The sequence below is a fragment of the Oryctolagus cuniculus genome, chromosome 19, assembly GCF_964237555.1.
Source record: "Oryctolagus cuniculus chromosome 19, mOryCun1.1, whole genome shotgun sequence".
Taxonomy (NCBI): domain Eukaryota; kingdom Metazoa; phylum Chordata; class Mammalia; order Lagomorpha; family Leporidae; genus Oryctolagus; species Oryctolagus cuniculus.
Window position 1 is genome coordinate 11,540,246 of NC_091450.1, and position 878,159 is coordinate 12,418,404.

Here is an 878,159-nt window from a genome sequence, read left to right on the forward strand (position 1 = left end):
AAACACTCAGGGCCCTTGGAGCGGAGGAGATTGGTGGCACGGGGAAGGGGCTGGCGCTCAGCTTGGCAGGGGTAGGTCATGGTGTTGAGATGGGACTCAGGGTAGAGCAACCCCCAAGATTGGCCTGGGAAGGGCATCCTCCAGTCAGGGCACAAGGTGCCTGCTGAGTCAGCAGTCTCTTGCTCTTTGCCACCTGACCCCTTCAAGGTGTGTGACTCTGAGCCCCATTCCGGGATACTGCAGGGTTGTAAAGGGCAGGGGTCCAGGGCCCAGCATCTGAGAGCCTGGACCCCTCTACTCCCCAGGGGGGTGAGCAGGGTTCTGTGGTTTGGACAAGGCCTTGGATTACCCTGGGTTCCAAGTGATGCCAGTAACATGCCCAATTCCACAATGCCCAGAATTCCCTTTGCTAAGAGGCACAGGCCAACTCCATCAGCACGGCAACCAGCTCAGATACTCCCCACCTTGCATGGGCAACTATCATGACGAGGGCTCTGTGAGACTTGAGCTATATATAGCCTTGATGTCTTGGATCCAGCAGAATCAGGGATTATTTGAACCAGAGGGTTCCTTGCCACTTTCTTGTCCAGTTCCCTCGTTTTACAGATGAGGGCCCAAAGCCCAGAGGGTGACAGTGACTTGTTTTCACAAGGTCAGGATTGATTGGGAACTGGAATGCAAAGCCTCCTGAGCCCTTGCTCCTGGCTGCCTGGGGAAGGCAGGAAGGGGAGTCTCTCCCAATTTAAATCTGTAATAACGCCATAACCTTTCAGAGCTGATGATTACCCGCGTCTTCCCAGGTCTTTCTGTGAAAGCTGCTTTCCCTGCTCACGCTCCTGAGCCCCCTCGGAACTTAGCAATTTGTCAGGCTGTGGGCAACATCTAGCAGCCCCGCCACCTTGCCATGTGCTGGGCACCCTCCCCACGCAGGTCAGGATTCAGATTAACCAGGCCTCCTCCCCGCGGTGGTGGTTGGTGGTAGTGGTGGTGATTGCGTGTGTTGCTGCTGCCCTGGCCTTGGGCACGTGGCACTTGAGCCTGGCCTGTGCTGTCCCATTTTGCAGGGCAAGTCCTGGTGCACAGCAGCAGAACTGACCCCTTTCTCTGCTCTCTCCTCCTGCCCCCCAGGGGTCACTGGACTGACTCTAAGCTGGTGTGCCGAGTGTCCGTGCAGCTGCCAGAGTGTGGGAGTTGGCATGGCTGCCCTTCACCCGGGTGGCAACCATTGGGTGGATGCCAGTGGCCAACTGCCCCATGTACTGGTCCCGCCAACAAGAGCAAGTGGCAGGGTGAGCTGACCATGCTGAATGTGAATGGGCGCCGCTTCCAGACATGGAGGACCACACTGGAGCAGTACCTGGACATGCTGCTGGGCAGCACAGAGAAGTTGTTCTTCTTCAAAGAGGACGCCAAGGAGTACTGCTTCGACCATGACCCCAGGGTCTTCCGCTGCGTGCTCAACTTCTACCACACGAGCAAGCTGCACTACCCCTGCTACAGGTGTATCTTGGCCTACAACGATGAGCGGGCCTTCTACAGCATCCTGCCCGAGATCATTGGTGACTGCTGCTACGAGGAGTACAAGGACCACAAGAGGGAGAAGGCCGAGTGCCTCATGGACGACAGTGACTCGGAGAACAACCAGGAGCCCATGCCCTCACTCAGCTTTCACCAGACCATGTGGTGCACCTTTGAGAACCCCCATACCAGCACCCTGGCCCTGGCCTTCTTCTCCGTCATGGGCTTCTTCATCGCTGTCTCAGTTACCACCAACATGGTGGAGACGGTGCCCTGTGACACAGTGCCCAGGAGCAAGGAGCTGCTGTGTGGTGAGTGTTCCTCGGTGGCCTTCTTCTGCCTGGACACAGCCTGCGTCATGATCTTCACTGTGGAGTACCTGCTGCAGCTCTTCGCCACGCCAAGCCGCTACTTCTTCATTGCAGCATCGTGGGCATCATAGACGTGGTGGCCAGCACGCCCTGTTACATCGACTGGTCATGACCGACAACAAGGACGTGTCCGGAGCGTTCATCATGCTGTGCGTTTTCTGTATCAAGTTCTCCTGCCACTCGCAGGGCCTGCTCATCCTGGGCTACATGCTCGAGAGCTGCACCTCGGAGCTCAGTTTCCTCCTCTTCTCCCTCACAATGGCCATCATCATCTTTGCCACTGTGATGTTTTACGCCACGAAGGGCTCCTCCACCATCAAGTTCATGGCATCCTGGCCTCCTTTTGGTACACCATCATCACCATTACCACCCTGGGGTAAGTCAGCACCTGTGCGGTGCACCTGGGAGGTTGCGGGTGAGCCCTGGATGATGGGGGTGGGGGGTGCCAGGCAGGTTGCTGCAAAAGGAGAAAGCCCAGGAGTGATGGGTCAGTGGCCTGTGGCTTTGAATAGAGTGTTTCTCTTTGGGACAGGGTCTTGTGTTTTGTAGAACAACTGTGACTGCTCCTTCTTCCAGCTGCTCCCTGCCTGGGCCTGTGAAGTACCAGGGCAGGTGGCTGCACTGGAACCTGCCGCTGTGTGTATCCTGGTAGCCACAGGGAGGAAGAGGGCTGTGGGGAGAAAGGAGAGTGCTGTGAGGAGTGTGCAGGTTTCCACTGGCAGGCAGCGCCTTCTTCGTAATTCTTCTCCGTAGTGCATCCGAAGGCTGTTGTCTCTTTGGCCTGACTTTTCTCCTCTGCCTGGCTGGCAGAGGCTCCAGGGTTCTGTGGCTCTGAGCAGGCTTTCTCTAAGTGACTCTGGAACTGGACTTTCTGCAGAGCAAGGTGCCTTGTTGGTTTTTTCCTCACTGCAGGAGGAGCAGGCTGTCTCTCTCAGCCTGAGTCGGTGATTGAGTGACTTGGCCGGCCTGGGTGACTGTGAGGTCTGAGTGCGGTCAGACACAGGAGCGGCAACTGCATCCAAGTGGGAGACAGGTGCTCAGAGGGGCGGCAGGGGACTTGGCCAGGTCCCTCGCTCCCAGGCCCCCTCTCCGGCAGAGGTCCCAGACCTGCATGCGTAGCCCCCATGTGAGGCAGGGGTCTCAGGAGGGGAGATGACAATCTTCACCCTAACAGGATCAGAGCCCATCAGAGCAGCTTTATGGAGACAGATTTCCTCGGGGTTGCTGCTTCCGCTGCTGGGCGCCACTACGCCCCACTGTGACAGAAGTGACACCCTCCACAATTCACAAACTGGGCCTGTGTTTGCTTAGACCAGGAAGCGTTATATTGCTAATGGGGAATTCATGAAGCTTTTTATTTGGTCTTTGACAATTCAGTTGGTGGCATCCTGGTGATTCGATTTTTCCCTGGCTGAAGCCCTGTGGTGGTGGTGTCGGTTTTTCCATGGTTCTGTGTGCGCTTATTGAGAGTGACTTGGTAGGTGACAGGACCTTTTAAAATGATGACATTTGTCATTCTGCCACACCGGGGGGGCGGGTAGGGACAGTGGGGTCCACATCATTTCCAAAGGCCATGCTTGCTCTCTGCCTCTCATCTATCTGACATCACGCATCCTGCCCCTCCCTCCCACTCCAACACTTCCAGTAGCTGCTCACCCAGAGTGGGGAAGACCATGATTCTGACTCTCCGGTGCCTTCAGGCACCCCTGGAAGGGACACAAGACAGCAGAGGGACGCCTCTGGCCTGCTGTGGGGAGAAAAACAGAGCATGTTGATGGCTATCAGAGTTAAACTGGGATCATCTCGGGAGATCAATGGGAACCTCACTGGCCACCTGCTCGTACTTTTTATTAGTGTGACAGCATATGGGTGTCTACTATGTGTCAGCAGTGTGCTAAGCACTTTGCATATATTATATCTTTAAGTCTTCACAGAACAGCCCTGCAAGGTAAGAAAAAGTCTGTACCCTTTAAACACGCAGAAGCGAGTCTCAGAGAGGGTAAGTACATTTCCCGTCATCACATAGCTGATAAGAGGCACGGCTGATTTTCAGATCCCAGTCTAGCCTCCAGTGTCCTTGCTGCTTTCATTCTGACAGCCGACTTGGTCCCCATGTCTTCAGGAACCCTAGACAGAAGTCAGACCTTCAGGGCTGTGACTTTTTTTATTATGGCCTCTGGGTGTGATGTTCTGTTCTGGTCATTTTGCGAGTCAAGACAGCATCAGGCCAGTGAATACAGCCTGCTGGGCACTGTGCTAGGTACACGGAGTGCTGTGAACAAAACACTCCCTTGTGGCAGCTTGGAGATACTGCCTTAGAAATGAGTGGTTGCTCATAGCCAGAATCCATGTTTTATTTATTTATTTTTATTTTTTTTAAACTTTTATTTAATACATATAAATTTCCAAAGTACGACTTATGGATTACAATGGCTCCCCCCCCCATACCGTCCCTCCCACCCACAACCCTCCCCTTTCCCACTCCCTTTCCCCTTCCAGTCACATCAAGATTCATTTTCGATTATCTTAATATACAGAAGATCAGCTTAGTATACATTAAGTATGGATTTCAACAGTTTGCTCCCACACAGAAACATAAAGTGAAAAATAATAGATGATTTTTTTTTAAATGATGATGAAATCAGAGCAGACCTATTGTCATGTTTAATCCCAGTGAGAGTCAAGTTGGGAATTGATAATTTCTTTTTTTTTTTTTTTTTTTTTTTTTTTTTTTTTACAGAGGATCAGTTTAGTATGCATTAAGTAAGGATTTCAACAGTTTGCACCCCCATAGAAACACAAAGTGAAATATATTGTTTGAGGACTCGTTATAGCATTAAATCTCAATGTACAGCACATTAAGGATAGAGATCCTACATGAGGAGTAAGTGCACAGTGACTCCTGTTGTTGACTTTACCAATTGACACTCCTGTCTATGGCATCAGTAATCTCCCTATGCTCCAGTCATGAGTTTCCAAGGCTATGGAAGCCCTCTGAGTTCTCCGACTCTTATCTTGTTTAGACAAGGTCATAGTCAAAGTGGAAGTTCTCTCCTCCCTTCAGAGAAAGGTACCTCCTTCTTTGATGACCTGTTCTTTCCACTGGGATCTCACTCGCAGAGATCTTTTGCCAGAGTGTCTTGGCTTTCCATGCCTGAAATACTCTCATGAGCTTTTCAGCCAGCTCCGAGTGCCTTTAGGGCTGATTCTGAGGCCAGAGTGCTATTTAGGACATCTGCCATTCTATGAGTCTGCTGAGTATCTCACTTCCCATGTTGGATCACTCTCCCCTTTATTTACTCCATCAGTTAGCGTTAGCAGGTACTAGACTTGTCTATGTGCTCCCTTTGACTCCCAGTCCCTCCACCATGACCAACTGTGAACTGAAACTGATCACCTGGAACAGTGAGATGGCATTGGTACATGCCACCTCGATGGGATTGAATTGGAATCCCCTGGTATGCTTCCAACTCCACCACTTGGGGCAAGCCTGAGCATGTCCCAAATTATACATCTCTTCCCTCTCCCATTCCCACCACCATGTTCAACAGGGATCACATTTCAGTTAATTTTCAACACTTAAGAATAACTGTGCATCAATTACAGATCTAAACCAGTCATATTAAGTAGAACAGATAAAAAAAACTACTAAGAGGGATAATGTATTAAGTTGTTCATTAACAGTCAGGGCTATGCTGATCAAGCCACCGTTTCCCATAGTGTCCACCTCACTCCAACAGGTTTCCCTCTTGGTGTTCAGTCAGTCGTCACCGATCAGGGAGAACATATGGTATTTGTCCCTTTGGGACTGGCTTATTTCACTCAGCATGATGTGTTCCAGATTCCTTGTTGCAAATGACTGGATTTCGTTGTTTCTTACTGTGGTATAGTATTCTAAAGAGTACATATCCCATAATTTCTTTATCCAGTCTATCGTTGATGGGCATTTAGGTTGGTTCCAGGTCTTAGCTATTGTGAATTGAGCTGCAATAAACATTAGGGTGCAGACCGCTTTTTTGTTTGCCAATTTAAATTCCTTTGGGTAAATTCCAAGGAGTGGGATGGCTGGGTCGAACGGTAGGGTTATCTTCAGGTTTCTGAGGAATCTCCAGACTGACTTCCATAGTGGCTTGACCAGTTTGCATTCCCACCAACAGTGGGTTAGTGTCCCTTTTTCCCCACATCCTCGCCAGCACCAGAAATCAACCCAAACATCTACAGCCAACTTATATTTGATCAAGGATCTAAAACCAATTCCTGGAGCAAGGACAGTCTATTCAATAAATGGTGCTGGGAAAATTGGATTTCCACGTGCAGAATCATGAAGCAAGACCCCTACCTTACACCTTACACAAAAATCCACTCAACATGGATTAAAGACCTAAATCTATGACCCAACACCATCAAGTTACTAGAGAACATTGGAGAAACCCTTCAAGATATTGGCACAGGCAAAGAATTTCTGGAAAAGACCCGGGAGGCACAGGCAGTCAAAGCCAAAATCAACTATTGGGATTGCATCAAATTGAGAAGTTTCTGTACTGCAAAAGAAACAGTCAGGAGAGTGAAAAGACAACCGACAGAATGGGAAAAAATATTTGCAAACTATGCAACAGATAAAGGGTTAATAACCAGAATCTACAAAGAGATCAAGAAACTCCACGAAAACAAAACCAACAACCCACTTAAGAGATGGGCCAAGGACCTCAATAGACATTTTTCGAAAGAGGAAATCCAAATGGCCAACAGGCACATGAAAAAATGTTCAAGGTCATTAGCAATCAGGGAAATGCAAATCAAAACCACAATGAGGTTTCACCTCACCCCGGTTAGAATGGCTCACATGCAGAAATCTACCAACAACAGAATCCATGTTTTATTGCCATTGACGAAGCTGCTGCCTTCCTTTGGCATCGCTCAGGAATTGAATGTGACACCAAGGGGCAGTCGGTCTTGACCTCAAACTTTCTTTCTTGGAGATGGGGACAGGCTGAGGGCAGCAAGGAGTGCAGGCTCCTGTGCTGGGGAGGGCTGTGTTTCCCCAGGCTGTGAGCCCCTCCCTCCACACTGGGCCAGAAACGAGCTTGCTTCCCCTTCCCCGCACATCAGAAGGCCTCTGGGAACACCAAATGGATGAGAAGGAACCCTTGAGCAGTGTCTTCCCTCAGCTCAGAGGAGTAATAGGAAGGCAGCCTTTCTCTTCCTTTCCACCCCAGTGGGGCAGCTCTGCACTGGATCAGGCTGCTTTGACTCTGACCTGAGTTGGCAGTCGGCACCATTACTAGACTCGTTTCTTGGCTATACATAGCAGGTGCTTGGCAAAATGCTTTTTAATGGAAGGGTCAGTGTAAATGGGGCACCTTCTCCATTTGCTCGGCCTGATGCTGTTTTTGTTCCCCTCTAGACATGCCCTCTCTTGGGGCTGGATCCAGGACTTGAACCTGCGGCCCCTGCAGCCCCCTCAGCCCCCTCGGCCCCCTCAGCCCCCTTGGCCCTTGTGTTCTGCCCTCGCCCAGGCCCCTCAGAGAGAAGCGAGTGGCTTCTACTTGCTGTCTGATCCATCACCAGGTGTAACCTGCAGGACTCTGGGAATCTTCTTACCTTTATTGGAGGTCTTGCTGGCCTAACCCTGCAAACTTTTCCCTCTCCCCTGGCTGGTTGGAGACTTGTTCTACCATTGCAGAAAGCCCTTCTCTTTTTTGTACTGTTACATTGGCATTTGAGACATGGTCCAGCTGCCTCCAGCAGCTCCCCACAGACCCCCACCTGTTCCTCTTTGCAGACCCTCCCTGCCCTGCTCTTTCCCTGAATTCCACTTTCTAGTGCACAGAGAGGTTGTCCTCGGCTCATTGTGGAGTGAGACCAGCTGGCAGGCCAATATGAGTCGATATGCCCCACGAAGGCATTTGCTCTTCCCAGCTCTGGTTGCCATTCCTGCTTTCCGGGCACCTTGCTGATGAGTTACTCAGTTATCCTCCAGCGAGGGATCTCCTAGAGCCAATTATTACTGTTGATTTAATATCTCAAAATACCTTAAGCACAAAAGAGCAATAGCAGCCCGACCACTGTCAGGGCTGGATGATGGCTTTCCTGCATGTTCTCCGACACTGATGGTCCCTGTAATTCCCACCCAGGTTTCCCTGGGTGCCCCGTTAACAATTGTGTTCCCAACTGCACCATTCAGGATTAACTTCTGTGCTTGTTATTGATGCTATAAATAAATAAATTTGCAGTTATCTCAGTTAACAGAGGGAAGGGCTAACACAGAAACTTTCAGTATTAAATAACACCAATGGAACTGGTTTGGGGATGTATTCTATGATGTAAACGACTCAAAGCAGATTTTCCTGTGTGGTTTTCCTTGGCATCACAGTGGGCCTGGACTGCATAAGTTGGTCTGGGGAGGAAGCTCCGGTGGGGGTGTGGGAAGCATGGGTGAGGAAAGCCTTAGGAGCCCGTGGCCAAGGAGCGCCAGCTGCAGTGCAGATGCCCCTTGATCCTCTGGGCTTGGGGAAGTCACAGAGCAGTGCTGGTTGCTGCCCCATTGGCTCAGTGACAGAGTTGAGACCAGCAGCCTAAGTGTCACCTCATGCTCTGAGATGAGAGAGTTTGACAGTGCCCCCAAATCACTTTCAACAAAAACAGAATCTATTTCCTTCTTCCAAGCATGAAGCAGCCCCCAGGTTATTTGCATTTCCCTTTAAATTATGATCCTGGGAGGGCCTGCCTGAGGTTCCAGGAGGCCTAGATAGAGCCTGGCCTGGGAGATCAACATAGGCAGCTACAGAATGTGACATTGGGGCTCCCCCCAGGGCCAGTAAGTGGAGCAGATTCCATCCTGGTTGTTGTTAACCTTTCAGTTCCCAAAGTCTCTGCCTTCATCAACTGCCTCCAGGGCCCATCAGCCCTCCTCCCAACACCCAAGTGTCTTGTCCTAGACACTGGTCAGCAGTTCCTCCTGTGTGGTGGGTCGCTTACCCAGAGAACTCTGATCATGGGATACTTAACTAGGAACAAGTAACCTCCACGTTTTTTCTTTGTAGACATTTCCTTACTGATGGTTCGCTGGTCCCAAAACTCCCGAGACAGGATGAAGACCTGTGTTCCTTCATTTGTTCAACGTTTACTGAGTGCCTACTGTGTGCCTGGCAGCATGGGAGGCTCTGTGGGACCAGACACTGTGATCACACATCAGTCCAATGTAAGGCACCCACTCAGTTCTCCTCTTTTGAACTGGAGCATGCTTCTCACTGTTCCTGAGGACACCTCCTGCCCCACATTATCTTGTCCAAGAGCTGGGTACTCCCTCCTGCCTCCCATCACAGCCCTTGCACTCCTCTTTCTTGCCGTTGCCACATCTTGTTAACCTAAGCTGCCTGTGCATCTCTCCTGCAGGTCATGAGCCCTCTGAGGGCAGATCTCCAATCCAGAGATCATTGCATGATTCGTGCCTAGCCCAGGGCTGGGCTGTGGTGGGCCTCAGTAAACATTCACTCAGTCACGCAGCTTGGGTGGCCCCCTGGCTTCCCCAGCTTCAGTGATAGCCACACTGTCATGTCGGAGGGCATTTGTGGGCAGGGAAGAAATAAGGAGGCCAAGCAGGGTGTGCAGTAGTTCTGACTTCAGCTGTAGCAGACTGGGGGCTTTTTTTCTCCCCCCTCCCCTCCCCTCCCCTTTCTCTTCTCCTCTCCTCGCCTCGCCTCTCCTCTCCTTTTTAAAGATTATTTATTTATTTATTTATTTGAGAGGTAGAGTTAGAGAGAGAGAGAGAGGAAGAGTCAGAGAGGTCTTTCATCCACTTGTTCACTCCCCAAATGGCTACAACAGCTGAAGCTGGGTCAATCTGAAGCCAGGAGCTTCTTCTGGGTCTCCCACATGGGTGCAGGGGCCCAAACACATAAGCCATCTGCCACTGCTTTCCCAGGCCATAGTAGAGAGCTGGATTGGAAGTGGAGCAGCTGGGACTCGAACTGGCCCCCACATGGGATGTTGGCACCACAGGTGGAGACTTAGCCTAATATGCTACAGCACTGGCCCCACAGGGGCTTTCTTGCAGAGTATGTCTGCACCCATCTTTGTCACTGCTTTTGGCTACTTGGCCATGCTGCCCCTTCCACACGACACTCGCCTTCATTCAGCAGATAGCTACTGAGTCCCCTCTGGGCACTGGGAATACAGGGCTGAAGAAAGTACTCTGATCTTGGGGAGCTTTTGCTCTGGTGGATGGGACCAGACTTGTGATCATTGCCATGAGTGGGACAGAGGTGCCACACTAACCGTCTGACAAGGGGTAGACAGGGCTTCTGGGCTGCAGAGGGGGGGAAGATGAACTCACACAGTATGTTTGTGTGTGGATGCAGGAATGTGAGCCTCTGCGGGCTTCACACCAGGACCCTCACATTGGCTGTGTCTTCCGATCCAGCAGTTCAAATGGCTGCAACTTCTTCAGGGAGGTGTTGAGAACGGCACCCACCTCACAGCTCTCTTCTGGAATCTCTCAAAGTCAATCTCAGTGCTCTTCACCCCTACCCAGCTCTCTGTGCTTTTGTTTGGGTTTACCTCTAGAAACACACCAGTAAACATAGAGTTCTTCCCAAGGAGCAGCAATTATTCTGCCTCACCATGGTGTAAACAGAAGGCAGAAGAGGAGGAGCCCCTCAGTCTCCCTCACCTGCCACAGAGCCCTGGTCCCTGCTCCATCCTGGCTGGGAGATCTTCCTGGCCAGGGAGAGGAGCAGAGCCTCTCCACCTGTGCCCATCCTGGGGCAGGTGGACAGATGCTCGACAGCATGTGGTAGCTTCCTGGTGGAAAGAATGTGACATTCAGTTCCTGGAACATAACCTATTAGTGGCTTTCCACAGGGCCACAGCTCTAAGTCAAAATCAAAACACTTGGTCTGATCAAAGATTTATTTTTATTTGAAAGTCAGAGTTACACAGAGAGAGAGAGAGAGAGGTCTTCCATCCGATGATTCACTCCCTAATTGGCCCCAACGGCCAGAGCTGCGCTGATCCGAAGCCAGGAGCCAGGAGCTTCTTCCAGGTCTCCCACATGGGTACAGGGGCCCAAAGTCTTGGGCCATCTTCTACAGCTTTCCCAGGCCATAACAGAGAGCTGGATCAGAAGTGGAGCAGCTGGGTCTCGAACCAGCGCCCATATGGGATGCCGGCGCTTCAGGCCAGGGCATTAACCCACTGTGCCACAACGTCGGCCCCAAAATACTTGTTCTCTGGTGTGCCTTTTCCAGACACACACACTGCATATTTCTAAACTTCTCAATAATTTACTAGAATTTTTCAGTTTTCACCCACAGCTTTATTAGGTAGATTCAGGCTGAATTCTGTTCACCTGCAACATGCTGGATATTCAGATCCTTGCTTGAGAGCTCACTGAATTCAGTAAGAAATACCCAAGTGAATGGGCTGACCAACTGTGAGTTTGGGACAGCAGATACGCAAGAGCTAGGTGGCCAGTTTTCTATCAGCTCAGGTAAACACCACTGGTGGGCTTTATCTGCAGTTTTTATATTGAAGTTTCAGCAGCCACGTGTTCCATTGATGACGCCTTCATTTCTGTCCAGTCTCCTCTCCAACTTTTGTTTTCTTTGAACTGTTTCTTGCCTTGATTACCACAAAGTCTCATCTGTTTATCTTCAAACCTGCATTCCACATACACTCAGGGTGTGTAATTCCTGCTCTGTCTTAACTTCATTCCCCCAAGTTACTTCCCCCCACACACTGAATATCCCTACCATTATAAACTGATTGTAACTTACTTAATGCATCATGGTGTTTTGTGGTTGTCTGCCTTTTACTTTGCATTTTCCTTCATGCAACGTGTCTTCTCCCTTTCCTCTGCCATCCATCTGCCTAACCCTTAGTGTTTCTTCCTGATACAACCAAAAAATCTAGTGCTTCTTTTACTGATTTTAGCCTTAGATTCTCAATAGAATTGACCCTATTCTCTTTACCAACTTAGTACATATCTATTTTTACAGTTAGCATTCTTTGTTGCTATTGTTGATGTCCCTCTCCATGTCTTGAAAACCAAAGTGGGTTTGTTTGTATTTCGTTAATTTTCCTAAGAGTTTCTACTCATTGTGTGATGCATAGTAGGCACTCAAATATATCTATTATATGGAAAGGAGGATCAGTGGATGGAAGAAGGGAAAGAAGGAAGGAGGGAGAGAAGAAGTACTGATGGGTAAATAGAAGGAATGAAGGAAGCAAAGAAAGAATGAAGGAAGTGGGAAGGAAGGAAGGATTGGTGGGTGAATGAGTGCATAGATAAATATTAATGGATGAATGTACTGATGGATGAATAGATGGGCTAATGTATTTTTGATAGATGGATGGAATTTCTAGTGATAATCTCTCAGCTACCAGATTCTAACTGAGCCCTATTCCAGACAAGGTGATAGAGCTGAAAATAACAGTGGAGAACAAAACCAAAATATCAGCTTGAAAAAATAAAAACAGTCTAATTTAGGCTCCAAATAACCACTTTGAAACCTTGCTGATAATGAGGTTTAACCAAAGTGTGATTCTTCTCTAAACTCCCAATCCAAGCAGGTATCTAATCAAGAGCCTCAGTAAGGGGACTGAAGTGGAACATTCCTTGGGTGTGCCTGTCTGGACAACATCAACTGGCTCCTGAAACACCAGCCAGTATCTTAAAAGGGAAGAAGGAATAAAAAATTCCCAGCTTCAGTTGTTTAGAAGATAACAAATAACCATTAACAAAACAGAGAAGCCTTTTTACTTCTGTTTCTATTGTCTGCAAATTTGAGCATATCATTCTTCTACCTAAAGATCTCCATGGTTTTTTTTTAAGATTTATTTATTCATTTATTTGAATGTCAGAGTTACACATAGAGAGAAGAGGCAGAGAAAGATAGAGATAAACAGGGAGAGAGGGAGAGAGAGGCCTTCCATCCATGGGTTCACTCCCCAATTGGCTGCAATGGCTGGAGCTGAGTCAATCCAAAGCCAAGAGCCAGGAGCTTCTTCTGGGTCTCCCACACAAGTGCAGGGGCCCAAGGACTTGAGCTATCATCTACTGCTTTCCCAGGCCATAGCAGAGAGCTAGATCAGAAGTAGAGCAGCCAGGACTCGAACCGGCACCCATATGGGGTGCTGGCACTGCAGGTGGCAGCTTTACCCGCTATGCCACAGCACCGGCCCCTCCATGGGCTTTTGAACACAACCCAGACACCTCAAAATGTCTTAAAAGCTTTATGATTTGGCTTCAGGAATTCTCTTCACCCAACCCACAGTGTGACACACAACATCACAGTCAGCCCTGCTAAGTTCTGTCCTATTTCCCCACGTGTATCACTCTGTGCCTCTGCTTCAGATACTCCATTGCTCAGAATACCTCCTCCTACCTCTTCCATTCTTTCACCCTTCAAGAGACCCCAGGAAGACCTTCTAAGGGTCCCTAGGTTGAGTTAGGGTCCCTTCCTCTGTGTCCTCACAACTTCTCACACTTACAGCTTCATCAGTGAACAACTGGCAGTCTAGGCCTCATCATCATTTATGAATCTTTATCACTGAATCTGAAGAATGTGAGTGTGGCTGGCATTGTAGCTTGGTGGGTTAAGCCACCACCTGTGATGCTGGCATTCCATATAAGCATTTGTTCAAATACCAGCCATTCTACTTCTGGTTCAGCTCCTTTCTAATGCACCTGGGAAAGCAACAGAGGGTAGCCCAAGTGTGTGGGCCCCTGCCAGCCATGTCAGAAATCCTGATGGAGTTCCAGGCTTTGGCCTGGCCCAGCTGTGGCCATTGCAGCCATCTGGAGGAATGAACCAAGGAATGGAAGATTCATTTCTCTCTCTCTCTCTCTCTCTCTCTCTCTCTCTCACACACACACACACACACACACACAATGAATGTGGGTAAAAGGGCAGATAGGCACAGTATTTTATTCCTTTTTTATTTTAATTAACATGTAATTGTACATATTTATGATGTTCAGTGTGATAATGCAATACATGTAAACAGTGTGTAGTGATTGAATCAGATAATTGGGATTTCCATCTTCCTATCCTTTCTCTTTGCTTGGAGCCTTTAAGCACATCTGTTCTAGTTCTCCAATATCTAATAGTCCATTGTAAACTGTACTCATGAGAGCTTACAGCTCCTCCATTTGCCTTTTGTACTAGACAAGCTCTACTTTTACCCTCTTTTCTGCTTGTTTAACATTAAATACTGAGCACTTTCTCCATGCTATTAACTCATGTTCAAACACATGATTTTTTTAATGTCCCAATAGTCCATTGAATACTTACACAACATTTGTTCTTTGCTTTTCCCTTCTGTCCTTAGGAACTGAATTCTCCCCTGTACAGTGTGGTCAGACTCTTCTGTACTGTGGAGGATCAGGGATGGATGTGTGGCCTCTTTCTGAAATTTCTTGTACGCTGATCTTCCATAACTTTTTTAAAAATTAATTCAGCTGTACTTGACATTAAGGGAATATAAAACATGTAAATACTGTGGCTTTGAGTTGCTGTGTCTTTCTGGGGGTGTCTTTAAATGCTGCAGGCTACCAGACTGTACTTTACTGCGTGTCTCCTAAGTGGTCATGATGGCATTTTCTTTAGTGCCCTGAGTCCAGCCTGACCACAGGCAAGGTGGCTTTGAGGAGTGGCAGAGATAGGAGTTCCATAGGCAGACAGGCATTACCTGATATGAAAACACAGAAGCAGAAAGTTGGCCGCATGTATCAGGAATCATCCCTGATATCTCTCCCAGTATCATCCTCACATCTGATCTCTCTGAACACCCGCCACACCTCTTCTCTCTTGGTCCTGTCTAGCACTGTGCCTTTTCTGCCTCCTCCTTTTTCTTCTCTCTCTTTGCTACAATTGCGGTTAAAACAACTAGTATTTTTCATCTTGACGACAAGAACACAGTAAATAGGTCCCTTGTATCCACTCTAGTCTCTTTCCAATCCATTTTCTACGCAGACATCAAATGAGATTATAAGCTATTATAAAAGAGACATCGGATCTTGCTGCCTACTTGATTAAACCCTCTAGTGCCTTCCCACTGTTTTAAGACAAAGGTAAAATTTAGCATGGCTTACAAAATTCTGTACTCTCTGTCCCTATTCATCTTCTCAGCCTCACCTAATGCCATATTTGCTTGTCTCTCTCTTTTCAGCTTTGTTGTTCTGCCTTCAGTTCCACACATGCACTACCACAGGGCCTTTGCACATGCAGCCCACTTGCTTGCTTCCATCTTCTTTACCTGGTTAGTGTGGACACATCCCCAAGGTCAAACTGTACTTCCTCAGCCTTGCCTGATTGCTATTTCTCCTTCACACAGCAACTCTCCTCCCTTTTATTTTATATTATTATTTTTTTATTTAATGAATATAAATTTCCAAAGTACAGCTTATGGATTACAATGGCTTCCCCCCCCATAACGTCCCTCCCACCCGCAATCCTCCCCTCTCCCACTCCCTCTCCCCTTCCATTCACATCAAGATTCATTTTCGTTTCTCTTTTTATACAGAAGATCAGTTTAGCATACATTAAGTAAAGATTTCAACAGTTTGCTCCCACACAGAAACATAAAGTGAAAAATAATAGATGATTTTTTTTAAAATGATGATGAAATCAGATCAGACCTATTGTCATGTTTAATCCCAGTGAGAGTCAAGTTGGGAATTGATAATTTCTTCTTCTATTATTTTTTTTTACAGAAGATCAGTTTAGTATGCATTAAGTAAAGCTTTCAACAGTTTGCACCCCCATAGAAACACAGAGTGAAATATACTGTTTGAGTACTCGTTATAGCATTAAGTCTCAATGTACAGCACACTAAGGACAGAGATCCTACATGAGGAGTAAGTGCACAGTGACTCCTGATGTTGACTTTACAAATTGACACTCTTGTTTATGGCCTCAGTAATCTCCCCATGCTCCAGTCATGAGTTTCCAGGGCTATGGAAGCCCCTTGAGTTCTCTGACTCTTATCTTGTTTAGACAAGGTCATAGTCAAAGTGGAAGTTCTCTCCTCCCTTCAGAGAAAGGTACCTCCTTCTTTGAAGACCTGTTCTTTCCACTGGGATCTCACTCACAGAGATCTTTCATTTAGGTGTTTTTTTTTTGTTTGTTTTGTTTTGTTTTGTTTTTTTGCCTGAGTGTTTTGGCTTTCCATGCCTGAAATACTCTCATGGGCTTTTCAGCCAGATCGGAATGCCTTTAGGGCTGATTCTGAGGCCAGAGTGCTGTTTAGGACATCCGCCATTCTATGAGTCTGCTGAGTATCTCGCTTCCCATGTTGGATCACTCTCCCCTTTATTTATTCTATCAGTTAGTATTAGCAGGTACTAGACTTGTTTATGTGCTTCCTTTGACTCTTAGTCCTTTCATTATGATCAATTGTGAATTGAAATTGATCACTGGGACTAGTGAGATGGCATTGGTACATGCCACCTTGATGGGATTGAATTGGAGTCCCCTGGTATGTTTCTTACTCTACCGTTTGGGGCAAGTCAGCCTGAGCATGTCCCAAATTGTACATCTCTTCCCTCTCTTATTCCCACTCTTATGTTTAACAGGGATCACATTTCAGTTAAATTTCAACACTTAAGAATAACTGTGTATTAATTACAGAATTAAACCAGTCATATTAAGTAGAGCAGACAAAAAAAACTACTAAGAGGGATAATGTATTAAGTTGTTCATTAACAGTCAGGGCTATGCTGATCAAGTCACTGTTTCTCATAGTGTCCATTTCACTTCAACAGGTTTCCTTTTTGGTGTTCAGTCAGTTGTCACCAATCAGGGAGAACATATGGTATTTGTCCCTTTGGGACTGGCTTATTTCACTCAGCATGATGTGTTCCAGATTCCTCCATTTTGTTGCAAATGACTGGATTTTGTTGTTTCTTACTGCGGTATAGTATTCTAAAGAGTACATATCCCGTAATTTCTTTATCCAGTCTACCGTTGATGGGCATTTAGGTTGGTTCCAGGTCTTGGCTATTGTGAATTGTGCTGCAATAAACATTAGGGTGCAGACCGCTTTTTTGTTTGCCAATTTAAATTCCTTTGGGTAAATTCCAAGGAGTGGGATGGCTGGGTTGAACGGTAGGGTTATCTTCAGGTTTCTGAGGAATCTCCAGACTGACTTCCATAGTGGCTTGATCAGTTTGCATTCCCACCAACAGTGGGTTAGTGTCCCTTTTTCCCCACATCCTCGCCAGTGTCTGTTGTTGGTAGATTTCTGTATGTGAGCCATTCTAACCGGGGTGAGGTGAAACTTCATTGTGGTTTTGATTTGCATTTCCCTGATTGCTAGTGACCTTGAACATTTTTTCATGTGCCTGTTGGCCATTTGGATTTCCTCTTTTGAAAAATGTCTATTGAGGTCCTTGGCCCATCTCTTAAGTGGGTTGTTGGTTTTGTTTTTGTGGAGTTTCTTGATCTCTTTGTAGATTCTGGTTATTAACCCTTTATCTGTTGCATAGTTTGCAAATATTTTTTCCCATTCTGTCGGTTGTCTCTTCACTCTCCTGACTGTTTCTTTTGCAGTACAGAAACTTCTCAATTTGATGTAATCCCAATAGTTGATTTTGGCTTTGACTGTGCCAATATCTTGAAGGGTTTCTCCAATGTTCTCTAACAACTTGATGGTGTCAGGTCGTAGATTTAGGTCTTTAATCCACGTTGAGTGGATTTTTGTGTAAGGTGTAAGGTAGGGGTCTTGCTTCATGCTTCTGCACGTGGAAATCCAGTTTCCCCAGCACCATTTATTGAATAGACTGTCCTTGCTCCAGGAATTGGTTTTAGATCCTTGATCAAATATAAGTTGGCTGTAGATGTTTGGGTTGATTTCTGGTGTTTCTGTTCTGTTCCATTGGTCTATCCATCTGTTTCTGTACCAGTACCATGCTGTTTTGATTACAACTGCCCTGTAGTATGTCCTGAAATCTGGTATTGTGATGCCTCCGGCTTTGTTTTTGTTGTACAAGATTGCTTAGGTATTCGAGGTCTCTTTTGCCTCCATATGAATTTCATTGTCATTTTTTCTAGATCTGCGAAGAATGTCTTTGGTATCTTGATTGGGATTGCATTGAATCTATAAATTGCTTTTGGGAGAATGGACATTTTGATGATGTTGATTCTTCCAATCCATGAGCATGGAAGATTTTTCCATTTTTTGGTATCCTCTTCTGTTTCTTTCTTTAAGGTTTTGTAATTCTCATCGTAGAGATCTTTAACGTCCTTGGTTAAGTTTATTCCAAGGTATTTGATTGTTTTTGTAGCTATTGTGAATGGGATTGATCTTAGCAGTTCTTTCTCAGTCATGGCATTGCTTGTGTATACAAAGGCTGTTGATTTTTGTGTATTGATTTTATATCCTGCCACTTTGCCAAACTCCTCTATGAGTTCCAATAGTCTCTTAGTAGAGTTCTTTGGATCCCCTAAGTAAAGAATCATATCATCTGCAAAGAGGGATAGTTTGACTTCTTCCTTCTCAATTTGTTTTCCTTTAATTTCTTTTTCTTGTCTGATGGCTCTGGCTAAAACTTCCAGAACTATGTTAAATAGCAGTGGTGAGAGTGGGCATCCCTGTCTGGTGCCAGATCTCAGTGGAAATGCTTCCAACTTTTCCCCATTCAATAGGATGCTGGCTGTGGGCTTTTCATAAATTGCTTTGATTATATTGAGGAATGTTCCTTCTATACCCAATTTGCTTAGAGTTTTCATCATGAAACGGTGTTGAATCTTATCGAATGCTTTCTCTGCATCTATTGAGATAATCATATGGTTTTTCTTCTGCAGTCTGTTAATGTGGTGAATCACATTGATTGATTTGCGAATGTTGAACCATCCCTGCATACCAGGGATAAATCCCACTTGGTCTGGGTGGATGATTTTCCTGATGTGTTGTTGTATTCTATTGGCGAGAATTTTATTGAGGATTTTTGCGTCTATGTTCATCAGGGATATTGGTCTATAATTTTCTTTCAGTGCTGCATCTTTCTCTGGCTTAGGGATTAAGGTGATGCTGGCTTCATAGAAAGAATTTGGGAGGATTCCCTCTTTTTTGATTGTTCTGAATAGTTTGAGAAGAAATGGAGTTAGTTCTTCTTTAAATGTCTGGTAGAATTCAGCAGTGAATCCATCTGGTCCTGGGCTTTTCTTTGTTGGGAGGGCCTTTATTACTGTTTCAATTTCTGTTTCAGTTATGGGTCTATTTAGGTTTTCTATGTCTTCCTGGTTCAATTTAGGTAGATTGCATGGATCCAGGAATTTAACCATTTCTGATAGATTTTCTTGTTTGCTGGCATACAAGTCCTTGTAGTAATTTCTGATGATTCTTTTTATTTCTGTGGTGTCTGTTGTTACGTTTCCTTTTTCATCTCTGATTTTATTGATTTGGATATTTTCTCTTCTTTTTTTAGTTAGTTGGGCCAATGGGGTGTCAATTTTGTTTATTTTTTCAAAAAACCAGCTTCTTGCTTGGCTGATTTTTTGTAATGTTTTTTTTGGATTCAATCCTGTTAATTTCTTCTCTGATTTTAATTATTTCTCTTCTCCTACTAGATTTGGGTTAGGTTTGCTGCAGTTTTTCTAGGTCCTTGAGATGCGCTGAAAGCTCATTTATTTGGTGCCTTTCCAATTTCTTGATATAGGCCCCTATTGCTATAAACTTGCCTCTCAATACTGCTTTTGCCATATCCCATAAGTTTTGATATGTTGTGTTGTTATCCTCATTTACTTCCAGAAAGTTTTTGATTTCTCTTTTGATTTCTTGAATGACCCAATGTTCATTCAGGAGCATGTTGTTCAGTCTCCATGTGTTTGCATACTTTCTGGGGTTTCCTGAGTTGCTAATTTCCAGCTTCATTCCACTGTGGTCTGAGAAGCTGCATGGTATGATTCTAATTCTTTTAAATTTGCTGAGACTTGCTTTATGGCCTAGTATGTGATCAATCCTAGAGAAGGTTCCATGCACTGCTGAGAAGAATGTAAAGTCTTTAGATGTAGGATTGAAAGTTCTGTAGATATCTGTTAGATCCATTTGGGCAATAGTGTCGGTTAAATCTGCTGTTTCCTTGTTGATCTTCTGTCTGGATGATCTGTCTATTTCTGAGAGTGAAGTATTTAAGTCCCCAGTACTATTGTATTGCAATCTAAGTCTCCCTTTAAATCCCTTAACATATCTTTTAAACAGACCAGTGCCCTGTAATTAGGTGCATATACATTGATAATTGTTATATCTTCCTGTTGAATTGAACCCTTAATTATTATATAGTGCCCCTCTTTGTCTCTCTTAAAGTTTTTGTATTAAAGTTTATTTTGTCTGATATTAATATGGCTACACCTGCTTTTTTTTGGTTTCTGTTGGCATGGAATATCTTTTTTCAACCTTTCACTTTCAGTCAACAAATAGTTGGGTGTTGTTCCTTAAGCCAGTCAGCCAGTCTGTGTCTTTTAACTGGACAGTTCAGGCCATTCACGTTTAATGTGACTATTGATACATAGTGATTTTGCCCTGCCATTTTCCAGAGATATTTTCTAGTATATGCTTTGAGCTTCCCATGCTCTTTTACTGGTAGGTGTTCTTTCTTTCCCTTCTTTCATATTGATGGCCGTGTTTCTGTGTTTCTGAGTGTAGCACATCTTTAAGTATCTTTTGCAAGGCCGGACGAGTGGCCACAAAGTCTTTCAATTTCTGTTTGCTATGAAAGGTCTTTATTTCACCTTCATTCACAAATGAGAGTTTAGCAGGATATAATATTCTGGGCTGGCAATTTTTCTCTCTTAGCACCTGTGCTATGTCTCGCCATTCCCTCCTAGCCTGTAGGGTTTCTGATGAGAAGTCTGCTGTGAGTCTGATTGGAGATCCTCTGAGAGTAATCTGACGTTTCTCTCTTGCACATTTTAGGATCTTTTCTTTATGTTTCACTGTGGTGAGTTTAATTACCACGTGTCGTGGTGAGGATCTCTTTTGGTCATGTTTACTGGGGGTTCTATGAGCTTCCTGTACTAGGATGTCTCTGTCCTTCTCCAGACCCAGAAAGTTCTCTGCTAGTATCTCGCTAAAAAGGCCTTCTAATCCTTTCTCTCTCTTCATGCCTTCAGGAACTCCTAGAACCCGAATGTTGGTTTTTTTAATAGTATCCTGTAGATTCCCAACAATATTTTTTAGATTTCTAATTTCCTCTTCTTTTCTTTGGTTTGACTGTATCCTTTCCTGTTCTCTGTCTTCTAAGTCTGATATTCTCTCTTCTGCTTCACCCATTCTGTTTTTAAGGCTCTCTAATGTGTTTGTCATTTGATCTATTGAGCTCTTCATTTCATTTTGATTTCTCTTCACTATCACACTTTCCTGCTCTACTAGTTTCTGCCTTTCATTTTGATTCTTCCTTAAAATTTCATTTTCATGAGAGAGATTCTCAATCCTGTCCAATGAGGATTTCTGTAGTACAAGGATTTGCTTTTGAAAACTTCTAAATGTTCTTATCATAAATTTTTTGAAATCCGTATCTTGCATTTCTTCTATCTCATCATCTTCATAATCTTGGCTTGGGGTGTTTTGTTTATTTGGAGGCATCATAATGTCATCGTTGATCTTGTTCCCTCGATTTCTGTGTTTATTGCTTGGCATGGTTAATTCTGTTTCCCTCACTGTGAGGTTTTTTTTTTTTTTTATTATACTATGTCCATGTTAAGTGTACTGCCTGCTGATGGAGGAGCCTTGGAGGCTTGAGATGGGTGTGGCCTGAGAGCTCTGCTTGGTTCTTCAGGGTTGCAGGTGTGCAAAGGTGACACCCTCAGGTTATGCGTGGTAAATCTCTCTTTATTTATTCATTTATTTATTTTATTTTATTTTAGTTTTTGTTCAGGAGGTAAGTAATACTGCAAGGCTGAGCAGAATGGATGGTATTTAGCTTCGCTGGCTTCTACCCAAAGAGTCCTGCGGACTCCCACTGGGTTGCCTAGGCTACTGAATTGTAGTCTTAACTCTCCCCTTTTATTATGTATATCCCAGCTCTTTGTCTCTTGCTCACCTTTGCAAGGTTGGCAGAGAGTGGAACTTGTCTGTACCAGTATGCCCCCACCTATTTATTTATTTATTTATTTATTTTTCCTTCTCTCCTGTAGTCTGTTGGACTTTCCCGCTTCAAAACCCGCGTCCCTCTAAAATTCTGTCCCCCGTTTCCCTGCCAGTGTCTCCGGTTACTAAGCTCACCTCTGCTTCCAGCGCTGATGTGTGGACTCGGAGCCCTGGGCGTCTCTCCTCTCCCCGCTGGTTTCTTTGTCACATAGACTCCCCTTCCCGCACTGGCGCTCAGACTCTGTGGCTCCCGCGGTTCGGCTTCCGCGTGGTGGGCGACCCTGCTCTCCCAGTAGGTCCTTTGAGTCACAGCAAATAGCTCCGGAAGAGTTTCCTCTGCAATTTTTTGCTGATCCTTTTTCTGAGGCTACCGTAACTCCGCTTTTATTAAACTAAATTTTCCCGGACTATCGGTGCACGCCCTCACTATTCCGCCATCTTGTCCTTCCTTTTATTATAACAACTTGCATAGATCTATGATTAATCAGTTTATTTGTTCTTTCTCTTCTTATAGACTGTAAACTTCATGAGGGCAAGGATCATGTTTGTTTCTTTATCCCTGGCCAACTAACTGATTCACAAAATGTAGCAACTGCTTAATAAACGTAAGTTTAATTCATATGAATGGATAGGATATCCATTCATTGATGTTGAATATCATGTGGTTTATCTGCAAGTAGTTTCCTTCAGGGAAGCTGGTTAATATATATCACCAGAATGGTTACAGATCTGCCAAAGAAACTCATTTGAACATGGGCCTCTGGATCTGACAAGGACAAAGAGGTTGCATTCCATATGCTAATTATGATCAGTGACTAATGCCTTGGTGATTCCTGAGTGTGAATTCAGATTCATGGAGAAGAGTTATGGATAAGTTAGGGTACTTGGGATGGTAGTAGCACTGTGCTTTTAAACTTTTTCATTGATGATGGCATCTTTCCATTTGTCTGACACCTCGTTAATCCTTCCCTAAAAATGTGCCTTTCTCTCTTCCTCTCTCTCTCTAAATTTATGGTCAACATGACATGGGTGGCAAAGACCTGTCCTTCACTGAGGAGGGCTATCAGGTGCACCCCAGGCTGGTGATGATCGTGCTGAACAAGGACTAGGAATGGGAAACGGTGGGCATCCTTCATGCAGAATGCAGGGAGGGAAGACAGTGTGGGCAATGGAGGGGTTCACACCACCGCTTTTCACAAAGCACTTCTTGTGGTGCTGCTGCAGACTCCATCTCACAGCCAAGGGTTCTGCCTGGAACAAGGCAGACTAAGTATTGTAAGGTGCAAGTTGGAATGCTTTCCCCGGATGAACTGTGATAGTTGTGTGTTAATATTCCTGTTGGTTCTCAAATTCCAGTAGGAAATATCCTTGAAGGATTTAGAATAATTTAAAGACAGTCACTCTGGTTCACAATATCATAGTACAAACGCTGACAGCATATCAGTTTGCCTAGACTGCAGAATTGTGTACCACAATCACTGTTGCCAAATGGATGAAGCTCCTTTGTTGTCATTTACTTAGTATTTTACTTTACGTAAATGAATTTTCAAAGCTTAAGTGTGTCAATTCTGTAAGTCATAGGTTAGAGAGGGGTGGGTTTATAATGCTTATAAAGCATATTTTCTGGTATGTATGCAAAATGTGAAACGTCAGTGTGCCAAAAAAATCATGTAGCATGTAAACTGTGTGCTGAGTCAGAGAAGGGAGACGTCTCTTTATCGACATCCTGAATGTGGTGTTCGTGTCTGAAACAGTTACACTGCTTCTCCTGTAATGCAGCTGATTAGACGTGACAGTCTCACAGAAGAGTGGAAGAAAAGGGACTGAAAAGCAGGTCTAGTATTGTTATTTTGTCTTTGACAAGCAATGCCTGAACTGTAAATTCTAGTTTCTTGAGATTTATCTTCACTTTGCAACTCAAATGGAAGCCTGTAGAGGGTAGAAAGATACAGGATGTTTTGTGGGAGACATAATATAATTAACTAGCACCAGGAAAATGTACAATGCTCACAGAAGCATTGGTTTCAGGGAGACAGTGGCAGATTCCTAGAAGGGAACAGTGAGGAGGAAGTTCAGGAAAAATGTGTGCTGCTTCCAGTAGCTACAAGATACAAATTCCTTCAAGTGCATGTGAAAAAATGCATCATAGTAGGCTTCACTCTGGAGCATAAAACAACTCTCAGTATATATAAGAAGATGTGAATGATGTATAATGCATTCTTTGACCATACAGCATTAGAAAAATAGTGAATATAAAAACAGATCTAGAAAAATCAAGAAATGTTTGCAAATTGCTACACATTTCTGTCGCTCCCCACTCATGGAGGAACGACACTGGACCCTGTGCTGTTCTTTTTCCCTGGCCCTTCCCGGGTTTGCTGCTGTCCCCCCACCTCTGTGGAGGGGCGGCACCCCCGCCACTTCCCCGCTTCCGCTGAGGAGCGGCACACCACTGGCCGGCTCTCTCAGGGGTTCCTCAGGTGTTCCTTCTGCATGTTGTCTCTCTCCTCCTTTATAGTCCTCTTCCACCAATCCCAACTCTGCTGGCGTTCTCTCCTCAAGCGCTGAGCATGCTGCTCTCCTCCAATCAGGAGCAGGATCAGCTCCTGCAGCTTGTTAGTCGAATTGGTGAGGCAGCTGTGTGGAAGTTGTTTATTCCCTCTCAGCGCCATATGGTGGGAGATCAGATGCATAGAATTAGTCTTAGCAGTTCCAGTAATTTAGTCTAGTCTCAGTTGCTCCCCACAATTTCTAAATAAACAATGGTCATAGAAAAAAATCAGAAAGACATTACAAGGTATTTTGAGCAGAATGATGAAAACATAAAATACCAAAATCTGAGGAAAAGAACTTAAGGCATGCTAAGAGAAGTCCGTGGCTTTAAATACCTACAATAAGAAAAGGAAATTGCAAAGTCTAGCTTCTACATCAACAGTCTAGAGAAAGAACAAGTATACCCAAATGAAGTAGAAAGAAATAGTGACTATAAAAATGAAAATGAACACAGTAGCATACAAGCCATAGAAAATCAACAAAGCCAAAGTCTAGTTCTTTCATAAGATTAATAAAATTCACAATACCTATGATAATGTTCACACAAAAGAGAGAAAATGCAAATGACCAATATTAAAAATTCAAGAGTGGATATCACCACAGACATTACTGATCCTGCAGACATTAAAACAACAAAAAAGATTATGTAAAAAAACTAGACAACAAATTCAACAGTGTAGATAGATTGGGTAAATTCGTTGAAAAAAAGGAATTTTTCCAAAATGACAAAAGATAAATTTGACCATCTGAATAGTTCTGTATTTGCTAGAAAGTTGAATGTATGACTAAAATCTGTTCCATTTATAAAAAGAAAAAAGAAAAATTCTTGGCCTAGATGGTTTCACTGTGAATTCTTTGAAATACTTAAAAAAAGAACAAACATCAGGCTACCCAACGTTATTCAATATGTTACTAATCATAGTCCAACTATATATATATATAAAACATATATATATATTTAACAGGCAGAGTGGACAGTGAGAGAGACAGAGAAAGGTCTTCCTTTTGCTGTTGGTTCACCCTCCAATGGCTGACGCGGCTGGTGCGCTGCAGCCGGTGCACTGCGCTGATCCGAAGGCAGGAGCCATGTGCTTCTCCTGGTCTCCAATGGGGTGCAGAGCCCAAGCACTTGGGCCATCCTCCACTGCACTCCCGGGCCATAGCAGAGAGCTGGCCTGGAAGAGGGGCAGCCGGGACAGAATCCGGCGCCCTGACTGGGACTAGAGCACGGTGTGCCGGTGCCGCTAAGTGGAGGATTAGTCTATTGAGCCACAGCACTGGCTCCAACAGCATGGATAAGTGGAGTTTATCTTAGGAATATAAGATTGGTTGAATATTCAAAAATAATTCAATGTAATTATCATATTAACAGAATAAAGGAGAAAATTTTGCAGTTATCTGTCTATAAATGCAGAAAAAGCATTTGGCAGAATCCAACATCCATTCACAATAAAGAACGTAGATTCCTTAATATGACAGAAGAGTATTTAATTTGATGAGCAATGAAAATAGTTCCACAAATATATTCTTGAATTATTCTTTATAATTCTTATTTATCTTTCTTTCTTTAAATGGCAGGGAGACACAGAAAGAGGGAGAGAGAGAAACTTCTTATCAGCTGATTGACTTTGCAAATGCCTGCAAGAGCCAGGGCTCTGCCAGACCAAAGCCAAGATGCAGACATTCAATCCAGGTCTCCGTGAGTTGGAGGGATGCAGATATTTAAATATTTGAGCCATTATCGTCACCTGCTGCCTCCTTGCGTGTGCAGTAGCAGCATATGAAATTGGGCACTCGAAAAGGAAGTGGATGTCCCAAGAAGTGTCTTTTTTTCAATATGTTTTTATTTAAGGTATACAAGTTTTATGTACCAAGGGAAAGATTAACATACTATGTGGGGCCTTTGGGTGCAGCAGTTAAGATCTGGTTGGGACAGCTACACCCATATCAGAGTACTTGAGTTTGAGTCCTAGATGCATTCCTGATTCCAATTTCCTGTTAGTGCACGTATTTGGGAGGCCCCAAGTGATGAACCAAGTTGTTGGTTTCCTATGACCCTTGTGAGAGACCTGGACTGAGTTCCTGGCTGCAGTCTGCCAGGCCATGGCCATTGTAGCCATGTGGGATTGTACTGGTGGCACACACTCTCACCCTTTCCTATCTGTCTGTATTCCAAATTATTAAAATTTAAAACACAAAATGCTGTATATATTTTCCTCACACATATACAAAAATATTTTCTTTCAGTAAAAGTTTTTATGCCATATTTTACAGAGGAAACATTAAAGTATTATATAAACATTTCACAAGAAAATTTTATTATCTCACAGAATATATAATATTTCTTTCAAGTGTGTAAACATTAATTCTTTTAAAACTCGATCTTGATTTAGGTTTGACTTCTCATTAGACATTAGATAAAGGTTCTGTAAGATCCAGATCCAAGTTCAGCAATATCTGGAAAGAAAAATAAATTTTATGTCAAAGACTTCATAGTTAAATAAGTCAGTATAAAAATGAAAACTTTATCACTGTTGAAGAAAAAAATATAACTACAGTACAAAATTACTATTGTACATGTTATTTGCCCATAGTTGCACATGGAATTAGGTACTATTGTGAGTTAAGTTTCAGAGCTTCTAATTTTCTCATTCTTCACCAATTTATTAGGCAACCATTTGCTGAAAAGTGGAACTACATAATGAAGATGATACAGTCCATCCCTCCATAATAGATTAGTACACATGACAGGAATGGAGTAGAGTGCTGCTAGAACACATATTAGGAACATGTGTCCTGTTTTCATAATATTGCAGGATTTTTGTGGAGGTTACATAACGCTGATAACTGCAGGACAAGAAAAAATTATGCCAGAAGGAGGGAGAAGCAGAATAGTTGCAAAAAACTAGACATGAAGAAGACGACTGTGGAATTATAAATAGTGTAGTCTGGCTTGACAAGAATTTGGCTGTTTTTATTTCATGCCCAGAAATGTGGAATTTCCTGGGAGGTGAAAGGTAAACCAGTGATAAGGGAAATGACTAGAGAAGTTAAATGCCATCTATCAAGTAACAGCTTATGAACTGTTAACTGCTTGGTTAAGTATTTCCAGATGAGTTGGGATTTTTTTTCTTACTGTGTCACTACTATACACCTGAAAACCTGATGGTGCCATAGTTTAGTTTTCTTTGAATAGTTTCAGTATGCAGGCTAACAATGTCAGATGGATGGCAGAAGTCAAGAAAGTGTAGAGACAGAAAAGTTGCTGAGACTTTTTGAGATTTTTAAAAAACTATATAGCATGATGACTAAGGAATAAATATATTACTCATTTTGAATGTTTGTTTTTACATGTTTTATTAGATGCATATAAGAAGTTCACCCTAGCATCTATTAACCAAACATTGGATAATGATGTCATTTCCTGCTTATAGTTTATTTCAGAGGCCAATTACTCTAAATTTAATTGGCACATTTTGGCAACATACCTCATCTAGGTCTCTACTTAAATCGGTTTGCATCTCCTCCAGCATCTGAAACAAGTTAAATATAAGTTATCATTGGAATGAGATATTATAAAATGTGACCTTTAAATAATACTATGACTAACTTGCGGATGCCTTAAATAATTTCATAAATAAAGATGGTAGAATAGCAATAGTGAGGCCTGTTCTAGGCTGCATAAACTGATCAGAAAAAGTGGAGAAGGTACACTCAGGGAAAACTTCAGTGGAAGATCCTGCGAAAGCAGTGGAAATGGCATGGACCTCAGTGAAGGGACAAACGTGCAGCAGTGACATGGAGCAGAGAGTCTGAACACAACGAAGTACACAACAGCCCACTCTGGTGAGCAAGGTGAGTTCAGACTGCACTGGCTCACACCACTGTTGATACAGCTGGAGGGAGAGATTAGTAGATTGCACCATGATTGGGTCTGACCCGGAACCCTCAGGGGAGCTGGGCAACTGCTCACCAAGAGGGAGGAAAAAGAAAGAAGTGTGTTTCCCTCTCTCCATTTCTTCCCCTTCCACTCCAGGGAAAAGACTGACATCATTTTGGACATAAACAGGAGAAGCTGCTCTAGCTCTTCCGTGCACACCCAACATCTTAACAGGGACTGTTGGCAGAGGCAACCACAGCAGTTTGAGTCAGTTGGTGGGGCCTGTCCCCACCTTGTCATCAGGGAAACAACAGCTCTACTGTACACTCTGAGTAGTGGGCAGAGAGGGGGAGCCATCTCCACCAAAGGGAAGTGCCCCATCCCCTCTTGTACCCACCCAGTACAATTGTGAAAGGAGTAGGGCTGCAGCCAGTGGGTACTGTGCATGCTTGTGATCCAGGAATTTTACCAGAAGGAAAAATCCACATTCCTCAATGACTTTGAGTCTGGCTGGGGGGATCAGACTCATTCCGCCCAGGTGAAACACATACAGCCGGTGGCTCTGGGAACCCCCCAGTTTTTCTATGGACCATACAGGCTAGGGGGGTGGAGTGGACTCTTGCACTGTTTGACCATGGGATCCCTGGGTGCTGAGGCTGTGAAAACACTGTAACTGGGGCCAGCACTGTGGTGCAGTGGGTTAAAGCCCTAGCCCGAAGCCCTGGTATCCCATATGGGCACTGGTTCTAGTCCCGGCTGCTCCTCTTCTGATACAGCTCTCTGCTGTGGCCTGGGAAAGCACAGAAGATGGCCCAAGTGCTTGGGCCCCTGCACCTGTGTGGGAGACCCAGAAAAAGCTCCTGGCTCCTGGCTCCTGGCTCCGGATTGGTACAGCTCCGGCCGTTGCAGCCATCTGGGGAGTGAACCAGTGGATGGAAGACCTCTCTCCCTGTAACTCTTTCAAATAAATAAAATAAGTAAAAAAAAAAAAGAAAAAGAAAACCACTGTGACTACATGAGGGGGACAGGGTGTAGCTGGGGTTCAGGGCAAGCTCTGTGCAGAGCCACACGATTGGAACAACTTGGTTGCTGGAGCAGCTCGTTGCATCCATAACCAAAAACTCACAGGGAGGACTCCACAGATTATTCACGACAGTTTGTGTTGAGCAAACTGTTGACTAACACACAGTCATTGCTCAGCTTAAAGGAGGGGAGGTGAGGGAGTGATCACACTAACAGACGTGACCCCCTCCCACCTTTGGTTAGTAAGAGCAGAGCTACCACCCTCAATCTGAGTGTTACCCTGGATACTTGCTCCACTCCAGAGCACTTACCAGGGTCCCCTGTACACACCCACCACATACCTCTCACATTCAGGGAAAGCACTGACATTCCCCCAAGCCACAGAGGCACAGCTCAAAGATAAAAGCCATCAGAGGGGGAAAAAAATTAACTCCACAAATGCCAAAAAATAAATGCAGAAATTCAAGAAACAAGGATAAGGAAGACACCATGACCTCCAGAAAGGAACACAACATTTCAATATTAGAATGTGAAGATGAAGAGATTGATGAAATGTCAGAAATGGAATTTTAAAAGATAATTATAGGATTACTCAAAAGCAGAAGCAAATTCAGGAACTAGAGAAAACCATACATGACATGAAAGAAAGTTTTTCTCATGAAATTGAGATTTTAAAGAGAAATAAAAAAAATTAGAAATAAAGAATTCAATAGATCAAATGAAATGTAGTGGAAAGCCTTAACAGCGGATTTGGGGAGGCAGCAAAAAGACTATTCAAACTAGAAGATAAATCGTTGGAAGTCCTACAGTCAGACCAAAAACCATAAGAACAAACCAACAACAACAAAACCTAAGAAGAAAATAGAAAATTTAGTATCAGTGTTGGAGATTTATGGGATACTACCAAATAACAAAACATATGGGTCTTAGGAGTTCCTGAAGGTGTGGAAAGAGAGAATGGACTTGAAGGCCTACTTAGTGAAATAATTACAGAAAATCTCCCCAGTTTGTAGAAAGAAAGGGATGCCCAAGTAGAGGAAGCACATAGAACTCCTAACAGACATGACAAGAAAAGATTTTCATGACACATTGTAGTAAAACTCTCCACAGTGAAACAATAAAGAAAACATTGCAGAATATGCAGGAGAGAAATGCCAGATTACTTTCATAGTATTTTTAGACTGTAGTTGACTTCTCATTAAAAAACCATACAAGGTGGAAAGGCATGGTGAAATATAGTCCAAATCCTAAAAGAAAAAAGAAAACTAGAATACTGTATCCTACTAAATTATCATTTATGAATGAAGGTGAAATAAAGGCCTTCCACAACAAACAGAAAGTGAAAGAATTTTTCTCCACTCATCTAGCCTTACAAACAATGCTAAAGGATGCATTACACACTGAAACACAGAAGGATAGCCACCATTATGAAAGAATGGTAAGGCAGAAAATCCCACAGTACAAATACACAAGAAATCCAAAGTAAAAACAGGAATATTTAAGGAAAAATGGCAGGGCCAACTCATTATTTATCATTCCAATTTTAGTATATGTGCTGCCAAAGTGAGCACTCATTATTTATCAATAGTCACCTTGAAGGTATATGGCCTCAACTCTCCAGTTAAAAGAATCAGACTGGCTTAATGGATTAAAAAGCAAGACCCATCTATTTTCTGCTCACAAGAAATACATGTCATCAACAAAGATACATGTAGAGTGAAAGTGAAAGGATGAGCTGCCGCCACAGCTCAACAGGCTAATCCTCCGCCTTGCAGTGCTGGCACACCGGGTTCTAGTCCCGGTCAGGGCGCCAGATTCTGTCCCGGTTGCCCCTCTTCCAGGCCAGCTCTCTGCTGTGGCCAGGGAGTGCAGTGGAGGATGGCCCAAGTGCTTGGGCCCTGTACCCCATGGGAGACCAGGAGAAGCACCTGGCTCCTGCCTTCGGATCAGCGCGTGCGCCGGCCGCAGCGCGCCGGCCGTGACGGCCTTTGGAGGGTGAACCAACGGCAAAGGAAGACCTTTCTCTCTGTCTCTCTCTCTCTATCCACTCTGCCTGTCAAAAAAAAAAAAAGAAAAGAAAAAAAATAAAGTGAAAGGATGGAAAAAGATATACTAACAGAATATCTTTGCTAACAGAAACCAAAAAGAGCTGTTGCCACCCTAATATCAGACAAAATAGACTTTAACATAAAAACTGTTAAAAGAGATGAACAAGGGCACTATGTAATATTAAGGATCAATTCAACAGGAAGATGCGACTGTAAGAAATATATACATACTTAAAAAATACAAGGCGCCTGGCTGCCTGGCTATTTAAAAGAAATGTTAATGGATCTAAAGTGAGACAAAGACTGCAACACATAGTAACAGGGAACCAGTACCCCACTTTTAGCAATGGACACATAAACCAGACAGAAAATCAGCAAAGAAACAACAGAGTTAATTGACGGTATAGACCAAATTGACCTAACAAATATCTACAGAACATTTCACCCCACAGTGGCAGACTGTGCATTCTTCTCATCAGTGCATGGAACATTCTCTAGAATAGAGCATATGCTAAGCCATAAAGCAAGTGTCAATAAGTTCAAAAAATTGAAATAATACCATGTGTCTTTTCTGGCCACAATGGAATAAAGCTGGAAATCAACAACTCAAGAATCTCTAGATCATATGCAAACAGATTGGAACTGAACAACATGTTCCTGAATGAATTGTGAGTCATAGAAGAAATGAAGAGAGAAATAAAAAGATTTCTGAAAACAAATGAATACATCATATAAAAAATGGGATATAACAAAAGGAGTGTTAAGAGGGAAGGTTATAGCAATCGGTGCCTATGTGAAGAAATTGGAAAGGTACCAAATAAATGAGCTATCAGTGCATCTCAAGGACCTAAAAACCAAGCCAAACCTAAATTAGTAGGAGAAAAGAAATAATTAAAATTAGAGAGCAAATAAAATTGAAACAAAAATACAAAAAAATGGTGAAATGAAGAACTAGTCTTTTGAAAAAATAAAATTAATACACCATTGACACAATTAACCAAAAATAAATAAATAAAAGAGGGAGAAGACCCAAATCAATAAAATTAGAGGTGAAAAAGAAATGTAACAACAAATCCCAATGAAATAAGAATCATCAGGAATTACTACAAAGAGCTGTATGCCAACAAATTAGGAAATCTAGTAAAAGTGGATAGATTCCTAGACACATACAATCTACCAAAATTGAGTCATTAAGACATATAAAGTCATCATTTAACATTAGCCAGATATACTTTGCATTACAGAGATCCTGAAAACACCATCAAAACTATAATTCAGTGTGCATCAATTAAATAGCAAAAATACAAATCGAAAACTAGTTGCCATGAGTCTTTATTTTTTGTTTGAACAAATGTTGAATTGTTTTGTAATTTCCCCCAGTCAAAAAATGGACAAGGCATAAAGCAAATGTCTTAAACTGGGTCAGCTGGGTTTTACCAGCTTCACAATTGATATATTTTGTCACTGTGGGATCCATTTCTACATACCCAGAAGTGAACGTATACCATGAATGAAATTGTGTGTTTATACTTGATGTTTCCTGTTACACCTTTGTTGGAGCGGGGCACAATGTGCAGTTTTACGCAGGATTCTGAGATGGAAGAAGAGAACTGATTTTGTTTGATGGTAGTTGGAATTGATAGTTGCCACCTTAATCATTAGTCATCCAAGTGATAGCAAGATAGGTGAACTTCATTTTACAAATCCAAATATTTGCTTCATCTAATTACTTAACATTGTACATTTTCCTGGCAGTAAACATATTTAGCAAATGTTGTGGTAAAACTGCTTTATTAATAAGAAACAATTAAGGATATACTGTTACTGAAGAAAAGATCCAAGAATTATAACTTAACAAAACTTGATCTTCTTTGTTGCTACAGGTTTAATATATAAAAATGTTTATCTTGAAATCCTTCAAACAGTAAACATCCGTCTGTTGTTAAAAGTTTATATGTCGGCCGGCGCCGCGACTCACTAGGCTAATCCTCCGCCTAGTGGCGCCGGCATACCTGGTTCTAGTCCCGGTCGGGGCGCTGGATTCTGTCCCGGTTGCCCCTCTTCCAAGCCAGCTCTCTGCTATGGCCCGGGAGTGCAGTGAAGGATGGCCCAAGTCCTTGGGCCCTGAACCCCATGGGAGACCAGGATAAGTACCTGGCTCCTGCCATTGGATCAGCGCACTGGCCGCGGCGGCCATTGGAGGGTGAACCAATGGCAAAAGGAAGACCTTTCTCTCTGTCTCTCTCTCTCTCACTGTCCACTCTGCCTGTCAAAAAAATTTAAAAAAAAAATTAAAAAAAAAAGTTTATATGTCAATCACTCACTAATGATTTCAGGGGACTAATGGTGCGACAAAACCATAAAAGTGTTTTTAACTACAGTACAGTGAAAATCAACTAGAAACGGAGCCAAATATTTCAAAGTATATCATGTTATTAGGCAGAATTACTCAATTTCTAAAGCCCAATTTAAATGCAATTTTAAAAGAAACTTAAAATGTTTCAGTTTGGTTAAATTTATTGAATGAAATATTAAAAGGTTGATGATATAAAATTTATTTTCTTTCTGTGTTAATTATGACATTAACATACATGTCAATTAATAGTTTTTTTTTTTTGACAGGCAGAGTGGATAGTGAGAGAGAGAGACAGAGAGAAAGGTCTTCCTTTTTGCCATTGGTTCACCTTCCAATGGCCACCACGGCTGGCGCACTGCGGCCAGCGCACCGCGCTGATCCGAAGGCAGGAGCCAGGTGCTTCTCCTGGTCTCCCATGGGGTAGAGGGCCCAAGCACTTGGGCCATCCTCCACTGCCTTCCCTGGCTAGAGCAGAGAGCTGGCCTGGAAGAAGGGCAACCAGGAAAGAATCCGGTGCCCAGACCGGGACTAGAACCTGGTGTGCTGGCACCGCTAGGTGGAGGATTAGCCTATTGAGCCGCGGCGCCGGCAACATACATGTCAATTAAATTCAGTGTTTTGCCAAATAAAAACTAAAATGATAGACCCAAAGGAAAAAGAGAAATTCTAACCATGAACAAATAGTCCACCATGCTGTTATATGAAGACTGCTGTCTTGAAGTTGGTATCATTAAGTTTTCTTTTGGAGTAAGATTTCTATTCAACACTGAGCTATTATTAAAATTTCCAACACAAGTTGACTCTAGGATGGGTCTCACAGTAAGAGTGTTGAGTAAAGCTCTGTTCCGCTGCTTCTCCAGAAGAAGTTTGGTTCTGACCTCTGCCAATGTGACATTAGTCCTGTTAAGATTACAGAAGGTAAACACTTAGTATTTTGATTTTTGCCCCTAATAATTACCAAATAACTTGCTTTTAAAAGAAACTGGTAAGAGTAAATGGAGTTTCCTGTTACACAGTGGTTTTTTTTTAATCCCTGCTACCTGCAACCCTCCCCTTTCCGTCTCCCTCCCCGCTTCCATTCACATCAAGATTCATTTTCAGTTCTCTTTATATACAGAAGATCAGTTTAGCATATATTAAGTAAAGATTTCAACAGTTTGTACCCACATAGAAACACAAAGTGAAAAATACTGTCTGTGTACTAGTTATAGCATTAAATCACAATGTACAGTGTTTTAACAGTAAAGTGTATCAGGACATATCTATTGTACACAAAGGTTTTAAATTATTCAAAATAATTCATGTTTTAGGGGGATCACTAAGAACATCCTCAAAAACAGTTTCAAGAATTTGCTTTGAGAACCACTGCGCTTTTCACATGTTTTTCCTATTTCCTGAGAAAAACTAAAGCATTGAGGGATAATTTGGAGCAATATTCTCTAGGGGAGAATCACATAGTTGAGTCAGTGATCAAAAACTCCACAGCACTTCCACGGGCATTTAGGGCATAACATTGCTACCAGTGCATCACAGGTGGACTTCGACTTTCTGTCTTCCACACACTCCCTCCAGCTGGCAAACATTTTGATTTGAAACACTCTGAATTACACTTCACTTCTCTAAAGTAAACTTTCCCTATTCCACAGTAGAATGGAAAACCTAGAGGATTGTTTGTCTTCAAGGCACTTTCTAGTGATAATGTCAGCAATAACAATGAAGGAAAAGTTAATTTACCAAGTGCCAGTAGTGCTAGGAGTTGTGGTAGTTGACCCCATGGGTTTAAGTAGCAATCTTCTCTAAAATAATTAGAATAATTAATATTTACATAAACTGTTCTAAAGTTATGTTAATTTCATCAGGTGCCATTTCATGAAATTATCTAGTTAACTCATTTCCTACTAATAGCATGAACATATCTCAATTAAAATTATACCTGATGCATATTAATGAACTTATTTTCTATGCCTATGATTTGACTTACTCATTTAGCTTATTATATAATGTTTTTCTAACTTGCACTTCTTCTAGATACAGTTGCTTATATTTTTCCAGTTCTCTTATGATAGAATCTTCTTGAACAGCTTTCATTTTGGCGAGTTCATATTCCAGTTCTTTAATTCTGAGTTCCTTTTGATTCATTATTGAAGCATTATTAGTCTCTTTTAACTGCTGTATTTTTTCTTTGGATGATGCTTGTTCCTAGAGAAAATTTAAAAAATAATTACCACTTGAATAGTTATTGTATATTTGTTTCCTTTAGTTTTGGATCAGTGATTCAGAGAGAAATTTTTAAAAATGTGAAATAAGAAGTTTGAAATATGTACTTTGTTACCCATGAATGAACTATGAATTGTAATAAAAAGTAAATCATTCTTATGTTATTACTTATGTAATACAATAATCAAAAAAGTAGAATCAATTTTAATTTTTAAATTCAAAATAATGTCATATAAAATTAAAGAATATAACAATTTCTATATCATATTCTTCATGGATTTAATGAGAAATCGCATCACACAGTATACAAACTTAATGAGCTGATCTATGTATTTTCCTGAATGAAAGTAACTCAGTCAATAAAGTTGTCTTATCAACTTTTGATATTTTCCACTAAACAACAATGGTAGCAACAAAACTTGCTGAAAATTCAGTGATTTTTTTTATTTTTGACAGGCAGAGTGGACAGTGAGAGAGAGAGAGAGAGAGAGAAATGTCTTCCTCTACTGTTAGTTCACCCTCAATGGCCGCTGCGGCCAGCACACTGCGGCCGGTGCACCGCACTGATCCAAAGGCAGGAGCCAGGTGCTTCTCCTGGTCTCCCATGGGGTAAGGGCCCAAGCACTTGGGCCATCCTCCACTGCACTCCCGGGCCACAGCAGAGAGCTGGCCTGGAAGAGGGGCAACCGGGACAGAATCCGGCTCCCCGACCAGGACTAGAACCCGCGGTGCTGGCACTGCAAGGCGGAGGATTAGCCTGTTGAGCCATGGCACTGGCTTTCAGTGATATTGAGAAATAACTGATTTCCTTTATATATAGTCATTATCAGATTGTAAGAGGTGACATTTCTTCCATGATGTGCTGTCACCTGAATATGAACTGACTGTGGTTTCTGCTGGACAGAATATGAAACACTATTGGGTGACCTTCCTTAGGATAGAAGATGAGATGTGATACAGCTTCCACCTGAGTTTTTCTACTGAAGCTCACCCTTCTAGTCCAGCCCTGATGTTGTGAGGAAACCCCAGCCAAAGGCAAATCATCACATAGGTGTTCCGACTGCCCAGTGAATGACCTTATCAAACCCAAGCTTCAACTGCTACACGTGTTAGTAAATAAACCTGTGATGATTCTGTTCACCAGCTTCATCTCAGTTGATGCTAAGTGCATAATAAATGAGTGGCCCTTTGACTCTTGACTAAATTGCAGTTTGTAAACAAAATAAATGTTGCATTGAAACTGAATTACTTTTTGGAGGGAGAGAGAGTCAAAGAAAGAAGAGGAGTGCGGGGTGAATGTGGAGGGAGAGGCTGAACCCAGCAACAAGGAACTAAATCCAGGTCTCCCATATGGGTCGCAGGGATCCAGTAACTTGAGCCACCACCTCTGCCTCCCAGGATCTACAGTGGAAGGAAGCTAGAATTTGGTGCCAGAGCCAAGGATCAAACCAAGGCATTCTGATATGGGACATGGGCCTCTTAACTGCCAGGTCATACACCTGTCCCAGAAATACTGACTGATGAGATGTTTTGCTACACAGTAATAGAAAACTGATACTAAATATGGAGGGGTACAATTATTTTTTTTAAAGAATCCAAGATCTAAAGCACATACTATGCCTTCAGACAAGAGGGAGGTAGAAGTTGAAAAGATAGAAGAGTAAGAATGAAAAACAAAAGCACTTCAAAGGGATGTGAGTGGAAGCTTAATGGAATTTGAAGAGACTGACAGGAAGAGCTTCAGGCCAGTGAAGAAAATGACACTAAAACCTGGAGGCAAGAGACTTCTGGCTACATAGTGGTAGAAACTAAAATTGATGTGAGACATAAGCTGAAGGAAGACTATTAAATGTAAAGAAACCAGAATTTACTGCATTAAAATATCTGTGTCTCATTTACAAAATCAGTTACCCTCAGACTTTGAAAAATATTTTAAAGAAAATTATTTTTTAATTATAAAGACTCTTAAAATATCATTTTTATGAGTTATGGGCAATATGTTCACTAAAATCCTGATGCTAAGCATGTTTCTAAAATAATGACCTTTTAAAATAGCTCACATTGTTTTACATTTTTTATGATCATTTCTGGACCTTAAATTGCCAGTGTTTATTTGTTAAAATAGTGATTTTGAGGCAGGTATTTTGCACAGCAGTTATCTTGCTGCTTGGAATGTCCAAATCCCATATCACCATCTGACTTCTGGCTACTGTAATCATCTAGCTTCCTTCTAAAGTGTAACCAGGGAGGCATCAGCTGTGAATTATGGGCTTGGGCCCCTGTCAACCATATTGGTGACTCAGGTTGAGTTCTGGGACCCTGGCCTTGGCCTGGCCCAGCCTGGGCAATTGTGGGATTTTTTAAAAAAATATATTTATTTATTTAAAAGTGAGAGTTACATAGAGAAAGGAGAGGCAGAGAGAGAGGTCTTCCATCCGTTGGTTCACTGCCCAACTGGCTGCAACGGCCAGAGCTGCACCAATACGAAGCCAGGAGCCTGGAGCTTCCTTCAGGTCTCCTATGTGGGTGCCTGGGCCCAAGGATCTGGGCCATCTTCTGCTTTCCTAGGCCATAGCAGAGAGCTGGATCAGAAGAGGAGCAGCCAGGACTAGAACCGGCGCTTCAGGCCAGGGCGTTAACCCTCTGCGCCACAGCGCCGGCCCCAGTTGTGGGATTTTGAGGTGTGACCCAGTGGATGGAAAATCTTGCTCTCTTGCTCTCTCTCTCTCCCCTTCCCTCCAAATCTACCTTTCAAATGAAAGTGAAAAATAGAAGGTTTTGCACATAAAATATTAAGTGTTAATGAATTACTTTTTAAATAACGTCTTTAATTTACCTTTTTGATTCAAAAGATGCCCTAAAAACTCATTAAAAAGAAATACTGCATGGTCTCCCTTATATGTGGGAGCTAAAGTGAAAAACAAAAACAACAAAGAAATGCCTGTATCAGTATTGCTGTAAATATGCTTTTTACAACTTTGTTTTATATCTTTTTCAAACAAATTGTTAAGAATGGTATACTACTATAATTTTAATGATCTGTGATTATTTTGAAATTCACCATGTTAGTGAAATTGACATTTTAATTTGATGGCAGTTTATAGTCTTTGCCTATATTTCTGTTGAACCGTGATATTTTTAGTTTTTACTTGTTGAATTCTAGTGGAGCATTAAATCTTTAACTGTAATGTAAACACAAAATTTTATCTCAGAAATTAAAAAATGAAAAATTATATATTTGAGTTTCAAAATATTGTAGGCTTTATTCATATGGAGTTTTTTGAAAATTCACATCTGGTATATATTTTTTTAAAAATATTATTATCTAATTATTTGAAAGGCAGAGTTACAGAGAGAGAGGGGTAGAGGCAGAAGCAGAGAGAGTTCTTCCATTTGCTGGTTCATTCCCCAAATGGCCACAATGGCTGGAGCTGGGCTGATCTGTAGACAGGAGCCAGGAGATTCTTCCAGGTCTCCTACGTGGGTGTAGGGGTCCAAGGACCTGGACCATCTTCCACTGTATTCCCAAGCAGATTAGCAGGGAGCTGTATCAGAAGTGGAACAGCTGAGACTTGAACCGGCATCCATATAGGATGCCAGCACTCTAGACGGCAGCTTTACCCAGTATGCCACAATGCCATCCCCTTTTAAATTTTTGATCCTTACTTATCTTTAGTTTTTCTTTTTCCATTTCTCTTTAGGTATAAAGCTTAAGTCTGCTCTATAAGAAAAAAAATAACTTGCTTGATTCTAATTACTTTTACACTGTTTCTCTCCTTTTGTTGGACTCTCATAGCCTTTAATGCATGGTCTCATCCACACATCTCTTTTAAAAATCAATTACTGCGGGCCGGCGCCATGGCTAAATAGGCTAATCCTCCGCCTTGCAGCACCAACTCACCGGGTTCTAGTCGCGGTCGGGTCTCCGGATTCTGTCCCAGTTGCCCCTCTTCCAGGCCAGCTCTCTGCTGTGGCCAGGAAGTGCAGTGGAGGATGGCCCAAGTGCTTGGGCCCTGCACCCCATGGGAAACCAGGAGAAGCACCTGGCTCCTGCCTTCAGATCAGCGCGATGCGCCGGTCACAGCGCACCGGCCGCAGTAGCCGTTGGAGGGTGAACCAACAGCAAAAGGTAGACCTTTCTCTCTCTCTCTCTCACTGTCCACTCTGCCTGTCAAAAAAAATCAATTATTGCTTTCTTTAACACTAAAATCTGGTTTTCTATCCTACAGTTGCAGTCACAACTCTTAAGGGTCACCCGGTGCTCTTTCAGTCCTTGTTCTACCATCCTTCTCAGTGGCAGTGGCTAATAGCAAGCACATCCCTCCCTCTGCTCCCCTAATCCCACTTCACTTCTTTTTGTTTTTAAAGATATTTATTCGGGGCCTGGTGCCACAGCTCACTTTGTTAGTACTCTGCCTGTGGAGCCAGCATCCCATATGGGCACCGGGTTCTAGTCCCGGCTGCTCCTCTTCCAGTCCAGCTCTCTGCTGTGGCCCGGGAGGGCAGTGGAGGATGGCCCAAGTGCTTGGGCGCCTGCACCCATGTGGGAGACCAGGAAAAAGCACCTGGCTCCTGGCTTCAGCTTGGCACAGCACCGGCCATAGCAGCCATTTGGGGGGTGAACCAATGGAAGGAAGACCTTTCTCTCTGTCTCTCTCTCTCTCTCACTGTCTGTAACTCTACCTGTCAAATTAATAAATAAATAAAATCTTTAAAAAAGATTTATTTATGTGGAAGTCTGAGTTATACACAGAGAGAAGGAGAGGCAGAGAGAGAGAGAAAGAGAGGGATTGAGAGATTGAGAGAGATTGAGAGATTTCCCATCCATTGGTTCACTCCTCAGTTGGCTGCAATGGCTGGAGATGTGCTGATCCGAAGCCAGGAGCCAGGAGCCAGGAGCATCTTCCGGGTCTCCCACACAGGAACAGGAGCCAAGGACTTGGACCATCTTCTACTGCTTTCCCAGGCCATAACAGAGAGCGGGATCTGAAGTGGAGCAGCTGAGACTCAAAATGGCACCAATATGGGATGCCGGCACTGAGGTGGTGGCTTCACCCACTATGCCACAGCGCCACTCCCCCCCTCCCCAACTTCACTGCTAAAGGGAGCAACCCCTGAATTTTAGTTCCTTCACTTTCTGTTACTCTTTAAAAATTCTCTCAAGGTTCCTCAAATATCAAGGCTTCAACTAACATTGTGTAATTTGTATTTCTAGACCAAGACCTCTTCCCTGGGGTTAGTTATACTTTGGTCTCTTCATTCTAGTTCACTTCTCAACCCCACACTCAGTTTTCTCCATGTGGATTACTTCTGTAGATACCTGGTATTGTACTCTTCTGTTGATTTTGTAAGAGTTAACTTTCTAGTGTTGTTTTCATTAACGTTACATTTTGTGTTTTACTATTTTAGGTTAGATTTCTCGATATGAGCATAACAAATTTTTTTTCAAAACCTAAAATAATGTGATACTTTTTTATTCTATATTAGTACAAACTAATTGTGAGCTGAGTAGAAAACTGGGTTAATGTCAGGACTTCCTTGGAAATGGTAGAGACTAAACCTATAGCAATTGTCTCATATTGTAATACTAGCATCAGTACAAAAAAGTAATACTTACATACAATTTATCCATGAGTACTAGCAGATTCTTTTTTTTTATAAAAATAGAAAATAAATGTAGACGGTATTTACTGAAAGAATGCCACCACCACCACTTTCAACCAGATGTGGTTTGAAAATGCATTATACTTTCAATTATCCTTGCAACTGTATGAATACATATACATATGAAAACACAGATTTCAAAATGACTAAAAATACCTCATCATTCATTTTCATTTTAGTCATTTCTGTCCCTTTTTGCTTGCCAAGGTGAATGATCAGAATTTCGTCTTTGAATACTATGGCCTTCTCTTTTGCAGAAAGATGTCTCTGGGTGTTGTTTTGCGCTTCTTCAACCTAGAGACACATTTCATTAACTTTTTGGTCTTAAAACATTTGAAAAGAAAAAAATCATAAAGAGTAAGAGCAGAACCTAAGAAAAAATAAATGTTACAAGAAAGCAACCTACTAAAGACCTTCTTGTCACTTGAATTATTCAAAATTTTTAGAAATATTTATGTATTTATAAGTCAGAATACAGGGTGGAAGACACACACACACACACACACACACACACAGATTTTTATCTGGTTCACTTCCCAAACGGCTGCAATGTCTAGGCCTGAGTAGGCTGAAGCCAGGAGCTAAGAGATTGTTCCAGGTCTCCCACATAGGTATAAGGGCCCAAGCACTTGGGCCATCTTTACTGCTTTCCCAGGCACATTAGAAAGGAGCTGCATCAGAAGTGGATCAGCTGGGACTCAAACCAGTGCCCATATGGGATGTCAGCACTGCAGACGGCAGCTTAACCTGCTGTCCCACAGCACCTGCCCCAATTATTTAAATTTTAATAGGAGAAATGACAGCCAAATTCTTCAAAGCAAAAATACTTCTTAAGTACAGTCACATGTTATCATAAATGAAGTTTATTTATAAAACGTTTTGCTAGCTTCACTATAATTTAAAAGCCATTTATAAACTATGTATTTAACATAAAATGTCTACATTAACACGTGAGTGACTAATCTCAATTCGCCATTTTTTGCTTCATGCAGGAAGCATGTACTGAGTCTCACTAGGCTCTGTGATTTACAATCAATAATTTTAGCAGTAAATATAATTCATCTTTAGGATAACAATTTGTGTTATGTTAAATCTAATTATATCTTTTTTAAAAAAGATGTATTTATTTATTTGAAAGGCAGAGCATACAGAGAGAGAGGAAGAGACAGAAAGAGACCTTCCATCTGCTGGTTCACTTTTCAAATGACTGCAACAACCAGGTCTATACCAGACCAAAGCCAGGAACCCGGAATCGGGTCTCGAATCATAGGGATGACAGGGACCCTAGTACTTGGGCCCTCTTCTGCTGCTTTTGCAAGTGTATTAGCTGGGAGCTAGATCAAAAGTGGAATAATGGCCAGCACCGCGGCTCCATAGGCTAATCCTCTGCCTATCGGTGCCGGCACACCAGGTTCTAGTCCTGGTCGGGGTGCCGGATTCTGTCCCGGTTGCCCCTCTTCCAGGCCAGCTCTCTGCTATGGCCAGGGAGTGAAGTGGAGGATGGCCCAAGTCCTTGGGCCCTGCACCCTTGGGAGACCAGGAGAAGCTCCTGGCTCCTGCTTTTGGATCAGCGTGGTGTGCTGACCGCAGCGCACTGGCTGCGGTGGCCATTGAGGGTGAACCAACGGCAAAAGGAAGCCCTTTCTCTCTGTCTCTCTCTCACTGTCCACTCTGCCTATAAAAAATAGTGGAATAATGAGGATGGGGACCAACACTCTGTGTGGGAATGCCAGCATCTGCAAGCAGCAGCTTAACCTGCTACACCACAACACTGACATTAAAGTTTATATAGATACATATATAGATATAAATATAGATATAGATGTAATGATATTTATAAAGAATAAAGCAAAGATTAATTTACCTGATTAAAATTATTTCTTACAGCCTCCAATTCCATTTTTAGTGTTCTTAGGGTCAGTTCAAGTTGTTTCACTGTCACTTCCTTACTGCATTGTTGTTCTTTCCTTCTTAACTGCTCCCTAAATTTTTAGACAATGCATGAACATTACCTGTTCTATTTTACTTGTTTTAAGGTAAATATACAGTTACATATACTTATCTTAAAATTCAGTTTGTTAGAAACTAAAAAAATCATTTTGTTATCATGTTAGTATGTTTATTATAATGAAATGTCTATGTTCTTAAGTATCTTTATTTTTTAATTTTCCTGTTACTAATTTATCATTTTAATATCTTCCAAAGGCAGATATACTTGAAAGGTAGTGATGAAAGAACGTTCTGATAATTGATAACCAGTTTATCAAAAGGAATTTTGAAGTAAAGTTACAAGTCAAAAATTACCTTTTCTTCACATATTCCTAATTAATTTTGATTTACGAAAGGTGATTTAAATTAATGAATCTTTAATGATTGCTATTTATAGTTGTACGTAGTGGTTAGAAAAGATTAATCTTTAGGAAATACATGTATCTCTAAAAACGATTTAGTTTGAGACATTACCTTCAGATTTCTTTCACAAAACTTTGATTACTGTTATCCAAGAGTAGGCTCTTGGATACCCCATACATTTTATGTATCCTTCTTTTCAGTATGTTTAGTTCATATTGTTGATTACAGTGTAACCTTGTAGGAAATTTAAAAATTCATTTTGGAACAAGAAAGGAGTTAAGAGTCCAAGCTAGATATCAGACCCGGGTACTCTGATAGGGGATGACATCTCAATGGACATCTTGTCTGCTGCACTTAGGCTTGCCCCTGAAGGCAATTGTTAAATGGAAAGCATCTTAAGTTTTCCCTGTAGCCATGGTAAGAAATAATCACCCACAACCAGTTTTAAATCTCTTCAGTTAATTAATGACTACTAGCCTCACTCTCCAACTAATCAAGTCAAATTTTCATTTCTGAAAGATGGCCTGTCAGAGATAAGCCCTCTCCATAAATGTATCACAAAGGTCAACCAATCTCGCAGCTGGGGGCTATAGGAGACACCAGGTTTAGAGAGTGAGGTAAGGGCAGACTGTGGCATCCCATGCCACTGGGGATATAGTGCATGAGGGAGAACCTAGCAAACTGAAGACCAATATCACTGATGAACAAGATAAAAAAAATTCTCAGCAAAATACTATCATGGATGTGCTAACAAATGTGTGCAAAATAGGCCATGTTTTCAAGTAGGGCCTAGTCCTAGAGTGAATCTATTGCAAGGTTAAAGGGATAACATATACCAAATTTTGATACATACTACTAAGTTACCCTTCAAAAGGACTTCCAATTTTATTTACCAACACTCTATGAAAATGTTTTTGTCCTCATATTCGCTTGGTTATTGTCTTTTTTTTTTTTTGACAGGCAGAGTGGACAGTGAGAGAGAGAGACAGAGAGAAAGGTCTTCCTTTTTGCCGTTGGTTCACCCTCCAATAGCCGCCACAGCCGGCGCTCTGCAGCCAGCGCACCGCGCTGATCCGATGGCAGGAGCCAGGTGCTTCTCCTGGTCTCCCATGGGGTGCAGGGCCCCAGGACTTGGGCCATCCTCCACTGCACTCCCTGGCCACAGCAGAGAGATGGCCTGGAAGAGGGGCAACCGGGACAGAATCCGGAGCCCAGAAAGGGACTAGAACCCGGTGTGCTGGTGCCGCAAGGCGGAGGATTAGCCTAATGAGCCGCGGCGCCGGCCAGTTATTGTCTTAAAAATATAACATGCATCAATATGATTAGGAAGATAATATTTAAATATTTATTTGTATTTTTTATTATAAAGCAAGACTGAAGATCCCTAGTACATGTGCAGAAGTTTATATTCATTAATATTAGCCCAAATCAGAATTAGTTTGATAGGACAATAACGGTCATCTGTAAAATATTGCTGCAGGCTCACCCATTATGTTCTTCATCCTCTTTAGTAGGAAGTTGCTGGTAATCAGTTTTTCCACTCTCTATTTGTTGAGTTAATGTACCACCACCACCATGATCATCATCATAAGGGAGGTCTTCTGACGTTCCCATTTCATTACTTTAGTGTGTCTTTATTTCTTGTTCAAACTTTAATGAAAAATTTCATATTAAGTTACTCCTTGTGCAATAAAAACATTTTTATGGATGTTACTATTTAATTATTAGTTTTATCATGATTTCAGTCAATGAAATATTTTTGGTTTACTTAGTTTCATCAATACATGTCATTGAAGTTTTTGTAAATTTTTGGTTTAAATTATTCTTGAATTTTCAAAACTTCCAAATGGGGCCCCTCTTAATTTTACTGTTTTATTCCCACTTACTCTTCACTGTATAACATTTTTATTCCTTATTTGGCATAAATAAGAAGACAAAGACATAAAACGTGTTGTGTTCTGTCTTCACCACCTGGATTTCATAGTAAGCAGCCAGATGAGAGGATGTGCCATTGTGGAGCTTCACTAACAACTCTTTCCCTTCTCTGCAGTAAGCTGTTCTCCCCCTCTGCTGCTTTTTAAGAAAAATTTATTTCATTTTTTTTGAAAAGAAGAATGACAGAGAAGAAGAAGGGGGGGGGATACTCTCTCCTATCCACTTCTTCACTCCTTACATGGCCACAACAACTGGGGCTGGGCCAGGCTGAAGCCAGGAGGCAAGTGCTTCCTTCCCAGTCTCCCATGTGTGTGCAGGGGCCCAAGCACTGCAGGCGGGGTCTTAACAAGTCTTCACTCATTTGCATCCTGGGATATCAAAGAAGTGAAGGAGTCCCTGAAATATATCAACCAAAGTTTGCCTTAAAGGAACAAGGGGAATCTACTGAAGTGTAATGTGGTATTGACAAAAATGAAGTCCTTCCGCTGGCCCCGTGGCTCACTAGGCTAACCCTCCACCTGCGGTGCTGGCACCCCGGGTTCTAGTCCCGGTTGGGGCATAGGTTCTGCCCAGTTGCTCCTCTTCCAGTCCAGCTGTCTGCTGTGGCCCGGGAAGGCAGTGGAGGATGGCCCAAGTGCTTGGGCCCTGTACCTGCATGGGAGACCAAGAGAAAGCACCTGGCTCCTGGCTTTGGGTCAGTGCAGCACTGGCTGTAGCAGCCCTCTGAGGGGTGAACCAACGGAAGGAAGACCTTTCTCTCTGTCTCTCTCTCACTGTCTAACTCCGCCTGTCAAAAAAAAATGAGGTCCTCCCTACAGTTCATATTTAATAACTGTAAAATTTTATAGCTAGAATATATTTAAGTATTTATTTTAGTACTGATAATGAGACTAGCACAAAGAAGGGTTAACGATTGATCAGAGCTCCCAAAGTGGCCTTCCCTGGCATTTTATGGCACTATAATGGTGATAATATAATTCCATAATGCAGAATCATATGAATTCATCAAATTAATCAGATAAATTAGGATTGTGTTATTGGGAAATTACTGAATACCTTTATGGGGGGGCATAAAACCTCATATACTTTCACTGTTAAAGGTAATATTTCTAAATTTTTTGTTTGTTTTAAAAACTCAGTGTACCTTCAGAACTTAACTTTCTACTTTGGAGTTAAATACTGAATTTTTGGTGAAGGTTTATGGTATGTATTTAAAAACATACTCATCAAGGCTTATTGTTCTTTATTAACCAACATGATCTAAAATACTTAAAGTGAGTGGTTGTGAACTATAACTTCCAATGGTTGGAGTGAAACAGAAAAAATTACATAATGAAGGCACAATAATCATGTTCATTAGTTTTTTGCAAATCTCATGGTTAGATACATTTTTGTATTCCTTCTCCATGACTGTTTTTTCCTATTGTATTATCATTTTATTGCCTTTTTGTTTGAAACATGTGCCTCATTTCATTTCTGTTGAGCAGGTATGCCCAAATTCCAAAAGCTTCTCTTGACTACCTGGCTGAGGCATTCATCTGGTGTCTAACTTCCAAGTAGTGATATTCCTCTTGATTTTTTTGTGTGTCATTTGAAAGTTAACTCTTGGTATTCATTCATTTAAACTGTGGCTACTTCTGGATTCATTTTTTTCCATTTTATGTATCACAAAAATTTTCACTTGTGTTAAAAATGTTTAGTGTTTACTCTATTATCATTTTCACATTATAATTCATTTTTACTTAAATGAAGATCAGAAAGATTAGCTAGTACATTCTGGGGACCTTGGATATAAATACGCCCTAAAGAGATTTTCAAATCTAGGTTCTTCTTTCCCCAGGAAATGCCTGGACTAATAAAGAGATGGACACTCCAATTGCATCTTTTTCCCATAATCAAATTATTAATGATTAAATTAGAAGGTGTATCATTTTTATCACAACCCATATTCATCTCTGGTTCTTGAGATTTCTAGTCTCAATGCAAAAGTAGAAAATTAAATTGGTTGTTGTGACTCTCAGATGTATTTTATGACAGTGAAAGTTCTTAAATGAAATTTATGTAATCAAGTGTGGGCAAATAAAACATAGAAAGTAATTATAATATAATTGTTGAACTTCTTACTGTATATTTAGCTACTCCCAAATCATTGGATTGTTAAAAAAGTACAAAGTAACTTATGTTAATTTAATAGAAGAGAAAAATGCAAACAAGAAGACAATTTTGTCAGTGTTTATTTGATACTGCAGTTGATCTTAGCCAAAAAGCCGAGAAGCAATAGTGTCAGTGTCTATTTGAAATAAACTTAATTCATCATGTGTTAAATTGATTACAAATGAATTCAGAAGTTATTTTTGATAGGATAGAGGTTTACTAAAAAACATTTTACATTACTATACCTTCAATAATGATCCCCTACATATATTTTAGAAAAGTAACTAACTGCAAGGTAGGCAAATGTTAAATTATTAGGGACAAAATAAATTGATCCTAATTAAAGAAATTCCTAAGCTTAATTCAAATTATTTACTATGACAGTTTGAAGTACCTGTTCATATAATCTGTCCCTGTCTACTTCTACTATATTATAATATCCAATAATGACAGTGGCTAAAATATTATATATACTTAGCTTTTTTCTGCTTACAATATAACAAGTTAGAAAGTTGTCTGTACTTATCAAAGGTCCCATGCTAGAAATTGTGACTCTTAGTAAGCAACTGGGGGCCAGTGCCGTGGCTCACTAGGCTAATCCTCCGCCTGTGGCACTGGCACACCGGGTTCTAGTCCCAGTCAGGGCTCCGGATTCTGTCCCAGTTGCCCCTCTTCCAGTCCAGCTCTCTGCTGTGGCCCGGGAATGCAGTGGAGGATGGTACAGGTCCTTGGGCCCTGCACCCGCATGGGAGAACAGGAGGAAGCACCTGGTTCCTGGCTTCAGATCAGCGTGGTACACTGGCCACAAAGCGCCAGCAATAGCGGCCACTTGGGGTGTGAACCAACAGAAAAAGGAAGACCTTTCTCTCTCTCTCTCTCTCTCTCTCACTCTCTCACTCTCTCTCTCTAACTCTGCCTGTCAGAAAAAAAAGCAACTGGGTTGATTTTTTACCGAATTCTCTCCCTGAATGTAGATGCTCAAGCCAGTTACATTCCAAGCAGATGAAATTTTTAACTTTGACATTAAAGTCTAGGAATAAAAAACTGCAAATTTTGAACCATTGGCAATGATTATTTTTTCAGCCAACTCAATGGTCAACAACATAATGTACAAAAATTAATGACTTAATCATATGAGTCAGTATTTTACATTACTGTTTGTATCATGGAAGAAGTATATATGAATGGGAAAGCAAATAATATTTAGGGTTTTTTTCCTCAATTCCAAATTTCTGAATTCCAAATTCTTGTTTTTAACTAAATATTTTATATTGACTATTAAATTATGATCTATTAATTTTAAATCTGCTATCAAATATATTTTCACTTGGTGTATGCTGTAACAATAATATACTAAAGCAAATTAAAAAATATCAAACTGTAAATTTAAGTTTATACAGACCTGTGGCTGGTTATTTTGATTTCCTTTAAGAATTTCTTGCTTTTCCCAGGCTGTAATTTGTAAGTCATTGTGTGGTAGAGAAAAACTATTTTTTTCTATTTCAGCTTCTATGTGTTTATCATTGTTTTTACTCCAATTGTCACATAGTAGCTTCTTGATCGTTTTCCTCTTTGGCTTTGTTTTCTTGTAAGAGTCTGTAATAGCAGAAAAAATTGTTCCTGTATAGTGACTTTTATTGTAATCATATGCTGTGTTTCCTTGGTGTAAGTAAGCTCCAAATATAAAAAGGCTTTCTAGACCACCATAGCGAGGAATGTGTCCTAAGCCTAATACATTTAATGGATTGTAATTTGCATTGTTAAGACTAGTTTCCTTGACAGATCTGTATAATTACTTTAATGTGCCACATGGAACAGTTAGATATAATTTGTAATCTTTATAAAATAAAGATATAAAATAACCACAATATAGAATCAATCCAGGTGTTACATTGACAGATGAACAGATGAATGGATAAAGAAAACATGGTTATATATACACAGTGGAATATTATTCAGTCACAAGCATAAAATCCTGTCATTTGCAGTAACATGGATGAATCTGGAGGACATTATATTAAGTGAAATAGATCAGGCTAAGAAAGATAAAAACTGTGTGTTCTTACTTGTAAAAGCTGAAAAAATGGATCTCATAGAAATACAAAGTAAAACAGTGATTATGAGACGCTGGAAAGAGGAGGGGGGGAGGGAATGGAGAGAGGTTGGTAAATGGGTTCAGGAGTACAGTTGGATACAAGGAATAACTTCCAGTGTTCTAGAGCAGAGTAGGATAACCGTCTTTGTACGAATAGTCTTTACTTATTTTAGTCAGCTTTTATTGTGTGCCAGATAAGTGTTAGGCACTGGGGTTTAAAGGATGTAAATTAAGATGACATAGATGGCTCTTTTATGGATGATTCCTGACCTGAGATTTAAAGACTGAGGTTAGTTTAAAATATGTAGAGGACAGAAAAAAGTGACAGCACGCAAGGCATTATCGAGAGGGGAAAACATGAAACAGGGATGTAGTTGTCTGAAAAATAGGGGCTGGTGAAGCGGGCATCACCAAGAAGTTCAGTGATGCCAGAGAGAAGGGCAGACATAGGGCTGGCGCTGTGGTGTAGCAAGTAAAGCCGCAACCTGCAGTGCCGACATCTCATGTGGGCACCAGTTTGAGTCTCGGCCGCTCTACTTCTGATCCAGCTCTCTTCTATGGCCTGGGAAAGCAGTACAAGATGGCCCAACTCTTTGAGCCTTTGAACCCACATGGGAGACCTGGAAAAGCCCCTGGATCCTGGCTTCAGATTGGCACAGCTGTGGCCATTGAGGCCATTTGGAGAGTAAACCAGCAGATGGAAAATCCCTCCCTCCCTCCCTCCCTCTCTATTTCTCTCCATCTGCCTCTCTGCAACTCTGCCTTTCAAATAAATGAATAGTAAATGTTCACCATTGTTACTCAGTGGAAGTTTTAGAGCCATTAAGCATGAGAAAGTACTCAAAGGGATACAGCTGGGAAAGGAGGAAGTGAAATTGTCCTTATTTGCAGATGACATGGTCCTATATATAGGGAAAATGAAAGTCTCCACTAAAAGACTATTGGAATTCATAAAAAGTTTTTTAAAGTTGCAGGACCAAAAATCAACAGCCTTTGTAAACACAGAGAATGCCATGGCTGAGAAAGAGCTAGTAAGGTTAGTATTCACAATAACTACAAAAAATTTAATACCTTATAATAAATTTAACTAAGGATGTGAAAGATCTCTACAATGAAAAACATTATAAAACATTTATAAAAACATTATAAAACATTAAAGAAAGAAGATAAAAAGTGGAAAAATCATGCTTGCTTGTGGATTAGGAGAATATCACCAAATTGTCCAAATACCAACAGCGATTAAGAGACTCAAAGAGATGCCAATCAAAATAACAGCATTTTTCTCAGATCTAGAATAGGGATGTTAAGATTGCTATGGAAGCTCTGAGACCCTGAATAGCTACAACGATCTTAAAGAGAAACAAAGTTGGAGGCACAACCATACCAGATTTCAAGACATACTAAAGGGCAGTTATAATCAAAGCAGCCAGGTACTGGCACAAAAATAGACATGTAGACCAGTGGAACAGAATAGACACTCCAGAAATTAATACATGCATCTATAACTAATTAATCTTTGACAGTTAGCTAAAATCACTCATTGGAGAAAAGAAAAGGTGCTTGGAAAATTGGATCTACATGTGCAGAAGAAAGAAAAAATACCCCTACTTTATGCTTTCTACAATAATAAATTCAAAATGAATCAAGGATATAAATCTAGGGCATGATGCTATCAGTTTACTAAAGAAAAATGTCAGGGTACCTCTGCAAGACATTGGTATAGGAAAAGACTTCCTGATAGGGGCTGACGGTGTGGCGTAGTAGGTAGAGCTGATGTCTGTGGTGCCAGCATCCCCTATGGGTGCTGGTTCAAGACTTGGCTACTCCACTTCCAATCCTGCTCTCTGCTGTGGCCTGGGAAAGCAGTGGAGGACAACCCAGGTCCTTGGGCACCTGCTCACACATGGGGGACCCGGAAGAAGCTCCTGAATTGTGGTCATTTGGGGAGTGAATCAGCGGATGGAAGATTCTCTCTCTCTCTCTCTCTCTCTCTCTCTCTCCCCCTCTCTCCCCCTCCCTCTTTCTAATTCTGCCTTTCCAATAATAAAATTAATTAAATAAATAAATAGCTCAAGAAAACCAACAGCAACAAAATAAGCAATCCAATTAAGAAATGGGCATCAGGGCTGTCACTGTGGTGTAGCAGAAGAAGCCACTCCCTGTAGTGCCAGCATTCCATATGTCTGCCAGTTTGAGTCCCGGCTGCTTCACTTCTGATCCAATTCTCTGCTATGGCCTGGGAAAGCAGTAGGAGATGGCCTAAGTCCTTGGGCCACTGTACCCACGTGGGAAGACCCAGAGGAGGCTTCTGGCTCCTGGCTGTAGATCTGTGCAGCTCTGGCTGTTGCAGCTAATTGAGGAGTGAACCAGTGGATGGAAGATCTCTCTCTGCTCTCTTTCTCTCTCTGTGTAACTCTGACTTTTGAATAAATAAATAAAATCTTTAAAAAAATGGGCAAAGGTCTTGACCAGGCATTTTTCAAAAGATCAAATTCAAATGTCAAATAGCTACATGAGAAAATACTCAGGATCACTAGTCATCAGGGAAATATAAATCAAAACCACAATGAGGTTTCACCTCAAACCTCTTTAGAATGTCTCTTATACAGAAATCAACAAATATCAAATACTAGAAATGATGTGGGGAAAAAGTTACCCTAATCCACTGTTGGTGAGAATGTAAACTGCTATAAGCACTGTGGAAGACAGTATGGAGATACCTCAAAAATCTGAACTTAGACCCACTGAATGTCCCAGCCATCTGCTTCCTGGGAATTTACCCAAATGAAAAGAAATCAGTGTATGAAAGAGTGATCTTGTAATCCAAAAGCTGTACTTTGGAAATTTATATTTATTAAATAACAGTTAAAAAAAGAGTGATCTGTACAACCATGTTTATTGCAGCTCAATTCGTAATAGCTAAGATATGGAATCAACCTAATGTCCATCCACTGATGACTGGGGAAATAAAATGTGGTATATGTACTACAAGGATGTAAAAAGAATGAAGTCCTGTGTTTCACAACAGAATGGATGCAACTGGAAACCATTATACTTAAATAAGCCAGTCCTCAAAAGACAGATACCATGTTTTCTCTGATATGTGGCAATTAATATAGAATACAAAAAATTTACAGGGATGAAAGGGAATCTTGTGATATGATTGCTTATATACCTGTGGAACTGTGGTCTTCCTACTTTCTATTTGTTGAATGTTGTAGTTAGTGGTGAATTAAGCATGTGATTATAGAGTGGATTAAAATTATGTCATTGCAAAAAATTCACTATTTAAAAGGTTAAAAACAATTATTTTATCATCCTCCACCCGATATACATGTTTCAACTACTTTTTTTTACTTCCTGTATCCTCTACCTTTCTTACTCTTATTTCCTCTTTTTCACTTCTGTGTGTCTTGATTTTCCTCAGATCAAAAATTCCCTTTAAATGGAACTGAAATTCAGTTTCTTCAGTGGCACTCACAATTTAAGCTGTTGTTGATGGCTGATAAAATGCAAAACTTATCAGCATTTTACTTACCTTTTTCCTTACTATGCATATAATAGGTTAGTTCCTTTTATTATTAGAACTTATCTGTGCTCATATTTTAGACAAACATTCTGTCAAATGACTTTTAAAAAATTAGCTCTTACCTTGTAGTTGTTCATTTATATCTTTCCTTCTTTGGTCAGCAGGCCCATATTTGCCAACATGTTTCTGAAGAGGACATTTAGAAATATGCTGTAATAGTGTCAACAATAAGTTATATAAATACTTCACAGGTTCTAAGCAAAGAAACAAATTTCAAATTTTAAAAGCAGTTCAGCTTACAAGTAAGAGAAGCATATATTGATACTAAAGTGAGTTTTTCCCAGTAAATATCTTCAAAAAGTTATAGCAATATTTAAGAGCAGTATTTATTTCCTTAGCTTCCCAAATATGGTAGGCACTTATTTACACATTTTTCTTTACATATAATATAAAAATAACAGGAAATATGGTTATCCCGTTTCATATGTCCTGGCCATTCCCCAGTGCTAAAAACAAATTGATATTTGAATGAGATCCACTGTTCCAGGACTCGGTCCATTCTTTCCTCTTCCTGGACTATCACAGGGATGGTGCATTCTTACCCTTCAGGCAGCAGCTTCAGTACCAAACTCAGAGGGATCTTCTCTGACTATGAAATTCCACACCCATTTCCATGCCCAGGGTGAGCCCACAGTGACTATACTCCCCACCCACACGTTCACAGGAACCACAAAAAGGATCTGTTTGGCCTCAGTGTGAGCCCAGAACCCTCTGCAATGACCCACCCCAGGCCCTCAGTGAAATCTGAGCCTCAGAGGCTGGATACAGTGATTCCTAGAGAACCAGCTATCCCCCATGCCCTATCATGGCGTTACAGCATGCTCAGTCATAGCATGCAGGGCTCCACAGGCACAGGGAGCAGGCTGTCCTGTCTATAGCCTAGAGGTTTTCCCAGAGCCAGCTGCTTGTCAGTGCTCCACCTTGGTAGGTTGAGTCTGGGTGCACATGATAGAGTAGGGGGCAGAAAGCACCTCTCAAGCCTAAGTGGGCATCCTGCCCCCTGCCACCCAACAAGCCAGAATCAAAGTCAGTGGGGACTTCAGGTTTATCCCTCCAATAACATTCCCTAGTTGTGCATGCAAGCAAGCCACAACAGCCTCTGCTTGTCTTATTAAGATGGCATTTCTTCCCTGCTAGTTGCCAGATGCCTTTATGGGGGGATCAGAAGAAAACCATGTGTTCTCCCTTCATGAGGTTAGGTGGACACCCTGACCCTGCTAGTGTTCCAGAACAAAATCAAAAGTTTGGTGTGCAAAGATCTCCCTTTGGTGATATCACCAGTCAAACAGGTTGCTGCAGACTCCTCTCATTTCGCTTCAAGAAGATAGTATCTCCTACAGTCCCTGGCTGTGGGAGTTGCTGGTGATGTTCCCACTCACTCCTGGGTGTTTGTACTGTCTACACTGCTCCATGGTGTCTCTCTTCTTTCTGTAGAATTTCCGCTGCAAACCTCTCTTCAGCTTCTCCTGGGAATGCAGTTACTCTGCTTTTCTTTATCTCTCTCAGGCCAAAATCAACACGTTTCTCCTTATTTAACAATCTTGGATCTCCCTTTTAATACCTTATTTCTAAGTGCTCTAGGAAATGTATAAATATTACCTAATTTCCAATAGCTCACAGTGATGAAGAAGCTTACATGAATATTTATAGTAACAAATACAAAAATTTCTAAAATTTTAATCTTTAGAATGTGATATAAGGACTTAAGGTTGATTTTTTTTTTAACAAAAAACAATCCAAAATATTTCTGGGGCTGGCGTCTGTGGTGCAGAAGGTTAATGCCTTGGCCTGAAGTGCTGGCATCCCAGATGGGCACTGGTTCTAGTCCCAGCTGCTCCTCTTCTGATCCAGCTCTCTGCTATGGCCTGGGAAAGCAGAAGGTGGCCTAAGTGTTTGGGCCCCTGCACCCATGTGGGAGACCCGGAGGAATCTCCTGGCTTCAGATCGGTGCAGCTCTGGCTGTTGCAGCCATCTGGGGAGTAAACGATGGATGGAAGCCTCTCTATCTGTCTCTACCTCTCTAACTCTGTCTTTCCAAATAAATAAAATTAATCTTTTTTTTTTTTGACAGAGTGGACAGTGAGAAGAGAGACAGAGAGAAAGGTCTTCTTTTTCCATTGGTTCACCCTCTCAATGGCCACTGCGGCCAGTGGGCTGCAGCCGGCACACTGCGCTGAACCGAAACCAAGAGCCAGGTGCTTCTCCTGGTCTCCCATGCGGGTGCAGGGCCCAAGGACTTGGGCCATCCTCCACTGCCTTCCCAGGCCACAGCAGAGAACTGGACTGGAAGAGGAGCAACCAGGATAGAATCCAGTGCCCCAACTGGGACTAGAACCCGGTGTGCCGGCGCTGCAGGTGGAGGATTAGCCTATTGAGCCATGGTGCTGGCCAATAAAATAAATCTTTTTAAAAAAATTCTGAAATTAAGTTTTTTCATATGCTGTTAAGAGTTTCTGCTTCTAGAACTTATTGTATTGAGAAAAACATGTGTTCTCTTATATGCAGAGTTTTAACTATGCTATTAATGCAATGACTTAGAAAAAAGAGTAGCATCCATTGTGATCCAAACTTGAAATTTCCATAATTTCTAATATTGCAATAGTCAAATTTCAGAACCAAGAATAGAAATGGGGAAAATTGTCTCCTAAAAATTACATGATGGCAAAATAAAAGAACTAAGAAAAGAAAAAAAAATTCCCTGACATACGCTAACACTTTCAGAACTGAAGCACACTAGGGAGATCCCATGATTACTATAACAGCTAATTTGGTTCATTCATGATTTCTTGAGGCATACCCTTTCTAAAAGGTTGATATGATTTGAAAGTCACAGTGTTTTACAAATGCACCCTTGACCAAATTTTATATTCCCTCTAGTGCAGTAAAGTGTTTCCTATTAATGTTCCCCTATATATTTCTCAGCCCATTCTTTTCACTCTTACCTTTTTAAAGTGTATACTAATTTTTGATATTTACCAAACTAAAAGCATTTTAAAATTACAACTAATCATATTTCTATAAAATTATTTTCTCTAACCAACTTTCCATTAAACATGTGAGACGATGATACATAGAGCACTGCTCAATTTTAAAAGTAAATAATATATAAAACTAAATTCTGACCAAGAAAATTTGATTCATAATAGAGCATTTTACCTTGGCATCAAAATCGTAATCTTTTTCTTCTGATTTAGACAATGGATCACCAAGATCAAGTTTGATGGCAAGTCTTTAGAGAAAAATACATAAAAGTGTGAGAGATCAGTTATCTGTATATTTGATTATCCTTCATATAATTAAATTTACTCTTTTAAAAAGATTTTTTTTAATTTATTTGAAAATCAGAGTTGCAGAGAGAGAGAGGAGAGGAAGAGAAAGAGAAAGAGAGAGGTCTTCCATCCTCTGGCTCACTCCCCAGTTGGCTGCAATGGCTGGAGCTGTGCCAATCCAAAGCCAGGAGCCAGGAGCTTCTTCCAGGTATCCTACGTGGGAGCAGGGGCCCAAGCACTCAGGCCACCTTCTACTGCTTTCCCAGTCCATAGTAGAGAGCTGGACTGGAAGAGGAGCATCTGGGACTAGAACCTATATGGGTGCATTAACCTGTGCCCCAGCACAGGCCCCTCATTGCTTCAATTTTAATTCTCAACTTGCTGATACTGGACAGAAAAACAAAGTTTTGAAATATGCTAGAGTCCTGAGAGAATATGTGTACTATGTAATATGTGTTCAGGTCAAATTTGATAAATGGATTGCAGGAAGGTTAAATACAGTTGGAAAGTTCAACATCTTTTTAAAGAAAAACTCCACAAGGTAAAGAAATAATTTTTCTATAGTAATGACCATTTATATTTGCTGTTCTTTAATTTTCATAAGGACACATGATATAAAAGGGTTATTATCAATACATAAGCAATAAAGTTTATAGTATGAAAAATATATAATTAAAAGCATAAATAATAATAGAAACACAGATAAAAAGATTTCTTTTACTTTGGAAGAGGTTAAAAGTTAGTAAAAATAATCCATAAACATTTAATTGCAAGTAACTCATTTTATCTTGCAAGATTCATATTTTTACTCTTTCCAAGGATTCTTCTGTTATTAACCTTTTATTAGAATTTTTATGTGTTCACTGTAGAGATAACAAATAAAAAAGAAAATTTCACATATAAATCACCAGCCTGAAATATCTCCTTTTATCATATTTTGTACATTTTCTTAGCTAACATATGCATAAACTGATTTTTTTCTTACGTGGCATACCAGATATATCTGTGCATGCCCACATATATCTGTCTATGCCACCTTCAGTGGTCATACATGACTGCATCCTGTAGATGCATTATAGTTGGTAACATCCATTGGGAATTCTTAGCAAGTTGCTATTTTAAGTAGTGCTGGATAAATAAATTGATTTATCTTTGGCTACTTTTGAAATATACTGTTGTATATTGAAGAGTATACTGTTGTATATTGAAGAGTAGAATGCATGCATTTTAAAATGTTGTACAATACATAACATGAAATTGTTTATTTTAAAAGACATAGGCAACATAACCTTTAAGCAACGCTGTACATTCTTCTCTTTATTCTCACAAATTGATAGAAAACAGTATTTTAATTCCCATTTTAACTTAAAGTTTTTGTCTTGAGGCCTGACATTGTGGTGCAACGAATTAAGCTGCCACTTGGAATTCCAGCATCCTGTATCAGAGTTCTGGTTTGGGTCCCACCTGCTGAACTTCTGGTACAGTTTCTTGCTAATGTGCTTGGGAAGGAAGTGGAAGGTGGCTTAAGTATTTGGGCCCCTGAAACTCATATAGGAGACCAGGATGGGGTTCCTGGATCCTGGCTTCACGCTGGCCAGACTTGGTTGTTGTGACTATTTGATAAGTTAACAGTAGATAAGACTTCTTCCCTCTCTCCCTCCCTCCCCCCCTCCATCCCTCCATCCCTCCATCCCTCCATCCCTGTCTCTCCTTACCTCCCTCTCTCCCTCTCTACCTCCTTCCCTTTTTCTCTCCATCAACTCTTTCCATCTCTGTAACTCTGTCTTTCAAATAAATTATTTTTAGAAAGCTTTTATTTAATAAATATAAATTTATTTTTTTGTTTTGTTTTGTTTTTTATTTGACATAGAGTTATATAGATAGTGAGAGAGAGAGAGCTAGACAGAGAGAAAGGTCTTCCTTCCATTGGTTCACCCCCCAAATGGCCACTATGGCCAGTGCTGCGCTGATCTGAAGCCAGGAGCCAGGTGCTTCTTCCTGGTGTCCCATGCAGGTGCAGGGGCCCAAGCACTTGGGCCATCCCCCACTGCCCTTCCAGGCCACAGCAGAGAGCTGGACTGGAAGAGGAGCAACTGGGACTAGAACCCAGCACCCATGTGGGATGCTGGCACCACAGGTGGAGGATCAACCAAGGGAGCCCTGGTGCCGGCCCCAATAAATATAAATTTCATAAGTACAACTTTTGGATTATAGCTGTTTTTCCCCCCATAACCACCCTCCCACCCCCAAACTGTCCCACCTCCTACTCCCTCTCTCATCCCATTCTTCATTAAGATTCATTTTAAATTATCTTTACACACAGAAGATCAACTCTATACTAAGTAATGATTTCAGCTGTTTGCACCCACAAAGACACACAAAGTATAAAGTACTGTTTGAACACTAGTTTTACTGTTAATTCTCATAGTACAACTCATTAAGGACAGAGGTCCTACATGGGGAGCAAAGTGCACAGTGAATCCTGTTGTTGATTTAACAATTTACACTCTTATTCATGACCTCAGTGATCCCCTGAGGCTCCTGTTATGAGCTGCCAAGGCTATGGAAGTCTATTGAGTCCACAAACTCCATCAGTATTTAGACAGGGCCACAAGCAAATTGGAAGCACTCTCTTCCCTTCAGAGAAAAGTACATCCTGCTTTGATGACCTCTTATTAGGTAGATTAGAATGCCTTAAGGGATGGTTCTGAGGCCAGAGTGCTGTTTAGGGCATTTGTCATTCTATGAGTCTGCTCTGTATCCCGCTTCCCATGTTGGATCATTTTCTCTTTTTAATTCTATCTATTATTATTAGCAGAAACTTGATCTTATTTATAAGATCCCTTTGACACTTAGTCCTATCTATATGATCAGTTACACACTTAATATGACCACTTTAATGTGTAAGATGCCATTAGCACCTGCCAACATAATGGAATTTGGAGTCCCATGACAAATTCTTAGCTTTACTCTTAGGTGTAAGTCCTTGGGAATGTGTGCTGAACTGTACATCTCCTCCCTCTCTTATTCACACTCATTTTTTTTAAACAGGGATCAATTTTCAATTGGATTTAAACAACTAAGAATAATTTTGTGTTAAGTAAAAAGTTCAACCAATGGTATTAAATAAAAAAAGAAAATACTAAAAAGAATAAAATAGTGAGCTGTTCCTAGACAGAACAAGGGCTGGTCAAGTTATTGCTTCTCATAGTGTCAGTTTCACTTCTACAGGTTTCCTTTTAGGTGCTCAGTTAGTTGTCACAGATCATGGAGAATATATGATATTTGAATATAGCCCTACCATATGACCTAGCCATCTCACTCTTCGGAATTTACCCAAGGGAAATTAAATCAGCAAATAAAAGAGCTATCTGCACCTCCATATTTATTGCAGCTCAATTCACAGTAGCTAAATGCCTGTCAATGGAAGACTAGATAAAAAAATTATGGGATATGTAAACTAAGGAATACTACACAGTGGGAAAAAATGAAATCTGGTCATTTTCAACAAAACGGAGGAATCTAGAAAACACCATACTGAGTGAAATAAGCCAGTCACAAAGGGACAATTAGCAAATAAATAAATTATTAAAAATTCTTTCTCTTACCGAGGACAATAAATCCTTTTTTCTATGCCATTGGTTGCTAATTGGCAAAAAAGGTACTTTGTTTATTTCAAAGAATTCTCTGTAAAGTGGATTTTTCATCTGAAATATATATTTTGTAAGTGTTTTGGAAAATAGTTGTCATTTATTTTGGTATTTCTGTTATACAAGTCATTTTAATTTTAAAATTTATTTTTTATTTTCTTTTTGTTTAAAAAGAAGAGAGCTAGCAAGTGAATGAGGCAGAAAGAACTTTCCATTTTCTGGTTGATTCCTCAAGTGCCCGCAACAGCCAGGTCTGGGGCAGGCAGGAACCCAGAAATCTGAGTCTCCCATTTGGGTTCCAGGGACCCAACTACTTGCACCTTCACTTCCATCATCCCCAGGCTTACATCCCCAGAACACTGGAGTTGGAAGCAGAGCTGAGACTTCACCTCAGGCATCCATGGAATGCAGGTGTCTCAGGCGGCATCTGAACCCCTGTGCCAAATGCCAGGGGGATTTAGTTTTTATTTTACTCAGTGAACCTTCAGAATGCTTGCTTTTGAGGAAACTCTTAGTAAGGCTTTTGACCACACAAAGCCAATGATAGGCACTGTGTTTTCCCTTAGCATTTTTCTCGTTTTGTGTATTTAAAATTGGTAATATTTAGTACATCAAGAATGTAGTTTTGTGACATAAAATCCTAGCCAGTTTTCCCAAATCAACAGGCATCATTTGTAAATAATCCACCTTTGCCTAGTAATATGAAATGTAACCACTATCATTATAAATTCTTATGTATATTTGGATTTTTAGTCACTTGTCTTCATTTATTGGTCTGTTCAGTGGTCAGTAAAATATGGAAATTCGCACATTTTTATAACCTCAAAGCCATTCTTTATATATTACAAATCAGTGTCATCAAAACAATAAGAGCATGTATAACCCAAAAAGTTTAAACCCCTCCTCTTTTATTTGGTTATATAAAATAGAAAAACAGATAAGAAGCTCACATTTTGAGAAAAAAATGAGTCTTCCTGTTCAGGAACATGAAACGATCTTCTGCACAGATATAAAAGGGATACTGGAGGCCGGTGCGCGGCTCACTAGGCTAATCCTCTGCCTAGCAGTGCCGGCACACCAGGTTCTAGTCCCGGTCGGGGTGCTGGATTCTGTCCCGGTTGCTCCTCTTCCAGGCCAGCTCTCTGCTGTGGCCCGGTAAGGCAGTGGAGGATGGCCCAAGTGCTTGGGCCCTGCACCCCATGGGAGACCAGGAGAAGCACCTGGCTCCTGCCTTCGGATCAGCACGGTGCGCCGGCCGCGGTGGCCATTGGAGGGTGAACCAACGGCAAAGGAAGACCTTTCTCTCTGTGTCTCTCACTGTCCACTCTGCCTGTCCAAAAAGGGGGGGGGGGGATACTGAATTCCACTCAAACAATTTCAGCCCAGAAACTGATATATTATGGAAATTGTTTTTCTCATTTCCACTTTTCTATAATGCATACAGCAGTGCGTGTGTGTGTTTAGCGTGTACACTAAGCTTTGTCGAGTTTGGTTGATGATGTCACTTTAAGTGGCCAATACAGCAGTCTGTGAGGAGAACTGTGAGTAGAGGAGAAGCAGCTGAAGTTTTGGCTCTGTTGCAGCTTCTCAGAAGCCGGCCGAGGCGCTCGGGTTCCCTGTCCCAGGCGCTGCGGGGTCAGCACAGGTGGCCACCCCTGCATCGCGGTGACAGGAGGGCCCCGGGAGGTGCGGGCTTCTCCCGTCACTGCCAGCTCGCCGTCCCCTACCTCTTCTGGTCCCTGTCATTTTCTCCCAGCCAAATCTTCTCGCGGACCCTCTGGCGCGGATGATAGACCAGCCGCGATTGATTCCCGGAATCCTCAGAGGTATCAACGGAGAAGCCCAAGAGCCGCCGGCTCCTCCTACCCGCCAAGGTGAAAATCTTCTTCATCGCCCCTGCCGGCGGCTCTGGAGCCCTGGCTCTGGGCGGATAACAGTGGCCAAACAGCCAGGGAATGCGTGTGCGGAGAGGTAGGGGTGGGGGCGTGCGGCGGAGGGGGGGGCGGCCGGTTCGCTGCGCATGTGCAAGCTCCAGGGGTTCCCAAACAGCGATTATTCTGCCTGTAAAATTGAGGATACTTGCCTGAGTGTTAGGGACGTTTTGCAAAAGAAAGACTCATCGCTGTGCACAAGCCATCTCTGCACTCACCTGGGACTCCAGTGGTGGAAACTTCACCACGATGAAGGCCTAATTTTCGGGAAGACGTTCCTTGCCCCTGGTTTATGACCCCTTCTACATCCTTCTGGGTCCCAGCCAGTATCCCTTGAAATTTAGGGGGTCCACAACAAAAGGCTGTTTTCATGAGTTCCTGCATGGTGGCGGTATGTGTCATTATGTGAAAGTCTGTGAGAACTCAATGCGCATCTTGCAGAAAACACACAACCCCACTTATGCACACCTCGTGTTGTTTGCTCTTTGGCTCAGGGTTACCTTTAAGGTTTTCTGACTTTCACTTCTTGCGATTTTCCCTAAGTGAATCTTTAGTCCATGACGACTTTTGGAGCATAGTGTAATATTTAAGAGCTTCTTTTGAAAACAGCTTTTCAGAGACTCTCTGTACTCAACAGTTCATCTTTTGGCATTAGGTTAAAGGTCACTTTATTTTATCCGAAGTCCCTAGGTTCTGTTTCTGAGTGTTACTGTCTGCTTCCTGAAACAGAACCACTACCTTTTATCAATAAAATGTACAGCATTTTGATGTCCGTTACAGTATCAAGTTTCTGCCTCCTTACTCCTCTTTTTAGTGTTCTTTTGGTAGTGTTTACATTATTTAAGATGAATTGTTAATTACTTTGCCAAATCGGAGGATTCTTTAGTGGGATTAGATTTTAATTGAGTTAGGAAAATAATTTTAACAGAATCAATCTTTTGTTAACAGTCCTACTGGATAAATATTGTCTTTGTTTAATTCTTAATTTTGAACTTTATTTATTTGAGAGAGAGAGCGCCCCCAGCTCCTCCACTGGTTCTTACTCCAAATGCCCTCAATGGCTAGGATTGGGCCACACTGAAGCCAGGAGCTAGGAACTCAATCACGGTCTCCCATTTGGGTTACAGGGACCCAAATACTTGTGCCATCACCTGTGACATACCAGGATGCACGTTAGTAGGAAGCTGGAATTGAGAGGAGCTGGGGAAGGGGCAGTGTTGTGACGTGGTGTTAAAGCTGCCGCCTGTGATGCAGCATCCTATATGGGCCATGGTTTGTGTCCTGGCGACTCCACTTACCATCCAGCTGCCTGAGAATGGTCTGGAATAAGCAGAGGAAGCAGGCTCAAGTGTTGGGACCCCTGCTGCTGACGTGGGGCCCAGACATTGCTAGTTTCTGGCTTCATTGTCTCTCTCAACTCTGGCTTTCAAAATAAATAGTTAAAAAAAAAGCAGAGAGGAGCTGTAACGCAAAACCTGATACTCTGAAATGGAATGTGGGTGTTCCAACTGGTGTCTTAACTGGCTGGCCACAGGTCTACCCCTGTACTACACATTTTACATGAATTATTGTGAATTACCATCTCAAACAGTTTTTGCAACAAAACAAACTTTTACCTCAATTTTCTATCAACTTTTTGAAATACCCACATTTGTGTATATGTGATTTCAATAACTTGAGTAAGAAACATGTGAGTACAACTTCCAAACAAGGTTTTAAAGTATTTAACTGCCTAACAGCAGTTTCTTTCTTGGTCCTTCCTGATTTTCCCGTTATCTCCAGCTGAGCAGAGTTGGAATCCTGAAAGCCTCCAGCCCTGGGTATGCTGCATTGCTGTTGATGACAGGCCACAGGGACATACCAGTTTAGATGCTCTACCCTGATCATGCCCATAGCACATATAAGCTAAAAGTTTGTTGCAATTCCCAATAGTCTTCCAACATTAGCATGAAATCTATGAAGAATAAATGAAAATTAATACCAGTATTTCAGTTCTCACTTCTGATTTTTTAAGATTTATTTTATTTATTTGAATGAGTGAGTTACAGATGAAATGATTTATGAGAAAAGGTACATTGCTAATCCACTTGAATTGACACCCAGTCAGCAAAGTTTCCTGACCTCATCCCTAAAACATCAACTGAGGTTTCCATTATCCATGGAGAAATACCCATGATTTCACTTTCAATATTAAACCATGGCCATCATTTATAACTTTACTATTCACATTGAAGTGAGGATTAAATTTTGTTTTATATTGTTCAGATGACTGCTGAGGTGTCTGAACACCTGCACTGACATGTTTCCTATTTCATAGGCCATATTGCCATATGTTTTTCATGCTACTTCTGGGATCCCCGTTAACTTGTGTTTCTCTGCCTATCTTTGCACATGTTTTTACTGTGTCATTTGAATGGTGGAAGACTATCATTGACCTTTAATAAACGGTAACCTCTCTATTATGGATTGGATATGACTTGCTCCCCCAGCTCATTTAAACTCCAGAGTCTTATGTTGACAATTGATCAATTTAAAGTAGATACTTGTTCTAATTATGGCTTTTGTTACGTGAATCTGCTGGAGGAGACTTTAGGTCTTGCAGGCTTGCCCTCAGAGAGTGGTTCTCATGAGAAGATTGGTTGTTTAACCTTGGCATGCTTGCTGTGTCTCTCGCTGTGTTTCCAGGCTCACCATGGGATCATCCCTCCACACAGGCTTCACCATCGCCAGCCTCACCAGAGCTAGTCTATGTGGCTGTCCGATATTCAACTAAGGATCTCCGAGCTGTAAGCAAAAATAAGCATTTTCTTTCCTGAGTAGCTCCTCTCTTGTATGTTAAAGTAATGAAAAGCTGACTAACCTTCCATACCAATCACAGGAGAAAGCACAGCCCTCCTGTATGAGGTGTTCAGCAGCAAGGTAGGTGCCATGCATACCAGAGCTGGCAATTTTTTCTTTCCATTTACTAGTCCTCTGCACCTCAAGGCAGGCAGCCCACATCATACACCCAGAAACCCAAAGTGATGTCAGTGGGGCAAGTCAGTCACTAACTGTGTCAGCTCTGAATTTTGCAAGGTTTTGGAATGCCTAGATCATGATACTACTACTACTATGTGTTCAGGTCATATTTGATAAATGGATTGCAAGAATGATTTAATACAGTTGGAAAGTTCAACATCTTTAAAGAAAAACTCCACAAGCTAAAGAAATAATTTTTCTATAGTAATGACTATTACTATTTGCTGTTTTTTAATTTTCATAAGGACAGATAATATAAAATGTTTATTAATACATAGGCAATAAAGTTCTACACTTCCTCCTCCTATCCACCCCCCCCCCCCCACTTACACCCAGGAGCTCCATTCTCGCCTTTGTACTCTTATGCCCGTCACTGGTGCCTCTGTTGTGATCACCAGCTCTGTACTGCGTGCTTTGTGTTGCTCCCCTGTTGTAAGGTTCTCATTCCTCAAAGTCAGGGACAGATCTTACCCCTTCCAGAGCCAGGCACATTACCCCTCTCCCATGTCACATTTGCATTTTTGCTTTTGTAGGCCATCTCTTTCCTCATCTAAATGGACACCTGCTGTCACCTGCTGTTGGGGTGGTGATGTAGCCCACTGTATGTCATCAGAATATCAATCCAAGTTACAGGGCCCCAGACAACCTCACCCTTGTATTGTAAATCCCTGCAGTACCATCTGGGACATTTTTGTAATGATTTACAATGAGAGAAAAGATCGATATAGTTTACAAGTCAGTTCCCTCAGTGAAGATCATCATACCAGACATTGGAGGTGGAGGTGCTGGATGAGGCCTAAGAGCCCACGAGAGTGTAGGGGGTGACTGGTGCCCATGAATGGTACTGAGGGGATACCCATGGGGCTCAGGCACATAGGTGAATCCTAGGAAAGAAGAGGATAGTCCTACATCCATATTGAAGGGCAGAGCACAAGTTCACGTGTACAAATATATCAGTCTGATGGATGCAAGCAACACCAATGAATGCTGAACCAGAGTAGAGGAAGGGATAGGCGCTTCTCCACCTGATATCAAATAAGGAGCATCAGAGTCACAAAACTCTCCTATTTCACTGGGTCCTGGCAGCCTGTGGAATGAAGGGAAGTCACAGGGATAAATGGATGTGGCATCACATCTGCATGTGTGCAGGCAAAGAACAAAGAAGGCAGGGACTATCGCAGAACATAAGCAGAGCCTTTACTGGTTTGCCGAGTTAAAGAAACATTCCATAGACAACGTCTATGTCCAGGGCCACCCCAGCCTCCCATCCTTAGTTATGTTCTCCAGGGCTGTGGATATCATTGATCACCCACGTGGAAATCTGATGAATTTCCTCTCTTAAAATGCACAGTCCCCTTGGAGATACCTGAAAGGTCAATCATGACAGATTGGTTTTCCTCCACCACCCACTGGAATTCAAATTTAAAGCCCAAGCTATTGTATGACATAGAAAAGTGACATATGCACCTTCATTTGAGTTTCTATAAAGTTAGAAAGTTAGAGTTAAGATGATTTGCTGCTAAGGCCTTATACTTTTTACTAATGTTTTATTTACTCTTTAAATCCATTCATGAGAGAGACTTGTGAAACCTCTCACCATGCTTGTATGTTAGGTTCTACCTGAAGTACTGTGATCAGTTTTTTTGGTATATTTTGTCCCCATCAGTGACTGTGGGAAACATGAGGAGTTCCAACAGAAAGGATCTACCCAGAAGGGGGCCACTGAGGAGCTACAGGAAGAACCAGAGTCAGAAGTAGAAAGAAGTTTGCAGAGGTTCTGTTCTTGGTTTGTCTCCTTGTGCTGGCTCAGCCGGGCAGGGTTGTTCTACACATCAGGTGGGGTTACATGGCAGGGAATTGGTCAGGAGAGTATGAACATCCCAGGTGGGAGAGGTGACCACCAAAGAGGAGAACAGAGACCCAGAGTCCTGGTTTGTGCCATCCCTCACTTACTCCTGAGACTCCCATCCTTATGTGTGCCCAACTGGTCTGTGGATCATCTCCCACTGACCTCTGAACCCTGCTCCCAAACCCTACTTTGACCCTGACACTCTTCACCCTGCTCTCCTCTTCCTGCCACACTCCTCCTCATCCCCAACCTAATTGTGACCTATTACTGCCACACCCCATCCCCCACCTAATGGATAGCCAATCACTGCCCTGCCCTGTTGGCAAGCCAATTGTGAGCTCAGTCCTTGCCCCGCCCTAAGTGAACCCTTCTCCTCTACCCCCCACCCTAGTCTCTCACTCCTGGTAACTCAGTGCACTGAGAGGACCCGGACATGAAGGTATGGAGGTGGATCTTCTGGCTCCCTGTGCTGGGGTTGCCCAGTCACACAGCACAGAATGTGAGTAAACACCAGATTCACTTTGGTCTCTTTCCTTCTATTGGCTGTGTCCCACTGTGGTTTAGATAACACCATTTCACTGGCTCTTGCACAGCCATCCAGTCCTTTCCAAAGATGAAGTTAGATGAAAGTTAGACATCACAGGTGTCGTGGCCAGGCTGACAAACCTCTGCCACACCTGTGGCATCAACTTCTGCTTGATCAACAGCAGGAAAGCCTGACAGGGTGGAATCCTGGAAACAGTAACCTCATAGTATCAAAAGAGGATGTGTGGATATGCTAGAAGCCACTGGATTACATGTTGTAATGGTGAAAATAACACAGGAAAACTGATTTCTTAGGAGTCGTGATTGTTAGCCTGGTTCCTGCAGGATCTGTGGGAGATCCTCAGCTGCTGCTCCTTTGGTACCATCACACATGTAGCAGTGTCACTGAGATAAGACTCATGTGTGTTGACACCAGGCAGCCTTGAAACAGTGGTACTGAGTGGGTGATATTAGTACTAGATTGTTGCACGTGAACTGTCACTTCTGCTGTGGATTATCTGCTTTGTTGACTTTTGTTAACTTTTGAATTGTTCTTTTCCTCAGCTCTTGGAGGCTGTCCCTAGGGACTATATTTGAAGGGAGCCCAGAGACAGACACGAGATGTGAAAATAAGTATCTGCATCCTGCTTTTATGAGCTCATAAAAAATCCAAATCATTCAAAAGAGAAGGGGAATAGGAAGAAATTAGAAATTGAAGGATGCATAGAAATGGAAAACTCTCAAACGATTCTCATTTTTCATTTATCATTTAAAGTTGACAAATTTGCTTACCCTAGTTCTAAACCTCTTAATTATTAAGAGAAGAGATTTTCTGTTTTTCCTAGGTACAGTTCCAAGAAGACAATCACACTTCCTCACTGCCCTGCTCCTCGCCCAATCCCCTTCCAACTCTCCCCTCTCATCAGTTTTTGCAAAGCCATCATTTTAATCCAAACTATATTCAAAAACTTAATTCACCACTAATATTCACAAGTAAAAATTAGGAAGACTGCAGTTCAACAGGAGTATAAACAGGAGCTACATATGACAATAATAGTCCAAAATGGGCATTTCATTCCTATAGATTTTTTGGTATTCTATATTAACTGCCATATATCTTAGAAAACATATAATATTTGTCTTTATTGAGATTGGCTTATGTCACTAAGCACAATGGTTTCCAATTGGATCCATTTTGTTGCAAAAGACAGGACTCCATTCTTTTTTTTTTCTTTTTTGACAGTCAGAGTGAACAGTGAGAGAGACAGGGAGAAAGGTCTTCCTTTTTGCCGTTGGTTCACCCTCCAATGGCATATATACACACATATATATATATACACACATATATACATAGATATTTATATACATATAATTTTTTGACAGGCAGAGTGTACAGTGAGAGAGAGAGGGAGAGAAAGGTCTTCCTTTGCCATTGGTTCACCCTCCAATGGCCGCCGCGGCCGGCGCGCTGCGGCTGGTGCACCGCACTGATCCGATGGCAGGAGCCAGGTACTTATCCTGGTCTCCCATGGGTGCAGGGCCCAAGCACTTGGGCCATCCTCCACTGCACTCCCTGGCCACAGCAGAGACCTGGCCTGGAAGAGGGGCAACCGGGACAGAATCTGGCGCCCCGACTGGGACTAGAACCCGGTGTGCCAGCGCCGCAAGGTGGAGGATTAGCCTAGTGAGCCACGGCGCCGGCGACATATAAATTATTATAATGTTAATGCTTATATCAATTTAGATTAAAACATATTACATTTCTTCTAGAATTTCATATAAATAGATGCATGCGTGCCATATGGACTATTTTGTATCACCTGATTCTGCTCAGGACAATATGTCTGAGAGAATTCATGTTGCAGTATGGATCAGTAATTCATTTGTTTCCATTCCCGACTCATCTGAGTTATTTCTACTGAATGAACATCTCTGTTTAATTCACCATTCTATAGGAATTGTTTAGGGTTAAGGTGCCAAATTTCAACAAATACACAGTTAAATCCAAAGCAACCTATGTAGAAAAGTTGTAAATAAAAGTGTTAACTTACTCAGCTGAAACATTTGTCTTAATTCACATAGTGGATCAATAGAATTTATATGAAGACTGTTAAAAATTCTTGTGTTTTGGTGCTACCATTGTTCTTGCCACTTTTGATTTTATTTAAGCATTAAAATTTGATTTTCTCCTTATAAGCTTTTCACTCACGTTTTGATGGGTACTGGTATTTAAAAGAAATCATCAATACAAGAGAAGATGTGGTAGAGAGGAACTCTCGCCCAGTATTAGACAAAGGAGAGTACAGGGCCCACAATGAACCAGGATACTCTGTGCTCAAAGGCACCCACACAGATATCTAACAACACTACCAACCACCCAAGCAACTTGAGGCTGGCAAGTTATGCTTATTTTTAAACTTTAATTCATTAATTTTTATTTGTATTTTAAAAGTGCAAAGAGACAAGGACAGATGTTCTCCACCTCACCTGCTGGGTCACTCTCCCAGTTTTTACAATAGCCAAGGATGAGCCAAGCCCAAGGCCAGGAGCCTGGAATTCAGTCCAGTTTTTCCACCTGTACAGTAGACACCCATATACATCCTTGAGCTGTCATCTGCTAACTCCCAGGGGGCACATTATCAGGAAGATAGAATGGAAGTAAAGCCAGGACTCAAACCCAGGCACTCTGATGTGGGATACATGCATCACCAGTGGGGTCTTAGCCATTGTGCCAGACACCAGGACCCCAGTCTATCTAGAAGCAAGGAAATCCCCTTGAGTCAGTTGAGGGACATGATTACTCCTTGCAGGCTGACCTAGGGTTCTTAGCAACTGAAATACAGTCAATGTCTGTGTCTTCTCACTGTTTCCAATGTTTTATTGCAGCTATCTCAGAACTTTCCTGACCATTTTCAGCTCAGTACTGATTTTTGGGGGATTTTTCGGAAGCTTATCATTATTGCTACAGTCGTGGCTATTTCTGCATTTGCCATTTTCTTCTGGACAACTGTTCTTGTTGTGAGTATACTAGGAGTGTTTTATATGATAAATAAGGAGGAATTTGTATAGTAATTGCATTTGCACCTGGTAAAATCAGTCCTCCTCCATTCATTGTTTTCCCCATAACCCACAAATTTTAATAAGGTTGTTTTCATTATAATTTGGATTGAAACATTTTTTAAGTCTGGAAAGATTGACCTATGTGTTCTTTTGAAATTGTGATGTAATCTCCAAATGCTTTGTAGTTTTCAAATTCCCTGATTCATTTCTAGCTTACTTTCACTGTCCTGAGAGCAAACATTCTATGATTCCTACTCCTTTCCATTTGGTAAAGTGAACTTATGTCTTGAGTGAATGGAGTAAATGTGCTGTGTGAGCCCACATGAGTGTATTCCATTTTGCTGGTTGAATTATTCTGTAGTGTGGACTGATTCAGCAGATTATCAGTGCTGTTCAGTTATTCTGAATCTTTACTGACTTTCTTCCTGCTGGATCTGCCAGTGACTGAGGGAGGAGTGGGGGTGAATTCATCTATTTCTAGTTGCAGTGCAGTTTTGCCTCATGAATATTGAAGCTCTGTTGTTAGGCATTTATACATTAAGGGTTGTCATGTCTTCTTGAAAAATGGATCCTTTATCATTATTGTAATACCATGTGATCCTTGAATGCTCCTTGCATTGTGCTTGTTTTGTGTGAAACTGAAATAGCTACTCCAGCTTTCTTTTGATTAGTTCTAACTGTACATTTTTCTCTAACCCACTTTTAATGCATTTATAGCTTGGATTTGAAAATGGGCTCCTGGTATACATTCATTAGCTGGGAATTATTTTTTAATCCACTCTACAGTCACTGTCTTTTAATTGGTGTATTTACTTTATTAGCATTTAAAATTATTAATGATATAATTGGTTTAACATCTATCAACTTCATGGCTGTTTTTTATTCATTGTCCCCTTTTGCCTTACACTCTTTATATGCCTTTTCAGGGCCTAACTTAGAATCTTGCAAGTTTTATTTCATTGTGTTTAGCACACCAATTATACTTGAACTTATCTTTTTTGTTGTCTTTTTTGAAAGTGGTTCTCCCTGAATTGGAAATACACATTTTAAAAAGTAATCCAATTCACAGGAAATGAAATTTATGTTGTAAAAGGTGACTCCACAAACTCCGTCCCATTTCTTACAACACTGCTATAATCCATAAGCTATAATCGCCATATGTATTGCTATTACTACTTTGTTCAGTTATATTAAGCAAAGTGTTGTCTGAGAAACCAATCAGTAAGATAACAACTTTGCCCTCACTTACTCCTTTGCCTATTGCTCTTGCACTATGTAGATCCAAGTAGCTGACATATATTCGCTTCCTTCTCTCTGAAGAGCCTCTTTTAAAATCTTTGTAGTGTGGCTTATGAGAAAGAGAGTTCTGGCTGGCGCCGTGGCTCACTGGGCTAATCCTCCACCTTGAGGTGCCGGCACTCCGGGTTCTAGTCCCAGTCAGGGCGCCGGATTCTGTCCCAGTTGCCCCTCTTCCAGGCCAGCTCTCCTGTGGCCCGGGAAGGCAGTGGAGGATGGCCCAAGTGCTTGGGCCCTGCACCCCATGGGAGACCAGGATAAGTACCTGTCTCCTGCCATAGGATCAGCGTGGTGCGCTGGCCGTGGCGCGCCAGCCGCGGCGGCCATTGGAGGGTGAACCAACCAATGGCAAAGGAAGACCTTTCTCTCTGTCTCTCTCTCTCACTGTCCACTCTGCCTGTCAAAAAAAAAAAAGAAGAAAGAAAGAAAGAGAGAGTTCTTTGATGTTTTTCTTAGAAAGTCTGTGTCCATTTTGGAAGGGTAATTTATCTGAGTGTGATTCTAATGCTTGCCTTCTCAAATCAAACTGATTATTTTGTCTTTTAATATGCCTTCTAATTCTTTACTAAAATCACATTACATTAAGTGAAAGGAACTGATTTACACAGGTCCTTTGTGAGAGATTTTATGGGTATCTTGGTAGAAGTTTAGCTGGCATTACAGTTTACAGGTACTGAAAGTGGCAGAGACTGATGGCAAGGGCTTGGGCCATCTTCTACTGTGTTCCCAGGCCATAACAGAGAGCTGGATCAGAAGAGGAGCACCCAGGACTCGAACCAGCACCAATATGGGATGCCAGCACTTCAGGCCAGGGCTTTAACCCAATGCGCCACAGTGCCAGCCCCCATCCAACTGTATTTTAAAATTTGTAAGGTGTTTCTAGTGAATCAAAAAAGTGTACTGCAGTACAAATGTTTTAGAATTTATTCTGTTTTCATAGAGGCTTTTCTTGTTTAAGATTTCATTATAGATATTGGGTTTCCCCCCAAACAAATCAAATAATGTATTTGCATTCTAATTATGAATTTTGCCATTTCTAGGATAAAAATTAAATAGATTAGTTTTCCTTTAATAAAATGGAAATAGGTGTTTTGGTCAAAAATAACTGTTTACCTTTCTACCCTATCAGAAATGGTTTAATGAAAGATCACAATGAAGTAGGAAATATCTTCCATTTTTTTTTTTGACAGGCAGAGTGGACAGTGAGAGAGAGAGAGACAGAGAGAAAGGTCTTCCTTTTGCCATTGGTTCACCCTCCAATGGCCACCGCGGCTGGCACGCTGCGGCCGGCGCACCGCGCTGATCTGAAGGCAGGAGCCAGGTGCTTCTCCTGGTCTCCCATGGGTGCAGGGCCCAAGCACTTGGGCCATCTTCCACTGCACTCCCAGGCCATAGCAGAGAGCTGGCCTGGAAGAGGGGCAACTGGGACAGACTCCAGCGCCCCGACCGGGACTAGAACCCAGTGTGCTGGCGCCGCTAGGTGGAGGATTAGCCTGTTGAGCCCCGGCGCTGGCTTCTTTCATTGTTTTTAATCTTTTAGAAGTCCTTTAAGCTAAATGACTGTTATTTCACTAGATTAGTGTTTTTACTTTCATCAGGAACAACATGTATTTCCTAATATATATTATTATAATAAGGTTAACTTTGTTTCTTCCTTGTCCTAGATAAAACAGCCAGTTTATCAAGGTAAGATTTTAGCCTCTGTTTTCTTTATAATACTTTTCTCAGTGCTAGCATTAGATGAGATCTTTTATTAAACTAGCTCTAACTACAGTAATTTTTATAACTTCCTGGCTTATTACTTCTTGAAGGTTTTAGTATTCCTGGAGTGGTTTCTAAATGACAATGGAGAGGGACTCGTGATCTGTTGTAAAAATGCAGGAAGAAGAAGCATTAGTGGGCATAGGAGACTGAAATGAGTTTAGCTTCGCCTAGAAATGTTTAAGAAGCAAGTGATGCTGGCTAGCGCCGTGGCTCACTAGGCTAATCCTCGCCTTGTGGCGCTGGCACACTGGGTTCTAGTCCCAGTTGGGGCACCGGATTCTGTCCCGGTTGCCCCTCTTCCAGGCCAGCTCTCTGCTGTGGCCAGGGATTGCAGTGGAGGATGGCCCAAGTGCTTGGGCCCTGCACCCCATGGGAGACTAGGAGGAAGCACCTGGCTCCTGCCATCGGATCAGCATGGTGCGCCGGCCACGGTAGCCATTGGAGGGTGAACCAACAGCAAAGGAAGACTTTTCTCTCTGTCTCTCTCACTGTCCACTCTGCCTGTCAAAAAAAAAAAAAAAAAGCAAGTGATGCTAATATTTTTTTAAAAAAATTATATAATGTGAACCTATCAAAAAGCTTAAGACTTAGAAAAGATCTGGTTTTCTGGGGGAGGGGAGAATGTGTCAGGATATTTATGTGGAAAGTCTTTAATGCTGGAGCAGAAAGAGCAGAAATGATGCATAAGGTGGAAGAAGGAGTTCATATAGGCTTTATGGGCAATAAATAAGTGTTGCTGTCTATTGAGAGCCAAAGCTGCCAGACACATAGTAGGCCCAACACGTTTTATTTTTACAGATCTATTTAGTTTATTTGAAAGGCAGAGTTGAGAGAGCAAGAGAGAGTGAATTCCATCTGCTGGTTCACTCTCCAAATGGCTGCAATGGCTGGGCTGGGCCAGGTTGAAGCCAGAAGCTTTATCCTGGTCTCCCACATGTGTGACAGGGGCTCAAGCACTTGGGCCATCATCCAACATTTCCCCAGGCTATTAGCAGGGAGTTGGATAAGAGTTAGAGCACCCAGGACACGAACCAGCACCCACATGGGTTCCTGACATAGCAGGTGGAGAATCAACCCGCTATACCACAGCAATGGCTCTGTGTGTTTATTTTTTATACTGAATTTATCACTGGTCATGTTTGAAAGGGTGAATTCAGGGCAGCAGAGCTCATATCATGGGCAAATAACAAAACAAAAATAAGGATGCATCTGAGGTCAGATGAGAGAACTAAAAGACTGTCAGAGGAGTCCTTTAGGTGTTTATGTGAGCCATCCACCTTACAGGATGGGTGCATCAGGGCACGATGTTCACTTTTATGGTAGACAGTAGCATTCTGATCTTGGTAGTGGAAAGTCCTATCTGAGAGGGTTGGGAGCTCATCCAGATCCCGTAGAGACTAAGTGGTAACAGGTTGTATTAAATTATTCTATACTTCAAAACCATCTCTCCAGAGCCCTCCATTCTGCTTCTTGTGAAAGACAATCCTCAGGGCAGCAGGAAGTCTTTGGAGGCCCTGGAGTAGCCAATCGATTGACACTTTGAATGCTGCTTTCATGGGAATTTCAAATGATGGTATTTGAGGAAGGAACATAGTTATCTACCTTCATAATTAGGGAATAGAAATGTAAGTAGCTAGGGTGTTTGATTTCTGTTTCTTCTCTGGTGAAGACAAAACTATTTGAAGTAATGGAATTTTCTTTTTTTTTTTCTTCTTTTATTGATAGGCAGAGTTAGACAGTGAGAGAGAGATACAGAAATAAAGGTCTTCCTTCTGTTGGTTCACCCCCTAAATGGCCACTATGGCCTGCGTACTGCACCGATCCGAAGCCAGGAGCCAGGTGCTTCCTCCCAGTCTCCCATGTGGGTGCAGGGGCCCAAGCACTTTGGCCATCCTCCACTGCCTTCCTGGGCCACAACAGAAAGCTGCACTGGAAGAGGAGCAACTGGGACCAGTACCTGGTGCTCCAACCGGGACTAGAACCCGGGGTGCCGGGAACGCAGTTGGAGGATTAGCCTAGTGAGCCACAGCGCCTGCCAAGTAATGGGATTTTCTAAGAATGAAGTGCCATCTTCCATTGGTGAGAGTACTTCAATGAAAACATGTATTTCCCATGTTTCCAATAATTTCAAATAGGATTATAATTGACATTTGGTTCTTATTTCCTACTAGTTATATTGGTTTTAAAATTACTGTAAGTAAAGTTTGCTTTCTTCAGGCTTAGTAGTGAAGTTAGGAAGTTATTTTCTGGCCATAATGCCAGATAACAAGTAATTTCTGCTAATACATTGAGGTAATTCAACTATATTGTTTTATACTTTATAATCTTAGTTTTTATCTCCCCTTAGTTAATTTGCAGCAAATTTCTGAGAAGATCAATAATGTCACAAAAGAAAATGCAGAACTTGTACAACAAATTTCTGTTTTGGAACAGAAGGTATCAATGTCCTTTCAATTTTCATATTTTTCATGGTTTCAGTTTGAGTCACTTCCACGTCTAGTTCAGGTATTCCACTGTACCCTCTTTCATCCACTGCCCTGCTTCATAAGATCTGTAAACTCTTCACATGTGAAGTCAGCCTCCTGCATGCAAAGTGCTGCTCTGTTCACTTGTGTACTGAATCATACATGAGGATAGGTGTTATGTGGCCCTCTAATTAACATTTTTGTATTCTGATTCTTTATTACATATACATATAGATCACTGAGTCGAAAAAACGTCTTCAGGAGACTAAAAGACAAAAAAAGGTGGTCTCTGATGAATCAGTTCAACTTAAGGTAATAACCCTTTGCCTTTATGGAATCCATTATAAAAACAAGTAAAAGAAATAAATATTCCTGATGCAATATGCTGTATTGAAGGATAATGCAAAAAAAAAAGTGACAACACTAAAACTACCATGTACAAGGTACATATAACCTGCAGTCTGGAAGAGATCAGAATGCTAAGAATCATGATGTGGTAGTAATTTGGCTCCTATATTTTACCATAATTTGGCTTCTGAGCCTTTTTGTCCAATTAGTGATCCAGCTGGTACATTTTCTATTGCTTTTCACAGAGTAAAAGTCTAAGAGTATGGGGGATGAACTTTCTTCTGAAAAAATGTTCAATGTTATTGTAAAAAATACTGAAGTAACATCTTAAATTGAGGGATCCAAGAAGTGTGTTTGATTTCCTGTCTGGGCAATTATCACAATATTCATTGCTGTCCTGCAAGATATTTAGGAAATGTGTGAATAGTTAAGGAATATTAAGGGGGTAGGGGCTGTTTAGATGAACTTAAACAGCCCCTACCCCTCTTAATGCTCAGTAAAAAAAATTATCAGTGAAATCTGAGTTATTTTTATTCCCTTATTAATATTCTAATAAGAAAAGCTGTTCCACTAAGAAAAGTTCATTCAAGCAGGTTGACTTGCACAAATTTTTACATTATTTGCTTTTGACTTCTCAGTCATTTCTCTCATTATCTCCTAAGCAGAAAGATTGTTTATGCCACAAAGTATTCTTACTTCAGTGTGTTTTCCCCCTCATTTCATTATATTCTTGACATTTCTTCTAGACCCAATCTGGATCCATGACATGCCCATAACATATAGAGTTAGCCGTGGGATGTGCTTGGTTGCAATTTCAGCTTTTTAGCTGTTTCAGCTGGTGTTGTCATGGAATTAAAAAGCACTTCAATTAATTCTTTCTCCATTTGACTTTATAAATAGAGATGCAGACTAGCACAGTGCTCTCGTTTGTGGATTCACCCCTCAAATGCCTATGATAGCCATGGGTCAGCCAGGTCAGTGGTAGGAAACTAGAACTCAGTTTGTGTTCTCATGTGGTTGGCAGGGACCCACGTACTTGATCCATCAATGGCTGCTGTGCAGGGTGTGCATTAGCAGGAAGATAAACTTGGGAGCAGAGCCAGGGCATTAAGTCAAGCAGTCCAATATGGAATACATGTTTCCCAAGCAGAGTCTTAACCACCATGTGAAACTCCTGCCTCTTTTTGTAAACCTTAGCACTTGTTTTGTTTCTATCTTATGTGCAGGCATTTGAAAAAGGGAAATCTACTGAAAACTTCAAAGAAGTTATTTCACTGAACAACTCGGGAATTTCAGAGGTAAACTTTCTATAATTGTTTCAATATTTCAATTGTACATTTTAGCTCTAATGAGAAATATTTCATTTTTGAAGATTAAATTTATATGATAACTATGTGGAATTTTGTTCTTGTGAAGTAACTAATTACAGTGTTTTCAGTTAAGATCCAATCACCTTTAATGAAACTGGCTTCAGTGAAGGGAAATTGAAGTTATAAAAGTAAAATACTTAGTTGACAATCTAGTAGGAGCAGGTAACAAAATTAGTCACATTCTTGAAGAGACTGTGATCCAGAAAACTGAACTTTCTCATTTCCTTTTTACCTGTTTTAAATTAGTTGTTCTAAACTAAAATTAACTATAAAGTCTGTGGTGATGCAAAATTATCTATTGAACAATATAGGTGTGCATTTCTGTAGTAGTAATGACATTTGCATTGTTCTGCAACCATTTCTTGAATGTCTTTTCTTAAAAATCTCTTAAAGTCGGAAGATGAAAATGATGGAGTCAAGGATTTACAGCTGAGAGCCTTGAGGGCCAAAATATGGATGCTGGAAGGTACGTTCCTTCATTAGAGGGAGGTCCTGTCTAGTGTAAATACATCTGCATTGGGAAGGTGAAGAGTGGTTCCTGTCTCCAGGGTCCTTGCTGTTTCTCCCAACTCCAGCCAACTCCTTGGGTCCATGTGCACACACACACAAAGAAAACTTTTATCCTTTACAGAAAGTAAAAAGAACCTGGAAAAAAGCTGTAATACCTTGAAGTCCATGAAAGCAGCAAAGGAAGCTGAAATCAAACTGATGGATATGAATATGGAGAGTTTTCATGAAATCTACAAACTGAAGGTGGCAGCTGCTGCAAAGTAAGATGTCCTGAACCGACTCAGTAATGTCAGTGCTAATTTCAGTCAGTAAAGAATTCTCATCCTTTTTGCCTTGATTCCCATAATATGCATTTTTCTGTCCCTTTCAACTGTTGGTTATACACTCCCTTGTAATTTATTTGTGGGTACTGGAAGAACTGATACCAGCATCATTAATGTTCATGTCTGCATTCTATCTCTCTCTTTTATTTTAATTATTTATTTATTGAGAGGAAGGGTTACAGCGAGAAGGAGAGACAGAGGTAAAGGTCTTCAGTCTGCTGGTTAACTCTCTAAAGGGCCACAATGGAGGGAGCTGAGCCGATACAAAGCCAGGAGACAGGAGCTTCTTCTGGGTGCAGATGCAGGGGCCCAAAGATTTGGACAAATCCTCCACTGCATTTTCGGGCCATCAGCAGGGAGCAGCTGTTCAGCCTCTCTTGTATACCTTTATATTGTTGGGGTTTTTGGTCATATTGTATTTTGTTTTCCTTCTTGTGTCTAGTCATTTCTAATTGAATGCCTGTCATTGAGTAAAAATATTGGGAAAAAATTAAAATGTGGTGTGATGTGATCTAGCTTTGGAAAATAAGGAGATGGCCTCACGCAAGGACGCTGGCAGTATGGGAGCTGTTAATTCATTCAGCAGCTGAGGGCATTCATTGCAAAGGCCAGTGTATGTCCTCTCCTCCATTCATAGTGTTCCAAGCAAAGCTGTGAGATTTTCCAGTCAGACCCTGAACTCCACTGTATTCCTTTGAACCCATCTATGTGAGCAAAGGCTGCCCATAATTACCTCTCTCTAGTCTCCTAGAGAATTCTTTCATGATATACAGGGAAATGGGCCTCAAATGCCAGCTGAGATGCCAGGTCGATCTTGTTTCCAAGATTCCTTCTTCTCCATGTTGCTCCCACATGTTGTTGCTGATGTGTTAGTGATTCAGTCTATTCCATTGTATACCTCATGTTTGTCCAGTGTTTCCTACTGTTCTCAGGGGAGATCCAGGACTTCATCCACACTCACCCATGTTCAAAACCAGAACTCTTCCTTATGGTCCCCCATGGCTCAGACTTGGAATAATATTTCCAAAGTCTGAGACAAGTGTTGCTGTTGTCCTTACTAGTATGTTGTGGGTTTTTAAGGTAGGAACAGTGCCTACTCTACTTTGTATCCTTGGCACCTAAAAACACAGAAAGAATTTACCAAGGACTTCCAAGGCATTAACCTCTCCATTGTTTTGTGCCTGTGTCCTACAGCTGTTGGGGTTTTATGGGTAATGTGGATTAAAGCAGATATCAAAGGGAGACTCTTTCTAGACCATGGGCTTTTAAAGCTGCCTGCATTCTCAGTGATTGCCACTATGTAGAAGTAAATAGCACTGGGGCCGAGGGCTTCAAAGACAAAGCTGCAGGTTCTCAGGAGCTGAGGAAAGCCCCAATAAGGTGGCAGTTCAGGACAGTGTACTTCACTCATGTTGTCAGCACTGGATTTTCCTCTTCCCTGCATCAGGCTCCCAGCTGTAGGAGGCAGGAGCTCTACCCCTGCATCATAGCAGTGTTCACAGTGACTGCAGTGTTAAGGACTCCATGAGCTGGAAGGATCTCTGTAGATCAGGTTGTCTGTATCATGGTCCCAGCCAGACTGTGAATCATGTTCCTCCATGGGCGGAGGCAGACGAGTGAGAACCCCCTGTCTCATCCTAATGGGATTACTAGTGATGAAATGATTTGACCTGCTTTTCCACAAAGGAGTGTTCACCATTTCAAAGTCACAACTGCTTAGTGTCAGGTGCTATGTATATTCATTGACTTATTACTAATGCATAGGAGCACACAGTAATTAGAGAGAACTTGCCAGCTGGCCAATGGATCGTCTTCTGTCAGTGGGAGGCTTCACTTCTGATTCTGCACTGTTTGTGGGTCTGTGTGTTTATACGGATGCCTGCAAGGGGACTTTCCCATCATGCACTCAGACTGTTAGCAAGCGGGGAGGCATAATCCCACATGGGCTTCTGGGAAATATGCATTTCTTTCCCATCCTAGGAAGATGGCAGGGAAACAACAAGAATGGATGGAAAAGGAGACGAAGCTGTCAGAGAAGGAGGAGAATTTGAAACGGGCTGAAGAAGAAATTGAGAACTATGTGTGAGTCTAGAGACTAAACAACCAGTCCAGAAACAATGGTTGGATTAACTGTTTAATGCTTAGGCCCAGTTAAAAGAGAACTGTAAGCAATGTTCAAGAGACATAGAGATGATTCATACAAGATTATACCAACTATTTTAAGTTTACAAATGACCAAGTGATACTGTTCCTACACAGTTCCTGATTCCAAATGCTGGCCTGACTGCATGGAAACTCGATTGTTTTTTGGGGTGGTGAGAATCCACCTTCCTAATCCTTAGGAAGACAGCTCATTGTAGGATGGATCAAATCCATTACAATGATTGTCCCCATTTTATAGACCCGGTTCTTGCTGCCCTCAGAAACATGGCAAGGATATAAGTAATAGAATGGACTTTTATGATAAAAGACACACAAGAGAGGAAAAACTAGGGAAATAAGGAGATGACATCAGCTGGGAATCCTGCAGGTATAACATAAAGGATAAGGAAATGATGCAGCAGTAGGGCTTACTCTTTCTGTACTGTTACAATCATGGTGAGTATTTTTGACATCTGAGGATAGGGTAACATGGGGAAGCTGTTTAACTTCATAGTCAACATTGTGCTTCATCTGATGAAAGTGATTCTGAATCACAGGAGAAGACTGCAAGAAATGCAGGCTCAGCAGCAGCGAGAAAAGGAGACCTTCAGACAGGAGGTAACTGCATGCTGCCCAATAGCTGCACCATCCTACACGTCCTAATGTGGATGGTTAAAGGGCCCCTGAGAGTCCCTAAGCCCTCACTTTCTGTGTTGGCCTTTTCAGATTGCTGTTCATAAACAAAAGGCTCGTGACGTTGAGGTAAAAATTTTTCATATGTTCTTTCCATTCTGCCCTCTTTTCCACAACTGAATGTGCATGTGTTTCCCTCCCCACAGCTCAGGGCTCAAGCTCTGGAGCGGGAGTTGATGGTGCAGAAGAGGGAGACTGCCCACTTGAAACACAGGTGCATGAAAGAGCAGGCATTTTAAGCGTGTCTCTGATTTAAGACTAAGTTGTTGAGTGTCTAGTAAAGGACTTGTTCTGGGGTGTGTATGTGTGTGTTCTGTTACTGAAATCTGTTTTTTCTCTATCTTCAAGATTGGAAATAATGCAGGCAGAGGAATCCAGGAGGCAGAAGCCAGTGTCAGGGGGACCTGGCTGGGAGAACCCTCCACAGAGAGGTAGGAGCAGTGTGGAAGGAGGGTGATAGCTTCATGTCCCCTGCAGATTCCACACCCTCAGCTTCTCACTCTGGGCAGTGATTGTTCCATTTCCTGAAGAGTTCCATGCACTTAGCAAAGAGAAATGATTGTCCTGCAGGGAGGCTGGGTGCTGTTTTCCTCATGTGCCCTGGACAAGTGGCTCTTCAACCAGACCCCAGGCAGGGTAGAACTCAGACCCCAATACTGACTGGGGACTCTCCTGAACTGCACCTGAACTCAGTTCTTTTTAACTGACAATAAGGGCATAGAAGGGAACCTGGCCAGATCCTCCTGTCCACCTTGAGTCAGTGGTAGAGGCCTTAGCAGCACCAACAGTACTTGACAATAAAGGTTATACATCCTGATAAGAGAGGAAATGTCCTGGACTATCATCCCTCTAGTAATATTCTGCAAGCTCTGCTTGACATCAGTCAGCCTGTGTTCTTTTTTTGGCTTTTTTTTCTTTACTGTCAACTATAGAGCTCCATCAGTAAATTAATTTTCTATGTAATTTCACTTCTATAATATTATAACACTCAAATTTTATAATAAACCCAATGAAAACATTTTCCTTTTGTCATCACTCTCATCATTAATATAGTTAAGTCCTTTTCCATTTATAAATAGTTATATCACAACAGATCACATAGATGGCCAGTTACAGAGGGACTAAGAATTTCAGAATCTCCCCATGATTTCCGGGCCTGGGGCTGTTCATGGCCAGGGTTTATTGATATTCTTTATGTCCAAGGATATTCTTAAACTATAATTTCCTCTATACATATTAGGTATGTATATCAACATATCATGTTGATTTCCAGCTAATTTTAGCACTGACTTAGGTACAATGAGTTGATTTGTGGTGAGAACCCCTGGCACAGGCTAAGGTGGTATCATCCTCAGTGAGGACATGGGCCTCCCCCTTGTACTCAGGGCTCTTCTGAGGCACTTGGTAAAGACTGGGCCTCTGACCAGAGACCTAACATGGGATTGAGTTTAGAGGGTGAAAAGGTGTGTGGGTTTTCTCAACACTGAGGCAGAATAACTCCCCTCCCCGGGTGGTTGGCACTTTGCTACAGCAGGTAAGCTGCCTCTTGGGATGCTTGTGTCCTATATCAGAGGACTGCGTGAGACTGAGTCCTGCCTCTGCTTCCGATCTACCTTCCTGCTAATGCACCTGTGAGGCGGCAGATGGTGGCTCAAGCACTTGAGTCCCTGACAAACATGTAGGAGATCTGGATGGTGGTCTTTGCTGCTTGCCTCAGCCTGGCTCAGTCCTAGCTGTTGCCAGCATTTGGGGAGTGAACCGCAGATGGAATTTGTCTGTCTCTGCCTTTTGAATAATTATATATATAAACATTTTGTTAAGAAAGAATACACTGCTGTCTCTTGTTGGGCAGATTCCAGAACTTGTGCAGGTCACATGAAGAACCAAGGCTCATCCCCTGCTGAGGACACCAGGAAGGAACAGGTAATTGCTGTGGTCGTTTTCCTTGTAATGATTTCCTGAAACCTGATCATTGCGTATACAGCACTCTCTCTTCCATTATTTTCTGACTTGTGTGTGCTGTGATACCTTTTCTGTGTCTGTAACTTTTCAAAGCAGCCAAGCCTTCCCCCACGAGCCTGTGGGCCTCTCCTTTTCCAGCTCAGCATCTGTGCTGGTGCTTTACAGGCTGAAGCCTGAAGGTTTGCTTGTCAGTTTCTGGAAATCACTGGCAGAGAAGATGGCTGTGACCTTCAGCCTCATGGCACAGTGACTCCCCCCAAGCTTCTACAACCTGGGAGGTGGCCAGGCCACATTTCATTGTCGGAATAAAATACCTCCTTTCCTGTTTTGATTTAGGTTGTTTAACCATTCAGAACATCTTCACCCACAGAATCCATGATTTTTTTCTGTTTTGTTCAATATTGAATTTTGGACAAAGCAAATCACTGTCTCATTTCTCTTGGTAAATGGGCTGTGCAGAAAACCCTCAAGTGGGGCCCTCTGTGGAATATTCTGAAGCTTCAGGGATCATGTTTGCAGAATAGCAAATGCTCACCTGCTGTGAGATAGTGAAGAGTGTCCATCAGCATTTACCTGCAAGGCCAATTCCCAGGAGAGCCTAATTGACGTTCCCATATGCAGATTTTTGTGTGACCTGTGTAGATGCTGATGTTGGTGATTCTCCATTCAGATGCCACTGGACATCTGTAGTTTGAAATGAAAATGTACCTTGTTTTAACTTTCTTATTTCCCACCTTGTTTGTGTAGGAGATAAAAGTAGTGTGCATAGGGAGATTACTGATGCCACAAACAGGAGTGTCAATTTGTAAAGTCAACAACAGGAGTCACTGTGCACTTACTCCTCATGTAGGATCTCTGTCCTTAATGTGCTGTACACTGAGTCTTAATGCTATAATGAGTACTCAAACAGTATATTTCGCTTTGTGTTTCTATGGGGGTGCAAACTGTTGAAATCTTTACTTAATGTATACTAAACTGACCTTCTGTAAAAAAAAAAAAAAAGAAGAAATTATCAATTCCCAACTTGACTCTCACTGGGATTAAACATGACAATAGGTCTGAAAAAAAAAAGTAGTGTGCAGCTCCCAGAGTACTTCCAATTCAGTCTTGCCTATGAATTAAGATCGAAATATGTGCCTACCTAACTCCAGTGGGTAACATGGTTTCTGGAAAATCACATTCCCAGTTTCCCTGCAAGACTCCAGGAATCTGCATTCCGCAGGAGGTCCTGTGTCCAGGGGCAGCACCCCCAGTGAGGAGACCCTCAGCTAGGGAGGGAAGCAGAGAAGATTGGAGAGGCCCTCTAATGTGTGCACAGTGGACTTTCCCCTCCTCCAATGTGCAGGAAATGTCTGTGGATATGTTGGGTAGTCCTTGAGATGGAGGTCGTCTGTATGGAGTGTGTGTCTTTATCAGTTTGCCATGGCACTGTTTCTTTGGGACATACCTCTACAGACATGGACAGTGACGTATGGTGACAGCAGTTCATCCTGTGACTTCCCTTCACTCCTCAAGCTGTTGGGATCCAGTGGAAGAGGAGAGTTTTGTGGTGCTGAGGCTGCTTATTTAATACCTGGTGGAGAGGAAGGCGCCCGCCATTATCACCTGCTGTACTGTGATTCAGTTGTGTTGGTATTGGTGTTGCCCATGATATTAATCTACTTCAAAATGTTAACTTCTGCTCTGCAGGTCAGCATGGCTGCAGGAGGACCTCCTCCTTTCCCAAGACCACCCTACATGCCCTACCCCATGGGGGGCTACAGAGAATCCTTCATGGGCTATCCGCCACCTCCTCCACCCTGGTGGTTTCCAAGACCTTGGCCAGTACCTCTGTCTCCAGAATTTGGTATGATGATCTACCCTGAATGAACTGACTTGCAAAGTGTACCTCTATCTTTTCTGTCACTTTTATTCCTACACAAAATGTCCCAGTGATTCTGCTGGGCTTTGCATTTCAAGGATGAGGCTACCTAAGGGCTCTGTATCTTTGCTCATGATTGATTCTGAGGGCACACAGTGGGCTGCATCACAACCCTAACTTGTGTAGGTGTCTGTTCAGATGAGGAAAGAGGTCATCTATAGAAGCCAGAAATAGCAGTTTGGCAGAGCATGGAACCCGGTGTTGGGGAGGGGGGTTATGCTCAGCTCTGTGAGAGATGAGACTTGGCCTTGGCTTTGAGAAGTGCAGGGTCCTGTAGGGTCTCACAACACTCAGTGCTGGACTGGTCATCGCTGTAATGGAAGTGCCAGCGAAGGACCCCAGTGTGTAAAAGAGGGGGTGAATCTCCTGGGTGTAAATGAGGGGTTGCAAAGAGGAGGAGCTGAGGAGGGGCCGTATAGGGTCACATTGAGCTCCCTAAGATGGGGGCTGGAAAGCTGACCTAGCAGGACAGGTGGTGTGAGCAGAGCACGTAGAGGCTGCCTGGGGTCACATGGAGCTGCTGGAGGAGAGTCCTCATGACCCAGTGTGGGCCAGGGCACCATCCTGCTCAGAGTGCTCTTGTTGTCCTACAGCCCTCTGTCCACAATCTGAAGGAAAAGGGAAGGAGTCTCATGGGTGTGTCCAGGTTCTGCCTGAGTTTATGATGCCCCAAGGATACTGACAATGAAGTCGGCTCTCGATTAGCAGGCAGCTGGCTCTGCCTCACAACAAGAAGCCTCAGGTGTCTCAGCTCCTCCAGACACCCCTGCCTCTCAGGGTCATGCCAGGCAATATGGGTCTCTCTCCCTGTGCCCATGCTGTCCCAGCCCCTGAGGACAGTGCTCTCTGGAGCTGTGATGTGGAGATCCTATTGGTTTCTGAGGATGTTGTTAGCAGGAAGACATTAAGTCCATGGGAAAAGTGTTCTACAAATATCTGGTACATATATGCAGCCGTCTTCTATCAAGATCACCAAGAGATGCTCATTAAGTGCATTAGATGAAGCTGAGGGTGCAATAGCTCACACCCAGAGACTTGCAAAATCTGTTTCCTAAGAAAAGGCAAAGTTCCCCTCTCTAGTAATAAAATGCAAATCCTACCTACAAGGTGAAAGAGAAGTGTGCAAATGTGCACAGGTGGAGGCCGAGGTCTGTGGCTGAGATGTGAGGACTGTTGGTTTGCGTGGTGTAAGGACTCTCAGGTACAGCCACACATGGAACACATCAGGAGCAGACACAACACGGAGGACAAATGTAGAAAGGGAGAAGTCAGTAGATGGGGGAAACAATCCCAATTTCTTTTGTCTTCCAGGAGAGCCATTGTGGAATTGGAATAGGAAGCTCAGTTATCCAGAACAGGCTGTGCCTGTGAGTCAAAAAGCCACCTGATGCCCATTTTCCGAATGTTTTCCCTGTCCCTCGAAGACTCTTCCTCTCTTATCTGTCTGAGTGATTCCCCTAATAAACCTTGTGTGGTGCTGACTTTGCCTAAGTGTCTGCTTCCGGGAAGGCCACTTGATCCCCCTGAGGGGGACACCATGTGATTCACACAGCCCAAACCTGGGCAGAAACTGTGGTGCTGCAGGCTGGAGCAGGGCAGCCATTCCTGGTGGTAATGACCATGAGGGTGCAACCAGTGGTCCAGGCCTTGTCCAGGAGCCTGACTTCATCTTGCCAGCTGCTCCCCAGTGGCACCAAGTCCAGGAGGCCTCCAAGAGAAGCTGAATTTGAAACAGATTGATTGACAAGCCCTGTGAGTCCCAAAGTCCTGCAGTTTCTTTATTGAGAAATGGGCAGAGGTGAGTTTTCAGGGGAACCACGGACAAGACTAAAGTGGAATAGAGAGCCTGGAGGCCTGAGGGTGTGAAAGAATCTCAGAGTGAGAGGGAGGGGGAGGGTGGGTAGGGAAGAAGTGGAGGGAGAGGGAGGGGAAGGAGAGTGAGGGAAACATCATGGGAACAAAGATGTGTGGGCTGCAGAAAAGAACTCCCAGAGACAAAGGGAGAGAGACTGATGGAGAGAGTGATTTGTGCAGAGGAAGGAGGAGAGACTGAGGAGCAAAAGGCGAGAAGCAGCATTCACAGGCTGGGCTTTGGGTCAGCCCAGCTCCAGCTGTTGCGGCCATTTGAGAGGGAACCAGAGGATGGAAGACCTCTCTCACTCTCGCTCTGTAACTCTGCTTTTCAAATAAAATAAATCTTTAAAAAAATAAGATAATAACTTTATGATATGTGTACCTTACCAAAATAATTTTAAATGAATTCTTCTTTTCACTCCATTATGGCTCATTTCTTTCAGCTTCATGAAAGTTGTTCCTATGGATTGCAGCAGAAATCCACATGAATAAGGCTGGAGTCTTCTCATTGATGTCAGTCATGGTGAAGGGTGGATCCATGTGCTCAGCCTTTGCAGCATGGCCACTAGGAAGTGAGCCATAGTCCTTTCGATGGAGATAATTTAAATGAATCACACATAGATTAAATTATGTAGTGCCTGGTGCAGATTGGAAGTTAAAGTACAGTTTATGTGCATATTGCAATCGTTATGGTCTGTGCTGGATGTGACTTTTTCTCACAGTACATTAGTGAATATTACCTCTAAAACAAATCCTTCACAGGTTTTTAATACTTCTTAGCAAGATTCCATGAAGATACGAAAATTTTTTTGCTGGATATAGTCAACCACCTATTTGCAATTAGACACAAGGATGGCTAATGCCAGTATTGATTTCAATGTTTTGCTAAAGATCCAGTCTTTCATATGGGTAACCTTGAGCAATAATTATATAATGTACCCCTGATTCCATCTACAGTAATAGAAACATTTCTTTAGCCATTTCAATAATACATGGGCTCTCTAGCTCCTGCAACTCAGTCTAATGCAGGTTTGGGGATCTTCTCCATTTTTTTTTCTAACAGGCAGAGTGGACAGTGAGAGAGAGAGACAGAGAGAAAGGTCTTCCTTTTGCCGTTGGTTCACCCTCCAATGGCCGCCGCGGCTGGCGCGCTGTGGCCGGTGTACCACGCTGATCCAAAGCCAGGAGCCAGGTGCTTCTCCTGGTCTCCCATGCGGGTGCAGGGCCCAAGCACTTGGGCCATCCTCCACTGCACTCCCGGGCCATAGCAGAGAGCTGGCCTGGAAGAGGGGCAACTGGGACAGAATCCGGTGCCCTGACCGGGACTAGAACCCGGTGTGCCAGCACCTCAGGGCGGAGGATTAGCCTATTGAGCCACAGCACCGGCCTCTTCTCCATCTTAAAACAAGAATCATGTGGCGGACATCAGGCCCAGCAGTTAAGTCACTGGTTAGGACACTCATTAAACTGCCTGTGTTTGGGGCCAGTGCCATGGTGTGGTAGGCTAAGCCTCTGCCTGTGGCACCCACATCCTATAAGAGTGCCAATTGTGTCTTGGCTGCTCCTCTTCCCATCAACCTCTCTGCTAATGGCCTGAGAAAGCAGTGGAAGATGATCCAAGTGCCTGGGCCCCTGCAACTATGAGGGAGACCCAGAAGAAGCTCCTGGCTGCTGGCTTTGGATCAGCCCAGCTCCAACCATTATGGCCATTTGGGGAGTGAATCAGTGGATGGGAGGCCTTTTTCTCTGTCTCTCCCTCTCTTTTGAGTGTAACTCTGCCTCAAATAAATACAAATATTTAAAAAAATAAAAAACTGCATTGCTGCATTCCGAGTAGCAGCCTATGAGTCCAGCTTCCCGCTAATCCGGACCCAGGGAGGCTGTGGTGATGGCTCAGGTGCTTGGGTTCCTGCCACCCACATAAGAGACCTGGATAGAACTTCCAGCTCCCAGTTTCAGCCCTTGGCTGGAGGCAGGCTTTGGGGAGCAATGCAGCAGAGGGCAGCTCTTGTTCTGTCTCTGTGGGTGTGTGTCTGTCCATTGTGTATGTCTTTCTGTCTGTCAGATAAAATTTGGAAAAGAGTAGGAATCAGTTTTCATTTTAAAAATTGCTACAGAGATAAAGAAAATGTATTCAAATGCAGTAGCTGAATTACCCCATTTAAATTTCCTCAACTAGAAGAGACAACTTGGAAAACGCTTAAAATTAAATCTTTGCACAAACCTGTACGTACCATAACCATCATTCCTGCCACCACCAAAATGAGGGTTCATGCTCTTCCTCTGGATCTAATCATGCTTTATTCTGGATTTAATCATTCTTTATTTCTACCCCAAGCCTTGATTTCTAATAAACTCTGTAAATCTCAGCTTCATATGGGTGACAGGAGTGACTGCGGAATGGGGGGAGGGGAGGCATACAATTAACTCTTGGAGCCGCTAAGCTCTGATGCTCTCTCTTGTCTCCCTCTCACCCTGTGTCTCAAAAATATAAACAAATCCTATTTAAAAAAATGAAAAGTGCACCCCAGGCAGGAGAGAAAACAAGTTTTCAAAGAGGGCTTGTGTGGGACACTGTCTTCTAACATGGCTTGGAATTCAGCAAGCATGCATCAACAGGAAGTGCTGCACACAGCTGAAGTCACCTGGCCTGTTTGGGGGACACTAGGGTGGTTGAGGCAGCTGAGGGCTGCCTTTGGGTGACAGCTGGTGGTGATAGTGCCACTTCATCAGGGGAGGGGGTGGGCAGTGGACTCCATGGCGCCCCCTGCTGGGGATGCGTCCCTTGCTTTCAGATCTACAAGGGGCGGCTTCAACCCCAGAGGCTCAGTGAGGAGCCTGGATCCTGACTGGCCTGGCAAGGCCTGTCCACTTCCCGGAGGGTATGGCTCCAGTTCCTGAGGGGATTCATTATTGTTTCAGTGGTGTCTAATTTTCCGGTTTTGCATTGATCATGAAAACATATGTTGTGTAACTGCAGGGGTTAACTGAAATACTGTTTTTTGAAACAATTCAAGTTTTTAGCTGATTTCCCTTATACATACTGGAGTATAATTTGGCAACCACTTGGACTTTTCACAAAACACCCTTTGAAACGCCTTTCTCCCCAACACTGGTCTGATAGAAGATGCGTGTTGTGGAAGCTGCTTTGACTTGCTTGTGCCTGACACTATAATCTCAGGAGCACTGAGCAACCCCAGTGGCGAGCCCCCACCCAGGAGGAGCAGGGCTGTGCATTTGCATCTGGTTCCCTCCCTGTGGATGTCCCCAGCCTGGCTTCCCTTAGAGAAAGGATACATTCTTGCTGCGTGTTCATGTTTGCAGGGTGGAGTGTAGCTTTCTCTTTACAAGTCCTTGCTCCTGGTGGGAGCTGGTGGGGGTGGATTGGAGGAGTGCCCCTCTCTTTCCCCTCCAGCCCTAGTGAAGCAGAAATCAACAGGAAGAGAGAAGCCAGTTAAGGAGTTTGATTGAAACTGTTTAACTTTTGCTCTGCCTGTGGAATGCACGTTTTCATGTGTGAAAACTTAACCCAGATGGTAGACTACTGAATTATAGGATGACAATTTTTAATTTTAGACTCTACTTTTAAACATTCCTCTAGAAAGAAAATATGTCCTTAAAATACTGTTGTCATTGGCCAGCACCACGGCTCACTAGGCTAATCCTCCACCTGCGGTGCCAGCACCCTGGGTTCTAGTCCCGGTTGGGGTGCTGGATTCTGTCCCGGTTGCTCCTCTTCCAGTCCACTGCAGTGGAGGATGGCCCAGGTCCTTGGGCCCTGCACCTGCACCTGGCTCCTGGCTTTGGATTGCCAGCTGTAGGGGCCATTTGGAGGGGTGAACCAATGGAAAAAGGAAGACCTTTCTCTCTGTCTCTCTCTAACTTTGCCTGTCAAAAACAAAATACAGTGTCATAGTGTAGCTCACATAACATGCAAACATGTCACAGGAAGACTAGCACAGAATCTTACTTTTCCTGCCAGAAGATTTTCTGCCGTCTTCCTTCTGGTTGCCATTGCGCAAGTCTGTGAGGCAATCACAGGTTTTGCTCATGTGTTTTCTAGTAAAGTAGAGCTGAGGGTGGTGCTTATGGATTAAAGGACTTCACTGTGTGCTTCAAAGTGTTTCATACGATTGAATCCTTCCTGCAGTCTCTCTAATGGAGGGACCGATCGTGATGAAGAGCAGCAGTGCCAGGTAAACCGTGTGATACAGGCTGTAGTTTATACAGTGTGAACAAACCTTAGTCATTCAAGTATATTGCTGTTTACACTACGTTTACCTGGATGATCCCTTTAAAATATTAACATAATAGCACCGTCAAAAAATTCCCTTATATAGTCACAGGAAAATTGCAATTTTTAAACTGCATTTTACAGTATGGTACAAATATTTTATGCTGAACACTTATCTTCAAATCTCTGGCATTCTAAAATTGGCAAGAGATATGACATTATTTCTTTACTGACAAAGTGCTTTTATTTTTATTGAAAATATTTCTGAATATTTTAGGAACGGTCAAACCTTCACCTTTTTTATTGATATTTAAATTCTTTCTGCTTATTTTGATGCTTGCTTAGATGAAGTGGTGTTCATACAATTTAAAAAATTAGAATGTATTTTCAAGATTTTGTTTTAATTTTACATTTTTGTCTTCACTGGCGTTAAATTTTGGCCTGTTTTTCAGTAACATATTTAAACAGCTAAGTAATGAAGGGAAGTAGTCTTCAGTATGATGTGTGCTGCACTACCATATATATGGAGTGGGTGCACAAAGGCAGTGCTAGGGGGGCTATGCTAGAAGATTTATGAAAATCAATGAAACTGCACCTATAATTCTGTTCTTAATGTCTCTAAGCCACAATTCTAATGTATTGAACTTAATCAATGAATGTGTTTACTATAATCATAGTTTGGTTTAAATATCTAAATAATATCTGTAGGATTTTTATGTGTTCGGGATTTACAGTATTGATGGGGGCTATTCTTGGAACAATCAGGTTATTGTCAATGTGTTGTTTGTATTTTAATAGAATAATTTCAAATGAGAAACTAATTTTATAGGAAATATTTAGAGAGTTCTATAACTGTATATTTCACAAACTTAAAATATTTTTGTATTGGAGCTTTTTTACATTGTTTTACCTTGCAACAGACACTTGATAGTTTCAAAAGAACTCATTCATTCAATAAATGCTTCATGTATGGACCAGAAACCACAAGACTCTTTATGGATTCACAGAAAAGACATAGTGTTTGTTGAAAGACACATAAACATTAGAAATGGGAAATGTGGGCCGGCGCCGTGGCTCAATAGGCTAATCCTCCACCTTGCGGCGCCGACACACCGGGTTCTAGTCCCGGTCGGGGTGCTGGATTCTGTCCTGGTTGCCCCTCTTCCAGGCCAGCTCTCTGCTATGGCCAGGGAGTGCAGTGGAGGATGGCCCAGGTGCTTGGGCCCTGCACCCCATGGGAGACCAGGAAAAGCACCTGGATCCTGGCTCCTGCCATCGGATCAGCGCGGTGCGCCGGCTGCAGCGGTGGCCATTGGAGGGTGAACCAACGGCAAAGGAAGACCTTTCTCTCTCTGTCTCTCTCTCTTACTGTCCACTCTGCCTGTCAAAAATAAAAAAAAAGAAATGGGAAATGTGAATTATCTTCTATAAATATTTCTTCTTTTAATTATTTGAACAAAAATCTTGGATTCAACCTAGAGCACAGATACAAATTGAAGAATAATTACTATATATACTATAATTTAACAACTGAAGAAGTAGACCAGTGGGTGATGGAGACAACTGGTGAGTTCATGGACATGAAGAGTCTCCTTGGGACAAGGACGCTGGTGGCCTGTCCTGAGCAGAGACACTGGATGTGCAGTCCATGGAGACACTGGACACTGTGAGCTCAGTTCCTGGGCAAGCTGTGAGCTCACAGGAGGTCAGCACAAGGAGGACCATGAAGGAATGATGTGGAATTTCCAGGCAGGAGTGTAGTGGGATCCAAGACTAAGCACAGGTTAGGTGAGGCCTGAATGACTGTCCTGGCAGGAGCAGGGTTGGGAGGCTTCAGGCTCCTCTGTGGAAGAGGAGCTTGTTCCATTTCCTTAACCCTGATGGTCACATGCCCTGGCCAGGCCAGCAATGATGTGGGGTTATCACAGTGTGAGTCAGGGTTAAGGAGCAGGGGGTGGGACCCTGTGGGGCCTCAGGAGGGTAAGACAGGCTGCAGGGACATGTTCACCATGACTTTGCCCTATTTAGTCTCCAATGATGAGGGCGGTTGGCAGAGGAGGGGATGACAGATGGGAGGTGCCTCCGTATGACCCCCTGAGTGACAGAAGCAATGTCCCTGAAGTGAGTTCTCCCATCTTTCTTCTCATATTATTCAACCCATGGCCTGATCAGCAGCACCTGATAACCCAGCTGCCTGAGACCTTGGGAAGTGGTTCATCCTTGGAGTCCCTGAATGTGGTGATGTCTGGGGTGGGGTACGGATCCCTGCTCTGCAGAGCACACCCAGCACTGCACCACACTCACCTCCACTAGCCAGAGCCCAGCTTCCTCACAGGACCATGCCCTTGGCCTCCCTCCATCCTCACCTCCAGGAGAGACCAGACAAGGGTGGTGAGGAGACTGGTGAACACAACAGCAGCAATGGAACCTGCAGAGCTAGGAACACACATGGGCCTGTGCACATGTACATGCACATGCACACACAGGCTCACACTTGTCCCCAGTGGGATATAACAGCTCAGGCCCCCAGGACAGGGAGAGTAGTGAGGATCTTGGCCACAGCAGTACCCAGTACCCAGGAGGCTCCACAAATCCTGCAAGGCATGCACTGTCTCTGCAGGTGCCAGAGGTAACCATGCCTGGCAGAGGAACTGGAAGGAGCTTAATGGTGCTGACAGTGAAGGTGTCCCCAGACATGGATGTCCCTCTTCTGGGAACCCTAGGGATTGTGGGTGCTCCTGACTCCCACATGCTTACTGACACTGTCAGCCTCTGTGTGGTCAGCACCAGTGTCAGGGGCTGATGGTGAAGTCACAGTGACTCGATCCTTAATCTCTTGCCTGTGTCCAGGACAGAGTTCTTGTCTCTCCTGCAGAGAGTCTGGTCCCTGCTGGCTCAAGGTCCCAGGCAGGTGGCAGGCAACCTGCCTCCACCCTCCCCCTAGTCTCTGGACTCTGATACCCAACAGCAACAGCAGCAGCAAGGAGAAGCCAGGAGGAGGGAAAGAGGCACAGCCTGGATCAGCAGTGCTAGGGTAGGCCTGTCGTGTGGCAGGAGGTTGTGGTCACTGGGAGTCCCCAGTTCTGGTCATTGCAAGGGTGGGCAAAGTACGGGGACCTCAGGTAGTTGTATGCCAATTGTGAGGGCACCCATTGCACACATATTAATCCAAAAATGCAAGTGTTCAAAAGTCAATACAAAATATAATTGCAGAGGAGGAAAAGGAGGATGGAGAGTGGCAGGGACCTGGTACCTTGTCCAGCGGGTAACAGAGGGCACCGGGACATCTGAGCCCATGACACACCTCCCACACATCTGCCCTTTTCTCTTGATCCAAGGATGACCACAGGCCCCATTGCTAGGGAATTCTGATTTCTCAGGGGGTTGGGAACCCTGACCCTGACACCTGCTGATCTAGGAGGGTGCCATTGTGACTGCGCTCCATGATGTCATCATTGCCAAGCACTGCTCCTTCCATATTCTACAGCAGTTAGAGCCCACACCTGTGTCAAGTGACTGGCTGAGCTGGACTTTGTTTTCTAGGCAAGAAGGAAGTTCAGGAGATGTGGATGGATTCAGGTCCAGGTGAGTGGGACTTGCTCTCTTCATGTCATAATGATTTGGAGACAGGTTATCCCATCTGTGTGGGCCTGGCCTCTACTGGCTACTGCAAAAGGCCATGCTGCCTGAGTATCTCTCTCTCTCTCTCTCTCTCTCTCTCTCTCTCTCTCCCTAGCATGTTTTCCAGCTACAAAACATAAAAAACTTGATTCTCTGAATACTAACAATCGAGATGTAGAACCTGAAATTAACTATACCACTTTCAACTAATCTGAGAAAATGAAATGCTTATGTATTGTATTAACAAAATATGTATAATATTGTATGCTCTAAATACCAAAATACTGATTTTAAAAAGGCAAAGAACATCTAAAGAACTGGAAACCATACTGTGCCCATGGATTATAGGATAAACGTAATAAAGGTGGTGGTTTCCCCAAATTAGTTAATAACTCTAATGCAATTCCATCATTATCCCAGCAAGACTTTTGTAGGTCTTGGTGAACTTATTCTAAAATTTATATGGAAAGTTAAGACAGTCTTGGGAGAGTGGGAAGAACAAAGTGGGAAGATTCACTGCAGTCAGTGTCAAGACTCACTATGTCGATGCAGTAATCAAGAATTTGTGACACTGGAAAAAGGACAGACATAGACAAACAGAACACAGAACCCAAATAGACCACACAAATATGCTGAATTGAATTTTTTTTACTCAGTACCACAGAGAATTCAAAAAAGAAAGGATAACTTATTCAAAAAGTGGAGTTTCCCTGCCTCTGTTACACATTAGAGTGCCTGTGTTTTATGCCTGGCTCTGCTCCTGACTCCAGCTTCCTGCTAATGCAGATGCTGGGAGGCAATGCCAAGGGCTCAAGTAATTGGGTTCCTGCCACCCACATGGGAGACCTGGAATGAGTCCCTGGCTCAATGTTCTAGCCTGGCCCTGCCCTATCCATTGCAAGAATTTCAGGAGCCTATCAATGGGTGGAACATATCTCTGTATCTTCCTCCTGTGCTGTCACTCTGCCTTTCAAATAAATATATAAATCTTTAAAATATCTTTTAAAAAGAAAAATACAGTGTGGGGAGCAACTGAGACTAGACTAAGTTACTGGAATTAAGACTTATTCTATGCATCTGCTCTCCCACAATATGGCACTGAGAGAGAGACCAAACAACCTCTATGCAGCTGCCTCTCACCAGTTTGATAAGCTGCAGGAACTAATCCTGCTCCTGATTGGAGGAGAGCAGTGTGCTCAGCATGTGGGTAGCAGAGTTGGGATTGGTGGAAGAGGATTATAAAGGAGGAGCGAGACAACATGCACCAGGAACACCTGAAGGAACACCTGAAGGAACATCTGAGCAGCCCCCGAGAGAGCTGGCCGGCGGTGTGCCACTCCTCCGTGGAAGCGGGGATAGCGGCGGGGGGTGCCACCCCTCCACGGAGGTGGAGGGGCCGGCAGCCAACCCGGGAAGGACCAGCAGCAAACCCGGGAAGGGCCGAGCAGACAAAAGAACAGCGCAGGGTTTAGTGTCGTTCCTCCGCGAGAGGGGGAGCGACATAATGGTGCCGTGACTCGGATATGAAACCTAGGAGGGATAATGGTGCCGTGACTCGGATATGAAGCCTAGGAGGGATAATGGTGCCGTGACTCGGATATGAAGCCTAGACGACATAATGGTGCCGTGACTTGGATATGAAGCCTAGGAGGGATACTTAAGCTCCAATTAAACACCTGCCCCATAGGTAAACCTAAATGGCCTGTGGAGTTGGCAGGCCAGTGTGATCACACAATGTGTGACATGACAAGTGACAGAAGTGGAGGAGGCAGAGCCAGCATCCTGTCTTTGCCTTCACTTTAACCACCCAGCTGGCTTTTCTGGGCTCACCTGGGTGCTCATCTCCTCCACTAACTGAGCTGGGACGTTTCCCAGATGCCTGCAGGCCAGTTTTGAGAAGAGATGACAATGTAAGCATAGGTGCAAGTGCCTGTATCTGCAGTAACTGTGCTGAAATTCTAGGAATGAAGTTTTGCCAACACCTGCTCAGTGTCAGGGTTTAGGCTTTTTATTATGTTATTCATTTATTATTATTATTATTATTATTATTATTGTAAAAAAGAGAGACATAGATATCTTCCAACTGCTGGTTCAATCTCCAATGCCTGTAACAGCCAGGCCATGGCAGGCAACACCCAGGAGCCTGGAACTCCATCTGGGTCTCCCAGGTTGTTGAGCATCATCTGCTGCTTGCCGGGGTGTGCACTAGCAGGAACCTCGGATTGGAGGCAGAGCCAGGATTCAAACCAAGGACTCCAATATGGGACATGCATGTCCCAAGCAGCATCTTAATCTCTAAGCCAAATGCCCATCCCAAAGTGTGTCTCTTACACCACTTTAATGAGAATCAGAGAAGGGAAGTGTGAAGGAAAAAGCCTGCATTTAGAGTGAGATGGGCCCATATTCTCAATTTTGCTCCACTGGTAACAGCATCTTACTGATGTCAACTCACTTCACCACTGAGCCTCACTCCCCCCACTAAATTAGGTAGAAAACCTATTGGATGGCACCTTGTTCATAGAGTTTGTTCCTGCTTGTATGGTTTACATGTTTCAGGTGCCACACAGAACATTCTAGGTTCATTCATGGCCTGAATTGTATAGACAGGCTCTTAGATAGCCACTGTTGATCCCCACCTCCTGGTACAATCTGTTTTCTAAAAATGTTTGTTCTTCTTTATATGAAAGGCAGAGCCACTCTCTTTCTCTCTCTCTCTCTCTCTCTCTCTCTCTCTCTCTCTCACACACACACACACACACACACAAACACGAACACACAAACACATTTTCCATTCACTGGTTCACTCCCCAAATAGACACAATGGCTAAAGCTTGGCCAAGATGGAGCTAAGATCCCAGAATTCCATCTGTCTTGCCCACATGGTAGGGGCCCAAGCTCTTTGGCCATCACCTGCTACCTTCCCAGAGTGTGCTTCAATAGGGAACTGCATAGGAAGTGGAGTAGCCAGGACTTGAACTGGCCCTCTGATATGGGATCCTTCTGATGCAAATAGAACCTTAACCCTGAAGTGGGGTCTTACTTTATTCCAGATCCTTGCCTTCTACTGAGAGAAGCATTTGAAACACAGAAACATGTACAGTACATGAAACCATAACATTTATTTAAGGGATGATAAAGCAAGGAAATGTGAGCATGGGTGGGGAGTGGGCCAGAAGGAGAAAACGGATGGGAGAGGAGTGGAGAGAGCACCTCAGCATCCGTCTCCCAAGAGCAGGACACACTTCTTCCAGTGCTGGCTGCTTTTGAGGTAGAAGTGTGGTGGCTATTCACATGGCACGTGCCCCACCCAGAAGGAAACATGCCCAGTAAGGGGCAGTTTATTGGACAAGTAGGATAGAATTACATGGGGTGAGGGCTTGCGACTTGGGACTTCCAGCTCTGTGGCCCTAAGCTAGCTACCTGCCTTATCCCATCTCATCCCCCCGCAGAGATTTCTGACCCTTAATCTTAAGGGGGTGCTGAAGGATGATGATCCGTCTTCTGTAGCTACTTCCTGCTGGCCAGGGGCGTTGTCCCTACCTATCCAGGGTTCAGAAACCTCTTCTTATCTCATCTAATCGATCCATCTCATGAGCTGGAAAATGTTCATCTGTCACAGCCAATCGCTGTTGCCTCACATGGTCATCATCATTTTGAGAAGCTGTCAAATTTGGAAACAGAAAAGTTTGTCAATCAGGATGAGCATAATTGGAAAAAAGATAAATTTCAAGTTGAATCCCCTTCAAGATAGGAGGAATATATTCCACTGTTTCCCAAAACATGGGCATTGATAGATTGTCTTTGCCCAGATTATAAAACCATCTAGCATAGGCATAAAGACTGGTAGTATCCTTTTCAGTGAATATACAACTGTTAGAGTAGATGCCGCAGATTCCATTAATCACTGCACATGCTCCTAACTTTGCCAGTATGCATTTTATGGCCAGCTAGTTGTCTATGACTGTCTTAGAGCACCCATGGACTCAAGCAATTGCCATTAAATCCAGCCTGAAGTGTAGGCTCTAGTTTGGCCCACACAATAAACAGATTTTTAAATGGTTCTCTATGGCCTAGCAGGACCTACTGCTATCATACTACAAGAACTATGGAGTTTTCCTCACAAAAGCAGCCTCCTGAGAGAATAAAAGATAGGTAAAACATGTGTGCCATTAAGTGTAGCAGGTTCAATATGATAAAAGCAAAGATTTTACTCACCCTTTTGCCCTTTGAAGATGTATTCGAGATCTTCAATGCATTCACAAGAGCGAGCAGACTTGTTCTCTGTGTGCACCTGTGAAGACTAAAGAGGTAGAACTGAGATCCTTGACAAAGGTACCCAGCTTGGGATGCCCTGAATTTGACTTCAGTAGGAGTGCTGGGAAGCACCTGGTAGGACCCCTTTCATTTAGGCTGCTACTGATCAGAGTTAGAGTCTTTGCTGCAAGTGTCTCTTAAGCCTTGGTCTCCTGGGGACAGGCTGTCATGACTTTTGGGACCTGGCACTGTGAGAATTTTATTACCACAGTCCATTAGCCTCTTGTATAGGAAAAAGATTAATAATAAACTTTTATCTGATCCTGTATCCCTGAGTCAAAGAGAGTGTCAGAGGTGAAGAAGACCTTTTTATATAGCATTTTAGTCAGGCAGCCTTAGGTGCCACTTTGATCCTGAGGGCAATAGGTAAGAATTTAAGCCATGTTTCTGAGGTCTCTTGGCAAAGCTTAGCCAGGAGTATCTTAAGAATATGATTAGCTTTTTTAGTTTATTTGATGACTAAGGTCTCCAAGGGGCATGGAGATAAGAAAAACCTAAAGCAGTCACCACATGCTGAGGTATTGTCTTTATGGCAGTATGCAGCCTTTACCCTCCAAATACCCAAGGAACTCCTGGCATTAAACCTCCTCTTCCAAAACAGTGAGAGTCATATATTAACAATCCTCCATTCAGCACATGGACTTATGAGTGAACACTGGCATCCTCCATGTAGCCTGGTTGAGGAGAACATTCTATGACAGGGCTCCTGTATTGAGGATATTTAGTGACCAAAAAGCTCAGGTACTAAAGCTATTTCTAGAACCTGCTCTGCAGCAGCGACTTTTGCTGCCTTATCTGCTAGCACATTTCCCTGAATAGCATGGCTATCTGTCTTCTTGTGTCCCCTGCAGCAGATGACAACCACTTTCTAAAGACTCCAGTGCTCCTGAAGGAGAGCCAACATCTCTTCTCCTTATTTAATGGGAGAGTTCTTTGCAGTCAGGAGGGCTCTTCCTTTCCAAATTGCTCCATGTGCCTGGAACTCAAGGAAAACAAACTGGAGCCCGTACATATTAACTCATTAGCTCTTCCTCATTGCAAGGCTATAGTTAAAGCAGTAAGTTCAGCCTTTTGTGATCAAGTGCTAGTTGGCAATGTCTGAGATTCTATCACCTGAGTAAGACCCACCATGGCATAAACTGCCTTTTAACTCTGTACTTCATGTAACTACTGCCATCAGTAAACCACTTGGTATCTCCATTTTCTAGAGGTTTTTGAAACTGTACCCTTAGGAGTGAGTCCACAGGGATGAATGAGGGATCATATACAGCTGAAGTTTCTGTAGAACCTGAGAAGACAAAAGTGATATGGCTCTCCACAAACCCTGTTATGCTCATACATGTGTTTCAGATCCCTTGTACTAGTCATATTGGATACATTACAAAGTTTTTATACCCCAATTTGAGGTTTTTGGTTTTAAGCAGCCTGCCTCCAGGGCTCCCTGTGGGTTGATTTATATCTAAGGGCATCTTCATTGCTCAATGTCCCTATTAAATTGTCTGAATGAACATGCCTTACATAATCTGGCCATGTGAAGAGTGCTGCTGCTTTCACAAAGGTGCCAACCCACTCGGGAGCAAACGCATGTATAATTGGGGCATTTTCCCAGCACCCAACATGAGCTTATGGATGTCATCTCTGCAAGAAACCGATGTCTAGTGGGGCACTGTTCCTCACGCCAGGAGGAAAAGCTCCTGGGTTGTAAAAATAACACAGCCTATGCCTGAAGACCAGCTGCTAGAGTTTGTAAGCCCTGAAGCTTCTGTGCCCTGGACATTCTCTGGGGCTAGGACCAGCATATCTAGAGCTTGTGACCTCAGGTAGCATTGAAACCCATACCTGGGTGTGTATTCCAGGGTGGCAGAAACCAGCATAAAGCTAAGATAAATTGTAGTGCTGCTGACTAGGTACATGGCTTGCACTAGCTATGGGGTCCACCATGGTCAAGTGGGGCCCATTTCCATCTTCCACTGAAAAACTGAAGCCACACCTGAGGCTTCCATGGTTGGGCAAAGTCCCTCCCTTGGCTCCTGATGAGGAACTCCTGCCATGTCAGGAAGTACCAACTACTGATGGGGTTTGACATAGATACACTGCACACCTGTTTTGAGGACCACTCCAGTCAGATGAAGACAAGTTTGCTAGCGAAAGGTGAGTTGCTTGGCCCAACTGTCCATCTTAATAAGGAAAACACCATGATTCAAAATCTTAAGACAGAACTTTTCAGCCAGGTGTATTGCATCCAGTAGAAACTAAATGCTGAGTTCTAGGTTTTTCAGCAGTGAGAACAAATTTTAAAAACACTACAAGCTAGAAACACAGGTTTTGGGCACATGGCCACACGCTGGCTGACTCTCTTCCCATTTCTCTGTCCAGATCCTCCTTATGAACACATTTCATAGTCGCCTTTCATCCTCTACAGCTACTAAGGAAAAAGTGCCCCCAACTGCATCTTAACAGATGCCTGAGATCAAGAGCAGTGAGACTGAGGGAGACACTTTTGAATTTTCACAAGAAGGTAAAAGCTTAGTACAGCTGAGGCAGAGAAAAATTGAATCTTACCACTGTTGCTTTTTCAGTTCCCTGTTGGGCTTTCTCAGACACCTGGCTGGATCACCCATAAGAAGTGGAGTAAGTGGGGCTGTGTATTCCAGGTCTATGCCTTCTTTTAGAGAGGGATTCTAAGTACAGGCACATATACACTGCCCAGAATGATGAAGTTTATTAAAAAGGTGAAAGAACACATATGCATGGGCATAGTGGGGAGTGGCCAGCAGCATAAACAGCTGGGGGAGGGGAACAGGAGAGGTAGTACCTCCTTCTGTCCTGGTCTCCAGCTGAAGAGCTTGCTTTTCCCAGTGTTGCTGGTGTGTGAGGTTGGAAGGAAAGTGGCTACTCACTTGGCCCCTCACCCTCAGATCACAGGGAAAGGAGATGTGTCCCAGGAAGAGTTGTTTGGTGGACAACTAGGCTAGAACTGCATGGGGCAGGGGCTCAGTGACTTCCAGCTCCATGGTCTGAACCTGGCTACATGCTTTGTCCCATCATTTTTTCAACCCCCTACCCTTGAGTTTGTAGGACCTGGGATGTGCTCCTAACAAATATAAAACAGAAAGGTATGGGATGCAGTTCAGCAAATAATTAAACATTGTGGCAGGCAAATGGGCCGAGCAGGTCCTAGCCCCAGAGAATGTTCAGGGCACAGAAGCTTCAGGGCTTACAAACTCTAGCAGCTGGTCTTCAGGCATAGGCTGTGTTATTTTTACAACCCAGGAGCTTTTCCTCCTGGCGTGAGGAACAGTGCCCCACTAGACATCGGTTTCTTGCAGAGATGACACTACTTGGGAGGTCTGCATCCGTATGCAAGTGCCTGGACTCTAAATTAAGGTCCCGATTCCATCTTCCTGCTCATGTGTGCCCTGGAAGGCATCAGGTGATGGCTCAAATACTTGAGTTCTTTCCACTCCCTTGGGAGACCAGGATGGAGCTCCAAGTTCTGGGCTTCAGCCTGGCCCAGCCATGGCTGCTGTGAGCATTTGGGGAGTGAAGCAGAAGATGGAAGATACCTCTCTCTCTCTCTCTCTCTCTCTCTCTCTCTCTCTCCCTCTCCCTCTCTCTCCCCATCTCTCTTTCACTCTCTGCTTCTGCCTCTGTAAATTTGCCTTTCAAATTAATAAATATTTTTTAAATTAAAAATATAAATCTATTTCCTTATAACCAAAAAAAGATTTATTGATTTGAAAGGCAAAGTCTGTGGCAGGGAGTGGGAGGAGAGAGATAGAGACAGAGAGAGACTCCTCCATCTACTGCTTTACCTCCCAAATGACCAGAACAAACAAGCTGGGCCAAGCCAGAGGCAGGAACTTCTTCTGGGTTTCCCATGTAGGTGGCAGGGGCCTAAGTACTTGAGACAACCTTCATGTCTTTCCCAGATGCATTAGCGGGGAGCTGGATTGGAAGTAGAGCAGCTGGAACATGAACTGACTCTAATATGGAGTGTGGGTGTTCCAAGTGGTGGCTTAACCTGCTACACCACAAAAGAGAACTGCCACCCAAATTTTTAGACATTGAATTATCAAGTAGTCCATCTAGGTATGTATACATCTGGGTGTATATATATCTAGGTATATGACTCCAAGAATTGGAAACAGGGTGGGTGTTGTGGTGCAGCCAATTAAACTGCCACTTGGGAGGTCCACATCCCATACTAGAGTGGCTGGTTCCAGTCTTGGCTAATTTGCTTTCAATTCAGCTTCCTGTTAATACTCATGGGAAGGCAACAGATTATGGCTCCAGTTCTTGGGCCTCTGTCAACTATGTGAGAGACCTAGATGGAGTGCAGGGCTACTGGCTTTATCCTGGCCTGCCTTCACTGTTGTGGCCATCTGGGGAGTGAGGCAGAGATCTCTTTCAGTCACTGTGTCTTTCAAATATGTAAGCACATATATAATGAAAGAATTGAAGACAGGGGCTCAAGGAGTAATTTGTACCTATGTTCACAGTAGCATTATCCACATTACCCCAATATGCAAACAACCCATGAGACCATCAAAAGAAAGTGAGTGTGGGAAAACAATGTGGTCCAACTGAACCACGGAGTATTATTCAGCCTTTCAAAGGCAGGATATTCTGACACTTGCTACTGCAGGCATGAATCTTGAGGACTGGATAATACAAGCCAGCCACAGAAAGACAAACACCAAGGGCAGGCAGTTAAGATGCCTGCGTACCCTGTCAGAGTTACTGGGTTTCACTCTCAGCTCTAGCTCCTGACTCCAACTTTCTGCTGTTGCAGAGAGGGAAGTAGCAACTGATGGCTCATGTGATTGGCTTCATTCCATGCACATGAGAGGCCTGAATTGAGTTCCCAGCTCCTGCCTTCAGCCCAATCCAGTACTTGCCATTACAGGCCTGCAAGGAGTGAACCAGCTGATGGGAGCTCTGCCTGTCTCTCTGCCTCTCAAAGAACAAATACAATGAAATTTTAAAGAGAGAGCAAATACTGCATAATACTTAAGATAGAGTTGTCCCATTCATTGAGACAGGAGTAGACCTGGGGGTGCCAGAGGCTGGGGAGGGGGATGGGGAGTGTTTCATGTGGAGGAGAGGAGTGGTTGTGATGTGCACACAACCCTGTGAATGCTCTTCATGCCACTACTGTATACTTTAAAAGGGTTAAAATAGTAACATTTGTGTTCTGTATTATTAGCATAATTTAAAAGGTAAAAGAATCCATCCACCCCAATATCTATCAATGCAGACCAAAGTTACTCAATTTGACTATAGCTGCCAATACTAGGCTGGACTTGACAGTGACCCCAGACATCACATACCTAAGCTGCCAGTCATCCCCCAAGCAGCCAGTGGCCCCTGCACACATCCCAAAACAGGATGGGAGACTATTTGAGTATAACCTGAGAGTCCAGTACATTCATGCTGGAAGGCAGGCTTATCTTCCACAGGTACCTGGGGATGGATGCATCCAAGCAGGGTTTCCCTGAGCAAGCACATGGCTGGATTTGTCAACCCAGAAACTCCATCCCAAACATCCAGAGACTAACTGTGTCACAAGGACTTTTCAGAGCCTCCTCCCAAACTTTTTTGGTGGTAACCAGGACTCAGAATATGGGAGTTACTTGCCCAGTGCTGCACACCTTGTAGACGGGAAGGCAAGGTTTGTACAGCTCTTGGAAGTCTCAGGGCCTGGTCTCTTTGTTCCTTTTTTCTACTTTTTATAGAATCAGGGAGATGTTTATGCATACGGTTCTGTAAGTTCTGCTGAATGCACACAGTGTGGCTCTGTCCTCAGAATCCAGATAAAGGCCCCTGAGGCTGGCACTGTGCCCCAGTATGTTATGCCTCTTATAAAGGAGCTTCTATAGTAAGTCCTTATAAATGGATATGTTCACTACAGCATTTCAATATCAGGTGTCTGTTTTTCTGGTGCCTAGCAAATGGTCACGGATGCTAACCAATAAAATTGTTATTCTGCTGACTACTTGAACTATGTGACAACCGAGAAATGTCACTGACCTGACCACTGAAATGAGGTTATGCTCACCTGCTCAGCTGCTAAGCACATGAGACACAGGACCTTGTGGTGTGCTCTGGTCTGATGCCTGGTCTTAGTTCCTCCTATGAGACCCATTGCCTTCACTCCCTGCCTGTTATTTCTTACTGCCTCCCCACAATCCCTCCTCCCAGACAGGGATCATCATAACTTCCTCTTGGGCATTTCCAGTGAATGAAGCTATGGGGCCACCTTTCTCCTCTGAATTCAGAGGTCTTCCTCTGGGTCTGGCAGGATACAACACACCCGCAGAAGGCAGTTCACCATCCTCCTGCAGAACCCCCGGCGGCCCTTGCTCTTGTCAGCTTTAGCAGGTGAGGTCCCTGCCTCCTCGTCCTGTTGGTTTTCTGGGAGGCTCTCCTTCTCTGCCACTCCCTGGGAACAGCTCCTGTCTGCCAAGTGGTCCTCACTGCTGCTGGAGCTGAGAGTGGATATGGAGGACACGGGGCTGTTGTACCGGAGGACTGGCCAGGGAATGTAGGTCTTCCTCCTTATCCCAGGTTGGGGACCATGTGTCCTCTCAGCCTCACTGCTGGTGACGCTGATAGTGGCTACGGAGGACAAGGAGCTGTTGTAGCTGAGGACTGGCCCAGGAATGTAGGTCCTCCTCCTTATGACAGGGTGGGGACTATCTGACCTGTGGGCCTCACTGCTGCTGGTGTTGAGAGTGGACACAGATGACATGGGGCTGTTGTACCTGAGGACTGGGCATGGAGTGTGGATCATCATCATGCCAGGTGGGGAACCGTCCATCCTGCAGGCTCCATGGCAGGCATTTAGCCCTGATGACTGGTCACCTTTGGGCAGCACTGGGGACATGGCACTGGCTTGGAGACTGGGTGTCAAGGAGGCTGCTTTATGGCTCAGCTGAAAGCCCAGCTCCACCAGGTAGTTTTGGGCCTCAGCATCCTCCGGAGATGCTAGAAGCTCCACTTCAGTGAGCTCAGGTCTTGCTGCTCCACGGAAGCCCTCCTGGGATTTCCCCCAGCTCAGAGCAGGGGACAAGCAGCCATCCTCCTCCTCACGGCCCAGCTGGAAGAGAAGGCCTGAGAGGTATTTTGGACCTTCAGTAACATGCAAAGGACCTGGGAACCCCATGTACATTTCGCTTCCTCCTCCTCTGAGGTCAGCCTGTAGCTGGGCTTTTCCCCACAGAGGGCCGTCCTGTTCTCTGAGGCCCTCCTGAGAGCTCAGGCTCTCCACACTGTCACTGAGGTCCTCGTCCTCGGTTGAACTGAGAGACTGTGCAGCTGTGTCTTCACTCAGTTTGGGCCCTTTCTGCTCCATGCTGAGCCACTTGTGGCCCATAGCATCTGCCACCATGGGCCTCTCAGCAGGGTCGTAGGTCATCAGCCAGTCCAGCAGCTGCTCCAGTTCCCCGCTTATAGAGGAGGGGACTAGGTAAGAGCCAGCCAGGATGGCTTCCTTCAGGCAGGCAAAGCTCTCCCCTTCAAAGGGCAGCCACCCTTTCACCATGGTGTATAGGAGCACGCCCAGGCTCCACACGTCAGCCTTGTACCCATCGAATTCCTTACCTAAGAATTCTTCCGGGGCACAGTATTGAAGGCTGCCACACAATGAACTGAGTTGTTGGCCTTCAGTCAGCTTTTGGCTTAGGCCAAAATCAATTAGTTTAATGCACATGTTTCTGTCCACAAGGAGATTTTCTAATTTTATATCTCTGTGGACAATGTGCTGCTTATGGCAGTACTCCACAGCTTCTAGGGCCTGACTGAAGTACCAACACGCCTCTTGTTCCTGCAGGTGACCGCGCACTGCCACTAACTTTCCAAGGTCCCCCACGCTAATATACTCCATGAACAGGTAGGCCTTTTCTGCAGTGTAGTCTACCTGCATTAGCTTGACAATGTGAGGGTGATGCAGAGAATTCATAATCTCTGCTTCTACCCTTGCCTGTGGGAGCTCAGAGGAATCCCCGTGCCCTCTGGCAATGATCTTCACAGCCAACATGGTCCCACTCTCCATATGGCGGGCCAGCTTCACCTTGCCGAAGCTGCCCTTGCCAAGGGTTCTGAGGACCTCATATCCCTGGAACACCTCCTCCTCTGTGAGTGAGGATCTGTCACCACTCATTGTGGGGGTTTCTTTGTGTCTAGTGTACTGGGAGTAACACTAGCTAGTCTCCTACAGCACCCACGGTGACCTGGCAATCCAATGAGAAAGAAACAAATGAATAAGTCAATATGTTAATACTACTAACAGGTAACACTGCATTTACTATACTACAGACTAATTCTATTCACTATACGCATATTACCAATATAACAAGAAAAAGAGAAAAAGAAAAGATATTTAAATTAAATACACAGAGATAAAAAGAAAAAAATTGAGTTGGGGAGGAAAACTAACAATGAAAAATAAAAAAATAAAGCTCTTAAAGAACAAATAACAAAAAAACTGTACATGAACTTCACTGTACTAATCAATAAGACCAATTCTAATTCACTATGTGATGTTATGAACACAACAAGAGAAATCAAAAAACAAATGAGATTTTTAAATAAAATACACACAGATAAAACAAAAATTTGAGGGGGAGAAAAGAGGAAAAACAAAACAAAACAAAACAAAAACCAGAACAAAATAAACAGCACTGAAAAGAACAGAGAAAAAAACAGTATATGAACTACAGTAATTATTAAGATTAATTCTATTCACTATGCTAATATTTTGAGCAGGCAGTATATAAGAATTACACTATACTACTCAGTGATCAAACAACATAATCAAGTGACAAAACAAAAACATGGAAAACCACAACAGAAAGTAAAACATCAACTCTTATAACTAAACTTACAGTACTAATCCTTCTATGTAAAGAAAGTGATTACAGATGAGAAAAAAATTAAAAAGGTGAGATACACAAGAATGAAACAATTAGAAAATGGAAACAGAAAATAAATAGAAGAAATGACAAGAGTAATAAAAAATAAATGAGATTTTAAAATAAAATACCAATAAAAAAGGCAAAAATTTGTGGGGGAGAAAAGAGGAAAAACAAACAAAAAACCCCAAAATAAACAGCACTAAAAGGAACAGACAAAACAACAGGATATGAACCACACTAATTATTAATTCTATTCACTATGATAATATTTTGAACAAACACTATATATGTGTTACACTATACTAATCATTAATTCAAACAAAACAATCAAAAGTGACAAAACAAAAATGAATGAAATAAACATAATAAATAAACAAATAAATAAATAAATAAAATGACAGAAACAAATAAGTTCATTAACAGGTAACCCTACATTTACTATACTACAGACTAATTCTATTCACTATATTATATTACTAATATAACAAGAAAAACAGAAAAAGAAAAGATATTTAAATTAAATACACAGAGATAAAAAGAAAAAAATTGAGCGGGGGGAGGAAAACTAACAATAAAAAAATAAAAAAAAAAGCTCTTAACAAGTAGACAAAAAATAACTGTATATGAACTTCACTGTACTAATCAATAAGACCAATTCTAATTCACTATGTGATATTATCAACACAACAAGAGAAATCAAAAAACAAATGAAATTTTTAAATAAAATACACACAGATAAACAGCAAAAATTTGTGGGGAATGGGAAAGAAAAGAGGGAAAACAAAATTTAAAAAAAGAATAAAAGAAACAGCACTAAAAAGAACAGACAAAACTGAAGAGCCAAAGTGACTCTATTTTGAAACAATAAAAAGCAGCCTCCGTTTCCCATAGCAGACCCGAGTCCTTGTACAAGCAGGCATTCAGGCATTCCAGAGGCATCAAAGCTTAGCAAGGACAGCTAGGCCTTAGCAGACCAAGGGCAGCTCAGTAGAGACTACCAAATGGGTAACTTTCTGAACCCAAGCCAAATGGAGACCCCCCCCACCCTGCCCAATCACAAAGGCCCCGTACCTTAAGCCCTTCCTGATGTATCTCCCCTTGAAAAGTGTCCCCAAAGACCTGGGCCTTTCCTCCTTCCTTGCTGCGCCGGTGGGTTGGATGAGGTCCCTGTCACGGCTTGTACCTTTTTAATAAAAATCTTGCTTTCGGATTTCAGCGTGATCGGGTGGCTGATGGCTTTTTGGGGATCTACTTATCTGGGCATAAAAACAACAGTATATGAAGCACACTAATTATTAAGATTAATTCTATTCACTATGCTATTATTTTGAACAAACACTATATATGAATCACACTATACTAATCAGTGATTCAAACAAAATAATCAAAAGTGACAAAACAGAAACATGGAAAACTGTAACAGAAAGTAAAACACCAACTCTTATAACTAAACTTACAATACTAATACTCCTATGTAAAGAAAGTGATTACAGATGAGAAAAAGAAGGTGAGATACACAAAAATTAAAGAATTAGAAAATGAAAATGGAAAATAAATAGAAGAAATGACAAGAGAAATCAATAGAGAAATGAGGAGATATTTAAATAAAATAAAAATGCACAGATAAGAAGTAAAAGATTGTGGGGGAAAGGAGGACAAAAAGAACAGAACAATAAAAGAACAAAATAAACAACACACTAACAAGAAATAGACAAAAGAGCAAAAACAACAAAATATGGAAAAACACGCAGCTTTGTCCAAGTCTCGCCTGTCAGCATCCAACTGCTTCCTGGAAAAAACGGACAAAATCCTCCGCCCAGCCAGGGATTCAAACAGGCAGTTGGAATGACATCACAATGTGCCTTCCAACGTCAGAGCAAGAAATGGACCAATCACAGTTGGTGGTACTCCACGGCAGTTTCCAGAAGTATGTCCATTTGATTAAAGAGGAAGTACCCCCTAAAGATCTTTGCTTAGGTTAGTGATAGAAATTTATATTTATTTTTTGCAAAATTAGCACATGTAGAATGTTCCAATTGCCTCCTAAAGTCTACACCCCAAGTAGCCTTTCCTTCCTCTTTAACACCTGAGTGATAGGTCTCAACATGATGGGATCACTTTCCTGGCATCATGACACTACCACAAAATGTTCTGTTGCCCGTGACAGCTTGGTGCATTGTTCATATCTGTAGAGCTGAGAGGGAGGTGTCTTCCATCATTTCCCCTATGTTCGTGCACAGATTGCTCATTGGAATCCCTGGAGGACCACAAGGCAGTGGGCTGATGTGGTGCAGTGCAGAAGGCAAAAAAAAAAAAAAAAAAAAAAAAAAAAAAAAAAAAAAAGGCACAAACTGAGGAATCTGTAGCCCGCAAAGCTATGCTTCAAATTGTATGGAGAAAAGCAAGACATTCCCAGAGATTTCAGTGCTTTTTTGCTATTGTAACAAGACCTTGTCTTGGGTATTAGAAAATTTTCACACTGTTCTCAAGGCTGGGGAGAGTAAAATTGAGGACCAGCAGATCCAGTAATTGAAAGGGCTCACTTTCTGCTTCTATGTTGGTGCCCTCTTCAAAAAATTGATAATGAAAGGGAAGGCTGCTATTTACCATATGTGTAAGAGTTGAAAGGGAGCATTGTACCCCTTTAAATACACCAGTATGACTGAGTTCAACATCCAAACATTAGGAAAAAGATGGCCCCTTTTTGAAGTGTCCTCACAAGGTGGAAGAAGTGAATGGACCCCTCCAAAGTCCTTGCAGAAAGTCCCTCATCCTGGGTCTCATGTTGAGGTGCACTGGGTTAAGCTGCACTCTGCGATGCCAGCATCCCTCTGCTGCCGGCATCTCTCTATGTGTGCTTTAAGGATTCAATAAATTGAGGGGCTAGGGAATGATACAATGAAGTTTGTGGTTTAGGAAAGTTCCTCTTGGGATGTTAATGCAGAACCTATAGGTAAAACCTCTTCAAGACTGGAGCCACTAAGAGGCCCTGAAGTGATAAAGACCTGGAGCCTAGGTCACAGACCCAACTGACTGAACAGAGGGAATGAGAGAGCTGGAAGCCCCAAGATGACTCTTCTAAAATGACTGAAAAACAGAAGTGCACCTTAGAGAACTTTCTTTTTGAGAATGAATATTTATGAATATCCATAATGAAGAAGAAACTCAAGAATCTAAATACAAAAAATTATCTGATTATAAAATGGGGAAATAACCTGTACAGATATTCTGAAATCAGGATTCACAAACAACCTACAAGAATATGGAAAAAGATATGTCACTAATCATCAGGGAACTGCAAATAAAAATCAACATCTCATTCCAGTTAGAAGTTTGATCAAAAAGATAAAAATAACAAATGCTGATGAGGGTGTGGGGAAAGGGGATCTCTTCGTAGGAATGGAAATGACTGTCACTATTTTGGAAAATAATGTGGCCAATCCTGAGAAACCCAGAAATGGAACTGCTATATGCTCCAGCTATCCTACTACTGGGTGTGTATCTATGAGCTGAAAGTATGTTGAGGAGACGTGTGCACCATGTTTAGTGTTGTACTATTCACAGTAACCACGATGTAGAATCAGGTGCTCATCAGCTGGAGAATGGATATACCAAATGTGATATACAAATGCAAAGGAATGTTAAAAGGGAATGAAATTCTATCTTTTGCTGTAACCTGATGGAACTTTCAGGTGATGTGTTCAATGAAATAAGCCTGTCACAGAGAAAGACAAATACCACAGTTGTCACTATATGTGGAAGTGGAAAAGTTGATCACAGATATGTGGGGAATACAACAGTGGTTATCAGAGCCTGGAGAGGGTGCAGGGTGGGAGGGAAGCAGAGGTGAGGGTTAGTGGGTACAGGGGTGCATCTGAATAGAGGGAATAACTTCCAGTGTTCAACAGCACAACAAGGTAACTGTGGATGACCACAGCTGAGTATTTCCAAATAGCTACTAAAACAATTTTCAAAGTTCTCAACACAAAAAATGATACAGGTATAAAATATGCTAATAACCTGTGCATGTGTGCAATTGCCTGTGCAATACACATGCCCATTATCCTGATCTGATCACTACACTTTTTAGGCATGGTATGAAATTATACTGTATTTTCATAAATGTGAAAGTTACTATGTCCATTAAAAATAAAAGTATATTTATAAAAAAAACAGATGGCCACTGTCTCCACTCTTGCTTCCTTGTTCTTACATGGCCAGGGGGCCTTCACCTGATGCCACGCTCTGTGGACATGGTAGTCACCAGAATTATGAACCAAATAAACTTTTCCTTCATAAGGTGCTCAGCCTCAAGTATATTATTAAGGCAGCACAAAACAGATCAAGGTAAGGCCTGAAACCTGGCTCTGAACTCATGCAATGGCTAGGAGTTGACCCTTATGTGTACTTTCCTGTGCCTGAGCCCTCCTCTTAGTCTCCTGAAGTGCCACACAGACCTGCTGCCCATCACCAGCCCCAGGCCCCTCTGCAATACCAGGCTGCAATACAAGGCCCTTCCCTGGGCCTTGCTGGTGGGTTTTCCTGTTTCCCTTTCCCTGGCATCTTTGGTTGTTTAGCCCTTCCTGAGGCTGTCAGGGTAGTGCACACAGCCATGCAGATCCCAGCTCCCTGGACATCTGTCCAGGCTGACTTCCACCCTTCCTTCTCCAAAGCTCTAAGCTTCTGCAGCTCAAGACAGTTTCTCAAAGGCCCCTATCCCTGCCCTTTGGGGTCAAAAACTTGCTACAACTGAAAATGCCACAAACTCAGGGAAATTAGAAACTGCCACAGAGTAGTGAGCAGTAGCCTCTTGGATTTGCCCAGTGATGCCTGTGTAGTTGGCACACAGAAGCCCCAGGCCCACTAGGGATGTCAGCCCACTGGACACTCAGCAGACAGATGCTGAAGAGCACCCCAAGGCAGGTAATGGTACAATTCTGTTGCCCCATCCTCACTGCCATCCAGCCCCAGCCAAAGATCATGTGAGCTCTCCAATCACCAGTTGTGTAGGGGTGGGTCCCTGCACCCACTTCTCTCAACCCCCAAAGATGACTGTGCACCATGCAGTGTGTATGTGCACATACTATGCAGTGTGTAGCATGTAGTGTGTGGTGTACACTGCTCCCTGTTGTCTGCCATGACTTTGGGATTGAACAAGTTGACTGAACTCTTAGGAGATGGGGGTTGCCCTTTGCATGTTCAGTAACCCCCACCCCCACACATCTCATCCTTAGCTCACTGCTTCCTTAGCTATCAGGATCTCTAGGAGATACAGTATCACAAAGCTCTTTCTGTTTGTGACTGACTGACTATCCAAAGGTAGTTGACGTGAAAGAAAATCCAATGGCCTAGGACCACCAGAAAGAGCAGGATTCAGCTGATATGAAATTGATTTCATAAACAGAATGAAGAAATGTACAGGATCCACCTGGCAGCAGAGGCCATCTGAGCATGTGACATATCTGATGAAAAACAAATATGAAAAAACAGGACAACCTCTAAATATTCAAAGCAGTTAAAACCTAATAATACAACTTAGAAACATGCCAAAATGTGTTTGTGATTCAATGAAAAGGAATTCTAAATTCTTTTTTTTTTTTGACAGGCAGAGTGGACAGTGAGAGAGAGAGACAGAGAGAAAGGTCTTCCTTTGCCGTTGGTTCACCCTCCAATGGCCGCTGCAGCCAGCGCACTGTGCTGATCCGATGGCAGGAGCCAGGTACTTCTCCTGGTCTCCCATGCGGGTGCAGGGCCCAAGCACTTGGGCCGTCCTCCACTGCACTCCCTGGCCACAGCAGAGAGCTGGCCTGGAAGAGGGGCAACCGGGACAGAATCCGGTGCCCTGACCGGGACTAGAACCCGGTGTGCCGGCACCGCAAGGTGGAGGATTAGCCTAGTGAGCCACGACGCCGGCCCAGGAATTCTAAATTCTTAATATCAAGTCAGCTTACCAAAAGATTAAGAAAGTAGAACATGAATCCAAGTAATGAAAAAGCTCTGTAATCATTTGTCAACAAAGTTAAAGTCCTTTTTTGCTCAACTTTTGTTTTAGGTACAGTAGACATGGAATAAAATGGAATGCAACTGGCCTAATGAGAAAGAGTTTAGTGTATATGTTCCATACTAGATTGCTTTAATAAATAGTAATTTCACAATGGCACAGTGTATTCAGAAACTAAGCATAGATATTAGTAAAATTTCATTAATAAACACAGAGAAGTATTTTGGATACACAGGCTGGATCTGTTAAATTCTTAAAGATGAAAATCTAATCCTTGTGAATTTCTTGTCCCACCCTAGAAGCAAATCATTACAGTCATAATAATGTGAACAATAAAAGTACCTATTTTTCACATAGAAAGTGATTCCATAGATAATTGGTAATGAGTATATTAAGGATTTATAACATCTTTGTGTTTCGTACCTAAGTTTTTATATTGAGTTAGGAGACCAAAAAGAAAAATCCAAAGAATAGAATCAAAACCATGTGTATGTTTGAAAAGAGAGAGAATAAAATTTCAGATTTTTTTTTTCAATTTAGAAGCTTGATCTATGGAGCAAATAGAGTGACAAATACATTAAAAGACAATGCCAGTGTATAATTAAGAGAAATTCTTTTCCATAATGAAAAAACAATAGATGATGTTTACCTCTTTGAAATTAAGAAAGGAAATTATAATGTATTACTTTAGATATAAAATTAGCCATAACAAAAAGAAAGCACTTAACAATATCTGTTAGTAAGAATGAGTCAGGGTGTGCATATTGGCACAGTGGTTAAAGATACCATTGGGACACCCACATTCCATATCAAAGTGCCTGGATTTGAGACCTGACTCTGCTTCTGATCCAGCCTCCTGCCAAAGGAAACTCAGGTGGAGTTCCTGGCTTCTAGTTTAGGGCTGACCAAGTCCTGGATGTTGCTGGCACTGGGGAGTGAACCAGAGGATGAAAGATCTCTCTGTCTGGATAACTCTATCATTCTATCTTTCAAATAAATAGATAACATACATCACTTTGAAATTAAAGAGAATAGGTGAGCCCTGGGGAATGCAAAAATAGACTTTTTATATATTTTTATTTCACAGACATATATATCAATGACAATTTTAGATTTGATTGAATGAGTAACTCTGACTTAATTTTGTCACTAAGATAATCCATTATCAGTAATCAAAATTCATTAAAACAAAATTATAAAATAAATTGCCATTCTAACAATATTTAACTAATATATTGTTAGGAAGATAGCCCATGTCTTGGAATGAACTTAATGGGCAGATTGATAGTTATTGGTTATACATTAGAATAAATGAAAATAGTACCCAGCTTATCATGACTATTAGGAACAAACCAGTAAAAATGCAAGCTAAGTACATTGGTGAGTATATTAATTCAACCTCACTGTGATGTGTGTTTAAAAAATGTCTTTTAGAATTGAAATTTTAAATAACACTTTGAAACTAGTTGAAGATCATACTTCTATATAAAGCTGACTAAACCTGCTCGATATTTTGAGAAAATAGATTTATGAACTCTAATAATTATCATCCTGTAAAGTTTTATTATTCACTCAGTGGGAATACTTAGCAACAGGAACATTGTTTTTCAAACTAGTGATAACAAATGAGAACCATATATTCTAAGTGATTAAAATTAACCCACATTATTTTTAATATTACTAACATTATATTAATATGTCAGAATGCCAGAGTCAGCATTTTTTTGTTCATGGCAAGCATTTTAATGCATTTTGAAAGGTAGGAATATTTTAGTTTTTATGTACAATTTTAATTATAATATAAATGATGGAGTACATTTTAAGCAAAATGTTAAAATTTGAAATGATGTACTATAAAAAGTCTCAGATCAATTAAGTATTAAAACAGTGCACATGTATTATTTTGTCCCATGGAACATAATGTTTCCATAGCTATTTATATGCAGTGTAAAAGTTTCTGTTTGTAAATCTGACAAAAAATATTTCTTAAGGTGAGTTGAGTGTCAAGAAACCTTTATTCCTGGATCAGCTAGGCAAGTACATGGTTACATGACAGTACACAAATTAGTAACCTCTCTGCATTAGATTCACGTCATTTTAAGCTATAAAATTCTAACCAATGAATATATTTGTAAGTTTTTAAATTGTCTTTTATACTCCTTAAGGTACAAATACATTCTAAAGTCATCTCCCAGGGCAAAATGGTCATTATAAGCAACTAAAATTACCAAAGTAAAAAACCAAATGTCTTACATTAGCCCTATGTATTGAATGATGAGAGTAGGTTCCAGGAACTTCTAGCAAATTGTAAAGTCTACTGCAACTAGAAACATAATGTAAATAAATTGAGGTGTAAAATTGTAGTTGATTGGGCTTTATTGAGCTGTAGAGAGCATACTTAATAAAAGAAATGGGCAGGTTCAGTTCACTGTGGCATTGGGAGGAAGTAGGCCTGGGATTTCATGTCTGCAATTTCTGCAGAGAATTTATAACTCTGTTTCTTTTATATGAAATTACCAATTTTAAATAGAGAAAATAATTTATATTAAGAGAGTCAAACAAAACAAATCTACTGCCCATATTGGTCCCATAGAAAATAATATTTTCCATGTACCTTTTCTTTTAAAGATCTCTTTCTTTACTTGAAAGACAGAAAATGAGAAACACGGAGAGAGAACTTTCATGTACCAATTCACGCTTCTCCAGTGCCAAAAATAGGTGGGGTTTGGCCAGGCTGAAGTATGGAACCTGGAATTCCATCATGGTTTCCCATGTTTGCGGCAAGGATCCAACTATTTGGACCATTATCTACTGCCTTCCCAGGCACATCACCAGGTCGCTGCATCAGAAGCAGAGTGACTGAGATTTGAACCAGCACTTCCCTATGGGATATGAGTATTTTAATGCACAGCCTAACCCACAGGGCCACAACACTCACACCTGCCACTTTGCAGTTAACAAGTAAGAAATTTTAGCCGAATATTACAGAATAGAACACTTTATAGAAATATTTTAGCATGCTAATTTTAACTAAAATTTAATTTATTTGAATATACCATTTTAACATTGAAGTTAAAGTAAGGTACTTTTCCAAACTTATGATATGCTTTGCTTCATATTCAGATAATATCTGATTGAACCATTACCAGGTATTTGCATTTATAGATGCATTTTATCCAAAGGACTTTCCCACTTATCAGCCTCTAAAATGAATAAAACCTATATGTCTTTGGATCCTAAGGAAGCGAAAATTGATTGTGAACTTGAAAAGGTATTGGTGAAGGTACCTCCAAAAGCTCAAAGGAAAATGAAATTAAAAGATTAGTTCATTTTTGTGCAAAAAGATTGAATTACATACAAAGTTTTTATTTTTGGTAGCACACATTTTCCATGACGTTTTAGGAGACTGTTCACATGCATGGCTTTAAAAAATTTTTGCCTTAAAATAAACTTGCATTGTAATCCCATTTTTCAGGAACTTTTTAATGTAATTCTGTGAGATGCATGAGATATGTCAATGTAGCATACTGGAATATAACGCTTTTCCAGTAGTTTAATTTGGATGGTATTTGAAGTAAAAAAATAGTGCTATAATTTATAGTGTTATGAAATAGATAATATTATATTTACAGTTACTCAGTATTCCCAAAACTAAGCAACTGTAAACAAACACACACAACACTCTGCCCATAGGGATCTAACAACAATGCCAAGACCATATTCATCTCCAACAAAATTTATTCAATAAAAAAATTGAGCTCAATGTTCAGACTCTGTGTGTGTGTGTGTGTGTGTGTGTGTGTGATGCCCACTGTATATACAAGTGCCTAGAATACTGACTGGCATGTGGTCAGTGTTCAACATACATGACACTCATTTGAGGGATGGCTTTTGTCTTCCCCATGAGCATAAACATACAATGGTAGCATTAGAGAAACTGTTGAGGATTGTAGTAGGTAAAAATACCTCCCCAGAACCATAGGCACTGTGGTAGGGCAACAACAGAAAAGACAGTCTCACAAACCTTCTGCACAGAAGGATCTGAAGGGGAGGGAGTGCACTATTTCTATAAGAGGAGAAAGGTGAACCCAAACAGGCCATGTGGATTATCTACAGCAGAGAAATAAAACAGCTGTTCTGTCAGTGAGCTTATGGTGTGTCTTTCTGTTTGTTTTGAACTAAAAGGTTAAAAGAGTGCTATGTTATTCAGGTTCAAACCCTTCACTGACCTCTCAGCTTTTACAAGGTGCCTTAACAACTTCACACATTTTAGTTACTGGTTCAAAGACAAAATGTTATGGGTGTGCACAGGGTTTGTCCCCTCAGATGCAAATAACTTGAAGCAAAACTAAATTCATTTTACTTTTCCTCTGGAACAGTGATTGTTGAGATTGGCTATTTGCAGTTCAAAGAGACTGAACTATGCTGTGCTTTTTGGATAAAACTTTTTCTGCCACATGTATTCCATGTAATATACTGGTACCATGCTTAAATAGTATTCCTTCTCACTGCCTATTAAGAAAGGGATTATAGTATTAATATAGTCTTGAAAATTTAAAATGAAATGTTTATTTTCAGGGAAATTTTTCAAATAACATGACACTATTTGTTAACCCTTACAAGGTTGATGGTGTCTAAGGTGCCCACATTCCATTAAAATTTCTAATTCTTTAATTTCTACATTTTAGAATGTCAAACGACCCAGATTTTATCAATTTTACCTGAAGAAACTCTGAAGAAAGTACAGACAAGCGGTTTTTGGTGAATTAAAAAAATTGAATGTCCCAAGTTCTTCAATATAAAATGCATCTCTCTGGCTTTTTAGTTATTTTTTCTACTTTTCCTCCATGCAGTAGATAACTGTTCCATTGCACATTACAAGCCAGGCATCAGTTTTCAGAGAACAAAATCGCCATCTGCATTTCCAGTATCAATCAGTAACATATATCCTTAGGTCTTTAGATCTGAAAGAAATGTTGGATATCACCTTAGGTCAATTTTACATTTATATTTATATTTATGTGTGTGTGTGTGTGTGTGTATCATGGTTCTACCATAGATCTACTATGAACTATATGTTGTTCCAGCTACAGAGAAAAGTCAAGTTTAAGTAGATTTCTGTTCTCCAGAGATACTAGTCTAGTGAAGAATCAGAATTTCTCATTGCTATGATTTGAATGTGGTTTCTCTCCTCTGAAACTTATCTTGAAATTAATCTCCATTACCAGATATTACAAGAACAAAAGTGGAACCTGTAATAGGTGATTAGAGCTCTGCCCCCACGAATGGATTAATGCATGCATCCGATCAAGGATTAATGTGTTTGATTTTCTCAAGGGTATTTTTTCTAATATCTTTATGAGAGTATTTTTCTCATACTTTGAATCAGAGTATTATTTTTCTAGAAGTTCTGGATGAGACGTTTCTGAGTTTCTCCCATGCCCCTGCCTTTGCCTAGGTGATGCCCTACACTGCCTCAGGACTCTGCCAGCAGTAAAGTGGTCCCCAACTGGGTCCCTATTTTTGGGCTACAAATGTCAGCCAGAATAAACTTTTTCTTTTTAGAATTTATTCAATCTGTGTTATTGTGTTTTTAGCACCAGAAAATAGACAATGAGAATAAGTGCCAATATCAGTATTAAAGATGTTGATTAAGATATTTATGAAGACACTTTGGCTCAACCATGGAGGTGATAAATGAGAATATTGAGTGAATGAAAATATTAAGTTTGCTAATTCAACAAACCACTGATTTAAAAACCACTCATCTTGTTTAATTCCTTAGTTTTTTTCTGGTTACTTTCACCTTTATTATTAGAACATTTGTCCTTGTTTTCTTTTTTTTAACTTTTATTTAATAAATATAATTTTTCAAAGTGCAACTTTTAGATTATAGCCACTTTTCCCCCCATAACCACCCTCCCACCCACAACCATCCCATCTCCCACTCCCTCTCCCATCCCATTCTTCGTCAAGATTCATTTTAACTTATCTTTATATACAGAAGATCAATTTAATATATCCATAGAGAATTGGTATTGAGCGAGTGTGACATATAAAATCCTAGAATAGGGGCTTGTGTTGGGGTATAAATCCAGTTAAGCCAGCAACTCCAGGCATCCAATACGAATACTGATTCTAGTTCCAGCTGTTCCCTTTCTGACCTAACTCCTTACTACTGCATGTTGGAAAGCAATGGAAAATGGCCCAACTGGTTGGACTCCTAGTACTTACACCAGAGACCTGGATGGAGTTTCAGAATCCTACTTTCAACCTGCCCCAACCCTGAGCATTACTGCTATTTGGGGAGTGAACCAGTGAATGGAACATCTTTCTTTATTCTCTCTTCTCCTCTCTTCTCTTTCCTCTCCTCTTCTCTCTTTCTCTCTCTCCAACTCTATTTATTTCAAACAAATAAATGCTTTTTAAAAATTCTGACAAAATATGTATCTCTTTTAAAAAAGTCTCAGCAGTATAAGCACAGAAGTTTATACCATTAATGCTTACATTAAAAAAGAAAGAATTGGGGCTGGCATTGTGGCATAGTGGGTAAAGTAGACACTTGAGACACCTTTATCCCATATAGGTGGTGGTTAGAGTCCTGGATGCTCCACTTCCAATCCAGCTCCCTGCTGATGTGCCTGGAAAAGCAGAGAAGGATGGCCCAAGTGCTCAGGCCCCTGCACCCATATGGGAGACCCAGAAGAAGCTCCTGACTCCTGGCTACAGATCTGCCCAGCTGTGGTGGCCATTTGGGGAGTGAACCAGCAGATGGAAGATTCTCTCTCTCTCTCTCTCTCTCTCTCTCTCTCTCTCTCTCTCTCTTCCCTGTAAAGTCTGTTTTTCAAATAAAAATAAAGAAACAGCGGTCTCAAAGCAATAATGTAAACTTCCCCATTAAGAAAATGGAAAATGAGGACCAAATTAAATCTAAAGTTAAATAGAAGATAGAAAATAATCAAAATAAATCAGTCAACAAAGTTAAAAATAGAAAAAAATTAAGAAAAACCAATGAATGTTTTCTTTTAAAAATGAATAGATTTAATATGTGTATTGACCAAACCCAGCTACTTTTTAAATATACATATGAAAGAAAAATAACAAATTTCAAATATCAATGAAAAGGATTTCACAAAAGATCTTACAGGTACTGAAGGAAGTGTATTATGACTAATTTGACCTCCATGAATTCACCAAATTAGATAAAAATGAAAAAAAAAAGAATATGAAATAGCAAAGCTCATCTAAGAAGAATTAACAGTATTGTATATACTAAATAATTGAATTTATGATTAAATATTTCCCACAAAGAGACTCCCAGGCCAACTAGAGCAAGTGGATTCTACAGGATATCTTAAAAAAAAATACTAATTCTTGACAAACCTACCAGAAAAGTTTCCAGCTCATTTTATGAGGTCATCATTAGCTTGATATCAATATTTGACAGAGTCATTACAAGAGAAGAAGATGAAAAAAGATATCTCTGATATCTCTCACAAATATGAACATAAATTATCAATATTAGTAGATGAAATCCATCAGTGTATTGAAAAACTAATTTTGATAATATGGGATTTGTTCCAAGAAAGAAAACTTGATTCAACATTTAAAAATTGATTGATGTGAACCACCTTATCAACAGATGTAAAAAATGATTATCTCAACAGATACAGGCAAAAGCTGGACAAAATTTAATACATGGACATTATAAAAACTTTCACTAAACTAGGAATGGAAGGAAATGTTTGCAATTTGATGAAGGTGATCTAGAGAAGCCTGTTTATATTCACTTACTAGTGGAAGATCAAACTCTTCTCCACTAACATCTCAAAAAAAAAGCAATGATGTTCATTTTTACCATTTCTATTCATCATTCTACTGAAAAATTTAGTCAGTTAAATAATGGTAGAAAAATAAACTCAAAGAAAAAGCAACAATAAATATTAATAAGTCAATTGATTCAGCTTTCAGGATAAAAGATCAATATAAATATCCAGTGTATATCCAAATATTGGCAATAACAATTGAAAAGTGATAGAAAAAATAACATTGATGATAGCACTGAAAAACTTAGTTGTGAAACCACAGAAAATATTTGAAATAATCATATGTATCTAATTACAAAACACTGATGAAACTAATTAAAGTATACCCAGATAGACAAATACTGGTGTTGGGCTTATGGGCTGAAAATGTATATTGTTAAAGAAGTAATTTTCTCAATAAATATCTATATTCAGTGCAATCACAATCAAAACAGCAGATTTTTTAAAAAAATTTTTGTTTATTCAAAAAGCAGAGATACAGAGAGAAGGAGAGATAGAAAGAGAGAGAGAGAGAGAGAGAGAGAGAGAGAGAGAGAACAGAGAGTCTTCCATCTGCTGGTTCACTCCCAAAATAGTGCAATGGCTGGGGCTGGGCTAGGCCTAAGCCAGGAGCTTCTTCAGGGTCTCCCATGTGGATTCCAGGGCCCTAGTAATCGAGCCATCTTCTACTGCTTTCCCAGATTCCTTAGCAGTGAGCTGGACAGGAAGTGGAGCACATGGGACTTGAACCAGTGCCCATATGGGATGCTAGCATTTTAGGCTGAGGCTTAACCCAGTATGCCAAATCTCTGGCCCCAACAACACAGAGTTTTTGAAGACACTGTTAAGCTGATTTGCGGTTGTATATAGTTATATAGAGATTCTACATTAGCCTACCATCTTTTAATAAATTTTTTAAAGATTTATTTATTTATTCAAAAATCAGAGTTATACAGAGAGAGGAGAGGCAGAGAGAGTTCTTCCATCTGATGGTTCACTCCCCAGATGGCCAGAATGGCCAGAGCTGTGCTGATACAAAGCCTGGAGCCAGGAGCTTCTTCTGGGTCTCCTACATGGGTGCAGGGGCCCAAGCACTTGGACCATCTTCTACTGTTTCCCAGGCCATGCCAGAGAACTGGATTGGAAGAGCAGCAGCCGGGACTTGAACCAGGGCCCATATGGGATGCCGGTGCTTCAGGGTGTGCACCTGCTGCGCCACAGTGCCAGCCCCTTAATAAACTTTTAAATCTAAAATAATCAAGTTAGTATAGAACTGCCAAAAAATAGACATGTGGATTAATAAAACTACTTTAATAGAAACTAATTAATAGACTTCAGATGTAGACTCACAATACATATTCAGCTAATTTTTACAAAGTTAAAAGTACCAATTCTTCAAAAGAAATGAATTGAAGTCTTCTCAACAAATCATGCTAGTTCAATTAAAATTAACATAAAAGTAACCTCACCTCATATCTTGACTGTACATAATATCCAATATTAAATTGATGACAGATCTAAATGTAAAACAAAACACTATAAAGTTTCCTTAGGAAGTAATAAGAAAGAAAAATAATTTTACAATTGGGTTAGAGGATGGTTTATTTTTCAATATGACAGAAAAAACATGAACAATGAAGCAATAATGAAACACACACTAATAAATGAATAAATTCAATACTTTTGTTCATCTTGAAACATGATTAAGAGAGGCATGTCATAGAATTATGGAAAATGTAATTCCCAATTACACTTTTGGTAATGATCTTTTATCTGGAATAAATGGAAAACATTTATAACATAGAGATCATCCAATTAAAAATTAGATAACTCATGTGAATAGGTAACTCATCAAAGAGAAGATTTACAACTAAGAATATAAATACCTGTTGAACATCTTAATTAAAATTACAATAAGGGGGCCAGTTGTGGCATAGCAGGTGTAGCCACCACCTGCAGTGCCAGTATCCCATATAGCTGCTCCATTTCCAATCCAGCTCTCTGCTATGGTCTGGGAAAGCAGTGGGAGATGGCCAAGTCATTGGGACCCTGTGCCCCATGAGAGACCCAGAGGAAGCTCCTGGCTCCTGGCTTCAGACTGGTGCAACTCTGGCCATTGCAGCTAATTGGGGAGTGAACCACTGAATGGAAGACTTCTCCTCACCATCTCTCTTTGCCTCACTTTCTCTCTCTGTGTAACTCTGACTTTCAGATAAATAAATAAATTTTTAAAAATCACAATAAGGTATCATGACATACTACCAGAATAGCTATTATTTTTTAAAAAACAGAAAGATTAATATGATCTCATGGATTCAGAACTTTTAGAAATATCACAAATTGCTGGCTGGAATGCCAAGCAATGCAGTCATTATGGAAAAAGCCTTTTCAGTGTCTTATTAATTTATACATACCTAAAGACACTGAGATACTACTTCTGGTTATTAACTCAGGAGATGAGAAGACATAAGTACACAGATGGCTGGTGACATACTTACAAGCTTCATTCACAGGAACCCTCAACTTTAAAACAGCCCAAATACTCAACAAATTGGATTTGGACTAAGAGATATTGTGGCCTATGCATACTTTGAGTAATAACTCAAATAAAACAACAAATCACTGGCATATGCAACAACAGACCCAAATATCCATAACAGTCAACTCAGTGTGGACATAAACTTTTATGCAGTGTGTAGTCACATGACTTTCCGGAAGAGGAAAAATACAGAAACTGAAACCTAGACAGTGATTGCCCAGCCCTGATTTGATTAGTGATGGGAATAGGTGGTAGGACTAATTGTAAAGTGACAGGGAACATTTGGAATGATGAACATGTATACCTCAGTTACAATGCTGGATCTACCACTGTATAAATTCAGTAAACCACACTGCAATGTAAACCAAGAAAGTTTGGACATAAACTAAAAACTTTGGTGAACTGCAAAAATGTAAATGGAGTCTGTTAGAGAGGTAGAAGTTGTACATGTGAGGGACTAATCCTAAGAAAACTTCGGAGATGTTAGGGAGAAAGTTCGTAAAACTGAGTAACCTTTTGGCCTTATGGTTAAAATCCCCATGACTTACATTGGAGTGCCCAGGTTCAATTTCCAACTCCAGCTCCTGATTCCAACTTCCTGATAATGCAGACCTGCAAGTCAATGGCAATGGTTCAAGTGACTGGATTCAGGCCACTCATGAGGGAAAACTGGACAGAGTTCTCAACTCTGAGCTTGTGCCTAGGCCAGTCTTGGCCATTGCCAGAATTTGGGGAGTAAACAAGTGAATTTTCTGCTGTCTGTTCCTGTTTTTTATTCTCTCTCTTTATCTACCACTCAAATTAATTTAAAAAAATAATAATCAAGTCAGCAAATGTGAATGTGAACCTTCTATACTGGCTGCTTGTTATATAGTATAACCATATAACTTCTGGTTTGAGTATAAATGGTGAACTTACATAAATTGAAGTCATTAACTTATGTATGAAGAATTGTAAAATAATTGTCTCTTCCTAGTTTTAAGGAATATAGCATGAATAGCTCGAAGAAACACTGTTCTATTTTCTTGTTTACTTTAATTTCAAAATTAATGTCATAGTCAAAAGCTATTAAACAAAATAATGTAAAGTAAAAATGAAATCCTATCCCAGATTCCTTCACAATAACCTTCTTGGAGTGGGCATTTGTCCTCATGGATTGAAATGCCAGTTTAATGTGCCAGATTTCCGTATCTGCCAGTTAGGATTTGATAGCTGATTCCAGCCATTTACCAAAGCAGAACCCTGGTAGCGCCAGGTAACAGCTCAAGTAGTTGGGTTCCTTTCTTCTGTGTGGTAGACCTGGATTTAGTTCTTGTCTCTGGCTTTTGTCCTGACTCCTCCAGACCTTTGCCAGCACTGGGAGTAAACTAGATAATGAGAGCTCTCTCTCCACTCCCTCACCCCATCTGTCTCTTTGCCTTTCAAATAAATTAAATTAAACCAGAATTCTCCAACCTTAAAAGTATCCATTTAAGAGACATGTAAACAGTGATTGTGGACAACTGACTTGCTGTGTGCTGTCCACAGGCACAAAGTAAGTTGCATGTTTTAGGCATATTCTTTCAAGTTACCTGTGTTCAACGTCATGTGCTTAGATGAATCTGGTAAAGTTGTTAAGCACACCTTCAATTGACAAGCCTGAAGGGCTAGAGAGTGGACTGTCAGAATGGGAAATTCGTGTTTCTGATCACTCAGGGTTCACATAGATGATCAGGCTCTCCAGGGCTATGCTTCCCTATGTACATCTTTCTTTCAAAAAAAAAAAAAAAACAGACTTTGTGTGAGACAGGCTCATTGTGCCTTGGTTACCAGTGTCTGGGCCTTTTGGCAGAAAAATCTCATGCACACATGTTGCATAAAGCAGGTGTAGTACTCATGGATAAACAGCAAGGGACAACAGATGCCTAGGGCAGAGAGCAAGCCTGGCCAGTGAGGTTCAGGACAGCTGTCTAGGAATGACAGGACCTCCACTGTGTATTTCCCACTTGAGAGCTCCAGAACCCCAGGACCACGTGAGTATGCACTTGAAGTGTTGAAGGACATCCTGTTTCTAAGGGAACTGAGACAGAAGCAGGCAGCTTCGGTCCCAATTTCCACCCCATCTCCTTTTTTTCTCAGCAAAATTAATGGTTATTCTTGAAAGCTAAAGTGAGAAATGAAGAACTGGTGTCAACCCAAGGCCATCTGGAGACCTGTCCAGCACACTGCATGTGGGAGCTTGCTTTATTTCATGTATTCCATGAGCCTGTGCACAGTTAAACATAAAAATAACAGCTCTTAGACTTCGCCACAATTAAGGTTTAGGAGTCAGGATTTCTTTTTTGGAAAATCCAAGTAAAAATGTGAAATATGTAAGCAACTCTAAAGACAAAGTTGAATCTGATATGTTTGGAAAAGATAATTACTGACGTGCACACTGAAATACTAATGAAAAAGAAAACATTTTGGTCTTCAAGGATTGAGAAAGTGATTTTTCCTTAAAAAGAGAGATTTTGTTCCAGCTGTAAGTAGTCATCCAAACTTTCATCTTAAGCAGTTTGAAATTGATAACAATATTTTTCCCAAACAATTATTATCTAAAGATAATAAAAGACACTTGACTCTAAAATATTGACCATTTCAATGATGACTTTACAAAGAAGATATGTAGGAACTTCCTATATCTAGATATTTAGTCTGCTACTAAATTATATTGAAAAAGCCTCTATCAGGAGTAATTATTTCTGTATTTGCTTTATTTATAGATTGATTTTCACCTCAGAAAATCAGCAGATTTATCACAAGTAATATTTCATCTAATGTCAAAGAAATTAATTTATTCTTTTCCATATTTACATCTATGGAGTTGTTCTATTTTCCAATTGTCATTTTTCAACCATGGCCTCTCTCATTGAGCCAGAAAAAGCCCCTTCCATGTCATAGATTGGTAGCTGAAGTTGTGTTACAGGCATCTTCTTGGTTGTGGGACAGATTCAAATGCTCACTTTGCTTACCTTGCTTTTTTTGCCTACACTAAACTGAATCTTTTCCTAACTATCCACACAATCACTTCTCCCTCCCCAGTTATTCATAATGTAAATTGTGGTGAGAGGTATTATGTTCAAAGTACCAAGGGAACAGTGCCTAGAATTCTTACACAAGCAATGACTGCATGTCATTTCTGAAACTTATTTTAAGATCCTAGAGTCACAAGTTCATATTTGGCATAGATGAGTAGGAAAACTCAGGTTCATGCCATCGTATCATTTCTGTTTCATTCCATTCTCTCTCTTCCTTACAGAATGATAGTAGCAGTAGTAGGTATCAGGTGCTGACCCACTGTATCTGATATTATCTTCTTTTTTTCAGATATTATCTCCTGCATGTTATGTTTTGTTGTATTTTATTTTCCTGTTGGAGGTGGAATTCTGTTTCTCCTTTTTTAAAGATTTATTTATTTTGAAAATTGGAATGAGAGAGAGAGGGAGAGAGAGAGAGATCTCATCTGCTGATTCACTCCCCAGATGGTCACAATGGACAGGTCTGGGCCAGGCCAAAGCCAGTAGCCATGAATTTCATCTAGGCCTCCCACTTGGGTGGTCAAGGGACCAAATACTTGGGACATCTTCCACTGATATTTCCAGGCCATTAGTAAGAGCTAGATCAGAAGTGGAATAGCTAACACTTACATGGGATCTCATAGGTGGTGGCCTTTACCCACTGCCCAACAAGACCAGCCTGGAATTTGGTTTTTCAATCATAAATTATAAATTTGGAATTTGGGTTCATAAAACCACCCCCATACACTTGGACAGTGCCAGACTCATATCTCATCAGCCCAAATAAGAAAATAACACAGATTTATAATATGGAAATTGGGAATGAAATGAACAGAATTGGCATTTGTCTTAGTGCATTTTCTGTCACTAACAACACAATACAACAGATTGGGCAAAGTACACAGGAAAAAGACTTACCCTGGCTTGTGACGGTGGTCCAGGTTTGAGAGGCCACACCTGGTGATGGCTTTCTTGCTGGTGGAGACATTATCTTGCAGGTGGAGGGCACCAGTCACTACGGAGCTTCTGTTGCTGGTCTGTTCTCAAGATAATCTGTTAACCCAACATTCACATGCATAGGTTAACCCAGTCATGAGAAAGTCCCACCTTGGTCCCATTTCTTAATATCTCATAATGGGGATTAAATTTCAACAAGTGTCAGAGGAGGCAGATACATTTAGACAACAGCAGCAATCTATAACTTTCAAATATCATCTGACCATGTGCTCATCTTATAAAATTTTGTAGAACTCACTACTGAGACATTTTGTAAGCTACACATGTCATGTTTTGGGTCCAACATATTTTAGTTTATTTTTATTCATTACACATAATGCTTTTATTAAGCCATGAAGCTAAAATTATAACATGTCATTTGTATAGGAATTATTTTGAAAATATAATGAGACTATAAAAATATCTGGAAATAATATTTGCTGGAATAACCTTAATCTATTCCTCTGCAGTATGACGGATTTAAATCAGGTACATGAAAGAAGTGGTAAAAGGAATTGGATGCTCTCTATATATTTTATGAATTAGTTTCTCATTTTTAAAAATCAAACATGCAAAAGTACCCCATGTTGTACTTGAGTTCACTCTACATAAGACTTTATGCCTCCCAGTAGATTTATTGTAAGAACTGGCACAGAGAACTAGAGAAAAAGGTGAAATAGGCAAATCTAAGAAAAATAATACTTTTTTGTCAATAATTAAATCACTGGGGATGAGATTAGTTAACAGCAGGAAAATTTTCCAGAAGGAGCTTGCCTAAAATGGACTTGGAAATATTCAAGGTGCCTCCTTTGATGTTATTATGAAGTAGTCAAATTAAAATTAACCAGTATTTACAAAAGAATTAGTTTGTCAGATACGTTATTAAATAACACTCCCATTACATAGCATGATTTTTGTGATGACAAATGTAATTGTCTCCCAGCTATTGAAACTGAAGGGAGAACTGTGGATTTCTAGACCAGTGAGAACTGAATGATCATTAGAAAAACAGACAACTAAAAGGGTCTCAGGATTAGACAATAAATTATAAATAGTAAAAGTTTATGAAATCAGCATATTCTTTCTCTAGGAAATTGGATCAAATGCTCATAGAGCTAGGATTGAATTTTGAAAGTATCTAGAGTGATAGTGCTATTAAGTTGTGGTAACTACCTGAAATTCCAGCCAGTGACTTCTCAGAAGTTTCAGCTGAGCAGTTCAACCCACAGCCAAAGTCAGGAACATGGGACCACTGGAAATATTCCTGCTTGGACACAGAAAGACCCTTATGATAATGATGGGGTTGCTAGAAACAACATCTGAGGTTTGTTAATACGTGCTTTTTTTTAAGAAAGCATGGACAACACCTACTCCATCTGCAACTGAAGAATTAACCAGAGTAAAATCCATTTTGTGTGTATATTCCTCTGAGGAAATCCATAGACCAACTTCATGAACTGTTGTTTTTGGAACTGCTCCACATGAGGGATGCCTTCTTACTTTATTCAATAATTATTTTATTTATAATCAAAAAGAAACTTCAAGACACCAAGAAGAGAAATCTAGAACAAGGTTGGTTCATATTCAGTGTGTTATTGTTAAATTAAATTCGCACAGTACAGTTATCTACTATCTGCCTAAAGGTTGAAAATAACAAGTGTTTGGAGCAGACAAAGTGATACAGCAAATTAACCAGGTGTTTGGGATGCTTGCACCCCATGTTGTACTACCTGGGGTCAAGCTCCACCTCTGCTTCTAATCCACATTCCCACTAATTAATCCTAGGAGTCTAGGGCTAATGGCCCAGGTGCCTTGACTTCTGGGGTCCATACAGAGCACCCAAGTGGATTTTCTGAGCTCCTGACTGTACTTTGGCCCAATTCTGGCTATTGTGGGCCTTTTTGGAGAGTGAATCACTGAACTGAAGTTTCTTTTTCTCCCTCTCTTCTTCTCTCTCTGATTTTTTTCTGTCTTGTTCTCATATTTTCTGTCACTCTGCCTTTCAAGAGTGTGTAAACAAACAAACATGTTAAAAAAAAAAAACCCAGCAAGTGTCCAGTTGGTCTTGAACCTCAGCTGGCATTCCTTATTGAGGTAGTGATTTATGAAAAGACAAGCATCTGCAATTTCCAAGAAAACTACTGATCTTTACTATTAAGAAATTCCTGGATACTAATGAATAACTGTTCTAGGACCTGAGAAGGCAAGATTATGAAATGAAGAGCACATTTAAACATTCACCTGTCTCAATCCCACTCACTTTTCCTTTTTCTTTAAAATATTTTCTGACAGATTTATTGTTTTTAATTAATTTGTTTATTTGAAAGACAAAGAAACAAAGACAGACAAAGAAATCTTGCAAGCATGCTTTGCCTTCGGAATTCCTGCCACAGCCAGAATTGGGCCAGTGAGAAGCCCATGCCTTGGAAAGCAGAGGGAGACGGCCCAAGGACTTAGGCCCCTGAACCCACAATGGAGTATTGAATAAAGTCCCTGGCTTCCGCTTCAGCCTGGCCCAGCCCCGGCCTTTGTAGCCACCTCGGGGATGAACCCCCAGATGGACAATCACTCAGAGAGAGAGAGAGAGAGCGAACTCGCGATGGCCCCTGCATTGCTTCTCTCCCCAAAAGGCTTCAATGGCTAGCCTGAGCCAGGCAGAAGCCAGGAAGCAGGAGCTCCAGTCAGGATTCCCGCAACATAAGAGGGAAGGGTCCAGAGTACCTGGGCCAACAGTGGCTGCGTCCCTGGGTCAAAGCCTGGAGCAGTGGGACTGGAAGTGGCCCTGTGGCATCGGACACTGGACGAGGAAGCGTGCATATGCGTCACGCGGCGCCATGGCGGCCGCGCATGAGGAGTGCGCCTGCGCCGGTGCTGTGACCCGGAAGTGCAACCGCACGCGCGGCCCTTCTGCCCAGTGGTGCTCAGGTGGGAGTCGGCGCCGCGTTCTCTCCTGCTCAGGGCCTGCACAAGCCCTGAGGAGCCGTTCTGAGCGACGCTGCACGCCACGCCTGGGGAGACCCAGCGCCCCCAGGGTCAGGCTGGGATCAGGAGAGGCTGCGGCCCGAAGCGGTGGTTTCATTTCCTTGGGATTCTGTTAATTTCTGGGCTTGGTCCTCTTCTTCGGCCCCTTCTGGAAGTCTACACCTCGGGACTCAATTTCTGTTCCTAAGGAGCAGTGGCGTTCCTGTCACGGGGTAGGCGGGGCCCGGGTGCACAAAGCGGGGAGGGTGTGTGTGTGTGTGTGTGAGGGGTCGCGGGGACGGAAGAGGAGAGAGGGGGCCAAGAGGGAGAATGAAAAGGAGGCGTGAAGTTGGGGAGGCGAGGAAGGGAGAGGAAGAAACGCGCGTGGGGAAGAGGAAAGGGAGGGGAGAGTGACAGGAGTCCCGGTGGGCGGCGGGGCGGGGGGTGGGGTCGGGAGGTTGGGAGAGGAACTTTTCCCGCAGCCCCGGTTCCGTTTTTGGGGGTTTTCTATCCCTGGCCAGAAGTAGCCTTGGCCGCGTCAGTGAGAAGAGGCCGTGACGGCCTCCCTTATCCAGGTTGTTCGGGAGTGTAACGTGTGTGCAGGAACACAGGGGCATGGGGCGCTTGAATTAATATGCATGTAATCTGACTTTTCACAGTCTGCACACACGGAGGAGAAAGAAACGTAAGCGGAACCCAAGAATCGCTCTGTGCTCTGTTCCAGCCTGCCCCAGGCTTCTGACACCTCATAGTAAGTACTAGTTGTTGTTTTGTTTTTTTTTTCCTCTGTTTAAAGATTTGTTTGAGGGCCGGCGCCTCGGCTCACTAGACTAATCCTCGGCCTTGTGGCGCCAGCACACCGGGTTCTAGTCCCGGTCGGGGAGCCGGATTCTGTCCCGGTTGCCCCTCTTCCAGGCCAGCTCTCTGCTGTGGCCAGGGAGTGCAGTGGAGGATGGCCCAAGTCCTTGGGCCCTGCACCCGCATGGGAGACCAGAAGAAGCATCTGGCTCCTGCCATCGGATCAGCACGGTGCGCCGGCCGTGGCGGCCATTGGAGGGTGAACCAAGGCAAAAAAGGAAGACCTTTCTCTCTGTCTCTCTCTCTCTCTCTCACTGTCCACTCTGCCTGTCAAAAAATAAATAAATAAATAAATAAATAAGATTTGTTTGAAAGGCAGAGTTATAGGTGAGGCAGTGCGGGAGAGATCTTCAATGTATGGGTTCACTCCCCAGGTGGCTACAATGGCCAGAGCTGGGCCAGGCCAAAGCAGAAGCCAGGGACTTTATCCAGTACTCCAGTGTGGGTTCAGGGGCCCAAGCTCTTGGGCCACTTCCTCTACTTTCCCTGGCATGTTAGCAGACAGCTGGATCATAAGTCAAACAAAGGGTGTGGGAGCGCAGAGCGGATGGAACTGCTGCCTCCAGTACCGGCATCCCATATGGGTGTTGGTTCCAGTCCCAGCTGCTCCACTTCCGTTCCAGCTTTCTGCTGGGGCCTGGCAAAGCAGTAGAAGGTGGCCCAAGTCCTTGGATCCCTGCACCTGTGTGGGAGTCCTGGAGGAAGCTCCTGGCTCCTTGTTTCAAATCAGCTTAGCTCTGGCTGTTGCGTCCATCTAGGGAGTGAACCTGCTGGTGGAAGACTTTTCTCTATCTCTGTCTCCATCTGACTCTCTGTAATTCTACTTTTTAAATGAATAAAGAAATCTTTAAAAAAAAAAAAAGTGTAACAGGCAGGAATCCAGTTGGCAACTCTATGGAATGACATTGTACCAGGCAGTGTCACAACCTGCCATCCCACAAGGCAGGTCCCTGTAAGTACTTTTCTGCCCACTGTTTCTTTTTAGCTGAGCAAAAACAGGATATGTGAATTTAATCACTAATATATATTTAATAATTTTCATTGTACTTTATACTTATGTTTCTATAGTTATTATAAATGATAACATTTAGTAATTATGGAAGCATTCAAGTTTTTTGTTTGTCTTTATGTGAATTTTGGCATATTCTACGTTTCAAGGAATTCACATAATTGTGAGATTTTTGGTCACAGAGTTAGTTCATACTATTCCTTTACATTAGCTTGATCATGGGGTCGTGGTGTCACCATTTTGTTAATAATATAGTAATTTGCACGTTTTTTTTCTTGGTTGGTCCTGATGAGGAGTTCACGAATTTTGTTGATGTTTTCAAAGAACCAAATTTTAGTTTTGTTGCTCTTTGTCTGTAGTTGTACTTTTTTCAGTTCCATTGACTAGTACTTGTAACTTTCATGGTTTATTTTCTTCACCTGGCTTTAAGTGTTAAGTTGCTTTTCTTCCTCTGACTTCTAGGGTGAAAGTGTAGCTCATTGATCTTGGTTCTTCTTTTCTAAAATATGCATCTATTAATATAAATTGGCAGGATACAGTTTCAATTTAGTTTGAAATATTTTTTATTTGAGATCTATAAACGTGTTACTTTGAGTTTTGTTGATAGTTCTCCAAGTTTTTGGTATTTTCCAGCTTTTTTGTACTGACTTTTTAGGTAGTTGTATTGTGATCTGAGAGCTTACATTGTGTGGCACCTCTTAGGAGTTGAGGTCTGCTGTGCACCCATGCATGTGCTCAGGGTGGATGTGCCGTGTGGGTCTGAGAAGTGTGTCATGTTCTGTTGCTGTGAATGGAGCATCCTCTAAGGATCCGTTTGGCGCATGGTTGATTTAGGTGCTTTTCTGTTCAGCTACATCCTTACTGATTGTCTAACTGCTGATCTGTTAACGAAAGAGATGTCTTGACATCTGTGAGTGTAATAGTGCATTTGTTTGTTTCTCTTTGTAGTTTTAACAATTGTTGTTTATGTATTTTGGCATGAGGTTTATTTTTGGACTCACAATCATACTCCATTGAAATGTGTATCTTCTATTCTTTCATGAATTCCAAACCATCTTGGTTATTGTAGTTTTATTGTAAGTCTTGAGACGCAGTATTGTGGTTTCACCCAGTTCCTTGTTTTTCATGGTGGACATGATAGTCAATTGTCTTGGGTTTTCCTGATTACAGTCGGGTTTTTTTTTTTTTCTCAAAAAACCTCTTATTTAGATTATCTTAAACCTATAGAACCATTTTACAAGAAACGGTATCAATAATATTCAACCTTCCAAACCTATACACAGTGTATTTACTTAGATCTTCTTTAGTTTCCATCATCAGCATTTTAATCTTCAGCCAACATATTTTGTATTTTATTCATAGAGTTATGAGTTTTCATTTTAGTATGCTATTTTAATTTTTATATCAGTATCTACCTGTTCACTGATGGTAGTATACAATTGATTTTCTAATAAGTAATTGTTTTTATAGATACTTTATTTATTTGAAAGGCAGAGCTAGAGGTACTGTTCACTGATGGTAGTATACACTTGATTTTCTAATAAGTAATTGTTTTTTTAGATATTTTATTTATTTGAAAGGCAGAGCTAGAGGTAGAGGCAGAGGGAAAGAGACAGAGACCAATAGAGGTCTTCCAGAGTTCTTCCAGGTTCACTCCCCAGATGGCTGCAGTGGACACAGCTGAGCCAATCAGAAACCAGGAACCAGGAGATTCTTCTGGGTGTTACAGGGAGGTATAGAGGCCCAAGGACTTGGGCCATCTTCCACTACTTTCCCAAGCCATAGCAGAGAATAGGATCGGAAGTGGAGCATCCAGGACTTGAGTGGGTGCCCATGTGGATGCCAGCACTGCAGGTGGCAGCTTTACCTGATGGGCTATGGTTATTGAGGCTATTTTGAGGGTGAAACAGCAGATGGAAGAGATATTTCTCCCTTTCCCTCCCCATTCTCTCTCTGTATAATGTTGCATTTAAAAAATTTTATTTATATCAAGGGAACAAATTTCATGTACTTCATGTACACACTTATAAGAACATAATGATACTTCCCACTACACCCTTCCTCTCTCCCTCACTCCCACCCTGCTCCTCCCTCCTTTTTTTCTTTTAATTTTTACAATGAATACTTTAAATTTACTTTATTTAGTGGAGAGTTAAGCTTGTGATTATGAAGAATTCAACAAGTAGTAAGTAGAAAAACTATTCCTCCAGAGTATAGACAAGGGCTATAAACAATAATCAAATCTCAGAATGCCAGTTTTGCTCCTATACATCATATTCCTTTGGATTATGTTAGTTACCACAAATCAGGGAAAACATATTTGTCATTTTGTGACTGGCTAATTTCAGTAAGCATAATGGTCTGCAGTTGCATCCATTTTATTGTGAAAGACTTGATTTCACTCTTTTTTATGGCTAAGTAGTATTTTATCATGCATATACACCACAATATCTAGTCATCAGTTGTTGGATATTTGAGTTGATTTCCTATTTTACCTATTGTTAGTTGAGCTGCAATAAACATCAGGTTACAGCATCTTTCATATGCTGATTTCATTTCTTTTGGGTTAATTCCCAGGAGTAGGATGGCTGGGTCATATGGTAGGTCTGTTTTCAGATTTCTGAGGAATCTCCATACTGTCTTCCATGATGATTATACTACTTTACATTCCCACCAACAGTATATTAGGGTGCCTTTTCCCCTACATCCTTACCAGCATTTTTTTAATATTTTTATGATAACAATTCTAATTGGGGTGAGGTGAAACCTCATTGTGGTTTTTTATTTGTATTTCCCTCATGGCCAGTGATCTTGAGCATTTTTTCATCTGTCCTATTGGCCATTTGTATCTCATTCTTTGAAACATGCCTGTTCATATCCTTAGCCCATTCTTAACTGGATTGCTTGTCTTATTGTTGGTTTTCTTGAGCTCTTTATGTGTCATCAATATTAATCCTTTATCAGGTGTATAGTTTGCAAATATTGTCTCCCACTCTATAGGTTACCTCTTTACTTTGTTGAGTATTTCCATTGCAGTGCAGAAACTTCTTAGCTTGATGTAAACCCATTTGTCCTTTTTTGCCTTTATTCCCTGTGTTTCTGAGGTCTTTTCCAAGATGTTTTTGCCTTGGCCGATGTCTTACAGTCTCCCTTATTTATCCCTCTAATAATCTGATGATTTCCAGTCTTAGTTTTGTATCTCTGATCCATTGTGAGTAGTTGTTTGTATCAGGTGTATGGTATGATGGGTCTGGTTTCATACTTCTGCATTCAGCAATCCACTTTTTCTAGAATCATTTGTTGAAGATACTGTCCTTTCTTCAGATAGTGATTTTGCTCATTTGTCAAAGGTTATTGGTTGTAGATGTTATGGATAAAAACTTCTGGGGACTCTAATCTGTTCCATTGGTCTAGATATCTATTCTTGTGCAAGTACCAGGCTGTTTTGGTTGTATCATGTAATATGTACTGAAAATGGTGTTCTGATGATGCCTTCAGGTTTATTTTGTTGTTGTTGTTGTTTAATATTGCTTTAGCAATTTGCAGTCTTTGTGATTCCATATGGATTTTAGGGCCATTTATTCCAGATCTAAGAAGAATGTCTTTGGTATTTTGATTGGAATCACATTGAATCTAAATTGTTTAGGGTGGGGTAGAATTTTGCTTATAGTAATTCTTCCAATCCATGAACATAAAGATATTTCCGTTTGGGGGTGTGGTTTTCTATATCTTTCCTTGATGTTCCACAATTTTTATGTAGAGATATTTCACATTCTTGGTTATCCCAAGCTATTTAAATATTTTTATAGTTATTGTCAAAGGGACTGATCTTACAAGTTCTTTCTCAGCCATGGGATTTTTTGTGTATACGAAAGTTATTGCTTTTTGTGTGTTGGTTTTGTATCCTGCAACTTTGCCAAACTCTCTTATGATTTCAAATAATTTTGCTGGTTTTTTGGTTCTCCTATATATAGGATCATATCATCTGCAGGAATAATTTGATTTCCCCCTTTCTAATTTGTATCCCTTTGATTTCCTTTTTTTTTTTTTTGCCTAATGTTTCTGGCTAAAGCTTCCAAACTATATTGAATCTTATTGGAAATGCTTCCAGCTTTTCCCCATTCAATATGATGCTGAATGTGGGTTTGTCTTATATTGCCTCGATTGTGCTGAATTATATTTTTTGTATATCCAATTTGCTTTCGTATTTTTAATCATGAAAGGATGCTGTATTTTATCAAATGCTTTCTTTGCATCTATTGTGATAATCATATGATTTTTATTCTTCAATTTGTTAATGTGATATACATTTCATTATTTGCATATGTTGAGTGATCCCTGCGTACCAGGGATAAATCCCATTTGGTCAGGGTGAATGCTCTTTCGGATGTGTTCTTGGATTCAGTTAGCTAGGATTTTGCTGAGGATTTTTGTATCTGTGTTCATCAGGGATATTGGTCTGTGGTTTTTTGTTGCATCATTTTCTGATTTTGGAATTAATGTGATGCTGACCTCATAGAAGAAGTTTGAGAGGATTCCCTCCATTGCAGTTGTTTGAAGTAGTTAAATAAATATGGGGATTAGTTCTTTCTGGTAGAATTCAGCAGTGCAGTCATCTTTTCTTTGTTGGCTTTTTTTGTTGGGAGGGTCATTATTACTGATTGAATCTCTGTCTTGGTTATTGGGTCATTTAAGTTTTCTATATTTTTATGACTCAAATTTGGTAAATTTTAAGTGTCCAGAACTTTATCCATTTTTCTAGATTCTTCCAATTTGTTGGCATATGAATGCTTGTGGTAATTCCTGACAGCTACAAGGTCAAGATGTTACACAAGGTCAAGATGTTACACAATTATTTTCTGATTATATCAGAGTGGGAGACTGCCGGGCTCAGCACTCCTGACCTCCAAGTACTAAATAAAGGTGCAGTTCCCACCATGGGTGAGAGTAGCCAGGGCCCAACAAGGCACTCGGAGAACATGAGAAAAGCCATTTCATAAGCAGAAATTAATAATAGTTGCGAACATCAAATACGGAGCAGTCACACAGGTCAACTGTGTCTAGTCCTGAGAGTGAGCCCCAGGATAACATCTCAATTTTCATCTCTGATTTATGAGATTGTTTTATGGCCTATGGTTTGGTCTATCCTAGAGAAAGTTTCATGCACTGATTAAAAAAAATGTGGGTTCTTCAGCTTTGAGATGACATGTTCTGTCAGCATCATTTAGGTCCATTTGGTTGGTCAGTAATGTAGATTAGCTCTGTTGTTTCTTTGGTTGATCTGTCCACTGATGAAAGTGTAGTATGGCATGTTGGCTTGTTTAAAACTTTTTAAGCATTTAAATATGGAAACCCTAGGAATTCAGATTGAGCTTAGGTGAGAAACTTCCATGGTGTCCCCCCCAACATGTATTCTCCAAACGTGTGCTCACACCCAGCTATCATTTTGAGCCAAAGGCTACAGTGGTCACCAGACAAGCTTGGGAAAGGGAAGGCTTTTCTGGACCAGGATACTGAGCACAGTGGCCACAGCCTGTCCCAGTGAAGCTGTGCAAGATCCCACTATGCCTGAGCCTTGGTTCCAAGCACTTACCCCACCATCCTGTTTGACTTTACTTAAAAGACACAAATTCTAGTTAATTTGCTAAGAATGTCAACAGCAAACAGGGTGTTAATCCTCAACCATGAGGCTGCTCTCCTGAGTTTAGAACAGGAACAACTGGACTGGTCACATACTCATGAAGCAGGCCCTGCATTTTCAGTTCCATAGTGTAAATGGGCTAATTCTGCGCTTACCTACAATATACTATGTATATGCACAATGGAGTGTACGCATGGTGATGGCAGTATAGCATGTACTAGTTTATAATTCTCATTTCCATTTTCATTTCCCGGTTTCCGTCAAATGCACATCCTTTCATTTTCTATTTCTGAGCGGTGAGTTTGATCAGGGCAGGGTAACCATGTAATTTGTTACTTGGATATTGTCTTACATATTCTCTAAACAGTCTTCCCACTGTCTAATTTTTTTTTGACAGGCAGAGTGGACAGTGAGAGAGAGAGACAGAGAGAAAGGTCTTCCTTTGCCATTGGTTCACCCTCCAATGGCCGCCGCGGCCAGCGTACTGCAGCCGGCGCACCACGCTGATCCGATGGCAGGAGCCAGGTACTTATCCTGGTCTCCCGTGGGGTGCAGGGCCCAAGGACTTGGGCCATCCTCCACTGCACTCCCTGGCCACAGCAGAGAGCTGGCCTGGAAGAGGGGCAACCAGGACAGAATCCAGCACCCCGACCGGGACTAGAACCCAATGTGCCGGTGCCACAAGGCGGAGGATTAGCCTAGTGAGCCACGGTGCCGGCCCCACTGTCTAAACTTTCAGGATACAAAACTTTTGAAATTTTAGGTTAGTGAAGTTTATGAATTTTTTAAAATTTTTATTATTTTTGACAGGCAGAGTGGACAGTGAGAGAGAGAGAGAGAAAGGTCTTCCTTTTTCCTCCAATGGCCACTGTGGCCAGTGCACCTATCTGATCTGAAGACGGGAGCCAGGTGCTTCTCCTGATCTCCCATGCGGGTGCAGGACCCAAGGACTTGGGCCATCCTCCACTGCATTCCCGGGCCATAGCTTAGAGCTGGACTGGAAGAGGGACAACCGGGACAGAATCCAGCGCCCCGACCTGGACTAGAACCTGGTGTGCTGGTGCCGCAGGTGGAGGATTAGCCTTTGTGCTGCGGTGCTGGCCAAGTTTATGAATTTTTTAAAAATTATTTCTTCCCATGAAAACACTCAGGTCCCCAAAACATAAACCTAATTTCTTTAATTTTGATTTATATTTTAAGGATAGGCTTTTTGTGTAAGGTGAAAGGTAGGGGTCTTGCTTCATGCTTCTGCACATGGAAATCCAATTTTCCTATTTATTTAATACACTGTCCTTACTCCAGGGATTGCTTTTGGAACCTTGATCAAATATAAGTTGGCTGTAGATGTTTGGATTGATTTCTGGTGTTTCTATTCTGTTCCATTGGTCTATCCATCTGTTTCTGTACCAGTACCATGCTGTTTTGATTACAACTGCCCTGTAGTATGTCCTGAAATCTGGTATTGTGATGCCTCCAGCTTTGTTTTAGATTGCTTTAGCTATTCGAGGTCTCCTGTGTCTCCATATGAATTTCAGCATCATTTTTTCCACATCTGAGAAGAATGTCTTTGGTATTTTGATTGGTATCGCATTGAATCTATAAACTGCTTCTGGGAGAATAGACATTTTGATGATATTGATTCTTCCAATCCGTGAGCATGGAAGATTTTTTCCATGTTTTGGTATCCTCTTCTATTTCTTTCTTTAAAATTTTGTAATTCTGATCATAGAGATCCTTAACGTCCTTGGTTAAGTTTATTCCAAGGTATTTGATTATTTTTGTAGCTATTGTGAATGGGATTGATCTTAGCAGTTCTTTCTCAGCCATGGCATTGCCTGTGTATACAAAGGCTGTTGATTTTTGTGCATTGATTTTATATTCTGCTACTTTTCCAAACTCTTCTATGAGTTCCAATAGTCTCTTAGAAGAGTTCTTTGGATCCACTAAATAAAGAATCATATCATCTCCAAAGAGGGATATCTATGCTTGTTTTATTTTCCAGGCTTATTGCAGTATAACTAACATAAATTGTGTATTATTATATCGCAGTGTGTGTTTTGATATGAAGTTACTTAAAAATTCACTGAAATTTCACATTACCTTCATTGCATTTCTACACTTTTTGGAGTCTCCTTGCACTTATAATACACTATAAAAGGATAAGCATAATAAAGCTAATTAATCTATCACTTTCCTCATGTTTTTAAAAGACTACTGTTCTTAGCAGATCCCACGTATACAATATAGTATGTCAACTGTGGTTTCTGTACTGTATATATTAGATGTTCTAAACTTTACCTCATAACGGTAGATATGTATTGTTTGACTAACATCTCCTCATTTCCTTGCTCCCAGCCCACGACAAACACCGTCCTCCTCTCCTCAGTCCAGTTTGTTTGACTTCAATGCATTCCATATCTAAGTGTGTTTGTGTAGTAGTTCTTGTTTTGTGTCTTATTTCACCCAGTGAAATATCTTCCAGTTCCACACTTTTGGTTCCATGTTGTAATTAATATCAGGATTTCATTTCTTTTTAAGATTTGGAAAGGGTGCCACTGTGTGTTAATCACATGTTTCTTAAGCATCTGTCAATAGACACTTGGGTTATTTTCCAATCTTGCAATTATAATGTTTGATACAGCAGCAGCAGAAGCTGATGGCTTAAGTAGTTGGTTTCCTGCTACCACATTGGAGACCAGGCTCAGGTCAGCCCTAGGTGTTGTTGGTATGTGGGGAATGGACTACTGGGTGTTTGGGTATCTCTTTGTGGCTCTGGTTCTCTCCCCCTTCCACTCAACTCACTCTCTCTTTCTATATATATATTTCACCTTTGAGAGACATAAAACTCTTTGAAACTATGGGAAAATATTATGGACAATTGGTGCCCGATCAGTTAGATCAATTAGTTCCCTGGTGTCACACAATATGATTGGGTGACTATTTTTCACAGTAATCCATTATGTATTTTATGAGAAAATGGAAGAAAGGAGATCAGGGTTCGAACCATAAAATAGAGTCACAAGATAAATGTGTATTTGATCAGTTCAATTTGTATATGTGTATTGAAATGTCATGCTGAAGCCCATAAATATTACAGATGCTAATAAAAATGAAAATATCAACATTTTATTTGGTGTATAAAAGTTAAGGGGTGTTAAAATGTTTAATATCACAACTAATATTGCACTATTTAGAAACATTTCATTAATATCGAGACAAACATAATCTGGAAGTAATTGGTCTTACCAAGCCGAGTGGAAAGGCTACCGTGGTTTATTTTAAGTTGGTGGTGAAAATTTATTTTAGATTGTTCCCTTCAGTTAAGAAAAATGGAATTAGAGCAATACAAAAATGTGAAACCAAGTGATAGACTCTTTTTTAAAAATTGAGATTTTACTGGTGTAGAGAATCAATACACAGACATGTTGATGTGTACACAATTCTTTTTTTTTTTTTTTGACAGGCAGAGTGGACAGTGAGAGAGAGAGACAGAGAGAAAGGTCTTCCTTTTCTGTTGGATCACCCCCCAATGGCCGCTGCGGCTGGCGCGCTACTGGCGGCGCACTGCGCTGATCCGAAGCCAGGAGCCAGGTGCTTCTCCTGGTCTCCCATGGGGTGCAGGGCCCAAGGACTTGGGCCATCCTCCACTGCACTCCCGGGCCACAGCAGAGAGCTGGACTGCAAGAGGAGCAACCGGGACAGAATCCGGCACCCCAATCAGGACTAGAACCCGGTGTGCCAGCACCACAGGTGGAGGATTAGCCTATTGAGCTGCGGCGCTGGCTGATGTGTACACAATTCTTAACATACACTCCAAAAATCTTAAAAAGTAATGAATTTTTTTCTTAAATTTGATATTATTTTATTTTGAAGATACATATTTTTAATTTATCTTATTCTTAAAGGCTTAATGTTCCACAAAAACACAGTAGAGTTACAAAGGAAGAATATATGCAAGGACAATAAAGAGTAATCAAATTTAAAAATAACTATACTCATCCACAGTAAATTTGCAGTTTTCAGGCTCCTCTCAGAAATGGTGTATCCAGGAGTATCTGCCCAGCTGTAAATGTCACGTGTTTTAATGTTTATTACATGCTTTGGAGAGTTATGTGATCACCACAGAATAAAGTCAGCATATTTGCATTGATGAAAAGATATTTTATGAGATTCCTCATTCTCCACCAACACAGACAACTGGTGAGTTAAACTTTTCTTAAGAGATTTGCCTTTTATTACATGTCTGTATAATTGGATTCATACAGTAGAACAGTGTTTAGTCTTTTGATTGATTTCTTTTTTTTAAAGATTTATTTATTTTACTTGAAAGTCAGAGTTACACAGAGAGAGAATGAGAGGCAGAGAGAGAGGTCTTCCATCCACTGATTCACTCCCTAATTGGCCACAATGGTTGTAGCTGCACTGATCCGAAGCCAGGAACCAGGAGCTTCTTCCAGGTCTCACATGCAAGTGCAGGGGCTCAAGGACTTGGGCCTTCTGCTGCTGCTTTCCCAGGCCACAGCAGAGAGCTGGATAGGAAGTGGAGCAGCCAGGACTTGAACCGGCTCCCATATGGGGTGCTGGCACTACAGGCTTGTTTTTTAATGGTACCAAATAACCTGGTTCTGTCAGTTTACATTCCTTCAGAATGTGATGTGGGAGAGTGGACTTGAGGCAGCAGAGATTGGCAGGGAAAGTGACTAGGTTCTGCCTCTTTGGGAAAGCTGATGACTTTGTGTGTCCCCGCAGCAGCAGACAGAGTGGCAGTGGTACTTGCGCCAGAGCTTGGAGGTGGTGGCCAAAGTGATGGAGCTCCTTCCCACGCATGCCTTCTCCACACTGGTAACTCACCTTGGAAGCAGAATGGAGAGTCTGGTTATTCACTTGCTCATGTGGCATGGCTGTTGCACTCACCTGTATACCTCCCTTACCCTCTCCCTCACTCTATGTCTATGTAGTATCTATTTTTTTTTTTGGACAGAGAAAAATAATTACCATAATTGACTCTCAAACTTAACAAATACTAACATCTATATAAGTCAACTTTTGGGAGCTCTATTTAGTCTTGCTGAAACAGGAATTTTTGCAATGCCTTAATGCCTAACACCTTCCTCAATAGCTCAGAGGTGGCCAGACATGCAAAAGAGATGTTATTTATAAAAGTTAGATTGCAGCCGGCATCACGGCTCAATAGGCTAATCCTCTACCTGCAATGCCAGCACTCCAGGTTCTAGTCCCGGTTGGGGCACCGGTTCTGTCCCAGTTGCTCCTCTTCCAGTGCAGCTCTCTGCTGTGGCCTGGGAGGGCAGTGGGGGATGGCCCAAGTGCTTGGGCCTTGCACCCACATGGGAGACCAGGAGGAAGCACCTGGCTCCTGGCTTCAGATTGACACAGAGCGCCGGCTGTGGTGGCCATTTGGGGGTGAACCAACAGAAGGAAGACCTTTCTCTCTGTCTCTCTCTCACTGTCTAACTCTGCCTGTCAAAAAAGAAAAGTTAGATTGCTACAACGCTCACCTCTTCAGAGCTCTCTCTTGGCAAGTTGCTGGCTTTCTCTTCCTGTATTTATGTGCTGGAATCGTCTGTCATTCTCTAAATGGTGCTTATTATTGGGAGAGATTTTATTTAATTCATTTCTTCCTCAAAGGCGAGATTGCTTTTGGGGGTCAGCTTTGGTGCTGAACAATCTAGGTGTGTCTTGGGTTCTGAATAGTGGAATGTCATTTTACTGTGCCATCTGCCCTCAGTAGGGGCCTGTCATTTTTTTTTTAATCTTAGTGTGGTGAGTGTAGCAGCCTTAGAAAGATTGAGCTTACACAGTCCTATCTGCTACATGAGCAAATGGACTTCCAAATGCTTTAGCCCATTTTTTTCACTTTGCCATGCACTTTAATAAGTCATGTCTCAGATTTCTTTCAAGCATGGGGTCTTGGATTTATTTGTAGATAGATATGGTCTTGTCTCAGAGTCCTAGAAGGTATAGGTCATTTGGGGGCCTGATGTCCCCTGGTGGGAATGTTATAGTCAATACCCAACATCCTTTGCTTAAAAAAGGAAGGAATGAAGGGAGGAAGGGAGGGAGGAAAAAAAGGAGAGGAGGGGAGGGGAGGGGAGAGGAGAGGAGAGAAAAGAAAAAGAGCCAGGTGTTTATTACAGTGGTTAAACTGCTGCTTGGTTCACCCAGATCAGAGTGCCTGGGTTCAAGTCCCAGCTCTGCTTTCTATCCCAGCTTCCTGCTAGTGCACACCCTGGGAGGTTGCAGATTGTAGCCCAACTGCTTGACCCCTGCCCATCCACCTGGGAGACCTGTATGGAATTTCTGGGCCCTGGGTTTTGCCTAGTTCATCATTTTGCCTAGTTCATCATTTTAGGAGAGTAAAGCAGCAGATGATACAGATCTCTGTTTCTCTGCCTTTTTGAATAAAAAAGTGTTGAACTGATATATTGTTTTTTATTCTATATGTTAATTGGTGGTTTTAATTGTAGAAAATGGGGCTGGTTTTGTGGTGCAGCTGGTGAAGTACTGCTTGGGGTGCCAGCATCCCATACTAGAGCACGAGTTTGAGTCCTGGCTGCTCCACTTGTGATCCAGCTCCCTGCTAGTGCACCTGGGAAAGCAGAGGAGGACAGCCCAAGTGCTTGGGCCTCTGTGTCGCTCCCCCTCTTCATGGAGGAACGACACAGGACTCTGTGCTGTTCTTTTGTCTGCTCGGCCCTCCCCGGGTTTGCTGCTGGTTCTTCCCGGGTTGGCTACCGTCTCTTCCATCTCCGTGGAAGGGCAGTTCCCCCTGCCACTTTCCCCACTTCCGCGGGGGAGCGGCACACCGCCGGCCAGCTCTCTCGGGGGCTGCTCAGATGTTCCTCAGGTGTTCCTGGTGCATGTTGTCTCTCTCCTCCTTTATAGTCCTCTTCCACCAATCCCAACTCTGCTACCCACACGCCGAGTACGCTGCTCTCCTCCAATCAGGAGCAGGTCCTGCTGTTTATTGGTTGAACTGGAGGCAGCTGTGTAGAAGCTGTTTCCTCCTCTCCCAGCGCCATATTGTGGGAGAGCAGATGCATAGAATAAGTCTTAATTCCAGTAACTTAGTCTAGTCCGAGTTGCTCCCAGTTGCTCCCCACACTCTGCCACCCATTTGGGAGATGTGTGGAGTTCCAGGGTCCTGGATTTGGCCTGGCCCAGTCCTAGCAGGTGTAGCCATTTGGGGATTCAACCTGCAGAAGGAAGCACTGTTTATCCAACCCCCTACCCCCCGCACCAGTCGCTCTGCTTTTCAAATAAGTATATCTTGTTAAGAAATTGTTGGGGCAGGGGCACCTAAGGGGAGCATACTGCTCCTGGCTGAATCGAAAGTTACAGGAAAATTGCTCCTGTCTCCCATAAGTACTTGTGATGTTTTAATATTAGAATGCTCTTAAAACTTGGATTTATGAGTATTTAAAAAAATTTTTTTTTCTGTTTTCAGTTCCCAGTTCTTCACGACAATTTAGAAGTCTATTTGGGATTACAGCAATTTATAGTTACTTCAGGGTCAGGTAAACTGGATTTTATTTTCTAATTTCATAAAACTAAAAAAGAAAACTGGACTGATAGTAGTTCCTGCCACCTGTGCTGTTAGACTGTGATTTGTCCACTGCAGCTCCACCCTCATCCCTGCACAAAATCTCCCCTCACTTCTAAACAGGGAAAACTAAAAACCCACACTCAGCTGTGGACAGGTGAAACAGGTTATAACAGTGTTTCCTAGCAGAGTTTGGGATGGTAGCTCATTTGGAGCAAAGAGGTAAGACTTTTAATATCCTGGGGTATTTCCTTAGGTCCTTTGAGTCAACAAGTACGGAAGAAGGTGACTTTGGACTTTGCTGTACTCTGGCTGGCCTGGGTGCTAGAATCAGGGGACTTGGGAGCTGCCTCCGAGCGTGCTGAGTCGTGTGACACGCCCTGGGCAGCAGTGCTCTCTGGCTCTCCTGTTGTGAGTGGCAGGGGAGGCCCTGACTGGGGCTGGCTGGGAAGGCTTTGGCTGCAGGTTCCAGGCCTCGCCATGCGGGGTGCGGGATTAGCGTGTTTTAGTTTTTCATTGATGACTCTTTAAGTGCCAGGTGCTGTGTTACTTACTTAGGTTGTTGAAGTCTCTCAGCTGCCTTGTGAGGTGTTAGGTGTACTTAGTAGATACTTCTGTTTCAGAGAAGAGGAAATTGCTCTTCAGAGACGTTCATTTCTCATGGGTCACATAGCTGGTTAATGCTACTCCCAAGATGATGTTTGAGGGTGATGGGACTCAACATGTCCCAAGTGTAGGCTCTGGTTTTGTAGAGGGGCCAGGACAGCATACACAGTGTTTTGTAAAAGGCACTTTCAAAAGAAACATGCCTTTAAAGTACACTGGCCGCACTCATGAAAATCATTTGACCATGCACAAATGCTGCCTATGTTTCTAGAATCCATTTCTGGACATAGTTGTGCCCAGGTAGTATCTCCCTCAGGGCCACTATTCAAATTAGATTGTATTCAGGGCCCTAAATATATTCTTGATCTATTAAAGAAAAGAGGGCCCCTGGGCTGCTTGTGGGCTGTTATAATGGGCTGTTGAGCATCGTGTAGAGTCCGTCGTGAGAAGAAAATCTGCAGTGAGTCTTCAGTCCTTTTCCTGGGAAGTGACTGATGACTCAGAGGTTCTCTTCCTAGAACGATCATCTCATTTATCTTCCCCTAAACCAAATGGCACATACCTGCCATCATTGGAGCCCATTAGCCGGCAGTTTCACAGAGTGCTCACTCCTCCAGGTCAATTATAAATCTCATCCTCAGCATGGATCCTTGCTGCACACTCCAGTGGCAAACACTTTGCAGGCCAGAGGAATACTTACTTCCTGTTGGAAAATGAACTTTCTGATGCATGATGAAGCATTGCCCTGTCCCGTGGTGGCTCAGAAGCCAAGTTTCCAATGCGAAAGCTATTAAAACATTGAAACTGAGGACAGTTTGTTCCCTGGTTCCCATGGCCGTTTGCCCCCCCCCCTCCAGACAACCTCCATGCTATATTCGTCAGGCTTGTTGCCTCTCAACAGAAACAAAGCCATCTTCCCCCCAGTAGGTTACAACCCCTCCTTTAGCCTGCATTTATGTTCTACCCCAGCCTTGAACTCATGGTGGAACTGTGTGGATGGCAGCCAATCACAGTTCTTGCCCTCTTCTGCTGCTGTGATCTTTTGTGACAGTTGGGTATACATTTTGGCCAGCAGCAAAGCCTACAGGGGTGTTCCCCAGCCTAGCAGGAAGTCCCCCATCCTTTGTTAGAACATTCAAATTCAGAAGGCCCATGTGCTGTTTAGTATTTCCTCTACTTCCACTTCCTCGGTAGCCCAAGACAGAGTGCATCGTATGGCTGTGGCACACCATGGTGCACCTCTCTACCCTCGGCAGGGCATCCTTTCCTCTCTGCTTTACCTGCTGTTGGTTAAGAAACCCTCTTACTGGGCTGGGCTTTGGCACAGCATTCAAGTCACCTCTTGGGATACTTGCAGCCCATATTGAAGTGCCTGGGTCTGAGTCTTGTCTGTGCACCCAATGTCTGCTAATGTGTTCCCTGGGAGGCAGCGGGTGATGGCTTGAAGATACCCTGTCACCCTGTCCCCCATGGGACACCCTGTCATCCATGGGGGAGACCTGGATGGTTTATGATTTTTTTGGTTCTTTCAGAGTGGAATACTTCAAATGTTAGTTTTCATACCTCTCCCTCCCTCACCCTTAACCCTCGCCCCCCCCCCAAAAAAAGAGAAGACTAAATTATGTTTAACATTAAGATTTTTCTTTTTTCTCAAGAATGGTTTGCCAAGGAGCTGTTCTTTGCATGTGGCTCAGGGCACATCCAGGCAGCTTCAGGATGGTTTGGTTTATGGATGGGAGATAAAACTTTTGTGTGGCCTTGACATTTTATCCCTTTAAAGCTCTCTGTGTTGCAATATTCGCATCTGAAGCTTCTACTAGGCAGATGATCTGTGATTTTGGGGGGGTAGGGGGTGGAATCTGTTTTTATTGGCCAAATGGAAAATGCGGGTAGATCTGAACAACTTGACAGTGGGACACTGGCCCACCTCCTCAACTTTCATCGGTTCCTAGTATGATTTTCTGGTGGTAATGGTTAGAGCTCTATGCTGCAGTGGACGGGGGTGCAGGATTTGATTTGGGAAAGAACCAGCTGCAGGTTTCATGAATGGGAATGTTAGCTGGCACACCTGTGTTATGTTAACTGTTTGGGATTGCATTGTGGTTAGGTCAGAAGTGGTCAGATTCCAGCAGTTTCACATGGCTCAGTTTAATAATGAAGGCACACACACGGCCCTCATGGGCTGTTTTCTATTCTAGCTACTGCACTTTGCTAGACAAATTAGGGCATGGTTAGCAGGGAGTGATTGTAAGGGCGAGGATTCTCCGGAGGAGGGGGTGAGGGGGTTATGAAAGGAACCCAGGGTGCAGCTGAGCGGGCAGTGAGCGGCCTCCAGGGACGGCCCTGACGGGGGGCTGCTGATGCACTGGCTCAGATGACTCACATGCAGGTGATGGTGACTTGAGTGGCTTTCTGGAGCCTTGGGCGGGCCCAGGGCTGCTGCTGCCTTCCTGAGGACCCATGGCCCCACCACGCCAGCCACCCCCTGTCTGGGGCAGGCCTGAGCAATGGGCCCTTTCCCGCCTCCCAGAGGGCCTTAGTCATAGGCTCTGCCCACTCCGCCTGGGCCAGGCCCGCCAGGCTCCATGTGGGCGTGGGGGGCTCCGGCCCCTGCCAGCCTCCTCCCTCCCAGAGCTCCCCAGGGCTGGTGTGGCCTGGTGTGTCTGGGGGCATCGGGTGGGGCTGTGGGCACAGTTGTCCCATCTCTAAGACAGGAAAGCGGCTGTAGGGGTGCCGTGGGCATTGCTGGGGCCCGGGGCATCCCGACCCTACTTGGAGCAGCTCAGCTCTCAGGCCATGACTGTCGTGGCCAGGGCCACGGGGTCGAGGCTGGCCTTTCTGTGCACAGTGCACTCGGTCCTCACCCAGGGGCCTGGCCCCGCCCTGCCCCACCCCAGTTCTGCAGCTGAGACCTGGTGGCTGGAGTGGCCCTGGGCTCCTGCCGGCCCTGTGGATCTGGGCTGGGCTGGAGGAGCGCACCAGGCTGTCCCGGGCCAAACATGCCCTGGGGCCCCCATTCCTGTCCTTTCTGCCCCAGGAGGGCGCAGGGGTCATGTCTGTGCCCCGCTGGGAGTTCCTGTATATTTTTCAAAGGAGGTCATCTCATTTTTAGTTTATTTAAAGGCAGAGGAGAGGAGTGAGCTCCCTTCTGCCGGGTCACTCTCCAGATGCCTGCAGGAGCTGGGGCTGGGCCAGGTGGAGGCCGGGAGGTGGGAGCTCCATCCGGGGCCCAGGCGCTTGAGTGTCGCTGCTGCCTCCCAGGGTGTTCAGGACGCAGGTTTGTGCTGGTGAGGAGGTGAGGCGTTTGTGAGACAGGGCCAAGGGGCTGCCCTGTGGTGCAGTGAGTTAACACCCTGGCCTGCAGTGCTGGCATCCCATATGGGCTCCAGTTCCTGTCCCAGCTGCTCCACTTCTGATCCAGCTCTCTGCTGTGGCCCAGGAGGGCAGTGGAGGATGGCCCAAGTGCTTGGGTCCCTGCACCCGTGTGGGAGACCTGGAGGAGGCTCCTGGCTCCTGGGGGGGTCTCGGCATCTGCTGGGACCCCTTTCTTTCCTCCGCTCCTTGACCTCCAGGAGGGCTGTGTGCCCACCCTCCCCAGCCTCCGACACACATGGCACCAGCCCAGACGACCTCCTCTGGGGCTCCCCACCCGGCCTGGGCTGCGGCCTGCACTCCACACCCCACCTCCGGGACCCTGGCATAGGCAAGGCCACGCCCCACCCTACCACCCCTGTGCCCATGCATTCCCGGTAGCCTCTGTGGCGGCAGCCAGTGTGAGCGCAGCTGAGTAGGGTGAAGACCTACTGTGTGCCCTGTGCGCCATCAGCGCTGTAACAGCCCGTGCGGCTTTGGGGCTTTCCCACGTTCCTGGCCTGGGTCTGTGGGCGGGCGCTGGACCAGGGCAGAGGGAGAGCAAGTGCCGGGGTGCAGGGGGCCAGCGGGGCAGGGGCTGGGGCCCCTCCTCCTGCGTTCCGGGGCCCTGGGTGGCTCGCAGGCCTCCTCAGCTCCTCATTCTTTGAGTCCTCTATCAGAGCTGATGGATGAAGCAGCGATGGTGCTGGGGGGTGGGGGTGGGCCGGGGGAGGGCCTGGTGTGTCTGGGGGATCTGGCAGAGGGTTCTAAGATGCAATTCACTTAACATAGATCTGACGATGTTTAAAGTGTACAGTGGAGTGATATTCTGTACGTCACAGTGTCCGGCCACTGTCACCTCTGGTTCCAGAATACTCTCACCCCCCAACCCCCAAAGGAGCCCCGCCCCCTGGCAGCCCCGCCCCCAGCCCCCTGGCAGCCCCTCGATCCCTAGACTTGCCTGTTCTGGACACTTCCCGCCCAGGGAGCCCCACGCGTGGCCAGCTCGCACGGTCCAGGGCAGCCGCAAGCCCCGCTCTGCTCTCCCCACAGCATGGCCGACAAGAACAGGGCCCTTAAGTGCAGCTGCTCGGCGCCGGGCCACAGCAGCAGCCTCCTGCAGGGCCTGGCCGCCCTTCACGCGCAGGGCCAGCTGCTGGACGTGGCCCTCACCGTCAACAGAGAGGCTTTCCACGCGCACAAGGTGGTGCTGATGGCCTGCAGTGACTGCTTCAGGGCCATGTTCATGGGCGGCATGCGGGAGGTGAGCCAGGACGTCATCGAGCTTAAGGGTGTGTCAGCCCGCGGCCTGCGCCACATCATCAACTTTGCCTACAGCACCAAGGTGACGTTGGACCTGGGCTGTGTGCAGGACGTGCTGGGCGCCACCGTGTTCCTGCAGATGCTGCCCGTGGTGGAGCTCTGTGCAAGGAGTTCCTCAAGGCGATCTTGAGCGTGGAGACGTGCCTGCACATCGGCCAGATGGCCACGGCCTTCAGCCTGGCGTCGCTGTGCGAGTCTGTGGACGCCTTCACGTTCCGCCACTTCCTGCAGATCGCGCGGCAGGACGACTTCCTGCACCTACCGCTCGAGAGCCTGGTCTTCTGCAACGAGGTCGACCTGTTCCGCAACGCCGTGTGCTGGCTGCAGCACAACCCCGCGCGCCAGCCACATGCTGCGCCACATCCGCTTCCCGCTCATGCAGGCAGCGGAGCTGGTGGACAGCGTGCAAACTCTGGACATCATGGTAGAGGATGCGCTGTGCCACCACTGCCTGCTCGAGGCCCTCAACTACCAGGTGCTGCCCTTCCTGCATCACGAGATGCAGTCGCCGCGCATGGCCGTGCCCTCCGATGTGCCCTCGCTCGTAGCCTTCGGCAGCACGCCCTACACCTACAGCGACAGCGCCGTCAGCGGCAAGGTGTACCAGCTGGCGGAGCCCGGTGCACGCCACTTCCGCGAGCTCAAAGAGATGGAGCTGGCCTGCAGCCACACGTGTGTGGTCGTACTCGACAACTTCGTGTACGTGGCCGGCGGCCAGCACCTTCAGTACTGCAGCGGCGAGGGCACCTTGGACCCCTGCTACCGCTACGAGCCGCAGCGCAACCACTGGCTGCGCCTGCAGGCCATGCAGGAGAGCCGCATCCAGTTCCAGCTGAACCTGCTATGCGGCATGGTGTACGCCACGGGTGGCCGCAACTGCGCCGGCAGCCTGGCCTGGGTCGGGAGGTACTGCCCGCGCCGCAACTAGTGGGGCTATGCGTGCTCGCTCAAGCGCCGCACCTGGGGCCACGCAGGCGCCGCTGCCGCCGGGGGCCGCCTCTACATCTCGGGCGGCTACAGCGTCTCAGTGGAGGACAAGAAGGAGCCGCACTACTACGACCCTGTGGCCGACCAGTGAGAGTTCAAGGCGCCCATGAGCGAGCCGCGCGTGCTGCACACCACGGTGGGCGCCGGCAGCCTCATCTACGCCCTGGGCTGCCGCATGGTCCACGTGGACTGCTGCTTCAACGAGCTGGCCATCCAGTACTACGTGCCCGAGACGGACCAGTGGACCAGCGTGAGCCCCATGCGTGCCAGCCAGTCAGAGGCCGGCTGCTGCCTGCTGGAGCGCAAGATCTTCATCGTGGGCGGCTACAACTGGCACCTGAACAACATCAGGGGCATCGTGCAGGTCTACAACACCGACACGGACGAGTGGGAGTGCGACCTTCACTTCCCAGAGTCCTTAGCAGGCATCGCCTGTGCCCCGGTGCTGCTGCCGCGGACCGGCGCCAGGAGGTAGCCCCCAGGTCCGGACCTCCCTCACCCACCCCCTCCGGACGCCCACCCGCCTGGCCTCTCAGAGGGTGCCTCAGGCGGGCAGCTTGGCCAGCGCATGCGCAATGAGAGCTCCACCTCCCCTGCTGGCTCGGGGTCGGGGGTGGGGTCCCTCCTGGGCAGCGTTCTCTCTGGCCTTCCTCCTCCCTTCCCGAAGGGAGGATTTTCCCCCTGCCTGCCCTGCGGGGCCCCAGCTGGAGGGCGGGGACGCGGTGCCTGGTGGTGGCTTTGCGCGGCTTGGCCTCGCTCCTCTCCCCGCCTCCACCCCGGCCTGCACCTGAGCGTGCTGAAGCTGAGCCCGGATCCCTAGGATGCAGCTCCCCCACCCCAGCCAACCAGCATGAATCCCCGCGTGCACCCCGCGGCAGGGGCCCCGGCAGCCCTGCCGGGCCCTCCTTGCTGGGAGGGCGACCCGCGCCGCAGTTCCCTGGCTGACCTCCCTGTCCCGGCCCCCACCCCGCCGGGACAGCTGCAGCCCCCTTTGTCTGAGGTCTGAGCCTTGGAACCTTGGCTTTTTTGTGATGTTCTCTTTTTTTTTCTTTTTAAGAAGCCGGCAGCCGCCATCTTCCGAATGGGTTTTGTACTCTCATGGCTCGTGGACGATGGATGCCGCGCCTCTTGACCCCACTGGCCGTGTAGCGAATTAACTTCGGGCATCAGCGGACGGCGCCGCCGAGCACTTCCCGTTTATTTAATAAAAATGCTATGGTGAAGAAAAAAAAAAACAGAAAGAAAGGAACCCAGGGCTGCAGGTGAGTCAGGAGGAGCTTTGGAAGAATGTCACCCCTGCCTTCACCCCGTGGCTGTCATGGCTCAGCCAACTTTGGCTTGCTTTGCATTATGCCCTCAAGGAGTGGGAGGGGGACAGTGAGGCAGCAGGTTTGCCCCATTTGCCAAGTTGTGTCAAGGTGCATGGCTCCCTCTGGAGGCACTGAGCTACCTAGCATGCAGTCGAGACTGAAGAAGGGCCAAGTGGTAGAGGGAAGTGCTGGGATAGGCGGAAGGGGGAAGCTAGCTCAGGGAAATTTTTAAGCTTTTTGATAACTGTTAAGGACCATACTCAAATGGAGACTTGATTTGGGGAGGTGCTTTGGTTTTACTTTTAAGAGAAGCATAGAATGCCTCCCTTATATGCTTAAAAATATTTAAAAACATCATGTTTAGATACTGCTGAGGGTCCTGGGCTCAAGGTCTGAAGTACAGTGAGTAAGTTGAGAGCTAGTGGTGCCGGTGGAGGCTGGTGGGAGAGGGCGCCGCAGGTGAAGATGGCTGCCTCTAGTGAGAGCGAGGGGCTCCTGCTGCTGAGTCAGCAGCCTTCCCACATTGTTTGCTGAAAGAAAAGCGGACCTCATCTCCCTGGGGGCCTGTCCTACCCCTATACCGGGGTGTATTTTCTCCCTGAGGACTTGTTTCCCACAGAGCCTTGTTTGGTTGCAGTAAAGCACCAGGTTTTAGAAATCGACCCCAGGAGTCAGTTGCCTAGCTGTAACTCTGGAAGTCCCATGGACATTCAGAAGGTGTGTGATCCTGGTATTTTTCCCAACTGAGGGATTAGGGCTTGTCATTCTGTGGTCCACAAAGGCAGTGACCCTCTCACATGACAAGCATGGCCAAAAATCCCTCCTGGCTCTCAGCCTGTGGAGGGCTGGCTCCCCCTCCTGGTGGCCTGTGTAAGGCTGCCTTTTTTTTTTAACCAAAGGATTAAGTGTGCTGTATTATCATGAGTAAGGACATTGCACTGCAGTAGTAAGCATGTCATCGATACATAGAATATTCTATCTTCAGAACACAGGTACAAAATAAGTTATCCTTGCTTTGTTTCCCATCCCAGGAGGAGCACAGCATACAACGTGAGTGAACAGAGTGGCCAGGGAGCAAGCCAGGGGAGAGGCCATGGAGGGGGCTGTAGGGCACTGAGTGTGGCGGGGATTTGCCCAGGACAGGTCAGAGTCCTTGGGGACGCCACAGGGAAGGAGACCCCAGACCTCTCCAGTTAGCCTGCTGCGAACAAGCACAAAGTCCCACCTGATCCAAGAGCGGTGGCCGTGTGGGAGTTGGGCTGATGCAGGCTGATGAGGGGGAGGCTGGGCAGGGACAGGCTCAAACAGCCTCCAGCAGGCCGCCCATGCTCCTGCTGCTGCTGCTGTCCTTGGGTGATGGTAGGAACATGGGGAGCACAGCCCGAAGGCACGGTTTTTCTCCTGTGATGTGACAGATGGCCAGAATGATGGCCCACCCAATGCTGATGAGGCCTCCTCCCCTTGCCAGGCCACCGGGAGGGGTCCTGTAGGCCGGACTGTGGACTGTGCTCTGTGATTTGTCTTGGGGTAGCAGTGTTGGGATCCTGCACACATCCCAGTGCAGGGGAGAGTCTGGGGGTCTGAGGGCCTGGCTGTGTATCCCCTCTGCATCACAGTGACTTCTGTGACCTGGACTCTACTGAGTCTCATGAGAGGCTCTGCTGTGCACAGTGAGTGCAGGTGCGGATGCATGCTGAGTGGGGTATCAGTGACGGCCACTCAGGGTCATGCACACAGTGGGGGCTGGATCAGTGTAGGTCAAGAACGAGCATATCAACACCACGGGCCAAGTGGGATGAAGAACGGCCCTGCATTGGAACCCTGGGGTGGTTCTGAAGGAAAGGCTGCAGGACAGCACCCTCACTCTTTCCTGCCATCACCGTCTCTCCTCTCTCCCACTCTGGGATCTTCGAAGTGAAGTTCAAAGCCAAGTTTACTGAGAAAGACAGTCTCAGATGAGGAGAGAACACTGGGGCCCCCGTGCCCTGGAAGAGCTGCCCTTCCTCCATTCTCCCTGCTGCTGCCCCCTTCCCTCATACCTCCTATCCCCTGAGAACATTTCTTAGTAGGAAGCCAAAGAGGGAAGAATAAATAAACAGAAATAAGTGAGTTGCCTATTATGTGAGAAGCCATCTGCATCTGCTCAGAGCCCATGTGTGGAGGCACTGGGGGGATCTGGTCTGGGTGGGCCATCTCTGGGCGAGTGATTTGCCTTGGGTCTTTAGGGAGTGGGAGATAGGAGGGCCAGAGGAATGGAGGCACAGGCTCAAGCCGTGGGACATGGAGTGCTTCCTCTTTCTAGAACTCCAAGAACTTGCTTATGTCCAAAGCAGTGTCAGCCTGGAGATGTGGGCATGGATCTGCCTCCCGTGTGTGTGTGTGTGTGTGTGTGAGCATGTGGGCATGTGTGTTATTCAGAAGGTGTGTGATTGTGGTATTTTTCCCAACTGAGGAATTAGGGCTGTGTCATTCTGTGGTCCACAAAGGCAGTGACCCTCTCACATGACAAGCATGGCCAGAACTCCCTCTTGGCTCATCCTGTGGAGGGCTGGCTTCCCCTCCCAGTGGCCTGTGTAGGGCTGCTTGTGGGCTGAGAGGCTGGCCTCCTGGACTGACATGCTCCTGTATGTGTTCATTGGAGAAGGAGGGAGCAGGTGATTTGGAGCAGGTCAAAGCTGGCCTTTGTGTCTCTTCTTGTTAGTTCCTTCCTTGTATTGCCCCTTGTTTTTGTTTGCCTGCTTTTTGAAATGTGATCCCTTGTAACGGTGCCCTGGCCAGAGTATCCCCCTTTCCAGGCTCCTGTCTCTGTGGGGGCTATCCCAGCCCCTATTGCCAGCCCTGTCACTTGGAAGTTAATGTAGGATCTGAGGCAGCATTAAGTTGCTTCCTCATCTGCCAGCTCTCATTCCTGACAGTTATGAACAGTGCCAGTCCCAGGGTGCTGTGTGCATTCTGACAGCCCTTACAGTTGGGAACGGAATGGTGGGAGTGGATGCTCACAAGGACAGCACGAGCAAGTGAAGCCCTGAGACCCACCCTGCTCTAGGTCACCTGAGTCATCTGTGGTCCACTTGGTCTGTACCAGGGCTGTGCTGGCCGCTGGGCATCGCCAGTACTGCTGGGGACTCAGGAGTCATTAGCTTACCTCCTTACGGGCGTGGGGTGTCATGAAGAATGCAGGAGGGGGTAGGAGGCCTCTAGAACAGATGGTGCCTGCTGAGCATGAAGCATACGTAAGACGTAGCCAGCCCTGGTGGGGCAGAGAGTGAAATGATGTGCAGTCAAGGCAGAGAAGACAGTTCATGCAGGGGAAGAGACGTGAGGCATGGGGCGTTCTGTGGGTCCTGCTGACGGAATGGAGGGAGGAGGCCACGTCCCACAGGGTTGATACTGGGGGGTCTGGGCCCCCAGTCTTAGCAGGGGAGAGCCTCTGGGCTCTGGCTGCTTGCTGAAGGGAACTCTGTGCTCCGTCTGGGCTCTGGGAAGGTGGTGGAGGAGCCCCAAGGGAGGGTGGCTGGTGCTGGCTTCCTAACAGGGTGAAGACAGAAGCGGTGGTGGAGAGCAGGTGGAGAGCAGGTGGGAAGCACACTGAGGGAGCCGAGGGGCTGCAGATGCCCTGGGCAGCAGGTTTCAGGAGGGCTCCCCTCGCCTGGTCATGCTCACTGTGGACACTGGTGAGGAGAGGGAGTGCACTGTGCAAGGAAGTGACCGAACAAGGATGCCCTTAGCCTTCCTCTAAGCCTCTCCCTTGCTCAGAAGTTACATTGATGAGGAATGAAGTGGGGGCCTTCGATGCCACCAGCTTTGTGGTGTCTGTAGTCATCCAAACCTAGTTTACAGGCTCTTAAATGCATTCCTGCCCTTGGAATAGTAGATAGCACCCCTACCCCCACATCCCCATTTTAAAGATGAGGAAACTGAGAAGAGTTTGATGAGAGGCACTGAGCCAGAAAGTGGCAGAGAATCGGGTCTTCTGCACCCAGCTTCTGTGCCCTTAAGTACATACTGTACTACATAAGGTCCTCCTGGTTGGGGTGATGACTGTACCCCTGTTTTCTTAGCCAGGCCTATCCTGCCTGTGGGCCCACAGATTTCCATCTGAGACAGGGCCATGTGCAGATGGCAGCAGGTTTGGAGTCATAGATTTAGCTTTAGCCCCAGAGATAAGACTCATGTTGGGCAAGATCCCTGGTCCTCCCCAGGTCTGTACCTTCCTGGATGAAGAGGAACCAGATGAGACCCCTGGTCCCCATTACCACAGCCAGCTATCTGTCCCTGTCCAGCCACTAGAGCAGCCAGGGGGTGGCATTGGACCTGGGAAGTACTTAGTGGCTTGCTTTGTTTTTGCAGTTGGTCTTGCTGCCGCAGGCTGTTGTCTTGCGTAACAGAAGCTTGTTCTTCCCGTGAACACCTGTGGGCTGCTGTGTTCCAGGACACAGGCTGAACATCACGGCGGAGAACGACTGTCCGCGGCTGCACTGCTCCCTCAGAGACTTGAGCTCCCTGCTGCAGGCTGCGGGCCGCCTGGCCAAGTACTTTATCGGGGATGTTTGCCGCGAGTTTCAAGGACGCCCTCATGGTTGTGGACAGGCAGGCTGGCAAGCTGTGGGACGGGGCCATTCCTTCTTCAGCTCTGGGGCACCTTGTGTGTGCCCCTTTCACAGTAACAGGAAAAGCAGCGTACAGTCAGAAACTGTTCTCAAAAGTGGCTTTGCACATTTTATCTCATTTCATCCTACAAGGTGCTTAAAAAGTTCCAGGAAAATGGAATAAAAAAATATGTTTTGGTATAAAAATTTTTGAAATGCATGCATACAGGGGTATTCAAAGAGTTCATGGAAAGTGCGTTATGAAAAACACAAAATTTCAAAAAACTTTAATTACCTTCATATTCTTTGAGATACAGATAGCTCCATTTTATCGTTGAGTAGGTTATGGTTCAGAGATGGCAAAGACCCTGCTCGGGTCCTGTAATTCACAAGAGGGCTCACCGGGATGGTAGGCAGCTTCCTGAGTCCGAATGCTGCACACTTCCCAAGCTACATCCAGAGTCTGCTTTCCTCCTCTTCCTGCGCGGGGCCCAGGGGCGCTGGTGTCCCCCGGGGATAGGCCCATTACCCGTGTTTACTGTCAGTCATCTTCACCTCATGTAGACAGTGAGGTGATGTAGGAGAGATCCAGAGTTATCATTTTTTTTTTGACAGGCAGAGTGGACAGTGAGAGAGAGAGACAGAGAGAAAGGTCTTCCTTTGCCATTGGTTCACCCCCCAATGGCCGCCACGGCCGGCGCACCACACTGATCCGAAGGCAGGAGCCAGGTGCTTATCCTGGTCTCCCATGTTAAAAAATATTTGTTTATACATTTGAAAGACAGAGTTACACAGAGAGAAAGGTCTTCCATCCACTGGTTCACTCCCCAGTTGGCCACAATGGCCGGAGCTGCGCCGATCTGAAGCCAGGAGCTTCTTTGAGGTCTCCTGTGTAGGTGCAGGCCATAGCAGAGCTGGATCAGAAGTGGAGCAGCTGGGTCTCAAACCCACATGGGATGCCAGTGCTTCAGGCCAGTGCCACAGTGCCAGCCCCTAGAGTTATCATTTGACGGGAGACACTTGCTGTTTGACCTTATTTGAATGAAGTGTCAGGAGCTGCGCCTTCTCCATAGCCCATGTGATCAGCAGGGTCTGCGCTGTCTGTGAGGCAGACCTAATATTAAGAGTGCTTTACCAGGGGTTTGCACCATGGCTCACTTGTTTAATCCTCCACCTGTAGCACTGGCATCCCATATGGGCACCAGGTTCTAGCCCTGGTTGCTCCTCTTCCAGTCCAGCTCTCTGCTGTGGCTCAGGAGGGCAGTGGAGGATGGCCCAAGTGCTTGAGTGCCTCCACCTGCATGGGAGACCAGGAGGAAGCACCCGGCTCCCGGTTTCGGATCGGAGCAGCTCTGGCTGTAGAGGCCATTTGGGGGGTGAACCAATGGAAGGAAGACCTCTCTCTTTCTCTCCCTCTCTCTCACTATTTAACTCTATCTGTTAAAAAAAAAAAGACTGTTTACCATAGAGGTACTAAAAGACATTTAGAAATCTGTCTTTAATGTCAAACAGGCTTTGAAGAGTTACACCAAATGCACATTTGTGTAACCCTAGTTAGCACCATGGTTTCCTAGAACTTCACATGAACCTTGGCTTTTATTAACTCTCACTTTGTTGATTGCAAGTGCCCTTTCTGACAGCTCTCCAACCCCAATCTGTGGTTTTTCTTTTTTTTTCTCCAAAGATGTATATATTTATTTGAAAGGCAGAGTGGCAGAGAGGAAGAGAGATCTTCCATTGCTGGTTCACTCCTCAAGTGGCTGCAACAGCTGGGGTTGGGCCAGGCCAAAGCCAGGAGCCCAGAAGCCTATTTGAGTCTTCCACATAGATGACAGGGGCCAAGCACTGCTGCTTTCTCAGATACATTAGCAGGGAGCTGGATTATAAGTGGAGCAGCTGGGACTTGAACCTGTGATCACATGGGATGTGAGTGTTGCAGGTGGAGCTTAACCTGCTGTGCTACCATGCTGGCCCCAACCTGTAATATTTCTATTTGGAGTAAAATCCTGCTTTCTCCTTTCAGAGAGGAGCATTTTTCAGAGTGTGGTCGCTTTTCAGAGGTGCCAACTTCCAGTTCTCTCTTTGTACCTGCACAGTCAGCGGGAGGGGAGGATTGGGCAGTTTGCCTCTAGCAAGTTCCCAAGTTGGTGGCTACATTCCCAGGTTTCCATAGGGGAAGCCCAGAGATAATGTAGCCAGGTCTTGGTTTTTTCCCCCTTTACTTAGGAAAGAGATGTCTGTCTCCAGCAAGAGGGGCTCTTCCAGTTTCCTGAACAGTGCTGGTTATATTGTACTGTATTTTTTGGCACCCAGCCAGCCCTGTGGACCAGTCAGCTCAACAACTTGATCCTAAGAGAATTGAACTTAAAAACACTTCAGTTTATTCTAGAAACATTTGCTTCTCCCTCTTCTAAAGTTTGATCATAAACATTTTCTTTTTAAGGTTTTTATTTATTTAGTTGAAGGTTAGAGTGACAGGGAGAAAGGGACACACACACAGACACATCTTTCATCTATTGGTCCACTCCCCAAATGTGTGTAGTATTCCAGGCTGAAGCCAGGAGCCAGGAACTCCATCCACATGCCCCACATGGGTGGCAGGGGCCCAAGCACTTGAACCACCACCTGCTGCCTTTGGGTTGCATTAATAGGAAGCCAGATTGAAAGTGGAATAGCTGGAACTTGAAGTAGGCACTCTGATACACAATACAGAGTCTCAAGTGGCATCTTTTTTTTTTTTTGAAGCTTTTTCCTTATTTGTTTGAGATGTACAGTTACAGACAATTAGAGGGAGAGACAGAGAGAAAGGTCTTCCTTCCATTGGCTCACTCCCCAGGTGGCCACAATGGCCAGAGCTGTGCTGATCTGAAGCCAGAAGCCAGGTGCTTCTTCCCAGACTCCCATGTGGGTGCAGGGGCCCAAGCACTTGGGCCATCTTCTGCTTTCTCAGGCCACAGCAGAGAGCTGGATTGGAAGAGGAGCAGCCAGGACTGGAACCGGTGCCCATATGGGATGCCGGCATTACAGGCAGAGGATTAACCTACTGCACCATGGAACCAGCCCCTCAAGCGGCATCTTAACCTGCTGTGCCACAGCACCCACTCCAGAGTTCTCAAATCTTCAGAAAAGTCCAAAGTATTATACAAGGAATACCCAACACCAAACAAGGATACTTCAAAAACTTCATGGAAAGTTAAATGAAAAGTATGAGTTTATTTTGGTGCAAAAGCAACTTTGAATTCTTGCATAGTTGTTTTCATCATATGCATTTCCCATGTTTGTTGAAAAAAACTTTTTGTGCCAAAACAAACTCATACTTTTAATTCCATTTATCCACATACTTAACTGAAGTATTCTCATATTCTGCAATGCACATTTTCTTTCTTATGTATCTGTCTACTTGAAACATTTCCTTTTAAAAATGATCTTTAAATGAAAGCTAAGATGGTTTTATCATTATATGTATTTATAGAAAGATCCATGTCAGCCTATTTAGATAAACCATCCAAAGAGCATATCTGCTTTTTAAAAACATTTTTTTATTCTTGTTTTGTGTTCATTGTAGATGACTTGGAAATAAAGGGCAGTAGAGGAAAAAGGTCATCCATCATCTACCTCTTCCATCCCATCCCCAGAGCAAATGGCACCAATGAGCCTGTTCCGGTGAAAATTCTTCCAGTCTTTCTTCCGTTAGGAGAAGACCCTTAAAAAGCAAAGTTAGGGGGCTGGTGCATTGGTGTAGTGGGTAAAGCTGCTGCCTGCAGTGCTGGCATCCCATATGAGTGCCAGTTAGAGACCAGGCTGCTCCACTTCCAAACCAGCTCTCTGCTATGGCCTGGGAAAGCAGTAGAAAATGGCCCAAGCCCTTGGGTCCCTGCACCCACGTGGGAGACCTGGAGGAAGCTTCTGGCTCCTGGCTTTGGATTGGTGCGGCTCTGACTGTTGTGGCCAGTTGGGCTGTGAACCAGCGGATGGAAGACCCCCCTGCCGCCTCTCTTTTCTCTCTGTGTGTAACTCTGACTTTCAAATAAATAAATCTTTTAAAAAAACCTAAGTTAGAATATGCCCTGTGTATATTTTGTTACAGCATTTTCATGTTTCAAAGACCTCGATATTTGTTATTAAATATTCAAGTATCATTTTATTGCATATATTAATTGCATTCTCTGGATATTTATATTGTTTTGGAAATTTCTGTAAGTACTGCTTAGTGTAAGTGTCCTTGTCTGTCAGTCTTCATACACATCTCAGATTATTTTCAGGATATAATTGAGGTCTGATCTTGATTCCTTTTTGTATGAGGGAAAAGCTGTCCTTGGGACCTTTCTGTTGGTATCTTGTCCACTTTGTCTGCTACAGGCCATAAGCTGAATATTTGTCTTGCCTATTTCTTTGCCAACAGGTTGGTTAAAGTCACTCTGTATGGACCTCAGATCAAATAGTGCAACACTGAAACTGCCGTGCCACCAGTATTGAAACCAGACCTCGTTGACATGCAAGTATAAAGTTGGATGTTTGCCCGTTCTCCGGAGAGACCTTACCTACCCTCTCTCACAGGGACAGTAGCAGCTGCTGTGAAGGGGAACACTCCCAGACAGAGAACGATGGTTGTGCTCTGTGTCTTGGGCAAAGGTGACTGGGATTTGTCAGGCAGAAGAGAGCTGGGGTAGATTGTATGGAGCAGAGCTTGTGGGAGCAGAGACTGTCCAAGCTGAGACAGGGCCTGCGGCTGGGAGGTGGTAAGCACGTGGTGTGGTGGGAACCGAAGCAGGATCAGTGCATGGGGAATGGTGTGGAAACACCTGTGTGCTGTGAGTCTCAGGCAAGAGACTGAAACTGTGGTATGTGGAAAAGACAGTTTCACACTCACAGGTGTGTGTGTGTGTGTGTGTCTAGCAGGCAAGCAGTTAATTCTGTAGTGGACACCAGCTGGTGTTCTCTCAGTTCTGTTCTTCAGGTTCCATAAATTAAGGGATCCATTGGCAAGACTGCCCTCCCATGCTTCTCCACCAGTCACAAACCCCAGGTTATCTGAGCTTCTAACCAGATGGTTATAAATTGGGGTTCCCACAGCCCCCTCCTCAGGGTCAATTAATTTGCTAGAGAGGCTCACAGAACTCAGGGAAGCACTTACTTGTGTTTACTGCTGTCTTATAAAGGTTGTTACAGAGGGTACCAGCAGGCAGCAAGTGGAAAGGGCAAGGTGTGAAAGAAGGGGTCTTCCTCCCCACTCCCCCAGGATCCTCTGCAGTTGGGTGAAATACCCATGGGTTCTTGTCTCCTGTGTTTGCCAATGGAAGTGTGAAGGCAATGACTATTTATTTATTTATTTATTTAAAAGACTCATTTACTTGAAAGGCAGAGTTACAGAGAGACAGAGGCAAAGAGGGAGAAAGAGAGGTCTTCTACCCACTGGTTCACTCCCCAAATGGATGCAACGGCCAGAGGTGGGCCGATCCAAAGCCAGGAGCTTCTTCCGGGTCTCCCACGTGAGTGCAGGGGCCCAAGGACTTGGGCCATCCTCCATTGCTTTCCCAGGCCACAGCAGAGAACTGGTTCAGAAGTGGAGCAGCCGGGACTTGAACCGGCACCCATATGGGATGCTGGCACTGCAGGAGGCAGCTTTACCCTCTACGCCACAGCACTGGCCCCAGAAGGCACTCATTTAAGTAGAAATGGGTTTCTTGGGCTGTGCAAGACAGAGCAAGGTTGTTTCATGACTGAAAACCAGGCTTCCAGGTAAGGCATAGTCCTCACACATTTTCTCGTTCAGGGAAGTCATACAGATTCATTGAATTTCCAAGACATTCTGGGAATGTCACTGAGCCCACCTGCAGGGGCATCTGGTTGATTGTAATGAGATTAAAATAGGGCTGTGTGGTTTTGGGGGAAGGGTTATCCGGAAGTTTGCTGAAACAAGGTCTTTGGGTTTGTGTAGAAGCTGCATATGTAAGCCTGCTGGAGAGGTAGGGCTGGAGGGTCCAACCCTCTGGTCTTAAGGCTGGTTCTCCTGGACGAGTTCCCATCCTGTGGTTACTGGGGGCTTCCCCAGAAATGCTTCATGTTCACATGGGCTCTGGAGGTGTGCCTGAAAGGGCCTGCTGTAAGTAATGGAGACCATCTCTGTGCCACCTTGGAAACTTGGCTGGACCTAAGGACTAAAGGCCAACATTTTAACAGAAGAGATGTATGTATCTTAAAGCATTTTATTGAAATACAGTACAAAAATATTTTTATTGCCCTGATTTTTTTAAGATTTATTTTATTCTGGGGCTGGTGCTGTGGCATAATGAGTAAAGCTGTCACTTTGCAGTGCTGGCATCCTATATGGGTGCTGGTTTGAATCCTGGCTGCTCCGCTTCTGATCCAGCTCTCTGCTATGGCCTGGAAAAACCATTAAAGATGGCCCAAGTCTTTGGGCCCCTGCACCCGCATGGGAGACCCAGAAGAAATTCCAGGCTCCTGCCTTCAGAGCAGCCCACTCTTCTATTCTCTGGTTCATTCCCCAAATGGCTGTAACAGCCGGGGCTGGGGCAGGCTGAAGCCAGAAGCTAGGAGCTTCTTTTGGGTCTCCCATGTGGGTGCAAGGGTCCAAGTACTTGGGCCATCTTTCACTGATTCCCCAGGGGCATTAGCAGTGAGCTGGAATGGAAGTGGAGCAGCTGGGACCAGTGCTCATGGGATACTAGCACTGCAGATGGCAGCTTAGCCTGCTGTGCCACAGCACCAGTCCCACAAAGATAGCTTTAAAAGAAAAAAAAAAGAATTGTAGACATATCACCTTGTCCATAAATCCTTGAGTGTATGTGCATATACCCTAGGAATAATATAATTCTCCTATGTGACCATTATACCATAATCAACATTCAAAAAAATGTAATGGATGCCATAATATTATGTACTGTACGGAGTATAGTCTGAGCTCAGTTTTCCCCAGTGTTACCAGGAATATCTTCCTATCTTTTTTAATCCAAACTTTACTAATGAAGCACACATGAAGCATGTTGCCGGTAACCTTGAGCAGTTTCCCGTCTGTGCATGTGTATGCACATGTAGGAGAGCAGACTAATGACTGACCTTGTAGAGAGTCAGACCTACAAAATTGTTTTTAAGGAGCATTCTGTAGCCTGGGTTTGTCCAGTGTCCACTGTGTTAGATGAAGTTAAACATTGTTACTAGATAGTTGCTGGTGTCTCTCATCCTAGCAGGAGGTGCCTAATGTGGATTTGCCATGTAGTTGTTGGTGCTGAGTTTGGTTTTACAGTGGTGTCGCCTGTGTCCCAGCTCCGAGGCAGTCTGCAACAGTGCTGCCCCGGGCCTGGCCTCGTACTTGACTCACAGGCTCCCCTGGAAGGAGAAAGGTGCCCAGTCTGCAGCAGGAGTTCCTGGGAATGTGTTGAGTCAGGAAGGAAGGAAATGCCCAGCCATGAGAAAAGAACACTTGGAAGGGTTTAGCAGGATAATAGTGGGTTACGCTGTGGTCAGTGAAAAGAATCCGGCATCCATAGTGGGTTAGCAGAAAATGCGGGGAAGGGAGGCTCTTCTTAGGGGAATGCCAGCCAGGGAAGAGAAGAGGAAAGTCGGAGAAAGACCGGTTGCAGCCCCCAGAGTAGCAGTGGTGGAGGCAGGGATCTGGAGCCAGACAGCAGGAACAGTATATTACATCGTCTCAGAGTGCCCCCCAGTGGCCTCACTGCTGTAACTGCAAGGGAGTAATTCCATTGTAGGTGGGTTGGAAACTCTGAGACAGCTCTTCTCTTTGTTACAGACCTGTTTGTTGTCTCTGATGAACAGTGAGTCTTCTTAATATCTGTCTTAGTGTAGTGCACGGATCACAGAAGTTAGCCTGCGCCTCAGTTATCGTCCAACCAGATAGAACATATGGCATGATGGAAGTTCAAGTTTAAGAATCTTTTTTTTTTTTAAAGATTTATTTATTTATTTGAGAAGTAGAGTTACAGACCAAGAGAGCTTAGGGTGACAGAGTTCAGAGTCGCAGAGACGGTGAAGGAGCTGGAGGAAGGGACCCTGGCTCGGGGCAGAAGCTTCAGGCCTGAAGTCATCCCAGGAATCGTCACAAAGTCTGGCCTGGGTGAAATGATTGGCAGCTGGGAGCCAGGTTCAGCTCATGGCTGCCTCCGTGTAGTTCTGCCAGTCCCTGTCTCCCAAGGGTGGGGCTGAGCTGACACGCCCTCTTCGCTTTCCAGGTCCAGGACAAGTTGGTGCTGTCTGCGTGCCACCTACTGGTCTCACTGGCCACCACTGTGCGGCCTGTCTTTCTGATCAGCATCCCTGCAGTGCAGAAAGTGTTCAACAGAATCACCGCTGCCTCTGCCCAGCGGCTGGTCGATAAGGTGAGGTCCGGGCTCCCCAGCTGCAGGAAAGCAGAGGAAGGAGAGTGTGGCCTCTTTGCACTCAGCGGGCAGCTCGTGCCCACAGAGTTCTTACCTGGGCGGCACTGGCAGGTGGTCCTCAGAGATCCTCGCAGCACCCTTTCCAGTGTAGTCAGGGTGCAGGCCCCGTAGGGGGTGAGAAGGCGCCCTTGACAGGCAGATGGCTTTCGCTGCCTCGACACCTGGTAATTTGCTCTGTGGTCTGAGGGTTCTCTATGGTTTTTTGGTCCAAACCAGTCTAGGTTTTGTTGTTCCTGTGTGTGTGGTTTTTGAAAAGCTTCAGGCAGTGTCTTAGACCCCTTCTAGGAGGTTCAGGTTCGAATGAACAGAGAGGAGTGGAATAGGAGGGGAGCGCCGGGGTGGGAGCCCTTTGCTTTCCTTGCACTGCGGCTCTGTGGGTGGGGAGAGACGCCAGCCGGCTCTGCTCTCAGCAGCTTCTGAGAGTGTGGGCAACCAGCTGCTGAGGGGCTGCTCCCCTGTAGAGCTTCCAGTGCCAGATGAGACGGGAAGGAAGAGGGCCAGGACTGACTGTTGAACCTGGCACTGGGGTGCCCTAGTCCAAGACTTGGTCTTACTGCTGGATTTCTCTGTCCTCGCTGGCTTGCCTTAGAGTTGGACCACAGAGCTGCCGGAGTCCCCGGCTGGGGCTCTGGGCACAGAGTGTGCAGTGGTCACCGGCGGCCGGGCTTGCTGTTGTTCTTTGACCTCCGATGGATGCCTTTGGGGTCTCTTTTAGGCACAGGTGTTGGTGTGCCGAGCCCTCTCTAACATCTTTTTTTTTTTTTTTTGACAGGCGGAGTGGACAATGAGAGAGAGAGAGAGAGAGAGAAAGGTCTTCCTTTTTGCCGTTGGTTCACCCTCCAATGGCCGCCGCGGCTGGCGCAACGTGCTGATCCGATGGCAGGAGCCAGGTACTTATCCTGGTCTCCCATGGGGTGCAGGGCCCAAGCACTTGGGCCATCCTCCACTGCACTCCCTGGCCACAGCAGAGAGCTGGCCTTGGAAGAGGGGCAACCAGGACAGAATCCGGCGCCCCGACCGGGACTAGAACGCGGTGTGCTGGCGCCGCAAGGTGGAGGATTAGCCTAGTGAGCCGCGGCGCCGGCCCCTCTCTAACATCTTACTGCTTCCGTGGCTGAACCTTCCAGAGAATGAGCAGCAGTGGCCTGTGTGCTCCATCAACCACCCCAGCCTCATCTCCGCGCTCTCCCGGGACTATCGCGACCTGAAACCCAGTGACGTCACTCCACAGAGAAAGGTGCCACTGGATGACAGTAAGTGACTGTTGACCCATTTCTGATACTTGTAAAAACAAACAAAGCAATTCACCTCTACACACTGGGAAAAAGAATTACTGTCTTTCAAGATTGGCTCTGATCTTTTTCCAAATAATTCAGAGGTTTTGAAAGCGCCTGGGATCTTTACACACAGCACCTGAAGTTTGATTGTTTATATTAAAGAGGGGGGGAAAAAGAACCAGAACTCTTGTTCAAGTATGTGGTGTCAGGTTTTCTGGAAAGTCTTCCTGAAATAGCAGATAGTAAAACATGTTTGCAAAAATACAGTTTGTTTTCACAGTAAGAAAAGGTTGAAATATTTTTAGATGATGTCATTTGTAGAATGCTTCATGAGGGAGCGGAGCCAAGATGGCGGAATAGTGAGGGCGCGCACCGATAGTCCGGGAAAATTTAGTTTAATAAAAGGGGAGTTACGGTAGCCTCAGAAAAAAGAACCAGGAAAATATTGCAGACAAAACTCTTCTGGATCCAGTGGGCGTGAATCGGAGGACCTACTGGGAGAACAAGGTCGCCCACCGCGCGCGAAAGCCGAACCGCAGGACCGAGCCGCGGGACTGAGCCGCGGAAGCCAAGCCGCGGGACTGAGCTGCGCAAGCTGCAGGGTCTGCGCGCAAGTGCTCGAAGGGGAGTGCAACAGCGGGGAGACTTGGGAAGTCCAGGGCTCCGAGTCCACACATCGGCGCTGGAAGGGGAGCAGACCTGCGTGGAGAGCGTGGGAGCCCACAGTTCGGGACATCAGCGGCAGACTCAACACACCAGCGCTGGAACGCGAGGTGAGCCGAACCTCAATAACCCGAGACACCGGCAGGCAAGCAGAGAGAGGAGACTAGAGGGAACGACCCCCGGGGCGGGGGGGACTTCACCAAGCTAACTGGAAGAGAGAGAGAGGGAAAAAAAAAAAAAGGTGACTGGTATGGACACGGGTTTCTCTCTCTCCGCTCACCTCTCAAGGGCGAGCAAGACAAAGAGCAGGCGCCATCTTGGACATACGTCATAAGCAGAGCGACCTCAGGTCTGCACCGGCCCTGAGCCTAGCAGTAAAACCTGACTCTGGGTGGGGCGAATTAACAGGAGATTAGGACTTAGTAAATTTATGGTGCTACTGAACTGAGACTGTGAAAAAAGAGACGGTGGGGGAGAGAACTCACGGAATTCACGTGAGCACTCTCCAGAGACGCTACAATTCCGTAACTTTGGCAACCCAGTGGGAGACTGAAGGAGAATTTGAGCCCACTCTAAGGGCCGAACAGATTCCCTGTGTGGTCCTTGGGAAAGAGCTTCTGATCTCTGGCTCCTGTGGGTATATCATTTGCCTGCTAACTACCTCCAACTTTGTTCAGCTGTGCAGAATAACTTCCCTGTTGAATCAAAAAAGAGAGAGAGAGAGAGAGAGAGAGAGAGAGAGAGAGAGAGAGGTTTACCACGCCTAACCTGGGAGTGTCACCTTTGGCACACCAAACAGAGCTCTCAGGCCACACCCATCTCAAGCCCTAAGGCTCCATCAAAAACAGATAGTCCACTTAATCTAGAGTCATAGTATAACAAGAAAAAGCACCACAGTGAAGAAACCAAATATCTCCAATATGACAAATAACAAACGCAAAAACCAAGGTAATAAAAACAAGGAAGTCACCATGAAGCCCTCAAATGAAAAAGACACCCCAATTCAAGATTATGAGGATGATGACATAGAAGAGATGCAAGAAGCAGATCTCAAAAAATTGATAAGAACATTAAGAAGTTCTCAAAAACAAATTCTTGAACTACAGAAATCCTTAATGGACAAGATAGAAAATCTCTCTCGTGAAAATGAAATATTAAGGAGGAATCAAAATGAAACAAAACAACTAGTACAACAGGAAACTGGGATAGTGACTGAAGTGAAGAATTCAATAGATCAAATGAAAAACACAATAGAGAGCCTTACAAACAGAATGGGAGAAGCAGAAGAGAGAATATCGGACTTAGAAGACAGAGAACAGGAAAGGATACAGTCAGACCAAAGAAAAGAAGAGGAAATTAGGAATCTAAAACATATTGTCGGGAATCTTCAGGATACTATTAAAAAACCCAACATTCGGGTTCTAGGAGTTCCTGAAGGCATGGAGAGGGAGAAAGGATTAGAAGGCCTTTTTAGTGAGATATTAGCAGAAAATTTCCCAGGTTTGGAGAAGGACAGAGAAATCCTAGTACAGGAAGCTCACAGAACCCCTAATAAACACGACCAAAAGAGACCCTCACCACGGCACGTTGTAATTAAACTCTCCACAGTGAAACATAAAGAAAAGATCCTAAAATGTGCAAGAGAGAAACGTCAGATTACTCTCAGAGGATCTCCAATCAGACTCACAGCTGACTTCTCATCAGAAACTCTACAAGCTAGGAGGGAATGGCAAGATATAGCCCAGGTACTAAGAGAGAACAACTGCCAGCCCAGAATATTATATCCTGCAAAGCTATCATTTGTGAATGAAGGTGAAATAAAGACTTTTCATAACAAACAGAAATTGAAAGAATTTGTTGCCACTCGTCCAGCCCTGCAAAAGATGCTTAAAGATGTGTTACACACAGAAACAAAGAAACACGGTCATCAATATGAAAGAAGGTAAAGGAAGGAAACCAAGGAAGGAAAGCTCACAGCAAAAGATCACAGGGAATTCAAAGCATATATTAGAACTTATCTTTGGCAAATGGCAGGGCAAAGTTACCACTTATCATTAGTCACATTGAACGTGAATGGCCTGAACTGTCCAGTTAAAAGACACCGTTTGGCTGATTGGGTTAAAAAACAAAACCCATCTATTTGCTGCTTACAAGAAACACATCTTTCCAACAAAGATCCATACAGACTGAAAGTGAAAGGCTGGAAAAAGATATACCATGCCAACAGAAATGAAAAAAGAGCAGGCGTAGCCATCTTAATATCAGACACCATAAACTTTACCACAAAAACCATTAAGAGAGACAAAGAGGGACACTACATAATGATTAAGGGATCAATTCAACAGGAAGATATAACAATTATCAATGTATATGCACCTAACTACAGGGCACCGGTTTATCTAAAAGATTTGTTAACGGACTTAAAGGGAGACTTAGACCCCAATACAATAGTACTGGGGGACTTCAATACTCCACTCTCAGAAATAGACAGATCAATAGGACAGAAGATCAACAAGGATACAGTAGATTTAAACGACACTATAGCCCAAATGGATCTAAAAGATATATACAGAACTTTCAATCCTACAGCTAAAGATTATACATTCTTCTCAGCAGTACATGGAACCTTCTCTAGGATTGACCACATACTAGGCCATAAAGCAAGTCTCAGCAAATTCAAAAGAATTAGAATCATACCATGCAGCTTCTCAGACCATAAAGGAATGAAGTTGGAAATGAACAACTCAGGAATCCCTAGAGCATACGCAAACACATGGAGATTGAACAACATGCTCCTGAATGAACAATGGGTCATAGAAGAAATCAAAAGAGAAATCAAAAACTTTCTGGAAGTAAATGAGGATAACAGCACAACATACCAAAACTTATGGGACGCAGCAAAAGCAGTGTTAAGAGGAAAGTTTATATCAATAGGTGCCTACATCAAGAAATTGGAAAGGCACCAAATAGATGAGCTTTCTATTCACCTCAAGGATCTAGAAAACCTACAGCAAACCAGACCCAAATCTAGTAGGAGAAGAGAAATAATTAAAATCAGAGAAGAAATCAACAGGATTGAATCAAGAAAAACATTACAAAAAATCAGCCAAACGAGGAGCTGGTTTTTTGAAAAAATAAACAAAATTGACACCCCATTGGCCCAACTAACTAAAAAAAGAAGAGAAAAGACCCAAATCAATAAAATCAGAGATGAAAAAGGAAATGTAACAACAGACACCACAGAAATAAAAAGAATCATCAGAAATTACTACAAGGACTTGTATGCCAGCAAACAGGGAAACCTATCAGAAATGGATAGATTCCTGGACACATGCAACCTACCTAAATTGAACCAGGAAGACATCGAAAACCTAAACAGACCCATAACTGAGACAGAAATTGAAACAGTAATAAAGGCCCTCCCAACAAAGAAAAGCCCAGGACCAGATGGATTCACTGCTGAATTCTACCAGACATTTAAAGAAGAACTAACTCCAATTCTTCTCAAACTATTCAGAACAATTGAAGAAGAGGGAATCCTCCCAAATTCTTTCTATGAAGCCAGCATCACCTTAATTCCTAAGCCGGGAAAAGATGCAGCACTGAAAGAGAATTACAGACCAATATCCCTGATGAACATAGATGCAAAAATCCTCAATAAAATTCTCGCCAATAGAATGCAACAACACATCAGAAAGATCATCCACCCAGACCAAGTGGGATTTATCCCTGGTATGCAGGGATGGTTTAATGTGCGCAAGACAATCAATGTGATACACCACATTAACAGACTGCAGAAGAAAAACCATATGATTCTCTCAATAGATGCCGAGAAAGCATTTGATAAAATACAACACCCGTTCATGATGAAAACTCTAAGCAAACTGGGTTTGGAAGGAACATTCCTCAATACAATCAAAGCAATCTATGAAAAACCCACAGCCAACATCCTATTGAATGGGGAAAAGTTGGAAGCATTTCCACTGAGATCTGGGACCAGACAGGGATGTCCACTCTCACCACTGCTATTCAATATAGTTCTGGAGGTTCTAGCCAGAGCTATTAGGCAAGAAAAAGAAATTAAAGGGATACAAATTGGGAAGGAAGAACTCAAACTATCCCTCTTTGCAGATGACATGATTCTTTATTTAGGGGACCCAAAGAACTCTACCAAGAGACTATTGGAACTCATAGAAGAGTTTGGCAAAGTAGCAGGGTATAAAATCAATGCACAAAAATCAACAGCCTTTGTATACACAGACAATGCCATGGCTGAGGAAGAACTTCTAAGATCAATCCCATTCACAATAGCTACAAAAACAATCAAATACCTTGGAATAAACTTAACCAAGGACGTTAAAGATCTCTACGATGAAAATTACAAAACCTTAAAGAAAGAAATAGAAGAGGATACCAAGAAATGGAAAAATCTTCCATGCTCATGGATTGGAAGAATCAATATCATCAAAATGTCCATTCTCCCAAAAGCAATTTATAGATTCAATGCAATACCAATCAAGATACCGAAGACCTTCTTCTCAGATCTGGAAAAATTGGTGCTGAAATTTATATGGAGGCACAAGAGACCTCGAATAGCTAAAGCAATCTTGTACAACAAAAACAAAGCCGGAGGCATCACAATACCAGATTTCAGGACATACTACAGGGCAGTTGTAATCAAAACAGCATGGTACTGGTACAGAAACAGAAGGATAGACCAATGGAACAGAATTGAAATACCAGAAATCAACCCAAACATCTACAGCCAACTTATATTTGATCAAGGATCTAAAACTAATTCCTTGAGCAAGGACAGTCTATTCAATAAATGGTGCTGGGAAAATTGGATTTCCACGTGCAGAATCATGAAGCAAGACCCCTACCTTACACCTTACACAAAAATCCACTCAACATGGATTAAAGACCTAAATCTACGACCTGACACCATCAAGTTACTAGAGAACATTGGAGAAACCCTTCAAGATATTGGCACAGGCAAAGAGTTTCTGGAAAAGACCCGGGAGGCACAGGCAGTCAAAGCCAAAATTAACTACTGGGATTGCATCAAATTGAGAAGTTTCTGTACTGCAAAAGAAACAGTCAGGAGAGTGAAGAGACAACCGACAGAATGGGAAAAAATATTTGCAAACTATGCAACAGATAAAGGGTTAATAACCAGAATCTACAAAGAGATCAAGAAACTCCACAAAAACAAAACCAACAACCCAATTAAGAGATGGGCCAAGGACCTCAATAGACATTTTTCAAAAGAGGAAATCCAAATGGCCAACAGGCACATGAAAAAATGTTCAAGGTCATTAGCAATCAGAGAAATGCAAATCAAAACCACAATGAGGTTCCACCTCACCCCGGTTAGAATGGCTCACATTCAGAAATCTACCAACAACAGATGCTGGCGAGGATGTGGGGAAAAAGGGACACTAACCCACTGTTGGTGGGAATGCAAACTGGTCAAGCCACTATGGAAATCAGTCTGGAGATTCCTCAGAAACCTGAAGATAACCCTACCGTTCGACCCAGCCATCCCACTCCTTGGAATTTACCCAAAGGAATTTAAATTGGCAAACAAAAAAGCGGTCTGCACCCTAATGTTTATTGCAGCACAATTCACAATAGCTAAGACCTGGAACCAACCTAAATGCCCATCAACGGTAGACTGGATAAAGAAATTATGGGATATGTACTCTTTAGAATACTATACTGCAGTAAGAAACAACGAAATCCAGTCATTTGCAACAAAATGGAGGAATCTGGAACACATCATGCTGAGTGAAATAAGCCAGTCCCAAAGGGACAAATACCATATGTTCTCCCTGATCGGTGACAACTGACTGAACACCAAAAAGGAAACTTGTTGAAGTGAAAGGGACACTATGGGAAACGGTGACTTGATCAGCATAGCCCTGACTGTTAATGAACAACTTAATACATTATCCCTCTTAGTAGTTTTTTTGTCTGTTCTACTTAATATGACTGATTTAATTCTGTAATTAATACACAGTTATTCTTAAGTGTTGAAATTTAACTGAAATGTGATCCCTGTTAAACATAAGAGTAGGAATAAGAGAGGGAAGAGATATATAATTTGGGACATGCTCAAGCTGACTTGCCCCAAATGGTAGAGTTAGAAACATACCAGGGGACTCCAATTTAATCCCATCAAGGTGGCATGTACCAATGCCATCTCACTAGTCCAAGTGATCAATTTCAGTTCGCAATTGATCATAATGAAAGGACTAAGAGTCAAAGGGAGCACATAAGCAAGTCTAGTACCTGCTAACACTAACCGATAGAATAAATAAAGGGGAGAGTGATCCAACATGGGAAGTGAGATACTCAGCAGACTCATAGAATGGCAGATGCCCTAAATAGCACTCTGGCCTCAGAATCAGCCCTAAAGGCATTCAGATCTGGCTGAAAAGCCCATGAGAGTATTTCAGGCATGGAAAGCCAAGACACTCTGGCAAAAGATCTCTGTGAGTGAGATCTCAGTGGAAAGAACAGGTCTTCAAAGAAGGAGGTACCTTTCTCTGAAGGGAGGAGAGAACCTCCACTTTGACTATGACCTTGTCTAAACAAGATAAGAGTCGGAGAACTCAAGGGGCTTCCATAGCCTTGGAAACTCACGACTGGAGCATAGGGAGATTACTGATGCCATAGACAGGAGTGTCAATTGGTAAAGTCAACAACAGGAGTCACTGTGCACTTACTCCTCATGTAGGATCTCTGTCCTTAATGTGCTGTGCATTGAGATTTAATGCTATAACGAGTACTCAAATAATATATTTCACTTTGTGTTTCTATGGGGGTGCAAACTGTTGAAATCTTTACTTAATGCATACTAAACTGATCCTCTGTAAAAAAAAAAAAAAAAAAAAGAAAAGAAAAGAAAAGAAACTATCAACTCCCAACTTGACTCTCACTGGGATTAAACATGACAATAGGTCTGATCTGATTTCATCATCATTAAAAAAAATCATCTTTTATTTTTCACTTTATGTTTCTGTGTGGGAGCAAACTGTTGAAATCCTTACTTAATGTATACTAAGCTGATCTTCTGTATATTAAGATCATCAAAAATGAATCTTGATGTGAATGGAAGGGGAGAGGGAGTGGGAAAGGGGAGGGTTGTGGGTGGGAGGGACGGTATGGGGGGGAAGCCATAGTAATCCATTATTCGTACTTTGGAAACGTATATTCATTAAATAAAAGTTAAAAAAAAAAAACAGTAGGAGAAGGGATTATAAATGTTTTCACCATAAAGAACCGTTAAACTTTGAGATGTACATGTTTACCCTAATGGGACATTATGCAGTATATACATGCATAAAAATATTATACGATAAAATTAAAAAAAAAAAAGAATGCTTCATGAATTAGTAGATATAATAAAGAACACTCTATATTTTTAAGAACATTACTTTTATAATCAGGAAGATTAATGTGTGCTCATTGTACAAAAATATTAGAATAGTATAAAGAAGGAAAAGGAACATTCCTGAATTTGTCAATTTTAATATTTTAGAAAATAACCATTATAACTATGCCTTGTTATTCTTTCTTTTTTATTTTTAAATGTATCTTATGTTATATGCTTATAGTTGGATAATAGTAGCTTACCTATGTTTTTAAAAATTACATTCTTTTTATTTTAAAGGCAGAGAGAGAGGGAGAGGGGGAAAGAGAGAGAGAAACAAAGATGAGACACCTCTCCTCTGCTGGTTCACTCCCCTGGTGCCTGCAATAGCCAGGGCTGTGCCATCCCAAAGCTGGGAGCCAGGTCAGTCTGAGTCTCCCACATGTTGGTAGAGACCCAAGTACTTGAGCCATCTCTGCTGCCTCCCAGGTTGTACGTTTGCAGGAAGCTGGAATTGGGCACAGAGGCGGGATTTGAATCCAGGCACTGTGACTTGGAGTGCGGGCTTCCCAAGCTGCCTGCACCCACTACTGTACAGCGCCTGCCCCTAGCTTACCTACTGAGGTAAACACTCTGGGCACTCAGGTCTCTGTCCATGGCTTCCACATGCCAGGGTTCATCCAGGTACAGGTTGAAAATATTTGGGAAGAATGCTGCATTTGGACTGAACATGTACAGGGTTGTTTCTTGTCATGCTTCCCTAAAATGACTTAGCATCGTTCCCTGAGGCCTGTGGGTAGGGAATGGGCCCGGGTGCTCTGCAGGCACTGCACCATTCTATGTAAGGGACCCAAGCATCCGCACATGGCTCTGGGGGGTCCTGGGACTGGTCCCCCATAGCAGATTTGCATCCACATCCAATCTCTGGCTGTGCTAGCACCCGACTTCAGACTCTGCTCGGTGATCCTGCTTTCGAGTTTTTTTCAAAAAACTGAGTAATTCTTTGAATTCTCCCATCAGTTTATGAGTTAGGGACTGTTAATTGTCTTAGTTTGTTTGTGAGGAAACTAAGGTATAGGAAGATTAAACAGTGTGGGTGTTACCTGTGCAGCTGTTGTGGAGTCATGCTTTACAAAGCTGAAGGCTCTCCTTTTCTCACTTTACCATGCTTGCTAATTATTTCAGTCAGCATAGGCTAGGGTGAGCTCTGTGGTCACAAGCAACCCAACAGCTTAGTGGCTTTAGTGCAAGAAAACATTTCTTTTTTTTAAAGATTCATTTATTTACTTGAAAGTCAGAGTTACACGGGGGGGGGGGGGACAGAGACAGAGAGAGAGGTCTTCTATCCACTGGTTCACTCCCCAATTGGCTGCAATGCTGGAGCCGCGCTGAACCGAAGACAGGAGCCAGGAGCTTCTTCAGGGTCTCCCTCATGTGTGCAGGGGCCCAAGGATTTGGGCCATCTTTTACTGCTTTCCCAGGCTACAGCAGAGAGCTGGATTGGAAGTGGAGCAGCCAGGAGTTGAACTGGCGCCCATATAGGATGCCAGCACTAGAGGCGATGGCTTTACATGCTATGCCATAGTGCTGGCCACAAGAAAACATTTCTATACATTAAACTTGGGGCTTAAGGATCCAGCTTGGTGAAGGGCCCATTTCAATGTGTGCCTACACCAGGAGCAGTGGTTCTTACAGCTTATTGTCCAGAGCAAGCCTTAAGACCATTTCAGAGGGTTGGAAAGTGTCATGTCAGCTGAGTGACAGTGATGGTTTGCTAGGAGAATGTAGCTAAGAGCAAGGTTAACATTTGTTGAATGGGTTGAAAACTTTGTGTACATTATTTCATTTGGTCTTCCCTGTGATCCTGTGAGATGTATCTTATCCTTTTTCCTGTCCCAGCTTTATAATTAGAAGTAGCTTCACACCTATGTAATAGTTGGAAAAGTAAGGTGAATGGCTTCATCTGTTCAGTCTGGGTGTTCTGTGTATCTTTCACCCAGCTTTTACCAGGTGTTGTTTTGCCACGGTGGTGCTTTCTTCCTACCAACACACACCATTTTAGAGAAGGACAGACATCACCACTTCCGTGGTGAAAGTGTTGCCTTTCTACAGAACGAGGTGCTGTCTGCACTGTAAGCAAACACCATTAACGCAGTCTAAATGTGGGATGGTGTTGAAGTAATGGCATTTAACATATACACCACATTAAAATTTTCTCCAGTAGTTATTACCAAAATACTTTTTTTTTTTTTTGCTTTTGAAAAACCAAGGCTGTATTCCAGGGTCACATCTCTAGTCTCCTTTCATGTAGGAAAGCACCCTCATCTCTTCGCTTTCATGACCATGGAATGTTTGGAGAGTCTAGGCGTGTTTCTTTCTGCACGTTCCATGGTCTGTTCTGATTGTTTGGAGCAGTTTCCGGTGCAGTGACATGTACTTGCCAGATGATTGACAGTGGTCAGTGTACTTGCTTCAGGCAGTGTCTGTAAATCTGACCATCAGAGAGGCGCTGTCTCGCTGCAGCCTGGCAAGTGGAAGTTGCCTAGGCTCCTAGAGAAAGTGGCGGGCCCAGGGCTCACTGCTGGGTCTGAGGGGCTCCCTTGCCTGTCCTGTGGAGGTGGAGCCCAGTTCACTTCCCACACTCCTCTTACACAGACCCGCAGTGCTTTCTGAGATTTCTAAATAAATGTTTGTTTTTGTTTGAGTTGTCTTTGGGGGCAGAGGTCTCTCCCCCTGGAACTGTGGTTTCCTGGAGTGGTAAGAGTTCACATGCTTGGAGTTGTTGTGGGCGGCTCCTCAGTCAGCAGCGTTCACTGCCCAGTGCTGCTGGCCGGTGTGCTGGCCCAGGCCTACTGTGGGCCGCTGTCTTTGTCCATCTCCGGCCTTCCAGGTGAGGTGGTGCTGTCCACATTTTCAGAGGAGGAAACCGGCACTCAGGATCGAGAAGAGCTGGGGGCCAGACCCAAATCTCTTACCTCCTGAGCATGACTTTCTGCTCCCCACTCCCTGCAGCTGTGTCAACCCCCACAGAGGTGGCTGTGCTCCGGGGTGTGGGGACGTTCAGAGCGTGTTGCCAGGCAGAAGCTGGCTGTCAGCCGGCTTTGGGTCAGCCTCTGGAGGTCGCCAGGTTAAGCGCACCAGGCTCAGGCTGAGCCATGGGGTCCCCTGGGGAGGCTGGTGGGAAGCTCCACTCCACGTGTGCTGGGAGCAGTGACAGCTTCCCTGTCCTGGGTCTTCTCCTCGCCAGGCACATTGTTTGCCTTGTCCCAACTTCGTGTCTGAGCTGCACTCCGGCAAAGGTGGGGGTGCCAGGCATCCAGCCCAGCATATGGAGACATCTGGGGACTGTGTGTGGCTCACAGCCAGGCGTTTCTCGCTACCCATTTGCTGCCACTGCTTCAGTGTTCCCTGCATGCTGCATGGTTTCAGAAAGTGCACTCATGCACGGGGGCATTGTCAGATTGTGTCACCCAGGATGATCCGTGTCATCAGGCCACAGGCTGCTAGGCTGAGGACTGGACAAGCCGTCTGTGTGCATGAGCACACTGGAGGAGCAGGCTGACTGCACGTGTCCATTCTTGCCTGTGGTGATTCGCTCACTGGCCCATTTGGCAGTGTGGAGTTCCGACTGAATCTCAGGCACCTGACCTGGGATCATTTTGTTTTATTTATTTATTTTTTCCTGTGGACTTGTTGCCGGTAGGTAGGGGCAAAAACCTGAGCAAGCAGGTGGGCAGCTGGAGTCCTGGCATCAGAGAGAGAAGTAAGATAAACAAGTACCTAGAGAGCAGGCACAGAGAGAAACCCTGGCACCCCGGCCTGCAGAGGCCCTGCTCCCTTGGCCGGGCTTCCTGGTCGTCTTCTGGATGCCTCTGCAAGTTCCCTCCCCTCCCCCATGCTCCCTCGCATCCTGCTTTCCTCAGCCGCGTCATAATTGGCACCCTGATCTCAATTTGCAGCCAAAGTGATCATCCACCAGACATTTAGTGTCTTAGAAGACATCGTGGAGAATATCTCTGGGGAGTCCACCAAGTTCCTCCAGATCTGCTACCACTCGCTGCAGGAATCCGTTCAGGTCTCCCGGGCCCTCTTTCCAGCTTTTATCCATCAGTCAAGTAGGAGCTGGCCCAGAGGCCTCACTGGTGGATGGCACTCCCAAGAGCCAGAGCAGTTGGTCAGAGGGGTAGCACTCACTGTGGCTGCGCAGTGATTAGGGGAGGGGGAGCTGTGCTCAGGGTGGGCACCGTGGTGTGCACAGGCGCAGCTGGACCCCTTGGGGAAGGGAGCAGAGCCGTCAGTGTGGCCTTGGCAGTGCTGTCGTGTGGCTCAGAGTCGCTGAGGCCCCTGGCCTGGTTGGCTTTTTTGAGTCTGCCTTGGCCACTCTGGAACGTGAGCGGACGTGGGAGTCACAGGACCTTCCACGACAGCAGCGAGAGAATGTCTTCAGCTTAGAGCTGCTCAGCTCCTCAGCAGGGCAGTTTGACTGAGATTGTGTGGCCCATCCCACTTGGTCACGGTCACCAATGGAGGCTCACTCCTGCCCTGGGGCCATTGGCCAGCATCATGAGAGCGCTTACCATGGTCTTGTCGGGCTCCCAGGAGGGGACCAGGGGCTTCACCGTCAGCACACACTCACTGATGGCCGCTTACAAGCTCATTCTGTGCAGTTTGAGATGTGGGATTGGAATTGCACTACATGTATCCAGTGTTTTCTGCAATTAATCCATTTAATGGAGCAGAGCTGTGCAGCTGGTGCATACCTTCATTATCCACTTTGAGCCACTTGCCCCCTGGCCCAGGCGCAGGGGCTGTGGTCATGGAGAGAAGTGGCTGAAGCCCCAGGCGTTGATCCCACTGGACAGTGGTCAGCGTGTGCACAGAGTGATCCATCGTGCTGGAGGCCAGCCTGTGAGGGCTTCAGCTTGATCTTTGTTTCCTGTGGGGACCCGGGGAGCAGAGGTCCCATGCACCAGAGCCTTGTTCTCTGCATGTCCTCTATCATTCCTGCTTTCTGTCACTGGCTCTGGTGGTGCAGGAAGCCTTGAAGAGAGAGTGTAGATTGTGGAAGAGTCCACTGAACGTGGGCTGTGTAACCCTCGGTGCCTCGCTGTGACCTCCTGCCTTGCTCTTTCCCTTAGATGTGACTGATGAGATGCTGAGCTTCTTCCTCACCCTGTTTCGAGGCCTTCGAGTCCAGATGGGCGTGCCTTTCACTGAGAAGATCATACAGACTTTCCTCAACATGTTTACCAGGTAACCACCGGCCGCTGCCTGAGGATTTTGGGTTCTAGGGAGAAGCAGTGGGGCCTGGGGCCATCGGCTGCTTTTTGTCACCTGCTGGATGGCAGGGAAGCATGGCTTTGGTGACTGTGTGCCGTCCTCTTGTCTGCAGAGAGCAGCTGGCGGAGAGCATCCTGCACGAGGGCAGCACCGGCTGCCGCGTGGTGGAGAAGTTCCTGAAGATCCTGCAGGTGGTGGTGCAGGAGCCTGGCCAGGTGTTCAAGCCCTTCCTCCCCAGCATCATTGCCCTGTGCATGGAGCAGGTGTACCCCATCATCGCGGAGGTAGGAGGGCCGGCGGTGCTGTGTGCCACCCCCGTCTCGAGATTGGGGAGTATTGAAATAGGAAAAGGCGTTGTGTTTTCAAGTCATTTTAATATTCTTCTGAAGTAGTTTTTCCAAGAAAGATAGCATTTAGCTTTGTACAGTCTCTCTGTATTGATTAAATCCATTAGAGCGGTGTGGTGTGCGTGTGCCAGGTTGACCATCACAGGTTAGGTCGGTAAGATCGGTCAACACACATCACCAAGTATGCTTCCCTCATAAGAGTGTTCACAGCCTGTAGGGTGCGAGGCAGCTTCCGTGTCACGGGTGAGCTCTGTGCCCTCAGTCCCTCGGCGTCGTACCTGCCATGGTCCTACAGATGGAACTTGAGTTGTGAGTTAACATTTCCAACTGTCTGTTCTAAGAACAAAGTAAGTTCAGTTGTTGTGTTAGTCTGCTTCTTGTTACTTTGAGATGCCTTAGAGGAGTGTCTTTGGGAAAGGAAAGGCTTATTGAGGCCATGGTTCGGGGGTTATAGTGCAGAGGGTGTACTTAGTAATCAGGTGTGTGATAGCCACTCTCAGGTGCCACAGTTAGCTCGAATCTCCTCTCTCAGTCCATCCACCATTCACACGGAGACATCAGAGTTTCAGTGGCTGCACGAGTTTAGGGCAGACCAGCCCCGTAGCGGCCACAATGTTTGCTTCGCCTCAGGAAGCAAACGGGAGCCCTGTACGGCTTCCTGCCATGGAAGCCTGTGGCCTCTGGTGTTGGTTTCATTTTAATATATCTGGGCTTTATAACTTAGAGTTCTACAAAGACCTCTGGAATAATGTGAAGTGCCTGTTGTCCGCTGATTTGGAGGTTTGGGGCTAAGCTGGGAAACCCTGCTGAGCTGCCTCCCCCTCTCCTGCTGCACTCAGAATCTCTGAGGCCAGGAAGAGTGAGCTGGGTCCAGAGAGCAAGCAGCACGGTGTGCAGCTCCCCCAGGAGGTCCTCCTGATGGCTTCTTGGTGGTTCCTGAATGCTCTGTAAACTTCGCTCTCCTAGCGAAGACATCTTGTTTTTCGTTAGCCTGAGAGGTTGCCTAACACCAACACATTAGCTGGAATTGAGTTTTTGCCCTAGGAAAGTGAACGACACAACCAAGATGGGATGGTCATATTGGCATTTTTCAGAACAGAGAATCTGTGGTCCTAATTGGCCCCTCACTCGGCTGCCTTTTTGTCTGGTGTGTAGAGTTGAATGCTTCCTTCAGAAAAAGGGCCCCTCAGCCCTGATGGGGGTGTCTGTCTCCTGCATGGGCCATCTCTGCCAAGCGATCCTGATGTGCACAGTGACACTGTGGGCTTGGGTATTCTGCACAGAGTGTGTGTGGGAAGCTGGTGCCCTGCTTGCTGGCAGCAGGCATCTCTCTGGCCTCTGTCGCAGGGCCAAGGCTGCGGGAAGGGAAGGGCTGAGCGTCCGTGTGTGTCTCCATGGCGGCCCTCCCCGGATGTGAAGGCCAAGTTGTTTGAGCTCCTTTTCCAGACCCTCTATCACAACTGGAGGTACTTCTTCAAGTCCACTGTGCTGACCAGCGTGCAGCTGGGGCTAGCCGAGGAGCAGAGGGAGAACGAGCCCCAGTTCAGTGCCATCATGCAGGTAAGGGAAGGGCCGAGGACAGGTGTGCCCCACCATGGTCCATTGGCCCACCTGTTCCTTGGCTGACTTCCTGGCGTGTGGTCCCACCTCCTCCCACCTGGCCATTGCAGCATGTCCTGTCTTTGAAGCCCAGCCCAGCTTCTCACTATGTAGGGAGCCTCTGTCTCTTCTTCTGTAAACGGGGCTGATCCTGCCTGCTTGGGGTGGGGGTGGGAGGGCTAAATAAGATCACATTTACAAAGTGTTTGGTGCTTACAGGTGTTTGACAAGTGTCACTTCCTTACTGCCTGTCTCCTGCCCCCCCCTGCACCCACCCCCGGCACTAACTCTGAGGGGGTGGGGGGCGGCCATCAGCAGAGGTGCTGGCCTGGGAGCGAGCAGTGGTGATGGTTCTGTCTGGTAGAAAAGTCCCACAGCCAGCATCCAATTGAATGGGGAAAAGTTGGAAGCATTTCCACTGAAATCTGGCACCAGGCAGGGATGCCCACTCTCACCACTGCTATTTAACATAGTTCTGGAAGTTTTAGCCAGAGCCATTAGACAAGAAAAAGAAATCAAAGGAATACAAATCAAGAAGGAAGAAGTCAAACTATCCCTCTTTGCAGACGATATGATTCTGTACTTAGAGGATCCAAAGAACTCTACTAAGAGACTATTGGAACTCATAGAGGAGTTTGGCAAAGTGGCAGGATATAAAATCAATGCACAAAAATCAACAGCCTTTGTATACACAAGCAACGCCATGACTGAGAAAGAACTGCTAAGATCAATCCCATTCACAATAGCTACAAAAACAATCAAATACCTTGGAATAAACTTAACCAAGGACGTTAAAGATCTCTACGATGAGAATTACAAAACCTTAAAGAAAGAAATAGAAGAGGATACCAAAAAATGGAAAAATCTTCCATGCTCATGGATTGGAAGAATCAACATCATCAAAATGTCCATTCTCCCAAAAGCAATTTATAGATTCAATGCAATCCCAATCAAGATACCAAAGACATTCTTCGCAGATCTAGAAAAAATGATGCTGAAATTCATATGGAGGCACAAGAGACCTCGAATAGCTAAAGCAATCTTGTACAACAAAAACAAAGCCGGAGGCATCACAATACCAGATTTCAGGACATACTACAGGGCAGTTGTAATCAAAACAGCATGGTACTGGTACAGAAACAGATGGATAGACCAATGGAACAGAATTGAAACACCAGAAATCAATCCAAACATCTACAGCCAACTTATATTTGATCAAGGATCTAAAACTAATTCCTGGGGCAAGGACAGTCTATTCAATAAATGGTGCTGGGAAAACTGGATTTCCACGTGCAGAAGCATGAAGCAAGACCCCTACCTTACACCTTACACAAAAATCCACTCAACGTGGATTAAAGACCTAAATCTACGTCCTGACACCATTAAGTTATTAGAGAACATTGGAGAAACCCTTCAAGATATTGGCACAGGCAAAGAGTTTCTGGAAAAGACCCGGGAGGCACAGGCAGTCAAAGCCAAAATCAACTATTGGGATTGCATCAAATTGAGAAGTTTCTGTACTGCAAAAGAAACAGTCAGGAGAGTGAAGAGACAACCGACAGAATGGGAAAAAATATTTGCAAACTATGCAACAGATAAAGGGTTAATAACCAGAATCTACAAAGAGATCAAGAAACTCCACAAAAACAAAACCAACAACCCACTTAAGAGATGGGCCAAGGACTTCAATAGACATTTTTCAAAAGAGGAAATCCAAATGGCCAACAGGCACATGAAAAAATGTTCAAGGTCACTAGCAATCAGGGAAATGCAAATCAAAAGCACAATGAGGTTTCACCTCACCCCAGTTAGAATGGCTGACACACAGAAATCTACCAACAACAGATGCTGGCGAGGATGTGAGGAAAAAGGGACACTAACCCACTGTTGGTGGGAATGCAAACTGATCAAGCCACTATGGAAATCAGTCTGGAGATTCCTCAGAAACCTGAATATAACCCTACTGTTCGACCCAGCCATCCCACTCCTTGGAATTTACCCAAAGGAATTTAAATTGACAAACAAAAAAGCGGTCTGCACCCTAATGTTTATTGCAGCACAATTCACAATAGCCAAGACCTGGAACCAACCTAAATGCCCATCAACGGTAGACTGGATAAAGAAATTATGGGATATGTATTCATTAGAATACTATACCGCAGTAAGAAACAATGAAATCCAGTCATTTGCAACAAAATGGAGGAATCTGGAACACATCATGCTGAGTGAAGTAAGCCAGTCCCAAAGGGACAAATACCATATGTTCTCCCTGATCGGTGACAACTGACTGAACACCAAAAAGGAAACCTCCTGAAGTGAAATGGACACTATGAGAAATGGTGACTTGATCAGCATAGCCCTGACTGTTAATGGACAACTTAATACATTATCCCTCTTAGTAGTTTTTTTGTCTGTTCTACTTAATATGACTGGTTTAATTCTGTAATTATCACACAGTTATTCTTAAGTGTTGAAAATTAACTGAAATGTGATCCCTGTTAAACATAAGAGTGGGAATAAGAGAGGGAAGAGATGTATAATTTGGGGCATGCTCGGGCTGACTTGCCCCAATTGGTAGAGTTGGAAACATACCAGGGGATTCCAGTTCAATCCCATCAAGGTGGCATGTGCCAATGCCATCTCACTATTCCAAGTGATCAATTTCAGTTCACAATTGATCATAATGAAAGGACTAAGAGTCAAAGGGAGCACATAAACAAGTCTAGTACCTGCTAACACTAACCGATAGAATAAATAAAGGGGAGAGTGATCCAACATGGGAAGTGAGATACTCAGCAGACTCATAGAATGGCGGATGTCCTAAATAGCACTCTGGCCTCAGAATCAGCCCTAAAGGCACTCGGATCTGGCTGAAAAGCCCATGAGAGTATTTCAGGCATGGAAAGCCAAGACACTCTGGCAAAAAGATCTCTGTGAGTGAGATCCCAGTGGAAAGAACAGGTCTTCAAAGAGGGAGGTGCCTTTCTCTGAAGGGAGGAGAGAACCTCCACTTTGACTATGACCGTGTCTAAACAAGATAAGAGTCGGAGAACTCAAGGGGCTTCCATAGCCTTGGAAACTCATGACTGGTGCATAGGGAGATTACTGATGCCATAAACAGGAGTGTCAATTTGTAAAGTCAACAACAGGAGTCACTGTGCACTTACTCCTCATGTAGGATCTCTGTCCTTAATGTGCTGTACATTGAGGCTTAATGCTATAACGAGTACTCAAACAGTATATTTCACTTTGTGTTTCTATGGGGGTGCAAACGATTGAAATCTTTACTTAATGTACACTAAACTGATCTTCTGTAAAAAAAAAAAAAAAGAAAAGAAAAGAAATTATCAATTCCCAACTTGACTCTCACTGGGATTAAACATGACAATAGGTCTGATCTGATTTCATCATCATTTAAAAAAAATCATCTATTATTTTTCACTTTATGTTTCTGTGTGGGAGCAAACTGTTGAAATCCTTACTTAAGGTATACTAAGCTGATCTTCTGTATATTAAGATAATCGAAAATGAATCTTGATGTGAATGGAAGGGGAGAGGGAGTGGGAAAGGGGAGGGTTGTGGGTGGGAGGGACGGTATGGGGGGGAAGCCATTGTAACCCATGAGTCGTACTTTGGAAATTTATATTCATTAAATAAAAGATAAAAAAAAAAGAAAAGAAAAGTGAGCTGTGTGGGTCCCGTGCTCCTGGCAGTGGTGGCCCCTGTGGGCAGCGCTGGGCTTCTGGGAGCTGCTGTCAGATGCTCCCTACCTTTTGCACTCAGCTGTCAGGCTTTTGTATTGTTTTTTTAAAGACTGATTTTAAAGAAGATTTATTTGTTCATCTGAAAGGCAGAGTTAGGAGACAGGGTGTGGTCTGCCATCCACTGGTTTGCACCCCAAATGGCTGTAATGGTTGGGGCTGGGCCAGGCCAAAGCCAGGAGCCAGAAACTCCATCTGGGTTTCTCACATGGGTGCAGGAGCCCAAGCACTTGGGCCATCGTCCCCTGCCTTCCCAGGTGCATTAGCAGGGAGCTGGACTGGAAGTGGAGCAGCCGGCACTCAAACAGGTGCTCATATGGGATGCTGGCGTCGCGGGCAGCAGTTTACCCTGCCGGGGCCCAGGCTTCTGTATTCTGAGACCCAGACTAACGGGGGCTTGGAGGGGGGCTTGTCTTTGTTTTTTCACTGTGCTTTTCCTCATGGGGAAGCCAGAGGAATTCCTACCCCTCCTCCCTTCAGCCAACACACACCATGCGTGTGGGCATGCATGTACAGTGTGCACACACACACACACATACAACACACATGTGGGAATTCCTGCCTGGAGGGCTTGGGTTGGAGTAGCCAGGTACTTGTTCCCCACCCCCTCCCTCTCCAGCACTGCCCTGGCTCAGGGTTGCTCACAGCGTCACAGTTTGGCAGTTGCTTATGTGTAGCTATGGTTTGGTGGGAAGTTCTACTTCTGAGTATTTTACCCGAGATGAACGCAGACAAACATTAATACACAACCTGAACACAGGTGTTTATAAAGGCTTGTTTCCTGATTGCCCCAAACTGGGAAAGTGCAGATGCCCATCTGCTGGTGAATGGATGTACAAACGGGCACATCCGTGTTATGTACTAACTCAGCCATGGGAAAAAACACATGGCTGGTATGGATACCACCAAAGATGGATTTCAGATCATTCACCCCATGTGAAAGCAGCAGGTTCCCAAAGACAGGGACTCAGAGCTTTGTAAGGGGGTGTGTGTGTGAGATGAGGCAGAAAGAAGAAGCAGGACCCAGTGGGGAAGACTCAGGCTGAGCCTTGTGAGGAGCACTCCTCAGGTCTGACCGAAGGTCGGGAGGCCTGGGGCAGCAGGTGCGCTCGCCGTGGCCCTCCACATAAGGGCAGGCTTGTGCTTAGGGTCGAGGGCCTGGAAAGACTTGGTCTGAGGGGCTTAAGATTTATGTATTTATTTGAAAGGCAGTCTTAGAAGCAAAGGCAGAGAGAGAGAGAGAGAGAGGTCTTCATCCACTGGTTCCCTCCCCAATTGGCCACAATGGCTGGAGCTGCACTGATCTGCAGGCAGGAGCCAGGAGCTACTTCCATGTCTCCCATGTGCATGCAGGGGCCCAGGGACTTGGGCCATCTTCTGCTGCTTTCCTAGGCCATAGTAGAGAGCTGGATTGGAAGTGGAGCAGCCGGGATTTGAACCGGCACCCATATGGGATGCTGGAACTGCAGGTGGCGGCTTTACCCACTACACCACAGTGCCGGCCCCAGTCTGAGGAGTTTAAATGCTACTTATAAAATGGTGGGCTTATTTCCTAGGCTTTTGGACAGTCCTTTCTCCAGCCTGACATCCACCTTTTGAAGCAAAATCTCTTCAACTTGGAGACTCTCAACACCAAGCAGAAGCTGTACCACAAGGTAAATGCTGTGTCTCTTTCTTGAGCCTTGGGTCGGGCACTGGGACCTGCCGTGGCCCCCACTCACTGGTCTCTCTCTGCCCACAGAAGACCTTCCGGACCAACATGCTGTTCCAGTTCGTGAACGTGCTGCTCCAGGTCCTCGTTCACAAGTCCCATGACCTCCTGCAGGAAGAGCTCGGCATCGCCATTTACAACATGGCCTCTGTGGACTTCGACGGCTTCTTTGCGGCCTTCCTGCCAGAGTTCCTGACTGTGACGGTGTGGATGCCAACCAGAAAAACGTGTTGGGGCAGAGTTTCAAGATGGATCCGGTGAGCTGAGAGGGCTGAGAGTAGGGCCAATGTGGGCCAGGGGCGGGGGCTCATCAGGGCCCGGGCCTGGTTGTGCACATTCTAGAGGTTGGCCACAGTTTGTCCAGTGGATGCCCCGGGGCTGGGCTGCCTTTCGGTGGAGGGGCACGCACTCTTCCCCAGTCTCGACTTCTGCATCGTCATCTCAGCCACGTGTGCCCACCTCCTGGGCCTAGCACTCAGCTCCTTTGTCCTGACCTGTGCTGTCACCCTGCCCTCATCTCAATATGGGGAGGCACTCCTCCGAGCCAGCACTGGTGTGGTAGAAGCTGCGCCGGGTACTCTTGCCCAAACTTGCAGACAGGCGGAGAAGATTGGTGCCCGGCAGCTGTGCCCGGGGGGCCAGGGTTAGAGCTGGGGCTGACCTGCGGCCACCAGTCCTGGGAGTGGCCCTCACAGCACGCACCTGGGCCGTCTCCACCTGACAGCAAGCATCGCTGGTGATGCGTGCTGTGCCGCTGCACGGTGCCCGGCATCTGCTGTGGCCTCCTTCCTGGGCGCTGCCTCCTCCTCCTGCCGCAGGTGCCCCAGTCTCTGGGCCCAGCAGGCTGCTCGGGGAGCTTCCCTTGTGGAATAAGCAATGTTCCTCTTTATCTGCCTGATCCTGGGTCAGGTCAGGGGAGGTCCTGATGGCATGTTCATGCCTGCACGTCAGTGTGGGGAGCCGCAGCTGCTCCAGGGGAGCAGCCGTAACGACTCTCTCCTTTGTGATGTGCAGCAGAGCAGATTCTTCTCACATCCTACTTACTTTTGTCTCGGATCGGCTTTTACTTGGGTTTGTCTGGTCCTCTCCTGAGCTTCTGGAAGTTCACTTCAGCTACTTGGGTATTTTTCCTTCCTTGTATATTTTTTAAAGATTATCAATTTATTTAATTTATTTAAAAGGCGAGTGACGGGGACATTCTGTTTGCTGGTTCACTTTCTAGATGGCCACAACAGCCAAGTCTGAGGCAGGCGACAGCCAGGAACCAGGAACTCCATCTGGGTCTCCACAGGGACCCAAGTGTTAGGCCATCTTCTGCTGCATTCCCAGGTGCATTAGCAGGGAGCTGGGTCAGAAATGGAGCAGCCGGGACTCAAATCAGTGTTCCCATATGGGAGGCCAGCATTGCAAGCTGTGGCTTAACCTGCCGTGCCACAACCCTGCCCCGCCTCCCTTTCATCAGAGGCTGGATTCTCTATTAATGATCAGTTTCTAACGACATGAATTTCGTCAACTTGTTGATTTTAAAACATGGCTTCTGCTTCTACTTACACATCGGAAGCACTTGGGTGTGTATGAAAAAATAGGGAAGCACACTCAGGCTCCACTCTGGAACTTCTGATTTGCTGTTTAAAAGGCAACCCCCATGGCGCTGGTTCTAGTCCCGGCTGTTCCACTTCCGATTCAGCTCTCTGATATGGTCTTGGAAAGCAGAAGAAGATGGCCCAAGTCTTGGGTCCCTGCACCCGTGTGGCAGACCCGGAAGGAGCTCCCAGTTCCTGGTTTCGGGTGAGCCCAACTCCAGCCATTGTGGCCTTTTGGGGAGTAAACCAGTGAATGGAAGCTCACTCTCTTCCTCTCAGATAAAAAGGCATTGCCCCTTCTGTTCGTGAATTCACTGTGAGTTTGAAGCCGCTGCCTGGAGTCTGGGTCCACAAGCTCCTGCCTTCACCCAGTCTTGCTGGGAAGATGGGCTTGCAGCGTGCTTGGAAGAGGCGGAGGGTCATGTGGCGGGTGCCCGGGAGGCACCGGGATCCCCTGGGGGTCCTGCAGAGGGTGCACTTAGCAGTCAGGAGCAGAACTGCCAAGGACAGCTGAGGACAGTGCCGCTTTCTCACCATTCCACCCCTCAGCCCGGGAGAGACGCCATGGGCCCCGCTGTGGGACTCCTCTGCCAGCCCCTCCCCCGATTGCCTTGAAATCTCGGCTCTTTGTCAGAGATTCACAGACTCGTGTTTTTGTTCTTGTTTTCTCAGCATTCCATTGTGATACTAAGAGACTAAGAGGCTTAATGAGCAATAAAAGGCTTATGTTGTTATAAACCCTGGTGCAGAGCTTCTTTCCACTCGGGCCTCTGCCTGGCCGGCATCCTGCCGGGGAGCAGGGTGGCGAGGCTTGAGGCCTCCACGGCGGGCCACTCGGAGCCACAGGCAGACCAGGACCCCAGTTCTAGTGAGGGCAGGAGTGGCGGCCTGGACAGCCGGCCCATGGGGGAGGTAGCACTGGCATCCAGGCCCGCTCCTTCCCTTCCCAGGATGCCCGGCCAGAGCTGAGGGTTCTGCGGGGGTGGGAGGGGAGGCCTCTTGATGGAGCACCCAGGGGTAGAGGGTGGAGTGGGGATGGCGGGAGGGCGAGTGAGGGCAGGGGTGGAGGGCTCCCTGACAGGTCTCAGCGCCAGAGCCTTGCCCAGCTGTCCATGTGCACGGTAGGTACCCATCCTAGAGTTTGCAGCACTTCCTGTGGTAGGTGTGATGGGCGGGGCTCCCCGGAGGAGTTGGGGGTGTGGTTCCTGAGAAAGAGGAGGAGTCATTGTAGGCAGGGAGAGAGCTGTGGGCTGATGGCTTCTATTGCTGTGGGGGTGCTGGGCAGGTGTGAGCAGCAGAGGGGTGTGTGTGCGTGCGCACATGCACACATGTGAGTGTGCCACAGCCACTTGCTCCAGGTCAGAGCTCGCTCCACGGTTCAGGAGGGAGGGAGGTGCAGGGGCTCTCATGCATTCCTACACCTGCTGGGGATGAGGGCTAAGGGCATGGTCTGGCCCAGTGGCTGCCTGTGAACCACACCCATGGGCAGGAAACTCCAGCAGGACTTGGGGAGGCCTTTGCTTCTGTGTGGGGTGGAGGGACTCCCATTGCTTGGCTGTGTGCAAGCAGAGGCTGGGTGACCCAGGGCTGGGCGGTTGGGAGGCCACAAAGGCCTCTGAACTGTTTCTTGCCCTCAGTGCTCTGGGGCCTGGCCCAGAGCAGGCCTTAGGACATGTGCCTGGACTTGGATTTGTTCTCGGGTCCTGGGCGAGCACGGGAATCGGGTGGTGATAGAGGGGACAGAGATGGACAACAGTGAGCCTTTTGAGCAGTCTCAGGTGGGGGCTACTGAACAAGGGGCACTGCTCCCCCTGCCGCCTTGGAGGGTGAGGGGGCTCCCTGTCTCCACGGAGGTTTTGTGGCCCACATCTACCACTGGCACAGCCGCTGGCCGTGGGAACTGATGACACCTCTGTATAATACCATCTTTTCTGGGGTCTTTCTTGACCACTAGCCTCATGGCGGTGGAGGGCTAGAGGTTCCTTTTTTAAATTTTTATTTATTTGTTTGAGAGGCAGAGCTACAGACAGAGAGGGAGAGACAGAGAGAAAGGTCTTCTGCTGGTTCACTCCCCAACTGGCTGCAATGGCTGGAGCTGCACTGATCTGTAACCAGGAGCTTCTTCTGGGTCTCCCATGTGGGTTCAGAGACCCAAGAAACTGGGCCATCTTCTACTGCTTTCCCAGGCCATAGCAGAGAGCTAGATGGGAAGTGGAGCAGCCGGGATTTGAACCGGTGCCCATATGGGATGCTAGCACTGCAGGTGGCAGCTTTACCCGCTATGCCACAGCAGCAGCCCCAGAAAACTCTCTAAAGTAGTTGTCAACCCTGTGTGCCCACAGAAAACCAGTGTGATGTGTCGTTTCCCACATTTCCCTGCACGTGTGCAGATTGGAGTGTGAGATCATTTTGCTCCCCCCATTTTGTTTTTAAATTGAGCTCCTGCTTTTTTGTAGCCTCCTTTTTATCCACTATGTGGTGACAACTGCCTACGAGAACATGACTTTTTTTTTAAGCTTTATTTATTTGGAAGTCAGGGAGAGAGAGAGGTGCTGGTTCCCTCCCCAAATGGCCACAATGGGCCGGGTTGGGCCAGGCAGCAGGCAGGAGATCCATCCTGGTCTCCCACGTGGGTGGCAGGAGCCCAAGCACTTGGGCCCCGGGAAGCCTGCATGAGATCATGGGGAGGGGGATTACCACAGCTGAACCCCCAACCAGGACATGTTCAGCAATGAGAGAGCTTGTCAGTGACAGTGCTGGCACAGCAGGTGCAAACAGACCAGGTCCTGTAGTCCCACCCGAGGCAGCCAGGCTCACTGCGCGGTGGGAGGGGCAGCAACCCTTCCTCTTTGGAAGGCGGGCCCAGGCACTGGTTTGACCCCTTGGACTCCTCTCAAAGGAAGCCACTGCCCCGTCCCGACGTTGAGAGCCTGCAGGGCCCAGTCTGTGTCTCCAGCACCCTGCAGAAGGCTTGATCTGGAGCAGGGCCCCCCGAAAGGCTGAGTACGCCGTGGTGGCTTATGCAGCATCCAAGCAGGGACGCCGTGTCCTTGCTGGCCGCTCACCTGCCTGGGCCACCACAGGCCTGATGTGACCAGGCACTCCCTCCCCTCCTCCCCCAGTCCGTACCATCTCCGGGATAGCCTGCCTGCCTATGCATTTATCTCCAAACACCTGGCCTTCAGTGGTGGTGTGGGCATGGCAGGGGCCGGCCCTGAGCTTCTGAGAGTCCTGCGGACAATGGTGGGGGGAACTGGAGACAGACGCATGTCCTCATCAGCCCCCACCCCGCTCCAGGAGGGCGCTGTCCCCACTGCAGAGGCGAACTCCGCGGGCGGCCACGTGGAGGCCGGGGAGTCGCGGTGACCTTGCTGCCAGCCTGGAAGGGCGCGCGGGGAGCGGCACTTCCCATTCTGGATTGCGTGTGCGCAGCATGTTAATTGTCCTGGTGAGCCTGAGCCGCCCGGGGCAGTGGCCGGAGCCCGGCAGAAGCTCTGGGCCTGTTTCCGGAATTATCTGCACCGCCCAGCACAAATGCCAGGAGGATATGGGGGCTCAGAAAGGGGGCGTGACTGACCCAAGGCCACACAGCCACAACTGAGACCCAGCGCCGGTCTGCTTTGGCCGCCGTGTGCCCGCGTAACTCATAAACCTCACGCTCTGAGTCAGGGACGCAGGACATCTGTCACTGCCTGCCGGACAGGACCTTGGTCACACATGGTCTTGGTCCCAGCCAGGGGCGGGGCGGCCGCTCTGCCCCTCTCCCTGCCTAGCCTGGGCTGAGCCGCACCTTCCTGGCTGCTGCAGGAACGGGACCCACGAGCCCGGGGCCTGGGTCCCTCCCGGGGCGGGGTGGGGGTGGGGGCTGGCTTCCTTGTGCGCAGCAGGGCTCTGTCCCTGGCAGGGTCTGCGCACACCTAGGCTCGGACGTTTGCTCGAGGGTGGCACAGGCGGGGCTGGGCTGGGGGGGAGGTCACGTCCTGGGTCAAGGGCAAGGCAGAGAGCAAGAGGAGGCCTGAGCTGGTGTCGGGTTCTGCACGACAGCCTACGCATACGTGTCCATGAGCCCACGAGTGTGACGACTGGGTGACTGGCAAAATGGATTCTGATTGGACTTGGGGCACACGAAAAATTAGCCAGATTCCATCCGCTGGTCCAGTCCCCAGATGCCTGTCACAGCCAAAGCCAGGAGCTAGGAGCTCCCCCCGGGCTCCCCTGTGGCTGAGGGGACCCAGCACTTGAGCCACCAGGTCAAGTGTCGCCTCCCAGACTGCGTGTTAGCCGGACGTTCGGTGGGAAGCACAGGAGGGCGTGGGTCCCAGGGACCCTGGTGCGGGTCGCAACCCCCTAAGCGGCGCCTGCCCCCGGGGCTCTGTCTTCGGTCAGGAGCCCTATCCCCCCCCCACGCCCCGTAGGGGACTGCCGGGGGACCGGTTAGCCCGGTTGTCCAGCTTCAGCCTCCGTGCTGTCTGCAAGGTCACCCCCGCCTTACAGACGGGGAACTGGAACTTCACTCGTAGCAGGCGACCTGCCCGAGGCCGTGAGCACTCCGGCATCGCACAGGACGCTGTGTGTGCTGCCCGCCCGCGTGCTTCGTCGCTCTATGTGACGTCAGCCCATGCACTCCGGCGCTCTCTGTGACGTCACCCTGTGTGCTCTGTCCCCGTGGCTTCGCTGCATGGTGCTGATCACCTCAGCTGGGCTGGTGCAGCGGGTGGCGCATGGCCCTCATGGGCTCACTGCCCGCCCTGTCCTCCTTCCTCATCCTGCTGTCGTCGCACGGTGAGTCTCGACTCCGTCCTGCAGGCCTCGGCGGTGTGGACGCCGGGCCTGGTCCCCAGCGAGGCAGGCCGAACCAACCATCGATGGCTGTTTCCGGTTGTGTATCGGGAAAGGGATAGGGGACACGGGGACAGGGACGGGCGCCCACCTCCGCACAACCGCTCCTCCCGCAGCCGTGCAAAGGCCCAGGGGCAGGAGCCAGCCACGCGGGCCAGAGAACATGAGGCCTATATGGCTGGGATCGGGAGAGTGCGGGGCCCTGGATGTTATTTACATTGTACATGTGCTATTTTACAGGAATTTTAGTCAATAACAAAAAACAAACAGCATTGCCCCAGCCCACCCCCGCTCCCCAGCACAGCCTAGGCCGCCAGGGCAAGTGCTCAGAAGAGGTCTCAGCCGGTCCTGTGGCTGCCCCAAACTCAGACAGCCTAAAGCCCCGGGCGGGGGGCGCAGAGGGTGCCTGTGGCGGTGGTCGCCTGGCCAGGGCTGCGCGCGCCCGCCGGGGCTCCTGGCAGCGCAGGTCTGTTTTCTGGGATACTGGACCTTGAACATGGAGCCTGCTGCGGCTGTGAGCTTGTTCGTTCAGCCCAGGCCACTCATCTCCCTCTGGCTTCCTCTCCATCTCCAGAAAGCCCTGGATGGAGCCATTGGGGGTCCTGTGGGGAGATCCCCTCTCTGTGCCCACTCCTGTGCCCACTTACCTACATTTCCTTATCAAATAATAAGGCCAAAAATATCTATCTGGGGCCCAGTGCTGTGGTGCCTCAGTCTCCGTGAGGATTGGTGCTGTCTTGCTGTCCAAGGCGCTCACAGTCCTCGTGCAAACTCCCCCTGGGATTTGATGAGTTTGAGGGCCAGGACCAGGGCCGGGCGGGGCTTGGGCTATCACAGAGGACAGGGGCAAAGGGCCTGGGGCGCCGCTCTGCTGGCCTTCGTCTTCTGGGTTTTTCTAGAAGCGTCCTCAGGTGGGCATGGCTGATGCCGGCTTTGCCCCTGGTGATGAACTTAACCCTCAGACCTGCTCCTCCCCGGGGGCGGGGGCTGGCTCCCCTGGCAACCAGACCCCTCCCAAGCCTGAATGGGAGTTCCCCTTGTGGAACAAGAGATGCTTTTGTCACTTGGGGACTTCCAAGGAGTTTAGGGGTTCTGTGTAGGAACTGGGCTCACGGGGTGAACAGGGAGCAAAACACTCGCTGGTGTTGCCCCGGGGCAGAGGTCGAGTGCTGCGTTTCTTTCTTTCAAAGATTTATTTATTTGAAAAGCAGAGTGATAGAGGAGAGAGAAAGACACACACACACACACACACACACACACACAGCTCTTCCATCAGATGGCTGCAACAGCCAGGGCTGGGCCAGGCAGAAGCCAGGAGCCAGGAGCTCCTGCCGGGTTTCCCACCACGTGGGTGGCAGGGGACGAGGATTTGGGTTTGTCCAAGCTTCCCAGGCACATGAGCAGGGAGTTGAATGGAAAGCAGAGCAGCTGGGACTTGAACTGGCACTGTAAGCAGTGGCTTAACCTGTGCCACAACGTGGGCCCCTGCTTCTTAAAGATGTATTAATTTATTCGAGAGAGAGAGAGAGAGAGAGAGAGATCTTTCATCCACTGCTTCACTCCCTAAATGGCTGCAATGGTTGGAGCTGGGCCAGACCAAAGCCAGGAGCCAGGAGCTTCATCCGGGTGTCCCACGCAGGTGCAGGGGCCCAGGGACGGCCATCACCACTGCCTCCCAGGGTCTGCACTAGCAGAGAGCTGGAGTCAGGAACGGGAGCCGGGATTGTAGCGGATGTAGGCGACTTCACTGCTGGGCACAATGCCTACACCACCACCTCCGAGTCTGATTCTGACTTTTCTCAATCACTTACAAGCACAGACAGCGTTCTCCATGGGGAGGGTGGGGGACGGGACTGGCAGGGATGGCATCCGAGGTCTGTGGCGCTTGTTGCAGGGTAGAGGGGACACGTGAGGCAGCAGTCAGAGGCCCTGGGTCAAGCAGCCCCGAGCCTGGGACCAGCCCCTTGCAAACTAGACTCCCAGGAGCCACAGTAGACCTGGGTTCTGAGCTGTGTTCTTGGCCACTGGGGAGACAAGGTGCAGGTGTGTGTGTGCTGGAACACGTGCTGGGCTGCAGGTCTGTGAGGGCCGTCCTCACGGATTCTCCCTCTCCCCTCTCTCTCTGTCTCGCCTCCTCTCTCTGGAACTCATTGATGATGATGCTGCCCCCTCTGGGAGTGCAGTGGCAGTGTTCTGGTTGTGGTTCTGACCCAGCTGCTCCCACCAACCCCAGGGCTCCCTCCCATCCACACCAGCTCCCACCCAGCCCTAAGCAGTACAACTCCACCAGCCTGCGCCTCTGCTCACCCCCTCTGACCCGGCCTGGCCAGCCGGCAGACAACCCTGGACCTCCAGCCAGGAGAGCTGAGGGGTCTCTGTCACCTCACCTTTGCTCATGGGGTCAGGAAGGCGACAGAGGGGACAAGGCTACACTGCACTCTGCTTGGTGGGTGGAGAAGTGGTGTGGGCCTCCCCTCCCACCCCCACCACGTGGGAGCACCTGTCACTCCTGTTTGCAGAGGAACCTGGGCCCAGGGGAAGGGAAACCCTGGAAGGCATTTTGTGTGCCCTTGGGATTGGCAGCCCCTCCCGCCAGCGCCCTCTGCCTCCAGCCTCACTCCCTCATCCCATCAGCAGCGTGTGCTCTTAATGAGCCTGTCCAGACTGGCCTTGTCTCTTGGCGCTGACGGACCGTATCCCTGTAATCAAAGTTTCATGGCTCAATTTAGCGCAGTAGGGACAGGTAATCCCAGCTCCCCGGCTCCTCCCGCCCTGCTCTCAAACGTCATTTCTGGGATTGGGCCCAGAACATTCACGCACTATCCTCAGATCACTGCCCACTGGGCTTTGCAGAAGGGGCCCCCACCCCCACTCCAGGAAGGCCCGGGTGCCGCTGCCTCCCTCCACCCCCTTGTGGTGGTCACTTGTCACCTGGGCCACCCAGATCTCCCCGAGCACCTTTAGGAGGTTGCCACGGGGTCACCCTCAGGCACCCCTCCCAGCTCCCCTTCACACCAAGCTGAGTGGCTTTGCCCAATAAAACAAGGTGCAGGGGCCCAGTCTGAGCACCCAGGAGAGGCAGAGGGACCGTGCAAAACAGAGGCTCAGCCAGACAAGTGCTGAGGCCTCGCAGCCCAAGGCCAAGATCGCCATTGCCCCTGTAACCCTGGCCATGCCATCTGAGGGGTGACAACCCAGGACCCATCCCAGAAGAGAGGGACTGGACTGGACGGCTGCTCAGGCTGAGACACAGTTTCCTTGGGCCCTTGGTGTGGAGGTATTGGGAGGTGGTGGCCCTTTAAAAGGTGTGGTTCAGAGGGAAGTCATTGGGTCATTAAGGGGCTGCCACTTGGAAGGGAGTGGGCCCTTGTGATGGAAGTGCGAGTTTGCCCCCTGCCCCAGTTTCCCAGCTCCCCAGGAGCCTGCCCCCTGCCCCCGTTCCCAGCTCCCCACAAGCCTGCCCCCTGCCCCTGTTCCCAGCTCCCCACGGCATCTGGCGTCCCAACCTCCCATGTCTGTGGTACCAGCTGCCACGAGGCGGCTCAGCCAGGGGCACCCTGGGAAGAGCCAGGCCATGCTGTGGGGCTTTTCAGCCTCCAAGTCTGGGAGCTCCAGAACCTCTTGTGTGCAAGTCCCCCAGCCTCAGGGGCTTCATTTTTGTAACAGGCTGCGCGTGGAGTGCAGCTCACACAGCCTCGAGACTCAGCCGCCGAGTCTTGGCAGCTTGTCCTGCAGCGAGACTGCTGTCACAGCCACCTCTGTCACAGTCTCAGCCAGGACTGTTGAAGGGGACTGACCCCATGACAGCTTGGAGGGGTGGGTCTTGACTGGTATAAGCCAATCAGTACATCATGTTCTCCCCCTGCCTGGAGTGAGGTCAAGAACCATTTGCTGGGGCTTCCAAGAAAGAGAAACTTCTCTGCTGCCTGATAAAGATGCTGTGGGTTAAGGGTGTGAGGTCTGGAACCAAGGCAGCCATTTTGTTGCACATGGGACTTCCATGGGTGGTTGGGGGAACAAGAGACAGAGAAACGAAGCTAGCCTGAGAAATCAGCCAGCAGGTTGGTGGGGAAGCAAGCCCTTGATGTCTTTGGGCTGCTGGAGCAAGCCATCCTTAAAGCCAGCTCACCTCCCACCCCTGCCAACGACCGCCCTCCCCGAGGGACAAGCATATTGCAGGGATGCATCTGTGACATTCTTATAGACGCTGGAGCCTGTGTGAGTGCTGGGCTTTCCAGCTGTGTCTGCTGAAAAACTGGATGAAACCAGATTGCTCAAGAGACCTCCAGTGTCAGCTTCAAGAGATCCATGCTGCGGCCATTCCGACCCAACAGAAGCCACCACACTGCATCTTTTTTTTTTAAGATTTTATTTATTTACTTGAAAGAGTTAGAGGAGAGGGGAGAAGAGAGAGAGAGAGAGAGAGAGAGAGAGAGAGAGAGGTCTTCCATCCACCGGTTCACTTCCCAAATGGCTGCAATGGCTGGAGCTGAGCTGATCTGAAGCCAGGAGCCAGGAGCTTCTTCCGGGTCTCCCACACAGTTGCAGGGACCCAAGGACTGGGACCATCTTCTACTGTTTTCCCAGGCCACAGCAGAGAGCTGCATTGGAAGTGGAGCAGCCGGGACTTGAACAGGCACCCATATGGGATGCCGGCACTGCAGGCAGCGGCTTTACCTGCTATGCCACAGTGCTGGCCCCAGGTTGGGTCTTGACTGTGTCTCTTCTTCCCTATGAGACCCCAGGCCTGAGTTTCTTCACCTGTGAAATTGGTACCCTAGCAGCACACACTTGCAGGACTTCCATGAGACTTAAATGAAGTATGTAGGGAGCTTGATAAAGGGCCTGGACCATTCCCAGGTGGTTAGTTAATGGTTCCTGTTGTTACTGACATCTGATGATGCTGAACGGTGATCATGCTATGAGTCCAAGTGTAAAAACCAGACACAGAACTGGGTGTATAGTGCAATGAAAATTGTATAAAATGTGCATACAATTTTGCATTGAAACATCAGATTACCCACGGAAATGAATTTAAAATTCATTCTGGAATTGCAGACAACTGAAGAATTCTTTATACTATCTTGCATTCGTGCAGAGTTCTGCTACACAGTACCTCTATGCTCAGAAGGGAAGCCTAGGGGTTGGCCTTGTGCTGTAGGAAGTTAGGCTGCCACCTGCAGTGCCGGCAACACATATGGGCTCCAGTTCCAGACCCGGCTGCTCCACTTCTGATCTGGCTCCCTGTTAATGCACTTGGGAAAGCAGTGGATGATGTCCTGAGTGCTTGGGCCCCTGCACTCACGTGAGAGACCCAGAAAAAGCTCCTGGCTCCTGCTTTGGACCGACGCAGTTCTGGCCATTGCAGCCAATTGGAGAGTGAACCAGCAGACGGAAGATTCATATTTCTCTCTCTCTCTCTCTCTCTCTCTCTCTCTCTCTCTCTCTGCCTTTCAAATCAATAAAACAAATCTTTTTAAAAATTATTTGAGAGACAGAGCTGTAGGGAAGGAGGAGGGGGCTCTTGCGCAATAAAGACAGCCTGCCGGAGGTGCCGTGCAGAGAAGCCCGGAGCCAGTCGCAGGCCAGGTGTGACGAGCAGCCTGCCACCGGCGCCCAGTAGGGCCACCTCCTGCTGCCACCCCTTGGCATCGCTCCCTCCCACGCAGAGAAAACTGAACTCTGTGAACCACAGAGGCTGTTAGAACTAGACTGGTTCGTTATTTATTTTTAAGAATCACGCATTTTGTTAGATTTGAAAAGCAGAGTGACTGAGAGGAACAGAGAGATGTGAGAAATCTTCCAGCTGCTGGTTTCTTTCCCAAATATCCCACAACAGACTGAAGCCAGGCACCCAGAACCCAGAACCCAGAACCCAGTGCAGGTCTTCCACATGGGTGGCAGGCACCCAGCCGCTTGAGCCACCAGCTGCTGCCTCACAGGGTGTGCATTGGCAGGAAGCTGGAATGGGAGGCAGAACAAGATCACACCCAGGCTCTGAGATACGGGGACTGGGTGCCCCAAGCAGGCTGGACCTTACCCACCACACCAGTGTCCTTCCCTGAGCCCTGGAATATTGGGAATAGCAGTGTGTGACATGAAGGCTGGATCACAAAGATTCTGCCACACCCACCATGCTTTCTGTACGGTCCCTCAGCCTGGGAGAGCCACCTGGTGAGGCTGCCCACGCAGCCTGGGGAGAGGGCCCTGTGGTCCCCGTGGGCTCTGTGGCAGGGATTGGATATCAACAGCCGGCAGTGAGCCCTGCAGCCTGTACCTCGTGAGAGACTCCGGGCTACAGCCCCTGCCTGCTGGGGGCCACCAGTCATCCCCACCTGGTTTCTTGGGGGGCACCCCATGTGCATTCCAGGGAGAGGGCTTGGAGCTGGAAGGAGAAAATGAGACCTCGTACTGATTATGGCCCCATAGAGGGAGGTGACGAAGGCAAGCAGCCCCCAAGGCATGCTGAGCTCCAAGATTTAGTATGTTCCCAAGGATGCACTGCCAGATCTGCTGCGCCTGCACACCCCGGCCAAGCTCCTACCTAGATCGCCTCCCGGTGGGGTGGTGGTGGTGGTACTGGTCAGGGCATCGGATAGCACCACCACACCCTCCGTCCACCAGGGGGCGCCAGCCCTGCCCCCGGTTGCACTCAGCAGGGCGCCTGGCTCGCTCTGCTCTGCAGGCAGGTGGAATGGTGACAGCCCACTCCTGTCCCTGTGTCTCCACTTCACCTGATGCCAGGGCTCCTGCTTCTAACTTAATGAAGTTCTCTTCTGGTCAAGAACTCTGAATACACAGTGCTGGGCAGGCGCCATCCGGAGGTGACGGCTGTCAGGTCCAGGCACCCTGGGCCGCTGGAGCTGGAGTCACGCTCCTGGGGTGAACCCTAGTGCACCACTGGTCTTGGACAGGTCTCTTCCCCTTCGGCCTCAGTTTTCCATCTGTGGAATGGGGAGATCAGGGCACGTGCCTGATAGGAGGAACTGAGGGCCAGTGTGTGACACGTACCACATGGCACCATGCGGATGTTCCACGTGTCCACTTCCTCTTAGACCAACACGTGCTGGGCAGACGTGTGTGTGTGGACATCTGCTCTGGGTCAGATGGCCTGTGTGGGCAAGACTGCGGGTTCTGTATTGGACATCTGGACCCTAATCCTGGGCTGTGCTCAGGGAATGCAAGAATTCCCCTGTTCCTGCTGAGCTCCAGGCCTCACTCCTCCCCAGTGGCCTGTCCCACAACCACACTTCTAGACACTTCTGGAGTCTCTTGGGTGGGCAGAGGCTATGGCTCCCAGGCTTGGGCCCGCCCGTCTGCCCTGCCCGCAGTCTCCTCTTTGGCAGGGTCATCCGTCACTGTCACAGCAGCGATGTCCTAAAAATGCTTTCCAGGTGGCCCCCAACCCCTTCTGCCATGCCTCTGCCTCAGTTTCCTCGTCTGTCAAAGCCTGGCGTCCACTCGGTGGTGGTGGAGCCTTTAAGAGGTGGGGTTTAGTGGGAGGGTTAGGTCATGGGGGAGCTTCCCTTGCAAGGGATTGTGGGATCCCTGAGCTCTTGCAAGGGTGAGTTTTGCTAAGAGGCAGCCTGACCCCGAATCACTCATAAGCTCCCTGTCTGGAGACGGGATCTTTCTCTGTTGCAAGCACACCCACCAGGGCCAGGCAGGTGAACTTCCAGAAGTGTAGCAGAATAACCCCCTCTTCTCGGCCCAGCAGCCCCTTCAAGTCCTTTATTGCTGTAATGAGAACCAGACTAACTCAGAGCACTGACTCCTGCTGTCCCCGGGGCTCTTTGTGGATGTAATGAGTTGTCACCTGTGAACCTGCTTTCAAGGGCGCCTGACACAGAGCCAATCATTTTATTGTGTTCAGGACTTAGACTGTTATGCTGGTGCTGTGGCATGGTGGGTACAGCCGCCACCTGCAGTGCCAGCATCCCATATGGATGCCAGTTCAAGTCCCGGTGGCTCCACTTCTGATCCAGCTCTCTGCTGTGGCCTGGGAAAGCAGTAGAAGATGGCCCAAGTGCTTGGGCCCCTGCACCCACATGGGAGACCAGGAAGAAGCTCCTGGTCCCTGGCTTTGCCCTGGGTGGTTGTGGGCATTTGGGGAGCGAACCAGTGGATGGAAGATAACTCTCTCACTCTCTCTCTATGTCTCTCCCTCCTCTATGTAACTCTGCCTTTCAAATAAATAAAATGAATCTGAAAAGAAAAAGACCTTTTCATACAAGATTCTTGCCACAGTTTGGATATGAGATTGAATGTTGAATGTCTCCCAAAGGCCCATACTATGGGGGGGGGGAGCTTTAGGAGGGTGCCTAGTGGGGGGTCCTTGGGTCACTGGGGTGTACCCTCAGAAGGTGGTCCTGGGAAGGTCATGAAAGCCTGAGTTTGGGCACAGCCACTCTCTCCTGCCTGGCTTGCCATGTGTTCCCGCTGCCTCCCATGCTCCACCATCGCTTCCATTGTTCTTATCCATGTCTGCCAACGGGGCCAGCCAGTCTTGGGTTCGAAGCTCCCCAACTGAGAGCTAAATAAAGCTGTTCTCTGTATGAAATCAGCTACCGCAGCTGTTTCAGTGGTGGAGCGCTTCGACGCTGCCTTGTTAGGTGGTGAGGAGACCCAGGGGGTGGCTCACATGCCCCTGAGCCTAAGAGATGGATCTCTGGGTTTTCCCTGTGAAGAAGACAAGTGCCCAGCTTTGCTGTCCTCTTGTGGCATGGTACATGCCTGCCAGCGTTCTGTCTTGGCCCAATGCAGCTCCGCACCTGCCCCTGTGAGAGGAAGGTGATTTTCACATGAGGAACAGGAATGCAAGTGCTTCTTGAGGAGCTCACGTTTTGGAGAGAGCGTTTTGAAAGCAGATGTTCGGAAATGTTTCCATTGTTACGAGCATTCTTTTGCCAAAAAGCAATGAAAATATGTTTCCTTTAGAAAATTCTCCAAATCTGTGCACTTTAAGAACCAGGAAATAGAAAATTTTAGCCATTTAAAAAATCTTCCCCCCAAAAAAACTTCCAGGGAGTTTTAAGTCCATTTGTTAAAAATACACAACGCTGATCTCTTGATTTACTTGCTAGACCACCTACCATGGACAGCAGGGGAAGGTTCATTGTACGTGAAGCATATGTTACCAGCATAGCTCTTATTTGGTGAGTGGGATTAAAATGTGAGTACTAGGAGTGGGGGTTGGGGTGCATTGGGCTAAGCCGCCTTCTGGGATGCCTGCATCTCAGAGTGGAACTGCATCCCAGCTGCCCTGCTTCAACTCAGCTTCCTGCTGATGTGCCTGGGAGGGCAGTGAGAGATGGCTGAGGTGCTACAGCCCACACGGGAGGCCTGGATGGAGCTCCTGGCTCCTGGATTTGGTCTGTCCCAGCGCTGCCAGGGTGGCCATCTGGGGGAGTGAACCTGTGGACAGAACCTCTCTCTCTCTCTCTCTGTCACTGCCTTCCAAGTGGATATGCAAATAAATATTTTTTTAAAAATAAACAGAGTATTTAGAAAGTGCAGCACGGTTTTCAGTCCTATCACCTGTGCAGACCAAGCCTGGAAATGACAGAGGAGACCACGGCATTGCCACAATGCGAAGCGGTAGCCCACACTTCTCAGGATGTGAACAAGCCCACCCGATTGCAGTGCTGTCCAGAAACAAATAAGACTGTTTAAATGAAATCCAGGAACTCCGTGTTGTACTGAGTCAATGAGAGAAAAAAAGCACTTTAAAGAAGTGCTTATTTAATCTTATGTTCTCTTATACAACTTTTTGAAAAATTACTTTTTTTTTATTTGGAAGGTAGAGAAATAGAGATCTTCGGTCTGCTGGTTCACCCACCAAGTGCTGGCAACAGCAGGGGCCAGGTCTCTCACCTGGGTGGCAGGGACCTCCGAGGATGCTCACTGGCAGGGAGTTGGAACTGGAGTGGTGCTGGGTCCTGCACCCAGACGCTGTGATATGGGATGTGGGTGTCCCCAGGGGCATCTTAACCACTGCATCATAGGCCTGCCCCCCATTCCTAGGTTTTATATATACTTTATATACCGTTTATTGTATATTTGTCATCTCTATGCAATTTGGGAACCTTTTCATCACTTAATTAACTCCAGGATTCCCGGCAGTTTCGGCTTCTTGGTGCTGGGTGGGCGGGCGGCGAGACAGCAGGTTTTCTCCGCTGTCCGGTTGACAATGCAGGCGACCCCGCTCTTGGCCCCTAGGGGGCAGCAGAGGGAAGCAAACCAAAGCTTTGCCAAGGAGCAGAAACGGAAGCTCAAAGAGGGGTGGTCCGGTCAGAGACCTGCAGATGTCTGTTTTCTGTCCAGCCTTCCTGGCCCAAGACCACGAGGGCCGAGAGCGGCCCAGGGACTGCAGCCTGCGGGGCTCCGAGCTGAGCCCTGGCGATGCGAGGTCCAGGAGGCTCGGGGAGTGCGGGGGCTCCGGCCCCTGCCCTGCTACTTCCGGCTCTTCAGCTTCTCCACTGGAGATCCGCCAAGACTTCCAGAAGGGCTCACGTGCCGCCCTCTGACCAGGCACGGCGTGGCGGCAGCTGCGGCTCTGGCTCTCCTCGTGGCTGCCAGCCGCTCCACCCCAGCCGGACCTGCCGCCGTTTCCCTCCTGCGCGCACCTGGGGTCAGGGTGCACGCGCGAGCCGCCGCTTTGCCACGGAGAGACTGGAGCGCCTGCCCGGCGGGGCTCGGCCAGGTTCCCTGTGAACGAGGCTGGGTGGCGAGGCTGAGGTTTCTCCTCGCGCAGAGCTGGCCTCGGTCCTTGGCGTGGTCCGCGGGGTCGTCCTGAGCCTCCTAGACCCTCTCCCAGACATCACCCTCGCCCCCCCCCCCCCAACACACACACCTGCTGCCTTCCAGATATGCAGCCCTGGACGCGCCATGCTCCTGCTCCAGAGCCCTGGCTGGATTCCCATCTCTGAGGGCAGAATCAAAGCTCCTGGGCCCTGGAGTAAGAGCCTCCCTCAGTCCCTGGAACCCCAGGCACTTCCCCTTGCTGGAAGGCCTCCGGGCAGCCTCAGTTTCCTGATCTGTAAGATGGACCCACGCATCCAGAGAGAGGGGCAGGAGAAGGCGAGAGGATGTGTGGCAGCCCGCCCCTGGTGAGGGCAGTCCCCACATGCTGATTGCCCCCGCCCACTTCTATTTTACAGATGGGAAGACTGAGGCTGACAGAGAGGTTATGGGACCTCCAAAGACGCGGAGCCCCCCTGTGGCGGAGCCAAGATTGAAATTTGGAACTTCCCACTGTGTTGTTTTTTTTTTTTTTTTTAAAAAAAGATGTACATTGGCCGGCGCCGCGGCTCACTAGGCTAATCTTCCGCCTTGCGGCGCTGGCACACCGGGTTCTAGTCCCGGTCGGGGCGCCGGATTCTGTCCCGGTTGCCCCTCTTCCAGGCCAGCCCTCTGCTGTGGCCAGGGAGTGCAGTGGAGGATGGCCCAGGTGCTTGGGCCCTGCACCCCATGGGAGACCAGGAAAAGCACCTGGCTCCTGGCTCCTGCCATCGGATCAGCGCGGTGCGCCGGCTGCAGCGCGCCGGCCGCGGCGGCCATTGGAGGGTGAACCAATGGCAAAGGAAGACCTTTCTCTCTGTCTCTCTCTCTCACTGTCCACTCTGCCTGTCAAAAAAAAAAATTTAAAAAAAAAAAAGATGTACATTTATTTATTTGAAAGGCGCGCACACCCACACTCACACCCACAGAGGCACAGGGAGCTCTTCCACTTCCCAAATGTCCGCGGTAGCTGGGGCGGGGCCAGGCTGAAGCCTGGACTTGGGAACTCCATCCAGGTCTCCCGCAGGTGGCACGGACTCAGGTACTTGCACCGTCACCTGCTGCTTCCCAGCAGCTGAAATCTGGAGCAGAGCTGGGATTCAAACCCACGAACTCCAGTGATGGGGTGTGCACATCCCTGGGCGCGTCTTCATCCCTGTCCGCAACATTCTGCCTCCTCTGGGTCTGGATAGTTCCCCCACCCCCTACTGCATATATCGCCTTCTGCAATCACAGAATTGATGAGCTGCTCCCCCTGTAGACAGTGCCAGGACGCCGCAGACCTGGCCTGTCTCGTTCATCCAGCACATGGCGCAGAGTGGAGCCATGGGGGGTAGGGGCCCAGAACTACTTCCTAAGGCGCCCCTGCAGCTCAGACAGTTTCAAAGAACAGGCTGGGGAGTTCCGGCTGAGCACGTTCTAATGAGACCGCCTGCTTCTCCCCGGGAGAATCTGCCCCCTGGGATGCCTTTGATTGCACAGAGCTCCAGGCTCCTCCCTCCCTGGGGAGCCCTGGCCCCCTAGCAGCACTCCCAGCCTGAGATTTCCTGGGAGTGAGCGTTTAGCCAGGCTCCCTGATCACTGGAACGTGGTTTATCACTCTCTTTTTAGAGGGCCTCTGTGTCTTCAAGACAGAGAAGCAGAGAGGCAGCCTGTTAGAGACATCAGCCGTCTGCTGGCTCACTCCACAATGCCGGCAACAGCCGGAGCTGGGTCAGGCCGAGGCCACAATCTTGGCCCTCAACCCAGCTCCAGCTGTCACCTGCTGCTCCTGGGGTGTGCACTGGCAGGAAGCTGGACTCCGAAGTGGGGCTGAAATCCAGAAACTCCAATGCAGGAGTCTTAGCCGTTGCTCCAGTGCCCGTTCCTCTGCCAATCTCTTGCTACACTCTGCTTTCCCAAGCCCTATTTTGACAGTTCCGGAAACAGGAAGTGACATAGGCAACCCGGAAACTGGCCAATGTCTTCGTGGCTCCAACTGGGAAGAAAAGCCGCTAGGGAAATGCATCTGCAATGTGACCCTTCAAAGTGTGTTCACATTCCCCAAAAAGTGTTAACTGGGTGACTCAGAGCGGCAATTGATTTCCTGGGAGTTTTGGTTGAATATATATGTATATGTGCACAATTTCCAACTGTATGGCTTCAGGAGTTCTCATGAACCAAACACACGTGTGTGACCAGCACACACATGTGTGAGCAGCCCCCTGAAGCCCCCCTCATGGCCCCGCCAAGTTGGCCTCCCCCGAGTCACACACATCCCATTTGCATCCTACATAGGTTTTACTGAAAAATGTTTGGGGGCCTTCATTCCAGGTTCTCAAGTTCAAATACCCCCAGAGGCCTGGCAGGTGTGCTCAGTGCTCGGTGGGCCCACGGCTGCTTTGCACCTACACAGGGACATTTGCCCAGGACTCCCAGGAAGGACACAGGCCCCTTGTTGGCAGGAAGTCTGGGTTTTGATGTGACATCTTGTGATTCTTGGATGTTGGCTGCGTGCGAAAATGGAACGGGCTTGTGGATGCCACCTCCAACCCAGGCCAAACCAAATAGGCTCCCAGGGCTGAATCTGGCCTGCAGGCTGCCAGTGGAACTGACCCCAGGGCCTGTTTCCAAGCACCCAGAAAGGACACCCAGTTGAGTGAGGGGGAGGGCAGACCAAAGCCACACATCGTGGCTTAGATGACTGGTGCACAGCGGGGCTGCAGATGGGAGCCCAAGCCAGTGTCTCTGACCTGGAGGGTGCCCCCAGGCATGTGGGCACTGGGAGCAGTGGCAGGCGAAGCAGTGGCATGCTACAGCAGGTTTCCCTGCAGCAGGTGCAGCTGACGGGGGCTGCAGCAGGCAGACAGGAGGCCGCTGGGAGGCCCTGGCCCATGGCTTGGGCTAAAGAGGAAGGAGCCGAGGCTTTGGGCTCCAATTTCTGGCCTCCTAAACAAATGCCAGCCTGCACCAACCTCTGTCTGCAGCCAAGGTCATTCCAACTGTGCAGCTTCTCCAAGCAGCTTGCAGGTGAGTCCTGATTCACTTCAGGATGCGTAGACGTGCACATGAGTTCTGATTCACTTCAGGATGTGTAGACGCACAGCGTGCGCTCTTGTCATCTGCACCCAGAGCAGCTCCTCCTACTGCAGCTCCCGCAGCAGGTCCAGCACACAGTCTTGCAGAGTTCTGATCTCCCCGCACCCTCAGATCAGCCAACAGCAACCCCATCCTGGCGGGGACTCCCCTTTCTCTCACGCCCCATGCTGTGTCCTTTAACAAATCCTACTGGATCTGCCTTGAAAACCAGTGCAGATGCTCCACAGCCATTGGAGTCTGGTCTGAGACCCTGCGTCACTCGCTAGCTCTGCTTCTACTCTGGTTTATCTGCCCACTGCCCTCAGGCTTCTGCCTCGCTCAGGCAGTGCCTGATGCCTCTCACCCGTCATTCTTCCTCCAGACTTGTCTGTTATCCCAGGCTCCTACCCCAGGGCCTTTGCATGGGCTGAACCTGTGCTGGGAACTCGCTTTCCCTGGTGGCAGTCCCCAGGGCCAGCTCCTTCCCTTGCTTCAAGTCTCTGTCAAGGTCACCTTCTCAGGGAGCTCTCCTGCTCTGTCCCTCCCTGCCTAATGCTCCTCGCTGGCTCCTGCTGCCTGCAGACGAGAGCTCAGTGAGCGGATGGGTGTATCGTAGGTGGAAATGTCGGCCCCCTTGGAGCTCCCCTGGGATATTCCTTAAGAGACTGGTCCCTGAGACACGTGGCCCCTGGGACCACGTGGCTTCAGATGCCCAGCCTGTGGCTCACAGCGCCCTGCCCACAATGCACACCAGTCATGGACTTCAGCCCACAAACACACAGCACAGGGACTCTGTGTGTGTGTGTGTGTGTTTTAAGATTTATTTATTTTTTTGAAAGTCGGAATTAGAGAGAGGGAGAGAGAGCGATGTTCCATCCATGGATGGTTCACTCACCAAATGGCTGCAATGGCTGGGGCTGGGCCAGGCCAAAGCCAGAAAAGCCAGGAGCCAGGAGCTTCTTCCAGGTCTCTCCCACATGGGTGCAGGGGCCCAAACACTCATGCCGTCTTCTGCTGCTTTCCCAAGTGCATTATCAGGGAGCTGGATCAGAAGTGGAGCAGCCGGGACTCGAACCTGCACCCATATGGGATGCCAGCACTGCAGGCAGCGGCTTAACCCGCGGGGCTGATCTTTCAAAATGCTGCCTTCCTTCCTTGTAGCAGCTTAGTCAAAATGCATCTTACCTGACAGCCAGTTCTCTCACCATCACCGTGACTGCATGGAGGCCCTCACTCAGAACACCTGGGGATTCTTTATCCCGGGCCCCCCCAAAAGGACTCTGAAAAGCAGGGGTGGGGGACCCACACTATCCTTCATGCTGGCTCCTCCCACAAGCACAGGGCCCATGGTGCCCTACCCTCACCTGCCTTCTGGCTACACAGCAGCCGCCGCCGACTGCACACACAAACCCACCCACGGCAGTAAGGCAACTCCTAATCCATAACCTTGAAGCCTGCGAGGCCCGCCACTCGGCAAGCCAGGGATTGCTGGAGCAATTCTCAGCCTGGGCAGAATTCAAATGAGCTCTTGCAATCAGCATGCAATTAATGGTTGCACGCCCTGGGCATCTGAGCCCCGTGGGCTGTGTGGTGGGAGGCGCATTCAGGGAACCCGGCTCGTTCGCCTGAGAGCAGAAGCAGGGGCGAGGGTGCCCACGGGGGGCCAACCCAAGGTTCCTCACGTCTGAGTTGGTTCAGACGTTACTGATGGGGGCAGGCATTTATTGAGTGCCTACTGTGTACAAAACGCTGTTGATAGACATGATCTCACCAGAATAGACCAAGGTGATGTCCCTGTGAAGTAAATTCCTGCCTGGCTTTCAGACATGGAAACTCGGGCTCAGAGAGGGCAAGTGACTTGTTCAAAGCCACACAGCTGGTCAAGCCTAGGTCAGCGTGCTAGAGAACTCTGCTCCTGTGGCTGCCTTGATGATTCCAGGTGGCCAGCCCTCGTACTGGTGAGGAACAGGACCCCTTGGGTCGTGCTGTGGGGGTTGAGGGGGTGGGGCACAGCCTGCAGGGAGAAGTTCTGGCTGTTACTCCCAACGCCTAGCACCGGGTATGGGGCACCTTGCTGCTGTTCCAAGCTCTGACCGGGAGCTGACAGGCGGGCTGTTCGACCTTGGGAGGGGGAGCTCTTCCTAGAAGCTGGGGGTGGGTACCTCTTCCAAACCACAACTATGCCATCCTCCTAGAGCCCCTTCTGCAGCCCCAGTCCCTTTCGGGCCGGCCTCCCAGCTCCTGCCCGTGGGGGAAGCCCTGTGGTTCACACCCCCTGGGGAAGTTTCTGGGGACCCTGACTGCGCCTCTTGTACGGGGAGGGTGCTGCTGGCCCACGCCCCTCGTCGGCTGGGGAGCCTCAGCAGGATCTGCCCGTGTTTCTGGTGTGCGCCGCCTCCTCCCCGCCCTCGGCGCGCCCCTTCCCAGCTAGCCTGGGATACTCTGAGCTCCTCCGACTCCGCGCTCCGGTGCGGGGGTCCCTGTCGGGGGCGTCCCCTCCTCTGCCAGTCCCCCGCCCGCGCCCGGCGAGGGGCGCCCTCTCTTTCTCGTGCGGGCGGGCGGGCGCCGGAACAGTGTCGCGGGCCGCCTGCAGGTGTCTCCCCACGGAGGGGCGCGCGTCCCTGCGCTGCGGCCGCTGCCAGGCGCCAGAGGCTCCTCGCCGAGGTGCACTCGCGCTCCGGGCTCCGGGCGCGCCGGAGCCGCTCCTCGTGCGCCGCGCCCGCCTCCCTCCTCCCCGCCACCCTCCTCCCGTCCCGGCGCCCCCAGAGCCCGCCGCACCCCCCGCGTCCGCCGCGCCCCCGCCCGGGGTGGGCTGGCGGGGGAGGGCATGGGCCCGCGCCGCGTCCGCCGCCGCCGCCGCCGATCGCAGGCGCCCGAGCCCCGCGGCGCGGCGGGCAGCGGCCGCTGACGCGGGGCGCCAGCTGCCAACTTCGCGCGCGGAGCTGCCCGGCGGCGCGGTCCCGGCGGCGCGGGCGGCATGAAGACGAGCCGCCGCGGCCGAGCGCTCCTGGCCGTGGCCCTGAACCTGCTGGCGCTGCTCTTCGCCACCACCGCCTTCCTCACGACGCACTGGTGCCAGGGCACGCAGCGGGTGCCCAAGCCCGGCTGCGGCCAGGGCGGGAGCGCCAACTGCCCCAACTCGGGCGCCAACGCCACGGCCAACGCCACGGCCGCCCCCGCCGCCGGCCCCGGCCCCGGCCCCCCGGGCGGCGCGCTCTACAGCTGGGAGACGGGCGACGACCGCTTTCTCCTGAGGAATTTCCACACCGGCATCTGGTACTCGTGCGAGGAGCAGCTCGGCGGACGCGGTGAGTGAGCGGCGGCGCCGCCGCGGCGGGCTGGGCTCTCGGGCTCCGGCTCCCGGGCTGCGCGGCCCCGGCGGCTCCCTCAGCTCCCGGCAGGGCAGGGGCCCCCCGCGCCGCCGCCGCCGATGCCGCGACTGGGGTCGGCGCTCGCGGGGTTGGGGACGCCGGCGGCGGGCGGGGGCGCGCGAGGGGAAGGTCCGAGACCGCGACGTGGGGCGTGCGGGACGTCCCGCCGCCCCCACCCCAAGGCGAACCCCCGGGCGGCTGTGGGGACGCGGGCGAGCCTCAGGGGGCGCGGCTCCCGGTGCCCACCTCAGCGGCGGATCGGAGCGCGCGCGCTCCTGGCCGCGCCCGCACTCAGCCCGGCGCCCGCCAGCTCCTCGTCCTTTCCGTGGGGCGCTCGGTGTCCAGGAGCACCTGCCCTGTCTCGCCTTGGTGGGGGTGGGGGGCGGGGAGCCCCGAGCCCCGGGGGCTCCTCAGCCCCTCAACTCCAGCCCGCAGAAGCCTCCCAGACGGAGCTGGGGAAGCTCAGGACGCGGCAGCCGGGGGTGGAGTGGGGGAGTCCCGCGGGGGTCCCTCCTGCCTTGGCGTCCTGGCCCCTCGGCGGGGAAGGGGCGTGCGGGGAACTCCGAGTCCGGGAGGCTTGGCTTCGCGCGCACGGGGCTGTGGGGCAGCTCAGGGGCTCAGAAGGGGGCTTGCTGCCCCTTCCTCTGCCCTCTGCCGATTGCCGGGGCTGGAGTCGCTGTCCCCCAGGTTGGTGGGGAGGCCCAGGGGACAGCCGCCTCTGACGGCTGCTGGGGCCAGAGAGACAGCATGTGGTGCTGGCCCGCAGGACCAGGGCGGTGGGGATGTTGTTGCTCAGGGGCCGGCTGTGGGACCCCCTTGTGAGTGCATTAGCCCCTTTGCCCAAGGTTAACGGGGGAGCGTGCATGCATGGCTCTTGGCATGTGCTGGCTGCTCCGTGGGCACTCCAGGGGAGAGGGGGGAGTGGACGCTGGTCCCTGCTTTGCCCTGCGTGAACCAGTAGCCTAACTGGTTTAAAGGACATGTGTGCACGCGCGCGCGTCGAGGAAGGGGCAGAGGTGTAAAATGAAGCCACCGAAACCCTGGCTCACCTCTTTGCCTGGCCGGCTCCTCCTCAGCCCCAGCGGGACCCTCCCACCCATCTTCTGACCTCACAGGGGGCTCTGGACAAGACTGTGAGGCCTGGCGCCCCCCTGCAAACGCGCCTTGGCAGGCAGGGCCTTTTGGTCTTTGGGTCTCTGCACTGCCTGTCTCTCCCTCATCACACTGGGCACCACCTGCCTCTCCCCCACACCTGACTTTGCCCTCCTTCGCCCTCCCCAATGTCACTTGGTGAGAGCTGGCCTGGGTGGTTCTGGTTGATGGCTTCATTTCCCATCTCTGGAGAGTGTCTCGCACGTAATAGGTCTTCATTGAGTATTTGCAGGATCTGTGCTGGGGTGTGGCCTTAAGACAATGCGGCGGGGATGTCCCGGGGCGTCGCCTGCTCGCTGGATCTCTCTCTCTCTCACCTGGGGGTGGGCGATCCCTGGGACAAAGTTTTCCAAGTGTCCGTCTGAGCCAGGCCTGCCGTGAGTCAGAGGCGCGGGCATTTGAGTGGCGCCCTGCCCCTGACTGGCTTCTCCACATCCAACTCGCTGCTGGTGTGCACCCGGGGCCGACAGTTTGAATTTGGAGTGCAATAATAAGCACACATACTTAAAGAGCCCCCAGAAGGTGTCTTGGCCCAAATCCGCCCGACCCTCACCTCCCACGCAGAAGCCTGGTTAACACCTGGCTGGGACAGACATGGACATCCTTCGGGGTGGTGGTCTCCACAGCCTGTCCTGCAAGTTCACGGTGATGTTTCCAGGGTTCAGGAGACCCTGCTCCCAGGACACCCCCGTCTGCGACGCGCAGGCACGTCCTTTGCACAGAGCCCCCACGCGCACCTGCTCGCAGCCCTGTGGGGATGTCTCGGCTGAGCCTCCCCGGCCTTCCGGGTGTCTCGTGACCGCTCCCTGAGGGTCATGACCCCAGTGTTTATGAGTGTTTCCTTGCAGTACACTAAGGCTTGACCTGGGATATTTATTTATTTATTTATTTAAGAGGAGGACCTTACTAATTGAAGCACACTTAAACGCAGTGCTGGCTTTCATGGAACAGGGCTTCCCAGGCCCTGTAACAATTTCCTGCCTGCCTCTATGTCAAGTCTTGTTACATCCTGGCCACCGCATTTGAGACAGGCACTTCGGGGGGGGGGGGACTTTTCTAGGGGGGAGCGCATATCAGGCTCAGAGAGGTTTTGGCCAGAATGGTTTTGTGAGGAGTGTTGGGGTGTGTGTGCGTGAGGGTATGGAAAGACATGGGAGGGAAGGGATGGGGGGGCGACAAGGGTGCGGTGGGGGAGGGGAAGGCTGGAGAAAGGAGAAGACCCTCACCCCCAGCCCTGTGTTAAGTAGGAACATGAATTGTGGGTTTGTTAAGTAAGTAAAACAAATCCAGAGTTTTCTCTTGGCCAGTGTTGGTGAGAGATCAGCTCTTGAAGAAAATCACTGCACTCCTTCCTGGGAACTTGGGTGATAGTTATCAGCTGCTTGTCAGTGAGAAAGGGGCAGGTGTGGGCGGGGCTGGGCAGGTGTGAACCAGCATGGGGGTGGGGCCAGGGGTGTGTGAGCAGGTGCTGGGGGGGCGGGGCTGGGCAGGTGTGAACCAACGTGGGGGGGCGGGGCGGGGCAGGTGTGAACCAGTGGGGGGGGGCAGGGCTGTGCTGCTGACACCCCATTACCCCTCTCACCTTCTCCTCCCCCACGGCTGTGGTCCTGAAAACGACATCGGCAAGTACCTGGCCGCAAACTTTTGTTGCCATGACAACCTTTCTTCTGGGTTCTGTAATCATTTTGTTTTATTTTTTTTCCTCCAAGAGGAAAAAAATACTCCCCCCAGAACCCCTGAGCAAAATCCTGCCTTCTGCTCCCTCCCCTGATCCCGAACGTCAAGGGCAGACTTGCTCTCCTCCCCCCCCCCAACTCCGCCAAACACCGAGCAAAGCGGCCCCCTCCTCCCCTGTCCCTGCAAACGTCACCCAGATAGCCTCACCTCTCGGGGAGCAGCAGCTGCTCTGGGTGCTTCCTCTCTGTGCTTCCCCAAAACCTCTCTCCTCCCCTGGGGGCAGCCGCAGCCAAGTCTGATCACCCCCCTTTGCAGTCTGCTCTAAACAGACGCACTTTCACCAGCCCGGGCACAAAGAGATCTTTTCTCTTTCCACCCGAGTGGGAACCCTGGGTCCTTGCAGGAACAGCGGGGGGCGTGGCCTCGGCCCATGCAGACTTACCCTGGCCATGGGCACACGCTGGCTTTCTCTTCTGCTTTAGGTGCTCGTGAGGATCTGGCTGTGGGCATAGGCCGGTGTGCTAGGGGTTAGCAGAGCTGAGGCCCGGCGGACTGAGGGAGGTGGGGTTGCAGAGAGATGGTGGCGGGTGGGTGTGGGCAGCCAGGCCAGATAGCTTCTGTGGACTGGGAGCCAGCGTGCCCGGCAGAGCAGTGGGAAAGGTGCGTTTGGCTGCTGGTTGGAACCCCTCTCTGTCTTGGAGGATGGGCAGATGGATGTCCTTGGTGGGGGATCTGCCTCCTGATGGCCGTGTGGCTCCCGACACAACCTCAGTTTGCTGCTCTGTAGCTGGGGATGAGGCAGCCAGCACCTGCTCAGGGTGTGAGGATGCAGGGAGACAGTGCCGGGAGTGCCGAGGCCCCTGGCTGTGTCCGTGCAGCTCACCCGCCACTCTTGGGAGCCACCTGCGGCCACCCACATCTCTCTGGGGCACCGGCCGTGGCCCCTCTGCCTCTGCTCTCCCTGCCCCGCCCCAGCCCAGTCATTGTCAGGACCTATCTTTTTTTTTTTTTTTTTTTTTATAGGCAGAATGGACAGTGAGAGAGAGAGAGACAGAGAGAAAGGTCTTCCTTTGCCGTTGGTTCACCCTCCAATGGCCGGCGCGGCCGGTGCGCTGCGGCCGGCGCACCGTGCTGATCCAATGGCAGGAGCCAGGTACTTATCCTGGTCTCCCATGGGGTGCAGGGCCCAAGCACTTGGGCCATCCTCCACTGCACTCCCTGGCCACAGCAGAGAGCTGGCCTGGAAGAGGGGCAACCGGGGCAGAATCCGGCGCCCCGACCAGGACTAGAACCTGGTGTGCCGGCGCCGCAAGGCGGAGGATTAGCCTAGTGAACCGCAGCGCTGGCCAGGACCTATCCTTTTTAAAATCATTTTTCATTTATTAGGAAAGAGGCTGAGTTACTCCCGAGATGCCCACGGCAGTTGGGGCTGGGCTGGGTCGGAGCTGGGAGTTGGGAGCTTCAGCCAGGTTTTCTGTGTGTGTTCAGAGGCCCTACTACTTGAGCCATCGCTGCTGCCTCCCGGGCTCTGCATTAGCGGGAAGCTGGAGTCAGGAGCTGGCGCTGGGAACTGAGCCCAGGCACGCTGTGGTGGTACCCGAGGCATCGTAGTCACCAGGCTAAATGCCCTTCCCCCGTGACCCTCCTGGCACTCAGCATGATAGCCAAGATCCTACTAGGGAATTCTTCAGCCTTCCCTGGCCACGTCACCCCACTGAACTCCTCTCCTGCTGCTCCCTTGGTCCCCACACTTCTGCCACACTGGGCTCCAGGAGCACACCAGGCACATGCTGACCTCAGGGCCTTGGCACTGGCTGTTTCCCCTAGATGCACCCAAACCCGTCTCCTGCCATTTCTTTTCATCTGTGTTTAGCTCTCTCGGACCACCTGAGTCAAACACCTCCCCACCCCCACCCAGGTTTCCTGCTTTTTTTTTTTTTTTTTTTTTTTTTTTGTCCAGCACTTAGCCCCATGGCCTTCCCTCCACATCACTTGTTTTGTTGTGTTGCCCAGGGAGGCAGGGGGGGATTTTTGTCTGTGTTATTTGCCGCTGGCTCCCCAGTGCTTAGAATCCAGGCACATAGTAGGTACTCAGTGAACATTTGTGGGACAAATGCTGTCTGTGGTTCCTGCCGTTGCTCTCGGTGTGCAGTTCTTCCCTCTAAGGGGGAGGTTTCTTCTTACGAGGCTCAGGGAGGCAGGGGGTGATGGGGTGACCCCTTCCCTTCTTGTGCACACCCTGGGAGGCGGAGACCGCCAGCTCATCACCCCACATTTTTCTTTCTTTCCCTGCTTTTCTGCAGAAAATCTGAGCTATCCTGCCAGTCCCCTAAGGTACATTGTTATATTTCAGGAGTCTGAGGACCCACGCATACCCCACCCAGGAGATTCCTGGTGCTTGGGAAGATCCTGATAACATACCAGGCGGGCTCTGTGTTAGGAGCACCTGCTGGGTCCGCATTAGGACTTTCAAAGGGATTTTTCTGGGGCTGGTGCTGTGGTGCAGTGGGTTAAGCTGCTGCCTGAGATGCCGGCATCCCACATGGGTGCTGGTCCAAGTCCCAGCTGCTCTGTTTCCGATCCAGCTCCCTCCTAATGTGCCTGGGAAAGCAGTGGAAGATGGCCCAAGTGCATGGGCCCCTGCCCAGGGAGATGCAGATGGAGTTCCTGGCTCCTAACTTTGGCCTGCCTGGCTCAAACCTGGCTGTTACAGCCATCTGGGGGAGTGAATCAGCGGATGCAAGTTCCGCCCCCCACTCCGCCTTTCAAAAAAGTAAAATAAATCTAAAAAAAGGTACTTCTTTTTTTTAAAAAAATATTTAATTTATTTATTTGAAAGGCAAAAGCAGATAGAAAGAGGGAGAGAGAAAGAGAGGTGTCTTCCATCCATTGGTTTACTCCTCTTATGGCTGCAATGGCTGGAGATGGGCCGATCCAAAGCCAGGAGCCAGGAGCTTCTTCCAGGTCTCCCATGCGGGTGCAGAGGCCCAAGGACTTGGGCCATCTTCTACTGCTTTCCCAGGCCATAGCAGAGAGCTGGATTGGAAGAGGAGCAGCCGGAACTTGGACTGGCATCCATATGGGATGCCAGCACAGCAGGTGGTGGCTTTACCCCTTATGCCACAGTGCAGGCCCAGAGAGGTAGTTCTTTAAGTCCTTCCCAAGCGTTTCTTCCTCTCAGCTCTGTGAGGGAGGTGCCATGGTTACACCCATTTTCCAGATGAGGAAACAGTGCAGGGTGCTGAGCAGCTTGCCCCAGCTAACACACTAGTGAGCGGCCGAGCTGGGCTGTGCGTTCGGACAGCAGGCTCCGGGGCCTGGCTCTGCCTGCAGTGCTGCCCCCATGCAGTCCATCACCACAGCCCTCTGTTTGCAGCCCCTGGGTTCTCTGATGAGCTTTGTTGGGAAGAGCACTGCACAGCGAGTCACGAGCTCCAGGTTCAAGTCCAGCCCCGTGCTAGGATACTGTCCTCTCCTCTCTCTGTGTCATCTTTTCTTTCCTCATGTGTGAAATAAGGGTCTTATTCTGCTCCCGTCTGGGTGGCAGAGGTGACCTAGTTCTGTCCTGGTGTCCCCAGGCTTTGGAGCCAGGTCGTCCTGTTTCCAATCCCCACACCACCACTTGCCACTCACCTGCTGTGTGGCCTTGGGTGGGGGTCCACCCTCTCTGACTGGGGCCCAAGGCCTCCTGATTGTATCCCTGGGTTAAGCCGGATGGCCTGGGCCTGGTGTGCGCTCTGCTCATGCACCCTCAGTACACGGCGCTTGCTACCCTCTGACCCCGTGCCGAAAGCAGCCAGCCAGCAGCCGTTGGTGCAGGTCTGGGCTGCCTGCCTCTCTGGTTTGGCCTGCAGTGTTCCCAGTGTTCGGGGAAAAGTGGCCAGCATTTGAAACTCGAGATATTTCGTGATTTATGGCTTTTCTTGGGGCCATCTTGAAATCTGTCTGTACTGGGCCCAGGTGCCTCCTGTAGGAAGTCCATAGCCCGTCCCGGGCACCCTGGCTTCTCTGGTCACACTCATCCCCCATCCCCCATCTCTGCAGGCACCCTGCAGCGGACCTACTGGGCAGCCCATAAGCTTCTCTTGCGGAAGCCAGCCCCGCCTGAGCAGGTCCTCCGAGCCCTGGCCCCTCTCTCCTGCTCCAGGACAGCAACCTCTCCAAGCAGTAGCCAGCAGGATCCTGTTCTCTCCAACCCAGATCTGCTCTGCACTCTGCTCAGAGATAGGGAGAGAGGTCTTCCATCCGCTCGTTCACTCCCCAGTTGGCTGCAATGACCGTAGCTGCGCTGCCAATCCAAAGCCAGGAGCCAGGAGCCAGGAGCTTCTTCCGGGTCTCCCACGCGGGTGCAGGGGCCCAAGGACTTGGGCCATCCACTGCTTTCCCAGGAGCATTAGCAGGGAGCTGCATCAGAAGAGGAGCAGCCAGGACTCGAACCAGTGCTCATATGGGATGCTGGTGCTGCAAGTGGAGGCTTAACCTGCTACACCACAGCGCCAGCCCCCTAGTTGTCCTCTCCTCACTGAGGCCTTCCTGGACCACCCTGTCCAGATCAGTGACCTCCAGCCCTGTAACATCTTAACATCACCTCCTCCTACCTTCTCTTCCCCAGGGCTCCAGTATCAGCCTTCCCACTACTCAGCATGCATTTGTCCTCACTGTTTGTCCCTCATTAGGGTGATAGCTCCTAGAGGGCAGGCCTTGGTCTCTTCCAGGCAATGCCAGGAGGAGCTGGAATTCAGCAGGGCTTTGGGGAATCCTGGTGGGGTGCCTTTGGGGCAGGGGGGAGCTTCTGGGGGCTTCTGCATGCAGTGGGAGGCGCGCGTTCTGTGCTCTGTGCCTGACATCCCCATGGCTCCTCAACCCTCCTTCTCCCCTCCTCACCCTCTTCTTTTCCCCCGAGCACAGGTGTTTTAGGGGGACACAGTGAGCAGGTGCAGGGCCTCACACTCACCCCACCCTGTAAATTCTGGGGTGCCAGACGCAGAGCCACCTGGGGAGGGGGTGCCATGAGCTCTGGGCTCTGTGCTTATGGCAGGATGGGGGTGGTGAGGGCTCTTTTCTTTCCAAGCAGCAGAAGTAGCTGTGGTGCCAAATCAGAACACAAGGGGAGCTTATTAGGGCCGTGCTGCTGCTCGAGTCCTCAAAGGTCAGATCCGGGGCTCTGTGGGCTCCTGGAGGCCTGAGTCGATGGGGCAGCCCCCCCCCCCCCAGGGCAGAGCCACCAACTGCTCTCCTCCAGGGGCCAGCCTGGGACCTAAGAGCAGAACATGCAGACGGGGCAGGGGCGGGAAGCTTGGGCTGCTGCTGTTCCACCCCAGGTGACTGTCATCATTGCAGGATGGGATCCTGGGGGTGCCTGGCTATCTATTTAAAAATGTTCTTTAAGAAGGGAGGAGATGGAGAGAGGGAGAGAGGGAGAGAGGGAGAGAGAGAGAGATGCTACTTTACACGCATGCAGTAGACAGGCTGAAGCTAGGAGCCCAGAACTCCATCCAAGTCCTCCATGTAGGTGGGATGGCAGGGACCCCAGTACTTGGGCCATCATCACCTGCTGCCTCCCAGGGTGTGCATTATCAGGAAGCTGGACCGGAAACAGTCGGCATTCAAACCCGGCACCGCAATATGGGATGTGGGCATTGCTAGCAGCATGTTTACATTTGTGTCAAATGCTCATCCCCAGTGCTGGTGCTGTGGTATAGTGGGTAAAGCACCGCCCACAGTGCCGGCATCCCATATGGGCACCGGTTCAAGACCTGGTGGCTCCACTTCTGATCCAGCTCCCTGCTATGGCCTGGGAAAAACAGTGGAAGATGGCCCAAGGGCTTGGGCTCCTGCACCTGCACGGGAGACCTGGAAGAAGCTCCTGGCTTCTGGCTTCAGATCTGTGCAGCTCCAGCCATTTGGGCCAACTGGGGAGTGAACCAATGGATGGAAGACCTCTCTCTCTCTCTCTCTCTCTCTCTCTCTCTCTCTCTCCTCCCTCCCTCCTTCTCTCTCTGTGTAACTCTGACTTTCAAATAAATAAATTAATCTTTTAAACAAATGCTCATCCCCAAACCATCCATTTGGATCCAAATTCCAGGTTGTTTATGTGCAATTTCTTTTTTTAAAAAATGTGCAATCTCTTGATTTCTATCCTCTGGCAACTAATTGAATTAAAAAATAAAAGAGGAAACCCAGTCTGCAGCCCCAAGTCAGGCACTTGTGAGGGGTGAACAGGCCGTGCTCCTGCCAGCTTGCCACTTCCAGGACAGAGGTGTAGACACGGTTCAGCTTCCACGTCTGTGGGGCCACGTCCTGGACAGAGACTCTGGTAGGTCAGTGTGGCTCAGTGCCATGGCTGGGGGCGGGGTGCAGGGCTGCATAGCCCAGTCCAGCCATGGATGGAGCAGAATTTTGAGATGCCAATGGATTGGGCAGCTGTCCCCAAAAGAAGTCAGCCCTGTCAGTCAAGACGCCAGGACTCATGCACATGAGAGAATCTCAATTGAAATGGACCTCAGCCAAAAGGGGTGCATTGGTCCCCTGCTTATCTACTGGATGCACATCCTGCGACCCACTGTGGGCACCTGAATCCTGTGTGCAGTCCCCATGATGCAGTGACAGCTGCCGTGTGCTCCCAGGTGGCTCCTAAGTGATTAACGGGCAGACAGCATATACAGCGAGGATGCGCTATGCCCAAGGCAGGCTCACATCCTGTGTGCATGGAGCAGCATGTGGCCAAGACTTCAGCACACAAGTCGCAGTGGTGCACGGATGAAAACGTATGGGTCGTTTATTTCTGGAATTTTCCATTTAGTGTATTTGGACCATGGCTGGCTGGGTCACTGAGATGGGTGGGAGCAAGGGGGTGGCTTGCATTGATGTCTTGTCTTCCTAGCCTCAGAATAGCAATACCTTGGCTGTTGCAGGGCAGGACCAAGCGACACGGCTGGGATTTGGCTCTGCTTTCTGCTGGGTTAGTGTCCTCTCCCGTCCTGAAAGCATACAAATTAGCTCCTGCCCTTCTAGCACCTTCCATGGACAAGGGCAGTCCCCCTGAGGTTTACACAAAAGTCCCGGGGTTGGTGCTCATTGGACCAACTAGTCCCCTCCCCTGATTACGATGGGCTGATTGGCCTGGCCTCGTCACACTCCCAGCCCAGGGACAAATGAGGCCGGCTTCATCCAGGCCCCAGTGCCTGAGAATGGAAGAGAGGTGTGTGGCAGTTAGCTATGGCCCCATCCCTGGTGACTTCTGCTGGCCTGGGCTGGGCTGGGCTGTGTGGAGTTTGCTGGCTGCTGGCTGGAGCTGTGCAGGCCACTGCACCCTGTCTTCCCCTCCACCAGGCTGACGCAGTGATATACAGGCCCGAGCCAGCCACACCACACCTGTTCAAGCTTCTGCTTATGTCCCGCTTGCTTACACCCCATTGGCCAAAGCAAGTCACTTGACTGAGCCCCGCCTCCGTGTGGGAGGTCCTGCCAAGGTCTAACCAGTGAGGGTGTGGATCCCCGGGGGAGAGTGAAGAACCAGGGCCATTCAAGCATTTGCGATGACTTGGGATCAGGGTGGAGGGCGGGGAGGCGGCTGGTCCCAGGAGAGGGGCAGACAAGAGCACCTGATGCCCCCTCCCTGTGGCACTCCAAGGAGAAATCAGGCACCTGCAGGAGTTTGCGACGCCAGCCTAATTCCTGGTAGCCCTGGTGGCGTGCTCAAGTTCAGAGGTTCTGGATTGCTGGGTCCCGTGGGCTCGGTGGTGACAGATGACACGTAGTCCCCGAGTGCTCTTTGGGCTCGGTTTCTGGAAGGCCCATGACTGGCACCCACTCCAGTGAGAAGCTCAGCTTTTGGCCTTGGCTGCAGAATCATACTGGGGACTTGTTCAGGGGCCTTGACCTTGGACCTTCTGCCTGGCGGGTCTGGGTGGAGACCCGGGAATCTGTATCTCCAGCTGGCTGTCCAGGGGTTCCTGACGCACAGCCAGGCCCCGGGCACCTGTGTTCTGGTATGGAGTGGGCAGGGCTGGCTGGCATGGGCTTCTGTCCAGGGTCCCCCGCTGGCCTGCTGGTGGTCTTTCTTGATCTAGCACCTGCCGACCGCTCTGCTCTCTTCTGCTCCCACCTGCTGCCCTCCTCCTCCATGCTGGCCTCCGTGCAGTTCTTGGGCCATGCCAGGCTCATTTCCCACCCAAGGGCTGGTGCTCTCACTAATCGCTCGCTTGGAATTCTCGGTCCCAGGTCTTGGCGCAGCTGCTGGGGCTGTGGCCTCCTCCCTCAGTCTCCTCATGGCACTGGCCGTTGGCCGCAGTGATCTGGTGGGCTTGTTCTGGTGGGTGTTTGCCATTCGTGTCTCTCAGCCTCAAGTTAGCAGCCCGAGGCACAGTGATTTGGTGAGCTCCTCTGCTGCCGTGTCCCAGGGACCCCCATACAGTGGCCCTCGGGAGGTGGCACACCCCTCAGTGGAGAGCTGGTCCCAGGGTCTCACCACTCCAGGCCATCTCTGGTCCTTCTGTGGAGTGAGCGTGGTGGCTTAGAAGCGCTCACTGTGACGTTGGGAATAAACTGAGGACGTGAGCCAGTGAGACTGGAGCAGACACCCTCTGGGGCCGTGGAGGGGTGAGCCTGGGCTCTGGCCAGAGGCAAGGGGGCAGGGCCCTCACTGACCCCTGCATGGAGGCCCTGGCAGATTCTTGGGGGTCCTGTGGATCGGGTGGTCGGGTATGGACGCTGGTGGAAGCGGTGATTGGGAACTGAGCGGGTGAGAGTTTTCTAAAACTCTCCTGGTGGTCAGAGGCCCTGTGGCGCTCAGTCCCTCATGGGGAGCCAGGTGACTGTGGCTCCTCCCGTGCCTCCCGGGGCTTCCCATCTGCTCTACCTGGAAGGCAGGTGCAACACCCAGTGCACACACACTGTACAGATGACAGTGTAGTCTCCGTCCCCAGAGGTCCGTGCACTCCGGAAATTCATCCCGTGACTCTGAACTGCCCTTGGAGCCCAGCCGGGTGCTGCTGTGGGCCAGGTGTGAGGGTGGGCCCAGCCCCAGGGCCCAGGCATCTCGCTTTTGGGTGGCTCAGCTGTGGGAGGCACCACCCCCTCCCAGGGAGAGGGGTGGAGTAGGGGGAGGCTGGGGAGGCTAAGCTCAGTCTCTGGAAGCAGGTGAAGGGGGAGGAGGCTGCGTAGGCTGTGGTCTGGGCAAGGGCGGGGCCTGGGAGCAGCAATGGCTGTGGCAGCCTGGGCCCTTTAACCCAACCCTCCAAGCAGTGTCTCAGAGATGGCCCAAGGGAATCCGGGTGAGAAGGAGACAGAGACACAGGGGAGGGAGACACACAGAATCAGATAGGAGTGCAGAGAGAGGCTGAGATGGGGGGAGAGCGAGTAAGGGAAGTAAGGAAAGGGGGGGAGGTGAGCGAGGCAGAGTAAAGGCAAAGGGAGACACAGGCAGAGGGAGAGGCAGAGATAGAGACAGAAGCAGACAGAAAAGGAGGGAGGTACAGAGACAGACCCTCGTGTGAGCACACATACACGCACATGCATGTGCATGAACACGCATAACACACTTGAGGGCTGGGGAAGGGGGAGTGAGGGCAGCCTGGAGTAGTCCGGGGACAGGGAAGGAGCACACACGGTGCCTTCCCTCACCTCTTGGGCTGGCAGAGACCCCTGCAAAGTAGGTGCTGAGCCCCACCTGGGCAAGTGGGGAAGGCAGGGTCCCACCCCCTCCCTCCATCTCCTCGGCCACCCTCCTCCAGTTCCTATCCCTTGTGCACAGGGTGGGGGCAGGGGACTGGGGACCAGATTTGGAGGTGGCAGGCTCAGGCTGTCTCAGCTCCCTGGTTCCCTATGTACGGCCCCAGTCACAACAGCAGCAAAGTCTTAATTCAACAATGCACAGAATCATAGCAACATTTGGGAAAAGGGTGTGATTTTTATTAGTCATTCACATGCTCAGGAACCACAGCATGCGAGACCCGGGTTGCACTGGGTCCCTGGGACAGCCAAGGCCAAAGCCAGGAGTGGCAAACCCCATCTAGGTCTCTCCTATGAGTGGCAGGGACCCAAGTACTTGCTACTTCCCAGAGTGCGCAATACCAGGAAGCTGGAGTCAGGGACAGAGCCGGGGCTCAGACTTGGAGATGGGATGTGGGCGTCGCCGGTGGCTTCTTAACCTCTCTGCTCAATGCCCACCCCTCCACCCTCTTACTGCCTTGCAGTAGGGACCGACCCCACCGGCCCTTGGGGGACACCCGAACTGTGCTCTCCCCTCTGCCCTCCCCAGCCAGCACGGCTGGTTGTGCTGTGTCACACCTCGCAGATCCCAGAAGTCCCGGTTGCTGGGTTTGTTTGCTGCTCCTGCCAATGCCCATCGCCAGTTAGCTGGGGTCTCTGTTTCATGCTGTCTTCTTGTGAGGCCCCGGCTCTGGGTTTCCCTGGGCTGTTGAGGCAGGAAACGGGGTTGAGTTCTTGGCCAGACGTGGTCCAGACCCTCCTGCTCATATTCCATGGGCCCAAACAAGTTCTGTGGCCTCGGGTTGCTTCCTGGGCATGGAGACCCTCTCCCCATGCCTGGAAAGCGGCGGGCCGGGCAGACTGGTGACCGCACAGATAACTGTGTCCCGCCAAACCTGGTGCCTCGTGCTCAGGACTCATCCAGAGTCCAGCTGTTTCTCACTATCCCTTCTGCTGCCCTGCTGGGAGCCAGCACCATCGCTTGTCTGGAGGACCCCAGCAGCCCCCTCTCTGGTCCCCCTGCTTCTACTTGTCCCCCATGGCCTGCTGAGTAATTGGGTGGGGGCAAAGGTGGCTGCAAAGCTGCCGTCCTCTGCCTCATGGTTGCCCATGCATGATCCGGGGCCCATGCTGCTCCCCCCGCCCCTGCCCCCGCCCCACCATCTTCTTGCCTTGGCTCAGATACCACTGGGTATGCTTCTTTGTTGTTGTTGTTTGTTTGTTTATTTTATTTTATTTAATGAACATAAATTTCCAAAGTACAGCTTATGGATTACAATAGCTTCCCCCCCCCATAACTTCCCTGGGCGTGCTTCTGCCTCAGGGCCTTTGCACTGGCGTTCCTTTAGCCGGAAACTCCTCCCCTAGATTTCCACTCCCTCACTCTGCTGAAATGTTCCCTCCTGAGTGAGGTTCTCCCCTGAAAACCGCAGCTCCACGTCTATTCCATTCCTCAGCTTTGTCCTTTTGTGGCACCTCTCCCCACCAGCAGCCGGTCAGCGACGGGCAGCCCACACTTTGAGAATCCCCCCCCCCACCACGAACTCCTTGTTGTCTGCAGGGAAGCCTGTCCTCAAAGCCGCCCCCCACTTCAGGCGCCAGCACCTGGGGCACCTCCCCTCGGCCCTGCTTCCTAGCTGCTGATCCTGATGTCCCTCAAGATTCACAAGGCCTTGACCTTGCGTTTTACCACGCATCCCATCTCCCCAGCATGACCCGTGTTTTCTGGGAATCAGCAGCTGAAGCCGCACAGGAGGGAAGTCTTCATGAAGTTTCTTGTTCCGACCCTCATTCATTTCCACGGGTGTCTACTACATGCGGGGCGCTGAGCAGGTAGAAGGAATTATGGCAGGCTCAGTACGGGGAAGTGTGTGATCCCGTGGTGCTTATGTTCCAGAGTAGGAAGAAAAACACAAGGTGGTTGATCCGCTTGTGCCTCTCACCCATGTTTGTTGAGCTCCTACGGAGGCCACCATGGATTTGATGTTGGCTTGGCTAAAGGACACAACCCCGGCGTCCCCACGGGGCTGGGGGAGGGACAACAGTGAGAATGGATTTATCGGTGATTGATACCGTCTTGGAAGGCATTGGACTTCAGCCAAGACTGATGTGTGGGACCCAGGGGCTCTGGAAGCCGGTGGACACTTGTGAGGGGAGAGGGCCAATTCATTGCACAACCAGCATACCGCTTGGACTCCTGCAGCTGGCTGCAGATGGCCCCTTCCAAGTGTCGAGCAGCACTGTGAGACGTGTGGTCTGTTTCCTGCACGGGGACCCTCACCTGCCGCCGAGTTGTCCCAAACTTTATTTTCCAGGAAGTTGGTTTTTTCATCTCTAACGATTTTTCCCTCCTTTGTGATAAGAGGTTACTTGTTAAGATTTCTTGGAAGCTGTCCCATCTCTTCTGGTTTTCATTCATTCATTCACACTCTCTGAGTTCTACTGTGTGCTAGGTACCCAGGAGCACTTGGTGAACCTGATAAGCCAGGCTCCTGCTCACAAGGGGCTGATTTTCCAGTGCAAAGAGAGAAAATAGATGTGTTGAAACATAACCAGTTGGGCTGGGCATTCGGCTTAGTGGCTAAGGCATGAGTTAGGACAGCTGGGTTCCAACTGGGAGAACCCGGCTCCAGCCCCTGATTCCAGCTGCCCGCCAATGCCAGCCCTGGGGGGCAATGGTGATGGCGAAAGTCCTTGAGCCCCGCCACCCTGATTGTGTTCCAGATTCCTGGCTTTGGCCCGGCCCAGCCCTGGCTGCTGTGGGCTTTTGGGGGAGTGAAATCAGTGGAAGTCTCTGTCTGTCTTTCTGCTTCTCCAGGCAATATGTAATAGCTCAGTGGTTTCATGTAGAGATCAGGGCCGTGAGACAGGCTCACGAGGCAGCTTTTGAGGGCAGGCCTGTAATCGGGTGTTGGGGAAGCGCTGACCAGGTGGCCTTTTAGCTGAGGCCTGAACGACCTGCAGCCCAGCTTGGGATCCTTCCAAGGGGTCCGTCCTGAGGTTCCGCATCCTCGGGCTCCAGCCCCGGAATTCGATCCGTCTTCCTTTGCTTACTATCTGTCCAGATCTTGGACAACATGGCTGTGTTTATTGTCACTCTCTTCCCTCCCTGTTCCCCAACTTCCTTCTTAAAGAATCAGTATTCTAGTATTTATCAGTTATGTTTGCATTTCCTGATAAGCTCTTATTTTCTTTTAACCAACTTTTCTGAGCTTTTTTTGGTTAATGCTGTAAGTTTTTAAGTGGAAGCCTTTGTTGTTACTGTAAAACAAATATATAAATGTGTACACTTAATGCTATGAGTGTGCCTCTGAGAACCACTTTGGCCGTATCCTGTGAGTACTAAAATGCAATGCTTTCTTGGATTTCCTAAAAAGTCTGCGTTTTGTTTCTAAAAGTTCTGAAATTCCCATTTTGTAGCTTCATGGATGCAAGAATAATTTAGTAGAGCTTTAAAATTTTTTCCCCGTGCTTTGTCTTGTATTTAAAATCCTCCCATTAATTTCTGATTTTGCTCAATGATGGAGAGGAAGGCCCATGCAATTTCTGCTTCATGGGTGTTTTTTGATAGATATTTTATTTTTCCAGTAGGCAGATTCCCTGCGTGTACTTGAAAGCAGCTTTAAACGTAGCCTTCTTTAAGGGTTCTCTGTTGTTATTTCTTTATCTTTACTCTCTTGATCTTCTAAAAACTGAATGAGGTAGGCCAAAGTCTTTGTCTTCAACAGGATCCATTCCTTTCTTTCCTGGTATTTCTCAGAGTTTTTGTTTTTGTAAAGTCCGAGGCTATGTTATTCATCACAGGAAGATTCATGACAGTTATATTTTCATTGTGGAACTGTGGGTTTTATCTTTTGTCAAGATAAAATGACTATTTCCCCCCGTGAATGCTTTGAATTCTTTTTTTCCAGTATTTTAATATTCCTGTCTCTGCATCTGTTTGTGTTCCCTTGATATGTCTCTCACTAGCCCTTTTATTTTAACTTTTCTGTGTCTTTGCGTGTGTGTGTGTGTGTGTGTGTGTGTGTTTACTTTTGGTACAATCTGAGGGTCTTAGCAAATTCTGGTAATTAATATAATCAGTACATTTGGTCTCACTTCTTGAGTGCTCTCAATTCTTAAATCATTTCCATTTTTCTTGTCTTTTATCATCTAATATATGGATTCGGTCTTGATTATTTTTCCATACTACTGATTTTGAAAGCATACATGTGCGTACCTATGTTAGTTCTGTTTTACTACTTTTTTAAAGATTATTTATTTATTTATTTGACAGGTAGAATTACAGACAGTGAGAGAGACAGAGAGACAGAGAGAAAGGTCTTCCTTCTGTTGATTCACTCCCCAAATGGCCACAAAGGCAAGAGTTGCGCCGATCCGAAGCCAGGACCCAGGTGCCTCCTCCTGGTCTCCCATGCAGGTGCAGGGCCCAAGCACTTGGGCCATCCTCCACTGCACTCCCGGGCCATAGCAGAGAGCTGGACTGCAAGAGGAGCAACCAGGACTAGAACCGATGCCCATAGGGGACGCTGGCACTGCAGGTGGAGGGTTAACCAAGTGTGCCACGTCTCCGGCCCCTGTGTTTACTACTTGAACTTTTGTTTCTCTAATAATTAAGGAGAGCAAAAACGTGTATGTAACATCTTCCCTGCTATGACGAGGAACCGAGTTGGTTAGGAATTCTGTTTTTTCACTCATATCTGTAACAATACTTGAAGCTGAATTCTGTGCTGAGCTGGGTCCACGGCTCATGGCAGGGCCCCTGAGTGCACTTCTCTGCTTCCATTCTATCAGTCATGGCTGCCTTGGACAGGGCAGTCTCTGTGCCAGACCCCAGGCTGGGCACTGGACACCATGGCAAAGAGAGAGTGACCAGGCTCCAGCCCTCAGGGGGCTTCCAGTTGTAGCCATGCGTGTGCGTGCATGCGTGTGTTTAGCACACAAGGAAGCAAACCCGTTCTTCTCCGAGGAGGAGACGTTGACATGAAGCTGGGAGAGGAAGCTGGCCACGAGCCTTGTGAGGAACAGGCGTCCCAGCAGAGGGCATGGCCCCTGCCGAAGCTTTGCCTCAGCAGCTTGGTGCACCAGAGAGAAGGCTGCTGTGGCCGGGGGCGGTGAGCAGGGCTGGGAGAAGGAGCCAGGGAGAGCCTTGGCGGGGCGACTCTGCCCTCGATGCACGCGGAGCACGATTCATGCTTCTTCCTGAGACAGCTCCTCACCCCGTGGCCATTGGCTGTGGACTGTGCCGTGGCTGGGTGGCTGGAGAACCCAGGGGTTCAAACCTTTCTGACGCACCAGGTCCCCTTGTCCGGTGGCTACCAAGAGGTGGTTGAAATCAGCCTGACTCATTCCTTGGTGGGCAACTTGGTTTTTTGAATTTTCTTGAATTCTTGTAAAAAATAATTTCCCCTGTTCATTCGTTCAATAGAAAATTTCCTCATGTTCCCTTTTCGATTCCCACCAGCACCAAGTGCAGTTGCTGGTGGCTGCCCAGTCTGGCCAGTGACTCCTAGACTTATGGCTTCCTCTCTCATAATTCTATTTAAATTAATTAACTAACTCATGATTTATTTGAGAGACAGACAGACAAACACACAGACTGACAACCAGAGAGAGCAGCCACCCGCCGGATCACTCACCCAGTGCTCACAATGGCCAGGACTGGGCCACGCTGAAACCCGAAGCTGGGAACTCAGTCCGGGTCTCCCCCTTGGTTGACAGGAACCCAAGTTCTTGAGCTGTTAGCCGCTGCCTCCCAGGGTGTGCGTTAGCAGGAAGCTGGAGCCAGAGCTGAGAACCAAGCAGACGTCACCCCTGGGCGAAATGCCTGCCCTGCTCCCATCGTTTTAATGCTCTTTCGGTCCCGTTCTTTTGCATTCCGAAATAGTTTAGCAAGTTTTTTTTTTTTCTCCAGCTCTTGGTTACTTCTGAGTGCTTGAGAGAGAGAGAGGACTCCCAGGAGGACTGTGCTGCCTCTGCCTGGGAGGAAGGGCTTGTCCATGCTTTCTCTCCATGCCCCGGCCTGATTCTGCGGGCAGCAATGGTGGTGCCAGAGCCAGACAAGGCTCGAGGCCCCGCCTCCAGTTCCAGCACAGAGGAGAAGAAAGGAGAAGAAGACTCCCCTCTGCCCTCGCCGGGTGACCACGATGTCCCAGCCTCATCCTAACGCCCCCTGTGCGGCCGCGCGTTTCCCGCGCTCCGCGTCCCTGGTGCTCCGTGCTGTGGATGGGGTTTTCTGCAGGATGGAGTCGGCTCCCGGTGTGTATTTTAGCTCTGCTTCTGCATTTTTAGCTCCTCGACCGTTCTTCCTTTCCTCATTTGGCTCCCATGTCACCTAGCCTGCCTTTCTGGCAGCTTCGCTCTAGCTAAATCTGCAGCCTTTTCTTCCGATCTGCCAAGTCTTAGCGGCAGAGTTGATATTTTCCTCGGGACACAAGCACATGTTTCCATGAATGATTGTGGGTTTCCTGCACCGAGTCCATTTCCAAGGCACGCGGGTGTTGTCGGCCGTGACTTCTATCATTCCTCCTTCCTCCTCTTTTTTTTTTTTTAAAGATTTATTTATTTATTTGAAAAGCAGTTTGAGAGAGAGAGAGAGATTGTCTATCTGCTGTTCCACTTCCCAAATGGCCACAACGGCTGGAGCTGGGCCAAGCTGAAGCCAGGAGTCAGGGGCTTCACCCTCATCTCCTACATGGGTGCAGGGGCCCAAGCACTTGAGCCATCCTCCACTGCTTTCCTAGGCACATTAGCAGGGAGTTGGATCAGAAGTGGAGCAGCTGGGACTCGAACCGGTGCCCACATGGGATGCCGGCACTGCAGGCAGTGGCTTTACCTGCTATGCCACAGCACTGGCCCCTCATTTCTCCTTTTGTAGGAACTGTCTCCAGTGCCGTGTTGGTGGTTGGCTTTCCCCGGTATGTTCCTATCGGGGGCTGGAAAGGTCTCTCTTAGCCTGGGGTCGATGCCCCTGGCGCCTCCCCACTTCCCACTGTTAGAGAATCCCCCACGCACCTGAAGTGAGACAGCTGGTCAGCTTTTCATTGCTAAGCAGATTTTTTTTCACCCAGAATTTATTTACATTTTGCAACATTGCTAGCTAGAAATGGGATCTCCTTCTCCCACCTCCTGCTGATTTCAGGGGAAAAGGAACTGCTGTGGGCTCTAGGTGTCAGTGGGTGGATTCAACCAACTGAGGATCAAAAATATTTTTTTAAACAATTGCATCCGGGGCCTGTGCTGTGGATCAGTGGGTTAAGCTGCCACCTGCTAGGCTGGCATCCCAGTTGAGCCCTGGATTGAGTCCTGGCTGCTCCACTTCCCATCCAGCTCCCTGCTGATGCAGCTGGGAAAGCAGCGGAAAATGACCCAAGTGCTTGGGTCCCTGCACCCATGTGGGAGACCTGGATGGAATTTCAGGCTCCTGGCTTTGGTCTGGCCATTTGCAGCCATGTGGGGAGTGAACCAGCAGATGGAAGATCTCTGTCTGTGTCTCTCTCTTTATCTCCATTACTCTGCCTTTCAAACACATAAAATAAACCATTAAAAAGTGCATCTGTGTACTGAGCACGTACATGTGTCTCTTCTTGTCATTATTGAAATGAGTGTAACAGTTATTGAGCTAGCACGGCCATTGCATTAGGTATTATAAGTGATCTAGAGACGATTGGAAGTGTAGACTACATGCAAATCCCACACCACTTGGATATCTGGGACTTGAGCGTCCCCAGATTTTGGTGTCTTTAGGGAGTCCTGGAACCGGTGCCAGGATGCTGTGGGAAGCCTGGACCTTCCTGTTGTCCCTAGTTCTCTGTAGTCCCTTTCTCTTTCTTTCTTTCTTTCTTTCTTTCTTTCTTTCTTTCTTTCTTTCTTTCTTTCTTTCTTTCTTTTTTGACAGGCAGAGTGGACAGTGAGAGAGAGAGACAGAGAGAAAGGTCTTCCTTTTCCGTTGGTTCACCCCCCCAATGGCTGCTGCAGCTGGTGGGCTGCAGCCGGCGCACCACGCTGATCTGAAGCCAAGAGCCAGGTGCTTCTCCTGGTCTCCCATGCGGGTACAGGGCCCAAAGATTTGGGCCATCCTCCACTGCCCTCCCAGGCCACAGCAGAGAGCTGGCCTTGAAGAGGAGCAACCGGGACAGAATCCAGCGCCCCGACCGGGACTAGAACCCGGTGTGATGGCGCCACAGGCAGAGGATTAGCCTATTGAGCCATGGCGCCAGCCTGTAGTCCCTTTCTTAACAGGAGTGGACATGGTGAACTCTCATTCCCAACATGCCCCCTCCCTGTGTTTCTTCTCATCTTTGCCTGGTTTCACTTTGTAACCCAAGACTTGAGGTTCCATGGCCACCCACTTAGGCTGTCAGCCACGTAGCTCACGGGGGATGCATGGGTTGGTGGAGGTGTGGATGCTGAACAGTCCTGGTCTCCCCAGGACGTGGCACACGTGGGCATGGCCTCTTCCAGGCCCGCGGCCATCCCTGATGTGTGTGGAGTCCCTGGTTCCTGGTGGTGAGGTCCCTTCCATCATCCTTTGTGGTTGTGTCCAAGGACAGGTTGATTGGCAGGGAACTCCTTCTTGGCCTGGCACAGGTCATTGACAGTAGGTCTGTGTCCAGTTTCTGGGTGACATTTCACTGCCTCCTGTGTCTCCTTGAGCCCTTTTATTGGAAGATGGGTAGGTGGGCAATTGCATATCCATGGATGGTCCCCCATATTTATTTATTCATTTATTGGAGAAGCAGAGAGAGAGAGAGAGAGAGAGAGAGAGAGAGAGAGAGAGATCCAATTACTTGTTCACTCCTCAGGTGCCTGCAACAGCCAAGGCTGGGCCATGCCAAAGCTGGGAGCTGGGAGCTCCATCCAGGACTCCTGGTGGGTGGTAGGGACTCGAACACGTCAGCCATCACCTGCTGCCTTCCAGGTGGGAAGCTGGAATTGGAAGTGCAGATGGCTTGAACCCAGGCACTCAGATATGGGACATGGCTGTCCTGACCGGTGTGTTGGCCACTGGGCCCAGTGCCTGCCCCTGGCCCCCAACCTCAACCCTGAGTCCTCTGTTGAAGGTAGCTTTTGATGAAGGGGAAGGGGAGCCTGGTAGACCTCCCCCCCTGGATTTAGAATCAGGGTGATGGGAGTTAGAGAGGTGGTCCACTCCTTCACTCACGTGTTTACCCATCGATCCATTCATTCATGACTATGGATGAGCCCTGCATGCTGTGTGGGACCAGGGGCTTTATCTGGATCCAACACGGTCGTTCTGGTCCTGCTGGAGAGAGGACAGGTACTGACTGGGCTTGTCCTGTGAGGGGGACTTCTGCAGCTAACTCTGGGTGACCTTGAGCAAATGACTCAACTGTGGAGGGGTGCCTCATTTTACCCATCAAGAAAATGGACACAAAAAATACAAATGTCATGGAGTGACCATTTGCCAGAGCAGTGAAAATCCATCCCTTATCAGAGGGCCTGGGTTCGAGTCCCTGCTCTGCTTCAGATCCAGGCTCCTGATCATGTGCACCCTGGGAGGCAGCAGGTGATGGCTCCCATACTACAATCCCTATCACCCATGTGGGAGAGCAGGCTGGAGTTCCAGGCTCCTGGCTCTGCCCTGACTGTTGTGGGCATCCAATGGGTGAACCAGGTGGATGTAAGATCTCTGTCCATCTCCGTCTCTCTTCTTTCAAGTAAAATGAAAATAAGTGAAGGCTCAGCACAGAGTCCAGGATCCTAGCACAGTACATGGTGCAGAGCCTGGGGGTGGGGCATAGGACACATCTACCCCCCTGGAGGCTGAGGAAGGCCCTTGGAATGCAGAGAAGGTCCTCGATGGAGACCTTGGGCGGCGAGAGTTTAGAAGGCAGCGACTGCCCTGCCTGGGGCTCTGGAGCTGCCTGCCAGTCCCCAGCCTGCCCGTGTGCACGGAGGGCCCAAGCCCAGCAGAGGGAGGGTTCTCAGGGTCGGGAGGCAGGGCAGGGGAGGGAGCTGTGAGGCCGTCTGTGTCTCCTGGAGGTCTCAGGCTGCTGGAAGGGCAGTTGCATATCCAGTGTCCTTGACACTGCTCTTACTCATCTGCAAGAATTGCTTTGAGTGCATCCTGGGGCCAGGCCCCTGGTTCCTTGCTGGTGTGTGTGTGTGTGTGTGTGTGTGTGTGTGTGTGTGTTTAAAGTTTATTTATTTAAAAGTCAGGTGAAAGAGAGAGAGAGAGACAGCGAGAGAGAGAGAAAGAGAGAGAGCGAGTCTTCCATCCTCCAATTCTCTCTCTGGATGGCTGCAACAGCCAATGCTGGGCCAGGCTGAAGCCAAAAGCCAGCTGCTTCATCCAAGCCTCCCACATGGATGACAGGGGCCCAAACACCTGGGCTTTTTCCAGGTGCATTAGCAAGGAGCTGGATTGGAAATGGAGCAGCCAGGATTTGAACCAGTGTCCATATGGGATGCTGACACTGCAGACGGAAGCTTTACAGGCTGTGCCACAGCGCCAGGCCCATGCCGTTGCGTTTTGATAGTGAGGATACAATGGTGCTGAGAATGAGGCCTCCACTCCTGGGAATTCTTCATTATTTTTGGGGGGTGGTAGGAGAGGGAGCAAGTCATCAAACAAGGAAGATGGGCTTAGGGAGCGAGGACTGCCATGAGAGACAGAAACAACCCTCAGTGATGGGCTTGGAGTGGCTGGGGAGCTTCTCTGACTTCCGTGGTCAGGGGAAGGGGCTTCTCTGGGAGGGGAGGCCTGAGTGTCACCCCGGAGAATCCCCCAGGAAGTGCCAAGGAGAGCACCAGGCACATGGAGCAGCCAGTGCCAAGGCCTTGAGGTGGGGGCAGGGAGTTGTCTGTGTCTGGGGGGGCTGGGGTGACTGCAGGGCTCCACACAGGTCGATGGTGAGGAGCATGGAGAGGGGAGATGGGCGTGGGAGCCGCCCTGCAGGAGGAAGGGGCAGGATGCATGAGGCCAGGGAGGGGAGGGGAGGAGTCGGGGGTGACCCCCGGGCTGTGGTCCAAGAAGCTGGTGGGCAGTGCTGTGCCCCGAGATGCAGGAAAACAGGGAGGAACAGGGTTAGGACGGAGCCAGGAATTTTGTTGTGGTCACTTTAAGGTGTAGATACTCACCTTAATTTTAAAAACAATTTCCTTATTTATTTGAAATGCAGAGTAACAGAGAGAGAGGGAGAGACAGGCAAAGAGAGAGAGATCTTCCATCCACTGATTCATGCCCCAAATGGCCACAATGCCCAAATGGCCGTGCCTGGGCAAAGCTGAAGCAGGAGCCAAGAACTTCATCCATATCTCCCACACGGGTGCAGGGGTCCACGCACGTAGGCCAGCTTCTGCTGCTTTCTTAGGCACATTAGCAGGGAGCTGGATGAGAAGTGGAGCAGCCAGGACTCAACCCTGTGCTCCTATGGGATGCTGGCTTCACAGGTAGCGACTTAACTTGCTGTCGCAACACTGGCCCCTCATGTTGATTCCTGGTCTGTGAGGATAGAAGACAGAAACCCACACTGTATGTGTGTGTGTGTACATGTGTGTATGCATGGATGTGAGTGTGTGCTTATTCACATGTGCAGGTGTATCAGTGTGTGCACAAGAGTATGTGTGTGCACGTGTGTGTATGTGTGTGCATGCGTGTGAGTGAATGTATATGTGTGAATGTGTATGTGTGTGATGATGTGTGTGTGCACATGTGTGTATATGTGTGTGCATGAGTGTGTGTGCATGTGAGCGTGTGGCTCAGCATCTCAGCCCCTACACTGCTCACATTTGAGATCAGACTGTTCTTGGATGTGAGGGCATCCCGTGCATTGTGGGGTGTCCAGGAGCCTCCATGGTGTCTTCTGCATGGGAACCACTGTGAAACCTCTACGGGGACGTTGGCTGCTGTCCTAGGAAGGAATGGGAAATACGGGCACAGGTGCCAGCCCCACCCCTTCCTCCCTGACTGATTCCTACAGATCTCGGATGCTGCCTCAGGATCCTTCTTAACACAGCTGCCCAGGGACCATTGTCAGTGACCAGGACTGGCAGTTAGAGGAAGCCCCTTTACTCTCCCTTTTTCTAGGAGTAGGAGAAGAACTGACTTGCAGTCAAGCCCTTGACCACTGTCCCTGCCCCTCTGGGCCTCGGTGTCCCTGCGAGTGCGCGTGGGGACCATCCGGACTGCTTCCCGGAGCTCCGACAGGGCCTTAAGTGGGAGGATCAATGAGACAATCTTGGTAACTCAGAATATTACAGAAATGCACAGCAGGATCCTTCTCTCGCGGGGTGCTCTGAAGGTGAACCCATAAATAATTAGAAGACATTGGGCTGTTATCAAGTGCCAGGTTTAATAACGGAACTAATGAAAAAGGAAGGCGCTGGGAGCGTGCGGGCAGGGTGGAAGCCCTGGCAGTCGGCTCTCACAGGCTGCTGCCGGGAGGACGGAGCCCGACACTCAAGGCTACGGCAGTCTGTGTGTGGTGTTTTGCTCAGGTGCAGCGTAACCATGGAGACAGACTCCCCTCCTCCCTGTGGAGTGGATTCCACCTCCCGTGTGTGAGGTGGACATGCCCCTGCACCCCGGCTCCTTCCGGCTTGTGCAGAGGGGAGGAGACTCATGCAGGGGCAGCCTGTGGACCCCAGGGTTGTGGGTTCAAGTCCTGCCTCTGCCCCTTCCTGATTGTGACCTCAGCTAAGCTGTGTGGCCTCTGGGAGCCTCATGCTCCTAACCTGTACCTTGAAGATAAAGCACTTTCCCCCCAGCAGTGTGGGATCCGATTCCATCAGGAGTAAGGGCCAGCTCCGGGAGGCTGCCTGCCTTGTTGTCTGATCAAAGCAGACTCCAGGAGCCCAGAATTACAGTCACCCTCACCTTGCTTACAACAGAGCCAATCCAGCACCAACAGCCAAAACCCTAGGTCACGATGTCCTTTTGCCATAGGTCCATGCGTGGCTTCACCATGTTTTTACCGAGAGTGCTAGAGAGCTCACCTACCCTAGCAACTGGGACAGGGCTGAGTGCGGGCCAGGGCTGGGGGCGGCCTGCCTGGGCTGGGGTCTCAGTTCCACATCTGTAAAATGGGAGAATGAGGCCTGGCCAGGAGCTGTCCTTCATGCTGATGCAGGCGCGTTGGCTGCAGGACCCGTGCCAGGAAAGGAGGGCACAGATCAGATATGTGGGCATGAGTCAGTCACGGGAGGGCTGCGGGTGCTGAGAGATGGGGAGAGGGCAGAGGGGCTGCACCGCACTGTGGGACACAGAGAAAACAGTGTCCTGCCTGGTACTCAGGTCCACAGTGACAACAAACAGGGCGTGGCAGGTGGGTCCAGCAACATGTGAGACTCGGCAGGCCTTGGGTCATCAGCAACAACAGTAATAACAGGGTCTGGCACCTGATCGAGAGAGAGGAGTCTGTGGGTTTTTATATTATTGTGGTTGTGACTGTGCCTGCTCCTGTTTTTTGCACCAATAGTGAAAAATGGTTTCCACAAACCAAGAGTGTGTCCTTGGGGTGCACCAATAGAAACATTACCTGTAGCACGAGGGAGGGGACACTCTCCTCTCTGCTTTTGGCATTTAGATTCAGTTCCGGGTGCCCTCCACTGAGCAGTGCTACTGAACGGGACTGGGACTTCTGGAGGGGACCAGGGGTGGGGGTGACTTAGCTACGGGGAAACTGAGGCTGTGTCTTACTCCTCCACTAGTGGCCTGTGGTTCTCATGTTCAAGAAAATGCAGAGACAGGTCCTGCGCTCGTTGAGTGCACGCCTTCCAGGGAGTGTAAACCAGGCACATGACGCACACGGTCGTGGGAGTGAAGTCAGAAGGGGTAGGGGGCAGGGCTGTGGGGAGAAGTGTTTTAAACCAGGGAAAGAGAAGCATGGCCCTGGGGGTGGCCTGGGAGCATCTGGGGCTGCCTTCAGGCGTGTCAAGGGCTTCTGTGCGGCAAAGGGTCCTGGCTTGGCCTCTGCCACCCCAGAATCACCGCAAGAGAGAGGGAGAAAGGAAACTGAGCTCCAACCGGACAGGGCTGCTCAGCTCCTCTGTCCAGGGAGGCCCCCAGAAGCTGACCCTGAGACTAGGATTTGGGGATTTGATGAGCAGTTTTTTGGGGGGGGTGGGGCTTCAGCAACCCCTGGTGAAGGAGGGGACAGTGAGGTGGGAGAGGGTGGCAAGCCAATGCAGTGTGCATCCCTGGGCAGGTCCCTCTGGGAAACGGGGGTCCCCGTGGAGGGCCTGGGACACTGAGAGCAGGATGAAGCTGGGGTCTTTGTGGACCAGCATCCATTGAGAGCAGAGCAGAGGGAAGCACCATCGTGTGCAGCAAGAAACCGGTGGCGTCGGAGGGCCTGGGTCATTCTGGGAGCTGGCCATGGGGTGTCATGAGTGTGCCTGCCCGGCTGCCCATTTGGCGGGGCGGCAGACTGAGTCTCCTCTGTGAGCCCAGAAGCCTCCGAGGGGCATTGGCCACTCGAGAGATGACGTCAGCCCCGCCCTTCTCCTCCCGTAGATGTGCTGTAGCATGTGCAGGTGGGTGGGTGTGGGGAGGAAGAACTTTCCCAAGCTGTTCTGTGTTTCCCTAAGCCACCCGCTGCAGCCTCACTCCAGAGAGTCCACTCCGTCGCCCAGCTGCTGGCCACACGCCCGGTTTGCTGACCCAAGCAGACGCTGTGCTGATTAGCGGTGCTTTCTCCGGGGCCTGAGGTCTCCTAGGAAGCCGGGGAGGAGTGGCTCTCCTCCCAGCCTTCTCTCTTCTGAGCCTGGAGACTCCAGCCAGGTCACTGACCTCCCCATCTGCACTGTGATCCTGCCTCTAATTCCAGAGCTGGCATTTACAGTCCCGGGCAAACGTTGGCTAAGACTCGAGATACGTTTACTATCTGAGCTCCTATGGAGCGGCAGAGACACTGGGCGTGGTCGTCGGGACTATCACTGGGATGTAGCCTTCCCCTTACTGTTTTATTAAGCATTTTTGGAATAATAAGTGGACACGGTTTAAAATTCAGAGGAACAGAACCATGCATGGTACAAAACTCCCTTGTGCCCAGACAACTATTCCTCTCCTAGGGGCAGCCAGCAGTAGCGTCGTTCAGGCCTTCATTGGCTTCTATGGTTAATAAGTGGTGTTGCTGTCTGCCCTCTGTGCTGCCACTGTTCTGCGGGGGCAGACAGAGAAGGCCTCTCTGGAGCGGGGACACTGGAGTTACCTAGAGGATGGTGCAAGAGAGGGATAGGAGGGGGCAGCAAGTGCAAAGGTCCTGGGGCAGGAACCAGTGGGCAGATCTAAAGGACTCTAAGGAGGCCAGTGAGCTGCTGCAGACCGGGAGAGACCACATCACATGGGAAGAACCTGGCCGTGCAGAGCCTCATGGGCTGCGGTGTCAAATTTGGACTTTATCGTAAAGGCACTGGGGTGACTCGGAGGGCTTTGATCAGAAATGACTTGCGCTTGGCCAGAGATCCTTCTGCACGAGTGGGGAATACCGGGTGAGGCAGACAGAGCAGGGTGGGCAGGCGGTGGTGCGGGCGAGGCACGCTGGTGGCTTGGCCTGGGGCACAGATGGAAGGAACCCGAAGGCTGCAGGATACAGTTCAAAGGGAGAGCCAACAGGACCTGCTGAAAGATTGGAAGTGGAGCGAGGGGGAAAGGCTGTGAGGACAGCTCCTCAGGTTTTGGCCTGGACAGCAGGTTGTGCCCATTACTGAGATGGGGAAGACTGAGGTGGGAGTGGGTTTTGTTCTGGTTTGGTTACGTAGTGGAGCAGAGGGGTCTTGAGTGCTGAGCTGGGTGTGAGAAGTTTGTTATGTCCTTGGACAGCCCGAGGGAATGTCAAGTCTGCAGGGGGACAGCAAAAAATGTCCCAGGGGCCAGAGGGGGGCCCAGGCAGGGGACCGCAGTCTGGCAGACAGGCACTGCAGCGTGTGTTTCTGTTGATTTCAGCCTAGCCACACAGGCTCCGCCATTCTCACTCATTTTTGTGACTTATTCGGTACTTTTTTTAAAAGATTTATTTATTTTTTTTTTTTTTTGACAGGCAGAGTGGACAGTGAGAGAGAGAGAGACAGAGAGAAAGGTCTTCCTTTGCCGTTGGTTCACCCTCCAATGGCCGCCGCGGCCGGCGCGCTGCGGCCGGTACACTGCGCTGATCTGATGGCAGGAGCCAGGTACTTATCCTGGTCTCCCATGGGGTGCAGGGCCCAAGTACTTGGGCCATCCTCCACTGCACTCCCTGGCCACAGCAGAGAGCTGTCCTGGAAGAGGGGCAACCGGGACAGAATCCGGCACCCCGACCAGGACTAGAACCTGGTGTGCCGGCACCGCAAGGCGGAGGATTAGCCTAGTGAGCCACCTAGTGAGCGCCGGCCAAAAGATCTATTTTTATTTATTTGAAAGACAGAGTTACAGAGAGAGAGAGAGAGAGAGAGAGAGAGAGGTCTTCCATCTGCTGGTTCCCTCCTCCAATGGCCACAGCAGCCAGAGCTGCACTGATCTGAAGCCAGGAGCTTCTTCTGGGTCTCCCACGTGGGTGCAGGGGCCCAAGCACTTGGGCCTTCATCTGCTGCTTCTCAGGGGCGTGCACAGGAGCCTGGAGCCAGACCTGGAACCCAGGTGCTCCGATATGGGATGCAGGTGTCCCAGGGGGCCTGTTGGTCACTGAGCCAGACGCCTCCCCCTTTGCTGAGTGTTTTGGTGACTTCTCCTAATCCGGGCTGGGAACAAAAGCCTGACAGATGCCGACGTTAAGGGAAAAAAAAGCGCCCGTCTGGTTTTCCTGTCGCTGTCACACACCTGCAGCTACTTCTGGCCTGGAAGCCAGGGGTGCTGAGCGGACAGGAGCCTCCCGGCAAGGACCTGGCACTGCCTGCTCGTCCGTGGCTCCCACGTCCCCGGGAGATGCCACCTTGCCGGGACGCGTCCTGCTCCCTCTCCCTGAGAAGTCCTCACTCTCTCCCGGCTGAGTGTTTTCCAGCTCTGCTTACCCGAGTCCACGGGGCCCTGGGGTGTGTTTCTCCCCGCTCAGGTGGCAGGCCTGGCTCTAGGAAGTGCTTCTCTCCCCCCTCTACACCCCCCTTCTTCGTGGCTGCTTTTTGGCACGGTAGGGAGTCCGCCTTCTGTCACGAACAGCGCTGCTCTCGTCCGGGAAAGCGAGTCTTGAATTTATGTTGAGATTGGCATGTGGTGGCATTTGCATATTCCTCTTACATGCACAGCACCCTGCCCAGGCTGGGGTCACAGGGCCACAGGCCACCTCCATGGTCAAGTGCACCCCTCTGTTTGTAGCCCGAGCTCTGGGATGTTTTGCCCTGGGGAAGTTCATAGGGCAAGCACAAGGAGCAGCGTTCCCAGTCAAAGCACGGCGTGGGTGTGGCTAGCATTGTGGGCGGGGCTGAATCCTGTCCAGTCTGGTACCTTCCCATCCCATTCCCATGGTCCTGAGTTCCTAGGATGGCCCCTGGAATGCAAAAATGAATGAGGAAACCTGGTCGGTCCCCAGTGACAGAATCTGGCTCAAGCCAGGGTAAGCCAAACGGTACATTTTTTATGAGTTCCCTTGAGGACAGTGGCTGTGTGGCTTCAGGCTTGGCTGGATCCAGGTGCTCAGAGAATGTCACTGGGCTTCCATCTCTCTCTGTCTCTCAACCTCCCTTGGTCCCTCTTGCTGTTTTTCTGTCTCCATCTCTCGGTTGGTATCGCTCACTGGCAGCCCTCTTTGTGCAGTGATGCGAACGGCTGCATGTTTGTGTCTCCCCAAGTCAGGGGAGGCTCTCATTCACCAGGCTTGGGTCCAGTGCCAGGCCCTGCACCTGCCACTGAGGCCCGAGCAGTGTGGAACCGTGATAGGCCAGGCCCTGTGGTGAGGTCAGCCTTCAGAGTGTCATGGACTGAGTGTGGTGGTCCCCAGAGGCACACCCGGAGGAGGGGAGCAGGGATGAGGCCAGCAGAGCCCCCGCCCCAAGGTGTCTCCATGCTGTCTGCTTTTTCAAGCTGTGCCTTTCTGAAGTGGCCCCGTCTGATCCTCCTGCAAAATCGCTTCTTCCTGTCCCTTCCAGGTGGACGGAGGCTCTGTGATGCTGCCCTGTCCCTAGGCACTTGGACGTGGATGCCGCCGTCCCTGGTGGTGTCTTAACCACTGCACCACAATGCCTGCCCCTCCCTGAACTTTTAAAGGACTATTTTTTTTAAAAAGATTTATTTATTTGTTTTGAAAGGCAGATGGAGAGAGAGAGAGAGAGAGAGAGAGAGAGAGAGAGAAAGAGAAAGAGAGAGTCTTCCATCAGTGGTTCACTGCCCAAATGTCTGTAACTGCCAGAGCTGCACTGATCTGAAGCCAGGAGCCAGGATCTTCTTCCTGGTCTCCCACGCAGCTGCAGGGGCCCAGGGACTTGGGCCATCTTCCCCTGCTTTCCCAGGCCATAGCAGAGAGCTGGATCGGAAGTGGAGCAGCCAGGACTTGAACTGGTGCGCATGTGGGATGCCAGCACTGCAGGTGGCGGCTTTACCCACTACGCCACAGCGCCAGCCCTGTAAAGGACTCTTCATATGTCCAAAGTTGTTGGTTTTTTTTTAAAGATCTGTTACTTTTTTTTTATTTGACAGATAGAGTTACACAGTGAGAGAGAGAGACAGACAGAGAGAAAAGTCTTCCTTCCATTGGTTCACCCCCCAAATGGCTGCTATGGCCCGCATTGTGCCGATCCGAATCCAGAAGCCAGGTGCCTCCTCTGGTCTCCCAAATGGGCCATTCTCCACTGCCTTCCTGGGCCACAGCAGAGAGCTGGACTGGAAGAGGAGCAACCGGGACTAGAACCAGGCACCCACATAGGATGCTGGCGCCGCAGGCGGAGGATTAACCAAGTGAGCCACAGCGCCAGCCCAAGATCTGTTACTTTTTAAAAGATAGATTTATTTATTTATTTATTTGAAAGACAGATTGACACAGAAGAGAGGGACACACACACACACAGACACACACACGGAGAGAGTGAGAACCTTCCACCTATTGGTTCATCCCCAGCTGGGATTGGGTCAGGCTGAAGTCTGGAGCTCCATCTGGGTCTCCCTGTGGGTGGCAGGGACCCAAGCACTCAGACCATTTTCCACTGCCTTCTGGGGGTGCATTAGCAGGGAGCTGCATTCGAAGCAGAGGGACCAGGACTTGAACTGGTGCTCCTATGGGATGCCGGCGCTGCAGGTGCTGGCTTAACCTGCTACACCACCACACCAGACCCCAAAGTCATTTTTAAATACATTCCTGTTTGATCACCCTACCTCACCCCCACCCCTTGTGGCTTGCGTTCTCTGCCACATTCGCCCTCAGGACAGCACAACCAGCAAGGCCACACAGGCACACACATACACGCGCATGCACACACATACATTCATACACATACACGTGTACCCACACATACACACTATCCTTGTGGTGTGAGAGCTTTGCGTGTCAGTATTTGGTACCAGAGTAAGGTCTGGTCTTGACCAAGGCTTGTATGCTAGAGAGCACTTGTTTGTGGTCCCCCTCCGTCCCCCATCCAGCTCTCCCTCCATCAATCACCCATCACCCAGGAATCCATGGTTCTTCTGCCTGCCCAGCCCCCATCCGTTCATGCACCCAGCACACCCCCATCCATCTGCCCATCACCCTCCCTCCCTCCACACATCCCTACTCCTGCTTCTCCAGCCACCCATTTAAGCCCGCATCCTCCCCTTGGACAGATGTTTGTTGATGACTGTGTGATGCCAGCCACTACCCTAGGCAGTGAGTGACCAGGGTGGGCAGGATGAGGCCTGCCCCCGAGGAGTGAGGGAGGGAGGGGACACGGAAGCTGAGCCCTTGGCGCCCTAGTGCCAGCCACTTCCTTCAGGGTCAGATAACGAAATGGGCAGCAGTTGGCAGCTGTTCTTGGAACCATGCGATGCTTTCTCAGGCCCGGCCTCAGCTAAGTTCAGGGTCAGTTTTGGGGGTCAGGCTTGGTATTGCTGTTTCTCAGGAGGAAGACATGGTCCTGAGAGAGATGGGGTAGCTCCAGGGCACTCGGGTTGGCTGCAGAGGGGTGTGTGCTCAGCTACAGGCCCTTGGTCCTTGGCTGAGGATCTGTGAGCAGGTGCAGGTGGTGTGATGCCCCTCGTGATGTCCCCTGGTGCCTCCAAATCACACCTGAGAGCCTGACTGGCTGCTGGGTGCTGCTGTGGGCCCTGGGAGCTCCCGGAAGCCAAGGCCTCCTGCTGTGAGGCCACTGGGAGCCCCAGCACCTCTGGAGGGAGGTGGTGCCCGCATCTTCCTGGGACAGGGAGCAGCGAGGCTAAGCATGGGCCCGGGGAATCCCCTCCAGAGAGTGCAATGTGCTCTGAGCTCGACTCTGGCTGTCCCTCGGTTCAGAGGAGCGCTTAGCAGGTGCGAGAGGTGTTCCAGATGCTGCAGCACTGGGCGGGCGGAGGCTCGCTCCCACGGATGAAAGCAGGAGCAGCAGCAATGTTAACAGGGGCGTAATTTTCTTTCTCCAAGAACTAACACCTTGCACTCCATAGCCATACTGCCCAGGCTGTCAATTCCTGGGTGTATAGTGAGCGCCAGCCCTCCTGAAGATGCCCCTGGCTCCTGGGGACGGCATTTAAAAGCCACACGCAGGATCACGTGGTGGTGAGACCTTTCCTCCCGGCCCCAAAGGCCCTCGGTCCAGCCCCAGCCCCAGCCCTGTCCCTTCTCGATCTTGCCTCCAGGCTGGTGACTCCTCCCACCCCCGCCAGCCTCATTTGCATACCTGGAGGGTCAGGAACAATCACAAAGACAGGTGACAGGAGGGGGCTTTTCCTCTCTGCCTGCCCTGGTCCTGGGCACCTCACATGGGAGAACTGGCCCAGCCCTGTCTTGTCACCCCTGAGGGCCAGATAAGGAAACTGAGGCAGTGAGTGCCGCCGTATGTTGCCTCAAGGCCCACAGTCAGTAACAGGTGAAGGCGGGGTCCATGCCCGGGTCTCTGGCTGCCCAGCTCCCTGTGGGTTTATGTGCAAAGACTGACACAATGACATGTGAACAGTGATCGGGGATTGGCGGCACACAGTAGGGCTGAATCAGTAGAGGTGACGCTGCTGTTGGCATTAGCAGACTCCTTCGGCTCCTAAGGGAGACTCCTGAGTATTTTAAGCAACAAGAATGAAAGTACAAAGTCGAGCTGGGAGTCAGGTTCAACTGGATACAGGGTCCCAACATGTTAAAAAAATTTTTTTTTCTTTGAAAGCAGAGTCAGAGAGAGAGAGAGAGAGGTCTCTTCCATCTGCTGGTTCACTCCCCAAATAGCCCCAATGGCCAGAGCTGGGCCAGGCGGAAGCCAGGAGCCAGAAGCTTCTTCCAGGTCTCCCACCTGGGTGCAGGGGCCTGAGCATCTGGGCCATCCCCCATTGCTTTCTCAGGTGCATTAGCAGGGAGCTGGATCTGAGTGGAGCAGCCGGGACTCGAACCGGTGCCTGTACGTGATGCTAGTGTTGGAGGTGGTAGCTTAACCCATTTTGCCATGATGCCAGCTGCACAGAAGATTCTATTAGATAGATTGTCTCTATCTGTTCCATCCAATGGCAGCCTCCAGCCACTTTCGTCTATTAGTTGGAAATGTAAGTTAATGAAAATCAAATCAAGCTTAAATTAAGCCCCAAATAAAATGTGAAATTAAGAGTTCCTCACCGGCCCCGGGCACACTCCACTCGTGACCAGTGGCCACTGGGTGGGAAAGCTCGTGGAATCTTTGCTGCTGCTGCCGGCTCAGGCTGTGCTGCTCCCTGCAGCCCTATCTCAGGCCGGAGTTGGAGGGCTCGTGGCGTTTGGGGAGGTCCTCTCCCGATTCCTCTCCCTGCCTTCATCCAGTCACCACTGTTCCCTGAGCCCCTGTGGCTTTGCCCGCACCCTTGTCCTTGCCCTTCCAGGGCTCCCAGCCCATGGGAAGAGAGAGCCCCGGGCAGGCGATGAAAGCGCAGGAGGCCCCGGGCTGCAGCGGCCCCACGCCCAGGCCCACCCAGGAGCTCAGCGTGGCTGAACATGGCCAACCTTGGACCCAGAGCCTTTGCTCTTCCATTTCATCTCTTTGCAAATGACCCTGACTGTGCTGATTGTCCAGCGAGGTGAAGGGACCCTACAGGTTCTTCGTTTCATCCAAAGGCGCAGCTGCCCGAGCTCACCCAGCGCCTGCCTGGTGCTTCTCTGCCTGGGCTGCGGGTCACCCTTTCCCCCTCGCAGTCCCTGGCCCACGGGGAACAGGAGAGTCACACCCAGCTGTCGCCCTCTCCTGTCTCAGACCCTCCCTGTCCTAGTATATGAAGGGTCAGTCGGGGGAGGGGTTCCCAAGGGTTCACAGGGCCCAAGAGGCATAGGCCCAAGAGGCCTGCCCCAACTCTCATTCATTCATTTATCCACTTTGTATTGAAAGTAAACTGCATCCCATTGCTGGGGAGGGTGCAGAGGTGTCTAAGATGCTGCCAGCCCTTGTAGTCATGGTGGAGGTTCTGGGAATCAAGGAGGACTTCCTGGAGGAGGGCTTAGGAGGTGGGTGGGCACCTTCGACAGAGACCGGCCCAAGGGAAGGTGCAGGAGGTGGGGCTCCCATCCTCCTGCGTCTGCTCCTTCTCCCAGGCGAGGTCATGACCCCAGCAAGAGTGGGCTCCCTCGCTTCCCTTCTGGCGCCCCTGGGCCTGTTGATGTGGTCCACAGGGCACGATCCTGGTTCATTTGCTCTTCTTGGGACCCCTCTCCTCCACCCCAGCCTTTCGTCTGCGGCTCCTGTGGAGTTCATTCCTGGTGAGGGTTGCTGTCAGGACACTGAAGAGCTCCATTCGCCCCAGGGGTCAGAAGGTCACAACACTCCTGCCTAGGGAGCACCTGCCATGCGCCGGGCACTTTGAGGGGCTGCTGTGCTGTATGAGGGGCTTTGGTAAATTTGGGAAACTCCCCACTTTGTTTATTTCTAATTTGGAAGAGAGATGTCTCCCATCTGCTGCTCAGTCCCTAATTGCCTTCAACACCCAGGGCTGGGCCAGGCTGAAGCCAGGAGCCAGGAGCTCCATCCGGGTACTTGGGCCATCACCTGCTGCCTCCCAGAGTGTACATCAGCAGGAAGCTGGGTGGGAAGTGGAGGAGCCAGGGTTTGAACCAGGCCCTCCGGGAGTGGGACGTGAGCATCCCAAGTGGCGACCCAGCTGTGGCACCCAGTGCCCACCCCAGCCCCCAGCTCTGGGCATGGAAAGCGGGTGAGTTTGCAGCCCTTCTCAGTCTCAGCTCTAAGTGCCCTTGTTTTATGCACAACCGGAACAGCTGTGCTTGGTGGCCCCAGCTCGTGTGTCATCTCCCCGTGTCTCATTTAATCCCGTTTGTCCTGTTTTCACTCCTGTTGTACGGCCGAGGAAGCTGGGTCTCTATGAGCTTCAGGAACTGGAGGTCCCCAGCCAGCAAGCGCGGGAGCCACCCCCCACCCCCGCCGAGACATCTCCGCCTGCAAGTTTAAGGCCACACTCAGCCACTCTCCCGGCTCCTGCCATCAACATAAGCTCTTACCTGATTTCCCAATAATCCTCCCCTGCAGTTCCGGGGCCTGTTATCATTCATTATTGCGTTTTGCAGCCTCATAGATTGTTTTATTTTCCCCTCCCAGCGGCTGTTGCCTGGGAGCAGCCGAGAGCCCGGCGGCGCGTGGCTGTGAGTGCCTCGTGCCAGAGGCACGCTGATCTAATTTACCTTCCGAGTCGGTGGCAACACCTTGTCCATTCCATTTCAGCTCATTTCCTCCCTGAGGCTTTCCCGGGACGTGGTAGTCTGCTTGGTGCCCAGGATCTCTGCCAGCCTGGGAGCTGGGCGCCACGCACCTCCCCTGCTTGTGCACCCGGGTCTGTGAAGTCACCATCCGCCCCCACAGCAGCGAGCCTTGAAGTCTGAGCTCAGGAACGCTTGTGCTTTGAGGAACAACACCCTCCTACCTTGGCAAGCGCTTGGCTTTGGGGGCAAAGATCTGAATCCAAGTCCCTTTCCTGCGTCTTTCTTGCTTTGTGATCTCGGGGAAATTCTTGAAGCTCTCTGAACCTCTGTTTCTTCACCTGTGAAATGGGCACAAACGAGGCACTTTTTGTTCTCCTTGAGATGGCAAAACAGAAGGAGTGCTTTGAGGATCCCGCAGGTGGATAAGGATGTGGGGACGCGGGGCTCTCCACCCAGGGCTGCTGGGAGAGCACCCGGAGTAGCTGCAGTGGGAAATTTTGGTCATGTGGATTAGAACCAGACCCAGCCATCCCTGTGCCTCAATGACTGCTACTGCCTGATGCCGACCTGGAGCCCTGTGCAGGTGCACAAGGCGTTCACGTCAGCCTCGCCCCAAATAGAGGGAAATGTGGACAGACCCAGTGCCCGTCATGGTCAGTGGTGGAATCCTCTCTCCAAAGAGCAGGCTACAGCTACTAACAGGAAGGGAGCGACCTTGTAGGCAGCCGAAGTGGACTTATTGTCACCTGAGAAACAGCAGCATTAAGAAAGAGACAGGGGTTGCTGCCACCGCAGCTCACTAGGCTAATCCTCTACCTGCGGTGCTGGCACCCCAGGTTCTAGTCCCAGTTGGGGCGCCGGATTCTGTCCAGGTTGTTCCTCTTCCAGTCCAGCTCTCTGCTGTGGCCTGGAAAGGCAGTGGAGGATGGTCCAGGTCCTTGGGCCCTGCACCCGCATGAGAGACCAGGAGGAAGCACCTGGCTCCTGGCTTCGGATCAGTGCAGTGCACCGGCCGTAGTGGCCATTTCGGGGGTGAACCAACAGAAGGAAGACCTTTCTCTCTGTCTCTCTCTCTCTCTCACTGTCTAACTCTGTCTGTCAAAAAGGAAGGAAGGAAGGAAGGAAGGAAGGAAGGAAGGAAGGAAGGAAGGAAGGAAGGAGGGAAGGGAAGGGAAGGGAAGGGAAGGGAAGGGAAGGGAAGGGAAGGGAAGGGAAGGGAAGGGAAGGGAAGGGAAGGGAAGGGAAGGGAAGGGAAGGGAAGGGAAGGGAAGGGAAGGAAAGGAAGCTACAGGGGGAAAGTCTAGAAAAATACATTTGATGTGAAATAAACCCAGGGAACAGGATTGTGTGTCTTCTTAAACAAAAACCATAGCAATTTTTATTCATTTATATTATTTTGTTAAAATATTTTATTTGTTTGAGAGGCAGAATTACAGGAGAGAGAGACAGAGACAGAGAGAGAGAGAAAGAGAGAGAGAGAGACAGAGAGAGGGGTCTTCCAGCTGCTGGTTCACTCCCCAAATGGCCAGGGCTGAGCCAAACTGAAGCCAGAGCCCATATGGGATGCCAGCATCCCAGGTGGCAGCTTTACCCACTATGCCACAGCACCAGCCTCTTTCATTTTATTTTAAAGGCAGAGCGACGTAGATCTTCCATCCATTGGTTTGTTCCTCAGGTGCCTGCAACAGCCAGTGCTGCTCCAGGCCAAAGCCAGGAGCCCTAAACTCCATCTGGGTTTCCCACGTGAGTGACGGGGATCCTGGATGAGGGTGTCCAAGCAACATCTCAGTCACTGTCCCAAATGCCTGCCCCCCAAAACAAATCTTTTAGACTTGGGACCCCTAAAATGTGCATGTGGCTTTGCTCAATGACTAATGACAGATTGAACCTCACAAAACCACCTCTGAAGGCAAAGCTAGGAGATAGCCACCACCCCGGACACATGGCCGTGACCCCTGCCCCCACTACCTTAACTGTGGGGGATGCTTGCCATCCTGGCGTCTTTGGCGGTCAGTTCTTTGATTTACATTATGGTGCTGCCACCAGAGCCTGCACACGTGTCATCACGTCCCCTGCAGGTTGTGTCTACACAGACACGGTGGTTCTACTGGGACCGAGCACCCCGCCCAGTGTCATCGGTGGTTCTTGGGACCTAGTGCCTTGCCCGGTGTCGTCAGTGGTTCTGTTGGGTTTGAGCACCCCGCCCAGTGTCATTGGTGGTTCTGTTGGGACCAAGCACCTCGCCTGATGTCATCAGTGGTGCTGTTGGGACAGAGCGCCTTGCCCGTGTCACTCTGTGGGACTTCACCCTGCAGATGCCCCGTGAGATGGCGTGTTTGGAGACATAAACAGGAGCGTCAAGGGTTATTAGGACGGAAAGTCTAGGAGGGCACCCATTGAGGCGACGACAACGGCCATTGGGGAGACGGCCCTGCAAGCGGGGCTGGAAGTATCCTAAGGAGATTTAGGGGGACTTAGCCACTGTTTGAATTTTTCTCAGGGAGAAATGCATTGATGCGTGATTTGGATGATTACATTTTAATAGAAAGAATAAATTGGGGAAAATAAGACCTTGTTGGCCAGAGTTGTTGGGAGGGTGAAGTGTGTGACAGGGGCTTAAGCAGCACAGAGCAGGCACTCGCTGAGAGGAGAGGGACGCGGGCAAGCAGCAGGGAGTCTTCCGGGAGCAGCGGGACCGGCAGTGTGGACAAGTAGCTAGCTGTTCTGGAGCGCCGGACTTGGGTTCAAATCCTGCCCTCTACCATCCGACATGTTGCTTAATTCCTGTCTCTTTTCCTGGGTTTTGATTTTTTTTTCTTTTTGGAAAATGTATTTGAGGTATATGTGAGAGAGAGAGAGAGAGAGAGAGAGACTCATCCACTGATTCACTCCTGAAATGCCCACAATAGCTGGGGCTGGGCTGAAGCTGGGAGCCAGGGACAAGCCCAGGTCTCCCATGTGGGTGGCAGGAGCCCAGTTGCTAGAGCTGTCACTACTGCCTCCCAGGGTGTGCTGGAGCCAAGAGCTGGAGTCAGAAGTCGAACCCAGGTCCTCTGATGTAGGGTGTAGCCATTTGAACCACAGGCCATATGTCTGCTTCCTTACTTCCCAGGCCTTACCACCTCTGTCACTCATCCAGCTCCCCCCAAACGTAGCGGCTTAAAACACCAATAACCAGTGAGGCCATATTCGGGTGGCTTTGGGGAGGGGTCTCTTGTGAGGCTGCCGAGTCTGCAGTCCTCTGAGGTCTTGTCCAGGGACTGGAGGGTCCCTCCAAGGTGGCTCTCTCACGTGGCTGCCAAGCCAGGGCTGCCTAGCAGGTTTTTCCCTACATGAACCTGGCTGTGGGGTCTCCTGAGGCTCCTGACAATATGACAGCCAGCTTCCCGGACAGCAAGCAACCCAAAGGCCCAGGTTAGATGCTGTGTTGCCTTCCATTTCCGAGCCTTGGAAGCCGCACGCTGCCACCATGCACCTGCCCTGTTGGCCACACAGGGACGGCACAAGGCTGTGATCAGCAGGCGCTGGCTGTGACATCTCTGAGACAGAGACCCTGAGACCCGTGTCCTAGAGTCCCTGGGGAGGTGCAGGTGAATGCCTCCTGGTGTGGGTCACGGACACCTGTGATCTCAGCCACGTCAGAAACACGGCTGGATGCCTCCCCCAACCCGGTGCACGCTTCCCCGTGTTCTTGTCCTGCATTTCGTCCTTGTAGCTCTGTCCTCAGGCTTCCCCGAAAGACACCCCACTGTGGCTGTGAGTAGCAGTGTTTAGGAGGAGCCGCCGGAGCTGTGTTTGAGACCCCCACTGAGCCGCTTCTCCTGTCTGCCGCACCGCAGGGTGGCAGTGGGACGGTGGGGTCCCCGCAGTCCTGTCTTTGGGAACAGGCCTGGGGAGTCTTTGACTTCAATCACTCGGGACATCAATGCCTGAGCGCGGCCGACGGAGGCCTTGATGTGAGAGTAGACTTGGTACTGTCACCTCGGCACAGGAAACTCGGCCGCCTTCAGTGCTTGAGTTCACACACAAGTCAGCTCACAAGGCCAGACACTGACCCACATTTGGGAAGTGGCCCTGGGTGCAAGGAGCTACGTGGGCACAGCAGTTGGCCCCTGGGTGTGTCATGGAGGGGACAATAGGGAGTGGTAGGGACTGTGGCAAACAGGGGAGCACCCATCCTGGGTCAAGGGCCACTGGGCAGAGTCGTTGTAATTTCCACCCCCTTCTCGCTGTGTGTGACGGCCTGGCTCACCACCATGATGAACTTGACTTTGGAGTTGTCCGGTTGATTTGCATCCAGTGTATACACTTCTAGCATGGCAGTCCCAGCACACAGCAGAGTTGAGCCAGGCCACGTTGTGCCAGGGGCTGGGGGATTTCCGACTTTGTCCACCAGTTGGTGTGGTGAGGTTTATCGTTTTTGTGCTCGGTCATGAGCTGGGGGCTGGAGGGCAAAGGCAACTCGGGGCATCGCTCAGGGTCAATGGCACATTTGGGGCAGGTTGCAGGGTCACGGAGCCAGGGTTACTGGTGGACTGGAGGACATCGACAGTGGGGCAGTGCCTTTGACCTGCCCAGAAGACGAGGTGGATTGTGACAGGCTTCCTTCCTGCCCAATGGCCATGCCCTCTCCCTCTCAGTCCTCTTTCCTGTGCGACAAATGGATGGAAAAGATGCTTTCCCAGCTTCCTTTATGGTTAAGTGGCCCGGTTTTGGCCAGGTGGATGTAAGCAGGAATTTTTTTTTGGGGGGGGAGAATGTTTCCCCTGAAGGCAGGACAAGGATGGATGAGCGAAGTCTTCCTTACAATCCTGGGTGTTCCCTACTCCTATATTTGGAAGTGGTTGGGTGACAATGTGATGTCTGGAGCTGCAGCAGCCATCTTGGAGAAATTTCAGAGAATTAAGACCCAGGCGGTGGGTATTTAAGGATCAATCCTTAAACACCTGCTTTCAGCCTCAATAGGAAAATCATTGATACAAAAGAATGTTCAGAATGCATCTCTATAGTCTAAAGAATAATAAAGAAAAACCCGTGTACTCATTACTTGAGCTAAGGGTTAGAATGTGAGTGAGTCTTAGATGCTCTGTGTGCCCCTCTGTTCTCTCCTGAGGGCTGGCATCGCTCCTTCATTCTGGGTCAATCATTTCCTGCCATTCCTTACAGTTTTCCCACCTATGTCTGTCTGAATTATGTTTTTATAGATTTATTCATTTGAAAAGGCAGAGTAACATAGAGGGGAGGGAGGGAGGAAGGGAAGGAGGGGGAGAGAGAGAGAGAGAAATATCTTCTATATGCTGGTTCATTCCCTAAATGTCTGCAACAACCAGGACTGGGCCAGGCTGAAGCCAGGAGCCAGTGATGCCATCTGGGGTTGGCTGTGCTCACATTTTGATATAAGCACTTCTGATGAGCTCCATCAGAAGTGGAGCAGCTGAGACTTGAACCGGTGCTCCCGTGTGGAATGCTGGTATTGCAGGGGCCACAAGATCCATGCTTTTAAAAATGATCAGCCTAGGTGCTGATGCTGCAGCATTAGTGCGTAAAGCCACCACCTGCAGTGCTGGCATCCCATACGGGCACCAGTTCTAGTCCTGGCTGCTCCACTTCCCATCCAGCTCTCTACTATGGCCTGGGAAAGCAGTGGAAGATGGCCCAAGTCCTTGGGCCCCTGCACCTACATAGGAGACCTGGAGGAAGCTCCTGGCTCCTGGCTTCAGATCAGCGCAGCTCCAGCTGTGGCGGTCATCTGGGGAGTTAACCAGCGGATGGAAGACCCCCCCCCTTCTGTAACTCTGCTTTACAAATCAATAAATAAACCTAAAAAGAAGAAAATCAGCTCCGAGTGACATGGGGCCCTGGAATGAGGCGCGCTGCTGGCCTTCATTTTTGGCTTCTGCTGACCTTGGAGTTTCTAATGGGAGGGGAGGGGCCAGTTGGATGTTCTCCGTCATCAAAGCTGCCCTGACTCGGTTTGCCCACAAGTCAGTAGGAGCTTTGCCGGAAGGCCAGCGTCCTGTTTCTGTTCCGGGCTCTCTGTGTCTGGACACCTTGAGTAGTCATCTCCAAAGGCAGAGGCAAACCCAGGAGAGGCAGCCTGGGCCCCGGCGGGCAGGGAGAGGACTTGGAAGGACTCAGCCTCTGACCTCGGGAGACGGCTTTGCCCCGAGCTTCCATTGCCCCTTCTCTGAATGCGGGGACGGTCCCATCAGGCGCTTCTGAGGATGGGGCTTGTATGCATCATGTAGCCCGCGCCAGCATGCAGTAGGGGCAGAATAAATGTCACCGGTTCCCGCCCGGGCAGAGCTGCCGTGGGGCTGAGGTGTCGTTTCTCCTGTAAGTCGTCACAATCCGCAAGCTCATCCCCAACCAGAACCAGGCTGTGAGCAAAATAGAGTTGGGGGGGGTGGATGGTTCGAGACCTGGGGACGTGTGCACCCGAGCACCCTCAGATTCAACAGCGATCCTCATCAAAACATGAGCATGGCTGACCCCGGGTGGGGAGCGTTTGCTTCCTGCCGTGCTGTCAAGCAGATGTCTCAGCCTTGAGCCCTGGGGCGCCTGCTTTCTCCTTGGAGGGCATTTGCCTCTGATCGGGCCCATTTTCAACCACGTCCCAGACGCGATCGCCAGGGCGGCCTGGGCCATGAGTTGGTGTCTTTGGTAGAGGTGGGAATGGCATCGTGGCTTCTCTATCTGCACTTGCCACGTCCCCTGAGGGCCCAGTGACAGCTCAGAGGTCCTTGAAGCCACAAATCCAACACCACTGGCACTTACTGAGGCTGCTACAGACCCCAACTTTTGTCTTCAGTTCCTTAAATCTTTTTTTTTTTTTTTTTTGACAGGCAGAGTGGACAGTGAGAGAGAGAGACAGAGGTCTTCCTTTGCCGTTGGTTCACCCTCCAATGGCCGCCACGGCCAGCGCGCTGCGGCCGGTGCTCCGCGCTGATCCGATGGCAGGAGCCAGGAGCCAGGTGCTTTTCCTGGTCTCCCATGGGGTGCAGGGCCCAAGCACCTGGGCCATCCTCCACTGCACTCCCTGGCCATAGCAGAGAGCTGGCCTGGAAGAGGGGCAACCGGGACAGAATCCGGCGCCCCAACCGGGACTAGAACCCGGTGTGCCGGCGCCGCAAGGTGGAGGATTAGCCTATTGAGCCACAGCGCCGGCTCAGTTCCTTAAATCTTGCTAAGGGTTTCTTTATAAAAAAAATTATCTATTTGAAAGACAAGAGTGGCAGAGACATATAAAGGAGAGATACAGATGGATGGATAGATGATTGATGCATAGATATAGATGATAGTAGAGACAGAAAAACAGAGAGAGAAAGAGAGAGAGTTTGATCTTCCATCCACTGGTTCACTCCCCAAATGGCGGCAACATCTGGGGCTGGGTCAGGCTGAAACCAGGAACCAGGAGCTCCTTCCAGGTCTCCCATGTGGGTGCAGGGGCCCAAACACTGGAGCCATCCTCTGCTGCCTCCCAGGCATGTTGGCAGGGAGCTGGATTAGAAGCAGAGCGTCCGGGACTGGAACCAGCCCTCTGATATGGGATGCTGGTGTCGCAAGCGGTGGCTTTACCCACTGTACCCCAGCTAAAGATCACTTCAGCTGTCCTTGTTCCAGACTGTTTAGAAATACTCACATGCGGGCAGGCCGTGGCTGCGCAGTCTCCCCATGGTTCCAGCCTCCCTCTCCCAGTCACTGCTCACGAGTGGCGTGGGCTGCGTCGGCAGAGCCTGCCTCGTGGCTGGATGGCCGGTGCCTCCCGGGAGCTCTTGCTTGGATGTTCTGGAACAAAGCCTGGCAAACTGGAGCCCAGGAGGCAAATCCTGCTTTGTTTTGTTTCTTCAATTTTACTTTTTAATTGCGATGAAAAACACATAACCTGAAACTTAGCATCTCAACCATTTAAAGGCAGAGAAACAGGGGCGGGGGGGTGAGAGAGAGCCATAGAGATCGAGAGAGAGATCAAGACAGAGAGAGAGAGAGAGAGAGAGAGAGAGAGAGAGAGAGAGAGAGATCTTCCATCTGCTGGTTTTCTCCCCAAATGCCCACAACAGCCAGGGCTGGGTCAGGCCAAAGCCAGGAGCTCAGAGCACCATCTGAGGCTCCCAAGTGGGTGACAGGGACCCAGGCACTTGAGCTGTCATTGGCTGCCTCCCAGGACACATCCGCAGGGAGCTGGATCAGAAGCAGAGTGGCTGGGATTCCCTCCAGCACCGAATGCCCGTGTCCCGAGCAATGACTTAAGCTGCTGTGCCACAACGCCCCGCCCCCAACACAGCCTTTGGCAAGTATGCAGCTCGGACTGCTCTGCCTGCTCACATCGTGGGGCCCCCGGACTGTGTCTGTAAATAAAATTTTATTGGAACACAGCCACGCCCACTGCTTCCTTCCTGGGAGGCTTCCTGGCCATAGTGTCTGAGCTGGGCGGTTGAGACATGGGTTCTGTGGTACCCCAAGCCTGATCCATTCATGACCCGGCTCTTCCCAGAAGACGTGTTCTAGAATGATCAGAACAGCCACATCCTGCTCTGAGGCCCCAGGCCGAGGAGGCTCTGTGGCTGCCACCCAGCTGCCTCAGTCTCTCCTTTGTGACAGGGACAGACCAGACCAGAATTGTCACCGATCGGAGTGGTTGTGACTCGGCTGACCACCTTTCTTGGGGCGAGCACCCCTTTTTAAAAAAAGATTGATTAGGGGCCAGCGCCATGACTCACTTGGCTAATCCTCCACCTGCAGCACTGGCATCCCATATAGGCACTGGATTCTAGTCCCAGCTGCTCCTCTTCCAGTCCAGCTCTCTGCTGTGGCCCGGGAGGGCAGTGGAGGATGGCCCAGGTCCTTGGGCCCTGCACCCACATGGGAGACCAGGAGGATGTACCTGGCTCCTGGCTTCGGATTGGCGCAGCACTGGCTATAGCAGCCATTTGGGGAGTGAACCAACGGAAGGAAGACCTTTCTCTCTGTCTCTCTCTCTCTCAATGTCTAACTCTACCTGTCAAATAAGTTTAAAAAATATTGATTTATTTGAAAGGCAGAGTCACCACACACACAGAGAGAGAGAGAGAGAGAGAGAGCGCTTCCATCCCCTGGTTCACTCCCCCAGATGGCTATAATAGCCAAGTCTGGGTTAGACCCAAAGCCAGGAGCCAAGAACTGCCATGTGGGTGCAGGGACCCAAGCACTTAGGCCATTTTCTACTGCTTCCCTAGCCCATAGGAGGGAACTGGACCGGAAGTGGAGCAGCAGGGACTCAAACTGGCGCCCACATGGGATGCCGGCATTGCAGGCAATGGCTTCACCCACTATGCCAGAGTGCCGGCCCCAAGCTCCCCTTTCTGAGTCACCACCCATCCCTGGCGCCACCAGAAGCCAAGGCCGCACCCCATTCTGCCTCACAACGCAGCCATTTCGTGCTCCAAACTCCAAGGTCCCTGTCCATTTCCCAGACCCCATGTGAGCCCACGTAGGGCTGTGTTGCAGTACAAAGCGACCCCGCAGTAGGGAGGCAGAGCAGAGGGCTGTTTCTCTCCTGCGTAGCACAGCCACACCCCCACCAGTCTTTCCAGGGCCCCAGTTCCTGGGGGCAGCTGGGAAGGAGGGCGGAGGAGGCCTGCCCGGGGTCTCCAGCCCCGACTCGGAATGTCCATTTGCAAGAGCCATGCAGGGCCATGTCTACTGCCCAGGAGGCCCGGATGTCTTCAGCCCCATGGAAGAAGGGACCCAGGTTTTGGGTGGCTACGGCTGGTCTTTGCCACAAACGTTGATGCCTTAACCTGGTGTTTGGGGTCCACACGCGTGTGTGTCCAACTTTGGGAGTGGAAAGGCTGAGAGAGTGCGATCCAGGACAAGTACAGCCTCACATCTTCCTCCTGGTCCAGCACAGCCCGGACACAGGGCCAGTGCACAGGGGTGGAGACACGGGCAGGGTCCCTCACTCAGCTGGCAAATGTCCGGTCACATTTACCACGTGCCAAGCTCTGTTCTGGGCCATGGAGACCCAAAGACACACTCAGTTGCTCTGCCCTGACACATTTTTTTACTTCTTTGGGTTCATGGAGGAGGAAATTATCTTAATGCCTCAGCACCTTTGCACATGCCATTCCTGCTTCCTGGAATCCCCTCCCCACAGCTCTCCTCTTCGCTAGCCTGGCCAGAACCCACTTTGTGTCTCTTCCTAGGAAGAGACACTGACAGGGTTCCCTTCACCCGTGCAAATACTTGTCCTTTGTAAATGTTAGCACAGCTGCATGAAGTAATGTTTTCCCTGCATCCGATCTAATTTCAGGTCGGTTGCCACTCTTGCGTTTCTAAGCTCCATGATGGCAGGTGCATTTCTGGTTGCTCAGAGCCCTAGCGGAATGCCTGGGTGCAAGAGACACGGTGTCTTGTGCTTGTTAAAGTCCCAAGCAGCGCTGTCACCAGCTCACAGCTGAGAAGGCTGAGGCTCGGAGATGCTGGGTCCCTGGCCTCGGCCCACACAGGGCCTGAGCCTGGCCACTGGGGCCTCAGCCTGCCTGCCTCCAGCGAGCGCCTTTGCCTTCACAGCTTCGCACAATTAGAGCAGCACACGGTGCGTGCTCTCACGAGGTATTAATAGGGTATGTTTAAGGGGTGGTGGGAGGGCAGAGGAGGGTGTGACTGACTCAGGCTGGGGGAGCGATGGCTGCCTGGAGGAGGCGGCGACCTTGAAGGCTCAGAAACCGTGGGCAAGTTGGAACAGCTACAGGGAATGCGTGGGAGCGTGAGAAATGAGACCAGAGGCAGCGCTGGCTGGGACACCCCCGCTCTGGGGTGCCAGAGGGTTTGGACTTAGCTGGGCTGGTGGGAGAGAACTCCCAGGCGCTTGCGAGCTAAGGAGTGGTGCGATGCAGAAGGTTCTGTCGAGATCCTTGCCTGAGGTCCGGGCTGCAAACTGGCACTTGCTGGCTGGCAGGCAGGCAGGCTTGGCCGGGCTCACTCAGGATCTTAAAATGGAATTTGTGGCCAAGTGTATTAGCGTGGATTTAAGGCCAGTCACTGAGCCAAACACCCAACATCACAGAGGCTTACACGATACCGGAGTATGGATTTTCTCTCTTGCATGATCTAAAGGAACCAGGCACCTCGGCCTGAAGGCACCGCCCTTGCCTACATGATCCTGAGTGGCCGAGGTCATGGGCGGTCCCCCAAAGAGAAGGCTGAATGTGCCCAGAGAACAGTCTTTCTCCCAGCTGAACTTGCAAATTCAGGAGGTTCTGGCTTCTCTGGGACAGGGAGAAGAACCCAGCAGTACTGGTCACACGTGGCCACAGTGGACTCCAGCCCCGCTGGGTGGGCCGCTATTCTCCAATATCCTGCAGTCTCCGCCACTACCTTTTGTGTCCCTGACCCTGTGCGGCGGTTGGCATCAGTCGTCTTCCACCAGCCCCTCATGAGTTCACAGCCATGCCCTGAACAAAGGATGTCCTGGAGGCCACGGAGCTGGGACCCATTCAGGCAGAGTGGCTGGCACGAGGCAGTACTGGCTCAGGGCTGTCTCAGCTCAGCCTTGCGATGGAAGTGTCCCTTCCTTCCTCCACCCTGGTGCGTGCAGTCACCTTCAGAATCCTGGGACTGCAAGGAAACTTTGTTGGAAATTGGGGGTGGGATTTTTGTGCACCTGCTTTCCTGGGGCATCCCCAGAGGGGAGGGAGCGTGCCCAGCCTGTCCTCTGTGGGGCTCTCAGACCCCCGATGCCACCCAGAAGGGGCTGATGCAGGCACGAGGGGGCCACGCTCCTGTCCAGCTGCAGATGTGTTTTGTGTCTCAGCCCTGTGGGAGCTGTGGCATGGGTTCTCCCTGTCCCTGCTGGGACCAGTCATTGAAGAATGGTTTCCTGCACAGAGGCACTGGCTGCCACGGTCATTTCCATTATTCTGACCCCAGGGTGAGGCGGGACGGGGGTGCCTGGTGTCTGTGTCTGGGAGGTGTCTGTGAGTCCCCTGGAGCATGGGCAAGCTTGCTTCCTCACGGGCGCAGATGCCCCACAGCAGGAAATGGCATTGGGATGGTAGACCCTCAAGGCTGCAGTGGTACAAAACTTCCCCGTAGCACTCTGGTCTAGTTTGCTCCACCTGAGCCCCAGCTACCTCATGGGCTCCATGCCCCTGGGAGCCACATACCTGTGGCCTCATTCCCTGTGGACCACCGGCTCTCTGGGGTCCCAGCCCTGCTTGCCATTCCCAGGTTTCCCAGAGGCCTCCTTTTCGTGTGGGGTCTGGGTTGCTTGTGGGTGACTCCCCTCCTGACGGGGGAGTGAGCATCAGGATACGATGCTGTCCCCTTTTGGGTTTCCATAGTGACAGGGCCTCTCCGAGAGCATCTGAGGATTCTGCTGACTGCACTGGAGGTCCGTGGGAGGTCCCACTGCACAGCGCCGGCTCCACGGTGCATCTGTCACCTGGCTGGCCCCTCCTCCTCCCGCCTGGGCTTCCCAAGGAGTTCCTGCCTCACTCACGCAAAGCCCCCTCTCGCTCCCCAAGCCTTCCCTGTGGCAGTGGACATGCAGCCTCATAGGCACAGGTGTGTGTGTGTGTGTGTGCAGTGCGTATATGTGCACAGGTGTGTGTGTACACATAGATGTGTGTACACGTGCACAGGTGTGTGTGCATGCACAGGTGTGTGTACACATGCACAGGTGTGTGTATGTGCAGTATAGGTGTGGGTACATGTGTGTGTGCAGGTGTGCACATGTGCAAAGGTGTATGTGCACAGGTGTGTGTGCACTGGTGTGTGCAGTATGTATATGTGTACAGGTGTGTGTATGTGTACAGGTGTGTGTACATGAGCACAGGTGTGTATATGAGCACAGGTGTGTACATGACCACAGGTGTGTGTGTGTGTACACTCCAGTGCAGGCACGTTGTTGGAATACTTTCTCAACAGTCATTTCTGTCCTCGGGAGGAATCCTGGGGCCAGCAGCCAGGACGATACAGTCGCTTCACTTGGTCATGCTGCGTGGCAGGCTGAGAAGTCACCCACCGTGCCCATTTTACAGATGAAGAAACTGAGGCCGAGAGCGGTGCAGCAACTCCCCCGGGGTCCCCTGCTGGGGAGGTGTGCCCTGAGCCTCGGGGGCAGCCCTGCTGACCTCACAGCCAGGCCCCTTCCTGCTGCAGCTCTGTCTCCACAGAGATCCTTTGCTGGGGTTCGGCCTTGAGTCTGCTTCTGTGGTGAGCCTGGCCTGGGATGGCAGAGGCTGGGGGCAACAGCAAAGCCCTGCTTTACAACAGCAATCAGACAGGAGGGCCTTCACACAGGTGGTGGAAATAGAATTCAAATAGGAGCTTGAGTGCAAAAAAAATTTGGAAATCCATGCGTTGTTTTCCAGAAAACACATTTTCTGTGAAATTGTGAAGACCTCTGCGTGCATGAGTTCCAAGCTGTTTTTTATTTTATCTATTTGGAAGGAAGGTGATGGGGGGGCGGGGTGAAGAGAGAGATCCTTCATCTGCTGGTTCACTCCCCAGGGCTGGGCCACACCGAAGCCAGGAGCCAGGCGTTCCATCCAGGTCTCCCATGTGGGAAGCAGAGGCTCAAGTACTTGAGCCATCACCTGCTGCCTCTCCCTTAGCAGGGAGCTGGACCAGAAGTGGAGCAGCCAGGACACAAACTGGCAGTTGGCATGTGTACATCCCAAGTGGCCATCTAACCTGCTGTGCCTCAGACCTGCCCTTCTGGTGGTCTAACGGGGACACAGGTGACGAACATACACACACAGATGCATCTGTTCCCACAGGCAGGGTGAGGGCTGCCAGACACACATGGCGCCATCAAGGGCACAGGGACACAGGGCTGGGCACTGTTTGATAATGGAGGGTTGGGAAAACCTCTGGAAAACCGGGCAAGGAGGTGCAGTGCCTGAGCCCAGACTGCGAGCAACAGGTGCAGGGAGCTGCGAGGCAGCCACAGGGTCTGGAGTACACAAGGCAGAGGGGCAGGGCAGGGCCAAGGGCTTAGGCCTGGCTGCACGTTAGGTCCCTGGACCCCACCCCTGGGGCACTGGGTTGGGCAGAGCTCCCCAGGTGACACAGCAAGGCTGGGCCCCTCCTGCCTAAGACCCCTGCAAGCCGCGGAGAGGACTCGAGTTTTGTCTAAGTGCGATGAGAAGTCCTTGGGGCGGGCGGGGGAGTGGTCTGATCCAGTTTACCTTTCTAGGGGGTCCTCTGCGAGCCAGGCTGCTGCAGAAGGAAGGGGCGTGAGAGTGGAGGCAGGGAGGCCCCAGGAGGCCCCGCCCCTGCCGACTGGGCAGTGGCAGCTGGCAAGGGAATCGGGCTTGGCCGGGATCCCCAAAGGACCCCAGATTCAGGGGTGTCAAACAACATGAATGCATCCTTTTATAGCTCTGATGGTCATCAGTCAGAAAGCAAAGTGTCACCAGGGGCTGTGTTCCTTAAGGAAGCTTCCGGGGTGGGGGTGGGGATCTGTTAGCTTACCTTTCCCAACTGCTAGGGGCTGACTGTGTCCCTGTTCTTGGGTCCTCTCCTCTGTCTGCAAAGCCCGTCTCTGCACCCCCTGCCTCTGTTACCCCATTTTCTGCTTCCCTCCAACCCTGGCCCTCCTGCCTAGGAAAATCCAGGCTGATCTTCCTCCGCTCCCTATCCTTAACTTAATCAGATCTGCTGAGTTCTCTCTCTCTCTCTCTCTCTCTCTTTCTCTCTCTCTCTCTCTTTCAAGATTTTTTAATTTATTTGAGAGGCAGAGTTACAGAAAGTGAGAGGAAGAGACAAAGAGAGAGGTCTTCCATCCGCTGGTTCATGCCCCAGATGGCCGCAATGGCCAGAGCTGAACTGATCCAAAGCCAGGAGCTAGGAGCTTCCTCCGGGTCTCCTGCATGGGAGCAGGGGCCCAAGGATGTGGGCCATCTTCTACTGCTTTCCCAGGCCATAGCAGAGAACTGGATTGGAAGAGGAGCAGCCGGGACTAGAACCGGCGCCCATATGGGATGCCAGCGCTGAAGGCAGAGGATTAACCTACTGTGCCATGGCACCAGCCCCCTGCTGAGTTCTTTTCACCATGGAAGGCCAAGGATCGCATCTGGGGGGAAGCACAGCTTGCCACGGTCAGGGTCATGACTGCAGGGGTGGGTCTGTGATGTGGAGATGTGGGGGAGCTCCCTCAATCCCTAGGGGCCCTCAGTCTTCTCCCTATGTGGGCACAGAGACACCTTGGCCCTCCTCTCCACGCTCAGACACTGTGCCAACTCTGAAAGTGAAGGCCAATGTGCTGCCCCAGCCCTGGCCCTGAGGGCCCTCCAGGTGCTGCAGGCCCCTCCCTGGGACCCCATGGCAGCCTGGCCTCCGTCTGGTCGACCAGATCACCCCTTCCCATCTCAATGGCATTTTCAGAATGTGCCCGTTTCCTGCAGCTGCTGTCCCCAGCGACCCCAAGCTCATGTTGTCGATCACCCTACAGTCCTGCAGGCCATGGGTCTGGTGCAATCTCCAAGCCAAAGTGCTGGCAGGCAGCGCTGGAGGCGGTGTCTTTGCCTCCTGGCTCTGGGAAGCACCCAGCCCCCCCGGGGTGCTCGGCCTGTCATCCTTGTTTCCCTGCTGGCTGTGCACGGGGTGGGGGAGGGGTGCTCTCTGGGCTCCCTGGTGCCCTCACCTTCCTCCATCCTTCAAGCCGGCCTCAGCGGGCAAAGCGCTTGTCCTGCTGTGGCCATGTCTCCCACTGTCAGGTCAGCCCGGGGAGTGTTCTCTGTGATTCCTGATTTTGTGGGGCCCACTTGGATATTCCGGAATGATGTTTCCATCTGCAACCCCGGTCACGTCTGCAAGGTCCCTTCTGCTGTGTAGAGTGACACATCCGTATCCATAGGTTCCTAGGAGTACAGCATGGACATTTTTGGAGGACATTATAGTGCCATAATAACTATCATGCACTAAGGCTTACTATGCCCCGGAAGGATCCGCCAAGGAAGGTGCTATTATTGTGCCCATTTTATAGGTGTCGAAACTGAGGCACAGAGAGGGCAGGTGATGTGATGGGTTGAATTGTGTCCACCCCACCCCCATTTATATGCTGAAATATTAGCCCTCAGTGCCTGGGGATGTGGCTTATTTGGACATGGGGTCTTTGCACAAGCAATTGAGTTAAAACCAAGTCATTCCGGGGGCCAGCGTTGTGCTGCAGAGGGTTAAGCCGCTGCCTACGACACCTGCATCCCATATCTGAGAGCCAGTTTGTCCATGATGCTCCACTTCCTATCCAGCTCCCTGCTAAAGGACCTGGGAACACAGCAGATCATGGCCCAAGTGCTTGGATCCCTGCCCGTCATGGGAGAGCACAGGCGAGCCAATCCAACCCGCAGGCTAGAGCTGCCGAAGCTGGATTCCAATCCTCCTTGGCTCATGGTTGGTTTCCCTCTCTGCCTGGTCTCCAGCTCTCTCCTTTGTGGTTTTTGTCTCTGCTCCTCCCTCCAGCTCTCTCAGCCCCTTTCTCCCCTCTGCAGCCTGAGGACCCCTCCCCCTGCTCCTCCACCTATGCGCCCCCTTCCCCTCCAGCCCCTGCTCCTCCCAGGGCACCCCCCCCCCCACTGACCAAGGACCAGCCGCGCAGGGATTCTAGGATGCCCAAACTGCCCTCGGTGGCTTCCCAGTCTGAGAGAGGAGGCCCGAGCTGCAGGAGGAGCGAAGCTGGGCCCTGCCCACCACCCCGAGGCATAGCTGAGGAGTGGGCACTTGGGAGGGCCTGCCCAGCCTCATCTAGCATCTCAGATTCCCCAACTCAAGCCATCACCACTGCGGGCAGCCATGCTTTCTTTCCCCAGCTCTTTCTGGCTGTGACCCTTCTGGCCATTCTGACTGGCCCCGCAAACCAGACATGTGACCCGAGCCGAGCCAATCGGCTTCTCCCTCCTGGGACTGTGTGGGCAGGTCAGGCACTGGAGGGCAGAGTCAGTGTAGGGCCTGGCTGGGTACCAAGGTGTGAAGTTGGGCTGCAAGGGCGCTGCCCCGGCCCCAGATGTCTCTGCTCCTGGGCCCTGCCTATAAGCACTTCCAGGCCTGCTCAGACCTCGAATGCCACCCACCCTCCAGTTGCCCCAGTGCCCACCCAGCCCTGTGGCTCCTCCGGCAGGGGCCGCTCATGGCTGCTGCAGGGCCTTTGCACCTGACCTGCCTCCTGCCTGGGACGTTCTGCCCTTGGGTCTTTACATGGCCGCCCTGTCCTCACGGAGGACACCTTGTTCACTGGGGCACTCCATCGTGCAGGCTGTGTTGTTTCATTCAGGGCGCACATCACCATCTGCTGTTTATCTGTTTGCTTGTTTACTGTCTAGCTCCCACGTTGAAACAAAAACTCCACGTCTTATTTACTACAGATTCCCCAGAGCCTCCAGCCCATAAGTGGTGCTGAATGAATGTTTGTCGATTGAATATAAGAAGGAGGTCAAGGGGTTAGGTAACGTGGAGTTCAGCTGATGTCATTATCTCACCCAAGACTCCGACTGTTTCTTTTTTGTAGAGTGATTTTACTTGCTTGAAAGGCATAGTTACAGGAAGTGGGGGTGAGATCTCCCTTCTGCTGGTTTACTCCCCAGTTGGCTGCAACAGCCAAGGCTAGGCCAGGAGAAAGCCAGGAGACCATCTAGGTCTCCCACATGGTTGGCAGGGCCCCAAAGCACTTGGGCCATGTTCTGCTGCCCTCCCAGGTGCATTAGCCTGGAGCTGGATGGGAAGGGGAGCAGCCGGGGGTCAAACGAGCGTCGCAAGCAGTGACTTAACCTAACCCACCATACCGTTAACATGGGCCTCAGGACCCTTACTGTTGTCTGAGGCTAAAGGAGACCGAGTGGGGTGGGGACCGGGCTTCCAGGCTGCAGCAGGTGGTGTCCAGAGCATGACCCCTCTGCTTCTGCCTGAGCTGCCCTCGGGTCTGCTTCCAGCGGCCCAGTGCCTGTTCTTGGTCCCAAGGGCCCAGGAGCCTGCGTGTGGCTCTCACAGTTCTGCAGGGAGTGGGGGCCATGGCTGGAGGAGGCCCCTTGTCTGAAGCCGAGTCTCACGTTGGATAAGCCGATCGAGGAGACTGTTTCATGGGAGGGTGGTGACTTGCCTTCCGTCTTCCTCTCTCTCTGGTTTGTTTTTTAAAAAAGCCGTTGTATTTATTAGATCTGCCATCACAGGCTGTCCCTTGACGTGCTTCGTGCTGTGAAGAGACAGCGCCTGCCACCAAGCCTCACTCGGCGGCTGACAACATCCTTGCCTGGCGCACACACGCTCACGCATGCACACAGGCTGTTGTCAAGCGCACAGGGGCAGTCCTGGGGGCGAAAGTCCCTGTCTTTTTGCGGAAGACGGATGGGAAATTCTGCTTCCTCGCCAGGGGAAGAGGCCGCACGGACACGGGCAGTCCAGAGTCCCAGGCACCGGCCTGGCAGAGCACCTGGGGCACCAGCAACTTGGCCTTGAAGCCCTGGAGTTATGCAAACTTCTCTTTTCCATGCTGGCCTGCCAGTGGCGGGGGCGGCGGGAAGCCCACAGAGGAAGGAGGTATGTGGGGAAAGCAAATGCAAAATGCCTGAATAGTTCACTCCGTGAGCAATCAACCCTGAACAATTGAGGAACTGACTTGTCGCTGCGAGTGTCTCAGCGTGGAGAAGCCGCTGCTGGAAGGTGGGGCCCAGACAGAAGGGCTTGGCAGGTTTGGGGAGAGGACCCTGGATCTGCAGAACCGAGGCTGGGCTGAGGGCCTGGGAGGACTGGGCACATTTTTATTACATTTTCAACCACAAGGGCCAAGGGTCCCCTGGCTAGGGAAGGTGGTGGCCAGGAGAGACGAGGCGGCCAGGGGGAGCAATATTTCTCTCCCAGCAGTAAACAAGTGCTGAATAAACCCCAGAAATGACATCCGGAGAGAGTCTGTGGGAGGCTCCGGAGCTGCTTGTCTTCAAAGAGTTATTGGTTTTGTTCAGGCTTCATCTGATGCTTGCTTAAAAAAAATTAGGTTTTGTTTCCCCTCTCACCGCAGTCTGGAGGGAAGAATCAGCACCCAGCAGTTGTCTCGTGCCATCATTTAGCCGCCAGTGAACAAACTGACAGCAGCCGGGCTCAGTAAGCAGATGGTGGGATGGCGAGACCCAGCCGACTCCACGCTGCCTCCTCGGGGTGGGGCTGTCCGCTGGGGGACGCTGTCTCATCCCCAGGCCGCAGGGACCCCAGGCTGTGCCTTCCGTGGTGGTCTAGTTTGTGAGTGCATCGTACGCGCAGATGTGCAAGAGCAGCGGTCAAGAGCTTGCCTTGCCGGGGTGAGGGTGGGCAGCGCCGTGAGGAAGCTGTTCGGGAAGCCCGTATCCCCTAGCTAGGTGCCTCGGTTCAAGTCCCAGCTCTGCTCCCAGCTCCAGCTTCCTGCTACGGCAGCAGGTGATGTGTCCAGTACTTGGGTCCCCACCACCCACGTGGGAGATCCTGATGGAGCTCCAGGCTCCTGGCTTCAGCCTGGCCCAGGCCCCTGCTGTTGTGAGCATTTGGGGGAGTGGATGAGAGATTCCTCTCTGTCTCTCTCCTCTGCCTTTTAAGTACATGAAATCAATAAATAGAGAAAGAAAGGGAAGAGAAGAGAGAGAGAGAGAGCGAGAGAGCTGACTCTGCCCCTGGCATGCATGAGCTAGAAGCCCTTGGGCGGGGCCTCCGTTCCTCCGACCTCTGTCTCTGCAGCTGTAAGGTGGGGAAATTCTCGTTGCAGCTGTGACTGCTTTGCTTGCAGTAGCCACGCGTTGCTCTGGTTTCCCAGGCTGCTTTGCCCTTGGATTGGCCACTGGGCCTGACTAACCAGTTGGGTACAAGAGGAAGAGATAGGTGTCACTTCTGGGCTGGGGCGAGTGAGTCTGCAGCATCGCTTTCCTATCTGAGGGACTTTAAGCAATTCTTGGGAAATTGAATGTAAAGATAAGTTTATTGTGGTGCAGAAACAAAAATGAAATCCATGCATAGAGGGGTCTCCAAAGAGTCCATGGGAAATGAGTATTATGAAAAAGCTCTGTGTGGGCTTCAACATCTTTGCACCAAAATAAAAGTTTCTTGGAATTCCATTTCCCACCAACTTTTTGAGGAACCCGTGTGTGGCACACCTAATGTTACAGAAAGGGCCTGGGTCCCTGAGACACTGAATGGAGGAGAGGCAGGCTGACGAGGCAGCTGACGAAGAAGCCTCCTTGATGTAGAACTGTTTCTCCCAGCAGCCAGTGCGAGCTACCCAAACACATATGGCAGTACTGCCTGCAGAGTTACTGTGGAAAATGAAACGAGGGAGGCGGGGCTTCTACAGAAAAGGCTTGCTAATGTCAGCTAGGCGGATGAATGTGTTGACTTGTGCAGTCCGCATCGTGGGCCAGCCGTGATGGTTAACAGTGCTTGTGAAAGCCTACTTGGGGCTGCGCACTGCACCCAGTGCGTACTGCAGTGAGATAGAAAGGACTCAATCATTCACTCCACCAGTGTTTGTTAAACCCTGGTGTGCAGAGGCATCATGGTGCATGATGGGGACGTGCCCGGCGTTAGGGTGCTGCAGGTTTAGTTACCCAGCCCAGCTCCCTGCTGATGCGCCTGGGAAATCAGCAGAGGATGGCCCAAGTGCTTGGGGCTCTGTCACCTATGTAGGAGACCACGATGGAGTTCTGGGCTCCTGGCTTTGGTCTGGTCCAGGCCTGACTGTTGTGGGTGTTTGGAGAGGGAACTGGCAGATAGATCTTTCTTTGCTACAATCATTCACTCCACCAGTGTTTGTTAAACCCTGGTGTGCAGCAGGCATCGTGGTGCATGGTGGGGACGTGCCCGGCGTTAGGGTACTGCAGCTTTAGTTACCCAGCCCAGCTCCCCGCTGATGCGCCTGGGAAATCAGCAGAGGATGGCCCAAGTGCCTGTGGCTCTGTCACCCATGTAGGAGACCACAATGGAGTTCTGGGCTCCTGGCTTTGGTCTGGCCCAGGCCTGACTGTTGTGAGTGTTGGAGAGGGAACTGGCAGATAGATCTTTCTTTGCCTGTCTGTCCGTCTGTTGTCTATCTCTGCCTTTCAAATAAAAATGAAAATAAATGGGGCCCGAGGTTGTGGCATGGTGGGGTAAGCTGCTGCTTGTGATGCCAGCATGCCATCCTGGGGCCCTAGCTACTCTGCTTTCTATCCAGCTGCCTGCCGTGTGCCTGGGAAGCAGCACATGGAGGCCCACGTACCTGAGTTCTCGCAACCCACTTAGGAGACCTGGATGGAGCTCAGGGCTCCTGGCTTTGGCCTGGCTCAACCCTGGTGTTGGCAGCCATGTGGGGAATGAATGAGCAGATGAAAGATCTCTGTCTGTTTCTCTGTCTGTGTCACTCTACCGTCCAAATAAGTAAACACATCTTACAAGATATACAACAGAAGATAGGAAAGAAGTGTTTAGAAAGTCAGTTTTTAACTCTTAAATTGCTTGCAAACTACTGAGAAATATATGAGGGAATTCCAAAAAGTTCATGGAACAAAAACTGGAATTAAAAATGTTTATTTTGGTACAAAAAAGGTTTTGAAACCTGTGCATAGTTTTTCCATAACACACATTTTCCATGAACTTTTTGAAGACCCCACGTTTAAGTAGACACATAATTCAAATGCCGAGTGACAAGGGTCATGAGGTGGGGTCTTCAGCGTCACTGAATCTCATGGGAGAATCAGAGGTGACCACATGCAGGGGTTGAGATGGGGAGGCCATCCCAGCTGATCCAAATGGGCTCCGTCCATGTCTCATGGAGAACTTTCCCGGCTGTCGTCAGAGCAAGAGGCACATCTGTGGAGAAAAAAGATGGGCAGGGGTGGCTTCCAGAGGGGAGGCAGGAAGTCAAAGAATGGGGGTGGTCTGGGGCGGCCAGAAAGGGCAACGAGGTGGCACGTGCCCTGGAGCGGCCACGCGGGGACAGGGCGGTGCTGACTCCTTGGTGCTGGCCAGTGAGGCGGTAGAGTTTGAAGATGCAGACTTTGTATTGGCAAAGTCATCACTTTGGTGACAAGTTGTTACAGTGGCAGTGGACAGCAGATACAGTGTCTGGTGGGGGAATGTCAGGAGCCCACCCTGGACAGGAGGGGCCCTGGGGGCATTCAGTCCACCACAGCCGAGGGCCTTGGCTTTCAGTAGGGGGCCCTGTCTTTTGTGCAGAGTTAGCGTTTGGTATAAGTGTTCATATTCTGGGTTAAGATTCTGAGAGAGAGAGAGCTGTCTTGTTCATTTTAATGAGGGTGAATCTTCCAAAAATTGAATGTACATTTCTGATTTAATTAATGGAAATTTAGGTTATTTCCAACCTTTTGCTATTAAAATCAGGCTGTGACGAATGATCTTGACCTTGTGTCATTTTGTGCACGTGGCAGATGAATTCCAAGAAATGAAACTGCGGTGTCACAGAGAACAGGCACCTGCAGGAGTTTGTGTGTTAAGGCAGGAGCATCCCAGTGGGAAGGCAGGGGGCTGGGGACTCCCAGATGGAAGGTGGCACATCTCAGCTCTGCAGATGTCCCCACCGCTGCTGGAGGCAGGAAGGCTGGGGAGAGGCTGGGGCCGTGGAGCTGGAGAGAGAGGTGAGTGTGCGTGCATGCGTGTGCATGTGAGCATGCCTATGTGCATGTGTGTGCGTGTGTGCATGCGTGTGTGTGCGTGTGAGAGGAGTGAGAGAGGGAAAGGGGCAAGGAGAGGCAGGAAGGTGTGCAGGGCTGGCCGGCATGGGTGAGTGTAAGCTGATTTCTGGTGTTTCCTTTATTCTGATCAGCATGAGAGCTGCTTCTTCAGTGGCGCTGGGTTAGAGCACCCCTGGGGCTGGGTCCCACGTCTAGGTTCACCTGCCAGGCCCAAGTTCTACTCTGCATTCTGTTCCATCTGGTCCTTTCGGCCCTGGGTTAGCTAAGGGATTTTGCAGCTTTCTGGAAGGAGGAAGAGACTGTGCTGTCACTGTCTCTAAGTGGACGTGTCCAGTAGTAGACCTCTTCTAAGGAATACGGCATGACTGGCGTCTGCCCATCTCAGTTGTAATGCTTGTGTGGTTTTGACCTCAAGATGTTACTACAACCACGATGCCTCTAATGGCTTAATTTTGGTAGTGCGTTGACCTAGGCTTCTTGCTTGCCGTGACGTTTTTACACCATGAATTGTTTCTATTCTTCACTGAGTTTGATCAGGATTTGGCTCCCCAGACACATAAACGCCCTAGTCTTATTTTAACGGGTCATGGGTTAACGTTAACAGTTGGTGGATGACTTGAGGGTGGACAGCTGATCTAATTGTGGTGCCTGGGAAATGTTTAGGTGATTGGGGCTTACGCTGGGAGAAGGCAGTTCTCCCAAGATGCTCACCTATCAAAGCCCTGTGTCTTTCTGCTTCCTGGCCTGCTGTCGGGTTCCCGTCTGCACGGACACCTGCTGAATGGGTCTGCCTGATCTTGTACTGTGAACCTCCAAAACCGTAAGCTGAAATAAACCTTCTTCCCTCCTAAGGAGCAGCACCTCGCAGGCATTTTAGTTCAAATAATGGAAAGCTGACTCATGCCCCCTGGAGCCACCAGGGTGTCAGTGTCAGCTGGATTTTTAAGGAATGGCTCCTACCTTCCGTATTCTCCAGTCAACAACCACCTGTGCCTTGGGACCTGAGTGGAGGCTCACTGGCTGGGGCATTTTCCTGGAAGGCTCCCCGGGAGTGAGTCTCCCCCAAGAGGATCCCCTGCGCCTGTCTCGTCCCTTCCTCTCCCCGAGGATGGGCTGGAAACCAGTGCTGCTTGGGCTGCCTGGTGCTGCCTGTGCTTGGAGAGACTACAGGAGGATCCTGAACAGAAAATAATACAATTTGAAGTGAGGAACTTTGGCTGCCAATTCCAGGGCAGCTGGCCAGAAGATTCTCTCTCTCTCTCTTCCTGTGTCTGTTTGGGATACTTGTAACTCTAAAAATATCCATGGCTGCTGTGTACACTCGGGCAGGCTGTGCACTGCATGACTCCAGGGAACGTCACTGGTAGAAACCTTGATGTCAGTTGTGCTCCCGTGCGGTGTGGGGACCCTGCAAGCTCTTGGCTTGGAATGGAGCCCAGAAGCAGAGAATTCACCCAGCCCTAGTCTCGCCCAGACTTCAGCCATTTTTATGTCACCTTCAGAAATTAATTCCTGTTCCGCTAGGATTGTTTGGTTGTTGTTGCTCCCCATTGGCTCATGTTTGCCTTACGTAAGGGCGTTTGAGAGGGAAGCTTCGTATCGCGATTTGAAGTGGAAAACCAGAACAAGTTGCCATCGAGTAAAGAATCATAGACACACACATCTTGTGTGTGCGTGCATGTGCACGTGTGCACGTGTGTACATAAAGCAGAGACGATCCTACCGAAGTCTAGCTGGCTATGTCGGCCTTTTCTCGCCCCTGTTACAATGGGTGCGACGGCAGGGGCAGGCTGGTGCAGAGCTGCAGGTTCTCCTGGAAGTGACCTGCAGCGTTGGGAGGGACAGGACAGTGACTGGCACCCCAGGAAGGCAGTGAGTGTAACTGAATGCCAACAACCCCCCAGGACGATTCCCCCCTCTCCCAACAAGGCACCCGAGGAAACCCTGGCCCATCCCCATCCTCCACGTGGTGGTCCACGCCTTTTCTAGCATTGCTCCCTTGGGAAGTTGAATGCCACTGAGAGGAGTTTTTCTGAGGCTGGGCTGTTCTTCGATTGCTTGGACAGGTCTGTGGGGTTTGGTTCTGCCTCCTGGGGCCCAGGCGGAATCAATGACTTCCTTCCTATAAACTCTGTGATAGAGCATGAGGGCCCTGGAGTTAGAGGGCCTGCCTCCATCACGTACTATGTCTGTGCTCTCGAGTAAAATCCTTAACCTCCTCGCACCTCAGTTTCTCCATCCGTGCAATGGGAATAATAATAGTTGCTGGTACCGTGGCTCTATAGGCTAATCCTCCGCCTTGCGGCGCTGGCACACCGGGTTCTAGTCCCGGTCGGGGCGCCAGATTCTGTCCCGGTTGCTCCTCTTCCAGGCCAGCCCTCTGCTATGGCCCGGGAGTGCAGTGGAAGATGGCCCAAGTGCTTGGGCCCTGCACCCGCATGGGAGACCAGGAGAAGCACCTGGCTCCTGGCTTCGGATCAGCGCGATGTGCCTGCCGCAGCGCGCTGGCCACGGCGGCCATTGGAGGGTGAACCAATGGCAAAAAGGAAGACCTTTCTCTCTGTCTCTCTCTCTCACTGTCCACTCTGCCTGTCAAAAATTAAAAAAAAAATAGTAGGTCCTGCACCTGCTGTGAGAATTAGACCAGCGAATACACATGGAACTCAGGAACAGCACTGGGTCCATGGTACACTCTTGGTCATGGCCACTATTAGCGTTTTTGTAGCCAGGAATTGTTGGGCCCTTATCCTAGATCACGAGACTCAGGACTTGGCTGCCAGCTTCAGCTTGACACCTGACTCAGAGTGAGCTCTGAACATGCAGGCCTCCCTGCTGTTTGGTTTCTCCACCAGAAACGAGGGCGGTGGCCCGATGATCGCCACTCCCTCCGCCACCTGTAGCAGAGCTGGGGCAGGGGTCCCCCAGGGCAAGAGCAGGGAGGCATCGCTGGCCGTCATCTCGCGGTGTCACTGGAGTAGATCTGAGAAGGATTAGACAAGGGCCCCCTCTGTCTCTCTCCTTGTGATTGCAGAAAGTGCTTTTGCCAAGTGAGGCTGGACGGCTTGGGAGGGGTCCCTGAGAGTGACAGAAAGGGGCGGAGAGGCGGGTGCTGGCCAAGATGCTGCCTCGGAGCCTCCCATGTTGGTGTCCAGCTTCCGAGTCCGGCTCCCTGCCCGTGTACACCCTGGAAGGCAGCAGGTGAAAGCCCAAGCACTTGGGTCCCTGCCACCCATGAGGGAGACTCGGATGGAGCTGCAGGTTCCTGGCTTTAGCCTGGCCCAGCCCTGGCTGTTGTAGCCATCTGGGGAGCAAATCAGCAGATGCAAGACCTCTCTCTGTCTCCCTCTCTCTCTCAGCCTTTCAAATAAATAAATAAATAAAATTTTTTTAAAAGAGCAGAAATAAGACTGAGATATTGGAGAAAGAGATTCTGCTTGCTGTAACCAAACCCAACATATGGGTGGCATAAAAAAATCGCAATATCCTTTATTTATTATGCCTCCTTAAAAGACGATGATAATAATAGTGAATGCTTACTGAGTCCTTATCATTTATCAGGTATGAGGGGAACCCCAAAATCTTCATGAAAAATGGCATTAAAGGGGCAGATCATTTTGAAATCCATGCATATGAGGGATCATGAGAAAGTTCATGGAAAATGCATATTATGAAAAAGTTGTGCGTAGATTTCAATGCTTTTTTTTTTTTTTTTGCACCAAAATAGACTTCTCCTCTAACTCCATTGTCCAGGAACTTTTTGCAGTGTTCTCGTATGGTCTTGTTTGAGCCCAGCTGACCTGTGTTTTGGGTGACCCCATGTGCTGCTGGTACCTGTGAACTCCCAAATGTGGATGGCTGGACACAGGTTTATTCCTTGCTCAGGGTCATGGTGAGCCCTGGTGGGCAGCCGTTCCCTTCCATCTAGAGATCTGGGGACCCGGGCACATTCTCTTCCTGGGAGCCCTCCCTGGAGGGATCTCATCTGGTGCCACTGACATCATTTAGGCAAGCAGCAGTCACGTGACAATGACTAGGGCAGGGAATGCTGGGAGATATGAAGTCTGGCCAGGCAGCCCCTTCTTAGCCATAACCACATGTTCCAGAAACAGCTGCACACATCTGGGGGGACAGAGAGCCATTTCTGCCACGGCGGATGTGGTGCAGATGACGATGGTACCCATTTCACAGATGTGGAAATTGAGACACAGAAGGTCTAGGCTTGGGTCACGGAGCTTGTAAGTGGCAGAGCTTGAACCTGAATTCAGGACTCAATGGGTTCAGAGCTCTTACCTTTTTGAACCCCAAGGATGTCAGTTTTCCATCTGCATTGAGACTCTTCAGCTTTGAAATTCCTTCGGAACAAATACTTGCCTTTGTTTGCCCGCAGCACCCCAAATGCCCAAGGAAGGGGTGTCTGGAGGCCACAGCAAGGCAGTCATGGCGCCAGGCAGGGTTTTGGGCTACAGGATCTCATCCACTTGTAGACACGACTCATCCCAGAATGTTGACCCACACGTTGGACTCCTGCCAGAAATCAAGGCCTGGTACCATCTGTAGGAGATAAATAAATCAAAATATCATCAGCAGATAAGTGTGTGCCATCTGCTGCCCTGTCAGTTGAACTGGCAGAGGCCTCGGAGGACTCCAAGGGAGCTCTTGCCAAGGCTTTGCTGCCAGCCTGGACGGGGAGAGAAGCTTCACGCCAGACTTTGGCATTCCTCCTTCCTGCCGGGTTCCACTGCTGAATTCCTTGGATCCAGCCAGCCAAGGTGTGGGGACTTTTGCCCTTGGCAAGCAGTGAAGATCATCTCTCATCAGCGCCATTTGTGGTGCCCGAGGACCGGTGCCTCCACCACCCTCCCTGCAAGTCAGAAGCGTCTGTTATAGAGAAGGCCCACTGTGCACCTGCTGGGGGGCGGGGCTCCTTATGGAATCTGGAACCAGACAGATTTGGGTCCTGTTGGCTGCATGTCTCAAAAAGCAGCCCCATAAAGAAGACTGCTGGTGCCTCCTGACACACGGGGAGCCTTCTTTTGGAGGGCATCTGGGACTTCCTTTAAAGAAACACGGATTCTTCTAGAACCTGTCTGCTCTGCAGACAGGCTGTACAGGGTGGTGGCCAGAACAAGGGCTGTGTGCCAACCCATCTTGTGTGAATCCTGGTTCCACCCCTGGCTGGGTGACTCAACCTTCCTGGACCTTAGTTTGTTCATCTGTAAAATGGGGGTGGCGATGCACCTGCCGCTGTGGCAATCAGTGAATTATGTAACATGCAGGGCTTGGCACAGAGAGGTGAACAATCTACGTTAGCAAAGGCTGTTTGCTGGCTGACTCTGCGAGACCAGCGCTGTCATCTTCCCCTGTTGTCCCTGCCTTCCCAGCCTCCCCCAGCCCTCCCCTGAGCAGACACCTCAGCTACACCATCTGGTGAGTGTGCAGTTGAAGTCACGGTCCTCAGACCCAGGATGCAGGGACCCAGCCAAGGAAGCTGGGCTCCCCGGTGCTCCTCTCTCCTGCTGCCGGCGTCTCCGCTGCCAGCCAAGACCTGGGCTCCTGCACGTCTGTGCCAAGGGCAGTCTGGCCGGCCCGGGATGCTCTGCACACCTTCTGCCAGCATCAGGCATCTGCCTGTGGCCACCTCCCTTGGTTCTGCCCACGGCCCTGCCGGGTCCCCACTCACCTGCTCTGGCTGAAGTTGCAGAGTGGCAGCTCCTGCTCTGGGAAGACCCCGGGGCTCTCCCGGGCAGGAGGGAGCCGCGTCTCTAACTCAGGATGCAGGGAGAGGGAAAAGACAGCCCTTGGGGTGGGGCAGACACTCTCACACACTCCCTCCCATCTTCGTTCTTTGTGCCAGGCTGGACAGCAGGCACCGGGGTCCCCTTTTACCCAGGCAGTTGCTTCTGGTGGTTTCAGGTACCTGTGGCAAAAGGCAGTAGGGAAATGCTCAATGGAAAATTCCAGAAAATTCCACAATGTGTGCTTTTTAAATTGTAAGCAGCTCTGAGGAGCGTGATGACATTTCACACTGTCTCCCTCCCTCCCTCCCTCCCTCCCTCCTTCCTTCCTTCCTTCCTTCCTTCCTTCCTTCCTTCCTTCCTTCCTTCCTTCCTTCCCAGGACGTGAGCCCTCCCTCAGTGCCATGTGTCCATGCTGGGTACGCTGCCTGCCCTTTTGTCACTCTGCAGCCATCTCGGTGATGGCGCTACCTGTTGCAGTATCAGGCGCGAGACAGAGACCACACTCACGTCAGTGCTAGGACTGTCCTGTTGTGTTCTTGGTTATTACTGTCCATCTCTGTGCCAAGTTCACACAGGGTACTTTGCCATAGGTCCGTGTCGGGTGGGCAAGCACAGTCTATGGAGGGTTGGGTCTTCTCCGAAGTTCTGGGCATCGGCGGTGCACCTGTTGTCTCCCACGGGTGAGGGTGGGTATCTGTCCTGCAGTGACTTCCGTGATTTCCACTTGGTGGGTGGAGCAAAGGTTCAGTGAGGTGCAGCCGCTCACAGCAGGCACGTGGCTGGGAGAAGGTGCGGGTGGACTTGAACTCACACCCTGTGGCTTCTGAGCCCCACCCTCTGTTAGTCTGCATGCACCCCCACTCAAGGAGGGAGCCCCGGGAATATGTCGACTGCCCTGGGGGCTGAGGGTCCATCTGTCAAATGGATGTCGGAATTTTTAAAAATTTTTAAAAATTTCAACATTTTTGCTTATTGATTTTCAGTTATTGGAAAGGCAGAGAGAGAGAGAGAGAGATCTTGTGTTTGCTGCTTCACTCCCCAGATGCCCCTCACAGCCAGGGTTGGGCCATGCCAAAGCCAGGAGCCAGGACACCCCTCCTGTTCTCCCACAGGGGTGGCAGGGGCCCCAGCACTTGAGCCATCACTGCCACCTCCCAGGTGCGCGTTAGCAGGAAGCTGGGACTGGAAGCAGAGCCAGGGCTCCAGCGCATGCTACTATGGAATGAGGGTGTCCCAAGTGGAGCGTTAACCGCCACACCAAGCGCCTGCCCATGTTGTCTGATTTAAATGCTAACTGGTGACATCTTGCTTCATATCCATTTCCTCATTTAGTTCCCAAGGCAGCCCCAGGAGGCCAGAGTGAGCGGCCTTTCCTGGCAGAGGAGAAGCCAGCCTCAAGAGCGGCAAACCATTCGTTACTCACAGTCCCCAGCTAGCGGGCGGCAGAGCTGGGATCTGAACTCAGGCCTACGGGAGAGCAGAGCTCAGGCCTTGAATGAGGGCGGGCATACCCTGCCCAGCCTGCCGCCCCCCCGGGCGCCTGATGCCTCCCCTGGCTGCCGTGCATACGGAGCGTCTTTTTCAGTTTGACCCAGCCTGGTGGAGGGAGACCTTGGGTGAAATTCCTGGAATCAGGCCTGGGTGTGGAGCCAGAAAGGCGGCTCCACTGTGGCGTCTGCCGGTGGGTTCCTGGAAGTCTCATTTCTGCCAAGGGTCTGTGCCAGTCTCCATGTGCCTGCTGAGGGCCCCTGGCTCTCCATGTGCCTGTGACAAGCTCCAGCCGCTGCCTCCAGGGTGGTTTCCAAGCTCCCCCCACCCAAAACGGGGGTCGGGGGGGAGGGGAGTCAGAGGGGTCAGTAAGGGGGAGGGGCGGACAAGGTAGTGGTCAAGGTTGGAGTGTGTATTTCGTTCCCTCGCCGCTGTGACAGCCCACTAAGGTGATGACGCCAGCAGATCAAGAAAAAAAAAATGTCCTGCCTCTCATCTTGTTTGCCTGCCCTTCAAAAGGACATTTCACATCCAACTTCTGGGATTTGTTTCAAAATAACCCCATGCAGACGCCACCGGCTGTGAGTTGACAGTTACAGGGTCTGGGGCTGGGGACCCAAGGCTGTCGGAGCCGTCTCTCTGCTGAGGTCAGACAGAGACAGAAGTGTCCCATCACAGACATATGTCAGAGAGGTCTTTTGAGCCCATGTGCTCTGGCTGGGGAGTGGCCCCAGGCCTCTGCTGCACTTCTGGTCACGTGAGCCCCCAGCAAAAGGGAAGGATTTGGAAGGACACGCCTCGAGGCTGGATCCTGACTGCCATAACCTTGGGCAAGGTGGCTGTGCCTCGGGCGCCTCAGGTGCCTGCTCTGGACGGTAGGGGGTGGGAATGCTGACCTCACACGGTTACGGTCGCGATGCCAGGTGCTTGGTATGTAGTTGGCCTGCACTGTCCTTGGGGTCTCCAATTGTGGATTGGAAGGCAATGGAATGACATTGAGCCTGCACCTGCTGGCATGAGATGTGCTACTCACAGCCCCATGGGCATCACCGTGTGCCTGGCATGGGAGGTGTCGATGTGACGAGAGATGCTGTGATAAAACCCCCTGGGAATTCACATGTGTTAATTGTCACAAAGCACACCAAACACCAGAGTAAGGGAAAGGGTTTATTGGGAAAAACCCAGCAGGCTGGAGGGGAGGGACGAAGAAGGATAAGAGAGAGAAAGAGAGTATAAGAGAGAGAGACAGAGAGGAGAAGAGAGACAAGAGGAGAAGAGCCAAGAGAGAGGAGCCAAGAGAGCAGGAGAGAAGAGCCAAGAACCACCTGTTCAGGGACAGGTCCTTTTAAAACTTTGCTCGAGGGCGGGCAGGGAAGCAGAAGCAGCGAATCCCATTAGGATGGGGGTGGAGCTTGACAACGGTGGTTGGGCCATGTGGCCATCTGGCTTCCAGCAATGGCGGCAGGGGCTAGGGCCTAGGATGTAAATCAGGGTATAGATCGTGCCAGAGATAAAACTGTGCCAGTTTCCTAACAACACGGGGGGATGCCATCTCCTAGGTGAATTGGCAGGTCAGTGGCTAGGGCACCAATGGGCATTTGGGCTGGATCTTGAAGGCTGGGGAGGGTTCAGGTGGGGAGAAATGGAGGGAGAGGAGGTTTTGAGGCTAAGGGAGTAGCCGGGTCTGAGGCGTGGGGATGGGAAAGGCAGGGAATTAACCTGACCCTGAAGGGACAAGAATCAGAGAGGGGGCTGGGGGTGGAGGGCAGGGTCCAGAGATGGCCATGTTCAAGGTCATCTCTGTGTCTCCAGTGCTCTGCCACAGGGCAGGGGGAGGCTCAATGTGGCTGCCCAGAGGCTGCCCTCGGAGCCACCACCTCTGACCTGGGTGGTGTCAGTGCTCCCTTTCTCTTAGACACAGAGGGTGACCGACAGACATAGAAAGATGACAGCTGATATAGGGATGCTAGAGAGACTGCAGATAGATGACAGATTGAGAGATGACTGACAGATTACAGATAGATGATAGATAAGATAGGTAGATGATAGATGGTAGATAAGAAAGGATAGATTATAGATGATAGATTACAGATTATAGATGATGATGAAAATGATAGATGATGGATGGATGGATGGATAGATAGATAGATAGATAGATAGATAGATAGATAGATAGATAGATAGATATAGAACTCTGCCTGACCTCAGCCTGGCCCTGAGTGTGGTCCAGCCCACAGCCCACGGCCCACAGCCCACACAGCCCACACAGCCCACACACAGTTCCCTGGAAGTGGAGCTCAAATCCCAGGAGAAGCCCGTGGCACATTCTGCAGAGGACCCAGACACTCAACAAGCAAACACAAGCAGAAACAAGAGCCTCTGGACTCCTGGCTCTGCACCAGTGCATGACACCACCACCTGTGCTAGTGTGTGATGGAGCCCGTGTGTCCTTCCTGGGGCTTCTGCAGTGTCCTGGGAGGGTGGTGGACCTGCGCGGGTGGGGCATGGTGATGATGATGATGATGATGATGATGATGATGATGATGATGGAGCCAGCGTCTCCTGATCACCCGCTCTGTGCCAGGCACCGTGTCTGAGCTCTTTGCCCATTTCACAAACACAGAAGTCAGGGCACAGGTCCCCTGGGGGTGCACGCAGGTGGCAGGAGGTGCAGAGCCAGCACCGGAACCTGACTACCATGCCATCCTGCCCAGGTACACTGTTGCTTGAAGGTGTCTGGTGCAACAGCAGGAGCCACGCTGGAGGGGCTCACTTTTGTTTGGCTGATGTTGAAAATCCATTTGTCTGTAAGTCAGAGTGGAGCGTGCATATTAGCATAACCTGGGAAGCTTTGAAAACCCTTCTAAGGGGCTGGCATTTGGCATGGAGGTTGACTCCACGTGGGACACCCACATGCCATGGCTGAGTGCCCAGGTTCGGGTCTCACCTCTGTTCTCCAGCTTCCTGCTGGGTGTACCTGGAGAGACAGCTGGTGACGGCTTTAATAGTTGGGTCCCTGCCAGCCACGTGGGAGACTCAGAGTGGGTTCCAGGCTCCTGGCTTTGGCCTGGCCCAGTCCTAGCTGTTGGGGGCCTTTAGGGAGTAAGCCAGTGGTTTGAATATCTGTTTCTCTCTGCCTTTCAAATAAAACATGAAAATAAATTTTAAAAAACTTTAAATTCTACTGATGTTTAGATCCCATTCAGACAAATTCAACTGGAGTTGTGGGTGGGTGGGAGGGGGGTGCCGGGCTCCCCAGGGCTGAGCACTCCTCGCTGGCTGACTTCAGGATCTTCCTGAGGTTCCTGGGACACACGCTGCCATCAGGTGGCGGCGTGCCACAGCTCTGAGGTCAGTGTCAGCCTCCTCCATCTGAACTGTGCGGATGGAGATGAATGCACTTGTCTTCAGTTTTATACCCCAGATCAGTCCTTTAATTAAAAACAGCAGCTTGATGATATCTACACATGGTGGGACTGCTGTAAGGGTTGCTTAGCTAAGCTCGAGCATGCAGAGTGAGGAGGTGGAGGGAAAAGCTCTCTCCAGTGCTTGGATTTCCCACCAGGCTTTTAACCATTGAAGTCTCCCATCTTCCTCTGGTCATCTCTATGATTTGTCCTCAAGCCTCAGCTTTGCCCTGCATGGGTGGCGTGGGCTGTTTGGCCATCTGTGTCCAGCGGAGATGGACATGTGAGAGCCATTTAGGTGGCTTCCCGTGCATCTCCCAAGTGTTTAGGGAGAGCTGTGTTCCCAGAGGGTTTCCTATGGGGCACTGCACTCAGTGGGCAGAGCTGGCTGCAGGAGGAGGTTGCAACAGAGCAAAGTGCAGAGAGCTGGGAGGGTTTGGAGGCACCAACTCTGCTGTCCATGGGCCCAGGAGGAGCCCTGCCCCCTGTACTGGTGGCATGGTCATGGGCAAGTCAAGGAAAGTTCAGAGCCTCAGTTTGCTTGTCTCTAAAATGGGGATTCTCAGAGGTACCTTGCAGGTTGCTGTGGGATTAATGAGAAGGGAAATACTGTTTCACAGTAAAACCACACCACCAAGCAGGAACAGATGCGAGCTTTTCAGCTTGGCAGGGGGCATATATGAAAAGAAGTAGTTAACAGCAAACTTACCAGAGCAACAGTGAATGCTTTTCCTCTAAGATCAGGAACAAGACAAGGGTGTTTGGCACTGTACTGGAGCTTTGAGCCAGAGCAATTAGGCAAGAAGAAGAAATAAAGGAAATTGAGATTGGAAAGGAAAAAGTAAAATGATCTTTGTTTGACAGGATCTTGAAGACTGCAAGTCTAAAGAATGCATTAAAAATATTACGTGAATCAGTGTGTTCAACATGATTGCACGGCACAGGATCAATAACAAAAAATTAATCATACTTCTCTACACTAGCTTTTTTTAAAAAACAGATTTATTTATTTACTTGAGAGTCAGAGTTACACACACACACACACACACACACAGGTCTTCCATCTGCTGGTTCACTCCCCAATTCACCACAATGGCTGGAGCTGTGCTGATCCGAAGCCAGAGCCAGGAGCTTCTTCCAGGTTTCCCATGTGGGTACAGGGGCCCAAGCACTTGGGCCATCTTCTACTGCTATCCCAGACCATTGCAGAGAGCTGGATTGGAAGTGGAGCAGCCGGGACTCGAACCAGTGCCCATATGGGATGGTGGCACTGCAGACTGGGGTTTTACCTGCTACATCACAGTGCCAGCCCCTATACTAGCTTTTGAAAAATTGAGGAAACAATTCTATTCCTAATAGCATCAAAAAATAGTAAAGTACTTAGGAGTAAATTTCACAAAATAAGCGCAGAACTTAGAACCTTCAAGCTGTAATATGTCACTGAAAGAAATTAAAAGAGATCTAAGTGAATTGAAAGGCATACCATGTTCATGGAGTAGTGGATGGAATGTTCTGAAGATGGCAGTGGTCTCCAGACTGATCTCAAGGTCCCAGCCTGCATGTCTCTGCAGATATGCACAAGTCGATCCTAAAACTCATATGGCGACACTAGAGCCCCAGCACGGCCAAAACGACATTAAAAATGAGAGTCAAAGCTGGAGCACTCACACCTCCCAATTTCAAACTCACTACACAGGCATGGCAGTTAAGACGGTGTAGTCATGGCATTGGGCAGATGTGCAGGTTAGTGGGACAGAGCTGAGAGGACAGAATCAACCCTCACATTGGCAGTTCACTTTCGACAAGGGTAGTGAGATGATCCAGTGGAGAGAGAGTAGTCTTCTAACACACGGTGCCGGGATGGCAGGAGACCCATATGCAGAGTTGTCTGGGAGCCCTTTTGTGCGCCCTACATGAAGCTCAACTCAGAATACACAGTGGACCTAAATAGAAGCACTAATGCCATAGAGCCAGCACTGTGCTGCAGCGGGTCAGTTATTGCCTGTGGTGCTGGCATCCCACATGCGTGCCATGTTGAGTCTTGGTTGTTCTGCTTTCATACCCAGCCCTCTGCTGATGTGCCTGGGAAAGCAATGGAAGACGGCCCATGTGCTTGGAAAACCAGGATGGAGTTCCTGGCTCCTGGCTTTGGCCTGACCCAGCCCTGGCTGTTCACTCCATTTGGAGAGTGAACCACTGGTTGGAAATCTGTCTCTCTCAGCATTGTCACTCTACCTTTGAAATAAACACATAAAGCTTAAAACAACACTTTGTGATCCTGGGTTAGGCAAAGCTAATGTTTGAGGAACATGATGGGGAGAGGGGAGAGGTAAACCATCCAGCTGTCTGAATACTCCAAGCAGAAGTTGCACATGCAAAGGGCCTGGGGCAGGGGCATTCTCAGCTTGCCCAGAGTGCAGCCAGGAGGCCAGCTTGGAGGAGTGGGGGGGGGCAAACAGCAAAACAGCAGGGGACGGGGGATATGGAGGGGATGGGAGGACAGGCCACAGAGGGGACAGGGGACAGACCACGGAGAGGACAGGACAGGCCATGGAGGGGAGAGGGGACAGGCCACGAAGGGGATAGGAGGACAGGCCACAGAGGGGACCGGGGACATAGAGGGGACAGGGGACAGGCCATGGAGGGGACAGGGGACATGCCAGAGGGGAGAGGGGACAGGCCATGGAGGGACAGGAGGACAGGCCACAGAGGGGACAGGGGACAGGCCAAGAAGAGGACAGGGGACAGGCCATGGAGGGGACAGGCCACAGGGGGGACAGGGGACAGGCCACAGAGGACTCAGGCTCTGACTCTGGGTGGGTTGGGCATCCAGGAGGGTTGTGAGCAGACAGTGGGCCTGAGTGCTCTTAGGCTGCGACAGGATCCTCTGGCCACTGTGTGGCTGGGGGCAGAGGGAGGAGGAGCAGCACAGGTGGTGGCTGGGAGCCACAGGGCGGTGAGAAGGGTGCGGGGCCGTGGCACACGGTTGGGGTTCAGGGCTCCCCGTCTCTCTGCGAGGAAGGATATGGAAGCAGAAGGCTGGGGGATGAACAGCACTTCCAGGGGAAGGAAACGCTTACTGCTCCATCTACTCCACACCAACGTGGCCGCGGAATCTAAGTTTCAGCTTCATTTAATGAAGGCAGCAGAGTCCGAGGCCCACTGTGGTGCTACTGAGGCTGTGGCTGCAGACCCCACTTGGCTATTAAATTCCACCCCCTCCGACTTCTGACAGTGTAACATGAAAGAACGTCTAACATAAAGCACCTGGAGCCTGCCCCATCTAGTGCCACCTCCTTCCCCCACCTCTCCTCTTTCTCCCAGTGCCCCTGCCGCTCTCAACTGTCCATGGACAGCTGTCCCAGAAGGCTGTAACCTTGCTATGCTAACTTGCACCCCAGACAGGTGCGTGACAGCATCTGAGTGCCCCATGGGAGACGGCCAAGGTGCTGTGTGAGTTGTGAGAGTGGAAGTGTGTTCCAGGAGGGAGGGGCAGCATGTGCAAAGGCCCTGTGGTGAGCTGGGGCGTGGGCAGTGCAGGCAGCTGAGTGAGGAGGGGACGTGATAAGGGGTGTGGCCAGCACTGAGTCCTCACATTGGGCTCTGGACTTCTCTCCTTTGGGGTCTGAAGCTGGCGTATGCTTGTGCCAGGTGGGCATGCCTGAGTGCCTTTCATGCAATCAGAGCTGTGTGTTCTGAAAGTGCCCATTGGTCTAGCAGTTAAGATGCCACATGGACACCCACATCGCATATCGAGGGCCTGAGTGTGAGTCCTTGCTCTGCTCCCAAGAAGTACTGTGTCGAGTGGACTGTGAGATTAGGAAAAACACTGCTTAATATTAACATTGAGAGGGGTGGGCATTGGCCTAGCGGTCAGATGCTGGTTAAAACATTCGCATCCCGCAGAGAGGGTCTGGATTCAAGCCCTGCTCCTGACCCCAGCTCTGTGCTCAGAGACGTCCATGGTGAGGGTTCAGTGGGAGGCAGTGGTGATGGCTCAAGCCCTTGGGCCCCTGCACCCATGTGGGAGACTGGGAGGAAGCTCCTGGCTCCTGGCTTCAGCCTGGCCATTGCAGGCATTTGGGGAGTGAACCGGCAGATGGAAGACCTCTATCTCGCTCAAATAAATAAAATATTTTTAAAAATTTGAAAAAAGAAAATATCCGGGGCCGGCGCTATGGTGCAGTAGGTTAATCCCCCGCCTGTGGCGCCAGCATCCCATATGGGCGTTGGTTCGAGTCCCGGCTGCTGCACTTCCCATCCAGCTCTCTGCTGTGGCCTGGGAAAGCTGTAGAAGATGGTCCAAGTCCTTGGGCTCCTGCACCCATGCAGGAAACCTGGAAGGAGCTCCTGGCTCCTGGCTTCGGATCAGCCCAATCTCCGGCAGTTGCGGCCATTTGGGGAGTAAACCAGTGGATGGAAGAGCTCGCTCTCTATGTCTCTCCCTTTCACTGTCTGTAACTCTACCTCTCAAAATAAATAAAATCTTAAAAAAAAAAGAAGAAGAAGAAGAAGAAACACCCCTCTGGCCACAGCAAGGAGAGGGATGGAGAGAACACAGCAGAGGCCTGGGGCGAGCAGTGGGCGGAGCCTGGCCCGGGATGAGGGCGCTGTACGGGGGACCCGGCTGCTGCGGAGCAGGCAGGGCTGCGGGGCTGGGCGGCGGGGGTGAGGGTGGGGGCGCGGAGCTGGGCAGCTGGGGTGGGGGCAGGGAGGTGGGCGGCTGGCACTGCTGGGACGCTGGGGTGGAGCGGGGAGTAAGAAGCCCCCTGGGGCTGGGGCAGCGATGCTTGCGGGCCCAGGTCCCAGGGGACAGGGGCGGGAAGCAGGTAGAGCTGGCAGCGCGCATGCGTCCTCTAGCCTGAAAAACCCCTCTTCTCTTTCCAAAGGTGAGAAATGTCGCAGCTTCATTGACCTGGCTCCAGCGTCAGAGAAAGGTGAGTTGTGGCCCCTTCCAGAAACTTCTCGGCCCGGCGCCTCCCCTGGGCGCTGGGCGCCGCCGGCCCCACTGCAGTGAAGTTCCGGCCGAGCAGAAGAGGCGGCCGGAGGCGAGCCCGCCCGCCCGGTGCATGCTGGGACTGCGAGCAAGCGCCAGGGCTGATGGGAGAGCGGAAGTCTGGCTCGGGGTGGCCGGAAGTCAGCTGTGCGGAGGGCCCGTCTGACTGAAGGTTGCCACCCCCAGGGATTTCACTGGTGTGCGGGCTCGGCGGCTGAGACAGAGTCCATTGCCGTGCTCAGGAGCAGGGACAGCGGCCAGGGTCAGGCTTACCTGCAAGTAAGTGACCTGGAAGAACTAATCTCTCTTATGAAAGTTTGGAGGTAGGCAGTTCAGGCTGGCTCTGCCCGGTGAGGTCCTCTGCCGCTCCCCATTACCCATGGCTTTTGTCTCCGTGGTCTAAGGTGGTGGCTGGAGCGCCAACTATCACATCGGCATTCCAGGCAGTGGAACGGAAGCAGGGTAGAGATGATGGGCAAAGGCTGCACATCCGTCAACTCTGAGGTTCTCCGGAGTTGCCCCAGAGTGCACCTGCAGGCATTCCTTGGGCAGGACTTAGCTACAGGGAGGTGGGATGTAGGAGCTTAATCCCAGGAGCGCCGGGCCCAGCTATGTCAGGTTTTGTTCTTAGGGAAGAGCAAGAGGGTGGGTCTGAAGGGTGACCCGGCCCAGGGATGTGGGGTGTGCGGGCAGCTCCCCACCTGCCTGCTCCAGGCCACTCTGGGGAAAGGTTTCTGAGGGCGAACAGGTGAGCAGAGGCCTTCACATGTGTGCTGGAGACTCCGAGAGGGCTCTGGTCCTGGGAGTCGGAGGCGGGGAAACGGAGGCAGAAAGCCAGCCTATCAATCATCTCAACAGAGAATGTGGACCTGCTTGGTTCAGGGGACTGTAAGTCCTGGGCGCATGGCGCCCCCTGCTGGCGAGACTGAGCCCCCAGGCAGTTGGCAAAGGCAGAGGGGTGGCCAGGGCTGGTGACGGGTCTGTCTCGCAGGTGCCGCTTCCTCTTTGGCGAGCTCCAGCCCAGTAGCCTTTGGGAGGCTGAGGGTGGGGTGACGGGGACCCCGCTGGGCTCTCCGCCCCCCGAGTGGTTCAGCCACTGGGGCACTGGGAGACACTCCCGTATTATCACTCCTGGCTGCGCCAGGCACCTAAGCTATAGGAAGTGAGCAGCTGGCCCACCCTGTCTGACGATGGGGCCACTATTCTCAGCGCCACTGGACAGAGGGGGAAGGAGGCTGAGCGAGATTGTCACATAAGCCTCACGCACAGAGCTGAGCCGGGCTTTAGGGCAGGCCCCTGAGCCCATGCTGCATGTCCGTGTGTTGTGCTGTGGCCTTCGGGTACACACATCCCATAATCCACCAGGCCTGGGGAATCTGATCTCCGTCTGGCTCCCAAGAAGCAGGGCCTGTGTGTGTGTGTGTGTGTGTGTGTGTGTCCCTGAGCAGCGGCCCCTGGAATTGTGTGTGCATGTGTGCATGCCGGTGTGAGGGTGGGCGTGGACACTTGTGTGCACACAGGAGCATGGAGGTACCTCTTGGGGACACGTGCACGGATTCGTCCCTTCCTCACACTTGGACGCTGCACTTCCTGTGGAGTGTTGGATGGACGTGGTCAGGAGCGAGGCCTCCCGAGACTGGGCGATGCCCCCTTGGCCTTCCTGGGGCCTCTGAAGCACTCCCATCTCCCTCAGGGTAAACACGTGTGCACCGTGGCCTACAAGCCCTGCCTGGCCGGGCCCCATATCCGGGATCTCGCCTCCTGCCGTTGCTCCCTGCCACTCCTGGGGCGTGCCCCAGGGCTTTTGCATGTGCTCTTCTAGGCTCCCAAGCCCAGATCTGGGGCCAGGTCGAGGGTAATAGCCACGGGGAGGGTGACTTTGCTCGGTTCCATCCTTTGCTAGCATCCTAGCCGCTCATGTCCCCTTGGCCAAAGCAAACCACACAGCCAAGTCCACCACCAGCCACCCTGCTGGCATGGGCATGAGTCTGGGCTGGAGCAGGCATGAAAGTCGTCTGAGGGCCGGCGCCGCGGCTCAATAGGCTAATCCTCCGCCTAGCAGCGCCAGCACCCCGGGTTCTAGTCCCGGTTGGGGTGCCGGATTCTGTCCCGGTCGCTCCTCTTCCAGTCCAGCTCTCTGCTGTGGCCCGGGAATGCAGTGGAGGATGGCCCAAGTGCTTGGGCCCTGCACCCCATGGGAGACCAGGAGAAGCACCTGGCTCCTGGCTTCAGATCAGTGCCGTGCGCCGGCCACAGCAGCCATTGGAGGGTGAACCAATGGTAAAGGAAGACCTTTCTCTCTGTCTCTCTTTCTCTCACTGTCCACTCTGCCTGTAAACAAAAAAAAAAAAAAAGAAAAGAAAAGAAGAAAAGAAAAAGGAAAGAAAGTTGGCTGAGCCGTGTGTTTCATCTTCCATACCTGCTGGGCAGTCTGGGCTGGGCTGGAACTGGCCCAGCTGCATCAGGGTGTGTGTGTGTGTGTGTGTGTGTGCACCCACGCATGTGTGTGTGACTCATCAGTTGGCTTGTGGAGGTCTCCCCTGCTCATCGGCTCCTGGATGAGGTCATCGTCCTCCAGTTGTTCACGGAGCGCCCAGGGCATGCCCTCTCTGTGCTGGCCACATTCACGGGCGCCTTTCCACAGGGCACATGCTCCCCGAGCACCTGCACACACCATCTCCTAGCCACAGTGGGCGGGCTGCCAGTGAGCCAGGAAAACCCACCATGCTGGAAAGGCAGAGACTGTCTCTCATCTGCAGTGTTGGCTATGCCAGTAATGCAACCCCCCACCTCGGGTCCACGCAAGCCTGGGAAGGGGTCTGTACCCCCCACCTCCACCCCACATCCCCAAGTCAAGATAAGTCCCAGGCTGCTGGACGCAGAGAAAAGTCTCATTCCCAGGCGTCAGCGTGGGGCTGATCCTAGCAGGTGGATGGGCTCCCATGGTGAATGCATGCAGCGTCCCGTGGCTCTCATCTGGCTGCCCCATCCGGCTGCTGCTTTTCTGTCCTTGTCTGGAGGCGTCCATGAGCTATCAGGGACAGCCCTGACCAGGAGAATGTGTTCAGTGTTTACCTGGTGCCAGGTGCACCTTCCCGAAGCTTCTTCCCTCTTAGCTGTGTGTATTTCCACCCTCCCTGCTTGGGGTGGTGGAACCCGTGGGGGTCTCCAGGCATTCTTCCCACTCCTGTCCTAACCTCTCTCCAAGGACGCACCTGACTTTGTGGGTGCCCGAGCCACACTGAGCTGACAACCACCACCTCTGCCTCTGGGACCTTTAAACAAGGTGCCTTCATGTTTTAAAAACTCAAAGAGAGGCCGGCGCCGCGGCTCACTAGGCTAATCCTCCGCCTAGCGGCGCCGGCACACCGGGTTCTAGTCCCGGTCGGGGCGCCGGATTCTGTCCCGGTTGCCCCTCTTCCAGGCCAGCCCTCTGCTGTGGCCAGGGAGTGCAGTGGAGGATGGCCCAGGTGCTTGGGCCCTGCACCCCATGGGAGACCAGGAAAAGCACCTGGCTCCTGGCTCCTGCCATCGGATCAGCGCGGTGCGCCGGCCGCAGCGCGCCAGCCGCGGCGGCCATTGGAGGGTGAACCAACGGCAAAGGAAGACCTTTCTCTCTGTCTCTCTCTCTCACTGTCCACTCTGCCTGTCAAAAAAAAAAAAAAAAAAACCTCAAAGAGGTATAAGCACGTGGTTTTGAAAGTCTAAAAAGGGGGCAGCATTCGACCTGGTCGGTCAGCTGCTGTTGGGACCCCATACCCGTGTTGGTGAGTCTGGGTTCACCTCCAGGCTTCCGTCTCCAGTCTGGCTACCTGCCGATGCACACTGAGATTTATTTATTTGAAAGTCAGAGTTACACAGAGAGAGAAGGGGAGGCAGAGAGAAAGAGAGAGATCTTCCCTCTGCTGGTTCACTTCCCAGTTGGCCGCACCGGCTGGAGCTGTGCCGATCTGAAGCCAGGAGCCAGGAGCTTCCTCTGGGTCTCCCAAGTGGGTGCAGGGGCCCTAGCACTTGGGCCATCTTCTGCTGCTTTCCCAGGCCATAGCTGATAGCTGGATGGGAAGTGGAGCAACCAGGACTTGAACCAGCGCCCATATGGGGTGCCGGCACTGCAGGCGGTGGGTTTACCTGCTATGCCACAGCACTGGTCCCAACTTTCAACATCTTATCTTCTGGGGCCGGTGTCCTGCAGTAGTGCCTACATCCCTCATGGGTGCCAGTTTGTGTCCTGAGTCCTGAGGGCTCTATTTCAGCTCCCTGCTGACAGCCTGGGAAAGGCAGCGGAAGGTGGCCCACGTGTTTGGGCTCCTGCGCCTGAGTGGGAGACCTGGAGGAGGCTCCTGGCTCCTGGCATCAGCCTGGCCCAGTGCTGGCCATTGCGACCATCTGAGGATGGAAGATCTCTCTGTCTGTCTGTCTCTGTATCTGTCTCTCCCTTCCTCTCTAACTGTCAAATAAATAAATAAATCTGAAAAAGACATCCTATGTTCTGTCCTTATTTCTTAAGCTTTTCTGTTTTCATCATTATTTGCCTTTTTATTTAGTCCTGTGATATTTACTCAACTTTCAGCTATTCTATTTTTAAGATTTCTGCAGTTACATTTTTAATTTTAAGAACTTTGTCTCGTTATCGGAATGTTCCTTTTTATAGCCTTGGTTTTATGGACACAATATCTTCTGTTTCTCTGAGGATGTGAATTATTTTGTTTGTTTTCCTCTGGATGCTTTCATGTCTGTGTTTCCTCAAAGTTCCTTGTCCTGTTTTCATTTTGAACTTGATCTTTTCTATTCTACGTCTTCCTCAGTTACCTGATGTCCGTATTGAAGGGGGGCAGCGCTGACTGCGATTTGGAAGTTCTAGTTAAGGGGGGATACTGGCTCTGGGCTTCCTGCTCACCCAAAGAGTCCATCTGGTCAACCCAGCCCCGCTTGCCTTTACTGGGATTTTCCCCTTGCACCAATGGGGCTGTGAGACTGGAACCAGCGCTCTGATGTGGGATGCAGGTGTCCCAAATGGTAACTTAGCCACTGCGCCACCACACTGGCCACTCCAGGCACTTTTGGAGGTGTCCTTGTCCCCTCATCCTCCAGGCTTTCTCCCACCTACTGAGCCATCGGCCACCTCTCCAGGAACTTCCCCGCGGTTAAAATGCCGCGGCGAACTTCCGTCTGTTGTCACCTCCTCTCGGTCCCCTGTGCCCTGGGACTTGGGCCTTTCTGATTCGCTACTGTGATGGTTGGTGGTGTCGGAAGAGAGCAGAAGCCTTTGCTTCAACCTACTGTCAGCTGCTCTGGACTTCCGAGGCCCAGGTGTCTCCCCTGGCCTCTGACTCCACCCCCTGCTGCCTGCTGGATGCTTCCTCCCGGATGCCCCCAGCTGCTGCACTCCCAGCTTGTCCATGGCAGGAATTATTCGTGTATTTGAAAGACAGAGGGAGAGAGAGAGATCTTCCATCGGCCAGTTCACTCCCCAAACAGCCTCAACAGCCCAGGCTGGGCCAGGCCATAGCCAGGAGCCAGGAGCTTCATCCAAGTCTCCCATATAGATCATCTTCTGCTGCTTTCCCAGGTGAATTAGCAGGGAGCTGGATTGGAAGCAGAGCAGCCGGGAATCGAACCTCCGCTGTGATACAGGATACTGGAGTAGCAGGTGGTGGCTTACCCCGCCGGGCTGCAAAGCCTGCCCCAACTTCTTCCTTCTGCATCCAGTGTCCTGCCCTCGCCAGCACGCACTGTCTCCCAAGCCAGGGACCAGAAAGTCACCCTCAACTCCTCCCTGGCCGGATCCAGTTGTTGATGGCTACCTCCCCTCTGTGTCTTCTGCACCTGCTCTCCATTCTCACTGCCACGGCTTCATTCCATTCCTCCTATCCCTGGTTATGGGGGCGCTTCCTCAGCTGGCCTCTAGTCTGTACCACTTAACGTTCCTTCCTTAGGGCTCTGGTCTGCCATCCCCAGCCCCTCCTACACCTCCTGACTGCCATGCTCCAGGCCTGCCTCTGCTCCCCCAAGATGTCCCACTGCTTCTCATGCCTCAGGACCTTGCCCTGTGCTGGTCTCAGTCTGACTGGCATCCACCACCTCTTGTTTGCCTTGTGAACTTCTATTCATCCTTCAAAACCCACCTTAGACTTGCCCCCCCTTCTGAACAGCCATCCCTGGAGCCCCAGTGGTGCCCACCTGCAGTGCCAGGTGCACTTGTGATGCTGCATTGAGGGCATCTCCCCCACCAGGGTGGACCCTCCTGTGGACAGACCCTGTGTCTTGCCCTTCCCTGCAGTCCCCGGGGCCCCGAGTGGGGTTGCACAGAGCCAGGATTTAGTAATGGTTTGTTGATTGAATAAAGAAAGAGCAGAATGCACAGGGGCTTCTGTTAGAGATACTGGGTGTCCCATTTGGGCTTAGAAACCTGGCTCCGGGGCCGGCGCTGTGGCATATCAGGTAAAGTCACCGCCTGCAATGCTGGCATCCCATATAGGCGCCAGTTCCAGTCCTGGCTGCTCCACTTATGATCCAGCTCTCTGCTATGGCCTGGGAAAGCAGTAGAAGATAGCCCAAGTCCTTGGGCCCCTGCACCCACGTGGGAGACCTGGAAGACGCTCCTGGCTCCTGGCTTTGGATTGGTGCAGCTCCAGCCATTGCGTTCAGTTGGGGAGTGAATCAGCGGATAGATGACCCCTTGCCTCTGTTTCTCCTTCACTCTCTGTGTAACTCTGACTTTCAAATAAATAAATCAATCTTCAAAAAAAAAAAAAATAGAAGCCTGGCTCCAACTCCTAAAGTATTGGTCTCCTCTAACCCATCTAGACTGAGCTGTGTTTTTAGATTTTTCTTTTATGTAATTTTATTTATCTGGAGGTGGGGGGAGACTTCCATCCACTGATTCACTCCCCCAAGTTTCACAGGCTGAAGCCAGAGCCAGGAACTCAATCCTGGTCTCCCATTGTGGCTGGCAGGCACCCAAGTGCCTGAACCATCACCTACTGCCTTCCAAGGTGGGCATTAGCAAGAAGCTGGAATCGGGGGCAGAGCCAAGACTCAAACCCAGGCCCTCCGGCGTGGTGTGTAGGTGACCCAGGGGGGCCCTGAACTGGTTTTTTTGTTTGTTTGTTTTTGTTTTTACTTTTTGATGCCCTTGACCCCTCCGCCCGCTTCCCAGCTGGCCGGGACTTGGTGTGACCACGATCTCCAAAGCTCAGAGGCTTCGTTTGCTGAGCGTCTCAGCATCTCGTTGCTGAGGCGCTGGGGTAGGCTCCGCTGTCGGCTCCCCGAGCGCTGCGGGAGTCGGTTCCTCACTTCGCTTTCTGTCCTCGCCTCTGCTGCTTCCCTCAACCTCTCTGGGCCTCCTCCACCCAAAATCGATTTACAATTCTGCTGCTCACTTAATTCATTTAGTGCATCGTATTGATTTATGTCATAGAACTAAAGTGTGCATAGATGAGATCCCGTGGAGCAGGGAAGGGCTTGGAGAGCCCCCCTGCTCCTGCTGCCCCGGGCACTGCCCCGCTGGGAACCCATCGGCTGCTGGCTGCTGGCTGCTGCTGGGAGCATCCCCTGGGGGTGGAGGCCGGCATATCCTTGACCCTGTGTGTGAACCCTGAGCTCCCTGGGGATCGCTCCATCTGCCTTCACCAGCCAAGCCAAAAGTCTCGTCTCTGCTAAGCTCCCCTCGCCCCAGACTGTTTTTCCTGCTCCCTGCTACCAGGCCACCAGGGAAATGGCTGTGGCCAGCCTGAGTCCGGCAAAATTGGTTCTTCCCATACCTAGAAAACAAACACTTGTGGTCAGTGAGAGGCAGAGACCAGCCCAGGCACTCGCTGCACCTGCCTGCCACTCCAGGTGACGCTGAGATGATGCTTCCAGCCCTCTGTCCTGGGGAGGGAGGGCGAGTCAGCAGCCCTCTCAATGGTCCTGGGCCATCTCTATTGTTCTGGAATCTTCCGACGGGAACTCACTGTGGGACCATCTCCATAGACTCACTGCAGAGGTCACTGATTCTTGGAAATAGGATGGCTGGCAGCTCTGTCAGGTGTGGGCTACTGCCACCTGCCTCCACCTCGTCTCTGGCCAGTTTGTCAGCCTCTCTCCGTGCCAGGCTGTGTGCCAGGGGCTGAGAACCACCCCCCACCCCCAGCCCTGCTCCTGGACTGGTCCCTGAGGGAGGGGGACAGCAGGCTTTGCAGGGTAAGATGGCGGTCTGGGAAGGCTGCGTGGAGGTGGTGTGGGGTGGGCCTTGAGGGAGGAGTCACTACTGGGAGAAGGAACGGCCCCACAGAGGAGGCGAGCCCAGAGAGCCCTCGACGCCACCGGATGAACAGCCCAGAGAGGTTAGGTGCCTGCCGCAGATCACACAGCAGGTTCACATCAGGGTGGGCTCAGCCTCCAGCCTCCTGGGGTCTTTTAATCAGCGCCCCGCCGGCCGGCTCCCGGCCCCTTCCTCTCTCCCCACCTCCCAGGTTCTGAAGTGCTCATCTGCCACTCTCATCTCTGAAACCCTGGATTCCTCTAATTATGCGCTCTTATTAAAGGTGATTAAATCCCCAAGCCTGGTGGACGATTGCTGGCAGAGATCACAACATCTAATAATTGCTTTAGTTGCTCTAATTCCAATTATTCAAGATTATCTTTCCAAGTAATTAGGCGGCTGGGCAGTCTCGCCTGCTCGCTCTCTCACGGAGCACCGTCGTATTAACCCCGAACGGTGGCCGCCTTTCATGTTTCATAATTGGAAACAGTTTCTCTGCGCTGAGAAGGCTCTGCTAAGTGTAAACAGCGGGCGCTTAAATTTCTGCGTGACTCTAGCATCTTATCAAGCTTTGGTGGGAGAAATGACCGTACTGGGTTGGGAGAGGGGTGGGTCCCAATCCCCCCTGTGGTCTCTTGTGAATGGCATGGGTGTGCACAGTGCCCATCCTGTGCAACTGTACATGGGTGCCAGGAGAGGCAGCCAGTGCGGAAAGAAGACAGTGTTCATCCTCCAAGGCTGCACTTGCTAAACCACAGTGCCTTGGGGGTGCGGGGAGTGTGTGCTCCTATTTGGTCGTGTTCCTTTTGAACAAAGTGACATCAGGTGTCCCCGAGTATCTGGGGGGGGGGGGGTTCCAGGAGCCGCCTTGGATACCAGATCCAGGGACGCTCAGTCCCTTATACTGGCACAGGATTTGTGGGTAACACCCGTCTGTATACTTTAACGTCTCCAGATGACTTACAACCCCTAATAGGATGAAAATGCTTGCAGGTGGTTTCCTGTAGAATTGACAGGGAGCATTGACAAGGAAGAGCCCAGGACACATACCATTTTGCCTGAGTATTTTCTAGTTTGTTTTTTGTAAAAATTTATTTTATTTATTTGAAAGGCAGAGTTACAGAGAGAGCAGGAGAGATGGAGAGAGAGAGAGGTCTTCCATCCACTGGGTCACTCCTCAAATGGTTGCAACACCCAGAGCTAGGCCAGGCTGAAGCCAGGAGCCAGGAGCTTCTTCCGGGTCTCCCACATGGATGCAGGGGCCCAAGCACTTGGGCCATCTTCTACTGCTTCCCCAGGCACATTAGCAGGGAGCTGGATGGGAAGTGGAGCAGCCGGGACTGGAACCGGTGCTCTGCTCTGGGATGCTGGGATCCCAAGCAGAAGCTTAACCGGCTGTGCCACCACACCAGCCCCTGCTCATCCTCTTGATGACAGTGGGGCTAAGGACATTGACCTTGTGGGATTCCTTGGAGACAGAGCTGAGACAAACGTGGGTGAAGTCAGCCCAGGCAGAGAAGGGGCCCCGTGTGGAGGCTGCAGCTCCCAGGGCAGCAGGAAGCACACTGGCGTCTCCAAGGTTGCTTTCCGTCTGGTTGGTGTCTCCACGCTCACCTGTCGTGGGCCCATCTCTGTTGGGGGTTGAGGGAGGAGGGCAGAGGTCACCCATTTATTCATTCGTTTCAAATAAAGCCTTTTTTTTTTTTTTTGTAAGAGCATTATTGAAATATCCACTCATGGTTTGCTTAGCGATGGGATTGTATTTCATGTATTTTTTTTAAAAGATTTATTTTATTTATTTGAAAGACAGAGTTACAGAGAGAGGTAGAGACAGAAAGAGAGATCTTCTATCTGCTGGTTCATTCCCTTGTTGGCCACAAAGGACAGAGCTTTGCTGATCTGAAGCCAGGAGCTTCTTCCAGGTCTCCCATGTGGGTGCAGGGGCCCAAGGACTTGGGCCATCTTTTACTGCTTTCCCAGGCCATAGCAGAGAGCTGGATCAGAAGTGGAGCAACTGGGACTCGAACCAGAGCCCATATGGGATGCCAGAACTTTTGGCCAGGGCTTTAGCCCGCCATGCCACAGTACCAGCCCCGATGGGGTCATGTTTTATAAATGAGCCATTGTGACAGCATCTTCAAATGCACCTGTCCACACCTGGACCTTATAGGCTGCTGTGTCACTCACTTCAGGCTGGGACCTGTGGCTTCCGGGACCATAATGGACAGAACCCAAGATTATAAATGCAGCACTGGAGAAAGTGACACAGTCACTCCGTGCCAACCTTCTTTTTTTCCATCAGTAGAAGGAATACACCCTAAAATAAAGGTGAAAGGTCGAGCCTAGGGCAGGTGCAGCGGTGAAGACCCTGCCTGGGAGGCCTGCATCCTGTATCGGAGCCCTGGCTCCACTCTCCACCCCAGCTGCCTGCTGACCTGCACCCTGGGAGGCAGCAGGTGTCCTGGCCACTGGCGTGGGAGACCCAGATTGGGGTCCCTGGCTCCCCCTGCCTCCAGCCACCCCACCAGCTATTTTGAGATTTTGGGGAGTGAACCAGCAGATGGAAGATCTCTGTCTCTCTCTCTGCCTTTCAAATGAAAAGGAAAAAAAATTAATAATGTGATGAATACAGACTACGCAATGCTGTGGATCTACACAACTGGTAGGGCAGGAGATCTGTTTACAGCAGCGTCACCACAAACACGCGGGTAACGTCACAGGGACATTTGCAGTGTCCGCTGGTGAGGGGAGGTGGTCAGCCCCGTGGTGGCCTCAGGCCCACTGCCGTGGGGGCGGCCCGTTGTCGAGTGCAGCATCACTGCGTGGTGTGGCTCCGAGATCCTCTTCCCAGGCAGCTTCCCTCAGTCAGGGGCACAGCCCGGAGAGTCACGCAACCATTGCCACTCTGCATTTTGGAATATTTGCATCGTCCAGGAAAGCAAAGCCCATGGCATCCAACCACTGCCCCCACAAACCTGGGCAGCCCCTGAGCGACTGCTTTCTGCCCCCGTTGATGCACTTGTTCTGAGCACGTTAAAGAATTGCATGGGATGAAAGGCTGGCATCTGGCTTCTTTCTGGGAGGGTTTTTTTTTTTTTTTTAAGATTCATTTATTTTTTTTGAAAGGCAGAGTTACAGAGAGAGAGAGGGACAAACACACACACACACACACACACACACACACACACAGAAAGGGGGGGTGTCTTCCATTCACTGGTTCACTCCCCAGATGGCTGCAGCGGCCAGAGCCAAGAGCCTGAAAGTCCATCCAGATCTCCAATGTGGATGCAGGGACCCAAGCACTAAGGGCCGTCTTCCACTGCTTTCCCAGGTGCAGGGAGCTGGATTGGAAGTGGAGCAGCTAGGACTCAGGAACTGGTGCCTGTATGGGCTGCGGGTGTTGCAGGAGGCTGCGTAACCCGCTGCCCCACTGTGCCAGCTCCTGCGTTAATTTTCGTGCTCTCAGTCCTGTGTTATCTTTTATCACCAGATATCCTATGGTATGGGTAGAGCACATTTTGCTGATCTACTCGTTATTTATTTATTTATTTTTATTTTTTGACTGGCAGAGTGGAAAGTGAGAGAAAGAGACAGAGAGAAAGGTCTTCCTTTGCCATTGGTTCACCCTCCAATGGCCTCCGCGGCTGGTGCGCTGCGGCCGGTGCACCACGCCGATCCGAAGGCAGGAGCCAGGTGCTTCTCCTGGTCTCCCATGGGGTGCAGGGCCCAAGCACTTGGGCCATCCTCCACTGCACTCCCGGGCCACAGCAGAGAGCTGGCCTGGAAGAGGGGCAACTGGGACAGAATCCGGCGCCCCAACCGGGACTAGAACCTGGTGTGCCGGCGCCGCAAAGCGGAGGATTAGCCTAGTGAGCCGCAGCGCCGGCCTTCGTTATTTATTTTAAAAAAGCCTTTCAAACTGAGATGTACAGCGCAATTCAGAAAAAAATACATAAAATATATATATACAACTTACAGAATTTCTGTAAATAAAACTGTGGTGGCTGAGGTCAGGAAATAGGTCGTTGCTGATCTCCCAGAATTCTCCGGGAGCTCCTCGCTGGCTATTATTCAACTCTCCCCTGGAAGAGAAATCATCATCGCCAGGGCTCAGCCAACTATGACCCATTGCCTCTTTTGTCAATAAAGTTTTATTGGAACACAGACACACCGGTTCCTTTAGGCACCGGGCTGGCCATGTCTGTGCTGCAATGGGAGAGTCCTGCCATTACCATGGAAACCATCTGGTCTACACAACACACAATGTTTACTCCCCTGGCTCTTTGCAGAAAAAGTTAGCTGACCCTGCTTCATAGTTTTATCACCAAGCCCGCCAACCTAAGCCCTCCATATTGGCCGTTTCTGAACATTGTACCTCAGGGTGATATGTGCACTTTCATGCATCTGACCCTACAGCCTGTTGCCCTTGGGTCGCTCATTTTCATTGCTGTGCAATATTCCATGGTAGGAGAGCACCACCTTCTGATGGGTCACTGCACTCAGTGGGTAATTGAGTCATTTTCTGTTTTTATTAGGAATAAGTCTGCTGGTGCCAGTGTCGTCCCTGTAAGCATCACTTGGGAGAGGTGTTGGAAATGCAGATCCCCGGGCCCCACCAGGGACCTCCTGAGCTGGACACTGCAGCCTGGGGATTTGTGTGGAGCAGGCTTTCTGGGTGATGCTGCTGTGTGCCCCAGCTTGGTCTGGTGTTTACACAGGGGCGGGGAGTGACCCACTTTCCTTTTTCTGTCTTGGACCTCTCCAAGTGAAGCCATGCCATTTACTAAAGTGAGCTATAGGTGTACTCCCCCGCAAGTGGGCTGTGGAAATCTCCATCTCTCGGGGCTGGCACTGAGGTGCAGCCAGTTAAGCTGCTGCTTACGACACCCTCATCCCATATTGGAGTGCAGATTCAAGTCCTGGCTGCTCCACTTCTGATCCAGCTCCCTGCTAATGCGCCTGGGAAGGCAGTGGAGGATGGCCCAAATGCTTGGGTTCCTGCACCCATGTGGGAAACCCGGATGGAGTTCAAGGCTCCTGGATTAGTTCTGGTCCAGCCTCAGCCTTTGCAGCCATTTGGAGAGCGAACCAGCAGATGTAAGATCTGTCCCTCTCTTCAAAATAAATAAAAATAATTTTTTAAAGAAAACGTATCCTTCTGTCCTTGGCATTATCAGATTTATACATTTTTCCCATCTGAACATTGAAAAGTGATGTCTCCTGGCTTTCAGCCTGCATTTCTCTGATCATGGATGAGGCTGGGGCTTTTTAGATGTTTATGGCTTTTGGGAGCTTCTCTGGCTGGAAGGGCTCATGTTTCCACGAGACCACCTTTCTCTGATTGATCTCTGGGAGTCTTTACTACTGTACTCCTCTGTTGCTTTTATGAATTGCAGAGATATCTCGAGACTTCTCTCTAATGTCTTTTGATGACTGGAAGGTCTGTGTTATTTCATTTTAGTGAAATAGACCTAATAGGACATTTACCATTTTAGCCATTCTCATGTGTCCTGTTCCATGGCATGAAATCCACTCACATTCTGCATGGCCACCGTTACCATCATCTGTAGAACTTTTCCTTCCTCCCTCCCTCCCTCCCTCCCTCCCTCCCTCCCTCCCTTCCAGATTATTTATTTGAGAGTAACAGAGAGGGAGAGAGACAGAGAAAGAAAGGTCTTCCATCTGTTGCTTCACTCCCCAGATGGCAGCAATGGCCAGAGCTGTACTGATCCGAAGCCAGGAGCCAGGAGCTTCTTCCAGGTCTCTCACATGGGTGCAGGGGCCCAAGCACTTGGGCCATCTTATACTGCTTTCCCAGGCCATAGCAGAGAGCTGGATTGGAAGTGGAGCAGCTGGGACTTGAACCTGTGCCCATATGGAATGCCGGTGCCACAGGCAGAGGCTTAACTCACTATGCCATAGCACCGGCCCCTAATGTGGAGCTTTCTGTCTTCTTAAGTTGAAGCTCTGTTCATGAAATGATCACTCTCTGTTTTCTCCTTGCCTCAACCCTGGCAGCCACCATTCTCCTTCGTGTCTCTATGGATCTGATTGCTGTTGCTGTCTCGTGGAAATAGCGTCATCCCTATCTTTGGCCTTTATGTCTAGTGTTTGTCTTTTGCATAATGTCTTCATCGTGCTGCTGAAGGTGTCAGCATTCCATTCCTTTTCCAGGCTGAGTAATATTCCATTGTGTGTCTGGATCATATTTTGGTTGTCCTTTGATCTGTTGAGAGCATTTTGGGATTTTTTTCCCATCTATGGGCTCTTGTGACTAATGCTGCTGTGATCACCAGTTGTGTGCTATCTGTTTCAGTCCTCGCTTTCAGATTTTTGGGGGTGCAAATCCAGGAGTGGAATTGCTGGATCATAGAGTAAATCCTATGTTTGATTGTTTGAGGAACCACCATGTTGCTTTCCACAGTGGCCACACAACCTCACTCCCAATGGCATCGCACAGGGGTTCCGGTTTCTCCACTTACTGGCCAACAACTGCTATAGATTGATAAATTAGTTGTTAATGGCCATCCTGATGGGAGTGAGATAGTATCCCACTGTGGTTTTGATTTGCAGTTCCCTGGTGATTAGTGATGCTGAGTAGTTTTTCATATATTTACAGGCCTGCTGTATAACTCCTTTGGAGAAATGTCTATTCAAGTCCTTCGCCCATTTTTGAATCAGAGTTTACTTTTTTAAAGGTTTGTTTATTTATTTGAAAGAGTTACACACAGAGAGAGAAGGAGAGGCAGAGAGAGAGAGAGAGAGAGAGAGATCTTGCATCTGCTGGTTCACTCCTCAATTGGCCACAACGGCCGGAGCTGGGCCAATCCAAAGCCAGGAGCCAGGAGCCCCCTTCAGGTCTCCCTCGCGGGTGCAGGGGCCCAAGAACTTGGGCCATCTTCCACTGCTTCCCCAGGCCACAGCAGAGAGCTGGATTGGAAATGGAACAGCTGGGGCTTGAGCCAGCACCCATACAGGATGCTGGCACTGCAGGTGGCAGCTTTACCCTCTACAACATCACTGGCCCCACTGTTGTTTTGTTTGTTTGTTCTTGGTTGTTGTTGTTTTTGTTTTTGTTTTTTGTTTTCTGTTGTTGAGTTATAAGAGGAGTTCTTTATGCATTCTAGATAGTAACCTCTCATCAGAGATCTGATTTTCAAATATTTTCTCCCATTCTCTGGGTTTCCTTTTCATTCTCTTAAGTGTTCTTTGATGCTTGTTTTAATTTTGATGTCGTCCCATTTATCTCTTTTTCTTTTGCTGCCTGTGCTTTTAGTTTCATATCCAGGAAATCAATGCCAAATCCAACTCTGTGAAGCTTTCCTCCTTTGTTTTCTTCTGTGTTTTAGCTTTTACATTTTGGTCTTTGATCCATTTTGGGTTAATTTTTTTGCATATGGTCTAAGGTAAGGGCCCAAAGAAATTCTTAATTTTAAAACTGCTAAATATATCCACGCTTTTCTTTATAATTGGTGCTTTGTCTGTCCCATTTAAGCAAACTTTCCCCATCCCAAGTTCATGAACATTGGTAGCTTCATTTATGTTCTGAACATCTGTTACAGCAAGTGCCTGGTAGACGTACTGAGGTCAGTCCTGCCTGGTCCATCCCTGCTTCTGGTTACTATTTGCTACCCGCTTTCCAGGAGAGTGCCAGGGGACCCCCAACTACAGGCCCTGCCAAGACCCAAGGCAGGATTGGCCCTGGCTCTGCAAATATCCCATGGTTTTCATGAACCTCTCCCTGCATTCTGGGTTCCTGCTCCTCATTAATTGGACACACAGTTGAAGATCCAAGGGGCTGCTTCCAAGGCACACCAGTGAAACATCTCTAGGACACAGGTCGAAAGCCTGGATGGGGAAAGCGGTGTGTGGGTCTAGGATTTAATCAGGGCTGTATGCGTGGGTGCTCAGTAAATGTTGGAGCTCACTGGGAGTGTTCCTGCCCCCGTCTGGAGGATCACCTGCTGCATAGCTGCAGCCAGCTGTTGCACTGCAGACGCATGGGCCCAGATATGCCCGGTGCCAAGAGAACTGGACATCTGAACCTGTGTGTGCATGGCTGTGTGTGAAAGCATCCAGTTAAAATGTGTCCCAAGGGCTGAGGCAATAGGACTCTGACACCAGACTGCTTGGGTTCAAATCCCATCTTCTCCACTCTTCAGCTGTGTGATTCAAAAAAATGATTTAAATCTTGTTGAACCTCAGTTTACTTATCTGTAATATAAAAACAGCATCTACCTGCTAGGGTTGTAGGGGGGCTTCATGGTGGTAATGCAAACAAGTGACTGTAATTACTTTGTTCATAATTATATTTTCAGTACAGAAAATAGTGTCTTACACCTGGAAAAACAAGGCATGGGAACACCCAGAGCTTTTCAATTCACTCATCCATGTACCCATCTATCCATTCATCCATTCATCTGTCCACTCCTGTATCTGCTCCTCCACCCACCTATCCATCCATCCACCCACCCAGCATCCATCTATCCATACAAACATCCAACTGTCCATTAACCCACCTATCCACCTATTTGTTCATCCATCCATCCATCATCCATCCATCCATCCATCATCCATCCATCCTTCCTTCCTTCCTTCCTTCCATCCACCCATCCAACCATCCATCCATCATCCATCCATCCATCTATCCATCCATCCAACCACCCATCCACCCATCCATCCTTCCATTCATCCACCCATCCACCCATCCATCCATCCATCCATCCACCCATTCATCCATCCAACCATCCATCCCTCATCGATCAATCCATCCAGTCATCCATCCATCATCCATCCATCCATCTAACCATCCATCCATCCAGTAAGCACCTGTTGAGCTCCTTTCACAGGTCAGGTACTGAGGATAAATGAATTGATCTGAGAAGGTCCTACTAAGCCCTCTAAGACCTCCAAGCCTGATTAGTTCTGTTAATTCTCCAGCTGCATCAACCCCACACTTGGCCTTATAACAAACACACTGAGACCGTCCCAGGTCCATTTGTCTGGACACCTTCTACAAACACTCGTTTGCCCTGCCCTGCACTGGGTGCAGGCTGACCCTGGAGTCATGTTGCTCTCCTTGGGAGGTGGGATAAACCTCTCTGCTTGAAGATGCCCTAGAGTCTGTTCTCTTACAGGAAGGCTGGGACGTGGACACAGGTGTGTTTGGGAGGAGTGTGTGGTGGCCCTGGTCCATTCCAGCATCTCTAGTTTCTTTGTTTACCCTCATATTAGGAGCACTAGCTGTTGTAACAAGCACGCCCCCAAGTCTCCAGGTTTCTGTATGGAAAAGTGGACTTTCAGCTCACGTGGAGTCCTGTTCACTCAGAGGCTCGGCTCCTTCCCTTTGCAGGCTTCACCTCTCCTGGGTCATGGAGTCTTCACCATTCAGCCAGTGGTTGGGGAAGCAGAACTAGTAGAGGACAGCCAGAAGGTCCCTACAGGCCGGGCTTTATATTACCCATTCCATTGGCCAGAACTCGGTCATGTGACTATGCTCAGCCACAGGAGCTGCTGGGAAATGTAGTTCTATTGTGTGTCCACAAGGAAAAGGAGGTGGATTTGGTGGTGCACAGGAGTCTGTTGTACACCCTGCTTTTCTGTCCTCTTTCCCCGGGGCTGGGGGAATTTTGTGTAGTATGGGGTGTGTTGGGGGGAAGTCACCCATACCTTCATTTCTTTTTCTCAGTGTTCTCTAGGCCGGCTTTGAACTTGAAAGACCAGACTCCTGCAACTCAGGCATCCTGTTCCTCGTGGCCTGAGCTGCCCCTCCTCTTCCCCCTGCACCGTCTTCCCCGGCAGCCATGAAAACAGATGGGGTAAAACCTCAGTGCAGGTCCCAGCCTCGGTCCCAGCGTGGTCAACCCCAGCATCTCGGCTGTGGACTGCCAATGCCAGGGTGGCAGCTTCCGGCTTCTCTCTCTTTTGGAAATTGAAATGCTCCCTTGAAAATTGGAGCTGGAAATCTACCGGCTCCTTGTTGGTCTCCAGAAGTCCTGACCACATCAGCAGAGGCCCCATCCATCCCCTGTGCTGGGTCCCAGGGCCCCGGTCTGAGTGTTCCCGCTGAGGGAGGGACTGGATGCAAACCTGTTCAGAGCCTTGACTTCTGTTTGAACTTTGGCTGCACCTTGCCAGGGCTCCCCATGCCCTTTTCCTTTTAAATTATTCTCTTTCTTGCCAGAGGAGTCGGAAGTCAGAAACAAAGCAGCGGAGGGGGAATGTCTGCCCCCTCCCTGTCATGCTCTTGACGTCGCACCCCAGGCTCGCGGCAGCCTGTTCGTCCTTGCTTTGTCATCCATGTCCTGAACAGAAGGGAAGAGCTCTTTCTTGCTCCCCCGGCAGTGTTTGCGGGCTCAGCCCCTGAGCCAGTAGTCTCCTGATGGCTTTGCTGCTCTCTGGTGTTCACCCTGTCATCCTGCCTGCACAGCCCCTGAAACCTCCTTCTCCATAGGGGTATCCACTTCCGTCTCTCCCAGGACCCCAGCTGGTGTGCTGATGGATGCTGGCCTCATTGCAAACCTTTGGGGAGCCTGGGACTCTGGATTCCTGGGAAGTCAATGGTCTTCCCTGACCCTGTCCCCTCCCAGGAGACCTCTCCCTTGGTACTGGGGAAAGGAGGCAACCATTCACTTCCGGGTCATTTCCCGAGGGAGCCAGACTGGGACAGTGACCCGCAGAGCACTTCCTACATCCTTGGTGTCATCATCGGATGGGGGAGTTGGTGGGGATTTTAGAGAGGAAGATTGGCTGCCAGGGCCAGAAGTCTGCTGGGACTAGCTCAGGTGCAAAGGGGTCTGTGAAAGGGTGCAGGAGACTGGCCCAGGGCCCAGATGAGGGGTGCTTGAAGGCTGGACTTAGATACGAGTAGGGGCCTGCCTTACCGTCACCTCCACTCTGCACAGTGGCTTCATCCTTTATCTGTGACAACCCTAGATGATCACCATAGCCCTGTGGTTGTCCACCCCGACCTCAGCTCTGCAATACTCCCTATTAACTTAGTCTTAGGTCTCATTTCTAAAAATCCAAGGCAGGAGAGCCTGATGGGTTGAGCTTGAGGCTGGAAACAGCTTAGGTCCAATGAGCTGAGGCAAGAGGTGGGATCGCATGGCGCAGAGAGCTGCTTGCCAGGCCTGGATGGTTTCATTAAGATGGGGGTGTGGCCAGGGGGGCAGTGACTGGGGTGGAGCCTGCACTGGTTTAGTAGACAGAGGATGACTGGGTAGGGGTGCTTGGCTTAGTGGTTAACATGCTGGTTAGGAAGCCCACGTCCCATGTTGGAGGGCATGGGTTCAAGTCCCAGCTCCATCTTCCTGCTATGCAGACCCTGGCAGGCAGCGGGTGATGGCTCCAGTGGTTGGGTCCCTGCCCGGCACTGGGGAGACCTGGATGGAGTTCCTGACTCCTGACTTCATGTGACTTGCTGGGGCAGGTGGGCTGGGCAGGCCGTTTCCGAAGTGTTCTCAGCGGCCATTCCAACACTGGTGGAGCCATTCACTGATGGGATGGGCTCCTCCAACTCCTGTTTGTACCCAGGCCTCCCGCAACGGGCTCTTTCCCACCCTCAAGGTCACGTCAATGTCATCTCCTTGGACAACTCTCCCTGGCCATCCTGTCTAAAACACCTCCTGCACATTCCCAAACTAGTCTTATTTTGGAGTGTTTCCTTATTCCAGCTTCCAGTTCTTTCTCTTAGCTGTGGGCACAGCAAGTATTTATTGAGCACCAACTGTATACTTCCTGGTACTCTTCCTAGGGCCTGGCCCTCACGCACCTGGTTTCTGTCTTGTTCTCTTCACATGAACTTGAACTCCAGGGGGCACTGTCTTCCCTGCCTGGTTCCAGGCCAAACCCCAGCACCGTACCTGGCACCCAGTAGGTGCTGAACCACGCATCGTGGAACCTTGACCCTGAGCCACGTACCCTGTATGGGCCATCTCATTGTCTCCCTGAATCCTCCCAGCAGCCCCAGGACAGAGATGGTAGTGTGTTCCCATTTTACAGATATGGAATGCTGAGGCTGGCGGCGGCTAACCAAGTGCATTGTCCACACTCGCACCACTGTGAGGGGACCCAAGTCGGGAGTCACTGCCAGGGCTGGTGCACACCAGAGCCAGAGCCCCAGCGTGACACACTCTGCTCTGGCTTTCCTTAACTGCCTGTCCACTTCCAGAACCTTCTCGGGTCCTTGACAGTGATGGCCATTGCTTTCTTCTAGAGGCTACCCTCCCTTCCTGCTCCTCACCTGGGAGTCGGTACTTGGAATGAGGTGACAGGAGGGGGCGTGGCTCTGGCACGTGGGAGGGGGAGTGGCTATGCCAGGAAGGTGGTGCCTTCTGCTGCCCCATTGTCTCCTGCTGTCCCGCTCTCATCGCTGTCCCCTTAGGGCTGAAGCGGACACAGAAATGGGCCGGGATGGTGATGGTGATTCAGTTCAGCGCCACGCCACTGTGTCCTTCATCATCCCACTAGGTGGAACCTGGGTGGAACCCTAGCAGACCCAGGGGGCCCTGCAGGGCCTGTGCTTAGCTGCTGCAGGGCCTCAACCCATTCCTGAGCCTGTCTCAAACGGGCAGTAAAGGCGTTGCTACACTGGGAGGTGGTGGAGGCAGGGTCCCCAGTGTGGCGATGTTGGCAGGTGCGGGGACCTTTCAGAGTAAGGGCCTAGTGGGAAGCAGGGAGGGAGGTCCTATCGAACATTGCCCTGGGAAGAAATCGAGGTCATCTTTGGGGGACTCGTGTGTGATGACACTAGTGTCAACACACCATCAAATTTCAAGCACAGCATGTGCCATGATGCAGAGCACGTGACGACAAAAAAAATGCTTGCGTTGCTGGGTTATGTGTGTATTTGCCATACCATACTTTTTTTTTTTTTTTTTTTGACAGGCAGAGTGGACAGTGAGAAAGAGAAACAGAGAGAAAGGTCTTCCTTTGCCGTTGGTTCACCCTCCAATGGCCGCCGCGGGCCAGCGCGCTGCGGCCAGCACACTGCGCTGATCCGATGGCAGGAGCCAGGTGCTTCTCCTGGTCTCCCATGGGGTGCAGGGCCCAATTACTTGGGCCATCCTCCACTGCACTCTCTGGCCACAGCAGAGAGCTGGCCTGGAAGAGGGGCAACCGGGACAGAATCCGGCGCCCCGACCGGGACTAGAACCCAGTGTGCGGGCGCCACAAGGCGGAGGATTAGCTTAGTGAGCTGCGGCGCCGGCCTACCATACCATACTTTCAATCATTATTTTCAATCATTATTTCAGTGTGTGCTCCTAGTGTGTTTTTTTAGATTTGTTTGTTTATTTAAAGGAGAGAGAGAGAGAGAGAAGCACACACACACAGAGATCTTCCATCTGCTGGGTCAATCCCCAAGTGGCTGCAACAACCAGGACTGAGCCGGGCTGAAGCCAGGAGCCAGGAGCTTCTTCTGGGTCTCCCACATGGATCCAGGCACTTGGACCATCTTCCACTGCTTTCCCAAGCGCGTTAGCAGGGAGTTGGTTTGGAAGTGGAGCAGCCAGGACTGGAACAGGTGTCTGTATAGGATGCTGGTGTTGCAAGGCAGACTTCACCTGCTGAGCCAAATGCTGGCTACCATGTGCTCCTAATTCTAAAAAAAATTTGCTGTCGGAGGCAAGCATTGTGGCTCAGCAAGTAAAGTTGCCGCCACCTGTGACACCAGCATCCCATTGGGGCGCTTGTTCTAGTCCTGAGCCTCAGCTGCTCCACTTCCAATCCAGCTCCCTGCTCATGCACCTGGGAAAGCATCAGAGGATGGCCCCAGTCATTGGGTCCCTGCCACCCACGTGGGAGTTCTGGGTGGAGTTCCAGGCTCCTGGCTTCCACCTGGCCCAGCCCTGGCCATTGTGGTTATTTGGGGAGTGGACCAGCGGGTGGAAGATCTCTCTCTCTCTCTCTCTCTCTGCCTCTGTTTCTCTCTCTCCTATAATTGCCTTTCAAATAAATAAATTCTGCTGCAGGGTCATCCAGCCCTGGGTCTCCTGCTTTGGCAGTGTTCCATTGAGTGCTTGAAATCCACCATGCAGCTGTGTCTGCACCTAACCCAACGCCTGCTGGGTGCCTGGGCCTGAGATTGTCCTCTAAGCCGTGGACACTGAGGCTGTGACCAACTCCATGTCTGTACAAATGCTGCCACAAAGTGCCTTCTCTGGGCTGTCCTCCTAGACGACCCTTGTGAGAACAGAGTGGCAGGAGATGCTCCATGTGCCCAGGTCACGCCCGTGCCTCCCCAGGTGTGGACCAGCGGTGGGAATCAGCCTGCTTTACCCAGGCCAGCCTGTGTAATCAGTGTGGAGCCCTGCGCAGTCCTGCACTGCCTTCATTTGCATTTTCTGATGAGTAGCGCATCTGAGTGTCTCTTCACCAAGTTTCTGCTTCTGGAAACTGCCTCTTGCCAGGGGCTGGGGGTTTGTAGGGTGAGGGGGTGGAGGCCACATTGGAGGCAGTGGGCAGGAGGGCAGAGCAGGGCGTCTGTGGACCCAGGAGGGAGATTTCAGCTGGGAAGACGCCAGGGGCACCTGCCCTGTCCCAGGCATTCATTATTTAACCTTAATTAGCAGCGCTGAGATGGGAAACAAGTTGTCACCTTGATTGGCTCCAGGGAGAACCTGAGTGGAGAAGCAGTTGTCAAATCAGAGTCGTGCCTAGGCCTCCACGGGGGTTGGATCCTCGGTCCCACCCCAGTCCGTAGTGCTCGCATGCCTGACACAAAATGGCAAAGTGTTTGTGTAGAATTTTCTGTATCCTTTAAATCATCTCTGGGTTACTCGGAACACCTAGACGATGTAAACCATTGTTCTACGGTATTGTTTACTGAATAACTACATGATTAAATGTGCAGACATGGTCAGTACAGGCACAAAGTTTATTTCTGAATATTCTGTTTGAGGTTTTTACTTCATTTATTTGAAAGGCAGAGTTAGAAAGAGAGATCTTTTTTTAAGATTTTTTATTCATTTATTTGAGAGGTAGAGTTACAGAGAGAAAGGTCTTCCATCTGCTGGTTCACTCCCCAAATGACCACAATGGCTGGAGCTGCAGTGATCCAAAGCCAGGAGCCAGGAGCTTCCTCCAGATTTCCTACGTGGGTGCAAGGACCCAAGCACTTGGGCCATCTTCTACTGCTTTCCCAGGCCATAGAAGAGAGCTGGATCATAAGTGGAGCAGCTGGGACTAGAACCAGTGCTATATGGGATACCGGCACCGCAGGTGGAGGATTAACCTACTGTGCCACATTGTCGGCCCCAAGAGAGAGATCTTCTATTTGATGGTTCACTCCCCATATTGCTGCAATGGCTGGTTCTGAGTTAGGCTAAAGCCAGGAACCAAGAACTCCACCGGGGCCTCCCATGCGGGTAGCAGGTGCCCAACCACTTGGGCCATCTTCTGCTGCCTTCCCAGGTGCATTAGTAGGGAGCTGGATTGGAAGTGGACCAGCTGGGACTTGAATCAGCGCCCATATGGGATGCCAGCATCACAGGTTGTCCTTTCTATTTTCTTTCTTTTTTTTTTTTTTTTGACAGGTAGAGTTATAGACAGTGAGAGAGAGAGAGAGAGAGAGAGAGAGAGAGAAAGGTCTTCCTTCCACTGGTTCACTCCCCCAAATGGCCGCCACGTATCCTTTCTATTTTCAACATGAGGTTGGTTGGCTCCACAAATGCACACAACCCTTGGATGCAGAGGGGCAGCTCTTTCTGCTTTATTGTGGATGTCCTGGAGAGATAGACAACAGGCACCCCAAACTCTTTCTTTTGCTGGTTCTTCTGCAAATCAAGGAAAGAACATTTCTGAACCCCATCAGCTGAGGACCTACTATGTGCTCGGGACCTGCCACTTATCAAATTCTCAGAGATGATGGCATTACCTTGGGGACGATTGGCAGACTAGTTGCTTGGGAGGGTTGTGTCCATTCACTGTGTCAACACGCTTTTCTTGAGCACCTACTGTGTGCTGGGCACTGTACTGGAAAGCACAGATCTGACAGTGAATAAAAGAAGTATAGACTGTCTTCTTGGAGCTCATATTGCAGTGTAATTCAGATAGCAAATAGACATGAAACGTGCAGAGTAGGTCTACTGAGGTGTGCCAGTGGACGGAAGGAAGCAGAGGGGTTGAAATTGTAAACTGGGCAGTCCAGGAAGGCCTCCCTGAGAAGGTGTAGTTTGAGTAAAGACCCCAAGGAATTAGACCCATGGGGGACCGATCCCAGGAGAAATGGTGAGGGCAGTGCCTGACACCCAGTAGGTACTCTGTGGCATGATTACTGTGTGTAGGTGAGGGAGTGGCGGCTCAGAAGGGTTACGGGACCTGCCCCAAGTCACTGAGCTGCTGGGAGCAGATGGGGACCAGGTTGAAGACCCGAGGGTGCCAAGTGTGAGGACACTGCTCGCTCTCAGAGGTCCTGGACTCTGGCACACACACAGAGTGGGGTACCCCTAAGCAGTGCATCCAGGAGGGTGGCACAGCTATGCATGGCTGCCTACAGGGGTCTTTTTCTGGATATGATATGAGCTGTAGGAGACCCCCGTGAGCAGGTGAGGAAGGGGTGCTGTGGAGGAGGGCCCAGAGGTGGGGTCCCACCTGCCCATTCCTCTGCACCGGCTATGCCGGGCTGCATGAGCTGGAATCTGCCCCCCCCATCTCACACGTGTTCCTTTCACCAGGCTCACCACGGAGCAGGTGTCACAGTAACACCTGGCTCTGCCAAGGCCTTTAAAAACCACACCAAGCAGAAACACAACTGAAGGGGAAAAGGGAATTTGAGGGCTCAGATCACTGAATGCAGCCTTCAGGCATGGCTGGATCCAGGAACTCAAACGACATCCCTGGAATCTGTCTCTTTTCAGCACTTGGCTTTGAGGTTCCTGTTATGACTTCCTTCTCAGAGACACTTTCCCTAGGAGTAGAAGGATTGTGTGTGTGGGTAGGTGGGGAGGCTGGGGATCCATTCCTTGAGGAAAGAGCTTTTCTCAGAGAAACCCAGAAACCCAGGGCCATGAGGAGGCAGCATGCCCTTCCCGAATTATTTACAGTCATTTGGGAGATGGAAAACTCCGATTGGCCAAGTCTGAGTCATGTGACCCAGACCAGACCCACAGGGACTGAGGATGTGGAAGGGGTGATTCCCCGAGGAAAACCAGGCAGAAGAAGGGGGAGCGGATGGAGTGAGCCCACCCCGCAGGCTGAGTTCTCTCTGCGCTGTCACCTCTGAGGAGCCTGTGTGTCTGTTACTGTAGGGGTCCTGGGGCCTGGCTGCCGGTTAAAACCCGCTGGGTAGATGCTGAACAAGGCAGGTGCTGGTTAGAATGCAGGTGGCAACACAGGCAGGTGGTTGGAACCACCTGGGTCTCCCATGCGGGTGCAGGGGCCCGAAGACCTGGGCCATCCTCCACTGCTTTCCTAGGCCACAGCAGGGAGCCGGATTGGAAGTGGAGCAGCCAGTTCTCAAACCAGCGCCCATATGGGATGGCATAGATGTGAAGCAGAACCCGAGCATCATGGGTGTGTAAAAGCTAGCCGGGAGCTGCTGCTGAGGCCAGGGCTGAGCCCCGCTGCCCTCCTGGGCCCCCACGCCTGTGTCCTTTCTCAGCCTCCTGATTTCTAAGGGGGAAAACTAAGAAACACAGGCTCTTAGCCCCTGAGCTGGAGTGCATCCCGCTGGGCTGGGGACCAGGATGGCTCACGGCGTAATGTGGCTTCATACTGGGCCTCCAAGCCCTTGGGTTAACTTCCCTACTCCTGGGCGGCCACAGACGGGGGCCTGCATGGTGACCCTGTGACCTTACCACCCAATGTGTGGCCGCCATGGGGGTCCCAGTGTCAGCAGGAAGCTGGCACTTGGCAGAGCAGTGTCCAGTGAGAGGCCTCTGCCCAGTGCGAGGCGAACCCTGGAGAGGCTGAGCCGGGGCTTGGTTTTGCTTTCACTCCACTTACAAGGATTTTGTTTTTCTTTGAACTGGGCTGTGGGCCCTTGGGAGGGGCTGAGAGGCTGGGAAGGGCCAGGTCAGCACGTGGGAGAGGCAACTTTGTGCGTGTGTGGCTAGGCAGAAGCTGGTGGAGTCGGGGGAAGGGAGCGAGTGCTTGCTCCCCCTCCCCTAAACAGCAAAGGGAAGCCTTGAAGGGTTCAAGTGCCAGGTGACAAGGTCAGATTGCTTTTTTAAAAGATCCTTGTGGCTGCAGCATGGAAAGCAGACTGTAGGAGAGCCGAGTGGGCCTGGGACCCCCGGTAGGAGGCACCTGCAGTCATGTGCATGAGGGAAGGTGCAGTGAGTATGGGCCGGGGAGGGGGCTCCGTGGACAGGAGCAGAACCTGGGTGCTGGACTCACACCCTGAACCCATCTGAGCCCCAGTTTCTTCCACTGTAAAGGAGGGTTGTCCCTGTGCCCAGCCCAGTGCCTGGCACACAGCAGGTGGCTAACACACTCTACCGGGGAATAGAACCAATCCTTCATTCTCTAGAGCCAGGGCCCTGGCCAGCCTGTGGCCATGTGGCTGTGGGACACTGCAGACATGGCTGCCCTGGGCCGCATCCTGTGTTCAGTGCCTTTCCTTGGAGAAAGTAGGGTGCTCCAAAAGTTCACAGGAAAAAAGGTGGAATGAAAAGGTTTTATTTTGGTGCAAAAAAATGGAAGTCCAGGCATATATATATTTTTTCATCATGACGTTTTCCATGAGCTTCTTAATGGCTCTTGCGGCTGCCCATGACACTTTGCCACTGCTCTCCGCTCTCGCGTATTCACAGGGACGGTTTCTTCTGCAGGGTGGCGTTGTCAGCTCCACGTTGGTGAATGTAGACAAACTTCCTCAGAGTGCACCTCCCCAGCCTCAGCACGCACACGGCTTCACTCGGCTCACATCTGCCTGTCCCCTCTGTTGTCAGATAAATGCGGTTTTCTCTGAGTCTCCTAAGCTGCTCTCTGCTGTCGCTGTGCAAGGGCCTGGCAGCTTGCCTGGAAAGCCAGGGCCCTGTGCTCGCCCCAGACAGGGCCCTGCTCCTGATACGTCTTCTTGCTTCTCTTGCTTGCTGGCTTGGTGGTGAGGCCATCGTCCCCTTTGTCACTCCCTGCCTTCCTGCTCCTGTCTTGAAATGAACTCCCCCACCTGACCCGTGGGGCCCACCTTTCTTCATGAGTGGAAGCTGTTAGCTCCTTGCCATGAATATCACTGTGGGGTGAGCCCACGGCCCCCCACCATTGAGGCATCCGTGGCTTGTCCCAAGCTGTCTCGCTTCAGCCACCTCTCCCCAGCTGAGAACCCTGTACCCGCCAAGCTCGTTTCTGAGATCCCTCTCTGGCTGCTTGTGGCCCCCACTGTTCTGGGTCCAGCCTCCTCCAGTAGGCAGTTAGACCCTTCCCCCAGACTGACCCCGCAATCTACCCTCACCTTCCACCCGCCCCTCCCTTCCACAGCCTGTCACCTTGTTCTCCCTGGGATGTGCCCCACAGTTCCCACCTTTGTGACTCTGCTCACCCTAGAACTTCAGTCTCAAGTGAGGCCCCACCCACTGCTGGCATCGACACATCTTCGAAAGCCCAGATCACACGCCATCTCCCCGAAGCGTTTTCACTCCTTTGCTCAGCATTGATTGCTCCTTCAGGTTGGAGACAAGCCAAACGTTCACAATAGGAAAAAGAGTGGTGCTGTTCGCCATCCCCTTGCCCCCATATCTTCCCTCTCCTGCAAAAGAAATTTGGTTTCGTCCAGCTCTCCTCTCTCAGAGAAGGTGACCCCACATCCCCTGCCCAGGGATGAATCCTGATTGTTCCAAGTCCACGTTGTTACTCTTGTGCCCTTGACCGTGGTTGGTTTAGAAGGAAGGTGTGGGGCCAAGTTCAGCTGGGAGACCATGGAAAGCTCTTTACTCTCGAGACTTGCACATCAGCCTCTCCTACTGCAGCCTGCATGGCTGCAGTCTTATTACCACGGTCAGGGTCAATGCCAAGAACAACCACCATCCATCACCCTCGGGACACAGAGCACAAATATAGAAAGGTCCTTATCTGTGATGATATTGCTGAACTGCTAAATTCATCAACCCCAGAGATGTTTTCCTTCCAAGGTTTCTTTTATGTGAGATCAGAAAATCCCTTCTTCCTTAAGGGAGTTGCAGTAGGGCTTCCAGTTACTTGTAGCCCAACACACCAGAGAAGTTCAAGGGGAATCCCTAAGTTGATTCAGGTCTTTCTACTCCTTGGGATACTACACAGCCACAAAAATGAGAACTCGGAGCATAGGTGTAAAAAACAGTGTTGTTGACATCACTTACACGGAAAAGCTCAGACACAAAACTGTTGGTCCAGCATAATATAAAAATTATGCAAGGGGCCAGCGCTGTAGTGTAGTGAGTTAAAGCCCTGTTCTGCAGTGCCGGCATCCCATATGGGTGCCGGTTCAAGTCCCGGCTGTTCCACTTCCAATCCAGCTCTCTGCTATGGCCTGGGAAAGCAGTGGAGGATGGCCCAGGTCTTTGGGCCCCTGCACCCGCATGGGAGACCCAGAAGAAGCTCCTGGCTCCTAGCTTCAGATCAGCGCAGCTCCAGCCATTGCAGCCATTTGGAGAGTGAACCATTGGATGGAAGACCGACCTCTCTCTCTCTCTCTCTCTCTCTCTCTCTCTCTTCTCCCTCTCTCCCTTTCTCCCTCTCTCCCTCTCACCTCTCTGTAATTCTGTCTTCCAAATAAATAAATCTTTTTTTAAAAGTGCATGCAAATAAAAATCAGAAGAAAATAAACTTTATTTTACAAATATTTATTTATTTTCATTTTATTTGAAAGGCAGAGACACAGAAAGAGAGAGACACAGAGAGATCTTCCATCCGCTGGGGCCACTCAATGCTGTTTCATTTTTTCAATTCCATTTCTGCCATTAGATGTCTAAATGACATTAGGTTGAAGCAGTTGTGGAGAGGTGGGGGGGAAGGAGGGGGTCCTGAACGCCTACATCAGGTGGTTGCCTCTGCCTGTATTTGTTGGGGGAGAAGCTGGTGAGGAGCATCCTTGGATGCCAACCCTGGGGTGCTCACTTTGGGGGAGCAGTCCAGAGAATGGTGCTGAAATCTTGGCTCTCAGGAGAAAGAAGGATACAGAGTGAACAAAAGGGAAAAGAGAAAGGCGAGGGAGCCACAGGAACTGGGAATCCAGGTCAGCATCTCTACCAGAAAGGCCCCATCTTTCACAGAGGTGATCAGTACAATCGATGTGGGGGGCGATCTATTATAATTGAATAGGGAAACTTATTAGGTGAAGTAGTAAGTCTCTAAAATGTATTTTATTGTGGGTAGCTGAAGGCAAGATAGAATTATGTGGCCATACATGTTTGGAAATATTTTGTAGTGATGTTTTGTTGGGATAAATAGAGTATTTGGATCAATGGAATGAGACGAATGTCTTGGGCAGCAAGATACTCGGAGATGCAGGCATGATGAAGGGGGGATCTGTAGTCTTGACATTCTTGTGGCCACAAGAGAGAGGGAAGAATTAGCATAGAATGGAGGAGGGAAAAACAAGTCATCTTCGAGGCAGGAGGGATGGGTGATGGATAAGGAGAGGCGCATGGGCCTGGTCGCAAGAGTAAGTTAGCGAAATGTCGATGAATGTGTTTATCATGTTCTGTTCATCTACACAGCTGATTGGGGGACTGATCAGATTGGTGAAGGCTGGGAAGGTTAGAAAACCTCCCCTGGTGGTCTTTTTGGGGGGGTAGGCTTGAGTTTTTAGATATCGTGACAGGTTATTGCCTTAGTCTGTTGCCCTGTCTCTTGCTGTTGTCCAAAGTAGTAGGTGACCGGTACAGTCAAGGCAGAGTCCTCGTCTTGGGAGGGAGCTACAGCCTAAGACATATCATTCAGCTGAGACTTGGGACAGAAACCCAGACAGGGATCTTATTCTACACAGAGCAGTATCCAAGCTGCATGAGTTTCCCTGGTAAATCAGGAAGCCCAATTATATGAACCAGGGTACCACTGGGAAGTCTGTTGAAGGCTGAGTAGGAGTTTTGCAGGAAACACGAGGCAGAGGGAAATCTCCTTTGGGGAATAGAGGAAAATTCATGTATCTAGGGTTCATGGTGTTTGTCTTGTGAGAAATGAGGCTGGGAAATTTAGCAGGGGAGTTGTTTTAAAAAAGATATGCATGTGAACTTTAAAAAATGGTAAGGGCGTTCTTCACAGTCTGTAACAACACATAGGCAGCAACCAGCCCATGGGTGCTGGCCATGGTGCTGGACCAAGCCCTGGGTGGGAAATCCAAAGGTGTTGGAAAGCTGGGAGCAGTGTGTGTGTTGGGGCAGGGAATGAGGGAGACACCTGGCAGGAGGTGTTCAAGGTAGCAGCTACTTGCCAGTAAGAACGAGTGTGGAAGTGAGTATTTTTTTTAAGATTTATTTATTTGAAAGACAGAGTTACACAGAAAGAGGAGAGGCAGAGAGAGAGAGAGAGAGGTCTTCCATCCATTGGTTTGTTCCCGAGATGGCCGCAATGGCTGGAGCTGCACCGATCCGAAGCCAGGAGCCAGGAGCTTCTCTTCTGGATCTCCCATGCAGGTGCAGGGGCCCAAAGTCTTGGGCCATCTTCCACTGCTTTCCCAGGCCACAGCAGAGAGTTGGATGGGAAGAGGAGCAGCCAGGACTAGAACCAATGCCCATATGGGATGCTAGCACTTCAAGGCAGGGCTTTAACCCTTTGCGCCACAGCACCGGCCCAGGAGTGAGTATTTCAACATTGCCGCACAGGTGCCTGTCAGCTGACATCAGGCCCGAGCTGGGAGCCAGGGAGTGACAGCATTGGATTTATGATCTGAAGACCGGTTCTGGCCTCAGCAAATGTTTGTTTGCCAAGTGGACTGGCAGGTCACAGAATTTTAGCAGGAGCAAGACCCCGGGCTCTTTCTTTCCATGCAACAGAATGTAGACATTTCCTGGCCTGCTTTCATCTGGCCACTCAGTCCCTGGGACTAACCATTTCCCCAGCTCCCCCTGGGCCTGTGCCCATGGCCACTGCAGCCAGAGCTGCTCTGTCCTGCATGATTGTCTCTGCTCAGCCCTGTCTGGACACGCCTGCTGGGCCTCACTCTCTGCTCCCCTCACCAGCAGGAGAGTTGGCAATCTTCTGGGATTTAATTACAGCTTCCCCGAGGGCCTTCCAGCCCATCACAGGGCTCCTGCCGGCTGCTGGCTGGGAGGGTGACAGGCGGGTGCGGTGATGAACAGCGACTTCCTGGCATGGCGGCTGTACCCAGTGGCCGGCCCACGCTCCTTGGGATGCTCTGCATTTTCTTGAGCAAAACATGTCTCACTCCCATTTTGCAAGATCAGAGAGCGAGCAGGGAAAACACTTGCAGCAGGGAAGATGATGAAAGGGAGAGCGCGGTGCACACAGGGCAGCGGACAGAAAGCACAGCGGTTCCCCTGGAGGTGGTGCCTGCCTCCCAGTGACTCCTGGAAACTCTTTACCTCGTTAAATAATGACTTAGTAATGCTGTTCACTTTAATTAAGTCAGCCTGGTGTGCTGACAGCTCAGGTCCAGGGAGGGGATCGTTTTGGCCTCAGGCAGCCACGGTAGAGTCCAAAACCTCCGTAACTAGGGTCAGCAAATACACAGAAGGCACACCACCCTCCCCCCTCACTCCTCCGCCCACAGCAGACATTGCTAATTGATCACACACAACTAAGCCTGAATGTTTTAGGAGCTTGGATGTGAATTCTTGCTATCCAGGGCATGGGGATGGCTTAACACCAGACAATGAGAGATTTCTTTTCTTTCTGTCATAGGCATTGTAAGGCCTCGGGTGTGCTTCCAAGGTTGACATTCTAACCAAGCTTTGAGTCTCTAATCTCTGGATTCCTAATCTCTTGCCAAGTCAACCCCCTCTGGACATAGCATTTGTCACAGGGTAGGACAGACTGTCACTGGGGGAGATTGGAAGAATTCACTCATCTCAGTACCTGGAATAAAAAGCAAGCCTTGGCAGGTCTGGGTTTTCCAGATGTCCTGTCTCCCAAATTCCTCCTTCCAGGTGAAAATCGAGTGATGTGGGCTTTGTGTTATCAGCTGGGGCGAAGCGTTGAGCCCTTCCCCTCTCTGCCAAAGCTGTGTGCCTTCCCCATGGGCATGCAGTGCTCTACTCTTAGCTGGTGAGTCTGAGGGTGAAGCTGACCATCTCCCCAAGGGCAACACACAGGACTCAGGCCTGGCTGCCCGGAGTGCCCCATCTTCTAGGATGCCACGATGGGTCCTGGATTCTCGTGGGCGGGCAGTTTCACTGCATGGGCTCAGAAGGCGAGCAAATCTCCTTTCCCTGGGCTTGGGGACAAAGCTAGAGGGACGTTAGCCTGGGGCTGCCAGCAGGCGTCTTTCCCACCGTGTGGGGAGATCCTGCAAAGGCTCTGAGGTGGGATTGGGCTTGTCATGATTTGAGGAATGAAAAGACAGAATGGTTGGGGCAGGGAGGGAGGGTGATGGGAGAGTGCAGGAGGGGAAGGCAGGGACAAGGTCCTGGGCAGCCTCGAAGGCCACCACGGGGAATTTGGAGCTCATTCAGCAGTGTGGAATAAGCTCATTCCAGCATTGTGGAATTGCCTTCCCACATGGCATTGTGGAATTTGCATCCCCTCCCCCCATCACAAGCTCTGTTGCTACTCCAGCTCATGATGAACTGAATGAGTTCAAGGAGAACAAAAAGATTGAATCTTCCATCCTTGCTCTCGTCCATTGGTAATGTCTGCTGGGACAGCAGTGCGGAGAAGGATTGCAAGGCATTCCCTGGCTCTGTGGGAGGGTGCCATGATCGATTAGCGATGTCTACTCTGGGTAAAGAACAGGAAATGGTGAATCTTTTGTCTCAAGACCAATCTCTCACAGAGGTGTCTCCTGCAGCACTCGATGGTGCTTTAAGTCTGAGATATCTGCAGCTTGGAGCCCCAGACCAGGAATGAAAAGGCCCAGTGAGTTGGAGAACCTCCACAGGTTCCCCCTCCACAGACTTGGCTTGTCTTTTTTTCCCGTTGGACCCTCACCCCATCCTCATGCCATTTTAGTAGGAAAACAATCTGTCATGTTTGCCTCCCACCCAGCATCCCTTCTCTTGGTAACCATACTCCAGTTTTGTCCCTGGGTGTCATTTCCTTCATGTGCTTTGAGACTGAGAGAGTGAAGCAGGAGAATCCAGCCTATGTCAATCAAAGCCTCTGGATCCCATGCCATGGCATTGGCTGAGAGGGACCCCCGACCAGCCCACAGGCTAGGAGATGCAATGAGATGTCTGTTGCAACCTCAGGGGATGAGAACTGAGCTCAGTGGGTGGAAGGTGGTAAGATAGGCATCTAGCTGTGCCGGGGCTGGTTTGTTTGTTTAAGAGACAGAAATCTTTCTTTTTTTAAAGATTTATTTACTTTATTTGAAAGTCAGAATTACAGAGCAAGCAAGGAAGAGAAAGAGAGATCTTCTAACTACTGGTTCACCTTTCAAATGGCAGGAACGGTCAGAGTGGGGCCAGATCAAAGCCAGGAGGAGCCAGGAGCTTCTTCTCAGTCTCCCACAAGGGTTCAAGGATCAAACACCTGGGTCATCTTCCACTGATTTCCCAGGCACATTATCAGGGAGCTGGATTGGAAGTGGAGCAGTCGGGACTCGAACCAGTGCCCGTATGAGATGCCAGTGTGGCAGGTGGTGGCCTTAACCTGATGTGCCACAGCACCGGTCCCAAAGGCTTTTTTATGGCTTGAGAGCTGTCAACTTTAGTGTTCAGTGACATTGGCCAAGTAGAAATATTTGCTACACATCCAAGTGATTTTTTTTTTGCCCCTTGGTACCAACTTGGCTTCTACCAATGGCACAGAGCCCGAGACCCCAGCTGGCAAAGGGCAGGTGGAGCCAACACAAAGAAATGGACCGAGGCCTGAGTCCAGCTGTGCCTGAGGCGAGATCTGCCTTTACACCTTCCAGATGATAAATTATTCTTCTGTTTAAGCCTGTCTGGTTGTGTTTTATGTCCCTTGCAGCTGAGAGGCCTGGTATAAATTTTATATCCAGAAGGCAAAAGAAAAGATGGTTTTATACCCACCTCTTTAAAATTCTGGGATTAGTGGCGGGTGTCGTGGTTCAGTGAGTTAAACTGCCACTTGGGACACTGGTTCACTCCCCAAGTGATGGTAATAGTCAGGTCTGGCCAGGCCAAAGCCAGGAGCCAGGCACTCCCTGTGGGTCTCCCACGAGCATGGCAGGGGCCCAAGGACTTGTGAGCCTCACCTGCTGCCTCCCAGGTATGTATTAAGCTGGAATCAGACTCAGAGCCAGGACTCAAATCCAAGCACTGCAATATAGGATGCCACCATCCCAAGCAGTGTCTTAACTGTTGTAACAACACCCACCCTAATAGAAAGGAATCTTTTTTTTTTTTTTTTTTTGACAGGCAGAGTGGACAGTGAGAGAGGGAGACAGAGAGAAAGGTCTTCCTTTTGCCGTTGGTTCACCCTCCAATGGCCGCCGCAGCCAGCGCGCTGCGGCCAGCGCATTGCGCTGATCCGAAGCCAGGAGCCAGGTGCTTCTCCTGGTCTCCCATGCGGGTGCAGGGCCCAAGGACTTGGGCCATCCTCCACTGCACTCCCGGGCCATAGCAGAGAGCTTGCCTGGAAGAGGGGCAACTGGGACAGAATCCGGCGCCCCGACCAGGACTAGGACCTGGTGTGCCGGCGCCGCAAGGCAGAGGATTAGCTTATTGAGCCACGGCGCCAGCACAAAGGAATCTTAATAGCGCATTATATGGGCCAGGCAGCCTTGAGGTGCAGTGGGTCAGGCCACTGCATGCAACACAGGCATCCCATATCAGAGCGCCAGTTCCAGTCCTGGCTGCTCCTCTTCCAATCCAGCTCCCTGCTAGTGCACCTGGGAGGGCAGCAGAGGATGATGGCCCAAGTACTTGGGGCCTTGCCACCCATGGGGAAGACCCAGATGGAATTCTGGGTGCCTGGCTGAAACCTGGCCCAGCCCTGGCCATTGTGGCCATTTGGGGAGTGAAACAGCAGGTGGAAGCTCTGTCCCTCTGCCTTTCAAGATAAATAAATAAATATTATATATATATATATATATCTCAAGAGCACACTATAAACAAGTTAATATAAGTATCCTGATCCCATTTATCTAAAGTTCAAACATATAATAAAAACTACATTTAGATGGACAAGCTTCTAACTATACATTTAGATGAAAAAATGCAAGGGAATGTCAAATCCGGAAGTCAGGAGTAGTTCCCAGCAAAGGGAGGGACTGGGAGCAGAGGGGGAGTCCCAGGACTTCAAAGCTGGTGGCAATGAAGGGTTACTTAAGTTGGTGATCCACTGTAATTTTATTATTTGCATTTGAAATTATTTTTATAAACATCATTAGTATTTTGAATTTATTTTTATCTTTTGCATCTATTCAAATATTTGATTCTTTTTAAAAATATTTATTTATTTATTTGAAAGGCACAGTTTTAGAGATAGAGGAGAGAGAGAGAGAAAGAGAGAGAGAAAGAAAGAAGTCTTCCATCAACTGGTTCACTCCCCAGATGGCCGCAATGGCTGGGCCTGGGCCAGGCCAAAACCAGGAGCCAGGAGTGTCTTCAAGGTCTCCCATGTGGGTGCAGGGGCCCAAGCACTTGGGTCATCTTCCACTGCTTTCCCAGGCCATAGCAGAGAGCTGGATTGGAAGAGGAGCAGCTGGGACACAAACAGCGCTCGTATGGAATGCACCAGCCCCTGGGTAACATTTTTGATTTGAGAGAAAGAATGAGAGAGGGCTGGGCCAGGCCAAAAACAAGAGCTGGGAACTCAATCCAGGTGAGCCATCACAGGCTGCTTCCTAGGGTCTGCATGAACAGGAAGCTGGACTCAGGAGCAGAGCCAGGACTCGAACCCCAGGGCTGTGATGTGGGACGTGGGCATTTTAATCCACGTCTTAACCATTATGCCAGACCTCAGCCCAGTTTTTCTGTTTGCTTGTTTGTGTACGTGTATGCATTCTCCCTCCATACCAGGAGCATGCTGACTCTGCAATTTCATCTCAGGAGCAGTTTTTCTGCATGGCCTAATTACATTGCATTTTTGCTATTATTTATAAGTAACGATGCAATTAGTATCCTTGTACACATGTCTTCGTCGACAGTATGAAATATTATATAGTCATCCAAAGTGAATTCTTCAAGGGATTTTAAATGCTGTAAAGACTGTCACAGCTGCATTATTGATACCAGCAAAAAGACAGGAAACATTATAAATGGCCTGGTTAGGGGGTTGCAGGGGGAGAGCAGTGTGGAATTATTATGTGGGTTCATTGTATCACGCGATGGAATATTCCAGAACTCTCGAGGGTGATGACCATGAAGGAAGGAAAGATGGTTCTCCCTCTAATCTTCAGCTTCCTCATCTTCAGTCTCCTGGTGGAGTCACAGGAGGACTTTGAAAGCATCTGACACCATGAGTCAGCCATGTAGGTTGCATTCCCCATGCCTGAGCTATTGTTATTGATAATATAAATTAGCGGGAGGAGGTAGGTCAGCGCTGCAGCCCACCAGCTGCTAAATATTTTAAAGATTTACCCTGGCTACACCCACATGCAGGTGAGTTTAACAGTGCCGGGAAGGGGCCCCCAGAGAAGAGGCAGGCCACCCTCCTCTGCCTCTGCCTGAGGCCCGTAATGGCTGCTTCCATCCCATTTGTGTGATCATTGAAGGGCTCTGATCCCAAATGGGCTTGGATGAGAATCTCCCTGCAGTCGAGACAGGGGCACATGGTTGTGCACCCTGCAGACATAGCAAAGCGACTACCGAGCAGCCTCGATCAGAGCTGAGGCAGAGCCAGGCAGGGTGGAGGGGCAGCTCCCAGAGGGGAGAATGAGGAATGGCAGAGGTATCTTTCTCCCAGAGGATGTGCATCCGAGCACGTGTGTGCATGCACACACACAACACAGAGGCCGTGTTGATTTTCAAAACTCACCAGGAAGTGATGAAGGAGAGGCAGGTGAGGGAGGGAGGCTTTGCCAGTCTTCCATTTCCATTATAAAAGAAATATCTGGAAGCGAAGAAATCCTGACCAGCAGAAGGCTTTGTGGAGCGTGGAGGGCAGGGCAGGGAGCTGGTAAGCGTCCAGGGTGCTGGAGAAAGAGCCACGAGTTTGAAAATAAGTTTGCCACAGTCAGTGGGACTGTGTCAGGTATCACAGCCCCAGCACAGCGTGTGCAATCCTGCTCTGAGCCAGATGGACTGGGTTCCAGTCCTGGCACTTCCTGCCACCAGGTGGGGCCTCGGGCAAGTCGGTTAACCTCTTAGTGGTCAGCATTGCTACTGCCCTGCTCAGCTCTCTCCCTGACAGGCAAGGCACAGCTGCCCTGGCTGCTGTGAGTGGCCACTGAAGGCTCACACTACAGAAAATTGGCTTTTGCTGAGTGGCGGTCGGCACACCTGCGAGGTAGTCCTGGCCCTGAGGCATGCTGGGAGCTGCGTGCATGGCTGGTGGGACGATGGTGGGAGTTAGGTCCTGGTAGGGTTTGTGGGGGGTGATGAGGGATCAATCTGGACCCCACAGCAGGAGGTCTTTGTCCTTATAGCATGGACTCAATGCTGACTCATTTCTTCATCACATATTGAAGTCTACTGTGTGCCAGGTACCAGGGGACTGTGGTCAAGAACAGGGACAGCAGTCTGCCTGGTGCAGCTTACACGTCCACGGAGAGATATGTCATTGATCGCGTGGCTTTCTTAGCTGGTGGTAAGTGTGGGGCCGAGCAGAGTGGGTGAAGAGTGGAGAACCACAGAGGGGCCAGCCCTGTGGCTCAGTGGCTTAAGCTGCACCTGTGATGACAGCATTCCCTATCCGAGCACCAGTTCAAGTCCTGGCTGCTCTGCTTCTGATCCAGCTCCCTGCTAATGAGCTTGGAAGATAGCAGGTGATGGCTCAAGTACTCGGACCCCTGCCACCCATGTGGGAGACCCGGATGGAGTTCCTGGCTCTTGGCTTTTGCCTGGCCCAGCCCTGGCTGTTGTGGCCATTTGGAGAATGAATGAATCAGCAGATGAAAGAAAACTCTGTCTTTCAAGGTCATTCCTTTTTTAAAAAAGAATGTCAGAGAGTGAAAGGGTCTTTGCATTCCACATGGGGACCAACATGGGTCTCCCTGAGAGGGTGACTTTTGAGCAAAGACCTGAGGCAGATGGCAGAGCTGGCCATGAGGATGTCTGGTGGAACACTGTTCCAAGCAGCAGGAGCAGCAGATGCAAAGGCCCTGAGGCAGGGAGAAAGCCTGATTTGTTCAAACCCATCAAGCTGTAAGCAGACCAGCATACTTGCCACCAAGAGAGGAAGGGGGAGAGGGAGAAGAGTTGAGTTCAGAGACAGAAGAGGGCCACACCGTGCTGGGCTGCACAAAGGGTAGGCTTGGTTCTGGGGCCGAGAGACTGTTAGAGGCAGCAGGTCCTGGAACCTGCTAGGGAGGAAGTGGGCAGGGTCTGCAGACGTGTCAGTGTCCCTGGCCCTCGCTTGGGGCTCAGAGCAAGGAACTGGCATGCTTGGGTAAGGCAGGCTAGCTGTGTGTGTGTGTGTTTGTGTGTTTGGGCTTTGGGGATAGAAAGACAAAGGCTTGTGTAGCCTGTGGTTCATGGTGTGACCCCAGGACAAGTGGCAAACTCAGAGCTGGGGGAGCTCAGGCAGGGCAGGGGTGAGAGCCTGGAGGAGGCGCCAGGCAGCCGGGCTGAACCTCAGGCAAATCTCCCCAGGCTAACATTGCTCTGCGATGCCCCTCTCAATTCCTTGGGCCCTGTGTGCCACAATGGCCCTCCAGCCCCCGGGCCTCGACAGCACTATAGGGCTGAAATGGCCAGAGCTGAGGTCAGGAGCCTGGAACTCCATCCGGGCCTCCCACGTGGGCGACAGGGGCCCAGGCACATGGGCCATCCTCTGCTGGCTTTGGGATGGCCCAGCACAAAGAAGTGGCCTAGCAGCCCCTGGTGTGGGGTGGGACGAGGCAGTTGCTGAGCTGAGCTGAGCAGCGAGGGGCGTGTAGGAGTTGGCCAGGCAGACTGCTGTGGTTTGAATATTTCTGTCCCTTCCAAAAGTTCATGTGTTGGAAATGCAAGCCTCAATGCGGTAGTGCTGGAAGGAGCGGCATTTTGGCAGGTTTTTGGATCTGGCTGCCTGACCAGATAGGTGCTGCTCGAAGCAGGGCTTAGGGTGTGCGTTTGGCCTAGCTCCTTAAGGCACTTGTTGAGTTCCACATTGGAGAGCCCGGCCCCGGCTCCCTGCCACCACCCGCGTGGGAGATCTGGGTGGTGTTCCTCTCCTGGCTTCAGCGCCTGCCCAGCTCCAGCCATCACAGGCGCCTGGGGAGTGGATCACTGGATGATTCTCCGTCTCTGCCTCTCTGTGTCTTTCCACTCTCCAGTAAATGCTACTGAACAGCGGGCTTGTGATCAATCACAGCACAATGGCCCAGGACACAGGTCAAAGTAGGGCAGGGAGGGCTTCCCAGGAGGGAACCACAAGCAATGTCCTGAGGGAGTCTGGGAACTGTAGCCCGTGTCCGTAGCTATCCATTGCCACGATGGCGCCCCCTGCCGGCCGACAGTGGCTGCAGAGAAATGTGGGAGCAAGCGTTTATTGCTCAGAGATCCGGAGATGGCTCTGCGGATGGCGGCCGCTGTGCTCCCGTGTCTGAGCATAGACTGAACATTGGCTGATGTAGGCCGGTCTCCGCTGGGATGACCAGGATGGAGCCCTGCTCCAGGGACCCTCGGCAGGGGCAGGCTGCCGCTTTGAAAACACCCCCAGGGACCTCACAACCTCCCACTAGGCCCACCTCCCAGGCACCATGGTTGGGTCAAGTTTCTGTGCATCAAGGTAAGACTTTGGAATGTAACTGTCAGAGAGTTCAGAGCCACATCCCATTCAAAGCATGGCAAGGAGGAGCCCGGCCGATGGCACATAGATCCAAGGGGGCGTGGCAAAGCAGGGGTCCTGCCATGGGACAGTCAGCCATTGTAGGGTTGGGGTGGAGAAGCTCAGGATATGCAGTTGCAGGGGTCACTGGGGGTGGAGCCTGTGGCCAGGCTGGGCCCGCAGGAAGCAGGAGGGGTTAGGAGGCTCCCTGTCCCCACGAGAGGAGCAGGGCAGTGGCAGTGGGCCGAGGGGTGATTGATTCTGCTACATTTGTCCTAGAAAAACCAAGACAGGCAGGCTGCGGCACTTCGTCTGCTACACAGATGTCCCAAGTGGTCCCTGGGATGTAATTGGCCTTGGCCTCTGCAGAAAGGTTAATTGCTCCAATCACACAGTCCTGGGCTGCTGCAAGTGACAGCAGCTCCCCAGTGAACGGCCCGGAGTTGGTGGGCTTTCTGCTTCTCCTGGTCACTTGATCGTGGCTGTGGAGGGGCCAAGGGGCCTGGGGGCGGGGGTGGGGGAGGCCCTGCCCTTAGCCTCAGGGAGCGCACAGCCCTGGAGAGAGACCAAGCGTTGTGCATTCTGGAGCTGTGACCAGTGTGGAACAGGGCCAGTGAAGGGCTGCTGTGGCTGTGGGAGGGAGGAAACGGGTGGCCAATGGGCATGAGCCCAAGGAGGAGGTTCCGGGCAGGGGTCAGTGACGCGGGAGCAGTTCTTGTGCAGGTATGGCTGCACCCAGGGGCTGCCACGTAGCAGGTGCGCAGGAGGCTGCTCTGTGGTCGCTCAGCTCAGCTTTCCTGTGTCTGTGCCATTCCCAAGAGGCAAGGCGCTGGCCTCTGACTGCCCGTGCGCCCGCCCTCCCCAGTGTGGCAGCCCTCCACCCCATGTGGGTAGGGGGTGCCCCCTGCTAGATGTTCCAGTGTTCAAGTACCAGGACTGGCTCCAGTGGCCCAGGCTGAGTCACATCCCACAGTGCAGCCCAGGGAGCTGGGAGAGTGTGGGTTGGCCCCAGGACGTCCCTGAGAGAGGGGGAGCTGCAGACCCTGAAAGGAATAAGCTGGAGGCTGGGCTGGCCCAAGGCACAGGAGGTAGCAGCAGAGGCAGGGTCTTGGGAGTCTGTTGGAGAAGAAGGGACCACGTGGGGATGGTTGAGACCCAGTGCCCATTTCACAGATGACGAAACTGAGGCCAGGATTCACCCATTTCACAATGGGAAAGCCACCAGGAAGACCAAGTGGATGTCAGAAAGGGCTGTGGCCAGGAGAGGGGAGGCTGGGACCCCTCTGGGTTCTCTCCGAGGAGCTCACGTTGGAGCTGAGACCTAAATGGGGAAAAAGACCCTCAGTCACATGAGGCAGAGAGGCTAGAACATTCTAGAAGGAATGGCAGCATGCCCAGGGCCACAAGCTCAGTGGGGGCAGGGCATGCCCTGACCTCTTGAACCTGTGGCTTCCACCAGGTGCCACATAAGAACTGGAGAGTTCCAGCTGGAGCTGCTCTGTGCCTTGTCCCCGGAGCAGGGCGTGTGTCCCCCTACCCTTGTCTGCCGTGGGGCTGGGGGCACAAGGACACTGCGTGGCTTCTGCGTGACAGGTTCCTGCCCAGGACACCCCCTGTGCCATCGGCAACTTCTGCCAGAAGCCGGGATCTGAAAAGCCTTGGCTTACCCCACAGGCTCCAAGGGCTCTCTCAAGAGTGTTTCCATTTCAGTTTTGTTACTAGTGAGGTCCAATCGATTTTGCCATGTGACTTCAACTCAGTTGGTTTCTTCTTTTGTGGGCTGTCTGGAAACCCCACCTTTCAGACCGCCTTACAAAACTCTTGGTTTTTTTTTTCTTTAACCTGAAACTCGAGGCATTTGGAAGCACTGATCTCAAAGGCCCCCGTGCAGCCGGCTTCCTCCCTTGGATTCTCTGATCTTTAAAAATACCAAAGGAAATGCCATTTATATTGGCAGAAGCTTTGTGGGTGCCTCCCAGATGAGAGAGTAAACCCCCGAAGTTGAGAGGCTGGATATTTTTAGCTTCCTCCGCTGGGTCATATAAAGTGCCCGCTCCATTTGTGCAAGGTGGGGGCGGGGGAGGGGTAGAAGCAGGGCCACCGCCCAGGTGCAGGGGAACAAAAGGTGGAGTGCGGAGTTGGGGGTGGCTGTCCCTGCCCTGGTGGGAAGGACGTCCATTTCAGATGGAGGAGGCCCTCCCGTGTTCCAGAACACTCCTTCCTGCACGGACCCTTGCAAACAAGCCCGGTGGCGTGGTGCTCACTGGCTTCCTTTTCATAATTCTGCCCATACCTGAAAGACGCTGACAGAGGGCGCTGTCATGTAGAGGGTAAAGCTGCCATCTGCAGTGCCCACATCCCATAGTGGGCACCAGTTTGAGTCCCAGCTGCTCCACTTCCGATCCCGTTCTCTGCTATGGCCTGGGAAAGCAGCAGCAGGTGACCCAAGTCCTTGGGCCCCTGCACCCACATGGGAGACCCTGAAGAAACTCCTGGTTCCTGGCTTCAGATTAGCCCAGGTCTGGCTGTTGTGGCCACTGGGGCCTCTCTGGAACTCTGCCTTTCAAATAAATAACTAAATCTTAAAAAAAAAAAAAAAAGACACCAACAGGAAGTGCCTTGATGCAGCCGGCAGAGACCCGGGTTGGAGCCCTGCTCTGCTACGGGCTGCATGACCCTGGTCCAGCTTCCTACTCTCTCTGGGTGCAAGGGGCTCAGTTATGGTCGGGATTCCGAGTTCTGCCAGGGCTGGAAACTGGCAGGCACGTTTCACCGACCCACGCGGCATTTAGTTCACAGCTGATGTCTCGAGGTGGGGAGAAGTGACATGAAAAATCGGAATTTCTGGCTTCTTTTGGAAAGGCAGTCGGTCCGGCAGCCCTGGGCACACGCCCCCGCTGGAGCTGGGCAGTGCCCCTGCCTGGGCATGTGCGGCCCCTCCAGGTGGCCACAGTTGCTGTCACTGTCTTTACCTCCTCCAGTTCTGCTCGTGCCTTTAAGTGAGGAGGGAAGGGGCGCCGCTGTGCCTGGGGTCCAAGCCCCCAAGGTTTCCCACCTCACTGAAGGAAGAGTCGAAGCATGGTGACCCTGCACAAGTCACTCGCCTTCTCTGTGCCTTCATGGAAAGGCGGACTTGGGGTTGGGTGGACAGTACACCTCTTGCAGTAGCTGTCAGATGTGTGTTTCGTGGCCCAGGTAAGCCAGCCTGGGCCTCTGAGCTAGGGGCCTTTCTTTGGCTCTGACTGGCTGCCTCTCGTGTGTGGGCTGGACCCTGTGAAAGCCGTGTAACTGGAGTTTTCTAGGAAGTTCACCCCCCATGCAGGTGTCAGGTGGACTCTCACATGGCCCTGAGATTGTGCACTGTTGCCGGGTGTCGGGGTCAAAGGGGCTTGCGACACCGTCTGGGGGTGGGTCTGGGGGTGCTCGTTACCTATGTGCTCACGGGAGCCAGGCAGGGCCCGTGGGGCGTGTACTGATCCTGGAGTGTGGGCCTTGCTCAGCCCTGCGGCCGTTCCCATGTGGGGACGCAGGGCCTCTAAACAGGGTGCGCCTGTTTTTGCCAACACAACCCAGGAAACTGGCATTTTATGTAGTCTGCTGGAAATGTTGGTCATGAATCCAGATATTTTAAAAATATCCCGTGGGTCACACCAAGGCTGAATTCGGCCTGGTGGCTCCTTGGCTGGAAAACTATTTACTGAGAGGGAAACTGAGGCACCCAAGTCTGCGGTGTCAGGGCTGCTGACTCATGGTGCGGATACCTCCTGTTGGTCCCACTGCAGCTCTGGCTTCCAGAAACTTCCTTGCCTCCACCCCCACTCCTCAACCCTGGGGGCTCCCACAGAGCCAACCCATTCCCCAGTCACACAACAGAGGGCGGCCCCAGTGCTGGCGCTGGGAGGAAGCCCCTTCTGCCCCAGGCCATCTGTGCCCCCTGCTTGCTCTGGGACGTGGCCAGGTCCCAGCCCCGCCTGGGCACGAGCTTCCGCTTCTGCAGAACCAACACGGAGCACCCGGCGGCCCCCAGAGTCCCTTGCCACGCATCTCCGTCCCTGCCTCCCAGTTCCCGGCATTGACACTTTGCCAACAGCAGCCGTCCCTGAGGTCTGGGCCTGTGTCATTGCCATGGCTGTACGTGCTCCATGCCAGGGGGCGTGTCACCCGTCTCCTGTCTCACACTGAGCGGTGACTTATTGATTGGATGGATCGAATGGATGGATTTATTTTGGGAGGAGTGTTCCCTTTTGAAATGCCACAGCGTCTCGGGAGCTCATGGCTTTGTGACAGTTCCACTCTGATCCCTGTGAAGGTTTTATTTGTCTGATGGCTGATGCGCACTTGTCCAGGCTTCTCAGTTCTCCCTGGTCCCACGCCCGTAACAGAAATGACAGCCACGGCTGATGCTTGCGTGACACTGTCCCTGGCTCAGGCACTGTCTGGAGCCCTTGACACACCTCATCCTTGCAGTAGTACATGAAGTGGGGTCTGTATTCCCAAATGATGGATGAGACAGCTGGGGCTAATGGGGACCCATCAGTTGCCCGGTCTCCACGCCTAGGCACTGCCAGAGCTGGGGTTGGGCAGTCTGCGTGGACGAGCTGCTCAAGACCCACAGTCTTTCCCTCTGTGTCTCTTCTTGGTGACCTCTGTAATTATTCTAATTGCCAATAATTTTTAAAAATTGATTCATTGTATTTCTTTGAAAACAAGAGAGTGAGAGAGACAGAGATAGAGAAAGAGAGAGAGGTCTTTCATCCACTGGTTCACTCCTCAAATGCCCATAGCAGCCAGGGCTGGGCCAGGCCAAAGCCAGCGGCCAGGAACTCCATGCGGGTCTCTAATGTGGGTGGTAGGGACTTCAATGCCTGAGCCACCGCCACCTGCTCCCTCCTCCCAGGGTGCCCACTGGCAGGAAGTGTGGCTTGGGAGCAGAGTCGGGACTCAACCCCAGGCACTGTGATACGGGATCCAGGCATCCTAAGCCGCACTGCCTGCCTCCCCCACCAATAACTTGACTTATTGCAAGTAATAGGCACACTTGGCTTTCTTGCATGCTCTGTAAGAGTCAGCCATGCGTGACTTACAGATGGCATCTCATGTAAGGCTCATGACAAAGTCTGCAACATGGAGAGACTGAGCGCCAGGGTGGCAAGGCCACTGGCTGGGGTCGCCCAGCCAGGACACAGTGCCCACCTGTGTCTCTTGCTCAGCCAAGGAGCTAGCCCTGGGAAGTATCTCAGTGAGGACAGATGGGGTGACAAGGAAACCATTGCTGCCAACCCATCCATTCCATCACTGGAGGGGCAGAGGGTGCCCCTCACCCCACGGGCCCACACCTGATGAGAAGTCATTTCTTCTGCCCCCGATGTCACCCGTTTTGTGCTGCAAATAGAACCGTTGGTGGCCATTGGCGCAACCGTGGGACAGTCACCACCAGCTTTGCAGAGCCTTTCCCAGTGTCCCCAAGGCGAGGCCCAGCTGGCCCCAACCCTGCCCGTCCAACCCCTGTGCATCTCACGTGTGCGTGTGCGTGTGTATGTGAGGTCAGAGAGTCTCAAGGCAAAGGGTGCATCGGAGCCCCCAGTAGAGCCCATTACAGCGCCGACTGGGTCCTGCTCAGAGTTTCTGATTCAGCAAGGTCCGGGCGGGGCCTCAGACTCTGCACCCCAAGTTGCCAGGTGGTCCCGATGCTGCTGGTTGGGACCCACTTTGAGACCACTCCAATGGGAAACCAAGACTCCTTGAGATTAAATAAGAGACAGTGAGAGAGCAGGAAGGACAGACAGAGGCATCTGTGATGGTCCCTTTGGGAAATGACTCCCCAGAGGCTGGGGGTCAGGACAGGGAGGGGGCAGGGAAGAAATCCCTGGCTGTTCACCCCCCTTTCTGATCTGCAGCTGGTGCTCCGTGGCTGAACCCAGCAGCAGGGTCAGGGCATGGGGTTTGTGTGTGACAGTGTCCTGGAGCCCATAGCTGGGCAGAGATGGAGGAGGCGGCTGGCCTGGGGGGTGGGGTTGGAGGTGGGTAGGGTGATAGAGAAAGTAAGCCGCAGGACTGTGACTGTCAAATAAGGAAGATTCTAAGTTCCAGCCTGGCCCTCTTTTTGTTTAAAAAAAAAAAAAAAAATGACAAGACTTAGCCAGGTGTTAAGAATGCAGTAGCGGCCGGCGCCGCAGCTCACTAGGCTAATCCTCCACCTTGCGGCACCAGCACACCGGGTTCTAGTCCCGGTCGGGGCGCCGGATTCTGTCCCAGTTGCCCCTCTTCCAGGCCAGCTCTCTGCTGTGGCCAGGGAGTGCAGTGGAGGATGGCCCAAGTACTTGGGCCCTGCACCCCATGGGAGACCAGGATAAGTACCTGGCTCCTGCCATCGGATCAGCGCAATGCGCCAGCTGCAGTGCACAGGCCGCGGCGGCCATTGGAGGGTGAACCAACGGCAAAGGAAGACCTTTCTCTCTGTCTCTCTCTCACTGTCCACTCTGCCTGTCAAAAAAAAAAAAAAAAAAGAATGCAGTAGCACCAAATGGAGGCTATTTTTTTTAAAGATTTATTTATTTATTTGAAAGGCAGAGTTACAGAGAGGCAGAGACAGAGAGAGAGAGAGACAGAGAGGTCTTCCATCTGCTGGTTCACACCCCAAATGGCCGCAACAGCCGGGGCTGAGCTGATCCGAAGCCAGGAGTCAGGAGCTTCTTCCAGGTCTCCCACGTGGGTGCAGGGGCCCAAGGACTTGGACCATCTTCCGCTGCTTTCCCAGGCCACAGCAGAGAGCTGGATCAGAAGTTGAGCAGCTGGGACTCGAACAGGCGTCCTTATGGGATGCCAGCACTGCAGGCGGAGGCTTTACCTGCTATGCCACAGCTCCAGCTCCACGGAGGCTCTTTGGATGGAGGTAGTGAGTCCCACAAAAAGCAGAAGAGAGCAGTGGCTGTTTTACCCTTGGCTTCAGAGAGTTGAAAGTTGTGGCTTGGTGCCATTTTACAGCCCTAATGGGAACACGGACGTGTGGACCACACCCTGCACTGTCACCTGCCTTGGGGACTGACTGCTGTCGCTGGGGGCGGGGCCAGGGCAGTGTGGGTCCCCCAGCGGTGGGGAGGAGTGGCCGCAGGTGGCCAGGGAGCTGCAGCTGCTAACAGGTGGGAGCGTGCATTCAGATGCTGTGGGCGTGGCAGGGGCCCCCTCCATGTCTGCTCCGCCCCTATAGCCCCCCACCCCTACCGCTCCTCTTAAGGATTGCTGCACCCTGCAACCCCACCTGCCACCTGAGACCCCAGCTCCCACCTGTTGTCCTGAGCTTTTCCGAGGCGTTTTGTGGGCTCCCAGGCCTCCGGCCACTCTCTGACAGTCAGCAAATGTTTAGTGAGTGCCAAGGCCCCTGCATCTGTCTGAGCTCCAGCCCCCTCATGGGCATCCCCACTGGGCGGCCCACTGGGAATGTCTACCTCGCGTGTCCAATGTCCACGTCGCCTCCCTGCAGTGGCCTTGTCCCTGTAGACCTTGAAGCGGGTCATGGTCCGTGGCGCCACTCTGCCTCCTTCTTGTCCCTTTCTGCCGCAGGTCTGCAGCCTGCTGAGTGCACCATCAGGGCCAGGGAGGGGGTCTCAAGTTCCCCCACTGGTCCTCAGCCCAGCCCTGGCCACAGCTCAGGCGCTGGTGAAGCCTCCAGTGTGTCTCACCGCCTGCCGGCACCGTCTCTTTTCCATCCATTCTTGTTCTCCACACTCCGCTCCTCCCAGTACAGTCGCTGCCCTGCTGGGACCCTGCCCACGGGTCAGGCCCTGCTTGCCCAGCCTTGCTTTTTACAAGTTGTCCCAGGACCTCTGGCCTCCTCCTCCATTGCCCTTGGTGGCCAGGGGGGCTTGGGATTGCTGAGAACCAAGAGGGCCACTTCATGCCACCTGGGGCCATCCTCTCCCTGGGATGCTGGACATCTGGCGTGATGGCCTTGACTGGAGATGCTTACACCTGGTGGCACCAGCTCGAGAAATAGGTATGAGTGCCAAGTGGCCGCTCCCCTGCAGTGTCAACCCTCCCTACCCCGGATGGTTCCCAGAGTCAAAGGGGCCTGGGTTTGAATCCGGCTTGTACCGTGGTCTAGCTGTGCCGTCTCTCAAACCTAGGCTTTTTCACCTGTGAGATGGGCAATCCGTTGCTACCTTGTGAGGTGGTTAGAGAATTTTGGGAAGGAATTTGCATGAAGACTGCTGTCTAAGGTCAGGTTCCGCCCACACACACCCCCGGAAGGAGACGCTGAAACAGGGATTCACATGCAAGCCGTTTATAAAGTTAGCGCTCCCCCAGAGAGCTGGGGAGAGAACTGCGGACACAGCCCAGGGGAGGGAGGGGGTGCAGCTAAGGGACGGTGTCAGGCCAGTCTGACCCTCAGCGCTGCGTGAGGCTCAGCTCAGTCGCGCCAGCCGGAGACCCAGGACCGGGATTCACTGGGCAGCCACTGGCTGCTGACAGCACAGAGTGGGCCGTGTCGGCGCCCAGTTACTGTCTTTTCTGTTCTTTAAAACATTTTGGGGTGGGGGGTGGGGCTGTGGTGTAGCAGGTTAAGCCCCCGCCTGCAGCACTGGCATCCCATATGGGCGCAGGTTCGAGTCCAGGCAGCTCCACTTCCGATCCAGCTCCCTGCTAATGCACCTGGGAAAGTGGCAGAAGGTGACTAGAAGGAAAGCGGTAGAAGATGGCCCACGTCCTTGGGCCCCTGCACCCACGTGGGCCACCTGGAAGAAGCTCCTGGCTCCTGGGTTAGGAGCAGCTTAGCTCTGGCCATTGCAACCCTCTTGGGGGACTGAACCAGGAGATGCAAGACCTCTCTTCGCTCTCCTTCTCCCTGTGTCTCTGCCTTTCTTTCTTTCTTTTTTTTTTTTAAAGATTTATTTATTTGAAAGACGGAGTTACAGAGAGAGGTAGAGAGAGAGAGAGATCTTCCACCCGCTGGTTCACTCCCCAGATGGCCACAACAGCCGGAGCTGCGCCAATCCAAAGCCAGGAGACAGGAACTTCTTCCGAGTCTCCCATGTGGGTGCAGGGGCCCAAGGACTTTGGCCATCTTCTACTTTCCCAGGCCATAGCAGAGAGCTGGAATGGAAGAGGAGCAGCCAGGACTAGAACTGGCGCCCATATGGGATGCCGGCACTTCAGGCCAGGGCTTTAACCCACTATGCCATAGCGCTGGCCCCATCTGCCTTTCAATAAATACATTTTAAAAAAAAATTTGAGAGAAAGAGAGAGAACGAGCTCCCATCTGCAGGCTCATGCCCTAATGGCCAGCTGGGGCTGGGCTGGGGCCCAAGCTGGGAACTGGATCCAGGTCTCCCAGGCGGGTGGCAGGGGCCCACGTTCTGGAGCCATCACCACAGCCTCCGGGTGTGCGTTAGCAGGGAGCGGGAGACTCAGGACACAGAGTCGGCATCCAGCCCAGGACTGCGGTGCAGGAAGCAGATGTCTTCACCTGGGCTCCGCTCAACACCTGCTCTTGCTCTCACGCTTGCCCACCAAAGACAGAAACTCTAAAGTGAGAGCACATAGGATCTTGGGTGAGCAGAGACTTCCAGACAGCTGAAGACCAGGGGGGATGAACCTCCCCACTGAGGCTGTAATACCCCCTCCCCCAGCATTGGGGATCCCAACCCTGTTTCCCCAGGGCTCACTTCCCGAGCACTTTGCCCCCACACCCCAGCCTGTCTCTGGTCTGCAACAGTGGAGCAGGCAGGGCCCTGCTGGGAGGGCGGGGCGCGGGGAGAGGGAAGGCCTGGCCCAGAGCCCAGTGGGCTGCGCTGAGCAGGCCTCTGGCGGGGTGGGAGCTGTGGGCAGCGGAGGGAGGCAGCTGAGCCAGCAAGTGCATTATGGTGGATTCCACCCCTCCAGGGCCCCGGGGAGTCTGGAAAGGCCTAGGAGAGGCTGCTGGGTGGGGCGGGCCCTCGTGGGCGTGGCCACTGTCCTGGCAGCCTCAGCACTCCCTGGGTCTCTCCCTGCCACCTTCTGGGTCTCCGCCAGCGCGGGCCTCGGGGCTGTGAGTATGCGGTGCCAGGTGGTGTTTTAACAGCTTCCAGGCTGCCAAGAGCGCATTATTCTCTTACAGAAAATCCAAGGGATTGCCCAGGACATGCGATATTTCTGTAGCCAAAAGGAAAAAGAGAGAGAAGGTTCTCCAAAGCCCTAGAAGCCCTCCAGTGTCAGGCGTGCCAGCGGGCGGTTGATGGCCTGGGTTCCTCAGCAGGGAACAGACAGGGACTCAGCATCTGCTGCCTCCAAGAAATAGTGTGTGTCGCATGTCCCTGGCACAGCTCGGGCACCAGCAGAGGGAAGGAAAGGACATGACTGACAGCCTCAGAGAACAGGGAAGCTGAAGATAAGGAGGCCACTTCAGACAGATAAGGGATTAATTGACTCATGTGATTAAAGAACAAAGGACATGCGGCTTCAGGCACAGCTGGATCCAGGAGTGCTAGCGATGTCATCAGAACACAGTTTTCTTCCATCTCTTGGCTTTGACTTCTGTGGTACTGGCTGCCCCTCAGGAAGGCTCTGGCCCCCTGTTGACTGAGTCAGGTCCCTCCTTCCATTCTTCCAGCCTCAGACCAGCTGGGAAGAAAAGTAAGGACTTTGGGAGGCGGGTCACGCACACATGGTCCTGGTTCCATCGGTCACTTGCCATAGCATCTTGCTCCCTTGTGACCTTGTCTGTAGCCTTGACCCCAGTCATGAGCCCATGGGCTGCACTTCCTGTCACCACTGGTTCTCCCGTGTGACAAATGTAGCAATGCACCCAATTTTTTTTTAATTCATTTGAAAGGTGGAGTGAGAGAGAGAGAGAGAGAGCACTTCCATCACTGGTTCACTCCCTAAATGGCTGCAACGGCCAGTTCTGGATCAAGCCAAAGCCAGGAGCCAGGAGCTTCTTCCAGGTCTCCCATGTGGATACAGGGGCCTAAGAACTTGGGCCATCTTCTACTGCTTTCCCAGGCCATAGCAGAGAGCTGGATGGGAAGTGGAGCAGCTGGGACTCAAACTGGCCTCCTATGGGATGCCTATGTCTCAGGCAGTGGCTTCACCCTCTGTACTGCAGTGCAGATCCTACACCAGTGTAAGCTCTCACCATATGCTGTCACAAGTTCTTTTTTTCAAAATCTTTTTTTTTTCAGCCATGAAACAAAAAACTTTTATTGTCACAAAATAAAAATGAAATCTAACTGCAGGGTGACCGGGCCGATTTTATTAATGCATTTCCTGACATCAAACCTCCCATTCGCTACTTAGAAAGTAAATATTAATAATAAATCTAAGGTATTCTACCTGACCTGGAATCATTGTTTAAAAAATACTTTATGGGGCCGGAACTGTGGCATATTGGGTAAAGTCACTGCCTGCAGCGCCGGCATCCCATATGAGTGCCAGTTCAAGTCCCAGCTGCTCCATTTCCGATCCAGCTCTCTGCTATGGCCTGGAAAAGTAGTAGAAGATGCCCAAGTCCTTGGGCCCCTGCACCCACGAGGGAGACCTGGAAGAAGCTCCTGGCTCCTGACTTCAGATTGGTGCAGCTCTGGCCATTGTGGCCAACTGGGGAGTGAACCAGGGACGGAAAATCTCTCTCTCTCTCTCTCTCTCTCTCTCTCTCTCTGACTTTCAAATAACTAAATAAATCTAAAAAAATATAAAAATACTTTTTTGAGATAACATAATTTTATATGATACTGAAAAGCTTATTGGCTCCACCAAATAAAGAATTCAACAACTAGAAAGTGACAAGACCATGAAGCCAGCACGCCATCTTCCAGTTGTAGCCATTCTGCTGCCAGTACTAGAATTTCATTCTTCTTTATAGCTGAATAGTATTCCATGTCTCTGTGTGTGTGTGTTCCTCATCTATTTTCTTTATCTGTCAGTGGATGATGGACACCTCGGTTGATTCCATATTTTCGCTCCTGTGAACAAAGCAGCTACAAACATGGTGGTGCAGGTGTCTCTCTGATAAAACGTGTTCCTGGCTTTTGGGTCTATACCCAGTTAGTGGGATTGCTGGACCGTATGGGGAAGTCCTATTTCTAGCTTTCAAAGGAAATCTCCACACTGTTTTCCCCGGGGGCTGCCCTGACATATGTTCCCACCAGCAGTGTGTAAAAGTTTTGCCAGGGGCCGGTGCCGTGGCTCACTTGGTTAATCCTCCACCTGCAGCGCCAGCATCCCATATGGGTGCCGGTTCAAGTCCTGGCTGCTCCTCTTCCAGTCCAGTTCTCTGCTGTGGCCCGAGAAGGCAGTGGAGGATGGCCCAAGTGCTTGGGCCCTGCACCCGCATGGGAGACCAGGAAGAAGCTCCTAGCTCCTGGCTTCGGATCGGTGCAGTGCCAGCCATAGCAGCCATTTGGGGGGTGAACCAGAGGAAGGAAGACCTTTCTCTCTGTCTCTCTCTCTCACTGTCTAACTGTATCTGTCAAATATATATATAAAAAAAAAAGTTTTGCCAGTATCTGCTGCTGTCTTTTGGAAAACAGCCGTTGTGACAGGGGTGTGGTGCTGTCTCATCGTGGTTTTGATGAGAGAGAGAAGTGAGTGAGAAGAAGATGTAACAGGGGCGGGAATGGCAGGAGATCTCCCATAACTAGGCTGCAGATGAATGCAGCCCAGTTGTGGGGGAGGGGGCCGCTGGCCTTCAGGCATAGCTGGAACCAGGTGTTCACATGGTCCAAAGGCTCCGACTCACAGCTGAGCATCTCTTTTCCTGGTCCACTTCAGTAGTTCCATGCCCCAGATTTCAACAGAAAGATGTTGATTGGTCAGTTTTAGGTCAGGTGATCTGTTAGACCCATCAGCTGTGCACAGTGGGGCAGGGTTGCGGCTCCTGGAAGACCAGGGTCCTGAGCAGATAACAGCATGGGTATCAGGGGCTGGTGCTGAGGTGTAGCGGGTAAAGCCGCCGCCTGCAGTGTCGGCATCCCATACGGGTGCCGGTTCGAGTCCTGGCTGCTCCACTTCCAGTACCACTGAGGACAAGCAAGGATGAGATGGGATGCCTGATACAGACAGCTTTGCTGTGAATGGCTACCAGGAGGGCTGCTGTCTCAGGTACCAGGTGCAGGGGAGAGGCACCCCAAGGGCTCTCCGTGGGCATCTGTAGTTCTGCCCCAGGCCGCTAGGGCAGGGTAAGGTGGCTTTGAGATTATGAGAAAGAGAGCCCATCTGGACAGCACAGTGTGCACGCTCTCTCCCGCTGCCTGGACCAGCACTGGGCACCCAGCAAGTGACTTCAGCAGGGCTTCCCGAGCCCCTCCCCGGGGAGACCGTGCGATGGCAATGGTCTCAGCTGGGAGACCTGGCATCTGCTCTTGAGCCACCTGCAGCCTCCCACCGCCCCCCACCCCGGGGCTTGGGAGGACAGGACCCAGTGGGGGGGCGGGGTGATGGGGGCGGGGGCGGGGCAGTCTGGCCGGGGGCGGGCCTCACCTCTCGTCCTTCCTGTCTAGGGGTCCTGTGGCTGTCGGTGGTCTCTGAGGTGCTGTACATCCTCCTGCTGGTGGTCGGCTTCAGCCTCATGTGTCTGGAGCTCTTCCACTCCAGCAACGTCATCGACGGGCTCAAGCTGAACGCCTTCGCGGCCGTCTTCACGGTGCTCTCAGGTAGGCGGAGCCCGGCCCGCGGAGCAGGAGCAGGTGCTTGTTGGAGGGCCAGTGGGGGCTGGGCTCAGGAGCCTCCGGCGGGGGGCGCGGCTTTGGGCAAATCGCTTCTCTTCTCTGATCCCACTTCTACCAATTCAGGCGCATTGCGCACGTATCTGGTGAGATCTGCTGTGTGCTGGGCTCCGTACCGAGTGCAGGGGGTATGGTGATGAAGACAGGTAGACAGTTTTGGCCCTGGTGCAGCCTAGAGAGAGGCGGACTCCTTTGAGATATCTTTAGGAGGTCAAAGTCACCGGGCTTGGCGCTGGATGGTGTTTGTTGTATGGTGGAGAGGGAGAGCTGGGTGTGTCCTTCCTGGGAGCCGAGCTGGGGAGGAGGCCACATCCCACTCTGCCTGAGCAGATCCAAATAGGAAGTCGAACGATCGGGCTCCCCTGGGTGCTCGAGGGTCAGTCTGCGGAGGGGGTGGGGGACTGTGGGCCACCAACATCACTCAACCCAGAGGCGTGGGAACCCAGAGGGCCTCCAAGATGGTGCTGCTGCATGGGATGGCCCGGGGAATGTTCCAGAAGGCAGTCAAAGAGGTTTCCAAGCTCTGCAGAGGGACAGAGCGAGACTTGGCTGGGGGAGACACTGTTCCTCACAGCCACATGTACGTTGAATTTCTATAAATCTGATCCTATTCATCATGCCTCGCAAGAACTCTGTGTAACCCAACGGGCATGCGGAGGCCTTGGGTGAGTGAAACCGTCGCGGCCTAATTGAGGTGTGGGTATCTAACAGAGAGGTTCCCCAAGAAGCTGGCAGAGCACACACCGTGGACCCCAACATGGGAGGCCTGTCACTCCCAGGAGGCGAGAAACCACCCCTCTCACGCTGGAGAAGAGGAGAAACGTGCAACTGTTGGCAGAGCGCAGTATTGATTTTGTTGCCCGCTAACCCATCCCCAGCTACTTGGGGCCTGAGAGCCGATTTAGCCTTGTTTGCAACATCTTCGATTCGTTGCCTCAACCTGCACTCGTGGAAGGCCTGCTGGGCCCCCGTCACTGGGCTGGGCTGGAGGGAGTCGACAGAGGAGGCCCCAGTCCTTGCCCTAATGGAGTCTGCAGCCTTGGAGAGAGAGGGGCTTTGTCGGAGAGCTGGAACACGGTGTGCTGACCCCTGTGCTCCAGGTGGGGGCAGGGCCCAGGGAGTGGGGACAGTGGGCGGGGCATGGGGACGGCAAGCTGTGAGCAGAGACCTGGAGGATCAGCAGGGTTGGCTTGGAGGGCGATTCAGGGCAGGAGCCGCAAAGGTGAAGGCGTAGTGAGGAGGTGCACTCTGGGGACTTCACCCAGGTCACAATGGAGGGGGAGGGGGCTGGGCATGTCTACAGGTGGGACCACAAAGCTGGGCGCTGTGTCTTGGTGCCTTGCTAAGGTCGTTAGATGGACAACAGGGAGCCCTGGATGACTCAAGGTAAGGGGTAACCGGGTCAAGGGTTTTGCATTTGTCTGTGGTCTCTCTTGGGTTCAGAGTGGAGTGCAGATGGGATGAAGCAAGATTGGAGGAAGAGAAGGCCAGCCAGGAGGTTGGAATTCAGGCAGTCTGCGACCCTGAATGGGAGGAGGTGCGCATCTTTGTTTCACTAACTTGTAACTGTCAGTCATGGTGTTCTGGGGCAGGACCCGTGACAGGAGCGTTGTGGTTGTTGCAAGGGTCTGGAAGGGCACTCCTTCCAGAGTGTAACACCCACCAGAGCTTCCCTGGAGTCTCACGGCCTCACCTTAATGGAGCAGCAGTTTCGTCCCTGTACAGCCGATTTGTTTGAGTATTTTGTTGTGTTTCAGTAACTGCTTTCTATCATCTTATATAGTGGTAGTTGAGCATCTCTGCTACAAAAATCTGAAATTCCCCCAAATCCAGAGTTTTTGCATGCTGACATAAGGCCACAGGTGGAGAATTCCACACCTGACCCCTTGAGGGGGAGGAGGGCACACCACAGTCAAAACACAGGTGCACTAAAAACATTGCATAAAATCACTTTCAGGCTCTGTGTAGAAGATATGTGTGTAACGTCTATGAATTCCATGTTTACGCTTGGGTTGCACCCCCAAGATACCTCATTACGGATATGCAAATATTCCAAAAAGCCACACCCCCAAACCTGAAACCCCAAGCATTTTGCATAAGGGAGGCTCACCCTGTTCTGAGAAGATGCCTGTAAGTCCGATAGGCCAGAGGGCCCTGATGTGGGGGTGGGAAGTAAGCCCAGTTGAGACCACCTGCTCACCACAGGATGGACTCAGAAACACCAAGGAAGCAGAAAGCAAGCTGTTTACTGCACCCGGTCTCGAGAGTGGCGAGTGGCTGGTGGAAGCAGGCACCACCCCCGAGAGTCAGTAGCTCTCATGCCTGTTGCGCCGGGACCCCTTCCTCCAGTTCCTCACGCCCTGCCCATGTCCCCGTAGCCATGCAGGTGGCCCCCGCCTTCCCCCCAAGGAAAGCACCCCAGGGAATCGCTTCTGCCCCATGCCAGGTGGGGCTGCCCAGGCTGATAACAGAGCAGTAAAACCGTGGGAGGAATTGCAGCCAAGGCTTTGTCCTGGAGAAGGGGGAGGAGGGGAAGGAGCAGCGCAGGAAGGAGAACCCGGTCCCTTAGCACCCGCAGTCTAGACGAAAGCGAGGCGCCGTCCCTCGGTCCCTTTCCGGAGAGGTGCCCGTCGGTTCTGATGCTGCCTACCTCACTCCGCCAGGCCGCCTGGCTGACTACTCCTCCCTGCCTCACGTCTGGATTCTGTCTTGCACGAAGACAACAACCTATTCTGCCCATCTCCCCTGAGCGAGCTCATCACTTGATCTACTTTGTTGTTGTTTTTGCTTTTTTTTTTTTAACTTAGCCCCTCATTGCAGCTGGGAACTAGGCCCTGACATCACGGCTACACTGAGGCTAAGCCAAGTGCTTATGAAAAGACACCACTGGTTCACTTCTCACACGGGTGGGCCCTGGGACAGGTTGAACAGAGGCCTCATCAGATGGGGAAATTAGAAGAGGCAGAGGGATGATGGGCAGGTTTTCAATGCTCTATGCAGCATCCTGGCTCCTCTCCCACAACCAGGGCTTCTTCTGCTCTCCTTCTCTTTCACCCCACCCAACAACAAAGAGGCCCCTGCATTAACCCGGGCACCCACCCCTGCACCTGCCAACTCTGGTCACAAAGCAGAAGCTGCTTGTCAGTCCAGGGCAGCCTTCTCCAGTTTAGAAAGCAGGTGTGGCAGATGGGCTAGGAGGTCAGCAGCTCCTCCCTCTTCCTCCTGGGAAGACCCACTGCTCAAGAAAACAAGATTGTCTCCTTAAGTGCAGGCAGACAAAGAATCCAGGACCCAAGAGGTTAATGGCCATGGCCAGGGTCACACAGCCCGGGGATTGTGGGACTGGGATAAAAGGTGCCTCCAGCCAGCTTCAAAGGCCTGAGCTGTTTTCACAGACTCAGGCTGTGGGAGCGTGTGCCCAGGCCCCAGCCAGCCAACAGTCTCTGAGAAGTGCGTAGTGCCCGGATGATGTCATGAGACCTGGGCGACAAGTGGCGGTGAGGAAGGGCTTTTGTGTTTGTGCCCGGGAGAAGGCAGACCGGAGCGGTGTGATAGGAAGAGGTGAACATTGCAGCTGCTGCCGCAAGAGCCGGGGTTGGGGGAAAGGAGAGGCTGGAAGGGGGAGCCCCTAAGAGCAGGCGGTGGAGTGGCCCCTGACATGGGCAGGTGCCGACACGCAGAGGTCAGCGAGTGAGCCCTCCTGGGCGGAGGCTGGGGTCTGCCACCTGCTCGATGAGCCGAGGTCTGTGCCTTCGAGAGCTGAGGAGAAAGCAAAGTTTGTGGCTTAGGGAGTGGGCACTGGGCCTGGGGGTTGAGATGCCGCTGCTGGTGTTGGAGCACCTGGCTTTGAGTCCCAGCTCTGGCTCCCGACTCCAGCTTCCTGCCGGTGCCCACCCTGGGAGGCAGCAGCTGAGGGCTCAGAGACTCGGGTCCCTGGTACTTGAGCATGGTAAGAATTCACAATTAATTATTATAATTAACTAGTTACTACTAATCCTACTTGATTGACATGTGACAGACTTACTCCTGGGACCCAATTTCAATCAGGCTCCTCTGAGTGCCCTTTCTGACTGATTCTCGACCTTGGGCTTGAGCCGTGTCGTTGGCTCACGCTCCATACGTTATCACCCTTGGTCATGCATTTTAACCAGCATTCCCGATCCCAGTGGCCAGGTTCTCCCCACCTTGCAATGGAGTCAGGCTCTGATGAACCCCTCGTAAGTGAAATAATACTGTACATGGAGAGTGCGCGGGGAGACACTGCCCCTCTGAGCGTCCCAGCTCTGTCACATGGTGCACTGTTGAGTGCCGGCTGTATACCTTCATGACCGCAGGGCTCTCTAGCGGCACCTGCTTGCAGTCCCTGCCCAGTGTTGTGAGAGCAGCCTACTCCTGTGTTGCCAGGCTGGGGAAAGGTGGAAATTCAAGCCTGCGAGGTGCAGCTTCCATTGAACGTGTGTGGCTCTTGTAGCGTCTTGCAGCTGCACTAAATGCCTGTCTCCCAATTTTACAGCTGAGGAAACTGAGGCACAGAACTAGTACATGGCAGTGATGACTTCCAAGCCCCTGTGCTTTCCAAGGAGCCTGGTCTCGTGTGGGTTACGCTGAGCACACAGAGACTGTCTACATGGTTCCCTTGGGTCCCTGGGGACTCTGTGTGGCCGGAGACAGCCACGAGACAGGAGAGTGGGACTGATAATATCATTGGCTGTGGCCTCATCACCCTGGATTGGGGTTCTGATGTCCAGTGCCCACAGAGACGCATAGGCAGCATGAACACCCCGATGCAACCCAACAGGCCCCCTGGAGACCAACGGACACCCCCCCACACCGCATCCCAGCTGTGTAGTTACCACAGAGAAACATGCACATGTTCGAGGAAAACCCACGTCTGTTTTTTTTAATTAATGGAAAACTAGCACCGCGCTGATCCGATGGCAGGAGCCAGGTACTTATCCTGGTCTCCCATGGGGTGCAGGGCCCAAGTACTTGGGCCATCCTCCACTGCACTCCCTGGCCACAGCAGAGAGCTGGCCTGGAAGAGGGGCAACCGGGACAGAATCCGGCGCCCCGACCGGGACTAGAACCCAGTGTGCCGGCGCCGCAAGGTGGAAAACTATTTTTAATTAAAAAAAAATTAAAATAGATTTAGGGAGGTCTAATTTACACGTAGTAAACGACACCCATTTAAAGCCTACAATTTGATGGGTTTGGAAACCAACATCGTAATCTAAGACATTTTCATCCCCTCCCCAAAGAAGCCCCGCCCACCAGCAGTCACCATGCCATCGTCCCCCCACCAAAGCAACTGCTGACCCACTGTCATCTCCAGGACACGCCTGCTCTGCGCAGATGGTGTCAGTGGACTCAAGTAACATATGCTGTCTTGTGGGGCTTTCAAGGTTCATGTCCACGGGAGCAGGTGCCCACCCCTCTCTCCTTTTTCATGCCTGAGTAATATTCCATCGTGTGAGTAGCTCTCCTTTTTGTTGCCCGGTCATTGGTTGATGGGCCCTTGGCTTGTTGCCACCTTGTGGCCATTGTGAGTAATGCTGCTGTGAACCTTCGGGTACCCGTGCTTTGTGTGGGCCTGCACTTTGCTTTCTCTTGGGTTTAAACCTGGAGGAAAAACGGCCGGATTGAATGGCAGCTGTCACTAACTCTTTAATTCCAAGTATGTCCAACATCACTCTGGAACCTCGGCTCCCTCTCGTGCCCCAGCCAAGAGAAAATCCAATCTCTTTTCATCCTGAGTGTTGGAAGATGACTCTCTCCTCCCTGCTCCCAGAGACTCCTGGCTTCTCATCAATAAACAAAGGTGTTTTGAAAACGAAAGCCAATGAGGGAAGCCTTTTACAGATGGGTTTTGCTCCCCCCTTTCCTGCAAAACTTCGGGGGCAAGGAGGTCTGGAACCTTAAAGGGAAAGGGTGAGAATATAGCAGGGGGTAAAAAACAAACCAGTGAACATAACTTAACCTCAGAATATTATCTGGCTGCACCTGCTAGCATACCGTCACCCCATGCCCAGGTATCCTGGAGGGATTGGCTCCAGGGCCCTTGTTGGATACCAGACTCGGAGGGTGCTCAGGGCCTTGACATGGGGGTCTTCGCCCAGACCCTGCCCCTCCCGTGTGCGGGACAAACGCAATGTGAATGCCATGTAAACCATGGTGCTCGCGAGTCGTTTCTGGAATCACGACGAGGAGCCGTGTCTGTGTTCCGTACAGAAGCGATTAGTTTTTTTCCCTTGGAGTGGTTTCCAGCCCCGGTTGGTTGGCTGCGGGGATGTGGAGTGGGCAGGCCCGGAGGGCTGACGGCCGTGATCAATTTGCACCTTACCCGTGGGCCCCACGTTGCTTGTCATCGTGTATTCAGCCCTCGGCATGATACAAAGTCCTGTCCCCTGGAGAATAGAGGGAAGTCTTTTCTCACTCCGCCTAATTTGACCCGTTGAAGTTTCTGTTTGTGGAATGAAAAGTAAGCTCCTGGCCGTGACCGTGACTGCACGGTGGGGCCTCCGCCTGTCTCCAAGGTCACCCTCCCCACTTGGCTGGCGCTCAGACCGCCAGGCTTCCTGGCTCCCTTCCTCAGTGCTGGGGCCTCGGTGCAGGTGGTGCCTCCTGGGGACAGCGTCCCTCCCTCCCCACCGTCTTCCAGCCCCTACTGCCTTGTCCTCCTCCCTGGCCTGATTGCTTCAGCATGGCTCCTAGACTCTGGACTCATCACGTGAGGCATGCTGTGCACTTTCGATGAGCTGATGATGAAGGAACTTGAACCGCCATGGGTCCCTTCGAAACCCGGACAGCGAGAAATGCTTCACCAGGCGAACATTGCGGAGTTACTCACACACACCCAGGTGAAGGTCAAGCTCGGCTCGTGGCCTCCCGGTGCAGTCAAGACCAGCTGTGCCCGGCCTGACACGGCCGCCGCTCACAGTAAATTCATTTCTAGAAATTCTTGAAAAAGTGACATTTATTTATTTGAAAAACAGAGTGACACAGAGAGAGATCGTCCATCTCCTGGTTCATGCTCCAAATGTCAGCAACAGGCAGGGCTGGGCCAGGCTGAAGCCAGGAGCCAGGAGCTCCATCCGGGTCTCCCACGTGGATGCAGGGACCCAGACACTTGGGCCATCTGCTGCTTTCCCAGGTGCATCAGCAGGGAGCTGGATCGGAAGCAGAGGTGGAACTTGAACTCGGGTGCTCCGATATGGGATGCAAGTATCCCAGGCAGACTTCGCCCGCTGCACCCTAACTGCCCGACCTTTCTTTGAGAACTGGAAGGAGCACCTAGCACAGCAAGTACACTAGACAGTGCCATGTGGGCCCCGTGCCACGGTCGAGTGCTATGAACACTACCTAACGGAACAAGCCGCTGGTTTGTCTACATCAGCCACTGGGTATGCTGGGTGACGACTTTGTCACACCAACCATGTTCCTAGCCACAGTCACTTCTCAGCTCCACGGAGCCTGCCGGGACCAGCGTGGGGTCGAGGCCTGGCGTGGAGCAGAACGTCCCCATGCAGTGCGTGAGTGCGTCGTCCCTGAGCGCCACAGGGGCTTCCAGTGCCCCAGGCCAGGTGCTCTCCATCACGGCCCTGCTGATGTCTGGGTCTGCCCCCTTTTGTCGGGGTGGGGAGCTGTCCTGTGCCCTGTGTGATGGTCAGCAGCCTCCTCAGCCTCTGCCCGCCAGGTGCCAGCTATGCCCCACCCAAGCCAGGGCAGCTCAGGGTTTTCATGGTCAGGGAAGGTGCCTCTCCTAGGATAGCATGGGGTCAGGGCAGGAAAGGGGGCCTGGGATAACGGGCCAGGAAATGGGGGCTTCATCCTGGGTGGTGAGGGTGGGGTGCACTGAGAAACCCCCAGGGCTTTACGCGAAGGAGTGACAAGGTCAGGGTGAGGTTCAGTGAGACCATGTCTAGGGTGCAGGGAAGGCCAGCGTGGGCGAGCCTGGCTGGAAGTTACTGCACATGGATCTGGCCACAAGGAGGTGGGGCCAGGGCCAAAGAGCACCGTGTGCCTAGAACTGGCTGGGCCTGGGGACACGCCCAAGGGGCAGGGAGCGGTCCTAGAAGATGCAGAGGTGGGGACTGTGCTGGGGTCAGGAGCACAGTGAGAAGGTAGGAAGGGGACTCCTGCTGGGGGTGGGGGTGGAGCCAGGCCCTCCAGTGGGAAGTACTTCCTGGGGTAGGGGGGCAGGGAGGAAAGAGAGAGGGGGAAGGGAAAGAGAGGCAGCGGGAGATGGGGAGGCAGAGGAAGATGGGAAGGCTTGGAGGCAGACGCACAGGCGCACGCACACACAGATGGGGAGAAAGAGACACACACACATGCACACATGCTCGCACAGGTCAGGAGAAAGAGACAAAACAAGGGGGAGGGACAGAGACAGAGGCCTAGAGAAGGAGGAAGGAGGAGCAGGGAGACACAGAAGACAGCAGCAGAGGGACAAACCTTTGCTTAGCTCCTATCATGCACCAGACCCCTATCAAAGCCCAGGACACAGGGTCCCTGACTCTCCTGCACCCCCCTCCCTGACTCCTAGACCCCGAGATCCCTCCTTCTGCCACCTGCACTCACCCGCAGACTCGCTCTCACCTACCTGGGGCAGGTCCCAGAAGACCAGGGTGGGAGCTGGGGTCGCCCTAGGTCAGGAGCCCCTCCAAGCGGGGGCCCCTGAGCTCTGGCAGGGTTGGGGGGCCCTGAGCCTCGCTCCCTCCCCCTGCTGCCATAGCACTCCTCCCCACCCTCCTCCTTGCCTTCCTCCCCATCCTCTCCCCTGCCCCCTGCCCCCTGCAGGCTGATCTCTCCGTGCCCAGCTCCAAGCTCACCTGCAAGGCCAGGGCAAACCTGCCTCTTCTCTCTACCAGGTACTCTCCAGGGCTTGGAGCACAGAAGCCTGCAGGGGCCTGGAAGGAAACACAGATGAGTGAGTGACACGGGGGTCGCAGGAGTTGCCAGCAAACAGGGAGGTGCGGGTGCTGGTGCGGGGGTGACTGGCAGATTTGGCATCTGGTTAGGGCCTGCTGGCCACGTGTGGAGGCAGTGAGCATCCCCTAAGGCCCGCCCCAAGGCCCCGCCCCCAAGGCCCGCCTCTAAGCCCTGCCCCAAGGCCCCGCCTCCTGAAGACAGCTGCCAGGGATGAAGTTTCAGCAGAGGAGCTTGGGGACGGCAGCCAGTGAGGACCCGGGGCTGCTCATGTAGGTGTCTGCTTTTCACAAGAGAAGCCCCAACTCCCGCGTTTTCAGGCACATCCTCCAGATTTTTTAATGTTGACCAAAAGAACGCATCTTTTATTTTAAACATCTTTTTTTAAAAAAATTATTTATTTATTTGAAAGGCAGAGTTGCAGAGAGGCAGAGGCAGAGAGAGAGAGAGAGAGAGAGAGAGAGAGAGGTCTTCCATCTGCTAGTTCACTCCCCAGAGGGCCACAATGGCCAGACCTGGGCCATTCTGAAGCCAGGAGCCAGGAGCTTCTTCAGGATCTCCCATGTGGGTGCAGGGGCCCAAGCACTTGGGCCATCTTCCACTGCTTTCCCAGGCCATAGCAGAGAGCTGGATCGGAAGTGGAGCAGCTGGGACTCAAACCGGCACCCATACGGGATGCCGGCACTGCAGGTGGTGGCTTTACCGGCTCCGCCACAGTGCCAGCCCCCTTTTATTTTTGTTTTACAGCTGTCACCAACATCTGCAGGTTGGATTCAGCCCGTGGGTTGCCGATTTTCTATCATGGCTGCACGTGTTTCTATTTTATGTTTGTCATAATTGATTTTGCTTCACCATGAGTGTCCTTCTCCTCCTTAGCCCTTGGAGGGTAATGGCTGGGTCAGACCCGTGACCCTGTCCCCCAGACCCGTGACTCTGTCCCCCATGACTGCGCCAACACCTCCCAGACCGCAGAAGCATCATATCCTTAGGTGAATGAATGGGCTGCATGTTGCAAGCGAGGGTGCTGCCTGCAGAGGGGTCAGAAGGTTCTAGAAGATTCCAGGAGCCATGACCTGTTGGCTGAAGGGCAGCCAGTGCATCTGCAGAAAGCAGGGCACTGTGTCCTGTCGCTGGCCCCCTGAGACTGCCTGTGATTTAAATTCCACCACGTCCTTTGTGCTCTCCTCCTGGGAGCAGGGACCAAGGGGAGGATGTAGGCCATCAGGCCTCCCTTACCCTGAGCCTGGCCCCAGGCACAGGGCCAGGCAGAAATGGAGCTCTGGGAACCTGGGGAAGAAGCCAGAATTTCAATAAGTGTAATAAAAATAGGTAGTCAATCCCACCACGGTGGGAGGGTTGGTGGCCCAGGCACTGATCCACCAACTGGACTCTGAGGGGCGTGGCCAGGAAGTGGCAGGTGCCAAGAGCCGTGGCCTCAGGAGGGCGGGGCGGCTGGAGCTGCTCAGGTTGAGGGCAATGTAAGTGCCCTCTTCCTGGTGCGGCCAGCAGAGGGCAGCACAGGCACAGGATCCAGCCCCAGAGGAGTGAGTTGTTTAGGGAACCAAGCAGAGAAACGGAAGCCCTGTGACAGGGGGAGAATCAAGGCTCCTGGGGTCTCTAATACGCAGGGGCAAGGGCTTAGTGGACAGTCCAGCTCCCGTGTCTCCTCCAAGTTGGAGGGAGCCAGGCACTGAGGCTGTCCAGGGACAGCTCATGGGGTGGTGCCCACTAGGCTGCACTGCCTGTGACGGATCCAGGCCCCACTTCCTCCTCCACCACTGCCAGTGCTCCAGGCAACATCTTGGGGCCCCTTACTCATATTTTAGGGATAAGATAAAGGGGGCCAAGAGATTTGTCACACAGCTGCAAGGGGAGCCGAGCCCAGGGCCACACGGTGCAGTGAGCGTGTCTGTACCCACCTGTCCTCCCTGGAGGGGGAGCCTTATAATGGGATTTGCTCCTTCCTGGTTGTTCTTACATCCCTGGAATCTGGCAGGGGTGGGGTCAGCTGCATCCCCTCCTGCAATTGAGACACTGTGTGGGGCCCAGGCATGGATTATGGCCGCGTCGGTGGCTGTTTGCTTTTGTACAAGTTCTCCATCTTCCCCGAGTCTCAGTTCTCCTGACTTCAAAGTGGGATAATACTGACGCCTATCACAGAGGGGGTTGTGAGGGTTTAAGGCAGGGATGGGGAGTGTCTGGGCCACGGGCCATATGAGGGCCCCCCAAAATCATTTGACCTGGCCCTGCCAAGGTATACTCAGATAGGACCTCACATCCGATATATCTATGGCAGGCTAATTTTTAAGCTGGTAAATTTTTTTTAAAGATTTATTTATTTGAAAGGCAGAGTTATAGAGAGGCAGAGGCAGAGAGAGAGAAAGACAGAGAGACAGAGAGAGGTCTTCCATCTGCTTGTTCACTCCCTAGATGGCCACAATGGCCAGAGCTGCGCCAACCAGAAGCCAGGAGCCTGGAGCATCCTCTGAGTCTTCCACGTGGGTGCAGGGAAAGCTGGTAATTTTGTATGGCCTCTGAGTGATGTTCTAAATATCCAAATGGCCCTTGCAGAAGAAAGATTCCCCGCCCTTGGTTTAACGTGCTTAACCTCGTGCTTGGGCACTGGCTGACTCTGGGGATGATGACTATAATAGAACAGGTAATATCATGGCAGCTCCAGGACACTCACAGCGTGCAGTGGCTTTTTGGTATTATGGTGACAAGGCTTGCAGTGCATGTGACAGGGGAGGGGCATGGGGCAGGTCAGACACACAGAAGGAAAAAGGGATCTGGGAGGGGACATGCAGACCACAGTACTTAGGGACACAGAGAGAGAGAGAGAGAGAGAGAGAGAGAAATAGAGGGAGAGAGGGAGGGAGGTGGCTAAGCCTGCTGTTGATGTCTGTCCAGGGCAGGCATGTCCACCTCCTCTGCCCACGGTGTGCCCCCCAGGGGCTGACAAGGTAAGTAGAGCTCCAAGCCATGCAGACAGATGGCCAGTTAGAGCCCCAGGTCAACTTGGGGCAGGATACACGTTCCCCACAGTGACCAGGAGAGCGAAGTCCTAGGAGCCTACAGTGCTTCTGTTTTGATGAATCCAGTTCAGAAACACAGGCTGCAGGGTCCCAGTCAGGAGTGCGATGACGAAGGGTCAGAGGCCTGGGGGCCATGGCGGGGTGGAAGCCAGGTGGGGGGGGGGGGGTCCGAGGAGAGTGCTGGACTGGAGCTCAAGGTGCCCAGCCTGTGGGTGCTGGGGCTGGTGCACAGGAGAGTGGTGGGCTGCTGCCATCTTGGACTCAGGCACCGGACACACTAGCTGGCCATCAGGCCAAGGATACCCGCCAGGCATCCCCACCCAGACCCCGAGCCACGGCCAGGGCCCTGTTCCCTTCATCTCCATGTGTCTGCAGCCTGGGGTACCACGTGAGTGGATAGCAGGTCTGGTGTGGCTGCAGTGCTAGAGGAGTCACCCCCCCCCAGAGAGCCGGGCTCTGTTCTGGTGCCCGGGGCCCGGGGCGCAGAGCTTCCCTTGGGAGTCTTCACGCAAGGACGTGGTGACCTGCATTTTGCTGTGTCAGAGGCTGTTTGGTCTCCTCCCTGGCTTGTGGTCGGTCATCTTCTGGTCCAAGACGCTGAGTCTTCTTTGATCCGAGGCAGAGTTGTATTTTTCCAAAGGTCATTCCGTCATTTCCTCTCGCTTTACCTGGTGGTGGCTGCCGGTGAGCAGAGGGGAGGGGCTGCCATCCCTGAGCACATTAAGCCCAGCGGCTGGGTGGCCTCAGCGTTCAGGGCTTATGCCAGGAACTGCGGGGATGGCAGTTAGGAGGAGGGCGCTGGGGCCCGTCCGGCACCCAGCCTTGGACGGCTACTGTGCCGCTTGCTGTGGATCCCCGTGGCTCTGCATTTCTCGTGTGCTTTTCCCCTTCTTTAGCTTAGAGCACTGTGACTTTTCTTTTGAATCCGTCTCTTCCCCGCTCTCGGGCAGGCCACGTTGACACCCCCCACACCCACCACAGAAGTGGCCCCAGGGTCCCATCGCAGCATCCTAGCCCCTTGGCTACCACGGCTGGATCAGGGATGAGCATGTGATAGAAACCAGGGCAGTAAGGTTCAGCTCTAGGATGTTTGTAGCAACTGCCTGAAACCACAAATGTTATTTTCTTAAGATGAGAGGATGGAGGGGCCGGTGGTGTGGTGCAGTGGGTTGAGCTGCTGCCTGCAATGCCAGCATCTCAGAGGTTTCAGTCCCAGACATTCCACTTCTGATCCGTCTCCCTGTTAACACACCTGGGAAAGCAGTGGAAGATGGCCCGAGTCCTTGGGCCCTGGCACCCACTTGGGAGACCTGGAAGAAACTCCTGGATCCTGGCTTCAGATCAGCCCAGCTCTGGCTGTTGCGGCCATCTGGGGTGACATTGTCACCTCTCATGACCACAAGAGTCCTCATACAGCCCAGATGAGCTCAGCTGCGAGCACTGTGGGGTCTTCAGTGCAAGGTGGGTGGGGGGAGCCAGGCCGATCTCAGAGGAATGCCCTGAGCTGGTGTCTCTGTGGTCTCTGAGCTGTGGTCTCTCCTTTGGCTCCCCCTTAAAGTGATGCTATTCCCCCGGGCCGCTCAGGCCTCTGTTGTCTTATTTGGCTGTGTCCCTCTGGGACATCAGTGACAGAATGAGTGAGCGCTAAAGTGGGTGGAAATGAATCCAAATAAAAATAAATGTGACTGGGTTAAATCTGCCAATTAAAAGACAAGGCTCCTTGGCTGTAGGAATGAAAACAACTAGATTCAACAATAGAAGAGGAACACTTTAAAAGAGAAAAGGCTGGGGTGAGACATGCCTGGAAGATACGTATCAAAATGAGCTGGGTTAGCACCTCTGCCTAAATGTAATGTAGAATTTAAGACCAAATGATCATAAGGGACAAATAAGGAAATTATAGGTGAGTAACAAGGATAATAAAACAAGGAAAAATTTATCTTCCATAAGCACAGCCTTACCTATTGCACAAGCTTCAAAACATATTGAATAATAACTGATGGAACTTCAAGAGGAAGTAGATAAATCAACAGTGGTAGGTAGAGATTTTTAACATGCACACACACACACCTCAGAAACTAATAAACAGAATATTAGCTAGGGGCACAGTGGGTTAAGCTGACATTTTGGACACTCACATCCCATATCAGGGAGCTGGTTCCAGTCCTGGCTACTCTGTGCTTCCAATCCAGCTCCCTGCTAATTGCTTGGGCTTCTGCCACCCACATGGGATGCCTGGATGGAGTTCCTGGCTCCTGGCTTCAGCCTGGACTAGCCGTGGCTGTTGCAGGCACTGGTGGTGGGGGTCGAGGTCAGGGTGGGGGTTGTAGGCCTTGGTGGCAGGGGTCGAGGTCAGGGTGGGGGTGTTGTGAATCAGCAGATGGTAGATCTCTTTCTCTATGCTGTTCTTTCAAATAAAAAAAAACTTTTTTAAAAAAAGTCATCTGAACAACTAAACTCTTAAACAATACAATTACAACATTTTCATTATTAAGTCAGTATGGAGCTCTATACCTACTCCCCCAAAAAAGCATCCCTACAGAACACACATGTATTTGAAACACACACACAGAGAGAACAAAAACATATGTGTTGGGGGATGGAGCTTGAACTGTGCTGTCTTTAAGGGTCTGTGTCGCTCTGAACCATGTGTGTTTGCAGGGGTGAGTGGGGTGGAGGCTGATCTAGAGAACTTGGCTGCAGCCAGGCTGGGAATGAGGGCTGGAGGGGTCTAGCCTCAGGGCTGCTGAGGCACCAGGACTGTGTGTGTGGCCTGGGCTGGGCCACAGGCTTGGCTGCCCCAGCAGCCCCAGGAGGAGAGCAGCAGGCTACAGCCCCACCAGCTGCCTGGGACTCAGTCCATAGCCCTGGTCAGGCCTGGCTCAAGGCCCACTGCCAAATGTTTGCAGCCCTGTTGGGTTATTTATTGGTGTGCAATAATATTGCCACCGACTTAGTGACTTGAGACAACACACACTTACTAGGTCACCTCTGAGGGTCGGGAGCCCCAGGCAGGCTCCACAGCCTGGGTGTCCACCAGAGCCGGGCCTGCCGGGAACTCCGCAAGGAAGGGTCCACTTCTGGTCTGTGTAGTTGGTGTCAGATTTCTGCTCCTGAAGTCTCCAGCAAAGGCAGTGGTGGAAGGCCACTGTTTCTGGAGGCCACTTCCGGTTCCTAGGTGTGTGGCCCCCAGTGAGGTCACTTCCTCAAGCCATGAACGAGAGTGTGGTCTCCCAGGATCTGATGTAACATGATCCTGTGCAATCTGTCACCACAGGTGGCCCTATTGGTTAGGGGGAAAGATCACATGCCAAGGGCATGGAGCCACCTAAGGTGGCAGCCACACCAGAATAAATGGCAGTGTGGCAGGTGTGGCAGGCGAGGCAGCTTACACACGCCCTATGACTAGACGGCTCACCTCTAAGAGATAACAAAACCCTGAGGCCACCGACTCCTCTGGGCTGGGGCTTCTGGCCTCCCAGAAGTCCACACTGGCATTCTAAAGCCCCAGGAGTATGGCCTCCAAATAGCCCCAGCCTGTGGAAAGGACTGGACTTTGAGCCCTGAGTCGGTAACAAATAGCCATAGGGATGTCTGGGTGAGGAGCAGTGCAAGTAGTGGGAACAGCAGGTGCAAAGGCCCTGGGGCAGGTATATGCCTGGGGTATTCATGGAAAAACAGGGGAGCCAGAGTGACCACAGAGGAGTGGGAGAGGATGAGAACGGGTGTGGGGATGGCGATGGTCTTCCAAGGGTTTGCAGGTTGAAAGCTTGGTCCTCTATGTGGCAGTGTTGGAGGATGTTAGGCCCTTTCAGAGGGGACCTTGGGGGTCGGGGACGTGTTCCTGACCCCTCCCCATCACGCCCTGGCTTCTCGTGTGGCCAAGGGATCGCTCCTTCTTGCACACACTCGGAGCAGACCACCCACCATGCAGTACAGCAGGAGGGACCCTCACCAGGGGTCCGTGCCTTGCCCTTGAACCTCCACACTGTGTGCTGCATAAACAGTTTCTGTATCCCCCAGCCTCAGGTCTTTTCATTACAGCAGCAGAAAAAGGAGTGCCACCGAGATGTAGATTTCTGTCACCATAGCTTCACCTCCTGGTTCCCTGCTGGGCTGTCACCAGTGCCCTTGCCCGCACACGGCAGCTCCCAGTGCCAGTTCCTGCAGGTGGAGTCGCTGGGCAGAAGGGGCGGCGCTGACAGCCATCGCCAGCTCCCCTCCCCCACCAGAAGCCGACCCCCACCCCATCTGCCAGGCTCTTCTGAGGCTCCTCCTCCCTGCCCTGACCTCCTGGTCGCTGCCTGGGCCTGGTGTCCACAGCGGCTGCCATCTCCCACCGGCCACAGCTCTGCTATTGCAGGTGGCCGAGCTGAGCCCTTGGAGACCTTTGCCCTTGGTGGACCCTCCTCCACTGAAGACCCTCCTGCTCACATACTGTATTTTCAGTGCTGTTCCCAGGGGCTGGAAACTCCCCAGGGGCTAGTTTGAGATGAGGGGGGCAGTGTTCAAGCTGCCCCACCATTTATCTCCAGGAAGGGGGCTGGAAGGCAGGGACATCAGTGGGCAGCATGCATAGAGCAGCCGTACACTGTCCACGTGGCCTCGCAGGGCCTGGGGCTCTGAGACCTGCCAGGATGGAGCCACTCAGGAGTTGACCACCATCATCAGGCTTCTGTGTTTTTGTGGATGATGGGAAGTCAACAAGGCTGACTGCCTGCAACTGGGCGCTTCTGCTATGCTCCAGATACAACCCCAGCTCCCCCACCCACCCTGGGCTGGTCTTACACCCAGGCTGCAGCCACACTGCCCTACTTTCTTTCTTTCAAGATTTTATTTATTTATTTATTTGACAGGTGGAGTTACAGACCGTGAGAGGGAGAGACAGAGAGAGAGGTCTTCCATCCACTGGTTCACTCCCTAGATGGCTGCAATGGCCAGAGCTGTGCTGACCCAAAGTCAGGAGCTTCTTCCAGGTCTCTCACATCGATGTAGGGGTCCCAGGACTTGGGCCATCTTCTAGTGCTTTCCCAGGCCACAGAGGGAGCTGGATCAGAAGTGGAGAAGCTGGGACTTGAACTGTTGTCCATATGGGATGCCAGCGCTGCAGGTGGAGGTTTAGCCTACTATGCCACAGTGCCAGCCCCCAACTCTGATTTTTTTTAAAGATTTATTTATTTATTTGAAAGTCAGAGTTACACAGAGTGAGGAGGGGCGGGGGGCGGGAGTCTTCCATCCGATGATTCACTCCCCAATTGGCTGCAACAGCCGAAGCCAGGAGCCAGGAGCCTCTTCTGGGTCTCCCATGTGGGTACAGGGGCCCAAGCACTTGGGCCATCTTCTACTGCTTTCCCAGGCCTTAGCAGAGAACTGGATTGGAAGTGGAGCAGCTGGGTCTCGAACTGGTGGCCATATGGGATGTCGGCACTTCAGGCCAGGGCATTAACCCGCTGTGCCACAGTGCCAATCCCCCCAACTCTGATTTTTAAGAGTTGTGCATTTACTCTTTCCTTTCATAAGGACGTCAGCTGTCTGAAAGCAGGGAACTGGTTTGTCTTATTTTACCCTTTATTTCCTGAGCTGGGAAGAGAGCCTGGCATATGTTGAATGAATGAATGAAGGGAAGTGGCTGTGATGGATGGATGCGGAGTTGGATAGCTTCACATACATGGCTCTTTCCATGCTGTGTGACCCTGGGTGGGCTGCTTTACCTCTCTGAGCCCCACCCTCTTGCTTATCAAATAGGATGTGACCCAGCCTAGCCTCCCTGGGGTAAGGCCAGGACAGCTTTACAAACTTGCCAGTGCCCCCAAGGAAGGGAGAGGCCACCATTTCGGGCTCTCCAGGGGTTTGAGGCAGCTGCCCAGCCCCCAACTTTCTTAGTGCACAGGTAGCTCCCTGGGCAGAGAAGCTCACGGGATGGGCTCCCGACGTGGCTGCAGGGTCACACCAAGGCTCCAAGCACTTGCAGAAAGCAGGGTCTGCATTTGGGCTCCTGCCACTGGCTGTCCATCTGGCCACCCAGAGGGGAGGAAGAGCAGTGCTGGGGGTGGTGCCCTCCAGGCTGCTTAGGAGGGGAGGCAGGAGCCAGCCAATGGGGGGGAGGGGAGGAGGTGGGGACTGGAGCTGCAGCCCCTCCCCACCCTGTCTCACTGGTTTCCCCTTGCAGACTCTGGGCCAAGTGGGAAAGGGAGGACTCCAGCCTTGAGACCCAAATGCAGCCCATGGTCCTGCCTCTAAATTGGGCAAATCGAGCTGATATTGTGGGAGAGACAGAGTGGGAAACCAGACAAGACAGCAGGACAGACAGACAGGCAGGAGGAGAGCTGAAAGCTGAGGGGAGCGATTCTGCCCCTGTCCCTGCCATGAGCTCCTGTCCCAGGAGGCACTCAGATGGGCTTGCCCAGGGCAGCCACCTCTCAGAGCCCCCTGCCTGCCAGGAGTGTGTGTGCAAAGATGCCTGTCTCCCCCACTAGGGGGTCCCCCAAAGTTAGGTGCACCTGTTCCTCGGGTGCCCAGCCACAGACCACGGGTTGCTAGGTGGAGGGAAAGCCGACCTTGACCCTCCAAGAGAGCAGCTGTGCACGCCCATACAACTTCTCGCTGAGGCTTCCCAGGCACATCACACATGTGTGAGACACTGTTACAACCCCTCCACGTGTGGATGGGACCCGCCGCCCCCTTCAGCAGACAGCGCACCTCAGAGGGGGGCCGTGTGGCCCTCCCTGCACCTCCACATGGCACAGGTGCCGTTGCTGACTCAGCACCTCACTGCAAAACTCACTGGTTTTGCAGCTTGCATTCAGTCCAAAAGGAAACTTCGAATCCCTGCCGGAAATGAGAAGGCAGTGTCACTTGCCATAAAGAGAAGTGTAAAAAAAAAAAAAAAAAAAAAACCTTCCCATTGTTAAAAAACGTGCATGCGGCGTCTAAACCAGCGACCAGCAGTGGTGAGCCCTGGCACTCCTGACACTGGGGGGCAGAGAGCCCCTCGCCACCCTCACCAGGGACAATTGGTAATGACTGGAGACCTTTCTGATTGTTAGGACTGTACATGTGCATGTGTGTGTCCATGGATGTGTGTGTGCATGGGTGTGTGTGCATGGGTGTGCCCATGGGTGTGTGTGTGCATGGGTGTATATATGCATGTGTATGCCCATAGGTGTGTGTGTGTGTGCGTGGGTGTGTCCATAAGTGTGAATATGCATATGTGTATCATGAGTGTGAGTGTGTGCATATGTGTGTCCATGGGTGTGTGCTTGCACGTTTGTACACATGTGCGTCTGCAAGTGCATTGTGTGCTTGCATGCATGTATGTGCCCATGGGTGTGTGTGTGCATGTGTGTGCCCATGGGTGTATGTGTACATGTATGTGTTGTGTGTGTGCTTGCACATTTGTACACATGTGCGTCTGCAAGTACATTGTGTGCTTGCATGAATGTGTGTGCCCGTGTGTGTGTGGCCCCATGGGTGTGTGTGTGCATGTGTGTGGCTGTTCCTTGTACCCAGTGGAAAGGTGCTGCTGAGCCTTCTGCCATGCCCAGGGCAGCTCCCCCGGTAAAGGACCCCCTGCTCCCACTGTCAGTAGTGCCGACATTTACAAATCCTGGTCTAAAATCAGCTTGAGCGCTGCCCGGACTGTACCCACACTTGGGGCAGCTGTGGCCTGGTTCACTCCTCCAGGCTCAGCTGCGAACCCTGTCCCCTGCCCCCTACAATAGGCGCCCCCCGAGGTCAGCTCTGAGGGTCCCCAAACCTCCCGAGTCCTGATTCTCAGACCTCGATGGCAGCTTCCTGTTGGCATCTGTCTCCCTCCCTGGAGCAGAAGCCCTGAGCGGCCAGGACCTATGCCGTCCCCTGCCCCTCTTTCTCCAGCCCTCAGCACAGGGCCTGGCTCAGTGCCTGTGCTGGAATGAGCGGGCGGGCATGGGCCAGGACAGACGTGGACTCCCCTCCTGGTGCCCGCCGCCACTGTCATTGTCACCTGTGCAACAGACAGCGCAGAGGCCTGTTGAGCCATCAGAGACAGGGGAAGCCCCTGACGGAGGGAAGGCTGTAGGCAACAGCAAGGGCACCCCGAGAGCCCTCATTAATTCATTCCTCCATTGTTAGAGGGTTCCCTGTGCTCCTGTTGTGCCCAGGCACCTTTTGTCCCCTCCTCGGCAGGCTCAGAAGTGTCCTGGTTTCAGCACTAAATTACAGTTCTGCCTCAGTGACCACTGAGACAGCTTCCAGGACACCCGTGGATAGCAAAGTCTGCAGAGGCTCAGGTCCCTTCTGTGGCCAGGGCTATAGAACAGTGGGTTAAGCTCCTGCCTGCATCTCTGGCGTCCCACATCGGAGTGCTGGTTCAAGTCCCGGCTGCTCCATTTCCAATCCAGCTTCCTGCTGATGGGCCTGGGAAAGCAGTGGAAGATGGCCCAAGTGCTTGGGTTCCTGCCACCCAAGTGGGAGACCCAGGTGGGAGCTTCCAGCTCTTGGCTTCAGCCTGACCCAAATCTGGCTGCTGGGACCATTTGAGAAATGAATCAGCAGATGGAAAATCTCTCTCTCTCTCTCTCTCTCTCTCTCTCCCTCCCCATCTCCCCTCTCTTGCTGTCACTCTGTCTTCCAAATAAATAAGTATTGAAAAAAGATACAATGGTGCAGTATTCGCAAGCAGCCTATGCACATTCTACCCTACACTTCAAATTACCTCTAGCTGACTCATAATACCTGACACAATGTAAATACTTTGCAAATAGTTGTTACACTGTATTGTTTAGTGAATAATGACAAGAATAAAAGTCCCTGGGTGCTCAGTACACAGGCAGTGTTTTTCCCTGAGCATTTTCTATTCCCAGTCAGTCCAGTCTGCAGCTGTGGCTTCCCTCTCAGCTGCTCTCAATTGGGGCGTGCAGGGAGCTAAGAAGATAATTGAGACTCGACAGAGCCGTCTGCCCTGGCGCTGGCCTCTGCCATTGCTCCCACCCTCCTGCACCTGCTTTTTTTTTTTTTTTTTTTTTTTTGTAAGATTTATTGTTTGTTTATTAGAAAGGCAGAGTGACACAGAGAGGGAGAGACAGAAAAAAAAAAAATCTTCCATCTACATCTACTGGTTCACTGCTCGAATTCTGCAGGAGCCAAGGGCTGGATCAAGCCGAAGCCAGGAACCAGGAGCTCCACCAGGGTTCCATGTGGGTGGCAGTGGCCCACACACTTAGGCCATCTTCTGCTGCTTTCCCAGGCACTTTAGCAGGAAGCTGGATAGGAAATGGAATAGCTGGGACTCGAACCTTCGTTCTGATATGGGATTCCGCGTTGTAGGCTGGGGTTTCACCCACTGTGCCCCTGGGCCCACCTGGGACTCCCACTTGGTGGCAGGGGGGTGTCCAAGTCCATTCATTGCTTCTGGGCTGGGAATGGGGCTGGGGTGAGCAGACTGCAGGTGGGAGTTTGCCCCCTTTTGGGGGTTGCAATGTCTGCATTCAGCATCACCTCTGAATTGGGTTATTGGGCAGAATTCAACAAGAGTGACACTGATGGCTCCGGTGGTCTCCAGTGGAGAAAGGGCAGGGCAGTGGCCGTGGTCTCTGCCGAGGGGGAGGCCGGGGGACGCCCCAGGAGGCTCCTCTCCAGCAGGTGCCCGCGGCTGCAGCCCATTTGTTCTCCGAGGCCAGAGCGAGCAATCGTCTTCAATTGTGGAGCTGGAAAGATTGAGGTTACGTGTAAGGAGGAACTTTTAAAACTCTGAAGTCTGCTGCTGCGGGTTCTCGAGAGAGTCTAAAAATAGCTCGTGCTTTAAAAATAGGTCTGGGGCGGCTTTACACATAGCTGCAGCCGGCTCCCGGGGCAGGGCACTAAGCAAGGCATTTGGCAGTGAGGGCCCCTCCCCCACCCCGGCTGAAGGGCATGGGGAAGAGGCAGCCTTTGGTCTCCTTGGTAGGAGCATCTGGCTGTTTCAAACACATGCAGACAGGGCAATGGCTTGGCCCTCAGCCCCCTGCTGACTGGGATTATGGACAGCCAGCCCCCGAGGACTGCAAAGTTCTCTTTCTGTGGGGGTTTGGATGTTAACTGGGCGGGTCCCAGGAGCCACTCCATGTTTCCCCAGCCCCTCTGCATTGCTGAGACCGGGCTCTGCAAGACCTGAGGGAGGGTTTTCTGGGAACTCCTCCATCATCGCGGTGGTGCCAGGCGTGCTGTGGCTGGCCCCAGCCCGCCTCCTGCACCCCGGCAGCCTGGCCTGGCCACCTCCTTTCCAGCCGTGAGAGCCACCGCTGCCCCTCTCTGGCTGCCCTTCCTCCTGCCTTCTACACAGCGCCTCCAGTGCCCACTGTGATGCCTGCCACTGCCCACTGCCCTCAGGGCACAGGCTGCCCTCCCAAGAGGGCACAGGACTTGTCACAACGCGTCCTTGCTTACCCCCTGGCTGCCTCCTGCCTGCCCTACCTGCCCACCTGTCCCGGCCATGCCAAGCTGCTACGCCTGCTCCCCATCCCTCTTCCACGGTCCCTTCTCTCCCCACGTGGGTGGCACATCCTGCAGGATCCTCTCTGACCTCTCCATTTCCCAGGCCGTGCCTACAAGAAAAAGCCTGGCGTATACAGTAGGTGCTCAACAGATGCTCAGTGACTGCTAGGATGCCAGACTGCCACTAGCAGGGGTTTCCCTTGCCCCTGATCCGGCTCCCATTTCCTCCAGTCCCCACCAGCACCTCTGTGTCTCAAGTCCCTGTCGGGATGTGTATGGAATGCTGGCCATGCTAGGTCCGTGCCCAGGGCATTTTGGGAGATGTTGAGTGCTCCCCGAGTGTCCTCCATGGCAACTCAGACAGCCTCTTTCCTAATAAGCCCTATTATAAGTCAATTCATCAGCCAGCTCCCGGATGTTGCAATCAAATGGAGCGTGGCACGCACATAACATTTCCAAAGCCTGCAAAGCAGAGCTGGGCGAGTTGCAAGAGGTGCCCTGGAAAGCAGGTCACCACAGTCTCTGCAGGCCCTCACCCAGGCTGATAGCCTCAGATGGGGTCACCTGCAGCCCCGGCTGCCCCAGTACCCACCCAGCACTCCTCCCAGGGATGGGACACAGGGTGACCTGAGACATCCCCGGATGACCCTGCGTCTCTAGGCTGCCGTGAATGCTTTAAATCCAAGGACACAGATCTCCCAGGGTGCGCACGTAGTGCCTTGCATCCTGCCACGTGCACGTCCCCAGTCTGTTGGCTTCTCCACTGCTCCCTGCTCTCCAACCTCTCCCCTGCCCCTGGCTGTCTGCCTCCCTGGCAGCCACTCCCCTTGCTCAATGGAGAGAAAAGAAACTGCTCTGCCCAGGAACTTGACCCTCATGCAGGTGCAATTCTAACCTCGACAGCTTGGCTCTGGGGAGGCAGCCCAGCTCTCACCAAAGCCTGCCCTCTGCGTCCTAGGACCTCCTCCCGCCGCGGCCCTCCCCGCCTGGATGCTGGCCAGTCCTGGGTGGGCGTGGCAAGGTCGCCATGCCCATGTATGCGCATGTGCAGAGGCCTCCTGTCTCCTGCCCACTGTTCCTCTTCCCAGCCCCTTCCAACTTAGCCTCTGCCCTTGGGACAGGGGCTGGCAAGGTGGCCTGTGACCCCTGTGTGGGCAAAGCCAACAATTGCTCCTCTGTCTGCATCCTTGGCCTCGTGGTCATCCCCTCCTTTGTTTTATTTTAAAAGCATGTGCTAGTTAATCTATTTGAAAGGCAGAGTACCAGAGACGGGGAGAGATAGAGACATCTTCCATCTACTGGGTTCACTCCCGAAATGGGTGCAACAACTGAGGCTGGGCCAGGCCAAAGCCAGGAGCTTCCTCCAGGTCTCCCACTTGGGTGCAGGAGCCCAAGGACTTGGGCCATCCTCTACTGCTTTCCCAGGCCATAGCAGAGAGCTGGATTGGAATTGGAGCAGCCAGGACTTGACCAGGACTTGAACCGATGGGATGCCGGCACTGCAGGCAGTAGCTTTACTCGCTACACCACAGTGCTGGCCCTGGCATCGCCTCTTAACTGTGACCGCACGCCAGCCCCTTGGGTGTGACAGCAGAGAGTGGGCATTTGCACCTGCTCTGGCTGCTTGGCCCCTGGGCTAGCATCCCCCACCCAGGGAGCAGGTGGGAGCCACCCCTGCGCCCCCACCACTTGGCCTGGGAATTCCATCGGTGGTGTCAGAGGTGGAAGATCAGGAAACCACAGGTGCGGGGGGAGGGTAAGGAGTTCGGAAGCAGCCTCTTGTGCATGTGGGGCAGGGGCGGGGCACAGGTTGCACACCGTGTATCTGAAACGCCCAGCACCAGTGGCACCAGCGATGTTCTGGGTTGTCTTTTTCAGATTTGTGGAATATTTGCATAGGCATAATGAGATATATTGTGAATGGGACGGAAGTCCAAGTCTTGGTGTTTCACATACACCTAATACAGACAGCTTGCAGGTCACTATGCGACATTCGTAGTGCCACCTGCGTTTTGACTGTGAATCAGCACAGTCAGGCATGGAATGCGCACACTGGCACTCTAGGGTGTTCAGATTTGGGGCGGGGGTGTTTTAGACTCTTTTTTATTTAGGGTGTCTGCTCTGTAGAAAGGGGAGACTTGCAATCCAGCCAGGTGTCCTGCGTGCTGGCAGGGACCCAAGTACTTGCAGCATCACATGCCGCCTCCTGGGTCCAGCAGCAGGAAGCTGGCTCTGAAGCAGAGCCTGGGCTCAACCCCAGGCACTGGGGGATGAGATGTGGTAAGCCACCGCGCCCCCACGCCCGCTCCTGGTTCCCAAGGTGTACCCCAGCCACCCCATTCCTGCCAGGGGAGATTGTGGGGTGGGGGCGGGGCAGCATGCCGGAACTCTGTACCTCCCAATTTCCCCATAAACAAAAGCTACTCTTAAATTATTAGTTGGAAAACAAAAAGTGCAGCAGAAAACCATTTGCAATCAATGGAGGAATAGTAGACAGAGACACAGAATTTCTACCAACTGACGGGGAGGAGGCTTGTTTTTATTTTTATTTTTATTTTTTTAGGGTAAAATTAAGGCGTACAGACAGGCAGATTCAAAGACAAAAGACATCAAAATGGCGAGGGATGAATGACAAGTGGTCTAACTCCCGGGCGACAACTCGGCGGCTCATAAACAGTGGTGAGCCGTCATCTCGCACCATGGAATGGGCCCAGTCCTGACCGTGGAGGGCTTGGGAGGGGACTTCTGCCCCTGTCACTGTCACCCTCCCCGCTCTGGGTTTCCGGACCCTAGAACGTCTCACCCGCCCTACTGTCATCGAGCAGTAAAAGGCATGCGTAGGCGGCAGACCCCCAGCCCACTGTCTGGAGTCTGCTAGCCCTTCCTACCGGGGGCTGACTGCGCATGTCTCTGCTCTGGCCCCGCCCACTGGGACTGACTGCGCATGTCTCTGCCCTGGCCCCTCAACACGGGGACTGACTGTGCATGTCTCTGCTGTGGCTCCGCTCACTGGGACTGACTGCACCGGCGTCTGCTCGGCCTGCAGGGTCTGCTCGGCCTGCAGGGTCGTGGCGCCGCCATCTTGGAACCGGCCGCTGGATTATTTACACCATGGCCATTGGCTTTTTTTTTTTCCCCCTGCCCCTCCCTCTTTATCAGAGAAACATTTAAGTATTTGCTTTCACTTGCAGAAGACAGTGTATGCCACCCCTGACCCCTCCAAAATAAAAACAGGCAAGCAAGCAGAGGCTGGCTTCCGGGACTCAAATTCACTGTTTGCTTCTCTTTTATTTTTCTTATCCCCACTGCCAGTCCATGAATCTTTGACTTCCATCTGCTGGTTCACTCCCTAAATACCTGCAATAGCCAGGGCTGGGTCAGGCTGAAGCCAGGAGCCCAGACCTCAGTCCAGGTCTCCCGTGTGGGTGCAGGGGCCCAAGGACTTGGGGTCGTCCTCTGCTGCCTCCCAGGTGCATTACCAGGAGGCTGGACTCCGGAGCTGAGCTGACTCCAGCCCACTCTGGTGTGGGCGTGGGCGTGGGCGGCCTTAGTGGTGTCTTAGCTACTGTGCCAGGCGCCCGCCCTGCACGGCCGAGCCGTCCCTCCAGGCTCTGCGTGATCCGGGACAGACTTTGTGGCTCCACCTTCCATTTGCTCACCTGTCAGAGTCAGGGTGACCACAGCCAGCCTAGCAGGTGCAGCTCTGACTTCACACCAGGGGGCTGCGTGTGCTGAGACTTGGATGTGAGTGGTGCCCTTTGGAGATGTGCCGTAGGCAACTTGAGCAACGGTATATGACCCTCGTTATAGTACTTACGTCCGAAGGCTGTTATGAAGATTTAGAGAGATCGTAATGGAGGTGACTGAGTGACAGAATGCTTGGCATACAGTAGGTGTACAAACATCAATGGGTTTCTTTCTTCCTCTGTCTACCCCCGTCTTCCTCATCAATACTGCATCTTTTCGTCTGTATGATTGATGTGTTAAAGGATTCACTGTTTTCTTTAAAAAACAGACAGCCCGGCCCCCGTGTATATGACTGAGTCCCGGCAGTGCCCCTGGCTTATAGTCACCCTGGCGTAGCCTCACCTCCCGGCTCAGAGGGGTGGAGTGCCTTGCCCAGGGTCACACAGGAAAACCGTGGTGGAGAGATTCGCACTCAGATCCTGCAAGGCCAATGTTCTCCATGTCAGGGGCTCCTGGATGACTGAAAAATCACACTTTCCTCTTGAGATCACTAACCCACACCTCTCTTGCACAGAACGGGCACGTTTCTCCGGATAGCATTGACCCCGGCTTGAAGGTCTCAGACATTTCTAGCCCATCCGATTCCCTTTTAAAAATCCTGACGGCATTAAACATCCATAATTTCTCAACCGGTTAGTCTGATGAGGCGGAGCTGCTCCCGGGCGACCTCTGACACAGAGAGCAGCAAAGCCACGGGCCCTGCCCACGTGCGGCCCCGTGCTTGTTTGTGTCAATAAAGTTTTATTGGAACATGGTCACGTTCATCACTTTGCCCGGTGAGCACGGCTGCCTCCATGCTACACTTAGCAGAGCCGGGGAGTGGCGGCAGCGACAGCCTGAGTGTTTGCTTTGCTGGCTTCGCGCAGGGACATTCGGCTGATCTGCAGAGCGAGCTCACCATGCACCTGCCATGCGTGATCGGTCTCCCCGTGGTCCTGTGGCTCCCGCACTCTGTCCTGTCCTCCCCAGCTTGCTGATGCCTTGCTCTGTCTGCCCCACAGGCCTCCTGGGAATGGTCGCCCACATGATGTACACGCAGGTGTTCCAGGTCACCGTAAGCCTCGGCCCCGAGGACTGGAGACCCCACTCCTGGGACTACGGGTGGTCCTTCTGGTAAGCGGCCTTTGGTCCGGGGCCCCAAGGCATGCTGGGATGTCAGCAGCTCTACCCATCCGAGTGGGGAGGGTATGTGGGCAGGAGGATGGTGGTCAAGGGTTTGCAAATCCGTCCAGAGAAGAACATATGCGACATGAGTGGAATGGCATGAAAGTCGCACTTCAGCGGCCGTACCTAAAGCTGTCTCGGAGCACAGCTGTGCACAGTGTCTGCTCGTGGAGGGTTCTGGGTGCTCCGATGGGGGGAGGAGGACTCTGAGGGAGGGGGCCCTGGGCGTACTGAGCACCAGAAAGGCAGAGCTAGGCCTGCAGGGCGTGGAGAACCTGGCTTCAGTGAGCAAGTCCGTGCAGCCGACAGGTGCAGCCGGAGCAGCCAGCAGCTCTGGTTTGTCTCACCCGGCCCCACCCACATCAGCCGAGGCGCTGGTTCACTGCACTGCTAAGACAGCTGTGGGTGGGCTTCAGGATCTGCTTGATCCAGGGGGTCGAGCTCTCTTCCTCTGTGAGAGCAGCCCGGTGCTCCGGTGAGCTCTGTGCCTGGGGTGCCCTCCCTCTTGGTGCTGGGAGAGCCCCTCCCGAGGCTGCACACCGGAGGAGGAGCTCCTCTTCCTGCCACACTGACTAAAGTCCCAAGCTTCCCTCTGCTCAGCCTCAGTCATTTTCTCTCGCTGAGTCATCACCACCGCTGGGTGGGGTGGGGGAGGGGGTGTCAGGAGCCCCTGGGCTCAGCTCCTGCAGGCCAGGGCCAAGAAGGACTCAGACCTCTCAGATGGTGAGCGGATGGAATAGATGCCGTCTGCTTCAGGCACGGCTGGATCCAGGGGACGAGGCAGTTTCATCTGGAGCTTAGTCACCCTCTCCCCCTTCCCTGTCTCCATCCCCTGTGTTGTGTTTATTCTCAAGCAGCCTCTCTGTGGGTAGCAGCAAAGAGGCTCACTAGACACAGTTCTAGGCCAAAATCCCACAACTGTGGCCATACCAGCAGACAGATAGGGTCTCCTTCCAATACTCCGGCCAGAATCCTGGTCATCACTGCTCTGGCTTAGCTCACGTCGCGGGACCATGGGCAGGGGAGAGTGGGATGCTGTGGCCCTGAGTCGTGTGGTCCGGAGAGCGTGGCCGGGACAGAGAGATCCGCGTGAGAAGCCCCCAGGCGGATGGCGGTGGCGGTGGGAGGGAGGCTGTAGTGTCCCACTGGGTGCAGGGCGTGCACGTCTGTCCTGATGGCTGGGGACCACGGAGCCACACAGCCACGGAGCCACGCAGCCACTTCACACGTGTTTATTGGGCGCTGACTCCAGGGTAGCTGGGCAGGTTGCAGTGGGGAGGGGACATGGAAGAAGACCAGGCCTTCCAGGGAGCCCGACCCTTTAACCATGGTCCCAACCCCTTCCAATAAGATGATCCCAGGGAAGCCGGCCGAGGCCCCGCCTCCCATGACCCAGCCCTTCCCCGTGGAGCAGCTCCTGCGCTGCAGATGGGCGTGAGGGCAGGAGCAGCGTGCGATGGCCTCCCACATCCTGCACACTGACGCAGCGGGGAGCCGAGGTGCAGATGCACGGGGGGGAGGGGGGGGGGCGAGAACTCGGATTCCTGTCCGAGCAGGCTTCCAACCCAGGCAGGCCCTGGAGCCCACACCCGCAGACTCTTCGAGATGCCCAGGGAATGGCTGGATCACTTAGGGACATGCCGAGCAGCGTCCCCCCCCCACCACCACCACCATGGGCGTGCCCAGGGACCATAGTCACCTCGAGTCACTGTGTGGACTCTGAGGCTCAGAACACGGAGTCTCCTGCTCTGGGGCCCACACCCTAAGCAGCAAGATTCGCATCCGCCTCCTGCCTGTCTCTCTCTCCACAAGTCCCCGGCTCCCCGCACCGGGGGCTGTCTCAGCCTGTTGTCCTCCGTGGGAGCCTTTCTCCTCTCCCTGGGACCTGGGGCCTCCCGCTCGTGCCTCCCGAGGGGCACTGGCTCCCCAATGGGCTCGTTAGAGGCCGGGCTGCTGTGCAGTCCCTGAGCTGGTCCCTTTCCCCCGTCACTGAGACCCGCGAGATGACGGATCGGCCCCGTTTCTCATCCTCGCGTTCGGGGCCTTCCAGGGCTGGCCGGGCCATCTTTCTTGTTTAACACGTGCAAGGTCATTTGTCAACGTTTGGGTCCCTGGCTGGAGCTGCCACCTGCTCCCAGCCCGGCTCAGACAGACGACAGTGGCCGGGTCTGTCTCCCCCGCCCCCATCCCTGCAGCAGGGGTGGGGAGGGGGTGGCCCAGGGGTACAGAGGAGCTCAGTGGCTGGGGGGCACCATCTTCTAAAGGGACATCTTGGCAGGAAGTTGGGGTTCCCAAAGTTAGGTGTCCAGCAGCCCCAGGTACGTGGCAGAGGGCGTGGCCTCCGCTCCCACCACCAGCGGTGGATCTTGGCCACCTCTGTGCCTCAGCATTCTCAGCTGTAAAATGGACACAGCCCACGTTCCCACCACCCAGGGCTGTCCTGAGTGGGACTGGCCCAGTTCTCCGTGTAAGCCTCCTATTGTGGCAGCCGAAAATGCACGTGTATGAGTTTGGTGGCTTGGTGGAGGTTGAGTGGGCTCGGCGGGGTGGCCCTTGCTTGGGTCCTCAGCAAAGCTTCAGTTGGATGTCAGCTGGGGCTGGGGTTACACACTGGTGGCCTGGGAGGTCTGGGCCCCCAAGGTAGCCCCTCATAAGGCTGGCAGCAGGTGCTGGTGGCGGCTGTGGTGGCTGCTCACAGCGTGGGGGACAGGGTCCTGGGGGTGGGGGGTGCTGTGAAGGGGAAGCGTGAACCCCAGGAGGGGCCCTCCCAGGGGTCCCCTGTTGGAGATGAAATGCGGCCGGGGGTCCCCCGTTGGAGATTAAATGCGGCCAGGAGGAGGTGAGGTGACGCCTGGGCGTCCTTAGCACAGAGTGGCTGCCAGCTCTCTGCGGCCTCAGCCCACATCTCAGCCCCAGCTTGGTTCTCTGCAGACGAGATGCTGTGCTCACTCGCTAGGGCCCACGTGCACCACTTGACAGACAGTGTGGCCTCTGGTGGCTGGGTGAGGCATCCCTGGGCTCTGCCCTCTTCGGACCCCAACCTACCTGCCTCGCTGCTCAGGTTTCCTCCCAGGATTTTGGAGGCTTCCTGGGTCTCCAACCCTGGCCACGCCCCCTGCTCTGACACTCCGCCCTCAAAACCCCATGCCCTTCCCTGAGCCCTCCCACTTGCTTCTCATTCCTGCTGATCTCAGTCCTGCCCCACCCCAGGTCCACCTAGTGCCAGGTCCAGTCCAGATCCCAGTGGGCACCCAGGCTTAAGGGGAGGGTGTGGGCTGACTTGAAGCTCGGTGGACGCCTGGTTTGTGTGGGCACAGTGGAGGAGGGAGGCCTTGACTGAGCTGGCTTCCCTGCCACCGTCCCTCTGCAGGAGGGGTTCAGAGCCCAGCAGACAGGCTCAGGGAGCCCCCGGGACCCAGAGCTACGCAGTCTCAGGCTCGGCGAGCTGCAGCCGTGCAGGGCTGCACAGGCCTGCGGGTGGTTCCTGTAGCCTGGCACGGTGTTTCTAACATTTCTGACATCTCCAAAGGCGAATATGGAGCCACTGGCTCCGTACTTGCCCCAGGCCCCACCTCTCCCTGTTGCCTTGCACTCACCCACCCGGCCCCTGCTTGTTCATGTGCTGGAGCACAGCGACCTCCCTCTGCCCTCCTCTGCAGCCTCCATGACCCTGTGAAAGGTGCAGGCCAGCCCCTTTCCTCTCGGCAGACCCCGTAGCTGGTGGTGCAGCAGGCAGACGCCTTAGAGGGGGTGGGTGCACCCCGGTCACTCCAGAGAAGCGGCGGCTGAGGCGGTTTTGCTGTGTGGTCAGCAGGAAGCCGGCTCTGGCTCATCCCCCCAGAGGCAGCTGGCTGTGGCCTCCTTTCCCAGAAAACCAGGGCAGAGAAAAGGAGGCGGCTGCCCAAGGGAGCCCTGCTGGCCATGGAGGGACCCGCGGGGCCCGCAGAGCCCATGGTCATTGTGCTTCCGGCCCCATCAGCTCCTGGGCCCCGAGAGTGGCCTGCATGGGGCGTTTGCACCTGGTGCCACCCTGTGCAGGAGTCTGCACGCCTCTGGCCTCCCTTAGGGCCCAGCTGCCACCTTCCAGCCACGTAGGGCCTGGATTCAACTGCAAGGCGGCGTCCCTGTGTCTCTGAGACTGCTCCCCGGTGTCCCTCTGCCCCCGCCCTGCAGCTCCCAGAGGATGGAGAGTGGCCTGGCATCCATCCCCTCCCCTGTCCTCCCCATCATGTCCGCTCTGCTCTGGGCTCTGAAAACCAGGCCAGCTGCCCACGTAGCTCACTGCACCAGCTCAGAAATGCAAGCAGCAAACAAAAACAAAAGAAAGGTGCCAGCAGGTGCCTCAGCCTATACGTTTCTAAACAGTGCCCTCTGTGGGCTCCTTGGGCATGGGGGTGAAAGGAATAGGACAGTGGGGGCTTGTAGGTACACCTGAGCCCCCCACCACAATGAAACCAGAACAGTGTGTTTCTGTCTTGTTTTCAATTGGTTCTTTTTTTTTTTTTTTAAGATTTATTTATTTATTTGAGAAGCAGAGTTATAGAGGCAAAGAGAGAGAGAGACAGAGACAGAGACAGAGAGAAACAGAGAGGTTTTCCATCTGCTAGTTCACGCCCCAGATGGCCACAATAGCTGGAGCTGGGTCAATCCGAAGCCAGGAGTCAGGAGCTTCTTCCAGGTCTCCCATGCAGGTGTAGGGGCCCAAGCACTTGGGCCATCTTCTACTGCTTTCCCAGGCCACAGCAGAGAGCTGGATCAGAAATGGAGCATCCAGGACTGAACCAGCACCCATATGGGATGCCGGCATGGCAGGCGGCGGCTTTTCTCTACTAAGCCACAGCACTGGCCCCTCAATCGGTTCATGCTTGACCGTTCATCTCCTGGCTCTTCACTGAACACTTTGTGCCAGGCACCATGCTAAGAGTCGTGAGCTAAACAAGTGAGGCTCCTGTTTGCTTGCAGCTGCTGTGCTGGGGGGTAGGAGGAGCTGATTAAAACACCAAGGCTTCCACTTCTGGGAGGAGGGAGTAGGGAGACTTCTTATCCCTCCTGTCGGGATGGCTAGACTCCTTGAACAACGTCCCGGTTTCTCTGTCCCCCTGCGGTTCGTGTACTGGCCCCTGGCGTGGAAGTGTTGACATGGTAGAACGTTTAAGAAGTGAGGCCTGGTAGCAGGCCTGTGGTTGGTTGCTGGCAAAGCTGCCTTCAGGAGGGGCTCTCGTTGGCGCTCCGAGCGCTCCCAGGAGCACCTTGCTATGGAGTGAGCCTGAGCCCTACTCTGCTCTTGGCTTCCTGTCTTGTGATAGGATCGCCCCTCTGCTAAGCCCCTACGAGGTCCTCCCCGAGGCAAGCTGGTGCCAGGACCTGAGCTCTGTTCTGGAAACCTCTTCTCTTCAAAAAGTTAGCCTGCTTCCAGTATCTCATTGTGGTAACTGAAAATTGACGGATGCGGGCGTTCTACCTACAGTAGACCCACAGAGAGCCCGCACAGTGCAGGGGAGGCTGCAGGTGGGTCAGGAACCCCGTGCGGGTGAGTCTTTGGGTGTCTCATATCCTGGACATGGAGCTGAGATGTCAGCTACTCAGAAACACCAAGAGGTGCAGATGGAGCGAAACAAGCCCCAGGTAAAGCCGATAGTCTCAGGGTCTTCCTGCTGAGACAGAAAGTTCTCAGCAGTAACTGCTCTACCGCAGCCAAGGGAAAAAAAAACCTTGGTGCCACCTTGTCCTGGGCTAGCAAGGGAGTGGGGAGCCACAATCTCTACCCACTGCTTGCTGGGCTGGCACCAGAGTAGGGAGCTGGGCTTTCATACCCACTGGACAGTCACAAGCCCCACCTGGCCCCACATGGGGACCGTGGACTTCCACCGGCGCTAGGCTGTAACAAGGTGCCCTTCCCCTGCCTGCTGGGAGGGTGTCACAGGAGAACTAGCCAGAGAGTCGGGATTTTTGCTGCTGCACAGTGGTAATGAGACCACCCCACCCCCACCCAGCCACAGTGTCAGTAGGAGCAATGTAGGGAGCAGCAATGAGGCCCCCGTGCCCATTTCAGCCAGGATGGTGTCCACAGAGGCCTCGTGGAGACTCAGAACTCCCATCCGTGCCCAGGAGTGGCCAGGAGCCCTGCCTGTCTTGAATGTCCATGATGTACTGGACTTCCGCCTCTGCACTGAAGTCAGCGGCACTGCCCCCTCCTGCCTCGCCAGAGCCCTGTCAGAGGAAGCCAGTGAAAGCAGACGGCTTAGAAAGATCCAGAGTGTCATTACTGAAAGGACCCAGAATGTCCAGGTTGCAGTTGAAATTAGTTGCTGTGCCAAGAACCAGCAAGATCTCAACTTGAGTGAGAAAAGGGAGTTGCCAGATCCCAAGGCTGACAGCGATGTTGGAATTAGCTGACAAGGAATCTGAGCTTCGATGAGGGATTATAAACACCTTTCACAGTGATCTCAGGGAAGAAGTAGAGCATAGATAGGAGAACCAAATGGAAATTTTAGAACTGAAAAATGCAGTAACCAAAATAGAAAATTCAACAGTTGGACTCAACAGGAGAATTGGAGGGGCGGGAAGATGGTAGAACCAGTTGCATTTGGAAATAGCATGATGGAAATTACAATGGAAATCTGAAACAGAGAGAAAATAAATTTTTAAAAGCTGAGCAAAGTCTCCAGGACTAATGGATTCGTAACAAAAGGTGGAACAGCGCTTGTACATGGAAGATTGTAAACCACCAACAAAAACAATTCAAGAGCTAAATAGATGAGCGCAGTGCCCTGTCTGGGAGTCAGAAATAGCCTACTGAAAGCTGCCGGTTCTCAAGTTGGTATACAGATTTAAAGCAATTTCTGTCAAAAATCCCAGCAATCTCTTTGGTAGACCTAAATAAGATGATTCTAAAATGTATACAGAAGGACTTAAACCATTTTGAAAAAGAAGAATACAGCGGGATGAACCAGTCTACCCAATTTCAAGACTTATTCTACAGCTACAGGCATTGCAACTGCATGATAATGTTGGAGGGATTGATCAGTGGGACACAATAGGAAATCCAGAAAGAGATCAATTCAAATAACACCCAGCTAATTTTTGACAATGGTACAAAGCAATTCAGTAGAAGGGGGAGGGGGAACCTTCCTAATGAGTGGTGCTGGACACTCACGGCTGAAAAAGATCAGCCTTATTCTAGCTTCACGCCTTTTGTAAGAAATAATTCAAAGTGCATCACAGAGTTAAATGTAAAATGTTTAGAAAGGAATAGGGGAAAATCTTTGGACTGTAGGGTTAGGCAGAGTTCTGAGGCTTGATTAAAAAAGCATAAAAGAAAAATTTGATCCATTGGGTGTTATAAAAATTTAATGCCTTTGCCCTATTAACAAGTTGAAAAGACAAGCTACAAACTGGGAGAAAATTTTTGTAAACTACATATTTGACAAAGGATTGGTACCTGGGATATATAAAGGCATAGTGGGTAAAGCTACTGCCTGCACTGCTGGCATCCCATATGGGCACCGGTTCAAGTCCTGGCTGCTCCACTTCAATCCAGTTCTCTGCTATGGCCAGGAAAAGCAGTAGAAGATAGCCCAAGTCCTTGGGTCCCTGCACCCACGTGGGAGACCTGGAGGAAGCTCCTGGCTCCTGGCTTCTGATCAGCACAGCTCTAGCCGTTGCAGCCAATTGGGGGAGTGAATCAGCAGATGGAAGACCCCACCACCACCGCCTCTCCTTCTCTCTCTGTATAACTCTGAATTTCAAATAAATAAATAAATCTTAAAAAACCCCTTAAACACCACCCTCCCAAAAACAGTCCATCTAGAAAATGAACAAAAACATGAGCAGACATTGTGCCAAACTCAACGTGCCCAAAGCGGATAAGCCGATGAGCGCCTGCAGCTCTTAGGGAAATGCGGAACAACAACACAGTACATTCGCCATCCGACTCCACTGCACATCTCTCAGGAGTGGCTCAGCTATTAAGAAGGACACCCCCGAATGCTGGCGAGGAGGTGGAGAAGCTTCCCGTCCCTGGCAGGAGTACTATTCAGCAATGCAAAGGAGCAAACTGTTGAGTCGGACTCCTTGGTGATTCTCAGAGAATTACCGTGAATGAACCCGGGAGACATCGATAGTGCATGGCTCCATGGACCATGAGGCTGGAAGGTGGGATGCCGGCTGGGGTCGGGGGGTGAACCCTGGCCACACTCGATCTGAACAACAGGTGGTGCACGCACAGTGGATGGAGAGCCAGGGCTGGGGGCACCCTTCCCGGGCCAGTCTGCCTTTGCCCGTGCCCAGCCTGGAACTCAAGTTTCTGGAGCCCCTGAGATTGGCATCCCCATACCGCACCCTCCCCAGAGAGCTCACCAACCACCCCAAGTCGCCAGACCCTACTGCTCCTTCAGGGTGTGTGTGCTGCCTGGTGCTTGTTCTCACCTTGCTCAGTCCTCTGATCTGAATGCCTGAGACGCTTTGCTCCATCCCCTTCGGGGGGCCATCGGTGCTGAGAGTGGGACCTGTTCAGAATCGAGATTCTGGCGGTGGAGGTCAGAAATTCACTTCCCACAGCACTTAGGCAGAGAAAGGAAAGTTTTAGAAAATAATTGTATAAGAACTTCTGTTGCCAGTGACAGCAACCTAATTCAAGTTGCCTTAAGGGGAAGGAAAAAAAAAAAACAATCCCAAACAAGGTATTTGGGTTCCTGTGATTGATACGTCCAGGGATAATGGCTTTAGCTCCTGCATTAGTCAGCTTTTTGTGGCTTTAACGAAAATACCCAAGAGGAGCTTCTTGGGCAGGACAAGATTTATTTTGGCACCCAGTTTAGAGGTTCATGGTTCAGGATCGGGGTGATCCCATTAGTCTGGCATCTGGTGGAGGCTGCGTGTAGAGGAATGGTCACTGGGAGGCCAGGAAGCAGAGAGCAAAGCCCAGCAGCCCATATAACCCACCCTCCACGGCAGTTACCTGCTGGGGCCTGCACTGTGGTGCAGTTAAGCCACCGTCTGCAGCACCAGCATACCAAATGGACGCAGTTCCAGTCCCAGCTGTCCCACTTGCAATCCAGCTCCCTGCTAATGTGCCTGGGAAAGCAGTGGAAGATGACTCAGGGCCCCTGCACCCGCAAGGGAGACCTAGAAGAAGCTCCTGGCTCCTGGCTTCAGCCTGGCCCAGCCCCGGCTGTTGCAGTCATTTGGGGAGTGAACGAGCAGATGGAAGATCATTCTCTGTCTCTCTTTCTCTCTCTGTAACTCTACCTTTCAAGACTATAAATAAATCTTAATGAAAAAAGAAAACGGAGTTACCTTCCAAATCAAGCCCCCTAGTGAGCTGAAGATCACCCACTGACTCTCCCTCCTAGCCTCCACAGTTAAGTCAAGATCCAGCAATCCATAGTTGCTAATCCAGCAGCTATTAGTATTAATTCTGTAACTGCTAACTTAAGACTTTGAGTTTTTTTTTTAAAGATTTATTTTGTTTATTTGAAAGATAGTGTTACAGAGAGAAGTAGAGAAAGAGGGGTCTTCCATCCACTGGTTTACTCCCCAGATGGCCACAATGGCTGGAGCTGCGCCAATCCGAAGCCAGGAGCCAGGAGCTTCTTCCGGGTCTCCCAAGCAGGTGCAGGGGCCCAAGGACTTGGGCCATCCTCCACTGCTTTCCCAGGCCATAGCAGAGAGCTGGATCAGACGTGGAGCAGCCAGGTCTCGAACTGGTGTCCATGTGGGATGCCGGCACTGCAGGCCAAGGCTTTAACCTGCTGCGCCACAGCGCTGGCCCTGACTTTGAGGTTTAAACTTCTGCATGAGCTTGGGGAACCCAGTCCTGTTCAATCCATAAGAGCTCCTTTTCATAACTCTGTTTCATTTTCTCAGTCTGGGTGGCGGCGAGATAGTCCCCAGTAACTCCTGGCTGGAACCCCACCAGCTTAGCACCACGCAAGAAAGATGGGTCCCAGTTCTCCATAGCTTCAGTCAGTCCTGAGATTGAGTCTTGGGAGCCTGACCTGGGTCATGTGCTCATCCCTGAACCAATCACCATGGCCAGAGGGAAGCAGCACTCTCATTGGCTAGGCCTGAGTCATGTGATCACTTCTAGAGGTTGGAAGTGGTGCCAGACCCACAAAAACTGCATGGCCTGAGCAGAGGAGGAGGAGTGCCCTTAGCGGAATCCAGGTTTTGTTTCCAGAAGGAAGAACAGATGTGGATCAGGCAAAAATAGACATCCTCGTGGATTCTAGGAAAAAAAAAAAAAAACTCTTTATTCTCAATCCTCAGGTTCTGAGTTGTGGCATACTGGTACAGAGACCTCCCAGCCTGAGCTAGAATTCTGCTCGGGAGAGAGTATCTGCTTGGACCAGCTGTGGTCAGATGCTCAGCCCCTGTCCAGTCATCCTGAAACTGGGAGCTCTGGGTCGTGATTTGGACTCTTTGGGGGACAGGGACATTGTTAGAGGGGCCAGGCTGACACCCCAAAACTGTCAAATACAAAACTCAAGGCTTCTGCAAGATGTAACTTAGCTCCTTAACGTGGAAGAATCATGGGTTCGGTGTTCAGGGAAAGCGATGATTGCTTAAGATCCTGCTGAGGAAGGGTCCCCTCGCCTTCCTGCTGGGGGTCCTGAGACTGACAGGGGAAGAGCAGTGGGTACAGGAGGTGGGCGGCATTGCCGCGGGGGAATGCTGGGCTGGTGTTTAGAGACCAGATGAGTGGCACTCCCAGGAAGGACAGGGTAGGAACAGCAAAAAGGACTCCTTGGTTTGGAAGAAACCAGTCATCAAGGCATAGACTGGGAAGCAGGAGCCCATGAACCAGGCCAAGCGTAGCTGGAGTTGGGCAGGTACCCCACTCCTGGTACTATATGGGAAAGCACAGTCTTGGACAGAGGAACCAGGCAGGTGGCCATTTATAGAACTGGAACTTGGCCACCTGAGTCTCCTAGCTCCACATCCCCTCCTTCCATTGTCCCCAGAGGGATTGGCTTAGCATTCATATCAGGTGAGGGCAGCCAAGAGTCCCAGGTGTGGAGAGAGAAGGATGCAGAGTGTAGAGTCATGCCGGTCTGCATAAGCTCATCTTCCCAAGGGAGCACTTGCAGACGAAGTCGTGTGGCAGTGAGAATGTCAACAACAGTGATGTGGGCAAGGAGAGCCGGCCTTTCTGGAGAGCCAGCTAGCTGCCAGATGCTGTTCTAAGACATGCTTCATGGATCATCTCCTTTAACCCTGCAACAGCTCTGTGACATAGTGCTATTGCGTGTCCATTAAAGTGGACGTAAGGAGCATGAGACAGTTTAAGCATCTTTTCCAGGACCGCCCATGAGCAAAGATAATTTAACTCATGAAAATGAGCTCCTCCGTCATCAGCTCCAACACACCTCCTCCTGCCTTCTCACTCTGACGTCCCAAACTCCTGAGACCGTGTGCAAGGCTCTCCACTTCCTCATGCCTCCACGCCTTTGCACATGCTGTTTCTTTCTTCTAGAATGATCTTCTCCCTGGCTGACACTCATGCTGCAATTCTCTGTCTCCCAGGCCAGACTATGGGCAAAGCAGAGACCAACTCTTTCTCTTTTTCCGTGGCTGCACCTGCTCAGGATCTGGCCCAGACCAGGCACCTGTGCAGGGATGAATGCGTGTTTGGTGGATGGGGGGAGGGTTCCCGTCCCCTGCCCTACTCACTGTGGTATCTCTCTCCTCATCTCTCGGCAGCCTGGCGTGGGGCTCCTTTACCTGCTGCATGGCAGCTTCTGTCACCACGCTCAACTCCTACACCAAGACGGTCATTGAGTTCCGGCACAAACGCAAGGTCTTTGAGCAGGGCTACAGGGAGGAGCCAACCTTCGTAGACCCGGAGGCCATCAAGTACTTCCAGGAGAGGTCAGTGCACGTGGGTCACCTGTGGCCACCACTGGCAATCTGAAACTCAGGGCCTAGTCTCAGTGGCCCTAAGGTCCCTCCCCCCTAACTGGTATGATCCAACAGAGGTGTTCAGGGGGAGTGTGGGATAGAATGGAAAGGCTGGGGAGGCAGCATTTGGAATTCACTGTGGCAAAATTGCTGGTACACTTTAATGCTTTATGGGGCGTGAGGTTGTGCTGGGCTTATGCGATCCAAGTGTAAGGCCTTACATCTGGCCTCATGTTTCTTAGAGCTGTGATAAAGAGGCTGAGCCAAGGTTTCCTTCTGGGGCTCTGCCATGGCACTGACCATGCAGAGAGCCCAGCACTGGGACTGGTGATTCCTGCTAGAGGATGGTGGCTCCTAAAGGCCAGGGACTCCTGGCCAGGAACACCTGAGTCTTTGGCGTCCTACTAGGAACAGATGGAGGTGACAACAAATGGTGGGTGTGTGCGTGCATAGATGGACACATAGCTGGGTGGGTTAATTGTTTAGGGTTTGATAGAGGCATGCAGGGGTGGATGGATGCATGGATGTATGTATGGTAGGATAGATAAGTGGATGGATGAGTAAGTGGATGGATGGGTAGATGGGTGCACAGATGGATGTATGGATGGCTAGCTGGGGGAGTGGATAGGTGGATGGCTGGCTGGATGTATGCATAGGTGGATGGGTGGATGGCTGGCTGGATGTATGGATAGCTGGATGGATGAATGGGTGGTTGGGTAGATACATAGGTAGATAGATGCATGTATGTCTGGCAGGCTAGATAAGTGGATTGATGGGTGGATAGATGAATTGATAGGTAAGTGGGTGGGCAGATGGATGGGTGGATGGATGGGTGTGTGGGTAGATGGTTGACTAGATAAGCTGGTAGGCAAGGGAATGGATAAGTAGGTGGATAGATTAACAAATGGAGGGAGGGAAGGCGGAGGGATGAGTGGAAGAACAGATGTACTAAGATGTGGCTGTCCAGCTGTTAGGATTTCAGACTGGGAAGATCCTTAGCAGAACTCCGCAGCATCTTCAGGTGAAGCCACTCAGGGCAATAGCAGCCTGAAACCTGGACTGCTGAGCCCTCTCTCTAGAGAGTGAGTTCAGTGGTTCTAGTCTGTCCACCTTGCTCTGCACTGCTGTCTCCTGGCTCCATCCAAAACTGTTCCCACGGGCCCACCTATTCCCTATGAACTGTTCTAGTCTCTTCTGTGCTGTGCAGGGCAGGTGGCCTCCTTAGCACATCTGGCATCACTGGAGAGAGCAGCCCTGCCTGTGTGTGTACCCAGCCCCATGCAGTCACAGCCCGGGCGGCTCTCTCTGAAGTACAACTGCCTCCCAGGCCGGTCTGAATCAGTGGTGGCGGACATGGGACAGGGCGCTCCGACTGGCACCCTGGCCACACCCCAGCCTGTCCTGCTCACTCTTGGAGAACTAAAGAACGGCAGATCTGGACCTGGGGTCCTCATGCTCCCAGGTTGTCGTGGGGACCAGAGGAGCACTGGAACCCCACCTGTGGCTTTAAACACTGTGGCAGCCTCCAGCATCCAACTCTTGCCATAACTTACAGCATTGTGCTGGCTCGCTCCCCCTGCACCCAGCACCTCCCGGGGACCTCTGCAGCTCCCCGATCCCTGGCTGGGGCTGGGCCATGTTCTCCTGCCTGGAGCTCTGTGGGGCTCCTTTCTCTGGGAGCACCCCCGATGCTTCCCCAGGACCCCCCTCGGTGACCATGCTCCTCTGTGCTCTCTCTTGGCATCCAGCGTGGATGCCTGGGATCAGTCAAGAGAGATCTCGCTGTGGGTCGCTCCTCTAGAGGTTGTCCAGGGTGGGGGTGGGTGCCTCTAGTGCTAGGGATTCTTCCTGTTTCCAAGTAATCATTTCCGTCCTGTGCATTTCTAAAAGCAGTCTCAGGGTGTTCCTTTCCAGAGCCTCTCTTTAAAATCCAGCACTGGATACGTGGGAGGAAAAAAAAAGAATTCCAGCATTGGATACATGGGGGCATTCACACTGTGCACGGCTCTGTCTTCTCTTGTGTTGCGAATGTTTTGTAGCATGATGCTATTACTCCAAAAATGGGAAAAAGAAAAAAAAAGAACGAACCTTTTTAAAAACCCATTTATTTCCCTCCCTCTCGCCGTGGCCCTTTTGATGTGATGGTTATGGAATCTTAATTTACTACCTGCGCTCATTCGCTTGCCAAAATTCCTTTTAATTCCATTCTTCATTCCATTGTGAATCGATCGTTGAAGAATCAACGTGTTCTTCGTCCGCCGTGACTGTTTCCTGGGTGTTTAACCTCGGAGACCTGTTCGGTCTCCGCGCTCTCTTACGTGTCTGCCGTCCTGTCCTGGGTCACCTGTGACTTCTCGCCCTGCCTTGTGCCACCTCACCCTGCCTTGCCCTGTGTTGGAGGCTGAGTTGGGGAGGGTCCTTTGACATTGCTGTGGATCCCAGAAATTCAGACACGGCCTCCCCACCCCAGCAGAGATCACAGGGCCCCTGCCGGGCAGGCGGGATCAGATCTGAGATGGCCATCATTGCCCGGTGCGTGAGGCAGCCAAAAAAAGGCACGAGACGTGCCACTCCTTGAAGTGGAAAAAGATCAAAGAGGATTCGTAGAAGGAACATCTGGAAGGAGCAGCCGCTGCCCCAATGCCTGTGCTGTCTCCTTGCTGAGGAGGGGGTATGAATGGGAGGCCGGAGGGAGGCGGCTGCCCATCCCCCGCCCTGGCCCAGCATTCACCTCCGCTGGGCTACTGGTCCATGTACCTTGGTAACCAGGGCTGCGGGGAGGGTCCTGGAGACCTGGGTTGAGCTGAGCCCCCCCACCCCCACGTCCAAGGCCTCAGACATGATCTGGGACCAACCGTGTTGGCCTTGCCCTTAGAAATGCAGACTCCAGGCCCAGGTAGACTTTGCTCAGGTGACTGCTGGGCACTTTCAGGTGTGGAGTGGCCCGGGCTGGAGGACAGGTGCCAGTCAGCAGGTGGGTGTGGCCTGCAGAAGCCAGTGGAGAAAGGGAGGTCTCCAGGGCCAGTGCTGCTCAAAGTGTGGTCCCTGGATGGGTGCCCATGTGCAAACCTCTTCCTGGTAGGAGAAGAGAACTTGAGACAAACAGAAACTTTGTTGGCAGGGACACCTGCACATTTTTTTCCCCATTTCATTTTTATTTATTAGAAAGGGTTGGTCCAAGAGAGATTGAAGCTGGAGGGGCGTGGGGGTGGGGGCTGGTCCTTGGTAGCAGAGTTGGAGGAACACAGTGTGCTGTAGACGGTGGGTTCAGGCCGTGGCTGGAGGGCTGGGGAAGGGGAGGAGCTTGGGGCCCGGGAGAGGGGAGCTAGCCTTGAAAGGGTCAGACGCAAGAGGCAGACAGCAGCGGCCTGGGGGCCATGCACCTGACCCTGGGACAGTAGAGAGGGGGCCTGATGGGACCCCTGCCGATGTCCTTGACCGTCCAAGCCACCTTCAGCCCTGGAGCTGGGCCAGTGGGTTCTTCCAGGCTGCCCAAGAAGCCAGCAGATCCCCCTCTCTGGATCCCCAGGGCTACCCAGCTCCAGTCACTCGACTTCTCTTGAAAGAGCGAACCCCAGACTGTCTTGGGTTACCAGGGGCGGTGACTGGGACCCCCGCAGGTGGGGGCATCTCTGCTGTCCAGGAAGCCGGTCGTGCATGGTCACGTGTCTCCAACAGCCACTGGAATCTCACAACGTAGCTGAGTCCCGGGCAGGTCCTGACTGAGAGCCCCCTGACTGCTGGGGGGGGGGGGGTCCACAGGTTGCCATGGAAACACGTGGTGCTGCAGAGGCCCAGGAGTCTGAGCTGCAGTCCCAGTCCCGCCAGCTGCAGGGGTGGGGCCGACACTGACCTGTTCACACGCACCCAGGGCGCGAATCTCTTCCAGCTCCACATCCTTCCATGTCCCAGCGGTGACTTCCGATTGGCCACGGTGGGACTTCTCACCCCACGGAAGTCCACCAACTGTGACCAGGGAGGCAGGGGTGGCAGTCGCTCCTGCCACCTCCACCCATGGCACACACGGGAAAACCGAGACTCAGAGTGGCTGGCGGTTTGCACGGAGTCGCTCTGCCTGCTCAGTGCAGAGCTGAGCTCAACCACGACCCCTCCACATGCCAGGGCCAGGGTCTCTGGTGCCCACAGCCTCCCCATGTCGTCTTTGCCAGTCAAAAAAAAAAAAAAACAGAAACCATGCCCAGAGTTTCCTCCCTGCGAAGCTCAGGTTTGGTCCCTGCTGCAGCCACCGTGACAGTCCCTGGGTGGCGTCACTCACTGCCTGTTACTTCCTAGCCTGGGTGCGCGCCAGTCTTCCACTGAGCTGGAAACTCTGCAAGGACAGAAATGCAAACCACGTAGACCAGGTCCCCAGGGACTTCTGGTGACGGAGTGAACGAGTGAATGAGTGATCGTAATGGGAGTGGTGAGCGTTTCTCTTCCTTCTTCTTCAAGGGTCACCTTGGCATTGCCTGCTCCCCATGCACCACCTGGGCCCTGTCCTCCAGCCCCAAGCTTTTGCACGTGGCTTCGTAGCTAGGAGGAAGAGGCGGTGGGAAGGGTCAGGGGACAGAGGTGGGCAGTGGCTTTGGAGAGAAGGGAGGCCGAGAGAGACGGGGCAGGGGAGCTGCCCAGAGGTGTGGCTGCAGATACCGGACTGGGACAGCTGCGGAGTTCTCTGGGAGATCCAATGATGAGGAAATCGGTTTCGCCTCAGGGGACTGGATGGCGTTGCTGCCACTGTGATGCCCGTTTGGACTGGACCGCGTGCTGCGCTGGGATTTATCTGGGTTGCAAATGACTACGTGCAGTGAGGGCTACCACCGCTCACATCCTCTGGCCCAGCCATCTGAGATGGGGCAGGGGGAGGGTCCCGTGGCTGCTGCCGCTCTCCAGACCCTTGTCCCCTCTGCTCCATGCTTGTCACCAGTGCCCCCTGGAGGCACTGGGCCATTCTCAGTCCAGGGAGGCAGCAGGTAATGGCCCAAGTATTTGGGTCCCTGCCACCCACATAGGAGACTCAGATGGAGTTCCCAGCTCCTGGCTTTGGCCAGGCGCAATCCTGGCTGTTGAGACCTTTTGGAAAGTGAACCAGTGGACGGGAGAGCTCTATTTGTCTCTCTCTGCCAGTCAAATACATCTAAAACCACACTATTTATTTTTTTTAGAAGAATCTTCTTTAGGGTATGTTTTAAGTTAATTAAGAAATGTTACACTGCTAATAAAAGTCTGCAGCCCCCCAAATCAGAAAAATAGAGGAAAGCAAAAGGAAAACACCAGTTGATCCCTAAGCAGCTGTTACATAGAGACAGTCCCCACTGCGCTTTTGGTAAATCTGTCTGATGGTTTACGGCGCGTCCCGGTGCACAGCCTGTGCTGCAAGCCACACGGCACACAGTCTGAGAGATTTGCACATGCTCAGTGTTTGTCTTCCCGTGAGAACGATGGCTTTGCACCCCTCTGCCCCCGATGTCTGGGCCGGGTGGCCCTGGGTCAGCCCAGTCACCTCCCAACGGCTCTGCGGCTTCATCAATCAAATGAAAATAATGGCACCTGTCAACTTAAATAACAAACAGCGAGGGCGTCCCTGGAGAATAATGATGTTTATTATTCATTGTCGTATTGGGAGTAACACAGCCTTGCCAGGGGCGGGGGAGGGGGGGAAACGTGAGCCACAGAAAGCTGTAGAAATATTTGAAGAACTCCAGGGAAGGGAAAAAAAATCTTAAAAGCAAAATGTGGGCGGGGCTTTGTGGTGCAGCCGGTTAAGCTTCCGCATGGGCACCTGCATCTCAGATCACCGTGCTTTTCTGAGTCCCGGCTGCTCCACTTCCCATCCAGCTCCCTGCTCATGCATCGTGGGAGGCAGCCGATGAGGGCCCAGGTGCTTGGGGCCCCCGCCACCCACGTGGGAGACCTGGAAGGAATCCCTGGTTCCTGGCTTCCACTTTGCCTACCCCTGGCTGTTGCAGGTTGCAGGCATTTGGGGAATGGATGGGAAGATTCTCTCTCTCTCTCTCTCTCTCTCTCTCTCTCTCTCTCTCTCTCTTCTGCTTTCAAGTAGATGAAGATATAAATGTTTTTAAATTTTAAAAGCAAAATGAGGGGCCAGCCTAGTGGCCAGGGTCTCCGGAGCAGCGGCAGAGAAAGACTTTACAAACCTCCAGCACAGGGGCGGGGCTGCGGGCTAGGGAGGGCGCCGCGCGTTTCCTGGGGGTCTGCCTCCCGCAGACGGGCCTGTGGTTGATTCTGGTTTGCTTCTTTCTTCCCAGGCTGGAGAAGGGCGATGGCAGCGAGGAGGAGGACCTGCACCTGGACTGCCGTCACGAGCACTACCCCAGCCGTAAGTGGCCACCTCGCCAGGCACCTGCTGCGGCAGGGGCGCGGGCCAGCCCCCCCACCGGGCCCCCTGCATGCCCCCGCACACCCCTGCCGTGATGAGGAAACCCAGGCAGGCGTCTCAGCCAGCGATTCCCTTGTGTGCAGTGACGGGGAGGGGAGATCCTGGGATTGGAAGTGACAGTGGACAGGACTTGTCCTGTGTAGCGGGGATGTGTGTGCAGTGGGGATGCCCTGGGCCGTGGAGGGCCTCACTGAGGGGGCCGCTGTTAGGAAAAGCCCTGTTGGGAGCAGAAGGCAGAGAGAGAGGGGAGGAGGGAGAGGGCCTTGCGCAGGACGCAAAGGTAGGAGCTGCGGGAGCTGGGAGTTCAAACACGCCAGTGTCCACTGTGCCTGCTCAGTGCCCGCCACGTGTCCCCTGATTCTTCCTGATTTTTTTTTTAATATTAATTTATTTGAAAGGCGGAGAGACAGAGCTCTTCCATTCTCTGGTTCATTCTCTAAATGCCTGCAGCAGCCAGGGCTGGACCAGGCCAGAGCCAGGAGCTGAGAACTCCATCCGGGTCTCCCACGAGGGTAGCAGGGACCCAAGTGCGGGAGCCACCACCTGCCGCCTGTCAGAGTGCGCGTTGGCAGGCAGCTGGAATCGGGCAGGGGGTCGACTCGAACCCGGGCCCTCCAGTACAGGATGCGGGTGTCCCAGACAGCTGGCCCCCACTCCCCACCTCCATGCTGACCCTCGACCCCTTCGGCCAAGATTGCTGTGCCCACTTCACAGATGAAGGCCCAGAGAGGTAGAGCAGCGTGCCCAGGGTCGCACAGCCTGCTCAGTCCACGGCAGGTGCCTGTGGCTCTCAGGTCCCGTGGGACACTGCAGTGACTTCCGTCTGAATCTGTCTCCCTGTGCCTGGGGGGCTGCCCCCTCCCCCGGAAGGCTGCAAGTGCCGGGGACGTGGGGGCACAGACATGGTAGCTTCCTCGCCTGCCCTGGCTGCCATCCCCGAGCTGTGTGTCTGGCAGCTCCCCGCAGGCTGCGGAGCCCTTGGCCGTCAGGTGTCAGGTGCAACAGTCCCCTCCCCGCCCTCCCGCCTCTGCCCCGTGCTGCCTTCCCTCTGCTGCAGGCGTTGTCCAAAGGCCTGGTGCCTGCCTGAGAAACGGGGGTGGCACTGAAGTGGACGCTGCACCTGCATGTCCTTCCTGGCCGGGTGGCTGCGCTAGCCTGAGGGCTTCCTGGAGGAAGGGGCCAGGAAGCAGGGGATGGAGATGGCTGGGCACGCCTGCCTGGGGGCTGGGGGCTGCAGTGGGGAGAACTACTCTGCAGGCTGAGCTCCCCAGTTTGGGACTGAGTCTCCTGGGTTTCCTGCAGAGCGGGCAGGACACACTGGAGGCTTGTCTGGGGGGTGGGTTTTTGCCCGGGGGTGGAGCCTTCTGGGGCAGGGTTTTATCTGGGGGCAGGGCTTGTCGGGGGTGGGGTTTGTCTGGGGGCAGGGCTCATAAGGGGCGGGGTTTTATCTGGGGGCAGGGCTTGTCTGGAGGCAGGGCTTCTGTGGGGGGTGGGGCAAGGTTTTATCTGGGGGCAGGGCTTGTCTGGGCGGTGGGGGGCTCAGACCCTGAGAACGGAGGGCAGGGACCAGGGGTGCCAGTCTGGCCCCGACAGCCCGCCCGGGCTGGCATCAGGAATGAAGGGTGCAGGGCAGGGGGGATGCGGCCAGCTGCCCTCAGGCAGCCCGCACCCCTGCCCTGGCCCCCAGTATGGGTGCCAGCGCTCCCTCACCAGGACCGTCTGTGCCTGAACTGGAGGGGGAGAGGGAAAGGAGGCAGGCCAGCCGGGGGTGGGGGTTGGGGGAGCTGCAGGGCCACCTGGGGCAGAGCCCAGGTCTAGGGGGGCTGAGGAAACTGGGGTGGAGCAGCCCAATAAAGAGGTGCCCAGGCCCAGGAAACAGGAAGGCAGGAAGGGCGGGAGAGGCGCGCTGGTTCTGCACAGGGCCCTGGGCAGGGGGAGGCGGAGCTGGGCTCTCTCTTCTCCGGTTTCTCATCTACTTATGCAGCCAGCCGTTTCCCACCTGTCTCTCTCTCTCTCTCTCTAACTCTGCCTTTCAAATAAATATATCTTTAAAAAAGATAAATGTGTATTATGGAAAAATTATGCATAGATTTCAAAACATTTTGCACCATAGTAGTCTCTTAACTTCATTTTCCCATGGAGTTGTTGAAGTTCTGAGGACTTTACTCTTATTCACTCATTTAATTCTGAGTCCAGCCCCATTTCCCGGAGGGGGACAACTGAGGCCCAGCACTGCGCAGCCTGGAAGCGGCCGAGTGGGGATTTGGACTCAGCGTTCCGGCTGCAGAGCCCCCAGCCCGGCTGCTGCCTGGGCTGCCTTGTGTCAGCCGGTGGCTCCAGCTACAGGGGCCAGGCAGGCTGCGGAGGCCACGGGCCCCAGCCAGGCGTGGTCCGGCCCTCACAGAGCTCGAGGCTGAGAGAAGCCGCTGTTCTGGCTGCCCAGGGAGACGATGCTGTCTCCGGCATCGGGCCCCTTGGCTGCCGCTGGGCTTGTGGCCAGGGAAATGTTTCGGAGACGCCTGGACACGTTTTGCAGGATTTCTGCGCCGAGCCTGCGGCAGGCTGAGTTGCCTGCAGGCAGCAGAGGGATCGCAGAGAGCTGCATTATTAAACACTTACTGTATGCACATCTGTACCAAGCTCTCGACTGCCGGCTAAGCCCGTGAGGAGGAGGAGGAAGAAGAGGGCTGAGCCTTCATTGTGGGCAGATGAGAAACCGGGGCATGGAAGGTCTCTGCTCCCCTTGGTGACAGAACTGGGCTTGGCATTTAGAGCTCCCCCCAGACCCCGCCCTTCCCTCCTCCTACCCTCCCCTCCCACGCTGCTCCAGTCACCCCGGCCTGCCTTGTTCTGGGACATGCAGAACTCCCTCCCTCCACAGGGCCTTTGCACCTGCTGTCCTCTAAATCTTTGCTTGGCTGACTCTGTCTCTTCTTCAAGTTCCAGCTGAAAGGCCCCCTGCTCCAGGAAGCCTTCCTGGCCCTGCACCAACACCCTGGTCACCCTCCTGTCTCACCACTGTGCTCTCTTTCCTTTGTAGCCGTAGCCCCTCTCTGAAATTATCTTTTTGTTTCCCTTGCATTTGAAAGGCAGAACATGGAGAAACAGAGGAGAGAGGGCTCTCGTTGGCTGGTTCACTCCCCGAATGCCCGAACAGCCAGTACTGAGCCAGGCAGAAGCCAGGAGCCAGGAACTCCCTTTGGATCTCCCATGTGGGTGGCAGGGACTAAGCACCTGAGCCATCACCCGCTGCCTCCCAGGGTGTGCACCAGGAGGGAGCTGGGGTCAGGAGTGGGAGCTGGGGCTGCAGGATGGAGGCAGACGTCCCACGTCTTGTAGATCTTCTTGTAGACTTCTACGGCACACTTGGTTGATGTGGTTTTGCCCTCAGTTCGGAGAGAATGGACTCCTTTTCAGCCTCATTCATGTCTGTGTCTTGAGAGCCTGGAGCAGTGTGTGTTACACAGTAGGTGCTCAATCATTGCTCTACACCTCCAAGTCTCTTCTGCCTCCTGTGCGAGCAGCCACTTTTATATAAACGGGTTATATAAACCTTTGCTTCTCTTAACTGCCCCCAAACTTGCTATTTTTTTTCCCCTTGGGCTACTGTCATATGAATTCTGCCACAATTTTTTTTTTCCCTGAGAAAGAGTTTGCTTTGGAAACCCGCCTCTGGGGCTGTGCAGAGCCACCAGCGACCTCGGGAGCACATCAGATGTGACATCTGACAGAGGCGATGCTGCCATCTGGCACAGGTGTTCGCAGCTCCCCTTCCCGGGCCGCTGGGGTGTGCAGCTGATTGCAACTGTCAAGTTCAATGCCCGAGACAAGCCTTTGATTAGGCCAGGTGTGTCTGGGAGGCTGGGCTCCGCCAGGGCTGTCACTCGTCAGGCACAGAGGTGACTGCTGGGAGCTCTGTCTGCGTCTAGACAGGGGTCTCTGCCGATGCTGCCCCCCAGGATAGCCCAGGGGGGTTCGGGGGAGACTTTTCCTGGCCCCAGAGCACGCTGGCATTTTCATTAGATCCGAATCCAATCCCGTCTAGTACTGCTCCAGTTGCTTCCTTTATTGAAATGGAAAGAGACGGTATTTCTGAAATAAATATCAATGCCAATTTGCTGGGAGCACAGCCGGGCACGCAGCCTGGAGACGTCTGAGACCCTGAGATTGGGGATTGAGAGCCTGAAGCCAACGTCCACATCGGAGTCACAGGGGGGGCCGGGCCCGGCTTAGGGCGGCTGGGGTGGCCTGGGATTCTTCACTTCTAGCAGGTTCGCAGGGGCGCCAGTTTGCTGGCCCAACAGCCCACCCTCTGAGTGGGCCTGGGCCCTAGGCCAGTCTGAAGCTGCTGCCGGGAGCTGCATTTTGTCAGTTGCGTGGGCTGTTCAGCAACTCGTGCGTGGGAACTGCTGCTTCGAGGGCCGGGCTCCCTCCCATCCATCTTCTAGTGGCGCGAGCTTGCTCCCGCCTCCTGCAGCCTCCCCCCCGACCCCCCCGCCCGGCTCCAGGGACCATCCTGGTGGGTGCGATTCACCGTGCCTGCCCCTTCGGCCCAGGCCCCCTCCTCTCCCTGCACTGTGCTGCTTTCGGAACCCTTCTTCGCTGTCTACTTTATTCCCAGTCTCTCCCCGCTGGAGTGGAAGTGTCACCAGGACAGGGCCTCGTTGTCACCGTTCCCGTGGCAGCCCCACTGCCCAGCACGCAGGGTCACTCAGTCCTCAGGAGACACCATGGGAAGAGACTCGGGCTCACTTGTCTTGGGTCCAAGCCTAAAGCAGTACCGTCCGCGCGGTTTGTTTTAGCCAAGGCAAGCGCCTCCCAGTCCCACCTGATGCTGAGAGACACGTGGGAGGCAGATTAGCCTGGCGAGCCTCCTCTGGCCGGGGGCAGGGCGGGCCCTGCAATCACATGGGAACCCCTGCAGCGCAGGGAGAACCCTGCACACCCTAGGGAGCCTGCTGGGCCCTCTGCATCTGACACCCAGCTACTGTGGCGGGGAGAACCCTGTCTCCTCGCCAGCCCCGTGCTCGCCTTCCCCAGCTACAGCACGGCTGTGTTTTTCACACCTCCTGAAACATCTCACTCGCCTGCCAAGAACCTGTTTCACACCCTTTCCTTCTGCCTGAAGTGACCTCCCCCGTCCTCCCCTGGCAGAGTGAAGCCCTGCCATTGCGACCGCGAGGCATGCCGGGTGCTCTGCGAGCCTAGCTCACATGGCTGCCAGCGGTGGCCTCTGCCCCTGGCAGAGGTGGGCGTGTTCTGTGTCTGGGAGACAGAATGGTATGAGCACAACCTCTGGAATGAGCCTGCCTGGGTCAAGTCCCCTCAGAGAGACCTTGGACAAATGATCTAACCTACCTGAGCCTCAGTTTTCTCATCTGTGAAATGGCTACAGTCATGGGACTTCACTCATGGTTTTGAAGCGTGAATGAGTCCACCTAAGTGCACCTTGCACATAAGCGGGAGACGTGTGTGTATGTGTGTGTGTGTCCCTCCCTGGACTGTGGACACCCAGAGGACAAGAGGGCGTCTCACACCCATCTGCAGGCTCAGAGAAGTGAGGTTGTTTTCAGAAATCACACAGCTTCTAGGTGGTGGAGCCTGGACCCCGACTTTTGTTAGCCTGAAAGGCACAGAGAGGGGCAGGGAGACAGCCCCTGCCCACAGCCCTGGGGAAGGCTTCCCAGAGGAGGAAGTATCTGAGAGGAGACGGGAGGGTCCAGAGGCCAGCAGAGGCAGGAAGAACAATCCTGGCAAGGGACCAGCATGTGCAACAAAGACCCAGTGGGAGACAAGGGTCACCCACCGGCTTCCTGGGGCTGTCTGACCCAGGAGGTGTTCCCTGACCCACGGATTGTGTAAAATACAAAAGCACCTCAAAAAGTACTTTTTTGGAAAGGGGCTGGCACTTGACATGGAGGTCAGGATGCCACTTGGGACACGCACATGTGTATCAGACACCTGAGTCCCAGCTCCGCACCCGACTCCAGCTTCCTGCTGGTGCACACCCTGGGGGCAGCAGGTGAGGGCTCAGGTGCCTGGTCCCTGACGCTCCTGTGAGGGACTGAGGTCGAGCTCTGGGCTCCTGCACATTTAGGGAGTGAACCGGAAGATGGGCGGGCTCTGTCTGTCTCTCTGACTCAAATTTTAAAAAATGATTATAAACAGATTTGTGGAAAAATTTAATTTAGGGTTGAGATCCCAGCTTCAGACCCCAGGCCATTGCAGGCATTGGATGAGGGCTTGCTTTCTCTCTCGTGTGTGTGTGTGTGTGTGTGTGTGTGTGTGTCTCTCTCTCTCTCTCTCTGCCTCCCTGACTCTCAAATAAAGAAATAAAAATGTTTTTGTTTTTAAAAGATAAGTTTATTTTGGTGCAGAAGAGTGCGAAGCCCATGCACAGTTTTCCTTTCTCTGCTTTTCTCATGAACTGTCTGAGGCCCCCTCCTATTTTTAAAAATCCGTAGTAGTCACCATTCGCAGGTCAGGAGGCTGTATTTGGAAATCTCCGTTGTCGACTCCTCTGAACCTTCGGGAAGCTCTGAGCCAATGATCTCCATGGCAACACGCAGCTGCCTCTGCCCACTTTACTGTCTCCAGGACTCAAATGGGCCTGGGAGACGTCCTGAGTTGCGATGCCCCAGTCCACAGCCCAGGGCCTTTTTTTTTTTTTTTTTTTTTTTTTGCCCCCCTGGCTGGTGGCTGGCCTGCAAGTGCAGGACGGGGAGATGGGGAGAGAGGTAAAGCAGTGGCTGCTGGGGGCTCCTCCCCGCACGCTCCGTAAATGGCTCCGGGCCCTGAGCCCCTTCTGAGAGGCCAGGGAAGTGGGGAAGGCCCAGTCCTCGGGGGTGTGGCCTCCAGGTCCAGGAGGCAGAGAGAGCCCAATTCTAACGACAGAGAGAGCTTTCTTTCTTTCTTTCTTTCTTTCTTTCTTTCTTTCTTTCTTTCTTTCTTTTTTAATCCATTATCAGTTTCCCTGGGTTCCAGTAAGCCCTCCACTGTGTGCCTCCTGGCAGCCATAAAGCAGCCCCAGTCTCTTCTGGATACCCATTAGAGAGACAGTCAAACCTCATGTGCACCAAATATTTGCTTCCAGATTAAAAAATTCTTAAAAGCCCAAATACCTTTATCTTGGCAGCAAGCATCTCGGAAGATTGCAACTGTTTCAGTAGCTGGGCCAAAGCAAATGTTGTGTTTTTTTTTTTTTCCTAAGGCCAAATGATTCCAGAATGTTTGCAAAATGTTTCCCTCCCCTTAAAAACATACAGTAAAATGTGCAATACACTAGCATTAAGGAATATTAAAAATGGAAGGGAGAGGCAGTCCACACCCACCCACACACCCACACATCCCCTCGCGTCTCCCTCTCTGCCTCTTCCCACCCAGCCTTGTCACCAGAGAGAATCTCCCGCCTTGACAGGACACTCTGGGTTGTGCACGCAGGGGCTTGGCTGCACTAGGAAGCCCTGCCCCCGTGTGCCTTCTGCCAGGAGCCCATCTGACCCTAGAGTGTGACAGGCACGTCGGGGCATCCACGAACAGCACGGCGGGAAGACCAAACCCTGGGAAGCCCTCAGGAAGAAGTGAACCCCCTGCAGCCCCTCCGTTGCTGGGAGTCCCGAGGCAGCGACTCCTCCTTGCGGAGCCTTAGCCCCCTCATCTGTGAAATGGGCAGAACCTGCTTCATGGGCGTGGGGCAGGCACGGAGCCCAGTGGGCCACTGCTGGTTTCTCCCTCCTCTCCTTCTCTGTGGGTTTTCCTCTTTCGGTCTCCACCCCCACAGACCCAGCTTGCAGCACCCCGAGGGGGCGGGCTCGGCCCCTGCTTTCCTGGGGATGAAGCTGGTGGAGGGTGCTGCTCCAGGTGGGTGCATCCCTGCAGGCCGCCAGGGAGAGGAAGTCAGGGAAGGCTTCCTGTAGGTGTTTAGGCTTTGACAGTAGGTAGGAGGACCTGTCATCAGGTCCCACGGTGAGATGGGAAGGGCTTTGGCACTAGGGAGGGTGGGGGCGGGGCGGGCGCAGTCCTCCGAGAATCAGGACAAAGGAGGAGAACACTGGGGAAGGGGGAGCTCCCTGGCCACATCCTCTGGCCCAGGCCGTGAGAGCAGCAGCCGACAGGTAGATGGCAGGAGCAGGTGCACGGCGGGGGGCCACGCGGCGAGCTGCTGGATGGCTGAGCGGACAGGACACTGGATCAGGGGTGGCGTGTTTGGGACTCCAGGTGCATGTGGGTGGAGAAAGGGTGTATTCCGGGGGTGGTGGGACGGTGGGCAGGTGCGTGGTGGGTGTGCTGACTGGGGAGGGGACACGGATGGCTTTTAGGGCTGTGGGTGGTTGTGTGTGCAGGGGACAAGAGTGCAAGGGTAGTGGATGGATGGTTGGTAAGCGGACAGCAGCCGTATGACCGGGTACAGACGTGTTGGTGAGCTGGCGGCTGGGGGCGGCTGGGGGCGGGGTGGGGTGAAGAGAGAGGTGTGTAGACAGGTTGATGGGCAGGTTGACACTCGTGGGAGGATACCTGGTCAGTGAGGGGGTGGGTGCTGGATGCAGGTGTGTTGATAGGCCGGAGGCCCGCCCCCCACCCCGTGAGTGGGCGTGGCGACGGGCGTGCGGGGGTGGGGCTGGAGGAAGGGGCTGTTGGCACTGCCCTCTTGTCTCTTGCAGGATACCAGCCGCACGTGGGGGATTCCTGGCCTCGGAGCTCGGCACCGGAGGCGCCAGAGCTGAGCCGCCAGTGCTGGGTCCTGGGTCACTGGGTGTGACAGAGACCCCAGCCCAGCCCCTGGACCTCGGGCCGTCGCTGGCACCGCCCCCTGGCATCCCGGAAGCCCGGCCTGGGTGCTGTGGACTCAGCCCGCCTGTAGGGGGAGACGCCAGGCTCGTGCTTCCCGCCTGCCTGGACCCTGGGGTCCTGGACATTGCGGGCCAGGATGAGTCCCAGGGCCCCCCGCGGCCGCACAGACACCTCAGGACAGCGGTCCTGAACAATCGCCGTCCGCCACCTCGCACAGAGCCCACCCGGCACGGCCAGAGCACCGGACGGACACGGCCACTGACCACTGCGTGCCGGGGCAGCTACAGCCGGCCAGGAAGCTGAGGAGGCGCCCAGAGGGGCGGATCCCTGGGGGGTGAAGGGAGTCGGGTCCCCGAAGGAGGGGCAGCACATGGCTCAGCTGGGGAGGGGGCGGTCACGCGGCAGGCACACAGCAGGGGCTCAATAAATGCGTCTTGAACCTGTGGTCTGGCGGTGTGTGCAGGCCAGTCGCTCGCCGGGCCGTGGCTGCCCCCTCATCACCCGCCATGGAGCCCTGAGTGCTGAGGCCAGGGCCAGAGATGGGGGGGATGGAGGGCGCCTCGGGCATGGCACGGCCTTGGCTTCCAGAGGGCGGGCAAGGCCGGGGGCTGAAAAGGAGGGCGAAGGAGCCGCCGTTCTCCGGAGACCCTCAGGCCCTGCGCCTGGTGTCTCTACTTGGAACCATGAGGGGAGGGCGGTGTCGGTGGTTACAGAGCCCAGGAACGGCAGCGCTGGGCCCTGAACCGGGGCTCCCGAGACCTCCCAGGAGGCCACACCGCTGCCCGGAGGGTCTCCAGAGCTTTCCTCGGAGCAGAGTCTTGCTCCCCGTCCACCCCTCCCTCCATCTGGCTCCCGTCTGTCCACCTACCCGCCCATCCGTCCGTCCAGATCCTCATTCATCAACCCACCCACCACCCACCCAGCCATCCATCGTCCGTCCCTTCGTCCCTTGGTTCATGCCTTACCCACCACGCATCTCTCCATAACGTCACCCACCTGTGGGGCAGAGTGGCGGCCGGGGACAGTGGCATTGGAGGCCAGGAGCCCAGGCGGCAGGTGGTGGGTGGGGCAAGCAGGGGCCGGAGGGCCGCAGGGAGCCAGCCGGGGAGGGCGTTGGGGGTGCGGGGGCATAGGAAACTCAGAGCCTGTGCCGGCCGCCACATGCGAGCAGGTGCACGGTCCAGAAAGATGCCTTCCGCACCCTTGCGACACTCAGAGTGACAGCAGGGGGTAGCCCGGGGGAGGGAGCAGCCGGGCGGACTTGGGTTGCAGGGACTGACGAGGGCGCAGTGGAACGTGGGCCGTGAACTCCATGGTGTGGGGTGGGTGCCACTGGGGGAGACAAGCTCTGCTTCAGAGGTGCCCAGGGGACACACGGGTGGAGGGGCTTGCTCACACACACGTGCATTGACGGACCAAGTGAGCGATGCGCTAACTCATGTGTCCGGGAAGTCCCGCGGCTGGAGCGCGGCCTGGGAGGGAGCTCAGGGCCCCGGGCACAGGGGCACAGGGAGCTCCAGCCTGGCTTTGGGCAGGGCGGCTGGGCGGGGCTTCCAGGTTCTCCCCGCCCCCTCTCCACCCCGCCCCGGGGCCTTGCCGAGCCGGCGCCTTGGCAACATTTCCATCTATTTTAATAGTTGTGTTTATGTAAATGTGTATTAGAAAAAAATGTGTAACGGGCACATCAGCGCTGTGATTTCGCAGACACTATTGCTTAGGAGAAAATCAAAATAGGCATTTCAGTAAAAAAGAACAAAGGCTTTGAGAAAACTATGAAATAAGTCATCGTGTGAGTACTGCTTGCGCTATGGGAGTGGCTCCTGGGACAGCGCTGCGGGGAGGGGGGAGGGGGGAGGAGGGAGGGGTGATGGGGCACGCGCTGGTGGTCTTCCTGGACTGTCCCCATGCAGTAGGAAGGCTGCTGGTTGGACCAAAGGAAGCACTTCCAGGCGGGGAGAGGGTCGTCCCCCTGAGGCCACCTGGTTGGAAGGCGGCTTGGGTGACATCCGGGGGCCTGGATGGAGCACCTGTGCCCTCCGGCCCTGCCCCGGGCTAGGCGATGCAGTGTCACCCCGCTGGGCTGGCTGCTGGCTCCGGGCGTGTCCCATGTGGCCGCCCATACACTGGCCCCAGCAAGCCCAGAGCAGTTCCCACGCAGCCAGGGCTACCCGGACCGCGTGTGTCCAGCATCTCTGTAGCCGCACGGCCTGGGCACACGTGCTCCTGGTCACACACACACACACACACACAAACATGGGAGGCCTCAGAGGTGGACCTCACACACGTGTGTGCTAACGTGCGCAGGCCGTGTGCTCCCAGCTCCGTTCCCCTGGCCACAGGCTGGTGAGAGGCGGCCTCTGGGAGTGGCCAGGCTGTGTCCCTGCCGCCTCCCTCTACCCCGCCCCAGCCACGCTCCCTGCCATGTGCCCAGCTCCCCTGGCAGTGGAAACATCTGCTGGATTCATGGGTGTTTGTCCGCGGCTGAAGAATGCGCCCGGGGTGGTGGACTGTCAGGAACCTGGGTTCGAGTCCTGAGTCCACCCCTGACCTGCCGTGGGCCCTACTCACGCAGGAGCTAGTCACCGAGGGAGCTTCAAGTGCCAGGCACCGGGCTGTGCAAGGGGACTCCACAGACACCACCGCCCCCTCACGGGGGCGCACAGTCTGGGGGAGATGCAAATAACCCTCGTAACACGGCCATCCCTCGAACAGTGAGGCGCAGTCTGCAGGCGAGCCAAGGAGGCTCTGATTTAGACCAGGGAACCGCAAGGGCGGCATGTGCAAAGGCCCTGAGAACCGCGCCTGCCGCTGAAGCCTGCGATGTCGCTGACGGCTGGATTTGGTGACGCACCTGCCAAGGGGCCCGGTGCTGGTCTGTACTGGCTGTGATGATCACAAAATATGGCGGCCAGAGGCAGAGGCTGGGAGACTGGAAGCGGTGTCCGAGCACCACACAGCACCCAGAGACCCGGCACACCCCCATGCACCTGCTCCAAGTGGCAGACACCCCCAGGTTCCTTGGGGACACAAACCTTGCCCTGGGCAGAGGCCAGCCCCCGCCTCTCTTCCCCAGTCCCCCTGGCCTGGCTGGTGCCAGTGTGGACACCAGACAGTTAAGCCCCGGGCCCCGGAGCGCCCTCAGGCTGTGCAGGTTATGCCAGTGAGGTGAGGACAGGGGCTGAAGGTGGGACTGGGGTGCCAGGGGGCCCTGCCTGCCCAGGTGCCGGGTCCAGCTGGGGACAGGGGACCTGGGTTGCCAGGTCTTCTCATCTTCCCAGGGAGGCGGGGTATCTGACCTTGCACGTGAACTCTCACGGCAGACCAGGGTTAACTGATTAACAAAACCCAACACTGCCTAGACCAGCAGTCAGCCAGACCCGGGCAGCCAAGCCCAGGTCTGGGTCCGGTAACCCGGCCAGGACTAGGGGCTGTGGAGATCCCAAAGGGGAAACCCCCCGCCCCCAGGACCCAAAGGGTCACTCCAGTGACCCGGGGGGCTGTCTGCACAGACAGGGGCTGAGGGGCCGGGGGGGGGGGTCCCCTCCCTGCTCTTCCTCCCAGCAGGCTGCAGCTCGGGGTGGGGCTGGGCGGGCAGCAAGGGAGGGGCTGATGTCCCCGCAGAGGCAGGTGGGTGACACACTGTGGGGGACGGACCCCAGCCTGCCACAGACACGCGGTACTGGGCTTACTCCGTTTGCTTGTTTAAGTTGAGTCAATATTTGAAAGTTAGAGTTCACATGGAAAATAAATAAAACGCAGCGAAGCCGGTATCTCTGGAAAACGGTCAGGATCCGGAGCCGCACCACCCGCGGAGAGGGCCTGTGTGGCCCTGGGGCCCGCGGTCCCCGCAGGTCGCTCGCCTGGCCCCCGGGACCCAGCGCACGGCTCTGGCTGGGGGCTGCGGAGGCTGAGGCGCTGTGAGGCCCAGGCCCCCGGCCAGCGCGGCTGCAGGGAGGCGGGGAGGGGGGATCGCTCTCCACACCAGGGTGGCCACACCCATGGGGCCCCTCCTAGGAGCCAGGAAGGTCCCTGCATGTTCCCCGCACACGTGGGGCCAGGGCCTCGCCTGTGGGGCTGAAGGCTTCTCTCTTCTCCCCAGTACCAGGGACTCGGGGAGCCCCAAAAGGTCCCTCCTACCTGGTGCCACTACCCCCTCAACGCAGCCCCCTTTCAAGGGCTGCTTTACCCAGAAGCTAAGAGCCCCCGACACTCAGCCCTGAAGGGAGCGGGGGGTTGGGGGGAAGTGGGGAGGGGGCCCAGGCGCCCAGCACCTGGGGGCTCCTGTTCCAGGACCCCCTCCTGGAGAAGGGAGACCCCAGGCCCTTGACAGACCCACGGATGGTCACGTGGTCACTTCCGGCTTCTGAGGCTGTGTGTCCTAGGCACATCGCACAGCCTCTCTGTGCTCTCTGTGAAAGGGGGTGATGGGAGCATCCTTTCCCATGGGGCTGTGCATGGATTCAGCGTGCAGCGCCAGGCTCACGGTAACCACGCCACGTGCAGGGGCTGCTTGCCGTGTGCTGGGCACAGCGACCCCACAAGCAGGCTGAGCCAGGGTCCCCCCCCAACTCTGCAGGTGGGGAAGGGGCTCGGCCCAGGCCCTTGGCTTCGCGCGGCTGCTTCCTGCAAGCGCTGACTCAGGGCTCCCGCCATCTGACCCCATTCCAGCGCATCAGGCTGCAGCCTTAATAACATCTTTTATTGATTTTGCAAGAAGAAAAAAAATAGAAATTTATGTTAGCGTTAACGCCTGTATAGCTTCTCTTCCCCGCTTCCTAAAGCTGTGCATCCATCCAGTCATTAGCAACATCGGCGGGAGCGTGGGAGCCAAGGGCCGCGCGCGGCGCCCCGGCTGTCTCCCCCACATGTGCAGCTGGTCCAGGGTCCCCCGCGTCCCCGCGCCTGAGGCTCCCTCTAAGAGCCACGGCCCCGACTGGGGGCCTGGGAGCTGGTTGGATCTCTCCTGGGAGCCACGTAAGCCCGAGGAGTGATGGATCGCACCCGCACAGCAGCCCATCCGCATAGCCACACCCCCGCCCGTATCCGCGGGGCGCTCGGCCGCATAGGATCGCACTGGCACCCGGGCCGGGCTGCGTGCCAGCCACACAATGGATTAATATTTGGAACGAGAAATTACCCACCCCTGGGAAACCAATTAGGCCCCCGATCCGAGCTTGTTACAGAGATGGAAACAGATGCGCGCGGGGCGTCGCTCGGCGGCGGCGCCGGGCTCACTTCCAGGGCGCTGGGATTTGCTGGGCGGGGGGGGGGGGGGGGGGGGGGGGAGTGCGGGGGGCAGGGAGGGCCCGGAGAGCCAGGGACCCCACGGCAGAGCCTCAGGGGCGCAGGGCACTGACAGGCAGGGAGGAGTGACCAGGGAGGGCCGTGGAACAGATCCGGAAGGGGCGGCCGGGGAGTGCAGTGGGGACCCGCTCCTCCAGGCCGAGTTCAAGTACAAGGTGGGCTGCGGTGTGCGGGGCCCCAGGTGGGGTGCAGTGTCCCGCCCCGCTCAGCGCCTCTGCGTCCACACAGCATCTGGGTGGGCTCTGCCGTTCCCCTGGCGGCCTGGCTACAGCACCGTGGGGACCCCAGCAGGACACCCACCCTAAGGGGCCCACGCAGCATGAGCTCCCCTAGGGAGTGGGGCGTGGCCACCGTGACGGACACTGGGCACCCAGGAGAGAGACTGGCCCCTGAGCCCCCGGAGGAGGCAGGGCTGTGCGCTGGCTACCCTAGGGAAGACACAGTGTCCCTGGTCTGCCCGCCGTGCCCCCACCCGTCAGCCCGGCGCGGCTGTGGGAGGCGGGCGGGGATCGCCCCGGCAGCCCGGAACGGCAGGCCCCCGTGTCCCGGCCGCAGCGCCCGCGAGCTGGCAGCCGGCTCTCCCTCTGCACCGTGGGTCAGCACCGCCACCGTCTCGCCGGCTCCTTCGTGCTTAGGCAGGTTTTGGGGCGTAAGGCTGTCAGGGCAGAGCATGGGGGTGGCCAGTTACCAGCTGCTGGGGGGCGAGAGTGCTGCACAGTCTCTGGGAAAACCCACGGCTTAGGCGGCCCGCAGGCCCTCAGACACCCGGCCCCTGGCCCGGCCCCCGGCCCGTCCTCTCTGCCTGGAGTAGGCCCTGGGCATGCCTGTGCCTCACATCCCTGGGACCCAGTGCAAATGTCACCTCCTCCAGGAAGCCCTCGCCTTGGCATCCCCTACTGGTTTCCTCTGAACACCTTTCTCCTTTTGCACCTGCAGCCCTGGGCTTACACAGGCCACACCGTGCCTGCGAGCAGGTCATTTGTTGCTCAGGGAGGTTCTGCCTCCCCCCACCCGCCCAACCTGCCCCCGCCCCCGCCCCCGCCCCCTCGGCAGGCTTCTGGGTGGTGGGGAGGGGCCCGTGGGCGGGCAGGGGTGGGGGTGAGGCTGCCGGCTCCTTGTGGGTCAGGACCAGGCGGAAGGGAGCGGGAGGAGCTGGCAGAGGGAGGAGGCTGACCTGGGTCGACGGCACACGGCTTCCTCTTGGCGTTCGTCACGATTTGGTTCTCGTTCGTCAGCTGCACATCCTGGTCCTCTACCTGGGTGCTGGGGGGGGGGGCAGAGACAGGAGGTCGCGTCGGGCCCCCGCTGCATGGCCCCCGCTGCCCACCCTGCCTGGGGCTGCGGGCCGGGACGTACCTGACGCTGGTGCGTCTCTCCTGGTGCCAGGTGCCCGCGTCGTCCGTGAAGAGGATGGTGTGGTAGGGCACTGTGGGCTCACACGTGGGCAGGATGCCACCCACCAGGTGGCTCACCATGGCCAGGATCCCATTGTACACGAGCAGGTCGTCGACCAGGAGCTGCAGAGACAGCCCCAGGGCTGGTAGGCTCCGCGTCCTCCCTGCCACACCCACCGGCGGGCCTCTGGGAGACGGGCGTCACCTCCCTGAGCCCACCAGGTCCCGGGCCCGCGTGATTTCGGGGTCTTCACAGCCAGCGGGAAAGGCAAGTGCTATTCGCCCCATACTGCAGCTGTGCAAACCGAGGTGCGAAGGGCCTACGAATCCCATGAAAAACCCTTAGCTATGGGTAGCCCAGGTGGCCGAGCTGGGAGGTCCCTGGACCCTGCTTCTTCCTCGTCCCAAAGTCATCTCCCGCCAAAAGCAAAAAATCAGAACAGAAGAAAAAAGGCAGGTGGATTTGGGCGGCAGCTCCGGGGTCTGGAACTCACAGGTGGGTGCCGATCTCCCCGCACTCAGACTGCCACACATGGTGCCTGCCGGCAGCCTACTTACCAATAAGCATAATTACCTCCAAAAAACCCCAGAGCCCCAAACCCAGCTGGTAAGTACTTACGCCAAACTCCCTCACCCCGCGATGCGGTGTTTTCGCGTAATTCCACAGCTTGATCATGGACACGGTGGTAGGCAGATCGAAAATCACGTACACCCGATTCACCTGCCGGGGAGCAGATGGGCATGTCTGGAAGCAGGGACGCCAGACATGGGCAGGGGCTGCGCCCCACGGCGCTGCCCAGGTGGCCGGGCCCGGAATCCCCACTGCCGCCTCTCGCCTCCTCCGAGCCCATCTGGAATCGGAGCACGTGTGGCTGCGTTTGCAGCAAACCGCTGAGCTGGCGCGGGGAGGGCCTGTGTTCTTGAGTCTGGCGTGGCCCACGGGGAAGTGCCCGCGGCCAGCTGGGACTGCCCCTGGCCTTCCCCCTGGATCGGGCCCAGACACTGCCTGCCCACCCCCAAGGAATCCACGGGGTTCTGACCCCTGTCTGTCCTCTCTCCCGCTCAGAAATGCAAAGCCAAGCCTCTGTCCCTGACCCCTGGCTGCAGGGGTGAAGAGCCGGCGTGGCTGAAGCCAGCTAGGAAAGGAAGACCCCCACGGCCTCCGCCGGCCACCCCTTCCCCCCAACCCCCGCTCAGGGCTCTCAAATATTAGGGCCCCCATGCAAGACCGAAGGAAGAAGCAAAAACTCCACGTGGGCCCCAGACCCTTGGTCTCGGCCTGTGGCCATGCTCGGGGTGTCTGGAGTGGGAGGGGTCGGGGAGGGCTTGGGGGTGGGGGTGGGGCCCGTATGGGTGTGCCCCGGGAACAGTGAAGGTCAGGGTTATCAAATTCAGCCGCCCTCAGGGCTCCAACAGGAGCATCCAGCCCTGTGGCCTCGGGGCGCCAGACAGTGGCACACACCTGCAGGTGACACCTGTGGCCCTGTTTGCAGCCAGGTCTCAGGGCTGCCGGGGCTGGGAGTGGCCCCAGCTGGCCGCCAGCGACCACCTGACCCCTCTGAGGGCCGGCTTGTCCCCGCCCCCAGGCACGCACCAGGCCAGGCAGGATGGGAGCCAGCCACATGTGCCTGCCGTCGCTGGTGTCATTGACTTGGTCGATGAGCTTGTCGGGGGTGCGGGCGTCCCCGCACACGCCCTCCAGCGAATTCACGCTGTCCGGGAAGGCGGCGATGTCTGAGGCTGTGTCCAGGAGGCTGTAACCCAGGAGCTGCGTGTATGGCTGGCGCGCGGGGCCCCGGGGCTGGTGGGCCTGCTGCTCTGGGCAGCGGTGGAAGAGGGCATAGCTGCATTAGACCCGCTCTGGGGAGGACGAGAGCCCGGGGTGCGTGGCTGTGCAGGGGCGGCCAGGTTCAAGTTCACAGGGAGGGGAGCAGAGAGAGCTGGCTGGGCATGCGGTGCTCCCGGAGTGGCCAGGGGCAGGGGCACAGGGTGGGGCTGGGTGAAACGGGGCGCAACAGCGCTCACTCCACAGCACTGTCACGAGAGCCAACGGGGCACCATGTGCCGAGCCCTGGTTTCTAGAAACATCGGCAGCTCATGTCAGATATCTGGAAGGGCTCATGGGCTCACAGTGGACAGACGCTGGGGCAGGCAACCCATGAGCCCAGGGCTCCTGGGTTAAGCTCACACAGCCTGGAACGCAGTGCGGTAACCCCCTCCTCACTGCTGCAGACCTTGTCAGAGCCTTTGGACAGCCAAGAGCCTGCGCTTCTCTGGGGGCGGCCTCCGGCTCGTGGTGTCCTGCCAGGCGTAGCTGGGGCGGCAGAGCCCAGTGGCATTTTGAAGCCTGGGGCGCTGGTTCCTGGGGGCCCGGCCTGGCTGCACCCCGCGCTGCCCCACCCCGGCCCGTGGATAAAGGATACTGTTCTCGGATAGGGGGATTTTCTCTCCCCGCTCGTCATACAGCTCCAGGCCCGTGAGGCCAATGTAATAGGGGTCGCCCCAGCTGGTGAGCAGCTGGAACTGGAAAATGACTGGCAGCGCGGATTAAGGAGGAGGGGCAGAACAAAGGCTGAGGTGACAGGCAGGATTTGGAGGGGCGGGGCGGGGCGGCGACAGGGGGATGATCCCGATGAAAGACACACGTTTCCTCTCTTGCTGAGACTGAGGTCTATCAAAATAAACGTGGCACCGGATTCTTTGCCTTTAAACTCTTCCTGTGCCGTGAAACCCCCTCCCCACCTCCAGGCCCCCTCCCCCTGGGGACAGGAGTAGGGGGCGGGGGCGGGGTTAGAGAGCATGCAGGATGGGGGGCTCAACAGAGGCTTGTGCCTCAGTTTCCCTGACTGTAAAATGACAAGAACAGAGCACCCATTCCCGCCCACGGGGGGCTAAACGGGGAGATGTGGGCACCAGGAGTGGTGGCCGTGGCCAGCACAGAGCCCTCTCCTAGCCCTGTGCTCCCAGGAGCAGGCCGGCAGGAGCCCAGGCCAGGTGGTCAGCTCAGCTTTGCAGCCCCTCCCAGCTGAAGGCTCTGGTGCCGCCTCCTCCGAGAGCCCCGGGAGCCCTGCCATCCCCTGCCTCAGTTTCCCTGTGCTGCGCTCCTGCTGGTTCGGCAGCCCAGATCCTGCCGTGGGTGGGGGTGGTGCTGGTGATGGGACAAGGATACAGCCGCACGGCATCAGCGGGGCCTCGTAGTCCATGCTCGGCCGCTCCAGGCTCTGCGTGTCAGGCCTGAGAAGACAAAACACAGCTCCGTGAAGATCCGGACGGCCCAGGGAAGGCCAAGCAGAGGGGCCCAGGGAGACACGGTGACTGTTCAGGGCCGCGCGGCTGGTAGCTGGCGGGAGGGACTGTGACCCGAGGCTGCCGGGGTGGGGAGACCGCTGCCCCACCTGCTGCCTGCCCCAGAGAGCCCACGCTGTATGGGACAGGACGGGCAGGGGCGCCAGGCTACCTTACATTTCTCCGAGGAGGCAGCTGTGGGCGGGGCCACAGGGAGCCTTCCAGGCAGGGGAGGGGCAGAGCAAAGGCCCTGTGGGGGTTAGGAGCTGGGCAGGGGGTGTCTGCCCTAGACAGGAGCCAGAGGGACTCGAGTGCCAGGGGCATGGTGAGCAGAGGGAAGTGGGGGGGAGCTGAAGGGTTTGGCCTCAGTTTACAAATCTGTAAAATGGGTGTAACACCCCCTACTTCAACACGTGGTTGGGAGCAGCAGGCACAGAGCTGGCCCTGAGGCGGGAGAGGCCCCTCCTCTTCCCCTCACCCCCCTCCACCCCTCCTCCTCCTCCCCTGAGATTTTCTGCCTGGTCTGTGGGTGGTACCCTTCGGCCTCCCCGGCTCCCCCTCCGTCTCGAGGCTACTGCTCCCCACGACCAGCTACAGTGGAGGGAAAAGCCACTGTGTTTCGCACGCGTGGCCTGTGGCATTTGGACGTGGTTGGGGGGTGTGGTTTACAGGGGTAAACTCAGCGTTTACGAATGGTTGTGCACGCCTACCCCCGCCCCCCGGAGGCCCCAGACACATGCTCACCTCCTGGCGGGCTGGGTTGGCCGTGGCCCAGCCTGCAGGTAGTCCACAAACAGCATTTCCTGGGCAAAGTCGAAGTGGCAGTGGCCTGGGCCCTTGCGGATGAGGAAGCCGTCCGGAGGGGAGATGCGCGAGCCATCCAAGGACACGTGGACGACCTTGGCCTGGCCGACAAGAAAGCAAGCTCTGCTCAAGGACAGGAAGTCGCGTGGGGGCGAGAGATGGGGGCGGGTAGCCTGCTCCCAGACCAAGGTCCGACCCCCAGCATCACCCCTCCTCCACGTCCGAGGCTGCTCTGGGCAGAGAGCGGAGGCCCCTGCCGTCTGCAGACTCCAGCATCCACTCCCAGCCCCCAAGTTTCAGGCCTCACTGGCTCCGCCAGCGGCAGCAGCCTGCTGGGGAATGGCGTGACGGCCAAGGGCGTGCACGCAGGGGCTCTGACACCTGCCACTAGTGGTAGCTGGGCAAGTTACGGAGCTTCCCCAGGCCTCACCTTCCTCATCTGTTAAATGGGCACACAATGAGTTGTCTGCGCAAAGTGCCCTGAACAGTGGCTGGCATGAAATCTCTCCCTGTGCTGACCTGTGGTGCTGCTGCTCCAGACCAGCCCACGGGTCCACACCTCTCCCTGTACTACCCCTGGGCCAGCAGGAGCCGCCTGTCCCTCCTTTCCCGGCGCTCAGTGCCTCCTTCTGGGCAGGTGCTGGCCAGCAGCGTCCCTCAGTGGTCACTGGTCTCTCGGTGGCACAGACGCCAGCCAGACCATCCCCCTATCTGTCTAAGGGCTTGCTATTTCCACAGGGATTTGGGCCAGCCCTCCTCTGGCCCCACCCCTAATTCTAGGTGTCCAGGATCTGCCCAAGTCCGTGCTAAGGGCAGGGGTAGGGAGGGGCCGGCCAGCCTCGATGCCTGCACAGAACAGTGAGCCTGGCTCCTGGCTCCGTTGTCCCCAGGCTCTGGTCCCGCCCTCTGTGTCTCTCCCTTCTGCCCTCTTCTGGGGTGGGGACAAGGGGATTCCCAGCCTGGGCCAGGCCGGCTCCTTCGGCGCTGACTCCCGGGTTTCTGCTGGCTCTCTGCTCTGCTGGACACGGCGCTGGCAGGAGGTGAGCCTGCGGCTGCCAGGCTGGAGCCCGCTGGCCGGAGTCGCGGAAGGTGAATCCAGCAACACAGAGGCCCAGGAAGCTCCTGTCTTCCCTCCAGGGCCGCACCTCCTCCTCCAGGCAGCACCCCTGTCTTCCCCAGGCAGAGCTGGGCCCCTGCGCTCTGTTCACGCCCGCTTAGAGCTGGGGAGATTCGGTCAGAGGCAAAGCCATTTGCCCAGGGCCCCCCGAAGGGCTCTGAAGCCCCGTCCCAGGAGTCCAAGGCCCTGGCTTTTGAACACCTGCCAGGGGCTGTGGGAACAGGAGTCACCCCGTCTTTTCCGCTGCGCCAGGCAATCTGTCCTCGCAGGCCACGTGTGCCTCTCTCGTCTCCCTCAGCCCCATGTGGCCGCCGGCCCCGGCACCAAGGCTGCTGGGCCAGATCTGGGAGGCAGGCGCTCCGGGTTCAGCCTTGCAGGTAGGGAGAGCCAGGACCCCTGCGGCACAGGGACACCCAGCTGGCTCTGCCCCTGCCACGCCGGGAGGACCGGGGGCTCAGGGTCCACTGAGACTGTGTCCTTGCTTTGTCAGCTGTGGTGTGGCAAAGGCGACACCAGCCCGGGAGAATCAGGTCACTGGCAGCGGGCAGAGCTGAGGCTCCGATGCCCGTCCCCGGGCCTCGCCGTGTGACTGGGCTTGTGGCCTCAGCAGGGGAGGGACAAACGCTGACTCCTTCTTAGAAGCCCCCAGCCAGGTTAGAGCACGGGGGGGTGGGGTAGGGAGGCGGGGGCGTCACAGGCGCATGCACAGAGTCTGGCCGGCCTGGGTGGGCCTCAGGACCTTTCTGCCCTGTGAGATGGGGGCGTTGCACCTGCTTCCCAGAGCCTGCGCAGCGCAGCCAACAAAACGGCTCTCAGCACGGGCCTGGCGCTGCACTGCTTCCTGCATGGGGGGTGGGGGGCTGCGGCGGATGCCCCTCCCGCCTCCCCTTGCCCCCAAGACCAGAAGCCACAGGGCTCTGACGCTGCCCGTCCGCCTGAGGCCGCCCGTGGCTCTTGGGTCTGCGCCTGCTGTTTGCGGGAGGAACCAGAAGCCGGCTCTCTCCCACCTTGCTTGCTGGGTGTCAGCCCGGGCTCCATCTGGAAAGTTCGGGTGGATTTATGCTCCTCTCCGCTGCCACGCCGGCCATTCATCAAGGAGCCGCTTCCCTGACAGCGGCCGCCGTCGCCGGCTTACCCCGCGGTACGTGTCCTCGGGAGATTTATTGTAGTTCCAGAAGCGCAGGCCGGCGATGCTTTGGGCTCTGTCGAAGTGGATCGTGACCAGGTGGTCCCGCCCCGGCGAGAAGGGGGTCAGCCACATGTGCTCATCCTCCGTGGTGATGTTGGTGCCGTCGATCAATCTGCAGGAGGCGGGGCCGGAGAGGGGGGCAGGGTAGGGATCACCAGGGGGCCGGTGCCCGCTCAGCCCTCCCCCGCCACCCCATCGCAGCCCCCTGCCCAGCGCTAGCCCAGCTGGATCGGGCTCAGGAAGGGGCGGCATAGAGACCAAGGAGGCCAAGAGTGAGGGGCGTCTCTCATCTGAGATCAGAGGGCGTCTGCAGGGAGGAGAGGGGTAGCCCAGGCGGTCCCGGAGCTGAGAGAGGGAGCAGGGGCCATTTTCTGAAGCCTTTAGCCCCCTGATTCCATTGCTGGGATTTTCCTTGCCCATTTGGAAAATCTACTCCACACATCAGAAAGGCTCTCTGCCTAAAGATGTTCATAACAGTGTTATTTATCCTGGCAAGAAAATAAAAATTAAAAAAAAAAAAAAGACAATAAAAGATCTGGAGCCGGGGCGGGGGGTGAGACAGGTGTGCACAGTGGCCTGTGGGCCGTGAGGACGCTGCAGCAGCAGGGAAAGGCAGGCCTGGACACAGGGACGCAGACCGTGAGCCTGGGAGACGAAGACGAGGCCCAGGGGAGACGAGGTGGAAGCACAGGTGTTTGCGGGTTAGGGGGATGAAGGAGACTCTTCTCTGTACGTCCCAGACTGTCTAAAACTGAAGGCAGCGTGTCCCTTCCTCACGCTACAGGACAGAGAGGGGCAAGCACTGGATGGACTTGACAGCTCCTGACTGGGGACAAAGACAGGAAGGGGCAGGTGACTCTAGCTGGTCTGGCCTCACCGTGCTCCACAGCCACAGGCCTGGGCATCCCACGGAAGCCCCAGGCCTTAGGCAGGAGCCCCCAGCACCCAAGCTCTTCCCAGCCACTGTTCTGAACTTGTCTCCTTGGCCCCAGACAAGCCCGTCCTTGCCAGCAGGTGGTCCCCCTACATGGGATATCCTGCCTTCCCCTTCCAGACTCTGCCCATTGTTCCAAGGACCCTCCTGCCTCAGGCTACGTTGGACTTCCCAGTGCGGCTCAGCCCAGACTCCAGGCCCTGGTCCCTGGGACTTGGGTCCAGCCATCAGCCCCGCCCCCCACCTCCATATCCCTGGAATCCCGGACAATGCAGGCTGCTGCCATGTGTTTTGGATTTTAAAATAAACTTTTGTTTCTTTTTTACATTTCTGAGTTTGGGGTTTGGCATAAATCTTAACAGTCGAAGCGTTCATCCAAAGAGGTCGTGTTTCTCTCTTGCTCTAAAAGGCTGTTACTAAATTGATGGATGGTGCGTCTTACAGCGGCTGGCACCTTGGAACTGAGACAGTTCAGCCGCTCACAGCTGGGCGTGTGTGGAGCTGAGCTGAGCGCTGTCACTGGAGAACCTTATTTCCTGTCGGTCCTAGAAGTGGGGTCACCTCCGCGGCAAAGCAGATGCATGGCCATGCAGACGATGGCCCCCGGCATGGACAGCTGGCAGGGCAGGGACGCCCTCAGGAATCCACATGGATTCCCAGCGTTGGCTAGAAACAGGGGCCATCCCAGCAGCAGTGAGCATCCCCACTGGCTGGATTATGACCTCTAACTACCATTTCCCACACACAGGGACCAGGGCCTCTCAGGGAAACGGCTGGATTGCTGGTCCTGGACAAGAAACAGACACGAGGATCCTGGAGCCTCCTGACCCCTCAGGAGTTGAGGAAGCTGGCAGAGATGAGGCCTCTCAGGGGACTTAGAGGCGGGGAGAGGCTGGCACTGCGGCGGGCGCAGCAAGTTTAGCAGCTGCTTATGAGGTCAGCAATGCCGGTTCCAAGGCCCAGCTGCTCCACTTCTGATCCGGGGCCCTGCTAATGCACCTGGCAAGGAAACGGAAGATGGCTCCAGTGCGTAGACCCCTGCCACCCACGTGGGAGACCGGGAGGGAATTTCTGGCTGGTGGCATTGGCCTGGCCTAGTGTCAGTGTTGCAACCATTTGGGGAGTGAACCAGTGATGGAAGAAGATCTCTCTCTCCCTCTCTCTCGGCTGCTCTGCCTTTCAAATAAATTAACTGATTAATAAAAATAAATAAAAGGGGCCGGCGCCGCGGCTCAATAGGCTAATCCTCCGCCTTGCGGCGCTGGCACATGGGGTTCTAGTCCCGGTCAGGGCACCAGATTCTGTCCCAGTTGCCCCTCTTCCAGGCCAGCTCTCTGCTGTGGCCAGGGAGTGCAGTGGAGGATGGCCCAAGTGCTTGGGCCCTGCACCCCATGGGAGAACAGGAGAAGCACCTGGCTCCTGCCTTCGGATCAGTGCAGTGCGCCGGCCGCAGTGTGCCGGCCGTGGCGGCCATTGGAGGGTGAACCAACGGCAAAGGAAGACCTTTCTTTCTGTCTCTCTCACTGTCCACTCTGCCTGTCAATAAATAAATAAATAAATAAATAAATGGAGCCCCAGTGCCCAACAGGGGAGAATCATCTGGGCATCAGTAAGGATAAAAATGGCGATGGATTAAAATTCTTCGTCTACACTCATGCGTTTCTAATGAGCTCCAAAAGAAACTGACAAATGTTTCCGAGGGTGCTAGAGATACACCTTGTTACTCCAAAAACTGAAAAAAAACGAGGGTGCGCAAACCGAAGTGTTGAGGAGGCCTTTCCTGTGGGAATCGGACAAGTCCACAAACGGTGAAGGGAAGGGCTCTCTTTCCTGCCGTAACATCAGCAGATGTGTGGGAGAAGGGCCAGCCGGCAGGCCTGGAAGGTTCCCTGAGAGGGAGGCAGCTGCAGACAGCGGGTGTCACTGGCAGCCACCGTCGCCACGACCCTGGCAGCCACGCCATGCACAGAAGCTGCCGCCCCTTACCCACAGTTTTACTCGCCACAGTCTCAGATGCCCGGGTCCAAAAAATACTACATGAAAAATTCCAGAAAGAAATAATTTCTAAAGTTTTCAATAGCTCTTATTAGGACATGTTATCACAATTATTCTATCTTCTTATGATTTATGGTTGTTAATTTCTTAGTGGGCCTAATTTATTTATTTATTAAAGATTTATTTTATTTATTTGAAAGAAAGTTACAAGAGGGGGAGAGCCAGAGAGAGGTCTTCCATTCCACTGGTTCACTCCCCAGATGGCTGCGATGGCCAGAGCTGAGCTCATCCGAAGCCAGGAGCCAGGAGCTTCCTCCAGGTCTCCCACACAGGTGCAGGGGCCCAAGGACTTGGGCCATCCTCCACTGCTTTCCCAGGCCATAGCAGAGAGCTGAATCGGAAGTGGAACAGCTGGGTCTGGAACCAGCAGCCATGTGGGATGCTGGCACTTCAGGCCAGGGCGTTAACCCGCTGTGCCACAGTGCCAGCCCCCTGGGCCTAATTTATAAAGTGAACTTTATCAGGGGTATGCCTGGCATGTACAGGGCTCAGGACTGTTGCGGTATCAGGCACCTGCCGGGGCTCTTGGGACGGATGCCCCATGGATAAGGGGCCACGCACTGCAACTTCCAGGCCATCATCTTGTCCCCAGAGCGACACCTCAATCTGACGAGGTCTGTACACCGGAGACACAGGGAGCGAGGGACAGGCTAAACAGCACCATCGAGATGCAGCCAGTAAAACCCAGACTGTACAGGGCAAAAAAACCCTGCTTCCTTCCACAGCGATTTACAAGGGGAAAAACTGGACCTATGGGAGCGGTGATGGCAGGCTACAGACATCTCAATCCGTCCTAATGCTGGACCTCACGGGGCGTCCCAGGCAAGCAAACTGGGCTAAAAAGACCGGGGTGGAGAGGCGGGGAGAATACGACCCTGCTGTGGGCCTGGGAACGCAAGGGATCCCCGTGAGGTTTTCAGAGCCGGTCCTGAGATGACATTCATCGCAGTCACGCTGATGGAGATGACGTTTTGAGTCCTGCGGTTTAGAGACCAGGGTATTGAGGGGGAAATGCAAGCAGGCTGGGGATCTTCTGTGAGCCCATTTGGGCAGAGGGCTGGATGAGCAGGCTGGGCCGGGAGCTGGGTACACAGGCTCCGTGTCTATGTCCCCGGGAGGGGGCCTGCCAGGATGCGAGGTGGCAGTGGCCCAAGGGCGGTTGGCACCAGCAGGGGGTGAGGGCCATCTTCTGGGGGAGCAGGCGGAAGCCTGTCAGCGACCTAGTTCCAACACCAGGTATGACCACCATCATCATCATCACCATCACCGCTATTACTAGAAAGGTTACGAAACTTACCTATGGGTGGCATGGGGCAGAGGTGGGATTTGAACTCCTGTCCCTCTGATTCCCTGGATGCCTCCCCTCATTCATAGCGCCAGGCAGGGCCTAGGCCCCGGAGCAGGGGGTGACAGAGTCCCCGGGGAACAATGCCTCACTGCGGCTTGTCCAGTTACTGACTGCATCCACCCTTGGCTTAGGAACTCTGACAAATGCAGCACAAAGAGGCCTCCCTGGCAATGACCTCCAACCCTCGCCAGGGGGCTGGGGTTGCTCACACGTGAATGCAGAGCCGGCGCCTGTGTGTGAGGCGTGGCGCTCAGCATGGTGGGGAATACACTGATCACAGCTCTGTCTGCGGGCACAAGACCCTGGCGGCCCTGTGGGGGCAGGGGATCGCCTTCCTCTCCCCAGCCTCAGTTTCCCTCGGCCACAGGGCCTTGACTGCAGGACGGCCAAGAGCAGGTGATCCATGAGATGTTACTTGATGCTTGTGCCTGAGGTCGAAGAGACAGAACGGGGTCCCCCCCACCCTGCCACTGCCCGCCCCGGCCCCCTGCTGTCCCGAGAGCAATGCTACTCACTTGTCCAGGGTGCGGGAGTCGTCCGTGTACTCCGGGAGGTCGTTCAAGTCTCTGGGGGAGGCGGAGATCTGGGACAGGCTGATGGGCAGGGCCTGGCCATCCTGGCTCACCACTTCTAGGCCGGTGAGGCCCAGGTAGTGCAGGTCCCCCCACGAGGCCGTAAAGTTCAGCTGCAGGCCTGCGACAGGAGGGAGGGATGGCCCCTTCAGCGCCCAGGCTCCAGGGGATGGAGACGGAGGACGAATGAGCTTCGACCTGTGCCCCCCACCTGCTGGAATCCAGATCGGAACAGAAGCGCCCGGCGCTTGGGCGCCACCTTTTCCCCCTGGGACTCTCAGGAGCAGGCCACTGCCCCCGTTACAGAGGGGCTCCGGGTGCCGTTTGTGGGACAGGGACAGGTCTGGATGCAGGGCAAGGAGTGGACGTGGATGAGAGGGGGCAGGAGAAATGCCACTTCCCCTTGTGAAAACAAAAGGGTCGCAGCCTGGCCTCTCCCCCGCCTGGCGCCTCTGTTTGCCTGGCAAGATGCACCGGGAGCCCGTCTAAACCGGGGCCGCTCTGAGAGCCATTTCTCTCCTTTTAGAGCGAACATCCACGTTCTGTATCCACGTGCCTCTGGGGTATCAGTTAGTGTTTACACAAACGGAAATTCATTGTGGGATTTCTCCCCTGTCTCAGCGCCCTCGGCAGTGCGTCTGGGGACCCTGCAGGTGACACGGCCAGCGCTGCTTCCGGCCGGTGCTCACTCGGCCTGCCAGCCCGCCTCCTCCTGGTTGGGGGACCCTGATGAAGCGCGCCAGGCCCATCCACAGTGTTGGCAGGGCTGGCACCTCTCCCTGGGCTCCGGCGCTGGGCTGATGGCCGGGCCTAGCCGGAGCTGTATTTCCCACCTCTCGCCTCCCTCCTTCCTCACCCACATGATCCATGGGGATTGGTTGAAGGCTCTGGAACAGCTGTGGGATCTGAAGGAAGCGGAAATGCTTGTTTCTACACCCAGGCCCTCCGGGGGCCAGCACTGCGGTGCAGCAGGGTTAGGCTGCCGCTTGAGACACCAGCCTCCCGCATGAGTGCCGGTTCGAGTCCCGGCTGTGCCACTTCTGCTCCAGGTTGCTTGCTAATGCACCTGGGGAAAGCAGCAGAGGACGGCCCCCGCCACTTGGAGACCCGGATGGAGCTCCAGGCTTCTGGCTTCAGCCTGGTCCAACCCCAGCTGTTGCAGCCATTTGGGGAAGTGAACCAGCTAATGGAAGATCCCTCTCTGTCTCTGACGCATCACTCTGCCTTTTAAATAAATAAAAAATCAATAAGTGAATAAACCAGACCTCCAGGAATCCCCAGATGGACAGGACTGAAGGGCAGGAGGGAGACAGGGAGGAAAGTGGAGCAGAGGGGTGGCACAAGGCACCACGGTCTGAGAACACCTTTTTTCCATCTGGAGCCAGCAACGTGAGAAACCAGTGGCCCCTGGTTAGCTGCACAAAACGGAACCAAACCAAATCCTGTTTTTCAGTAAACTCAGCTCGAATATGGATTTGAAATGAAGGAAGGAAGGAAGGAAGGGAGGGAGGGAGGGAGGGAGGGAGGAAAGAGAAAAGGAAAGAAAAGAAACCCGATGAACACAGGAACACGGGGACACCATGTTCTCAAACGTGCTTCCTCCCGTTCAGGCTTCAGTACAGCTGTGTGATGGGCCTCGGCTGCTCTATCCAATCTGGGAAATGGGCACCATAGGAGCTGGGAGCGCTCGCTGGGAGAAGGCAGGGAAGCCCCGGCCTGGCGCCTGCCTGGGAGATGAGGGTGCCTCAGCCAGGCTCTCGCCCAACATTAGCTGGGTCTTTTAAGTTGTCCTGTCCCTTCACGGCCCTGGGATGCAGTGAGGATTCGAAATCAGACGGCTTCCTCTTTTTTTTTTTTTTTTTTTGGACAGGCAGAGTGGACAGTGAGAGAGAGAGAGACAGAGAGAGAAAGGTCTTCCTTTACCGTTGGTTCACCCTCCAATGGCTGCTGTGGCCGGCGCACGGCGCTGATCCGAAGCCAGGAGCCAGGTGCTTCTCCTGGTCTCCCATGGGGTGCAGGGCCCAAGCACTTGGGCCATCCTCCACTGCACTCCCGGGCCACAGCAGAGAGCTGGCCTGGAAAAGGGGCAACCGGGACAGAATCTGGCGCCCCGACTGGGACTAGAACCCGGTGTGCTGGTGCCACAGGTGGAGGATTAGCCAAGTGAGCTGCGGCGCCGGTGTCCTCTTTTCTAAGAGATGATTTGTCCTCGTGGAGAGGGGGAGGGAGAGGTGACTTTTCAGTGGGGTTGATGAGGAAGAGCAGGGGTGTAGGGGACACTAGGGGCTTAGCCCTCCAGTGGCTGGAAAGGCGGACCCCTGACAGCTTACCCCGGGGTCCCTTACTGGCTGCACTGCCTGAAGAGCCCCCCACTCCCTCCCCGGGCAGCCCTACCCAGTGACGTGTGCACACAGGTGCATAGGACCCTGCCTGTCACTCTACCCTGGGTAGCTCTCAGGCCATCCCCACTTCCCAACTCCCTGTGCAGCTGCCCAAGGCCCTGATGTGGCTGCTTCCCGTTCCCCCAAAACTCCACCTCACAGCCTAGCAGGGAACAGGCAGTGTCAGCAGCGGGCGGAGAGGGAAGGCCTCCCAGGCTGAGGTCCAGCGACGGCGAGGGGCCAGGGGAGCAAGGGCTCGGGCCAGAGCTCAGAGATGTTCCAGCTTCAGTCTAGAGGGAGAGGGCGGTGGGGAGGCGGGAGAGGGAGCATGACAACGTCACAGCTCTTGTTTTCAGGAAAAACTGAAGGAAGCCAGACTGCCAGGATCGTGTCCCTGGCGCCTGTTAACAGGGTGTGGAAACGGGCCCACAGTCAGCTGTGACCTTGGCCTGAGGGTTCCTTAGGATGTGAAGGTGCTGATGTGGTGTGCGTGGATTAAGAGGGGGACTATTGAGGTCGGCATTGCAGCCAGCGTTGCAGGCTAGCCACCACTTGAGACACCAGCGTCCCAAAGGATCGCCGGTTCGAGTCCCAGCTGCTCCACTTCTGGTCCAGCTCCCTGCTAATGCACCTGGGAAAGCAGCAGAGGATGGCCCCGGGTGCTTGGGCCCCTGCCACCCTTGTGAGAGACATGGGTGGAGTTTCTGGTTCCTGGCTTTGGCTCGGCTGTTGTGGTCATTTGGGGATGAGCCAGCAGATGGAAGCTCTCTCTCTGTCTCTCCCTCTCTGCCCCCCTGCCTTGCAAATAAATAAACAAGGGCCGGTGATGTGGTGTAGCGGGTAAAGCCACTGCCTGTGACACTGGCATCCCATATGGGAGCCATTGTGCTTCGAGTTCCAGCTGCTCCACTTCCAATCCCGCTCTCTGCTGTGGCCTGGGAAAGCAGCAGATGATGGCCCAAGTCCTTGGGCCCCTGCACCTGTGTGGGAGACCCGGAAGAAGCTCTTGGCTCCTGGCTTCAGATCAGCACAGCCCCGGCCGTTGCAGCCATCTGGGGAGTGAACCAGTGGACAGAGACCCCTCTCTCTGTCTCTCCCTCTCACTGTCTGTGGCTCTACCTCTTAAATAAATAAATAAAATCTTAACGACAACAACAATAAAGTAGCACCGACAGGTAACAATTTGGAGCTTTCCTATTAAACTCGGGACTCCCGACTTGTGAGAGGTCCGGGGGCCTGGCAGCCTGGGTGCACGCAGAGGATGCAGGGTCTCACTGCTCGGTGAGGGGTCTGAAGACACAGCTTGAACCCCTTCTCGTCCTGCACCCCTGGGATCCGACTGCAGCCTAATACACGGTGCATCTGCATGTAAAATGCAAAAACACCGCCATCTGGGAGGGCAAACTGGAAGAGGCCGCTTTGTCTGAGGGTGTGTAGCCCTGCTAGGCCTCGGAGCGGAGCACCGGTTGGCTTCTGCGCCTGCTCGCCGCAAGGTTTGCTGTCTCTCTGCACAGTGTACGACCCGCCCAACTGTCCAAGGCACGCAGCTCCCCACCCCCGCCCCCGGCCCCTGCAGGCCCTCCTTCCACCTGAGACCACCCCAGGAGAGGTACTCACAGGTCCCGTGATAGATGCCCGGCTCTGGTGTGGTGACTTCAGGGACAGGGGCGCTGGGGGGCAGCTCTGGTCCTGGGCCCTGCACGCCAATCGGGGGGAGAAGCAGAGGGAAAGGCCAGTGATTTAGTGACACCCACACGGCTGCCTGCTGTTCTCCCAGAGCGCGGCCCACCCTGTGCCCAGGTCAACTCAGGTCTTTTCTTGCATTTCTGGCCTGTGCGCAGGCTCTGTGCCCAGTGACCTGGGCTGGCCCAGAAACACTTGTGCATCTGAGTCCTTGTTACCAGCGGCTCTTATGGGGCAGGGGAAGGGCCTGATGCTGCCTGGCAAGGCGCGAGGTTTTCTCAAACAAGAAAGAACCCTAGTGAGTAGACGGAGGTGCGGGTGGGGGGGGGGGTGTCCAAGCCCCAGAGAGTGGTTTGGATTGCTCCCACCCCCTCCCTCTTCTCCTCACACCTGCCACAATGTCCCCAGACACACAGGTCTCTCCTACTTCACTTTACAAATTCTTATTTACGGGGAGCTGCTCTTGCCATGCAGCTGGCTGAGCCATGGCCTGTGACGCCGGCATCCCAGATGAGCACCAGTCTGAGTCCCCGCTGCTCTGTTCCACATCCAGCTCTCTGCTAATGAGCCTGGGAAAGCAGCGGCAGCTTTGGGAGACCCGGATGGAGTTTCCAGGCTCCTGGCTTTGGCCTGGCCCAGCCCTGGCTGTTGTAGCCATCTGGGGAGTGAGCCAGCAGATGCAAGATCTCTTTATCTGTCTTTCCCTCTCTGTAACTCTGCCTTTCAAATAGATAAATACATCTTTACAAATTTTTATCAGTTTTTTTAAAAGATGTATACCTTTCTCTCTGTCTTTCTCTCACTGTCCACTCTGCCTGTCAAAAAATTAAAAAAAAAATAAAAAGATGTATTTATTTATTTGGAAGGCAGAGTTACATAGAGGCAAAGGCAGAAAGAGAGAATTTTCCATCTGCTGGTTCACTCCCAGATGGCTGCAATGGCTGGAGCTGGGCAGATCTGAAGCCAGGAGCCAGGAGCCAGGTGCAGGGGCCCAAGGACTTGGGCCATCTTCTACTGCTTTCCCAGGCCATAACAGAGAGCTGGATCTGAAGTGGAGCAGCTGGGACTCGAACTGGCGCCCATATGGGATGCGGGCACTGCAGGCGGCGGCTTTACCCGATACACCACAGCGCCGGCCACCGTGTATCAGTTTTAAAAGCATACAGATTAGAATCCAGCATTCAAGTTCAAACCTCAGGACTCTCACATGCGCCCTGGGGGAAGTCACGTGTGACCTGTCTAAGCCTTGGTTGTTTCCTCCGTGGGCATGGTAATCGTCCCTTCTAATAGGAACAGCCTCATGGGCGCTGAACGCGGCAGCACCGGGCCCTGGGCTTGGCTCACCAGCACACTCAGGAAACTTTCCCTGTGATTAGCTTTATTTTAATGCTAAATCTGCCTATTAAAAGCATTTCTGGTCTTTCCATCAAAAACAACAGCAAGTGATCAAAAAGCAACCCAGGGGGGGAAAAACCTACCCTGAGACTGCCAACCTCTAAATTACATAGATGACACAGAGATGATTTCTTTTGGCTTTGATTAAAATTTGAATACTTTCTTCACTTCGGTTTAAAAAACGAGGCGAGTGAAATATGATACACGGGGCAGAAAATGAAGCAGAAAAATGGGTGATGTCAAAGCACGAGCAGCAGCAACTCAAGGATATCCATCTTAATTCTCCCCGCCGCCCTCCGGGTTGGGAGAAGGAAATCCATGTGGGGTGCCCACCCCGCGGCCCCCAGCCCCAGGCCTACCCAGCCATCCGCCCACAAGCCAGCCTGGGTGAAGGGCCGCTCGTCCCCCTCGCTGTCGGCCGTGCTGGGCCTCTGCAGGGCCTCGTCCGGCTGCAGGTGGCACAGGCTCTCCACGTCCAGGTCGAATGTCGCATCCGAGCAGAATATGGCCTCGAGGATGTCGTCATCCGTGGTGAATAAGATTGTGTCTCCGAAGTGCTCCGGGGCTGCACCACGGACCAGACCGGGAAGGCCAAGGGTCAACCCCACCCCCAGACATTGAGGGCCCAGAGATCGGGAAACTAACCAGCCCCACCCCCGCTGCCCCCCTTCCTCTCCCTTCCCCCCAGCCCCGGGGTGGGGGGGCCTTCTCTTGCACTCAGGGCTGCGTGGCTATTTCTAACATCATTCTCGGGCCATGCAAAATTACCAGCTGAAAAATGAGCCTGCAGGGGGCGTACTAGGCGACGGTTCCGCCTGCGGTTGACTTGGGGCAGGGCCAGACCGAGGGGTTTGGGGGGGGACTTTAATATGGCCCGCAAGCCAGACGTGCCCCACCCCTGACCTAAACCCATCAGCCTTCATGCTCTGTGATCCTCATCCTCCTAGCACATTTGCAAATGGGATTCAGGCCCCCTGAGCACCAGGTTAACTGGGTGAGTTTGGGCACCCGAGGCTCCTGTCAATGATCCACAAGCCTGGGGTGGGGAGACAGGGCAAGGGTCATCTGCTCACTTTCTAGAGCGCAATCGGGATCAGCGGAGGCCAGCTTTTCCCCGCACCCATAACCCTTGCAGCCCTAACCACAGCCGTTCCTCTTGATGAAGAACCCTACTAAGACAGGGACTCGGAGGAGGCGTTTAAGCACAGTGGGTCCCAGCCCGCCCATAGATACCGTGGGAAGGGAGGAGACCTATCTATTCGGCCGGCCCCGTGAGCTTATCTTTCTTCCTGGGGCGGGGGGCAGGGGGCTTCGAGCAGATTCTCGCGGGCACACCGTACCTCCCATGAGGGTTCCCGAGGCCTTGGCGATCTCGCCTTGGAAGACGCACTGTGCGTCCAGCAGCATGGTGACGTCCTTCACGCCGCGGAAGGAGTGGATCCGGGACTTGTTGTAGTTCCAGATCCTGATGAGGGCGACCTGGCAGGGGTGCGTGAAGTCGATGCAGATGTAGTGGGGCTTGCCCGGCGTGAACGGGGCCAGCCAGACGTGCATGTCGTCCTGGGTCCTGTTCACCCCATCGATGAGGTTGCCCACCACTCGAGGGTCTTTCCCATAGGCTGGCAACACGTTGATGTCGGGCGGATCCGCCCTGATGCTCGCGATCTGCACGGGCTGCCCCTGGGCGCTGAAGATCTCTATCCCGTTCAGGCCCACGTAGTGTCTGTCCCCCCAGGTGGACTGGATGTTGATGACCAGGTGCTGCCCGTAAGGCAGGACAGGGATCTGGAAGTCGCTGTCGCCGTCGTCGTCGGCAGCACGGGCATCGCTCTCTGTGTCCCGCACGTCCAGCCCTGGGGACGCTCCGTCCTGGCCCGCCCCCTGCCGGCTGCCTTTCTGTTGCTGCTGCAGGAACTCGTCCAGGATGTCGCCCTGGAACTCCAGGTGGGAGATGCGGCCCCGGTGGGAGTGGTCAAAGGCGCTCAGGGAGTCCCAGGACTCGTGCAGTGTGAGCTCCTGCTCACTGCACCACCTGGAGCGCGGCGGGGTCCTGGTGGACCAGGTGTCTCCTGGAAGACAGGTCGCAGGAGGGGTGAAGGCCTGGCCGCGGAACCCGGGGGAGCAGGGACCTCCGACTGCTTCATCTCCTAAGCTCCCTGCACGGACGAGGAAGCTTCAGGCAGCATCCTTGGACAATGTGCACAGCTTCTAATGGCATTTTCCCAGGGACGTCTCATGATCAAGAACCCACGCTATTATAAGAAAGCCAAGCAGCCAGGTGGATGGCACGCGGAGCAGGTGGGTACGGCCCCTAGAGGGCGCTGCCTGGGGCACCCGACACCCAGCCTGTTCTCGAAGCCCTGCCGCGCCCGCCATCCATGGTGTCACTCTGGAGAGAGTGAAGCAGTGGCTGATGGCCTTGACGTTCTGTTTTCTCTCCTTTCACGTTGCCCTGGGCCCTGCTCTCCGTTTCCTGCCTGTCTCCTAAGGCGCTCGAGTCCATCAATTACTTCTCTCCAGGATCCTCCATCATTCCTTCCCCACGACACCCGCTGCCTCCCTGCCCACAGACACACATAAATCTTTCTTCCCAAAGCGAGAAGACAGGAACGGGAAGCAGACCCGGTCCCAGGGCTCGGGCTGGCCGCTGTCCTGTTTCCTCCCTCCACCCCGCCCGGCTCTCTGCTTCCTCCCTGTGGTGCCAGGGTCCTGTCTACCCCAACTCCACTACCCTTCCTCCTGGCGCAAGCCCTGCAGACCAGGTGCAGGCTGGCAGCCCCCTCCCAAGCTGGGCTCAAGGAAGGACTCTCTTTCAACTGGGCTGGCCAGAAGTCGCGCGGGGTCGCCAGAGGGCTACTCTGCCACACTGTAGCAGGCCGGGTGCTGGGAAAGAGTCCTGATGACATCATGTGAGCTCCCAGATCTGGCTGTGTCTGAAGTCAAACCCTGGGGGGCTTCCTGTCCACTGCGTACACAGGCATCCCACGATTCCCGAAAGCTCTCTGCAGTCTTCTCTCAGTCCTCACTCCATGCTGGTACCCCAGGCAGCACTCTGCCACTTGCTATTTCTTCCCTCCCCTCCTCCACCCCCACTGGCTTGGGAGGCTCCATCCCTTGCTGCTCCCCCACACCTACCCACGGTCTGTGACAACTGTGCGCTGTCCCACACCCTAGGTCTGGGAGTGTCCCGAGGTCCGAGAGTGTCCCAAGCCCTCCGCTCTGTCTCTCGCCCTCCTCCAGCTCTTGGCTCCCACATAGGTGCCGCTCAACTTCCTGTGTCAAGTCCTGGATCCTATGCCATTTCCAGCAACCACTCGGAGGTCCAGATGCGTCCACTCCGCCACTCCCAGCCCCACATACCTAACCGACACGCTCTCTCCGGCACTGAGAGTAGAGCCATCTTGGCCTTGCCACGCCCGCGGGGCCTCAATGAGGTGCCTGCTGACTCCTGCGACCTCACCCCACTGGCGCCTCTCCCATGATCCCTCTGCTCCCGCCACGCTCCCTTCCATTCGGGGACACAGCCGGTCCCGTCTTGCCTCCGCACTTTGGCGCCCGCCATGCCCTCTACCTCCAGGTGCCCACTTGGCTGGCTTTTCTAGTCACCCACGTCCTCGGAGAGGCCCTCTCTGCCACCTCACCCTGGCACACCGCCGGTGCAGAGAAGTGCTTCACAAGTGTGTGTCGGTAAAGAGAGGGCTGGTTAGCAGCACTTCTCTGCACGCCTGGGTTCAGCCTGCGGGCCAGGGGACTCCCCACCACCTGGCAGCCCTCCTGCACCTGTCTTCTCCCTCGCCCCACCCCTTCTCGTGTGCAGCGGAAAGATCCCAGCAGTTCCTCCATCCTCTCCTCCCAGGCACGCGCCCTAACAGCTGGCAGAAGGAACTCCCCATCTGGAGCGCCAGGACTTCCGTTGACGTGACCTGACTTCCCCAGACTGCGTGAACAGCCTGGGCTGGTTCGCAGGCACTGTAGGCGACAGCAGCAAAACTCACGAGGCAGCGACTCGGCCCATGTTTCTCTGCCTTGGGGGCACCAGCGAAAAGGCAGGGCCCTGGCTTCCGTTCTGCAGTGGCTTCCTCACCTACTCTCCCTGCCTTGTGCTCTCCGGGTTTCTCCAGGACCTCACAGAGCCGTGACAGTGGCCTGGGGCCCCACGTGTCTCTGTGCCTGCACCACCGGCTACTCTCTGGGAGTGGAGAAGCCGCTGGGGTCACTGCTTGCCCAGTTGGTGCCAAGGCTTCCCTCCTACATCTGGATGGACAGCGGAAATCAGTCTGCAGCTGGCGCAGTCTGGGAGGGGCCGCTAATTATGAGGAGATGGGACCCAAGACTCCAAAATGCTCCCGGGGCGAGATGAATAGGAACTACTAAGCTCTGAACTTTAACGTCTAAAAGCTGATCGCACCACTGCGAGGTGTGCCTCAATTGCTGCTAAAACAGGAGGAAAAGCACTTTGAGGGTACTGCCTTTGCTGATTGGACAATGAGTGGACACCTGATCCCAAGTGGACCAATCAGCTTCTGCCCTGAGACTCTGGCGCTGGAGCCCAGGCATCGTCACACTAGGGCTCTGAGGTCATTTCCTGCTGTGGGGCTAGAGCAGAGACAGCCCATGTAGGGAGGAAGTGGGCCCACAGAGAGGCAGAGCAGCCTTGGAGAGACGGGGCAGATGCTAGCTTCTGGTTCCTCCCTCCAGTCCTGAGCGACAGGCAGCGTCTTTCCTGCCTTTGGGGTGAGTGCCCTTTGAGCATCCTTTGGGTTACAGGCCCCTCACTACTTCCCAACTGGGCCGATGAGATTTCATTCACTCGTCATCAACTGGCCCTGGGGCGGAGGCCCCTCTGAGACGCAGGTGTCATCCCCGCGGCTGTTCTGTTGGACCCAGGATCCCGGGGGGGGAACTCAGAGGGTCGTTGGAGGACTTGCCCTGTGCCTTTCCCCACTTGCAAGGGATCTGGCTCTGGGTAATGAGTTAACTCCAAATGTCTACACAACTTCCCTTTTAAAGCATGACCTGCTTAACGAGCATGGAATCTCAGGGGCTTGGTTCTTAACATGCCAATGAGCCGAGCAGTGAAATCAGGGAAGAAATCAGGCGAGGCCAAGTCTTCAGAATGTAGGCATATTACAGGAATGCCTGTCACCCTGCAACCCCCACAGGCTCCCCAGGGGGCTTGGACTGGTCTGGCTCTCCCAGGACCCCTTAAGGTGAAGGCATGAAGCATGGAAGCTGGGGCTGGCCTGCCTGGGTTCAGATCCCGCTCCAGCCCTAACTGGCTGTGTGCGCCTAGGGAAGCAACTTGAACTTCAGGCTTGCTCTGTAGAATGGGGCTGTGGTGTGAGGCGTAGTGCTCACGTGGGGAACACGCCTGCGCCACAGCCGTGCATCCAATCACTGCATTTCCTCCTGCCCATCGTCCTCCCCAGACCGCAGAGGACCTGCTGTGGCTGGGGACCTGCCCTCCAAGTGCCTCTTGGTCTTTCTCTCCCAGTCTGCTCTCCTCCCCGACACCCAGTCTCAGGGCTAAATCTCAGCAGGGGTGGGCCCCGGGACTCGGTGAGGCTGGGGAGCCACAGGGGTCGGCTCTGCGGGAGGGCACGGAGCATCTGAGGGCCTTGCTCTGATGTCCTAAATGGCAGACCCTGGCAGGATCTAAGTGCCTACCAGACACTCCCTAATACAGCAGATGCCGGTAGGATCATTAAAAACAGAAGCATCACGGCTGGGCACAGTGGTGCAGCGTGGTGAGCCACTGCTTACCATGCCCTCTTCCCCGATCAGAGCGCCAGTGGCTGCTCCACTTCCCAGCTGGCTCCTTGCCAACGGGCCTGGGAGGCAGCAGAGAAGGGCCTGAGTACTCGTGTCCCCACCACCCATGCGGGAGACCCGGATGGAGTTCCTGGCTCCCGACTTTGGCCTGACCCAGGCCCTGGGCCATCACCGGCTGCCTCATTGGGGCGAAGCAGGAAGCTGGAACGGGGAGCGGAGCGGGAAGTGAACCCAAGCACTCTGAGAAAGGCCGCACGCAGGAACCACCGGCAGCACTGCGAGCCCTGGGCCCCATGCCGCAGGCTACACCCTTGACGCCAGCGTCTCACTCATTGCTCCAAGGCCTGGGAAGCTGCAGGGGGTCACTGCAGGTGCAGAAGCAGAGGCTCCAGGCCCGTGTGGACACAGCCGATGCGTTTGCCTCCCAGCCACGAGGCCACACTCCTCCCTGGAGCGAAACCTCAGGGCGGCTGCTCCGACCCCCAGCCCTTGAAGTCCCCTCCCTCCAGAGCTGGGGATGCCCAGCACGCCCTCAGGGAGCTCTGTGCCTTTCCGTGTGGACACACGCTTGCTTAAAGATAACCTCTGTGAGTTGCCAGTGTTGAAAAAGCCAGCGTTTTCCACATCTTTGGCTTCTCTTGAACAAAGGCAGGGGGGCCTGGCACACTCGCCTGCCATTCCTGGAGCCCACAGGAGGCCTGGGTGGAGCAGCAGCTGCCCCTTCAGCTGGGCTTTCGCTCACTAGTTTGCCCCAGTCCCCACCACTCCCTATAGTGCTTCCGACACCCAGGGAAATCCGCTGCTATTTCTCATGGGGCTTAGGTGAGTTTTCTGACAGCACAACTGAGTGTAAAGTCAGGGCACTGGAGATCACTGAATCTATCGAGGGCAGAACAGCAGCCTGTAGATGGGGCTTGGGGAATGTCTTATAAGAAAACGGGCACAAGGACGTATCTCCGTAATGACGAGGCCACCTAGGAGTTTAACATGCACACTGCCTCCTGCCTACTTCTTCCATTTGAACACCGCCTCTGGTCTCGTGACCCCACGCCGGGATCTGGGTCCAGGGAGCCACGCAGCTTGGAGCCACCAGGGGGCACTGGCAAGTGACGGTGCCGGGTCGGAGCTCACCTCTGCTGTCCGGCTGCTCGTCCCCATGACCACTGCCCAGGGCCTCCTTCCTCGCGCTCCTCCTCCCACTGGCAGGGCGCTCCCTGGTGGGGGGCTGGGCGAAGATGTCGAGATCATCCCCGCAGCCTTTGGGGGGCCCCCGCGAGGGCCTCTCCCCGGCGAGGACGCTCCAGCTGGTCACCCGCCCTGGCTCCAGCTGGAGGCCTCTCTCCTCAGCCTCCGTCTCTCCAGGGCCCTCGCTGTGTGCTGGGAGCGGCTTGTCTGGGCTGAGCCACAGGGGTTTCGGCTTCCTGCCTCCTTGCCTTCTGCCCTGCCCGCTGGGAGAAGGCTGCAGCCAGGGTGGTGTTTTCCCCAGCGGCGCAGGCGTTTTCCGGCCCGTGAGGTTCTCCAGTTGCTGGATCCCGGAGGGCTCCGCATCCAGGGGAGGGCATTTCCCTGGCGGGGAGGGCGAGGGGGCCCCGGGGGCATCACTCGTGCCCACGGGGGCTGCCAATGACTCTGAATCCTCTCCTGCGGTGGGCAAAACGTCTTTCCAGCCATCAGCAGAATCCGTCCTTTGGCTAAATAAATGTCCCTGTGAAGAGGCGGTGGCGCCCACCATGGCTGCTTCGGCTGGCTGTGAGCAGGTGCCACTGAGGTCCCCGGCCCCTGCCGTGCCGGCCACCCTGGGGCCCGCCGTGTCCTCCGCCCTCTCGCTCTTCAGCTCCACCAGGACGCTTCGAGGGTCGGCCGGGGCCTCGCCGCCGCCTCTGTCCAATTCGCCGGCGAAGATGAGGCTCTCGTTGACATAAAGCCTCACGTCCTTGGCACCGATGTCCAGATCCTGGGGACACAAAATTGCAAGAAAATGAAGACATGAGGCCTCACCTGGATGTAGCATGCCACGTAAGGGAAAGACGGGGGAAAAGCAAAGCGGGACACGCTAGAGACGTGGGCTTTGGGAAGGCTCCGGCCCCGGGGATGTTAAATAAGGCTCGGTCTCATTTCTGCGCCGGCTGCTACAGGCTCCCTGAGTGCCGGACTCGGCTGCCACCTCCCGCCGGCATGGCTCTGATGGCCTGCTAAGGGCTCTCGCTGCTTCCGCCTCAATGTCGCATCGCCCTGGAGGTTGTTTTCTCTGAGCGCAGATCGGCCTCAGCGCTGCCCCATAGTGAAACCCTTTGTGCTTTGCCGGTGCCCCTAGCAGTGTTCCTGGGCCGTCTGCATGAGGGAGGCCTGGTGTGCCCCTGCTGGGCTCCACACATGTCCCTGTTTGGGCACCCCACAAACAGGGCGGCTTGCTTGGCAGCTCAGGGGCCAAAGAGAGCCCCAAACGTGTTTCCTTTGATTCTAAATTTGAGAACAGATGCCACACACACACACACACACACACACACAGACCTTCCACCACCCTCTGGTTCACTCCCCAAAGGCCCACAACAGCCAGAGCTGGATGGAAGCCGGGAAGCAGGAACCCCACCCAGGTCTCCCATGCAGGTGGCAGGGACCCGAGCACTTGCTGCCTCCCTGGGAGTACATTAGCAGGAAGCTGGCTCAGAAGTGGAGGTGCGACCAGAACTCTGGCCCTCTGATATGGAATGCAGGCATCCCAAGCAGCGGCTTAATCTGCTGTGCCGCCACGCCTGCCCCCAAAACGTGCTTTTGAGCTTGGCACAGCTGTGGGCAACCGTGGCTCCCTGAGGAACCCCTAGTTGGCACCCATGATCGTCCCTCCCCAGTCTGGGAGGCTGGGGCACGCACCCACTGCTGCTGGAGGCTGCCCCCGAGGGCACGGGCTAAGCAGCTGCAGCAGCCACCACACTTGGCTCTGTCCCAGCTCAGCTGTGGCTGCAGCCAGGGGCAAGCTACGGGGACCGGGCGTGGGGACCAAGGCCATGGCCACGATGGCAGTCTCCGGGGGACTCCTTTCACGTAGGGACGCGGAGAGCTCAGGCAGATGGGCTGCATCCCAACCCACCAGCACAGCACATGGCTCACGAAAGGGTCCCCACCTCGCCTTCCTGTCTCCTCCCCCAACCACAGCGCTCCTGTGTCACGCAGGAATTCTACGCGTCTCTGTTTGTCCCTAAAATGAAGCCCCACCTCCTCCTGTCACAGCCCAGCTCGTCTCTTCCTCTTCACAGAAAAACTCTTCGTTTTACAGCTTTATGGAGGAAGAGAACACATACCTCACGCAGGAAACCGTCTCAAGCGTGCAACTTGGTGAGCGTTAACAAGCACGCACACCCACACAACCACGTGCGTATCCGAGAGACTGAGCATATACCTTCACCCCCAAAGCTTCCTGGCACCCCTGTCGCCCCTCCCTCCCTGCCTCCGCGCCCCCAGCCCGGGGCACCACCCAGCCACCTCACATCACGGTGGATCCATGGACCATCCGCATTTTCCAGCATTTCATAGGAAAGGACTGGGTGTGGCCAGCTTTTCCCACTTAGCATAGTCACTCTTGAGGTTTGCCCATCCCCCTCCAGGGTCGCTCTCCCTGCTGCTGTCCCTGCGGCTCCGCGGCCACCGCCTGCCCAGGGCACGGATAAGGAGGGCGACATGCTGCCTTTGTGTTTATCCCGGACAGGACGAGTCTGATGGACGCCTGCCGTCCTCGGGGAATCGCTCTACTCTCACAAGTGTCCTGCTACTGGGTCCTGTGGACTGCCAAAGCCGGTGGAAAATTCTTGGCGCTTGGGAGGCACGGCAGCTCAGTGTGCCGCTAGCCACTCCTTCCCTTCAAATGACTGCCTGCCCCGGGCTGCTGTGGCGCTGAGCTCCCCAGGTTTGGCTCCTGCCTCACTGGCTGTCCCTGCCCAAGCTCCCTGGCTGGGCCTTGACCCAATGGGCTGCTGTCGCCAGGTTCCACCCGGGGCTCCCAGTCTTCCTGAACCCCCTCACTACGTGTCTCGTACATGACCCCCCAATTACTCGGATCTCCAACCCCGACCTCTTCACCAAGCCCCACGTGGCTGCTTTTCGCTCTGTCACGGTTCGCAGCCTCCGCGTGCCCCAGACAGCATTCTTACTTCATTTTGGCCAAACTCTGTCTTTTCAAACCTTAAAAAAGGTTCCACTACAGCGCTGCGTTTTGGTGCAGTGGGTTGAGCTGCTGCTTGTGACACCGGCATCCCACATGGGCGCCAGTTCAAGTCCTGGCTGCTCCATTTCCGATCCGGCTCCCCGCTCTGTGACCTCAGAGATGTCCACTATATGCCGAGCACCCCTCTGGCCCTCCTGAATGCCGGGCGAAACGTCGGGTGCTCTGAAACAGAGAGGTTTCAATTCAGCACGAGAAGCGTGAGGCTGGGGAGCTCCCCGGGAAGCCGCTTCAATCACCCAATTGCGGGACGGCAGGCTACTATTTGCCGGCTGTCAGAAACGCCGATTCTCAAAGCACTCTTCTACATGTTTATACGGATGTGTTCTCTGTTTAGTGCAGACACAGAGCAAGCGCGTGCTGGGAATTAATCAGGAAATAGCTCTTCGCCAAGGACGGCGCGGGCGGCTTTCAGTGACTGGTTCCGCCAAATTACCACCAGGGAAGACAGAAACGCTCTCCCTGCAAGGGGTGGAAAGTGCGGGCCTTTATGCACAGCGCAGCCCGGGGTGAGCATCCAGGCTCTCCTGATGGGGTGTCTGCCTAGCCACACTTGTTGGCTCCCTTCTGGCAACAGTCGGGAGCACCATCTGATCTGCTCAGATTACCAAGGTGGCCCAGAGGACACAGGAGGAGGTGGGCAGATCAAGGCGGGGGTCGGGCAGGTGAGGGGGGCGCCTGGAGAGCGGGAGGTGCGGAGATGCACAGCACCCTGTAGGTCCCATTCAGCCCCCTCTCCGGGTGAGTCTGAGCTGAGAGTCACCAGAGTGGGAGGCCCTTCGGAGGGAACAGGTGTCAGTCACCTCGCTGGACAAAACCAAGGGCTGCAGCATCCCACACAGTCCTCAGCAAAGGGTTCACTCGTGCCTCAGTTTACAGAAGAAACTGAGCCTTGTGCCTTCTCTGGGGTTCACACGGTGGCTGGGGCGCGGTAAGCCGCGCTGGCTGGCACAGTGGAGGCCTTAACTGCCACCCCCACTCCCTGCAGGCCGAGCCAGACGCTGAGAGCCGGGCCTCGGCCTTGGCTCCTGCTAGCCTGGCACTGGCAGAATCGCCTGAGTGGTGGCACTGGAGCCCTCATGTTTTAAAATTAAGTCCCTACAGGCCAGCTCTCTCCTACCCGTCTCAGCTCCCTCCTCCTCTCCAGAGGTGATCACTGTGGGTATTCTGTGCTGCCTGTTTGTGCACACTCTTGTCTTTCTAGGGTGTTTTGTGCTGTGTGTGTGTGTGTGTGTGAGAGAGAGAGAGAGAGAGAGCGCGCACTCTGGTCCTTCTAGACGTTTCCAGGACCCCTGTGGATACCAAGTCAGCAGATGCTCAAGTCCCTTTGGTAAAACGCAGTGGTATTTGCATAGGAGCTTCACACACCCTTCTGCCTGCTGTAAATCATCTCCGGATGACTTAGAACACAGAGTACACGGCTGGTGCTGTGTAGACAGTGGTTATATTGTGTTGTTGGGAGCAACCAGAAAATGAGTCTGTGCCTGTTCAGTATGGATGTAGGTTTTTAAAAAAGTATTTATTTTTATTCATTTGAAAGGGAGAGGGAGAGGGTTAGGAAGAAGGAGAGGGAGAGGGAGGGAGGGAGGGAGAGACTGACTCATACTGAGAGAGACAGAGAGAGATCTTCCATCTGCTGGTTTACTTCCCAAATGCTTGCAAGAGTCAGGGCTGGCCAGGCCAAAGCCAGGAGCCCAGAACTCCATTCTGGGTCTCCCAGGTGGGTGGCAGGGAACCATGCACTCGAACCATCACCTGCTGTTTCCCGGGCTGCATTTGCAGGAAGCCGGCTCTGAAGCAGAGTAGCTGGGAACTCAGACCAGCACTCTAGTGTGTGGTACCACTGTCCCAAGCAGTGGCGTAGCCCCCTGTGCTACAAAGCCTGCTCCTGGACACAGTTTTAAGAAAAATATTTCCGGTCTGTGATTGGCTAAATCCATGTGCAGGTGCAGACCCCATGGCCATGGAAGCTGCTGATATCGGGGCTGACTCTAGCGGTGTCCACAGTGGTGGGGAGTGTCACTGCCCCTTGAGGCTCACGCCTGGGAGCTGTCTGAGGGCCACATCGGCATCTTGGAGAAGACAGGGTGGAGGAATGGCAGGTCCCTTCAGACACCTCTGGACAAGGGCTGTCACTAGGATGGGATCCCAGCGGGGCAGGTGTTGGGCGTGGCGGGTAAGCTGCCCCAAAGGATGCCTACATCTCCCAGCTGCAGTGCCAGCTGGAGTCCTGGCTACTTTGCTTTTTCTGATCCAGCTCCCTGCTAATACCTCCTGGGGCAGCAGAGGATGGCTCAAATGTTTGAGCCCCTGCCACCCACATGGGAGACCCGAATAGAGATCCAGCCTCCTGCCTTCATTCTGGCTCAGCCCTGGCTCTTATAGACATTTGTGGAGAGTGAACCAGCGGATGAAGATTTCTCTCTGCTGCGCTGTCTTTCAAGTAGATGAAATAAACACACTTAAAAAAAAATCTGTTTGCTCCCCAGGAACGATCCTGCTTTCTGTGATCCACTAGCCAGGGATTTAACCCCACACTCTCTCCTTTGCACCTGCTTCTAGGAAGGCTAGGGTGAGCCTTTCTCCTGCCACCTACCTCCATCTTTGCAGCCACTTCGTGTGTGTGTGTGTGTGTGTGTGTGTGTGTGTGTCCCAGTTTCCTTAGAACGAATCTTTTCTTCCTGGTTTAACTAGGGTTATGGTTATACCTTCCATCATACCTTCCTCAAATACATTCTGCATTTTCCATCATGCCTGCCTCCTCAAATCCCTTTCCCAACGTATTTTCACAAGGACACTTGGAAACTCTGGCTGGCGCGCGGGTAACCAGAAAACACCTTTCCTAGCCCCCGTTTCACCCCGCATCTGATGAGAACTAGCTGTGTTGAGACCATAACACATTTTTAATATAACAATATTAATACTGTTTCAATCTAAGCAATTTAATTAACTTGGCAAGACTGCCTTCCTCCCTGGCCCTGGCATGGAGCGACACGTGTCTCCCAGTGATCGCACCGACTGCTCAGCCGAGATTAATAGCGGCACCGGTCACGACAGCCACAGCGGAGCTGGGGGCCTCGGCGCTCTCCATCACTCTCCCGGGATGGGCGCCCGCCTTCAGTGCAGCCCGCGTGACCAGAAGAGAAACCCGTGGAGCAAAGCACTGGCTGGGCCTCCACTATACCGAATGCCTGGGCGAATCATTTAAAGCAAACGGAACGTCGGCTCTGCACCTGGAGTTGGGCCAGAGGCGCACTGGCTGCAGCAGGGCCATGTGCAGCCCTGGGGGCCCAGGCTGAGGGCGTCCTACACTCGCACACTGCAGGGGGACTCAGGTTTGTCTCCTTGACTCACTGCTCTCTCCCTGGCTGTAGGCTTGGGGGGGCCATGGAGGGCTTCACGGAGTGAGCTGTTTCTGCCCAGGGAGCCAGCGGCCCGTCTTTAGCACTTGGCTCAAGCGCCGGCTCCTCCAGGAATCCCTCAACCCTCCCTGGCACCCCCAACTCCAGTGGGGTCGAGGGGCTTCCTCTGGTCTCCCAGAGTTTGGCTGGCAACCCGGATCCCTGCATGTACGACCTTGCCCGGGGTCCCCACACGCGTGCCTGTCCTTGCCAGGACGGGAGACTGCCAAGGTCAGGGTGGGGGCCCATTTCTAGCCATCTGGGGGCACAACTCTGGTGACTGGATGTGCTTTGAGAGTGCAGGAGGTGTCGGTGGGACCTTGTGGCACTCAGCAGGGCCAGGCTCTGAGCTGACCACTCTGCACCGCAGCCAACATCATGGTTTCTGAGAACAGGGCAAGGCTGGGACCTGGCACTTAAGATCTCAATCCCCGCTGGCGTGGCCCACAGAACACTTAACAATCTCAGAATTAGCTGCTAAGATTTAAACACTAAGATTTAAACACGATGCGCTTTTCTGGCCATCCTGGAAAACCTAGGCCAACGGGCAACACAGGTGCTGAGTCGTGGCTGCCCTCGGGCTGCGAGGCAGTTTTCTCTCTGTTAGGAGGCAGGGCCGTGTGGCAGTCCTGTGATCACCAACAAGCTGCTCTGTGTTATGTGCCTCAGTTTCCCCATGTGTAAAGTCAAGCTGTCCCCACCTCCTAGGATTGCTGCGCAGAATCAATGAGCTGGTATAGGACGCACGTGCTTGGGGTACTACCTGCCCCTGCCCTGTACTATGTGCTCAGGAACCATGAGCTGTCATCATGCATTGGACTGGTCTACTTCCTGGACGTATGCACCTGTTAAGCTGGCTGCTTAGGCTAGCGAGGTCCAGGGACATCCTATTCCACTAAGGCCAGGTGCCGTGGTCTTGCTCCTGGCACAATCTGGCAGCAGGCACAGAACAAGCCCCATCCACTCTGAGGGTGTAGACCTTTTCTTGCTACCTTAGGGCCAGCCTCTGCAAGGCCTGGGCGTGTGCTATGCTTGCCATTTTAATTGACCCGATGGACACTGTAGAGGGGGCTGGTCCTGGCCCAGGGGGAGGCAAAAGAAGCAAGCACAGCTCCTACCCTCTGTGAGTTCAGCTGTAGATGAAGGGGCTGTGAACTCAATGCCGGGGGGCCCAGGGGTGGGTGTCTGAGCTGCGGGACGCACACCCCCACCCCCAGGTCTGGGGAGCAGGGACTACTCAGCTCCAGCCAGGGGACGCGTGGAGGGAATGCCGCCAGCTCTTCAAAAGCCAATTTCCCAATGCTGTCAAAGGATGCCCAAGCCATAAAACACCGTGAGGACCACACAGAATATATCTTCCAGGGGACACTGGCAGTGACACCTGAGGCTCAGGACACTGAGGACACCCTAGGGAGGCGCGGGGCTGGGAGACCGCCAGAGGGGCGCAGGGCAGCCTGGCGGTGGGGGAGGCTTGTACGTGCAGAGACATTTAAGCAGAGCCTTGGGGCTTCTGAGGGCAGGGTCTGGAATGAGCTGAGTCAAGCACTCCAGGCAGGGGTCGGCAGGGGTGAAGGCACACCGGAAGAAGAGCTTTATGGGCCCAGAGAGAGAGGGGGGCTGCAGGGGGATGGGAGAGCCGGGGCGTGGCCATATCTGGGGATCCTGGAGCAGAGGAGGTCACCGGCACCAGTGCATCCAGGGTGCAGGCCAGTACTGCACAGGGCAGGGGCAGCACTGTGCCCTGTGCCAGGGAGGCAAGCAGGAGTGGTGGCGACTGTGGCGCCGTGACTCAGCTTCAGCAGAGCTCCCAGGGGCGAATGGCGAATGTGGCCGGCGATGCCAGCTCTTCTGGGCTCCCAAGAAAAGTCAAAAATGCCTGCTTTCATGCAAAAGGACCCAGTTTTTAAATGTTAGCAGTTAATTCAAATAATTTTGGGAAAATGCCGTGGGAGCCGGCTCAAGTCCACAGGCCATGTGTATCCAGCCCAAGCACAGCCCCAGGGGCCCGGCTCTCTTCCTAGGATGCGGGTGAGGGCAGTGGCTCGGGGCTGCTTCCCTGAGATAGCCTGAGGCCTCAGGGCCCCGCCCTCCTGGCCTCTCTGAGCCCCCTGGTCCATCCCCAGCGATGCACTGGCTGTCATGGAGGACCACGGTCCACCAGCAGGTCTGGGTTTATCTCGCTGCCCCCGGCCTGCATCTGTGAACACTTGAGCATTCCTCCTCTGCCCAGGCGTCTGCCTGGGCCTGGCAGCAGCCTGCCCTGGGTCTGGCAGCACAGGGCTGTCAGTTCCCCAGCTGGTTATGCATCTGGGCATGCCCTCTGGCTGGGACACAGCTCAGCTTTGAGTTCTAACCTGCTGGGTAGAGCCTGCGCACCTTGTTGGGCCCCTCCCTCTAAAACCCAACAGTTCTCCAGTCCCCGGAGAGGACTTGCTTCCAACTTGAGCCCCCTGTGGGGGCCCTCGTGGCTACCATGCCTGTTTCTGAGTGTGGACTCAGCCAGGGACTTTAACTGCTGCAGCCCACACACTGGAGAGCAACCTCTGGCTACACACAGCGGCCCAGCCCGAGCCTGAAGCCAACACCCCAGGAATGAGGTGCCAGTTCCATTTCCACTGGCCACACTACTAAGCTAAGTCACCTCGGCAGGCTGTGCTGACTTAGCTGACCATGTCAAGGTCATTGCCATGTTTGCCCTTGGTGTATAACCTGATACAAATAAACTACCTGTAAAAAACAAAAAACATGATTTTTGAGACAATTCGGGCTTTTTAAACACAGAGTGGATATTAGATGAACAAAATTTAACGACTGTCAGAATCGTGGCGGCACTAGGCTCACAGAAAGACACACGAGGTACTGAGGGGTGAAATGGGATGACAGCTACCATTTACCTTCCCATGTTACGGGGACAAATGGGACAAGAACAGCAGGGATGCTGGTCATGGCTGGAGCTAGGGACAGAAACATGAGCCATTAAGGAACCAACCTCCCCACTTTTCCAATGGATTGGAAACTTCATCCCCGGCAAAGGCATGGCTGGATATGCAAATAGTGGGGACAGCGTCTCCCTCGAACAACCCATGGGCACCGCCGTCCTCACCCTTGAGCCTCCTCTCTGGGCCACCCACACCCTGTCCTCCCTTCTCCAAAGAGCAGTCCGAGTGGTCTTTGAAATTCCTCACCCGCTCACAGCTCCCCAGGGCTGGCACTCACACGGAGGGCACAAAGGGCAGGCGTTGTTCTGAGCATTCCACCCCGCTTCCGGGAGCAGCGATTCCCCCATTCAACAGATGCAGCTGGGGCACCGGGACATGGACTAACCTGCCCACGGGCCTGCCTCGGGTGGGTGCTCTGATTACCTAGCCTGCTCTCTCTCTCTCTCCAAATTAAGATCCACATAACCTGGTCCCCGCCTGCCCCTGGGACCTGCCCTTACACTCTTTTGCTCTCCATCCTCCAGCCACTGGCTCAACAGCCGGCCCATCAAAGTTCCTGTCTCAGGAGCTGAGCCCCATGAAGATCGCCCTTCCCATGGCGGCTCCAGCTCATCCTCTAGGCCAGCGGAGACACCTGCCCACCGCACCTGCTTCTCCCCGTGCCTCTCGCTCACTGCGCTATTGTGTCATCTTAGGAACTCAGCACTACCGCGTATTTCGTCATCCCCTTGCATCCTGGTTTCTCTCCCCCAGTCCCCACCAGAGGGGACAGGGCTGGGCAGACCAGGTTCACCACCAAGTCCTGAGTGCCAACAGCTGTGTGGCCCAACACAGTCAGGCAGGGCTCCTTAAATCAACATGCATTAGAGCTGAGCACCACTTGAAATGCAGCTTCGTAGGTCGGGCGTCCCGGCCACATTTCGAGTTCCCAGCTGCCGCCTGTGTCACGTGTCTCCTCCATGGGATAGGACACGTAGAGCACATTCTGATCCGGCAGAATGTTCTAGTGGGCGGTGCTGGCTGAGACCACATGACGTATCACAGACGTATACACTGGGGGATCGCACTGTTCACCCATTCACTCTAAACAGAACGAGCACCATGGATGGCTGTACCCCAGGTGCCGGTCCTGCCCGGCCCCTCTCGGCTGCCCCACTCACAGTTACAACCTGGGAAGAGGTGGCATGGCCGGTGCCCATGCCAGCCATGTGCCTATCATCACTGCGGCAGATGGCTACACCAGGACTGTCACACAGGAAAACTGGTGGGATGGTAGCAACCCTCTTCCCAGCAGGTGCTGAGAAAAAACCAACAGGCCTCAGGGTCCCCGCCCAGCCCTGTCCCTTACACCCTCTGGCGGGGCGGGGGGGGGGGGGTCTTCACCTGGGAACATCAGAAGAGGGGACAAACCCGTCATCACATGCCCCTCCTGAGCCACGATCCATCACGGCACCCTTGACGAACCAGAAGGAAGGTTCCAGATCCCGCTTGAGGCAGCACTGGCAATCAGAGGTGGCAGGAGACACAGTCCAGCCACCACGCAGGGTCGCTGGCTTCCAAGCCCCAGCGCCTCTTGTTTAGTGGTTGCTTCTCCCACGGAGGACTTGCTGAAAGCCGCTGAGTGACCAGCCTCCTTCCCACCTCCCCGCCGCCTGCCTGACTCCCGCAGTGCTCAACAAATGGTAGCTGTCACAAGCGGAGGTGGCTGCATGCCATCTTCCACGCACGGCGGTGGATGGAGTGTGGCCTGGACGTCCTCACTTCCCCTCCCAAGCCCCTCTGCATGGGGCCAGCTCACAGGCACCCATGTGGCCTAGAGAGGTGGGGAGGAGCCTCAGGACTTCGCCGGCGGCACGTTTCCCAGGCAAGACCCCCCTTCTCCTAGCACCCTCTCTTCTGGGCCAAATAAGCCTGTGCAGGGTGAGCTCTCACACAGAACTTTGCATCCCTGGATTCCCACGCACAAAAAAGCCGTATTAACAAGCCGAGTCTGTGAGGCCGAGCCCAGTCTCCCATAAACTCTCGTTTTATCTCCTCTAAAACATGCAGTGATAGCGTTCTCTGGAGAATATTGGAGCCAGCCAACCTGTGGCTGCATTTGTTTGTGCTTTTCACTCCCTGCTGGGTTGTGGCAACAGATGGCTGTGCGTGACACAGGCGGCGGGGCGGCCGGCAGGTTTCAGTCCTCCGCAGCCGGTCCCGGAGGGGGCCCCAGGGCCTTAGGGCTCCGGTCCTGGAGCTGCCAATTCCTCCCCGCCCTGTGCACTGCGGCTCTGCCCTGGGTGCCTGTAAAACTCCGGGCCTTGCTCCTGTTTTGTATTCTACACACACGAGGCAGGCTGAGCGGAGGTTAAAGAAGAAAGGCAGGCCTTGGTCAAAAGGGGTGAGGCTTATCTGCTTTGTAATCCGGCACACAGAATCTGAGCTACGCGTTCAGTGGCAGGGGCCAGGCCACAGGGCATGGGCTTGGCAGCCAGCACCGTTTCATCTCCCCTTCCAGAAGGTGCTGGGGCCCCTGCCAAGAAGTGCTGAGCAGGAGAAGGGAGTGTACGACCCCAGAGGCCTGGCGGGGGCTGCATCCAGAGCCTGGAGGGGGAATGGGAGGGGGAGGGGGCTGCCGTGCCCACCAAGACGTCCTCGCAACTGCCAGCAGCCTGGGCTTCTTTCCCTCAAATTCAAGCTTCAGATGCTTGTTAAAAACAAAACAAACAAACAAACAAAAACTCAAGGGGCTAGCGCTGTGGCACAGCAGGTTAAGCCACTGCTTGTGATACCTGTATCCCATATGAGTCCCGGCTCCTCCACTTCCGATTTAGCTCCTGCCACCTACAGGATGGATTTCTTGGCTCCTGCCTTCAGCCCAGGCCAGCTATGGCCATTGCGGCCATTTGGAGAGTGAACTAGCAAATGGCAGATCTTTCGGTCTCTCCCTCTCTCTGTTAACTCTGCCTTTCAAATAAATAAAATAAATCTTACCGGACAAAACAAAAAAAAAACAAAAAAAAAACACAACACCCAAGACAGAGATCAGAGAAAGCTTCCCATTACCCGTCTGGGCAGCCTCATGTGTGAACAGAGCTGGCCGGCTCCTGAGCTGCGGGGGCCAGCAGTTGCCAGGGGCTCAGGATGCGGTTAGTAGGGAGATGGCCAGAAGTGCCAGGGAGGGAGAAGTGCAGGGAGGGAGGGCGGCAGGCCTGGCTCCCAGCCCAGCTCCCCAGCCTGCTGGTGACCCGTGCAAGCCGCCGACCGCTCGCATCCTCTCGGGCCCTCACCGGCTGTCAGAGGATGACCCAACTGCTCATGGGCTCCTGGGAGCACCAGCTCCGTCGTTCACTCCTCGACCACTTATTTCGGGTTTTATTTATGACTCCGACCCTGCTCTCGAGGTGTGCACAGCCCGGTGAGGGAGACAGGTGTAAGTGCTGATGCAGGGGAGGACACCCCTTAGCCACGAGGGCCAGCTTCCTGGGGGATGTGACGCCTGGGTTTCCAAGGACTAGGAGGCAGAGAAGCACATTCTGAGCCCCGAGGGGCCTGGGATAAAAGGCGTGGCTGCCTGGCAGGCGACAGCAGCGGGGCAGCTGGCATTCTGCAGGGTGCCATGGGCAGGCAGGGACGGGCAGAAGAGAGGTGCCAGGGGGTGGGGGTGGGGTTCTGATGGCAACCTCAGGGCTTTGACTTGGATCTCCTGGGTCAAGGGGAGCCCCTGAGGGTTGGAAGCAGCAGAGGAGTGGGTCAGGCCGTCCTGGCAGCTGCTGGAGAGAGGGGAGGCTGGGCCCGGGGCCGGCCTTCTCCTTCCGCACTTCCTTGCTTTTGCACACACGGTTCCCGCCACCTGGGCTACACTGCCTCCCTTCTCTCTGCTTCAGCTGGCTGCTGCTGTCTTGGTGCACTCCTGCTCAGGCATGTGCTCCTTCTAGAACCTTCCCTGACTGCCTCCAGTCAGAGGCAGTTGGCTCCGTGCAATCTGGGGAGGGCCAGTGCAAACTGGAAGATGAATTTTCTTGGAACTTTAGGAGGTTTAAAAAGATGACTGAAATTAGCTACTGATATTTACAAACAGGAAGGCTCACATCAAAATATTAAATATTCCGCTTGCTGGGAGTATTTCAAAGCTAACAAGACAGGGGTGGGGGTGTGTGTGCATCTAGCCGAGGAGCGGTTAGGATGCGGTTGGGATGCCTGTATCCCGTCCTGGAGTGCCTGGGTGGGAGTCCCAGCTCCTCTGCTTCTTTTTTTTTTTAATTTTTATTTATTTATTTATTTGATAGGCAGAGTTATAGACAGAGAGAGAGACAAAGAGGAAAGAGAGAAAGGTCTTCCCTCAGCTGGTTCACTCCCCAAATGGCCACTACAGCTGGCACCGAGCTGATCTGAAGCCAGGAGCCAGGAGCTTCTTCCTGGTCTCTTATGCAGGTACAGGAGCCCAAGCACTTGGGCCATCTTCCACTGCCCTCCCGGGCCACAGCAGAAAGCTGGACTGGAAGAGGAGCAACCAGGACAGAACCTGGTGCCCATATGGGATGCCGGTGCTGCAGGCGGAGGATTAACCAAGTGAGCCACGGCACCGGCCCCTCCTTTGCTTCTGATCCAGCTTCCTGCTGATGCACACCCAGGAGGCAGCAGGTAATGGCTCAAGTAGATGAGGCCCTGCCACACTTGTGGGAGATCTGGAACCAGTTCCAAGCTCCCAGCTTCAGCCTGGCCCAGCCCTGGCTGCTGAGGGCATCTGAGGCGTGAGCCAGTGGTGGGAGATCATTGCTGGTCTCTGGCTCTGTTTTTAGGTAAAATGAACAATAACACAAACAGATATAGCAGCACTGGCTCCATGTCCCTACCTAGTAACCATTCCTTGAAGATGAAAAGTGGCTTTCTCTTTACCCGGGGGATGGGCTTGCCAGTGTGCCACAGTCCCCACCACGCCCTCTTGTCTGTTACAATACTGAGGATGAGGGTCAGCTCCTACTATTGGTGACCGGGCAGTATGGCAATTCTCGACCTTGTGTCCATTGTTGAGAGAGGACACCAGGTAGGCTGAGCGCGTCCCCATCCGCCTCCCTCACTGGGCTGGCTACCTGCCGGGTCACGGGCTGACTTTGCCTTTCATTGAGTCCTTCGTCACACTCCAGGTACACCCATCCTAACTTGAACTTGTCAAGTCAGACGCACAGAGTCCGCCTCACCTAGCGCATCGTGTTCTGCGGCACCATGCGCTGGAGAGCGCCGGCTGTTTCCTGTCGCAACCACGGGGCTGACTGCCACCCAGCATCACTAGAGAGGAATGCACTGCGTGTCACTAGCCCGGGGAGAAGATCCAGACTCAAACTTCAAAGTATGGATTGTACCGAACGTCTGTCACTTTTGTAACCAGAGTCAGGTCCAAAAATCCTGCGTGGAGCCATGCGGAGCCCGGGGTGCCATCTGCACGCCACATTTCTGTATTTCCTTGTCTGCTCAGCTTGTGAGACAAGGCGTTCCTCCAAGGGCACGGAGCACACCATCGTCAGAATCTCTCACGCAGCCCGACGGCGCCTAGTCCGTGCTCACTCATACACGCGAAACCAAGGAGCCAACACAAATGCACACAGCGTGGAGGTGGGCGGGGGAGGGCCGGGGGAGGGAAGATGGTGTGAGGCTCGAAGGGCTCGGGGTGGGGTCTGGACCTTGGGGGCGCACGGCAGCCGGAGGCCAGGCCCCACTGCGCAGAGTGGGGGGTCCCATACCAGAGGATTGCGCGCCTGAGAGCTAGGAAGACGCGGAATCCTGGGCCCCGACCGACGCTGCTGCTGAATGAGAACCTGAATTTTAGCAAGATCCTGGGCGGCGGTGCCACTGTGGCTACGCGTGTGACAGGTGATGACTAAGAGACTGGGCCTGGGGTCCAACTGATGGATTCAGGTTCTCTGACATTTACTGGCTGTGTGATCTGGGGCCAGTTCCATGGCCTCTCTGTGTCTTGTCTGGATAACTGAGTCTCAGCTGTGTTCCTGGGGGGCTCTGACAAACCCAGGGTGAAACTGCCCAGCAGTGCTCTGGCTGCATGTGTGGGAAGGGGCAGCAGGGCCTCTTCGGACCCCCTGTGCTACTGGAGGAATTGGGCTGTTGGCCGACCACTGAGCGCCTCCACCCACCCAGCGCGCAGAGAGGACTTGGAGCCAGATACTCACGTCGTCCGCCGTCCAGTAATTCCACACCTTGATCTCCGCCAGCCCGAAGTCGCTCAGCTGTCTGGTGTTGCGGATGACGAAAAAGAGCTGCAGCGGTGGGTGGAAGGGACACACCCACGGGGAGGCGTCCTTTGCGCTCTGAAAGGCCAGCGAGAGAGGGCGGTGGTTAGGCACATTCCAGCCGCTCCCCAGAGGAAAATGGCGGGGACCCTTTGGCTGACTGGAAGCAGGAGGGGGCCAGGGCAGGACGCCAGGCCACCTTTGCCACCCAGCACAGGTGGGGTCTCAGCTCACCCCCACCTGGACCCCGCCCCCCTGCTAAGCTACATGTGGGCCCCTCTGATCTGCCCGCCAGAGGATGTGCTGAGGGTGGGGGTAGGGGTGCAGGTTGGGGGCTGGGGGGAGAGGGCGGGCAAGAGCCACTGCTTGCTTGGGCTGTTTGTCTGATTAACCTGGCAGACACAGCATATGCTTTTCTTTTGTGAAACCCTGCCGAGTTTTCTCAAATTTAAAAATAGCAAAGAAAGAAAACTGGCTTAGGCGTTCAGCGTTCGGTGGGAACGGGGCCATGGCACTGAGCCTTGGGATTTATTCTGTTCCCTTTCAGGGTTTCCAAGTCTGCAGGTCTCGGGTTACAGCTTCCGCCCCACCTTCCACCACCATGAGTGGCAGCCAAGGCCACTCTTCAAGACTAGAGGGGCAGAGCGGGCAGGGGGCCTCCGTGTCATTTCTCATTCCCACCAACCACAGTCTGTGTCATTCGCGCTTTGGAGCAAGCCACATCAGGAGGAAGCCAGCTCCTTGCCTCCCTTTTCAGATAGCTCCCTGTGCTCTGCCTTTGCACTGGCAGAGCCTCTGCTTCCTTGCAGTAGTCCTCCCGCCCTGGGAAATCCAGCTACAACAGGGTGCAGCAGGCACGGTCACCTCTTCCTCTGATCCGGTTACTCTGGCTGCCCCCAGCACCTTGCGATGTTCACGTGCCTTTCTGACCCACGTGACCTGTTTGCATGCTGACCCCTCACTCCCCACTCAGCTATGAGGCCCCTAAAGGGAAGCACTGCCCATGTGGAACTCAGCCCAGAACCCTCAGGGTTCAGCACAGTCCCCTGGCCATGCACAAAGGACAGCAGAAGCTTTGAAAGATGAAGAAATGACTGAAGGAGTGGATTGACGAAATGCACCTGCTAACAGCCGTCTTCTTATTTATTTTACTTATTTACTTGAAAGGCAGAAATAGGAGGTGGGGAGAGAGATCTCCCACTGCTGGTTCATTCCCCAGATGCCTGGCCTAAGCCAGGAGCCAGGAATCCAATCCAGATCCCTGCTGGGAGGGCAGGGATCCAAGTGTTGGGCCGTCATCTGCTGACTCTGGGAGGCTGTGAGCAGACGCTGGAATGGAGTGGGGCTGGGTCTGGAATGCAGGCACTGGGATTTGGGATGCTGGCATCTCAAGCAGCAGCTCCCTTGCTGTGCCACAGCCTGGAGCTAGGGCGGTGGCTCTCTAGTGGGCCACAGTCCCCACTACTCCCTGCTGCCTCACTTCCCTCAGTCTGGGGTCCTTGCTCAGGGACTGCAGCATGAGCACCTGCTGAGCCCTGCCACTGGCCCAGTGGTGACTGCTGCACGAGGAGCCTTGCCCTGCATCTGAGAACACCTCCACCGACTCCCGCACCTGCTCCTAGCTGGAGCCAGGGAAGGCGCCGCTGGGGTTGTGCTGGCCCCCAGGGCATGGGAGGGAGAGGCTCAAGCCCCAGCTGCAGGCCAGGACAAAGGAGGTCTGTTGTGGTGCCAACAGCGCCCGTCAGGAGGGAGGAGGTGGCTTCTGTTAAGGGGGAGAGATGAGTTCACAGGGGTTCTGACTTCTTCCAGCAAGTCCGCCAAGCCTCCAGCCCTGCAAGGACTCGGAGTGCTCTGGGCAGCTGCCAGGGGTCGAGAGGCGAAGGCAGCATGGAATCCAGGGCGGGAGTGTCCTTCCCTGGTTGCGCAGGCACCGAAAATGGGTCCCTGTGGCTGCTTGACAGGACGCTGACCCTCCGAGGTGGGCTGTAATGGATTTCCCTTCACGTCGCTGTCAGCGGGGGGAACAGCAGGAAGCCTAAGTGGGAGCTGTGGTGTTCAAAGTCAGAGAACGTTAACCTGTGTGGGGCTCGGGGCCTCATTAGCAGCCGAGCTTCTGATGTTTCCTGGCCACAGACAGAATCCCCGAGAGCAGGACTGGCAGGAGGCGGCCGAGGGCGGGGCCGGTGCATGCTGGGCTGAGCCCCAGGTGCCAGGCCAGCAGGCAGAGCGGCCGCTGGCGGTGCCCTCCCTCCCCACCGCAGGTGGTTGAAAAAGACCCCTGGTTCTCTCTGAAGCTGGGAGCAGGCCCTGCTGCGGTTCCAGAGACCAGAGCTCCCGCAGGGCTGGGATCTGCCCAAGGCTGCTCAAGATGGCAGACTGAGTCTTCGCAAGTTCATTCATTCATTCGGCCTCAGTCTGGACTTGCCCCCGAGGCAGAGCCCGCGGCAAGGAGCCAGCATTAAGCAGTTTATTTAGGCAGTGCGGCAAGCACCAGCCAGAGAGCCAGAAGGCAGCTCGCGACAGGTGTGCGAGCAAGCCAGCTGCTCTGGTGGGCACCGGAGCTCAGGCCTGCAGGGAATCAGGAAGCAGCGCAGCAACTCCATGGACCGACAAAAGCAAATCCAGAGGACAAAGAGCAGTGCTGGTGGTCGGAAGAAGTAGGGTTTGAATATTTGGCCTCTCAGCTCACACAGGAGTCCCGGCCACAAAGTCCTATGTTAATGGTTACTCAGAGGTCGGCCACTCCATCACATTGCAAGAACGGGAGGAGAGGCCTTTGAGGGGTGTTTAGACTGGATCAGGTGGTAGGGGCAGAGCCCCCATGAGTCAGTCCTGGTGGCTTTATAAGGAGACAGGGGCCAGTGCTGTGGCATAGTAGTGACTGCATCCCATATGGGCACTGGTTCAAATCCCAGCTGCTCTACTTCCAATCCAGCTCTCTGCTGTGGCCTGGGAAAGCAGTGGAAGATGGTCCAAGTGCTTGGGCCCCTGCACCCACATGGGAGACCAGGAAAAAGCTCCTGGCTTTTGGCTTCAGATTGGCTCAGCTCCAGCTGTTGCGGTCATTTGGTGAGTGAACCAGAGGAGGGAAGACCTCTCTTCTCTCTTTTTGTCTCTCCCCCTCTCTGTCTATAACTCTGCCTTTCAAATAAGTAAATACATCTTGGGAAACAGAAAATAAAAAGGAGAGAGCCAGACAGACACTGCTCCTGCCATGATGAGATGTAGACTGTGGGGACTCTCGCCAGAACCTGCATCATCATGGTGGGATTTCGAGCCTCCAGACTGTAAGCCAAAATAGATCTCTTTTTCTTGATGTGATCGGGCTGCCTCCGGTGCTTTGTTATAGTAACGAAAGCAGACTGATAACGAGTGCATCAAGTGTGCACTGAAGTGGCGGAGCATCTGCTACACATTTGCCCTACAAATGCCAAGTTGGACTGGAAGGCAGAATCAGACGTTTGAGCAACTCAGTGCCACCAAGGGAGGGCAAACTAGTACAACCGCCAAGAAGGGGGAAAAAAAAGGCTTGCCTATGAATGTGCCTAGCGGCATTGTTCCTAACAGCCGACAGGGGTCAGGACGCAACCGATGACTGGCAGATCCAATGTGCTCTGGCTGTGCCACAGGTGTCATTCAGCCATAAAAGGAGGGAAGCACTGATGCACGCTGCGGCATGGATGGACCTGGAGCACACGACACAGAGTGGAAGCAGCCAGACACAGTACGATCTCATTTATAAGAGATGTCCAGGGCAGGCAAACCTAGACACAGAAAGTAGGCTGATGGCTGCCCACGGGGTGGAGTGGAGAATGGTTATTAATGGGGACACAAGGAACTGGCACTGCGTTGTAGTGGGTAAAGCCACTGCCTGCAGTGCCGACATCCCTTATGGGCACTGGTTCGAGTCCTGGCTGCTCCACTTCTGATCCAGCTCTCTGCTAGGGCCTGGGAAAGCAGTAGCAGATGGCCCAAGTCCTTGGGCCCCTGCACCCGTGTGGGAAGACCCAGAAGAAGTTCCTGGCTTTGGATCAGTGCAGTCCGGCTGCTGTGGCCAACTGGGGAGTGAACCAGCAGATGGAAGACCTCTCTCTCTCTCTGCCTCTCCTTCTCTCTGTGTGTAACTCTTTCAAATAAATAAATAAATATTTTTTAAAAAAATGGGACACAGTTTCTTTTGGGGCCTAAACTCTATGATGCAAATAAGAAATGTTCTGGGTCCGTGGCATGGATGATCAGGGAAGTCTCTCTCTAGCTCCTAAGCTAAGGGTCTTTTCCAGTCCAGCTTTTCCTAACAGGATCTGTCACCCACAGGGAGACGCCAGGCTGTCCTCAGAACCAGCTCCAACTTACTGAATCATCACATCACGAAGGAACGAACGACTGAGATACCTAACAACTTGGGAGGAGGTCAAGGGCACTAGGCAGGCAAAGGAAAAGACCACCTCAGCAAGACTGCACATCGTAGGAGGCCATATTTACAGCATTCGTAAAACATCAGGAAGCATGGGACAGAGAGCAGTGTCAGCGGCGGAGAGGGAGGGATGGGGAGCCCTCTGCTGCGATGGGTCTGGGCTGGACCGATACGGTGGGAGCCAGGTGTGTGCACACATGCATCAAACCACATGGAACTGTACACACACACACACACTGCGTGCAAGTGAGGGTGTGAAGGTCTGGACTTTGCACCTATGTCAAGGTCCTGGTTTTGACCATGTACACAGGATGTTATCTGTGGGGGAAGCTGACCAGGGGCCTGTGGCATCTCTCCATCCTTTTGCGTCTTAATGGAGATAGGATTCATATATCATAAAACCCAACATTTCCAAGTGTACAATTCAGGGTTATTTTTTTTTCCCAGTTTAATAACATGATTGCATCACTATCACCACTATGTTTTCCCAACGCTGCTCACTGCCCACAAAAACCCATGAACCCATTAGTAGTCACTCTCCACTCCAAGCCCTGGTGACCACTGATCTGCCTTCTGTCCCTAGATTCGTCTGTCCTGGGAGCCTCTTACAAATGGGAACATACAATATGTGGGCTTCTGGGTGGCTGCTTTCACGTGGCGTCGTGCGCTCAAAGCCTACGCATGTGGCAGCATGCATCAGTGCTTCCTCCCTTTCTAAGGCTGAGTGATGTCTCACCGCACCCTACACCACACAGCTTAACCACTCAGCAGCTGATGGACACTGGGGCTATTATGAAGCCTGCCACCATGAACATGCATGCCCAAGCTTGTCAAATATATACATCGGTGTTCTCATTTCTCTTGGGTACAGATCCAGGCGTGGCGTTGTCAGGACACTGGGTGACGCCACAGTGCACTTTGAGGAACGGCCAAGCTGTTTCCCACAGTGGCTGAATCTCTGAACTTTCACATCTCTGACAGCAAAGTACGGGGGCTCCAAGCTCTCCAGGTGCTTGTCCTAACACTTGTCACTTTCTCTTTTCTTTCAAGAATGACAGCCATCATTGTGGGTGTGAGGTGTGATACTGATTTGCATTTCCCTAATGATTAACACTGCTGAGGATCTTTGCATGTGCTTGTTAGCCATTAGTATATCTCCTTGGAAGAACGGCTATTAACAGTCCTCTAGCCACACCTGAATTGGGTTTTTGTGGCTGTTGAATTTCAGAGTTCTTCTCTTTATATATTCTGGATACTAGGTCCTTGTCAGACACATGAGTTTGGAAATACTTCTCTCAGTTTATGGTTATCCTTTTACCTTCTGAATAGTGCATCTGAAGCAAACACGTTTTAAGTACTTGATCTGTCAATTTTTTCTTTAGTTGCTTGTACTTCGGGTGTCAGATCTAAGATTCCACTGACAAATTCAAGGCTCAAAGATTCACATCTCTGTTTTCTTGTAAGGGTTTTAGAACTTCAGTTCTCATCTTTAGGTCTTTGATCCATTAAGTTGGTTTTTGGATGTGGTTTGAAGCAGGAGTCCAACTTGATTCTTTTGGATGTGGAAATGCACTTGTTGAAAAGATCATGGCTTCCTCACTGCATAGTCTTGCCACTGTAGTCGAAATCGACTGGCCGTAGAAGAAGGAGTTTATTTCTGAACTTTCAGTTCTATTTCCGGATCCACCTCAGGATCTATGCCAGGAGCATGCGATTTTGATTACTGTAGTTCAGCAGTAAGTTTTGAAAACTGAGTAGTGTGAGTCCTTGTCCTTCTTTTTCAACACTGTTTTGGCTATCTCGGGTCCCTTGAATTTCTATGTGCCTATTTAGGATCGGCTTATAAATTCCTCAAAAAAGGCAGCTGGACTGTTGATTGGATTGCATTGAATCTGTAGATCAATTTGGGGAGTCCATAAACATGAACGTTTTCCCATTTATTTAGGTGGTCTTTGATTTCTGTCGACAATATTTTGTACTTTCCAGTGTCCATGTGTGGTACTTCTTGGGTGAAATTTATTCCTAACTCTTTTTATTTTGATAAATATTACAAACAGAATTGTTCTCTGAATTTTCTTTTTAGATTGGTTATTGCTAGCACATAGAGATGCAACTGATTTTTGTATATTGATTTCTTATCTTGTAAACTTGAGGAGCTCAATTTCAGCCTTCCTGGTATATTTTCTGTATGTGAGATCACATTAACTGCAAACACAGTTTCATATCTTCCTTTCTAACTTATTTTCTCGCTTAACCGCCCACGGAAGAGGAGTGGTGGAAGCAGGCCTTCCTGCTTTGTTCCCGATCTTTCAGTCTTCCACTGCGAAGTCTGAAGTCAGCTGTGGCGGCTTCAGAGATGTCCTTTGCCAAAGGCTGAGGGGGAGGCTGAGGGGCAGTCTTCCTGGTGGCTTTTCTTTCGAAGCCATCAAGGACTGCTGGATTTCATCAAATGCCTTGTCTACACCTATGAGATGCCATCCGGCTACTTCCTCCTTTGTCGTATTAATATATTGTAATACACCGTTGTTGTTGTTGTGTGTGTGTGTGTGTGTGTGTGTGTGTGTTTTATGTTGCCCAAGCTTTGCATTACTGGGATAAATTTCACCTGGTCTTGATGTGTAGTTCTCCTTATCAACTGCCAGATCCGATTTGCTAGTGCTTTGTTCAGAGCGTTTACATCTAATTTCATGAGGGATATTGGTTTCTAGCTCCCTTTCTTGCAATGTCTTTGGTTTTGCGATCAGGGTAATCCTGGCCTCAAAGAAAAGCATGCCCTCATTTTAGAAGGGTTTATGAAGGATTTGTGTTCATTCTTTCAAAAAGATTTTATTTATTTGTGTGAAAGAGTGACAGCAAAAGATGTGAGAGAGAGAGAGAGAGAGAGAGAGAGAGAGAGAGAGAGAGATCTGTCATTCACTGGTTCACATCTTCACATAGTTGTATAATACACAGGGCTGGGCTAGGCCTAGGCCAGGAGCCAGGAACTCCATCCTGGTCTCCCACATTAGTGGCAGGGGCCCAGGTACTTGCGCCATCATTCACTGCCCTCCCAGGCACAGCAGCAGGAAGCTGGATTGTAAATAAAACAGTAGGGACTTGAACCAGCACTCTGATAGGGACGCCAGTGCTGCAAGCAGCAGCTGAACCCACTACAACACAATGACGGCCCAACTAGGGGTTAACTCTTTGGTAGAATTCAGTGAAGCCACCTGGTTCTGGGCTTTTATTTTTGGGAAGTGTTTTTGATTATTAATCCAGTCTATTTCCTGTAGGTTTATTCAGGTTTTCTATTTCTTCTTGAGTCAGCTTTGGTAATTTGTGTCTTCCTAAGAATTTTTCCATTTTATCTAGATCTAGTTTGTTGGCATCCAATTATTCATAAGACTCTTATAATTCTTTTCATTTCTGTAAGATCAGTAGTAACATCCTGATTTTATTAATATGAATCTTTTCATTCCTTTTTTCCCCCTTCCCAAGCCTAGCTAAAGATCTGTCAGTTTTGTTGATCCTTTCAAACAACTAACTTTAATTTCATTGATTTTTCTCTATTGTTTTTCTGTTTCTGAACTATTTTTTACAATTTCCTGGGGATTTATAATTCTTTCCAAATAAAAAGGTTAAAAAAAAAAAGAAATTTCATGAGTATTGCACTCTTTCCTGTGCTGCGGATAGAGTACAATTAGGACAAATCAAAGCCTATGCCCTCAATGGAAGAGTCAGACAGTAAACATGTGAACAACACAGGTCTCACAGTGAGGGGTGCTCTGAAGAAAGTGACAAATGACAATGTGACATTGGCTATAGGGGGAGGGGTCAGGACTCTTCCAAAGTTGCTAGGTCAGGGAAGGTCTTGCTGAGAAAGTGATATTTGGGGCTGAGATCTGAGTGTCGAGAAGCCACTTGGAAATCCGGAGGGAAGAAATTCTGGAGAGGTGGTAATGAACTTGGCAGCTCAGAGGAGCAGAAGGCAGGCCTGTGGCTGTGGGAGCCCCACATGCAAGGGGTGTGTTTGCCAAGTAGGGGGTGGAGGTCAGAGGAGGGCGGAGAGGAAGGAGGGGCCTGCTCACAGGAGAGGGACCTGGGTTTTATTCCTCAGTGCAATGGGAAGTGACGGCGGGGCTTCTAGGTAGGGGAGGGGCACAATCGCCTTGGACACAGAGTGGAAAACGCAGTGGGCGGCACGAGAACAGAAGAAAGTAAGAAATGGAGGCTGTTTCATAATCCACATGTGACTGAAGCCGAGTCGGCAGCAGAGACAGAGAGAAGGGACCGGATTCAGGCTCCATGGGGGGTGGGGGGCAAGAGCAATAGGATGTGGCGGCCTGCAGGAAGGTGGTGGGGACGGTGTCCTGTCCACACTGTATCCCGGGACAGAAAGGTGGTGGCACAGACTAACTTTTGATTTGGAGCTAATCACAGGCTCTCAGGGAACCGCTGATGGTGCAGACTCCAAGGGGTGGGCTCGGGCAGCAGAGTGCTTGGTGAGCAGATATGCCTGGAGGAGGAAGACACCTGTGGGTGGGGGGCAGTGGGACTCCAGCTCAGGTTTCAGGTCTCTGAAGGCCAAGCTGACATTCATGGTGGGGGCTCTGAGGAGCAGGCAGGGCTGGGCTTAAAATCAGGGGTCACCTTGAGGCCGTAGGCCAGGGCGTGGCCAGGGAGAGAAAAGGGGGTGGGCATAGATGGAGGAAAGTCCGGTGGAGCCCCCGGTGCCTCCACTGAAGGCCCTGCTCTTCTGAACCCAGCCTCCACTCCCAGGGACCTCAGCTCAGCTGTCAGCTGGGCCCCAGCCACTGCTCTAAGGCTAGGGGAAGCCATGGGACTTGGGTTTCTCCGGGATAGAATGGGGAGTCTCATCGCAGGGGGAGGGCTGAATGAGGAGGTGTGCCAGGCCCTGGCCGGCACACACAGTGGACCTGATGGCTCTGATGGGTTCTGTGTCCTGGGAGTCCAGGCCTGGCATGCAGGACAGCCTTCCAGGAGGCAGGGGGCACCCAACCCGGCCCACCCCCTGGCAGGACCTGGGAGACACAGCTGCTTATGTCCCAACCCCAGGACAGAAAACTAAAAACAGAAACCACAGATCCCCAAACACCCAAACCACAGGCCACAGTCCTGACTGCCACCCCACAGCAAGCTCCAGTGCCTGACTGTTGCCCTCTCTTGTGTACTGGGGATAGAGTACAATCAGGACAAATCAAAGCCCACAGACTCCAATCCGCAGGCACAGCAGAGCCGTGCAGGCCACGGCATCCACGCAGCTGTGACCCCACAGGGCCTGTTTCTCTCGGAGGTGGGGCTCCCAGGGCTGCACACCTGGAAAGGGGCTCAGACCCGCCTGGCCCAAGCCTGGGCACAGCTGGTTCCCAGCTGTCTCGCATCTCTGCTGCCTTTCCTGTCCTAACAATCTGGACTTTCTTCAAGGAGAATGCCTCCCTACCCTCCTGGGGTGCCGGTGGCCCCAGCATCTGGGTACCCTCTCAGAGCCAGGGGGAGCATGAGTGTTCCTCTCTGGGGACTGCACATCCCCAGCAGGGCAAAAGAACGACAAACCACCCAACCAACCAACAGACTGACGGATTGATGGACAGACTGACCAGCCATCACCCTAACCCAAAAGGCACGCTCTGTTCCCTCCCCCTGCAAAGAAGACCAGACCCCAGGATACTACTACAACTCCACCATGACCGTGGGGCCTTCTGGACTGGCTGCAGTGGTGAGCCCAGCAAAGACTTGAAACACCTTCTCTTCTTTCTTTCTCTCCTCTCCTTCCCTCTCTTTCTCTGTCTGTCTTTTTAAGATGTATATACTTAGTTGAGAGGCAGAGTTATAGACAGAGACAGAGAGAGGGAGAGAGAGAGACAGAAAGGTCTTCCACTCGCTGGTTCACTCCCCAACTAGTCGCAATGGCCAGAGCTGGGCTGATCCAAAGCCAGAAGCCAGGAGCTTCTTCCGGGTCTCCCAAGTGGGTGCAGGGGCCCAAACACTTGGGCCATCTTTTGCTGTTTTCTCAGTTGCATTAGCAGGGAGCTGGATCAGAAGTGGAGCAGCTGAGACGAACCAGTGCCCATATGGGATGCGGGCACTGCAGGTGGAGGCTTCGCCTATTACCCCACAGTGCCGGCCCCTCTCTCTTCTTTATTTTTTAAAAATGCACTAAAGTGAGCCAGGTTTGAGTTTTGCTGGTGATGGTCTAAGAGCTGCGACAGGTTATCTACCCTCATCTCTCATCTGTCCACAGGGTCAAGACCAGAACGCGGCTAGCTACAGCTGGGGGTTTTAAAGCCTTGTTTTCTCGTTTCCTCTTTGAAATGGGGTTAGTGACGTCTACTCCTCGGTGCTATCACTCTTGGTGAACAGCAAGATCTGGTATCTGGAGCCCAAAGGACACCCAAGCACCACGCAAAACTCCTGCTGCTCACACGGGAGCCTGTGTGTTACGTTGACGTAAGAATCTTTTTTTTTTTTTTTTTTTTTGGTGCCTATTTTACAGATGAGGGAACTACAGTAGAAGTTAGGAGAGTGGCTTGGGGGCCCCGAAGTTGCAGGTCATCAGCTTTGGGCGCGGGTCTTTGGTCTTCTCGAGACTACGCAGTTAGGTCAAAGTTGGATTATAGCTCCGAAGACACCCTTTGCACCCTTCTTTGGAAGAGACAGCACATGGACAGGGCAGGGAATTTAAATGGCACAAGAGAGCACCTGAGGAACGCTCTTCATCTTGCGCTGGGCCTCGGCCTGCAGGCAGCCCTGTCTCAGTCCCTCAGGCCCCCTGAAGGTAACTGTGAATGAACAGAAGGGGTGCACGGTGGAGACCCTGTGGCTGGTCGCTTTGTCTTGGTCTGACGTGCAAGTGGCAGGAAGAGAAAATGCCAAGGCTGTGAAAACCTGCCAGATAATTTCAAGGAAGGGAGACATTCGGTGCTGGTAGGGGGAAGCAGGACCCCGAGAGGGTGTGGCTGCAGGACGGCCGTGAAGGGCGCTCCACTAACTTCCACTGTGTGCCCCCCTCAAGTCCACACCCTTCGCCAAGCCTGAGTTTCTTCTGCTACAAAATGAGGGTGTGGGTCTTAGTGACCCCAGGGGCCCTGTGTTTGCTGGTGGCCAGAGTGGGTGAACTGGCTCTTCCAGGAGAACCCCACAAACCAGGGCTCAGGGAGGGGAGGCTGGGAGGCGCCCCCACTGCCCTAACCCATGGGACAGGTCCCCGCCCCGCAACTGCGCCCCTTAACCCAGACTTCACACGGATGCACTTAGCAAGGAAGGGCCCCCTGCGTGCACCCTACTTACAGCTAGGTTCCTGTTGACCAGGCGGCCCAGCTCGCCTGGCGAGTCGGCGTGCCGGATGTCCACGTCGTGAGGCGACACATACAGCTTGCTGTTGTTCAGGTCAAAGAACTCGACCTCCGTGAGGCCCACCCACCGCGGGCTGCCCCAGTTGGACAGGATCTCCATGGTCACGTACACAGCGTCTCTGACTTCCGCCGCTCTCCCTCTGCGCACGTCCTTAAAGGGAAGGAAAACAGACAAGGAAGATGAAAATCACGGCTGGCTTGGCTTGCGCTGCCCACGGCAGGCTGGACGGCCTCTGGCCAGCTCGGCTAACCACACGGGGCCTCAGTTTCCCCAGTTGTACCGGAAGGGGAAGGGCAGCGCCCACTCCCTGTGGTTATTAGGAAGAGCAAATGAACCTGTATTTGTACAGCATTTAACACACGGTTACTGTGCACCCTGGCGCTTAGCACATCTTCTGTTTACGAGTTTGCAAATACAGATGTTTGCAAAGCATCAGGTTCTGCCCGGCCAATGCAACAAAGTGCACTTCTCTTCCCCTCACTGCCCAGGGGTCATGTCCCCAGCCAAGCCAGAACTGCTGCCAAATTAGGTGGAGTTATGGGCCGAATTGTGTGCCCCCAAATTCATCCGTAGAAGTATCAACCCCCCAAATCTCAGCAGGTGACTTTATCTGGAGACGATGCCTTTAAAGAGATTAAATAAAATGAGGCCCTAAGGGTGGGTGCTGATCCAATCTGACCGGAGTCCTTTTAAGATAAGGCATTTGGGCCCACGGGGACACATCATGGACACACCACGGACACACACAGAAAGAACATGTTAGGGGAGTGTGTCTGGCCTAGCAGTTAAGATGCCACCTGGGATGCCTGCATTTTAGAATTCCTGAGTCCAAGTGCTGGTTCTGCCTCCTAGTCCAGCTTCCTGTTTAATTTATTTGAAAGACAGAGTTACAGAGAGAGGTAAAGCCTGAGAGAGAGAGTTCTTTTATTCCGCTGGTTCACTCCCCAAATGACCACAATGGCCAGGGCTGAGCTGATATGGAGCCAGGAGCTTTTTCTGGGTCTCCCACGCAGGTGCAGGGGTCTAAGGACTTGGGCCATCTTCTACTGCTTTTCCAGGCCAGAGCAAAGAGCTGGATTGGAAGAGGAGCAGCCAGGACTCGAACCGGCGTCCATATGGGATGCCGGCACTGCAGGCCAGGGCTTTAACCCGCTGTGCCACAGCGCCAGCCCCCGAGCTTCCTGTTAATGTGCAGCCTTAGAGGCAGCAGGAGATGGCTCAAGCAGTTGGGTTCCTGCTGCCCATGTGAGACACCCAGACTGAGTTCCTGGCTTCCAGTTCTGGCCTGGTCCAACCTGAGCCATTGTGGGCATCTGGAGGGGGAAACCAGCAGATGGCGGGTTTTTCGGTCGCTCTGTCTCTCAGCTAAATAACAATGAAACAAATGATCAGAATGACCATTTGAGGATGGAGCGAGGATGCGGCCATCTACAAACCAAGGAGAGCGGCCTCAGGAGAAACCAATCCTGGAGGAAACAGATGTGTGGGGTGACAGCAGCCCCAGCAAAGGAACACAGGAGGGAACAAGGGCCCCGCCGCTCTGCTCAGACGGGCCACTGTACCACTTCAGCCTGGCCAGGGAGGATAGGATGACGTCACCTCCACGAGACTCCCATTAAGCACATTCAGCAAGGTATGAGCCCTGGCCCTGCCTGCACACACTTAAGTGCCCTTTTAATTTTTTTTTTCCCCATTTCTCTCCTTCACTGATTTTAATGCCCACCGCCTTCCCAGGCAGGCTGTGTGGCCTGAGAATACGCAAATGGCAACCATGCAGAATGGCTTTCTGGAGGCCTCCGGGGCCCCAGCACAGCACTGGTCGCCACGGATCAGTCGCTCGTACAATGGCGCGCGCCCTGTGTGCACCTGCCCTGCTAATTAGCCCTGGGAATCTGCAATGGCTCTGTGAGCAGGGAGCCGAGCAAACGCACAGCAACTGTTCCCCACTTTTTTTTTTTTTTTAATTAACAGCCAGTGAGACGTGCTATCGCTCAGCGTGTTTGCACGAGCCTTGAGTGCCAGGCCACGGGGATGGGGAGGCGGCAGAGAGGTCAGCCCATTGCTCCCCGGAGGAACTGGGGGCCTGTTTGGATTAACTTGGCCGCTGGCAGAATCCACAGTTATCTTCTCCTCGTCACCTTTCTGCGGCTTCACGGGGCCCTCGCCAGGTGCTCCGCCACCCTGGGCCTGCTGAAAGACTTACACCAGCCTGGCTGACTCGGGGCAGGGGAGGCGGGGCAGGTTAAGAGCTCCTGCTTGCGGGGCACACTCCAGCGCCCAGTGGGCAGCCTGGGAGGCGTGAAGAAGCGGCAGGGCTGTTCACCTTGCTCGGTGGGGCTGCAGAAGGGCCACACGGCAGGAGAGGGCTGCCGGGGCTGCTGCCCGGCTCCACGTCGCGCATGCCAACTCCTGAGCTGAGCTCTGTGAGGACCGCGGGCCCGTTCACCCAGGGGCGTCATGACTTGCCGCAGGCCCGCCACCTGCTTTCTGTATTGCCCGTCGGAGGCCTCTCCTAGGAGTCTGGAGGCAATGCGGGCTGGGAAGCTCCCAGCATCCACTGTCCCCTCTCTCCCTAAGACCGCATGGTTGCCCTGCGGCAAAGTCACTCCTCTCTTCTCAGCCATGAGACACAGGAGGACCGAGCTCTTCCCACCCCAAGGAGGGCACCCTGTGTGCACTCCTGGGCCAGCAGGAGGGCCCGGCTCGGTGACATCCTGGCCTGTCCTAATCTCTGCTTTGTGTGGGTGTGGGTGTGGGTGTGTGTGTGGGGAGCGGTCTTCTCTCCTGACAGTGGAGTCTGAGAGTCTCCAGGCACGAACTGGGAGCTCCACCCACTATCAGGCACCTGGGCAGAGAGCACTGGGGAATGGAGCCTCGGGGTGCAGCTGACGCTGCGGGGACCCAGCAGAGAGACAGAGCGTGAGCTGCCGGATCCAGCCCCACCCGGTCCCCTCCGTGGAACTGGTGGTGGCGCGTGTTGGTAATCTTTCTCCTCTGTTGCCTAAGTCAGTTTGCCCTGCGTTTTCTGACGTCTCCCACAATGCAAAGGGATGTGAACGATCCAAGCTCTTTCTCGTGTGGCTGAAGCTGCACTATGCTTAGAATCCCTACAGCTAAGCAAGCAACCATTCCAGGCAGGGCGAGCAAGGCGCCGACTGCTGCAGATGGCAAACTTTCAGATGCTGGTACCAGCATCTGGTACCCCGCCCTGAGCCAGGCCTTTCCTGGGTCATCCTCACAGGGTCCTGGGGGGAGGGTGGGTGGATTATTTCTCCTATGTGACAGCCACCCAAGGTCACACGATCTCCATGTGATGGCACCAGATTAAAGCCAGGACGAGGGACAGGCAGCACGTGCAGTGGTTGGGACACCTGCAGCTCATACAGGAGCGCCTGGGTTCAAGTCCTGGCTCGGCTTCTGATCCCAGCTTCCTGCTAGTGCTCACCTGGGGAGGCAGCAGGCGATGGCTCGAGTATCTGCGTCTGTGCCACCCAGATTGAAGTCCTAGCTCCTGGCTTTGGTCTGGTTCAACACTGGCTGGTGTGAGCATTTGGAGCATTCGTGAGCATAACCAACGATTGTTCTCTCCCTCTGTCTCTGCCTTTCAAATAGAATGAATGAATAAAAATAAAAATAAAAAAAACATATGTGTTGGCACTGTAGCACAGCAGGTTAAGCCACTGCTTGCGATGCCGGCTAGAGTCCCGGCTGCTCTGCTTCTGATCCAGCTTTCTGCGAGTGCACCAGGAAAAGCAATCAGCAGAAGGTGGCTCAAGTCCTTGGGCCTCTGCCTTCTATGGGGGAGCCCAGGATGGAGTTCCTGGCTCTTGGCTTTGGCCTTGGCCTTGGCCTATCCCTGGCTGTTTCTGCCACTTGGGGAGTGAGCCAGCTGATGGAGGATCTCTCTGTCACTCTGCCTTCCAAATAAATCAGTGTTCAAAAATAAGAAAGCTCCTGGTCATGTAGCGCTGCTGCCTTTTGTAGTTTGTGCCCAGCCCCATCAATACTCAACACCTGAAGCTGGCGCTCTGACACAGTGGGCTAAGCCTCTGCCTGTGGCACCGGCATCCCATATGGGCGCTGGTTCACGTCCCGGCTGCTCTCCACTTCTGATCCAGCTCTCTGCGATGGCCTGGGAAAGCCCCTGAACTTGGAATAAGCTGTAGGCTCCTGACTTCAGATTGACGCAGCTCTAGCCGTGGGGCCATTTGGGGAGTGAACCAGTGGATGGAAGACCTCTCTCTCTGTCTCTCTCTTTCTATAAGTACCTTTCAAATAAATAACTAAAATCTTGGAAAAACAAAACAAAATCATTCAACAGCTGAGTCTTTGCAAGGCCGACCCAATCATGTTGGCCTCGAGGAAGACCAACGTCGCCTTGTGCAGTGGACCTTATACCCTTGGGAGTTCTATGTGCGGCGTCTCCGCGAGGACTGTCTCCAGCCATTCGCACTCCTGGGTCATGCTGACATCGCACACTTCCCCGCCTAGGTCCCTTATCATGAGACATTTAGGTTACCTCTTTCCATCCCGCCCCTCATTTTCGCCTACTTCCCCGCAGCTGAGTGATGTCCTCCGGGTAAGAAAGGGGGTGGCCGGGCAGGAGCCGTAGGCATTTCTGGGGCTCTGCCTGCCTGCTCCTGGCCTTTCAAGAGCCCCTCCTGTGTTCGCTCGGCCGTCAGCAAGGTGCGGCGGCCTCGGCTTGGCTGTATCCTTGCCAGCGCTCGGGGTCACCGTCAGAAGTCCTCTGTCAACTCTCACACCAAATTGGGATGCTGGGGTTGTTTTACTTTGCATTTCTTGATGGCAAGCGGGGCGGGGGCCTTTCCCTATGGGCTTCAGGTTCTATTTCTCTCCAGAAATTTCGGGCCCCCATCTTTCTTTCCCTGTTCTCTATTGCTGCATCAGGTATGTGTCTGTCTGTGTGCTGGGGAGGAGCGGAGATGCAGACCAGGGCAGAAGTGAGCGTTCAGAGGCTGCTTCCACTCCCGGCTTCCAGGCAGGACCTGCAGCCCATCTAGAAATCCCCGCTAAGTCAAGGCCCTCACCTCAGGGTCCGGTGCGCGCTCCTGGGGTGGTGAAACAACCTCGCCGAGATGGGCAGGGTGGCTTTCCATGGCATGCAGGACTTCCAGAAGCTTCTGCTGCTGTCTGAAATGGGATTTCGTGTTAGCAACCAGGCAGTAACAGATGATAAACAAAAGGCAGCCTTCCCATCAAGGGCCCCCCTGCTGACTTTCCTACCTCGGGGAGAAGTCACAATGTGGGAAGCAAGGCTGCACTCTGCCCGTGGTTCCAAGGCTGACACAGACAGGCAGGCCTGCTTCTCCCTTTGTCAACAGCTGGACAATTAGGGAGGAGATCAGAGCCCAGCTGGAGCAAAGCTGCTTGGGGCCAGCCAGCCCTCACCTCCCTCAGCCCATGGAGAACTCGCTCCAAGAGCAGGGCCCGGCTGAAATAAGGCCTGCAGGACAAATCCAGCCCACCTTTTGCATGAAACATTTTAAAAACGGTGCTTATTTTTATTTCTTTGAAAGGCGGAGAAGAGAGAGAGAATAAGAGGAGTGCTTCTATCCATTGGTTTTCTCCTCAAATGCCCACAAGAGCTTGGGCTGACCAGGTGGAAGTCAGGAGCTCAGAACTCCATCCAGGTCTCCCACGTGGGTGGCAGGGACCCAAGCACTTGAGCCATCAGCTGCTGCCTCCAGGGGCCGCATTAGCAGGAAGCTGGAATAGGAAGCAGAGCCGGGCCTTGAACCCAGGCGTTGCAATGAGGCACGTGGGGGTCCCAAGCAGAGCTGCTGAGCCAGATGCCCCCCTCTCTGCATGACCTTTGAGCCAAGAACAGCCTTTATGTTTTTAAAGACTGCTAGAACAAACGTGGAAATAGAAACAAGTGCCACGCGGGAAGCATTTTCTATCTGCCCGTCTGAGACAGTTTGCTGCCCGCTGGCCTCGAGGTCTGCTCTGCCGATCTCATTTCTGAGCACATAGGTACAGGCTCACGCGTGGCTTGGCACTCACGCACACACCCAGGGCCGCTGTGTGCAGGGCTGGGTGCTTTGCGGGACTGTGTACGTGCCTGGCTGAGAGGCGAGTGCGTCCCAGAGCCAGCCCGCACACGGATCACAGCGGAAGCCCAAGCAGGGGCCGCCTCAGCCCAGGAGGGGGACAGAGCTTGCACGCCGGGTGAGGGAGGGATTTCCCAGCCACGGTGCATCTTTCTGAAGGTGAATTTTGCCTCAAGGCTAGGGGGAAGCTTTGACTTTGACAACAAAACTGGACCGTTGCAATGACAGATGCTGGACAGGAAGGGAACAGGTGCTGAGCCTTCAACAGGGAAACTGTAAAAGGTGCTGCTGTGCACCCCCCCCCCCCAACTCCCAGGCCAGCTGGGGAGCAAGTTCACCACCCTGGGCGGTGTGGAGTGCTGCCAGTGGAAACTTCCAGAAGCCTGGCACTTTACCAGGCTGGGACCAAACGGAACAATCCAGGAGCCAGCTGGCCTGAAAGAAGTCAAGTGAATTTTGTGCTTGAGGGCTGGAAGGGGTGAGAGAGCGCATGGCCTGAAGCAGCAGTTTAGAATGGTCTGGAATAACATGGAGCAGCAACAAGAACCGTGAGCTGATAAGAGCCTCCTGGCTGCCGTGCTGGGCTCTGTGTTTGGGTTCTGGGCCAGCGTGGTGAAGTACCTGCTTCCCAGAAGGCAGACTCTGTCAGCAGCTTGCCCGATGCCTTTGGCTCCCTCTGCTGCCCTGGACGGCTCCGGAGCGGTGGTCATGGGTGCGCGGGGAAGTGGCTGGGGATGGAAAACGCTTATTAAACAGGGGTCGGAGGCAGTACTCCCGGGCCAGAGTGACAGCACACACGTCCCCAGCCCTCAGTCCCCTCGTCGGGCCCAGGGCCAGGAATGCGAGGCTGATTAGATCCAGAAACTTCTCAAGAAATTCCAGCTTCCCATGATCCGAGAAGGCCTGGGAGACGGTCAGGCTCTGTGCCCTCTAAGACCATCTCTCTCTCTCTCTCTCTCTCTCTCTCTCTGCGAAACCTCTCGCTGCTATGACGGCATCCCTGTTCCACGAGCTCACGGGCAGCCAGACCCCACGGAGGGTCCCAGGAGCACCCCTGGCCCCTTCCATGTTCTGTCCTCCGAGCCTCCTGCCTCCTGTGGCCCCTGTCACCAACACTGGAAATGTGCCCGCTGCCTGTCTGCAGAGGATTTCACTCATTGGAAGCCCTGCGGGGGCAGGGCTCAGGTCGCCCAGCAACCCTAGGGGTCAGTCCTGGTGGGCAGTGTTGCAGGGTTGGTAACACTTTCAGAAGACGAGGAACTGACAGGCCAAGCAGGACCCAGGCAGAAAGCAAAGCACCAGGACGGTGCTGGGGTGCTGTCCCGCCCACCACCCCGTCCCCCTCTGGTGCGCGCGCCTGCCTCCTCTTCTCCCGTGCACAGGTCTTCTCCGTGCTCCTCGATTAAGCCAGGCGCATTCCCACCTCAAAGCTTCCTCCGTGTCCCTTCCCCCTGCAACGCTGCTGCCCGCTGCTGCTGCCTTCTTAAGGCAGGGCTCCGCTCAAATGGGACTCACCTTCTTTTTTTATTATTATTATTTAAAGATTTATTTACTTGAAGGGCAGAGCGACAGAGAGAGAGGGAGAGACAGACAGACAGACATCTTCCATCTGCTGATTTACTCCCCAAATAGCCACAACAACCAGAGCTGGGCCCTTCTAAAGGCAAGCACCAGGAGCTCCCCATGGGTCTCCCACCTGGGTGGCAGGGACACAAGCACTTGGGCCAGCACCTGCTGCCTTCCAGGCACATTAGTCGGGGGCTGGACTGGAAGCGGAGTAACTAGGACACAACCGGCATCCCCGATATGGGATGTCAGTGTCCCAAGCAGGGGCTTAAGTTGCTGCACCATAATGGCTGCTCTGGGACACACCTGGGACCACCCCATCCCACCCCTCAGTAGCAGCCGGGACTGTGACTGGGGTCTGACACCGCCCTGCTTCTTTCTGGCTTCCTTTCCCACTGCCTGGAGGTTCCAGCAGGCCAGGGGTTCTTATCTGCCGCAGCCACCTCTGTATCGTGGCCAGAGACACAGACTTGTGCACAGGGTAAGACATGCACTGCTCGGCGCTTTGTTCATTCTCGTCCGTATCTGTCAGCTGGCCTCCTTGGCTGAGCCGTGTCTACCTGACCTCAAAAGACAGGCATGACCCCCTTTTTCATGATACTAAGGGCTGCTTCTGTGTTGCTTTTGCCAGCAATTAGCAACATAAGGAGGGAATGGAGTCAGCAGGCCTGCACAACTTCTGGCTTGAACTTACAACCTTGAGCAAGCCACTCCAGCCCCCGGCTTCCTAGCCATGAAACGGGCAGAACGACACCAGGGCTCAGTGCACTGGGTGGAGACCTGCACTGCGTGGGGACCGTGCGAGGGAAGAGCTCAGGAGCCCACAGGGGACGTGGTGTCATTCTTGGCCTTCCACTGACCTCAAGGCTCTCCTCCTCCTCCTCCTCCTCCTCCTCCTCTTCTGTCAGCAGATGGGCCCAGGGTTTTGCTGGTGGTCCCTCAGCATCCTGGAAAGGTGCAGTCACACGATGTGAGGTGGCAGGAAAGCCATCCACTGCGTATTCAAGGGCACAGGGAGGGACAGGGACCATCCCAAGAGCTCCAGGGAAACAGATAACAGGTGTTTCCTGAATGTCCCCAGCAACCCCGAGAAGGCCTGGGGGACCATGGGTGGCACAGATGGGGATTAGGCTTGCAGGCAGGCTGACTTCAAACACACGGCCTGAGCAGGTCACCTGGCTTTTTCAGGTGCCGGTGGCCACATTTCCAAAACAGGCTGATGCCACCAGGCCTGCCCACTTTAGGGTTACCCTGGGCATCAAGTGAGCTGGGCTACTCCCAACAGGGGAGTCCTGGGCTATGCTTCTGAGAAAGGATGCCTACACCAAGGCATATCCAAGGCCCACCCCTCCCTGCCCCCAGCTCCCCAGTGCACTAGCCCTGCCCACCTCCTGGCAGCAGGTGCAAAGCCAAACAGCTGCAGGGCCAGGGGAGCTCCTGGAACAAGCGAGGAGAGCCAGGGGCAGGGCAACGGGGAGCAGTGAGGACTGCAGTGGCCTGAGGTCCTTCCGGGGCAGCCAGACTTGGCTGTCTACTCCACCTAGTCCCTGCTTTCAAGGGATTCAGGGTTTGCAAGGCAACTGGCCAGAGCTGGGGACATGTGAGCAGTCAGGAGGGGGCTTTCAGAGGTCAACAAGTGCTAAAAGGAGGGGGAAGGAATGGGAAGCCTGGCAGGTCCCTGAACGAGGAAGTACAGGTGAGTCTGGGGTCAGCGACACCCACCCTGCCTCTCCCTTCTCCCCACGGGCTCTTGCCACCCCTGCCCAGACCCCGCCTGCCCCCTGTGGAGCCAACGCCCTCCGTCCCCTCCCTGCGCCTGCTGGCACCTGCAGTGGGCTGGTGGGCTGCTCTGTCTTCCTGCCAAGGAGTGCCCTCCCCAGGGCCGCGTTCTCCACCTGGATGGCTCGCAGCACAGCCGAGGCGTCTTCCTGCCTGTCCTCAGCCTCACACACAGGCTTGCGGGTTGCAGAGAGCGGTCTCTCCCGCCGGCTTGCAGGTCCTGGGAGGGCAGAAAACAGGTGGGTGCTCTTTGAGATTGTGTCCTCGGGGTGCAGCTCAGCATCCATCAGACTCAAAAGGAGACACCTTCTACAAAACCACCAGCCTGTCCTCTCCCCCAAATGTCAAGGTTGTGAAAGGCAGAGAAAGCCGGGAGAACTGTTCTGGCTTAAAGGAGACCGGGTGGGCATGGCAAGGCAATGCTGGGCGAGCCCTGGGACCGGGTTCTGGGTGGGAAAACCAAATTGCAGCAAACTAACGGTGGCCTGCATACCCCCAGGAGAGGGGCTCCAGGGCCCACGATGCGCAAATCCCTTATGTAAAATGGCACAGTATTTGCATATAACCCATGCCCATTCTCTTGTATGCTTCACATCATTTCCTAGTGGTTTGTAAGTCAGTGTTCCAGTCACTTCAGTAGCAGCGAGGGGTGGGATCAGGGGAGGGGCAGGCAGGGTCTCTCAGATAAGAGGGACGGCTGCAGACCCCTGATCTGGTGTGAGGCTTGCTGAGCCCCTGGTCAAACCACATGTGGCTGATTGTTAGGGTTTCCGGTTCATGCGCTTGACACTCCCACCACACCTGTTAGGGCGTCGCGTTGGGATGGCAGTTCAAGCAGCAAGATCAAGGGCAGGAGCTGGGCATGGGGGTAAGGATGTGCGGCAATGGCTGCCGCCTAGGGGAGGCCTGGGTGGAGTTCAGCTACTCCACTTCAGATCCACCTTCCTGCTAATGCGCTCGGGAAAGCAGCCCCTGCCACCCACATGGGAGACCCGGATGGAGTTCCTGGCTCCCGGCTTTGGCCTGTTGCTGTGCCATTTGGGAAGCAGACCAGCGGATGCTAGCTATCTTTCTTTCTCTGTCTCCCTAATAAGTCAAGCGCCCCATCTGCGCTCCCACCCGGCTCTCCTGCTCTCCCGGGTCCCACTGCTCCTGAGCTGTCCCTCCCGCCATGCCACACGCCCTCTGTTTAACTCTCAGTGACACTCTCATCCCTCACTTGGGCGAACATTGACCTGAACGCCACGGGACGGCGGATTCATTCTCATTGTAGACCTAGAGAATGTGGTTCATTCACATGGTAGACTTGTGCCACCAGCAAAAGCCAAACTGCCTGTTTTAATTTATCCCAAACTGCCCTTGTTTGCTCGAGAGCCATCCCTCTTCCCGCAACTCCACTTCGCGCTTCGCCAGTGCCCACCCGCCCTTCTCTTGAGCAGAGAAACCAGACGCAGATCGGTTCCGGAGCTTTAACCGCGAAGGCAGCACGTGTCGTATGCCCCGAAGCTGCAAGCCTGCCCCCGCCGGCTCGCTGCCAGCCAGGAAGCTCACACTCAGAGTCTGGGCAGAGGGGCTTTGGAGGTCCCCTGGGGACCCACCTAGGTGAGAAATATTAACTCCGAGGACATTAAGTGTCCATCACTGTGGTCACGAAGCTGAAGCTTGCCTGTAGATGCGATGCTATGTAACTTCTTCCTTTTTAAATTGGAAACAGATGCCAAGTTTTAAAAGCAATGTTTCAGGGAGGGGATTCCTGGCATCTCTTGAGCAGTCATACAACCTAGCAACCCTGGGACCCATGACCACATAGGGTGAGCTGGGTGGTGGCGCTCCTCCCCCCGTAGGTGGGGCAGGAACATGTCAGTTCCCACCACGCACCCTCTACCTGCTGTTGTGCCTGTTGCAAATGACGCCGTCCACCACACTGGATGGCAACAGGTCCACGCAAACGGCTGACTTGACATCGTTTGGCCTTGAGATGTCCACACCAACCCTTGGAATCCAAACGTACCCCTGAGATGATGACCTGTGCCTGAGTGCCCCCCACCTCCACGTGGCTGTCACCTGACCACCTGCTTCCCCGCTGTGGGAGACTGGGCCAGGCGACCACAGGTGCCCCCAGTCCTGTCCACGGCCACACGGCAGTGTGACCAGGCAGCAATTCCAGAAGGTGATGAGATGGAGTCTGTTCTTCCGGCTGGGCTTGGCCCAGCAATGTCCTTTGCTGACAGGTGTCAGTGATGGTGACCAGGCAGTCTAGAAAAAGCGTGCACACGGGGGGCTTGGGCCTCTCCTGCTGCCTGGAGACCACCAGTGCTGGAGGACAGGACCACATGGGTCATCCTAGCTGAGGTCGCCAGGCCAGAGCAGTCTGCCGGACACATGCCAGAGACTGCCTGTGACCAGCTAGCCAGCCACCGGCCGGCTCATTGCGCAGCTGCAGCCTTCCATGGACAGTTAGGCGGCACTGGCTGGCTGACACACCTGGCTTCTCAAGGCCTCATTGTCTTCTCCTCGCTAAAGCCCGTTCTGGGGCCTCCCCACGGCAGGTGCTGTCTGCAGTCATGGGGCCCATCTGCCACTGCCATGTGCTTTTCACGTACACGATGCTCGTGGCCAGCCAGCGAGTGAGGCCCCTTCCTCTCCGAAGTCCCAGTCCTCTGCTCCACACCCTGCTCTGGAGAATCTGCAGCGGGGGGTCCTGGCGGGGGCAGAGGTGACTTTTATATGAAGCCAGCAGCGCTTGCTTTCCTGGCACCGTGAACTTCACAGCACCCTCGGTTTTCCGTCAGGAAACCACCCTTTCCCTGGTGCGTTCAGCCATTTGGGGAAATTTGACCCTGCTGCTGAGTGGCCCAGCGTGGAGTGGGTTTGGGCGATCTGACCCCACTCCTGGCCCAGGACTACTTGTTCCTGATTACAGAGCCTGGAGACTGGCTCAGGGGAAAGCTGGTTCTTGGACATTAGGAAGGCAGTGATCTCTTTCCCACACGGTGGCAAAGCAGGTGAAAATAGTCTTGAACCTTGTCAGGGGTGGCAGGGCGTGTCGGGGGCACAGCTGGAAGGCCTGCCTGGCAGCGACCGGGAACCGAGGTTCCCAAAGTATGGTCCCTGGACCACCAGCAACGCCGGCGTCACCAGGGAACCTGTTAGGAATTAGGCTCCACCCTGCCATGCTCTGGCGCTGGGCCCACCCATCTGTGGTTTCATTGGCTTGGTAAGTAATTCTGATGCGCGCTGGAGTTTGAGGACCACTGGGCCAGAGGAAAACGGAGCAAAGTATCCCCCGGTGACAGCATCCGGGCACCTGGATCCCCCCACGCCTGGGGCCACAGCGGCCGGCCTGTGAGCAATAGTACATTTTCCTCTGTTGCTTAACCCGGCCTTGAATTTCCATCACTTGCTACTAGCGAACGCTCAGGCGTTACGAGTCTCTGGGCTTAGGCAGAATGAGCAGGTTTTCCTGGCAGGAACGCTAACTGCAGGGCTGTCAGGTTCGCTAATTCACTCCCACTGAGGGGTGTTACTTTATTTCCAGGGTTGGCAGCTTGTCTGGGAAAAGTGGTTCAGATACATCACCTCGCCAGGGCGCGCTGACAACCTGGACAGTAAACTTTCTGCATTAAAGACAGATGTGCTCTCACCCTCGAGGAGACAGCAGGCCTGCAGAAGGAGATTATCCTGGCTTCTCGGGAGGCTTACGGGTAGGCTGCGGGGTGCCCCAGGCCACGGGGCCCTTTCATTGGAAGTAGGGGCAATGACAGTGAGACAGAGGGGCGAGGCCTGTCGCGGAGTTACATCATGTGCACATGTACCTGCCACAAATTCAGGCGTATGAGCTTGGCAGAAGGCAAAGGGGTAAGGCGAGAAATGAGTCCTTAGAGAGTTACCCTCTGGAATCGTAGACGAGCTCGTTCCCTGGAGCACAGCTGGGGCATCTGGACCGAATATTTTAACAGTCAGTTTGAAGGAAGAAATCCCAGACCTGCGTTGTGGCACAGCACAGTAAACCACTACCTGTGATGCTGGCATCCTATATCAGAGTGCCAGTTCCAGTCCTGCCTGCTCAACTTCCGAACCAGCTCCCTGCTAAGGTGCCTGGGAAGGCAGCAGTGCTTCGGCACCTGACACCCAAGTGGGAGACCCAGATGGAGTTCCGGGCCCAGCTGTCGAAGGCATTTGGGGAGTGAACTAGTGGATGGAAGATCTCTCTCCCTCCCTCTCTCTCTCTTGTGCATGCTGTCTCTCTCTCTCTCTGCCCACTGAATCAATCAATTGGTACTTTTCTCTCTCTCTCTCTTTTTTTTTTTTTTTTTAAAGAAATCTGTGTGAAGCCCTGGAGAGTGGACAGGGCAGTGAAGAATGACAGGGCCAAGGCAGGCAGGAGAACGCAAGCCAGGGAGGTGAACTGACATCTGTAAGGCCTTCCCCTCTAAGGTGCTGCTAATCCCTACAGCAGCTACACAAGGCTGGGAAGCTGAGCAGGGCTCGCAACAGATGCAGGGGCCACAGTTCGAGGGGCAGGGTGGAGCAGCCAGGGGCAAAGGGGGTAGAAGGGATAACACTGTGGGTGAACCCGAATTACTATTGACTGTATGGAATAATTAGAAGAAGTGCACCTAGTGGGGTTAAAACCAGAGGAGAATGAGAATGTGTGGCAATAGCATTTCAGTCGGTAGGGCAGTAAACAGCCGTCAGGTCCTTCCACTGAAAGGGAAACGGTAAACTGGCTCATTTAAAGCAGACTCGAAGAAGTCAGAAATGCATGCTGTAATCTCTGGTAATGGCTAAAAGAATAATAAAAGAACGCATAACTAACAAGCTAACACAGAGGAAGAAAGAATGATGCAGAGCAATCAGTTCAAAAGAAGGCAAGAAAGGAGAAAAGGGGAACATAAAACAGGTAGAACAAATAAAAAGCAAATAACGAGAAAGTAGATTTAAACACAAATATATCAGCAGTTACAGTAAATGTAAATGGACTAAATGTTCCCATTAAAACACACAGATTGTTAAAGGAGAAAAATAAAAACCAATTACATGCTGCTTACTAGAGACAAACCTGAATGTAAAGATGCAGAAGGTTTGAATGCAAAGCATAAAATAAAAGATAAGCACACGAACACTAACCAAAATGAAGTTGGATAGCTCCGGGTCAGACAGGCTCTGAGGCGGACAGCGTCGCTAAGGAGAAAGAGAGGCAGCCCACAATGACAAAAAGTTCTATTCATAGCAAGAAGTCAGAAGTCTAATTTTTTAAAAAAATATTTATCTATGTGAAAGGCAGAGTTATAGAGAGACAAAGGAACAGAAAGAAATCTTCCATACACTGGCTCGCTGCCTAAATGGCCACAATGGCTGGGACTGGGCCGGGGTAAAGCCGGAAGCCAGGAACTTCCACTGGTTCCTGTTAATACAGGGAGCTGAACTGTAAGTGGAGCAGCCGAGACTCCAACTGGCACTGGTGTGGGATGCTGGCATTGCAGGCAGCAGCTTAACCTGCTGCCCACAACACTGGCCCCCAGGAGTCTAATTTAGTAGACTCATTTTGGACCCATCTCCCTCCATACAAAGTAAACCATGGGAGCAGTCCAGCCTGCAGATGCTGCATGGAGGAGGTGAGCCGGGTTCGAATTCCACTGTCCTCTCACGTAGTCTTAGGTTCCTGGTGTCTCTAGGGGTATAAATAGCACAGAGCCCTCAAAACGCTGCCGTTGCTTCATCTCTACCACCTAGACCCTAACCAAAGCCAACTGTTTCACAGGGGCTCACCAAGAGGCTGTGGTTTCTGCCCCCGTGGCCTCTCCTGGGCTTCCTGAGAGCTGACCTTGTAGCAGCAAGGGAGGGGATTTCCAAGGCAGGCTTTGGCTCCTGCACATTCTGCTGCCTTTCTCATGGTATCTGGGTGAGCTGTGGCGCCATCGTAGTGCCATGTCAGTGGGAGGGCAGTGATGACGCCAGGGTTGTCAACTTGCCTTATAGTGACACAACCCTTCTAGGGGCTAGCCTTGAGACACGGGGGATTAAGCTGCCACCTTTTATCCCATCATCCCATATGGCCACAGGTTCAAGTCCCAGCTGCTCCACTTCTGATCCAGCTCCCTGCTAATGCGTCTGGGAAAGCAGCAAAAAATGGCTCAAGTGCTTGGGTCCCTGCACTCACATGGTGGCTCCGATGGTGTTCCTTGTTTCTGGCTTCAGTCTGACCCAGCCCCAGCAGAGAGAAGGCTTCTCTCTCTCTCTCCCTCTCTCTCTCTGTAAAACAGCCTTTCAAATAAATAAATAAGCTTTTTTTTAAAAAAGGACTATTTCTTCTAATTTAGCATATATGGGAGTCACCTATACTTAACAGAGAGGGTAAGCACCAAACCTGTTCAAAATGAAGATTTCACTGCCTTAAACAGTATCCTTGCTAAAAATACTGATGGGAAAACTCACTCTAAGAACCAAATGCCAGAAATAGCTGATAATTTGATTTTCATCTGATGGATAGAGGGACTCCCGCCCTCCCCCACCTCCCTTTAATGTGATGCATGCTTGTCTGACTTGGAGACCAGGAAACTCAGTCCAGCTGTGGCTACCTTAAGTTAGCACTCATGTTTCGTCATCCTGGCTTTGAATCGTAATCTTGTTGATCTTTACTTTAGTTCCTCACATATTTTTATTTTATATATATATATATAATTTTCTGAAATATTTTCAAGTTATTTATTTATTGAAAAGGCAGAGTTACAGAGAGAGAGGGAGAAACAAAGAGTGAGAGACCTTCCCTCCACTGACTCATTCCCTAGTTGGCCAGGGTTGGGCCAGGTCAAAACCAGGAGCCAAAAACTCCATCCTTCTCTCCTGTGTGGATGGCAGGGGCCCAAGCACCACTGCTTCCCAGGAGCATTAGTAGGGAGTTGGATTGGAAGTAGAGCAGCTAGGACTTGAACCGGTGCTCTGAGATGGGATGCCAACATGGCAGGTAACAGCTTAGTTTGCTGAGCCACAGTGGCTGCCCTCCTCACATAATGTCTAAAGTCTTGCACTGCACACTATCTGTAATTTGTTAGACCATGTCAGAACTTTGTGGAGAAAGGCAGATTGTACATTAACAACTTACAATCAAGCTTGGTTTCTCTAAGTGCTACACATGAAGGTGTGTGGTGTGGGTTGAATTGTTCCCCTAAGAAGATGCTGAGGTCCTGACCCTAGCACCCGTGAACGTGATCTTATTAGAAACAGGGTTTCACAGACAACCAAGTCACAATGAGGTCATTAGGGTCAGTCTTGACCCAGCACAATGGGAATCTTTCTGAAAAGGCACATTTGGACGTGGAGGTGGACACGCACATGGGCTGGATGCCAGGAGTTATGTGCTATGCAACAAGGAACTACAGTAAGTGAGGAGAGACACGTGAAACAGATCCTTCCCTTGCACCTTCATAGGGAGGCCCTGCCAACCCCTCTGTCTTGGACTTCCAGCCTAGTAAACTTCTGGTCTTTAAGCCCCTAGGAGTGTGGCACTGTCCCTTGTGACGACAGACCTGAGAAATTAATCCAGCGTGCAAGGTGACTGCAGTTGCCACGTGGTCTAATAGAGTGGCGTGTCAAAGAGCGGAGGACTGAGGGCCTCCCCACTTCCTGGCCGCGGGACCACGGGCACATCCCACAGCCTCTCTGCGCCTCGGTCTCTGCTGTACAATGATGTTGACCACAGCAGTATCCATCGGGCTGCTCAAACTCGGACAGTCAAGTGCAGGACAGCAGAGGCGGTGCCAAACACACAGCCTGGAGGTAGCCCAGTGCTGCTGGCTCGCACTTTTATTATTTGGATATGGAAGAGACTGTGATGGTGGCCCAGGCCTGCAGAGATGGCTGTCCCGGCTGGCACAGCAGCATGCTGGGAAGGAAGGCAGTTCCCTCTGTGCTGCCCCCACCTTTCTGGGGGCTCCGGGAGGACTCACGCACAGCACCATGTGACCCTGGGTTTCGTGTTTTTAACAACAGGCTTTGGGGGAGCTTCCAAAGAGCCACACAGGGTGCAGACAGTGGCAGCAGCACAGACAGGAGCCTGTCACCTGGAGCAGCAGGCTAGCACGAACCATGGTGACGCAGCACTGGACCAGGGGGAGCCTGGATACTTGGTCAAGCTTAGCTGTGGGTGTGATGAGATCCTGAGATGAGACTGACATTTGAATCAGCCAATAGAACCAGAAGGCCCACCCTGCCCCGGGGCAGGAAAGAATTCTCCAACAGGTGGCAATCAGATGTCCTTCGGTCACAGGTTCCTCCTGCCTGATGCTCTGGCTTGGAACATGGCTCCTCCTGGGAGTCCTGCCCACTGACCCACCCTGAGCCTGGCTACAGCTGTGGGAGCCCATTCCCGATCAGAATTCTGGGCTTTCTCTCTCTCTCTCCGTGTATATGTGTATCCTTTAGGTTCGGCTGCTCTGGAGAACCCTGGCTAACACAGCTCGGCCTCAGCGAGGACAGTAATGAAGCCATGCCCTCCACCCTGCCCTCAGCACCTCGCTGAGCGGACCAGCCCTGCCCCTGCCCAGGGTCCCCGATCTCTTACTGGAGCACATCCTGTCCTGGTCTGTGCCTGTGGCGGGGGACTGGGGGTTCAGGCTGGGCTCAGGCTTGCTGGGAACGAAGACCTCAGCGTTGTCCTTCCGCTTGGCAGACAAATTCCTTTCCCTTTTGTGACCTGCAGGAAGGCAACTGCTTCAGACTCGCGGCAGATGTGAGCACAGGCAGAGTGGGGACCTTCTGCAAGGGCCTCTGTTCATTGCTCATTCACGTACTTGTTCACCAAATATTTACTGAACAGCTACCTTGCTCGTTCAGGATTAGCGAGGTGAATAATGCAGGCGACAAAACAAGTGTGCTGAGAGTCCGGCACCACGGTGTGGGAAGGAAAGGAACAGCCCGGGGCGCAGCCAGCTTTTCAGATTTTCACACTTCTGAGCAGGGCCAATCCTACAGTCCACGGGGTTCATGGCTGGCGTGGCACCTGCAGTGATGGTGCAAGCAAGGATGTAGCGGAGTTCAAAGACTCAGTACAAGGGCACTGCTGCCCTGCAGGAGCTCACAGCATGGCTGAGAAACAGCACGGCTGAAGGCATGAGAGACCACGGCGCCGACAGAAGAAAGGGCAGGTGTCAGGGTCGTGGACGAGCATGTGGCCGGGAGGGTGTGACTGGCAGGTGTGTGGGGAGGCCGCAGTGGAGAGAGACTCTGGGGGAGGGGGGTGGGCGTTACCAGCAGCACCAGGGCAGGAGCACCCAGACAGGGGAGGAGCCTATGGGGTGCTGGGGCGGACAGGGCAGAGTTGGCGAGAAGTCCACAGAGGCTGGCCCTCCCCCAGCTTAGCATTTCTGGTGCAGGAGACTGGAGCCACTGATGGGCCAGGGGATGACTCTAGATGCGAGGCGGGCAGATTTTGGATGCAGTTTTCCATCTTCATCTGTATGGCTACAGGATCAGCTAACTAGCGTGTCAAAGCCTTGGTGCTGGAAACCACCCTAGAATAAAGATGCGGGTGGGCGTTGTGGTGCAGCGGGTTAAGCTGCTGCTGGCAGCTCCAGTGTCCCATATCCAAGTGCCAGCAGGAGTCCTGGCTGCTTTACTTCCAATCCAGCTCCCTGTTAATGTGCCCGGGAACACAGTGGAGGAGGTCGAGTACTCGGGTCCCTGCCAGCCATGTGGGAGACCCAGGTGGAGTCCCTGGCTCCTGGCGTTGGCCTGGCCCAACCTCACCTGTTGTAGCCATCTGGGGAGTGACCCAGCAGATGGAAGATCTCTTGCTCTCTCTGTCCCTCCCTCTCTCTCTCTGTCACTGTGCCTTTCAAATAAATAAACATATCTTTAAAAATCAATGACTAGGGGCCGGTGCTGTGGTGTAGCAGGTAAAGCTGCTGCCTGCGGTGCTGGCATCCCAAAGCAAAAAGAAGAAGGAGTTGTCTTCTCTGGAGACGAACACCATGGGGTGGGGAATTTCCGGGGCTGGCTGCTAGGGCTGCACTGGTCTCTCCTCCCCCAGCCCTCAGCCACCTGAATGTGACTGTATTTGGACACAGGGTCTTTAGAGACGCGATGACGTTAAAATGAGGTTATGTGGGACCCAATCCAATCTGACTGGTGTCCTCAGGAGAAGAAGTGGCGCTGAGGACACAGAGAGCCGTGGAAAGCAGACCGTATGTGGACACAGGAAGCTAAGGGGCAGGGCCTAGGGAGAAACCAGCCCCGGACATCCAGCCTCCAGAGCTGTGAGACAGAAGCTATGGCCACCCCAGAAGGCCAACAGAGAGCCTGGCTTCAGATCTGCCCTCCTGTCTCTCTCCGCAGGCATGGCCAGCCTGGAGGACACACTTGGAGTGGACAGAAGGAGCAGCAGAAGTCAGGCCTGCTGGGTCCCAGCTTGGGGACAGGAGCAAGCACCATCTGAAGCTGCCTCTTTCTGCCTCCTGGGTCCTCTTCCTCCCTGACCCCACCTACTGTGTTGCTCCTCCTTCGCAGGGTCTTCCTTGAGAAGCCCCCTGCCTCCTTCCTCAGAGTCACCCTGGTGGCACCAGTGGTCCATGTGGTTGGGTGGGGGGCGTGCTGCTGCCGGGATCTGGCCCATCGGGGATACACACAGCGATGGGATCAGGGAGAGCTCGTGACCGGGGCGGGTTGCAGAGCCAGGCCTGGTTTTGTGCTGGAGCTTTTAGGAGAGACAAGTCCACGTTTGGATGGGGCTGCGGAGCCAATGTCTCATTGAAGGCAGTCGTGCCTCTGTATGGTGAAAAGCCTGCCTGGGAAGTGGGAGCAGCACAGAGGGATGCAGAGATGAGAGGGAGAAAAGCAAGGAGGGAGAAGGAAGGGGAAGAGAAGAGGAACGAGCCCTACTATCATCTGAGCCAGCAACAGTCCCCTTGGCATAACTTCCTGGCGTGAGCCAACTGGAAGGGAGACACGGCCACACTCCCTCCAAGGCTTGGGATGGCGCCCGCGAGTACTCGCCAGACATTTGCCACCTGGAGTTTCAGGCGCCTCGGGAAGCATCCGGGAGTCTTCCTTCTGTAGTCAACAAGGACCTGATGGACAACACCACTCTGGAAGCGCAACTCAAAACAACATTGCAAGCCGAAGCCCTCCTGCTAGAACCAGCGACGCCACAGGCAAAGAAATGCCACGGAAGACAGAACTCACTTTGGGAAGCGGGGTTAAATTCCAGCACGACGAGGGCGTCCGGGCCCTGCGGGGGACGTCCACCTGCCTCCCGGTCCTCAGGAGCACCCTTGTCCCCAGTGGACAGAGGGCAGTCACCTCCAGGACAGCCCTCGGGCTCGGGCTCAGAGGCGACGTCTTCTTCGATAGAGTCGTAGTCGTCGCTGGGACAATCCCCCTGTCTCCTCTGTGCGTTTGCACTGAGTTCCGGGCTTCTTCTCGGCTCCTGCCAAAAGCCAGGAGGAGAGATGCACGGTGAGATAGGGCACTTGGCAGGCCGTTCTTTTGAAAGTCATTTGAACCAAAGATCTGTTTCCAGCACACTCACCTTCCACAAGGTCAAAACCAAGAGCAGAGGAAAGCCAGCGACTCTCTGGCCAGAGCAGTGTTCACAGTACCAATGGCGGTGTTTGGATACCTGAGATGCTGTGTGTGTGTGTGTGTGTGTGTGTGTGTGGGAGAGAGAGAGAGAGAGAGAGAGAGAGAGAAAGAGAGAGAGATGGCCCTGGGGCTTGGTAAAACAGACTGTCGGGGAGGGCTTTTGCGTTTGGTACTCAGCTTATATCATCGCTTGAGACACCTCCATCCCCTATTGGAGTGCCTGGTTCAAGTCTCACCTCCTCTGCTTCTGCTCCAGCTTCCTGGTACTGCACACCCTGGGAGGCAGCAGGTGATGGCTCAAGTACTTGGATCCCTGCCGCCCACGCAGGAGACCCAGATGGCATTCCAAGCTCCTGGATTTGGCCTGGCCCAGCCACAGGTGTGGTGAGTATCTGGGGGAGTGAACCAGTAGATGGAAGACCTCGCTGTGTCTCTCTTTCAAATAATAGTGAAAATAACTAGATAAATACATACGTAGAAACACAAACATACATACAAACATAAACTCATACAAAACAGGTTGTGGAGACCTATCCTCAGATTCTCTAACTCAGTAGGGCCTGAGAATTTACATTTCTAAGAAGCCAATGATGCTCACGCTGCTGGTCCCAGAAGCCAGCTCTGCAAATGAAATCCCAAAGGCCTCCAAATGACCCTGAAAGTGCAGGTGGTGAGATGCCGGCAGGGAGCTGCTGGGGGCTGTCCTGCCTCTAGCAGGGTGCGGCACAGCATCTGAATGTGAAATGTCAGAACATTTCCCACTTGACTGTAACTGCCTGGGGATTTTTTCTTTTTTTATGATGCTTTTGTCTCCTTGGGATTATAGGCCAAGTGTTAAGATTTTTACTTTAGAACTTAACTATTAACTGCTGGATAAAACAAATGTTTGTTTCTTTTTTCTTCCTGAGACTGTAGGTCAGGCATTAAGAGCTATACTTAGAGTGACCAGAAAAATGTAACATCCAAACCAGGACATTTCTCTGAAAGGGGAAAAAAAGGCTTGGTTAAATTTGTGATGAGATGAAAAAGGATAAATTGAACAGTCAGGGAGAGCCAGTACGTGGAGTCACCCTAGCTCTACTAGCCCTATAGCCCTTGTCGTATCTATCATACTTCCGGAGAAATGAGAAGCAATTGGTGAAGGCTTGATGATTGACCAATAAACCTTTGTATTTATGGTAGGCTGAATAATGGCTCCTCAAAGATACTTAGATTCCAATCTCTAGAACTTGTCAGTCAGAGAAGGCTTAGGAGGAAGTGAACTCCATATAGAAAACCTGAAATATGTCAGGGAAATCATCCTAAAACGACTGCTTGATAGAAATACAGACATTGGGGCCGGCACTGTGGTGTAGTGGGTAAAGCCGCTGCCTGCAGTGTCAGCATCCCATATGGGCGCCGGTTTGAGTCCCGGCTGCTCCACTTCTGATCCAGCTCTCTGCTATGGCCTGGAAAGCAGTAGAAGATGGCCCAAGTGCTTGGACCCCTACACTCACGTGGGTGACCCAGATGAAGCTCCTGGCTCCTGGCTTCAGCTCTGCCCATCCCTGGCTGTTGTGGCCATCTGAGGAGTGAACCAGTGGATGGGAGACCTCCCTCCTTCTCTCCCCCACCCCTCTCTCTGCCTCTGCTTCTCTGTAACTCTACCTTTCAAACTAATTAGTTAATTAATTGAAATACAGACATCAGAGGTGCCGCTGTTGAGGGCTCAGGTCCAGGGAACCGGAAACTGGGGGAGAAGGAACCCTGCTAGGCGGAAGCAAAGCCCTCACGGAACTGTGCCTGCAGTTACAGGCTAAGCAGACTGGTAAGTGATGAGCCTGGAAATTTACTCAGCAAGTTTCCACGGAAGGTGTTGAAGTTGCTTCTACCAGCTGAGAGTAGGAGGCAAGAGCAGAGAGACTGGAGGAAGAACTGTTAAGGGAAGAGGAACTAGGATTTGATGATTTGGGCGACTCTCAGCTGGTCCAGGCTGCAAAAAGATGTGATGATTAGGAGCTTCGCTGTCAGAAAGTGTGCTCTGGACAGAAAATCAAGTGGGTGGCTGGACTACCTGTGGCTAGAATCCCAGGAGGGACCAAAGTTCAGAGTATCCAAGTGCATAGAGGGCTCTTTATCCAAGAGATAGACAGGGGCCCACCGATCCCCTTAGACATCTAAGCAGATGCAAGGAACAGAGGCTGGGTCAGTCACAAGTGATCCAGGGCGGAGCCTCTTGTCTAAGAGGGTGAACCTGAGGGCCAGATACAGGAGTCACACAGGGCCACTGAGAACGCTGGTTTGGACTGAACCGGGAGAAAGAAAAGACGGAATTAAAGAAGCTGGTCAGACTAGAAGCTTAAAAAAATGGATTTTATCCCAGAGCCTCAAAAAGGAACACAGAGATATCAACACCTGATTTTAGATCAGCAAAATCCACTTAAGTTCATGGTCATGGTAAGTGTTTTTGTAGCAGCAGGAAGAACTAATACACCTGTTTACCTTTTACAGTTCTCTCCCTCCCACCCCCCAGAGCAAGTAGCAGTGAGCAGCTAAGACACTGATGGCACATAACAGGTGCTTAGTAGATATATGCTGAATGACCGAGCAACTGTCAGTGACCGAGTGGTGGCTGCAAGCGTGGGTGAAATGCACCCACACGCCCTGGAGGCGGCATCAGTGCAGTGACTCTTGCAAAGTGACTTCATGTCTCTGAGATGCATTTGGATGTGCGTAAAAATGGGCAATTGAATCTCTGCCTCACAGGATTGTCTTATTAATGGGGTATGCATTTGGCACAGCAGTTAAGATGCTGTTTGGGGCACCTGCAACACATACCACAGTCCTTGGGTCTGAATCCCGGCTCCACATCTGACTCCAGCTTCCTGCTAATGTGTCCCTTGGGGGCAGAGGATGATGGTTCTAATACTTGGGAGACCTGGATGGAGTTCTGGGTTCCTGGCTTCAGCCTGGCCCAGTCCTGGCTGTTGAGGGCATTTGGGGAGTGAACCAGCAAGTGGAAAATCTTTGTCTCTCTCTTTGCCTTTCAAATACATAAAAGCAAATTTAAAAAAAAAAAAAAAAGTTGTTTTTAAAGTTTTATTAAGGCAGTGGCTTGAACCAGAGACGATTTCAGCTCTCCCTGGAGGAGACAGCAATGACTGAAAACCTTTTGGGTGGCAACTGCCGTGGGCAGTGCTCTCAGTACCTAGCAAGTGAAGCCAGGGACGCCATTAGGCATCCTGGAATGCACGGAGCAGCTTCACACAACAAAGGGGAATCTGCTCCAAACATCAACCGCGCTGAGGCCGAGCCGCCCACGATGACAAGGAGCACATACCCAGCATTTGATACTTACAAGGTAACACCAGGGATGGACAGTTGGCACAGTGGTTAAGATGTTGCTTGGGACACCGGCATCCCATACTGGAGTGCCTGGTACAAGTCCTGGCTCTCATTCCAACTCCAGCTTCCTGTTTATTGTGCACTCTGGCAAGCAGCAGGTAACGGATCAAGTATGTGGGTCCCTGCCACCCACGAGGGAGACCCAGATTGAGTTCCGGGCTCCTGGCTTCAGCCTGGTCTAGCCTAGCCCTGGCTGTTGTGCGCATTTGAGGAGTGAACCATTAGATGGAAGATTTCTCTCTCTCTCTCTCTCTCTCTCTCTCTCTCTCTCTGTCTCTGTCTCTTTGCCTTTCAAATAAAACCACATGCAGTCATTTGAACTCTGATGCCTACGTGAGCAGCTGCTGGATTAAAGGTGGACACCTGACAGGGTGGGAAGTGTTTAGGTCACTTGGGGATGTGCCCTTGGAGGGTGCTTCTCACAAGAGCTTGATGACCAGAGTTCAAGTCTGGCCTAGGTTCTCATCCTGTCTTTGCTGGTTCACCACATGATCACGCCCCCGCACCGGCCGAGTGACCAGCCTCCATGGGTGCTGGACTCTGGGGCTTCCCGATCTTTCCTGAACTGCTGCCTCCAGCCCGTAAGCTGAAACACACCTTCTGTTTCCCAAGAAGCTCCTCTCGGCTATTTTAATGAAAGCCACAAGGAGAAGAGGTGTTCCGGCTGCAGGAGACGGCCCGAGAAACCTTCAAGGGAACCAGACTCGGGTCATGGCCCACGCCTTCCAAGTCCAACTGTGGTGGGTAGGTGCAGGGAGGGGTCCACATGCTGACTGTTCCTCCCCAGGGAAAGCCGAGCTCAACCTCGACTTCAGTGATTACAGACCTAGCAGTCCTGTAGAGACCACAGCTTGGTCCTCCATAAACACACGACCGGTGCCTGTCTCATCTTTGCAATAAGCCCGACAGACCGGGAGAAAAATCCCCGCCACAACTTGAGTTCTGGTGAGACAGGACAACCCTGTGGCTCCTGTTCTTAGCCCAGCCCTTTCTCAAACAGAGAGAGCTGCAGTTCCGCTGGGCTGTGGGGGCGAGGCAGACGAGCCTGCGTGAAGAAGCCACAGGGGGCCAGTCTCTGTCTCTGCATCTCCATACTCTTCTCTAAGTCACGTGGGCGGGGGAATATCAGAAGACAAGTGCCAGCCTGCAGGGGGCTTCCGGCCTCGGCCTAGGAAACCCCGGGTGTTCCCAGAGCCCAGAACAGTCCCCACTGATGTCTAAGGCCTTGGAGAGCCCCTGACCACAGCCAGTTCCAGTTCCAGGACTGGAGGGGGCGGTATCCAGACTCTTATACCTGCAGTGGTCAGCTGAGCTGGCTTCCTCATTATTCCTCAAATTTCAGCGACTGAATTTTTTGGGGTCCCCAAAACTTGAGGAACAGAGGCCATGAGCCTTTAAGCCGGTCCAGCTTCTCACAGTGAGTAAGTGGCAGAGCCCTGATGCCTGAGGCCCTCGCTGCATACTGTCACGGCTCCACCAATGGCAGCGCCACATGGCGGCCACCCCTTGTGACATGTACTCATATACACACGTGTGCTAAGGGCTGAGGTAACAGTGTGGGGGACGGGATGGCAAGACCCTCTGCCCTGCTCAGAGCACTCGGGGCAGTGGGGGAGATAGGCAGAAGGTGCAGAAAGAAAAATGAATGGGGCATCCAGACGTGGCCAGGACTGGGAGGGCAGGCCCCAGCCTGGATGGTGGGACAGAGTGACTGGGCTGCCAGAGTGTGGCGGAAGATGCTCAGGAAGGCGGGGCATCGGTGGGCGGGGAGAAAGAACATGCCAGGGAGCAGGAACAGCAGGCAGGGGCCGGGAGGCAGAAGTGGCTGGAGGGCGTGTGTGCCCCATGACGAAGGCGGGCAGGAGGGAGAGCCTGTGCGGGACAGGACTCTGCTGGCCTTGCGGAACAGTCTGGACTGTGTTCCGTGCGCCATGGGAGGCCACGGAGGGACCAGGCAGAGCCAACATTCTCTGATCTCTGTTGTTTCAGAGACTGCGCTGGGGCCAGCGCCGCGGCTCACTAGGCTAATCCTCCACCTTGCGGTGCCGGCACACAGGGTTCTAGTCCCGGTCGGGGCACCGGATTCTGTCCTGGTTGCCCCTCTTCCAGGCCAGCTCTCTGCTGTGGCCAGGGAGTGCAGTGGAGGATGGCCCAAGTACTTGGGCCCTGCACCCCCATGGGAGACCAGAAGTACCTGGCTCCTGCCATCGGATCAGCGCGGTGCATCGGCCAGAGCGCGCCGGCCGTGGCAGCCATTGGAGGGTGAACCAACGGCAAAAGGAAGACCTTTCTCTCTATCTCTTTCTCTCACTGTCCACTCTGCCTGTCCAAAAAAAAAAAAAAAAAGAGACTGCGCTGGCCCTGGAATGCACAGTGCACTGTGGGAGGTGGGCAGGGGTGGAAGGTGGGCAGGGCTGAGGCTGTGCTGGCAGCAGAGGTGGGGACAGGGGTGGCCTGTCTCTGGAGGCGATGGCTAGCGAGAATGAACAGGGGAGGGCAGGCGTCTGGGCTAGTGGGAAGGATGCCTGTATCCCACACTGGAGCATCCGAGCTGGACGCCAGCCCCCTGCTTTCGCAGAGCCTGGGAAGCAGTGGTGGCTGGTGCGAGTAGTCGCCACCCACGTGGGAAACCTGGATGGAGGGCCCAGACCTGGCCACTGTGGGCATTTGGGGGAGTTAACCAGTGAATGGGAGCTTCCTTTTTGTGTCTCAAATAAATGTTTTTTAAAAAATCATTAAACAAAAAAAAAGGAATTAACAACATGCACATCTTTGGACCCAGCCATCCTAGGAATTTATCCTTTACTCTTAAGTGTGCAAAGATCAGTCAGGCATCCTTTATAGGAGAGAACGATCTAAATGTTGATCAATAAATGGATTAAATAACAAATAGCATGGGCATCCACAGATCCCCAGGAAACCCTTACAAAGAATGAGGTAGAACTTGTGTACTGCCTCGGGTCAATATCAAGAAACATGTTTAAGTGAAAGGAAGCATGTCAGAAAACGCACATATGTGTGTATAGGCGCATGCAAAAAGTCTGGAAAAACAGACACCAACCAGTGACAGGGTTCTTTTAGAGGTTCACATTATGGGGACCATCATTTTCTGCCTTACTTTTTTTTTTTTAAGATTTACTTAATTATTTGAAAGGCAGAGTTAGAGAGAGAAAGGGGTTCTGTCTGCTGTTTCACTCCCTAAATGGCCACAATGGCTAGAGCTGTGCAGATCCAAAGCCAGCAACCAGGAGCTTCTTCCGGGTCTCCCACGCGGGTTCAGGGGCCCAAGGACTTGGGCCATCTTCTACTGCTTTCCCAGGCCACAGCAGAGAGATGGTTCGGAATTGGAACAGCCGGGACTTGAACTGGCACACATATGGCTTTACCCACTGCGCAACAGTGCCAGTCCCTTTACTTTTTTTTTTTTTTTAATGACAGGTTCCCCAAACCTAAAATCCAAAAATCTCCAAAATTCTAAATTTAATACATATCGGCTCAAAGTGAGACCCTGGAGCATTTCAGTTCACGGACGTTCAACTGGCAGAGTCCGTGCAAACATTCCAGAATCTGGAAACCCTCCTGCTCACAAGCATGTTCCACAAGGGCCACTCAACCTGTGCTACCATGGACACAATTGGGTAATTAGAAAAGTGGCATGCATTTACATATATGCTTAAACTCTGTCTTTCACTCCTACACATAAATTCTCCATAGGAGAGGTGGGGAATGGAGGTGTGGAGGACCCTGGGCAGCCAGGTGTCTGCAAAATGCCCCCTCACTGCCCTTGGAACACATCCGGTTCCTAAAAGTGACTGCAAAGGCAGTGAGCAGCCACACTCGATGGTGGGAGACAACAGGGCAGCCACTAACTCCTGAACAGCATATCCAGCTAACACATTCAAGTTCAAAAGCAGCAGGGCACCGATCTCAAAGAGGAAGAAACCCTGGAAACATAGCTCCCATGAGTCCCTCCTGAAAAAAAGTTCCAAGCGGGAAAGGCCAGACAAGGAGAGATCAAAATTACGATACAAGTCAGTGGTTGATACTGCTTGATATGTCCCCCACCCCCGAGTCCCAGGTGGGAGTGTCTGCTCGGAGTCCCTGCTGCTTCCTGCTCACGCACACCCTGGAAGGCCGCAGATGATGGCTCAAGTCTTTGGGCACCCGGCACCCACATGGGAGACTCAGATGAAATTCCTGCCTCCTGGCTTTGGCCTGGCCCAGACCTGACTGCTTTGGGCTTTTGGAGAGTGAACCAGGGAATGGAAGAGTGTTCCCTCTCTCCCTCTCTGTCTCCCATCTTACAAATAAAATGAATTTTTCTTTTTGAAAAAATTTTACAAATTTTAAGAAAACTTGTATAAAGTAATATATATATATATACACACACGCACATATAGCCATGGAGAAGTTGTAGTAAAAGTGACCACTAACACCATTCTGAGACTGAACAAATTCTAGGTATGGATGCACATTAGGTTACTTATTTAAAATATTTATTTGAAAGGCAGAATGACAGAGACAGGAAGTTAGAGAGATTTTTTATCTGCTGGTTCACTCTACAAATGGCCACATGAGCCAAGGCTGGGCCAGCCCAAAGCCAAGAGCCAGGAACTCCATCTGGGTCTCCCACGTGGGTGGTAGGGACCCAAGTACTTGGGCCATCTTCTGTTACTCTCCTAGGTGCATTAACTGGGAGCTGAATCAGAAGTGGACTGGTTGGGACTTGAACCAGCACCCAGAAATGGGATGCCAGCGACAGCTTAACCTCCTGTGCTACAATATTGGCTCCAAGTTATGCATGTTATGAACCTAAACCCTCAGTTTAGGCACGAAAACCAGGAGAGCATAGTAAGTATACATGCCTCCTGGATTCCTTTGCCATCAAGAGTCAGTCAAATCCAAATAGAGTTGAAAAAAGATGACGACTCCAGCCTCTTACTATTATTTCACAGTGTACTAAACTAATAGATTTTTTTTTAAATAACATTTCTTCTAATAGATTTGAATGTCCATAATCTCTCCTGTTTCAGATTTGGTTTCTTTCTTTTTCTATTAAATGTATGCAAAAAAAATCCATGCAAACTTGATGCCATGTGTCTTTAGGAAATACACAGAAGAGAGAAGGCTTGGTTTTGTAGGGCTGGTACCTCGTTCACAAAGGGGAAGAATGGCCAACTGCAGGAACCCAGGCTCCCGGGATGCTCACATGATATAAAAGCACCTGCTCTGGAGGCAAACGGCAGACGAACTCAGCAGCAACGCCCTCCGGAGAAGGCCGCTCAAAACCTGTCCGTCTGTGGAGATGAGGACTTGGGCTAGTCGCTTTGAAAGCCAATCTGCCCACACTTCAAAGGGACATGGTGCTGCGAGATGTACCAGGTGCTTTGAAGTTGTCAGCCAGAACTTTCTCTGTGAAAACTTCCTTCATGGCTGTGCTTTAAAACCCTGTTATGTTCAATTTCGGTGTTCAGTGTTTAAAACGTGAAGTTCAAGCCCTCGCAACAGAAAAGCCCTCTGCGTGGCGGCCGGCTGCAAACAGAGCAGAAGACAAGGACTGGGTGCCGATTGCCCCTTTGCTGAGAGCCAGGGAGGCTGTGGAGGGACGGCCGACACAGGCAGAGATTGGAAGACGCTGCCGGAGGAAGCAGCAGGTGGCTGATGGTCAGGGGATTAGTCCCTGGAATGCCCCATCTTCCCTGTGCTAGGCTAGACAAAGAGCGGAGCCGGGCGCCCATCAAACAGGACATTTTTGCGATAATGATAACAACCACGATAACATCAATAGCAACAGAGACAGCTGCCAGCAGCCGGGCCTTTGTAACCTATCAGGCATCGAGCTAACCTCTGCAGGAACCTTATCTCAAGTCAGCACCCCACAATCCCACACAGTGAGGTCTCCTGAGAGCAGTGAAGTGGAAGTCCAAGGTCATTCAGCTCACAATGGGAGGGCCGGGGTTTGGAAAAATGAACAGCTGACTCCAAAGTCTGGGCCCTGAGCCTCATGACCATGTTTCTTCCCTGTCTGGTACCAACTTGCAATCAGCAGTCTCTGGAGCAGGATGAAAGTCAGGTGCATGGGGCCGCGGACTGGCACAGAGCTGATGAAACTGCCCATCCATACTCAAAGCTGCCTCGAGGCCACTGAACGTGTCAAAGCGTGTGGTAAGCATCAGTGGATAGAACACTGGACCTCTACTTACACTTAGGAAGGACAGCAGGTCAGGTTCAAGTTCTGGCCCTGACGATAGCTACCCTAACCCCCAGGTGAACTGCTGAGCCTCAGGCCCCCACCTCTAGCATGGGAAAATTGCCTGACCACGTTCTTGTTTGCAACCCCTGTGTATTTTAAATTCACTGTCTCGGGGCTGTGTGGTATAGCAGGGTAAGACGCCACCTACGATGCCAGCATCCCATATATGGGCGCCAGCTTGAGTCCTGGCTGCTCCACTTCTGATCCAGCTCCCTGCTAATGCGCCTGAGAAAGCAGTAGAAGATGGCCCAACTGTTTGGGCCACATGGGAGACCTGGAAGAAGCTCCTGGCTCCTGGCTTTGGATCAGCTCAGCTATGGCCGTTGCAGCCATTTGGGGAGCGAACCAACAGTTGGAAGACCTCTCTCTCTCTCTCTGACTCTACCTCTCTTTGTAATTCTGTCTTTCAAATAAATAAAATTAATCTATAATAAATAAATGGATAAAATCATAGTCTCCTACATCAATTTTGATGGAACCATGGCTAAGAAAATTTGAGTTACACATAGGCTTCAAACACCTGTGCAAATGCTTTTAGCTTTTTGATACCTTTTACTGTCTAATTTCTTTTCCTAATTTTCTTCTTCTTCTTTTTTTTTTTTTTTTTTTTTTTTTTTTTCTGAAAGGCAGAGTTACAGAGAGGCTGAGGCAGAGAAAGAGAGAGGTCTTCCATCCACTGGTTCATTACCCAAATGGCCACAATGGCCAGAGCCAGGAGCCAGGAGCTTCTTCCAGGTCTCCCATGCAGGTGCAGGGCCCAAGGACTTGGGCCATCTCCCACTGCTTTCCCAGGCCACAGCAGAGAGCTGGATCAGAAGTGGAGCAGTAAGGACTCAAACCAGTACCCATATGGGATGCACTGGAGGCAGCAGCTTTACCCAACAGCTAATTTTCTTTCGGAGCAAAATTACTCTGGAGTTCAGTCTCTAAAGTGCATCACTGAAGAAAAAAAAAAAAATTCAATCCCTGTCTTCGAGAAAGCAGTGACGTAAGAGAAAAGAGCAGGGACGAAGGAGGAAGAGACACAGGGATCTGCTGCGTGTTTCCTGGCTGCCAGGCTCTTGGGCAGACCCCTCAGGACCACCCTGTCTTAGGGCCCGAGCCTGCCCAGAGCAGGGGAGCTGCAGGAAGGATCACGCAGCAGGAAGTTAGACAGGGAAGGCAAGACAGAGACCCAACAGCAAGGAAGGCCACTGGCTCACGACAAATTCTGAGGAATCCCTGAAAGACAGATGGGACCACATCCATGAAGAACCAAATGCAGAGGAGCTCCAGACCAGGACACGGGCAGGACAATTTGCAATCGGAGTGCGGCATGTGTGTGTGTACTGAGCCCAGAGTCGAGGTCAAGGGAGAGGAAGCACGTGGAGAAGCGTCCAATGATGGCAGCGGCGGTGGCGGCAGGGGGCGGGGAGCCCCTAAAGGGCTTTGACCCTCCCCGGCTGTGTTAGGTAAGAGGCAGCAGAGCTGCTCACCCACAGGCTGAAACCAATAAACAAACTGATACTGAGATATTCATGTGGATCAAAGGTGCACCCTATCAGATTGGAAATATATGAAGCACAAATGGAGAAATATAAGGGAACATGGCTAAGATCACAGGAGTCGATCAGGTCACCTACACAAAAATAGCTAAGGATCTACTGCAGTGGTTTGCTAAGGAGGATAAGAACTTGCAGGAGCCTGATTAAAAATATAGACTAAGATGAGTACTCTATGCCCCCTCCAGATCCACTTCTGTATGTAGGGTATGAGAATTTACATTTTTAATAAGCAGCCCCAGCGATTCTGATATGGGTGGTCTGGAACTGTATTTTAAGAGTCACTAAGCTAGGCCGGCGCCGCGGCTCACTAGGCTAATCCTCCGCCTAGCGGCGCCGGCACACCGGGTTCTAGTCCCGGTCAGGGCACCGGATTCTGTCCCGGTTGCCCCTCTTCCAGGCCAGCTCTCTGCTGTGGCCAGGGAGTGCAGTGGAGGATGGCCCAGGTGCTTGGGCCCTGCACCCCATGGGAGACCAGGAAAAGCACCTGGCTCCTGGCTCCTGCCATCGGATCAGCGCAGTGCGCTGGCCGCAGCGCGCCGGCCGCGGCGGCCATTGGAGGGTGAACCAACGGCAAAGGAAGACCTTTCTCTCTGTCTCTCTCTCTCACTGTCCACTCTGCCTGTCAAAAAAAAAAAAAAAAAAAAAAGAGTCACTAAGCTAGATAACATAACTAAGGGCTTGATTTAGCAGATGTGCTGAGAACTTTGTACCCAAAAGAGAATGATTATTCTTTTAAAATATCATAGAGTATTCATAAAAATGATCTGGTTGACCACAAACAAAACCTTAGGAAAGGGACTGGCGCTGTGGTGCAGTACATTAATCCTCCACCTGCAATGCCGGTAACCCACGTGGGTACCAGTTCGAGTCCCAGCTGCTCTTCTTCCGATCCAACACTCTGCTATGGCCTGGGAGAACAGTAGAGGATGGTCTGAAAGCTTGGGCCCCTGCACCCGTGTGGAGACCCGGAAGAAGCACCTGACTCCTGGCTTTGGATTAGCATAGCTCTGGCCATTGCGGCCATTTGGGGAGTGAACCAGTATCCGGATGGAAGACCTTTCTCTCTGTTTCTGTCTCTATCTGTAACTCTACCTCTCAAATAGATAAATTAGTTAAAAAAAAAAAAAAAAAAACCCTTAGTAAACTCTAAGAAGACACAAACAGGCTATTCTTTGATTATAATGTAGTAAAATGAGAAATTAACACAAAAGGATAGTAAAAAAATCAAACAAAAACTATTTACTTAGAATGTTTAGAAAAATTTCCTTAAACATGGATAAGAAAAACAAACCCTGAAGTCACAAACCAATTAGAAATAAAAGACAATGAAAGCACTACATAGTAAAATTTGTGAGGCAAGGACAAAGCTATACAGAGAGGAAAATGTATAACCTTAAAATTCATATGGTAGGAGACTGAAAATAAATATAATTTATGAACCAGGATTACAGGGGTGAGGGTAGAAAATCCTAAAATTAAAGCAGAAATGAAACCCATATTTTACTCAGTTTTCCTCTGAGCCGCGTGAATATTGTTTAACAAGAAAGCATTTACATATTGAATGTTATTTTAAAAAGGCTACAAAATGATGTGAAAATGCCTAAGAAACTCTAAGTAGACTACACATGCAGGCCATAAGGAAGATGCTCCATTCTCACATCAGTTCAGAGGTCATTATGTTGTAGTTTGTTAGGCAGTTTCACATTATTTTGTAGCCTTTTTTATAACATCTAATACAAAAGTATTAATAATATTCAAGGGACTGGTGTTGTGGCATAACAGGTAAAGCTGCTCCTGTGACACCAGCATCCCATATGGGCGCCGGTTCTAGTCCCGGCTGCTCCACTTCCCATCCAGCTCTCTGCTATGGCCTGGGAAAGCAGTACAAGATGGCCCAAGTGCTTGGGCCCCTGCACCCACATGGGAGATCCAGAAGAAGCTCCTGGCTGCTGGCTTCAGATCAGTGCAGCTCCAGCCGTTGCAGCCATCTGGGGGGTGAACCAGCAGATGGAAGACCTCCGTCTGTCTCTGTCTCTGTCTCTGTCTCTCCCTCTCTCTTTCAAAATAAACAAATCTTTAAAAAAAAATAGTCAAACAACTCAGAAGAAAACTGAGCAAAATACAGAAGGCTCTCACCACCCTCTGGTCCACCAGATCCGGCCTTCTGTTTTTCCACACTTCATGACTTAGTCATTCGTTTATTCATATGTCTATTGCTCTAACTCATGTCATTTCTGCTTTTACCTTACCCTCTCCTCCACCCTCAGCCTTGCAACTTGGTTCCTGAAGTCAAATGTTTAATGAAGACTAGAACGCGCTTAATCCTGCGGGGCTCGTATTTCTATGTGGTGACAGCTGGCTACCATTGTCCTGCACAGCCCCCTCCACTGCCCACCAGACTGTGCCCCGGCCCAGGTTTGTTACTTGTTACACACCTATCTGCTTTTTTTTTTTTTTATTTTTTAAAAGATTTTATTTATGTATTTGAGAGGTAGTTACAGAGAGAGGGAGAGAGGGAAAGACAGAGAGAAAGGTCTTCCATCTGCTAGTTCACTCCCCAGATGGCCACAATGGCCAGAGCTGAGCTGATCCGAAGCCAGGAGCCAGGAGCTTCTTCTGGGTTTCCCATGCGAGTGCAGGGGCTCAAGGACTCGGGCCATCTTCCACTGTTTTCCCAAGCCATAGCAGAGAGCTGGATCGGAAGTGGAGCAGCCGGGACTCGTATCGGCACCTATATGGGATGCGGGCACTGCAGGCCACAGCGCCGGCCCATCACTTGCGTGATTTAGAAGTCTTTGAGGGCAGACATTTCATCTAGCAGTTCCGACCCCCACATCCCACATGGGAGGGCCTGGGTTTGTTGCCTGGTTCTGCTCCCCATTCCAGCTTTCAGCTGATACACACCCTGGGAGGCAGCAGCTAAGGCCCAAGTACTTGGATCCCCGGTCACCCACGTAGGAGACTCGGAATGAGTTCCCAGCAGCCAGCTTCAGCCTGGCACGGCCCTGGTTGTTGCCGGCATTTGGGGAATGCACCAGCAGATGGGAGATTTCTGTCTGTCTGTCTCTCAAGTAAATGAAATAAAATGCCTAAAATGATTCTTTGAAATTATCATCACGTGCCCCAATTTCCAATATTTCAGGATCCAAAATGTATCTCTCAACTGACTCCTCTACCAGAAGCAGCACAAAAATCTTTGTCGTTTTACGGGTCCTGATTCATGGTTTGGCAAATACTGTCACCGTAATTATAACATAGTGATGTGATGATTGAACTCGGCTTGTGTGGGCTGGCCAGGATGTCTAACCAACAACTCCCTCCCTCCCTCTCTCATTGATTCAATCAATCAACTATTCAATTCATTTGCTTAACAAAGATTTGCATACTTCCTCTATGCCAGGACTTTTCTAGGGACCAGAAGCATGGCAGCTCATCTCTGTTCTCTATAAAGCTTAGATCTGGATCGGGGAGGAATGTTTCAGGCCCTAAATGTCTACCTTACAAATGACCTACAGAAATAGACCACAGGGTGCTGGCATGGTGGTACAGAGAGTGAAGCCACCTCTTGCAGTGTTGGCATCCTATGTGGGCACTGGTTCGAGTCTGGCTGCTCTACTTCTGATCCAACTTTCTGCTATAGCCTAGGCAAGCAGTGGAAGATGGCACAAGTGCTTGGGTCTCTGCACTCACGTGGGGGACCTGGAAGAAGCTCCTGGCTTCCGGCTTTGGCCTGGCCCAGCCTGAATGTTGCAGCCATTTGGGGAATGAACCAGCATATGGAGGATTCTCTCTCTCTTTCTGCTCCTGCCTCTCTTGACTTTGAAATAAATAATCTTTTAAAGAAAACAGCTCTTGGGTGGGTAAGGGCTCCGTGAACTATGATGTATCCTCTACTTCTATGGCTATTATCATACAGGGTTTTCCTTTAAACTTGACCCAGAATTTATGACTTCAGACCTAGCAGGCATAGGAAACATAACCTAACCTCCCAAAATCTCCAGAGGACTGTGTGACTTGACCAAGGTCTCCAGGCTTGCTGAGTCTAGGCCATTTGCTGTTTACTCCCCCAAGTGGGAACTGCAAGTCCAATGCCTTCAGAAGATGTTAGGTGATATAAAACATCCAGGGGAGTGGCGGCGTGGAGACCAGGGACAACTTGAGACGCGTGCTCAGAATAAGTTTCCTAATTCACAATAAAGTAGCACCAGCGATAAGCTCGGCTCCCCGACAGGATGGCTTACCTCAGGTCTGGGGGCTGAGGCTGGCCCTGTTAGTCCAGGTCCAGGTCTGAGCCCTGCCCTGCGGCCATACCCCCTCCCGCTGAGCCATACAGTCATTTCTGTATTTCGGCATATCTTTTCCAAGCCCTAAGTATTTTTTTTTTATTTTTTTATTTTTTTTTTTTTATTTTGACAGGCAGAGTGGACAGTGAGAGAGAGAGAGACAGAGAAAAAGGTCTTCCTTTGCCGTTGGTTCACCCTCCAATGGCCGCCGCGGCCGGCGCGCTGCGGCCGGCGCACCGCGCTGATCCGATGGCAGGAGCCAGGAGCCAGGTGCTTTTCCTGGTCTCCCATGGGGTGCAGGGCCCAAGCACCTGCGCCATCCTCCACTGCACTCCCTGGCCACAGCAGAGGGCTGGCCTGGAAGAGGGGCAACCGGGACAGAATCCGGCTCCCCGACCGGGACTAGAACCCGGTGTGCCGGCGCCGCTAGGCGGAGGATTAGCCTAGTGAGCCGCGGCGCCGGCCGCCCTAAGTATTTTAAAAAAATTTTTTAAAGGCTTTCCAACATGCCTCTGTTTTCTCCGGATTATTTTCCCTCAAGTTTGAGCCATATTTTGAATGTGACCAAAGTTAAAAAAGAAAAAAAAATTAACTGACACATTAATGCCTTCACATGACACAACATCAATTTTTTATTTATCTAAAGTTTACCTCTTTTAATAGTAAAGACAGATTAATTTTATATGAAAATGTCTCAGGAATATCTCAGGACTTTCTTGTCTTCTATAATGTACAGTAAGCGTGGGTGTTTGCACTGTGGCTAGGATGCTGCTTGGGATACCAGTATCCCCTACTGGATCCCACCTCCCCTGCTCAGACCCAGCCCCCTGCTAATGTGCACCCTGGGAAGCAGCAGACGATGGCTCAAGTACTTGGGTCCCTGTCACTTACATAAGAGAGTCGGATGGAGCTGCCTTGGCTCCTAGCTTTGGCCTGGTTCATCCCTGGCTGTGGTAGGCATTTGGGGGAATGAACCAGTGGATAGAAGAACTCTTTTTTGTTTCACTATTTCCATCTCTTTAACTTTCAAATAAAATTTAAATAAATAAGTAACTTTTAAAAAGATGTAGTTATTTATTTGAAAGGCAGAGTTACAGACAGAGAGAGAGGTAGAGTCAGAGAGAGAAGTCTTTTCCATCTGCTGGTTCACTCCCCAAACGGCCGCAACGGGCAGAGGTGGGCTGATTTGGAGCCAGGAGCCAAGAGCTTCTTCTGGGTCACCCACGCTGGGGCAGGGCCCAAGCACTTGGGCCATCTTCTACTGATTTCCCAGGTTAGCAGAGTAGCCAGGGCTCAAACCGGCACCCATATGGGATGCCAGCACCAAAGACAGAGGCTTAACCTACTACACCACAGAACTAACCCAATAAGTAAATTTTAAAAGTTCCATAGTTCCCCCATACATGGGTGATGTGTTCCAAGACCCCCAGTGGATCTCTTTAAACCACCAAACTCTATATATACTATATTTCTCCTTATATATACATACCCAAGATAAAGCGTAATTTATAAATTAGGCACAAATAAGAGATTAATACAGCAACTAACAATCAAATAGAACAACTATAACGATATGCAGTAATAACAGTTCTGTGAATGTGCTTTCTCTTGCATGTGCTATACCTCAGTGGTCAATCTGATAACTGAGACGGCCACCAAGGAGTAACAGATGGGCAGCACAGACATCGTGGATGTGTGGACAAAGGGATGATCCCCACCCACCCACCAGGCGGGACAGAAGGGGACAGTGTGAGTTCTTATCCTGCTACTCAGAACAGCATGCAACTGAAAACTGATGAATTGTTTATTTCTGGAATGTTCCATGTATTATTTTCAAATCTCAGCTGACCTCAGATAACTGGAACCACGGAAAGTGAAACCACAGATAAGACAGAAATCACTGTAGCTTGAAGTCATTTAGTCTTTTCTTGATACTAATGGTCAGTGTTTTGTGTAGAAGTTGACCTATAGTGAGATGTTATCAACAGCAATTTTTTTTTCTTGTCTATGTTTTTCTGTGACTTCCTCTCCCACCTGAATTTCCAGAAGTGTAGGATATGGTTCCAAAGAGCAGGGCAGACCCTGCCCCCAATCCTCCCGGGTGAACCTCTGTGGATCTGTGTTGTTTTCACACTTTTTAGTCATCTTAATTTGGCATGAAGTGGAAGAGTTGTTAACTTTGATTTCTAACATCTTTCTTCTGTAGTTCCCCAAATTCAAGCCACAGAGTTCAAAGTATTCAGAAAATGTTCCTTCCATGTGAGGTGTGCTCTAATCTTCAGGCTGCTGGATCAGAATCCCTGGCAGTTCTTTTGTCAAAAAACGTGTTACCTTTTAGACGCCAATTCTGTTAGCTCAAAAACCAGCCTAAAATATGCAGCATTAAAATTTTTATTTATTTTTATTTTATTTGAAGACAGAGAGAGAGAGAGAGAGAGAGAGAGAGAGGCAGACACATAGAGATCTTCCATCCACTGGTTTACTCCCCAAGTGCCTATAAAAGCTGGGGTTGGGCCAGGCCACAGCCAGGAACGAGGACCTCAATGTAGGTCTCCCCTGGGGGGTAGCAGGGACCAGGCACTGAGCCACCATCTGGTGCCTCCCAGGTGCACACCAGCAGGAAGGTGGAACTGGATGTGGGGGTAGGACTGGAACCACAACTCTCTGGTAAGGGCTGTGGGGGTACCACACAGTGTCTTAAGCACTGTGCCAAACGCTAGGCCCTAAAATGCGCATCTTTAGCAAACATCCCAAGTGGTGCGTGTGTGTTTCAGACCTCTCTTTTCCTTCTAACCGTGGTTCTCGAACACTGCTGCAAAGCCAGTCTCGTGGGAGGGACAGGACAGAGTCCCAGTCAGAACCTCCAAGGGGCAGGCCCGGCATGATCGTGTTTTCCTTGATTGTTTTTTTGCTCTTGATTTGGAGCTGCTTGTGGATTTCATGCAGTTCGTAAGGAACAATCCGGAGAGGTCCCATCTATCCTCTGCCCAGTTTCTTGTCAGGGTAATGTCTTGTAACAATAGTAGTACATCATCACAACTGGGAAACTGGCATTGATATACATTCCTAGTAGGTGGTTAAACTACGTTTCTCTTCTCACTTGCCTTTTGCCTCTGCTTCTCCTGATATACCTCATTTCTTTAATGTGCTAGTGTTGTGTTTAATTTTACTTATTTATTTGAGAGACACAGAGAGAGAGAGACAGAAAGAGAAATCTCAAACAGTCCAGGGGCTGAAGCCAGAAGCCAAGAATTCAGTCCCTTGTGGGTGGCTGGAACTCAGTCACCTGAGCCACCCTGGTGCCTCCCAAGGTCTGCATTAGCAGGAAGTTGAGTCCAGAGCAGAGCTGCGCCTCTTGGTGCTGCAATACGGGATGCAGGCAGGCAACCTCATCTATGTCCTAACTGCTCTGCAAAATGCCTAACCTGCTTTTTTTTCCCTTTCTATTTTGAAACCATGTAAAAGCACAGAAAATTGATCATGATCGTATAATTAACACCCAGACACCCCTAGCTTGCGTTCGCCAATTACCATGTTGCCACATTTGTCCCCTGCTTTCCCCTCTTCCGTGTTATATACATAACCTTCATTCTGACTCATTGACGCATGGCTGCTGACCACACAACCCCTCACGCCTGCACTCTTCAGTGTCCCAAGCACAGGACATTCACTCATCACAAGGCTACCGTTAGGCTTCGCTGACAGTCTGGGGGTCCCCCAGAAGCCCATGAGTTGAAGGCTTGGTCCTAAAGTCTTAGGTAAATGGTCAACGGATTAAGGGGGGAGACTGGATACAATTCTGGAGTCTAAGAGGTGGGCCTTCTAGGAGGTCCTTCGGGTGTGGCCTTGGGAGAGGGCTGGCTATCAGCTGACTTCAGCCTAGCTTCTCTTTCTCTTCCTCACTCCCCACAGGCTCCTCCCTCCATACGTGTTCCACCACTATCAGATGCCACCCTAATGAGGCCCTGAGATCTTGGACTGTGAACGGCCCAAACCGCAAGCTGAAGTGAGCTTTCTTCCTTCCCGAGTAGCTCCTCTCCTGTCTCTAGGTTGTAGTAACAAAAGCTGAGTAATATATCCATGGTACCATGAATGCATGCAGGAAATGTAATGTTGATGCAGTATCATTTTCAAGGCTTGTGAATTTCGGGAAACCACGCTTCAATGGAGCAATTCCTCCGACCACATTGCAGGAGGGTGAACTCGCTGTACCTACCTTTCATCGGGAGCGGCCCCAAGCCTTTCTCAGGCCTCAGGCCACTGGTGTCTGCAAAGACCCCAGGCCAGTTGGTTTGTAAGTTGTCCTTCAACCTGGGTCTGTCTGTCTGTTTCCTCATCGGGTTTCATTTTTGAAAAACATTTTTCATCTACGTTCTCAGCTATGGCTTCACTGGGGAGCTATTTGGCTAAGGAGAGGTTCCCTCTGTTATGGTTTAAAACACTGTGAAGCCTAACTGATGGATGGCTACCTCTGAGCACCTCACCCTCAGGCAGAAGATCGATAATATTCACAACAGACTGTGGCACAATCTCAAGCAAATGCAGGCCTGGGTCGTTCCCAGCCTGGCACTGCTCATTCCAAGGAACAGGGAATTGTGGCGCCCGGGGCTTCTCTGAGGCCTGGGTGAACAACATCACTTCTCCCTTCTTCGATTTTCTCAAACTGTAACATGGGAATGAAGATACCTAGCATTTTTTTTTTTCCTAAAAAAATTTTTTTTATTTATCTATTTGAAAGCCAGAGTTAGAGAGAGAGAGAGAGAGAGAGAGAGAAAACCTCCATGTGCTGGTTCACTTCCTAAATGGCTACAACAGCCAAGGCAGAGGAAGGTCAAAGCCAGGAGCCAGGAGTTTCTTCTAGGTCTCCCATGTGGGTTACCTGGGCCATCCTCCAATGCTGTCTCAGGCACATTAGCAGGGAGCTGGATCAGAAGTGGAGCAGCCAGGACATAACCGGCACCCATATGGGATGCCAGCATCGCAGGCCGGTGGCTTAACCTGCTACGCCACGATGCTTGTCCTGATAGTTAGCATTTAACTCACAGGTCTGATGTAGTGATGGATGGTACATCCTCAATGTGGTGCTTAGCACTTAGTACACGTTCATGTACTGTGAGCTCTTACTCTCATTTTTAAAACCATCATGAAGAAAAGGCAACAGACAGAACAGGAGAAATTATTTGTAAACTATACAACTGATAAAGGATTAATAATCAGAGTATATAAAGAGATCAAGAAACTCAAAAACAATAAAGCAAACAACTCAGTTAAGAAATGGGGAAAGGACTTGAATAGGCATTTTTCAAAAGAGGAAATCCAAATGCCCAGCAGACACATGACAAAAAGGTTCAGGATCACAAACTATGAGGGAAATGCAAATCAAAACCACAATGAGGTTTCACCTCACCCCAGTCAGAATGACTTTCATACAGAAATCAACAAACAACAAATGCTGGTGAGGATGTCGGAAAAAGGTACCCTAATCCACTGTTGGTGGGAATATAAACTGGTATAGCCACCATGGAAGACAGTATGGAGATAACTCAGAAATCTGAATATCAACCTACCATATGACCCAGCCATCCCACTCCTGGGAATTTACCCAAGGAACATGAAATCAGCATATGAAAGAGTGATCTGTACCCCCATGTTAATTTCAGCTCAATTTGCAATAGCTAAGACATGGAATCAACCCGAATGCCTATCGATTGAAGATCAGATAAAGAAATTATGGGATATGTACACCATGGAATACTACACAATGGTTAAAAAAAAAAAAGAAATCCTGTCATTTGCAACAAAATGAATGCAACTGGAAAACATCATACTTAGTGAAATAAGCCAGTGCTAAAAGGACAAATTCCATCTGTTCTCCCTGATCTGTGATAACTAATGGAGCACCTAAAAGGTAATCTACAGAAATGAAATTGACTCTTTGAGATGCAATGACTTTGTATAGCCTTTGTCTCAACTGTTAATGAACAGTTTTTTTCATACTATTTGTCGAACTCTCTACTTAGTATAGAGTTAACCGTATGTGTGTAAAGTGAATTGGAAATAGATCTTAGTGAGGCTGGCACTGTGGCATAAGCAGGTAAAGCTGCTGCCTGCAGCACCAGCATCCCACATGGGCACCAGTTTGAGTCCTGGCTGCTCCACTTCCGATCCAGCTCCCTGCTAATATGCCCGAGAAAGCAGCAGAGGATGGCCCAAGTCCTCGGACCCCTGCATTCACATGGGAGACTGGGAAGAAGCTCCTGGCTCCTGGCTTCTGCTAGCCCAGCCCTGCCCTGCTCCTTGAGGCCATCTGGAGAGTGAACCAATGGATGGAAGATTCTTTGTCTCACCTCTCTCTCTCTCTCTGTAACTCTGCCTTTCAAATAAATAAATAAATCGTTAAAAAAGAAAACAAATCTTAGTAAAAAATAAGAATGGGAATAGTAGAGGGAGGAGGAAGAAAGGTGGGAGGGCGGGTATGGTTGGAAGGATCACCATGTTCCTAAAGTTGTATTTATGAAATGCATGAAGTTTGTATTCTTTAAATCAAAGTTTTCTGGGGGGAAAAAAACATTGCCAAAAAAAAAAAAAAATCATGTGTTTTAAGTCTTCTGGTGGGCAGGCCAGAGTTTTTTTCTGTTAGAGCCAAATCCTATTGTTAACCTGTGTGGTTGTCACAGAATCTCTTGTGGGGCCCATCTTCTGCCCCAGCAGCTTGGCTATGGGAAAGGTGCTGGCAACTTCCTGCTTAGGATGCTGGAACTCCACCTTACCATTACACCCTGAGAAGTTAAAAGGATCCTTTCTCTGTCCATACTGCTGGGAGGGTCAGGCCCTTGTGGGTTCAGAGAGAGAAATTAAAGTCACAGGGTATGGTGCTGCTGGGCGATTTGGTGCCATAGAGATAAGCACACAGACCTAGGCATGGTAGAAGCAGCCTACTGTCCTGAAGATATGAGGGGGGCCTCATTCTTCTTTTGGGGTCCCTGCCTCCTGTCTCTGTCTCCTCACCCTCTGCTCTCACTCCCAAAGGTGACCTGATTGCACTCTTGCAATCCTGGCGCCACTGCAGGCACAGCTAATACCAGGACCAGGATTCAAACTCATGCCACCAACTCCCAAAACAGCGCTCTGACCCAATGAGCTGCATGATGGTTGGGGGAGTACTGGCATGGAAATATGGCTATGGGATGTTGTCAAGTAAATAAAGTACAATCATCAAATGGCATGGATAGTACAATCCCTTTATATTATGGTAATAATATTTTTTTTACAAAGGTTTTTTTTTACAAAGGGTTATTACATGGTAGTCTCAAATGGCAGAAGTATCCAAGCAATGGAACTGCCTCAAAAGTGGTCCCTCAGGGGTAGGTGTCCCGCACAGTGGTTAAGCTGCTGCTTGGGATGCCTACATCCCATATCAGAGTCCTGAGTTCGAGTCCTAATTCTGCTCTTGATTCCAGCTTCCTGCTCATGTGCACACTGGAAGGCAGCAGGTGATGACTCAAGTACCTCAATCCCTGACACCCACCTGGGAAACCCAGGTGGGAGTTCTGGGATCCTGGATTCAACTTGGCCCAGCTCTGGCTGTTGTGGACATTTGGGAAGCGAACCTGTGAATGGAAGATCTCTTTGTCTCTGCCTTTCAAATCAAACTAAATAGATAGATGAATAAATACAATATTATGAAAAAGCAATCCCTCATTTTTTAAGAATCGCTGTTGAAATGGATGAAGAAGAACAACTGCAGAGATTTGCTACAGGGCCCTGTGGGGTGGGGTGCACTGATCACAGGGGATGGATGCATGGCCCTGAGAACTGTATGCATCTGTAATATCAACGTCGAATGGTGATCATGGGAGGACCCCTGGTCCGCCGGCTCCAGAACCCACACAATGGGAACAGACTCCTGAAGGTTTCCAGGAGACGTCCAGGGGACGGGGGTCACATCTTCCCCTTATTTCTCTTGCTCTCAGATAACTCCACTTGGGGAACATCACGGGACCGGGACATTCCCGGTCGACTTTCCTTAGGTGCAAGGACACCTTTCATTTTTAGTTTGGAGGGTTATAAACCAGCTGACTCACAGTGAGAGCCCCATATCATCCCAGCCCTCGAGCCCTGTGCAACCTGACCCATGCCTGCTTCCCTGGCCGCACCTCCTCTTCCTCACTGTGCCCCCGCTCTGTAACCATGCTGGCCTCCTTGCCGGCGTTCCACCTCGGGCCTCTGCACCTGCTCCTCCCGGGGCCTGGATGCTCTGCTCTGCGTGGCTCACTCTCTCCCTTCTTATGGTCTCTACCACGATATCACCTAAGCTGTCTTTCTTAGAAGTCCCCACCACCTCCTGATCTATACTCATTTACCATCTTTTTACAATTCTTTTATTTTGAAAGGCAGAGACCCAGAAGATATGGACACACACACACACACACACCAATGCCCACAATGGCTGGGGCTGAGCCAGGCCAAAGAAGCCAGGAGCCAGGAACTCCATCTGGATCTTCCACATGGGTGGCAGGGGCCCAAGGACTTGAGTCCTCACCTGCTCCCTCGCCTTCCAGGGTGCTCGTCAGCAGAAAGCTAGAATCAGGAACAGAGCTTGAACTCAAGACCTGGCACCCTGCTGTGGGATGCAGGTGTCCTAAGTGGCATTTTTTTTTTTTGAAGATCTATTTTATTTATTTGAAAGACAGAGTTACAGAGAAAGGTAAAGCCAGAAAGAGAGAGGAGTCTTCCATGTGCTGGTTTACTCCCCAAATGACCGCAACGGTCAGAGCTGCACTGATCTGAAGCTAGGAGCCAGGAGCTTCTTCCGGGCCTCCCACGCAGGTGCAGGGGCCCAAGCACTTGGGCCGTCTTCTGCTTTCCCAGGCCATAGCAGAGAGCTGGATCAGAAGTAGAGCAGCCAGGACTCAAACCAGTGCCCATATGGGATGCTGGCACTGCAGGCGGTGGCTTTACCCACTATGCCACAGTGCCAGCCCTTCCTAAGTGGCATTTTAACAGCTGTACCAGATGCCTGCCCCATCATCCGTCTTATCTGCAGCGTCGAGAACTTGGTGGTGGGGACTGTGGCACACCGGAGAACACGTACCTGTCCAAGGGGACACCCGCTCCCCAGCCCCACTCATTGCTATCGTAGAAGAATGTGGCTCCTAAGCTTTCTGATTTTTCAGCGCAAGCCCCCGGCTCAGGCTTTCACATGGCATCTCCTGAGTCTTAAATGTCAGCTAGGAAATCACATCTTTGAAAAGCACCGTGCAGGTCGGCGGGGTGGAGGCCAGGAGAACATGTCTGCAGCACGCAGGTCTGTGAGCGCACAGCCACGGGAAAATTGAAGTTCACGGAGGGTCTGATTGAACGCAAAGAGGCCGGTGTGTTTCAACAGCGAGGGTCGGAAGACAAGTACCTACGCAGACACGCATTTCCTATTGCTCCATTGTGGGCTGCGCTTGCAAACAGTGAGAGGCGGCTGAGTGTGTGTGCCCACGCTTTCTTTTTCTTTCCCTATTCCATCTGCATCCCTGAAGGCTTCCGCCATCCCCGGAAAACTAGTGTTGCCATTTGCCTCTTTTATTTAGCAGGAAATTTCCAAGGGGAAATGGACTGTGAAGCCTTAAGGAGAGCCCCCTCAAGATGGGGTTTTTGGAAAAAGGGAGAGAAAGAAATACAATCAAGCACTCACAGGGAAGAAAATGAAATGCTGGCAGAGCAGCAGCCATGCCAATTCTGAGCAGGTGCACAGAGGAACACTAATGGAACCCAGGAGCAGGTGAGGGAGCCTCATGGGGCAGGGAGCCTGGGAGCTTGCATAGGAGGGACTGCGGGCTCCCTGAACAGAAGGTGCTGGATGCCTGGCCGATGGCAGACTGCTATAGCCCCTTGTCTGCAGGGCACACACGCATTCTGGGGTATGGACACGAGGCCGGCACCGCGACAGGTGCAACGTGGCTGAGGATCAGCCTCCCCAACAAACGAAGGCAAACTCACGGCTAAGAGGATAAAAGCAAACTGTGTGTGTGTTGTGTGTGTCGTGTGTGTTGTGTGTGTGTTTTGTGGCAGGAGTTTTTAAGTCAACAAAGACCACAGCTTTTCCTCCTGTTTAATTCCCATTTCACAGTCGGGGCAGAGAAACAAGGACACGGAGTCGTTCCACAGGCAAGGACAAGGACTCTTTTTTTTTTGAGGAAGATGAAAATTTGCAATTTACTCCCAGCCCCCTGGGACCCCCAACATGGAACAACAAGGTGAGGCCCACTTCTCGCCTGGCCCTCCGTCATCAGCAGACACGGCAGCGCAGACACGCCACGGAAAACAGACGCATGCTCCCCGGACCACAGGCCCCTCGCCTGGATGGCCCACTTTCATTCTGTAAAAGCGGTTTGGGGGCATGGAAGCGCCAGGCAGAAGCGAGGCTCGGGCCCTGTGGTGAGGCCATGCAATCTGCCCGTTTCCCAGGGGCCAGCTTAGCAACTTGACCATCACCTGCCATCTTTGGCGAATTGCACCTGTGCATAACCAGGAAGACGATCTACTCACACACTCTGACTATAAAAGCAATGCTCTCGGGGTGAGTGCCAGGTAACCATCCTCAGGCACCCCCGGTGGGCCCAGCCTCACCTCACTCCACATCCCATTGCTCTCCTATGTCTGCTCCCTAAATAAGCCCAGCCTCACATCCACTACACTTGCTGTTCCCTCTGCCTGGAATGCTTTTCCCATTGCTGCTTCCCAAGCTGCGCTTTCTTACCCATCACCACTCAGCTGAAAGGTCGTACCTAGGAGAGGCCCTCCTTCCCTCTCGCCCATACCATCTTACTGTCCGACCTTCCTGAGAACACATCAGTACCTGAAATGATCTCACTGCTTGTTCCTTTGGTTTTCTTTATGGTCTGTCTCCCGTATGGAGAATAATAATGTAAGTTGTTTAAGAATAAACGTCTCAGCAGTTCTGTCCATTGCTCTGTCTCTGGTGTCTGGGACAGAGCCTGAAGCCCAATAACAGGTGCACGACAGATGCCTGCTCAAGGCAAAACTGGGATACACGAGGGGACTTGCCGAAGTTTGGGGAGGGGTGGGCGTTTAGCCTAGTGGTTAAGGCACAGCGTAGGAGGCCCTCATTCCATGTCAGAGTGCCTGGGTTTGAGCCTGCCTCTGGCTCCTGACTCTAAGCTTCCTGCTATACCTTTCCTGGGGGGCAGCAGGTGATGGTTCAAGTGATTGAGACCCTGCTACCCACACGTGGCTTCAGACTATGATTAGCTTCAATGGGGCCCTGGTCCCAGCCCTTGTGGGCATTTGGGGTGTGAACCAGCAGATGCGCGCTTTCTCTCTCTTTCTCTCTCTGCTTCTCAAGGAAATAATTTTTAAAAAGTTTAAAGTGCATGGAAAAATTGAATTGAAAGATGCTTATTTTTTGCATTTTTTTCCTACTCTGTGTTCCCATGAACTTAGGAAGGCTCCCTCCTATCACTGCAGTTGAGAGGATACGGCAGTCTGAGTACAATGGGAGTGAGCGGCTGGCAAAGTCACACACTGACCACGAGGACCCTGAGCCACAGCGATTTGTGCCTGCGTTCTCTGCTGCCCACGGCGGTAACAGTGCACGTCTACATAGGCAGACAGACTGAGCGCCAGCTCTGCCTGCTACCTTCCCCTCTAAACTCTGACCCAGGGCGAAGTCACTCCCTCTGGGGAGCCTTCCTGGACGCCAGTCCCCTCCTCCCTTCCCCCCATGCTTTGTCCTCACTTCTCAGCTGCACTGTGCCATCGAGGGGCTATGTGGGGCATCAGACCCCAGCCTCACCGACCTGGGGACACCGGGCATCTAGCATCTAGCCCACGTGCTCATCAAAACATGTTGAGATGAACGCAGGAGGGAGGGACCCAGGGGCGAGTGAGGACAACGGCATGAATAACTGATGGAAAGTGTCCCAAGGGCCATCAGAGCCCTGAGCTCACGGCACAAGGCCATGGCCAATCCCTACCTGTGGACAATCCCCAGAAACATCCATGGTCTTGGCATCGGCATCCTCAGTCGACTCAAAATCTTCTGAGTAGTCCACGGGGGGTTCGATGTGGAGCCTCGAGCCGGCTTCTGTTCGGATCTGCACCGATCTCTATGCACAAAAATTGAGACAGCTTCAGAGATGGGGGCAGTGAACGTCTGTGTTCCTCCCAGGGACATGGACTAGCACTGGAGTGGCTGAGCACAGGAGTCTGGTGCAGCTGGGGGGTCTCACACAGGCCAGCACCACGGGGGTCGGGCCACCTGGGCTCAGAAGTCTTCACTGCCTCTTACTGGAACTGCCCAAGTATGTGCCGCAGAATTCTTAAAAACAACCTTTCCGGGGCTGGTGCTGTGGTGCAGTGGATTAAAGCCCTGGCCTACAGTGCTGGTATCCCATACAGGCGCCGGTTCTAGTCCCAGCTTCTCCTCTTCCAATCCAGCTCTCTGCTATGGCCTGGGAAGGAAGTGAAAGATGGCCCAAGTCCTTGGGCCCCTGCACTCGCATGGAAGACCTGGAAGAAGCTCCTGGCTCCTGGCTTCAGATTGGCTCAGCTCCAGCCATTGCGGCCATCTGGGGAGTGAACCAGTGATGGAAGACCTCTCTCTCTGTCTCTACCTCTCTCTGTAACTCTTTCAAATAAATAAAATAAATCTTAAAAAAAAAAAAAATCCTTTCCATTTGAGATGATCAGGCCTTTGGGAAGCATTCAGCTTCTCAAAAAGGGCCTTGTGAGCAAGTGACTTTGGAACGCCCTGGCCCCCGCTTACACACACCGCATATCCTAACACGGAAACACGGCAGGGAGCACTTCCCAAAGCGTTTGGGCTATGGAAACTGTATGGTGGGCCCTCTCTTCCTTCTACCACCCTTTGGATCATTCTTTTTGGAACAAACTCTCTGGCCTGGTGTTACAGGTTGAGGACGGCTCCTCTCCTCAACACGTGCAGATGTTTAAATTCTGATGTCTTAATGTTAATGACAGCTGGATGAAGGGTGGAGGTGAGGGCGTCTCTGGGTCACTGGGGATGTGCCCTTGGAATACTGATCATTTTTTGGGGGCGGCACTTTGGCACAGCAGGTAAGGCTGCTGCCTACAGTACCAGCGTCCCATATGGGTGCCAGTTCAAGTCCTGGCTGTTCCACTTCCAATCCAGCTCTCTGCTGTGGCCTGGGAAGGCAGTGGAAGATGGCCCAAGTCCTTGGGCCCCTGTACCCACATGGGAAACCTCGAGGAAGCTCCTGGTTCCTGGCTTTGGATCAGCTCAGCCATTAATGGTCATCTGGGGAGTGAACCAGCAGATAGAAGACCTCTCTCTCTCTTTCTGCCTCTGCTTTTCTGTAATTCTGCCTTTCAAATAAATAAATAAATAATCTTAAAAAAAAAAAAAAAGATCGTTTTGTGAGTTCAAGATCAGCCTAGGTTTTGTCTCTCCACTTCCGGGCTCACCCCGTGATCATCGTCCACATCCCCTACGAGCAGCCTACGTGGATGCCAGCCCATGGGGCCTCCTGAGCCTGAACAACCTGCAAACCAGAAGCTGAAGTAAACCTTCTCTTTCCCAAGACACTCTTCTGGGCTGCTTTATTTAGAGCAACACAAAGCAGAATTAATATACCTGGTGTGGGGCCGGCGCCGCGGCTCACTAGGCTAATCCTCCGCCTAGCGGCGCCGGCACACCGGGTTCTAGTCCCGGTCAGGGCACCGGATTCTGTCCCGGTTGCCCCTCTTCCAGGCCAGCCCTCTGCTGTGGCCAGGGAGTGCAGTGGAGGATGGCCCAGGTGCTTGGGCCCTGCACCCCATGGGAGACCAGGAAAAGCACCTGGCTCCTGGCTCCTGCCATCGGATCAGTGCGGTGCGCCGGCCGCAGCGCGCCGGCCGCGGCGGCCATTGGAGGGTGAACCAACGGCAAAGGAAGACCTTTCTCTCTGTCTCTCTCTCTCACTGTCCACTCTGCCTGTCAAAAAAATAAAAATAAAAAATAAAAAATAAAAAAAAAAAAAAATATACCTGGTGTGGCAGGCTATGGGATGACACCAATATCCATGTCCCCTTCTCCTCCTGCACTGAGTTCCCAGAATCCCCTGTGGCAGGGCAGGAGCCCCAAGGTGCAGGTGGGAGGCAGGATGGGTGCCTGTTCTAGGCTGTGCCCTTAAAGGGAGGAGGCTGGGCTCCCCTGGCCCTGGATGGAGGAGGCAGTGAGCTGTCCGGGGCTGTGGGGAGGGAGGGACATCTGGAAGAGGCCATGGCACAGAGTTGGTGCCTGGCTTCTCCCATGATCTCTGGGCTGCCTGCTCCTGCCTCAGCCATGTCCTGCCAGAGACATGAGCTTCTGTGCTGCTCAAGCCTGCGTGACCGGGGCCCTGCTGTGAGAGCAGCCAGGCCTGTGCCCTCGTGGAGACAGGCAGAGTCCTCTGTGATGCAGCCCATGGCCCCACTTCTTTTTTTTTTTTTTTTTTTTTTTTTTTTTTTTTTTTTTTTTTTTGACAGGCAGAGTGGACAGTGAGAGAGAGAGAGACAGAGAGAAAGGTCTTCCTTTGCCGTTGGTTCACCCTCCAATGGCCGCCGCGGCCAGCGCGATGCGACCGGCGCACCACGCTGATCCCATGGCAGGAGCCAGGAGCCAGGTGCTTTTCCTGGTCTCCCATGGGGTGCAGGGCCCAAGCACCTGGGCCATCCTCCACTGCACTCCCTGGCCACAGCAGAGGGCTGGCCTGGAAGAGGGGCAACCGGGACAGAATCCGGCGCCCCGACCGGGACTAGAACCCGGTGTGCCGGCGCCGCTAGGCGGAGGATTAGCCTAGTGAGCCGCGGCGCCGGCCAATGGCCCCACTTCTGATTCCTGGGCACGCACTCGCACGCCTGGCAATCGGGCCAAACAGAACCACCTGCAGCCGAGGAGCACGCATCAGGAAATACCTCCACCTCCCCACCCTGACTCGGAGCCCATGTGTGGCCCAAGCATGGGAGTGAGAGTCAGGTCTGGCCGATCAGCCCATCCACCTCTCACAACGGGCACTAGCCTGCGGATACCGAGATGGGCCTGGAGCCAAGGCAGCCAAGGAGGATGGCCCTGGGACTCCTGCTAGAGCCACGGGGAGGAGCTCTCTGCTGTAGAAGTGGTAAGATAAAGTGTGCCGGCAGCTGCTAAGGGCCGTCCTGTCCCAACACAGAGAGGAAAGGAGCTGACAGGCTGGAGTGGAGTTCTGATGAATTTGTGTAGATGCCCTAGATCCAGCTACACCTGAAGAAAGCCCAGTGAAACTTTCTCTTTGGCTTAGACCAACATAAACAGCAATTATGTTCCTTCTGACAGTCTTGACCCTCACCTGTGCCCGAACCTCTCCGACCCCTGTGCTTTTGCTCATGCTGTTCACCCAATTTGAATGCCCTTCTCCCAAATCTCTTCCATGTACCCAAATCCTAGGTAAGTTTGGAGGCAGTGCTCTCTGCCCATGCAATAGCTGTCCACTGCCTGATTCTGTGGAGGTGGCAAGATGCCTGAGGACAAGGAAGAAAGCCACATTTCAGGGTGGCCTGGAGGAAAAACAGAGGAAGCCTGGGTTCCTGTCAGTGCCAACCACCCGTCTCCTACAGGCCGCCTGCCTCCACACGGCAGTCTGAGCTGTCATGGTTACTTATAGGGGAACTCAAGCCCAGTGACACTCCTGTGGCTGTGTCACAGTGGGCCATGCATGAAGAGCCTGAGATCTAACCTCAGGCAGACTGGCTCAGTTCCCGGAACCCTGAGGCTAACTCCCTGTATGACCTAGGCAGGGCAGGTCCCCTGACACCCCAGGCACCAGCTTCCGCATGTGCCAAAGTGGCATTCACACATGTGCCAACAGCTCTGCACAGGTGCCCGGACCTCCCCCAACCCCAGAAGGGGACACATTTCCTCCAACATGGACCCTAAAAGCAAGCCAACGACATCATCCACTCATCAGCTGCAGAAACTGACGCGTGTTCCCAGGCTGAAGGCAAATCTGGCTGTGAGCAGGGCCCGGACTGGTGTGGGGTGAGCACGGTGCCCAGGGGGTGCTACTGGAAATGGCCTCACTCTTGGGTGCCAACATGCATGTGTGCAAATTTGACTACGAGACCCCCTCAGGTCTGCGCTGGGCACCTGCCTTCCCCATGCTTGTCCTGGTCCTGTGGCTGAGCAGTAGAAGACACAGAGCCCGAGTCCTGACTCCAGACCCCAAGTTCAAGGCAAGTCAGGTGGTGCTTTCCCCTGCGGCCCTGGCGAGACCCTTCTGCCCCGTGTGAGGTTCAGCTTCCCCACATGCTTAGGAAATGTAGCGTGTTGGAGCCTTATGGCCCCACACGACCTGCAACTCAGGTCAGGGCTCCCTTCTTCAAATTCATTCATTCATTATACATATTTGAGGGGTAGAGAGATAGGCAGCAAAAGATCTCCCATCTGTTAGTTTAATCCCCAAATGCCCTGGGCCAGCCAGGAGCCCAGAACTCCATCCGGGTCTCTCACATGGGTGGCAGGGACCCAAGTACTTGGGTAAGCACCTGCTGTCTCTCAGAGTGCACGTTAGGAGGAAGCTGGATGGGAAGCAGAGTCGGGACTTGAACCAGACATGGCAACACAGGACGTGAGCAACCCAGCTGGTGGCTTAACCCCTGCGCCAAACGTCCACGGAGTGATCCAAGCTCATGCTGTGCCACGCCTCCTGCTCCCCTCAGTGCTGCCACTGCAGCTGCCATGTCACCCAATACTCCACGGTGCATTCGCTCACGACATACCCCCAGGGGAAAATGAGGCCTGAGGACATTAGGCTCTTGTCCAAGGTCGCCCAGCTAAGAAGCCATGCAGCCTAGCGTTAAACCCCAGTGGCGTGGCTCCAGAGGCCAGACAACCTACCAGGACTGGCCAGCTTTTCCTGTAAATGGCTGGAGAGTACACATCTCATACTCTGCCAGTGTGTGCTCGCTGCTGTAATACTCAACTGTCCCACTGTAGCTCAAACACAGCCCCAGACAGAGCCGAAACAAACGGGCTGGCCGGGTTCCAATCACACTTGATGTACAAGAACAGGCTGAGGCCGGATTCGGCCCAGGGACTGCAGTTTGCCAACCAATCCCTGTTCTAAGCAAACACAGGACATTGCCTCAGCAGGCCCGAGAGGGATAAATGTGCCCCACCTGGTGACAGCAGAGACCACGCGGGATTAGAGAATTCCCTGCAAAGATCTGAGGTACAGGAGGCAGGCAGCGGGTAAGCTACAGATGACTCAGGGCAAAGAGCTCGGAACGAGAGAGCACAAGGGGCTGGAAAAGCAGCCAGGAAGTCTCTCTGTTTGCGAACAGGGAGAAGAGGTGCAGAAGGAAGGTACCACTGGATGCTTCCAGAACCTTCCAGAAGCCCCTCTGGTCTCTGAGTGCCCTGTGCCGTTCCCTCTGCCTCCTCCCACCCTGCTGTGCCCTCCTGACCATGTGCTTGGCTGCCCTGGGCTCTGGCACCAAGTGACACATGGCTTTCCCCGGGCTCTGCCCACTCGCTCTTGGAGCCGAGCAAGTGTCAGCAGCAAGGTCTGTGGAGGGAAGTGTCCCACAGGGTGCAGGTCCCTGGAGGCTTCCAGGCCAGGACGCTCCTGGAGGCCCCCCGCCTCAGCCAGGATGAAGCGGTAAAGACTCTGACTTCACTGCTGAGATGGACTTCCTGGGACATGTTCAACGAGCGCCCCTCCCTCCTCTGCGGGAACCCCCAGTAATGTCCAAATGCCAGGAGCCTTCTGGAGGGGTAGGAGAGAGTGCGAGGAAGAGGAGGGAGGACCTGTAGGTTTGAGCCAGCCAGTGCCTTGGGTGGGGCCCGGCCCCTCCCGCGGGGTTCTGATCTTTGGTCTAGGAAGGGAGCGGCCTTGACTAGGGCCTTGGGACTTGTGAAAAAGGCAGAATTTCAGTGCCCCTGCCCCCTCACCTTAGGAGTCAGCAGGTGCATTTTAACAAGAATGGACACAACTGTGTCTGGCTGTCTGGCACGCAATGCCCTATGTCCTAGGAAAAACACCCTGCTCTTCTGGGAAATCCTCTCCTCACTCCTTGGCCCACTAATCCAAGTGGAACTGAGTTTCCTCCCAGGGCGGATGGAGCTGTGATGCAGGCCTGGTCAATCAGAGCATGGTTTATGGTGACTGGTTCAGGGGAACCCAAGAAAGGCAACAGCGGGCGACAGATCGGAAGCGGGAGCTTCTGGTAACTCCTGGTATTCCACGGGGCACAGGAGGAAAAGCAGAGCTGAAACAATGCGTCCCATGACATGGTCTGAGCCGCTGGGCCCAGCCACAGCTGAACATAGGAGAGCAAGTCATGGAACTGTGATGGGGCCAGGCAGTGGGCGCAGCAGCTAAGACGATGCCTGGGAAGCCTGCGTCCCATGTCAGAGCACCTGCTTTGCACCCAGGCCTCTCCACTTCCCATCACAGCTTCCAACTAACATGCACCCTGGGAGGCAGCTTGTGAGGACTCAAAGGCTTGGGTCCCTGCCACCCACGTAGGAGACCCGGATGGAGTTCCAGGCTCCAGTCTGCAGCCTGGCTCAGAATCAGGGGATGGATGATCTCTGTTTCTCTCTCTCTCTCTGTCTTTCCCTTACAATGAAAATAAATTTGAGAGAGATAGACATAGAGAGAGAGAGAGAGAGAGAGAGAGAGAGAGAGAGTTGGGAAGAAGACAGCTTTGCCTCTGATTTGAATTTTAAAATACAGGGAAGGGCTCCAGCACTCCAGGAGAGGGTCCAGGTGTCTTTTGCTTCTGCAGTTTTCCCAGCCTCGCCTCCCAGCGGTTCAACAACACCGCTGGTTCCACCAACATCACCAAGGGGCAAACGCAGGTTTGCAGTGGGCATTCAGGCCCAGAGTCGGCAAAGTCCTCGCTGAGCACCAACTGCACAGAAGCTTCTGGAAGCATGGCGAGGTAGCGAAGAACACCTAAACACCAAGGCCCTGCCCTGCACCCGCAGCAGAAGAATGTGCCTATGAAGCGACATACAAAAAAATGACCAGGGTCCAGGAAGAGTGTCTCATGCTGAGTGGGTGCCTGAGGAGGGAGGGAGGAGTAGACAGAGCCGCCATCTGGCCCGCTTGCCCGCCGCCAGCCCTGGGGAGGCCCTGGGAGGAGACTGGGGCAGGTTCCCGCCTGGGGCCCTGCACGAGCAGGCCTGCCACGCTCCCTGCCTCCCACTCCCCACACACCCTTGCACGGCATGGTGACTGCGATCCTGGTTGGCTCCCTGCCTGGCACGCTGCTCCACCAGGAGTGGGCGTTCCCAAGCGGCTGCTCTTTCCTGCCTACTCGCAGCGCCCAGACCTGGGCGGACTCTTGAGATGTCTGCAAAGGGGGAGGCTTTCAAAACCCTGCCACCCAAATCCTCACGTCCCCGCTGGCCGGCCCAAGGCCACGCTCAGCCCAGTGCACACTCAGGGTTATCTGTATCTGCCGCCCCTCTCTGCAGCGGGCTCTAAGCTTACTGTCAAGTACCATAAAAAAAAAAAGAGCAAAGCTGGGGGCGGCCCCGTAGGGTTGCACAGGTTGTGCGCTATGTCAGTGGCTCCCTCTAGAGGTAGCAGGGCCCCGACACCGCGGACCAAGGCAGACCTGGGGTGGGGAGCGCGTTGCTTGATCTGTTCTTCCCAGATTTGTCTGCTCTCCTCCAAGTAACAGCGCTCACCGCGCGGACAGTCAGTATTGGGCAAGGTCACAGGAAAGGCCGACGCTTATTGTCCTCACTGTGGGGGTTTCGCAGCTCAGAAAGAGAAAGAGGGCGGCAAAGGAAAGAGCCCCCACTGCTTCACATTTTCACCGGCAAGCTTTCCAGAAGGCGCTTTGGCTGCCTCCGCCACAACAAGAAACCGGATGTGGCAGAGGAGGGGGAGCAGAGCCTCTGCTTTAATCATCACAATGAACTTGCTTTTGAGACCTTTAAGGAAAGCCCACCCCACAGTAAATTGCTGGAAGGCCAATCCCTTCACTACCAATTTAATGCCGGGCGCCGACGACGTTCATCAAATCTGACAGCATTTTGGTAAACGACGGCTGTGTTGATTAGGCCGCTGTCCACCCAAGTATTACAAGGCTGAGGAAGCCATAAATCTTAATCCACTGATAGCAGCAGAAAGATCTAAGGCCTGGAAGTGGTGGTGGTGGAGGGGGGTGGGGGGGGAAGGACAGTAGGAGCAAGAGCCCATTTATCACCACGAGCCTATTCCACGGCCAAAGTGGCAGCCTGGAAGCCTGCACGGCCGCTGCCATTACCCTCTGGAGCCCCAGCATCGGAGTGTTGGGAAAGGGTGTTAGCGGCGCGGGCGTCTGAATGACTCGGTGATCCGAGGACCTATAGGCCTGGGCACCTGTGAGGCAGCTCTACCCCAGAGGGCTTCCTTAGTGCTGTGCGAGACCATCAGAAGGGAAACCCGTGCCACAGGAAGAGGCTAACGTACTGTGTGTGGTCCGTGACCCTGGGATGTGGGGCGCCACAGAGTCCTGGGGAGCCAGTAGAGGAGGGAAGATGAGCTGGGAGGGGTGGGTAATGCAGGGCTGGCTGGAAATACAGCTGCAACTCCAGCACTTGCTGTGTACTGGGACCACTGTGTCACACCCCTGTGTCCCTTGTCATCCCAGCTGTGAATAAATGGAGTGATCAGTCCTGCTGGTCCCTCCTTGGGAGCACTGTCATTTGGGAGAAGCCCCCAGACTGGGAGAAGGCTGTGATCCCTCTTCAGAGGGCGTGGCTTTTGAAAACTGGCCACTGGGCATTGGGGATTTGGCTGCCTCCGAGGATGGTAGGGCCCATGAGGAAGGGGCTAGGACAAAGAGACTGTCCATGTGCCCCACAGCACCCTGCTTCCCAGGGACCAGCCCAGCCCCCTCTCCCTCGTGACAGTGACATCGGCATGGTGGGCACACCAAGTCTATTTGTACTGTCCTAGCTCTCGTCTCCGTGAGAAGCTCTGGGACCCACAGTGCCTGCTTCACAGGCAGCTCGAGGGCCAGGGGCTTTGCCTCAGACGACCTGGCCCCGGCTCCAGCTGCAGCCATGGAGGCAGGAGTGAGCAGCACACCCAGGCTGCGCCCGAGGAACGAAGAGGCACTGGGAGAGTCAGGTGGTCTCGCTCTTGGAAAATGTCAACTACTGCATATTGAGGGAGTGAAAACCTGACATGGAGCAGGTGCGGGGGCCAGAGAACAGAGGCCGGAGAGTGGGGGGCTGCGCCGGGAGGTGGAGAGAAGAGAGCTGCGTTTGGCTCCCAGGGCCCTCTGGGAAGTGCTTCCTGCACACAGCAGCTGGGAACCATCCCTAACGCACCCAGAGGTGGCCTCCTCTTTCAACCCTCTGGGACAGCTCCTCACATCTGGATTAAAATCCAGTCTCCTGCGGTTGTCTTCCAGGCACTGTGTGATCCAGCCCTGCCCACTGATGACCCCAAAGTCCCCTACACCCTCTCCACTGCAGTGTACTGGCCATGCCTGCTGCCTGCCCTAGCCCCTTCCCACTGCCTACCCCCCACTGTGCCTTCTACCTGGGGCGCGCTCCCCTGCAGCTCCCTGGGGCTGCCGCGGTCTCCGCGTGGTCTCTGCACAGCCAGGGCCCCTGGGGACGCAGCTGCAGCAGACGCATGTGTTTTCTCTCCTTGTGTATCAACATGCTTGCCCTTGGCCTCCTACCAACTCCCTGTAGTAGGAGCTCTGGGGGCACAGGGCCTGGGCCAGCCACACTGCCTGCTGCAACCCCAGCACCCATCCTGTGCCCCAAACTTAGAAGAGGCACCAGGACAAGCACGCAGGAAGGGCCGAGTGGGTACAAGGCCCTGCTGCAGGGAGGAGCCCTCCGGGGTCTCCAGGCCAGCTGCCCTCCCCGTCCACATCCGGCAGAATCCAGCAGCGGTCAGGCCTCTTATTCACAAGGCACTGGCGAGGCACTGGCCCAGCCGATCCTCGGTGACTCCATCCAGGGCAGGCGATGTTACCGACTCTGCTCCACAAAGCACGAGGTGACACAACTCACCCCAGACTGCTCAACTACTGGGGGGTGGAGCCACGGCCTTGAACCCAGGCTGCTCTTGACAATTTCTCAGGTGTGTGTAACACCTGCCACTAGGTGCTCCCACCCTAACACTGCAGACAGTCCCTCTCTGATGGACCACCCTTGACCCACACTGTACACCACACACAGCCTTCGCAGCAGCCACCGGAAGTCTTTCTGATGTTGGGACCAAAGCCGAGAAAGGTTGTGTCACCTAACAGGGCGCACAGCTGGGTTAGCATGGTACATGGCTCAGAGATGCTGTGTTACGTCCTCCAGGACAAGCAGTTAATAAGTGTCCAAAGCCAACTCCCTCCCACTGTCCGAGGACCCCAAAACCCAAATGCCCCCATGAGCCAGGTGGGAAATGGAAACCTGGAAGGAGACAGGCAGCAGCCCAAGCCTGAGAATAAACTGCAATGGCCACAGGCCTCAGCTTCAGGGCTATAAGGGAGTGGTGGGGCCTGTGGCCACCAAGAGGCCCTGTGCCCTGTTCCCAGGGGACAGCTGCCAGTGGCTGCCTAATACTAGGATAGCCCAGCTTGGGAGCCAGAACTTTCCATTTTTCCAAGGAAATAGGACTCTAGATATTTTCTACACAAAATCTTTTGGGGCCAGTATTGTGGTGTAGCAGGTAAAGCCACGACCTGAGACACTGGCATCCCACATGGGCATCGGTCTAGTCCCAGCTGCTGTACTTCCGATCCAGCCCCCTGCTAATGGCCTAGGAAAAGCAGCGGAGGATGGCCCAAGTGTCTCCCACTCACATGGGAGACTTGGATGAAACTCCTGGCTCCTGGCTTCAGTCTAGACACCACTGACCATTACAGCCATCTGGGGAATTAGGAACCAACAGATGGAAGATCTCTCTGTCTCTCCCTCTCTCTCTGTAACTCTTTCAAAATTAAAAAAAAAAAAAAAAAAAAACTTAAACAACAACTTCAAAATATAAATGTTGGCAGGAACTGAGGTCTTTGTTACACTGTGGGCAGCACACGTGACCTGGAGGCAAGTGTGCCCCATCATCCTCAAGCTGCTACCTTCCAGGCTCCAGTAGGCCATATGCTTGACGCAACCGTCACACCCTCCTCCCGGTTGGGCAGCCTCCCCACGGGGTCACAGCCAGCACTCCCAGGGCAGGAACTGAGCCTTCTTTGATTTTTTTCTGTAACTCCAGAGCCTTAGCACGGTGCCTGGGCCCTGGCAGGTGCCAACAGCTATCTGTGAAATTAGTGGATGATTTTGTTCACAAAATGAATGCTCCCTCCACCCAACCCCCATTTGTCTAAATCTCTGGGTGCCACATTTGGGTGGCCTAGAGCCCATGACAGGGGAAGGGCGTCAGGCTTTGTGCCACCCTCCTCCTAGGGTGTCAGGCTGATTGGTAGAGATAAGAGAGCCAAACGCGGTGCTTCTCAGTTTCCCTTGGGATCCTGGTATGATTCAGGGTCACCAATCAGGTGGCCTCACAAGACAGGGAAAGTAGAAGTGAGGAGAGGAGGGGACAGACGTAGGCTGTCTCAGTGCTGGGCACAGGTGGCCAGGCCATGGGCAGGGTCTTCCTTCCAGGGCAGTGTTAACAGGCACAGGGACATCCTGAGGCCAAAGGTTAGCTTCCTGATTCCTGGACAGCAGCTCAGGGGACCTTCCTGCTTCTGGTCCCCACCGGGCATCTGACGGCTAAGTGGCTTTGCCTCCCAACACCATTCCTGCAGGCTCAGCTCAGAGTCCACTCCTCGCGCTGGCCCAAGGCTTGTGCCAGCACCTGGACTCTCTGCACCACAGCCCTTTCTGCTTAAAATAGCCGGAGTGGTCTCTGTGGGCAGGCACTGAGTGACCCCGACTGATGGAGTGCAGAAGGACAATCACAGCCCTCGGAGCCTCGGGAAGCCGGGAAATTAGGCATGATTAGGCACTGCGAAGCGAGGACCTCAAGGAGAGGCTGGGGAAGGACGCTAATTAATCCGAGGCCAAGTCTTTTAACTGGCGCAGAGTCTGGGGCCGGCCATGAAGTCACAGCCAGGAAGACACAAATATGGCTCCTGATAATAGAAGGCACTCAGAACCACTCTAAGAACTGTCAGGAGTGAGAGGTAGAGAAAAGGCCTCGCTAATGAGAAATTAACATTCATGGCTGGGGACAGAAGCAGGCCTCAGGGCCGCCTGCACCGGTGTAGAGATAAGGCAGGGACAGCCTTCCCCCAGGAAGCACACACTTGAGCGTGCCCTTGTCGGGAAGCAGAAAGACCACACCGGCTTTGGGGTTCCCGGCTCAGGGTTCCAATCCCAGCCAGGCACCCGAGTCTGGACAGCAGCACAGTGACCTTCAGAGTAACCACACAAATGGGTGCAGAAAGTCATATTGTCCCCTACCTTTGCGACAGGGTAAAATGCAGCTCTGAATGCTGGCAAACACAAGGTTCATAACAACAACAACAACAATAATAATTTAAAAACCTGCTGCGTAAGCCTCACCAAGTTAGGTCTCTGGGAGGGGAGCTTGGGTATCTGTGTTTTGTTTTTTTTGTTTTGTTTTGTTTTGTTTTGTTTTTTTGCAAGATTTTATTTATTTATTTGAGAAGTAGAGCTACAGAGAGAGGGAGGGACAGAGAGAAAAGCCTTCCATCCACTGGTTCACTCCCCAGATGGCCGCAATGGCTGGAGCTGGGCCCCTCTGAAGCCAGGAACCAGGAGCTTCTTCCGGGTCTCCCATGTGGGTGCAGAGACCCAAGGACTTGCGCCATCCTCCAGTACCTTCCCAGGCCATAGCAGAGAGCTGGATCAGAACAGGAGCAGCTGGGACATGAACTGGCACCCACATAGGATGCCCACGCTGCAGGCAAAAGCTCAGCCAGCTCCTGGGTACCCATGTTTGAAAAATCTGCCAAGGGGATTCAAATAGGCGGTCAAGGCAGAGCCCACCTTGAGGCCAGGTATGGAACGAGTGGCGGCAGGGTATGGCATCAAGGACAACACGGGCAAGAGCGAGAAACTTGGCATCAAAGGTCTAGGTTGGTGTCTTGACCCTGCCACGTCTTAGCTGTGACCTTGAAGAGCTCACTGAACTTCTCAGAGCACCTGTCTTCACAGCTCCCCATGCAGCAAAGCACTGGGCTGCACCCTGGAGGTCTCCTGGCAGGATTGAGGAGAGGAGGCATGCGTGGTGTCTAAGCTTGGCCCCGCCTGGTCCCTGGGATAGCTGCTCAGAAAGGCAGGCTGCTGACCTGAGCCGCATTCGCAGCAACTCAAACTGACCTCTGGGTCCTCTGAGGCAAGGGCTTTGTCCCACTCACTCACTGTGCCCCTGGCGTCTAGGAGCATGCATGGCATACAGCAGGTGCTCAATAAAAAATCTGCTGTAAGACTAAGTCATTGCGAGGGAGCAGAGTCTGACCTCCCCACGCTCCAGAGTGGGGCCAGGATGACTCTATCCAGAAGGGAGGACCACACAGCAGAAAGGACTGCACGCCCAGAACGGGCACCACTATAGCACCTGGCCACACCCGCCAGCTGCCCTCGGGGATCTGAAACGCTCTGATCTGTTTCCGGCCCCTGGACTGTCCCACGCCCTATTTTAAAGCGGGAGCCGGGGCCACAGACCTGGTGCCATCCTCGGCGCTGCACTCTGCTGGGGGCCGTCTGTGAACCGCATCGCAAGGCGTCTTCAGCTTCTCGAAGCAGGGTTCTTCGTGTGCAATCTGCAGCAGAGGCAGCGAGGACACTGGTGAGGCGCTGATGGCTCACTCGCGCCCAGGGGCTGTTTCGTAACAGGCATCTAAGGTGCATGTCAGCGTGCCCCGAAGTCTTGTACGGGAGGACGCTTCCTGCAGCACTGTGTGCAGTGGTGGGGTGTGAGTGTGTGTGTTAGGAAGCAGGCTAACCACCCAGTGACCAGGGGAACTGGGCCACAGCACGTCAGTGCTGCAGGGCGACAAGCAAATGTGCTGTCCCATCAGGCAGATGGAGATGTGCACACCACGTATCTCCAAGATACAGGAGCCTGGAAGGCACTGCTTGTGCACCAGGTCACTAGCTGGGCTAGCCAGTGAAACAGGATAGATTTAACTGGTGAATGAATGAATATATTGCTGGCACACCCAGGACTGCGAATCCTGCTCTCTGCTCCTCCCTGAAACCTGGACCAGGAGGGGCACAGGTTTCCATTGCTGCCCTTGGGGCCAGGAAGCTCAGACTACGCCGTGCTGAGCTGCCCTGGTTCTCCTAGGGGAACAGGCAGGAATACCACTTCCTCCTCTTGTCCCCCTTGGTGTGGCTGTGATTTTCACTGTTTCTGAATGGCTGGGGATCTTGCATGTGTGTGAGGCAGCAGCACATCAGAGTAACGCACACTGAGGTCACCGTGTGCCGCACCCTTTACAGTTCTCACGGCATTTCCTCTTCCTGGCCAGCCCACAACATGGGCGTAGTTATTCCCATTTTCTGGGGGAGGAAACTGAGGGTCAGAGAGGACCCGACTGCCTATGTCCAAGCTAGAACGTGGTGGGACGGGGTCCATTCCCATCTCGCTCTGTCTTGTTCCAGATGCTTCTCTTGTGGCTCAGTAGCACGCGAGCAGCTCAGACAAAGAGGATTGTCTTACAGGACCCTGGCACCCAGGAACAGGCACCCTCGTTAGTTTCCATTTTAAAGACGGGCAAACAGGGTGGGCGTTGGGCAGGTACTGCAGTTGAGATGCCACTGCTTGGAGTACTCTACTGCCGATCCAGCTCCCTGTTAATGCACAACCCTGGGAGGCAGCAGGTGGTGATGCGAGAGTTCAGGTTCCTGCCACCCACGTGGGAGACCTGGATGGAGTTCCAGGTGGTGACGCGAGAGTTCAGGTTCCTACCACCCACGTGGGAGACCTGGATGGAGTTCCAGACTCCAGGCTTTGGGCTGGGCCAGTCTTGGCTGTTGTAAGCATTTGGAGAGTAAACCAGCAGATGTAAGATCTACTCCCTCCCCCCTCTCTTTCTCTCTGTCTCTCCTCCTCCCATCCCTTTGCCTTTCAATAAATAAAAAATCTTTCTAAAAGATGACCAAATAAAGGCACAGGGAGCCTAAATGGCTTCCCCACAGTAACATGTCCCAATCAAGACCTGATACCACGTGCTCTGCTGTTCTGTTTATTCAACTATCAATCATTTTTAAAAATGTTTTAGTGTTTCAGTTTTATCTACTTGAAAGGCAGAGAGAGAGAGAGAGAGAGAGAGAGAGAGAGAGAGAGAGGAACCTCCCATCTGCTGGTTCATTCCCCAAATGCCTGCAATGGCCAGCACTAGGCTAGGTCAAAGCCAGGAGCCCAGAACTCCATCTCAATCTCCCACGTGAGTGGCAGGGGCCCAGGTACTTAACCCAATACCTGCTGCCTCCCATGACACATGAGCATGGAGCTGGATGGGAAGCAGAGGAGCCAGGACTCAACCCAGTCCTCTGCAGGATGTGGGTGTCCCAAGTGGTGATTTAACCCACTGCACCACAACACCCACCTCTACCCAGTCATTTCTGATGCCTACACTAGGCCAGACACTAAGTTGGTAGCCTTGTTACAACACCTGCAGAATGCCTGTGTTTTTCTTATAGGCCAGGTGAAATCTGTTTCAGGGTACACAGTATGGATGAACTAAATACAAAAATGAATGATGAATCAAATATTACATCTGGGTTAAAGTTAAGACAGATTGAGTGAACAGGAATAATCGAAAAGACCCTACACTTTTCCTTAACTGACTGACGCTGGAGACCCAGGAAATGTAAAAGCTAGAAATGTGTTGCTCTAGGATAGCGGAGGCCAAGACCCGTTTGAAAAATAACAAGGATTTCTCTTTCTCGCTCTCACGCCCTCTCTGGTGAAGTAGGTGTAGTGCATGGTGCGCAGTAAGGCCTCTGCGGGCAGGGTCACCGGCACACCGGTGGTGGTCCACAGCCCCTCACTGCTTCTATGCAGCAGCACTGCTGCTTGGCTGGGGAGGGGCTGTGCTCACCGTGGGTCCCCTCGGTGTGCGAGGCACTCCTGGAGAAGTCGGAGCGCACGGCCTTCCGAGGCGATGGCTTCTGTTCCGAATTGGCCCCGTTGACGTAGACAGAGAACCCTTGTTCCAAGTGCTCCAGGTGCAGCTGCATGGGGTCCTTGGCTTTCAAATGCTTCAGCACCCTGGAAGAGAAACCATCACTTGTTGCTCAGCACGGGAGAGCCTGGGCCGCTGAGCCACCCCCAAGCCGGGAGGAGTAAACTAACGTGGTGATGGCTGAGTGTCTCTACTCAGGCCCACAATACCCACGGGGGACAGAGCCCTGCAGGGAAGGTGTTGCTGTCTTTTGAGGCTCACAGGCACATCAGCAAGCAGGAATGTATGTGGTCCCTGCCCCAGGAGGGCTAGAGCAGAGGTAGCAAGCGGGCACTGTAAGCCTACAGTTGGGTTTTCCGAGATAATGCAACTTTGTGGCCTTGGTGACTGTTTGATGTGCAGCTAAAAGGGGCTTTAGGGTCTCAGGTTCTAAGTAAGAAATTTCACCCAACACATCTATGAATCAGGAAACACCCCTTGTCAGACTGGGCAGCCAATTTTTTTGCGTCAGTGAATACATGTGTTTCAAACGCTCACTCTTGATTTCTCAAATGCCATATTATTTTGTATTCTAATGCAGTCAAAAACCGCGTCAGCGCAGGCCCTGGCTTGGGAGTAATTTACGACTATCACACTCTGGCTGGAAAGGGCTGAGCGTGAGCGTGGCCAGGGCTGCGGTATAGCTTTCACTAAAGCCCAAACCTCATGCCTGCAGCCTGACGTGGCCTCTCCAGTCTCCCCAGAATGCTTCCTGTCACCCCAAACGGGCCAGTGTCTTTAACAAACACCTGTACCCACCCCCGCTTCAACTCGATTCACGGACAACCAAACTACTTCTGTAGTCAGGAAGTAAGTACCCACCAAACGGGCAACATTAAAAAATGTCTCAATGGCGGTAATCACATAAAAGGCAGGCCCGACAAAGTCCGTTCTCAGAGCATGTATGACAGTCTCATCATGTGTGCTAGTTCACCGGGAATGCTTAATTAGCCAACGCAGAACCGCTGTTCCCGGGGCCAATACAGGGTGGCTTCCTGCAAGCGTCTCCTTCCATTTTCATGAAGCAATCAATGCATAATCTTGTGACCTTGCCGGCTGATTCGAATTGACCTCACGGCCAAGAGCATTCTGGTCTACGCCTGCGCAAAGCTTACCCAACGCACATATTTGTCTCCATCAGGCACACTGCAGCCTTCTCATGCTTAGGGATTCTGGACGGCTGTGGGCACTCTTTCCGGGGGCTGGCCAAGAGAGTGAGATCACCAGCAAACAGCCCCCAACTGGGAAGCACGGGGCACATACAGAACACTTGTTCACAGTATGAGAGCAGGGTACTGCCTCGGACCACCTCGGCTGGGAACGGATGTGTCAAGGGACTCTTCACAGGTTACTGAGTGACCACAAAAGCACAGCCCACATTGATTACTGGGTAACAGGTTAAGTTCCACCAAGCAGACAGTCATGGATAGGGAACCCAGGACCCAGGAGGATCAACTGTGTCAGGACAATGAGTTTTCACAACCCCCCTACAGATGAGGCACAGAGAGGGTGGGTAAGTTGCCCAAGGTCACACAGTAGCAGGGCAAGGTGCCAAGTTAGGCATCTGGGCTCCAGAGGCATTACCACAACAAAGACAGCCTCTAATGGTAATGAGATGATGCTGAAACCAGCAAGCTGGACACTACCAGAAACTCACAGACCCAACCCAGAAATAATATGAAAACATACAAAATGCCACGTGTTCCAGCTCTGCCCAGTAAGCACATTCCCAAGCATAAGCTCTGGTCAAGAAGATGAGCAGGAGGTGGGTATTGGGGCACAGTGGATTAAGCCACTGCTTGGGATGCCTGCATTCTGTATCGGAGTGCTGGTTTGAATTCTGGCTACTCTGCTTCTGATCCAGCTCCCTGCTAATGTGCCTGGGAAGTAGCAGATGATGGCTCAAGGAACTCCTTGAGTTCCTGCCACTCACATGAGAGACCCGGATGGAGTTCTTGGCTTCAGCCCAGCCCAGACCTGGCTGCTGCAGTCATTTGGGGAGTGAACCAGGGGATGGAACATCTCTCTCTCTTCCTCTCTCTCTCTGCACTTTGCCTTTCAAATATATATATGTAGGGGTTTTTTTCTCTTTTTTAAAAAAAGATGGTCAGTGTTCAGTCATAACAGAACCCTGCCAGTAACCCCAACATCCGACAGCAGGGAAGCAGAGACTGGGACGTTATGCAGTGTTACACAGTCATGTGTCCCTGAGCAATGCGTCGGCAGGTCTGTTGTGCCGACATCATGGGACATGCTCACTAAGACAGCTCCAGCGTCACCAGCTGAGAACATCTTATGGCACCGCCGTCATACAGGCGGTCCACCATTGGCCAAGACATCAGCGGGCGGTGCATGGCTGTAATTGTGAAAGCCTCAGGTGAACAGGAGGATGGGTTGGCTCTGGGGGGCGGTGGGCTGGCGGGACAGAATAAAGGGGGCACCAATGTGGTCAATGCAAAGCTGGAGAATGGCATTTGTGGTCCCAGAGTGGAAGGTGCTGAGTGCAAAGCTACAATCGGCGGTGGCACTGTTGGTGATTTCTTTGTTTACTTTTAAATGTTTCTCCACGACTGGGCCATCCATCTTATCCACCATCGCGGCAGGAGCATTTATTACAGCCTGCTTATCTCCTGCCAGCCTTAGGAGCCAGGGAGATGCCTGATTGTTGGGCAACAACAGGAAAACACAAGTAACCAAGAGGCAATTTCCAAACACGGCAACCGCTGAGCTCACTCCCAGGAGCCAACGATCAACGGGCAAGGAAGGCACCGGCATCTCCATGGAGAGGGAGGGAGCCTGGGGTCCCGGAGGCCCCACGGTGGGGTGGGAAGTCTGATCACCCAGGAAGAGAGCCTGCCTCAACTTTTCTCCGGGAGTCTGCTCTGTCTCCTGATGCCACTCTAACCGTTACGCCATAGCCTTACCCAGGATCTGAGGCTGACACTCCATGTGCGCCTCTCCTTTAGCAGAGTGATTTATGAAAATGTGGATTTATGAAACTGATAAATTAGGAGATAATTATTCAGCTTGTGAAAGGAATTGCTAAAGGAACTCCTCTCTAGCCGCTGAGCGCGTCGGTAGCATCCAGGTGGCATCAAAGAAAAATGTTTTTGTTTTAATTGATGGCCTGCTTTGCATAAGAAGTTGTCCTCTGTGGAGGAGACGCAGATAAATCAGACGCAGCCCCTGCCCTATGTGAAGCGGGGCCCTGCCCGCCTGTGCCCTGCCACCAGGGCACCCGGATGACTGCTATTACACTGCCGACTGATCTGTGGCTTCGCTGCTTCTCCTCCTGTCCCCGCGGGAATCTGAGCCCCAGGGCACGGGCATCTGTCCCGCCAGCCAAGATGCCTGCTGAGGGTGAGGGACAAGAGGGAGAGGCCTCGAGGCCCGTTTCTGGAACAAGTGGCCCCGAGGACCTCAAGGTCTGACAGGAAACATGGAGGGGTATCCAAGGCTCACACGTCACAGCCACCCCTTCCCCGTGATCCCGGGTTGCCCCTGGGGTTACCTGGACAGAGAGCTCTTGCTGCACAGAGGAGGAAGCGGAGGCAGCTGACTTAGGACTTCCTCGGGTCATAAGGGTATGTGGTGGCAAGCTGACATGGCCGGGGTGGTTGGGGAGGACGCCCCATCTCACAGGCCACCAAAGAAGGGACTCAAGATTGTGAAAAGGACTTAGGGAATGAAAGGGCAGGTCAGCGTGTTTGCTGCTTATGGGACGCCAGCCCACTTGTGACCACCTTCATAACTGAGCTGTCTCTGGGCTCTGGGTGGTGTGGGTGCCACAGGACCATACACCAGCTATGTGGTTTGTCCCAAAGATCAGCTCAGAGTTCGCCAAAGGCCAAGGATTCTCTGGATTCTTCTCAGTTAGAAGTCAGGTTCAATATCAAGAGGAGGGACAGGCACCTGGCATAGCAGGTACAATGCAGCTTAGGGTGCCCACACCATATACCACAGTGCTTGGGTTTAAGTCCCAGCCCTGCTTCCAATCCCAGCTTCTTGTTAACACACATCCTGGGAGGTAGGAGGTGATGGCCCAAAATACTTGAGTCCCTGCCACCAAGTGGGAGACCCTAATCAAGGTCCTGTCTCCTGGCTTCAGCCTGGCCCAGCTTTAGCTATTGCAGGCAGGTGGGGAGAGGGCCGCCAGTGGATGGGAGAGTTCTCTCTCTGTCCCTTCGGGGTGGGGGTGGGGGTGGGGGGGTGGAAGGAGAGGGACGGTGATGGGAATCTCTGGCTTGGGCAGCGGGGCTTCCAGCACCTGTCTCACTTCATCCTTCAGTGGCTGGGAGATGTGGGTTCTTCCTGCTTTATAGATGAATGTCCCCAAGGCCAGAGCAGTCGGCTGAGCCAGGAAATGAGTTCTGGCCTGCAGGGCTCCAGAGCCTGTGCTCTCACCTATCCCTTTCGGCGTTTTTTTGCCTCCAACCCCAGGCATCATGGCACAGAGGCTCCAAATAAGCACAGTTCATGCGAGGGAGCAATGACTCCCCTCTGAAGACTTCTTGGAGGTGGTGCCATTTCCAGCCAGCCTTGAAGGACGAGGAGAGGGAAGGCAGCTAAAGCCTCTAGCAGTCACCTGGAGAGGCCAAGGCAGCATCGTGTGGAGGGCGGAGCTCAGGACTATGACCTTGGGTGAGCCCCTAACCCTCCCCAGGCCCCATGTCCTCTTTGACAAGTGAGACAGTTGGGGGCTGGTGCTGTGGCGTAGCGGGGAAAGCCACTGCCTGTAATGCTGGCATCCCATATGGGCACCGGTTCAAATCCTGGCTGCTCCACTTCTGAACCAGCTCTCTGCTATGGCTGGGAAAGCAGCAGAAGATGGCCCAAGTCCTTGGGCCCCTGCACCCACGTAGGAGACCTGGAGGAAGCTCCTGGCTTCAAAGCTCAGCCCCAGCCATCTGGGGAGGGAACCAGTGGATGGAAGACCTCTGTCTCTACCTCTCCCTCTTTGTTAACTCTCCTTTCAAATAAATAAATAAATCTTTAAATAAAAGAAAAGAGAGACTGAGAAGGGCATGAGGCAGCCTGTGCCTCCACGGGCTGCCAAGAGCACAGGAGGACAGCGAGTGAAGACCCCAGTGTAGACGCTGGCCAAGGGGAGGCCCGCAAAGGGCTTGGTTCTTTCCTCTGTGGCCAGCATGCATGGCTCCTGGACACGTTTCCCTGTAGGTTTCCCTCCATCGATCTTTCTCAAGGATCAAATGATAGGACCACTGCCGAGTGCCTGGATCTGCCGCACTGACTCCCTGGAGCGAGGTGGGATGTTCCCTGTGTCGCCAGCTCCTCGGGGGCAAGGGCCCTAACCTTTTCAGTGGCCCTCGATATCGTGTCGGGCGTGACTGCAGCGTGCATGCAGTGGAGTGACTGGAGTCACTAAGAGTCTGCAGGGATGTGAGGTTGGTGGTGGCGGGAGGGGGGGCAGCAGGGTCTGCGCAGGGGTGAGGCGGGGCTGCCACATCTCCAGGGCCTCCCCCTGCCCCATCCCACCCTTGTCTTCCCCCGGAGTCACCATCACTTCCGGTAGTTAGAGGTGACCTTGTGGCCAGGGTGCTCTCCAGGGACAGGTGCTGGGCGACGGGCACCTGGTCTCCCTGCTGCCCAGCTCTCCTTCCAAACACAGCTGCTCAGGGCTCCTTTGGAAACACAGCCACTCTTCCAACTCCACGCTTTGGCGGAACCCACTCCAACACCCAACTCAGCAGGGCAGCCAGCAGGACTCAGGGAGTGACTGGCTCGGGGTAAGAGCCCACCTGGCCGACAGGAAAAACTGGAGGGACTGCTCTCTTCCCTCTGAGGTAGGATCTAAGCAGAGGCTTCCACTGGCTGTCCTGGCCACTGTAAGGGGAGCACCTGTCCCGTGGAAAAACACAGGTGATAGATGCAGAAGGACTGACTTCAGTGATGGGATTTCAGCACCTACATCCAGGTATGCTTGAAGCCACAGTCTCAGGCTGCATTTCTTAACTTCAAGAGTCAGTTAACTGGGACTGGCACTGTGGCATAGTGGGCTAAGCTTTTGCCTGCAGTGCTGGCATCCCATATAGGTGCTGGTTCGAGTCCTGGCTGCTCCACTTCCGATCCAGCTCTCTGCTATGGTCTGGGAAAGCAATGGAAAATGGCCCAAGTCCTTGAGCCCCTGCACCTGCATGGAGACCCAGAAGAAGCTCCTGGCTCCTGGCTTCAGATCAGCACAACTCTGGCCATTGCAGCCATTTGGGGAGTGAACCAGTGCATGGAAGACCTTTGTCTCTCTCCCTTTCTGTCTGTAACTCAACCCCTCAAATAAGTAAAATCTTAAAAAAAAAGAATCAGTAAACTGTTTCCTCACAGCTGAAGTCCTTTGCTTTGGGTTTCTGTCTCTTACAACAAAGGAACACTAAGTAAGGCAGTCTGTGCGCTCTTTGCTCCTCACTGCGACCACTCCCCCCTCTTCACACTAGACAGAATGGAATGCCAGCACTTAGGGGCCCTCGGTGAGACCTTGCTGAATCAAAGAACTGACGTCACCTGCCCTGATGGACCTCTGCTGCCAAGATCCCGCCCCGTGATTGCACACCCTTTCCCTGTGTTGCACAGGCTGGGTTTCCGGCCCCCTCGACGCCCACTGTGAAGCTCAGAGACTGGTTTTCTGCCTGATTCTACACATTTCCAAGTCAACTGCAGATTATTGCCCAATATAAGCCTCCTTAGTGCACTGAGGCCCTCTGGCAACTGTGCAGGATTCTGTCCTCTTGGGTATTTCTGACAACATGAAAATAAAATAGAAATCAACCCAGCTCCTCTATTTCCTGGTTGCAAGACCGTGGGCAAGTGGCTATTGTTCCAGGCCTCCACTTCCTTTCTGTACAATGGGTATGACTACTATTTGCCCTGCTGGGCAGTGTGGAGATAAACTAAAAAGCTGGGCTGTGGTGTCTGGCCCATCCTCTCCCTGACCAGAGCTCAGGGGCATGCCCATCTCCCACAGCTGAACCTGAAGTTCCTGCTTTCCAGCTCTGTCTTCTAATTTCCTGCCACCAAGACAGCCCCCACTTGGAGTTGGCATTGTGCAGCGGGTTAGGCTGCCGCTTGTGACACCGGCATCCCATAGGAGCGCACCAGTTCAAGTCCCGGCTGCTCTGCTTCTGATCCAGTTCCCAGCTAATATGCCTGGGAAAGCAGTGCAAGATGGTCTAAGTGTTTAGACCCCTTCTATCCACATGGAGACCTGGATGAAGATCCTGGCTCCTGGCTTCAGCCATTTGGGGAGTAAACCAGCAGATGGAAGATTCTCTCTCTCTAATTCTGCCTTTCAAAAAAAAAAAAAAAAAAAAAAAAACCTGTAGACAGCACAAACACCCCCACACCCACCCCCATCTGCCGGCAACTCAGTTTTGATTTATTTTTCATTGCCTTTGTGCTCCAACCTCACCTCTGGAAATTCTCGGGATGCTACCTGCGGGTCGCTCTTTAGCTGCACACCTATCGATCCCCTCATTAATGGGAAGCCATCTGCTCCTAAGGAACAATGACACTCTCTCCCCAGACACGTCACATGCACATGATTAAAGCCATCATCCAGGTGTGCGGTGGCACCACCTGGCCTGCCAAAATGGAATAAAAACGCCCCTCTCTGGGACAAAGCAACAACAAAACCTCAGGTGGGGCTCATCAACGTCTGAGCTGGCCCCGGGGTGGGCCCCTAGGCACGGAGGACAGCGCCTGGCATTTAGGGCTGGTCCCGGGGAGTTCATCCATTCAGAATTTTGTCCCCGGAAGGTGGTGCTGCCTCACCAGGGGGCATCTGGCAATGTGGGCGGAGGTTGCCATGGACACTGGGACTCTGGGTGGAACTGGGTAAAGAGGCTGCACTACATCGCACGGGACTACCTAGAGCCATAAAGCATGCCCGGCGCCATGCGCCACCAGGACTGCTGCTGACAACTGCCAGCGGTCCAATTAGTCAGATGAGCTGAATCCACACTCAGGACGATGGCCCTCCCCTCTTCCCTGCAAGCCCACAAGTCCACATTCCTAGCCCAAAGGCCCAAATTAGCCTCCCCCTCCTGGAGATCCATCTTGTGGGCCTGCGGTGTTCTGTTTATTTTGTGCCTACACTGGAATTCATTACCAACATTTGAAAACTCCGGAGGCTTCACAACACAGGTTTAGATTTGCAGCTTGTCTGGCAAACTCAGAGGATCCGGCCCCCTGGAGGCCCGTGTTCCCACAAACGGCTGACCTGAGCCGATCGGGCCCTGCTGTGGGAGCTCTTTGCTGGCCGCCTGACCCCCTCCTAGCACCGGGGTCAGCAAGGCTAACTTATGGCAAGTTTCCAGCCCTGCAGACAAACCACGGCGGCCTGAAGACAAGCTTTCTCTCTGCCCTGCCAAGGAACCACGTTCATGTTCACAGTGCCTCTTTGGAAAACCAGACGATGCTGCTGCGACCTACCCCCTCCCATCACCACACCCTGCACCTGCTGCAAGCTCTTCCAAACACCAGCACCCGCTTTACTTTAATGCCATCTCCACCTATCTCAAAATGCCGATGTGAGAGGGCTCCGCCTTTACATAACACGGGCGTGATTACAGGCTCAGATTTCAAGGGACTGTCAAAGCCTGTGAGATCCCAGGCTGGGCTATTGTGCAGGCCCTGCCAGATTCCTTTTCCTGACAATCTTACCTTCTCCCCCAGCAGAGGCGGGGAGGCAAGGGGCGGTACTTACACATCCCACAGTTTGCTATGGCTCAATCAAAAGACGCAATTAAATCAGTGAATGGGGAACTAGGAGCTGGCAGACAATGCTCTCAGCCTCTGAGGGGAGGGTGGGCCTGCATCCCATTCCCACGTGAAGCAGAGCCTGCGTGCTGTTAATAAATCTAAACAGATTTTTTTTTTACTTGGCTAATAGCAAGGGCTGCCGACGGGCGGCTTCATCTTACCGGTTTCTCTGCTGAAGCAATATTAAATACTCATCATGTTTCTCATCAAAGTCTGTCACCATGTCCTTAGTGTAACCCTGAAAGGAAGAAACAGAGCCGTGTGACATCGGAATGCAGGGAAGTCTTCGCTGGGATCCAGGGCGCCGTGCACCGCGCCCGGCGGCAGTGGTGACCTTGATGAAGGCCCAGCTCCCTGGGCGCGTCACTCTGGCGACCTGGAGCCCCAGAGATCAGCTGATGGCCCAGCGGGTCTCACACGCACACAGCTTTCATCATCTTCACAGAGGAGAAAGTCGAGTCCCCAGCGTCGCTACTGTTTGTCCCTCGTAGTGCCCCAGAAAAACTGCGGCTCGGACAAGAGGGGGGCTTCATGGTTTTCTCACTTGGTGATGGCAATCGTCATGACCAGATGCGACCCGAATCAGCTGTTTCAAAGGGGGGCTCCTTCTCTCCTGACCACTGCAAGAGAACCGCAGGCTAACTATAAACCGTGGAGTCATTACAGAAATAGATGGCCCCCCAGAGCACAGGCTCCTAAGGAGGGGATGTTTGTGGTTCCCTGGCACCGGCTCTGGATTGCCTGCAGGAAACATCCACACCTTCTGGCAGCTCACGGCCCTCCTGACATGCCCTTGAAGGTGCCTTTGTTCTCCTCTGGAGCCCCATGGCCTTGGCCTTGCCAATCAACACACTCCTCCCCCACCAGCCACCAAGACCCAAGTCAGCCCCGGGGCTCTGCGGATACCCTTGGGGAAGAGATGTTTTCTCCTGGGGGAGCTTGAGCTGATGAGCTGCAGCCCTGGAACTGCCAAGAATGAAACTGGGAAACAAGACAGCAGAGGCAGGCATTGGGCATAGCAGTTTAAAGCACCGCTTGGGACGCTCGCATTCCATATCAGTGCTAGGGTTAAAGTCCCGCCTCTGCTCCCGATCCCAGCTTCCTGCTAATGCATACCCTGAGAGGCAGCAGGCGATGGCTCATCTTGTTGGGTCCTTGCTACTCATGTGGGAGATACAGATTGACTTCCTGGCAAGCCAGGCCACAGTTGTAGGCATTTGGGGAATGAAGTAGTGAATGGACAATCCCTCTCTCTCTCTCTCTCTCTCTCTTTGCATTTCATAAACAAATAGCAGATCCAACACAGGGCAAGAGATTCCTCATGATGTAAGTTCAGCCCCTGGAGCCACTCCATGCCTTTAGTTAACTGGACAACTCAGCTATTGCTTGATAAGTTTCAGCTGAGTTTCTATTATCCACAGTCAACGATTTTAGGAACTATGCCAAGATCTGACCATCGTAACCCCTTATGATTTAGTACAGCTTCACGGAGGAATAATTAACATATAATCAACTATAAGGGGTCGGCGCTGTGGCTCACTTGGCTAATCCTCCGCCTATGGCGCTAGCATCCCATATGGGCTCCGGGTTCTAGTCCCGGTTGCTCCTCTTCCAGTCCAGCTCTCTGCTGTGGCCCTGGAGAGCAGTGGAGGATGGCCCAAGTGCTTGGGCCCCTGCACCCACATGGGAGACCAGGAAGGAGCACCTGGTTCCTGGTTTCGGAGCGGTGCAGCGCTGGCCTTGGTGGCCATTTGGGGAGTGAACCAACGGAAGGAAGATCATTCTCTCTGTCTCTCTCTCTCTCTCTCACTGTCTATAACTCTACCTATCAAAATACATATGTATATACATAATCAACTATGCCTATCTCAAGGGATCCAGGCACACACCAAGACAGCCCTCCACTGACATGACAGGGGCTCATCTGGATGTTTCCTTCTATAATATAGATACCCAGCTACACACAAACACACACAGCCGCTTTCAAACAAAACGAACTCGGACTATAAATGATGCATTGCAATCTGCTGTTTCTTGAATAACTTTTGGCCAAGAACTGGATTGAAGATACAATATCACCTTGGTACGGGGTCACAAGTTACCACAAATTAAAGAGGTGAGGATTTAACTGATAGGTAGGACATCTGTAACGGAAACGCAATTTGTGAGGGAATTCTAATGAATATCACAGCACAGGGGAGAGGGAGAGAGAGAGGGAGAGGGAGAGGGAGAGGGAGGGAGAAGACAATCCCATCATTCTTTTCTTCTCCAAATCTGTCTTTAACCCAGTATTCCACTAGAACACTCCCCAAGGCTGAATCAGGATCACCTTAGCTACATACATTGTCTCTTCTCTTCACCCTTTCCAAGGGCTCCAGGCCAGGGGGAACTGCTGAGGCACCCTTCCGCAGGTTGCCCTCTCACCCTCCCCGGTCTACAGGACTGCACAAGCTCTCTGCCTGCCCTTGCATCCTTGCCCCAGGCGAGGACAGTCAGCATCTGCCTGTCTCTTCCTATCTGCTTCCCCCTCTGATCAGGAGAGAGGACCCTGAGGACAGGGCACCCAGAGGTCACTCCGCCATCAGTGCAGACAGCCAACCTGCTCTTTCTCCTCCCGTTTCCTAGATGAGCCCAGCTTGTTGCCATCTGCTTCCCTCCTCCTCTGTCACCTCCACTTCTCCTCCTTGAGTCCTTCCTCTCTCTCCCCATGCATTAGTTAGCTTTTTACTACTGGAAAAAATACCCCAGAGTAGCTGCTTCTTTTTTTAAAAAAAAAAAAAAGATTGATTTTATGATTTTGAAAGGCAGAGTTATAGAAAGGGAGGTCGTCCATCTGCTGGTTCACTCCCCAGATGGTTGCAAAAACCGGGGCTGGGCCAGGCTGAAGCCAGGAGCTGGTTGGGAAGTGGAGGAGCCAGGATTTGAACTGGAGCCCATAGGGGATGTGCCACAGCGCCTTCCCCACCACCCCAGCCCCCCGCCTCCTGGGCCCGAGTTGCTTCCTAGGAAGGAAGAGGCTTGTATTTTGGAGGTTCACAGTCCAAGACTGGGCAAGCCTCATTGGTTCAGGCATCTGGAGAGGACAGAAGATGGGGAGAGAGGACCCCATGGCGATCCAAGCAGAAATACAGGGAACACCCTCTACATCTACCACCTCTTTGTCTCTCCTAACAAAGCCATCACGATTTGCTCACTGGCTCCACCCTAGCAGCTGAATCCAATTCCGTCACTTCTCAAAGGTCCCACCTACAGACACTGTAATTGGATGAAGCCTTCACCCTAATCCATTGACCACTAACCACCCACAGTTAACCTAAGACTGGGGTTTACATGTCAGCGTGAGTTTGGGGAACCAAAACCTGCTCAAACCCTAACTCCCTTTGGGAACAGGATGCAGTGCCCTCATGGTCTCTCCTGATGTCTCTGGAGCCTGAGTTTCACCGGGACTTCCTGCTGGCTGATCTGACCACTAGGAAGTGAGCAATAATACGGAAGGAGGTTACTATGAAATTACAGAAAAGTTAAAAAAAAAAAAAAAAAAAGCTAGCAATGACTTTCCCTGGCTTCCTGAGGTGCCCACAGAGGTTACTTGGGCCCTGCTGGGACTGAGCCCTGCCTCACCCCGCACTGTGGCAAGCACAGGAGACCTTGGCCCTGGGGAAGAAGTGGTTTGCAGGCTACTGACTCCAGGGAGGATTCTCGGTTCCTTCCAGAACAACAACATGTGTACTGTGCAAACGGTTTTATGTGGCATTTCCGTATCCACGCTTCTCCTTTGATCTTCACAGCAGCTCTTGAAGTGGTTATTATTACCCCATTTGAGATACAAGGAGACCCATCCACACAGCCTTCCGGAACACAGAGCCTACTCCATGGCAATTTACATAACCATTTTGAAATAGGAAAATGACCACGGATGTATTAAGGTGTGGAATGAGACTTCCAGTGACATTTTTAGATGAAATGCAGGACTTCAAAGACATGTCCATCAGTAAGGGGCCACTCGGGGCTGTCACCTCAGACCTTCCACGGGAAGCATCATCTCTCCTCCGCCAGGATGGAGATAGCATCAGAAAGACTAGAAGTCCCTGCGCCTCCTAAACACTGACGTGCATACAAGTCACCTGGAATCGCGGGGAAATGCAGAATCTGACTCAGTAGCTCTGGGGAGGGCCCAAGCCTGAATTTCCATATATCTTTTTTATTTGAGAGACAAAGAGAGATCCCATCCATTCCCCAAATGCCTGCAACAGCCAGGGCTGGGACAGCTCAATCCAGGTCCCCCACATCAGTGGCAGAAACTCAATTATTCAAGCCATTCTGCTGCCTCCCAGGGTTGGCATTAGCAGGAAGCTGGAGTCGGGAGCCAGAGCTGGGTATGGAACCCAGGAACTCTGATGTGGGACGCAGGAGTCCAAACTGCTAGGCTAAACGCCTGCCCCCTGCACCTGCACTTCCAATGAGCTCCTGGGTAAGGCTCACAGAGCACACTCTGAGTAGCAAGGCCCTTGCATAGCTGCCCTTACTCCCCACTACTGACAATACCCTCACCTCTAGCCAGACCGTCTCTGAACTTGAGTCAGAAGAACATGGAGTCTAGACATGGTTCCAAGGCACAATGCCACCACTTAGCTACTTAGCTTCCTTATCTGTAAAATGGGAGTAACAGCAGTAGCCGTCCGGTTGGACTTTTGTTTCCATTATGGGGTTAACTGTGGATTGGATGCAGCGATGGTGGAAGAACTTGGCGTGGTACCTGGCCCTGTAAAGTTACAGCTGCACTTACAGAATTCCATCATGGGAACAGCACTACCTAGAGCCCTTCCCCTTGCTAGCTCCTAACCCAGTGCCTTCACCATTCCATTCCCTGTCCTAGTCTACCCCTCCCCACACCTCTCCAGCCTCCACTCAGACTCTCTAAGGCCCAGCTCAGTCCCCAAAGTCTCCATCAAGTCCTCCCCTCATCCCCGCTCACTGCAGTTCTTCCTGAAACCCTGTAATTAATATTAAATTATATACAACACGGTGTGAAATAGTATGTAATTAAGTGCTAACTTGCTAGCACTTAACTATAGTATTGCTGTATTGCTCCCTAATTACCTGGGGATTTGGAGCCTGGGGGTGAGTCTCTCCTGAGACTCAGTGTCCTCGTCTGTCAAACGGGGGTATTTAATCCGCTCTACCCCATGGGGCTGCTACAGGGATTATGACGAGACAAGTGCAGGTAATACAGGGTCCTTTTCCTTCTTCTTGAGTCTCCAGGTGGATGACAAACTCCCAGGGGCAGACTGTAGCACGGGGAAGGAAAGGACATGGCACAGGGAGCTGGGACACCTGGGCTCTGGGCCTTGACGCTAGCTGCATAGGGCGCCTAAGCACTCCCTGTGTGCCGACATCACTAACCCCTTTCCACACCTAACCTGGCGAATGCTCAGCACAACCCTAGGTGACACACCAGCCGCTGCCTCTCACTAGCCTGGCACACTTCATTCTGCTGAGGTTTTAGTTTGTTGTTTGTAGAATAGAGGGATGTACACTCAAGGCACACAATAAAGGGGTGGTGGCTCTGTAAAATGCCAACTTTATCATCACTGCTTTTCAGCAAATGTTTATCAAGTGCATACCCATGGCCGGCCCCTTTATGGATGTAGGCAGGGTTTACCGGAAGCTCTGAGCTAGTGTATACTCAGATTCCAACTTGCCTGTGTGGTCCATGGTCCGGGGCCACACTGCATGACCCCCAGGCATGTCGAGTGTGGTGTGCAAAATGCTCCCTCTGCTGTGCATGTGCAGGCTGCAAATGCAATGGAGCATGCAAGCTCACCGGTGCTGGGAACACCCATTCAATGGAATGCACGGGGGCCAGCATTGTGGCACAGCTAAGCCGCTGTCTACAACACAGGCAGCCCACATCAGAATGCCAGCTTGAGTCCCACCCGTTCCACTACTGATCCAGCTCCCTGCTAATGTTCCTGGGAAGGCAGCAGAAGATGGTACAAGTGACTGAGCCCCTGCCACTCACATGAGACACTCAGATGGAGTTTCTAGGCCTGGCTCTGCGTGCCCTAGATCTGGCTGTTGTGATCATTTGGGGAGTGAACTGGCAGATGGAAGGAAGATCACTCTTCTCTCTGCATCTCTTCCTCCTTCACTCTGCCTTTCAAATAAATAAATAATCAATTTTTTTTAAAGGTAGAGTTACAGAGAGAGAGAGAGGGAAAGACAGAGAGAAAGGCCTTCCATCCACTGGTTCACTCCCCAAATGGCCACAATGGCCAGAGCTGGACTGATCCAAAGCCAAGAGCCAGGAGATTTTTCTGGGTCTGCCACGTGGGTGCAGACCATTTTGGGCCATTTTCCACAGAATTTGCAGGCTACAGCAGGGAACTGGGTCAGAAAAGGAGTAGCTGGGACACAAACCAGGACCCATATGGGATGCTGGCGCTGCAGGCAGAGGCTTAGCCAAGTACACCACAGCACTGGCCCCCAAATAAATAAATCTTAAATAAATAAATAAAGGTATGCACAAGGGTGTTTGAGTCTCAGGGTCCAGAACCTTCATCAGCCTACTTAAGGCACCTGTGACCCAGAAAAGGGGACAAATAATTGTAACAAAACACACAAAATGTAGCAAGGGTCAGAATGAGAAGACAAGGCAGGCCTCTGAGGGCTCAGGCAGGCCCCAATCCTTGCAGCCATTCTCAACGCCTCCCTCCCTCCCCCGCACATTGCATCCATCAGCTCCACCTGAAAACTACTGCATACAGCCTCCCCCCCACCCACCCCCCGCCACCCCAACCACAGAGGACGCGTTCCCAGACCCCAGGGAGAATACCAACCCTACACACACTGCACTGAGCTGCTTCTCCGTGGCCTATCCGAATTGCCAGCATCACCACTCTTGCGCACTGAGGCCAAATGAAGTAAAATAAGGGTTCTGTGAACAAAAGCCCTGCTAGACTGCAGCAGTGGGTGAAAGATGGCTTACGGGTGGGCAGCCTACACAGCGTGGACACGCTGGACAAGGAATGATTCACGTTTTGGGCAGGACGGAACAGGAGGGCGTGGGGTTTCATCCTGTCACTCAGCAACCTCCTGGAGCTTTCCACGTAGGGATTTCAGTCCTCACCAAAACTCAGAAAGGGAAGCCATGGATAAGGGGAAACTACCCTATCCAAAATCTACCATTTCCCTGCCTCCCCTCCCACACTGGCCGCCTGCACCGCCTTCATCCCCGCAGTCAGCACTGCTTGCTGCACCCAGGGGCCAGAAGATTTAAAGTGGAATCACGTGGCTCCAGCTCAGGACTCCACGTGGATTCTCGTCCCCCTCAGAGTCAAGGACAAGGCCCTCCCAGGGCCCTGTACACGGGATCTCAATTCCCGCCTCTGGTCTGCCTGCCACCACTCCACTCCTCCTCCTCATCCCAGTACTGCCAGCACCCATGAGTCCCTCCACTCGGAGTGCTCTGTTGCCAGGAAACTGCCCCACCTGCGGACCTTCTTCAAGAGTTGGCCCTGCTGGTGTTGTGGCACAATGAGTAAAGCCGCCTCCTGTTGATACCAGTATTCCACTTCGAAGTACAGGTTCAAGTCTCGGCTGTTCCACTTCTGATCCAGCTCTCTGTTAATGAGCCTGGGAAAGCAGCGGAAGATGGCCCAAGTGCTTGGACCCCTGCCATGCACGTGGGAGACCCGGATGGAGTTTCTGGCTCCTGGCTTTGCCCTGGCTTGTGGCTTGCGGCAATTTGGGGTAGTGAACCAGCAAATGAACGGTCTCTGTTATTCTGCCTTTCAAACACACACACACACACACACACACACACACACAAACCAGAAAACAAAAAGGCCTCCTTCTCAGTGAGGTCTTCCCTGACCACTGCAAGCTGTGCACATACAGCACCCGCCTTTCAAACCCTGCTAACACAACATCCAATTTACCTTCCATGTACGAGGCCTCCGCGTGGTTCCTATGCTAGAATGAAAATCCTTGGATGCCAGAGAGCTCTGTCTGTTTTGTGCCTGGTGTGTTCCAAGCCCCCAGAATAGTACCTGACCACGAGGGGGGCCCTTTGATAAGTACTGTCTGAAAGCAGACTGGGATTTGAAAGTGGAAAAGGTTGCCCGGGCAGCAAGCAAGGGGCAGGGCCTCCGGGCAGCAGGACGAGCACCTGCATGGGTTTGGGGACCAGACACAGCATGAGCTGCTCACCGACCGGGCAGAGGCAGTGCCCAACTTCACCAAGGAGGGATTAGCAGGTCTGAGCTACGGCCAGTGAACAGTCTAAGGAGTTGAGATGTGACATGAAGGCAAATTCTCACTGTCGCTCTTGCTACCCTTGTCATTGTTACCCCTAATGCTAGCCCTAGAGGAGGCATAGAATTTTATCAATGGCCATGTTATTAATTCTCTCTGGGGGCAAAAGAAAAAAAAAAGGGAAAACTGAATTGGAAAGAAACATCATGAATCAGTTACACTTAAAGACGCTCAACAGACTCCATATTTCAGGGATCACGTATTCCTCTGAGGCCAGAATATTGGAATTCTCCTAAACGCGGCTGATTTAGTGAGTGTGGAGGCCCGCGCTGCATTAACGAGTTGTTGAGAGCAAGCACAGAGCCAGCCGCCAGGGCTCACAGACGCTGTAGCTCCACCTTGCAGGCAGCAGCCCCCGGCAGAGAAAAACAGCACCTCAGAGTGCGTTAACAAGGAGGCTGCCAGACACAGCATCTGCAGCCAGGGCGGGGTTCACAGGGCCCCTACACATCCCTGGGTTCCAGCGACCCCACCCCCTCCCCCAGCTCCACACCTTCTTTTAAAATCAATTAATTTATTTGAAAGGCAAAGAGAGAGAGAGAGAGAGAGAGGTCTTCCATCTGCTGGTTCACTCCCCAAACCAAATGGCCACAACAACCAGGGCTGGGTCAGGCTGAAGCCAGAGCCAGGAACTCCTTCCTGGTCTCCCACCATGGGTGGCAGGGACCTAAGTAAGTACTTGGGCCAACCTCCGCTGCTTTCCCAGTCACATTAGCAGGGAGCTGGATCGGAAGCAGAGCAGCCGGGACCTGAACCAGTGTTCTGATGTGGGATGTCACTGTCCCAAAGCAGCGACTTAATCTGCTGTGACATAACTCCATGTTAGCTGAGGGACGATTTATGAGTAATAAGAGAATGTTCCTGGTTCCTGGGGCCCAGCTCTCTGGGCGGCCCATATGCTCTCTGTGGGTGCTTAGTCAGGTCCCACAATAATCCCGTGCTCTGGGAGCACACCCCCATTTCACAGAGGAGAAAAATGAGGCCTACAAAGCTGCAGTAAATTGCCTGAAGGCCATGCCTGGAGACAGCAGATGTGCAATTTTTGTTGGCTCGGTTTCTGTTCCTTTTCTCCTGTTACATCACCTTGGTTTCCCTTTGGAAAACCCCCTGTCCTCCCCACAGCACAGATGGAGATAACACGCCCACGCTCCAAGGGCAGGCACACGACCCACGCCTGGCCAGGTGCGTGCCCAGCCAACAGACTAACCCAGGCATCGGGTGAGCTTGCTGGTAAAGTCTCCATCTGACATAACTAGTTCCACGAGGAAACATCTGCCCCAAAGTGACATCCACACAGAGGCGGCAGAGTCAAGGACGGTGAGAGACAGACCTGAAGGGGCCCCGATCCTCGCAACAGTGGTCAGGACTCGGATCCAGCCATGCCTGGACTATTCAGGCACATGGCCCAATACGTTCATTTCTTCCCTCAAGCCGGTTTGAATCATGTGTGCATGTGCATGTGTGCGTGAGAGAGAGAGAGGGAGAGGGAGAGGGAGAGAGAGAGAGAGAGAGAGACCTGAGTGAGTCCTAGGAGGCGCAGAGGTAGGGCTCATACTCAGCAGTGTTTGAACCAAACAAATCAGAGGAATCCAAGGAATCAGAAAAGCATTTAATAGAGGATTAAATGACACCTTAATGAATGCTCTTAGCGGCCCTACCCCCAGTAAAAGGCAACACAGACGTACCTGCCAATACAAACCCCTACTCTTCCTTCAAAACCTGCCCTGAAAGACAGCCCCTCTGTTGTGGCGATTCTGTTGCATCCCAGTCCTGGGTGCTAGGTCCATAGGGAATGTGAGTCCAAAGAAAAGCTGTTAGGCTAAGCCTATTTGCACTACATTTGCTAACACTTCCCCCAAAAGCAACCACAAACACTTTGTTCTTAATGTTGCAAACAAAAGCCAGGCAACAGAGACCTAAAGCGGTGGCTGATACTGCCCCCTTCAGGTGGAAAGAAAGACAAGAAAACGCTGCAGCAAACATTCGCCATTCCCAGTCTGGGGGGTGGGTTATGTCCTAACAAAATATTGCATGCTGTGCACACGCCTGGTGGCTCGTTGGAGGGAGAGTCTGTGCTATCTCTGAGTGTCTTAGCCTCACACTTATTACTACCTTTCCTGCTATGTTCCTCTCTTTACCGCTACCAATATATACACGGAGGCCCAGAATCTATGATTTCTTCTTAGATTCCAGGGCAAAAGACGCTGTATTTTTAGGAATATGTTTCTTTCCACAGCTCCCTGAAAAACTCATTTTCAATACAAATCTGATAGGAAACAATCAGCATTGCTTTTTATGCTCAGGGAAGTTTTCTTGCGAGATTGCAATTGTGTATTATCAACTCTCTTATCCTGGCAAATAGAGAAGACTTTGTAAATCCTGAATGAGTTTACGTTAAAAAGGAAACTTTCCATTAACGCCGTAAATGGAAAATCATTAGCGTGTGCCATAAATAGAAGGTAAGTACACACATAAATACGGAGCTGCTAAGACAGGGAAGGGTGCCAGGCCCCCTGAGCAAAGCACACGCAGGGGACCGAGTTCACACAACGGGGGGGAGGGGGGGGGATTCTCACCGTTGTTCAGTGTTTAATGAGCACCTGCTCTGGCCAAGCCCTGATCTGGACAATGCAGACAACAAGGAGCACAGGTCTCTGAGGTCATGGGTCCGAGTTCTAGTGATGATTTCAGAAGGAAGTCAGCAAATGGGAGAAGTCTGTCTCTCTCTCTCTCTCTCTGCTTCCCAAATACTAAACACTTCAAAGTACCACGACTACAGCATGTCCATGGCCAAGTGTTATGGAGCGTGGGACGGAGGGAAAGGCTGTTTTCGGCCAGGGGCATCAGAGAAGGCAGGAGGTGAACCCCTGAGGGGGTCCAGACACAGGGGGTTTCTAGGAGGGTGCTGAGGTGGGGGTGCTCAGCGTGTCTTTGGAGGCGCTCAGAGTCCAGTGTGGCCAGAAGAGGGGCTGGGACTCCTGCCACATCCGAGGCGGCCCAGGAGCTGCTGGGGGATTTGGGCAGAGCTGACCTCATCTCCCCTAAGTCTTATGCAAGTCCTGAAGTTACTAAGGACAAGGCCAAGGCCAAGGCAAGAGCAGCTCAGCAGGGTTGAGGCTGCCCCGCTCCTTAGGAGAGCTGGGAGAGGGCACTGCACAGTCTGTGACAGTGACAGAGCAGGCCAGCACTGCTTCTAGGCCAGGCCGGTGCTGTCAGTGACACTGACGGAGGGCAGCTGCCACCTGTCACAGCCTGTCAGTCCTGCAGGACAGGACAGGCGCCTGCCGGCAGAGTGGCAGCCATGGCTGAATCCATCTCCATCCACCCGATTTGCATCAGGGAACTTTTCCTTCTCCGGGAATGGACTGCCCAATCAGCATATCCTTCCCAAGATGGTGCCCATCAACACGGGCCCAGGGAACAGATCCCCACATGTTGCCCCTGGCCCTGAAGAGGGAGGAGCCTACTTCTCTTGCCGATTTTCTACAGCTCCTCTTGGTTGGGCCCTGTGCCAAGGATTACAGACAGAGATGAACTTAGTCTGGCCCCGACCCCATCCCAGTAGCCACGTCCCCTGAAGGTCATTGCCACTGCTGTTTCTCCAGCCTTGAATGCCCCCCCCACCCGGCCAAGAGTGAGCAGGTTTGGCCCAGTGCCTTCTCTTCCTGGAGCCTCTCCTGATTGCCCCAGCCCTGGGAGCATCTCTCCTTCTTTGTCTGTGGTCTCCCCAGCCCCATGGGGATGCCAGATGCATGAGGGCACGGGCAGTGTCAGCTTGCTCGCTCCTCATCTCCCAGCACCACATGGGTTCCTGGCATTTGCAAGGAGCTTATGAGGGATTTGTGGATGGGAAGGAAGGAGGAGGAGCACGAGGAAAGGCAGGGCAGAAGCCCAAGTCGCCATCCTCAAAGAGCGTGGAGACGGGAAAGCTGGTGCTCTAGGGCAGAGCGGGAGGTGCTACCGAAAGGAGGCGCCCAGCCACATGGGCAGTGGCTGTGCTGAGGGGTCTGGCTGTGCTCTGCGTGGGCTGTGCAGGGTTCTGACAGGGCACTGAATTGCCAAGGGGCTCACCTGGAGGGGCTAGGAAGACACATAGGAAGGGAACAGCATGTGCACAAGCAGAGTGCAAGAGACCCCGGAACCTGGCTCGGGGCTGGGAAGGAGGGGGCGCAAAGAACGCTGCTGGATCCTGGCTTTGGACATCCTGGGCCCGCTTTAGGCTCGGTGAGGGCAAAGGTGCTGAGGGAGACCTCGCTCTCAAGTCCAGGGCAGCTAGGTGGGGTCCAAGGGCCCCAGATGGGACTCATGCTTGCGCACACCCCACAGTCACGATTTTGGCCATGTGAGGTAAGGTCCATCGTGAAATATAATGTAAGTTCCCTCTCACCACCACCCCCGTCCCCTCCCTGACTCTCTGGGACTCTGTTCTGTTAAGTAAGATTGTAGGAGGCCATGGATTTATTTGGACTTGGCACTGTGTATGGGTCCAACGGAACAAGCTGGTACAGAGTTTAATTGCAACCACAGAGCTCTGCTCTGTTGCAGGAAGGCCCATGGCCTACTAACTAAGCTATAAACAATGAACTAGTTAAGCTGCAACCAGCCAACTGGTCGACTAAGCTGTGGCCAATTAAATTGTTTTCTAGTCTCTTCTTCTTTGTTCTACAAATGCTGTCTGATCACATCCCGGGCTGGCGTCTCAGAACCCGCTCTGGTTCTGGGAGCTGCCTGACTCAAACTGTTTTGGTTCTGCTTAAATAAACACTACTGAATTTAATTGGTCTAAGGAATTTCCCTTTTCCCAGCTCCTTTGCTGCCTACTTTCTCCCAGATGGATGGTGCACCTCCAATCCTGTCCCAAGACAAACTCTCTGGCCTCACAGAGCCAGTGGTCTAGTGAGTGAGCAAGGCTCATTTTAAACAAGTCCACCCACACGCCCCCAACCATCAAATGCATGATGCCAACGTCGCGGAGGTGGAGGTGCGTGTTATATGAGTGGACTGAAAAGGGAGACCTGACTATGCATGCCTGATGACGACAGATGAAGCCTCCCCACGGATGACAACACAACCAAAACCTGCAACCTGCACAGGTGAAGTAGAAGAGAGAGGAGAGTGAGCCCAGCAAAGTGGACCCCATGTGAAGGCCACGGACCAGCACAAGCAATCAGAGTAGGCGCAGGAAGGCCAGCGGGGTTGCAGCCCGAGAGACAAAGGGAGCAGCCGGCACTGACCACAAGAATCATGTGGCCGTGGCAGGAAGTACTGGCCTGACACCCAGACCCCAAGGAAGCTACGTTGTTACTGGAGGGGTGGGTGGGAGTTGGAACAAGGGTTAGGGTGGCCAAGAGTGGGTGCTGGGAGCAGGCAGGAGGCTGCTGCAGGTGCTCTGACCGCAGGGGTCCCCAGCCTGGAGGAGGCAGGGAGAAGGGATTTTCAGGACCACGGCACAGTGGCCTAGTGACTGGCTGGGAAGAGGTGGCGGTGGGGAGGCAGTTAATGTGATGAGTCTGGCTCTGGCCTGTGGAACTGGAAGGCAGTGCCACCACTGATATTGAGGCAGCCAAGGGGAGCAGCCATGGGCTGGCACCATGTGGACATTTGGGGTTCAGGCCTTTGCAACACAGTAACACACTGCTTCTTCTCTTCTAGTACCCATCCCAGGCAGGGTCCTGCCTTGCCTCAGCTGAGTTCCCAAGGAATTTCCAGACCCCTCTCTGCTCAGCACTTGTCCAGGGCACACAGACATGGCCTTAGGCACTGAGCTGAGTGCAGCCCCAGATGACTTATCACGCCCCAGCTGCCGGAGCACGGAAGGCAGCTGGTGGCTCACAGCTGGGCCCCTTCACAGGTGGAAACCCGTCATGCCCAGGGTTATCCCTGATGTGGGATACTGCCTGGTGCCAAGGTTACAAAGACCCCAGCTCCTTGCCTCAGCTAGGGATATTTGGGAAGAACCAGCCATCCCCACCCAGCACCTGTGGCATCCCTTCACTCTCTACAGGTGTCATTCTCAAGAGCCCTCCCAGGGAAACCCATAGGCACAGCTCCTGCAGAACCTGAGACAGCACATCTTTCCTCCCTGACCATGAGCTCCCAGGACAGGGCTGAGACTTGCTGCATGTGCCTGCATTTCGGAACTGGACAGATCATCGTGACTCAGCGAGGATTTGCTACACAGTCCTGAATTCAGAGAGGCCAAACTCAAGTCTCAAAAACACCATGAATTCCCCAGGCCACAGCCCTGGGTTTTAATTCTGAGCTATGGTCACCACAGAGGGGCGGGACACAGGGCCCTCAATCACTGGGTCTTCATTCGCCAGCTGAGCAGCCGAGGGGGTGCTCAGGACGCTGAGGCCCCTTTAGAAATGGCACCTCGCTGGCAGGGAAGACGCCGGGCATGCAGCATGAGAGCAAGACAGGTTCTCATTCGTGTTGCTCTGTTTCCGAGAGGGAAGAACGGGACCAGGAGAGGTTCTTCAGTCCCCTAAGAAGCCTGTGCCCTCTCCAAATGCAGTCCTTAAACTGGAAGAGGAGCCCACCGATGCCAAGGGCTCTCAGCCTGTGGACCCTGGCCTGGCAGGAGGAATGGAAATGGCACTTGCACTGTCATAGCGGGGATGACGGGAGTGGGCATTGGCTGCATAGTTAAGATGCCGTGCAGCATGGATCCCTGCATCTCATTCTAGAGGGCCAGGGTTCAAGTCCTGGCTCTGCTTCCAATGCTGCCTTCCTACTGCTGTGCACCCTCGGGGCCAGCAGGTAAAGCCGGTGCTGGCTCAGCCACGTGGGCCCTGCTACCCAGTGAGGAGAGCTGGACGGAAGGCCCGGTGCTTGGCCATTCAGGGAGTGAACCAGCGGATGACAACTCTCTCCTCTGTCTCTCTCTCACTTCCCTTTTCTCTCTCCCTCTCTCTCTGACTTTATAAATAAATAAATAAAATGAATTACAAAACCACAGGATGATGCATAGCAGCACTGTTCACAACAGCCACAAAGGTGCAAGGGCCCCAGCTGTCGGTCAGCAGGTGACTGGGTGAACAGGCTGTGGTACGCCCATTCAGTGGACTCTTACTTGCTCACTGTCTTGCTCTGTTTTCTGTTGCCATAACAAAACACCTGAGGCTGGGTCATATACAAAGGAAACAGACTGATTCTGGCTCATGACTCTGGAGGGCCGAGAGCCTGGCATGAACATGTGCTTGGCTTCTGGTGAGAGCCTCAGGGCGGAGGGCAGAAGAGCAAGCAGGCATGTGTGGGAGAGAAGAGCACCTGGCAGGACAGGAAGGCGAGGAAGCCACGCTCGCTCTGCTAACCGGCTCTCATGGGAACTGCATCAACCCCTTCCTGGGGGCAGCTCCCTCGTGATCCAGACGCCTCTTAAAGGCCCCTCAGTCTCTCAGCACCACACGGACGCTGGGAACCAACCACATCCAGTGCACGACAGTCACAGGGAGCGGGAGAGCACTATCAGCCACAGTGCAGGAGGAACTGAAGACGTTATGCCGAGAAAGAAATTGGACGCAGAAGGTCACATATTTATGATCGCATTTCTACAAAATGTCCACAACAAGCAAATCCATAGAGATAGAGAGGAGATCACTGGTCACCAGGTATGGGGAAGGCAGGCATCAGGACTGACAGCTGATAGGTACAGGATTTCCGTGTGAAGTGATGAGAACATTCTGGAAGCAGATGGTGGCAACAGCTGAACAACATTGTGAATATACTAAATATTGTACATTTTAAAGTGGTAAATTTTGTGTTATGTGAACTGTATCTCAAAAAATGTGCAAAAGTATTGGGATGATAATTAGAAGCCTCTACTATATAAATATAAAATGGTTAGAATATTGTTTGGCACATAATGTATGCTTTTTTTAAAAAAATGTTTATTTACTTATTTGAAAGGCAGAGTTACAGAGAGGCAGAGGCAGAGAGAGAGAGGTCTTCCATCTGCTGGTTCACTCCCTAGATGGCTGCAAAAGCCGGAGCTGAGCCCATCCAAAGCCAGGAGCCAGGAGCTTCTTCTGGGTCTCCCACACAGGTGCAGGGGCCCAAGGACCCGGGCCATCTTCTACTGCTTTCCCAGGCCATAACAGAGAACTGGATCAAAAGTGGAACAGCCGCAGCTCGAACTGGAGCCCATATGGTATGGGATGCTGGCATTGCAGGCAGCAACTTCACCCACTATGTCACAGCACTGGCCCCTAATGTATGCCTAATAAATGTTAACGACTAGACTGGAGACACTGAAATGTTTCTAGGGACAGGTGACCAGCATCATGGTTAAGGCACTGGTTAATAAGCTCACGTTCCACCTGGGAGCACCTGGGTTTGATTCCCAGCTCCAGGTCCCGATTCCAGCTTCCTGCCGGTGCAGACCCTAGGAGTCAACAGGTGATGGCACCAAGTACCTGAGTCCCTGCTACCCATGGAGGAGACCAGGACTGCATTGCCAGCTCCCAGTTTCAGCCTAACCCAGCCCTGGCTGTTGTGGGCATGTAGGGGAGCGAATCAGTGGATGGGGGCTCCAGGTTCTGTCACTGCCTCTCTGCCTCTCAAATAAAGTAAGCAAGGGTATTTTAATATTTCTAATTATGGTAAAAGCTAAACTCACAGGAGACCCCAGACCAGCACCCTCAGCTAACCCTGCAAGCAGTTTTCACCACAAAGCCAACACCCACCTGAAATTCAAGCAAAGAAAAAAAAAAATGACATCTCTCTTTTTTTTAAGGATGCAACTTCCCTTTCTCTGTGTAGGAAGTGGCTGAGCTAAACTGTTTCTGGGGAGAGCAGCTGGTTGTAGGATTTGGCCTGGCTCCGGGAGAGGGGTTGCAATCACACCCTCAGAACAGGCGCCAGGCGGTGACAATCACCATTTCACTAGTGCACCAGCCCTTGAAGGTGTCATTGCGGATGGCAGGCAAGGAACGGTCCCAGGTGGTGGCATGAGGCAGGATCCAGGACAGCAAGGCAGAGTAAGGGGCCCGGTGACAGAAGGCTTGGTCTCCTCTGATGAAAACAGAGTCTGACAATGTCTCTGCCGGTGTTTGTCAAAAGCGGATGACTTGAAGCTGGTGAGGCGGGGAAGAAGGCCAGGCACGCAGGCTGTGCTGCTGTTTTTAGGAGGGAAGCAAAGGACTGGGAGAGTCTCGTTAGCTAGCGTGGTGGCCTGTGTCCTCTCCAAGCACATGTTCTTTATTTTCTATTCGTTTTTACTTATTTTTATTTTTTAAAAAAAGATTTATTTTTATTTGAAAGGCAGAGTTACAGAGACAGTGAGTGCACACTTCCAACTGCTGGTTTACTTCCCAAATGGCTACAACAGCCAGGGCTGGGCCAGGCTAAGCCAGGAGCCAGGAGTTTCTTCCAGGTCTCCCACATGGGTGCAGGGTCCAAGCACTTGGGCCATCTTCTGCTGCTTTCCCAGGTGCATTAGCAGGGAGCTGGATAGGAAGTGGAGCAGCTAGGACTCCAACCAGCATGCATAGGGGATGCCAGCACTGCAGGCTCAATCTGCTGTGCCACAATGCCAGTCCTTTATTTTCATTTTACTTGAAAGGCACACAGAGACAGAAAGCCCTCTGTTATCCACCTGTTCACTCCCCAAAGGTCCATAACAGTCAGGGCTGGGCCAGGCCAAAGCCAGAAGCCAGGAACTCAATCTAGCTCTCCCACGTGGGTGGCAGGGATCCAATGACTTGAGCCATCACCTGTGCTCTCCCAGGGTACACATTAGCAGGAAACTGGAATCAGTACAAAGCTGGGACTTGAATGCAGGCCCTGTGATATGAGACGTGAGTTTCCCAAGTTGGGTCTTTACCACTGTGCCAAATGCCCACTGCCAAACACAGGTCCCCAAGAGTGGAAGAGCAGCCCACACATTCCACGTGCTCTCAGCTTCCTGCTCACTCCTTCCAGCCCACAGCCACTGTGTTCTGCTCAGAGCTCGGTGGCTTCCTTCACTGAGAACCTGCCTGTGGCTGGGCAAGTAAGTTAACAAAGGCGCTCAGGGGAGCCATGATGCAGTCTCCCCAAAACAAGACAAAACCAAACCAAACCCTGCAAAGCTTCAACCTACTCAGACACAGCCATGCCGCTCCTTGGAATTCAACCTAAGGAAAGAGTCACACTGCTGCCTGGCCAAAAATGTGCCAAATGCCAGCTGGAAATAAGCCCCAAGTCCTCCAAGTGGGGAACAGCTCCGTGACCCACAGTCTGCGCAACCAGGGAATACTGTGCAATAGGTTCTTTAAAAAGGGCTAGATAACAACAAGGACAAATCTTCAAGACACACAGTCTAAGAAGAATAGACTAGTTCCAAGTTCCAGGAGCATACTGCCAAACAACACATTCAATGTGATGACAAAGTAAGAAAATGCACATTTTTTAAAAAATGTATATATATATATATATATGGGAATTTCAAAAAGTTTGTGGAAAATAGAATTAAAAGATGTTTATTTTAGTGCAAAATTTTTTCATAGCATACATTTTCCATGAACTTTTGGAAGACTCCCTTGTATATTTTATGGGTATACGCAGGTATATAAATGCACAGAGAAAGTTCTGGGAGGATCCCTGCCAAGTTTATGGCAACAGTTCCTCCAGGAAGGGATCAGGAAGGGATGGGAATTGGCAAAGGGATTTTAGCTTTATGCAGAAGGCTACAAAGAACGTCTCAGAGGAAGGTGTTTTCTGGTATCACGCATGTGAGTAATAACCTCTGCCCCTCCCACATCTCTCCTCCAAGAGGGAAAAAAATCATCAGTGGCTCCACATTCCAGACAAACTCGGCTCAACATGCTTTCCCCTGAATCCGGTTCCTTATCCATCACCCACTCAAGGGCTTTGTGGGTTTTACTCCAAATTCCTGACATCCCCTCCACCCTGTCCTCAATCCTTAGCATCTCAGGACATGAGAAATCTGTCACTGCTCAGACACCAAGCTCAGCACCTTCTTAATTCCTTTGTTCTCTCCCACCCAACAAGCCCCGGCCCTGCCCCTTCTCAACACCTCACCTGCTCCCCTCCCAGAACAAGCCCCCTTCACCCCTCCCAGGTTGTGCGATGTCTGCCTTGAACCCCTCCCTCCGCCCCGTCCATTCCCCCACACAGCAGGGAGCACAGGATGATGAAACACCTCAGCTCCCAGCTCTCAGCTTTCACAGAGCAGAAGCCCAAGCCCTGACAGATGGCCATGAGGCCTTCCACGGCCTGCCCCTGAGCCCTCTGTCCTATCTCCCATGGCTCTGTCCCTAGTCCTTTCTGCTTTAGCCACACAGATGCCAAGGGCCCCAGGGCTTTGGCACTTGCAGTTGACTCTGCAACTTTTCCCAGAGATCTGCACGGCTGCTCTCATCTGCCTGCCATCTCTGCTCAGGTTTGGAGTGAGGCCTTCCTGAAGACCCATGGGCTTTCTGGATACCTCTCATTTAGTCCATGAATGTGTGGCTCTGTGTGTGCTGTTCACTGGGGAATGTCCAGGCGTGGGCAAGTGCCTGGCACCTAGCAGCTGCCGAGTGGATGAGCAGAGCCTGCTCCATAGGGCCCAGAGGAATGCTGGCAGCTTCAGTGACCCATTTGCTCTGAACATGCTTGGATTCCACCACAGTGAACTATCCAGGGGTCCCTTGAACTCCTATATATGCTTATGGAACCACCTCTCTTCTTTTTTGATTAAAGATATGCTTATTTAAAAGAGAGAGGGAGATACAGAAAGAGAGAGAGAGAGATCTGCATTTGCTGGTTCACTCCCCAAATGGCTGTAACAGCCAGGATTGGGCCAGGCCAAAGCCAGGAACAAGGAGCCAGGTCTCCCACATGGGTGCTGGGGTCCAAGCACTTAGGCTATCTTGTGCTGCTTTCCCAGTCACATTAGCAGGGAGCTGGATTGGAACAGGAGCAGCCAGGACTCGAACCAGTGCCCATAAGGGATGCTGGTGTTGGCAGGTGGTAGCCTAATCCATTGTGTCACAATGCCATCCCCACCCACCACCTCACCTCTTATCCATTATCTGAACCTTACCCCAAAGCTCCAGACCAGCAAGCTTCAATGTCACTTCCTCCTGACCTTCTGGCCAGTCCACTTCCCACCCCTTGTCCTGTGGGCTGAGTTAAAAATGTTCTCTTTGAGGCCGGCGCCACGGCTCACTAGGCTAATCCTCCACCTGCGGCGCCGGCACACCGGGTTCTAGTCCCGGTCAGGGTGCCGGATTCTGTCCCGGTTGCCCCTCTTCCAGGCCAGCTCTCTGCTGTGGCCAGGGAGTGCAGTGGAGGATGGCCCAAGTGCTTGGGCCCTGCACCCCATGGGAGACCAGGAGAAGCACCTGGCTCCTGCCATCGGATCAGTGCGGTGCGCCGGCTGCAGCGCGCCGACCGCAGCGGCCATTGGAGGGTGAACCAACGGCAAAAGGAAGACCTTTCTCTCTGTATCTCTCTCTCACTGTCCACTCTGCCTGTAAAAAAAAAAAAAAAAAAAAAAAAAAAAAAAAAAATGTTCTCTTTGGAGCAGGCGTTTGGTGCAATGTTTAACAAGATGCTTGGGGTGCTTGCATCCCATTTCAGAGTACCTGGGTTGGAGTCTGAGCCAACTTCCTGCTAACGTACAGCCTGGCAGGCAGCAGGTGATGACTGAATATGTGGGTCCCTGCCACCAGTGTGAGAGACCAGGACTGTGTTCCCAGCTCCCAGCTTTGGCCTGGCCCAGCCCTGGCTGCTGAGGCATTAGAAAGGGAATCATTTGCTACCTTTCAAATCAATTAAATAAATAAGTTTTAAAGTGTAAGTCTTTGTCCTCTAGCCTCCCATGCTTTCCGTTGTGTTGTTGTACGGTTGTTAAAATGCTACTGTTTACAGAGTCCGTTGCTCTGTGCTGAGTCATCAATTCTGCTGAGTGGCTTGCAGGCATTATTTCATTAAATCATTGCAACAACTGGCAAAGTAGCCATTATTATCTCCATTTCACAGTTAAGGAAACCAAGGCACAGAGCATCATCTGATGACAGGTGACAGAGCTAGTGTCTGAACCGAGCCCTGCTGGACTCGAGTCTGTGCTGGTAAATTTTAGTATCAAGTCCCTCCATGAAACTGGCTCTTGAGCCCTTGGCCAGGCTGAGGTGAGCCAAGTCACCAAAGAAATAAGCAAACCAGCCAAACAAACAAACAACCACGGATTGCAGAGGATCCAGGACTGAACCATGGTGATGACACAGGGTGGCTCCCTGGCTTGAGTCACTGGCCAGCCCTCAGTGACACAAGATTTATTTATTTGAAAGCAGAACAACAGAGAGAAGGAAAGACAGACAGAGAGAGGGAGAGAGACAGAGAGAGAGAGGAAGAGATAGACAGATCTTCCATCTCCTAGTTCACTCCCCAAATGCCTGCAACAGCCAGGCCTGGGGCCCAGGTCAAAGCAGGAGCCAGGAACTGTCCAGGTCTCTCGCATAGGTGACAGGGGCCCAAGTACCTGGGACATCATCTGCTGCTTTCCAGGCACACTGGTAGGAAGCTGGATTGGAAGCAGAGGAGCCAGGACTTGAACTGGCTCTCTGATATGGGACACCAGCATTGCAAGTGGTGGCTTAACCTGCTGCGCCACAATGCCAGCCTTGACTTGTTCTTTGCTTTAAAAAAAAAAAAAAATTATTCATTTATTTGAGAGGCAGAGTTACAGAGAGAGGGACAGACAGAGAGAAAGGTCTTCCTTCCACTGGTCCACCCCCAAAACAGCCGCAATGGCTGGAGCTGAGCTGATCCGAAGCCAGGAGCAAAGGAGCTTCTTCTGGGTCTTCCACATGAGAGCAGGGGCTTAAGCACTTGGACCATCCTCCACTGCTTTCCCAGGCCATAAACAGAGAGCTGGATTGGAAGAGAAGCAGCCAGGACATGAACCAGTGCCCATATGAGATGCCAGTGCCACAGGCAGAGGCTTAGCATAGGACGCCACAGTGCTGGCCCCTTCACTTGTTCTTAACACCCAGACACATCCTCGCTCTTGGCCTCCTTGACACATCCCCTCTTCAGAGCCCTGTGATGCAGTAATTTAGTTCCCTTTCTGCTAAACTAGATGGAGTTTATTATTATTATTTTTTTAACCAAGTCCTACGTAATACAAATCCCTTGCAGAGTGGCTCTAAGAAATAAGAAAGCAATGTATGAAAAACACTTCCCTCAGTGTCTGGCCTTGGTAAATAACAACCAATACATGGTCTCTAATATTATTATGATAAGCAAGCCACAAGGACACGCTATTACAGGAACGGGACAGATGAATCACTTCGCCTGGGCATCTAAATTAGTCCTCCCGGGAAGGGGGGGGCATACCAAGGGGCCCTGTCCTTGGTCCTACACCACACTGTAATTTTATCAATGGCTGGGTCTGGCTGTGGAAGGTTGTTTATTAAGTCTGTGGATGATATTCAGGTGAGAAACACATGGGAAAAACTGGGTGATGGAATCTGAGTTCAGATCAACTTCTACAGGCTGGAGACGGAGTGAGAACAGCTTAGTAAAATGTGTCACTGCCAAGATAAAGGTTCCGTACAAGGGGAGCTGCTGGGAGGGGTGGATAGATGGGAAAGGTTCATGATACGCAAGATGGGGCTTGCAGTTTCTGGGCTTGCTCAGTGTGAGCTAACAGGCTGGTGTGGCTGCCAGAAACTCCTACCAACACAACTACTTGCTCACACTGAGAGAGAAGAAGGGCACAGACATGCTTGAGCACCTACTGTGTGCCGGGCCCTGCACTGAACACCTGACAGCCACTGTTCCGGGAGACCCCCTCACTAGCCCTGTGATGTGGGCGTTATCACCGTGCTCCCCACTTGACAGGTGAGGCTGGCGAGGCTCAGGGAGGTGAGGAGACCCGACCGAGAGAGCACAGAGAGAGCACAGAATGCGAACTCGGTGCTCATTAGGATGTGCCCTTCATCCCTGCATTCTGCGCTCAGCGGTTCACAGCTGGAATATTCTGTTTGGTCCTCAGACAGTGTATTTTTGGAGATGGATGAACTTGTCCAGATGAAGGTGACGGGAAGGTGAAAACTCTATCAAGAAGTCCCCTTGAGAACAAGTTGAGCTGGGAAGACCAAGAGCAAGGACACCCCTCAGCCTCTCCTACCCGAGTGCCCAGAAATGACACCATTTAACATCTATGACAGCACAGAAAATAAAGAGTGGTGTCACCAGCCGGTGAAAACTGCTGAAGAAGCCCTGGGAAATAGCCGGCAGACAGGACTGGACTAATGAAAAGAAACACAGGCTGAAGCAGAAGCCAGGCAGGACTGCTACAAAGGCAGGAGGGAGACAGCACATTCCCCAGGGAGACAAGGTCCAGCCTGAAGGTCAAAGAGATTTGCTGAAAACTCATGGGCATACTAGCGGGTAGCTCTTTAAGGTCCATCCAGCCCTTGGAGCTCTGAGTGTGGTGCTGTGATACAGAAAGGCAGGCCGTGGCCAGGGGAACAGGAAGACAGCAAGCTCCGAAGATGGACGGCTGGCATCACTCTTCTTTACCAAGTTCTGTCCTCGGCACACAATCCATCCACAGGCAAGGCAACAGGAAGTCACAGTACACACAAGAGCACATGTCCACGGAGCTCCAGGCGGTCCAGGGAAACTAACACCATGGAAGACAGGGCCCAATTTAACAAATACAGGTTGAGCAGCCCTAACCAGAAATCCCAAATCTACAATATTCCAGAAGCTCAAACTTTTTAAGCATCACATGGGCACCGAAGATGCTTAGATTTGGGAGCCAGTGTAAATCCACCACCTGCGACACCGGCATCCCATATTAGAGAACTGATTCAAGTCCAGCTCCTTGCTAATGTGCCTGGGAAAGCAACAGAAGATGGTCCAGGAGCTTGGGCCTCTGTCACCCACATGGGAGATCCAAATGGAGCCACAGGCTCCTGGATTTGACCTGGCGAATGAACCAGCAGGTGGAAGATTCTCTCTCTCTCTCTTTACTCTGTTGTGGCCATTTAGGAGTGAACCAGAAGGTATAAGATCTCTCTCTCTCTCTCTCTCTCTCTCTCTCTCTGTCACCTCCTCTCTCTATGTAACTCTGCCTTTCAAATAAATCTTTATAAAACAAGGCTTTAAGATAAGATACACTTAAACAGTCAAGTCTATGCAAATATTCCAAAATCAAAAATCCTTGAAATCTGAAACACTTCTGGACCCAAGCAATTGGGATATAGAATATTCAACCTTTGTAAAAACTAACAACCACACAACAGGTAACAATGCAAGTGGAGGCATTTAAAATACATCACGTATGATCAAATGGGTGAGAGAGGACATCGTGACCACGAAGCAGGAGGAGCCCACTACAGAAAAGGATGAATTAGAAGTCACAAATAAAAGATTTAATCATTAAACAAACAAAGCAAAAGACACTGAATAGAAACAGATAGAGAGAAAATCAGTGCTCTGGAAGACAAGGTGGAGGCATTTACCCAAAATGCAGGAGTAAACGCAAAGAGGACTGACAAAAAGTGGGAATGATGTCCAATGTCCGTATTCACTGTGGGCAAGGTTTTAGATGACAGGCTTCCTCGAATATTTTTGGTAGAAATGTAAATTGCTTTCTTCATGAGGCTATTTCCAGGTTTCTTGCAGTAGGAGCCCAATCAACCCCTATTTTTATGGCAAGGGTCAGCAAATGACGGGTACAGGCAAATCTGGCCAGCTGCCTCCTTTGTAAGAAAGTGTCAGTGGGACACTGCCATGCCCACTCATTCGCATAGTGTCTCTGGCTGCTTTCACGCTCAGTGGTGGAGTTGAGTGCCTGTGAGGCACAGTGGGTACCTTGCAAATGTTCAACTATTTACTATCTGGTCCTTTACAGACAAACCTTGCTGACCCTTGGTTTAGGCCGTTATTGGTTGGGTTTTCTGATACTTGGACTCCTAACTGAAACAATGAATGGAGATGCAAGACTAGAAAAACCTCTAAAAGGATGAACATCTAGTTGGTAACAAAAGTTATTTCTATGGCGAGGAAGGAGACTGAGCAGAATTTGAAGGGGAGAGGTTATTTACATGTGCAAATGTGAAAACTTAATAATGACAATGAACTTGAATTAATTTGCAATTTAATGTTTCTAAGAACTGCAGGTCTAAGAAGAAACTGCTGATGCATTTAAAAATGTGAATGAATCTCAAGATACATTTAGCAAAAGAAAGACACAAAAAGTACTTACTCTGTGATTCCATTTATAGCAACCTGAGTCAAGATAGTGGTTACTGGGGCTGGCGCTGTGGCAAAGCAGGTGAAGCACCGCCTGCAGTGCCAGCACCCCATATGGGCACCAATTCAAGTCTTGGCTGCTCCACTTCTGACCCAGCTCTCTGCTATGGCCTGGGAAAGCAGTAGAAGATGGCCCAAGTCCTTGGGCCCCTGCACCCACATGGGAGACTTGGAAGAAGCTCCTGGCTCCCGGCTTTGGGTTGGTCCAGCTCCAGCCATTGTGGCCATTTAGGGAGTGAAATCAGCAGATGTAAGACCTCTCTCCCTGTCTCTTTCTGCCTCTGACTCTCTGTAACTCTGCCTTTCAAATAAATAAGTAAATCTTAAAATAAAAGACAGTGGTTACCTTTGAAGAGGTATATTAACTGGGAGAGACATACAGAAGACCCCTGAGGTGCAAGAAATATTCTAGGGGCTGGCACTGTGGCATAGTGGGTAAAGCCACTGCCTGCAGTGCCAGCATCCCATAAGGGCGCCAATTCAAGTCTTGGCTGCTCCACTTCCGATCCAGCTCTCTGCTATGGCCTGGGAAAGCAGTAGAAGATGGCCTAACCCCTTGGCCCCCTGCACCCACATGGGAGACCTGGAAGAAGCTCCTGGCATCTGGCTTTGGATTGACACAGCTCTGGCAGTTGTGGCCATCTGGAGAGTGAATCAGCAGAGGGAAGACCTCTCTTTCTCTGCCTCTGCCTCTCTGTAACTCTGTCTTTCAAATAAAATAAATCTTTTTTAAAAAAAGAAATATTCTATTTTTTTATGTGGACAGTGCTAACACAGAGGTACTTATCTATAAAAATTCCTAGAAGTATACGCTTAGGATTGTCCATTTTATTGTACATAAATTATATATCAATAAATTAATAAAAATAACACTGGAAAGTAAGCAAACATAGGCCACCTAACCCAGACCCTGGTCCTGTCCTGGCCCACTCTGCCATTCTACCTCTTATGTACCCAGTCACCTCCCAGAGCAAAAACAAAGCATGGGTGGCCCAAAGGATATTTATTTTAAGATTTAGTTATTTTTATTCATTTGAAAAGCCAGGAGGCAGAAACAGAGACAGAGAGAAAGATTTTCGATCTACTGGTTCAGTCCCCACATGCCCATGACAGCCAGGGCTGGGCCAGGCCAGAGCCAGGAGCCAAGAACTCAACCTGGGTCTCCTGTGTTCATGGCAGGGTCCCAAGTACTTGAACCAACACCTGCTGCCTCCCAGGGTGCTCATTAGCAGGAAGCTGGAATTAAAAGCAGGGCTGGGACTCAAACTGGGACTCGGATATGGGGTGCAGGCATCCCAAGAGGCATCTTAAGTGCTGCGCCAAATGCCCATCCGTACCCCTACTTCCCAGAACATTTTCTGAGTTGTTTTTATATACTAAAATAAAAAAAGTTGAAGCAGTTATCTAGTAAAAGCAGCCCAGAACTTTGTTAAACCTCACTACCCTTACTTCATGGGTTTTGTTTGAATTATTCAGTGCATGTGGGGAGGTGACATTCAGTCTCTTTAGTGGCCTCCAGTTAGGATCCAGGTCTTGTTAAGTGCTCTGAGTTGGGGACGGTGAGCATCAGACCATGCCTGATTCCATTATCCCGCCATTGCTGCCCCTGCCTGCTTAGTCCCTGCCCGACCCTGTAGTCCCAGGCATGCGAGATCCTCCTGTCTGGTTAGGAGCCTCAGCAGTCTCCTGGCAAGAGGACAGCCAACCAGCGTCCCAAGCAAGGCTAGGCTTCCTGTGTTTAACTCCCTCTTCTCTTCCTCACGGGGTCCTCACATACCTTGGGGAGGAAGCACTGTCATGCACCACTGTACAGACACAGTAACTAGAGCACATATTGGGCACAGCAGACAAAATATCATTTGGGATGCTCTCACTCCATACCAGAGTGCCTAGGGTCGGGTTGGGGCTCTGCTCCCCCAATTCCAGCTTCCTGCTAAAGCACACCATGGGAGGCAGCAGGTGATGATGGCTCAAAAGCTTGGACCCCGCCACCCACATGGGAGACCCAGATTGAGTTCTGGGCTCCTGGCTTTTTTTTTAAAGCATTTTACTGAAATGCAGTATACATGCAAAAGAAATGCATGGAAGTATACAGATGAGTTTTTTGTCCCCTGTTCACACTCATAACCAACACCCAAATTAACAAAACATTACTAGGACCCCTAGAGTCCTGCTATTTCCCCCTCTTCATTCCTTTTCTTTTTTTTTGCAGGAAAGAAGAGTATATTGTCAGAAAAATATGGACTGCTTCATGAGTTTGCGTGTCATCCTTGCGCAGAGGCATGCTAATCCTCTCTGCATGGTTCCAATTTTAGTGCATGGGCTACCAAAGTGAGCACTGGGGCTCCTGGTTTTTGGCCTGGCCCAGCCCTGGCTGTTGTGGGCATTTGGGGAGTGAACTAGCAAACTGGCAGATAAAAGATTGATCTCTCTCAAAAGTAAAAAAAAAAAAAAGCCTGAGCCCCAGCTGGTTAAGGAACTTGCCTAAGGTTCTGCTGCCGCCCTCCAAAAGCGATCCGCTCCTGCCATTTTGCCAGCGTCCACGGAACCAGCTCTGCCTGGCACTGGCTGTGTCAACCGAGGCAGGCACCTCCCTGCACTGAGCCTAGATGGCCTCCCCTTGCAAGATACGGCTAACGCGGCTTACCTCACCAGGGGACCGCGAGAAGTGAGGGAGACAATGATGTGAAAGCCATTTTTAACCACCGGCCATCTGGCAGGTGCACCGCTCCCACTGCAGAGCAGCCAGGACGCTGACAGCTGTTGCTTTTTGCCTGCCCACGATCCATCTTCCCTTCTCCTGGCAACAGGGCTCCTGATTGCTCCCTTGGGAAAGCACCCTTCGGTACTGTGTGCTTACCGCGAGACTGACCCCAGCCGCCCTTTCTCCCCGGGAGGCTGTGCAGCCAGACACTAGCTAGTGCGTCTCAATTCACAGGCTTGCCTCAACAGCTGCCCTGGCCCAGAGCTCTCATGCTGCAGCAGCTGTTGAGAGGATGATACCAATGACAGGAAGGAGAGGGGGAAGAGGGGGTTTTCGATGTGCCAGGCACGTTTTCTAAGCACCTCTGACACCCCAATGAGGCGGGGGCTGGCACTATCCCCGTTCTGTATTTGAAGGAACTGAGGCTCAGTGGGAGGGATGCTTTGGGGGCAAGTGATGAGGTGGGACTCCTCCTTGGACCATGCAGCTCATCCCTCTACACTATCTGGCCTCTGTGGGGTAAGCCTGGGGCTGCTGGCAGTCACCATGCCGCCGACAAGGAACAGGCTGGGGGAGAAGAAGGCAAAGTCCAGAGGAACTGGGTCACAGCACCTGGATCCAGCCACGCCTGATGTTGTCCACCCCTGCATTTTCAGTTAGGTAAGGCCACAAATCTCCCCTTTCTGGCTGCAGCTGCTGCGAGGGAGGCTTCTGTCTGCTGAGCAGAGTCCGAGAGATGTGGCCTGTGACTCTCCGCAGAGTCAACACCACAGAACCACTGGCTCTCATTAGAGAAGAGGAGGGCCATAGGGGTGGGGGTGGGGGAGGCTGCAGTCTGGACTGGAGGCCACGTGCCGTGGCACTGCTGTGGCCCTGGCCCTGCTCCCCCAGAGCCGCCCCACCCCACCTTGAGGGACGGTTCTCACAGGGCTGGTCGAACCTGCAGGAGTCGCCTTCTCTTTGCACAGTTCTCTTTTCTATACTTGTTCCGAATTTCTTCCTCAGAGTGTTTTTTGGTGAGGAGGGAGGAAGCAAAAGGAGACATTTTAAAGGCAATTTTGGGCCCAAGATCTCAGGATAGAGGCAACTTTGATGACGCTGCGTTGAAGGGCACGCGGCTTATCCACAGCAGACTCGGGAAGGGGAAGCTGTCAACATTCTCTCTTTCCAGCCACAAACTGCAGCTCTCTGATTTTTTTTTCCTAGAGTTTAATCTCGCGCAGGAAGCTAAGCTGATACCAGGAAGGTTTTAGACGTGTCAATCTCCTTCCTGGCATTTTATCAGAAATTGATTCTCCTTGCTTTCCGAGGCACGCGGCTAGGCCTGGCCATTGTTAACCCTGGGCTCTGGGCACCACGTTTGCAAACACACCTGCAGCTCCCACCCGGATTACATCTGGGCCGCGGATTCAGAGGCAAGGGAACAGCAATGAAAGCGGGCCATTCTTCAGACAGAGGAAGGGGCAGGCGAGCCCGCCCGCCCAGGCCTCATCCTGCGCTAAGACTGCTCCTCCCCCTCGGACTTTGAAGGGATTAGTAAGCAGGCTACTAGCTCCCAGCACAAGGCTACTTCACAACGTTCAAGGAAAACGGAATGAAAAGCTAAGTCTGCTTTAGCACCCCCCCCCCATTTTGAAATCTACACGCTGTTTATTCCTGATCCACAGGTTGCATGAACTTTCTGAAGACCTCCCTGTAAACACAGATTTCTAAGTATTTGGCATCATGATGTGGGCGTTGTGGGGCAGCAGGTGGATCCACTCCCTGTGACAACCACGTCCCATACTGGAGTGCCAGTGAGAGACCTGGCTACTCGGCTTCTGATCCACCTCCCTGCTAGGGCGCCTGGAAGAAAGCAGATGATGGCTCAAGTGCTTTAGTGCCTGCCACTCACGTGGGAGAGCAGCCTGGAGTTCCTGGAGCCTGGCTTCAGCCTGGCCCAGTCCCAGCTGTTGCCGTCATTTGGGGAATGAACTGGTGGATCAAAGATCTCTCTCTCTCTCTCTCTCTCTGTCACTCTGTCTTTCAAATAATTAATATATATTAAAATACATATTTGGTACCAAAATAAACTCATCTTTTTTATAATAGCCACTGTTCTAAATTTAAAAAAAAAATTTTTTTTCATTTTATTTGAAAGGCATAGAGATGAAGAGAAACCAACAGAGAGAGAGAGAGAGATCTTCCATCCACTGGTTCATTCCCTAAATGCATTTGGCCAGGCCAAAGCCAGGAGCCAGAAACTGCATCTGGATCTCTCACACTGGACTCAACTACTTGAGCAAACACTTGCTGCCTCTCAGGGTGTGCAGTAGCAGGAAGCTGGAACTGGAGGAGCCAGGTCTGTCACCAGGCCCTCTGATATGGTACACATGCATCTCAAGTGGTCTTAACACTGTGGCACATGCCTGCCCCTTAGCATTGTTTGAAGCACTTCACATGTTTGAGCCATGTTTTGCTGCTTTCCCAGGGAGCTGGGTTGGATGTGTAGCAGCTGGGGTAAGAACCAGTGCTCTGATATGAGATGCTGGTATCATAACCCACTGTGCCACAAGGCTGGCCACAACACATGGGAACTCCCTGAACCCATTCCACAACCCTGTGATGCAGGTTCTATGCTATCTCTCCCTTTTAGCGGGGTCAAGTAGCGTCACACAGAGCGTAACTCACTTGCCTGAGTCCAGGCTGTTTAGTTCCAAGGTCCACAGGCTCCAATACTCTGCTCCACAGCTTTTAACCTTCTGTGGGACTGATCCACCCCACATAAATCAGAAGCTGTCAGTGTCACCAGTGGCCCTGCTCTTGGAGCTCTCAAAGCCAGAGATCAAGACCCACAAAAGCAGGAAGACTAACGATGATGCTTTTGCGACTGGGAAAGCATTTGGCAACTGGATCTAAAGTGGAGTTGGTTCTTTGCTGCCTAGAAATATGAACTAATTCTGGGAAAAGCACAGATTTTGGAATGTCAACTGTCATAGCAGGCTCTTGTAATACAGCCTCATCAGCATGCATTTTCTTTTAAAAAAAAAAAAAATGTGTTAAACAAAGCACTTGAGATCTGCAAATTCGGAAAGGGCAGCTCCTGACTCCTAAGAAGGCTGCAGTTGCGAGAACCCTGAGAACGCAACTGAGGAAAAGGAAGAAAGAGGAGGGAGAAGTCAGAAGTCTGGTTGGCTCGCTGGATAGTGAAGTCTGAAACGTACACCAAGAGTCGCCAGGCTTAGGGCCTCCTGCCATCAGCCAAGACAGGTGCTGGGAGCACCTGAGATGACTCCCAGGACCCAAGTGTACTGGGCAGGCCCCTGAGGGCGCCGCGCTCCTCCCACCCTCCTGTAGCGGTGGCTGCTGAATGGCTCCCAGGTGGGGACGGCTGCCACAGTCAGTCGGACTTGAATCTGGCCAGTTCTTCGTGGGGTAGCCTGGAACAAAACTCTGCCCCCTCTTATGCATCATTAGGAGATACACTGGAAACATCTGTTTAAATCCAGCCCATAACCTTTGATCCAATAATTCCACTTTTAAGAACTTAACCTTTGGCTATTCCTGCAAATGCACAAAGATATCTGCTTTAGAATATTCTTTAAAGTATACTCATAGTAGCAAAAGACCATTAACAGCTTAAATGGTCATTAAGCGGGAACCAGTAATACATTTATGCAATTGTACAAAGTCTGATCTGAACTGACATGACATTGCACTTGGGTAGCCTTTATTTCTCATTTAGTGTGAATATTCATATTTTGCTGTAAATATCTTAGTGTATTTGATGTTTATTTTTTATCTCCTTGAAAGGCAATGAGAAAGAAACACGGAGAGAGAAAGAATGTGTGCTCTTCTATCTGCTGATTCACTCCCCAGTCTGCTCTTCCATCTGCGGACTCACAGGCCGAAGCCAGGAATCCAGAACTCCATCTGGGTCTCCCACAGAGCTGACAGGGACCCAGCTACTTGAGCCATTGCCTACTGCCTCCCAGGGTGTGTATTAGCAGGAAGCTGGATTGAAAGCTGAGTAGCCAGGACCTGAAACAGGCACCCCAATGTGGAATGTGGGCATCCCAAGCAAGAGCTCAGGCCACTGCACCACAACGCCAGCCCCTGCGTTAGTGTATTTGATCATAAAGTGCTTCTCCAGGTCCTTCTGGGACAAGGCTACTTTCTGAAAATTAAATCTGCTTGGTTCCAAATAAAGGAGCATGTTCCTGTACATGCACAAGGGAGTGCTATGCAGCCATGGAGAGAAGGAGATCTGCCCACATGGCCCACCAGGGAGTGCTCTCCAAGGCGTGTCCAGGAACAAAACAACGTGTGCCACACGCCACATGGTGGTGAGCAGGGGAGGGTGTGAATGGGTGGGCACAGGAGACAGACTACATGCTCTGTACAGTTGCAGAGCTGTGCAGTATGTCTGGAAGGACACAGAAACTGACCACAGAGAAGAACTAGGGCTGAGGCACTGCACGCCCCCAGATCCTTCTGACCAGACTCTCCGGCCTCGGAGCTGGGCTTCCAGAGAGGAACTGGCCCCACTCAGAGAAGAGCGTCAAGATGGCAACAAGGTGCAGAGACTCAGAGCAGCGCCCAGGTTTGTTCATGGGGGCACTTGGCAGGGACAGACACGGCTGTCCACACAACCTGATCCCCAGAGAACACCTTGGTCCTGGTCCCCAACCTCTGTGAAGGTCCTGAGACCCCCAACTCCTTTGCTTGGGAAAAATGAAAGGAGTTCCTAGTCTTGTACCAAGTCTGCTAAAAGCGGGGAGTCTGTGAGGGGTGTGTGTGTGTGTGTGTGTGTACACACCTGTGCACGCAGGCAAGGGGAAGCCTTAACCTCTCCTAAGTGGGTGAGGTTAATAATTTTATAGAAGAGTTGGCTGTCCACAGCATTTTTGGGAATTTCCAATCAACTGCGCAAGATGACAGGCAATCACCGCTCGGAGTGGTTAAGAATGGCGGCCCTGGAGCTGGCCTGCTTGGCCCACTTGCCTGGGGACACACAGCCAGTGAGTGGAGGGGCTATGTTCAGCCTGAAGTGCACCTGGAGCAGGGGGCGGGGGGGGGGGGTAGGGAGGCACCCCTCTGGGATATGCAATGGTGCCTGGGAAGTGCCTGCTGTTCTCTGCTAAGTGCTAGATGCTCTATGTCAGGTAATTCAGAGTCGCAGGGGCCTCTGTGGCCTGTGCAGCCCGCTGTCCCCTGTCCGTGAGCACCACTGCTGCCTGCGCACCAGCATGGATGCTGGCGGGATGAACTAGACAATGAATAAGATTTCTTCCTCCTCCGTGATTTCATTTTTTTTCTTTCCCGCTCTCTCTCCTCTCTCTCTCTTTTCCTAAAAACACTGTATGATAAATTTACTTCCTAATGATTTTTGAGCAAACTACAATGACCACAATTTCAAAATCATTAATAATTCATGAGCGAGGACCATAAACACTATATAATCTCCACAGGCAGGAACCATGAATACTTGCTAAGAGATGAGGCGGAGAATATTTTAAGCAGCTGAGCTGGAAGTACCTGCGGACTCCACGCCAACCAACCATCAGAGCTCCACTTTTCAGCAAGGGCTATAACTCCCCCATTGCCTCAATTCAATCCACCTCTTCCAGGAAGTCTTCCCTCCCTCCTCTGGCACTACCTGGGGTTTTCCCTGATCTTTCTTTGATTTGTGCCTACTGGCATCTGAGAGGGAAGAGGCAGGGGGGCACCCCTGGGGCCAGGTAGGGCGTGTATGGTCAACAGCTGACCAAGAGCCAGGGCTACTTAATACATGGAAAAGCACTGGTTGCATGTGCACTTTTGGAACCACTTGGAAGGGATTAAAAAACCCTGCTGCCCGAGTTACAGCCCCGGAGATTTGGACTTGGCTGCCTTGCAAAGAGGCCTGGCCACTGGAACAGGCAATGCCACTGTGGAATTCCAACATGAGCTTGTGACCGCAGCACAGGCCTCCTCACTGTATGCCTGTTTCCTACCAAGCAGGCATGTGCCACAGGGCAGGAAGGGGAACCCGCCCCATCTACGGGGGGCAGCCAGGGGCAGGTGTTTGATGTAGTTAAGATGCCACTTAGGATGCCCACATCCCACATCAGAGTGCCTGCTTCAAGTCCTGGCTCCATTTCCCACCCATTTTCCTGTTAATGTGTCCCTTGGGAGATAGCAGATGACAGCTCAAGTAAGTGTGACTCTGCCACCCAAGTGGAAGACCCACATTGAGTTCCAGACTCCTGACCATGGCCTGGCCCAGCCCTGGCTTTTGTGGGCAATTCAGGGAGTGAACCAGTAGACAGAAGCTCTCCATGACTCTCTGCCTTTCAAATAAAGTGAATTTTAAAACAAAGTTTAAAGAGGGTAGCCTTACGAATGACAGTCATTATCCATGTGGCCATATGGGAATAAGGACTCAGTGTGGCAACCCCCTATTTTCCAAACAAGCCAGAAGTATGCAGCTTTATGCAAATCTCCCAACATTTAAATACAAACATCTAGTTTTAAAAAATAATAGGATTATATAGGATACAGGTTAGAAACAAATCCTCGGGCTGAATTTGATCTGGCAAAGTCTTTCTCTTTTCTTGTTTCTCTTCTTTTTTTTTTTTTTTTAAGATTTTATTCATTTATTTGAGATGTAGAGTTACAGATAGTGAGAGGAAGAGACAGAGAGAAAGGCCTTTCTCCCACTGCTCACTCCCTAAATGGCCGCAACGGCTGGAGCTGCGCTAATCCGAAGCCAGGAGCCAGGAGCTTCTTCCCGGTCTCCCACTCAGGTGCAGGGGCCCAAGCACTTGGGCCATCTTCTGCTGCTTTCCCAGGCCATAGTAGAGAACTGGATTGGAAGAGGAGCAGACGGGACTAGAACTGGCGCCCATATGGTATGCCGGTGCCGCAGGTGGAGGATTAACCTACTGCGCCATGGCGCCAGCCCCCATGTCTCTTCTCTTTTTATTTATTTGAAACATAGAGTGACAGAGAGAGGAAAATATTTTCTGGCTGCTGGTTCAGTCCCCAAATGGCCACAACAGCCAGAGCTGGGCTAGGCCAGAGCCAGGAGCCTAGAACTCCATTCAGGTCTCCCATGTGGGTGGCAGGGGCCCAAACACTTGGCTCATCCTCTGCTGCTTTGCCAGGCACATTAGCAGGGAGCTGGAGCAGAAACAGAGCAGCTGGGACTCGAACTGGCGCTCCAATATGGGATGCTGTTGTCCCAAGGAGTGGCTTCACTCACTGCACTACGATGCTGAGCCCCCGGCAAGGTCTTTAGAGCAGACTCCCACCCTCCTTGCACTGTGGGTCAGGCCTCAGCCCTGCAGAGAAGCACCCAATCCTGCCCCAGGGTAGAACCAGCACACTCACCTGCCAGAGAATGGGCTGGCCCAGCCCACAGAACCTCATCTCCCAGGAAACACAAGGCGTGGCATGTCCCCGGCTGGCTGTTCCAACCCTCTCTGGGAGAGACAGTCTGCCTCCTCCCTTGCTTTTTATGTGACACAGCTTGATCTATACCTGGCATCCTGCAGAAGGCTTGACGTGCCAAAAAGCCCAGATGCCAAAACGAGAGGGGAGGTGCAGGTGGCAAAGGCCTGCAACCATCTCTCGGCTGAGAGGGCTGGCAGCTCGCTACTGGCTTTTCTCTTTTGTTTCTCTAACCCAGCAAAAGCCCCATTAAGAGACAGAGCGAGTGCATCCTCTTTTCCAGAGTGCTTGAAACCGCTTTAAGTACCTTCCAAGGTTAGACCTAGGTAGAGTTACAAGCAGCCTCCCTGTTTTCCCTTACTTTGAGCACTTTTCAGAAGAAAACTGATGTGAAATGCTCTCTGGCGACCAGCATGAGGATAGCAGCAATTAGGGGAGGCCTGTTATGGGGGGGGGGGGGGGCGGGGGCGGGGGATGAGATATCCCGGGTTGGGGGAGAAGAAAAAGCACCTCAGTGCAGCACCCTGCTGCCCTGCTTCTTGGTGTCCCAGCGAATTTCTGGATGCAGATGAACAGGCCGCTGCTGTTCTAGGGCCCAAGGCCTAGGCATGCCTGCGCGATTCGCTCTGGCTTGGGGGCTGCTCTGTGCCTCTGGCCTATGTTCACTCCTACGCTAGCTTCTCAGCCCACGAGTCCCCGGGAAGGACTTTGCAGGAAGTCAGGCACCTGCTTCTGCCTCCAGGAAGGCCGACCTTCCCACAAGGGACTGGGAGAGTCTACTCTGGCCCAGCCTCTGGATTGTCCACTTGGACCACCATTTAGATCTTTCCAGCCGCATCAAAGTTCCAAAGTGATCTCCCTGCCCTCAACCTGCATTGGCTGTTCTGGCTACAGTCAAGAAAGGAGACAATAGGAGGGTGAGAGTAACTGCCAAGGGTTCCAGGCACTTCACAGTCCAACCTCAAGGTCCCTCCCCAGAGCTGCCTGGGAGCTAACGGCGAGGAAAGTGGAACCAAGAGATGGAAAGAGAAGGAACAAGTCTTGCTGCCACCTTTGCCTTGTCAATCACTGGGACGAAGTCAGTGCACAGTGAAAACGTCGGTATGTGGATGTGGATGAATTTCAGGTCTGGTGGACATTTATGATGGGGCACCAAGGCTCAAATTCTGCCCCCCCCCCCCATAGCCTGGGACTTGTTGAGAGGGCCCTTTGGGGACGGCGCTGTGGCATAGTGGGTGAAGCCACCGCCTGCAGCGCTGGCATCCCATATGGGCACTGGTTCGAGTCCTGGCTGCTCCACTTCCAACCCAGCTCTCTGCTTATGGCCTGAGAAAGTAGTGCAAGATGGCCCAAGTCCTTGGGCCCCTGCACCCATGTGGGAGACCTGGAGGAAACTCCTGGCTCCTGGCTTCAGATAAGCACAGCTTCAGCCATTGCAGCCATCTGGGGAGTGAACCAGCAGATGGAAGACCTCTCTCTCTCTCTCTTTTTCTGCCTCTCTGTAACTCTGCCTTTCAAATAAATAAATCTTTACAAAAAAAAAAAAAAAAAAAAAGGCACTTCAACAACCTGTGGGTCCTGGCTCTTAACACTCAGCTCAGTGGCATCTGACTTTGACCCCACTGTTTCCTTGGCCTGGAAAACTCCCCTTTGAGGGGCAGCCTACACATCCCTGTTTCTGTACAGCCTTGCTTGACATTGCTGGCAGGGTGCAGTGCCCAGATTTCTGCTTCCTTCTGTGATGGCACTTCTCATGCTGACTTCTAACCATTCCGCTACACCTCTCTTCCAACTCCAGCCCTTAGTTCCCGTCCCCAGGGTGCCTGGCCCGGAGCAGGTGTACTCAGCGGGCAAGGTTAAGAATGGCACTACATTCTGCCCTCTTTCCCATCAGGAGGGGAGGCCTGCTTCCCCAGCCTTTGCATCAGGGCTGACCTTGCGACGTGAAGCTTAGCCAAGCAGCCGGAGGTGACACTGTGCCAGCCAGGGGCCTGGGCCTCAGAAGCGGCTGTCGCCCTCAGTGCACCTCTGAAACACAGCCATGTGGCCACCCCTGGCCAGCTTGCTGCAGGATGAGAGAACACGTGCAGGGGCACGGAGGCACCCCAACTGACACTCAGTCGGTCAAGTGCATGTGCATGGGTGAGCTGCAGCTGAGCTCTGCAGAGCCAGACTTCCAGGAGGACCAGCCAGGGAAACCCAAAGTGCTGACGCACAGAACTGGAAGCCATGTTCCGCGGCTGTTGTTTTAAGTCACTAAAAATTGGGAGTGGTTTCTCACAGAGGCGAAGCTAACTGAGACACTCAGTAAGAGATTGTTAGGACAAGCGACACTGGATTGGTAAGCTATCTACTACCATCAGGTCTGGGATTCCAACTCGCGGCTCAAGAGACAAGCAGGAGACCCAGGAATATCTGCTCACCACCCTGCTCCCCTGGGTGCTTTCAAACGGGGTGCCGCCCACCAGCCCTCACCAGGGACTCAGTTACCTCCTTTTTCTCCCGGGAGCAGGACCGGCCTCTCTCAGCCTTTCGCAGGCTCTGACCTGTAGCGGTTCAAAAGCAGAACCAGAGATGAAGACTGTGCAGCCACCGTTAGTTTATGATCATGAAAGCTTTTTATTTGCAAACTGAATAGACGAGACCAATCATAATCAAATGATTTTAAGAAAATGCAGCCTATTATTATAATGGGGAAATGGCACACTCTGGAAATGGGCCATCAGCAGGGAAAGTGGTAATTCACACACTCATGTGATTCGACTATAATGAACCAACCTGCAGCCCTTTAATCTGGAACATCATCTGCACTCGGAAAGGGCCCATGGACTGTAGTTTTCCCAGCTGAATTACGTTTTTATTAAATTGTTTGGAATTACACAAAACGCCTTCCACAAAAATGCCTTCCACCGTGTGCATACACATAACCTTTGATGAGTGCGTACCGAGGCGCTGCCCCGCCTCCGTGCTGGCACGGGCGGAAATGAGTGGTCATCACTGGCAGTCTGCATAATGGGCAATTTCTGAGACAATTGTTGCCTTTCTCAGAAAACTCAGAAGACTAACATTTGAAGGTAGTGAGCATAAATTCAATGGCCAGATATCATCATGTTTAAATAGGCTGTTCCCAATGCAGTTTTCCCAACTGTTACGGAGGGGTCCATTATAAATAGGATTCCTGGGTGGAAAATTGATGGCCAGCCTTGGTTTTAAAATACAACACAAGAATCACTTGCTTGTCAGCAGTGCATCTCCCAAACTGCCACACCATGTGTCCCGCTGGGTCAGCACACTCAGAAGGCAGAGACATCTTAATGAGAGTCAAGAGGTAGGGACCAAGACCCAGGGCAGATGTTCATCTCTGGATGTGGTCACTTACAGGAGGCTACATATGAGTGAGGGGCAAGGCGGAGTCATGGCCTATGACCAAGCTCAAGGGATGAGCGTTCTCCAAGAGACCCAAGGATGGGCTTCTAGAAATGGCCAAACTCTGGAGCCGAATTAGAAAAGGATTCAAAAGCGGCCAGCATTGTGGCATAGCAATTAAAGCTGCCACCTGCAGTGCTGGCATGTCATATGGGTGTTGGTTTGAGTCCTGGCTGCTCCACTTCCCCTCCAGCTCCCTGCTAATGCGCCTAGGAAAGCAGCAGAAGATGGTCCAAGTCCTCAGGTCCCTGCACCCATATGGGAGGCACACATGAAGCTCCTGGCTCTTGGTTTTGGCCTGGAACAGCCTTGGCCATTGAGGCCATTTGGGGAGTGAACCAGTGAATGCAAGATCTCTCTCTGTCTCTCCTTCTCTCTCTCTCTCTTTCAAATAAATAAATAAACCTTAAAAAAAGATTCAGAAAAGATGCAGCTGGAGAATTTAGAAAGCATGAGGTAAACAGTATGATGGTGTGGTAGACACCTATTGGGTTATCTGCTCAGCTCCTAGTGACAATGTAAACAGACCTCTTCTCTCACCTTGCCTCCCTAGAAACAGGATGGGGTCTCCTGGGCAGCTATCCCTGTGTGTGAGCCCACACTCCAAACCTGACCCAAATGCAGCTGATCAGAATCCCAGCCCAGGAATTTGGACTTGGTTCTGAGAGACAGAGAGAGAGAGAGAGAGAGAGAGAGAGAGAGAGAGAGACAGACAGAGGCAGGGCAGGCTCTCCCTGTATGTGTGGGGAATTTTGATGCTGTGAGCAGCCACTGGCCTCCCGCCTCGAGGCAGACTAGCAGAGAAGGCCAGGATGCTGGCACAGAACGGAGTCATCGGAAATGGATGGCATGCCTGCCTTTGTGTCTCACAGCACCCACTGAAAACTATTTTCTCTCTGTATGCATTTTCTTTTTTCTTAAGACAAAGAGCCTAGGATCTGGGGAGAAAAGAGCCCAGGAGGACATGCCACGGTGCTGGGGGAGTTTGTATATGGGGACGGTGTACATGGGGGCTCTCTGTACATTCTGTTCCATTTTGCTGAAAGTTCTAAAACACAGTCCATCAATTAAGTACACACACACACACATACACACACCAGAAATAAATAAATTAAAAAAAAAAAAGAGGCCAGGATTTAGGGCCCAGAAGATCTAGTAGTTGTATTTGATCATCATCTACCAACGCCTGCTGCTCATGGGCAGGAGCTAGTATGGCCAGCTCCCAGAACCCCCTGGCTACACCTGCTCTGGCTGTCAGCCCCAGGATTCCGAGGGGGTCCTCAGGCTAGCCATATATAGGCCATACAGTGCAGAGCCAGGAGCCCGAGATAGGCCTGAGCTGGCAGAGACAAAGTGGGCTGGAGGCCAGGGTGGCTGATAGCCCAGAGAGTTCCAGCAGTGCTGAGGGGCAAGAAGACACCAGCAGGGCCCAGAGCAAGGGCAGAGAGTGGGAAGGACACAGCCAGTCCAGGCAAGAACGCGGCCACGCCTGCAGTCTGGCCAAGGCCCTTGCTTTCCTGATCACACCAGCTCCAAGGGATACAGTGCTGGACGCAGCTGACTACTCCCTGTGGGACCCTGGATGAGTCACAGGATCTTGTAGGGCCACAGATTCCTCCTATTTTCTTTTTCAAATGAGGGTTGGGCTGAATCATCTTCAGGTTTGCTTTTCATCTCTAAAATTCTATTACACCAATAAAGAACAGTAAAAAAAAAAAATTAAGGTGGTCCATAAAACAAAATATTACTACAAAGAACACAGAGCTTAACTACTGAAATTTGAACGCAAATCTCTCCACTGGAGTTCATTAGAAGCTTCTTTACTCATGAAATTGGAAAATAATTCGCTTACTTTCCAATGAAGATAATTTGCTCTAATTATGAGCATTTGTTACCTAACCGCCCTGGAAGACAGGTTGGCCCAGTCCCCGCACTCCTGAGCCTCTCTGCTCCAGGTAGCTAGACGCTGCATCCAGGTTCTACTATGCCTGTCTGTTGCACTTAGCTTCTCTGAGTATCTTCCTACCTTCTATCTCATTTATTCTCACAACAACTCAGGCAGGGAAGTGGAAGAAGGTGACATTAATATCAATATATGCCGCTTGCAAAATTAAGGGGTGTTCCTCTGCATTTTGCAAGGTGACCTGCCTGCTTGGGCTGGGAAGCAATAAATAAGATCGAATGTAAATGATACGTGCGTACTACACTTTCTAGAATAGATGTGTGCCTGCAGGAAAAGAGAACGAACAAAATAAAGTGACTGCACGGAATCTTTGTAAATATAATCCTATTCTCCCACGTATGGTTTTAGAAGGGTTTTATCTGCACTCAGAATTTCCTTTCAATGGTCCCAAGGCTGTGATGCTTCAGTTTTACTTTGCTGTAGATACAGGTAATAAGCACTGCTTCCATTTAGAGGGGAGTCACATCGTCCTCGGAGGACTTTCAGAAGTCATCAGGAGAGGGAAAAATCAGTGTCAAAATTACCTTTGAAAAAGAGCCTTCACCTCCCGCAAAGTACAGCCTTCGGGATACAGCTTTTTATAGCCATTGCTGTGGATGAATGTGCATATGTAATTCTGGTGCATATGGAAATGTATAGTACATGATAGAAATACATATGCAAGGTATAATTTTATGGTATTCTTAATTAAACTATTCATACTGTAACTACTCCATCTTTCCTCTTCGGGTGGGAAGAGAGTGATGAGGGTGCAGGCAAGGGCCCAGCACCAAGTTCACGGAAGTTAAATGCCTGGCGGATGCAGCTTCAACACACTGGGCACCTACTATGCGGCCAGCACCTATGCAGAGACATCATCTCCTGTGTCTTTACCACCACTCCTTTAGACCAGGGCTCAGCAAACTTATTCCGTAAGGACTAGAAAGAAAATACTCTTGACTGCGAAGGCTGTAAGGATAGAAGGTCTCTGATGCAACTCCTCAGCTCTGCCACCATAGCCCAAAAGCAGCCACAGGCAACAAGTAAACAAACGGGTGTGGCTGTTCTAATACAACTTCACTTATAAGATCAAGCAGCAAACCAGATGTGGCCCATGGGCTGCGGCTGGCCGACTCTTGCTTTAGCTCCATTCTCATGGGTACAAAGCAAAGAGGGAGAGAACCAAGCTGAGGGCCAGTGATTGAACTGCTGGTAGAAGGTCACAGAAATGCAGATTCAGGGCTCAGCATGCGGCCAACTGCCATCATTACCATCATTATGTTAGCCTTGTCATTGCCACCACCGCCATCACCATCACCATGGGAGCTCACTTCTAGTCAGGATCTACAGTGGGCCAGGCACCGGGCTCCAGGCTGAGCAATACATCAACTCATTGACTCCCCACAGCTACCCTGTGAAACAGGCACTCTTCTTATTCCACTTGTCAGAGGCACACTGTGAGATCCAAAGAGCTCAGGACACCTGCCCAGTGTCCCACGGCTGGCGAGTGGAGCAGCTTCGCTTTCCATCTGGGCAATTCTGCCCGAGCCTGCACTGCGAACCACCACAAACTAGACTCCCTCAGCCTGGTCCTGAGACCAGTGCAAGAACGAAGACAGTCTCAACAGTCCGCGGGGAGAGGCAGCCCGTGTGAAGGGACTCTGCTGTGCTGCACCTTTTGACTGTGCTTTGATTCCCTGAGCAACTAATAAAGGGGTTTGAGGAAAATGACTCCCCAGCGGAGTTGGGGTTCCCTTCCAGCCAGATGGTGCCCTGAGGAGCCCTAGAAGACAGCAAGGTGCCTGCAAAGCCAAATGTGGGGAGGCGGGCTTGACATCACACACTGGCTCCCACTATTCGGGGTAAACGCTCTGCTGTGGCAGCAAAGGCTGGACTTGGGAGAACAAAGGCGGCTCAGAGGAAATCCTATAGGCAAAGAAAGCCCAGGCTGGAACCTCCCGGTCACAAAGAACATGCTTCTCTCCAGTGGGGTGACAATGCTGCCACTGGGGTTACTAAAACGCGAGGCAACTTAGTCCTTTTGATGGCCACATCGGAGGGCTCCTGCTGCACTCATCTGATGTATCTATGAAATGTAATTTACATGACACACATCCCATGGAGGGGCTGCTTTCTCTCACCTAGACGGATTGGTAAAAATCCAGAGATTTGCCAGTATATTCTTGGCAAGGTCTGGTGGAGCACAAAATGGCCCAACCCTGTGGAGGGTATCTTGGCAACACTGTCAAAAGCACAAATGCATTTTCCCTTTGAGCCAGCTAAATCGCTACCAGGAATGTGCTGTGAAGAAACACCTCCACAAACAGGGAGGACGCATATGCACAAGGTGTTCACGGCAGCATAATTTGCAATAGCAAAGACGGAAAAAACAGAAATCCATCGGTAGGGAACTGCTGAAGAAATATGGTGAATCCACACAATGGCACGGGAGCTCGTGAAGCTGGAAGAAAAACCAAGCAAGCTCCTTATAGTCTACTACATACAAATCCTTAAGAGGTGGCCTTGTTTTAAATGAAGAAAAGAGGGGGCCAGAAAGTATATGGGGCATGCGACCTCTTTTCCAAGAAACCGGGTGAGGAAGAATATATACTCGTATTGATTTTATTTGTATAAACAATTACCCGGGGAGCGACTTCTCCATGTAGACTTTAATATTATTTAAATTTTTGAATGATTTATTTGGATCTATTTCCTATTCCATAACCTCAAACTTAAAATATTACACATCCAAAAGCTGATGCTATAGTTTGGATAAGGTTTGAGCATCCTCCCCTCCCCAAGTTCATGGTTCCCAGGGTGGCAGCATTGGATGACGGTGTGGATCTTTGGGAGCTGGAGCCTAGTAGAAAATCCTTAGGGCAGCTGGGAGTGTGCTATAAAAAGGGGTTCAGGTGTTTCTCATGGAATTCTGGCTGGTGTTCCCAGCCCCATGTAGGCTCCTAATTCCTCCCTCACCGCATGATTCACCTACACACACCTGCCTCTAAAATTTGCCAAAGGGCGGCATGAAGGGTGGGTGTCCTCACCAGAGCCTGCACCGTGCTGCTTAGACCACCAAAACTGTGACCTAACTAAACCTCTTTTCTCTATAAAGTTAGCATGCCCAGGTGTTCTGTTACAGTGATGAAAAACTCTAAATACAGCTGAACTCAATTTAAAAAAAAAAGATAATAAGAGGTGCCCACCCAGAGCGGTGGGCAGCCTGGACAGGGAAATGGAGTGGCTTCTCTGAACCCCAGGACACTGCAGCTTGCCCGAAAGAGAAAACCTTATTTTTGGAGGACAAATTGCCTTCTTTTCAGAGATCAATCTATAATGTGTGAGAGATAAGAACAAAATGATGGCAAAATACAGTTTCTGGAAATTGAAACAACCGTTTCTTCGCTAAGCCAATCGGCTACTGGTGAGGGTCATGTTCTTACAAAATGGCTGGAAGAGATGAAAAAGGAAAAAAGGAACAAAGACAAAGGGCAAGGTCTGTCCAAATGGGCTCTCTGGAAATCGTGATTTCGCCTGGGTCAGGTCTGATGATTGCTTCGTGTGTACCTGCCACTGTCGGTCCTTTCCTGGGTCACAGAGCCTGGGCTTTCCTACCTGTTTGTGGCAACAACAAAGCCACAAGGCTCGGAGAGGCAAAGCAACTTGCTCAAGGTCACAGAGCAAGGAACGGGAAGAACACGGGCTTACCCTGTGCTCAGGACACTCACTACACCCTGCTTCCTGTGTGCACACCAAGTTCATGAACAAAAGCACCCCTGGACCCACTGTCATTTCTACCCGCACCCTAGCACGTCCTCAGCTCCAGCCCAACTTCCTGCATGCTCCCTGAAACTAAGATTCTGGCACTTACCGAGACTCAAACGTGTGCAGCTGCCAGACAGAGGGAAGTAGCAGGTGGGAACAGGACCGCCTGGAGAGGAGGCAGCTGCCCACCCTATCCAGGGAATAACTGGTTAGTTTCAGCTGCCAGCTTCCCCAGACAGAACAGACTTGGTCTTGCTGAACTCAATTTTTCTAAAGAAACTGTAAATCCAGTCTTCTGAGAAAGCTTCTAATGTTATTTACTTAGATAATTATTTATTTAAATGGCAGAGTGACAGAGAGAGAAAGGGAGAGATAGAAAGGAAGAGAGGGATCTTCCATCTGTTGCTTCACTACCCAAATGTCCACAATAGCCAGGCTGGATCAGACTGAAGCCAGAAGCCTGGAACTCCACCTGGATCTCATGTGTGAATGGCAGGGGCTCAAGCACTTGGCCATCTTCTCCTGCTTCCCCGGGACATTAGTAGGGAGCTAGACAGGAAGTGGAGCAATTGGGACTTGAACTGTGGACCATATGGGATGTCAGCACCACAGTTGGCGGCTTAACCCACTGTGTCCCAACGTTAGCAGAGGTTTCTCGTGTTTAACGTGGACAAGTAATTAAAAAAAAAATTTAAAGCTCAACAAATAGGCTTCTCATTTTCAATCTAGTAGGCAATTAAGACAAAAGACTAGAAAATATCCCACTTTTCAAAACCATGACAGCCGGCCCTTGATATCTGCAGGTTCTGCATCCACTGATTTAAGGAACCTTGGGCTGAAAATACTGATGGGGCTGATGCTTGGCATAGCAGTTAAGATGCTCACCTCCCACACTGGATTGACAGGTTTCAGTCTTGGCTGCAGCTACTGATCCAGCTTCCTGCTAATGTACACCCTGGAAGGCAGCAGATGACGGCCCGAATACTTGGGTTCTCTACCACCCACGTGGCAAACCAGGCTGGAGTTCCTGGCTCCTGGCTTCGGCCTGGCATTTGGGGAGTGAACCAGCGGATGAACAATCTATATCTGTCTGTCTCTCTGCTTCCTAAATTAAATGAAAATAAATGCTAAAATATGCAGATGAAAACTACATCTGTACTGAACATGCAGCCTTTCTAGTCTTGGTATTAACCACCATTCACACAGCCTCTACACGTAGGAGGTAATGGAAGTTGCCTGCAGGTAATTTAAAGCGTAGGAGAAGATGTGTATAAGTCGTCTGCTAACACAGCACCAGGGTATATACGGCACTTGGCAATCCTTGAATTGTGGCATAGGGAAGAGGGAAGCCTTAGCACCAGTCCCCCGTGGATAATAGGAAATAACTATTTTTTTATGTTTATTTGTTTTATTTTCATCTAGGCACAATGAAGAAGTCAGATGGACAAAAACAATCTTAGGGCCGGCACCACGGCTCACTAGGCTAATCCTCCACCTGCTGCGCAGGCACACTGGGTTCTAGTCCCGGTCAGGGCACCGGATTCTGTCCCGGTTGCCCCTCTTCCAGGCCACCTCTCTGCTGTGGCCAGGAAGTACAGTGGAGGATGGCCCAGGTCCTTGGGCCCTGCACCCCATGGGAGACCAGGATAAGTACCTGGCTCCTGCCATCGGATCAGCACGGTGCACCGGCTGCAGTGCGCCGGCCGCGACGGCCATTGGAGGGTGAACCAACGGCAAAGGAAGACCTTTCTCTCTGTCTCTCTCTCACTGTCCACTCTGCCTGTCAAAAAATAAAAAAATAAAAATAATAATAAAAAAAAAATCTTAGATCTTCCATCCGCTGGTTCACTCCCCAAATGTCCACAACAGCCAGGGCCAGGACAGGCCAAGCCAGCAGCCAGGAACTCCATCTGGGTCTCCCTTGTAGAAGGCAGGGGCCCAAGTACTTGGCCCACCACCTGCTGCCTCCCAGGATGCATTAGCAGGAAGTTGGATAGGAAGTAGACTAGCTGGGACTTGAATCAGGCCCTCCAATATGGGACGCAGGTGTTGGAAGCAGCGGCTTACCCCTCTTCCCCACAACTCCGGGAATAACTGTATTTATGAAACGAAACCTGGATGCCCTGGGCCTCTTCTGAGGGCACCTCCTTAACCTCCTTAAGGCCATCCCATGAAAAGAACAGAAGTCTGCTGGACAGGGGGCAGGGCTGTTGGAACACCAGGTGCACACTGGCTCTGCCGCACACCTCTCCCTTCACTGCCGACATGCGCCTCCCGGCTGGTTCCGAGCCCGAAATTCCATTCCTTCTGCTGAAAGCCTGAAACAATATCCCTGTCACTCTTCCTTTGAATTTTCGCTGTAACCAGAATTCCCAGGGCCCGGTTTACTGCCAAATTACCTGAGATAAACAAGTCATGCTAAGATCCTCTTTCCCTTTCCAAACCCAAACAGCAGCTGGCAGCTAGAAACGGTTATTTATAACCTGTGCACCGTGCCTCGCACTTGCTTCGTTGAGGAATGCTTAGCCGGGCATTCTTGGGCTGGCTTCGTAATTGGATGAGAGCCTGGGGAAGACATCGTGTGGCTGGGGACTCATTCCCTGCCTGGGAGTCCTCTTAGACCCGACACTGGAGTCTGCTGTCTGGGTTAAGACAGCGCATGTCAAACACTTAGAACAGGGCTCTACGTAGCGCAGGTGCTCAGCTGCTGCTCATCCCCTCTTCCAGAAACAACCATTAGTGGCTCTCTGTGAGTTCTAGGCAACTTGGGCTCCCAAAATATATCCTGAGGGTGTTCATTCTCCCGCTCCAAGACCCTAGCATCCCTCCTTGGAATTTTTCACTGGGCACCTAGTAGGTCTCCAGCAGCCATAGCAAAGTAAGACCGTACCACTTGCTGGCTTGACTGTCTAATGCTTCCCTCTAGAGTACCCACACAGCTTGCCCTGGCTGCCCAGCCTCAGCATGGCCTGGCCCGGGGCACAATCCAGACTTCTCTCCTTCCTCGAGGGCATGCTCCTGCAGCCCCACCTGCCCATCTTCGGCCCCTTCCACCCAAGATTCCTCCCTGCCTCCCGGCCCTGGCCTTCTCCTTTCCCTCGTTCTAGAGCCCTCGCTTCCCTTGGTCTCAGCAATCAGATCTGAGCTGAGAGGGACTCGATTCCTTGCAGTGAACTCGTCCTTCCGACTTTCATCTTCTGCAAAGCACTTATCTGATCTCTTTCCTATTAATGTGTCTGTGGTCTGCCTCCCCCACTAAATATCAGTGCTGCAAAATCAGAGGCAGCTGTCTGAATTTATCATCACTGAATGGCCCACACCCGGAAGAGTATTCGGACAGGTGCATGCACGAACGGGTGAATGGTGGGGTTTCTGAATGGACAATGCGGGCAGGGCCGAGGGGCGGGCCTAGGAGCTGCAACAGAGCCCACATGCTTTCTCACACCGTGCCCTCCTGCCCCCTTCCCCCTGCTCCCTCTGGGATGCGGAAACAAAAGATGACAGAGGAAGTCTAACACCCCCTTGGAGATAATTGGAAAGTATTGATTTCTTTCTGTTTGAAACGGTAAAGATAAGTAAATGTCACACTTCTGTAATCGAGTCAGTGGCTTATGGGACAACTGCTTCCCAGGCGGAAATGTATTTCCGTCTGCTTCTGTATCCATCACACAAGCACCGAAACCCATGCCTGCGCCGCGCTCCAAACCGGCCCCGTCCACCCACCCCAGCTCCCCACAGGATATAAGTGAGGACTGTGGGTTTGTGAAAATGGGTGTGGATGAGGGGCTTCATGAAAAACTCACGTTCTCCGTTAGGTCCATTTCCTCACAAGCTTTCTGTAGCCCCCATGTGTACGCAGATACAAATTAAAGTGCCTTTTTGCCCCCCCCCCCACCACAGTGATCTGTCAAACTGCCTTGAGTAATATGGGAAATAGTCATGAGATTGCCCAAAAACCTAAGCGAAAAGATGTGTTCCTGCCCCGCGGATGTTCACTGTGTGCCTACTGAGTGCCAGTACCCCTCCAAGGGCTCAGACAGATGAAGTCATGTGATCCTTACAGCCGCCCATAGGAGGCTCCTTTTGACAACCTCCACTTGCAGTGGAAGGGCCTGGACATTGAGAGATGGCGTGACTGACCCCTGAGGCCACAGAGCTGGGCAGAGGAGTCAGAACGCAAACCATCCACAAGCTCCGCCCTTTCCTCTCCAGCACCAGGAGGGCTAGGGCTGGGCAGCAAGCCCGTGGAGAGAGGGAGAGAAGGGTCAACTCATCTGCTGTCCTGGTTTTTCAGTTTCCTTCCTCAGGCCTAAAAATGAAACTTCCATGCGCAGGGAAGCCAGGGGCAGAGCCTTGCACAGCACAGGCCCCTGGCAGGGGGGAAGGAGGGAGAACAGCGTGGAAGGCGCTCGACTGAAACTGATCAGGGCCTTGTGTCCACAGCCCAGGCTGCCCATGGGCAGCTACTCAACTCCCCTGGGCCTGAGCCTCTGCATCTGCCACATGACAGTGTTCAGACTCGCTCCAAAGTCCCTTACTGACTGAATCCAGCCCACACACATCTGTCTGGTCTCCATGTCAAAAAAAAAAATTATTTTTTCACCCAACATTTAAAACTTGGACTATCTCACATTTTAAAATCTGGAGATCTGGATTTTCTTGAGAAATCAAAAGATCTGGCAGTGCAAGGCCTGCCTTCCTGCCTGGCGCCTGTCACAGGGAACCGAGAGTAGCAGCCCGCCAGCTGGCATGGTGCTCTCTGATTCCCATCCCTAGCTCTTCTGGTTGTCTCCCTGCCACCAAAGTCAAGTCCAGGGTGCCACTCACCAGAAAGTCTGAGAGGTGCCCCCCAAAGAGAAGATGAAAGTGAAGATCCATGTGTCCACATCTTCGGCACAAATGAGTCCCACCATCACCGTCACCATCACCATCATCACCATCACTGTCACCATCATTACCATCACCACCATCACTATCATTGTCACCATCACCATTATCACTACTATTACCACCATCACCATCACCATCATCGCCACCATCACTGTCACCATCACCATCACTATTATCACTACCATCACCATCACATCACTACCATCACCATCACCATCACCACAGCTAACACTAACTGTGCCAGGCCCAAACCTAAGGGCTTTGTATCTATTGACACATTTCATTCTCTAATTATGCATGAAAAAAATGGAAGAGGCCACGTGCTTCAAGAAATGAGCAAACAACAGATTTCTTTATGAGACTGAATAATATTCCTAGATATGCAAAGTATATTAGCTGTTGGAAGAAAACCAACAGAAGCAGCATAATGACATAAACCCTGCCATGGCTGACATTCATATACAACCTGGCCCTGCAGGCCTCTACATTGTGATTGTGATCCCTGCAGGGGTCTTCAGGGTTCTGAGAGACCTTGGGGGCCCCAGAATGGGAGCCTGACCATAACTATCAAGTAGTCCTTTACAGGGTGAAGACCAAAATCCAGGAGGCAGGAACACAATTTGGGTCTCCCATGAGGGTGGCAGGGACCCAAGTGCTTGAGCCACCGCCTGCTGTCTCCCAGAGTATGCGTTAGCAGGAAGCTGGGATCAAACCAAGGTACGCTAATATGGGACATGGGTGCGTTCCTACATCTAGGTAGTCTGGGCCTGTTAGAAGAGGGAACACACAGAGAATGCATGGCAAGTGCAGAGAGTTTGGGAAAGCGCTGTAGTCTCTGCAGGTGGGCAATTTCCTGCCAGATTGCATTCACCCATAGCTTTCCCATCTCTGAAGGAGATGATTAAGTCTGGGAATCCATCAGCTAAGGGTGGTCAAGGTCACAGCGGGTTCCAAAATGAGGCAGGAGCTGGGAGTGAAAGTTAACTTCACGGGGATTGGAAACAGGGGGAGGGTAAGAATTCCTCCCGGAAAGTAGGGGGAGAGGCTGTGGGTTCAGTAAAGGCAGCTGGGCCAGACTATGGTACTAGGGCAGGTTCCAAGTGTTCAAAGGACAGTATCTAGGGGACCCCGGTTGTCCACTGGAGACAAAGGGAGCAGCAAAGGTCTCCAGAAGCGTGGGCCTTTTTTTTTTAATTTTTATTTTGACAGACAGAGTAGACAGTGAGAGAGAAAGACAGAGAGAACAGTCTTCCTTTTCCGTTTGTCTCCCCCCCCCCCCCGCCCCCGCAATGGCTGCTGCGGAGTCAGGTGCTTCTCCTGGTCTCCCATGCGGGTGCAGGGCCCAAGCACTTGGGCCATGCTCCACTGCACTCCCGGCCACAGCAGAGAGCTGGACTGGAAGAGGAGCAACCGGGACAGAATCTGGTGCCCCGACCAGGACTAGAACCCAGGGTGCCAGCACCACAGGCAGAGGATTAGCCTATTGAGCCGCAGCACCGGCCATCGTGGGCCTTTTTTCTGTGTGCTGTCATGAGCCTGGCCAGCCAGGTGCTAGGGGACCAGCTGGTACAGCCCTTTCCTGGCTACCATGTCGACCCAGTGAACACGTGCCAGGCTGTGTGCCAGATGTCGGGCATACAAAAGAACAAGAGTGGGCCCGGACCCTCAAAGAGGGAACAGGGCATGGAGTCCAATTCTTGACATAACAACAAAGGCTCGAGGAGCTAGGGGATCCTGCTGTCGGGGAGGGGACGCAGGTCACTGCAATCTGGGGGGGGGGGGGGGGGCGGGGGAGGGGAGTGACTTCAAGGAAGGACCCAGCTTGCAGATAACACAGCCTGGGCAAGGTGTGGAGGTGGGAAAGGATCTGGTGTGCTCAAGAAGTGGCTTCCGGAGGAGACTCAGGCAGGGCTGAAATCTCAGGGGCCTATGGGGAAGCCAGTATGCTTATGCAGGAAGTGAGCACCTGCTGACTGGCACCACTAGCCACAAGGAGTCAAACCATCAGCCTGTTTCCCAGGTCAAAGGAGTGAGCCCTGGGGGATCTGGTCTGGGTGACAATGCTGGCACAGCAGGGCCAGCTGCTTAGGAGGAGGAGCCTGGAGCTGTTTAAAGAGCACTTTATCAAAGAATGAGGAAGTATGGCTACTGACATATTCAGGGCCAGCATTCCGCTTTCTTGTTTGCTTTTCTGAAAGGCAGAGGGACAGAGAGCTCTCACCTACCGGTTCACTCCCCAGATGCCAGGAACACAATCCAGTTCTCCCATGGGGGTGGGAGGGACCCAATTACTTGAGCCATCACCTGCTGCCTCCCAGGGTCTGCATTAGCTGGAAGCTGGAATTGGTAGCTGGAGCCAGGAATCAAACTCAGGTACTCTGATACGGGACATGAACATCCTGACTGCTACACTAAATGCCCACTCGCCAAAGCACTTGTTTATCAGGAGACACAAGAGTTCAGATTTTTATAATCACTATTTCTGAATCTGGGAAGATACACCTTTGGGCCCAGGGCAGTCTGGTATAAAGCCTCTGGGCTTGAAGCAGGTATCTAAAGAGGAGGCTGAAGAGGAACTGCTTCCCCAGAGCAGTCTCCAGGGAAAGGTGCTATGTCCACAGGGCAAGTGTTCAGACTGCAAGGGTCAGGCTGTTCAAAACCCCATGGGGCATCAGCAGCCGCACTTTCTCACTCTTTGATAAAGTGCTCTCTAAACAGCCCCAAGCTCCTCCTCCTAACCAACTCTACTGCTCCTGGTAAGGCCTCTCCTACTTGGAAACAGAGGAGTGGTCCCAGGGCCAGACCCTGCAGGAGCCAAGAAGGCAAGTCAAGGAGTTCATTCAGCAGCCCCTGGGGCAAGCCATGCCCATGAGCACACCCTCCAGGGAGTGAGAAGCTGGCCTTTGATGACATACTCCAGAGTGTACACTTATCTGGGTGGAGCCCTGGCTCTGCATCCACTAGCTAGCCGTGTGGTGTGAAACGGGCACAATCACGGTACCATACTGAGCTGTTTCAAGAATGAAACTCACATTCTCTACGACAGCAGTCAGCAGATTTATCCTGCAAAGGGCCAGCCAGCGAACATTCTGGCCCCGTGGGCTGGACGGTCTCTGTCACCACAGCCACCTTGGCCAGCATGCCGTGAAAACAGCCATAGACGCGGGATGCCAGTGGATATAGCTGTGTCCCAATCCAACTTTATTTACAAATAAAGCGACTTGACAAACGTTATCTCCTAGGAACTGCCACGCTGGGTTGTAGTTATCTATGCCTGGCTTTTTCCACCCGATTCTGAAGTTCTTACAGGCAGTGGTGATAGTCTGTCTTTCAGACCAGAAAAACCAGGCCTTGCACAGTGTGGCACACAATGAGGCCCAGCGGGACTTCCAAGGTTCTGCAAGTTGCCACTACAGTAGGCTTGTAACTTCAAATGCCGGCAGGCCCAGGCAGGGCAGAGTCGCGACTAGGGAGCTGGCCATCGAGGCATTGCGTGGGCTGGGAGAGGGTGCCTGCCTTCTAAAGGGGGCAGTCTCTGCTCTCTGCTCAGCTCTGGTGGTGAGGGAGTGGCTACCGGGCAGAATTCTGACTCTCTGTTAATAGACTTTACTGATATTTTCTTTTTAAAGATTTATTTATTTATTTGAAAGACAGAATTACAGAGAGAGGTACAGCCAGAGAGAGAAGTCTTCCATCTACAAGCCCACTCCCCAAATGACTGCAATGGCCAGAGCTGAGCTGATCCGAAGCCAGGAGCCAGGAGCTTCTTCTGGGTCTCCCATGTGAATGCAGGGGCCCAAGAACTTAGGCCATCTTCTACTGCTTTCCCAGGCCATAGCAGAGGGCAGGATGGGAAGTGGAGCAGCTGGGACTCAAACAAGCACCCTTATGGGATGCCAGCGCTGCAGGCTAGGGCTTTAACCCACTGTGCCACAGCGCTGGCCCCAGATTTTACTGATATTTTCAACAAAACCTCATAATCAGATTCTTATGAGAAATCTGCCACTGTTTCAATGTTGACAACTAATTTAAAAAATTAAATCAAAATTTAAAAAATCATCATGGGCCAAAAAAACACTTCCATGGATGACTATTTTGCAATCTCTGACATAAAGGGTTCATGTTCAAGTTGGCTACATCTCTATTTTTTAGGTTAAAGTTTTTTTTTTTTAAGATTTCTTTATTCATTTGAAAGTCAGAGTTACAGAGAGACGGAGAAACAGAGAGAAATCTTCCATCCGCTGGTTCACTCCCCAAATGGTTGCAACAGCCAGAGCTGGACCTGTCAAAAGCCAGGAGCCAGGAGCTTCTTTCAGGTCACCCATGCGGGTACTGGGGCCCAGGCACTTGTGCCATCTTCTACTGCTTTCCCAGGTGCATTAGCAGGGAGCTGGACTGGAAGGGGAGTGGCTGGGACTTGAACCAGTGCCCATATGGGATGCCAGCACTGCAGGCAGTGGCTTTACCCATTATGCCACAGCACCTGGCCCCAAGGCTAAACTTTTAAAGACTTGTATCTTTAAACAAATCCACTCTACAGAAAAGTTCCCAGAACAGTACAGTGAGCTGCTATCTCCCCTTCCCCTGGACTCCGGCTAACTCATTTTTGCATCTCTGGATTCCAGTGCGCAGAAGGCACTGAAACACTATTCAGTCATAGAACAAATGCCATCAGGGAAAAACAAGCAAAACAGAGTGTGCCAGGTTCCAGCGAGCAGCGAGCTAAAGTGGCGGGGCAGAACGCACACTGAAAAACTTCGCAAGGAAAAGACAGGCATTAGATGGACAGACAGGAGCAATGAAGACAACACGACAGACACACAGACCATGCGGAACGCACATTTATTTGGCCTACTGAATACTTGCTGGGGTTTATTCTGTCTGGTTTTTGCCTGGTTTATTCTGAGTAGCAAGAGAAACAAACAATTCACCAGGAGCCCAGGTAAATACCACACACGACAGAACAGGCCAGACACACAGATAGCAGACTTGCAGCCAAATCTCACCAATCACCCAGCGCCTTTTTGATAGTTCGGGATTATTTGGACAAGGCGGGTGAAATTTCATGTTGGTATTATTAATTCTCTGAGAAAGTTTGCTAAGCAAATGAACAGTACAAACAGGCAAGTGTTGAGTATTTGCTCTGGGGGCAGCAAAAGCAAATGCACAGCTTTAAAATCCTCCCTAATTACACGGATGTGCTGAACTTCTGTCTAATTATTATGTTCCTCAAAGACCGAGTACTTCTTTTTTTCCCCCTAAACCATCTCATACTTTAAAAGCACAGGGGAAAACCTGACTTTAACACAAAGGTGAGCATTTTCAGAAAGAAGACTCAAGTCCTGCCAATTACCTTTATGTAAATTAAAAAAAATGTCAAACACGGGGTTTTGACTTAAGCAAAGAGTGAGCTAATGACAAAGGTCACTAATTGCTAGAGACCTTCCTCAGAAGTGCCTCCGTCTCCTCTGAGCACGGCGGAGGAAGCTGCAGACAATCACGGTACCCGTTGCCATGTAGAACCGTGTTTTTATGCACCAGACGGGGCCGCACACTCTTTCATCCACTCTTCACTGAATACATGACACAACGGGGTCTTCTTCATCATCCCATTTCACTGACAGCAAAACTGAGGCTCCAAGAGGACAAAGGACACGTCTGGGATTCAAATCCACGGCTGCACGGCCCCTAAGACCTCAGCGCATCACACACCATGTCACCGAGACAGACAGGCGGGAGCTGCTCAGTCAAATCCGACGGGCCAGGGAGAATGTCCTAGAAAGCTGTAGTGATCCGGGCATGCTGAATCAATCAAACTATAACCCGGATTGGGGACACCTGCTAGACATGGGGGGCTTTCATCAGTCTGGGAAGTAAACATCTTTCTAAGAGGGCCAGGGTTAGCTTCACTTTACCCAACAGATACATGCCTATACAACTATGCATAAATCACAATTTTACAGACTGGGAGGGGCCGGCGCTGTGGCATAGTGTGTAAAGCCACAGCCTGCAGGGCTGGCATCCCATATGGGTCCCGACTGCTCCACTTCCCATACAGCTCTCTGCTATGGCCTGGGAAAGCAGTGGAAGATGGCTCAAGTCCTCGGGCCCCTACACCTTCTTGGGAGACCTGGAAGAAGCTCCTAGCTCCTGGGTTTGGTTTGGCACAGCTCCAGTCATTGTAGCCAACTGGGGAGTAAACCAGCAATGGAAGACCTCTCTCTCTCTCTGCCTCTCCTTCTCTCTTTGTGTAACTCTGACTTCCAAATAAATAAATAAATCTTTCTAAAAAAAAAAAAAAAAAACTCTCTATCTGTCCCTTTCTAACTGCCTCTCAAATAAATAAATAAAATCTTTTAAAAATCATTTTTTTTTACAAAAATTAAAAAAGACTGGGACAGAAAATGGGCTTCTTTGAAGGTCATAGCTAATCTCAGGGTAAATACTTTCTTAGAATAAATTATTCCCCTTGGTAAGTAATCTGAAAATCAACAGATACATCCATGAGGCCAAAGGCATATTCTGGGAGTACAGAGACGACAAAGGGACAAGACAGGCTTCTTGAAAATGGTTTATTCCAGGGCTGAGGAACCCCTTGCCACCAAGGGCCATTTGGACATTTATAACATCAGTCATGGGCCACACAAAATTACCAACTAAAGCAGCCTGCTTTAGATCTAAATTTCAAGTTCTACCTTGTCAGGGACAGACCAAATTTCTTGGGTCTTCCCTGGTATAGCAACGTTTCTCAAAGCATGCTCCACAGATCCTAGGAGGAGGAGAGGAATGCAAAGAGAAAACTACTCTCATCATAATTCTAATCCTTCTTCCCTAAGCAAAGCCAAGCCAACCTGGGTTAGAACTGCTTGTAGCTTGAATCAAGGCAGCACAGCCAAACTATACCTGTAGCCATTATATTGTTTACTGTCCCAACCTCGTAATAAAAACAAAAAAATCACTTTCATTTCAGAATGTCCTCAGGAAACAGCAACGATTCTATTGAGCCATGGCCCATGAGATTCTGCATAAAGACATGGGAAGTACACATAAAGCATTTCTGTTACAAGCCAAGAATAATGGCTGATCCCAGAAAACCGACTTGTGGTTGAGTTGCCAGCTGAACTAACCACCTTCAGTATGGAATGCCATTCTTCCTTGAATGAACAACTAACACAAATTACAGTCACTCACAGCTGGGCATGGGGCAGACATTTTCTCAAATATGAACCAAATGAGTCTGTCCCTTCAAGGTAACAACAATATCTATGTCAATAATCAAAACTGTTCAAGTGGAAAACTTGTTTCCATCACAGGAGTTCAACGGCTTCCCTATACTTAAAAAACTCTTTTAAAAAGTGAGAAAGGTGGCCGGCGCCGCGGCTCACTAGGCTAATCCTCCGCCTTGCGGCGCCAGCACACGGGGTTCTAGTCCCGGTCAGGGCACCGGATTCTGTCCTGGTTGCCCCTTTTCCAGGCCAGCTCTCTGCTGTGGCCCGGGAGTGCAGTGGAGGATGGCCCAAGTCCTTAGGCCCTGCACCCCATGGGAGACCAGGAGAAGCACCTGGCTCCTGCCATCGGATCAGTGTGGTGTGCCGGCCGCAGCGCGCCAGCCGCGACGGCCATTGGAGGGTGAACCAACGGCAAAGGAAGACCTTTCTCTCTATCTCTCTCTCACTGTCCACTCTGCCTGTCAAAAAAATAAAATAAAATAAAAAATAAATAAATTTTAAAAAGTGAGATAGGTGATGATATTAACAAGTGTGACTTTTTGATTCCGTGCAATGACATTTCAAAAGTTAACATGTGGAAGATTTGCATGCTTCAGTGAACCAACATTTTCCCAGTGACCAATAGTTTATGTTATAAAATCCTATGAGTGGGAGTCGGCGCTGTGGCACAGTAGGTTAATCCTCTGAGTGCAGTGCCAGCATCCCATGTGGGTGCTGGTTCTAGTTCCGGCTGCTCCGCTTCTGATCCAGCTCTCTGCTGTGGCCTAGGAAAGCAGTAGAAAATGGCCCAAGTCCTTGGGTCTCTGCACCCACATGGGAGACCTGGAAGAAGCTCCTGGCTTTGGATCAGCTCAGCTCTGGCCATTGTGGCCAATTGGGGAGTGAACCAGCAGATGGAAGACCTTTCTCACTGTCTATAACTCTACCTCTCAAATAAATAAATAAAGTCTTTTTAAAAAATCCTATGAGTAAAATATTCAAAGGGAAAGGTAGAACAGTAAATTTTAATGGAACAGAATACAAAAGCTTAATGATAAGGGTCTAGATATCCTATTGTGACTAAGCTTTAACAAACTGCCACTTGCTAAGTTCTGTTATAGTATCAAAGAATGTCTACAGTTACCTAAAAAGGCAATTAAAAATACCCCTCCCTGGTCCAATGATGTATCTATGATGTGTGTGTTCAAGTGCTTGTGTACTTTTCGTATGAATGTGTATTTCTTCGTATGTATGTCTTCATATGTATCAGCCCAAATAGCATGACAAAACAGTTGGGACACTGAAGCCGACACAAGTCTAGCTCCTTACTATTAAACCAGACACCACAGAGATTTGAGAAAATACAAAACAATGTCAGGGGTGGCACTGTGGTGCAGTAGGTTAAGCCTTTGCCTGCGGTGCCAGCATCCCCTATGGGCTCTGGTTTGAGTTCCAGCTCGTCCACTTGCGACTCATCTCCTTGGTAATGGCCTGGGAAATCAACGGAAAATCGCCCAAGTGCTTGGGCTCTTGCACCCAAGTGGGAGACCCAGAAGAATCTTTGGATAGGCTCAGCTCCAGATGCTGTAACCATTTGGGGGAAAGAACCAGTGGGTGGAAAAGTCCTCTCTCTCTCTCTCTCTCTCTCTCTCTCTCTCCCTCTTTCTCTCTCTCCATCTCTCTCTATCCCTCTGTCTGTAACTCTGCCTCTCAAATAAATAAATCTTAAAAATGAAAACAAAAGTCATTCTTCTTACTAAATTTTTAGCGGAAATGCAACTACTTGTCCATTAAAGATAGTATCTATATTTGGATGTAACAGGCTTATTTTTGTCCTGTTTAAGTGAAGCCATAAATGAACGTGTTGCGATTCTGTTTCAATTTCTGACATGGCAAATGTCACAGATGTAAAACACATAAGCAAAGCCCTTTGGAGGCAGGAGCATAAAGGTGTTCTGAGGCCAGGAGGATTGAGAAGTATTGTTTGGTAGCAACAGTGAGTTGACCCTTCCAAGGAGCAAACTAGTGAGAGACATTCTAGAGCACCTCTGAAGGGCAAAGGGCAAAGGTATCTTGACAGCTCAAGCCAGAACGTTCGACTAAAAGCACTCTTCCAGGCTGTGTTCAGTGTGTATCAAAGGCAGACAATTTCTTCAGGAACAAATTCCAGAGAACCAGGAGCAGTGGCATAAAAAGGATCTAGCGCTCACTCTAAGGCATGAGTCGGGCCCATCTATCTGCGAAGTCAGATAACACTGTACTTTACATTCAGGTTCCTTCCCATGGTCAAGGCCATGAATCCAATCAAGGATCCCTGAATGGTGGCCCACAGGCCGCCTCTGGCCTTCAGACGGGTGGGCCAACTGGGTATTTTGAGAAACACCCTACAACTGGCTTGGCAGCTGCCTGACCAGCTTCCGATTCACAGCCCCAAACCAGCCCAGGAGCCTCGTCCTTGCAGACACTCGCGTTTGTTAGCCTCTGGACTCAAGAGCCCCCTGAAAACCCTGCCACACCTCAAACTCCGTGATCCAGCTCCAGAGTCAGTGTCCGGGTTCCCCGCTCACTCTGCCGCTTGCTGGCTGTCCGACTTTAGGGAGTTACTGAACTTCCGGGAGCCTCCGTTTTCCTCGCTGTAAAATGGGATAACCCTGACCTCACACGGCTGCTAGGAAGCTTAGAGAGGCACTCGTGGGCTGTTGCTAACACTAGACCGCACACTCCCGTGCTAAGTCCCTTCCCAGGAGCGACGATGACTGCTCTCCCTACCCACAATCACGCTTATCTCTATCCCAACTCCCAGATCCCACAGTTCCAACCTCCCGGGACACGCAAGATCCTCCTCGGCCCTCTACTTCTCCTTTTCCGGAGACCCTGGCCAGTCCTGGGTTCCCACACGACCACAGGTTCGGTACCGCTGACCACTCCCCCAGCCGCTTCTCCCCAACCCGGACCACTAACTCTCCCTTTCCCTCAGATCGGAGACCATCTTGAGTCAGGAATTGGCGGTCCAGGAGTCTACGGCCTAGGCCCTTGTCTGAAGAAGGCTCAGGAATGTTTTAAGAGTAACTGCCCGCCCTCCCGGAGGGGCCCTTAGACACTCACCGTCCATCCCTAGAGGCGGCGGTTCCGGGTGCTCGAACCGGAAGCGGCCCCTACACTGTTTGCAGTTCCCCTGGTTACTGCAGGGCACCCGACCAATGGCGGTGGAGCGCCGCTGCTGAGCCCGCCTCCAAAGCGAGTGACGTCACGGAGGCGCGCTAGAACGCCTCCTCAGATCCCCGGGTGCGACCCGCCTCCGGCGGACGCCGATCCTTGTGCGCAGGCGCGCTGGGAAAGGCCGCCTGGCGGCGCGGTGCGCAGGCGCCGCGGGGGCTGCTAAGTGAAGGGGCAATGGACGCCTTGGAGTCGTTGTTGGACGAGGTGGCCCTGGAGGGGCTCGATGGCCTGTGTCTGCCCGCGCTGTGGAGCCGCCTGGAAACGCGCGTGCCGCCTTTTCCTCTGCCGTTGGAGCCCTACACGCAGGAGTTTCTGTGGCGGGCCCTTGCCACGCACCCAGGAATCAGCTTCTATGAGGAGCCTCGGGAGCGACCGGACCTCCAGCTCCAGGATCGGTCAGCGGCCTGGGCCTGCGGGCGGGCGCAGGGCCCGGGTCCTGATGGGATTGGGGAGAGGGCGGGGAATGGAGCGAACCCCGGGCGGGAGAAACCCAGACCTGGAGTCTGGTGGGGAACACCTGGTGTGGGGACCAGGTGGGGCCCAGGAGCTGGGGATCATCTGATGGTTACCCCGTTATATCCGGGCGGGCTGCATTCAGAGAGTATTTCCATGAAATTGGACATAGGACGGGAGCAGGAAGGCAGTTCCTATGGATCGGTGAGGGTTGGACCAGGGCAAGTGCGCACGGCAGCCAGTTTAGGAATCGCGCTGATAACCCGAGCACTGACCCGGTACGACTCTGCAGTTCCGTTTTAGGAGCTTGGGGAGGTCGATCCACACCGTGACCCCCTGAAGTAGGTGCTGTCGTCTGTCCCACTTTACAGGGGCGTAAACTGAGGCGTGCACAGAGGTCAAGCACAGAGCATTGAGTTTGAATTCTGTATGTCTCCGGAGTCTTTTTTCTTTCTTTTCATTGATTTCAAAGACAGAGAGACAGAAACAGCGGTCTGCCGTCTGCTTGCTCACTCCCCAAATGCCCACAACAGCTGGGCCTGCTGGGCTAGGCCAAAGCCAAGAGCGTGGAACACCATCTGGGTCTCCCATGTGGGTGGCAGGGTCCCAAGTACTTGAGCCATCAGCGGCTGCCTCCCGGGGGTGTGCATTGGCAGGAAGCTGGATTGGAAGCTGAGGCAGGCAGGAGCCCTGGGGACTTCCATATGGAATGCAGGCCTGGTGTCTTTATCCCTGAACCAAGTGCCAGCCCCCAGAGTCTGCTCTTCTGCCATATTGTGAGGGTGGGGCGGTCCCCAGAGGTGATGCCCAAGGCAAGGCTTGGAAGTTGGATTTAGGCAGCCAGTTGGCAAAGAGAACAGTGGACAGAGAGCAGGAATGTGAAAGGCCGAAGGAAGAGAACGAAGTTTGGCTGGAGTGTAGGGTAGAAGGACAGAACGAGGAATAAGGGTTGACACACAGATGTGTGTTAGGAGTTGGTACCGTTCTAAGATTTTTTTTTTTTTAAGATTTATTTATTTGAAAGAGTTATACAGAGAGAGAGAGAGAGGTCTTCCATCCGCTGGTTCACTCCCCAGTTGGTGGCAATGGCCGGAGCTGTGCCAATCCAAAGCCAGGAGCATTTTTTTTTCCAGGTCTCCTACATGGGTGCAGGGGCCCAAGGACTTGGGCCATCTCCTACTGCTTTCCCAGAGAGCTGGATTGGAAGTGGAGCAGCCGGGACTCAAACTGGTGCCCATATGGGATGCTGGTGCTGAAGGCAAGAGGCTTAACCCCTGCGCCATAACATCAGCCCTTAGAAGCTTGATTTTTTTTAAAGATTTATTTATTTATTTGAAAGTCAGAGTTACACAGAGAGAGGAGGAGAGGCAGAGAGAGAAAGAGAGGTCTTCCATCTGCTGGTTCACTCCCCAATTGGCCGCAATGGCATTTCATGCGGTGGCTTTACCCGCTATGCCACACCGCTAGCCCCAATTCTTATTTTTTTTTTTAAAGATTTATTTATTGGAATTTTGCCTCTCTTGGGGCTCCCCTCCAGGCCACTCTGGCAGGAGGTTTCTGACTTAATTAAATATTACTTTTCTTAAAAAAAATTTATTTATTTATTCGAAAGGCAGAGTTCTGGCGAGATAAGGAGAGACAGAGAGAGGTCTTCCATCCACTGGTTCACTCCCCCCAAATGGCCACAATGACCAGGACTGGGCCAGGCCAAAGCCAGGAGCCAGGAGCTTCTTCCAGGTCTTCCATGTGGGTGCAGGAGCCTAAGGGCTTGGGCCCTCCTCTGTTGCTTTCCCAGGTGCATTAGCAGGGAGCTGGATGGAAAGTAGGGCAGACAAGACTCCAGTTGGTGTCCATATGTGATGCTGGTATTGCAGACCCAGGCTTAACCCGCTGTGCCACAGGGCTCACTCCCTAAGATTCTTTTTATTTTTTTTAAGATGTATTTATTTATTTGAAAGGCAGAATTACATAGAGAGACAGAGAGGTGTTCCATTTGCTGGTTCACACTCCAAGTGGCTACAACGGCCAGGACTGGGCCAGGCCAAAGCCAGGAGCTTCATCTGGTGGGTGCAGGGGCCTAAGCACTTGGTCATTTTCCATTGTTTTTCCAGGTGCATTAGTGGGGAGCTAGATTGGAAGGAGAGCTGGCATCTACCAGTGTCACAGGCAGCACCTTAACCCACTGCACCACAATACCAGTTCCTGTTCTAAGATTCTTACATATAGTAAGTTGTTTCATTTTTACAACAACCTTAAGAGGTGGGTAATGTTATCCCCGTTTTCCTGAAGAGAACGTCAAGGTACAAAATGGCTAAGTTACTTGTTCAAGGTCATCAACTAGCAAGAGCAGAACGCACAGGGCCGGCAATGTGGTGTAGTAGGTTAAGTATCCACCTGCAATGCCAGCATCCCACATGGCACCGGTTCGAGTCCTGGCTGCTCCACTTCCGATCCTGCTATGGCCTGGGAAAGCAGCAGAAGATGGCCCAAGTGTTTGAGCCCCTGCACCCACGTGGGAGACCCAGAAAAACTGGTGCCTGGCTACAAATCGGCCCAGCTGCGGCTGTTGTGGCCATTTCAGGAGTGAACCAGAGGATAGAAGGCCTCTCTTTCTGTCCCTCCCTCTCTCTAGCTGTAACTCTGTCTCTTAAAGAAAGAAAGAAAGAACAGAACCCAGAATTTGAATGCAGAAATTCTAGGTCCAGAATCCACTCTGCCTTGCACTGGAGAAGCTAATCAACCATTCTTTAATCCCACTTCCAGAGTTTCTCCCTTATCAAAAGGACGGTGGGAAGCCACCCAAGGGAGGGTCAGACCCAAAGAGTGAAGCTGAGCGCCTCGTTGCAGTCTGGTTATAAGCAACGAGGCGGAGGCCAGCTTGTCATCGTAGGTGTGGAACAGAGGCTAAGGAAAGAGGATCCAGACAGCCACGGCGGCAGAGTCCAGAGGATTGGTGGCTGATCGGCTGTGAGGAGAGACAGGATTCTAGGAGGATGTTGGGCCCCTGAGTGAATCCCGATACCCTCCCCTGAGGCAGGGAACACAGCTGAGCAGCCTCGAGGCGTGTGTCTGGTGGGGGCACAGGGCTGGGAGGTGGGATGAGGCTCCTTCAGGTTGTCCGAGTGCAAGCTCTGTTTAGTAAACATCAGGCCTCACAGGAGCTAAAGCAGGTCAGAGGGAGGGACGGAGCCAGACATCGGTGAGTCATCCCCTGTCGTTGGTAATGAAAGCCGTTGGCTGAGATCATCCCTAGGAGAGAGCGGGGCCAGTGCTCCTGGGCTTACGTTAGGTCTGTGTCCCAGTGAACCCAGGCTAGGTTAGAAGTGCATCCAGGCCACATACCCAGCCTGACACCGTGGCTTAGCCAAGCCACCTTGACCGAGCTCAGGACACTTTACCTTACAACTGGGCAGAATCAGCACAAGCCCGGTGTGCAGTAAGGCGTTTATGGAATGCTGTACTGCAGTGACAAGTAGGATGGTTGTGTTCGGGTTGACTTTTGCACAAAGTCAAAAGTGAAATCAGCATGTGGTGGGGACTGTGTTCTGGTCGGCGGCCTTCAGCAGAGCTCTGAGGTGCACGGACATTGCAGGCTGCGTGGAGGATGAGGAGCCTTCAACAGAAGACAGAAAGGCGTCACTGCAGAGGGGGCGGGCAGTCCGGCCAGAGTGGTTTCCTGGGAGCTGGGGAGAAGATGGGATTTGAGAATGCAGAGGGGGGCCGGTGCTGTGGTGTAGCAGGGCATCATATATGGACACCGGTTCGTGTCCACCTGCTGGTGCAGCTGCGAGGTCAGCAGGGGGTGGCCCAAGTGCTTAGGCCCCTGCTCCCACATGGGAGACCTGGAGGAAGCTCCTGGCTCCTGGCCTTGGCCTAGCCCAGCCCCAGCTGTTGGCAGCTGTTTGGGGAATGGACCAGCGGATGGAAGACCTCTCTCTCTCTGTCTCTCCCTCTCTCTAACTCTACCTTTCAAATAAGTAAAATTAAACAACAACAACAACAACAAAAAAGAAAAATAGAAGAACACAGAGGTCCCAGAGGGGGGTAAGAAAGGGCTTGAAAAGTGGATGTGGACCAAGCCTCTGCTAGACTAGTGCAGGGTGTGAATGAGATTTCAAAGGAAAGCTCACTCTACGGGGCTGACTGGCTAGGAGAGGAAGCACGTGTCAGAGATGCTGAGAGGCCAAGGGACAGTGTCGCACCAGGGAGGTACTTGATTGGAGGGGGGAGGGGCACTCATAACCTTGGATTTGATAGACAACTGGAGACATTGCACAAACAGGGCTGAGGATTCAGAGGTGAGAATGGTTCACATGAGGGTGATGATTAACACCATGGAAGCAGATACAGGTACCCAAGAGATGGACAGGTGATGTCTTAGGGGAGGAATGCCTTGAGTCGCTCAGTCCCAACATGGTGACCTGGAGACCTGCGACCAAGTTTGGAGGAAAACCAAAGGGGGCCGTGACTGGGGCCAGTAAGGCAGTTTGGGTCCCAGCACCCAGCTTCTGGGGCCAGCTTGGGGGACCCCAGGAAGGTCCGTGTTCTCTCTTCTCTGTTGTTAAGAGGCAGGACCCTGCTTGTCAAGGCCGTTTGCATCTTGGAGGCAGGGACACTGCAGTCTCAGCTCTTCTCTCCGATCTCGGCTGGAGCCTGTCAGAGGCACTCACTGCGCAGGCGTCATTGCCGAAGCTCAGCTGGGTTTGCCACCTGTGCCTTTCCCCTTAGGTACGAGGAGATTGACTTGGAGACTGGCATTTTGGAGTCCAGGAGGGACCCGGTCCCTCTGGAGGATGTCTACCCCATTCACATGATCTTAGAGAACAAGGATGGCATCCAGGGCTCGTGCCGGTACTTTAAGGAGAGGAAGAACATCACCAGCGACATCAGGACCAAGTCTCTGCAGCCGCGCTGTACGATGGTGGAAGCCTTTGACAGGTAACTGGTTCACCCCCATCAGGAACCCCTCACGTCAGGGGTGTGGTCAGAGCACTCGGCTCGGATCTTTGGCCCCAGCGTCTCTTGGAGGTCGCCAACCCTGCTCTAAGCCAGCTCTCAGCCCGCTTCACCCCACCGCAGCTGGGCTGATTGAGGTCAGGGCTCCTATCTTCCCCTCTGTTTGTGTGCTTGGTTGTGGCAGGCAACTGACATTTGGAAGTTGCCTTTTGTTCTCTTGTCCTAGCCGGGCCCTGGGCCACAGAGCCATCCCTGTGCAGGTCCTCAGAGCCATCCCTGTGCAGGTCCTCAGGAGGTCAGCCCCTTGAAGCTAGAGACCGGTTGTGTTTATCGTAGCATTCTGGCACTTGGCACAATGCTTGGGCAGTATCTGATGACGCAGTCAGCAAACCAGAACCAGCAGGAGTCACTGAGCCAGATAATTGCCCATGATGTCCAGAGTCATTGGAATTACAATGGTGTGGGCTAGGAAAGCCATCTGAGTAAGAAAGCTTAAAGAGTGGAAAAGCCGTTTCCCTGCATTCAAACTTTCTCCCAAGTGACCTCTTAGAATTTAACTTAGTGAGGGTTTTGAGAAAAAGGATCCTGAGTTTTGTCACCCTGAGCATCATGTGGACTCTGTTTACTGTGTTAGCATCCACTTGGAAGACAGGCCATACGGTCCTCGCTGACTTACGCAGACGACTCATTATAGGCCCAAACAGTGTATTCACACAGCTTCTTCCTTTTTCTTTTTGTCTGCCTGGTGGTGGAATCAGGGGGAAGGAAAGCCATCAGGCCAGACAGGGCTGGGCGGTGTGGCCAGGCTAGGGCCAGGAAGAAGGGAGAGGCAAGGGCTTGGGAGCCCATGAGCTGTGGCATGTGGACCTAAAGGGAGGCCTCTGGGCCAGTAACTTGATACCACGTGGTGAGCGAGGTGCGTGCTCTCCACAGCGCCTCCTGTGCAGCTCCCTGCTGCAGGGCCAGGGCTGGGCTCCTAGAGTGTGGATGGAGAGGGTCGCTCTGCCCCAGGCATGAGCCTCACTCAGGCCAGGTACTGCTGGAGGAGGTGGAGCTTCAGCCATCAGTGGGAGCGGTGCACAGCCTGGACTGTGGGCCCCTGCATGGGAGTGAGGCGTCTTGGTTGGGGTGTCTTGCAGCACCTTGCTTGCACACTTTTTGCCTTCTTTCTGGACATTATCTTTAACCCATCAGGTCTATTGTCCAGCAGAGAGAAATCACTGACAGCACAGTTGGGTGTTGCTGAATGAAGGTGTATCAGTCCAGTGCACTCAGCGTGGTCATTCACTTAAGTGTGTGCTGAGCGGCCACTGTGTACCCAGCTCATTCTAGGCACTCAGGAAATCTTTATGAACAAGTTGGGGGTGTGCCCACGTTTGAATTAAGGGGGATGGATGAGAATGTTGCCCACACCCCCAGGATGGCTGTTTGTGAGTGCTAGGTGCTGTGAAGAACATGGGAGTGGTTGAGCAGGTCTGGAGCTCTGACTGACGTTTTCTGGAAGGCCTGGGTGATGGGAAGAAATCGGCCATCTGAGGATCGGGGACAGGGCGGCAGCTTGGCAGACAGAAGAGCCAGGACAGTGACCCTGACACTTCTTACTGGCACAAGATGGCCCTTGTGGGTGAAGATGAAGTGAGCGAGGCAGGGAGGGCCTTCCAGGCCGGGGCAAGGAGTGTGGATTTGGTCTGAGTGCCTTGGCGAGCCCTGCAAGGCATCAGCCAGGAAGTAACAGGTCGGCCCTGTTCCTTCAGCGCACTGTGGGGTTCTAGGACCACAGACCTACTTTGCTTAATTTAGGGGCATGATGGCCTTCTGGGAACCCAGACAATGATGGTCTAAGTCTGCTTTTTCAGATTTCCATTTTCGTAAAATCGCTTCGACCTGTTTCTTCATGTGGGTGTTTCTGACTTGCAGGTGGGGGAAGAAGCTGATCATCGTTGCCTCCCAGGCCATGCGTTACCGGGCCCTGATAGGCCAGGAGGGGGATCCTGACCTGAAGCTCCCCGACTTCTCCTACTGCATCCTGGAGCGACTGGGCCGGTCCAGGTGGCAGGGGGAGCTGCAGCGAGACCTGCACAGCAGTGCCTTCAAGTAAGGGGGAGGATTTGCATGTAGGGCTCACTAACCACCGCAACCTGCCTCCCAAATGCAGGGGCTGCTGCCTTGTCTTCCCTGGGGCTTTTTTAAATCTCTGACTGTTCTCTTGGGTTGGCTGGGTCAGTGTGTGTTGGTGCGTACGTCTGAGGGAGAGACTCCCTACACTGTGGGGCTAAAACTACCAGCAAACCAAAACGACGTGACCCACACCCTCCTCCCTCTCCTCCTCCTCCTTCTCCTCCAGGGTTGATGCTGGAAAACTTCACTATCACAGGAAAATTCTGAACAAAAATGGGCTCATCACAATGCAGTCCCACGTGATCCGGCTGCCCACTGGAGCCCAGCAGCACTCAATCCTCCTCCTCCTCAACCGCTTTCATGTGGACAGGTATGCTGTGGAGGGAACAAAGCCTTCAGCGATTTGTACTGCAGCCACGTGTGTGATGCTTTCAAAAATCATTAGAGGCCAAATGAGAATATGACTGTGGCTTTCCAAAGAAGACATTTAGTTGTCTGTTTCTGTCAAAAATAAGTCCTGCTCACTTAGAAAACCTGGAAATTAGAAAAGGACAAAAACAAAACAAAAAATGCCTGCTACTCTGTAGCTCAACAATGGGAACTTTAATCATTTTGGTGAGAACATTTTTAGGGGTGTAAAAAAAAAACATCAAACTTGAGTTGCTTTGGTGGCAGAGTTGTGGTTGGATTATATCCATTTCAGATTGGAGGTTTTTGCAACACACAGCCATGATAATCCACCTACCAGGATAAGAAGGCAAGGTTCTGCCAAGTGCTTAAGTGCAGGATACTCTAGCTAGGTATCATAACGTCAGCTGTGCTACACCACAGGCTGCTGTAATAGGCACACTCCTTTTTGAGGACCAGGGTGTCTCTGCGAGTAAGTTACCTGTCACCCGTTAATCCTTGTTATTGGGGAGACTAATTTTCTGGCACAGCGATGGGAGAAAGAAAGCTTCCACCACCCCACAGAGGTCTCACTCTAATTCTGGCAGCCATATACCCTCCTGAGTGAGAGGAACAGAAGCCAAGTGCAGGGAGTGAAGGACAAGTGGATGCCTTTGAGTGGCCCACGCCTGGCCACCAGTGCCTGGAGTGGAGGTGAGCAGATGGACAGGGTGGTTGAGGAAGTCCCTGCCCTTGACCCTGGCATGCCCTTGACCCTGGTGGCCAGGGCCAGCCTCCAAAAGGAAGGGGAGTGAACAGTCAGGATTAAGTGTCCCTTTCAAGTTGACAGTGCCTACTGCCTTGCCCAGGGCTTGGCCCAGACAGTGGGTGATACTCATGTGCAGCCTGTCCTGACTCCAGACCTCCAGGAACAAAAGCCGCCCCTGTGCTCTGGTCACATGTCTGGTAGTCCTGACTCGCCTTTAAGCACGCCCACCATCAAAATGTCCCAGACTCCTAGTTTATCTTTCAGTCTCTGATTTGGAAACCTGCATTGAAGAGAATTCTGTTTGGTGAATTGGCTTCTAATTTCTAATTAGTCACACCATCCATTAGTTACATGATGCTGTTACTGCACTTGTAGTTGGTGGGCAGCCTGTAATCTACAAAGAACATAGGGTGAGAGTCCTGGGGAAGGGGAGGAAGCCCCGGATCAAGTCAGGCACTGTACTCCAGTTACTGCCTTTCCCTTGGGCAAAGGTGCTGACTGCTATGGACCGTGGTTTCTTCTGTGTAAGATGGCCATGACTCAGTGCGCCTATGCGTGGTAGGTCATGTGCTGTACATATCTACCCCTTCATCCATTCTTTCACCGATTGAGAAGTGGGTGCAACGTTGAGGTCTCATCCATGTGCTCTGCCTTTCCCTTGGACTGTGAGTCAGGCCAAGCTGCCCTCGTGTAGCTGATCTGTGTCCCTGCTGCAGGCTCCCCAGGGCACACGCAGCCAGGAGCCCTGAGCTGTTCAGTCGCGTCTTTTGGTGACCATGAGCCTGGAAGCATTTATTGTAACATCCACTTCACGATAGACATGAGCTGACAGGTGGAATCGGGCACGCTGTGAGGTCAGGTGGAAAGCAGCTCCAGACTGAGCGAAGTGTCAGGAGGGCGTGAAGCAAGCACCAGGTTTAGGGAAGGACGACTCAGGCTAGCGTCCTGGACCTGAAGTTTGGAAAAAGCTGATTCACTTCTCGATGTAATAATCTCCATCTTTCTGTGCTGGGTGATTTATAAGGAAGTGTTGTAAGAAAAGCTTCCTAGACTTCAAAGTGTTATAAAAACGTCAGGGCTCAGGGCTCACATGGTGGTGCACAGAGCACGTTGAGCCGCCACTTGGAACACTGGCGTTCCATACGGGTGCTGGTTCTTGTCCCGGCTGCTCCACTTCCAATCTGACTCCACGCTAACGTGCCTGGGAAAGCAGCAGAGGATGGCCCGAGTGCTCAGGTCCCTGTACCCATGTGGGAGACCTGGATAAAGCTTCTGGCTCCTGGCTTCAGCCTGGCCAAGCCCTGGCTGTTGCAGCCATTTGGGGAGTAAATTGCGGATGAAAGATCTCTCTGTAACTCTACCTTTCAAATAAAATAAATTAAAAAAAAAAGTCATTTCATCCAAATGTAGCCTAGAGTTTCGTCGCAGGAACTTGGACATGGGGCTGAACTGCTCAGTCTCTCCGCCTTTGAACTGTGGATGATGGTTGAGACCTTGAGCCTGGGCCAGGCGGTGGGTTTGAAGAAGTCAACCGTGTGGTGTCTCTCTCGCAGGAGGAGCAAATACGACATCCTCATGGAGAAGCTGTCGGTGATGCTGAGCGCACGGAGTAATCACATCGAGACACTGGGCAGGCTGAGGGAGGAGCTGGTGAGCTGTGGGGGACCTCGGGGTGCCGGGCTGACCCTGACCTGTGCCTCAGCCTGGCGAGCTGCCTCACCCTAGACAAGGAATTGCAGCCCCGAGCCCTGCGGTGCACCCCAAACAATCGGGCTGTCTTCCCTTTTGGAGGGTGAGAAAAGGCTCAATGCCGGGGCCCGACTTCCCTGCCCTCCCCTGGGGTTGCTCTCGGCCCGGCTGTCAAGGTTCACGCAGAGAGTGGTAAATCCTCAGGTTTACACTTCCTCCCGTGATCGTCCCCAGCGGTCTCAGGCGGCGATGACGGAGCAGGAGAGGAGAGGACAGAGGGCCCAGAGCACCTCGGCCCTGCCTCGTCTCTGGTCCAGGAGCAGTGACTGAGTCACAGAGTGAGCACGAGAGGAAGAGCAGAAGTCGGGGGGTGCTGCTCCCTGCGGGAGTGGGAATTAGCCAGGAGTGCACGTCAGGAACGGGAGGGCGCCAAGACAGCCCTTGAGGTTGAAGCACAGAGCGTCGCATGTGAGGTGAAGGTTCGTGGGCACCTGCTCTGTGGTCACATATCATAGCCACAAGGACTGTCGTTGCCACTGGTCCCCCTGCAGCACACTGGTGCAGCTCTGGTCTCCAATTTCATCATTCAGAAATCAGAACTCACTGCAGGGTCACTGCACGCCCAAGTCTCTTCAAAGCCAAGGTTATAAACCAGAGGCTTGTGAGTCACACCTGGCTTGTGAAAAATCAATTTGACTTAGCATTTTCTTTTTGAAAATGGAGATTTCATATACACACCTAGGTGTGTATGTGGGGTGGGGGGGGGTCTCCATTTTTCTTTCTCCAGCTTCCCTTGAAAAATCCGCAGCTCTGAACCCACAGCCTGTCCTGACAACAGTGAGGTGGAGCTACTTGTGCACTGGGCAGCCCCCGCCCCCAGGCCCCCTCCTTTGTGTGACCCTCAGACCCCGAGGCCGAGTGTCAACGCCATCTGTGATCACGTGCACCGCGCTTTCTAGCTGACTGACAAAAGCAGGAGATGGAAGGCCACTTGAGAAGGCCTCTCTCAGGATACCTTATCAGAGGTGAAGGAAGTCCCGACCCCCACACTGGCCCTGGCTGACTTCGGAGATTGGAGACCTCTGCCCTGGAGTCGCTGGGGGACAGGGATCTGGGGCTGCTGTGCCCTGGGGTCAACGCTATGAACTGCGTCAGAGACAGAGTTGACTGCTGCAGGCCATTCTTTCACTTATCCATTCAACAAACACCGTAGCAGATGTGTCCTTTGAGTCAGAACCGTGCTCCACCCTAAGAGGGCAACAGCGAACCAGGGTGTCGGGTCTGTGTCCCAGAGCTGTTCTAATGGAGGGGCAGGTGAAGAATGCCTCTGAGCTCAGTGACAGAGGCCAGGGACAGCTTCACAGGGCAAGTGACACTCCAGGGATGCCTTGCCCAGGCGGACAGGTGCATTGGCATTTCAGCCGAGGAGAGCAGCTCACGCAGAGGCCCAGAGTTGGGGAGCCCGTGGGACGTTTGTAGAGGTCACTGGGAGTGGCTGATAGTGGGGTGCTGGGGGGATGGCTGGAAAAGAAAGGAGACCTATGATGCTGATCCTTGGGCGGGAGCACTGCTGAGTGTTTGGGGAAGATGGACAGGCCAAGGGAGGGCCATTGAAATGGGTGAGGGTGGCAGCTGTGGCCAGGGAGGCCTGAATTGTTTTGAGAAGCATTTTAGGGGTGAAACGAATCGGTGAGTGGCTGAGCCAGGAGGTCGATGTGCAGGAAGCAGAAGGACCTGAAGATGAAGTCCATGTAGCTTCCATGGTCAGAGCGGGTGCTGCTGGCCAAGGTGCCTGGGAGCTTGGTCATGGCCGAAGCTCCTCGGAGAGGACAGTGCCTGGCCGTGCTGGGGCCTGGTGGATGCTTGTCAGATGGATGCTTGAGTGAAGCACACAGCAGTTGGGAGAGAAGGAGGCACAGGATAGATTTGAATTTTTTTTAAAGATGTATTTATTTATTTGAAAGGCAGCATTACAGAGAGGCAGAGAGAGAGAGAGAGAGAGGTCTTCCATCTGCTGGTTCAATCCCCAAAAGGCTGCAAGGGCCAGATCTGGGCTGATTCATTGCAAGCCCGGAGCCAGGAACTTCTTCCAGGTCTCCCATGTGAGTGTAGGGTCCCAAGGTCTTGGGCCATCTTCAATGGCTTTTTCAGGCCACAGCAGAGAGCTGGATTGGATGTGGAGCAGCCGGGACTCAAATCGGCGCCCATATGGGATGCCAGCACTGCAGGCAGAGGCTTTATCCTCTACGCCACAGCACCGGCCTGACAATTTTGATTTTAAGATTTATTGAGTGTGCAGATCTTCTGGGACGTTCTGCTGGCCATGGCTGTCAGCAGCAGGAGTCAGAGAAGGCTGAGAGGGGTTTGATGAAGAGTCAGTCTAGGATGAGGCTGGGGCCATGAACTTGGGTGCTGTCTCTTGAAGGGTGAGGAGGCTCCTGCTGCTCCCCCCTCTCTTTGCTGAGCAGATGGTACAAGTCCTTGATGACAGCCCCTGGAAGGCAGGATTACATCATCCTTGCTCACTTAGGGTGGTCCAGGCCTCGCACCATATGTTGAAGGCTGGGGGATTGATGGATAAGTTTCCATAGGGTCTTTCTGTGATGCTGGGGGCCTGGCTAGATTAACGATGGACGCCATTTACAAGCCACTGGGTCTGAATGGGCCCCGTGGGAGTCATCTGTGGTTTTGGGTGCCCATATGTTCTGCTGAGCATCCACCTGTGTGGAGGAAGCCATCCCAGGCGTCTGTCTGCTCCCTGCCTCTCTCTTGGAGGATAAGAGGAAGCCTAGGAGAGGCACAGAGCAGCCCTCAGTCCGGCGTGCCTCCTCCAGTCCAGTCTGTACCTTAGAGCAGTGGTACTTTGCCTTTCTCTTCCAGGTGCTACACAGTCCAATAGCAGCAGTGGTCAGGAGGGTGGGACACAGGAGCCAGATGGGCCCAGTGTAGGACAACGCTGCCTTAGGAAATGCTCTTTCCTCTCAATGACAGCTACAGAAAAGCAGCCCAGAAATGGGGATAAACGGCAGCTGACCTTCGGTTTCACCATCCACGGTTCTGATAGGGAGCATGAAGACCGCGGCCCTGGGGACGGCATGTCCTGCTGAACGGAAGCAGCCGGTCCTCGGCTCGCGCCAACTCCGGGAGCAGTGGGGGCTCGGGCAGCTGCACTTCTGGCACTGGTTGCCAGATCTTATATCTTAAGGGAAACCAGAATCTGGTTTCTGGGGTTTTTGTTCCCCTGATACGAAATCTTTCACCCTGATGTGGAAGTGAATTACTTTTTTCAGAAACATGTGGCCGTGGGCATTTGGCAGAGCGAGTGAGATGCTAGTTAGGATGCCCGCATCCCATATTGGAGGTTCAAGTCCCAGTGCCGCTATCGATTCCCGCTTCCTGAGCTGGGGATGGCTCCAGTACCTGGGGCTCTACCGCCCACATGGGAGATCTGGATGGGGTTCCTGGCTTTGGCCTGGCCCCGCCACCGTCTGTTGCAGGCATTTGGGGAGTGAATCAGTGGACAGGAGCGCCATCCTCTGTCCCTGTCTTTGACTTGCTCCCTCTTTGTCTCTGCCTTTCAAATCAATCATAAACACGTAGAGGGAAAGGCGTGCCTTTGACGGCCCCTGCGGTGAGACTGTGCGTACGATCATTGTGGTCCTCTCCTTCTGGGCAGAAGTAGGAGCAGTACCCTGGATGTACCCTCATCGTTCTGTTGTAACTTCATAGCGGAACAACTTTCTTAAAAACATCCCAAAAGGCATTTTAAGGTATATTTTCTCCTATTTGTTCCCCTACCTGCAGGAGATGTATGTGTGTATATTTATTAATGATTAATATTCATACATGGTTAAAAAGATCCACACACTGTGAAAGGGCCCGCGTGAAAAGTCTGCTTCCATCTCTGCGGCCACCTGCCTCGTTCCCACCCTGTGTTCCCCTTGGGATCTCGTCAGGCAGACACCTGTCCCTGTCAGAAGGTGGTGTTTGGAAACCAGGGCTCTGGGCCTCGTTGTATTCCTTGAGAGCGTTCCTTGGCAGTGTTTGCTGGTCAGCGCCTCCAGCGTTTCTCCACTCAGGAGAGCCCAGTAGCTCAGGCCCTGCACTGGCTCAGGTCCGCAGCTCCCCAGTGGTTTCGGATTCCTCGCTTGCGCCTGACAGTCGCTTTTGTCTTGGCAGGGGCTGTGTGAAAGGACGTTTAAGCGCCTGTACCAGTACATGCTGAATGCCGGACTCGCCAAGGTCGTGTCTCTTCCCTTGCAAGAGATTCACCCTGAATGTGGGCCCTGTAAGACCAAGAAAGGTAAAGATCCAAGGCTCGGCTCGGGTCCCAGGTGGGCTGGCCTGGCCCGGCCGATGGCTCCTGTCCGTCTTCCCAGCCCAGCCTTTCTCTCCGGGTACCCTCTGCCCTGCAGTGGGATGATTCACTTATTTATTCAACTCTTTACCCCTCCGTGCCTGGCTCAAGTCCTTCCCTGTAAGAAGCATGTGCGGAATGTTTGCCAAATGGAAGCGGGGCCGGTTTGCACCCCCCAACATGCCAAGTTCGTGGTGTCCTTTGCTCCTTACACTAAGCCTCTCTGTTCTTCAGCCAGCCTTCCCCAAGAACCTCTCTTTGTGCCACGTGGCCTTGTCACCTGGCCCTGTAAGGTCAGTAATGTTGTCACTGTTTCACATGTCAGAAAATTCAAGTGAAAATGCAAGTAACTTAGGAGAGGTCAAGCGCTCTGTATGGCAGAGATAGGATCTGAAACTTCTAAAGCAACGAAATGAAAGATGGGACGCCCTAAAACCTCCTGGGGCCCCTCCTTGATCACTGTCAGTCCGGATGAGCCAGAGTCATTTTAAAAGCTGGGAGTCAGAGCTTTCAGTTAAAGATGAGGGAATAAATGCATTCATTTGCCCTCTGCCCGGACACCCCAGTCGTGAAGAGAAGGGACTGGCAAGAGAAGATGGGACAGGAAGTAGCGGGGGGAGGGCTGGTGACAAGATTTTGGCGTCAGACACAGGTGGACTGAAGGTGACTGACTGAGCAGCCAGGGGAGCTAGGCGCCTGTAAAGGGTGGCAGTGTGGATGGACGGCTCAGAACCGGAAATAAATGGAACAGCTGCAGGTTGCAGGCACCTTGGAAGGCACAAGGGTGGATGGGCCTGGCGGGGAGAAGACTGGTTGTCAATCTGTGGGAGAAGACGTCCCCCTAGGCCCCCTTCCCTATACTGCTCAGCCTTTCCCACAAAGACAGAAGTCTGGCGGTATCCCAAGGCAGACATAGGACCAGGCCGGGATCACTGCGGTGCAGAGAATGGGGACGGTGACAGTCTCTGTTGGTGAGAGTTCCCTCAGCCTCCTTTCCCAGTAGCGCTGCCTCTTGGTCTCTTCTATCATTTGATGGTGACATCCTCTGGTAGCTTCCTAAGAGGGAGCGTGGACTCCTGGGACACTGACAGGCAGACTGCAGCCCCCTAGGCCAAGGCTGGAGGTTGGCTGTTCTGAGAGAAGAGTCCTCCCGATACTGAAATCTGAGGGTCTCCCAGCAAAACAGCCACCTGTGCTGGCTCAGCCCACATGGTAACAAACTGTCCCCTCCTCTTCCCCCCCCCACTCCACAACACAGGACCTCGACAGTGTTTTAGTTTATGTATATATGTATATAGTTTTACGTATTTGAGAGGCAGAAAGAGAAAGAAATAGAGAAAGGTATCTCCCAGCCACTAGTTCACTCCCTAAATGCCCAACCACTGGGGCCAGGAGCCAGGAATGCAGTCCAGGTCCCCAGTGTGGGTTGGAGGAGCTCAGTTAACTGAGCTATCACGCTGCCTCCCAGGGTCTGCATTAGCAGCAAACTGGAGTCAGGAGCCAGAGTCGGGAGTTGAACTCCACTGTGAGGGGCAGTCCCAGGAAGCCAGGCTCAGCGAGCCGTGGAACAGATCCTCTACTGTGGGATATGGGCATTTTCTTTTTTTATTTTAAAGATTTATCTTTATTTATTTGAAAAAGTTACAGAGAGAGGTAGAAACAGAGAGAGAGAGGTCTTCCATCTGCTGGTTTACTACCCAGATGGCCGCAACAGCTGGAGCTGCGCCGATCTGAAGCCAGGAGCTTCTTACGGGTCTCCCATGCGGGTGCAGGGTGCCAAGAACTTGGGCCATCTTCTACTGCTTTCCCAGGCCATAGCAGAGAGCTGGATCAGAAGTGGAGTAGCCAGGACTAGAACTGGTACCCATATGGGATGCTGGCACTTCAGGCCAGGGCTTTAACGCACTGCGCCACAGCACAGGCCCCATGGGCATCTTATCCACCTGACAAAATGCCCACCCCTAGGCAGCATCTTAATGCTTTACCAAATATTTGAGGAAAACTAACATTAAAAGAGTGGCGGGAGCCTTGGTTGGGGCATAGCAGGTTAAGCTACTGCCTGCCGTGCCGGTATTCCATATGGGTGCTGGTTCCAGTCCTGGCTGTAGGGTCTAATCCAACTCACTGCTAATGCACCTGGGAAGGCAGAGGGAGATGGCCCAAGTGCTTGGGCCCCTGCCACCCACACAGGAGACCTGCATGGAGTTCCTGGCTCCTGACTTCAGCCTGGTCCATCCTTGGCTATTGTGGCCATTTGGGGAGTGAACCAGCAGATGGAAGAGCTCTGTCTCTCTTCATCCCTCTCTGTCAATCTGCCCTTCAATTAAATAAATCTAAAAAAAAAAAAAAAAGAAAAGAAAATAACAAACAGGAAGTAGAAACAAAGTGGGGAGCGGAAGAAAATCTACAAATAAGAAAAAGATCCTCAGAAAAGAGAAGGTATAGCATCCATGAAAGTAGAGCAAGGGGCTATGAGCAAGAAAATAAGAAAGAACACTTGGAAATAAAAGAATTCGGACTAATCGCAATGATAGATTTAGTGAAGAAAACCGAAAGATAAAGTCAAATCTCCCAGAGAGAACAAAAACTCAGAAGAGATAGGACATGGGAGAAGCAAGTTGAAGAGACTGAGCTTAGAGGCCCTCCACCTACATAATTGGGGTGGGGGGGAGGGAGCACACCTAGGACTGAAGGGGAGGTTATGAGAAACGACGCAAGGCGTTTTCTCGGCTCTGAAAGACCTACATTTCCAGATCCCGAGGCCTGTCCGTGCCTGTCCTAAGGAACACAAAGAAATTCGCGTCCTGCAACTTCAGAAAATCTAGAGCAAGAAGCCTCCAGAGAGGAGACCTCCGAGGGCCCTGGGGTATCCGAAGCTGGGGGAATTGGAAGTTCGAGGTGTTGAGCCTTGCCATCGGTCAGGAACTAGGACAAGTTCACGCATGTCTGTACTCAGGGCCTCGTCCACATTCCCTGTTAGGAGGCTCCTGGTGGATGTACACCGTGCAACGATGGGGAACTGTGGGGTTCTAGAAGCAGGGGCAGGAAGCCAGGCTCAGCGAGTGGTAGAACAGATGGCCCTGGGGAGAGCATACCCCTGAGTGACAGGTGCCTGGCTCTGTGTGTGTGTCTCGGGTAGCTACTTGTCTGTCAGAGTCAGCGTGAATTAGTGGATGGCACGTAGCAAACCGAACAAACATGAAGAAGCAAAGGCACTGACTCCAAGGAGAGGGAAAAGGTGTACAAGAAAAAACTGCTTTGGACCTGTGGGCTTGGCTTTGTGGGTGGAGACTGGTTTCCTTAATACCCTCAGCAGGATGCGCACTGAGCCAGGACCAACCCACAGCATCCCCAACACTTAGCCCAGTGCCCTCACCAGGGCCAGCAGCCCCATTTGTTGAGAGAATGCGAGTGCTGGTCTATGGGAACTCTGCCCCTTGGTTTCCCGGCCACCCTGTCTAGCTTCCCTGGGGCTAAGCTGTCTTGTAGGGGAGATGGTGGGGCCTCAGTAGTACAAGGCCACAGGGGTGGACACACGGAAGGAAGCCTCTGGGAGGTAGGGCAGCCATCCTAGAGTGGAACCTCATCCCTGGTTGTTCACACCCCCTTCAGTGCTGCGAGGATATGTGATTGACTAAATGACGGGCTCGGGGGGTGGGGAGCACTAGCCTTGATGTGGGGAGAAGGTGAGGAGGGAGGGCTGGGTCTAATGGTGGGGAGGAAAAGCCTCTGGAACCCAGCGGTGCCCTGGAGAACATGGCTGCTAAGGGGTTCCCCAGTGCCTGCCGCAGAGATGGGATGACCCACTAGGGCCCGTCTTAATCCCTGACCTGTAGGATAAAGGTTGTTCCGTGTAGACTGGTTTTGGTTTTGATTTTTGTTTTTTCTTGAAAGTGGAAAGAAAGCAAGGAGCAAGTTCAGTTCCCTAGAGAAGCCTTTGGCTGGGCAGTCGGCCCCAGGGCAGGCTGCTGTGTGACTGCAGGCCCCTGGAGATGCAAGGAACCCTTTGAAGGTCACAGACACCTGAGCAGACTGACGCGAGAGCCCTGTGTGCTGAGATCTCGTCTCCCCCCTTCCTGTCGGGGTGACCTTCGGCACCTCAGTTTCCCCACAGTACACGTATTCCAGGGATGTCATGAGGCTTACAGGCCACGGCGTACACAGAACTGGGGCCGCACACTGGCCACCCACAGGCCAGCTGTCCCAGTGCGTTTGATGAGGCTCCCACTGTCTCCGTTCATGGAGTTTGTTGCTGGTATTTAAGAAAGAGAAATTTCCACCCAAAAAGTCTGACCCCGAAGTGCTCTGTAAAAATAACATGAGGCAACCTTGAGTGACAGTTTGTTAATAGCAATTGGCTGGGCAGAGAAGCACCACCCCCTTTGCTCTCTGCCTGGCCCCCAAAGGGGTATCTGTCCATAGAACCTATCCATGGGGGGTGGCCTCCGTGGGAATGGGAGGAGGAGACTTCCGGAAGAAGGGTCAGCATGACTAGGAGCACCGGGAATGGGGACAGTGGCTCCTCGCGTGATGAAGAGGGCAGGCCTCCGAGACGGTGGCGGTCAGAATGAGTAACACAAGTGCGCACAACACACGTGCACGCGGAGGCTCGCCCATTCCCAGGTGGTCCTGGCACCCACCCCTGCTGGCACACGGAGTGTCAGTTACTTATCTGTGTGGCTTTTTCCCAGCCAGGATGTGAGCTTCTGGAGGGTGGTAGCCCCACCCTTGTGTACTTTCTATCCGGAAGGCCTGTGCAGTCTCTGCATGGCACAGCTCAAGCACTAAGTCAGTGCGTAGCCAGTGTGATTTAATTAAGCACCACTTCAGTTACTTTTCCTGCACAGGTGGAAGGGCTGGCTGCAGTTTACAGGGGGTTTTGCCTTGAGCCTTGTTATTCTGGTTTGCAGATTAACATAAAACCTTCCTTCTAGGCATTGTGGGGTAGCAAAGGCTTAAGTGATAAATAAAGATGATGCATCACGTCATGTAAATTTGCAGGTGTGCCCGGATACACACGAATTCACTCGAAAATTCCCGAAACAAAGAGTTTGGGTTTAGGCACCTTCCAAATGCATATTTCACTGTGTGAAGAGATGCAGTGCTCGGTTTTGCACAAAGCCAAAAAACCTTGGTCTTGAAAACAAGCACCCTGAGCTGATCTGTTTTGCAAATTGGGATTCTTCCCTCCAACTGTTACCAGTCATCCTGTGTTTATTAAATTGTGTAGAGAAAAGGAAGGCAGGGAAATAGATGTGAACTTGACAGTCCCGCAGGAAGCACAGTAGAATCAGGCAGTGCAGAACTGCATTGATCACAGGTGGGAGTGACTGACGGGCGTCGTGCTCCTGCAGCCTGAGGCCTGCGGCTGTCATTTGTAGACTCTCCCGTTCGGTGACAAGGAGAGTCCTGCACCGAGGTGCGTGGGAGACGGTGAGGTGCACGCAGTCCCCTGGTGATGACGTGGAGTTCCACCTTGCTGTGAGGATGGCTGGGTCCGGGCTCTTGTCTGCATCGCCAGAAGGAATTCAAGGATGCAACTTAGATGAAGGGCACCAAGGAAGCAAGATTTAAAGAGTGATTTACATTCAAAATGGGCGTAATAGGAAGGAGTGTGGTCATGCTTACGGGACAGCTGTACCGCACCTGGTCAGGGTCCATCCCTTTATTTGACCTAGAGGCATACAGAGTGTGTCTGGGGCAGGATTTGGGTATAGCCTTTACTAGAAATCGCCGAAGCGTCATGGCGTCAGGTGCCTGATGGGAGTGGGAGTGTCAGCCATGGTCATTTTAGTATAATGGGCAGAGGGTTAGCACAGGGATGCAGCCAGTGGCTGTATCAGATGCCTTTAGCCAGTGCCAGTTCTAAGCAGCAAACACTGCAGAAGTTGCATTGTTTTTTGCTACGTGGACAGGGTGGAGGGTTTGGATGCCTCAGGTGGGGCTACAGCTCAGGGGAGGCTTCAGGGAGGTGCTGGTGGTATCAGCTCCTCCTTGCCTACATCACCATGACTCTTCAAAAATAAGCAAGTTCAACAAAATCGCAGGACACCAGATCATGTTTGAAAATCCACTTTATTCCTAAATACTGCTAATGAGCAATCTGAAAATGAAATTTGGAAAACAATTCTGTTCCCCATAACTTAAGAATAAATTTCACAAAAGAAGAACAAAATGTATATCTTGAAAACCGCAGAACGTGGTGAGTAGAAATTTACAATTGAAGTCAATGGAAAAACATCCCATGTTCCTGGGTTGAAAGGCTTAACATCATGAGAATGGTAATTCTCCCCCAAATTAATCTGATTCCGCACAGTCCATTTCAGAATCTCAAGCTGAGTCCTTTCTGGAAGTAGTCAGACTGTTTCTAAATTAAAATTCATAAGGAAAATCATAAGGGACCCAGAAAGGTAAAACAATCCGGAAAAAGAATACACCAGAAGAACTCACACTTCTCACTTTCACGGCTCACTGCAGCAGACATGGGGAGCCTTTTTTTCTGTCACGGGCCATTTGGGTAGTTATGACATCATTTGCCAGCCATTCAAAATTATCAGCTTTGTTAAAAATAGCTTGCTGTAGATTTATTGAATTTCAAGTTCTGCCTGTGGTTGCCTTGGCGGGGCCAGACCAAATGGTCTTGCAGGCCGCAAACAGCTTGTGGGCTCACTGTTCCCCAACCCCGCGCTGTAAAGTCACAGTAAGCAGAACAGTGCGGTCTAGCTCAAGGTCAGACGTGTAGATCAGTGGAGTAGAATCGAGAGTCCAGAAATCAACCCATCGGTCTGTAGTCAGCTCATTTCCACAGGGTGGCAAGGTCATTTCCTGGAGAAAGAATGGCGGCTCACAAAGGGCCATTCAGATTCTGTACTGAGTCGCTAGTAGCCTTTGATGTGGATTTTATCAGGCCCAGAACCTCTTTCTTAGCCCGCAGTGCCTCTGGAAAGATTAACTCGGAAGCTAAGGGAGTGGTGTGACTGAGGAAGGTCTCAGTGCTGCTTCTGTAAATCAGAGAGCCTCTGCTAGAACCCACAGGCAGGATTGCAGGCCTTAAGATTCATCCGTCTCTCCCAAAGCCGATATCCCTGTGTTAGACTTCAGTCGAGATGTTTTCAGGAACTCACAGCCCTGATCAAACAAACTAATATCCAGTCTACCCCTAAACCCATATGGATTGGAGTCTACCTTTGCCATTCCAAAGGAAGCAGGCTGACCAATCAAAGGAAGGCCACATGCACTGTGGACCAACCAGAGGCCCACACACAAGCTGATCCCACCGTTCCTCCCCAGCTTGGAACTCTAAGGTCCACTGCCTTGACTCCCGTGGGGAGCCCAGGTGTTGAGCCTTGGCTGCCTGACCCTGTGCTGTGTGTTGTGCAATAGATGTCTCCTTTTTTCCCATCACCCGATGCCCATGATTGGTTTACTGCACTCTGGGTGCGCAGGCCCAGTTTTGGGGGTTCTTTGGCAACACCTTCAGCTAGTTTTGGGGAGATTCTGTAACAGTTCCACTTTACAGGCAAGTCCAGAATAGGGATGTGTGAAAGGAGTTAGTGATTGCTAGTTGTTTTTATAGATTTATTTATTTATTTGAAAGTCAGAGTTACACAGAGAGAGAAGGAGAGGCGGAGAGAGAGAAGTCTTCTATCCGCTGGTTCACTCCCCAGTTGGCCGCAATGGCTGGAGCTGTGCCGATCCGGAGCCAGGAGCTTCTTCCAGGTCTCCCACGCAGGTGCAGGGGCTCAAGGACTTGGTCCATTTTCTGCTGTTTTCCCAGGCCACAGCAGAGAGCTGGATCAGAAGTGGAGCAGCCGGGATTTGAATCGGCACGCATGTGGGATGCCAGCTCTGCAGGTGGTGGCTTCACCCGCTACACCACTGCGCTGGCCCTGACTGCTAGTTCAAGGGTAGAGGACTGATAGTTAAATGGGTTGGAGTAATGAAAAGGTTCTAAAAGGGACAGGTGAGGAATGCAGCCTGTGAATACACTAAGAACCATTGCCATGTATACCTTAAATGGGTAGATTCAATAAGACTGTTAAATTTTTAAGTAAAAACAAAATGAAGAACAGGGTGCAGTAAATTACAGTCATTAAAATGGTAAAAGGGGACATTTGTAAAGCCGTAATAGGATTAAAGTGTACAAGCTGAGAAAAAAGAGAAATGAGTCATATTATGAATGACTACAGTGAAATGAAATAAAATGTAAAGACTTATACTGCTTTGAAGCCAAAAAAACTGAAAATCAAACAAGAAGCATAAAAGGTGAAACAAACATAAAAGGAATAGGGAAAAATGATCAGAAGTTTTAAAAGCCTCACAAAGTAGTGATGCTAGTGGGAAATGGTTAAAACAATTAAAAATTAGCATAATTTCTTTTCTTTAAGTTACAAATGACAAAAGTGGCATTAGCTTAAAAAAAGTAATTACCATAAGTAATTAAATGAGTAAAAGAAACAAGAACATTTTAATACCATTTTTAAAGAGTAAAAGAAGAAAGGTAAGAACTGGAACTCAGGAAGTGTAACATCCCCCCCTGCGGTGGGGGGGCCTGAGACGGCTCTCCCAGGGATGTCCATGCACTCGGGAAGCACTCTGTCAGGAACTGGGCTTTTCCTTCCTCTTCCTTAATCCTGCTTCTGTAGGTAGGAGGGTGTGCCCTAATTAGCTATTCAGGTGGGTGGGCTTTGGGTGGGGCTTGTACTGCTCACTTCCCTGTCCCTTCCTTTGAGAATCTCAGGAGCATGCATGGTAACTGCAGGGGCTGGAGCACACCTGCCGTCATCTCTAGGGAAGGTGTCATGGGGTCTGGTGCATGGTGGGGAATGGGTGTGGATCAGCAGGTAAGGGGGCGGGGGTTGTGCAGTGTGCGGCCACAGCACAGGTACTGCTGGCAGGCTCTTAGCACCTCGCTGCTTACTTAGCTTTCTACTTGCCCGTCTCAGTGGGAGCTGTCACCTTTCAGCAGGAAAACATGCTTGGCCAAACTGCTTTGGAAAGCTCCTGCTAGGGGCAAGTGGGAGGCCAGAAGGGACTGGGAAGAATCCCCGGGGATCAGACTGGGACAGGAGGGACCTTTCTAGGATGTGGCCCACTGATGGCTTAGGGGGATTGAGAAGTGGTGCTTCCTGAGCTGGGAGGAGCCAAAGGCAAGTGCAGGCCCTTGTAGGCACGTGAATGTCCATCCAGGGTGACGGGTCTGGCAGCAGAGGCATGGTTGGCTGCTGTTACCTTCTTAGACAGCACCTGGCTCCGAGCCCTTGAGAAAGGTTCACTGTGGTCCTTGTGTTTGGAGCTGCAGGTTTACACTCGGCTCTTCCAGATTTGCTCACATTTTACAGATGTGGGGGACATGCACAATCAGTCACTAACTCAGCCCCCGGATTTGGAGGGCTGATGATGCACAGGTTGTCTCCTGGTGACACTGAAACACTAGACCGAGAACGTTCAGACTCGTACGGGTCCCTAAACCTTCACGAGCCCCCATGTGGGTTATTGTCAGCAGCCTTCTTTGCTCAGGTGATTAGGAAGAAAACCTTAGATTCTTGCTGTCAAATATCCCCAAAACTGGTTGACAGGGTTGGCTTAGAACCACAAAACTGGGTCCACTCGCCTATCGCAAAGTGAGGTAATGCCTGGCAGGGGGGGTGATGGAAAAAGATGTTTATTGCAAGGTGCAGGGCAAGGAGTCGGCTGCCAATGCACAATTCCCAGTCACCCTGGGGGAGTTAAGGCAGTGGGTGTTGCCATTCAAAGCTGGGGTTGAGCCCTGTGTGGTGGGCTTGGGTGCGGGCCTCTGGTAGCTCCCAGTGCACTTTGCCTGCCTTCCATTGGTCAGCGACGAGGGCCAGCTTTTCCTTTGAGACGGCAAAGGTGGACTCTGGTCTGTCTGGGTCTGAGTATCGCTTGGGGACTAGTTTCTGAATTGTGACTTCCTGTGAAAACTCTCTGAACAGAGGTTAGCATTGCCATGCTCACTGTAGGGGCAATCACAAAGTTACCATAAGTGGTACATTTGTTGCCCACTGGGAGTCTGTATAGGTGTCCTGTATATAAGACGATGGGACATAATTGCTTAAAAGAGGAAGGGACGAGATGAGATAATGGCAGATTCTTCTGTTCTACTGTGTTCTGTCTCGGGCGGGCAAAGGAGTAGGGATAGAAAGCCCATCAAGACCCTGCGGCAGGCGCTGCACTACGTGTTCTCTGTTTCACCCTAATCCTTCTACCAGCCCAGCCTGCCAGTTATTCTTTTCTCTTCTTCTCACTGCTCAGAAAGCAGAGGCACAGTTCAGTAGCCTAAGGTTGCAGAGAGGGTGGGGTGTGTGTCTGGAGCCCAGCAGCTGTCCACACCCTGTGCTACCTCCCTGGGACGCTGGGCAGAACTCTTGAGGAAGGGGGAGTCAGGCAGGGGAGTGCCTGGGGTCTAAGCGAGGTTGAGGACAGCTCCCAGGGGCCTGAGAGTCTGCAGATGGGGCCTCCTTTCAGCCTCCGTCCCACCAGCCTGTTGTCCTCGTCCACCACAGTGACAGCTGCCAGTCAGGCCTGAACATCAAGCCTACAAAATAAACATACAGTGGCCTTTGCATGGCACACATACCTCCCGCTGTGTGCCTTTCTCCTCGTTCTTCTCTCTCCTCCCCTCTGCCCCACCAGCCACTTCCCAAGAGGCCTGGCCGTTTCCACCTCTGAGCCTTTGCTCAGACTGTTCGTCCTGCCCAGAATGCCTGTCCGCTTCTGTCTCATTAGCCCGATCTTACATGTCCTTTAATATCCCACCCAGGCGTTGGCTCCCTGCTCACCCTTCCCCTGCCTGGCCCCGGCCTGTCTCTTTGTGCTTTCCAAGCTCTATGCATGCAGGAAATAAGATCCTGCAGTTCCACTTTCTTGCTTGCTTTTACTTGGCCACAGTTATACAGCCAGCAAAGACTAGTAGAGGCAGGTGCACACAACGCACTGACCCTGGAGTCCGGGCTTTTAACTTGGGTGTTGCCCTCCTCCGTTATCATTCCAGTGCCACCCTCGGTTCTGGGCTCCCAGCCTCTGGTCAGGTCTCTGTGCAGTCACCTAAAGCAGTCACCTCTTCCAGATTGTCCCTGGAGTACATGTAGGCATTTCCCAGACTGTCAGAATGATTCCCAGCGTCGACCAGCCGAGTCCTGGGTCGAGGGGTGTGTGTGTGTGTGTGTGTGTGTGTGTGTGTATGTGTGTGTGTGTGTCAGGGCAGGGAAGAGGGGATGACCATCTGCATTCCAGGGCATCTGCCTAGCTCACCAGTCAGACCTTGCCTCTGCTTGCGACCCTGGAGTCCCTCTGTTCTCATCTGGCCCTGGTTCTTCCCCGTGCTACTCACGCCCTTTGGCCAGGCACCCCGATGCGCTTGCTCACTGGGGATGTGAGAAGTGCTGGCTGCTGGGTCCCCTTCACAGCCGCACTGGCTTTCCCTGGATGCTGAGCGGTGCTTTCTGGAGAAACTGAAATTGAAACGGTAGCCTTGCCAGGTGGCCTCACCTGCAAAACCCAAGCCCGACCCCATGACCCCTCAGAACCTCGTCTTTTTCCCAAAATGGCGGTCATGGCACAGTTTGTGTGATAGGTAAAATCGGTTTTAAAAGCACCTTGCATGATGCCTGGTTCTTCCTGGGCGCTTGGTAAGGATTTGCTGCATCCCCTCTCCCCCTCTGCATCTTCATGCCTTTGTCTTGCCAAAAGCCCCAAGCATCTGTGAGTATGCGTGGTGGCTGGCTGCCCCCTCCAGCCTTGCCTTGTGTGGGGACCAGGCAGGCCCCAATTCCACCCAGGGCCTTGCTAGTAGTGGCGGGGCAGCTCAGACAGAGTGACAGGCCCATGAGCCAGACGAGAATAGTTCACCATAAAAATGGAAAACCCGAGGCTGGTACAACTCTGGACAGTGGGGAAGGATGAGAGGGCTGTGAAACTCCCTGAGCATGGCCCTGTGGACTCAGAACGTGTGGGTGGCATTGTTCTTCCTTTACCTGCTTTGTCTCGCCTGGTGCCCCCTGCAGCCCCACGAGGCTGGATGCCATCACTAACTCCATTTTGCAGGCAAGATGGTGGAGGCTGCTGGAGGTCCCCCAGCCAGCCCATGCTCCCCAACAGAGGCAGGGCTCACACCCCTATCCGTGATGAGCTGTACTCTACTACCATGGATGCCAAGTGACGAGGCCCTGGGAGAGAGCTCCGTGGTCAGCATGACGAGACAGACACAGCCTGAGAAGTCAAACAGGGCTTGCTTGTCCAACAGAAACAGCAGCACATCAGAGCCACACAGCGTGTGGCCTTAAAAGCTCAGCAGCTGCCCTGTGGGTGCAGCACTCCAGGCCTCCCTGAATCAGCACACCTCACTGGGCCCAGTGTGGATGTGCGTGAGCAGCCCACCTGCAGCTCTCTTCTGTGTGGCATGCTCCTTGTCAGTCCTGGGCTGAGGGGAAGGCTGGCAACAGCTCTCAGCTGTCACCCTCAGCCACCTTTGTCTTCCTGAACCCCGTGCTTTGAAGCAGAGCAGGAGTGAGGTCCCACTCCTGTCCAGGAGCCAGGCCACTGAATACTGTCCAGCAAGGGGCTTGGTCTACAGTAAGACGGGACCGATAACATGCTAGGTGTGGTGAGCTCATAGTGGCTGAGAAGCCTGTCTGGAGGCAGAGAGCCTGGGCTTAAATCCTAGTTCTGCCACCTTGAGCCGTCCTCTTAATACTCTGGGCCTCAGCTTCCATTTCTGTAAAAGGGAGCCCACAGGGTCCTGCCTGCCGCAGGCTTGTGAGAGGTTAAGTTGTGTACTGCGCTGGCATGGTGCCTGGCCCACAGCAGGTGCTGGGTTCCTCCCTGCCCACATCTCTCTGAGCCCCTAACATTTGTCATTGTCAGCCCGTTTACTGACCGGAAAGCGAAGGGTGTTACACTCAGGGACTCCCAGGGCCTCTGGAACAGGAGGCTGCAGAGCTGGGCTGAGAACCCCGTCTGCCTGCCCCCAGAGCCCAGTTTATCCCTGTATCTCCTGAGATGCCCACCCTGGCTGTCAGTGGAGGAGGCTGTGGCACCCTTCCAGGATGGCAGTGATGGCAGATGCCAGGGCCTGCCACAGGGTGCGGACAACTTGGCTCCCTTACCGTGAGAAGAGCAGGAGCCGCCAGCCACGCTGCTCCACTTCCCTCCATGTTTCCTTTGGGGCTGTGTCCTTTCCTGGCTCATCAGCCCCCCCAGGAAGGAATGATGCTGGCTGCGGGCTGCACCTCTCAGCTCTGCCCCCTCCCTAGTGAGTGCCATCTTGTACCACTGCTCAGGCAGAGGCTGGAGCCCCTGGCCCCTGAGCCACTCGGCTGTCCCTAGTGCCCTCGCCCTCCTGGAACCGGGGTGTGCCCCATCAAAGGTTTAGACCTGAGGCTGCAGAGCCACACAGCCCTGTAAACCCCAGCCCCTCACCGTCTCAGGGATGCGGGTTTGGCAGATCCGCTGCTCCTAGGTGTCTTCACGTTCACCCCATGGACGATGGGCATGATAGCACCTCCCTAGGGCTGTGGGATGGTCATCGTGGGTCATAGAGAGCTGGGGCAGTGCCCAGGACCTGGTTCACGCTGGCGAGTGGTCTGAGTATTGTTATCAGGAGCAGTCGGTCGCCCCTGTGAGTGCCATGGTAGGGACAAGGGGTTGGGAGGGGTTTGACCAGAGGAAGAGCCAATGGGGCATGGCTTGGTGGGTTGTGGTCAGTGCCTGCTGACTGTGCTGGCCACAAGCTGTTGGAGGTGCCTCCCACAGAAGTCTGGCAGGGACCCAATCCCAGGTACCCGAGAGCCCCTTCATCCCCATGGCTCCCCTCCTGGTTGCTTGAGACTCCCACCCAGAGAGAGAAATGGCAGGAGAGGGTGAGACAGGGCTTGGGCCGAAGGGCAAAGCTTGGGGAAGGGAAAGCAGGAGGACCAGGCAAGAGTGGTGGGAGCGAAGTCTCCCTGGGCTTTGTGTTTCTTCCGCCAAAAATTGGGGCACAGGAGACTTCCTGTCTTTGTGAGCAGGGAAGGGATCCGTGCCAAGCTGCTGCCCGAGGCCATCGTCCCCACTCTCCTGTGAACCCTGTGCCCTGGGCCAGCCCTCCCAGAGGTCTCCGAGGGTGGCCTTGATGTTCAGTACCCTGAACTACTTTACTGCTTGTCAAGAGGGGTTGGGTTGGTATAGCATCCCTGTGTGTACACATCACTCTGCTGACTAAGGCTGGTGGGGAAACTGCCTGGGCCGTTGCTGTAACAGTGCAATGCTGTGAAGGCAGGCGCTAGTCCCAGAGAGCAGGGTGCTGGTCCCTGTGACGCCTGGTCGTCCCCCGTGGTGCTCTCTTTGTGCTATTCAACAGGGCTCAGGCTACAAGGTGCTAGAACGGACCCGTCACTGCTGAAGGTAGCCTGTGTGTCCCCTTGAGTTCTCAGAATCCACCTTGAGATCGCTGTGAAGTCCCCTTGAAACGTCCTATAAGCGTACAGGTCCCATGTCCTCTGCCTTACCGACAGCAGGTATCAGCCTAAGACGAGGCAGGTGGCTTTCGTTCTCTTGGCAAACACTGCCCACGTGCGGGCTGTGTGCGGGTTGCTGCAGAGACCTTGTGAAGGGACTGACAGTTTCCTGTCCCTGTGGAACCCGTCTCCAGCGGGAAGGGGTTGCTGTGTGCTTAGCAGGACCAACGTAGCACCTAACTCCTTCCCCTCTGCTTTTCTTGGTTCCTGCATTCCATTACAAACGGAAAGCAGTTTTGTGCGGTCAAGGTTCAGGTCTCATCCCCTCAAATGAGCAACTTTGAAACACTCCGGCCGTGACAGTGTGGGTGGCCTTCCTGGGCGGGGGGTTAGGGGGGTGTCTCTGTGTCTGCACAAGTCTCTGAGGTGACAAGTGAGCACCCATCGCCTCACCCTGCACAGCCCCGTCCTGACTCAGGGCCGGGGAACTTGTGTCCCTAGGGACTGACGTCATGGTCCGCTGCCTTAAGCTGCTGAAAGAGTTCAAGCGGAAGATGGACGACGACCAGGACGATGACGAGGACGAGGAGGTCATCTCCAAGGCGGTGCCGCCGGTGGACATCGTGTACGAGCGGGACATGCTCACACAGACCTACGAGCTCAGTGAGTCCTGCCCGCCTGCCAGCTCCCTGCCAGAGACCCGAGGTGCCTGTCCGTGCACTCGGAGGGCTGTGCTCCGAGTGTGACGTGTCGAGACATGCCAGGCTTCCCTTGGAGGGTTCAGGCCTTTGCTTCAGGTTGGAACCCGTGCTCTGCTGCTTGGCTGAATGACGTTGGTGAGATCTCTGAGCCTCAGTTTACTTATCTGTAAAATGGGGGGAGAGAGAGAGAGAGAGGCTACGTCTTTCCTCTGGGTTTGCTCCCTGTGGGCCCCGGCTGCTTGGATGGCACTGTCCACAGCGAGAGCGGATCTTCTGCCACTCAGGCCTCCGATTCACAGCCCAGTGTCCTGCAGATGCACCAAGACGCTGGGTGTTTCTTCGCCCGGTCACTTGATGCCTGAAATTGACTCGAGCACATTCCAAAGATAAGCAGCATGGTATTCAAGCGTAGAAAGCACTCCGTGGGGTGAGCTGCTGGTGTTACTATGCAGAGACTTCACAGCCACCTGTCACCTTCCAAGATTGGTTCCAAGTCACCACAGGCTGGGGATTCTGGTGATGAAGGGCAAAAAAAAAAAAAAAACCTGTCTCCTCTTCCTTACCCTTCTCCTGAACCCCCTCAAATCTCTGCGGGACAGCAGTGAGCCCGTGCCATAGTCCTCAGTCCCCATTTGGGAGAAGGGACCGAAAGGGGCCCTCAGAGGCATACCCCTCACCGGCAAGGCCGAGAGCCACTGCTGGCGGCAGGGCGGGAGGTGACAAACCACAGAGAGCAAAGAGCAGAGCCCATTTAAGAAGGCCCTTCATTAAACACCACCTTCCTTGACGCTTCATACAGCGGCCGATTTCATTGCTCTGGAAAAGTCCGTTTGTGCAAAAGAGCTCATTTCCCACTGCGGGGCCTGGGCACAGACGATGCGGCTGGGTCGTCCACTGGCCATTGCTCAGTCTCCCTCCGTCAAGTGCGTTCCCATGGAGGAGTCAGCCAAGTCCTTAGAGATCGGCCGCTGGTGCTCCTGCTGGCATAGTAGGCTGCTGGCCTCCGCGTCCTGGGTGCAGCAGAAGGAAGGGGAGGGTTTAGTGGCTGTGCTGTCCTCCGCACGGTGTAGTGGCCGTGGGAGCCGCCCTGTGCCAACGCCGGGACTCATGCGTGTTGTTTCCCACAGTCGAACGCAGAGGCACAAAAGGCATCTCCCAGGCTGAGATTCGCGTGGCCATGAACGTGGGGAAGCTGGAAGCAAGAATGCTGTGTCGGCTCCTCCAGAGGTTCAAGGTCGTCAAGGTAACACACACACACACACACACACACAGCCCCCATTCCCTGTCTCGGGGTGTGCACAGTGTGATTATGAAGGGAGCAGGGGGTGGGCTCAGACCGGCAGGAGACGAGACCGGCTGCCCTGTACGTCAAGCCAGTAAACAGTGCACACAGGCTGCATGCAGGCCACACGCAGGTTCTGTCTGCCCCTCGCCATGGTTTGCACTTGATAAAAACCAAGGGGATGGTCAGCATGAAAAGTCAGGCCACATGGGCACAGCATGGGGGGGACAGTCAGCTGGAGGCAGCTGCGTCCTCTCACTGACACCTGGCTGCTGGGGACTTGATTGAGTTCTGCATGCCAGGCACTCACTGCTCACCGACCGCTCTCTGGGGACTGAGTGCTCTACCAGGCATTGAGGGATGACGAGATAGGAAGGCCCATGGGGGCACATGCATGGGGCCTGACCGGTGGCCCAGGCAGCGAGATGGAAGGTGCTGGTGAGAGCCAGACTGTGGGGGGAACAGGTCGCCGGCCCTCTTCAGAGTGCGATCAGCACTTCTCATCCCTCCAGGGCTTTATGGAAGACGAAGGCCGCCAGCGGACCACCAAGTACATCTCCTGCGTGTTCGCCGAGGAGAGCGACCTGAGCCGCCAGTATGCCCGGGAGAAGGCCCGCAGCCAGCTGCTGGCCACCGTGAGCCTGGCCTCCATGCAGGAGGAGTCGCTCCCGCCCGAGGGCGAAGACGCCTTCCTCTCGGAGTCGGACAGCGAGGACGAGGGCGGCAGCAGCAAGCGGAAAGGCCGAGGGTCCCAGGGGGACGCCAGGGCCTCCGGCAGCCTGGGGCTGGGGGCCCAGCCTCATCACTCCACCCCCACCAAGGGTAGGGGCACTCGGGCAGGCAGGGCGTGGGCTGTGGGCTTTCTCAGGAAGCAGCCCCTGAGGGTCCCTCTGGTGCTGTCTGAGTCTGGGATGCACAGGCTTGGTGGAGATGGCCGTGTGGGCCACCCCGGCGGCTTGCTAGGCAGCTCTCCTTGGCAAATATTCTGTAGTTTTATTATGAGAGGGGCTGACTTTTCAAAGCTTCCCTCTAACAACACTTTAAAGAATCTCTCAGGGTTTTAGCTCAGTTAGAGATTTTTTTTTTTAAAGCACACGTGGAGGGCGGGGGCCAGGGATAAATTTGGCATCTGGCGTCCAGGTCAAGGCAGGGCTGCCTTTAACGTGACCTTCCATGGGTCTCCTGGCCTGCGTGGGTCTGCTTGGGCTGCCAAGCCGAGCCGAGTGGCCTCTCGCTTGCCTCTGACCCTCTCTGCTCCTCCCCTCGCGCAGGTGGGTGGAAAGTCGTGAACCTGAACCCTCTCAAGCGGCAGCCACCTGCTGCGGTGGGAGCTGCCGAGAGTGCCGCGTGCGGTAGCCGCGCCGGCACCGACAACCTCCTGGACACCAGCAGCTCCTCAGAGCCCAGCTTTGGCTCGCACCACATGGAGAACGACACCGGCGACATCGCCTTGATCGAGGAGGTCCGGCTGGAAAACCCCAAGGTCAGTGCTCACAGGGAGGGCGTGTGTCCCCGGCGGGGACAGCTGATTGACGTGAGATGTGTTCCTGGCAGTGGGCCGGCGCCTCCCCGTGTGCACGCCGCCTGGGCCCTGTATGAAAGTCACCTGCCCTGTGCTTACCTGGTGTTTCCATTGGCTACAGCTAACTCACTCTCTTCCCTTCTGTTCCTTTTAGAAGGAACATTTGTAAGGCTCATTTAGATCATCTATTGGGTGAATTTCGTTCCCCAGGGACATTTGGCAATGCGGAGACATTTCTGATAGTCACACTTAGGGAGGGGAATGCTACCCGCATCCACAGGTCAAGTCTTGGATGCTGATAAACAGCCCCACACAGACCCAGGACAATGCCTCACGCCAGAATTTTCTAGCCCAAAATGTCAGCTCTGCCATGGCTGAGAAATCCCGCTTTAGATGAAAGGCCAGTTCCATTGGCCATAAAAAAGAAGGGAATCGGAATCAACACTGCCAAAAAGCAAGTGCGCGTCGGCACGTCTGGCCATTGCGCTGGGTCCCGGCGTCAGAGACGCGGCAGGATCAGCTGAGTGCTTTCTGTCAGTGTTATCAGGAGGATGAAAAGGCAGTTGATGGAGAAACTCCCTCCTCCTGACACAGGCCTCTTCAAAAGGTTGGTGCAAAGTGTGCTTTAGCAAGAAACTGTGCATAGATTTTGTGATTTTTTTTTTTTTTTGCATGAAAATAAACCCATCTTTTAACTCCATTTCCCACTGACTGTTTGAAGTGTCTTCATACGATTGGGTTCACTTAGTGCCTTGTCCCTTGTCACTTGTCAGGCCCCGGATCCTGCCAGGGGGGCCTCCGGCACTTTGGAGCCACTCGGTGTAGAATGGACTTATGATGGGGGCGGGGCAGGGGTGGGTTTTGGAAGCTGTCACTGCTGTGTCCCTTGGGCTTCACAAGCCTTCGAGATAAACACCAGTGCGCTCTGGGAGGAGGAAGGCAGGGTCCCTGGGGAGGTAGTTGGCTGCCTGCTCGGTGAGCGGTATTGTGAGCGTTAGAATGTGTGTGTGCACCCCCAGCCTAATCCTACTTGTCCCTGCCTGGAATGAAGGCCTGTGCCGGTGGGTCCCTGTCACAGAAGCGATGGGGCATGGTGTCGATTTTTCTAGACCCTTTCAGCCCTTTCTTTGGTTGCCGTGACTCTGTCATGTCTGACTGGTCTCATCTCTAGATGGATGGTCTCCCAGCTTCTGACCTGCCTTCCTTAGCCTATGGGCCCCATCAGCATGTCCTTTGTACCCCATCACCAGGTCCTGTGACTCCAGCATCCGCTCCCTCCAGGGCTCAGAAATCCAGCTGCTCTTTCCTAGCCCAGCGGAAGTCCATCGCTAGCGTCCCTGGCAGCATTGTGTCCCACTTTGTCACCCTTGCTCAGCCAAGTGGTGACAGAGCACGTTTCCCCTTGCCCTCATGTGGCTTTCCCTCAGAGGTTCTGCTCTGAAACGCAAGGGAGCACAAGGGGTATTCTGCCTCTCTGCCCTTCCCCCATAGAAGCAGTGTGTTGGCAGGGACGGGAGCTGGGCTCTGTGCGTGCCACCATGTCGGATGGAGTAGCCTTCCCGGGTGCGCTGACATTTTCTGAAAACGCTGCTTCCAGCGAGCAGGCGTGGAGGGGAACATGCCCAGGGCTGCCGTATGGCCCTGCTCTGTGTGGGAGGTCTGCAGGGAGTATGTTAGAGTTTGCGTTTCCCTCCTGTTCGGGGCTCACATTGGGGCTGTCAATATTTTGATCCAAGGGCAGATGGAGCAAGTGCATTTTAAGCTCAAGGGGAGGCAGGAAGGAGCCACACAGAGCATGGCGTGGGCCTTCTGGCAGGGATGAATGAGGAGACACGGGTCGGCTTTTCTCCTCTCCTCTGTCACCAGTCACCCTGATCACTTCCAGAAACGTCTCTGGCTTCCAAAGACCTCCTGTGCTCCCCTGGCTCCCCTCTCTGCAGCCGGAAGCCCCGAGCTTGCACACATGCGCAGCCTGTGTGGCCGCAGACAGCGCCTTAGCCTCCCCGCACCCTGGTTTCCACGTCTGTACAGTGGGAGCCGTCATCCTCAGGTTGCAGAGAGTTGTTGCCGATGTCATGTGGAAGAACCAGGGGACATGGAGCAGGTCCTTTCAACTGCCTGGGGTTGCTGTAGTAGACGCCTCTGAGTTCTGTTCTGGACTCAGCTGAGTGGCCCACGTTCTTTGCTGACCCACGCCTCAGCTCCTTCCAAGCCTGCAGTGATGCGGATAGGAGGCCAGATGGACACCTTGGTCCTCCTGCGTGAAACACGGGCGTGGGAGTTCCCTGAAGGGAGAAAGAGCCTGTGGGAGTGGTGTCCGGGCCCCGGGCGCTGCTGAACCCCTGTGCCTTGCGCTCTGCTCTGTTCCAGGAGAGCAGCGGTTCCCAGAAGGGCGGGAAGCACGGCCCCGGCCAGGACAAGCCGCATGAAACCTACCGGCTGCTGAAACGCAGGAATCTGATCATAGAGGCCGTCACCAACCTGCGCCTGATCGAGAGCTTGTTCACGTAAGCTCGCTCTCGCCCGTCCGCCCGCCCGCCTGCCTGCCTGCCTGTCTCTCTTGCACTGGCTACACCTCTCAGCCAGGTGGTCAGCACCAGCCACAGAAATGACCAAAGGACATTTGAGTGCCTCCTGTGCCCCTGGTCTCCCTTCGTGGCAGAAGGGACCTGGAGTTTGTTGTGGCTGTTTGGAGAGTGTAGACGGCAGGGCTCAACCGTACACCAGACAAGGGGCCCCTGATGGAGCAGGAACAGAGACAAGGGGCAGTGGGCTTGCCCTTCTCCGTGCCTGGGAAACTGCTGGTAAGGGAGGGCTGTGGGAAGAAGCGGGCAGGTGAGATAGCGGAGAATTGTGCTTGGAGTCTTTTCCCGAAGCTAGCACGAGGCAGGCACAGGTGACGCTTCGGTGTGGGCTGCAGTCGAGGCTCTGGCCTCTTGTCCATTGGTCTGTGGCACTCCCTGTCCCCACTGGCCATGCCTGGAAGCCACTCAGTGGGAAGGAGCTTCGCTCTCCAGTCAAGGACATGGGGACTACATGATCCAGCTAGGGTGGGACGGGGACACCTCGGCCTGCGAGGTCCTTTGAGGCCCTGCCACTCTGTGTCCAGTGTTCTAGAAATACCAGTGCAGGGACACAATGAGAGCGCAACTGGGGGCGTGGCCAGAGAGGGAGCAGATGAGAGGGGACAGTGGTACACCGGAGCATTCCATAGCGGGAGGCCCAGCCGTCACACACACTTGGTGAAGACAGCTCTGCACACAGTGCTGGCTTTCCCTGCCATTGCCCTCCCACCGCAAGTCCTCTCTCTCACGTGGAGCAGCTGTGTGTGGCAGCTCATTCACCCCAGAGAGAGAGGATTTACGCCATCTGCCTGGGTGGGGGAGACCTGTGCCAGCCCCGCCCCTCGTTGGCTCTGTTAGGCACTTCTCCATTCCCTGTTGGGGCGGGGAGCATGAGCTGCTTATTTTGTGGTGCCCCAGGATTCAGAAGATGATCATGGATCAGGAGAAGCGGGAAGGCGTGTCCACCAAGTGCTGTAAGAAGTCCATTGTCCGCCTGGTGCGGAACCTCTCCGAGGAGGGGCTCCTGCGGCTCTACCGGACCACAGTTATCCACGATGGGATCAAGAAGAAGGTGAGCAGGGCCCTCGCGGCGCCCACGTGCAGCCTCACGCTGCCCGAAGCACGCCGGGCTCGCCTATCCCAGCCTGGTTATCAGGGACTCGACGTTTCCCACCTCGCCTCCTGATGTAGGGGGCAGGCCCTCCATCCCCACTTTGTGTATCCGCTGGAAAGAGAGAAGAGCAGTAACAAGCTCAGGTCTTGAGCCAGGCGTCCAGCCCCACGGCCAGCCATGGAGGAGACGCAGGAAGGCAAGCGGCTCAAGTTGGGCAGAGTGCTGCTGGAGATGTTTAATAACCCGGCGCGGTGGGAACTGTAGACTCAGCAGTGCGAACGTTCTCCACGGAGGTGGGCGGCCACGTATCCCCAGAGGGAACAGTGGCAGTGGCTCTGTGGGCACGCTCCGCCGGGGTTTTCCAGTGGGGAGTGAGCCATCTCTTCTTCTCAGCTGGGTTGTTTCTGTACAGTTTCAAGTTTGGGGCCATTCCCATAGCAACTGCAGCCCGGCAGCTCTGCCGTCTCAGGCTCAGGTTTTTCGGGGTCAGAGCAATTTGCGACAGCACAGCGGGACAGGCCCCTTCCATTGCCTGACCTTTTTCCCTGGCGGCATTTTCCCATCTCTGCCTTAAGAAAGCTCTGCTTTGATCTTTTGTCTCCTTAATAAGCCGGCAAGGTCAATTCTGCCTTTGGGCTTGAGCTTGTCTTGAGGGGGTTTGAACAGTACAGAGCGGGACGAGATGACGATCTCGTCGGTTTTATATCGGTGGTGCCCCCCAGGCAGCCTGCCTTGCCTCCCTCCAGCAGGGGTGCTAGGTTCCGGACTGACCTCTCTCTCTCTCTCTCTCTGTCTCTGAAGGGCAGGGGAAGCCCCCCACCCATCTGCAGCAGCGCCTCTGAGTTCTGCTGCTCTTCACAGAGCAGTCCCAGAAGGCAGAACACCTCCCCCGGGTCAGGGTAGGTAGCAGCAGTCTGGCTCAGGCGTCTGCTGTGTGTCCAGCTCTGCCTGGCGCCACGTCCACCAGGCTGTGCCAGAGGGAGCCAGCGAGAGGCTAGGGTGAGATCCGAGAGCAGCAGGTGAACCTCGGGGGATTCCATAAGCTCCAAAATCTAAGTGCACAGTCGTGGCTCCGCCTCCCCCGACGCCGGGCCATGAGGCGCCAGTCCAGTAGCCTGGAAAGGGCTGTGGTATGTATGTGTGCCCTCAGAGCGGGCTGCAGTTTCTCACCCAGCCTTTGTGTGATACCCATAGCTCGTGCTGCAGCCACACTGCTGGAGTCACCACACCCACACCAGCCTCTGCCTCTGCCCCCATCCAGCCCTGGCTGTTGGGCCGTTGGGAAGTAGCTGGGCCATTCAGTCATGGAAAGTAGAAACAGGAACGCTGTGGATTTGTGTTGTAGATTTTTTTAAAAGGATTTATTTGTTAGAAAGGCAGAGGTAGTGAAAGGGAGAGATGGGGTGGAGAGTGGCATGGAGAGAGGTCTTCCATCTGTTGGTTCACTCCCCAAATGGCTGCAATGGCCAGGGCTGAGCTAAGTCGAAGCCAGGACCCAGATGCTTCATCCGGGTTTCCTATGTGGACGCAGGGGCCCAAGCACTCTGGCCGTCTTCCACTGCTTTCCCAGGTGCATTAACAGGGAGCTGGATTGGAAGTGGAGCAGTTGAGAATCAAACAGGCACCCATGTGAGATGCCAGTGTCACAGGCAGCAGCTTTACCTGCTACGCCGCAGCACCAGCCCTCTACTGTGCTTTTAAATCTTGGAGATGCCTCCTGTCTTTGTACAAGTCTCACAAAACCACAAGGGAGTTGGCAGCTGGGAGAGAGGTGTCCCTGTTTCACAAATGAGGAGTGGGAGAGGCTAAGCCAGTCATGGCCCTTAAGACTCCTCCTCTAGGTATTGCTTCCTGTTCCTTGTCCCCAACCTATCTGAGCCCATTTTTGGCATGAAGCCGCTAGCCAGAGCTAACACTCTGGGCAGAACAGTGACCAAGAGAGGAACCTGGTTTTCTGGGTGCCCAGGCCACGACACTGCCGACACACGCCCCCCACTCCGCTCAGCTCCACCTCTCCTACTGGTGTTCCAAGTGTTGCCCTTCCCCACGGTTTCCATTTTGCAGCCATGTAGCTCTCCTAAAATGAGAACCACCTCAGCCGTTCAGCTTCAGTACCTCCAAAAACGTAAAACAACAAAAGCAGCTCTAAATCCTCCCCCAGTTTGTCTGGGAATGCACCGGGCACAGGTCCCACCGTGGCCTTCTCAGCCAGGCCAGATTAATGAAAGCCGCTTACCTTTTCCAGATGGAAGCCCTCAGGACTCCCGAGCAGCACTGGGAAAGTCTCAGCTCTCAAGGGGTGGGCCATGGGGAGCCGCCTGTCAGGAAGTGGCAGGGAGCAGTGGGCTGTGACAGCCTGGCGAGGGCCCACAGGGCCATGGCTCTCGTCCAGGACTTGATCGCTGGTCACTTGAGGGGTTTTGGTGCCGGTTGCTATAACGATAGAGCGTTGAGTGACAGATTTTGCTGGCGTCTCCTCATTGCTTTTGGAAATGCCAGTGACATCGGATAGAACCGAGGGTCCCCCAAGGACCCTCTGTGGCAGCCCAACCTCTCTCTGCAGGTGGATCTGGTTGTGCACCCCTCCATGGACCAGAACGACCCTCTGGTAAGAAGTGCCATTGAGCAGGTTCGCTTCCGGATCTCCAACTCAAGCACAGCCAATAGGCAAGTGGCAGACAGGAAGGACCGCTCAGCAAGGCCGCCAGGCCCGTGAGTCCCAGCCCATTGCCCCCTTCACAAAACCCCGGTGTTTACCCTTGCATGCGAGCCTGGGTTCAGTGGGTTAGGTCTGTGGTTCACGAATCCCGAGTCTAAGCAGGGGTCGGTGTCTGAATTCAGTGAGGAGCAAACTCCCTGCTGCTTCTGCTCCATCGGGCCTTCCAGTGTCTGGAACACTCGGTTTCAGAAGGGCTCCCAGCAAGTGTGGTTGCCTTGCAAGGGTGTTCCGTGGTTTCCTTCCTAGACTGACTGGTGGCCGCCAGGTGAATCAGCACTGGGGGAAATTTCCTGCTAGGAGTAAAAACCCAAGGTGGCCCCTGCGGGTGGAGGGCTGCACGTCTGTCTGTCTGTCCGTCCATCTGTCAGTCACAGCATCTTGTGTCTGCACCACAGGGCCAAAGTCCCCCCACCCCCGCCACCCCAAGAGGAAGTGGAAGAAGAAACTCCAGTGGCAGAGGCCCCCAGTGCATCGGGAGACTCCCAGCCGAACACCTCCAATAAAGTAGAGAGTGCACGTGTGAAAAAGACAGACGAAAAGATGGGCATCACCCAGCTGAAGAACTACAACCCCGTGATCGGTAACAGCCCCTTCCTGGGCAGGATGATGTGCGTGTCACCTGTGCTCCCCACCTGGGCCGCGGTCACTGGCTGAGGCATGCTGGGCCAGTCCTGTGGCTTCTGCCCGTCTCCCTTTCCCTCCACAAAATGGGGAGAATTCTCCCTCTCACAGCCTGCAGAGATGCAGCTGAAGTGATGTCAGATCCCAGCGTGAGGAAGTACAAATATCAGTTCCTTTGGGCAAGCATTCTTGGGCTGGACCGTCCTGCAAGCCCTTGAGAGTTGCCGTCTGCCCTTGAGTGTTCACATCGCTTTTCCAGAGTCAGGTCTGAGGTGACAATGTCGTCTGCCCCCTGGCGTCCTGGTGGGGCATGGCGGCTGTGCTGTAAACCCACGCTGAGCAAGTGCAGGTGCTCAGGGCATGGTAGGCGGGGAGCTCGGCTCCTCTCCCAACCTGAGCAGGGTGCCAGGCTCCGCCCAGCCAGTGTCCGGTGTGGGAAGCAGAGACCAGGGAGGCCAAGCGGAAGAGCAGGTTTGCAAGACTTCCCTTTCTCAAGGTGCTGGTCGCACAGCATGGCTTCTGCTAGAGAAACCCAAGCACACTACCGTGCGGCCAAGGACCACGTGCACCTGAGCACACCAGGGGCAGTGAGCGTGTTCCTCCGTGGGCTGGGCCTTGTCCCTGCCTGGGCTCACTCCTTCCCTCTCTGCCTGGGGAAGGGCAGGGGACAGTTGTCTGTGTCCACAGAGAGACATGCTCCTTTAGAAGATCCGAGGGCTGAGCATGTTGGATGCGGTCCGTTTGAAGCCAGGTGTGCTGAGCTGGTGGGCCCCTTCGCCGTGCTCTGGCCTCCCACGCACTCCTTCCTGCTGCACCCCATCCCTATGGCCTCGGGGCCCTTCCTCACCCGTTTCAGACACACGCTCATCTCAGGCCCCTTGGTTTGTCCTGGGTGCGTGTCTGCAGGTTTCTCTGTGGCCCACTCCGTCACCACCTCGGCGGCCTCTCCCAGGCCTCTCTCTAGAATGACAGCCCTCCTCCTGTCCTAGCGCACGAGAGACGAAGCTCTCAGAGATGAGAGCCCTGCCCCTCTCCCCCAGTTCCAGGACTCGGCCGCTCTCTGGGGTTTCTGCCCAAGATGCCTCGCCTGCGTGTGGTGCACATGTTTCTGTGGTACCTGATCTACGGGCACCCTGCCAACAAGACGGCGCACAAGCCCGGCGGCGAGAGGAGGTCGCGACGGCAGGAGTCGAGTAGGATGAGGGCCCAGGCTGCCTCCTCAAGGCACACGGAGGCCTCCTCGGAGGGCAGGGAGACCGTCACCTGGGAGGCCGAAGTGGAACTCGACACAGAGACCGGTGGGTGCCTCCGCCACGCCCGCAGTGGGGTCCAGGGCGAGACATGGCTAGCATTCCTTATCCTGTTGAAAAATGGTTTTCATTCATTTACTTGAGAGACAGAACTCCCATCTGCTGATCTACTCCCTAAATACCCACAGCAGCTGGGGGGGGGGGGGGGGCGGGAGCCTAGATGAGGCCAAAGCTGGGAGCTGGGAATTCCATCCCGGTGTGCCGTGTCGGTGACAGGGACCTACGCGCTTCAGTCATCACCGCTGCACCCCATAGCCTACGTTAGCTGGAAGCTAGACCCAGGAGCCACTCAGATGTGGGTCTAAGCAGCGTCTTTACCACCAGGCCAAATGCCTGCCCGCAAGGTTCCTTACCCTTTGCCCTGAACTGGCGGCATCCCCTCAGAGTCCCCTGATCCAAATGAAGACACCATCCAGTCTTCCAGAGCCCCTGGGCTTCCCATCTCCTCGTGCTTCCTCCTGGACTAGCAGGGCTTTGTCCGAGCTGGCAGTGAGGGAGTCACTGCTAGGCGCCCTCGCCATGATGGCTGGATCTTGGCTGCCCAGGAGTGACTCGGGTTTCATTCCTAGTGTACGTGAACGAAGTCTCATGGATGCGCTACGTCCCTCCTATCCCGGTGCACAGGGACTTCGGCTTTGGCTGGGCTCTCGTCAGCGACATCCTCCTCTGTCTGCCCCTCTCCATCTTCATCCAGATCGTGCAAGTCAGCTACAAGGTACTGGCGACTTGGGCCGCTGCAGAGCCTGGGGCTGGCCCCTCGGCTGCAGGCTGGGGACCCGCACTCACCTGGCCGAGAGTTGCCTGGGCAGATGGGCGGATGGATAAATGGATGGACAGGTGGTCCATCGAGAGGAACTACATCGAGGATGTGTTCTTTTAAGTAGACTCTATCAGGCGATTGAGTGGATGATCAGGGGGAATTGCATAGAAATCATTATTCTACGTCTGTTCATCAATAGGTAGGGAGGTCAACAGAAAAATAATCTACAGTGTGCAATAAAGTGTGTTGTTTTTAGAAATATAGAAAAGGGAAGAAATAGAAATGACCGATAGCCTCACCACTCAGAGATGATCACTGCTAATGGTTTCGGTACCTTTTCTTCTGGTCCTTGTTTACTGTGCCATGTTTGTGTGTGCTTCGTGTGTCTGGCTGTGTGATCTCCCTTTTCTCTCAACTGAGTTGAGATTTTATTTGCTCTTTGTAACCTTTATCTTCATTGTATTTGAAAGTTAGAGAGAGAGGGAGAAGAGAGATCCTCTGTCCTCTGTTCACTTCCCCAAATACCCACAACAGCCAGGGCAGGGCCAGGCCAAAGCCAGGAGCCCAGGACTCAGTCTGAGTCTCCCACCTGGGCAGCAGGGAGGGACCCAAGCACGTGAGCCATCACCTGCCTCCCAGGGTGCACGTTAGCAGGAAGCTGGGATCGGGAGTGGAAGACCCGGGACTCAAACCGGGCAGGCGTCCCCAGCACTGCGGCAGCTTAACTGCCGCATTAAATACCCACCGCCATTTACTCTGTTACGACCTGTTCTTTCCACTGAGAAATACATCACATTTTCCACGTCGTTAAATTCCTCATCCTGATAGGAAGTGGATTCATAGTATTCCTTCTTTCTGCGTGTACTCTGACTTACTTCATCAATGGTATTTTCGAATTTGAGTCATTTCAATTCCGATTCCTGGTTATTGTAAATGACATGTTGATGAGCACCTTGCAGTGGCACACACGTGTGGGCAGCTCCAAGATGTTCTCCTGTGGATAAGGATGGAAGTAGGCTCCCCGGCTTCAAAGGGAATGTGTGTTCTTCCTCTCCAGTTGAATTAGCCAGGTGCATCCCCAGCTTGCCTCTGGAAGTGTTTTAGCAGAGCAGCACGGCACGTGGGAGGCGGGGCTCGGGAGAGGGCTGACAGGCAGGTTCAAGGCTGGCCTCCAAGCTGACCCAGCCCGAAAATCCCCCGTGCAGGTGGACATGCTTGAGGAGTACCTGAACGACCCCCTGAAGAAGCACATGCTGATCCGCTTCCTCCCCAGGGCCCTCCGGCAGCAGCTCCTGTACAAGAGGTGAGGGCGCTGCACTGGATCTAGCTACAGTGGGTCCCCGCGAGCCCCTGCGAGTCAGCGCTGTGGACTCCTCCACCAGGGAGGGGCCACAGCTTAGCCCCTCAGCCCGGAACTGCTGGGGCTGTTTATGAATTACGGTGAAATCTCCACTAAGCACCGCAAGCCCTGGAGTCTTAGTTGCTCCCTTTGCTGTGTTAACTTTGCCAAATCAAATGCCAAATGGGGGACTGACACCCCGTGGCCTTGGGCGCCTGGAGGGGTGGGCCTGGGCCTCTGGGGAGCCCCGGGGAGGAGAGCCAGGACGCCCGCCCCTGTCTCCCAGGCGCTACATTTTCTCGGTGGTGGAGAGTCTTCAGAGGCTGTGCTACATGGGGCTGCTGCAGTTTGGGCCCACCGAGAAGTTTCAGGATAAAGATCAGGTAAGGGCCCCCGTCCCCGATGAAGACACTCCCCGGTGAAGTGGTGAGGCCCAGTGCTGACCCGGAGCCGCTCCGCGCCCCTGTCTGTGTCTCCTTAGGTCTTTGTTTTCTTGAAGAAGAACGCGGTCATCGTGGACACGACCATCTGCGACCCCCATTACAACCTGGCACACAGCAGCCGGCCCTTCGAGCGCCGTCACTACGTCATGAACTCCATGCAGGACGTGGAGAACTACTGGTTTGACCTGCAGTGCGTCTGCCTCAATACCCCGCTAGGTACTGTCTTCAGCTCAGCATTCTCCCTCTTTCCAATGTGACAACTGGCATTTTTTTTTTTTTAATTTTGCTTATTTATTTGAAAGACAGAAAAGTCCCCTCCCCCCACCTGCAGACTTGAGGGACTTCTTCGAGAAGCTGTGATGTGGCTTTGAGCGGGAAGTGGCAAGATGGCTCACCCTGGCTGCTGTGACATCGAGGGGGCGGGGTGGGCCTGGAAGTGTTGGGGAGCAGGGGCAGTGCAGCCGCAGGCCTGTGCTCCTGCCACTTTCTTCTCCCTGCACAGCCGGCCACCCCTGCTCCAGGCGACACCTCTGGGAGAGCGCCTGCCCAGCCTCTGTCCCCTGGCCCCGTCTCAATTCATTCTGGGAGTTCCTTTCCCCTGAGTGTCAAAAGGTGCCTGGTCCACAGTCCCCATCCCAGAACTGCTTGGACAGAGGCAGAGATTTGGGGGAAGTGACAGCTGTCACCTCCCTCCACCCCACGGCCCTTGACTTGAAGCTGTTCTCTGGTCAGTTCTTGCCCCCTGCACCGGGAGAGAAGGGAGCCACATCCTGTTTGAGCAGGGAGCAGAGTCGGCTTCAGTTCCTCCCATCCCAGGGCTAGCAGTTCAGTGTCCCCCATGATTGTGGCAAAGTGGGAGGCCCAGGTGCATTTGCTAGAGTGGTTCACTGCCAGCAGGTGGTGAGCGCTTGCATTTAGAGCCCTCAACGTGCAGACACATTTTACAGTGACGTGCTCTGGAGAATCTTCGGGCATCTGGTAGCAAGCTGGGCTTTTACCGTTATTAGATCGTTAAAGTGCCCCAGTTTTTCCCGTGCGAGCCAGCATGTCATTGCAGGCTCCAGGCTTAGTGGATTGGATTTGTAGCCCTCGGAGCGTTTGCAAGCGGGCTGAGTCTGTTAATCAGGCCCTGATTGTCCTGGCACTCGGCAGGCGTCTGCAGAGACTCTGCCCCGAGGTCCATGGGAAACTTTCAAGTCGGGATCATGTCATGGAGCAGCCGCTGCCCAGTCTCGAGCCTGCTTGAGTCCCCAGAGTGCCGTGTTCCCGTGCTGGGGGCAGGGCCCTGCCCAGAGAGCAGGAGAAATGGCCACCCTCTGTGCTTTGGGTGTGAGAAGCACTGTGTCACGTGTCCATTCGGATGAGTGACCCTGGGCGGGCCATTCATGACCTCGTGGAGTCTTAGTATCTTCGCTTTCTTTGTTTTTTGTAAGATTTATTTTACTTATTTTGAAAGGCAGTATTTCAGAGAGAGAGAGAGAGAGGCGGAGATGACATCTTCCATCTACTGGTTCACTCCCCAAATAGCTACAATGGCCAGGTTTGGGCCAAGATGAAGCCAGGAACTCCATCCAGGTCTCCCGCGTCAGGCAGTAGGGACCCAAGTACCTGGGCCATCTTCTGCTGCCTTCCCAGATGCCTTAGCAGGAAGCTGGATCGGAAGCAGGGTAGCCAGGACCCACACCTGTGCTTCCATGGGATGCTGGTATTACATGCAGTCACTTAATCTGCTGGGCCACAGCTCTCCCCCGCTTCCTGGCTTCTAAACTGAGAGCACCATCACCCACAGGCAGGCTCAGGAAAGCTTGCACAAGGTGTCTACGGAGGTTCCAGCCGAGAGGTGCAGGGCAAGAGCTTCATGCTGTCCCCGCCCCACCAGCCACACCACAAAGCCTGTGGCGAGTGAGTCTGGCCGTCTGCACGCTCCCGGAACCTGCCCTCACGCACTCCAGCAGTGGTTTCCATCATTTTGTGTTTCCTCACAGGAGTTGTTCCCTTTCTCGTAGAATGGCTGAGCGTAGTTTGTCGGCTACACTAGTGTACCTCTGAGCACTCTGGGAACGTCTGTGTGCCCTGAGCTCGCCCAGCCATGGCCCCTGCCCCTGCCCCAACCCCTGCCCCCAGTGCAGTCCTTTCTGCTTTCCACTTCTGCCATGTCGGCCCACAGCAATCCCACAGGGCCCCCCGTCCCCCCGAGAGGAGGCCCGGTTTCCTCTGCCCTGAGCTCCCCAAGCCTTTCGGCATTTCTGGTTCCTGCCTACCTCTGTCCTGGACAGACTCAGCCAGGGCGAGACCCTCCTCTTGGGCATGCTCCTGCTTTTTAACCTGCCTGATTCCATCGTGCACAAAGAGCTTCCGGCAGTTCCAGCCACCCCCGCTGGGTCGAGAGCCTTTTCACAGGCCAGAAAACAGCTCTCTGCTCCCAGCCTGCACCGCGGCAGGGAGGCATGAGCACACGGTGTCGCGCTTGCTTTTCCAGGTGTGGTGCGCTACCCACGCGCGCCGAAGACCAGCGGCTCGGATCAGGGCAGTGACGAGGAGGGCACTTTGCGGAAGGAGCAGGAGAACGCCGTGGACAAGCACAACCTGGAGCGCAAGTGTGCCTTGATGGAGTACAGCACGTGCGTCCCATCTCCCCGTGCACATGCGCTGAGGGCAGGCCACGTGGGTGGCCGTGGGCTGGAGCTGGCCACAGGCGTGCTTCTATTGAGCTCACCTTGTTTTAAAAGAATTCAGTCCGTTCTCAAGATTCCAAAGTTGGGAATTTGACATAAAAATCGGATTTTGTTTGTTTTTGCTTAACTTGCCAGAGTACCTCGCAGCCAACACTAGGAGTGCAGGTTGCTCTCTGTCAGGTGTTGTCCTAGGAAGGTGGAAGCCCCCACCCCAGGCCATGGTGCTCTTGCCCGTTACCAAGGGGGACCCTTTCTCGGCTTGCTTCCCGCCTCTCAGGGGGAGCCGCGTGGTTGTGGATAAAGGCGTGATCCCTGGAGACGGGCTGGGAGCCGCTGGCCTCGATTCCAGCTTCTACGCTCACCTCAAGCGCAACTGGATCTGGACCAGCTACATCATCAACAAAGCCAAAAAGGTGGGCGCTCGGGCCTACCGCCTCGAAGCCCCCATCACCAGTCATCCTCCGCCCGTCCCCTCCCAGCTCTCCCTCTCAGGATTCGTAAAGTGATAAATTACATAAAAACCTACTTCATCTGTCCTGAAGATGTGTCAGGCCCCACGAGTATCTGGCTGGCCTATTGTTTTTATAGATTGATTTGAAAAGCAGAGAAAGAAAAGATAGAAAAAGGCAGGCAGGCAGAAAGAACTCCTATCAATCAGTAGTCCCCTGCCTCACTGCCTGTGACAGCTAGGGCTGGGCCAGGCCAGCAGCAGTGGCATAGAAATCAGGGCAGGTCTCACATGTGATGGCAGGTACTCAAAGATTTGAGCCGTCACCGTTGCTCCCCAGGGTCTGCCCTAACAGGAGCTAGGATCAGCCAGAGGCTGCTGGTTGAACCCAGGGCTCCTGTCTGGAATGGGGGTGTCTCAGCTGTTAGGTCAAATGCCCAGCCCTGGCCTTTTTTCCCTGCCCGCCTGCAACACCCACTTTGTAACTTGTCCTGTGATCTGGACAAACACTCTAGAGAAGGAATGAAAGTCCGGGTGCCACACAGAGGAACGCACGTGCAGTGCTGAAGGGGCCGCACAGGGGCCCACTCCTGGCAGCCTCCACCCAGCAGCCCGGGCTCGCCGAGACTGACGGCGTAGTGCCTTGGCCGTTCTGGGCACCTGGGGACTCCTGCAAGTTCAGGGCTCATTCCAGTGCCGCACTTGTGTAGGAAAACAGCGCCTCGGAGAGTGGGCTCACCGTGAGGCTGCAGACGTTCCTGACCAAGCGCCTGTTGCCGCCCAGGGCTACAGGTGAGTGTGCCGCAGCTGCCCCCGGAAGCAAATCCCCACCCCACCCCCACACGCCCACCCGGCGTTCACTGCCACCCACACCCCATGACCCCTTCCAGGCAGCGGCAAGCTGGGTCCCTGGGGAGAAGCGAGGAAAGGTGCGAAGCTCTCCGCCGCCCGCGACGAGCAGTGCGAGGTGGCCTGGGAAACGCTGGACAGGAACTGGCGCGTGAGGGGTGGCAAGAGCCAGAAGCGGAAACGGCTGAAGACGGACCCGGGCAAGACCAAGAAAAGCAACAAAGGTTGTATGGGCGCTGCTGGCTCCTCCTGGCCCCGGCCTGTGCGTCTGTGCCACCGCCTGCCCCAGCTGGGCCTGAGTTCTGTCGGCAGACAGCAGGCTCCACGTCCCCTCCGCGGGTAGCGCTCCCTCCAAGCCGTGGTCGTTTCATTGTCCACATCCATCTGGCCGGCTGGGAGAGGCTCGGTTTTCCCGTGCGCTTCCCCAGCTCTCTCTGTCTGTATTTTGTGCAGTCTTTAGAAAGTCCCTCAGTTCACATTTCTAACTTTATCACAGCTGAAAAAAAACCTTAGCAAAATCTTCATCCTAAGTAACCAGAATTCTGTGACTCTTTTGGTTTACCTTTTTAAAGAAAAATTTTTTTTTTTTTTTTTTTTTTGACAGGCAGAGTGGACAGTGAGAGAGAGAGACAGAGAGAAAGGTCTTCCTTTTGCCGTTGGTTCACCCTCCAATGGCCGCCGCGGCTGGCGTGCTGCGGCCGGCGCACTGCACTGATCCGATGGCAGGAGCCAGGAGCCAGGAGCCAGGTACTTTTCCTGGTCTCCCATGGGGTGCAGGGCCCAAGCACCTGGGCCATCCTCCACTGCACTCCCTGGCCACAGCAGAGGGCTGGCCTGGAAGAGGGGCAACCGGGACAGAATCCGGCGCCCCGACCGGGACTAGAACCCGGTGTGCTGGCGCCGCTAGGCGGAGGATTAGCCTAGTGAGCCGCGGCGCCGGCCGTAAAGAAAATTTCTTTTTTTTTATTTGACTTATTTGAAAGGCAGAGAGAAAGACAGAGAGAGAGGTCTCCCTTCCACCAGTTCACTACTCATGCCTGCAGGAGCTAAGCTGAGCCAAGCCAGAGACTGAATCCAGGAGCCAGGAACTCAATCCTGGTTTCCCACATGGTGGCAGGGACCCAGGTACTTGAGCCAGGACTCCAGTATGGGATACAGGCGTCCCACGCAGCTTCTTAGCCACCATAGCGAGTGCTGTCCCTGGTTCACCTTTTAATATCAGCATTTTTGTCAAATGGGCCAAAGTTCAAAGTCATGTTGTATTTTCAAATTGAGGGAAAGTGGGGAATCACTGAAGCCTGCAGAATGTCCCCAGAGCTCATGGAACCCCTCATGTCCTATCACCACCACCACCCCTTTCTTTCTAACTTGAGAGTGTAAGAGGAAGGAATTTCCCCTCTGCTAATAACTCACTCCCCCAAATGCCCACCACATCCAGGGCTGGACCCAGCAGAAGCCAAGAGCCAGAAACTCAGTCCAGGCCTTGAGTCATCAATGCTGCCTCCCAGGGTGTGCGTTAGCAGGGAGCTGGATTGGCCCTGGACTAGCTGGGACAGGAACCAGACAGTCCTGTGGGATGCGAGTGTCCCGAGCAGCATCCTAACCTCTGCATCACACCTCCACCCCCAGGGTGCCTTTCTGGCAGTGTGTGTAGCAGAAGGGATGGTGAGGGGACCACTGTCTGCTGTTTAGATCACTTGTGTATCACCCAAGGGGCCTGTCCCTGTGTTCCAACGACAATTTGATGGTTTCGGCTATTTCCGTAAGAACAGAATGTTTACCCAGGAACCTGCTCTCCAGGTTTATTGGGCTGGTGTTTGTAACAGATTGTGTCCCATCAGCTCAAGTGGCTCCTCAGCTTAGCCTCCTGCAGAGGCAAGGCCTCTGTGCAAGGCCAGCGTGACTCACAGAGACCCGAGTGCCCCTCAAGGCCAAGTTCGGCTGAGGCGTCCCTCTGTATCCAGGTCTCCTTGCCCACTGCTCTTCAGCCTTCATTGGGAAGACGCTTGGCAAACAAGTGGTCTTTTGGAATTGGTGGTGGCATACGGTGTGTGGCCTGTGAACGGACTGTTAGTGCAGGGGAGCCTGGGAAGCCATGGCTAAGGGTTCCAGGCTCCCATCCTATGTCTGCCATTGACTGGGCTCCGTGCCTCAGACTGTGAATTGGGTTGCTCTCCTATAATGCCCATGGTTGTATCCATCACACAGAGTTGTGCAAAGTACCATTCCACTTGCGAGTTAACACACGTGTCAGCCAAGCACTGCTAGCAACATAATGCAGGCACCTGCTGTCATTTCCTTCGTAGCTGCCTTGTGCTGGGTGCTGCAGCCTGGAGCGTAGGCCTCATTGTCCCCACAGTGCTCACACATGTTCCACAGCCAGCTCCCTGAGGTCACAACAAGGGAGGGCCTCCTATGCAGTGACACCAGCCCGAGGTGATGCTTATGTGCAAACAGGCGCTAGGCATGCTCTGTCAACCTCTGCGTAGGCCGCCTTCAGAGGGTCCCTGTCACCATGGGAGAGGCGGAGACTGGCGGGCAACTCCCTTGAGGCTGCATTGCACTGGCCAACCTGTCCCTGTGAAGTCTCAGCAAAGAGAAATGCTGAGCGGGGGTGAACGCCAAAACAGAACAGTCAGGGGGCCCTCAGGAGGCTCTGGGGCTGGTGCCTTGTCCAGCCCCGAGCGGGGTTGGGAGTGACAGCTGCGCACTGATGCTGGAAGCTCCCTGCTCTCTCCCCTGCTGTTTCTAGAAGAGCCCCCAGAGGAAAAGAGCAAGCGGCTGCGCTACCACGACGAAGCGGACCAGAGCGCCCTGCAGAGGATGACCCAGCTGCGCGTCACCTGGTCCACGCACGAAGACCGGCTCATCATGCTGTGCCGCATAGCCAGCAACATCCTCAACACCAAGGTACCGCCTGCTGGCCCCGCCCTGCCCGCCTCCCGGCCGCCACAGGTGGTGGCCGCTGGGCCCAGGTACACCAGCAGCTGTGGCCACGGTCCGGCTCACCAGGTTTCTGTTGTTCACCCCTCTAGCTGTGACCCCAAGTCCCTGTAGCCTCTGACATCACTGCCTCCATGTCACCATCATGTTCCTCCAGGCTCCTCACTGCTGCCCTGGTCTCGCCGTGCAGCAGGGCATGGGGGAGCTGCCAGGGTGGACAAATGGCCCAGCAAGCTGAGAGCAGAGTGAGCCCTGCTAACAGACAGTGCTACCCTAGGTCAGGGCTGTGTGCCCTTGTTCTCAACTGTATCAGCCAGAGAAACCCACTGGGCGCTTGGCCTGCAGGCTCACCGGGTCCCTTTCTGGAACATTTGTCCCATTATAACCCCTCACTCCTCAGTCCTCTCCTAAGTTCCCATCCAACCTCTCCTCTCCAGAAGGACCTGGAAGGCGACAGGTTGCTGCCTCCTCCCATTGCTGTCCCCAGTTCCTGCATGTACAATGGCTTTTTTTTTGACAGGCAGAGTGGACAGTGAGAGAGAGAGACAGAGAGAAAGGTCTTCCTTTTGCCATTGGTTCACCCTCCAATGGCCACCGCGGCTGGCGCGCTGCGGCCAGCGCACCGCGCTGATCTGAAGCCAGGAGCCAGGTGCTTCTCCTGGTCTCCCATGCGGGTGCAGGGCCCAAGCACTTGGGCCATCCTCCACTGCACTCCCGGGCCACAGCAGAGAGCTGGCCTGAAAGAAGGGCAACCGGGACAGAATCCGGCACCCTGACCGGGACTAGAACCCAGTGTGCCGGCGCCGCAAGGTGGAGGATTAGCCTATTGAGACACAGCGCCGGCCTACAATGGCTTTTGCATCACAGCTCTGATGGGAGGGCTGTCCCTACCTTTGACACAGCTAGGGGAGCCAGGAAGGGCCGGCACGACTCCGTGCTGGGGGACCCTGTGCCCTGTTTCTTAGCGTTGTAAGAAATCTGTCATCAAGCAGCTTCGTCCCCTTAGCTCTGCCTTCCAGTGCGTCGCTAGCGGATAACCTGTAACACGAGCTCCAGAGTGGCCCTGCGCAGATGCACTGTGTGAGAGTTGGGCCTTCCCAGCCCTCTGACTTCACACCCGTTACACACCTAGAATCTCCCATGATGCATCTCCCTAACCATCAGTGCTGCCCAGTGTCCTCGGAGGACCTCTGTTAGGGTCCTTGCCGGAAACACTGTCTGCCCACTGGACATCAAAGGCCTGGCCTGCTCTTCTCTGCCCAGTGCCCAGTTCCTGTGGTTGGGTCACCTTGTGAGGTGACAGCTTTGGGTAGCCACCGAGGCAAGGCATCCACAGCACATGGTTTCATCCCTTGCTCCGTGTTAACTCCCTGGATGCGGGCTCTGGGAGCACTGATTGCTGTCTCGACTTTGCATCCAATCCAGGTGAACGGCCTGTTTGTCCCCTGGCAAGTCGTGCGTGACATTTTGCATGCTACCTTCGAAGAGTCCTTGGATAAAACATCTCACTCGGTGGGAAGAAGAGCTCGCTACATTGTCAAAAATCCACAGACCTATCTGAACTACAAGTAAGCCACTCCTGCACACAGCTGTCTCAGGGCTTCTGGTGCTTTCTGTCTTCTTTCATCGCGCTGGCTCCTACTCAGAGGTCCCCTTCAGGTGGGGCACAGAGCTGCTGGAGCTGAGCGGTGTGGCTGCACTGGTCTCCGAAGGGCTGGCCTGATGCTGGGCGCGCGCATGCGTGTGGTATTCCTTGCACTTCAGAGAACCTATCAAAGCAGGCGCTGTCGTCCATTCTTCCAGATGGAGAAATGGAAGGTGGGCGCTGGTGTGTGCCAGAGGGAGAGGCCGACTTTCTCGGCTATTTTTAGCTCTCAGAGTAGCTCCTGAGAGCTCTGTATTAACAGCCCATCACAGCTCGCTCCAGGAAAAATCGAGACAAGACCCGGCTCGTTGGACAAAGCGCACTCCACCGTGTCCTCCCGTGCTCTGAGAGCTGGGTGTCCCTGAGGGCTTCCAGCCATAGCCTGGGGGTGGGGGTGGGGGTGGGGGTGGAGTGGGGGTGGAGGTAGGGGTGAGGTGGGATGTCCTCTGCCCAGGAATCTCAGGGTCGTTTGTCTCTTGCCAGCGAGGCTCGCCCCGGTCTCCCTCTCCCTGGGCCAAGCTGTAGAACATTGCCAGCCCCAGTGTTGAAGCCAGTATGAGTAGGGCCAGCAGGGGACACAGGGCCGGGGCAGGCAGAGCCCCCTGCCCCAGCTGGCCCGTCATGCCCCGAGTCAGTGAGGGCTGTGCCCCGAGTCTGTGAGCTGGCTCTGAGCCACCCTGGATTGGGCCCTGCAGAACCCACATCGTAGAGAGGAGTCGGCCCGGCCCACTAGGCGGTGTTTCTGACCCTCAGCGCTGTGCACATGTGGGCAGGCCCTCTCCCTGTGTGGGGCCGTCCTGTGCACTGTGGGATGTTCAGAAGTACCCTCGGCTTTCACACACTGGATGTCAGGAGCTTCGCTCTTCCTGTTTTGACAACCAGAGAGGTCTCCAGAAATGCCCTGGAGGCCTGTCGCTGCTGTATGAGCCTGTTCCCCTGTGTACCGACTCTCCGAAGGGCTCTGATCTCCTGATCCAAGCTCTTTGCAGAGACGGAAGCAGGCCTGCAGAGAGAGTGCCAGTGGGCCAGGGTGACAGTGAGTTGATAGTGAAGTGAGGGCTGGAACGCACCTCCCCGGCCCTGACTCCTGCCCGTGCTCTTCCCCCTCATCAGCTGTGCCGGGAGGAGAGCGTGGGCTCCAGGGTTAGCAGCCCTAGGTGGGCTCCCTCCTCACCCCCCGTCTCCTGAGGTCGGGCACCTGGGCCAGAGCCTTCGTCCACATGGAGGCCGGTTCCTCTGGTGTGAAGCAGAGCAACAGTGGTGCTGCTGACCCCATGCCCTGCCTGCCTGCCCCAGGCCAGGCCCATGTGAGGCCCGAGGGCTCCCTGTACCTCCAGGCGATGCCAGGGAATGACCGGCTCCACCAGCAAGCTCTTTAGACTGCTGCCCGTCTTGCCCTGCTTTTCCTTTGGGACAAAGCACTCTCTGTGTCCATCACATAGATACAGAGATCTGTGGCATGGGCAGAGGAGAGCTGTTTGTCATAGGGAGTGCCAGTGCCTGTAGATTTTTTAGATTTACAGTATGCTTGCAAATATGTACGGGTACCTCATGCAGCCCTGGCCGGGGCCCATGGGCAGGGGGGAGTGGATGTTCTTAGGTTACCCATGAGGGATGTGAGGTGTGAGCAGATGTGAGGCGTGAGCAGGTGCTTTCACATGCACGAGCCCAAATCCCTCGTTTTCCAAAGCTGTCCCCTTCCAGAAGGCTCATGGTGAATCCTGCTCCACCGTTAGCTGAAGCCGGAAAGGTTCCCTGACTTGGCCTTCGTCTTCACCTCCTGCAGGGTTTGCCTCGCCGAGGTGTACCAGGACAAAGCCCTCGTCGGAGATTTCATGAATCGAAAGTGTAACTATGAAGACCCGAAGGTGGGCCGTGGGCAGGTGCAGGAGTCAGCCTGCACTGCAGACGGGTCTTGTTTCTAGGGGCTGTCCCCAGGGCCCAGAGCCCCCGCCACCCTTGCAAGCGTGGCTGTGTTTTCCTGCTCCCTGGGGAAATCCGCATGTCAGTTCGCTGGCCTCGGCTCTCATTTGATCTGGCTCCAAGCATCCGTTTGCAAAGATGATTAGGATTTGACATGCTGCTGCACTTGGAGCTGTTTGGTTAGGAAAATAGGGCAGTGCTTCAGAAATTACAAACAGCTGGCCTGTTTCCTGGACAAGCTGGCTGAGAGGGTTTGAGTTCCTTTGCAGGTTTTCTGTCCAGGTGCGGCCGGGGCAGTGGCTAGCAAGGCAGGAGCTGTTTTTGTGTAGACCTGACTTTCCTACTCTTTGCTCGCCTGGGCCCTGTTGCATGGATCCAGCCTGGTCCAGGCAAGGCCCTTGCTCTGACGACACCACAAGCAAGTGGCACTGGCAGAGAAGTAGACAGCCATCCCAGCACCGTGCTGTCAGCCCCCAGAGAGAGGCAGGCACAGGCCCGCCAAGGTCAGGCAGTGGGTAGCAGAACACTTTGGGGTGCAAATAACAGAAAAGTCCAACTTCTCTCCAGAGCCCCTCTCTGTCCACTCCACAAAGCCATCAGTGGCTTAGGGCTTTGCTTTTCACCTATGCCAAGCCGTCTGGAAGGAGGCGTCCTGGCTGGTACAGCCAAGCAGAGGTGTCATCAGGTTCCCAATTGCATGCTCTCACTTTGCTCTCTGCCCCTCGTGGTCAGCTTTCCATCTGGCTGGCTCTCACCCATTGGGTGCTCATTGACTCCTGGAGCTCAGGTCCTCACAACAGAGTCCCAGGGCTTCCCAGCAGGAAGTGGAAGGAGGGGCTGGCTGAGCCCTGAGAGGCAGCCTTTCCCACAAGCCCCTGGCAGCTGGGGCCACATGGATGGGCAGCAGTTACCTAGCAGAGAGCACTGAGGCTGCCTCAGTTGGCCCTGCTTCATTCCGGGTCTGCATCTTTCCAGATCGGAGCCGGAAAGGAAGAATGGGATGAAAGAAATCAGCTGAGAGAGACTGTGTCTGCCTCAGAGGGCTTTACAGAGGTGTCCGTGCTGGTCCGAGACACGGAGGCAGAGGCAGTGGGAAGAGAGGGCACAGGGCCCCCGGGATGCAGTGTTAGGGCCACAGGCAGATGCGTCAGGGGCCATGGCCTGCATGGTCTCAGCACCTGAGGGCAAGGTGGGCGTCTACTCTGTCATAGGTAGGTGGACACAGGGTGACATGATGAGTTTGCTTCTGGGAGCCGGGTCTGGAATGAGACAGTTGCTATGTGGATGTGGGGGAGGTGATGGGTTGGGGTCCATCCAGCAAGTAGGGGGCAGGAAGAGGAAGGAGAGCCAGGAGCGGGAGCCAGACCTGGGGGGGAGCAAGGTGGTAGGGGATCCCGTAGGCACTCTGGGGCCAGCGTGGAGCAGGCTGCAGTCTTCCTGTCTGGGGTAGCGGAGAGAGCTGGCGGCAGGGCCGGCAGTAGGGGACTCCTGAGTGTGGTGCTGAGTGTGCTGCCCTCTCAGGTGACAGGTGACCTCTGGGGACCCGGCGAGACAGGCCAGGCAAGGGAGGCAGCGCAGCCAGCATTGCCTGTGCTCAGCAGCCACAGCTGTCTGTCGCAGGGTGTTCTCCCGTGCTTCTTAGACGAACGTCCCTTCTGGGAGAGGAAGGGTTAACATCTCCTCCCCTCTGTCCCAAAGGTTTGTGCCAGTGAGTTTAAGGAATTTGTGGAGAAGCTGAAAGAGAAGTTCAGTTCCAACCTGAAGAGCCCTGGCCTTGAGATCCCAGACACACTGCAGGAGCTGTTTGCCAGGTAAGGGCCCTCTGGGAGGTTCCTGTGATCCTCACAGGGCTAGAAGCCCAGCCCGGCCGGCCGGGACTACCCAGGAAGTGTCCCCCTGGTCAGTAGGGCTGCGTCTGGCCGTGCCCCTCACCCTCCTGTCTCTGGATCACCCGATCTGGCTTGGGGCACCTGAGACTGGGGAGGGAGCCATCATTGCTCACCGCCCCCCACCCGGGCCTCGCACCCCCTCTCCCACCGCGTCCCTGCTGCTCACTCAGTTCAGGTTCCCGCGTCTGGTTGTGCCTTCTTCCAGGCTCACTCACTTCCCGGGTGCAGAAACTGCGTGGTGGAAGTGCCGAGCCCAGGGCCACAGAGCATGTGCGCAGCAGGGCTGGCCCTGGAGCCTAGGCGGGGTCTGACTCCAAAGGCGCGGTTCCTAGCAGCTCAGCCACCCAGCGTGTGGCGGAACAGCCTTGGGTTTTACAGCACAGAGCCCTGTGAGATGGGAAGGGCTTCCGTTCTGAGAACTAGGCCCGTTTTCTTCGCATCGAGAATGACCCTCTCGCCACCGCCGGTCCCAATCTCCCTACCAAGAGATGCCGTCCATCCATCAAGTCCTTACCTTGGCGCTCTGCGTTCCAGCCGGAGATCTCATTCCTTCACTCACCCAGTGACCCGTCTGTGTGGCGCCCACCCCGGGCCAGGCCCAAGGAGCCATCTGTGGTCATTTTCAGAGTTGACGCCCTGTAGCTGTTTTCAGGGTTTTATTTTTGTTTCTGCGGCACACTGACTCCCAGAATCCTAAGTGGCGCGGCTGATATGCCGTCTTCAAGGTAGCTCAATGGCCTGTTTACCCATTTGTGATTTACAGCCCCGAGTATTTTCAGCTGAGTTATGGGGCAGCGTGTGGTCATAAAAAAGGACAGTTAGAGATTGTTAAAGGAGAGCTTGGGAGCCGTGTAGACGGCAGGGACATTTGTAGCTGTAACAGCTCAACGCTGGTTTTGATCTTGGCCAAACCAAATGGAAAATGCTTCCATATTTTTCCTCATTTGACTGAAAAAGAGTTCACATGTTGTTACAGGAAGCTCCTTTTTCCTGGCGGTAGATGGAGGCAGTTGCTTTTGCAGAGATGAATTTCTCCATTAGTTTTCTGGAAGCCAAAGACGCAGCTTACAAATGGCCAGGGTCTTTGAAACAGCCCATTGTGTGCGTTATTCCTGGAGGTACTTGCTTGGTGTGAACACAATAAAATGATGTTAAATGCAGCTCAGAAAAGAGAAGGAGAATTTGTCTGTTATCCTCCCAACACTTCGTCCTGCCACTGCCTTTAGGTGGCTTCTGCTTGTCTTCTGTTGGCAGATGGTTACATTTATGTATGAGGTACAGTGGGATATTTTGACAGATGCATGCATCGTGGGAAGATTGAATCACGCCAATTAACATCTCCATCACCTCACCACATGTTTTTTTGTTTTTTGTTTTTTTTTTTTTTAATAAAGATTGATTTATTTATTTGAAAGTCAGTTACACAGAGAGAGGAGAGGCAGAGAGAGAGGTCTTCTATCTGCTGGTTCAGTCCCTAATTGGCCGCAACAGCTGGAGCTGCGCCGATCTGAAGCCAGGAGCCAGGAGCTTCTTCCAGGTCTCCCACATGGGTGCAGGGGCCCAAGGACTTGGGCTTTCTTGAACTGCTATCCTAGGCCCTAGCAGAGAGCTGGATGGGAAGTGGAGCAGCCAGGACTCGAGCTGGCCCCAACATGTTATTTTTTTGTAGCGAGAACGTTAACAACATATACTTAGAGCAGTCCAGAGATAGACACCGTGTGGCCTGTATTCCTCCAGCCTGAGACCTGCACGCTCAGTGACCATCTCCCCTTCCTCATCCCTCCGCTTCCTCCCCATCTCTGCTCACCTCCTTTGTACTCTCTTTCTCTGGGATGGACGTTTAATTATTTACGTGAGAGTGAGAGAGAGTGCATGTGTGAGCTCCCATCTGCTGGTTCCCTGCAAATGCCTGCAACCCCCTCCGAGAGGCTGCACGGGAGCTGAAGCCAGGAAGCAGGCACTCAGTCCAGCTCCCCACGTGCGTGGCAGGAACTCAGTTACTTGAGCCGTCACAGCTGCCTCCCAGGGCCTGTGTTATCTGGAAGCTGGAGTCAGGAGTCAAACCCAGGATTCCAGTGTGGGCAGTGGGTAACCACCAGACCAAACATCCTGCAGCCCTCAGCGCTCTCATAAGCGGGCCGCGATGCATTCTTGTTGTAAATGGCCTGCGTAGTCCTAGCTTTCAGTGAGTTAATTATGTTTGCCGCAGGGAACCATCCTGGGCCTATTTTCATGACGCACGCTCTCCTGTTCTCTTGCAGATACCGGGTTTTGGCCATCGGAGATGAAAGAGATCAGATCAGGAAAGAAGACCAACTTCACAGGCAAGTGCTGCTTGGCAGAGAACCTTGTCTCCTGCCACCCGGTTTGGTTGCATACAGCCTACCACGGGTGTTACCCCAGGGCCAGATCTAGCTGGCTGCCTGTCTGTAAATAAAGTTTTACTGGAACATGGCCATGCCCACCCCGCATGTTACCCATGCTCGTGGTGGCAGAGTCTCCACAGCCCACGGACGCTGGCATCTGGTCCCATCACAGAGAGACACTGGCCCTAACTGGCCCAGAGTGACACTGGCACCTGTTGGCTGCCCGCTCTTGGGACACTGGGGAGAGGATCGGAGCTCTCGGCTGGATTTTCCAGGCAGAATGCTGTTGAGAGAGCTCAGCTTTGCCCGCCTCCCCATCTCGGATAATCAGCATTCAGCTTGATTTTCAGCTCTGTGTTTCAATGAGACACCAATTCCCTTAGAGGAAAGCTTGTTTAGAATCCAAGGGAAAGAAAACGCGAGTACTCAGCTGCCCCATAAACCCACACTGGCTCCTGCTGCTGCTCACGCGCTAGGTGGCGACTTCTTCCCGCAAACTGGTGCGGTCAGTAAGCCCGGAACCGCCCGGGCCTTCGTGCTGTGGCGTGACTAGTCGGGGCAGATCGGCAGCTCTTCTCAGCCGGGCATTGCATCCATGTCTCCCCTGGGGCGAGCTGTGCTCACGCTACCATGCCCTCTCCCCCTGCAGCTTGGACGACATCCACTTCCTGGTGCTCCAGAACTTGATCCAGAGCACGCTGGCCCTGTCGGACAGCCAGATGAAGTCCTGCCAGTCCTTCCAGGTGGGTACCACCTTCTGGCATCACAGGTGCACCAGGGCCAGGCGAGGCGTTTGCACCTGTCCTTCTCGGCTTTGCGGTCTCAGGGGACCCGGTTCCCTTGAAGACGCCAGCCCTCGCTCCCTTCACCTTGACTTATTTTGCTGTTGTTGTTGTTGTCTTATTTATTTGTTTGCATTGTGTAAATTGAAGGCTTGCCATGGATGATTCGGTGTGCATATGCCTCCCACTAAGCCAGGGAGTGCACCCGTCTCACCTGTGGTGTACTTAGAACGCTCGGGCTCTCACCTCCCAGCATGGTCCACCTGTGCACCGCAGTAGTGCCACCTGCACTGCTGAAACTGTACCCCTTGACCTGTGTCTCCCGGTTTCTGTCTGTCGGCATCAGAGTAGGAGGACCAGATCCAGGGGCCACCACAGTTCCTCCCAGGACTGAGGTTAGAAGTCTGAAGCATGCCAGAGGCGTCGAGAGAGTACATTGTGTTTTCAAAGGCTGACCTGTCAACAGCTGCCCCCCCTCCAAGCCTGACTGCCCAGGGCATCCATCTCCCTCATGTTGAGTGACCACAGCAGTCCAGTCTACCTCGGTATTTCGTCTCTAAACCCCCAAATCTGCTCCTCTGCCTTACATCACATTAACTCAATCAATTTGGAGCATAGAGGGGGCAGAATTAAGAAAACAAAAAGATGGCATTTTCTAATCCCATTGATGAATTCCGATGCATGGAGTCCCAAAAGTCAGGGGGCCTCAGAGAGGCCTCAGAGCGCTCTTAGCTTTGAGGCTTCCCCACACACAAGGAATTGCTAGTGTGGGCCCAGCAGGGGGCGCTGCGGCGTCTCACAGGCCTGTGCAAAGAGCAAGAAGACAGAGTAGGACACAGCCCCAGACAGGTGGCCCACAGACCACAGCTGCTCCCTGGATTTCTTTTTTTGAACCCATACTCGCTTAAAGCAAAGAAACCCCAAAAATGATATTTGGGAATTTACCACCAGCATTGCACTTGGCCAGGTTGCTGTGAACTAGATCTTCCCACTGTCCTGCTCATCACTGGGTCAGAGCTGGACAGAACCCCAGGGATTCTTGCCACCACCCCTCAAACGAGAAGGCCTGGCCCTAGAGAGAAGACACTGACGTTCCAACCATTGACAAAAGCCTGGCCCCGGTGGTCCCGCCAGGGCCCTATCCCCAATCTCATCCTGCTGCCTTGCCTCCAGTTGTGGCTCCAAGTGCCATCTGGTCTCCCCGCGAGCACTGCCACTGTGGAGCCTACAGGGCCTCTCTTCCCCCCACAGCAGTGGAATCCTGCCATCTGGCAGTGAGGCCTGGAAAATCAACAGCCATGATGCCACAGGCCCAACAGAACCCCAGTCAGCTCCCCCTGCAGCCCAACGCCCCAGGAAACAGAGGGAGTGTGCGGAAGGCCAGCCCTGAGCGGCCAGGCAGCCAGGGGCTCACTGCCCTGTGACAGCCCTGCCTCTTGGAGATCTGAGTGGGTGGGCCAGTCTCCCATCCCACCCAGTGCAGTCTGAGCTCTCCTGTAGCACAGCAGTGGCCATTTGAGTATGCCTGTTCTGTCGTCACCTTCGAGTGACAGGGAAGAGCAGAAGTCACAGGGGCCTGGCCACAAGTGCTGGACCCAGTGTCCACTCCTGCCGCTGTGGGGAAGGACTGACGATGCAACAGCCACCCCTGACCTCTGCCCCATCAGGCCTGACCACAGACCCAGGACTGCCACACAGGTGCCAGCTAGAGAAATCCACCTAGCACAGGCCCCAAGCACCCTCGCTGGCCCTGACCGCCCCTCTCTGTCCCTTGATGCTAAGGTCACTCTTCTCTCGCTGGTTGTCCCCTGCCTGGGGTCCTGCCTCAGTGTGTCAGTTAAAGGTTGCACCCCTCCATGTCCCCTGACACTCAGAGGTCCTGGGACAGTGCCATCAGAACCCCGCAAGCCCTGACAGTGACAGCGACATTTTGTGGCTGGCACTCATGGGAGACTGTGCCACGGGGCCCATCCCTGAGGCCAGTGCATGCTGGGGGTTCAGACACTGCTGCTTGGGCTGACCCTGAGGGCAGGGACTGCCACGCACAGCCCGGCTGGGCCTCCCTGCCACTGACGGCTTATTCCATCGGTGAATGGCGGCTGTCACATCCGTGCATCCACCCTGCCTGCTGTATTGCAGACCTTCCGCCTGTACCAGGAGTACAAGGACCAGACCCTCGTGAAGGCCTTCCTGGAGTGCCAGAAGAGGAGCCTGGTCAACCGGCGCCGGGTCAGCCACACGCAGGGCCCCAAGAAAAACCGGGCCTTGCCCTTCGTGCCCATGTCCTACCAGCTGTCTCAGAGCTACTACAGGTAAGCGCCTGCCCACTGTGCTCCGAGCCGGGCTCCCAACCAGGAGCAGTGCTGCTCTCCTGCAGCGTGGGTGCGAGAGGCGGGCTCTGGGCAGGGTCCCCTCCCTGGGGGAGGAGCAAGGCGACTGCGCACGGTACTCAGGGGGGCCTGACCGTGGTGCGGTGGTCTGTTCCCTTTCCTCCCGTCTGACGGGTATACTCAATTCCAGATGGAATAACCGGCTCAGCTGGTGGTGTCCCCTTGGGGCCGGTGTTGTAGTGCAAGGGGTTGGACCACTGCTTGGTTCACCCACATTCCTAAATCAGAGTGCTGGTTCAAATGCTGGCTCCCTGCACCTGGGGGGCAGCGGAGGATGGCCCAAGTACTCGGGTGCCTGCCACCCACATGGGAGACCTGGGTGGATTTCAGGGCTCCTGGCTTTGGCGTAGCCCAGGCCCAGCTGCTGTAAGCATTTGGAGAGTGAACCAACAGATGAAAGAGCCCTCTCTCTCTCTCCCTGTCTCTCTATTATTCTGCCTTTCAAATAAATAATAAATCCTTAAAAAAAATGAGCTGTCCCCACCCCCCGCTGAGCATTATCTTGATCACGTCCCCTACAGCTCTGAGACCCAGGTGGCCTGTCACCTCTGCGGTCTCCGAGGTAGAGCCCCAGCAGCCTGCACAGGGCCGGGATGTGAGCTGTGCCCAGAGAAGCATCTCCCCGGAGCCCCCTTCTGAACGCACGCCCCAGTCAGCGTTGCACGCTGGGCATCCTGCACCCCCAGCCTCCCAGCCACATGCAGGGGGTGTCTCCCAAGAGGACACTGGCCAGCGGTGTCTCCTGGATGCCTGCCCCTTCTCCACTGTCCTCTCTGGCAGCAGCAAGGGGCTGCATTCAGGCACAGTGATGGCACCGGGTGGGCCCCTTGTCCTCCTGGGAGGTGGATGTGGCCACAGAATGCAGAGGGGCACGCTCTCAGACAGACCCGAGGGCCCGCCCTTCGCAGTGACCCTACGGAGCTGGTGCAGTTGCACACACTGTCCTGTGTCTCTGTGAGTCCAGGCCCGGTTCTAGGTAAAGCCGAGAGTGACAGCTGTCTGTGGCGAGTACCCGCGCGGCACAGGGTATCAGGTCAGGCGCTTCTTCAGAAGGCCTCAGGTGTTGATTCAAGTACTTAGATCCCTGCCATTGATGTGGGAGCCCCAGATTGGAATCCTGGCTCCTGGTCCAGCTCCGGCTGTTGTGGCCCTGTAGGGAAGGGACCAGCAGATGGAAGATTTCTCTCTCTCTCTCTCTAAGAACAAAAATAAATTCAAAATTTAAACAAAGCAGCCCCTCAGTTTGAGCTGGAGAGGGCGCAGGGGAGAGGTTGGAGGGTCCGGTGACCCCCAGCGTCCGTCTGTCCATCTGTCCTGGCAGGATTTTCACTTGGCGGTTCCCAAGCACCATCTGCTCCGAGTCGTTCCAGTTCTTGGACCGCCTCCGGGCTGCCGGCAGGGTGGACCGGCCCAACAGCTTCTCCTTCCGGGACCAGGATAGTGGCAGCGAGTCCACGGGCGACATGGTGCCCTTCTCCTTGGACGGCCCTGGAGGACACTGTGTGGCCGTCCTCACACTCTTCTCTCTGGGCCTCATCTCTGTGGACGTCAGGATCCCCGAGCAGATTGTGGTGGTGGACAGCTTGATGGTGGAGAATGAGGTCATGAAGAGGTGAGCGGGGGGCCCGGCCTGCTGGGGGCCTGTGCGGGGCTCTGCGTGGTCATTTCCTCGCCACCATGGTCATGTTTGCTCAGCCTCCTAGTGGACTGGGTTTGGGGGTCTTGTGTCTGGCGTTGTGTAAGCAGGGCCTAGCAGTGGCTTTGGGCGCCCGAGGGGAGAGGGTGTCACCCATCAGTAACTAACTGGGGTACAGTACAGCATCCAGGGAGCCTCCCGGCTGCTCTAGGAATCTGCCGCAGGAAACACAGCAGGGAGGGTCGGGCGAGGAGGTGGGATTGGCCCTAGGTCCGCTGAGACTTGAAAGGAGGCAGGGGTTTTACTGGACAGAGCCTCCCAGGCTCTTCTAGGCACAGCAGGTGGAGCCTGGGAGGTGGGGAGGGAGCCGGGTCAGAGCAGCTGTCTGAGCTGGCCTTCGGGGACATGCTCGCGGCCAGGTCCCAGATCCCGGAGGGAGGCCACGGGGCCTGGTGTCACTGTCTCTCTCCCCAGCCTGGGGAAGGAAGGGAGCTCTGACAAGGACGGGGGCCTGGACGACGACGAGGACGAGGAGGAAGACTTGGACGAAGGCGCGGGGGGCAAACGCCGCAGCTTCGAGGTGAAAGCCCGCCAGGCCTCCCACACCAACTACCTGCTGATGCGGGGCTACTACGCGCCCGGCCTCAGCACGCGTGGCCTCAGCCCCAACGACAGCATTGTGGTCAATTCCTGCCACATGAAGTTCCGGCTGCGCCGCTCCCCTGCGCCTATCCGCCTGCAGCTCCCCAGTGAGTGCACGCCCTGCCAGCCCCTGCAGGGGGCACCCGCAGGCCAGGGTACACAGAGACAGAGCCCGTCCTTGGCAGCAGCCTCACGAGGCGTACATCCTGAGCCACCTTCCCCGGCTGTCTCACACCTCCTCCGTGGGAGCGTGTGCGCTGCCGCTTCACCCTGTCGTTTGCGTCAGGGTCACGCACACGTGCACTTAGCGGGTTTTACGGGAAAGCAGCCCCGGCCTCCGCGCCTCCCGCTGTCCCTGTTTCGTTTCTGCTGGGGACCTTCAGAACTCCGGCCCCAGGCTTCTGTGCACTTGCTGAGTGCGTGGTGGCCCTGGCCGGAAGAGACCGTGGTCAGTTCACGTCCTGCTCTCCTGCCCGGTGCCCTGCAATGCAGACACTTTTTTTTGATGACCTTGGAAACTTTTTGAAAATTGATTACATTTTTCCATTTTTGAAGGTTATTTATTTGAAAGGCAAACCATCAGAGAGAAAGAGCTTTTCCATCTACTGATTGACTTCCCAAACGCCTGTAACAGCCCAGACTGGGCCAGGCTGAAACCAGGAGCCAGGAGCTCCGTCTGGGTCTCCCATGTCAGGGACAGGGACCCAAGTACTTGAGCCATCACCTGCTGCCTCCCAGGTGCGTTAGCAGGAAGCTGGGTAGGAAGTGGAGGCAGGACTCGGCCCCAAGCACTCCAGTAGATGATGTGGGTGTCCCAAGCATTGGCTTAACCTGCTGCGCCACAGCCCTACCCCAGCTTTGAAGCTTTAACAACTTACTGGCACCTCGGTTCAGGCCTTCTCTGCCTCCTTCCACCGCACATAACAGGAGTATCAGGGCCCACGGGCTCCTCTGCTCCTCCTCCTCCATCCCACCCTTTCCTCCCTCCAGCCTCAGGGCTGGCCAGGCTGAAGGCAGGGGTCCAAACACTTGGACCATCTTCTACTGCTTTCCCAGGCGCGTTAGCAGGAAGCTGGATCAGAAGTAGGGCAGTTGGGACTCGAACCAGCACCCTTAAGGGATGCCGGTGTCGCAAGCAGAGGCTTAACCCACTGTGCCACAGCACTGGCCCCATAACCACACTTTGAATTCTGTGTTGTGCCTGCCAGAAGTCTAGTAACAGCATACGGATGTGGTCCTGACAGGGACACGTGTTACCAGAAGCGACAGAAACTAGCATTGGGGCTAGTGTTGGGAACACTAGGCTAAGCAGCTGCCTGTGGCAGTGGCAGCCCATGGAAGAGCAAGTCCCCACTGCTCCAGTTCCAATCCAGCTCTCTGCTAATGCACTGGGAAAGGCAGCGGAAGATGGCCCAAGTGCTTGGACCCCTGCCGCCCACATGGGAGACCCGGATGGAGTTCTGGGACCAGCCCCAGCAGGAGTGGCCATTTGGGAAAGGAACCAACAGATAAAAGATCTTTTCTTTTCCTCTCTGTTGCTCTGCTTTCCAAATAAATAAATCTTTTTTAAAAAGTTTATGGAAAAACTAAAACAACAATAAGAAATCAGGGTAAAGACATGGGGACTTGATGGAGGGGCCCGAACTATCTCACTGGGTCTCAGGAGCCTGTGAGCATCAGAAGGGCGGGCCCAGGGCAGCCGGCTCTCCCCTCCAGAGTGCTGGAGTCACGGTCCTCAGACCCCAGGCCACGGCCTCTGGGCCCTTTGCTGTCAGTCTCCCGCGGGGGACCGTGCTGGGCTGGGGAACCTAGTGCAGGCGGGGTCCTGACTGCCAGGACCCAGTGTGACTCCAGCAGGTGACCCTGTAGCTATGGGACAGCAGCAAGTTGGTGCTGGAACGTGACCTCCTGGGTGTTGGGTGGGGAGAGAGGGCTGCCGCCAGGCTAATCCTGAGCTTCCTCCTGGTTTTGCAGCCTCTTCTCTGGAAGAGCTTTCCATGGGGGGCTCCCGCCTGCCCGACACGTTCACCAGGCTGATAGACCCTCAGGAAAGCAGCAGCAGCCTGGAAGAGCTCACCCGCCAGGTGGAGCTGTCTGGGTATACACCTGCAGACGTGGCTGCCGCCTTGGAGATCTGGGGAGCCGTGGCAGCCGCCGGCTGCTTTGGGGTTGACAGGCAGGAGCTAGGCAGACGGTTCTGCGCCTTGGAGAAGCCGGCAGGGGAGCGCACCAGGACGTTCCCGGACTACATGCAGGTGAGCCGTGCCGGAGGTGAGGCGGGAGTCACGGCTCCCAGCTCGACTGCAGGCTGCAGAGGGGCCCGGTGGGGGGCGTGGCCTGGCGTGGCACCTTCTGCAGAGCAGCGCAGGTGGACAGTTAGGAGCCCTGCCTCCCTGGTCCCATCCGTGTCCTCAGCTCTCGCTGTCCCCGCGACTCCCTGGCAGCCCACACCTGACCCGCTGTACTTACCACTGGCCTGGAACTCACAAAAGAATGATAGCAGATGGGTGCCTCGGGACTGCTGTGGCCTCTGTGAGATGTCAGCTGCAGCTGTGGGGTGCAGATTCCTGTCCGCCTTGCAGCCTTACGTGGAAAGAGGGCTTGGCGCATTCCCCTCCACGCCCGGGCCTCGGGAGACCTGGAGGACACACGGGCTGTGCCAGGAAGTCTGTCGCTTCCTTCCCCAGACTCAGCATGGAGGCCGGGGTTGATTGTTGTCAGGGTGTTCCCAGGAGTGCAGGCAGCCCTGTCACGCGGTGCCTCTGTGGCTGGGGCCCCATCAGGTCTCCTGCCTCTGTGGCCCCAGGCGGTGGGCAGATGCTCAGAGAGAAGTGAAGGTTTTTCTCACGGCCACCAGGTGGCGCCTGGGTGTCAGAGCCCCGCAATGGCGGGGTGATGGCTCAGGCATCAGCCGGGGCCCTGGATGGTGAGCACCCGCAACACACCTGTCCCCGACCCGCACGGCCCAGCTGAGGGTCCTGCTTCCAGGCGGTTGGATGGGGCAAATTCCTGCAGCCTGCATCATGGGGTTCCATAGAAGAATGAAAAGAAAGGTGCTGGGGCAGACAGGTGCCACCAGGAGCTGCAGGTGGCCGTGCTCGGGAATAATAGTGCCTTCTGCAGAAGAACTTGCTAGAACCTGGGCGTCGGGGCCCACGGGAGGACCCTGCCGGGCGGGTGGGCACTCATGGGTCATATCGGCTTCGAGGGTGCAGCTGTGGCTGTGAGGTTCACGTGTGTGACCTGTTTCTTGAAAAACCATGCCGAGCCTGGACGGGGAGGGGTGCTGCCACAGCCAGGGGGCGTCCTGGTGGAGCTGGCCTTGTCACCTGCTCAGGACGCCTGACACGTCGGGCAGGGGGGCTGCTCTTCCTCACACGTCGTGTGAAGCCCCGCTGTCTCTGGTTCCCAGACAGACCCCGTGTGTCCCCTGCTTTTCCAGGACCTCTTGGAGCAGAATCAGGTGCTGGAAGTAGGTGGAAACACCGTTCGCCTGGTGACCATGGCCTCTGCCAAGCCCTGGCTCCTGCACTTGGTGCAGCCAAAGGGCCGAGAGGGGGACACCGACGTCCCAAGAGAAGATGCCCAAGGCAGACCCCAGGAGGGGCCCTCCAGCAAGGATGGCGCCCCCGAGAGGCAGGTACCCCCTGCCCAGGGTGCCCAGAGCACCAAGAGGCGTGCCAGCTGGACCATGCAGAGCGAGGCCGGCACCGAGAGCTCTGAGAAGCCCCCCGCCAAGAGGCCTGCCCTCCAGGACATGCGCTTGACCCCCAACCTCAGGCCTGGGCCAGATGAGAAGATGGAAATGCAGGCCACAGCTCCTGAAGACAAAGGTACAGGGGACCCAGGAGGTGTTGGAGTACCCCATTCCTCAGGCCAAGAACAGCAGCTGCTTCTAGAAGGTTCTGAGATCCCAGCTCTGCTCTCACCCCACCTGTCCTCTGGCCCCAGACCCCTTGGGCCCCATCCCCTCCTCCCAGGTTGGGCACCGACCCGCTGCTGCCTAAGGGGTTTTCCTGCGGTTTTCCCAGCCTTAACCCCGAGAGGTGACTAAGACGTGCCTGTTCCTGTCTGTCCACTAGAGGGCAGAGGCCCCACAGCAAGCTGCTGCCTGCTGCAGTGGCTGCTGCACGTACTGGCCTTGGCCTCCATGGCCTGGCCCTGCAGCCCCGCGGCATTGCCCGGGCTTGTTGGAGGGCTGGGAGGCAGAGCCACGCCCTCCCGCGTTCTGCAGCTCTGACTTGCATCTCCTCCGTGTCTGACTTGCGTTTCCTCCATGTCTGGGTGTACAGGGAGCTCCATGGCCAGCAGCCGTTCGCAGGCAGCCCGGGAAAGGTGAGCGCAGGACTCCTGATGGGGGCCCTGGGCAGGGCGTGAGCCGCGGGGGAGGTTTGTCCTCGGGGTTCCCAGGCAGGGGGCCCGGCACAGCACTTCTCCACATGGGGCCGTGGGCAGGTGCAGTGCGTTAGGCCGGTGCTGCCCACCGCTTGCCACCCCTGGCCCGTCTGGGGCAAGAAGCTGCTCTTTCAGTCCCCAAGTAGCGCACGCCAGGCACTTTGACATGCGTGTCCCTGGGTCCTCCTCACAGCCCCCAGGGTGTCCTCACTGCCATTTTACAGGTAAGCAAAGGCCTAGAGAGGTACTGCCCTTGCCCAAGGCCTCACAGCAAGACCAGATTAACCCAAAGCGCCTCTTGCAGGCCACAGGAAGTGCTGTGTCCAGAGCTAACAGGTGGCGCTGGCATGGGAACCCGTGTATCAGGAGGGACCATCCCATCAGACTCCTAAGAGCCCCCTCTGGTGCCCTCGCTGCCCCAGGGCGCTGACGAGGGCACCTCCAGTGGGCGTGTGTGTGGCCCGGACCTTGGCAGGGCCCAGCCACAAAGGTCAGAGCCTGGGGTCCAGCTTGCCTGGGGTCTGCCCCCGCCCTGCCCCCAGGGCCCCATGTAGCCAGGCAGCCCACGGCTGAGTAGCAGAGTAAATCACGCCTGGAAGCCCACGGGCGCCAGAAGCAGAGCTTCCTAAGAGGCCTTGGGGGAGCTTGGCCGAGGGCCACCAGCCGTGGGCCAGGGCACTGGGGGAGCCGGCAGACCTAGGACCCTCATCCCTTTCCCGCCAGCGTGTGGGGCGGCGCAGGACCATGGCTCACTGCAGCATCCGTGAGTCCCCACACGCCGTGGCTCTCCCAGGCAGCCGTCACGGCCCTCTGTGTCCAGACGGGGGTGGGGGAGGTCAGAGCCAGAGCAGCCTGTGCCCAGGCCTCTGACTCCAGCCAGCATCGCCGCCCCGCCCTGACTCCCACCCGCCCACCCCCGCAGGGACTTGGAGCGCATCTGCTTCGTGAGCCGCCCGTGGCGCGTGGTGGACGGGCAGCTGAACACGCCCGTGTGCAAGGGCATGATGGAGGCCCTGCTGTACCACATCATGAGCAAGCCGGGCATCCCCGAGAGCTGCCTGATGCAGCACTACCAGGGCGTCCTGCAGCCCGTGGCCATGCTCGAGCTGCTGCAGGTACGGGGACGGGGCGGGCTCAGTCGGGGGCACAGGGGAGTGGGGGTGGGGCTCCACGCACAAGATGGCAGCCCCCCTCGGGCAGCCAGGCCCCTCCCAAGAGTCTCACGCTCCTGGTATTCCCCTTGTGAGTTCCCCTTCAGTTCCCTTCCTTCCATCGCTCACCCCTGAACCCCCCTGTGAAGACACCACTGCCTGTAGCCCTGGGGCCCTGCCCTGGCTCTCAGCAGTCTCCCTGCTCAGCCTGCGCTGCTCGGAGCTCCCTGCCTGGCCTCCGGCACCACCTCCATGCTGCCCCCCGGGCTGAAAGAGCCGTGAGTCTCCAGCCCCCCTACCCCCCATGTGCAGCTGTGCCCCAGCCTGGCTGCGGGCTGCCCAGGGTTCCGCAGCGAGCTGTAGACTTGAAGTGCAACAACTATTTCCTGAACTTGAGTGCATGAGCAGACCAATCAAACCCGGCTGGAGGCAGCTGTGGCCCCAAACCCCACGGGCACCCTGAATGCAGTTCACAGCAACCCGTCCTCCCCCCACCACTCCCTGCCCTGCGAACCCCTGCCCCGGGCAGCGGCTCCCAGTAACCTTGTCTGTGCCCCCAGGGCCTGGAATTCCTGGGCTGCATCAGGAAACGCTTCCTGAGGAAGCCCCCGGCTGTCTCGCTCTTCTCCGAGCCCAAGGTGGACGAAGAGGAGGAAGCAGAGGTGCTCCCCAGCCTCAGCGAGTGCCCCACGGCCTTCTACGAGCCCACACTGGAGTGCACCTTCCGGCTGGGCTGCGTGTTCCCCCCCGAGGTCAACTGGAACAAGTGGATCCACCTGTAGGGCGCCGGCGGATGGCCCCTCCCCTCCCCTCCGGGCCCACCGGTGCCTGAGACACACAGGAGCCAGCAGCTCTCCGTGGGGCTGGAGCTCTGGGAAGAGGGGCCCACAGCCCACCTGCCCCTGGGAACCTGCTCCATCACACCATGAGTTTGCTGCTGTCCCAGCGGGGTGCAGCCTGGTGGTCCCGCCGCTGTCTCCTCGCCTCAGCCATGGCTACAACCGAGAGTCTGCGTTGGGCTGAGGCTGAGGCTGAGGTGCCCGGGAGGGGGCCTGCCAGAGCTTCTGGTGACGTCATTGTCGGCAGCCTTGGGCGGTGAGGGTGGGAGTTCGGGGCTCACAGGGCTTGCCCCGTGTTGGCCAGCTCACATTCCAGACTGTCACCATGGCAGCGTCTGCCTGAGGTCCCCCAGGCAGCTGTCCCCGGCTCCTGCTCCTGCGGGCGCCCCTGCCTCCCACCTGCCTGGCCACACACGGAGGGGACGGGGGTGGGGGTAGGGTCCCTGTAGTTCTGTTTCATTTCATTTGTTCTTTTTTTGCCTCTTTCCTCATCTAAAAGGGTGGTCCTCCTGGCATGTTTGTATTTATTTTATAATTAAAGTGAAGTGTATTTGAATTTCTCCTGCATTTCCTAAAGAATTGCCAGTATCCGGGGATTCCTAGCTTTTAGGTCTGGAGCAGCCAGGAGTGGCCGTTGTCAGGAAAACCCATGGAGCAGGCACTGGGCTCCGCCAGCCCCGGGCGTAGCATCCTGGAGCAGGTGAGGATGCTGGTAGATAGGGAGGGCCACACAGCCCAGCTGTCCCCGGGCCTGCTCCTTCACGGGACAGTGGCCAGCCCCAGGCCACAGCCGGCCCCGTCAGCAGGTCACAGCCGCTGGTGGCCTGGGGTGGCGGCGGGGAAGGAGAAAGAAATGGCCCCTTTAGGGTCTCCAGCTCATGTCATCGAGGGCTTTTTAGTTGATTACGAACCTTTTAAACATTTAGAGGATTCCTATTTTGAAAATCATCCCAATTTCTGTCGTCTGTTGACATATAGAAAGTTCTAGCAGCTGTGGGCTTTCCCCTGCCTGTGAGCCAAAAGTGCTGAGCAGGGGCTGTCTTGGGTCCCGTGGGCCTCCCCAGTCACCTGCGCCCCACTCCAGCTCCTCTCACAGACCACTCTGGGGCCGTGTGGCCCAGAGACCCCTAGTCTCCCTGGCAGCATCGGGGCCCCAGTCCCTCGGACGAGGGCCGGCTCGTGAGGGTGAGGCTGGCACTGCCTGCCCAAGTCCTTTTCTGCTCTTTCAGTTGCATCCCAGTGTAAAGAGCAGTGGGGTTTCTGGAGAAGATCTTGTGAAATAACGGATGTGAGCTCCAATCAGGAAACACCACGCGATCACTGCCTGTTGTGTAGGGAGAAAGGTGGGTTTGGAGATCTGGTCTTGGCGTTCATCTCTCAGAGCCTTGGTTTTCCCATCTGCAGAATGGGGGTAGAACATCTCGCTTGAGGGAGGCGGGGGAGCTGAGAGATGCCAAGTGCCAGCTCAGAGTAGGGTGCTCAGTGTCTGCTAGAGAAGGATGGGACACAGCTCTGAGGAGAGGTGGAGTCTGTGAGTGCCACTCCACATTCCAGCAGCCATTCCGCCCAAGGATGGCCTGCTCCTTCCTGCCCTCCACCCATCTGTCTGCCCACCCACCCACCCATCTGTCCACCCACCTGCCCATCTGTCCACCCACCTACCTACCCATCTGTCCACCCACCCATCCACCTGTTCACCCACCCATTCACCTACCTACCCATCTGTCCACCCCACCTACCTACCCATCTGTCCACCCACCCATCCACCTGTTCACCCACCCATCCACCCATCTGTCCACCCACCTACCTGTCCACCCACCCATCCATCCTTCCACTCAGTCAACCAACCATCCAGCCATCATCTATCCATCCAAGATAGCTCTCTCCCCTCCAGACTAAACAAAGGTCTTCAAAAGCCACTGGTGTTGTCCCTGAGTGAGTGCAAACGGGAGCACCGCATATTGATAAAATGTGATGGTTCTTTGTTGCCAGCAGTGGAGAGTGGGCTCATGCCCTAAAGAACTCTCAACCCCGAAGCTCAAAACAGGGTTTATAAAGGTGAAAACCACAAGGAGGGGAGGGGGAATACGTGGTTGCTGGGTCAAGCTGACCTAAAGCGTATGCAAAACTAATACCAATTACAGTCTTTTTTTTTTTTTTCAGCATTTATTTATTTATTTATTTGAAAGTCAGTTACACACACAGAGAGAGAGAGAGAGGTCTTCCATCTGCTGGTTCAGTCCCCAATTGGCCGCTACAGCCGGAGCTGCGCCGATCCAAAGCCAGGAGCCAGGAGCTTCTTCCAGGTCTCCCACATGGGTGCAGGGGCCCAAGGACTTGGGCCATCTTCCGCTGCTTTCCCAGGCCAAAGCAGAGAAGTGCAGCAACCAGGACATGAACCTGTGCCCATATGGGATGCCGGCACTGCAGGCAGCAGCTTTACCAGCTACGCCACAGCACTGGTCCCCCAATTACAGTCTTGACCATAGGCAAAATGCAATCATGGCATTAATCCAGGTGAGCCTATCTGTGTTAAGTCATGCTAGGGAGTTTCTGTGCTCTGCAAAGTGGGATGCAGTGGTCCATTATCATCTAAGTTTTACATCATAGTTTCAAACCAGTCTCAGGGTGGGGGTGTTTTCTCAAGATGGAGTCTCGGGTGCTCCACAATGGAGTCCCTGCTGTGTAGACCAACTGTGTAGACCAACTGTGAGTGGCAATGCCTGCAGGGCAGATGCCAAAGATGAGGCCTCAGGTTAAATAGAGTGAAAGGTAGCAACTGTGGAAGACAAAAGTGTGCGTGCCCAGGCTGTGAGGGAATTCAGATTCAGAAGAAGAGATGCTAACCACGGACCACCAGGTGAAAAGACTCCCAAGGGGCTGAAATAGGTGTGGCCAACGGAGCAGCCTCAGGAGGCTGTATAGGCCACACAGAGAAGGAGGGGGCACGAGGCAGGTGGACGCATCTTCTCACACCTGGCCAGCTACCCACACGAGGCCCCAACACCCTTGGCTTTAAGCCCTTGGAGTCACCCCTCCTCCGCAGTCTCGCCTTCCTCTCTTATTGCTTTCCCTGTTTCCTTAGGCAGAGCAGCTAAGTAAGCACAGGGATTGGTTCCAGGACCAACCACTGGAGACTAAAAGCCCAGGCTGCTCAAGTGCCTTGTGTGACATGAGCAGTGTTTGCACACAGCCCAGGCACATGCACCTGCTGCTGTCCGTCAACCCTTGTGACTCAGAGCTAACACCCTGGAAGTGCTCTGCAGATGGTTGTTACGCTGTATTGTTCAGGGGAAAGCCTTGGGACTGGTGTCTGGTGCAGAGGTGACGACACCACTCAGGACACCCACATCCCATGTTGGAGTGCCTGTATCAACTCTGATCTGACACAACTTCCTGCTCACAAGCACCCGGGTCCCTGCCTTCCATGTAGGGGACCAAGATGGAGGTCCAGGCTCCTGGCTTCAGCCTGGCCCAGCCCTGGCTTTTGTAGCCATTTGGGAAGTGACCCAGAAGATGGAAGATTTTATCACAAATAAAATATAAATACATAAAAATTATTTAAAAGTCCATACATGTTCAGTACAGTTGTAAATTCTTTTTTATTTTAATGAATATTTTCAATGCCCCTTTGGTTGAAAAGGGAGCATGGAACCTGAAGATACAGAGAGTGCCTGCGTGTTAACCCTGTCATTTCAAACAATTGGAGCACTGCGGATACGGCAGAGCCTCTGGGCCCCTCTCCAGGAACCCTTTGCATTGCATTTGTCTTGGCGTATAGCTGCACGCACCCCCGGGAAGGTGGGGACCTACCCCACCACAGACAGTGTGCCATTGGTGCAGCTCGCTCGGGCCCAGCAGCACCCCCCGTGCATCTGCTCAGTGTGTAGAGACAGCGACTTCCTTTTGATTTTATTTGCAAGGCAGAGAGACAAAAACAGAGATAGGCTTGCAACAGGGACTGAGCCAGAAACTCAATCCAGGTCTCCCATGTGGGTGGCAGGGGCCCAAGGATTTGGGCCATCTCCTGCTGCCTTCCCAGGAACATTAACAGGGAGCTGGATCAGAAGCTGAGCAGCAGGAACCCGTCTCTTCCCTGATGGCAAGCATCTTACTTGAAGGGCCTCCCGGGGTTCCCACGTGCAGCTCTGCTCCCTGGAACATCCCCCAGCTGCCTTGGGCTCGGCCTCCCCTCCTCCCCTTCCTCTCAGGTCACACTCCTCTGCCACTCACAGCCACTTCTAGGGTCCCCAGCCCTCACTCCCAACCCCAGGCCTGCGTCAGCCCCCCAGTCAGTGAGCTCATGGCCTCTGTCGGCCCATCTTTCCCTCGGCTCCTGGACACGCCTCTGCCAGGGGCATTCCAAATGCAGGTGTGTGTGTGTGTGTGTGTGTGCATGCTTGCATGTGCTCCTTACTTACTGTGCGCCCACAGCAGGTCCACCCATCCAAAGGGCAAAAGTCAGCGTTCATTGAATTTTTAGAAGAAGCTGCCACAGAAGGCTCCCCTGCGGAAGCCTCTAGCAGATGCCAGTGTGCACCTGCTGGTGCCGCTGCCTCTCAGCAGGTGGCATCAGCCACCAGGCAGTAGTTGTTTCCTGCTGGCTCCCCCTGGTTTCCTCATGTCTGTGTGAGACTCTCGACAGCTGGCTTGATGATGATACAGGGGCTAGCGTGGTGGTACAGTGGGTTAAGCTACCGCCTGTGACGCCGGCATCCCACAAGAGCATTAGTTTGAGTCCCGGTGCTCCCCTTCCCATCCAGCTCCCTGCTAATGTGCCTGGGAAAGCAGTAGAAGATGGTCCAAGTGCTTGGGCCCCTGCACCCAGGTGGGAGACCCGGAAGAAGCTCCTGGCTCCTGGCTTCAGCCTGGCCCAGCCTTGGCTATTGCACCCCATCTGAAAAGTGAAACAGCAGGTAGATCTCAGGGTATAGAACATCTGTCTGTCTCTGTGCGTGTGCGTGTGCGTGTGTGTGTGTCTGTCTCACTCTACCTTTCAAACAAAATAAATATTAAAAAAAAAAATGATAACATAGGGGCCGGCGCCATGGCACAGTAGGTTAATCCTCCTCCTGCAGCACCGGCATCCCATATGGGCGCTGGTTCTAGTCCTAGCTGCTCCACTTCTGATCCAGCTCTCTGCTATGGCCTGGGAAAGCAGTAGAAGATGGCCCAAGTCCTTGGGTACCTGCACCCAAGTGGGAGACTTGGAAGAAGCTCCTGGCTTCAGATCAGCACAGCTCCAGCCATTGCAGCCATTTGGGGAGTGAACCAACGGAAGGAAGACCTCTCTCTCTGTCTCTCCTCTCTCTGTAACTCTACCTCTCAAATAAATAAATAAATAAATAATGATGATCTAATAAGAGCAACCATCTCTTGCCTTGTGTAAGGCTTTATTCTGGGCACTTTATACACATGAAGGTACTAGAAAATGGAATTAAAAGATAACTTTATTACCCTGTTCCCTATAAAAATATACAAGTATTACATGTGAATCAAAAAATATACTTAAAATAGTAACATTTATTTTGGTGCAAAAAATCTGAAATTCGTGCATCCGCAGGGTCTTCAAAAAAGTTCCTGGAATTCACGGATTTCAGAGACTTTGCACTCAAATTTAATTTTTCATTTTTTCCACGAACTTTTCTGGGTAATACTGGTATTAACTTAGGCCCGTGGCACGGGGGAGGAAGCTGGAAATGGATCTCCCATTCTTCCAATCCAGCTGTCCGGCCCCGAAACCCCGCCCACACCGCCCCCTTGCAGGGGCGGGGTTTGTCTTGGACCGGTGACCCCACCCAAGTAGCGGATGGAGACAGCTGCTTCTCTGAGGCCATTGGCTTCTGCAAGAAAAAGCTTCACTTTTGTTCCCACCCCCCGGGGATGGGGAACACCCCTGACCGGGGGAGGGGCTCCCGCCCCATCACAGCCCTCCCAGGAGGCCCCTCGTTCCCTCTCCACTCAGGGTTCTGTGCATTCCCAGCTGGTCCCCGCCCTTTGACCGCTACTCGGCCGTGACGCGTGCAGTGTGGATGCAGGGGCTGCTCTGTGCCAGGCAACAATGGACGCTCCGAGACACCGCAGTCACGTACATCCCTGCTCTAGGGAGCAGGCAGGAAACACGGCGCCGTGGTCTGAGGCTTTGTCTCTGAAACCGAGGTGGAATTGTCCTTGGGATCTCGTTAGGATGTGTGACCAGGAAGTACCATCCACCTTGTGCCCAGAAAACCAAAAGCGAGAAACAGTTGGTGACTGACTAGCTAATGACTTTCACGCTCAAGTGCCTAAAAAGTCCAGGGGAACTAGGGCTTCAGGTCTGGCTGCACCCAGGAACTCCAGAGCCATTCCTAGGAAGGCACCTCCCTCCCAACCCTGCCTTCCAGTGTGTTGCCTTCCTCTCAGGCCAGCTGACCTCCTACTCCATCCTCCCAGCTCTTCAATGTCCTGCACCCCTGTTCACAAGCTGAGTCCCCTTCAAAGATGGAGCGAGGAAGGAGCTCCCCTCCCCCGCCCCCGGCCCCAGTCCCTCTGCCCAGTGTCCCCGTTCCTGCACCCGCAGCCCTGTGGGCTGGACAACCCCGCGGGCTTCCTGGGGAGCTCACAGCTCAGGTGGTGCCTGGAACCTGTTGTCCCCAGAGGTGTGAGGACCACAGCACACACTGGCCCCAGTGTGTCTCGGCTGCTGAGGGCTGGGTGGGCCGCTCATGCCCCGAGGAGAAACTGGGGTTTCTTCCATTCTCATGCACCCGTCTGAGCCCCACACACCCCGATCCCAGGTTCACCAGCCCATTTCTAAAACCACTGGCATTCTAGAACTTTCCAGTCTCATGCCAAGCACCAAGAACCCTCGTGCACACCCCCACCCTATTCTTGCCATGGAGGAGACATCAGCAGAACTCACTCGTGCTGCCGTCCAGCCGGGCCCGGCTCTGTAAGCACAGCTACGCCAGACCGCTCGCCAGGAGGGGGAAGCTGCTGGGGGCGGGGGGCGGGGGGCGCAGGCAGGTGCGGCTAGGGCACCTGAGCTAAGTCAAGGTTTCTGTGGCTTCAACTTGCTCTTGAAAAACCGGAGGCACCTCGAAGCTAGGTTCCCCCACCCCCACGCAGGACAAACCAATTGATTTAAAAAAAGAAAAGATAATGATTTTTACGCAATGCCTGGTACCTTCATCTAGCTCCTGTCCCAACCTGACAGCCAGCGTGCCACCTTCAAAAGGTTTTTAAGAAGCATCTGCATAGCTTCCTAACTGCGCGGGTGCTCTGGGAAACCACGGAGGAATAGCCAGAGTCCCCACTAACGCCCCCGAGTGAATTCAGAAGGACTGACTGGGAGGCAGGGGAGGGGCCGCAGGCTGGGGCCCCGCCCCCTCTGGCCGGGCTCCGCCCCTTACCCCTGCACTGCCAGGCTCCACCCCGCGTGCCCCCCCACCCCGCCCCGCTGCGTGCACCTGGCGCATGCTTGGCGCGTGATGAATATTTTCTCCTGTGCAGATAGGGGATTTTTTTTTTTTTAAATAGGCGACAGCAAAGGAAACCTTGGTGGGCGAGGGGCTGTTTTTAGAGACGAGGCGGCCGGCTGTGCAGCTTGGAAACCCCCCATGTGGCCCTGTGCGAGGTGGGACAGTCCCGCGCGCCCAGGCTGCTGCGGCTGCCTGGGCTCCTCGCCCCCACCCACCTCCGGCACCTCCCCGGTCCCGGCCCGCGCGGAAGGCAGGAAGCTGACGTGGTCTCGGGGCTGCCCACTACACAGAACCAGCGCTCCGACGTCCCCCGCGGTGGGACAGGGAAACTCGGGCCCAGAGGCCGACGGGGCGTCATGCCTGTCCCAGGTGGCACAGCCCAGGTGGCCACCAGGTGGCCAACCCTACTGAAACTATCCCTCCTCTTGCCCTTGCGATGAGTAGGGATATGCCAGGGGCTCCAGGAGGCGGGACCTGCAGACTGAGGCTGGGTATGGTGGCAGTGGGTGACTCCCATTCACACCCGTGTGGTCACGGGACACCTGGCACAGCCCTGGGCACACTGCGTGCTCCCCCAGGAAACACACAGCACTCAGGCGTGCAGGCATGTGGATGTGTCCCCCAGCAGTCCCGACAGGCAGAGGCCAAGTCCACAGCCAAGCCCCGGAGTCCAGGGCATCCCTGTCCTGTGGCCAGCAGCCCAGCAGCGGGACTAGCCCCAGAGGGTCACGCAGCCTCGCTTAGCTGGCCTGGGGCCCAGGGCCTGCAGGTGCTGGGGCTATGGCCACCCACTGGCGGAGGTAGCTCCTGGGAGGCCCCTCGTCCACGGGGCTGGCAAAGTCGCACTCCACGGGGCTGCCGCAGTCTGAGCCCGCAAAGCCACTGTCGAATGTGTCCATGTCTAGGCCTGCGGGCGGTGAGCCCGCCTCACTCTGGGGGACGCCTCCAGGCGGCCCTCCTTGCCAGGGAGGGCTGGAGGCCCAGGGCTCCTCCCCGGCAAAGGACAGCTTGACCCTGTCGAGGAGGCCACTCCCAGAGCCGCCCAGCCCCGGCCCACCGGCCGAGACCCAGTGGCAAGGGAGGGCCTCAGTTGCTGAGCCCACCGGCGGGTCCTCGGGCTCCAGGCCTGCCTCCAAGTTGACATCCAGGTTCAGGGCTGGGTAGCCGTCGTCCCCACAGGTGCAGAGCCAAGTGCAGGGCCCCTCTGCGCCCACCACGGTCACCGTGTCTATGATGGACACCACGCCGTATGGCCGGTCCCTCTCCTGGCTGTCAGCCGAGCTGCCCAGGCTGCTGGCCATGGTGGGGCCCGGCTCAGGCCCGTCTGTCTCCAGCCCTGCCGGCTCAGGCAGCTCCGTAGGTCCCGGGCCCTTGGCAGGACTGTGCAGGGAGTGGTCTTCGTGGTCCTGCACCTCCAGGACCGAGCTCACCCTTGGGGCCCAGGGTCCCTCAGCCAGGCTGGAGGGACTGAAGGGTGTGCCCACCCATTTCTGTGAGAGAGAAACAGAGAGAGGTGTGCAATGGGGCGGGGCTGAGTTAGAGGTCTGGGGACAGACAGGGACCCAGAGGGCACCAAGACACCAGGAGAGAGAGGGTAAGGACAGAGAGCGCAATGTCGGCTATACTGTGCCCTGGCCAGTGGGTCCCCACCGCTGCCCCACCCCATCAGCCTCAGTTTCCCCTCTGGTAGCAGGAAGTGTAGCCCTCAGTGGTCTGCCCACGTGCACAGGTGGTGGCTGAGCATTGGTAAAATTAACCTAGAGTCGCCATGGTGTCTGCACGTCGGGGAAGAGGAGAGGGCGAGGGGGGTCCCGTGTGGGTTGGGGGCCAGGCTCCTCCCAGCCCCACTAAAGTGCCTGCCCCTGCCTGAGCTCCGCTGTCTGCATGGGGGACACTGGGGACGATGGCGCACCTGCTCCTGTCCCAGTCCTTCAGGAGCTGCTGGGAGGCAGCACCAGGCAGACAGAAGGTGCTTAATCATTGCTCCAGGTCCCCGCTGTCTGATGTTTAGGCTCAGCCCAGGGAGGCAGGGCTGCCTGTCCCGGACCTGTTACCACATTCGCTGTGCGGGAGCCCAGCGGGTGACACCTGAGCAATGGGGGTGCAGGGTGTGTGTGGAGGGCAGCAGCCAGGTTGAGCTTGCTGGGGTAGTGGTCTATTTGTGGGCGGGGCCAGAGCTTTTCCAAGAAAACAGCTCCCCCTCCAGGCCAAGGGCACCTTGCCAAGGACCAGGGACCTCCTGGCTCACCCCTGCCCTAGCCTGGCTCTGTGGCCTGGGGCTGCTCCAGGATTCCGGCCCAGTCCGATGTCAATGCTGCACCCCTGGAATTAGGGTCTGCACTTCACAGATGGGGAAACTGAGGCCTGGCTGGGACCCAGATGCTCTGGGCCCACAAGGTGGAGTTGGGGTCTTAGGGCAGGGGGGTGTTGGGGCTCCTTGGGGGGGGGCTGCTCACCTTGAAGTCTCCACTGTGGCCTTGGTACAGGGGCTGGAAGAACTGCTCCGGGCTGGGCACTGGCACCCACACCTTCTTCCATAGCCTGGGAGGGAGGCAGGGAGGGGGTGAGGCCCCGATAGCACCCAGACGCAGAGGACAGCCTGGCCTCCCACTCGCACACTCCCCAGCTTTCTCCCAATACACAGCCCAGGCACCTCCCTTCTCTCCCTGGGCAAGGGAGCAGCGAGACTCTCTCATGGCTTCCTGACAGTGTGTGGAGTTGAAGGACATGGCAGCCGGTTGCCCCACTGAGCCTCAGCTTCCTCATCTCCAGCCAGGGATGGGCGGAGAGCCCCCCACCCGGGGCTAGGGGTTGGATTCAAGAGCGAAGGCCCATGGCCGGTGCCGTGGCTCAATAGGCTAATCCTCTGCCTGCGGCGCCGGCACCCTGGGTTCTAGTCCCAGTCGGGGCGCCAGATTCTGTCCAGGTTGCTCCTCTTCCAGGCCAGCTCTCTGCTATGGCCCGGGAGTGCAGTGGAGGATGGCCCAGGTCCTTGGGCCCTGCACCCGCATGGGAGACCAGGAGAAACACCTGGCTCCTGCCTTCAGATCAGCGTGATGCGCCAGCTGCAGTGCGCCAGCCGCGGCGGCCATTGGAGGGTGAACCAACGGCAAAAGGAAGACCTTTCTCTCTGTCTCTCTCTCTCTCACTGTCCACTCTGCCTGTCGGGAAAAAAAAAAAAAAAAAAAAAGCGAAGGCCCAGCACCCAGCACCTAGCACCCAGCACCCAGCACCCAGCACAGTGCTCAGCAGGATCAGCTGTCATCGGCCTCCTCGTCTCACATTCCTCTGCCTCTGTCTTTAAGGATCCAGGTGAAGACCAACAAAACGGGCTACATTTGCAGAGCGCCATGCCCGGTGCCTGCTCAGCAAACAGCAGGTGCAGTGCCGGGCTCCGGCGGCAGCACGCATGCGGCTGGGGCATGAGTGACCAGCAGCCTTCTTCGCTCAGTGGCAATGGGCAGCAGAAACCCAAGTCGTGAGCCAGATCAAGGACAAGCCTCAGCTGGAGTCCCTGAACAGCTGAGGCCCACTGTGGGCAGCGCAGGGTGTCCATCCGCCTCCTCCAGGCCCCAGCTGTGACTTCTGACAAGGCCCCTGACAGTTCTGTGTCTCCGTTTCCCCATTTGTAAGAACGCAGGTAACTGTGGTGCTCATTGGCTCCTAGGGCCACTGAGAGGGTGCAGTGAATGTTTTGCATCGGTACACGGGAGCTGCTTGCTGTCACGCTCGCTGTCATGGGCATCAGGTTGACAGGCCTGTCCCCCACCAGCCCAGTCACAGAGGGGCTGAACCCCTCCCACGTCACTGCTCGCCCGGCCTCACCTCCAAGGCAGATGGATCTTCAGGCCCAAGAAGACAAGGATGGGGGCCATGACAACCAGGAGGAGAAGCAGCAGGTGAGGGTCCCAGCCTCCCTTAGCCTCTGGGAAGGAGGGAAGCAAGCGAGGGGTTAAACCGGACCAACCTCCAATGGGTGGAGTAAAAGGGAAGGGGGCGGGGCTGCAGGTGCCTTGAAGTGTGATTGCACCTCAACCCAGATAAGGGACTTGGTGTCTCCCAGGGTGTCGCAGAATGGACACCATCATTCACGAGAGGCAGCAGTCAGCCCCACACCCAGGACCCGGCCCGCAGGGGGCGCCAAAGTGTCGGGCAGTTGCCTCTGGGACCAGGACCCGGACCAGGACTCTGTACCAGGAGTGGGGTGTCCGCCCCCCAGCTGCACGCCCACCTTCTGTCTGGGTCTGAAAGACGACAGGGTCGCTCCACTCGCTCCATGTCCCCCGGAAGGAGGAGCCGGGCTGGGGCCCCGCCCGCACCTGCAGCTCGTAGCTCGAGTCTCTGCGGAACTCCTGGGCCAGGAGGGAAACGCTTCTGGAATCCACCGAGATCAGCTTTCTCCCCGGACTCTGCCAGGACACGGGGAGGAACGCACCAGTCAAGGCCCCGCCCCACAGAGCGGCTGAGAAGTCTCCCCCAGGTGCCCCAGGGCACGGCCTAGGCGCTGGCCGTGCATGCACTGTTGTCAGCCAGCGCTGCCCCCGCATGCCCCCGCATGGCCCGTGATACACTTGGCTCTCTTTGTCTTGGAGCCCCACTCGCCCCGGGACCATCCCTGCAGGCACTGGGGATGTCCTGGGATTGGGGTCTCTCCTGGGACTGATTAAGTGGAAGCGATCCAGTCGGTGGGATTCTGGAATTCTTCAATAGCCCAGACATTCTCCACTGACACACATCTGAGTAGACATGGACATTCGCAACAGGGGGTCTTTCTGGGAGTCTACAGCTACGCGTATAGAGTCTACAGCAACAGACACCTCTGCTTCTGCAAGTCCTGTGCCATATGTGCATATGCACATGTGTGTGAGTGCATTGCATGCATGTATGTATGTGTAGGTGTGTGCATACATGTGATTGCATGTATATGTACTATGTGCACTGTGCAGGTGCATTGCATGCATGCATGTGTAGGTGTGCATACACGTGATTACATGCACACACGTGTGTACATGTGTACATGTGTGCACAGCATGTATGAGTATGCGCGCATATGATTGCATGTATGTGCACATGCGAGTGCATTGTGTATGTGCACACATGTGGGTACATGTGTGCATATCCATGTGTATGTGTGTGTGCGTGCATGCATGTGTGTGACAGGGACAACATCCTACACTAGGGCATTTATGAAGATCTTTAACAAGCCAGAGCCTTCAGCCACGACTGTTCTAAATAACAGGCCCTCTTCGCGTTTCCCAGCAGCGAGCAGCCTAAACACAGGACGCCGCAGCCCTGGGCCGTCCTCCGTGTCGACAGCTCCCCCCTGTGGCTGCGCCGAGCAGGAAGAAGCTTCTCTCCCCTGACCCTTCAGGGCTCAGGGTGCAGCCTGCGGCAGAGACAGCCCCTTCCCCTTTGGGTACCCTCCTCCGGGGAGAGGGGAGGACAGGGCAGCCAGGAGAAGCCCAGCTCATGGGGGGTGTCCTCGGTTTCCCTTTGAGGCCCTGCCCTCCCTCCTCCCACGCCCCCACCCTGCCCTCCGCGGCCCTCACCCGAGCCCAGGGGTCGGCCCGATTCCTGTACTGCACTTCGTACTGCAGCTTGCCCCTCAGCGCGTAGAAGGTGGGGTCTTCATAATCGGTGCTCCAAGAGACATTGTAGTATCCCAGGAAGGTCACAGTCACGTTGAAAGGGGGTGCAGGCTTGACTTGGAGGAGAAACCCCCAGAAGATAAAGCAGGTGAGAAAGATCGGGTGATGGGCAGCGTGAGTCCCGCCCCTCACCCACGCCTGAGCCCATGTGGAGGGGATCCAGGTGAGTGACCCAGACCCAGGGACCCTGAGCAGCCCCGCCTCTGGGCCTCAGTTTATTCGGCTGAGAAACTGGAGATTCAGGCTGGATCAGGGCAGGCAGGGTGCAAGGCAGGCAGGGACTCAACCCACGTGCAGTGGAGTTTGGGGGTTGTCCTTAAAGAAAGCCAGAGGCCAGGACTCAGGGGCCCGCAGGAGTGCAGATGAGGCAGGTTTTCCAGGAATAAAACCCAGCCGCAGCCTAGAAACGCAGGTGCAGGTGCAGTTGCTCCAATTCCCAAAGCTCAGACCCACTGAGTGGCAGGGCCGGCTCTGTACACGGCCCCGGTCGCCTTGGGCCCCAGCTTCCCCGAGGGGTCAGAGGCTGCGCCATGAGTGAGAAGGGCCCCGGTGTGCATGGCTGGCCACCCCGTGGGTGCGGCTCACTGTCCCCAGCTCCTCTGGTCCCTGCCGGTACTGCATCACAGTCAAAGCCCAAGTTCCCGTTTTGCTCCATCCTAAATTTGCATGCTGAACTTGAGCAGCGCAGAGCACGGGCTGGACCTCTACTGCCTCTCCTGGGAAGTGGGACCCCACCCCCGCTGCCTCTCTCCTAGGGCATCGAATTCACCAGGAGCAGGGTCACAGAGGGGGGGACTTCAAGGGGCCAAAGGGCAAGGGGCCTGCAAGCAGCAGCGGCAGACCTGGCCCTGCCCCTACGACCCCCCCTTTCTGTCTGCCACCCCCGATGGGCTGCATGACTCCTCTGCTGCTCTGTCCCCTGTCTGCCTCCAGCTCTGGGCTCTCAGCAGTCCCCCTGGTTCAACCCATGCCCCAGCTGTTAGAATAACAGCGCCCAGCACACAGTAGGCCCTGGATGAAGCTTTGCCACATCAGTAGAAGAGCTTCTGGGGCTACCACAGGGCACTCTGCAGCTGCCCGAGCTTCTGACACACACGGGGGCTCCCGTGGGGCCTACCGCGGCAGGAGGCGGGCATTTGCGGACGCCACAGTCCATGCGGTACTGTCAGTGTCACTACTTCAGTGATGGGACTTTTTGACCAAAATAATTCCTAGCTCCTCTCTTTCTTCCTCTGTGTGTGTGTGTGTGTGTATGACTCTGAGGCTGTTTAGACTGCACACACACACAGACATTCAGAGACGCAGACACACATGGACACCTACTGACACACGTAGACACACACAGAGACACATAGAGACACACATTGACACACACACACATTCAGATACACAGACACACACACGGACACCCACTGACACATGCATTCAGACACACACAGAGACACATACAGATATACACAGACACACATACAGACACAGACACGCACTGACACACACACAGACATTCAGACACACGGACACAGATACCCACTGACACATGCAGACACACAGACACAGAGACACAGACAGATATGCACAGACACATAGACACACATGCAGATACAGATGCACACTGACATACATTCATACTGAGACACACACACACACACATGGACACCCACTGACACACACAGAAACACATACAGTCACACACTGACACATACCAGACATTCAGACAGACACACACACATGGACACCCACTGACACATACATTCAGACACACAGACACATACAGACACACAGACACACGCTGACACACACACAGACATTCAGACACACATTCAGACACACAGACACATATAGACACACAGTGACACACACAGACATTCAGAGACAGACACACACACATGGACACCCACTGACACACATAGATACATACAGAGACACATACAGATACACACACATAGACACAGATACAGACACACACTGACACATACACAGATGTTCAGACACACACACGTGGACACCCACTGACACACACATTCAGACACACAAATACACATGCAGATATACACACACACAGACACCCCAACATATGCATTCAGACATACAGACACAGAGACACATACAGATATACACACATTCAGACACACAGAGATATACACAGACACACAAACACACACTGACACACACACAGAAGAGGAGTCTTCAACAAGTTCATGGAAATGTTTATTACATAAAAACTACACATGGATTTCAAACTTTTTTTTGCACCAAACCAAACCCATCCTGTCTCCTTATGTCACGTGTGAACAGGCTCCAGGTTGGGACACAGAGAAAGATAAGATGTCAAGTTTGAAAAAAGCCCTTGTCAAAGCAACGGGAATTCTGCTAGAATTAGAATAAACTAAGCACCCAACTTTCGGTCAATTTAGGACAGAAGAATGGCGCCAACTCCGGTGCTTTATGGAGAGCTGATGGGGACAGTGCCCAAAGCAGCAGCAGGCGACAGACAGATAGCCGGCAGCAGCGCCACATCACTGGGTGAGGAACAAATCCATCTCACGCTGGGTTGTGTCCTACTCTAGGAAGATGCACAGCCAACATCCTGCACATCTCAACGGATTCAGCTCACACAATTCCCACCTAAAGCTTAAAGCAGCCGTTTCGGCTCAGCAGGTGCCCCAGCTGTGACCCCACAGAGAAGCTGCAGATAAGAGCAGCGCCGTCCGTAGAAATTAGATAGCAAGTGGGACCAAGTTTCTGAAGGATTTCTCCCAGGAGGTGTAACAGGATGTGAGACATGGCTTTACTGGTACAATCCTGAAGACAAAGCATGACTACATCAACGGTTACCAAGAGGCAGGCATAATCCAGTGGAAGCAAGAGCCAGGGTCATGGCCACAGCTTGCGGGGGGGAAGCTCAAGGCATTTGCCAGAGGGACACAGAACCACAATATTTGCTTGTTAGGAGAGGGTTTTGAGGAAGTCAGCCAACACATTGGCAGAAAAACGCCCACGAAAGCTTTACCAGGGCCCTCCTCCACCCCGAAAACACTGCTACTTCTCACTCTCAGCAAGTGCACAATTTTGCAAGGATCTCTACGGGAAGTCATTAGGCATCCCTGATTTGTCTCCTCCTGATTTCTTTGCATTTGCTACTACTAAAAAATTCTTCCCTGGGGCACCCACTTCTCTGCAGTGAATAACCTTAAAAAGAGTTCACTGACCTGCTCAGAGTCCAGACGCATCCTGTCCTTGGGCTATGGGCTCAGTGGCCAGCATCGCACCCTGTCCTTGGGCTATGGGCTCAGAGTCCAGACGCACCCTGTCCTTGGGCTATGGGCTCAGTGGCCGGCATCACCATTCCCAGTGAATGAGACTCCACCTTGATGGAGCTCAGGTTGAGAAAGAATGTTCAGATTCTTTAGTTTTATTTTTTAGTTCCATTTTTCCCTCGATGCTCGACACACACACACACACACACACACACATAAGAAAGAGGCTTCAGAGAGGTGGGGAAATGGAATTGGAAGACAACTCTGGGGAGGGTGTTTGGCTTCGTGGTGAAGCTGCCAGTTAGGACACTGCACCAGTGTCCAAGGTGGAGGGCCTGGGTTTGAATCCCAGCTCCAGCCCTTGGTTCCAGCTTCTTGCGAGTTCTTGGGAGGCAGCGGTCACGGCTCAAGCAGTGGGTTCCTGCCACCCAAGTGGGAGCTCTCCCAGCTCCTGGCTTCAGCACTGGGGCACCTGGGGAAGTGAGCCAGCAGACAGGTGCACTCCCTCCCGAATTAAAAAAAATTGTTAAATTTATTTTGCTGCAAAACATTTTTGAAGTCCATGCATTTTTTTAAATAACAAATATTTTCCATTAACATTTTAAAGACTCCTTGTATGCATGGTTTCAAAGGCCTTTTTGACACCAAAATAAACTTGTCTTTTAATTCCATTTTTTTCACAAATTTTTTAAAAATAGATTTTTATTGACTTGAAAGGAAGAGAGGGGAGAGAGAGGGAGAGAGAGAGAGAGAGAGAGAGAGAGAGAGAGAGAGATAATCTTCCTTCTGTTGGTTCCTTCCCCAAATATCTGCAACAGCCAGGGCTGGGCCAGGCTGAAGCCAAGAGCTGGGAACTCCATTCTGGTCTCCCATATGGGCGGCAGGGACCCAACTACTTGAGCCATCACCTGCTGCCTCCCAGGGTGTGCATTAGCAGGAAGTCGGAGTTGGGAATGGAGCCAGGACTTGAAGCAAGGTACCCTGATTGGGATGCAGGTGTCCCAAGAGGGGGCCTAAGTGCTGTGCCAAGTATCCATCCCTCTGTGAACTCTCTGGAGTTCCTCATACAGACAGACACACGTGGACAGGCACAGACACACATGGACACGCACGGACAGACTTCAAACCAAAGCTACCTCTCCAGCCTTCCTTGCCCTCCCTGGTTCTGGGCCTGCACACACAACTACCTCTGCTGGCCAGGTTCCCCTGCCCCTCAACCCTCTGTGCCCACTCCACCCTGGAGGGAAGTCCCAGGCCTCGCAGCAGCTCATGAGAGGGAGGGGACTCAGACGATTCTTCCTGATGATTCAGTGCCCTGCACTCGCCTCCTGGGGACAGAACCCCAGAGGGTCCTGATTGAAAGATTTCCCTCTACAAATGGGATGTGCCTCGTTCAAGGTCACTCACACAGGCAGGGGCTGAGCCACAGTTGAAGCCCAGAAGTCCTTGGCCTCAGCCCAGTACATCTGCTGCTTCTCTTAGGGGTTAAGACCCAACCAAGTATCAACCCATCACACCTTAGTAAAAAGTAGCACCTCCACAAAGCAGAACAGTATGTGGTGGGGAGGGCACAGAACACGCTGGTTTTGATGGAGCGGGGAGAGAGTGCGCCCAGAGGACAGGGATGGTGGGGCACCCAGATTCTGCCCCTCCTGGAGTCCATGGGTACTCACTGCTATCAGCCAGCATGAAGCTGCCGCACTCCTGCGAGTGATTGCCAGTTGGGTCCGTCACGTTGACGCTGAAGATGTCATCGGCCATGAATCGGAACACATCCATGTGGCAGGTGTAGCTGGCGTGTGTGGCGTTGTGGCCAGACCTGTGCAGGCTGCAGGAAGTGACCTCGTCCTGGAGCTCTCCATACTGGTCCTGCCTTCAAAGACAGCGGCCGGTCACAGCTGCAGGCCGGGGGGTGCTCGGGGCTCAGGGCTCAGGGGCAAGTCCCCGCCCCTGTAGCATCCTGGAAGCCCTGTGCCAGGCTCAGCTCGCTCGCCTCCAGGGGACCAGGCACTCATGAATAAATGCTCTCCAAGCCTCCAGCCTGGACCAGGGGACGGCTGCCTGGATGGGGTCCCTGCTTCGCTTGCCCTCTCTGAAATCCACTCCTCTCACAGAGCAGTCTGGGGACTTGAAAACTCCCTGTTGGTGCTGGCATGGTGCCACAGTGTGTTAAGCAGTGCCCGTGATGCCAGCATTCCTTATGGGTGCCGTTCGAGTCCCGGCTGCTCCAATCCTCCAGCAGCTCCCAGCTAATGCACCTGGGAAAGCGGTAGAAGATGGCCCAAGTGCTCGGGGCCCTGCACCAGCATGAGAGACCCACATGGAGTTCCTGGCTGCTGGCTTCAGCCTGGCCCGACCCCAGCTGTTGCTGCCATTTGGGGGATGAACCAGTGGATGGAAGACCTCTCTTTTTCTCTCTCTCTGTCTCTCTGCCTTTCAAAGAAACAAATTGGTTTGCTCAGCTCCCCCTCTCCCGGGCTCCTGCCGCCCCCTTCACACTGATCTCGCTGTTCTGCACATGCATGGGGCCTTCCCTGGCCAGGGTGTCTGCACCTGCACGGCCCCTCCCCCAGCTCACAGGCTGCCCCCTCTCATGCAGAGGGACCTGCTCTGCCCACCCTGGCTGCAGCAGAGCCTGCCCCGTGCCACTCGCTCTGCACCCGGCCATGCAAGGCCCTATCCTGCCCGCACCTGCCCGCACCAGCAGGTGTCCTGTTTGCTGATCCGGGTTTGCAGCTGTTCTCTCCCAGATACCGCCCGGCTGTGTGGGGTCTAGGGGAGCCCTGGGCCCTGTTGGATCCCTGGTGCCTGTGGCAGTGTCTGGCAGCAAAGTCATCAGTGTGCCTTGAACAAATGAATGAATAAATGAATGAATGAATAGGTAACAGAATGAAAGGCATCTATTTTTTTATAGCCTGAGCTGCCCTAGAATGTATGGGATACACGGTTTCCTGAGGCCCCGTGGGAACCCTGAGTAGCACCCGTGGGGCTGGCAGGGCCTAGCCACTTACCAGGTAAGGGTGAGCAGCCAGGGGTGCAGGGTCCAGGTCTCCAGGACACAGGTGACTGTCTGCAGGTAATCAGTGTAGCAGGTGAGGTCTTGGCAGCCCCAGCCTGGAGGGTCGGGGGAGAGAGGGCCTGGCTCAGGGGCTGCCCAGGGGCTGGGAGCACCCCTCCCCCACTGCCACCGCCTTAAAGGGATGAAGATGGAGACCCAGGGGCCAGCGAGATGTCAGCCTGCAGCACGGGGGTCCTCACCACCCAGGAATTCCCTGCAGGAACCTCAAGGTCAAGGCCGGCTATGGGGACGAGGCCCTCCTGTTAGGAAGCGTAGTGCACTGAGCTGCCCTGAGTCCCAGCCCACTGTCCCTTGGGGCAGTGTCCCGTCCAGCTCCCCACAGGATGGCCCCCGAAGCCGCCCACACTGCACAACAGCGCTCAGCCCCCATGAAGTCGCTGGAAGTCCCTGAGAAGGCATAGGCACCTACGCTGCCCTGCAGCTGGCCACACGGGCAGTGCTGCGAAGGGGGAGAACATTCTAGAAGCCCTGACTGCTCCCAACCTCACCACCACCAAGAGGCCATCGATGGATGGGTGGGCTCCCTGGCGGCCTGGTGACCCCGCCCCCTCGCTCTTCGACTCTGTTCTAAAAGACAGGCACCCTTGCAGGCTTGGCGCCCGGCAACGTTGGCCAAAAGCATGCAATTGTTTTTAGTTCTGCTGGGCAAATGCAAGCGCCTGACGCGTTCCCTGCCCCCCCCACCCCCCCCCCCACCCCCCGTACTAGAAGCTTGTTCCCTTTTCCAAGCAGACCCACTTTCAGTGGCTTTTTCCTGGGCTGGTGAAGATCCAGGAGGTGGGGGCGTCTTCCCTCTTCCCTTCCTGGGGGTCACTCTGGGGGCAGAACCTCGATCCAGAGCCAAGAACTCTGTGGCTGGGAACGACCTTTGCCTGCTCTGACACCCAGTGCACAGACCAGAATACTGAGGCTCTGAGATGAGGCCACGCTGCTGAGGCCGCTGCCCAGGGAAGTCTGTGTGAACTCCCCACACCCACACCCGTGGCAGACATCAGTAATTGATCACAGCACTCTCTGCCCCTCGACGTGGCTTCAGAATCCCTCTCAACACAAGCCTCCAGGCAGCCACCACCACAGGCTCTGACGTGTGGACACGCACATCACTCCAGGGTTGGGGGGATGTTCCTCCTCCTCCAGGGAGGCTTACAGGGTTGCCCACCGGCCCGTTCAGGCACTTTGTGGAGAAAAGAGCACTCATTCGGGCAGACACTCAACCCAGGGCTGGGGGCCGGTGCTTCTGCACAGGGGTGGTTAAGCTGCCACCTGTGATCCCCACATCCCATCCTGGCTGCTCCGCTTCCAGTCCAGCTGCCCGCTGATGTCCCCAGGAAGGCAGCAAAGGATGGCCCAAGTGCTTGGGCCCCTGCACCCACATCAGAGACCTGAATTGGAGGCCCTGGATCCCGGCTTCAGCCTGGCCCAGCCCCAGCTGTTGCGACCATCTCGGGGAGTGAACCAGCCGATGGAAGAGCTCTCTCTGTCTCTCCCTCTCTGTAACTCAAATAAATAAATAAACCCAAGAGTGCAGGAGGCTCCCAGTGGCTGGCTCACCCCTCGCTGGGCTGCGGGCCATCAAGGGACAGGGTTTGAACCAAACTTGGGCCAGAGTGTTGAGGAAGGAGCAACAGGGAAGCGACTCAGACCCCGCAGAGAGTGAAGGCCTGAGGCCGAGACCACAGTGAGGGCACCCGTGTCCGCAGAGGACGTGGGCTCAGTACCTGGCTCCTGGCTCCAGCTCCCTGCTGATGGGCACCCTCGGAGGCAGGGGTGAGCGCCCAAGGGTTTGGGTCTCTGCACCCATGTGGGAGACCTGGACTGAGTTCCGGGCTCCTGGCTTCAGCCTGGCCCAGTCCAGCTGTTCACAGGAATTTGGGGAGTGCATCAGTAGATGTGGGATCTCTCTCTCTCTCAAGAATAAAACAGTTTGTGTCCACCGAGCAGAGACGCCCGGGGTCGGGACAGCGTGCAGGGCACAGCAGGAAGCACACACAGTGGCTGTGCACCTGCGACTCAGAACTGCTCCTTGTCCCCAGCCCCAGGCAGGTGACACAGGTGCCCCAGGAGCTGTGGCAGTATTAGACAGATCACACCCAGGCAACCCACAGGGGCCTGAAACGGGGCAGCCACTCAAGAAACTGCAGCAAAGCCTGGTGAAGAGGGCCACGCCACAGCCTCCCTGAGCGTCCCCCATGCTTCCCAGGTTGAGGGGTGGGGCTTGGGAAGCCTGCAGCTCATCTCAGAGGGCATGGGTTGGAGTCCTGGCTCTGCTACTGCTCCAGCTTCCTGCTGGTGCGCACCGTGGGAGGCAGCAGAGATGGCTCAAGGACTTGGGCCCCTGCCACTCACAGGGGAGACCCGGATGGAGTTCCTGACTCCTGGCTTCAGCCTGGCCCCAGCCCGGGCTATTGCAGGCATCCAGGAAGTGAACCAATGGATGGGATCTCCCTCCCTCCCTCTCCCTCTTTCTCTCTCTCTCTCTCTCTCTGCCTTTCAAATAAGCTGGAAATAAATAAATCATTCCCATGTTCAGATTTAATCATCAACGTGGTGCCATTGAGGTTGGCAGCTGGCAACGCGCATGCACGGCTAGGTGACCTCACCAAGGGCTGGAGGCACCCGGCGTCCACTCCCCTTTGCCCTCAGTCCCTCCTGCCACAGAAGGGACCCAACGCCCAAGGCACCCGCCCCCCCAGAAGCAGAGGCCCAGCGCCCGCCAGACGTGGAAGCTGCTGGCTCCAGGACCGTGAGAAATGCACTTCCATCCTTTAGAAACGACCCCATCTCCAGCAGGACCGAGGGGCCGAGGGTCAGGAGCCCCCACAGCTCTGCCACCGCCCGGCTGTGTGGCTGTGGACCTGTCCCCTGTCCTCTGCCGGCCTCTGCTGAGCCTCCCCTGGAGGGCGGGAGTGGGGGATGGGCGCAAGCTGCTCAGGGCCTGGTATACAGCAGGTGCTGGCTGTTTGTTGCCACGTGGTGATGGCGGGGTGGGGGGGTGCTGTGGTGGCTGCCCCCATGGGGCACTTTAGAGCTGGGACAGAGAGACCGGCCAGTCAGAAAGAGAAACAGAGCCTGCCAGCTGTTTCCCGAGGGAGTTATTTGAGGCACTGGGTCTTTGGGTAAAACCCAGAGAAAAATGCCAATGAGTCAGCAGAGACGCGCCAGGTTCCTCCTCGCCCTGGGCCAGCCTCTGACTTCTTCACAGGCCCCTCCTCCAGGAAGACCTCCTGGATCACCATCCCCGGGCAGCACCCCCTTGCTGGGCTGTTGTCCTGCCAGCTTCTTGTGGTCCCCCAGCCTTCGACTCCTTTGGTCTCACTGCCCCAGCCCCAGCCCCAGCCCCCAGCCCCGCCACCAGCCCCGTGGAGGGAGGGGACGCAAGCACCGTGCAGGCTCCAGTGGCTGCTACATGAGGAGGAACTGAGGCTAGACCAAAGGCAGGACTTCCTCCCTCAGCCAAGGCTGGGAGCAGCAGCTGCCTCCACACCCACCATCCCTACTGAGACTGGGAGACCTGAGGCCCCCGGGTTCAAGTGCACACTTCTGGGTCCCAGAGCTCTCCCCCCTCCCCCATCTCAGCTTCCAGGAAATGAATGTTGGTGGCCTCTGGTCACCTCCCGGAGCCCAGCAGGCCAGCTTCGTGGGAGGTGGGGGTGGGGGAGGGGCCATTACTCACCGCCCTGGAGCACCAGCAGGAGCAAGAGGGCAGCCCAGCCACGTTGCATGCTGACTCCGAGAGCCTGCAAGAGATACACAGTGGCAGGGCCATGAGCCTGGGCTGGGGGCCTCCCTGGGCAGACCTGCCACCCATTCTCAGCGTCTGAGCGATGTGTGGATGATGCCCAGGGTCCCGCCTCTGCCTCCAGATGGCTGATTCGTCCCAAGATGGCCCCTTCCTCTCCTCCCAGCCCCCATCTCCTCCCTCTCCCCCTGGGCACAGGCACGAACCAGCAGTGTAGCTCGTGTGAACTTGAACATTAAAAAAAAAAAAATCCAGGAGGTGCCAGATGTTTGGTGCAGGCATCAAGACGTGAGTCAGGACGGCCATGTCCTACATCCGGGGCCCTGGCTCCAGCGTCTGCCAGTGCAGCTCCTGGGGGTCGGCTGGCAAGGGCTCAAGTGATTGGGCCCCTGCCACCCACGTGGGAGGCCTGGACTGAGTTTCTGACTCTCAGCTCTGGGGCTGGCTCAGCCCCGGCCATTGCAGGGGAACCGGGAAGTAAACCAAAGGATACGAGCTCTTGCCATGTCTCTCAAATAAATAAAGAGAACAGCAGAGAGGGGGAGGGGGACTGCCTTGGCCAGCAGCTCGACCGACCGCTGGGCGGCTGTGTGCTCACTCCCGTACTCCCAGTGAGCTGGCTTCTTACTGAATAACACACCCAGGTTAGCCCCCTGCGGAACACCTACACTTAGCCCAACAGTAAGGCTTCCGAGTCGGTCACGGAGCCCAGGTTAGCCCACCGGGGACCATACGCTTAATTCCCCGGGGGGCAGGGAGCCCCTGGGGAGAACAGAGCGGGCTTCTTTGAGCAGTGTGTGCGCACCCTGGGTCTGCAAGGCCAGGCTCCTCCGGGCGCTGTGCCTGTCCCCCCGCTCCCGCTCCATCTCTGGGTCTGTGTAGGAAGGGGCCAGCCAGAGGCCAGTGGGGCACCTGCCCAGGCTCAGACGTCACCCCGAGTAGCAGGTGCAGCCGCAGCCCGGAGGGATGACAGATTCTGGGACCGTGGTTTTTCCTCGATGTCGTGGCTGACTGCAGGTGGGAAGACTCCCCACACGCACCTGCGGTGCCTCCTCTGGCCCTACCCAAGAGCTCAGCGTGACCTCCCTAACGAGATCACCCAAGACGTAGCAGGAAAGGGCGCAGGCTATGGGGCCCCGGAAGTCCAGTCCACCAGCCGAGGGGCTGGGGGCCAGGCCCTTGCCCTCTCTGAGCCTTCTAAGTGCAGGCAGGAAAGCCTGCCTCCAGGGTTCTTGTTGAGAATTTCAGGAGGAGATTTGGAGCAAGCCCTGAGCAACCACCATGATGGACACAGAACATAGAGCATCTGGAACATTCTAGAAGGATCTAGAATGACCCAAAGGCTCTAGCATTCTTTGCTTTCAAAATGTCTGCCATCTATATTTGTGCATAATGGGTACTATTATTGATTATATGTATTTTTTTTTTTTGACAGGCAGAGTTAGACAGTGAGAGAGAAACAGAGAGAAAGGTCCTCCTTCTGTTGGTTCACCTTCCAAATGGCCGCTACGGCCGGTGCGCCGCGCCAATCCAAAGCCAGGAGCCAGGTGCTTCCTCCTAGTCTCCCATGCGGGTGCAGGGCCCAAGCACTTGGGCCATCCTCCACTGCACTCCCGGGCCACAGCAGAGAGCTGGACTGGAAGAGGAGCAAACTGGACAGAATCTGGTGCCCCAACCAGGACTAGAACCTGGTGTGCCGGCGCCGCAGGCAGAGGATTAGCCTAGTGAGCCATGGCGCCAGCCAGATTTTATATATATATATATATATATATATATATATATATTTAACAGGCAGAGTGGACAGTGAGAGAGAGAGACAGAGAGAAAGGTCTTCCTTTGCCGTTAGTTCACCCTCCAATGGTCGTCGCAGCCGGTGCGCTGCGGCCGGCGCACTGCGCTGATCCGAAGGCAAGAGCCAGGTGCTTCTCCTGGTCTCCCATGGGGTGCAGGGCCCAATCCTCCACTGCACTCCCTGGCCACAGCAGAGAGCTGGCCTGGAAGAGGGGCAACCGGGACAGAATCCGGCACCTCGACCGGGACTAGAACCCAGTGTGCTGGCGCCGCAAGGCGGAGGATTAGCCTAGTGAGCTGCGGCGCCGGCCATTATATATATATATATATTTTTAAATATTTATTTGGAAAGGCAGAGTTACAGAAAGAGAAAGAGAGATCTTCCATCCGCTAATTCACTCCCCGAATGGCTGCAGCAACTGGGATTGGGCCAGGCTGAAGCCAGGAGCCTGGAGCTTCTAATGGGTCCTCCCAGTGGGTGGGACCCAAGCGCTTGGGCCATCTTCTGCTGCTTTCCCAGGTGCATTGGCAGGGAGTTGGAGTGGAACTGGAGCAGCTGAGACTCAAACTGGTGCCCATACAGTATGCCTGTGTTGCAGACAGTGGCTTAACCTGCTGCGCCACAAAGCCAGCCCCAATTTAATGTATTTTTTATAAATGAACTCACTCAAAAAATTAACTTCAGTGTCACCTTAAGTAATAACAGCCGTCCTTGTGCTTTTGTGTCTAACATACTTTAAAATGGACAACGCCGCTAACGGGGGCCGACATTAAGCTGCCGCCCGCATCACCGGCACACATACCCCTCAGACACACAACGGCTCCATTTAACAGCGGAGAGAATGCAAACTCCTTTCCCCAGATGGAAGACTCCTCTCCAAATTCCTCAGCTCTGCCTAAAGACGGTCGGCTCTGGTGATGAACAGCTGGCACCTGCTGCTTCTGGTGCCCTGCCCTCTCCGCCCGCTTCTTATAAAGTGCTCAAGTCAGAGCTCCCTCTGGTAATTTGGGTAGAGTTGACTCTACCCTCTGCTCTACACAGTGGAGTCCTGGCCAATCACAGCACTCGATGTGGGGTCAAGTGGGCCATTGACCAATCACAACACTCTACATGGCTGGCCACTGACCAATCACTAACACTCCATGTGGCTGATCACTGACCAATCACAACATTCCATGTTCTGGCCATTGACCAATCACAACACTCCATTTGCTAGCCATTGACCAATCACAACACTCCATGTGGTGGGCCACTGACTAATCACAACACTCCATGTGGCTGGCCAGGACAGGCTGATGAGAGCAGTCCTGGGATATTTTTCCTAGGACTCTAACAACGAAGTAGTTTTTGGAGTACCTGCTGGAAGCTGGTAGCCATCTTTGTCACCACTTGGAGAGAGCCTGTCTGGAAAGATTGGTCCTAAGACAGCACTGGAGCGCCTGGATCTAGCTGCTACTGATGCCCCCCTTTCGTACTTCTCACGCACTGAGCACACGGTCAGCCATGTTGAAGTCGATTTCTGTTGCTTGCCACCTGAGATAAGCTGAGAGAGTGCAGGAGAGATGCGGGCGCAGGACTGGAAGCCTCACGGACCTGGAGCACACAGTAGCTCTTCCCCAGCGCCCTGGCCTCAGCGCTCACGTCCAAAGCGGGGACGGTCATGCTCTGTGCCCCTGCCAGCTGGGCCGAGCCCGTGAGAAAGCAGGTGTGACCGTGCCCTGGGAGGTGTGAAGAGTTGCAGCAGGGGGCCGAGTTCCTGCTATTACTGGTCCGGGGGCCTTGTATGACTCACATCTCCCCAGCGCCAGGGGCCTCGGCCATGCCTCTGTCTTTGCATGAGCTGGGGCCTCCTCGTGGGCCTTTCCTCCTCCCCTCCTCTAAACTCTACGTTCATTGTTCACCTGCTGTAACCCTGTGGCTGTGTTGGAATGTTCCAGAACTTCTGCCACCCACTGAGGACCTTCAAGGTGTTCATGAATGCTATTATTTACTTGCTGGTTAGATTACGTTTCCTTTGATTTTCTCACTCCAGTAAACTCGTGTCAAAGGAAAAGATTCTCTCCCTGCCAAGATAACAGAAGGTCCACATGTCCCACCCTGGTTCCAGCACAGCCCCGGGAGCTAGGCTGGCTCAGTGCAAAACCCAGCACTGCCATTTACAGCCTGAGTGACTTAACCTTTGTGGGCCTCAGGGTTTTCATCTGAGAAATGGGGACAATGACAGCCATCCCCACCTCAGGGTTCTTGCGAAAATCCATTTAGTCAATCCAAGGGTTACTTGATGGAAAACCGAATAAAGAATGTTTATTCTGGTGCAAAAAATTTTTTTGAAATAATGCAAACTTTAAAAAAAAAGATTATTTGAAAGGCAGTTGAGAGAGAGAGAGAGAGAAAGAGAGAGAGAGGTCTTCCATACATTGGTTTTCTCCCCAGATGGCCACAACGGCCAGGGCTGGGCCAGACTGAAGCCAGGGGCCTGGCACTCTACCTGGGTCTCCCACATGGGTGGCAGGGGGCCCAAGCACTTGGGCCAACACCTGCTGCCTTCCCAGGTGCATTGGCAGGGAGCTGGATCGGGAGGTGATGCCTCAACACCAGCGTCACCCCCCACCCCCACCCCCAGCTTGTGGGCTCATATTTGCAAAGCATTTAGAATGCTCCATGCCACATTGAGGATGTTGTACAAATGCTTCCTGAACAAAACGACCAGCTCACTCCAAGACTAAATAGAATGAAAGCCAAAACTAAATAAAAGGAAAGCAAAACACAGTGGTTCAATCTTCGCGAGCAGCTACCAACTGCCCACGCCTCCTAGGAGCTGGAGAGGAGCTTGCCTTTTTTTGTAGCAGGGAGGAGCTGGTGGCTCCGTGCCAGGGTTATGGTACCAGTGGGGGCGCCTGCATCTCGTGCCAGAACACTTGGGCTCGAATCCAGGCTCAGCAGATGGGACCTCTCTCTCTCTCTCTCGGCCTTTGAAATAAATAAATAATTCAGAAATAAAAGGGAAGGCAGGCAAGTGGGGGAGAGGGGCTTTGTGACATGCTGGCATCAAACTGGATTTTTGTCTGTGTCCCTAGTGCAGACAATGGCTCTTTCCCAGCATCTTTGAAAGACAGAATGAGGTTTAACCATCTCACTGGGGAATCCAGGGGTATTTAGCAGCAGCCAGCAGAGTAAGCCCGCCCCTTGTGGGCCCCATCGGCCTCGGAAGCTGGAAACTTCTCCATCACACCCTCCTCCTCTGCCCCCGCAGCTCCGAGCCGAGACTCTGACTCTTTGCCCTGGCTTCCTCCCAAGCTGCGGATCAGACGGCCAGGTGGGTCTCCCGCAGGAAGACTTCTGCCCTCCCAGACCTTGCCACCGGCCTCGGCGGCCTCCCACAAAGAAGTGAGGTGCACCTGCCTTGGGGCCGCCACGTCCTGCCTGTGTGCCCTTGGGCAGGCTGGCTAACTTCTCTGATCCACTGTTTTCTTGTCTCTACAATGAGGTGGGCAGGGATGGGGGTGGGGTGGGGGTTCATGCATCTGTGCTGCAGATGTGCTGTGTGTGTGTGTGTGTGTGTGTGTGTGTGTGTGAGTGAGAGAGACAGACAGACAGACAGACAAAACCCATGGCCACCTCGCTCCACTGGGTCCCAGGCTGAGAAATGATCTGGAGGTGGTGGTCACACGGGCTCCAAGCTGGGCCAAATTCGGGGAGATTCAGGGGAGGCAGAGAAGCGAGGGCTGAGAAATCAGACAGAAGCAAGTGCCATAGGGAATAATACGCCCAACTCGACAGTCAGCGGGGAAATGCAAATAGAAACCACAATGACACGCCGCTTCGATTCATCAGATTGGCAAAGACTCAAGTCCTGCCGCTACCACAGTGTCGCCAAGATGTGATGTAACGGGACTCCCACCGGTCGCCCGTGGAAACTGGTGTGGAAACTCGCTGAACATGGGCCGTGGGACATGCCTGCCTGAAGACCCAGAGATTTCACTCCCAGCGTCGCTCCTGAAGAAGCCCCTCCCCAAGTGTAGAAGGGGCGTGTCCTAAGATGTTTACAGAAGCACTACTTTTCTCACAGTGAGAAGTTGGCCTTGGCCTGCAGATGCATCACGGGAAGAATGGAAAGAATAAATTGCTGGGGCTGGCGCGGTGGCGTAGTGGGTTAAAGCTGCCGCCTGCAGTGCTGGCATCCATATGGGCTCCGGTTTGAATCCTGGCTGCTCCACTTCCAATCCAACTCTCTGCTGTGGCCTGGGAAAGCAGTAGAAGATGGCTCAAGTCCTTGGGCCCCTGTATCATGTGGAAGACCTAGAAGAAGCTCCTTGCTTCAGTCTGGTCCAGCCCTGATCATTTTGGCTGTTTGGGGAATGAACCAGAGGATGGAAGACCTCTCTGTCTCTTCCTCTCTCTCTCTCTCTCTCTTTGTAACTCTGACTTTCAAATAAAATAACTAATCTTTTTAAAAATTAAATACTATGTATATATATATATACACACATACTTAAAATGCACAAAGAACGATTTTCCTCTTCAAAGAAGAGACTGTCAGGTAGTTTTTCAATGGAAAAATAGGGTAGGGGCCGGCGCTGTGGTGCAGTGGGTTAACTCCCTGGCCTGAGGAACCGGCATCCCATATGAGTGCTGGTTTGAGGTCCGGCTGCTCCACTTCCCATCCAGCTCTCTGCTGTGGCCTGGGAAACCAGTGGAAGATGGCCCAGGTCCTTGAACCCCTGGGCTTGTGTGGAAGACCTGGAAGAAGCTCCTGGCTACTGGCTTCAGATCAGTGCAGCTCTGGCTGTTGCGGCCAACTGGGGAGTGAATCATCGGATGGAAGACCTCTCTCTCTCTCTCTGCCCCTCCTCTCTGTGTGGCCCTGACTTTCAAATAAATAAACAAATCTTTTAAAGAAAAAAAGTAGGGTAGAAAAGACAATGAAACAATATATTTAAAAGCTGAAGTCTTAATAAGCCTACCTCAACTTTTATATCCAGCAAAACTATCCTGTACAAAACACACACACACACACACACACACACACACACACACACAAAGGCAATTCACCATGATAAAGGAAGCTGCATTTAGCCTACTGCGCCACAGCACTGGCACCACAAATGAATCCTTTTTTTTAATCTGAAAACAAAAAACATCCCAACAAAGAAAAACTTTGGGACTGGTTGGCCTTATTAGTGAATTATACCAACCACTGAAAGAATTCCCACCAATTCTTTTCACACGCCTCCAGAAAGCTGAGGACGGGGGAACATTTCCAAGTTCATTTCATGAGATTCCCTCCACACTCAATCCAAAGATCCAAGACACCAATGAAAAATGCTCAATAAAATCCTGGCAAACTAAACTGGACAGCACAATACAATACAAGGATGATACGCTATGACCAAGCAGGATTTAGCCCTGGAATGACAGATGGTTCCAATAAAAAAAAAACCATCAGCGTAGTATCTCACTTTAGCAAAGGACAAAAATCTCACGGCCACCTCAGCAGCTGTACAATTGGCATCTGGCAAGATTCAATACCCTATGCTAACAGAAAACACCCAACAGGCCAGAGATCGCACTAAATGACCTTGCTTTCATAATATTCTGATATTTCAGGTATTCTGGCCCTCAGGGTACTGATAAGAGTGCACACCACTGGGGCCGGTGTTGTGGGTAGTGGGTAAAGCCGCTGTCTACAGTGCCAGCACCCCATATGGGTGCCACTTCAAGTCTCGGCTGCTCCACTTCTGATCCAGCTCTCTGCTTTGGCCTGGGAAAGCAGTGGAAGATGGCCCAAGTCCTTGGGCCCTGCACCCATGTGGGAGACCTGGAAGAACGTCCTGGCTCCTGGCTTCAGATCGGCGCAGCTCTGGCTGTTGTGGCCATTTGGGGAGTGAACCAGCGGATGGAAGACACCCCCCACTCCGCCTCCTAAGAAGAGCTGGATGTTGTAGTTGGAACAAAGGAGCAGCAAAAAGAAATTGAAAGCATATCGATGGAAAAGAAAGTAAAATTATTTGTTTCATTCTAAAAATTCCATGAAAACAATGAGTTCATCCAATAACAGAGGAGGGGCCGGCACCGGGGTGCGGCAGGTTAAGCCACCGGCTTGTACGCTGGCATCCCAGGTGGGATCTGTAAAAATACAAACTGGCAAGGGTGAGGCCTCCAGCTCTGTTCATCTCAAGATTTTTTTTTTTTTTTGACAGGCAGAGTGGACAGTGAGAGAGAGAGAGACAGAGAGAAAGGTCTTCCTTTTCCAATGGTTCATCCTCCATTGGCTGCTGCAGCCGGTGCGCTGCGCCGTTCTGAAGCCAGGAGCCAGGTGCTTCTCCTGGTCTCCCATGTGGGTGCAGGGCCCAAGCACTTGAGCCATCCTCCACTGCACTCCTGGGCCAAAGCAGAGCTGGACTGGAAGAGGAGCAACCGGGACAGAATCCGGCACCCCGACTGGGACTAAAACCCGGGGTGCCGGCGCTGCAGGCAGAGGACTAGCCTATTGAGCCGCAGCGCTGGCCCATCTCAAGATTGTTTAGGATACCCTGGGGCCCTTGAGAGTCCACGTAAATTTTAGGATGGACTTTTCTAGCTGTAGAAAGGATGGCTGGGGGTTCACTAGGAACTGCACTAAATCCATGGTCTGCTTTGTGTAGTATTGGCTTTTTTTTTTTTTTTAAGATTTATTTATTTGAAAGACAGGGTTACAGAGAGGCAGAGACATACACACACACACACACAGGTCTTCCATCCACTGGTTACTCCGCAGATGGCTGCAACAGCCGGAGCTACACTGATCCTAAGCCGGGAGCCAGGAGCTTCCTCTGGGTCTCCCATGCGGGTGCAGGGGCCCAAGCACTTGGGCCATCTTTCACTGCTTTCCCAGGTCATAGCAGAGAGCTGGATCAGAAGTGGAGCAGCTGAGACTTGAACTGGCACCCATATGGGATGCTGGCATCTGCAGACAGCGGCTTCACCCACCACACATCAGCACCGACTCCTGGAACTGTCTTATTAATTTCCTGACAGTGCATTGAAACACAGCTAATATTTGAACATTGGTTTTATATCTTACAACTTTGCTGAGTTTACTTATTTTTTTATAAAAGATTTACTTATTTGTCATTGGGTTGCTATTGTGGTGTATCGAGTAAAGCCACCACCTGGAATACCAGAATCCCATATGGGCCCTGGTTCATGTCCCAGCTGCTCCACTTCCGGTCCAGCTCCCTGCTAATGACCTGGGAAAAGCAGCGGAAGATGGTCCTAGTGCTTGAGCCCCTGCACCCATGTGCGAGACCCAAACAGAGCTCCAGGCTCCTGGCTTTGGCCTGGTGCAGTCCTGGCTGTTGGAGCCAGTTGGGGCATGAACCAGTGGATGGAAGACCTCTCTCTGTGTAACTTTGCCTTTCAAATAAATAAATAAATCTTTAAAAAAAAACCTGCAAATAACGCAATTTAAAAATGGACAAAGAGCTCGAATAGACACGTCTCCAAAGAAGCTAAACGAATGGCTAACAAGATTCAAAGATGCTCAGCATCACTGGTCATCAGAGAAATGTGCATCAAAGAGCAGTGAAATAGCACCTTACACCTGATCTTAAAAACCAAACTAAGGCCGGCGCCGCAGCTCACTAGGCTAATCCTCCGCCTTGTGGCGCCGGCACACCAGGTTCTAGTCCCGGTCGGGGCGCCGGATTCTGTACCGGTTGCCCCTCTTCCAGGCCAGCTCTCTGCTGTGGCCAGGGAGTGCAGTGGAGGATGGCCCAGGTGCTTGGGCCCTGCACCCCATGGGAGACCAGGAAAAGCACCTGGCTCCTGGCTCCTGCCATCAGATCAGCGCGGTGCGCTGGCCGCAGCGCGCCGGCCGCGGTGGCCATTGGAGGGTGAACCAACGGCAAAGGAAGACCTTTCTCTCTGTCTCTCTCTCTCACTGTCCACTCTGCCTGTAAAAAAAAAAAAAAAAAAAAAAAACTAAAATAGCAAATGTTGGTGAAGATGTGGAGAAATTGGAGCTCTGGGGATGTTTCCATGAGGTTGTGAAATACTGCAAAACTTCTTAAGTTTAAAAAAGAAATGATAAGGCCGGCGCTGTGATGTAGCGGGTTAAAATCCCAGCCTGCAGTGTCGGCATCCCATATGGGCACCGGTTCGAGTCCCAGCTGCGCCTCTTCTGATCCAGCTCTCTGCTATGACCTGGGCAAGCAGTAGAAGATGGCCCGAGTGCTTGGGCCCCTGCACCCATGAGGGAGACCTAGAAGAAGCTCCTGGCTCCTGGCTTCAGATTGGCCCAGCTCCAGCCATTGCTGCTATTTGGGGAATGAAAAAGTGGATGAAAGACTTTTCTTTCTTTCTTTCTTTCTTTCTTTCTTTCTTTCTTTCTTTCTTTCTTTCTTTCTTTTCTTTTCTTTTCTTTTCTTTTCTTTTCTTTTCTTTCTTTCTCTCTCTCTCTGCCTCTGCCTCTGCCTCTGCCTCTGTAACTCTGCCTTCCAATATATAAATAAATCTTAAAAAATCAAAGAAGTCTTGGTGCTTTGCTTTATGTAAAAAAAAGTTCTAGATAGACTGTTGACCTACATGTTTCATCTAGATTAGAAAGCAGAGAGTGACATTTTCCTGACCTTGGGAGCAGATAGCACTTCTTTTCTTAAAATAGAGAAGAAAGAGAGATCTTTCACCCCTGTTCACTCCCCCAGATGTCCACAATAGCCAGGGCTAGGCGAGGCCAAAGCCAGGAGCCTGGAACTCCACCTGCATCTACCAGAGAGCTCTCACCATCAAGAAAAAGGCTGATAAGTTGGACATCAATCAAGTGAAGGATTCTTCTTCTTTTTTTTTTTTTTTTTTTTTGATTAAAAACATTTCCACTTAGAGAAAATCTCAACAGGGGAGAGGAGCTGGAGAAGACACCCATGCGCTGGAGAGGACCCCGCTGAGAGCTAGAAAGTGCAAGGAGTGAGGGGAGCCCCGTCTGCCCTCGGTTGAAATCGATGGACCCACACCGCAAAACAGCAGCGGCCGTCTAGGTCGGAGACCGGAGCCTGCCCCACAGCAGTGCCCTGAGAGCAGCCTTGTTCCTCAGCAGGAAAGAACCCGAGTTCTTGGTTTCCCTGTATCACTGCTCACCGATGATTCAGGGGTTGGATCTGCCGCATTCTGCCACTCAGTCGTCTCCCCTGCTGCGTCCCAGGTAGGGACTGCAGGGTTGAAAGTGAAAGGCAAGGGGTGTGGTAAAAGTAAAACGGCCCATTTCCCATAGGGACTCACAGAAGAAAAGGGGTGGGTGAGCAGGGACTCCCCAGCAGAGCCAGAAACCAGAGCCACCAGGTCACCAGAAGCGGAACTGGCAGGCCTGAGGGACTTCCCAAGAGGGAACACAGGAGGGCGAGCTCCTGGGTCCTCCTGGGTCTTCCAGGACCTCTGCCCACCTGCTCTCCCGCTGGTCCTCCGGTCTGACCCCACCGCCTCTGGCTGACACCCCTCCAGCCCAGCCCTCACACCACTCGGGTCATTCCACGACTCAGAAAAATCCCAAATTCCTCTGCCTGGCATTCAAGTCTGGCCCCCAACCTTGGGCCCAGGCTGCCGACAGTTCCCCTGCACACCCCATGCCCCTGGGTTCACCTTTGTGCACGCTGGTGCAGCCGCCGAGCCGCGTGCCCTCCGTGACCGACCGTCCGTCTCCTACTCGACCTCCGACACCCAGTTCAAGTGTCGCCTCCCCGTCCTCTGCAGACCTTTGATCTGTCCCAGGAGCGTGAGTCATGCCTTCCTCCGGGGCCCGTCCAGGCCTCCACCAGAGCACACAGCCAGTGCTGTTGTCATCTACATTCTGAGTGACATCTGGCAGCAACCGTGTATCTCTGGGTTACAGCTGAGTACCCAGTGACTAATCAGCAACTGATACACAGTAGGTGTTCTAAGCTCTTGCTACATGGGTGACTAAATGAGAAAGAGAGAGAGAACTCCATGGCAACGGATGGGGAAGACCATGTGCTCCACTGTTAAACCGTATCCATTTTCACTCCTCTTTCTTGAATTTACTGCATCAAGAGCCTTATGCACGTGGTGAAGATAAAATCTCCAATATTCCCACAACTCCCAACCCCAGGACCTTTGCATAGGCCATTCTCGCTGCCTAGAATGCTTTCTCCCCCCTACCCCACCCTCTGCTTCTTTGCTTTCTCACCCTCAGGTTTCAACTTCCATGTTGTCCCTTCAAAGAGGCCCCCCCCCCGCCCCCGCATTAGATGGGTCTCTTCTGTGGTTCTGTGCGTAACAATCTCCTTGTTTATCTCCCTCGCTGCAGCTGTCATATGGCCATTCGTTGAATGTCTCTGCTGCTATGTTTATGAGTGGTCTTTGTCTTGCAGCCCAAGCCCCCAGGGTGGAGCGGAGCAGTTTACTCTCTGCACAGGGTGGATGCAGCTCGCACTGCGAGGTGTGAAGAAGGATGGAGGAGGAGGTGAGAATTGCAGTGTCCACTCATACAAAGAGCAGCCCCGAGAGGTGTCGGCTATCCCCACTATCAGCTCCCCGAGTGTGAGTGACTGAGTGATGGTACTTGTTGGCATCACATGGCTGACAAAGAGCTTTCAGAGAGGAACCGTGCATTGCCCTGAGTCACAGAGCAAGTTCTCACCTAAACTAAATTCTCAAGCTGTAGGGGAAAAAACTGGCCAGGCAGCTCTGCCTCTAACTCCTATATCGTCTCTGAGCCTCAGTTTTTCTCATCTGTACAATGGGCACAACAGCCCCAGGCTGGGCTGAGGAGCGGGAGGGGTGGGGCTCGTGTTCGTGGCTCTTCACTTTCACTTGATTTCTTGCCCACGGGCCAAGGGCAGCCGTGGTTGTCTGAGGACAGGTGTGCCAGGGCCAGGGAGGACCTGAGCACCCTGCCCGTCCCCAGCCTGTGTCCCCTAGGGGGCTGCGGCTGCCTGTCTGTCTGTCTGTCTCATTAAGCCTGTGTGCACGTGGCCTCTAGGAGCTGAAACAACCTGCCCTCGTGGACCGTATTCCAGCCCATGCGCCCCCTGCAGGCTCTCCGTGACTGTGCAGCTTCTGCCCCGCCTGCACTGGCCAGCCCACTTAACAGATGTGGACATGGAGGTCCAGAGCCTCATCTGTGGTCACCCAGCGGGGAAGGGCCTGGGCCTGGGCGGCGAGGCCGGCGGGTGCAGGGGGCCCGCCTCTCTGGGGGACGATTCGGGTGGCTGGTTCCTTCTAGGAGGCTGCAGGGCTCCATGCTTCAGCGGGGCCCTGGCCCCTGCCTGCCCGGGGAATGTTCGCAGTGGGTTCAGAAGTTCCAGGTTTACTCAGAGCGCTCATTTGAGCTGGTGTGAAAAGTCCCTTTGGCCTGGGGCTAGGGTGGGAGTGGGGGCGGGGACACCTGCGAGCCAGGCTTGGGGTGGGTTTTTTCCCAGCTGCCCTGTCCCTCCCCCTCAGCAAAGGCAGTGAGGAAGGGGCCGGGGGGGGGTGATGCAGGGGAGAGACCCCTTCCTGGAGGGACTGTTTGTTCCCCTGGCTCCACTGCTGTCTTCTTCCCCTTCCTTCTTTTTCTTTAAAAAAATATGTTTAGGAGCTAGCGCTATGGCATAGCGGGTAGAGCTGCCACCTGCAGTGCCAGCATCCCGTATGGCGCCGGTTCGAGTCCTGGCTGCTCCTCTTCTGATCCAGCTCCCTGCTGATGGCCTGGGAAAGCAGTAGATTGGGCCCCTGCATCCGCGTGGGAGACCCAGAAGAAGCTCCTGGCTCCTGGCTTCGGATTGGCTCAGTTCTGGCTGTTGTAGCCAATTGGGGAGTGAACCAGCGGATGGAAGATTTCTCTCTCTCTCTGCCTCTGCCTCTCTGTAACTCTGCTTTTCAAATAAATAAGTAAATCTTTAATATATATATATATGTATATGCTTAAAAAACATATTTGAAAAGCAGAGACACAGAGCGAGACAGGCAGACAGAGCTCGCCCAGCTGCTGGTTCACTCCCCAAATGCCCACAACAGCTGGGGCTGGGCCAGGCCGAAGCCAGGAGCCGGGGCCTCCATCACAGACTCCCACGGGAGTGGGAGGGGCCGGGGCACTTGAGCTGTCACCTGCCGCCTCCCAGGATGTGCATCAGCAGGAAGCTGGAGTTGGAAAGCGGAGCTTGCTGGGACTTGAACCCAGCCCATGTGACGCAGGATGTGGATGTCCCAAGCGGTATCTTAACCACCGTCCCAACCAGCCGCTGCACCTCCCCTTCCAAGCGACTCCCTGGGTAGCCCTGGCAAACCACCCCTGCTCTGGGTCTCAGTTTCCCCGCCTGCGAAAGGGACATCACAGGAGCTATTGTTCAGTGAGGACTCGGTGCCCTGCATCCTGGGTGGTAAAGGTGACCACTACCCATACTAGTTAACGGCTATCTAGTAAAGATGACCACTATCCATACTAGTTAGAGTAACACATAAGAGCCCCATAATAGAAACCCTCTGTGAGCCATGGGCAGGTCATGGCCAAGGTCATGGCCCTCCTGCACCATGCTGGCTTTGGTCACATGCACACCCCTGAGCCCCGAGGCACACAGTAGGTGCTCAATAAATGCACACCGTGCCCAGGAGATTGGCATTTTCATTCCCAGCCTTGCTTTTCTGATCCTTCGTCCTGTGGGCCTTAGAGAGGATCCGTGGCTCCCACAGGGCCACGTGGCCACTGCATAGTGGCGCCGGGACTCGAGCCCCCAGATCACAGTGGCTGGTGTGCTAGAGCCCCAGCTCGGGGGCTGGGGGCGTGCTGCAGGTGCCGGGTCCCCTTCCTCCTCCTCCTCATTCACTCGTCAGGCGCCAGGGCAGGCCCCGATGCTGCAGGGAACATGGGGGTCCCAAAGCTGCCTCTTTCCTGCTTATTCTCTAGCGACCCTGCCCCCCCACCACGAGCCCCGGGGCAGGCTCCAGCCCCACCCCCACCCCCTCCCCTAGGCTTGAAGTCAACCTGAGTGCCGGGACCTCAGGGCTCAGCCTTGGCCTGGCTCCTCCCTTCTCCCCCACCGCCCGATCTCGGGCCACCTCCTGTCCTCAGGGTCCAGACACCCTGCCAAGACCAGGGAGCCGGGGAGCAGGGCCTCTCGTCCCCACGGGAGCGGATGCTCTGAAGTCACCCCAGGACTTGCATCTTCTGTGTTTGCCTATTCCATAGCCCACAGCCTTGCTCTGGGGCTCTGAGTCACAGAGAGCCTGGATGTGACCCATAGACCCTCAGTCTTCCCATCTGTGCAATGGGCTAGACAAGCCCACCAGCCTTACCTGGTGCTGTGAAGAAATGGGACAGCCTCCAGCACCCCCAACAACAGTGAGCATCGGTGCCCCCACCACAGTGGAGGGCCCTCGGGGTGCTGAGTGTGTCTGTGCTGCCTGCCCGCCCTGCCAAGGACCCTGGGGTCCCCAGGAGGTCAGCTCGCTGTCTAAAATGGAAAGGGGCTTCTCCCTCACAGCCTGTATGGCACTGTGTCTGAAGCCCTCCCCAACAGCTCTGCTACTTTGTTCCCATTTTCCAGACGAGAAAACCAAGTCCTCAAGCAGGGAGATAAGGGAGATTTGCCCAAGTTCACCAGCTAGGAAGTCTCATGGCCGCATCTTGACACCCACCCCCCACCTCCGACCAGGATTTCCCCCCACAACACCATGTGCTTCTGAAACCCCCGCTGGCTCCGGGGAGCAAGGCAGAGGCCGGGAGCTGCCTCGTGGCTTCTCGGTGCCCCTGCCCCGGGTCTGTGATGCCGAGGTCCCCACGCTAGGCACTCCCCACCCCGGCCTCCTCCGTCTTTTCCTTCCTGGCAGCTTCCTCAGCCTCCCTTCTCCACTCCTCCACGCACTTTGCTTCTTAGCATCTGACCATGCCCCGGCTTCAGGAGCAAGGTGCAGGGATACCTGTGCAGTCGCCCGCCCCCCCCCCCCCCGCCCCGGGTGGAGCCGCCTGAAGGGACTCGCTCTAGCTCGTGGGTCTTCATGGTCTTATCTGGGAAATGGGCGCACCTGCTCCCGCGTGGAAGAGTCCAATGAAGTAACAATGACAAAACACAGAAGATGGCACAAAGTTGGTGTCCCCCCCCCCGACAACAAAGGGGCCCAGCTCTTGTCCCTTGCCCGTCACTGCAGGTGACTCACTGCATGCTTGGCCTGGAACTTGCCTTCCTTCCCCAAGCCCCTGCTTCTGGGAGTCCAGCTTCCACAGACATGGGGGTCATCTCAGCTCTACCCCTGCCTCCACGCCACGTGACCCTCTGCACATCCACACCAGCCCCAACCCTGCCCAGCCTCACTGTATAAGCCCCCGATGCCTCAGCGGCCCCCGCTGTGACCTGGCTTGTGCCAGGTTAGATGCCAGGTTAGGCAAAGGCGGCGGCCAGTGCCCATGGGGAGCCGCGGCTGTGGTCCCGTTACCTGCTGCTTCAGGGTCACCCTCAGAAATCCATTCCGCGTGCCTGGGTGTGGCAGCTGGCCTCCGCGTGAAGGTGGGAGATGAGGGTCCGAGGAAGCGGGGCAGCCTTCCCCGGTCCCCCAGCAGACCCGTCTTCAGCCCTGTCTGTCCCCAAGACAGGCAGCTGGGCTCCCAGCAGGTGACCTGCGCACAGCTGCCAGACAGACAGAGGAAGGAGACTGGGGGGCGGGACCAATCACTGCAGCAGGGATAGACAGACAGCAGACACACAGCCGGCCACGTGGCTGTCGGTCCCACTCGGGGAGGAGCAGGCAGACAGGAATGGGGGGGTGGGGGACGGGGGGGACACTGAACCCAGGGTCACTGAGCCGAGAGAGCTGCAGGCTGCTCTCCCAGAGCCCCAGGCGCCTGTGCAGGGCGGGGAGGAAGGGGAGGATGTGGTCAGGACTCGCCCCGCCCTGCCCACTAAGCGGCGGCTGGGCCCCTCCTGGAAGGCAGTGGCGGGGGGGGGGGGGGTCGGCGGAGGGCCCACCCCCACCCACCAATCGCCAAAGGTCACCCGCTAGGAAGACATCTGGGGCTATCGGGGTGACATCTGCCTGGGGGGGGGGGGGCGGATGACATCATCCTCCCAGCTCTCACAGTCACGGTCATGACCCATGAGGCAAGCAGTGCGGCCACCAGCCGCCCCATCTCCCAGACGTGCAAACTGAGGCTGGGGGTGTGAAGAGGTGGTGCAGCTGGGCGGGGCGGGGCTCAGCAAGTGTGCAAGGCAGCTTGGGGCTGTGGTCCCTGTGGCTGCCTGCCCACCCAGCAGGGTTTGTGCTGGGTTAGGTGGGAGTAGGGGGCTGCAAAGGCTGGAGCTGCAGAGAGCAGGCCCTGGACTATGGAGCTGGACCTGTCTGATGCTCTGGCCGATGGGACCCCCAGCCACAAGGGAGGCGGGGCGGCCTTTCCCACGGGAGCGCAAGAAGAAAACAGGCTAGGGCCATTCCCCAGAGAGCTCCAGCACGCTGGGGCCTGACATCTCCAGCAGGGGTCTTAGAAACACGAGAACTGGAGTGGGCCTTTGCACAGTGGTTAAAGACGCCACTGGGGCTGCCCGCGGGCCCGGATCAGAGGGCCTGGGTTCGAGTCCCGGCTCTGCTCCTTGCTGGTGCAGGCTCTGGGAGGCAACAGGAGACAGCTCAGGTGGTCAGTCTCTGCCATCCACGTGGGAGACCTGGATTGGGTTCCTGGCTCCTGGCTTTGACCCGGCCTAACCCTGGCTGTTGCAGCCGGTATCTTAGAGATCTGTCTCCCTGCATCTCAAAAACAAAACATGAAAAACAACAACAAAAGTGTTACAGCCATGCTAAGGAAGAAACTAACACGCAGACAAAATGCAGGAAGCTCCTGCCCAGCAGCCTCAAAAGCAGAACAAGGAAATTGTTTTTTTTCCACCACCACTGCCACCATCCCCTTGATGTTCACTTGCAAGACTGCTTTCTCCCACCGCTCTCCTGAGACACACAAGATGAGACCCATTACACAGATGGCAAGACTGAGGCTCAGAGGGACGCGAAGCCACGCAAGCTAAGAAGTGTGAGAGCTGGGACGGGACCTGGCTAGATGCACTTGCGCCAGCCGTGGGAAGGGGCCCCAGCAAGGAAGAAATGTCCCCAGGGCAGGCAGGGCCAGTTTTGTGTGGTCCTGATGTGTGCATTGCTGTCAGCCCGGATGTACCTGCTGGCTGCCCACCCAGCCCCCGGCCATCTCAGTTTTTGGGAAAAAAACAAAACCAGAAAAGAACAACTTGTAGCCGCCCCACGTGACAGCTCCAGAGACAGAGAGAAAGCCTCTTGCTGTTTATTTCTCGGTGTTTTGTTTTGTTTTGTTTTGTTTTTCCTGGCTGTTTTTCAGGAACTTGGGACAAATTCCCCCGTGACTGAGCTGCAGGCTGTCTGACCTGCGAAGTATCTGTTCTCCACTCCCAGAACCTCTCGCGGTGTCTGGAGCGCGAATCCTGGGAGGAAGTCTGCTTCTGTTTCTCTTGTTCTTCATCTTGCAGGGTGACTTCTCGGATCCCGTGGACTGGAACCCGTGGCCGTTGAAAGATTGGGAGAGGGAAAAGCAAAAAAAAAAAAAGAAAAGAAAAAAAAATTGTAAAAAGCCAGTTCTTGCTGAAGACAACTCTGGCCTTAAGGACTTGTAAAAGGTGAACCATCTGACTGGCATCCCAGTCACTTCTGGAACACAGTCGCCACCCTCGTCGTCATCATCTTCCCTATATTAGGGATGAAAGACTGTGGCTCAGAGAGGTTGAGTGACTTGTCCGAGGTCACACAGCTGGTGAGGGCCAGAGCTGGGATTCCAACTCTCTAGAGCCTACAGAGTAGACAGCCTACTACGTTGCCTCTGGACGGGTGATAACACAGGGGCAGTCTCTCTCTCTCTCCTCCCCCCCTCCCACCTGCCTTCCTCCTTCCCTTCACCCACCCCACCTGTCCATCCCCCCATCCATTCTGTCCAGCCTCTCCCCATTCTGTTCCTTTTGAGCAGGTCCTAGGCTATGCACTGATTATATTCCACAGAAATACACCCAGTGACAGTCCTGGTGGAGCCTGTATTCCCGCGGAGAGAGACACACAACAAGAAGTGTGCAGCAAACTGATGCGGGGTCAAGGCCGTGAGGCTTAGGGTAACATGCAAAGGACCCAGCCGCGGGGGGAACCTGCGTAGGCAGCAGAACGTGCACGTGCAAAGGCACTGTGGTGGGGAAGAGCGCCGCTTCCTCCAGGAAGCTTGGGAACGGTGTGTGGCGGAGCCATGTGAGAAGTGAGGCCACGGAAACCACGCATGCGCACCACACGGGGCCTTGCTGGCCGCAGCAAGGAAGGTGGATTTTGTTCCCAGGGAACTGGGAAGTCACTGGAGGTTGCCTTCATTCAATTAACATTTTCAACCCCACGGCCAGGAGGGTGGATGCGATGCAGCGAGGGCCACCTACTCCTTGGTGTTTAAAGAGCGGCTGCTCCTGCAGCCAGGCCTTGGCAGCGGGGGAACAGGCCGGCCTTCAGGGCAAGGCCCCTGACCCCACCCCCCACCCCCCACCCCGGGGTATGCCTGGGAGGGGGATGGGATAGGAACCTGGAGCCCCCTCCCCCAGCAGCCCCGGCTGCTCAGGACTGGCCAACGGGGAGGAAGTGGTCACATTTGCATTTCAGCCAAGGGGCCTCCTGGGAGAAAAAATCATTGTGACAACCCCTCCTTCAACCCATTTCCTCTTTTTTTATTTTTATTTTAACAGCTTTATTGAGGTATAATTTACATAGCGTACAATCCAGCCACCATAAGGGCACAATGCAGTGATTTTGAGCCCATGGATCCACGCGTGCAGCTCTCACCGTGGTCTGATTTTAAAGCATTTCCATCCACTAACAGACTTTCTGTGCCTACTGGTTTTCCTTTATCTTTGCTCAGCTTTCCCTATAGATTGAATAACCTAGTATGTTGTCTCTGGGTCCAGTCTCTCTCCCTCAGCACAATGTATGTAAGGCTTAACCACGCGATGGTGTATATTAGCACTGTGTCCGCATTTATTGCAGAATAATATTCCACCACTTGGCCGGCCACTCATCAGCTGAAGAACACTTGGGTGGGGCCGCTTTTTCATGATCACGGATGAGAGTGCCATGAATGTGGCACGCGAGTCTTCGTGCAGACATGCATTTTCGAATCCCTGGGATACACACCCAGGAGTGGAATTCCCGGATCGGCTGGCTTGCACAGCCAGTGCGCTGAGTTCCATTCCCACCAGCCACACAGGAGGACTCCTGTTTCTCCACATCCTTGTCAACATGTGTTTTCTATTTTCTTCTTTCGCATCTTGCGGGCGCCAAGTGGTGTCTTATTGTGGTTTTGCTTTGCATTTCCCTGATGGTTAATGATGTTGAACCTCTTCTCATGTGCTTGGCAGCCACCTGCACACCTTTGCAGACACGTTAGCTCAGGTCCCTTGCCCATGCTTAAATACCGTTGCTTGTCACTACGTTAACCTGTAGAAGTTCTTTGTGTATCCTGGATACGAGACCTTTATCAGATAGGTGATTTGCAAAAACGCCCTCCCTTGTCTTTGAAGGCAAAGCGTGTTATGTGTTTATGGAGCCCAGCTTTCTTGTTCTGTTGCTGCTTGCACTGCTGAAGTCAGATGTAAGAATCCATTGCCAGATTTAAGGTCATGCTTTGCTCCTGTGCTTCCTTTATTCTAAGAGTTTTACCGTGTTAGCTGTTCCATGTAGGTCTCTGACTCATTCTGTGTGAATGGTTGTGTATGGCGTGAGGTAGGGATCCTTCTCTGGTGTGTGGCTGTCCAGTTGTCCCAGCACCATTTGTTGAAGTGACTATTCTCACCCCCTTGCCTGGTCTCGGCATTGTTATAAGAAATCAGTTGACTACAGATGTGTGGGTTTTTTTCTGGACCCTAGGCTTGATTCTATGTAGGTCACACGATTCTGATAACTAGCTCCATTGTAAGTTTTGAAATTGGGAATAAGAGACCTCTAACTGTGTTGTTTTTAAAAAATAGTTTTGGCTCTTCTGTATCCCTTCTAATTCCACGTGATATTTTTAAAGATTTATTTATTTGCAAGGCAGAGTCACAGAGGGAAATGGAGAGAGATCTTCCATCCACTGGTTCACTCCTCAAATGGCTCCAATAGCTAGGGCTGTGCCAGGTCAAAGCCAGGAGCCTGAAACTCCATCTGGGTCTCCTACCTGGGTTCAAGTCCTCGGGCCATCTTCCACTGCTTTCTCAGGTGCATTAGCAGGGATCTGGATGGGAAGTGGAGCAGCCTGGACTCGAACCAGCATTCTTATTCGATGCTGGTGGGGTGGGCAGCAGCTCAACCCACTACACCTCAACACATGGTTTGTGTTTTTTTGCAGTTCAGAACTTGGATTCATTAGCTTTAGGTAACCACAATTGAAAAGACTGAAAGGACTCCATATTGTGGGAATTTTTAAAATTGACTATCTATACAACAAATGATGAAAACTGAGCAGCAGACAACACCATCAGCCAACAAGTGGGGCTGGAGCTCAAGGGATTCACAGCTCATCCATCGCCTTTCAGCGTCTTCCCCCAAAACGATTAACCCAACGAGCTCTGTGGCTGTGTTCATACTCCTCAAGATTCCTACTTCTATGGAGCACGTATTTCTAGCTCACATCTTCGCCTAAAGTGAAATCAGTGACGCCCGATTTAGACAAACGGTAAGCATTACATAAGCACGGGGGCCGGCGCTCGGTCATAGTAGGTAAAGCATCCGCCTGCAAAGCCGGCATCCCACATGGGCATCACTGAAGAGTCCCGGCTGCTCCTCTTCTGATCCACCTCCCTGCTAATGCACCTGGGAAAGCAGTGGAAGATGGTTCAAGTGCTTGGGCCCCTGCACCTGGGTGGGAGACCTGGAAGAAGCCCCCTGGCTTCAGATCAGCCCAACTCTGGCTGTTGCAGTCATTTGGGGCGTGAATCAGCAGATGGAAGACCTCTCTCTCTTTCATTTCTTGGTCTCTGTAACTCTGCCTCTCAAGTAAATAAATAAATCTTTTAAAAATTACATTGAACAGTCTTATACTAATTATGAACTTCAGGATAAAATGGGATGATTTTCAAAGTGTGGATCACAGGTAAAACCTAACAGGACATAGACAATAAACATTTTCTAACTCAAAGATGTGTAGCCAACAGAAATGGACTAAGTCTCAACAGCACCTACTCACGTGCAAGCAGAACCAACATAGCATTTAGGAGAGCCAGGGTCAGACCTGGTTCGACCAGGTACCAGGAGCAGGATCTTAGGGGGGTCATTTTGCGGAGGGACAATGAGGAAATCCTCCACACCATCTTAGGTCCCACCCACCAAGCCCTGGCAAGGATCGGTTCACAGCAGCAAGGCAGGAAATGAGAGCGTGCTGCTCCTGCCACAAAGCAAGACCCCGCTTCAGCTCCTAAACCTTGAGATTGGAAGCACTTGGCCTTGGAAGTCCCGTGTGTACCTCACACCTCCACACAGCCTCAGCTGGAGCCAGAGCTACGGGACCCAAAGAGAGACTAACCAGGCACCAGCAGCTAACCAGGCATGCCCGGGACAGTTTTCAAGCTGGTTAAAGAACACTTCCGGGGGCCGGCACTGTGGCTCAATTGGTTAATCCTCCACCTGCAGCACCGGCATCCCATATGGGCTCCGGGTTCTAGTCCCGGTTGCTCCTCTTCCAGTCCAGCTCTCTGCTATGGCCCTGGAGTGCAGTGGAGGATGGCCCAAGTGCTTGGGTGCCTGCACCTGCATGGGAGACCAGGAAGAAGCACCTGGCTCCTGGCCAGGATCAGCGCAGCGCGCCGGCCATAACGACCATTTGGGGGGTGAACCAATGGAAAGGAAGACCTTTCTCTCTGTCTTTGTCTCTCTCTCTCTCTCTCTCTCTAACTCTGCCTGTCCAAAAAAAAAAAAATGCTTCCGTTCATTAAAGAAAATGAAGGTTGGAAATGACACACACTTAGTGGATGCCAGTTGAACTTGTGTTAGCCACTTGGTACCTTCTGCGTTGGGGTCCATGGGTGGTAAAGAGAAGACCTTGTATTTGGTGGAAACCAGACAAATCTGGCATGTGCCCGGGGCTGGGGCTGTGTTTGTCTCTGTGGGAAGGGCTGGCTGTGTAGACAAGCTCTGTAACTCAGCCCTCAAATCTGCTCTGAAGCGGCGAGGCGAACACCTTGCCCGCTGCCTGCATCCCCCTGCCGGGTGGCGCTCACTTAAGGTTTCCCCTCACTCTAGAGACAGTTCGTGGTGTGGCTCGGTGATGCTTCCAGCCCTTTCTTTTTTTTTTTTTGGGTGGGAGTGGGGGAGGGGAGGTGGAGAGAGGGGGAGATCAGCAAAATAAGAGCGCAGCTGCACAGTTCACCCACATAGGATTTTTAGGATCAGTTTCTTTGTTTATAAAAAAAAAAAAAAAAAAAAAAAAAAAGGCCCCTGGTGGGTTGGGCTGTGGTGGTGGAGCAGGTTAAGCCAGTGCCTGGGGCACCCGCCTTCCCCATGGGAGCGCTGGTTTGAGTCCCAGCTTCTCTGTTTCCAATCCAGCTCCCTGCTAATGTGCCTGGGAAACAGCAGGTGATGGTTCAAGCACTCGTGCCCCTGCCATGCACTTGGGAGGCCCGGATGCTGTTCCTGGCTCCTGACTTTGACCTGGCTCTGCCCGAAGGATGGGAGTTCTCTCCCTCTCTCTCTCAACCTCCCTGTCACTCTGTCTTTCAAATGAATGAATGAATGAATGAATGAATTGTTTTTTAGAAGACCACTTGACAGCAGATAAAATGTTTCTTGGGACACACAAGTCCCATTCAGAGTGCCAGGTTCGAGTTCCGACTCTGCCTCCAATTGCACTTTCTTGCTAAGGTGCACCCTGATGGGCAGCAGGGAATGACTCTGGTACCGGGGTCCCTGCCACCCACATGAGAGACCCAGACTGAGTTCTTGGCTCCTGGCTTTGGCTTGGCCCAGAGCTGGCTGTGGCAGGCATTTGAAGAATGAATAGATCATTCTTTCTTTCTCTCTGTCTCTCACACACACAGTGTGTGTGTGTGTGTGTGTGTGTGTGTCTGTCTGTCTGTCTGTCTCTGTCTTTCAAGTAAAATGAAAATAAATAAAAAGTAAAAATACAGAAATAGTAAAGGCCAATGGTATTTTTAAAAATATTTATTTATTTATTTATTTATTGGAAAGGCAGAGTTACAGAGAGGCAGAGGCAGAGGCAGAGAGAGAGAGAGAGAGAGATTGATAGAGAAAGGTCTTCCACCCTCAGCTTTATTCTCCAGATGGCCGCAATGGCTGGAGCTGTGCCAATCTGAAGCCAGGAGCCAGGAGCTTCTTCCGGGTCTCCCACATGGCTGCAGGGGCCCAAGGACTTGGGCCATCTTCTACTGCTTTCCCAGGCCATAGCAGAGAGCTGGATCAGATGTGTTTTGCAGCTCCTAAGTTAAATCTGTTCCTAAAATTGTATTGTTTTTAATGCTATTGTAAGTGAAATTAATTTCCATTTAAAGTTTTGATTATGTTTTTGAAAGGCAGACTGACAGAGAGAGAGAGAGAGAGAGAGAGGGATGTCTTCCATCTGCTGGTTCACTCCCCAAATGGCCGCAACGGCCAGAGCTGGGCCGATCTGAAGCCAGGAGCCAGGAGCTTCTTTTGGGTCTCCCATATGGGTGGCAGGGGTCTAAGCACTTGGGCCATCCTCCGTTGCCTTCCCAGGCACATTAGCAGGGAGCTGGATGGAAAGCTGTGTGTCTGGTATTGAACCGACGCTCTGATATGGGATGCTGGCATCGCAGGGCAGCAGCTTAGCCCACTGCACGCCATCGCCGCGCCCCACCCCCCACTGTCTTATTTCTAATAGACATAGAGAAAGAGGTCTTCCATCCACTGGTTCACTCCCCAGATGGCCGCAACAGCTAGAGCCAGGCAGATCCAAAGCCAGGAGCCTCTTCCAGGTCTCCCACATGAGTTCAGGGACCCAAGGACTTGGCCCATCTTCTACTGCTTTCCCAGGCCATAGCAGAGAGCTGGATCAGAAGAGGTCAGCCAGGACTCCAACCCTGGGGCCCATATGGGATGCCGGCACTGCAGGCAGCAGCCTTACCAGCTATGCCACAGTGCTAGCCCTGATGTCCAACATTTCTAATAATCAGAGAAATGCAGATCAAAACTGGAATGACACATCACCTCACACCAGTTGGGCTGGCTGTTATCAAGAAGACCAAAGACGCCGAGTGCCGGTGAGGAGGCAGAGCAAAGGGAGCCCTTGCGTGCTGTTGGTGGGGGTGCGGAATTAACACGGCCACAGCGGAAATCAGCGCGGAGGTGCCTCAAGTAACTCAAAACTACAAGCGGAACTGCCGTGTGATCAGCAATCGCATTCCTAGGGACGCATGCAAGGGAAATAAAATCCCTCTGGGGGGCCGGCACCGTGGCTCACTTGGTTAACCCTCCACCTGCGGCGCCGGCACCCGATATGGGTGCCGGATTCTGTCCCGGTTGCTCCTCTTCCAGTCCAGCTCTCTGCTGTGGCCCGGGAGTGCAGTGGAGGATGGCCCAGGTCCTTGGGCCCTGCACCTGGGAGACCAGAAGCACCTGGCTCCTACCATCGGATCAGCGTGGTGTGCCGGCCGCAGCGCGCCGGCTGCAGCAGCCATTGGAGGGTGAACCAACGGCAAAAGGAAGACCTTTCTCTCTGTCTCTCTCTCTCACTGTCCACTCTGCCTGTCAAAAAAAAAAAAAAAAAAAAAAGAAAGAAAGAAAGAAAGAAAAGAAATGTAATGGTAATTGTAATTGTGAGATGCCGGGGAGTGTAGTCGGGAGAGAGCTATGGTGGGTTAATAGGTACTAAGGTATCACAAGTAGGAGTATGAACTTCTGGTGTTCTGTTACACGCTTGGGCAGCTGTGGATCATGATAATGTGCTGTATATTTCTCTTAAAAAGGAAAACAAAAAAACAGGAAGAGGGCTGGTGCTGTGGCATAGTGGGCTAAGCCTCCACCTGCAGCACTGGCATCCCATATCGCTGCCGGTTCGAGTCCCGGCTGCCCCACTTCAAATCCAGCTCTCTGCTGTGGCCTGAGAAAGCAGTAGAAGATGGCCCAAGTCCTTGGGCCCCTGCAGCCATGTGGGAGACCTGGAAGAAGCTCCTGGCTTCGGATTGGCCCAGCTCCAGCCATTGCAGCCATTTGGGGAGTGAACCAGCAGTTGAAAGACCTCTCTCTCTTTGTCTCTCCCTCTCTCTATATATAACTCTACCCTTCAAATAAATAAACAAAATCATTCTAAAAAACAGGAAGAAAAGATTTTAGATGTTTTCACTGTAAAGAAATGTTAAACGTTTGAGGATATGGACATGCTTGCCCTCACGGGACATTGTACAACTCACATATGTAAAGAGGCATCGCACGGTACCGATAAAAATACGTGACTTCCTGTGTGGCAGTAAAAATCAAATCAGATTTAAAAATAAAAGGATTCCTGCCGAGAGAGGCCTTACTTCTGCATTTGGTGTTTGTTTTATGTGCGCCAAGTCTTTGTTTGTTACTCAGTTCCCCGCTCGGTGCCTTCATTGTACCCAATCGCTTCTCTTCTTGATGCCTCCTACTGCCTGCCAGTGTATTTTTAAGTGATTTTCTCAGTGGTTACCCTGGGGTTTATAATTAGACGTTAACATGTATAACAATACCGATAGAATGGGTACCAACGTAGCTTCAATCACACACAAGACTCTGCTCCAACACGGCTCCGCCTCTGCCCTTAGGTCACGGTGTAGACACAAAAACTATGTCTGTAGGCAGTGTGCGCCCGTGACTGTGTATCTTTGATCACTGTGTGTGCACCTGTCTCTCACAGCCTATATGAAGCAAAAAGAGGCATCGCAAGCCGACAATAACCACAATTCCAAGGTTCTTCTGCCGAGGTTCGCCTATTCCTTCTAGGGCTTCAAGTCACGCTGTCATCTTCCAGTTCAGCCTGGAGATGTCCTGCAGGGGTTGTTTATAAATGGCAATGGCCAGGTGGTTTTATTCAGACGTCTGTGTCTTCTGCCTGAATCAGTAACTGCCACCCAAAACAAGGTCAAAAAGGCCACGGTTTCCTCTCCCAGCTGGGGACAGTGCCTGGGCAGCAGCTCTCGTGGCTTCTCTCGGCTGGGTTGGTCCCACACAAGAGGTCGAGAGACTTGGTGGGGCCCCTTGAACCATGGTCAGTAGAATTTAGGATCTGGAGGTGATGAGGGAGGGAACTGAACGGGTGCTCTTTTCTTGGGCGGGGCGGGGCGGGGCGGCAGAAATGTTGACTGGGGCAGGAGTGCACTAGAAAGAAAATTCTAGAATGTTCATGGTTCCTTCTTTTTGCATCAAAAAGTGGCATTTACTGAAAGGAAAAAAAAAAAAAAAGACAAGACAAGATGTCCAGACTTCGGCTCCCTTCTCTCCCCTCCCTGCACCTCAGCCTCCAGCCCACACCCTGCCTGGAGCTGGGGAGCAAGACAGCAGGGGGATGGCCTCTTTGGTGAATTCTGCCAATCTGTGGGCGACTGCTTGGAGGAGGTACCGCGGAAGTCATCCGTGTCTCAAAGTTCCCTCTTGTCTCATGCCACCATGTTAGCATCTATATCCTTATAGTTCAAATGCCCACCCTACCCAGTGCTGTGCATGTGGCTTTCCCCATTGGTAGGAATGTCCCAACTGAACTCTGTCGCACCTCAGGGTCTCTGCCCAGCAGGGGAGCGGTCATCAATAGTTTGTGAGAGCCAGAACAAAACTCTCCACAAAAGTAGGTGGGGCAGTGCTGTGGCACAGCAGGTTAGGCTGCCATCTGCAGTGCTGGCATCCCATATGGGCACTAGTTCCAGTCCTGGCTGCTCCACTCTTGATTAAGTTTCCTGCTAATGTGCCTGGGAGAGCAGCAGAAAATAGCACAAGTCCTTGGGCCCCTGCACCCACGTGGGAGACCCAGAGGAAGCTTCTGACTCCTGGCTTTGGCCTGGCCCAGCCCCGGCCATTGCAGCCATTTGGGGAGTGAACCAGTAGATGGAAGACCTTTCTCTCCCTCTCTCTGTCTGTGGCTCTGCATTTCAAATAAATAAACCTTTTTTTTAAGTCTGTAGCCAAAAAGAAAGACTAAAGAAAAAATACTTTCTTAGTCTTTGTCAATTGTCTTGGAGCTGGGACATTTCTTTGACATTTAGCCAGTCTGACAACTACTCTGCCTTAGCCTTCACCTCCTACTTGGCTGAGCCCAAAGAACAGTGGAGTGGCAGGCCTATGTTCCTCTCCCGCCTTTTCTGTGCAAACAGAAAGTGTGTGTTTGCATTGTGGGTGTGTGCATTGCACTCCTTATTCCTTGGTATACATGGAAGCCCTCCCAAGTCCTTAATTCCCCAGGCCTCTTCCTCCCCCGCCTCCTCCTCCTCCCCAGGCCCTCTGCTGTGTCTGCTGCTTTCCCTAAACCCCATCCTTTGCCCCTTGGGTGGGTAGTACGTCCTGACATTCTCGCAACAGGCACCACCTGGGAAGCTGCTCCCGGCCTGAGGAGCACCTCTGCCACGGTCTTGGGGAGCTGCCAGTCAGATAAAAACGCACAACCACAGGTCTTTGAGAGCAGCAAGGTCTGTGTTGCCCTTTCCGGTGCCAGCAAGGTCACAGCAAGCCTGCAGCTGCCGACCCCGCAGCCACTGCTGAGCTGACGGGTGGGAGAGGGCAGGCAAGGAAGTGAAAAGACTGTAGCACTTTCCCACTGCCAGTCAGCAGGCTTTCTGCTCTCCAGGCTCCTCTGTCTGCGGCAGGGTCTCAGTGGGCTTCAGAGCTCCCCCTGCCACAAGTTGGGGACGGTTGTCTCCAGCGTAACGGCCAACTGCAGCAGAAAGGCGCATCTGCTGGCGTTCCCTGCTCTGCCAGTCTTTTGTAACATAATTGCTAGAGGTTTCCTTTGGACAACTAGATGGAGTCCAGCAACTCAGTCTGCCCTAGTTTTCTCTCTTGTGGGTTGCGTTTATCTAAGAATCCTTTGCCTAACCCAAGGCAATGAAGATTTCCTCTCATGCTTTTGTCTAAAACTTTGTTTGGGTTCACCCACTTAGAGCTGTGTTGACTTTAGGGGACGGCGGGAGGTAACTTTACATGTATCTTTCTGTGTGTGGATATCCGATGGCCCCCATTTGATATTTTGAAAATCCTCCTTTGGCACCTGTTTTTTTTTTTTTTCTTAAATGTCATTTAAATATTTATTTTATTTATTTGAAAGAGTTACAGAGAGAGGTAGAGACAGAGAGAGAGGTCTTCCCTCTGCTGGTTCACTCCCCAGATGGCCACAACGGCCAGAGCTGTGCCGCTCCAAAGCCAGGAGCCAGAAGCTTCCTCCAGGTCTCCCATGCAGGTGCAGGGGCCCAAGGATCCGGGCCACAGCAGAGAGCTGGATCAGAAGAGGAACAGCCAGGACTAGAACCGGCGCCCATATGGGATGCTGGCACTTCAGGCCAGGGCTTTAACCCGCTGCACCACAGCACCGGCCCCTGGCACCTTTTGTAATAGTTGACTACAAAGGAGTGGGGCTTTGTTTTGGACCCTCTATTTAGAGCGATGGTTTTATATGTCTACACTCATGCCAGTACCACATTGTCACCTAAAAAAAATTTTTAAGCTTATTTTATATGAGAGACAGAAAGATTGAGAACACCCATCTACTGGCTTATTCCCCCAGTGCCTGCAGTGGCCAGGAGGCTGGGGGAGACCTAAGCCCAGGGCCAGGTCTCCCACCCGGGTGGCAGGAACCCAAAGACTTGAGCCATGGCTGTAGTCTCCCAGGGTCCCCAGGAGCGGGAAGCTGGAATCAAAATCTGGTGTCGACCCCAGGCACTCTGACGTGTGACGCAGGCCCCCCTCCAACTGGTGGCTTAACCGCTGGGCCACGCGCCTGTCCCACGTGGCCTTGATTACTGTAACTTTATAATAAGTTTTGAAATTGGGAAGTGAAAATCCTCCGAGTTCTTTCTGCTTTTTCAGAACTGGTCTGGCTAATTCTGGGTCCCTTGCAATTTTTCAAGGTACCGTTTTAAATTCTGTGTACATTTCGGCTTGCCAATTTCTGGAAAATGCCAGCTGGAAGGCTGACAAGGATGGTGTTGAATCAAGAAATCCATCTGAGGGAGCTTTGCCACCTTGTGGTGATCAAACCTTCCAGTCTGTGGGCACAAGCACTCTCTCTGTTGGGTCAGGTATTTGAAAATGTCCCTCAGACAACCTCTCTCTGGTCCATTCCTCTTTGAAAGTTAGTGGCTTCGTTAACAGCGGTAGCGTACGTTAGCCATCTTTACACACACCATTCAGGGTTATCAACTCATCCATCGCCTTTGAAGTTCTTACATTCTGGGGCTCCTGGGATGGACACAGAGGTCTGCAAAGGTCACAGCCAAGTCAGGAGACTTTCCCTGGGAATCGACCACACTTGGAGGAGGTACCTGCAGAGCCAGGGCAGGAAGACTGGGCAGAGACTGGGAGCCCCCTTTTTGCTCGGTTACCCCGATACAGTGAGTTTATTTCGAGAGCAATGGCTGAGTTATAAAGGAGAATGTTAGGGGTGGCCTTGTAGTGCAGGGGGCTTGGATGCTGCTCAGAGTGCCTGTATCCCACATCCGAATGTCTGGGATGGAGTTCCAACTCTGGCTTCTGCTCCTGCTTCCTGCTGGTGCACCTGGGGCATGCCTGGGGGCTAGCAGAGGATGGCCCAAGCACTCGGGTCTCTGCCACCCATGTGGGAGACCTGGATGGAGCTCCTGGCTCCTGGTTTTGTCCTGGACTGCCCTTGGCAGATCTCTCTCTCTCTTAATCCCTCCCTCCCACCTCCACCTTTCAAATAAATACAGTGAGAAGATAAACATTAAATAAATAAGTAAACAAATGCAAGACAAACTAACAGATAGGATGCGCCATGCTGAGTCGGTAGAAGGACTAAGTTGGCCCTGCTAACAGGCTCAGCTGGACTTGGGGGTCATTCGGTCAAGGACGATGGCTTAGAATCCTGTGAACCTCTTTTGAGTAGCTTGTGTGTGTGTGTGTGTGTCCAGAGCAGACGACTGCTGTGGGCAACTAGAGCTCAATCCCACTGGGGATGTCTGGGAATGTCCAGAACATTCTTCCAGATCATCCCCAAAGAGGAACAAGAAAGCTGGGGTATTTCTTCCCCCAAGAACCTCATCTCCTGTCCTTGACTGGGGGCCACTTCCAGGGCCGTCACCCTCTGGCATTGCCTGCAGCCCACTGGGTGCACCTGCAGGGAAAGGGAGCGAGCGCGAGTGGGGGCGGGGGAGCCAGCACCGCGGTGCCCGCACACCCTTGTTGGAGTGCCCATTGGAGTCCCAGCTTCTCTGCTTCCAGTCCAGCTCCCTGCTAATGCATGTGGGAGGCAGCAGGTGATGGATGGCTCAAGTGTTTGGGCCTCTGCTCCCCTGGTGGGAGACCTGGATGGAGCTCCTGGCTCCTGGCTACCTGGCTATGGCTGTTGCAGCCATTTGGGGAGTGGAGCAGCAGACAGAAGAGCTCTCTCTCTCTCTCTCTCTTTCTCTCTCTCTTCCTTTCAAGTAGATGAAAATAAATAAACACTTTTTAAAAAGCAGGAAGTCGTTGGGCAGAGGGGAGTACCACTCAGCCTGCGCCACTTCCCGCCACACTGTTACATGGTAGAGAAATTGTTGCCACCTGTGTTTCTGGTAGGTGCAGCTGAGCCTGTGTTTCAAACTATTACCCACAGATGTAGATCGAGATAGGCTGTGGATGCAGGCACAGATATAAACACGAGTATTCCTGACCTCTAGCTGCTGGGGGCCTGTGGCGGAAGAGGAAGGGCAGAACTGAAGCTGGTGGGCTGGCGTTGGGGTGCAGCAGGGTCAGCCGCCGCCTGCAACGCTGGCATCCCATGTGAGTGCGGGTTCGAGTCCTGGCTGCTCTGCTTCTGATCCAACTCCCTTCTAATGTGCCTTGGAAAGCAGCAGAGGATGGCCTAAATGCTTGGGCCCCTGCACCCACGTGGTAGACCCGGATGGAGTTTTAGGTGCTTGGCTTCTGCCTGGCCCCACCCCCGCCGTTGTGGCCATTTAGGGAGTGAGCTAACAGATGGAAGACCTCTCTCTCTCTCTCTGTCACTCTGCCTTTCGAATAAATAAAACAAACCTTTGAAAAAGAACTGACACTGGGCAGCCAGCCAACACTCTCTGTCATATCCTAAAAAATAAAATAAAACAGATTTCAGCCATCAGGCCTATGGGTAGCATTCCACTTTCAGCTGCAGTTGTAGAAGACCTAATCAAACGAGCTTCGAACCAATGAGAACTTTTAGTGTGTCTGGCAGCGGAAGCGCAATGGGGCTGGAGCTACTCAGGGAACAGACTGTAGGCTCGGGATGCTCAGAGGACTGCCTTGTCCTTGCCCTTCCCTGCCCCTCTGGGGTCTCTAGTGGTCACTGCACCTGCTGCTTTATCTCCTATTGAGGCTGAGCTTTCTCTGCACAGCCTCCGGGAGGGTGTGGGTTGGGGAGGACTTGAACTCCCATCTCCCCGGCTCTGCAGCCACAAGGGGAGAGGAGTTGTTGCCACGGGACTCCAGCCAGAAAAGTAGAAAAGCGATCGCTGAGAGGTATTTGGGTTGGTTTGTGCTGAATCCTAAGGCAGTCGGTGCACCAGTCTGACTTGGCTGGTTGGCTCAGGCTGAAGAATCTGGAAGTCCCAGGAGACAACGCCGTGGTCGGCGGGAGGGGCCTCGGGTTGGGTAACTGCCAACTCAGCCCTGCGGTTATCGCAAGAACAAGGCACAGCTGCGGAATCATGCTGCCTGGGACAGTGGCCCTGACACACGCTGACATTGTGGCTGTGGACTGGACTGAACTCAGGGTCCCCTTCCTGCACCCCACCCCTTGCCCATGCATATCTTGAAGCCCTGACACCCAGTGTGACTATGTCTGCACATGGGCCTTCTTTTTTTTTTTTTTTTTTTTTTAAGATTTATTTATTTACTTGAAAGAGTTAAACACAGAGAGGAGAGAGAGAGAGACACAGTGGGAGAGAGAGAGAGAGAGAAGTCTTCCATCTGCTCGTCCACTTCCCAGTTGGATGCAACGGCCAGAGCTGTGCCGATCTGAAGCCAGGAACCAGGAGCTTCTTCCAGGTCTTCTTGCACATGGGTGCAGGAACCCAAGGACTTGGGCCATCTTCCACTGCTTTCCCAGGCCATAGCAGAGAGCCAAATCAGAAGTGAAGCAGCCGGGACTCGAACCAGTACCCACATGGGATGCCAGCACTGCAGGCGATGGCTTTACCTGCTACACTACCATGCCGGCACCAGATGGAGTCCTTAAAAAGCAATTGAAGTTAAATACAGTCATAGGGCTGGGCCCTCATGCTGTAGGACTGTGGCCTCATAAGAAGAGGAAGAGCCGGCGCCGCGGCTCACTAGGCTAATCCTTCGCCTTGCAGCGCCGGCACACTGGGTTCTAGTCCCGGTCAGGGCGCCGGATTCTGTCCCGGTTGCCCCTCTTCCAGGCCAGCTCTCTGCTGCGGCCAGGGAGTGCAGTGGAGGATGGCCCAAGTGCTTGGGCCCCTGCTACCCACAAGGAAGCCCCGGATGGAGTTCCCGGTTTTGGCCTGGCCCAGCTCTGGCTGTTGTGGCCATTTGAGGAGTGAGCCAGTGGATGGAAGCTCTTTCTCTCTCTCTCTTTTTCTGTATTGCTATGGCTTGCATGTGGCTTCACATGCAAAGCTTCACGCATTGGAAGGCTGGTTCCCAGTGTGGCGATATGAAGAGGTGTGGGGCCTTTAAGAGGCGGGGCTTTGCACAAGGTCTTTTGGAGCTGGCCCCTCCCTATGCTCCAACTTCTTGGCTCACCCCGCCTCTTCCCCTCCCACACCTGCTTCTGCCCTACCACCATCTGCCATGATTGAGTCAGCCAAGGGGCCCTCACCTGAGACCCAACAGTTGGGGCCAACAGATGAACTTTCGGCTTCTAAAAGTAATCCTCCTCCTTCTTGATGATCCAGAATTTTGTTATAGCATTGGAAAATGGACAAACACATGTACCCTTTGATTTTCTTTTAATGGTATATTCTAGAAGCTGGGAAAAAGAATGAAGCTGATTCTGTGTTGGAGAGAAAAGCAGAGGGAGGTCGCAAAGCAGCAGCAGGCGGGGAAAGGTGGAGCAAGAAGGGAAAGCATTGAAACCGCAGGGGTGGGGCAGGCGCTGTGGCTCAGTGGGTTAAGCTGCTGACAGCATCCCTTATGGGCACCAGTTCAAGTCCCGGCTGCTCCACTTCTGATCCAGCTCCCTGCTAATGCACCTGGGAGAAGCAGAGGAAGACGGTCCAAGTGCTTGGGTCCCTGCACCCATGTGGGAGACCTGGAAAAAGCTCCTGGCTTTGTCTTGACCCAGCCTTGGCCATTATGGCCTTCTAGGGAGTGAACCAGCAGATGAAAGACCTCTCTCTTTTTCTGTCTCTCCCTGTGCCTCTGCCTCTCCTCTGTAACTCTTTCAAGTAAATAAATAAATAAATTTGAAGGAAAAAAAAAGAATTACAATTAATACTCTGAACTTCTGTCTCCAAGAAGTTAGAAAGTGACAGCAAAATAGACCCGGAAGAAACAGCGAGCTGGGAACTCATGGAGATGGGAGCCGATGAAAGGAAAAGGCTGGAGGAGCTCGGCCAAGGCCAAGGGCAGTGATGCTGAGCCAGAGGCGCAGGCGCCACTGTGCCGCCTACCCAGGGAGTGTGGAGGGCCCGCGTGGGGGTGGAGAGGAGCCAGGGGGAAGTGGCCTGGAGGGGAAGGTAGTGCCAGAGCTGCAGGGGCTTCCCTGCACAGGAGGGGCGCCTGGACACCCCCGGGAAGGGTCTCAGGAGGGGAGGAGGGAGCTGGAGCCATGTGCTGCTGAGAGGCGGGGCCCAGGCCCACAGGGCTGATTGAAAAGCAGAAGAAAAGCCACAGAGGAGGCCAAATGCTGTTTCCCAGGAGCCAGCCTCTGACGTCAGGGAAACGGCCACTGCAGGGAGGGGCCACCGAGCCAGGCTGCAGCCAGGAGCCAGGAGCTCCACCTGGGTCTCCCACGCTGGTGCAGGGGACCAAAAATGGGCCATCTTCACTGCTTTGCCCAGGTGCCTTAGCAGCGAACTGGATTGGAAGTGGAGCAGCCAGGCATGTGGGATGCCGGCCTCACAGGCGGTGGCTTAACTCTCTGTGCCACAGCATGGAGCCCACAGAGACCATTTAAGCACCAGAATCAGGTGGTGTCACTGCTGAGTTCGGAACCCTCCAGGGCCCGCTGGTCAGTCGTTCCTGGAACAGACCCCAAGTGCTTCCTGTGGCTGGCAAAGTCCTAGGGAGCTGGTCCCCGTCACCGCTGTCTTCACCTCCTCCTCTCCCCTGCTCCTCTGCCCCAGGCTCCCGGGCCACATGGCTTGTCCTCCATCACACCCTTCCGTCCCCAGGGCCTTTGCACGCCTCTTCCCTCTTCCCAGAAGCCTCTCCTTCTCCTGTGCTTCCATGTGCCTGCCTGGCATGGCCACTCTTTTTCAACCCCTCGAAGGCTCAAGTTTTATAAGTTTGGGGAGGAGCCAGGGGCCAGCAGGCCTCCAGTGGGCATACCCTGCACCACCCCCAAATGGATCCACCCTCCTCTCCTCTCTGCCTCTCCACAGCCCAGGGAGCTGGCGGGGTAAGAACAGGTGACCAAGAAAAGGTCAGGTTATTTTTTGATGAGTGGGGAGGAAAAGGGTAAAGGTCACAGTGACGGTTTCACCAGGACCCCCCTTCCCTCTTCCCCCCTCCTCCCCACCCCTCCCTGCCCCACCCCCGGGCATCTCAGATCAGGGACCCATCATTTCCTGGAGCCCGCCTGCTAACCTCTTGAGGGTGGCAGGTGGCCAATCAGGGCACAGACATGCAGGCCACACAGCGCTCAGATGACAATGGTGACAGGGGTGTGGATTGAAGGCTGGCTGTGAGCCAACTGCTCCCCCAACACAGCTCTCGGGGGCTGATAGGATTATTGGCCCATCTCACAGATGAAGAAACTGAGGCACACTGAATTTAAGTATTTTTAAGAGATTTATTTATTTTTAAGTTTATTTATTTGAAAGTCAGAGTAATAGAGAGAGACAGAGACAGAGACGGAGAGAGACAGAGATCTTCCACCTGCTGGTTCACTCCCCCAAACAGCCAGAGCTGGGCCAGGCTGAAGCAGAAGCCAGGAGCTCCCTCCAGGTCTCCCACAAGGGTGGCAGGGGCCCAAGCAGTTGGGCCATCTTGTGCTGCCTTCCCAGAGGCATCGGCGGGGAGCTGGCTGGGAAGTGGAGCAGGGCATTGCAGATGGCCGCTTCACCCGCCGTGCCACGCTGCCCACCCCTGCACAGTCACACGGGTAAGAAGACATGAACCTGGACAACCTGGCTGCAGAGCTCACGCTGTTGAATCCCTAGGCGGTGACCTTTCTCAGAAATTTCCCCCAAGCCCCCATGTGCACCTGCAAACATGCCGCACCTGCACAGACACATGTGTGCAAACTAGAGCCATGATTGGCCAGCCTTGTTCACAGGTGCACATACAGCCCAGGCACCGAGATTCCCACGCGGCAATGGGGTCCTCATGCATGGCAGGGGCCCACGGGGACTCACGCCCACCCTGAGCACACTCCCATGTGGACACGTGTGTGCCTGTTAACATGGAAAGTGTGTGGAGCCGCCGTGCCCCGAGTCCCCTCCAGTGCAAGCACACGTATATGCATATGCATGGCCAAGAACACCCAGGCACCTGGGAAAGTGTTTCAGGAAGTTCAAGGGGAATGGAGAGAAAATTCAAGTTTACCTGAGTGCAAACATTGACACCATGCACACTTTTTTTTATAATAGCATTTTTCAGAAACTTCTTGGACCTTCTGCAAATGCATGGATTTCAAAGAGTTTTTGCACCAAAATAAATCTAGAATTGTTCAACTCCATTTCCATGAACTTTTTAAAAAAAGATTTAATTAATTAATTAAGTTTGAAAGGTGGGGAAAGAGAGAGGGAGGCAGGAAGAGAGACAGACAGACACAAACACACACCCACAGATCTTCCATCCATGGATTTGCTCCTCAAATGGCTGAAGTAGCCAGGGCTGGGCCAGGCTGAAGCCAGGAGCCAGGACCTCTATCCGGGTCTCCCATATGGGTGGCAGGGGCCCAAGTAGTCGGACCGTCCTCTACTGCCTTCCCAGGTGCATAAGCAGGGAGCTGGGGACTCAGGTGCTCAGATGTGGGATGCTGGGGTCCTGAGCCGTGGCCTCGCCCACTGACCACAAGGCCGGCCCATCCATGAGCTCTTTGAAGGAGGCACTGTGCTGGGTGCTAGGTGAGGTAGCAGCGGGGCACACAGAGTTCTTGGGGTGGCAGCTGTGGCACCGAACAAGAGCCGCTGCCCTCCCAGAGTGCGTCACTTAACGGGGTGGGGGCACGCAGGGACACCGGTCAGCTAAGCTGTGGGGCGCCAGCCAAGCTGGAATGTGTCTCGTGCAGGAGGGGGTCCCCCAACGTCCTGCACAGGCCATGTGGCAGAACCTGGGCCCTCGGCGGGGTTGAGGGTGAAGGGACCAGAGAATGGCATTGGTGTCTGCACGGCTGGTGGCCCATCAGCGGAGCTGGCCCCAAGTGACCCACGCCGCGGGTGTCGGCACAGTCTACCCCACCCCCACCCTCACATATGCACCTGTGCTCCTACCTGCGTGCAAACCCCTCTGTGCTCCCCATGCCTGCCTCAAGCCCTCCCTCCACCCCCAGTCCCAAAGTCCCCAACTTCCTCTTCTCCCCTCCAGCCCTTGTAGCTAGGGGATGAGTGGTCCCGAGCCGCCGGGGGCTTTGGAGGCCGCACAGCGGACGAGGGTAGGCGGCAGTGACTCGGCTTCCAGGCAACTGTGGTGAGCGCTGCAGAGCTTCCCTTCCTCAAAGAGGCTCCGCTTTACCGTTCAAGTTCAAGTTCAAGTTGCCGTGGTTTCCCCCGCGTTCACATGGGGAAAAGGTCAACCCCTCACAAAAATATTTACCAAGAACTGTCCGTGTGGCCATCACCAAGCGTTTACCGACAGGGGAGGGGCGGGGGGGTGGGGGTGGAAAGCCCTGCCCAAGGTCGTGGCCCAGACACACAGAACCAAACCTGGCAGCAGTGGCAAGCTGTGCCCTGCTCAGACCCAAGCAGCCGTCCTGGTCCCCAAGTCACAGCTAGAGACATGCAGGACAGCCATTAACCAACACACACCAAGAAAGCAAACCCAGACCTGAAGGTTTGCTTCCTGGGGTGCGACTCTCCTGCCATGGCGAGGGTGGGGCACACGCAGCTGGGGAGCCAATGATGAGCATCCGGGAGCTGTCGCCACTGGACCCCACACCCCGTCCCTCCACAGAGAAACCTGGAGTACCGAGCCTGAGCCTTGGTGCCCCAGACTTTGGCCAAAAGGCTCCAGGGATGAGCCTGCACCTGCACCTGTGGCCCCGCACCCTGCTGATGCGCCTGCGCAGGTGGTGACGGATGGTCCAAGTGCTCTGGCCCCTGCCACCCAGGTCGGGGATCCGGACTCCTAGGTGTATTTGCTTCTTGTTTGAAAAACAATGAAGTTTAGAGTGACAGCTTCAGGTTCAGCTGCATCAGGGTGCTCCACCAACTCCTGCAGGTTGGGAGCCTCCACTTTTGGGACATACAAAGAGCACCATCTTCCAAAGGACTGCGGCCGGTAATGCCCGCAAATCTTCTCATTGGTCAGTTTTAATCACATGTCTAGCCCTGAACCAATGACTACAGGGATGGGGGAAGCAGCGCTCTGATTGGCTGTGCCTGGGTCACGTGCCCCCTTGGCCCACGGGGCGGACAGAGCCACATGGCTTTGGGGGTACGGTGGTATCAGGGTGCAGGACGGGCATCGCAGTGGCCCCTGGAGCCAGAGGGAGATGGGGCACGCTGGGCGGAGCAGAGGCTCTGGGACTGGACAGTGCTTGGTGGGGTCTGGGATGGTGGCTGGGTCATGGCATCTAGCGTGGACTGGCCCCGGGGACCTGGGGTGACCTGGTCTTGGTGTCCAGGGGTGGCCGGACCCTGGGGACTAGGGGTGTCTGATGAGGTGGGAAGTGAGGGAACCACCTCACCCCAGTTGCAAAGAGGACGGGACCCTGGGGTGTGGATGGTAGGATCCCAAGCGCTCAGCCCTAAGCCGGCTGCCCCCAGACATTCCGGCCAAATCTGCATTATGACTAGAACCCGGCGCCCATATGAGATGCCGGCGCCTCAGGTGGAGGATTAACCAAGTGAGCCACGGCGCCGGCCTCTAAGTGCCTTTATTTTCAGAAGAAATAGTGCCACCAGCACAAATGGGAAAACAGCATCCTTTTACCAAAAAACAGAAGGGAAGTGCAAGAGCCAGACCAGGAAGCGGTGGGTGCGCCCCAGGCTTAATCATAGGAGGGGGAGAGGGGAAGTTCCCCGGCTTGGGCACCCTGCCCATCATGCTCCGCCGGCACCTAGGGGGACCCCAGGGCTCTGTGCCCCGGCCCCGGTCCTAGCACAGAGCCAGAAAGACGCCGTCCCCAGAAATCCGATGACACAAAGTGGCCGGGCAGAGGGTCACAGGGACAGAGCGGCCGAGCCGGGGCCCCAGAGGAGGAGGCGTGCAGGGAGGCTCTGAGGCTGAGATGCAGGACCACCCGTGCCGGGAGCCGCTCATTGTGGAAGGAGCATTTATGAAGCACCTGCTGTGTACCACAGTCGACAGGGGCCCATGGATAGAGCAGAGAAGCGATCGGGGACAACAACCTCCGCTTCCGTGGAGTCTGTCGTAGAGGAAACAGTGGCGAGAGCACTGATAAGAGACAGGAAATGGGCCAGTGCTGCGGCTCACTAGGCTAATCCTCCGCCTTGCGGCGCCGGCACACCGGGTTCTAGTCCCGGTCGGGGCGCCCTCTTCCAGGCCAGCTCTCTGCTGTGGCCAGGGAGTGCAGTGGAGGATGGCCCAAGTGCTTGGGCCCTGCATCCCATGGGAGACCAGGAGAAGCACCTGGCTCCTGGCTCCTGCCATCGGATCAGCGCGGTGCACCGGCTGCAGTGCGCCGGCCACGGCGGCCATTGGAGGGTGAACCAACGGCAAAGGAAGACCTCTCTCTCTCTCTCTCTCTCACTGTCCACTCTGCCTGTCAAAAAAAAAAAAAAAAAGAGAGAGAGAGAGAGAGAGAGAGAGAGAGGAAATGAAGACATCCAGGCCTGGGGCGCCAGGTGAGCTGGCGCAGAGTGGGTCCCAGCCAGCACGGGCAGCCTCACGAGATAGATGTGCCCAATAGTTGTTGGAGAGACGTGGCTCTCCGCTCCGGCAGGAGGTCTAGGCTGGGGTGGGGGCAGATTTAAGAGGTTCCCTCCCTCCCTCCCTTCCTTCCTTCCTTCCCTCGCTGTGGGTGCTGGGTGCCGGGTGGCCCCCAATCCCCATGGGTCTCCAGCACGGATTCGGTGAAGGTTGGAGCTCACTGCGTGCAGGAGAAACAAGGGAAAAGGGGTCGGGGGAGAAGAGGAGGACCCTCCCCTGGTTCCCCAGGTGGCTTAAGCGAAGTGGGCAGGGATAGAAGACCCCAGGGAGAGAAGCCTGCAGCCGCCAGCAGGCGGGGGAGCGCCGAGTCCCCCAAACCCAGGGAGGGCGCGGGCTGACCCTGAGACCGGCCTCCGTGGCACCCGCCGCAGTGAAAGCCGTCTCCTGGCAGGATGGGGTGCGGGGTGCTGTGGTTGGAGACGAAGTGGGGGGAGAGGCGGGGAGGAGGCGACCTCTGGCCACTGGGCCTGGATGGCGCGCGAGCCAAGGGCAGCAGCCAGCAGAGGGCAGCGGTGGGAGGCACAGGGGCTCGCGGCGGGAGAGGGGCCGGCTCCAGTTCGGGCATGGGGGTGGGGGTGGGGTGACCTGGATGGCGACGGCTTCGCCCGGGGCCGCAGGGTTCCCCGTCTCAAACAGGCGATGAGAACAGACAGCGCCTCTCGGCCCCTGGCTCGGGGGTGGGAGCGCGGTGACCGCCTCGGCTGAGCTGCTCTCATCCCCCAACATCCCAGGAGGCCAGTGACCGACTTCCACCTTCCCTCGCCCTGTGCCGGGGCCCCTCCCGGAGGCAGGAGGCGGTGGGGGCCAGGGCGGGGCGGAGCAGGTGGCAGGAGCTGGGATCCGAGGCCTCTGTTCCGAGCGTCCTGACCCCATGGAGCTCCCCGGCAAAATACAGGTTCGAGGACAAAAGTATTAGGAATTTCAAGGTGGGAGTTTGCACGCTCCCCGCCCCCCCTCAAGCAGGAAGCCACCTGTCACTGCACTGGTGACACGGTGGGGGGGGGGGCGGCTCTGCCCCACACCCACTCTAACAAGAGAGGGTCGACGTTTGGGTCTCCAAATGTAAGTGGAGACCCAAACTGAGCTCCTGGCTCTTGGCTTCAGCTGGCCCCGCTCTAGCTGTTGTGGGCATTTGGGGAGTGAGTCAGTGGATGGAGCTCGCTCTCTCAAATTAATTAATTAGAAGAATCCAGAGGCTGGTTTGGTCAATTGGTCACATCATCAAGGACTCAGGCCCTTTATTTTCTGCATTTTGCTATAATCAGCACCTCGTGATGACAAAATGGCTGCCAACACACCATGCATCACATTCAAAGCAGAAAAGAAGCTGGCAATGGGCCCTTCTCTTCATGGTGCTCGTTTTGATGAGGAAGGAAAAGTCCCAGCTTGCCCTGTGGTTCCACGGCACAGAGGAAGGGCAGAGAGGTCAGTTATGCTTCTCGACTCAAGCTAAATTTGCCAGAAACAGCACCCAGAGGTGGCAAGTTGTCCCAGAGGGGCAGGGATCCACCCCATTCCAGGCGCTGCCTGTGAACATTCACAGGACATGGACAGCACAGCCCATGTCACCGCGGCCATGCCCATTTCACAGAGGAGGCGACAAGGCCAGCGGGGCCAGCAGGTGGCCCACCCGCATGTCCGTCCAGGGTCAGGGGTCTTGGCGGGGAGAGCAAGGTGGAGTCAGCGGGTGGGGCGGGTCTCCCAGGGCCAGCTCTCCCGCCGGCACCGAGGTCGGTGCGGCCACCAGGGGGCAGCAGGGACCGAGGGGCTGACCCCCACCCACCCCAGCACACCCTCCCCACCCCCCCGCCAGGCCCCCAGGCCAGAGCCCGGGGCTGGTCAGCAGCCCGGTGCCAGGGGATAGCAGTGCGGGCTGGAGCCGCAACGGCTGGACCACCCACAGCGGGCGGCGCCGGCCTCCACCTCGGGAGAAGTGGGCTCAGAGGGGCCAGGGGTCTCCGTGGCCCGTGCACCGTGGCCAGCGCCCCGCGGCCGCCGTGAGCAGCCGGGGAGACCCCTCCGCCGTGTGGCGCGGGCTCTCACCCCTACCGGTTTTTTTTTTTTTTTTTTCTCCTCTTCTTTTTTTCATGCTTGTTATTTAATTAATGACTTTCGTGGGAACGCACTGTCAGAGCGGGGAAAGAACAGGATGTAAAGGGCGCTAGGACTCCCGCAAAAGCAGCCCCCGCGGGGCGCAGGTGCGGCGGCGGCGGGGCCGGGGCTTCCGGTGGTTTCTCACTTTCCCCTTTGTGCCTTCGGGTTTTCTCTGAATCGGAGGAGGCGGCCACGTGGCGAGAAAGCCAGCAGAAAAATGCGACGAGCGGCTTTCGAACCGGACGGCGGTAAAGCAGGCGCGCCGCTGCCGGCCCCTTTCACGTCGTGGTCGAGCGAGCCTGGGGAGGTGCAGGGCCAGGGAGGGGGACCCCACATCGGCGCCTCGCCCCGCCCCGGAGGCCGCGGCGTTCCCACGGGGCCTGTGGTCCAGCGCCGCGGGGGCTGCTGGGAAACTCCAGCATCCTGCTCTGCCCACCCCAGCGCCTCCTTCCAGCCAGAGCTCTGGGGGCAAATTTTCATGTGCTTTAAAAAAACATTTTCCCCCCTGAATCTTATCTTTCCTTCCGTCCCCCCACCTCAGGCAATGAAGATTATGCTGGAATAAAAAATACGTGCTGGGGCCGGTGCTGTGGCGCAGCGGGTTAAAGCCCCAGCTTCCCATATGGGCACTGGTTTGAGTCTCCTCTGCTCCACTTCCCATCCAGCTCTCTGCTATGGCCTGGGAAAGCAGTGGAGGATGGCCCAAGTCCTTGGGCCCCTGCACTGACGTGGGAGACCTGGAAGAAGCTCCTGGCTCCTGGCTTCAGATCAGCGCAGCTCCAGCCGTTGCGGCCATCTGGGGAGTGAACCAGCGGATGGAAGACCTCTCTCTCTCTCTCTCTCTCTCTCTGTCTCTACCTCCCCCTGTAACTCTTTCAAATAAATAAAAAAATTTTTTTTAAAAAAGTACGTGTTAATAAATAAAAACATAGATAACCATGAACTCTGATGAGCTCCGATTTATTATTTATTGATTTGTTTGAAAGGCAGAGTCACAGATAGAAAGTAGGCAAGAGAGAGAGAGGTCTTCCATCCACTGGTGCACTCCCCAATTGGCTGCAATGGCCAGGACTGCACCAGGCCAAAGCCAGGAGCCAGGGGCTTCTTCCGGGTCTCCCATGTTGGTGCAGGGGCCCAAGGACTTGGGCCATCCTCTGCTGCTTTCCCAGGTGCATTAGCAGGGAGCCGGATGGGAAGTGGAGCAGCCGGGACTTGAACAGTGCTCACACGGGATGCCGGCAGTGTAGGCCAGGGCTTTCCCCGCTCTGCCACAGCACCAGCCGAGCTGCAATTTAGAATTGAGTTCTTCCGAGGCACACACCACCCTTCTAGAACAGTGTGAGCCCTCACATCACAGCAAGGAACCCGGCCGCAGCAGCTCTGGGCGCGCGTGTCTGCCTGGCACTGGTAGCCAACACGATTCTTCCAACCAATGCCTTCGTGTGGGATTTTTCCGGATTCCCTTCGTGTACATTAACTAAAAGCGTGCGCCATGCTCGTAATCTGAGAGCTGGTTTGTTAACGCAGCCTCTCCAGGATAAGTTGATGGAAAGGAGGAAGGCACGGGCCATGGGCCTCAGTGCTTGCCGTGTGCGGGAGTGTGCGGGGCCTGGGCCCCACGGGTAGGGTCAGTCATCACAGAGGGGTAAGGAGGGGTTGCCTGGGGAGGCAAGGACCGGATTTGGAGATTTTTTTTCTTTAAGAGTCCTTTGTTATGGAAATTCCAAGCAAGGCAGCCTGCCCCACAGCCAGCTGGCCGTGGAGGTGTGAAGCCGCACACGCCCAGTGGCCGTCTCACGAGGCGGTGGTCAGGAGGAACACTAGTCCCCTACCTCTGCAAGGCCGGACGGAGTCCTATCAGAGGAACACTTCCGGTGGCTCCACTTCCGCTCCTTGGCTCCCAATCCCCGATTGGGGGAGAAGCCTGATGGTTGATTTCTATTGGGTGAGGTTTTTCAGTGGGCGGGACTAATGTGTACTGGAGCCAAGCTCCGACTTCCTGCCTCAGGTCACAGCCACTGTCATGTCCTGGCTCCCCTCAGTTCCCAGAACCTGCCACATGCCTGGTGCTTCGTGGCTTTGCACTTGCTCTACCCTCCACCCTGAATGCTCTTTCCCCTGCGCAACGGTCTGGTCCCTGACCAGGGGGTAAGGGGCCCGTCTGGCACGTAGCAGGGGCTCAGTGGATACTGCGGCAGTGGTCCCTGAGCCTGGGGCAGGTGACAGGTGGAAAGTGCCTCTGTCCGGCTCTCCATTCCAGCTTCCCGAAGCCCAGCCAGTTCGGAAATACAAGTCTCGGGCGACAACCTGGGTTTTCTCCTCCGATCCTGGAGAGAGAACCAGGACTCCAGGCTTGATTCTGTGTCAGGATCCCAGCCGGGCTGAGTCTCTGCCACCCCCACAAACATATTTCCCTTGTTTCTAGCTTCATTTTTAAAAAGACTTATTTTATTCACTTGATGGGCAGAATTAGAGAGAGATGCATCTTCCATCCACTGGTTCACTCCCCAAATGGGTGCAATGGCCTGGGCTGGGCCAGACCAAAGCCAGAAGCCAGGAGCCTCAGCCGGGTCTCCCATGCAGGTGGAGGGGCCCAAGCACTTGGACCATCTACTGCTTTCCCAGGCCACAGCAGAGAGCTGGATCGGAAGTGGAGCAGCCGGGATTCGAACCGGCGCCCATATGGGATGCTGGCACTGCAGGCATCGGTCTTTACAGCTTCATTTACAAACTTGTTTTTTCTGAGAGGATGCTGGCAGTGGGTGTGGTGGACAGCTGAGCTTGTGCCACGCGGTACCTGAGGGGACAGATGAGGCCGGCTGGGCGTGCTGCTCTTGGACCTGGGTTCAAGTCCAGAAGTCTGGACTCCTCTCACGAGGGAACCCGGGGCCAATCCTCTCCCCTCTTCGGAATTGCCCTTTGGGCAGCCGAAGGGATAGGTTGGGGCTCAGCCCAAGAGGCTATTTATTTCAAAACCAGACTGTAGGTGAGGCGGTGGTGAGCTGCCCTAACTCCCAGGGCGTTATGCACTGTGCGCGAGCAGCCAGGAACCTGCAACAGCCACGCTTCTCGCGCGTGGAAGTCAGGGCCCCTGCCTGTACATCTGCTGGGGGTCTGGAGACACTGTCTGGATCCCCCTGTGGGCCTGCCAGGACCTAGCTGGCTGACCTTGGCAAAGCGCAGTAGCCAGCCACCGCCAGTGCCCCGTCTGTGTCTCCTCCACGGGCCAGCTCCTAGTCCAAGAGTTCGTCACCCCCCCCCCGGGGGCGGGGCAGCAGCAAGTGCTGGAGAATTCATCGACCCTGGAAGCAGCCTGGGTCGAACCCCAGCGCCCTTGGCTGCGGCGGGTGACTCTGGGCATGCGCCGTGCGTACTCTTCCCCGCGTCACCGGGCCGCACCAGCAGTGCAGCTGATACCACGCCCTGGACCGCCCCACCCCGGCTTGGAAGGAGCGAGAGGCAGCAAGCCCCTTAACTTCCTGTGCCCTGGTTCTGCTGGATGGAAGATTCGGTGGGTTAATGGAGGTCAAGGCCTCCCAACAGTGCCTGGCGGACGCTTCCTTGCTAATGACGAAAGAACGAACCTTTATTTATAGAAAACTCCTCCCTCCCTCCAGCACACGAAGCTACCAGGTGAGACAACAAACTGGGACTCAAACCTTCTTCAAGCCAAGGCCTGCCTTTGCAGCCCCTGGGGGCTGCGACCCCGTGCAGGGCACAGCCCCGCGCCAGACCTCAGCGTGGTCTCACCCAGCTCCTGGCGCAGCAGGTGTCTCCGAGGAGTGGAGGGGAGGCAGCCGGCAGGCGGTGAGGCTCCTCCACTCTCCTGCTTCCTAGGGGTCTGCTGCTCACATCCTCCTTGATTGCTGCCAGCTGGGTGGCAACCCCAGGACAGGCACCTCCGGCCCAAAGCCCTCCCTCTCCAAGCCTGTCTGCCCAGGCTCCCCAACTCATTCCCATGTTGGCTTTCTTGGTTTCTAAGCTCCCAACAACAGCTCCCCCCAGGCCCGGGGTTCGAGGTGACTCGGTGCCTAGGGCACAGCTTGGGCAGGTGTGACGGGACCACGTGGGGAGTGCCCGGGCAGAGCTGGCCCAGTGGCACCCAGTTCCAGTGGACACAGCAAGCCCAGGCTGACGCTGGGGGGCGGGGCAGGGGAGTCCCTGAGGCCCCAGGGGTTTGGCCAACGTCACCCCTTCCCACCATGGTTTGCTGAGCCCCAGGGCAACGCTCCTGGCTGGCATGGAGAAGCCCCAGGCCTCACCCGAAGACCTCAGCAGCAAAAGCGCCCATACCTAGGCAACCCTCGTGTGTGTGGGCCCTGCGGAGACCAGGCCCGCCATTTTGGGGGGCTGGCTTGAGTCCCAAGTGTGGCTGGGGGAAGATGGGATGGCCGCTGGGGGCTTGCCCTCCTCAAAGCCACCTAGGGGTTCCGGGGAAGCTGGAGGGAGGTGAGCCTGGTTGGGGGGCGAAGAGGGATCCGGGGTCCTCCAGGGGCTCCTGGGCTCAGCGCCGTCTCCACAGCAGCAGCCACAGCAGGGGCTGGCCACCACCTGGGCCTGGCCGCTCTCCTCCTGCCCGTGACACTGTTTCAGGTGGCCGCACAGGTGGCAGGTGAGGGCAGAGTAGACGATGCCACTGCACAGGTCATCCCTGACGGGCTCCGTGGCCTGCGCTGGGGATGGCGGCGACTTCTGCCCGTCCCCTCCCTTGGCCGCAGGCTGCCCTGGGGAGGGAGGAGGCTCCACGTCCAGTCCAAAGGTGAACAGGGGCATGGGCACTGGGGCCGGGTCCCCGGGGCAGACGAGGTGCTCGAAGGGCTTATAGCCCCCGCCCCCGCTGCTGGCCCCAGGCGCAGGTGTCCCCGTGTAGACAGAGCCCCCAGCCAACAAGCTGGCGAAGGCCTTGTACCCAGCCTCTCCGGGAGGGCCAGCTTCCGGCCCTGTGCCATCCTGGGCGCTAGCCTGCTTTTCGGTCGGCACACACTCCCGGTAGCCACTGGAGGGGGTTGAGACGGGGGCTGGGGCTGCCCCGTGCTGCAGGACCCATTGGCGTAGCACATGTTCCCAGCTTCCCGGCTCAGGCTGCAGCCCGGTGGCCAGCTCGGAGGCGGCACCTGGGCTCCCGGAGTCTTCGACCAGCAGGGGTTCGGGGGCAAACTCTGGGGGACTCGGCGGCGTCTGGCTCTGGCAGGCGCTAAAGCTGCGGTAGGCGGGGTTGTCTGTGACGACGGGCGTCCCGGCACTAGCCAGGCTGGCAGGGAAGGCGGGCTCCTCGCCCTGCCGCGATGCCTCCTCCGGCCACCCGGAATCTGGGGGCTCGGCCCGGGGCTTCGGGGCACTCCCGCTTCCTGGGGACGGGAGAAGGGCCGACTGCCCCCAGCCAGGCTCATCCCCCAGCAGGTCCAGGAAGAGGCTCTCCGTGAGCCGGGCCGCGATGCCCTCCCTGCCGTCCAGGAAGCCGCCCGCACTGCTCGCGGGCGATGGGCACGGGCTGCCCGCTCTGTCCTCCTCCACGGCCTCCTCCTCGCCCTGCGCCGGGGCCTCCAGCAGCTGCACGCACTGCACCACGATGATCCTCTCTGGCCACAGCACCGCCTTGCTCAGCCCCGGGCACCAGGCAGGCTTCTCAGGGCCCTGGCAAGGCCTGTTGCTGACAGCCTTGGGCAACTCTTCCTCCCTCTTCACACCATGTTCCAGCAGGCAGGGCAAGAGTTTGGTCAGGCACGTTTTCCAGTGTCTGCAACGGCAAGGAGACGTGCAGGGGTCAGGTTTACCTTTGATGCTTAGAAAACTCCTATGCATCCATCAAAGCCCAAGCTTCAGATCACCCTGGGTGGACGTCTGTGTGTTGCAGACTTGCTTCCCGAGTTAATGACCTATGAAGCAACCTCTGGAACCAACTCGGTCTACTGGAGAACAAGTCTATATTGGGCAGGGCCATGTCGACGAGCAACGCTACGGGGATGCAGGGGTTAAAGCCGGACTCTGGAGCCCCTGGCTGGGCTAGGTATTAACCCTTTGTTATTGGGAAGGCCCAGGAGGCCACAGGGGTGTTGGCACCCTCCAGAGTGTAGGACGGTGACCGTTTGCCAATGAGTACACCAGGAGGTCACTATTTGTAACACCCAGCACAGCTGCCCTGGTTGTGCACTGCAACAGCGTTGCTCAGGGCCAGCTGGGCACTGCCGAGGGGCTTCTGCCCATTCCCGATCTGCCAGTGAAAACTCGCAGGGCCTCGGCCAGGAGCCCACCTCCCCACCCCGCACCTCCTCCTGCCACCCCACAAACCCAGGGAATGGAAGGCAGACATTGTGGGGGAGCGGCCTGAGCCTGCTCTCCATTCTATCACCTTCCAGGTACCACACGGGCTACCACAGCCCAAGCTCAGACACTCACGGGCACCTGGCTGGTTCCTGGCCTTGGGCCCGCTTCTCCCACGGTGACACCTGAAACGTAAGAGGCAGACAGTGACACAGAGCAGGTGACCTTCCTCCAGGCCCGGCCCGGGGTGTGTGCACTACATAAATGGCCGTCGCTTGGAGGCCTGTGCGTCTCGGGGTGACTTGTAACGAGGTGAAGGTCCCCTGATGCATCGGTGGCACTTGATCCTCGGGGGTCTGCACACACAGCTGCCACGTCCCGCCCCAGTGAGCCCAGCGGCGGCCACTGCTGCAGCTGGGCCGCGGCAGAGGCGTCCCTGGGCCTCGAGGTCTCTGGGGAAGCGAGCACCCGCGGGCCTCCCTCTGGGCAGCGCCTGTGTCCCGCCTTGTCCCTGCCAAGGCTCGGACAGACCCACCCCCAGCTCTGGGGTGACTGGATCAGGAAAGGAGGCGGGAAGTGGTCCATCCCGGCCAATGAGAACTGAGCAGAGCTTTGCTGGGCCGCGGATTGGCTGGCTGGTTTTCTCATGCACTTGAGAGGCAAAGAGAGCTCCCATCAGTTGGTTCCCTCTGCACACGCCTGCAACAGCCAGGGCCCAGGCGACTATCTGGGAACTCCATCCGGGCCTCCTCCCGCATGGACGGCAGGAACCCACGCACTTGAGCAGGACGCTGGAGTCCGGAGCTGGCGCTGGGATCAGACCCGGGCACTGTGATGCAGGACGCGGGTGGCCCGCCCCAGCACTCGTCTCCCTGCAGATGACACACAGGGGAGCAACCCCAGAGGAGCCGAGCCCCAGCAGAAGCAGTAGCTCTGGGAGCCAGCCAGCAGGAGGGGAGGGACGACCACAAGAAGCCGCAGAATCTATCTCCCCGGAAACTTTCCAGAATGTTCCACAGCAATTCCAACCCCTCAAGGCCCCAGAACTGCCTGCAGCCCAGCCCACAGCCTTATACCTGAGAGTCCTGGATGACGATGGCCACCAGGGGGCTGTGGGCGGGGTTGGGAATCTGATCCCACCATTCCTTCTTAATCCTGCAGAACAAAAGGAACAGATGACCACTCCCGCCCGCCCCCAGAGCCCTCCAGGCCACCTGCTCATCCGCTGCCCCCTGCCCGCTGCCCGCTGTGGAATCCTCACCCTACCCCGGTGGGGAGGCTTCTATCCCTGCCTCCACTCTGCGGACAAGGAGACCGAGCCCCACGGAGGTGGGCGACAGCAGAGCCGGGGTCCCACAGTGGCAGTCAGGTACCCAGAACTGAGTTCCTAAGGGGGCCGCCTGTTTCCCCCACCACCACCCAGGCACGAGGCCCCCAGCGCGAGCATTCCAGATTTCTCTCCCATAGTCCTTCGGGGCAGGCTGGGAGGCCTGAAAAGGTGGGAAACACATCAAGAAAGAGACCCCAGCTCATCCAGGGTCTGCCTGGAGCCACGGGGCCATGGCAGGGAGGGAGGGCTCCCAGCACATGTCACTCAGCAGGTGTCCGCTGAGCACCTGCTCCACACTGTGCAGAGCCCCGGGACAGCAACCGTGAACCAGACGAGAGGTGCCTCTGTGACATCATTCGGTCACAGCAGTGAGTAGATAAGGGGGTGGAGGGGAACAGAGTCGGCAGTGGCACCTCTCAGCCGGGATGGGGAGCAGTGCAGAAGTGAGTGCTGGGGAGGTCTGGGGGAAGGGGGCCCCCGTAGGTAACAAGGCCCCGAGGCCACCAAGGCCAGGAGGCGGGAGTGCTGGGGAATGGTGAGGGGGTTCAGGGAGATGGTGGCTCAGTGCAGGAGGGAAGAGTAGCCCAGTGTCATCGGGATCACTGGTGACGAGGCCAAGAGTGGATACCCGCCTTGCGTCGATCCCTGGCCACCTCCAGTCCTGACCTGCTGGCCCCATTTCAGGGAGGGGGGCTGAGGCTGGAGACCCCCACGGCTCCGAGGCTCCCCATCTGCCACCTTGCAGCCCTCCCTGGCTTCCCCGGGGCCCGGGCTCTGCCGCTCCCCACCGCGACTCCCTGTGTGCACAGCCCTGTCACAGCCACCTGCTGCCAGGCATCAAGGCCAGGTTCCAACCCAGGCCCCCTCACTGCACCAGGGCAACTGTTGCGAGTTCTTCTCCCTCCTGCCCGGATGGAACTGGGCGTGGAGGCCATCAGGGGATGTGACATTCTCCATCACCACCTCTCCCCGGGCAGGGCAGCTCGTTCTGCCCAGCAGGGGCCCAGCCTCACCGGCACCCTGCCCGAGGAGCACCCGGGCCCTGGGCTCCTCCTTCTCAGCCCACGCGCCCCTCCTTCCCTCCCTGCTGCTGGGGGAACCCTGTTCTGGCCTCAGTGCCTGGCTGGCGGCCAGGAGCTGCTCAACGCAGCACAGCGGCGGGCTGTCCCCTGCCTGCCCCGGTGGCGCCTCGCGCCGAGCCCAGGACTCACTTGATGGCGCTGAAATAGCAGGACAGGCAGATGGCCAGGATGACGACACAAGAGATGCTGACGCCCAGTGGGAGGCGCTTCTCCAGGGGCACCTGGTAGTCTGCGAGCGGGAAGGAAAGCCATGAGCCTGCTTCTTGGCCACATCCCAGAGCCAAGGGCTGAGGCCTCAGCACCCCGCTCCTCCAACACCCGTCTCACCTGCTTGCTCCCCTTCTTGCTGCGCTCTCCCCACCCCCTCTCTCTGCACCTGCTGCTCTGACACACGGGGCCACCTCGCAAAGCTGCAACTTGCTTCTCTCTTTCCAGAAATGCAGAGGCCAAGTGCGTGACGCAGGAGCTGGACCGCCTGAGTTCAAAGCCTGTCTCTTATGTATCCTGTTAGGCATAGTCATTGGGATGTCACCAGAAGCTTCAAGAAGCTTCTAGAAAGATTTCTGCTCCCTGGTGAACCAGGTGCCCAGGGTATATGCCCTTGGAGCAACCCTTCTTTTCTGGTGTGTACAGCAGCCCCCATGGAGCCGTGAAGGTCAAGGTTACGGACAGAATGCCGCCAGGCGGCGGGCGGCGGAGGGAACATTGCGATGGAGTCACTCAGCTGCCAGAGCCCGGGGAGGTCCCCCTGTGGGACTCCGTTCCTCCTGAGATGACTCTTCCATGGCAGAACCCCCCGCTGGCTAGGATGCCCGTGTCCCACATCCGAGTTCCCAGGTTCAAGTCTCAGCTCCAACTCCCTGCTAATGCACACCCTGGTAGGTGGCAGTGACCTTGGGCTCAGGTCCTTGGGCTCCTGCCACCCACACGGGAGACCCGGATGGAGCTCCTGGCTCCTGGCTTCAACCCCAGCACAGCCCCAGCTACTGCAAGCACTGGGGAGTGAACCAGCAGATGGCAGATCTCTCTCTAGTACAGCTGTCTCTCTGCCTCTCAAATACAAGAAATGAAACCTATAGATTCCTAACTAAAACTGTGCTCCCGGTGTTTTAAACCTGGGTTTCAAGATAATTAGTGTTCTTCGTATGTCTATGTCTTTTATGTATTTAAAACATAGTATTCTTTTTTTTTTTTTTTTAATTTGACAGGTAGAGTTATAGACAGTGAGAGAGAGACAAAGAGAAAGGTCTTCCTTCCGTTGAGTCATTCCCCAAATGGCTGCTAAGGCCGACGCTGCGCCAATCCGAAGCCAGGAGCGGGTGCTTCTTCCTGGTCTCCCATGCGGGTGCAGGGCCCAAGCACTTGAACCATCCTCAACTGCCCTCCCGGGCCACAGCAGAGAGCTGGACTGGAAGAGAAGCAACCAGGACTAGTACCCAGCGCCCCAACTGGGACTAGAATCCCGGGGCGCTGGCCTAAAACATAGTATTCTTGGGGCCAGCACTGCGGCATAGCAGGTAAAACCGCTACCTGCAGTGCTGGTATTTCGTATGGGCGCCAGTTCAAGTCCCAGCTGCTCCACTTCTGATCCAGCTCTCTGCTATGGCCTGGGAAAGCAGTAGAAGATGACCCAAGTCCTTGGACCCCTGCACCCGCATGGGAGACCCAGAAGAAGCTCCTGGCTCCTGGCTCCTGGCTTCAGATCAGTGCAGCTCTGGCCGTTGTGGCCAATTGGGGAATGAGCCAGCAGATGGAAAATCTCTTTCTCTCTCTCTGTGTTACTCTGCCTTTCAAATAAATAAATAAATAAATCTTTTTAAAAAAAATAAAACATACTATTCTCAGATGAGATACAGTTCTAGAGAATTCGGCGGGCAAAGAGGCCCAGGGCATCAAAAACGTCCCAGGACCTTTATCCTGGAACATGACAAAACGGACAGAGACTCGGTCCCCAGTTTCCACGAGGAGGAAACACACCCCTAAGCCAGCGGCTTTCCCGCCAGACTGCTCCGTGAGCCAGAACGAGCCTTCCACGGGGCTCCGCTGAGGGCCGCGGGGCCTGGCTGTCCCCGCTGCCCCCGACCCATCCACCCTGCCCGTCACCGAGTCTGTCCCTGGCTGGCAGAGGCATCCCAAGCCCGAGCCAGGAGCACCCACAGACGTTGCTGGGCCCTGCGGCGGCAGCCGGCAGCAGAGACCCCACGTGGCACTCACGGTTCTGCCACCTGGCGCTGGCGCTCCAGTCACTCCAGGCGCTGTTGTAGCTCCCAGCCCGGGCCCTCACCCGCACCAAGTAGGAAACCCTGGCCTTGAGGCTGCTGGCTGGCAGGCGCAGGGTGGGCCCCTGGTAGGTCACGTTGTAGATTTTGATCTGGAAGAAGAGAGCGAGATGTGAGTGCACCTGCTGGAATGCGGGGGGCCGTGGGGGTGGCAGGAAAGGACCCCAGACCCAGTTGAGACAGAGGGGGCCACAATGCCCTGGGGTGTGGCCCGGCCCCCCAGCATTGCTTACTTGATGGCTTCCTATAAGTCAACTCTCCCCTTTGTATTTGTTTTTATTTTTATTTTTTCAAGAGTGATGTATTCATTTGCAAGTCAGAGTTACAGAGAGAGAGAGGGAGAGACAGAGAGATCCTGCATCTGCTGGTCCACTCCCCAAATGGCTTCAGGAGCCAGGAGCCAGGTGCTTCATGTGGGTCCCCCAGGCAGGGGCAGGGGTCCAAGCGCCTGGGCCATCCTCCACTGCTTTGCCAGATGCATTAGCAGGGAGCTGGACTGGAAGAGGAGCAGCCGGGGCTCGAACCTGCATCCAAATGGGTGCAGATGGCGGCTTAACCCGCTGCACCATAGCACCAACCCCCCTGCTCTCCCTTTTTAAAGAGGTCAATCCTTGTATTTAAAAAGGGACCCCTGGCGGGGACAGGTATTTGGCGCAGTGGTTAAACACACTCCAGCTTCCCACTAATGCGCACCCTGGGAGGCAGCAGGTGATGGCTCAAGTACCTGGGCCCTTGTCACCCAAGTGGCAGACCCAGAGTGACTTCTGGGCTCTTGGCTTCAGCCTGGCCCAGCCCGAGCTGTTGTGGGCATTCAGGAGGTGAACCAGCGGATGGAAGATGGATCCCTTTCCCTCTCTCTGTCACTCTGCCTTTCAAATACAATGTGGTGGGCTGGCGCTGTGGTGCAGTGGGCTAAAGCCCTGGCCTGCAGTGCTGGCATCCCATATGGGCGCCAGTTCGAGACCCGGCTGCTCCACTTCTGATCCAGCTCTCTGCTGTGGCCTGGGAAAGCAGTGGAAGATGGTCCAAGTCCTTGGGCCCCTGCACCTGCGTGGGAGACCCGGAGGAAGCTTCTGGCTCCTGGCTTCGGATCGGCACAGCTCTAGCTGTTGCGGCCAATTGAGGAGTGAACCATTGGATAGAAGACCTCTCCTCTCTCTGTGTAACTCTGTCTCTCAAATAAATAAATAAATATTTTTTTAAAAAAGGAATAAATTAAAAGGAACCCCCCTGCTACCACTGCTGGGAACGAAAAGCAAGGAGCACCTGCCAAGGGTGCCCCATGGCTGTGAATGGGACCAGGAGCGGGGTGGCCTTGACTTGTGGCTGAACCTGTTTTCTCGGAGGTGGTGGTGGTGGCGGCGGCGGGGGGGGGGGTGTAATTCTAAGCCTGGGGCCTCCCACCTCTGTCAAAATAGGGATTAGTGACTAAGCCAGCTCCACCAAGCCTTCTTGGTTGGGTTGGCTTTGAGAGGAATTGACCTGCGGTGGCCACCTGGCTTTGGGACTTGGATCCCTGAAATGTGAGGCCGAGGTGCACCTGTTCTGCTCCTCGCCACCCCCCCCCCCCAAAACAGGTGTGGCCCGGAGTCCTTCCTAGCACAGCAGGGACAGGAAACAGAACAAAGGCTCAAAGGCCCCCTCTGCACCCTGCGAAGTTGAGAGCCTTGCCCGGGACAGCGCCAGCCCAAGCTCCCTCGCTCCCGGGGGGCCGTGGAGGACCCTGCTCACCTCCGTGGGGTCCGCCTCGCTGGAGATGTTTAGCATGTAGGACAGGTCATCATACAGGAAGTTGTTCGGAGGGTATGGGTTGCTCCAGGTCAGCAGCACCATGTCAGAGATGTTGGTGTGGACCGTGAGGTTGCCGGGGGTCTTGGGTTTCACTGCGGGAGAAAAGTGAAAGTTGCCTGCGTGAGGAGCCACCTGGGGTGATGCAGGAGACCACGGCCCAGCGCCTGGCTGCACCTGCGCCCACAGGCCACCTGGCTTTGTCACCGCCGGCGCTGCCACAGTGCCTGGGGATGGGGCACCGCGCTGACCGAGAGACCTAAGGAGAAGCCATCACTATGATGATGATGACGACAATGATGATGATATTTCTTTTTTTTTTTGACAAGCAGAGTGGACAGTGAGAGAGAGAGAGACAGAGAGAAAGGTCTTCCTTTGCCGTTGGTTCACCCTCCAATGGCCGCCGTGGCCGGCGCGCTGCGGCCGGCGCACCGCGCTGATCTGATGGCAGGAGCCAGGAGCCAGGTGCTTTTCCTGGTCTCCCATGGGGTGCAGGGCCCAAGCACCTGGGCCATCCTCCACTGTACTCCCTGGCCACAGCAGAGGGCTGGCCTGGAAGAGGGGCAACCGGGACAGAATCCGGCGCCCCGACCGGGACTAGAACCAGGTGTGCCGGCACCGCTAGGCGGAGGATTAGCCTAGTGAGCCGCGGTGCCGGCCGATGATGATATTTCTAAAATGCAACACAGCGGGGACCTGTGTCTTGGCACTGTGGGGTAAGCCACTACTTGAGGCCACGGATCCCCTACTGGAGCCCTGGTTCAAATCCCGGCTGCTCCACTTCTGATCCAGCTCCCTACTAATGTGCCTGGGAGATTAGCAGAAGATGGCCCAAGCACTTGGGCCCTTGCACCCACATAGGAGACACAGAGGAAGCCCCTGGCTCTGGCTTGACCCAGCCCTGGCCGTTGTGGCCATTTGGGGAATGAACCAGCCAGGAGCCTCTTCCAGGTCTCCCACATGGGAGCAGAAGCCCAAGCACTTGGGCCATCTTCTGCTGCTCTCCCAGGCACATTAGCAGGGAGCTGGATCAGAAGTGGAGCAGCTGGTTTGTGAACCCGTGCCCGTATGGAATGCTGGTGGCGTAGGCAGTGGCTTAATCCACTATGCCACAAAGCCAGACCCAATAAGCCTATCTTTTAAATATGTTATTTATTTTTATTTATTCGAAAGAGGGGGAGAGGGGGAGAGGGGGAGAGAGAGAGAGAGAGAGAGAGAGAGAGAGATCAAGCCAGGAACTGGATCCAGGTCTCCTGCATAGGGGGCAGGGACCCGAGAACTGGGGCCATCACCTGCTGCCTCCCAGGGCGAGCAGGTGCAGGGAGTGGGAGTAGAGTCGCCCCTGGAGCCCAGACACCCTGATATGGTATGTGGGCATCTCGAGGGGTGTCTAGCACTGACTGTGAGCAATAAATACACCAGTACACAACTGCTTTGCAAGCTCACTCATGGGGTCAGTCCTGCACCTGAACAGGACTCCTGGGAGGCTGGCTGTGCTGGGAGGCCCCCGGGGGTGTCTCTGCCCGAGAGTCTCTCTGAATTACACCTGCACTCTCCCGGGGAGCCATGAGACTTGAGACAACATGCTGACCTTGCTTCTCTGAGCAATGGTTTTAGTCAATCATTAAAAGGGGGTGCCCACTCCCTTTGGGAACTTGAGGTTCCAAGAGGCCTTGGGACTCCCCCAAGGTCACCCAGCAAGACGTGAGTGATGTCTTAAGTTCCTGTTTTAAACTAACTATGCTAGGGCGAGCTCGTGGGGCGGGGGCGGGGGAGGATTCCCGCAGGGATTCGGGGGTCCAGGACAAGGTCAGCCTGCCTTGGTCAAAACCACTGAACAAGGCAATGGAGGGCAGAAAGACTGTCCCCAGGTCCTGCTTCCATCTATAGCAAGCTTGTCTTCCGTTAACGTGCGCCACCTCCACATGCCCTGCTGACCGCTTCGATCCAGGGGGCTGTATTCAATCACTAAGCCAAGGTGCTGGGAGGTGGAGAGCTCCAGCAGATCTGAGGCTTCCTCCTGCCGCTCTGACCCCACAGCGCCTGCACGGGAGCCTGGCCAGCCTGGCCGGCATGGGGGCGACTGTGCCCAGCCCCTCCCCCCCCCCCCCGCCACTTACCATTCTCGCTGGGCTTGAAGAAGGCTGACCACAGCAGCTGGGGCCCCGCCCACAGGTCTAGCTTGTAGGTGTCCGCTCCGAACATGGCCTCCATGAACATGTGGCACACGCACACAGCGTCTCTGAGGTTCTCGGGGATGCACGTGTAGTTCCTGCAGACACAGGGGCCGGGGTTAGGCTGGGCGCGCGGAGGCTGCCGGCGAGCCATGGCCAGACCCCAGCACATGCCAAGGAGCCATGCTGGCTCCCAACTTCCCGATCGCCCGGCCTCCAGGACCCCACGGGGCACTTGGCTACCAGGTCTCTCCCAGCTTCTCAGTGCTATGGCCGATGTAGACTAAACACAGCCACGGACACAAGATGTGCGTGAAGCAGCGGGGTTGTGATAAAGCTTTATTTACACAAACTGACATGTGGGCTGGGTTTGGCCCGTGGCCGTGGTTTGCCAACCCTTGGTCTATGCCACTGCACTGAAGCAGAGCATAATTGTGGAGTAGCCCCTGGACCAGTGTACCCTACATGAGATGCACCCATCACTGAGTGCCTGTGTGCCTGATCATGTCTTGTCATCCACCTGTCCGTCCATCCATCATCCACCTGTCACACGGCGTCCCACAGGAGCACCTGTGACAACCTGGCTACGTGCTCACTTTATTACCCCCCCCCCCCACCATCAAGTCTCATCCAAGCCTGGTCCGGGCATTGGGGTCAAGGTCAAGTTTCACTGATTCTCCTGCCACCAAGACAGGACCCAGCTTCCACTTTCAGGAGGCTGAAGCAGTGGCAACTGCCAGAGGCCACAGATGCGTGACGCCGCCCCCGCTCTGAGGGCCACTGAAGTGAGGGGCGTAAGTTCTAACAAGGTAATGATCGCTTGATGGGAGCCACCCAGACCACAGCATTGGGGGTCCTACAGCCACACAGTCTGAGAACTCGTCTCGTCCAGTAGCCACAGACCCCCGGGACAGTTTGCTGAGAGTCCCGGGGCCCTCCACCCTGTCTCAGACACCTCTGCTCTGCCCCTGCACCCACAAAGCCCCAGCAAACCAAGTTTGGCACCGTGCCCTGTGGCGCAGCGCCCAGACCAGGCCAGGGCTAGCCCTTTAGGGCATAGCTCCCACTCCCTGGCCCCCAGCCCCTGGTCCCCCCAGCGCCTGCTCAGACTCACTCAGGGACCACAGCCTCCAGCTGGTAGGACAGGCTGAGCTCGGTGCTGCAGTTGGTGGGACGGGCCATCTCCCACTCACAGGTGGAGATGCTGAGGTAGTCGGAGATGCAGGAGGGCTTGTGTAGCACTTGGGCACTCCCTGGAGAGACACAGGAATATCCTCTCTGAGCAGTCGGGAACCCACAAGTCTGGGGAGGGGAGGTGGGGCGGACAAGTACCGCCACCGAGACAGGCGGGAAACCGGCTCTAGTGGCACAAAGTGGATCCTGGCACGCACCCCGCAGCCCCCGTCCCCCGGCTCAGGGGCCAGGACCAGGACTCCTGCGGCTTGAGCGGAAGGAGCTGGATGCACCTGCACCTTCTGCGAACTCACTACCTGCCCTTGGCCAGCGCACAGCAAGCCCCTGGAACAGGTGCCAGGTGGGAGAGGGGCGTTTTCTCAATATTCCCTGCCCCGCCCCCTCTGAGCTCAAGAGGTCTCCATCACGCAGGGGATCCTGGCCCTCTGGCTCCCAGTGGGTTCGGCCTAGGGGTGGGAGAGGCTGGAGTCCTCCTCTCGGCTCCCTCCTAGATAATCAGGGGCCTGCGGGGACGGGGGTCCCGGAGTCTGTACATTGGCTTTGCTTCGTGGCTTGAGATCCGCGGCATCCCAGCTGACGTCACTGCATAGCTAAGCAGAGGCGCCAGCTACCAAATCAACAGCCCCTAGGTCATCTCATGTCCAAAACAAACCCCGATCACCACCTGCTCCCCCAAAACACCGCCCCTGGCGGAGCCGTCCGCATCCTGGATTAGACTGCCGTGCAGCTGAGCCGGGTCGCCTTCTGCCGCTGCCTGCCGATTGCTGTTCAGCGGGGCCACGAGCTGCTTCCGTGGCGCATTGATTTCCAACTCCACTTACTACGGGGACTGTGAGTCATTGCTCATGCCCTCGCCTCTGATGATGCAACCCCGGGGGATCTTTGCTTTGCTCACGGACATACCCCAGGCCCTTGGGACATAGTTCACAGTCAACAACGGGACGATGGACTGGGGGTGACTTACCAGAGGCTGCCGCCCACACCAGGATCAGGCAGCTCACGGGGAGCAGGAGCCCAGAGCAAAGCCGCCCCATCGGGACAGGGGAAGGGGCCTGTGGAGACACAGCAAGCGGGTTAGTGCCCGCCTAACATGGGAAGGAGCCCTGCTTTGCTCTGGCCTTTCATGCCTCTGCCTACAAGAAGCCTTCCAGGTTAGCTGAGCCAAAATCACACAGCCTCTTTTTGTGGAGAACCACACACACACGCACGCGCCCCCCCCCCCCCACACACATACACACACACACACGTCTTGGATGATCCCCTTTCTTAAGAACCTGCTCGGTCACCTGCCAGCTGTGGACCGGGAGCAAGCTGCCCTTCCGTGCCTCAGTTTCCTTATCCGTGAATGGGGCCAGAAACAGCAGAGCATCATGGGAGTTACAGGAGCTGACACAGCAGAGACCCTTAAACAGTGACCAGAATACAGCCAAAGCTTGATGTACCCGGGCTACCGCGTCAGACTGGGTAACGTGCGAGGGAGAGACATCTCGCGCCCACGGGCGGAAGCTGGGGAGTCCCAGGTGCCAGTGGACGTGGGGGCTGCTCACTGCTAACTGTATGACACCGCCCCCAGGCCAACCTGCTCCCCCCAACTCCCACTCACGGGCCAGAGCCCTCGGGAGCTAAGCACTCGCCCTAAGTCAGGGCTTCTCAATGCAATCCTTGGGGGATGAATTCCAACACAGGATTTTTGGTGGTGGTGGGGGGGGAGGAGGAGGCACGCTCAGACCACAGCGCCAGTTAAGAAAGACACTCAGGGGGCTGGTGCTGTGGCGTGAGGGCTAAGCTGCCTCTTGGGACGCCGGCATCCCAAATCAAAGTGTGGGTTCGGGTCCCAGCTGCTCCACTTCCAATCCAGCTCCCTGCTAATGTGCGTGGAAAGCAGCAGAGAGTGGCCCAAGTGCTTGGGTCCCTGCCACTCACATGAGAGGCCCACGTGGAGTTCTGGGATCCTGGCTTTGGCCTGGCCCAATGCTGGCTGTTGGGGCCATTTGAGGAATGGGCCAGTGGATGGAAGACCTCTCTCTCCATCTCTCTCTGTTGCTCTGCCTTTTACGTACATGGAAAGAAATATACATTTTTTTTCCTAAAAAAGGAAGTCATCCAGAGGCAGCATTCCCCCAATGTGAAGAGCAGGCCAATGAGTCAAAATACAAGAGGACGTCACAAAGTTCATGGAAGCATGGAATTCAAAGATACTTTGGTGCAAAAAAGCTGAGAAATCCGTGCACAGTGTTCCCATGAGCGCTGAAGATCCCTTGTGTGCATGGATTTCCAAAGCTTTTGCCACAGAATAAACTTACCTTTTGAAAAATTATCTGAGAGAAAGACACACACACGAGAGAGAGAGAGCGAGAGAGCACACAAGCTACCAATCCACAGGTTCATTCCCTATGGCCCCCAAATGGCTCCCAGCTGGAGCCTAAGACAGGAACCAAGAACTCAACGAGGTCTCCCGCGTGGGTGGCAGGGACCCAAGTATCCGAGCCATCACTGCCGCCGCCCAGGGGAGCAGACGAGGATGGAACCCAGGCCCTCTGACACCCGATACTGGCGCGCTACCTGGCTCCGCCTAGCGTCCACCCTCCTGACGGATCTTTTACATCTGCGTGTCCACAAGCTTCTCGAAGCACCACACCCAATACAGGATTCACTTTACAGGGTGGACCCTAGCGGGCGTGGCTTTCGCCCAAGGATTAAGGTGAACCACCTGGAGCAGGACACGGCATTGCTTCTCAGGGGCTGTCGGCCACGTGCAGCCGTCACACTTCCGACCACGGACACTCTGAAGCCACTGCAGGTTCACGCTCTTCCACGAATGTCCCAGGTTTCTAGCACAATGGACTCAGGGGCGAGCTGTCCCTTCTTCAACTGTCTGCCACCCCAACAGCCAGGGCCAGCCTTGCTCACTGATGAATCCTAGCAGGTGCACCTAACTCAAGTCAATGACTTTGAACATGACCTGGGGCCCCTTGTGGGCTCAGCACAAGGGTGGAGGAGGGGGCCTTGGCCTTGCCCTGCTGGGGGTCCCAGTGGAAGATCACAGAAGGGGCGGGGCGTGGGTCCCCAGCGCCAGCTTCCTCTGCACAGCCTCAGAAGTGTTCACAAGTTCACAGGGGCCCACAGCAGCCTGTGGCCGAAATGGCAAAGGTCTCCCTTCATCTCCAAGTGTGAGCACAGAGAAACAGAGTGGCCAAGGGGCCTGCCAGAAGCCACACAGCAGCAAGACTTTTGCGGTGAAGCTCTGCGAAGGCGGGTGGGGCAACTGCCCAGCCAGGGTCGGCTGAAACAGCCTACCCGCCACACTCGGCGCCCTCCCCTGATCTGCAGTGGAAGGCACACCCGGACACATGCATGTTCAAACACACACACACACAAACATGTGCATGCACTGGCTGGCTTCACACATAGGCAGCTGCTGCTTTTAAAAATATATATTTATTTATTTGAGAGAGACAATCTTCCATGTGCTGGTTCACTCCCCAAATGGCTGCAACAGCTGGGGCTGGATCAGGCCATGGCCAGGAGCCAGGAGCTCCATCCAGGTCTCCCATGTGGGTGGCCAGGGCTCAAGCACTCGGGCCATCTTCTGCTGCTCTTCCCAGGTGCATGAGTGGGGAGCTGGATCGAAAGGGGAGCAGCTGGGACTCAACCATTTAGATGCCGGCACTGCAGGTGCCACCACCCTGGCCCCTGGGTGCTGCATCTTAACAGAAACCACAGCACAGGTGCAGTAAGTACAGAGGCCCCTGCACACAGCTCAGGGAACAGAGGTGCAAACGAGCAAAGGAATTAACAGTCAATCGCCAGGCGACCAGGACGTGTGGCAGAGGCAACGACGTCAAGTGCCGCTGTGAATCCTGGGGTTCTTAATGAGTTGGGGCTGACCTGGACAGGAATACCCTGCAAATATCCCATCTCAGACACATTGCCACCACTCTCTGCTTGCTTCCCTCCACGGAAGGGGCACTCGCTCCCAGGCCATGGCCAAGCAGGGCCTAGCTGTTAGAAACAGCATCCTATGCTGAGCCAAGCTGTGTGTGTGCACCACACAGGTGCAGCCCCGCACTGGGCTGGGAGCTTTGCCTGCGGCATTGGACGTACCGCCCTGCTGCACCTGCCCAAGAACCCAGCACCCCCACTTTCCTGCTAAACAAACGGGCCAGCAGGGCCGAGCCATGTGCCTGCCAGCTGGGGCAGAGCGCTGAGCCGAAGCCAGGAGCCAGGTGCTTCCTCCTGGTCTCCCATGTGGGTGCAGGGCCCAAGCACTTGGGCCATCCTCCACTGCACTCCCGGGCCACAGCAGAGAGCTGGACTGGAAGAGGAGCAACCGGGACAGAACCAGCGCCCCAACCGGGACTAGAACCCAGGGTGCCGGGGCCGCAGGCGGAGGATTAGCCTAGTGAGCCGCAGTGCCGGCTCAAATAAATTTTTAAAAAATCCTTTCTTTAAAAAGGCCCCTCTCCTAAGCAATGAGTAGCTCAGTAAAATGCAGGCTTCTGAGTGATAAAAGCCGATCCCCAAAGAGTACACACAGCGATTCCTTGTAACATTCTTGAAATGGCAAACTGTGCAAACAGAAAACAGATGAGTGGTGCAGAGGCTAAGCGTGGGGGGTGGACAGGCTGGCAGTTGGATGTGGCCATAAAAGGAGACAGGAGGGCTCCGGGCAGTGACACAGGCGCTCTGTGTCTTGTGTGTGTGGTGGGTGCTCAGACCTCTGCGAGGGATACAACTGCAAGGAACGGAACACATGCACACACATATATGTACACACACCCACACATGGGCACACACCTGCACATGGGCACACACACAGTGATCCGACGGCAAGGAATGGAACATGTGCACATACGCTCTGACGCACACACACACTCAGGCACACGCACACGCACACACGTGCCCGCAGGGAGCCCAGCAACCAGGGGAACCGGAACCAGATCCGGGCCATAGCATGGCCAACACCTGGGTGGCGATGGGTAAGGTTCCGCTTGCTAGTTGGGGAACTGAGCATACAGGGGACAGCTCAGTACATTGCTTACAACCGGTGTGAAATCTGCATAATTATCCGAAAATACAAAGTTCGTGACAATGAAACAAAATCCAAGCTCCCTGATGAGCCAGCCCGGTCGACCCTCGACCCTCAAACACTCGATCCTCCCGTCCTCTCTCTGTCCTCACACGCCCGCCCCCCCACCCCCCGGCATCCCCTGACACCTGGACACCCTCCCACTCTTTCCTCTCCCAGGCCGTCCACGCCTTATCACAGCACCTGTCACCATCTCACATCGTGTTAGTGAGGTTACACACACACATGTGCATTTCATTTCAGAGAGCAGATGGCAAAGATAGCAAGACCGGACTGCAAAAAAAAAAAAAAAAAAAAAAAAAAACCTTCAACTTCCTGAGATCAAAACACGCCCTGAAAAATAAATAGAAAGCAAGCAGAGGAAAAGGTGGCGATCTATGTGACAAAGGGTGAGTGGCCTCAATATGCAAAGAGATCTTCCGAATCAATGAGACAAACACCCCCTTGGGAAAAACAGGCAAAGGACAGAAAAGGTTCACCACGGACGTGATCCACAGTCGGAAGACGTGACACAGGCCCCTCTCTGTAAGCTGCTGGGGGTGTGAAAGAGAACTTGTCATTTACAGTACGCCCAGCAGGTAACGTGAGCAGCCTCAAAGGTCAAGGAGGAAAATGGAGGTGCAGAGCGGGCAAGTGCCAAGGTCAAGATCATGGAGTTAGGGGGGCATGCAAAGCTGCAGGAAGCCAGAGCCAGGAGGCGAGCAGAAGCATTGAACCTGGGAACACAGGCCTGTTGGTGATAGAACACAGTTAACGCAGTTTAGAAAATGGGGGTGGGGGTGGAGTCAGTGGGGTGCCCTGAAACCACAGGAGCCAGCAGCTTAGCAGGACTCTTCCCCAGCCCAGACGGGCGCAAGGGCCGCCTGCACTGCTCCTCTCTGGGCTGAAAACGTGCCTGGAAGGAGGGGACCAGCTCTGCAGCCGGGATGCAGTCACCCCATCTGCACCCCCACCACCATACACCAGGGACACGGGCTGCAGGGGCCTCCGGAGCGGCTCACCCTGACGCTCTCGCATCTGAGTCCTCTGGACTCGGGGACAGCCGGGCCGGGCTGGCAGGGAGCCAGGGACACATTGCTCCCCAGAGCAGCGGCCCAGCTGGGGTTCCCAGAATCAGCGGCCACATCTGCAGCCCCACCCCAGGTGGTGGCGATGCCCAGAGTGGCCGGGGCCCTGCCCGCCCGCCCTCCCCAGCTCAGCCCAGCCCAGCCCAGCAGCAGCAAGAATCAGCAAGTTGGCCAACAGAGCATCTCTGCCTCCTGGGGCGCCTACTGCTTGCTCACGGCCCTCACCCCTTCAGGAGTTCCCCCAGCACCTGCTCTGTGCCAGCCACCACGGACCCTACACACTACTTGTCCACTCGCTCACTCCCTTCTCTGAACAACTATATGAGTGAGTGCAGAGTTACAGGAGGTTTCGGAGCAAAGTGACATCATAAGACTTTTAAAAGGTCCTTTGGGGGCAGGTGCTGTGGTGCAGCTGGCTAAGCTGCCACCTGGGACTCCCGCGTGCCCTATCAGAGGGCCACCATCCAGTCCCAGCTTCTTTGCTTCTGATCCAGCTCCCTGATGCCACACCTTAAGAAGCAGCAGGTGGCCGGTGCCGCGGCTCACTAGGCTAATCCTCCGCCTAGCGCCGGCACACCAGGTTCTAGTCCTGGTCGGGGCACCGGATTCTGTCCCGGTTGCCCCTCTTCCAGGCCAGCTCTCTGCTGTGGCCAGGGAGTGCAGGGGAGGATGGCCCAAATACTTGGGCCCTGCACCCCATGGGAGACCAGGAGAAGCACCTGGCTCTTGCCATCAGATCAGCGTGGTGCGCTGGCCGCGGCGGCCATTGGAGGATGAACCAACGGCAAAAGGAAGACCTTTCTCTCTGTCTCTCTCTCTCACTGTCCACTCTGCCTGTCAAAAAAAAAAAAAAAAAAAGCAGCAGGTGATGGCTCAAGTGTTTGGGCCCCTGCCACCCACGTGGGAGACCCAAATGGAGTTCCAGGCTCCTGGCTTCCATTGGCCCAGCCTCGGCTGTTGCAGGCACTTTGGGGAGTGAGCCAGTGGATGCAAGATCTCTCTCTCTCTCTCCTCTGCTTCTCTGTCTTTGCCCTTCAAATAAATAAACAAAACCTAAAGCAAAAACGGGGATCCTCTGGCTGGGGCATGTGAAAGGCTGTGTATGGGTCAAGGGCAGAGATACAGCACTGGTCAGAGCCCTAGCGCCAGATCCCGGGGCTCACACCAGCGTTGTAGGGAGGGGCCGCTCACAGAGGTTGAAGGCAGAGTCAACAGGATTCCCCGCCAGCACACAGCACGGATGGGGCAGGCTGGGACAGAGAAAAGACGGTTGAGATGCCGAAAACGTCTCAGAGCCTCGGCCAGGACGCACGGACTGTGGGAGGGGCCAGTTCGAGAAATAGGACTGTGCCGGGCCAGGCCCAGGTGCAGGCACAGCGCAGGAAAGGGAACTGCAGGTCCAAAGGAGGCGGGCTGGGCGAGGGCAGAGAGCGCGGCTCACACCTGCGCTCAGAAGGCCCCGCCCGCCCCAGGGCCCCGCACCCAGGGCGAGCAGGTGCCCAGCGAACGACCAGCGTTTCACTTCACTCCTAACACTCAGTGACGCGTGAGCCCAGTTTCCAGACTGGGGAGGTCTGTGAGCGAGGAAGGAGTGGAGGGAAGAGAAGAGAGGAGAACGAGAGAACAGCCAGGCAGGGGGGCGGGCGGGGCCCACTTCCCAACTGCCCAGCTGGGCCCTGGGTGGATCCAAGGCTGGCGTGGGCGGGGCCTCTGCAGCGTTGCTCCAGGGACCAGGGGTCCGGTGGGCCGGGCAGTGGTTCTGGCAATGTGGAGCAGAGCTGGAAGGCTCAGGCTGGACACTCACTGCGGAGCCTTGTGCTTGTGACCCAAGCACCTCCACCCTAGATCCTGGAGGCCAAGCCCAGATTCAGAAGATTCCAGAGGGCCAGGGGAGGGCCCCGGGCCCGGCGACCCCGCGTCCCGATCCCACGTGCTCAGGCGCAGCCACTGGCCCCAGACCTGCCTTTATGACCCTGTGGAGCCCAGGTCCCTGCAGCCTGCTGTCACCCTCGCTTCATCCACTGCTTGTGCAAACCCGACAGGCACGCCCGCTCCCACCTCCCCAGAGCCTCGCACGGTACCTGGCACGCACCAGAGGCTTCCAGAAAGATCTGCGGATTGTCAGAAAGAAACCTCCCTTCCCCCACCTCTCCACCTGCTGTGTGCAGCAGGCAGGTCAGGTCAGCCAGCCCTGATGGAGGCGGGGCTTTGGCTGCAGGGGCCAGAAGTGGCCACTTTCTCACCGCTTGGTCGACACGGACCAATCGTGGCCTGGAGCTCCCGTAGAGAGCTGGGGGCAGGCAGGTGCTGACTTGTTTGCCTCCTCTTAGTGACAGTCACAGCTCCTTGAGGCTTCCTGCCTGAGGCTGGCAGAAATCACCAGGATCCATAGTCCCAGCCGGTCCCCAGTTTCTCCACGGGAGGCCACACCCCGGGCTGCTCTCTCCGTGGGTCCCACCCGTGCCCATCTTCACCCTCAGCTTCTGTCTTACAGAGGAGCACTGGACACCCCCTGCTGCCTCCCACAGACTCATTTAACCCTGACACCATCGGAAGAGGCACAGCAGGTGCCGGGATAGACATGGAGATGAGGGTCCCAGAGGGGCTTCCAGACCTGGCCGAGGACGCACAGCTTGTAAAAGGTGGGGCTGGGGTTTGAACCCAGGCCTCTGGGCTGTTTGGTCCTTGGCACAGTGGATGGCAGGGAGGAAGCAACCCGGAAGTCCCTCTGTGGGCCCCTCTCCCACCAGCAGGCAGAAGTGGTCAAACAAGACCCCTGCACGGAGCAGCAGATTGAGGCTCCCAGGGGCTCAGGAGGCTCCCCCAAAAGGCGGGGCAGTGAGCGGCCCAGAGGAGTCGGCCCTGCCCTCTGCACTGGACCTGTCTCAACAGCCACTGGGACTTTGCCCCCTTGGCAGACCCAATGAGCTTGCTGCTGCCTATCTGCAGACAGGTGTGGCAAGCAGAAGAGGCAGGCCGCATGCTCTCGGTCAAGTTCTTCCAGTTGTCCCACCCCACACTGCTGCTAGCACAGGTGCAGGGACACACAGACGCAGGCAGGGGGCAGCCAGCCAAGTGGGCAGGGGCCACCAGGAGGGCAGGGGCCTGGGAGCATCCCAGACACAGCAGCACAACCCTGGGCCTCGGTGCACACTCCTCTTGGACTGGCTGGGAGAACTTGACAAACCAAAGGGCCTTTGTCTTCCCATCTGTGAAATGGGTACAGGGCTGCTGGCCTCAGAGAGCAGTTGTGAGAAAGCAAAGAGGCCACAGCTGGGCAAGAGAAACCTGACACGGTGTGGACAGTGAGCCGCAAAGGACAAACTCTGAGCACCAAGAAAGCAACCCGAGGCCCCCCACAAACAATGGATGCTGCTGCAATGGCAGGAACTGGGCTCACAGGGCTCAGCTGAGGGACAGTAGCCAGACAGGAGGAAGGCAGGGCTATTGGGTTTCATGCATGTGGGAGACCAACTGGCCTCGGGGTTAGAAGTCAGAGCAGTAGCCGGTGCCGCAGTTCACTAGGCTAATCCTCCGCCAGCTCATGGGGTGAGAGGTGGGGAAAATCTGGCAAGCACAAGGCAAGCCCCAGGCAGCACGCGGCCACCACCAAGTATGCCTGCACGTTGCATCAACAGAGGTAGGGGCTCCTGATCCAAGGAGGTGACAGTCTGTCTCTCCTCTGACATGGCAGGCTTTGGGGAAGGGTCACGGGCGTCGAGTGGGACTTGGAACCATGTCTGCAGCCAGCCCTAACCTTGGGGACAGCACTTGGAACCACTGTGGTGACAGAGTCTGAGCAAGAGGAATCCTGGGCTGGGCCAGAGCAGACGGCGGGAGCTCCTGGCACAGGGATTTGGATTTGCCCAGGTTTCAGGAGACGGTGTCTCCCCAGGAGCTGCAGCCGCTCTGTCCCCAGCGGCTACGCTGTCCTGAGCCCCAGCCTGGCGACGCGCCACAGCCCGTCCCAGGGACGTCTCGTTTCCTCTTTTAAGAACCTCAGGCCTCCCCTGGGACCCACAAAGTGGTGCTCAGTGCCTCTGCTCCCCGAATTCCCTACCAGCCCTTTGTCCCTTTAAACCACACCCTTCAGGCTGGGACGCTAGGCACCGTGGCCAGCTGCAAAGGCTTCTGGGTGGGCGGTGTGAGGTCTGGAATAGCTCAAGGTTCTGGCCTTTCGCAGCCCCCAGGGATGAGAAAGAAAGGAGACGGAGGTGACCGCAACAGAGACAGGTTACTTTACTGACGTGAAGTGGGGGGCGACAGTCTGTTCTTGCAAAGAGACAGCACGCAGGGCGCGCAGAGGCTGGGTTTTTATCTGGTTAAGGGGTGAATCTGCCACTGTCTGCCCGGAGGAGGGTGCGGGGAGGAAGGGGGCTTGCAGCTGGCAAAGTAGGGAGTAGGGGGCTCTTTGAAACCACCGGCAACTTTGATCTGCTTCACAAGCTGTCCCGGGCAACTTGTGGGTTTTGCCAGCTGTTTTCCAAGGCACCTGGAGGTCACTGAGTCTGGTTCCACACCAAGGGTCTCAACAAAAGGGATGAATTGAGGGCGGGGTGGGGGAGGGGGAAAGGTTAGGGAAGAGGCCACATCATGCCCTTTAGGCGGCCCTGGGTTTGGATCCCGCTGCCCTCCGCCCCTCTGCTCAGCTGTTCCTTCACTATCTGCGATGCAGGCCTGGCTCATTTGAAAGCTGATCTGTAGAATAATCAGATCGTCTGGAAAATGGGGTTCAGAGGAACCAGCCTTGGCCTGATGACACTCCCAGGGTGGCGGGGCAGGGGCGTGGCAGGTGAGCAGCCAACAGGTGACTGCCACACACAACCAGGAGCAGGCATGGAGCCTAGCAGTTAAAATCCCAGGCCGGGCATTGTGGCGTAGTGGGTAAAAACCGCCGCCTGCAGTGCCGGCATCCCATATGGGTGCCAGTTCTAGTCCCGGCTGCTCCACTTCTGATCTGGCTCTCTGCTATGGCCTGGGAAAGCAGTAGAAGATAGCCCAGGTGCTTGGGCCCCTGCACCCGCGTGGGAGACCTGGAAGAAGCTTCTGGCTCCTGGCTTCGGATCGGCTCAGCTCCACCCATTGCAGCCATCTGGGGAGTGAACCAGCAGATGCAAGACCTCTCTCTCTCTCTGTCTCTCCCTCTCTCTCTGACTCTGCTTTTCAAATAAATAAATAAATAAATATTTTTTTAAAAAAATGGCCGTATCCCACATCGGAGTGCTGGGTTCTGTGTCTGTCTCTGGCTGCCGACTCCAGCTCCCTGGTGATGTGCACCCTGGAGGCAGCAGGTGGTGGCTCAAATGACCGGGTTCCTGTCCCCCACCTGGGAGCCCTGACCACATTCCTGGCTCCCAGCTTTTCAGCCCAAGGCCAGCCTTGGCTGTAATGGGCATTTGGGGAGTGACCCAGAGGATGGAAGCTAGTCCTATCTATCTATCAATCGATCATCTGTCTTCTCTCTCTCTCTCTAGCTCTGTATCTTTCCGCCTCTCAAATAAACCCTTTACAACTAAGTGATGGGAAGGCCTTCAGCATTTGAGCGGACTTTTCATTGAGTTTAAATACAGCCGTGAACAGCCGGAGCACTCCACACCTTCCAGGTCTACAGCCCCGCCCTGCTGTGTGACCCTCGGCAGGCTCCTGACCCTCTCTGTGCCTGTGTCGCTGCATCTGTGAAGCCCGAATAACAGTGGCAGCGCCCACTGGGTCCTTAACAGAGTTCCACGGGGTAATTCAGGCGTCTGGCTCCGGCACACTTCCCTTTGCCAAGCTTGCCCCCACCTCAGGGCCTTTGCACTTGCTGCTCCTGCCTGGATCACTCTTGCCTGCATATCCACCTCCGGCTGCTTCAGGTCTCCCTCTCCCTAAGTCAGCCCCTTGCTGGTGCACGCTCCCGGGTCTCCCGTGTCCCCAGCCCAGCCTGGCACCCAACACGAGGGGGCCTCTGTGACTTTCCCCTTACTCCAGGAGCCGTGCAGACTCCTGGCTCCCAGCCCCAGAAGCCGGGGTGGGGATGGGGGCTTCCTTCCCCACCCCCATCTCCCCTCCCCCCCAGCCCCACCCAGGACCTGCTTCCTCCTTCTGAGGATGCAGAAGCCTGGAGAGCAGCCTGAGCCCAGCGAGGAGGAGGAGGAGGAGGAGGTCGTGGAGCCCCCGCCCCCGCCCCCGCCCGGCGCCCTGCACCCCTCCCCACCTCCCACCTGGCCTTCCCGCAGACCCCAGGTTCCTGAAGCAGCCCCGAAGGTGGTGAGGTGGCCCCACAGCCCCCCCAGAGCCAGAGTGAGTCAGCTGGGGCCCGGCCAGAACCCCGAGCACCCTCACCGTTTCTTGGAAAGGCATGCGCTGGCGTGTTTACACAGAACCAGGCACAGAGCACAAGGTGGCAGGAAGTGGGGTCCAGCTTGCTCCTCGGCCCCTCCCTCTGGCTCATTCTTGCCCCCGGGGGCCTCTGCCTCTTGCAAATGTCACCTCCTCTGGGAGACCCTCCCTGATTTTCCCTTCCTTTATTCTTTCTAGTACTGTCATCCCCCTCCATGATTGCAGGCTACAGCTGCAGGGTCCCAGCAACCCCTCCCTCCCTCCCTCCCTCCCTCTGCGGTGGGGGGGTGTCAGATGGTAACTGAAACTCAATAGGTTTGCTTTGCCCTTTTCACATTCTGCTTAGTGTGAGCTAACCGCTGTGACTAATCAGACCTGTGTTGAACTCCACATAGAGAGATGTGCACGGAAGAATTCCAGGGGCTGACTGCAGAGACATGGCTAGAACAGCCGGAGCTCACCTAGGAAGGAGCTCTTGACCACCTTGGATCCAAGTGACCACCCCCCTCTCCTTTCAAGCTGACCCTGAGGCTCTGCCTGGCCATTTTCCTCCCTAAAGCCCCCAACTCCCCTTCCCGCCTTTCAAAAGTCCCCTGCTGGGTTAGCCAGGTGGTTCTCTGCCTGCATCCCACCTGGGCCCCGGTTCGAGACCCGGCTGCTCCGCTTCCCATCCAGTTCCTTGCTAATGCACCTGGGAGAGCAGTGGAAGATGGGCCAGGTGTTTGGGTCCGTGCACCCATGTGGGAGACCCGGATGAAGCTCCTGGCTCCAGCTTGGTCCAGCCCCGGCCACTGCAGCCATTTGAGGAATGGACCAGCGGATAGAAGGGGATAGAGTGTGTGTGTGGTGTCAGGGGCGGCAGCTGACTTCTCCCACAGAACTAAACGCCGGGAGAGCAAGCTCTTTGACCCCGGCTCCAGCGCCAGCCCCCGCACGTATTAAGTGCTCAATAAACACTGCAAGAAGTCAATGGGGAAGCCAGGGGCTGCCCGTGAAGAGGTGGGGCTCATTCCCAGGCTCAGGGCAGCTTCTCTGGAAGCTTCTGTGGGACCCTGGGGGGGGGGCGCTGTGGGAGGGCGCTGACCCCGCTCAGTTGAGGACAAGTCCACCCAGCGGGGCCCAACGGCCAAGCAGGGCCGGGCCTGTCTGCGCGCACAGGCCGCCCAGAGGACTGTAGTCGGTGCAAATGCAGGGAAGCCCCAGGCTCGGCAGGAGGCACGCTCCAACCCCACCCCCCGCCCTCCGCAGGCAGGGCCCCTGCACACAACTCCGGGCCTTGGCTGCTGCTTCTCCCCAATGCATCTACTGGACCTTCGCAGCGGCATCCCAGCCAGGCAGCCACACAGACTGCCTGCTTTCCCGAATGCGCCTGCGCGCTCGCAAAGTCCCCCCCACAGCAGAGCCTCTGAGACGTGGGCTACCGCGCCAGGCAGCTCTTGAACCCGAGCCACCCGCTGCACTTCTCCACAAGTCAACGACAGCCATAAGCAGCTGGCGCGGACCTACTATGCGTTGGAAACTGTGTCATGGATCGTACAAAAACTGGCTTGGCTCAGCCATCAAGACGCCACGGTTCAAGTCCCAGCTCCACCCTCAGTTCCAGCTTCCTGCCCCTGTGCACCCTGGGAGGCAGCAGGCGAGGGCTCTGGTTTGGGGGTCCCTGGCACCCACCCCCATGCGAGACTCGGATTGCGTTTCCTGGCTCCTGGCTCTGGCCTGGTTCAAGTGCTGCAGGCATTTGGGGAGCAAATGGGATCACCCTTCCTATTATTGTCTGTCTGTCTACACCTCCATCTTTCAAACAAATCAAATAACAATTTAAAACTGACTTGACGTCATCAGCCGTCACCATGGAAGCCAGATTTTTACAAATACAAAGAAACAGCAGGAATACAAGGAGACAGCATCCAGGAGCTTCAGCCCCACGACAGCAAGCAAGGGCCACCCAGGGCAGGCGCCACATCACCCGCCCTCTACTCAGGCCTTACTGTTGGGGAGGAGGGGCGGACAGGGAAAGGACTAGGGACGGGTCTCTCTTTCGACTGGTGATCCTTGGTGTCAGCCCTTCTGCCAATCCCAAGCCGGAGAACCTCAGGGCGCAGTGTGGCTGCCACCCCGGCTTTCTGCAAGCCCTCGCACCCACTGTGCCAGGGCCGGGTGGCTGACTCACGCTTGAGACGTGAAAACCCTCAGGTCCTCGCAGACCTGTGGGTGCTGAGCCAGCTCGCTGCAGGGCCGCCTCCCTCCAGGGGCAGCTCTGGGGTGTGGTCTGGAACTTTGCATTGCGACTCCAAGCCACTCAAGGTAAGGCCAAACCCACTGGCCTCCTCTCCTGGGCTGGCACTCAAGGATACCCCACATGGGGGCTGGCGTAGGAACAGCCCCCTCCATCTGCAGCTGGAAGCCCCGCCCACCGCCAGGACCCGAGGTGGTCACCCCCTACTGAGCTCCAGCAGCTGCGCTCCCCACCCCCCAACCCCTGCCACCCTGCCTTCTTCCTCCAGGGGCAGTGGCTGGGGGACAAACAGCAGTGTCCAGGACAGCACAGAGCCCAGTGGGTGCTAAAGGAATGGCTCGGAGGGTCGCCGCCCGTCCTGGCTCATTGCGGGGTGGGCTGGCTGGACTCGTCCCACTGAGCCTCAGTTTCCCCATCGGACTTCCGGAATTTCGTAAAGGCACGCTAGTCTCAGCAGACGCGTGGGCTCCGGGAAGCCCAGGTCGGGGCGGAGCTACAGAAGTCGCCCCTCCCTCCCACAGGGCTGGGGGAGAGCAGGGTAGGGCTGTGGCTGAGCGAGGTCTGGCCTGGGGACATTCCCTGCATCCTAGTAGCCAGCAAACTGCTCGGCCCCCGACTTGCCCCGTTTCGAGGAATTCAGATTTTTTTCCCTAGGTTTATCAAACTTGGCTTTCCGGGAAAGAGCCTAGGAGTCTGCATTGTAAGCAAACTCCTCCCGGGAGAATCTGGTTACTGGGTAGTTTATAGTGTCCACAGCTGGGAGGCAGCTGTCTCTGGCTTCGAAATGCATGGGAGCTTGGGCCAGCTGTCCAGGCTGCCCTGGCCTCGGCGCCCGTATCTGGGCGATGGCCTGGTTTGGCTCAGAATCCCCTCAACACTCGGGCCAGAGCCCGAACACCTAAGTGCCAACTCCTACTGGGTGCACGCAACATTCCGAGAAGGCCAAAGGTCGGAAGCGCCTCGCTGCCCCCGCGTCGTGGACCCAGTAGCCACCTCCGCACCGCCCAGGACTCCCCTTCCCCAACACCTGTCCACACCCCTCCATGCGAACTGCATCGCGAGCGCGGGGCAGGGGGCGGCCCCAGACTCGCCTCACCCCACCCCCGTGCGCACCGTGTCCCCAAGTCCCTGGCAGGGGGTCCCTGCTCAGGTCTCAGGGGTCAAGCCGCCCTTCCCCACCCACCCCCCACCCCGGCCCCGCGCCACCGCTGCCCCGAAATGGACAGAGCCGGCCCTGGGCTTGCGCAATCGCTCGGGGTCCCCACCGCCTGGGGCCCCCGCCGGCGCCCGAGCCCTTCCTGGGGGGCGACCTCTCGACGCTGGGGGCCGCCCGTCGGCTTTGGGTCCTACCTGACGGCTCCTGGTCCATTCGCCCACCGGGCGCCCGAACGAGAAGGAGGGGAGCCCCGGGCGGCGCGGCGCGGGGTTTTCCTGGGCGCGGGACCCAACCCGCCCGGGCTTCCTGCGCCCCGCCCCGGCGCCCGGCGGATTTGCATGCACCGCCCAGCCAGGCACCACCGGCTCCGCCCCGGCCGCGGGCTCTGTCCCCGCGAGGTCCGAGCCGCCGCCTCGCGCCCCGCGGCCCCCAAAGCTTCCCTGGTCTCGGGGAGACAGAGGCTGCCCGGACTGGGGCTCGGGGACTGGGCTCGGCCCGGACCCCCTGGCCCCTGAGCGATTTCGCTTGGTAGCCAGGCTCTGTGGGAGGGAACAGTTGCATTTACAGGGGTGGGAGGGGTCCCTGGACGGCTGGAGTCCTCTCCTCCCCAGCCGCCCAGCTCCTAAAGGGCTAATGCTTGTTCATCCTTCTAATAAATGTTTACTCAGCAGGCCAGCGAAATTTAGATAGTAAAACCACCCTTTGCTCAGTAGCTCGCGCAATCTGCTGGGCCCCCGGCCAAGGCACTGCGTGCATGAACCCATTGAGTCCTCTGACTACATAAACAGTGCTAGTCTGCTATCACCCATTTTACAGATAAGGAAACTGAGGCTAGTGAGAAAGTTGCTCAGAACCACACAGCAGGAAGCCACGGAACCAGGACTCAAACCCAGGCTCCACAGGCCACCAGCTACCGGACACCACAAAGGCATGGAGGAGGGGCCTGGTTAGGCTGTTCGGGACCCCAGCACCCCAGATCAGAAGACCTGTGTTTGAGCCCCAGCCCTACTTCTTTAAAAAAAAAAAAAGATTTATTTTTATTTATTTAAAAGACAGAGTTACAGAGAGAGGTAGAGACAGAGAGAGAGGTCTTCCATCCGCTGGTTCACTCCCCAATGGGCTGCAATGGCCGGAGCTGTGCTGATCCGAAGCCAGGAGCCAGAAGCTTCTTCCGGGTCTCCCACATGGGCACAAGGGCCCAAGGACTTGGGCCATCTTCCACTGCTTTCCCAGGCCATAGTAGAGAGCTGGATCGGAAGTAGAGCAGCTGGGTCTTGAACCAGTGCCCATATGGGATGCTGGCGCTTCAGGCCAGGGCTTTAACCCGCTGCACCACAGTGCAGGCTCAAGCCTCAGCCCTTCTTCTGATGCCAGCTTCCTGCTAATGCACACCCTGGGAGGCAGCTAGTGATGGCTTAAGCCGGTTGGGTCCCTGCTGCCCACGTGGGAGGCCTGGCAGGCCCCCACCTCGGCCATTGCAGGCTATCAGGAGTGAATTAGACATGGGAGATTTCTCTCTCTGCCTTTCAAAAAAAAAAAAAAAATTCCATGATGGAGCAAAATGATAGGGAAAAAACTAGAGGCCCTAAGAAGAAAGTAAAACAGAGAGGGGCTTTCTAGGTCAGTGGGGCCACTGGCCAGGGGACGCTTTTCTGGGTAGGAGACAAGTGAGCTGATTCCCTGAAGTGGGAGTGGGGGGCGGGGAGGGGAAGACCAGTTTAGGAAGAGCGTGTAGCAGGTGCAAGGGCCCTGGGTTGGGAACCCGCTTAGCCTGTTACAGGAATTATACCAAGTCCAGGGTGGCTGTGGAGTACTGAGTGCAGGGAGAGCAGAGGAGGGGAGATGGGAGACAGGCAGGCAGGGCACGGCTGGGGGCACAGACTCCACTGACCCCACCATCCTGTCCTCAAAAAGCTCCCAGCCTGAGGGTGGAGACAAACTCTCAACTCCAAGGGCAGCCCAGTGGGGTCCAGTGCTGTGGCGGAGGGTGAGCCAGGGACCAGCAAAGCCCCCATAGACCCCTGGGTAAGGTAAGGTGTGGCTTCTTTGACCTTCTCGGTCTGTCTCGGCCCCACTGTGGCCCCAGCCCTGTGACAGACAGACAGGTATGAGGACAGAGATGTGGACTCTGCCCTCTGACACCTTCCAGTCACATCAGCGAGGCAGTCAGCTCAGCGAGGGAACCCTGGACTCGGACCTGGGAGTCCAGGAGGGCTTCTTGGAAGAGATGTCTTCTGACCAGTGAATCAGTGTGGAAGAAGGGAAAGGTGCACGCGTGTGTGTGTGTGTGTGTGTGTGTGTATAACCCAGAGGGGAGATGTGGCATGGGAGTGTGGGAAAGCTGCCATCACCCAGCAGCTGTCCCAGTCACCTCCTGGTACCAGATCCTGGGCCAGGCCTGGGGAGACACAGCCCCACTCCCTGGCCCTGGGGAATCACTGGGTCACCACACGCAATTGAGAGGGGACAGACACAGAGGGGACCCCGGGGAGGGCTTCCAGGAGCTTTGGGCTTCCAGAGTAGGTTTCTCCAGACCAGATGTGACTCCCACACCTGCACACACGTGTGCAGGCACACGCATGCACACACCCACAGTCACATTCCCACTCTCCCACTCACATATGGTCACATACACACTCACACCCACACACTACAGTCATGCATACTAACACTCACACTCATGTACAACCACACACACTCGTGTGCACACTCTCAAGCAGTCATGCTCATGCACACACCCGCACAGTCACACAGCCACACTCGTGACACATCCACACACCCGGCCAGTTTGGAATTCAGTCCTGCAAGAGAGAGTCCTTGCTTTGTCTGTGAGCCTCTGAGCCATCTGAGACGGTCACTGAAAGCCACCTCTGAGGTGCTCTGGGGATGTGGGGCGTGGGCTGGATCCAACCACACACTGGGCTCCCAGCCCGGTCTCTGAGCCCTTAACTCACCCTGCCTCCCCTCCTCGCCCTGCATCTCACTGACTGTGAGTGTGGGCAGAGTGGGTCATCAGCCCGCAGCCTCAGCTTCCTCCTCCGTGAAGTGGGCGTAAGAGCAGACCCACCTCCTAGGGGTGAGGGAGAGGGACGTGCGAGCAACACCGCCTGCCATGCATCAGGTCCTCGATAAGTGTTCCTGGTTGTGCTTCTCTTCTAATTTTATTTATTTTCATTTTATTGAGAGGGAGGGAGTAGGCCGGCACCGCGGCTCAATAGGCTAATCCTCCACCTAGCGGCACCAGCACACCGGGTTCTAGTCCCGGTCAGGGTGCCGGATTCTGTCCGGTTGCCCCTCTTCCAGGCCAGCCCTCTGCTGTGGCCAGGGAGTGCAGTGGAGGATGGCCCAAGTACTTGGGCCCTGCACCCGCATGGGAGACCAGGAGCACCTGGCTCCTGCCTTCGGATCAGCGCGATGCGCCGGCCACAGCGCGCCAGCCGTGGCAGCCATTGGAGGGTGAACCAATGGCAAAAGGAAGACCTTTCTCTGTCTCTCTCTCTCACTGTCCACTCTGCCTGTTAAAAAAAAGAGGGGGGGGGGAGGGGAGAGGAAGGAAGGAGAGGGGGGAGGGGGAGGAGAGAGGGAGAGGGAGATCTTCCTTCCGTGGATTTATTCCCCGAATGCCCATGGGGACTGGGGAGCTTGGGATTCAGTTGGGGTCATCAGGACCCAACCGCTTGAGCAGTCACCTGCTGCCCCCCAGGGTGCACCTTGGCAGGAAGCTGGATTCAGGAGCCTGGGACTCGAACCCAGGCATTCCCATGCGGGATGTGGGCGCCCCAGGGGCCCCCTAGCTGCTGAGCCAAAGGTTTCCTCTCATGGTCGTTCTCACTGGAATGAAAAGGAGCGAGAAGGGATATCAGAGCCTGCTCCCTCGGCCTGTGGATGAAACAAAGACAAAACGTGGCTGAGGAGACAGGCGAGCAGGGAGCAGATGTGGCCAGATGTGCCGCGCTTTGGGAAACTGGCGGTGTCTCTGCAAGTCTGAAATGACCTCAGAGTAACTGAAGACCCTAGGGCCTGGCTGAGACCCACCCCGGGATGCCGGAGCTGGCTGCCCTGGCTCAGGCCCTGGGAGCCCCCAAAATACCAAAACCGCCATCCTGCGATCCAGGGGGTTCCCGGCCTCCACTCATTGCAAGTTCATCCCGCCTCGTAGCACAGCACACTGACTCGTTCCCAAGCCAATCTTCCTGTTTTTCAGACCCGCACTAGACTCTCCTTGTTTGAACAGCTCTAGATGCCCAGGGAAATGGAGCGGATGGCACAGGGGGTTCTCATTCACCTCCCTAACCCTGCCCTCCATCCCCGTTACCATCATTGGACGTTGCAAGGGAATCCATAATAACCCACTGTTCGTAGCGAAGTCTTGCTCTATCTCTTGTGCAGGCCTGTGGGTCTGGACAAGGGCACAACGTCACATGGGCAGTGAGGGTACAAGATAAAGAGCGGCTCCACACCCTCAGAAGTCCCCTCTGCTCCCCGTTTCCGTCCCACACCGGGGACACCGCTGGTCCTTTTCACTGGCTCCATAATTTTGCCTTTGTCAGAATGTCATCTGGTGGGAATCAGAAAGCAGAGTCAGCCCACCAGGGGCCGCATCTGTGGATTCAATCCACCTCGGATTCAAGACAGTTGGGAAGGGGCCAGTGCTGTGGTGTAGTGAGCTAAGCCTCTACCTGCAGTGCTGGCATCCCATATGGGCGCCGGTTTGAGTCCTGGCTGCTCCACTTCTGATCCAGCTCCCTGTTAATGCACCTGGGAAAGCAGTAAAAGATGGCCCAAGTCCTTGGGCTCCTGCACCCGAGTGGGAGACCTGGAAGTAGCTCCTGGCTTCAGATCAGCTCAGCTCCAGCCGTTGTGGCCAATTGGGGAGTGAATCAGGGGATGGAAGACCTCTCTCTCTCTCTCTCTCCCTCCCTCCTTTCCTCCTGCCCTCTCTTCTTCTCTCTTTGTTGCTAAATAATGCTCCCCTGTACACCTATGGATGGACCTCTTGTTTCTATTCACTTAACAAAAGACATCTGGGTTGCTCCCAGTTTGGAACAATTATGAATAGAACTGCCATAGACACTTGTGCGTACAGGGCTCTAAGGACTTGGGGCATCTTCCGCTGCCTTCCCAGCTCACTAGCAGGAAGCTGGATTGGAAGCATAGCAGCTGGGACTTGGACAGATGCTCTGATATGGGATGCCAGTGTTGTAAGCGGTGGCAGCTCTGCGCCCACAGCATCGGCCCCAGTCACTATTTTTAAGTTGGTTATTTGTTCTTATTACAGTTTTAAATTTTTTTATATCCTCTGGACACAAGTCCTTTGTCAGATATTTGTTTTGCCAGGGTTATGTCCAACTCTGTGGCTTATCATTCTTTTCTTTTATCGATTTCTTTTGCAAAGCAAAAAATTTAAATTTTGATGAAGCCAAGATTATCAACTATTTTCGTTCACAGATCATGCTTTTAGTATCTCAAAACTCCTTACCAAGGATCAGCGTTGTGGTGCAGCGAGTTAATCCATATGGGAAGGTCGGCGTGAGTCCCGGCTGCTTCACTTCTGATCCAGCTCCCTGCTAATGTGCCTGGGCGGCAGCAGGTACTGGCCCAAGTCCTTGAACCCCTGCCACCCATGTGGGAGATACAGATGGAGCTCCTGGCTCTTGGCTTCAACCTGGCGCAGCCCAGATTAAAGATCTCCCTCTCTCTGTGTCACTCTACCTTCCAAAGGAAATAAATAAATTAAAAACAAAACAAAACAAAACATTGCCAAACCCAAGGTCACTAAGATCCAAGATTTTATCCTTAGGGTATCTTCTGAAAGTTTCAACTGTTGCTTTTTTTTTTTTTTTTACATTTAGATCTGTGATCCTTTGTGAGTTACTTTTGCGGAAGGTGGCGGTTCTGTACCTAATTTTTTTTTCATTTTTCACATGGACAGCCCCGCCCCCAGCACCAGCTGTTGAAGAGACCATCATTTCTCCTCCCGACGGCCTTTGCTCCCTTGTCAAAGGTGAGCTGACCACTCTGCGCAGCTTGATCTCTGCGTGTTGGTCCAGCAACACCGAGTCGACTTGCTGACTGCAGCTTATAGAGAGATTTACAGCCGGCAACGTCCACCCCCTTGGCAACTGTCCTTCAGTGTCTGTTGTCCAGTTTTGCCTTTTGCCTTCCTGTATGAATTTTATAATCAGTTTCTTTATGTTCACAAAATAGCTTGCTGGGATTTTGATCCGGATTGTACTGAATCTGTGGATCAAGCTGGGAGGAACTGATATCTTAGCAATACCAATCTTCTTTCCATGAACATGGGGTAGCTTTCTATGTATTTCTTTTTTTAAAGATTTATTTATTTATTTGTAAGTCAGAGTTACACAGAGAGAGAAGGAGAGGTGAGAGAGAGAGAGAGAGAGAGAGAGAGAGAGGTCTTCTATCCCCTGTTCACTCCCCAGATGGCCACAACGGCCAGAGCTGTGCTGATCCGAAGGCAGGAGCCAGGAGCTTCTTTCTGGTCTCCCATGGGGATGCAGGGGCCCAAGGACTTGGGCCATCTTCCACTGCTTTCCCAGGCCATAGCAGAGAGCTGGATCAGAAGTGGAGCAGCTGGGTCTCGAACCGGCACCCATATGGGATCTGGTGCTTCAATTTCAAATTCCAATTGTTCACTGGGGGTACACAACTGACTTTCAGGCTTTACCCCGGGGGCTGGCGCTGTAGCACAGCAGGTAAAGTCACTGCCTGCAGTGCTAGCATCCCATATGGGTGCTGGTTCGAGTCCCAGTTGCTCCACTTCCGATCCAGCTCTCTGCTATCGCCTGAGAAAGCAACAGAAGGTGGCCCAGATGTGGCCATCTGGGGAGTGAATCAGTGGATGGAAAACCTCTCTCTCTCTCTCTCTGCTTCTACCTCTCTGTAACTCTGCCTTTCAAATAAATAAATAAATACATCTCTTAAAAAATAAATAAAAATTTTAAAAATTACCCTGTAACTGGCAACCTTGCTACTAACAATGATTAGCTCCAGGAGGGTTCTTTGGGTTGATGCTGGGATTTTCCACATAAACAATAATGTCATCTGCCTACAAAGACGGTTTTGCCTCTTCCTTCCCGGTCTGTGCAACTTCTCCTTTCTCTGGCTGCATTAGGCAGGGCTGGTTTGATGTTGAGTGCGAGTGATGAGAGGGGGCATCTGTTTCCTGTCCTGATGGTCGGGGTGCCTCATCAAGTTTCTCCTCACTTAGTGTTAAGTTAGCTGTAGGTGTTTGGTTGACTGTCTCACCAAGAGGAGGAAATGGCGCTCTACTCCTAGTTCCCTGGGAGCTTTCTTCCTGAAGGGGTGCTGGAGTCTTCTGAGTGCTTTTTTCTGGGTCGATCATTTTTCATGGGCTGTGATTAGGAAGGATTAAATTAATTGACTTTCTAACATTAGCTCATCCTTTGCAGCTGCAATAACTCCTGCTTGGTTGCGTTGTCCCAAGCTTTTTCCACATTACTGGATTTGATTTGCTAGGATTCTGTTGCGGGTTGTTCCTCTGTGTTCAAGAGAGATGTTGGTCTGTAGCTTTTCCTTCTTGTAATGTCTATATCTGGTTTCAGTCTTAGGATATTTGAGCCTCACAGAATAGGTTGGGAAATAGTCCGTCTGCTTCTGTATTCTGGTTAAGGTTATGGAAGATGTGGGTCATTTCCTCCTTACGTGTAAGGCAGAATGCAACATTGAAACCTGGATCTGTTGCTTTCTTTCACAAGAGGTGACTAATTATTAATTCCACTTCTTTACATTGTGAATTTCAGCAGTTTGTCTTTCAAGGAGTTGGCCTGTTTCATTTAAGTTATCAGATCTGTGGGCGTGCAGTTGTTAAACAACTCTTTATTTTTCTTTCTCTGCCCCTGGGTTGTAGTAACATTCCTTCTTTCATCTCCAACATTATTAATTTGTGTCTCCTCTATTTTTTTTTCTCTATCAAGTTAGGTAGAATGTTATCAATTTCATGGATTTTTTTCTTTTTTTAAGATTTATTTATTTATTTGAAAGTCAGAGTTACAGAGAGAGAAGGAGAGGCAGAGAGAGAGAGAGAGAGAGAGAGAGAGAGAGGTCTTCCATCCGCTGGGTCACTCCCCAGATGGCCGCAACAGCTGGAGCTGAGCTGATCTGAAGCCAGGATCCAGGAGCTTCTTCTAGGTCTCCCACACGGTGCAGGGGCCATCTTCTACTGCTTTCCCAAGCCATAGCAGAGAGCTGGATCGGAAGAGGAGCTGCTGGGACTCGAACTGGAGCCCACATGGGATGGCGGCACCTCAGGCCAGGGCATTAACCTGCTGCACCACAGTACCGGCCCCTCATGGATTTTTTTTTTTTTTTCCAAAGAAACATCTTTTGGTTTCAGTGATTTTTCTCCATCAATTTTCTGTTTCGAATTTCAATTCACTTCTCCTGTGATGTTCACTGTGTATTTTCCTTTGCTTGGTTTGGGTTTACATTGCTCTTCATCCTCTAGTCTTCTAGATGAAAACATCTAGGATTGATTTTTGAAAATTCATGCTTTATAATGTTATACATGCATAGTACTTCTCTTTCTTTCTTTCTTTCTTTCTTTCTTTCTTTCTTTCTTTCTTTCTTTCTTTTTGGGAACAATCATCTTCTTCTGGTTTGAGTATTTTACATGATTCACTTCTCTCGCTGTCTTAGCATATCAGTTATATTCCTTTTAAAAAATTTAGTTCAAGCTCAATGACACGGTGTCGCAGGAGTGCAGGGCCCTCTGGACAGCATTCTCCATTCATCTCTCTCCTCCTCTGTGACACTGCTGTCATTTAATTTTCCTTACAATACAGTCACCAACACAAGGTTGCTGTCATTAATTTCAACAAAGTTATCTATGAAGTCAATTGGGAATTGATTTTTTAAAATTTTATTTGAAAAACAGAGAGACAGAGAAAAGAGAAAAAGAGAGACAGACAGAGATCGTCCATCTTTCCCAAATGCCCACAACAGCCAGGCCTGGGCTAAGGCAAAGCCAGGGCCCTGGAACTCCATCTGGGTGTCCCACACGGGTGAAAGGACCCAATCACCTGGGCCATCCTCCACCACCTCCAAGCCGATGGTCAGGAAGGAGCCGGCACTCGCACCCGGCGGTCCAGTATGGCACGTGCGCATCTCAAGTGGTGTCTGGACCCCTGCGCCAAGTCCCCACCACTCACGCCCCCTCTTACTGGAAGGAAGAGGAGCAAGGGGCGGAGTCTCAGCCCATGCCCTCAGCCTGTGTGTTTGTAGAATGAGGAAGAAAGAAAGGTTTGCTGAGAAGGCAGGAAAAGAGGCAGCAGCTGCGGTCAGACATGAAGAGATTTAGGAGCCGGGGAGGGGTTCCAGGAATGCCTTGTGTTTCTCTTGCAGTGTTTCTGCAAGTCTACAGTTACGCTCAGATGAAAAGCAGGGCCTTGCTGATGGCCCCAGGGCGGATGAGGGGGCCAGCGTGGCTTTGCTGGTTCCCGGGTTCAAGCTCCCGCCCGAGGAGCTGTCAAGCTTTGTCCTTGGCTGCTCTGGGGCAGGCCTTGGAGTGGGCCTGGGAGAGCCTCAAATCGTAAAAACCCAGGGGGTTCCCGTGTCCTGCTCATTAGAAGCTCTGTTATCATCACCTCACAACACGCTCGCTTGTTTCCAAAGAGCATCCTTCAACTTTCCAGTCGTGCACTGGACTCTCCTTGTTGGAACCGCTGGGGATTTCCAGGGAAATGGTACAGGGAGTTCTCGTCTGCTCCCCCCCTCCCCCACAGCTCCCCCGCCACCCAGCACATCCCTGGCCGTGTCTTGTAACCACCTACAAAATCAGCACCATTGTAACATTGACCAAGCGGCTATCTATTCATTCAATTAGGAGCATCCGACACGTGTATTTATATTTTCACTTAGTATATTCCTCCTCTGACAGTTTTTATGTGGACCCAAATTTCTTCCCCTAATTTGTTTCCTTGTCTCTGAAGAACTTTTTTTTTAAATTTTTTAAAAAAGATTTTATTTATTTATTTGACAGGCAGAGTTACATACAGTGAAAGAGAGAGAGACAGAGACAGAGAGAAAGGTCTTCCTTCCGTTGATTCACCCCCCAAATGGCTGCTACAGCCGGAGCTATAGTGATCCGAAGCCAGCAGCCAGGTGCTTCCTCCTGGTCTCCCATGCGGGTGCAGGGCCCAAGGACCTGGGCCATCCTCCACTGCCTTCCCAGGCCACAGCAAAGAGCTGGACTGGAAGAGGAGCAACCAGGACTAGAACCCGGTGCCCATATAGGATGCCGGCGCCACAGGTGGAGGATTAACCAAGTGAGCCATGGTGCCGGGCCCTGAAGAATTTCTTAAAAATAGATTTTATTTATTCATTTGAGGTGGAGAGAGAAAGATCTCATCTGCTGGTTCACCCCCCAGATGCCCACAATGACCTCCAGCGAGGGCTAAAGGCAGGAACGGGGAACTGAGTGTGCGTCTCCTTCATGAGGGCAGGGACCCAAGGACTTGGACCATCACCTGCTGCCTCCCAGGTTGCATCAGCAGGAAGCTGGAGCAAGGCCCGGATGTCCATCCCAGGCGCCCGCTATGGAAAGCAGGCGGTCTTCACTAGGCCAAGTGCCCACCTCGGAAGAACCTTTGAAAAGTTTGTATGGCTTTTCTTTTTTTCTTTTAAGATTTTATTTATTTATTTGAGAGGCAGAGTTACAGACAGAGAGAGGGAGAGACCAGAGAAAGGTCTTCCATCTGCTGGTTCACTCTCCCAAATGGCCACAACGGCCGGAGATGGGCCCATCTGAAACCAGGAGCCAGGAGCTGCTTCCAGGTCTCCCACGTGTGTGCAGTGAATCAAGCACTTGGGCCATCTTCTACTGCTTTCCCAGGCCATAGCAGAGAGCTGGATCAGAAGTGGAGCAGCCGGGACTCGAATGGGTGCCCATATGGGATGCCGGCACTGCAGGCGGCGGCTTTACCTACTATGCCACAGCGCCGGCCCCTAGCACTCCAACTTTGTGTTGGAAGTCAGAGGTGATGTATTGGGTAACAGAACTGAGATAATTTGGTTTGCATGTGAACTTTTCTGTTCTTCTGGCTGGGGCCTGGGCTGGATTTAGTGCTTGCTGTAGCTATACGTGCTACCTGCCTCGTTTCCTTGGTCCCTCCTCTTTTGTCTTGAGGCTTCCCTAAGAACTCTTTCTTAAACAAGGCCCGTGTTTTGCAGCTCTCTCCATGGTGGCCACCGTCATGATTCTGGAACACTGTCGATGGGGTACTAAGGTATCAGGAAAGGGAAATATTCTCTTAAGTCTCAGTTTTAAAAAACGGAGCCCGAGTGCTAGTCCTTGGCCTTCAGATATTTTTGTCTTGCTTCACCGGGAGCCAGGAAGGCTGGGGGAGGCTTGAGCTGACTTGATTTCCTTCCCGTGGGTCAGCGAAGGCCCTGGCAGTGTCTCGGAAAAGGAAGGCCTTTGTTATGAAGCCTGCCCTGGGCACATCTCATAATGGTTATTTTCCCCCTGGGTACATTAAAAAATGTTTCTCCTGCCTGAAATGCAGGGGATTTTGCTTTGGTCTTAACTATGAGAATGCTGTGGGCTCCTGGAGGTGAAAGCCCCACTAAGACCACGGCCCAGACGCCTGTAATTCTCAGGCTCGTCCTCAGTTAATTCTGCAATTCATCAAAATCACCATTTCAGTAAAGCCATCACCTGTGATGCTGGCATCCCATAAGGGCGCCGGTTCGTATCCCGGCTGTGCCACTTCCAATCCAGCTCCCTGCTGGTGGCCCAAGAAAAGCAGTGGAGGATGGCTCAAGCCCTTGGGCCCCTGCACTCACTTGGGAGACCTGGAAGAAGCTCCTGGCTCCTGGCTTTGGGCTGGCCCAGCCACGACTGTTGCGTCTATTTGGGGAGCGAACCAGGAGATGGAAGGCCTCTCTCGCTCTCTGTATGTTTCCCTCTCTCTCCATAACTCTGCCTTTCAAATAAATAAAGTAAACCTTTTTTTTTTTTAATTTTTGACAGGCAGAGTGGAGAGTGAGAGAGAGAGACAGAGAGAAAGTTCTTCCTTTACCGTTGATTCACCCTCCAATAGCCGCTGCGGCCAGCGCGCTGCGCTGATCCGAAGGCAGGAGCCAGGTGCTTCTCCTGGTCTCCCATGCAGGTGCAGGGCCCAAGCACTTGGGCAATCCTCCACTGCCTTCCCGGGCCACAGCAGAGAGCTGGACTGGAAGAGGGGCAACCGGGACAGAATCCGGTGCCCCGACCGGGACTAGAATCCGGTGTGCCGGTGCTGCAAGGTGGAGGATTAGCCTAGTGAGCCGTGGCGCCGGCCTAAAATAAACCTTTTTTTAAATTCACACTGTAAGTGTTCCTAGTAGTTACAGGCCTGGCGATTGCCGCTGTCAGGAAGTGGATGTTGGCTCAGTCCCACACTGGCCTTCTCACCCAGAGTTCGGAGTGGCGGTTTGCCCTGTGTTCTTTGGTCTCTGCAGGTCTTCTGGAAAGCCTACGCGTTTTTCCACTTGTTTAGCTTTTCCCTGGCCGTGAGAATGGAAGTGATGACGTCCAAGGTCAGAGCTGAACCCGGAAGCCCTGACCCAGTAATCCGATTTGGTATGCCCTAGAAGCAGACCTTGAGAGTAGGATTCAATGGGCCTGAGGCAGAGCCCCTACCCCTCATGCCTTTGATGTAGACGTGGTCGGGTCCTGGCGTCTCCTCCTTAGCATGCAGTTCCCCTATGAAGACGAACTCATCCAGGGTGTGACACAAGGATAAGGCCAGAGCCAAGCCCTTGGGTCGCAAAGCCTGGAACTGCCCCTAGAGTGAACAGCTTAATGCTGGCATCTATTTTGAGAGCTCCACGGGGATTCACAGGCCCTGATTAAACTAATTAATGCCCAATCTACCCGCAGCCACAGACCAACTGGAGCCTGCCTGTGCCATCCCACTGACGCCAACACTGACTCATCGTAGGAAGGCCATACACACCGAGGCCCACACGCGAGAGGGTCGTGCACTGAGCACCCCTCCGGGCTTTGAGCTGTAAGAGTCACGGCCTTGAGTCCCTCGGCGGTCTGGGAACTGAGCACCGGCTACCCTTGCTCTCTGCATTGCACAGAAACTCCTGCGGTCTTCCACCACCCCAGGATCAGCAGTCAGCTTGCTATGTCTAGGCTGAGCGGGTCCAGCTCTGTGGGGAGGGGTTCTCTAGCAGTTCCTCCAACCAGTTCTGGAGGTTCTGTCCCAACCCCAGAAAACCCAGTAGAGGCGCGGGAAAGTAGGAGCAGGGAGAGAAAGGGTTAATGCAGGGGACGAGCTCTGGGGATGCATATCCATCCCGAAGATTCTATCCCAAGTTCCTGCAGAGGCATAGCTGAGGTGCACAGCTGACAGCAGCATGTATTTAAAGAGAGAGAACATGGTTACACACCTGGGGTGAGCGTGGGTAACCATACCCAAAGAGACACCCGTCCTGTGCGGGCCAGACAGTCTCCTAGGAGGAGGGAGTGTGGGAGGAGGCCAGAGACAGACGGACAAGGGCCAAAGCTGAAAGTCACCATGGGCCACTCCCACGTGCAACAGGCCCCTCCACGGGGCAGGGACAGAGTGGGTGGAGTCTGGTGTTCGGGAGGCTTTCTGGGGGTTTCCTAGTGCCTCCACGTGGAGCTTAGCTTCCAGGCGGCCATCATGACTCCTCCTTTTTCTGGCCCTCCAAGAGCCACAGGTGCCTCGCGGGAAAGCGGGGGTACTGGGTTGACAGGGAAGGGGTTGGAGTTCCAAGCAGGGCTATGCAGAAATTATGAGAAAAATCTTCCAGCCCAACAGTTCCTACCTAAGCTTCCGCTTGTTTCCCGTAGAATGGGAAAGAGCAGAGAGAACACACCCTGGAAGCTTACTCCCTTCCCTACGGAGTATAACTGGAACAGAGGTTCCTGTCCCACCTCCCACCCCCACCCCCAAAGAAAACGTCAGACTCGAGACAGATATGGGCGATAGGCAAGCCAGCAAAACATCGCGAGTACACCTGCCAGGCCAGGTGGGCGACTCAGCAAAGAACTGAACAGGGGCCGGCACGGAGACTGGGCTTTGCACGCATCTGGTGGGACGCACTTCTTCCAGCCGTTTCGTCTTCTCCTTCTCTCTTCTTCTGGGAGGGAAGAGAATCATGAGATCCCTCCCAGGGCTTTATCACACAGTGTCCTGGGGCGGGCCAGGAAGATTCCCCTGAAATGTCCCCAGGAGGGGAGGGAGGGGCAGCCGGGACCCCCACACAAGGTTTTGGGACAGGGGCAGGATTGTTGCCGTGTAAACACCAGGCTGCTTTCAAGGCTGCTACTCTCCTTCCCACTTGAACTTCCTGTTTTTGCCCTTCGGCCTAGACAGTAGCACCCAGGTTAATGTCTATCTTCCTACCTAGCGGGAGGAGGGGGCGGGGTTATTCACACAGCCACTCTTCTCTGGTCACGGTCACGGGCTCAAGGCTCCCAGAATAGGGATGGTTATTTCCCTAGCCTTTCTGGACGGACTGTATGGGACAAAGCCCTTGTCCAACTCTTTAACACGTCTCATGTGAAAGGAGGAAGCCTCATTCCTTCCCCTACACCGTGGCCCGGTGAGTTTCTTCCAGTGAAGAGGAGAAGGCAATGGAAATGAAGCCTTCAGTCCAAAGGTTGGGCAGAAGGAGGAGCTCCCACTACCTTCCAGAGCGCTCTCTGCCGCCCCACACCTGCCTGCAATAAACACCTCTTTCCTTTTCAAGTCCCAAACTGCTGGCCCTGTGACTGCTAGTGGGGGTGGGGAGCTTTTTTCCTGGATCGTCATAACCTCAATTGCAAGGCCACACAAATTATCAGCGTGGAGATTAGCCTGTTACAGAGTTAATGAATTTCAAGTGCTGGCTCCAGGCTCCTTGGCAGGGCCAGAGCAAATGATGTCGAGGACCTTATATGGCCTGCAACCTGGATGCTCCGGCTCCTAAGTGTCTGTTCCACGGATAAACAGTGCTTGTGGGAGAGATCCAGAGACCCGCCTGGAGAAAGCCGGCTGAGGTTGTAGAGTGGCCCAGCCCGCCCCAGCCAGCACAACTGGGTTTCTCGCTGCAGGCTGAAGTCCCCAGCGGGACGCTGAGCCAGCCCCTGTCGCCTGGCCAGAGGCCAACATGCAGCTGGCCCTGTCCTTTGTCCCCTTTGCTCCTGATTCACACTTTATCTTTCCTTTCTGTTCTTAAAAGCCTCTGGATAGGCCGGCGCCACGGCTCACTAGGCTAATCCTCCACCTGTGGCACCGGCACTCCGGGTTCTAGTCCCGGTTGGGGCGCTGGTTGCTCCTCTTCCAGTCCAGCTCTCTGCTGTGGCCTGGGAGGGCAGTGGAGGATGGCCCAGGTGCTTGGGCACCTGCACCCACGTGACAGACCAGGAAGAAGCACCTGGCTCCTGGCTTCGGATCGGCGTAGCTCCGGCCATAGTGGCCATTTCGGGGGTGAACCAACGGAAGCAAGACCTTTCTTTCTGTCTCTCTCTCACTGTCTAACTCTGTCAAATAAAAAAAAAAGCCTCTGGATAACTTGCAAACTGGAAAAGGTACTTTGGGGACTCAAGAGTCTGCTCGTTCCCCGAGGATTCTGGCTTCTGGAATAAACCTGCTCCCTTCATCAACTCTTGTCTTTGGTGCATTGGCCCTGACCAATAATACTCATGCCTTAGGATCCCTGAGTTACCATAGGAAGAGTCCAGCTACCCTGAAGCCCCCATGCTGGAGAGAGCACCCTGGAGAGACCCCATAGAGATGGAGCAAGAAGCCCGGGCAGTTCCAGCTGTTTGGTTCCTGCCAGCCCAGGCCTGGTGATGAGAGCAAGTGGCCTTCGGCTCATGCCAGCTCCCAGATCTGGAGTTACCCCAGCTCACACCAAGGAAGGCAGAATTGAATCTGCCGAACTGTGAACAAACTGCAAAGTCTTAAGCAAAACAAACATGGCTATTGCTTTAACTCGATGCCATGTGCAGCAAGAACAATCTGCCAGATTGCAGATTCATGAGCAAAATCAAGGCCGCCAAGCAAGGGGCTAGCCTGTGATGCAGTCACTGTAGCTTGAACTGCTGGGGTGCCCGTGGTACTCACCTCCCACTCACACAGCCTTCCTGGCCAATAGACTCCAGGTATTTTTGGGGAAGATGCGGGTGGGCGTATGTCCTTCCTACCTGAGGCTGTAGACCGCGGTTCTCTTAAGTCAATCATGACCAGAAGTTCCAAGTTTCCGAATGAGCCACTCTGCCAAGGAAACACAAATGGAATTCTGTGTGGGTAGGGGCAGATGTTTGCTTTCCTGAGAGAAAGACAGTTCCTGCTGTGGAACCTCTTGCCACCAGGAGGGAGCCACGGCAGCTGCAGCGTGGCAGCCCTGACATCTGTGAACAGCCCAGGTCGGGAATTCATGTCAGATGAGGGCTTTTCCAGACGTGTGTGTTTGGATGCCTCTGAGCAGCTGAGCCAGACTAGCTATGGCCAACCTGCAGACTCCACGTCACAGGAGAACATTCAAGCTCTGTTTATGCATCTGTTGGTTGAGCCTTTTGCTGTTGTATAGCTTAACAGGACAGACCCAGTGGGGGTACTTTGAGAACTGGACCATCTGGGACCACCACGCTGGTGTGGCTCAACTGATTTTGGAGGGGAAGACAGAAGGGTTGTTGCCAATAACCTGTGGACATATCCAGAAGATTGTGTTGGAGGGGCCGAGGGTTGATCCCTTTTGCTACCCTGCTCTGAGTAGCATGGCATCCAGTCTGGTCTGTATTACTTGAGGTAAGGCAGGTTCAACAAACAAGCTTTCTATAAAAGAAAATGATGATGTTAATGATGACGATGGTGATGATGTTGGTGATGGTGATGGTGGGGATGATGATGGTGATGGTGATGATGCTGGTGGTGGTGAGAGTGACAATGATGGTGGTTACAGTGGTGATGGTGGTTATGCTGGTGATGGTGGTGATGGTGGTGATGATGATGGTGATGGTGATGATGGTGATGGTGATGATGGTGATGATGCTGGTGATGGAGAGAGTGACAATGATGGTGGTTATGGTGGTGATGGTGGTTATGCTGGTGATGGTGGTGATGGTGGTGATGATGATGATGATGGTGATGGTGGTGATGATGCTGTGGTGGTGGTGATGATAATAGTGATGGTGGGGATGATGGTGATGGTGATGGTGGTGGTAATGGTGCTGGTGCTGGTGAGAGTGACAGTGATGGTGGTTATGGGATGATGGTGGGGATGATGATGACAGTGATGATGGTCATGATGGTGGTGGTGGTGGCGATGATGGTTATGGTAGCAGTGGGGATGATGATAACGATGTTGGTGATGGTTGTTTGTGGTGATGGTGATGGTGATGGTGGGGGTTGGTGGTGATAATGGTGGTGGTGATGGAGATGATGATGCCCGTCATGGTCATAATGATGATGATGATGGTTATGGTGGTGGTGATGATAATGTTGATGGTGATGGTGGTAGTGGTGGTGATAGGACAATGCGAAAAGCTAAAAATTACATAGCGATTACTATGTGCCAAGCCCTGTTGAAGGCTCCCGTCCTATGTTAGTTAATCCTCACAAAACCTCTAAGAGGTAGGTACTGTTGTCAGCCCCATTTCTCAGATGAGGAAGCACGCACAGGGAGGGTAAGTAGCTTGCTCAAGATCCTGCAGCTGGTGGATTTTGAGTGATCCCACTTTCTCGGAAGAAAGAACCCTGTGCCAGGAGCCCAACAGACCTTGCACACTTGCTTTACTTGTCACAATACATACAGGATTGACCAATCGGCAGGAGAGCCCACAGAGCTTTGTGTTTCTGGCTGAAGAGCCACAGACTTGTGCTGGCCAACTTCCCTGAGCCCCAGTAAATGACATTGGTCTCCTGGGTCACCTTTCTCTGAGGCCCCACTGACTCAACTGACAGAGTTCAGAGTTGAATCTCTCGCTCTTGTGGGAGGATCCTCTTGCAGCTCCTCATTGCAAAAAAAGCGGAAGTAGGATTTCTCAACACTAAGCCACACTAAGGTTTGAGTCAGAAAACTGTCGTGGTGGCAGCGTGGGGATGGGGGCGGGGCTGACTATTTGGGTTTTGTAGGATGTTTGGCAGAATCTATGGCCTTTATCCACCAGATTGCAGAAGCAACCCCTGCAGTGTGACCATCAAAATGTCCCCACACCTTGTCCAAGGTGCCTAGAAGAAAAGACTATCCCCACCCCCCAGGTTGGAACTACTGCATTAAAAGTAACAGACTTCAGACCTGTAAAAGATGAACTTGACTTTGGTTCTCTCAGAAGTCTCCCTCCACGTGGTGGGCTCCCCAGGGTGGAGACCCTGCCTCATTGGCTCATTTTCCTTTCCTAACTCAGGGGCTTGTTCTGGAGCTCAACTGTTGCCAAACTGAGCACAACCAGATTGAGTGGATAAAACTACAGTGCAAACAGGAAGTGTGGGGGGGCACTCGGGAGGGAACTAGGTGAGATGGGCCCACAGGCCCCCAGGAAGGGGAGAGAGCTGCGTTGAAAGCCAAGTAGATTTTGATGGAGGCAGAGGGGAGGTGGACATCCACCTTCCGAAAGAGCAGCCCAAGCAGGGGCTGGTGGTGTTGAGTGCATCTCAGCAAGTGCTGGGGGCACGCATCATAGCTTGGGGCCATAATATATTTTTTAAATTATTTGTTTATTTGAAAGTCAGAGCTACAGAGGGAGAGGAAGAGCTAGAGATCTTCCATCTGCTGGTTCACGCACACCTCCTCCCCACTGCCAATGGCCACAATGCAATAGCCAGAGCTGGGTCAGGCCAAAGCCAGGAGAAAGGAGCTTCACCCAGGTCTCCTATGTGGCTTGCAGGGGCCCAAGCTCCTGGGCCATCTTCCACTGCTTTTCTCAGGCCATCAGCAGGGAGCTGGATAGGAACTGGAGCAGCCGGGACTCAAACAGGCGCCCATCTTGGAAGCCTGCATCCCAGGTGGCTTCTCTACATCCACTAACGCCACAACACAGGTCCCCTCAGGGCCCTATTACAAAAGGTCTTGAACACAGCCTTTGGGGGGACGTGGCCTCCTTGAAGGATCCCAAGGATGGAGCCGCTCAACCTTGGCGTTTAGAACAAGCCCTTTTGTGAGCTGCGTGGAAGGTGAACTGGCGAGAGACACAGCTGGTAACCGGCTAGGGACTGTCACACAACCAGAGACAGCTGCAGCCCTGCCAAGGGCGAGAAAGAGGCAGAGGATTCTCGGCCTGTGCCCTTCCTCCTTTCCTTAGCCCTGAGCCCTGGATCTCCCCTGTCCCGGACGTCCTGTCGCCTCCTGAGCCTCACCATTTGAGTTTCTCCTGTTTGCCTGGCGCACCCGGGGCAGGTGCCGTGGTTTATTGTCATGCTGAGTGTTTACTTTCTCTACTAGACAGTGACCTCTATGAGTGTCTTTGTCTTGTTCCTTTACTGAGCATGTATCAGGTGCCAGGTGCGGTGCTGGGTGCTGCGAGAGAGCAGGGCGGGGAGCGGGGGTGACTCTTGTAGCCCCAGCCCCTGCCGAAGGCGCGGCTTGGTAGGTGCTTATTTGTGTTTACTGAGCAAATGAGTGGAGAGCGGGATCCTCCAGGGGAGAGACCCAGACAGGCTCAGGCCCATCCCCGGTTGCCCAGCAACAGGTAGTAGAGGAGACGCTGAAGCCCCTGACGTTAAGGAAGCAGCTCTGGGCACAATGGAGATTTCCTGTGTTCCAAGGGCAGCCTTGACCGTGGGCAGGTCAGCTGCTTGGCTGGAACCGCAAGGACTGGGTGTGTCTGTAGTGCTGTGGACAGCTTGTTTCCCACAGGTACTCGTCCCCCTGTTGCCAGGTTTGCTCCCCATCCCCCACGCTCCATATCTACTTCTGGATGGAGCAGGTAGCCCAGGCCTAAGGCAGCCAGCGCACAAAGTGCCTCTGACCACAGAGCCTCAGAGCTCAGCTGGGGCAAGCACACTACCTCAGTCCCCTGAGCTAGTTCAATCAGGGTGAATCACAAGACTTTTTTTTTTTTTCGTGGAACTATGAGGAACAAGAGCTCTTAAAGCCTTTTGCACTGGAGCTGACGTGGAAGGCATGCGATTTTCACTTTGCTAGTTACAACTATGATTGACAGGACCATTCCGTGTGGAAACCCACAGATGGAGTCAGGAGATGCGGAAAGAGAGAGTGAGCTGCATCCCAGTGTCACTGCTTGAGCTCCTGGATCCAGCCAGGCCTGAAGTCAACCAGCTTGTGGACGTGTCCAGCTTGTTGGACATTTCTTCAAGGTAGTGTGTTGGTTTTCCAGTGCTGATCTGAGTGCTCAACCTGGGGCCAGGAACTATGTGGACGGGTCTGTCTCCAAGGAAGGGGTCAGGAACCGCGTGGTGGCAACATGGCGGCACCATACTGCTACCCTCTGGCTGCCGTGCCGGAAGAGGGTTACCATAGCAGCAGCTCCGCTGACCCAGGGCCAGGCCCCATGGCGCGTCTTGCACCAGAGCCGTCTCCTCCTCTGGTCATTTGTCTTGGGTCCCCTCACAGCGTCTGAGCAAAATCAGTGCTGCTGCTCCTGGGTCATGTGCCTTGCTGTCCTTTAGTGTCCCCCGCGTCTACTCGGCACCCTCCAGCCACCTCTTCTCCCTCTCCTTGGCTCAGGCCTCTTGGGAAAAGTCATCCTTCCAGACTTGACTGAGCCCCATTGCTCTCGTCTCTGCTGCTCAGTGCCATAGACCCAACTGTCTCTCTCCATCTCCCGTCTCCTTGGTGAGGAGATTGAGGTCCAGAGAGGTCAAGTACTTGTCCAAGGCCTCACAGCAAGTGGGAGGTAAAACAGGCCACAGGCTCTAGCTCCCCTACCCTAGAATCCATGCCCCTAGTCCCACTGCCATGTCTTCCTAAGGATTTCTCTCTAGAGGTTGTATCTAGGGATGTCTTTGCCTTGAAGGCAGAACCCAAAGCCAAAAGAGCCCATGTCATACTCAGCCAGCACTGTGACCTGTGTCCCCCATGCTAACGGATGCCTTTGAACTTCCTGTTCTCAATTTCTGGCTGCAAGTGCCCGCGACTCTCTGCCCAAGGCCATTCTCTGGGCACAGGAGCCCGCTTTGCCCATATTACAAAGGGTCATGAACTGGGGGACATGGAGCCACGGAAGGATGGTAGGCCAAGAAAGGCCAGGAGTTAATGCTCACAAGGGCAGCCCTCAGCCAGTGGTGGCTGGCAGGGCTGGATAAACACGCCAATTTCTTTACTGCTCTGGGAAGGAGTTGGGGTCACCCCGAGGCACGTGCTACACAGTCCCACAGAGCTGCCAGCTCAGCTCACCCCAATGCGAACCTGCTCAGAACACTACCAGCTTCCCGATTGAAATCACCTCCTGGATAAACCACTTGCATCCGAGCTGAGTCTCAAGGTTAATGGCTCAGGATACCTAAGTCAGCCACCTCCTATGACATCCTGAGTAGCCCACCAATGAGCAGAGTCATCTGGTCAACCACTGCAATGTGGTCTGTAAACACTGGCTGTTACATACTGTGAGGGCTTGGTACAGCACGAAACAGCAGGCAACTGACACAGCACTCAGTCAGCTGACACTGGGACAGGTGTTTGATGTAGCTGTTAGGGCCGTTCTGCCTTTCATATCAAATAATAAAAATTCTTTAAAAAGGGAAGTTGAAGTCATATAGAAAAACAAAAGCAGTAGGTGAAAAATCATTTGAAATTTCCAAGGTATCCACTGGTGACATTTTGCTGAACATCTCTGCATCTGCACACACGCACACACGCACGCACACACACACACACACACACTCTCACACCACTTCTATACACAGGCTCTCCTTAGGCAAGGTGAGCAGGCAGCCGTAGCGAAACCCCAGCAGTTGGTCATTCATTTCCCGTGTCTCCTGGCACAGATCGGTGGGCGGCCAACTGCAGGCCACGGGGCCCACTCTGGCTCACTGCTTGTTTTTGTACAGCCCACAGGGAAGGAGTGGTTCTAAAAGGAAGTGAATTCCAGGTAGCGTTTTACTGGAACACAGCCATACCTAGTTACAGGTCACCCCTTAGCATTACCATAGTGCAGTCGAGGAGCTTCAGAGAGACCACAGGATTGACAACACCTAACATAGTCACTCCCTGGGTCCACAGAGATCAAGTTTGCCGACCCCTGACACCAACAACCACCACCGCCTTGCGGCAGCAGGCACCTGCTGGCTGGGTATTCAGCCCGTCTCTTGTCAGTGGAGGTCGATGGAGATTCTGGTTGTTTCCCATTGCCCTATTCCAAACTGTAACAAACACATTCGATGTGCATTTAGCGCTGTGCACTGTCTCTGTCCTTAGGAAAACACTAAGGGGTGAAATTGTTGAGTTAAAGGAGACGATACAGGGACATCTACACCTTCAGGCTCTTTCCCGGCCCTGGTATTTGGCCTTTAAATTTGTTTTGCCACAGATTTATTTCAGTAAGCTGCATTGGTTGTCAAAAGAATGTGACCTCTGCAAACGATAGGGGGCCTGATGAAACGCAAAAAGAATTAGCAACGTAACAAGCATTTTGTAGAGGCCTGCATTGTGGTGCAGTGAGTTAAGCTGTCACTTGGCCACGCTGACGCTGGCATCTCTTATTGGAGCGCCAGTTTGAGCCCCAGCTGCTCTGCTTCTGAATGTGCCCGGGAAAGCAGCAGAAGTGGCCAGGGGAAGGAACAGTGAGAAAAGCACCACGGGAGAATGGCAAGGCTGGGGCTCAGAGCTACCGCAGAAGGCTACAGTGCACGGTGGGTAAGTGCTGTCTGGCACCACGGTGATGCCTGTGTACCACACTAAGTGCCTGGGTTGGAGTCCCAGCGTCGCTCCCAATCCCTGCAGCCTGCAAATGTGCCCCCTGGGAGGCAGCAGGTGACAGCTCAGTCGCCTGGGCCCCACCCTTGCCCTCCTCGGTGGGAGACTTGGATGGAGTTCGTGACTCCTGGCTTTGGCCGCCTGGCCCAGGCCCACCTGTTGCGGGTAACTTAGGAGTGAACCAAGCACTGGATGATCTATCTGCTTGTCTCTCTCTCCGTCATTCTCTGTTTGTCTCTCTGCCTTTCAAATAAGTCAAGTCAGTCAAGATTCTTTTCCGGGGGGTGGGAGGGAAGAAGCCATACTGCCAATACTGGGCTGGTTTATTTATAACCCTGTTGCCCAGCACGCTGGGGCTCACTCATTCCTTCGCTGCCTCTTCCCCAATGTGCAGTGTGTGTCTGGGAGCTGGGGACTGCAGAGCTGAGAAACACACGGTTCCTGCCTGCCTGCGCCGAGCCGTGCCCAGCTGGAGGAGCGTCTCAGTCATCAGGGTGCAACGTGGAATAGGTATCGAGAGGAAAGCGTGGGAAAGAGAATGCTTCGTAAGGGAAGGGCCAACCCTGCAGGGCCCTGGTGGGTGGGTAGGAGTTCTCCACCGGCATGGTAAGTGGGACGAGGTAGAGGCAGTGACCCATGGTCAGGAACACAAGTGGCAAGGCCTGGAAGGGACACCAAGTGCTGGGATAGGGGCCGGCGTTGTGGCGTAGTAGGCTAAGCCTCTGCCTGTGGCGCTGGCATCCCATATGGGTGCCTATTCGTGTCCTGGCTGCTCCTCTTCCGACCCAGCTCTCTGCCATGACCTGCGAGAGCACTGGGAAAGGAGAAGTGAAAGAAGCTCCAGGCTGCTGGTTTGGGATCTGTTGCGGCCGGAGTGAACCAGCAGATGGAGGACCTCTCTCTCTCTATCTGTCTCTCTCTCTCTCTCTCTCTCTCTCTGTGTGTGTGTGTGTATCTCCCTCTCTCTGTCTGTAACTCTATCTCCCAAATAATCATCTAAAAAAGTGCTGGGATAATGGATATGAGTGGAGGAGGAGACACACACACGCGTGCGCGCTCACACACACATGACAGGTGGAAAGCAAATACCACCTCGTGATCTAGGAGAACTTCTTAGATCAGTAGCTTTTAAATGATTTTGATTATCCCCCACAGTCAGAAGTGCGGTGACGGGTACACACACACCCAGGCACACACCATCTGTCGACCACCTATCCATCGGAAACAAAGATCTATTACGCAAGATTGCATCCTATGGACATGTGTGCGTTCTGTTTTCCTATTTTCGATTTTGTTTTCAAAAGTCCGATCAGGAGTGAAATAAGCCAGCCCCAATGTAATACATAGCATGTGATTCCATTTCTATGGAATTCCATTATAAGCTAAATGAACCCGTAGTGATAGAAAGGAGATTGGGCTAGTGCCGCGGCTGAATAGGCTAATCCTCTGCCTGCGGCGCCGGCACACCGGGTTCTAGTCCCTGTCGGGATGCCGGATTCTGTCCCGGTTGCTCCTCTTCCAGTCCAGCTCTCTGCTATGGCCCGGGAGTGCAGTGGAGGATGGCCCAAGTGCTTGGGCCCTGCACCCACATGGAGACCAGGAGAAGCACCTGGCTCCTGGCTTCGGATCAGGGTGATGCGCCAGCCGCAGCGCACCGGCCGCAGTAGCCATTGGTGGGTGAACCAACGGTAAAAGGAAGACCTTTCTCTCTGTCTCTCTCTCTCACTGTCCACTCTGCCTGTCCAAAAAAAAAAAAAAAAAAAAAAAAAAAAAGAAAGGAGATGGAGATTGGAGATTGCCTGGGGTGTGGACTGGGTGAAGCAAGGTTAACTACTAGGGGCCGGCGCTGTGGCATAGAGGGTACAGCCGCCGCCTGCAGCATGAGCATCCCATATGCTCATCCATCCCATATGGACGCGGGTTCGAGTCCCTGCTCCTCCACTTCTGATCCAGCTCTCTGCTGTGGCCTGGGAAAGCAGCAGAAGATGGCCCAAGTGCTTGGGCCCCTGCAGAGGAAGCACCTGGCTCCTGGCTTCAGATCAGCTCAGCTCCACCGGGGAGTGAACCAGTGGATGGAAGACCTCTCTCTCTCTCACTGCCTCTCCTTCCCTCTCTGTGTAACTCTGACTTTCAAATAAATAAATCTTGAAAAAAAGAAAAGGTTAACTACCAATGGCAAAGAAATGGAAGGAAACCATCCCGGGAGATGGAGATGTTCGGTGTTCATTAGGGCGTTTGTTACATGGGCACATGCTTTTGTTAAAAATAAATACATAAAAACAAATGCACAGGAGGGAACTTTCTAGGGGTGGTGCTCATGTTCCCTATCCTGCGAGCGATTTGCATTCCACAGGTGAATGAATTTTGCCAAAACTCATCTAGTGGCACACTTAAGACTTGTACATTTCTTTGTACGTCAATTTAACATCAAAAAGAACAAAAACTGTGGACAAATATTGAACTCTAGTGGGTGATCTGCACTCTCTGCTGTCTGTAGCTTCTTGTTGGGAATGCACTTAAAATAAGATGGATTGGCAGATGGGCAGTGGAATGGAAAGAGAGGAAGATATGTGATAAAGCAAATAAAATAAAATGTTAGGACAATTCAACAGGGAAAGACCAGGCTTTTCCATAAACGGTGCTGGGGCAACTGGATATCCACATGCAAAGGAATGAATTTGAATCCTTACCTCACGCCCTATATAAAAATTAACTTAAAATGGACCAAAGGGGCCGGTGCTGTGGTGCTGTAGGTTAATCCTCCACCTGCGGCGCCAGCACCCCATATAAGCGCTGGTTCTAGTCCCGGCTGCTCCTCTTCTAATCCAGCTCTCTGCTATGGCCTGGGAAAGCGGTGGAAGATGGCCCATATAATCGTTGGGCCCCTGCACCCATGTGGGAGACTAGGAAGAAGCACCTGGCTCCTGGCTTTGGATTGGCGCAGCTCTGGCCATTGCGGCCATTTGGGAAGTGAACAGATGGAAGGAAGACCTTTCTCTCTGTCTCTCCCTTTCACTGTCTGTAACTCTACTTCTCAAATAAATTAACAAAATCTGTTTAAAAAAATAAATAAAATGGACCAAGGACCTAATTATAACAGCTAGACTCTTTTTTTAATTTTTTTATTTTTGACAGGCAGAGCTAGACAGTGAGAGAGACAAAGAGAAAGGTCTTCCTTCCATCGGTTCACCCCCCCAAATGGCCGCTACGGCCGATGCGCTGCACTGATCCGAAGCCAGGAGCCAGGCGACTCCTCCTGGTTTCCCATGTGGGTGCAGGGCCCACGCACTTGGGCCATCCTCCACTGCCTTCCCGGGCCACAGCAGAGAGCTGGACCAGGAGAGGAGCAAACGGGACAGAATCCAGCGCCCCGACCGGGACTAGAACCTGGTGTGCCGGCGCCGCAGGCGGAGGATTAGCCTAGTGAGAGATAGACTCTATTTTATTTTATTTTATTTTATTTTATTTTATTTTTTGCAAATATCTCGGATCAGGCACTTGTATCTTAGCTACCACCCAATGGTACAGACAAAGAAACAAACAAACAAAAAAGATAAACAAGACGTCACATCTATAAGCTTCTGTGCCTTAAAGGACACCACATGAGAAGCTGCAAAGAAAATCCACATAGAATGGGACAGAATTTTTGCAAAACTCATATCTGATAAGGGACTTGTATCCAAAACAGTTGAACTATTTTTTTTTATTTATTTGACAGAGTTATAGACAGTGAGAGAGAGACAGAGAAAAAGGTCTTCCTTCCGTTGGTTCACTCCCCAAATGGCCACCACTTCCAGTGCTTCACCGATCCGAAGCCAGGAGCCAGGTGTTTCCTCCTAGTCTCCCAAGTGGGTGCAGGGGCCCAAGCACTTGGGCCATCCTCCACTGCCCTCCCGGGCCACAGCAGAGAGCTGGACTGGAAGAGGAGCAATCAATACAAACAATAACCTATTTTAAAACAGGAAGAAGACTTGAACAGAGAGTTTTCCATTGCTGACGCCAGCAAGCAACAAAAGATGCTAAACACCATCAAGTAAGTACACACCCAGGCCACAGTGAGATGCCACTTCACACTCACCGGGGTGGCTGTACTCCCAAAGAAAGATGACAGCAAGTGCAGTGGAGCCCTCACCCACTGCTGCCGACACTGCTAAATGGTGATGGCTCTTTGGAAAGCAGCCTGGCCGGACCTCAGACAGCTGGGTCCACCGCGACCCTGTGATCCAGCCATTCCACATCACCTTGTACCACTGAACAGAAATGAAAACTCGTGTTCTCACAAAGACTTGCACACAAACATTCCTAATAGGCAAACAAGATAAGAAGGACCCGGATGTGTATCAACAGCTAACGAATACATAGATGTGTCCCCCTCCGTGCAAGAGATCTGATTTGGCAACAAAAAGAAATGAAGTGTGGATGCACACTGCAACGCGGATGAACCTCGAAAGCACTTGGTGAAGCAGAAGAAGCCACGCACACAGAGCCCCGCGTTGTGGGACATGTTCACAGTCGGCAAATACAGAGACACAGGAAGTACACCGGCGGTCGCCCATGCCTGGTGGGCTGGGAACACGAGGACAGGAAACTACCTGATGGCTAAGGAATCAGGGATGGAATCAGGTTGGAATCCCTGACTGCATGAGAGACACTGACCTGTACACGTTCAAAGGTAAGTTTCATGGTTTATAAATCGTACCTCCATGAAAGCGCTGAAAATGTTCACATAGGGACCAGCGGAGTGGCACAGCAGAGGTTGAGCTGTTTGTGATTGGCTCCACTTCCCATCCAGCTCCCTGCTAATGCACCCCGGAAGGCAGTGGAACATAGACCTAGTGCCTGTGCCCCGGCCACCCATGTGCGAGGCCCGGATGGAGTTCCTGGCTCCTGGCTTCAGCCTGGCCCAACTCCTGGCTGCTGTGGCCATTTGGGGAATAAATGCATGGATGGAAGATCTCTCTCTCGCTCTCGCTCTCGCTCTCTCTCTCTCTGCCTGTCAAATAAAAAAAATAAATAAAATCTTCAAAAAATAATAAAAATCTTCATGTGGCTATGACACCAAAAGCATGAATAAAAGGAAAAAAATGATAAATTTCCCTTCACCAAAATGAAACATTTCTGATCTTCAAATGACACTGTTAAGAATATAAAAACATCAGGGCTGGCATTGTGGTGCAGTGGGTTATGCTACTGTCTGCAGCTCTGGCATCCCATGTGGGTCCCAGTTCAAGTCCTGGCTTCTATAATTCTGATCCAGCTCCCTGCTAATGCACCTGGGAAGGCAGTGGAGGATGGCCCAAGTGCTTGGGCCCCTGCACCCACATGGGAGACCCGGAAGAAGCTCCTGGCTCCTGGCTTCTGCCTGTCCCTGCCCAGGCTGTTGTGGCCATTTGGGGAGTAAACCAGCTGATGGGAGATATCTCTCCTTGTCTCTCCAGCTCTGTTACTCTGTCTTTCAAATAAAATAAATAAATCCTTGAAAAAAGATAAGCCACAGACTGTGAGAAAATATCTGCAAATGATTTATCAACTAAAGAATTTATATCCAGAATATATATATCTTACAAAACTCGGTAAGAAAACAAACAATTCCATGTTCTAAAATGGGCACAATGTGTAAGTGCAGACAGAAATGTAGACATATAGCAAAGAAACCCGTGACAGATGCTTAAAGCATTAGTGATTAGGGAATTGCAAATTAAAACCACAAGGAAATACACATATTAGACTGGCCAACATTTTTTAAAATACTGATCATGCAAGGATGGGAGCAATTGGAACAACTAGTATTCTCATCCAATGCTGATGGGAAACTCGGAAAAAAAACACTTGGAAAATAGTATCTTAGGAGTGGTGCCCACTTTGCCACTCCTAGGTTTTCACCCCAGAAATCTGATAGCATGGATTCATTTAAAAAAAAAAAACTGTCTATAGATATTTACAGTGACTGCATTCACTTTTTTAGAAAGAATATATTTACTTGAAAGGCAGAGCATTAGAGAGGAAAGGGAGAGTCAGAGAGAGCTTGCATCCACTGGTTCATTCCCCAAATGGCTGCAACAGCCAGGCTGAAGCCAGGAGCCAGGAACTCCATCGGGTCTCCCACATGAGTGGCAGGCTCCCAAGCACTGGAACCATCATCCACGGCCTTCTCTAGTTGTGTTAGCAGGGAGCTGGATCAGAAGTGGAGCAGCCAGGACTTGAACCGGCACTCTGACTTGGGATGCTGGCTCCATCTGCTGTGTCACAACCCCGAACCCTAAAACCACTTTGAAATATTTTGTTTTCTTTTGCAAATTAATGGAAATGCCCCGGATGCCCCTTGCTGGTGAATGGACAAAGAAGGGCGGGCTCTCCCACTGCATGCACACAACCCCATGCGGGGAGCTCAGCCAGACTCAGGCTGCTATGTCCTGTGTGATTTTATTTACATGATAAACCATAGCGACGGAAAGTGGGGCAGAGCGTGCCAAGGGTCAGGTGTGGGAAACAGGGTCACCTGCAAAGGGCGTGGAAGAAGCTTCTGGATTGAGCGAGTTGTTCTGTGTCGTGATTGGCCTGGTGGCTTTTCAGCTATGCTTGCCAAACCCACGGAACTACACGCTCGAAGGGTCAGTCTTACTGTACGTAAATTGTGCGTTGTCCTAAAAAAAAAAGTAAAATAAAAAAATACATGCTAATGGTAAACCTAGATGGTGAGAATATGGCGAGTCACTGTACAGTTTCTTTCAACTTTTCAGAAGGTTTGAACTTGCTCATAATCAGATGCTTGGGATGAAAGATCAAAAAGATGTTGGGCGGCTGATAAAATAAATAAATGCATACGTGTCCCAAACAAACAAACACACGGAACACGATGAGTCATTTCACCTTTCATTCTTAGATGACAGGGGCTGGTGGGTTAAGCCACTGCCTGCAAGGTTGGCGTCCCATGTGAGCACCACCAGTTCGAGTCTCGACTCTGCTCCACTTCTGATCGGCCAGCTCCCTGCTCATGTGCCTGGGAAAGCAGAGGGAGATGTGGGAAGCATAGTGGAGTTCTGGGCTCCTGGCTTCGGCCTGGCCCAGCCTAGCCGTTGTAGGCATTTGGGGAGTGGATGGAAGATCTCTCTCTATCGCTCTCTCTCCTGTCACTCTGTAACACTGCCTTTTAAATAAATAAATCTCTTTTTAAAATCTTAGATAATAATAAATAATGAACAAGGTAAAAAGCATTGCAGATCACGCCCCAAGAAATGGCTTTCATAAAGCTACCAATGGGCGGTGAGAAACGCTGCTTTAGACCAGGCGAAGGCATCTGAACTCCACCTGGGAGAGCCTGGGGAGGCTGGGGCCTCTCAGAGCACGGACGGTGCTGGGCCATGTCCCCACTCTGGGCCCAGGGGCAGTGGGAGGGGCCAGGGTGCGGGTCGGGGGCAGCCAGGATCTGTCTGCCCAGGGAGGGCTCGAGAGGGAAATGACCTGGGGTACCTGGGGAACCTGCGCCCCAGCACAGGGAGCCTCTCCAAGGAAGGGAAGCGGCAGGAGGTGGTGGGCATTCTGGAAGTCACCGCAGGGCTCTCCTCAAAGCTCTGGGCTAGATCAGATCCAGGGTCTCCATGTGACTCTAGGTGAGGAGACCCCCAAAAAGAGCGGCAGATTCAATGCCCCACCAGCTTTGTCTCAGGGGCGCAGGGTCAGTCTTCAGTGAGCTCCTGGGGCAGGAGTGTGGCTTGGGAAGGCCGCGACCCCGTATCTGAGTGCTTGGGAAGCCTGACTCCACTTCCGATCCCAGCTTCCTGCTGATGTGCACACCCCGGGAGGCAGCGGGCGGGCGCTGGCTCAAGTACTCGGGTTCCTGCCACCCGCGTGGGAGACCAGGATGGAGTTCCTGGCTCCTGACCCCAGTCTGGCCCAGTCCTGTCTGTTGTGGGCATTGGAAGAGTGAATCAGCCAATGGGCAACATCTCTCTGTTTCTGTCTCTTTGCCTTTCAAATAAATAGAAAATAAATTTTTAAAAATTCATATAAACCCAGCTTCTAAAAAATTTAATTTTTTTAGCAAAATCAGGAGGCATTTTCTGCACCCAAGTTAATTATGGCCAGAAAAAGATTTATCCATGTGCTGATTGCTATGTTAGAGTTCCAGGTCATTTTCTCTTTCTTTCTTTCTTTCTTTCTTTCTTTCTTTCTTTCTTTCTTTCTTTCTTTCTTTCTTTCTTTCTTTCTTTCTTCTCTCTCTCTCTCTCTCTTTCTTTCCTTCTCACTCTCTCTCTCGATTTATTTATTTGAAAGTCAGAGTCACAGATGAGCGAGAGAGACACAGAGAGATCTTCCATGCTTTGGTTCACTCCCCAGATGGCCACAAAGCCAGGGCTGAGCCAGGCCAAAGCCAGGAGTCAGGGACTTCATTTGGGTCTCCCATGTGGGTGCAGGGACCCAAGCACTTGGGCCATCCTCTGCTGCTTTTCCAGGTGCATTAGCAGGGAGCTAGATCGGATGTGGAGCAGCCAGGACTCAAACCTGCATCCATATGGGATGCTGGTGTCCCAGGTGGTGGCTTAACCCGCTGCGCCACAGCGCCAGCCCCCAGCCCATTTCAAAGGGCTCATGGATAAGGAAACCCTTGCTGTTTAAAAGTGCGGGTATGGAAAGCGTCTGTTCAGACCCTCTTCGCCTTTGTCATAGCCGGTTCTTCCCGCCCAAGGTCTTGAAGTTCAAGGTGAAAACCCAGCGTCTCCCTGCATTCGTCCTGACCTCTGTGCCCTTCACCTGGTGCTCCCAACACTCGCAGCTCTGAGCAGCTCCTCTCTGCCTTTGCAGGGGCCTTTTCTCTCCCGTGGCCCCCTGGTGAACTCCTATTCAACCTTTGGCACCCCGCTGCACCACACCTCCTCTGTGGAGCCTTCCCTGGAGCCCTTCTCCCGTGGACAGGCACAGCGATGCCTTTTCTGCCTTTCCACCCATCCACATGTGCAGCTCCAAGTCTCCCCCCGCCCCGCCCCAAACGTACCATTCCAAATAAAACCGTCTGCTGTCAAGGCCTCACGGCCCAGATCTTAACAAATGAGTCCCTGCGGCCGGCTGGAAGGTGGGCAGCAGGGTGAGACATGGGGCTGGGAGGTGGGGGCCTCGTGGGCAGGGCAGACGCTGGGGGAGGGCTCCGGGGTCACGGAGACTGTGCCCAATGCACAGTCACGCAGTCTTCCCTCTGCGCCCCCTGCCCCAGGCCCCTGCGTCTGCCCACCCCTTCCTCCCCCAGCTCTTTCTTCGAGATCTTCCTGGAAGCGGCTTTGGCCCGGCTCGCCTAGGGCAGGGGTGAAGGCTGCCGGGCCAGATGTTTTCTCTCCAACACCCTTTTTCGCCTCCATCTGTGCTCACTTCGAAATGTGCACTGATTTATTTCCCAGCCTGGGCCTTCCTCCAGACTGTGAGTCTGAGGTCAAGAGCGCCGGGGCCGGTGCTGTGGCACAACGGGTAAAGCTACCACCTGTGGTGCTGGCATCCTGTAAGGACGCCGGTTCAAGTCCTGTCCATTCCACTTCTGATCCAGCTCTCTGCTATGGCCTGGGAGAGCAGTAGAAGATGGCCCAAATGCTTGAGCCCCTGCACCTGGGTGGGAGACCCGGAAGAAGCTCCTGGCTTCAGATTGGTGCAGCTCCTGCTGTTGCGGCCAATTGGGGAGTGAACCAACAAATGGAAGACCTCTCTCTGTGTAATAAATAAATAAATAAATAAATAAATCTATCTATCTTTAAAAAAAAAAAAAAGAGAGAGCAGTCTCACTGCCCTTGGCCTCCGGAAGACTGAGAAGGGGTTTCCTGACCATGAGACCAGGGACAAGTTTTCCAGATCTCTCAGAGCCTTGGTTTCTTTTCCTGAAAAATGGGACAGCAGTAATGCTAACTCTGTGGAAGCATCTTTGGGATGAAGTGAGCCAAGGGGGTAGTCCCTTGGAATAGTGCCTGCCACGTGTGTATGGCAGGATTCATGTAGGCTGCCATCCCGACTTTCCCCTGTTATCACTGAGGATGTGTGTTCACATTCCAGCTCCCCCTTTTCCCATTATAGAGATAGCAAATGCAAAGCGTTCACCTCCCCAGCCTCAGTTGGAGCTGGGACAAGCACATGTGACCCAGTCTTGAGCAATGGGATTTCAATGGAAGTGTGCAGGAGCCTTCTGGGAAAGTTTGGACATTGTCAGGGACGGAGGAGATGCAGAGCTGTGGCAGCCACATTGTGCCCGTGGGGGCTGGCGTCAACATGACGAAGATCTCAGGGAAAGGGTTTTTACGACAGTGCTGAGTTCCCGCCCCAACTCAGGAAACTCATGTCTTGGAACACTGTTAAATTAGCTCTGAAATCATCCTTACCACGAAGGCCACTTTTAGTTGAGTATTCTGGTATTAGCTGAAAATATTCTAGTAGGTACCTTACCATGGAAATTAGTCAGTAAGTATTGAAAGACGGTGGCAAGACAAAAATGCTGGCCTACTGAGGCCCAGGAAAGGGGTCTTGTGATGAGTGGCCCCCCACACCCCACCTCCAACTCTCTGTCCCAGACTCACATTAGCACGAGAGCCAGCTGCCCGAGAAGGTCACAGGTGGGCGACACTGCTGGGTCCCCTGGTCTGTGCTCCGTCCCATGGGCAGTTCAGCATCTATCGAGAGAAAAGAGGGTGAACACAGAGGAAGAGGAAGAGAAAGGAGGCAGGGAGAGGCGAATCCTTCCCCAGTGAAGGGTCCCAGATCCCCGGCCTGTGTTCCTGTTGGGTCTTAGCGCCTGCCTTGTTCATTTGGTCTGAAACTCTCCCACCGCCCCATAACCTAGGTAGTGTCATCGGCTTCAGTCTGCCCTGTGCCGGCCAAGAAACCATGCCATGGCTTCTCACCTTGCCTCACCTTCCCGGCTAACTCAGTTTTGGCGCGTTGTTCACTGTCTTGTGCCTGGGACTCGGCTTGTGCGGTGCTGAGCGCAGGTGGGCCCGAGCTACGCTTCGCTTGTTTCTTGTTAACTTTGTGGCTAGGGAAAAAAAAAAAAATTCGTGGGAAAGACAACTGCAGCACAGGTTTTGACCACAACGGCTGCCGGTGCCATGGTGGTGCAGGATGTCGTGGGGATGACGGAGCGCGGCTCGCGTGGGGCTTATGCAGTGCCACACTTCCTGGGCTGCAGATGGGAAGCCTGGGGCAGGCGAGGGGCTGGTGTTCAAGTGCGTCGTCAGGATCTGGCCCTCTCCTGTTGCCGAGACACATCATTTCTTGGCCCGTATGTCAAGGCACTGTGATTCTCTCTATCACCACGCGTCTGATTTTGCACCCAAGTCCGATTCGGGCCTTCCAGTCTCCTCCCTTCCTGGGCCGTTCTACTCACGCCATGCTTTCCAGGGTCCCCAGCAGCCACCGCTGCCTCCTCCTCCTTCTTATTTCAGAGAGAGAGAGAGAGAGAGAGAAAAGAAGAAGGAGGAGAAGGAGAGGAGGGAGGGAGGGAGAGATTCCATTTGCTGGGTCACACAAGGGAACTCAATCCAGGTCTCCCATGTGGGTGGCTGGAATCCACCTGTTTGAGCCCTGACCCCCGCCTCCCATGGTCTGCATTAGCAGGAAGCTGGAGTCAGCAGCCACAGTCAGGAACCAACACAGGCCCTCTGATGTGGGACATACGTGTCTCAATCACTAGGCCAAAAGCCAGCCTCCCACAAAGGCCTTCGTTTTCAAGTTCCCATTTAATCTCTTCTCTTTTATCACTCTGGTTTTTTTTTTTTTTAATTGGGTGGTGGTTGTTTAAAAATAATTTTTGTTGTTAAAAAAGAATTATTTATTTGTTTGAAAGGTAGTTACAGAGAGAGAGGGAGGGAGGTGGAGAGAGAGAGGGAGAGCGAGAGGGAGAGAGAGAGAGAGAAATCTCCCATCCATTGGTGCACTCCCCAAATGACTGTAAGGATGGATCTGGGTCGGTCTGAAGCCAGGGGCCAGGAGCTTCTTCCAGGTCTCCCATGTAGATGGCAGGGGCCCAAGTTCCTCTGCTTTCCCAGGCCATTAGCAGGGGGCTGGATCAGAAGTGGAGCAGCCGGGACATGAACCAGCCAGCACCCATATGGGACACTAGCACTGCAGGCGGTGGTTTTACCCTCTGGGCCACTTCGCCGGCCCTGTTGTTCAATTTCTGTTTATTCATTTTACTTGCAAGGGGAGAGAGAGAGTGAGTCTGGGTCTCTCACGTGGCTGGCAGGAAGCTATCCCTCGCTGCCTCCCAGGAAGCTGGAATCGGGGTCAGAGCTGGGACTTGGACCCAGGTATGGAGTCTGAGCATCCTAAGCAGTGTCTTCACCGCGACACCACTGCCGCCCCCGTCCTCACTGCTCACTCTCCTCACTCACCGTTTCCTCCTACTTCTCGGCCTGCTCTCCACGTGTAAGCGTCCGCCACGTTCTCTTCTAGTCCCGTTCAGACTCTCCTGCTTGCCTTGTTCATCTGCAAGCCCACATCTCCCTTCCTGGATGATTGAACCCCATCAGAACTTTGTATACCCATGCAGGGACATACACCGCGAGAGACTGCCCCTGCCCAGTCTCTCTTCCCAGGAGCAACTTCTAATGATAACTGAGTGGACCAGGGCAGTTCAAGCAGTCTGTGGAAAACAGGAGTTAAATATAAGGGTGGGGTGGAGGTGCAGTGCAGCAGTGAGGGGCCTGGGGTTGGATACCCGCATCGCATCCGGGAGTGCCTGGGCTTGTGTCGGCCTTGGATTCCAGCTGCCTGCTAGTGTGCACCCTGGGAGGACAGCAGGTGTTGGCTCAAGAAGCGAGGCCCCGACCACTGACCACTGAGGTGGGAGACACAGGCACACCAAGAGCAGTGCTTTGCCAAGGATTTCCTTCATCTGGTCAAGTTGACACTTCAGAGTCACCTGTTGACGTCCGACAAGCTCCAGGTCTTCTAGGCCGGCATGTGACAGCTGGCTCCCAACTTAGTTTCCCTGTACCATCACCCTTAAGGGCCCTAGGTGGATCTGGAAGATTCTGGTTTTACACTCTGGTTTGTACAAGAAACCCAACTACTCTGAAGCCACCATGCTCACCACAAAGGGACGCCTCCTGGACCAGAACTGAGACTTCCCAGCCAACAGGGGAGCTAGGCTCCAACGTGTGACATAGCCAGAGCCGTTCCAACCGGCTCCCGCCCACTTGCGTCCCCTGAGCTGACGCCATGTGGAGCAAAGACCAGCTGGAGAGAAAAATAGTTGCCAATCAATCACGTCTCCCACACGAACTCGGCTGCCTTCTCAGCCTTGCACATGGCTGCTGCTCTTGTAGCCATACTGTGCCTGCTGCGTCTCTGCCTGGGTTAGCTTTCCTCCTCCTTAACTGTTTCCCTCCATTCAAGGCTCATCTCGATGCCTCCTCTGCTATAGAATTTTCTCAATTATGTCAACTCTGAATTTGGGGTTTTTTGGCCAGCTCTGGGGCAACAGTGTGTTTGTGCCCACCATGCCTTCACTCTCCTTTTCTCACTGGGACAGCACATCAATTTTCTCAATAAACTATGCCTCCCTCTTTTTAGTGAACTGCCAATCAAGTTGTCCACTTACCTCTGACCAGGGTGGGACATATAACCTGAGTGGGCCAATAAGCTGTGAGCTTGTGCTCTCTCTTTCTTCCTCTTTACAGAGCAAATCTTCAGAAGGACGACAGAGAATTAAGGACAGATCACATCCTGCCTAGATCTTCGTCCACCGCTTGCTGGCCTGGTCTCCCAAGCTTCTCTGATCCGTGACCAGCTTTTCCTTTGAGTCCTCTGGGCCATCCCTGCAGCAGGAATGGGAATGTTCACCAAGGATTCTATCTGTTCCCGGACATTTCCCAAGCCCTGGGCAGGTGGGGCAGGCCACGTGACCAGTCCTGGTCAACCATGTTAAGGGAGAGAGGGCAGAGGCAGTTAAACACACCTGGGCAGACCCTGGCCTGGGCACCGCTGAGGTTTTGTGCCTTGGATGCTACGGCGACAGGACGGGGGAGGCTCCATCACCTGGGGTTCCTGAGTGAGTGCAGGGCACAGCCTGTTGCTGTCCCCACAAGAGATCTGTCCCGTGACCTAGAAATAACCGCTTGGGGACATTTGTGACAACAGCATGACCTAGCCTATCCCGGCTAACGTCTACCCAATACTTGTCCAATACACTCTTTCGGCTGAAATGACCCAGAGCCCGTTTCCCACGCTGAAAACCATGGAGCCGAGGAACGGAGCCAGCAGTTAGCAGTTTTCCCCTCGTCACTCGCACCACGCACCTATCCTGCATTCACTTCTCAGCTGACAGCAGCCTGCGCACCGCAGTGAGTGCAATTCCTCTTCGCATCTGGCTGCACGGCTGTCCACTTACAAGGCTCTTGATAAATATTTGTGAACGTGAAAACAGAATGAAAGTGAAAAACCTCATGAGTCAACTAGATACTTTCTTTTCAACTGTGGTTGTCTAATCCATTTTCAAGGGAGTTTCTAATGAAAAGGGATTAAAAATTAAGATTACATCTCTTTTTGATGATAAGGGTGACTATACAATAATATATATTCCATCATACTATAATTGATCATTGTAGTGTCCAAAATGTTCTCTTTTTTTAAAAAAATATTTATTTATTTGAAAGATGGAGTTACAGAGAGGCAGAGGCAGAGGTGGGAGGGGGGGTTTCCATTGGCTGGTTCACTCTCCAGATGGCCACAACGGTCGAAGCTGTACCGATCTGAAGCCAGGAGCCAGGAGCTTCTTCCAGGTCTCCCACATGGGTGCAGGGGCCCAAGGACTTGGGCAATCTTGTACTGCTTCCCCAGGTCATAGCAGAGAGCGGGATCAGAAGTGGAGCAGCCGGGACTAGAACCGGCACCCATATGGGATGCTGGTACTGCAGGCATCAGCTTTACCCACTACGCCACAGCGCTGGCCCCCCGAAATGTTCTTAAATGGCAAAGGGTAAAAAGTTTTGAAACATCCCAACAACAATATTCATGGAGCTCTTTATGTATACATGATACAGCATGTAGGGTTTCTCCTTCTTCACTTCCACAACCATTCCCAGTCCTAATCTGTCTCTAATGTCTTATGGACAAAAGGAAAAGTGGTAATCAGAAAAAAAATAAAATTAAAAAAAGATCTCAGGAAGCTCTGATCCAATGAAAAAGAACCATAGAGGAGGAAGTTCCTTGTTTTTATCCATTTAAAAAAAGATTTATTTATTTTATTTGAAAGTCAGAGTTCTAGGGAGAGGAGAGACAGAGAGAAAGATCTTCCATTTGCTGGTGCACCCCACCAAACGTGCACAACAGCTAGGGCTGGGCCAGGAGCTTCTTCTGGGTCTCCCAAGCACTTGGGCCATCTTCTGCTGCTTTCCCAGGTGTGTCAGCAGGGAGCTGGAGGGGAAGTGGAGCAGCTGGGATTTGAACCGGGGCCCATATGGGATGCCGTCCCTGCTTTTATCCATTTTCAAAGAAACACACACAGGGACAGGTGTTGTGGCACAATGGGTTACACTACTGCTTGGGATGCCTACATGGACATTGAAGTGCCTGTTTTGAGCCCCAGCTGCTCCACTTCCAACCTAGCTTCCTGTTAATGTGCCTGGGAAGGCAGTGGAAGATGGCTCAAGTGCTCAGGTGGGCCCTTCCACTCACATGGGGGATCTGGATAGAGTTCTGGGCTCCTGGCCCCAGCTGTTGTGGACATTTGGTGGGGTGAACCAGTAGATAAGATCTCTCTCTTTTAAATAAATAAATGAGTAAATAAATAACAATTAAAAAATAAACACATGTAAAGAGGAATTGGTTTATAATCTTCTCTCAACGAGAGAAAAGAAAATGGAGTGTTTTTGTTGGAATAAGCTTGAAGAGCATGGGATGTGGGGTACGGGACTGGATTTCAGCGAGCTATAGAGCAGGGTTTCTCATACTTTCACTTTCCCTGGGGATCTTGTTAAAGCAGCTGGGGCCTCTGGCTCAGCTTACTGGGGGTCTCATACTCCCAGGCGCCTGTGCTGGCCGTCCCACTCCCACCCTGCCCCCAGCAGACCTAGAAGAGGAAGTGTGATAAGAATCACCACCACAACTCAACGCCTCAAAGGCTTGATTTGGGGTTTTGATTGCCCTGCCCAGAATCTAGATTTTGGTCGATTTTCTTTAAGTCAGTGAGCAAATCGCTCTTTGCTTGCATCTTCTCTGGAAATCACGTCTCTGGTAATTTCACTGATTTCTGGAAAAGGGTTCAGAGCACAGGTGCAGGCAAAACAGGCGTCTCAGACATGAGAAGCAGGTGGAATGAGGAGAGTGTGTGCTCTCCTGGGCACTGGCTTTCTTCTGGGCTGCTTTTCTAACAAGACTGGCCACGTGTTTGCTCGGGTTGTTAAAGAAGGTGAGCATATGGGGACAGCCTGACAGAGGGAGAGAGATGGGAGCAGCAGATCCTAGAATGAAGAGCTCTTAGTAATCTTCCTTGCAAAAACAGAAGCCCTAGGTGTCCGACTTATCCGCAGGGACACCGCTCTGCTCACCAAGAAAAGACACGGAGTGCTTAAGGTAGATCAGGCATCACTCAAAATTGCTGATAGGAAGGGACTTTAAAACATCTGTGGAAAAATGCCATTACAGGGCAAGTTTATTTTGGTGCAAAAACATTGAAATCTAGGTCAGCATTTTTTCCTTTTTAAAAGGTTTATTTATTTGAAAGTCAAAGTTACACAGAGAGCGATCTTCCATCCACTGATTTACTCATCAGATGGCCACAATGACCAGGCTTGGGCCAGGCTGAAGCCAGGAGCCAGGAGCTTCATCTAAGTTTCTCACGTGGGTGCAGGGGCCCAAGGATTTGGGCCATATTTCACTGTTCCCCAGGCCATTAGCAGGGAGCTGGATTGGAAGTGGAGCAGCCAGGACTCGAACCGGAGCCCATATAGGATATTGGCACTGCAGGAGGCAGCTTTACCAGCTACATTGGCTTCAGTTTTTCAATATATACCTTTCCCTTGAACTTTCTGAAGACCCTTCTAACAAAAACCAGGGAAAATCTTTTTTAAAAAAATGTTAGTTCTTGAGGCTGGCGCTGTGGCGTAGTAGGTCAGGCCTCCACCTGTGGTGCTGGCATTCCGTATGGGCACTGGTGCGAGTCCCGGCTGCTCCTCTTCCCATCCAGCTCTCTGCTAGTGGCCTGGGAAGACAGTGGAAGATGGCCCAAGTGCTTGGGCCCCTGCACCCACAGAGGACACCTGGAGGAAGCTTCTGGCTCCTGGCTTCAGATTGGCCCAACTTCAGCCATTGCAGCCATTTTGGGAGTGAATCAGTGGATGAAAGACATCTCTCTCTCTTCTCTCTCCCTCTCTCTCTATCTGTAACTCTGCCTCTCAAATAAATAATAAATAAATCTTTAAAAAATATTAGTTCTCAAGGAGAGAACTTAGTTACATGGAAAATTCACTTATATATAATCCTCAAACGATGCTGGATAAATACAGCTGTAACTATATCCCCATTTTATGTGCCTCTATCTATATCTATCTATCTATCTATCTATCTATCTATCTATCTATCTATCTATCATCTCTACTATCTATCATCTCTTGATCATCAATCATCTATCTGTCATCTATCTATCTATACTTGTATATAGGAGAGAACTTAAAAAGTTCATGGCAAAGGCACATTATGAAAAAATTTATACACAGGTTTCAAACTATTTGCACCAAAATAAACACCTTTTAAATTTTTTATGTATTTTCATTTTATTTGAGAGGCAGAGAACCATCGAGAAAAAAAGAGAGCTCTTCTACCCACTCACCCACTGTTTCACTCCCCGAAATGTTTCCAACAGCTGGGGCTGGGCCAGGTGGAAGCCAGGAGCTAGGCGGTGGAAACGTGAGTGGCAGGGACTCAAGTACTCCGGTGAGCACCTGCTGCCTCTCAGGGTGCCATAAGCAGGAAGCTGGAGTTGGAAACTGGAGCCAGATAAACTTATTAAAAAAAAAAAAGCTTAGTTATTCATTCATTTGAATGAATTCATTCATTTGAAAGGCAAAGTAACGGAGAGGAAGAGAGAGAGAGAGACAGAGACAGAGTTGGTGGGGGGAGAGAATCTCCCATCCACTGGTACATCCAGGGTGATAGGAACCCCAAACCCCATTACTTGGGTGTCACCAGCTACCTTCCAGGATGCATTAGCAGGAAGCTGCATTGGAAGCGGCACAGCCTGGACCTGCTGCGCCACAACGCCTGGCCCATTTGGGGACATTCGCTTCCATGTTTGCCCTGTGTGACTTGGGTTGTGATGCCCTTCCTTGTACATCCGCTTTTGTGTGCATCTCTTATTACCCACAGAGATCCCCAGAGGTGGCATCACTGAGACATAGAACACATCTGGTGTCTTGACAGGTGCAGCCAAATGGCCTTGCACAAAGCTGGGAAAATCTGTGCTGCCCCTAGCAATGTGCACATTTTCCAAGCCAGCGTCTGAGACTTCTGCTGGCTTGAAACTTAGGAATTCTGACTTTTGGGGCTGTCCCCACCCAACTAAGATAGTAAAGTCAGAGGATAGCTCTGCCCTCGAGCCCTTACAGGGTGAACCTGGCTTGGAATAGAGACCGGCTGAAAGCCTAATGGAGAAGCAGGCTCCTGCAGCAGGCGGCTGAGTCTCACTTCACTGAGGCCAAACCCCCGGCGACAAGCCAGCCATCTCCACACCTCCCTTCCGTTTTGTGTCTATCAGCGTTGCTGGCCATGCCAGAGCTCCAGCCTTCCTTGAGCCTGTTCTGTTTCAGAGGGATGCTTGATTCTAGAACCATGAGTCAAAGATCTTTCAACTCTGTTAAGATCTGTCAACTCAATTCGATGTGCGTTTTGTCTTTTGACCAAGATGACTCATGAATACAAATCTCCCAGTTCGCACCCATCCCCTCCATGGGGTCAAACTTCACATTGCATGAATGCAAAGTCACGAGAATACAGTGATGCCCGTAGCAGGGCCTGTTGTGAAGAGGGGTAGACCTGGGACCACAGCAAAGTCTGGTCTCCAGTCTCTCCCTTTCCATGCTAGGCTCTCCTTAGTGTCATGCACTTAAACACTTTTTTAAAGTATGCTTTTCATTCTTTTTTACATATTCTCCCTTCTCCTAGTATAAATTTAGAAAATATACAGGAAAGTAAAAATAAAAAGAAACCATAAACCCTGGCAAGCATCCATTTTCCCACCATCCAACAGGAACCACTGCTATGCTTTGGCATTGTCAATATTTGAAAAATTACACAACTCCACGAATGCATTTTCATGTAATGTCAAAAGAGAGCTAAATCAGATAAACTTCATATCACGATACACCACTGCCACCCCAATCTCCCTGCCCCTTTCCTAAGGGCCTCTGCTCTGAGTGTTGCAACAACCTTTCCAATACGTGACTATAATCCATATGTATATATTGATCCAGTGGAGACTGTCGGCTACTTTGCACCAGCGGCAATCCTGTGGTCTTGTCATTTTTGTGTCTTGCTTAATTTTCCCACTCCCCTTTATGCCTTCAAGATTTATCTGTATGTGGGGCCGGCATTGTGGAGCGGCAGGTTAAGCTGATGCTTGGAACGCTAGCATCCCACAGAAGTGCCCATTTAAGTTCTGGCTGATCCTGCTCCCTACTAATGCCCATGGGAAAGCAGCTGATGTCAACACAAGTGCTTGGGCCCCTGCACCCATGTGGGAGACCTGGACGGAGTTCCAGTCTCCTAGCTTCCTGGTCCAGACTTCTGCTGGAGCCATTTAGGGTGTAAACCAGCAGATGGAAGATCTCTCTCTCTCTCTCTCTCTGTCACTCTACTTTTCAAATAAATCTCTCAAAAATAAAAAAAATTGGCCAGCGCCACGGCTCACTTGGCTAATCCTCCGCCTGCGGTGCCGGCACTCCAGGTTCTAGTCCTGGTTGGGGCACCGAATTCTGTCCCAGTTGCTCCTCTTCCAAGCCAGCTCTCTGCTGTGGCCCAGGAAGGCAGTGGAGGATGGCCCAAGTGCGTGGGCCCTGTACCCGCATGGGAGACCAGGAGAAACACCTGGCTCCTGGCTTCGGATCCTTGGAGCGCGCCGCCCGTAGTGGCCATTTGGGGAGTGAACCAACGGAAGGAAGACCTTTCTCTCTGTCTCTCTCTTTCTCTCACTGTCTGCCTGTAAAAAAATAAATGAAAATAAAAAAAGAAAAAAAATTATTCTTCCATGTAGATACTTTGTGAGTTAATGCATTCCTTTGATTGCTATAGGACTGACCACATTGTACACCCTAAAGTATGAACAATGAAGATTTTGCTCATTCGTTGCATTATGAATGGCTGTTTAGGATGGTTCACCCAACATGGCTGCACCAAACCTCCTCCAGCAGACAAGGGAGCGTTTCTCCAGTTAAGGCCCTAGAAGCAGAATTGCTACATGAGTCTTTTCAATTCTGCTAATACCAAATTGCCCTCCAGAGAGGCTGTAACATTTACAACCCCACCCTGAACAGTGTGGGTTGCTCCTCACCCTTGGCAGCACTCTGTCATTTTTATGGGGCAGATGTTGGCACTTTTTTTTTTTTCCTGCTAATAGTAAGGTTGAACATCTTTCACCATTTTTTTTCCATCTGAGTATCTATTTCTAGAAGATTCTTTTGAATCTTGACTCCATTTTTGCATATGCATTTGTAATATCAAAGGGCTTGCTATTTAAATCTTCTGTTTTCTCCTTGGTATCAAGGCTGGATTAACTTCATCAGACATGTTGGGCAGCTTCTGCTACTATGTTCATAGTCTGCTACAGTTTGTGTAATAGCGTTTTTGTTGTTGCTGTTTTTCGGGTGGATCGCTCCAGCAGAACCATCTTGGCCTGGGCCTCTGGGGAACTGAAGCAGCTCCTCTATATATTTCAATCCCGCTAATGATTATTCTACTTCTGCATCCAAGTTTTGTAGATTGTAATGTTGTCAAAAATCATCTTTCTAAAGTGATTTTTCAAAAGTATTGGCATAAAGTGGTTTATAAAATACTCTTGGGCTTTCTAAAATATTTATCTGGTATGTCCTCTTTGCTTTTTGTAACAGTTTATGTTTGTGTGTTTAAGCAGAAGTTTGTTGCTTTCATAAATGTTTATTTATTTGCAAGGCAGACTAGTGCAGAGGGAAGGAGGGAAGCTGGATTGGAAGCAGAGTAGCTGGGACTGGAGCTAGCACTCCAATGTGGGACGTCACCATCACCAGTGCTAGCCTGATCCACGGTGCCACAATGCCAGCACCTGTAAGCTTTGTTTTTTATAGTCAACTACATTTTATTTTGTTTTCCATTTTACTCATTTCTGCTTTTGTATTATTCTTTCTTTCCTTCTGCTTTTTTGGTGTTATTTTTTTGACCTCCAAAATTGAACAATTAGTTCCTTAAAGTTTTTTGTTTTGTTAATGAGTCCACTTCATGCTGTAAAGTCCCCTTTAGTGTTTAGCTGGATCTCCTGAGCTTTGTTCTGAATTTCTTTGCTGTTCATTTCTAAATATTGTGTAATTTCCAGATTGGTTTTCTTTTTAATCTGTGTTTTTCAGTTTCCAAATGTATGTTTCTTTTCTTTTTCTTCTAAGAATATATGATAACATCTTTTGACACATTAAAAGGTATAAACATTAATAAAGTGAATAACTGTACACACAAACCTGTATCATCACCTTGCCTAAAAAATAAAACTCAAATTTATGCTTGAACATTTAAAAAAAAAGTTTCTCTTTCCTAAGTTATAGATATAAACGGTAAAAAACAAAAAAGCAGTCTAACTTCCTGGCTGCTTCCTCAGAAGCAACTGAAGTCACTACTTTAAGGTGTGCTCTGTCTGTTGTACGAGTTTCCTTGGGCTCCCTTTGTGTTGCGAATTTTTAATTTTACTGTGCTGCGGTTCCTGAATGTGGTCTATAGATTCTCTGGAATTTACTGCAGGTTTCTTTGTGGCCTAACACCTAGCCAATTTCTGTAAACGTTCCAAGCATGTTGGAAAAGAACAGATGTGCCGAAGATGTTTTTTGCAAAATACAAACTTGATCATGTTCCGTCTCCTCTGTCAGCTTCTCTGGTCCTCTGGTAGATGACCAACGACCTTGGCATATGATCTGGCTCCAAGCTACTTCTCTAGTCAAGGCCTCGGCCACCCCGTGGTGTCCTACAAATTTATGTCTGTGTCACTATCAGGCATTCTAGGGTGAACAGAGAATTTCTCCCAGCAGTCCAGGAGCAGGTGGTCCAAGGTCTGACCCATCCCAGGGCTTACTCAATGAACTCATCACACAGCGAGCGGTCTTTGGGGGTCCAGTCACCCTGTCAGGGGCCACTCCCACATCATGAACTCCGGCCCTCGCCTCTTACTTCTTCCTGCTCAAGTGGACCCACCTCCCTGAGACCTCGGGCTGCGAGACTCTGCTATTCTGATTTGTCAGCACTCTCCCTTCTTCCTGGTTCTGCCTGCCCAGACTGTCGGGAACCCCTTCAAAGTAGCATCCTCCAGCAGCTCTGCCTTTGACAATCTGCTGCATACCTCCAACCCCAGCCCATACCACGACGAATCCCAACCAAGCAGCTGTTCTGAGCCCTCTGGGCTGGGCCTAAGAGATTGAGGGAGGGGCCCCCACTGTGGTGTAGTGGGCAGCACCAGCGTCCCATTTGGGTGCCAGTTTGAGTCCCATCTTCTGATCCAGCTCCTTGCTGATGCGCCTGGGAAAACAGCAGATGGCCCAAGTGCTTGAGCTCCTGCACCTGTGTGGGAGACACAGAAGCAGCTCCTGGCTCCAGGCTGGCCCAGCTCTGGCCATTGCAACCATTTGGGGAGTGAACCAGCAGACGGAAGACCTTTCTCTCTCATTCTGTAACTCTGCCTCTCAAATAAAATAAATAAATATTAAAAAAAAAAAAAGATTGGGGGGAAGATACTTTCTTAAAATGACACAATTCTACATGAAAAAAGTATTTTAAAAATTATTTATTCAAAAAGACAGAGAAACAGAGGGACAGAATGACAGAGCTCTGACATCTGCTGGACCACTGCCCTAATGCATGCAACAGTCAGGCCTGGAACTCAATCTGGGGCTCCCACGTGGGTGACAGTCTTCGGCTACCTCCCAAGGTGCACGTTGGCAGGAAGCTGGACTGGAAAGCATAGGTGGGACTCGAACCCAGGCACTCCGATAGGGGACGTTAGCATCCAAAGTGCTAGGCCAGACATCTGCCCCCGGATCAGATACCTGTCAGCTCTGCACACAGGTGGTCTCAGCCTTAGCGGAATGTTGCTTGTGAAATATGGTGCATGTCCCAAACCTTCCAACTGCTTTCTTGAAATCCCCTAGCATCTCTTCAGCCCCTTTATGTAGCAGAATGATAGTTTGCTATTTGATGGCAAAAACAGAAAGCATTAGCAGGGAGCCTTTGCTGACCTATTTTTTTTTCCTCTTTTCAGAAGTGTCTTACTTCCAGCCTAGGGCAAGAGTAACCCTCTCTTTTCTGTGGGTTTAATTGATCGATTGTTCCCTCTGCTCTGGTCCTCAAGTCTAGGTTGCCACAACTGTGTTTCCTGAGAACAGTCACCCACACTCCCTCTCCATTTCCCCAGCTTTCCTTCCTCAGCCTCCTTGGGAGTGCCATCTGGTGACACTGCTTTCACTGGCCATGGCCAAAGACAATAGTAAAAAAAAAAAAAAAAAGTTTAAAGGTCTTAATTGGCTTTCATTCACCACCCTCTGAAATGGACCAGGTTCGGAGGATTCTGGGGCTGCGGTTGCTCAGACGCAGGGACGGGCAGAAAATACAAATGAGGTACAGAGACGGCTGGCTTGGGTCCAACTGCGGGCTTTGGCCTCATTGGAGTCAGCTGTCCAGGGTGAGTGACTGAGGCTCTCAGCCGGTCTCCATACCAAGCCAGGCTGCAGCAAGTGGCTTGGTTCACCCGGTAAATGCCACGGAGGCACAGTGTTTGTGGAAGCTTGAACTGGACACAGATCAAATTATTCCAAATCACTGGCACATCTTTCAGGCCTCTGCAGAGTACTGACAATTCTGACTATGCTCCACTTAGCTGGCCCTGGCTTCTGTTCCTGGGCCTTGCCTTGTCTCTCGGTACACACCAGGAATGCACCTGCTTCATTACAGAAGGGGATGGTCTTGCCCAAGTCCTAAACAAGTGCTGTCAGGTGCACGTTGGCCCCTTATCACCGGACTTCCCCCTTTTTCAAGAGCAATCGGCTATCCAGGCTGCTCTGTGAAATGCCTCACCTTTAAATACTGATGAATGGAATTTAACCAAACAGTGCAGGGCAAACCAGACAATGAAGTTCTTCCTTAGGGCTGTCCTTTTATTTGTCCACAAGGCAGCTTGTATTAGTAATCTATCTTATGCTTTCAAGGGCTTACTCTGTGCCAACATGCTTCTAAGTGCTTTGCTTTTTTTTTTTTTTTTAAAAAAGATTTATTTATTTATTTGAAAGGCGGAGTTACAGAGAGGCAGAGAAAGAGAGAGAGAGAGAGAGAGGTGTCTTCCTTCCGTTGGTTCATTCCTCAGGTGGCCACAACGGCTGGAGCTGAGCCGATCTGAAGCCAGGAGCCAGGAGCTTCTTCTCAGTCTCCCATGAGGGTACAGAGGCCCAAGGACCTGGGCCATCTTCTACTGCTTTAGCAGAGAGCTGGATCAGAAGTGGAGCAGCTGGGACATGAACAGGTGCCCATATGGGATTCCAGCACTGCAGGTGGATGTTCTACCTGCTATGCCACAGTGCCGGCCCCTAAGTGGTTTGCTTTTAACCTTCACTTAATATAACAGCCCTCTCAACAAGGTGCTTTTATCACCCCAGCATTAAGATGAGCAAACTTGGGGCCAGCGCTGTGGCGCAGCAGGTAAAGCTGCCCCCTGTGGCACTGACATCCCATATGGGCACCAGCTGGAGTCCTGTTGGAGTCCCGGCTCCTCCACTTCCAATCCAGCTCCCTGCTAATGCACCTGAGAAAGCAGGGGACGATGGCCCAAGTGCTGGGGTCCTTGCACCCATGTGGGAGACCCGGAAGAAGCTCCTGGCTTCCGATGGGTCCAGCACAGGCTGCTGTGGCCATGTGGGGAGTGAACCAGGGGATGGAAGATCTTTCTCTATAGCTCTGCCTTTCAAAAAAAAAAAAAAAATCTTAAAAAAAAAAAAAGAGAGAGCAAGCGTGAGTGCTCTGACGTCCATCTGAGACACTGAGGGTGAGGATGGCGATTCGGGCTTGACCACCTTGCTGCCAGGTTCCAGCTTCTAACGATGCCCTCTCCTGCCTTCCCCAGAAATGCGGCCTGCAGAGGTGCGGGGCTTCTCCAGGACCACCGCGGCAGCAGGCAAAGCTGCCAGCTGGGGACTCGGGCGGCGGCTGCGGCCTCAGAGCTGGCTGAGAGCAGCTGGGAGCATTCCTCGGGGGTGCAGCCCCGGTTCCCCAAAGCCGTGCGCTCACTCCCACTGCGAACTCCGTGAATCCTCACCCGCCTCCCCGGGTTAAGTCGATGGCCAACATTTACACTCGATCTCAGCCGTCCGGCCAAGAAGCGGTGAGGGCTAACATTTAATCAGCGCTTTCCTGACGCTGAGCAGTTGATTTTTCCCTGGAACTACTAAGATCCCATCTAATGGAAAAACACACTGAGGCTCAGAGCAGCGCAGGAGTCAGGATTCTCTCCTCGCTGTGCGACCCGTGGCACAGAGATATCCCAGGCCGCACGCAGTTGTTCCTCAGGGACTTCCGTCAGGAACACCCCCGCAGGGCCGCAGCCGGAGGGAGCCAAGAGGAAGCCTGTTCCCGTAAATACTGAAAGCGGCGGGAAACCCCGTAACTCCACACCTACCGCACGGATACCGGAACACCAAGGAGGCGGCGCGAGCGGGAACACAGGAAGTGCGTCACTCTGTGGGCGGGGAAGCACGCCGAAACCTACCAATGGGAGCACCGCATTCGCTTTCACCCCGCCTAAGGGGCGGGTCCGAGCCCGCCTTCCGGCCGTCTGTGGCGGGTGCTCGGGGGCGAGGGGTTCCGGACGCCTTCCGGGAAGAAAAAGGGGCGTCCAGAAAGGCGAGGAGGTGGACGGAAGGTGGGGTTGGGGGCGACAGGCAGTGGGGTTCCCACCTTCTGTGCGGTGACGAAGTGTGGAACTAGGAGGTGGGGGCTTGGGCGTCTTGGCTGACGGGGAAGCGGGCTGCGTGAGGGGCAGCCGAGGCTAGGAGGCTGGGGTCCGCTCCCCCAGCACACACACACGCAGACATTTTAGAATGGTGGTGGCAGGTGGTGGGGTCCGGGCTCGCCCTTCGGGGCCAGAAGCTCGCCTGTTTTGTATACGGCGCTTCTCACCTTGGCGCCAAGCCCACGGTCCCCTCCTCGAGCCCCGCGGCCACACAGGTGCAGAAGCCAGCGTTGCCCTGGGGTTTGGGGACGGTGGCGTGACGCACACGGCCGCCGTCGTGTGTCCCCCCTTGGGCGTCCTGCGGCCGAGCGCCTGCCTGCGCCTTCACGCGAGGGGGACGGAGACGAACCGCAGGTCGGCTCGCTGCGGGTCAGGGCAGGTTTCCACACTCGAGAACCAGGTTCTGCTTTCAGCCTGTTTGGGAACTGAGAAGCGGCGGTTGAGGGTCCCGGATCGTAGTGTTCTCGGAAACTTTGCCGGTTGCCTGGCCTCGGTTTTCTGATCTGTAAAATGGGCTGTGGGGACACGGTCGGACAGTGGTTCCATTGAGATCTGCTTTCTCCACGGCATTTCTGTTTAAAGATTATTTAGATAGTTGATGGCATGGCGGTGGTCCCTGACCCTCCCCTAAAGACCCTTTTGGTAGCCGTAAGGGACATAACAAGCACAAACCGACGTGTCTGCATTCGTCCCGCCTCTCGCAAAAAGTTCAGCATTTACTCTAGACCTCATTCTTCTAACGTTTCTTATAGATTTTATTTAATATGCTTATATCTTTTTGGAAGCACGAAGTGAAATGAGCCCACACACCCACTGCCAAGTGAAGAAACAGAACATCCTGGAACCCCCAGAGCCCCCAGTTCCGCCCCGTCCCCCCCAGATTCCTAGGGCCCCGAGTGCTGTGTGGCTCCCTCGTTTTTCTTTGTGGTTTGCACGATCCATGTAGGTATGTCTGATCAGTCCCATGTATGGTTTGCTGGCTTTTGGGTTTTATGGAAGGCGGACCCTGGTAGTTTTGTGTGACCTGGGTTTGCACACCCCGCTGTGTTTCTGAGAAGCATCTGTGCTGATGGGCGTGGCTGTGCCTCAAGGCCTTCATGGCTGTTTTGAACTCTGTGATTGTAAAATTGCTGTATGTGACAGTTCTACAGTAAACAGGCACTTCCACTGTTGCCAGATTCTGTTTCTTCATGTGCTTCTGTAAACGTTTCCAAGGGCAGATGTGGATTTGGGGGGATATGCAGGTTTGCTGTCAGATTGTTAACTTTAGTGGTTTTGAGAATTTTTTTTTATTTATTTTAGTTGCAAAGCACAGACAGGGAGATTTGTATTCCCCCAGACCTTGCAACAGCCAGGATTGCGCCAGGCCAAAGCCAGGAACCCAAAACTCAGCCAGGTCTTCTCCCCTGTGGGTGGCAGGGATCCAGGCACTTGAGCCATCACCTGCCGCCTCCCAGGGTGCACCAGCAGAAGCCATAGCAGAAGCAGAGGAGCTGAGATGTGAACCAGGCACTCTGATAGGGAACGAGGGTGTCCCAAGTGCTAGGCATCCACTTCCAGTTGTAAGAATTTGTATTCTAGGCTGGTGCCTGAGGTGCCAGCATCCCGTGTGGGCGCCGGTTCGAGTCCCGGCTGCTCCACTTCCCATCCAGCTCTCTGCTATGGCCTGGGAAAGCAGTGGAAGATGACCCAAGTGCTTGGGCCCCTGCACCCACGTGGGAGACCCAGAAGAAGCTCCTGGCTCCCGGCTTTGGATCTGCACAGCTCTGGCTGTTGTGGCCAATTGGAGAGTGAGCCAGTGGATGGAAGACCTCTCTCTTTGCCTCTGCCTCTGCCTCTCTGTAACTGTGCCTTTCAAGTAAATAAATAAATCTTAAAAAAAAAAAAAAAAAAAAAAAAAGGTTTTCGGCTCAGCCATTCTTTACAAGTTTTGCCTATCTAGTGGTTGGTTATTTCCCTGTGGTTTTAGTGCTGATTTCCCTGATAAACATTGAGATAGAGTATCTTTTTCATATGTTAGCTATGTGTACGTCCTCCTTTTGCAAAATTTATTGCCCATTTCCCCTTTCCTGAGTTTAAGGAGTTTCATCAATACCTTCGAGTTGGTGGTGTGCCCCCTTCACTCTCTGCCCCCTCACTGGTGTTTCTGGTGCACAGAGCTCCTTCATTTCCACAAAATCCAGTTGATGAGCCTGTGTCTTCATGGAGCTCGCTCTCTCTCTCAAAGCAGTCCTCTTTCACTCCTGGGCCACAGGGATGGTCCTGTCCTTTCGTAGAGAAGTCTTGGGCTTTGCCTTCCGCCTGCCCTTGGCCTCTAGAACAGACTTGTGGATCCAGTGTGAGGTACGCATCACGCTGTGTATTTTTTCATGGGGGGATAGTCTGGGGCGGTGCCTTTCCCTGACAAGTGTGCTTTGCTGCGGAGTCTATTTAACCAGCATGTCGAGGGTCCATGGATGTACACCTTTCTGAGTTTGTGTCTGTTCCCTCCCTCTTCACACACGCGTCCCTGTGCCACTGCCACAGGGGTCTCTGGCAAGGCAAGGCCTCCCACCTTTACCTTCCCAAGAATGTCTGCCAGTCTGCCTTCAGGTTTCCTATGGGAATCTTAGAATCATTTTGTCAGAATGTAAACGTACACAAAGCTGTTGGGAGTTCGATTGGGATTTCATTGATTCAGCCACATTGGATTTTGTCACCTTGAGCTTTGACATGATTGCTCTCACCATTGCATCTTCTAAGTATCATGTCTGCTCTAGCTATTTTGTAGATACTAGTGAGTAGACCAAGATGTTTTCTTTTATTAGTATGAATAAATGTTGAATTTTATCAGCTATTATTTTCTGCATGTGTGAAGATGGTCATGTAGTTTCCTTTTGTTTTATTAATGTGACTCACATTGATTTTCTTTTTTTTTTTTTAAAGATTTATTTGAGAGAGCAGAGAGAGAGAGAGAGAGAGAGGTCTTCCATCCACTGGTTCACTCCCCAGATGGCTGCAACAGCCACAGCTGAGCCGATCCGAAGAAAGAGCCAGGAGCTTCTTCCGGGTCTCCCATGTGGGTGCAGGGGCCCAAGCACTTGGGCCATCTTCCACTGCCCTCCCAGGCCATAGCAGAGAGCTGGATGGGAAGTGGAGCAGCTGGGACTCGAACCGGCGCCCATATGGGATGCCGGCACTGCAGGCAGTGGCTTTACCCGCTACGCCATGGCGCCAGTCCCACCACATTGATTTTTAAATGTTAAGCCATTACTGGAAGTGGCTCCACTAAGTGATGATATATCATCATTCTTTTTGCATTGCTGGATTTGGCTGGTTAGTAGCTTGCCAGGGACTTCGTATCTTGTTCCTGAAGATACTGGCCCAAAATTTCCTGTTGTTTTTTAATCCTCGTTAGGTTTTAGTGCACAAGTTAGGTCAGCCTTGTCACATGGATTAGGCCGTTTCCTCTTTTCAGGCTCTAAGGTAGTTTGTGTCACATCTCTAGAACTTTTGGTAGCATTTCTCAAAAAAGTAATTGGTACTTAAAGTTTTGTTTGTGGTAAGATGGATTTCCCATAAAATGTCTTTAATTTTCTCAGACTGCTTAGGTTTCCAAGTAAGTTTGTCATCAGTTTTGAATGAATTTCTTATTAATTTGTTGATATTTAAACTTTCAGATTGCATAAATTGTTTAAAATACTTTTTAAAACATGTTTATGTTATCTGCGGTTAGTTTCTCTCTTTCACTCCGAGTATTGTTTATTTGTGAGTGTTCTCTCTCAAAAAATCTTGTGAGGTTATTCACTTTCGTTGTTTCATTTCTGTTTTAATTTTTATTCATTTATCTTGAGACGCGGTGAGAGAGAGGGAGGGAAGAAGGGAGGGAGGGAGGGAGGCAGGCAGGCAGGCAGGGAGGGAGGGAGCTCCCATCTGCAGTTCAGATGCACACAGTAGTGGGTACGGGGTCAGACTGAAAGTGGAAGCCGAGAACACAACCCAGGTCTGCAGTGTGGGTAGCAGGAACCTAAACCCAAGCCATCACCCCTGTCTCCCAGGATCTACATTTGGGGAAATGTGGAGTCATGGGTTGGAGCTGGGTGTTGGAGCTGGTGTACTTCAATATGGGACATGGTTGTCTTAACTGGTATCTGTTTTGTTTTGTTTTAAGATTTATTTATCTGAAAGAGCAGCAGAGACAGGGAGATACAGAGAGATCCCCTCACCTGCTGGTTCACTCTGTAAATGACCACCAAAGCCAGGGCTGGGCCAGGCTGAAGCCAGGAGTCAGGAACTCCATCCTGGTCTTCCACGTGGGTGGCAGAGACCCAAGGAATTGGGCCTTCTTTCCTGGCCTTCCCAGGTGCATTAAAAGTGGATTGGAAGTGGAGCAGCTCTGATGTGGTATGCAGGCGAAGGCTTAGCCAGCTGTACCACAACACCAGCCCCCTCCTTTAACATTTTTTGTTAATTTGAAAGGCAGAGAGAGAGAGAGAGAGAGAGAGTCTTCCATCCACTGGTTCACTCCCCAGATGGCTGTAACGATGGGCCAGGCTGAAGCCAAGAGCCTGGAACTCCACCCGGGTCTCTCACGTGGGTGGCAGGGGTCCAGATACTTGGGCCATCCTCTGCTGCTTCCCTAGGCGCATTAGCAGGGAGCTGGATCAGAAGTGGAGCAGCCAGAATGTGAACCTATGCTTGTACGGGCTGCTTGTGTTGCAGTCTGTAGGCGGTGGCTCAGCCCTCCGCACCGCAGCGCCAGCCCCAGCGGTCTTTGAATCTGGTGGGCTGTTGTTACATCTCTGTGGGATGTGTGGCTTGTTAGTTTTCAGTAGCCCCCACCTCTTAAAGATGTCAACATTTAACACTCGGCTTCCCTGTACTTCCCTGGCTTTTCAGCAGATTTTACGTGTAGTGTCTTGTTACTGTTCAATTTAAAATATTTCCCAATTTCCATTAATAATTCCCCTTTCATAATAGATTATCTAGAAGTGTTTTGAACATTCCAGACAAGCGGCTTTTTTCCTAGTTCTCTCTTTATTCCTGGTTTCCAGTGTTACCGCCTGTGGTCAGAGTCCTGGATGTGACCCAGATCCCTGATTTGGCTGAGACTTGCCTTCCTGCCCAGTGTGGGGCAGCCCACAGAGCTGCTCTGGGTGTGCTGGAACATTCCGTGTCCTGGAGCTGCCGGGCACAGTGTTCAGTGAATGTGTTCAGATGCAGCTTTCGGCCTGTGTCATACAGATCCTCTCTAACCGTAGTGATGGTTTTGTTCCCTCCGTCAGTTAACACGAAGGGCATGTCACAGCTTCCCACGGTGGTTGTGGCTCCCTAGGTTTGTCTTTGTAGTCCTGACAGTTTTATCTGAACTGTTGGGTGCCTGTATTACTGAGTGCCTGAACGCTGGAGATTGTTCCACCTTCCTGGGAATCGAACATTCTTGACATTGTATGATCACCTTTATCTCTAGTAATGCTTAAAGCCTCTCTTGACTGAAGTTAAACAAGGCCGCCCCGGGCCTCTTTCCATTAATTTGCTAAGTATTTTGCTCCACTCTTTGGCTTTTAGTATTTTGGTATCGTGTTGAGCAGGTAAGCTGCCGCATGTGGCGTTGGGAGGCCTGGGTTGGATTCTCCGCTTCTGTCATCCTCTGCTAAAATGCAGCCCCTGGGCGGCAGTAGTGACGGCTCACGGGGTTCCTGCTACCCAGGGGAGAGGCCTAAATGAGTTTCCAGCTTTGGCCCTGGCCCAGCCCCAGTTCTGGCCCTGGCCAGCGTTCGGGAAGTGAGCCAGCGGGTGAGAGCTTGTGTCTCTCACTCTCTGCCTCTCAAATGCATAAATAAAATCTTAGAAACATAGAGTTTAAGAGTAACTCTAGATACTATTCATTATGAATTTGACAAGTTTTAAAGTCTGACCTAACAGTTCTTGTCTTTAGACTGGAAACATTTAGTCCATTTTTACTAATTTAATTGGCTTCATTTCATCTGTTTGGTTTGTTTTTCTATCAGTTTTGCCTGTTCTCTTGACCTCCCAACTTGTATCACTTTCTTTTTTCACGAGAAACATACACTTTGGAATTTCCTCTGGGAGGATTTGCTCAGCACGTGCTCTTTCAGTTTTTGTTGTGTGGAACCGTGTTTTTTTCACCCACAGTCTGTAGCTGGGTGTAGGATTCTCAGTTGAGGGATGCACCCTCCCAGGGTGTTGAGGATGTCTTCCCGCCGTTGGCTGCCTTCCGCTGTCAGCCAGTTGCTGCTCTTTTGACTTTTTCTTTGGTTGCTCCTCACCTGTAGTATTCTGAATGTTTACTGTGCTCTGCTTCGGTGGGTATCTAGCAGCTGATCCTGCATGAGCCCTTGTGGGAATCATGGTGGTCGCAGTTCTTGTCATTCGTCCCCACTGCTAAGCCTTGGTACTGTGCTCGTCCCCTTTTGCAGGATCCGTTCCATGGACTGAGCTGCTTCCTCTGCCTCCCGCTTCCTTCCAGGACTTTCTGCTTTCTAACTGCACTCTTTGCCCCCTGGTCGCCTCCACGGTATCAAAGCGGATCTAAGACGCACCTAGGTCGTATCAACGTCCTGCTTAGGGACCCTTAGTTGGGAGAGTCTTCGTCTCCAGAGCTTATGGGTAAAAAATCCAGATGCCTGAGCCCAAAGCACCTTCTACCCCTGCTTCCAGAACAACCCTTGGCAAGTAGGGTGGTGCTCGCATCACTAAGCGGGGCGGGTGAATGCAGGTACCTTCTGGGAAATAAACTTGACTGCTGGCCGGGTGTGAGGCTGAGGGCGAGGAGGACCACACGGTGGTGCTCAGGTGTGTGCTTTGTGTGACTGTGTGGCCTGTGTCGTCTAAACCGGGTGATTTCACAGAGAGAAGGGCTCTGGGGAGGAAAGGAGTTGAGGGTGGAGGAAGCAGAGTTGGAGTCTGGCTTGGATTTGTTGATGTGGAGCTGCTGGTGAGATGCTCTCCGTGGTGTCCAGCACACAGAGAGACTGGTCATGGGACGCCTCTGGTTTTAGTTCTTTAAAAAGATTTATATGAGAGGCCGGCACCTTGGCGTGGTGGGTGAAGCTGCTGCCTGCAGTGCTGGCATCCCATATGGGCAGCGCTTTGAGTCCCGGCTGCTCCACTTCTGATCCAGCTCTCTGCTATGCCCTGGGAAAGCAGTGCAAGATGGCCCAAGTCCTTGGGCCCCTGCACCTGCGTGGGAGACCCAGAAGAAGCTCCTGGCTCCTGGCTTTGGATCGGCACAGCTCTGGCCATTGGGCCATCTGGGGAGTGAACCAGCGGATGGAAGACCTCTCTCTCTCTCTGCCTTTGCTGCTCTGTAATTCTGCCTTTCAAATAAATAAGTAAATCTTTAAAAAAAAAAAAAAACAACCTTTATTTGAAGAAGTTACAGAGAAGGAGAAGCAGAGAGAGAGAGAGAGAGAGTGAGAGAGTGAGATCTTCCTCTGCTGGTTCACTCCCCAAATGGCCACAACGGTCAGGGCTGGGCCAGGCTAAAGCCAGGAACCAGGAGCTTCTTCAGGGTCTCCCACTTGGGTGCAGGGGTCTGAGTACTTGGGACATCTTCTTTTGCTTTCCCAGGTGCATTAACAGGGAGCTGGATCGGAAGTGGAGCAGCTGGGACTCAAACCAGAGCCCATATGGGATGCTAGCACTGCCAGGTGGCTTTATCTGCTATGCCACAGCACGAGCCCCAAGATGCCTCTGAGGTCTAGGTGATGTTGCTGTTTAAATAAACAGTAAATAGCATTTTTGTGGATCTTTCATGTGAGTATCCCAGATTCTTGGCAAGTGTTTAGTAGCTGAATCTCATTTAAATTTCATTCTGTGCACTTAGGGTGGTTATTATCCTTGTTTTATAGATAACAAGACTGTCACAGGGTCATGCCCTGTTTGCCTAAGGCGATAGGGACTTTCTTATCAGATCAGGGTATCCCCTAAAAGTGAATGTCAGCTAGTCAGAATTCCAGGTCCCTCTGTAGTCAGTCTTCCAGGGAAGGGGCCTGGGCATCTGTATTTCTAAGCATGCAGACTACATGATGCTTAAGATCTGCACGTCTCCGTGCCGCCGCCTGTTAGCTGCAGTGCCTGCCCTGTGCTGCCTCGCCAAGCCAGGAGCAGACGCCGAAATCAGGGCTCTGTAACTCCGCTATCAGCCGCCCTCTCCGTGGTTTGTGGAAAGAGACCATCTTATCAGAGGCAACAGATTCTAAAAGTAACCCACAGTCCTGCCATTTAGGTTGACTTATTAGAGGTTCAGGGAGAGGAGAAGGAAGCCAACATGAAGAGTTTACCAGCAGTTTTGTAGGCAGTGAGTGTTATTGGAAGTTTACCAGGAGAAATCGGGCCTTGGCTACATTTCTCCATAGATCCGCTAAGAGACTGAGCCACGGTTCAGACTCACTGTTGGGTAACGGGGACAATAGCTGGTGCTTCGTTTGTGCTTACTGTGTTACCGTGTTAACTCCTCTTCATAGTGATCCTTGTGTTTTTCTTTTTACGATTTGTTTATTTGAAAGGCAGGCTGATAGAGATAGAGAGCGAGCGAGCGAGCAAGCAAGCGAGTGAGTGAGCTTCCATCCACTGGTCTGTTCTCCAAATGGCTGCAGCTGCCAGGGCGTGTTGAGGTTGAAGCTAGGAGCCCGTAACTCCATCCAGGTCTCCCCTGTGCGTGTAGAGGACCAAGCCCTCGGGCCATCCTCTGCCGCTTTCCCAGATGTGTTAGTAGCAAGCTGGATCAGAAGTTGAGCCACCAGGCTTCAAACCAGCACTCATATGGGATGCTGGCATTGCAAGTGGCGGCTTGACCCGCTGCACCACAATGCCGCCCCCTTCATAGCACTTCTACGGAGGGCATTTCTGTTGTTATCCCCACTTTACAGATCAGAAACTGAAGTACACGTAGGCCCAGCTGGCCAAGTTCACACACGTAGCAGGTGGTGGAGGTGGCTGCAGAAGCCGTGCTTCTCAGCACTGCCCAGGACTGATGCGCCTGGCCCCTGACTCACATCCTTTTCCCTTTCGTAGTGATTGGTGTGAGGTACTTTGCTTCTAAAACCCTAGCAGATTTGTCCTTGTTACTGTAGAACGCCTGCTGGTGTTGCTTGGAGCTGATGAACTCTTGCTGACTTTCTCAGTTCCTTCACAGATGCAGGGCAGTACGAGGAAGGCGGGCGTCATGACCGACGTCCACCGGCGGTTCCTGCAGTTGCTGATGACCCACGGCGTGCTGGAGGAATGGGACATGGAGCGCCTGCAGAGGCACTGCTACAAGGTCCATGACTGTAAGTGCTGTTGTGTTGATCAAGGACGAGTGACGTCGGTGTAACCGTGCAGCAAGGTAACCATCGGCCTTTTCGTCTCCTACCCGTCGTATTGCTCACCTCGCCTGCCGTTTTTCTCCCTCAAGGGAATGTGACGTTTAGCCTGGTGTATAAAACGCTGGACTCTGAAAGTGCGTGGTTACGGTTCACACCAAGGCTCCAAGCACCTGCTCTAGCCTCAGTTTTCCGTTCTTTAAAGGGGGACAGTAGTTGTGTGTAACACAGAGGGTGGTTCAGAGTTCGGAGCATGCTACATACGGAGCGGACAGATGGCCCGGCTGAAGACGCTCAGCTGGGTGTTGATCATTAGCAGGGCAGTTCAGCATGATGACTCAGGCCCCAGCCTTAGGCTCAGCCAAGCCTGGGGCGAGTGCTGGAGTCCCTGCCGCAGGCCAGCCGAGGGCACTTGGAGCATCTTGGTGGGCCTGGGAGGAGTGTGTGATAGTCTCGGTGACCATGTGTCAGTGCTCAGTCCGGGGAACACAGTAGAAGCAGTGAGCCCAGTGCTGAGAGCACAGACAGTGGCCAGTCTTGCTGAGGGGGGTGTCAGTGTGTATTTGTCTTGGTGAGGGAGAGAGAAGCTGGGGGGAAAGCTGTGACACTGAGGGAGCTGCACTCCTGCAGCCCGATGGAGTTAGAAGCCAGGTTCCAGGACGAGAGAGGGAGACCAGCTGCTCTCAAGATCTGCCAAAGAGGGAAGAGTGAGAGATGCTGGCACAAGTCCCGAGGGGCACTCCATGGGACACTCTGGAAGCTGGATGATACCAGGAATAAGCTAGAGGCTTGGCCGGTGGCGGGGTGTATGGCGTCTTACGTTAAGGAAACTGTTTAACTGTGTTTAGTTCTGTATATGTCGACTTAATCGGCCTACCAAGAACATAGCTTGGGAAACACTAGACGGGAATGCTGGCGTGTGGGAAGATAATGCCCTCTGGGGTGTGGGTGTACAGATTACGAAGAGCCCTGTGCACCACAGTAGTCACCTTAGCTTGGTCCCAGGGACAGGGCAGAGCGCTTGAGGATTTGAAGCAGGGAAGTGACATAATCAGTGCTGTGTTTCCCTCCGGTGACAGCCTTTTTGCCGTGACCGCCTGAACTTGGGTGGCTGGGGGTGTTTGGTGAGAGAGTTCATTGTTGAAGGGGAATCTTCAAGCTAGCATCAAGCTAGCTTTTCTTGCTCCTTAAAAAGCACAGGCAGGGCATATGCTGTGGGGCAGTGTGTAAGCCTCTTCTTGGGTACCTGCCTCCCATGTCAGAGGGCCTGGGGTCAAGTCCCACCACTGCCGTTGATCCAGCTTTGTGCTGGTGCATCCTGGGAAGCAGCAGACGATGGCCCAAGTGTTTATTGGGTCCCTGCTACCCATGCAGGAGACATGGATGGAATTTCTGGCTCTTTCCCGCAGCCTGGCCTAGCCAGCTGTTGTGTGCATTTGGAGAGTGAACCAGCAGATGGAATATCTCTCTTTCTCCACCTTTCAAGTGAAAAACAAATAGCTAAAATTTAAAAAGAAAGTGCAACAGGACTTCAAACTTTCCCCTTTGTATCTCCAGAGATAGGTGAAGCAATGCCTCTCCTAATCTCATGCTGAAGGCATTGGTGATGCCTGCTCCCTTCTTTTTATTTTCTTTTTTTAAGATTTATTTTATTTATTTGAAAGAATTACAGAGAGAGGCAGAGACAGAGAGAAAGCCCTTCCATGTGCTGGTTTACTCCCCAGATGATCGCAGCGGCCATTGCTGTGCCGATCCAAAGCCCGGAACCAGGAGCCCCCTCTGGGTCTCCCACGCAGGTGCAGGGGCCCAAGGACTTGGGCCATCTTCCACTGCTTTCCCAGGCCATAGCAGAGAGCTGGATCGGAACAGGAGCAGCCAGGACTAGAACTGGTGCCCATATGGGATGCCAGCACTTCAGCCGGGGCTTTAACCCGCTGCACCACAGCGCTGGCCCTGCCTGCTCCCTTCTAATGCGTTGTGCTGGTTCTGAATGTGAGCCTTCAGGTTGCCGGGGAAGTTTCACAGTTCAGTGTAAGAAGCTGTGTGATCCTTAGGACTAAGAATGAAAGTGTTCTTGCCTTTGTTTGACCTTTACGACTATTATGAGCTCATTTAGGGAACTCCTGGTGGGATGTGTCCGTGAATTGGTTTGCAGTGTGTCCCTTCAGCCGTGGGCTGTGTGTTCTGGACCTGCTGTGGGTGCCTGAGTACTGAGGCAGAGTACTGAGTCCTGCGTGTGCTGTGCTGCCTCCCAGACACACCTACACACCTGCGATAAGGTTCACTGAGAGAGGAACAAGAAGGAATAATGAGACTCTAACAATTACAGCCATCTGCTGGTGTCCAGGTTTGGTGAATGTGGGGTCTCAGAGCATCTCGCGGACTCTAGTGCCGTGGTTGACTCTGGGTCCCTGACAACACGGGAAGCAGAGCCACGGAGAAGGGGCGGACTGCTGCGTTCTTTCTGCTTGACGTGGCATCTCTTTGCTCCTAGATACGGTTCTGCTGATGGTGAGCAGGCTGTGTTTATAGTAGCTTTTCTCCTCTCTCTCATCAATAGGAAAATAAAACGTCTTCCCAAGCATTCCTGTCATTAGAGAGGTTTTCAAACAGTGGCTGATGGAAAGAAATTTTGGAAATTAAGTAAATATTTGTGAGACGCAATGCTGTTAATCATCTGTGTTTTGAAGAGATGCCCAGGAAATTGCCTGTAACGCCAACTGCAAAAATAGTTAGCTTCCAGGAGAATTGTGAAACAAGAGAGTAATTGAAACTGCAGATTGTTCTAATTGCTCTTTCCCAGAGTTTGTTTAATGTTATCAAAGCGCTTTTTTTTCTGATTGATTTATTTATTTGAAAGGCTGAGTTACAGAGAGAAAAGGAGAGAGAGAGAGAAAAAAAGAGAGAAATAAAGAAATATCATTCAGCCACTTCAATTCCCAAATGGCTGCAACGGCTGGGGCTGGGCAAGCCAAAGCCAGGAGCCCAGAATTCATTCCAGACTCCCATATGGGTGGCAGGGGCCCAAACACTTGACATCTTCCACTGCTTTTCCGGGTACGTTAGCAGGGAGCTGGATCAGAAGTGGAGCAGCAGCTGGGATTCAAACTGGTGCTCATGTGGGATGCTGGTATTGTGGGCAGTGGCTTAACCCACTGAGCCACACAACACTGGCTGTAGTGCTGCTGCTGTTTTTTTTTTGTTTGTTTGTTTGTTTGTTTTTAATTTAAAGATTTGTTTGAAAGGTAGAGAGAGAGAGAGACATGAAAGAGGTCTTCCATCCACTGGGTCACTCACCCAAATGGCTGAGGTGGTCAGGGCTGGACCAGACCAAAGCCAGGAGCTTGGAACTCCATCTGGATTTCCCATGTGCGTGGCAGAGGTCCAGGGACTTGGACAATCATCCACTGCTTTCCTAGGCACATTCGCAGGAAGCTAGATCGGCTTGGACTCACACTGGTGCTCTGATAGTGGGACGACCACTGTGACCCAATGCCAGTCACTCAGAGTGCTGCTTTTTTTTTGGCTACTGGTTGGACTGCCTTCTTGCTGTCCTCAAGAGAAGACAAATGCCCCAATTCTCTGGCTGCTGGAGAGCTTCGATTTTAGCTTTTCAGAGAGCACAGGAGAGCTGCGTGCTCAAAGGACCTTGGGTGTTGAGGAAGGCTTGTGTGAGTGCGATGTTCATTCATCCAGCAAAGCTTCCTGGGACTGGTGACATGAAGTCCTTGGTTCGCTGTGGGTCTTATGAGTCACACAGACAAGTATGACCCGGTGACGGCATTAGGCACAGGGAATGGTGGTTAGGAAGATTTGGGTTTGATGATTTCTACCTTTGCCCAAGATAGGGTAACAGGGGCCAGTATACTTTCCTGCCTGAAACACTCTCAGATGGACACGAATCTATGAAGCACTGGACATTAATCAGTGAAGAACAGTGAGGGATCCCCCGGCCATGGTACTAAACATGTGATACCTTCCCCACCGGACTTTTCCAGTTCTTCAGGTACGCACTGGGTATGCAAGAAGTCATCTCAGTCCTGACACTGCTTGCCTGGAGTTAGTGTCAGAACCCACAAGTTAAAGGGGCTCAGTCCCATGAGCCCGCCCCAGCTTCAGATGCCAGCTGCGAGTCTCAGGCCCCGGCTGCTCTGGCTGGCTACAAATCAAGGGTTCCTGCAGCCCTGTCCTCAGGCCTGGTGTACCAGAGTGACTCCCAGTACTCGGACGCAGACAAAAGACATGCGTAGGACAGGCCATGGGAGGTGCAGGTGGTCTTGGGGTTTCAGACTCTCCAGGTCACCGCCCTCCCCACCCAGAGGCATTCAGCAATCTGGACGTTCTCATCATTGAGGTGTGTTTTTCAGTTTTCTCGACAAAGGCCTCATTCCATAGGCACAATTGATTTAATCATCTGGTGATCAATGATTTAGCTCAACCTCCAGTCTCTCTGCTCTCCCCATAGTTGGATGTTGGGTCACAAAGTCTCCAGCTTCTGATTGAGGCTTGGGTTTTGCTGTGGTGTGGGTGTCCCTGAGGGCCTATGTGTTAAAGGCTTGGTCCTCAGTCTTCTGTTAATGGTTAATGGATTGAGGGTGAAGCCTTGATGCAGTTACAGGGCCCATAAGTGGGTGCAGGAGGAGGTCCTTAGGCCGTTGGGCATGCCCTCAGGTCGTTCCTGTGAGAAGAGTGGTTAAAAAAAGCCAAGCTGGGCGGAGCTGCTCCCTCAGCTTCCTGACTGTCAGGGTGATCCTCCCTCTGCAGTAGTTCCACTGTCTGCTACCCCCACCAGATGCCAGGCTGGTGAGGCTGATTGATCTTGGACTGTGCACCTCCAAAACTGTAAGCTGAAATACACCTTTCCTTCAGAGGTAGCTTGGTTCAAGTGTTTGCCATGACGTTGGAAATCTGACTGATAATAGCCTTTCTGGTGCTGAAGCTCATCCTGAAGCTCTCTAGGGGCCTGCCCAGCGTTCCCTCATTAGAAGAATAGACACTTGGGTCACCCTTCTCAGGAAATTCCAGAGATTTTAGTAGGGCTGTGCCAGAAGTCAGGGGCAAAGGCCAAGTGTCTGTCTTACACCACAGGCAGCAGCGGGAAGGAGCTCACTGTCTCATGAGAGGTTTTAGGCCTTGGCACAGGGGGAATGTAGGCAGAGCTAGATAGACTCAGAGAGCCTAAGGCAGCACAGAGTGCTTGTGTTTGAGTATAACAGAATACAGGTGCACAGAGAGAAAGCTTTAGAGATTTCTAGAGTGCCCCTGCTTCCACCCCAAGCGATCTGATCAGCTAGGGAACGACTCAGAGTTAGGGAAAGAACCAATTGAGATTAGAGCAACGGCTGGATGTTCACGGACTGGGACTAGCACCTGTTTGAGGCCCAGAGAGCTCCCAACAAAAATAACCTCAATTCTACCCAGACTCCTTCAGAAAATAGAAGACAAGCAAATACTTCCCAGCTCATTCTATGAGGCCTACATTATTCTGATACCAAAACCAGATGAAGACATTGCAAAAAAGAGGAAACCGCTGGTGCCATGGCTCAGTAGGCTAATCCTCCATCTACCGGCGCCGGCACACCGGGTTCTAGTCCCGGTCGGGGCGCCGGATTCTGTCCTGGTTGCCCCTCTTCCAGGCCAGCTCTCTGCTATGGCCCGGGAGTACAGTGGAGGATGGCCCAGGTGCTTGGGCCTTGCACCCCATGGGAGACCAGGAAAAGCACCTGGCTCCTAGCTTCGGATCATTGCGATGCACCTGCCGCAGTGTGCTGGCCGCGGCGGCCATTGGAGGGTGAACCAACGGCAAAAGGAAGACCTTTCTCTCTTGTCGCTCCCCCTCTTCGCGGAGGAGCAACACAGGACCCTGCGCTGTTCTTTTGTCTGCTTGGCCCTCCCCGGGTTTGCTGCTGGTTCTTCCCGGGTTGGCTACCGTCCCTTCCACCTCCGTGGAAGGGCGGTTCCCCCTGCCACATTCCCCACTTCCGCAGGGGAGCGGCACACCACCGGCTGGCTCTCTCGGGGGCTGCACAGGTGTTCCTTCAGATAGATGTTCCCCTTAGATGTTCCTGGTGCATGCCGTCTCTCTCCTCCTTTATAGTCCTCTTCTGCCAATCCTAACTCGGCTGCCCACACGCCGAGTACGCTGCTCTCCTCCAATCAGGAGCAAGTCCTGCTGTTTATTGGTTGAACTGGAGGCAGCTGGGTAGAAGCTGTTTTCTCCTCTCCCAGCGCCATATTGTGGGAGAGCAGATGCATAGAATAAGTCTTAATTCCAGTAACTTAGTCTAGTCCGGTTGCTCCCCACACTCTCTGTCTCTCTCTGGCTCACTGTCCACTCTGCCTGTCAAAAAACTAAAAAAACTTAAAAAAAAAAAAAAAAAAGAGGAAACCACAAACCATAGTCCCTCATGAATAAATGCTAAAATTCTAAACCTGATTTTGGCAGATCTGATCCGGCAGTATATATGAAGGATGGTGCAACATGACCAAGTGGGGTTTATCCCAAGAATGCAGGCTTGGTTTGGTATGTGCAAGTCAAGATGAGTTCACGATATTAGTAAACTAAAAATAGAAATCATGTGATCATCTTCTAGAAGGTTCAGGAATAGCGTTTGACAGAATCTTGTTTCTCTTCTGGCAGGATGCACAGGGCCTCAGCACTGAGCACAAGCCTGAGGAGTTAATAACTGCACAGATTCTTTAAAATCTAGTGTCTGTTGCTGATAAAAAGAAGAGAATTTTCCTAACCAGATAAAGGGATCTCTGTAAGACCTGTAGCAAGCATTGTCCTTGCATTTCCTTAGTGGTGAAGAGTTGAGCACTTTTCCCCTAACACCAGGAGCAAGATACGAATCTCTGCTCACAACACTTCTGCTCCGCTTTGTACTGGAGGTTCTAGCTGGTGCAGTCAGGCAAGAAAAAGAAGTGGGAGCATCTGGATTGGAAAGGAAGAAGTAAAGCTGTCTAGCCGTACGCAGTGTGGCCCTCTGTGTAGACAGTCTGTTGGAAGCTAAGGAAAACTACCAGAACTGGTGAGTTGAACAGTGTTGCATGATAAAAGATCAATATCTGAACATCAGTTCTATTTCTGTGTGCTAGCAATGACTAGTCAGAAATTGAAATTTAAAGACAGTAGCATTTTTAGTAGCATTAAAAATAGGAAGTGCTGGGGCCCGCGTTTGGTGCAGTGGCTTAACTCACTTAATGCTTCTGATGCCTGCACCCTGTGTTGCAGTGCCTGGTTTGAGTCCAGGTTACTCCACTTCCAATCCAGCTTCCTGCTGATGTGTCTTCTAAGAGGCAGCAGATGATGGCTCGAGTACTTTGGTTCCTGCCACCCCCCTGGGAGACCTGGATGGAGCTCTGGGCTCCTGGCTTAGCCTGGTCCAGCTTTGGCTGTTGCAGGCATTTGGAAATGTTTAGCAGGTGGAATCAGCCAATTCTTCCCTCCCTCCCTCCCTTCCTCTCTCCCTCTTCCTTTCCCTCTCCCTCTCTCCCCCCTCTTCCTGTCTCCCTCCCCCTCCCTCTCTCTCTCTCTCCCCCCTTCAAGTGAAGATGAAAAATAAAGAAAGCACATTCTTTTTTTTTTTTTTTTTTTTTTTTTGACAGGCAGAGTGGACAGTGAGAGAGAGACAGAGAGAAAGGTCTTCCTTTTGCCGTTGGTTCACCCTCCAATGGCTGCTGCGGCCGGCGCGCTGCGGCCGGCGCACCGCGCTGATCCGATGGCAGGAGCCAGGAGCCAGGTGCTTTTCCTGGTCTCCCATGGGGTGCAGGGCCCAAGCACCTGGGCCATCCTCCACTGCACTCCCTGGCCACAGCAGAGGGCTGGCCTGGAAGAGGGGCAACCGGGACAGAATCCGGCGCCCCGACCGGGACTAGAACCCGGTGTGCCGGCGCCGCTAGGCAGAGGATTAGCCTAGTGAGCCGCGGCGCCGGCCAGAAAGCACATTCTTTAAAAAATCTGAAATGCTTAGGAATAAATCTGGCAAAAAGGGGTCAGCACACTGAAAACTGTAAGACATTGCTGAAAGTAATCAGATGGGATCTAAATACAGAAAAATGGAGATACTGTTAAGATATTAATTCTTCCAAAACAACAACAAAAATTGATTCCCACTCCGATCTTAGCAGAACTTTTTATAGAAATTGATGGGCAGATTCTAAAATTTACAAGGAAATATAAACGGCCTTGAGGAGCCAAAACTCGGAGAAAGATTGGTAGGACAAAGATCCCCTGACCTGAGACTTGTGGTGTAGCTGTCGTATCAGCATGCCGTGGCCTATGTCAGCGCGTGGAGTCTTAGCTAGCCGTGAGGAGGAGTGAACTGTTGCTACGTGCCGCGTAGGCGTCGGTCTCCAACTCCCTAGGCTGAGGGGAAGAACCCCGCAGAAGAGCGTGTGCTGTGTGAATCCATTCCTAGACAGCTCCAGCCAGCGCACACTTTGCGGAAGTGGCAGGAAGTATTCAGGGGATGGTACGGTGTGGAGGGCTGGGGGAGAGGATTACAGAGGCATGAGGAAATTTCTAGGGGGTGATGGGTATGTTTATTTTCTTGATGATGTGGTTTCATGATGATGTATTTCAAGGTTTAATATTGTACACTTGAAATTTATATGGTTTATTCCATGCCAATTATTCCTTAACAAAGCTGTTTTTTGGAACCTTCAATTTAAACCTGCTTTGCTACTTGATAACTGTGTGACCTTGGTCGGGCCACTAAACCCTGGAGCTTCAGTTTTGCCAGCTGTACAGCAGGGCTGGAGAGAGCTGCCGCTCGGGGCTGTTTGTGAAGATGATGCCTGTATCGGGTGTCATGTGCCGAGTGGCTTGTGCGTGCTCCGGAGTGGCAACCCGGAGGGAGCCCGTCTGGCTGGCAGGACGCGTGTTCTTTTGGCCTGGTGAGGCCTGTGTTGTCTGCCTGGGGCTCTAGGAAAATAGGTGCAACACCCGGAAAGCGTCTCCTTGCCATCCTGTTTTCAGAGCTTACCTGGAGAGGCACCGTGCTTGAAGTCTGACTCAGAGTTGCGAAGTGGTCATGGAAAGTGTCTTTAGTTCATGAACAAAACAAATGTGGAAGCCATGGTCGCAGACCCCTTGGAGAGCAGGTGCTCTGAGCCTGCTGATGGTGTTGTTGAGTGAGTTAGATGGTCTAGCCCATCGAAGGTGCCCCTGAACCTGAGCCTCACTCTTGGCCGGAGCCTTACATTTGTCAGCTTATCATTACTACAACAAAATACCCAAGGCAGCCTAGCTCTGTGGAGGAAGGAGGTTGAGTTTGGCTTGTAATCTTGGAGGATCACAGTCTGGGTTGAAAAGACCCCACTGGTTTGGCCTCTGGTGATGGTGTTCTTGTGACAGAGTCCCTAAGTGGCACGGAGCATCATGTGACAAGAGACAGGGAACGTGTGTCTGTCCATGGCTGTGGTGTCTTGTTAAGTTGCCATGATTTAATCTTGGCAGCTCCATCCTAATAATCCAATCCATTTGGCTACCAGAACTCCCACCCCCACTGCCATAGTGGGATTGAGTGTCCACCCTCTTTTTTTTTTTTTTTTTTTTTTTTTCCCAAAGGTTATTTAAGAGGCAGAGCTAGAAGGAGAGACAGAGAGCAAGAGAGAGGTTTTCCTTCTGGTTCACTCCCCAAATGGCCGCAACAGCTGGAGCTGTGCAGATCCGAAGCCAAGAGCCAGGAGCTTCTCCCAGGTCTCCCATGCTGCAGGGGCCCAAGCACTTGGGCCAAGTTTCACTGCTCTCCCAGGCCATAAGCAGGGAGCTGGGTTGGAAGTGGAGCAGCTGAGACTCGAACCAGTGCTCATATGGGATACCAGCATCACAGGCGGAGGTTTAACCTACTACACCACTGTGCCAGTCCCTGTCCACCTTCTTAGTAGCATGAATGTCAGACTAGGGGATACTTACCATCCAGACCGACCCAGCAGGCCTCCACTCCCCCCATCATGGTTTTCTGAACCCACAGGTGCATGGTGACAGCTCAGTCTGTCTGTCTGGTGAAGATGTTGGGGGCTGGTCTGTTTTCTGGTTGAACAAGTTGTTGAATCAGACTTTTTTTTTTTAAGGGAAGCATCAGGGCTCGTCCCTTCATCTTAGAGGCCAGGAAGTAGAGGCTTTGAGAAGTTGGCTGTGCTGCCCCGGCTCCAGGCCCACAGCTCAGTGCCCTTTGTGACCAGTGCCAGGTGCACACAGGGCTTTCTTCCCAGGAGACTCTGGCGTTGCTTTTTTAAAGTTCATGTTCTTGCTTTGAAGTAATTCTAGATTCACAGGAAAGTCCCCCTTTCCCCCATCATTTGAGATTAAGTTACCAATTGATTTGAAATTAGTGCCCTCACCCCTAACTTTTGTAGGATGTATTTCCAAGCAAGGACATTGCTGTTAAGTAAGCCCTGTCCCACCAGCAGTTAGGCTGTGAACATGGAGTTGTCACTGCTGTCTGAGCTGCAGACTCAGTCCGGGGTTGCTGACTGCCCCAGCAGTGTCTTTAACAAAGGGCCCGTCCTGGGATCCTGGGGTTGCATTGAGCTGTTACATCGCATTAGGCTTCCTCAATCTGGAGTAATTATTCAGGCAGTTTTGAAGATTACAGGCTAATTATTTTGTAGGCAGCCTTGTCTGATGAATGTGAGCCACATATGTAATTACAATTTTCTGGTAAGAAGAGACAGGTGACATTAATATCCAAAATAGTAGTGTGTGTATAAAAATTTGTTTTATTTATTTGAAAGAGTGACACAGAAAGGGAGCGACAAAGAGATCTTCTGTCTGCCGGTTTACTCCCCAAATGGCCACAGTGGCCATGGCTGAGCCAGATTGATGCCAGAACCTAGAATTCCATTTGGGTCTTCCATGTGGGTGGCAGGGACCCAAGCACTTGGGCCATCTTCCACTGCTTTTCCAAGCACATTAACAGGGAGCTGGATTGGAAGTGGAGCAGCAGGAACTTGAACTGGTGCTCTGATTTGGGGTACCAGCTTTGCAAGTGGTAGGTGAACCTGCTGCACCACAACATCAGTCCCTGAAATAGTAACATCTCACCATGTTGTGGATGTAAAAAGTTACTTATGAAATATTTTACATTTTTGAGAAGTACTAAGTCTTTGAAATCCAGTGTATATTTTACCCTGGTAGCATGTCTTAATCTGGGCTGGCACTTGTTAAGAGCTTAGTGTGCGGGCCAGCCGCACCAGTCGAATGGAACCTAAGGGAGGAAGAGGGACAAGCGATCGCAGAGAATGGAGCCAAGACAACAAGGCTGATCAAGGCTTGTTTATTCCAATGTTTCGGTGGTATTTATACATAACCAGCTGCAGAGCAAAGAAGCACAAAGAAGCACAAAAGATAACAATATACACAAGCAACTTATTGGGGCCTCCAGTAGCACAGATGATTTTAACAGGGTGTTCTTGATTAACATCGTCCTTTAGGATGGGAGTATGTGACTTTCTTATCTCAGGAATTCCACAGGCCTAGATTAGCCTTGACTTATCCAAAGGCTGCCTACAGCTTAGCAGTGGGGGCTGGCGCCGTGGTGTAGCAGGTAAAGTTGCCGCCTGCAGTGCTGGCATCCCATATGTGTGGCGGTTTGAATCCCAGCTGCTCCACTTCTGATCCAGCTCTCTGCTATGGCCTGGGAAAGCAATAGAAGATGGCCCAAGTCCTTGGGCCCTTGTGTCCACGTGGGAGACCCAGAAGAAATTCCTGGCTTCAGATCGGCTACACTGGCCATTGCGGCCATCTGGGGAGTGAACCAGCAGATGGAAGACTCCCTCCCTCCCTTCCTCCCTCCCTCCCCCCCCCCCCCCCGCCTCTCCTTCTCTCTCTGTGTAACTCTGACTTTCAAGTAAATAAATAAATCTTTTTTTTCTTTTAAAGAGCTTCACGGTGGCTTTTGCTGACTGTAGAATGTTCCTTGGTGTGGGCTGGTCTGACGCTCCCTCTGATTAGACTGAGGCTGTCCTGTGTGATTCGGTGGTATCGTCTCTGTCCTGTTAGGGGATACAGTGTGGGTCCGTGTGGTGTGTGCTGGGCCTCCCCACAGATCACTCTTTTCCCTGTGTGAAATACTCCACTCCTCATCCCTGTGTTACCTGCTAGTTTTAGCATCCAGCGGTATCTCTTTCCTTGAATTAATTCTTAGCTTAATGGTTGAAGTTTACTGCAAGATAACTGCTCTATGCTCTGTAGCACTAACTTTTTTTTTTAAGATCTACTTATTTGTTTATTTGAAGTCAGAGTTAGAGAGAGAGAGAGATATCTTCCATCTACTAGTACACTCTCTAGAGACTGCAATGGCCAGGCCTGAAGCCACGAGCCAGGAGCTTCATGTGGATCTCCTACATGGGAGCAGGGGCCCAAACACTTGGGCCATCCTCGGCTGCTTTTCCAAGGCCTTTAGCAGGGAGCTGGATTGGAAGTGGAGCAGCCATATGGGATGCCGGCGTCGCAGGTGGTGGCCTTAAGTCACAACATTAGCCCCAGCAATAACATTATATAATTAATTTTGCTACATTGTTACGTCTTTTGTTAGTGTGTCTTTAAACTACCCATTGTTGTAGAGGCACATATAGATAAAAATACGTCAAATTTCAGAAGAAAGCCACCCAGCTTCGAAATCATTCCAGTGAGCAGAATAGATTATAGGATGTGTGGGCAAAAACGCAGCGAACTGAAGAACACTTGGTAGAAATAGATCAGGAACACTGAAGTGTGATGCGTGTTTCCGGGTTTTGTCAGACGTGGCCCTCTGCCTTCGCACCAGGTTTGTTTTTAGCGTGCTGCTTTACATGACAATATTAGCTGCACTGTCTCTGCCTGTTTCAGGCCCCATGAACCTGATCAACGCCATGCACTGTGCGGGCGGGTGGTGTCCCAGTCGTTTCTGTAAGCAGGGCTCAGTGAGAATTAGAAGCTGGCTCCAGATGCACCCTCCCTCTGTTTTTAATGATTTCCCTGGACATCTTCCCCGCTCTGGCCAAGATGAGCATTCATGAGCTCACAGCTGTCACAGCTGGCTTGTGTTGCTAGTTAATCACCAGGATTATGGCTGAGATCACAACTGAAAATGGTTAAAAAAGTGAGCACAAAAGGAACAGCTAACGTGTGATCTGATGCATTTTGCAACATGCAGACTTCATAGCAGGCGGGAGCCACAGGGAGGCGACTGCTGTTGCCTCACATCTGGCTCTCGCAGGGCTGGCTGTGCCCAAGTCCTGCGTGCTCTTGATGGCTCTGTGCGGGCCAGAGCCCAGGCTGGCCGCTCCACAGCTGCCCTGGGAGGGCGGGGTGGGTCTGCCAAGCCAGGATTTCTGTGCACGTCCCACTCTCCCCAGTGCAAACATGGTTTGTTTGGAAGTGCATCTTTGTCCTGGATCCCAGGCCTGAGGGGGGTTAAGGGTGGGTGTGTGGAGGATTTCGGAACCAGTTCCCCGCCAGTTTGACTGCAGACAACCCCGGCTGTAACTGGGAAGCCACTTTTTTTTTTTCTTTTTAAGATTTATTTACTTATTTATTTGAAACAGTTACAGAGGGAGAGACAGAAGGAGACAGAGATCTTTGTCTGCTGTTTGATTCCCCAGGTGGCTGCAATGGCCAGGGCTGAACCAGGCTGAAGCCAGGAGCATCATTCAGGTCTCCCATGTGGGTGGCAGAAGCCCGGGCACCTGAGCCCTCTTCCTTGGCTTTTCAGATGCATCAGCAGGGACCTGGATCAGAAGTGGAGCAGTGGGGACGCAAACGCTGGCGCCCTGAAGCCACTTTTTTTTTTTTTTTTAATCTAAGGTTTTATTTATTTAGAGATGACTTACAGAGAGGGAAAGGCAGAGAGAAAGGTCTTCCATCTGCTGGTTCACTCCCTAGATGGCCCCAACGAACACAGCTGAGCCAATCCGAAGCCAGGAGCCAGGAGCTTCTTCCGGGTCTCCCACGTAGGTGCAGGAGCCCAAGCACTCGGGTCAGCTTCCACTGCTTTCCCAGGCCATAGCAGAGAGCCGGTGCCCATGTGGGATGCTGGCACTTCAGGCCAGGGCTTTAACCTGCTGCACCACAGCACCAGCCCCCTGAAGCCTCTTTTTAAAGGCACAGGTTCAAATCTTGGGAAGATTTTTTCTTTGCTGAGTCTTACCTTCCTCTGTCACAAAGGACATCCTGTCCACTTCAGGGAGAGGTTGTGAGGATGAGACAAGGGGAGGACCTGGCACAGAGCTTGCTGCTGCCCCTGCCTGCCTCTCCCATCGCTCTCTGTGTCATCTCGTCCCGCTTGCAGAGGGCGGGCTGCGAGAGTGACTGCCAGAGGATCTGTACCACCGGAGCGGTGGTGTACTGGGAGTTGTCCTGTAGGCCATAGGGCTGGGTTTTGATGGTGGGGCCATTTCAGGAAGTCTGGGTCACCCTGCTATAGCCCGTCTTTGTCTTCCTCAGTCAGGTGGTCACTACCTAAGGATGGCTGCAGCGCGGTGTCGGGGGCGCGATGGCGACCAGGGAGGACAGGGTCCTGACGGCCACTCGGAGACAGCGATGCAGTAGTTGGGGGTGTGAAGAAACTGCAGTGGTTCATGCTGTTGGGCCAGAGCAGCCCCCAGCTGCAGTCTTGGCCAGGCCCCTGGTGAGGCCTTTCTGTGGGAGTGATGGGGGGCGGCCCTGCAGGTCTCAGGGAGAGACCTCCCCAATGGAGGGAAACGGGCAAAAGGGCCAAGATGCAGGGTGCAGGGGAAGGCCAGCGGGAGTGGAGTGTGGCAGGAGAGGGGATACGTGGCCCGAAACTGGGTCCAGGCCAGGACCTGTGGGAGTGTGGGCGAGGACTGTGGGGTGCCTGTGTCTGGACAGGTGGAGGAGACTGTTAGACGCCCAGGTCCCAGATGACTGGGGCTCAAGAAAGCACTGCAGAGAACTGGGGCCAACCCGAGTCATCTTGCTGCTGGGACCACACGGCTGCACCCGCAGGCAGTCCCCTTCCTGGCCCTGCTGGGAACAGGTGAACAGGAGCCCCCGGTGAGAACTGGCCGGGATTGTGTGTACAGGGCTCGCCCTGGCAAGGGAGTCGGCTGCCCTCACCGCTGTTGTGGCAGAGACTCAGGCACACAGAGCAGTGGGATGGCTGAGGGTGGCCCTGCTGGAGGCTGGAGGCTGGAAGGCTCCCCCCAGGGCTGTTGGTGAGGCCTCTCTTCCTTCCTCTTGCAGTGCTCGGTCGGAAGCAGGGACCAGAATTAGGGAAGCTGTCAGTGACCGACGCAGTCCTGGGCACCAGGAGACAGTGACTACCTCGGTTCCCTTTGGCTGTCTGGGCTGGTTGCTGGACACAGGGGCCTGTCCGACTGGGTTCCTGGACTGCTCTCCATAGCTGGTGGGCTGGCTCCCAGGCCATGTGGGTCAGGTCTCCCCTCCCCTCCCCTCCCTTTCCCTTCCCTTCCCTTCCCTTTGACAGGCAGAGTTAGACAGTGAGAGAGAGAGAGATAAAAAAGGTCTTCCTTACGTTGGTTCACCCCCCAAATGGCTGCTACGGCCAGTGCACTGTGGCCGGCGTGCTGCGCTGATCCGAATCCAGGAGCCAGGTGCTTCCTCCTGGTCTCCCATGCGGGTGCAGGGCCCAAGCACTTGGGCCATCCTCCACTGCATTCCCAGGCCACAGCAGAGAGCTGGACTGGAAGAGGAGCAACCGGGACAGAATCCGGTGCCCCAACTGGGACTAGAACCTGGGCGTCACAGGCGGAGGATTAGCCTAGTGAGGCGCAGCACCGGCCTCAGGTCTGTTTTCACATGGGATCTAGCTGTTGTCTGCGTGTTCTGCCTCTCACAGGGACGGGTGCAGCCCAGCCCTGTTCCCTGAGTTGTTCACAGTGAGAAACAGCAGTTGTTCAGCCGGGGAGCCCAGCATAGCAGGGTTCCTGCCCAGAGCAGGGCTTTGAGGACTGCGGGATGTTGGTGGTGTCCAGTCTAAAGGCATGCTTTGTTTGCCCTGGAGTGCTTCTGGTTTTTAAAACTGTATTTCCATGTTGAAAACAATGATAGCAAACTAGCAGGTTATAAAAACCTGGTGGAGTACTTGCCTGGGGAAGAGGCACCCTGTTTTCCTGATGGAATGCAGGTTCCCCAAAGAGCCGGGCTTCCGGTCCATGAGCATAAGGTTTGACAGTTCAGCGAGCTTTGTTCCAAGGCAGTCTGAGGAGGAGCAGGAGGAAGAGGTGGCCTACACAGCAGAGACAGCAGAGCTGCTGTGGTCCTAACTGGGCTGGGCAGCTGGAGGCCTCCACTCCTGCCTTCTGCAGAGCACCCCAGGGGCCAGAGCCTCCTGTGCTTGTGTTTTCTGTGATGGATTTAGAAGCTGACTCTGATGAACGGGTGTCAGCATGAGACCCCGTCACCCTGCTGCAGTGCCCAGGGCCAGCCAGGTGTGTGTCCCTGTCCCTGTCCCAGCTGTGTCACCATGGGCAGTAGGGTACTCGATGCCCGCAGCCGAGGTGCAGGAACTGTGCCAGGTCCAGAGAAGCAAGTTTCATGTGCTGTCACTCGAGTGCCGCCGAGGGGCGTCTCTGTGCTTTACACATCTGAGCACAGTTTTAAAGCAATCTGTTCTAGGAGCCTGTTCCCTCCGTGTGATCCGGGCCCGGGGCTGGTCCGCCCTGGCATAGGACGCTCCTATTGCTCTTCTTTATGAACTGATTGGAGAGGCAGAGACGAAGGCGCTCCGTTTGCTGTTCATTCTGCAGATGCCTGCGTAGCTGGGGCTGGGCCAGGCTATAGCTAAGAACCTAGAACTCAATCCACATCTCTCACATGGCATGGCAGGAACACAACTACTTGAGCCATCACCCGCTTCCTCCCACCGTACGTATTAGTAGGAAGCTGGGATTGGGACTGGAACTGGGGCTTGCAGCCAGGTACTCTGGTAATGGACTGTGGGTGACACAGGCAGCATCTTAGCTGCTAGGCCAAATCCTGTCCCTGTTTTTCTTTTTGATTCAGGCTCCTGAGGTCAAGTTACATGGTTGTTGAGCCCTGGAATTTTTTTTTTTTTTTACTTTTTATTATGGAAAATACCTAGAGAACAGTCTAGTGACAGCCGTGTTCCTCACAGCCAGTTCAGATGGTGGTAACTTAGTGGCCACTGCTGCCTCCTTACCCTGTATCATTGCATAGTAACTCTCAGACATGCTGGGTATCTAAGTAAGATTTTTGTGTTGTTATTGCCCAATTCCTTTTCTCATTGCATTAAACGCAGTGGCCAGACGTCTGGTTTCTGCTCTGGACTTCGTTACTTTCTGGCCCTGTGATCGTGGGTTAAGTCTTTCGCCACCTGAATTCCTTCTTGAAAAACAGAGGCCGTGATTCTTCCCTTCTTGCCCCAGGGTTGGTTCCTGGGGGTCCACTGAGAACTTGAGGAGCATGCCTGCAGCACACAGTGGATTGATGCACCCACATGGAGGATTCCAGGCCTGCCAGTCACGCACGGTGTGACACACAGCTTCCCTCCCCTCCCTGTTCTTCCCGGCACCATTCCCCAGCCGCACTCGGGAAGTGCCACTGACCATTCCCATCTCTGCGTCTACTCCTGGCGAGGTCAAGAGCATCATGTCCCCCAGACAGCTGATGAGCAGGCTCCTGCCCGCCAGCTTTTCCCTTGTCCCAGCCCAGGGGCTCCTCCCGCAGGGCCTGTGTCTGAGGCAGCCTTGGCCTGGCCCATCCCTGGAGCTGTACTCAGCAGGGCCAACCAGTTGCCTCCATCACTTGAGATGGACCACACAGGTCAAGCTGGCCCACAAGTGGTTTGGGCCCCTGAAGATGACTTTTTTTTTGGCTGTCTTTTCTTGTCCCTATAAATAACGCTTTCTATCTTTGGTGCCTAGTTTAGAACAAAAGTATTTGTGTGTCAGAGGTCAGAGCAACAGACTTCCCGACAGCTGCTGTCCAGCTCCAGCTGTGCAGTGAGCCCCAGGTTCCAGTCGGCTCATGGGCAGCAGGACCCCTGCTGGAGGCACAGGAAGGTCTTCAGTTCCAAAGTTGAATGAAAACTGAATTTTAAAAGAAAAGGACAAGGTGTGCACGCAGCCCGCACACACAGTCTCGCAGAAGGGATTGGCCTGGCCCCTCCTCCAAGGCGGGGACGGGTTCTGTTTGTTCCCCACCGCCCCAGCCCGCAAGGGCCTAGAGTCATGGTCTGCAGTGGTTCCCCCGAGGGGTACTTCCTGCTAAGAGGGGGTTCGCCCTCCCTGGATCTTTGCTTCTCCTCGTCTCCTGCTGTGGCAAAGGGTGCTGGCCGCACGGGGTGATGAGTCCTGGCCAGGCCCAGCCTCCGCTGTCTCTGGGAGCACAGCCTCCGCCTCCTGCACCGGCTCTCCACCTGTTCCTTTTGGCCGAATCCCTCCTTCCACTGTGAAGCCCCAGGGGCAGGAGGAGATGAGACTCTGGTGGCGTCTCGTTCAGGGACCATGTGGCTTAGTGCCCAGGAGCCTAGAATCCGGAGTGAGACAGGCCTGGGTCTCCTTTCCATGTTGTTTAGTCTCTCCTGGCTCTGGTTCCTAACGATGTTAATAACTCACCTTGCGGACTCATGGTGACGTTGCAATGGGCGTGCTACACGTCAGTGCCTGGCACACGGTGTGTATCACAGTCACGCATTTGCAGGCCTGGTGTTTTCAGCCTAGAAGTAGTGATGTTGCCCCAGCTCAAAAGAGAGGCAAACACACCCTGCTTCCAAGTGGGCAAGATGCAGGTGGCACCTAAGATCCATCACTTCACTTGCTGGGGTCACACGTGGCGTCGGCCATCCTGGCTGAGTCAGAGGCGGCACTGGTGGCAGGGCAGGCCAGGGCCTCATGCTTCTCCTCGTAGCCGGTCCCTCCATACTGCAGACTGCAGGACCCTGGCGTCTGGAGAACCAGCTGCCCCCAGGTGAGTATTTGATGCTGCCCAGAGCCTGTATGTCTTTGTCTCCCCTAATTCTGGATTCTGAAGAGAGCAGTGTTGCCAGTACTTCAAGAGAAGAAGCACTTGCCTCAGAGTCCACGATAGAGCCTTGATTTCCTGTGCTTTATCCTGACTGTGGACACAGAGACTGCTGGGCCCAGAGGGACCCTCGCACACAGGGTGCCTCTGCGGCTCTGCACACTGTAGTGTCTCTCAGACTCCAGGGACGGGGAGGGAATGGCTGCAGAGCGGTGAACGGGAGTTGGGCTGGACTTGAGGTTGGGAAGTCTGTGTAGTAATCTTGACGCTCGGTGGGCGGCAAGTGAGTGACCCCTGCTCTGGCCAACTTGGAGAGCCGCGTGTTGGGAGGCTCTTGAGAGGGGCCAGGCTGGGCAGGGAGCAGAGCTACACTGCTTGGCCGAAGCAGCCTTCTCTCTGCAGCTCCTGGGCTGCAGCCGGCCTCTGTCCCTTGCTCACCCAGGTGCACGCGGGTTCTTTGCCCTAAACTCTGGCCCTCTCAGCTTCCTGCTCCCTGGTTCCCTGGATGTAGGGACCTGGGCTTACTCTGCCATCCACACCGCATACAAGGGAAAGGGGATTTGAGAACAAGGGAGGAGGCCAGGGTCTTGTCAGCGAGGAAGTGGCTGCCAGCAGCCGGACCCTTCCAGACGCTGTGGGAACTGGAGCGCCACGTGGAGAAGAAGGAAGTGCTTGGGGACTGCAAGGGTAGCTGGGACCCGCGTGGGGCTGGCCAGGGCGGGCCTGTCCTGGAGAGCACAGGAGGATCGGGAGGCTGGAGGTTAGAGTCGCGGTGTTGGAGTGAGGGAAGCACGGGAGGTGGCAAGTAAGATGGTGTATGGTTCAAGGGCCTGGGCCCCTGCTGCCTCCATGGGAGATCTGGATTGAGGTCTGGGCTCCCGGCTTTGGCATGACTCAGCCCTGGCTGTTGAAGGCATCTGGGGAGAGAACCAGCAGCTGGAAGGCTTTTCTCTGTCCCTCTACCTTTCAAGTAAATAAAAATAAAATAAGAGACGGTGTACGGGAGAGACTGGCCCAGGGTCCATGGAGAGCTGCTGGCGGTGACTCCATGCTGGGGAGGGGTTGTGCTGGCCGTGCAGGAAGCTCCTCCTCAGGTGGTGACCAAGAAGGTGAGATTGTGCTCAGGGAGGGGGTCTGGGCCGCAGGGTCCAGCCGGTCATACTCACTGTCTCCTGGAGCAGGGGTGGTTCTGGCCCAGCAGCTGCAGAGGGAAGGGTGCTGTGGCCGCAGGTGTTTCTGGAACGCGTGCTGGGGGGAGCACCCACGGGTTCAGCAGTGGAGAAGTTTGTGGCTGTGGGTGAGCTTCCTGCAGTGGGTACAGTGGAAGGAAGTGGTTCAGCCTCTCTCTCTCTCTCTCTCTCTCTGTCTCTGTCTCTGTCTGTCTCTCTTTTGTAGATGAAAATATAGCAAAAACATTCGTGTTTCTGAAAAACGAAGCTGGACAACAAGCCAGAGGTGGAGGGGAGAGGCAAGAGGGCGGAGGGGCTGCCGGCTCACCCCCGGGCTGACGCGGGGCCCTGGGAAAGTCCAGTGCAGTAGAAGGCTTTTGATCTGCCCCCGGGTACGATTTCTGAATGACACCCACGAGGGCCTCCTCGGTGGAAAGTGTGAATTGTCTCTGAGAGGGCTGTGGGATTGGCTGCTGCGCCGTCTTGGGTGGACATGGGTGGGTGGTGGAGTTCAAGGTGGTTCTTGAAAGCCTGGTTGCCTTGCCCCTAAGTTCCCAGGCTTGGGGACCTTGTGACAGGGTCGCAAGGGTTCTGGTGCCGTGGATGGCAGAGATTTGCCCAGAACGGCCAGGCCAGGCCTGTGAAGAGGAGGAGCGCACGAGAGCCTTTAGCCTCAGGCACAGAGGAGACGTCTGTGGACAGATGGGCTGTTTGTAGCGAGTGGCCGCAGTGGGGTAGGCATGGGGGCAGCGTCTCGGGAGGGGCGCAAGGCAGCACATGGGCCATAGCTCGCTCCATCCCGGTTTTCCGGCAGGGGCTCCAGCCTGCCTTGTCATATTTCCCTCACGATCCTGTCATGTCCGTGCTCACCTGTTTAGTATTAGGAACGATCGATTTACATTGCTGTTGAAAAAACCTTCTATGACTTCCCTTCCCAAGGAAGATGAGACTCTTGCTGTGAACTGCGTGTTAGTGGTTTTAAAAATTATTCATTTCAGGGCCGGCGCCGTGGCTCACTAGGCTAATCCTCCGCCTGCGGCGCCGGCACAGCGGGTTCTAGTCCCGGTCGGGGTGCCGGATTCTGTCCCGGTTGCCCCTCTTCCAGGCCAGCTCTCTGCTGTGGCCCGGGAGTGCAGTGGAGGATGGCCCAAATTCCTTGGGTCCTGCACCCCATGGGAGACCAGGATAAGTACCTGGCTCCTGCCATTGGATCAGCGCAGTGCGCCGGCCACAGCGGCCATTGGAGAGTGAATCAACGGCAAAGGAAGACCTTTCTCTCTGTCTCTCTCTCACTGTCCACTCTGCCTGTCAAAAAAAAAAAAATATTCATTTCAAAGGCAGAGTGACAGAGCAAGAGAATGAAAAGGGAGAGGCCTTCCACCCACCGGTTCACTCCCCCAAATCCCTGCCGCAGCTGGGGCTGGGCCACCCTAAAGCCAGGAGCCATGGCCCCCGTCCTGGTCCCCAGCGTGGTGGCAGGGCCCAGCTGCTCTCGGGCCATCTTCCGCTGCCTTCCCACGAGCCGCGAGGACTTGAAGCAGGCACTTTGACACGGGGTGTGGGTGTCCCAAGTAGTGGCCCCTGCCCATTACTATCCCTGTCGTGGTCCTTGTTACCAGCCTTCGTGGGTCATGTGGTCCTGCCCCTCTGATGGCACTGGGGAGCCTGTGTGGTCCCCATCTGCGTCCCATGACTGTGTGCTCCACTGCTGCCCTGCTACCAGGCCATCTTCCCTCTAAACTCTTCCTCTCTGGTTCCCCATGGAGCTTAGCAGTGCCTTCTTTCTGGAGGAAGTCAAACGCAGGTACAGATACAGCTTAGGGACCTCATGTGACCCTGTTCTCGCAGGGCCTGCCTGGCGACGGCCTTGGTCAGCAGGTTGGCGGGGTAACCACCCGGCCTTTTACTCAGAATTGTTTTGTTGGTTCTGTTAGCATCTTTAACATGAACAGTACGTTGCGTGTTCTTCTTGAAATGGTGCTTTGTTTTTCAGAGGAATTTTCTGAAGTGCAAATCTTTTGAAATTAGTTATTTTAATAAGTGGAGATGTCAACATATACCCTAGGTTTTATTGATTTATTTTTGAAGATTTATTTTACTTTTTTGACAGGCAGAGAGCGAGCGAGAGTGCATACTTCCATCTGCTGGTTCACTCCCCAAGTGGTTGCAGTAGTGGGGGTGGGGCGGGCTGAAACCATCTGGGTTGCCCACGTCGGTGGCACGGGCCCAAATACTTGGGCCATCTGCTGCTGCTTTCCTAGGTTCATTAGCAGGGAGCTGGAAGCAGCCGGGACTCAAACCAGCACTCCAGTAGGGGATGCTGGCGTTGCCAGCAGTGCCCCAAGGCCGGCTCTGTCTAGGTTTAAAATGTAACCCGGGGTGAGTGTGGGATGCCTGCGTCCCATCCCTGAGTGCCTGGGCTGGGTCCCGGCCCAGGGCCAGCCGTGCAAGTGCTCAGTAGCTGTTTGGACGTGGAGTAAAGGGCGGAAGGAATGAAATAGACCCCGACGTGCGAGGACGAGCAGGGACACTGGGGACGATGGCGACCAGGGGTGCCATGGAGCCTGTGGCGGGAGCTCAGGGCAGCTGAGTGAGCGCAGGGGTTGTGAGCATCTCCCAGGCCTCTGCCCCTCGAGGCCCTTGCTTGCGCCTGCCTGCTTCTGTCCTCCCGGAAGAAAAGCCGCATGGGGGCGGGGGCTACCCCGTCCTGCCTGGGCCCGGCGCGGTGTCCAGGTGCCGGGGGCTGATGGAACCAAGCCACCGTCTGCGAGGACGACCCCGTTCTCTTTGCCTCTTTACTTCCAGGCAATGCTCCCATAGACAGGCTGGAGGACTTCATCAACAACATCAACAGCGTCCTGGAGTCATTGTACATCGAGATCAAGAAGGGAGTCACGGAAGATGACGGCAGACCCATCTACGCGCTGGTGAGTGCCAGGTGGCGCCCTCTAGTGGCTCCTGTGGGGAGCTGCAGCCGGTGGCCTGTGCGTCCGGTGGGAGCGCTCCCTGCCTGGCAGAGGCTCTGGGGACAAAGGGGCCGGGCCGCCCTTGCTGTGCTCACAGCCCGCCTGCAGGTCTGTGGGACCCTCTGGGTTAGCAGGCGGGGTGACCAGCACTAGAGCTGGCCCTGGACTCGGTGCCCTCATCACTGGATGCACGGAGCCCCTGCCTAGGCGTGGTGGTGAGGGTTTGCTTCGCTCTGTCCTAGAACGTCCCACATGTGTGGCACGTGAGGCGTTGAGGCAGGACATGGGCTTGCTTTTGGGGTGAGACATAGGAGCTGTGGGAAGAATAGTGTGGGAGCCCTGAGGAGTGAGACTCGTTTGGGGCCTCACCTTTGCAGCCAGGGAGTGGGGAGGTGTGTGAGAGGGGAGACGCTGACCGGCCTTGTCCTTGGCTGGGGACCGCCTGGGGCTCCTCCCAGCCAGGCCGACGCTCAGACGCGGGCCCTGCAGCCCGGACTTTCCCCAGCCCTGCTCCATGGAGCAGACTCATGTGCATTCACAGCCATGGGGGCCCGCTAGAGCAGAGTGCGTTCCCGCCGACTGCTCCCGCCTTTTGCGTTGGCGGCTCTTGTCATGTGCAGACCTGGTCCCCAGCGCTGTGTGAGTTTGGAGCATCCCGCACAGCCTGTGGGGCTGTGCAGTGTCTGGGAGCCAGGCGTGGTGGCTGGGTTCGAGGTGAACGCCCGTGAGCTGCAGCTGTGTCCGCATGGCCGGCGGGGCCTCGGTGCGGGGCTCACCAGCAGGCGAGCGCACCATGATGGCTGTGCTGACTTCTAGGTGAACCTCGCCACCACTCCCATTTCCAAAATGGCCACAGATTTTGCAGAGAATGAACTGGATCTGTTCAGAAAGGCGGTGAGTACTGGGCCCCGTTGCATGTCAGCTGTGGTTCTTGTGGGAAGCTCCTGCCTCCACCATTAGAAATGGAAGTGGGAGGGGCCGGCGCTGTGGCACAGCCGGTTAAGCCTCTGCCTGTGACACCAGCATCCCCATTGAGCTCTGGTTCCAGTCCCAGCTGGAGCAGCTCCCTGCTGATGGCCTGGGAAAGCAGCAGCAGATGGGCCAAGTGCTTGGGCCCCTGCCACACATGTGGGAGACCTGGATGGAGTCCTAGGCTTCTGGCTTTGGTCTGGTAGATATCACACCCCCCCCCCCCCCCGTCTCTCTGCTTTTTAACTAAATACATAGTTGGGTTTTGTTTTTTTTTTTTTTTGACAGGCAGAGTGGACAGTGAGAGAGACAGAGAGAAAGGTCTTCCTTTACCGTTGGTTCACCCTCCAATGGCCGCCGCGGCCAGCGTGCTGCAGCTGGCACACCGCGCTGATCCGATGGCAGGAGCCAGGTGCTTCTCCTGGTCTCCCATGGGGTGCAGGGCCCAAGGACTTGAGCCATCCTCCACTGCACTCCTGGGCCACAGCAGAGAGCTGGCCTGGAAGAGGGGCAACCAGGACAGAATCCGGCACCCCGACTGGGACTAGAACCCGGTGTGCCGGCGCTGCAAGGTGGAGGATTAGCCTAGTGAGCCGCGGCGCCGGCCTACATAGATCTTAAAGAAGAAGAAAGAAGTAGAGACAGTGGAGGGGAATAAAGGCCCCAGCTGCTGCCCAGGAAAGGCCCTGCGGGGAGAGCTCAGCCCCGCCACCTGCTTGCTTGGGAGGCAGCCGCAGCCACCTGGGACAGGAAGCTGGTGCACGTGTGAGCCTGGCTGCAGGCCGGCAGCAGGGCCTCCTGGGAGGAATGAGTGTGACGACCGTGCGGCCCGGGAGCTCGTTACAAAGGCGGGTCCCAGTCTGCACCCCCGCAGTGGGATCTGAGGTCATGGCATTTGAACAGAGCGCCCACTGACTCATCCGTCCGGGCACGTGTGAGAGGGGCCGCTCCGCCAGACTTTGGGGCTGTCAGCACCGCCCTCCTGTCGCACACCTGGCCTGGACGGTGGCGCTCGGTCCCGGTGCGCGTGCTGGTCACCTGTGAGGTTCCAGCATCACCCTGGCTCTGAGCGCCGGGTCCTAGGAGCAGTGCTTTAGAAGCCTCTGCTGGGAGCTCCCGGCAGCCAGGGTTGAGAGCCAGCCCAGGAGTCAAGTGACGTGCAGCTTCCAGGCGGCCCCCATGCTGCTGGGCACACGTGCAGGGCGCTGGCCCCAGGGCCACGATGGCACCTTTCCTGCGCGCCCACCTGTGGGAGAGGAGTGCCTCCGTTATGCACTCGTGCGGGTCTCAGCTTCTGTCCTTCAGGGGGAGGGAGGAGAGGCAGCCCCGTCGGCAGCCTGGGGCACTGGTGTGTTTCACCTGGGACGGCGCGGGAGTGGCTGTTGAGTGGCGAGGCGGGCGTGGTTAAGGCTCCTGGTGCATACTGACTGTGTGCCTGAGGGACCACCCCAGTGGCCACTGGTGCCTGTGACGGCGGTGGCTTGGCCGCGTCCCTGCTGGGGACCAGGGTTGCCGCCGCCGAGTTGCTGGCGCTGGTTTGACGATCGGTGCCTGTGGTTTCTGTCTCGCAGCTGGAGCTCATCATTGACTCCGAGACGGGCTTTGCGTCTTCCACAAACATCCTGAACCTGGTCGATCAGCTGAAGGGCAAGAAGATGAGGAAGAAGGAAGCTGAGCAGGTGCTGCAGAAGTTTGTGCAGAACAAATGGCTGATCGAGGTGCGCGGCCCGTTGCCTCCCTGGCGGCCTCACTTTCCAGAACCAGTGAGAGTTTTCCCTCCCGAACCCCACCAGCGGCCCTCCTGGATCTCTTGGCTGCTCCCGTGCCCCCATCACTCACCCCATCTGTCCCCGAGACCCCACCTCCCTTGTCTAGACTAGGGAGTGATGGGATCCACCTTCTGGGGATACACAGAACAGGGGTGAGGCAGGGTGGCGAGGTGCTGGGCGCCGGCAGACGAAGTGCTGTCATTGCGGTGGACAGCATGACGCCGGTCAGGGCCTTCACTTGCCATGGCCCCGCCCCGGGGGAAGCAGCGTGGCCTAGTGGACAAGCTGGGCTGGGCTGAAGGGCTCTGGAGAGGACAGACCGCATGTCACCTCCCGACAGCAGCAGGGCAGAGCGTACCACTGCTTCCGGCAGATCCAGGCCTAGCTCTGCCCCGAGAGAGCCTGGCTGTGCAGGGCGTGCCCACGCCAGCTCTCTGTTCCCTCCCTTCGGCGGTCAGACCTGCGGCCAGAGGCTGCTGCTGGGCCAGAAGTGATTCCCCACTTCCCCCTCGGGGGAGCTTGCCTCTGGGTCGCTGTAGTTGGTGTTCAGAGGATGGATTTCCAAGTGGGGTGTACCCACCGCCAGCATGTGTCCTGCTAGGAAAAAAGGGTGGGCGTCGGGGCTCCTGGGAGTGCCCGGATCTGCGGGATCCATGTCCATGTGTCGCTGAGCCCCTCAGCTGACCCTGATCTTCAGCTGGGCAGACGCAGCTCAGGGCTCCGGCTGCAGCGGCGTGTGCAGGGGCCGAGCCGAGGGCAGCTCCCCTGCAGGGCTTTGTCACAATCCTTTCTTCCTGTCAGGGTGGGAGTGGCCCCGGGGGGTTTCTTGGGTTGCTGGGGTTGTGGCAGGCCTCTCTTCCGGCCAGGTTTTTAAGGCGGGGGTGCGACTTCGTCACCACTCCCTACTGCAGCGTGGGTGCCTGACAGCCTCGGTAAATGCTGGGCTGAGAGGACGGAGCTGGCTCAGAGCAGAGAGGCGCGCGGGGGGGGGGGGGGGGGCAGTGAATGGGGCTGTGCAGGTGGAGCGTTAGAGAGGTAATGGCCACAGGATTGAGGACGCCCTGAGAGCTGCCGGCCACTGCATCTATGCCCACAGCACCTGACGGGGCCCACAGCCCCAGCCACCGAGCGACAGCCCTAGTGCCAGACCCCGGTGCCCCAGTCCCTGGCCTCCCTCCACCTCTGAACTCCACTGAGGCTGCTCTCTGCCTGCGCTCAGCGGTCCAGGCCCCCAGCTCCACACCCAGTAGCCAGGGTCTCTCTCTCTCTCTGTGGTGGCCACCCGGCCTCCTCATTGGCTGGGCAGGATGAAGACTCTGCCCTGGCCTTCACCTTGGCCCTGAGCCTGGGTTACACAAGCACCGCTTCCCCAGAGGTGGGGATGGAGGCAGGGAGTGCGTGTGTGTGTGAAGCTCTGACCACTAAGGGAGTGAGTGCTCAGGGCGTGTGGTCACCTGGCAAGCTGGAGCCCCCCTGTCCACTCCAGGCCCCTGCCCTGCCCCACGGCAGGGTGACAGCAACAGCTCAGCAATGGAGTGTAATGACGTAGAACGAGCCTGCGCACTTCCCTAACCCTGCCCAGCTCTCCACGCATTCCCCATGTGGCCACAGCGGCCATACCGCTTATCAGGCGCCACCTGGCTTGCCTGGGGTTTGGAGGCCGTGGGGCCTGTGGGCTGTGGTCGGATGTGGGAGTCGGGAGGCCCAGCTTCCGCTGGAGTCTCCACCACCCGCACTGACTGGGCCTGACCCGCCCTCGCTGGACTCCCTGCAGCTCCCTCTGGGAAGTGGCCTCCAGGGTCCTTGCAGAGGCTCCCGGCACTGCTGCCCGGAGCCACCGACTGTCTGCCTTTTGGGAGTGGGACACTTGTCTTGGTCCCCCCCTCCGTGGGGAGACTGCCTCCCTGTGCTGGCCCAAGTGTTGCCCCCGACTGGGAGGCTGAGCTGGTGCCGTGGGGCTGCCGTGCTGGTGGAGGGATGGCATCTGGGGTGGCCCACAGGGTGCCGAGGATGTGCCCTAGGCCGGTGGGCTGCAGTTGGGAGAACCTGCCGTGGCAGGGCGCACAGACCTGTGTGTCCTCTGGGGCATGGGCTGGGGATGGCAGAGGGAGCAGCCGGCCTGCGTGGGCAGAGCCTGGCTGAGGCTGGCCCCTCGCATGCTGTCCCTGCAGAAGGAGGGGGAGTTCACACTGCACAGCCGGGCCATCCTGGAGATGGAGCAGTACATCCGGGAGACGTTCCCTGACTCTGTGAAGAGCTGCAACATCTGCCACGGCCTCCTCATCCAGGTACCGAGGCGGGCGGGGCTCCCCGGGCTCCTCCTCCCACTGCGCCGCAACTCAGCTGACGGATAGCCGCTGCTGTGCTGGCCTCAGACCCCTGGGGACCGTTCCCTTAGGTCATTCCCAGAGAGGAATTCCAGGGACCAGGAGTGCCCGTGCTTTTTTTTAAAGCTCTGGCCCATGTTGTAAATGGCCTTGTGCGGAGCTGTGGCCGCCTGGGCCTGCCCACCCCCACACACAAGATCTGAGGCAAACCCACTGCGCCAGGGACTTGGGGCGTATTGTCAGCGTTAGCTCGGGGCCTGGGAGACGGAACGCTACAGCTGCTGCTGGCCGTCTCCCTTGTAGCTTCCCTGAAGGTTTGGGGAACCCGGAGGTGTGTGCTGGCTCCACCGTCACTGGCCTTCCATTTCAGGGTCAGAACTGCGAAACCTGTGGCATCCGGATGCACCTGCCGTGCGTGGCCAAGTATTTCCAGTCGAACCCGGAGCCGCGCTGCCCCCACTGTAATGACTACTGGCCCCACGAGGTCCCAGGTTTGTGGGCCCCGATGTGCGTACCCCTGCCGGATGTGGGAGAGCCCGTGGGGACGGGCACCGAGAAGGGCTCTGTGCACATGCACGCCTGCCTGGTGGCCCGAGTCCCATGGGCTGTGGTGCTCACTGCAGTAGGTGGAGGCCGACTGGCCCCAGCCTGGAAGGCTCTAGGCGGACGTGGCCCAGGGCCCTGGGTGTGGGGAGTGGCTGTTGCAGCCGGCCTTGCCGCTCACCAGCTCTTCCCGACCTGTTCTGCACGCAGACGTCTTTGACCCTGAGAAGGAGAGGGAGGCCGGCATCTCCAAACCCACCAAGAAGTCCTCCCGGTCCCGACAGCATTAGCTGCAGGCTCGCCGCCCCCAAGGCCTGGCCGCCACAGCCCTGTTGGGAAGAGGCGTCCGTGTTTCCTGTTTCACACAAACCACTTTCCTTGTTTCTGTGTCCACTCTGAGCAGGTTTGGAATAAAACTGTGTAAGGCGCTGCTGCTGCCGCCTCAGCCTGGGCTCTGGAGCGGGAGGTGGCCACAGCCTTCCCTGTCCTGGAAGTGCTTACCCAGAAGCCCTCGGTGTGCGCCCAGCGGGTGCAGCTGGGGCACTGCTCCTGCACGAGGGGGTACGGGGCCCGAGCCACTCCCGCCCAACAGCTCATTGTCCTCGCTTCGGGGAGGGGGGAGCATTGCCTGCAGTCCCAGCTGTACTCGGTCATCCCTTCAGGACTCGGCCAGCTCCAGGCTGAACCTGCGAGTCACAGCCTTGTTCTCCCCTGTTCCCAGCAGTTTGGACCCCAGGGTGATGCTGGCCTCCCCAGGCATGAGCGGGAAGCAGGGCTGCACTCCTGCCCCCTCTGGCCCCCGTGCCCCTCTTGGTGCATGGCAGCCCCACCCCTGCAACCGCCCCAGCTGGGAGCCTGGGAGTCAGCCCAGGTGCTGCCTCATGCTGGCCCTCCTGTGTCCACTGTCACCAAGTCCTGCCCAGCCACCTGCCAAAGGGCCCAACCCCCTGGCTGCTGCCCTGGGCTGGAAGCAGCACCATCTCACTCGGCCTTTCATTTTATTTGAAAGGCAGAGACAGAGATCTTCCATTGGCTGGCGCTCTCCCCAGATGTCTACAACAGCCAGGGCTGGGCCAGACCAAAGCCAGGAGCCCAGAACTCTATCTGGGTCCCCCATGTGGGTCTTGAAGCCATCATCCACTGTTCCCAGGATGTGTACAAGCAGGAAGCTGGCTCAGAAGCGGATGGAGCCAGGACTTAACCCTGGCCCTCGTTGTAGGATACGGGCATCCTAGGTGGTGACTACTGCACCACACCCTGCCCCGCGTGACCTTGGCCTCCCAGCATGCAGGCCATGGTCCACACCCGCTGGATGGCTCCAGCTGCACCGTGGTTTGGTCTCTACTCCAGGAGGCTCCATGCAACCCCCAGGACGGCCCCTGCTTGTGCCCCTGCCTCTCCCTGCCCCACTGTTCAGCCGTGCAGCATTTCTTTCATCTGCTTCTCACCCCACAACAGCAGGGCTGGGCCAGGTTGAAGCCAGGAGCTTTATCCGGATCTCCGGTGTGAGTGGTGCTCATGGGATGCTGGCACTGCGTGGTGGCTTAACCTGCTCCGCCACAGCTACTGACACTCGTGGCAAAATTTCAAATGATAGATGAAACCAAACATCTATAGTCCTTTTAAAAAGGTTTATTTATTTGAAAGGCCGAGTTAAGAGTGAGAGACAGGTCTTCCGTCTGCTGGCTCACTCCCTAAATGGCTAGAATGGCTGCGACTGGCCGCCTCACCCGGGTCTCCCACATGGGTGCAGGGGCCCACGTCCTCCGTTGCTTTCTCAGGCACATTGGCAGGGATTGGATTGGAAGTGGAGCAGTTGGGGCTCAAATTGGCGCCCATACAGGATGCCGGCTGCCTGATAGGCCACGGCACCGGCCCCGTCCACCCTTACTGCTGGCCTAGAAGCACCCGCAGCTGGAGCACCGTGGCCGTGCACATGTACGTGCTCACTGTGCACATTAGGAACTGCGTGTCGCTCGGCGTGACGTGGCGGCTTCTCAGGACAGAAACGTGCACTGCTCTAAAGGGCTGTTTGGCACGGAGCGGTTAGGATGTCCCGGCTTTGCTGTCCCTGTCCCTGCCGCCCGGGCCATCCAGCGTTTCCTTAGGGCGGGTTCCCAGCAGGCGTGTGAGGGGCTCGCCCGGGTTCTGGTTTCTGGTAGCTGAACTGCGCTCCCACCCCCAGCCTGAAGCAGACTGTGAACCCAGTAGGGATCTGTTTCAGGTCATCTTGCAGCACTAGTGAGTTGCAACTCTTAGCTTTGTTAAGCTTCCTCTATATTTTAAAGTACATTTAGAATTTACCTTATTGCACATGGGGTTGGGGATGAACCATCCACTGGCTCACTCCCCAAACACCCAGGAGCCAGAACTCAGTCCGGGCTCCCACTGCGGGGCAGGGACCTGACTATGGGAGCCGTCACCGCTGCCTCCCAGGGTGTGTGTTGGCAGGGAGCTGGGACTGGAAGTGGAGCTGGGGCTTGAACCCAGGCGCTCCGATAGGGCTGCGGGAGTCTGAAGCGGCGGCTTAACCATGGCAGACACCTGCTCCCTGTTTCTTTGGGACTTGGCCTGGGATGAATTCCTCTCCCTCACGGCCGTCACGTGTGGTGAATGCTGTCACCGCCCAGACAACCCCTAGGAACGGCCGCTCATTTGTGCTTCTCCCAGAGGGGACCTTTTAATGGTGAAACAAAGTCCACAGAAAGCCTGAAGGTGGGGTCTCTGGGGGAGGGGGCAGGAGGGGCGGCGTCCACGTGCAGAGCGGCTCTGGCCCTTTCCGCGGAACCTGTGCCCTCCACGGGCAGCTGGCCCTGTGGCAGCGAGGCTCACAGAGGCTCTCCCGTCAGTCAGCGGGGCACCGTGCCCCGGACCAGGCCAGGAAGGACCCTCCCCGGTGCCCGCTGGCTACGGAGGGAGATGGCATGGTGGTGGGGCCGCCAGGCTGAATCCTCGTCCTCGCCTCCCCCTGCACACGCCCACCACCTGGCCCACCCCACACGTCGGAGGCTCTCGGATGCCTGCCTGGAGTGCCCTGGGTTCTCCCGGCCTTCCTTGGCCATGCCCACCTCGCCCGGGGTGGCTCCATGCTCCCAGGGCAGCCTGTGGGTGCCGCAGACCCCGGCAGCTGCCCTGCCGGCTACGCCCACCAGAAGCTGACGGAGAAGCTCAGGTCGAGCGCCCGCACGTAGTGCCAGTGCGTGGCGGGGATGAAGAGCATCTCGCCAGGCGACAGGATGCAGGCCAGCGAGGGGGCCTCGGCGAACCTGGGGAACCTCTCCAGGTCTGGGGTCTCCACGTCCACCTGGAGGAGGCACACGACGTCGCTGACTGGGGGCCGGGGCCAGGACAGGGGACCCAGCAGCAGCACCCCGGTCCCCGCGGGCCCACCTGGCTCGTGTTGTGGAGGAGGGGCGTCTCGTGAGGGTACAGGGCGTCGGAGTGCTGCGGCGAGTACAGCCGGAGGTACTTCCTCCCCAGCACCTGCAGCACAGCGGCGTGTCAGCCGTGGGGGCCTCCGCCCCACCCCCCCCCCATGCTCAGAGCCCCAGTGTGCGCCTTTCCTGCACGCACTCCCAGTCACATTCCCCAGGGCCTGGCAGGTGCCACCGGTGCAGGGGTAATGGCATGGGGCAGCCCGCCTGTACAGGCCCCACCATGTTTGCTGTCTACCTCCCTGTCTTGTGAGGAGCCTGTGGGCAAGACAGCCAGATCCCACGGGAGTGGGGTCGGCCCCCACCTGGACGAGGAAGTTCTGCTGGGGATCCTGGTGCAGCGGGGAGATGGTGCCCCGGGGCCCGAACCAGGCGTTGATGGTGATCTCATCTTCCTCCCCATCGCCCAGGCAGCAGTAGTCGGGGATACTGATGTCCTGCTTCAGCTCCGGGATCTGTGGGGGCCAGCGACAGGGATGGGGAGCAGGCCGGGGGCACACCTGCCCAGGGTCCCCCACCTCACAGGGACAGGGAGCAGGCCGGGGGCGTACCTGCCCGGGGTCCCCCACCCCACAGACAGGGACGGGGAGCAGGCCGGGGGCGCACCTGCCCGGGGTCCCCCACCCCACAGACAGGGACGGGGAGCAGGCCGGGGGCGCACCTGCCCGGGGTCCCCCACCTCAGACAGGGATGGGGAGCAGGCCGGGGGCGCACCTGCCCGGGGTCCCCCACCCCACAGACAGGGACGGGGAGCAGGCCGGGGGCGCGCCTGCCCGGGGTCCCCCACCTCACAGACAGGGACGGGGAGCAGGCCGGGGGCGCACCTGCCCAGGGTCCCCCACCCCACAGACAGGGACGGGGAGTAGGCCGGGGGCGTACCTACCCGGAGTACCCACACTCCACAGACAGGGGCGGGGGGCAGGCCGGGGGCACACCTGCCCAAAGTCCCCCCACCCCACAGACAGGGACGGGGAGCAGGCCAGGGGTGTACCTGCCCGGGGTACCCCACCCCACAGACAGGGATGGGGAGCAGGCTGGGGGCGTGCCTGCCCGGAGTACCCACACTCCACAGACAGGGATGGGGAGCAGGCCAGAGGTGTAACTGTCCGGGGTCCCTCCACTCCACAGACAGGGATGGGGAGCAGGCTAGGGGTGTAACTGCCTGGCATCCCACCAACCCACAGACAGGGAAAGGGAGCAGGTTGGGGCGCACCTGCTGGGGATCCCCCCACCAACAGACAGGAATGGGGATAGGCCGGGGATGCACCTGCCCGGGGTGCCCCCACCCCACAGATGGACGGGGGGCAGGCTGAGGGCACACCTGCCAGGGGTCCTCCCACCCCACAGACAGGGACATAGAGCAGGCTGGGGACATACCTGCCCGGGGTCCCTCCACCCCACATACAGGGATGGGGGTAGGCTGGGGGCACACAGGCCCAGGGGTGCCCCACACCAGGGACACTGGCAGACACACTGTACTAGGTATGTGTGTGAACAGACAGGAATTTAAAGGACTATTTAAAAACCGAATCTGCCTCTCCTTTCTCTGTGTAACTCTGACTTTCAAATAAATAAATCTTAAAAAAAAAAACAAAAACAAAAAACAAAACCAGCTTGACATTTTTTTAAGAGTCAAGTATCTTTAAAGAATCAAATGAAAGAAAACAGGGCTGAATGTTTATCCAATCTCTGGGGAGGAAGATATCCCAAAATTACTAATGGGGAAAAAGTCACAGTTGGTACAGTGAAAATAAGTGAATTACTGTAAAGACAGACTTGCTGAAAGTGACTGGCAAGTGAGGGGCTAACGTGGGGGACACACTAAGATCTAAGACAGAAACCACCAAGGACAAACACAGGTAACACACAACGGAAGACTGAGAAAGGTTTAAGTCCCCTTAGCACATGAGCCCAAGTGGAATCCACAGCTGAGAGTCAGCTGGGCAGACGGCACCTGGGGGAACAGGGACAGCGACAGAGTGGACGTGCACCCCCGGCTGGAGGAGGGTCTGTGCTGGAGGCTGGGGTGGGGGTGGGGGCTCTCAGCCACCTTCGGGGTTTGGGGTGATGAATGCATGTATAAGAGGGAGCTGAGGACTGCCACCCCTGCCCTCTCCTGGACAGCTGGGCACCCACACATCCGTGCGAGAGAAAACGGAAAACAGCCACGTGGACCCCTGGCTTCCTACCTTTTTTAAAAAAAGAATGATTGATTTGAAAGAGCAGAGAGAGAGAATCTTCCATTTGCCGGTTTGCTTGCTCCTTCAATGGCCACAACAGCCAGGGCTGGATCAGGGGGAGGCCAGGAGCTGAGAACTCCATCCAGGTCTCTCACGCGGGTGCAGGGGCCCAAGTACTTGGGCCATCCTCGGCTGCCTTTCCAGGCCACCAGCAGGCAGTTGGATTGGAAGTGGACTAGAACCAGCGGCCATACAGGATACGGGTGTCGCATGGGGCAGCCTGACCTGCTGTTCCACAGGGCCCGGCCCTGGCTTCTCCCTTTTAAAAGCCCAGGGTGAGCACAGAGCACTTGTTCCCATTCCTGGCACACAGTGGGGCCAGGCGCCAGAGGCTGCTCTCTCAGGTCTGCACCTGGGTCGGGGGGGAGGGGGGAGACATTTCCCAAGGCCTCCAGCAGAGCCACTGGCCCACCCCAGCTCTGGAAACCACTCACTCCTGGCAGGCAGGGGGTCACCTCAGGGCAGCCCCAGCCCCCGCGGCCAGGGCGCTCGGATTCTTCATGGGACCCTGGTGGGGCTGAAACAGGGCTGCCAGGAGGGGGCTCGGGGCTTCCCCAGAGTGAAGCTCTCCCCAGCCTGAGGGGCGCTGTGCGGAGCTATGTGCCGCCCCTTCAGGGCCAGTCCCCGTGCCGATGGCAGGGGCCAGCATCAGCACGGCGATTAAGGGCCTCCGGGACACCTGCTCCCCGTATCAGCGCGTGCAGTCTGGCTCCTCCTCCACTTCCCACCCAGCGACCTGCCGATGCATGCGGGGAGGCAGCAGGGGGCCCTGTCACTCCCCGGGGAGAGCTTTGGCCTGGCCTAGCCCTGGTTGGTGCAGCCCTCTGGGGAGTGAGCTGGTGGCTGGAGGATCTCGCTACCTTTCACGTCAATGAAGACAAACAAACATGAAAAACTAACAAGGTCATGTCCACTGTTGCGCGCAGCCACCCACAGATGACGTGGAACCCACAGCGAGGGCAGGGGAAGCCCCGCCCGGTCTCACCTCCCACAGACAGCCCCGGAGTCCTCGGATTCCAGCAGGGCTCTGTGCTGAGCCCCTCCCACAAGCCCTGGTGGAGTGCCAGCCGCCGAGCCATGCCGACGCCATCCCATTGCAGGCTGCACCCGCAGAGGTGACCAGGGTGGGAGGGTGACCAGGGTGCAGACGGATGGGTGCAGGGCAGTGGGGAGGGGGCGTTCTGGCAGGAGTGTGTCATTGGGGAGCAGGTGAGCTGTGGCGGGGTGGGTTAGCTGTGGTGGGGTAGGTTACTATGGTAGGTTAGTATGGTAGGTGGGGTTAGTTATGGTAGAGTAGGTGAGCTGTGGTGGGGTGGGTTAGCTGTGGTGGGGTAGGTTACTATGGTAGGTTAGTATGGTAGGAGGGGTTAGTTATGGTAGAGTAGGTGAGCTGTGTCATGGTGGGTTAATTATGCTGGGGTAGGTTAGTTATGGTGGGTGGAATACTTATGGTGGGGTGGGTTAGTTATGGTGGGGTGGGTTGGTTATGGTGGGGTGGGTTAGCTGTGGTGGGATGGGTTAGTTATGGCAGGGTGGTTATGGTGGGGTGGGTTAGCTGTGGTGGGGTGAGTTAGTTATGCTGGGGTGGGACAGTTATGGTTACGTGGGTTAGCTGTGGTGAGGGTGGGTTAGTTATGGTGTGGTGGGTTAGCTATGGCTAGGTGGGTTAGCTGTGGTGGGGTGGGTTAGTTATGCTGGGGTGGGATAGTTATGGTTATGTGGGTTAGCTATGGTGAGGGTGGGTTAGTTATGGTGTGGTGGGTTAGCTATGGCAAGGTGGGTTAGCTGTGGTGGGGTGGGTTAGTTAGGGTGGGGTGGATTAGCTGAGGTGGGGTGAATTAGTTATATTGTAAAGTAGGTTAGTCATGGCATAGTGAGTTGCTGTGGCAGGGTAGGTGAGCTGTGGTGGGGTGGGTTAGTTAGGGCAGGGTGGATTAGCTGTGGTGGGGTTAGTTATTGTGAAGTAGGTTAGTCATGGCATAGTGAGTTGCTGTGACAGGGTAGGTTAGCTGTGGTGGGGTTGGTTAGTTATAGCAGGGTTAGTTATGGTTGGGGTGGGTTAGTTATGATGGGGTGGGTTAGTTATGATGGGGTGGGTTGGATATGGTGAGGTGGGTTAGCTGTGGTGGGATGGGTTAGTTATGGCAGTGTGGGTTGGTTATGGTGGGGTGGGTTAGCTTTGGTGGGATAGGTTAGCTATGGTGGGGTGGGTTAGCTGTGGTGGGATTGGTTAGTCATGGCAGTGTGGGTTGGTTATGATGGGGTGGGTTGATTATGGCAGGGAGGGTTAGCTGTGATAGGATGGGTTAGTTATGGCAGGGTGGGTTAGCTGTGGTGGGATGGGTTAGTTATGGCAGAGTGGGTTGGTTATGATGGGTAGGTTAGCTGTGGTGGGATGAGTTGGTTGTGGTGGGGTGGGTTAGCTGTGGCGGGATGGGTTAGTTATGGTAGGGGTGGGTTAGCTATGGTGGGGTGGGTTAGTTATGGTGGGGTGGCTTGGTTATGGCAAGGTGGGTTAGCTGTGGTGGGATGGGTTCATTATGGTAGGGTGGGTTAGCTATGGCAGAGTGGGTTAGTTATGGCGGGGTGGGTTGGTTATGGCAGGGTGGGTTAGCTATGGCAGAGTGGGTTAGTTATGGCGGGGTGGGTTAGCTGTGGTGGGATGGGTTAGTTATGGCAGTGTGGGTTGGTTATGATGGGTGGGTTAGCTGTGGGCTGCCGTGCCTGGTTCCTTATATAAAGGCTGCAGCTTGCGCTCACCAGCTGGCCACGTGGCCTTGGCTGTGATGGGCCGCAGGGCAGCAGGGAGCTTGCCTGCCTGGCTCCCTGGACCACCCGCCAGGAGCTCCACCTCCATGTCCCCAGCCTGGGGCCACTGTGAGTGGTCCCCTCACCCCTTGATGAGCTGCAGCCCTCTCTCAGGCGGGGGGTGGGGGTGGGGTCCCAGACCCCGGGCCCAGTGGCGACAGCCCCGTGGGTGACACTGGAGCACCGTGTGCCCTGCCCAGGGAGGGGAGGAGTCTCAGACTCACCTGGTCAAAGAGCTGGTGCTGAGCGAGGTACCCGACGTCCCCGGCCTAATCCACGGGAGGAAAGACCACATTCAGACAGGGGCTGTGCCCCGCCCCGCCCCTGCCCCACCCCTGCCCCAGGCTGTGGGACCAGCACTGGGCTAGACCCAGTACTGCGAGATTCGGCTGTGTCACTCCATGATGCATCACGAGGATCCACGGATCCACACACGCGCGTCTGTCCCATCCGGGCTGCTCTGCCACAGGCTGTGCATGGCTACATAGCTCCTTACGTCGGCGTGCGCCGAAAAGCAGATGCCTGAGTCTCGGGGGTGTGGGTTTTACATTTCAGTAGCTTCTGCCGGGCCACCAGCCCCGAGTGAAATCACCGCACTCTGCCCGCCCGGCTGTGAGCGCTCACTCTCCTGCATCTCCACCCACGCCAGCTACTGTCATCTTGCGACCATTTCTGCCATTCGGTGGCGAAGACTGATGCTTGGCACACCGCGTTCCCCAGTGTGTGAGGGGCTCTGGGAAGGAAGCCGAGGGCCGCCATAGGGTCACAGGGGGTGGAGTGCAGGGTTGAGCTCTGAGCCCCAAGTGTTGGAGCGGAGGGGAGCTGTCTCTGGCTTTGCATCCCTCTCCATCTTTACCCCCTGCCAGACGGCAAGGCCAGGCGCTGGGCACGGCTCACGTCCAGATCCCCACGAGAGCCCTGTGAGGGGCAGCGGCAGCCTGCGACTCACCCCACCCAGCCCCCAGGTAACCAGAAGTCATGGTGCTGAGTCAGCAGCTGTGGCCACACAGGCTGGGTTCTACCCAGTGTTGCCTGGCCCAGGCCCTCCTCCTGCCTGCCGTGCGCTGGCCCGCTTGGCTGTGCTCTCCGCCCGAGGACCGGACTGCTTCCCATACACTCGGGGCTGCACGTTCTATGCTCTCAGGACCTTGGAAGAGGGAGCCACCCCTACCCAGGGTGCGATAGGAGACAATGGGAGGTCCCTCGGGAAGTGAGTGACCGTCCCGGGTTGGCAACTACAGAAGACAAACGCCAGTCCCTCCCGACCCTGCAACTCGCACGTGCATGTCCACGGCGGTGTTTTCCACAGCAAGCAAAGAGGGTGAACAGCCCTGCTGGCCAGCCACAGACGAGCTCATGGGCAAAACACGCGGGACGGCCCTGGGCCGCCACACCCACCGCAGGTGAGCCCTGGAAACACCCTTCTCCCTGCAGGCAGCCACACACTGCAAGCCACAGAGTCGAGCAAGCCCCAGAACCAGACATCAGAACGGGGCGGGGGGGGGGGGGGGGCTGCCAGGGGCTGCAGGTGGGAGAGGGAACGGGAAGGGACTCCTCATGAGAGGGGGAGTTTTTGGGAGTGATGACACCGTTCTGGAATTCTGATGATGACAGCACAATCTATGAGCGTGCTGAAATCCACTGAATTAACAACAACAAAAGCCTGCAATGAGCCCTCGCGTCTTGTTGGCAGGGCAGCCCACCCTCCCAGCTCTGGCCAGCCTTCTGCCTCAGACTCCCGTGGACTGACGTCCCCCCTCCCCCCAAGACACACACAGCACGCAGGGTTCTCCCCCGGGGCGGGGCGGGGCGGACGCCATACCTCGTCCACGATGTACTTGCGGATGAAGTCCCCGACGGTCATGAGCGTCTGGGACCACTCCTCGTCCGTGTATCTGGACCCCACCTCCACTGGGACAGTACGGCAGCCGGCAACCTCCTGGATGTACTCCAAGCTACGGAAGCACGCGCAGGCTCGGTGTCAGCGCTGGGCGTGGGGCTGAGGGCACCTCCACTTGGAGGTGGACGCCCACTGTCGCCCCATGCCAGCACAGAGGGCAGTGACCTGCCGTGGTCACACAGCTAATACTGTATGGCTATGACCCTGGATCTCTGGGCTGCTCCAGTCCCTGGGGCCACGAGCGTCCCTCTCCACTAATCCTGTCACTCAGCTGGGACACTGAAGCAGGTGCCTTAACCACTCTGAGCCCCTGCTCCCCACAGGGTGACAGGGCCTGTCCCAGGGGAACCAGGGAGAGTGAGACACAGACATGGCAAGTGCCTGTCCTGGTGCCCGGTCCCCAGTCCTGCCGGGTTGACAGCTCCCACAATACTTGCCCGTGAGTCTCAGTGGGCGCCGCTCTCTCCAAGGCTGACCCCCTGCGCTGTCTTGGAGACACAGGGGATTTGTGGCACCCCTGCTGGACAGCAGAGTCCTCGGAAGCTCCAGTCCCTTGTATAAAAGGGAGCGGCATTTGCATATAACCCGCACACATCCTCACGGGGTCCGGGTCACCTCTAGGTGACTTCTAACCTGCAATGCAGTGCAATGCCCATCAACAGCTGGGTTATGCTCCCTAGAGGAGGGAACAATGGTGGGAAAAGCAGAGAGGCCTCCCTCACAGCCTAGCTGTGTCTCCACCGAGGCTGAATCTGCAGATACGGAGCCCCCTCCATGGGCCTGGGCAGAGAGCAAACACAGCGGGGCTGGGAGCCCCACCGAGGGGCTGCAGGTGTCTGGGGTCTCCCCTGCTTCACCTGTGGGGGTCCCAGTGCCCCAGCTTCTACCCCTGCACAAGAGGGGCTGACCCTGAAGCTCTGCTTGGGCACTGGTTTAGAAACTGCTTCGGGCCAGCAAAGCTGTGGAGGGGGAGACTCTGGCCGCCTCTGGGGCACCTGACTCTGAACTCCTGCTGAAACCCCATGATCGGTGCCAGGGGCTCCGCTGCCTTGGCTTGGAGGGGCAGGGACTCGGGAGGCCCTAGGGACTTGAGATGGGGGGCTCCTGGCCCTGCGGCCACCACGCACCTCCACTTCTTCATGCAGGGCCAATGGTCCACCACGCCCTCCAAGACCACTGGCCTCCCGGGCAGCAGGAAGTGCTCCCTGAAGTGCTGGAGAGACGGGCGGCGCAGCCGGGGCACCGCGCTGTCCAGCGTCACCTCCGGAACCGGGACCGGGTCACTCCTGGCTCTCTACAATGGAAACCAGACAACAAACGGCACAAGCTGAGAGGCAGCACGTGAGGCACCCCCAGGCACAGCGGGGACAGCCTGCGTGTCATCCACAGCCCCAACAACAGAGGGCGCTAGCTGTTATTACGGCGACTGCACCGAGGCCTGCCCGTCCCCTGTCCTGTCCCCTCCTGTCTTCCATGCACACCTGCTCTGCCCACGGGCAGGAGCCGTTATGACCAAGGGGCAGCACTACCTCCCCTGCAGATTCTTCCTCGGCCATCTCCCCCTCCCCATCGGGGAACCTAAGCCAGTCCCTCCCCGTGCTGCTGGGAGTCAGGACCCCTCCTGCCCCAGGAAGCACCCAGGCCCGCCGACCAGCACGTGTTGGCTCCCCTGCTCTCCACACTGTCACAGTCCTCTGAGATGGACGGGGAGCCGCCTTCCCTGGCCTCCCTCCTACTCCCCTGCCCAAGAAATGCCGTTCTCCTGCCACTCACCCCCGGGTGAGCCCCAGAGGCCAGGGCACATGCGCAGCCCTGCGGCACTGGGACCCTGTGCAGCAAATGCCCTCTTCCGGGGGCCTGGGGAGGCCTGGAGGCTGGGACCCTGGCCTGGGTCACGGGAAGGTGATTCCAGAGCCCACCACACAGCCCCACACAGAGGCTACCCTGGGGGTGAGGCTGCTTCCATTTTCCCTTGGGACAGACGTGGCTGGGGGAGGGGACTGATACTCATCCTGTAACCTGCATGTCTGCCCTGTCCTCTTAAAGGCCTACCACTGGGGCTGGCGTTGTGGCCCACCGGGTTAAGCCGCCTCCTGCAGCACTGGCATCCCATATGAGCGCTGGTTCGAGTCCTGGCTGCTCCACTTCCAAGTCAGCTCCCTGCTAATTGTGCCTGGGAAGGCAGTGGAAGACAGTCCAAGTCCTTGAGCCACTGCCACCCACATGGGAGACCCAGATGGAGCTCGGGGCTCCTGGCTTTGGCCTGGCCCAGCCCTAGCTCTTGCAGCCATCTGGGGAGTAAACCAGCAGATGCAAGATTTCTCCCTCTCTCTTTGTAACTCTGCCTTTCAAATAAATAAATCTTTTAAAAAAATTTAAAAAGGGCAACCAACACGCCCTGCCCTTGGCCCCACGGTGCCCGTGGCAGGACGGGATTCTATAAACCTACTTGCTCATCGGGATCTCTCATTTTTCTCCAAGCCCACGTGACACAGGACAGGTTTCTGCGTGTGTGCTGAGCAGCCGGCTTCCCTTGGGGGAAGACAGCATATGCTGCTGGCACCCGGAGCCCAGACCCCTCCTGGGCGTCAGGGCAGCCCTTACAGAACCCAGGGGTCCACTCTGGGCTGTGCGACCACCTCCCTCCCTGCCCCCCCACCCCGGGGGGGGTGTCCTCCTGTTCTGGTGGCGCCCACCTGCATGTTCTGATACAGACATAACATTCCTTCCAGGGGGTTCTAGAAACATTCAGATAAGTGTCAGTGACACCCCCACAGCCCTGCTCCCCACTGCCCGGGACATCCAAGGCTTTTCTTTCGGGGGAAGGGACTCTGCCATTTTACAGCCAGGAACACCGAGGCCCAGAGGAAGGACTGACTTGCCAGGGGTGGGAGGAGAGCATGGGGTTGGCGTGGGCCCAGGGCGAAGCCTGAGGGAGCCCCCCTCTGCACCTGTAGGGCACTCATGGGCACCCGCACCTGGGTGCAGACGCTCCCAGATTGGGTCCCTTGTCTGGATTTTTCACTTTGCCACGGTGCAAAGGGACAGGCGTTTGGAGCTCTTCCTGGACTAGCGTCGGGCAGGGGTGGGAGGGGCAGGTCCATGCTCCCCCCGCCCCGGCAATGCTGTTGGGGTCCCCGGTCACCATGCGACCTGAGGGTGCAGTGTCACTCAGCTGCGAGAGCAGGCAGCTGTACTCAATGCACTTCCGACTCACGAGGGGTTCGCGGGGCTGCAGCCTCATTGTAAGTCAAGGAGCCCCTGTACCCGTAGGGACATGTGTGTGGGGTGGGGGACCCAAGAAGGGGAGTCAGTAGCACAGAGACCGGGGCAGCTGGGGAGGTGGCTGTGGCCCCCGCCCATGTGATCCCTTTAGGCCATTTCTTCCAGGAGCCAAGGCTTCCACCCTTCCCCCTCCTGAGCAAGCACTGGTCGGCAGGCACCAGAAATGGATCGAACATCCCCATTTTCAAAATCACTGGAGCCACCACCAGACCTCACCTGGGGGGAAGAGACCCGGGGTGGGGCAGGGATGACCGCGCCTGGGTACCTTCTCGCCGGGCTGCTCCTGGCCGCGGTCCTGGGCAGGCCTCTTTCCAGGCGGCAGGTGCTTCTGCAAGATGGCGGCCACTTTAATGAGGATGTCCCCAAAGATGGCCGCCCCCATCAGCAGGCCCATGTCGCAGACCCGCAGCGCCGCGGTCACAGTGGAGGCCTCCCGGGGGGCCTGGCACAGGCACAGGGCTTTCAGTAGGCAGCCGAAGGCGTAGACGCGCCGCCAGTCCTTGTCCACGTCCCGCCACGGCCCCGTGTTGAGCCGCTCCCAGGCGTAGTCCAGCAGCACCTCGCTGCTCTGCCGACACTCGTCCCACCTGCCGCCGTGGAAGAGCTCGGCGGCCTGCCGCACCAGCGTCGCCACGCTCCTGTCCACCGTGTCACCCAGCTCCAGCCTCAGCTCATCCTGCGGCGGCAGCAGGGCCCTGAGGGCCTCCCAGAGGTGGCCTGATCCCGCCAGAGTATCTGTAGCACCCCTCGCGCCGGCAGATGCATGCCTGGGGAGGATCACGCAAAGGTTAGAGCCCGGGCACAGACCCAGCCCGCACCAGCCAGCGCCTCCATGTCTCCCTGAGATCATCTCTTTTCTTTTCTAATAAAAGATTTACTTATTTATTTGAAAGGCAGAGTTACAGACAGACACAGATCTTCCATCTGCTGGTTCACTCCCCAGTGATTGGCTGGGCCAGGCCAAAGCAGGAGCCGGGAACTCCTGTCTGGGTCTCCCACAAGGACGCAGGGGCCCAACGACTTGAGTGCGCCACCCGTTGGTGGTGATTTGTCATAGCAGCAATAGAAAAAAGAACAGGGTTGTTTCTAACATATAGGACAAGGTAAAGGTGGTGATTCTACTTTTTCTTTTCTGAGATTTATTTATTTGTAAGGCAGAGGGACAGACAGGGGGGAGAAATGGGAAAGAGATCTTCCATTTGCTAGTCCACTCTCCAAATTCCTGCAACAGCCAGGTCAAAGCCAGGAGCCAGGAACTCCACGCAGATATTCCTCGTGAGTAGTAGGAACCCAAGTCCTGGACTCATTGTCCACTGGCCGCCAGGTGCATTAGCACGAAGCTGGACCAGAGCAGAGCGACCCACCGATACGCGATGCTGGCATCACATGGGGCAGCTTAACAGGCTGGGCCACTGTGCCGGCCCAGGGACGCCACTGCGGAGCCTGGATTACAGAAGCCTAACTTGAACCTTGCCGGTACTCTCACTTCTGTCTTCCCGGCGTGCAGGCACCCTTGGTTCACAGCATGGATCCTGTCCAGTTCGCTCAGTGTGTGATGGGGCTGTGAGCCTCAGGGGCCTGGCACTAACCTGCCCGGCTGGTTCTTATCTCCAGCCTCCTAGCAGGTACATGGGTGCCTCCTGTTGGTCTCAGGAGCCTTCTGGGAGCATTTCACAGTCCAACAGACCTGCGTGGCCCTTATCCACCGGCCGTACAACGCAGCATGGGGTACCGTTCACCCCCGGGATCCTCACGGCCCAATCAGAGTGTCTTACAGGGAAGCATCCAGAACACCTCCGAGGCCTCCTGTTTGGTCCTCTCACAGAGCCTGTAAAAGGCCTCCCCGAAGACCACGTTTTGTGGTAAAGGCGGCTGCTGCTGTGGCCAAACGTCCCAGCCTTGTGCACTGGTTTTGGGGGTCTCATGGGATGACCTCCCAGATGGTTCCAAATGGGCTGGAGACCCGTCTCCCGGGATGCAGATGGCGGACTTTGCAAACTGGCCTTCTAAGATGGAGGAGCTCACAGCCTCCCACGGCTGCCTCAGGGGCTGATCTGTCACCCAAGTTCCCCAGGTGGCCTCAGGGTGGGTCTCCGCGAGCCAGCCCCTGCCCTGGGCAGCCTGGGGCCAGTCTCTATAACTCGGCTGGGAAACGCCAGCTTCTGCAGCGGCCGATCAGACCCCACAGGAGAGACTCCGCCTGCCGCTGGGTGCCTCAGACTGGCTGCTCGGGTTTCCGAGGTCTGACCGCCTCTGCGTGGGCCGCCTGAGTGACCGGAAGCACCAGCCTCCCACGGGGCTGTGTATCGGCGGCAGGAGGGGACCGGGCGCGCTGGCTTTCTTGGCCCTGCAGCTCCCACAGCCCTGGGCAGTTTGGCTGTTTAAACACTGCCATGTGGAACACACTTGGTGGCAGGAGTGTGCCAGAGTCTCCCAGAGTGGCGCTGCGACCCAGCTTAAATACCGGCTTCCCTGTAGCCTACAGCCTGTCTGGGGGCGGGGCAAATGGCATTTGGTTTGTTTTTGCCCTCTTTTTCTTTAAGATTTATTTATCTGGGGGCTGGCACCGTGGCTCACTTGGCTAATCCTCCACCTGCGGCACCAGCATCCCATATGGGCACTGGGTTCTAGTACTCTTAGTTATCCCTCTTCCAGGCCAGCTCTCTGCTGTGGCCCAGGAGTGCAGTGGAGGATGGCCCAAGTGCTTGGGCCCTGCACCCGCATGGGAGACCAGGAGGAAGCACCTGGCTCCTGGCTTTGGATTGAAGTAGCTCTGGCTCTTGCGGCCATCTGGGGAGTGAACCAATGGAAGGAAGATCTTTCTTTCTGTCTCTCTCACTGTCTCTGTCAAATAAATAAATAAAAATTTATTTATCTGAAAGGCAGAATTACAGTCAGAGAGAGAGAGAGAGAGAGAGAGAGATCAACCTTGATCTTCCATCCACTGGTTCACTTCCCAACTGGCCACAATGATTGGGACTGGGCCAGGCCAAGCACTTGGGCCATCCTCCAGGGTTTCCCCAGGTGCATTAGCAGGGAGCAGACTGGAAACGGAGCTGCCAGGACTCGAACCAGAGCTCACACGGGACGCTGCTATGGCAGGCAGCAGTTTAATCCACCATGCCACAACACCCGCCCCTGGTTTGTTTTTCAAGCCAGCCTTCCAGGGTGTAGTGCCAGGAATGTGTCCTGTTTGTCCTGTCAATCAACCCTCCAGGCCGCAGGCTGCAGCGGGCACCTGTCAGTCACAGGGGAAGGACTCTTCCCTCTTCCAGGAGGGAAGAGCCTTGGTCTGGCCGGGTGCACCCCATTCCTGTTCACTTCCAGAAGCAGCAGTGTCTATGCAACCCAAGCTGGAGCCGGCCCGCGGGGGGAAGGCTGGGTGGAGGTGTTGCATCAGGCGGTTTTCCATAGGAAGGGACCAGCCTAAGTAGCATTGGCCCTGGCTTTGTCAATCAGCTTCCTGGAGCGCCTCACTGAATGGCTTTTTATAAGAAGCTATAAAAAAACCAACAGCCTTCCAGAGGGGGTCTAAGACGGGGGAGGCAGCCTTTCGGAGCTGAGCCAAAGGCTGGCCTCTGGACCGGCCTCCTGGGGCAGGTGCTGCAGACGGCAGGTTAACCTGCTACCTGGGACCCCCGGATCCCATCCAGCTTCCTGCTAATGCACACCCTGGGAGGCCGCGAGGACGGCTCAAGTGCTTGGGCCCCTGCCACCCACGGGGGACACCAGAATGCAGCGCCTGGCTCCTGGCTTTGGCCTGCTCCAGACCTGGCTGTCATGGCCATTTGAGGAGTGAACCAGTAGATGCACGCTCGCTCTCTCTCTCTCTCTCTCTCTCTCCCCCTCCCTCCCTTGCTCTGCCTTTCAAATAAATAATCTTTAAAAAAAAAAAAGTTTACTTTGAGCTGTACGGACAGCCTTCTAGCAGGGTTAACGGTATAAACTGTCATCCAAGCCAGGACACTGCTAGCATTTATCTCTCAACAAAACCTGAGTTTATCCCTACGGTTCCCCAAGGCAAGGCCACCTGTAAAAGCCTGAGGGGCCTCGTGGCCTCACTCTACAGCGGTCCACCTGAAAACACTGCTTGTTGGTTACGGAAGCAGCAGGTGGGGTGGGGGCAGGGACAGAGAAGCAGCCCCGGGGTCCGGCTGTGTCCTGGCTTTGGGGACTGAGCCTCCCCAGCTCCCCAGGGCCTCATGAAACAGCGCAGTTATCAGCGCAAGGCTGGGTACAGCTGCATCAAACAGCAGAGCTAAGGATTCAGCCCCTAAAAGTTCATCCTGAAAACAGGGTCAGGAAGATTTTACAAGGGGCGGAAGCCACCGCCTGCGACACCAGCATCCCACGTGGGTGCCGGTTTGAGTCCTGGCAGCTCCACTTCTGATCCAGCTCCCTGCCGATGCAGCTGGGAAAGCATGTGGGTCTCCCCTGCACCCACATCGGAGACCCAGATGGAGTTCCCGGCTCCTGGCCCAGCCCTTGCTGTTGTGGCCATCTGGAGAGTGAACCAGCAGATAGATCTTTCTCTGTCTCTCTCCCTCTCTGTAGCCCTGCCTTTCAAACAGATTAAAAAAAAAAAAAAAAAAAAGCTTCTAGGAACTGACCTGTCGGTGTGATTCGGCTTCTTGTTGGTTGTGTTAAAACAAAGGAGCCAGGCGCAGATGCACACACAGGGGGAACAGCTCAGGCTGCGAGTTCAGAAACCCCCCACCCACCCACCAAGGGGTCCCCAGGCAAACAGGCCTGCTTTGCTTAGCGAACAGCCCAAGTGGGCACCTCCCAGGGCCGACTGAAGATGGCAGGGTGAACCAGCCCCTCAGACCCACACCACGACACCCGCAGGGTGCAGGGTGTCGGGCTGTGCGCAGGCAACAGACTCCCTGGGAGCACCACGTGGGCGCGGACGGTTCCAGTCCCGGCTGCTCCACTTCCGACCCAGCTCTCTGCTATGGCCTGGGAATGCCGCGGAAGATGGCCCAAGGCCTTGGGCCCCTGCACCCACGTGGGAGACCCGGAAGAAGCTCCTGGCTCCTGGCTCCAGTCTGGCCCAGCTCCGGTCCTTAAGGCCATTTGGGGAGTGAACCAGCAGATAGAAGTTCTCTCTCTGCTTCAAACTGCATTTCAGTGAAATAAATTTCGAAAAGAAAAAAAAAAAAAAGGGCACAGGATTGCTCTGTCCCTAAGGCGCCGGCGAAGCCCCGGCACCTGTCCACCTCCCGGTGCCCAGATGCAATAAGCGGCCGAGACAGACAGGACACCAGCGCCAAGACTGAGACCCTGTGCAGGCGTACTACAGCCGCAACGAGTCGACACCAAGAACTGCGCAGGCGCACGGCCACCGACCGAGGACTACAAAATACCCTTCGAGGAGCAGCAGGACGCATGCGCGAGGACTTTCGCCCTCTGCGTTCTCAGCGCATGCGCGGCTCCAAGCTCCAGGGCTTCCCAAAGCGCACGCGCGGGGGCCATGCTGTCCCTCGCTGAGCGCCCTCACTGGGCGTCTGCGGGCTCCTTCCCCTCCCGGCCTGCGCTGTCCGCGCTCTCGAGCTTCTCAAACGAACCTCTCGTCCTTGGACGGTGCTCCCTCTTCCGCGGGGCTGGCGACGACTGGTTCCATCGGGGCTGAGCTCCTCGGCGCTCTTCCTATGAGCAGTCAGGCTAGCACGAGGACTTCCGATCACTCAGCTCCTCCGATCACGCCAGGGCGCCTAGAGGAGCGCCGAGCGGTCGATGCCGGGGCCCCGCCCCGTCCAGTTTAGAAGGCGGGAGGCTGCAGGCGCGTGGGGTGGGGCTGGGACTTTCCCTTCGTCGTCAAGTTCCCACGGTTTTTCCTCTGCGGCGGGAACAGTTTTGTAGCCACCATTTCAGCTTCTACAGCGGAGATGATGAATTCTCCCCATTTTGTAAAGAAGTAAAACTGAGGCTGAGTGAAATAAATAAGTGACCATCTGCCTGTACTCATTAAAAGCCACGGGCGCACGAGCAGGTGCGGCGTCCAGGGCGTGTGGGGTGAGAGCCACCTGGGTCTCAGCGCAGAGCAGCAGGCAAGGGACCAGGCGACACTGCCCCCCTGCTCCTGAATGCCCAGGGGTGCGGGGACCATGGGGCTTCTGTGTTTGGTGCACTCGCTGGGGGCGGGGGGGGGGGGGGAGCGACACCGGCCCCTTGCGGCCTTGAACAGAGGCAATGCAGAGATCTCACGCTGGCTGTGGATTCTGATACCTGGTCACCAGCGTTGCATCGGGCAGTGCCCGCGTTCCTAACCCTGAATCCTTTCGGCAATCAACCTCGGGTCATTGTTTCATTGACAGGTGACAAGCCCATCGCTGGCTCAAGGCCAATTCAGTATTGTTTGCATTATAGGAACAAAAAAAAAAAAAAAAAAAAAAAAAAAAAAAAAACCTAAAAAATACTAAGGTCGTGGCCACCTCTTATCCTAATCCTAGTGATGGCCCCCAGTGCGGGGTTTCACGCGGAGTTGCCGCCTGACGGGGACAGCCATGAGTTCTGCCTGCGCCCCGTGTCCTGAGAAACAGTGATGGTGAAAGGAACTCCTCTCGCCCTTTTGTGTCCCCCCAGAACATGGCGCAGGTGCGAGGAGCCACGTACCCCTAGGTCTCAGACTGGGGGATGCTCCCGTGGTTTCCCTGGGCCTCCAAGTCCCCGTGCTTTGTCTCATATAGATGGTTTGCCAGGCCACTTGTCCTCGCCAAAAAGAACCACTTGGGACCCCCGCAGCCCATAGCGGAGAGCCTGCTTTGCGTCCCGGCTACTTCCGTCTCCGGATCCCGCTTCCTGCTGACGCGCCAGGGAAGGCAGCCCGGGATGGCCCAGGTCCTTGGGCCCACGCCACACGCACGTGGGACACCTGGATGGAGCTCCTGGCCCAGCCCTGGCTGCTGGAGGCGTTTGGGGCGTGCACCAGCAGATGGATACAAGTTCTCTCTCTGTGTTACTCTGTTTCAAATATATGTTAAGGGAGAAAAAAAATTAAAAAGAAAATTGCTAGTGAGTCTAGCTCCGCTTCAGCTTCTGTTCTTCCCTCAGGCGGCTGAACTTGAGCCCACCCTCAGCCTGAGCCGGCACGGGGCCCCTGCTGAGGACACACTGGCCGTGCACTGCAGTGCTATCCAACCCGCTGACCCATCAGGCCAGGTGTTCATCCCACTGCTGGCTCCTGGTCTCGCTCAAAGCTCTTCTCGGCTAACCCCAGAGATGCTCGCAAGACCTTGCAACAGCCTCTCTTGCCCCGTGCAAGAATCCTTTTTGAATAATGGTCTCTTATTTCCTAAGAAACTAGAGGCTAGAATAAGCCTATCCCCCAAGCCAAGGGCCAAAGGAGACTGGAACCCAGCACCCAGGTTCGGGCAGTGATCATAAGGGTGGGACCAGCACCAGCTTGTTTATGTCTTTGAAACCAACAAGTCGAGTTGCATCACTGGCCCAGATGCAGTGCTTTTGCGAAAGCAAGGAGCTCGGGTTTCTCACACGGGGGTGCGCTTCCTGTGGTCTGCTGGCCGCCCCCTCCCCTCCTTCCTGGCGGCCTCAGACTGGCCATCAAGCTGACAGATCCATCTGAGTGTCATGAAAGGCGCAGACTGAACAGACCAAAGGCGGCGTTTACGCCTAGGTTTGTCGTCTTTATCCATTTGACCAGAAGCCTGTAATTTAGGTATTATCCGAGTGTTCTGGGAACATTTGTGGCTTCGTTATCAAATTTATTAAGAAGACACACGTACAAACACAGCTCCAGACTTGACAGCAACATTTGGCTGGGCCGGGAAAGAGACATTTAATGGATTGCAATGGCTTGGTCTCCCGCCACTCGCCCCTGGTCCCCCACTGTCCTTGTCTTCGTCCCATTCAGCAGGTGCACCTCTCTGCCTCAGCTGGGAGCCAAGGCCCCCAAACGGACCTTGAGTGAAGGCAAGAACCAGGAGGCCAGGTTCCTCTGGGGACCAAGGCAGGCGGCCTGGATGCTCGCCTGCCCTGTGGACCTCAGCATATTCCTCTGTGGGTTGGGTATGAGAGCCTCCCTCCCACGGAGGTAGTGAGGGTTAGGTGAGCCTGTCTGTTCTATCTGTCCCACAATCCACTTGTTGCCCCCCTGCTGATGGCACAGGTCCTGTTTCTTCCTCTGTAGCGAAGATTTAACTTACTTGCAAGGCAGAGTGACAGATCTTTCATCCCCTGGTTCACTCCTCAAATGCTAACGACAGCCAGGGCTGCATCAGGCTGCAGCCAGGAGCCGGGGACTCCATCTGGGTCTTCAAGCGGGAAACTGGGTGGGAAGTGGAGCAGCCAGGACTCCCAGCGCTGCGACGCGGGATCGTGGGACACTGGCATCGCAGGTGGCAGCTTAACCCACTGCACCACAATATGCCGGCCCCAGACACAGGTACTTGGGCAGCTTCTCTGGGGAGTTCCATCCAGGAGCTCTGGAGTCGGGCCCCGGAGTCTGCATGTTCACCAGGCTCCCAGAAACGCAGGGGTAGGTGGCAGCTTTCTGCTGCTCGGAGAAACACAGCTCCAAGCCCACTGCTGTGGGGAGGCCTGGAGTTGCCAGTGGCAGAGGCCCTGACAGCCACATAAACCAGAACTTCTCTGCCACTACCCAGACTGTGCGCCAGGCCAAAACTTCTGGCCGGGACAGGCTCAAGCTGTATCGGCTTCCTAACAGCCCCGACATAGCTAACCCGGCCTCCTCCAGTGCCCCCAGGAGAGAACCTTTGAAGCCCCTGAAAGGGTCTTGCTCAGCCTCTCCCTCCACCCCAAGTCACCCTCTGCTTGTACATTCAACAAATATCTGAAGACAGCAGAAAAAAAAAAAAAAAGCAACAGCAAAGAACAGATGATTTCAGGACCGGCTTTGCTTGTGCAGTGAGCACAGACAGAGGAGACGAGGAGCGGGGTGGTTCACCGTGATCTCTCTCCTGCAGGGATGCAGGCACATTACACCGACTGGAGGTGGCCTGCTTGGAGCTTGCTGCAGGTACTGCCTCTCTCCACCCTGGTGTCTCGGACAAGCTGAGTCTGAGAGTGCGACCAGCTCCTCTTTTTTTTTTTTTTTTTTTTTTTGGACAGAGTGGACAGTGAGAGAGAGACAAAGAGAAAGGTCTTCCTTTTGCTGTTGGTTCATCCTCCAATGGCCGCCGCGGCCGGCGCTGCAGCCGGCGCACCGCGCTGATCCGATGGCAGGAGCCGGGTACTTCTCCTGGTCTCCCATGGGGTGCAGGGCCCAAGCACTTGGGCCATCCTCCACTGCACTCCCGGGCCACAGCAGAGAGCTGGCCTGGAAGAGGGGCAACCGGGACAGAATCCAGTGCCCTGACCGGGACTAGAACCCGGTGTGCTGGCGCCACAGGCGGAGGATTAGCCTAGTGAGCCGTGGCGCTGGCTCCCTCTTAAATCTTAATTTGCTCCTCTTGGGGCTCAGGGCAGGAGGCCCCTGCCACCCACGCTGGGGACTGGACTGGAGTTCCTGGCTCCTGGGAGTGAACCAGTGGATGGATGACCTCTTTCTCCCCCACCCCACCTCTCTCTGCCTTTCAAATAAATACAATTAAACATTGTTCAATGAAAGAGGGGGAGAGTGCAGTTTTAACAAATGTCCATAAACCCTTTGATGCATGTCCTATTGAGAGATAGGTGGGGGTCTAGGCCCCTCCCCTGAGCCTGGCTGCTTCCACCAGTGGGCTGTGGTAGAGGTGACCCCTGCAGGAAAACTTGGGAGCCAGGGCTGTGGCAGAAGAAGTCCGACCACCCAGGCCTGTCTTTGTGTCTGCCCAGTGCAGGTGCCTGGCATGTGCAGCCTTCGGAACACTCCAGCATCTTCCAACCCGGCCCTTAGACATCACGAAGTGGGTGCAAGCTGTCTGTCTGTGCCATTTCCAAGCCCACCAAGTCTGCAAATGTGCTGTAATTTTTTTTTAAAAGATTTATTTATTTATTTGAAAGGCAGAGTGACAGAGAGGCTGAGGCGGAGAAAGAGATTTTTTCCATCCACAGGCTCACTCCCCAGATGTCTACAATGGCTGGAGCTATGCTGATCTGAAGCCAGGAACCAGGAGCCTCTTCCGGCTCTCCCATGGGAGTGCAGGGGCCCAAGGACTCGGGCTATCTTCTACTGCTTTCCCAGGCTATAGCAGAGAGCTGGATCGGAAGTGGAGCAGCCAGGACTCGAACCGGCGCCCATATGAAATGTAGGCACTGCAGGAGGTGGCTTAACCCGCTACACCATAGCACTGGCCCTCTGTCATTGTTTTTCTACCTGTCTAAGTCTTAGGAAAGGACAGTGACAAATAACTAGAGCTGGGGTACAACAGCCCCCCTTATTTATGGGGGTATCTTCCAAGACCCCCGTGGGTGCCTGACACCACGGGTCATGCAGAACCCTATAAATAGATACTTTTTCCTACACTGTGAAAGCTAGAAATGACATTCACCATAGCTAAAACAGAGAACAATACACTGTAACAGAAGTGATGGGACTGTGGTTTCTCTCTCTCTCAAAACACTTATTGTACAGTGCTGGCTGTGGTTGACCGCGGGTAACTGGAAAATGAAACCTCAGATAAGGAAGAAGCTGTCATTCTGATACCTTGCAGGGGGCGGGGACTCCTCCAGGCGCCGGAAGCTGCCCATGTGCAGGGCCGGAGGTCGGCGGGACTCAGAGCCAAGTTTCCACAGGTATGAGGGTGGCTGTTGGAGGTGTTTTCTTGGTATCAAGGGAGGGAGCACTGCAGGGTTGCTCTTGTCTGGTCTTTCCAGCAGGAATTCCAACCATGTTTGTACCTGCACAGGCAATGGAAGCTTTGTCCCAACTGCTACCTGGTCTGCAGCGATGATACGGTGACTTTTTTCTTATGAGTTTTTTTTTTTTATTTGAAAGGCAGAGTTACAGAGAGAGGAGGAGGAGAGAGAGAGAGAGAGAGAGAGAGAGAGAGAGAGAGAGAAATCTTCTATCTGCTGGTTCACTCCCCAAATGACCACAACGGCCAGGGCTGAGCCAGGGTGAAGCCAGGAGCCAGGAGCTTCTTCCAGGTCTCCCATATGGGTACAGGGGCCCAAGGACTTGGGCCATCTTCTACTGCTTTCCCAAGCACATTTGCAGGGAGCTGGATCAGAAGAGGAGCAGCCTGGTCTTGAACTGGTGCCCATATGGGATGCCGGCATCACAGGCAGATGCTTAACCCATTGTGCCATGGCACCGGCCCTGACACAGTGACATAATCTGCAAGGTGCATCCCAATGTCAATGTGAAAATGTGAAAAACCAAATGTGCCTTTTAGAATGGGGAAGGATAAGAAATACTATCAGGGATTAGCAGAACAAGGAAGGCATGGCCAGAGGGATTTGTAAATGGGAGAAGCTTGGGAAGAGAGAGTGCCTGGGGAGAGACCAGGAAGATGGAGGGGGCTCACTGGCTGTGGCCCTGCAGACTGCGCCACGGGCAGGCAATGCAGAAGGCAAGAAGGTCTGGCTGCCACCAGCCTCAGCCCTGTACTTCTCCCACACCCACCGGGCTCCTCCTGGAAAGCCTGATGGGCCCAGTGTCCTGGAGCATCTGCGGCTTTGCCTTCCTCTAGGGGTTTGTGTCCAGACTGAGGACAGTCTGGAAGGGGGACATCCTGGCCTGTGCTCCTCCGTGTTGGACACTTGCCTCCTGGCCCTGCTGTCCCCCGCAGCGGCAGGAGCTTCCAGCAGCTGGGCCATGCTGGTGTGTTCTTGAGGATCGGCAGAGTGGAACAGAATGTTCTGTCCCATGTCCATCAGGGGAAGACGTCACCCATGGGAAGGGTGGTGCTGGAGTTGGTTTTCCATGACTTTAACTGAAATTCCCAAGAGGCACTTCTCGGGAAAGAAGGTGGCTTGTTTTGGCTTCCTGTTTTTGGAGGTTCACAGTCTAATATCAGGCATCCTCATTGGTGCAGGCTGGAGGGTTGTGGCAGGATGAGCACACAGCGAGCCCCGAAGCAGAGCTTACATAACCAGGCATCCAGTGAGAACTGCTTTCCCAGGAAGCCCCAGAGACCCCCTCGGCCTGCATCCCCGACAGCCTAATTAGACCAAGCCTCCAGCCTCCGTCCATCAACCATCGATTCAAATCCATTTACCATTAACATACAGCTTTGGGGTTTAAATGTCTGTGTGGGTTTGGGGACCCAGATCCTGTCCATACCATAACAGGTAGACAGGGAGAAAGAGGTATTCGCACCTTGACTATTCTTTCTGTTTTAAAGAATGATGTGTTTATTTGAAAGGCAGAGTTATAGACAGAGAGAGAGAGCGAGAGAGCGAGAGAGCGAGAGAGAGAGAAGTCTTCTGTCCTCTGGGTCACTCCCCAGATGGGTGCAACAGCCAGGGCTAGGCCTGGCCAAATTCAGGAGCCAGGAGCTTCTTCCAGACCTCCCACATAGATGGCAGGGGCTCAGACACTTGGGCCACCTTTTGCTGCTTTTCCCAGGCCATTAGCAGGGAGCTGGATCAGAAGTGGAACAGCCGGGACTCGAACCAGTGCCCATAGGGGATGCCGGCACTGCAGGCAGCAGCTTTACCCATGGCAGTGCCAGCCCTTGGCCATCCTTGCATCATCTCTTGGCCTCGCTTTTCCTCTGAACTGAGTTGATTCCTAGGCAGGCTGTCTCCTACGCTGGCTCCCGACAGCTCCGTGTTTGCTGGGCACCCGTTGGAAACAGTACCCCTGTGTATGGCGCCACCATCAGCTGAGGCTGACCGTGTGTCTGTCTTTACTTGAGAGTGGCCAGGGGACAGTTTTTCTCATGGGAATTGGGGTGCCTTTGCTGTTTATCACTGCTGATTTATTTTTAAATGTCCCAGCCCCTGGGCATTCTGGGTAGACTTTAATTCTATCATTGTAGTAGCTTGTGGCCATCGTCCCCTGCAGCAGAGACATTGGCAATCCCAGTACACATGTGTGCGCCCGGTCCCCTGGTGCTTATAAGGCGGGGCCGTGTGAGAACTGTTGGCCCATGGCCTTGGCGTGGGTGATTTCAATGCACAGCGAGCCACTCTCCATCTCTGTCACCAAGGCCTCTGGCGAGGTCAGCACCAGCGCGCATTGAGTGTGCAGCATTCCTGGTGTTTGACCTCTGAACTCTCGGGCTTGACTGCTCCTTGCTGCTTTCTCTCGTCTTCCCTGTACCTTCCTGGGCCGCCATTTACACGGTGATGCAAAATGTACCAAAAAAAGGGGGGGGGGGCTGTTGGGTGCATCATAGCCAGGTGACACTCAGACACGCCCCGCTGAGGATCCTGCGGGCGAGGACACACGGTCCAGCACTTGGAGGGTGCCACCTGTGTGTTCTCCTCGCCCTCGCTACATGGGAACTCAGGCCGTTGGTAGACTTGACCAGCAAATACATCTCTGTTCATTCCCATTTGTTCCCTGGACACCCTGTGGCTGACACAACAATCCCCCCAAGATTACACGAGAAGTTCTGAACTTTCCATTTGATTTGAGAGCCAAATGGCTTGCCTTCGCCTACGGTGTTCCCCCGACACCAATCAAGGGACAAAAGCTGGGTAGAAAGAGCTTCTCTGGCCATTCCGGGGGTGCTATTGAACAGTGACTCACAGGAAAGGCCCCTCCCCACCCCAGCACAGGCGGGGCTCGAGGTAGGGACCTTCCAACCCCCAATGTCAGAAGCTGGATACGCGCCCGCGGGCGAGTCACTGGGGCTTGGCGTGAGGCTTTGCATGTTGGTTAAGCTGCTAAAATATTCATGTACTTGATTGTGTCTCTTCCAGTTAGATGTAATAAATGCAGATTTGGGTGGCCATATGTTTTGTTTTGATGGAATGGCTTTAACTTTTTTTTTATTTTTTTTTAATTTTTTGACAGGCAGAGTGGACAGTGAGAGAGAGAGAGACAGAGAGAAAGGTCTTCCTTTTTGCCGTTGGTTCACCCTCCAATGGCCGCCGCGGCCGGCGCGCTGCGGCCGGCGCACCGCGCTGATCCAATGGCAGGAGCCAGGAGCCAGGTGCTTTTCCTGGTCTCCCATGGGGTGCAGGGCCCAAGCACCTGGGCCATCCTCCACTGCACTCCCTGGCCACAGCAGAGGGCTGGCCTGGAAGAGGGGCAACCGGGACAGAATCCGGAGCCCCGACCGGGACTAGAACCCGGTGTGCCGGCGCCGCTAGGCGGAGGATTAGCCTAGTGAGCCGCGGCGCCGGCCGGAATGGCTTTAACTTTTAAGGAGTGTGTGTGTGCGTGTGTGTGTGTGTGTGTGTGTGTCTAGTTTTCCAATTTTGATTTGCAATAAGTTGGTATTTTAAGATGCAATGCAATGAGCTTATTATTAACGACTCTTCGGGGTGGAAAAAAACAAGCAGTGTTAGCCTTCCGGTTTGAGCTCTACTGGGTGCCTTTATCCCATCCCTTCCCTTCCTTAACCCCTCGACCAAATGGATTAATATCTCCAAGCCTCTGTTTCCTCATCTGTAAAAACAGGGATAGCAATAAAGAGAACTCTCATTAGTAAAGCAGAGAATGCATTGGAAGCGTTTAGCACAAGGGTGCTCAGTGGGTATCCAAAAATGACAGCTGTGTGTCTTCCAGAAAGTTACCTAACCTTTCTGAACTTCGGTTTCTCTATCTGAAAAACAGGTTCATTCTCTTCTTTTTACCAGATTGATGTGATTTCTGAGGGAGATATATATTAAAAAAAAACTTGTTTCTTTATTTGAAAGGCAGAGTTACAGAGAGAGGAGGAGAGACAGAGAGAGAGAGAGAGAAAAATCTTCTCTCTGCTGGTTCACTCCCCAAATGGCCACAGAGCTGAGCCAGGCTGAAACCAGGAGTCAAGAGCTTTTTCCAGGTCTCCCACATGGGTTCGGGGGCCCAAGGACTTGGTCCATCTTCTACTGCTTTCCCAGGCCATAGCAGAGAGTTGGATCAGAAGTCGAGCAGCCGGGACTTGAACTGGTGCCCATATGGGATGCCGGCACTGCAGGTGGTGGCTTCACCCGCTACGCCACAGCGCTGGCCCCTAGATATTTCTCTTGTTTGGTGATCAGTGCATGGGTGATGAATGAATTCTGGGATCACTGTATAGTAGGGCACCAGCCCAACAGTAGTGAACAGTCCCCAGATACCAGCGGCCAGGCACATGGACTTCTCCCTTCCACTGCACCTGTTGTAGACAGACGGGAGGCTCTGCTCCAGGCAGTCATTCAGGGGACCACAGGCCTTCCGCCTGAGCCTCCATTGCTACGGGGACCCCGGCGTCCTCTTCCTCCCGCCCACAGCTGGGAGAAGATCTGGTGAGCCTCACGCAGGAAGGCTATGCACCACTTCCGTTCCCTTGCTCCTGGCCTTCTAGTACATTCCTGACCGCACTGGAGGCTGGGAGATGCAGTCCAGCTGTGTGCAAGGAGAAGCAGCAGCCCTGGGCCCTGGGTCCCGGCCTCTAGAACCCGGCAGTGGGCAGACGCTTCACCACCTGCCCCTGAGGCTCCCAGAATCCAACGAATGAGTCTGCCTTGGTGTCAATCACAGGCAGAAGAGATGGGGGAGGGAAGGGGGAGGAGGAGAAAGGTGAGAAGCAAGTGTTGAACAGAGAGGCAGCTGGCTGTGCCTCCCCCTCCTGGGTCTGGGACATGGGCCCCGCCCAAACGTGTCCACAGCCCTTCCTCCCTCCCTCTGTCCTTGTCCAGGGGGTACTTTGAATCCATTAACGAGCTCCACCATTGTGTCGCTGATTTCATTAAAATGCCACCAGGACACGCGCTCAGCAGTATGCCACTTCAGTCCTAAGTGGGGCATTTTTGCTAGATGAATCGATGTTTTTAAATGACAGCAGCTGTTTGCTTGTACACATTTATTTACAATGCTTCCCTTGGCAATTGGAGCAGGGCTGGGGTGGAGGTAACCAGCTGTTAGGGTGAGCGGCAGTGGAGGCGATGATTTGATCTGTCCTGGCCAGCAGTCATAAACATCCTACAGCTGCCCTGGCATGCACGGTCCCTGGAGGAATTGTACATCACACACACTGTGGCCCCAGGGGGTCAGCTGACAAGCTGCAGGAAGCTTGTGAGAGCAGGCGGCCGGCTCCCGGCCTCCCTGGCCTCCCAGGGTTACATGGGGGTTGATGGGTTCATGGGTTACGGTAGCTGAAGGGATAGGACCTTGGTAAGGGGGATCCTTTGATGAGCCCCTGGTTTCTTCCATGATGCACAGGGACCTTCCTGTGCTCTGTGCTCTGCCCTGGCTCCCTGCTTCCCCCTGCTGGCCTCACCCAGACCTGCAGGAAACTTGGGTCCTGTTGCCTTTTTTCCCCCCCAAGATTTATTTTATTATTTATTTGATAGGCACATTGACAAGGGTGGGAGTGAGGGTGGGGGAGTTGGGGGCTGGAGTGGGGAGACACATAGAGACAGATCTTCCATCTGCTGGTTCACTTCCCAAATGGCTGCAGTGCCATGGCTGGACCAGCTGGAAGCTGGAACCCCATCTGAGTCTCCTCCTTGAGTGACGAGGGCCCAAGTATTTGAATCATCTTCCACTGCCTTCCCAGGTGCATTAGCAGGGAGATGGGTTCAGGGCTCCAACATGCAGACAGTGGCTTAACCTGCCGTGCCACAACACTGGCCCCGATCCTGTGGCTCTTTGGGGGTTCGTGGTGTGTCCTTTCCTTGGGTCCTCCAAGACCCCCTCTTCTGTGTCTGGTGCTCTCCCCTCTCCTATCTCCAATGCTCACTCTCAGCTTTGAATCTGTCCCTTCACATGTCACCTCCTGGAAGCTCCCGCGTAACCCTGCAGCCCCTCCTCCCAGGATCCTCCTCCACTTCCTCCTTCTCCTTCTCAGGTTTTCCCTGCACTTAGAACCTTTCTGATATAATACTTAAAACACTTGTGGAGAATGCGATGAAAAGACACATTCATTTCCAGGCGACGGATTTTGAAATGCGTGCATAGTTTTCTCGAAACACGCATCTTCCATGAACTTTTTGAAGACCCATTATATGCATAGATTTCAAGGATTTTTATATCAAAATAAACTTACTATTTTTTAAAAAAGATTTATTTATTTATTTGAAGGCAGAGTTACAGAGATGCTGAGAAAGAGAGAGAGAGAGAGAGAGAGAGAGAGAGAGAGAGAGAGAGAGGTCTTCCATCCGCTGGTTCACTCCCCAGTTAGTTACAAAGGCCGGAGCTGCGCCGATCTGAAGCCAGGAGCCAGGAACTTCTTCCAGGTCTCCCACTTGGATGCAGGGGCCCAAACACTTGGGCCATCTTCTGCTGCTTTCCCAGGCCATAGCAGAGAGCTGGATCGGAAGTGGAGTAGCTGGGACTCGAACCAGCACCCATATGGGATGCCAGCATTGCAGACTGGGGCTTTAACCTGCTGCAACACAGCGCCAGCCCACTATTTTTTATTTTTGAGAGTCAGGGAGGGAGGGAGAGAGAAAGAGAGAGAGAGAGAGTGCTCTCATCTGCTAGTTCAGTCCCCAAATGCCCTCAAGGACTTGGCTGGGACACCTGGTGCTTCGCAGGGTGCACATTAGCAGGGAGCTGGAATCAGGAGTGGAACTGGGAGGGGAGCTCGAACCCAGGCACTCTGACAGGGGACATGGGTGCATCCACTCGTGTCCATACTACTAAAGCCCAATGCCGCCCGGTAAACTTATTTCCTAATTCCATTGTCCATGAGCTTTGTGAAGTGCTCTCGTACAACACAGTTTTTTCCATCTATTTCTGTTTGCTCCATAGAAATTTCACAGTGACAGGGACCTTGTCCGTCTTAGTTACTGTTGACTTACGCTCGGCACCTAGTAGGTGCTCAGTAAATCTTTGTATGGGTTTTTCATTGGGGGAACACTTTGCCCCCTTTTTACTCTTTCTGACTGCATCGTAGGGGTCATGGGAAGCCCAGGTCGCTGCGGGCTTGCATTCCTGATCTGCCCCAGGGCCTGGCACACAGTTGGTGTTCCATACGGATTTGTTGCATGGAGATGACTGATGACGCAAGCAGCACTCAACAATGCCCCAAACAAGGAGTCAAACAAGGAGTCATCCCTGAAGCCTTTTATCTGCCCCCGACACCAGCAGCTCCAGGCAGCTACTAGGCCTGCAGAAGGAGCCTCGCACCTCGCGGGAGTCTCTAGTTGCTCCCTGGCTCCCTCAGGCTCAGTCACCAACTCCGCCCTGCAGAGGGCGGTGGCTCCTGCTGGGGTCCTGGGTGCACCTCTTGCGCCCTTTATTGCTTGCTCTCCACTCGCCTTTCTTGCTGCCTCTGAACACACCGTGTTGCTGTTCCTGCTCCCTGGGACACCCTCTCCTTGGTTAGTTCCACACCTAAGCCACTACCCCAGTTCTCCCTACACCCCTCAGCCCACAGGGAGGTGTGGGGTGGGGGAGAGTGGCCTGAATCTCCTGTGGGCCCCATGACCTCACTCCCTCCACCCCGTCCTCCCCCCGCCCCACCTCCTCCCTCCACCCCATCCTACCCCCCCCTTACCCTGCCTCCTCCCCTCTGCTTTTGTGCACACAGCAGCCTCGCATTTTCTTTTGATTGAGTGCCTATCTTCTGCTGATCCTCCTTCCCGGGTCTCTGGCTTTTTCTTCTCATTAGAGCAGCTGCTGGCTCAGGGGAAGGAGGTGGCAGAAGGGATGGCCCATACACCTTCCTGGCTTTTCTTCCCTGCAGGAGAACTCCGGAGAGCTCTTGGAAGAGCTAAGAGGCTGCGGTGGGGGTGAGGCCACAGACAGTAATCCTGGGTTGCCAGGGGATCCAGCAGATCCCACAGATCCGAGGGCGGGTTGAGAGGGAGGGAGCTGGAGCTGTGAGCATGGGGCTATCTCAAGACCCTGGAGAGAGGCTGCCTCCAAGGCCAGAGGCTTTATTTATTTATTTATTTGACAGGCAGAGTGGACAGTGAGAGAGAGAGACAGAGAGAAAGGTCTTCCTTTACCATTGGTTCACCCCCACTGGCCACTGCGGCCGGCGTGCTGCGGCTGGCGCACCGCGCTGATCCGAAGGCAGGAGCCAGGTGCTTCCTCCTGGTCTCCCATGCGGGTGCAGGGCCCAAGCACTTGGGCCATCCTCCATTGCCTTTCCGGGCCACAGCAGAGAGCTGGCCTGGAAGAGGGGCAACCGGGACAGAATCCGGCGCCCCGATTGGGACTAGAACCCCGTGTGCTGGCACCGGAGGCGGAGGATTAGCCTAGTGAGCCGCGGCGCCGGCGGCCAGAGGCTCTAACACGGCCCCCTTGAGCTGTCTCCTGCTCATGCTTAGGCTTGCTTTGGCTGGGGCAGTGTCTTCATTTTTTTTTTTATTTTTTAATGTTTCCAACTCTTAAATATTGGGACTTTCCAATTTGTCTTGAAAACTCATTTCCAGATGTGCACTTTGTCTGGAAAGAGAGATCAGTCCGTGCTACCGTTGCATTCCCATGAGTGTCCCTGGAGATGGTGGAGGGGGATGAGCTGGCTGCTTACCTACAGCCACCAACTCCAGTCCCCCCGGGCCCGGTGCACAGCTGGGTTCTCAGCCTCAGGACCATGGTGCCCGGAGGGGGCGGGCAGCTCCAGTGCAGGGTCTGGGGTCTCCAGTGATGAGCTTCTGCCTCGGCTGGGGGGTGTGGTGGACAGGCAGGAGCGGAGTCTTGGTGGTCCCCACAGGCATGGCAGAAACTGTCATCTCAGCACTGTGCGAAAACCCTGGAAAAGGGCGGGATGGGAGGATATAAGAGTTGGAGATTCCATCACTTACAGAACAGTTGAAGAAGGCCGGCACTGTGGCTTACTAGGCTAATCCTCCGCCTTGCGGCGCTGGCACACTGGGTTCTAGTCCCGGTCGGGGCGCCGGATTCTGTCCCGGTTGCCCCTCTTCCAGGCCAGCTCTCTGCTGTGGCCAGGGAGTGCAGTGAAGGATGGCCCAAGTGCTTGAGCCCTGCACCCCATGGGAGACCAGGAGAAGCACCTGGCTCAGTTGAAGAACACATCTAGTCACTTTTTAAAAAGACTTCGTTATTTTTGTGTATTTCAAGTAAAAGGGGAAAATCGAGAAAAAAAAATCGGTTTCTTTCCCTTGCTTCCTCCTCGCACAGGAGCCGCCACGCAGCACGGACGTCAGGGGGCCTGCGGGTCCCTGGGAGCTGCGCCCAGGGGCTCGGATGTATTCGTGCATACACGTGGCCACACTGGGCAATCCCGTAACTGCCTCTATAGATCAGGACTCCGCCTCCCTGCTGCCGTCGGGAAAGTGGGCCGAGGGAGCCCCAGGATCCACAGATCACTCAGAATCCGCCCGTCCAGGCTGCGAGTGGAGGCCCCCACGCCGGGCCCCCGGGGAGGCTGCCCTTTCTCTTTATCCACTGGGCTCTGAACCCAGGAAGAATGAAAGTGAGCCCTACAAGAACATCTTTGGGAGGGTTCTGCAGGAGCAACGTGGACCGTAACGTCATAGTATCTAGACTCTTCCGAAGGACAACTCTCACGCCGTGGCAAGCACCTGCCGAACCCTGGGGGTTCAACATTCGGTGCCCGGACGCCATGTGCAGAGTCTACGCATGCGCAACGACATGCGCAGGCGCCTTTCACCTCGGAGCGAGGGCTGCTGGGAAGAAGAGGGGCGGTAACCTTGCCTGCCGGCAGCTGTCCCAGGGTGCTTGCTACCGTTTTGTTCCTGCTCGTAACCTGCAGTTGCTCCTGTTCGTTTTCTGGGTCGCTAGAGATGACTACAGATGCCTTCTCTTGCCTCTGAATTGTTTTTAAAATGTACTTGTTTACCCATCCATGAGACACACAGGAAGCTCTTAGATTCACTGATTGGGGCCCCCACAGTGCTTGCAAGAGCCCGGGCTGGGCCGAGGGCTGGGCCGAGCGGGAGACTAGAGCCGGGGACTCCATCCGGGTCTCCCATTGTGACGGCAGGAACCCAGCTCCTTGGGCTGTCACCGATGCCTTCCTGTGTTTCCAGGAAGCTGGAGCCAGGAGCCAGGAATGGAATCCAAGAACTCTAATAGGGAACAGAGCATCTTAACCAACGGCCAGACACCCGCCCCTGCCAAAGAGTTGTTTTTAAAGTGTTACACATTTCTTTAAGATTTATTTTATTTATTTGAAAGAGAAAGGGGGAGGGAGGATAGATAGATGATTGATGATGGATGGATGGATGGATGGATAGATAGATAGGTAATAGCTATCTTCCATCTGCAGTGTCTGGGGCTGAACCAAACTGAAGCCAGAGCCTTCATCCAGGTCTCCCATGTACAAGCGGGGACCCAAGGACTTGGGCCATCTGCTGCTGCTTTTCCCAGGCACATTAGCAGGGAGCTGGATTGGAAGTAGAGCAGCCAGGACCAGAACTGGTGCCCATGTGGGATGCTGGCATTGCAGGTGGTGGGTTAGACCATTATGGCATAACACCAGCCCTACATTTCATTTATTAGAGAGAGAGAGAGAGAGAGAGAGAGAGAGAGAGAGGGCTCTCTTCCATCTGCTGGTTCACTTTCCAAATGCCCACATCAGCGGCGGCTGGGACAGGCTCTAGCTAGGACAGAGCCAGGAACTCCATCTAGGTCTCCCATCAGGGTGGCCGGCACCTGAGGACTTAAGCCATCACCCCTGCCTCCCAGGTCTGTATTGGCAGGAAGCTGGAGTCAGACGCCAGGGACTGAACCCAAGTTCTAGGGCACGGGACCTCTACCTCTAGGCTGACCGCCCACGCCTGCCTCTGCAGTGTCAACCCTACTGGCTCCGTGGCTTTTCCCTGCCCTCAGCCTGCATCTCAGGCAGATGTTGGAGCCCTGTCCTCAACTTCCAGAGGGCAGCAGACTCCCCAGGTTGCCCCGGAGATCCATGTCCCCTTTCTGATGTCAGATGCATACAAGGGTGCTTCCCAGCGTTTGTAGGAAAACAGGACGAAAAGATGCGTGTATTTTAGTGACAGAAAAAATACTGAAATCCAGGCATAGTTTTCCACAGTGCACATTCTGCTTGACCTGTTCTTCAAACGTTCCTCACAGGTGTCGATTCCTAACATTTTTTCCACTAAAAAAACCTTAGCATTTAATTCCATTTTCCATGAACTTTTTGAAGTGCCTTGTATGAGGGTAAGGTGTTTTGCAGAGTGGAGGAGGGGAGGGAGTAGCCTGGGCTGTCAGCCAGGTATTGTGTGTGGGGTGTCATGGGACACGGATCTGGCCAATGAAGTGTACGTGTGTGGGCAGTCAGCCAATACCTTCCCAGGCTCCCTTGCAGTGTATATGTGGGGGTGTCATGGGACACAGATCTGGCCAATGAGGTATAAGCATGACCCTCCTCTCCCAGTGCCTGGGCCTTGAATGTGATTGCATTCTCGTGAGCTGCCCAGAGGG

General features: G+C 52.8%; 12 protein-coding genes, 3 long non-coding RNA genes and 1 other non-coding gene across 47 annotated transcripts; 7 read left to right on the forward strand and 9 right to left on the reverse strand.

Moving 5' to 3' along the window:
* Positions 1–1,851: 1,851 nt before the first annotated feature.
* LOC100338196 (transport and Golgi organization protein 1 homolog) lies at positions 1,852–87,423 on the forward strand. 5 transcript variants are annotated; one of them, XM_070064947.1, is made up of 17 exons: positions 1,852–2,265; positions 65,382–65,482; positions 70,975–71,106; positions 74,109–74,130; positions 76,556–76,644; positions 76,908–76,985; positions 78,248–78,319; positions 78,785–78,857; positions 79,023–79,161; positions 81,205–81,306; positions 81,924–81,984; positions 82,093–82,128; positions 82,206–82,273; positions 82,408–82,490; positions 83,912–83,982; positions 85,711–85,867; positions 87,254–87,423. In XM_070064947.1, exons 1-17 carry the CDS (start codon positions 1,998–2,000, stop codon positions 87,328–87,330), a joined length of 1,629 nt encoding a protein of 542 aa, XP_069921048.1. In that variant the 5' UTR covers positions 1,852–1,997; the 3' UTR covers positions 87,331–87,423. The 5 variants fall into 5 exon arrangements, with proteins under 5 accessions (XP_069921048.1, XP_069921049.1, XP_008249369.3 ...); XM_008251147.4 differs by lacking the exon at positions 1,852–2,265 and adding an exon at positions 67,955–68,062 and having other exon boundaries at positions 65,394–65,482; XM_070064950.1 differs by lacking the exons at positions 1,852–2,265; positions 65,382–65,482 and adding exons at positions 67,231–67,500; positions 67,955–68,062.
* On the reverse strand, positions 26,083–63,080 carry LOC138843238 (ankyrin repeat domain-containing protein 26-like). Its single transcript, XM_070064699.1, has 10 exons — positions 62,915–63,080; positions 62,493–62,826; positions 57,003–57,075; positions 53,909–53,972; positions 49,565–49,758; positions 41,878–42,015; positions 35,822–36,039; positions 34,512–34,740; positions 28,022–28,066; positions 26,083–26,990 (listed from the first exon to the last, which is right to left on the reverse strand). The coding sequence occupies exons 1-10, from the start codon at positions 63,078–63,080 to the stop codon at positions 26,940–26,942; spliced, it is 1,512 nt and encodes a 503-aa protein (XP_069920800.1). The 3' UTR covers positions 26,083–26,939.
* An 11,345-nt stretch (positions 87,424–98,768) lies between the features above and the next one.
* Positions 98,769–110,766, reverse strand: LOC127485762 (serine/threonine-protein kinase MARK2-like). 2 transcript variants are annotated; one of them, XR_011384674.1, is made up of 3 exons: positions 109,955–110,766; positions 99,867–108,199; positions 98,769–99,312 (listed from the first exon to the last, which is right to left on the reverse strand). XR_011384674.1 is itself a non-coding variant. In XM_070064676.1 (2 exons), the coding sequence occupies exon 2, from the start codon at positions 108,127–108,129 to the stop codon at positions 106,243–106,245; it is 1,887 nt and encodes a 628-aa protein (XP_069920777.1). In that variant the 5' UTR covers positions 108,130–108,199; positions 109,955–110,766; the 3' UTR covers positions 99,322–106,242. The 2 variants fall into 2 exon arrangements, 1 of the variants encoding a protein (XP_069920777.1); XM_070064676.1 differs by lacking the exon at positions 98,769–99,312 and having other exon boundaries at positions 99,322–108,199.
* Positions 110,767–118,575: 7,809 nt separating this feature from the next.
* LOC103348600 (uncharacterized) lies at positions 118,576–132,113 on the reverse strand. Its single transcript, XR_001793500.3, has 5 exons — positions 131,984–132,113; positions 130,436–130,526; positions 129,185–129,319; positions 125,777–125,840; positions 118,576–119,848 (listed from the first exon to the last, which is right to left on the reverse strand). It is a non-coding gene; the product is annotated as an uncharacterized lncRNA (long non-coding RNA).
* Positions 132,114–143,880: 11,767 nt separating this feature from the next.
* Positions 143,881–191,082, forward strand: LOC108176798 (exportin-6). Its single transcript, XM_070064771.1, is given in 15 exon segments — positions 143,881–143,931; positions 144,481–144,573; positions 147,197–147,266; positions 159,302–159,416; positions 159,418–159,611; positions 163,024–163,121; positions 167,666–167,812; positions 168,936–169,125; positions 181,150–181,305; positions 182,329–182,443; positions 182,583–182,754; positions 184,264–184,377; positions 189,734–189,832; positions 189,919–190,081; positions 190,084–191,082. Coding segments are annotated over 15 exon segments (1,848 nt in total). The 3' UTR covers positions 190,155–191,082.
* Positions 152,301–159,334, forward strand: LOC100338734 (kelch-like protein 26). The gene is given in 5 exon segments (XM_051847562.2): positions 152,301–152,669; positions 152,672–152,904; positions 152,906–154,041; positions 154,617–154,821; positions 159,220–159,334. Coding segments are annotated over 3 exon segments (1,728 nt in total). The 5' UTR covers positions 152,301–152,303; the 3' UTR covers positions 154,035–154,041; positions 154,617–154,821; positions 159,220–159,334.
* Positions 191,083–194,856: 3,774 nt separating the features above from the next.
* LOC127491458 (uncharacterized) lies at positions 194,857–208,056 on the forward strand. The gene is made up of 3 exons (XR_007920157.2): positions 194,857–196,253; positions 205,394–205,465; positions 207,470–208,056. It is a non-coding gene; the product is annotated as an uncharacterized lncRNA (long non-coding RNA).
* A 4,501-nt stretch (positions 208,057–212,557) lies between these two features.
* Positions 212,558–396,728, forward strand: GSG1L (GSG1 like). 3 transcript variants are annotated; one of them, XM_051847558.2, is made up of 7 exons: positions 212,569–213,454; positions 287,910–287,957; positions 341,651–341,803; positions 369,036–369,147; positions 380,902–381,069; positions 387,369–387,439; positions 396,160–396,728. In XM_051847558.2, exons 1-7 carry the CDS (start codon positions 213,124–213,126, stop codon positions 396,255–396,257), a joined length of 981 nt encoding a protein of 326 aa, XP_051703518.2. In that variant the 5' UTR covers positions 212,569–213,123; the 3' UTR covers positions 396,258–396,728. The 3 variants fall into 3 exon arrangements, with proteins under 3 accessions (XP_051703519.2, XP_051703518.2, XP_051703521.2); XM_051847559.2 differs by lacking the exon at positions 380,902–381,069 and having other exon boundaries at positions 212,558–213,454; XM_051847561.2 differs by lacking the exons at positions 212,569–213,454; positions 287,910–287,957 and adding an exon at positions 288,073–288,295.
* A 4,239-nt stretch (positions 396,729–400,967) lies between these two features.
* KATNIP (katanin interacting protein) lies at positions 400,968–587,614 on the reverse strand. 11 transcript variants are annotated; one of them, XM_051847546.2, is made up of 28 exons: positions 587,482–587,581; positions 565,636–565,691; positions 527,615–527,691; positions 518,559–518,728; positions 516,175–516,272; positions 502,520–502,651; positions 474,670–474,913; positions 472,052–472,183; positions 463,536–463,708; positions 462,570–462,656; positions 460,765–460,871; positions 459,121–459,223; positions 454,007–454,222; positions 442,246–442,383; positions 426,654–427,476; positions 421,091–421,906; positions 420,110–420,315; positions 418,290–418,368; positions 414,235–414,412; positions 409,329–409,494; positions 407,017–407,177; positions 406,157–406,221; positions 405,411–405,521; positions 404,582–404,721; positions 403,607–403,708; positions 402,950–403,110; positions 402,768–402,856; positions 400,968–402,248 (listed from the first exon to the last, which is right to left on the reverse strand). In XM_051847546.2, exons 1-28 carry the CDS (start codon positions 587,486–587,488, stop codon positions 402,190–402,192), a joined length of 4,896 nt encoding a protein of 1,631 aa, XP_051703506.2. In that variant the 5' UTR covers positions 587,489–587,581; the 3' UTR covers positions 400,968–402,189. The 11 variants fall into 11 exon arrangements, with proteins under 11 accessions (XP_051703506.2, XP_069921122.1, XP_051703505.2 ...); XM_070065021.1 differs by having other exon boundaries at positions 516,175–517,379; positions 517,440–518,728; positions 587,482–587,507; XM_051847545.2 differs by lacking the exon at positions 587,482–587,581 and adding an exon at positions 577,106–577,346.
* Positions 555,262–555,367, reverse strand: LOC127491506 (U6 spliceosomal RNA). The gene has a single exon (XR_007920226.2). It is a non-coding gene; the product is annotated as a U6 spliceosomal RNA (small nuclear RNA).
* A 73-nt stretch (positions 587,615–587,687) lies between the features above and the next one.
* On the forward strand, positions 587,688–658,284 carry GTF3C1 (general transcription factor IIIC subunit 1). 3 transcript variants are annotated; one of them, XM_008257918.4, is made up of 37 exons: positions 587,688–587,990; positions 592,777–592,986; positions 594,922–595,098; positions 595,349–595,492; positions 597,832–597,928; positions 602,147–602,270; positions 617,282–617,443; positions 618,609–618,724; positions 619,276–619,585; positions 620,035–620,246; positions 622,656–622,792; positions 623,768–623,921; positions 626,527–626,675; positions 627,078–627,262; positions 628,344–628,601; positions 629,183–629,328; positions 630,579–630,676; positions 630,999–631,095; positions 631,194–631,371; positions 633,635–633,776; positions 634,108–634,243; positions 634,989–635,070; positions 635,169–635,351; positions 637,883–638,037; positions 639,496–639,638; positions 641,502–641,583; positions 643,337–643,449; positions 645,789–645,851; positions 646,543–646,636; positions 648,815–648,987; positions 650,387–650,677; positions 651,176–651,450; positions 653,318–653,598; positions 654,786–655,176; positions 655,636–655,678; positions 656,661–656,853; positions 657,450–658,284. In XM_008257918.4, the coding sequence occupies exons 1-37, from the start codon at positions 587,770–587,772 to the stop codon at positions 657,669–657,671; spliced, it is 6,237 nt and encodes a 2,078-aa protein (XP_008256140.2). In that variant the 5' UTR covers positions 587,688–587,769; the 3' UTR covers positions 657,672–658,284. The 3 variants fall into 3 exon arrangements, with proteins under 3 accessions (XP_008256140.2, XP_008256139.2, XP_008256141.2); XM_008257917.4 differs by having other exon boundaries at positions 587,689–587,990; positions 637,880–638,037; XM_008257919.4 differs by having other exon boundaries at positions 587,689–587,990; positions 626,527–626,630; positions 637,880–638,037.
* A 4,800-nt stretch (positions 658,285–663,084) lies between these two features.
* IL21R (interleukin 21 receptor) lies at positions 663,085–697,506 on the reverse strand. Of its 3 annotated transcripts, none has more exons than XM_070064548.1 (9): positions 692,316–692,434; positions 680,846–680,909; positions 677,105–677,207; positions 675,767–675,966; positions 670,738–670,892; positions 669,420–669,597; positions 669,014–669,113; positions 667,645–667,729; positions 663,087–666,678 (listed from the first exon to the last, which is right to left on the reverse strand). In XM_070064548.1, exons 2-9 carry the CDS (start codon positions 680,892–680,894, stop codon positions 665,929–665,931), a joined length of 1,620 nt encoding a protein of 539 aa, XP_069920649.1. In that variant the 5' UTR covers positions 680,895–680,909; positions 692,316–692,434; the 3' UTR covers positions 663,087–665,928. The 3 variants fall into 3 exon arrangements, with proteins under 3 accessions (XP_069920647.1, XP_069920649.1, XP_069920648.1); XM_070064547.1 differs by lacking the exon at positions 692,316–692,434 and adding an exon at positions 697,104–697,506 and having other exon boundaries at positions 663,088–666,678; XM_070064546.1 differs by lacking the exon at positions 677,105–677,207 and having other exon boundaries at positions 663,085–666,678; positions 692,316–692,827.
* Positions 697,507–726,692: 29,186 nt separating this feature from the next.
* Positions 726,693–755,593, reverse strand: IL4R (interleukin 4 receptor). The gene is made up of 10 exons (XM_008257908.4): positions 755,291–755,593; positions 740,192–740,279; positions 739,148–739,286; positions 737,980–738,131; positions 735,803–735,954; positions 734,007–734,163; positions 731,922–732,021; positions 730,457–730,535; positions 729,516–729,565; positions 726,693–728,856 (listed from the first exon to the last, which is right to left on the reverse strand). The coding sequence occupies exons 2-10, from the start codon at positions 740,259–740,261 to the stop codon at positions 727,413–727,415; spliced, it is 2,343 nt and encodes a 780-aa protein (XP_008256130.3). The 5' UTR covers positions 740,262–740,279; positions 755,291–755,593; the 3' UTR covers positions 726,693–727,412.
* A 28,764-nt stretch (positions 755,594–784,357) lies between these two features.
* LOC103348593 (uncharacterized) lies at positions 784,358–803,860 on the reverse strand. 2 transcript variants are annotated; one of them, XR_007920154.2, is made up of 6 exons: positions 803,806–803,860; positions 791,524–791,740; positions 788,825–788,955; positions 788,501–788,593; positions 784,824–784,953; positions 784,358–784,597 (listed from the first exon to the last, which is right to left on the reverse strand). It is a non-coding gene; the product is annotated as an uncharacterized lncRNA (long non-coding RNA). The 2 variants fall into 2 exon arrangements; XR_516938.4 differs by lacking the exon at positions 784,824–784,953.
* Positions 803,861–803,911: 51 nt separating this feature from the next.
* NSMCE1 (NSE1 homolog, SMC5-SMC6 complex component) lies at positions 803,912–842,586 on the forward strand. 9 transcript variants are annotated; one of them, XM_051847533.2, is made up of 8 exons: positions 803,912–804,048; positions 813,267–813,413; positions 836,373–836,494; positions 837,350–837,427; positions 839,074–839,220; positions 841,443–841,559; positions 841,969–842,089; positions 842,352–842,586. In XM_051847533.2, exons 2-8 carry the CDS (start codon positions 813,278–813,280, stop codon positions 842,429–842,431), a joined length of 801 nt encoding a protein of 266 aa, XP_051703493.2. In that variant the 5' UTR covers positions 803,912–804,048; positions 813,267–813,277; the 3' UTR covers positions 842,432–842,586. The 9 variants fall into 9 exon arrangements, with proteins under 9 accessions (XP_051703493.2, XP_051703499.2, XP_008256125.2 ...); XM_008257903.4 differs by having other exon boundaries at positions 803,932–804,048; positions 813,278–813,413; XM_008257904.4 differs by having other exon boundaries at positions 803,949–804,116.
* Positions 842,587–843,757: 1,171 nt separating this feature from the next.
* On the reverse strand, positions 843,758–861,556 carry KDM8 (lysine demethylase 8). Of its 2 annotated transcripts, XM_051847532.2 has the most exons (8): positions 861,376–861,553; positions 856,074–856,575; positions 853,651–853,817; positions 852,446–852,578; positions 850,848–850,892; positions 845,881–846,030; positions 845,532–845,624; positions 843,758–845,445 (listed from the first exon to the last, which is right to left on the reverse strand). In XM_051847532.2, exons 1-8 carry the CDS (start codon positions 861,429–861,431, stop codon positions 845,281–845,283), a joined length of 1,311 nt encoding a protein of 436 aa, XP_051703492.2. In that variant the 5' UTR covers positions 861,432–861,553; the 3' UTR covers positions 843,758–845,280. The 2 variants fall into 2 exon arrangements, with proteins under 2 accessions (XP_051703492.2, XP_069921081.1); XM_070064980.1 differs by having other exon boundaries at positions 844,796–845,624; positions 861,376–861,556.
* Between the last annotated feature and the right edge of the window lie 16,603 nt (positions 861,557–878,159).

Excerpts from the sequence above, each read along its gene's own strand:
- IL21R (XM_070064546.1), bottom strand. The coding sequence starts at position 692,457 with ATGACTCACGCTCCTGGGACAGATCAAAGGTCTGCAGAGGACGGGGAG. Across the intron at positions 670,893-675,766 it reads CTTCATGCTGGCTGATAGCA|TCAAGCCTGCACCCCCTTTC; the intron begins GTGAGTACCCAT and ends TTCTCCTCCAAG. Across the intron at positions 669,598-670,737 it reads GGGCCGACCCCTGGGCTCGG|AGTCCGGGGAGAAAGCTGAT; the intron begins GTGAGGGCCGCG and ends GTGTCCTGGCAG.
- IL4R (XM_008257908.4), bottom strand. The coding sequence starts at position 740,261 with ATGGGGCGGCTTTGCTCTGGGCTCCTGCTCCCCGTGAGCTGCCTGATC. Across the intron at positions 730,536-731,921 it reads TGCTATTTCAGCGCCATCAA|GATTAAGAAGGAATGGTGGG; the intron begins GTGAGTCCTGGG and ends TTTGTTCTGCAG. Across the intron at positions 729,566-730,456 it reads TCGTCATCCAGGACTCTCAG|GTGTCACCGTGGGAGAAGCG; the intron begins GTATAAGGCTGT and ends CTTACGTTTCAG.
- LOC100338196 (XM_070064947.1), top strand. The coding sequence starts at position 1,998 with ATGACCGACAACAAGGACGTGTCCGGAGCGTTCATCATGCTGTGCGTT. Across the intron at positions 79,162-81,204 it reads AAGGTGGCAGCTGCTGCAAA|GAAGATGGCAGGGAAACAAC; the intron begins GTAAGATGTCCT and ends TTCCCATCCTAG. Across the intron at positions 82,491-83,911 it reads GGAGAACCCTCCACAGAGAG|ATTCCAGAACTTGTGCAGGT; the intron begins GTAGGAGCAGTG and ends CTTGTTGGGCAG.
- KATNIP (XM_051847545.2), bottom strand. The coding sequence starts at position 577,166 with ATGTGGACACATGGATCTTCACTTTCATCTTCTCTTTGGGGGGCACCT. Across the intron at positions 565,692-577,105 it reads GGCACCTCTCAGACTTTCTG|GTCAGAGCCTGCGAAAGGCT; the intron begins GTGAGTGGCACC and ends GAACCGCTACAG. Across the intron at positions 427,477-442,245 it reads ATTACTGGACGGCGGACGAC|GATCTGGACATCGGTGCCAA; the intron begins GTGAGTATCTGG and ends TTGTGTCCCCAG.
- LOC138843238 (XM_070064699.1), bottom strand. The coding sequence starts at position 63,080 with ATGCAGGAACTCATGAAAACAGCCTTTTGTTGTGGACCCCCTAAATTT. Across the intron at positions 34,741-35,821 it reads TTATATAATAAGCTAAATGA|GACTAATGTCACATTGGCAG; the intron begins GTAAGTCAAATC and ends TAATCTTAACAG. Across the intron at positions 26,991-28,021 it reads TAAGTAGAGACCTAGATGAG|ATATTGCTGAACTTGGATCT; the intron begins GTATGTTGCCAA and ends TTTTCTTTCCAG.
- GTF3C1 (XM_008257917.4), top strand. The coding sequence starts at position 587,770 with ATGGACGCCTTGGAGTCGTTGTTGGACGAGGTGGCCCTGGAGGGGCTC. Across the intron at positions 630,677-630,998 it reads CAGCAGCTCCTGTACAAGAG|GCGCTACATTTTCTCGGTGG; the intron begins GTGAGGGCGCTG and ends CCTGTCTCCCAG. Across the intron at positions 631,372-633,634 it reads CTGCCTCAATACCCCGCTAG|GTGTGGTGCGCTACCCACGC; the intron begins GTACTGTCTTCA and ends TTGCTTTTCCAG.
- KDM8 (XM_070064980.1), bottom strand. The coding sequence starts at position 861,431 with ATGGAACCAGTCGTCGCCAGCCCCGCGGAAGAGGGAGCACCGTCCAAG. Across the intron at positions 856,576-861,375 it reads GCACCGTCCAAGGACGAGAG|GCATGCATCTGCCGGCGCGA; the intron begins GTTCGTTTGAGA and ends GATCCTCCCCAG. Across the intron at positions 845,625-845,880 it reads AGCAGAACTTCCTCGTCCAG|GTGCTGGGGAGGAAGTACCT; the intron begins GTGGGGGCCGAC and ends GCTGTGCTGCAG.
- LOC127485762 (XM_070064676.1), bottom strand. The coding sequence starts at position 108,129 with ATGAGTGGTGACAGATCCTCACTCACAGAGGAGGAGGTGTTCCAGGGA.
- GSG1L (XM_051847558.2), top strand. The coding sequence starts at position 213,124 with ATGAAGACGAGCCGCCGCGGCCGAGCGCTCCTGGCCGTGGCCCTGAAC. Across the intron at positions 213,455-287,909 it reads GGAGCAGCTCGGCGGACGCG|GTGAGAAATGTCGCAGCTTC; the intron begins GTGAGTGAGCGG and ends CTCTTTCCAAAG. Across the intron at positions 287,958-341,650 it reads GGCTCCAGCGTCAGAGAAAG|GGGTCCTGTGGCTGTCGGTG; the intron begins GTGAGTTGTGGC and ends CTTCCTGTCTAG.
- NSMCE1 (XM_051847533.2), top strand. The coding sequence starts at position 813,278 with ATGCAGGGCAGTACGAGGAAGGCGGGCGTCATGACCGACGTCCACCGG. Across the intron at positions 813,414-836,372 it reads CTGCTACAAGGTCCATGACT|GCAATGCTCCCATAGACAGG; the intron begins GTAAGTGCTGTT and ends CTTTACTTCCAG. Across the intron at positions 839,221-841,442 it reads AGAACAAATGGCTGATCGAG|AAGGAGGGGGAGTTCACACT; the intron begins GTGCGCGGCCCG and ends CTGTCCCTGCAG.